Below are 1,153,433 nucleotides of genomic sequence, written 5' to 3' on the forward strand. Positions count from 1 at the left end.
GAACACAAGGTTGTGTGAAAGGTTTCTCAGACATATATTTTTAGGAAAGTCTACTCTTACCTGCCATTTTCTTTCATTCACAATGATAATATTATTTACTGAGTTCTTACTACATGCCAAGCACTCTTAGATCTTTATGTAGTCAACTCACTCATCCCCATATAGGCCCTATGACATAGGTGCCCTTTGTATCTTGACTTTCAGGTAACCAAGCAGGCAGAGGAAGGTGAAGTAACTTGGCCCAGGTCACCCAGCTCAGCAAAGCTCTGAGCCCAGACAATCTCTCTCTCTCTCTCTATTTTTTTTTTAATGTTTATTTGTTTACTTCTGAGAGAGAGAGAGTGGGGGAGTGGTTGAGAGAGAGGGAGGGAGACTCCCAAGCAGACTCTGCACTGTCAGCACAGACCCCAATGTGGGGCTTGAATCCACAAACCATGACCTGAGCCAAAGTCAGACGTTTAACCGACTGAGCCACCCAGGCACCTCTACTCTTTTTTTTTTTTTTTAATGTTTATTTATTTATTTTGAGAGAGAGAGAGAGAGCGAGAAGAGAGAGCGGGGCAGGGGCAAAGAGAGAGAATCCCAAGCAGGCTCTGTGCTGTCAGTGCAAAGCCTGAGGTGGGGCTCAAACTCATGAGCTGTGAGTTCATGACCTGAGCAGAAATCAAAAGTCAGAGGCTTAACTGACTGAGCCACTCAGGCGCCCCTGGATGGTCTGACTCTTAACCTCTATGTCTTATTGTACTCCAGTTCAGGCCTTCATCAGTTCCCTTAGATGCATTCCTGCTCACCTGAAATCTTCCAGAGCACAAGCATCTGTACCTGTAGAGTGCCCAGTACTGTGAATGCTCAGCCGAGTTCATTGTATGATTGATAGAATGAATGAAGGAAGGACAGATGAATGAAAGAATGAGTATAGAAATGTGTTCTGAGAGGTCAGAAAAAGAAGAGATTCTTTTAGAGTAGGTGGGGTAGGAAGAAAAGGTCACATCAAAGAGCCTTGAATAATGGTAGGATTTCAAAAGGCAGAGATAAAGAAAAGGGAATTTCAGGTGGAAAAATTATATAAAGCTGGAGACACTGGAAAGCCTGGAGATACAGTCAGAGAACAGCAAGTTGAACAAACTGGCAGTGGCTTATTCTTGGGCTACATGAATGAAGGTAATGCAGGGAGAGGTCTGATCAGGTTAACGTGAAGTTAGTTTGCTGAATGTTTTATTTTTTTTCATTTTAATAGTTTTTGTTTAAAGCTGTGTATAAGATTAGTTTATTCCTACATCTTCTCAATTGTTTCTTCCTTATATTTGCCCTTTTATTTTACTACTTGGTGAGATTTGGTTTTACGTTCAAGGATTTTTTTGTGGTCTTTGTCCACTTTTAGTCTAGTGATAACCACCTTGCTGGGGTGAATGCCCACATGGACAGTTGTGCCACTTGCCTTCTGTCGCTGTACCTATTCAGTGTAGATAGCATATTTTTTCCCATACACCTGGACTACTTTGCCAATTTGCTGACCTTTGTAGTGTCCTTGCACAAGCTGTACTTCATCATCCTTCCGGATGGCCACAGGTCAAATGTTGTACTTCTGTCTCAGCTTTTTGGAAAGAGAGGAAGATACAATCTCTCTGCAAATGTGGGAAAGGTGCATTGAAATGCCTTCTATGGTTCTTGCTCCGCTCAGAAGTCACAGAGAGATTGAACTTCATCTTGGCCACTGGCACTTCAGCGATGGCCGCAAAAAGAAAGAAGTACTGAATGTTTTATAGCAGGCTGAAGGAATCACTGCTTTGAAGAACTGGATGCCTCCGGAGGAGTATAAATGTAGATGTAAAGGATGACAATCTTGGGACTATGCTTTTGGGAAGCTGAATGGGCAGTAATGTGTCAGAAATTCAGGGCAGGGGTTGCTGACCTATAATGAATGAATACATGAATGAGTCTTAGGACGTCTGTGAATCCCTGAAAGGCACACAAAATTTTGTCTGTATTTGTTTACGTACATATTTCTACTGAGACTGTCTACAACCTCTCAATGATTCTCAAAAATTGTGACCACCCCCCTGCCCCAAACAGGACAGCCACAAGGCAAACATCCAAATAGATACCATAATTCCATATATCTAAAATATCTTAATATTATAAATGAAGTTAAGCTGTTGAATAAAATATGTTCTTCAACCTCACAATATGTAGTACAGTAATGATATTCAAATTTTACTTTGAATTTACTTTCATAAAAATGTAAATTAATGTAAATACTAAAACCTCAAAATATTAAACATGTTAAAAACTATATATAAAAACTATTAAAAACTAAAAAGCAATTAAAATAATGATGAGATACTACTACGTACCTATGCTAATAGGTATCCAAAACACCAACAACACCAAATGCTGGTGAGGATATGGAGAAACAGAAGATCTCATTCACTGACGGTGGGAATGCAAAATGATGCAGCCACTTTGGAAGACAGTTTGACAGTTTCTTACAAAACTAAACATGCTGTTATCATAGAGTCTGGCAATCCCACCCTTTGGTTGGTGAGTGGATAAACAAACTGAGCATAGCCAGACAACGGTATATTATTCAACAACAAAAAAGAAATGAGCTATAACCTACAAAAAGACACACTGGAAACTTGAATGCATATTACTTAGTGAAAGAAGCCATTCTAAAAAGGCTACATACTATACAATTCCAACTATATGACATTTTGGAAAAGGCAAGAGTGTGGAGACATAAAAAAAATCAGTGGTTTCCAGGAAGGAAGGGGGTGATGAATAAGTGGGCCACAGGAATTTTTTAAAGCAGTAAACTATTTAGTATGAGACATGTGGATATGTTTATTTAAATTCAATTCAAAAAAAAAATCACACACACATTCACATGCTCCCCCTACCCCCACACACACTCCAGAGCATGTACAACACACAGTGAATCCTAATATAAACTATAGACTTTAGTTAATAATGTATCAATAGTGGCTCATCAGTTGTAACAAATGTACCCACTAATGCCAGAGGAGGGCTGGGTGGGGGTTACTCTATACTTTCTGCTCAGTATTTCTTGTAAATATAAAACTGGCCCCCATAATAAAGTCTATTAATTTAAAACTTAAAAGGCAAAATGCAAATGATGATGAATATAAAAACTTAAAAATTATTTAAATAGAAAGGAATTTTATTAATTTATTAATTCATGCATTTGGAAGCTGATATTGATACATAAACTTAAGATTATTTCTTCTTGATTAATTGATCTCTTTATCATTAAGAAATCACTTTCTTTATCACTACTAATATTTCTGCTCTGAAATGTGTTTTGTCTAGCATTAATGGAAATACTCTTGGTTTCTTTTGATTTGTGTTAGCTATCTTTTTTCTATTCTTTTGTTTTCAATCTGTTTGAATCTTTATATTTAATAAGAGATTTTCTTGTAGGCAGCATATTGTTGTGCTTTGCTTTTTATCCAATCTGACCATCTCTGCCTTTTAATTAAGAATGATTAGACCATTTATATTTAATGTGATTATTTTGTGTTAGATTGACATCTAATCTTGCTGTTTGTTTTCTATTGGTTCCATCTCTGTTCTCTTTTCCCTCTTTTTTTGCTTTCTTTTGGATCAATTAAACATTTTAATGGTTCCATTTTTGTTCTCTTTTCCTGGCACGTTATTTTGTCATTTTAGTTGCTTTGGGGTTTATGGTATCCCTCATTCACTTATTACAGTTTACTTTCAAGGGATATTATATCATTTTACAAATAGTTTATCAGCCTATTTTAAGGTTCTATTATTGTCATACATTTTTCATTTGAATATTTTATAAATCCCACACTATATTTTTATTATTTTTGTTTGAATAGCTAATTATCTTTTAAAGACATTTAACAATAAGAAAAAAACCCTGCGTATTTATTTATGTAGTTACCATTTCTGGTATTCTTCCTTTTTTATTGGTAGATGTCCATATTTCCATCTAGCATCATTTTCCTTTTGCCTGAAGGGCTTCCTTTCACATATCTTACAGTGTGCTGGTAATAAATTTTATAGTCTGTTGGTAATAAATTCTTTAAGTTTTTTATGTCTGAGAAAATATTTATTTCACCTTCATTTGTAAAAGATACATTGTGTATAAAATGATAGACTGACAGTATTTTCCTTTAATATTTTTACCTTTTAGTCCTCCACCATTTCTCTGTTATATTATTACAGATGCGAAATTTGCTGTTCTCCTCATCTTTTTATCTTTTTTTCTTCTCTACATAATGTGTCTTTTTTCCTCTGGCTGCTTTTAAGATGTTCTCTTTATCATTGGTTTTGCATAATTTAGTTATGATATGCTTTGGTGTACTTCATGTACCTTGTGCTTGGGTTCACGGAGCTTCTTGGATCTATGGGTTTATAGGTTACAATAAATCTGGAAGAATTTTGGACATTATTTCTCCAAATACTTCTTCCATCTCTCTTTTCCTTTGGGGAATCCCAACTGTGTGTGTGATATGTGTGTATGTTGGGGGGGTGGGTGCTGAGATTTCCTACTCTTAAAGAGAACAAATAAATGGGGCGCCTGGGTGGCTCAGTCGGTTAAGCATCGACTTCGGCTCAGGTCATGATCTCATGGTCCGTGAGTTTGAGCCTCATGTCGGGCTCAGTGCTGACAGCTCAGAGCTGGAGCCTGCTTCAGATTCTGTGTCTCCCTCTCTCTCTGACCCTCCCCCATTCATGCCCTGTCTCTCTCTGTCTCAAAAATAAATAAACATTAAAAAAAATAAAAAAAAAAGAGAACAGATAAATTACTATGTCTGGTAATTTTTAATTAGATGCTGTAGATTATGCATTATACCTTGTTGGGTGCTAGGTATTTTTGAATTCCCATAAGTGTTCTTGAACTTCGCTATGTTAAATTACTTGGAGACAGTTTGATGCCACTGAGAGAAAAATTTTCTGATCACTCCTTCCAGTAAATTATGAGGTTTTCCAGTCTGGTTTGTGAGAACAGGCACCATTTCTGGCTGTGTGTAGACAGTAGTTACTGCTTCCTCCAATCCTTTTAGTTGGTTTTGCCCCCAACCCCAGGTAGTTTTCTGACATGCATTAACTGATAAATCCTCTGCTGAATACTCAGGGGGGATCTTGTGCAAATCTGCTCGCATCTCTCTCTAGTCATCTCTCTATCTCCAGTATTCTATCCTATGAACTTTAGTCACCTTCATTTCCCTGGATTCAGCTTCATCTCAACTCAGGGAATCTGCCTGGCTTCTTCTCCATGCCATGTGCTAGAAACTCTCCCAAAGCAGCAAGCTGGGACAAGTGGGGCTTACTTTCCATGTTTTCCATATCTTGGGGATCACAGTCCTTCATTATTTGATGTTTAATATCTTGAAAATTGGTGTGTATATATTTTGTCTTTGCTGTTGTTCTTCAGTTGGGAGGTTAAATCTGGTCCCTGTTACTCTATCATGTTTGGAAGCATAAGTCAATGTATAAGTATTAACCAAATAGTAGAGCAGTATCTAGACTCATTTTACTCAGCTTTGGCAGGAGTAGAAAAATGACTGTTAATAACCAAGACTTACAGTGGGGTTCCATGAATTTCTGGATTTACTATAAACTTGTAGAGTTAGAAAGGTACACAGAAATTATCTGTCCTAAAAGAATATGATGCCTGGGAATAGTCTAGGGTAGAAGGCATAAATATGAGGGAATATACTGACCATGAGTTAATAAATACTTTTGCTTAGGAATTAACTATTCTAAAGACTTTTGTATAGGCCCAACATTTGCCATAACAAAAAATTTTAAAAATTATGGATTCCAACTCTTTGGTTTTACAGAATAGGAAATCCTATAAAGAAAGGTATGCAGCTATGTTGGGGATAGTATGATGATGACGATAATGATAATGTTCATTATTTTATACTAAGCAAAGTACTTTCTCATTTCATCCTGCACAAACCACAGAAATAAAAGAAGAAATGAGTGCTTGGAGAAAGGTGAGTCTGTCTGATTTATCATGATGAAAATTTGTGGTTATTACAAATAAAGCTGGGAAGTGATGATGATGATGATGATAATTATAGTAGCTTACTACATTCAAGGCACAGTTCTAAGCGGTTTGCATGAGTTATCATTAATTTGTAATAACTTGCATATACAAAATAGTCTACAATTCACATTTTTTTCACATGTTGGCATTTCTGAAGTCAGGATGCATCTTTTGACTATTGGTATAGTTATAGTTACTGTCAATATGGAGAGTTTAGTATTTTCAGAGAGGGTGTGCCTTTGTTTTAGCTGGTCATCTAGTGGCATAATCAATCCATTCCCTATAAATGAATATCTGTTTGAGGCTCTTTGTCCCACACAGGTAATATGAATTCAGACTTCCGAACCATTTTACAAAGTTGGCATTGCCCTGATGCCAAATCCAACTTGATACATTTCTCAGGGGAGATTTTTTTTCCTCCCTACATCCAGTGTCAAATTAAGACACAAGTAAGACCTAGATTGAGATAAGATGGTGGGCCTGCAAGGAGGAGTTGTCAAAGGATGAAAATGGGGTGACAGAAGCAGAATTTAAAAGCAGTTTCTATCAACACATCTTTTTTTCACTCTACTTGATTAGTACCTTGATTCTCTATGGCAGTAGCAACAGTAAAATAGGCAATATTAAACACAACTATTTTGAAACATTTATTTCCAATTGAAATGGAACTTTATATTGTGTTTATTAATTTATGTATTTTTCTCTTCCAGGTGACTATAAATGAAAAGCAGAGCCTGTTTTGACACTTTCAACAATGGATAGATCATTCACACAGAAAATCAATAAGGAAACATTAGACTTACACTATGCACTGTAACAGATGGACTTAACAGACATTCGCAGAACATTCCACCCAACAGCAGAAGAATACACATTTTCTCAAGCGCACATGTAATGTTCTCCAGGATACATCATATGTTAGACCACAAAGCATCTCTTAATAAATTTAAAAAGATAGAAATCATATCAAGCAACTTTTCCGAACATAATGGTATAAAACTAGAAATCAGTTGCAAGAAGAAAACTGAAAAATTCACAAATACATGGTGAGTAAACAACATGCTACTGAAAAACCAATGTATTTAAAAAGAAATCAGGGGCATCTGGGTGGCTCAGTCGGTTAAGTGGCCGACTTCGGCTCAGGTCATTTTCTCACAGTTCGTGGGTTCGAGCCCCACATTGGGCTCTGTGCTGACAGCTCAGAGCCTGGAGCTTGCTTCAGATTCTGTGTCTTCCTCTCTCTCTGCCCCTCCCCACCTGTGCACTGTCTCTCTCTTTCTCTCTCTCTCAAAATAAATACACATTAAAAAATTTTAAAAAAAAAGAAGAAATCAAAAGAGAATTAAAAATTCATGAGACAAAAAAATATGGAAGCACTAGCTACCAAAACTAATGGAGGAAAAGCAGCTGTAAGAGGGAAGTCCATAGCAACAAATGCCTACATAATGAAAAAAAAAAAAACACTTAAATAAACAACTTTACACCTCAAGAAATAAGAAAAGAATAATAAACTAAACATAAAGTTAGCAGAAGGAGAGAAATAACAAAGATGAGAGTGGAAATAAAGGAAGTAGAGACTATAAAGACAATTAAAAAGATCAATGAAACTAAGGGGAGGGTTTTTTTGGAAAAAGCAAACAAAATTGATAAACCTTTATCTAGGATTACCAAGAAAAAAAGACAGAGAAGACTCAAAGTTCGAAATGAAAGAAACATTATAACTGATACCACAGAAATACAAAGGATCATGAGAAACTAAGATGAATAATTATATGCTAATAAATTGTCAACCTAGAAGAAAAAGAAATTTCCTAGAAACACACAACCTCCTAAGCCTAAGTTATGAAGAAATACAAAATCCGAATAGGCCCATTACAAATGAGGTGATTAAATCAGTAATAAAAGCCCTCCTAACAAACAAAAGTCTAGGACCAAGTGGCTTCACTGATGAATTCTACCAAATATTTTAAAACTGAGTATCAATCCTTTTCAAACTATTCCAAAAAAAAAAAAAAAAAAAAATAGAAGAGCACAGAACACTTCCAAACCATTTTACAAAGTTGGCATTACCCTGATACCAAATCCAATTAAGGACAACTACAAGAAAAAAAAATTACAGGCCATACTGATGAACGTAGATGAAAAATCCTCAACAAAATATTAGCAAACTGAATTCAACAATATATAAAAAAGATGGCATACCATGATCAAGTGGAATTTATTTCAGGGATGCAAGAATGATAAAACATCTCCAAATTAATCAACATGATACACCACATTAACAAAGTGAAGGATAAAAATCTTACAATCACCTCAATAGATGCAGAAAAAGCGTTTGACAAGGTTTAACATTGATTCATGATAAAATCTCATAACAACCTCAGTACAGAGTGAACATACCTTAACATAATAAAGGCTACATGTGACAAGCCCATAGTTGTCATCAGGCTCAATGGTGTAAAGCTGAAAGCTTTTCTTATAAGATCAGGAACAAGGTAAGGATGCCAACTCTTGTCACTTTTATTCAACATGTTACTAGAAGCTTTAGCCACAGCAATTAGGTGGGAAAAAGAAATAAAAGCCATCCAAACCGAAAGGTAGAAATAAAACTTTTTCTACTTGCAGATTACATATAATACATAGAAAATCCTAAAAACTCCACCAAAAATTGTTAGAGCTAATTAAAAAATTCAGTAAAGTTGAAGATTACAAAATCAATACACAAAAATCAGTTGCGTTCCTACACCTTGACAATGAACTGCCAGTAAGAGAAATTAAGTAAACAATCCACTTACAATTACATCAAAATGAGTGATTTTTGAGGAATAAACGTAATCAATGAGGAGAAAGATCTGTACACTGAGAACTACAAGACATTGATGAAAGAAATTGAAGAAGACAAAAATAAATGGAAAGATAATATGTGTTCATGGATTAGAAAAATTAATAGTGTTAAAATATCCATACTACCGGAAGCAGTTTGATAGGGATTCAATACAACCAAAATTCCAGTGGCATTTTTCACAGAAATAGTATGATATTAGCATAAATAGAGACACATAAATCAATGCAACGTAATAGAGAGCCCAGAAATAAACCCATGCATATGCGGTCAACTAATTTTCCATAAAAGAGCCAAGAATATACAATGGAAAAAGGCTAGTCTCTTCCAGACATGGTGTTGGAGAAACTGGACAACCAAATGTAAAAGAATGAAACTCTCCTCTATCTTACATCATACACAAAACCAAGTCAAAGTACTTGAATGAGAGACCTGAAACCATAAAACTCCTTAGAAGAAAACATAGGGGATAAGCTCCTTGACATCACTCTTGGCAATGATTTTTTTTTTTTTTTTTGGATTTGACACCAAAAGCAAACATAATAAAAGCAAAAATAAACAAGTGAAATGACATCAAATAAAAAGATTTTGCACAGGAAATTATCAACAAAATAAAAAGGCAACCTACCAAATGGGAGAACATATTTACAAATCATATATATTATAAGGGGTTAATATCCAAAACATATAAATGATTCATACAACTCAATATCAAAAACAAAACAAAACAAAACAAAATATTCTAAAAATGGGCAGAGGTACTGAACAGACATTTCTCCAAAGAAGATATACAAATGACCAACATATGAAAAGGTGTTCAACATCAGTAATTATCAGGGAAATACAAATCAAAAGTACGAGGTATCACCTTACACCTGTTAGAGTGGCTACCATCAAAAAGATAAGAGATAACAAGTTGAAAAAGATATGCAAAAAGGGGACCCCTTGTGCATTGTTGGTGGGAATGTAAGTTCGTGCACCTTCTATGGAAAATAGTATGAAAATTCTTCAAAAAATTGAAACTAGAACTACCATATGATCTAGCAATTCCACTTCTGGGTATAAATCCAAAAGAAATGAAAATGGAATAATGAAGAGATACCTGCACTCCCATGTTCCTTGCAGCATTATCCACAGTGGCCAAGCTATAGAAACAACTAAGGGACACCTATGTGGCTCAGTCGGTTAAGCATCCAACTTTGGCTCAGGTCATGATCTCACAGTTTGTAGGTTTGAGCCCTGTGTCCAGCTCTGTGCTGACAGCTCAGAGCCTGGAGTCTGCTTCGGATTCTGTGTCTCCTTCTCTCTCTGCCCCTCTCCCTCTCCCTTTCGCACTCTCTGTCTCAAAAATAAATAAATGTTAGAAACAACCAAAGTGCCTATCAACGGATGAATGGGGAAAGAAGATGTGTTATATAGATACAACGGGATATTATTGGGCCATGAGAAAGAAGGAAATGTTACCATTTGCGACAATGTGGATGGACCTTGTGAACATTATGCAAATTAAATAAGCCAGACAGAGAAAGGCAAATACTTCATGGTACCACTTATATATGGAAACTTAAAAAAAAAAAAAAAAAAAAAAGTCAAACTCATAGAAAGAGTAGAAAGAGAAAGTAGAATCGTGGTTGCCAAGGGCTGGGGGTTGAGAGAAATAGGGAGAGGTTGGTAAAAAAGCACAAGCTTTCAGCTATGAGATGCATAATGTTTGAAGATTTAATGTAAAACATTGTGACTATAATTGATAACAGTAAATTTATATAATTGAAATTTGTTAAGAGAATATAACTTTTTTGCTTCATCAAAACAACATAAATCAATGCTGCTTATTTTAATATTAAGTTTATACTTTTAATATGTAGATTTGTTCAAGTTTTTAAAGTTTTTAATTTGAATTCCAGTATAGTTAACATACAGTGTTCTATTAGTTTCAGGTGCACTATAGTATAGTGATTCAACAATGCTATATATTACTCAGGGCCCATCATGGTAAGTGTACTCTTAATCCCCTTCACCTATTTCAACTATCTTCCCCCCCACCCCCACCTCTGGTAACCATCAGTGTGTTCTCTATAGTTAAGAGTTTCTTTCTTGGTTTGTCTCTCTCTTTTTTGTCCTTTGTTCATTTGTTTCTTAAATTCTGCATATGATTTACTTAAATTTTACAGTTTCCTAATGAGGCTGTAACCATAAGGAATTTATACCATGTTTATGTAAGTTACATATACTTGAATATATGTCATATTCAGGTAATTTGTCAACACTGGGTATCATATATTCTTTTTCCTTGAAAAGGGGTCTACTCACTACTGAAGTTGGAGAGATGATGTCTTGGGGCCCTGAAAGAAATAGGGCATGAATAGATTATATGCAGCACTCACATTTGCATTGTAATCAGTTATGGATTCCTATTGGCATGAGGGCATTAAATGTTTTGTAAATGTTTCTTTGTGACTAGGGATGTAGAATTGTGGCAATTCTTCCTGTTTCATAATTCAACTTTGTCCATCACCAACTTGTAGAAAATAGGGTTTAAAGAAATCAGCTAGAGTGGCCTGCTTTCAACACTGAGAGTTAGTGATGCAAGGCCATGTCAGCTCCTACCAAAGATTCCTACTCACGCTCGGGGCACATAAGTAAGGTAAGGAACTGCGGACTGAGAGGAACATCTATCAGCTTCCCCAAGTTCTCGTCAACAAGATCACCATCCCAAGAGTAGATACCTGCAAGAAGTCTGTCCACTGAATCTGTGAATTTACACCTGAGACTTTGATCTGTTTCCACAGTGTCACTTTTGGTATGTTCATCTTTAAGACATCTTCATCATTTGAAACATGTTTGTTTTTTTGTGGTGCCAAGATTGTACTTTTAAATTTTCTTTAGGGTCACGGAAGGATGCTGGCTGTGGTCCGTGCACTCACAGAAACTATAAACCATCTTTGAGGAAGGACTCAGTCTACCTGAAGAGTGTGTTGAAGGGAAAAGTAAAACAAAGTCGCGGAGCTGCAAGAAGAGGATGAAATGGATGAAGAAAAAGAGAAGAAAACCATGTCTCAGCCCCAAAGTAAGGCTTTTTGGTGTAGACATACATAGTTTCCAAATGGATGGTACAAATTCATCAAGATGAACAAAATATGGATTATAAAAATGTTTAGTCTATTTGTGAGAATCATGCTTGTTGAGAACAAATTTAATTATTCAAATTCAAAAATCAATATTTAAAGGCTTACGACTAAACTATTACCTATAAAAGGCATGGCTCATTTGCTACATTCTGTTTATGCTTTTCTGTTTCACTTTTATCAGTTCCTCAGGACAGGAGGATGGTGTAAAAAGGGGTTTACCAGAAGTGAGTATTGAGTAACAGTCTCATCTTAAAATAGTTTTGTAACTTGTTATGCAAAATCACAGTTGAGAAAAAAACCATTTAGTGTCATTAAGCAGATCAATTATACTATCTCTGCACCTAGTATTTTTTAGTCCTTTCTCTTTCACAGAGAGTGTTCTATTTGTATGAATAAAGCAGCCAGTACATGCTCACCTTCAAGCCTCTTGCAAGTATAGCAATATATCAGAGGAAATTTTTCACATAATTGCAATTTGGGTTAAAATAAACAATACAACTATGTCATTTCACGAATTGTAGGCAGGAATAAGATTTAGCTAATACCAAAATAGTACAATTTCACCACTAATTTTCTACCCCTCCTATATACCATGCACAGAAAAATAAGCTTACTAGACAATAAGAAATTTACTTTTCTATGAGTTATCTGTTGCATTCTTTTATTTTTTTTTTTGTAAGTTTTCTAAGCTTATATAGATTTAGACATTGCTCTTTGAGGGTAGGTAACCGGATAAGAGAAATCCCTTGTTTTGGATAGTCCTTATTTTTCAGTTCTTCTGTGGTCTTTGATGTTGTTCTTGGATTCTCTATTGGTGGTTAAGAGCATGAACTTTTGTGTTGGACACCAGGATTTGAATCTAGGGTCCTTTGCTTGCTGGTGCTGTGGCAGTGGACAGGAGGCTTTAAGGCTCATTCTTCCCCTGTCAAATGGGGTTGGGTTGTACACACTTCATCAATTTGTGATGAAAATTAAACAAGATAATATATGAAAATGTTAGCATAGTGCTTGGCACACTGCAACTGATGAATAAGTATCAGTTAACTTTAATATAGGTATTAGCATTATGGGGTTTACATATTTTTAGATGAGCTGATGTCTGCTAGTAATTGTACAGTTAAACACTGAGCTTCAAAGGGTATCTTAGTCCATGTAGGCTTTACGCTATATAGGAAAAATACTCTAGACTTTATGGCTTATCAATAGCAGAAATTGATTTGTCACAGTTCTGGAGACTGGGAAGTCTAAGATCAAGGTGCCAACAGATTTGGTGTCTGGTGAGAGCCCGCTTCCTCGTTCATAGATGGCCGTCTACTTGTTGTGTTCTCGCATGACGGAAGGGGAAAGAGAGCTCCGTGGCACCACTTTTATAAGAACATGAATCTCATTCTTGAGGGCTCCATCCGCATGACCTAATCACCTCCCAAGGTCCTCCTTCCTAACACCATCACGTTGGGGATTGGATTACAACATGAATTTTTGGCAGGCACCATTATTCGGTGTAGAGGGAGGGGTTAGAAACTCCAGTAAGCTGTGTATATTGAGTAATGATGGCTGGTTTGTAGTACTGAGGTATAGATTTTCTCCCATATCAAGAAGTAATTTAAAGCTTATTAGATATTAAAATATTTAATATCTTAAAAATTAACTGAATTGTTTTATAGTCTTATTTATATGTATTTCCATAAATAATATTTTATGTAGAGAAGATAAATGCAAAAAGATTTGCCTATGAATCAGTATTTTTCTAATCTGAGTGTGCTGGAGAAAAATCTATATTATATGACATATGACATGGTTTCTTCATAAAGCTAACCAGTGCACTGATATAAGAAGATGCTAAAATTATCAGGGAATATTTTTCTAAGGACTGTAGGTATAAAATTTTCAGAGCAGGGATTTGGACACTGTGGTCTAGCTACTGATAAAGGATGCTGTATCAGGGTCCCATCAGGAAACAGATGGCACATTCAAGTTAGAATTATTCCGTGAAGGTTTATAAAGAAAGGTAATATTTAAAGGCATAGGCAGACTGGAAACTATATGTATTCTATATGTGATACCCCAGATCTGAGAATCACGAGTAGGGAGAGATATTCAGAACCAGGAAGGAGAGGGAATCATGTAGAACAGACCACTTTAGAAGAACAGTGACCTGTGGAGAACACAGAGAGCCCTTCTGTTTCAAATAAATTCCTGGACCCCATCCGGCTGCTTCTGCTCTCCTGCTAGATCCCCCTATTGGCCAAGCCCAAGAGAAGTTAAAGGGTAGAGGAAACTATTGCAATAGCCCATAGAGATCAACCACCCAGGGTAGAGCATAGGATGGTGAGAGGTAGAAAGTAGACGTGAAGGGGCAAACAGAAGATGCCTGCATACATGTTGACATTATAAAAATCTAGAATTTACTTTTTCTTGTTATTATATTTATTGGTGGTGAGTGCTTATAAAAGAGTTGAAGCTTTATAAACATGCGCTGCACAAGATCCTTACAGGAATTAAATTTTAAGCTACTTTTTGAACAATGGAAGAAAAAAACCGTAGCTTAAAATCCATGTTTTGTTAAAAACAAGTAAACAAACAAACAGTGCTAGATCTCCTAAATCTCATTATGCCTGGGTGCCATAGACCATTTAGATGACTCTAAAATGTCATCTCAGTGCCCTGAGCTCCAAAGTTCACAAGCTCACTTGTGTCATTCATTCACTCATCTTTCAACAAATATTTACTGACAGTCTCTAATTATTGTGTTAAGTTTTGGGTAAAAAGTAGTAAACTGGCAAAGTATTAAGTGGAGGCATAATCTCCATTCTGAATCTAAGAATATTTTATTAAACCAATGGTTTAGTAGAGAACAGTTTTGAATCACATAGAGAAAGATTTAAATAGTTTAGTAACTCTGTGTTCATAAAGATAATCAAGAGGGACAGAACCATGTGATCACTGAAAGTCCAAACATAATATTAAAACATAAAAATTTGAGACTTTGCACAGCAGCCATTTACGTAGTAAGGGGCCACAGACTTTTTAGGCAGCATAGTCCCTCCCTCCCAAAGACCTTTATCTTAAATTTTAAGGTGTCCAATTCTGGAAAAGCTGATCAAATATGAATTGTGAGACAAAGCACAGGGTGCTAACAGGATCTGGAAAGCACTGCTCAATATAGTAACCAAAGAACCATCTGCAATCATGCTAATTTCCTACTCTGCACAGTCCAATGCAGTGGGCACTAATAACCATTAGTTACGGTGGCTCTTATGCACTGAAAATGGCACTGAGACTAAGGAACTGAATTTGAAATTTTGCTTCATCTTAATTAATTTAAATTTAAATAGCTACATGTGGCTACAATAATGGACACTGAAGATCTAGAACAAGATGTGCAAGATGGGGCTTGCTGATTCATTTAACCTCATTTCCTTTTTTGACAGGGCTAACAACAGCTGTTCATTTACTCATACACCATCATGTGCCTAGCAGCATAGAGAGGAATTTCCATAGGGAGGAAATCAAAGATAGGTTTAAGAAGATAACAAGTGTTGGCAAGGAGATGGAGAAATCAGAACCCTTGTGCTTTATCTGGATTTACCCTAGAGTCCTCATCCATATTCATAGTTCAGACTGGAGGTGAGAGCCAACCTTTCCAGAAAAAAATGTATAAAACATAGGAGACCTACCTGGAAGCCTAGCAGGAGGTAGGCACATCAGCTGCAGAAAAGCCAGGTCAGTCTAGACTTTGTCATTACCAATATCTTCATCCCTTCATAATCTAAGTCTCAAAGATGCCACTCCCTCATAACCAACTTGCATTTTTCCAACTGAATCTTTCTAACCCCGTCACTGCACAACTTCTTGACACCCTGGAGCGTCCAATCCATTAACCTAACACCTTTCCACTTTGCCTCAACACCATCATTCATGTCCTCTCTTCTCTCCCTCCTTGGTTTAAATGCAACGGTCCTTCCTTATAATTATTCTCTTGCATAGATGCCCCATGCTCTTGTCCTCTCTCCTCCATCCTATTCAGCTGGCCAACACTAAACTCTGCTTGTATCTAGACCTCTGCCTAGCATTATTTGTACCCAAGTAGGCAAATGAGACTGGTCAGAACACGTAACTATTCTGACTGGTCTCCCTTTATATCCATGATCTGTGACTTCAAATGGACCCTATTGTTATCCAGCAATCTGACTATATTTTCAAAGTTCATTTACTCTCTCACAACCCCTGGATGATGTTTCAAGCTGACTACCCTCTTCTCAAACTTCCGTCTCTACTCCTCACTCTCCACCAATAACTTTGCCTCTTCACTGAGAAAACATATTCCTGCCTCCACATTCACCAGCATCTGTGCCCATATATTCTGCCTCTCCTCCTGCAATCAGAAAAAAATTCTATCTTCTCCAATTTAACCCCAACATTGCACGTGCATTGGATTCCATCGTTGCTCATCTGCTCAAGAACATTGCTTCAGTAATGATCTTTTCTCTCCCGCATCATCACTTGTTCCTTCTTTTTTTGGTTTATGTCCATGAGCATACAAACAGGTGTATCTTCTAATTAAAAATAAAAATCTCCCTCTTGACCTTATATTTCCTTCCAGCCTTTGCCTCGTTTTTCTGTCTCCATTTACTCTTTTTTTTATTCTCTCTGGGCCCAATCCAGACACCACCCAAATCTTTCTTATCAAGTGTGCATTGAGCTCCACATGGCCAAGCCCATCGCTCAGTTTTCAGTCCTAATTTTACCAACTTTAGCAGTGTTTGATAGAGTTTGCTCATTCTTGAAACATTGCTTTCTTTCACGTGGCTTCTGGAGCACCATTCTTTGTTAGTCTACCTCCTGTATCACTGATTATGCCTTTTCATTCTCCTTTTTTTGATTCTTCATCCTCCTTGATCCCTGACCTTTGGAGTGCCCCATGGCTCAGACTACAGACATCTAAATTCTACCTGCACACCACCGATACACTAAAGACTTCCCAATTGATATCATCATCCCAGACACATCTATCCAAATGCCTTCTTGACAACTCAAACTTAAAGTGTCCAAAATGTAACTCTTCGTTCCCAGCAATCTCCCCTCTCCTCCCCCCAGCCCACGACTTCCTGCTCAAGCAGTCTTCCTGGTTAGCGTAAGGAACCTCTTTTCTTCTAATTGCTCTGGGTAAAAACCTTAACTCACTTCTTTTACTCTCTCATGTCCTGCACCCAATTAATCAACCAGTCGTGTCAGCTTCTCTTTGGGAATATACCCAGAACCTGCCCACTTCTTACCAGCTCTACTGCTATGGTTTTCTATCAGTCAGGGTTGTCCAGTGAAACAGAACTGTATGCAAATATATATATGAAACATTACAGAGGCTGAGAACTTCCAAGATCTGCAGTAGGCAAGATGGGGACCCAGGAAAGTTGGTGGTATAATTCCAGTCTGAGTCCGAAGGCCTGAAAAGCAGGAAAGCAAATGGTATAACTTCCAGTTTGAGGCCAAGTCTGAAGGCAGGAAAAACTTGATATCCAAGCTCAAAGACAGGCCTAGACAGGATCAATTCTCCCTTACCCAGCCTGCTGTTCCATTCAGGCCTTCAACAGATTGGATGACACCCACCCATATTAGGGTGGGCAATCTGCTTTACTCATTCTATAGATTCAAATGTTAATCTCATCTAAAACACTCTTACAGACACATCCAGAATAATCTTTACCCAATACCTGGGCACCCCATTGCCTAGTGGAATTGACAGATAAAATTAACAAGCATGGTTTCCTAACTGGTCGGCCTTCTTCCATCCTCTCCCCCTAACTGGTCAACACAATAGCAAATTAAAAAAAAAAAAAAAAAAAAAAAAGCCGTATCAGGTCACTCCTCTACTACAAATTCTTCAATGTCTTCCTTTCTCAATCAGAGTAAACTTTTAAAGCTATCATGACCACCAAGGCCCTACGTGCTCCATTCTCCAACCCTAGCTCCATCACCCATCCATCCATTGTTCTCCCCCCACCCCCCATTCTGTTCTACCCAATTTGATACTAATCCAAGAAGCCAAAAATGCTCCGGCCTCAGGGCCTCTACACCTACAATCTCTCTGCCTGAAATGGTCATACCCAAATATCCACATTACTTCCTCTTTCAACTGTTTTTGTTTTGTTTTGTTTTTTTATCTTGGAAGCCTTTGAAATAAACTTTTTTTTTTTTTTTTAGTTTATTATAGCACCGTTCAATCTCTCTTAATTTGCTTTACTTTTATTTAAAATTTTTTTTAATGTTTATTTATTTTTGAGGGAGGGAGAGACAGAGCATGAGTAGGGAAGGGGCAGGGAGAGAGGGAGACACAGAATCTGAAGCAGGCTCCAGGCTCCGAGCTGTCAGCACAGACCCCGACGCAGGACTGTAACCCATGGACTGTGAGATCATGACCTGAGCCAAAGTCGGATGCTTAACCGCCCGAGCCACCCAGGTGCCTGTAGCTTTACTTTAAATAAACGTTATTTTTTAGAACAGTTTTAGATTTACAGAAAAATTGCAAGGACAGTATAGAGTGTTTTCATAAACCTCGTACCCATTATTACCTCTCCTATTATTACCATCTTCTAATTAATATGGCACACCATCACAACTAACGAACAAATCTTGATACTATATTGCTAATGAAAGTCCATCCTTTATTCACGTTTCCTTACTTTTTACCTCATGGCCCTTTTCTATTCCAGGATCCCATTCAGGATCTCATGTATATATTTAGGTGACATGTCTCCTTAGGCTCCTCTAGACTGTAGCAGTTTTTCAGACTTTCCTTGTTTCTGATGACATGGACAGCTCAGAGAAATATTGGCCATGTATTTTGGAGGATGTCCCTCTGTTGTCACATTTTTCTTATAAGAACTGGGGTCATGGGCTTGGGGGAGGAAAGCCACAGAGCTAAAGTGACATTTTCATCACATCATATCATGAGCACATACTATCAATATGATTTATGGCTGTGAATATGGACCTTGATCTTCTGGCTGAGGTGGTGTTTCCATTGTGAACTTATTCTTTATCTCCTTTCTACGCCTTGTATTTTGGGAGAAGTCACTATGGGCAGGCCATACTTAAGGAGTGGGAAGTTATGCTTGTCCTTAAGGGTCGAGTATCTACATAAACTTTCACGAATTCTTCTGCAGGGGAGATTGATCTCTTTAGCATTTATTTATTTATTCAACTACTTATACCATTAGGAACTCATGGATTTTCTTCTTACTTCGGATTGTGGTCTAATACTACTTTATTGTCTGTGTGTGTTTAACATTCCCTAACTTTTAAGTCTCAGTCTTATTTTCAAGGTACTTACCACCATTTAGCGTAATGTACACTTTACGTGTTTGTCTTTCCCCACTGGAATGCCAGGTCTTCGAAGTCACGGTCTTGGTATTTTTAACCACGGTAAGTATCCTCAGCCCTTGGGTGGACGCTCATTTGGTACTGAATGAATGAATGAATGAACGAAGCCGGCTGGGGTTCTAGCTGGGGTTCTGGCCCACTTGAGGCGGGTGAGTCCAAGAGGGATCTGACTTGGCGGTGCTCAGCCCCGTTTTATACGCTCAGGCTCGCGGCCCGCCGCCTCGCGGGTCGCCGCAGGTGCACGGCTGGGGGCCACACCCACACTCAGAACCAGTGCACGCGGCCGCGCCCCGCGGAACGCAGCGGCCGGCAGACGTCACCGGCGCGAGGGGGATTCCTGGGGAAAGTCCGGCGCCCCCGGGCCCCTCCCCGCAAGGAGGGTCGGGGAGCAGGTGAGGCGCCTCGGGCCGCCACGGAGACCGTCCGCGGGCGCACAGGCGAGGTGAGGCTGCAGGAGCGGCGCGGCCCCGGGCTGCCGGCCCCCCGGGCTCTCGCCCTCCGGGCGGGGCGGGGACGGGCGCGCGGGCGGCCGGCGCCGTCGTCCCGGGGCGGGGCCTGCTCCCCCAGCTGTGGGTGCTGCCGACGCTGCTGGGGGCTGGGTCGGCGGCGCCCTGATGCGGCGGCAGCGGCGCGGTGCTCGCGGGGCCGCGGAGGACCCCGGCCTGGGCCGCGGGAGGCGCCGGGATCCCCGCCGCCAGGAGTCGCGCGACAGGTTTCCTTCCTTCTCACGACGCCCAGCGTGGGACCGGCGCCCGCGCAGGACATAGCTTCTCGGTTCGCACGCTCGGTCCCGTACCTGGTTCGTTTTTTCCCCTTGTGCCTCTTTTTCTATCCCTAAGCGCCCCAGGAGGAGCGAGGACGCGCCCCGCTGAGTTGTGCGCCGAGAGCTGCGGGGGGGCGTCGGGGTGGCCTCGCTGGATGGGGCGTCGAGGGATGTCCCGGGGAGGGATTTCGGGTCTGGCCCCGGTGCTCACGCCGCCTTTTCGCGCCTCGAGAAACACGGCCTTGGGTTTCTTATGTACATCAGAGTGATTTTTTTTCTCCCAGTGGGCAAGGGACTGCGCATTTAGGGCTTCACAGAAATTCTTTCAGATACCTGTTGATAGGCTTGTGGCACAAAGTCTCTAAGTAAGACTACTTTTGTTTTAAGTCGAAAGGCTGAGGTTGTTTTGAATTACTGGGGACATTACTTCGGTGTGATCGTCTGTTCACTCCCTATTTTAGCTTGCGCTTTCTCAAAAACACCCGAATGGGTGCTTCTTGACTTGAACTTGACATAATGACTCAGGAGCCAGGAAATACGAAGAAATTGATATTGCCTTGAAATAGTTCCTTCCAAGCCCACATAAGACTTTTTTCTTTTAGAAGAATGAAGACAAGTAGTGGCAACGTGACTTCAAGAACCACACCGTCCCGGGAGGGAATTCTAGACTTCGCTGACACTAGCTGAGATCTGTTATTACTTCCTGTGGTTCTCATGCACTTGTTTAAGCCTTTCTCAGCAAAGGGAGGAGTTGTTATTTCCACCCGGGTATCCAAAGATGAGTCACAGGGCTGCTCTTTTAAGTTGAGTCTTTGTTAATGAACTTTTGAAAAGTGAGGTTTGCTCTAGGTGTGTGTAAAGGAAGATTCAGATGTGAAATGCATTCAGTGTTAAACTCGAGCTAGTGGTATCGGAAGTTAACAGTTCAAGTTTTCAGTTTCCTAAAGTGCCTGATGGTACAGCATACCAGCTAGGGTCACTAGGCTGATGTCAGATAACCATTGAAATCATGTGCTTTGCCACAGAGGCCCAAGAGAAAATGAAGTTCATTATTCAATAACTGTATGTTAATACTTTCAATGGTATGGTATGGTAGAAATATGCCATTATACAAAGTGATTGAATGTCACTCTCTGAATCCAAATAATTTGGACAGTTTGTCTTTAGTAAGTTAGTGCCACGTGAAAATTTTTGAAGACGGTGGATACCAGTTGGAGCTGAGAAATTAAAATATTTAAGCTGAGAGGTCCCATTGCTCTTGGGAAGGAACTGTACTGTCTCCAAGCTTAGTGGAGAAGAGGACAGCATCTCTGTTGGAGGCGAGTTGAGCTGAGGTCAGCGCAACAAACAGGTATCAGGCACCTTCTTTGTGCCACACTCTTCACAGAGCTCTGGTTATGTAATTGTGAATACGACAGGATGTTGCTGAAAAGGGCCATAAAGACTAGTGTGGAAGGTTGGAAGAGCCAACGAGGGAGATGGGAGCTATGACCAATCTATGCCCACAGTAGAGCTTCTGTCCCAATACGACTGGTGTTTGTGCAGATCTGAGATTTTGAATGAACAGATTTTGGATGTTTCCTCATTGCTGAAAGAATGAGTAAAGTTTTAAATTTAATCACCTCTTTTGTCGACAGCCTGTTGTGCTTATTCAGTAAGCATTTCATTCAGTGAATGATTTAAAAATGTATTAATTGGAAAGGCATGATTTTTAAAGTGTTTGATAACCATATTTCATATTATTTCGTGGGTAAAAAGAAACCCAGCCTGGTATTACCCCTAGACAATCACAGGTACTTATAATTTACTCACCTTTTAAAAATAAAGTAGTGGGGTGCCTAGGTGGCTGAGTTGGTTAAGCATCCAACTTTGGCTCAGGTCATGATCTCACAGTTTGTGGGTTTGAGCCCCATGTCAGCTCTGTGTGGACAGCTTAGAGGCCTGGAGCCTGCTTTGGATTCTGTGTCTCCCTCTCTCTCTGCCCCTCCCCTGCTCACGCTCTGTTTCTATATCTCAAAAATAAACGTTAAAAAAAATTTTTAAAGTAAAAACAGAGTAGCTAATTAATGGCTTATAATTTTATAACACCATATTGAAGCAACCTACTGATCATTGTTTTTTATAGTTCAAATCAATCTTTTCTAACACACTATTGCCGCACAAGTCAAAATGACTAAACCCACTGCGTCACAGTTTACTGTTGAGACTGAAATCTCCTGAGGTACTTTTGGACTTGATGCCAAAATCTGTTCAATTTCTACAATTCTGTAAGGTATGCAGCTAGTGAGGGAAACAATACTAAATTTGAGATAACTCTAATTTCCATATTTCTTTTCTCTCTTGAGGGCCTCAAAGTTACTTTATCTATGGGGAAGAAAGGGTTGAGTGTGTTCTTCATCGCTGTACTCCCTGGCCTTGGTACAGGCATTACTGGTGGCAGGTGTTAGGAAGTATTTATTAATTGAATAATGAGCCTTAATGTAAAAGGGGGAGTTTTCAGGCAGAGGGAGGGATAGTCAGCCCAGCAGAAGGATCAACATTGTGTTGTCAGGGAACACCAGCCTGGTCAGTGTGGCACGGGGTGAGAGCTGGGGAGACAGATTGGGCCGCATCACAAAGGCCCATGTGCCATGTTGGACCTGTGACTTTATCCTGTGGAAGACTTCAGCAGGTGAATGATATCGTCAGATATGTGTTTTGGAAAGACAATTTAGAATCAAGATGGAGAACAGATTGGATGAACACAACTCTAGCCTTAGGGGACACACAGGAGATTACTATAATATTTGAGAAGAGAAATTGGAGAAGGCTTGAGTCAGGCAGTGATGGTGAGGAGTGGAAAAGAGGGAAGGAGCTGATGTGTTTAATAGGCAGAACTTGGCTACATCTTTAGAGGTGGGCAGTGAGAGGAAGTTTAGGATGACTCCTACATTCCTAGTTAATGACTAAGAGTGGGATGTAAGTGAAAGAATAGGTGTGCTAAATGAGGGCCTCATTCAGCGCTTGGCACATAATCAGTGCTCATTAAGTTTTTGAATGAATGAATAATAACAACAACAACAACAATAGCTAAAATGTTTATCGGTGCCAGGCACAATTCTAGGCTCATTATATGAACTCGGTCTTTTCCTCCTCACTGAAATCCTGTGAGATGGGTGCTATAATTGACTGCTTTTGACAGGTGAATGAAGTGTAATGTTAGTAATTGATAGAGGTAGGAATTGATCCCAAGCGCTTAGCTCCAGAACTTACATTCTGAACCACACTGCTTTGCTATGGTATCTCCAAGAATGAATGAATGAATGAGTGAACGAATGAAGTCTCAGACACTGTGGCAAACTCAAACTGGAGTCACTGTCTTGACGCCAACAATTGTTCCTCATTCAGGGTTAGCCCGATATATAAAATGGGCCCTCAGAGGCTCTGTTGTGCTGCATGGCACCCCTCCCCCTTGGTTCACCCCAAGGAATATCTGGTTGATCTAGGAATAGACCTAGAATAATCAGAAAATTTCTCCTGGGAATTAAAACACTTTTATGAAGACTCACTCTCGCTGAAAGTTCCCAGAGCTTCCACAACTACGTCTTCCGAGCTGCCTTGGTTACTACTCTCCCTAGACACTGAATGTTCACTGCTTTGTGTTTCTTAGAGGCAGTCAATGATCTGTTGCTAAAATCTGTAGTATTCCTCTGGGGATACTAGAAAGGCTGAAATAGAAAGGGGAAATAGAAAGCCTGGCCCGGGGGTATTAATCTACAGAGCAGGGTCCAATGGTACAAGAATTACTAACAAAATTCAGGCAGGTGCATAACTCAAGTCTTACACTCCTGTTTTGTGGTCTGCCTTCTAGGGCCTGTTTTGTTCTGGTTTTACCCTGAAGCTTACCTGCCCCTCTTGTCTCTAACTTCCAGAACCTTATTAAGTGAAGCTGGCTGGCAGTGTCCCTGTCCTCTTGACTTTAACTGAGCAAAATGGCTCGTACTTCTAGGGATTAGGGCCTGTTTTCTTTCTTTTTATTTTTAATGTTTATTAATTTTTGAGAGAGAGAGAGAGAGCACAGGTAGGGGAGGGGCAGATAGAAGGAGACACAGAATCCAAAGCAGACTCCAGGCTTCTAGCTGCTAGCACAGAGCCCTACGTGGGGCCCGAACTTACAAACTGTGAGATCATGACCTGAGCCAAAGTTGGACACTTAACCGCCTGACCCACCAAGTGCCCCACAGGGCTTGTTTTCTGTTTTCAGCATTCAGGTAGATTCCTTTGGTCTTGATAAGGGTGTTTTTGATAAACAACCCTAACTCCCTCCTTCCCCTCAAAACCTGGCCTCAGCTCTTCACCATTCTCATTGTTTCACGAGTTGGATTAAGACTATGATTTTTGTTCAGGAATCAAGGTCTAATTATCTGTTCCTCACAAGCCTCACTTTGGACTATTTAAAGATTGTAAACACTGAATTATTATTCTACCTAAACAGAATCAGCAAACTCCTCTCTAAGTTTGAAGTTCTAAAATATTTTCTCCATGCATGAAGGAAATGTTTCATTCAGCATTTCTTCAGATTTAACAGGAAATCAAGGTATTTATAGCTTCTCAATATATGAGACTGACATGAAGCCTTCTGGATTGATCTAGCCCACATGTTTACCCCTTGGTCTGAATCCCTGTATACCTGTCTGTAATTCATTCAGTGCTCAAATAATAAGAAAGGGAAGAGTTTGGGTTAGTATTTTACGTGGGTCTGTCTTGCTTCTTCATTTTGATTGTGGTTTCTCTGTAAGCAGAGAATCACTGGGGCTGGGGGCTTTCATAGGTCTGTCAGCTTCCTTCCAGTTTTAACCATTCCGGGACTTTTGCTGATAATAAAACCATCTGTCAGATGAAGTCATTTGTTAACCACGCCGTCTACATCTGTAAATACTAGACGTTATTTGTATATCTCATGTAAGTTCTTGGTAACGTTCAATAATTTGGTAACTTCTAACATAAAGCATAGTTTTAGAATTGGTAATTTCTTGTTATCCTCCTTGAGCTAACTCAATGTTTTCAACTTGATTTGTGTACTGTTTTGTTTTGTTGTTTCTTTTCAGTGGCTACAGTATCCAGGTAATGCAGAAAATACTAAGTTGCCTGGAAAAGTATTCCTCCTTTTGTATACCCAGCTGTTTTACTTGTTTCTCTGCTCCAGGATGTAAAGTGATATTCCATTACTCATTGCATAACTTATTGGGCAAAAATGTGAATTCCGACTTTACAGAGTAGTGGAAATTGCTCTGTTGCTATCTTCATATGGAAACGGAGTAAACAAGTATTATTCTGTCTACTGTTTCAGTTTCAGGATTGCAGCAACGCATGTGTCACCTGGTTTTACTTCTAATTTTTTTTTATTACGTGCCCAGGTGTATTGATTAGTGACACAGATCTGTTGATTTGAGAAAGTAGGACACAGTGTGTAAGCTGAATCATATCATGTTGGTAAATCCCTCCTGCCTTCCCTGATTACTGCATGGTAAACCAGGGCCTAGCTGATAATACTATACAGCTCTTCATTAGTTACAAAATACTCTCATATATATTTCCTCTTTTCCTTCTCATAAAAGCCTGGCAAAAAGTATTATTGTTGTTATCTGTATTTGAGGTCTATACATGAGGAGGGACACTCTTGGAGAAATTAAGTGACCACCCGATTTCTCTAGAAGTAAGGTGCAGATGCCCACTCCTGTGCTGTCGCTACCTGACTGAAAAAGGCAACTTCACGCTCTTAGTTCAAGTTTCCTGAAAATAGACTGTGAGATTTGCGTACAGGGGGTTTATTGAGAGGTGCTGTGGGAACAGCGCTTGTCAGGGAGAGAGAGCAGCAGGATTATGCAGAGGGAGGAACTGAACCGCAGTGCAGGTACAGTGGTGGGCCCAGCCTTGGAGCTGGAATGGCCCTTCAGAATTGCTCTGCCAGCACACGAGCTGTTCATCTGCATGCCCTGCCTAAACAGGTCATTGGTTGCAGGCCACACCAGGCAGAAGGTGCCGTCTTGGAGCGAGCAGCTTTCCTTCAGTCAAGGGCAGTTCCTCGAGCTGTGAGCCTTCGGTAGTCAACATTTCTGGCAACTGGGAGAATGAGGGCCTTGGTCCTAAAGGGATCAGAGTCTCACATCATCCACAACTGTTGTACGGAAGGGAATGTTTTTCTCTGCAAGGGCCTTGCTCCTGTCTTTCTGGCCCAGATGGTTGCCCTGCTGAGTGGAGCCCAGAAAGTTGGCATTTTTTCCAAGGCCCTTAAAGATTTAGAATGGCTGACCGGGCAGCAGGAAGGTAAAGTAGCCTTACTCCCAGGAAGGTTAGGAGCCTGGTGAAGGAGGGCCAGGATGGGCGGAGTGGTGGTACCTGGTAGAGAAGTAACCTCTGACGCCACAGCTAACGGGAAGCCCTTATCTGTCTGGACCCAGAACAGAAGTGGAATGCATGCTAGTCTTTGCTGTAATTCAGGGCTGTAACATTGTTGAATGGATATTAAGCTACGTTTTCTCTCTTTTTTCTCCCTTCTTCCCTTTCTCATTTTTCTATGCCTTTGAAAAACCCCAGAACAGTCCAGTGACTCTCAACATGTAGCCTGTAGATTATAATCACCAGAATTACCTGAGATCTCTAAAAACAACCCCCATAGACCCAAACTCTTATGCGTTTGCTGGTGACCAAGAATATTGAGATTTTTCAAATTAGCAAGAAGTTAATGAAAACCAGGGGGCCGCCTGGCAGGCTTCATATAATGACACTCACCCCTAATCTTTCATAGCAAAATCCTGGTGTGGCCAAGAGAGCCTGCCCCAAATTCTTTGGCTGGCATCTGCCCCAGATTGCTGGAAAGAGAGTGATGATTCTGACTTGGCCTTTTAGTAGCTGGGTGAGAGATGCCAAATTCCTTGAATAGTCACAGGGGGGAAATCAGTGATTTTATAGGAATCAGAAAACTTTCTAGGAGAATAAGAAGGTTCCAAGAAGTTTTATGTCAGATAAAGCTTTGAGGTACTGTCTGCTAACTTTAAATGACCATACAGGGGCACCTGGGTGGCTCAGCCCATTGAGCATCTGACTGTTGATTTTGGCGCAGGTCATGATCCCAGGGTTGTGGAATCAAGCCCCACATTGGACTCTGTGCTGAGCATGGAGCCTGCCTAAGATTCTCTCTCTCTCTCTCTCTCTCTCTCTCTCTCTCTCTCTCTCTCTCTCGGTGCCTGGATGACTCAGTTGGTTAAGTGTCTGACTGGCTCAGGTTATGATTTCATGATTCATGGGCTCAAGCCCCCCATTGGGCTCTGTGCTGACAGCTCAGAGCCTGGAGCCTGCTTGGCATTCTGTGTCTCCCTCTCTTTCTGTCCCTCCCCTGCTCATGTTCTGTTTCTCTCTGTCTCTCAAAAATAAATAAACATTTATAAAATTAAAAGGAAAAAAGATTCTCTCTCTCTCAACCCCTCTGCTCCCTCTGCCCCTCTCCCACTCTTGCATGGGCATGCACACATGCTCTCTTAAAAAAAAAAATTTTTTTTTTTTTATTTTTTTATTTTTTTAATTTTTTTTTTCAACGTTTTTTATTTATTTTTGGGACAGAGAGAGACAGAGCATGAACGGGGGAGGGGCAGAGAGAGAGGGAGACACAGAATCGGAAACAGGCTCCAGGCTCTGAGCCATCAGCCCAGAGCCTGACGCGGGGCTCGAACTCACAGACCGCGAGATCGTGACCTGGCTGAAGTCGGACGCTTAACCGACTGCGCCACCCAGGCGCCCCCAAAAATTTTTTTTAATTAAATGACCATACAAAAGGATGAGAGAGAGAGAACTATGAACAGGAAAATACATTATCTTATTCATTGAAATTGGGAATAATTATTGTTCTTCAAAGGGAAAAGCACTTTTAAACCTACTGATTCTGAGTCCGGTCATTGCAGGAAGTATTAGTCGCCTAAAGAAGAGTCTGATAAATTCCTAGGACAATATGATGCTATATGCTGGGCGCTTCGGGGTACATGGCAAACACAGCAGGTATAGCCCCTGACCCCCTGGAACTTATGGGCGAGCAGACAGGATAGACAGTAAAACAATTAACAATAGAATACAATAAATATCAGGAAAGAGGAAGTGCCACAAAGTGTGAGATCATAGAATCAGTCCTCCAGCTTAGTCTAAGGTCAGAGAGTTTCCCATTCTTGTGAAACATACAGGAATAGGAGCTATGAGGCTGGCTTTGGTGATAAGACAAAGGACCTCTTTTTAACAAAGGAAAATCTTTCGGTCTAATTCAAAATTGGCCGATCCTTCACGTGTGTGTGTGTGTGTGTGTGTGCGCGCGCGCGTGTGTGTCTGTGTCTTTCTGCCTGTCCAGTGTGTAAGCACACGTGTTGACGAAGAGAGATCAAGAAAATCACTCCTTCATTTAATGACTAAAATAGATAGCAAAGAACAGAGAAGGAAGTCGGTTTGCATTTCATTCGATGTGCCATTGCCCAAAGTTAATTAATATTTTAATATGTAGTAAAAGAAGATAAATTCAGGGCTCTGAAAATCATGAGCTTTATATCACAACTTTTTAAAAGTTAATTTTAAGAATCTGAAGATTCTGGCCCAGGAGGGTGCTTGACAGATTTGCCTTGGGTTCTGTTACAGACCCAGTTTGAGGCACATTTGCTCAGTGGTCAGTGTCTGTTCTTCTCTTCTTCCTGCAGCAGTGGTTTTTGTAGTATGTGGCCTCTGCCTGGTGTGGCAGCTCCTACTGGGCTCTTCTGTCTTTTTCTGGCCCGTTCTTTCCCTTGTATTATTTCTGTACCTGCTTGTTTTTCCCCATAACTTACAGACTTAGTTGAGGGCAGGGATTGTGATTTCTGGATTTTTCAATCTTTGAATCTCCTGCAGCTATTCTTTATAATTTATTTACATTAATTACATTTAATAAACAACCTTGAATGTGGTATCTGAGTTAAGAGGGGATCCTTGGGTTGAGAAAGTAACCAGATTGGTTCTCTGTTGAGAACATATTTCTTGTTTAACCTGACATCGCAAAGCAAAGACACCAAGGGCTAACACGGGCATATTTATCTTGTGAATGTCTACTTTAAGTACTAAAAATGCCAGTCAGTTGACTGATGGCAGGGAGGGGAGGATTAAGTCATCATGAAGCAGCACTTACTAGATGTAGACAAAAGTGTAGAATGTTCTGCTGGGTCTCACCTAAGTCAACTTAAACACATGTCTACGCCATCCAACATTTTAGAATACCATTGATACTAAAAATCAGAATTAAAAATCATTGTGCAAGTGACAACATAATTCAGTCTCAAAATATGACTCTGACGGCATGTGATGTCCTGTGATGACCATTTACCGTGTTTTCTTACGTCTTTCTTCCCATGCCTTGGCATGTTCCTTGGTTTATTTCAAGTATGACTTAATTTATGTTCTAATTTTTTGTCTTGCTTTTACAGTGAATATTATATATAGGGAGTGTCTGAATGGTTGGAAATAATTCTTGACATTTGTTCTTTTGCTTCTATTTTGTATAGTTCAAACTTAGTTTATTGCTGAAGTATAGGTTATAAGTTAGGCCACTATGAATTTTGTGGAATACTTTGTTAACTGTAAATTCGTTCAACTTTGATATTTTCCTTAAGAATTGGAATTTTTAAATAAAAGGTTAGGGTGGTGAAATGAAATATTTTCTCCTTTAGAAAATGGAGAACTCTAGAAGATGAAACTCTTTACAACTTGTTCCCTAAAGAATCAAAATTATAATAGTGTCAACTCATCTGAAAAGAGGAACATTCCATCCTGTCGGTGTATATTTGTTGTTGTTTAGTTGGAAAATTTGTCAAGTTATTAATTGCCCTTTGCCGAAACTTAGAGTGCTACAGACATTTTCTCCTTTTTGTTGATATCTAGATACCTATACATACCACGGATAACAGCGTGAGCACAGCATAAGGGTTTTTAAATTTTTATTTTTAATTGAACCATAGTACATGAAATATCATATTCATTTCAGGTATGCAACATAGTGACTTGACATTTATATACATTACAATGCTCACCACAATAAGTGTAGTTACCGTCTGTCACTGTACAATGTTATTACAGTGTTATTGACTCCATCCTCTATGCTGTCCTTTACATTCCTGTGGCTTATTTATTTCATAACTAGAAGTTTGTAGATCTTAATCCCCTTCACCTACTTCTTCCATCCCAGCACCTCCCATGCTTCTGGCACCACCAGTTTGCTCTCTGTATTTATGAGTATGTTTCTGTTTTGTTTTTGTTTTCTCATCTGTTTGGTTTTCTAGATTCCACATGCAAGTGAAATCATGTGGTATTTGTCTGTCTGTGTTTGACTTATTTCGCTTAATATACTGCCTGCTAGGGCCATCCATGTACACAATATGTTTTTTCATTTGTATTCTTTCCATCTAGTCCTAGTAGCTAAAGCATAGATAAATCTTATATTCTGATTTTCCCACTCATTTCTGGCTAAATTTCAACGTTTTTTTTTTTTTTATTTTTTTATTTTTGGGACAGAGAGAGACAGAGCATGAACGGGGGAGGGGCAGAGAGAGAGGGAGACACAGAATCGGAAACAGATTTCTGGCTAAATTAATAAGTCTAATGTATTATTTTTAATTTGCATATATTTTCCAAATAGCAGATAATAAATATTTCATATTTTTATTGAGAATATTTTATCTCCTGTGAAATGTCTTTCTATATACTTTACTCGATAAATTATTGCCATGTTATTTTACCAGTTGGGGTGTCTCTGCATACAATACCGAGTACCTACACAATGTCTGTTATGTTTTGTGCAAATATTTTCTTCCAATCTCTTGCTTTAATCCTTAGTATTTGTTACTCCTTTTTGTTGCAGAGAGATTTCACATTTTATTTAGTCAAATTTGGTTATCTTTTTCTCTGAGATTTCTTCCATAGCCTCACATCTCATGGAAAGTTATCATTTTCAGGGCACCTGGGTGGCTCAGTCGGTTGAGCATCCGACTCTTGATTTGGGCTCAGGCCATGATCTCACAATTTGTGAGACTGAGCTTCGAGTCAGTCTCTGTGCTGACAGTGCAGAACCTGCTTGGGATTCTCTCTCTCTCTCTCTCTGTCTCTCTGTCTCTCTCTCTCTGCCTCTCCCTTGCATGTATGTTCTCTCTGCTCTCTCCCTCTCTCTCTCTCTCTCAAAATAAATAAATAAAATAAACTTAAAAAAGGAAATTAAAAAAAAAAGAAAATTATCATTTTCCCAGAGTACTGATATTCAACTTCACTTTCTGTTAGTGTTTCTGTTATTGATTTTGCATTTTTAATTCTTTAATGTCCCTAAGGTGTATCGTAGGGTCTCCAGTAAGTTTTAGAGAGGAATAAATTCTTTTTTTGTATGAATATAATTTATTGTCAAGTTGGCTTACATATAACACCCAGTGCTCATCCCAACAAGTGCTCTCCTCAATGACCATCACCCAATTAAGAGAGGAATCAATTCTTACTAGTCAATTATACCAGCCTAGTTGCTTATTTTTTTTTCTCCACTATTACTTCTTGATGGCTTCTTTCCATATACTAAGATTTTGTATAAAATTGGTCTATTTCTTAGTGTTGTATTCATGTCCATTAATCTAATTTTTATGTTTGCAAAATTATTATGCTTTTAACTATGGTCTTATGCAAGTGGTAATATCAGCAAGAGCTTTCCTCTTTTTACCAGTGCTATATTCTTTTCAATTTATAAAAATTTGAACTTTATTTGAACTTTATTTAAGGATCACTTTATTTTTTAGAATTTTTTTTAAACCTTGGTCAGAATTTTGGATTTAGTGCAATCAAAAAATTAACTTGGGGGGAATTCCAGATTCCACTAATACCTGTGTCTAAGTGCTCATTCTCAAGTGGAATCTGTAAAGAGGTGGTTATGTGAGAAAGACAGGGAGAAAGAAGTGCGCAGGCAGGATGGAGAGCTCCTGGTTACCTGCTGCCAGAATTCACAGCATTGCCCTGTAGGTGGTGTTTTGGATTTCCAGAAAGCCTATAGCGTTCTTTTTTCCCGCTTGCTTCTCTTCCTTTCTTCCTTCCTTCCTTCCTTCCTTCCTTCCTTTCTCTAGTTTTTAATTGTATCAAACATGCACACATAATTGAAGAGTAATGAAAAATGAAAGTCTGATAAAAAAAAAAGTCTGTCCCTTTCTATTTCATTTATTTCCCTCTCCCCAAAGGGAACCACTTTCAACTACGTTTACTTATTCTTTTGGTGTTTATATTTGTATCTCTAAATAATATGCTTCTATTACTATTTCTTGATTTTTCCATTTTGGGCATCATCTATTGATTTCCTTGTGCAGAAGGTGATGATTTAGCTCATTTTCAGCCCTTGCTGCCAGAGACAGGCACCACTCTTGTTCCTTCAAGAACTGTATTCATCCTCCCAGTACAGCTGAATCCTAATTTGAGTTACATCAATATGTAACGATTATATGCTTGTGGTTATGGACATACCAATTACAGCAGATCCATGTTTTATATCAGGATCACTCTCCTATAACTACATAATTGTTTGGGGTTGTTAGTTTAATTTATACTTACAACCTATTCAATCCCAAATTGTCTAAATCTCCTCCCAAGAAATTTGGACCCATCAGGAATTCTGAGTTTCATGTTTCTGAAGAAATCTCTCCTATAGCCTACTATACCTAGTCTAGACAGATGGCCTCCCAGTCCAGTGCACAGCTGTCATCACAGAATTTCCCTTTGCTGTTATCCGGGGGTGCTCTCTGCCTCCCTCCTCTGTTGAATTTCAGGTTAGGATTCTTTTTTTTTTTTTTTTTTTTTTTTTTTTTTTTAATTTTTTTTTTTTTCAACGTTTTTTATTTATTTTTGGGACAGAGAGAGACAGAGCATGAACGGGGGAGGGGCAGAGAGAGAGGGAGACACAGAATCGGAAACAGGCTCCAGGCTCCGAGCCATCAGCCCAGAGCCTGACGCGGGGCTCGAACTCACAGACCGCGAGATCGTGACCTGGCTGAAGTCGGACGCTTAACCGACTGCGCCACCCAGGCGCCCCTTAGGTTAGGATTCTAGAGTCTGTATCTTTTTCGCTTGACTTCCTTGTTTTGTTGTAAGGCATTTCCCTGTCTCTTTCTGAGAAAGATTATAGGAAATATTTTTTTAAGACTTTGTATATCCAAAAAAATGTCTTTATTCTACCTCATATTTGATTGATGATTTGGCTTGAGTATAGAATTCTGGGTTGAAAATGCATTTTCCCCAAAAGTTTAAAGGTACTGTTCCATTATTTTTTAGTTTCCAGCGTCGCTGTTTAGAAGTCCAAAGCTTTTTTGACCTTAGGTACTTTGTAGGTGATCTGTTTCTATTACCCCTGTCCCCAACCACCACAGTATGATGTCTTCTCTCTGAAATTTCTGTTATTCAGAATTTGAATTTAAAGTACTGGACTTCCAAATTCCTTTTTTAAATTGTTTTTCACCTCTTTCTTTCTTCTTTTTTAAAAAATGTTTGTTTATTTTTTCAGGCAGTGGGGAGAGGGGCAGAGACAGAGACAGAGACAGAGAGAAAGAGAGAGAGAGAGCCCCAAGGAGGTTCCACCCTCAGTGTGAAGCCCGACATAGGGCTTGAACTCATGACCGTGAGATCATGACCTGAGCCAAAATCAAGAGTCAGATGCTTAACTGACTGAGTCACCCAGGCGCCCCTGTTTCTTCTTTTGTACTTTATGGAAAAAGGTTTTTCATCCTCTTGCCTATGATATGGGTCCGTGTGCTGGACAGTAGGTGAAGAAAGAGGACTTGGAGGTCCACATTCCATATAAAAACATTAATCTCATCCTCCTCTTTACAGATAAAGTACCTCTCACCTGGTATAGAGTCAGAGTCTAGCCTGTCTAATGACCTGCTAAGGAAGGACAAAGGATGATAGGTCCTCTCCCTTCTTAAAAAGGCTTTAACCAAACTCTGTTTTTAGCCCCCACCATCACCTCCTTTTTCATAGGTACTCAGGCTTTAATTCTGATTCCTGGGTATTTATCAAATGGTGTAATTTAGGTTGTTTCTTGGCATTCTCTACTGTTAGCTTAAGATTCAATGTTTTAACTCCTTGCTAGGTTAGTAATCCCTTGTCCACTTGCTTTATAATTTCCAGAATTTTATTGTTGCTCTGTTCTCTCTGATCTTTTTCCTTGTCAGTGTATGCCTTTGTGTAAGTTCTTTGGGTAGGATTTTGGAAAGGAGCAGAAATAATGTTTACTTTGCCATTTTGTCCAGAATGTAGGGGTCATCTTTGAAAATAGAAATGTGTTTTCTGGAATAAATGGTAGATTAAGCTAAAAGCACTTAGCAGATATATTCATCAAAATAGCTACCTTTGCCTTAAAAAATAGAGACTGGAACATAAGACTGGGCTGTTTAAGTGGGCAAGTTTGGATTTGCCCACTTGGGATGGGGAGGGGCAAGGGTCATCTCTGATTGGAGAGCATGTTTAGAAGGAGGACAGGATAAAATGGCCATAGTGTAGTTTCTTTAGGCCGCAGTAAGTTAAAAGCAAACATCTCAGTTCTCATCTACAAATTTTACTATTGATGTTCACGGAAAGCATGTATGTTCCCCACCAGGAGTAAAAGCCTAAGCATTGCCTTGGTTGAGAATTCACTCACTGTGTGTCAGGCATCTTACAGAGTACTCCTTGAGATGGGTGGTGCTATTCCAATTTGCTTAGAGCTGGGAGTCCAGTGCAGGTCTATTTGACTTTGCAACCTCTTTTAAATACACAGCTATTATATCTCTGTGTCATAGTTGACACCCAGTATTGAAACTAAGAAAATTTTTGTCATTGCACAGAAAATTGAAGACGTGTCTCCCTTGTTATCTTCATAGTCCTGTCTTTAAATGTGTCAAAAATCAGGAAGTTGCCTAAGTCAGTTTTGGTTTCAGCTTTAAATATTTCAGGGGTCTATTTCACATGTCTGGATTTTCATGTCTTTCTTTAAAAGTGCTTTCTATAAGCTTTTTTTGTTGCCGTTGTTGCTTATCTTATAAAATACTTTTAAGGAACTGAGACCACATCTCTTTTGCTCATTGGGCTAACCTTGTCCTCTCATATTGCCTGGCACATAGTAGGTGCTCACTAAACACTTGTTGAAGAAACGTGTAAGTCTGTCACAGTAGCCCATGCAAACGCACGTGTCTTGATTGATGTGCACAAGAACAGCAATCATAGCCTATTTTATGAATGTTACTTAAAAGCTAGCTAACAGGATGCCCGACTTGTTTCACACAAATAAAATAAGCCTAACGTTAGTGCCATCATTTGTATGCTGACGTATGTATTTTAGCTAATAAGATTGAGATATTTTATTATAATGTTAAAATCGAATTATCATGAACACTCAACAGAAAGTTAGGATATTTAAAATTCTATGCATTTTATGGTTGTTGAAATTATTCTACGTGGGTATTGACAGTCTGTGCATAGGAGAATAGATCCGGTTATTCTTCAGGATAGAATTTTCTGCAGTTTTGGACAGGAAGGGTCTATCTCTTGATTCCAATTATGACTGTTACCAATATCACTGTAAAGATTCAACTTTCCTTTTATCCAAAATAGAAGCTCTGAAATAAGGGAAATTTTAAATTCTGTTAATATTAAAAGGTCAACACCTTTAGCTGTTGATTCTACATAGCAATAAGCAGCATGGCTTTTTTGTGGAAGAGTTTATATTGGGGTAAATGTGTAAGAAATTTGATCAGATCCTGCTTTTTATTTTGTTAGTTTTGTTTTACAAGGAGCCGCTGTTTGTCTTCTTTGATAGGCAAAATGTAAGATACTCATCATGAAATAAAAATTTTCATTGTAAATGAGTTTGTTTCCTTGGCCCTCCTTCATACAGTGAATGAAGAACATCTGGGGTGCCTGGGTGGCTCAGTTGGTTAAGCGTCTGACTTCGGCTCAGGTCATGATCTCTCAGTCTGTGAGTTCGAGCCCCAGGTCAGGCACTGTGCTGACAGCTCAGAGCCAGGAGCCTGCTTGGATCCCTTGCTCTCTCTGCCCCTCCCTTGCTTGTGCTCTGCCTCTCTCTCTCTCTCTCAAAAATAAATATTAAAAATAAAAAAGAAAAACATCTAATTCATTCTTTCTTGTGGTTCTGAGTAAAATTAGGCATTAATATTCTATCTCCTGAGTAATCAGAATAATACAGAAACTGGTGATAGAATAGTTGTGTGTGGTTTTATAGGATAGTTTTAGATCACATGATCTGTATATGTTTTCTAAGGAGTAGTACTTATAGTATTTTGAATACATAATCTGGTGAAATAAACTATGCATGGCAATGGTGCAAAATAATAATGTCTAATACCATGTTTGTAAAATAGTTTAAAATTTATAGAGTGATTTTGCATGTATTATTTACATCATTTAATGATCCCCTCCCCCCAGAAAGACCCTTATGAGGCAGGTAGTGTCATAACCATTTTATAGGTGAGGAACCTGACACTGGGAGTCATGAGATGTTTTGCTCAACTTTATACAGCTGGGGATGGAAGTTGGCATAAGTCCTCTGACAGTTGGCGGACTACCCTCTCTCCCACACCACATTTGCCGTCAGGACTCATATCAGTGAGCTGAGGAGCCAGACTTTTCCCTACATGTTCCTGTATCCAACTGAAAGGCAAAACGAAGCCCACCACTACTAAGAACAAAATTTTACTAGTGGGGTGGGGAATAGGGCTTACCTTTCTGAGACATACATGAGGCAGATGTTCGATGGATGTTTACTGAATTAAAATTGTTACTCTGGAACACCTGGGTGGCTCAGTCGGTTAAGCGTCCAACTTTGGCTCAACTCATCATCTCCCGATTCACGAGTTTGAGCCCCGTGTCAGGCTCTGTGTTGACAGCTCAGAGCCTGGAGCCTGCTTCGGATCTGTGTCTCCCGCTGTGATTCTGCCCCTCCCCTGGTCATGCTGTGTGCGTGTGTCTCTCTCTCAAAATAAATAAACAAATAAATACATGAAAAAAAATTTTTAATTGGTAATCTGCTCCCAAAAGAAAACCTGGTCACTGACTTTATAAACACTAAATCTTGAAGATGTCAGTCCTCAGACTGACTTAGTCACCTCTAGACTCTTTCACAATCTCTGGGGTATGTGACATTGGGGAAACCATTTTGAGACTCTTAAATGTGAAAGCAAAACAGGAGGATTCTTTCTTTTTAGAACTTCCTTCCCCTTTCCAAGTTGTCTTCATTGTTCCTGATTTCACCTGCACAGAAGTGGTGGTGGTACAGAGTACGGCAGGACCTGCCTGTGGGCCTGTATCCCTGAGGGAGGCCCCAGGTGGGAAGAAACCCCAGGTACTCCTATGGTTTAGCAAGAAGCCATTGCGTATGTCACAGGGTCAGGGTCAGTTCTGAAGCCTGCATCTTAAGTATTCACAACTCTATAAATAGAGAAGAGTCTGGAAGAAAATGTTTTAGACTTATCCCTGGTTATTTTATAGAGTTACATATAGTAGCATTAGAGGATATGAATTTTTAAATTTCCATTCTGTATCATTTGACTTCTCTTCCTCCTCCTTCTTTAAAATCTTTTTTTTTTTTTTTAACATTTATTTATTTTTGAGACAGAGAGAGACAGAGCATGAACGGGGTAGGGTCAGAGAGAGAGGGAGACACAGAATCTGAAACAGGCTCCAGGATCTGAACTGTCAGCACAGAGCCTGACGCGGGGCTCGAACTCACATACCACGAGATCGTGACCTGAGCCGAAGTCGGACGCTTAACCGCCTGAGCCACCCAGGTGCCCTCCTCCTCCTTCTTTAAAAGAGCATGTGTTGCTTTCATACTCAGAAAAAAGAGATTTTACAGTGAAAGAATTGGAACAAAAATTATTTAAAACCCCAAATAACACAGTAATGCACAGATATTAATGTTTACTTATGACTGTAGGCGAGATGGGTAATAAACTATTGATAGTGTATCAGTAAATGCACTGTTTATACTAATGGTTGCTGAACATCCTTTGGGTTTTTGAGTGAATTAAAAAATCACAGAAGAGACAATAGCAAGTAGCGTATGCAGAGAGCTTACTCAACCCGGCACTCTTTGAAGAGCTTTCTGTGGATTGTCTCCTTTAATTCTGTCCACCATCCCATGAAGAAGATATTTCTACCTGGGGAAGATAAGGTGGAGAGAAGAAATGTGACCTAAGCGGAGGTTTGAAAAGCACTCATCTATTAGGTGTTGCCCTCTCTCACTTCTGGGAATCCTGAAGGCAGTGAGGCAGTCCAGGCTAGACCCAGGGGCGGATTGCCAGTCTCCTACATTTCCCGGAGTGTCTGTGGAATTCGGAGCAGATTCTACAACTCTGAAAAGAAATAAACTGATTGCCTTTAACACGCTGAGAGATTAATAGGGTCGTCATCAGTTTCTGATGCTCCTTAGAAACCTCGATCACATCGCACTAATTTTTATTCTTTGTAGCATGATAGCCAGAAACGTCTCCGGTCCCAGATGACAAAGGAAGGTGTGGGAAATGGCAGTAAAGTCATGTTTGGAAGGCGCACTTTGTCTGCCCAGTGTTCTTTATTTTGGCAATCTGAATGGCAGACTTGTGATACACTTGAAACCATCTACCTCCATTTCAGAACTGGCTCTTCAAGTTCTCAGAATCTCTTATCAGACTGAAACTCAGCCAAGGTTAAAAGTGCCTGGTCTCTTTGCACTGTCCTACCCCCACTGTTCAAGAACTCCTACTTAGCACCCTTCATTACTAAACGGTTTCTGCAGGCCCTTTCTTGCAGAGGCTGCTTGTGTGTGAGATAACCTTTTTTTAGCATCTTTTTTTTTCTCTCTCTCTTTACTATGATTATGACCACAGTCTTCAAAAGGAAAGAAAGGCTGTCCTCAGACATGGTAAGAGACACATGCTCCTTTCTGGGTATGCTTTATATTAATGTCTGTGTACAATATGAACAGAATATTGTAAATGTGCACTGCATTAAAATCCAAGTAGGCAAGGGAGCCACGATCACCAAGTAGGGGACATACACCATCAGGACAGTCCGTTGGTCCATGTTACTTATGTTTGTGTTTTAAAACTCAGAGCAACAAACTTTCAATTTTTTATTTTATTTTATTTTATTTTATTTTATTTTATTTTATTTTATTTTTAAATTTTTGTTTAATGTTTATTTATTTTTGAGACAGAGAGAGACAGAGCATGAGCAGGGAAGGGGCAGAGAGAGAGGGAGACACAGAATCCAAAGCAGGCTCCAGGCTCCGAGCTGTCTGCACAGAGCCAGACGCGGGGCTCAAACTCACGAACTGTGAGATCATGACCTGAGCCGAAGTCGGACGCTTAACCAACTGAGCCACCCAGGCACCCCCAAACTTTCATTTTAATGCCTGAACATTTGCTTTTTAAAAATTATGATTTATCCAGGATTCATGTCATTCTCTTAGGTTCTCTTTAGAGGAGAGGTGGTTCGAGGTCCTCTTGTAGGTCATAAGCATGATGATTGGGTGCTCACGCTGTTTTGTGACATGCACCACCCTTAAACCTTGTTACGACGTCAGCACATTACCTGTCTGACGTGAAAAGAAAGAGATGGTTTGTCAGTATAACGAACCACCCCCCCCCCCCAAATCATACTGTGATTTCTTATAGTCATAGGATTAGATGAGATAATTCATATAAAGCTTCCACAGCACTGTGTGGCAGAGAGTAAGTACTGGGTGTTTCTCTCACTCGGGTCGCCTGAGCTCAGTCATATAGAGGCATTGGTGTGTGAGCTGGGGGCTGCCTCTCTCTCCGTGTGGTCCTCATCCTCCAGGAGGCTGGCCTGAGTCTCCACGTGGCAGCTTCCATGTTCCCCACAGCAAGAGAGAGCAAGCCCCAGTGTGCTATGCTCTTCAAGCCTCTGTTTGCATCATAATTTCTACTGTCCTACTGTCCTCTTTCTTTCTTTCTTTCTTTCTTTCTTTCTTTCTTTCTTTTTTTTCTTTTTTTCTTTTTCTTTTTATTATTTTTTTTATTTTTTTTCAATATATGAAATTTATTGTCAGATTGGTTTCCATACGACACCCAGTGCTCATCCCAAAAGGTGCCCTGCTCAATACCCATCACCCACCCTCCCCTCCCTCCCACCCCCCAAAAACCCTCCGTTTGTTCTCAGTTGTTTTTTTTTTAATTTTTTTTTTCAACGTTTTTTATTTATTTTTGGGACAGAGAGAGACAGAGCATGAACGGGGGAGGGGCAGAGAGAGAGGGAGACACAGAATCAGAAACAGGCTCCAGGCTCCGAGCCATCAGCCCAGAGCCTGACGCGGGGCTCGAACTCACGGACCGCGAGATCGTGACCTGGCTGAAGTCGGACGCTTAACCGACTGCGCCACCCAGGCGCCCCGTGTTCTCAGTTTTTAAGAGTCTCTTATGCTTTGGCTTTCTCCCACTCTAACCTCATTTTTTTTCCTTCCCCTCCCCCATGGTCTTCTGTTAAGTTTCTCAGGATGCACATTAAGAGTGAAAACATATGGTATCTGTCTTTCTCTGTATGGCTTATTTCACTTAGCATAACACTCTCCAGTTCCATCCACGTTGCTACAAAGGGCCATATTTCATTCTTTCTCTTTGCCACGTTCTACTGTCTTCTTGATCAGAGCAAGTCTCATGGCCAAGTCCACATTGGTAGTGGCCAAGTCTCATGGCCAAGTCCACAAAAGGTAGACAAATAGACACAACTTCTTGCTGAGAAGTACAGCTAAGAATTTGTGGCCCTTTTTGTACAATCATGTGTAGTCTGCCTCTGGCAAAGTTTGTTCACATTTCTCCTATGCTCCCCTTCACCCTGGGATTCCCAGAAGTCTCATATTATGGCATCAGCTTCTAAGTCGAGGCTTATCCATGATCTGCATTAATCTGGACACAGATGGGACCCCTGCAGGTACAGCTCTTTCAATGTTTCCCCTACACACCTAACCTATAATGATGAAATAGGGAAAGGACAACCAAAATACGTAATCCATTAAAACAAAACCAGAGGCACATTAACAGGATACACAACAATCGCAGTTCCACGGCAATTCTATCCGGGTCCATGTTACTAGGTCCCTCCATTCCTGGGCCAGGGGGTGGTTGATTAAGACCCAGTTCTGCTTCTCAGGACTAGTTCACTGATATCTATTTTCTCCCCTGCTCTTGGCTCCACCTTCTGAAACATTCCTCTTTTCCCATGAGAAATGGCTTATTTCTGCTTCTAAATAGATTCTTTAGCCTACTTTCTGCTCATAGAAAAGCAGGCACCCAGAGGCCTCTTTCCTCTGAATGATCTCTGTCTTGTTTCTGTATTTATCAGTAAAACTCTCTTTAAAAGCTGGGTTTCCCATGGGGTGCCTGGGTGGCTCAGTCGGTTAAGCGTCTGACTTTGGCTCAGGTCATGATCTCAGTCTGTGAGTTCGAGGCCCGCATCGGGCTCTGTGCTGACAGTGCAGAGCCTGGAGCCTGTTTTAGATTCTGTGTCTCCCTCTCTCTCTCTGACCCTCCCCCACTCATGCTCTGTCTCAAAAATAAATAAACGTTAAAAAAAAAAAAACAAAAACCAACCTGGATTTCCCAAGAATCCCATAGAGTCCATGCCCCTAAAACCACTTCCACATTTGTTTTCAAGACAGATCTCTGTTTACTTTGGGCTGAGTGTCAGGCTGCCATGAGGTAATAACACCTTTGGGAGTCTCAGAGCCCTTCTCTTGCCCAGCTGAGAAGGCCTTCTAGGCACCACATTAAATTTTACAAAGGTCTTTACTCTGAAGCCACTTCTTAGTATAAAAATCTTTTCTTCCAGAGACTAGAAGAGACTAGAGGTAAACGGTTTTATTTTCCAAACTCATGAATTCTGGCTCTTCTCTGTTTTCTCTACAAAATGCTTACTAATTAGATCACTCTGTTTTCTTGGTTTTTTGTTTTTTTAAGCTCATGTCTCCCTTGCAGAACCTTATATGCAGCTAGAAGCACTCAACGGACATTTTCAGCCTTCTGCCTGGAGAGCTTTGCAGCTGGATCCAACATTCACTGTGTGCATTTTCGATCTTTTGTGCTGCCACAGACGGTGGCTTTGCCCATTGTCTTGCTGCGACGTCGTAATGTGTGCTGTCTTTCCCCTGACTGCTGCAGTTTCCTCATCACCTTCCCCACCTCCACTAACATTTTGCATGCCATTTTCCCAGTTTTTGCTAAATGCTACCTCACTGCTTTTCACCCACTGTCTGGTCCCAAAGCCATTGCTGAATGTTTTAGGTTTTTGTTACTGCAGTGTGCTACTTCTAGGTACCAGTTTCTGTATCGGGTAGTTTTTGCTGTGTTGCACTGGGGCTCCCCATGGCAAAGCCCTTTTGCACAATGCTTTCCAAGATACTACTTACATCATCGTATTTGCTAATGTCCCAGTGGCCAAAGCAAGTCCCATAGCCACAAATTTGAGGAGTCGAGAAATAGTCTATACGTCTTGACTGGAAGAGCTGCACAGAATGTGCAGTGAATGTTTGTTTCAATCTTCCACAAAGAATATGTACAAATTTGGAGAAAGAGAATGGGGCACTTGGGAGGTCGGGTCAAGAAAATAGCATGTGAGCGGACGGTCATCACATCATGGAAATGATGACTATGTGGTATTAAATTAGTAAAATTAATAGCAATTATTTATCAAGTTTCCTTTATTGAGGTTCCAGTATATGCCAGGCTCATGAAAATGCTTTATATATGGTAGAATATTTTTGCTATCAATGGAAATGTCTATTCCATAAGAGTTCTCCCCCCTTGCTAACAGCCATCTCTTCACCATTATTTGTAGGTTACTTAAATACAATGAGCGTTTCTTTCCTTATCTTTAAAACTGAGGTATGGTGCAAGATAGTCACTAAAGTCTTTTTCTGCTTCTCTGATTTTATCTGACATAATTATGGGCTTGATTGAGGAGGAAACACAAATAACTTCCCTTTATCCATCTGATTTCCATACCAATGGAAATAGAAGGAAAAAGCACCCAGAGGCCAAAGTGTTACTTCTGTTATCAATAAATACCAGGTTGGAGGAAGTGGCTTCATTGGTGGGGAACTCTGCTGTATGTCCTTGAACCTAGAATTAGATGGACTTGCCCTCCGCAGCAGCTGACCTCTGCACTCCCACCCAGGAGCAGAGCAAAAGAGAACACCAGTTCTCGGTTCTCGGTGGTAAGCCGACTTTCAAAAGGAAGAAGGAAGAACAGCTTGGGCTACCATGGGCAGCTTCTCCTTCCAGATTCACCAACTGGATAAGCAACTCTGTGCCTCTTGGCTGGCGGAGGTGGAGACAGATGTCTACAGGGAGGGAAATGTCCAAGTGATGACAAATGTTTCTTCTTAACAACACTTATACCACATACCCTGCCTCAACCCCTTTTTATTTATTTATTTAAATTCAAGTTAGTTAACATACAGTGTAGTCTTGGCCTCAGGAGTAGAACCCAGTGATCCATCCCTTACGTATGATACCCAGCGCTCACCCTTAATGCCCATCACCCATTTAACCACCCCCCTCCGCCTTCAGGAACCCTCAGGTGGTTCTCTGTATTAAGAGTCTCTTATGGTTTGCCTCCCTCTCTGTTTTTATCTTATTTTTCCTTCCCTTCCTTTATTTTCACACAGCTTCAGCACAGGATTGAGTGGACAGAACATGAACATAGGATCTGGACAGATGTGGGCTTAAATCCCAGCCTTCTTAACTTACTGATGGGCTGAATTGGATAAGGAACCTAACTTTTCTGGGATCCAGTTCCTAGTCAACTGAAAATTTTGTTACCTTCCTCACAAAGTTATTGTGAAGATTGTTGATGGACTGCGTATCAGTTGTCTGGTACACAGACTGACTCATATTGGACACTCAGTTTGTCACTGACGTTAGTTTTTCCTTCCTTTCTTTACTTAGTAGGTTTGCTTCCAGAGGGCTGCTGACCCACGTGTAGCTTACCGTTGCTAAATGCTTGGCTTTTATCTAATTTCTTACCAAATTTCTGCTACAACCTGTAAAGGGAATGAGAGGAATATCAGTGGCAGTATATACATGGAAATATCTGAGGAAAGGTTTGACATTTTAACCCTGAGGCAAGAGAAACATTTGGAAACAAATGAAAGTGTATCACCACAGAGTTCAAAGATGTTAATAATGCCAATTGTATCCAGTATCCTCTCTTTAAGGAATGAAATACATCAATGCATTTTTTACAAATGTGTATTTATTTTTGAGAGAGTGCGCACACGTGAGCACGCACGCGAGCAAGTAGAGGAGGGGGAGAGAGAGAGGAGACACAGAATCCCAAACAGGCTCCAGGCTCTGAGACATCAGCAAAGAGCCAGACGCGGGGCTTGAACCCACAAACTGAGATCATGACCTCATGACCCAAGCCCAAGTCAGATGCTCAGTGGACTGAACCACCTAGACACCCCTATCAATGCATGTTAGAAGAGGATTTCCAACAAAAAAATGAGTGAGCACCTTTCACATTTGAAGGGAGAGTTTCAATTAAGTAAATGTCACTTACATGGAAAAACCTGCATTGATGATGTTGGATAACTGAGATTTTTCTGTGCGGGTGTAAAAACTGTCAACTAAAAATAACAATTTGTTTCCTTGAAGAATTGAAGAGGAGTAAACAGCCAACAGGATTAGAATCAGTGGCTCATAGGACTTTGTCTACGAGAAAGAGAATATGAAAAAAACATGTAAAAATTCTGTGAGATTGTCCTTTAACCGACATTGTGAGTTGGGAAAGAAAAGGTCATTAATGATTCTCAAAAACTCGATCGGTTTTCCTTTTTTAAAAAATACCCCATGGAATAGTTATAAAATATGAAAGTTTAATCAAAGATATATTGGACTCAACATTTATTCCCCTTGATGTTTTCTTTTGTCTTTCCTAGGCACAAGTTTGGTTCACATTCCAGGGCCAAAGCCAAATCAGTCATAGGATACAGCAGCTGTTTTTGTTTGTAAATGCTAATACAGATAAGACTGGAAAAACTTGTACGGATGATTTGAACCTTGATCCTGGAGTGCTCTTCTCTTCACTCCCTCCCTTACCAAACTCATTCGTTAGGTTTTCCTCTGTTATCACTTTCATGCTCCTGACTGTAAAACTCGTATTTCCAAGTATGAGTGCTTTGTAATTTCAAGCACTTATGTCAGTCCTAACTACAGTGAATCAGTTATAAGAGAATTATCTACGAGTGTTAATTCCGTGGACTTTTGGCAAGTTGTGATGAGTTACTCCTGCCTGATAGAGTAACAGAGGCTCTAATAGCCAAAACATTGCAGTGTTGTTGGGGAAACTCTTGATGTAAGGAAATTATTATGAGAAAGAAGGTGATGGTTCTAATGGTGAAAAGATTTTCATGTGTTCATTCAGATCTAGGTTATTAGATGCTGATAATTGTTGCAGCTACAAAACCTCAACTAGGGAAGGGGATACGGTCTGAATGCTCATGTCCTTCAAAATTCACATGTTGAAATCCTAATCCCCAGTGGGACTTTGGAAGGCAGTTAGGCCATGAGGATGAGGTCTGAATGAGTGGGATTAATGCCCTTATAAAATCAGCCCCAGAGAGTTTGCTTGGCCCTACTGTATTGTGAAGACTCAGTGAGAAGACAGCCATTTATGAACCGGGAAGCAGGCCACACCAGGAGCCTTGCTGGCCCCCTGATCTCAGACTTCCAGCCTCCAAAGCTGCGAGAAATAAATTTCTGTTGTTTATAAGCCACCCTGTTTGTGGTGTGTGATAGCAGTTCAAACGCACTAAGACAGGAAACAGTTCCCAGAAGATTAAAGATTTCAAAGCGTTCACTCTAAGTCTCTGGAAAAAGAAGCTAGTGTAGCTTTTGTGGTCACATTTTCTGGATTCAGGCCTCAGCTCCACATTTATGAAATTTGTGATTTTAAGCAAGTTGTTTAACTCATTAGGCCTCAAGTTTCCTCCTCACCTGTAAAAACAGGGATGACAATAGGGCCTCACAGGGATTGCACAGTGCTTCGTGCTGTGTTGGGCACTGTACAAATACCTGATAAATGTTAGCCATAGAGCAGAATGCAGATGCAGATTTGAATACAGGAGTGGCTGCTTTGATGTACAGTGTGTATGTGCAGAATGCATTCAAAAGCATATTGCTGGAAGTAAAATCCCCACTGGCTGTTTATTGGCCATGCATATCAGACTGCCCTCGCTTCAGACACTGGCCAAAAAGTATGATTGAGGGAACTGAAAAGCAAAGATTGCAGGGAGCATCAAATGAGTAGAGTGATTGAAAAGTGGAGACTATCTGCTCTTTTAGATTAGATTCTCCCAAAATGCTTTGGAAAAACTCTTGGCTGTGCTTTAGAGAGGAAACACGACATTTATTATTATTTCTTCTAGGCTCAGAGTTTTATAATTGTAATCCATCTTGACTCCCACTCCTCAGACTCTGAAATTGTGCTTTGAGTGAACCCCAAGAAATTAAACAATTGTGTTCTTGCCAATGCACTTTGGATCCAATGCAACTTTTTGTTTTAGAGCAGCAGCAAAAAGATAAGACCTTTTAGGAACTCTTTCTATTTTAGCCTATAATTTTCAGAAGTTCAAAGAATGATCTTTACCTCTTAGTTGTGCCATTTTTTTTTTTTTTTTAAATCAGGAAACAGAGCAGAATACCAGGTTTTACTCGTTTGAGTGAAATTATTTGTGGATCTGAATCCACCTGTTTGGGAAAGTATACTTGTTGCTGGTTAAGGGTTGTGTTCCTATGGTGTGTCTGGAAAGGTGACTGCTAACTTACTATGACATAGGACCTATGGGACTCCTGGCCCCACCAGATGTCTGTGGTGCCGCCTGGACAGGAGGGACTGGACAAGGTGGCCAAGAAAGGAGTGTTCAAAGCAACCATACAGGGCCGTGCAGACTGCGCCCCATACCCAGATGATTCGCCACAGAGAGAGACTAGAAATCCATCCCATGCCCAGTTTGCCAGATGCTGTGCCCTGGTGTAGGGCTGCATCACTCAGAGAAGGGGGCACTCTTCTAGCATTCACGAGGATGTCATATGGTCCCTGCGCAAAGGCTCATGAAGGTGCCGTATGGACCAGTGGTGGGCCTAGGCATAAAGACACATTCTGATTTGTAATCATCACTTTATGTTTACAAGACTTAAAAAATTGCTCTAAAACCAGGACTTAGGAACTATAGATTGTACAATCTGAAAATAAGACCATGGGCACTTCATTATTGCAGTAAGGAGTCATTACTCAAAAGTCCTCATTTGGAACATCTATCTTGGGGCAGGATCTTTTTAGTTTCATTAATAGCTATAACTGTATACAAAGCCTATGTGTGTGTATGTGTCTCTCTTTCTAAATGTGTTTTATTTAGTTCCTATTGAAACAAGAATCCTAAACTTTCTGAACTCAAGTAAAGAGAAATAAAGTCTCTAAAACATTTCTTTGTCATAACTACGGAAAGGACGGCTGTTCTGTGCTTTTGGGTTTGTTCCCCTCCTGAAATCTACAAGTTGAGTTTCATAATAAACCTCACATGGTTGGTACATTGCCCTGCGTGGAATTGTGTATTCCCATGTCTGAAGTTTCTCACTGCTTGCAAAGATACTTTAACATATTGCTGTGAAACAAAGAAAGGTTTTGTTTTCTGGTAATAGGCGAAATTTGCTTAATGTATATATTGCTTAATGTATAATGTATAGATTATATAAAGACCTTAAAAAAATTTTTTTAATGTTTATTTATTTTTGAGAGAGAGAGATAGAGCACAAGCAGGGGAAGGGCAAAGAGAGAGGGAGGCACAGAATCCAGAGCAGGTCCAGGCTCCGAGCTGTCAGCACAGAGCCCAATGTGGGGCTTGAACCTACAAACTGTGTATAGTCCTGAGATCAGGACTTGAGCCGAAGTCAGACACTTAACCGACTGAGCCACCCAGGCACCCCTATAGAGCCCTTTTAAATTGATTCCCTCTTTAAAGTTCTTATCTCCAAATACAATTGCATTCTGAGGTGCTGGGGTTAGGGCTTCAATATGTGAATTTGGGTGGGTTATACAATTTAGCTGTAACCATGTATGAACAGGTTTGTTCTTGTTCCCCTTAGAATAAGTAGGCGTAAAGTTTTTCTTTTATGATCAGAAATATAACCATGTTGTGTTTACAGAAATATGACCATGTGTTGTGTTTACAACGGTTCCCTTACAGGCAAGTAGGAACTTTCATAGTTGTTCTTTGTAGCATCGAGTATACAGACTATGTATGTATTATACCCCCCACTCATTGACCTTTGGAGGTATGCAGAGACCTACCTTCTGAATCTTTCATTTCCTGTCTTTCTGAACCTTTCCCTATTGAGTTTGTTCAAGATTGCCCCAACCTGCTATTATAAGTTGTCCAGAACTGCATTATATTCATGAATAAAAAACTGCCATGATAATTATCTATGGAATGGGTCACAAGTTTGGGTGTGGACTGGCATCACCTGGAGATCACCCTAAATGTACTGAGTCAGAAACTCCAGGGGACCAGGCATCTGTACTGTTTGCGGCTCTCCGGAAGAGTCTCTCGCTTCCTAAAGTGTGAGAACTACTGAGCTACCACCACTTCTCTGCTCCTATATATTTTTGTACATAAGTTATATCTAACTGCCCAATGAAAGAAGGCTTAGGAAACTTCCCCTTCCTTCCCTGTGGGATCTTGTTCTCCAGACAGATGATATGCATGCCTGAAAAAATTAGAAGACATAAGCAGATTTCTGGTAGTTGGTCATAAAATTTCTTTTGAATTCTTCATCTCTTTGTGAATCAAAGCACATTTTAGCATTATTTTAGCAACTTTATGAATACAGTTTACTAAAATTTGTTACATTATTCTTCATCACAGTGAGATAGGACAGTCAATAGAATTGTTTGATTTTCCCTTCTTGTTTTCCCTAGTTTCATTTTTAGGATCTCACAGTACAGAATCAAGCCACTGGATGTGTAGGTTAGTTTGAAGTTCTTTCTGTACCTGCTTCTATATTTTGGTGTGACTACAGCAAGGAATACATTTTAACCTTTTGGGGGACAGTCTTAGAAATAGCTTCTTGGTTGACATTTTTTTTCTATTTTTGTTTTTTCTAATTTTTTTTTTTTTTATTTATCAGTTTTGAGAGAGAGAGAGGAAGCATATGAGTGGCGAAGGGCAGAGAGAGGGGGACAGAGGGTCCGAAGCGGGTTCTGTGCTGACAGCAGAGAGCCCCCTGTGGGGCTCGAACTCACTAATCGTGAAATCATGGCCTGGGCCAGAGTCGGATGCTCAACTGACTGAGCCACCAAGGTGCCCCGTATTTTTGTGTTTTCTAAATTTCTTTTTTCTTTTTAATTTTTCCAAGTTTTTATTTAAATTCGAGTCAGTTAACATACTCTGTAATATTAGTTTCAGGTGTAGAATTTAGTGATTCATCACTTGTGTTTGCCACCCACTGCTCATCACAAGTGCCCTCCTTAATACCCATCACCTGTTTTACCCATCCCCCTGCCCACCTTCCCTCCAACCCTCTGTTGTCTATCGTTAAGAAGCTGTTTCCCGGTTTGCCTCTCTTTCCGCCCACCCCATGTTCATCTATTTTGTTTCTTAAATTTCACATATGAGGGAAATAACATGATATTTGCTTTTCTCTGACTTGTTTTGCTTAGCATAATACTCTCTAGCTCCATTCACGTTGTTGCAAAAGGCAAGATTTCATTCTTTTTGATGGCTGAGTGATACTCCACTGTGTACATAGGCCACATCTTTTTTATCCATTCACCAGTCGATGGATACGTGGGCTCTTTCCATAATTTGGCTATTGTTGATTGTGCTTCTATAAACATTGGGGTACATGTATGCCTTCAAATCAGCATTTTTGCATTCTTTGGGTAAATACCTAGTAGTGCGATTGCTGGATCATAGGGTAGTTCTATTTTTAACTTTTTTCGGGCACCTCCGTACTGTTTTCCAGAGCGACTACACCAGTTTGCATTCCCACCAACAGTGTAAAAGGGTTCCCCTTTCTCTGCATCCCCACCAATACCTGTTGTGTCCTGTGTTGTTGCTTTTAGCCATTCTGACTAGTGTGAAGTGATATCTCATTGTAGTTTTGATTTGTATTTCCCTAATGATGAGTGATTAGCATCTTTCTTTGTGTCTATTAACCATCTGTATGTCTTCTTTGGAAAGATGTCTATTCATATCTTCTTCCTATTTTAAACTGGGTTATTTGCTTTTTGGGTATTCAGTTTTATAAGTTCTTTGTATGCTTTGGATACTAACCCTTTACCGGATATGTCATTTCCAAATATCTTCTCTCCTTCCAGAGGTTGCCTTCTAGTTTTGTTGTTTCTTTCCTTTGCTGTGCAGAAGATTTTTATTTTTATGAAGTCCCAATAGGTTATTGTTGCTTTTGTTTCTCTGGCTCAGGAGTCATATCTAATAAGAAGTTGCTATGGCCAATGTCAAACAGGTTACTGCTTGTGTTCTCTGCTAGGATTTTGGTTGACTTCCTTGTAGTTTTCCTAATGCTTGCTCCCTGGCAGAAGACCTCTGGGTCAGTGGGAGTAACTCATCTGGGGTGGGTTGGGTCAGGCTAGGTGGGCAGGAAGGCAAGGTAAAGACCACCTTCTTGTCTACACCCCCATAGAGAATCTTTAATTCTCCACACTGTTTCTTTCTGTCTCCTTACCTGATTATGGACTTGAGCGTTCAAATGAACTTAGGCCTTCACTTGATTTAGAATCCATGCCTTTATGGTTTTGAGGTCTTGAGAAGGAATGACTAGCTCTAAACATCTTCCTCCAAGGCCATTTTCTGTGTGATCAAAGTGTGTTTTTCTCTTCATATTATGAATGAGATGATTCCCCCCCAGTAGCTTTTTATTGGCTTTAGGGTAGTAATACAGAGCATGGGACCTGTCTAGGACTAGTGGTAAACCAACAAACAGATTCCTGATGTTGTGGTGTGTGTTGCTTTACCTTAACCACCCAATTACCTTCTACAGTAGTGCCAACCAATTTTTGGCCAGAAAGCAAGGATGACACCTATTATTACCTTGGTCATCAAAATTCATCCATTCTCTGTACTGTCTACCTGTTGCATAGTAGACTGTATTAGATATTAACTTAAGCAGATAGATACATCTTAACTCCACACCTTCTAGCTGAAGCACTTTTCCCAGGTCACATCAGGTGTTAACTGATTGCAATGCATGTGTCTCAAAGAACGACCTTAAGGAATTAGTCCTTCAAGCAAATAATATTTATAGTCTTGTGGGATTTTATTTAATTATAAAATCTACACGGGCATCGTAAAAATTTTGGAAAACCCAGAAGAGCACAAGGGAGTAATTAAAATCTTTCATGATGCCACAATTCAAAGAAAACAACTATTAACATTTTGACATAGATTACTTAAGTCTTTGTTTCAGGATGTGTGTGTGGTTGTGCACAGGCTCTTCCCTTTACCTACCTTGTCTACCTGAGATGGTATTTACACTCCCATACTGTTAGACAGCCTCCTGAACTGCCATTGTTTATCAGCCAATAGCTCATTTTTACACATTTAAAATATTTCTGAATTTCTGTAAAAACTGCATGGTGAGGGACATACTTGCAGCAATGAGCTTCACACACTCTTGCATGTAGCCTTAGAATAAATATATATGTGACAAAACAAATACACATTTTAAAAGCTTTTGATACAATTGCTAACCTCCCGTCCAGAAAGATTCTATCAATTTTCTCTCCTACCAGCATTTTTTCGGAGTTCCCAGAATCCTCACCAATTTTTAAACATAATCATCATTATTTTTTTTTTTTAAAATCCTGCCAACTTGGTGGGGAAAAAAAAATCTCAGTGGTTTAATTTGCATTTCCTTGTTTAGTAGTAAAGTCCGTCCTGATTCACTTTTATATATTTCCTGAAGAAGTTTCATGTAGTGGTTAAGTGGGACTGCTCTGGGGCCCAGCTGTTCACTTCCTGGCACCCAAGGGTAGGTTCCTTAATCTCCCTGCGCTCACTCACCATCTCTGATAATGACAACACTTAGTTCATGGAGTCTGTATGAAGAGTGAAGAGAGTATCATGTGACAAGTGCCTAGAAAGCACTTGGCATTACAGTAAGCACCTGATACATATCAGCACCTCTTATGTTCTCGAGCATTTGTATTTCTTCGTGTAGGAGTTGCCTTTTCATTTTCTTTGTCTGGGCAAGTGGTTTGGTTTTGTTTGGTTATGGCAGAAGGTTTTAATGTATTAAGTAGGTTAACCCATTACCTGCCATATATTACAATTTCCCCCAATTTGTGGTTTGTTTTTAAATTTTGTTCAAAGTGAGGAAATATTTGGATATTAGGAAATTCAAACTATGGGATGGCATCGTTTTGGTTCAGCCTAGGTCTTTTTTCTGCCCCTCAGTCCTGCCTCTGGAAGAGTCACTCCCCTATCACTGGGGAGATCGGGTATTAACTTTTGTCACCAGATAGCAGAAATGGCATTTTAAGCAGGATAATTTGTTATATTAAAAATCACCATCTTAGGGGCGCCTGGGTGGCTCAGTCGGTTGAGCGTCCGACTTCTGCTCAACTCGCGGTCCGCGAGTTCGAGCCCCGCGTTGGGCACTGGGCTGATGGCTCGGAGCCTGGGGCCTGCTTCCGATTCTGTGCCTCCCTCTGTCTCTGCCCCTCCCCCGTTCATGCTCTGTCTCTCTCTGTCTCAAAAATAAATAAACGTTAAAAAAAAATTGAAAAAAAAATCACCATCTTGGAATAAAACTTCTGCTTAATTTGTATAAATAATGCTTATGGAAGATGAGAGGCTATGGTTAATATTTCACCCATTTCCCATTTATCACTAAATCTAACTTGTCAGCATTCCATGGTGAAATAAAATTAATTACTTCAATTTGGGAGAAGCTTTTAATTTGAGATCAAGATGCCTCAGAGATGGAGTATACATTACATGCTACTATGTTTTCCTTCTTTTCTGCAGATTATACAGCAGAAAGAATCTTTGTAGCCACAAAATCTTGTTCATGAGAGGAAAATGTTCATTATTTTGGCATATATACATGCAACTAAAAATTAAAATTTTTCACTTCCTGGAAAAAAATGTGGACATAGAGAACATTATTTTAACTTGCTAAGTAGAAAAATAATCAGAACCACCCTATGAAAACATGGAAATTCTGCTTGAGCTGCTGACTTGTTTCAAAAAGCCATTTAAAGTGGCAAATATTGCTACTGTGTGATCGTTAAATGGGAGTGTGTTACATTATTGCTACGAGGGTTATGTATGATTGAAACTTCCCATATAAAAAAATTTTAAGTAGTTGTGTTAATGACGCTTAACCACTAAGGACCTTGGGGAAAACTGAATGTCTTTCATTTCTGACTCTTCATCTGGTTACGCTATGTGATTGCTGTCTAGATGTGTGTCGTCTTTCTGCTCACCTCTCTACTTATTAAACTTACATTAAACACTTAACTGCTTCCTTATCTCTTCACTTTTAATATCTTCCATCAGAATATATTCTCAGATTTTTTCCTCCCAAACACTCAAACTGAAGTATGTATCAATGAACAGAGGAGCAAGGGAATTTCAACTCTCAAATTCTATACTGCCTTATTAGATTTTAGTCTTTATTTTGTTGTTTTACTCAAGTATGTTTTACTTTTATAACATTTTTAAGAGAAAAAAATTTAAGTCATGATTTATATGGTAACTTTTAAGAATCGTCAGGATGTATGGGATTGGGGATGCTTACTGGTGCTGAAAAAACCAACAAACATCAAACAAACAAAAAACCAGAGGGCACTTAGAGCTAGCCCCACAGCCTTGTAAGTAACCTTGATTGTCCTTATTTAAACATTTTTATCCTTCCAAATCTTTTCTTCTTATTTTTCCTTATTCTCTGTCTGTTTTGATTTGCAATTATTGGAAAACATAACGCAAGAAAAAGTGATTGGTTCTCAATGCAATCTAAAATTGTAAATTGCTGATTGAGTTCTGGGCACCTGTAATAATGAACTGCACATGCTTTATGGGCTATAAAGTATGGCTGTGTTCATGCCTCTCTGTCATATTAGTCCTTTACTTGTAAGCAACATGTCAGAGAATATTTAGCTCCTTTAGCGTGTTAGTTACCTACACCCAGCGATAAAGAATTGGAAGTGCTGTGCAGAACATTTCTTTATTTTAAGCTTCAGTTCTCTCGATGCAAATATTGGACTCCTCTGGAGGAATTTAACCCCAGTCTCTACTTGCAGGCAAAATGAAGGACCGGCTGGCCGAACTTCTGGAGGTAACCAAGAACTATGACCAGCAGTTCCCAGACGGGGACGACGAATTTGACCCGCTCCATGAGGACATGGTGTTCGAGACGGACCACATCCTGCAGTCCTTGTACCGAAACATCCAGGACCTTCAGGATGAAAACCAGCATCTGATGACCGACGTGAAGCGGCTGGGGAAGCAGAACGCCCGCTTCCTCACGTCCATGCGGCGCCTCAGCAGCATCAAGCGGGACACCAACACGATCGCCAAGGACATCAAGGCGCGGGGCGAGAACATCCACCGCAAGCTGTGCGCGATGAAGGCACTGAGCCAGGAGGCCGAGGCCCAGCACGGCGCGCACTCGGCGGTGGCGCGCATCGCGCGCGCGCAGTACAGCGCCCTCATGCGCACCTTCCAGCGCGCCATGGACGAGTACAACCAGGCCGAGATGAAGCAGCGCGACAACTGCAAGATCCGCATCCAGCGCCAGCTGGAGATCATGGGCAAGGACGTCTCCGGCGACCAGATCGAGGACATGTTCGAGCAGGGCAAGTGGGACGTGTTCTCCGAGAACTTGCTGGCCGACGTGAAGGGCGCGCGGGCGGCCCTCAACGAGATCGAGAGCCGCCACCGCGAGCTGTTGCGGCTGGAGAGCCGCATCCGCGACGTGCACGAGCTCTTCTTGCGGATGGCGGTGCTGGTGGAAGAGCAGGCCGACACGCTGAACGTCATCGAGCTCAACGTGCAGAAGACCGTCGACTACACCGGCCAGGCCAAGGTGCAGGTGCGCAAGGCCATGCAGCACGCGAAGAAAAAGCCCTGCCGGACCGTCTGCTGCTTCTGCTGCCCCTGCCTCAACTAGCAAGTTGGCCCCGGGCCACCACACCACACCGGCGACCGAAATGGCTGGGAAGCACACTGGGGGAGATTTGGGGGCCCTCTGCACTGGAGTGAGTTGCCCCAATCCTTCTGGACCTCTGTCCTCAGAGGAAGAAAAAATCTTGAGGTGCGAGAATTCCAGCCCAGCTTGTGTTTGGGAGGATGGCTGATGCCATCCAGTGTTTCTTCAGTAAAGCAGATCCCTACTGAAGTTGGGTGAGGTCATTATGTGGCACATGGCACGCTTTCCTCTTAATGGAAGCCAAATAAGGAACTGACGTTGCAGCTTACCGTGTAGGCTAAATGTCCAAGGCACCAACGCTTCCTAATGAAACTCTAGGAGGAAGTCGGTTCTGCATCGGCTGGTGATGCGGCTGATGATGGCATGAATTCATTATCGAAACTTAAAATTCATTTACCTTATCCTGAAAGTCCCTTGGTTCTGTCCAGTTTCACAGGACATCGATCTTGGGGAAAACCGTACATCTTTCATTTCTGATTCTTCGTCTGGTTTATCCTGTGTGGTTCCTGCCTAGATGTATATCTTCTTTCTGTCCACCTTCCCTACTTATTAAAATCATATTTAACACTCATTATTTCCTTATGTTTTTCACTTTTAATATCTCCTGTCAGGATATATTTTGGATATTTTTAAGCACTGAGTTTTGAACAAGCACTCAAATGGAAGTATGTATCACTCACATTTTATATATTTTTCATAAATAATTTAAAACATATCTTTTTACTTGATAATACAAATACACATAAATATATAAATGTAAAGGACTAATATTAATGCATGTACACAATGACCAATTAGTTTAACTTGACTTTTGTAAATATGGTCTATAAATATCCAGAGCAGCACTTTTACTGGTCGTTGGTATTGGTTTGCTTGCTTGAGTTTACCTGACTCCCATCTCTGTGATCTAGTTTGTGTCACAATTTTCTTTTGAACCCCTCTGCGTTGGTTATGGTGGTAGAGACAGGCATCAAAGGCTAAAATGCATACAGAACTACAGATAATAAAACAGCATTCTTGAAACGATTACTTTTGTTTTACTGTGGACCATTTCTTTTGTGTACTGAAATGGAGTAACTTAAAATAAAAATCTTTTTTTCAATTTAGTTTAATAAACATTACATTATAATAACCCCTTTGTGTGTTTGTACCTTGACTGTTTAAATCTTACTTTTTCAATTATTCTTCTTAAGAATTCTTCTACTGGCTGCATTAGGCTGCAACATCTGCCTGGAACTCTGATTCAAAGGGGACAAAATGAAAAAGAATTAGCTTGTGGGTGTCTAGCTTTCTGTCCTGAGTTACTTAAAATAGCTTAGCAAATCGTCATGTTTTAGAAATTTGGTTTTGTTGGCAAACTTTGTAATGCCCTTACCCACATTTGCCATATTTCCTGTTTCTCTTTGGAGTCAACTCTTAACTGTTTTTATGTCATTGTTTAATACAGGAGCAAGTTTACTCAGCAGCCAAAACTCTCAGGTCCTGCAGACAGTGAAATTTTTAAAGGAATAGAAGGAAGAGTGTGTGAACTCTTTGAAACTCGCTGACTAACCTGCAGATGCCCATGAAAATCTAGCCCTGCGCCTAATTTTAATTTCGTGGTTAAATACGAGAATTGTGGAAACCAAGTTCCGCTGGGTTCCTCTCGGATGCCTCCAACTTTCTTTCTCAGCTCACCCAGGGATATGTTTCACCTTTAACTGAATTTCCTTTCCCTAAGGGAAAAAAGTCTTCACACAGCTCCATTGCTCTGTCTTTCATTGTAGAGACGCGATATTATGAATACAAACCGCCAGCTAGTTTTCTCAAGACAGGATAGTTCATGAATGTGACTTGTTTAAGCTCATAAAGCATTTTCTTTGCCTAGAACTAGTCATAAAAGTAAACGAGTTTGCAGGCTGTGTGTCTTTTTTAATTCCCCAAATTTCACATTGGAAAATTAGGTAAAAAATACAGTTTCATATACTAAGAGATTAGTGAACTGTTGCTTATGACAAGGTAAGAATTTTTCTTCCTGCTTATTAGTAACTCTCTGAGTGTCACATAGTAGTTAAGAGCACTGATTCATGACCCCACTCGCTCAGTTTAAATCCTGACCCTGTCACACACTAGCTGTTAAGATTGGGGCACATTACTTAACCTCCTTGTGCTTCAGTTTCCTCATCTGTAAAATGGACATCATAGGAGCTACTTCATACAGTTGTTGTACAAAGTAAACGCTATTTATGTTAATTATTGTTATGATATAACTTTCTGGTAGACTAGTAGAGCTGATACTGACTTAGTAAATTAATAGTTTTTCACTTCTGAGGGGAAATAACTTTGTATTTTTCTGTTGATAGTCTTTAATAAAATGGAATAAAGAAACAAAGACCTATCTTTTTTGAATATTAGGGCTTTTTTTCCTACAACAAAACACCATTTTCACAATGCATTTATATTCCTTCTTATATCGAAACACTTTCTGAAAAAGTAGTAGATGTTCCGCTCGAAAACCAGTTAAGCAGGAAGCAGCTGCTCTGCTCAGTGTGGCAAGTGCTTTCCCCTGATCTTCCCAAGCTGTGAGTCAGAAAGCCCCAGAAAACGTTCGCTTGTGGAGGCCAGGTCACAACAGACTAAAGGGAAGGGATTTGTTGGCTTTCCCCACATCCTGTCCTGTTTTCCTGCAGCCCTTCGTGGCTCTGACTGCCATGCCCAACAGTGTATGCAATGCTGGCCTTTTCCCTTGGAAAGGGTGCTCCAGTGCCACCAACAGGTGCATAGAGTTCGCTTTACCCAATCCCATGATGCTCTCTTGGTGAACTCTGAATGCTGACCTTGGGCAAGAAGAAAACTTTGTGGCAAAGCTGCTAATTTTCATGCACTCACACCATTTAATGTATAAAATGAAAGAACCAATCATAAAGAGCAACAGATCCTCCAGCGGCTGAAGGTGGAAATCTTTTTCTATTTTAACATATGCGCTGACACCTCCTTACCAGCCAAATGACAAACCTTACAGTCATGGCCACAGATTATAGGTGGTGACAACTCCAGAAATGCCAGAAATAGGAGAGATGCTCACTAGGATGCGTTAGTATCCAGGGTAACATAAGTTTGAATTTTTTAAAAGCTGATCAATAACCCAAAAGCGTTTGCACCATGACATCATGGGAGGAAATTTATGGCCTTTCAAGGTAATGGCCTTGAAAGAAAACTCTGTTCTTGCACCAGTGCTTCATACTTATTGAAAAGCAGTCCCGGTGCTTTATAGTTGAACATCACATGCACATATGTTTCCAGCTTTACAATGTAAAGTTTCTATCTTGACAGGAAACTACTGAAGATTGTGTGTAGGTTAAAAATAATAAAAGAGGGGCAGCTGTAGTCTTGGATTTTATGTATAAATCCCACCACTCTATTTTCTACCATAACACATTTCTACACCTCTCTTTGAAATATGCAAGGTGCCTCTAAGTGCAGCATGCAGTTCACTCATTTGTAGTCAGGATGATGGTTTGAAACATCCAGTTGCCATCAAAGTAACAGTTAACTTGCTTTTGATAGCAAGAATTAAAGACCTTGCAATTAATACAAAGGGGCTATTAGAAATGGGAAATGAGTAGGATCTGGAATGCAACCTCACCATCATATGACTATTGAGCATCTTTATTACCAACATTTGTTATAAAGGATGGATATGACGTCCTTATATACACTAGAAGCTTTTGTTGTAAAGATTGCGTGTATACTGGTGAGAAACAGCATTCTGACCTGATGATCTGGGTGAGACTACATACGATGCTTTAAAACCAATGATATCTTGAAAAGTGAGGAGTAGGAAACAACTCCCCAACACCATCATTTTCTCGTTGGTATTTTGAAAGTATTTTTATATCCCATTTTAATTAAAAGCATCTTTAAGCCACTTCTTGGACCTTTTTCACTTTTCCGAATCTGTATCTATACATTTTCAAGGCCTTATAGCCAACTCTTTAGACATATCCTTTCTTCTGCATCCAGGCATCTCATAATATTCTATAGTGGATACAAATAACAGAGCATGAAAATTAGATATATCCTTATCTCTGTGTTTTCAGATGGGCCCAGTGCTTCACATGTGCTTAGTTTTGCTATCCCAAACGGGAGAGCGCTAAGAGCCATTTAACAGGAACAGACATGTAATGCATGTGTTTCTAAATTTCTATGTCAGGATCTTTACACTCCTCCATCAGTGTGGTCTCCAGTTATGTGCCCTCTTTTCCTGATATCTCCTACAGACCCTGTCACACTTGGGAATTTCTTCTAAGCCACTATAAATGTATTATGGAAGGAGGCAGGGAAAGAAGGAGTGAGTATCCACACCTACCACAAAGCTCACTGGCTGAGGCTGAGCAGTGCTTGTTTTCTAAGCGTTCTTGGGAGACAGATGGTGCCTCATATCTGTTCTACACTCAATCCCCCACTGTTTCCTTGTTTTGTCCACTGTGTGTGTGGGTTTTACACCTTGCCTAACTCTCCACTATTCATGCATTCCTATCTGATCGTCTAGTTTCTGTTCAGCGGCTTGCTCTGACTTTGCAACCTGACTGCTGTTCATATGCAAGCCTTCCTGGCTGACTTTTCCCCCCTGACCTTCAACTTATGTTCACTTCTGGCACTAGTCTGAATCCAACCACACTTTGCTCAAAAGTGGTACCATCCCACAACAGGTAGACATAATATCCATCAGTATAACACCTTTCAGTTTACTTTTTTTTTCATGATAATCTTGTGAAGTAGTATTACTAACACTTTATTTTTTCTAAGAGGTGGGAACTAAGAATTCAGTCCTCTAATATTTGACAAAGTTACGTATTTGCAAGGGTCTATTTCTTACTCTCATATTACTAAGCTTCTCTGTGCATGTTCATTTCGATGTCAGCCTAGAAGTACAAACTGCATGAAGAGAAGAATCATTTTCCTTGACTGATCTCCGTAACATTAGTAAAATAAGCTCTTTCTTGGCCTTCTGGCTCTGCACTTTTTCTTTTACCTTTGGCTCTCCCTTTTTAGTCTCCTTCACGGGTGTCTCTCCTTCTTCCCAGCTGTCATTGCTGAGTCTGCATCCAAGGCCAAATTCCCGGAGCTATTTCTTTCACTCTGAGGGTCTCAAATACCACCTTTCTAAGTGCTAGGGGTTTACGGATCTGGATCTCCAGCCCCGACTTTTCAGCTGAGGCTTGAGTCTGTACATCCAAGCACCTAGCAAACATCAGCAGTTAGATGTCCGACTGGAGCCTCTAATGCTACGGATCCTGCCATCTTCCCCGCTCCCTGACCCCACCTCTTCCTGTTCACCCTATCATGCAGGCAGCGGGTGGCATCATCGATCACTTTCTACCCACTGCCCAAGCCAGCACCCTTGCTGCAGCAGCCTGTCTCTCTCCCACTTTGGCTCTCTTGGAAGCCACACACTTCACTTATGCACACCACCACTTGCCCAGATCAGACAACTGTCCCCTCTTGCCTCAGTTACTTTAGCAGCTTCTAACTGGTCTCTAGCTTCCAGTCTTGCCTTCCTAATCCAGTCTGTACACTATAGCCATAGTGTTTTTTCTTTTTCTTTCTCTCTCTCTCTCTCTCTCTCTCTCTCTCTCTCTGTCATTACTATGTTGGTTTTTTTTTTTAATTGTGGCAAAATATCCCTAACCCAAAATTTACCACTTTCACCATTTTAAAGTATATAGTTTTAGCAGTGGGAAGTATATGTATGTTGTTGTGCATCTAATCTCCAGAACTCTTCTCATCTTGCAAAACTGAAACTCTGTACCCGTTAAACAACGTATCCCCATTCCCTTTCCCTCAACCCCTGGCAACCATGGTTCTCCTTTCTGTCTCTATGAGTTTGACCACTCAACATACCTCATTTGTCCTTTTGTGAATGGATAGTTTCTCCTAGCATAACATCCTCAAGGTTCCTCCACGTTGTGGCCTGTGCCAGAATTTCCTTCCTTTTCATGGCTGAATAATACTCCATTGTCTACGTAGACCACATTTTTGTTTATGCATTCATCCGTTCATGTCCTGAGTTGGCTTAAAACTCTCTGATGGTTGTGCTTTGCTGTTGGGATAAGCATTCAGGCCCCAGCTGCTTCTTTAGCCTCACCTTCTCACCCTTCATTATATCCACTCTCTTCTCCAGCTCTGACTGTTCCTGCGGGCTGTTTCTCTGCCTGGACCACTTCCCAGGACTTGCCCCCTGTGTAAGTGTGATGCTCTGAGAAACTGACTCCAGGGAGGGATTACACATGCGAAACTTTTATATGGGGAAATGTGTTAGAGAGGAACAGAGAAAATCACTCCTGTCTCGGCGTCCCTGCAGTACTTAGTCATGGAGCAGGCAGAGGGGCTCTGCAGAAATGGATGGTTTTCAGTGCCCATCCCTCATTATGCTGGTGTGCTCACAGAGGGGCATTCTTCTGGCCAATGTTCTCCCTCTCTTCACCAAGCAGCCTGTGCTTCCTCTGCTAGACTGCTTTTTGATTTTTTTTTAAGTTTATTTATATATTTTGAAGAAGAGAAAGAGAGTGAGCCAGAGAGGGGCAGAGAGAGAGAGGGAGAGAGAGAATTCCCAAGGAGGCTCCTCACTGTCAGCACAGAGCCCAATGTGGGACTGGATCTCATGAACCATGAGATCACTACCTGAGCTGAAACCAAGAGCTGGATGCTTAACCAACTGAGCCATCCAGGAGCCCCTGCTTTTTGATTTTTAAGAGCAGACCATGTCATCTTATTTGTGTTTTGATCTTAGTGTTTTGCATAGTATCTGGCTTCGTAGGTATTCAAATGCTTGTAGCTTGAATGCAGAAATAGAAATATTCAGAATTTGCTTTCTGTTACGAATGAATTTGTGTCTACTTTTAAAAACCGCATTTAGGGGCGCCTGGGTGGCTCAGTCGGTTAAGCGTCTGACTTTGGCTCAGGTCACGATCTCGCGGTCCGTGAGTTCGAGCCCTGCGTCAGGCTCTGGGCTGATGGCTCGGAGCCTGGAGCCTGCTTCCGATTCTGTGTCTCCCTCTCTCTCTGCCCCTCCCCCGTTCATGCTCTGTGTCTCTCTGTCCCAAAAATAAATAAACGTTAAAAAAAAAAACCTGCATTTATTTTATAGCATAAAGCCCAATATCTAGTCCCCCCTGCCCACAGTGCTGGGAGCAAGGTGCTGGGCCCACTGTGGGGGCACAGTGTCCTCGGAGTAAGGGTAGGACTTGGTGGGAAGGGGGAGGCAACGGGATTGGAAAAAAACTACATGGGAGGAAGCAGATCATCCAAGATAATGGTCAATCTGAAAGGGCTGCGCAGAGAGAGAATGAAGGTCTGAGTCACAGGGAGCGAAGGCAGCGGGATGGATGGCAAACTGTGCCCAGGATTGAATATTTTGAGGCAGAGCCTTATTCAAGGTACAGATTCTGGCTGGATGCAAAGAAGCTTGTAAAAGTAAGTTTTCTTTGGAAGGCATTATTTTCTTTTTATTCTTTCAGCCATAGAAAACAAACAGTATTTTTTAAATTTTGTGACAAAATGTATTGGCTCGAGTTTCACCCGTACACCTTCCTCTCCACTGTGGTTTCTAGTAGGGTAATTGAAACAAAATACCTAGTTCCTGATTCCTGGTCATTGAAGGCTGTTTCAGGGTGATGGCTTTGGTCATCAGCCCTGAACTGTCCTCAGCCACTGAATCTCTCTATATATGAGGATACCTTGAAATGGCTCAGTCCATTCTAAGTATTTTAGGAGACATACATACAGACTCCTTAGGGATCTATAATGCTTATCCAGTACAAAAAATGTTCAACTACGCGTACATTGTGAAAGAAATAACTGTGAGCCTCTCCTTTCCCTGCAGAGTTGAAGAGCGAGAAGAGACTGCAATGACCCTAAACTACCCTTCCTTTTATCCGCGAGCTCGGCCAGGCTGCAAGGCCCCCACTCTGCCCTTGCTGAAGCAGACCTCGCAGATCTAGGCCTGCGGTTGCGAGGCTGAGGTGCCTTCCAGCCGACAGCCGCTGGTGCTCGAGCTCTTTCCAAATACAGTTGGGGACCAATCAAGAAGAGAGCCTCCAGGGGTAGAGAGGATATACAAGGAATGCCACCCCTAGATAAAAGGAAATTATTTAACCACCATGTGACAAAGAGAGGAATTTCTCTTGCCGCTAGGAATGTTCAACTGGCTCATTCTTTGGCCCTGCCCTGCGGTTTACCCTGGTCTAACGCACCCTTAAAAGGGCAGCGATGAGGTAACAGCGTTTCTCTTGGTAATCTTCATCTCATTTTGTAATCCGGTTCATGGAAGAAACCTGTCAAACAAGAAGTGTGACTCAGGGGCAGATGTTAAAACATGCACTCCTCCAGGAGAGAGTAAAAACTGTCTGGGAAATGAAAGTGCCTGTTCTCTTAATGTTACAAACTCATCACGAGGGAAACTTCTTGTGTTTGACACCCTGCATTGGCCGTGATCAATATTGGACAGCGTGCTGCAAAGGGTTCTCTCATTTCCACAAAGCTTAATTAGCAAAAGTTGCCTCTCTTCACACCATGAAGAGTTTCAGTGCTGCACAAAAATGGACTGGCTGAACACACTGGACGTTGGGAATGTGGTGATGAGCAACCTTTTCCTCCTTGATAAGAAAACAAGAGGCTTACCGGACATATTTTTGGAAGGAATAATCTAGTAGTGTGAATGAGTTTTACATTTAAAATAAAAAGAAAGGGAGAAAGGATGACCTCTGTCTAGATGGAAGGTCGGTCAGAAAGCAAGTTAACCCTGGACATCCAGAAGGGCAGAATGGAATTAGCGGACATGTCAGAAGGGGACCAAAAGTTAGACGGGGGAGGCTGCAAATACTAAAAGTAGACTTTCCTGTGAACTAACCTAATTCACTTTCACCGATGTGCTAACAAAGAGAAATTCTGCATCAAGGACTTGCTTGGCTGGCAGTGGTTAAAACTGGAGGTTGGTAGGCTTTCCTTTTTTTCCTCTGTGTATGCCTGGTGAGTATATCATGGTAAAATTGTGTATTATGATACCCTCTAATATAATTTGTTTGGGCTTAACTTCAGTGTGATAAATGGGATGAAAATTTCAGAAATTTGTCTTAACACCTAAAAGTCTTTGCAGATTTCTGATAATTCAAAGCCTTTATATTCATTTGCATATTAATTTCTTTTCCTGTTCCTTTTTTCTTTTTTACAAAAAGCCCATTCTCAGGGCGCCTGGGCAGCTCAGTCGCTTAAGCGTCCGACTTCGGCTCAGGTCTTGCAGTCCGTGAGTTCGAGCCCCGCATCGGGCTCTGTGCTGACAGCTCAGAGCCTGGAGCCTGCTTCCAATTCTGTGTCTCCCTCTCTCTCTGCCCCCTGCCCTGCTCACACTCTGTCTCTGTCTCTCAAAAAGTGAATAAACGTTAACAAAAAATAAAAATAAAAAAATAAAATAAAATGAAAAGCCCATTCTCACAGTTTGATAGAATAAAAGTGCCAACCCTGTCTTCATCTTACTCTTGCATTATTCTTTAACAAAAAATAAAACAGAAGGATACTATTAAAGCCATTTAGCCTATTGTTTCTTCGTTTGGTCTACTATTTTACTCAGAAGAAACATTGAAACATATATTTCCATTTTCAAAACTTTTACAAAGTCTCTCTCTCTTTTTTTTTTTAAAGATTATGTCTTTTCTTTTAAGTTTTATTTATTTGTTTTGAGAGAGACAGAGTGAGCAGGGGGGGAGGGGGAGGGGAGGGGCAGTGAGGGAGGGAGACAGAGAATCCCAAGCACTGTCAGTGCAGACCCCGCTGTGGGGCTTGAACTCACCAAACATGAGATCGTTACCTGAGCCAAAAGCAAGAGTCAGACACTTAGCCGACCGAGCCACCCAGGCGCCCCCAAATTTTCACAAAGTCTTAAAGTCGATACTTGTGGTTTATGCCTCAGATGAAAACTCATGGAATTAAAGGTACATCACGTAGCAACTGAACAACTGAGTTACCTCTTTCAACTGTATTGCAGAAATGAAAGGGAAAATTCATGCATTTAGATTTATATTACCAACCCCTTTGATTTCTTTGACAAGAGAAAGAGGCAACAATTTGCCCAAGGCCACACACCCCATGTGGGCTGCTTGACGGTACTGGCCTTCTCCACCCCTGCACCTGCCCACCACACAGCTCTAATAAATCATCCCTGTAGTTAAGGCAACTGAGGAAAAGGGAGAGGGAAGTTATTGCTCCCCAGTGCCTGGTAGCACAAAAACACAGTTACCTCGTATGTCTCAGGATACTGGGTCAGCTGAGTTAGCCCACACGCTGACATGTGAAATGGCCAAGAATTCTGCCCTTGAGTCTGTCTTCTCTGTACATTCTTTGGGGGCTGTCTCATCCATCCCAAGGTTTTGCTATCTTATGGTAATAATTTCCAGACCTTCTGGAGAGAAGACTGACCACCGGTGGCTACAGCAGCTCCCTTTAATTTGTCTAACAAGGAGCAAGTGCACAGGTTCAGCCTGACCCAAGGGACCCCAGTGCTGTTGGCGTGAGTAGGCAACTCCTCCGCCCCCCGCACCACCCCCCCAGCAGCTGGCGCCCAAGCTAGACTCTTATTCTCTTGCTTGCCAGACCGCTCTCATTCTCACCTTTGAAAAGTATTGTGTGTGTGTGTGTGTGTGTGTGTGTGTGTGTGCAGTAGGGCTCGGCTCATACTGTATCCGATGCATCCTGCAGACTACACTATGGGGTGGTGCAAGAGGACAGGGGCATCTTCGTGGGGCCCTACCTTTGCCCGCAAGTCCATCCTGCACCACGTGACCCTGGGACATTTGCCAAAGCCATTCACTCAATAATCTGTACCGTTAGTCTAGACCTGTCACCTGAGCTCCAGATTTTAATATCTTATTGTCTACTTGCCCTCTCTTCGTGGATATCCCACGGGTTCCTCAGACTCTGCCTTCTGTTCTTCTTCCCGTGGGCCTTCTTCAGCTAATGGGATCGTTATCCTCCCAGATCCAGAGGCAAACATCAGAATCACCTTCACTGTTCACAACCCAGTGAAATGAAATTTAAATTGTTGCCAGTACTAAGAAGAGGAGAAAAGAGAGATTAGTATTTGTGGGCTATTTTGTGGTTAGTGTAATCCAAAATGTGCACCGGATACTTGAGGCATGGTGTTAAAGCTGCTACAATTTCCTGTCTGGACTTTCTTAATTGACCCAGCAAGAAAGTGTTTCGCATATCAGGAACTGTTTCTTTGATTTACATTTTTTTAAAGTTTATTTATTTAATTTTTGGAGAGAGAGAGCAAAAGAGGGGCAGAGAGAGTAGAGATTCCCAAGCAGGCTCGATGCCATCAGCACCGAGCCTGTCACAGGGTTCAGTCTCATGAACTCTAAGATCATGACCTAAGCCCAAATCAAGAGTTGAAAGCTTAACCGACTCATCCACCCAGACATCCCTAGATTTTTATTTACATTTAAACTGGTATAATTTCTCATATTAATGTGGTTGATCATTCAGTAAATATCTATCAGGTGCAGAGCTGATATTAATTATTTTGGTTTGAACTTTCACACATATTTCTTTAAATATGTCAGCTACTCAGGATAGCTTCTGCAGGCCTGGTGCCCCAGTATCATGTTTCTGTTTTTGTTTTTTTTTTTTAATAAGTTTATTTACTTAATTTTGAGAGAAAGAGTGCAGAAGAGGGGTAGAGGGGCAAGAGAAAGAGAATCCCAAGCAGTCTCCACACTGTCAGCACAGAGCCCAACGTAGGGCTCGAATTTATTAACCGTGAAATCATGCCTGGAGCTGAAATCAAGAGTGGGACACTTAACTGACTGAGCGACACAGCCCCCCTCCCCCCAGCACCATCTTTAATGGCTCCTTCTTTCATTTTCACAAGTGTCTGGGTTTGGATGATAAATTATATGGTCACCCAACACATATGTTATGTATACTTCGGATGTACCGTTGTTTAACATTTTCTAAGCTTGTTCTGCCCTGTAATATCTAACCAATCTAGTCTGAGCCCTCATCCTGAGCGGCTGCTGGAAGACCCTGCCTTTTGTAAGATTGTCCCTCTCCTTGATGTGAAGCCCATGGAGACTGAGGATGTGTCCTTTCTTTCTTCACTGCCTCTTCTTGAGGCCATATTTCTTACTAGCCAAAAACGCAAAGTAAAATAAATATTCCTAAGGACAGTAAAAAATTTGAAGTAAAATAACACAAGAAAGAGAGAAAAATAAATGAAAATGTCAAAATTAAAATATAAGGGTTAAAATACAAATGTAATTAAAACAATCTGTTAGAAGATCCAATGATCACATTTAATTACAAAACAAAAATGAGAAGCTACAATATGTAAAGTAAAATAAAAATATGAACACAGCTGTAAAAACAATTCTCAACTAAACTAGAAATAAGTATAAATTCTAAAGGACGTAAAAATAATAATATTTTTAAAAGGAAATATAAAATAAAGACACTGGAAGGCAAACAAGATAGAGGCTGAACACGTAAAGAATGAAGAACTAAACTAGGAATGGGGACATTAGATAAAATGAATTAAATGAGGTAACACATGTAAAGCGCTTCTCATAATGACATGAGGTTGAGACATCACTCCCTAAAACAAAATTTGTCTCTAATAATAAAGTTGGAAAACAAAAGATGAGGTGCAAAAGAGGAGAGGGAGTAAAGAGCCCCACTGAAAGCAAGATACGAGTCTTTGGCAAAATTCCCCCAGAGACTTCTCAGTAGTTGACTTCCGGTTCACTGGGAAATAGGAGGTACAGCCAACACAAGCTCCTTTCCCCCTGCTCCTTGTGCCATGTTCCCTGTCAACTCACATGTCTTTGTGGTAACTTTGACCCAGAGCTGTCCGAAAAGCCTCACCACAAACAATTTTGGGAGAGAGTCAATTTTGGGGTTGACTTCACACCTGCACAGCCAGTCTGTTCTTTGGAATCCAGAAGAATAGCAGGCTTAGGTATCTAAAACTGTTCAGAAAGTATTTGGTAATCCCCAATGTAAGCAAACAGATGGCTTTTCATTCTTACCTTTAGATGAGAAAAATATCCTAGTGCTGATGGTGTTTAGTGATAACATTTTATGATCACTAATTTAAATAATAATGAAAATCTCTATTTCTTAATAATCTTTTTTTTTAAATTTTTTTCAACGTTTTTTATTTATTTTTGAGACAGAGAGAGGCAGAGCATGAACGGGGGAGGGGCAGAGAGAGAGGGAGGCACAGAATCAGAAGCAGGCTCCAGGCTCTGAGCCATCAGCCCAGAGCCCGACGCGGGGCTCAAACTCACGGACCGCGAGATGGTGACCTGAGCGGAAGTCGGACACTCAACCGACTGAGCCACCCAGGCGCCCCTCTATTTCTTAATAATCTAATTGAGACAAAGAATGGGTTTAAAAGTAAACTGGATGTTGAAGCATCTAACTCAAATTAAAGGGTATTAGGACAATGGTATGTAATCAAAACGGTTTGGCACTGGCACAAAAACAGACACATAGATCAGTGGAACAGAATAAAAAGCCCAGAAATAAACCCATGAATATTTGGTCAATTAATCTATGACAAAGGAGGCAAGAGTAGGCAATGGGAAAAAGACAGTCTGTTCAACAAATAGTGCTGGTAAAGCTGGACAACTACATGCAAAAGACTAAAACTGAACCACTTTCTCACACCACACACAAAAAGTAAACTCAAAATGGATTAAAGGTCCAAATGTGAGACCTGAATTTATAAAACTCCTAGAAGAAAACATAGGCTATCATTTCTCTGACATTGGCCGTGGAGACACTTTTCTAGATGTCTTCTCGGGCAGGGAAACCAAAGCAAAATTCAACTATCGTGACTATACCAAAATTAAAAGCCTTTGCATAGTGAAGGAAACCACCAACAAAATGACAAGGCAATCTGCTGAATGGGAGAAGATATTTGCAAATGACATATTCAATAAGGGGTTAATATCCAAAATATATAAAGAACGTCTACAACTTAATGCCAAATAACTCAAATAATCTAATGAAGAATGAGCAGAAGAACTGAATAGACATTTTTCCAAAGAAAACATAAAAATGGTCAACAGATGCATGAAAAGTTGCTCAATATCACTAGTCATCAGAGAAATGCAAATCCAAATCACAATGACATATCCCTTCACACCTGTCAGAATGGCCAAAATCAAGAAGATAATAAATGAAGTGTCGGCAAGGATGTGAAGAAAAAGGAACTCTTGTGTGCTGTTGGTGGGAATGTAAACTGGTACAGCCACTGTGGAAAACAGTTTAGAGCTTCCTCAAAAAATTAAAAATAGAATTTCCATAGGCTCCAGTAATTCTACTACTGGGTATTTACCCAAAGAATATGAAAACACTAATTTGAAAAGATACATGCACCCCTATGTTTATTGCAGCATGATTTACAATAGCCAGGATATAGAAGCAACCCATAGATGAATGGATAAAGATGGAGTATACATACAATGCAATATTGCTCAGCCATAAAAGAGAATGAGATCTTGCCACAACAGCATGGATGGATCTAGAGGTATAATGCTAAAGGAAGGAAGTCAGAGAAAGATAAATACTGTATGATTTCACTTATATGTGGCATTTAAGAAACAAAACAAATGAACAAAGAAATTTAAAAAGAGACAAACAAAAAAGCAGATTCTTAAATACGGAGGACTAACTGGTAGCTGCCAGAGGGGTGGTGGATGGGGGAACAGGTGGAATAGATGAAAGAGATTAAGAGTACACCTATCATGATGAGCACTGAGTAACGTATAGAATTGTTGACTCATTATTCAGCTAATATCACTGCATGTTAATTATACTTCAATAAAACATGAAATAAGAGAAAAGAAAATAAAAGAAATAAAAGGAAAAAAAAAGAATGTGTTTAGAAGTAACCTGGAGGGGTGCCTGAGTGGCTCAGTCAGTTAAGCATTTGACTCGGTTTTGGCTCTGGTCATACCTCATGGTTCATGGGATCAAGCCCTATGTTGGGCTCTGTGCTGAGTGTGCAGCTTGGGATTCTCCCTCTCCCTCTCTCTGCCCCTCCCCCACACTGTCTTTCAAAATAAATTAATAAACTTGAAAAAAAGAAGAAGTAACCTGGACGTTGAAGCATTCAACTGATGTCGAAATAAAAGGGTGTTAGCATGATGCTAGGAAGTGAGAGATTTCTGGTAAAGTCAAAGTAAAGATTCTATTAAGGACGACACACCTTAGGAGAAGGCAGCTGTAGGTTCCCACACAATTAATTTATACACCTTTTTAAATACAGGAATACAGCAAGTACACCCTCAGGAGAACGACTTACTTAAGAGAAAGAGGTAGATGAAAAGAAATCAAGCCGATGGTGGGGAATCAATTGAGGAAGCGACTTCCAGGGAAAGTGGAGCCCTTCATCCATCCCACACATACTGTGTGAACCTTCAGGGATGCTTTGGCAGAAACCCTACTGTGATAAAGGAGACTCTAAAACCCTAGCCTGCCTCAGATTACACAATTCAGGTGTGCATTCAAGGAGAAGTTGGGGTGAGGCTCCAGAATTTGCATTTCCAACAAGTTCCCAGGTGGTTCTGACTCTCTGAGAACCACTGGCTTATATTTAAAGACATGTTAATTTTCTTGTATAAGAAGCGGATTTCTGGTTGGCTGTGGCTCATAAGGTCTTTAAGGGCAAGGTCGCTTTCTAATTTGTCCCTCTGACATCTTTGGGCATTAGCTGCTTATCCCTAGGCTTGTCTCCTCATGGTCACAGAGTGGCTACCACAGCCCCAATAATTTCACCTTCACACCATCTCATTGAAGGCACAGAGGCAAAGGGAAGAAATCGCACAAGTTTTCACTTCCCAACCTTCGTGTTTTTTTATCCAGAAAGAGCATCTTTTTCAGAACTCCCAAGCAACTTTTCTTATCTCTCATTGGCCAGAACTGGATCACTTACCCACTCTCCCCTCACCCTGTTCCAGATTCATTCTTGGTGTAATGGATGACAAATAATAATTTGACAAATAATAATTGACAAATAATAATTTGTCCCCTGGGATGGGGGCAATGTCTACTTTGCCTGAATTCAAAATGGTAATGGCTGTTCAAAAAGTAGCAAATATTGACTACCATACCACAGGAGCCTATCTCCGGCCAATCACACTGCTAGATATTTTGCATATATTAATTCACTGAATTCTCACATTTCTCTGAAGTAGACATTATTATTCTCATTTTACAGGTGAGGAAACTAAGACTTGATGAGGTTAAGTATTTTGCCTACATAGCTAAGAAAAAATTAGAATTTGAACTAGGTCTATTGATTCCACAGTCTAAACAGTACCTTTACGTTATGATGTCCTGCTAACTCTTGTTTTATCTAAGACTCAGATAAATTGTTGCTGTCATAATGACAACACTTGCTTATGGACAAAAAAAAAAGCTATTTTATATTCTGCTTACTATATAGAATATATGTGTAGTATATTTCATGAGATTTGAGGCAAAAATTTAAATGTATGAGTACTTAGAAAATCCTGGGGACGCCTGGGTGGCTCAGTTGGTTAAGCGTCTGACTTCAGCTCAGGTCATGGTCTCAGGGCTCCTGAGTTCAAGCCCTGCATCGGGCTCCTGTGCTGACACCTCAGAGCCTGGAACCTTCTTCAGATTCTGTATCTCCCTCTCTCTCTGCCCCTCCTCTGCTCCCACTCTGTCTCTCTCTCTCTCTCTCTCTCTCTCAAAAATAAATAAACATTAAAAAAAAAAAAAAACAGAAAATCTTGTCACCAAGAATAATCTATTCCTAAAAACATACCTTAGTTTTCATTATAATAAACAAGATCAGACAGGGTGAGAAGGATGCTTTTAAAGTCTAATTTGGAACTTCCCAAATTTTGTACACTCATGTTTGCAAGTAAGTCTAACTTATACTCACTCATTTCACTTTACAATTATATGTGCGGTGGGAAGGGAGGAGTTATGTGGAGCCATGGAGGAGAATAAGGCAGATAAAAGCAGCTTGGGAAAGGCAGGAGAGAGACAGAAAATGGCTTAGCATCGTCAAAGGACAAGGGGTCCCAACTTAGTATGACTGGGATTTCAAAGGTTGTGGAAAGGGGTTTTAACTTCAACTTTTACAATGTGAGTCTGTTTTGGGCATGATATCTTCATTCTGAAAAGAGAAATAGAAAGAGAGAAGTAAGAGTAGAAGCCACATGTCAGGACTCTGGGGAAAAGGGAAAGTAAATGGGTGCCCTTGGCAAGTACGGGTGATCCCATGCAAGAGGTTAAGAACAAATGGGAAAAGGAACTCCAACTGCAGTGTTTGCATAGGGGTCAGCAAGATTATTCTTTTACAATATCTATGTAAAAACAAAATATATGCTCATGAATACGTCATCAAAGCCAGAAAAACTAACTTTGGGTAGTCTATTAGACATCTATACCTGCATAAAAATAACATAAAACGTAGCTGCTGAAAGCAATAAATATTTATTATATTACATAGTTTCCAAGGGTCAGGAAATGAGGGCTTGGCTGGTGGTTCTGGTTCAGGGTCTCTCATAAAGTTGTAGTCAAGATGTTGGCAGGACTGCAGTTATCGAAAGGTTCGACTGGGTGGGGGGTATCCATTTCCAAGCTCACTCGTGTGGGACTTCAGTACCTTGCTGGCTGCTGCCTTTCAAAGGGCGGCTCATGACACGACAGCTGGTTTCCTCCAAAGGGACTGATCCAAGAGAAAGAAACCAAGACAACGGCAGCAGTGACTTTTGATGACCTAGTCTCTGAGGTTGCATATAAAACCTCTTCTGTTTTATTCTATTTGTTAGAAATGAGTCGGTAGATTCAGCCCACACTGAAAGGGAAGGGACTTAAGCTCCATCTCTTGAAGGGAGGAGTGTTGAAACATTTGTGAACGTTATTTTTGAACATCAAAAAACACGTAAAGAATATCATGGCATAAATAAACACATGCACAGTGAAACATTTGCCCATAAGAAGTATGTCAAATGCAATTTCCTGAACATGAAGCCACTTCAGTGTTGCAAAATTTGCCTTAATATTGTCACTTGCTCTCTAATATTCAGTTATTACAGACATCACTGCACAGTGCTTTTCACATTTTGTTCCAACGCTCAAGTGGGTATTTGTCATGCCTTGCAGATGCCAGCATCTTTTGAACACCCTTCTCATGTTTGGGGAATTTCCTCCATTTTAAGACTTGCTTCCTAAGGTAGAAGCTAGAACTTTCCTTCTTAACCTCCCTTGTGGCTAGGATTTGGGGACTGGAACTTGTCCTCTACCCAGAGAGCCCCATGTAGGATGTCAATTTGGCAAAGGGGCAGCACAGCCCAGAATCTAGTTTCCAGTAAGGGGGTAGGAAAGGACTTCAATGATGGACTCACACCTTGGGCTCCTCATCTCGGGATTCTGCTTTCTTGTGTTGGCTTTATTCCCAGACAGCCTATCTCTGTGTAGTGCTCCTAGTGCTTGATAACAGTATTCCAGTTTATTAGTCTCAGGCTTTTTATTAACTATTTATTAACTATTAACTATTTTTATTAACTATTAATTATTAACTATTAACTATTCATTAAAAGAAAAAAAACCCACACTTAAACAGTAACATTTTTATTCTGCCCATAGATTTTGTGAGTCAGAAATTGGGAAAGGATACAGTAGGGATAGCTTGTTCCTGCTCCACGATCTCAGTGCTTAGCTGGGAAGATTCAATGGCAAGGTCACTTGATGGTTAGGTGCTGGAATCAACTGAAGGCTCGCTCGCTTCTATTTGCAGCAATTAATATTGACCGTTGGTTGGGGCTGTTGGCTGGAAAAACTACATGTGGCTACTTGGGCTTTGTCACAGTATGGTGGCTGGGTTCCCAGAGCAAGCATCGTAAGAGAACAAGGTGAATGACCTCAGAAGTCACATAGCATCTGTCTGCCACAGACACAAGGCTTCCCTGATTTAGCGAGGAAGAACACAGACTCCGTGTATTGATGGTACGGGTGTCAAAATCACAGTGGAGGAAGATAAAATAACACGTGGGATGGGAGGTACTGTCGTGGTCCTCTTTGGAAAAATACCTACCGTGTGTCCCACCGCAGACTGAAATTTTCTCTTCTCCAATAGCTCTGAGTGATCTGTAACTCTGACTAGACTAACTTGTGTTCCAGGCCCATCCTTAAACAGTGGCCACAGAAATTTAATACAGTCTTGAGGCTGCAGAAGAGGCACTGCTGAGGGGTACCCTGTAATGAAAACAGTTCAGAATGGTTTTATACTAGAGGTCATTGGGAGGCTAAGTCTGGGGTTGAATGAAAACATCATTCAGATAGTATACTGCCATGTTCCAGAAGATCGTGGAGGATTTGATGGCTAGATTGGTGGTAAGAAAGCTCTGTAATGCCCTTGAGGTGCAGGCTGTAAGTCTAGGAGGCCTCTTCCATTGGAGTGAGTTTGTAACTGGGCCTCTCAACTTGAAAATGGTGATACAAACGCTTGCCATATAGAGTTGTTTTTGTTTTTTGTTTTAAATCAAACTAGATAATATATGTAAAGAGCTTAGAGCAATGCCAAGGGTTATGTGGCAAAGTGCGGAGGGGGCAGTTCCACCAGTCGTTACCCTCAGGGCCTCTCAGGGGCAGTCAGGGTTCTCGACTGGGACTCAGAGGCTGGGGGAGAGCCTCCCCAGGTCACGGCAATGTCCCCGGGGGGCTCACGGGAATTCCAGGAGGTAGCAGGACAATGCGTTTCTCACAATGTGACCTAGCCGGTGAAGAGCCAGTCGGTGAGGTCCCACACAGGTGAGTCTGCGCAGTCTCCAGGCTGATAGGAGTTCTCGGGCAAAGACAGCTGCCTGCACTGCAGGAGCAAGGGCGTGGCTGCCAGACGGTCCTCGGTTCCCAGGCTCCCGAGCCGTGGCTCTGTGGTAGTTTCGAGGTCCTGGGGTGGCTCGGGGAATGCAATGGCCGTCCTGGTAAAGGAAGTGAGAGGACAAGCCGAATCTCCTGTGCACAGAACGAAGGGAGAGCAGTGAACAGTGAAGAGAACGCAAACTTCCAAGCGCACGGGTGGGTCGTGGGAACAGAGGGAGGGCCCTCAGAGGCGCAGCGGCCGTGGTGCCGGCAGCCAGCGGGGAGGGCCGCTTGTGCCACACTCCCCGCCTGTGGTACAGACACAAATTTCTACAAAACTTCCTTCCTGTGTGACTTGTTAAGAAGAAACGCGGCCCACAAGCACAGGGGTCCGAGAACTCTGCTGCTGCCCGTGCAACTCATTCCTTGAAGTTTATTCACTTTGGAATAAAACGAACGAAACCCCACCCTGTGGGCTCCGTCCCTGCCCCGCCAGGCCCCCGCGCCTCCAAAATGTGCTCCTGGGAAACCAGAAGTTTACTAGTGTGTTTGTTTCCCGCGCCCGCGCACCTCGAAACCGAAAGCACCACTGGCTGGGCCCGAGTCCTGCTCGGAGCTACCAGCCGAGCGTCCCCGCCGCCAGCGCGCCGAACTCGGATGCAGTTGCCTTCCCTGCCGCGCCGGGCCGGGGGCAACAGTGAGCTGCGGCGGCGGGAAACCGAGGCCCTGGCGGGGAGGTCGCTCCAGCTCGGGGTGGGAAAACCGGGAAAACAGCGGCAAAGTCTCCTCAGAAACTCTTCCGGGAGGGTTCGAGGACGGTGGAATACGGCTTGTAGGAAGAGTGAAATGCAGACCGTTCGCCTGTACCAGGATGGCCGAGTGGTTAAGGCGTTGGACTTAAGATCCAATGGACAATGTCCGCGTGGGTTCGAACCCCACTCCTGGTAGATGTTTGCTTTTACGGTTTTTTTAACTTAAAAATTTTATTTCTGTTTAAAGTATACATTTCACTGAGCACACCACGCCTGGGGCCCAAGAATTCTGTCTTCTGGCTGGGAGAGACGCACCCTTCTCCCACCTCCCTCCGACTCGCATAACGCTCGGCGTCGCTTCCCGCGGGCGGAAGACGACTTCGCGCGCGGGGTGGGCGGGGGCTGGGCGGGAGCGCGGGCGGGGGCCGGAGGGCGTCTCCCCGGCCGGGGCTGCGCGGCGTCAGAGGCTCGCGGGGCCGAGGCGGGTTCGGGACTCGGCTGCGGAGCGGGCCCCGCTTCCCCGCTGCGGAGCCGGGGCCGGCCGGGCGGGGCCAGCGCCTCCGATGGGAGAGCACCGTTAGCCCCCTCCGCCGAAAAGTCAAGGCTAAACCACCTTTTTCCGTTTCGCCAAAATGAATTGTGTGCGCACAACTCTTCCATTAGCTCCTTGAAGGCGGAGACAGTGGGCACCCCAGCTCTAAAATGGACTCTAGCTTGCATCCGCCTTAGAATTTTAAAATACCAATGGCATGGTCTCGTTGTTTTCTTCCTTCCTTTTTTTTTTTTTTTCAAGACTTTTTAAAATAATCTCAAACCTAGATTTGAAGTAAATTAGATTAAAGTAATCTAAAACCTAGAGGAAAAAGTTGCAACTACAGTGCAAAGAACACTTAAAAAAAAAAAATCATTGGTTAGTAAGATACCGACTAGATGCTCCAATACAACCATTAAAATAAGGAAATTAATATTGATAATTTACTACATCTAGTCCCTGAACCTCTTTCAGTCAACAGTTGGCGTGTATAGTAAATTCTCCTGTTCAGAGTAATGTACTGAATTTACTTGTCACACCCCCTTAGGCTTCTTGAATCTGTAACAATTTCTCAGTGTCTCCCGACTGCCATGATCTTGACACTTGTGAAGATGACAGGCCAATCACTGTGGAGAATGTCCCTTTGTCAGCTTGGGTTTGTCGGATTAGATTCAGGTTGTGCTTCTGTAGCAAGAGTATGGCGGAAGTGATGCGGTGTTCACACTCCCATCAGGGGGGGAGTGATTTTGATGTGTCCTGTTAACTGAACTGAATTCACTTGATTAAGCCTCTCTGCCAACTTTCACCACTATAAATTCACTCTTTCCCCCTTTGTAATTAATATATATTTGGGGGAAATGTTTTGAAGCTATAAAAATATCCTCTTACTCATCAAACTTTCCATTTGATTCAGTTATTTCTGGAATCATAAGTAATGTAAGTATGCACTTATGGTGCATACTATTTTAATAAATGGTTGCAATCCATTCTATATTTGTTCAATGATCAGTGTCCCAGATTTGGCCAGTGGAAATCCATCGGAGCTGACCTTTAACATGTCTGCATCATTCTTTAGCACTTGCATCCTTCCTGGTCCAAGATATCCCATGCTTACCTTCTATTTTCTGTGACCCAGCCCCAGAGTCAGCCCTTTTCAAAAGATCCCTGATTCCCTTTTCCCAGGAGAAAAGTCATTAGAAACCAAGATCTTAGTGCTAGACAAGCTCATTGTTTTGATGTGTTACTGTTCCCAGGCCCTCTGAGTGGACAGAATTAGGAAGTATGTGTGTATACACATCTATATTTGTCTATTTACAGCCAGGAGTTTATACTAATACCTCCAATTCTGATGCAACATTACAGATTTTGTTTTAGTTTTTCTATCCATATTTGTAATTCCCTAAACTTGCCACCTGCCAAAGTAAAATTTACCTTGCTTGAGCCTATCAACAGCTTTAGATTGAATTGTTCAAGAAGGGAAGGAAAGAGGAAAAGAGTGTCTAAGTAGTTTAGAAATGAGCATCCTGCCAGCATCTGAGAACTGGCTATAAACCAGTCACTGTTAGACACCTGGGATGTGCAGATAAATAACTCAGCATCTGTCTCAAGGAGCTCAGTTAGTGAGAGAGATTTTAATGAATCATGCTTATAATGAGAAAACATGAATTATGTCCGAGATGCTAAAGGAGCAGTGTGGGAAGCCCTAACTCTTTACCAGAAGAGTCAGCTTTAGTTGGGAACTGAAGGAAGAGAAGTAGGGCTCTGGGAGGGGAAGGAGAGAGGTGCAGATGGGGTAAGCCATCTTGAAACCCTGCTAAGTATGGTCTCTGCAGTTCACTGAAGGATTCGAAACAAGAAGCAACCGATTAGTGTTGCCTTTGGAAGTATCTCTATCAACATGGAAACTCTTCGTCCATCTATATAGGTTTGGGAGAGGGGGGCATATTGAATTGGAAGGAAATATTTTTGGGTGAAAATTATTTAATTCAGGCAATAGCCAGGTCAGCTGAACTCAGTCTACCTCTTTCTTCCACCATAAAGGACAAGCAAGAGATAAACTGTATTGATTTGAAACTTTTCCAGCCTGAACATAAGGACCTGTGCTTATTTAAGTGCTTGTATTACGATGTTCAAGCACAGATATAGAACACTACTGGCAAGAATAGGCAAAAAGCAGTGTGGAGTTTACTTTGTTTCTTTAAAACTATATTGTAGATCAGGCTTCTAGTTTGTATTAACCAGTTACTGTGCATTAGCTGAGATGGTAGAAAACTCGTGAATATTCTTCTATGAGACTGCTGATATTCTGCCAGATTACTCTGAGATGCCACAAAGATGGATGAAAGGATGTTGAAAGACTGCTGGTCTAGAAACAAGAGAATCTATCAGATAGATCCTAGCGCACTGCACAAGTTTTCTACTGATGAGTTGTATGGCCTACTTAGCCATAATCTTCACATGCCAATTTAGATGGAATCTTTTGCTTTACTATTTTCTTCTCTACAAAATGTTTTATCACTGGTTTTCTCTGATTAGCAGGATTCTCTAACTGAATTTAAAGTTTTGTTTTAATGTTTATTTATTTATTTATTTTGAGGGGGTGGGGAGGAGCTGTGGGAAAGGGAGAAAGAGAATCCCAAGCAGGCTCCGCGCTGAGCACAGAGCCGGACTCGGGGCTCAATCTCATGAAACGTGAGATCATGGACTGAGCCGAAATCATCAGACACGTAACCACCTGAGCCACCCAGGCGCCCCACTAACTGAATTTTGATTTAATGCAGCAAACATTGAGAATGCGATCCGATTTATAAAAGTTCAAATCGTGTGGTGACTCAGTAGAAAGAATCGGGGCTTTGGGGTAAGACAGGTTTGCCAATTTTCTTAGGGTACTAGTCTCCCTTTTCTCATTCAAAATTGGGAAGATAATATTTACCCCCACTGGGTAGTTGTAAGGCTGAATTAACTATAATAATGGCTTATTAATTATAATAATCATAAGTATTATTAATAATATTACTAATGTTAGTTAATATTGTTCTCATAATATTGCCTTCTCACAAAAGTAGGTGTTTCACATCTCTCAGTTGTCTTCCCTTTTCTGAAGCCATCCACTGTGGGAGGTACAGAAGAACTACATTGTGCAAGTTGGAAGGAGTCTTACCTTGCATGGGAAGACCACTTTACAATTTTTCAAAAACACTTTTACATTCACAATCTCCTTTGACAGACAAGATCATACAAGACTCATTGTACCTAGGTGGTAGATACAATTATACACCAGCTTCTTCAACAGATGTAAAAAAGTAATGTTTTCTTTCACTCAAAATTACACATATAGAGCCAGAGAACATCAGTAGCTCTTAAAAATTGAAATCCTGTCTTACAATGTAGCAGAATCTTTACTTTCCTTTGAAACATAGCCTTGTTATATTAGACTCTTTTTTTTTAATTCTTAAAAGATTTTGAATTTAAATTTGAACAATTTGTAGGTTTACCACCACTAAGCCTAGACTGATTTTCCAATAATTATTTTAATAATAAGAAATTAAGTCATTACTTAATTTGGGTTATAAATTAAGGGTATGGATTTGTAAGCATTCTCTTTATTGGTTTGAACTAGTTGTAACTTATTCAAAACTGATTATTTCCTTTTGGGCTTAACACAGAACTCTGTGGAAGACTGTTGCCAATATATTTAAACAGTGACACCTACTGGTTAATTTGAGGCACATTTATGTGTTAAATTCTGTCTGCCTTATAGGGACTATAAAATCCTGATAAATTGTTGTTCATAGTCACTGTGTTTAGGAGCACATTAAGGCTATGTCTAATCCAGCCAGTATTCTGACTTTCTTTTTTCTCTTTCAATCATTGATAATAAATCTTCCACTGAAAAGATTCGCGAATCACTGACACAATTTGCATGAGCCATTCATTATTTTCATTGTGTGAATATGGCCTTTATCTCATCATATCCATCATATTTAGTTCAATATAATATTTATTTTCAAACTCAGAAACTATGAAGTTGAAGAGGAATAAAGATTTGGGTTGGCCACTAACTTTAAAACACAGAAGTCATGCCCAATTTGAGAAATCCTGAACAAGAAGCTTTCTTTGTCCTTAGTACCAAGTTGGAATTTGGAGATCTTGATTATTCCTTTTGTGTCACATTTTGCTTTTAGATACAATTGCAGCTAATTAATGAACAAGTTGAATGCACATTTGCTAATTGTTCGGATGAGATAACTGACAATGCCTTGAATTTTCATGAGCTTGTTCCGTTACAAAGATGCCATGTAAGAGTCAGAGAACATAATTCCAGGTTCTCTGTATCTTCGCTACTGCTGGATAGAAGGCCATTATGACCCACATGGTCCATTTGTGAACTACCTGGTTTCATTTTCATCTAAATAGATTTTGATGTCTCTGAACCACTTATCGGAATGCTGAGCAGAGAGGCAGTGATTGTACCGGATCCTTACTGAAGCACAAACTGTGCCTAACAGTGTAGTTCTAGCACGTTGGATGCACTATATAAATGCCCATGAAAGAAACAACCAACCTTGAAACCCACTGGAGTATATTTCACTGTTCATCTATTAATTGTACACATGTTAACTCTCAGGATATGTGTTTTATTTTTTTAAACTAATTAATTAATTAATTAATTTTTTAATTTGCATCCAAGTTAGTTAGCATACCATACAACAATGATTTCAGGAGTAGATTCCTTCATGCCCCTTACCCATTTAGCCCATCTTCCCTCCCACAACCCCCCCCCCCACCCAAGCAACCCTTTGTTTGTTCTCTGTATTTAAGAGTCTTTTATGTTTGTTCCCCTCCCTGTTTTTATATTATTTTTGCTTCCCTTCCCTTATGTTCATCTGTTTTGTATCTTAAATTCCTCATATGAGTGAAGTCATATATTTGTCTTTCTCTGACTAATTTCACTTAGCATAATACCCTCTAGTTCCATCCATGTAGTTGCAAATGGCAAGATTTCATTCTTTTGATGTGTATATATATATATATATATATATATATATATATATATACACACACATACATACATGACTGCATACACACACACACACACACACACACACACACATGACAGCTTCTTTATCCATTCATCAGTCAATGAACATTTGTGCTCTTTCCATACTTTAACTATTGTTGATAGTGCTGCTATAAACTTGGGGGTGCATGTGCCCCTTTGAAACAGCACACCTGTATAGGATATGTGTTTTAAAATGTACCCAGGATTTGTTTTAATCAAGTATGGTTAGACACACAGGAATGACTGACATAAAGGAATGACTGACATAAAGGAATAATTTTTGATACTCACAAATCCCTAGAAACAAGAGCCACGGCCTGCCATATAGGTAGGTCAAGAAGCAGAAGAAACAAGGGAAAGCATGGGCAAAAACCTTTATTGTGGTTTTCACAGGAAGGCATTCATGAGGCAGGGTAAGCAGGCTTAGGGTTGGCTAGTTTGAATAATTTGAGCAGGCTCTGAAGTTGTAGGAGCTATTCTGAGTTATATGAGGTCTCTAGGAATTAGCTAACCCTGGGAGAGGCAGTTCCTCCATGATCAGCAAGGTCCCAGATGCCACAATGTCAGAAATAACAGAAAATAGGACAATACAGTTAATTTAGTATGGGTTCGGGCATTCTCACATCTCCTTTCTTCTCGTTCTCCTTCTTTTGCAGCTGAGGTCAATCTTATCTGATTAGAAGAATCAGGATCCAGAAGCCCAAAGAGGCAAACATGTAAGTAGTTTTTGAGTCATTTCCATCTGAGTGTGGCTATACAACATACTTGTGCAAATCATATCTCAAATTTATCTTTGGGTTTATGTTGTCTTTTCAGCCATCTTATTCATGAGTAAGACTCAGTGTTACTGAAAAAGGTAGCTTTTTAAATTGCATTGAAAAGAGGAATCATTAAGTTGAATATCTGTCTCAGTTCTACAATCTACTTTGTACATACACCCAGAAGTATGTGTATTTGTGAAATACACAGCATAGGTCTAAGAGGCAACACAGAGGCAACTCAGAACTGTGAATAGAAGTCAGCCAGTCCAAATTTCAATCCCAGCTCCAACCCTGATTAGCAATGTGACTTTGGAGTGGTTATTTAGCTTCTCCAAGTCTTTTGTTTTCTCATCTATAAAATGGGGGTGATAATAGAAATACCTATCAAATGATGTCCTGCGAGAGTTATATGTACCGTTGACAAAGTGCTTAGAAATTGCCTGGCATTTGGATGATTGATAGATTAAACTATTGCTATGCTTTAGTGATTCTTGCAAAGTGTGCTTATGGATTGACTACAAGACCAGTTTTGCTACAACGGTAAAAGTTGTTCATGGAATTGATTCTGTTAGATACACATTGTATTTGCCATAGCAATTGTAGCCAAGGAAGATCATTAGCAAATGATACAATTTTTAAAAGACATGAAATTTGGGAGAGGGGCATAGAGGCATAGATTGCATTTTTCAGATTTGTTCATTAAACTTTTTTTCCTTTTAAAAGTCTTTAAATGCCTAGCTTTCCATCATCAGTAATCTTTTCTTAAACAAAACGAGTAGATCCTTGAATAATTTTTATGTTCAAAAAATAGCACTGAGTTCTAAACTCTAACTTTTCAAATTCACGATAAGTGAGCTTATTGTTTTCTCCTGGGTGTTACACCCACTGGGTTAGTCACAAACAGCTATATTAAGGATGTTGTTCACATTTTTTAAACGCTAGCCTTCTGGCCCACCCAGTCCTGCTTCAATTTTAAATGCAACCTGACTTAACTTTTTTTTTTTTTAATTTCACATAAAGAAAAAATAAAGACTCCTATTACTTGGAAGATGTTTAGAACAATACATAATGCCATACTTTTAAGTGTGGCAAAGTGCTTCATACCGTGTAGATGGGCCTTGGAGTCTGTGATTATGTAGAAGGGTCCTTTTACTATGACTCAGTGCAATGCCTAATTCTATTAGTGCACTACAAAGAACAACATGTAGAAAGATACATGGAACCAAAATGAAATTTTAAAGTGGCCTAATGAGTTGAAATGACCTCAGTTATATGCTAATTGAATCAATTAGTCAACTTCTTGAATGCTGATTTTATTCTCCTTTGAGGAATCCTCAGAACCAAAGTATGAAGGGGATGAACTTGGGTAATTCTAGATGGAAAACCTCCATGGATAGATCTGGAGTAAAGAGAATGTTTCCCACTGGGTTTTTCCTGTTCTGCTTCTACATCTCTGCATCATAAGCCAGTCTAATGCCTGCTTAGAGAACACGCAACCACTGCTGCCTTTTACCCATGTTTTCAAAGTGTCTAGGAAAGTCTCAGAGAGAAACACCAGCACTGAAACGTGGGCAATCTCTAGTTCCAACTGAACAATTCATTCATTCATTCATTCATTCATTCATCCATCTATTCATTCAGTATTTTTTAAGTGACTGAAATGAGCAATGCTATGCTGGTTGCTCAGATACAGCAACAAATAAGAAAAACAAACAACTAATCATAATGTTAATACTTTACAGTTGTAGTTCTCTTCTGGAAGTGTGGGGCATGGTTTGGAGCAGGGGAGAAGCAGAGGCCTTTCACAGAACAGATAGAATGTGAATGGACAGCGGCCATCTGCCCATCACCAGGGGAGAGACTGGACTCAGCACACAGAAAGAGAAAGGGAGAGAAAGAGGGAGAAACGGAGGGAAAGGAAGGGGAGGAGAAGAAGGAAGAAAGAAAGAGGAATAGAGAGAGAGAGAGAACTCAAGACCTCACCCAGATCCCGGGAGCCAGTTGTTCTGGAATCAGCTCCCCCCTTGTATTTCCAAGTTAAGACAGTAAATTCCTCTTTTGTGTGTGGCTTCTTATCTGAAGCTAAAGGAGTCCTGTCCTCAATAACATGGCCTTGGTTAGTATTGGTAGAAAGTTGAGTATCTTCTTGAATATCAAAGGAGTTAAAAAAAATTGTTATATTCCAGAAGGGGAACAAGTGATGGCTTCATGAGCTTTAATCATGGGCTTGTTGAATGTTAGAGTTGGAAGGGATTTACTTACACAAAGCTTCCAATAAAGCAGAAGTAACCCACTGACCACTCCTGGCAGAGGCGAACTTGTCTCTAAGCTAGTGGTCATTAATGGGGATAGCACTTCCCTTGGGAAGCACTCTGGAAGAATGTGGGGCACTTTGGGCTTGCCATAATAATTTGGAGGGTGGTTATTGCCATTAAAGAGGGGCCTGGGATGCTGGGCATGCTGCAGTGTATGGGAGTCCCACATAATAAAGAATTATCCTTCATCCTGCAAGAGTTTAGATTGTCCAGCAGGATATTCCCATAGGTTAAAAGCCTGTTTGTCTAAACCCACAGCCTAACTGCATTTTCTCGTGTTAAACACAAAATATTTTTGCAAGCTTTCAGTATGCAGTGAATTTTCCAAGTACACAATTCCCATGTAGATCAAGGAAAAATTGGACTTCATTTTATTCAGAATTTCATCAAGAGCTAGTTTCCATGTTAGAAAACTCACGTCACTCACAGCTGCAGCACTATTTGAGTATTTGGTATTTGACTCACTAGTTCAACACACCTGCATCAGCATACATTTGTTGCTGTGGTATTCCTGACGATTCGATGGGCTCCGTATTCTCTGGTCATGCTCTAGCACTTACATATTGAGCTATCCTGTAGAACCAGATGTCTTCAACCTTCTCACTCATCAAGCTGGGCCTTTCATCCAACTCTGGCTCATTTGTTCTTTTGCTGAGATAGGCACAGCCTGCCTGCTCGTGCCTCTTCTTGAAACATCTGCTTCCCACATTCTCCTGAGGCCAAGTGGGCAGGATTACATCACCCCCGCCTCCCTGCATCAGCTCACCCAGCCAGGGCTGGGTACCTGACTCAACAGGGCCAATTACGTTCTCTCCCAACAATTTGCAGGCCTACATAGGGCCATTTTCTGCTATGTCCACAGAGAAGCATGGCAATCCCATGTGCAGAGAGAGAAAAAGGATGAAGCAAATGCAGGGAAAAGCAGAGATGAGTGGCCATGTGGCCAGAGAGTGAAAAAGGCTCCAGTGAGCAGCTGCTTTGGCTCCCCCGGTGCATTTCCTAATGCAAGTTTGACTTCAGGAAGCCTGGCTGAGAGCTCTTCTGCTTGTTTTGTAATCGAATGATTCCTGACACAGAAGGCTGCCTTTCACCTGGCCCTATCGATGCACCAACAATTCAAGACCTAAGAGTCAAGTAGAGTGAGCCTTGAGCTACTCTAAGGTTTCAATTTCTCCTCTAACACTTTGCTAGTTCATATGTCTCATTTGAACTTATGTAATTGATTCTTTAAAACTTTTATTTGAAAGTATTTAAGGCACAATAGATTATATTACAAAAAATGAAATTATTTAAGGCTTTCTGAAAGCTGCAGAAACAGTGCCTCCTTCACTCAGATTCCCCCAAATCTTAACATTTTACCCCATTTGTTTCAGCTTTTTCCCATTCTCATTCTCTTTAATTCTCTGAATCATTTGAAAGTAAGTTGTAGATATGATGCCCATGACTCCTCCATGTTTCCCAAAATAAAAGGATCCTCTCCTATATTATTACAGTATAATTATCAAAATTAGGATGCTGATATTAATATAATATTACCACCCAATAAACACATCCCATTCAAATTTTGTTGATTTCTTCAATAGGATCCTTGATAGGATCCTTGATAGGATTTCTTCAATAGGATCCTTTCCTTTTTGCTTCGTGTCTCTGGTGGAGCCTCTTCAATCTAGATAATTCCTCAGTCTTTTTTTGACCTCTGTGACCTTGACTCTTTTGAAGGGACAGACCAGTTATTTTGTTAGGATTCTCCCCAACTTATATTTGTCTTCTATTTCCTCCTGATTAGATCCCAGTGGTTAACTTTTGACAGGAATGCCATGAACGTGATGCCATGTTTTTAGTACATTGTATCAGGACGCACATGATGTCAATTTGTCCTATTTCTGCTGATACTGACTTTCACAACTCAGATAAAATGATGTTGGACAGGTTTCCCCACTGTAAAGTTAATTACTAAGTGTTTTGTACTTCCACCCACTAGTATTAACCTCCCTTGATGATTTTGGTCTGAAACAATTATTACTATGATTTTTGCCAAATGGTGATTTTTTTCTATGTCCATCATTCTTTCCTCATTTCTTAGGTTAGCCATCTACTGTAAGGTAGACTTTTCTCTTCTTCCTCACATATTAATTCAATTGCTCAATATAAGCACACGGAGTCCTATTTTATTCAATTGGTTATAACCCATACAATCACTAAAATTTGGCTGTTCAAATTGTCCCACATTTGGCCAGTGGAACCCCTTTCAAGCCGGTCATTTCTTCTCTCGGACTCTCTCCGTGCGTACCAGCCAAGTGGGTCTTATCCACTTCCTCTGGTCATGCTGACCTGACACTATCCCCAGCTGTGTACCAATCCTCATATGCCAAGTAGCTATGAATCTAAATGCTGAACTTGACACAGCTATTAATGGCCTTTATTTCAGCTACTCTTTTAGGTTATTGAGACCGTTTTGGAATTTTGATTCTGTCACCCATGCATTCACTGTCCCTCCTACTTTTAAGCTACCCAAACTTTTAATGTTTTTATTCAAGGTGTTGATAAAATCTTGAATACAATAGGAACCAACACTTTCCTGCTATCAGAGATACATTTTTTCAGGTAGAATTGATACATTAATACATGCTTTTTGCATGTTGTTCAACCAGCTCCAAACTTATGTATAATGACTAGCCATTTTGCATTTATTCACTGTGACCACAAGCATATGTTGAGATTTTTTTTCTAATAGTGTACCAAAATGAAAATGCATTCTGTCTACACAAAGTGTAGTAACCTTATAAAAAATAAAATTATGTTCGTTTGACCTAAGATGTAATAAATGAACCCATGCTGGCTTCTACTGCTCATTGCCTTCTTATCAGAAGGGTTAAGTAACTTGCTCAAAGTATAGCTAAGTGAAGACCTGGAATTTGAACCCAGGCTGGGATATCTCTAAAGCTTTGCTTTTTTCACAATGCCTCCATCAGTTTACATGGGGATAGAGAAGGACTTCCTCTTTCTGTTTTGACATTTTATGTTACTTTAATGACTCTGACATTGTCAGAGTGCAAGTCTGAGCACTTAGATATGCTGAAAGGCAAGACAAAGGTTAACCTGGTAGGGCCCAGGAGTTACCACTACCTCAGTTGTCTTCATGGTTTCTTGAATCCCTTCCCCAGATGTCCTACTACACTGCCTACTTGATGTATAGATTGAAACCTAACTTAGAAAAGCAGGCGTGAATCTCTTTGATTAAGAGCGAAGCATTTCTAAAACACAATTATGAAATTCAATTATTTGTACACGTGAAACATTTACCCCACATAATTTTATCTCTCAGAACATCAGTATTTCAAATATCATGGGTTTAGGTGCAGCTTTTTAGTTCAGGGTAAGTTAAGAATTTTGCTGTTGTTTTCTTCTTTTTTTAGCCCCTTTAATCTAAGGCTCACTATAGCTTAAAAATGCCACAAAAGTGATGAAAAGCATACCCACGTACCCAGTGAAGGTGGCTTTGCTAGACAAAGAAAGAAGAGGAAACAAACAAAAATCTCCTTAAGCGCTAGGAATGGTCTACTGAGGCTATTTTGCTGGATTTGGTGGATGTTGTGTGCAAAGATCACATTCTTGCGGTTGTGGTCGTGTTGAAGGGATAAGAACCCAGGAAGAGAAAAGATTCTGAACAAAGGAAGATTTAAGTTCACTAGCAGGGAGAAAAATCCTCACGGAGGAGTCTGTAAATTCAAGAGAAGTGGTGGGAGTCCTCATTTCAATACTTAGAGATGGACTGCACAAAATAACAAAAGACACTTCTGTGGGGAACAATACCAAGCTGGCAGCCACTCAGACAAGTCCACCCACCAGGATTTGGCCACTTATGGCTCTACAGCTCTCTAAGTTTCTTAGATAAGGGCTCCCTGCCTACCATCCCTCAGGAAAATGGCCTGTGGGCCCTGAAGTCCTTGCGGTGATGAGATGCCCGTCCCCCCTGTGATGTGCCTGAAGCTGAGGCACGAGGACCCTTGAAAAGAACTCTGCACGCCCACTGATTTTCCATACAAATATCTTTTTTTCACTACAGAATCCTCCTGAAGGAGAACATTTCCATCACCTGTTGTCATCAAATAAATCTAGATATTTTCTCCTGGCTTTATTCATTGTTTGAACACAATATTGTTGAGACTTCTGGTTGCCGACCTCCCCCCATCTATTCTCCACTGCACCCATAGTAATTGAACACAATATTTGACAGGATGCAGAGCTACCTGGAATAAAGACCACATTGTACAGCTTTTCTGTTAGCTGCAAGCAGCAATGTAAGATTTGGCCAGTGACATAGGTAGAAGTGCTACTGGAAAACTTTGGGAAATATCCTTAAAGGACTGTGTGAGCATGCCCTTTGTCTGCTCCTGAGAATATGGATATGATGACTGGTCACATTAGAGCACAGAGAAGGAGGCCACAGCCTGGGATTGGAAGAAAAGAAAACTAAAAAGAGCTTTTTCCTGAGGTCTTAGTAAAGCAAAACTACCATCCCAACTCAGGACTACCAAACTTCAGACATCCATGAAGACTGAAATAAACTGTTACTTGGGGAGGGTTTCTTTTATCTTCAGCCACTAGTCCTACCTGATAATAGCACAAATTAGTATAAATATTAATATTAGTATAAGAAATGCAAGACAGAAGTCACTGACCATTGCTCTGTACTATACTCAACTTTTTTTCTTTTTAACACATGTCCTCTCAGTCTTGCCCTGAAATCCTGACATATAATTTAAGGGAATTGTCAAATTTCCAACCTGTCTACCCGGAATATCAACACAAGGGAAAAAAAAAAAGCTCACATGCTTATTTATTTATTTATTTCTATTCTAAGTGAAATTACGCCCAATTATACCAACATTCAGATTCAGATGCGAGGCAAAGTGGAGAGCATCCTCTACATACTTTCTTTCTTTCTTTCTTTTCTTTTCTTTTTTTTTTTTTTTTAAGTTTCTTTAGGACACTAAAGTATGAAAAGAGTTTCTTTTTTCTTTTTTTTTAGACAAAGGAGGGAGTGTGAGTGGGGGAGGGGGGCAGAGGGAGAGAGAATCTTTTTTTTTTTTATGTTTATTTATTTTGAGAGAGAGAGAGAGAGAGAGAGAATGTGAGTAGAGGAGGGGCAGAGAGAGGTAGAGACTCCCAAGCAGGCTCGATGCTCAGAGCACAGCCTGACTCAGGGCTCAATCCCATATCCCACAGCTGTGAGATCATGACCTGAGCCAAAATTAAGAGTCAGTCACTTAACCAACTGAGCCACCACGTGCTCTGAGAGAGAGAATCTTAAGCAGGTTCCATGCTCAGCATGGAGCCTGACATGGGGCTAGATCCCACAACCCTGGGATCATGACCTGATCTGAAGTCAAGAGTCAGATGCTCAATTGACTGAGCCATCCAGGCACCCCAGGAGGAAAAGAGTTTCTGAAACTGAAGGCTCTGGTCCCATTTATGTGTTCCCCCTTTTTGGATCCTTCCAATATCTGCCTCCCCAAGGACCCGCAGATATATAAGGTTAAAACTCAGGAGACAGACAAGCTAGAAATACAAGATGGGAGCCACCAACCTAAAGGTGACAAGGAAAGCAAAGGAATGAATAACATAACACAAGAAAAAGGAGATGAGTAAGAAGAGAATCCCTAATGGATTTTTGCAGAGAGTTCACATTTAAGTAGTGCATAGTGAAAGAGATCCTCCTCATGAAGACTGTGAAGGCGTGGTCAGAGATGCTGAAGAAAAACAAAACAAAACATTATTCAATGATTTCTATTGATCAACTTGTAAATAGCATCAACTTTCTCTGATCTGGAAAATAAAACTTGAATGGATAGACAGTCACTTGGATCTAGCAACTAGGAGGTCCTCAGTGTTGACCAACACATGAGCAGTTTCAGGTGGCAGGAATGGGGTCTGGGGAGAAGTTCAGGCAAGGGGGGGGGCGGGGCAGAGCAAGATTTTGTGCATAAACATCTCCAAGGCTATTTCCAGCACACAAACTATTGGGCTGCTTTTTGTTTGCATTCAGTGGCAAAGTCAGTTAAAAAGTCAGTTGTTTGATTGATTGGACCATTCAAGTCCTTTGAAGCAAATTAATATTTGCCTGCAAACTTAGCCTATGTTAAAAGAAAGGGAAAACTGGAAAGCGGCCTTTCTTGGAGGGTAAAATCTCCTTTATGGCACCACAGTCCTGCCACGCGGGCATCTGCCACACGGGCTTCCGCCCACTAATTGAATATTCACATTAGCCTTGAAAGGCATTAGAGATCTAAGCACTGCTCTACTGAATCCAGATTTAAGCACTTACCACATGGAGGGAGGCTGAAAAGTTGGAAAGAAGAAACCCAGGCAAAGAGCCTGAGAAACTGACCTGCCTTTGGGGGCTAGAACTAGGATGGAAAATTGGAACTTGGAAGACTTTCTGTTTTTTCCCCACTGTTTCTATTTTCTATAATTATTTCCTTTTTGCAAAAGCTTGGTATTTTGCAAAGTTCTCTAATCACGTAAAGACAGTTTCTTTTTTTTATCTCTGTTTCTCAGTGCTTTGTGTTATCGCATGCTAAATATATTTCACCATTTTATTTACTTCGGGCTGAAGCGCTGACACCATTATGTGACTTCTCCACATCCAGTTCCAAGCTGCACATTTCAAAGATAAATCACTGTAATTATTTATCCTCTTGAAAAGGAGCAGGAGGTGTGAGAGCCAAACTAATATGCACCTTTAGCCCATTTGAATGAGTCTTTGAAAACCAATTGTTCAGAACCCTTAACTTTGACTCTGTGTTTCCAGATCCTCTAATAGTAGGAGATAATTGAGGTTTGTGGATGAGTTGGGAAATTTTACTTATTTTTCAAAGACTACAAACCATAGCTACATATTTATTAGGATTCTTATTGAGTCCTACAGTGTCAGCCCTCAAGGTTGGTTAGCTCACCAACAACCTCAGAAAGAACCTGAAAAGTAGAAGTTTGGAATTCAGAGTGAAACTTTCAAAGCGAGGGCTAGCGATGTTTGTATCTGGTGGCTTCAGTTTAGTTTTAGAAGGCAATTTTTGTCTCCCTAGCACTTTCCTTAGGTAACTTAAAATGCAATCAGTATCACAAGTTCGAATCTCCGTCCCTTCATGATGGCAGAAAATGAAGTTTACTAAAAATTATTTTCTACTCCACTCTGAGGTAGAAAGAGGAGTTTTCTGAAAAATTCTTTCTTTGGGTGGATGGACAAAATATTGCCCACAGTGTAACTTGAACTGACTTGGTGAGGATAATATGCATAAAGGCAATCACTATTTTTATTTAGGAAATGTATTATCAGGGCCTTCATGTCAAATACAACCTCTTACCCCAACATAGTTGCCAAATTCTCTTAATTTTTTTTCCCCCCTGCTGGACAGAGTTCTTGGTTCATTGTTAGAGAGTTCTCCCAGGTTCCTGGGAAAAACCTGGGCTTTTCAGAAGTGGTTCATGGTTTCCTTCTCTGTATTCCTGCCTTTTTTATTTTAAACACTTTCAAAATGCAGTCTCTTAATCACATGCTATACAAGGAAATCTTGATGGAAAATACTAGGGTTTAAAATTTCTCACATAAGCAAATTTTTTTAGATGATGGAAGCTAATCATAAGCAGAAGCCAAGAATATAATTTGCAGAATTCCAATTCGTAGAAGGCCAGTTTTCCAAAAGCTGATTTATAGAATAATCTGATATATCACATTTATGTGAATTTTGTAAATTTTTAAAAATATTTAATTTCTCAAAATTTCAGCATTTTATTTGGGAATCCATCATACTCTTTTTTTTTTAATGTTTATTTATTTTTGAGAGAGAGCGAGAGAGAGACAGAGTGCAAGCGGGGGAGGGGCAGAAAGAGGGGAAAACACAGAATCCAAAGCAGGCTGCAGGCTCTGAGATGTCAGCACAGAGCTCGGCAAGGGGCTTGAACTCACAGACCATGAGATTGTGACCTGAGCCGAAGTCAGACGCCCAACCGGACTGAACCACCCAGGCGCCCCCATCACAGATGGTTTTAAATTTGAAATTAAAATTTGAAGCTGGTAGAGATGTGGAAATATTCCTGTTAAAGCTAAGTACGTCAGTAAAATCAATAGATAGGCTAAATTGTCATTTGGTAAATTTGCTTGATGCTAATTTAATGTGTGGTGACTATATTAAGACATGCATACCCTGTCTATATAGTGCAGCGTGTACATTGCATAGATCTGGGGCATTATTTACATAGACTCTGTTGTGAATGGGTTTACTCAGGGTTGTGCAGCACGGGGACCCTAGACCTACGCTAGATCGTAAGATGTCTGGCCCAGCCAAGTAGCATGTTGGGAGCTCCATTAACCAGACCAGCAATTCCAATCTAATTTGGAGGAACGTGCATATCCAAAGAAGTTCAAACTAAGAGGATAAAGCAAGGCCAGAAGCACAGTTTATAGGGTAAGTTAGGGTTATCTGGAGGAGATTTTAAAAATTCCCATATCCAGGTTGCACGCTGACCAATTAGTTCTTGGTGGGATCCAGCACGAACACTTTAAAAAGCTTCCTGGGTGATTGCAATATGCAAGTGTTATATAATAAATAATTCAACTGGCATTTGTCCCTGGTTCTTGGGGAGGAGGGAAACTCCAAATTCTTGGAATTCCCCCAGTGATAGGAGTGTCTTTGTTTTTCACAGGGGCCCTGGGACCACACCTGAATTTATGATAAGTAGATGACTGTGCTGGGGGTTGGTCAGGCCTAAAAGACCAACCATGTGATTAGAAAGCTGAGTTTTGAGCCATAGTGATATTAGCACAAACTTTCAACTTCCAGGGAGGGGAGAAAAGTTAGAGATTGAGTTCAATCAGATAGCCAATGATTCAATCAATTATGCCTACATAGTGAAACTTCAATAAAAACTCTGAGCACTGTGGCTTAGGGGAGCTTCCTGGGTGGTGAACACACAGATATGCTGGGAGGGTAATGTGTCCTGAGTCCATGAGGAGAAGGCATGGAAACTGTGTATGTGGGGCTTCCCAGACCTGACTCTATGTGACTCTTCATTTGGCTGGTCCTGATTTGTATCCTTTACAATACAAGTGACAATCATAGATGTAGAACTCTCCTGAGTTCTATAAGTCATTCTAGAGAAGTATCAAACCTGAGAGGGTAGTAGAACCCCCAAATTTGTGACTAGTTGATCAGAAGTGCAGGTGACCTGGGGACCGTGAATTGCAGCTGGTAGCTGAAACGAGGGCAGTCTTTTGGGGACTTCTCTTCAACCTGTGGAGTCTGATGGTAACTGTAGGTGGTTAACATCAGAATTGTAGTATTATAGCAACAAAGTTGAGAGCTACTATCCTAGGAAAAGATGCTTCGGAGCATTAAAAGAGTGCCAAAATCAAATTGTCCATCCAGGTCAAGGCAGGGACACTATTAGGGTCCAATAAACATGGGTTAGTGTGGAAAGGGTTTGAGGGCAGACAGGAAGGAGACGCAGGTGCTTGGCCTAAAAGTCCAATATGGGAATGAGAGTAGAAATTATGAACCAGGACATAAGATCAGTCATGAAAAGTACCTATGTGTTGTGGGACACTATAGCTCAGTGTTCAAACAAATAAGCTCCATTATTCCCAGAGGCAGGTACGTTTTCCCCAACGGTTTTGGCACAGAGCCACAGACTCTTGGTGCTGGAACATCACCACCAGCAAAAATCGTTGGAAGGAAGCTCTCTGTTTAACCAGGACTGGTTTTATGAGCAAGATGGAATTGAAGAGCTAGTGCTGGAATTATAGTTGCTGGGGCTGGATGGATCTGGAGTCCATAAGTACAAGATTTAAATAATTTAAATTCTTCCCACCAATGGCTTCTTAAAAAAATATGCTGAACATGCATTAATTTCAATATATCTTGTGTCTTGCGTTTCTTGTTATTGAAGGCTGAATGAGAAGCTCTTGTCAAGGTTGGGATGTCACTGAGAAAGGTCAGTGGACTGGCTGGCTTCCGAGAGGTGGCCTTTATCCTGAAGAATTTTCCCCAGTCCAGAGTCTGTCTCAGCTTCCCAGGTGCATAATTTTCATCTTGCCGCCACTCTAAAGTTGATTCTGCTTGGACAAGCTGACTCACACTGAAGTGAACCTCAGGAGTCGGAAGTATATAACCAAATGTGTGTTAATTCATAACATATCAGTATGAATGGGCTTTCTCTGCACACAAAATTACTTGCAGAAAATTTTGTAAAAATATTATGTGGTGAGCATGCAGCTGCAAGAAGACAAATCTGTGATACCACACTGAGAATGCCTAATGGTCTGAAGCTGTAGGAGATGTATGGCGCTCATCTCCCTCACGGGGTGGGCACACCCACTCCGTGACCAGCCTTCTATCTCCCTGCTTGGCATCGGTTAGGCCCTGCAATGCTTTCCTCTTCGACCGTCCCTTTTCTTTGCCTTCCTTCTTTATTGATCAGTGTTCTCTGCTGATGGATTCATCTTTCTTTAGATGTGTTATTAACCGTAATCAGGTTACTGCCAAATCTTGCAGGCCCGAGAGCCATTCTGTCTCTTTATGCAGGTGACTTTACGGAGCCCTCCTGTGGTCCATCGTGTAGTGATTTTGTGTTTGACGCTCAGAGAATGATTTTTCAAATTTTCTTCTGATTTGAGAACACACTTTTTTTTTTTTTTAATTTTTTTTTTTCAACGTTTTTTATTTATTTTTGGGACAGAGAGAGACAGAGCATGAACGGGGGAGGGGCAGAGAGAGAGGGAGACACAGAATCGGAAACAGGCTCCAGGCTCCGAGCCATCAGCCCAGAGCCTGACGCGGGGCTCGAACTCACGGACCGCGAGATCGTGACCTGGCTGAAGTCGGACGCTTACCGACTGCGCCACCCAGGCGCCCCGAGAACACACTTTTAACTAGGAAAATACGTAAAAGTATAAACATCATTCATAATCCCACCATTTAGCTGGAACATAATTATCTTCTTTTTACTTACAAAGTTTGTTTCTGGGTTGCTGTGAGTATTCTGTTTATTTATTTATCCTACTGAGAGATAATTTACATATAAAATTCACCCATTTTGAGCGTACAATTCAATGACCGTCAGTCAACATACAGAGTTGTATAGCTATCATCACAATCCAATTTTAGAACATTCCCATCAATTCAAATTGATCTCTTGTGCCCATTTGCGGACAGTTTCCATCCCTACCTCCAGTTCCAACAACCACTAATCTGCTTTCTGAATCTACAGATTTGCCTGTCTGGGCATTTCAGAGAAATGGCATCATATGATCTTTTGTTCCTGGCTTTTTTTTACTTAGCATAATGGTTTGGAAACTCATCCATGTTTTAGCATGTATTAGCAATTTGCTCCTTTTTAGTGCAGAATAGATTTCCATTGTGTGGGTATGCCACACTTTATTTATCCATTCACTGCTTGATGGAAGTTTAAATGGTTTCCATTTTTTGGTTATTATGGTTAATGATGCTATGAACATTTATGTGCAAGTCTTTGCATGGACATATGTTTTCATTTCTTTTGGGTAGATACCTAGAAGTGAAATTGCTGCACTATATGGTAGATTTATGTTTAACATTTCAAGAAACTGTCAAAAATGTTTCTAAAGTGACTGCACCATTTTGAATTCCCACCAGCAACGTATAAAGTTTCCAGTTTGTTCACATCATTGTCAACATTTGGTATTGTTTGACTTTTTGAAGATAGCCATTCTAAGTAGGTGTGAAACAGCATCTCACTGTGGTGTTAATTTGCTTTCGCCTAATAACTAATGATGTTAGATATCTTTTCATGTTCTTATTAATCACTTGTATATCTTTTTTGGTGAAATGTTCATCAAGCCTTTTGTCTCTTTTAAAAATCCAGTTGTTTGTTTTCATATTATTGATTTAAAAGAGTTCTTTATATATTCTAGATACTAGTCCTTTTTCAGATATATGATTTGTAAACATTCTCTTTCTATAACTTATGACTTTCATTTTTTCATGGTGTCTTTTGGAGTACAAAGGTTTTAATTTTAATGCAGTCTAATTTAACATCCTTTTACAACTTGTTCTATGATCTATTTTGAGTTATTTTTTTTGTCTATGATGTGGGGTAAGGATCTAAATTCATCTTTCTGCATGTGAATATTCAATTATTCAGCACCATTTTTTGAAAAGACAATTCACATTGAATTTTCTTGACCCTTTTCCAAAAACCAATTGACCATAAATATTTCTACTCTAAATTCTGTTGCATCAGTTTATATGTTTTTTATATCAATACCATACTGTCTTGATTACTGTAGTTATATACTGAGTTTTGAAATTGGGGCTTGGTTCTTCTTTTTTGGCAATTCTACTCTGCTTTTTATGTTATAGTCACCACTTGGTATGGTTTTTCTCTCACCTCTCTTGCTGTCAGTTCCCACACCTGGTTGCTATCAGGATATCCGATACTAGAACACTCTTTCCTTCTCCTCCTCTCCCCTTCCTCTTCCTCCCCCCTCACCGCCCCCTTCCTTCTTCTTCTCTGTCTCCTTTTTTTTTTTTTTTCTCATCAGCTCATCTTAATTATATGCTTTGGTCTGGAAACCAAAGAACACTATCTTATATTGATGTCACGCTTTCTATTTCTCCCACCATGCATGGGTCATTGACACAGAGAGGACTGACAAATAACAGCCCCTGGTATAGTTTCAGAATGCAGAACACTCTCTCACTCCCTCCTATATTGACATATGAAGTTCATAATAAAGGAGGCAATCATCCTACTGTATTCACTGCTTTTACTTTACCCAGGGAATTGAGTTTATATGTATACATCACAATATGAATTTTTCCAGTAAACACAGTTTGTTTCCTTCTGAGACATCAACTTTTTCCTCACCTAAGGCCATGCACTTCCAGTAAAGTTGTCTTTATTTCTTACTCCTGACTGATCAGCATATTATATTCCTTTGGTGACAGTGGTTGGCTCAGGAGAAAGCATAGGGCACATTCAGAGCTGCTAATAGACAATGAGACTTTTTCTGGACTTCTGAAAGGTTTCCACTCTGCCCTACTAGACTTGAGACTGCAAAAAGGTAAGGCTGTATTCTTTTATCATCTTGCTATGCTGAGGGAAAAGCCTCCCTGGATTTCTTAGAAAAATGGAGCCGTGAGATGAGACAGACAGTGAATCCTGATTCTGGGGGTCTTCTGTGAGCCCCTGTTTCAAACCATGCCTTTAATGAACTTATTCTGGAGTTTTCAATTATGTGAGCAAATAAAGTCTCCTTTTTGCCTAAGCTAATTGGGTTTTTCTGCTCCATGCAACCAAAATAGCTTTTACTGATTCTGTTTAAGAGAGACACTGATAATTTAGAATAAACCCAGAGAAGAGTTGCCAGGGAAGTGAGTGTGACCAGAATTGTATCAAAGGGGAAGAAATGGAAGAGTTTGACTTGAAAAAAGAAGGTGTGGTGTGTATGTGTTACAGGAGAAAAAAGAAGTTAAAAGAATGGAGGATGGAACTAAAGAAAGAGAAATATCTTCAAATATTTAATTAGAATTCATGATAGAAAGGTCCTGGGAAACATATTTTGACCCAAAGTGTTAAAATTTTAACAATTTAATGTGTCTGGAAATGGAATTAATTACATTGATGATATGTTTGCTATGTCCAGAAGTGTTTTAAATGATTTATCAGAGATACTATAGAGTGGATTCCAGAGACCCAATGGATGGTGTGGCGTGTTTTTTTTTTTTTTATTTAGTCATTTGAATATTATCTTCACAATTTTTGCCATATGGGAATGATCCAACTTGTACCATCTTTTGTTTAATATTTTCTTTGCATCAACTCTTTTGTCTTGTTTAAATGAGCTTGTTTTAGAATGAGACTTGAAATCACTACCAAAAATGAAGGAAAAAAAAAAAGAATCAGTGACCAAAAATAAATGTAATAAAACAAAATGATATTATTAAATTCTACCTAGAGTCTGCATGGCAAAAGTTCTGTGTCTGTGATCTGGGCTCTCTTTGTTAATAGGAAGATTAATAGTTGAAAATATGATAACACCAAACTGATCATTTGTCTTTCTCTAGTCAGAAGGATTAAACAAGAATTGAATAGTAAAATTTTTTCTCACTAAGCAATTCAGTGTTTTTCATGGCATGCCTGTGTGCCACTTAAAATCATCAATCTATTCACACATTTGGAAAGTCTATAGCATGGGTGTAATTCACACCAGTGCTTCCCAATCTTTTCACGGCTTGTCACACACAGAGAACAATATTCTGTGGCACAGTGGGGTAAACTAAGGCAGCTGCTCACCACCTGAGACATCTGGCCCAGACAGCTGACTCTTGCCCAGGCAGCAAGAGCCCCTTGCCACCCCTAACCTTGAGGTGGAGGAGATGAGTAAATTGACGTACAAGTAACTCTTGTAGTTAACATTCTATTAAGAGTTCTTTCTAGAAGTCTGTAATTCTATACTATTTACTTAAAGTTTCTGGAATCCAAATATTCGGCTTGAAGTACTTACTTTTTGTATGTAAGAGCTCATAGGCTGGGTAAAGACCATCTCTACACCTTCTGGAAAATTCTCTCGTGGGATATTTGGTATCTCCCTTCATGCATATGACAGGAGAGCAGCACTGAAATCAAGTTGCTATGTTACAATGGGAAAACAAATCCCCCTAGCCGCCTGACCACCAAATGAAACCACAGATTCTCTACTTGGATTTACACTACCCTTTTCTCCAACTGATACACTGGAAAATCTGACTCAGTAAAAATGCGGTGTGTGTGTGTGTGTGTGTGTGTGTGTGTGTGTTTAAAAGAATCTTCACAATCCTTCTAATCTTACACATATAAATGCACTTTAGTTCTGAAAACAGTCAGTTCATCTTAAACCAAACAGATAATCAGGTAAGAAGAAATTGTCTTTAAGAGCATAGCTTTTGGCTGAGGCTACCTTATTTGGAAGAATTTGAAATGTTGCTAGGACTCCCCATGGCTCTACGACTGGGGAACATCTGATACCAGTTTAAAGATTCCATGATTCATTAAAGGATTTTGGTCTGTTCCCTACTCTTTTAGTATTTCCTCACAAACAGACCTCAGGATTTTCCTAAATAGACAGATTATTTGTCTGAGTTTATTTCTGTGTGTTTTTTTTCCCCTGCATTGTCCTTTTTTTTTTTTTAATTCTAATTGGGGTGATTTACTATCACTGGTGTTTTCCTTTTTGAGTTCTTTGAGTCCGGGTGGGAGGTCATTTTTGGCCTCAGATTGGAATGTCCCAGAATAACTGCTATTTAACAGGCTACTTGGTATGTTGCAATTTTAAGGAACTCTCATGGTTGAGGCTGAGATCTATCTATAGGCACCAAATAGAGTGGGAATATTTATACTTCTGATTTCTGTTCTAAGGCTTCCATTACTTCCAAATACATTTAGCCCAATTCTCTCTCTACTCAGACGTGGAAGAAGCAAAGCTGTGAGTGGACATTGAAGGATGTTCTTTTTTTCTTTTTAATGTTTTATTTATTTTTGAGAGAGAGACAGAGCATGAGCTAGGAGGGGCAGAGAGAGAGAGAGGGAGACACAGAATCCAAAGCAGACTCCAGGATCTGAGCTGTCAGCGCAGAGATCCATACAGGGGCTTGAACTTGTAAAACACGAGATCATGATTTGAGCTGAAGTCGGAGGCTTAACTGACTGAGCCCCCCGGGCTCCCCGAAGGATGTTCTATAGACTGAATGTTTCTGTCCCCCCAAATTCATATATTGAAACTGGTTGTAAGTAGTTTTGCCATTAGCACCTTTGCTCTGCAAGCATTTTTGCAGCAAATGTTTTTGCTGCTTAACGAATTGGTTGTCAGGCCATTTTGCCATAAAAGACAAAAATCACAAAAAATAAAAGAGGGACATTCATTAAAAGGGATATAATGAAACAGAAAAAATGAATAACAAAATTTAAAAGACTGTATTGCAAAATGCAAAATACTGGAATATATCTGAAATGTATAGTGTAGGTTCATGGCAATAATGCCCAGATAACTGATTTTATTTTGTGAATTGTACCAAAGTACTTGTCTTCAGAATCTTTCATTCATTGCATTGTACATTTTTTTTTTTTTGCTTGTTGATTTATCTCCTTGTTCAGCATCGTACTTTTTCTTTTTTCACTAAAATTTCTTCCTTCATTAAGAGAGGTATCAGTTTTTAAATACTAGAATGCCTGTTTGAAGATTAGCTTTGTATTGCATTGTGAAAGCCTTCTATATTGTTGTTTGTTTTTGGCATGTTGTTACATGTTCATTCATAGATGTTCCAAAGTTTCATGGGAAATGTGGGCTTAAAACTCTGTGTCACAGTATAGACCAATATGAAGGCTAAGATTTATATAATATGTATACAATGGAACATAAAAATGTATCTCTGCATGAATGAAGAAATGAAACCAAACTATCAATGAGATTTTTTAAAATTTATAGCGAAATTGCCTTACAGCCAATTAGTTATGCATTGAAAGTGCTTGCAGCAAAAATGTGTACAGCAAAGACAATTACAACAAATATACGGACAAAGTGGAAACTCAGTCCCCAGAGTGATGGTATTTGGAAGTGAGGTTTCAAGGAGGTAAGTAGGTCATAAGGGTGGAGCCTCCACGAACGGGATTAATGTGTTTATAAAAAAAAAAAAAAGGCCCCAGAGAGCTCCCTTTCCCCTTCTGCCATGTGAAGACACAGTGAGAAGACAACTGTCTGTGAACCAGATACTGAATCTGCCAGCACCTTGATCTTGGCTTTTCCAGAATCCAAAACTGTAAGAAGTAAACGCATGTTGTTTACGCCACCCAGGCAATGGTATTTTTGTTATAGCAGCCCAAACAGATTAAAACTGATTATTATAGTATTTCTCAAATTTGCCTGATGGTAAGACTCACCAGAGGTGGCTGTTAAATAGACAGAATACCCAATCTTTCTCTTAAGAATACGGAATCAGAGGGGCGCCTGGGTGGCTCAGTCGGTTAAGTATCTGACTTTGGCTCTGGTCACGATCTCACGGTTCGTGGGTTCGAGCCCCGCGTCGGGCTCTGTGCTGACAGCTCAGAGCCTGGAGCCTGCTTCAGATTCTGTGTCTCCCTCTCTCTCTCTGCCCCTCCTCTGCTCATGCTCTGTCTCTCTCTGCCTCAAAAATAAATAAATAATTTAAAAATATTAAAAAAAGAAAAAGAATACTGAGTCAGTAGTCTGCTCTAGGGTCTTTAGCCACTCTTTCAAGAGCCCCTCCATGCTCGGGTTCCAAACTACCCCTTCACCTGCTCTACTTCCCTACTGTTCCATTCATTCATTTTCCTCCCACCCTTCTATCTGTCTCTTTCTCTCGCCTCCCTTCTTCCTTCCCACAAATATTTGTTGAGCATCTCCTTGGGATATAGATCTGAATAAGAGAGATAGTCTCTGCCTTTACAGACAATAGGTAAATAAATACCTATTACAGTTTGTGATACAGCTAAAAAGGAAATAAATGCAGTGATATGATGCAAAGGGTTAAAGCAGAGATGGAAAGCATGTAAGCCAAGGTTGTGAAGGGTGTTCTTTGAAAAAGCAAACAAACTTTTTAAACATTTTAATTTATTTTTGACAGACAGACAGAGGTAGAGTCTAAGTAACTTGCCCAAAGTCACACAACAAATGAGTGACAGAGCTAAGATTCAAATATGCCATCCCAGGTGATCTGTTTTATCTCCTGTAGTAAATCTTAAGCAACATGGGAGAAGTGACTGCTTTGTCTTTGCATCCTTAAATTAAATAAACAAAAAAAATCAAGCTGCAGAGGAGCTCTAACATTTGTGTAACACTAAGAGAAAAAAAAAAAAGAAAGAATGCCCCTCCCAAATTATATTAGTTTGCGAGGATGCTGTAACAAGTACCCCATGGCTTAAACAACAGAAATGTATTGTCTCACAGCTCTGGAGGCCAGAAGTCTGAGATCAAAGTATCAATAGGGAGGCGCCTGGGTGGCTCAGTCAGTTGAGCATCTGACTCTTGACTTCAGCTCAGGTCTTGATCTCAGGGTTGCGGGATGGATCAATGCGTTGGACTTCATGCTGGGCATGGAGCCTGCTTGAGATTCTCTCTCTCTCTCTCTCTCTCTCTCTCTCTCTCTCTCTCTCTCCCTCCCTCTACTGCTTGTGCTTACTCTCTCTCTAAAAAAAAAAAAAAAAAAAAAAAAAGGTGTCATTAGGACCATAGTCTCTCTGATGTTGTTGCCTGGGAAGTATTTGCTCTGGGTCTTTCTTCTAGCTTATGGTAGTTGCTTGGTTTATGGAAGCATAACTCCAACGAATCTGCATGTGGTGTTCTTGCCGTGTGTGAATCTCTGTGACCAAATTTCCCCCTTTTATAAGGACACCAGTCATATTGGATTAAGGGCCCATCCTACTGACCTTGATTTCACTTAACTGATTATGTGTGCAATAATCCCAGTTTCAAATAAGGTCACATTTTGAGGTAGTGGGGCTTAAGTTTTCACCATATGAACTTTGAGAAGGTACAATTCAACCCACAACACAATTCTACTACATAGCATCTATCACAAGGCTGACTGCTAAGCCAGAGGGCCTGATGTATTTGTTCTAGGTGCCCTCTCCTAAAACCAACATTACATAGAGTCAAATGATCAATTTAGACAAGTTTTATTGTGCTAACATGGAGCCTTCAATCTTTGAAAGATTCTGTCAGTCTGATATCAATGCTAGTTAGCTTTTCACATAAGCAAAAGGAGTCATCTACTTAGCACCAAAAACTTGGTCTACTTGAAGCTACTCTAACCTATGATTCCTTCTGCCTCTCATTAAAGGGGGAGTCAATTTCTGTGTATAACATTACAATACCTACAAGTTATCTTTGATGGTGCTTAAAATACGTAAATCTTATTTCGAAATGGGTGTAGCTTAGTAAGATTCACTAAGTTTCAGCATTAAAAGGAAATGAAATATTAATATCAAGAAATATTCCCATCAAGGAAGAAGTGGGGCTGGTAATTTAGGACTCCCTAAATGGGAAATGGCCTGAACACAGTATGTCATAATGCAAAATAGGTTAGAACGTTGGAAAGTCAAAAATTTAAATGTAAATTCCAGCCAACCACAGAGCACAGGGCATGTAAATGTTAAAAATATTCAACAGGCCGCGTATGGCCTACAGAATTCCTGAGAACGGGATTCTCTCATCTGACTCAGCTTTGCCTAGCCCAGGGCATCGCACAGAGCCACTTTAAATATATTACGTTGAATGAAGTTTTGTTTGTTTGTTTGTTTGTTTGTTTTAAAGTATCTTATCTTTCTTAATAGAGATAGGAAGCATTCACAGTTATATTTAAGAAGTTAACTAAAGATGGGCAGTGTTTTACTATATGCCAGCAACTGTTTTAGGTACAATCAGGGAATGAGGTAGACTCTGTTATCTCCATCTTAAAGATAAGGGAACAGAGAGATTAAATAGCTCACACAACTAGGAACTGGTAGCCATGGGAATTCACACGTAGGCTGTTTACATTTAAAGCCCACATTCTGAACCATTCTTCAATATGTCCGTTAACACCACTGGTGAGCAGCCAGAGAGAGCTTTTTTTTTTTTTTCTTAAAGACTTCTTCAACTGAGATGTTTACTATCAGCTAATCAGCGTGTTACTCCTGTTGAATTTAACAAATTCAGTGTAGTGACTACGCATTCCATTTCTGACAGTTCTCTAGACCTAAGTTCAAACCCTGGCTTTGGCAGATCTTGGCTGTGTAACTCTGTGTTACAAACTTTTCCAAGACTCTATTTCATCGTCTGTAAAATAAGGAGGATTATTCCTACCTCATAGAATTGTGATTATATATTTAAAGCATTAGACACAGTGCTTGATACACAGTAAAAACTCAGTACATGATATCTAAAAAGCATACCTATGTGTAAGTAGTATTTCATTGTGTGGATATACACAACTTGATTATTCACTGTTGATATTCACTGTTGATACATATTTGGATCGTTACTAGCTTTTAAATATTACAAAGAAAGGGGCGGCTGGGTGGCTCAGTCGGTTGAGCGTCCGACTTCAGCTCGGGTCATGGTCTCGCAGTTAGTGAGTTCGAGCCCCGCGTCAGCCTCTGTGCTAACAAAGAGCTCAGAGCCTGGAGCCTGCTTCAGATTCTGTCTCTCTCTCTCTCCCCTTCCCCTGCTCATGCTCTGCCTCTCTCTGTCTCTCAAAAATAAATAAATGTTGATAAATAAATAAGTAAATATTACAAAGAAAGCTACTACGAACATTCTTATATAAGTCTTTGTATAAACTTATGCTTTAATTTCCTTTGGGTAGATTCCTAGAGTGGAACAAGAGCATGTTTTAGTTTTTAAGCAATTGCCAAAGGTAGAGCGCCTGGGTGGCTCAGATGGTTGGACATCTGACTTCAGCTCAGGTCATGATCTCACTGCTCGTGGGTTCGAGCCCCGCATCTGGCTCTGTGGTGACAGCTCAGAGCCTGGAGCCTGCTTCAGATTCTGTGTCTCCCTCTCTCTCTGCTCCTCTCCTGCTCACGCTCTCTTTCTCTCAAAGATAAATAAACATTAAAAATTAAAAGAAAAAAGAAAAAAAGGAACTGTCAAAGGAGTTTAAGAAATTTTCCAAAGGCATTGTACCATTCGATATTCCCACTAGCCATGTATGAGAATTCCAGTCCCTCTATATTCTTCGCAGTGATGGGTACGGTCAGTTTTATTCATGTATTTATAGAATTTGTTTCATTGTGGTTAAAAAATAATAATAAAATTTACCATTTTAACTATTTTTAAGTGTAAAGTTCAGTAGTGTTAAGTATATTTGCATTGTTTTGAAATATTATACATAATATTGTTGTGAAACATCTTCAGAACCTTTTCATTTTGCAGTACTGAAACATTATGCCCATTAAACAGCTTCCCACAACCCCCCTCCCTTCAGCCCCTGCCAACCAGCATTCTACTTTCTGTCTCTATGGATCTGACTACTGTACATACCTCATAAGTGAAATAATACAGTATTTGTCCTTTTGTGACTGGATAATTTCACTTAGCATGATGTCTTCAAGATTCATCCATGTTGTAACATGTGACAAGATTTTCTTCCTTTTGAAGGTGGCATAGCATTCCACTGTATGTTTTGGCCCCATTTTGTTTATCCATTCATCTGTCAATGGACATTTGTGTTTCTTCCACCTTCTGGCTATTGTGAATAGTGCCGTTATGAACATGGATGTACAAACATCTCCGAGACCATGCTTTCATTTTCTTGAGATATATATCCAGAAGTGGGATTGCTAAATCATATGGTAGTTCTATTTAAATTAAAATAGTATGAGTAATTAAATTAGTAATTAATTTAAGGTAATTAATTAAATGAGTAATTAAAATAGTAATTCAAATGGTATGAAGAACCTCCATACTATTTTCCAAGATGGTTGTACCATTTAAAAATCCCAACAATGCACCGACTTTTTCACTTTCACGTCAACACTTGTTGCTTTTCTTTCTTTCCCTTTCTTTCTTTCTTTCTTTCTTTCCATCTTTCTTTCTTTCTTCCTTTCTTTCTTTCTCTTTCTTTCTTTCTTTCTCTTTCTTTCTTTCTTTCTTTCTTTCTTTCTTTCTTTCTTTCTTCCTCTTTCTCTTCTTTTGTAGCCATCATAATGAGTATATGGTGATATCTCATTGTAGTTTAGATTTGCATTTCTCTGATGATCAGTGATATTTAGCATTTTTTCATATGTTTGTTGGTCATATGTTGAACTATTCAAGAATAAATTCTACTTGGTCATGGTGTATAATCCTTTTAATGTGCTGTTGAATTCAGTTTGCTAGTATTTTGTTGAAGATTTTTGCATCAGTATTCATCAGGGATATTGATCTGGAGTTTTCTTGTAGTGTCTTTATCTGGCTTTGGTATCAGCATAATAATACTGGCCTCATAGAATGAATTTGGATGTATTCCCTCTTCAACGTTTTGCAAGAGTTTGAGGAAGATTGGAGTTAGTTCTTGTTTAATTTTTTTTTAACGTTTATTTATTTTTGAGAGACAGAGTGTGAGTGGGGGAGGAACAGATAGAGAGAGGGAGAAACAGAATCTGAAGCAGGCTCCAGGCTCTGAGCTGTCAGCACCAGAGCCCAAAACAGGGCTTGAACCCATGAACCATGAGAACATGACCCAAGCCAAAGTCAGTCGCCCAACCGGCTGAGCCACCCAGGCACCCTTACTTAATTCTTCTTTCTTTTTTATTATTATTATTTTTTAAAATATTTATTTATTTTTGAGAGAGAGAGAGAGAGAGAGAGAGAGAGAGAGACAATGCAAGGAGAGGAGACACAGAATCCAAAGCAGGCTCAAGGCTCTGAACAGTCAGCACAGAGCCTGACACGGGGCTCAAACTCGTGAACCACAAGATCATGACATGAGCCGAAGTCAGATGCTTAGCCAACTGAGCCACCCAGGCACCCCATTACTTAATTTTTCTTTAAATGCTTGGTAGAATTTTCCAGTGACACCATCTGGTCTTAAGCTGTTCTTTGTTAGGAGGTATATAGATTTTAATCCTTGTACTTAGAAACTGTAAAGAGTATACATGATTTGGAAATGAGACTCCAAACAATGACCAAAGAAAAATAATAAAGTCCATGCCTTCTCTTTTGTCTGGTCACCCAAAAATGTTACCTGCTATGATGATCATTGTCTGTCAGTTGCAATTATTTCTATCTGTGCATCACCTGAAACTACTTTCTCTTCCACATCAGTTCAAGACCCCTTTTCACCCACTGGTATGCCAGGTCTCTGCGGCCTGGCCATAACACCGATATTCTGTGCCATGTTGTCTTTTGACTGACATCGTCCACAACTGGTATACCTCACTTTCCCCTGGTCACCACATCTCATTTGCTACTAGAGAAAATACTGTTGCTGGATTTTTTTCCTTCCACCTGTCTCATGACAGAGTCCTGACCCACTTTTCCAAGTAACTGCATGCAATTTAGAGATCTTCTGAGAACCAAACTGCTAGCTAGCTATTTGAGACCTGTGTCTTACAAACTGATGAGCACCTATAATTCAGGTCTTTGAAACATGGCTTCTATATTTTCTTACAATCTAATCTTTAGTCTTTTCCTGATGCTCTAGTCCAGACACCTGTGAGCCAGACCAGTCTTTTGAGAGGTTTTTGTTTACTGATTCATTCTTCTTAGTAGTTATGCTCTGTTCAGACTTTATTTTTCTACATGATTCAGTCCCCGTGGGTTGTCTGCTTCTAGGAATTTTTCCATTTCTTCTACGTCTTCCAATTTTTTGGCATGTAATTGTTTCTAGTAGTCTCTTATAATCCTTTTAATTTCTGTAGCATTAGTTGAAATGCCCCCTGTTTCATTTCTGATTTTAGTTATTTGAGTTTTCTTAACTAAAGTTTTCTCAATTTTTTTGATCTTTTCAAAAAAGCAACTCCTAGCTTTGTTGATTTTTTCTATTCTCAATTTCATTAATCTCTGCTCAAATCTTTGTTATATCCTTAAGATGATAAATTTTATGTTATGTGTTTTATCACAATTAAATATTTTTAAATTAAAATAAAAAGAAAGAAAGGTGGGGTGCCTGGCTGGCTCACTCAGTAGAACATGCTGATCGAGAACTCTCGATCTCAGGGTTGTGAGTTCAAGCCCCACACAGAGCTTACTTAAAGAGAAAAGAAAAGAAAAGAAGAGAAAAGACAAGAAAAGAAAGCAGATCACTCTGGGGGAAGACACATGAGGGAGGGATTAGGAAAGGCCATGAGGAAACTTTTGAAGCTAATGGATTTATTTGATTGTGGTGATGGTTTCACAGATATAAATATATCCAATTCTGATCCTGATCTGCTATTACAGTTCTGAGTCCATTTCTCTCAGTTTTCTTCAGAACAGGCGGCACCTCCAAGGATTGAAGTTCAACAGAGATAAGCTCTCAGCCATTTCTCAATTAGACTTTCATGATGGAATCTTCAGATAGATATTCATTGCATCAAGGAGGTTGTATCAATGAGATATTATTGTTCTCTTCATTTTTTAAAGTGTATAGCATTTACAACATTACTGCAGACACTTCATATGTTTAACTTAGAAGATTTATTTTTCAAGAGCTTTATTTATCAACAACAAAACAATGATTGTACACTACCTCAAATGGCTTTATGATGCTAATTGTGTTATAGAATTTATACAGTTTAAACCACAGATGTGACTACCTTTACTCTATTGCCTTAAATAAAAATCTAAAACTCCTCTTTGTTAAAACAAGCTGACCCTAAATCACTAATATGTACTATATATAGACAAAATACGTTTTAAGATAGCCAGACCTAGGTGCAATTTGGCATTTTTTTCCTTTAATTCTTGGTGATTACCAATGTAACCACACCAGGTTCAGTGTAATCACAAGATTCGTCCTTGGGTTGGTTTTCAAAACTAGAAATTCACCCTTGTTCATCTAATTAATTCCGTTATATACTCCGCCACCTTGGATATACACAGCAACTTGAACTCCACATAGCGGCTTCATCTGCAATTTAAATCTTACTAGTTCCAATCACCCCTGTCGAAGGCTGTGGCTTCTATGTAATTTATTCAGCATTTTGTTCAAAAGATATTTATCGAACGTCAAACTATGTGCCAGGGCTGTGTACCAGGGACACACTAGCAAATAAGAAAAATGCAGTCACTCTCAGGGAATTTATAGTCTAATTGGAAGACAGATATTGAACAAGCAATTAAAGATTGATGAGTGTTACAATAAAGGAAGTACAGGATGTTTGCTATGAGAACACTTCTTTTTCCTCTGGGCTCCAGGAGGAAAACTACCAGGTTAAAAAATGATTGTTTTCCTTCCAACTCCCTGCTCCTGCCGTCTAAAGGAGAGATTCCATGTAGGGAATATCTGTATCAAGAACTACAAATACGTCCCCATAACGATTTTTTTTTCTTCCTTTTTAGGGAAGTAGAAGCATCCTTCTTAGCAATTGGCCTATTTCCAGCTTAGCTGCTGACTGGGTAGGACTAGGTATTTATAACACTTCTCTTGGTTTTCTCTTGGCGGCTATCGTTGTTCCCATTTTATAAGCTATCCCTGCCCGGGAGGTACTTAGAAACAACCCTGAAAAAGAGACGGCATTCCTATGTTTTTAAACAATGGATAAGGCAGTTGCTAGACGATATCTACAAACTGGTTTCATGAGAGCCTTGAAGAGATTTTTTTTTCCCTTTTGTCTTAGATTTCTTGAAATATCTGGGAGCTCTCAGAGAAAAGCCTCTGCTGACTTTAAGGCTATATTTACAAGTCAATAATGTTTTCACTATGAAAACCATTTGGTGGATCTACAAGTACAGTTAAGCTTTGTCGGAGAGTGAGTGAAGGAGAAGCTTGGGTTCTGAAGGATCAGTGGGTTCAGCCTCAACCCCAGTGTCAGTAGCGGCCAAAACAACAGAAAAAGAGGGTCACATCTGGGTAAGAATACAAAAGAGAGATAAGATGCTTTCAAAAGGCTAACCTAGGATTATTTTTCAAACCAGGGCTAAGCCAATGGAAGATAAACTTCATGTTTACATGCAGAATCCTGTAGTATTTAGGCTAGGCCGAGAACGTAAGCCCGTTGAAGGGAGCCACCTTTTCTAGCTCACAGAGGCCAGGGGAGTTCCGACACCTGCCACTCAACTCTTGCCCCCGCCCTCAGCTTTCTAACAGCCCTGGTGTGAGACTAGTTCAGCATTTCTGCTGAGTCTCTAATTCTCGTGGCTGGCGACGATGGCAGATCGTCCTGGTAACAGACCTGGAGTAACCAGGCCGCACGTCTGTGGGAATGGTGGCAGCACCTTGTAAGAGAAAGAGCCCTGAGCGTTGGGAAAAGCATGCACTCTCTCCGGGTCTTTTTTTTTTTTTCTCATTTTAAAATGGGCTCCGTTAGAAGGCTGCACGGCTGCGCATGTGGGATACTTGTTAAAAGTGGGCGTTTCCGGCCCACCTCTGCAGACTCTGATTAGGGGTCTGACTTGGAGGGAGGTGGGGAGGAGGGGTGCGGTGAGGGGTGGGAGTGTGGGTTGTGACCGGTTTTCTAAAAGCTCTGCTGGCGATTCTGAGGGTGACTAGTCCAGTTCTGCTCTAAAATTCTCAGGGACGATTTCCGGAAACCACGAAGTTAATATTCCACCAGTAACACACTAGCATTGTACCATATAAAGTCTCACAGTCTGCTGAAAAGGATAGTATTTGTTGTTCTTTCCTCTGGAGACTAATCTGCTTGATGCCAGGGTTATAAATAGTAATAATAAAAAATATATGTATAAAATTTACTACATGCCAGCCATTGTCCTAAACATTTCATATGTCTCCATAAAATTTTCTCAACAATGCTGTGAGGTAGACTATTACTATTACCCACATTTTACAGATGAAGAAACCAAGGCACAGAAAAGTCGAGTAACTCACGTGTGGCAACACAGATAGCAAAGTGTACTGACTGAATTTAGGCTGGCTCAGGGGAGCTTTCTGTGTGGAGAAACCTAAGTAGCGTCCGTCTTACATTGGGAGGCAGTGGGGTTCTGTGGAAAAAGCCCATCAAACACTTAGCCAAATTCTGGTATAGCTACTTACTAGCTGTGTGATCTTGAGTGACCTTATTTAGCCTTGCTAAGTGTCTCAGTTAGCTCAGACTGCTGTAACAAAATACCATACACTGGGTGGCTTCAACAACAAACATTTATTTTTCACAGATCTGGAGACTGGGAAATCCAAGATCAAGTTGCCAGCAAGTTCAGTTCCTGGTGAGGCTTCTTCCTTGTTTTCAGAAAGACATCATCTTGCTGTACCTTCAACAATGCAGACAGAGGGGGCGGGGCGCCAGTCTCCCTCTCTTCTTACAAAGGCCCTAATCCCATCATGGGGGCTTCATCCTCATGGCTTCTTCTAAATCTAATTAACATTCAGAGGTTCCACTTTCAAATACCATCACATAGGGAGTTAGGGCTTCAATGTGTGAAATTTGGGTAGGACATAAACATTCAGTCCATAGCACCAAGCTTCAATTTCTTTATCTGCAACATATATACCGCACCTATTTTTTAAAATTTTTATTTATTTATTTTGAGAGAGAGCATGTGAGCAGGGGAGGGTCAGAGAGAGAGAGAGAGAGAGAGACGGAGAGACAGAATCCAAAGCAGGCTCCACACGGTCAGCACACAGCCAGATGCAGGGCTTGGACTTATGAACCTGAGGCGAAACCAAGAGTCGGATGCTAAACTGATTGAGCCATCCAGGCGCCCCTGTATCACACCTATTTGTAAGGTTTAACAATGAAATGAGATTTTTATAAGGCCTTAGCTCAGTCTCATAATGAAAACAAAGTAAAATATTAAAAATTTACTCTGTGTTAGGTACTGTTGAAGAAAATCCAAAGAAGAATTACGATTTATGGCATATCATGCTTTCTGAACTATGCTAAATGCATTGATGCATTTTATTCACTGAATCCTTCATAATGCCCTAAGAGTATTATTATTAGGTATTACTATCACTATTTTATAAAGGGGGAAGCTGAGAGGTTAACTATTTTCCTAAAGTCACAACTGGTGACTAGCAGAACCAGGAATGAAAACACATCGTGTGCTCTGAGTGCTAGGATATATTGCCTCTTGTGTTTACACGGGAATCTATGAAACTCATTATTTAAAACTGTCATGAAATAAATATAAATGAATACTTTTACCTGAGAGTTCTGAGGTTACAGGAAATGTTTACTACGAGCCTCATAAAGAGAGAACTCAATTCTTTCATCTTAATGATAACTTTATTTGCTGCCTAAAAATTAGAATACACAGGGAGGGGGGAATTGGCAAGATATTAGTCAAAGGGCATGTAGTTTCAGTTACACAAGATGACTATATCCTAGAGATTCACTGCACAGCATAGCACATATAATTAACAATACTGTCTTGTATACTGAAAAATTGGTTAAGAGAGTAGATCTTATATTAAATTTTCTTTAAAAAAAAGAGGGAGGGAGGGAACTTTCAGAGGTGATGGTTGTAGCTTTGTATTGTTTATGGTGACAGTTTCATGGGTGTATACTTCAAACTCACCAAGATGTATACATTAAATATGTATAGCTTTTTTGGTATGTTAAGCACACCTCAAAAAAAAAAAAAAAATCAAGATACATGATCTTCTAATGGGACAAAATGGTCAAAACAGAACACAGTAGCCCTGGTATCTGTTTTACCCCTCTCCTCCCACCCTCCACTCTTGACATCTATTACCCAAGGCCAACTTCAAGGGGAGAAATATAGCTCTGAAATCATTTAGCCCAAGGGCAACGTTCTTTTCTAGCTCTAGAATTCTTTAGCGTGTGTGCTGTCACCCAGCCTCAAGTTTTCTGTTTCTGACTCATCGAAGGGGTGTAGAAACATTTATACTCTCTCCTTTGGAAGAATTCTTCTATGACCTTTTCCACCTCCAGCCCAGCCTGCAGGCTGAACATGTTGGTTAAAGACAGAAAAACTTAATTTTTATAGAAACCAATAAACAAAGTGGGATTGAGTTTCCTTTAAAAAGAAAAAATCAGGGGTGTGTGTATTGGTTGCTGTAATGCCTGGATGGCTCAGTTGGTTAAGTGGTTAAACATCCCAGCGTGGGTCATGATCTCACGGTCTAGTTAGTAGGTTCGAGACCCTCATCGGGCTCTGTGCTGACAGATCAGATCCTGGAGCCTGCTTCAGATTCTGTCTCCCTCTTTCTGTGCCCCCTCCCACTCGCACTCTGTCTCTCTCTATCTCTCAAAAATATATGTTAAAAAAAAAACTTTAAAAAATCAGTATTAGTTTTAATATTAAAAAATGTGTTGGTTATGAAATTCTTGGAAAAAATATATAGCAGTATTGAAATTTTTTGAGAAACTGCCGTGTAATCACAAAACCACACAACTGGTATTAGAAACAAAGGCCCTGACAGAAAAGCCTCTTTTCCAACATAACTGAAAAATGAATATAACCACTGAATCTCTGTTTGGCAGGATCCAAACACTTGGCTACTCAAGGTAACCACTGGAGAGGCTGGAGGTCAAGTCCAGGGAAATGCCAGAGTAACCACACTATTCATCCAGCCAACTTAAGACAGTTAATCAATCACAAAGACAGAAAAATTAACAATGAAATTTTTTCTAGAATTTAAAGAAGTTGATGCTAGGAATCTTGGCACTGTTGATGCAGTGACTCCTCGAGTTAATATGGAACAAACCATACCATTAGCTGAAGAAAGATAAGCAAAATATATAGGGTTCTGGCACAGCTGGATTGAGCCACTTTGGGGAATAGCTCTCAGAGAAGGTTCTAGTAGTAATGGCCTGGTAAAAAATAAAACACTTTGTGATAATTAAACAAGGATGATTATTCAGAAGAATTGTGGCACAACACCAAGCAAAGCCAAAATTTATTCATATGTTTTTGTGTTTTAATCTTGCTGACCTTATCTTTCCAACCTATAATTTTAATTTGGTCCAGTTTTCATCATCTGCTTAGTTTCAATTTTACTTAATTATTATATAAATAATCTTAAGTCCCATAGAGAAATTGGTAGGTCGCTAAATAATTAAATACGTATTAAGACAGTAACAGGAAGAAATTCTCTTTTTTCTCTCTGCTCTCTTTTTTTAAGCAAAGATCGGTTGAGAATCTGGTGATCTCAGGCCTAAAGTATTTGGCTTTCCCCTTTGTTCAGGACTCCTGGTGAGCAGGGGTGGCCTGGTGATCTATGATTAAGATGACAGTCCCTCCTCCCTCCTCCTTTGCCCCATGCTTTGCATATATAAATTGAGCCTTTGGGGTTTACAAGGTGCTAGCAGTCTTAAAGACTATTAATATTATTGCCTTTTTGGTTAACAGATTTGTAATTATTGTAACTAACCTGAGCCAAAAGATGAACTAGCAATTTTTGCAAATTCAAACAAAACCTACTAGTATTATTTTGAAAAACAAAAAACAAACAAATGAAATAACTCCACTTCCATGATTAATTTCAAAGGACAGCCATCAAAACAGTAGTCTTTCCCCAAAAGTGGGAAAATTTTAAAAATATGTATTTTAAAGGATTTTGCAGCTGTAAAACAGACACTTCAATTTTAAACTCCCCCCACTTAAAATTTGAAGTTAACAAACTGTTCAGAAAGTTTGCGAAGCTAATTAATTAATGAGACCTGTTTCCCCAAGCCATCCCTGACATGTTGTGGTTGAGGGAAGAAAAAGCTCCTTTTCCCACCCCTCCCCCACCCTGAAGAGCTAGAAACTGGAGGCTTGGTAAGGGGCCACCTAAGAGAGGGGCTTATCCTTTCCCTGAGAGCCTGGGTACAGTGAGTCCCACTAGGACAGGTTGAGTACAAGCCTGGCTGGAATTCTCAGAAAACAGGCAAGGCCAGGGTCGGGCAGAAGCACAGTCCTGCAAATCCACAGCTGCTATCAGTTTCCCAAACTGTTTTTAGAATCCTCAGGGGCTGGGAGTGGAATGGGTTATGCTCACTTAGGATGGTTTGGTTTGCAAATCTGGGAAGAGAGCCAGATAGACCGTTTTCTCCCATATTTCTGGAGATGATGTGTGCTCTTCAGAGAGATATAAAGTCACAGACTCATAGAACTGGACCTTTGGAGATCATCTAGTGAATCCGTCTACTAATGCTACACACCAGGCAGTGGAGACAGAAAAAGTTAATAACTTTCCCAAGCTCATTACATAGTTGGCCTCTGATAGAGCTAGCACTTGAACCCAGTGTTTTCTTCCAACTCATTCACATTTGATAAATTGAGTAGATAGTACATTACATTTTTCAGATATAATTTGAAGATATATAAAACACGAACTTTGGTGGGTATATATATATATATATATACTTTTAATTTTAGTAAAATACCATAACATGAAATTTACATCTTAACCATTTTTAAGTGTGCAGTTGAGTGGTATTAAGTACATTCACATTTTTAAAATATTTTTTAATGTTTTATTTTTAAGACAGAGCATGAGCGGGGTAGGGGCAGAGAGAGAGAGAGAGAGGGAGACACAGAATCTGACGCAGGCTCCAGGCTCTGAACTGTCAGCACAGAGCCTGACGCGGGGCTCAAACTCATGAACTGTGAGATCATGACCTGAGCCGAAGTCGGACACCGACTGAGCCACCCAGGCGCCCCAAGTACATTCACATTTTTACAATGCCCTGTATCAAAATGGAAATGGAAGAAGTCAGCCAAAAAAATTTTCCCTTTATCAATCAATTATTGAATGGACATATACTATGGCGACCAACACTATGTCAGGATCAGACAGACTCTGGATGCTCAAGGAGCTTTTAATTTGTTCAGGCAACAAGATACATAAATAAGAGGCTATAACTAACCATAAAAAAGCAGTATATGATATGTTTTAAATGACTGTACTGACAGCCAAATGTTTAGAATCCAAAGGACACAATGATTATGGGATGAGTGCCAAGGCAGATAGATCTTCCAAGAGAAGTCGGACTTGAGCCACATTAATAAAAAGGAAGAAGCCATGAGAGGACATTCCAGAAGAAAGAACAGAGTGACCAAAGGCATGGGAGTGCTCTGCAAAAGACTTCTTGACAAAAAGTGGCTAAAGAAGTCTGAGAATAAATAGTAAGACTAGTTTGCTGCTACATTCAAGAAGCCAATTTTATCCTGCAGGCTAACGTGAGCTGTTGAATACTCTTGGAATTGTCTGATTACCATGCTAATGAGTTGATGTGATGGAAAAGTGTAGGATGGATTGAAAGAAGAAGAGTTGGATGAGCGAGCCCAATTGGAAGGACGTGACAAAAGTTCAGGTACAGAGAAGGAGTGATCAGTTTGGGAATTGGTAACACAGCTTGTATGAAACAAGGAAGACTCAGTAGAATTTATTAATCCCTTAGATATTGAGAGTGGGAGGAGGGGCAAGAATACTAGGTTCAACAACAACAGCAAAAGAAAAAAAAAAAAGAAAAAGAAAAGAAAAAGAACACTAGGTTCAAGCTAGGATCAAGCTACAGTGACCAGAATTGTGCCAATTGAATGGACTGAGTAGAGAGGGAGAAAATACTGAAGGGATGTTCCAGTGTAGATATGCTGAAATGGAAATGATAGAAAGACATACAAGTAGAAAAGAGAAAATACTCAGAGAAATGTATAAAGCTGCACAACTGGGAGGTGATTATTGGAAAGATTTTTTAGGGGTGGCTGGGTGGTTCAGTCGGTTAAGTGTCCGTTGAGCGTCTAACTTTGGCTCAGGTCATGATCTGGTGGTTCACAAGTTCAAGGCTCGTGTTAGGCTCTGTGCTGACAGCTCAGAGCCTGGAGCCTGTTTCAGATTCTGTGTCTCCCTCTCTCTCTGCCCCTCCCCTGTTCACACTCTGTCTCTCTCTTTCTCAAAAATAAATAAAATTAAAAAAATTTTTAAGTAAAAATATAAAATTTAAAAAATTTTAAAAAAGAAAAGATTCTTTAAAGCAATTCTCTTAGTTCTCACTTGCATCTTTGGGAACAAAGTGCTATTATTTTGACCTAGAAAGTTTGATCACCTGCAAAGAGAGCTTTGCTACTTAATGTAAAGCAGTATTAAACCTGTTGGATACACTGGGAAATTAAATGACTTTATAAAAAATAAAACTTCATTTGCTCAGCTCCCAATACCTTTAATGCAAAAACATTTCACACAATGTTTTCTTTTGATTTTTCTCAACTATTTCATAGCAATAACATCATGTTGAAATGTTTCAACCCAGCAGCTTAATGTAAACCAGTATTAAAGTTTCTCTCATAATATATTCTGCATCCTGTTCTTAGATCTGAATCTCTGGTTCTAACCATAAACCACTGCTCTTTGTATGATTTTGAATGACCTTATGAATTCCGTGAGCTTGTTACTTTTATTAAGGTTAAATGGGCACAAAATTTAAAGAATTGGCTAGTTCTACAAAGTTTGCAAAGACAAATTGTTTCCGACCTTTTTTCTCCATATCCCCTTTCCAAGAAGCATCTACCTTGATCTTTTAAAGACACTTCTATTGGTGGACACTTAGGTCAATAGACGAATGGATAGGGAAAATGTGGTGTGTATATGCTGAGATATTACACTGTAACAAAAAAGAATGAGATCGTGCCATTTGAGACAACATGGATGGACCTAGAGGGTATTGTGCTAAGTGAAATAAGTCAGACTGAGAAAGACAAACACCATATGATTCCACTCCTAAGTGCAATCTAAAAAGAAAACACAGAAAACAAAAAAGAATAAACAAACACAAAACAGAGTCAGATTATACAGACAACAAACTGATGGTTGCCAGAGAAGGGAAGGGGGTGGAAGATGGGCAAAATGGGTGAAGGGGAGTGGGAGATCGAGGCTTCCAGTTATGGAATGTGTAAGTCACAGGAGTAAAAGGCACAGTATTGGTGAGGGGAAAAAGTACTACATACTTCTGTTAATACTTGCATATCTCTAAGAAACAAGCTTATGACATTACTTCTTGGTTTTTTTCAGGTTTAGATATTGTCTATTGACTTCCTATCATGAAGATGAGGATTTAGATATCTTGTCTCTTCCACTCTTACCAAACCCAGTCATAAACACTTCTCAGCTGTTCATCCTGCTGATTGAGATTTATTGTAATTTTGATTGACTCAATATTCAGGGTTACATTTTTATGACTCTGTAGGCTACTCAGTGTTGAGTCATATAGAAAACTGTGATTACTTCTATTACTGCTCAACTTGTAGTTTTCCCTCAGTTAAGAACTGTCTTGTTTTCTCATTTGCCTAGTTTTCTATGTACACCCTTATTTCTATGTACACATGTCTACCAGATGTTTAAATATCTTCTGGATGCATTTATGTGTGTTGGGTATTATATCAATTTTATCTTTTTAATCTCCTCTGAAGTATTTGGGCCCGTATGAGTCCAGCTGTGTTGCCCCCATGCTTGGTGCATCATCCTGGGTAAATATGAAGATTCCTTTGCATTTTTCCTGTGTTGGATCTCTTCTATCCTGTAAAGCATGGCTTCCTTTTTGTGATTCACCTCATGGTTTTGGTTGTACGTGTTTTTCAGAAACTGTCCTAAAAAAGGGGTGTGGTGTGTGTGAAGTGGAGGGAAAGCTTCAATGTTGTACCCTCACACTTAGTTGAAAAGTTAGATATTTAATATTCATTAGAAATAATTTCCCTTCAGAATTTTGAATGCATTGCTCCATTTTCTTCTAACTTCCTGTGTAGTTGTTGAGAAGTTCCAAGTTATTTAGATTTCTGTTACTTTGTATATGATATTTTCCCCTCCACCTTTCTGGAAACGTACAGAATCTTCTCATTGTCTTCTACATCCTAAAATATCTCTATGGGGCACCTCAGTGGCTCAATCAGTTAAGTATCTGACTCTTGATTTCGGCTCAGGTCATGATCTCACAGTTTGTGGGATCAAGCCCCATGCCCAGCTCTGCACTGACAGAGCAGAGCTTGCTTGGGATTCTCTCAGTCTCTCTCTTTCTCTCTCTCTCTCTCTCTCCCTCCTCCCCTCCCCTGCTCGTGTTCTCTCTCTCTCACTCAAAATAAATAAATAAACATTTAAAAAAATAATAAAATATCTCCATAATGTGTCTCAGTGTAGGTCTGTTTTCATTACTTGATACTTGGGAAGCCCTTTCACACTGGAAATATGTATCCTGCAATTTTCAGAAATCTTAAGCTATTTCATTGAGGAAATAATTGTTTTCCTTAGTCTGTTTTTGAGGGACTTCTCTTGTGCTGCTCTTTTAATTTGTTTATGCTTTCCCTCCTATTTTTCATGATTTTTTTTCTTTTTGTTTTCTCTCTGCAAGATTCATTTTACTTTGTCTTCTGATTCATCTACTGAACTTTCATTTCTACAACAATGCTTACATTTTTGGTTGTTTATTCTCTTTGTATTTTTGTTTTTTTGGAGCTTCCTATTCTTTTATTCACTGAAAACCTTCTATCATCTTCCATGGACACTAGTTAAAAAAGACTTTTCCCTGCCAGCCTAGTCATTGTTCCCTTCAAATTGCCATTTCTGTTTATGTATTTTATTCCAACATTTGTGCTAGGGCATATATCCTCAGATGTCTAATGATCCTTAATTGTGCATGCATAATTAAGGGTGTTTAAATAAAAAGCTGTGATGCAGGTGATGTGGGTCAACTGTTTGTCTTAGAACCTCTATTGTCTACCTTTAAATGTTTCTTCTTAGGCTGTTTAGATTCCCACAGAGTGTGCTCCCAGTCTCCTGTGTGGAGGATAAATGCTTAGCAGCCATTATTTTTATTTATTTATTTATTTGTTAAAAAAAATTTTTTTTTTTTTTTACATTTATTTATTTTTGAGAGACAGAGAGACAGAGCACAAGTGGGGAGGGGCAGAGAGAGAAGAAGACAGAATCCGAAGCAGGCTCCAGGCTCTGAGCTGTCAGCACAGAGCCTGATGCGGGGCTCAAACTCACAAAGCATGAGATCATGACCTGAGCTGAAGTTAGACTCTCAACCAACTGAGCCACCCAGGCGCCCCAGCCGCCATTATTGCCGTTATTCTGGGAAGTTATACTGGAGGGGAGGCCGGGGATGTCAGCTCTGAATATGCATATTCATTCCCTGTGGTTCTGGGGACAGTTTCCCTACCCTTGACTTGGTTTCCCCTTCCAGAGATTCCCTGATTTCTCTGATCCACAGAATACATTTCTGATGTTCTGCTGGGGAGGAGGAGAGGCAGTTGCCCAACTGGGTGAGGAAGGCCAGTGACTCGAGAGATCTAACTCTTCTTACAACCAATCCTTTTTATCATCTCCCCATCACCCTCCACTTCCAGGGTACCTGGTGCCTTCAGTTCCTGGGCCTCGGGCCAACAGTTCAGAGGAAATTAGATTTACTCTCAGCGGTCCCCATTGCTGACTTAGAGTTAAGCCTTTTCAGGACTGCAAGTCAATTTCCACTTGACTACGCACATCTTTCAAAAGTGTTGTTGCCACTGCCATTTTCAACTTGTGGTCTTATGTCTTAAAATATGTCTCTTCGGTTAATTTCAGTGGGGTTTGGAAGAAGCAAGATTAGATGATGTTTTCAATCTCCAGCTGTATCTGAAAGTTACTGCAATTGAGTTTTTGACTATATAGAATTTGAAGTATTTAGCTTTTATACAAACACAGTGACTTACGGTTTTGATGTTTCTAATAATATTTTATAAAAATCTATGATCATACTGATCAGTCTTTTAAAAAAAATTTTTTTTAATGTTTTTATTTATTTTTGAAGGAGAGAGAGAGACAGAGCATGAGTGGGGGAGGAACACAGAGAGAGGGAGACACAGAATCCGAATCCAGGCTCTGAGCTGTCAGCACATAGCCTGACGCGGGGTTCGAACCCACGAACGGTGAGATCATGACCTGAGCTGAAGTCGGACCCTTAACCGACTGAGCCACCCAGGTGCCCCCTGATCAGTCTTAACATGGCTAATGTTTTGCAAACTTTAGTAATGTTCCAACTCTATTCAAGGAAAAATAAAATCTATGGACTTCAGGCACTGACTTACATTAATTATAATATTACTTAAATGTGTACAAATGTAAGTATAGATTATTTATGCTTATAGCTCTTGTGGATTTATATAAGCAAAAGCAAAAAATGAACTTAATACAAGAAAATCACATGTTTAATTCAAATTAACAACATAAACTTAATGTGACAGATGTTGCTTTAATGCAACTAAACTGCTACTCTAAATTTAAATATGGCACTCATTGCTGTGTCATGGGTTCTTTTAAGTCCACTGTCCATGTGCTTCCATGTGTTGCATGAAAAACAAATTTACCCATCTCTCTGAGTTTGAAATAAGTACAGGGAAGCCTTGTTTTTAGATAGCAAGATTTGTTATCTTAAGACCATCATTTAGCAAGAATGTATCTTCAACCTATTAAGGTGAAGATACCTTAATGTGTTCTTCTCATATTACTGTAACAAATAAAATAACTCTTCGTGATGCCAAGATGATCACAAATGCAAACAAGAATTTGGCCCTTATTTTAATTTAGAAGTATCCTCTGAAGACTCTTAAGTATGGAGAACAAACAGAGGGTTCCTGGAGGGGGTTGTGGGAGGGGGATGGGCTAAATGGGTAAGGGGCATTAAGGAATCTACTGAAATCATTACATCAAGGATCTACATTAAGGATCTCCTGAAATCATTGTTGCACTATATGCTAACTAACTTGGATGTAAATTTAAAAAAATAAATTACATAAAAATAAATAAATACATAAAACCTGTGTTTCAAACCTCAAAAAACAAAACAAAACAAACATGAAAAAAGGGATCCTCTGAGGAAGGCTCTGGCTGCACACTTGAGTTGAGTGATGACCCCTTAGGTTCCTCAGATTTTCTGGGACACCTCCTGGATAGAGGTAACTGCTGTGCCAACGCAGGGGCACAGTGTGTACCTAAGTAGATTATAGAAATGAAACCTCCTTTTTTCTTTGCAAAGAGCAGATACATGATTGAAGATGCCTGTTGGAAGAAGGGTACACTTGACGTTGTGACATGATTTCTTTCCAGTGGCAGGCAGCCACTAGTTTGAGATCTGTGGTGATTGTAACTATGCCGAGAAGCAGTTTGCCCTAACTTTGTAAAACAAAATAGTTGCATTTATTAAAATAACTGGTACTTAAAATTTTCTGCATAATACCAATAAACTGCCCAAATATTTTTTTTAAGCTTATTTATTTATTTTGAGAGAGAGAGAGAGAGAGAGAGAGACCACAAGCAGGCAAGGGGCAGAGACAAGGAGAGACCATCCCAAGCAGGCTCCACATCATTAGCACGGAGCCTGACTGGGGGCTTGAACTCATGAACTGTGAGATCGTGCCCTGAGCCAAGATCAACGGTCTGTTGCTTAACTGACTGAGCCACCCGGGTGCCCCAAACTGCCCAATATTTTACCCTGTTACAGTGATTGGATCCTTGGGCTCTTCCTTAGGGTCACATGGCCAGAAATGCCTAATAATCACCAAGGAGACGCCCATCAGTGCATCTGCAGCCCCTGCTAGTTCTCTGGGGGAAGGAGGCCACTGCCCTCCAGGCACGCATAACATTGGATGGGGAAACTATGTGGCAATATGTCTTTTAAAAGCAGGGTAAGTACACAGAAGAGTTTGGCATCCACTTGAAAACAGTAGGGGTGTTTTTCTAGATGCAAAAAAAAAAATGGAGGGCCCATTGGTTAATATCATCACTTAGTTAGGCTCAGGTTAAAGTCATGCTGGCCATGTCTCCACAGTTCAGAGAGGCTGCTGCCCAGAGGGAGGAGTCTACGAAAGGAGGGGCTTTGGAGACAGTCTGGGTTGTAAAGTCACTCCCTTTCAAATCGGTCAGCTGGCCATGGAATGTTTGGCCTCCAGAGAGGTGTCAGGAACACTGACCTCACCTAATCAAGCCTTCCTGTCTGCAGAATTGTATTGGAGCAGGAGAAGCACAACCCAGACTGGATTCTCAATGCTACACGCTGTATCTATTAGTAGACCTAAGGGTGTATCCAGGAGCCTGAAGACTGGCCCTGGATAGAGAAGCAGTCATAGCTGGCTGAAGTTTAGGGCTATTACCAAATAGGTCATGAATTAGGACATGTTTCAATTCTACTATGGGTGGGGCATAATCTAGGTAGATGAAATACATAAAAATGGCCTAGAAATCTCTATGGTGATCCCTACCTTACCAGGCTAAGGCAGTGGATGAATTTGGGTTAGCATGTCTAGCATGGTCTCTAGGGAATTGGGGAGCTCAAGCAGGACTTCAACAAAAGGAAATGTTCCTCTTGCAACCTAGCACCACACACATAAACCCTATGCTCTTTCTTACCCTCAAGCTTTCACTTAGGCCTCCTCTTTTCCTGGTTAATTTTTACATTAGACTGGCTTGGGCAGTTGCAAGTCATAGAATTCCAACGCAAGCCAACATTCATAAAAAAGGGGATTGTGAAGAGGGCACTGCCTCTGTGCATGAAAACCAAGGACTCCCGTGTCCTCAAGATTTTCTCCATATTTTTCAGCTCCTTGTGTGATGGTTTCATTTTCTCCTTTTGTAGGTATAGAACTCAAGTAGAAGGGGGAGGAGAGGGGCATGGGGGGGGATTGTGGGGGTAGTCTCAGTTTTATGTCACTCCGGTTTATTAATTCCAAAGAGAAAAGAGAAGTTTCCTTTCCAGTGTTATTCTGGAAAATTCCTCTGAAAGGACATGTGTGGGTTTAGCCTAGATCTCCCTTTGTCCCTCTTGGATTAATCACTATGCCTGGGGTTGAGGCCTATGGTTGACTGTTCTGGAGTCATGAGCCTCCCCCAAGGCTAGGTGGAGATATGATTGGCAGCCCCACAAAATTTGATTGGAACAATTACCCAAAGGAAGGGGTAATGTTCCTTTAAAAAGAGGGGAAAGATGCTGGGCAGAGGCAAGACAACAGATGTCCTTTATGATTCCTATTCATCTGTTAAGACTTGACTCAGGTGTCACTTTTCGATACCCTCTATCCCTGTCCTCCTCCTATTGGGTTACATGTCCCTCTTCTGGGTCATGTTACATTTTGGCTGTACTGATGTACTCATAATAATTTATAATTGTCTATTATATGTTGGTCTCCTGCACTAGACAGTAGCTTTTTGAAGACAACCACTGTGGCTTATTGTCATTGGCACACCCAGCCCCTCAGCAGATAATGGGGGTTCCATCCAGAAAGTTTTCAATAAAATGATAAATGAAGATAATCACAAAATGGCAGCAAATCATCTTGAGTTAAGACAGAGGAAGGAACATAATAGTAAAAAACCTCAGATACTGTGATGAATGCTTCATATCAAGCATTGGATTCTCCCAACATTTGAGGGAGGCATTCTTTCTATTTCATAGACACAAAGCTAAAGATCAAGTAAGTTCCATAAGCTCATACAACTAATCACTGTCAATTTATTTATTTATTTATTTTTTAAAGTTTTTTAATGTTTATTTATTTTTTCAATATATGAAATTTATTGTCAAATTTGTTTCCATACAACACCCAATGCTCATCCCAAAAGGTGCCCTACTCAATACCCATCACCCACCCTCCCCTCCCTCCCACCCCCCATCAACCCTCAGTTTGTTCTCAGTTTTTAAGAGTCTCTTATGCTTTGGCTCTCTCCCTCTCTAACCTCTTTTTTTTTTTTTTCCTTCCCCTCCCCCATGGGTTTCTGTTAAGTTTCTCAGGATCCACATAAGAGTGAAAACATATAGTATCTGTCTTTCTCTGTATGGCTTATTTCACTTAGCATCACAGTCTCCAGTTCCATCCACGTTGCTACAAAGGGCCATATTTTGTTCTCATTGCCATGTAGTACTCCATTGTGTATATAAACCACAATTTCTTTATCCATTCATCAGTTGATGGACATTTAGGCTCTTTCCATAATTTGGCTATTGTTGAGAGTGCTGCTATAAACATTGGGGTACAAGTGCCCCTATGCATCAGTACTCCTGTATCCCTTGGGTAAATTCCTAGCAGTGCTACTGCTGGGTCATAGGGTAGGTCTATTTTTAATTTTCTGAGGAACCTCCACACTGTTTTCCAGAGTGGCTGCACCAATTTGCATTCCCACCAACAGTGCAAGAGGGTTCCCGTTTCTCCACATCCTCTCCAGCATCTATAGTCTCCTGATTTGTTCATTTTGGCCACTCTGACTGGCGTGAGGTGATATCTGAGTGTGGTTTGGATTTGTATTTCCCTGATGAGGGGTGACGTTGACCATCTTTTCATGTGCCTGTTGGCCATCCGGATGTCTTCTTTAGAGAAGTGTCTATTCATGTTTTCTGCCCATTTCTTCACTGGGTTATTTGTTTTTCGGGTGTGGAGTTTGGTGAGCTCTTTATAGATTTTGGATACTAGCCCTTTGTCCGATATGTCATTTGCAAATATCTTTTCCCATTCCGTTGGTTGCCTTTTAGTTTTGTTGGTTGTTTCCTTTGCTGTGCAGAATCTTTTTATCTTCATAAGGTCCCAGTAATTCATTTTTGCTTTTAATTCCCTTGCCTTGGGGATGTGTCGAGTAAGAGATTGCTACGGCTGAGGTCAGAGAGGTCTTTTCCTGCTTTCTCCTCTAGGGTTTTGATGGTTTCCTGTCTCACATTCAGGTCCTTTATCCATTTTGAGTTTATTTTTGTGAATGGTGTGAGAAAGTGGTCTAGTTTCAACCTTCTGCATGTTGCTGTCCACTTCTCCCAGCACCATTTGTTAAAGAGACTGTCTTTTTTCCATTGGATGTTCTTTCCTGCTTTGTCACAGATTAGTTGGCCATACGTTTGTGGGTCTAGTTATGGGGTTTCTATTCTATTCCATTGGTCTATGTGTCTGTTTTTGTGCCAAAATCACTGTCAATTTAATAGTTAGCACTCAGGCAACTTAAATCCAGCTTTGATTGCTTTCAACAACTCTGTCTTCTGTTCCTCCTGTTCCTTCGAATTTATATAACCTAGGGATGCTCTCTTTACTTCTTAGTAATTTGGACATTTCCCCCCAATAGATTTTTATGTTACCTAAATGCACTCCCTTAGCCTGTTTTACATCTTTGTCATTTGTTTCTGGAGCCACACGTGACTAAGAGGGTTGAAGGAGAAACTGTAAAATCCCTTCCAGTACCAACATCGCCAAATTATGCAATGCAAATGAAACCAAGTAAAAGTGACAAGTCTGATAACCCCAACATAGGACACTCCTTTAACTCAGAGAGCTGTCTGGTTCTCAGGGGCAGCACACTGTGAAGAGGTGGGTCTGGGTTTTATCCTCTACTCCCTCTTTGCCTCTTGCTTCTCTTTTGGGGCCTCCTTTATTCTCTCCTTTTGTTCCATCAATTAATTACTCTTTTCTCCTCAACCGCTTGGTCTTTTTATTTTGTCCTTAGCTTCTTTGGACCTGCATTTCAACTCCCCTACCTTCATCAGTCCTCTCCTCCCTCCCCTCCTGCCAGCAGACTTTTTCTGCAGAGCATTTGGTCAGGGTTTGCCAGGCTCTGTACCACAGGGCAGGCTGAATTTCCCAGAATGCTCCTGAGGTGTTAATGACCCTCGACAACCTCAAGGGTGATCCACAACTGAACAAAACACTTGAACTCACAGAGATAAAGCTAATTGTGGGCATTTTGAAATTATGATCGATCCAGTGGGCAATGTTTTTCTTATAGGGCAATTTCTAGACTCCTCCAGTCATCCAAAGTGGCCTATTTGAGGCCAGCTCCTTAGGGAACAGTGGCTCAAAGTAAGATTCCCCAACCATCCTGATCTACCTTCGTGGATTGTTTATTAAAATTGCAGCTTCCTGGGCCTCACCAGACCTAGCAAATCAGAATTTCTGGGAGTTAGTAGGCAATCTGAATTTAAAATATTCTCCCTCGTGATTCTTGAGCTCATGAAAGTGTGAGAAACTCTGCCTTCATTCTAATTTGTCTCTAAAAGTTTCATGCATTATTATTAGTTTCCTTAATTGTATCACAAATAATTTTATTTATATCTATTTTCAACTTGCTCAATAAATACTGGATATTTGACTGAAGAATACAGCAACAACATTCAGCAAGTATTCTGGTATCTAATATATATAAACCACTTTCTTGACCTGGAAAAGGTAAGAAAAGTTAAATTCCCTAACCTTTGTTCCTCTCTTAAATGCTTCCATGCAGGGCTTTATTTATAGTCAACACCAAGGATAAAGCTGAAGGAGTGCCCTGCTTTTTATATATTATGTGTTTCCCTATGTGTCTATAGTTTAAAGAGAAACCACATTTATATACTCTTGCTACATATACTATATTCATTGTATACAAAGTTTAGTAAGAAGATTTTCTTTTTGGCTCTTATATTAGGATGCAGTTCCCTACATATGAAGAGTATCTATGTAGAATCATCTCTCTTTATATTATATATATGTAAAGATGGATATATTTCTATATCTGAATCTATATATATACTACTCATATTTTCTCCTATGTCAAGGGCTTTGTCCCAGTGATATCAGTTCAGTTTTCTGGAATTTTCACTGTTCTGTGGTGACAATGGGGCAATTCAGAGTTCGAGTTAATGGTAGACTCTGGGCCACATTCCTATCACTTTCTTTGAATGCTCTCCATTGCTCTTTTGGGTGGGGAGACAAAACCCATTGAGTTCTGTCATCACAAGCCAATGCCCCCAGTGCATGGACCACAGCTGGAATGTTGGATGCAGGTGCATTAACTGCTACCCACCTCCTGGTAGTCTGTCTCCACTTTCCCCTACAACTTGATTCTCAGGCTGCAAAGGAAGATCATACTGTCTGCTGTATGGAAACGTGGCCTTCTGTGGTCAAAATCTTCCACTAAGAGTGGTTTCTCCACTTGCAAAGGAAACAGGGAACAGGACCAGCTTGGGACCTCTTGGTCATCCCAACAGCAGGAAGTTCTTTATTTTGTCTCTGTCCATGGCCTACAGAGAATATCAGTCTCTCCGTGAGGGGAGAAGGGCTACAAATACCACGCAGGTTCCAGGTAACCAGCCACTGAAGCTGGAGGTGTGGGTGGAGTCACTCCCGTACAGATGGTGACTGTACTCTTATGACTCTTTCCTTATGGCCTTTGGGGAAGCTTAGCCAGACATCCCCTCAGTGGTTAAGAAACTCAGAGGTTCTAGGTCCCCAAGCAAGTGTGTTTTTCAAAATTTTGAGTTAGATAAAGTAATATTTGTCCAGCATTTTGCAATTTACAAAGTGCTTTTCACTTTCAAGCAACGAATTCCTTCAATGCTTCAATGTAATTTTATTTTAAAGGAGGAATCTGAGTTTCCATCAACTCAACCAAGAGGATACAGTGCATGATGAACAGCTTTAAGAGTCTGTAGAATTATCAGTAAACCTCATTGTACTTTGATACAGACAGACCCAAGTAGCACTTGATCTGTCCTTTTCTTATGGCACTTATCATCGCTGATCTTGCATATCCTTATTTGTTTTCATGCCTTATCTCACTTGTTAGATTTGACATTCTTTAAGGCAAGATCTCTATCTGATTTTTCTTCTCATCATTCACAGGGCCTTGGAACTGGCAGGCCATAAATTGACATTTGTTAAATGAATGAACCAATAAAAGTGAATGAATAAATTATACCCACTTGAAGTTAATCACCTGGATGTGTTGTGGGATTATATGAAGAAAATTCCCCAAAGCAAGGAAGCTAAGGTAGAGACCTTATAAACAACACTATCTACCACTACCTCCTACCACTCCAACACCCTTTAGGAATGAGGGAACACTTTGTAGCTAATAAAAAACTAGGGAATTCTTTCTGGGGGAAAAAAAAAGCATTTAATAAATCCCCTAGTGATTTATCTTTACTAACTCGTAAATTAACTTTCAAATATTAAACCAGGAATAAGCCAGAGCTGCTCAGTTATCAATCATCCTTTCCTTTTTTTTGCAACTAGGAACTTAGGTTGCTGTCCTCCCCCCTCCCTCTCCCCCTCCCCCTCCCCCTCCCCAAGTACGATGACGATGTAAAAGAATCACAGGAACACATGAGGAGTGAAACATGTAACTAAGAGAAATGCACAGGAAATACACGGTGATTTTTCCCCAGATTTTCTTTACCAACGCCTCAACCTTGAGACAGGCTATTCGAGGTCTATCTTGGTGTGTGTGTATATTTGAAAATAAGAAAAATAAGGCCAGTATAGGCACTATTTGTAGGTATGAACGAATATAAAACGAAATTCAAGTTTCTCTTCACACTAAAAGCGACACTAAGAAAGCTAAAATAAACACACCCTTGGAAGTAGGATCTACAAATCAGCAACGTCAGCAAACGGAGGTGGGGTGAGTGGAGGGGGCAAATGGAGATTTACCTCTGGAAGAGAACAAGATCTCCACAACTACCCGGTTTGCCCGAGGTGGGGGCGTGACTCACACGTTCGGGTAATCTGAATAAAGGGGATGGTGCTGCGCCAGGCATCCATTCCTAGCTCCCGGCGCGCCGCACGCTCGGGGAGCCGCGCGGGGCGCGCAGCCCCAGGCCAGCCGAGCGCCGGGCCGGCCGCTGCGGGCGGGGAGGGAGCGCGGGGCGGGAGCTGATTGACGGGGCGCGCGGTCAGGTGACCCGGGGCGCCACGTTCCCGGAGCCCAGCCCGCGGTGGCCGCCTGAGCCGGGCCGGGGCCGAACCGGAGCCGAGAGGGGCGGCTCTCTCGGAACAAAGTTGCTGGGCCTGCGGCGGCAGGGGCCGGCGGCCGAGGGCCGAGGGCCGGGGGGGGGGGGCGGGAGCGCTCGGCCGCCTCCTCCCGGGGAGGGCCGGCCCCGGGGTGCCCGGCCGCGAGCCCGTTTCCCGGGGGGACGGCGGCGCGCCCCCTCCCTCTTCTGCCTCCTGCGCCGCTCTCCAACAAAGGGGCAGGCCGGCGGCGGCGGGGGAGGAGGCGGAGGAGGAGCCGCCGGAGCGAGCCGCTCGCGCACAAAGTTGTGGAGTCGCCTTTCCTCGGAGGAGGGGAGCGGGCAGCCGCAGCCGGCCGCGGGCTTTCTCCCGAAGCCGCTTGGAGCACCGCGGGGAGCGGTGCCTCCTTTCTCCCGGGTCGTTTCTGCAGACGGAAAACTCTCTAGTGTTTGGCCAACTTGGTGCCGGCGCGCCGGTTCCAGGTTTGCGCTTGGACTGTTTTGTTTTTGTTTTTGGCGGAACTACCGGGCAGGAAGATTGCACAAGTTGGGGGCGTTTTCAATCGGGTGTCAAAAAAAAAAATTTTTTTTTTTTTCCTTTCGGATTTGTCTGGTCCTTCACATTTCCTTTTTAAAGCACGTTGCTCCACGGAACTCACGCTCGCACACTCCCCCGCGATCATTGACGGCCCAAACACGCCCAGAGGAGCGCGGCCCGCTCGGGACGCGGCGGCGGCGGCGGCGGCGGCTGGCAGGCAGGCGGCGCGGGCCTGCGGGTCCTGGAGCAGGTAAGCCCGTGCAGTGTCGCAGCCCCGGGAAGTGGGGCGTGGGCTGCCGGGAGGATGGTCTTTCTGCGGCTTCCACCGTGCGTCGCGATCTCCTTCTCGGGGCCGAGTCTTGAGATGTCACCAACTTTCTCGTGCACTTTCCTCGGAACCCGAGTTCGGCTCCCCCCGGCGGCAGAGGGAGGGTGCCAGAAACGCGGAGAGAGCTCCCGCGGGGAGGTTCTCGCCATCCGTCTGGTGGGGAGTGACCCAGACTCCTCCGACGGGTGCGGCTCCCCCAGCCCTCCTCCCCCCGCCGGCTGGGAGGGTCGAGTACCCGTGCCTCGCGCTGTGACCTCCGAGAGGGGACGTGGCCTCCTAGGATGGCCAGTGACACACGCCCCGGCCCCGGGAAGGCGGGGCCCCGAGGTGTCCCCGAGGAGCGAGTGGTAAGTGGGTGGCGGTGTGGTGGGCGGGTAGGGGAGCGGCTCGCCGCCGGCCGCCTGGCAGGAAACGTGCTGGATCTCCTAGCCGTTGCTGCTCCCGAGGGTGGGGTTCCGGGGAGGGGACGGGGCGGGGGGACGTGCAGTTGGTGTGTGTCCCCGAGGTAGCCTCTTCTACCTTCCCTTACTCTTGGCATCACTTGCTGCCTCAGGTAAGGCAACTCGTGTCCCCTTTTGGCTCTGGGTCCGAGGCTCTGGTGGTCCAAGGCCACTTCTAAAGCCAACAAAGCACTAATTTTAGGCTGTGCGACTTTTAGAAGGCACGCGGTTACAAGAGAATTCTTTTGCCCCAAGCCCGGGATTACGAAAGGGACTGTTTCAAGGGAAGGAGAAAACGTGCCCGATCTCCTAGAGCCTGGGGACTCGCACTTTGTTTTACGTTGAACTGGGGAGCTCCAGGTCTAACTTGGGGCGATCAGCTCCGCTTTCTGGGCTGTCCCGGAGAGAGTCTCCTTTCCTAGCCTCCAGGTCACCTGGGTCACCAGGGCCGCAGGTCAGTTCCCCATGCCGCTCCCGGGAGGGTCAGGGCACCGCTTGCTGCGGCTGGAATGCGCCGAGTTGGGGGAGCCTCGATTCCCTGTGTCCGGGCAGGGGCCGGGGCTCGCGGGCTCCGGGACCCGCGGCAGTAGCCGCATCCACTCGCTTGTAACTTGCACGGGCCTCAGGAAGTGCGGTTGGCCCCTCCCGGCTGTTGCTGGTGGCCGTGGGGACCGCAGCCTGCGGGGAGCGCTGCGGGTCAGGGGAGAGCTGGAGGAATGCGAAACTCGTGGGTGCGTCGGCTACCACAGTACCCGGCGGCCAGGGCCAAGGTTTCCGCGGGGTCATTCTCCGCTCCCTCCATCCGAGTTTGTGGGACCAGTGAGACAGCTCTTTAACTTTCCTTTGGGTGTTTACCTCAAATTTATTGCCCCTGTAAACAGGATTAATCACCTTCCCTTGGAGCGTTTCCGAGAATGAATGGCAGTTTTTGGCACTGGGCGGTTTTTTGGTACTGTGTTTCAAGCAGAGCGGCAAATTCTTGGCCTCTTCGCTTCCCTTTCCACTATCTCTAGCGTTCCAGGGTTTGGGTTTCTGGTGTAAAAAAGCGTGGACGCTTTCTGCCCAAGGACCTATACCGCATTTCCGTCATAATTGCTAATTGTTGAATGTATTTTGTATTCTTACGTGGTCTAATTGCCAAATTGTTTTAAAATTAAAACATTAGCTTTATCTGCAAGGCCACCCCCACTCCCACGTTTATTGCCACACACTCAGGGCTTCTGTCCCCTATGACCAGCCAGACACGTTCTGAATAAAGAGTTGCGGAAGGTTGAGTTGAGTGCATTGGTTTCAGTGAGAAAGGTCCGACTAAACTTTGCAAAACATAATTAGGAGGCAACAGAGACCCAAAGCAGTGGTAACAGTAAATTACAATTGTATAGGGCTTACAGCTTCTGAGGCAGTATCCCATTAATTCATTCTCAGGGTCTCACCCAGCTTTGTGTGGAAGGTGGCATGGCCTCTCTTCCATCCTGTGCTGTGGAAGAGGACAGTGCACACTGAGGCACAGTGCTAGGGACCAGACTTGTACTCTGTCTCCTGACAACCACTTACAAGTTGCTGCAGCATTTGGTGATTTAGAAGGAGGTATCTTTTCGCGGGATAGTACTCAGCTCCGAGTCCCCTGCCCTTTCCTGCCAACAAGTGGCAGTCAGTGGCTCTCACTGTTCAAATGGCCTTCTGTGATTCTCTCTCCTTCCCATTCTTTCCTTGTCCTCTGATCCTCTTTGTGCTGTATCTTTGTAGCATATAAGGGATTTTGCTTATCAGGAAGAGAAGATTTGAGAAATGATCTTAGGGTGGCAAAATAAAAAATTAGGGTAAAGAGATATTGGGAGAGGTCTTTGGCAAGTGTGGAAGTGAAAACCATTGGCTAAGACCAGTTATGAAAGAGAACGTTAGAACAGTCTCTCAAAGCAATAGTTACTTGCTTTTCAGTAAAGAGAATTTTTGTTAGACAAACCTGATTTCCCATAATAAAATTTTATAAGCATTCTTCTAAACAAAGCTTCAAGTTCTTGAATATAATAAAATACACTTAAGAATTCAGCAAATCTTTTATAGGTATGTAACCCCCAAAACGAACTTAGTCATATAATAATCCCTAAAGTCTTAACAGTGGTAGACCAATATAAAAAAAAATTTTTTTTTAACTCAAAATTTGGCAGACTGATGGTCCAATCTACATGGTCCTCTCTATAGGAGAAAAAATTGTTCCTGAAGCTTTAGCAGTCCACCAGTTGTCTTCTGTCTCGAACTTTTAAACACTTAAAACATTTTTCTCTGGTAATTTTGACCTCTTTATTATTAGAACACATTCTTTTCCTGACTGGTTAGGAAAAATATACAGTAATTATTTTTTACATATATTTATGTTATAAGATAGTATGGTATTTCCTTGAATGTTACATATAATTAAACATTATAATATATAACATACTAGATATTACAGAAGTATGCAAAATAAAACATATTATAAAATAATAATACCATATGGTGTGTCCTTAACTTAAATGATTGGGTTGGCTAATCCTAGCTAGCAGTAAACTCTTGTTCTGATATCTGTTGTAATAAATGAATTAATGCCCATTATTTGCAGATTAATGTTTGGATGTGTTGACTGTTATATTCCCAGTTAAACAGTTAATTATTTAATTGGCATTTGGGATCCACTTAAGGGGCTGTTAGGATAGAGCCAAGTTGCTGAACTTAAAATTGAATTCTGATTCTGTCTGGATTGTAGGGACGTTGTGTTCCAGGAAGAATCAGGTCAACACAGAGCTCTAATTATTGACAGTCTTTTAAAAATTAATTAATTAATTAATTAATTTAGAGAAGGAGAGAGAGAGCAGGACTGGGGGAGAGAGAGAGAGATTGAGAGAGAGAGAGAGAGAGAATCTTAAGACACTGGGCTCAGTCCCACGACTCTGGGATCATGACCTGAGCCCAAATCAAGAGTCAGTCACTCAGCTGACCAAGCAGGCACCCCTCTAATTATTGACATTTAAAAAAAAATTATTTATTTTGAGAGAGATACAGAGAGAGACAGATAGTGCAGGAGGAGCAGAGAGAGAAGAGAGAGAGAATCTTGAGCAGGCTCTGCACTGTCAGGGCAGAGCCTGATGTGGGACTTGAACTCACGAACCTGTGAGATCATGACCTGAGCTGAAGTCAAGAGTCAGAAGCTTAATCGACTGAGCCACTCAGAGGCACCTAATTACTGACATTCTTAAAGAAAAGGTGGTGCTGCCAAGTAGAATCCTTAATTCTTTAAATTCTGAAGATGATTCTAATTAATTACTAAAGACTAAAATTATTTTACTGAGTGATAGCTATACTCAGCAGAATTCATATGACGTATCTTCTAGAACAAAATCTGTGTCAGTGGATCTGACGTATAACTATCCAGATTTATGTTGAATTCAGACCATTTTTGAGATCAGACCTATATGTCCAACTGCCTTTTTGCTATCTCCACTTATGTAACTTAGAGGGACCTCAAACTCAGCAAGTCCAAACCGCATTCATTATTTCTTCCGCCAGTGGCCTATCTGCTTCCCGGCTCCGCGAATGACTCACTCTCTGCTCAGTTGTCCAAACCAAAACTGGGCAGTCATTTTGCACCTTAGTATTCTGCACCTCTCGTATCCAGTCACTTCCCAAATGCTACTGATCTTCTGTATTTGATATCTAAATACCCCATATATCTACCTGTTTCTTTCCTGGTACTCTTGTTTGGACCAGTCATTTCCTGCCTGTAATATTATACTAGACGGAAGAGTAAACATCCATATGCTCTTTCTCTACAGTCCCCACTTACCATTTTCCTTTTTTTTTTTTTTTTTTTTTGAGAGAGAGAGTGAAGGGGGGCAGAGGGAGAGGGAGAAAGAGAGAGAATATCTTAAGTAGGCTCTACGCTCAGAACCCTGAGATCATGACCTGAGCCAAAATCGAGTCAATGCTTAACCAACTGAGTCATCTAGGCACCTCTCCACTTATCATTTTACAACATTTGCTTTCTCTCTCTCTCTTTCTCCCTCTCTCTCTGTATGTATGTGTATAGATAGATAACTGTACATGGATAGATAGACAGGTATATGCTGTCTTGTTTGAACTTAAGTTGAAGTTATCACATTTCATTGGTAAATGTTTCATCAGGTGTCTCCTATAATCAGAGATATTCACTTGCATAATGATAAAACCATTAACCAATATTAAAGAATTTTACTATTGATTCAATAATATTGTCTGATATATAGCCCCAGTTCATATTTCTCACATCATCCCAAAAATGTTTATTTTTTAAATTCTGAATCCAGTCAAGGACTACACTTGGTCGCCATGTTTCTTTGGTCTTCTTTAACCTGCACAGTTCTCCCTCCCTCAGGTGTTTTTATATTTCAAAACATTGGTAATTGTGAGCAGTCTAGATAATTTATTTTAAAAGTTTTTAAATGCTTATTTTTGAGAAAGAGAGAGAGAGAGGGAGAGGGAGAGGGAAGGTCAGAGGGAGAGGGAGATACAGAATGTGAAGCAGGCTCCAGGCTCTGAGCTGTCAGCACAGAGCCCAATGTGGGGCTTGAACTCATGAACCATGAGATCATGAAGTCGGGTGTTTAACTGACTGAGCCACCCAGGTGCCCCTAGATAATTTATATTAAAGACTATCCACAGTTTAGATTTGTCTCTTCATGATAAGTTTCATGTTAAACATTTTGGCAAGGATATTATATAGACGATGTGGTATATTTTCCATTGTATCACACGGTGCCCCATTATTGGTCATGTGAAGTTTGATGACTTGGTTGAAGTTAGGAATTTTTTTCCTCAAAATTCTATCATGGAAAAATTTCAGATATACAGACTAATTGAAAGAAATTTTCATTCAACACCTATGTGCCCATGTTCTAGGTTTTTTAATGTACAATTGCTGTATCCTGCTGTTGTCTTCATGGCTCCTCACCCATCATTCTGGTCCAGCTTGGAGGTCCAGCTACAAACCAAAATGATCTTTTCAGAAGGCAAATCTGATCATGTCACTTCCCAGCTTGAAGCCATCTGTTGGATCCCCCTTCCGGTCTAGAGAAAGATCAAAACCTTCACCTTGTCTCCAAGGCCCTGTCCCTGGTCCTGTCTCCCTACTTTACCTAGTTCACTAGATCTCTCTCCTCTTGGCTGTTTGCTTTCCAAAGACACTGGCTCGGCTTCTTGAATTCTCCATGATTCTTCCTACCACTTCACATGGAAGGCTCTTTTCTTTTCCTCTTCCCTCCTCTTTTTTTTTTTTTTTTTTTTTTTTTTTTTTTGCTAACGAAATTCTCCTCCTCCTTGAAGGCTTGGCTCAAATCTCACTTCAAGAAAACTTTCTCTAATTGCCCAGGGCAGGTCAGATTCCTCTGCTGTATGCTCATATTACTTTATAGTTCTCATCTGTACTTTTGCAACATGTCAGTATTAGAATGAAATAATTCATTATATAATTAACAGCTTAGTGTCCATAAACTTCAAAATGGCAGAGGCTGGGTCTCTTTTTTAGTCATATCCCCATTGCCCACATCAGTGCCTTGCACATAGAAGTTGCTGAATAAATATTAGCTGAATGAATGGTTAGTATATACAGTTGTATATGACTATGTATATAAAAAAATATATATGTATATATAAATGTATATATATACATTTTTTTCCCCAAGTCAGCACATTCCCTTTTCTCTTTAGGTATTGATGTCAAGCTGGACCATTATAGAAAGCTGGAAGTCTTAAAAAGAGGATTTAATACAGTCTTTGGATTAAATTGAAACTCTGCAAAGATGGCCAAGTATGGAGAACATGAGGCCAGGCCTGATGATGGGCAGAATGAATTCAGTGACATCATTAAGTCCAGATCTGGTAGGTAATGGAAGCTTAAGAAAATGATGGATTATTATGAATAAATTACTTTAGAAGACATGGGCTTTTTTTTGGCTTGTTTTTGCATTGTTCTTGTGAGACAAACTTCTTTTGAGCAACACAGTTCTGATAAGTGACTATTGTAAAAAGTAATGAATGGGTCTCTGAGTGTCCTGTCTTAATTGCCAACTCATTTTGGTCTTATTGTATGCTTATGGGCACTGTTTGGTGAAATGCCTTCTGCCTCCTGTAGTTGAATGCTTTTCCTTGATGAGACCACCACTTTCCACCCAGACACACAGCTGAGCAGTTTTTTCTTGTTGTTCGAAGTTTTATGAAGTTGAATGGATTACGTGCTTAAAGTACAAAGTAGCACAGTTTCTGGTAAGGTGGTTCTTCCTGAGTCTTGCTTCCATTACTGTATATCCTTACATCACCATGTCTTTTTGGTGGCCAGGGTCAGGCCAACAGATATCTACCTTTGCTTTCCTTTTTGAAACTTTTAATGAGTCTTCTGAAGGTACACTTTTCACATGGGTAACCTAAGTCAGATTGATGGTTTTCATGTGACATTTAGATTGGGGACTGAAGGGTACCACTCTCTTCCTCGTTTTTATATATATATAATTGAGTGATTTTTGACTCTGGCTGTACAAATGAACAACTGGGGAGGCTTTAAAAAATGCAGGTGCACTGGCTCCCCTCCAGACCTGTTGAATAAAAAATTTCTGCATTTTTAAAAATCTTCAAATATGATTCTGAGACGGGCTCTAAGGGGAGATATTTTTGAGTAGACAGGGACTTTCTGACTTTTGAAAATTACACAGAACTCCACCCTGGGTGTGAACACTATACTTAAGTAACTTTGAGAGTTACTTTGAGGTATAAAATTACTTCCAGTGTAACTTGAAAAACAAAAAAAGGAACCTAATCCCTGTTTTTGCTGTGTGAACCATCTTTATACTATGTTAGGATCCTGTTTCTTAATTATTTGAAATTGCAAAAATACGTACTGAAAATAATCTGTAAATTAATAGAGACACACATTTAAGATACATATTTCCCTCCATGATATTGGTGTCGGTTAATTGGTAAAGGTTGTGGTTGTTATAGTCTTGGCTCTAAATATGTAGCTACTGTTGTGTAACTTTAAGGATCTCTTGGAGGTACAGCTTAATATCCTGTGTTAAAGTACACTCTTAGGATGTTTTATTTCTCTAAATTTCTTTTTGTTTAAGTGTTTTCGTAGTGTGAAGTACTATGTAGATAAAAGAGATTATGAATATCTTCTTAAGAGCACAGAATGTAAATCCAGAAATATGTAAATGTAACAAAGGAAAAGAAAAGACACAACTTAACATATCCATGTTTGTCATGGTCTATAAGTTGCGAGGAGGCATATTCTTGGATAGTTTTCTGAGTCAATGTCCATTACAGTAAGACCTTTGATACTGATAACTAGCCATGTCCATAGAAAAGTAATTATATAAGTTTAAAAATATTGAGTATATCTGATGAATACACATAACTTCTAAACTCTTCTTTAAATTAAATATTATCATTTAAAAAGACTGCCAGTTTTCTTACATAATTGGGGGACAGTTGGGCAGAAATTCTCATGTTTTTACCATATACATACCATTGGCTCAGTAACTCTATTTTTAGAGTTTTTCCCGAGGGAATACACAGACATGTACAAGCAAGAATTTGATCATAGCATTTTTATAATAGAAAAACATTGGACACACCATAAAAACTCAGTACTGAGGATTGGTTAAGTCATAATTTCCCAAAGTATTTGTGAAGGAGTACGAGTTCTGATGTATACTTCAAAAACCAATGTCATGGGCCAATAACTTTAGGAAATAAGTGGTTAACCTGCTTTGTTCCTTTAGTGTAGGGCATCGGAACAGATCATGTAGAATCTCAGTGGAGCTAATTAAAATAGGGTATATACATAAAGTAGAACGTTGTACATTTACAAAAATGTTATGGATGTGTATAAAATACATTCATGGTATTGTTAAGTAAAAAGTGTAATATGAAGTCCTATATGTGGGAAATACTTATTTCAAGAAGATTTAGCAGAGCGTATGTTCATCTTGGTACTGTGGCATTATCATTTTTCTCTTTTTTGCTCATCTGTATTTTCTAAAGTTCTTTAATGAGTCTGTATTATGTAGTTCTTACATTTTTAAAGACTCTCAAATTGCTTAGAGTGTTTTAATGCCACAGCTATGACTGTTACTTTGGTGGCACCTACTTCACAACACATTGAAAAGTTAGCTGTTGCATAGCTGAGATATGAATCACATTCTTTTGGCTGGATTATGTTGCAAAAGTCCGTAGATAAATTTGGATTTGAATGGGCCTGTATTAGTCCCAATCTTGCTTTCTGGAAGGCACTTTTTTGATTCTTTTAAGGTAAATATTAGTATACGGTGGTCAGGTCTCATAGTACTCTAAAATTTATGTATTGAAAAGGGATTTTTAGTTCATTTTATGTCAAAGGAATCATCTACATATAATGCATATTTTTAAAGATCTTCCTTGGATGTGTTCTATCCTGAATTTTTGAACTTTTCAGTATTTTAAAGGAAAATGCAAAACTATGTACTGAAAATAATTTGTAAATTAACAGAGGTACACATTTAAGATACATATTTTTCTCCATGGGAATTTTATTTTTTTGGGAAATAAAATATAGTGAATTTTCTTACAGGAAAATTTTAATACTAATCTGTTCCTCTATATTTCTTCCTTTTGGGGGACTGGATTTGGGGGAGGGGTAGAGATTGGGTGGGGAAAAAATTGCTATTGAGAGTATATTGATCACTTAAATCTGGGTTTATGAAGATTCTTCTCTTTCTTCCCTGAATCCTTGGGTTTGGGCAGCGTGAAAGCCTGGCATAATAGAAATATTTGTGCATTTAAGTTACTAGAATTATTTCAGAAAAAATTTTTTTAATTTTAGAGAGAACAAGCAAGTGGGGAGCAAGGATAGGGGTAGAGGGAGAGAGAGAGAGGGAGAGAATATCTTAACCAGGTTCCACACTCAGCATGGAGCCCGACGTGGGGCTCAATCCCAGAACCCTGGGATCATGACTTGAGCCAAAATCAACAGTCGGACACTCAACCCACTGAGCCACCCAGGTGCCCCAGTCTCCTATATGTTCATATTGCTATTTGGCATTTTTCTTGTTTTGTGTGTTTGTTAATGTCCTCCCCACTAGAATTTAATTCTACAAGAGCAGGGACCAGTACATCCCTGGCATCAAGCCTAGGGCCCAGCTCTTAGTAGGTGAGCAATGAATGTTTATTCAATGAGAAAGGCTACAGAGCTGGAAAGTGCCAGAGCTGGGATTAGAATGCAGTTGCTCTGACTCCAGAAACTCTGCGTTTGACCTCTGCATATTGCCGAGTCTCCTAATTTACAAGGTAGTTTATTTCACTGCTGCTGGATGATTCTTCATTTGTCCCTGAACTTACTGCTTATTAATTTTGCACAGTATTAATTCGGTTTATACATCCCTCTGTCTCTTCCCTCCTATTCATAGACCCTGGGCTATGAGATAAGCTTCTCCAGGCTCTCTGGCACCATAGCCCTGCCAAGGGAGGGCCAGTTGTAGGAGATACAGCCTGCTGCTCCCAGACTTGTCCCGGTCTTTCTCGCTTCTAGTCTCTGTCATTTATTCTTAAGGGTTAGCAAAGGGGAAAATGCCAGAGGACAGGCAGTCCTTTGGGTAGAAGGCAGAGAAATTGATAATTTGTTTGTGACGTGAATTCCCTTTTCTTTTTTCCTTTGACTGTTGCTCAAGGCTTTTCACTGGCTGGTAAAAAAAAGGTAGTGGATTTCAGATGCACTGCGATTTGGCACAGTTTAAGTCCTGGTCTGATGCCCAGATGGATATCTCTAGGATTGAAAGAGTTGGTAGAGGTGGGGGAAGGGGAAGGGAAGAAAAGAGAGAGGCCAGTGAAATAAAAATAAAATGAATTATTTAATAAGGAATATTATACCTGGTTACATTTATAGCAAGCCTCCTAGAAATATGCTGTGTTTGCAATAAAGTAAACTTGCTTAACAAGATTCAGTTTTATGAAAATTATGAGGAAGATTACCTTATTTGTTTCTCTTTCAGTGGCCTTTCTTTAGGAAGGACACTGGTTATGTTGCATTTAGGGAGTCCTTGATCTCCTTTTCTCTTTCATTTAAAGAAATATCTGTGAGGGGATTTTTCTAAATAGCTTGAAGGACTATGAAAAATTATTCTTTTCCTCCCCCCCCCGAAGCTTTACTTGGCTGGAATACCTATGCTTTGGAGCGGGCTCTTTGAACAGGTTTGTTTTTTTCCATGAGCCCTGGGGATTTGTGGTGAGGGACAGTAACCCTGATGGAAATTCAACTCTGACTGAGGAGTGCAGCTATTCTTGTAATGCGTATAAAAATATTCTCCATGTTGTCGCCTCATTACGTTGAAGGAGTGCAGTTCTAGAAGAGCCTTCTGTATTAATGTGATTCTCATGATCTGTTACTGTGGTGGTGGAAGCTCTGTAGGTGACCCATTCCCAAATGGAAAACATGAATTGCTGAGAATGTTCTAAGCGATGGAGGTGCATTAATTATATGGACAGAATGGAAAACTCAATTTTATTGAACCTTACTTGAGGCCAGAAGTTTGAACCAGAGGCTGATAGGATGATTTTCTGGGAACAAGCGAACACGCAAGATTATTGCAGCAGTTGTAAATATTAGTTAAAATTTAATTGTGAAAGGATACTCAGGTGGTTTCAGATGTAGGGGCTAGACTGTTTTCCCTTAAGCTGTGTATGGAGGCAGAGGTAGTTACTATATTACTATTTTTATTTTTTTGTATGCCTTAACTGTTTAATAATAAATATACTCAATTCAGGATTTGAAATGTGAGTCATTGTGAGTTTTTAATATATATTTACTCTTGAAATGATGGCTCTTGGACTGAGAAAACTAAGCCAACTCTAGCCCTTTCACTTTTGCTTCCTCTGCCCTTGGATTTACACCTGTCAACTACAGGAGGCAGGTCTTTTTCAGCTTTCGCGTAGCCTTTGCACTGGGGCCTTTGAACAACCGCATACCTGAGGTTTACTTAAATACTGTGGGTCTTATCCAGGAGCTTGTACTCCTGGTCTGGTTAATAGGGGGAATTTTTTTGTGTGTGCTCATGTGGCAGCAATGATTAAGGTTTGGGGTGGTATAATCTCACATTGATTTTGAGAACTCAGTTTCTTTAAAAAAAAAAATCATTTCTATCATAGCCATTGAGCTCAAAGTGTAAAGCAGAAGACTAATATTTCATAGATGAATATTTTCAAATGAACTTTTCTTTTGATGGGGGGGTGGTGGCTGGGTAGTTATTATGATTTCTGTCCAGTTCAGTAATTTTAACATTTAATTATGTAACAAAAAACTTTTTCCAAAGAGCAGAGAAAGCACATAATAACATTTCTTATGTAGCAGAGAAGCTCATTTAAAAATTGACTTTGTGTCTCTAAAGTGGTACAGCTTTGAAATGAATGCTTCCACTGTAGTTTAAAAAGTATTATCTGTTTAGATATTTTTTTTTTAATTCCACAGTTTTAATATTTGAGAATATCTTCCATTCCACTTTCTAGTTAAGATTTTGGTGTGTGTGTGTGTGTGTATGTGTGTGTGTGTGTGTGTGTGTACACGTATATATATGTGTGTGTATATATATATGTATATATGTATATATGTACATATATATGTAGATACATATATGTATATATATATATACACATATATACATATATATATATAATGGGGGTGTGGATAGCGTTTTGAGGTTGATATTCACTGATTGGTTTTCACAGGCTATGTGTGAATCATGTTATTTAATGTTAATTCAGTAATTACATAGATGGATATGTATGCTTTTATTTTGAAAGTTGGGTTTTAGGCTCATCCTGTGTGGTATTCTTTTTTTAGAGGGAGAGAGAGAGAGCGAGCACAAGCAGGGGAGAGGGGCAGAGGGAGAGAAAGAGAAAGAGAAAGAGAGAGAGAGAGAGAGAGAGAGAGAGAGAGAAAGGATGAGAATCAGAACTTGATCTCATGACCCTGGGATCATGATCTGAGCCAAAACCAAGAGTTGCATGCTCAACCAACTGAGCCACCCGGGTGCCCCCATCCCACGTGGTATTCTTAACTCAGGCTGCACATCAGAACCACCTTCTAGATTCTGATTCAGTCCTGTGGGGTGGGGACTGGGCATCTGGAGTTTTAGCAAGCCCCTTTGATGAATGGAGAAGGAAGGCAGGTTGAAGACTTTTGGAACTAAAGTGAAAATGGTGTGTGCATTTCAGAGGAGTGAGGAGAACTGTAGTCAAATGTTGAAGATTCTTTCTCTACTTCCCTTTGAACATTTAAAAAAGGCAATGGATTCTTGTATTGGACATTTTTTTCTTTTGCTTTGTATTTTGAAGAGTTTGGGTTATATTGAGCAAAGGTAAAACCATGGAGAGTGGGGGAGGAGAGTGATGAAATTTGGTACATTTCTTCTCCTGGTCCATTAAACCAGAAGATCATACCAAAATATTCAGCAGCAAAATACTTCTTACTGAGTTCCTTGGTCTTCAGCTCATTGTACTTAACCTCTTCCTGCTGTAAGCCTATGCCATATCCTGAAGTCTTACATGGAGTCCTCTGATCAATTCACTGTAAAAACTTATTGTGTATATTTTCTAAGAAATTATTCCTAAGACAGGTATGTTTTTGACTCATGGTGGAGAAGAGATTCTCGTGTCTAATCCTGTATGCTGGTTTTCCTTTTTTTTTTCTTTTTAGTTAAGTTATAATTTATTCATACAGTGGAATAATTTGAAGTAAAAAATTCACCAGTTTTTTATTGATGTGGGGTGATTTCTAAAGATGTGATATAAAGTATAAAACATAAACGATATTTTGCTAGTTTACTTATATTCTTTAAGGTTGGAGACAATATTACACATGTATTTCCCTCCCTGTTTTTGTAATTTTATTTTTAAAATTTACTTATTTTTTTAAAGTTTATTTATTTTTGAGAGAGAGAGAGAGAGAGAGAGAGAGAGAGAGCATGAGCAAGGGAGGGGCAGAGAGGGGGAGAAAATCCCAAGCAGGCTCTGCACTATCATCGCAGAGCCTGACACAGGGCTTGAGCTAACGAGCCATGAGATCATGACTTGAGCCAAGATCAAGAGTTGAACACTTAACTGACTGAGCCACCCAGGCACCCCTGTTTTTGTAATTTTCAATAGGTGGCATCTAATACTTATATTTAATATAACTGGACTTCTTTTGATATAAAGTAATTTGCCTATCATTCTTTTAAAATGAGTGCATTTTAAAAAATGAATAATTGTTTTTATGTCAAAGATGAATTAACAGTGAAGTGACTTTTGGACCGATTAGGAGTTAAGTGACTTTTGGGCCACTCTAGCAAGTTCCTTTGAGGATCCGTAAATATACCCCAGAGGTCTTGACATGTCCTCGTATTCATTTAACTAAACCAAGCCAAACCCAACTCCCACTTTCTTATAGACCTTGAGTTATGTCTTTGAGCTCTAATCTTTAACCTCTTTGAAGATATAGGAAGAGATTTTAATTTCTTCATTGATTAAGCTTCAGGTGGTTCAAAATATGTAATTTCTGTTATATATGTCACTGTGTGGAATTTGACATCATGTGTCAGAATTTAAGGGGACCTGTTCCTGGGGACATTTTTAAGATTGAGGTTTAAAAAGGGAGCACCTGGTAGGGCATAAACAGGATGATGATTTCTATCTGAATAGAGACTTTTGTGTAGAGGTTGGCCATGTGGGAGGTATGGGGAAGTTTCAACGAACTACTTAGGAAGGAGGCTTCTCAGAGTTATTTGAAACAGACCACAAAATAAAACCAACAAAATCTACTCCCAAACAAATAGACTTAAAAACAAAATTTGGTTTTAAGTTGTAACTGATTCAGTTTTCAATTGTTATATTGCCAGTTTTAAGATATATTGTCTTTTTAAAATTGAGATATAATTGACATTATATTAGTTTCAAATGTAGTGTAATGATTTTTTTTGTATATATTTTGAAATGATCACCACAGTAAGTGTAGTTAACACTATTAGCATAGATAGTTACAAATTTTATTTCTTGAGATGAGAACTTTTAAGATTTACTCTCTTAGCAACTGTTGAATGTATAATACAGTATCATTTAACTGTAGTCACTGTGCTGTACATTACACCCCCATGACTTATTTATTTTATAATTGGAAATTTGTACCTTTTGACCACCTGCATCTATTTCACCCATCCCCCGTCCCCATCTCTAGCAACCAGCAATCAATTCCCTGTATCTTTGAGCTTCATGGTGGTGGTGGTGATGATGGTGTTTTAGATTCCACATACAACAGGGATCGTATGGTATTTGTCTTTCTCTGTCTGACTTATTTCACTTAGCATAATGCCCTTTGTGAAGGCCCATCCATGTTGTTGCAAATGGCAGGATTTCTTTCTTTTTTATGGTTGAATAATTATTGTATGTATACATCACATTTTTTTTTTTTTTTAATCCATTCATCCATTGAAGGACATTCAGGTTGTTCCCATGTCTTGGCTGTCGTAGATAATGCTGCAATGAACATAGGGCTGCGTATATCTTTTTAAGTTAGTGTTTTTGTTTTCTCTGGATAAATACAGAGAAGTGGAATTTCTAGATCTTATGGTAGTTCTATTTTTAGTTCTGTTTTTTGAGCAGCCTCCATATTTTCCATAGTGGCTGTACCAATTTCCATTCTTGCCAATAGTGCACCAAGATTTTGTTTTTTCTTCACTTTCTTGCCAACCTTTTTTTTTTTCTGGTCTTCTGTTTTTAAATGTTTATTTTGAGAGAGAGCATTGGTGGAGAGGCAGAGAGAGAGGGAGGGAGCAAATCCCAAGCAGGCTCTGTGCTGACAGTGGGGGAAGAGGGAGAGCCCAGTGCGGGCTCAAACCCATGAACCATGAGATCATGACCCAAGTCAAAATCAAGAATTGGGACACCCAACCAACCGAGCCACCAGGTGCCCCATTTTTCTTGTCTTTTTTTGGTAGTAACTATTCTAAGAGGTATTAAGTGATAACTCCTTGTGGGTTTGATTTACATTTCCTCAGTGATTAATTTGCACTTCCTCAGTGATTAATGATGTTAAGCACCTTTTTATCTACCTGTTGGCCATTTGTACGTCTTCTTTTGAAAAATATCTATTCAGATCCTCTGCCCGTTTTTAAATCAGATTTTTCTTTTTGCTATTGAATTGTATTAGTTCTTTATATATTTTGAATATTAACCTGTTGGAGGAAGGCATTGAGAGGATGTGACCACTAACTGACTTGCGAGCTGGACCTGGGCAATCAGAGGCTCCTCACCCCCTCCCATGTCCTTGGAATGTACGTTGTGCCCACTGTTCCTGCCCTAGGAACTACTTCTGCTGTTTCTTTGGACTCTCCTTGCCACCCAGGCACCCCTGCATGTATGTTTAAATGAAACATTTAGGGATGTCTGCCACCATCTTACATATTTAGCAGCCCCCCCCCCCCCCCCGCCAATAGGCTGTGAAGGAGGCGCATGGTTCCATGTGAGTACTGCCCACAGCCCTTTTCCTGACTTTGTGATGTAGCTTGCTTTGTTTTCTGTGCTTGGTTGTTTTACCCCTCCTAAGCTGCCAGTTTGGAGACCTCCATTCTTCAAACAGCATAAATGCCACAAGGCATTCTACTCTTCGATCACTGAACCAGAATCAATCTCTCCCTCTTGTTCAGTCTCTATTTCTATTTTTGGCTGTTCTTGCTTGTGTATGGTCCATGCTCCCCTAATCTGATTTTCTGATGCCAGCCTTCAGCTTAGTCTCCACATGCAGTAAGTGCACAATGAAGGCTTACTATATATGCTAATGGTTAAAAAAAAAAATCAGACTTGCTTATATACATACTTTATTCACTCAGCAAATGTCTCTTGTTCCGACATTAGTGCTAGGTGATGGGCTCAGAGGTGAGCAAGACACATGTCTGTTCTTAAGGTGCTCCCAGGCTAGTTGGGAGGAGAGAAATAAATAGAAATCCTGTACAAGAAACAGGGCAATGCACACAAGGCCACGGGAACATGGAAGGAGGAAGGAGAAACTCTTGTCTTGGTGAGAATGAGGGTAGGGTTGGTGGTAGCACCTTAACAGGGGGGAATTTGAAGCGTGCCTTGAAGGATGCTCAGGAGGTAGGCATGTGGACAGTGAGGGAAGGACATGGCAGGTTGATGGAAAAGAGCAATGCATTTTGAGTCTGTTGCTGGTAGATGAGTATGGCTGGGGCCTTGTGGATGGTGGGATAGGTTGGGGCCAGATTTTGAAAGCTTTTCTGAAGCAGGCTAAAGATTTCACTGCAGGGAGCCACCACAGGAGTTTTAGTGGGTTAATGATGGGCTTAGTACTATTTTTCAGAAAGATAACTTGGTTGGCAGTGTGAAAGGTAAATTTAGTAAGGGAGCAGAGTTGGGGGGAGGCAGGGAGTGGGGAAGGGTTATGAAAATAATTGAGGGTAGAGATTATGGGGGCCTGAACCAAAGCGGTACAAGTGGAGATGAGTAGGGAAAGGACTTGAAAGATGGTTAGCAGTTAGTAACAACATATATGAAGCTGCCATGTAAACCTCACTTTCACAGGATCGGTTTTATGTTTTTCAATTGGCTGCATAGGTTTTTTTCAAATCGTGTTTAATTCGGGTTCTCAGCACTTTTAATTATTAGCTCTTCCTCCATAATTAATTTTTTTAAGCTGATTTATTTTGCCTAAGGACATAGTTCTTTTTTTTTTTTTAATTTATTTATTTTGAGAGAGAGAGAGAGAGAGGGTGTGCTCATGCACGTGTGCAAGTGGGAGGGGCAGAAGGAGAGGGAGACAGAGAATCCCAAGCAGGCTTCTGTTGTCAGCAAGCAGCCTAACTCGGGGCTTGATCCCACTACCTGTGAGATCATGACCTGAGCCAAGATCAAGAGTCAGACGCTTAACTGACTGAGCCACCCAGGTGCCCCCAGAATTAATTTTCTTAACTTGCTTAATTTCTACGTTTTAAAGGTAGCTTTAATTACTCATCAATTACATTGACTACTGCTGTTTTTCTAAAGTGTTATCTCTTGGTCAGTTTGTTTCAGTAACGTTGAATTGAGTTATTTCAATAGCATTTGTACTTTTTCTTTTCTTTTTTTAATGTTTATTTATTTTGAGAGAGAAAGAGAGAGACTGAGGGTGAGTGGGGGAGGGGCAGAGAGATAGAGAGAGAGAGAGAGAGAGAGAGAGAGAGAGAGAGAGAAAGACACAGAATCTGAAGAGGCTCCAGGCTCGGAGCTGTCAGCACAGAGCCCGACATGGGGCTTGAACTCACAGACCGCGAGATCATGACCTGAGCTGAAGTCGGATGCTTAACTGACTGAGCCACCCAGGCACCCCTGTACTTTTTCCTTTAAGTATGTTTTGAAAGAAAAGTCTTGCTTCAGGAAAAAATTAGATTAATTAAAATGTGAAGAAAGAGAAAGTTTGTTCATGTTTATTTAGTATAATATAAAAGTTCTTTGAAATGGTAACAAAATAAAGGTAATATTAATCTCATCTTAAGTGCAGATAATAGTCCTGGACAGCTAAAAGAAAATCCGTATGTGAAAGGAGTCTGGAAAACTATTTCAGAGGAACTTTGATTGAAGAACAGAATGTTTCATGTGACTGTGTGAAGATAATGTCATACTATATTACTAATTTCAGCTCCAACAGATAGGCTAGAGTAAATGCAAATTAAAAATAAATTAAGAACAGATGTTGAGAAATACCTTTCATTTGGGGAATAATTAAACAGTGGAAAGGTCATTGGAGTTTAGTCAATAAAGCTGGGATGCTTAGAAATCATAATTACTCAAGTAACAGATGCTTTTCTTAATATGATGCTTTGCTGTGGAGGTTTGGGTAATAGGAGAAAGAAAAGGCTGTTATTGTATTGTTTTTCTTTTGAGTTCCATCTTGCAAATGCTTATATTCAGTAGGCTAACTTTAAATTCTGGTGTGTAACCTGTTATCTCAGAATGGTGGTTCCCTTGACCTTTAAGACAAAATAAAAGGTCTCATTTGAAAACTATGCATTGTTGGGTTGGGCATTGGTGGTGTCTAAGGTTTTGATTTGGCCAGTTTAATTGTCACTTTTGGTTGTGAATCTAGGCTTTCTTTAAGATTCAGTTCCATCTGGGGTGCCTGGCTGGCTCAGTCAGTTAAGCGGCTGACTTTGGCTCAGGTCATGATCTCACAGTCTGTGGGTTCAAGCCCCATGTTGGGCTCTGTGCTGACAGCTCAGAGCCTTGAGCCTGCTTTGGATTCTGTGTCTCCCTGTCTCTCTGCCCCTAACCCATTCGCATTCTGTCTCTGTCTCTCTCAAAAATAAATAATAAAAAACATTAAAAAATTAAAAAAAAAAAAAGATTCAGCTCTGTCTTATGTTGTGGAGATTGTTAGGGAAGAACTTATTTGAGTCTGTATCTACATTTATCTACTTTATCTAGTCTATCTATAAAAGACATTGTTTTTTTAAACTTACTTTTATTAATTTTGTATTTTAAAGATTTTACTTTTTTTAAAGTTTATTTATTTATTTATTTATTTAGAGAGAAAGAGAGTGTGCACACGAGAGGGGTAGGGGCAGAGAGAGAGGCGGGGTCTGGGCTGAGTGCACTGCCAGTCAGACTGATGAAGGGCTTGAACCCATGAACTGTGAGATCTTGACTTGAGCTGAAACCTAGAATCTAACACTTAACCCGACTGAGCCACCCAGGCACCCCAATTTCCTGAGATTTTTGACTGACCCTAGAATGAGCATCTGGAGAAAGAATTAAAACAAAAAAAATTTTTTTAATGTTTATTTATTTTTGAGAGAGAGAGAGAGAGAGAGAGAGAAAGAGAGAGGGAGAACCAGTGGGGGGAGGGGCAGAGAGAGAGGGAGACACAGAATCCAAATCAGGCTCCAGGCTCCAAGGTGTCAGCACAGAGCCTGATGCGAGGCTGGAACCCACAAACTTCGAGATCATGACCTGAGCTGAAGTCGGATGCCTAACCGACCGAACCACCCAGGTGCCCCTGGAGAAAGAATTTAAGAGATGGTAGATAAGGACAGTGGAAGATGAGGAGTTAAGAAGTAGTTTTTGATTTTTATTATTTTTAGCAGATACAGGTACTTGTATCAGCTGACCTGGTGGGCTTATGGAGGAAGTGGGAGGGGTTATCAAGAAATGCTTGTAATGGATGCAATTTTTTTTACAAATGTGCCTCTGCACATTTTCTGGGCAAAAGTGTCCACAGTTTTTATCACATTGTTAAAGGAGGCCTATGACCCACCAACAAGTTGAGTCTTGTTAGGGCTGTGTCTTGTAAGGGGTTTCTTTTTTTTTTTTTTTTTTTAATTTTATTTATTTTGAGAGAGAGCATGCATGAGTGAGCGGTGAGGGGGGGTGTGGAGAGAGAGAGAAAGAGAGAGAGAGAGAGGGAGAGAGAATCCCAAGCAGGCTTCATGCTGTCAGCACAGAGCCTGACGTGGGTCTCAATCCCACAGACTGTGAGATCATGACCTGAGCAGAGATCAGATGCTCAACCAACTGAGCCACGCAGGTGCCCCTCATTCTTTTTTTGCTGGAAATGAAATGGGCAGTTGATACTCTGGCATGAGATTAAGATCCACACTATTGATACAACTTAGATCCTGGACATTAGGTTATAGCTCCTGTTGTCTCAGAGCCATTTGAGGCAAAGGACCTCATTGCTAGAATTAGGATGAGTAGACACAAAGTTTGAAGGGCAAAATTTCCGATAATATTTGACCCAGTTTTGCATATAATGAATTTTTATTTGTTGATGAATCTTTCTCTTTTGTTGCTAAAAGTGGCAAATAATCAGACGTAAATTACTAATTAACAGTCTGGTTCAGATTTTTTTTTTTAATTAATGGAACTTATGCTTCATCAAGCTCAGGTGGAGTGGATATCACAATGCCTTGGTTTTTCTCACATCAAAGGTAATTTCTTTTTTCAAAACTGTTGTTATATTTGTCACCTGAAAACAGGCCAGTCTCTTTCATACTCATGGAGTAAAAGTAGTAGTAGTTCTCATTGGAGGACTCTGCTCCCTGATTGCTCCTCCTTTTACATCCGGATCAGACCCCCTGCCCCCACCTTAAACCTCATGTCATCAAATTGCATCACCAGCAAGACCTCATCGTTGAGATGCCACTCGGTTCCCCCATCGTAACCTCTTACTTCTGGGTGACTTCAGCTCCTGGGTCACTGTCTCTAAAAGTTACTCTTGTTTAGTGATTTCAGGATGATCCTTCCAACAGTTGTCTCTCGGTTTTGAACTTCTCTTTCTTGCGAGCCTGGCTTCTGCTGCGGCGGTAATATCTTGGCAAAACCATATCATCAGTTATGACTGCAGCCCCTCCACGATCTGCGTTTTAATTGTCACGCTTACTGCCCACCGCATCTTCTACTTCTGGCTCACTTCCTCTTGTATCACCGTTCCAGCCATCTCTGCTGCAGTGGGATCTCTAACCCACTGCTCCTGCCACCCTTACGCTGTTGCTCATCCCTTCGTGTCCCCTCTTTGCGCTCACTGAGATTCCGTGGTCAATCACAATCACTCCTTTGCTTTCATTGTCTTTCCTGTTTCATCACAGTTGTGTCAGACTCCACCCCTGGCTAAATCTGACTCTTCACCTACTCTGTACCAGCCCCTGCAGAGGAACAAGGCTGGAGGAAAACAACCCTAATGCTTGACTTCAGTGAAATTCATGTTCACCTGAGAGACCTTAAGGCTGCCTGACAATCGCCCTTCCGCTGTTCTACATTATTATTTCACACGTCTTCTCTTTCCGGAAACATTCACCCCTTCCTCCCCATCCTGATGCTTAGCTGATGACTTTGCCTATTCTTGTCCTAAGAAAATTGAAGTAAACTGAAGAGGAATCCCCAGGGTCCAACACCACATCTGCCTCCAGCTGGCACTTTCTCAAGGCCACCCCAACCATGCATCCTCTTGCTTGCTCAAGGACCTCTCCCTTCTCTCCTCTGCATCTGTACTATTCCCTCTCTAGTGGGTCCTTTCCAACAGCATAGAAAGTATTATTTTTCCTCTCCTAAAATAACTGTGCCCTTGATCCCACCTCTCTCTCCAGCTACCACCGTATTTTTCTGTTGCCCTTTTTGAAAGACTTCCTCAAGAGTTTTATATGCCCACGGTTGCAGTTCCTCTCCACTCATTCTCTCTTGAAGCCACTTTAAATAGGCATAAAACTATTCAACTAAAAGTGTCCTTAGAGTTGCTACAGAGTCCCCTATTGCTAAATGAAGGGGTCAGTTTCCAGTTTTTACTCTGTCAGTAGCATCAACACAAAGTTGATCATTCCACCCTCCATGAAACACTTTCTTCACTTGGCTTCGAGGATGCCCCACACTCTCCTGGTGTCCCTCTTGTTCTCCTTTGCTGATTCTTCTTCCTAACGTTGGAGGGCATAGTACTTGGACTTCCTCTTTGTCCCACTTGCTCCCTTTGTCATCTCCCATCTTTTGGTTTGAAACACCATCTGAATCCTGGACTCATATTGCTAGCTCTGACCCAGTGATCTCCTGCTGACTCCTGCTGAACTGCATACTTTCTTTCTTTTTTTTTTTTTTTAATGTTTATTTATTTCTTTTTGAGAGAGAGAGAGAGGGAGAGAGTTCAGGGGAGGGGCAAAGAAAGAGGGAGACAGAGAATCCCAAGCTGTGCTGACAGCACAGAGCCTGATGCAGAGCTCCGTCTCATGAAACATGAGATCATGACCTGAGCTGAAATCAAGAGCCAGATGCTTAACCAACTCAGCCCCCCAGGCGCCCCTGGACTGCATACCTCTGTTTCCTTTTGTACACTAGACATCTCCACATGCTTGTTCAAATCTGAACTCCTGATCTCCCTGTAAGGCAAACCTGATGCCACACTCCTGCCTCTCCTTCTTAAAGGCAATCTGATTCTTCCAGTTGTTCAGGTTGCACATTTTGGGGGCATCCTTGTAGTCTTTTCTTTTTCTTATAACCACATCCAATCTGTTTATCCAGAATCTAGTTGCATTGTATCATCTCCACGGTTATCGCTTTGTTGTAGGCCACCATTATTCTTACCTCAATTTCTGCAGTCCCCTCCTTACTGGTCTCCCTGCTTTCCCCTTTGTCCCACGAAGGCTGGTCTCAGCCAGCAGCAGAGTGAGCCTCTTGAAAACTGAAGTAGATCCGTATCACCCTGGGTTCACAATTCTGCAGTGACCTCCCATTTTACCTAACAATAAAAGCTAAAGAGGGGTGCCTGGGTGGCTCAGTCGGTTAAGCGTTGGACTTGGGCTCAGGTCATGATCTCACGGTTTGTGAGTTCGAGCTGCATGTCGGGTTCTGTGCCGACAGCTTGGAGCCTGGAGCCTGCTTCAGATTCTATGTCTCTCTCCCTCCTCTCTACCCCACTCATACTCTGTCTCTCTCTCAAGAATAAATAAACATTAAAATTTTTTTTTAAAGCCTAAAGACCTTACAGTGACCTCCAGGGTCCTGGGTGATCCTGCCCAACTTCGCCTCCCCTTACCCTTTTGCTCCTTGTTCACCAGGTGAAGGTCTCTCAGTTCAGGACCTTTGCCTTGGTGGCCCCTGCCTGGAGCACTCGTTCCTCAGGTGACCATATGGGGGACTCCCTCCTCTCCAGGACCTACCAGACCACCAGTGAAAACTGTAAAGCCTCCCTTCTTCGCTCTTTACTCTGCACCATTTTCCCCGGCTTTATTCTGTTCCATGGCACTTATCAGCCACCAGCATGCTTGACAGTTTACTGGTTGGCATGCTGATGTCTCTCAAACAGAATGTGAGCTCCAGAGGACATGGTTGTCTGGGTTGAATCACTAGTATCCAGAAAAGTACTTGGCACATAGCATATGCCCAATAAATAGATGTTGAGTGACTAAACAAATTGTGCTTTTTATTGCTTTCAACAAATGTGTAATCCCTGAGACACATATCATTTTGATCTTTATTGTACTGATTGATTAGCTAGCCTGTGACTGTTTCCCAAATGCTGATTGGCAGACCACTTGATGTTTTCAACAGTCGGGAAATGAGAAGACTAGGCCAATGTCATGGAGATGTGTGTCACTGCTGGGCCAGTCAGCTGCACTTTCTTTTCCAAGTTTGCTCTTTATTCTGAGAATATGTTAATTTTTTATTTGGCATGAAAATACCCATTTAATGAAATGATGGTGATAGTTTTTCTAGGAGATGAATTCTGGCAGTAGTAAGCTTTCTTTAGGTTAAGCATGCCGAAAGGGCCCCAGAATAGGGTTCTCGAAAGTAAGTGGGCTAATATTTTGCTTTGTTAACTGATTCGCATCCTCCCTTTCTTCTCCCTCCCCTCCCCCATCTCCTTCCCTCCCTCCCTCCTTTTCTTCCTTCCTCACTTTCCTTTTTTCCTTTCTTACTCTGTTTGGTCTCAGAAGTCCTTCTGGAAACAAGTCTTAGATGGAGGCTCATTTTAGGAATGTGACAATGCATTGCTATTCTCTTTAATCAGGGTGGACAGGCAGGGTGTAGCTTTCTATAAAGCAGGGTTTGGGGGATGGGACTGGCAGGTAGATCACCCCAGGCCCCTGAGGGTTCTTCATGGGTTTGGAACATAATTTAAAATTCCTGCTTTAGTTGATGGGCGCCTGACTGGCTCAGGCGGGGGAGCGTGCGACTCTGGATCTCGGGGTTGTAAGTTCGAGCCCCGCATTGGTTGTAGAGATTACTTAAAAATAAAATCTTAAAAAAAAAATAAATAAAATCACTGCTTTAGTTAATAAATTCTAGGGGACTTGCATGCCCTATTAATAAGAAAGGTCTTACCTTAGTCTCAGAGAGGAGTTAGGTTTTGTTTTGTTTCTGCAAATAACTAGCTTTATGACCTTGAATAAATCACTCAGTCTGTACAGTTAATTGATTTGTTTGTAAGGGTAGGAGTGTGCACTAGATGACCTCACACTGATCACTTTATAAGCTCCGGAGAACCACATTGTTAATGCTTCATTGTCAGAGCGATGCCAGCGAAGGGTCGCGTTCTGTTACCTTCTTTCTTGTAATTTCGGTTTTGTCTGAACTGATCTTGTGACCTTCCCGAATATTGTACACACTTGGATTCTTCCAAACAATATTGTTTTGGGGATTACAGAAGGGATTGTATGATAGCATTTGGGATAAACATGTTATCTCTAAATTGGGTTAAATGTCAAGTATAGCATGATGTTATTATTTTATACAAGATTTGAAAAGCAGAATAAGAAGACGCTACAGTATTTAAACATTTTATTAGCACTGCCTTGTATCTTGTATACAATAGCTCTTGTATATTGTATACAATAGCTCTGAATCACTATTCAGATGTGGTTTTGAATCTAAGCATGGCCACCTTTTGGCTCTGTGAACTTGGGCAAATTGCTTAGCTGCTTTGTGTCTCAGTTTCCTTATCAATAAATTGAGGGTAGTAATAGTACCTACTTCTTTGTGTTATAAAAATTAAAGATGTTAATATATGTAAATATTTCTTAAGTACATCCAGAATTTTTGCTTTTTATTATTGCTATTATTATTATTTTTTAAGTCAACTCTATGCCCAATATGGGGCTTGAAGTCATGACCCTGAGATGAAGAGTCGCAATGCTTTACCGAGTGAGCCAGCCATGTGCCCCCAAAATTTTGCTTTTTTTAAAAATTTAGATTATTTATTTATTAAAAATTATTTTTAATTTTTATTTATTTGGGGGGGAGAAAGAGAGACAGAGAGAGTGAACATGAGCAGGGGAGAGGGACAGAGGGAGAGAGAGAGAATACCAAGTGTGAATGCTTCATGCTGAGTGTGGAGCCTGACTCGGGGCTTAAGCCCATGACCCTGAGACCATGATCTGAGCTGAAATCAAGAGTCGGATGCTCAACCGACTGAGCCACACAGGTGCCCCTAAAATTTTTTTTTAATTTTATTTTTTGAGAGACAGCAAGAGAGAGAGCAAGTGTGCAAGTAGAGGAGGGGCTGTGAGGGAGAAAGAGAGAGAATCTGAAGCAGGCTCAGCGTGAAGCCCGACTCAGGGGCCCAATCTCACCACTTTGAGACCATAACCTAAGCCGAAAGCAAGAGTTTAACACTCAACCAACTGAGCCACTCAGGCATCCCCAGAATTTTGCTTTAAAGCTTTTTCTCTTTGTATTTACTGTGAAGACATTCTACGATAGAGCATTTTCAGGTCATTTTATACACTTTTAGGTGGCATGATTAATTTTCATATGGAACTCATTTATTTTTTTCTTGTGTGTTTGCCATATATTTGACACATTTTTCTGGTAGGATTTTTAAAAAAATAACTCTGCCTTCATATAAAATCCCTCCCCCTTTCCCCCATTTCTTTCTTTCTTTCTTTCTTTCTTTCTTTCTTTCTTTCTTTCTTTCTTTCTTTCTTTTTTTCCTTTTCAAAGGCTTGGTACTGTGGTCTTTTGTCTGGGACCCCTCTAGTTGACTCTTGGTATGGCTTAGCATACATACCTCCTCGAAATCTAATTTACAGCCAGTTTATTTAGGTCATTTGCAAATGTATTAGTGAGAGAGAGGCTGCACTCATGTACCAAAAGAAATGTCAAAATTCAGCGGCCCCAAAAAGATCAAGGTTTATTTCTCTCTCACCTTACAGTTCAGACTTGATGAGTGATATTGGTGGCTCTGCTCCATACGGCCTCTCAGGGATCCTGGTCCCTTCTTTCTTGTTATTTGGCATCCCACATTGTTGTCTCATCTTCTCGGTTGTGGCTGGCACCTCAATACTATGTCCAAGTTGTAGTCCAAAGGAAGGCGAAGAGAGGAAGGGAGAAAAAAAACAATTTCCTTTTTAAAGGATGTGACCTAGCAGTTGCATGCACAATTCGCTTGCCATCCCGCTGGTGGCAGCTAAGTTACATGGCCTCATTTGGCTGCAGCGGACCTTGAGAAATGTGTTTTGCCGTGAGGCAGCCCTGTGCTGAGCTAAAACTGACCGGGAGAGGGGAGAGGGCTGGATTTCTGACCAAAAAAAAAAAAAAAAAAAAAGGGAGAATGGATAATGCTAAATATACTTTTATTTATAACAACTTGGTGAGCCAGGTTTGAATTTAGAATTCTCCAACTCCTCGGAGTTCTGTGCCAGAGCATGGTGGGGGAGAGAGCTGGCTCGGACTTTCTCCTTTGTTTTGTCACGGGGGCTTCATTCTGTACTGACGAGGGCTTTGCACACACAAGTCGGTGGTCTCCCTGGCCAGACATCTGGGGTCTGTCTCCTGTCTCACTTGCAAACAGTGGTGTGAGAAGTGAGCTCCTTGGGAAGCGAGCTCAGGGCTCATTTGGGTGGGATTATAAGGAGCCTGGGTGCCTAGTGTATGTTTTGAAAGAGGTTGTATGGGCTCTCCATGTGTGCCCATGTCCATCCACTTGGCTCTGCGATGTCTCTGTCCCATAGGGAGGGGTGGGACTGGAAGGGGGCCAGAATAAGAGCCTTTGAAAAGGTGGTGTTTCAGGCAGGGCCTCTGTAGTATCGGTCTTTGAGTGGTCCTCTAAAGAGAAACAGTAATTTGATGTACTTCTTAGTTTTCCACTTTCCCCTTGTTGCAGTTTCATTAATACTCATATTTATCATTTATAGTGTACACATGATATATATAATCTACTAAGAGTGGCATATTTTTGGAATGAACGGAGTGTCATTTTAATGGATGGTGAGGATGTATAAGGGCACGGTGAGGGAGGCTGGAGAATATTCACTTATTTAGCTTAATGTTTTCAACAGCTTAAAAAAACAACCCTTTGAGTGGCCCTTGTGATTCAGTGGCAGTATGCCCAGACTCAAGGGAGCCAGTGTTGGGAATGAAAACTAGATTCACTTTGAAAATCTAGAAAAAAAAAAGTAACTAAACAAGTTCCACGAATGTGCCTGATGGCTTGGGTCCTCCCGAGAGCAAGCGGAGTACTTGTGCTGGGCCAGGTCTCCACATTCCCTTTCTGCACAGCCTTCGGCTCTTTCCTCCTCAGGCCCTGGGCCTGGCCAGCTGAGACCAGGATGCTGATTTCACCTGTCCCAGGGCGGAGCCCCTGCTGCTCTCAGAAATCCGGACCGCTTGCCCGTGGGAAATGTTGCAGTTTGGCGTCTAAGACCGCTGTTGGGTAGATTGAGCGAGCTGCCGCCTTCCTGGATTGACGGATGGGTTATGATACACTCTCAATCTCTCATCCCAGACCCTGGGAACCAGGTGTGTTTCAGGATTAATGTTTTTTTAAACTTTCAGACAGCTTAGGGTACATACATCACATATTATGCAGTGTCTTTGGGGGAGTTTGGAACAGCACCCTGTAATTAAGTATATTAATATTTCCGCAGCAAAGTGTATGAATATTCATACTACATGGGACACAAACAAGGTTATAAATAGCCTCAGGGGCAGTTCAGGTCTTGTTTTGCTGCCAAATGGGTTACGACAAAACCTTTGGTTTCCAGAACTTTTGGGATGCTGGCATCGTGAATTCCAGGGACTGTGCGTCTGCGATAGGGACTCTTTTCTCGGGGTTTGCTCTCTGCTGGATGCTTTCCTGTACTGCATTTTGCAGTGTTCACAACAGATGTGGGAGGAAGATATTTCATTATCCCTTCCCCTTTTTGTCTCCCTTCCTCCCTTCCTTGCTTCCTTTTCTTTCTTTCCTGGAAACTGAAGTTTAGTGAGGTCCGGTGACTTGCTTGAGGTCAAGAGGAGGAGGCTAGGACTGAAGGCCTGGGCACTTACCTGCTATAAAAAGTTTCTAATTTGCTTGTTTGAAACTTTGGAATACGGATTGGCTTGTGGAATCCTATTTCACATTTAATGGTAGCTGAAAGACAATACAGCACTAAAAGCGCCATTAGAAGTAATGACCCCTTACAACATTGTGTCTTGATAAAATGCCTTGTAAGTTCACCCGGCAGGGTCAGGAAGTGGGGTCTGGGGCTTGCCCTTATCTGTAGATGATCCCCCTTCCTGCGGCTTCCTGGGTCCTCCTCCAGGCCCGGCAGGGGCCATCGGTCAGGGCACTGTTCCAGGACTGAGGGGAATGTGGGCAGGACATGGGCACAGTGTGGGGTGGAGAGGGGAAGATTTGGGTTTTTGGTGTGATGGAAGAGGTCAGGGATGGGGAAACTGGCTGAGGTTCTGCCGCTACTTGGTTAGGGCTGCATTCCAGACTCGTGTTCCTGTTTTCGTAGCAGTCACCATAGATGCTCCAGAAGGAGGTATCAGAGAAGTGGTGAATTTAGGGGATCTGTTAGGTAGGGCTGCTGCTTGGTGATATTTTGTCTTTATGAATATTGGCCAAAGTGGCCCTTCTAGGTGGACAATCAGACAAAGGCATCTCTTCTGGAGAGACACATTGTGATGGACACAACCTACTTAGTGGGCTGTGCCTCTGTGCCAAGAAGAAGGTGTTCTTTTCCTCAGAGCCCCTGTGCTGGCTGGGTTTCAGTCCCCTATGCCACTCTGGCCTGGTGTCCTCATGCAGTGGGCAGGCTGCATACCCCAGTGTGGCAGTGTGGCCTTAGTAGGGATCTGCCACCTTAGGATCCTTGGAACTGCTTTGTGATGGTCCCGAGGAGTGGGTAGCTGCGATGACCATCGTGGGTGAGGACACTGTGACGTACTCACGTAAGTTGCGTAGGCTCATCTCAGCAGTCGGTGCCTCGTGGCTCCTTGTCATCCTGATCAGGACGGTTCCCTGTACGCTCCCTCCCTCCAAAATGGAAGAGACAGCTGAAGGATTTCAGGATCTGTCTCCCCCAAGCGCTTCATCCTTCACTGCTTCTCTTGTTTCGTTATTGTATTAAAAGGCACGCGGGCTGATATCGATTCTCATTTGGACGTAAGCGGTGGTGGTTGGCACTTACTGACCTCTTAGCTCTCATTCATGTAGGTTGTGTTTCAGCGGGCTCCTGGGTGCGCCATTTGAGTTGGGAAATGCGGTTTGGTTAAAAGAAAACATCGGAAATTAGCAGGTCTGGGAAATATATTAGTATCCCAGTCTCTTTGTTAGCAGTATCTTCATTGACATGACCCTCATTTAAAATTCAGCAGGATTTGTTAAACTTTTACTTCACCTAATATATAGGTCTGGGAGTCTTGGCCAGAGTCAGTGTTTTTTACGGGAAGTATCTGGATATACATTAACCTTTTAAAATTGTAACCAGTTAGTTACACCATAAAAATTAGCAATGTGTGAACGAATTGATTGCCTGCTAACTCAGAGCGCGTAAGGAAAATTAATTTTATATTGAGAAAGTATTTCCTAAAAGAGTGGAAGGAGACCAAGAGCTAATAAGCTTATGTGCTGAAACTTTTCAAATACATGATTTTATTTCCTCCCTACAGTGATTCTTTGGGGAAGATGGAAGTGTTTCTGTTTCATAAATGAGAACACGTTTAGTAGTCAAGTCTTACAAGTTTTTGGTTATACTTAAAAGATTACACTCCATCTTATTCCAGACTCCTACAGAAAGTCACATAAAGAGTAGAATTTGAAAAAAAAAAAAAAAAAAACTCAACAAAAATGCAGAGGGGGTAGAATGAGTTGATTAGTTAGATAAGGCCAAGAGGTGTTAGTTCATAGAAGTTCTGCTTGCTGTCCCACCGTTAAACTTTGTATGCAAATTTGTCTGAGTGTTGTATTAGGCAATGCAGAGAGGAGAATGGTTAGTAATAAGATTGACATTATCCATGAATGTTTATTTTTTTTTTTGAAATTAATTTGTTTTTTTAAAGTAGGTTCCATGCCCAATGTGGGGCTTGAACTCATAACCCTGAGATCAAGAGTTGTGTGCTCTACCGACTAAGCCAACCAGGCACCCATCCATAAATTTTTAAAAAGGTGTTTGCTAATGTGAAACACAGTATTTTTTTCTCCTGGCCCTGAGGCCCCAAAAGACCTTTTTTCTGGAACCTCATAATGGGATAGTGAATGATAGGGAGAAAGCTAAAACTATCTCTTCAGCTATATGTGATGTCTAGACTAACAGACTTTTGACGAGTTGCATCCTTTTCTTGTAAGTCACGTAACAAATTTATAAAATCATTTTTGAAAATAGAGATGGGAAAAAATTCTCTAGTGATCTTCCTTAAATCAGCAGCAAATTTAAAAGATCCTGGTATCTCAGTAAGTTATCAGACTGTTGTAATATGAGGATAATATCTACCCTTTTCTTTCTTTTCAATAATTAATTTAAAAAATGAGGTCTTCAGACTTTCCTGCTAAGAAACTCTTTGCTATATGATCATATCTCATGGTACTTTCCCATGGTTGTGTGTATGTATTTCTATTCTCACAGTATGGAATTCTTAATAGAAGCTTTCTTTCTGGGTTTTATTCTTTCCTTTCCTGAAAATAGCTTCCAGATGGGATTATTTTTTTTTGACAGACCTCAAGTCCTTATGTTTTACCATTGTCTGATCTGTTATCCCTTCTGAGTTTCATTTTTGGCTTAGGTACTCTGCGTTTAGTATTTTTTAATACTCTGTAATATATACTGAAAATATTTGGCAGCTGTTATGAAGCTGCACAGTAATCTGGTAATGATACAGTGCTCTGGGTTTCTCTGTCACTCCCAGTTTATTAAGGAAAAATCTTCCTTCATTGTATTCCTTCTTTCTTAACTCCTTTTGTGTTTGCTTAGAAGATGGGCATAAAGATAGCTTCATCTAATTCCTTTGCAATGTCTACTGAAAAAATAGAAAAACAAATTTGTTTAAAATTTGTTTGAATTAAAGTAAATGTTTATAATATTTAATTAGGCTTAAACATTTTTTTTAAATGTGTATTTATTTTTGAGGATCAGAGACAGGGCGTGAGTGGGGGAGAGGCAGAGATAGAGGGAGGAGACACAGAATCCGAAGTAGGCTCCGGGCTCCCAGCTGTCGGCACAGAGACCGACATGGGGCTCAAACCCACGGACTCTGAGATCATGACCTGAGCCGAAGTCGGACACTTAACCGACTGAGCCACCCAGGCGCCCCTTTAATTGTGCTTTTAAAAATTAATCTTTCATATTTTTCTGAATTCAGCCATATGCACTTCACTCCTTTAAATATCGTGATCTGGTGATCAGGCCTTTCCCTAGGCAGTGCTGTTTTGGGGTGTGTTTGAGTGCAGTGCCGTGTTTCTATCGTTGCATGTTTTCTTTTGCCAGAGATCTTGACACTTATGGATAGGTTGCTAAAATGCTTTAAATTATTTACTTTTGAGACATTTGCATGGATTAGGGATTTAGATTATTGTTCCCCAAGAGTAATTTAGTTTACTAATATCCCTGTGCTTTTGTCTTTGTCCTTTCTTCAATAAAGGAGTCTGGTAGGTTTGCCTATATTTTATTTACCATTTACCATAAGATTTTATATACCGTAAGATTTATTTGAGACATTGTATCTATTTTTCAGTTTTTGGACCCAAACTTTTAAAGTAAAGTTTTGAAAATGTAAACTCCGGTGCCTGGGCGGCTCAGTCAGTTGTGTCCAACTCTTGATTTTGGCTAGGACATGATGTCATGGTTCATGGGTCTGAGCCCTGTGTTGGGCTCTGTGTTAATCGCACGGAGCCTGCTTGGGATTCTCTCTTTCTCTCTCTGTCTGCCCACTCTCCATTTATGTGTGTGCATGTGCTCTCTCTCTCTCTCTGTCTCTCAAAATAAATTAATAAAATCTTAAAAAAAGTGAACTTTGGGGACTAAGAAGCAACTTGATGGCTCTGTGACATTTGAGTGGATCTGTAGAGTTGCTATGAAGATACAGTGAGTTAACAGTGTTTGGCTAGTACTGTTAGACGTTCTTTTGTCCTTGCCATTATTACTATTTCCCGCCTTCCTTCTTGTCCTCTGTTGCCTCTTGCATCATTTGCTCTTGACTTTCTGCAGACTGTTGAGGGAGATAACCACTACATCTCTTGGCCCAAGTTACTAGGTCTGTCTGAATGGATGTCGATCATGTTTCCAGTCTCTGAATTGGTTGGCACATGCCTGATTCTGGCTGGATTTCATCAGGTCAGGAGTCAGGGGGTTAGCAGGAGATTGAGGAAGCATAAGATTGAGACAGGCGTGGCATTCTGGAGCAAAAGACAGTTTCTCAAAGGGAGGCTTATAGAGGTGAAAACATTAATTAAAACAAATTAGCGTAGGGGTGCCTGGGTGGCTCAGTCGGTTAAACAGCTGGCTTTGGCTCAGGTCATGATCTCATGGCTACACTGGTGAGTTTGAGCCCCACGTTGGGCTCTGTGCTGACAGCTCAGAGCCTGGAGCCTGCTTCTAGTTCTGTGTCTCCCTCTCTCTCTGCCCCTCCCCTGCTCGTGTGCTGTCTCTCCCTCTCTCTCTCTCAAAAACTAAATAAATGTTAAAAAAATTAAAAAAAAACCAAATTAGTGTGAAAACAGCAATGAGATAATTTAGTGCCACTTACTCTCTTTTCCACCCCTTCCTTTCAGTCATGCAGTGAAGTATTAGAATTCAGGCTGATGATAGATTCACAGAAGCCTCATTTAATACTGGGAATATTCACCTGAGTCAGCTATGTACAAATCTGTTAAGTACCTTCCCAACTCAGAGATTCTCCTTGTGCTTTATGTACCAGGTTCTCTTATGGCCTCTTCCTGCCAGTGGGAGTGTGGTGGGGGAAGGTACTGGTTGAAATCACTCAATCACTCAGATAAGCTTATCGTTCATCAGTGGCCATATGGGCACAGATGTTTGGAATCAGCTGATAAGTTTAGGTATCTCTAACACATCATGTTAAACACATTTGCATGTTTAGTGTTTGCTTAACTCGAACCTGAAACACTACATGAAGTAATTTGGTGTGTAAGTAGTGTTGCAGGAATAAGAAGTATAGCTTAAATTGTTTTTGCATGCTTACTACGCGCATCTTTATTTAACTTTTAATATTATTTCTACACACACCACACACCTTCCCCCGACCCCGTGTATTCGTATGTGTTTGTATACACATATATGTGTATATACATAGAGATGTACACATATGAATTCATTTCATTCTCATGACAACCCTATGAATGTGGCATTTCTATCATTATCCCCATTTTACCAGGAAACCAAGGCACGGAGTGCCTACCTAACTTACCTGGCTCAGCGCAGGGAGTGAGCACCAGGGTTAGAAATTAAAAGTGGGTGCCACACTCTTCATCACCATCCTGTAGCGCTTCTCAGTGCTTAGTCTTTAACTCCAAGCAAATAATAATTATAGGCAATCTGTCCAAAGTTATTTTGTTACAAGAAAATGTAAAAAACTATACATTAAAAAAATGGAAACTGTTTTCTATTGCTTAGCATGTATGCGACTTTGTTTGGGATTTCGTTGTTTCTGTTCGTTCAGTAAAGACTTTAGTTGTCTGGGTATTTGTGTGGCAAATGGTCTTCGTGACTCTCTACGGTGTGTCCTATGTTAGTGAACGCCCATTGAGTGTGTCCATTGGATTTACCACCTCTTGTCTGGGCACCTTTATGAGCCGATGCCCAAAAGTTTGTGAGTGCCTTTTCACAGTGGCCCTGCAGGTGACTCTGTGGGCCTGGAATTTATTTCAGTCACCTAACTCACCATTGTGACTTGCCTCCTAGGGCCTCTGTCTGTTCTTATTAGGTATTGGAAATTAAAGAAACTGACTTAGAAATGTTTTCCCCCCAGGGGCCTGTTAAGTGAGACTGATATTTTGGTGGGCAGAGTGTTGAAGAAAAAGTAAAAAAGATTTTGTGGACCATTTCATGTCACTGCCATTGAACAATGTTCAACATGTAGGGACTGGGTACATGTATCAAAGATTAATGACTAGAACACTTTAGACTTAAGTCATAGGAAAATGTGCAGGGCAGATTTGATTTTGACGTTTTTAGAAGATACACTTCTGTTTAAATATAGAGACTGGCACTATTTTGGTCTGCCTGGGGGTTCAGGGTCTGATTCCCCCATTTAAGGAATAATGACATTTGTAGTTAGGGTGCTAGGGTGACTCAGTAAAGTGTCTGACTCTTGATTTTGGCTTAGGTCATGATCTTATGGTTCCTGGGTTCGAGCCCCACTTTGGACCCCCACACTGGCAGCGCTGAGCCTGCTTGGGGTTCTCTTTCTCTGTGCCTCTCTCTCTGCCCCTCCCCTGCTCATGTGCATATCTCTCTCTCTCTCTCTCTCTCTCTCCCTCCCTCCCTCCCTCCCTCCCTCTCCCTCCCCCCCCTTCTCCTCCTCTCTCAAAATAAATACACTTAAAAAAAAAGACATTTGTAGTTATGAAGGAAACTTGGTAATTCTTAAATTTGGTGATTGAATTGATTATACTTCCTTCCCTAGGCTATTAAATTGTCATGCCCACTAGGTAAATTGTGAATTAAATGCTATAAATATTGTTTGTAAATATTTTAACATCATTCATCTCTATTCCTCTTATCAAGACTAATTGATTATTATCATTGAAAGAATTATTACCATTTGAATAAGAGCAGAACAATCCTTTTGCTCAAATTAATGATCTGATGGAAAAGAGCAAGGCAATACATTTTTCAGATGCTCTGTTTTGAATGTTAGGGAATGTTGAATATTCCTAGATCAGAATCCATGGAGCACAACATTAATATTTACTTGGCTTTAAAGTCATTTAATAGTTCCTTTGATCTTTTTACTTCAACTATCTCAGAAACACAAAGATTTAAAAAAAATAAAGGAAAAAACACATTATTGCATTTCTTGCTTTCTTTCTATCACTTATCTTTTTGTGATACATGAAAGATATGTCAAAATGTGGATAAAATATTTTTAATGGGCTTTTGTGACTTGCAGTGACTTAATCGAACAGGCTATATGTAAGCTTCTAAACCAAGTAATTTGGGCAAAAGTTTGCAATTTTATGAATTTGCTGGCAAACCTTATGTTTCTTCACCTGAGATGTTTCCACCCTCCTTAGGTCCCCATAGTCAGTTTCACTGGATTTTGTGGGGAAATATTGGCATCCAATTTTGATTTTTTTTCTGGTTCAAAAGAAGGTCTTGATAAATTATTTCTGTATTTCATAATGTTACTATTAGAAACATGCCTGTTCCCTTTCAGCCCAGATGGGAAGAATTTCTGTGTTTTTAAAACTTACAGGTAGGCCTCTTAATTGCTCACAAGGTACTGAGCATTTGGGTTATAGGGCTGTCTGTACTGGGTATTTTGTCTTTATTATTATTATTTTTTATTTTTTAAAAATATTTATTTTTGAGAGAGAGAGACAGAGTGCGAGTGGGGGGAGGGGCAGAGAGAGGGAGACACAGAATCCGAAGCAGGCTCCAGGCTCTGAGCTGTCAGCACAGAGCCTGATGCGGGGCTCGAACCCACGAACTGTGAGATCATGACCTGAGCTGAAATCTGGCGCTTAACTGACTGAGCCACCCAGGTACCCCTTGTCTTTCATTATTAACATGCTTGATACGGTTGGGCTCCAGGCTAACTGTGGAGCCTGCTTAAGATTCTCTGTCCTCTGCCCCTCCCCCGAACGCACATGCCCACGAGCTCCACACTTAGCCTGTAGCCCAACAAGGGTCTTGATCTCATGACTCTGAGGTCATGATCTGAGTTGATATCAAGAATCAGATACTTAACCAACTAAGCCACCCAGGCGCCCCTATTTGAATTTGTAATAAAATTTTAATGCAATTTTTTATTTTCAGTCTGTGAAGTGAATTGCTGTCCCCAAATAGCAGCCGTAATTTGGCTGGATTGAATTACTGAATGTACAGTACAATTTCACATTTAAAAATAAAGGAAAGACATGTAATCTGATGCTATAACTATAAAAATTTGCTATGTATGAAATGACTGTGTATCATATTGTAAATATTAAATTCACATTCCAAATAAGACCTAATCATGAAAAGAATACTTAACTGACAGTTACATATTCGGCAAGATTGTCTTTTGGAATTCGGGACTGTGAGAAGCAAGGCTTGTCTGCACACTACCGCCATGTGAAGCCAGTGCCCTGCGTATGGTAATGAGGCCATTTTAGGACTCTTCCTAAGAATAAGTTGAAGACAGAACTTGTAGTTAAAAGTAGAAGAGTGGAGATACGTTTATCGCTGCTTGCAGCCATAACGACACTATAATTACAGCCAAAGAACAAAAGAAAGAAAGAAAAGTAATGTGGCCAAAAGGAGGTGGAGACGAAGTGGCTTTGGATGGGCCAGGCATCACGTGTTGGCAGATGATGGCAGAGTGGTAACTACTGAGGGGTCCAGGCCAGAGGGTGGTGGTGGGAGGCTTCTTACTGCACGCCCCAGACTTTGTAAGACCCCTGATGTCGAGTCACTACTACCGCCTGAGTTTGGGTCCGGGGAAAGTGGGAGATGTTTGGGGTTAAAATCCAGGAGTTTGGTTGAGGTATGTAAACCGTGTGCTCTGCTTCTCAGATCTCTCCTCTTCTTCCTTAACCCGCACAGCAGAATATGGATTTATATATTCTCTAGAGAAATTGAACTCTGCCTTGGGATCTGTCCCAGAGAAGAGAAGGGTGAGGTTCTGGGTTGACACCAAGAAGATGAAGGGACCTCAAGACTGGGAAACCCCAGAATTCCTGAAGCTATACCAGCCCCAGATCAGAGGATGCTTTTATTGGGAGGATAGCATAGTTACAGCCTGGAATTTGATGACCTCCCGTGAGTCTACCAGTCGGCAGGTCACATCCAAGCACATAGAGCTTGGGCATTTGACTGCCTCATTTTGAAATGTGAGGGGCTGCCAGGAGTCTGACGTTTGAGGGAAGCTTCCATTGCTAAAGCCAAATCCAACTCACAGGAAAAAGAAAGTTAGCGGAAAGGGAGAAAATGATATAATATCCTCAGAGAGATGGGAGAATCATTGCCTCTTCGCAATAAGAGCAGGATGGTATAAAAAAGGAATATAAGGAATGCTATAAGAAAGGAATCCTGGAAATTATGATATCAGAAATAAAAAAAAATGGATAGAGACTGGAAGAGTGGATATAACAGAGGTAAGGCTTTAATGGCTGTAGCAAAAATTTTGGAAATAATGTCTGACTTACACTCAGAAAATAGCAGTACAAGTGTACTATTTAGAAATGACTGAATGTCAGGACAAAGAGATGGCGGTAGCCCCTTCCTTGAAAGAAGGACTGAGGCAGGACTACTGCATTTTGTTATAGTCCTATTTGATTAAAAACAAACACACAAACAAACAAACACTGTGTATTTATTACTTTGATACAAATGGAGAAACATGTACTGAGATATTTACTTTGGAAATCATTTTGTTGAAAAATTTTATTGACAGTTAATCTGCACAAGATTACTCTTTTGGCAGTCACAGAAGCCTCCGTGAATAATATGGTCCCCTAAATTTTTTCAGTAGTTGTCTTGTCCCAGTGCCAGTTTCTTTAGAAATCACTTACTGTGCATGTGGATTGTAAGTGTCCTGATTATTTTGAGACAAGCTTTGACTCACTTTAGCCACACACTCTCTGTATTGCTAGTGTTATGGGAATGGTTTCTGTGAGACGTTTCACACATTGTGGTTGTAATGAAATACAAATGCAAGGAACTAAAATTTTTGAGTGAGCGCTAAGAGGAAGAAGACCTTCAAGCTGAAATGGACTCTTTCCAGCATTTCCTGACTCTGTGTGTGTGTGTGTGTGTGTGTGTGTGTGTGTGTGTGTGTGTGGCTCTTGTGGCAACATGGACCTTCACAGAACTTTTGAGCTGGAAGATGTCTTAAGGACCATCTCCTCCACTTCTATGGCCTGGTAATTGAGGAAACTCAGTCAGTCAGGGAGGGAGGAAATGACTTTCCCCAGATTAAACAGCCATCCCAAACTCGGTATTCCCCTGCTGCTCTGGGCTACCTTAAGGAAACTTCTCGTTCATTTTCCTTCAGACCTCGTTTGGTTGTTGATGGTTTTCTAGTGGATGTGTACCTGACAAGGAATGTGTTCACAGATTTCCAGGAAATGTCCTGGTGCGAATGGTGGGGTATGTGAACTTCTAGAAATTTTAGGTTTATATTTACTGTGTGAGGTTTAGGGGGTTTTGCTAATATTCTGAAAGAGACGTGACTCCTGCCTGTGGATTAAAGCAGGCAGAGCTTGGGCTTCAAGTCCTAAGTGTCAGTGTAAATAGGGAGAGGGTGAGGGAGAGGGGAAATGGGAGGAGGAAGAAGAGAGCAGGGGTGTGAGGACCATTTCTTTCCTGTTATTTTCCTTTTGGTGGGAGAGAGTGAGAAAGTTACTGAATGTAACTGGAGGTGCTGAACTGAACTGGCCAAAAACTGTGTGGATTGTGTGAAAGGCTATGGTATTTAGTCTTCCAGAGCAATTCTCATAACGCAGCTGGGTCCTGCTGGCTGCCACTGAGGTTCGCAAAAGTTGATATTTATACCTTCTCTGAACTTTTTCTGCTGACCCAGCCCCTGGATGTTGTTCACTGGCCTTTTAATTCCATCCAGGCTTGGCTTCTCCTTTCTCCCCAGAGCTACTTTTTAAAATTGGCTTTGTGGGTATTAATGGTTGGCTGATTAAAGCAACTCCCAGCAGGTGTGAACGGTTACTCTGTTACTCTTCCTGTGGGTGTGCTGTGTATTCACAGAGCTGTTGCAGAAGTAAAATGGGGCTAATTTCCAGCTGGTAGGTTGTAACTATGGTAGAAAGGAGTGGAATAGATTTTGTAACCCTGTCTGGCTCCTATCCTCATTTTGCAAATCCTAGGGGCTCATTGATTCAAAGATGTGTCTTTCTGGAAACAAGTTAGAGGAGTTTCATCATTATCAAGAATATCTCGGGCGCCTGGGTGGCTCAGTCAAGCATCCAACTTTGGCTCAGGGCATGATCTCGTGGTTTGTGGGTTTGAGCCCCACATCTTCAGGCTCTGTGCTGACAGCTCAGAGCCTGGAGCCTACTTTGGATTCTGTGTCTCCCCCTCTTTCTCTGCCTCACTCACACTCTGTCTCTCTCTCTCAAAAAATGAATAAAAACATAAACATAGAATATCCCAGAAAAGTGTTCAATATCATTAAAGACATGGGAACAATTTAAGTTTCCATCTACAGATGAATAAAGAGGATGTGATGTAAACACACACACACACACACACACACACACACACACAGGAATATTATTTAGCCACAAAAAAGAAGGAAATCCTGCAAAAACTTGCAACAGTGTATATGAACCTTGAGGGCATTATGTTAAGTGAAATGAGTCAAAGATACCAAAGATCAAATGCTGTGTGATCTCACTTATATGTGGAATTAAAACAAACCAACCAACCCAAACTCATAGATACAGAGAACAGTTTGGTGTTGCCAGAGGCAGGGGGTGGGGTGGGCAAAATGGGTGGAGGTGGTTAAAAGGTACAAGCTTTCAATTGTAAGATAAATAAAGCCTGAGCATTTAATATACAATATGGTGACTACAGTTAGCTATACTGTATTGCATATTTGAAAGTTACTAAGAAGTATTAATATACTAAGAGAATAGATCTTAAAAGTTCTAATGACAAAAAAAATAACTATATGTGGTGATGGATGTTAACTTATTGTGGTCATCATTTGCCATACACACATAGATCATTATGTAGTACATCTAAAACTAATAAAATGTTATATGTTAATTACATCTCAAAAAAAGAGAGTCTGTCAAGGATATCTACGAGTTGAACTATTAACTATTAAACTTGTAAATTTCCCTTCAGAATTTTTTTTTAAGTTTATTAATTTTTGAGAGAGCACGAGCATGAGCAGGGGAGGGTCAGAGAGAGGAGGAGAGAGAGAATCCCAAGCAGGCTTCGTGTTGTCAGTGCAGACCCTGATGTGGGGCTCAATCCCACGAGCCCATGACCTGAGCTGAAATCAGAATCAGATGCTCAACTGACTGAGCCACCCAGGTGCCCCAAGAATTTCTTTTTTTTTATAGTTTTGTACTGAAACTAATGAAATGAATATTTTTATTTATTATAAAAATGACTTCTTTAATAATTCTATTAATTTTGAATTGTCTTTCTTTCAGAAATGCTTTATTTTTTTCCCCCAGTGAGTAAAAATATGTTCAATCCATTGAAAACAGAGTAGAAGTATTTTTTGGTTCATCAGATACTTATGTCTCATGATAATGATGTAGACTAGGGTTTTTATTTTTTATTCTTATCACCTCCTGCTTTTTCTTTTGACCCATAGACCCCTTTGGCAGTGTGGTGAATCCAGACACATGTTAAAATTTTATTTTTTTTAATGTTTATTTACTTTTGAGAGAGAGGCAGACTGCAAGCTGTTGGTGGGGTGGTGGGGTGGTGGCGGGCAGGGCAGAGAGAGAGGGAGACATAGAATAGGAAGCAGGCTCCAGGCTTTGAGCTGTTAGCACAGAGCCCAACGCAGGGCTTGAACCCTCAAACCGTGAGATCATGACCTGAGCCGAAGTCAGTGGCTTAACCGACTGAGCTACCCAGGCGCCCCACAGATGCATGTTTTTAAATGCATAAAATAGAGTACATGTCATTAGAAGGGAAAACCAATTATATTGAAATTCAGTTACAAGAGACTAAAAAGCCTATGACAGAGTAATATTTGTTTTTTATGATTACATTCTATGTCATTATCCAGCATGTGGTCCAGTAACTTGCGAGGGGATGATGAGCCAAATGATTTTTCCGCTGTAATGTGATGTGAAAATGGCTGTGGTTTCTGTTGGTGCTGCAGCCAAAAGTACTACCAGTCGTGTGTTTTAGGATCTACCTTTGTAATAGAAGGGGATGCGAATTTTTGTTAGAGGTTCGAGAAAAAGCTCATTTTTCTCCTGTCCACGTTCATGGACCCCTTGCAATGAAATAACCCCTGATGGAGCTGATGGTGTAAGATGAACATTTATATCCTTCGAGCTTTGGCAGTGACAGCCAGTGCGCCATGATGGGTAGTTTTACAGATAACAACTGGAAATGGAAATAACTCTTGGTTGAGTATTCCATATGATGGATGCTGTGCTGGGTGTGGTCATCAAAACTGATGACCACAACAGTTCTGGTGTCCAGCTTCTGGAATGTGTAGACTCGTAGAAGAAACAGATATCAAACTATAGAATGGACAAATAGTTTATTTGCTAGGGGATAAATGTCTTGAAGTGCTGTGATAGGATATCAGGAGGGGCCTGAAACGGGTGCTAGTGATGATGGAAGCCATGCTTAAGTTGATGCTCTGGTGTTGGCTGAAGGCAGATCCTGTGTGTAGGCTCTAAGTAGGGCAGGGCTCGGCCCATAGAAAACCGGGACGGGGACAGACTGGGAATGAGGACAGTGACTGGGAATGAATGAACGAATGAGGCTGCACCTTGAGGTTGGCAAACTGCACTTTGTGTTTCGTTCAGTAGTATTTTTAATCCTGGTTGACGAGCATAGTTTTACCTTTGGGCTTCATGGCATCTATTATTTGGTTTATTATTAATGGTTAAATCTCTGAAAGCTTTCGAGATTAGTTGGGAATATATAGGTTGAAAAATTGTACAATTATGAGAAAAGCTCTCCTTTGAGAGCTAGGCACTTAACATTTTTTATTGCGTCATTCCTAAACATTTTCCCTCACCCAAATTTTTGTTTGGCACAAATTTAAGGAAAACCTACAGAGACTCGAGGAAGGGCTTAGCTCCTCTGCATTCTGAGCAATTTGAACAGTGGTGTTTGTGGAAATGCATACCTTACCTTGCTGTTCCTGGGCAGATAAGTGCTGTCTGTCACACCTGTGGATTTTAAGGCCACAGGCTCCGAGGCCTGGCGGAGGCCCAGACGGAGTAGACCAGGATTGGGCTGTGCACAGCGGCAGGAATGCAACCATTCTGGTCTGGGCAGTTGGGGAGGGACTCCTCTCCCCACAGTTCCCATACTGTTTGGCCCTGCTTTCCAATTTGACTCCATCAAAGCACACTCTCCAGTGACGGCAGGATTCATATATTTTTGTGACTTCAGAAAACGTGTATGGTCGGTTTATGAATCTTAACCACCTTTGAGGGACATGCTGAGCCAATGAGAAATGGAACTGACATCTGATTCTACACACGGAGACGACAAAGGGTCACAGGCAGGTAATGAAGGGCTTGCTTAGAATGTTACGGTTGCTTAAATTTTCGTCCACCGGTTGTGGATAGGAAACCCAGGCGTGACTCAGTGAGCCAAGAATTAGTGTGAAAATTCCTGAGCAACAGATTCTAAATTATTTTATCCTCTGGGTGGCCTTGGAATTAAAAAAGTTTTTTTTTCTCTTAATATTATGAAAGAAGTTAGTTATATGTAAAGAATCTTATTATGTCTGTCATTAACAGCATTTCGGAAATGGGATTTGCTCTGCTCACTGACGTTGTGGATCTTCATGGAGAGTGCCACTGCCAGCCTCACAGCCTCATGCGGGGCCTGGCACTTAAAGCATGCTTGTGCCAGTGTCTCATGATACTCCGTGCAGATTATTCCATTGCTTTCCTGTGATGCATGAAGGTTTGCCCGGAAGTGTTTGCTGTGTGACAGTCATGGGGGGATAGAAATCATCTTGCCCCACACACTATAAATGGGTTAGTGAACTGCATCCATGGTGCTCCTCCCAGCCTCCAGTATGGGTAACAAATTCGCGTCGGTGGCATTCCTGCATAAATTATGTCCATTCCTCTTTTGGTTTGGTCATTCACTCACTTAATTTTATATCTGCTGGTGCCAAGTTCCATATAGACCACTGGGAAACAAAGACAAATAAGGCAAGATCCCTGCTTACGGGTCCTTGAACACAGCGATTCAGCATGGTGTGGTAAGAGGTATAATAATGTCACATACTAGGTGCTGTGGGGCCACAGGTGAGGATGAATCAACTCCTGGAGTCTTTGCTCTCCCTTGGAGGGTCAGGGAATGTTTTCCAGAGGAGGAACTAGTGAGGTGGCAGAGGAGAGTGTGGAAGAGAAAGATTCCAGGCCAAGAGAAAGTATGTGTAATGGCAAAGGCATGTCGGGTGAATCATGGGGTGAGATGCCATTTCCATATTTATAATGCGCCTCCTCTCTCACTGCCCATGGCCCCGTCGCTGGCCAGCTTGCAGCTCTGGGTACAGCCTCTTTACAGGCTCCTTCCTCTGCCAGGAATACCTGCGCCCTGGCTCTTGGTTAGCTCCTTCTGCTCTTTCTGGGATTGGGCTTTGGATTGAATTGCATCTCTTCTAAGATGCCTGTCCTGACTACCCGTCTGAAGTAGATTTCATCCTGTTATCTCCTACCACCTGGTCCCAATGCCAATTGCTTTATTTACTTTGTTGTTGATAGGTCCCCTGGGCTGTGATCTCTGCAAAGGAGAGGACTACGATTTTCTTGTTCACCACTGTGTCTGTAATGCCTTGTATAGCGCCTGGCCTGTACAGATGCTAGATCCCTGCAAATGAATGAATGAATGAATGAATGAATGAATGAATGAATGAAAAGATGTCACTTAAAAAACAAAGCACTCTTAATATACTTGCTATTCCAGTTTATTCCTTGAATTTGAAGTAATTCTTAACGAGGCATTTAGGATCTTAGTTAAGAAGTTTATTCAAGGCCTTTAAAAGGTAAAAGAAAGTAGTTATTTTGGAGCTTGGAGGGGGACTTGAAAAATCTAAGCATTCTTTAAGTTGAATATTTAGGGATGAGAGGAATTCTACTCAGATTTCTTAAGTTATAAATAAAAGAGAAATTAAAGAAAATTGAATGAAGAGTACATTAAATGGACTCATTATGGTAATTTTATAAAATTATTTATTACACTCTATTTTTATTTGTACTTCTCAGTTCTCAGACATCTCATAATTTTGATGATTTATTCTTGTCTGTGCTCTGAGACTTTATTTTTGTAATTAATACCATTATTTAAGCCCTTTATCTCCTATAAATCAGTGATGTTTTCACACTGATAATGTTCTTTTTATTTAACACAGTATCCATGCAACAGATAATCTCCATCTATGGGCTCAATTTCATGCCGTTTTCCTCTACTCCTTTTATCATTTTTTATAATTCATAAAGTGGTTTCGTCTCTACTACATCATATCCACACTCCTAGTTTTCTTTTTCTTTAAAAAATTGTTTTAAATGTTTTATTTATTTTTGAGAGAGACAGTGTCTCTGAGTTGTCAGCACAGAACCTGAGCTGGGGCTTGAACTCATGAGCCACAAGATCATGACCTGAGCCGAAGTTCGACGCTTAACCGACTGAGCCACCCAGGCGCCTCCACACTCCTATTTTTCTTACACACATCCCATTTGGCACATTTTCCGAAACCTATTACCCGCGGATTATTTTTATCTTGTTGAAAAGATTACACAACAAAATTTATTTTGTGTATTTTATAGTAATAGCAAGTGGAAATGCTCTGTGAAATGGCATGTTGAAAGAGAGGAATATCTAAAGGCAGCATTGCTCTCCTCCCGATGAGAATCCCCCGTGTGTAGGTCTGTCAATGCGGGGGGGGGGTGGTGGCCGACAGGCCTTCTAAGGCTTCAGCGGGGAGATGGATGGTTGGCATCTCCTGACCTGTTCAGTAGTGATATCTCTTGCTTTGGGCTCCTGATTCCAACCTTTTGTTCTATTTTTGAGGAAATGGGAAAAACATACTTGTATGCTACTCTGAAGGTAAGATTTTGGTTATCGTGATTTATAAAAACGAGTTTTTGTATACCTGCTTGTTGGTTTCATTCCTTCGTTTGGTAAACATATATTGCCCACCTACTATGTATACCAGGTACTGTACTAGTCACTAGGCACGAAAAAACTGTTTTCGTGTGACCAGTGTTTAAATTAATTTGGAGTAAACTGGGGAGAGGACTATGTGAAAGAAGTTGTGTGTCAGCAGAGACATATTTTGTGGTCTATGTGGTAATTTTTTTTTTTTTACAAAATTGCTAGTGGTGAGAAAATGATGATGATTTTGCACTTGTGACATCATTGCTAATGTTGGGTTTCTGTGTTTGGGCTCTTTGTGCTGCAGAAGCAAATGGCATTTTGAGAGTCTTAATTTCACCGGAACGCTGCACCTGTTGCTGGCTATTCTTGCATATGAAATCCAGAACTTAGAGTCACTTGCTTTCATTTCCTTTTCCTCCCCCCTCTTTCCGGTGTGTGTGTGGGGGGGTCAGGTTAGTAGCTCATGTAAAGAGTCTCCAACCTTCTTCCTTCAGGGTGCGATTTTAATGCCCTTGAGAGCAGAAGTATTGGGTCCTTTTTTCCTTCTGTTGCTGGAAGACTCACATGTGAGCGGCTGCAAGATTCTGAGGCTAGTGTTTGTGCCAGAGTTTGGGACTAGGGTGGGGAAGCACAGGCTTTCGGCAGCTGCAGCTGCTACCTGATACTTGGAACCTGACTGCTGTTGAGGAACATCCATTTCCTCTTGGTTTCATATGATTTTTGGCTATGACTCTGAGGAAGAGAAGAGGTATTATATAGTGTCATTTACTTTCATAAAACTAACTTGGAAGTCTCAGGGCTCCACGTTGGTTCAGGCCCTGCCCTTGGATGTCAGCGAGCTGCTTTAGAAGGTTCGCGATTGATGGAAGGAAAAGGGTTGGGAGCTGGTTCAGAGACTAAGAAAGTTCAAAGCAGATTGGTGTTTCACTTGGTGTCCTGGAATTCAGTTACTTTATCTTTCAAAGGAGAGTTGAGATATTGATACAGCTGAACTTGTAGGAATTTTGCAGGCATTAATGAAAATAAATGTGAAGAAACTTTGAAGTTCAGAGGTCCCTAAAGCTGGTGAGTTTTATTGAGCAGGTTGTGTACCTGTGTACCAGTGGGGACATCGGGGCCTCCTGCACTCTACTGAATTGGTAACCTCCAGGAAGATATTTTAGTCCAACTTTTCCAATTTACTATATTAAATTTTTTTTAATGTTTATTCTTGAGAGAGAGAGAGAGAGAGAACACGGGTGGGGGAGAGAGAGCGGGAGACACAGAATCCGAAGCAGTCTCCAGGCTCGAGCTGTCAGCAGAACCTGATGCAGGGCTCGAACTCAGGGGCTGTGAGAACATGACGTGAGCTGAAGTTGGATGCTTAACTGACTGAGCTACCCAGGCACGCCTAACATATTTTTTTAAAGTTTATTTCTTTTGAGAGAGAGCTCGTGTGCATGCAGCTGAGAGGGGAGGGGCAGAGAGAGAGGGAGAGAGAGAATCCCAAGCAGGCTCCACACTGTCAGTACAGAGCCTGACGTGCGGCTTGATCCCACCAACCCTGAGATCATAACCTGAGCTGAGATCAAGAGTCAGAAGTTCAACCAACTGAGCCACCCAGGCAACCCGAACATTTCCAATTTAACACCAAGTTTGTTATATGTGCTTTATTTATACTTTTGTAGATAGACAGATGTACTCATGGACATTCCCCAAGAGGAATCATTTTTTGGAAAGTGGAGCTTTGTGTGGAATGGTACATAAATGATCCCAGCCTGCAAAGTTGGGCATGGCCTGTTCACCACCAGGGACTGCCCTGGAATAAGAGGGCCTGACTTTGTTTTTGCCTTATTTCTGAATCACTGTTTTCTCTTTTGTACCTTCTGGAATTGTTTCCAAGTTTCACCCTCCTATCTTCCTCCCTGTTCTTTGTGACTTCTTAGAGTACTTTAACAATAGGCTGCTTGTGCATTTCTTGCCCTCTGTAGCATTCACTCCCACCTTGTTTGCTCAGCCTCTGCCCTCTCCTTTCCCTTTTTACAGGCTCCAGCCTGTCTCGGCGCTTCAGCCCGATCCCCGCAGTGATAGCAGGTGCCACAGCACTCCCTTCCTTGGCACTTGGTGCTGCCTGGGAACTGGTTCTCAGGGCACTGCATGGAGCAGAGTAGGTGCTCAGTAAACCAGTCAGTTAGCTGACTGGCCTTGGGCCCTGGGACCTTGTTGTTCAGTCCCATGGCTCATACATTTTTGAGTGATAACCAGTACTTGCTTTTACTGTTCCTCATCTGGCTACCTCTTGGAAACTATAATCTCAGAAATCCTGGAGCTGATTGAAAATACTCTGGGTCAGTTCCTTGGCATTGGTTCTGCCTAGTTATTACCTAGACCCTTCCTTCACGTTCTCCCCACTCTTTGCCCTAAGTTGTCAGAAGTAGATGATTACGCCTCATCTACAAGTTGAGAGGTATGACCCATGGGAGTTTGGGTGGGTGTGCCCATAATTAGGCCTATCTTTGTGTGGCGTCAGCTGCAGGCAGAATATACAGATGACTCACACATGTTAATACCCATGTCTTCTGAGTGGCCAACATCCTCAGATTTGCATAAGAGCTCCAAACAGAAGACACTGGATTGAGATCATCACTGCAAGTGACCGAGGGGCAAAGTGTTACGAGCCGCACATCTGGATGCATAGGCTAGTGTGTGCTATGCATGTGACTCAGGCCACTTTTTCCACTAAATGTTTTTACCGCTAACAATAAAGAATACTCCCCATGCTTCTCTTCATCACACCTTCTCACGAAGCATGATGGTTCTAGAACCATCTAGACACTAGAGAGGTTTTCCTCCAAATGGCAGCAGGTGTACTTCAAGAAAAGTCACTTGCTGACCTTTGCTCCACAGCCCAGCATGTTGGCAGTTCTCTTGCCTCTACTTTATATTTCTGTCCTTCTCACCTGGCCACAACTCTCTAGTCCCCTGGGGAGTCCCCTTCTGCAGTTATGGGGTGTGTTCCAGAGCTGCAGTTTTTCATTTCACCCCTGTCCTGCCATAGACCTTGCCACCTCCTTTCTGCATCAGGTGGGCCTGCCACATGCACTGTGCTCTCTGATGTGAGAGCTGACCTGGGTTCCTCTCACTGTCCTGGTTCACTGTTAACTTTGTTCTTGTGTGTTTTTTTTTTTTTTTTTTTTTTGAGTTTTATTTATTTAAGTAATCTCTACACCCAACGTGGGGCTTGAACTCATGACCTCAAGCTCAAGAGTCGCATGCTCTTCTGGCTGAGCCAGCCAGGCGCCCTCACTGTTAACATCTGCCCTGATGTCTTCTACATCAGCTCGTCTCACTTCTTTCAGTAAATGTTCTTTTATTAAGTCCTTGCCACATGCCAGTCACTGTGCTATAGGGGATGGAAAAACAAAGCTAAATGAGAAATGGCAGCATTTCTTTTTCACCCGATGTATAAAAACAGGACATGCAAAAAATTCGGAAAAGTCACTTCCATTTTCTTCCTCCCCCCCCCCCCTTCTTCCTTTTTTAAATATTTTGAAGTTCCTCTTTCCTTTCAAAGCATTTGTGTTGTTTCCTTCTTCTTATTAAATAACTGTTCCTGGTCCCTGGAGAACCCTGGCAATGACCTTCCTTTCTTCTGCTAGAGTGGATTGTTTGCTGCTGGAGTCGCCATCCCAGCGATCCCTGCCTTAAGCAGCCAGTACTCCAGGGTTCCTTCCGCTGTCCTGGCAGCCTGGAGCCTGGCTTCTACGAAGCCTTGGCATCACTTGGCAGCCATGGAGTGTTGGCCTGTTCTAACACAGATTGCTGCCGGCTACTGGAGGCCTCACCTCAGTTGATTCCAGGCAGTCGCCATTTTGGTTGGAAGTAACACACCTGGTGAGAAACCTTGCTACACGTGTACACACACACACACACACACACACACACACACACACACACACACTATTGTGAGAGGGTGAGAGGAGTGCCATCCTGGAGGGAATCCCTCCTCTGTCTGGGTGTAGGGAGTGGATGTGTGCACCTACCCCCTGTCCCTACAACACTCATTTTAAGGGATTTGGTGGTACTTGTTCTTTACCTCTTAATCTCACTACTTCTATGCAGCATTCCTGAGATAATTGTAAGAAAGTTTGTCATTTAATTCTGAAATACAACTTCTAGGAATTTTTCTTTTAATTCATCATTCCAAGTAGGTATCTTTGACTGCACACTAGACAATGAAACTAATAATACTTAAAATAGGATTTCTTTCGTCCTTTCCTGGCATCATCTTAAAGTCTGCATCTGAGATCAGCCTCTGCGTGATTGGGGATAAATTCTAAAGTCTTTGATGGTGGGGATTTTGGTTTAACTCACTCTAATGTAATTTCGTTGATTATAATGTCATTCTATTCCATTAATATTCTAATATGGAAACAAAGGCATGATTTCAGATTTTATTTATATCTTTCTGCTTTGGAAAAACAATCTCATGAGAAATCAGCCCATTAAATACCATCCTTGATGTTACTTTTTTGGTTTTGCTTGTTTTTAGAAAAGTTTTTCTGGCTCTTTCTCTTTGTAATTGTTTTAACCATACCAACAGTAGTGTCGTATTTTTAGATGTATTATTTAAAATCATGTGAAAAATCCTTTTCATGTCAAGATGTGGGATTTTGTTAGTAATATTTAATGTGATCAAGAGCTAAGGTAGAATTTCCTAGCTAGAGAAAAAATGAGTTAAAATATCCAGATATGCTCTTTGATTATCGGAGACGTTGTATTCTAAACAATAATTACTCTGATGAAAATATGAAAGGGCTTGAGTGAGATTGTGAGAATCTTAAGGGACAGAGACTATACCTTTTTTGTAATGCTGTGTAGATGATCAGCACGGTTGGGAGTTGGCTCTGATGGTGGAGACCTTTGTTAACCTCATGAAGATGAGTAGACTTCAAACTCCCCGTTTTTGGCATGGGAAATCTTTAAGGATTATGAGGTTAGGGAGTTGTAGGTATTTGAGAAAGGTCACTGCGGGGAATTTGTGGGAATGTGAATTGGAGTGAAGAGAGCCTAGAGGCAGAGGTGACATAACAGGTGGCTCTACCAGGTGAGTGAAGGAGGATGTAGTTGAGGTGGGTGGGAGACGAATGAAGCCACTGGATTTCATAGGTAGTTCCACAGCCCCTCCTCTGCAGTTGTAGTAGTTCAAAAGAACTCTGAAAACTCAAAGGTACCTTCTTTGTAATTCATTTGACAGTAAATCTGAGCTTGACCTTGAACTCATTTGGTGGTGAAATCTGACTTGAACTGCTAATAAGATGCTTTTAAAAGCTTTACCTATCCCACCTACCATTCAAGATACACACACATTTGTTGCAGAACTATTAATGTGTTTGATTAAGGGGAAATTGCCCTGAATCTTGCTGGCTTTTTGTTTGTTTGTTTGTTTTTGTTGTTGTTTTATTTTGTTTTAATGTAATATATGTCCTATGTGCTCTATTAACTTTGCTCAAATGGGAAAAGTTCTGATTCGGCAAAACATCTGGTTCAAGGTTTTTGGACAAGGGATTGTGAAGGTCATTTTGACTTGTGTTTATACGGTAAGGTTGATAAGACTGACAGCTGAAATATGAGGAGAATTGTGGAGGAAAAAAACATTCCTAGCCTGGAAGACTCTGTGGTTAATGATGACACCTCCTCATTAGCATGAAAAGAAACAGAACTTTGGAGGGATCAGAAATGTTCGTTAGATAGTGCATGATTTATTGAAAAGGACACATCCTGGATTTTTGAAGTGTTGCTTGCGTGCAGGATCTTAGATTGAACCATGAATCAGAAAAAGAGGACAAGTGGGGACATTTGGATATGTTCTGTAGGGTAGTTATAAAGTGTAGTATTGCATCCATGCTAATTATCTGGTTTTGACAGTGATAGTCTGGTTATGTAATATGGTGACAACGTTTGGGGAAGCTAAGTGAGGGGAGTAAGAGAACTCTGTGTGACTCTTTTTATACCTTTTTTGGTAAATCTAAATTTATTTCAAATTTTAAAATATGAAAAAAAGTTACTTGTCATACCAGGAAATGGCACCATCCATGCTGCTGTTAAGTAGAAAATATCTATTAGCTAGAGTGTGGTTTTCTTGCAGATTTAAAGTCTAAGACAGCAAGTCCAGTAAAATTTCAAAGTCAGGTCTCTTCCCTCCCCAATTATTTTTAAAACTGACCTTGTTTTTAGCCTAAGAAGATTAACTTAGCATTAAAAAATGGTTATTTATTTATTTTGAGAGAGGGAGAGAGAGGGGGAGAGAGAGAGAGAGAGAGCCAACGCGCAGGGGAGGGGCAGAGAGAGAGAGGAGGAAGAGAATCCCAAGCAGGCTTTGCACCATTAGTGCAGAGACCGACGTGGGGCTCGAACCCACGAAACCATGAGATCTTGACCTGAGCCTAAACCAAGAGTCGGACACTTAACCGATTGAGACACCCAGGCAGCCTTAACCTAGCGTTTCTTTGATCTGAGAAAAATGTTTGATTCTGGCCTAAGTACATGTAGAAGAGTTACGAAATGAAGCCAGTAGTGTCTAGAGAGTTCCCCGGAAGTGCCGTAACTCCAGTGTTCCCTTGCATTTGGCCTTCCTGGTATTGGGTGGAGGGTGTGGTTTGTTTCTAGCTTTTGTCTGCAGCTCTGCAGGGTTAGATGTAGGTTCATTAGTTACCGAACCTATAATGGTTAGGACCGACCATTATAATGAGATGTTCAAAGCCAAGAGGGTTTGCAGATAACAGAAAGGGTGAAAAAAAAACGTGTGCCTTTGACAGCCAGGGTGGGCTCACCTGGGCCTGACTGTTTTGAAGCGGCTGGGTGAGTCTCCACTGCCTGTGCTTCACTCTCTGGCTTCGACACCAGCCCCCGTGGTTTCAGCTGATACGTTCTGTGTTTCTCTCTCCAGTCCAATCCTTTCTTTCCCTTTTGGTGAGAGTAGACCTAGGCTGGCAGCCAGTTGCTGCTGAGCTATAATAGACCTAGTGGTATGTACAAAATTTGATTACTGCTGTCAACACCAGATTGAATAAGAAAGTGCATACCCTAGACAGATACTTGCGGCATAAATGGTCTATTGATTTCACAAGAACTAGAAATGAGGTCACCGTGTAATCTAGCAGAAGGGGTCTGTGGATGGAGTGGGTTCTGACATTACAGAACAGTTTTAAAAAGTGCCCTCCCATTAGATCTTTTTAGAAGAACTTTCAGATAACTTTGATAAGCTGATTGCTGCTTCTGATTTTCCTCACCATCCAGTATTTACTGAAACTCTGATAAAGGCTTTTCACTTGTGTTTGATCAATGGTTTGCTTTTCCTTGCATAGAATATACTTTAGAAATTGTATTGGTTGATATACACCATATTTGCTCCTGAGCTTTGATGACATTTTCCACTTAGCTTAATATGAATGTTTTAGAAATTTCCCACAATGGAAAGTTCTATTTGACATAGGAAAGTTCAGAGGTCAGTTTCATAGTTAGCTGTATGCCAAGAAATAACTAAAACAATGGATTACATAGTGCAGCCTTGGGACATGGAAAATTTCTTGGAAGAGGGATGAATCATATTATTAATACATGTTGCCAGGCTTGAGGCCTTATATTGGAAAATAAAGAAAAAAGTTGTTATTTTTTAAAGCTTATGGCATTTTTGTATTTTCTTTGTCATGTTTTATGTAGGTTTTATTCTGTTTCTTTTTCTTTCTTTTAGGGATTAAGAAGATGAAAATCCTAAAATAGGATGTTTTAGTAAAGAGATAATTAACATCGTTGTAATATGAATTTGTTCAAATACCATAGTCTGAAGAAAACTATAATTTCTCTGAGTTAGATAGCATTAGATTAGATAATCCCTTTGAATTAGAATAATTACTGCCCTCCCCATATCACATTTCTTTTTTACTCGAAGTTTAGTTGACACACAGTGTTACATTAGTTTCAGGTGTACAACATAGTGATTCCACAATTGTGTACTTTGCACGGTACTCACTATGGTAAGTAGTTACCATCAGCAACCATACAAAGTTATTACACTATTACATATTCCCTGTGCTGCACTTTTCATTCCTGTGACTTGTTTATTTTATATAAACCAGAATTTGTACCTCTTAATCCCCTTCACCTATTTTGCCCATCACCCCACCCCCTACCATCTGGCAATCACAAGTTTGTTCTCTGTATTTATGAATCTGTTCCAGTTTGTTTTGTGTTTTAGACTCCACATATAAATGAAATCATATGGGATTTATCTTTCTCTGTCTGATTTATTTCACTTAGCATAATGCCCTCTAGGTACGTCTCTATTGTTGTGAATGGCAAGATTTCATTCTTTTTTATGACAAATATTTTACACACACACACACACACACACACACACACACACGTATATTACAACTTCTTTATCCCTTCATTTATCAAGAGCCCCTTAGATTGCATCCATATTTGGCTATTGTAAATAATGTGATAAACGTGGGGGCACACATATCTTTTCAGCCAATATCACATTTTTAGGAGGGGAGGGGGAAATATTGCTAGTGTCTATTTCTTGACTTCTCCCTCTTGGCTACCTTCAAAATTTGGGGCAGTCTCAATCTTAAATCACATCTGGTCTAAAATCTCTTCCTGTAAATAATTATGGCTATTCAAAAGGTTGCTTTAGTTGAACCTCTTTGTATTCAAGAAGAAGACACATACAGAAAGACAGAAGGAGAGAAATGATTTGTAAATGATGGAAATATCATATTTACATCGAGAATTTCATCTCCTTTTAAGTTTTCTTCTGCAGCCCTTTAGTAGAGAAAGAAGAGCCAACCACTTTCGTAGCCTCTAATTGGAGATCTAATTCGAAAGTAGTAGTTATTTAGCTGGCATGAACCTGTATAGCTCTACCAGTTAAATTTTTTTGGAATGTTTTCGTACCTTTTGGAAAATAGCCACTGTTCCAGCTAGACACCTTTAAGATCTTGTTTCATCTCTGTAGCCACTATCCATTTTGACTAAGTGGTCCCCATGCCTTACTGGTTGTTCTGTATTTTGAGTACTGAGCCCTGTCTACAAGAACGGAGACATTTTTGGGCTACTGATAAAGCTAGGCTTTGCTGACCACCTGGGAAATGCATATTAAATCACAGGGAGATATGTTCATATGCACTAGGACAGCTGTAATAAAAAGACAGATGATAATACATGTTGGTGGACATGTGGATAAATTGGAAACTTCATACCCTGGTAATGGGAACGTAAATGGTGCAGCCACTTTGGAAAACCGTCCGGCACTCTTTCAAAGGTTAGCCACAGAGTTACTATATAACCCAGCAGTCATATAGAGAGGTGAACACGTATGTCAGCGTGAAAACTTGTTCCTGAATCGTCATAGCAATATTGTTCATATCAGCCAAAGATTAAAATAACTCAGATGTCCATCAGCTGATGAGTGAATAAATAGATGTGGAGTATTTATGCAATGGAATATTATTCAGTCATTATTCAGAAGTGAAGTACTGAGTTTGAAAACATTATACGAAGTCAAAGAAGCTTGTCACAAAGGACCACATGTTCCAAGGTTTTCTTCATATGAAATGCCTGGGAAGGGCAAACCTGTAGAGACCTGAAAGTAGGTATTCATGGTTGCCTAGGGCTGGTGGGTAGGGCAGAAAACAGAGAGAGAGTGCTTTTTGGGGTGATGAGAGTGTCCTGAAATTGATTGTGGTTATGGATGCATAATTCTGTGAATATACTAATAATCCTTGAATTCTACACTTTAAATGGGTTCATTACATACTGTGTGAATTACATGTCAATAAACCTCTTACAGAAAAGAATTGGGCTTGACTGTGTGACATAATCTGTACCACTGTGCTTTTTGCTGTCTCCTCACAACAATTTGAGGAAATCGGTGGGGCCACTACTCCCATTTTACAGATTTGAAGATTGTGTTAGAGAGTATTTTGCCAGAGTCATGCCTGTAATCTAGGAAACACACAGAGATTGGGCAAGTCCTGCCAAGTTTCTCTTTATCATATTTCAGTCAGTAGCAGGAAAAGAGATGGCTTTTAATTTAAATCCGTGTGTATCCTGATAAGGGTACATATTCTATGAGATATGAAAATCTTGCTTTTAAGTATAAAGTTTCTGTTGCAAAGCAGGAGAGACAAAAAGAATAGGAAAAAAAACCAGAGTGAGGTACCATGGGTAATGCTTTTCCTTGCTTGTCGTATGTGTGTGGATAACATGTGCACGGCAAGAGAGCACATACACAAGATAGAATAGGCCGGAAAGTATGAGTCGAAAGTTTTACTTCTTATTTTATAATTCTGTGTGGGTAAGCTTCTTTTTTTTTTTTTTCTGTCATAGTAATGTGTAAGGAATTAAGAAGATATCCTTTTGAATTTCATTTCTCCAAGGTATATATGTCTATTAAAGTAAAATAACAAGTCCCATTTATTCTTTGAAGTATGGTTAATATGTAACCAAACTCTTCAGCCCAGTTGTACACCAGGGCAAATACCTCTATTTATATACATAGTGGGTAGGGAGGTGGGTGGAGATGTCCCTTACCAGCCAACACTGTCAAAACAGGAAGCAAAGTTATAATCTCTTTGTAGTACGTTAGAACCATCCAAAGACTCCAAGTTGTGACAATTAAAAAAACCCCAAAAAGCAAAACACAACAACAAAAACAATAAAAAACGACCTAAGGAGTTTTCACTTACTGCTAAATGTAACTTCCTGTCTGGTATTTAGAGGAGGCTGGGTTAGGTTTAGTCAGATCCTCTCATGGGAAAAATAAAAGCCACCCCAAAACAGGACATCCCAGTGTGCAGTTCGCAGGCTGCTTTTGTTGTCCACTTCCTCTGCATCTTTTTCCTCGTCATTTAAGCAACTGTAGGTGATGAGCGGCCCGGTGGCCACCACGTTTCGGTGGAAAAAGTGCAGACTTGACTTGCCAGAAGCTCGCCAGGCCTGCAAGCAGGTAGCAGGTAAGTCTTGCATGACTCCCAGCCTGTGAGGTTTTGAAAAGGGGACGGCAGTGAAGACAAGGGTCTCTTAGTCACTTGTTAGGTATCAGAGCTGCTGAAGACAGGGCCTGGCTGGTGATGGGAGCACCCTGGTTTGTGCTTCCTGATGCCACATCTGTCTAGATTCCAAATAGTGGAGACCAACCCTGTCTGCTTCATCCTTCTCTTCAGAATGTGACAATTTGCCATTTATTGGCCTCTTTGGAAAAAGCACTCAAGGGTATGGACCTTGAGTCCATACCCCAATGTGTTGTGGCAAATGTGCATCAGTTTGCCTCTTTGTGTTTTCAAAGTAGCTTATTATGTGTTGACTCTTTACTGTCATAGAAAGTTTCCTCTGTACTGTTGAATAGTGACAGAGCTCATCCCATGGTGTTTTGATTTACTGTACTGGGTAAAAAGATACTTTAGCTTTTTTTAAAGCTTATTTATTTTGAGAGAGAGAGAGAGGGCAAGCATGAGTGTGTGAATGGGGGAGAGGCAGAGAGAGAGAATCCCAAGTAGAGCCTGATGCGGGCCTTGAACCCATGAACTGTGGGATCGTGACCTGAGCTGAAATCAGGAGTCAGAGGCTTAACTGACTGAGCCACCCAGGTGTTCCAGTACTTTACTTTTTAAAACATATAGTTCAGAACTGATAAGGGCATGAATAGGACATGTGTACTTTGTGGGGACCGTAAATGAAGGGGTTTTCGTTTCAGTACAGTGTCACGAAGAAATGCAGATGTATAACTTCACTATGGATGTGATCATGCACGTTTCTCACTGGGGTTTACTTCCAGGGTGATCTAGTTCTTCTGATCAGGCCAGATGTTTGTGTCTTGTTCAATGTATGTATTTATGTGCTGGTCACGTGAGCTTTCTGAGTAAACAAAGACAACAACAACAAAAAAACACAACCCAAGGGACGGATGTCGTTTGACCTCATGTATCATGCTTGAGTGTTGTCGCTGTGGGAAAGAAAACTTTTAGGTTGGTTAGAATTTTTACTATATGTGTTTCTTTCCTTTGGAGTTACTCCTTACCTCTTTTTTTTTTTTTTTTTTTTTTTTTTTTTTTATCCTAACTCCATATGAATGAGGTGGTAAATGGTTGTAGGCATGTTCTCTGTGGAGCACATCTAAACTAAAATGATTGGTGCAGCCCATATTTTCTTTGTCAATTTGGTTTCTTGGCCAAGTGTAATAGGAGATCCGTGGGCTATAATTCATTTCTTTGGCTATTGCCTTTCTCTCTTATTTAAATAAACATATGCTCTCAACAGAAAATTAAAATACTGTTCAGGGACCAGAATTAAAATACCACGTATAGGAAAGCATTGCAGCATTGTGGTCTTTCAAAGATCTCTTTGGACTCTGATTTATTCCTCTTTCTCTGGCATTAATAGTCTCTATGGTCTGCTTGTGTGCATGTTACTGTCTTGCTACAAAGGGTCTCAAGTAAGTATGGTGGTGAAATCAAAAGACACAAGAGAGTGGGGTGCCTGGGTGGCTCCGTCGGTTGAGCGCCGACTTCGGCTCAGGTCACGATCTCGCGGTCCGTGAGTTCGAGCCCCGCATCGGGCTCCTGTGCTGACAGCTCAGAGCCCGGAGTCTGTTTCGGATTCTGTGTCTCCCTCTCTCTGACCCTCCCCCATTCATGCTCTGTCTCTCTCTGTCTCAAAAATAAATAAAAAAAACGTTAAAAAAAAAAAAAAGACACAAGAGAAATACAAACATGTCTTTAAATAGTAAGGACACTTTAAAATGAGTAGACTGCAACTTTAAATATGAATTCTGGCCCATTTACATAGCATTCTCCCCTGCCCTCTGACCAGTCCAAAGGCTTTAGGAAAATAGAAATCATTTAAAAAAATATTTCAGGGCATGTTCTTTTAATACAAATAGAAAACCAATGTACATATGATTTCGAATTCCACGAAGGCCTAGACTCTCTTCTCATTGGCTTTTGGTGAACTGAGTATTTCCTTACATCTGCTGGGTAGATCTCTAGTGATCTTGTTAGAAATAAAAAAATACATTTTTTAATGGATGTTATATTTCATTGCAACACATGGCCTTTTCTGGCTTTCAGAGCAGTCTCTATAATTAAACTTTGGGATGAATCTTTTGTTTATGGACCTTGAGTCAGGTGGAGTAAATGAAACCATAAGCGTTTTGCATTAAACTTTTGACAGTATGGAGTTGATATGCCAGTGACTGTTGCCGAATCTAAAGGGAATAATGGAAAACAAGGTATAAAATGGAGTGAATTTTAGATACATATTTGCTCAAAGTTAACCATTCAGTGTTAGTTTTGAAATTGCTGCCCTTTGCTCTGTGGAGAGCTTCAATGTATTTGCCTCCCTGCCACCACTGAGCTACAACAGGGAGAAACTGAGTAAGTTGAAATCTGAATCTGTATCATCTATCTATCTATCTATCTATCTATCTATCTATCTATCTATCTATCATCTATCTACTTATCTGTCATCTATCTTTCTTTGATGTAGAATCTTTTTATTTTAAAATATTAACCCTAGGGGGCGCCTGGGTGGCTCAGTTGGTTAAGCGTCAGGCTTCGGCTCAGGTCATGATCTCACGGTCCATGAGTTCGAGCCCCGCTTCGGGCTCTGTGCTGACAGCTCAGAGCCTGGAGCCTGCTTTGGATTCTGTGTCTCCCTCTCTCTCTGTCCCTCCCCTGCTCATGCTCTGCCTCTCTCTGTCTCAAAAATAAATAAAAACATTAAAAAAAATTTTTTTTAAAAACCATTAAAATATTAACCCTAGGAGTGTCTGGGTGGCTCAGTTGGTTGAGTGACCAACTCTTGGTTCCGGACCAGGTCATGATCTCATGGTTCGTGGGTTCAAACCCCACATCGGGCTAAGCACTGGCAGCACAGAGCCTGCTTGGGATTCTCTCTCTCTCCCTCTCTCTCTGCTCCCCCCCCCCCAATAAATAAACTTAAAAAAATATATTAACCCTATACTTTTGTGAAATAATTCCTTTTCTTAATCTTGATGCCTGTGTACAAATGATGACAAGTTAAGAATAACCTAATTGAGGGAGACCAAAGTTAAAAAAGTCTTGAAAATGGGGCAACTGGGTGGCTAAGTTGGTTAAGTGTCTGGCTTTTGATCTCAGCTCAGGTCGTGATCTCATGGTTGGGAGATTGAGCCCCGAGTCGGGCCAGCTCTGTGCTGAGTGTGAGCCTGCTTGGGATTTTCTCTCTCTCCTTCTCTGCCCCTCCCCCATTCATGCTCACTTGCTCTCTCTCTCTTTTTCTCTCCCCCCCCCCCCCAATAAATAAATAAACTTAAAAAAAGTCTTGAAAATGTGAAATAAATTTTGGTGCCATTCTAGGATTTGTAGGCATCCACTAATGCACAGATGATTTATGTCTAGAAATTGCCCTGCTCAGGAAGCCACTGCTGGGAGGCAGCTTTTCTGGCCATCCTTCCTGCTTGCTTGTTGGCTGACAGGACTCTATGTCAGCTGTTTCCTTTCTAGATGGGTTGGTGAAGATATCCTTAACCCTGGCTCCACGGTAGAGTCGTCAAAGTGTTGAAGCCCCACCACCAGAGATTCTGATTTAAGCAGACTGACGCCTTGACTTTGTAGCTTTTCAAAAAGTCTCTGAGTGATGCTGCTGTAGATTCAAGGTGGAGAGGCACAGGGGACTGTTACTTGTTCCCAGCTAGACCGAAAGCTCTGTGAAGAGGACGAGGACCTTGTCACCATTGTACCCAGCACCTAACTGTGTGCCTGGCGTTCAGGGAAGGCTCAATATCTGCTTGTGGAATGAATGAATCAATTCCTCTGAGCAACAGGAAGGCTGGAAGAGGGTTGGATCTCTTCGTTTCCGGTCAGTGCTGATGTAGGAGAGTATGTTATATTAGACTGTGGGTCCCCTGAATACCAGCTGTCATCTGGAAGAAGCTCCTGGAAGAGATCCTAGGGGAACAGACACATTGAGCAGCCCTCTCGGAAGAGACAAGCCTGCCAGTTGGCAGTGTCTTCATGAAGCAAGGCAGGTTGAGAACTTTGGAATAAGAATTTTATCAGGGGCTGGGGTGTAGGTGTATGTGAATGCGGAGGTGGGGCTGGTTGGGGACACTACCAGGAGGTTCTCTGAAAGGAACTGTGTGAGGGTTGGTTTGAAAGGAAGGAGTGTGTTTATCGTTGCCAGATATCATGGACTTCCTGACCTACCAGTTGACCGTATCAGAATAAAGGCACAGACTTCAGAGTCGCCAGAGTGCAGTGAGGTTTGTCTGGGAAGATTTCTCAGGGCTTGTGAATTTTTAGCTGATCTTAACATGTATAAAGAAAATTCACTGGTGGTTAGGAGGGCCAGGTGGAATATAATTTGCAGAGGTGAGTGAGAAAATTGTTAAATTTGGAGAAGAAGGGTAGACAGAACGACTTGTTTGAAACAAAAGAATTTGGGGAGAAAATGAGATGTGTGAGTTAACATGGTACTGAACAGCTGTTTGAGGGGTAGACTTGGCTATTACTTATGATTGACTGTAAAAGTCACTGAACTTCTGAGGTGGGTCTCCCAACCAGTGGGATTTCCCAGGGGCTGTTTCAAAGCACTTGTAAACTATGGTAACATTCAAGGTAAATAAAGAGTACGTTCTGTAAACCTTATAAAAATCTGATAACGGTAGCTTTGCCTGCTACCTAGAGTCTAGGAATAGGAAATCAAATGTTATGTTCATTATGGTACTTAAAATATATTTAAGGGGTGCCTGAGCGGCTTAGTCGGTTGAATGTCCGACTCTTGGTTTCTGCTCAGGTCATGATCTCATGGTTATGAGATTGGACCCTGCATCGAGCATGGAGTCTGTTTGGGATTCTCTCTTCCTCTCTCTCTGCCTCTCCCCCACTTGTGTGCATGCTCTCTCTCTCTCAAAAATATTAAAAAATTATATATATACTTACGTGTATATATATATTTAAGTTCAACCTGTACACTCTGTTATCCTTTTAGTTGTGTTTTCCCTTGGCATTACTTGAAAGGTATGCTCATGACATGGGTCCTGGATCCATTTCGTGTTACAGTTGGGTTCTTTGACCCTTCCTTAGAGGGCACCAGGTGCTTCCTCTTCTAACCATTTGCAAAGTCAGGATTTGATTGGAGGACCATTGAAAGGACTGCTGGGAGTGAGGAATGGTAGGAGCGTTCGGTAGGATCTGGGCACAGCGACTCGCTTGATCCTGCCCCAATATTTTGACCTTGATTTGAACAGTTCGGTGAGCAGGCAACTCAAGTAGTTTTTTTCCCACTGAACTAGAACTTTCATTGTTCTGCAGAGGAAGATGAGTCATAGCCTAGTTCTACCATTGTGTCAAAGTGAAATTTTATTCTAGGACTAAGGGAACACAGGTCAAACTTTCTGTCTAAACTAGAGAATTGAATCTTGGGTTGTGAACTGGGCAAAAATAAGTGTGGTTCCCTGTGAGGGTGGCTGGTAAGTTAGAGAGATATTTTCTTGTAAGAAATTTTTGATTCCATACCTCATTTTTAATAATATATTTAAGTATCTTTTAAAAAAATACCTTAAGTAATCAGCTTCCTTCTTAAAAAAATCCAGTGCTGAATAAACATTATACAGAGTAGAAAATTATTCCCTCTCCCCTCCGTTTATGTCTGTTAACCATTGTTAATAGTTTTGTTTGGCCATACCTTTTTCTGTGAATACACAAATGGGCAGCTTTGTATCCAGGTTTTCACAAGCATGACTTTTCTTTTTGAACCAAAGTCAGAACCATACTGTGATGGTAGTATCCCATTTAAAAAATTTATTGGAAATAATGACCTGTGTACATAGATCTTAGTTCATTTGTGTAATTGCTGGGGGGCAGGTAAGTGTTTTCTGTGAAGTTGCTATCCACGAAGTGTAGAGAAATAAAAAGTAGTGTATAAATGTTTGGACTTTTCTTTTCTTTTCTTTTCTTTTCTTTTCTTTTCTGAAATTGAACTTCTCTGCATATGTTTAATGGCCCTTTGGAAAAATTCTTCAATAAATTGCCTTTTCATACATTGGGCCCTCCCCCTTTTTCTGTTGTCTGGATCTCTGACTTCAAACTCTTCCTGATTCGGAGGGAAATTCCTACAAAATTGCAGATTTTAAGTGACTTATGTGAATTTCTTTTGCATTTAAAGACGGTTAACTTCCAACTTAAAAGACACAAGTGATTTCTGGATTTCTGGGATAGAGTTTCGAGTCTTTGGATTTGGATTCTGTATTTTCTCTTTATCTTTTGACTGGTGTGGCCGCTGTCATCATTCCGGACTCTGCTGAGGCTGGTGATTATTTAGGTGCCCTCACTATTTTATTACATTTTTCTATACCCATGAATTACTCTCATAGGGATGGTAGGGCCCAGAGGTATTCACAGAATGCCCTTTTTCCATGTAAGTTGTGGAGCATGATACACTTAATGGGGACACACTGTGTAGCTAGACTCACAGTTGAGTCCTAGTCACCCTGCATCGGATCTCAGTTTCCTTGCTTGCAAAATGGTAATAAAGGGACTGTTGTGAGTCTTTAAAGGTGTACACATGCAAACTCTCTTGCACATTCTTTGGCAAATTGCAGGAAGGATTATAGTAAATGGTGGCTGTATTTGTTAGTAGAGCCTTTCAAGTTAATCTGGGAAAAAATGAATACAGCTTAGATGTTAGATAAAGATAAGATATTAGTTTAAATTAGGCCCCATGTGCATCATCGTACTGAAAATTGACCAGTTCGTCCTCATCCTTCGATCTAGATCTGTTAGTAATTTTTCACGTCAAAGCATCAAGGCTGTAATTCTATGCTGGACTCTAACCGCAGACCCAGTACATGGCAAGAAAACAGAGCTGTACATGACGGCAAATGGCCTGCAGTTGCTTGGAGAATATCTTTGTGGCACGGTGCCCGAAATGTTTTGCTGGTTTCAAAGTTCACTTTCATTTATTCAGAAAGGTTTTTATTGTTTGCAAGCAAGCAAGACAAGCAAAGGAAAAGGGCACACAGGTTCCCATATGGTTCTGTGCTGTACGACCTATTTGCCTTTTGGTGCCTTATATAAAAAGCTTTATTTAGTCTGCAGAGAGGACTATTTCTCCAAATAGAGGAGAACCGTCATAATGGTCTGGAAACCTGATAGATTTCAGTTTAATGCCACTGATCCAGTTACTGCCAGAGGCTGGAATGCACAGAGGTTGTGAGATAGGCATCTCGCACAAATTCTTCCAGGTCACATGCGTATCATCAATGGAGATACCTTATCAAATAGCAATCCTCTTGGTCCTCTGAGATTCAGCTCCTCCTGTCACAGCAGCACTGACCCTTTTCTCCTGGCCCAGCCAGCCCCTAGCTAAAACCTGCCGCCAGAGCGAGTCTCCTGGCTTTGACCCGACCTGTTTTCTTGTTCTACTCTTGGATCCTGTGCCTTTAGCTTCTGATTTAGCCTACTCCTTTTCTGGTGTTAGTAGCTCCTGGATTGTGTTTGACAGAAGAAATTTATTTTCCCAACAGATTCACTTTCTCTTTAGATAACTCCAACCTACTCATGCAATCTGGTATCTGGCAATACTCTGAGAACTGTTAGTTGTTAATAAATATTTAATGGGTAACTCTGAATAACTAGTGTTACAGCAGGAAAAGGAAAAGCATAGTGTGTGTGCGTGCGTGTGCATGCGTGCGTGTGTGTGTGTGTGTGTGTGTGTGGCAGTTACTTATGGGACATTTGGAAATAGAAGAGAAAGACATCATGAAAAGAAAATACTTATTATATTTTATGTCTGCTGATACAAATTCTTTAAGACAATTATTCCATTCTGTCTTTGCTCATATGCAAAGTTGGGGTGACTGGGTGGCTCAGTCTGTTGGACTTCCGACTCTTGAATTTTCGGCTCAGGACATGATCTTGCGTTTTGTGGGTTCAAGCCCCACATTGGGTTCTGTGTTGACAGCATGGAGTCTGCTTGGGATTCTTTCTCCCTTTCTGTCTGCCCCTCCCCCGCTTGCTTGAGTGTGCATTCTCTGTCTCAAGATAAATAAATAAACATTTTAAAAAATCATGTTTGACTTCATAGTGATGGATTCTAGGCTGGGGGGTTATGGATATTTTGCAAGTAGGCTGAGAAAATAGTTCTCAAGCTCCATTGGATCCTTCTTACCTATCCACCTCCTTCCTACCTAATTTCTTCTGCGGTTACAAGGAGACTCTTATGTTTTATGATGAGAAGTTATTTTGTGGCTCAACAAACTGTACTATTACGAAACAAAAGTCTTTGAGATTGTATTCTGTGTATTCACTGAATTTGTTGCTGGACCTCATGCTGCAAAATTTCTCCGAGTAATAAAACCTAAATAAAAATAAATGGCGTTGAAGGCGTACCTACCTCTTGATACTGAAATAAAGAATTGGCATTTACGTCCCATAACTTGGAAGTCTCTAGCAAGTAATACGTGCCTGGAGTTTTATGATGAACAATTCTTATCCTACTGGGTTTGTATTAAGAAGAAAGTAAGCATCGATTTCTCTATAATTTTCTAAAATTTCTCATCTATTCACATTTCTTAAATCAAGTGGTACATAGTGCTTACTTTTCTGTTAACCTCAAGTAAGCCACACATCTAAGAATTAGAAGGGAGAAAAAAAGCAGCCCCCAAATAAAAGATTCAGAGAACATTTATTCAGATCTGCTGTTTTCTGGGTCCTGCTATAGGTCCTGTTGTTTTAAATCTGTTTTTAAGCTTAATGATTCTCCTCACTGGTAGGCCAGGACCTCTGCAGATACCATGCAGACTGTAGAGAGGTGACAGTGGCCATTTGTTCCTTGGAGTGTGCAGTCAGGGAGATCTGTGAAGCACATTAGGCCCTCTGTTAGTGACTGTTTTCTTAATTCACGTTTAGGTATTCAGTTTCTAGATACAAATCAGAAGGGTAGTGGGCTCGAGTGCTGCTAAATATTAACACGTTGGCAATAATGAGATGTGCTGATTATACATACAGGAGACAAAATAAAAGTACAGAGCAGTGCAAAGTAGCCTCAAAGCTTAACAACTTGGGTCAAAATGGTGCTAGATTTTGCAACCCCAAATGGTGAAAAACCATTAACACATGAGAAAGCTTTTCCCGTGAAATGGCTGCACACTGAGGGGAGGCAGTATATGGCTTTCTGGGCTAGAAACCCTGGGCTCTAGAATCCTGTTTGCATATTTTGTCAGACCCCAACGAGCACAAAGCCCCTTTCTCCAGCTCTGGAGTGGCCTGCTGGTTAGGCTCACGGGCACTGCTGGTTTGCAGCTGCTGGGGGTTGGTACTTTGTGGCCAGCGTTCAGTGACTTTCAGAAGCATTGTAAATGTTCTCGGTACTGTGTGGTAGGCAGGCTGCGTCCTCAAGACTTATTCTACTCTTAAATGATCAACAGTGCACTTCTTTTCCAGGAATTCCTTTCTGACCTTCACGTATGGGTTGGATGCCCCTCTCCTCTGCTCCTACACCTTCCCTCCTGGGCTCAAATTCAGTGATTCCTAGATGTGGTCCTCTGTCACAACATTTATGACAGATTTCATAGGTCAGTGTTTTTGAAAGTGTGGCCTGGCCTCTCTCTTACAGGGTGTGACCTTGAAACCTGTGTTTTAATAATCTCTCCAAGTGGTCACTGTGCATGCTTGAGAACCTCAGCTTTAGAGATGACCTTGAAGACGGACTCTCTGCTTCTTTGTGTTTGAATCCTCAGACCTAGCCTAGCTCCTGGCACATTTTTGTGGCTCAGATATTTTTTGTTATTGTTGTTGTTCAGTGAATGAGATAGAATTCCATTGAGAAATGTATGGAAAGCAGGTGCGCATGTGGAATCCAGCAGCACAGTCAAAGCCACGCCAGTGATTCTCAACCGTTTTTCTTGATCGTTTTGTAAATCCACAGAAACGTGAAACTGAAAATGTACTGTGGATGTACCAGAATTAGCTTTTCTTTTCTTGCCCAAGAAAATATCCTGTATGTGATTGTTTTATTTTTACCTTGTTTGAAATAAGCTTTTATTTCAGGCTGGTTTTACATTGATAGTAATGTGAATGCAAAGGTATGGGAAGTCCCTGTACATCCCTCACCCAGTTTCTTCTTTCCTCCCTGATTGACATCTTATGTTACTATGTTACATTCACTGTGTCACAATTAATGGACCAATATGGATCCATTATTATTAGTAGTAGTAATACCATTTTTTAAAGTAGGCTTCATGCCCAGCACACAGCCCACCATGGGCTTGAAGTCACAATCCTGAGATCAAGACCTGAGCTGAGATCAAGAATAGGATGCTTAGGGGCACCTGGGTGGCTCAGTCGGTTAAGCGTCCGACTTCAGCTCAGGTCACGATCTCGCGGTTCGTGGGTTTGAGTCCCACGTCAGGCTCTGTGCCGACAGCTCAGAGCCTGGAGCCTGCTTCAGATTCTGTGTCTCCCTCTCTCTCTGCCTCTCCCCTGCTCATGCTCTGTCAAAAATAAATAAACATTAAAAAAAATTAAAAAAAAAGAATAGAATGCTTACCTGAGTGAGACATCCAGACACCCCATAGTAATATCATTAATTAAAGGCCTCCATAAGAGTTATTATTAAAAGTTTGTAGATTAGGAGGTAAAATAATGTTTATTACACGTACCAAGTCTTTCTTGCTTGAGGTTCTGCATTTGAATTCTTACCTGCCGTCACAGTTGCAAGTATGTTCATAAAGCAAGAGGGGGCCGATTCCTGTGATAGATTCTGAAGCAGGTGTTTTCAGGTGTCGTTGGTCTTCCAGGATCTAGAAGAGGGGAAAGTTATTTTGAAAGGCTACATTTGGTTCATGTATCTGAAAGTACTCCATATTAATAAAAATATTTGTTGACACCTCAGGTTTTGTTAGATAGGATATTTGTTTTATCTATTTATAGTGTATTCAGACAGAGTTACTATTCAGAATATTTGATGAATGGTAGGATGGGCCCGAACCGATCAGATAGATGTCCAGATAATCAGAATGGTTGATGGCTGGTAAATAGGTCTCTCAGTCCTACTACTATCTAAAATGCCCTAAAAATGTCTCTTGTCATCGCCAAATGTCTCGCAAGATCACTCCGGGTCAGAAGCCCCTGATAGAAAGCATTTAGAGCAGCCTGTCCTGCTCCTGTAAGTGCTACAGAAATATGTGCTGTTATTATTATTGTTGGTGTCTTCCTTCATTTCACTTATTTACTTCTGATATATTTAAAAACATGCAGGTAAGAAAGACATCAGGATTTTCTTCTCTAGTGAAATCACCACTTGTCTTAAAAATAAGGCTGTATTTCGGGGCGCCTGGGTGGCTCAGTCGGTTGAGCGTCTGACTTCAGCTCAGGTCACGATCTCACGGTTCGTGAGTTCGAGCCCCGCGTCAGGCTCTGGGCTGATGGCTCGGAGCCTGGAGCCTGCTTCCAATTCTGTCTCCCTCTCTCTCTGCCCCTCCCCCACTCATGCTCTGTCTCTCTCTGTCTCAAAAATAAATAAACATTAAAAAAAATTAAAAAAAAAATAAAGCTGTATTTTTGATGATAAGATGTACTCACGGTTTGTCAGAGACACGTATGTATGGCAGGAGGAAATGCGGGTTCTTCCACAGAAGACGTCTTCGGCTTTCCTCACCTGCTGTCTTCCTTCCTGACGTCTCAGCACCCTGAAATGGGAGACTGGTAGGACAGTCCCCAGGTGTGGAATCGGAGACCAGCAGCACTCCTCTGAGTTTCCTCCCACCATCCTGCAGCCTACTTTGAGCTGTTAACAGTTCAGCCAGGAGAGGAGCCTTTTACTTTGGCTTATGCCAAATTCCCCTCATTTCCTCATGATGATATGTTATTAGTATCCTGATCCCTGTTATTTGTTAAGTTAATCTGCACTTCAGGGATCTCAGTAGATCACAGAGTTTCATTTTCAGTGACTTCATTTTGTAATGTATGCTCTGGGTAGGTGAGACTAGACTAGAGACATTGAAGCCCAACAATTTAATATCTACAAATAATATTTTATATTTAACCTTCCTATCCATTTCTCTTCAGCATTCTGGAAACAGATGCTTAAGTTGTTTAAACAGACAGTCCCCTGTGGCTTATCCAAGGTATCCGTTTTCCTATTGACAGGATATAGACTTATTTCTTTAATCCCCAAATCCATGAGAACTGAATATCCAGTGGGACATGAAGGTCAACGCAAATCCCCCCCCCCCCCCCCCCCACGTTAGAATCATGGATCGTGAGGCTTCCTGCGGAAACTCTTACAACCTTATTTTTTTCTGCTTTGAATCTGCTCAACAGTTCCGGCAAACATTTATTCATCAATATCCACTGATTATTATAAAAATAATTAAAAAAATATCTAACTATGAGATAAAAGATAATTGTAGTAATTAAAAATTCTTTAAGATATGACATCCTGTTGGCTAAATCATTGTTAGGTCTACTCAGACAATTACTTGTCTTCAGAGGGTAGGTTTCACTGTATCAGCTATAATCAGTCCATTGCTGTAGGAAGTGGAGAGAGGGTAGAGCCTGTCTTTCCTTCACTCCTCTCTTGTCCCCAAGCACAGTTGGGACTTTGGAGTCAGACTGCCTTGAGTGTCAGTCAGTTCAGGGACTTGCATTTACTAACTCTGTGAGTCCTCGACAGGTTGCTTGATTGTAAGTGTTTTGACCTCTGCTGAAAAATGGGGATCATAAAAGTATTTACCTCATATGGATCTTGTGGAATTAGATTACACAGTTATCCTATGTAGAAGGCATTTAATGCATGTTGTTAAAAATAGGAACAACAATAATGTTACTACTAACATTGCTACAATTGTTAACATATTAAAAATACTGGAAATTACCCTATGTGATAGAGCTGCCAAAATGAATCAGACTTAGCTGAATTAAAGTTTGATTCTTTTTGTGAGCTCTTTTTAGGTGATGGTAAGCCTAAAATAACTGAAAGATAGAGTGGTAGGTATAAAAATCTAGGTTATTCATTCTTACACTGAATAGTCGATTATAACTTCAGAATTTAAAGCACTAACTTTTGTTGCTGTTCCATGAAAATCCTCCTTGCTAATTTCTTGATAGTAACTGTTTTCTTAGCTTGGTAACTCTTGTGTTGTTAAAATAAGGTATTCCTGGGGCACCTGGCTGGTTCAGTCAGTAGAGCATGCAGCTCTTGATCTGAGGGTTATAGGTTCGATCCCCACATTGGGTGTAGGGATTTCTTAAAACTAAAATCTTAAACAAATAAAATAAGGTATTCCTTATTTCATAAAAAAATCATTCTTTATCTCTACTGTTGAGTGTTTTTTTTCTTTTAAAAATCAGAGTAATATCAAGTTAGGAAAAAGGAAAAAATTCATTCCTATTTCTACCATGTTAACACAGTAGTAACTTTAATATCTCATCTTCCCATTTAGTCTCCATATTTGTAATATATACCTTAAAACAATTGTAATTACGTAATACTCCTAATTTTTTATTCTGGTGTCTTAGTTTTATGTCATTTCATAGATATTTTTCATGCTTCTGTTAGATCTACTATAATTTATTTAGCTCTCTCCCTGTTTTTTGGTATTTAGTTTATTCCTAGTTTTTCAACATTATGGGTAATAGCACAGTGAAAATTATCTTTATGGATCTGTAAAATGGATGTAATGAAAATATCATAAGGTTGTCATGAGGATTATAAAAGTGAATAGGTACAGAACGGTTTCTTAGGCACGGAACTCTTACCGTTTGGGGCCAAATAAATCTTTGCTGTGGGAGCTGTCCTGTGCAGTGTCCATGTTTCACAGCATCCCTGGCCTCTATCCACCAGTTATGATAAACCAAAATGTCTCCCAGCAGTGTCACGTGTCTCCTAGGGCGCAAGATAATTCCCAGTTGAGACCTCCTGGTGTAAAGCCCTTAGAACGGCCTGGCATTGCCCTAGCGAGTGCTGCGCAAATATTTGCTGTTACTCTGATCGCTCTTGGTATCATTCTTTGTTTCAGTTACTTATTTCTGATAAGTTCCTAGACATAGAATTTCTGAGACAAGGGGTTTAATATTAGGGTTTCTGACATATATTACTAAATGCTTTCTAGAAGGACTGTATTAGTTTAATGCCATCAGTTGTATATAAATATGGCAGTCACTTTGGGATCCAGCCATTGATCACTTGTGAATCCCCATATTGTTTTATTTTCAGTTTCTGTAATTACTAGTCAACACGAGCATTTTCTATGTTTCTTTACTTGTATTGCCCCATCTGAAGGCTCTGGTAGTGGCTTTTGTTGATTTAGCCCTCCCCCCAGCCTCCCTTCCCCCAGCCTCCCTTCCCCCAGCCTCCCTCCCCCAAGTCTCCCTCCCCCAAGTCTCCCTTCCCCCCAATCTCCTTCCCTTCAGCCTCCCTCCCCCGAGTCTCCCTCCCCCCAGCCTCCCTCACCCTTTTTTGAGTTGCTTTACCATCCACCACTTGAGGTTGAAAAAGTCATACCCTCAATAACCAAGTCTGTATTATATTTCTTTGCTTGACCATCGATAGCATCCAAGTTGTACATTGTCAAGTTCCTTTCAGGTTATTGTGTTTTACCCCTACAGTCCTTTGTGATTTCAGATTAAGACATGATAATTGACAATGTCCCATAATGTTAGAACTTTCAGGATTTAAGTATTAGGTGACATCCTCTTTTTGGGAGGATCATTTTGTGGAGGATTGGCTTTGTATTCTGCGGTATGTGTCGCCCCACTAATGCGGTTGCCATAGGTGTACCCTTTTGGAACTCATCCCAGTCCTCGCTGTGCAGAGGCTGTCGCTGCCCCACCCACCTGGGGCCTGGGGCCTTCCACCTGCCGGCACTTGCATTCCTTTGCCTGAGGGCATTCTCTGGCTGGAAGAGCTCACACCCAGGGCTGGCAGGAAGTGCCAGCTGTCAGCAGCCAACAGCCAGTGAGTGCTCTGGTATAAATCCCTGTTTTGCATCTCAGGTGAGCTGCCTTTGAGACGAGCATTGTACCCTGAGGTTCTCAGATTTCCTACTTGGATTATGATTCAGTGGTAACTTGCTTAAAAATGACCCTTTTATTAGCTACTTTTCCTTCCCTGTCTCACTTCTTCATTCCCCACCCAGTGTATTTTGGGATCACCTCCAAAATAAACTACAGTTGACCTTGAATAGCACAGATTTGAACTGCGTGGGTTCACTTAATATGCAGATTATTTCCCGGTGAATACAGTACAGTATTCTAAATGTATTTTCTCTTCCTTATGATTTTCTAAACATTTTCTTTTCTTGAGCTTACTCTATTGTAAGAATACAGTATATAAGACTGTGTTGATTGTTGATGTTATTGGTGAGGCTTCCAGTCAACAGTTGGCTGTTAGTAGTTCAGTTTTTGGGGGAGTCAGAAGTTGCCTGTGGATTTTGGACTGTGCAGGGGGTTGGTATCCGGGTCGCTCATACCTACACGTGACGTTAACCAACTTTTCCCTTGATCTTGGCCCTTCTGTTTGACCTTGACGCAGCGATGCAAGAAGAAGAAAAGTCAGACCAGGAGAGCCGAAATCTTTTGAAGGCCTGTCTGTGTAGAAAGGAGATGAGTTTAGTTGCACTGCTTCAAGAGACAACTTGAACACGTCAATATTCTAGTGATGCTGCTGCCCAGGGAGTTTGGAGAAAGAGTCGCTGGACTGTGTGATGGGATTGAAGCCACAGCAGAAAGGCTTTCAGTGTCCCCACCTAATGTGACTTTCCGCCCACTTCCTCCACACCACGGACTGACTCGGGCTTGCTGAGTTTCAGAAAGCCTGGTTTTTCAGTCTGTGGCTTTCTCCACATGGAGACTGACTGACGTTAGGAAGCAAAAAGAATCCTCGCCTACTACTTTCCTAGTTTTGTCCTTGTTTTTGAGATACTGTTAATGCTTTGGGAAATTTTTTGGCTTGCAGTTCTGCTAGTTTGGCAGGCAGGGCATTATTAGTTTCAATTGCAGGCTTAGTCCAGGGGGCTGTTTGAGTGAAAAGCACTCAGGAGTTGAGGGAAGACGACCTTGATGGGTCTATTTCTAGATGCTGAAAGGGGCTTTGCAGGGCCACTGAGGGCAGTGCCTTTAATGTTAGAGGCGCAGGTTGGTTGATTCTAGGGATTTCTGTCCTGATGCTGCCACTTCCTTACTCAAAGGTAATAATAGAAACAAAGGCCAAGTTAATAATAGTAATAATAATAGGAAACCAAGAAAATGAGTAAAATAAATAGAGTTGTAAATATTTTCTTGGTTAATTAACAAAGATCAGCTCATTCAAGCTGATTTGTAAAACGTCAAATATGGCTAGAATATAAGAGCTAACTTTTATGTGGGTGGAGTCAGAATGCTGAGGTCCTATGTGGGCACCCTACACTAAGGTAGAAGTTTCTCTCTCAGGCCCTTCCTCAAAGAGCCCTCCCAGGGAGGGTAATTGATCGGCATACTGCATGGGCATCTGCCTCCCTGACCTGTCCCACACCCTGACACCTGCCCCATCATCCAGCTGCTTTCCTTTGGTGCCCTCTTTTCAGACAGCAGACTTCCAGGAGCACTTGTCTTAAAGTCACATAGCTGTTTTGTTTCCTTGCCAGCAAAATATCGAATGTAGTTTCTAAAAAGCCAAGGTCATTGTATGGTCTTTAATGACCTTAGCTGTATGTGAATGTAACCCAGAATGAGCCAAAGTGAATGTTGGCCAACAAAGGTTTCTCGTTTTCTGTGGAAAGTTCTTCCTTTGTTGTTTGTGATTAATAACTGAATAGGATATAAAGCCAAGTGATTTCATTGTTGAACACAGACTCGAAGGTCATGAGAACCTGCCCGTTCAAATTAAACTTTGCCAAGATATGGTCAAAAGGTCTGCATTAACACCTGGATAGTTTTTGAAACAAGGCAGAGAAAAACAAAGCGAGGAAACACTGTTCTTCACACGATGTGAAAATTGGTATCAAGTACATCAAGTGATGTGTCGGAATAGATGACCTGGGAGCCTGAGTTGCGCTGGGAAAAACGCTTTAGAATAAAGGTGTCCTGAGGACCTAGTGTGGACCAGGTTGTTCAGAATGAGTCTCTTGTGCCAAGAAATGTGGCAAAGAATTAGTTGTAGGCGCAACTACTTTGTTAATAGTTGATTTTTAAATTTTGTATCCTACTGGTCTGCTATTTGAAATGTGATTTTGAATCAAGTTTCTTAGTACTTAGCACTTTGAATTTTATTGTTTTCAAAAGCGTTTAAGAGTCACACATAACGACTGATGAAAATACAGTGGTACTTGCATTTGAAAATAGCGAGACGCCCCCAAATGACACAGTGTCTTATAGAACTGTACTTTGTGCATATTTTTTTTTCTATGTATTTTCTAGGGTTTTGAGTTAGAAGTGACAAAGACTTCTGTCATCTTTACTCTCCCTACTTGGAGGAGTTGCCCCCGGTTCTTAGTCATATCTTTGTAAACATACGTCCATTTGTATGATGAATTGTCACAAGACCTAGCGGCTGTAACTTTGATACCCTAAGGGTAGATTAATTTTGAAAGCGACACGCTGAGAGCCTGGTTTTTCCGGGACTGGCGTGGTGTAAGATGGTGGAGGGATGACTGGGCCTGGTTGGGTCCTGTTCTTTCCTCTGTTATTACTTGCTTGCTTTCCAGCTGGATCTTAAATCTCTTCTCCCAGGACAGCTTCTAGGCCCTAAGTCAACCGGTAGGAGTTTGTGTGGTAGGAATAATTGCAGATGGGTGGAGATACAGACTACTCACTTAGTTCCCATTAGAATTTTTCCCTGCTGAAAGCAAACAAACAAAATCGAAATTCTCTGGGGCCCCTGGGTGGCTCAGTCGGTTGAGCATCTGACTTAGGCTCAGGTCATGATCTCACAGTTCATGAGTTCGAGCCCCGCGTTGGGCTCTGTGCTGACAGCTTGGAGCTGGGAACCTGCTTCAGATTCTGTGTCTCCCTTTCTCTCTGGCTGTCCCCCGCTCTCTCTTGTGTGTGTGCGCGCATGTACTCTCTCTCTCTTTCTCTCTTTCTCCCTAAAAAATAAATAACCATTAAAGAAAAAATTAAAAAACAAACAAAATCCTCTAAACCATTATAATTTTATTGGAATTGAATTATCCCTGTTGAAGAAGTTTTCTTACATGGCTCTAACTTAACTTCTTCTGAATGATCAGGATTTTTCTCTTTTTCCTAAGGCTACATCAGGTTATTTCTTTGGTAATTCAGTGACTATTTATTGTATATTTATGGCATATAAAGAACTATGTGAGAGAGGCCAGGGAATAACACAGTTTCTTCCTTCTTGAAATTAAGAATCTCAGGGCGCGTGGGTGGCTCAGTCGGTTAAGCATCCGACTTCGGTTCAGGTCATGATCCCACGGTTCGTGGGTTCGAGTCCCGCATCGGGCTCTGTGCTGACAGCTCAGAGCCTGGAGCCTGCTTCAGATTCTGTGTCTCCTTCTCTCTCTGCCCCTCCCCTGCTCACCCTGTCTCTCTCTGTCAAAAATGAATAAATGTAAAAACAGTTTAAAAAAATTGAAAAAAAAATCTTAAAAAAAAAAAAAATCTCAGGGGACACCTGGGTGGCCCAGTTGGTTAAGCATCTGACTTGGCTCAGGTCATGATCTCACAGTTCATGAGTTCAAGCCCTGCATCGGGCTCTGTGCTGACAGCTCACAGCCTGGAGGCTGCTTCGGATTCTGTGTCTCCCTCTCTCTCTGCCCCTCCCCTGCTCTCTCTCTCTCTCTCTCTCTCTCTCTCAAAAATAAATAAACATTAAAACAAAAAAAGAAAGAAGAATCTCATGAGGTAGGGTGCCTGGCTGGCTCAGTCTGTAGAGCATGTGACTCTCAATCTCAGAGTCATGAGTTTAAGCTCCATGTTGGGCGGGGAGCCTACTTAAAAAAGAAAAAAAAAAAAGAATCTCATGGAGGGTGCAGATCAACATGGGTGCATATATATGTCTATAATATTATTAACTCCTCACCTTCCCAAATATTTTGTTTCAATTAAGGAACAAACTATCATGTGAATTCAGAAGATGGGGGGGGGGCGTATAGGGCTGGGGAGGAAACTCTGAAGCCGTTATGAAAGGGGATGCCATTTGGTATAACATATGCCATGGTAAGCAGGTTCCTTCATCCCGTAACATATAGAAGTGCCTCACTTTAAAGGCAGTGGATGACCTTTGGGAGGTTTTGTGGTGTGGCATTTCATGATCCCAAGAAGTTAATCTTTCAAAGGGGTTTATTTATTTTGAGAGAGAGGGAGAGAGAGAAAGAGAGTCAGAGAGAGGGAAGAAAAGAATCCCAAGCAGGCTCTTTGCTGACCTTGCAGAGCCTGATGCGGGGCTCCAATTCACAAATTGCGAGATCATGACCTGAGCCGAAGTCAAGTCAGATGCTCAACAGACGGAGCCACCCAGGTGCCCCTCAAAGGGGCTTAGGATGCAAATAGAAGGGAGGATAGTACGGGGGGTTGCTGTGATACACTGAGGGGAGGACACCAAGGAGGTGGACATTGGGGTTGATAGCTTGGGAATATCTTGGCTCTGTTGAAGAATTAGATGGAATTATGTCACAGCTCACTTCATGGTTTTAATATTTAAGATTCTGCTGCCAGAAGCTGAGCTCACTCTTCTTTTGGGTGTAACTGGGATCGAAAGAACTTGAGCGTGAAAGATTCTTTCCTTTCGTATTTACAGTATCAGTTTCTAGTTTAGGAGCTTAGCTGATACCTGCGGAAATTGCTTCTGATTGTGACCTGCTTCCCTCTGCTGTCTCTTTTGTGCTTTTCCTAGTTATTTTCCCTTCAAGATAAAAGGAGGTGTGTAGACCAGATTTCATTCTTTTGGGTCAGTTTGTGAGGGATGGCCCCCCTTTTAATTTGTGGATAGGTGCTGGTCTGTGTGTTTTGTGCAATTAGGGCTAGAGGCTTGGACAGTTACTGCCGTGCTCTCCCTGCTCTGTGTTTCTGCTTCTGATTTTTTATTTCAGTTTGTGATTCACAGGCAGAGATGAATGACTGAGAAATGTTGCAGCTGAGTGGGTGTGTTTGTTTCCTATCGCTGCTGTAGCAAAGTCACATGGATTTGATGGCTTCCAATAACATACATTTGTTATCGTACAGTTCTGAAGGTCAGAAGTCAGACACAGGTCTCACTGTACTAAAGTCAAGGCTTTTGACAGGGCTGCGTTCCTCCTGGAAACTCTAGGGGAGCTTCCTTGCCTTTCCCAGCTTGAAGAGGCTGCCCCCATTCCTTGGCTCGTGGCCCACCCCACCTTCAGAACCAGCCAATGGTGGGTCGAGTCCTACTTACACTGTGGTGGATAACTCTTAATTTCCATTTTTTTAAAAAATAGAACCTCTGCACAGAGAATTTTGCACAGTGTTTAATTCCCCAGTCATTCTTGCATGTTCAGAATAAATGTCATCACGTTTTTGGGGACAGCTGACTTATAATTAATTAAAAAATAGAAGCCTTTTTTTTTTCGTGTATATGTGTATACATATCATATTACGATGTATCTCATTGTCTGATGATGGGGAAGAGGGAAGGAGTGAGCCTGGTGCTTTCAACCACAGGGGCAGGTATTGGATTGAAACTCTGGAGTGGGTCATGAAGAGTAGAAGTAACTTCACCGTGACAAAAACATGTAAACCACTCATGATTCTCCACTTTTCACACTTTATTCTGAAGCCATATACTTCAATTAATGTGATTTGGTGGTTTTCTCTCAGTGTTATTTGGCAGGATGTTATTAAGAAGAGATACCCAACACAATGTTGAAGTGTATTTGGGAACGAAATGAGTAGCCAAACAAAAAATGAAATTTAAAAAGTCTTACTACTGTATGAAAATTGAAGAAGGTCAGAGGTTAGTTAAGAGAGTGTTGGCCTTTGGAATTTTATTTTAGGAAATCAAATATTATCGGGCCAGATTCTAGATTTAATGTTCATTGCATTCTACTGCTGATGTAAGAACCTGAATAGCATAATTGTCACATGAATATAAAAGTTGATGTATTATAATTGTACAATTCATGTTCAATTTACTTGGAACTATGGGAGTTCCATCTACCTATGGGAGATGTCACTTCCAAGAAATCTCTACCTATATTTTTAGGAAGGAGTTATATATGAGTCAAGGATTTATTAAGAAAAAACTTTTTAAAAATGTTTTTATTTATTTTGAGAGAGAGAGGGCACGAGAGAGAGGGAGAGAGCATGCACACATGTGAGTTGGGGAGGGGCAGAGAGAGAGAGAGAATCCCAAGCAGGCTCTGTGCTGTCAGTGCAGAGCCCGATGCGGGACTCGATTCCATGAACTGTGAGATCATGACCTGAGCCGAAATCAAGAGTCTGACACTTAACTGACTGAGCCACCCAAGTGCCCCGCTTGTTAATTTTATGGACGGGATTTCTTCTTACCTCCTCCCCACTCATTATTATATAGACAATGCAGTTGTCATTGAATCATATTTAGGAATTTTAGAATGATAATATTTAGAATAATTTTTAGAAAATATACATTTCTGAAATACTCAGATTGCCATTAGAATAAAAGTAGGGTTTTGTCATAGACGGATAAGATGTCAGTTTAATAAGCTATGAGCTTAGCCACTGCCTAAATCTTTCATTGTCTTCTGATAAATTTGACTGGCCTTTATTTTCAAGGAGAAACTTATCTTCATGGAAACAGTTAAGTTAGAAGAGGGCCAAGAGATAAAGTCTAGGAATCCTAAGCTCATATATAAGGGGAATTTTGCGTTTCTTTTATTACTGATAATCCTTACTGATCTGAGTACTGAGTCCTATAAGTTTGTGGCACCTCTTCCTTTTCATGTCCCCTAAAGAGCCATCATACAGGCAGTTGGGACATGCGCATTTAAGATGGCCTAATGCTGGACATTTATTCCTTCAGTTTCTTTATATGACAGCATATAGAAGAAAGAAGGAAAATCTTATGATACAACAAACAAGAATGACATTAGTTAAAAGAACGATGAATCTGGCATGTAGTAGGTGCTTAATAGACAAGTTTTAAAGGAATGAATCAAATAACTTGTTTGTATATGTGGCTAAAGTTTTTGTGGGGCAGATTTCCTCTTTTTCTTTCCTGCTTTAGGAAAGGTGTTTGTATTGTGTCTAAAAGAAAGAGAAACCTATCTTTAACATTTAGAACTATAAATCATAAGCTTAAAAATAAGACTAGCTCAGTGTTATCCTAAGAACTGCAGAGAGAGATCCTGTGCCTACTCTTCCAGGATTTAAAAGATGTCTCTTTACTGTGTTTGGCTTAAGGGTTTTTGTTTTGTTATTTGATCCTTTAATTTTTGTCTTGACCTTTTATATAATGAGACCATATAATATTCTTTAAAATAATGTTCTTAAAAAATTTTGGGGTCAGAGAGCAAAGTAAAAATTGATAGAGGGGCACCTGGATGGCTCATTTGGTTAAGAGGCCAACTTTGGCTCAGGTCATGATCTCACGGTTGGTGAGTTTGAGCCCTGCGTTGGGGTCTGTGCTGACAGCTCAGAGCCTGGAGCCTGCTTCTGATTCTGTGTCTCCTTCTCTCTCTGCCCCTCTCCTGCTCATTCTGTCTCTCCCTCCCTCTCTCTCTCAAAAATGAATAAACAGTAAAAAAATTAAAAAAGAAATTGATAGAAACTATGGAATTTCTGCCCCCACTCAAAATCACAAATGCAAGTACATAATTCTTCTCAGAACTTAAAGAAGTTTATAAAGTCACTAAAACTTTCCCAGATATGTAGCAAAATATAAACTTTTGTTCATTTATTCATTTTATTCATATTTGTCCATTTGTTTCCATGGCTTTTTAGGTTTATAGGATTATCTGAGAGAATGCTACCTTTGTTTTTTTGTTTTTTTGTTTTTTAATTTTTTTGGAGAGAGAGAGAGAGAGACAATGCATGTGTGCCTACCAGTGTGAGCAGGGGAGGGGCGGAGAGAGAGGCGGGAGAGAGAGAATCTTAAGCACGCTCCATACTCAGCTCAGAACCCACTCCAGGGCTGGATCTCATGACCCTGAAATCATGACCTAGACCCTGAGATCAAGACCTGAGCTGATATCCAAGAGTCAGATGCTTAACCAACACCCAGGCACTCCACCTTTGTTTGTTTTTAAACAAAATATTATGTACATATGTTTAAAAGTCAAACATTTCATTGCATAGAAATTATGTCCTGCTGCCAGGGGGGGGACATCCCCATCATTAGATGATTAAAAATTTTTTTTGTTTGTGTGCATATGGTAACGTGTATATATGTTCATATTGCCTATTTTTCATAAATACAAGATCATAATATTTATATTGTTTTATAGTCACCCTTCTGGGTATAGATATTCAGTCTTTTTCCATGCCAGTATTAATAGATCTAGCGTATTTTTTTAAACCACGATTTCACCTGTTATTTAGCATGGACATATTTCTATAGACATACTAACATTATTTGTAGATTGACTTTTATAGTTAACAAGGTTGGTGGCAGAAATAAGAGGAGGGTAAGGAGGACTGGTTGGAATGACATGTCAGTTGCTAGAACTCCCCTTTGTTCCTTTTTTCAGAGAGTAGTTGTGTACGGCTGGGGGAGGCATACATTTTCAACAGGGGGTTGTTGGCCAAGAAATAGGCCTCCACCCAACAGAACACCCACTGTGATGATTTACAATGTTTGAATCTCAGCAAAAATACCACTTGTATTCTGAATTCCTTTGTTTCAACTACATAACTCAATAGAAAGAAAGTTTCCTACAATTGAAAAGAATAGACAGTGTTTAGAGGCCAAGTTTTGCCTTTTAAGGCTGAATGTGCTTTATTTTAAGCTGTTCTTTCTTCTCAAGAAGCCTGATATAAACAAGAGAAGGGCTCTCTGGTATTTCTATGCAAAGCGTCAGTAATACTGTTTCTTCTTAAAGAAGATAGATAAATACTTCTGTTTATCTACTGAGTGCCCAGTGCTGTAGCACCTGAGGAGCTCTGTGTTTCTGACGGTGCATCCTGTTGGTGAGTGGATGTAGCTTGCCTGGGTTCGAATCTCTGCTTCGACTCTTACTGGCTATGAAACCTCAGACAAGTTTATTGACTCTGTCTCCTTGTTTGTCAAGTGGAGGACCCTCAGAGTACTAGCTCATGGCTGCAGGGAGGATAAGGCAAGTGAAAAAACAACCCAGAGAACGGGGGCAGATATTTGCAAGTCATATACAGTAGTCCCCCCACATCCATGGTTTTTCCTTGTGATGTTTTAATCACCTGTGGTCACCCGTGGTCTATAAACAAATGATCCTCCTTCCAGCTTATGCTGGGAGGCCGATAGTAGCCTAATCCTGTGTCCCAGTGCCTGTGGCATCCACCTCACTTCATGTCATCGTGTAGAGAGTTTATCATCTCACATCATCACAAGAAGGAGGGTGACTGCAGTATAAGAAGATACTTTGAGAGAGTGAGACCACATTCATATAACTTTTGTTATGCTATGTTGTCATAAATGTTCTAGTTTATTATTGCTTATTGTTAATCTCTTACTGTGCCTAATTTATAAATTAAAGTTTACCATGGGTATGTACCTATAGGGTAAAACAGAGTATATACAAGGTTCAGGCATCCATTAGGGATCTTGCAATGTATCCCTTACAGATAAAAGGAGACTCCTGTATTTGAGAAGGATCTAATGTCCAGAACACATAAAGAATTCTTACAGCTCAACAATAAAATGACAAATAGCCCAATTGAAGAATGGGCAAAGATTTGAATGGATGTTTCTCCAAAGATATACAAGGCCAACGGACCTGTAAAAAGGTGCTTGAGATCATTAGTCTTTAGGGAAAGGCCTCAAAATCACAGTGAGATGCTATTTCGCACTCATTAGGATGGATATACTAAAAACTATGGAAAAGAACAGTGTTGACAAGGATGTGGAGAAACTGGAACTGTCATACCTTACTGGGTAAATGTCAAATAGGGGCAGTGGTTTTGGAAAACAGTTTGTGCCGGAAAAAGTTAGGTGTTGGCTTATCATCTAACCCAGCAATTCCCTTCTAAGTTATATCCCCAAGAAAATTGAAAGCTATGTCCATACAAGAGCTTGTACATGGACGTTCATTAGCAGTGCTGTTCCTTTTTTTTGTTTAAAAAAATAAACATTTTTTTAATGTTTATTTTTGAGAGAGAGACAGAGACAGAGAGAGAGAGAGAGAGAGTGAGAGTGTGTGAGTGGAGAAGGGGCAGAAAGAGAGGGAGACACAGAATCTGAAGCAGGCTCCGGACTCACAGAGTCCAATGAGGGATTTGAACTCATGAACTGCAAAGTCATGAAGTTGGACGCTTAATCGAGGGAGTCACCAAGGCGCCCTGCAGCACTATTCCTTATAGGCAAGAAGTGGAAACAACTAAGATTCCCCTCAGCTGATGAATAGATTAAAAAATGTGGTCTCTCCATATAGTGGAACACTATTCAGCTGTAAATAAAATGCAGCATTGATACAAGTTACAACATGTGTGAACTTTGAAAACATAATGCTAAGTGAAAGAACCCTGGCTTTGGGGTGCCTGGATGGCTCAGTCGGATAAGCATGCGACTTCCGCTGGGGTCATGATCTCACCGCGTCTGGCTCTGTGCTGACAGCTCAGAACCTGGAGCCTGCTTCGGATTCTGTGTCTCCCTCTATCTCTGGCCTGCCCCCTCGCGCACTGTCTCTCTCTCTGAAAAAATGAATAAATGTTAAAAAAAAAAAAAAAAAGTAAAGCCTGGCTTGGAAGGCCAGACCCCATATGATGCTATTTATATGGCATGTCCAGAATAGGAAGATCCATAGAAGGTCGAATTGTGGATACCTAGGACTCAGGGGAGTGTCGGGATGGGGAATAACTGTTAACGGGTACAGGGTTTTGGGGGTAATGAAAATGTTCTGGAATTAGTGATGATCACTGTACAGCTTTCTGAATATACTAAAAACCGCTGCATTACAGCATGTGAATTATATCTCAATTGACAAAAAACAAGACAATGTGTAGGAAATGGTACCTTGCTTTCATGGTAGGAACTCTGCACACATTAGCTTCTTCTTTTCTTCAAATCACACAAATACTAGCAATTTAGTGCTTGTAAAATGTTTGTAAAGATCTGCGGTTGTGAACAGGTTTTTGTGATGGGAAGCCTTAGAATTACTGTGGGTATATGTGGTTTTCCCATTTGTTTATCTTCTTAGGGTAAAACACGGTACCTCTTGACAGGTCATATGGCATTTATAGATTTTGTTTTCGTTTTTACTCTCTTTCTTTTGATTTATCTGACTAGATGCACTCAGCTTCTGTGATGGAGAGAAAGCCAAGAAAGCAGGACTGGGACAATCTAGAGGAATCCCGCAGTATTGGTGAAATTTCCCTTTCAGTGTTTTCTCCTACAGTTAATTAAACAAGGGGCTTTTCTTCTGGCAAGAGCTACATAGCTCGAGACTCATGGTAGTGTAGTATGCTGGCATAATCGCACTTGGCCGATTTTTCAAAATATTTTATATAAAATACATGTAAAAATGGACTCTTCAGTCAGTTACCTGAAATAGCATTTGGACCGTGTTTGCTAAATATGTCGACCATATCCTAAACACTGTGATCCTTTAAGAACTGTTAATAGATGAGATTTGGGGGCATTTCATGGTTTTAAGGATTAAATGGTAGATACGCAAGTGTATAAACTTTAATAAATTATACTTTGTAGCAGTTAGAATATTTGATTATGGCTAAGGAAATGCACATTATCTGCCTATTACAGGATCTAAAATTGAGCTTTAACTTTCATTTCTGGCTTTACTCCTTCAATCTTAAAGGGTATTCTAATTTCATTGTTATCAGTACCAGGACAGGAAGATCATTTCAGTTTCATTGTAGCTGAGTATCATGCGGAGGCCCCCACCCCCACTCTTTGTATGGATGTTAGACTCTTTGTATGGATATTAGACTTGTCTTTGGTTATATCTCTGCCCCCTGTCTGCCTTTGTCTGGCTACCAGTTTGCAGCTTTGATCTTTGATAAAGCTCTTAGTTACACTGACACTTTCTTTCCTCATGGGGACTCACCTGCTTGTCCTGCCAATTGGATGTTTTGGTCTTGCTTGCTGGTTGGAGCATGTCCCTGGATGGCCTTAATGTATTTCGTAGCTCTTGTCAAGGGGCTGCCCAGGGTCACCCTTCTGTTCTAGTGCACAGGCTGGTTTCTGCATGGCAGGTTTTTTTTTTTTTTTTTTTTTTAAGTTTATTTATTTTGAGAGAGAGAGGGAGGGGCAGAGAGACAGGGAGAGTGAGAATCCCAAGCAGGACTCTGCACAGAGTCCGAGGCAGGGACTCTATCTCACGAACTTGAGATCATGATTTGAGCCAAAATCAGGAGTCTGACACTTAACCGAGTGAACCATGCAGGCACCCCTGCACGGCAGTTTTAGGGCATGCCCCCCTGCCCCAAAGAGTAGCAATGTTTTGATAAATTGTATGCCTAATATGAGTATTAATACTAAAATCTTATTTATATGTGAATGAATTATATATAGTTAGTGTTTGATACCCAGTGTCATTCCAATTTGGTTTTTTCTAGAATAATCTTTATATCCTAAACATTTATATCATTTATTTTCTTTGCTTCTTATTTTTTAAAATGCTTTTTTGTATATGAGAGAGAGAGAAAGAGAGAGAGAGGGCATGAGCTGGGGAGGGGCAGAGAGAGGGAGACCGAGGATTCCAAGCGGGCTCTGCTGAGAGCAGAGAGCTCTGTGTGGGGCTCGATCTTACAAACCGTGAGATCGTGACCTGAGGCGAAGTCGGACGCTTAACCGACTGAGCCACCCAGGCCCCCCTACTTCTTATTATTGAGAAGAAAATCGTTTAATCAGTCTCGTAATTTACACATTAAAGTATTAGGTACACAATTGACATAAGTGTCTGTGGTCAAATTCTCTTATTAAAATTTCATTTTTAGGAAATGAAAAATTTACCACAGTAAAGATGGTCTAGTTTAATTGCTTGATTTACAAAATGAATAAGCATAGCTAATATTAATGATACTGTACTCCGAGCTACAGAAAGAATGTGTGTCTCCTGTTTGTTACAATGAGTGGAATGGCCAAAGCTATAGTGTTTCAGATTCACTGACTATTACATCTTGTACTCCACCACCTAACATTTCTTTTTTTCTGGGCAAATAATTAATATACCTGTGCTTACATGTATAGTTGAATTTGTCATATTCTACCCCTATGCATTCATATGCATCTGTGAAGTTAAACGCTGTGCCGTGGCACAATTATGTGTTTATGCATAAGCCTGTATGATGTTGGACTTCAGTCTCGGTGTGTGTGAACGTGGGTGGGAAGACCGATACATATATTTCTTTCCTCCTTCAGTGCCATGCACAGTTTCTTTTTTGGTTAGTTGCTGCTAACACTGCTGTGGGGCTGCTCCCCGTGTGTGGCTTCGCCTCCTAACCCACACTGTCTGCTCCCAGACCCCCAGACTCCCAACAACCGTCTCAGGTTGCAAGTCAGTGTGGCGTCTACTGGAACCGTGGCGTCTACTGGAACTGTGGCTGGGCCTGGCTGCTTTACGTTGGCTTCCTCTCGCCCTTATTAGTGTTTCTTGATTCTCCCGTCAGTGGGTCTCTGATTTCTTCATCCACAAATAATCTTGTGCAGAGTCACGATCCCCTTGCCTTTACAAATCAACCACGCTCTGGAGAGGGAAGTGATTATTCATCAGAACTCTAAACACCAGGATAAAATGTTCCTATTTAGATGAATCAGGGGTCAATTTAGTTTTCTAATGAGCTTTAGAATTGCTCTGCCTTGAGGGACTATTTTTATAACAGCTTTTCTTCTTTTTAATGTTCCTAGAAGTCAAATTTTCATTCTTTGTCAATAATTAAAGGATCTTCAAATACATGAAAAAGAGGAAATGAGAAAGAAAATCTGTGAGTCATCTTGATGATCACGGTTTTAAAATTTTGCAGAAGGATGAAAAAGCCATAGATATAACAGAATCTTTTTTTTTTTTTTTTTTTTTTAATTGAAGTTGACAAGTTAGGGGTCTAGAATGAATTATGGTCAATGCATAGTTTGTGAAGGCCTAATGAACACATTAAATAAAATCATTCAAACATTTTTTTTTTTTAATTGACATCCCGTTTTGGGAGCTGCATATAGTATGTCAAACAAAGGAGACCTTTCTGCCCTCATGGACTTATACAAAGCGATATGTAATCAAATTGAGGTAAGTACTAGGGAGCAAAAGAAAACAGGATGCTTTGAGAGACTGAAAGTCTGGAAGTCTGTTCTGAAGAAAAGATGTTTAAGTTTTTTATTTTTATTACATTTATTTATTTTTTGAGAGATGTAGAGAGACAAGTTGGTGAGGGGCAGAGAGAGAAGGAGACACAGAATCTGAAGCAGGCTCCAGGCTCTGAGCTGTCACCACAGAGCCCGACATGGGGCTCGAACTCACAAACCATGAGATTACGACCTGAGCCGAAGTCAGACGCTTAACCGACTGTGCCACCCAGGCGCCCCCTGAAGAAAAGATGTTTAAATGAGACCTGAGATAGCTATAGGAATTAAGCAGGTTGAGAATGGGGTGAAGAGTACTGTAGGCAGGCATAACAGCATGAGCAAATATCCTGGGGCAGGAAGGGCTGGGTATTTCTGATAACACAAAGGCCAGTGTAGCTGGAGCTATTGAGAGGAAGGGAAGAGCGTTGCAAGATAGGACTTGGCTTAGGTAAGGAAGGGTCAGATGATTCTGAGCTTTGTAAACCATGTTTATTTAACTGTTCCAAAGTTCATTGTGAAGCTGGCTACCAATAAGGAAGTGCATTAGAAAGGAACGGGAGCAGAAGTGTTAGTTTTTTGGCTCACTGTTACTGGAGTCCAAGCAAAATGATAGTAGCTCAATTGGGGGGATGACTGGGAGATGAAGAGTTGCGGCTGGAGTCAAGGTACATGTTGGAATTTGAACCAGCAGAAGTTGGTGATAGATTGGTTTTAGAGTCCTGACATGAACAAGTGAGTAGATGAAAGTGTTGGGTACTGAATTAGGAAAGATTGGAGATCTTGAGAGATCTTGGTCCTCTTGAGAGAGGACCAGCAGTTCAGTTTTCGATGTGTTAAGTTTGAAATGAGTCTGTGAGCTATCTCAGTGGAGATGTCAGGTAGATGGTTGGACACATGCTATGTTTTAGTTTTTTTTTTTAATTTCTTGCTGCATGGCATATTACTCTGAAATGTAGCAGCAAATTTACATTAGTAATCTATTGCTGTATAACAAATTACACCAACCTTTAGCAGCTTAAAACAGTGAGTATTCATTATCTCATGCAATTTATTATCTCATGGAATTTGGGAGTGGCTTTACCAGGTGATTCTGGTCCAGGGTCTCTCATGAGGCTGTAATCAAGGTGTTGGCCAAGGCTAAACAGAAGGCTTGACTGAGGCTAGAAGATCTGGTTCCAAGATGGTTTATGAACATGGCTTTTGGCAGAAGGCCTCGGTTCCTTGCTGGTTGTTGGTGGGAGGCCATAGTGCCTCATCATTGGACCTCTCCATGGGGATGCTTGAGTGTCTTTATGACATGGCAGCTGGCTTCTTCTAGAGCAAGTGATATGAGAGAGTGCAAGGAGGAACCTGCAATGCCTTTTGTATAGTCTTAGAAACCCTACATTGTCACCTCTGCCATATTCTATTTGTAGAAAGTAAGTTACCAAATCTAGCTCCCATTAAAGGGGAGGGGAATTAAGCTCTACCTCTCGAATGGAAGACTAATAAGTAATTTATGAACGCATTTTGAAACCAGTACACATGGTTTTGTAATTTAGTAGAGAGGTTTGGGTTAGAGATACAATACGGGGGCTTTTGTACGTGGATGGCATTTGAAACTGTGAGAGTAGATTAGGAACTACTTGCCAAGAGTGATTAAATTGAGATGTGGCCCAGGACTGATCTCTTAGGAAATCTGGACCTGGTGTGGATGAGTATAGGAGAAGAAGGAAATTAAATCTGCAAAGACAAGGGAAGAGACTTTTGAGAGGCAGGGAGCGGTCTACTGGGTGGAACGCTACTGAGATGTCTACTTGACTTCGCTTTTTTTTTAAGTTTGTTTTTTTGTGTTAATTTTTTACATTTTATTTATTTTTGAGAGTGAGAATGTGTGCAGGAGCTGGGGAGCGACACCAAGAGAGAGGGGAACAGAAGAGCTGAAGTGGGCTCTGTGCTGATAGCAGCGAGCCCAATGTTGGGCTCAAACTCACAAACTGTGAGATCATGACCTGAGCTGATGTCAGATGCTCAACCAACTGAGCCACCCAGGTGCCCCTAAAGTTTATTTATTTTTGAGGGAGGGAGGGAGAGAGAGAGAGAGAGAGAGAGAGAGAGAAAGAGAGAGAGGGAGAAAACGAACATGAATGTGTATGAGTGTAGGGGAGGGAAAGAGAGAATCCCAAGCAGGCTCTGTGCTCTCAGTGTGGAGCCCAATGCTGGGCTCGAACTCACCAATGGTGAGATCATGACCTGAGCTGAATTCGAGTTGGATATTTTACCAACTGAGCCACCCAGACACCCCTATTTGACTTTACTTTTAAGAATTTGTTCTTTAAGTGAATGAATGGATGGGTGAGTAAATAAATGAGTCATGCATATGTACACAATTTTAACTCTATATATGTTTGTTACAGAAATATGTTTTACGTTTTATAAACTTAAAGGAAATGACATTAAGAATGTACAACAGGGTGATAGTGGGAAATATATTATTGAATGTCCAGTCAATAAAATACCTATGGAGTTTAAAAGTGACATTATAAAGGAGTATGTACTATAATGGAAACATGCTCATAATGTCTTTTAAGTAAAAGCAATAAAATACTGTTTTTTTTTATTCCATTTCATAAAAAATAAAACAGACACAAATGTCTATGAGGGTGGACACAAACATGTTAACAGTGATTGCCTCTGGGTGGAGGGAAATGGGTTTACATTTTCTTCCTTTTGCTTATCTAAATGTTCCTTAATAAATGTGGATTGCTTTTGTAGTAAAATGTTTTCAAATATCCTCCCAAGGCAAAGCAAACTAATTAAACTAGTCCTTATACTAACGATACTTAAAACTTGATTGAGGAAAGTTGTGGCACCCAACTCTGCTCTGAACTTGGAAGCCAAGGCAAGGTGATTGAGTGGATGAAATAGCTCCATTGTCTAGGACAGAAAGGACTCAATGCTCGGGACAGCCTGCCTCATTCCTGGTCTCCAGAGTGAGAGGATGTGATATACATTGTCCTTGAGAGAAATTTCACATAAACTACAGACGTGTTCTTAAATTTTAGTGAAAGCAGAGGGCATACTTTTAATGTAGGTTCTGTGAAGGCAGCTGTGCAGGCAGAGTGTGGATTTCTATATGTGGCTTAGGTATACAGGCTTTCTAGTGATTTGGTATAACAATGTGGTGAAGTTTGTAGTCTCTTGAAAATATGGTAGTTAACATTCCCTGTTAACTGGAAAGACCAGACTCCCCCCCCCCCCCCCCCCATCTCTGTGTGACTGAGCACCCCTTGGCTCAGTAAGCCTGGTTGGGGTCAAGGAATCTGTGTTCTGGTGAAATTTTCTAGGGGAGTCTGATGTTTAGCTACGTCTGAGAATGTCTGCAGTTTCTTCTTCTTCGTCTCCTCCTCCTCCTCCTCCTCCTCCTCCTCCTTCTTCTTCTTCTTCTTCTTCTTCTTCTTTGGATGAGGATGACAGTCACTTTTTACTGAGCATTGCTCTGAGCCCCTTGCTACATACTTTGATCATATTATCATTTATTCTTACCACAGTCCTTTGAGCGTTGCGTTTTTCTGCGCCTTTTACACAAGAGGAAAATCAGAGAGATTGAACGTGTTGTTTAAGGGATAAAGCTACCAAAAAGCAGTTCAGTCGAGTGGTTGGGAGTGCGAGCTCTACCTTGTAGAGTTGTTGGGATTTATATTGCACACCGGATATCTGGCCTGTGTCTGCCGTACAGCAAGCATTTAATAAATGCTTTATTATGAAAAGATATTATTTGTGGGGTAAGGCTCTGGCAGCATCCTCAGTATACTGTCTCCCTAGTCTAATCATCTGGCTTTTAGTGTTACCATGGACACGGGGCTGTTACATTGCAGTCTTGCCAATGACCCTTTTACAGAGGTAGAATATATAACTCCCATCTTCTACACTGGAAATATTCCTGAATTTCTTCCCTCAGACTTATCTCAGTGGTGCCGGATTGAGTTAGGATTGAGTAAAACTGCAAGGAAGAGAAAACCTACTATTCTTTGTTGTAAGAAATAATTCCTTTTTCTTCAGGAACCTTCGGTCTGTAGACAGGCAATGCAGGGCTGGTTACCTGTTCAGGGAAATTGGCTGCTCCAGCCTTCCTGGAGAGAGGTGGAAGCCAAGGGTAAAATGTTTATGCCAGCTGAATGTGTTAAGTTTTGTCAGGGGGTTCGTAGCTCACCTGGAATTTCTACCCAACACTCTTTGCTCACAATTGGCCCAAACTGGGCCATATGGTTATCATTAGTTGCAAGGGGAAGTGATTGTTATAATTGACCAGGTTGTTTCAAGGAAAAAAAAAATGAGATTAGATTTGTAAGCCAAGAGAGGAGAGGGGTGATTGAGTAGATAGCCAGCAGTATCTACCACAAGGAATTTGAGCAGGTGTTTCCCTCGTGACTAAGAGGTCTAGAGGCGTGGCCATTGTGAAAGCAGTTTTGATTCTCGAATTCAGAATATCTGCATTTATATCTTAAAGAAAGATATGTTGAAAATATAAGTCTTGAAAGATGAAATTAGAATCAGTTGAAATCCCTCCATTGTCTTCTTGGAGAATGTATGAGTTGAGGCATACTCAACATCTCTTCTTTGGAAAATCAAGTTGAAATGGGAATGAAAAATGTTTATTGCACAAGCTTTTTTATCCCCCAGGTTTTTTATTTTTTATTTTATTTTTGGTGGTGAAATATGCATAACATAAAATGTACAATTGTAACCATTTTTTTAAAGTTTTTTTTAACGTTTATTTATCTTTGAGACAGAGAGAGACAGAGCATGAATGGGGGAGGGTCAGAGAGAGAGGGAGACACAGAATCTGAAACAGGCTCCAGGCTCTGAGTGGTCAGCACAGAGCCCGACGCAGGGCTCGAACTCACAAACCGTGAGATCATGACCCAAGCCGAAGTCAGACACTCAACCGACCGAGCCACCCAGGCGCCCCGCATTGTAACCATTTTTAAGTGAACAGTTCAGTGATATTGAGTGTATTTACCACCATCTATATCCATAATTCTTTTCTTCTTGCAGAATGGAAACTCTGTACCGATTAAACAACTCCCAATTCCCCTCTCCAGAGGTGGTTAGCCTCTGGCAACCACCATTTTATTTTGTCTCTATAAATTTGGCTACTGTAGGTAAATGGAATCATAACAGTATTTCACTTTTTGTGACTGGCTTATTTCACTTGGCAAAATGTTCTTAAGTTGCATCTACTTTTTTTTTTCCTTTTTAAAGGCTGAATAATATTTCTGTGTGTGTGTGTGTGTGTGTGCACGCGCGCGTGTGTGTGCATGCACATGGGTGTACATCACATTTTGTTTATCCACTCATCCATCAGTGGACACTTGGGTTGCTTACAGTTTTTAGCTATTGTGAATAATGCTTCTATGAGTATGGGTGTGCAGATATTTCTTCAAGATCCTGCTTTCAATTCTTTTGAATATATTATTGCGTATGCTTTCAGTTATACTCAGTCAGGTTTGCTAGCTTGTGCTTATCTTGAGGGAAGTGCTTAAGCTTTGAAGAAAGATTATCCAAATCTTTTTGTTTGATTCATTCTCTTGCTAACTTCAAGAAAAATTTTTCACCATGAATTAGATTTTCTGTAGTTCTAGGATCATGGAAAGGAGGGAGTCATTGTAGTGTTCTCAGCAGACACTGGCCATTGGGTTGTTTTACTGTCATTAGGAAGGAAACATAGAAGAAGACAGAGAACATTATCCTTCCCTTGCAAAGCTGTGTTGACTTGCACATGCATTACTCTCTGAGATTCTGGTCTCCTAATTAAGAAATGATTTAACAGTGAGAGGAGTCCAGTGAAGGAAACTTAGAGTGAATGCATTTGGTGTTTTCATAAAACTGACTGAAATGATTAGGGCTCATGAGTCGAAAATGATGAAAATGGACAAGAGATAGAATTACTGGTTATAAAGCCATTTATTTCACTAGAAACATGAACTTGTTCTTCTAATCTTCAACTGAATTAATGACATTAATCTCCAACTAAATTAAATTAATCTAGACTTTTTGATGCTTAAGAGAGACACATTGTAGACAAAGAAAAGGAAGCACTGTTTTACACAGAAGGTGATCCCCAACTTTGCTATACTCAGAGCTGGTATAGTCTGAAATTACAGATTTCCAAAAAAAGGCAAGTAAACATTAGACCCACAGTAGAGTGTTAAATAAAGATAGTGCTGATTTGAGGCAGGATTTTAATTTTCAACAGCAATTTAGAGGATAAGTAATCATAAAGGATAACATTAGTATGTTGGGGAGGTGGCTTGAATATCAGGTTTCTTGCATTTTTTTGATTCATATTGTGGATTTTATCTCTCTTGTCCAACTCTACCTGAGTAAGCTTTTCAATAAAACAAGTATTAATGGTTCATGTGAATTTTTTACATAGTTATTAGTTATATAAATTGAAAATGAGAGAGTGTGCATTTTCCAATATGAGGCTAAGTCTTTAAATTATTTTACTCGTCAACTTTCAGTTTGTACGCTTTTAAGCAAAGGGTGCCATGCTTTATGGGTTGATTTCTTAACTGTGACGTCCGTGAGAAGAAATGATTTTGCCCCTGAGTTTTTAAGGGGAAACATAGTGTTCCTTTCTGGCATGTTCTTCCTGCTTATTATAAATATTTTTCTTGGATAAAGGATTGCATTTTAATGCACTTGCACTTTTGAAAATGTAATTACTAAAATGACTTTTCCTCTTTTTTGTGTATTATGTTACATTTGTTTTTAACTTCTCATGGCTCAATATTAAAGACTCCAAAATGGAGAAAAAGAATCAAAAAAGAATACCCTATTTTCTATTTTAAAAATTATATTCATAGTGGATTGTATTTCATTAAAGTCTATGAACAAAGGACAGTTAACTCTCCATTTTTTTTCTCCAGATATATATATATATATATGTGTGTGTGTGTGTGTGTGTGTGTGTGTATATACATGTTGTATATATACAATACACATATTGTATATATACGCGTATATATATGCGTATATATACACATATACGTGTGTATATATATATATATGTAAGGGTGTGTATGTATATATATATATACATATATATGTGTGTGTGTGTGTATATATATATATACATACATATATATATATATATATATATATATACACACATATATATACACATATACACACACACACCCTTGAGAAAGTCTAGGTGGCTTGGTGTGATCTGTCAGTGACATTTTGGTTTACATTAATCTTCTAGTTTTGTCTTCCCATCTTAATAACTGATCAGCACCCCGGTAATTTTACCTTGAAATACTTGGATTTATTGCAAAAGGTGTATTTTAAATGATGCAACTCCCTTTTCAACAGTGTTTCCAGACTGGATAGACTAGATGGGAAGAGGTGTAGTTCTATAGGCACAGTTCTTTTACATGTACTTAATCATCTCTTCAGACTGCAGTGGGAAACTCACTGGAAAGGCAAATGGAAAAGCAAATTGACCTGGGGAGTTTCATTTTTAGAAACGTGTGACCTTAATTGCACCTAGTGTAGGAGCTTGGGGTTTGGTCTCTAAGGGAGCTCTTCTTGTGTGTTGAGTGTTGGCACCTAAAATCTCTTTCCCCCCTCCCTGCCTCCCAGATCCTTCCTGTCTACATATAATTACAGATGGGTCATGTCTCCTTTTTCTCCCCACCCCCCTCCAAGGCAGGCAGACAGGCAGACAGACAGACAGACAGACCTTCTCTCAGCCCGGTTTATTTTTATAGTTGCCATGTTCTGTTCCCTTCCTACTTGTTTACATTAAAGTGGAGAACAGCACACCTTTGCAGAAGGCATGTTTTAAAGAAAAAAATGGCACAAAAGTATTATTTATTATAGAAATTTGAAAATATAGCTCATAAAAATAGCCTGTAAGAATCTCTCATTATCTTAGAAATAAATTGTGCAAATATTTTACCTCTTGTCTTTCTAGTCATGTATGCATACAATATATAAACTAAACACTTTATACTCTTTAATGATCTACTTTTTTATTCCTTAATATGTTGTGAAAATCCTTCCATGTCTTTACATCTCCTTTCTTAATATAATTTTTTAAGATTTTATTTTTAATCTCTACACCCAACATGGGGCTCAAATTCAGAGTCTCAAGATCAAGAGTCACATGCTCCACCAATTGAAGCCAGCCAGGGGCCCCCTTAATATCATTTCTAATGGTTGTATTTATACCTGAAAATGTACTTTTGAATAATCCCTATGGATGGATATTTAGATTGTTTAGAGGCTTTTTTTTTCAATTATGCCGAGTACTTTGAAGAACATCATTTTATTTTTATTTAAAAAAATTTATTTTAACGTTTATTTATTTTTGAGATAGAGAGACAGAGCGCGAGCAGAGGAGGGGCGGAGAGAGAGGGAGATGCAGAATCTGAAGCAGGCTCCAGGCTTCTTGCTGTCAGCACACAGCCCAACGTGGGGCTCCAACTCACGAACTGTGAAATCATGACCTGAGCTGAAGTCGGATGCTTAACCAACTGAGCCCCCCCAGTCTTCCCTCCTTTTATTAAAAAAAAATTTATTTCGGTAATCTCTACACCCGACATAGGCTCGAACTTAAGACCCCAAGATCAAGAGTCGCATGTTTCTCCGACTGAGCCAGCCAGAAGCCCCTGAAAAATACCCTTTTAAATATGTCTAAATGTGTGGGAGTCCTTAAGATAAATTTCCAGAGTTTGTGGGTCAACAGTCACATAATTTTAAAATATGTTGGTACAGGTGTTGCTTCAGGAAACTTGTAATAAGATACGTGTCTGCCAGCCCAAAGCCAGCTTCCCTGCTTCCTCACTATATTGGATGCCAGCTGGTTCCTGGTGGTCAAATTCACTATATTTCTTCAGGCATCCTTTCCCTAGCTCCTTTGGTGCTTTAGCACAGTTAAGTGTGCATTTTCTTCTGAAAACTGGAGCTCCTGGGATAGTCACCTACAGGGGACTTCTCCTCACTGCTCTGGTCTTGCATTGTCACAGGCTTGCTTAACGTCTTCACCTGAATATCCTGCTAACCCCTGATTCGTTAGGTGCAGAGAACGTCCTTTCTTCCCTAAGCAGTTTCTCTTCCTATGCTTCTATTTTTCTGTTTCTTCTTTTTTTAAATGGAGAGGCACTTCCATCCTTCATGTTGCCTCAAAGCTTGGGACTTATTTTGGCTTCTCTTCTCCTTCATTGCCCTTCCAGTAATTCAGTAGTCGGGTCATGGTAACCTTACCTGTATGATTCAAAACCTCTTTCATCCATCCCTTCCCTTCTAATTTCATCGCTGCTTTGCTGCTTCTGGCTTTCAGATGTCCAGCATGGGCGATTGTAGTAAGCCTCACTTTGGCTTCCTTTCTTCTAGCCTCCCTCGCTATGAATCCATTTTTCATATTAAACTCACTATAGCGCACTTCTGATCATGTTATTACTCTTTTGCTCAGAAAAAGTCAGTGGCCCACATTGTTTAAACTCTTAGCTTGGTATTAAAAATCCTCCACAATCTAGCTGCAGCCCATTTGAGAAATTCAATGAATGGCATTGCAGCTCTGATCAAACATTGGTCTGCCAGAGACGCTTCTCAGAGTTTTTTTGTGTGTATGTCCTGTTCTTTATGCCTTGAGGACTTTGTGTGTTCTCTATTTCACAGATGTCCCAACAGTGTTTACATGCTTCAAAGATATCCATTCAAATGCAGCTTATTCCTTGCACACTCACCCCCATCAAAAAGAAATATTTTTCCTCTGCATTTATGAATGTATCTGTCCCTAACGTATTAGTTATAACTGTTTACCTGTTAACTTATGTACTTGTCTTATCCTCTCCCCACCACCACCCTTCCACGATAGCTCCGTGAATGTACCCCTGAATCTCTTTGGGGACCGGCATAGTAGATGCTTCCTCAAATACTATCTGGTGGTTGTAAATGTCACTGTTTCTTTGTTTTCCACAAAATAGATGAATAACTAATTTTCATTAAAAGGAAAGGTAGTAGGAAGATTTTAAGTGATGACAAATCAGCAGCTTAAGCTAATTTGTGCACAGTTGGTAATCTTTGCTTTACTTTTGCTCAGTAGCGTTAACTCCCAGGACTTAAAAGTAGGTTATGAGGGATATCGATTGTCCTGCTGTGAGGGTTGTAATGAAGGCAAGCTTCTCAACCCTGCCATGCACATTGGCATTCATTAAACAATCATTATTAGCCAGCAGGCTCAAAAACAGTTCATACAGCCAGTGTCGTAAGCTTGGTAAACTCTAGTTCTCTGTCCTTTGGAAGGACGTGAAGGTTTTGGTTGAATTGAATGCAGCAGTATTCCAGGGCTGTGCCGTGCGGTGTGATGGCTGCTGTGCACTTGAACTGTGACCAGTCCGAGTGTAGATGTGCTATAAATGTAAAATACACACCAGATTTCACAAAATGTAGTAAGAAAAAGAGAGTGTAAAGTATCAGTAGTTTAAAAAATATTGAGTATAGGGGTGCCTGGGTGGCTTAGTCGGTTAAGCGACCAACTTTGGCTCAGGTCATGATCGCATGGTCCGTGAGTTCGAGCCCCGCGTCAGGCTCTGTGCTGACAGCTCAGAGCCTGGAGCCTGCTTCGGATTCTGTGTCTCCCTCTCTCTCTGACCCTCCCCCATTCATGCTCTGTCTCTCTCTGTCTCAAAAATAAATAAACATTTAAAAAAAATATTGAGTATATGTCAAAATGATAATATTTTGCTTGTATATAGGGTAAAGAACACATATTACTAAATTAATTTTCCCTCCTTTTTTTAAGGCTACTAGAAAATTAAAAATGAAAAATTTTTGTATTGTATAGCTTGCATTGGCCTTTAAAAAAATTTTTTTTTTTTTAGTCTTTATTTATTTTTGAGAGAGAGAGAGAGACAGACAGAATGCAAGTGGGGGAATAACAGGTACTGGAGACACAGAATCTGAAGCAGGCTCCAGGCTCCGAGCTGTCAGCACACACCCCGATGCGGTCAAACTCATGATCAGTGAATTCATGACCTGAGTTGAAGTCGGGTGCTCAACGGACTGAGCTACCCACCCCTATAGCTTGCATTGTTCTATAGAGCAGTGCTGATTTAGAGAGAGGATTTAGTTAGACTTACAGTCAGCATTAGGCAAGTAGGATCATCGCAGCCAATGACTGAACACAGGGCCCTGAGGGATTGAGCTTCTTAGACATACTAGATTTTTATTTATTTTTAAAAAGTTTTTATTTACTTTGAGACATGGAGGGGGAGAGGGAGAGGGAGAGGGAGAGAGAGAGAGAGAGAGAGAGAGAGAGAGTGTCTACATGAGTGGGGGAGGTGCAGAGAGAGACGAGGAGAGAGAGAGAGAATCCCAAGCAGGCTCTACACTGCCAGTGTGGAGCTGATGTGGGGCTCGAACCCACGAACTGGGAGATCATGACTTGAGCTGAAATCAAGAGTTGGACACTTAACTGACTGAGCCACCCAGGTGACCCCTACATTTTAATTTTTAATCAGTAGTGGGACAGGTCTGTAAAATATTTTGGCCAGTCCACATTTATTGAATAACACAAAACTCACCGGTTGGAGAGAGTGTTTCTAACCTACTAATTACACCAATTATCGAGCACAGTAAAAGCACATTTCTCACGTTCATTAAATTAATTAGCAAAGTCTCTGGTGTTAATGGTGATGAAGATAACATAGCTTTGTAGTGGCCACCTCCAGGGTTTAGCCTTTCTAATTAAATTACAGCTTACCTTGTCTGGAGTTGTTATCCTAGGCTGGGATAGCACGAAGCCCCCCAGAGGTTTATATGCTGGAATATGCATGCTCACCCGTGGCCAGCTTTTCCTGTGGTTAAGCCTCTCCTTTACCATCTTTCCTTTCTGGACTTCCCTCCTCAACTTTACAGAAGAAAGGCATACCACTCATCCTCCCCAAATCTTACTGGGCTTCATTACTGCGTTATTATGCCAAACGAGAGTACAGTATTAGAATGCAAAGTAAAGGGCACTCCTTTAAGAATTATTAAAATGGTCAGTGCCTTACTGCTTCCAGAAGCAAGGTTTTGTGCCTGCCTGCCACCTATCTATCCATCCATCCATCCATGCATCCATCATCCCAGAATGAGAATTTTGATGTGAGCTGTTGCCCGTTTGCCCTGGAGACACATGTGAACATGGTGTTTAAATAGAAAACTAAAGTCAAACTTCCTTTGTCAGAAAGTCAGTCTGATTAGTTTGACAATGAGGTCTAGTTTTACCAATTAGGTAGTAGAGACATTTTCTAATAATTGCACGAGCTAAATTTGTGGCTCCTTAACAATGTGCTGGATATTATATCTTTTTAACTATTTAGATTTACCGTACATATTAATTGTCAACCTAAAAAATGTACATGGGAATTCTTTTAGGGGTTCATGAATAAAAATGTTTGAACACTCTGACTTTAACACAGGCACAGGATCATACTTGCTATGTTGAAATCTTTTAAAGTATATTGTAGACATCACACAGGAAGTTTTAAGTAGAGAAAGAAAAGGTGCGGAAAGGCACGCCAGAAGAGAAGTGGTAAAAAGAGAGACTCAAATCATGTTGCGATTGCTTGAGGATGACCACACCCTTGCAACCAGGTGGGCTTTGTGGCTGAGAATTCCAAAATGGTGATCTCAACCAAGACAGGTCCAGGGAGGGGTGTTGGAAAAGAATATGCAGGGAGGCAAGAGGGAGGGAAGTTTGGATGTTTAAGAAAACAAGATGGGTGGAAGGAGGTGGTTAATGAAAATTAAGAGGAGAGGAAGAGGGGAAGAGTCTCAGCCCCCAGGATTCTCCAAATGAAGGACTCTAGTCAAGAAGGCTGGTAGTTCTGGGCATTTTGGGAATGTTCATTCTGGACTCTAAGGTTGTCTAGACTTCTGCAAGTCTAATCTTGATGAGCTGAAGAGAGTTTTTCTCTGGTTCTGGAATTCCTTGGGGTCACATTGCTTTTTGGGGGTACCTGGGGACTCTTCTGGCATGACCGAATTAAAAGGCAACTCTCAAGCTTCCATGAATTGTCGTCTGGTCTTCCCTGAAACACACAGAACTAAATGGAAGGAGTTCCAAAGAGGGAAGCCAGACAGTACTGCCACAGCTTTTAATTCATTGGGGTTGTTGGCTTCAGAATGCCTACAATGCTCATTCACTGATTATTTATTGCTCACTGCTTTTCAGTATATATTTTTGTCTGACTGTAATGACCCAAAGTTCTAATTATAGAAGACACATGGTCTCCAGTTAAAGTTTTTCTGCCTCAGTTCTATAGAAAATAATAGCATTCCTACAAAGGAGTGTGAGGTCATATTTGGGTGCTGCAAGCATTTTTTTCTTTTTCTTTCTTCCTTTTTTTTTTGGATTTTTCCCCACGATTTTTTGTTTGAGAAATACTATTTATTGGGTATTATTGTTTTATTATATGGATTTATTAGGAATCTAAAAATGAATCTACCAGACTCTCTTAGATTCCTCATACTGTGGGGAAAATGAGTAATTAAAGTCAGAAAATCACTATGTGAATATTTAGCAGTCTTGAAAGGACATGGTTTTGCTCCTATTTTAGAGAGTAGAACTTGTCATGACCAAGTTTGAAGTCAGATCACTGGAATGTTTTTTCCATTCAAGATTTTTTTCCCCCATTCTCATGAACACTCATTTGCATGGATTTTCCTATATCTTGAGATATATGTTTATGAAGATTTCTGTAGCCTGTAGAACATAATAGATCTTTAACTGGAATAAAGTGAGGGATTGAATTTCACAGATACTTTGTTTTTAAAAATCTAGCTTTTTAATCACTAAAATTACTAAAAGAATTAGTTTTCTATTGACTTTTCATGACAGTGACTCATCATCATTATGACTCACTCAGCTCTTCCTAAATAACCTCTCCTTGTACTATGACATTTCAAGTGATTTTAATAAAACTCCTTCACTGCTGGGATGAAAGTCCAAAGTGAAGTGTTTGTATTTGAACCTTACAATTTCTGCCCCCATAAATTGAGTGCTTATTTTGTTGCATTTGCAACACATATATCTAAGATGTGAAGAGTTTTGCCAAAAGGTATTTCCAGAGAGAGAGTTTCAAACCATTCTGGATGCCTGTAAATCTTACAGACAGTCTTTGGGTTGACTTTAGCAGCTCTAGAAAGTGAAAGTAGGAAGACATTTCCTCCTGTATTTAACAAACTTGAATTCATCACGTAGAAAGTAGGTAAGAGGTAAATAATCTAAAATTAGAAGATGCTCAGGAATTATTGGTTATATCTAATTTTGAAAATACAATCTTTGGAGAATAGATTAATCGTTTTGCAGTAGTTTGGGGATGAAATGCAAAAGTGCTATCTCTGTACTCCAGTGACTTTGGAGTAAGCATGCTGTTGAACTCGGGCTACTTCAGAAAGTCTTCAGGATATCTCCGAGTTTGTGGGTTTTTGCGTGGTAGTTTTTGCATTTTCAAAATGCAGTCTTCTGATCAGCCTCATTAGTCATTAGAGAAATGCAAACCAAACCATGACATACCACTTCACACCTACGAGGATGGCTCTAATTAAAAAAAAGGAAAATAAATGTTAGTGTGGATGTAGAGAAAATGAAATCTCTGTGCATTGCTGATCGGAGTGTAAAATGGTGCAGCTGCTATGGAAAACGGTTCCCTAGAAGACAGTGTCTCAAAAATCTAAACGTAGAGTCACCAAATAGAATCACCACATGACCCAGCAATTCCAATCCTAGGTATGGACCCAAGGGAACAGAAAGCAGGGACTTGGACAGATACTTGCACGCCACTTTTCATCGTGGCTTTACTCATGATAGCCAAAAGGTAGAAACAACCCAATTGTCTGTCAACAGATGAATGGATGTGGCATAGTATGGCATATGTGTGGCATATACATACAAGGGGATATTATTCAGCCATAAAAAGAGATGAGATTCTGACACATGCTACAACATGGATGATCCTTGAAAACATTATGCTATGTAAAATAAGCCAGACACAAAAGGACAGATACCGTATGATTGTGCTTATATGAAATATCTGCAAGAGGCAAATGCATTCAGAGAGAAAGAAGATTAGGGGTTACCAGGAAGGAGGGGGAATGGGAAGATTATTGAACTTTATTTATTTATTTATTAATAAATTGTATTGTATTGTATTTATTATAAAGTAGGCTCCACATGCAATGTGGGGCTTGAACCCATGACCCCAACATCAAGAGTCACATGTTCTACTAACTCAGCCGGCCAGGTGCCCCTGTGAATGGGAGAATTATTGCTTAATGGTTATAAAGTTTCTATTTGGGCAGATGAAAAAGTTTTGGACGTAGTGGTGATGGTCACACAACACTGTAAATGTAATTAATGTCACTGGATTGTATGCTTTAATATGGTTAAAATGGCAAACTTTATTTTGTATGTATCTCACCACAATTTAAAAAATTTACTAATGCAACACACCAAAAACCTTTGAATTATAGACTTTACATGGATGAATTGCACAGTATGTGAATTATATCTGAATAGAGATGTTAAAAAAGTTTTGCAAACAGGAGTGCAAGATAAAGGGGCATGAATTCTGAGTTGATCTCTGGTACCACCTAAGTGTGTGCTGACATGGCTAAGCTTCCAACATGTCTAGTTTCAGGATGGGGTTTGATCAGGTGCTCTTCTTATGTACTTTCCTGCTCTTAAATGCTCTGATTCTGTGATAGTAAGACAGGTAGTTTGGGTGGGTTAGGTTGGTTTCTCTGCTGAAACAAACACTTTCCTCCAATGCTAAAAATGACAGAAATCCTAAATACAGTGCGGGTGGGGCTGTGGACTTTCGGGAATCAAAGGCTTCCAGAATTGCCATGAATTTGGGAGCAGAGTGAATGGGTCATGCTAGCAGAGCATGTGTTTGCTTAAAGAGGTTGCTTTTCAAAGAATCTGTATTTCCTTTTTTTTCTTAAGTTTATTTATCTAGAGGGGAGGGGAGAGGGTCAGAGAGAAAGGAGAGAGAATCCCAAACAGGCTCTGTGCTGTCAGTGTGGAGCCCAAAGTGGGGCTTGATCTCATGAACCGTGAGATCATGACCTGAGCTGAAATCAAGAGTCAGATGCTTAACCAACTGAGCCAGTCAGGTGCCCCAAGAATCTATATTTTCTTAAAAAAACATTTTTGAGCATGTATTTCTAACTCTGTACTCATCTTTTTATGGGTATAAACAGTTTTCAGGACTGAAAACTTTCTAATGTTTGGATTATTTTAGAATTACTCCTTTAACGTTGTATGTGAAAACCCTCTGTGTTTTCTCATAGATATGCAATTATGTTTAATTAAATATGCTCTTTTTTGCTAGGTATTTAATCTGAGCCTTTTCTTATTCTGTCTAGAATGCCCTTCTTGTTGTTGTTGTTCTTCTTCTTGTTCTTCTTCTTCAATGTTTATTTACTTTTGAGAGAGAGGGAGAGACAGAGGCATGAGCAGAGTGGAGGAGGGGCAGAGAGAGGGAGACACAGAATCTGAAGCAGGCTCCAAGCTCTGAGCTGTCAGCACAGAGCACGACATGGGGCTTGAACTCACAGACTGCGAGATCACGACCTGAGCCAAAGTTGGACGCTCAACCAACTGAGCCACCCAGGTGCCCCAAGAATGCCCTTCATCTTTGCATGAACCAGACTTCATCAGTCCTCCAAGATATATTTTAAATGTCTTTTTTCCCCCCATGAAACTCTGACTTCTGCATACTTGAAGTTCATTGACTGAACACAGACTCAGGAGTTTGTGGGACCTGGTTCCATTTGTGACTGTCACTTACAAAGTGGGTGGTGCTGGGCAATTCATTGAACTTTTGTCCCTGGATCACAGGCTTCTTATGTGAAACGTGGGGTTGTTTTCCCGTTATTCTCACTTCACCCATCTCCACATCTCCTAAAGAGGCCATCGACTTATTTTTTGCTTTTTATAGAGTGAAGCGAAAGTCTGTTTCAAATGCAGTTTTTAAAAAGCTTTAATAACTTCAAAGTGTAAATGTGATAAATTTACAAAGATAACATGTGAAATGTTAATTATCTAAACTTCTCAATATACTTAGGTAATTCTGACAATTTTGAAAAGCACATGTTAAGGGTTTTTTTCAGGCCTTCTGAGGGCATCAGATTTTGAAACAAATTTGGAGTCGACACAGTCTGATTGAGAGCAGTCTGTCTCCTCTTGTCTCTGTGTGTTTACACAGTTGTAATCTTTGTCAGATTATTCATAATATTTACATATTTCCATGTGCCGTTGTCATGCATATTGTTTCAATAAGTGAATCGATCGTGTCCAGAGGCCGATAAAGTGGGTGTGAGACAACGACAGAGCTCGCTGAGCCTTGGTAGTGGGTTTCTTTGGGCTTGATTAAATAAATGCACTACCCAGAAAAAGTAGAAGTGGGAGTGTGGTCTGAAATGCTTTCATTGCTTTCGAAATAATCTCTTCTGCTAATGAGAAACTGGCTTTCTAGGGCGAGTTGCATTTCATGAGAGGCTTTAATAAAGCCAATCCAAGTTTTAAATCATCCAGGAAGACATTTCTCTTTTGGCTTAAAGTCTAGGGACTTCTTTTCTCAATAGCTGCATTTTATGGAACTCACGTTATTGCCAGCCAATTGGACACTCTTCAGTTGCTTTGAAAGATGTACCGGGGGATAATGCTTTCTCTCTAATAGTAGTCGAATTTTAATGGTGGTATACATGTTCCTAGGACTTGTGTGTTTCCATAAGGGAAACAAGTCCTAATTTTTCCGCCACCTTTCCAGTTTAGGATTTAAATTGAGATTTGTTCCTACGTTCTGCTGAAAGAAGTTTTGATACGCATTTGAGCTGGTGAAGTGAAAAAAATATTGCAAGCCAGTTTCCTGGAAGATTTATCAGGCAGTTTTGTTGATGTTTCTTGCTTCACTTCTCTTACCCATCACAGAAATAAAATTCCAGGCTAGGCAGCAGCAAAGGCCCTTGGATCTGTGTGAGCATGTCAAAAGCATTTTAAGAAGAGCAAAATATTTTAGAGGAAGAATTTGGAAAATCAGCCTTAAGGGATTTAACACATTTTTCTTCTCCTAATTCAGTCCCGTGTTTGTCCCTGTAAGGGAAGAAAGGTCATTAATGGATAAGATTTGCTAAGCTCCAAAAGACTTTCAGAAACTAAAGGTTTTCTTGAATACAAATCTAAAGAGAATGCTTGTTTGGAAACTGGAATGAATGTATTTAGAGTGTAAATTATACTAACTTATTTACATAAAATAATCCTGTTCTATGTAAGATTGTGTTGTCCATTTGCACGTTTTTATTTTGGAGAAATTTAATGACAGATTGGCTTGATAATGGACAGCTGAACAACTTCGAGACTTTGGAAGTTTTGTATACATTTCTAGGAGGGCCAAAATGATCGATCAGAAATGCATGGCTGAGATCTTCAGTTGTCTTGCTACCACTTTGCTAGCATATTTTCAACTCCCAGAGCAGGACCTGGGCTGGGATTGTCACCTTAATTGTTGTGGTGCAGAGGGCAGTTCTCTAGTAAGTGTTCCAAATTTGTTACATTTTAATCTCATAATTTAAAAGCTACAGGCTAATTCTAGTTCTTTTACTGAATTCCTCTCTAGTAGAAAATAAGGGTGTGTGTGTGTGTGTGTACGTGTGTGTGTGTGTGTGTGTGATTGAAAAAGGGGAAATGTGAACTAAAAGCCTTATTAATATATGAACTTTTTCCTTCCCTTTTTTAACTGTATCAGGAAAATGAATACAGATGAGTGTTTATATAAATTTGGGAGTATTTTTGAAATGTTTGGATGCTGGATAATTTTTCTTTACAACCTCATACTTTATTTCATATTGGTTACTTAGACTCATATTCAAACTTTGATTTGACCAAAAGATCAAATATATTATGGAAACATCAACTTATTTTTATAAACATCTCCATATGGCAGGAGTCTATTTTTAGAATTTGATTTCATTTTTTATGTGATAAAGTTGAAAAATCTTACTTATCATTTGGTAAGGTGTGGACACTCATTTCTTTGTCCAGTGTATATCTGTAGAGGAACCTACGAAGTATTAAATATTTTAATATGGTTTTGAAAATAAGAAGGTTAAGTGCTCAGGAAAGAGGATAAGGGAAAACGGTATTTATTAATATTAATCCCTTAGAATTTTCCCCATTTTTATGGCAAAAATATTTGAAGTTGTAAAATGTAATGAAATTAGGAGAATTTAATATTTGTGGCTTTTATATATATTTTTGTTAAGAGCCTGGTGGAATCATTGGTATGTTAAAATTTACAAAAATAAATCCAAAGGTTAATGGGATAAATAGTTAGATTTTCTCAGTGCTCTGAACACTGATACTTAACATTATATTCCTCTTGGCGGGGCTAGTCTAGTGCTCACTGCAGGTTGATGTATGTGGCTACCTTATATTCTGCGTATAAGCTCAGTTCTGTCCCTCTTGGGCGTGATTGCAAGGTGGGGGCATTCAGAGTGTGTAAGCAAGTCCTCTTGGTTAATAAATGGCTTATATGTGGCATTGATCGATGGTAGAAAGCCTGAAATCAGGTCTGATGCTGACTGCATTGTCCTTTCTGGAAGGAAGGCCACCTCGCAGTGCAATTAACATCAAGAAGGTTCTGAGACAACAGTTTTGTTTTTCATCCAGTTGCTCCCTTTGTGTCTCAGAGTCAGTCTCCAGTTACCTTTATGGATGTGTAAAAGTGCAGTCGTTCCTGGAGCTGCTGCTACGGTATTTATTTCAGGAATGACCTTTTAATTGCAAACTCTCCTTCCAGAAGAGGGTAAGGACCAGAGATATCACAGACTTGGTGAAGTAGTGGCTGAACTTCTAATGACGCTGTTAGGGATGAGTGGGGAGGTCTGTGTTGAAGGCAGCCCTTTGAAATTGATGGACAGAGGGCAGAGCATACTTGGGCCTCTGTGTTATTATTTTGCTGTTATGATCTGGGAGGCAGCCTGGCAGTATGGATGGAACCGGGACAGGCAGTGTATTTATACAGACAGGCAGAACCGCAGCTTTCTACGCTGTTCAGATACTCCTGAGGCAGCTTTCAGAACCAGTTAGAGATTGTTAATGTGCTGTGCTGTAGGCTTTAAGCCAACAGTGACTTGCTGGTTGTGATAGAGAACGGGGCGGGGGGGGGGGGGCGGTGGGCAATTGAAGAGTATATGATTAGGAGTAACCGAAAGGGTAAAATGGATATTTATCTGCCATATTTACATGTATTCTGTAGTAATAATTATAGCAATAACGATAACAAAGAGCTCAATGCCAGCTCTTTGCTAAATATTCTCCAGTCATATTCACCAATCTTTACAATGCCCTTGCAAGCTGGGTGGTATTTATTATCTCTATTTTACAAGTGAGAACTCTGAGGTGAGGAGGCATTGTAATGACTTACCCAAGGTCACACACAAAGTGGACTGGGATACGGAGGCCTATTGTGTTCTGTAGCCCATGTATCAAATGGTTTCCTTGTACTTGGTAAATCACGCTGCTTATCTTCAAGAAGTTCAAGATACTGTAGCTTTTAAGGTCAATTTTTATTTCTTCTGGCTTGGAAGATGAATTTGTAATCAAAACCAAAGCTGATCATTTTCTAAAACACGGCTCTGATTTCTCTACTTGTAAAACACGGAGGTTGTATTTATAGATCAAGATCATTAAAACCTTGTCATGTCAGTCTTACTACAGGAAAACAGCTTGTGGAATAAGTAACCTTATACTAGTTTTTGTTCTGGAGGGTGTAGGACCTTGTATGAAGAGGAAGAAGATCATGAGTGTCTTTGTTTTTAGTGGATAACTTCGATTTGTGTTTGGGACATGCTAATGTCTTTATCTTGCTGAAATTATACTTAGAGAAAATGCAACAGAAAGTCTTACGTATAACAGGGTGAAAGTGAAGTGCTGGTTCTGTCCCACACATGTGGATGTAATGGTTGGTGGTGATATCCCCAGGCTTAGGGATGGACGGGAGGGCCAGCTCCCTGGGGAAGGTGCCTGAACCTTCCTCTGCTGCAGGCATTAGCCAACTCCGTCAGCCATCATCTTTCTTAGCTGTGGATCCTTGTGCCTCATGAACTACTAATAGGACTGCTATTTTAAACTCTCCCTGATGGGGATGATTGTATTTGGTACTCTAAAGGTACAAACTTTCATTCTTTTCCCTTCTCTCCTTTTCCCTCCCACAGATGAACACAATGACGTGCAGAAGAAAACTTTCACCAAATGGATTAATGCTCGATTTTCAAAGGTAACAGAGACTTTCAAACACTTTATGGTGATTCAAATGCCTCTTTCTGATTGATGGAGTTTGGTTGGAAGTGCAGTGAATTTTGCCATGAAATGTGACCTAACTCTAGAAGTCTTCTGAGTATGCAGATACATTTATACTTTCTTTATTTATACTTTCTTTATTCTCTTCTCCAATATGTTTAAGATTTAATGGTGTAAACACCTTCATGGTAATAAACAGCTCTTTATTTTTACCTGGCACTCTCCAGATATATGCCAATAGTTTGCTGCTTTTGATACTGTGAATCCTGGGTACATTTAGGAAATGAATATATCATTGGGCAAATTTTGTGTTCATTTTGCTAGATAGAAGATGATTTCACTTTGCCTGGTAAAAATCAAATTATTATTCGGGCAGCTTTTCTACCCTGTGCAGAAATGCTTAGGGATTTTTAATACCTGTGGATGTGGCTAATAGTGTTTATCTGCATTGTGGTCCCCCCCGCCCCCGCTTTTTTTTTTTTTTTTTTTTTTTTTTTTTTTGGTGAACTTCTTCACTTCTTTCCCCAGGGATCCACTCTTTCTCAGCATTTCTAACCGCTTGGAACATAATCCGTGTTTTGAGCGATATTCCTTTTAGGGGCAAAGCAAACTGAAAGAGAAATTGGCAGTGCTGTTTTCAAACTTGTAATTATCCATTGGTTATTGCCATTGGAATTTGGTCCTCTAAGTTTGAAGTGGGAGGAAAATTTTCAGGACAGCATGATAGAAAGATGGGTAACAAAGGTTTCTTGGAGAAACGTAATCATGGTCTTTTAAATAGTCAGAAAACTACTTTATTATTATTATTTTTAAGAGGGAGGGAGAGAGAGAGAGAGAGAGAGGAGAGAGAGAATGCATACCTGTGGGGCAGGGGCAGAAGGAGAAAGACTCCCAAATAGGCTCCACGCTCATTGCAGAGCCCAGCTCGGGGCTCAATTCCACAATCCTGAGATCATGACCTGAGCTGAAATAAAGAGTCAGATGCTCAACCGACTGAGCCACCCAGGCACCCCAAAAGTTACTTTAATTAAGAGTTATTATTTTCTCTGTGTCTCCTTCTCTCTCTGCCCCTCCCCCGTTCATGCTCTGTCTCTCTCTGTCCCAAAAATAAATTAAAAAAAAAAAAAAAAAAAAAAGAGTTATTATTTTCAAACTTTTCTCTTTGAGAAGGTTGCGGAGGTCAGGACCATAAACATTGGTATTTCTTTGAGGCGAGGTGAGAATGTTTTAGATTACTTTCAGTAGCAGCAGGGTTTGAAAATTGTTCCACATCCCAATAATTACGGGTGATTATTTGATTGCAAGTGTTTTCTTTGGTTTTGCAAGTTTGTGTTGAGGGATGTTTTTATTTTGCCTCTGAGAACGTAAGGGCTGTGAAAACTGACTTTGACAGAAGGATCAAGAATATAGAAGTGCTTGCATAATTGGTGGTTTTATGTGTAGGATTATTCCAGAGCAGACACGGGTATTTGGGGGGAAATTTTAACTTGTTCTGTTTAGAGACATAGGTAAGTAAGTAACATCCTGGGTGCTTTGGATTTGGCATTATTCAAAACTTTTGAAGTCTCCATCTACATGTGACCATGTTCTGAGTAACATAGTTACAGCAACTGAGAGAGTCTGGATATGAGATACTTCATTCCACTGGTTTTATGAGTGGCCAGGTACGTAAGATCATCTACCCTGATTGTTATTGAGGATGATATGGTCATTTCTAGGTGGAGCAAGTTAAGCAGACCTACTTTTTAGCAGCTTAATGTAGTCATTGGGAAAGAATTACCGTAGAGCTGATTTTAAAGATCATTTGAAAGCATCGTAGTCTTGATAGACCTGTGTTTGGGGGACATTTGAAACGGGGCAAATTACTTTTGCCCCTAGTTACAAGAATGGAGAGAAACAGTGCAATAGGGCATGGAAAGGTGGAGGGTAGGAGAATAGAGGTGACAATTGAGAAAGAAGAATTGAACATGTTTAACTTGATGGGTATCGCCATGAATTTGGCTCAGGCAAGATAGCACCTCGGCAGTGTGGGACAGACTGTTGAATGGGAGCATCTCCCAGTAGATCTGCTTAATCTCCAGGCCCAGAGCCATCAGTGATGCAAGGCTGGCACCGAAGCTGTACCTCGTACCCCGTGTGGCCGAAGTACTCCTTCTCTAAACTTTAAAACTTTCCTCACTGCAGTTACTGTCCCTTGACTTTTTCTCCATTGGACAGTTCTCAGTGTCTTTTGAGCATTTGGCTCATGTGTCTGAATTTTCTCAAGAAATAGCTCAGTGTTTATCACTGGTCATTAACATCTTTAAAAAGACCTGAAATGACACAAAGTCGAGTACTACCAGAATTGTTTACTTAATGAACTTGATCTTTAAATTTGTACATTTATAATGTGTATATTGTTCTGTAATATTAAGTGAGGGTTTTAAGCCCCATGTAAATTATTTGCCCCAGGAAGGTTGTAATTATTGCCAGGATGGTGAAGAGACCAGGTAATTATTATCATTTTTAACATTTTTAACATTTCAACAGTTTCAGTTATGTAAACTGACAGAGAAGCTAAACACTTATTTTGTTTGGAGAAAAAGTATCAAAAGGAGAGCTGACCCTGGGAACATTTCCTTTCAGATTACTTCTAGTAAAAAATCAAAGTAGAAGGAAAATTTGATGGTTCTAGAACACACTTACCAAAGGAATGGTGAATATTTGGATATAAGAAGACAGAGGGTTCATGGCAGTGGCATTGAACTTCATCCACATTTTTTCTTTCCTCTGGCTGTCTTAAGTCCATAAATCAGATTGCTTCCACACTGGTGATCAGGAAAGGGAATAGCAAATTTCTAGGCTGGGAGATTTCCAAAGACTCCCCATACAGCTTAATTCCACTGTGCTGGGAGAAGGTGGTTATTTGGGCATTGTGTCACTAGGTAATCCAGAGGCTTGCATGAGGAAAAAAAAAAATCCTGTTGAAGAGAATGAATTTGATTTCATTTATTTCTTATCCATGTCCTTTGGTATATTGTGAAGTTTAAAATAGAATTATTGATTGAGTCTGCTGCTTCCCTGCAGCACGGGTCTCTTTCCAGAGCAGTAGAGCCCTTGTGTTGAAAAATGCAAACAGACACTTGACAGCATCATCTGCCGTTTAGGAATTTATTTTGAATTCTATCCCTGGATATTTCCCTCATGGTCCTCTCCCCAGCCCATCTCAATCAAACACCAACTCTTGTTGATTCCACTACCTACATATATTCAAAATGTCTATTTCCCTCCATCTTTTTTTTAAAAATTTTTTTAAACATTTATTTATTCTTGAGAGTGAGAGAGACAGAGCATGAGCAGGGGAGGGGCAGAGAGAGAGACAGAGAGAGACAGAGAGAGAGAGAGAGAGAGAGAGAATCCGAAGCAGGCTCCAGAATCTGAGCTGTCAGCACAGAGCCCGACGCGGGCCTCGAACCCACAAGCTGTGAGATCATGACCTGAGCCGAAGTCGGATGCTCAACTGACTGAGCCACCCAGGAGCCCCTCCCTCCATCTTTTTGACACCACTTTTTGCCAACTCACTATTATCTGAGTTAGGAAAAAACGTGAAAGACTTTAAGATGGGTTGAAAGATTAGTAGGAGTCCTGTCAGCTCAGACATCTGGCTCATTGCCTTCCCTTATCTTTGAGCTACTCTGCAACTCTGAGAGTTGTAGAAAACAGATAATAATACAAATGATTCTTATCCATAAAAATGCAAAGTAGGTGGAATGCAATTGATTACTGTCCCTTGAATAGACATGTTTTTGCATCTATTGCAAATTTATTTCCACTTTCCTTTATTGCATGTAAACAACATGCGGTCTTTTGAATTCTCCTTTGAACTGGTTATAGCACCATACTGGTTCTCTCGTTAATTAATGAGTTGAAGCCTTTGACACGTGTTGATATTACACGTGCATGAGAGTCATGATTTTACGGTTTTTTGAAAATTATCCCTGAACATGTTGTCATAATCTGCCAGCTGGTTCTACCTTGCCAGGCTTCGCCTTATCCATTCCCTTCCTTCTACTTTCTACAGAGTAGCAGGAGTGATCTTCAAGTGTAAGCCTGAATGCCCTTTTCTCTTCAACTAAATCTTTCAGTGGCTGTCCATTGTTCTTACTTGGCGTGTAAGACCCTAAATGATTGAGCCTTCCAATTTACTCCTGATTGCATTTCGCTTGACTCTGGCTTCCTCTTTATGCTCTGGCCATTGCGATGAGCCTTCTCATGGCCTCTACCCTGGCTCCTTCCTTCATTATTTCCTGGCCAACTCCTCTTATTTCTTGCCTGAGCTTAAATGTCATTTCCCAAGGGACACCTTTTCGGAGCTTCCAGACTAGGGTAGATATGCTCCGTACTCTTAAAGCATTATCCTTTGATGCGCTTATCATAATTGTATTTTAAATAGTTACATCTGAGAATATTTGCTTCTCCTCTCTGAGATAGTGGTTTGCTCTGTGGGTGCAGGGATTGCCTGTTTTGTTCACTGGCACCACTTCTGGCATTTAAAAAGCACCCAGTGAGCGTTTATAGACTTAATAGATTAGTGAATAACAATGGCAGAAACATACTAAAATGCCCAATGCTTTATATCCATAAACCAGTTGGAGGTGGTTATATTGGAAAGAAGTAGGAGTATAGAATTGAGTGCAAAATAGCATAAATTGTGTTATTTCATGGATATGAATACATTTTGCTGCATTTACTCACAAAAATAGACAAACAAACCTAGCTATGCAATTTCCTTATTTACCTGTTGTTTGGAGTTGTGCTGGAAAGATTGTTAAATCACCATTTGGATTTATACATATGATTCTCACATTTGCTGCATAGGATTCTTCAAATAGAATCCTCCTATTAAATTTGGTGATGAAAAATGAGATTTAAAACCTAAAATCAGCTCAATTCATTCCTTGATAAGGGATTTGGTAAAGAGCTTGAGAATATTGCGTAATATGGATCTAAAACCATCCTGTGATTTTTTTTCACTATATAAAGAAATATGATAGCTAAGACAGCATTCACTATAAATATATATTCTTTTTGCTGAAAATCCTTGTTAATATGTTACAGAGATCTGCTTTGGAGTTTGGGAATCCTGCGAAGTCACATAGCATAGAATAACTTATGGTTGTTGGATTTGAAAAAGTTATGAAGGGCTCACAAGAAAATGATTATCTAAAGGAGCTAAGAGTTAGGAAATTTAACACTTATTCCTGGATGTGCTGCTCATTTATTTATGACCTCAGGCAAATTATTAGCCAATTTTTCCAGGTCACTTGGTTTTTATTCCTTTAGCTATAAAACACACTTGATCATAATTACTTGCCTCATATTGCACAGAAATATTGAGGCATTATTGTGAAACATTATAGGAGAGTGCAGTTACTTAGGAATGCTAAATTAAGACCCTCTCAGGTAATCCTAACTTGTGGTACCCCTGGTCTGTGCTACACATATATTTTAGAACAGAAATGGAAAAAAAGCATTGGCTCATTAAACCCATTTTATTCCATTGTCTGGTGGGTAAAGCTTGAGTGTTTTGTTCCTTCTAATTTTAAAAGCCTCTGGTTTGTAAGGGGGCCCGGTCTCCCTGGGAAGGCAGCGATGGCCTCATTGCTTCACCGCTGGGAACTTTTTCCTGCCGCCCAGCCTGCATTTTCTTTGGCTGACTTTCAGAGCTGCTCATCTGGCAGAGCTGAGACGTACAAATTGCAGAAGCTCTTTTATCAGTTTGGTGAGGTGATTCTCAAACGTGGTTTAGCAAATAAAGGTTAGGCAGAGAATATGCAGGCTTAAAAATGCTGAACTTCAGTTTGGGCAGATTTCTGCCTTTCCCTTTTCGAAGACAAAGAGGTGCAAAGTTTTCATATACGTCACAAAATTCCAAACTTGAAATTTAAATTGATGGAGGATAAAGGAGGAAGTCTCTGAAGGGTTTTTTGGTTTTTTGTCGATTTCAACATGGAGAGCTATTCAAATGTGTTCCTTTTGGAGAAAGTTGGACTTTGCTTTTAGCGTCCCATTGCTTTCTACTGTTTTCATGTTGGAAGTTGACGGTCACAAAAATGAGAGTGGGAAAAGATGTGTAGGGAGCTTTGTAGAAGATGGGGCAATAAAAGCAGTCTGCAGAAGTTGGGTCCTCTTTTCAGTCTTGTGAGGGAGATAGTACAGGCTTCCTGTGTGCTGTATCGGTGCACCTACAGTAGAGATCTGAGCTTTGCAAGTTAGGCCCTGAGTTCACTGTTGATTTATTTTCCTGACCATGAGTATGGCAAGTCAACTAATTGTTTTAGGTGCCATAACCATTCAACTGTTCCTTAGGAAGTTTTGATTTGTATTTACTCACCAATACCTTTAAAAAGCAAACAATAAAACGCACTCTGTATTCCTAAACAGTCCCAAGCCATGTTTTGGCTACGTTACATAAGTTTGGTTTTGTTGTTGTTTGCTTTCATTCAATTTGATACCTTTTGTTTGTTTTGGTTCTAAACATTATACTTGCAACATGATTTTCACCTGGTTACTGTGGTTAAAGTAAAAGTTGTTTAGTAGGCTGTGTTTTATGTTTTGTACATATTGAGTACTTAATAAATGATTTGGACTGAGCCTATTAACGTTTGTAAGTGTTAAGCAAATTTGATAATATTTGCTGAGTCTGTAACTGATGCTCAGTTTTGAGATGGATTGGATCAGGAAAATTTCTTTTCACCCATTACCTGGAAAGGGGGGAGCAGAGCCACATACCTTGTGCTTTTCCACTCATCCTGTGTGACCCCACCATCCCCACCTTCAGAGATGGGCTCTGATTGGTGCAGGGGTGGTAGGCCTGGGCCAGTGTAGGCTGGAGAGCTCTCAGGAGAGGATTGTTGAAGAGATGGTGGTTTTTGGGGAAAGAAGCTCTTCCTGTTAAACAGCTAGGAGACACTGGACCTATTTTCAGCTGTCCCTAGCCTTAGGAAGCCTTTAGGTCCAATTGCTACACGTAGCCACCTGCCAACTATGAGTGGAGGCAGATTGGGTTGGGTGGGGGTAGTTGATGCTGTTAGTTTTGCTTTTACCATCTGTTGGGGAAATTAAAAAAAAAATCCTGCCAACAAAAAGACCTCTATTCGATATAGAATACAGAGCACACAGAATTTATTTTCGGGTATTTCTATCAGATTTGGTGAATGTAGGCAGTTGGTGAAAAATTGGAAGGTCTGGACAGAATTTCACACATTATGTAGTAAAGTTGAAGAAGGAATGATGAACACTTACCTCCTGGAGAGAAAAATGGATGCAACTTGTCTGGGCCTCTGTCTGCCTCCTAAGAGACTTGATTACTTTGAGGTCATTGTTATCTTGCATTGGAAAACTGGAGATGGGGGTTTATCTAATTCCTTACTAAAAAGTTGGTCCGGTTGTGTTTTTAGGGAGACACCCTAAGGGGATGGAAAGGGCAGGTCAGCTGCCTCTCCTTGATTACACAAAGGACATGTCATTTCATTTACCTTTATATTATCACTATCAATACCGTAACTAATGCCTTGCTCTCGTCCCATGGTACCCTGTCTTTTGAGGAACTGCATTCTGCAAACATTTCCCCTGCTTTGCCGGTTGTGCATATCTGGAATGAACTGTATTGTTACAGACCTTGCCTGGTATGCACGTGGAGTGGGTTTATTCAGCCCGCAGACCTCACCTGGTTGTTTGTCCATGGAGTATGCACTTGGCCCTGCACCTGGCTGCCAGCTGTGTGAGCCTCACGTGTGGTTCCCTATCATCCCGGTTTATCAGCTCCCTCAGTTTGCTTGCTTACCCAAGATCAAGGTAAAAATTCTGTTACATGCTGTGTGACTTCTGATTCTCTGAAAGATATTATGTGGGTTAGCTTGTGTTTTATAGTATTTTGTAGTTTTTAAGGCAAACACACATTTATTGCTTTGATTCCTATGTGAACACTACATAAAGCAATGCTCTGCAGTTAATTGTCTCTTGTGTGATTACCTGAGCCATGTTTCTCCAGTCCCTCACTCTTCTTCCTTTCTTCCCCTCCCTCCCTCCTTCCAAGCAAGCTTCTAAATGGAATCTTTTTCAGTTCTTAAGAACTTGTGCTGACCACCTTGAATTCTTCAAAAGAATGGCCAAGTGCCATGTGTTCACTGATTCTTTAAGTGACCATAGAATGTCTGGCTGGTTTTCTTTTGCAAGCTGTTTAAAGACCTCATTAGGCATTTCACTGCACTCATTTTGTTGTTACTCTTTTCAGTCCAAAGCAATCGTGCTTTCATTCTTTCCCTGTGGGGTGGAATCGAAAAGTTGATATTGACCATCATATGGTCTTCATTTCATTGGTGAAGCTATAACTTTAAAATTGCGATGAACCTATATTTATCATGTTGCTTAATCTTGCGTAGAGATCCCATTCTTTGTTTTGGTCTATTATTTAATTTATGCAGTAATAATAATACAATAATCATAATGGCACAAAAATTAGGTGATAGAAGAAATCCAAAGAAAATATTCTTCAACTCCTTTATTTCTTTTTAAAGTTTCATTTATTTTGAGAGAAAGAGAAAGTGCAAACGGGGGAAGGGCAGAGAGAGAGGTAGAGAGAGAGAATCCCAAGCAGGCTCTGCACTGCCAGAGTAGACTCCAACGCGGGCCCCCAACCCACGAACCATGAGATCACCACCTGAGCCGAAGTTTGTCACTCAACTGACTGAGCCACCCAGTGGTTCTATAACTGCTTTTAATTCCACTGCTTTTAATTTCCAAGAGAAAAACTATAATGTTTTTGTTATAAAATGCTTTAAAAAGTATATTTATATGTAAACATAATTAGCCAAAATGGCATTGCTCTTGGGGCTGCTCACTGATGTACTTACTGACTTTTAAGAAAATGAAGAATTATTGGGGGCACCTGGGTGGCTCAGTTGCTTGAGCGTCCTACTTTGGCTCAGGTCATGATCTTGCGGTTCGTGAGTTCAAGCCTCCACATCTGGCTCACTGCTGGCAGCATCAGTGCAAAACCTGCTTTAGATCCTCTGCCCCCCTCTCTGCCCCTCCACTGCTTGTGCTCTCTCCCAGAATAAATAAATAAATATTAAAAAAAAAGAAAATGAAGAATTACAAGAGCCAATAGGGTGCTATGTTTGTATCAGTGCTGAGATTTGCGATTCTTAAGTGAAAGAGTCTGGTTTTAAAAATATTAAAAGAGGGGCACCTGGGTGGCTCAGTCGGTTAGGCGTCTGACTTTGGCTCAGGACATGATCTCATGGTTCATGAGTTTGAGCCCCATGTCGGGCTCTGTGCTGACAGCTCAGAGCCCAGAGCCTGCTTTAGATTCTGTGTCTCCCTCTTGTTCTGCCCCTCCCTGGCTTGTGCGCTCATGCTCTCTCTCTCTCCTTCAAACATAAATGTAAAAAATTTAAAAAAATGTTAAAAGAAAAATTGCTTATTTCTTATTGAATTTTGAAAATAATCAACCCCTTGCCCCAAACAATCAAAAACCTAAAACAATAAAAAAAAAAATAAAAGAGAGAGATGCTAAAGCTTGCAGTATGTTATCAGAGGTTGGGGACATCAGATTCACCTGAGATTAATCAGAGAAGAATGCAAGGACATTGTGGTATATATGCTGTAGATGTGTATGTGTGTGTGTGTGTGTGTGCGTCCATGTGTATGGTGCACACGTGCATGCACACACATGCAGTACCCAGTGGAGATAGTAACTGAATTGCATAGGCTGCCTCAAATCCCGATTTGAAAATAGGGAGCATAAATAAATCAAAGAATAGGCAAACAGTGTCAAAGGGCTCAAATTTATTGTTTGTAAGATACCGTATCAGATATGTTAGTTGTGAAAGCATTTAAAAACTTATGTTTTCGCTCATCTCCTTATTATACTCAGTTGTAACTTGATTATTTATAATGAGATTAGGGCAGTCATAGGACAGGTTCTGTCTGTGTACTGTATCTGTTACTTGGTACAAATTTGGCAGCTCATGAGTTCCTGCTAATGTGCTCAGCATGCTGCGTTGGTCCTGGTTTTGTTAACATGTCGGTTCTGAAGGCCTTGAAGACAAGGCCTGCATTTGTCAGCCGTGGGTGTTTGGGTGGTCAGTGTCAGCCTGGCAACCCCAGGGAGGAGGCACTGATCAGCCTTCTAAATGGAAAATCCCAGTCCCAATTCTACCTCTGGTTGGTTTGCTATCGGTATAAAGAATTAGCACTTTGTTCTCCTAAGAACTCCAAACTACACTTTCTAAGGTTTACTTTCTTATTCAATATTTGGCAGATCTTTCTTCCCATTGCCACTCCTACTATTGGTGAAAAACTTGACCTTTATGATGGAAATAACTGTTTTGGGAGTACTGAAGAAGGGGGAGAGTAAGCCAGTGTCAGCTTAGAGAGAAGGTGGGGACCCAATCACAGAGGATCTTTTACTTGGAGTCTGGATTGTCTTTGCCTATAATGGAGCCCTTTGCCTGTAGTTAGAGTTATTTTGGCTCTAATGCAGAGGCAGAGGGATCAGTTAGCCTTGTCCTAGAGGCACGAACCAGAGTGGGAGCTGTGATGACAGGGAGAGGTGGTTTTAGAGCGTGTGTTTGGAAGTAGGTGAAGTGGGGAGTGAGTGGAAAAAGTAGAATCTGAAATTACTTCTTCGTGTTTTGGTTTGAGCCAGAATAATGTCTGCTGGTGTTTTGTATTCAGTCATGTTCCCTAGTCTTTGGATGGTGGTGTGTGTGTGTGTGTGTGTGTGTGTGTGTGTGTGTGTGTGTGAATTCGCATGTGGTTCCTTTCCACAGACTTGATCACTCCTTCAGAGGACTCACTGTTGACTAAACTTCTCACATGCACGCGGCTATCCCTATGCAGAGGTTGCTACTCAGTCGCCCTATGACTTGGTATGCCTGTGGACACAATTTGTTTATCTGCACCATGTTTTAGGAGACTAAAAATAGCAGGAGATTACACAGATAAACTCAGATTTCCAGTTTCTTTTGAAAAGCCCAAAGTCCTGCCAACAATGGGCTGGGATTCCTCCATGGCCACTGGTGGCTGGAAATGAGCTCTAGCTGTTGCCTTCAGCCTTTGGGCTGATTCTCTGGGTGTGAAGGAGCCCATCAGGTTTGCTTCATGCCGTTGTACCATCACAAGTGTCTGTCAGTATTCATAGCCACTGTTCTCCCACAGACCCGGGCTTGTCCTCATGCGTTGTGATGACAGTTTGCTTGTATCCTCTGACACTTTTAAATCCAGAAGGTCTGTGTCCCAACTGCTGATATTAATACTGGTCCCTCTTGTCACAATGGCAGGGTTAGAGCTGGCATCCGGAAAATGCACAGAAGTATAAGGCGAAAGGGTTGAAGGAGGGGCTGGCCAGAACTGGTCACCTATGACATCGTCACCCTCTGCACTCATGTTGCCTTTTCAGTATTTAAAACTAAATGTGACCCGTGGCTTATCTGCCCCCCAAGTTCAAGATTGTGCATTTGTACTGTTTTGTGTTTATTGGAAAACTATAAGAACCCTCTCTGGTGAATGGGGAGAGTGGCCTGAACTTGGCATTTCTGCAGGGCCAAGCACAAAGAACGTATTCACCAAATATTTGTCTGATTGAGTTATTAAGCTGTATTCTTTCTGTCAGGGAAGTCTCTGCAAATCTGTCTTTGCAAAGAATTAAAAATCTAAATAAGAGGTTGACTGTCAGGATGAATCAGTTTTTAATTTTATTCAATGATGACTTCTGACATTTCCAAACAGTTTCCCAGGGTGGACCCCATATTGAGAGCCTGTGATAGGAAGGCACAGATATGCTTTAAAGTTGTGTGCTTGGGAAAAAATCATCTTCATTTGGAGTTCATTTAAATATGGTATATATTTTGTTGCTCTCTTTGGGAAGTCATTAAATACAACTCCCGCTATTCTGCCCCCATCAATGAAATATTTCCTTCCATAAATGTCAAAGTCTGGTGCCCTCGTAATTTTGGTAGCAGTTTGGCAAAGACTTGTGGATTTGGAACCAGATTTTGTAGTATTAGATCCAGGTTCTGCCTCTCACCTGTCACGTCACCCCTGTTTCAGTTTTCCTGCTTTAAAATACTATTATCAGGAAATAACTAATACATGTAAATAACACATCTAAATCTCTATAAATCTCTTAGAATGTATCTAAGTGGTTGCTATAGCTATGTCTAAGAACATTTCATATTTCCAGTGTCTGTTTTTGTATGGCCCACAAGCTAAGAATGGTTTTTGCATTTTTTAGGTGGTAGCAAAACGTAAAGAATATTTCACAACACGTGGACATTATATGAGATTCAAATTTCAGAGTCTACAAATAACGTTTTATTGGGAGATACATTATGATTGGCTCATTTGTTTCTGTATTGTCTGGGATGCCTTCATATTACAACAGGATTGAGTAGTTTTGGTAGAGACCACCTGGCCAGCATTGCCTAAACTAGGTACTCTCTGGGCCTTTACAATAGAAATTTTCTGGCCCCTGCTCATAGGGCACAAAGTATTGAATCACATATGTATAGGGTGTAAGTGGAACTTGCTCTTTGGCATAGGCTTGTTCTTTCCATTGTTCCATTAGGAGTGTTATGAGACACTCCTAAGTTGTATTTGTCATGACTGTGTAGTATTTTGTGGTGACTGCCCATGTGTATGGTGAGTGTGGGTGTGTGCTTTCTGTGTAAGTTTTGAACCACAGTTTTGGATTTGTATGAGCCTAGGTACCTTTCTTTACTCTTTGTCCAATGAGGAGATTCATAGGCTGTATTTCCCCCTCTTTGGCCATCTTACAGGTGTAGTCCTTCTGAGGACACCCAATGGGTATATACACTGATAATGCCATTACTGGGCTGGGGTGGGAGAGTACTGGAGAAAGAGACACCGCAAAAACCGTATTTCTTCCCGATCGCCATCAATATTCATCTGAAATTGGGAAATAGAATGAAGAATTTGAGTTACTGTTCCTGTAGGGTTTTGTTTGTTTTTGTTCTTAAAGAAAGTGAAGGCATTGGTTCTACTGTATGAATGACTGACTTCCAGAAAGATAGGGCTGTGTCTCCGTCATGTGTGTTTCAAAACAATGCTCCACAGGGAGGTTTTCTCAAGGTTTGTTGCTCAGGAAATGAATGAACTAGACAAGTGAGAGAGGAAAGGAGTGTCTCATCTAGAAAAATTAATGCTACTTCTTAGGCTTTCTACTTTGCTATTGAGCAACAGTGGGGCTTAGGGAAGAATCTAGGGAGTTTTCTGGTGAATTATGGCTTGTCTCATGGTACATACCTACAGCACAGTGTGGCGTGCTCTTGTATATCTTGTTCATTATTTTGGAATGGGATGTAACCTTACAGGCCATCATACTAGAAGATCTTTATGAATTGATACTAATGTGTACTCAGGTTCAGAATCTGCTTTTACATTCCTGCCTGGAAATGAATTATTTGTTTTATTCATCCATTTAGATATTGTTGAAACTTTATGGCACTTTTATGACAGTAGAAACACTGAAGTGATGTTTCTAATATGAATGATAGTATCAACCATTTATTGAACATCTGTCATCTTAGTTTTTAACAGATGAGCAAATAGATGTGGAAAGGCTAAGTAAAAGGCTTTTTGTCAGTGAGGTCATCGATGGATGGACATTCATAATTATTTGTCATATATTTATATTTATATTATGCTGGTTTATGTTATTTTATTCATTTATTTGAAAATGGATAGTGGATTTGAGAAGACCTTACTTCACTGCACTTGTTATCAGTAAGTTTTAAAAAATACAATGTATTGTCAAGTTGGCTAACATACAGTGTATACAGATGCTCTTGGTTTTGGGGGTAGGTTCCTGTGATTCATCGCTTACATATAACACCCAGTGTTCATCCCAACAAGTGCTCTCCTCAATGCCCATCAGCAATTTTTCCCTCTCCCTCACCCCGCTCCCCATCAACCCTCAGTTTGTTCTCTGTATTTAAGAGTCTCTTATGGTTTGCCTCCCTCCCTCTCTGTTTGTAACTATTTTTTTCCCCTTCCCTTCCCCCATGGTCTTCTGTTAAGTTTCTCAAGTTCCACATATGAGTGAAAACATAAGTCTTTCTCTGACTGACCTATTTCACTTAGCATAATACCCTCCAGTTCCATCCACGTTGCTACAAATGGCAGGATTTCATTCTTTCTCATTGCCAAATAGTATTCCATTGTATGTATAAACCACATCTTCTGTATCCATTCATCAATTGATGGACATTTAGGCTCTTTCCATAATTTGGCTATTGTTGAAAGTGCTGCTATAAACATTGGGGTACAAGTGCCCCTATGCATCAGCACTCCTGTATCCTTTGGATAAATTCCTAGGCACTAATAATGAAACAACAGAAAGAGAAATCAAGAAATCAATTCCATTTACAAGAACCATATGGTTCTTGCATCAAGAACCATAAAATACCTAGGAATAAACCTGACCAAAGATGTAAAAGATCTGTGTGCTGAAAACTATCGGTAGTTTTTAAGATTTTTTTTTTATCCTAGATAATCCCTCTTTGTTACTCCCATGAGTTTCACCTATATTCCTGTGTCTTGCTGTAAGATCAGAGTTACGCATCTATCCCTGAAAGAGCATCTGTTTGTTTGGTGGCTAGTTCTCTGAAGTGTACTTTTGCTGGTTCAGAGAGGAGGAAGGTAAGAAAGAGGTAGCAGATGATGAGGGCCCCTTCTCCCTTTTGCTTTTACTGATAGCAGGTGGGAAGTCGAAATGTGCAAGGAGCTCTCCCTTGCTCTGCCTCCTGCAGTATCGCCTCTGGTCCCTTGGGCCATAACTCCCACATGGTGTATATCAGTTATTGTGACTGATGGAGATGATCAGCGGGTCCCTGACACTATCGCTCTCACCGGAAGGGCAGCTGGGACTAGAAAAGCAGCTTTGTTTCACACACAAATATGCCATAGTTTATTTTTTAACTGATTCTGTAGTGAAAACTTTACCATACTTCCCCTCATTTCGAGTATGGGACCTATTAGAAAAGCCAAGTTAGTCATCATTAGTTGACAATACTTTATACTTAATTAAAAATGTAAAAAATCAGGAGGGGAGGAAAAATGGAAAATCCTAAATTTTAGGAAACTTCGGAATGGCTCCCTCCCTCCCCTCCTCCATTTTAGGCTCAGAGTAAAATTGTGCTTCATATGACTTTATGTATATATTTTTAAGGGAAAAGTGAAGAAGATAAAATAGTTATTGGTTATACAATAGCTGTATTATTATTTAAAAAATTTTTTTAATGTTTATTTATTTTTGAGACAGAGAGAGACAGAGCATGAACAGGTGAGGGGTAGAGAGAGAGGGAGACACAGAATCTGAAACAGGCTCCAGGCTCTGAGAGGTCAGCACAGAGCCCGACGTGGGGCCTGAACCCACGAACCATGAGATCATGACTGAGCTGAAGTTGGACGCTTAACCAACTGAGCCACCCAGGCGCCCCAGTACAACATAACTTTGATTACATTGTGCTTTGTAGTTGTCTGGTCATTTTCACATAATAGTATTTATTTGATTTTTAGCCTGTGATTTAGAGGAAGGTTAAGAGTGGGCTTAGGTTCATCAGTTCGTTAACGGTCCAACTGGAATTAAAACCCAGGCTTCCTGATTTTCTGTGTAGGAATCCTCCTATTGTTTACAACCATCCTATCACACACACACACACACACACACACATACACACACACACAGGCAAGGATCTGCCTGTCAATGGTGGGATTTTCTGGCATCAGACACTAGGGTATGTTGGTCGGTGGAAGTTGATGCTATTCATCAATCAGTGTTGAGAGTTTGGGAATTCTATAAGCTTTGTTGTTCGAGATACTGGACTGGTACTGGACTTAGATACACAGCCCGAAATGTCTTAATTGTTCAGAAATTACAGCTAGAAGTATAGGTCTAGCACCGGAGAGCAAACATTGTTGACAAAATGACGTGCTTCTGTAGTGGAAATGCTGCAAGACAGCATCAAACCGTGAATGTAACGTGAGGTGATGGAACGGGAGAATCTGCACACTTTTTTGGCCTCTGCACACAGGTGCTGTATGCCCATTTATATTTTCAGTGATTCTCTGTAGCATTCCTTCTCGGGAACATATACCATAGACAAGGCATCTGGACTTTGGCCATAGCTTTATTTGCTCCCTTTGTAAGAAATAATGCAATTTATATTGTTCATCTTAAAGCATTTGTTATGGATTTCAGAGTTTTCTGTATTTGTATTTCTTTCTATACAAGGCAAAGCTGAAAAGTCTGCTGCCCATTCAGACTTTTAATTGGAAAAAATGAAACCATGCATTTATTTGCCACAGATGTATATGATTTCTGCTACTGAAGAAACTGATAATTTACTTTTTCTTTTACAGAGTGGAAAACCACCCATCAATGATATGTTCACAGACCTCAAAGATGGAAGGAAGCTCCTGGATCTTCTGGAAGGCCTCACAGGAACATCACTGGTAAGAGGGGTCATCTTTGAGAACCAGGCTAAGTGTCTCTCATCATTACTGATACTTGAAGACCCTTTATGGGTACTTACAGCGTAAAGGCCCAAAATAGGAACATTTTTAGAAATGTGTTTTAATGAATCTTTGATAGAGTAATATTTAGGCTTTATTGAGGGCTCTATTTTTATCAAAGATAAAATTATTTATTATATTTATTACTCTCAGCCCAGGACAGAATTACAAGGAGGGATGGCTATGTTAAGAGGGCATAATGTTTTGAATAGTAGAAAACACACTTAAATGTTATTTAATAAATATCTTAAAAAGCTAAGAGCTGGGGCACCTGGGTGACTCAGTCAGTTAAGCATTAGACTTGGGCTCAGGTCATGATCTCATGGTTCATGAGTTTGATCCCCACGTCTGGCTCGCTGCTGTCAGCGCAGAGCCTACTTCGGATCCTCTGTCCCTCTCTCTCTTTGCTCCTCCCCTGCTTGCACGTGTGCTCTCTGTCTCAAAAATAAGTAAACATTAAAAAAAAGTTGTTAAACGCTATGCATTTATTTTTATTCGGTTTTCCAGTATTATCGTCATTTCTTCATCAAACCCAACTCTATTATTTTACGTCGTAAGGTACTTTATACCCACACAGAAATAACAGTGCTAATGAAGAGTATGCATTTTATGGGTACAAACTTTAACACTAGAGGTAATAAAAGGTATAGAGAAATGCACTCCTGAAGATGAATTCCTTTCTTGCCAAAGTGTGGGGTGTTATATACTCTGCCTTTTGCCTTCCAGATGGTGGGTAAGGTACCTGTTGCAGAGGCTGATCCCTCTCTCAGATGAGATTCCCTGGCCAGTGAGGCAGAAAGTGCCTCCCAGATCACCTTTCTCCAGGTGGCAATTCCTGCCTTCCCAGGGGGGCCTTGTAATGCTACCTGGAACCTGGGATAGTGCCTCAGAATCCTCCCTGCTCTGTGCACACTGACTGGTGCACTATGAAGGTGACATGACTTCTCAGTCTTTCTGTGTCCAGCCCAGTTAAAAATTGTTTTTAATGTTTATTTATTTTTAAGAGAGACAGAGTGTGAGCAAGGGAGGGGCAGAGAAAGAGGGAGACACAGAATCCGAAGCAGGCTCCAGGCTCTGAGCTGTCAGCACAGAGCCTGATGCAGGGCTCGAACCCATGAACCTTGAGATCATGACCTGAGCCAAAGTCAGATGCTTAACTGATTGAGACACCCAGGCGCCCTGGGCCCAGTTTTGATAAAAGAAGGCTTTCTCCCTGGAGCATTGGTTCCCAAAGTGGTCTGCACATTAGAATCACTAGGGGAATGTTTTAGAAATTCTAAACCCATACTACATCCCAGATTCATTAAGTCATCATCTTTGGGGGTAGGGTCAGACATAAGTTTGGGAGTTTTTGAACGCCAGTGTTGAGGCAAGGGAGTGAACTACTATGTCAAGATGTAAGTGGGGTAACTTGCATTCTGTCACCACCAGCCTCCACGGTGGCCTGAGAAGCCAGGCGGAGCTCCTGGCACAGAGGGGCCCCGTGTTGAGCTGTTCTCTGTACGTCTCAATGTCCATGTTTGTTGGCAATGTTGAGGCTGACTTATTTGATCCCGTGTTTTGTTTTCTAGCCAAAGGAACGTGGCTCCACAAGGGTACATGCTTTAAATAATGTCAACAGAGTGCTGCAGGTTTTACATCAGAACAATGTAAGTGTGCAGCGCGACTTTTGGGGTTCTTTGGTGCTACTGGGGTTATTTATTGTCACGCTGGCCACGTGCTCTGTGCATTGTCATTGACTGATTTTTGGAAACATTTTTCTTACGACAAGTATTGAACCTTTTCTGCGAGCGAGGGGACAGTCACGCTTTTTTTGATTACTTGGTTGATCTATTGTATAAATAATACATTTTTGAGATTTAGGTTTACCTGATTCTCTAAAGTGAAATTTCTCTTATCATTCACTTATATTGCTGTCCAAAGGTGCTAAAACAAAAATCTTGGTTTCTGTGGCAGAATTGTCCTAAAAGTTATTAGTATTATTATTTTTTATTTTAATAGGTGGATTTAGTGAATATAGGAGGAACTGACATTGTGGATGGAAATCACAAACTGACTTTGGGGTTGCTTTGGAGCATCATTTTGCACTGGCAGGTGGGGCAATTTTCAATCACTTTTTAATAGAAATTGAAAATGTATCATTTGTGTGTGTTAGTTGCTTAAGGCCACCATCACAGAGCACCCCAAACTGTGTGGCCTCAACACCAGAAATTTATTTTCTCACAGTTCTGGAGGCTAGAAGTTTGAGATCAATGTGTTAGCGTGGTTGGTTTCTTTCGAGGCGTCCTTCTTTGGCTTGTGGATCACTGTACTCTTCCTGTGTATTCCCTCTTTGTGTGTGTCTTGTCCCGATCTCCTGTTCTTCCAGTTAGATTGGGTTACAGCCCACCCTTAAGATTCCATTTCACCTTAATCATCCCTTTAGAGACCCTATTTCCAAATATATTCTCATTACCAGGTAGTGGGGGTTAGGACTTCAAGAATTTGGGCAGTGGGGAGACACAATTCAACTCCTAGTAATTTGGAATGAAAGAGTCTGACAAGCAGCTCTATTTTCCTGGCATAGAAAAAAAAGTATCTTTCTTTAAATATTAAATTAAAAAAGTTGACGTAATTTCAGATTTATAAAAAGGTTGCAAAAGTAGCTTAAAGAATTCCTGGATACCTTTCATTCACGTCCCTCGAATGCTGACAGTTGTTCTCTCTCTCTCTCTTCCTCCTTGGCTAAAAACTTGTGTATTTGTAAAAACAAACCTTTTTCCTAAAAGTAAGGAATTCTCTTACATAACTAGAATATAATGTTAATATCATATTATAAAATGTGCTATATACAATATAATACTAGCATCGTTAAGCGTAATTACAATATATGCTAAAAATAATATGTAATTATTAAAATCAGGAAAATAATATCAAAACAATACAATTTTGTAATCTACACATCCTTTGGAGATTTTGTCAATTGCCCCAATAATATCCTTTATAAAAGATAAAAAACAAAACAAGATCATGCATTACATGTATTTCTCACATCTCCTTAGTCCTCTTTTATCTGGAGTAGTTTTTGAGTCTTTCTTTGTATTTCATGATATTGACCTTTCTGAAAAGTACCGGACGGTTATCTTGTAGAATATCCCTCCATGTGGGTTTGGCTGGTATTTTCTCATGAACAGATTCAGGTTACTCATTTTTTTGGTACAGAATGCCACAGAAGTGATGTTGAGTTCTTAGCATATCCTATCAGGAAACAAGTGCTTTCGATTAGTTTTTTTTTTCTGGCAGTGTGAACTTTCACTGTTTGGGTTAAGGTGTCTCCCCTGTAATGTGACTGTGCTTTATTATTAAAAAGTATTCTGTGGGGATATACTTTGAGGCTGTGTAAATATTCAGCTACTTACCAAACTTTTTTCCATGAGTTTCAAGATCCGTTCTTAGCTCTTACCTGATCAGTTATCATTGTGATGCTTGGCAAACAGTGATTTTCCAGTTTCACATGTTCAAGTGTTCTGAATTTTCAAGTTTATTTATTAGTTGTCTTTCTGCTTGTGTGGAAGAGCTTCCCCTTGCCACTTGTTTATGTATTTATTCATCCATCCATTCGTTTATAGACCAGTGTAGACTCATGAAGTTTTGCTTGATAGGTTACTAATCTTTCACTATCTTTATTTATTTTGCACGCCTCCTTTAGTTGGCTCTTGTGTCCTTTTCTTATGTCCACACCATTCCATAGCTCTTTCTTATAATATGTGTGTGATTTTAGAATAATCTAAAATATCAATTCTAGATTATAATGGTTTTTACCATCATCAAATGTACTTCATTCTTTGATTTCGTAGTTCATCAAAAGTTCTTCCTTTCTCATTTTTGTAGAAGATAAAATTGTTTTCTTCTTACTAAAAGGTGTTTGTTAAGTGTATAGTATGAAAAAATTACTTTGTGGCTATGAAAGTAATGTTCACTGTAACCAAACCTAATAGAAGTGTTGCTAAGATACAGAAAATACCATAGCGTATGATGGTGAGGGAAAAATCACCTCTAAATCCTTGTACCATAAAATAATTACTGTTAAAAACATATTTATCTTTTTAGCATTTAAAGGAAAATTTTGAGATAAAATGAGTATCAATTACCTGATCCATAATGATTAATTAATGTAATATTCCTTACTCAAGGACTTGATTCCAGCAACTATTTTAAGTTATAGGCAGGCATGGTTTTTTTTGTTTGTTTTGAACAGGTAAAAGATGTCATGAAAGATGTCATGTCAGACCTGCAGCAGACAAACAGTGAGAAGATCCTACTGAGCTGGGTGCGCCAGTCCACACGGCCATACAGCCAGGTCAACGTCCTCAATTTCACCACCAGCTGGACAGATGGCCTCGCCTTTAATGCCGTGCTCCACCGACATAAGTGAGATATGACCTGATAAGATGTGGGCCTTAACAAATTTGTATCTCCTCTCTGTCTCTCTCTTACTATTCCTCCCTAAAGCCCTTTGCCCACAATCACTGCTCTCCTCTCTTCACACGTTTAAACATGAAGAAAAGAAGCATTATGGAAGAAAATACCCATGGAGTCTTTATTTCCATAGGACTTAAATGCCACAGTGCAATGTCCGTGGTTTCTTCTACATATATACACGTTTAAAAAATGTAAAATAATTCACATAGTTCAGTCCCACTCAGCACTAACCAGTAATGTATATACTGAATTGTGTTATGTTTTCATTCTCATACCAAAAGGGAAACTCTATAAATCCAATGCAATTTCAATTAAATATAGACAACTGATTTTGTGTGTGTGTGTGTGTGTGTGTGTGTGTGTGTGTGTGTGTGTGAGAAACTTGTAATTATATAAAAGACCAAAGGGGCAAGAAGAGCCAGTATATTCCCGAAGAAGAACCAGGCCAAAGTACTTCCGAAACAGAAATAAAAGTAGTTATGAAGCTATATTTATTAAGACTATATATATAGTCTATAAATAAATACACGAATATAATAATAGGCTGAACCATGTGAAATTGCCAACATTTGACTGTTTTGACATATAAGAATGGCAGTTTCATATAGTTCAGCCTGACATGATAAAAAACTCAGAAATAGCTTCATCCTGCTATACACCTGAGCTAATGTTGCAGATTAATAGTATGGGATAACTGGTTACCCATATGGAAATAAGTGTATTGGATCTTTACCTCCCTATACCCAAAAGAAAATTCCAGATGCATCAAGGATTTAAATGTGAGAGGCAAAATTTATTATATGTTTTATTGCTATTGTAAATTATTTAATGTTTCATGTCCTGTTTCATGTAGGTTTTTTGCTGATATATAAAAAATGTAATTGACTTTTCTAAATCTTAGATCTGGAAACTTGTTAAACTTTTACAAATTTTACCAAAATGTTTACAAGTCTTACAAAAATGTTTCTTCAGTTTTTTAAAGTTTTTTTTAATGTTTAATCATTTTTTGAGAGACAGAGCATGAGTGGGGGAGAAGCAGAGAGAGAGGGAGATATACAATCTGAAGCAGGCTCCAGGCTCTGAGCTGTCAGCACAGAGCCCAATGTGGGGCTTGAACTCATAAACCTTGAGATCATGACCTGAGCCAAAGTCAGCCGCTTAACTGACTGAGCCACCCAGGTGCCCTGGTATATATATTTTTTTAGACTGTTCCTGAATCATAATAGTTTCTTCTCTTATTTTCTCTTACCTCCTCATTTGTGCCTTGTCCTTCAATACAATATTGATTTGAATTGGTGATAGAGAACAGAATGTTTTTTTCTACATAGTGAAGGGTGTGGTTTCAATGTTTTACCACAAGACTAATATTTACTGTAGCTTTTTTTAAAATATACTTTTTATCTAGTTAACAAACTCCTACACCCAAGTGTCTTCCACTTCTCCTTTATTAGTTTAAGAGGGTTGGACTCTGTTCCTAGTTGGTTTAGAAATGTTATCAAGTAACTAGAATTTTAGCCCAAACTTTTACCCAACTATTATTTAATTGATTCAGCAAGTATATATGGAGTGCCTTTTATGTGCTATGTACAGCATGTGTAGCAGAGAACAAGACAGGCAAAAATCTCAGTCCTCTTGGAATTTCTGTTCAAATAGAGGGGGGGAAGACAATTAAATGAAAATGTAAGTTGCATAGCATATAGAAATGGTTAATGCACTGAAGAAAAACATATTGGGCAAGAGGGGAAGAGGTACCTGGCATGCAGGAAGTCAGTGGGTGCAGGGGCATGAGTAGGAGGAGAAATAGGAGATGAAGTCAGAGAAGAAACTGGGTCTGAGAGTAGGGGAGGCAAGTCCCAGAAATTAAGTGGGTCTAAGATGTAAGAAAAGATAGAGTACAAAGAAAATGATTAAATTTTGGGTAAGACAGAGCAATAACAATGTCCAATTTGTGGGATTAAAAGAAAACCAAGATAGAAAGGAAATATTAGACAATGATAGTATGGAGGAAGATGGATGGTGAAAAGTTCTCTCAGGGCCTAGTTGTAGGAGTATCCTGTGAGCTGATCAGAGCTGGATTTCTATTCTGCTAATCTTGGTCTTTGAATTGGACAATTTAGTCCATTAACATTTATTGTAATAATTGATGTGTTTAGGTTCATTTTTACCTCTTGTTTTAAGCTTTTCATTTCTTTTACCTTTTTTGTATATTTTTTCTTTGCTGTCTTGTATTGATAAGTTACTCTTACCTTTTTTTCTTTTACTATTTGGGAAATATCATATACCATTTCTAATCTTTCAGTAGTTACTTCATAAGTTTTATTCAGCATATTTGACTGATACAAAAAATTTAGACTCTTTTACCTATTGTTTTGTATTATAAATTACTTTGAAAAGTAATATGACAAGTCTTTGAGATATAAAAGATAAATTTATTTTTATTTTAATGTTTATTTATTTTAAGAGAGAGAGAGAATGCACACACATGTGCAAGTGGGGGAGGGGCGAGAGGCAGAGAGAAAGAATCCCAAGCAGGCTCCACATTTACAGTGGGGATGTGGGGCTCAAACTCATGAACTGTGAGATCATGAACTGAGCTAAAGTCAGATGCTTAACCGACTGAGCCACCCAGATGCCCTAAAACATAAATTTCTTAATTTAAACTCACAGTGAAATAATCTAAAACTGAAGTGTATTAGATTATAACAATGACTATATATTAGGTTACAGCAATGTCCATATATTTCATCTTTACTCAGTTTTATTTGCATGGTAATTTCAGACCTGATCTCTTCAACTGGGATAGAGTTGTCAAAATGTCCCCAATTGAGAGACTTGAACATGCCTTCAGCAAGGCTCAAACTTATTTGGGAATTGAAAAGCTGTTAGATCCTGAAGGTATTGTTCACTGTTTAATTTCAACCTTGATTTTGCCTTTTTAAAATTTTTTTCTTTTTGGAAAGAATAATGAGAATTGTGGTGTATTTTTTCTTTTGAAGTAGGGTGCAAGCCATTTCACTGCAGACAAGTTATTAGTACTGTTATACTTAATTTGTAGGATGAGTTGGGAGGAAATGTAATTATATCATTGGAGATTAGTTACTTGATACTAGCAGCATAAGATTTAAAGATTTAGGAAAATATAATTATTAGAGAAACAATTCAGTATTTGACTTATTTAATGAATACATTTTTATATGATCTTCTTGCATATAATGTGAAAACTTTAGTTACAAATGTTGTAACGTTCTAGACTTATTTTCATATTATAAATAAAGTCCGTGTCATCTTTTTGTTTTTATTTATTTTTAAGAGTATTTTTATTTTTGAGAGAGAGAGCCAGATCATGCGCAGGAGAGGGACAGAGAGAGAGGGAGACACAGAATCCGAAGCAGGCTCCAGGCCCTGAGCTGTCAGCACAGAGCCCAACAGGGGCTTGAACTCACGAACTGTGAGATCATGACCTGAGCTGAAGTTGGTCACTTAACCAACTGAGCCACCTAGGCACCCCAATAAATTCTGTGTCATCTTAAATTGTAGTTTATCTTTGAACATTTTTGGGAAGCTTTTAGGGGAGACTTTTAAGAAGTGGGATATTGAGCAAAATAAATAATCGTCTTTGCCTTTGTCTTGTATATTATTATATGACATAGAAATTTACTGAGCTATGGTATTGCAAGCATTATGTACTAGTATTGTTTATGGGTACCAAGGGTGGTTATTTTATATCTAATATTGAGCGATTCACATATTTTGGACATCTAATTTAAGCTGGTTCTTATTTTCTTCCCCTTTTAGATGTTGCTGTTCAGCTTCCTGACAAGAAATCCATAATTATGTATTTAACATCTTTGTTTGAGGTGCTTCCTCAGCAAGTCACAATAGATGCCATCCGTGAAGTAGAGACACTCCCAAGGAAATATAAGAAAGAATGCGAAGAAGGAGAAATTAGTATACGGGTACAGGTCAATTTTTAATAAAAAGTTTGACTTGCCATATTTGTTTTCTCTTACATACTAGATAAAAATACTTTCAGGGGATTTTTTTTCTTGACGGAGAACATCTTGGCTTCTCAGCTTACATAGGCACAAGAAGTTCAGTTTTTCAATTAGCATGCTTTCATATGTCATATGTATGCAATGGAGAGCTGTAGCTCAACTGATTTTATTGAGAAGGAACACACATGATTTCACACAATAAGGCTGGAGTTCGAGTCTAGGGCTGGGAGCATGCAGCTGCATGATATGCTTAAGAACCTACATTTTCCCATCATGTATTCATTTTATCTTTGTTGTCATGGGCTGAAGTTGGCTTTTCTCCTATTAGCCTAGTTTTGTTCTAAGTACTAATTTTTTTTTTTTTTTTTTTTTTTTTTTTGGCCACTGAAGAAAATATTTTTATCATTATATTTTCACAAGGGCTATCAAAACATAAGCTTTAGTTCCTCTTTCATTTAGGAAGAGTAGTTGACAATAGGCTACTGGGTGAGTTTTTCATTGAAGGGCTTCAAATGGTTTTGTTCATCAGGGTATAGATGTGTTTTTGGGGAGAGATATAAAGTTATGAATTTTTCTTCCTGAATTATCCTGCCTTAAATCAATCTGTGTTTTCTTATTCTGCTTTAGTCTAACCAGTTCTTTTAACTCATAAAATGAGAATTTTAACAGTTGGATGAAACCTTAAAAAGTCATTTGGTCCAACATGTTAGCAGCCCAGAAACCAAGGGATACACGTGGATTTCAGAATGATAAGAAATACATTTTAGAGAGAAAGCATGGGATTTGAAGCTCAAAGTTCATCTCTGTTACTGTTTGTTTTGGGTTTCTTACTTACCTTTTCAACCACAGTTTTATCTGCAAAATCTGGATAAAACCACCCTACTTCATAAAGGTAATTCAGAGTGCCTACAGTGATATTAAGAGGCACTCAGTAAGCAGCACCTATCATCATTATAACTTATAAATTTGTTTTGGCATTGCCATTCACTCATTCAACAAGTTCCTTTTTTAAAAATGGGGCCACCTGGGTGGCTCAGTCGGTTGAGTGTCTGACTCTTGATTTTGGCTCAGGTCATGATACCAGGGTCGTGGGATCGAGCCCTGCATCCACACTGAGCCTGGAGCCTGCTTGGGATTCTCTCTCACTCTCTGTCCTTCTGCCCCTCTCCCACTCACTCCCTCTCTCTACCTGCCCCCGCCCCCCCCCCCAAAAGTTAGTTAATTCTCATATAATGACATTGGTCTTGCAATCAGCATAACACTTTTTTTTTTTTTTATTTTCTAAAGCTCGGAGAGCTTACTTATTATTTCAGATTTTCTTTGCGTAGTAGGTACCAATCCTTTTATTTTCTCCATTTTGGAATACATCATGATTTACAAAAAAAGAAAATAACTTATTGAGGGAAAGAGGGCAAGAGATGTGTCCAATTCTGAACCCAGGACTCTTTATTAGTTTTGAAAATCAAATGATATTGAGGAAAAGCCCTAATGTTTTATAATTGACTGAAAAAAATGCTGAGAAGCATTTGTCTCTAGTAGCATAGCTATTATCCTTCATTAATGATGCACCCTGCTGAGTGGCTCAGATAATCTTCTGAGGTCGCCTTTTGGTTTTAAAATCACTTCTTGATGGGATCGGAGTCCCTCTTGTTACAAAGATGGGATATTTTACTTTGCGTAGTTAAGACCATACTTTCTTAAAAAGCAAGAAAGTTTCATTTGCCTTTCATGATGTGTGGATAAAATAATCATTTCTCTTTAGTGCTCAGGATTACATGATAAGAATTGCAGAAGCCATTTGCTTTTTGATTAAGAGCCAGTGTATTAACACTAACTTCTTCATTTGCATGCTTTCATTAGTGCCTTAGAGGCTGAAATAAGTTAATTGAAGAAATAAAATGTGCTCAAGTTTTAATCATCTATCCTTTGACAGAGTTTGCCACCCACTACTTTCCAGTGAACACTGAGAGCCAGTCTTCCTTTCTGGCTCTTCCTACAAAACATATGCTGTAGAGCTATTAGGTGGTCAGCAAAAAATATCCGCATTTCTCTATAAATCAAACTTTCAGTTGAAAGTCTCCTCTCATGTTTCACTTGATACCTTGTGAACATTTGCAGTTAAATAATGCCTTCCACCTCACCCCTCATGAATACTAGTGCCTATCTAAGTGACTGTTGGCTGGTCACTAACTGTCCTTGTTCTCAGGTGTCCACATTGTAGTATGGAAGTTTGGTAGTCACTTGATCTCCAGGGTTATTTTGTCTCCACAGTTTCAGGATTTTAGGTCCAGAACTTACCTCATTTTCCCTTCTCTGTTGTTGGCACCATCTGTGTCTTAATTACCCAGTGTTTCATCTGTGTGCTCCCTGATTCATCTTTTTAACTCCTGCAAATGGTTTACGGGGTCCGTTTGATTCTTCCACCAAAATGTTTTTGGTGTGTGTTTTTTTTCCGTTCCAGCCTTCATGCTGATCAAAGGCCTCATCTTCTCTTATAGTTTACAAGACCCAGACTACCTCTGTAATTCATCTCAGGCCACCACCCTGTGGTCCTGGTGGACATTTCCCTTTCCTTCCCAAAGATCTTGTGCATGTGGGTTCCCGTCTATGAAATGCTCATCCATCTACCTACTATTTGCATGGCAAGCTCCCTGTCTTTTCTGTTTCGATGGGACTTTTTCAGGGAAGTCTTCCCTGATTAACCTATTGAAACCTATTGAAACCCTACACACACCCCCCCACACGCACCCCCCCCCCCCCACTGTTTCTTGCTGCCACAATATTTTTGTAAACTGTTAGGAATTTTATAATGTTTCGTAAGAGCATTGGGAAAGCTATGAAAGATTTTAAGCAGCGAAGTCTTATGATGTGATTATGTTTTCCAAAGATCGTCCTGCTGCTGTGTGAGAAGTGGATTGTAGAGGTGGGAGTGTGGGAGGCAGTGGTTAGCGGGCAGTTGTAGCTCTGAAGACTGACATCAGTTTTTGTGGAGATGGAAGGGTCTTGATGGATTTGGGATAGAGTTTGAAGGTAGGGATTGCTTACACATTAAATGTGGGAGGCAAAAGTCAGAGAGAAGCAAAGGTGGGCTCCCTAGATTTTTAGCTGGAGGAATTAAGTGCCATTCCAAAGGAAATGGATGAGACCACTGAGGCCAAGTAGACAGAAAAGAAAAAGGGGCCCAAGACTTAATTTTGAGGAGATTTGTTACTTAGAGGTTGACAAATATTATTTAACCAGGAAGAAAGCCAATGTGGTGTTACCGAAGCAGGGAGAGGAGAGTCTGAAAATAGTGGGGGGTGGTCAGCCATGTCAGATGTTACTGAGGGCTTAAGAAACTTTGGGTGACTAGATCTCTGGGTTTTCTTGGAATAGTTCTGGTTTATTTGTGTCATCCTACCATCATTATTATCAAAAGTGTTCTAGTTTGTTGGTTAATTACATGGTCAGTTTAAAGATGATGCTAGAAAAGTGGATTTGTCAATGGGAAGGTAATTGGTGACATTGACAAAAGGCTTTTCAGGTGAGTAGTGGGGACCAAAACCAAATTGGAGTGAACAGGATTGTTGACAAACTGTAGGTGCTAAATATGTGAGCATTTCATATATTGTTCTCTGTATATTTTTGTGTTTGAAACGTGTATAAATTGTGGGTGAGAGGTAATAAAGTGGAGGAAGGCTGTACACAAATTTTAATGAAGTTTTGCTCTGAACGGAACAATGAGTGAGATAGTTGATTTGGTTCTAAGATTCTAAAGTGTATGAGAAAATACTCCATTGCTTAGGAAGAACTTAAGATGAATTTATTCCACGGGTCCTTAAAAAAAGGCCAGCAAGTAAACTTGAGGGCAACTGCCTCAAAAAATACCATCGGTACAACAGCCTACATGTGTGGCTGTATTTCAGTGTCTAAAATGCAATGCTAAATGCAATTCAGTAAAACTGGGGGTCAAAGCAGAGTTCCAATTTCTATTTTTCTTTAAATTATATCCATCCTTGAAGGCCCCAAATGTTCCAAATTCTCTGTAAAATTTTCCTGTTTTAGCCCTTGTTGAACTCAAATAGCATCCCTTGTTGCATCCATGGAATTTATAACTCTGCTAATAGCCATTTTATTTTTGTTCAGAAGTGATTCATGTGGGTTATTTATCTCTCTCCAACTATATTTGAATCTCCGTGAATATAGATTCCATGAGTGTATTGCACTTTTGTACCCCTTGTCTTCCTAGCATGCTTAATAAATGCTTCCTGCCTGATTCATGGCATTGCTTGCCCAGCTCCTGAAAATTGGATGAATGCCTGAGTCATGGTGGCTCCTCCCTTAAGGTTCTCCATAACAGTGTGTCTTTGTTGAACACCTTCATGATGCTTGTGGGTATTTCTTGGGTTTGTTTTTCTAGAGCTCAGCGCCGGAGGACGAGCACGAGAGTCCCCGAGCTGAAACCCCCAGCACTGTCACTGAGGTGGATATGGGTCTGGACAGCTATCAGATAGCCCTGGAGGAAGTGCTGACCTGGTTGCTTTCTGCTGAGGATACTTTCCAGGAGCAGGATGATATTTCCGACGATGTGGAAGAAGTCAAACGCCAGTTTGCTACCCATGAAGTAAATAATCTGTAGCTGAGGAGCAGAATACATCCACCGTGGTGGTGCCTGTGCCTTACTCAGGGGCTCTACCCTGATGTTTGTTGCTTGCTGAATTCTCCACAGAATGGTCATGATATAGTTCAGCACTTGTGATAGTTAAATAAGGCTCTGTTATAAAATTGGCCTGGGTGATTACCTGTGCCTTGGAAGTAGATTTCAGATCGTACTCTTATCATGACTTGTGTGTTCTGTGGAGCCACCGACAACAGTTAGTGTGTAGGACTGCTTGTTTCTGAAGCTATAGTTCTATTGTAATAGTTAAAAGACAGCATATGGCTAATCAATACACCAGATCTTTAGGTTTTGAGTGTTCCCTAGAAAGTGATTATTTTTATTGATTGGATGATGAAGCAAATGTCATATCCATTCCTGTGTAATTTTCATATAATGAAAATTGCCTATTATTTTGAGGATATATGTTGTATTGTAGGGTAATGATTTGATTACATGGAGATTTCTTTTTGATTAAGTAGTTTTTTGGGTGGGTATATTAATTGGCAGGTTTTTAGTTGCTATTTTGATTTGACAATAATAGAAATGGTAATATTCCTTGAGCAGTTCCTCTTGGGTGAGCATTGTGTTTTATTTATTCTGTTTTCTCATAATTCCATGTTCACAATCAGTAGCATAATCAACAGTTATTTAAAAATAGCTGGTATTATCAGATGTAACATTGTCCTCTTTGATCTGTTCCCCTTTTTACTGAGGCCAGCTGCGTATTTTCCACCTTTAGAGCTTAAACAATCGGATCAAAGTCTACTTTATTTATACTCTACATGGAGGCTTCTTTTCCTGAAGCGTTAATATTAGGCATTAACAATGTATTAAGATTTTTTTTCTTCATTGAGCAGCTCACAAATCATAATGATGTACCTTTCTAGGATTTTATGATGGAGCTGACAGCACACCAGAGCAGTGTGGGGAATGTCCTGCAGGCAGGAAACCAGCTGATAACACAAGGAACTCTGTCAGATGAAGAGGAATATGAGATTCAGGAACAAATGGGCTTGCTGAATGCTAGATGGGAGGCACTTAGGGTGGATAGTATGGACAGACAGTCCCGGTGAGTGAAGCAAAGATATTAACACTCTATTCCATTGACTGCATTGCGTGGTTTAGCTTAGTAAAAGCCTGAGTGTCTGTGAAGAGAAGATAATTTCAGAACTTGTCTTGTAAAATTTGCACTTTTCTTTTTGTAATGTTGCTGGAATTGTGTGCGATCTTTGTTTCCTCTTTGATATGTTCACCAAATGAGAAGGCAGAAGTTGGAATTCAGAAATTAACAAAAAAGGAGAAGACATTTCGTGTGGATAGTTATCTCTTTGCAGTATTAAAATCGGCTAACTTTTAACTGGAGACGAAGACTGGACTATGTAGTATTTATCGACAATTCCATCTTGTAACAGTTTTTAAGGCAGTGTTTTTCCCATGGTTCATTTTATTTCATGTATTGTGTATTAGGGAGCAAGCGGCATTCCATTGCAATTTCCACCTATTTAATAAGCAGGAATTCCTGATTGAAGAAACAATGATTCTGATATGAATAGAGGGTGCTGTTATTTGCATTCTTTGACCATACTTAGGACTCCATTTAGGAAGAAAGTAAAAGTTTTTTTTTTTCTTGTTTCTATATTGAAAGACTAACTGCTCCTTTAAATGGTTAGACAAGACTGTATTCCCTTGCCCCATTTCTTTGGTGCCTGGAGCATGTGTTTGCCTTTGCAAAGGGAAAAAGGAGTGGGGATGACGTGTGTTTGTCCCCGGACAGGCTTCACGATGTGCTGATGGATTTGCAGAAGAAACAGCTGCAGGAGCTCTCCGCCTGGTTGACGCTCACGGAGGAACGCATTCAGAAGATGGAAACCTGCCCCCTGGATGATGATTTAAAATCCCTACAAAAGCTGCTAGAAGATCATAAAGTAAATCTGGCTCCTATTTCTTTTAGACCGTATCAAATATGAAAAGGCAGCACTTAGCATGCTAGGGGCTGATGGCTTTTATCATTAGTGCAGGGATGGGACGCTTCTTCAGTGTTCTCGATTATTCCGTATTGATAGGGTGGAGCTCGTGGGGGCTTTTCCAAGCGAGGGATGAAAGTGCAGGTACAATTTTATGGAAGGATGTATCGTTTCAGTATGAAAGTACTTAGTGATCTCACGGCTCTCAAGAATTTTTGTTTTGGATGTGTAAATGGTTAAAGACCCTAGTGTGTTGGCATTAATGCAGTGTGTGGGTAAAGAAGCAAACCCTCAGATTTATCTGTACCTGGTCCTTTAATGAAAGCTGTGTTTCTTCTATGGTATAGGAGAATATCAGGCACTAGATGAGGAATCATAATTTGGTGGTTAATTTAATTTGGTCACACAGTTAGAAGATAACTTTAGAAGCAAAATAGCTTCTCTGCAAATTGTTTGAAAACTTTTAGTTTTCAGTGGAATATCTAGACAACCGATAAATAAAACTTTAGGGATACATTAAACACAATTAAAGAGGCATTTGACAACACTATTGGTAGCGTTTAAATAAATTACCTATATACAAGCATCTTATGACCTCGCATACTCTTCCCATGGAAGAGGAGAATGGAAGGCGTCTGTATATCCTGAATTGCTTTCTTGGGTAGCTCATCTGAATAGCTTCTGACTGTCAAATAGCATCCTACTTATCTCTCAGCTTACATTATGTTGCACTAAAATGATCTCTGACTCTGTATATGTAAGGTTTGTTTTTTGTGGTTTTTTTTTTCGGTCTTACAAATTCTATGTTCTTAATTTCTAGTATATTCATTCAAGTCATCTATTCTACTTTTTTTTTTTTTTTTGCCAGAACATGGACTAAAAGTGATGATATCCCATTTGCAATCTGTTATGACACTGCATTTTCAACCTGCTTTGGTTCATAATGAAATGTGAAGATGTATAAGGGACTTGTTTCATTAGTAGAACACTTAGGGTAATGATTGAAAATTTAAACATGCTGTCTCATTAAGTGTCCTTAATTACTGTTGACAGCTGAGTGGATTTTAAATAGGTAAACGTGAAAAGAGTAGAAATGATGGTGTATCTTAATTCTTTTCTCTAGCGTTTGCAAAATGATCTTGAGGCTGAACAGGTGAAGGTAAATTCACTGACGCACATGGTCGTGATTGTTGATGAAAACAGTGGTGAGAGCGCTACGGCTGTTCTCGAAGATCAGTTACAGGTATGGACCCTGGAGACGGGATACTCATAAGGACCCTGTTGTCTGAAACCCTTATATGGCACCCCTGTTCTTCAGGTCCTGTATCACTGTTCATTTAGAAGAGTAGACTCACCTTTGGGGTGCCCGGGTGGCTCAGCTGGTTAAGCATCCAATTCTTGATACCAGTTCAGGTCATGATCTTGTGGCTCATGGGATCGAGCCCCGAGTGGGGCTCTATGCCGGTGGGGCAGAGCCTGCTTGGGATTCTCTCCCTCCCTCTCTCTCTGCCCTTTCCCTACTGTGCTCTCTCTCTCAAAATAAAAATAAACATTAAAGAGCTTCAAAAAAAGGGAGTAGACTAACTTTGAAGTTGTACTTCTGAGTTGGGGTCCTATAACTTGTGGGTTTACAAGAGTACTCAGTATCTTTCCTTCCCTTCAGCCCTTGGGGTAGATGGGCAGGGCTGCTTGTGGTCCCCAGCTTCTCCTGCAAAATGGAAACAAGCTTGGGAACCAATCTCAACAAGTGCTCTATAGATTTCTTGTTCAGAATTGCTTGAGGACTTTGTTGAAATGTAGTTTCCGGGTCTCCATGCAGACCTAAATCCCTGGGGGTGGGGCCTGTGGATCTGCACTTATGTGCATACTGAAATTTGAGAATTTCAGCCATGTAGAATTTAATATTCCTGCTTCTTTGGTACATCAGTGCATGAATTTCAACAAGAATTTTGGGAACCCCTAACAAAATTGTTGCTTTAGCGCAGAGGTTATAGTGTATCTTTACAAGTCTTTATTAAGAGGGTTATTGGTATTTTATTTGAACAATGTTTGGATTACCCAATATGATGTCGCCAAATGGTTTTCAGTCACTCTCAGACTATAATCTTATCATATGAAATTCTTTTTCTTTTATAACAGTTAAAGTTGGCCAGTGGTTCTGAGAACTGCTGGTGTAGTACTACTTAGTTACTGTAGTAACCTGAGAGATAGGCATTCATGTTTTGCCTGTTTCACAGTGAGGAAACTGAAATTCAGAAAGGTCATGTGATGCCATTGAGATTTAAGTAGGCATTGAATTTTCATGCCAAGATTGGAGACCTGTCTTTGGCTCTAACTTCTCTACCCTTTGCATTCTGCAAAGCTTCCTGTGGTATTAAATATTGAAATAGTATAATATGAATTAAATAATTCTTTGCATATGTAAGTAATGTAGAAATTAAATGTAACATTTGTCAATCATTATAAAATGGTAATAAAATAATTTGTTGGGAAAGTCCTCATGAATATTGATTTTTAAACAAATTTACTTATTTAGCACTATTAATACTCATATAAGATTATGTTCCTGATTTTTGTGTAATATAAACAGAACAAATCAATTAAGCATTTTTTTATTTTCTAGGAGCTCAAAACAGGTTTTATAAGGTTAAAATTTTTTTTTCATAATTTTGGCATTACATATGAAAAATTTCTTAGCACATAAAAGGTGGTTGATGCAATGAATTTTTTGAAAAGATAATTATAGCCTGAAAAATTTGAAGCACAAAAAGTAGATATGTATGCTCTACTTTGAAGATATGTGTAAAAATGTCAAATTCTTGTATAAAAACTGCAGCGATATGGAAAGAGCAGGATTTTGGAGTCAAAAGTTTAAAAGATAGGGGCACCTGGGTTGCTCAGTTGGTTAAGTGTCAGACTTTGGCTCAGGTCATGATCTCGCAGTTTGGGAGTTCGAGTCCTGCGTCGGGCTTTGTGCTGACAGCTCAGAGCCTGGAGCCTGCTTTGGATTCTGTGTCTCCCTCTCTCTGCTCCTTCCCCGCTCATGCTCTCTCTCTCTCTCTCTCTCTCTCAGAAATAAAGAAACTCAGAAAAAAAAACTAAAAAAAATAAGTTGAAAAGATAGAGTTCTAGGGGCACCTGGGTGGCTTAGTAGTCCAAGCGTCTGACTTCAGCTCAGGTCATGATCTCAGGGTTCCTGGGTTTGAGCCTGGTGTTGGACTCTGCACTGACAGCTCAGAACCTGGAGCCTGATTTGGATTCTCTGTCTCCCTCTCTCTCGCGTGCACGTGTGCACTGTCTCTCGAAAATAAATAAATAAATATATATTTTTTATTTTTCGTCTTTTAATAGTTTTTTCATGTTTATTTATTTTTGAGAGAGAGAGAGACAGAGCGTGAGCAGGGAAGGGGCAGAGAGAGAGGGAGACACAGAATCCGAAGCAGGCTCCAGGCTGTGAGCTGTCAGCACAGAGCCCGACTCAGGGCTCGAACTCACGGACCGTGAGATCATGACCTGGGCGGAAGTCGGACGCTTAACCGACTGAGCCACCCAGGTGCCCCAGTAAATAAACATTTAAAAGATAGAGTTCTAGTTGTACCACTTTCTAGCTATGTAAGGTGAAATTGTTAAACTCTATGGAAATTAGTTTTTCACCACTACAAACTTACAGGATTTGTCTGTATTATTTTAAAGCAACTTTTATAAAAATATTTTTCATAAATTGCTACCCAGTAGTAAAGAGCAATGGATGGCATGAATTTCTTTAAGGATCGTTATAACTGTCTTTTAAGATTCTGTTGACAAAGGATGGTTTCTTCCTTTACTAGAAACTTGGTGAACGCTGGACAGCAGTGTGCCGTTGGACTGAGGAACGTTGGAATAGGTTACAAGAAATCAATATATTATGGCAGGAATTATTGGAAGAACAGGTATGAAACTGTTATCCATAATGGGCAAGACAGATGGCGAAAAGTAACCTATCTTTAATTATGGCATTACAATAAACTTGTCTTGTTTACTTTACTTTGAAAGGCGAATACACAAATAATTTTTATTATTTTAAAAATCAGATTTCTATGTATTTTATAACTGATCATGTAGCTTATTCATAGAAATCTTATGACTTTATTGTAGTAACACTTAATTTGATGTGTTCATTATTTAGAATGTTAGTATTTAGACATTCTACGTTCACGATTATGATTTTTCTTTATATTTCTGTTGGGTATTGTGTTTGAACTTGTATCAACACAAGGCCTAGCATTTTTAGCTCAGTAAATAATGAATAAATGAATCCACTCACTGCTTTGTGAATTTTATTTTTTTAATTTTATTTTTTTTAATGTTTATTTATTTTTGAGACAGAGAGAGACAGAGCATGAACAGGGGAGGGGCAGAGAGAGAGAGGGAGACACAGGATCGGAAGCAGGCTCCAGGCTCTGAGCCATCAGCCCAGAGCCTGACGCGGGGCTCGAACTCACGGACCGCGAGATCGTGACCTGAGCTGAAGTCGGACGCTTAACCGACTGAGCCACCCAGGCGCCCCGCTTTGTGAATTTTAAATCACAACAATTTTTCTTGATTTCAACCAGAATAACTACTGAAATTAACAAGAAAAGATTATTTAGCGATACCATTAATTTAATACTGGGTTAATACTATTTTTTTTCCAATACGGATTGCAGCAGCCAATGAAATTTTGGCACAAAGCTGCCTCTTTAAGTTTTCAGTCAGAGTGGTGGCCCTTGGCCCACCTTCCATCCTTCCAGAAGAACAACAATCAAAACAGAATACAAATAAGCAAAACTTTTCTCCCAAAATGTCAAACATTTGTGGTTTTCGAAAATAAGCAGATACTTTATTCCCACATCTCAGTGTCCATTTAGATTCTTTTAAATGCATTTCATTTCCATCCACAAAAAGCAACTATATTCTTTTCAACGAATAAAAACAAGCGTGTGATGTTTTGTGGTTTACTAAATATGGTGACCGAGAGAACATCTTAAAAAGTAGGTTGCAAAATTTGTCCCCGTGTAAATTGTTAATCACTACCTCCTGCCCCCAATCTTTGGCCAGAATTTTCTTATTAAGAATTCTATGATGGATCTTATTCTGACTTCTGAAATATTTACATTTCACTTTATAAATATTTACATTTAGGGGCGCCTGGGTGGCGCAGTTGGTTAGGCGTCCGACTTCAGCTCAGGTCACAATCTTGCGGTCCGTGAGTTCGAGCCCCGCGTCAGGCTCTGGGCTGATGGCTCAGAGCCTGGAGCCTGCTTCCAATTCTATGTCTCCTTCTCTCTCTGCCCCTCCCCCCTTCATGCTCTGTCTCTCTCTGTCTCAAAAATAAATAAAAACGTTAAAAAAAAATTTTAATAAAAAAAAAATATTTACTTGGACCCCCGTATTCAGGAAAAGGAGTCACATAGAATAGTTATATTTTACTCCAGTAGTGACAGAAGACACTGATCATTAGAAGACCTTTGCGTTACTCTTCTACTGAGTAATTTAAAATTTGGAAGTAATTTAATTTGGCAATTAAAAATATTTTAAAAATAGAGAGTGACTAGTATTTTGGCCACTTGTATTAGTGTAGATTTAAAACTAACCTTTGAATGGCTTTCTGCTAGTGTTAGGGTTGGAGGAATCGTGTTAAGATGTAGAACTGGAGCCAACGATGGTGCTTAATATATCCATGATTTGCTTTTGCATGGAATGAGACCAAATAAACTTAATCTGAATTACAAAATCTTTCAAGGGACTATCATTCGCTTGGTTGCAGAGGCTTTAAGGTAGTTAGAAATGGGATCTGAGAATTCCAAACTTCTCCAGGATAGGCCAATTTCAAGTGTGGCATGTAGGATATTCTGTAAGGGGTTCCAACCTACCTTTCCAACTTTGATTTTCCCTCTGTCCTTCTGTGTACCGAGGTTCAGATGCTGAGTTCTCAGCTCATAGCCCATTCTTAGGATGTCAGTGCCACATGAGCAGTGCTGGTTCTTCTTCAGGGTTCTGTTCCCAATGCATTGCAGATTGTAGATTCCTCATAGTTTGTGTTGTTTTTTTTTTTCATGTTTTTGAAAGAGTGAGTGTATTTCATTTATTTTCTAGCCTGTCTTTTGTTGTTTAAGGTGTGGTATCTGCTGTGGAATGTCTTCTTACCAGTTGTTTCATTTTTGAAATGAAGTAATCTATTAACTCCCTCTCCTTCCCCCACTCTCCCCAACCTGGAACCCATCTCTTCTTCTTTGCAATTGCCATGACATTTTGTGTGTGTGTGTGTGTGTGTGTGTGTGTGTGTGTGTATTTAATTACCAAATTAAAATAGAGTGCAGACATGTTATATAACATTATATTTAATAATATAAATATTATACATATATTATATATATTTATATATTATAAATACAAAATAAGCTATCATTCATTTATATATACGTGTATATATATATATATACATATATACATACATATATATATGTATATATATGTATGTATATATGTATATATAATCTTTTGTGGTGTCCGCACTTTCTTTTGTCATAGTTTATGTGCATATTTTATCTTTTCTATATTGAAGACAGGATCTGTATTTGCCACTTAATTTCTTAATCTTTTTTTTTTTTTTTTTTTTTTTGGTGGAATATAGAGGCAAGGAATAGTTGTTACATAAACTGATAAATAAAGCAGTTAGAGAATGAATTGATCCCACTGCTGACACAGAACCAAGACTTTTCCCTCTCAACTATATAGAAAAGAGCTTCTGCAATAGATATTACACTTTGCGAAGAATTATCTCAATGCAACCATGTGGTTTTCCGCCCCTCTTTCAAGTTTATCTATGTATATTACTAAATATCTTCTGCATGTTGGCCAATGAGATTTAAATATCTGTATGTTGGCTTTGGACTATGGCTAGATTTTCTCTTTTAATCACCATTGCTGTTGAACCTGGAACATTAGTATGGTTTTCTTGAATGATGCTGTGGAAAAACCATTAGTGTTAGGGTGTGGGTCTTTGATTTGATTCCCTTGTTAACTAGCCAAGTGATCTTGGACACATAATGACTTATCTCTCTTTCCTTCCTAAAATGAAGGGCTGGGAAAGGACAATTCCAGGAGTCTTCCTGCTTCTGGAGAGTTATACTGTGATTCTCTTGGAGATTTGCATAGTTGGATTTAGCCTTTTAGTTCCACGTACGTCCCTGAGAATTAGTTTAATTACCCATGTGTGGGGCTAATGTCAGCTTGATCTGTTGCAAATCTGAGAAGGATAATATCTTAAAGAAAGATATTCGGCCATTCATACCTTGAGCTTGGGTGTTTGAAGTCCTTTCTACCCTAAGTAAGAGTGAAGCCCCTACCAGCATAAACGTTAGAGATTTGGGAACTTGATTGAATTGAATGACCAAATGATTCTCCAAATATATTTCTAACTTTTGTTATTACATGTAGTGCTTGTTGAAAGCTTGGCTAACTGAAAAAGAAGAGGCTTTAAATAAAGTCCAGACGAGCAACTTCAAAGACCAAAAGGAACTAAGTGTCAGCATTCGACGACTGGCTGTAAGTGGTGTCAATGTCAGCATCTGTCTTGTAAGCCTGTGATATTTTATTGTTTCTATCAATGGTTCATGCAATTTAGTGAATACAGATTATGAGTCATTAACCAACACTAGAATGCTGCCATATAATCATCTAGAACCAGGAATCTTATGTTTTAGCATTAGTGAACTGTGTAGCAAGTAAATTTTGCTATAAAATACATGTTTACATTTCCTGCTTGTGGAGCAGGACTATAGAGTCCTTTTAAGAGGGAGTCATCTAATAAAATATTTGAAATATTAGATTTTGAAAGAAGACATGGAAATGAAACGTCAGGCCTTGGATCAGCTGAGTGAGATTGGTCAGGATGTGAGTCAATTACTTGATAATCCCAAGGCATCTAAGAAGATCAACAGTGACTCAGAGGAACTAACTCAGAGATGGGATTCTTTGGTTCAGAGACTAGAAGATTCCTCCAACCAGGTACCTTTTGCTTTGGATTATATGTTGTACGATGAAATAGAAGTCAAATGTTCAGGTTAGTTTTAGTTTTTATGAAATAAAGTAATAATAGGTAAGCTGCAAACTAAAAGTAGGTTCCTTATACCTGGCTTACTGAAAAATTGAGAAATTGACATGTAAAAAATCTTTCCTTTTCTGAAGTCAATTTTAATAGATTGTTGAAAAACTTACTAATACCCAGTAATTTCTCTTAATAACTGATAACACTTAGACACGAATCCATTAAATCATCTTTAAATTTTAAATAATCTTATTAATTTAAAAAATATATTAGTGAATTGATTAAAAATGCAACTGTGGTTTGTACTTGGATGTTCATAGTGGTATTATTTATAACAGTGCAAAAAGTGAAACAGCCCAAATGTTCCATCAGTAGGTAGATGGATAAACAAATGTGGTCTGTCCATTACATGAAATACTGACAGTATGAATGAACCTTGAAAACATTGTGCTAAGTACGAGAAGCCAGTCACAAGATTAAATGCACTGTAATTCTATCTATATGAACTATCAAAAATAGGCAAATCCAGAGAGATAATAAGTAGATTAGTAGTCACTAGGGCCTCGGGGAGAGGAGGATGGGGAGTGATGGACTATTTATTAATAGGTACGGGGTTTCTTTTGGGGCCAATAAACCTCTTTTGCAAGTACAGAGTGGGGATGGCTGCATAACACTGAATGTACTGATAACCACTCAAACTGTGTATTTTCAAAGGAGAATGTTATGGCATGTGAATTATATCTCAATAAAGCTGTGACAAAACGTTAAAACATTTGGCTGATTTATACTTCAGGTGACTCAGGCTGTAGCAAAGCTGGGGATGTCCCAGATTCCTCAGAAGGATCTTTTGGAGACTGTTCGCGTAAGAGAACAAGTAACTACAAAAAGGTCTAAGCAAGAACTGCCTCCTCCTCCTCCCCCAAAGAAGAGACAGATTCCTGTGGATTTGGAAGCTAAGAAAAAGTGAGAACAGATAGAGACATTTTCTAAACACAGTACCGCACATAATGTATTTGTACTAATTACTAATCATATGCAAATTTAGATGTAATTATTGTGATGGAAATTCAACTGCTAAACCACTCACTGCCCCTCCAGCCTTCGAATGTTCTCCTTCCCACTGGCTAAGCGTCTAAATGGTCTCTGGTGATTTTATTTATCCTGTGTTCAGTCTGGAAAACCGTGTGACAGAACCCTTCCTTCTTCCTTTCCATCATCTACCTAGGGAGGATCTGACTGTCCATGATTCTTCATTTATTCTTTCTTTCACCACACTCTGAGAACTCTGGCAGGTTTGCTTTAGATAGATCTCCTTATTCTTTATGCCACTCCTTACTCTTCACATTCAGCAATACTTCATTCAGGGAAGTCATTCCTTTGTCATCCCCTTTTTCTTCCTTTCCCCCCTCACTCTTTTTTCACATTTTCTTTCTTTTTTTGTTAATTCCTTTGTCAGATTCATTAACAGATTCTTTATGTTTGCCTTAAGGATCCATCTTTGACATAATTTTTTTTGTTTGTCTTACTGATTCAAAGGAAACTCAGGAATTTTAGAAAAGGACTAATCGCAGCTAATATGTAGTGAGCATTTACTAATGTCAGATACTCTGTTAAGCTGAGCTGTGTGACAGCCGGGTAATGTACCTCAGATACCCTGTAGCAGCTGATCCTTAAATCAGCCCTTTTATTCTCTCCCTTTTATAGGAGGATCTGAGTGCTTGGGTAAATGGGCAATTATTTTGGGCCAGAATAAAAATGATATGGTTTCCCCAGTATAGCTTCTGCAGATGAAGTGGGATTCCAGTTTTACCAGATGATTTTCATCTTGGTAATAAGGCTGTGTTTCTCTGCCTCTTACCAGCATCTCCCTGTGGAGCCAGAGTACCTCCAAGGTGCAGGCAGCAGCTGTGAAACCTTTGCTTCTGGAGCCGAGGCAGCACAGGAGGAAGATGCTTCTGATGTTAATAGTGCCATAGATCTTTTGTTTCCTGCGTGTCTAGTTTCTGCCAGGTAGATCTGGCACTGTGCCTCTCCAGTGCTGGCTTTGTGCATTTGGAAGGAAGAAAGGTTATAAAAGACTAAGGGTGCATTACTATAAAATCTTAAACATGGTCGTGTTGTGCAGAGTGTATTCTGCTGCGGGAAACAGAATACTGTACCAAAAGTGACCCAAACAATGAGGTCATTGATTATCTCACAAGAAGTCCAGAAGCAGGACTTTCACCATCAGGCTTGTCCTCTCTGGTCCCAAGATCCTGCTGTAGCACTGGGCATAACATCCTTGTATAACCCGATTTATATGCGGGAAGGCCAGTTTTTCCTTATTTATCTTTTTTTCTTTTTTTTAAATCGGGGAGAAAGACCTTGCCTGGAAGACATCAGCTAACTTCCCCCGCACTTTGGAGATTTGCATAGTTGGAGTCTCAGTGGCCAGGATACAGTCACTTCCCTGCCATGGGTGCATGGGAGGTTGAGACCGTCTGGCCATTTTGGTCTCCTGTCATTGCATTCTGGGGGACTTGGACAGCAGAGAAAAGTGTGGGGAGGGGAATGTCTGTTAGTTGAGCAGCCAGCTGTGAGGACCATAGGCTTCCAGTCTGTGGTTTGATTGGTGCAGAAATCCCTTCAGTTAACTCCTGGACACAGAGAAGCTTGTGTACATCCGGTTCATTATGATAGGAGGCAGTGAGATCTCATTGTTAGAAAGGTTATTTTTATGCCCAGCTCAAGTCCGCCCCCTCCATGTCTCCCTGTATTTGCTAGTTCTGCTGCCTGGGGTGCCATAGAGTGGCACCAGCCTTCAGTATGGAACCTCCTTAGTATTGCAGGGAGTTTCATATTCTCATTTCTGCTGGCCTTCGGTGTAGAGGATCTTCAATCCATTCCTAGTGTGACAGGGTTTCCAGACCCTTTAATACCTTCAGTCTGCTGTAGAAACCACTGTTCGCTTGTCTTAAAATGGGCTCTCTGAGCAGATAGGAGCTTAGTATCGTTTATAATACATGCTTCAGAAATGGCAGTTTATTTCTTCTTCTTTTTTCTTGGTGCTGCTGGTGGCTGGCTGGTTTAGCCTGCTCAGGGTCTGGAGGGGTGATCATTTCCTATAATCTAGATCTCTGTTGACATGGCCTGAAACCATTGCTACCTTGTGGCGTTCACATCACCCTTGTTTATATTAAGGGCAGAAATGGTCTAAGTCCCCAAGGTCCTTTTATATGTGTGATTTGGGGATGGTGTTCCTCTTCTCCGAAAGATTAAATAGAAGCCTGCTGTTAAGATGACAGAATGAAAGTACCACTGTTTGAGGGACACCTCAACCATTGGGTATTTATCTACAGTGTCACAAAATCCCTTTACAAGTTACAGCGAAAATTGATCTTGATGAAAAACCAAATATTCACAACTCGCCAGAAACACTTTAAGCTGTTTCCCAAGAAGAAACAGACAACCCGTGCTTACCCTAAAGTACCTAAAAATACCCAGAAGTTCTTTTGAGAAGCTCTGTAGGTAGAGTGCTGGTGAGGAGGACAGACTATCTGGTTTGAACCAGAGCTCTACCGGCAGTAGCTTTGTGGCCCTGGGGCAGTTGTTTAAAACCTCCCGGGCTCAATTTCTTCATCATTAAAAGGGATAATAATAGTATAGGTGTCTCAGGGTTGTGGTGAGGATCACTTAATAAGACACACAGAACACTTTGAAAAGGGCCAGGTACATGGCTGACAGTCAGTGACTGTTTCTCCTCTCATTTTTCCTTGCTGTGGTTCCCACAGGCCTCTTCAGCTTTGTCCACTCTTTTTCTTTCCCACCATCACATCTCAGTTCTGGCTCAGGGTGCTACCTCGGCCTGTTTTTCTCTGGTCTTGCCACCCTTTATTCTTTCTCCTCAGTGGACACTAGAAGGTAAATCCAGTCATGTCAATCCTGTGCTTTCAACCCTTCACGGGCTCTCCCTTGCCCTTTGGTTGAGCCCAGACTCCTTAATCTACCCTGCAGGTGGGTGTGGTTGTCTGCCCTTGTCCTTCCCTGCCTAGTACTCACTTTTCCAGTCACGCCTAATCACTTGCTGTTTGCACAGTGTGGTCCTCCCTTTCTTTGTTCTCCCTTTGCAATGAAAACATTTACTAGGCGCAGTATTGCCGTTGTGCTCCAGGAAGGCATCCACCCCCTCCCCTGCCACCTCCCCCGCCCCACCCCGCCACCTCCCCTGACTAAATTAGGAGCCATAACTGTGAATTCCTGGAATCAGTGTCTGGCAAGTTCTCTGGTGATTGCCTGCTACTTTCCATTGCCTGTCCCAGACTGGAAGCTCTGTGAGGGCTGGGATTGCGTCTGATTTACCTTCATAGCAAGAGCCCAGTCCAGCACCTGGCATATACTGGGCTCAATAATTACGTTAAATGAAAGAAGGCATTAACTTTAAGAATATCTGTATCTTTTTTTTTTTCTTTCTGTTATTTTCTAATCAAATCTGTTTTTCATCATCTACAGGAGTTTGTAAAAATCTAAGTATTTTTTACAAAGCTTAAACATTAATTATTTAAAAATTATTTATTAACTTTACAATATTATTTCTCTTTTCAAACTTTTAATTATAAGTGTGTGGTTTTATTTTGTATGGTTACTAGGTGTCTGTGTTGCCTTTTTTTTTTTTTTTTGAGGAATATTTAAAACACATGCCCGAGGGTTCTTTTGATTGCTCTGTCTTGAGCCAAGTGAAACTACAGAAGGATAGGAATGACCAATAGTAACATCTGAATCTTAAATCAGGTTTGACGCTGTAAGTGCTGAGCTGTTGAGCTGCATTTTGAAATCAAAGACTGCCATTCAGGCCGCAGAGATAAAAGGGTATAAGAAGATGCAAGAGACTTCAGAAGTGAAAAAGAAGTTGAAGGTAAAACATTAAACAAAAACATCCTAGTGAATAAAATATTACATCAGGTTAGATTTGCTGTTGACATAAAAGTGTGATGGGATCCAGAGGCTTCCTGTAAAATAAATGTAGCCATAAGGTAGCTTTTAGGACATCGTAGTAAATTTTCAATCCATCAAGCTGGCTGGGATTCAGACCTCTGTGTGGAGGAGGAATTCTTTTGCCCCCTTTTTCTTAACCTCTGAGATGTGCAGGAAAAAACATTTTCTAAGGTGGTCTAGTTATTAGTATTATTTTTTACTTCGATTAGATCTACTTTAGTCCCTAATAATTTCTGACTTTGGGTATGCTGAAGATATTTTGCTCGCTGAATGCAACAGATGATTTCAAATCTCACAATTCCTTCTGATATAATTTCATTACAGAAGAGACACATTAAAAAGAAATAAATACCGTTAAAATGTATGGGATGTTAGCTCCGCTACTTTGTTCCTTCTGTGTGACTGTAAATTGTGCCAGGAGATTGTAGTGACTTATGTCTTTGGTGCTCATTAAGTGTGTGAAAGCCTTTCACGAAGGAGTTGGACACCTAGAGCAAGTCTGTAGTGCCGTCTACACTGGCAATGGAGTTTGTCTGTGAAGAGTTTGGAGAACATTTCCAAAACAAGACGTGTATAAATATCAGTGGTATAAGCTAGGAGGTGGTAGTACCATGGGAGTTGAGAGGAGGCCAGGATTGCATCTGTGTGTGTACTCGGGGAAGTCCAGGGGTGAGGTAGCACCACGCCAGAACCACAAGGAGCTTGCTTGGGGCTGGGTGTGAAGGGCACAGCAGGCAGGGGGCGCCCCTGAGCAGAGGTGGGGAGGTAGACAAGTTGTGTTGTGATAGTTTCTTTTTTGTTCTGTTTAGTGCTAGGTGTGTGTGTAAAAGTAGTTAGAGAGTTAAGGTTGGAGAGGTGGTTTGGAGTCAGACCCTGGTTGACATTTTGTGTTTGGATGAGAAGTTAAGACTGACTTCTGTCTTATCATTGCATTGTAACTGCTCTTATTTAGAGGTCACCATTGACTGTTGGTTTCTAAATCCAAAGGATGGATTTGTTTTCTCATCTCATCCGCTGCCTCTGTAGCGTTTGCTGCTATTTACCCTTCCTTCTTCTATTCTCACGGCCTTTGGCTTCTGTGACCAGTGATCATTCTAAAATAGACATCTGATCAGGCAGCTCCTATGCTTGCAATTAACTAATGGCTTCCCGTTGCAATGGGGACAAACTCTAAATCCTTAGCGCCCCAGCATGCAAGGGCCTTCCAGGTGGTGCTGTTTCCCCTATGAGTCCAGCCTCAGCTCCTACTAGTCTCCTACATACATCCTGAGCTTCCCCACTCCTGAATCCTGCTCTTTTCTCACTTCCCTGTCTTCACCACGTGCTGTTTTCCTTGTGCAGAATGGCCCTTATTCAGCCTTTATGCTGTGTGGCTGAAAAGCCCTCTACTCCAGTAAGCCTCCTTTAGCCTCATTAGGAAGAGTTAAGTGATTCATCTTTTGACTTCCATGTTGCTTTGACAGTGGAATGTGGAAGGTTGTTACCCTAGAAGCACCATTATCTGAGCCCTCTACACAGGGAGTTGGGAGGGCCAGAAAGGAGAGCTGTGTGCCATCATTTCATATGCTTCTTATAGTTCTGAAAGACCGGTAGATGATATTAAGGAGCATTGAACAACCCAATTCTCAAGGGCACTGAAATGGCAGAGAATTTGGAAGTGAGAGTGATCTTTATGAACCAAGTTCCAGAAAATATTAATAAGTTAACTTCCATTCTATGATCTAGAAACAATTTCACTTTTAGAAATTGTTACTATAGAAATTGTTTGTTACTATAAGGGATGATTGGCGGCTCCTATATTTTCTTTTAATAAGTTTATTTTTTTTGTTTTTTTAGACAAGTAGTTATAGATGCCAAAAGGGTTTTGAAAAATGTGAAATGAAGAAAACTTAACCATCACTTTTATCTCTAATTTTCCTTGCAAACTGGGGCAAGATCAGCTTAATTGTGTTAGAGTAAAGGAATACCTTGCTGCAACTGATGTATACCTGGGTGGAGAATCCCTAGTTCAATTTGTCATCACCATAGAAAGTAGCAAAAAATCAATCTGTATGGAACAGGTAGTAATTCTTCTCCAGTATGATGGTGAGTTTTTGCATTGATACTTCAATAAAAATAAGTGGTGTTTCTTTGAATCTCTTGTTATTTCTTTATCTTTGTAACATGGTTGTTTTACTTAGTCCCATTAAAGTTGTGCAGAGCAAAGTAGGATAGTTTATTTGACAGAGCCTCTATGTGTAGAAATTAGAAGTAGGACTCTTCTCTGGTTTGTCTGGTTGAAATAATATGGGTTGCCTAGAAGTTTTGATTGTGTTATTAGGGGCGCTATTTGAGTAGTTAATTTTCTCAGTTGCGAATTGAGGAGTGGGAGAAATTTCAAATACTGACTGTTTATCCATATACCTCTGTGTGTGTGTGTGTGTGTGTCTTCCTGATTTTGTTCAAACCTTTCTTACTAGTTTTAGAAAGATTTTGTCCTCCCTGTCTCTGACATATAGGGGCATTGAGAATATCAAACTATAGAGACATAAATATTAAAATTAAGAGCCATTCTTCAAACATGAGGAACAAAATGCTTCAGTTTGGGTTCCAAAGCATATTGTTTTAGTTTAAAATTTATGTATGAATTATGCTGTGGTTGAAATTTACGTTAAAGTCTAAACTTATTATAAGATCAGGCAATAGTGAGGCTCAAAATATTTCTGTTTTTCTTGTTGATTAATTTTTGTTCAGTGTCTCTGTCATAGAATATTCAGTTCATTTGACTCAGTTATTTTTATTGTGTGGCATAGACACTGAGGTTATATGTATGTGAATAGATATCCTGGATCTAAAACACTAATTTTAATTATTTTCTTTTGATAGGAACTCATAATTATAATGTGCAACTTTTTTCTTATAAAATCAACCAAAGGTTTATATTATTTGTTTGAATTTGCCTTTTGAAATTTAAATCAGCTTTGGAATTCTGTGTGGCAGCCTGGAATTACATAGTTTTGTCTTATAGTTTCTCCTACCTCAACTTTGACTATAACACTGAAAGAGAATGTGGGAGGGACACGAAACATGAAAGTTACAATAGCATGCACATTATATTGAGAAGAAAGTTTGCAGTATTCTTATATTGGAATTTTATTTCCAGGCATTAGAAAAAGAACAGACAGAAAGAAGCCCCAGACTGAATGAATTAAACCAAACTGGACAAATCCTTTTGGAGCAAATGGGAAAAGGTGAGACCCTTGATTTTTTAAAAATGTGTTTTAGGTGGTAGCACTGAATAATATTTACAGTTTGACAAATTATATATTTAACACTTTTTTTTTCTAGAAAAGTGGTTTTGAATTTTTTTTTTAAGCTTTAAGCAGCAAAATCTTTTTTCACATGAAGTCCTGTGCTGAAGCTGATGACAAAACAGAAAAGTGAAGTTGTTCTGCTTTTCTGTAGAGTCAGACAACCTAAAGCTCTGATATCTTAGCAGAATGGTTGAAATCCACTGATGTAGAAAAATTTAAAATCTCCTCCTTTGACATTATATATTGGGACCTTTTTTTGGAGAGGGGGTGGCAAAAGAAAATTTTATGTTGGAAATCTTTGGGAAATGAAGTTACAGTAAGGTCAGTTCATTAAGGTCATTTGGTTTTTGATCACGTTCAAATTAATCTTAATTTATTGCAGGTAACATTTTATAGTTAAATTTGAGAAGGAGTTGCTTGTCTTGGAAATTTTTACCTGTATTTAGAAACTTTTTATTTCCCTTGCCATTAGCCCTCAGTGACTCTGGGAAATGTAAAGATGAATAGTTTTGATATCCACTTTGCATATGATTCTTCCTTTGGTTTAGCTTTGAGAGACCTCTCCTGTAAATCCTATTCCTTATTCTAGTGATAGTAAATGCTTTGGAGGTCTGCTGCAGAGCTCTTTTTTTTTTTTTTTTTTTTTTTTTTAAATAATGACCAACATTCAGTGAATATTTATTATATCAGAGCTCTTTGACAAAAGCCACAGACGCCCAAGGCAGAATCAGGAATACTAGTTTGACCAGAATCTTCAGTGTAGTAGTTGTCAATCTTTTTAGTTTTTAACTTTTTATTCTGGAAAATGTAAATATATACAATGCAGAGTGATGAACCTCCTTATACTGATTACCTAGTTTCAGTAATTAATGATATTCTGCCATTCTTGAATTATCTATACCCCTACTCATTCCTTACTCCTTGTTATTATTGTTATTGTTTATAGTTTTTTTAAAGTAAAATTTAGTTACCTTGAAATACATGAAACTTCACTGGGCTGTTTTGAAAAGCCTATACCCATGAAACAATATATGGAAAATTTCCATCTCTCCAGAAAGTTCCCTCATGTTCCTTATGAATCAGTCAGCTTTCCATACCCCCTGAAAATCAGATTTTTTAAAACTTTAGATTATTTTTGTCTCTGCATTAAAAAAATGTCATTTAATGATATATATATATATATACACACACACACACACACCCACACCCACACACACACCCACACCCACACACACACACTGGGGACATGTAGACATACACACATTTATATACAAAACTATCCGTATGTCTAATATATGTCCATTTATTGGAAAATTCTGCAAATATAACACTGTCTATCCATAGGTATTAGTACAGCTTAATTTATTTTTTTCTTTAAATATAAATAAAGCAAAATTTATTCAAAAACGGTGTTTTCATTCAAAATCCACTTAGCTCAGTGTCTTAATTACCCTGGGTGAGAGGACCCCACATGGAGATTACTCTTTCAGATATTTACTTGAAGAAACCTACAGATACAGAGAGACCATAATTTCCCCTGAGGTGCTGATTGAATAATTATAATAAATTGTGTGTTGAATTTATGTCTGTTACAATTGTAGGTTCTTCACTTCTGCATTAATATTGTAGTTTGGGAACCAGACTTTGTCTGGTATGAGTGTGGGGTGCTTTCATGAGTCTGGGTACTGAATTTACCCTCATTTCTGCGTCAGCTTTTAGGCTCTATGTGAGGATTCGTAAGGCCGGTGGAGAAGACTGCCTAGGGGAGGAGTTGGTGAGAGGTGTTATGTTCCAGTGAGAATAACAGCAAATTGGGAAATAGGAGACCTCTGGGTCTCCTGCCCTCTCCTAGTTTTGTGTCCTTGGGTGACTCATGTAACCCTTTTATTTCTTTGCTTTCTTGCCCAGAATGTGAGGCACTCACTAGCAGAGTTCAGCTTCTGTCACGTACACTCTTACTGTGAATAGATATGTACTGAGATACATGTCAAAGTTCTACTTGCAAAGTATCAAGTGCAATATGGGGGCTATATCATCTGTGGCTTTGGAAAGGAATGAATTTTGTGACGTAATGTAGACTTGTTGAATTTCATGGGAAACCCTTTATATTTCACATGACCATTTTATTTTTGGAGCATTTAGTAGGACTGGAAATGCATTCATTACAGGATCCTAATTTTATTTATTTCAAAAGACATATTTAGGATGGGGTGGGAAGCTGGGCACTGGGGGTGTTGGTCTGAATAGGGCACTTATGTTCTGGGTTTACTTTCTTGCTTTTTGAGCAGTGTGTACATTGTGTTACTGAGATAAAAGTGATTTTTTCAAAATCTCCCCCACTATCTACCATTTTATCTGTTATTCTAATTTTATAGTATCGTATATTACTTCTCTCCATGTGGTTTTAGTGCTATTAATTCTACTGCTCTTATAAAGCAGAAATGTTGAGCAGAAATGAAAGCACAATTGGGTGCTTCTTGCTGTCCCTCCCTTTTCCCCAAGACATTTGAAATAAGTCCTAGAGTATGGATAATTAACACAGAGGAAATTTTTCACAGAGTGTAATTTGACTAGAGTCTGCCTATGTAAGCATGTAGATTAATGATTCAGCCCATTAGAAAACAAGTCTTTAGGGAAAAAAAAAAGAAAAAAAAAAAGAAAAAAGCCTTTGGTAAAACAGATGTTCTAATAATCATGTCATTGATTTCTTCAAAATAGTTCCATCGAAAGTCCCACCACAGTGAAGTTTGATGGGACTTACATGCCTTGTGCATTTGAATTATGTTTTGTGGTACCTTATATAGCATAAAAATGTTTTTAAAAAAGGAAATAATATATTTTATTTAACTTTCATAGCTATTATAATTGTTTTTCTTGATTCAGCTTATCTTTTTCCTAGAGATTGTCAACTAATAAAATAGAGTAGCTGGGCACTGGATGATATGGCTTTATGATGACGTATATTATGACTAGCCTGTGGAATTTGATGGTGGTCCTAGGTTTTGTAAAATTTCTCTTGATTCCAATACTGATAGATGGAAAGGTGTAAAGTCAAGTAAGAGTAAGTGCCATGGATATGTTATATTTTATTCCTTTTAGGTAACTAGTAAAATGATGGTCTGTTGATTTGGGCTTTTGAATAGTCATTTAAGAGTTGGATGTTCTATAGAAATAGAAAATGTATAAATCAGGATCTCTGGGAGCAAAACAGTTATTTTAAAAGACAATTATTTTAGAGGCACCTGGATGGCTCTACCGGTTAAGTATTCAACTCTTCATATTGGCTCAGGTCATGATCTCGCATGGAGCCTGCTTGGGATTCTCTCTGTTTCTCTCTCTGTGTCTCTGCCCCTCTCCTGCTCATGTGCACGCACACACAAGTGTGCTCTCTCTTAAAATAAACAAACAAACAAACATTTAAAAAAGACAATTATTGGGACACCAGATGGCTCAGTCGGTCACGTGTCTGACTCTTGGTTTCAGTTCAGGTCACGATCTCATGGCTCATGAGCTCAAGCCCTGCGTTGAGCCTGTCAGCTCAGAGCCTGCTTGGGATTCTCTCTCTCCTTCTCTCTCTGCTCCTCCTCCTCCTTCATGCGTGTGCTTTTCTCTTTCCCAAAATAAACTTAAAAGAATTCTTTTGAAAAGCAATGTGTAGTTTTCCTTACTTGATGTGCAAATTGTGCTTTAATTATTACCTGATATCTGTCCAACCTGCAATATCTCCAGCTTAGAGGAGAGGAGATTTAAATTTTGAGAAATGGTTTGAAGGGGCAAAATGGGTGAATTGTAATATATTGTCAGTGAATAATTACCTCCTACCTGTTTTCAGATGAGAAGGGATAATTTTCCATCTCAAAAATTTTACCAGCTTAATCTCCTTTCTCGTTTAGCATAAACTGCTCTGACATGAAAATGAAGTGGCTGATGTTATTACTTTGCCCCCCTAGAATAGAAATGACCTCATAGAAGCAGAGCCTGGCTCTCCATTGCTCAGAGAGTTTGTCAGGAAAATGGTGATTTGTTTTGTTTATAACCCTGTTAATAGAGACAAATGAACTTGGACTGTGGTGTGAATGATTTGCCAGGGTCTAATATTCTATTACCTGTGTGATCCTGGCCAGTGAACTTTAACAGCCGACATGGTTGATATATTCAAATTATGTCCCGTCATGTTTGCATTTCTGATTTTCTGTGGGTACAGCGTATTGTAGGATTTTTAAAATTGCATCCTCTGTAGCTCGTAAGTGACCTTTTGTTTTACATGCCATTTTATTCCTTAGGGCTCTCATTACCCTGGATTTTGATTGTGTATATTTACAAAGCACCATTGTTTTTTTTCCCCCTCCTACTCAAATAATAAAGATGTTAGTTAAGCCCATTCTTTCAACATGCATGCTCTCCTAAGGAGATGAAGACTCCTTTGCAGATTTCCCATCTTTTTTCCTAGTAATTTTCAATGATTTGATGCATTTTATGTTAAGGGAAGGGCCGTGATAAAACTTACTATTACATAGAACTATTATTTTTATGGACATTCTTTACCACTCAAAAATACGGGCTAAAATTATGTCAGTAATAAACATAATGGTGTTTTTCTGATGTGTTAAAGTAGATCATCGTACCACTGCTTTGATATTCTGATCTTTGCTGGTCTGTGTGGGGCATGCCCAGTAGGCCACTGAAGCCTCTCAGGCCTGGCTGCTGGCCCGATTTTCCTACACTCACCAGGTTGCTCCCTGCAGTAGGGCTTCTCACCATTCATTCTACGGTTCCTAGGACACTATGGTTTGGTCAAACCAGACTCTTGAGCTCCCTCCTCGATTATTCAGCCAGTTGTCTTTTTTGTGATGACAGAGGGTTTACCTTCTCATGTCAGAACTTGACCGGTCCACATAATTCATTGTATTTCCCTGGTTCACTGGAGAAGCTACTTTGTATAAAAGGCAGTGGCTAGAACTCCACTGATGTGCCTCTTGTGACAGCAATACCACTCCTGAACTGCTGTTTCAAGCTTCCTGTCTCCTGCTTTGGTCAGGGAGTGAAACAAAATTAAGTTTATTTATTTTGAGAGAGAGAGAGAGAGAGAATGAGAATGTAACCAGGAGGAGTCGGGGAGAGAGAATCTGAGCGCAGAGCCCGACACGGGGCTTGATCTCCCAAACCACGATATCATGACCTGAACTGAAATTAAGAGTTGGATGCTTAGCCAACTGAGCCACCCTGGCACCCCTGAAACATAGTTATTTCTAACGGTATCATTGTAATTTTGTTGTTATGTTAAAAGGGACTTAAAGGAATGATCATTATATGTGACATCGCCTCATTATTTTGAATAGGTCAGAATGTTTATAACAAATTGAAAACAATTTTTATACTAACATATGAAGTGTCTGCTTATTTTTTATGTCCGCGTAGAAGGTATTCCTAATGAAGAAATAAAAAACGTTCTGGAGAAGGTATTCTCAGAATGGAAGGATGTATCTCAGCATTTGGAAGATCTGGCAAGAAAGATTCAGCTACAGGAAGATATAAATGCTTACTTTAAGCAGCTTGATGATCTCGAAAAGACCGTAAAGACAAAAGAGGAGTGGGTAAAACACACTCCCTTTTCAGAATCTCCCCAGCAGTCCTTGCAGAGCTTGAAGGACTCCTGTCAGGTAAAGAGATAACCATCCAGAACATGAAAGAATCCTATGTCCAGTCCTGTATTTAAAAAAGATGCTGCTTGTATCATGAACATTAGGTTAATGCCGCTCTGATTCACTTTCTGTGAGGATGTTCATCTTCAGTGACTTCTGTGACCCTATTTTCTCTTCCGTAGCGGGAACTGACAGATCTCCTCAACCTCCACCCCAAAATTGAAAAGGCGCGTGCAGGTTGCTCAGCCCTGAAGTCTCAGCGCTCCACCCCGGATTTTGTCCAGCAGGGCTTTGATACCTTTCTCAGCCACTACCACGCTGTGCAACAGGAATTAGAGCATCGTCAGCAGCAGCTAGAGAACGGTAAACCCATTCTCTTGGTTTTCTTAGTAGATGTCTCCACTGTCTTCTCTCTCAGTTTGCCTTAATGTAAAAATTAGTCCCAGGTGCCTGGGTGATTCAGTTGGTTCAGTATCCGACTTTGGCTCAGATCATGAGCTCACAGTTTGGGGTTTGAGCCCCTCCTTGGGCATGATGCAGTCAGCCCAGAACCTGCTTCGGATCCTCTGTCCCTCTCTCTCTGCCCCTCCCCCACTCACGCTCTTGCTCTCTCTCTCTGTCTCTCTCAGAAATAAATAAAACATTAAAAAAATTACTCCCCATATTCACACAAAGAGCACACGTGTTTGTTTTACACTAGCCACCTTCTGTTTTCCTCTGTGCCTGCTACTGTTCTGGGTCTTAAAGTATATTCAGAGTATTTCCTGGATTCACACTTGTTTGTAAAAGTGCAAACAGCTTTCACTTGCTCTACATATAATGATTCTTCTTCTTTTTTTTTTTAATGTGTATCTTTATTTTTGGGACGGAGACAGAGCACGAGAGGGGGAGAGGCAGAGAGAGAGGGAGACCCAGAATCCAAAGCAGGCTCCAGGCTCTCGGCACAGAGCCTGACGCAGGGCTCGAACTCATCAACTGTGAGATCATGACCCGAGCCAAAATCGGATGCTCAACCGACTGAGCCACCCAGGTGCCCCTACATATAATGATTCTTAAAGAGTGTTTTGAAAGGTGCTCTTCCTTCCTTTTCTTGAAGGAGGCCAGCTAACATCATTACTAGTAGCGCTAAAAGGAACGATCCCTTACTTCTTTTTGCTCAAAGTGGTTCAGGTTTTAGCAATACCATCTCTTCTTTGAAAAGAAATCATGTTTCTTTTTCAAAGGCTGAAAATTATAAAGAGTTTTTACTTTTGGAATAAACCTGGTTTTGGCACGTTAACCGTTAAGTGTTTTGAGAGCTCATCATTCATATGTTCCGTTTTTTCTCCTTAGCTATTGTGTAAGTCAGGAATTGTGTTGTATTATGTAATGTTATGGGTAATGAATGTTAAAAAGCTGTATGTTGAACCATACCCTGCCTTGTGGCAAGTATATATTTTGCAGTGACTTGTAGGAATCTGTATGTGTGCATGGTAAGCAAATGTGTCATGCTGTCTTTCTTCTGGAAAGGCATTTGGACACCATGCTTTTTGTTCATTGAATTCAGTTAACCTACAGTGTAAAATAAATGTTTGAGAGTATTGCTTTTAAAATATCCTGTATAAAACATGCCTTCATATTGATCCTTGTCAAAAATAGAAGCATATTTTGTAACAGTAAATTGAGAAAGCAGTACATTAAAATATCTGTTTAACATTATGGAATACAACACAGTTCCTGACCTGAAACTGAAAAAAAATTCTAAATCTATTTTTTGTTTTTAATTGTGGTAAAATAGGCATAAAATACAACTTACCATGTTAACGCTTTTATTTATTTTATTTTATTTATTTTATGTTATGTTATGTTATGTTATGTTATGTTATGTTATGTTATGTTATTTTTCAAAGTTTTATTCATTTCAGTAATCTCTGCACCCAGTGTGGGACTTGAACTCATGACCTGGAGATCAAGAGTTGTGTGCTTCTCCAACTGAGGCAGCCAGGCACCCCTCCCCCCGCCCCCCCCCCCCCCCCCCCCGCCATTTTAACCATTGTAAAGTGTGGAGTTTGTAGTGTTAAATATATTCATGTTGTTTTGCAACCACTCCCCAGAACCTTTTCATCTTGTAAAACCGAAACTCGATACCCATCAAACAACAGTTCTTCATTTCCTCCTCCCTCCAGCCCTTGGCAACCACCTTCTACTTTCTGTTTCTATGAGTTTGACTATTCTAGACACCCCATATAAGTGGAATCCTATAGCATTTGTTTTTTGTACTTGGCTTATTTCACTTAGTATAATATCCTCGAAGTTCATCTATATGGGTAGCATGTGTCAGTTTCCTGCCTTTTTAAGACTGAGTAATATTCCATTATATGTATCATACCACATTTTTTTTCTCCATTCCTTTGTCAAGGGCATTTGGGTGCTTTCCACCCTTTGGCGGTTGTGACTAATGCTGCTGGTTTCTTAACTTTTGCTTCTAGTTGGTTTTGCTTCTTTGTACTTCAAATGAGCTTCCTTCCTTTCCACACAACTGTTGCTTGTCTGTGATTTTTACATCAGTGGCTGAGGTAGACATCATTCTGGCTGGCTTCTGCAGTCATTATTTCTCAGAGTACCTGCGGTAACCTGGCTGTCCTGTTCTGTGTAACTCCCACCACTCTGTAGGTGGCCATTTGTCTACACCCTTGAGTTCAGAGGAAGACTGGGTGAGGGGACCCTGGTTTTCTTTTATTCTTTGTGTAGCTACTGGGGAAAAGGACATTATATGAGACAAAAGAAACATTGTAGTACCATCTTTAGAGAGACATTTCATCATGATGAAATGAAGAAAAAATGATAGTGAGTTAGTTAATATTTCAAACATCAACATCCGCAAGAATGAAGTCACCATCTGACTTTCAGAAATGCCAGTGGAATGATTTAGCTTAGTAACTAGCGGAGACCCTTTTAAATTTTAATTACGGAGTTTAACTTACTAGCTATTAGGATTCACTTATGTAGAGAAGATTAATGGTATGTATAATAATAATAATAATAGGTTTCTAACACTATTTTCTAAAAGTAAGTATTTTTAAATAAACAGAACTGAAGAGCCAACCTGGACATGCATATTTGGAAACATTGAAAACACTGAAAGATATACTAAATGATTCAGAAAGGAAGGCCCAGACATCTTTGAATGTCTTGAATGATCTTACAAAGGTGGAGAAAACCCTGCAGGAGAAAAAGGTAATATATATTGTAGGTCTTAGAAGTCTGGAGTCCTTTTTAATACCACATACCACTTATTTTGAAGTATGTTTTCAGCTACCTAAAAAAATATTAGCTATTTGTGGTCAAAATTGATCAAAAACCCCTTATAATTTGAAGGTTAGTTACTATAATGTAGGACGTTAGTTGAAAGAAACTTATTAAATATGACTAATAAAATAAAAGCATATTTTGTCCTTCTATTACAATTAGTCTAGAATTCTCAACCTGTTCATAATCTGCTAAAATGTCTCGAATAAAATGAATATTACTTGAATTGATGTGTTCGTTCTTCTGTGTTGAATAAAAATGCTTCTCTGGTCATTCAGGATATGTGACTGTGCGTTATTTCATCAGATAAAACAGATCAGCCCTTGAGCGCTGCACACTGGATCCTCACTGAGTGTATCGTTATACTGGATTTTAGTGTGGAGAATATATTATTTCTGGCCCACGCACAACTCATGAAGGGAAAGCTTTAACGTTTTTTGGTTATGCTTCTTTTTCTTTCATGATTTTTACACAATTCTTTTTTAGTTGAATACCTCTTAAAAAGTGACCTTAGTCTGTGTTATAGCCCGTATTATTACATGTGTACAAATTATTGTGTGTATTTTTAATCTTCAAAAATTTTTTCCAGGCCCTTGATGAAATCCTTGAGAATCACAAACCTACGTTATATAAACTTGCAGAAGAAACAAAGGCTTTGGAGAAAAATGTTTCTCCAGATGTAAAAACAACGTATAAGCAAGAATTTGATGATGTTCAGGGAAAGTGGAACAAACTAAAGGTCAAGGTTTCCAAAGATCTTCATTTGCTTGAAGAAATTACTCCCAAACTTGGAGCTTTTGAGGTAAATCCAGCGGCCATTAGGACTTTATCAGAGAGTAAAATGGTAATTTATCATGTAAGACTCTAGTATGTATTATTTGGATATTTTGCATTTTTTTCTAGTCCTACATTTATTATGTATATAAGTTGGGATTTCTGACTTGCTCTTACTGCGCTGGAGAACACATTTGTTTTTGTTTTTTTTGTTTTTTGTTTTTTGTGTTTTTTTTTGCTTTGCAAGATTGCTTCTTGGTAGAGATGAACTGGATCTTAAAGAAAGAGAAAATTGCTTAAAACTGGTCAAAGTAATGTTTCAGGGATGAGGAGCTGGCATGATATTCAGACCAGTGATTAGGTTGCAGGGGAACTTGGTTAGAGTGGTAAAATTGCCCACCTCGTACCAGAGAGATGAGTGCTTGAAGCCGGTTTTTGAAGACTTCTTGAGACAAATCTGAGCTGGGCTGTCAATAAACGGTGTCGTATTGGGAAAGCAGGTCAATTGAGGGACATGAAAATTCAGGAGTAGAATCCTTTCCTACATCTGAAAATGTTGACAGATGAAGCAGCGATGAAGTTCCAGAGGAAGGGGCAAATGTTAGGGCCTAAGGAGAAAGTGGTAAAAGTCAATGTCAGGTAAGACAGGATTTTAACATTTCATCTGGGTGGAAGATGGAGAAGTGGTCTCCAGCAAATCACCTGGTTTTCTATTAGAAAAGGTCTGGATGAAGAATAAGTCCATCACACTCTGTTCTCCGTCCTCCTGAGATCTCCTTACTTTGATCTGTCGTGTTTTGTTTTGTTTTCCCACTGTTGTATCTCAAGATAGACTTATGGTATAGTGCCTGGCACAGAGGCACTCAGTAAGTATGTTTCAATGAATGAAATGAAATTAGTAATAGATTTAAATTTGGATATATATTAATATATAATATAATATATTGTATATATGTACATATATTTGGATTTAGTTTCCAAGAGAGTATATAATGAGATTATTTACATATATATAAAATATATATGTCATATGGATGTGAGACTTTGTGTGAAGCATGTGATAAAGTGACAAGATTGAAAATTAAGACAAAATGTATGAAAGTGATGTTTTAAAAATCAAAATCAGGGAATATGTGGTAGAAGAGAGGCTGGTAGACTCTACAGATCAGTGTGAAGGTGTCCAGAAAGATGAGACAAGAGTGGTGACCACTGAACTGCCCCAGTGGGCAGTTCCAATGAGTGACCAGGAGAATAAAGATAGTGAGGTTTCTTTCTCTCTCTCTCTCTCTCTCTCTCTCTGTGTGTGTGTGTGTGTGTGTGTGTGTGTGTTAGTAGTGGAAGGAGTTTTTTTTCTAAGTGTAAACTTCAGTTTTATACCAAGGCTGAGCTCTCCTTAGAATAAAGCATTAATTTTGGGGCGTGTGGGTGGCTCAGTCGGTTAAGTATCCAACTTCAGCTCAGGTCATGATCTCAAAGTGCGTGGGTGTGAGCCCCCCGTCAAGCTCTGTGCTGACAGTCCAGAGCCTGGAGCCTGCCTCAGATTCTGTTTGTCCTCTCTCTGCCCCTCCCCGACTTGCACTCTGTCTCACCCTGTCTCTCAAAAATAAATAAATGTAAAAATAAAATAAAATAAAAAAAGAATAAAGCATTAATTTTGAAGAGGAGTGTGTTATGTGTAGCTTAGTATTTTTGAATCATTTTACTTTGTGAGTGGATCCACTTCCCCTTATCTGCCTTCAGTTATAATTCTCACCAACTTTAAAAAAACAGAATTACCCTTACTCATGATTGTAAAATTTTGGTTATGGCTCAGGCATTGCATTATCAGTGGGACCCAACTGAAGTGATTTTGTACCCTGCTCCCCTCCCCCCAGGACATTTGTTAATGTTTGGAGATTTTTCTGGTTGTCACAACTTTAGGGGGAGAGGGTGTGCTCTTGGCTCCTAGCGTGCAGAGGCCAAGGTTACAGCTAACGCACAAGAATTCCCTCACAAAAAAAGAATTTTCTGGCCCTAAATGTCAATAGTGTGAAGGTTGAGCAATGCTGGATTAGAGATTTCTCATCTTTTCTAAAGAGCATTGCTTTGCTTTCAAGTTTAAATCTGAGATGCAGTTAGGGAAATTAACAGGTTAATTTTCTTTGGACTTGCAAAAGTGTATTTTTAGGGTTACCTAAATGTGTGCCAATATTTTAATACGGAGTTTAAAGAAAAGAAATTGTCTTCCAAAACGCAGAAGAGAGTCCTGTGGTTATAGTAATCCAGCTTTAGGCTTTCCTGCACTGTTGTTACTCATGTAGCCTGTCCAGGCACTGGCATTTGGAATGTGTGCCAAATTTACTTACATAACGAATACCCCAGATATTTAGACTTTTTAGTTGTTTTCACAGTAGCAGATTTGTAAAGTCCAGCTATTCTTTATTTTTTGTGTTTAACTACAAGATTGTTGACAGTGTTTGTATTCCCTAATTGTGCAACCTCTTTATTGAAATATATATATATGTGTGTGTGTGTGTGTGTGTGCGTGTGTGTGTATTTTAATTTTTTTTAATGTTTATTTTTGAGAGAGAGAGAGTGCGCGCGCACGCGGGGCAGAGAGAGAGAGAAGGACACAGAATCCGAAACAAGATCCAGGCTCTGAACTGTCAACACAGAGCCCGATGTGGGGCTCAAACTCACAAGCTGTGAGATCACAACCCATGGCCGAGTCGGCCGCCCAACCAACTGAGAGCCACCTAGGCACCTCATATTTTTTAATTCTAAAGAAAACTTTTACTCCTTTACTTGCTTTGTTTTGCAGGCATTGCTTTGTTACTTAATTACTTATGGTTCATTTAGGACAACTTAATTTTTCACCCAAAGCTAGTTACAATAAATACTCATTTGCAGGTTAGCATTTTTCCCCCCTTTTCAATTACCCGATGGACACTTTTTGGCCATTTAAATTCTATTTGTCTTTAAGGCATGAGGCACAGTAGGCTTTTGATTCATTGTTATTTTACGATGGTGTTTCTTAGGAAAAAAGTGGTTGGCTTGTTTATTTTTAAAATGGATTTTTAATTATATAAGTAATGCATAGAGACCGTTCATTGTGATGTAATTGGATAATAGAGAAGTATTTAGAGTGAACATTTAGAGTCTTTCCCCGCCCCCATACCATTTCCTTTCCTGAAGGCAGTTAATATTAACAACGGGTCCCACAGAAAGACATTACATGCTCATAGATTGGAAGAGCAAAGTTAAGATGTCTATACTAGCCAAAGCAGCCTACATATTTTGTGCAGTCCCTATCAAAATACTAACAGCAGTTTTCACAGAACTAGAACAAACAATTCTAAGATTTGTATGGAATCACAAAAGACCCTCAATAGCCAAAGCAATCTTAAAAAAGAAAAACAGGGGCGCCTGGGTGGCTCAGTCGGTTACGTGTCCGACTTTGGCTCAGGTCATGACCTCGCGGTCCGTGAGTTCGAGCCCCGCGTTGGGCTCTGTGCTGACAGCTCAGAGCCTGGAGCCTGTTTCGGATTCTGTGTCTCCCTCTCTCTCTGACCCTCCCCTGTTCGTGCTGTGTCTCTCTCTGTCTCAAAAATAAATAAACGTTAAAAAATTAAAAAAAAAAAGAAAAACAAAAAGAAAAACAAAGCTGGAGGCACCATAATTCTGGACTCCAAATTATATTACAAAACTGTAGTAATCAAAACAGTATGGTACTGGCACAAAAATAGACACAGATCCAGTGACACAGAATAGAAAACCCAGAAATAAACCCTCAGTTATATGGTCAATTCATCTTCGACAAAGCAGGAAAGAATATCCAATGGGAAAAGGACAGTGTCTGCAACAAATGGTGTTGGGAAAACTGGACCACCACATGCAAAAGAAAGAAACTGGACCATTTTCTTATACCTTACACAAAAATAAGTTCAAAATAGATTGAAGACCTAAATGTGAGACTTGAAACCATAAAAAAACCTAGAAGAGAACATAGGCAGTAGTAACCTCTTTGACATTGGCCATAGCAACTTCTTTCTAGATATATCTCCAGGGAAACAAAAGCAAAAATAAACTATTGGGGCTACATCAAAATAAAAAGCTTATGCATAGCAAAGGAGATAATCAACAAAGCTAAAAGGCAGCCTTCGGAATGGGCGAAGGTATTTGCAAATCACATATCAAATAAAGGGTTAGTATACAAAATACATAAAGAACTTATATAAAAACTCAACACTCCCCAAATCACTAATCCAATTAAGAATGGACAGAAGACATGAATAGACATTTCTCCAAAGAAGACATACAGATGGCCAAAAGACACATGAAAAGATGCTCAATATCACTTACCATCAAGGAAATACAAATCGAAACTACAATGAGATAATCACCTCACACCTGTCAGAATGGGTAAACTCAAGAACACAAGAAATAACAGGTGTTGGTGAGGATGTGGAGAAAAAGGAACTCTCATGCACTGTTGGTGGGAATGCAAACTGGTGTAGCCACTCTGGAAAACAGGATAGAGGTTCCTCAGAAAGTTAAAAGTAGAACTACTCTGTGATCCAGCAATGGCATTAATGGGTATTTACCCAAGGAATAAAAAAACACTAATTCAAAGGGATACATGTACTCTTATGTTTATAGGAGCATTATTTATAATAGCCAGGATATGGAAGCATTAACTGATGAATGGGTAAAGAAGCTAAGTACATACATACCGTGGAATATTACTCAGCCATAAAAAGAATGAAATCTTGCCATTTGCCATGACATGGATGGATCTAGAGAGTATAATGCTAAGCAAAATAAGACAGAGAAAGACAAACATGTTATTTCACTCACATGTGGAATTTAAGAAACAAAACAAACATGCAAAGGGAAAAAGATACAAACCAAGAAACAGATTCTTAATTATGGAGAACAAACTGATGGTTACCAGAGGGGAGGGGGCTGGGGGCTGGGTGAAATAGATGATGGGGATTAAGGAGGGCACTTATGATGAGCATGGGGTGATGTATGGAATTGTTGAATCACTGTTAAAAAAAAGGGTTCTTGCTAGAGGCTAACATATTCCAAGTAAAAAGGGAAAGCTTATGAATGTTATTAATTTTAATCATTTTTTTTCACCCTAATAGAAACAAATGATGTTGGAGCTCCATGAGGGACATTTAAGTAGTACACAGATGCATGAACTTGGAGTATGAATCCCCTACTGAAAATAATGATGATGCCTTTTATTGGCACAGCACATTTAAACTTTGAACCCGTTCTACAGTACTTGCAAAAGTGTCGTTATTTGTGTGCAAATTTTAGTTTTCTGTTACTTGTTGACAAATAGTGTCTTTTTTCATCTGCCTACGTTTCCTTTGTCTGCATGGCTGGTTTCTCTGTACAGGTAGAGGTTTGGCCTGCGTATTCTTATTCAGTGTCATGTTCATGTAAGTTCTTAAATCTTTTTTTTTTTTATCTATTCCATGCCAAAATAATGACCTCAGTTCCTGTACTTAAGAATTAAAATTAATTGGTGCTTTTAAAACCCACTTCTTCCAGGCAGCTAGACATTTAAAAATATATGAAAAAGTTTTTTCATTATTGATTTTACTTGATTTTCTTATGAGTTATGAGAATTAAATATAAAATCCTAAGAGGCTGTTTATGTATCTCTTATCACCAGTAATGATGTCTTTGGATTCAGGGGCTTCAGGTATTTTGTATTGTTTCTTTTTCCCTATTTAAATTCTTTTGTGGTGCGGTATCCCTGCAAAATCGTGCAACTGTCCCCAAGGCCCACACAAAACTCTGTCTTAGGTTTACCACTGCTCCTCCCTTTCAGACACTCCTGTAGCCTCTTCCTGCTTTGTGCAGACTCTCAGTCCCTTGCCCTGACAATCCCATTGCCCTTTACATCTGACTCCAGCTTCTAGTCGTGCCCCCTCAAATCCATCTTCTACAGTGGTGGCAGAGTTCCACTTCTGGAAAGTATGTGGTTGTCTTTGCCCTGGTAATAGAGAGTGCACTCATAAACATCCTAGCTTCTGCCCCTTCCTTGTTCTGAAGCCCCTCCTGCACTGTGCCCCCTGTCCCCACCCCCTCCTTCCAGAGCTGAGTGGGGTGAGGAGAAAAACAGTGTAGTGGATCACAAAGACCCCGCATTGGATAATTGCCTTTCTCCGGAAATGTCACTTGCTTGCTAGGAGTTCACATCCTCCTCTTCTGAGCTCATCCTTTAAGAATAAGCTTGTTCCACAAGCAGTCTTTCGTCTCGCTCACCACCATACCCCCCAGCTGATTATTCCCTCCTCTGTGATTCTACTATGCCTTGTTCATGCCTTCACAGTCCTCATTTCAGGCCAGTTTTTTTTATTAAGGCTTGACTGTGTGTCTGTCCTCCCCCCCCCGAGGACTGAGCTCTTTGACTACAGGAACCCTGTGTGGCAAGCAACAAGTAAGTGGGTGTGAATAATTGGTTTGTAGGTGCCTGCAGGCATCTTACCAGTCACATTTCTCTACGAAGTTGGGTCTCTAAGATCTAAATGCCCGCTTTTCATAAATGACGGGACCTTGTATAGTCACACCCCTTCCTTCAGTTGCTGAGCACTCAGAGGACACACTGGCCCGCTGTGCTCTGGCCCAGCCTGTGGAAGGGGATGCGCCGGAGCTCTGAGACATGCAGAACCAACCAGGCTTTGAAATTACTCTGGAAGGCACTTCAGAGTAAAAACGCAGTGGTAAATACCTTGTAAGAGTAACCTGCGACATGGCCGATCTCACTTTTTTCGGGTAACATATAACTGATACAGTGATTTCATAAGGTCTTTTCCCCCCTCACTTTGAATGCATTTTACTTTACTAAAGGGAACATTGGTGCATTCTAAACCTTACATTTAAGAACTCTTGTTAGTTTCAGATGATAAATGCTGTAGCAGTGTCATTGTTGGTCTTCCCTGCTAAACGAAAGAGCACTTTTTAACGAGTGTTTTTGAGGTTTATGAATATTATAAAACCAAACAAAACAGAAGCCTCATTACCTCAAGTTACTGTTTTAATTCTGGTTTCACACTTCTTCTCGCCTGTGTCTTGGGCTAGAAATTGCTTAAAAAGCTGTGGACATTCCAACAGATGGGGAAGGAGTGAAATAAAATGCCAAGAATGTAGCTGTCAACAAAATCCTGGGAGGTAGTTGTGTATTTTGGAGTCTTATTGTCTGAAATCCAGAGTTACCAAGCTTCAGATTTCCTCCGTCCCTAGCTCAGGGGCCAGGATGGGAGATGGGGTGCTTCGTTGGTTAAAGGAGTTGTTTTTATGACCTTGCACTCCTTTTCTGTGACCCACCGACAGGTGTTATCCATCTCAGATGCGTACAAATAATGCCTTTGAGCAGAGATGGTCAGTGTAGACATTTTGGCCCTTCCAAACTCGAATATTTGATCCTTTGGTTTTCAAAACTACCATATTATTCATTTTCTATTTGTTTCAGAATTTTGTGAGTGTAAATAAGGATGTAGTTTAGGACTTACAGTTTATTTTGTGTCTATGAAATAATGACAGTGAATTTAGAAGTTTACTAGTATTTTAAAATGTTTTCTATTGCTTCAAAAGAGCTGAGGTCACCCGAAGAAGTGAGGACATTAGAAATTACCCAATGTGAACACATATATAATATTCAGAATATATATCATATATAACATATATGTGTGTATTCTGTAAGTGAATGGAGATGGATAAAAAAATTAAATAGTCATTACTGTACATTAGAAACTCAGAAGTGCATAAGTTGAGTGATTTTTTTTAATGGGGAGAGAAATAATTTTCATGTAAGCTCTTGCACTTTCTTTGGAATTTTTCTTGTATGATTGAATTAAAGATGAGCAGACTCTGGGTGCCTTTTCAAAGCGCAGGAAACACCTGCCACAGGTAGACTGAGACAATAATTTCTTTCCGGGGGAAAGGGGAGGCATTGGAGGGCGGAGCAGAGCTCCCCATCTCCCACACCTACCTGCACGCAAGTCCTAGCTGGAGTTGCTCTTACTAACCCATTAATGCACCCACAGGGTGGGGGGTTCTGCGAGAGGCTGCTGCTGCCAGGCCTTTCTAAAGTTCGGGCCTTCCCTCATTTACTGGGTTTCCTTCTGCTGAGCTGAATTCAGGAGATCTAGTAGCTCTTTTAAGCAGTTACTTTTAAGTACAAGGATTAATGTTGGCATTAGTTAAAAATATTAAGCTGACTCATGCCAGCATGCACTCTCTCTGAACTTGGAAGTGGTAACTCTTCATGGCTTAATTTTGGTAATAAGGCACTTGGTTTTGTAGATCTTAGTAATAATAGCTAGGCTTTATTGCATGCCTGCTCTGTACCAGGCCCTGTCCAAACATTGTCTCTGTTTTTCTAGAGGCAAGGTAGTTGTTATTATTCATATTTTATAGATGAGCTGCTGAGGCTCAAAGAAAAGAAGTGAGTTTCTCAAGACCTTGTGGCTGGTAAGGGGCCGACCTTGGTATTTTCACTTTCATCTTCTTATCATGGGTCACACACTGCTTCTCTTAGAATTCGGTGTGGCCAGGATTATGTGAAGGGTTTTTAGTAGGGAAAACAGATTTTCAAATTCCTGTCTGTTCCTTTGTTACTGTTGGGATGATCAATTGGTGTTCATGGCTTGTCTGTTTCTGTTTCATTCCTCTTTTTTCTCATGTTAAAGTGTGTGAGAGAGAAGGAACAAGTGTGTGTGAATTGTGTGTCCTCCCCGTGGGTCTGTGTGTATCTGGGAGAGGGAGGAAGGAAGGGGGTTGATGCCACTTCTCACAAGCGCTGGACTGAGGCTGCTCGCTTCAGTCAAGGCTGGTTGTGATGAAAACCTCCATGGAGTGGAACGCTTCCACGTAAATTTCAAAAATCCTTGGCCCAGAAGACTATCAGTTTTTTATTTTTATTAATTTCTTAATGTTTATTTCTTTTTGAGAGAGAGCGAGTGGGGGAGGGGCAGAGACAGAGGGAGACACAGAATCCGAAGCAGGTTCCAGGCTCCCAGCTGTCAGCACAGGGACTGACGCGGGGCTCGAACCCATGAACCGCAAGATCATGACCTGAGCCAAAGTCAGACGCTCAATCGACTGAGCCATCCAGGCGCCCCTATCAGTTTTTTAAATTCAAAACTGGAGTTACTGAATTGCCCAGTTATACAGCAGTAATGCTGCTTTGAATTCTTAAGTTTAGAATGGAGAGTAATGCAAGAAGTGGCAACAAATTAAATGGACAGTTAAAAGAAAGTCTTTTATGAACTCTGTATATGTATTTGTAGCTTCTCTCTTTTTTCACTTTTATCTGTTTTAGATATTTGTAAAAAGTTTATTTTGAGAGAGAGAAAGAGAGCGCGAGTGGGGGTAGGGGCAGAGAAAGAGGAGAGAGAGAGAACCCCAAGCAGGCTCCGTGTGCTCAGCGCAGAGCCCAACGTGGGGCCCAAACCCACAAACTGTGAGATCGTGACCTGAACTGTAACCAAGAGTCAGGGGCTCAACTGATTGAGCCACCTAGGCGCCCCTGCACTTCAATCATTTTGCATCCTGCTTCCCCCTGCCCAGGGCATATCTTACCAAGTAGTCCTGTATGGTAAGATCTTAGGGCGTGGAGCAAATGCAGAAGAGAGAGGTAATTGATCAAAATAATATGGAAGAGCAAGAGTGCATGAGCCTGTGAGAACAGGCTAGTGACAGGCTAAAGAACAGAGGGAAAGCATGCTTGAGGAAGTGCACAGCATAACTGAAAGAGTTTACAAAGAAGCCGTACTTGGAAGCATGTGTGGGGTGCAGAGTGTCAGTAGAGGAGGAGGCTGAAAGGCCTAAACAACAAGTGCTTTCTGCTCCCTGTCTTCATCGGAGGAGGGCCCTGCAAATTGGAAAGGTGACCATTCTTGAGGGGGCATTAGTGCCTAGATCAGGAGTTAGATGGGAAAACTACCCAGATCCTTCAGACGCCTAAATCAACATCCCGAGTAATGTGGGGATTTTACTCATGGTCTCAAGGCCACATTGTGCATCTTGTGAGAAAGTACCAGAAGAATGGAGATGATGCATGTCTTACTTAAGGGGGAACATTATTTTCTAGAAGGCAAAGACCTGAAGTAAGCTTGGTGTCCGTTCCTGGCAGCGCTGTGGATAAACGGCAAACCAGAGATCTTCCACGTGCTTCGGAAGGAATGTGGTGGTCACCAGGAGTCATCATGGACACCACCGAGAACCCTTGCCCAGACTGATTTCCTTTAATTACTGCTTTCCTTTATTTATTTTTTGGAGGAGGGATGCTAGATTATCAGATATACAGATTCATAATCTTACATTTCATGTGCGCTCATTCGGTTCAAATAATGGCTCACAAACTCATTTTTGGCAAGTAGTGACTTCATCGCTAAAATACCTGAGAAATCTCTTCCGAACCTGTAAGGTTCGGAAACCTTGGCTTATTTTGAAAACTAAGCCAAAACCTTGTTGAATAATGAATGGCATGGGTCTTCGTGAGGAAATGCTCTGGTAGGCACTATCACTGGCCTTATTTTTCGCCAGAAAAAACCCCAAAACCCAACAACAAAAAATTCCCAAAGAAAAAGGACACGCCTACTGTCAGATTTGCTGACAAGAGACAGGGGGAATAGCTGACAGCAAAGTGGGGAGACTAAAACTTCAAATCATTTTGTTGGTTTTTTATGATTACATTGTTAGCTATAATTGTTAGCATACCTAGGCAAAATTTAATATTTGTAAATATCAGTCTTGAATTTATTACAGCAGTCATTTAAGCAATCGATATGAGATAGGGGAAATGTAATTTAGAGGTAGTTATGGGAATTTTGGAGTTTTAGCTAACCATAAATAATAATTGAGACTAATATATCTATAAACAAACAAATAAAAAAAAGAAAAAAAACCCCACAACCTATAATAAGAAAAGTAAAACTGAAACAACTTTAGCTGGCATTTTATGAGTGGAATAGCCATACGTGAAACAGCAGGTTCTATCTTGACCATTCTCCAGCATTATAAGGGGAAGGGTAGTTAGTTCTGTGTGGCATGTTGTAAGGACATTAAAAAATTGATTTAGTGTCCTGAGCATGTTGATGAGTGTGGTGAGTGCCATACCTGGATCTCATGTTCTAGAGACATCATTGAAGGAATTTGGAATGCTTAGCGCCAATAGGAGACTAAGGGAAGACACAGTGGCTGCCTTTAAATTGGAAGGTCATCTTTGAACAGGATTGTAAATGTATCTCCATCCTTAGGGCTGAACGAGAAGCAAAGAATTGACAGGACATAAGGGAACAAGTTCAGCTCCACATCAGGAAAGCTAACAAGTGAGCCTGGCCAGTGACAGAATGAGAGGCCATTGGAAGAAATGATCATAACTTTGCTCTCGTACTGGAGACCACACTGCACCTACTTGATTGCATTAATGGCCCAGTTCCAATGTTACCGCTTCTGTTTCTCCCTGCAGCACGTTCTCTTTCTCACTTGTTTCTGATCCACAGTACCATACACTGTAGGGATCTCAGTGGGTGCCTAGGAAATATTGGGTGAAAGCCATGCAGCTGACCTGTGGACTCCCCTGGGTTCCTAAGTCACACAGTGCCCAGCATAGAACTAGAGCCATTGATTGTGTTCCCTCCACCGTGCTATTGATTTCTTCCTGCTGTGAGTAGCTAGCTTTTAGAGAAAAGTTGTTCTAAATCATAGGAGAACAAAAGATTTTTTAGCTAATTACACCTAGAAAAGCATTTTTCCTGTATTTTGAATTTATAATCATTGATATTACTACTCATGTTTAAGCAAAGTAGCTTGGTTGACTAGAGAGTGTTTTGAAATCTTTAGAATGATCACCAAACTGTCATCGCTTGAGGATTCTAGTCAATCATGAAGATCATTATTTTCAAATTTGGAAGATGTAAAGAAAGAAATGCAATAAATGAAAATGATGCTATCAAAGTTTTGAAAAGTTGCCTTTCTTCCGGTAGCGATAGGTCTTGAGATGCAGCGGGTTGAATGTCACTGAGTAATATCCCCCTTTGTTATTGTGTTTCATTTAGGCTGATTTGAAAGTCATTGAGAAGTGGATGGATGGTGTGAAAGACTTCTTAATGAAAGAGCAGGCTGTCCAAGGAGATGCTGAAGGGCTACAGCGTGAGCTTGACCAGTGCTCTGTGAGTTTTGCTGATTTAGGGACTCTGCTGTAATAAATAACATTTTCTTCTTTGTTATTTGCTGTTATTAAAATTGCAAAAATATGACATGACAACAAACCTAGATAAAATATCTTTCATCATAGACCTTTTTTTAAACTTTACAGTTATTAAAAGAATGACTGGTTATTTATATGTCCATGTTTTGGCTAGGGTTATCGAATTCTGCATAGAGAGAATGAGAGCAATTTTAATTCATTAGGAGCTGCTATTTATGTTCTGATGACAATTTTAGTGTCATAATTACCAATTTTATATTGCTCTTGTTGTGCCACCTGGTGAGGCTTAAAGAAAAACATATTTAACATGTGAAATTTACCAGTAATACTGTATGCAGTTTGTATTTGGTGAAATCATTAGGCTTCTCTGAATTAATTGAGAGGACCATTCCCTGCCGAGAGTCAAATATTTCCAATCTAATTTGGCAGCTGGCTATATGAAGTGCACAGGTGAAATGAATTTCTCAAGGCGCAGTATTGCTTAAGTAGTTAAAAGTCCTGACTCTCAAGTAGTCTGTTTTTATAGTATTTTCAGCGATGCAAGCAGACAAGTTATAGTTATGGCATACACTTATATAGCAATGAACTCAACACTGGCTTGTTTTGTGTGTTCAGGCCTTTGTTAATGAAATAGAAACAATTGAATCATCTCTGAAAGACATGAAGGAAATAGAGGCCGACCTTCGAAGCTCTCCAGTTGCTGGAATCAAAACTTGGATACAGACAAAACTAGTTGACTATCAAACCCAAGTGGAGAAATTCAGCAAGGACGTAAGTTTTTCAACCTTGCTATCTGTGTTTAAGAGCCAGATAGCTTTTTTTCAGTGACTGAATTAATTTTATAGCCCATCCAGTTTGAGAAACAGTGGCCTAGAATAACTATAGCATGGTGGCAGGTTGTGGCAAAAAATGGATTTTTCTTTTCATTAGGGGAGTGTACTAATTTTCTAGTTTGGCTGCTTGGTGGGAATGAGCTTGGGTGTTCAACAAAGACCTAGAAAGGCAGAGTAGCTGGAACAGAATGAAGAGAGGAATTAGCGGGTGGGTAAGATTTGAGGTCAGAATGCAGGTGGTGTGAATAGTATATGGCCTTTGAAGCAAAATTTTAAACTTTTATTTCAGGTATGATTTCACACAGAAAGCAGAGGGTCTTAAGCAGGGAAGTGATATTACCATGTGGATAATTTACTCTGGGAAAGCAAGAGTGAAAACAGATATTGAAGAGGTTATTGTTGTCTTGGCCCCTCAGACTAGAGAGATTGTGGTGGATGTCATGAGGAATGTTAGGTTTGGACTGTATTTTGAAAACAGAGATAAGAGTCTAGTAATGGATTAGATGTGTGATCTCGAAAAGGGAGTAGTCAGGAACAGCCGAGGGTCTATGCAAAGCTTCCACTTTGTATGAATTGTGCTGCTATTGGCTGAAATGGTGGAGACTTGAGGAGAAGAAGCTTTTGTGAGGGCAGGTGAAACAATGATTTCCATTCTGGCAGGGTTAAGTTTGAGACTGAGACACGTAGATGGGGCTCTTCAGCTCTTTCTGCTGGAAAGAGGAAAGAGCATAGGCCAAGGGTGCCGAGAAGGAAGGGTCAGCCAGAGGAGAAATGCCAAGAGCCTGTGAGGTCCTGGGGCCAGGTGGAGAAAGCTTTCCGTGGTGCGCAGTACTGAGGATTTTTGAGCCCAAGGAGCACTGAAAGTCAGGCTTTTGATCTAACAAGATGCAGGCTTTAAATGACCTTGAGAAAAGTGGATCCAGTGGCATGGCAGGCAAGAAAGTCACATTGGGGGATGTTGAGCAGAGAATGGGAAGTGAGCGATTGGGTCAAGTAGTAGCAACTTGGAGGAATTTTGCTATTTTTCTATTCAAGGGAGCAGAGAAATGAGGTGGGAGAGGGGACCTGGGGATCCAAGGGGGTATTTTTGTAATTTTAATTTTTATTATTTATTTATTTAAAGTTTATTTATCAAGAGAGAGAAAGAGAGAGTGAGAGAGAGAGCAGGGGAGTGGCAGAGAGAGGGAGAGAGAGACCACCAGAAAGGTTCTGCACTGTCTGCGCAGGGCTTGATTCCATGAACCGTGAGATCATGACCTGAGCCAAAATCAAGAGTTGGATGCTTAACCGACTGAGCCATGCAGGTGCCCCTATAATTTCTAGAAATAAGGGATGTTATAGGATATTTGCATGCCCAAAAAGAAGGACCTTGCTTGGAGAAGATAATTTCTGGAGTGAAGTCTGTCATATGTGAGAAGGCCAAGAGCCCCTCTACCAGTGAAAGAATTGCTGTGGGATAGTTTCTCCATGGAAATGGAAGGAAGGCAACTCTGGGTACAGTAGGAGATCGATGTAGTTTTACGATTGCTTCTGCTTTGCTAGTGAGGTTACACAAAGCTGAAGTGGGTGCAGAACGGGGGAAGTGGGAGGAGAAGGTGTGAATGCAGAAATGTTCAGACAACCCTGTAGATGGTACCTATCTCTTCATGTGATATTTTTTGGTTAATGCTTATGTAGGAAAAACTTATATTTGCATCCTTGAATGTTTTGTTTTCATTGTTTTCCCCCAAATTCCTTACTCTGAATATGTCCAAACTTCAAGGAAGCCTTAGATAGTGGTAGAGGGAGCAGCTGTGGGCCCATTCCTTAATTTGCCGGTTGTTAACCTTCTCCCACATTTGCTTTCTCTCTCTCCTTCACTCTCCTCACACATAACACACAAACACAGGTGTTTTTTCCCCCTAAAAATGGACTTTTGACAGGAATTTGAAACTGTCATGACACTTCCTCCTTGAATACGTTAGCATGAATACTAAATACTAAATACTTCACTCGTGAATAAAGACAATCTTCTACAAAACCACAAAACCATTGCCACACTTAAGAAAGTAAATCCATACTGTCATCTCTTCTGGCCAGGTTCAAATTTCTCTAAGTGTGCTATAATCTGATGGTTTGTGCTTGCATTTATTGAGATTTGGGGGCAAGTAAATAAGGAAAATGGTTTGAGAGTGCCAGCAAGGAGGAAAGAAAGCAACAGCTAGATATGTACATACATACGTATAGACATAGATATTTAAACCTATGCATCTATCTACATACATACATATGTACATACAGATAGGACAACAAAGAAATAATTATGAATTACTGTTGATTCATTGTATGAGAGTAAACGTGTGGGGAATTTTTAAGTGTCCTTAGCACGGAGGCAACCATGTGTTGTGTGAGTAATTATCTAAAGCAGTTCCAGAGTATTGTGTTTCATTGAGTAGTATAAAGGTGTAGATGTTTGGGGCAAATATAATGTGGCCAAATTTTTATTTTGCTAAGAAAGGATGGACATATGAAATCAACCAACAAATAAAAACAGTCTGTCTCATCTGTTATGTCCATGATGCCATGAAACGAGGAACATTTTAATGCCAAAAGATAGTAAATAACCTCAGGATAATCAATTATAGTTTTGAGCTTTTTCTTTCTTTTTTTAAAGTTTATTCCAGTGTCTTTCTTTTTCTCATTTCTCTCTGGATCTGTGAGAACTATATAATTGTCCAGTGTCTGGAAACTACTAGTAAGGAGAATTTTCTGAAAGTGGAACCCAAGGAATCTGTATTTCTATGTATTTTTAAAAACAGCCGTCCCGTGTAAAGTGCTAATCACCAAGACTTAGGAACCAGGGCTGTGTGTATGGCTGGCAGCTCCTCAAGTGCCATGTGGGGCAATGAAATCAAAGCTCCTGTTTGGCCCCACTTATTTATTTAACAAATTCTTTTGAGTTTGTTTATTTTTGAGAGCATGAGAGAGTGTGAGCTGGGGAGGGGCAGAGAGAGAGAGAGACAGAGACAGAGACAGAGACAGAGACACAGAATCCGAAGCAGGCTCCAGGCTCCGAGCTGTCAGCACAGAGCCCAATGTGGGGCTTGAACCCCTGAACTGTGAGGTCATGACCTGAGCCAAAGTCAGATGCTTAACCGACTGAGACGCCCAGGCGCCCCTGTTTGGCCCCTTTCTATTTTTATGGCTCTGATCCTGCTTGGAGAGTGGGAACAGGAAAGCCTCTAAGGATTTTGCCTTTCTCTCATGAGAGCCATCCTGTTTCTACACTGGCTTTTGTTCACTATCAGCTTTGCAGCTGAGCAAGCCTGGCAAGGTGACTCTGACGTTTGATTTGAGTCAGAGGAATATCGAATAATGAAGTGAACGCTGGGTGATCTCTGTGGGATGGTACCTTCTCCCACTGTGGACGTCAGTTTGTGGTTGGAGGGAGGACCTCTCAACATATTTTTATATGAAATATTTGGTTATCTGAAATATATAAGTTATTGAATGAGATACATATCATACCTGTTTTTCTAATGTAACGTTTTCTGTGTCTTTGTGCAATATACAAGTATAGTAGATTATCAAAACCAAAATTTTGTACAGCAGTGTTTTATAGGAGAAAACCAATTCTTTGGTTGCTTCCAGGTTTTTTTTTTTCCATAATAAACAATGCTACAGTAAATTTCCTTAAAATATATGCTTTTATTGTTGCAGGTTAGATTCCTTCATTTGAGATTACTCTGTCAAAAGTTATACATTTTTAAAATTATAATAGATATTTCCAGGTTAGATTAATATCCAACATGTGGTGTAGAGTTATAATTATTATAATTATTATGATTATTGTTATAATTATTGTTTTCATTGTTGCTTATATTCTACAACATCAGCACAAAATGTATAAAGGATTTTATCTGAATGTGAAAACAAGGCTCTTTGTGGAAAGTTATCACTGTGTCCTTAGATATTGGAAACTAGAACTTGACATTTAATGTTTCAGCATTTGTTTATTTGGGTGAATGGCTTTTCCTTTCCAGATTGCTATTCAAAAAACTAGGTTGTCTGAAAGTCAGGAAAAAGCAGTGAACCTGAAGAAAGACTTGGCAGAGATGCAGGAATGGATGGCCCAGGCAGAAGAAGAATACCTGGAGAGGGATTTTGAGTACAAGTCACCAGAAGAGCTGGAGAGTGCAGTGGAAGAAATGAAGGTGAGTCTAGGCCGGTCAGTGCCCGTGTAAATAGGCTTCGTAGCTCCCCTTCTCCCTTACATACGAATGAATAAATGAATGAATGAATGAGTCTGTCTATCTATCTGTCTATCTATCTATCTATCTATCTATCTATCTACCTATCATCTGTAGAACATGATATGTACATATAATCTTTCATAGTTGGATTTCAATTTGAAAAAAAAAAAAAAAGAAGGATAGCTACTATGACTCTAGTAGGGAAAGGAAGGCCACACTCCACTTGTTCACTTTCGCCCATGGGTTGAGTCCACGAAGGCCCCTGAGACAGTCTCTTCCATTAGAACTTCAGGGAGCCACAGAGGATGACTCAAAAATTTAGTTTTATCAGCTATGTTCACAGTGTTGTGCAATATCAGTGCTAGCTCTTTCCAAAAGTTTTAAGGGGGAATCATTTTTTTTTGTTAGGAACAAGAGTGACTTCCCAAATTGGTTGTGATTTATCTTCATTTCATCAAATGTATTCTTTCGGTTAATACATGGGAAACACATGAATATCAAAATTTTGTTAGAGCAGGTAAGAGTAGCAGTAGGAGCATTGTTGAGGGATTTAATATCAGTTTGGTCCACAGGATATATTTCCTATAAACTTAGATTCCTGTGTCATTAGTCTTGAACACTTTCTTTCTTCTTCTTCTTTTTTTTGTATAGTGAAAGAACTGGGCATCATTCCCAAATTTCTAACATTGCTTCAAGTGTCCTTCAGTGATCATGCCAAAGGAGATAGAGTCTTCAAGGCTATTTTTAAAAAAAATAAGAGTAAGCCACACATTGACTGTTTTATGCCAAATTTAACTTGCCTAAAAGTATAACTAAAGCAAAAATCTCTGTGCAGATATTTTAAAAAAGGATTATATTTCATGAGTGCATTATTGAATATGAATCAAAGTAAATACAATAAGGGACTTTGACTGTTCTTGTATGTGGTTATTTTCACTGAAGCATCTTTTTTAGTGTACTTTTTTTGGAAAGCTTTTTAAATATTCAGTATATAAGATATTTTAAAGGTAGCCTACCAGGTTAAGAATGGTCTTATTTATTTTCTTTACATTATTGGCATTGCAGTTCTGTGGTATTTCAAAGTCACTAGGGATGAAAGCTTAGAGAAATAAGTTTTTAACCCTTGATTGGGCAACGTTCCATCTATTTTTATTCTAACGACTGTTAGAATTTTAAAACCACTACATGTAATTAATTACTTTCCTTGCAACTAAGGGAAATTTAAAACCATTTAGTAGTAAAGAAAGCTAAAAGGGAAAGTGAAAGGCATTTTAGGTTGATTTTCCTAAATGTGAGACTTCATCGCCAGCCTAGAGGGAGAGTCAGGAAAGAAGCTATTTCTAGATTAGATCCTCCTAGTATAACTTCTATCACTCTTGAAATGCTGTTAATTATCAGAAGCATAGATAAACCTCTGTTCCAGGAGAAAAGAAATATGTTTAAATTATTTTTAAATGATACCTCTACTATGGTGCACCTTAGTTTTTGTGAAAATTTATTTATCTCACTCAGTTTAGTATGCTCAGACTTCCAGTGTTAAAATGAACTCACTTAGATTCTTATCATGGGCCCAGACTTTGGAAATACCTCCTGTTGGCAAACATAATTGAGCGTGACTTAGGTGTGTTAACATTGCTTTTTATTTTTATTTTTATTTTTTATAAATCTTACAGTTAGCCTTCTTATTTCAAAAGCACTCTCTGGAATGATTACCTAAATAATGTTCCAATTAGGTCGTTAGAATCATGTCGGCATTTTAATTTTGGTTTAGTTGTCTTTGAAAAAGAAAAGAAATTGGTGACTGAGAAAGGGACACAGTTTCAAGTTCATCCTTTCTTGGAACAGAGGGCAAAAGAGGATGTGTTGCAGAAGGAGGTGAGAGTGAAGATCCTCAAGGACAATATCAAGTTACTAGCTGCAAAGGTGCCCTCTGGTGGCCAGGAACTGACATCTGAGCTTAAAGTTGTGCTGGAGAATTACCAACTTCTGTGTAACAGAATTCGAGGAAAGTGCCACACGCTAGAGGTATGTTAATCAGTGATGTTTTTGAGATCAAACTCTGTAATTTACTGACCATTTCCATATCTTGGAAAAAACTAAAAAGCTCTGTTTTTCTTTTCCAATACGGGATCATAAAGGAAAAGTCATTCCTGGATAACAGTTGATCAAAAGGAAACTGGGATTAAAAAAAAGAAATAGGAAACCACGATCTGCCTTCAGTTAGTAGAAGGTTCTTGGGAAAGTTATTTCATATATTTAGACTTTCCTTTTTTATATGTGAAATCAAGGTTTTCATATTTCAGATGATCTGTAGGGTCTGTTCCAATTTCTAACATTCTAGAACAATGTACTGTGAGCCTTTCTTTTGTTTTGTTTTGCCTGGTCAGTACACAGAGATGAATTGAGGGTTTGTTTTTTTTTTATTTCATTTCAACTGGGTGTCTGAAGTTAGAGAGTCACCTGACAGAAAGAAGAACTTGAATGTGCTGGTATTTTGCTGGACTATTTTACCCCTCTTGCCATTGGTTGAAGATGATTCTATTAATTTTTTTTTAAATAAAATTAAGGTTTTGCTTGCTTGTTTTTATATCAGTGTGACTTTTCTTGCATTTTACTGAAAAGATGTAAGCGTTTTGATTTATAAAAATTAAATTTAACTTAAGCCTAAAACAAATGATTGTATTGTAGTAAATCCTAAAATGGTAAACAATCACAGCTGTGATATTTAAACTAAATTCACTCACTTCTTGCTTTTTCTGAATCTGTTTTGTGCTAAGATAAATATGTATAATTCAGGATGGTTAATAAGAAAACTTCAAGTCAAATAAAACCTCACTCTGTAATATTAATACATGGTTGACCCTTAGAGAGTGTGGGGGTTAGGAGCACTGACCCCCCAACCTCACACAGTTGAATATCTATATATACTTTTGACTCCCCCAAAACTTAACTACTAATAGCCTGATGTTGACCAGAATTCTTACTGATAACATCAGTGATTAGCACATGTTTTGTATGTTATATATATCATATACTATATTCTTACAATAAAGTAAGCTAGAGAAGAGAAAATGTTATTAAGAAAATCATAAGAGAAAATAACATTTATAGTACTGTGCTGTAAGAAATCCATGTATAAATTGATTCATGCGGTTCAAACCTGTGTTGTTTAAAGGTCAACTGTATTATCTAACATAAAATACCTGAGGTCACTCAATTGAGAATTTAAAATTTAAAATTCTGTAAACATAATATGTAATGTTATGTATGCCCAATCTTGAGTCCTAGTGGATGATCTTGGACTTGAATTTTACCGTAGTTTTGTCCATGTTTTTGCTTTCCTGTTTATTTATAGGCAAAATAACAACTCATAATATATTTAAATAATGAGTGAAGTCCCCAAGTTATCCTAAGCTAACAAAAGACCACCAGGTATTCTGTGTCATTTCTTCACATTGTGTTTATGACCCAGAGGTGACAATTTGAGAATGAGGAATAAAATACGTATGTTGAGAATTTGGAATTGCTTTGAGAATTACTTTGGGATTAGTTTGAGAGAATTATTTTGAGAGAAGAGAAGGAAAAATGCCAGGAAAAATGATAAGAGAGAAAAGATGAGGCCTTGGTATCTTTAAAGGGGAAGATGAAAAGATGGAAATAAAGCTTAAAAATTGAAATGCTCTAAAAATGATGTCCGAGATGACTAAGGGGTCTGGGCAGAAATAGCCCAGAATCCGAAGTTTGGATAAGAATGCTTTTCTTTGGCAGAGTCCAGCATTATTACCTTGATTATTTTTAGATTCCTTAACATATTTTTTAAATCATGAGATATTTCAAACTTCTAGAAAAGTACAGGTAATACTGTTAATACCTATTTACATATCCTTCAGATATTAATGTTAACATTTTACCCTATCTTTCCAGATCTTGTTTTTAAAATAAAGCAAATTAGCATTCAGACTATATTTCCTTCTTTCTATCCCATCTCATGTCTCTCAATCCCTGTCTTTAAGTAATCATCATCCCGGAGTTAGTATATATTCTTCTCATCCATGTGTTTATATGTGTTTAATATATACACTTATGTTATCACTTGCTCTATAACACACCTCACTGATATATAGAGCTTTATAAAAACAACCATTTATTCAGAAAAAAAAATTTTTTTAATGTTTTTAATGTTTAATTCGTTTTGAGAGAGAGAGACAGAGTGAGGTGGGGGAAAGGGAGAGAGAGGGAGACACAGAATCCGAAGGAGGCTCCAGGCTCTAGGCTGTCAGCACAGAGCCCAACGCAGGGCTCGAACTCATGGGTCACGAGATCATGACCTGAGCCAAAGTCGGACACTTAACCAACTGAGCCACCCAGGCGCCCCCCAAAATAACCATTTATTATTTTATTATTGATGATGCTGTAGGCTGATTTGGCCCAACTGAATGGCCCTTCTGTTCCATGTGGTATAGGGAGAGCTCACTCGGATAGCTGTGTTCAACTGGGAGCTCTGCTGGGGCATTCACGATGGCCTCTCCTCCTGCAGGTCTTTCTCCACATGGCCTGTTTTATGGCTTCTGGGCACTGGGCAGCTGGTTTTTAAGAGGGAGAGAGCAGAAGCTGCTAGTCCCCTGAGAGGCTAGGTCTGCAGTTTGGTAGAGCATCACCTGTGGAACATTCTTTTGTTCTAAGCAGGTTGCAAGGCCAACCCACATCCTAGGGGAGGAGAAAACAATGTCACCACTTAATGGGAGTAGCAGCAAAAAATGTGTGGTTATCATTGGTCTGCCATGGTTATCATTAGTCTATCATTAGTCTCTGGCCATACATTAGTTTCATTCTTCGCTAATGCAAAATGCACTTAGACTCTCAGGGACTCCCAAAGTCTTATCCAGTGCAGCACAAGCTCAGAATGCACTGTCTTGTGATCCACATCAGGTCCACATGCAGATGTGGCTCCTTGGAGCCGTTCCTTCAGGTGCAGGTGTGTGGGAGCAGTGCCTCTGGATCTGGTGACCTAGGCACGAAAAAGACAAGTTACCTGCTTCCCATATACCCAGCATACAATGGCAAGGATGGGCTCAGAAAAATCTCAGTGGACACTTCCATTCAAAAAAGTTGGGGGAATAGGAGGTAAATAACTGTCACTGGTAATGGTGACTCAAAATTTAGTAACAGTGATTCTGGAATCCAGCCAGGCACATGTGTGTAGTCTGTGCCCCATTTCAGGGGCGGGAGCCGTTGCTTGAATAGGGCCCAGTGGCTTCTTGGGAATGCCTCTCTGGGAGCCATCTTTTTTTCCCCCATAAGAAATAGGGTTCTTTTTAAAAAAACTTTTTTTTTTTTTTAAATTTTTTTTTTCAACGTTTTTTATTTATTTTTGGGACAGAGAGAGACAGAGCATGAACGGGGGAAGGGGCAGAGAGAGAGGAAGACACAGAATCGGAAACAGGCTCCAGGCTCCGAGCCATCAGCCCAGAGCCTGACGCGGGGCTCGAACTCACGGACCGCGAGATCATGACCTGGCTGAAGTCGGACGCTTAACCGACTGCGCCACCCAGGCGCCCCTAAAAGAACTTTTTAAATGTTCATTTATTTGAGAGAGAGAGCAAGCAAGCAGGGGAGGGGCAGAGAGAGAGACACAGAATCCAAAGTAGGCTCCAGGCTCTGAGCTGTCAGCACAGAGCCCTATGCGGGGCTCGAACCCATGAACCGTGAGATCATGACTTGAGCCCAAGTCGGATGCTTAACTGACTGAGCCACCCAGAAATAGGTGCCCCAGAAATAGGTGCCCCAGAAATAGGGTTCTGCTGGCAGCGAAGTAGATCTCAGTCTGCTTTCTGTCTGTAAAAATTAGGGGACTAGACACCTCTTTTCCCTTTTATAGTCTTAGCCAGGGGTTGGTAAATTACAGCCTCGGGATTAAATCTGGTTTGTGGCCTTTTTCTGTATGGCTTGTGAACTAAAAATGGTTTATATATTTTTAAAAGGGTGGTTCAAAAACCAAAACAACACACATACAATAAACAAAAAAGAGTCTGTGACAGAGACCGAATGTGGCCTGTGAAACCTAAAATATTTACTGTCTGGCTTTTTATAGAAAAACTTGCTGTCCCCTGACTTGGTAAACACACCCCCTGGGGAGTACACGCTGGAATGTGCTTTCTCTTAGTGGGTCTGAAAGAGAATCAACTCAGGAGGCTCCCTGCGGAACTCTTTCTCCTAAATTTATCAATTACATAGGCTCTTCCTATAGATGAAGGGGCACTTCCTCTCATAATTTTGCTTCTAGAAAATGGAGTGTAAATTTATCCCCCTGCCCCCCAAATTCCCCATAGGAATGGGGAATAAATGATTGTAACTCAGATAGTGAGACAGTATAACTCCATTTGATTCAGATGTGACTCTCTTCATATATAGACACATACATATGAATTTAGGAGAAAATAGGGAAGAGTATACTGCAAATTGTTATATCAGTTAGCTCTGAGTTGGAATAGCATAGACCTCAGAGAGTTCTAATTTCCTCTATAATTATTAAAAAGTGTTGCAGTTATGAGTACTTCTTACCTTTCTATTAAAAAAAAACCCCAAACTAATAATGTTTCCCTCCTGGTTTCTCCTACTAATTATATAGTTTTATTTTTGGCATTTGAACAGATCCTTGGAATTTTTTTAGTGTACAGAGGGAGGCAACCCATTTCTCTTTGTCCCACGACCCCCCCTCCCCCCCACCAACTGGCCTAATACGATTTGTTGAAGAATCTTATTTCTTTTCACTATTAAAAAAAAAACCCAAACTAATAATGTTTCCCTCCTTGTTTCTTCTACTAATTATATAGTTTTATTTTTGGCATTTGAACAGATCCTTGGAATTTTTTTTAGTGTACAGAGGGAGGCAACCCATTTCTCTTTGTCCCACGACCCCCCCTCCCCCCCACCAACTGGCCTAATACGATTTGTTGAGGAGTCTTATTTCTTTTCACTTAGTTGAAATTCCATGTTCATCAGTTCCTAAAGACGTATCTAGAGATACATCGCATATTTAAATGACTTCTTACACAATTTAACTTTTTTCCTGCCCACTGCAGGAGGTATGGTCTTGCTGGATTGAACTGCTTCACTATTTGGATCTGGAGACCACTTGGCTGAGCACTTTGGAGGAGCGGATGAAGAGCACAGAGGCACTGCCCGAGAAGACAGATGCCGTCAATGAAGCACTGGAGGTGGGAACCCGTGTTATGGGTGCTGGTTCTCTTTGTTGCCATGAGGCCAGATGAGCATTCACATGAGGAACATGGCTCTTTCTGTGGACAAACACATCGGCTTTCTTGGTAGCGTTCAGTGTGACTTCCGTCGTCTGAAGTATTTATACAATCATGTATATTTAGATTATGGTGAGCCATGAACTCAGCCTCGTGGGGTGGTTAGCTGTTTGATAATTAGTACATTTAGACATTAGTACATTTAGTAAACACCCTAATGATTTTCCAGCTTGTTTTTGCCAGTCCCCGGATAAAACTCTGCCTCGTGTTATTAGGATAATTGTTCTCTTGTTTCTTCATGAAGTTATTTTTGCTCATTGGACAGTGGCAACCACGGTGTTTTCAATGGCTCTTGCTCTGTTCTCTTTAGACGTGAAAAGCTGGGGACAGGTTAGAGGGGTCAGTATGTGAGGCCTGGGATCCTGTCCTAGGAGGTTGTCCCCAGGCCTAGGCTTGAGCTCTGTGAGACCAAGAAATGTGCCTGCTTTTTCATTGTTCCCAAGTTACCAGCACAGTGTGTGACACACGATAACTTAATAACTATTTCTTCAATGGATTAAAATGTGAAGAGGGTAGCTTTGCCTAAAATAAAAGAAGAGGAAGAAGGTATTTTTCCTTTTAAAACTGAAGGGACACAGTGTGGTAATTGAGTGGGTGACTGGACTGAAGGTCAGAAACAAGTCAAATGTGGTACCTAAAGTCCAAGAGCCAGATGCTTGTTTGCTGGAGAAAAAAGATTGATTCTCAAATAAGATAGCAGAGTGAGAGATGGAGAGATGGAGAGAGTAAAAAAAAAAATATGGAAAGCGTACTTTAAAAACGATTTTCCTGGGGCACCTGAGTGGCTCAGTCAGTTAAGGGTCCGACTCTTGATTTCGGCTCAGGTCATGATCTCATGATTTTGTGAGTTCAAGCCCCGCATTAGGCTCTGGGTGGACAGTGCGGAGCCTGTTTGGGATTCTCTCTCTATCCCTCTGTCTGCCCCTGCCCCGCTGGCATGCACAGGCACGCACTCTCTCTCAAAGTAAGTAAACTTTAAAAGACATAACATATTTTCCTAACATGAGAATTAAAACACCTGCATTCTAGAAATAAAGAAAATGGAGAGATATGTAAAACAAGGTAGGCATTTTTAAACATTTTGGCATATTTCTTCCTAATTATTAGTTTTTGAAAATCCATCCACCCTGGAAGGCAGTACATTATAGTAATGGATAAAACCCTATAGCGTCATAACATTGGAACCTTAGGTCTTTTTACTGTGTGTTTTTGTACTTAACCTCTGTGAGCTTCAGTTTTCCCATTGTAATATGGGAATGATATTTAGCCCATATAACATTAGATTTATGTATATAAAGTGGGCACATAAAATAGCATCTAGCTTTCTGTGTATGTTGTAGAAAAATGAGTACCTGCTTTAGTAATATAATCAATAACAATTTGAGATAATTTTGCTTGTATGGTATTATCTTCTGCTTTTAAACTTTGCATCACACCATGAACTTTTACCCATGTAATTAATAATTACTGAAATTATTTTTATGCAATTATAGTAACATGGATCATCATTCATACTGAGTTTTCAACTTTACATATTTATTAATACCATGATGGATATTTATGTAATCATCTGCCTCATTTTTAATCTTGCTCCTTACATAGATTTCTAGAGAATGAAATTACTTGTTTAAAAAAGTAGACATTTTAAGATCCTTGGTATATTTTGCCTCAGTAAATGCGTGTATTTTTTCTTCTCCCGTCTAGTCTCTGGAATCTGTTTTGCGACATCCAGCAGATAATCGCACTCAGATTCGAGAACTTGGCCAGACTCTGATTGATGGAGGGATTCTTGATGATATAATCAGCGAGAAACTGGAGGCTTTTAATAGTCGATACGAAGAACTGAGTCACTTGGTAAGAATTGGGTGGGACACGCAGGGGTGTTGATTAGGTGTTACGATATAGAGCTCACCTCAAGAACTTATACCAAGAGGAAGAGTTGATAACCAACATTAATAGAAGTGTTTATGGCTTTGAAATACCAAGTGGCGAAGAGTAGACCTAATACTTGAAGGCAAGCAGAACTTGACGATTAAAAAATCTGTCTTTGAGATTGTTTCTACTTACGGACTATTTAATTTCCTTTAAGGATCATGTTATAGCTGTAAGTATTATAACTCATATTATACTAGTAAATATTAGGACCATCCATGTTTGACATAATTTGCTATTATAAAATGCCCTAATCCCTTAGACACCTATCCAGAATGTATCATAACATCCATGTTCATATCAGTAAGTAAAAAGATCGTTTCTTTATAGGAGGTTTGGATGGATATTACATGCTTTTGAACACATACTAAATAATAATGATTGATGCTTAGGTTATGAATAGCATCATGCTTACTCCAAAAGTGCAGTAGACAGTGGTTCAACATATATGTAAATCTGTAGAACTTGACACTTTGGACAAAAAGAGATTTATATATTCATTCTACTGATAGACATTCTTGCTCTATTTTATACTGTTATTGGTAGGCTTATTGAGGATTCCTAAAAATGCCCTAAATTTGTAATAAGTGACATTTTTGTTCTCTGTTTAATGTGTTATGTGGGATATCTTTACTTTCTTTCTTTTTTTATTGAGGTATAATTGAAATATAACATTATATTACTTTCTGGTGCACAACATAATGATTTGATATTTATGTACATTGTGACATAATCACCACAATAAGTTTAGCTAACATCCCTCATCTTACATAGTCCCAATTTTTTTTTTTGTGATGAGAACTTTTTATAAAGTTTTTTTTTTTTTTTTTTTAACGTTTATTTATTTTTGAGATAGAGAGAGACAGAGCATGAACAGGGGAGGGGCAGAGAGAGAGGGAGACACAGAATCTGAAACAGGCTCCAGGCTCTGAGCTGTCAGCACAGAGCCCGACGCGGGGCTCGAACTCACGGACCGCGAGATCGTGACCTGAGCCGAAGTCGGCCGCTTAACCGACTGAGCCACCCAGGCGCCCCGAGAACTTTTAAGATCTACGCTCTTAGCACTACCAATCTGTTCTCGTATCTACGCGCTGGTGTTTTGTTTGTTTTAGATTCCACATATAAGTGGGATCGCATGCTATTTGTTTTTCTCTGACTCACTTCACTTAGCCTAGTGCCCTCAAGAGCATTTTTATACTTTATTATTGTATATAGAAAGAAGTAAAAATTAATAATTCACTGTAAGATGGATCAGTTACTAGAAGAATCTTTTCACCGTTATCATTGCTAGTTATTATTTATTTAAAATGTAGGCCAGAGTTTTACACTAGGGCTTTCATAGCCTCTTTCTATTCTTGGTGGCCAGAACATAAGGGTTTCCTTATATTCAGCTCTTTATCTTTGTGCTGAGTGACTAATGATTCAATTTTCCCCCTATGTAGGCAGAGAGCAAGCAGATTTCCTTGGAAAAGCAACTCCAGGTCCTGCGGGAAACTGACCACATGCTTCAGGTCTTGCAAGAGAGCTTAGGGGAGCTGGACCAACAGCTCACAACGTACTTGACTGACAGGATAGATGCCTTCCAGGTTCCTCAGGAAGCTCAGGTACTGCTGTGGATTTGAGGGCTTTTGAGTCATAAAAAAGGCATGTGTAACTGTCTCCTCACCTGCGAGAGAACTGGCCCCCCTTGCCGTTCCAGACCGAGTCAGTGAGAGAGGCTGACCTTCCTCACGGAGCAGGATTGGGTTCTGGAGTTCTTTTGGTCTCTGTGTGAGACCCTGGCACACGATCATCATTGTAAAATTATAGTTATGAAGTTGGAAAATTCCTTCTTTATAAATAAGTGGTGAACACTAGAAGTGACAAATGCGAAGACCTTAGTGTGTCCCCCCCACGGTAGTCCTGCAATTCAGGGGGCCTGTGTTACTATTAAACTTACTAAAGCCTATATAGGGGTCAGCATATTCTTATGTACTGTGTGACTCTATGGGACTTTTAATAAAAAAAAAAGACATTCTCCCCTTTCTAATCTCTTTGTAGAAAATCCAAGCAGAGATCTCGGCCCATGAGTTAACTCTGGAGGAGTTGAGAAAAAATGCACGTTCCCAGCCTCCGACGTCCCCAGAAGGCAGGAACGCCAGGGGAGGAAGTCAGATGGATGTACTCCAGGTGAAGAGGGCAGGCAGCTTCCCTCCACTTTTTGATGTGTTGGGCATAAAGAAAAATTGGCAAGAGCTGATTACTTGGATGCCCTTGGTCTTCTTTGTTTATGACGTAAACAGTGGCATGGGAGTGACGTATTGGAGGTGCATTGTATCCCCGGAAGGGCAGCAGAAACAAAATATTGAATCTGATTTTATAGTTGAGTTGAGAAGAGAGAGCAAGCTAGATTTAGAAGTTACCTTTGTATAGATTTTTCCATGAACGCAAGCCTCTGTCGGTTCTGGTGTGGCTGGTGCACTGGGCTGGCTGAGAGCCCGCGATGGAGCACTGCTGAGAGTCCATTAGTGATGGAGGTGAGATTGACCTGGACTCTGAGCTTGTGGTCAAGGGCACTCTGAGTTTTAGGCTCCTGAACTACAGTTTTCAAACAGGTGAGAAAACTTGTGAAGCTTTCATTCCAGCGAGGCCAGCTTCGCCTTTTATTGTATCTTCAGCCTCTGCACTGTCAAGTAATTCGGGACAGTGGGCTGTGGAGTTCACTCAGGTGATTGGGAAGCCTCACTCAGTTCCTTTAAGGAATGTTTGTCTTGCTGCTTTTTCCTACAGCTTTTCAGCAGTATGTATTGTGCTAATACCGTCTGCTGAGACAGATTGCCGTTCTGTTGCGAATTGCTTATTATGTCCATTTATGCAAACAGAGGAAACTTCGAGAGGTGTCTACAAAGTTCCAGCTTTTCCAGAAGCCTGCTAACTTTGAACAGCGCATGCTTGATTGCAAGCGTATCCTGGATTGTGTGAAAGCAGAGCTTCATGTTCTGGATGTGAAGGATGTGGATCCTGATGTCATACAGAACCATCTGGACAAGTGTATGGTGAGGTCATCGGTGGATAATGTGTCCACTGGGTTTTCCAGCTGCTCTTATGGCTTCACCTAGTGCTTACATACATGGTTTATTAATAATTGCTAGTCTATATTGAGCTAAGAATACAGAGTGATAGTGAAAAACAGGTTAAAAATAAGAAGTGTGGTCCTGTCCTTCAAAGAAATTAAAAGAGATAAGACAGACAGGTAGGAGAAAGTAAAATCAATTATTACAATATAACAAGATAAGCTAGAATAGACATGCATATAACATGATTTAAAAAACAAGGGAAACACATCTTAATCAGAGTATGAAGTTAGGGAAGGTTTTGGCAGAATGTGACTAATAAGCTAAATTCTAAAGGATAAATTTGAGTCAGCTAGAAGAACCGTACTTAGAATAGATGTTAGGAATATTACAATGTAAAAGAAAATCATTTTTAAGGAAAGTCAAACTTTAAATTTTAACTTATAAAGTTTAAGCCTAAAATATGAAAGACAAAATTATACTGAGAATGGATGTCAGGAATATTATAACATAAAAAAACCATTCTCTAGGAAAGTAGAATTTTAAATTGACGTTTAAGCCTAAGATGTAAGACAAGAAATTATTTATAAGGCGTTATTACTATTTTAGTCTAGAACTTTATAACTCAGTTGAATAGAAATTTAAAAATAATGTGGCTAAGTGTATACAATCTTAGAATTAGTCTTCTCCTCAGGAGAGTCATGAGGAGGCTTAAGATGACCCCGGTTAAGACAAAAGTCTGGGGGAGTTTGTGCGTTTCAAAATTGCTTTCTCCATGTGTATTGCACACTGCAGGTTTGCATACTCGAAAACTGAAATGTGTGGAAGGATGAACAAATAGGATAAGTGTGTGTGTGTGTGTGTGTGTGTGTGTGTGTGTGTATATAAGTACAGGTGTGTGTCTGTTGTGAGTATACGTGTAAGCATTTATTTATTTAATGAGATACAGAGAGCAAAAGAGCAAGCCTTGCCCTTGACCTTATGTAACTCAGTCCACTGGTCTGTTACTATGTGACAATGCCATGTGAGATGTTTCAGGTCAAGATCATGAGTGACAAAAACAAGAGAACTTGCCCAGGTAAAAGTTTTTAGTTTCAAGTGACTAGGATGAGGAGGCCTCTGAATTTGACCTATATCACTCCAGTTTCTTAAAGTTACATACCTCTTGCTATATTGAATTTTTATACATCTTTTCATCCTATAAGTAATGCATGCTTATTGTGGTAGACTGGTACTTCAGAGAATTTTAAGAAAAAAAGTTAATGTTAATACTTCCAAATGTCAACAGCCAGAAATATGGCCAGTGTTAGCTTCATTCTAGTAAGAGCATTTATGATTTTTAAAAATGTAATTTAAGAAATGATAGACATTCATGTTTTAGTCTTAATGTTTTTCCATTTTATGCAGGAAAAATGTTTTTATTATTCAGTACTTTCATGAACCTAGAAAACACACGTTTGACGTTTTTTAAATAAGTATAATCTCTATTAGTTTATTTTCTTATCTGATTTTAAAAAGATAATACAACCTTGATTTCATTTCTCTCCTCCTTTGAACCAAATCTGAGGCAGATAAAGCCCTTTGATCTCCATAGTTACTTTGTAGCTGTCAATCTGTGGAAGCTGTGTTTTGAAATGTTTCCAATTAGCAACTTTTCACCACAGTGTGTAAAATGTGCCTTGCTCTCTTTTAAAGAAACTCTATAAAACTTTGAGTGAAGTCAAGCTTGAAGTGGAGACTGTAATCAAAACAGGAAGGCACATTGTCCAGAAGCAACAAACTGACAACCCCAAGGGGATGGATGAGCAGTTGACTTCGCTGAAGATTCTCTACAATGACCTGGGTGCCCAGGTAAGGACAGCTGCAGTGCTAGCCTGTTTCGCTCTCATTTATGTATTTTAAAATTTTACTCTTAGGGGAATGCATGTTTGAATTTTATAGCACTAATAATAGTGTTTTCTTTTTTTTTTTTTTTTTGATTTTTTAATGTTTATTAATTTTTGAGGGGGTGGGGGAAAGAGAGAGAGAGGCAGAGACGACAGAGAGAGGGAGACATAGAATCTGAAGCCATCAGCACAGAGCCTGACACGGGGCTTGAACTCACAGACTGTGAGATCATGACCTGAGCCCAAGTCAGATGCTTAACCAATTGAGCCACCCAGGCACCCCAATAACAGTGTTTTCAATTATTCCAGTATTTTTTATTATATTTCATTAAATCTGTATGTTAATAAACATTACAATGATGAATGATTGTATAGAAATTTGCTTTTAATATTTAATCCAGACTCATTTTTAGATTTTCTTTTTTTTGTTGTTTTGTTTTAAGATTATTTATTTATTTGTTTGTTTATTTTGAGAGAGAGAGCATGAGAAGGGGAGGGGCACAGAGGGAGAGAGAGAGGGGGAGAGAGAGAATACCAAGCAAGCTCCACACCATCAGTGCCGAGCCCAATGTGGGGCTCGAACTCATGAACCATGAGATCATAACCTGAACTGAAACCAAGAGTCAGATGCTTAACCGACTGAGCCACTCAGGCGCCCCTTTTATATTTTCAATGGTAGTCATGTTTCATAAGTTATTCTACAAGAACTCTACCAATAATAATAGCCCCTTTATAAACTGAAGTTACTGTTTGTTGGATTTCTGAATTGAATAGTCTACTGAGAAATATTAAAACATCAAGACTGTGATAAATAGTAAGTGACAGGAAATTCACATTAATCTAGCAGGATCTAAAATCCTTTCAAGAAACACCTATAATTTGGGCATCTTAGTGAATCTGTGGGGGAATTTTTGGTCATTTATTTTGAGTAACTATATTTAGCAGGTTTAATGTCTTCTCTTATTGAGAACTCTGCCCTGAAGTTAGGAAAACAAAACAAAACAGAACAAAACAAACAATGACCACCATGTTTAAGTGAAACTTTATTGGCAATGTTGGAAAGCTGGGCTAGATAATATTTGAGGTCCTTCTTGGATTATTAAATATTACCTAAGTCTCTACATCAGCCCTGAGAACACTAGCTTAAACTTTGTTATCATTTTCAGATCAGTAAGAATGAGCAGTGCATATATTTCCTGGACAACTTCGACTTCACTTCTGCAAGATAAAATTGCTGATGTGATATGTTTGTATCATTTTGACACACTGCACATCTGGAGCACATAGTGTAGAGCTTCTTTCTGTTATTAAACACCTGAAGTTTTTTTTTTTTTAATCAAATATTATTGTATTTATTCATCAACTAGGCATTTTATGGATGGCAGTGGTGGTGTTGCTGGTTTTAATATTAATTCTCTAGTTGTGACCATGGTTTTAGAGTTAAGTCATTTTCTCATTCAACACAGTTGAGACTTTACTGTGTGTCAGGTATCACAGAGGCAGTAGTGATACAGTGGTGAGCAAAAACATAAATTATCTTTGTCTGCTAGAACTTAGGGTAGTGAAGGAAGAAAACATTAAACAAGTAGTCATACAAAGTAATGCCACATTAGCAGTCTGAAGTGTTATGAAGGAATGTGTATGGTGCTTGAAGAGTACAGGTAATTAGCAATTTGGCCCCGTCTGGAGTTACGAAAGCTTCCTTGAAGAAGTGGTGCATAAGCCAAGATCTGAAGGATGAGTAGGAATAGCCTCCTGAAAGCAGCGGAGGAGTCTTCTAGGTTGATGGAATGGTATGTATAAAGGCCCTGTGGCAGGAGGCAGATGGTACCTTTGTGTGGCTAATGCAGAGACAGCAAGGATAGGGAACGTGGTGCTGGAGTGAGGGGCGAGACGAGCACACGAGTGACTTAGAGTTGTGATAAAGGTTTGAATCTCAAGAGCAAGCTCGTATATTTGCTTTTAAAAGGTCACCTACTGCGGTTTGGTGGATGAATTGGATAAAGGCAGGGATGGATGTGAAGAGAGCAGTTAGGAAGTCATTGTCGCGCTCTTACTGAGAAACGGTGGCGTGAACTAGGGTGGAGCAGTGGAGGTGGCAGGGGAGGATTGACTCAGACATATTTAAGAAGTGAAATGAGTAGGACCTGGTGATGGATTAGATGTGGGAGTACAGGGGAGAGGGAGATAAAGGATGACCCCTAGGTTTCTAGCTTGGTTACATGGGAGATCATGGTGCCATAATTGGGAGGAGGCTCTGGAAGGAAAGGCAGAAACATGGAAGAATTATAAGCATGTATTGGGCATGTTCACATTTTAAGTGCCTTTGTGAGAATGAATTAAATATATCAGACACTCACAAAGTTATTCAAGTCTGGGGAATATATCTGGGCTGACGCTAGGAATTTTATGAGTCATCTGCATAGAGATGGTAATTAAAGTTTTCAGTGATGAGATTGTCTAGGGACAGGATATAGTGTGAAAGAAAAGCCTATATGAGCCACAAAATAAAAAATAAATGAGTGGGATTACAGCACACTTGATCTTAGCCAAAAGGCCGAGAAGTGATTGAGTGGGACTACATTAAACCAAAGAGCTCCTGCAGAGCAAAAGAAACCATCAGTGAAATGAAAAGCCAGCCTACAGAATGGGAAAAAAAAAATGTTTGCAAGTCATACATATGATAATGGGTTAATATAAAAAAATATAAAGAATTCATACCGCTCAATAGCAAAAAAGCAAATAATCCAATGAAAAATGGGCAGAGGGCCTGAATAGGCATTGTTCCAAAGAAGACATAGAGTGGATCAAGAAGTACATGAAAAAGTGCTCAAACATGACTAATCATCAAGGAAATGCAAATCAAAGCCACAGTGAGATATGACCCTACACCTGTTAGATGAGTAGTGTCAAAAAGAGATAATTCCCAAGAGAATGTGGAGAAAAGAGAACCCTTGTGCACCACTGGTGGGAATGTAAATTGGTGCAACCACTGTGGAAGGCAGTATGCAGATTCCTCAAAAAATTAAAAATAGAACTACCCAATGATCTGGTAATTCCACTTCTAGGTGTATATCCGACAGAAACAAAAAGACTACATTGAAGAGATAATCTGTACCCTCATGTTGACAGTCACACTATTTAGAATTGCCAAGGCAACTGCAAAGGAAACAGTCAAAACTAAAAGGCAACCAATGGAATGGGAAAAGATATTTGCAAATGACATATCAGACAAAGGGCTAGTATCCAAAATCTATAAAGAACTCACCTAACTCCACACCTGAAAAACAAATAATCCAGTGAAGAAATGGCAGAAAACATGAATAGACACTTGTCTAAAGAAGACATCCAGATGGCCAATAGGCACATGAAAAGATGCTCAACGTCGCTCCTCGTCAGGGAAATACAAATCAAAACCACACTCAGATATCACCTCATGCCAGTCAGAGTGGCCAAAATGAACAAATCAGGGGACTATAGATGCTGGAGAGGATGTGGAGAAACGGGAACCCTCTTGCACTGTTGGTGGGAATGCAAACTGGTGCAGCTGCTCTGGAAAACATTGTGGAGGTTCCTCAAAAAATTAAAAATAGATCTACCCTAGCAGTAGCACTGCTAGGAATTTACCCTGGGATACAGGAGTGCTGATGCATAGGGGCACTTGTACCCCAATGTTTGTAGCAGCACTCTCAACAGTAGCCAAATTATGGAAAGAGCCTAAATGTCCATCAACTGATGAATGGATAAAGAAGTTGTGGTTTATATACACAATGGAATACTATGTGGCAATGAGAAAGAATGAAATATGGCCTTCTGTAGCCACGTGGATGGAACTGGAGAGTGTTATGTTAAGTGAAATAAGTCATACAGAGAAAGACAGATACCATATGTTTTCACTCTTATGTGGATCCTGAGAAACTTAACAGAAGACCATGGTGGGGGGGGGGGGGGGAAGAAAAAAAAAAGAGAGAGAGAGCCAAAGCATAAGAGACTCTTAAAAACTGAGAATAAACTGAGGGTTGATAGGGAGTGGGAGAGAGGGGAGGGTGGGTGATGGGGGTGCAGATACCTCTTCAAAATACTGATTTTTGTTTCCTGTGGATATATACACCAAAGTAGGATCACTGGATCATATGGTAGTTTTATTTTTAATGTTTTGAAGAACCACCATACTGTTTTCCATAATTGTATACTTGAAATCTGCTAAAAGAGTAGATGTTCCGTGTTTTCACTACAAAAAAAGGTAACTATTGGAGATGATGGATGCATTAATTAGCTTGATTATGGTAATCATTTCACTTAAGATGATCACATGGTACAAACGAGATATGCATCTATGAAACTACAGTCAGTAGCAAGAAGTGGTAACACCAGGAGAGTTCTGGGACAGGAAAGCCAGGGACAAAGGGTATTTTGAGAATGAGCGTAGGCACTGGTTTTGAATTCTTGAACATTAAATATGATGTCCATTTAAAAATGTCCATTTAGATCTGTTGCCCTTGGAGTCATTATTGAGCTTAGCAGAGGCCTTTTCTGTGAAGTGATAGGGATAGAAGCCAGAATGGGAGGAGGTAAGAAATGTGAGGGAGGTAAGAAAATGGTTTTGAGGACTGGTGAGGGAAAGATAGGAGAGAGGATGATCTTAGGGGAGTTGGAGCCAAGGAAGGGAGTTTTGCTTTTTTTTTTAAAAACCATGAGAGACTTGAGTATGTTTCATAGTTGATGGGAATAATCCTATTGAGAGGGAATGGTTGAATATCTAAGAGGGAGAAGGATAAATGCATAGGTAAAAGCTTTACAACTTGAAACTGCTTAATTCAGTATGCACTAGGTCTTAAAATGTATTGATTAGACTAGGAAGAGCAGATTGTTATAAATTGAACTGTAAATTATTTTCTTCTTGGAATATACAAATCTTTGGTAGCATTAAGTTTTATGATGATTGTATAGCTGCCTGGGCATGTCAAAGTCAGATAAGATCCTTTGAATACCTAATATCTTTTAATATAAATCATGTATTTGTCTCCTAAAGTCTGCATTGAGGGGCTATTAATTTAAAGTCATGAATTTTAATTAAACTCTGTAGGAAAAAATATTTCACTCTTAAGAAGGAATTTAATAATGATCAATCCTTGAGGTATGAAAGAGTAAAAATGAACCTAGGGGACCAGAAAAAAGAAATGTAATTCCGTGTTACTTATTAAGAAAATTCAGTCTTTATGTCATTCAAGAAAATTTCATCTCATACATGACTTATCTCTTTACTACTCTTGCAAATTGCATCTACCTATGTGCACATAAAAAGAACACATTTTTACTTATGTATTGTGTTGTGATGCCCTTAAAAATGTTATCTCAGCTTTAGATTATGAGTGATACTTTGAGAGTACCATCATGTAATGTAAGGGGTCAGACCAGGCTCAACCAATGGCCATGCCACCCTGATCATGGCCTTAGCATCCTTAAGCTTCACCTCCCTGATCTGCAAAGTAGAAGGGATAGGGCCTATCACAGAGGCTGTTGTGGGTTTTATTGTATAGCACGTATAAGATTCTCCAGTGTAACACGGGAGCTATGTTAAGAGCCTGGTAGGGGCGCCTGGGTTGGTTAAGTGACCGACTTGATTTTGGCTCAGGTCATGATCTCATGGTTCATAAGACTGAGCCCTGTGTTGGGCTCTGTGCTGACAAGGTGTAGGTGGCTTGGGATTCCCTCTCCTTTTTCTCTCTTGTCTCTCTCAAAATAAATAAACATTAAAAAAAGAGCCTGGTAAATGTTAGTTCAGTTGATTTTGCTTTCTGTCAACCACAAAAACAATTTAATAATAGAGGTTTATGTTGCATAGTTATTTATTATATTTTAAGTTAAATGGTTAATTACAAAACATAATTATGAAAATCATGCTATTCTCCCCTCAAATTTCTAGGCCAAAGTATGTGTGTGTGTGTGTGTGTGTGTGTGTGTGTGTGTGTGTTTTAAAGTTTATTTATTTTGAGAGAGAGAGAGAGAGAGAGAGATCATGAGTGTGTAAGAGGGGCAGAGAGAGAGGGAGAGAGAGAGAATCCCAAACAGGCTCTGCACTGTCAGCATAGAGCCGGATGCAGGGCTCAATCTCACAAACTGTAAGATATGACCTAAGCTGAAATCCAGAGTCAGATGCTTAACCAACTGAGCCACCTAAGAGTCCTGTGTGTGTTTTTAAACAGACTTCTTTGAGAGGACTGTAAGGCATCTTCTGTTTAAAATAATAAAAGATACATTTACTGATTCCTTAACTTTGTTACAAGGACTGGGCCAAGTCCTTTGTCATTTAATACTCTGTTGACAACTTTTGAGGGCTTTGCCTCTGCCAAGGTCACTTAGAAAGGAAGTGGGAAGAGCTAAGATGAAAGGCCAAGATTGCCTCACATTTAACTTCTATAGTATATTGTCCTCCTGTGGAGATGTAAGAATGGAGTGATTCTAGGTGCGAGAGAGATGGGTTATGTATGTCTTGGGGTTTAAGTATGAGTAGAGTTTGGATCTTTAGTTATTACTTGGATTCACTCCTATCATGTTTATTTCTCTCTCTCTCTCTCTCTCTCTCTCACTCTCGCTCTCTCTCTCAATCCCTCCCCTTTTCAGGTGACAGAGGGAAAACAGGAACTGGAAAGAGCATCACAGTTGGCCCGGAAAATGAAGAAAGAGGCTGCTTCTCTCTCTGAATGGCTCTCTGTCACTGAAGCTGAGTTGGTACAGAAATCCACTTCAGAAGGTTTGCTTGGCGACTTGGATATAGAAATCTCCTGGGCTAAAGTAAGTTGTAGTTCAGGTTACCTGCCAGTATTATGCCAGGGTCACCTGTAGCATTTTGTTCAGGATGTCATTTATCTCCATTTCATATTAAACATAGCCTTTTCTTGTTTTCCATTATTTTTCCACCTCTGTGTGTTAAGAAAGAAGAAAAGAACATTAAAAACAACAATTTTAAGAAGATATTCCTACTTTGATTCCAAAAGCATTAAACTCATGGCTCATCAGTAAGGCCTTTATAGTCATTGAGCTTATGTGGTACTTGAAAACAATCATTGCCTTCAAAATTGGTGACACTTTTTGAGTATTCATTTTTCACAAAGAATTGTGCTGAATTTATTTATTAATTCTCTATAGTAACTTTTGTGCCAGCAACAAATCTTCCTACTGCAAACTACCTGATATAAAGAGCATAGGAACAGAATTAAAAAAAAAGAAAACCAATAAAAGATCTAAGAGTTTTCTGTAGCTCTGTAGTAATTTTGAAACCACAGAGATTAGAGAGTAGATTTGCCAATTCTCCCTTTTGAGGTGGACAAAGAATTGAATAGAACACAAAGTAGTTTTATTTTTAACCAACGCATTCTCTTTTCCTAAATTTATTTCCCAAGAAGCATGTATACTAGAGATACATGCTGAGGATAAATGTTCGATATGGTGAAAGAAATTTATTTCAAGTCACAGGTATCAGTTTTGACATCTACAGGTGTTTGCTTGTGGGAAGTGATGAGAAGGTCCTGGGTGATACAGCCGCTTCTTAATTTGAATACTTCGTGGAGAGGACCCTTGAAAGCAAGTCCAGATACAAGGCAGTAGAATCGCTCAAGAAAAGTATAGTTCTGCGTGGGCTGTGTGAGGTGACAAGGGTGTGGAAGAGGGGATGTAGGAAGGAAAGGAAGAACGCTAGAATTCGTGGGTGTGCCGTGGATGATAATATGTATTAATATTGCAAAAGCAAAGGCACCCCCAATTTTTTTTTTTGTTAAATTTAAGTTTTTCTTTTTTTTTTAAATTTTTTTTAATGTTTATTTATTATTTTTGAGAGAGAGAGAGAGAGAAGGGGCGGGGCAGAGAGAGAGAGGAAGACACAGAATCCGAAGCAGCCTTCAGGCTCTGTACTGTCAGCACAGAACCCGATATGGGGCTTGAACTCAGAAACCATGAGATTGTGACCTGAGCGGAAGTCAGACGCTTAACTGACTGAGCCACCCAGGCGCCCCTGCTAAATTTAAGTTTTTCAAGGAAATATTATCTTCTTTGTACATTTTGAAAGCTGTTATTTTCCTATGTTTTTAAAAATTTATTTATTTGAGAGAGTGAGTGCACACGAGAGTGTGGGAAGGCCAGAGAAAGAAGGAGAGAGACAGAATCCTAAGCAGGCTTCTTAGGATTGTCAGTGTGGAGCCCAACGCGTGGGGCTCAAACCCATGAAACCTGAGATCATGACCTGGGACAAAATCAAGTCAGACACTCAACCAACTGAGCCACCCAGGCACCCTGCCATTACTTTCTTATTAATAACTGAAGTCCTATAGGCTAATTGAATGACACATGCATAGTGTAATTTAAAAAGATAGAAGCAGGGCTCCTGGGTGGCTCAGTCAGTTAAACGTCTTGACTCTTGATTTCGGCTCAGGTCATGATCTCACAGTCCTTGGGACAGAGCCCCCCAGTGGGGTTCTGCACTGACAGTGCAGAGCCGGCTTGAGATTCTCTCTCTGTCCCTCTCTCCCTGCCCCACCCCCACTCTCTCTCGCTCTATCACTCTCTCTCTCAAAATAAATAAATAAACTTTGAAATAAGAAGACAGAAGCAAAAATAATTTATAATCCAAGAATATACTGCTTTTATTTTAGTTTTTTATAGGCACATACATACAAACATGCATGGCCACAAACATTTACAAATAATTATATTGTGTCTAATGTTTTTTGACCTTGTTTCGAAAAACCTTTATCTTTAATATTCTACTTGCAAGTATTTTTGTATCACACATTGGACAGGCATGGTATTTTATTGCGTACTTTTTATTGTCCCATTCCCATTTATTTCCATAAATTAGTGCCAATTTTCACTATTGTAAAAAATGCTGTGAAGCTTAATCATAGCATACATTTATAATTATTTCTTGAGGAAAAATTCTTAGCCTTAAAAATATTGGCCAAGGGATATATCGATTTAAAATTCTAATACATACTATGAAATTGCCCTTCAGAAATGTACCCACCAGCTGTGAGTGAGAATTCCTACTTGCTTAACGGCAGGCAAATATCATGTTTTAGTTATTTACTACATTTTCCAAAGGTTAGAGGCCATTTATAGCTCTTTTTAAAAAATTGCCTTTTTGTAGTTTTGACCATTTTGGTCTTTTCATTTAGAGCTCTTGACCTATTGCAATTATAAATACTTAGTGTGTTGTATATTGTTCCACTTTTCTTAATCTTTTTTATTTTTCATTTATTATTATTATTATTTTTTTGCCATTGCGCTTTCCTTTCCGTTCTGTATCTTTTTTTTAAACCACTGTATTATGTATTTTTTAAGGAATAAATTCATATTTTTCTTCATTGTTTCTGCTTTTAGTGCTTATAAAAGCCAACACTATTCTCTACTCCAAGGTTGTATAACTATTCACTTATATTTTATTCTAGCTCTTTTATAGTTTCATCTTTTACCTTTAATGTTTTAATCCATTGGAATTTATTTTGGTATATATCATGAGGTAAGGTTCTAACCTTTTTTTCTGAAGAGTTAACCATGTATCTCAGCACTATTTATTAATTATCATTTCCCCACTGATTTGACATGCTAAATTCTTTTTTCTTTGCCTGTTGCTTTCCTTCACTGATCTGACCCTCTGAATTGTTCTTCAGCTGTTTAACTATATGGTTTCATGATATATTTCAACATGTAGCTAATGGATTCCCTGTCTTTATGCTTCTGTTTTTTTTATACACTTATATAAATTTTAGAATTATTAATCTGAAATTATTAAAAAATTCTGTTAGAGGGTGACTGGGTGGCTCAGTCGGTTAAGTGTCTGACTCTTGATTTCAGCTCAAGTCTCACAGTGGTGAGATCAAGCCCCACATTGGGCTCCACTGTAGGCTCTGTGCTGGGTTCCATGCTGGGCTGCAGCATACTTAAGATTCTCTCTCCCCCTTTCCCTCTGCTCTTCTCCTGTTGGAGCTTGCATATGCATGCTGTCTCTCTCTCAAACAATTCCGTTAGAAATTTTGGTTTGAACTGCCATAAATTTATAGACTTGTTTTCAGGGGAATTAATATCTCTGTTATAATAAGTCTTTTTAGTAACATGGTATGTTTCATTTTTTTCCCCCCAATGTTTTCACATTCTATATAATGCTTTGGTTTTTTCCTTCAAAAACATTACGTATGGGTGCAAAGATGTTTATTCCTACATATTTATTTGTTTTTGTAAGTGTATAAAAAGTATGCTTTTTCTTTACTACTAATTACTTATGGCTTGTACATAGGTGATACTGATTTTTGCAGATTTAATTTTTAATCGTTCATCTTTGTGTACTCAAATCAATTCAGTTAATTTTTTACTCATATCAATTCAGTTAGTTGATTCTCATAATTTTTTAAGGTAAAGACTTAAAATAATGGTATGTTTGTCTCTTCTGGAACTATTCAATTTTAAATTCCCATTTAATCTTATTTCAGGTTTGAAATAATGAAGATGGTAAATACAAGTCACAAATTCATAGCACATTTTTTTCACTCGAGTAAATCAAATGGAACATTAGTATGTAACATAATCACCCACTTTTTCAATATTGTTTTCAGATTTAAGAAACATTAATATTTCACAGCATTTTAATGTATTTACACTTAAAATTTATATAAAATTTTTTCAATGTAAAAATATAATATTTTCATTCCTGAACTTTAATACTATTTTTATTTGATAGCTTAAATATTATTATTTTCAGTGTAGTCATTTCCTTTACAGTAGTCTATTAGCACAGATAGTTGTATATACTGTTTACATTTAATTTCTTGTTAATTATTTTTATAGTTCTTAAAGACTGTTCTAGTCAATCAGTACATTGCCACTGAAGGTATATAGAAAGGCTTAACTGCAGAGAGAGTGGCTGTGGGTTTGTTTTTTTTTTTCTGCCTTCTGGAGAAGAATATTTAAGAGAAATATTTTAGTGTCTTTATAAGTATACCGGTATTTGATATAGCCAAGTGAATGTTTAAACCTTGACTGATTTGGGAATTTGCAATTTTTATGCCTTCCAAAATGAAATTTAGTGATGTGAGATTAAATACAAATGAGCTCCTTGAAATGATTTGTTTAAATGTTGGTTAAAAAAGGTATAATAGCAGTGGGATGGATATGCTTATGTTACCTTTTGATTGAAACAACTTTGTAGTTTTAATTTTGGGATCCAGCATTTTTGCTGTATTTCTCTAAGTATGTGTCCTTTTTTAAAAAGTATTTATTGATTTATTGATTTTGAGAGAGAGAAAAAAGTATTTATTTTGAAAGAGAGAGAGAGAGAGAGAGAGAGAGAGAGAGAGAATCCCATGCAGGCTCTGCACTGGTGGTATGGGGCTCAGACTCATGAGCTGTGAGATCATGACCTGAGCTAAAGTCAGTCGCTTAACCAACTGAGCCACCCAAATGGCCCTTGCTGAGTACACATCTTGCCTGGTCAAATTTATGAATGTGTGAATCAAGTTATCGTTATACCATCCAGAGTATTATTTTTGCCTATGACAATTGTTAACTACAGCTTAGATGTGCTGATTCTCTTATGATTTAGTTACGATGAAATATTTTTTGTAATTCTTATACAACAGATTATATATTAAGTCACCCAGTGCAGGGTGTTATCCTTGTAAATAAAGGTAGTATGCATCAGTAGTTTCCTGTAGTAGTCAAGGAGATAAATTCATTATGAAACTTTCAGACTTATGAGTTCTGGAATAGTTCAGCTTTGTCGTCTTATAGTGACTGAATATAAAATTGATTCTTTAGGTCTAAAGTTATGATGAAGACACTTGGTGTTTGTGTGTAATAAATGGAATTTGTACTTAAAATGAACAAAACTCAGCTTTTTTACAGCTGAGTTTGTTACTTTTTTGTATTTGCATAATTCGGTGTTTTAATTTTTGTTAGGAATTGAAGAACCCTGAACATTTAATAGGTTGTGGAACATTGGAAACCTTTCAGATATTGTAAATTTCTGGGGGACTCGTGGACTGCCATGCATATATGGAAGAAAAGTTCTTTAAAAATTAAAGTTGGATGAACATTTATAATGTTCTGAAACATCAAGTGGGTGTTGGTATTTTTATTTTCTAGAATATCCTGAAGGATCTGGAAAAGAGAAAAGCTGATTTAAATGCCATCACAGAGAGTAGTACTGCCCTCCAGAACTTGATCGAGGGCAGTGAGCCTGTTTTGGAAGAGAGGCTTTGTGTCCTTAGGGCTGGGTGGAGCCGCGTCCGTACCTGGACAGAGGACTGGTGCAGTACGCTGATGGTATGTTTCAGGATGAAATCTTGTCTCCTTTAGTTGCTGAAAAACCAATACAGCTTTGATTGGAAGTTTAAATCCTGTTTTCTGTGTGTCACAGTAATGTTTTGCTTCAAGAGAATTAATTTCATTAAAATACATTTTATTTTTTCATTTGAAAAGGTAGTACATTTCTAGGGTGAAAAATGTCTCTGTTAAGTAATACACCATTTGTGATAGAAATATGTACTTTAATATCTTAGTAAGTGTACCTCTCTTGTTATATTTTAAAGATTTGGTATTATATTTATTTTCATGCTTTCATAAACCATATATATATAATACTTATTATGTTCTAATAATGGCATACTAGTTAAGAGCACAGGTTTTAGCATCTCATGGCCTAAGTAAAAATTTTGACTAGTAGCTGGGTGACATTGGTCAAGTCACTTAAAGCTCTCTAAATCTCATTTTTCTCATATGTAAATGGGCATTATTATAATTTCAACCTCATACAGTTTTTGTGAGGATTATGTGACAAGAAACATGTATAAATAACTAGATAGCTATACTTAAAACAACCAATTTTTGATATTATAGTGTTGATTATGATAATTGTTAAATGTTTTATGTTGTTAGTCTCTAGTTATTCCACTGTTAATTATTACCTGGATAGAGTGACCTGTTAAATTTCACAGTGGTTTTCTGTCCCTCTTATACTAACAATGAATATGGCAGCCTCCCTCTCTCTTCCCTTAGAGGGAGTTTCATTTATAAATTATCATTTTGTTTTGACATATCTGGGATAGGACTTTTTTCAAATTCATAGAATTACTGGGTAATAAATAGAGATAGAAAAAAATAAATTATTGTGTGTTTGAGCATTTACTGGAATCAATCATAATGTGTAGGGCATTGAAGTTCATGGGATCATGTCTTGATTGGTGAGAACCGTACCCAGAATCGATTATTAAGAACAAAACTTGGGTAAATTACTTAAATCTTGCTACATTTTAATTCCTCTCTATATAAAATTGGAATAAGAGAACATACCTTACAGAGTTCTTAAATGTTAAATAACAAATGTAAAACTTTTGGCTCATAGAATATGTTCATGAAATATTTTATACATTCATTTTTATTGTAACCAACTTAAGTCCACATTCTCCCAGCCCTTACTCCTATATTCTTCAGTCTGTACTTTCCAAATTCTTCCTTCAAATAATGCCTTTATTTTCCTATTAGAACATTTAACATTAAATAAGTCTGGTGCTCATCAGTTCACTGTTCTTAGAATCCAGATCACTGCCAAAACATTTCTCATTGATTCTCATTTTCTTTTTTTAAACTATTCTTTCATATTAATGGATTTACAATTTGTTTTCTCGTCTTTGAAATACTTCTCAGTTTTTTTCTAGTTTCCTTTGTCCTATCAAATACAGTTCTTAGAAGTTGTTAATTTCATGTAAGGGCTGCCCCACTCTTTTTGATCAGGTTGTAAATTCTTGCTTTAGCCTCAGCTATTTTGCTTAGTTTTAATTAGTTTTACTGTTTTTTTCTTGTTTTCATGTTTATTCTCTCACTCACATTTTCTGTCCTGCTTCAGGAAATGTTAGTGAGGTCTGTGCCGGCTATAATATTAAATGCTGGTGGCACCAAGGTGACAAGCCACAGGCCTATCCTACAATCAGTTACAGTCCATTGAGCAGGCAGAATCTTATTCAGTGCATATTTTAATAATTCTTTTATGTTACTGCTTTTTGAAAGTTTTTTAAAATTTATTTATTTTGAGAGTGAGAATAAGAGAGAGAGAGAGAGAGAGAGAGAATGAGAATCTGAAACAGGCTGTGCACCACCAATGCAGAGCCCGATGGAGGGCTCAAACTCATGAACCGCAAGGTCATGACCTGAGCCAAAGTCAGATGCTTAACTGACTGAGCCCCTCAGGTGCCCTTATATTATTACTTTTTAAGTGAGTTTTTAAAAAAATAGGTCAAGGGGTGGCAGATGAGATTACTTAGAAGAATGAAGAATAAGGGATACAAACAAAATGAAATTGAAAAAGAAAGTTTCACCTTTTATCTTTCTTCAACCTTTAATAATATTGTATTGAAGTCTAAATCAAATAAATTTAAACACCATTTAACCATAGCTATGAAGTTTTAGGAATGAGACTTATTCACTGGGAAAGAGCTTTGCAGAAAGATGGAAACCTCTTTTGAAATTCAGCATACATTTAGCTTTTTGAAGGTCTTTTAAATGTCTTCTAAGATTATAAATGTCTGAAGTATTGCATGTGATTGTACCAGCGTTTCATTAATTTCTTTTCTAGAATCATCAGAACCAATTGGAAATATTTGATGGAAATGTTGCTCACATAAGTACCTGGCTTTATCAAGCTGAAGCTTTATTGGATGAGATTGAAAAAAAACCAGCAAGCAAACGGGAAGAAATTGTGAAGGTACCAAGCACAGAGGATCAGTACTTCTACTTCTGGGAATGGAAAATTTAGTTTGGTCTTTTCTCTCATGCTCAGAGTTACTTGTGCACTCATTCTTTCCATGCATTTGATTCATTCATTTTTATTTTGGTGGGAGAAACTAAGGTTTCGAATGAGTCATGTGAGCAGCTCTTCATTACATTGATTATCCTAAAATATTTTCTAGGGATCCAAGAAATTTATTTAAACTACCTCTAATTCTGAGTTAGCATCACAGTGATGTTTGGCTTTGATTTTTCCCATGTGCTAATTTTGTGTTTTCTTACAATCAGCGTTTAATATCTGAGCTGGATGATGCCAGCCTCCAAGTTGAAAATGTTCGTGACCAAGCTGTTGTTTTGATGAATACACGTGGAGGCGCAAGCAGGGAACTTGTAGAACCAAAATTAGCTGAACTGAATAGAAACTTTGAAAAGGTTTCTCAACATATCAAAAGTGCAAAAGTGAGTAATAATATTTTAATATAAAAGTATTTTTCCTGTGGTCATGTGTCTCAATGATAATGTGATTCTTGGGTATATACATCAAAAAATTTTATTATTTATTTACTTATTTATTTATTGAGAGAGAGGGAGAGCGGGGGTGAGGGGCAGAGGGAGTGAGAGAGAAAATCTTAAGCAAGCTCCACACTCAGCTCGGATCCTGACGTGGGGCTTAATCCCACAACCCTGGGATCATGACCTGAAACAATATCAGGAGTCAGAAGCTGAACTGACTGAACCACCCAGGCACCCCTACATCAAAAAATTTTAAATTAAAATGATTTTAATGACTTTTTCCTTGAATGGAGCATTGGTCCTTATTTATTTGTGATTTTGCATGTGAAGGAGAGAAAACAAGAAATTAATCTTGAAGAAAATAACCCATTTGAGAAAAGGTGTCAGAGTCTCATTCAGAAGTTAAAAGTGGCTATAAAATAATGAGACTGATTTCCAAGCTAGGGACGAATATTAAACCCATTACTGTATAGTCTACTTTATAAACTTGTGCACACTGCACGTGTGTGAAGTTATTTTTTGTGCTTTACATGTTATTGCATCAGAAAGTTACAAGTAATTTAACAATTTAGACCTAATGCAGAAAGCTATTATCTGCTGTTATAAATTTGAAAAGGGGCTTTATGAATTTAAATAAGAGGATGGAGCCCCTGGGTGGCTTGGTCGAGCATCCAACTCTTAATTTCTGCTCATGTTATGATCCCAGGGATGTGGGATCCGCACTGAGTATGGAACCTACCTGGGATTCTTTCTGTCTCTCGCTCCCTTTGCCCCTCTCCCCCACTCACGCTTTGTCTCTAAGATAAAATAAAAATAAAGTAAAATAAGAGGAGAAATAACAGATTTTCTTAAAAAGTTTTTATTGATTCTACCATATTATAATTTTTTCCCTCTGTGTGTGTCTTACAAATTCTCTTTCCTCTTTCCCTTGTCTAATGAGAGGAGGAAATGAAACATTTTACTGCAGTGTTCTCAAGGCCTGGGGTGTGGCAGGTGCTCAGTAAATGTTAACTTGAAAAGATGAAAGCCTTTTGATGGTTTGCTAGGGCAAAAACCAAAAGCCGCATAGCTCACTTCGGGGGTCATTCAAACCAGCTGTTAATCTTGACAGAGGATTATGAGTTTTTCAGGATCCCAGGTGGGCCCCTGGATTGGCATTTTTGAATATTTGGTTAATTCTACCTCTTGAGAGTTGTGTATGGAAATTATCTAGAGGAAGGACCCTGTTTTTTGCAAGAAGTAAATATTATCTAAGTTTGCTTTAATTTGAAATGTCTGACATAAAAGGCCAAACTATCTTTCATAGCTCATGAATATACTTAGATTATTCACATCTTAAGGAAAACAAATAACTTGCTTTAACTTTTGTCTTCCTTAGCTTTGACCTTAACTTCCCTACCTTCTGTCCTAAGCTCATTTGTTCCTTTCAATAGACATATGGGAGCATTTTCCTGCTATAAAAGAGTAAGGCATGAGACATAAGGATAGAGTGAGAGGAAGTACAAAGAAGCAAAATTATTATATCCCCATAAATAACTTCTGTCAACATTTTGGCATACATGTCTACTCTTACATGTATGTGATATTATCAATTGTTTATATTGTTTCATACGTTCTCCTTTGACATGGTTTTCAACAGCTGTGGTGTGTTCCATTGTATGATCTATTATACTTTTCTAAGTCAGTTTTCTGCTTTTAGTGTGCTTTTAGAAATATTGAATTGTCAAATCCTTTTACACATGTCTTTTTTAAATTTTTTTCTATTTTTTCATTGGAGCATTTTTATTTTATTTTATTTTTTAATATGAATTTTATTGTCAAATTGGTTTCCATACAACACCCAGTGCTCCTCCCAACAGGTGCCCTCCTCAATGCCCATCACCCACCTTCCCTTCACTCCCACTCCACATCGACCCTCAGTTTATTCTCAGTTTTTAAGTCTCTTATGGTTTGGCTCCCTCCCTCTCTAACTTTTTTTTTTCCCTACTATGCTCATGTGCGATCTCAGAATCCCCCACACTGCACTCCAGGCAGCCACAGTTATTTGCACACTAGTTCACATCTCTGACTGGAGTTTGGAGAAAATTGGTAACTCCAAGAAGCCCAAATAGATAAAGTCATTGCTATATGGATGAATGAAATTAAAGTCAATTCAAATAAGTGCTAGTTCCACTCTTGACACTCCATCCCTCTGATTAATGCCAGAATGTCTGGTGAAGAATGGATCTTGGGGCACCTCGATGGCTCAGTGGTTAAGCATCCAACTTTTGAGTTCGGCTCAGGTCATGATCTCATGGTTGTGAGATCAAGCCCCAAGTTGGGATCCATACTGGGCATGGAGACTGCTGAAGATTCTCTCTCTCTGTCTCTCACTCCTCCCTCACTCCCTCCCTCAGCTCGTCCCCCCCACTTGTGCTCACCCTTAAAAAAAGTATCTTTTCAAAGAACACTTTTTCTTGTGCAGTTGCTAATTGGCCAGGAACCATTATCATACCAGTGTCTGGTCACCACCGAAGCACATGAAACTGATGTACTTTTCGCTGACCTGGAAAAATTAGAAATTGACATAGAAAATATGTTAAAAGTTGTGGAAAAACACTTGGAATTCAGTGATGAAGATGAAAAGGTTGGTTCAAGGAGGTTTTCAAAACCATGGTGTTCTTATTGTTCTGTTCTGTGCATTATATTTTTACATTAGTGATGTTTAACCAAAGAATCTGCCAAATGATGCCAAAGGATAGACCCAAATGTGATTTTCTCCTGAGTGTTGTAAGATTTGCCAAGTGATTTATGTAGTGCTTAAGAAAATAGATACACTTTCTGACTAAAGGTAGTGTTATTTTAGACGTTCTCTAACTTCTGCTAAATTAACATTCTTTATGAGATAGTTAAAGTCAAATATGAAATGTTTTTTAAAAACATGAATTTTTGTTACTTATTCAGATGAACAGATCTTGACTGATCTGCTGCTTCATAGGTTAGTTCTCCTACTTGGGAACTGATTAGTAAGTGATGCTGTTACATATTTTTCTTTTGAGTAACTTTTTTTTTCCTATTAAACGTTCAGATGGATGAGGAGAGAGCCCAGGTTGAGGAAGTTCTACAAAGAGGAGAACAAATGTTACATGAACCTATGGAGGAGAATAAAAAGGAAAAGATCCGTTTGCAGTTACTACTTTTGCGTACAAAGTACAATAAAACTAAGGTATTGTCCTGGGAGAGTCTCTGTTCTACTTGAAGAACTTATTTAGCTCTTGCCATTCAGATATTTGATGTTGCGTTCAGGGATACCTTAAAAAATAGGTGGAATAGTATTTATTACTAAATATGTTTATATTTTTGGATGGGACAGGACTCAAAGAAAATAGAAACATAAAATCTTATTATTGGGATCTCTTTTGGACTTTTAATAATGTGTTAAATCTAAAAGGCATCTATCCTTTTTAGAAGTGACTTGTTTCAATTCTGTATTTTATATGTGGAGGTCTTGATCGCCTCAACAAAAATTTTAGTTTACAAATAACTAAATTTGTGAATTGATAAATGATGATTTGTAGTCTAGAAAAAGATTCACTACCAGCTCTCTTTTCAATGACCATCTCCCCAGCTGCATTGCATGTGTGTTGGTGTTCTCTAAAAGTCTGTTCTTAGGTAATCCTTCTAAGAACCATTTTTAGTTAGCAATGTTGAATATAGTAGAAGATTCTAGTCTCTCAGTTTGCTGCCTGTTGGATGTCTCAATCTGTTTGTACCACAAGCTTATAACATGTACCAAGCTAAATTTGTCCTCTCTCTTCCCTTCTAACCTGTGTTTCTTAAGTTATTCCTTATCTTAGTTTATTTCCTTAAACTCTCCATTCTAATTTAAGAATGGGTGGTTTTTCCTCACACTACATCGAGTAGGCATTAAAAACATCACTTCTGAATGAACTAAGATGCTGCAGAACCTGAAGTTAGGCACAGGGCTACCAATTACTTGCTTTATGACCCTGGGGAGATGACCGAATTTCTTAGCCCACTATTCTTTCCATAATTCAGACTTTTAGGATTTTATCCTGTTAGCTACTACAGTGTGTTTCAAGTGAGTCTGTTTTATGTCCAGTTTTTCTTAACTCTAGCCCATCCTCCATATTGTCCTCAGAATTACTTATCCCAAAGTTGTCGCTGGTCATGACATTCCTTTACCTAAGAAAGTGTTGAGGAAAACCTTACAAAATACAGAAAAAGCTTTAAGTGCAAGGTTCATTACTATCACGGTACACTGATGCTTCATCTGACCTCCAGCTACCTCTTCGATTCACTCGCAGTCACCAGGTAGCAGAGTTTGCTGTTTTTCTGTATATTTTCCCAAAGAAACCAGTGCCTTTCCATCTTTAGGGTCTTTTCTAATTTTATTATTATTCTCTGCTGTGGGTTTTATCTCCTTATTTTACCTGAAAAATGTATTATCTTTTAAGGCTTGGCTCCATTTTTATTCCTAACATTTTTCAGATGATATTGTAGTTCTTTGCTTCACTGTTACTTACAGGTATCTTACTTCCCTAGAACTTCATCTTCGGGTGCCAAATCATAAATCATTACTGGTCCAAAACAGAAATAACTTTTAGACTTTTAGCAAATGAATACATTTTTTAAGAGTACTAATATACACCACAAAAGGCTTATTTTATTTTGGGTTCACTAACATTAGTTACTGTAACTAAAATGTAAAATGTTTGGAATGCTTTTGTCCTTATTTTATTAGCCCATATACTTCTGCAAATCTGAAGTTTTTAAAACTTTCTTGTCTGTAAACATCAGAATCCCTTGGAGGAACTTGAAAAAAAATCAGACTCCCAAACCAGTTAAATCAAAATCTCTTAGGTTGGGCCTATGTGTGAACATTCTTAAAAAAAACAAAAAACCAAACAAACAATTTTCTAGGTAATTCTAATGTGCAGTCAGAATTTAGAGCCATCAGTGTATAGGTCTTATTTTCTTATTTGAAATGTGTGTTAAATGACCTTTTCCCATTTGTGTTGACTAGGGTATGTATTACTATTTTTAAAATATGTGTGAGCTCTTTATAAGATAAATATATTAATCTCGTCATATTTGCTATAAAAGTATTATTTTATTGATTTTTATCTTATAATTATTTTATTTCTAACATGCAACCATTTAAAATTTTTGTTTAGCCCTACATGACTGTGTTTTCCCTTTGTGTTTTCTTTTTTTTTTGCCAGCCTGTTTGGGATCTAGAAAGTCCTTATTTTGCAGAGATGATGACTATTCAGTTCTGTTTAGTCCTGGTTTTCCCCTATGGTTTGATAGAAACAAAACTTAGAAACTTTTAATAAAATTTTCATATAAAATAAACTTTTTCATCTATCTGTCTGAAATTTTGGTTGTGTATGACATGATCAACATCAAGTAACACTAAGATTTTAGCATTACTTTGCAGTAGATTTGTATTTTTATGTCTAGCAGAATAAAAATAAAAGTATCCAGAAGTAAAGTCTGGGTCAGATCTTGAGGACTGTTTTTTCTTTTTTTCTCCTCCTAGGGCATTTTGATTGATCACTCTCTTGGAATAAAATCTATTTTGGGAATCTAGAAAGCACATGTTTAAATTTTGAACTGCCTTGCTGCTTCTTCTGCAAGACTATGGAGGCTCAGAAAATCCTAGACTATCTTTACAGACTGAATAGAAAAAGGCAGTCTTTAATGAAAGTGATTTTATTTTTAATTTGGAGCTTTCTATTTACAATAACTTCTGACCCTCTTGTTCTTTGATATTTGCTTAAAAAATATAATTTGTCTTCTTGGACATATGGATAAATATCTGGAATGCTTTCAGACTAAAATTTGAATGCATGGCATTAGTATAACAAAACTAATATTAATTTCAAGTAGAAATAATCTTGTGGATAAAATCAGGACATCTATGTAGGCTTGCTTCTATCCTACTATCCGGGACTGTCCAGCAATAGGTGAAAGCAGTTTATCATGTTATAGGAGACAAGTGAATATAGACCTCTAGGTTCAATACCATGTTATTGACTCACTGGTTTTAGTCTTGAGTCTTGGTTTCATTTAGGAATGATAACTGTAAACGTTTTCAGGATCACTCAGTGAATATGTGTTTATGATCATTTCCTCTGCCATCTTTGAATTTGCAAAGGAATATCGTTTTTTAGAAGTTCAATATAGGAAGATAGTGAAAGCATCAGGAAAGCCACCTTAATTCATGAGCAGATGTACTTTGCCATTTGCAAGTAGTAGATGGGCGTTTAATAAATTGTAGCCATTTGGAGTAAAGGACTTGAACTCCTGAAAGACTGGTAGCCCATCCCAGAGAGCACTGTTTTTGTTGAGAAAGCTCTGATTAAAGGATGTATTAATAAGTGGTCCACCCAAATAAGTTCACCCAGCTTAGGATCGGTCTGAATTTGTGTTAGGACCTGTTGTCTTATCTAGGAGAGTTATGTTCTGTAGTATTGTTCTCAAAGGTTAAGATGTTACCCTGAGTTACCTGGGTTATTATTTTATCAAAACCACCACTGCATTTCTTACATTATGAACACATGTTAAACTTACTCATATTTTCAACGGTGAGGTCCAGAAGTGTTTAATCTGAGTTCAGGTGGCCCAAGTCTTAAAGAAAAACCTTTCAAGCTTTAACCTATTTATGCTGTTTAATAGCAGGTTTGGAAGAAAATCAGTATAGAGATTGCTAAGGGTTTCTACAGCAATACAGGGCAAAAATACAAAAAATTAAAACTCAAAATTTTTAATTTGGGTTCATGATATTGAATTGCTGCAGAAATTAGTCTTGTGGTTTTTTTTCTGTTTGCTGCTGTTTATTGTGGGTATATTTTAAGAGATGTGCCTTATTATTATTGTTTTTATAGGCAGTCCCTAATCAACAGAGGAAAACAGGTCAGCTTGCTCCTAGAATTCGATCGCCCCCTCCTCCCACAGATTATCTGGTTGAAATTAACAAAGTTTTACTTTCCATGGATGATACTGAATTATTACTTAATGCTCCGGAGCTAAACACTGTGGTCTATGAAGACTTCTCTTTTCAGGAAGACTCTTTGAAGGTAAAGCTCCAGGTACCTCATTTAGCCACAATGAACTTAGAAAGCAAGCAAGGAATCTGTCCTTGTGCCTTTGTAGATGGTCTACAATTTTTAAAATTTGTGCCAAGGAATTAATAATGTGTATGAATAATCAGTCTTTCCCATTTCACCAATGAAATATTATCAAAATTTTAATTTTTCAAAAGTATGTATGCATAGTTATTCTTTGCAACATCAGAAACATTTTTTTAAAGTTTTTATTTATTTATTTTGATAGAGAGAGAGAGAGCATGAGTGAGTGAGGGGCAGAGAGAGAGGCAGACAGAGAGAGTCCAAGCAGGCTCTGTGCCATCAGCACGGAGCCTGGTGTGGGCTCACAAACTGTGAGATCATGCTCCGAGCCGAAATCGAGTCGAATGCTTAACCGACTGAGTCACCCAGGCGCCCCAGAAACTTTTTTTTAATCAAACACATGCACAAATCATATTCTCTTTCTTATAAACTTGATTGTCAGTTGATGCAAAATATCAGCATTTATGTTGTCATCTATAACGATTTAAGATTGGCCAGTTGTTGGGGTGTGAGGTATGTTGATTATAAGTTAATTAGGGATCTGGAAGTTTTTAATTGTTCACAAGACTAGTAAATGCCACCAGGGCTTTTTCATATAATTTGACAGCACTTATGTATAATTTTGCAATAAAATTGCTATTAGATTTGATATGTTTGATAGCTCATTTTAGTCACTTAAAGATATTTAAAAATATAAATAATTCCAGCTTCAAAAACTTTGTTACCTTTATAGAATACCATTGAAGCTTTTTATTTGTCCTGTACAAATGCTGCTTTGAACAACTGTGAGGATTTCTTTTCTGCCATTAGGATATTATGTAGCATTTCTCACACTTTGTTCAATACAGGGTATTATTTTTTAAAAAGTTGTCAGCTTTGATGAGCAACAATTATCATGTCTCATCATACTTTAAATAAGTGTTACGCAAGATAAATTTTTGGTCTTTTGTGATTCTGTTCTTCTGTTTGCTGGATTTTATTAATGTGTGACAATGCATTTGTAGAATATCAAAGATCAACTGGACAAACTCGGAGAACAGATTGCCATCATTCATGAAAAACAACCAGATGTTATTCTTGAAGCCTCTGGACCTGAAGCCATTCAGATCCGGGATACACTTACTCAGTTGAATGCAAAATGGGACAGAATTAATAGAATGTACAATGATCGTAAAGGGTATGTATAAATTAAGTTGATACTTTCTATAAAATTTTTTTTTAATGTTTATTTATCTTAGAGAGAGACAGAGTGCAAGCAGGGGAGGGGCAGAGAGAGAGGGAGACAGAATCCAAAGCAGGCTCCAGGCTCTGAGCTGGCAGCACAGAGCCTGACGCGGGGCTCGAACCCACGAACCGTGAGATCATGACCTCAGCCAAAGTTGGCTGCTCAACTGACTGAGCCACCCAGCGCCCCTAAGTTGATACTTTTCTTAAAAAGACCTATAAGTTCATGGGCCGTGACAAAGGTCATATGTATACTAAGATTAATGAGAAGATGTTTCACATCCATGTCATAGGCCTTGTTTAGTAAATTGTGATGAGTGTGGTTCCTTAAAGAAAGAGGAATCAGATCACATGTAGATGATCATTTGCAATATAATATCTTAATAATTAAAGGAAGCACCTTTAATTTTTAGTATCGAAATAGCATTCATTTTCTTTAAAAAACATATATAATATAAATGAGCCTCCTTTTTTCTAGATTTTGACCAGAACTATTAATAAGTAGAAATAAAAACTGATGCTATTTTTAAAATATTTATTTATTTTTGAGAGAGAGAGAGACAAAGCATGAACGGGGCTGGGGGTGGGGGGAGGGGCAGAGAGAGAGAGAGAGAGGGAGACACAGAATCTGAAGCAGGCTCCAGGCTCTGAGCCATCAGCACAGAGCCTGATGCGGGGCTCGAACTCATAAGCTGTGAGATCATGACCTGAGGTGAAGTCAGACGCTTAACCGATTTAGCCACCCAGGTCTCTCTTTTTTTTTTTTTTAAGATTTTTTAAAGTTTATTTATTTACTTTTGAGAGACAGGGAAAGAACGAGAACAAATGGGGGAGGGACAAAGAGAGAGGGAGACACAGAATGCGAAGCAGGCTCCAGGCTCTGAGCTGTCGGCAGAGTCCAGTGCGGGGCTCGAACCCATGAACCGTGAGGTCGTGACCTGAACCAAAGCTAGACGCTCAACTGACTGAGCTACCTGGGTGTCCCAAAACTGACACCATTAGTAGCTGCATATGTGGTAGATAGGCAAATAAAGTGTGAAACAGAACAATGTAAAGTACTGCATAAGAAGAAAACCAGAAAAATGTACTGGAAAACTGAAAAGACATTCACACAAAAACTAAGCATTATGTTCTTCATCTTTGTTTTAGCTGGTGTATTTCAAGCAAATATACAGTCCCTGAAAAGATCACTTCTGACGGGCTTTGGGTATAGTCCTTTGTATGGATTTTTAAAATAATCTCTGTACATTTAGAGAATATTCTTTTACATGCATCTTTATGCATACTTCTACCTAATTCGACTTATTAGATGAAGATTAATTTGTTAAAACACAATAACTTTTTAAGGCTCCAGATCGCATCAGGAAATTGGTTGTCCCATGCCATATGCCTGTCAACAGTATGTGTAAAAGGGTTCTGACTGAACCTTGTCAATATTGACAGGCTGTCGTTTTTGTTTTTGTTTTTTAGACTTTTAAAGTTTTTTTTGAGAGAGAGAGAGAGCGAGAGAGCGAGAGAGAGAGCATGAGCATGAGCATGAGCATGAGTATGAGTATGTGTGGGGGGTGTAGAGGCAGAGAGAGAGAGAGGGAGACAGGAGACAGAGAATCCCAAGCAGGCTCCTTGCTGCTAATGTAGCCTGATGTGGGCACAAACTAACAAACTGAGATTATGACCTGAACTGAAATAAAAAATCGGACGCTTAACTGACTGAACCACCTTGTTCTTTAGACTTTTGATAATTGTGTAGTGATAGATTGCATCTTGATTTTATTTTCCTATCTTCATTTCTTTGGTTATCAATGAGATTTCAATATTCTTAGATATGTTTACTGGCCCCAGTATTATTTCTTCTGTCAATTGTTAGGTCATGTTCTTTGCTTGTTTTTCTATCATGATGTTACTGTTTACTTATTAACTTGCAAAAGCTTTTATCCACGTTAAGGATATTAATCATTGATATTTTTTCATTGCTTCACTATTCACAGCTTTACCTGGGCCCTTTAATTTTCTTAATGGTGTTTTTTGACACATGGAAATTCTAATTTTATATAATCATATCTTATAAGTCTTTTCCTTTGTGATTTCATTATATTTATATGCATATAAATTACCTTTGAATTGTAAGATTAGTTAAATATTAATGTATATTTTAAAAACAATTTTATTTGATAAAGTTTACATTGAATAACCCATCTGAATTTTATTATGGTATGTATTTTGGGTTAAGCCTCCAGATTCGTGGTTCTGTCCCCTGTCTCTTCAGTAGCAAGTGTAGAGCCCATGCATCTCTAGCTTTTAAACACTCCTCACCTTGTTTTTCTTGTGCAGTTTGGTTTAAAAAACACTAATCTACTTTATTTTGCTTTATTTTTTTAAACAAACTTTTTTTTCAACACTTTTTGTAGAATATTTTAGCTCTTCCTTATTATTGGTGGTACTTCCTTTATCATAAATTTTAAATGCATTCCCACAGCTCATTTTTGTTTAATTTTTCTTTTTATTAAAAGTTTATTTATTTATTTTTGAGAGAGAGAGAGAAGGAGAGTGAGAGAGCAGGGGAGGGACAGAGAGAGCAGGGGAGAGAGAGAATCCCAAGTAGACTCTGCTCTGCTGGGGTGGAGCTTGATGTGGTCCTCAAACCCACAAACAGTAAGATCATGACCTGAGTCATAATCAAGAGTTGGACGCCTAACTGACTGAGCCACCCAGATGCCCCTTATATAATTTTTCTAATTTTGCTTTGTTGCACTGTCAGTTTTTAGGCTGATACCATAATACTTTCATTTTTAAAGCATTATAGGGGCACCTGGGTGGCTCAGTCAGTTAAGCGTTCGATTTTGGCTCAGGTCATGATCTCATGGTTCGTGAGTTTGAGCCCTGCGTTGGGCTCTGTGCTGACAGTTCAGAGCCTGGAGCCTGCTTTGGATTCTGTGTCTCCCTCTCTCTTTGCCCCTCCCTGCCCCTCACTCTCTCTCTCTCTCTCTGTCAAAAATAAACAAACATTAAAAAAAAATTAAAAAATAAAGCATTATAAAATATTTTCATCTAGTACATCCAGAAAAATAATTTCCAGTATATCCAGAAAATTTTTTCATCCAGTATGTCCAGAAAATTTTTTTCATTGAGTATATCCAGAAAATGTATTTTCTCTAATTAAAAAAAAAAATTTTAATGTTTTTATTTATTTTTGACACAGAGAGAGACAGAGCATGAGCAGGGGAGGGGTAGAGAGAGGGGGAGACACAGAATCCGAAGCAGGCTCCAACCTCTGAGCTGTCAGCACAGAGCCTGACGCGGGGCTCGAACTCAGAGACTGTGAGATCATGACCTGAGCTGAAGTTGGACACTCAACCGACTGAACCACCCCAGCGCCCCATCTCTAATTTTTCTTAACTTTAAATTCATCTTTCTTTTTTCTGTATTTTTTGTCTGGTAAAATTTTAGTAATTTCAATCAATTTCTGAAAAAAAAAAAAGATCAATTTGAAATGTAGTTTTTTTCTCTCAGGATTTGGGCTCTTCTCTATCTCCTCAGTAAAGTTTTGAAGGTTTGTTGATACCTTTCCCCCCAGGACTATTATTAAGCAGTTTAGTGTTTTACTTTCTTTCTTGTTTTTCTTTTAATTATTGAAGTCTGGTTGACCTATAATAATGTATCAGTTTCAGGTGTATAACATAGTGATTTGACAATTCTGTACCTTATTTAATGCTCACCACAATAGGTATAGTCACCATCTGGCACCATGGAACATTGTTACAGTATTATTGACTATGTTCCCTATGCTGTACTTTTCATATCCATGGCTTACTTATTTTATAACTGGAAGTTTATTCTTTTTAATTCCCTTCACCTATTTTGCCCATCACTTCTCCTACCCTCTCCACTCCCCAATAACCACTAGTTTGTTCTCTGTATTTATGAATCTGTTTCTGTTGTTTTGTTTTTCAGATTCCACATATATGTCAAATCATGTGGTGTTTTCTTTCTCTGCCTGACCTGTTTCACTTAACATAATACCCTCTGGGTCCCTTTGTGTTGTTGCAGGTGGCAAGATCTCATTTTCTTTTTAAGGCTGAGCAATATTCTATTGTACACACACCACATCTTCTTTAGTCATCTCTTGATGGTCATCTATGTTGCTACCATATCTTGGCTATTATAAATCATGCTGCAACAAACATAGGCATGCATATGTCTTTTCAAATTAGTGTTTTCATTTCTTTCGGGTAAATATCCAGTAGTGGAATTCCTGGATCCTATAGTATTTATGTTTTTAAGTTTTGAGGAACCTCCATCCTCCATAGCTGCACCAATTTACATTCTCACCAATAGTGTATGAGGGTTTCCTCCTGTCCGCATTCTTTCCAACACTTGTTATATCTTGTCTTTTTGGTATTAGGCATTCTGACAGGTATGAGATGATATCTCATGTGGTTTTGATTTGCATTTTCCTGCTAGTGATTTAGAACAATATTTCATGTATCTGTTGGCCCTCTGTATGTCTTCTTTGGAACAATGTCTATGCATGTCCTCTCCATTTAAAAAAACGTTTTTTAAAATGTTTATTTATTTTTTGAGAGAGACAGACAGAGACAGAACGTGAGTGGGGGAAGGGCAGAGAGACAGATACAGAATCCAAAGCAGGCTCCAAACTCTGAGCTGTCAGCACAGAGCCCAATGTGGGGCTCGAACCCATGGACCGTGAGGATCATGACCTGAGCTGAAGTTGGACACTTAACTGACTCAGCCATCCAAGTACCCCAGGTCTTCTCCATTTTAATTGGATTATTTGTTGTTTTGGGTTGAGTTGTATAAGTTCTTTACATATTTTAGGTAATAACCCCTTATCGGATGTATCATTTACAAATATTTTTGCCCATTCACCGGGTTGTTTTTTTTGTTTTGTTGATGGTTTTCTTTGCTATGCAAAAACCTTTTATTTTGGTATAGTCCCAGTAGGATATTTTAGCTTTTTTATTTTTTGTCTTGCCTGAGGAGGCATATCAATAAATATGTTGCTAAGGCCAGTGTCTAGGAGGTTACTGCCTATGTTACTTCTGGGAGTTTTATGGATTCAGGTCTCACATTTAGGTCTTTACTATATGTTTGTTTGTACTAGTGACTTTTTTCCCCCCCATAATTTTCTTACTTTTCTGGTTGTGGCCATTTTTTTTCCAACTGGAGGATGATGAGGAACTCCTTTAACTTTGTTTGAGAAACTCTATCTGTCCTTCAATTCTGAATAATAACTGTGCTGGGTAGAGTATTCTTGATTGTAGATTTTCTCCCTTTAGCATTTAGAATATATCATGCCACTGGCTTCTGGCTAGCAAAGTTTCTGTGGAAAAATCAGTTGATAGCTATATGGTTTTCCCTTGTATGTAACTGTTTGCTTTTTCTTACAGCTTTTAAGAGTCTCTCTTTATCATTTGTTTTTGTGGGTATATCTTGTTTGGGACTCTCTGTGATTTCCTGGACCTGAATGTCTGTTTCCTTTCCATTGTTAGGGATGCTTTCAGCTATTATTTCTTCACATAATTTTCTGTACCCTTCTTGCTGTCTTCTAATTTTGGGATCCCATTCATCAAGTGAATGTATTATACTTGATGATATTTCAGAGTTCCCCTAAACTAGTTTCATTATTATTATTATTTTTATCACTTCTCAGCCTTTTGGCTAAGATCAAATGTATTATTATTATTTTTTTCTTTTTGCTGTTCAACTTGGTTGCTTCCCATTATCCAGGCTTATGCTTTTCTTGTTTGTTACTTTTGAATTTGTGTGCGGTAGCTTTCTTCTGCACTCTTTGTGCATATGTGTATGAGTATGAACTTGATCGTCTTGACCTTTGTAGTATATTGACACATCAATTGTATATAATGATCATTTTTTCTTCTTTTTTAAAAAAAAGTTTCCTGTTTGCATATATGCATTTGGCTAATATGGTAGAACTTCAAGCACATTGTTGATTAGTAATGCTGATGGCAGAAGTTCTGCCATTTTCTTGATTATAAAAATGTTACCTTTTAGAAAATAGTTTATTCATTGGGAAGTTTCAAAAGTTTAGGCACCAAACTATATTTTTTATTCTAGAAGAGTGTAATCTATCACAACTTTTATTATTTTGTTTTCTTTGTTAACTTGATTATATTTGCTAAAAGGTTACCTCTATTATTCATCCCAGCTTATTCTTAGTATTTTTAAATGTTTATTTAATTTTGAGGGAAAGAGTGTGTGTGCACACGGGGGAGTGGCAGAGAGAGGGGGTACATAAGATCTGAAGTGGGCTCTGTGTTGACAACAGCAAACCTGACGCAACGCTTGAACTCATGAACCGTGAGATCGTGACCTGAGCCACAGTCGGATGCTCAGCCGACTGAGCCACCCAGGTGCCCCTCTTATTCTTAATTTTTGTTTTTCTCTTTCAACTTTGGTCATCTATCCTAAATGTTTATTTTTCTCTATCCACATTTATCCACCTTTCACAAACACTAAGTGAGAATTTCTTTCTATTCTATATTTTTTGTAAACTATCAAGACAATGGCAAACATCCTGTACTTTCATGGTTTCAGTTATCAGTTATAATCACATGAGGGTGACCACCAAGTCCATTAATCTATACCAGCTCCCTGTGCCATTTGGTCTATAAAACTTTCAAACTTTTTCAGGAGTAGAATTGAGTGATTCATCACTTACATAAACAACTGGTGCTCATCACAACAAGTGCCCTCATCAATACCAATCACCTATTTAGCCCATCCCCCTGCCCAACTCCCCCCGAACCCCCCGCAACCCTCAGTAGTTTGTTCTCTGTAGTTATGAGTCTATTTTATGGTTTGCCTCTGTCTCTCTTTTTTTCTTTCCCCTATGTTTATCTGTTTTGTTTCTTTAATTCCATGTATGAGTGGAATCATATGTTATTTGTCTTTCTCTGATTTATTATACTATATGTTAACTAACTAAATTTAAATAGCTTAAACAAAAATAGAGAGAAAACTTATCTATGGGAAAAACTCCACAAACTTTTCAAATTTTGTTGGCCTATAGTAAAAGTGAGAGAAAAACCATGAAAATATATCATCTTGCTTTGAGAACTCCCTTATGCCTACTCTACACTGGTGCACGGTATTAGTTTCATATTTTTCCAAATAAGTAATTTTACAACCATCGTAGACAAATAATGGAGCTCCCTTTTCCTGGAAGAATTTCTTCCCTTTATGTCAACCAGTTATTTCTTCCTTCTCATCTTGGATCTTTGGGTCCTTAAGCTATCTTCTCTCTTAAGAATGTCTTCTCAGGTACTCATCCTCTGTATTTCCTTTGGTGGCTTTCACTGGTATAAGGACAAAGTTCAGACCTTTTGTCTTGAATTTAGAAGGTTTTTAACAGTGTTATCCAGATGGCCTAATTTTTTATACCCTATGTTGCTCAAAAAAGGTTCCTTCATTCATTTCACACAAACTAGATTAAAATTTACTTTGTTTTCTTTTCCTTCCTAGTTTCTAATTCTTACTCAGAATTCCATCTTCTACAAGGAACAGTTTTCCTTCTTAATTTTATCTTTCTTTTTCTATTGTGTAAAAAGTTTTTGAAATTCAATTTTATGACTTCACCCAACCACCAACCTCTATGTGCTTGTCTATCCATCTATCCATGCACCATCTGTTTGACCAATATTTATTGAGTGTTGACTAATTCAAGGCACATGCAGCTATGTGTAAGTAGTTATAAAAGATTATAAGGCAGATGTACTAAATATATATAGTCTCTTTCCTGGGGTCCAAATGTATATAGTAGAAAACTATAGACAAGCACTTGTTAAGTAGTGCATAGTGCTGTGATGGGGACAATACAAGAGGCCTTGCTAGGCACCCTGAAGGATCTGGGAAGTCTTCCTGGAGATTGTGAAGTTACCTAGGTGAAGGAATAGAGGGAACACAACATTGCAACTGTCATAGATAAAAAGAGAGAGTGCTGTGCTGTTAAGGATATGGAAATAGTCCAGCAGAGTTAGAACTCAGAGAGATGAAACCAAAAAGTCCAAAAGGGACTATATTAGAAGGACCTTGGGTATCATGTTAAGTACAGTTGACCCTTGAGCAATATGGAGGTAGGAGCACTGACCCCCCCCCCCCTTCATGTAGCTGAAAATCTGTATATAACTTTTGACTCCCCCAAAACTTAACTACTGATCCTCACTGTTGGGCAGAGCCTTAATGATAACATGCTTACTGTTGACGAAAGCCTTACTGATAACATGGTCTATTAGCATGTGTTTTGTATGTTTAATGTATTATATACTGTATTTGTATAATAAAGTAAGCTAGGAAAAAGAAAATGTTATTAAAATGATAGGGAAGAGAAAACACATTTCAGTATTTATAGGAAAAGTCCATGTGTATGTGGACCTGTGTTGTTCAGCCGTGTTGTTCAAGGGTCAGCTGTAGTTTGTATTTTACTGTGAGAACAATAGGGAGCCATTGCAGTATTTTAACAAGGGAATGACAGTTTGCTGATTGCAGAATGCATTGGTAGAGGACAAGACTGAGTGCTAGAAGACCTGTCTATGCTGGTCACAGGATGATAACTTGATTAGGATAGTAGCTATGGAAGTGGAAACTAAGGGAAAATTTGAGAATTAAATAGTTGAGTCAGTAAAATGTGGCGATCGGTGGGATGTTGGAGTAGGAGGAGGGAAGAGTAAAAAATGAGCCTCAAGTCTTTGGCTTGAGGACCTAAGGTAGGTGGTGGTACCATTAGCAGAGACAGGGTACATTGGTGGTGAGATGACTTTTGGGGGAAGTTGGCAAGGCCATTGAAATATTAGAGATTAGCAAACTCATATGTTTATAGTTCAGCTCTAAACCAAGCATGCAGTAAGGCTGGAACTTCGAGTCTGATTCTCTGGAAGTTCACAGCCTTTCACAATACTGTGCTGTCTTCCATCTGAGCTGGCTGGGTTAGAGCGAAGGTGATGGCTTTGCAAGACCTTCCCGAGCATGCATCTCCCTTTCTTTTGACTTTTTCTTATTTAATCCATAGCTATGTTGCTTAGATTTATTTTGAATTTATGTTCTTTTTGCAGTGATAATGATATTTACCAAATGTAATGTTTATATACTCCAGGTGTTCAGATCTTTGAGGAAGCCTTTTTAGCAATGTTTTCTGTTCGTTATTGCAGCATCTGAAAAGTTGGAATTCTATGTTGGTTATTTAGTTTTTGTATAGTTTTGTGAAAAGTAGCAAAGATCGTCTCTGTATCTTCTCACAGTGTTTGTTTGAAGTGTTCTTATTTTTGTAGTGCCTAATAGAATGTTCCTTCCCTGTGGGCACTCAACAGATATTAACTGAGTTTTCAAAATGATTTTCGTGGAAAAAGAAAATATAAACTTTATTTAGGAGTTAGTGATGCCAGGGACCATTTTATTATTTTTTGAAAATAATATTAGTTTTTTATTACACGGAGTAAAATTTTTATTAATATTGTTAAAATCTTAGGGATATCATCTAAATCTCTCCTAGCACTACTACTCTAAAAAAAAGGCACAAGGAAATTTAGGATCCTAATCCAACAAAGCTTTCCTTTTTGTACTTATTTTATGTGTTCCAAATATGACAAGCAGTGGAGTGTGACTTTATCTTGCTTTTAAAGCAGCTATTTGCTTATTTATTATTTTAGAGGGTGAGCAGAGGGGGAGAGGCCGGGGGGTGAGAAAGAAAGAGACAGAGACAGAGAGAGACAGAGAGAGACAGAGAGAGACAGAGAGAGAGAGAGAGAGAGAGAGAGAATCTCAAGCAGATTCCATGCTCAGTGCAGAGCCCAACTGGGGACTCGATCCTGAGATCGTGACCTAAGCCAAAATCAGGAGTTGGACACTCAACCAACTGAGCCACCCAGGTGCCCCAGAAGTTAGGTTTAAATAGGAATTTCGATAGCCCTGTGTCTCATTGACTAACCTGGACTTTGTAGACACTTCCATTCTGTTCAAATGAAGGGGACGCTCCAGAGTAGTCATTGCCCAGAGTGTATTAGTTGGCTAGGGCTGCCATCATAAGATACCACAGACGGGGTGCCTTAAACAACAAACACATTTCTCTCAGTTCTGGAGACAGAAAGTGTAAGGTCAAGGTGCCAGCAGGGTTAGCGTTTAATGAGGCCTCTCATCCTGGCTTGCGGATGGTCAGCTTCTCACTGTGTCCTTCCATGGCCTTTCCTTTGTGTTGTTGCAAAATGAGAGAGAGAAAGAGTGAGGGAGAGAGAGAAAGAGAGGAGAGAAAGATCAATCTCTGGTGCTTATTTCTGTTCCTATTAGGACACCAGTCTTAACGGGATTAGAGCTCTGCTCTTACGACCTCATTTAACCTTAATTACCTCCTTAAGGGCCCTCTTTCTCCAAATATAGTCACGTTGTGGAACTAGAACTTCAGCATATGAATTTGGGGGGACACAAGCAGTCTATAACACAGTGATAATGGAGTGCAAGGAAATTTTGAAGTGTTTTGGCCTTTTGGGTTTTGTTCTAGCTAGGAGCTGAGTGTTCTGGGAGTAAAACATCATATTTTTTCCTAAGAGAGTAGAGTGATTGGTCATATTTTACATTTCATGGTATTTAACATGTTAAGTGTTTAAAGTTGGGTAGGTTAGCATGGCTACAGCTAATCAACCTTGATTTTCCAAGCTGGAGCAGTCTGTCTTTTCAGTTGAAAAGCTGCCTAGTGTGTGTGCATGTGTGCATACATGTTAAGAGAGAGAGGGGCAGGATTGCCCTTGGTATGGTGCATGTTTCTCTAAGAGAAATCTTTAACTGTAGTCCTTTGTGAAAACTGATCTTATGGGAGCGGTGAGCTGTGAATTCACTTGTTGTGAGGCTTTCAATTTAAATGAGATTTCAATTGCCTCTTTAGAAAAATTATTTCTAGGGGCACCTGGGTGGCTCAGTCGGTTAAACAACCGACTTTGGCTCAGGTCATGATCTCATGGTTCATGGGTTCGAGTCCCGCATCGGGCTCTGCGCTGACAGCTCAGAGCCTGGAGCCTGCTTCTGATTCTGTGTCTCCCTCTCTCTCTGCCCCTCCCCCGCTCATGCTCTGTCTCTCTCTGTTGCAAAAATAAATAAAAACATTAAATAAAAAAAAATAAAAAAAAAAAAAAGAAAAATTATTTCTAGACAGTCCTGGAAAGTTTGAAAACCTATTTTGTTTCTTGTCCTCTAGTTATTTTGATAGAGCTATGGAAGAATGGCGACAGTTCCACTGTGACCTTAATGACCTCACACAGTGGCTAACAGAGGCTGAAGAGTTACTGGCTGAAACCTTTGCTCCCGATGGTGGCCTGGACTTGGAGAAAGCCAGGATGCACCAGCAGGTGAGTGCTTTCCATCCGAGGATACAGGTCTGCTCAGAAGGTGGCATATTTTTTTCAGTATGGGACACTTAAGACTGATTTGGAAAGTAAGGGCAAATCATGTTAACTTTTCAGGAGTACATAGTCAACCTGTAATTTTTGTCCCAGTTCTACTTTCCACTTTCAAAGGTCTAAGAAAAATTGGTATTTACAGTCTTTAATTAGGACTTTAAAAATTTAAATAAAAGATGCTCTTTAGTGGTTAATGTAAAACACAATTTTATTTTTAAAATTTTATATTCAAAACATTTGCTAATTTTGTATGTAAGGCTTTATCAAGGACAGAAAGATATCTGCATACCTCACCTCTGTTTTATGTGCTTAAACACTAGACATCTTGTTTTTCTTTGTATCATTGATAATTTTTGTACAAGTAAATTATTCTTGAGCTGTGTCAGGGCTGCTGCTCATATGAGTCGAATGCAGTCTTGGGAAATATAACGCAATAGTTAAATCAGTTCTGTTGATAACGGGTCTTTCAAAATAATAGTCAAAAGCAAGCAGAATTTCAGTTTACCATTGTTAAAATATATTCTTTTATTAAATCTTTAAAATATACTTTATGTAGAAGGCTCATGAGAAGTTAGAAAGTGCTTTTTCTTTCATAAACATGTTAATGCATTTTTCTTATTTTATGGGTTATAGATAAGTGCTCACATTTGACTTTAAAATATCCTTTTTTAATTGCTTAAAAATTTACCGACTCGTGAAGCAGTGTGTCAATGAAATACACATTGACATTTACTTACATATGGTAGGACATAAGGGTATGTGGAGGTATACACACACACACACACACACACACACACACACACACACACACATTGTATTTAGAAATGCTTTCAAGCACATATTTGAAGGAAGACAAACCATCTACTTTACTCAAACATAATTCATTATTGGTGTATAGAAATGCAACAGATTTCTGATGCTTGTGCTTTCAGTGTAAACAGCTGTTGCTTATTTTATGTTATTAGGCTATCCTCTTTCAGTGTATTTTGCTTGATGGCACTCATGAGAATGGGTTAGATTTCAAAATCGATTTCATTTCGCGTGTTCATTCAGATGTAAGTAAAGTGTTTTAAAATGCCTTTTTCATGAACATAAAATATTCTTCCAGGACTTTGTTTTTCTTAACACTTAAACTGATGCCATAGTACCTTTGTGGATTCACTGCATAGTTCAGTTGTGGAGTTAATCTTGAGTTATACTCTGTTACAGGAACTCGAAGAGGGAATCAGCAGCCACCAGCCCAGTTTTGCAGCCCTAAACAGAACTGGGGATGGGATTGTACAGAAACTCTCCCCCACAGATGGAAGCTTCTTGAAAGACAAGCTGGCAGGTTTAAACCAGCGCTGGAGTGTGATCTTTGCGGAAGTGAAGGACCGGCGGCCAAGGTGATGTAGCAGTGATAACTCAAGGGCACAGGGGTTAAGATATTTTTGCAGAGCCTTTTAAGATACAGTTAGATGAGTTCAAAATTCCTCTATTATCTGATATCACGATATGAGTTGTAGTGACATTTAAGACCTCTGCTGTGATGTTCTATATATATTTTTATTTAAGAGAGAGAGAGAGAGCATGAGTGACAGAGAGAGACAGGGGGAGAGAAAGAGAGAGAATCCTAAGCAGGCTCCATGCTCAGTGTTGAGGAACCCGATGTGGGTTTGATCCCACAATGCTGGGATTATGACCTGAGCCGAAATCAAGAGCCAGATGGTCAGCCAACTGAGCCACCCAGGCGCCCCAGTGATGTTCTATATTTTTAGAATGTTGTCTCTTACTGTATTTTTAGGCTACCTGTAAAGTCTCACATTTCTACTCAGATGTGATATGTATGAAAAATATCTTTATTCCTCTCATTTCTGACATTTTATTATGATATGGCAACTGTGTGGAAGGAACTTGAACTAGGTCAGGAATACCTTGGACTTGCAGACTGAAGATCTGGGTTCAGGGTCAGACATTTCACTCACTCACTTCCTGACGGGGCCTTGGGGTCTTCCTCTGAAATCCCTCTTACTTGGTTGTTCTTAATGTCTAAGGGTGTGTTACATCCACATATACTGGTGCTTTGTAAATAGTATAGTTCCTCATTTGCATAATATAATAAATACAATGAATTACTGTCTGATTTGTGTCAGATTATGTTACAATGTCCCAGATTTTATTAGTGTGTCTTCGGATTGCAAAAATGCTTGATTACCAGTGAATATAATACTCAACATTACAAATTATTTTATATATTGCTTTAAAATTATTTGAAGTTATTTTTGAGACGCTCAAGATTTAATGGATGATTTCTACTTTGCTTAATACATTTCACCCCATTGATGATCTTCTTTTTAGGTTGATGGTAGTTTTGAATTGAAAAGCCCCCAATTTTTTTTTTTTTCTAATTTTAATTTTGTAGGTGATATATTAGTGAGAAGCTATTGTTTTGTTATGGACCAATCTAATATTTTATCAAGTCCAGTTTTATAGTGTAAAATAGAACATAAAATATGGAGCTATGACTATTTGGCCCATGGCTGCTTTTTATAAAATAACATCATGTATTGTTTTGTGTGTTTCGGTCAGAGGCAAATAATGGTTTTTGCCTTTGGGTTGAGAGATTGCCATGTGGTAGAGACCACGTTTGGCACCTGGCATACATTGTTTCATTTTATCTTCTCAACTCTCTTCTGAGGGGACTCTTAGGCTCATTGTATAGCTTTTGAAATTGAGGCTGAGAGGGGAGAGGTTAAGTAATTTGTCTAGGTCTCACAGAAAGTTGGTGATAGCACGAACTTATGCTTTCACATACCGTGCGTGAACAAATCCCGGAAGACCACAGCTCTCTGGCCAAGTTTCCTCCTCTGTAAATAAGAGCTGTGATAACTTCTCAGAGGAGTGTTATGAGGATTAAATGAGACAGTGTTTGTGAAAACGATATGGCAAACTGTTCATAGTAAACACTCAAAATATCTAGTTTTTACAATAGTAAGTGAAATGAAAACTTATTCTCTAAGCATGTTATTGCTGAACTTTGGCAGTAATTGATTGATTGATTTGATCAATATCTTTTGAACCCCTAAGCAACTCAGAGATTAGGATGAAGAAAATATTCAAAAGGACAAATGATATGGTATGATTGAAAAGCATGTTGTTAAGGAGATACTGTGTTGTCACAGAGGCAGCAGTGATGGGGCATGGAATTATTTTTTTTTCATGTTTTTATTTAAATTATGGTCAGTTAATATACTGTGTAATATCAGTTTCAGGTGTAGAATCTATTGATTCATCACTTACATGCAACACCCAGTGCTCATCACAGCAAGTGCACTCCTTAATGTCCATCACTCACTTAGCCCCCCCAAACCCTTTCCACGACCCTCAGTTTGCTCCCTATAGTTAAGACTCTGTTTTTTAGGTTGTCTGTCTCTTTTTTCTTTTTTCCCCTATGTTCATCTGTTTTATTTCTTAAATACCACATATGAGTGAAATCATATGGTATTTGTCTTTCTCTGACTTATTCTGCTTAGCATAATACTCTCTAGCTCTATCCATGTCCTTGCCAATGGAAAGATTTCATTCTTTTTGATGGCTAAGTAATATTCCACTGTGTGTGTGTGTGTGTGTGTGTGTGTGTGTGTGTGTGTGTGTGTACATATATCTATATACCACATCTTCTTTACCCATTCATCAGTTGATGGACATCTGGGCTCTTTCCACAGCTTTGCTACTGTTGATAATGCAGCTATAAACACTGGGGTGCATTGTACCCCTTTGAATCTGTGTTTTTTGTATCCTTTTGGGTAAATAACTAATAGTGCAAATGCTGGATTGTAGCGTAGTTCTATTTTTAGTTTCTTGAGGAACCTCCATACTGTTCTCCAGAGTGGCTATACCAGTTTGCATTCCCACTAAGAGTGCAAGGGGGCTCCCTTCCCCGTGCCCCCCACCCCCAACTCCTTGCCAACACCTGTTGTTTATTGTGTTGTTAAGCCATTTTGATATCTCATCATGGTTTTATTTATATTTCCCTGATAATGAGTGATGTTGAGCATCTTTTCATGTGTCTATTAGCTATCTGGATGTCTTCTTTGGAAAAGTGTCTATTATATCTAATACCTGTTTCTTAACTGGGTTGTTTGTTTAGTTTGATAAATTTTCTATAGATTTTGAATACTAACCCTTTATCAGATATGTCATTAGCAAATATCTTCTCCCATTCTGTAGGCTGCCTTTTAGTTTTGTTGATTGTTTCCTTCACTGTGCAGAAGCTTTTTATCTTGATGAAGTCCCAATGTTCATTTTTGCTTTTGTTTCCCTCGCCTCAGGAGACGTGTCTAGTAAGATTTTTCTGACTGGGGTCCAAGAGGTTGCTTCCTGTATTCTCCTCTTGTATTTTGGTGGTTTCCTGTCTCACATTTAGATCTTTCATCCATTTGGAATTTACTTTTGTGTATTGTGTAAGAAAGTGGTCCAGTTTCATTCTTCTGCATCTTGGCCTCCAGTTTTCCCAACACCATTTGTTGAAGAGACTGTCTTTATTCCATTGGATATTCTTTTCTGCTTTGTCGAAGATTAGTTGACTGTGTTGTTGTGGGTCCATTTCTGGGTTTTCTGTTCTGTGCCACTGATCTACATGTCTGTTTTTGTGATGGTGCCATACTGTCTTAATGACTACAGCTTTGTGATGTAACTTGAAGTCTGAAATCGTGATGCCTCTAGCTTTTCTTTTCTTTTTCAGGATTGCTTTGGCTTTTCGGGGTCTTTTGTAGTTCCATACAAATTTTGGGATTGTTTTTTGTAGTTCTGCAGAAAATGCTGGTGGTATTTTGATAGGAATTGCATTAAATGTGTAGATTGCTTTGGGTGGTATAGATATTTTAACAATGTTTGCTCTTCTGATCCATGAGAATGGAATGTGTTTCCACTTCTTTGTGTCCTCTTCAGTTTCTTTCATAAGTGTTTTATAGTTTTCCAAGTACAGATCTTCTACCTCTTTGGTTAGGTTTACTCCTAGGTATCTTGTTTGTGGTGCAACCATAAACGGTGTTGAATCCTTGATTTCCCTTTCTGCTGCTTCACTATTGGTGTATAGGAATGCAACAGATTTCTGTATGTTGATTTTATATCCTGTGACTTTACTGAATTCGTGTGTCAGTTCTAGCAATTTTTTGGTGGAGTCTTTTGGGTTTTCTATATAGAGTATCGTATTGTCTGCAAATAGTGAAAGTTTGACTTCCCCCTTGCTGATTTGGATGCCTTGTATTTCCTTTTGTTGTATGATTGCGGAGGCTAAGATTTCCGGTACTATGTTAATAGTAATGGTGAGAGTGGACATCCTTGTCTTGTCCCTGAGGGTAGGGGAAAGGCTCTCAGTTTCTCCCCATTGAGGATGATATTAGCTGTGGGTTTTTTGTATCTGGCTTTATGATTTTGAGATATGTTTCCTTTATCCCTACCTTGTTGAGGCTTTTTATCAAGAATGGATGTTGTGCTTGGTCAAATGCTTTTTCTGTATCTATTGACAGGATCACATAGTTCTTAGAATCCTTTCTTTTATTAATGTGATGTATCATGTTGATTGATTTGTGAATATTGGAGCACCCTTGCAGCCCAGGAATAAATCCCACTTGATCATGGTGGGTGATTCTTTTAATGTACTGTTGGATTTGATTTGCTAGTATTTTGTTGAGAATTTTTGTGTCTAAGTTCATCAGTTCTCTTTTGGCCTGTAGTTCTCTTTTTCAGTGGGGTCTTTTTGGGACATGGAATTTAGGCATCAGAGGAGAAGTATCTTGAACTGAGGTTTGAAGCATTTGTAACAACTCCCCATAAATTTATCCGAGAGAGAGGCTTCTAGGGAAAAGAAGTTGAGCAGGCAAAGGGGGAACGGCATGAAATAGCATGACCAGGTGAGAGATTTGCAAAGTTACAGGACAAGGAGGATTCAGGGGACCGGGGGTGGGATTGGAAGCTGAGGTCCCATAGGGTTTTGTGTGCCGTGCTAATGAGTTTTCATGGAGAGTCCTTCTAGCTTGCAAATCATCTAGCTCCCAGGCCTTCTTAAGGCAAAAGATGTATTTGCTGGCATGGTATTAACAATGCTAGCAGAAATTCTGCTAAAGATTTTCAAATGGATCTCTGTGGAATGTGGTAATTATTCCTCCTGGAACTAACAAGGTGAAGCTAATACATATTTTACTCATTTTGGGGAAGAGATAAGAATAATGAATCTCTTCTGCAACATCTTATATTTTAACTAAAGCAATATTTATTTTCATAAATTCATGTTTGACTTCATTCCAGGTTGTAACTTATCTTAAATTGGGGCCACCTTGCAATTTTAGGAGCTTGTGTGTGTACTGGTATCAGAGTCATTGAGGAATAGCACACAGTTTAATTTGTTTTTGTATTGCGTGCTTGTAGTTACATATTTGTACAGTTTGTCAACTTATGCTGTTATTCCTTAATGAGCAATTGTTATCTGTTTAAACATAAATCTATAACTTGTTTTTACTCTTAGTGATAACATTTAAAGGGTAGATTATATTTAGCTAGTTTGAGGATGAAAATTTTGTGACTCAAATATGTTATTGAAATTGCTTGATGTTAGTTTCCTTCATAGAAACTATATCCTTCATAGATATATTTTCAAAATACTGAGTTAGTCATGATTATGAAACATTGGAAATATAAATTCCAACTCTCTCTCTCTCTCTCTCTTTTTTTTTTTAGGTTTAGCTAGCCAGCATATAGTGCAACATTGGTTTCAGGAGTAGAATTCGGTGATTCATCACTTATATACAACACCCAGTGCTCATCTTGACAAGTGCCGTCTTTAATCCTCATCACCCATCTAGACCATCTCCTACCCACCTCCCTCTGTTAACCCTCAGTTTGTTCTCCATTGTTAAGTCTCTTGCAGTTTGTTTTTTTTCTGCTCCTCTCCCCACCCCCCCCGATATTTTCATCTATCTTTTTTCTTAAATTCTATGAGTGAAATCATATTTGTCTTTTTCTAATTGACTTATTTTGCTTAGTGTAATACATTCTAGCTCCATCTGTGTTGTTGCAAATGGCAAGATTTCATTCTTTTTGATGGCTGAATAATATTTCAGTGTGTGTGTGTGTGTATGTATGTGTATGTATATACATGAATGTGTTTCCATGTACATGTACATCCATGTATACACACACACACACACACACACACACACACGACATCATCTTTATCCATTCATCAGTTGGTGGACATCTGGGCTCTTTCCACAGCTTTGCTATTGTTGATAATGCTGCTATAAACATCAGGGTGCATGTACCCTTTGAATTTGTATTTTTGTATCCTTTGGGTAAATACCTAATATGCAAATGCTGAATTGTATTGGTAGATCTGTTTTTAGTTTTTTGAGGAACCTCCATACTGTTCTTCAGAGTGCACCAGTTTGCATTTCCACCAACAGTGCAGGAGGACTCCCCTTTTTCCACATCTTTGCCAACACCTGTTTATTGTATTGTTAATTTTAGCCATTCTTCCAGGGGTGGTGTGGTATCTCATTGTGGTTTTGATTTGTATTTCCCTGATGATGAGTGATGTTGAGCATCTTTTTATGTGTCTGTTAGCCATCTGGATGTTTTCTTTGGAAAAGTGTCTATTCATGTCTTCTGCCCATTTCTTAACTGGATTATTTGCTTTTTGGGTGTTTAGTTTGATAAGTTTTTTGTAGATTTTTAATACTAACCCTTTATCAGATATGTTGTTAGCAAATATCTTCTCCCACTCTGTAGGCTGCCTTTTAATTTTGTTCATTGTTTCCTTCTCTGTGCAGAAGCTTTTTATCTTGATGAAGTCCCAATGTTCATTTTTGCTTTTGTTTCCCTTGCCTCTGGTGACATGTCTGATAAGAAGTTTCTCTGGCCGAGATCAAAGAGATTGCTGCCTATTTTCTCCTGTAGGATTTTTTAGTTTCCTATCTTACATTTAGACCTTTCATCCATTTTGAATTTATTTTTGCATATCATATAAGAAGGTGGTCCAGTTTCATTCTTCTGCATCTCGCCCTCCAGTTTTCCCAACACCATTTGTTGAAGAGACTGTCTTCATTCTTTTCTACTTTGTTGAAGATTAGCTGACCACATAGTTGTGGGTCCATTTCTGGGTTTTCTGTTCTGTGCCACTGATCTACATGTCTGTTTTTGTGCTGGTGCCATACTGTCTTGATGACTACAGCTTTGTGATGTAACTTGAAGTCTGGAATCGTGATGCCTGTAGTTTTGCTTTTCTTTTTCAGGATTGCTTTGGCTATTCAGGGTCTTTTGTGGTTCCGTACAAATTTTGGGATTGTTTGTTGTAGTTCTGCAGAAAATGCTGGTGGTATTTTGATAGGAATTGCATTAAATGTGTAGATTGCTTTGGGTGGTATAGACATTTTAGCACTGTTTTTTTCTTCCAATCCATGAGCATGGAATGTGTTTCCATTTCTTTGTGTCCTCTTTGGTTTCTTTTGTGTTTTATAGTTTCCAAATACAGATCTTCTACCTCTTTGGTTAGGTTTACTCCTAGATATCTTACTGTTTTTGGTGCAACTGTAAATGGAATCAATTCCTTGATTTCTTTTTCTGTTGCTTTGTTATTGGTGTATAGGGATGCAACAGATTTCTGCATGTTGATTTTATATCCTGTGACTTTGCTGAATACATCATGTATGAATTCTAGCAATTTTTTGATGGAGTCGTTTGGGCTTCCTATATAGAATATCATGTTGTCTGCAAATAGTGAAAGCTTGACTTCCCCCTTGCTGATTTGGATGCCGTGGTCTAATCGCTGAGGCTGAGACTTCCAGTACTATGTTAAATAGTAATGGTGAGAGAGGACATCCTTGTCTTGTCCCTGAGGGTAGGGGAAAGGCTCTCAGTTTTTCACCATTGAGGATGATATTAGCTATGGGTCTTTCAAATATGGCCTTTATGATATCGGGTGTGTTCCCTGTCTCTAGACTTTGTTGAGGCTTTCTATCAAGAATGGATGTTGTACTTTGTCAAATGCTTTTTCTGCATCTATTGACAGGATCTATGGTTCTTATCATTTCTTTTATTGTGATATATCATGTTTATTGATTGGGAATATTGGCCTACCCTTGCAGCCCAGGAATAAATCACACTTGATCCTGGTGAATAATAATCTTTTAATGTTGTTGAATTCGTTTTGCTAGTGTTTTGTTGAGAATTTTTCCATCCATCTTCATCAGGGGTATCGGCCTGTAATTCTCCTTATTAGTGGGGTCTTTGTCTGGTTTTGGAATCATGGTAAAGCTGGCTTCATAGAATGAGCTTGGAAGTTTTCCTTTCATTTTTTAATCTTTTGGAACAGTTTGGGAATAGGGTATTAACTCTTCTTTAAATGTCTGGCAGAATTTCTCTGGGAAGCCATCTGGCCCGGGACTCTTGTTTGTTGGGAGGTTTTTGATTACTGATTCAATTTCTTGCTGGCTGTGGGTCTGTTGAAATTTTTTATTTCTTCCTATTTCAGTGTTGGTTGTTTGTGGGTTTCTAGGAATCTGTCTTTTTCTTCCAGATTGCCCAGTTTGTTGGCATATAATCTTTCATAGTATTCTTTTATAATTGTTTGTATTTCCATGGTGTTGGTTGTGATCTTTCCTCTTTCATTTGTAATTTTATCTCTTTGGGTCCTTTCTCTTTTCTTTTTGAGAAGTCTGGCAAGGAGTTGATCAATTTTTGTTAATTCTTTCACAGAACCAGTTCTTAGTTTTGTTGATCTGTTCTCCTGTTTTGTTTTTGTTGTTGTTGTTTCTATATCATTTAGTTTTGCTCTAATCTTTATTATTTCTCTTCTTCTGCTGGCTTTAGGCTTTCTTTGCTGTTCCTTTTCTAGCTCCATTATGTGTAAGGTTAGGTCATGTATTTGCAACCTTTCTTGCTTCTTGAGATAGGCCTGAATTGCAATATATTTCCCTCTTAGGACTGCCTTTCCTGCATCCTAAAGGTTTTGGACTGTCATGTTTTCATTTTCATTTCTTCCATGTATTGTTTTATTCTTTAATATTCTGGTTAACCCATTCATTCTTTAGTGGGATGTTCTTTAACCTCCATGCCTTTGAGGACTTCCAAATTTTTCTTGTGGTTGAATTCAAGTTTCATAGCATTGTGATCTGAAAATATGCATGGTATGATCTCAGTCTTTTTGTACCTGTTGAGAGCTGATTTGTGACCCAGTATGTGATCTGTTCTGGAGAATGTTCCATGTGTACTCGAAAAGAATGTGTATTCTGCTGCTTTCTAAGTCTTTTCTTTTAATACAAGGTTTATAATAGTAGTTGAGTGTTTATAAAGCTGTTATTTAAGTTAATTACTCTTTGATAAAGAGGGTAAATTACCTGTCTTGGTATTGTCAGTCTTTAACAATTAATACTATTGTTTGATTTATTTATTTTAATTTCGAAGCAGTGTTCTTTCCTGATGGATGCTTAAAAATGAAAACTTGTGATTATGTAGTGATTATCATTAGATTTTAAACATTAAAAGACTCTTTCAAATATTACCGACTCTGTTAAATATGCAAGTACTTATTTAGCATTGGATTATATTTATATAGTGTATCATATGTTAGTTTTTTTGTGATTAAAAAGAAAAAGTCATAGCCATAAAAAAGTAAATTTTTATTAGGGATAACAAAATGCAATTCATTTAAAAAATTGCATTTAACTTTTAAACTGGCAGCTAATAGCCACAACTATAAAAATAATGATACCACCACCAAGCTGTAAATAGCTTCCAAACCCTCTCTGAAAAATACATAATCTTGTCATCATGAGTTCTAGTCATATTCTCATCTTCTGACAGATGGTTTATATACTTATAAATGTTATTCTTACAACATTTAAAAGATCTAATTAAGGCAGTTCCTTTTTTATATTCATATGACTATTTGTTTCCTTATATCCTTTAAAACTTTTGCTTTGTTTTTTCTAGCTCTCTTTTTATAACTTGGTGCTATATTCAAATATAATACTTATTTTAACAAACTAACCAAATTTCCATTTTTTCTTGTCTTTCCTAATACTTGTAAAAACTTTCCATTCTCAGTGTCTTGCCTTCTTATTCTTTCTTTCCTATGAATAGAGTAATAGTTGCCACCTAATGTGAATACTATGTCATATAATGATGACTTTCTATCTCCATGGACTACTCAAAGAGAATTATGTGTTTTTTCTTATTCTTTGAGGTAAAGACACTTTTCTTTCTTTTTTTAAACCTCCATTATGTTGTACAGTGGTCTCTAGCTTTAAAAAAATCTTTTGTATTAAATTTCTGTAGACTTTTTCATGATGAAAGAAGAAAATGTTTAGTTTCAATGTTTTTGAGTTTAATGAAGGAAAAATGTTTATTATCATACTGTCAAAGAATCTTTGGTATTGGACAATGTACATATCACTATTGACACTCATTTAAAAATATATATTAATTTTTAGGAACATTTTTGTGTGTGGTATATTTAGTCAGGATATCCAAAGCAAATATATACTGTTCTAATTGGATAATTTTTGTCAATGTTTTTCAATAATGTATTCTTTTAGGCTAAAAGGAGTGAGTAAGCAGGTGATGGAATATAGAAAAAGACTAGATGATATGATCTGTTGGTTATCAACGACTGAGAGTGCTGTGCAAAAGAGATCAACTACTGAGCTGGAAGAAAACCTGCAAGAATTAACAGTAAGTGGTTTGTCTCTATATTTGCCAATGCTTTTTGGTGCATGAACATTTATGCTAAAAATAAGAGGTTGCATGACTGAAGAAGAAAAGGGGAAGAAACTTTATTCTTTGTGGTAAATGTGGTGAACTTTAGAGGAATTTTTTTTAAGAGCAGCTATAATTTTGTTCTTGCAGAGGTAAGGTTTCACTCATAGAAAAGTGACAGATCATGTGGTCTCAGTATTAGACCAAAGATTTTTAGGGTATTTTAAACAGACTTCAACATTTTGGAATACAATAATACTGTAAAGTATGGTTCTTTGCTGTTAGATTTAGAAGATAGTTACTGATAACTATCTTTAAAACTGAGTTTTTTAAGAAAATTCTAAATGACTTAGGAGCAACTCATCACAGCTTACTATATAGGCTTCTCATCATGATTGTATTAATCAAATGTCCTTTGTTGATCCACAACTAACAAGAATTTTTTATAGTTATAGATGTATGCAACATGTAAAAATATGTAAAGATGAATATATATAAATGTATCCAAATATCCATACCTTTTTTATATCTATACATTTTATATATTTTGTATTAAGAATTAAAATACTGTTGCAGAGCAATAAGATTAATATGCTCATATTTTTATTAAAAAAAAAAAAGAAATTGTTAGGGGCGCCTGGGTGGCTCAGTCGGGTGAACGTCCGACTTCGGCTCAGGTCATGATCTCGTGGTTCATGAGTTCAAGCCCCGCGTCAGCTCTGTGCTGACAGCTTGGAGCCTGGAGCTGCTTCAGATTCTGTGTCTCCCTCTCTCTCAGCCCTTCTCCCGCTTGCCCTCTGTCTCTCTTAAAAATAAATAAACATTAAAAAGAAGATTTAAAAGAAATTGTGCATGTTGAAACACACATGTGCATGCATCTAAGTACGCCTAAAAGGATGCCCCCTAATTGGATGAAACATTTTGCTTAAGGAGGATGATTGAGGCATTTTGGGAAAGGAACTTTTAATATAATGAAAAATATGTGGCAAACAATTACTAAGTTTTCTTCTTGTTAGACAAATATCTAACAAAATTGTTCCCGTTTTACCTAAAAATTTCAATAGTTTTCTTGGAACATTTCACTTTGTAAACAATTTGGGGGCTGTCACAAAGAGTGCGATGGTATATTAGGTTAGGTAGAGATAAGGTACAGATGAATGCATAAGGTGTTCCTGTGGTTTCTTTCTTTCTTTCTTTCTTTCTTTCTTTCTTTCTGTCTTTCTTTCTTTCTTTCTTTCTTTCTTTCTTTCTTTCTTTCTTTCTTTTTCTTTCTTTCTTTTTGCCTTGGATTAGAAAAGACATTATCTTCATTATCTAAGAACAGAATGTGAAACTACCAATGTAAATATGATATAATATGACCCTGTTAAGAGGTGGGGGTAAAGAGGGCCAAAGCACAAGGGCATACAAATGCACCCTGAAAATGTGTGTTCATTCCCATATCAGTTACAGTCTGTTAATATAAGTTCAGGGGCTCCTGGTGGTTCAGTTGGTTAAGTGTCCAACTCTTAGTTTTGGCCCAGGTTGTGATCTCCCAGTTTGTGAGTTCAAGCCCTGTGTCAGACTCTGCGCTGACAGTGTGGAGCCTGCTTAGGATTCTCTGTCTCTCTCTCTCTCTCTCCTTCTCTCTGCTCCTCCCCCACCCTCTCAAAATAAACTTAAAAAACCAAACAGTTTGTTAATATAAGTTCAGGCTTTTATAAGTTTATTTTCTAAGAAAATAAAAGAAATTAGAAATCCACATTTCTTTTTTTTTTAATGTTTATTTATTTCTGAGACAGAGAGAGGCAGAGCATGAGCGGGGGAGGGGCAGAGAGAGAGGAGGACACAGAATCCGAAGCAGGCTCCAGGCTCTGAGCTGTCAGCACAGAGCCCGATGCGGGGCTCAAACTCACAGACCATGAGATCGTGACCTGAGCCGAAGCCGGGCGCTCAACTGACTGAGCCACCCAGGCGCCCCGAGAAATCCACATTTCTAAGAATATAACCGAAAGAGACTTCTGATACAGTAGTTGAACTTTCCTCGGTATGGCAACTTTCTTATGACAGCTCTCTTCTGACTCCTTTAGGACTTAACCCGGGAGATGGACGTCCAAGCTGAAAAACTCAAATGGCTGAATCGAACTGAGTTGGAAGTGCTTTCAGATAAAAGTCTGAGCTTACATGAAAGACAAAAAATTTCAGAAAGCTTAAGAACTGTAAATTCAACATGGAATAAGGTGTGCATTAAGAATTACTGTGATCCCTTTCTCATGTTTATTGATTTTGCTGTCAAGGAAGTGGGATTATATAACTGTTCTGCTTTTAAACAGCATACCCAAACATGGGCACGTTTTACTAATGCTTACCAATGTTTGTAATTACTGTTTTTTTCATCTGTCATGGACAGAAACATATATTCTCAGAGAATACTTTTTATTTTACATGGGATATTTTGGTCTAGGGATTTTGGGGTATATACTACATCAAATAATGAATGTTTATTAGAATTAGAAAATAAAATACCATATAAAGTTGTAAATTGTAGACCTTAAAATAACATCCTGATGTTGCACATGACTTCTCACCTATGTAGGTTTATTTTTAATGATTTTATTCAATCCATTAATTATTTTTAATGATTTATTCTTTTATTCATATATTTACTGGGCTCCAGGTGTAGTATGTGCTAGCTTAGTATATACTGGAAATGACTAAGCTAAGGTCTTTCCCCTCATGTCATTACTTTTTTTGCAGTTAAAACAATTAAAGGCAGATAAAGTCATAGATTCTATTTATTTTACCCTGGTACATACCATATCAGAGTGTGAGGTCTGTCTGAGACACTGAATGGATGTGTCTCTGCCCCTGGTTTGGATAGATCCCATATCAGTCAATTTTACCCTTCTGGATCCCCTTAAAATGATAGCCATCATTCTATATCTAATGATGCAGGTGCTTTATTGACCTAAATTCTCTAGTTGAGAATTATACCTTGATGGTCACTGTTACTGATAACTCACACATGTATATCTCTGGCCTTGACCTCTCTCTATGCTCTAGGCTTCCATGTACAATGACCTGTTCAGTATGTTCACTTGGCTCTCCAGTGGGTATCTCATACTAACATACAAAATTGAGCTCCTGATCTCCACCTCCTCCCTGTGCTTTACTGTACTTCTCCCACCTCATTTACTGGTAATTACTCATTATTGTTTGGTCAGGATCTTTGGAGTCAGTCTTATGAGTTACATCTTAATTTTAAAAACTCCAAAACTTGGAGTCACCATTATCAGCTTCTCCTTCAAAATACGTATCTGTTTGATAGATGGTTTCCTGGACGGCCAGATGGCTAGATACATGATAAAGCAAATGTAGCAAAATTATAACAATTGTAGGTGTTGGGTAGCATGCTGGGTATTCCCTGTATTTTTTTTTCAACTTGTTTTTTAGGTTTGAAGAACGTCATAAATTTGAATGCTTTTCCCTAACCCCATTGCTACTAACTAGTTCTAAGCCACCATCATCTCTTGTCTTGCTTACTACAACGGACTCCTCACTGGAGTCCCTGCTTCCTCCTCTGCCCTTTGCCAATCTCTTCTCAACAAAGCAGTGAAGTATTTGTTTAAACATAATTCTGATCAAGTAACTCCTCTGAGCAAAGCCCACTAATGGTTTTCCACCTCACTCGGAGTAAAGGCTGAAGTTCTTACTGTGACTTGTTAGGCCCCTCATGTTCTGGCTTCTTCTTTTCTCTCTGACTTCATCTTCCCGTCTCTCTCCCTTACACTACTCTCCAGACATGTTGGCCCCGTGTCAAACATGCCAGGCACAGCTTTTGCATATTCAATCAGAGCACACATATGTATTTAACACAAAGCATGTCAGTAGATATTGTGTGGAAGAGGACACAGTGGTTAATTTGGGAGCACTGTGTTAGACAAAGCCAAAAGTTCCTTTATCACTTCACGTTGGTTTTACTCTACTTAGGTGAATTATGAGTGTCCAAGGTCAGACAGTACTTACTGTGGAGAGAATTTCAATAAATGTACTTTGGGAAATACTAACCCGGGGCATTTCATTCATTCATGTATTTATTCACTCAGTAGTTTTGACTGGACTCTTGGTGTATGCCAGGCACCATTTTAAGAACTAGGAATACAGCAAAGAGTATGACACTGCTTCTAACCCAAAGAGTTTATTGTTGGTGAGGCAAGTAGTCAAAAACTTACAACATAGAGGTACCCATGGGGACATAAAGATAGTGCACCTACCTGGCTTTGGGAAGTAATCATGGAAGATTTGGTGGAGATCATATCCATGCTAATTTAGAAAGAATGAATAAGTATGGGTAGATGAAGAATGGGGGAAGGAGCATCACAGGGAGAAGAATCAAAAAAGTGGAAGGGTCTACAGGGGACAGGGAATGAGCACAGTGCATTTGGGTCTTGGAAGTAGCTCAGTGTGCAGCAGCAGAATAAGAGATGCTTGCAGACCCAGATCCTAGAGGCCTCATCATGCCTCAACAAGGAATTCGAGCTCCATCTTGAGAACACTTCATCGCCTTGAGAGCAGTGGATGGGTTTTAATCAGGAGAAAGTCACATCTTGAAAAATCACTGTAGCTTCACTTTAGAGATGGATGGCGTGATCCTAGCGATGGATGGCCTTAGGATAATATCAGGATATCAAGTAACTCCTCTGAGCAAAGACCAGTGTCCAGATCAGAATAACTGATCTGGAAAGATCAGTTAGAGTCATTAGATCACCTTGGGAAGGGGGTGGCAGGGAAATGGGTGATGAATTCAGATTTGGACATGTCTGAATATCCAATTGACAGAATGAGCTGGACTGAAGATACATTTTTCGGAGTTGTCAGCCTGTTAAAACTCCATATGATAAATGAAACCATTAGAAACCAGGACTCAGGGAGAGAAGCCAGGGTCAAGGGTAGGAAGACCAAAAAAACCTACCCTATAGAGTGTCAGTATTTGATGGATGGGCAGAGGAGAATGAGCTGGTGAAGGATGCTTAGAAGATCAATCAGAGAGGTAGGTGTAAAGTCAGGATTGCAGAATATTAACGGTATTCTGGGGAGGGGAGGGGACAACATTAAATGTTACAAAGGACTAGGACAGCTAAGGACTGGAGGGTACTCTTGACAGTAATGTCAGTAAAGTGGGGGCTTTGGCAAGACTGCAGTGGATGTGAGGGTGGAGACAGAAGCTCAGGCGTTGAGGGGGAAGAAAAGCAGCAGAACTATCACTTAGAATAACACTTCCTCTTTCAAAAATATAATCATCTTTATTTATATAGTATTCTTCTCTTTGTTTGGCCTGATGCTGTAGATATGCAGAGAAGTGCCTACCACACTGAAGGAACGCATCCAGGAACCCAGTTCTGTGTCTCAGACAAGAATGGCTGGTAAGATACAGTTTATTTCTTAACAAAAAAAATTTTTATAGGCATAACAAAATTTTATAATTTTAAGCATCCTATGGGAGTTAGAAAAACTTACTTAAAAACACAGTGCAGTTGTGACTTATTATTCTACTTTTCAGTTACTTGAAAAGAATGTCTTTTTTAAAACAAGATATATTTCACTGTCCAGCATGTGCAAGGCATTCCTTGCCATGGTAGCTAAGACTTATTTCCTGGGACTGGAGTGGGATCTGGGTCTCCACAGAGGCCGCTGAAGGCCAGGGGAGAACAAGGTGAGGAAATTGAGGAATAGTTTTCTGGAGACGTGCAGTCTTTTCAGGGCATCAGCCACAACCTGCTGTGTTAACATATTCTGGGGTCGTACAATTAGACACTGATCAGGACTGGAAACAGAAAGTTTGAATATTCTTGGAACCAGGTGGGAGATGGGGATTTAGAAGAGTTCTTCATCCCAGTGAAGATCTGCACTGACAAGTGCTGATCACTGAGATTTGGAGAAAGAAGAGTCTGGTCACTGGTTATTTCCTTCTCTCCTTGTCCAGAGTAGAGGGTGGGCTACTGCACAGAGGCCACCCCAGTCACTGCTCATCACTGCCTTGCAGGCTCATTGAAACCATCTCACCCTGCTCTGCCTCTGCCGAGTCACCAGGCAAACCCCCAAGTGTGATTAACCCTAACTTTCCACTTATTCTGTGCCAGCTGTGGTGGTGCTGCTGATTCTCCCCTTCCTCCTCTTCTTCCACTCCCCCCCACCGCTCCCCTCTCCTCTTCCTCCTCTCTCTCTTCCTGCCTTCTTCCCTTCCTTTGTATTCCTCCACCCTGCCTCACACATCCTCCTTCTCTTCCTCCCCCTCCTCCCCGCTCCCCTCCTGTCCTCTGCCCCCGGCCACCTTCTGTTTCTCCTTAGGATTCTGGAAAAGTATGAGTGGTGAGACTTTTAAGAAAACTTATTTGAAATCGCAGGCTTGTTGAGGGCCCAGTTTGTGTTGTGTTCTACTTGTATTTCCCAGTACCTTACACAAGAAATACCTGGGGCCTGGTCGGTCCATTGATTACATTCAAAATACTTGAATTAACATTTGAGTATTGCTGCCTTGCAAATACAAACTCAACCCCATAAGGACGGGAAACAGACTTGATGCATTTTAGGAAAGGGCAATAGGCTATCTTACCTTTTTAAATGTCCTTATGACAAAGGAACAGAGAAAGTTTTAATACACAACATTTTAATACACATTTAGTAGAAGAGCTAATAGCAGAAGTACACCTTCCAGTAAGTGGGCAGTTCATTTTTAATAAGACATTCGTCTCTGGAACAGGTATGAGACCTGAAATTTATTTCAGTGTGTCCCTCTCGTCCTACATGGTGTTTTTTTTTTTAACTCCATTTCTTCTTCTTTTTATTATATTCAAAAAATAAAATTAACCATTTCAATGTGAACAATCCAGTGACATTTGGATTGACATGTGAATGCATTCACAGTATTGTGCAACCACCACCTCTGTCTGGTTCCAAAATACTTCCATCATTCCAAAGTAAAATCTCTTACTCATTTAGCTGTTTCTCCCCATTCCATTCTACCCCCAGGCAGTGGCAACCACCAATCGCTGTGTCTCCATGGATCGTCTATTCTGGGTATTTCTCATAAACGGAATCAGACTGTGTTTCTTTCACTTGGCATGTTGTTTTCGTGGTTCATCCATGCCAGCTTCCCTTGCTGACCATGCTCGTGGGTACTCAGCACTCACAGACAATCCTACTGCACTTTCTTCTGAGCTCCCCTGGCTGCCCATCTCTCCACTCATGACCTCTTCTCATTTTTAAAAGACGAAATACGTTTTGCCCAACAAGATCTTCTTTTTCCCATCAGAGAGAATCCCTATACGTAGGTTTCTCTACATCTGTGCTCACAAACTGTGCGTGCTTCCCACTTCCCTGGAGGATTTATCTCTTTTCTTTCTGAGATCACGTCCTCCCCTTGTGCTTTGCATCACATCTTCTCTTGGCTTTTTACTTACCCTCTTTCTCTCTTCTTTACTGGAGCATTCTCGCTGGCATACGTTTTGATGCATACAGCTCTGGTCAGTGCCTTTTCGCCGACATGTAGTATTCCATGCCCAGATCCACTGCAGTCCTCAGAACCCTCTCCTTTAGTATGCTCACTGGTCCCATGGCTTTAGCCACTTTTTAACTTTGGATAGCCCGGCCAGTGCTTAGGCCAATACACTTGAAGTCACCCTTGACTTTTCTCTGGAGTTAAGATCTAATTATTCAGCAAATTGTCGGTCCCGTGTGTCATCCCCATGTCTCATCCCAACTACTTCCCTGGTCTTGAACACCCTTTCATCTGTTACAGGAATAATCTCCTAACTCACTGTCCTGATTCTCTTCTTGCCTTACTACTCTTCCATAATCTATTCTGCTAGCAGCTAAGTCATGCTTTACAAACATAGGTTTTATTGTGTCCCTCGTGGCTCATAATCTTGTTATATCTTTTGTCATCCATAAATGAGTGCTAAAGTCTTACCTGGTCCAGAAGACCGTGTGTGATCTGCCTGCTGCCCCCCTTTCTAATCGCATTTCTTACCACTTTTCCCTTTGTTTGTTCTATTTCAAACACATTGGTCTGCTTGCTATTGCTAACATGCTGAGAACATTTCCATTTATGGCTCCTGTGCTTGCTGCTTCTTCTTTCCTTCTTCTTCCAATGCCCTTCTTTCAGATATCTGCCTGATTCACACACTCCATTCAGTTCTTTCCTCAAATGCTACCTCAAGCCTTTCCTGACCCTGACCGCCATTTCTCAAATACATCCCATCGCTCTCCCATCTTCTTGCATTAGTGTTACTTCACAACATCTGTCTATTCCACTAGCGGGCAGGCCCCCTGAGGGCAGGACCTTTGTCTCACATATACTCCCATACTCGTAGCATCTAGAACAGTGCTTGCACGTAGTAGGTCCCTCTGAGGTACTTGGTGATTTGAAACGATGGATGAATATTGAGGTTGTTTCAGTGTTTTGAAAGCAACAGTGAGGATTGGGCAGAATGATACGTGAGGTATTCTCTAGGGTATGTCGTGGTAGAATTGCTGGGTCATAGAAGATGAACAACTTCTACTTCACTAGATGTTGTCTAGACAGCCTGTTCCGGTTCGCACTGCCGCCAGCCACGGGAGGGCTCTCATTGTTTTACATGTTACTGCCACTTCAGCATCATATTCTCGGGACTCCTTTACACTTTTAAAAATTATTGAAGACACTCAAAGTGTGAGTTATGTTTATAAATATTTACCTAATTAAAAAAACCCAGAAATTTGAAGCATTACTTATTAATTTGTCTAAAATAACAATAATGAATCTATTATGTTAGCAAAAACAGCATGTTTTTGTAAATATTAATATTATAAACTAATTTTTCCAAGACAAAAACAAATTGAACTAGAGAGTGACATTGCTTTACATTTTTGAAAATCCTTCGTTTCTGGCATCTGAGAGGACATCTGGATTCTCATTGCCACTTCTGCGATTAGTTTGTTGTGGAACCACACGTGATGCATGTAGTCTTGAGTGCAAAACCCCTCTACACTCAGGAAGGAATGAGTGTGAAAAGGCAAATCGCTTATGATAATCCTAATTTGGAAGGGTTTCTGGGCACCCAGAGCTCCCCAGACGTTACGTTGTGAACCTGTGACGGATAGAGATAGGGCATTTCATTTCACTTTGCATTTTTTTCAGTTGCCTGCATGATTGAGCCTTTTTTCATGTTTATTTCTTTCTTGCTTCCTCTTTTGTAGATTGTCTGATTGATACTTTTGGAGTTTAAAGAATTATTTTGGGCGTGCCTGGGTGGCTCAGTCGGTTAAGAGTCCCGACTCTTGATTTTTGGCTCGGGTCATGATCTCACAGTTGGTGCGATAGAGCCTTGTTTGGGGCTCTGCACTGCTTGGGATTCTCTCTCCTCTCTCTGCTTCTCCCCTGCTCCTATGGTGCATGCATGCGTATGCGTGCACTCTTTCTCAAAATAAACTATTTTGGTTACGAATTCCTTGTTTAGAGTGTACATTGCAAATATCCTGTCCCTTAGTCTGTGGCTTTTTTTTTAAATGTTTATTTATTTTTGAGAGACAGAGACACAGAGCATGAGTGGAGGAGGGACAGAGAGAGAGGGAGACACAGAATCCGAAGCAGGCTCCATGCTCTGAGCTGTAAGCATAGAGCCCAACGTGGGGCTCAAACCCACAAACTGTGAGATCATGACCTGAGCTGAAGTCGGATGCTAACTGACTGAGCCACCCAGGTGCCCCTATGGCTTCTAATATTTTTATTAGTGGTGCTATTTTCAGAATTCTTAAACATTAATGGTCTACCAATAGCTTCCCCTTTTTGTGTGTTTTTACAGCATTTTTAGTACTCTAAAATCGGAAAGCTTCTTTTTTTTATATTTTCAACTGACGGTTGTACAGTTTTGATTTTCATATTCAGGTTCTTAATCCACCAAGAACTAATTTCCCCAAGGTGCATGTGAGGTCAAATTCTGTCCCATCATCTCTTCGCTCCAGCCATGGGTGTCCACTCTTGCCAGCATAGCATCATTTATTGGCCGGTAAATTCCTCCTCACTGATCTTTAATGCAGTCTCTGTCAAGGTCAGGTTTCTCTGCCACCTATGCATGTGGCTCATCTCTTCCAGTGGTCTCTTTGGATGTCTGGGCCCATAAAATACTGAGTTAATCATTAATTATTAGCTAAGTGATACAACTAAATATCTGGTAGGGCATAACCCCCCACCTGTTTTGACTGTGGTCCTTTTCTTTTTTTATTTCTTTTCTTTTTTTTATTAAAAATTTTTTTAATGTTTATCTTTGAAGGAAAGAGAGACAGAGCGTGAGTGGGGGAGGGGCAGAGAGAGAGGGAGACACAGAATCTGAAACAGACTCCAGGCCCTGAGCTGTCAACACAGAGCCTGACAGGAGGCTCGAACCCACAAAGTGCGAGATCATGACCTGAGCTGAAGTTGGTCGCCCAACTGGCTGAGCCACCCAGGCACCCCAACTGTGGTCCTTTTCTATATTGATATGAAAATCAGATTGTGAATATATGATTTTGCCAAGTTAACACGTAGACTTGTTGGGATTTTTATGAGAATTGTGCTTAATGTATAGATTGACTATGTTTTTTTTAGAGAAAAAAATTTAAGCCTCATCTAATATACCGTATGCTAAAGTGGATTTCAGATGGAGCTAATAGTTAATTCTTTTATCAACACTAAAGAAAAGTAATAACCAACCTCTCTTTATTAAAACAAATCTCTCTTTATTAAAAACAAAGCAAGACGGGACGCCTGGGTGGCTCAGTCGGTTGAGCATCCGACTTCGGCTCAGGTCATGATCTCGCAGTTTGTGAGTTCGAACCCCTCATCGGGCTCTGTGCTGACAGCTTGGAGCCTGGAGCCTGCTTTGGATTCTGTGTCTCCCTCTGTCTGCCCCTTCCCCGCTCATGGTCTGACTGTCTCTGTCTCTCAAAAATGAATAAACATTAAAAAAAAAAATTAAAAACAAAGCAACACAAAAACAGAAAAGCAAACAAAAAATAGAGAAAATATTTATCAAATCTTTGGAAAAGACAAGAGTGTAACTGTAAACGTTCTGGGAAAACAATCCCCCAAGACAAATTTATGGACTTGATAAAAAAAAATTGAATCCTGAAGTAGAAACATTGCTTTCAGCGACATGGCAAATGTTCATCTTTCCTATAAAAAGAATTCATCTAAACTGATAAGGAAGCAGATAAAGAACACAGTTATAAATTATCCCATATTTTAGTAAACATAAAAAAATATTTGCATTCATTGACAGTCAAAGAAGCATTAAATGAAGACAATGGTGAAAGATGTATTTATCCATTGAAATAGGATATTATTGGTGTGGACGTAGGATTTTTGTCAGTTCCATACACTGCTGCTAGAAGTCTAAATTTCTAACCCTTTTTTTTTATGTTTATTCATTTTTGAGAGAGACAGAGTGCAAGCCGGGGAGGGACAGAGAGAGAGGGAGACACAGAATCCAAAGCAGGTTCCAGGCTCTGAGCTGTCAGCACAGAATATGATGTAGGGCTTGTACTCACGAATTGTGAGATCATGACTTGAGCTGAACTCGGACGCTTAACCAACTGAGCCACCCAGGTGCCCCTAAATTTCTAACTTTTAAGCAAAACAATTTGGCAATAAGTCTTAGATACATTAAACTTTTTCCTATTTTCTGATCCCGTAATTCTACTTTGGGAAATTTATACTAAGGTGGTAATCAAAAATGTGCAAAAATACATAAAAAGATAACCCTTGCAAGTTCTTTTTTAAAGTAAAATTTCAGGAGCAATTGAAGTATCCAGCTGCAGAAGGGTTAACTAAAAGTTAGTGAATATATTCTGTGTAGATAGTGAATATATATACTAAGTACATAGTGTTGTACTTAGTATATATATTTTCTCTTATATACATATATACATTCATAAGAATATATACTTATGTAGATCAGTACATGAGTAAGTAGTCATGATGAGTTTGTAGCTGGGGCCCAGAGGTGCTTGCACCTGGTTCTGGTGGTCCCAGACAGACCAGGTTTGGCCACTTGCAACTGACAGAATCCAAAGGCAGAGAGAGGAGTGGTGGAGAAAAAAGAAAGGAATTTCTTTCAGTAAGGCCAATACCGGGAAGACAGCGGACTAGTATCTCGAAGAGTTTCCAAAGTACTGAAAATACTTCTAGGTTTCTGTAAGGAAAAGGTGGGACAAGGGTCAGTGATTATGTGCAGGTGGGCGGTGAAGGTCAGGCCCATCATTGTCCTAGAGTCCATCACATGGGGTCTTGCTGGCTCAGGGCATTCCTTGTTGCTTGAGGGGTACTTTCGGTTCCCATCTTGGGATGCTTTGCCTGCAGGGTCTTTTGCCTGAGTTCAGAGATAAGCTGGAAAGAAGAACTTAATCAATTAGAAAGTTTGAAGTGAAAAGGGAAGTACTCAAAGACTTCTTTCAATTTTATTAAGAATGACTAATACTCATAAAGTTAATTGGAAAAGAATAGAAAATTAGAATAAATTGACTTTACAAATTAAGGCAAACATCTTGGCAAAATAAAGTAGCGGTCCTAATTTTCCTATAGTTGATTTACTTTTTATTTTATTTTCTCTTGGTGTCAGCGTGAGTTCCTTCTAACTTACTGCTGCTCTAGACTATTGTGGGACAGTTTAATTGGCTTTATGGCTACCACGGACATATGGATTCGACAGGAAATATCACTGTCATTTTTAGGATGAAAAAATAAAAACGTCTTACAATTTTTTTTTTACTTAAACTAAATTTTATGTAAACACACACACAAATCACCACTAGGCCACCACAGTCAGAATCTCCTGTTGATGTATTAATACTTTGCCACATTTTTAAATTTCAGCTCATCCTAATGTCCAAAAGGTGGTGCTAGAATCATCTGCGTCCGATATTCCTGTTCTGTCTCCTCGTACTTCGGAAATTTCAATTCCTGCTGATCTGGATAAAACCATAACAGAACTAGCTGACTGGCTGGTCCTGATCGACCAAATGTTGAAATCCAACATTGTCACTGTCGGGGATGTAGAAGAGATCAATAAGACAGTTTCCCGAATGAAAGTAAGTACATAATGTAAAGGCTTGTCATGGAAATACCACACACAGAAGCAGACAAGATCTGTTTGGAGCTCCTTTGTTTGTCCTAAACCCTGGGAGAAAGAGCTTTAAAAAACTCTCTATCTGTCAAACAGCCATGCTGTTTGGCTAGCTCCAAAGAGAAAATCGTTTCTTGCATTTTTAGTGTTTTTGTAAGATGAGGTTTACCAACTTGAAGTGTAGACTCAGTGTATTTTACTTGTATTTAAATTTTTTTTTTAGTATTTATTTTGAAAGGGAGAGACAGAGAGAGAGAGTGCACATGTACTCATGGAAGCATGTGGGGAAAGGGCAGAGAGAGAGAGAGAGAGAGGAAGAGAGAGAATTCCAAGCAGGTTCTGCACTGTCAGTCCAGAGCCCCATGTGGGGCTCAATCTCACAAACTGTGAGATCATAATCTGAGCCAAAATCAAGAGTTGGACGCTTAACTGACTGAGCCACCCAGCCACGCCTAGACTCAGTGTATTTTAAAACCTAAAACTGATACCTTAAAGGGAGACACATCAATACAAATGTAAACTAGTGTTAGATTTAATGCCTACTGTGATGTAGGATATTTTCCTAAAGCCCCTTTTTACTTTATATTTTGTAATGAGCTTCTGTGTTTAATTGCTGACTTCAGAAGTGAGAATCTCATGCCTAGAAATTTGTTACCATGCATACACCATCTAACATAAATTTTCAGTATTCATAGTGTGCTAGTTTCTGGGCTGTGTGTTATATAGGGATACTGAAAAGGACATACCAGGTAGAAATTGGCAATGTACCATAAAATAATAACAATAGCTATTGCTAACTTTTATTAGGTGCTTAAAATGTGCTGGGCAGTTTAGGAAGTATTTCACATGTATCGTCTCCTTCACTTTTTTAACAGTCTTTTGAGGTGGGTATTGATTTTATCCCCAGACTACAAATATGTCCAAAGTGAGGCGGAGGCACTGGGTACACGTAAGTAGAGACGTTGCTCCAGCAAGGCAGAATCTGATAGAAGCCATAGCATAGCTATAAGCCACCTGTTAGGGGAGCCAGGATGAGGAAGGAGATTACTTCACAATGGTGGAAAGCGTACTGTGTGGGATTTTGACATCTGGAGATAAAGTAAATGGCATTCCTGATACAGGGAACAGAGTGAATAAGGACATGAGGTAGGGGAGCGTGAGGGACATTGGGTCAACATTGGTGCAGGAAAGAAGTGTAGTGGGTGGTCAGATAGCAAAGGCAGGTTCAAGTTCACTTCCTAGACCGTGCAAAGCCCGTTGGGTTTTTAGTCTGTGAGCAGTTCTTTTTACCCCTTTTCTTTTTCTTTTTTAATTGTGGCTGAGGACTGATGATAATAGAGTGCTGCTTTGGTAAGAAGACTGGGATGCTTCTTAGTGCTTAGGATAAATTGGAGGCAAGAGATACTTAAAGCAAGCACAAGAGCCCTTTCCGAGTGGCTAAGATGATGCTATTGCAATTAACGGAAATAAGGAATAGAAGAAATGGAACGTGGATGAGGGTTTGATTGATTTAGTTTCAGATATGTTGTGTTGAGAGGTTCTTAGGCCAATTAGAAGGAAATAATCAGCATTCATTGAAATGTTTCTCTGGGATTCAGGATTAGAAGTTGTGAATAATCCATTTCAAGATAATATTTGACACTATCAGGCTAATTGAAATCTGACAAATTAGTGAATTTATAAAGAGGAAGAGCTGGGAGAGAATCTTTGCCACACTATTTGTACTTACTGGAAATTGTGTTTTCTAATCTTTATGGCTTTTTATTAGTTCTATGTTGGGAACACTATATTCCTCATATTTTAAACCTTTTGCCCCTATTTATCAGTACTGAGATAAATCCCCTGCAGCAGCATTTTTCACGTCTGCATGCATTTAATTCGCAGTTATCCCAATAGCCTTTTTTTACTGTCTCACCCCAGCCCTGCAGGTGACATTAGTTTATATTCATATCTGATGTAGGACAGATATACAGGGTATCATCAGCAGAAGTCCCTGCTAATGTTTTCAGACCATATTTTTTTCGTAGGGATTTTCTTCACTGAATCTGCTCAGACTTCGTATAGCTGAGCTGTACGATTTTTATTATTTCTTTTTGTGAAAACTACAACACAGACAGAGAGTTAAGTGCTTTGCCAAGCGACCTAGATGATAAGTGGCAGAGCTGAGATTTAAACCCAGGACCCTTGCCTTCTAGCCTCTCTTTCTCTGCTAGACTGCTGATGCCTCGCTGTAGGAGGAAAACGACAATTCTGATGTCAGCACGCTGGTTTTGCTTTGTTAGTAGTACTCTTATGGTACGGCTTATGACCTATCTTAATGATCATGTGTTCTTAACAGATCACGAAGGCTGACTTAGAGCAACGCCATCCTCAGCTTGATTGTGTTTTTACATTGGCACAGAATTTGAAAAATAAAGCTTCTAGTTCAGATGTGAGAACAGCAATCACAGAAAAATGTAAGTTTTTTTTTAAATGATATATTACCCACTTTCCCTGAAAATGGTAACACACACACATACACATTTTCATAGATTATTTACCCAGAAATTAATATTATTTGATATTTGATAGTATCTATTAATAATTATAGTTTTGCTTCCATTTTTATTTTTTGTGAACATTATTATGATTCCCTTATGAATTCCTTAAAATGTTAACCTCATTAATGTTCTAAAAATTTATTTCTTAATGTTTATTTATTTTGAGAGAGAGAGAGAGAGAGAGAGAGAGAGAGAGCAGAGGAGGGGCAGAGAGAGAGGGAGAGAGAGGATCGCAAGCGGGCTTTGTGCTGTCAGTGCAGAGCCCATGTGGGGCTCAAACTCATGAAGCGTGAGATCATGACCTGAGCCGAAATCAAGAGTCAGACACTTAACCGACCGAGCCGCCCAGGCACCCCTAACCTTATTACTTTTAATTACTGGCACATTGGATTTTGTTCCTTTTAAGTTAGGATTTCTTTTAAAGGAATCAAAAAAGAAAAGTTAGAGAAAACCATCAGAATGCAAAACCATGCTTTCATTATAATTTATTTAGTAAAACCAGATCTTGCTTTGTCTATTTAACTCCTGTTCTTCAAATTCATTCCAAAAAGAATTTATTGAGCAACTACCATGTACCTGTGGGCCGGATACTAATTTGGGAATAATTTAGTTAAAAGCAAAATAAAACAAAACAAAAAATAAACATACAAACACCACAGCAAAGATCCCTGTTTCATTTGCTTTCTGGCTTAAAATAAGCATCTGTGAAATCTGTAGACATATAAAACAGTCTAAATTCTCAAGAATGTCATGTAGGGATAGTCACTGTCTGCTTTCATCATCCCCTCTCCCATACCGCCTTCCACCCACTGTAACTATTCCATATTGTAGATATTCTTTAAAACATCCTGGAAGTTCCTAGTCTCCTTGCCTTTATTCACATTATTATTATTTTTTTTCCTCTCGGCCTTTTCTTCCCCAGTGAAATTCTATGCAGCAGCTAAAATGTCACCCCCTATGTGATGTCTTCCCTACCCTCTAGTAGTCCCTGGAGAACTGTATTTTCTATCTTTAGTTTCTGCTGTGGCCTTTTGCCTGATAATGTCCTTGTAGATCTCACAATTATTTTAATTCTCTCTCCTTTCCATAGACAGTAAATATTCATCTTTCTGGCCCTGGGCCTCCTACAGTGTTCAATACAAAGTAAGGACTTCATAAATATTTGGGGCAGAACATAAACTGAAAGTTACTTTATTACCTTGTCTAATATTTTCTGAGGCAAAGCAAGTCAACGCTTCCTCCCATGAAAAGTGTGTTTTGATTTCAAAATAAACGTGGCTGCAGCAACATTATTAGAACAGAGGAGTTAGCAGAGAACTTTGTCACAGTGTTGGTTTATTTTTACTGCATAAGCCATTTTCTTTCTTTCTCCATTTTTTTTTTTTTCCCAATTGATGGATTGCTCGGGTCTCTGTTGAAACTCTGGAGTGATCTCGTTTCCTATCACGTGGCAGGAGAGCTTCTCTGCCTCAGTGACCCCAAACTATTTACAAAGTCTTCTCCATTTTGCTTTATCCACATCTTATGTTTTCCCCACCCCCTCCTATTTGTCCACTGTTTCTTTTAAGGTTGTTTGACAAGACTTTTCTCTTTCTGAGTAGCTTCCCTTTCTAATTTAACTCCCTCTCTTTGTTTTTTTCTCCTTTTTTTTATTTGCATAGAGCCTACATGATCTTTGTCATTATTCATTCTATGGGGAAAAAAAAGCTCAGTAGGAGTGTACTGCCTATAATAACCTGCTTTTAACACTTATTCACAAAGAATAGAACAATTTGCTTAATGATAAACCTGTGATATTTGCTGTCACTTGATGTCTTTCATGTTATTTGTTCACTGTTAAAGGATTCTATTAGTAATAGAGTTGATCATAAGTACTTTATGTAACTTTTTAACTGACAAGTAGAACATTATGATGAATTTGTTCTCTCTTGAAGTAAAAAACTTAGGCAATTTATTTAAACTGTTACAGAAGACAGCTTAAAACAGATAATTTCATTGAACAATTTTTAGAAATTATTAAACGTAAGTATAATTTCCAGTTTTCTGAGCACTATTAAAAATGATAGCTCTTATGGCTTGCTGTAACCCTGTTATCCCAAGAAATTTTACCAGAAGGTCCCATTATGCCTTAACTGCAATATTATTTTGTGGTTAAGCTCTTGTAGGCCTGGTATTTAACCAGAGTGCTCTGCACTCTGTGTGACATCCAAAGCATCTTCTAGACATTTTTGATGTCCTACCTACTTACGATCAATGGGTTGTTGAAGTTATTCGAAGCTACTGTTTACTAGTGCCTCAGTTCAAGGTCATGAACTACCCATAAAGTAATTCATCAAAAGTTTGTTTCATTAGATCTCTCTTTCCTTAGTCCCTTGTTAAAAATGAGAAGAGGAGAGAGGGTAGGGGAGAAAAAGGGTGGAGAACAGACAGAGGAGAAAAAGAAATAGAAAGAGATATTAAAAAAGAAAGAGGACAAGATCTAGTGTCAATTTTTTTATGGTAAAGAGCTACTGGGGACATAGAACTTGAATCTAATTTGCTCTTGGTGTTTTTCTTGAACATATAAAAATACTTTCTTTCATGCTACAGTAAAACAAATATGAAAAGTATTCTTAAATAGATTATTTCCTTTCAAAATCCTGACAGCCTTAGAGCATCTCCTTTGAAGATGACAAGTGACTACATCTGTGTCTTACAGTTCTGTCATAGAGTATTGTTAAACTCTACCTTTATTAAACCAGATTCTGTGAATATAAATTAGATAGGAATTTACTTTCTTTATAATTTTTGGTTTATCCATTTAAAATAGTTGTTATTTTTATTGTGAGCTATTTCAGTGCATTAAAAATAGAATTTATTTATTTTATTTTTAAACAAAATTTTTTAATGTTTTTATTTATTCTTTTTTTATTTAAAAAAATTTTTTTTAATGTTTATTTATTTTTGAGACAGAAACAGAGCATGAATGGGGGGAGGGCCAGAGAGAGAGGGAGACACAGAATCAGAAGCAGGCTCCAGGTTCTGAGCTGTCAGCACAGAGCCCGATGCGGGGCTTGAACTCATGGACCGCAAGATCACGACCTGAGCCAAAGTCGGACGCTTAACCGACTGAGCCACCCAGGCACCTCTGTTTTTATTTATTCTTGAGAGAGAGAGAGAGAGAGAGAGAGAGAGAGAGACAGAGCGTGAGCAAGGAAGGGGCAGAGAGGTAGACACAGAATCCAAAGCAGGCTCCAGGCTCTGAGCTGTCAGCTCAGAGCCCAACGTGGGGCTCGAACTCACAAGCCATGAGATCATGACCTGAGCTGAAGTTGGACGTTCAACCAACTGAGCCACCCAGGCACCCCATTTAAAATAGAATTTAGAGGGGCACCTGGGTGTCTCAGTCGGTTAAGCATCCAACTCTTGATTTTGGCTCAGGTCATGATCTCACAGTTTGTGAGTTCGAGCCCTTCATCGGGCTCTGAGCTGACAGAGTGGAGCCTGCTTGGGATTCCCTCTGTCTGCCCCTCCCCAGCTGTCTTTCTCTCTCTCTCTCTCAAAATAAATTTAGAAAAAGATTTAAAAATAAATAAGTAAATAAATAAATAAAATAGAATTTAGGGGCACCTGGGTGCCTCAGTCGGTTAAGTGTCTGACTCTTGATATTGGTTCAGGTCATGATCTCATGGTTCATGGGATTGAGCCCTACATTGGGCTCTGTGCTGACAGTGTGGAGCCTGCTTGGGATTCTCTCTCTTTCTCTCTCTCTCTCTCTCTCTCTCTCTCTCTGCCCTTCCCTCACTCTCTCTGTCTCTCTCAAAAATAAATAAACTTAAAAAAATTCCCCTAAGATGTATGTACCAATTTGCCTTCTTTTTCTTTTCCATTTATAACCTTACTTATGATGGACTTGGTGTCAGGTATTTTTCCCCTTTACTGAAAGTTACTTTCTGGGATTATTTTTATAATGTCTCCTCCAGTGGAAAAGGTCAAGAACCAGTGGGATAGCACTCAGCATGGTGTCGAGTTAAGACAGCAGCAGCTGGAGGACATGATTATCGACAGTCTTCAGTGGGATGATCACAGGGAAGAAACCGAGGAGCTCATGAGAAAATATGAGGCTCGACTCTACATTCTCCAACAAGCTCGAAGGGATCCACTCATCAAGCAAATTTCTGATAATCAAGTAAGACTCATAGATTTTTTTTTTTTTGCATTATCAGTTTGTTGGATGTACTTTTTTGTTCCATCATGAACTGTAATTTTGGGGACCCTTGTCATGATGTTTTCACAAGTGCTTAGAATATACATCTAAATTTATATTAAAAAATTTGACCAGGAAGGTTTTTGAAAAAAATTGGAAGGCATAACAGATAGAAATGTACCTGTATGCCAGATTTATCCCTCACTGGTTCTTTGCAAATGGAACACAACCATGAACCAGCATCTAGAAAGATAGGAACCCTCCTCCTTTTACTCCCTTCCATGTCTACCCTGAAGGTTATTTTTATTTATGAAATTCTCTGAGATCTTCATTTGAGGCTACCATAGTGACCAAATCAGGTAACAAGTGTAGTTTCTTTTAGTACCTTTATAACCAACTGCTTTATCTGTATCATAAGAATAGGTGACTTTTTGTGATTGGTTTGAGTATAAAGTTGACAACATCGAACATTAATGGTATTTTTAAAGTGCTGTTTTGTATTCTGTCTATAGAAAATATTTGGGGCACCTTGGTAGCTCAGTGTGTTAAGTGTCTACCTCTTGGTTTTGGTTCAGGTCATGATTTCACTGTTTGTGAGGTCAAGCCCGGCATCAGACTCTGCACTGATAGCCTGGAACCTGCTTGGGATTCTCTCTCTCCCTCTCTCTGCCCCTCCCCCCACTCATGCCTACTCCCTCTCTCTCTCAAAAATAAGTAAATAAACATTTTTAAGAAAGAAAATATTCTTGGGTTGGGGGTTATAGGTGTTAGGTTATATTTTGGTATAACGTTTCTTTGCCCTTCAGGTAACTTAAGATGACAGTGTACATTTGTGAAGAATATAATAAAGATATAATAAAGAATATGTGGGAAAGAAAATATAAAACCTGAGAACATGTATTTATTCTTCACGCTTGTAGACTTTCCACAGTTACAATTTAGAAGTCAAGTGGCCGGGTGTCCTGATTTTGTGGATGGTTTTGTGTGTTTATGATATCTGCAGATTGTTTTAATTAAATGACTCAAGTATAATAGTCAGCAAAGCTGACTAAAATAAAATAAAAAGTGATACCAATGCTTCAATCAGCAGATATTAAAAATATTCCTTTCTAAACAATAGTGTGGCTCTTTCCTGCTTCAACTTTAGGGTGATTTTTTTTGCCAGTTGCTATAAAAAGCATTATAGGAACATTCCTCTGTCATTTAGATTTCATGGGGAGTATCTAGGTCTGGGGGTTCTGAGAGGTGGAAACCCAGTGCATGTGGACACACTCTGCATCCGTGTAGTTATTTAAGCAACTCTCAGTAAACCTCGCTTGATCCACCCAAGCAGTTAACTTTGTCAACACACAGAGTGATCCAGGGGCACAGAAGACTTCCATGTTGTTGGCCCTTTTCATTTCTGCCAGTATGTAGAAGAACTCTATAGTAAGTTTATTCCTGTATGATTCACGTTGCTATAAGGATCAGGTATATAGCAGAACAAATGGAAAAGATAAATGGTTTGAGGAAGTAAAATATCTCAGAGAAGAAAAAAAGAGAGTCTTGTAATATCATCTGCTATGTACTTGATCATTTCCTAGACACTTGCCTTTTCACTTCCAGAATTACTTTTAATTAAGCTTATGTTCAAGAGTTTGTCTCATAATTTGCTTTTTTCTTTTGGTATTTGTGTCTAAAACATGTCACAACCTCCGGGGAGGATGAGTGTTTAGGTAGTACTAGTTACCGAGTGACCAAGGCTAATCATTACCCCTACAATTACACCTTAGATATTGCTTCAAGAACTGGGTCCTGGCGATGGTATTGTAATGGCATTCGATAATGTCCTGCAGAAGCTGCTTGAGGAATATGGTAGTGATGACACCAGGAATGTGAAGGAAACCACCGAGTACTTAAAAACATCATGGATCAACCTCAAACAAAGGTAACACTAAGGGCCTGGCAGGTAAATGATTGTAGAGGTGAGAATTGAGTTGCTTTGGCTTTCTCATGGAAACATGCCAAATATGGGACTACTAGAAGTATATCTTATTACTTTAAAAAAATTTTTGTACTGTGCCGAGTTACTATTTTCACACTTAGTACAGAAGGTATATTTATACATTATCTACTTGAATTTCTGCAGTGGGGTTCTCCTTGAGTGAGGCTAAACCTTGCCATAGATCATTTTATGTGCTCTGATTTTCCTCGGCTTCCCAGCATTACCTGGAATACATCCTGTAGTACTCTGGTGGTAAGGACCAGTTCAGTATTTACAGATGCATTAGGGTAATATCACCCCTAATTGTAATTAAAATAGTGTACTCTTTGGCCAGGTCATCCTCAGTTGAGGCTGAGAACACACGGATCCAACACCAGGCTTCTGAAACATGCTATGTATATTTAGGGCTTCAGCTAATCTATTTTCATTCCATTACTCTGTCAAGCCAGTATATTTGGAAGAATCTAAAATAGCGTATGTGTTTATAAGAGAGATTTTCCTGTCAGTTGAACACCTAGGGTCTGAGGAACTGTAAGCAGTGGTTAGAGTCTCTTTAAGATAGCATACTTAACATTGATCATCAGGAAAAAGCGTTTACTTCCTGCATGGTACTGGGAATGCCTGTGTCTAATAAAATTATGCTCTCACACACATCTTTATATATTCAAATACAACCAACTGCCTGAAAGCTAATTTGTATCAAAACACATTTTATTTTGCAGTGAGTAAAATGGATGATATTAGAACACCTTATGATACAAGTTATTGGTAATAAAGTATGGCCAAGCGTTTAATAACAGTTTGACGTGGAGGTGTTTTATGCATTTTTACAATGTCATTTTTGGAGTCTTCAAAGTAGATTTTTAGGAAACTCAAAGTAAAGAATTAAAAGGCAGTATATGAGTGTGAATATATATGTTGCTACACATACTTAGGATTCTGGAGGAAATAAGACTAAGATAGCAGATACAAAACTTCAGAGTAGTTAAAGCCGAAGATAGCTATAATGCTGCCCTTTCTAGCATTTTAGTACATCTGTTGTCTTTTGTTGTAATTGGTTACTTGGATGTAGTAAGGATCCCAAAACTAGGGCAGGGAAGAGGGTGAATTAAAAACAGCTATAGGATAAATAAGTCCTGGGGACTGCATGGCATCCATAGTTAACCATACTGTATTGTATATTCAAATATTATTCGAATGTATATTCAAATGTTATGTATATTCGAATATTACCAAGTAGGTTTTAAGAGTTCTCAGCACAAGAACAAAAAAATGTGTAACCCTGTGTGGTGATAGACGTTAATTAAATTTACTGTGTTAATCATTTTGCAATATATACTTGCATCAAATTACTGTTTTATACCTTAGGGCGCTTTCCTAAAACTAACGCAATATGATATGTCAATTATATCTCAATTTAAAAACCCAGCTTTAACACTGAGATAGTCCTTAAGCATACTTTATCTGTGTGTCTCCAAAAATCCATATGTAAGAATTATGACTTTGTTTTTGTTGTAAACGATACCAAAAACACTGATCACTTAGGAATGTGAAGCCTGCTTTATTTAGCACCTCCAATTCTTTTTTTTTTTTTTTTTTTTGCTTTTACTTTGTAAATATTTTAAGACAGCCTACAGCAGTAGTTAGATTAGATGGAAGAGGCAATTAAAAATGAATTATATTCCAAGGTGATCTTTCATTTATCAGAGCTAAGACAAGCACAGTGTTCCAATTTTATGGTAGTTACAAGTCATTGTCCTTATTGTATTTTCTTACTGCATTTTGGAGGGAAATACATCAACATTAATATTTAGACACGATTTAGGTATATTACTATCTATAAAGCAGGGAAAATACAACAAAACTGTAGCTCACAGGATCCTTTCCTGAGTGACAGCTGGAGTTTCTCTGTATTTCTAGAATTTTCCCTTCTAAACAGTGATACTTACAATTTTTAACTGTTTTAATTGGAGACCTTTCTAGAATATACAAATCTTTCCTTGCCTTAAACAAAATATATAAACTTACAACAAACATTTAAAAAAAATCCTTGGCGTTCTTATTGTGATAGGTAGAATTAAAGAACTTTAAGGGCTATATACAATCTTACAGTTCATTTAAGCCAGTGTTTCTCAATGTTTTTATATTATCAACTCTCAGAGAGCCTCGTGAGATCCCCACTCCCATGAAATTTTAATACCATGGGTATACTGTATATCTCTTTCTGTACTTTACAGTTGTGCTTTATACATAAAAAGGGTACATTTTTCCACTCCCCTCCCTGACCCTGCCCCACCAAAGAACCACTTTTCACCTCCACTGAGAATGTGTGGTCCAGTGTAATGCTCTCAGGCTCTGAGAAGTTAAATGACATGTTCAAAGTCACATGGCAGAGCCAAGATGATAATTTTCTATACTAAGGTATGATAATGCTCTTCATGCTCTGAGTTCTGAAGAGTTGGTAGTAAATTTATTCAGGCTACTGTACTTTGTAAGATCTTCTGCTTTATTTTTAGTGTATACATTTTATTGGGTGTCTTCCCATTGTCAGGATCTATGCTAATCTGTTCACATGCATTATTTTATTTAATCTGCAAGCCATAGGAGACAGGCTGCGTTTTCATCAATGCCATGTCGTTGAATAGACTGAAGCAGAGGAAAGTTAAGGAACACCCGAGATCACACAGCTCTTAAAAGCAGAACTGAGACTGGTATCCAGACCTTTTTGACTGTGCAGTCAGTCTTACCTTCTTTAAGAATAATTTTGTTCTTCTTCCTTGTTATAGGAATGTCAGCTATTGCTGTGACTGCTCTGTGTACCTGCCTCTCGGATCTGTCTGTGATTCCACTTACTGTTTCTTATCTGTGTTGAGTTTAGAAACCAGATCTGATTAACGATACAGGGGCCTGTGCCGATGAATAATGTAACACTCTCCAGTATGTGGCCATTGTGCCCTCTGCAGTGGTCGCTGAGAGGGTTTATACAAGGGCTCTCCTCTTATCTCAAAGCCATACTCTGTATATGCGTCATTGTCAGCCAAATTCGGGGAGGGAGGTGAGGGGTTATTATACTTGCTCATGGAATACTGTCATTGTGGCATAATGTGTGAGGTTTAATATCAGCTTTCAAAGGAAATGTTTTGTATGAATTGCAATTGGCCTAAGTAATTTGGCCATTCACAGTTATAGGGCCTCAGTCCCTTATCTACGATGCCAAAATGCAATATGCTCTGATAACAGAAAGCTTTGAATTGACATGAGGCTGTTTATTATAGCCTTTATTTGTCCTGCTTAGTATAAATAGCCTTGTTCCTAGCTGCAGAAATATTAATGTGTTTGCTGCCTCAGACCCTACTTGGGGGTAATATGTCATACAGATACATTCATAATAATAATTTTTTATTGTACAGAAAGTTCTTAATTCTGAAACACAGCTAGCTCCCACTATGTTGGATTCTGCAAACAACAGGCCTGTTTCTAATGTCTTTAACTAACAGACATGGATTGATCACTGCTCTTTTCATCTGTGAAATTGTTTTCCTCTTACATCTCTTAATGGCAATTAACAATTTTTTTTTTAGTGTAAGTTGAGATTATAGTGTGAGTTGAAATGTGCTCATAGTAACTTTTGAACTGTGGATGTCTGATTTGGGTCTGAAATGGTGTTTAGCCCTAGAGTGCCTATGTATATGTATATGTGTATGTATCTATGTACGTATATGTGTATGTATATGTATACATATACTTGCCTACATGCATACCCATACACACACCTAGTGATCTACGTTGAAATATTGTAAAGGAAATGAGACAATATCCTTTTGTGCTATAAGGACCATCTTATACATCATTAATCACGATGTGCTGGGAAGATGGAAGATTCTGTGCAATGAGCCTACTCTCTTTGTGATCCATGAATATGCTATCAGTGAGGTTGGAGGTGGGACTGAGAGATTTGGAGAGGACCACACGTAATGTCAGCATCTGGGTTGGGTGGGGCAGAGAGCTTCCTGTGGGAACTTTAGTATTGCTGGGCAGAGATGACTGCCTCTTTGTGGTTGGTCGTAATAAACGTAAAGGGAAGATAGCCCTGTTATCGTGTTCTTTAGCACTGCTCATCTCCTCAGAGGCAAATAGAAGGAATGCAGATGGTACATGGGTTGCAGGGGAGAGGAAGGGGTTTGTGAGGTAGTGAGATGGAGATTGCTCTCAGTCCATAATCATGGGTAAGATGTCTCTTTCGCTGGGTGGTACAGCCCCCACTAGAGCCTGTGGCTCGGCAGGCAGATCGTAAATTGAATTTCAGACACTACTTACCTGTTGAGGTAGGGAGCAACCCTTTTAACCAGTATGCAGTGACCATGGGCCTGGAGGTCATTATATGAACATAATGGGTAAATGCCTTGTGCTTTGAAAGAGTAAGGTTTTGCCTGGAAGATGAGAGAAACAGTATTTTCCTGGAAGTGGCAATGGAAAGCAAGGAAGAGGACCCTTATTCCAATTACTCACCCTGGGGCATATAGGATCTGTGAGGAGAAAGAAAAAAACGCCATTAAAATTTTCCAGAGGAACTGATGTTCCTAAGGAAGCCAATTTCCCTTAAGATGAAGGGGTTGATCTGTGGTCTGCTGATCATAGAAGAGATTTCTGGACATAATAGAAGAAGGGTTTTGGGGGTGAGTTGGGGTTGACTGGGGAAGGTGCAGAGTAGTATTGGAGTTAAGTCTTATATTGGCTGGGTAATGAAGACTGGATATTTGGTAGTGATTTAGCTAAAAGGGAAACAGGATGTGGTGATATAAATTCTGTCACAGAAATAGTTCTGTGGTCTTAGCTATTTACTTGCTGGCTGCAGCAGCCCTAGGGAGAGCAACTCCTTTGGGTTGTACAAGGTCAATGGCAGGCATCGAGTGGGGGTGGGGCCAGTGGGGGCTCCTTTCTTGAGCTTCCCAATTGGTATGGCATTAGCAGTTTAGAATAGTCTCCTTAAATCCCATGGAGTGAATATTTCAATGCTTGATGATGACCCAATCTCTGTGTAACAAAGACTGGTCACCAAAAGACAATAGATTGTGGGGTATGTCTGTAGAGACTAATTCTTCATTAAATCAACTGCATTTCCCCAAAGTGTGCTTTAATACATTTTTTAGCGAAATGTTATTTTATTTACCAAAGAACAAAATTACCTTATGAAAGTATCCATTGAAAAGCTTAAAGAATTGTTTCATTGTAAGTTTTCTACATGCCACTCAAACTACGGATGCCACTATTTTCCTCTCAAAGGAGATAAATATATTTAAATCTCATGTAACTGTAAAGGTCACTTTTTAAGTATAGCAAAACTTAGCAACACATATCTGTGGGTTTCTTAAGGTATTCTTTTTCATTAAAGCAAAAAAAAAAAAGAGACATATTTAGTTGTATTCACTCTTTTGACCCAATTATAACCACATGCACACTTGATTAAATAATATGTCTTGTAGCTTAACTTATCAAAGTATTGTTTAACGTCTTTAAAGTAACATTTGAAAAGTCAGTTATATGGGTGGCCATGTTTTGTTAGGCTGCAAAATAACCATAGCTATTTTGTAGAATATAGCTGGTTTTATAGCAGAAATCTCTTCCAAAAGCTGAGTTTACCTTTTAAAAATCCCAGTTCCCTTAAATATAAACTATTATAAATCTGTTACCCATGGATTCCTCAAATCTTTTATGAGAAGCTATTTATATGTTCAGTCTGCACCATTACTTGTCCCAAAGAATTCTATATAGTCTGTTACTTCTGTTTGAAGTTAAAATTCTTGTTTCTGCTAAAGTTACCCTTCTAAACTTCAAATATTGTTATCTTTTAGGCTTTCAGGCTATCCTTTATTCTTTATAGGCTAAAAACTATTTTAAAAAAATTTAAAGATTTTAAAAAATTTTCTCTACCTTTGTCTAGTAGCCACAGTGTCCTAAACTTGAAATCCCCCGCCTTTTTTTTTCCTCCTATAATAGTGCTCCTGCCCCTATATTCTCTCATTACACTTCTCAGAACCTCTTCTGGCTCTTCTGATCTTTCTTAAGATGTAGCAAATCTGAACTGCCAGATATACACTCTTCACTGAGAATTGTAGACCGATGCCAGTTCAGTGCCGATGTGCTCTTAAGAACTTGCACGTGAGTTCTTTCCAACCTTTTTGCTGCCTACACAGCACTCATGTATCCTCGTCAGTTACATTTCATTTACATGCAGTGATTCGTGATGATGCTGGACTTGAAGCTAGGGATGGGGGCGAGAATGAAGAGTCTCTTCTATAATCTCTGTGGTGGATTATGTAGTTTTAAAAGGACCCCTGGTCGGGCACCTGGGTGACTCAGTCAGTTAAATGTCTAACTCTTTTTTTTTTTTAATTTTTTTTTTAACGTTTTATTTATTTTTGAGACAGGGAGAGACAGAGCATGAACAGGGGAGGGTCAGAGAGAGGGAGACACAGAATCTGAAACAGGCTCCAGGCTCTGAGCTGTCAGGCACAGAGCCCGATGTGGGGCTCGAACCCACGGACCGCGAGATCATGACCTGAGCCGAAGTCGGCCGCTTAACCGACTGAGCCACCTAGGCGCCCCAGATGTCTAACTCTTGATTTCAGCTCAGGTCACAATTTCAGGGTTATAGGAAGGAGCCCTGCATTGGGCTTTGTGCTGAGCATATAGCCTGCTTGGGATTCTTTCTCTCCCTCTCTCTGTTCCTCCCCCATGCATGTGCACATGTGCACTCTCTCTCCCTCTCTCTCAAAATAAATAAAAATTAAAAGGACCTCTGGAGACTCTGAAATGGGTCCTTTCCTCATCTATTTGAGGCAAATTATTTTAAAGGATAGAAAAAAAATTGGAGATATGAAGTGATTTATCCGAAGTCATATAGTTAGTGAATGTCAGAGGTGGTAGAATTAGTTGGTTTTCTGAGAGCAGTGAACAAATGGCATTAAAGGTAATTTATTAACTTGTGTGATGAAGTGTGCATACATATTCCTGAGACTTTCATTTGAGCAATTATTTTGGCCTTATGATAGTATGATAAATCATGTGTAATTCCTTAAAAATGGATAAAATTTCTTGTGGTGTCCAGTATGCCATACTTACCACTGGATCTCATTTTAAAAGAAGAACAAAATGGGTGATATGTTACCTTTGAGTTATATTCTATTTTAAATTGCATGTGAAATTATATTTAAAAATCAGACTATAAGTTAATGCACACTATGATTACAAGTTTTAAAATGTATATTTATTATAATAATATGAAGACAATTTGGACTGCTATAGAGTTTAGTTCCCAGTATGTTCATTATTTTAAATAATTGATTACATTCATGATAAAAAAAAAATCTGACACCCAGATATATGTGAGCTTGAAAAAATTCTCTGGGACATTTATTATTAAATTGCACATTTGCATGCTGTAAGCAAATTAATTTCCCAGTGTTTCACTAAATGCATATACAAGATTAGGGAAAATGTTATTTATTGAGTGTTTATTTTTATATTTCTTTTACTTTATTTTTTCTACTTTATTGATACATTTATGTATATATACCTCATTTTGTCCATGAATTATTACAGGATGGGAGACGTTATTTCTGTTTTTGTTAATGCATTCAGTGCATACTGGAATTGCTACTGTGTGTAGGCCTTGGGAGTACCAGGTGCGCTGATGATCCAGAAGCTTCTCACAGACAACAAAATAGTCACTTTTGGTCATGATTGGAGATGTGATAAGGTGGCAGAATGTCTTCCCAGGTAGGGAGATTATCTTGGATCATCTGAGTGGACCCCGTTCTATGACATGCGTCTTCATGAAAGTAAAGATGGAGGAAGGGGTCAGGAGCCAAGGAATATGGGTGATCTCCAGCCAGAAGCTGGAAATGACAAGGAAACAGGACTATCTCTAGGGCCTTCACCAAGGAATGTGGCCTTGCTGACAACTTGATTTAAGTCTGGGGAGCTCTAGTTCAGAAACTACCTGACAGAACTGTGAGGTAATAAACTCAGGTGGCTCGAAGCCGTTGAGTTTGTGGAGATCTGTCATAGCAGAAAGGGCACACTAACAGCCAGGGTAAAGGACATCATGTGATTGTGTGGGACAAAGTGCCTGCACTTCATTGCAGGTGTCTGCACCAAGTTCTGGGGGGAGGGGAAGGTGAGCAGGAATGGGGGTGGGGATGAAGGATATTTAAAGTAAAGAAAGTAAACACTAAAGCTCTGGACCGAGGATTAGTGATTGGTTCATTTTTAAAGGGAAATAAATAAACCCATTGGATTCTCAGACATTTGCATCCTTTTTTCTAGGCTGGGCATTCTTAAGGTTTAATAGAGCTAATCTATAATCTGTTTTTACATTAGCTGTTTGCCACATAACCTATTACGTACATGTGAGTATTCTTCAAAATAAATGATAATGATTCTGTAAAATTAAAACATTTGACTTCATCAAATTTTATAGTCATTAATTCTACGTGAGTGTTAAGAGGTGCCTACTCATGGTCAACTAATTGCGTGTGTGTACTCCTGTAATTTTTTGCTTTTTAGTACCATTTTGGTACTGCCTTTATTTGGTTATTCGTAATAGTTTTTCTGTTGATGTTTTATTTTTTTATTTTTTATTTTTTTAATTTTTTTTTTAACGTTTATTTACTTTTGAGACAGAGAGAGACAGAGCATGAATGGGGGAGGGTCAGAGAGAGAGGGGGAGACACAGAATCTGAAATAGGCTCCAGGCTCTGAGCCGTCAGCACAGAGCCCGACGCGGGGCTCGAACTCACGAGTTGTGAGATCATGACCTGAGCCGAAGTCGGATGCCCAACCCACTGAGCCACCCAGGCGCCCCTCTGTTGATGTTTTAAAAACTGGGTGGAAGATTAAACAACACCAGTACTGCCAACCACCCAAATTCTAGTGGGTAACTTCTAAAATTTAAAAAGTAACGAAATAGGGGCGCCTGGATGGCTCACTCGGTTGAGCGTCTGACTTTGGCTCGGGTCGTGATCTCACAGCTCGTGGGTTCAAGGCCCGCATCAGGCTCTGTGCTGACGGCTCAGAGCCTGGAGCCTGCTTCGGATTCTGTGTCTCCCTCTCTCTCTGCCCCTCCCCTGCTTACACTGTCTCTGTCTCTCAAAAATAAATGAACATTAAAAAAATTTTTTTTAAATAAAAAGTAAAGAAATATATACATATGTTTTAAAAAATTAGAAGTACTTAAAGGTGTATTACAAAATATAGTGGTTCTCTCACTGTTCACCATGGTTCCTCCCCCCCACCGGGAGCAACTACTTTATCTTCTTTTGGCTTCTCCTTATGTCATTTATACATTTGCATATTCTAAATAAAATGAGTATACCATTATCTTCCAATACATCAATATTAGATATTGTCTATTGATATCCTATTCTGGTAAATACATAGGGCATAGCTTTCTCATGCCACTGTTCTCTTCCCTTCCTCATCATTGAATTTTTTTTTCACTTTATTTTTATTGTGGTAAAATATGCATAACATAAAATTTACCATCTTAACTATTTTTAAGTCTATAGTTCAGTGGTATTAAATATTCATGCCATTGTGCAGCCATCACCACCGACCATGCCCATAACTCTTTTCATCTTGCAGAGTGAAAACTCTGTGTTCATTAAACGATAACTCCCCATTCTTTCTTTCTCCCATTCCTGGCAACCACCATTTTACCCTCTGTTTGGATTTGACTACTCTAAGTACCTCATGTAAGTGAAATTATACAGTATCTGTGTTTTTTTTTACTAACTTATTTCGCTTAGTATAATGTGCTGAAGGTTCATCCATGTTGTAGCATATGTCAGAATTTCTTTCCTTTTTAGGGCTTAATAATGTTTCCTTGTATGTATATATCACATTTTACTTATCCATACATCAGTTGATGGACACTTGGGTTGCTTCCACATTTTACTTATTGTGAATTATGCTGCTGTGAACATGGGGGGCAAATGTTTTCAAGATGCTGCTTTAAATTCTTTTGGGTGTATCCACAAAAGCAGAATTGATAGATCATATGTTAATTCTATTTTTAATTTGTTGAGGAATCACCATACTGTTTTCCACAGTGGCTATATCATCTCATTGCTGAATTTTTATTTTTATTCTTAATTTTTTTTAAATTTTTTAAATGTTTATTTATTTTAAGAGAGAGAAAGAGAAAGAGAAAGAGAGAACACCCAAGTGGGGAAGAGGCAGAGAGAGAGGGAGCGAGAATCCCAAGCAGGCCGTGCACTGTCAGTGCAGATCCCGATGCGGGACTTGAACCCATGAACTGTGAGATTGTGACCTGAGCCAAAACCAAGAGTCAGTTGCTTAACAGACTGAGCCACCCAAAGGCCCCTTAATGCTGAAGTTTTAGATAAACAGTTATTCTGTGTTGACACTGTTATGTGTGTCTAAACATCATCAACAGCCAAGCACTGAAGTTTATTATAATTTTGCTTCTTGTTTTTTTATCTGAAATTAATAATTGCCTTGCTTTTATGTACTTAGGTTCCTTTGTACCTATTACTAATTCTTCCCACATTTGTCAATGACCTGACAGTATAATTTCTCACAAAGTCGATCATAGTAAGCAATCTATTACTTCTAATATTTTTACTTAGAGACATTTCTTCTGTAGACATACTTTCTGGGCCATAATCCTGAGGATTTTATGTGCTTTTCTCCTAGTTTGGAATCCCTGTTTCATGGATCTAATGTGGGTTTGTCTTTTTTTGTGTGTGTGTGCATGTTTTTCTTTTCTCTTTTGGGTTATTTCCTTGTTTTGTCCGAATGTATCCTTTGTTAGCTTCATCTAGTTAAAACAAAAAAACATAGCCCTCATCTGACCCAATTCATTGGCTGTCTCTTTTGAGATCTCTTCTCACCATTAGCGTGAAGGCCTGTTTGCTTCTCCCTCTCTTGGCTCCCCTGTTTTTTGCTTCTTATATATATATTTTTTTTCCTGGTTTACAATCTTGATTGTCCTTTTCCTATAAATACTTATTATAATACTGTTACAAGGACTCTGAGAAATATGGAGATATACAAGAGTCCTTCTGCCCATAGTGAGTCTACAGAACAGGAGGAAAGAAAACAAATACATGTAATACAAAGTAAAATTTAAGTGTGTAACAAGATCACAATCCAAGGGCTTTTCCAGGATCCATGTTTTTTAAAGCTTTTTTTTTTTTTTCCGAGAGAGCTGCGTTAGCAGGGGAGAGGGGTGGGTGTGGGAGGGGGAGGGAAGAAAAAGAGAGAGAGAGAGAGAGAGAGAAAGAGGGAGAGAGAATGTCTTAAACAGGCTCCACACTCAGCACACAGTTCATGGAGCTCAGTCCCACAATCCTGGACAGACCTGAGTTGAAATCAAGAAGCTGACACTCAACCGACTGAGCTACCCAGGTGCCCCCATGTGATTACTTTCTGGATAAAGAGGAGCAGTGACCTTTTATGAACTTAAAGCAAGGAAATCTAATTGGGCTGGGATGTTCTGAAGAAGGTGGTCCTTACCCCTGAAAGAATTGGCAGGATTTTGATAAGTGGAGGTGGTTAGAAGGACATTTTTATGTGGATATGAAGTTTTTGGGTGGACACAGTATTAAGAATATCCTAGAACAATAGGAGCATACCATGTTGATCTGAAGAGAGTTTTGGAGAGATCTAGGGAATAAGTTAGAAAAGTGAATTCGTGACAGATTGTGGAGGACATTGAGTTTCAGGAAAAGCAATTTGGGTTTATTCTAGGCAACCAAACACTACTGGAGACTGTTTAGTAGGTAAATGCTCAGATGAGGTTGATGACTTTCTAGAATGGCTTATGAATGGGAACATAAAGCTTTCGTGCCTGGCTTTTTTGACTTAGCAAAATGCATTTGCGATTCCATCCATGTTGTTGCATCTGTCAGTTTATTGTTGAGTAGTATTCCATTGTATGCATACACCACAGTTTATCTATTTACCACCTGATGATATTTGGGTGATTACCTGTTCGGGGCCATTATGAATAAAGCTGCCTCAAAGATTTGGATGTGGATTTTGTGTGAATATATGTTTTCATTTCTTTTGAGTAAATACTTGGGCGTAGGATTGCTAGATTGTTCTTGAGTACATGGTTAACTTTATTAAAAGTTTTTCGATGGCGGTACCATTTTGCACTCCCATTTGCAATGTATGAGTGTGGCAGTTATTCTACATTTTCCCCAGTACTTGGTATAATAATTTTCTAAAGCCATTCTAATGTCTCATTGTGGCTTGAATTTACATTTCTCTGATGAGTACTGATGATGAGTATGTGCTTATTTACCATCCGTGTATCTTCTATGATGGCCTGTTTAAATCTTTTACCCATTCATTTAAGAATTTGTTTATTGATGTGTGAAGATTGATGTTCATTGTAAAATCCAAGACTACAGAAAAGTACAAACAGGAAAGTGAACCACCTTAAATCCCAGCACCTAGAAATAACTGTTTTAATATTAACATTACAGGCATTTATCCTTTTATCTAAATATACAGACAGTCCTGTGTATAAGACAGATGGATGGATGCATGATGTATGGATAAATGAGTGGATGGGGTAGAAAATATATATAAATATAAATGAGATTATATTACACATACTGATTTTTTTATTGTTATATAGTTCACATACCATGAAATTAACTCTTTTAAAGTGTACAACTCAGTGATTTTTAGCATATTCACCATGTTGTGCAACCACAACAATACTCTCAATTTCAGAACATTTTATCACCCCAAAGAGAAACACAATACCCATTAGCAGTCAATCCACATTGCCTTCTTCTCCAGTCCTAGGCAACAACTAATCTCTCTTCATTCTGTGTGGATTTACCTCTTTTGGAAATTTCATATAAACATGAATGGAATCACACAATATGTAGCCTCTTATGTCTGGCTTCTTCCACTTGCCATACTTTCAAGGTTGATACATGTTATAGCGTGTATCGGTATTTCACTCCTTTCTATGGCTGAGTATACTACATGTATACTACATTTTATCTATCCATTTCTCTATTGATAGACATTTGGGTTGATTCTACCATTTGGCTATCAGAAATAATGATGCTATATGAAAATTTGTGTGCAAGTGTAGATATATGTCTTCAGTTCCCTTGGGTTTAAACACTTAGGGTGTAATTGTTAGTATCCACTTTTAGCATTTTTTTTTTTTTTTTTTCCTCATTATGGAGCTTTGAGGCATAAAAAGTTTTAAAGGTTGAATATACAGGAATGTATATCTCTTAAATGTTTACATTTATTTATTTTGAAAGAGAGAGAGAGAATGCATGAGTGATCACAAGTGAGGGAGGGGCAGAGAGAAAGAGGGAGAAAGAGAGAATCCCAAGCAGGCTCCACGCTGTCAACACAGAGCCTGATGCAAGGCTAAGTCTCATGAACCGTGAGATCATGACCTGAGATGAAATCAAGAGTCGGATGCTTAACCAACTGAGCCACATAGTTGCCCAGGAATGTATCTGTCTTAAATCATGCAACTCCATGATAGTTCTATGTATTAGTTTTGACTTTGGTTTAATGAAGGGTTTATAGAAGCTTGATTTTCCAATGTTTCCCAAATGTAATATTATTAAATCAGTTTAAAGAACCAATTTGTATTGATTTGAGTTGTTTTAAAATATGTAAAGTAAGCCCTTAAAATTATTTTCATTTTGTCATATTTCTTCAGATTTTACTGCTTCCTAGAATTCATTTAGTCACTTGTTGCATGAATATTTATTGATACTTCCTTTGAGTGTTAGGCATTATGCTAAGGTATTGAAATAAAATATCAGGGAATAACTTAATATACAATTAGGAGTTGTAAAATGGAGTCATGATTATTTTATGATATGGGTGTTATTTTGTTCATATTTATATGTCTCTCTCCCTGTTCTCACTATTCACATCACTCCTCTCATTCAGAATTATTCAAGATACACAGGTCAATAAATGTCCCAGTTACATTAGGCACTTAAATAATAAAGGTTCCTCGGAGGCTGTTAATGTGTTTTTCGGGGTTGCACGGTCCGGACTGTCACACCGGAAGTCATGGAAACATGCGTGTCGTGTTGTTACTTGCAGCGTTGGCGACAGACAGAGCGCCTTGGAAGCTGAACTGAGGACAGTGCAGGCCTCTCGTAGGGATCTGGAGAACTTCCTGAAGTGGATACAAGAAGCAGAGACCACAGTGAACGTGCTTGCAGATGCCTCTCAGCGGGAGAATGCTCTTCAGGACAGCGGCTTGGCCAGGGAGCTCGCACAGCAGATGCAGGCAAGTGCACGGGACACTGTACCCAGTGTTTTTATTTTTACTGCGCTCTTTTGATGCAGCTGCATGCAAATTTATTACCATTAAAAGGTGAGGTTGTTACCTAATTCTGTTAGGAGACCCATGCTCCCCTGTGAATAATTGGTTTCTGGAAATAAGATCTATAACATACTTTTACTTAATAATAGAGGAAAACCCCGTTTTATGGAAGTAATAATTGTTTATTTACACTAACAGACTCAGAGCTGTTCTGTTTTTGTCATTTTAAGCCCTATTACACTTAGCCTTATTGAATCCTAAATTATAAGGGCACCTCCTTTTTTTTTTTTTTTTTTTTTAACATTTATTTATTTTTGAGACAGAGAGAGACAGAGCATGAACGGGGGAGGGTCAGAGAGAGAGGGAGACACAGAATCTGAAACTGGGTACCTCCTTTTAATATGAAGTTGTTTCTTTCTCCATTTATTATAAAGTACTTAATATAAAAGCTGCAAAGGCTCTGTGGCTTAATTTACAACTACGAACATTAGGCTTAAGAACATTATTACTTTTATGTCATTAGCTCGATACTATGATTGTATATGGAGTCTGAGGTTCAACTATCTCTCCTCTACGAAACATGCTAACACAAAATCTTTCCTTTACAAAAGTTTATGAGAAATGTCACGTAGCACATCTGTATCTTTTCTCTGCCCCCAAGTAGAACTGCTTCAGTGCCCTTGAATTTACCATCTTTGTATAGAATGACCTAATCCGGCCAATCACAGGCCTTCTCATTTAGGACTTGGTGTGAAAACCTATTTTAATGGAGAAGTCTGCTTGTCTACCAGTTTCACATCTGCATATTTCTTTGTGTCTTGTCAGTCTCACGTCATTCTCACAGTTATTATTTCTGACATGCTTGTGAACTCATGACTCGGTGCCATCTGAGGCATGTCTGTCCTGTCCCGGCTGATCACTTGGCTCCTCAAGGGCAGACATTATGTGACTCCATATTGTTGCCTACCTAGTGTCATACGTGTACATTCTAGGTAAATACTGACCACTTCCTGTGGACCCTAACTTCACCATTATGAAATTCAGTGTGATGATCTTTTTGAGTCTTTTCTTAGAATTCTTTTCCCTTGAAATATCAGAATGTTCACAAATATACGAATCTGGTTAACGGGTACAGTAGCTTTCTGGGAATTGTTCTTATTCTTTTTTTTTTTTTTTTTTTTAACATTTATTTATTTTTGAGACAGAGAGAGAGAGAAAGCATGAACAGGGGAGGGTCAGAGAAAGAGGGAGACACAGAATCTGAAACAGGCTCCAGGCTCTGAGCTGTCAGCACAGAGCCTGACGCGGGGCTCAAACCCACGGACCGCGAGATCATGACCTGAGCCGAAGTTGGACGCTTAACCGACTGAGCCACCCAGGCCCCCCATAATTGTTCTTATTCTTACAAATTTTCTCTACATTTGAAATTATTTTCACTAAAAACTTATAAATTATTTTTTTAAAAGGACCTTTCAGGAATAGACTTCTTTGTAACTTGTTCCCATGTGTAAAGACTATTAGGGTATTTTAATGGTGGAGTCCTCAAGATTAATTTAATGAAAATCCATGTTTAATTACATTACTTCTTACTTTTTATTCATTGCATAATACACTTGTGACTTGGTAATGAGGGTGACTGAGCAACTATCGAGGTTAAATATGTCCTTTTGTCTTCCCATCTAGAATCTGAGGAAAACACTTATACATGTTATTTGGTAAAATATTTAGCTATCATCTCTTTTTCAGGGGGTTAGAGAGAGCTCTAACTGTAGGCAGATGCTAGACTATATTATTTTTTATGATTTAAACAACTGGAAGCCAGACTTATAAATGCTCACGGATGCTTACTTTACGTAATGGTGTTAAATTCAAAAGACACCAGGCTGTGCATTTGAGGCTGCAACAGTGTATAGACAATGAGTGAAGGAGGCTTGACATGAACCTTGATGATGAAGATCAGCAAAACAGACGTATTTTAAAGGTTGATAATGTCTTCTGGCACATTTTATCTTGGGATATGTTTTTACCATAGCCAAAATTCTTCTCAATACTTAACGAATACTCAAAACTGAGGAAATAAATGTAAATGAAGATGCTTAAAATCTTTCCAAATAAAAATAACTAAGCCTAAGATTGCTTGTCTTCTGGCAACCAGCATCAAGAACGAAAGCTTGCTGACTGAAATTATGGCATGTATAGTAAATGTCTCTCGAAAATAATTTAATGTTGTTGAAATTTAATGTTGTGACTCCTAAGAAGTATTAAAGAGGGGCATTTATTAAGAGCCTGTTACAGTGTCTTTGTTTGTCTAGGGATAAACACATGTATTTGTTTTTGTTTAGGGTATTTCCCATGATAGTAATTTGCATGATTTTTCACTGCCTTGCTCCTTTTAAAAAGGAGCATTTTATTTTATTTTATTTTTTAAAAATATTGTCTTCTGTGTATTTATTTATTTTTGAGAGAGAGAGCAAGAGCACAAATAGAGGAGGGGCAGAGAGAGAGAGAGAGAGAGAGAGAGAGAGAGAGAGACAGAATCCGAAGCAGGCTCCAGGCTCTGAGCTATCAGCTTAGAGCCTGATGCAGGGCTCGAACTCACAAATCCTGAGATCATGACCTGAACTGAAGTCAGATGCTCAACCGACTGAGCCGCCCAGGTGCCCCAAAATGATCTTCATTTTAAAACATCCTCTCTATTTTATTAAAAAAATGCTATGGCTTTATTTTTGGCACCTTATAAGTAGATGCATGTAGAGACTTAGTACCTTTTGCTTAGTATTCCTGAGATGAGAGAACTTAAATTATCCTGTGACTTTTTGTGCTGGTGACTCGTCCTTTTGTGGGAGTGAATAGAGAATGAAAATGCAAACTTTTTTGGGAAGGAAAAGATGTTTGTTGAAGAAAATAAATGTACAAACAAAACTGCCTGAAATTATAAAATGCATTTTCTGGTGGCATGGTGGTGGTGGGGGTGGGTGGGTGGTTTAGGGGTGTGCTAAAAAAGGTGGAATTAGGGCCTTGGCGTATGTGTGTCCTGTGCACAAGGGGTGTATGTAGAACTGCTTACATGTCACACTCGCTGTTTGTACCTGCTCCATGTCTCATGACAGCTGGATACAGAGATATAGGAGTATTTCATGAAGATGAAGAAACTTATTCCGTATTCATCTTAAGGTAATTTTGGGTGAATTTTGATAAACGATAGTTTAGAAGCACAATGGAAGATGAAGATTCATTTCTGGGAGTATCCTATGATACATGCCATTTCTGTTAAGGATGGATGACCATTTGGATTTATGTATTTATGTTTCATTGCCTGACTGCAAGGCAGTAAGGCTTTACTCCTCAGCAGAGCTGGCAAGAGAAAACCCAGTCCTTTGGAGAGAGAAGCTCCGAGTTTCTGAGCGGTTCAGGTCACAGAGGGTCTTGTTCGACTTGCTGAGTTTTTTATATCGTAACCCAGTGGCAACAGGGAGAAGTCATTGAAGAGTGTTGTTGAGCAAGAGGGTGATGCAAGGGGATTTGTGTTTTATAGGACTCTAGCTGATGGCATTGCGAGGAATGGGTTTGAACTGGGCAAGATTAATAGCAGTGCATGAGGTCTGGTAAGATAGTCTTGCAGCCATCTGGTGAGAGGTGATTATGACCAGAAATGAGGCAATCACAGGGGGAATAGACCTAATGTCTTGATAGTATGGCAGAGAGGGAGAAGATTGCCAGGTGGGATTAGAGCCTGAGATGAGGAGTAGAAGGAAAGAACAAGTCAGGGCAAGGGTGCAAGTTGGTGTGGAGTGTGAAGGAATGATACGTTTCATTTGGACTATGTTGAAATAAGGTCTGTGAGTAACATCCAGGAGGAGATGCCCCAGTATGCAGCAGTCACTGTGTTTCTATATTTAGGTGAGGGAATTTGGCTAAAATGCAGAAACTCCCCCCCCCCCCCCACCCCCTTTGGAATGAAAGCCTACTATTGGCTTCCCTATCAGTTTATCTGTTCGTTCAAATGCATTTATTCTGAATTTTCCTGTCTACATTCTAGGATATTATTATCATTTTAATCATATTTCAAAATATAAGCTTTACATTTTGGCAGTAACCAATTAATAGAGCTAATCTGATTCTTTCCTGGAGAAAATCCTGCTGCCCTGCTGCCTTTCTGGGTTGTTCTTACAATAAGTAGGTAGCTGTTTTTGCTCTCGCACAAGATGTGTTTTTGGATTATTATATTTTCATCTCCTGTGTTCTCTTTCAGCCTAATTTTCATCCTCTCACTCCATAGGTGCAGACTTTGATGATTTAGATTGTTGCCGATCTTCCCTGGTACCCAGCTCCATAGCCAGGATTGTGTTTGGAGGGGTGGGGGTGGTATACTTCTGTTGTGCGAACTTTATCTGCTGGTTCAGGGACAGGAATTACAACTTCATATATTTTTTTGATAGCAGCTTTATGACTTATAATTCCACGTTTCACACAATCCATCCATTTAAAGTGTACAGGTCAGTTGTTTTTAAGTGCGAAAGGTATGTAACAATCACTACAATCAGACAGAACATTTTCCTCATCCCAAAAAGAAATCACATGCCTCTTAGCTATCAATCCCCCATTACCAACCCTCTAACCCCCTACCCCTAAATAATCACAAATCTACTTTCTGGTTCTGTATATTTGTATGATAACTTAATATTTTTAATTACATCATTAATTGACTGCCTCTTCCGATTTTGGCTTTGTAGAGATATTTTGATGTTGTTAGTCTATCCAGAGGGAGGCAGTAGAGGTTCTCAGTATAGACCTGCAGGGAAAAAAATACACAAGCAGAAGCAGAAAAATACACAAAAACACTGCTTGATAAACACAACAACTCTGTAAGACCCAATATAGGACTTTCAATCATGCTATAACATGAAGGGCTGAGAAAGCAGACAGAGTAAAAGAAGAGAAACAAATACTTTCAACACTGTATTTCTTTTAAAGAACCGTGACAACATTAGAGAAATAGCAGCCTTACCTGGGTTATTAGTTTGAGCAGGACACTGATAATGAGAAACGTCTGTCTTCTATTTCTGGCTGTGCCCCTTGACCCAGTCTTTTAATCATTCTGGGTGATTTTGCTCATTTCCTAAGGCTACTTTACCCCAATTGATATTTGTAATGGTATCCAAGCTGCAGTGGAAAACACATCTCCCATATACACATACATATAAAACCCCCCAATTCTGTCCTGCGTCTTTATATCATATAATCATGTTTTATATTTCTTACTCATAAAATTAAAACATCTTTATGGCAAATAAAATGAGATCACGAAGATGCTGTCTAAGGGGAAACGTGGTAATTTAGAATGTTAGCAGTCAGTTACAGACTTTTTAAAAATTTTATTAACTTTACTGTTTAATTAGAGAAGTCCTAACCTAACATTAGAAATTCAGTTTCTAGTGGCTTTTCTCCTAGGCAAGCATCAGAGAGCCCACGGACGACACTGCTTTTAGGGTGCTGTAGGTAAAGCCACATACCCCCCCTCCCCACAGGCATTTTTTGTTTCGTTTTGTTTTAGATGATCTTGTTCTGAGACCTGTCTGGAGGTGATTTATAGCACTTAATGTATGGGCTGCTATCATTAGAGTCAGGTACGTTTCTGCTCTTCTCAAGATTTATAACAATGTCTATTCAGTCATCCCACAGAGCACGGCCCGAGCTGCATTCAGTCGGGGAGTGAACGCATCTCTCAGAGTGAGTGAATGAATGCCACTCCATCTCTTAATATAAACTAGCTTCAAGGCATGCACCGTGGTGATGTGTTGAATCTCCGTTCCCAGGAGATGTCTGCTATGTATCTGCAGCTTTAATGTTTCACTTAATATCCTTTTTGGCTACACAGCCAGAGCGCACTCCTCTCCAGCAGCAGGCAGCGTTTGGCTCAACAACTTGCTCATTGTCTGGCCATGCCGAGCTGAGCAAGTACCGGCTGTGAGCATCTGCTGGGGGGCTTTCTTTGTGGCGTTTGTATGTGTTTTTTAAATTGAGAAGAAGTTGAAGGAATACCAGCCTCCTTTTGCCTAGCATCTAAACCCCTGTATCTTTCAAATGCATTCCTGGAAACGAGCATGCTCAGAGAACTGGCAAATCATTGTCCAGTGACCGGGAGGAAATGATCATTGCTCTTCATTTATAATGCAAATTCTGAGGTGTCTCCAGAAGTGTGGTAAACTTAAAATGATGGCTGTGGTGAGAACATCTCTGCAGAAAGTTGTGGTTTTGTTACATCGTTTACAAAGGATGGCAGTTTCTTCTCCTCGGTATCAGAAGCTCTGTAAGGTAACTGAGTGATTGAAAATGAGGATCTCGGGTGTCTGACAATTCTACTGTTTCTCAGGCTCTAAAAACTAACCTTTCAGCGTTCTTAGCAAGGAAAGATTCCTTTTCTTAGTGACGGATTGTAAGAGCTGTTAAAGTGAGTTGCTTCATTAAATTTTGTTTAGGAATCTAAAACAAGTATTGTTTCAGTGCATATTTTATTTTGCATTTGACGAAAACCTATCTTCTGAGAAGGGCTGATAAACTGTTTGGAGAAAATATGGCAAAACTACATTCATTAAGACCTGTTACCTCCATGATACTTTGTAGGGTCTTAATATTGCATGTTATATTAATTTTGTGTAAATTTTAGTAAATGTAAAAGAACAGTTTAAAATAATCTTTCAGTAGATTACTTAAAAACTATCTATCCCTTTAGAGCTAATTGTTTTTTTCAATTAAAAAAAAAAATAAAGCACATTTTAGAAACTCCTAGACTGAATCTCATCGTAAAATATCCCCTATACTCTTGAATCTTCATATGCTGTAGTTAAACTTGAAGAACTTAATTTTATCTGAACAGGTGGATTAAGTACACTTTCAGGAGGCAACTTGTTTGACAGTTGCAAATTTCAAATACTACGTCATCCTAATCATAAACCATTGAATGAGCTCCTGTATTAAAAAAAAAGTTAGCTCTTCTATTTTTCATCATCGTTTTGTTTGATTTATACCAGGTTCATAGTGCCTCATTACTTTTGTCAAAAACTCGCGCAGTTTGATCAAAAGGAAGGAATTCTACCAGGAATGTAAAGCAATTTATTATAGCACCGCAGCATCACATTCTTCCTTCACATCATGCTCTCAGTACCATTCTCAAGAATATCTTGTTGCCCTGTTAGCTGCCCAGACTCATTTGGAACTGGAACAACTGTCTCTAGGGCAATATTAATTTTCTGATGTTACAAAATAGGACATGTCCAGGCACCTAAACCGCATATTATGTAGTAGTGCATTGGGGGCAGGAGGAGTAGTATTGTATTAACTTTGTCATATATTTTTACCTTTTGCAGTTTGGTCAATTAAACGTATTTCTTTCCAGAAACTTTTTTTTTTTTAAGTTTTAGGGGACAGATGAGTAGTGTGGCATTCTTTACAGAAATACTTCCAAATGTGTTCATTTGCATTAAGTTAATTAAAATGTAATGTAACTTAATAATTAATTTAGTTACTAAACCCTTAAATTAATTATTTCAATGTGTTGTGTTTTGGTTGACTTTAGATAATAAGTTTATTCTGGTATAAACACGTTATGTATTTCAGGGACAGGCAGTTTTGATAACAATAAAAACTCATTCACTAATGCACGTTACTTTACCTCTTTAACTACAAGTGTGAATATATAAAGCATTCTTTTTGTATTAGCTAGGTTATTTTTCTGATCCATTTGTATGCACACTTTCACAAAATCAAATACTTTTCTCGAGTCATGTGATCCAAGTATTTAGTCTGAGGCAGGAAACAGTAGAAGTTCAGATACTAGAGAAAGTTACTTAGTTTCATAATTATACCCTAAATATGCACAAAGTCAACTACTGAAGTCATTGGGTAAGTTATTCCCATGAGAAGTATGCTTTGGATAGATTTCTTGAGACTCATAATTTCCTAAAGGAAACATTAAAATTTAAATGTTGAGAATGAATGCTACTTTTGCTTTTAGAAAATTAAAACTTGTGTTATTTGCAGTTGGAATGCTATCTTCCACATTTCTTTCCTCAGATGCAGAATTAACAACTGCCCAGATAATGAAATGAGAAATATGCAATTCCAGTAGTCTCCAGCAGGTGTCAATAGAAGGCAGTGATATATGAGATTTTGGCTAAGGAACTGAAGTCCAGAATAGGAAATGGCCAAATTGCTATGCAAAAACCAGATAGTAACAGATATTATTTATTTGCTTGGTTATGTTTTGAAAATTGATCTTAGTTACTGAGCTGTATTAACTTACATGGTATAAATAAAAGTCTTAGTTGCAGAACTAAATATTTAATAGTTGCTATCTCACATATTGACATAGGTAGGTATCTATTTATAGAAAATGAAAACACATAATTGTATTATAATTATCAGTAGTCTGTATTACTTCAGTGTTTAAACAAGTTTGGTATTTATTTGCTTTAAGACACTTTAAATTCTTTCCCCCTTAAATTGTCCGTGTTATAATGACTGTCTCTCCCTATACCTCCTACATTGTCTAAATTTAGTTTCTTAGAAAGGAAATGCTGTAAGTTTTCAATGTTTCTTCATAAAAATATAGAGGTCTCTTGTAAATACATTTACAGACCAAAGTGAATGAGAAAAAAAATGTTGCATAATGTAAAGGAGATGTGACTCTTTTAAATTCATATTGGCAGTTTGAAATCCAGTGTCTGTTAATATTCTTATCCTCTTTTTTAGTCATTTTTAGGATCTCTCTTTTTACATATTATTCTCTGTGATACCATGTCTTTGCTTATTTTCAAACTTCTTCTGAGTGTTAGAAAATAGTTCATGTGTTACACATTTGGAAATTTGTGTTGAATATTCTCATTTTATGTGTTTTCCTGTATGTTTTGAAGGGGGGGAAATCATAGAAGGAGGCACCTGGAATTCATGGCTGTTGGAGTTAAAATGTGCTTTTCCTCCTCTCCACCTATTTACACATTCACTTGTATTTTTGCCTTTGAAAATATTTCTTCCTTATGATACCTCCCATAAAATTTGGTCAGGAAACTGAAACAGAAGTGTTGTTTATTTGGAGATATAATTAGCAGCAATGAAATTGCCCTGATGACCTAAAATCACCTCATGTTGGATGCTAATTCTTCCAGATTTGGTTTTGATTGCTTAGTTCCTTTAAAATATTAATAGAGCACAGCAAAAATAGAACTGAATGCAGGTGATTAAAAAATAAAATCGACTTTAATTTGTTTTCCTTGTTATCTGATTATTTGAGGAAATTTTATTATTAAATCTTTGTATTAAAGCTGAATTTATGTTGAGTTGGAAAGGAATTTTGTAAGTCCTGTTTTCTTTCTTACTGCCAACTTTCGTAAAATATTTATTAATTGCAGGCATGGTGAAATCAGCTTTTTTTTTTTTTTTTTTTTGTAAAGCAGATTGAGATATGAACCATTATAGAAAAATGAGGGAAAAATTAGTGTTATAAACTGAATTCCTCATGACTTAAGCATTAAAAAATTTTTGATTTAAGTATTATAAGTTCTATTTGCCTGCATATGTATATAAATCAGTTTGGCTTATATGGCTTTAATCATCTGCAAACCTTTTTGATCATGTAGTCCTATCAGTAAAAACATTTTAAACATATATATACACACACACACACACACACACACACACACATAGATATATATTCATTTAAAAAGTTATACACATATGCCATGGGAAAATCACATATTAAATATTAGTAGAGCATAATTTTGTTCTTACTTTCCACTGTTCTCTTCTTGCACCCCAGTTGGTTGTCCTTTTCTCTCTCATACACACACCATTTTGGTGACTGTTGATTTTGTGAAACTGGCTATTCGTAGCCTTGCCTTTTGGGGCACTCAGGCTTTCATGATGGTGCTGATCTTCAAGTCCTCCCTAAGAAACCATGTCTTCTATGGTTTCAGAGCAGCTGTCGATGAGTACTCTGAAAACTAGAGTCCAGAAGATCTTGCCCAGCAAATCTAGATTGACCAGTGAGGTCTACAGAGGTTTGCTCTGTGTATGTGTGTTTGCATGTAGACAACATGAAACTATGTGGAGGGTTACACTGTCACCAGGCAAGGATGTATGACCACAAAGGCGCATAGTCTATGAACAGTTTCAGATTCACTGACCAAGTACATCTACATACCATTTTCATCTACATATGTGGCTTCCCTTTATTTAGAGATAGTTAAGATTGAGTATGTGTTTTTAAGAAGATGTGGAATGGAATGGTGTCTTTTCAAATCATTTGCACCCCACATAGTTAAATTTTATGTTTTTTTATTCCCAAACATTTCCCCACCTTTATTATTCTTTTTCCAGGTGGGAAACTACTATTCTTGAGCACTCAAATATTCATGTGTTTTAGGGTGATGGTGCTCTTAGTCTGTCCTGATCTGAATGTTGAGATGTAGGTATTGTAAGGTCAGCTTTCAGCCTCCATAATCAAATCATACACATGATCATTTGGATCATAGAAGAGGTCACAGTAATGGTTTCTAGCCTGAAGGTAAAACTCTAGTTGATCAGATGAGCATTGGCTCTTCTTGGTTTAATGAGAAATTCTCGGTTTGGTTACTTCAGAAAATTTATGAAGGCTGAAGCTTAGTGGGGGGAAATGCCATACATGGAAGGATTTGCCTACAGCTAACCTGTCACTGTTGATGCATTAGGCATGTTGCCTCATAGCTGTATGGACCCTGGGCAGATTACTTCCCTTACTCTCTGTGTATTTATGCACTCTTTCAGGAGGCTGAGATTATAGATGAAAGTGAGGTGGCTCTATGCAGACAATACTTACATCTCTGTGTGTCATCAGATATTTTCCTCTGGCTTCCAAAAGCAGCAGCATGATTTTTGGATGATTCTCTGATCTCTGTGTTGCCATAGCTCCCCAAGTCAAGGTGTATATCAAAATCATTTAAAAATACCATTATCTAACATTTTGTTAATCAGAAACTCATGTATAAATGAGTACTTTTAGGTAGGAATGGTATAATTAGGTATGACGTAATGCTTTGTCAATTAACTAAAATATAATTAGAACCACTCTATAAAATTGTATTTCAAATAGTTCCTTAATAACCAAGGTATCAAGGTATCATTATTTGTGTAAGCCTAGATCTGTGATCTATAAATCAAGGATAAAGTCATTCTGACAGAGTTGGACTAGCATTATGGATATGGACAAACTTCTCCTTTATTTTTAGAGTAGCATTTGATAATTGTGACTAAAATGTTGATGATGTACCTTTACCTAGGGGTAAAGTTTATTAAATTTCAAGGGGAAATTTCTAAGCTGAATGTACTGCTGGATTTTAAAGTTACAGACATTATCTACTCCCTCTTACTAGTGACTCTGATCACTGCCAGCTTCTCTTGGTATATTTGGTAGTTTATTTTTAGCTCTCTAAAATAAGCAATTAGTAGAACTCTTACCATAGAGATAGAAGAATATAGAAAATTTCATGCCATGGTAGCTTTCTCAGTTTCACTGAGTTTATTCATTCCTGGGAAAGGTAAATGAGTCCCAAATAATTGAAATTGGAAAGCATATGAAGTGCATCAGAGGGTTTCTTTTCATTTTTCTTCTTCTAGTTCAGTTCTATGGAATTGTAGAAGATTAATTTATAACAAAGCTCACTTATAAAAGCAGACAGAGCCTTTTAATGCTCAATAAATACTAGGCTGATATGAAAGTATGGCTTGATAAAGGTTAAGCAAGAATTTTGGAAAAGCATCACATGGAAGAAGGTGTTGTACTGTTTTCACAATAGACTATTGCTTTTGCTTTAAGAAAATTGAAAGGAAAATGGTCAAATAGAGCAATAAAATAACTGCCAGCTTTCATGACTGAAAAAAGTCTTGTTACTACTGATATAATTTCTTTTCATTTTTAAAGTGTTTGAGTTTACAGTGTGTTTTCTCCTATTTCTTCATTAATATGTATGGTATTAATCAATAATTATATTATTATTTATCCTTAAGAGATAGGTAGGAAGGAAATAATCATTTTTTTCACATTTAACTAATGGTGAAATGGGATTTGTAAATTGACAGGTCAAGGAACCTGTCAATAATTGCTCAGCTACTGTGTGGCACAACCTGAACTGAACGTAGGTTGTTTGAATCTAGTGTCTCTTTACGCTTAATTGCAGATAGTCTTAGGGATTATACTGGGCTAAAATGAGCAATGCACTATAGAAGGTATAGAAAGAGAAATCACATTAACGAAGTAGTAGATACTGTTTTATTTTACATTATCTTCCTATGCATTTCGTTTTCTAAAGAAATGTAGCTTACAGTATCCTTTAAGATGTGAAGAGATGTTGGAAACTGAGTCAACTATTTCATTCTACAGATGATGAGACAGATCACCTATAATGGATATTTTATTGCTGCTAGTCTTGCGAGGTGGAGATGTACTTGTTTTCTCCTAGAAGTTTAAACCTAATGAAATATGCTCTTTTCAAAACTACTTTGATACTTGAGTTCTGGCTATATAACTTTAAAAGAACAAAGATTTTGTTTTAGTTTAAACTTATACATTGGATAATACTCTTTTAATGTGCTTATTTTACAGTTTTATAAAAAAGATGGATTGGTTTATTTTAATGCAAATTAATAGTTGGTTCTGGTTTTTGATTCATAATTTAGTTTGGTATGAGTCTCAATACACAAGTATTGAATTATGTATTCGCTGAAACTAATTCTCTATACTCAAATGTAGTTTTTATCATTATATTTAAAAACACATAACGACTCCTTAAAAGAATAAATTGAATATAGTCAACTAATTTTCCAGACTGTGTCTTTTCTAATAAGAAATTTATGTTGTGTTTGTTTTTTTTTTTCAATTCAACTCAAAGATCAGTACTGGATGGCTGCCCTGTGCCAAGGTATATGTTAAGTATCATAAGCATAAAATGCAATATTACATTTTCCATGTAAAGTAAGGAAGTACAAGTAACTTGTTTAGAAGAATTTAAATGGTTAATAGTATTCATGCCAGTCTAGAGTTAGACTGTGTGTATTCGAATAATCCTGGCCTTACCACTTACCAGTGATGTGACCTTGGGCAAATCATTTAACATCTCTGTGTCTCAGCTTCCTTTCAGAAAATGGTGTTGGAATTTGTTTCTCTCACACTCTCAGCCTTTCTCCCCTCTCTGTCAAGGGGTTGTTGTGAGATTTGAAACAGTTAATATTTATAAAATGGTTAAACAGAGCCTGGCACATAATAAATGGCATATATGTTGGTTACTCTTGTTACAGAGTGGGTTATTATCACTGTTATCGTGAGTATGTTGTATGTTGATCAAAAGAGATGGCCCATGTGATGTGCCTACCATAGGGCCTTCAACCTAGAGATTCTCTAATGTCTCGTGGGTGTGGGGGTATTGCCATCATTCTTATTATTTTTATCCCTAAAGGAACCCTTAGATTTTAACAGGGGGTTCACATTGCAATGGCTCAGGGAAATTTTCCTAAAGATTCATGCCACTCTGGGTCTGAGATGCAACTTCCGCCATCCCTGCTTTTAACAATGGAGGAAGAAAAAAAAGTCTTTGAAGTTTTTTCATTTGCTATGTTCTCTGTTTGAGACTCAGCTTGAAGAAATGCAAGTAAAAGCTTCCCTTGACCACTGAGCTTATGACAGAAGCTCTTGTAGGATGAGTATTCCTCAGTCTAGGAGGGGAGGGGCTCCTCTAGATTGTTGATTAGGCTCCTGATAGCACTTAAGGATCTAGGTAAGCCACAGCACAACTGATGTAATCATCATTTATGTGAAACATCACATGTGGAGGAAGTTCTGTTCCATTACCAGAAACTGAACAGAGCAAAGGAGTTATCTTTACTATGACCGACACAGGAGGAAAAACCAACACATTTGCTTAGAAGAGAATGGAAAGAAACGGGGACCCTCTTCAATGTGTTCTCATCACTTTTAAGAATTATGGTTTATGGTGCCATCACATTTGAATCTACGTTCACCCTGGAAACATTTGAATTACTGTTCTTAGTATAGGCATACTATTAATTATAGCCTTTCATGGAAAGCTCTTAATATTTGGCTCAAAAATGATACAGAATGAGTTGTTTTACTTTTTCTCAGGGCACACTTTGCAAGAGTTTAAAAACATAAATGAAGAGAAAACTTTTTTTTTCTCGAAAACATTATCTGACACTATATGTTCTCCAGATTCAGAATTTTGAAAAGACCAAGGTCTGTGTGCACATACCGAGTAAGAGCTCCCACAGGATCGGCATCCCTCAGCCAGGATGGTTGTGATATGGACTCAACGGGAGTGTTGTTTCTGATTAGGGTTGTTTTTTTTAATAACCTTTCTTTTCAGCTATACGTATGATGAATGTTTTTCCATGTCATTAAACATTTTTTATATTGTGATTTTTTAATACTGTAAATTCTGTTGAATGGCTGCAGGATAATTTATTTAAGTGATCAACAATGATTAGATAAGTAGGTTATTACCAGTGTTCTCATGATAACTAATTCTGTGATGAACATCCTTACGTACCATTGAGTACATCCTGATTATTTCCAGGATGTACTTTTAGAATAGAATAACTGGACCAAATTAACATTTAATGACATTAGTTTATATTTTGCCAAATTTTTCTCTTTAGAGATATTACCTGTTTTCATATCCATTAGCAGCTTAACTGCCTAATTTCCTGTACCCTCTCAGAAAACAGGCGATATCGATTAAAAGAAATTGTTGGATGAAAAATGTAGCCATGTTGTATAATATAAACTAAAATCTAGTGAGGTTAACTGATTTATCTAAGTGTGGGACCAACTAGTCTATTCTAGAGGTGTCTGAATTCCAGATTCAGGGCTGTGAACCCAAACACTGTAATGTCTAAAACAGGATGTGACAAATACCATATTAATAAAGCTAACAGTTTTTTGAACACAGAAGGAAAAAAGTGAATTCTGATTTGAAAATGTCAGGGGAGTGTTTACAGAAAAGGTAGTCCTCATAAGGATCTTGAGGAGTAGATGGAATTGAACAGAGTAGAGCGTTCTGGGAGTAGACAAGTGGATGAGCAAAAACACAGGGCACAAAAGTGTGCTCACTGTAGTCAGAGAACATAGGGTACTTGTTTATCAGAAATGGCTATGAAATTCACCCACTGACATTTTCATCTCCATAAAAAATGATTCTTTTGGTTGCCAGCTACATATGCCAGATTGACTTTTGATTGTTTCCATAATTTAGTCCAGTGTGAAAGGAAAAATATTTGTGAATACCGGAGATATTCAGACACAGAGAGCATTTCCAAAGGGGAATTCTAAAATGAGAAAGTGCATAATATTCATGTCTTTGAAATAATGTAGTTCTTCTGAGTGCCTCATTTAAATGGAACAAGGCATTTTGATATGAGAGTGACAAAAACAGTTATACCTTTAATTGTAACTCGGTTGATGAGAGAATGACGCAATATTTCAAGCAAAAATAAAAAATAATTCACAGTGGAAATCAGTCTACCCACTATTAAATTACAGATTTGTAGAACTTGAGAGTTTATAAAAATTGGAACTATTTGACCAGTTTCCTCATCTTATGTATGAGGAAACAAAGCCTTAACATTTATGTGGTCTTCACTCTTAATACGCTTTGCTATATTACTTTATGCTGCCCAAGATCACACAGCCAAGTGATTCTTGGCTACATATTTAAGTTTCCAGGAGATTACTCTCATGTCCATTACATTTTATGTGTGCTTATTTTAATAGAATGTATATTTAACTTTGCCTAGTATTATAATTTTCTGTTTATTTCTGTTTCTCCTTCTGAATTGTCAGTTTCTTGAATTTGGGACCATATCTTATTTTAGAAGAGTTTTAGGAACACAGCACGTATTTTCAAATGATGAATAAATCACCCAAATCCTAATTTTTTCTTACATTTATATTGTTGTTGTAATATAGTAGACTCCATGTTTTTCTTTTTAAAGAGTTTCATTGAGATGAGATTCATATACAGTACAATAATTTTAAAGTGTACGCTTCACCATTTTTTACCACATTCACAAAATTGTGCAACCATTACCACAGTTAAATTTTAGAACGCACCCCCTCCACCAAAGAATCCATGAGCCGTCTCTCCTCATTTTTCTCCATTCCGCTCTCCCAGCCTTAAGCAACCACTGATCTATTTTGTTTTGTTTTGTTTTCCTTCTTTTTAACATGAGACTGGGAGTAGGTTTGAAACCTTAGGTGTTAGTTAAAAGGGTTGGAAAAATAATCCTAATTTACCATGATACATTTACTACTTTATCTTATGGAATTTGATAGTTTTTGAGTTTTAATTATTCATAATAATAGGATAGCTTTCGTTAAATGATTTGTAAACCTTATAGCACTATAAAATATGTTTTTTAGTTTTCATATTAATTATTTAGGGTACTGTAAAAATATATTGATATGGGAAAATGCTGAATTCAGAATCCCAAGACCTAGGTTTGATGACCTTGCTGTTTGATCTTTTGTAACGTTCAAGTGATATATAAGTCCTCAGTTTCTTCCTATAGACTGTGGAGATAATATGCATTCTGTTTAATTCAGAAAGGTTATAGGACTGGTAAGTTAATGTTCATGAATTTGCTATAAGGGCTAGAGTATTACTAAAGTTAAAATATTAAATTTTCTATGATTTCTTTTTCTACAAACCAGCCAACCAACAAAAACAATGACAGTATTTACCCACATGTACTTTTACCTTGGCTTACTGCTGGAATAATTTTTGAAATTTGTGAAAGAACATACTAACTTAAAGCTTCTATTTATCTCAACTCAGGCGGCAGAATGGTGAATACCAACCACCTCTTGTCTTTCTGCAGTGCAGGGTCATTTCATTTTTCTTCTTTCCTACGGCACCAAGCCAGCTTCCATATTAAGGTACATTCTCTGCCAGCAAAATCATACTATTTCCAAACAACTTAAATTCACACTGAGGCTACGTGAAGGGGACCATGTCTTCAGAAAAGGACTAATGGCCCCCAAGGCAAGCAGTACCTCGTCAAAAGAAATATTCTGAAATTTCTAGGCAATCCAAAATTAGGGCAGCCATAATTTTTTTTTTAAGCGTTTTTATTTATTTTTGAGACAGAGAGAGACAGAGCATGAACGGGGGAGGGTCACAGAGAGAGGGAGACACAGAATCTGAAACAGGCTCCAGGCTCTGAGCTGTCAGCACAGAGCCCGACGTGGGGCTCAAACTCACGGACTGTGAGATCATGACCTGAGCCGAAGTCGGACACTCAACCGACCAAGCCACCCAGGCGCCCCCATAATTTTTATAACCTATATATTATTTGTCTCAGATGCTGGTGGGTACGTATAAAACCTGGGAAGGCTTCAGGAAGATCTTTCTTGAATTTCAATGATAATTAAATATTCTGGTAATTCTCAGATGATTTTTGCATAATCTTTATTTTGAGAGTGAGGTTTTGATAGGTACTGAGTAACCTGAATTAATGACTGTAATGACTGAGCGCTGTTTTGCATTAATTCTTGAAGCAGATTCTAGGTTGCTTCATTACATAGTCTGTCATTATGGAAGATCCTTACATGGCGTGGTGGTAAAGAAAGGGAAACATTTGCTCTTTTTGAAGTAATTGCATCTAATGGAAGTCTAATGACCTATTATGCTTATTTCTAAAAGCTGAGCAGCAAAGCTTGCTAGGAAGCTACTAAAGGATTTGAGAAATTATAATGTAAACCAGAATCTCAGGAAGTCGCATGTGGTTGAGGATCAGTACTTTATGACAATTAAATAATTTAGTAATTATCTTGTGCCAAATGTCATCCTTACTTTAAAAGCTGTAGTGGTTTCTAGAAACGCATCCATACCACAGAGAGCTGAGGTAGAGGGCTGCCTCTGTCCAGGTGTCTTGCACCTTTTACGTGTCTTAAGGTTTCTCTGAATTTAATATGCAGATTAAACAAGGCAGTGAGTGTACCTTGTTCTTGTGGGTACTTAAATCCTAGAACTTAATAACCGATGATGACTTTGGGTATTTTCAAGTTTAATTTCCTTATTTTCTAAAGATGAGAAGACAGGCTTCCGGGGGGGGGGGGAGTGGTTAATTGATCTGTTTTAGGACATATTAATGGTTAGTGGCAATGATTGAACTGCTTTGACAAGGATATATTCCATTTTTAGATTTTATGGGACAATATGATATAAATGTATTTTACAGGTATCTGAGATGGACTGTTGACACCAAATGAATAAAATAGTTGGTGTAGATGATTTACTTGGAGATGGGTCCTAAAAATAAATGAATAAAACATAGCTGTTTAGATAAAACATGTATGGTAACATCTTACAGTTGCTAAATTTGGTTATCAGTGTAATGCTGATTATTTTACTGTCTTTCAACTAATCTGTAGCCTTGAATATTTCCATGATAAAGTGTTTCAAAAGTAGCACCAACTCTATGATAATAGTTTGGAGAGATTACTGGAAGCTCGGCAAACTTAACTGTTGAGAATTATGAAGGAAATTTCAGTTGCCCTCCTTTGTATATTGTTCACATTTTTAAAACTTAAGACTCTGGCAAGTGCAGAATAATTTAAAAGTGTCTTGACTTAGCTGATAATAAATATTTACTGAGTCGGTAACTTTTCATTCTTTTAGCTCATTTAAATTTGAACAAGTCATTTAAAAATTTTCGTTTCTCCTTTATAAAAGCTGCACATGCCTACCACAAGAGTGTGACTTCCCAAAGCATGAACTATGTAGTATTGACACCCTCATTTAGTATAGTTTACTCATTCTTGTAGAGATCAGAAATAAAACTGCCTTTGTGAAGGCACTCAGTCCTTCAAATTAATGTTAAATTTTTATATTGATAAGGAAGTTTGGTTTGTACCCCTACTGAACAAGATTTTCCAAGTCCTGCCTGGAGCTGACAGCTTTTGTCCATGCAGGCTTAGGGGTCCTTGACTATGATGTCTTTCCTTTGGGGTGTTGACGTAATGTCTTCATCTTTCACATTTGTCGAGGTTAGTAGAAATTTATCAAGACACAGTTCTTAAACTCCTTAAAGCCTGGGACTATCCTTGCCTCTAGGAAAGACAAAAAAACTTTGCCAAAGGAACAATCTACTCATAACAGGTTGTTACAAAAGCCACTATTACTGACATCTTTTTGTTTTGCTTTTCTCATTTCTTCTGAGTTGCAACATAAAGCTGCTGTTTTATTATTTGACTTAATCACATATGGTATATATGGTATGGTTGTTTCAGGACTCCTGCTGTTATTTTTAAGCTTTCTGTCTCTTACCTCTCTCTCTCTCTCTCTCTCTCTCTCTCTCTCTCTCTCTATATATATATATATATATATATATATATATATACACACACACATACATATATGGAGAGAGTTAGAGAGGGAGAGAGAGAGGGAGAGAGAGGTATAAGGTATATATACATATATACATACATACATACATACATACATACACACAAAACACTTTCACTTTGCCAAATGAACTAAAATTTCTCATCTGGTGAAAGAATGATGGAAACCATAATATCTGAAACCTGGAGTTTTCCTTATTTACTGAAAATTGTATGAAGCACATTTTATGCTGTTTTCCAAGAATGGATTGGAATGGCATATTTGGATTTAATTGGAATGAGACATAAGTAACTGAAAGAGTGTTTGAGAGATTTCAAAACGTATTTATTTGTTTATAATGCAGTTTGTGCTCCTGATTAATTGCTCTTGATTAACCTCCCTGCTATTTAAATTAAATCAAAATTAGCAAGTATTTATTGCAGTCTCCGAGAAACCTCATTCAAGGCTTAAAACACCATAGAGAGCAGTAGAATGTTTCCTTTCATAAAAGCCAGAATTTGAAGACTAGGGACCCACCTGCCCATTTCTGGATATTTACCAGTTTAGGACAGGTGCGTGTCAGAAAATGGGCTGGTTGGTTAGGCTGGAAGGAAGTGAGGAAAGGTACGTGTTTAAATATTTCTCCATGATACCATTTGCATTGAAAAAATCTTTTGGGAGGGTAAACAAAGAATTAAGGTACTTCTGAATCAGTGTGGGGCAGTGGAGGGGTGCCCTGCAGAGGAAGTGAGAGATTTGCTTTCTGGACATGCCTTTTACTGTACTGAGTGAAATGGGTAGCTCACTGATCTTTGCTGAGCTTTGGGGTTTCACCTTGAAATTGGTATGAAAAATTGTTTTTTAGAAAAATCTATGAATTAATACTGTCAAGGAAGTGCGATGACAGATAGCTCTTACAGGCATCTGTAGCAAATCACTTTTAATTTCGTTTGACAAATTAAAACAGATTTCATTGGTTTTACAAGTAGCACTTCACAGTTTTATTCCTGGATATATTAAAAAGGAAGTACTCCTTATAAAATACGGAAGAAAAGAAAGAAGAAAATAAAACTTAATCATTAATTTTGCTACTCAGAAGGGAATATTACTGTCTTTTCCTACTTTGTGTGTCTCTTCCGTTCTTTTTGAATATATATTTGTATGGCGCATAGTCATACAAATTTGGAATCATGTTTTGTAAGAGTACTTTTTGCCTTTAAAGATATTGCCGTTTTACTCCTCATTAAAAAAATCATGATATTTTGTGGCAGTGTTAGGTATTCCATTGTATTTTGTGAACTGGACAAATAATTTTTTTCTAATTTTGACCTTATGCTGCCACAGATTCTTTGTGTATACATCTTTGACTGTAATTAATTGTTAATTTTTGTTAGGATGAATTCGTGTAAGTGACTCTGCTGGATCAAAGGTTATAAGCTGCCAGGTGGCTTTCCAGAAGGCCTGTCCAAAGTGTACTTTAATAGTGTATGAGAATATTGGTCCTATCATACTCTTGTTAGTCTTGAATTTTATAAATTTAAAATGTTTGTCAATTTGATAGTTTTATACTGCGTCACTAATTACTTGTAAGAATTTTTTTCTGATATTTACTGGCCCTTTGTCTATGGCCAAATTTTAATTTCCTTTGAACTACTATACATCTGTTTGATGTTTGAACACCCGATCGAGATCTATTTGATGTTAGGGAATTCAAATTACTTGGGAAGCACTTCTGTCACTGAAGTCATGAAGTAAATAGTTCCCAAAGTATTTGAGAGCAAAATTGCAAGTCTGAGTCCCTACAGTAAAAAGTTTTTGACATATTATGGGAAAAATTCAGACATTACAATGATTTAAAAAAAAATGTCAATTCACAGATTCATTCGTTCCCAAAATGAAAACAGAAGCTACAAGGGTGGTCTCGGCATTATTTGAATAATTAATGTTTTCTGGAGAATTCATTTTTACATTTTCAATTTGTTCTGAAAAGGTCTAGTCCACTCGTGACATAGCAAGTAGTATCTCAGTATTCATATTCCCATAAGATTTAAATAAATAGGTTTTAATTAAATGATTTCCAGAATATGAATTGTCTACCTCTGCAAAAATAAAATCACTCGTCTGCAAGCATTTTATATGAGCCTAGCCTCTTACAAGGTTTATGGAAGGACTCGCTCCTTACAGTCTATCCTTGCCTCCCCTACACCTCTGTTTCTGTTGAGTAAAATTCTACCGCCATGAAAAAGTCTTTCCAAGTTCCCAGTGAACACAAGATTTCTCTTTGACACTGGCTTGACATTACCTTTTGGGTCTTTGACCTGACTGTGTTGCATTTATACCAACTCATAGGACTTACTCAGGTCCTCATTTGTTTCTGGCAGTTATATCAAATCAGCAAAATACAGCGTTTGTAACAAAAGTAGATTTTCCATGCTTCAAAATTCTGTAGCACATCTGTCAAAGGTTTGCTATACATGGAAAATCATAGGCTTGATATCCAACCTTGGCACATAATACATATTCACAAATATTTGATGAAATGAATTAGGATAGAATATTAGTTTGCTGGGCAAGGCGTTGATAATAGAACTTCCCTTGCAGTTTCATTGTTAAACTCTGATCTGTTCAGATCTGTTCCCACTCTTCCTTTATTACCACTGAATAACTTTTGCCTTGTCATCAGTTTGGCAAGAGATAACCTGTCAATTACTTGTAGAAAATTACTTTGAAATGAATCAATATGCTATTTATCGTGTCACCTCTACTTTAAAAGTCTACAGTCCAATGTGTCTTGCAGCTAATCCCCTAATTTTTTTTGGCTTCAGCATGGGCACTAGTGTTTCCCTTCCATCTTTTATGTCTAACTCTTGAACTTAATACTAAGTATGAAGTAAGAAATCTTCATTTTCAGATCTCACTAGCATAAATATAAGTTAAGATGCATTTCCTGATATCTAGGATATTTAGACATTCAGCAGAAGACATTTGAAGGTTTCAGATAGCTTTCTATTCTCATTTTGGATCTCCTTTTTTTTTCTTTGTAAATGTTTGCCTTTGTGAGTTGCTAAAAAGAATAATTTTCAAGTTGTATTCCTGTTTTAGTAGTATTTAAGTTCACACTGCAGTGATTCTTTCTTGGAAAGCTAACGTGGAATATATTTTGTGGGTTTTTTTTTTCATGTCTTAACATTTTAATTGAGGGTATTTGCTTGTTTGAACCTAATAGAAATAAATTCTGATTGTACCCTCTCAACCTGCAATGTGGTAATGATCAGAGACCATAGATGAACTTAGTTTCATTCAATATTATTTATAAAACGGTGTTTAACATTGGGAAGTAAAATAACTGATCTCTTTGCTATTTCAGTGTGATGACATCATCCTACAGAAAACACTTCAAATCATATGCCGTTTATACATGCACAGATGTAATTGCTAATACAAACCAAAAAAGATAAAGAGACAGAGCAAGAGAGAGCTAGATGGTGTCTAGGGCATATAATAATTAGCATTTTTAGTAACAACATCTGTTGCTGGCAATATTGCTGGCAGTATTGTAGGAGAAAGCAGTCATTAAAATTAGCTAATGCTCAGTTTAAGTGCCACACAATATACTGACATTTTCAATATTTTTACTAGTTTTGCATTTTCTCATTCCAATAAATTTGTGGTTTTGAGTTTGTTTGAATGCCTTGTGTTGTATTAAAAATGTTCTTCAGATCACACAAAATTGATCTGGGTCTAAAGCTTGTGTTTCCAATGGGTCAGAGTAGCATTGTTCCAAATTGTTACAGACATATATTATCCAACACCTTGGATTGGATCCCTGTGGCTTTGGTCCTACTTGATTTAGATCCTCTCTGAGTTAGAAATTCCCCCCAAACTGAAGCATACATTTTCCTCAAATCTTATTCTCTTACCATTCTTGGTGTTTCATTCTGGAATTCTTATTTGAGGCTTAAGTGTCAAAATCAATGTTAAAAATTTAGTGAAGCTTGTCAGTTGGATTAATTTGACAGGTTACCCCTTGACTCCCAACCTGTGATTCCTTACTTGTAGACGGGTGTGTTTCCCTCAAGCCTCAGATGAATCCCTCTAAGAAGAAGGAAAGAGAGGCTTCCACTCTACCATGTGGTATCCTTGAAATTTTCGTACAGCCTTTGTTGTAAACTTGTTTGCTCGTTTGGGAGTATGTCCACTTGAAAAAAGAAAATTAGTCTATTTTCTCTTTAAAGGGAAAACTAGTGAGTAAACATTTGAATCATATACTAAGATACAGAGCAAATTGGGACTCTGCATAATTGTTTATGAAAATAAACACAGTCAGAAATTATGTTTCTGGAAATATTTTGATGAGCTGAAATATTTCCCATTTATAATTTTGTACGTCCATATTGGCTATCTGTCAAACCCTGTTCTGGGAGATACTAAAATGTATACTGTGAAAGTATTTTTTGTGGTCCAATTAGTTTGGAAAATTCTGCAAATTATGTCCTCCTTTGGTGCCCTATGATGCACATTATAAATTCAAGGCTGTGAAAACTCCTTCAGTAAAGAAACAGACTGAACTTTGCTCATCTCAGTGTTTGCCAAACATTTTTTTCCCTGCGCCACTTTTTTATTATGCAAACCAGTTTAAGAAATCCTGATCCAGTCATCCCAAAATTTAACTGCTATTTATTTCTGTTGAAGGTTGAAGAAAGGGCCTCTAGCTAAAAGTTATTTGTGTGACTTGTAACAGGCTTTTTGGCTCTTTATGATTTCTGACAACGTTTTCATGGCAGGATTGACTCCTAGACTTCATTAGTACCCGTAGAGATGGACACAGATGATGTTAAAATTCACAAAAAACTGCTGTATAAACCATAATGAGTTTATTAATTTATACTGGAGGATGTCTTTCTGAAAGATTGTGATGCCCATGAATTTATATAAACATAACTTGGAAGGTCAGAGATAAATTGGGAGGATTATTGGCAAGATTTACACGGGACAAGGACTGATGACAAAGGTCACTGTCAGTTGACCTTGTTCAGTTTTACTTGGGACTTCCCTAGTTTTCACTCTGAAGTCCCCTCATCCTGAGATACCCTCATAGTTCCAGACCGACCAGGGTGGTTGGTGACTCCATTGCCCTGTAACTCATGGCACATCTTCGGTGACTTCTTGTGTTCCCCACATTTCATTTTTCTCTCCCCTCACAATTTGTGATGGTTAATGGTGTATGTCAATTTGGCCAGGCCGTAGTGACCAGATATTTGGTCAAACATTATTCTAGAAATTTCTCTGAAGGTACTTTTTTAGATGAGATGAACATTTAAGTCAGTAGACTTTTAGTAAAACAGATTACTTTCCATCATGTGGGTGGGCCTCATCCAGGAAGTTGAAGGCCTTAAGAGAGAAAGACTGACCTTCCTAGACAGAATTCTTTCAGCAGACTACTTTCAGACTTGAATTGCAACTCTTTCCTGGGCCTGTAGCCTGAACAGCCTACCCTGCAAATTTTGGACTTGCCAAGTCTCTGAACCATGTGAGCTAGTTACTTAAAATAAATCTCTTTTTCTTCCCCTTCCCCTTCCGCTTCCCCATCCCCTCACCTTCTCCCTGTCCCTCCATCTCTCTCTCTCTCTTTTTTACACACACACACACACACACACTTTGTTGGTTTTGTATTTCTGGGCAACCTGATTAATACCGATGTCAAGGATTGGTTACCACATTTTGTTCTGCTCTGTGTTTTTCTATGTTGGTCACCCATTTTTTTTCAGACCTTCGTTTTTCTAGACACATGGTAACCTTGATTAAACTATTCTCACTTCCACTAGACCCAAGGGACAGGAATCACTTCCTTCTTCTTAGGGTCAAATTTAATTAATTTTACTTTTGAGGGCAATATCCTGGGAGGTATTTCTTTTGTCACTACTGTGTACTAGTTGTATTTTTTTTTTTTTAATACTGAAAGCCCATAGCAGTGAAAGTAAGCAGATTTTGCCTACAGAGAAGGATTTGTGATATTTAATTGTTACCAGTTGTGACACCCAATAACATTATAGACTCTAGCTCTGGGAGACATCTCACAAGGTCATAGTCTTACAAAGCAAGAGGACAGTAAATATTAAAATTTTATTTTGCTTTCTTAAACAATGTTCAGGGAGAATGATTCTGCAGCTCTGTTTTGTAGCCTCTTCTGATGTTTAATCATTTTTATTCTCAAACATTTTTTTTGTCAGAATCTCAGTGATCTTGTAATTGAACTCATTATTTTTATTTTTTTTATTTAAAGATTTCTCTTTTTTTTGTAGGTAGTAAGCCCAAATATCCAAGATATTACGGTTCTGAAAGACATGCAGCTTAAAAGGGCAATTGCATTGCATGCCAAAGCCAACATTCAAGTTAGCACACTCTGCTAGGATTCTAAATCTTGCTCAATCCCAGTGAGATTGAATTGAGCAAAGATTTAAGTAAATTCCTGAACTCTTTTAAGAAAATGAAGTATGGAATTACAGGATAGAAGAAACTCATTGATTTTTTCTCATTTTCATTGAAGGGAGTCCACAGAACACAATGTAATAGAGAAGTTTTGAGAAAATACTTAACTTTTTCTGTTTTGGCCTTATTGAGGGAGCATGAAGCCACTGCTGCCTTTTCACTGGAGCCTCATCCTTTTTCTCTTCTCTCACCATTTCTAGGAGAGGAACATTATTATATTTTCATAGGTCAAAATTTGGTGTTCCTTCTCCTCCGGGGAAGAGAGACAGGAAGGCAGACAAACAGACAGGCAGACACACACATGCATGAATATTTTCAAGCGAGAGAGAAGAATTCAAGAATGCTTTCGCTACTAAGGCAGCCTTAGTCATGACTTTTGTGAAGGGCTTTGTGTTTTGTAACAACACAGTAGGACAGTTAGGCTGGACTATTTTTGCAAGGAAGGAGATAAACACAGTTTTGAAAAGTTAGTATTAATAAATAGCCCTAATCTGTTAAGGTGTCTCAGCATTGATCCACACCAGGGGGCAGATGCATCCTTTGCATTCATTTATTTATTGATCCGTGGCCAGATTCATCCACAAACATCAGTCGGAGTACCTGCTATGGGGCAGGCACTACTCGAGAGCTGAGGATTCAGCAATGGGCAAATTCATCCAAAAAGACCCTGCCTTCCTGGTGTTCACATTCAAGCTGGAGAGTTGGGGCAAGGGCTGTGATGGGGAGAGAACCCCATTCCTGAGTCCTGGGAGGACAGACTTTTCATACTTACAAGTTTGTGAGCAGTCAATTCTGGTTACCCTCAATTGTGTTTGGAAAAATAACAACAGCTGCTTTGGGAGATATCTTTACCCTGCGTATGAGCAAGAGCCACATCAGTTTCCCATGTATTGTGAATATTGATATTGGCCAGCTGTTTTATAGAGGAAGTAGGCTTGCACGGAATTTTCACCAAAGTATCCCTGGAACTTTACAAAAAAAAAAAAAACCAAAACTTTTGAGAGCTCATTTAAAGCTGTAAGTGCGGTCTTCAAATAATTGTCCAAAAATGGCATTTTCATTGTCCAAATAGTAGCAAGAGTGACTTCCATCTGTTTTATATACCATCCTTTTCCCTGGTGGACAATAAATGGATTGAAAGTTCTCTATGGAAAGCACTAAATTTACATAAAAAATATAACAGAGTAACTCTGTTAATGACATTTTTAAAAAGTTTAATGAGCAGATGAGGAAAACAACATGAATTTTCCACGGTTAAGTTCGTAAGCTGTTTTTTTTTCATCCAAATGTTGTAAATTCTTGATTTGATGGTGTCCTTGAGCTTGTGGATTACTTATGAACTTGGGGTCCTAGATGGAGTATAAGAGGCAAAACCTGAGAAAGAAACTTAGAAAAGTTGTGATAAGATTTAATCATATTTTGTCAAATAAAATATATACATACATACCATAAAAATATACATATAAATGTACATAAAATATTTTTAAACACTTTATTCTGACTGTTGCTACTGAAAGTACCTGTCAGATTGTCACTAATTTCTCCTTCTCTCCCCCAACCTGATTACTGTAGAAAGGAATGGATTCTCTTGTTATGAACCAGAGTCTTTTTCTATTTTTCTGAATTTTCAATAATGTCTTAGCACTAGAAGTACTCTCAGCAGTGTGCTTTGCTCATTAATTTTTAAGTGAAGTATTATCTATATGTTTTTAATATATAAAGTAATCCCCCTTACCTGTGGCTTTGCTTTCTGTGGGTTCAATCACCCACGGTCAAATGCGGTTCTGAAACAGATGATCCTCCTGACACAGCATCAGAAGGTCAGTAGTAGCCTAATACTACGTCACAAGGCCAGTACCACTCACCTCACATCATCTCATCCGCAGGCATTCTTTCATCTCTAATCATCACAAGAGGGGTGAGTGTAGTACAGTTAGGTAGAGAGAGAGAGAGAGATCACATTCACATAAGTTTGATTATGATATATTTTTATGATTGTTCTATTTTATTACTGGTTATTGCTATTAATTTCTTCCTGGGACTAACTTATAAATTAAATTTTATCATAAGTGTATATATATAGGAAAAATTATAGCGTATGTATAGGGTTCAGTATTATCCTTGATTTCAAGCATCTACTGGGGGTCTTGGAATGTATTCCCTATGGACAAGGGGGGACTACTATATTATATACTATGTAATATAGTAACCCCTATATAATACATAATGTAATTTTTTACTATATAATACTAGATGGTATATATTTTATATATTTATATACATTATATACTGTATTATATTATATAATGCTGGTATACAATGCTTTCTGCCTGCTTCCGTAACATGCTGTTTTCAAACGTGTTGAATTGAGATTTAAATGAGCATAAATTCAAATGTTATCTTAAAACAGAGTAGTAAAGCTTAGAAAAAAGTGTCCAGCAGTTTCTAGGAAAAGCAAGTGGAGGAAAAAAGTGAATGAAAATACACAAAAGTTTCTCAGGATGTTCCCCAAAGCATAGAATCCTCAGAGGGTTTCCAATGAGTTTTGAACCTTACCATTAAGTTAAATGTGTCATTTTAGTCTTAACTAGTCTTCCAAAATAAGTAGAAATTCTAAATAATATTTTTTTCACATATGTAATATGGATTCCATGCCAGTTGCATATTCCTCAAGCCAAATAAATGAAGGAATGAACAAAGGAATAATGATTAAAAGAAGGCTACTCATCAGCTGCCTTTGGTTTGTGGTGCTTGCGTCACCACCAGTAGATTAGTGGGGATGAATCCTACCAATTAACTTGAAATGAAATAGGTGAAAGTGCTTCTGTACAGCAGTGTGAAACATGAAAAAGCATACATTTCTTTCAGTACTTTGGGCTATATAGTCTGCATAAGGTTAGAAAGATAAACTTTTCCTAAGTTGTTCCCCTCCCAGGGAAGTTATTTCCATGATCATTACAGGAGCTTAGAAGCAATTCAGGTATTAAATATAACTTCTGGCTTTCAATATATGAATCTTAAGGAAATCTTGAACATTCTAAAGGCATTCTGGAATAGAGCACTCTATTTCCTTTTATCAAAGGCTTTACCGTGGGTAGTAAGAATAAGAGACCCCTCTTTCCTGGTGTTTATTTACAAGGGTGTAAAATACTTGATAGAGAAGTTAAGACACAGAAAACAATAATACTAAATGGTTATAAAATATTGTTATAAATCAACTGTAAGTGTTTTAGATTATGAAAACTTTGTAATTGCTAAGAAATAACTTGCTGAAGGACTGTCCCAAACTGGAAGATCTGTGGTTTCAGTGAGTCAGTATACACATTTTACAAAATCGCGTACTTGGTGGTGGTGCACTTTGCAGCAGTCATTTTCTTTACCATTTGGCCATAAAATATATTAATTCAGTTTCTGAAATACATGGAGCTAATCTTTTAATTCTGAGCCTTAATAAGTATTATTCCCTCCGACTAGGTAGAATGTTCTCATTAGGAGTCACATGTCTGATTCCTTTATATGCCAATTCAGATGCTACTTCTGGGTAGCTCATCCCAACTGCTTCCCCCATAGACACCTAGCTTTGGAGTCTCTTTACACTCACCCTGTATTCGTTCCCACCATGTCTTCTTCATCCTGGTTAGTTTCTTTGAATTTTGTCAGCTCAAACCAAAACCCTCCAAAGAATGCTTGATTGCTCATTTTTTTCCCACTATCTTATGCTCCATCCCTGTTTATATTATGTCAGCAGGTACTTTGGTCTCTGCCTGCAAAGTGTGTTCTCAATCAGACCATTTCTCTCGATCTTCATGGTTAATCAGTCAAAGCCATACCGTTTTAACTGGACAAATGTAGTGCCGATTGAGTGTTCTTTTGGCTTTGATAATTGTGCCCCTATAGTTACATCAGCAGCCCCAGTGATCTTTTAGAACATAAATCAAGTAGTGTCCATTCTCTGCTGAGAATACACTAAAGGCTTCCAATCATACTTAGGATTAAATTCAGACCCTTTAACTTGCCCTACCAGGCCCTGCATAATCAGGCTTCCATTTCTCTGTCCAACCTTACTATTTTTTTTTCAAAAATTATTCTTGTCCCCCCTGGCCGGCCACATTTCAGCCACACTGAGTCCTTTCCTCTTTCTCGTACTCCTCAAACTCATTCCTACCACAGAACCTTTGTACCACTGTCCCCTTATCCTGAAACAGTTTTCACTGCTCTCAATGTACTACCCCTTGTTAGTAGTAGCATGGGGCCCTAAGGCTATATACCATTTTATCCTGTGTTTAATTCAGTTTCTACTTATCTGAACTAGATAAGCAGAGGGCCATATGGCATATAATGGAGAAGTCTTGAACCAGTGAAGAAATTATGGACTCTGAACTACCACTTAAATAATTCTCACAGTTAACTATTATTAGCACTATTATTAGCCTTGTTGCTTAATAACTACTTAATAAAGCAGAGATTGGGGTAGAACTTGAAAACAATTTATTGGATAGCTTCAAGTAATAAGAGTGAGTCCCACAGAGGATAGAAATAACTACTAGCAACTTTTTTTGGGGGGGGTGGAATTAAGCCACAAGCCATAATAATTTGCAGCAGCAAGCATTGTAATACTAATCACAGTCATGAATCACTTATATTTGTTTCTTATTCAATCATGGCTCAGTGGTTGCTTTGGAAGTTTGCATTTTCTCTGACAGATTTTTCTTTGGTAGCCTTTTAATTTTAATTGAATTGAATTGGATTGAATTTTTTTTTAGATTTTACAAATTGAGGTGTTAAATTTCGATTCTCATCTACATCACTAAAGTTCCTTCATATTCTCTAAAAAGACCCAGAATGTCTCTGTCCAGTGTTTGAAAAGAATTCTTTCATCTCCCCAAATCATGTGCCCACTGGCTCATTGGACAGACAATCCGAAATCTATGCCAGGTCTGTTATAAATCGCAAGCCTGCATTTCTTGTGCCAGGTTCTACTCCAGGCGCAGGTGGGTTTCTGCACAGCCAACCCGCCATGGCACTCTACCACCTGGTGAAGAAATCTGTTAGGCATAGGAGAAGACTCTTTGTGGCTTTTATTGACTCTTCTTTTGCCTTTGAATCTGTGAACAGAAATCCACTATTGAGTAAAGCACCACGAATTCAATTCAGACCCTGCATTATTGATTTTCAAGCAGAACCAGGGCCATAGTACTGTTGCACTGTTGGTTACATTCAGGATCAATACGAATGTCTCTTGAGAAATCAGAGGGCAGTTTTCATTGGAATTAGACAGGAATGTGTTTTGTCTCCCATCTGTCCACAAGTTTTAAGTTCTTAATGATTTAATTCCATTTTTGGATGAATTAGATCCACTATATCCCTATTCTGGAGAATAGAAAGAAATGCATCCTCTAGTATGTAGATGATGTGTTTAGTAGTAGAAACTAAGGATATTTAAAATCATCCACTGACCCAGCTAATCAGTCCCTGTCATGAGTTAATTATTTTAAAACCATTATTGTGATTTTACTTGATACCCCTTGCATTTAAATTAGTATAATTGGAAGTTTGAAAAAGCAAGTTGCCTCAATTTGGTACACAGGTTTGCATTTGGCATCTAATTCCTCTTATAAGAATCAGGAAATTACATGTTTTTAAACTTTTTAAAAATGTTTATTTATTTATTTTGAGAGATAGAGAGAGAGAGAGAGAGAGCGTGCAAAGGGGAGGGGCAGAGAGAGAGGGAGAGGGAGAATTCCAAGGAGGCTTCATGCCCAGCACAGAGCCTGATGCAGGGCTGGATCTCACAGGCAATGAGATCATGACCTGAGCCAAAACCAAGAGTCGGATGCTTAACCGACTGAGCCACCCAGGCGCCCCAGTAAGGTACATTTCTTAAAGCTGGGCCTGCTGAGGGCCCAGCCTATGAGTGTTGGAGTATATTTGCTTTGAACATCTTCCAGTCCAAAATCGTTGCGGCCATGCTCTGTGGATGAACTGTAGGAATTTGATCACCCTTGGGTTTGTGTGAGAGTGAATTTGGCCTCCACACTTCTTCAGGTCATCTTAGGAGAGTTGAGTTGAACTTCTCTTTAGGATTGCATTCATTCTTTTTATTTAGCTCCTTGCACATGTCCGTCAGCCTTGCTCTGCACAGTCAGGTTTTTGAAGCATATAATCACCTTGCATTTAATAAGCTACATAGAGTTACTGTTCTACTGGGGAGTGTACTTGCAGGGACGCCTAATCTCAAATTTATTGCCACCCACTCAGTATCATTCAGAGCTTGCTTGAGAATTTAGGGAGAACTGTTTGAACAAAGCAGTCCAACCATTCTTCCAGATAACCAAAATCTATCTCCGGATTTAGTGGACCTTTGGGAAGTCCCTTTCTTTGACCGCAACGTGTTGGTTCTCTAAAAGCTTGCTTTGATTAAATTCCACCTTGGTGTTTTTAAAAAGAGAATTCACTTGAGTGTTAACATACTTGCATTGTAATTCAGGAGATGTATCTTTTTTTTGCAAACTAAATTAAAAGGTATAGCGACCATTCAGAGAAACCATCTGTCACTACTTGACTGTTATAATTAGGTTCATAATTTTTAATGACATTGTCATATGTTGGAAAAGAAAAGCTTTAGGACATCAGTTGGAGGTTCTGCCCCTTCTCTGTAAGGCTGTAGTAGTTCAATATTTGGAAACCTCTTTGAATATTTATCTTTCAATTTTTTAATTATATTTATTTTTTTTGTTGTTGACACTGCTGATGTGATGTCTTCTTGTATGTGATATTCCTTACTAAATATTTCTTCATTTATATAAATACTCTGCGACAGGCAGTCTTTAATTTGAAATGTGAATTTATACCTCTGTGTATTACTCAGGTAAGTACAAAACATAGGAAATTAGTAACTGTACTATAGTTGTACACTAAAAAAACTTTAGAATTGGTTTCCAAAATCCATTATGCTTCAAATAATTTTACTACTCCGTAATTAACCGTGAAATTAAAAAAAAAGAAACCCCATTTCAATTTTCTATGTCTATTCACTCCTTTGACAAATATTTATTTTTATGCCTGTTAGGTACCTGGCACCATGAAAACCTGTGCTCAGTTCTGTTCCTCTGTTATAATTATTTAATGTTTTGAAATTAAAATATTTTGTGTTTATATGTTCTGTTAGTTAGAGGTCATGTGATGCTGTGTCACCAAATACCGCAATAATAACAGCCCCAAAAGCCAGGATGCGCCAAATTATATTTGGTTTATACTTAAAGATTTAATTGTTTAGATGCATGTTTAGATGCATTTAATTGCATGTTTAGATGCAATATTTAATAAGTTTTGTGTTCCATCAAAATTTATATTCTTTCCAGAACAACTTTTGAGTTGAAAATTAAATCGACCATGTACAATTCTTGATAAAATTAAACTATTTTGTCTCTAACAATTGAGTCATATGATTTTGACACTTAGCAAATAGCCTGTTACAGTAGATAAAATTGCTTTGTGATCTTAGGAAGTTTGAAATCATAAGTGACTCTCTCAAGGTCTTAGTAGCATATTATAAATTTGCTATCTTGTGATTAGATAAGCCCAACAAATTCATACCAAATTAGTCAAGATACACATTTTACTTTGTGCCAATAGATTTGTCAGCTTTTAGGTTATTATTTTTTTAACCAATAAGTAGAAGTATAGCTCTGATTTGTTATTCATTAGCAAAGTACAACTGTTTTTTAAGCCATTCGGATTATTTGGCATTTAAGCAATGCTTTCTACTTTAAATGATGCCATTATCACTTGAGAACTCTGCCTATCACTTTGGTTAGTCTAGAAACGCAACTCGTTATAGGATGAAGTAGAATAACTACTTAATGAGGCAGAATACAACTTTACAACCAGAATATGGGAGAAGTCCAGTTTACCTTTAAAACTGTTTGGTGTCTGCATGGAAAAAAGTGTTAATGTGCCTCGTAAAATTTCTCAAGAAGTATGCAATGGTGAATACATTTCTTGTTCTACATGATTTCTTTCTGGAGAGTTCCTTTAATCTATGTAAAGTTGCCCACCTGATATTTGGTTGAGTTTGTTGAAATGTATCCAAAATGCAAAGTATCACACTTGAACTACTTGTTGCATATAATCTGGAGAAGACAAAGGTAGGATGACTTCACAGGGAAGAGAACGTAAATGATTTCTTGAGATCTCTCCCAATACTGAGAATGTGATTTTGTGAATTGATGTTTATATTACACTTGAGTTAGAAATAAGGAAGTATTTGAAAACCATGTGGCCGATTAAATACTGGACCACCCAGAAACGCCATTCAGTGTCCTAAAACAAAGGTCTTTAAACCTGGGGTAGCTCACCACATGTCTTGTATGAGAGTGGGCTTTCCTTGAGCAAGAGAGCTCTATGCCAGATATCCTTTGTGCCTATATAAATGCATCTCTCTGCCTTTCTTTCTTTCTTCCTTCCTTCCTTCCTTCCTTCCTTCCTTCCTTCCTTCCTTCCTTTCTCACTAGCTTGCTCACTCAAGAGAACTCTATGCCAGATATCCTTCGTGCCTATATAAATGCATCTTCCTTCCTTCCTTCCTTCCTTCCTTTCGCACTAGCTCGCTCACTCAAGAGAGCTCTATACCAGATATCCTTCGAGCCTATATAAATGCATCTCTCTGCCTTTCTTCCTTCCTTCCTTCCTTCCTTCCTTCCTTCCTTCCTTCTTCCTTCTTCCTTCTTCCTTCTTCCTTCCTCCTTCCTCCTTCCTCCTTCCTCACTAGCTTGCTCACCCACTCGCTTGCTAAGAATGCAGAAGGAGTGTAATATACTGAATTCCTCTTGTACCACTGATTTACTTTAGTCTCCTGCTTATATTGAGCCCTGGATTATTTTGGGTTAGCTTGTGAATTTAATGAGATCATAACACATTGTGATGGGTATGACTGCAGAATGGAAAATGTCACTACTACGTGCCAGTTCATTTAAATCATTTTTAAGTATCCACCTGTGCTCTGAACTCTCCATTCGAATTTTACTGGCTAATATGTTTTGCTCCAGTTTCGGTTCCTTTAACTCTTATACTTTGGTAAGTTAATCTGGGAGCATGTGCTCTCGCCCTTTCAGCTTCTGTTCTTGTTCTAATAAAGGCCCCTCTGCTTGATGGGTAGGCATAGAGGGCTTTCTTATTTTAAAAATCAATTTGAAAAAAGCATAGTTTGTAAAGGGCAAGAAGAACCGTTAAACTTTAGAACATATTATTTGGGAGATGTTCAATTTCTGCTGTTGATGTGCTGAAATGTAGTGAATGAGAAATTGCATCTAAAACAATGCTTTTTTTTTTTTTTAACTACTTTTTTTCCGTCTTCAGTGCCTGCCTGTTTCTGTGTTTTATGAAAGTCTGCCTTCTCTGGTAGGGGCTTGGTGATCTGGGGACAAGACAGCTCTGGGGATTAACCAGTCTGCCTCAGACTGACTCCCTTTTTCCTTTTAATCCTGCTGCCCTGTTAGTGACATTACCATGAGAAGGAGGAGGGAATAAAGGATTAGTGTAGAGAAGAATGGCAGTTTTGAGGGTCTGAAAGGGTAAAAAGAAAGAAGGAAAAGGAGAGTAGAAAAAAAATCTCACTGGAGGCAGGAGGTGAACTTGAGTTCTGGGATCCCCCTTCTTTTTGTCCAGAATATATTTAGGTTGGGTAGATGTGGGGAGACACTTGAATAGTAGGAGCAGCTGTGATGCTGTATAATTAGGGGTGAAGCTTCAGTACGTGGGGTAGAACATGGCTCTAAGGGCCTCCTGAAGTCCAACTGTGTAACCTTGGGCAAATTAGTTAGCCTCTTTGGGCCTTGGTTTCTTCATCCGTAAAGTGGGGAGACTGACAGTAGGGCTTCTTAAGAGTTGTCACGGGGATTAAATGAGCAACTATAGGAAAAGTGCTTAGGAAATGCTTATTTATTTGTAAGATTCATTTTTAATAATTATTAGGAGTGGGAATAGCAACGTGGATGATTTAAAAAACATGATTTGTGAGTCATCTTAGAGAGAAATAGCTCATTGCTAATGTAAACAGACCATACTGGATCTGCAAAGAAACCACTCACTTATCTGATTTTGTGCTTCTACTGTTGACACAATGTCTTTCTCCTAGAAACTTTTACAGATCCTTCAGGGCCCATCTCAAATGCCATCTTCTTAATGAGTTCCTGCTGATACCTCTGGGCAGAATTATTTGGCTCCCTCGGGGAGGGGGGGGTCCCATGACATTTAGTTAATATTGTTAATAGGACACTTATTTCGTTAAAAGTAGATCATCTTTTTAACATTTGTGTCTTCTCTCCTTGCTGACAAATGCAGATTCTGATAATTTTAATATTCAACATATGTAGTCTGTGTATACGAAACAGGTAGATGTTGTTGACAGTTGATTAGGAAAGATAGAGGATTCTTCTAGTGTTCACTGGTAGGATTCTCTTAATACCTGAACCACCGCCATGCCTTTTGCCCTGCATATGAGATCCCGTCTAGACAGTGTAATAAATACCTGCTTCACATCCTCGCAAGTGCTCAAAGGAGCTGGCAAGCTGATCTGGGTGGTTATGGAAGAGAAATGTTTTATTTTATTGTTCTTCCTCTGTCTCTTCCTCCTTCACTTCCTCCTCCTCCACTTCCTCCTCCTCCACTTCCTCCTCCTCGTGCTCTCCTTTCTCTTACCCCACCTCAGTTTTGGGGGTATAGTTAATTTATTTAAAGCTCCTGTTTAAGTTTGTTCATCCACTTAGAAATACAGTTAATCTTAGTATAAATAGACTTTCCATGAAGTATTGTATCACAGTGTCATGGCATTTTAATTAATAACCAGCCGAATATTTTCTGATTGTAGACTACTTATGTACACTTGCAGTAATTCCTTTCCAATCTGTTATTGTATCAGTGTTTTATCTTGCAGCAGATGGTATCCTATAATTAAGAAAAAAAGATAGTGTTATTATGACACTGAATTTAAGAATAATAGCCATATACAAATCTGTGGGCTAGGCTGATGAGAAATATATACTGGTTTATTATTCTTAAATGGCTTAATAATACATGTTTTGTTCTGATATCTTTACAGGCATATTAGAAATCATCTGTATTACAATGTTATGTCATCTAATCCAAAGGGAAATAGCGCATGGGCATGTATAGGCTTTTATTTATAAATGGGTCATTGAGATATGTTTCCTCTCCAAGAGGAAATTCAACCCTACAAAACAGGAAAGAATTGTAGAAACTCCCATGTGCTTTGGAAAGTGACTTTTGCTCTCATATCGGGCTAATGATTGCTGCAGATTATATCCATCTCACTCTGAGTCACCTCTATTTAAAAATTAGATAAAACTCATTAATATGAAAAGGAGAGTATTAGCAACGCCATAGATATTAGTGTGTTGCAATGGTGCTAGTAACCGGCCTTGGCTTGGAACCAGATCCGAGAGATTCTGTAAAGAAATGCCATGGTGGTGCTTCCAGTTAGCCAGGTTTCTTCCAGAAAATTATAAAGGAATCTTCCATATAAACTGATTGTCCTGCTGGTTGTATTTTATCACCCGAAGAGGTGGCTCTGTTGAACAGAGAAATGAATGCCCAGGTGTGGGTCTTGATTTTGCAACTTTCCTAGTTGTGTGAGTTGGGGCAAGTAATTTATGTTCTCTGAGCCTCAGTCTCTTCATATGTAAGATGGGAAATACTTAAGTAATTGGCACTAAATTTTATCAATATGAAAAATATCCATAGAAGCCTTCATGACATCAGTAAAGTTTGAGCCTATAAAGTCATTATTTCAGTGATTTAAGGAACTTAGACATACAATGCACCTTTGAAAATCTCTACAGTGTTATATTTGTAAATGACAGTGATGGTAAGGTTTAGTATGTAAGGCTATTTTGCAAATGGCATTAAATGATTCCAATTACTTATGACTCTATTTCATTCATAGATGGAGACAGAACCCCGTTAGGACTGGGGACAGTTTCTTTTAATTTCATTATGGCACACAATTTAGTGAAGAGGGATAGACCCCTTTGAGGTAGATTACTAAGTCAGCTGTTTGAAATTCTTTGTGTAAACCGTCCTAGGGCCCTTGCAGCTATAGAAATAGGAAATGTAATTGCCTTCAGTATTCCCAGCTCTTTGTTTTGTCAGTGTTTTACAGATTTCAAGGTGTTTTTGAAAAAATAAAATTTATTCCCTTACTCAACAACAGGTTAGATGGCACACATCTTGGGGAAATTATCCTGCATTGGTAGGGGAAAGAAAGATGTAAAGATGAAAGATATATGATGCCTTTAAAAAACTCTGGAATTTTTGGAGGGGAGATAAAACTATATCACTGAGGCAATAAAAGAAGACAAGTAGAATGAAGTTATTATCGAAAGAGAAGTACAGAGCCTTACAGTAATTCAGACCCGGGAGACATTACTTCTAGTTGTGAAAATCGGCAAACTGGTGAACGTTTCTCAGGATGAGGGTGGTGGAAAGGGAGAAAAGGGCATTGGGGGGTAGAGGGGGACAGTATGAGTAGTGGCTTAGGAATGGGATGAAGCCAGTGTTGAGTAGTACCTACCAAAAGGAGCATGGTGGGAAAATTAGATTAGAAAACAGCACAGTGGGAAAATAAGGAAAAAAGGTAGAAGTAAGTCAGATTACAAATTTCCTGGATACCTGGTCAAAGAACTTGACCTGGATTATTTTGACATTTGAGGAAGTTATTAAAGGTTTTTGAGCAAGGGAGTGCATCACTGTGCTTTGAAAGATGAATCTGGCTACAGTGTATAAAATAATCAGAAAGGTAATAGATGGAAGGAAGGGGGAGAACCAGTATGATGACATCATTCATACTTCAAACAAGAGTCCATAAACAACTAAAGAATGGAAATGTCAATGAAAATGAATACGCAGTAGTCGACTTGGGTGGTTAGAATGAGTAGGGAATAGTCATTGGTACCTGGTTACCAAGGCTGTATGAGAGAGGGAGACAGAAACCGTAGAGATGCCTCCAAGATTTAGCTCAGAAGAGGGGAAGGGACTGCGGGAGAGCAGCATTACCAAGAGGAGTGAAGCGAGGCTAAGTTTGATTGGGGGATGGGCAGAGGAGGTAGTGGGAAGGGATGAGGATTCATGTTCTGAATTCATCGAGGTTTTGACCTACACATCAGCTGTCCAGCTGGAGATGGCCAGCGGGTGACTGGCAATATAGAATAAGCTAGTAGAGGAAGTCAGACTGTTAGGACAACATTTGAATAAATAGCCCTGGGAACTTAGATTAAAAGTCAGTGCTTGATGAGGCAGTGAGTACAGATATGGTTTTGGCAGTGTAAGTAAACCAAATACCACGTGTAGGTTGAGGGATTTCTTTTTAGGAAAGTAAGATGGATAGCCGAACGTGTTCTCACCCTGAGGGAAAAGAGCCAGTACAGAGGACAAGATGAAAGATAGGAGAGAGGAAAGTAATGCTTCTGAAATTCCATTTCGGTTACCATGGCATTGGTTAAAATTGAAATTAAGACCCTCAAATGGCTACTAAACCTGAATTACTAAATTGGTAATAAAGGCCTAATGAAAGTACTAGGATTTGTACCATTAGACCATATACATGGAAGAATTGATAAGATCCTCCTGGGAAGAAACCAGTGGATATAACTGAGCCTGAGCAAATAAACAAACTGACTTTTAAATACAAAGCAGGCACAGTTAACTTCCATAATCCTGGGTTGACAATGAATTAATAAATACTGGGTAGATTTCTTACAAAAACTTCTCTTCCATGTTCATCAGATATTTCTGGTATCCATCTAGGATAGTTGGCATACGAGAAGCTATGTAATTATACAATTCTGAGTTATATTTTTGTGGTTTATACTTTCCATGGAGAAATATGATAGGATAATGTATTGGTGGGGTGTTTATTTGTATATTTCATTTTTTTTAGCCTACCTGTGATTTGCTTACTTTGTTAGTTTTCAGAATTAAAAGCTTGAACTTTGCTAAGAAAGCATTTTGTGTGTTTTTGGTTTGTAAATAACACCTAATGTAAAACCACTAGCATAAAATTCATTTGGACTTTTCAAGGAAGGTGGTTGCAAAGCTTGAGGATTCAGAGAAAGAAACTGGTATGCTTTGTTCAGTGAAAAGCTGCCAAATTTATGAGGAAGTGCAATCCTAAAATGTTGATAAATTGATTTCATCTAAATATGTTCCCTAGTGCCCTTTAGTCTTCTATAACTTGTTAGAATCAACCTTGTGCAGCATGAATAAAACCTAAATGCACAACCTAACTAAGGTTCTTTCTGCTTTCTCTGAATCACCTAAATATATTTCACCTTCATTCCATGCATACACATATGACAAAAATGACGGAGCAACATTTGAATGTTGTATCATGATTTTGAAACCATAAGCAAAATTGGAGGTTTTATAAAACCCTGTCCTAAAGCTGAAATGGAAAAAATAAATCCGTATCTGGCTGAAAATTTTTCTGTTGACACTGGGCCAAGTAAACAGTTTTCTTCTCAGACAGTATTTCTGTAGCTGCATCACACATATTATGGCCTAACCGTGGCCAGGAAATAGTTCGTTGTCATTGCCTCAAGCTTTAAAAAAAAAAACAAAAAAAACCAGAACCAGATATGAACTTGGCAAGTTGCTCTTTAAAATATATTTTAAGCATTGGGTATGTATTTAAAGAATTAATTTACATTTTTTTTTTTTTACTAATTTTACATTTTTACATTTTTAAACTGGTCTCCCTATTATCCCTCATTTTTTTCACTTTGTTCTCCATGGTACTGCAAGAATTATTGCACTAAATCTGAAACACCTTATTATTACAGCATCAGTAATAAATGCCCATTGTTCTTAGCATGGCTTTCTGAATCATCTATAGATTTTCTGTTCACATGTTACCTCTCCAACATCCTCTAAGTCTGGATCTCCCTCTCCATTAAGGACTAGGCTCTGTGAGTAGCCAGCTGGGTGGGCCCACCCCAAACATGTCATCTGCTCCCTTTCCCCACTTTTTGCATTTCTTCTTCCCCCTTGAGAACAAACTTAAGGATTGTATTTCACGAGAAGTTTCGTTTCTATTAGTTCAAAGTAATTTCTCTTGGAAAATTGGTAGTTTGGGTAACAACGGACTTATACATGAGAGCGGCTGCCTGGAAATGAGCAGATGTCCCCCTGTGCTGCTGCTCCCCAAGATCCTGACCAGTTTCGTGGTGCTCCCAACACTGAGCTTGTCTCTTATGTGCCATCAAGTTTTGTGCTGCTGTTTTTCTCTTACACATCACTTTGTGCATATGGTACCTGCATTTCAGTTTGCAGCCTCTGGTGTATATATAGCTTACGTCTGAGTAGATCATAATGCGATTTAATCTACACAGAGGAAACACTTTACCAGTTTCAGTGGCACAGTGGGAAGAATGGGGGTGGGTGGGATGGACCGAGGTGGGGTGCTGGTTTGTCACCAAGAGTAGGGCTGTTGGGTGCAGATGTGCTTGGCACAAGAGCATTACATCTGAGTGATGTCATTCTCACTGTAGAGACCAGAGATTTGTCCAGACTAATCGTTGGTACAATGATTTGTCAGTTTATACTCTGTTTCTTCAAATGATTTCCAAGAAAAGCCATATTTTGAATAATATTGTTAACCTTTATCTTTCTGTCTTTGAATTCACAGCTCTGTTTGGTCGTTTGACTATAAACGTGATCTTTTTTATCGTTGTAAAATATATATCAAGTGAAATGTATCATTTTAGCCATCTTTAAGTGCACAACTCAGTGGCATGAAGTACATTCACAGTGTTGTGCAACCATCACCACTATCCATTCCCAGAATCTTTATATCATCTCAAACTAAAACTGTTACCCATTAATCGATAATTCTTCGTTCCCACCGACCCCAGTCCCTGGTAACCACCATTCTACTTTGATCTCTGTGAGTTTGACTACTTCAGTCTCTTCAGGTACATGGAGTTATATGATGTTTGTCCTTTTGTATCTGGCTTATCTCATTTAGCATTTATATATACATTTATATATTGATATATATATAAATTTAAATTTATGTATAAAATTTATATGTATAATTTATAAAAGTATATACTTATATTTAGGTATGATATAAACTAATAGCTTTTGGTTCCATATTGGCCTTTTTTTTCTTTTAAAAATGTTTATTTATTTTTGAGAGAGAGAGAGAGTGAGCACACTGTTGGGAGAAGGGACAGAGAGAGATGGGGACAGAGGATCTGAGGTGGACTCCTTGCTGACAGCACAGAGCCTGATGAGGGGCTCAAACTCATGAACTGTGAGATCATGACCTGAGCCAAAATCTGGCACTTAACCAATTGAGCCACACACGTGCCCCTTTTTCTTTCTTTTTAAAAAATTGTGCATGGTATGCAGAACATAAAATCCACCACCTTAACCATTTAAAAACATTTTTTTAAACATTTACTTATTTTTTTGAGAAACAGAGAGACCGAGCACAAGCAGGGAAGGGGCAGAGAGAGGAGACAGAATCTGCAGCAGGCTCCAGGCTCTGAACTGTCAGCACAGAACCTGACGCAGGGCTCAAACCCATGAACTGTGAGATCATGACCTGAGCTAAAGTCAAATGCTTAACCCACTGAGCCACCCAGGCGCCCCTTAACCATTTTTAAATGTGTGCTTCAGTGATATTAAATACATTAATGCTGTTGTGCGAGCATCATCACCATCTGTTTCCACAATTCTTTTTGTCTTAAACAACTGAAACTCAGTGCCTATTACAAAGAAGCCCTTCATTCTCCCTTTCCCCCAGACCCTGGCAATCACCATTCTCTTCTCTGTCTCTATGATTTTGAATACTCTAGGTACCTCATATAAGTAGAATCGTGCAGTATTTGTATTTTTGTAACTGGCTTATGTTGCTTAGAGTGTCCTCAAGATTCATCCATGTTGTACCATGCATCAGAATTTCCTTCCATTTTAAGGGTAAATAATATTCCATTGTGTGTCTGTAACACCTTTTGCTTATTTGTTTATCTGTTGATGGACACTCGGCTTGTTTCTGCCTTTTGGCTATTGTGAATATTGCTACCATGAGCTTGGGTATACAGTAAGTATACAGTATCTAAGTCCCTGCTTTCAATTCTTTTGGATATATATAGAGAGAGATTACTCTTTTTTTCAGTTTATTTATTTATTTTGTGTGAGAGAGAGCACAAGCAAGGGAGGGGCAGAGAGAGAGGAAGACAGAGAATCCCAAGTAGGCTCCATGCTGTCAGTACAGAGCCCGAGGTGGGGCTTGTGAAATCATGACCTGACCGAAATCACAAGTTGGACACTCAACTGACTGAGCCACCCAGGTGCCCCTATATGACTTTTTAATCATATCTATTATTCATCTCCCAGAGCTCTTGTCCCAATGTGTATTTCTTGTGAAATCTGTATGCATATAGCATTCTTTTATTATTTGTGCTACTGGGAGGAGGTTGATATAGAACTCCAGTGCTAGAAACTTCCATCTGAAAACATTGGTTCCTATCCCACAAGAATTCCACAAAGCTTTCATCTTTAAAGCTCTGCTGGGCTGTTTAAATCATGTTTCTTTAGAACTTCCAACATTTTTAGCTTTTCCCTGAGTTTTTCTCTGGTAGACATGCTTTAGGTAAAGCTCCTTCATTTATCACTTGCTGTCTGAACTGGATTTTGTGACTCACTGACTTATGATCTACACTGAGCCATGTAAAGAGAGGACATGAAAATGTTCAGTTGATTTTATTTTGGTTGGTGTTGAGATGGGAGATTCTGACTCTGTAGTGATGTTTGAGTTCCCACTCTGAGTGCTCTGAGATATTATGGATCAGATAATTCACCACCTCCATCTCTTTGGGATACAAAGAGATGCCATCCTTGGAGAGGAGCACAACATGCCTTTGGAGATGGGAGGATCTGGGGGAAGGACTGGTTTAACCAATCAGGATGCTAACTTGGTTGGACATTCTACCTGTAATACATCGTGCATCTGTAGACTGCGTGAACAAGACTGAAGCTGTTAAATTTGACTGTCGTGCCTGTGGAGAACCGGTCATTCCATATGTAGCTCTCTTTCTGAAGTTTTCTTTTATGCTGAGCATGGGAACTAGTAGCACTTAGTCCGATTTTTGAAGATCCTTACTTTTAACTACAAGGTACAAATCTTCATTGCTTATCTTCAATTTCAATGTGATGTATGGGCAGAGTTTTTACAGATTTACTTATTTATTGCTATCATTTATTTTTCAAAAGGTATTACATATATTTACTTTAAAAAGGTGGAAAGGATGTGTAGTGAATGGAACATTTTCTCCCATGAGACAGCTGCTGCCGCTAGTTTCTTGTGTGTTCCAGAAATACTCGCTGTATTGCTTTTTTTTTTTTTGTCAGGTACAGCATACGTACAGAATGGTGGATAAAACATACGTGGAAGGTATAAAGAATCATAATAAAAACAAAGCAATCAGGAAAAAGTTATTGCTGGTCCTTCGAAGCTGCCTGTATGAGCCTCTCCTCTTAAGATGTAACCACAATTCTGAGTGCTGTGATAACCATACTCTGTATCCAGCAAGGATGCAGGGACACTGAATGATAACTGTTCTTGTTACATATGGCATCTAAATGTAGAGGCAAAGTCTTCCAAGCACTGATGTATTGCTCATTGTATTTTTTTTTTAAGTGTTTTATTTTTTTTTAACGTTTATTTTTGAGACAGAGAGAGACAGAGCATGAATGGGGGAGGGTCAGAGAGAGAGGGAGACACAGAATCCGAAACGGGCTCCAGGCTCTGAGCGGTCAGCGCAGAGCCCAACGCGGGGATCGAACTCATGGACTGCGAGATCATGACCTGAGCTGAAGTTGGACGCTTAACCGACTGAGCCACCCAGGTGCCCCGCTCATTGTATTTTTTAACCACACTGCAGATGCTTCCACATGATGACAGTGCTTCTCCTCATCTGAGCTGAGACTTTGCTCCTCCCTTAGCCATGACATGATTTAGATCTTTGAAAAGCTTTTCCACTTATAAGAGCACTTTAAAATGTAACACATTCATGTGATTTTAGACATGTTGCACACCTGCTAATGTAGAATGGTGATTCGGAAAATGGAAGACGATTATAAAATTTTAGAGCATTCAAAAATGGCATTCTGATTGGAAATAGCTGCATTTATATATAATATGAGAAGGATTAATATTCAAAAAAGAGAGCTCAGCCTTTTTAATTTTCATGATTTGCAGAGTGCTTGATACATAGCAGATTATTACTAAATGTTTATGGAATGGTACTGAATTGAACTCTGTCAAATGCATACTTAAGTCATTCTGTACACCTCTCATATCTTGTGCTCTGTTTGGTAGCTTGAAAATTTGCCTTGAGTTCGGTATTTATCAGCCTGACTATATGTCCTGTGCTACAGTTGTCATACTTCTTTGTCTCTTACTCCCAGTCAGTATCCTAAGAAGACTTTGGGCTTCTTTTGCTTTGTGTGAGGCAAGAAAGAAGAAAAGGGCGTCTGGGGCACCTCAGTGGCTCAATCGGTTAAGTGTCTGACTTTGGCTCAGGTCATGATCTCGTGGTTCCTGAGTTCAGGCCCCACGTCGGGCTCTGTGCTGACAGCTCAGAGCCTGGAGCCTGCTTCAGATTCTTTCTCCTTCTTTCTCTACTTCTCCCCTTCTTGCTCTCTCTCTCTCTCTTTCTCTCTCAAAATAAATAAAACATTAAAAAAAACAGAAAATAGAGTTTATTTATTATTATCATTTTATTATTGTTTTGTTTTGGTCCTTCTCTCTTCGTTTCGTCCATGTCAACGTATTGGCAGTGATGTTTCTTGACTGTGGTGGAAATGAAGGTGTGGCTGTTCAGCCAGCTGCAGTGGACACTCTTCTTGGTCCTTGTCTGTTGCTGAGGGTGGAGGACAAGTTTTTGGGATTGCTTTACTAGGAGTAAAAACAAGTTGTGTGTGTTTAGTGCGATTGTTTTATAAGATGTCATGGGACTTTTCCCGAGTAATGTCCCATTTGGAATTCCCTCGCTTCAGCTGGCAAACTCGAGCTCTGCCGGTCCTTGGATATCGTACCATAAACTCGTATGCCAAATGTTGGAGCAAAGAAAGGAAGCTTGTAAAGAAATTCCATTTTACAGAACTTGTAAAGTATTCACGGTTCGTCATTCTTTAAATTCCAGAAACGAGGGGGTAATTTGTGGGGACGAATAATTAAGGAAAGAAAAGATTTTGTGATGGAAAGGAGGAGCAGGCAGAACGGAGAGGTTGGCATGTGTATTGGAAAATTGTGGTAATTTAGCAGGTAATCAAAGACATTGAGAGCAGTGCATGTCATGATTTCAAAGGAGTGTAGACTGTTTTCTTTCATTTCCTCTCCTGTGGATCTGTTCTCTTCCAGTTTTCCCCCCCTCCCACTTCTTGTTTGTGAGGGCTTCGGGCTCTATCTTTTTTCCTTGTATCTAAAATCTTTTTGTTTTACTTTAAATGATATTTCAGTTGGCATTGGGAAGATAATAATGTCTTCTGTTTCACTGTAGCATACTAATGCTCTGAAAAGAAAGAAAGAAAAAAAGGAAACTAATTTAGAAGAAATAGAAGCTAAATGTTTCATGGTGAAGTAATCCTGAACTTTCCTGAGTAATCCTAGAGGATCGATGTTCAGATGTTAAGGAAAAAGTCAGACTCTTTGGCTTCTGAGGGACCTGAGGAGGCCCCAGGGTACATCAAAATGTTGCAAGATGTATTAGAACATGTATCTCCATAAGCTAAGTTCCCTGGAGATCATTCAGCCTTTAGAATATCTTGAGAGACAGTTGTAGTGAGAAAACTCTGTTTCCTCCTAACTCATCCCCTTTTGAAAACAACTTAAATCTTAGCTGCTCTAAAGGATATGAAAATGAACAAATTAGGTTTTCATTTGCTTTTTGTTTGTTTTTTGTTATTCACAGTCTGTATTCTATCCAACAGTTAAATCTTTTCTAAACCTTTTTTTCTGAAACTGAAAAAAGAAATCAAGAATTGAGAAATATTTGTGGCTGCAGTTAGATTCTCAGAAAGAGGGGGACGTCTCCCCCCAAATAAGTAGGAAGTAATAGAAACTTGCAGACAGATTGAATTTTTATCTTGACTGCCTTTTCCCTTGGAAATTCCAGAAATATGAAGAGTGAGGCAATAGCAAACATGGCTCCCATGTCCTTAGACCTTTAAGTGGTCTTTCTTAACAGCAAAGATAGGCAGTTTTATAAAACGCTGTTTTTAGTATTGAACCACAGAAATCCACTTCCCTTATGACTGCTAATATTTAGCCTTACACATTTATTTTCACTCTGTGATAACAGGCAACATACCAGTGATTAGTTTTCACAAGTGTTTGAGGTGTTCTGTAAGAATACACATCATTTTATGTTCTAAACATTCACCTTTTTAAGGTTTTTAAGCAATTAATAACATAGTATAATTTAGTACTTTGCGAATACTTCATTGCATCTATGTGGCGAGGCATTTAACAGAATCAATTGGAAGTGTATATTTGTAATTCTTTCGCCTTTTAGTCAGACAGTGTATTTCTTAAGGAGTAAAGAAACTTGAGATATAACCTGCTGCTTCTTCATTTTGGTCACAAAAATATTTTTTCCTCAGAAGTGTGGCATTGAATTATCTATTGTTTTATAATGAGAACATTAACTCAGAGAACACACAGTTTCTTTCAGACAGTCACCAGAATAATGATCAAAAGGCAAATCAGTACCATTTAATGTGCCATACTGTATGAATATTGTTTTGGGTTTTGTTTGAGGACTCGACTGGATATTTTCAGTGATCTGTTAGGATAGTTTCCTTTAGTTCTCTTCCCTCCAGTATGATACATTCTTTCAAAATGATTTTATTCAACGTCAGGAAATTGAGAGGACAACATCTTATTTTGCAGTTCCTTAGAAAAGATTTCATCAATACATGACTGTCTCAGAATCTCCAGGGTTGTCAGTAGTATAATGTATGTTAATAAGGTAGAAGGTTCTGGGGTTTGATGAGCTGTGATAGGCATTCTCTCTGCCCATTGGTGCCCAGCTGCACAGCTCGGCATAGATGCTCAATCTGGCAACTAGATCAGGTTGGCCCAGAGGATTCCCACTGTCCAGCCAGGCAAACTGTTGGATCTTGCTGTGGTAGCACAGTGCCCAAGCTGGTGGAGCACAAGGAAGACAGATACAGGCATGAGATTTGTTGGTGTAGTCTTTCCAGCGGTTGAGAACTCAGGAACCTACAGCCTATAAATAGGGTAAGTAGGCTGGAGAAGCAGGGTTTAGAAAAAAAAATCTGACAGGTAGGATACCAAGAAGTATCTTCCATTCTGGAATTTGGGCATAGAAGCTCTGTTATCAGTTGGGAGCGCTTCGGGTGCCTGTCACTTTGAAACTGTCTTTTGGGGGAGTGTGCTGGTCAACCATGTGGGTGACAGCAGGAAGACCTTAACACTAATTTCCCACAGGGGCACAGCTGGGACAGTTGAGATTCTTTCTGCATCTGGATGTGCTGGCTCAGATAGAGGGTTTGTGAAGTTGAGATCAACAAAGACAGTGAAGGAGAGTTTTGACTTATTAATATGTTACTTACTTATTTTTAGTTTTTAATTTTAAAATTACTTTTAAACATTCTTTATTGAGGCATGCTTGACATATTACATTCGTGTCAGGTGTACTCAATAAAATTAGATATTTGTATATATTGCAAAATGATTGCCACCCTAAATCTGGGTCACAACCATCACCATACACAGTCACAGATTTATTTTCTGCGATGAGAACTTTTAAGATTAACTCTCTTAGCACATTTCAAATATTCAAGTCAGTATTATGAACCCTAGTTGCCATGTTGTACTTCGCCATGACTTATTTTATAACTGGAAGTTTGTACCTTTTGATTCCCTTCACCTATTTTACCACCGCTAGCCTCCAGCCTCTGGCAACCACCCATCTGTTCTCTGTATCTATGAGCTTGGGTTTTATTTATTTATTTATTTATTTATTTATTTATTTATTTATTGGATTTTCAGGGGTTTTGTTTATTTTAGGTTCTACAAATAAATAAGATTATATGGTATTTGTCTTTCTCTGTCTGACTTATTTACCATAATACCCTCAAAGTCCATCCATGTTGTCACAAATGGCAAGATGTCATTCTTCCTTATGGTTGCATAATATTCCATTACATGTACATATAGATATAGATATAGATATAGATACAGATACAGATATAGATGATATACACACACACCATGTTTTTTTTTTATTCATTCATTTATCAGTGGCATTTAGGCTATTTCCATATTTTGCCTATTGTGGCTAATGCTATAATGAACATAGGGGTGCATATATCTTTTTGATTTAGTATTTTCATTTTCTTTGGATAAATAGCCAGGCATGGAGTTGTTGAATCACATGATATTTCTATGTTTACTGTTTTCCACAGTGGCTGTACCAATTTACATTCCCACTAACGGAACACAACAGTACATAAGGGTTGCCTTTTCTCCATACCCTCTTCAATACTTCTTGTCGTTTTGATAATAGCCATTCTAACAGGTGTGAATTGATAGTTCATTGTGGTTTTGATTTGCATTTTCCTGATGATTTGCAGTGTTGGTCAATCTGTATTGGATTGGTATTGGTCTTTGGAGAAATGTCTATTCAGATCCTCTGTCCCATTTTTAAAAAATGATTTGTTTATTTTTTTCTTGTTGACTTGTATGAGTTCTTTATATACTTTGGATATTAACCTTTTATTATATATATGATTTGCAAATATTTTCTCCTATTCAGTAGGTTGCATTTCATTTCTTTGATAGTATTCTATACAGGAGCTTTTTAGTTTGATGTATTTTCACTTGTTTATTTGTGTTTTTGTTGTCTTTGCTGATGCTGTCAGATCCAAAAAAATCATTGCCAAGATCAATGTCAAAGAGATTACTGCCTGTTTTCTCCTAGGAATTTTATTATTTCAGGTCTTACATTCAAGTCTGTAATCCTTTTTGAGTTAATTTTTGTGGATGGTGTAAGATAGTGTTCCTGTTTCATTCGTTTTCAACGTACCTGTCCAGTTTTCCCTGTACTGTTTATTGAAGAGACCACCCTTTTCCCATTGTATATTCTTGGCTTCTCTGTCACAAATTAATTCACCATATATGTATGATTTATTTCTGGACTCTCTATTCTACTCCATTGATCTATGTGCATTTTTTTATGCCAATACCATACTATTTTGATTACTTAGCTTTGCAATGTAGTTTGAAATGAGGGAACATGATGCCCTCAGCTTTGTTCTTCTTTCCCAAAAGTACTTTCACTGTTCGGGATCTTTTGTAATTCCATGCAAATTTCAGAATTGTTTGTTAAGGTTCTATGAAAAATCCCTTCAGAATTTTGATAGGGATTACATTGAATCTGTAGATTGCTTTGGGTAGTTTGGTCTTTTTAAATTTTTGAATAGCTTTCTTGAGATATAATTCACATACCATGTAATTTATCCCTCTAAATTGTACGACTCAGTGGCTTTAAGTATATTCATATAGTTGTATAACTATTACCCTATTTTTATTACCCCTAAAAGAAACCTCATATCCCTTTGGCAAGATATCCTCATCCCCACATTCTCCCAGACCCTGGCAACTTCACGTTTACTTTCTGTTTGTGTAGATTTGCCATTCTGAGTATTTCATATGAATTGGACTCATAAAATTTGCAATCGTTTACAAATGGCTTTTTTCACTTAGAATCATATTTTTAAGATTTATTCATGTTATATCTTGTATTAATATTTCTTTTATTTTTATTGCTGAATAATATTCCATCGTGTGGATATACCACATTTTATTTATCCATTCATCAGTTGATGGATATTTGGGTTATTTCCATTTAGGCTATTATGAATAGTGCTGCTATAAACATTTGTGCTCAAGTTTTTGTGTGGATGTGTTTTCATTTCTCTTGAATATTCTACCTAGGAGTAGAATGCCAGGCCTGTTAATATGTTTCAAATTTTTTGTATATATTTAGGAACCATGTAAAATGGTTTGTAAATACAATCAGTAGTAAAATCTATAGTTATTTGTGGTTTGCAATAAAAAGCTTCTTATGTATATTTTATGTAATATATTTATATATTTATAGATTTTGTATATGTTTATGTGTTATATATATATGTATATATATATACATATATATATATATATATAAAATAATGGTTTCTGAGTTGATAGACCTCTCACTGTTATTAGCTAGCCCTTCTTTTCTATCCACATTACTAAAATATTTAATCTTAGTTCTCAATTTTTGTGGCTGGTAACCTCTTATTCTGTTATTTTTTTTATAGGAATGGGATGACTTTTGACACCATATGCAGATGTTTGCTTATAATTTATATGTACTAATTTTCAGTACCTTAAAAATGATAGTATATGTATGATAGTATTTTTAAAAGTAGAAAATTCTAAGATACATTGTTAAATATTAAATAGTATTAATATTCATTAATGTGGTTATTAATAAACAATTGTCTTCCTTTGAAATGCAAACTCTTATTTTTTGATTTGTGAGTTTATTATGTTTATAATGAGATCAGTCATTTTTTTTAAATTTTTTTTTTTAACGTTTTATTTATTTTTGAGACAGGGAGAGACAGAGCATGAACAGGGGAGGGTCAGAGAGAGGGAGACACAGAATCTGAAATAGGCTCCAGGCTCTGTGCTGTCAGCACAGAGCCCGACGCGGGGCTCGAACCCACGGACTGCAAGATCATGACCTGAGCCGAAGTCGGCCGCTTAACCGACTGAGCCACCCAGGCGCCCCGAGATCAGTCATTTAAAAAAAATTTTTTTTTTTTAACGTTTGTTTATTTTTGAGACAGAGAGTGACAGAGCATGAACAGGGGAGGGGCAGAGAAAGAGGGAGACACAGAATCCAGGCTCTGAGCTGTCAGCACAGAGCCCGACGCGGGGCTTGAAGTCACGGACCGTGAGATCATGACCTGAGCCGAAGTTGGACGCTTAACCGACCGAGCCACCCAGGCGCCCCGAGATGAGTCATTTTTAACTGAATTCTCCAAGAACGTTTTCCTTTAAAGATGAAGATAATGAAGATAGGCTTCATCAGCAGAAATATTCATTGCTCCGTATTTCCAGACACATGGAAATGCCATAACTTGAGATTATAGTGTTTTGCGGCATGGAATTTTATATATTTGGATTTTTATTTGCTTCTGTGAGTCATTCTGCAAATAACTCTTCTTTGTTCCTTTTTCTTTATTCATTCTTTCTCTCACTCCCTTTTATTGTCTCTCACTGGTTTTGTGAAAGAACATAATTGAATTTCTACTTTGATCTATCTTTAAATTTAATTCCAGACTATAATAGACTAACACTGGGTTTTTGGATGATAACTGTTTTGTGTTGATATGGTTGAAATCATACTTCATTTTTTTTTTTTTTATCGTATTATCATGTTCAGAATCTAAAGCAGCTATTTGGTCCTTAGATTAGACTGCCATCCACCATTTTTGTTATTTAGCATTTATTTATATTAGATTTTTTAACTTATAAAATACTGCATGTTTCTTGTGAGAAAAGCATCCATATGTAGTAGTATATAAATATATAAAGTGAAATATTTCCCACACTGTGATTCTCTACCTCCCAAGTACCATAACTTGGAACAACCAGTTTCCTATATAGCTTTCCTGGAAATTTCCATATGTATGCAAGCACTTATATTCACATACATTTTTTTTTAAATTAATGGTGTTATTTTATATATTATATATGTTTCAACATCCTGCTTCCTCCCCACCCCCATCTGTAATTGACATTGGATAGCAGTGTAACTAATTTCTGCTTTTCTGTTTGCCCTGGCAGCCCCGGAGCTCTGAACTCATTTATAATTGCTAGGAGCTCTGTGCTCAAATACTTGCCTACTATAGCCCCAGTTTTCTGGTTTAATTTGTCTTCTCTCTTTAAAAAAAAAACTTCTTTCATTTTATTATGCCTTCTTTATGACAGCCATTTAAACAATTTTAGTGAATAGGAGAATTGAACAATTATGATTAATAGGAGAGAAATATTTGACCTTATGCACCAGATATTGTTACATGCTGCTCTGTATAATTTTAGTACTTTGGAAGCTCTAATTATCAAGGTGATATTTAAGAAATTGCTTTTTCAACATAATAGTTGGTAACTGAAGTACTCCAAAGGGTTAATATAGTTCACAAACTCAGGAAAGCTTTTTATCTTATGAGAAAACTATTTTAAAAAGAAAAAAAAACACTAGTCATTTTTCTAGTTGAACCATTTAAACATTTTTGAAGTAAAGAGTGTTTTTTTAAAGGCAGTGACCATTTCAGCCTTAAGATAAGCTCTTCTGCATCTGTCGTCATCTTTGTTGAAGTCACTACACTGTTTTTATTCTTTGGCACTGTATTTAAATAGAAAATATATTTCATGTGTGTTTTTTTTGTTGTTCTTTCAGGCTGCAGTGTTTTATTTTGAATGTGGTAAATATTGATTTTATTACCCTTGGGACTGCTTATCTCTAAACACTAGGTGCTTCTCTTAAACATGGATTCACAGATGGTAAATCACTAGGATTTTTGTTCAACAGTGAAAGAAGTCACTTAGCATAAGCCTATCCTTGTTTGCCATTGTTTATAGAATTTCTTACTGGTACAGTATCCATTTTCTTAGCAAGGAGATTAGGTCTAGAATGTATCTGTTTGGAAAATTAGATTAAAATGGATTTTCAGTTCAGAACTACTAATTAGTGTTCTTGATTATCAGTGGTATGTAAAAATTAATTTTGGAAGATGTGTGTGTGGTTGTTGTCACTTTTTGTATGATAGAATGCCCATGCATTAAATTATGGCTCTTGGCTGTGATCTTTTCAGAGGGCAATGAGGTGAACTGGTCAGCAGGTCATTATCAGCTAACTTTAGTTGTAGGATTCTAGGAATTCAACTAAAAGAGCTAGGACTAGAATTATTATTCTTACATGCTTGCAGTTGTTAGTGGTTATCTCAGCCAACTTTATTTTTAATGTCTTAGGGATGGGTCAGGATAAGCTTTCTGTAACATTCATTAAATCATTATTGCTTTCACAGTCAAACTTTTTGAAACAGTTTCTACTTACTTTGTTTTGACATCAGCCACTTCCTATTTATCCTCAATATAATGCAGTCTAGCTTTTGCTTCAGGTGCATGTTGCCATTACCAGGACCATCGATGACTTTACATCTTACCTCTTCCCTGGTCTCACCTGATTTTATCTTTCTGTACCACTTTTACAATGACAACACTCTCCTTCATGTGTTCTCATCTCTTGGCATATCACATACTCTTAATTTTATTGCTGCAGTTGGCTATTCCTTCCCTTTATTCTTTGTTGGCTTTCTTTCCTTTGTTTAGTACTTGAGTAGTTTTCCAGATTCCTGTCCTCAAACATCTTTCATTTTCACTTGATGCATTCTTTTCTGGCTTCTGTAACTTTTGTATTTGCTCATGACTCTTAAGTCAAGTTGGTGATTTCACAGACCCATTAAAATTCAAATCCCTTTCTCTTACTGTATTACTTTGTTTGGTTAATCTTGCCCAGTTACCCAAGCCAGAAATATAGTTACTATTCTGGAATACTTTCAATCACTCCCCATATCCGGTCACTCAGTAGGACAAGATACCAAGTCCTATTGATTCTTAATAGGTTTTTTTTTTCTTGTCTTATTGCTTTTACTGTCAGTGTTGCTTGAATCATGAAGCCATGTAAACAGACAAGGTGACAGGCATCGTATTAGGGTTGTTTGCAAGATGCTGCAATGGGAGTTTCTGTATGGAACAGATAGGGGAATAGTTATCAAGTTTTGAGATATCAAAGTAGAATTTCTAGAGGTGATCATCTGCAAAGAGTTCTAAAGAATATGTTGCCATTATCCTGCCAAAGAGGCGTGAAGCATTATCAGCAGGAGGAGAGAGGGGTCATTTCCAGGAAAGGATCTAGCATGTGTCAGGCAACATTAAGGTAAAACTATAAAGTCAAACACCAAAAAGGAACAGGGGGAAAATGGCGTCATGAAAGAAAGTAGTTTAGGGTAAAACAACAACAAACAACAACAACAACAACACAGAGAGAAAACTAAGGGAGTCATGATAATTACATTTAAATAGAGGAAGGATTATCTTCTGAAAATGTGAGGTTTTTTTTCTACGATATAAGCAGAGGGGAAAATAAGACATAGAGGAGCCTTTTTCTGATTTAATATAAAATGTGATTTTGGAACCTGATGCATTGAAAAGCAGTTCTCCGTTGTGTCAAATGTTCACATAGAATTTCGAAAATACTTATCGATTATACTATAGATGGAATTATATTGATTATCATAATATATCATAATAATGATATGAAGTCATTATATTAATTGAAATATTATACAAAAGTAAACTCTAGAGGACCTCTAAAGTCTACTACAAACATAATATGTTGACAGTATCTTTTAGTTATAATGTTAAAGAAATTCAAAAATTTTATGGTTTATTAACATAAAAATATTTGCAAGAATATACTACTGAATAGACAAAATTTAAACTCTTTTGTATCTATTTTCCTAACAAGTATTGTGAATAAAATTTATATTTTTTTTCTGTACTAAGATTATTAGCTTACAATTTCTTGAGAAATTGCCAGAAAAAAATGTCTCATCGAGTTTTTATATCCCTAAAGAGCATCTTGCAACATACAGATTTGAGTCAGGGAGATATATAATCAAGAGTACAGTTTATATTTATTTGTGTGAAGCTCTGGTCTCAGGAAAATTGCTATATAAATACTTAGTTTAACAACTGTTGTTATTAGGGGTTTGTATGAAAGTCTGCCAGCGTGGTCCCAATATTTACATCATAGATCAAAATGTTTTGAAAAGAGCTGCTTCTCAACTGTGATCTTTGTTGTTTTGAAATTCAAAATGTACTTGAGTTATTTTCATTTAATGCAGTTGAAATAGTTTCCATTGCCAGTTTTTTTTCCCTCTTTATTTAAAGACAAGAAGTTCTTGGACAAAGTATATCTATTCCAGACTAATAACTAAATAAGATGAAATAAGAGAACTTTTTTTTTTTCTGGGACTGAGGAAGAAATAAAAGCTTTGCACTTAAATGTTAGTATCTTAGTGATCCTAACTCATTCTCACCAATGGTAATAACCCATTATTGAAATTATTCCTTGGCCCTAAGATAATTATAGACTTTGGATACCATGCTTATATTAAGTGATATAACAAAATGCTAATTTTAGAGTGTGAGTTTGTCTGATGCTTTTAATCAACTCAGCTGAGCACAACTCAGTTATTAAAGAAAACATCCTGAAAATTTGAATACTATTTCCATGAATAAGGTAATTAATTTGTGATTGGTTGATTTTATGCTTTAGGTTCACCGAAATCTTTACTGCTCAGGAATCTTGACACAGGCAATGCAGGTGTTTACATGAATATAAAATTAGCAAGTATATTTAGCTATAATTAAAATCTAGTATGGTATGTAAAACCTGTTTGTCTTTGACTGGAACTTATTTCAAGTTAATGAGATCTCAAACAAGGCAGAGAGTGTAGGTCCCTTTTTGAAAAGATGATGTAATTTTCTTAATTACCATGTGTGCATTAGCCAATTTTTACTCTGTTACAAAGCTGCAAAAGCATGGTCTGAACTTTTTTTTTTAATTATTATGGCTAATTTTTTTTTTTAACTTATACTACTTGTACAAATATCCTATAGTATGAGCCAGGTAATTTTACAGGTGTGGATTTAATTTCTAGTATTATCCATAGAGGTTGCATACATTGTGTAAAAGCTGCAGTTTCTTTTTTTTTATTTGCCCTTGTCATATTTAGGTCTTCTTTCCAGTCATTTCTCTGTAACTACCTGCTAATCTGACATCCTTGACACTGTAATCAATTTCTTGTTTGGGGACAATCTTTTGTTGTTTTAACCCTAATCCCAAGAGACAAAATTGATGTACTTTGAGGGACTGGGGAGGGAAGTTCCTTAATTTCTGGGTTCTGTGTTTGCTTTCCTCCCTCTCAGATAAGCCACACTACTTACGGCTCAATTCCGAGCATTTTATGCACCAGTGACACAAGGTCGGTTTAGAGATAACATGTCACAAATCTACTTACCTCCTCCATCCTGTCAAGAGACCCTATAACTCCATATTTTCTTTTTAACTGGAAATGCGTTCTTTGTTTTGGAATTAAAAACAAAAAAAAGGCAACAACGGTGATACAATTTGCTCAGCCCAGGAACAAGATGTTTTTCCCACAGGCCAGTTGCTTCATTCTGAGTATTAGAATTAGGGGAATAAATATTGGCATGACTTTATTATATGGATTTCCCTGAGTAGATTACACTTATGTAGATTATGTGGAATGTATTATGGGATATGCTTCTTGAATAGATGTTACATAATCTGGAAAATTTTGACCCTGAACCTGATTTAATACTTTTATTGCTCCTTGGTTGATACAGACAAACTTTTATTTTTCTCATGGAGTCTATCAGAACCCACAGCACTCTGTTTCATGCCCCCTTTCATTCAACATCATCATATATAGTTTTAGGGAAAATAATAGTGGGTTGTCCTGAAAATTTATTGATGCTTGGGTTAGAAGTATGAAGCAAAGTTAAAGGTACTGTGTCATCAAGGGCTTTTGTCTCCATCAGAGATTGACGGGGTCTAGAACATAAAGTACATGAGTGATCACCAGTTTAGAGTTAGAGCAGATCTCAATGAAGAACAAGAGTTGAAGATTTAAAGGAAGTTTAAGGAGCACCTGGGTGGCTCAGTCAGTTGAATGTCTGACTTCAGCTCAGGTCACATCTCATGGTTCTGGAGTTCAAGCCCCACATCAGGCTCACTGCCTTTAATGCAGCCTGCTTCAGATCTTCTGTCCCCCTCTCTTTGCCCCTCCCTGGCTGTGCGCACACCCCCCTCCCCAAATAAATAAACATTAAAAAAAAGGTGGAAGTTTAAATTTTTGTTTTATCAGAGGGGACAAGAAAACAATGTATTTCAAGGGAACTACAAATACCCAAAGTCTAGGTTAAGCTTCAGAATATTGCATGTTCGTAAAATAGAAGGAAATGAGTTTAGCTTTGTCTAGTGAGGGAGTAGGTTGGATTGGATAGTTTTTATGTAAATATGCAAATTTTTGTTTATTTTGTAAATAATTGGGTTTTGTTAAAAATTTGTGTTAATATGGCTAAAGTGGTTCTGTGTTGTGGCTCAAAAATCCTATTGTATACTTCTATATACATGCACTCCACACTTTCTAAAATTATGTTTTACATGTGTGGTTGAGTCCATGGTATCTATGGCTTGCCATATTTATTGTTTAGTTAATTATTTTCATCATCTTCCTAAAAAGGGCAAGATCAGTGGGGAATTTTTCTTCATAATACCGTGTCACATATGTCTTTAATTTACTTTTACATTTGCAAAGGAGAGATATATATAAAAGCATGGTTGCACAGTTGCTCAAGCAAATTGACACATGGGTAGGAAAAGCAAAACCCTACAGAACTATGTGCAAAACTCCATGGTTATTAAGTAAGTTTTCCTAATCTTCATCCTTGTTAAATGACAAAAACTGAAACAATTTAGTAAAGAATTTGACGTCCTTTGTCCATGGACTGGGGCAATGCAGTGCCTCACAAACAGCGAGTGCACTGTTCTGGAGGGATTTAGGGAAAGAGTGGGTTTTCTGGAGCATTAGAAGAGGCAAGGTAGAAATAGGGTGATGGGCTGGGAGGTGGGGAGATTTCCTTATAAGGCTGGAAGGTCCTATTTTCTAGGGTAAGGCAAGCCAGCTGAAGCTGAGTTGGAGGATGGTGAAGGCTGTGCGCGCTCGGCGTCCTTGACAGTAGGGCGTTTCTCATAAGTGCAGGCTGACGTTGGCTTAGTTTTGTGACATGGGCTGGGCCACTGGGGTGGCCTCCATTTGGTGAGTCCCAATATACACAAATTACCTTTATCATCCTTTTATGCCATTTTAAATGAGCTCTAAAATTAGTTTTGAAAAACTTTGTCTGACTGGTTGAAATGGCTGGTATTTATAGGTCATTTTGGATCCAAAGATCCAAAATACAGAGTTTCATAGAGGTATAATCACGCTCTAAACTGAATTAGGCTTTAGGTATAAAATACCAGAGTATTCAAAATTAATGATCTCTCATCTCAGTGATTGAGAATTTAAGAAAATATTTTATAACATGGGATATTATTTAGTTTTACAAACTGTTAATATTCTAATAATAATCTGAGAGGCTTTAGAAATGAATAGAAAATTATGATAGCTAGGTATATGTTTAAGTATGTGTTTGGTTACACATTCGTCATACATTTATAATTTTAGAGGCCTAATTTATATTTTTTTCCCCAGCAGTTTTTTTAGTTTTATCTTTTCCATAGTGTCTTATTTAAAAAATAATTATAACTATCATTTCATAATTCTTAGTTTATCAGAGAAACTAACTTGATCTTTTTTTCAGTATATAGTGCTAATGAATTTGAATCTAGTTGGCATAGAATTCTCTAAAGGCCTGGAAATATGTCCGTGCCAGTTATTAAGTTGAATTCTTCTCATGTAATTTTTTTTCTTGAGAATACTATAGTTCAAAGAATTATTTTTGCCTATCCTAATTACTATGCATACTTTTGTATTTTTTAGTGTAATAGAATTGTAGTTTACCCTTTTAAAAATAGTCCTAGAACTTAGATACTGTTTAGTTATAAAGTATTTTGTTGTGAACATGTATTTAAGTTTAATGGCTCCAGAGACAACTTTTGTATTTGTCTTTGGGTGTTGCTGCTAGTTCAATTTGAAAAGAACAGAGAAAACCCAAGAATTTAGATAAATGATAGAAATCTGATCCCTGTAATAGAATGATGCTTTGCAATATGAACAAGGTAGTTTGGTTCAAGTCAACAAGTTAATATGGCCTTAGCTCTTTGATTTATAATGGGAGATAGAATGTTAAGGGTTAGAGGAAAGATAGAAGCATCTGGAAAAGATAAAATGATCCAGAGAAAGCAGCCTTAATGTTGGAGATCAAGAAATCTGTGCAGAACAGAGGGGTTGTGGCGGCTTAACAGTAGCAGGGGGGGAAAAAGAGGTTGAAAGCTGTGTTGGCCATGTGAGTGTTTAGAGGTACTCAGAGCATGGTTCTGACTGGCAGAAAGTGGGAGATAGCAGAGTAGCACTTACTGCTAGCGAGGGGTGCCGGGAGGAAGCACCTCTTTAAAAAAATTTATGTCAAAATGGTGTTCAGTGGCCCATCACATTGAATCAGCCACCTTTATTGAAAACTTATTATTTAGCACACACTGCGGGGCCACATTTCTCTTATTCTTTGAACTTGAAAACCTTTTCTTGTTGATCTCTGATATGGGTCACTGAACAGATTCTGTTTTACCTGATTAAGTAAATGGGAACAAGACTTAGGTTGACTTCTATTTTCCTGGACCTACTTGATAGTTCACTTTGTCAAACTTCCCCCCTTTCTACGAGATTAAGAAAATTAGTTGGTTACAATGTCATGTAATTCTATTCGGTTTGAAAAGTTATTGATGCATATATTTCCCTGCCTTTTTAACCTTTATTTACTTCTTAGAAGCATTATCCCTTAGGAATATGATGAATCACCATTTCCTTTGCTGAAAGTCCAGCCTTATAAACAATCAAAGCATTATTTAATTTAAAATGTTATAAATCATGTGCATGTTAATGTTCTTTCCTTAACATTTAATTGGAGATTTTCTCAATTAGCTCACCAAAATGTTACAAGGTTCCTCTGTGGCTGAATGCTATTTGAACAGAGACGCAACTAATTAGAATAATAGAACAGAATAATTGTCATTTCTTTATTTTTTATAGGCTGTTTTAAAAAGGGATTTTTTTAAGGAAGCTGTACCAAAAATGTATTATATTAGTAAATATTAGACCCATACTCTTCCTTAAGGCACTTTTTCACCTCATTATCCAGACACTCCTTTATTCTCTATCCTAATACCAATCAAGAAATGGAATGTTTTCCCAAGTTAAGAAAACCTCTCATGCATAAAAATTCAAACTGCTAACACAGATATACCAGGGGATGGCTTTTAATTTGACAAAAGATCTACATTACAAAAGAATTTCCTGAAGATTACTTTAAATATACAGCTCCCTTAGAGTGCTGACCATCAAATCAAAGAATGCTCTAAATTTTAAACGTGTTCTTTTATGGGCACACCTGTTCCTAATATTGCTATGTAAATGGTAACTATTTTCATGTGTGTCCCAATGTGGTGGGTAAATGAAAACTGGTTTGTGAGTTATTCATGTTTGCTAATGTTGGAGAAAGGGTCAAGATGGTTTAGTCTACTCTTACTATACCCTGTCCAGCTAAAGTCTTACAATCTTTCTATCCCAGGCCCAGAGGAGAGGATAGGAGAGGAAGCAAAATCTCATTCTAAGAAGCTCATTCTATAGAAAAAAGGAAACCCTATGGAATTGACAGCAATTTTTCTTTCTCCTCTTCTAGTTCTTGGTACTTTAGAATTGAGATGATCTATTATGTGTCATTCAAGTAAACTGACGTGTTTAACTGGATCCTTAAAGCCCATAGGTTTTAGAGCCATCATTTCTCTGAATTTGTGACCCTACTCATACTTGTTCTTCATGAAATTAGGGAATGGTTTTCCAGGTATTTCATGGATAGCTCAGAATGTGAGCTCCTTTGGAGTAATACTTTTATGTCTTTTTATGGCACCTAGTACTTGAGCCATATCATAACTGCCCCAATAAAAGATGGCATATATTGCAATTGTTAGACTCTCTGAGAGGCTTTATTGTTTAAATGCCTGTTATGAATGTAATTTTTTGGTAATATTATTACTGTTGGTTCAACAGTCTTTAATAAGCATTTATCATATGACAAGGACTATGCTATTTTACCTCTACTATTTCACTTAATCTCAACACAGATCTATACAGTTTGCGGTATTATTAAAATACTTCATATGTAAATAAGTAAATTGAAGACAGATTAAACTCTTGCCCAGGGTTAATGAGTTGACTCAGAACCTTCCATGTTGTCATTGACTCATCTTCTCTGTCACTGGCTCTCCCACTGCCCCCTCAGTAACACAATATTTACAAACTGCACTCTTTCATTCCTGTCACAGTGAAGGTATTCCAGTCATTCATTATTTTTTAGTTATAGTACACTTGTGAGCAGTTCAACCTGATGTTCCATCCCTCATTTGGGTGGAAAATTAACCAAGATGAGATGGGAGAGACCTCGGGAAATCGATACAACTTTGAGATACACTCTTTTGTTTCGATGTTAAAATTTAACCTTTAATACCTTTGCAAAATTTACTCAACTGTCCATGAAAAGATAAACCTTCTACCTCATTTCACAAGAGGGCAGCACTCTCTTTTAAAATTTAAAGTATGACTTTTAAAAAATACAGTCATATTAACTTTTTGTCAAGAAGTTAAGCTTGAGTGGTTTACAAAAGAAGGACTGAAACCTCTCTGTGGAGAAATTTATGAGTAGGAAAAGTGCAAAATCTTTAGAGTAACTTGGGATCCTTTCAGAAAATGGAAAGATTAAAATAATCCCTAGAATTTTTTACTTGAAGATTGAATTAGATTAACTACTTTGGTAACTTTGTAAATCTACGTGTCTGCCAAGATCATGGCTTTCTCTTCAATTGTAAAATCACAATAAGAATGTAAAAATTTAAATTCATTCTAATTGTTTTATTCCTGTTAATTACAAACTGTTGAACAATGATTGTATGTTTAGCATTCTATACGTTATTTGAGGGATAAATAAATTTAACTTGTTTTCTCTTTCTAGCAAAGAACTTATACCTTATTGGGGTTAGAGGGAAGATAAAACACATTGACAAAACAACCTGGAAGCAAAGCAAGGCAATATGTAAGAAAAGTACAGGGTAACAGTACAGCATGATAAAGATGGACAATATTGGATAGGAAATTGTTCAATTAAAGCTATGGTACAAGTCTTTGAGTAGAAGGTGGAAATTGAATTAGACCTCGATGGATGGATAAAATTTCAATGAGTAGAAAAAGGGAGGCTATTGTTTAAGAGAAGAGAATCCTTTTAGTGGAGAAAAAGTAGAGTGTATATTGGAGAAAGTTAGAAAAGCATATTCTTGAGAATATTGTGAAGAAACTGTGCGTGGATTGGATAGCAAGGCCACTAGCCATATGTGACTGTCTACATTTAAATGAAAATTAGTTAAAATGAAACAAAATCAAAATTTAGTTCCTCAGTCACATTAGCCACATTTCAAGTATTCAATAGCCATGCTACTTTATTGGGCATCAAGGATAGAGAACATTTCCCTCATCACAGAAAGTTCTGTTAGACAGCACTATATTACAGTTTAGATAGTTTTGGCTTGGGATGTGGGGAACATTAAAGAAAGGTGGTAGGGGGGCACCTGGGTGGCTCAGTCAGTTGGGCGTGTGACTTTGGCTCAGGTCATGATCTCACAGTTCGTGAGTTCAAGCCCCACATCGGGCCCTGTGCTGACAGCTCGGAGCCTGGAGCCTGCTTCAGATTCTGTGCCTACCTCTCTCTATGTCTCTCTGACCCTACCCCGCTTGCACTCTGTCTCTCCCTCTCTCTCTCTCAAAAATAAATGTTAAAAAAAAAAAGAAAAGAAAGGTAGTAGGCTGATATGGTAGTTATCAAGAACTTTGGGATTTTAAGGCTGTAAGCAGGGAATGAGCTTTTTATTTTATTATTATTGCATGCTTTCAGTGGACCAAACACAGTTTGACAGGTATTGTATAAATGTTCTAAAAAGTCATAGCTAATTTACATTTGAAATCAGCTGTTGTTGTACTAGTTTATAGCTGAAGCAGTGGAGAGTGAGACAAAATAAGTGACCTTGTGATTACAGTAGGTTTTGAAGAGAATTTAGTTTGGTTTGTCATGCTAATTGGAAACAGGAGAGAATTGAGGAGAGGGAGCATCAGGAGGGGTGGCTTGAATCACTTCTGTTGGGAGGTGAGAAAACTGTAGGAAGAGGGTATCAAACAATATTAAGACATTTTGATACTTAAACAGTTATCACTGAAGTGTATTGGTGATTCCATATTGTGTGAAGTTTCAACATTTTACGAGTTTATGTAGAGATCGTATGGTATTGATTCAGGAATCCAACAACTACTCTTTGATTGTCTACTATGTGTCGGGGACATAGGGCTACATCTGGGGATACGTCAGTGAGCAAAATGGAAGACGTATTGCTATTTCAGGAACCACTTCACTAATGTGATGGATATTTTATTACTTACTAGTGCTTTTTTAATAATTAGTGATCATTGTTGAACTATTTTATAATTTATATATATATATATATATATGTTTTTATGCTTTTGTTGCTAATAATAGCCAATGTTAACACTTAAGTTATGATTTTTTTTTTACTTTAGAGAGAGTGTGAGTGGGGGAGAGGGACAGAGGGTGAGAGAGAGAGAGAGAGAGAGAGAGGAGTAAGAGAGAGAATCCCAAGCAGACTCCACACTGAGCATGGATCCTGACATGGGGCTTGGTCCCACAACCCTGGGATCATGACCCAAGCCAAAATCAAGAGTCAGATGCTCAACTGACTGAACTACTCAGGTGCCCTAACACTTAAGTTATGAACATTTTGGTGACATATATACAGGAATACTAAGAGGGCATACATATGCTTCTCAAAATAATCCATTGTAATATATTTTTCAGAATTTTTATTAATTTGGGGGGATATATGAAAATATTCCTGGTAATGCATAGAATTATATTAGTCTCAATTGTGCTGTAATTAAAATGATCCAGCTATGAGTGAATTTTTGTTGAAACTAATGACCAGCCAACTGTATAGTACTCGTGAATATCTTTGTTGATAAGAGTATTTGAGTGTTTGCTGAGGTGTCAGAGGATCATTTTACAAAGAAAAATCTAAGTCCAGACAAGGGTTCAAATGTCTTTTTCTGGATCAAGCAGCTAGATAGTTACAGATCAAATTACAACCCGGGTGTCTTGACTCTAAGAGTGTTATTGCTTCTTATATATGCCATGAAAGATATAGTAGGGCTGGGATGTAATAATACAAATAAGTAATCTCGTTCATATGCAACATTATTACTTTCTCATATTATTAAAATGGTTCTATATTGCTTTTCGGACTATTATAATAATAGTATGATCTAATTAATAATTTCTAATGAGAAAATTATGTTCTAATGATATAAGTTCTTGTCATTTTAACCATAATCATTTCTGTAAGAGTATATAGTGTTGACTGAAAGGTAGTTAAGAGGCGTATAAAAAATATGCCACATCCAGGGCCACCTGGGTTGCTGAGTCCTTTGAGCATCTAACTCTTGATTTCGGCTCAGGTCATGATGCTGGGGGTCATGGGATTGAGCCCCACATCCTGCTGTGCACTGAACGTGGTGCCAGCTTGAGATTCTCTCCCTCTCTCTCTCTCTTTCAGTGTCCAGGGAGATGAAGTATGAATGTGTGTGCCTGAGGGCTGGAGACAAGAGAGAAGGTTGGAGGCTCAGGTCATTGCAAAGAGAAAGACCAAAAAGTGCAAATCTCCTTAGGCTATAATGTAGTTTCATATTATCATTCCCTCTCTCTCTCTCTCCCCCCCCCCCCCCCCCACTCATGCACTCTCTTTCTCTAAAATTAAAAAATTATGCCACAGCTAAAAAGGAGCAACCAATGTCTCTGGGAGTAGGCACAGAGAGGGGGTATGATGAGTCCAAGAGTATTGAAATTCCTAAAAATATCTTGTAGCAACAAGATATTTAACAGTGTTATGTCGTCTTCGTAACATCCTTAATAACATCATGTTTTGAATCTACTAATTGATGGTAGACTTGAAACTTGTGAATGTATACTTGGTTTTTGCACATTAGCAACAGTCTTTCTAGTGATCAGTAAGTCTGATGATCAAGATGGGTGTTATAAGTTTGGTAAAAGAAGTCTAATTGAAAAGTGATGTTGATTTTATTGTATGGATCTCATTAATTATAAAGGCGTATCTGAAGTAATATTTTAAAATATTTGCGCAATAGCAACATCACTTGGGTATTTGTTTAGCTTCCCAAGGTTACAATTTTGATGTCAGTACTCATCCTAAAAGCATAAATAGATTTTGTGTTGTGCTTTTAAAGGCTCTGTTACATTATAATCATCCTGTATTTTTAGTTTAAAGATAAAACACCAGCCAGCTCAAATTCTGTATTTAAATTGCTTTAAATTCCTTGGTTTGGCAAATTTAAAGTAGAGCTGGAGAATATACCCGCCCCCCCCCCCCCCCCCCGCGCCTTGATCTAGTCCTAAACAAGATTGTGCCAGACCTCAGTGTGTGATGGCCGACAGTGTCTTTCACCTGGAGTGGTACATTTCCTTCAGTATTTTGTCAGAGTAACCTTCAAAACACATCAAACATACCTTCTCCAGACATGAGAAGCCGGGCTGGGTTCATAGTATTTTCTCTCTAGCTACTGTCACTGAGCTCCATGAACAAAATTGCTAATTGTACTGCACCGTCTCCTTAGCCAGTGGTAAACCTGGCTCTCACTCCGCCAGTCCCCTCCGTTGGATTCAACTTGAAAGATGAAATGATGCTTCAGTTGCCTTGAACAAAACAGGCTAGATATTCTTTTGTGGGTACATATCAACTGACTTTATAAACATTCCAAAAAATTATATACCACAAAAGAGCAAGTATTAGATAATAGAGATAGATACTGGTTTCCTCGGAAAGAGAACCGTTTGAATTACATACCTCCTATTTAGAAACAGTTATTATTTAAGTGAGCTGGAGTTACAAGTTATTGAGTAACTTACGAGAACAAAAAGGCTTTGTCTCTCCTTTAGAAAAGTTTACCATTGACCAGCCCACTGCTGTTGAAGGCTTATTTCTATTGAGGGCTGATTTGCTAGAATGTCAGACCATCTGGTCCCTCAAAACTTCTGAAACTTTCAAAGGCAAAAATGATGGTCTGTGGTGGCATTTACCTTCAAATCTAATTATGCCACCATGAAAAATAATACATATCCACCCAGAAAGACAAATGTGTTTTAGTTGGGAATTTCCCATCTATTTATTGATTTAATCTTGGGTGGAAAAAGTATCATGTGCTTATGGTAAAATTTTCACACACTGTAAAAGACACTTAGATCTCCAGCCTCTCTCTCAGAGGTAACTGTCATTGGTATCTTAATATATGTCTGTCCAGAAATATCTGTATTTCATATATTGTACCTTTGCATAACTGTGTCAATCCCCCCCTTTTGGCATATACATACATAGCCTGTATACATACATATACAATAGAGATTATTTATTATCAGCACATAGAACCATCTCCCTCTTTTCCACTGTGGCACAGCATTACATTGTGAGAAATCTGCCAAAATTTATTTACACAGTTGTCTATTGATGGACATTTAGATTGTTTTCAGCTTTTTGCTATCTCAGGACTTACTGAGCATCCCTGTACATATGTCTGTATGCCTGTTTACAAATTAGATTCCTAAGGGCAGAATTTCTGATTCAGAAGTTATATACATTTTAATGTTTGGTGAATATTGCTAACTTATCCCCCACCCCCCACTTGGCAGATTTTTAAAAGTCACTTCTGCTGCTTCTAATAATCTCCAGGAAATGTAATGGCTTAAGCTTAATTCTATCAAACATAGGAATTCTTCATTCTGTGATCTGCCTATTGATTTCATTATGAGCTGCATAATACATTGTCTGGGCTCCCTGTCTCTGAGCTCGCCGTCTATACAGTGCTTTATTGAAAACTTGTGGGGGAATAAAAAAGACAGTGTAGAAACTCATTGTTCAGAGTAAACATATGAAGGAAGAGAAATAAAGTTATCAAAAGTAAATATAACTAAAGATATTCAGGACAACAAACAGAATGGTTGTCTTTGTCTTTTGGAAGAGCCATACTTGTAAGTATAGGAGTGGCTATTGACTGGTTATTGGTGAGACTACTGAATCTGAATCATGATGAGTGAGTCAAAGTTTGCAGTGTCATTTTGCAGAGAATTCCAAAATGGATGCTAAACAGGAAGATGGCAGGAGCATGGGCCAGACTTGAAGCAGAACTATGCTCTGAATGGACTGGCCTGCAGGCTTTTCTGATGCTTAGTGTTATACACAGAAGCACAGCTGGTCTCGCTAGGGCAGTTTGAACTTCCTCTGGGTTCCTTCAATACATATCCACATTATAGGAACAATGCCCTCCTGAGAAAAGTATCAGTTTTTTACTTGTGAGTACAAACAGTACCTACAGTTTTGATTTATCTTAACATGTTCATTGTTATTATTAAAATCTGTATTTTATTTTTGGCTTTAATTTTCTAAATCCGGATAGCTGAAGAAAATTAGAAAAGCCTTTAGAAAACCTATAAGAACTTTCTCCAAAGCCCTTTGTGATTTAGTTTCATGTCCCACAGGCGGTCAATAGACATCTGGAATTAGGAGGCGTGGTTGCCTGGGATGGTTTCACTCTTGTCTGATGCTGCGTGTATTTTAGGAAGGATATGGTTTTGAAACATTAACTTGTCTTGGCATTATTTTTAGTCACCTAATAAAGTGCTCTCTGAATCATTAAATATTTAGAAGGTTGCTACAGGCTGACCCCTGCACCTGGTTGGCTAATTCGGAAGCAGATCAGCTGCCATTTCTCTCCCTCAACCCCTATCCTACCCATCCACTCCTCTTAAACAGAAAAAGCTCTTTGTGCCTTTCAAAATGTCTTGTAGACTCTTCTGGCTGCAGGTTATGGGGGGAAAAGTACTGGATCTTTTTCTTATGAAGTATAATTTTTATTTCCCGACTGCCCCCTGTATAATTATCAGAATAGATGACATTACTGAAGAGATGAAGGTTAAAAACAATCTTTGTGTACAAAGCATATTGCCTGAACTTTCTGGGATAAAAGGAAAGTTCCGCCTTTCATCAGGGGGGCTCAGGCCTCCATTTTAGATTGAACCTTCTGCCCTTTGGGGCTGTATATTACTTTAAATGGCTCCCAGCTGACAGAGTTGGTTGTTGGCTGATGTTAACTAGAGAGCTGTAACGCATTGAGGACTCCTCTTAATAGAGCGACAGCAGCAGCAGACAATGAATGACTTGAAATCTCAGATCATGATTAGGGTCTTGAAGCTATCTTATTTTTGAATTTTAAGCCCTGAGTTAGAAGGGTTAGGAAAAGGAGAATTGTGTATATTCTTTTCAAAGGTGTTATAATCTGGATCTTTCTCCAAGTCCGAAGGGGCTTATAATAAGTACATTTTTTCTATCCATGCCCGAAGCTCTTCGTTTTGAATGAAGCCATGATGTACTGATTTATTTGTAATCACCTACTGACCTCCATATGCTTCACTTTGGAGGTTCCCAAGAAGCGTTTTTTTTTTTCTTTTCTTTCCTTTTCTTTTTCTTCTTTATATTGACCGATGTAAAAAGAAACATGTTAGGTTTTGCATAGAAAATATGCTTTATAAAAGTTTACAGTTTTTAAAAATCTGAACTCTGTGTTTAGCAGGAAGAGTACTTTAAGATCTACTATATGGGTAAGACAAGTTGCTTTTCAGCAAAGCATTTAGACTGCTTTTTTTGCTTATCTTTGACCGAAGCCTAAAGAATGTCTTATTGCCTTGATGAAATTACTAAATAAGTCAGTCATCTTTTAATAAATTAAATGAAATAGTTTCTAAACATAAAAAGTTTCTTAATTATCCTAGCCTTTGAACGTTTTGGCCAAAATCATATATACATGTAGCTCTTTTCACTTTGGCAATGGAATGTGGTTTTTATTAAGTAATTTAGATTTAGATTTTATTGATTCCATTATTGAGTTTTCCTGTGCTTCTCTCTGGTTCTGTAACCTTTGCTTCCTCGTGGAACTGCCTGTCCATGTTTGAGACGTGGCTTATTCAGTGGGAGAATCTTAGCATATTCAGTGTTGATTGTTACAGGCATTGGCAGTATTATGTTCCTCCTACCTCTTGAGGATTAGTGCACAATTTATTTGCACACTCGTTTAGACTGGCAAGATGTCGACTACTTCAAATTTCGTTATCCAATTTATTAAGTCTCTCTGGTGATGTACTGCTTTCATTGGAGGCCTCTGTTTTTTTGTTTTAATGATTGAAGGATTATAAGACACAATGTATCAAAGAGGTGCTTGGTAAAAATAGAAATGGCCAGTGGAGATGTAAGGTGTATTACCAAGATGATATTTTGTATACAGAGTTTAAACTGAGAAAGTATTTTTATTTATAGATATCAAACAAATACATAGTAAAGTGTGTTTACAGTTATAAAAGCAATTAACTTTTATATTTTACAAGTCTCACTTCTGATGTGTCACTCGGTTATCAAAGAGAATAGTACTTTTGAATAATATATTACATTTTAGCTATTTGAATTTTATAGAATATTTTTGGATTTTTACATAAATGATCAATTTGTCTTTAAAACTTTACATTTTTAATGTCAATTACATGGCAATAAAAATATTTTAGTTACCTTTCAGTGTTTACATGAGACTATAGTTACCCTATTATTAAAATTCGGTAAGAATTAACAATTTTTTCTTTTGAGTGGTTCCATATGAACCCACTGAGTATTTTTCCCCTTTTTCTCCTAAAGAGGGTGTTATCATAGCTAAGTTCATCAATATCTTAGTTTTTGAGATTTTATAATTATAATTTAGGAGCCTTATTTAAGTGAGCAGAGGATGTTAGTTCTGAGACTGGATGTCAGGCATTTGTATGGACCATCAGGGTAGCTAGTCTTTGGTACAGAGACTCTTGACTGATGGAAATTCCACCTTAGAATTCCAGGTGGGAACCTACTCCTCCCCTCTTTCTTTATCCTGGCTTCTTCTCTTCTAGCACATAGGTACCTATTATGCTTTGGGGAAAACTCCCTAATATGCAGGATGATGCTTCTTTTCCCTCATAAAGATTAGCCTTGTCTAAGGATAGAGGATATTTGGAGTTCTAATAATAACATATCATTCTTGCTCTGGTGTAAGAACCCATTAAATGTAAGACTCTACTTGAGAGAAAGACTATGGTATTTTCTGTTGTTCCGCAGAGTTTTTATTTAATTCATTCTTCTGATACGTGCATGGGGGTTTGCATGTTTGCACGTGTCTCTGATCACAAGCATCCAGCACCCTGGGTGGTAGTTGGAAGTTTGCCCAGCTGAGAAAGATTGTTCTTTTTCGCTCACTCCTTTATTTATTTATTTTTTGTGGTGGTGGTGGTGCTGGTGGTTCCTTTTGTCTTGTATTTATGTAAAAAGTTTATTTGTTGCTGCTGAAAGATCTCAGCATGTGGCCTCAGAGCCCTCACAGATCAGGGTCAGCCTGGTCAGTTTCTGTATAAGTTTTTCTGCTCCATTTTGATGATTAGTCTTCATGCTGATGCCAATGCTTTTCTTTTTTTGGATACAAACTGCACAGATTAATTTTACTTATAAACTTCTGAATAATCATTAGTTTGCCACACTTGTTTCTGAAATTAATAGTGTGTGTGTATAAATCTGAATTGGGCACCTTGAGGTGAAATGCATTCTGCTAGAAATCTCATAAAGCCATTTTTCCCCTGGAGACATGTTGGTTTTATGAATAAATGATGAAAATATTTTAAAAGCTTGTTAAATTTTGTATAGATCCGCATATGTAAAACATATGCTATTGAAATACTGATATGAAAATAAGCTGGGAACGAAATGGAAATAAAAGTGGTTTGCAAAAACAAAAAAGAATAACCATATTGTATATTGTTCCCTGATAGATGTTTTTTTCTGTTGTTAATGGAATCACTTTCTCCATATGATTGACTGCTAACAATTTTGATGTTTAAGTAACTCAAATAGGCTTTTAGGAGATAACATATTCCAATTTCAGGGTTTTTTTTTTTTCTTTGCTCTGTGCCCTGATGCAAAATGTAAACTTAGTTATATTAAGATTAACATCATTCCATGTGTGATTGTGTCATCTTTAAAAGCATTATATATTTATGATGAAATTCTGTGCATAGCCAGAGAAATATGCTTCATCTGGACATATCTGTCAGACTTTTATTGGTATACTACATAGGTATGTAATGCAAAAGCAAAACCACATTTTTGCCTTGGAATGATGTCCATAATATCTGTGCAGAGACTATATCATTTGGAACTTTTCCTTTAAAGCAATTACACTGAAAACTTTGCAGAAGTGTTTCTGTGAGTGCCACTAATAATTTAACCTCAAAATTCAACATTGAAAGTAACTGGTTATTTACTCCCATTTTGGGTAGTTTCACTTCAGTTTTATTTCAGACATAAGCCAATTCTCCACATGAAAAGAGCCTGAGTGACTTTTGGTAGTGTCAGTGAGATAAACGCTCCTCTGAAAGTATTTTCCCCATCACTTTATTGTTAAAACCTTTCTAGAAACAATACAACTGGTCACACGTATTTTGTTTGGTGGTTTGTGTCGGTTTCCTGCGCCCGCCCCCTTTTATTTTCATGGGTGGCTCCAAAGTGGAATATGGATCCCACGATCTATTCTGGACGGAGACAACTTGAGAGATACTGCACTGCAGTTTGGGGAAGGGAGGCCTCCAGGAAGTGGGAGTGAGCTTCTCTTCAAACTGTGTGAGGGGTGGTGGAAGGGAGGATGCTGATTAAAATAATAAACAACTGCTGGAAAGAGAAGTGGATTACCACACTGCTGTCAGATCGGTGAGGGGAGCGGGGAAGCCCACGGACGCTGCCCTCCCCTGCCGCAAAGTCTGCAGAAGGGGGCCTTTCCATCTGCTGCTGGAACTTTTCTCCGGACAGATAGAACAACTTTTCAAACAACTTGGTTCTGTTGCACTGACAGCATCCCTTAGGCATAGCCTGACCTAGGGAAATGGACTGAAACTAGCTTGGTGGTTGCCATAGCAACGCAGGCTGCGGTGTCTGGGAGAGTGCAAGCCGGTGGCCTCTTGTCCCCTCTTTGGGTGTTTCTTCAGACAAGAGTACACTCCTTGCTGTTTGAACTCTACATAAGTCATGCTCTTTGAAAACTGGCTCTTTACTCAGGACTTTTTTTTTTTCTTTTTCTTTCTGAAACCAGTCTGAATGGAGGAAGTTGGTAATACTTGGCTTTTTTTTTTTTTTTTTTTTTTTTTTTGCCTTCTCTCATGCAAGTTTCCAGGATATAGCTTCTTTTTGCTGTGTGTAATTGAGACCAAACTCTAAGCTTGGGGCCCAGGAGAGAACAGTTGTGGGCTGCAGGTCATTAGTGAGGTGAGCAGAAGGGAATCCTGGGCTTCCCAGAGAAAAAGGAGACCATGCCAGCCTCGTGGAACACAGCTACCAGAAATTATAGAGGCAGGTCTATTCCTTGCGAACTCCGAAGTCCATGAAAAGACGGACCCACGGTGGGGTGGCTAAAATGTCCCGGCACAGGCTGCTGCTGCTTATGGACCATAGCTCAAAGGCAAGGCTTGTAAAGGATTTTACAAAGGATTTTAAAGTATAGCCAGAAAAGATACGGATTTTAGAAGTTAAAAGCTGTTGTCTGAAGGAAGTTTGCCGGAAAGATGTAGGCTTCAAGGGCTACTGGACGATGATTGGTTTGAACTTCAGTTTACGGGAATTGCTGACAAAATTTGAAAAGGTATGCAGAAAGGGGACTTCATGAATGTGCTTTTTTTCTTCCTTGTCTGTTTTTTTTTCTTAAACTCTGCATTTAGATGACAGATATTCTGTTGACTCTTTGATTATTTAATGTAATTTCTAAGGCATATTTGATTTGACATATCCTCTTTTACACATTTTTCCAACTAAAGAGCAAATTAGCAATTCTTTCCTTTGGTCAGGAGAGCTTCTCACGATGCCTGTCAATTTTAGAATTCCACATCAGAAGAGGTCCTTTGTACTCAAGTCGACTGGTAATTTAATTGAAAGTTATTTTGGAAAGAAAAAAAGAAAACCAGCAACAACACTGGGTTTTCATGCCAAAGTCTGACTTCATCAGGCATGGGTTCTGTTTTCCATACCCCTCAGGTTTCTCTCCTTGCAGTTGGCTGAGCACTGCCTTTCCCAGCCTGCTTTCTGAAGATTCAGTTCTGAGAGTTGGGAGAAGATGCCTCCCAGTGACAAGGACCCATCCGATCTTAAACTTTTCCTTTTTTATTTCGAGTGTCTGTTTTATATGGGGAGCTCTTGCATGCACTGTGGGGCTTTCACGCTTGGATCATTAAATTTGTACTCAGTTCTTTTTTCCATAGGAAAGTTCTTGGCACACTCTAGGATTGAGCCCAGCCTGCCAAAGCTACCTTACATTTATAGTTAAACAAAACAGAGAACCTCAACGTGCTGCTCATGGGCTCCTGCCCTTCCTTAGCCTTTGGATGCCAAGCACTTATCTTCTTTCAACTTCCAGTCTTTAAAGAAAAAGAAAGAAGTGAAGTAATTTCACTATGTGCTTAAGTCAGTTATTTATCAGTTGTTAGAGATGTGCTCAGTGTCTTTCACCACGAATACCCTACGGTTCCTTACGAGTACAAATATAAGCAAGACTGTATCGAGTCATTAAAGGAATAATGGGCTTTTTCTTACAAAACTACAATTGCCAGAGGAAAATGGCATAAAACCACGTCATTTGAAAAATTTAGAAGCTTTTCCAGAACAATTGCAGTCATTGCTTCCCTCCTGGTGATAGAAACAGTGTGGTGGGAAGAGTGTGGAGAAAGAAGAATTTAGCTTCTTCTGGTTGGATGCTCCCCCTGCCCCCATGTCTCCTGCACCCCGACTGTAGCACTAAGGATTGTAACACAGGACGCACTTTGACCTCTTGCTTTAATATGTTGTTAAGCACCTAAATTCCTGAGAGTAAGGATGGTTCCCAGTCAACTTGCTCACCATTTAAAAGGGGCAGAGGAGGGAGGGAATATCTTTTTTATGGCAGCTGGTAACAGCAGGTGACAAACTTTATGACCATAAAGAGGTCTGTTAGCTTGGTTTGTATAGATTTCTCTGTTTCTTCCTAAAAAGGTATAGGGCATATGTTGCATGAATAATTCATTACTTAGACCCCCCTGTGAGGCAGTAATTGTGGGCAATGGCTGGACTTTTGTATTGTAATTGCTGCCATTAGTCTTAAAAAGCCTAGGTCAGATTCCAGAGGTTAGTAACCTGCCTTAGCCTTCTGGCCATTTTATTGGCAAGGTTACAAGTTCTGGTTATATTAGTAAATTTCCTCTTTTAACTCCCAAACCTTATTATCTGCCTAGTTCTTATTCTTATTTTAGTAGCTGAATTGACAGTAAAAGAAGTCTGCTGGCTTATTCCTATCAAAGCCTTGATTTGGAATTTTTTTTTTTTTTTTTTTTGAGACAAAGGCAAATTCAAAGAAACAATCCTGCCGCCATTCACAATCTGAAGTTCTCCGGATATGTTTATTTTTGGGTTAAACGCTTTTATGAAAACCAACGTGAGAGTTAATCTCTTTGCCATATTTCGTTTGTAGGAAGTTGCCATGCATGAGTATATTTTTCTCCAAGTCAAGTATTTAAAAAAATGCTTTGTGTATTTTCACAAAAGCTGTCTCATATATAGCCTGTGCTGTGTTGACTCGTTGCCAGGAAAACGGGTGTTTTGGAAAGGTACCACTACCTCACACCTCTCAAATACAACTACCTACCTTCCCCCAGCTCGGAGAGCAATGATGCCATTTTTAGGGAATGATCAGGGCCTACTGCTGTAATGCAAAAGCCACACGATACAAGAATAACAGTCTTTCTATAGTTCTTTTACTCTCCATTCCCCCAGTCCTGTCTTCTTCTCGGTTTTAGGGATCTGCTTCTTGAGAGGATATGTACCTCAGTGGTGATGTCACGCTTCTCATGTCCGTAGTTGAAATGCTTCAGTCTGCGGTTTAGGTTGTCATAGGAAAAAGGTAACTTTGCTATGCTCCTGAAGCCCTTTCAGGCTTTAAGAACCCTAGGGTCCAAAGATGCGATGTGGTGGGTCTTTCAATGATGGTTAATCCGAAAACTTGTAGACTGATCAGATAATTGAAATTTCCAAATGACTGCAGACCTTCCCTGTAACTTCAAGGCAGCAGTTTGTGAAATTGAAAGGGGGTATTCTGGTTGATGTTTTTGAATTTTAGAGAAATTCAGTGGTTTTTTGATTTATATTGTGTATCTGTTCATACACAAGTGTTTGGCACATGATTGAGTTCTGTAATATGGTTATCTAGTCCCAAAATGGGTGGTGCCAGGATTGATTTTCTAGCATAGGCAGGACAGGCAGATTACACTTGGTACTCATTCCTAATCTCTTAGAACCAGAAAAGGCAATGCGGAGCATCCCTGGGAATCCAGAAGGCAGGAGATATTCTCTATTGTTCCCTCCAGGTGACAGCTCACGAAGGATCGGGAGATCCCAGCTGATGGAAACCATGTGTACCCCATAGTGGTCCTTAAGAGGAGGTTGAGACTGGAACTTCTTTCCGAGGGAGGATGACCTTGTGGCAGGATATGCCTGCCAGAAAGCAGGACCTTGTCATCTAACCAAGTGATGAAGGAGGAGCCCCAAGCAGGCTCCAAGCTGTCAGCGCAGAGCCCAACACGAGGCTCGAACCCATGAACTCTGAGATCATGACCTGAGCTGCAGTCGGGCACTTACCGACTGTGCCACCCAGGCGCCACCACAATGTTTAGTTGTAAAACAAATGTGTTCTTGAAGACACAGCAAACTTCCACTTTCAAGGTCTATTCATGTGTTCAACAGTTAGTAAATAGTTATTAAGTGTGTGGTACGTACCAGGCACTGGGCTGAGTTCATGGATGGAGTGGAGAATAGGTTAGACATGCCCTCCTTGAGCTTATGGCTTAGTGGGAGGAAAATCAAACCTTAAACACGAAGTGTTCACTACAGTGTGTGATGCGGCAAATGGAGATAGCTATGAGAGTAACAGGTAGGCCTAGTCTACTCCAGGAGCAGATAAGTCTTTTCTGGAGAAATTATATTTAAACTGGGACTTAAAAGATGGGTTTGAAGTTAATGTAGGGAAATGTGTATTGGGGAAGAAATTGAGAGGTTTCTGGGCCATAGGACAGATCAGGAGGTGAGGACTTGGGTGCTCCAGGATTATAGTTTTAAACATTTAACATGCAATAATCTTTAGGTTTTCAAACCTGTTCAATTTTGATTATACCATCTGACTTGGGAAATTAAGGTGGGGCAGTAATTTGGCCACATGAAACATTTCACAACTGCTCCTAAGAACCTTATGTTCGTATTGTCAACCAAAACTGTGTACTCCAGGAGGAAGGCCACTGTATTTTAATTCACCAGGACTTTAATATGTTTCAGTAACAACCTGGTATAGATTCAAGGATTTGGAACACCTTTGGGTTATGAAAGGTATTTTGATTCATAGCAGTGTTTGCTCTGTTTGAATTTACAATGTAGATTGTTTATTGATTCTTTATCGTTGCAAGTGACTTGTTCAAATTCTCTTGGAAGGGCAGCTAATTGTGGGCTTGTTCCACTAAGTTATTCAGCTTTTCTCCTACTCCGTTCTAACATATTTATAATCATAGATAATGGGATAAGAACATTACTGGCATTGATTTCTTTATAAATGCTGCTATAGACCAGGCAATACTACTTTCTATTGTCTGTCAAATGTGATTCCATAATTATTAATAGAGTGATTAAAATCTATGAGATTTGTTGTTGAAAGCAAATGTAGTCTATAAATAATTCATTGAATAATTTAATGAAATTAATCATAATAATTAGTTGAATAATTAATTTCAATTACTATCCCAGAAGCTTCACAAAAGCCTCAAAGCATATTTACATATCATGTATGTAAATTTGATGATATTTTTTGGTTGTTATATTATTTCTTGGTGATATCTGACTTGTTAAAAAAAAAGTCATGATTCCTCATTTCAAATCCTAAAGCTGTGGCAACAACAATCCCACTGAGTTCCTGTTAATCAATCCTAAACTGTCTCTGAATTCCAGTCTTGTTTTTGAAAGGAACAGTGGATTTCTTTTCCCCTAATGCTTAACCTTGTTGATTTAGCCTGAGACTTGGGATATGGTAGGGAGATCGTTGCTGACCTCACTCCTTCACCTTCAGGAAAGGGGTCAGGACTCCTTCAGAGAAAACATTGCTGTGGCCATGTAGGGTTAGGTAAATATGCCATATGAAAATAAACCAAAATTATGTTAACAAGATCTGAAGAGGATGAATCTATTCTAACACCAGTTCAGTTGTTGAAGACTTTCTGGGGGCACTATATTCTTAATCTCTGTTTCCTATCAGAGGGTTCAAGCAGTTCTGTTTATTAAAATCTAAAGAAACTGTTTTGCTGACATGGTTATAGCCACTACTGGATTATAGAACATTATAAGGAAGTAAAATGTATGTGACATACAGTTGTAAGTGCTGGCATATAATATCTCTGTGGGTTAGATAATTAGAGAAATGTCCAGGTAAGGGCAAAATTGGTATGAAAATATCAGTTATCAAATAAGCAACTAAATAAATATTTTCCTTTACTTAGGAGGTTAATTTTGACCTGGGTAGTAGGTGTTGCGTACAAGAAACTAATTGGTGAATCTCTCTGAACTTTGTTGTCATCTTCTGGAAGGCTGTGCTGACAGTGTGTGTGTATCTTATGCTTTTGATGATGTTTTCCTGTGTTGTCATCTTAGTCTAACCCCTGGTTTCCTAACTTTGTACATTATGCTTACGTTGTTAGAGTATGTTTCGAGGGAATCCTTAAAGATCTGTCTGTTCTGTCACGTGAGTTCAGCTGCTTGAAAACTTTGCTTTTGGCCTCTCTGTGCACATGACCAGCTTATGTTAAATGCCTGGAAGAACATTGCTTTGTGCTTCTACATGGATTACCTTCCCATAACTAATTATCAATAACTATTTTGTGCTGCTTAATGTTCAGAATGGCTTGTAGGTGACAGAGGTACGCATTAGTAGGGCAAGTCCCCCAGCTGTGCAGTGAGAGTAAAACCTCCTTCATGGAATTTCAATTTATTTTAGCATTTGGTGCTACATTAGGGTCATGATCTAACAGCCTCCCGTGCTGGCATCTTGATTTTAAAGCCAGTGCATCATTGCACAATCATCTATGAAGGAACATGATGCATTAACTGCAGGTAATTCTAAATTTCCAGTGAAAGAATAGGCAGGGCTTTGCAGTACAAGCTTCTAAATAATTTTAGTTCCCATGTTAAATATTTTAAATGAAGAGATTAAACAAAATGATTACTGTACTCCCTTCCAACTGTTGATTATATGAGTTTCCTTGGTATTATAGTAGCTAATCTGCCAGTCAATTAAGGTGAACTTAATGCTTTCATTCATGCATTTATACATTTGTCTGTCTACCTAGCTGTGTCTATTTTAAGTTAGGCTAATGCTGTGTAACAGACTGCGAAGAATACAGAAGAAATAGTAAGGTGATTTTTATGATTTTAGGAGCTTTTAATATATTTGGCCAGATAAATATACCACCAAATGTCAGTAAAACAAAATAATGTGTGCTCATTTTCTTTGCTTTCTGGTTGTTGATTTTCTTCCTAACTTTTGTGGAGGCTCAGGTGTGGAAGGGTTTTTCACATACTGAAAGTTGCATTCCAACATGAATATATGATGACTGGTAGTGCTCTTAACCAGAACTTGATGAAAATACCTGCAGTCGTTGGCCAGTAAAGGAGTTCTGTTTTACTCCATTTGTTTTTGTGGCTGGGTTGGAAAAGGCATCACCTGGTTGGATACGAGGAGCCAAAGGTGCTTTGTGTTCTTGGTATGCAGATTTGCTGATTTTGTTGAATACTTTTGTGAAACTTAAAAAAAAAAAAACTTGGGGCGCATGGGTGGCTCAGTCGGTTGAGCGTCCTACTTTGGCTCACGGCATGGTCTTGCAGTTTGTAAGTTCGAGCCCCACGTCGAGCTCTGTGCTAACAAACAGCTCAGAGCCTGGAGCCTGCTTCAGCTTCTGTGTGTGTGTGTCTCTCTCTCCCACTCCCCTGCTCATGCTCTGCCTCTCTCTGTCTTTCAAAAATAAATAAATGTTAAAAAAATTTAAAGTTAAAAGAATTAATAAAACTGTATGTGGATCTTAATGCACTTCTGTCTTCCTACTTCTCTTGGCTATGAAAGGAAGCAAATATATCAGGCTACTTTAGGAAGTAGTGGTTTGAAGTCTCCTTGTGGTTTTCCTTGTGATTTGTGTGTAGGTCTAGTCCACTGACAGTAGTTTTTAGGAACTGATCCAGCAAATTTGAGTCCAGATTCACTTTGGCCATGGAGAGCAAAGAGATGCCTTGCTCACTGTGTCGTTTGGCTTCTTGAGAAAGATGGCTATCATGCATATATAGAGCATGATCTTTTAATATATCTCTTTCGATGTCTTGAAATGCATTTCAGGACACAAAAGTAAAACAGTTACATCCTAAAGGATAAGAACTAGGTTCAGAAGTTGACACCAAAGAACCAATAGAACTTGCCTTACCTTTTACTTTTTTCACTGAGAATTTCTCTTTGAAGCATTCCAAACTGAAATTATAATGAGATTGCCATTTTACGTGCATGATGTTGTCCAACCTGAGCACCTTGAATCTGTATCTGGCTCCATCCCCTGGTCCCCTGTTGGTGTCTGCTCTGCACTCTGTGGAATAGAGGTGCTAGTGAAATGCCCAGGAGCCAACAGTGTCAGAGTTTTTGTTTGGTAGTGAGCCCCAATTCTGGGCGTACCCAGATCACACTTTGCAGGTGAACCTGATTTGGCTTTGTCACTAGGGTAAGATAACCCCAGAGACCAACAGGCTTGCAAATTTGGACCATACGTTTTGCAGAAGCTGTCCATCAGACTCTGTGTTCATCTCTCCCCCTCCTCATATCTGACCCTATTAATGTCATGTTAGACACCACAAATCTCAGAAATTATAATACATCATTTCTGCCCTTCATGTAGAAATGATAACTTCCTACCATGCTTATTAGAGTACTGAGGTGCAAAAGGCCTTTCCACGTGTCCTTCTGGTTAGTCTAGATCTGTAGATGTTTAAAAAACAGTCTTTTAGATCCCGACCTCTAAGTGTTGGTTCTTGATGGATTGCTAATCAGGAGTGAGTTCTAAATTAATGAAAGCATTCTGAGTATTCAATGAATTTCTATTTAATTTTTCATCATATTCATTTGGAATTGGAAAACTTAAGAGTGAGGAGATGAGAAAGGTAATAAAACTATGGAATTTAAGAATTTATTCTCCTTTTACTAATTCAGATTCATGACCTGAAATAATTTTTTAATTTCTGTAGTAAGTTGCCTTAATAGTCATTACCAGCTAATGCCATGGAGACTCACTGCACACCTTCATGGCCCCCTCAGGTTCTTGTTTTTCTGTTTTTAAGTCCACACTCATTCGTTGGATGGGAGTGGCTGTCACACTAGAGTTAGGTACAACTAGCTTGCTTTCATTTTATTCAGGAAGAAAAGATGATTGCCAAATGAATACAGATAATTGTGTTGACAGCTTTATAGTGGAGAGTATTAAAAATTGATAAAGACCTGTGTATTTATTTTTTTAATGTTTATTTATTTTGAGAGAATGCATGCACGTGTGAGTGGGGGAGGGGCAGGGAGCGTGGGGAGAGAGAATCTCAAGCAGGTTCTGTGCTATCAGTACAGAGCCTGTTGTGGGGCTCGATCCCACAAACTGTGAGATCATGACCTGGGCTGAAATCAAGAGTTGGACGCTTAACTGACTGTACCACCCAGGTGATCTTACACTGTGTATTTCAAATTTTAAATTTATTATATTTATCTAATTACCAAAAGAAACCCTGTTTTTGTAAAAAAAAAAAAAAAAAAAAAAAAAAAAAAGGAAACTCAGAAGTGTAAAGAAAAAACCAAAATCACATTTAAGTTTCTTGTACAGAGATTATACTATTTTGATGTTTCTTACAGTTTTTTGATGTATGTGTGTACAATGATGTACAAAAACATATGCTAATTTAAACACCTACTTTTAAAATTAAATTAACATCATAATATATAGTTTTGTATCCTTTATTTTTAAACTTAATATTATATACCATTAATGTATTATGATAGCTTCCACTGTTTTACTTTAAAAATAATTAGCGTAGTAAATGTGTTTATACATAAATCTTCCTAGGATAGGTAATTTCAACAATTTTAAGGCTTTTTATACAGATTGTGAAAATGCTTTTTCAAAGTCTGAACCAGTTTTTATTACTAATTTATAATCATTCTTATTTACTTTATACTGAAACTTAGAAAAATAATTTTCTGTTTAACAGAAATATTATTTTGCCATTTTTATTTCTTAATGGGAATAAACGTTTTTATGAAAATATTCATTTAAAATTTTAGAAATAAACTATTAAGTTGGAAGGACAAACTATTAAGTTTGTCTAAATGAGAGAAGAATAGGTAAAATTATGTAATATCTGCGTAAAACATCATATTTTGAGGGCATTTTTGCCTGTGTATAAAGGGGAAAGAGAATCTGGGTATTAGATAGTGTTCAGTGATTTGGTGATAATAATTATATAAAATTTCAAAAATTTCTTATGAATCTGAAATACCAACATCTAACAAACTGGTACATGAAATTTAGACTATAATACATTGTGTTTTTAAGAACTGGGGAGATCAATATATTGAAGATTTAAAGGCTATTGTTTTCAGTGTAAGAATTGTGGAAACACTTGAATTTGTTATTATCATTTAAAGTGAATTTAACTTTTGCTTAAAAATAACTCATCTGTTGAATATAAAGAAATAAAGTTCTGTATAGCAACCCTAAGGGACTGTTGACGCTAATACCTAACATTTGCATTATCTCTTTGCTCTTTTCTCTTTAGGACATCCAGGCAGAAATTGATGCACATAATGACATATTTAAAAGCATTGATGGAAACAGGCAGAAGATGGTAAAAGCTTTGGGAAATTCTGAAGAGGCTACAATGCTTCAACATCGACTAGATGATATGAACCAAAGATGGAATGACTTGAAAGCAAAATCTGCCAGCATCAGGTCAGAATAGTCAATATCAAAATAAAAAATGATGGGGGAGGGAGATTTTTATGATTTTAGTCTATCAGAGAATGAACAGGAAGCCCTACCACCATGCTATTTTCTCAGAAGTAGTTTAAGATCTAAATGCAGGGGCACCTGGCTGGCTCAGTCGATAGAACACAAGACTCTTGATCTCGGGGTTGTAAGTTTGAGCCCCATTTTGGGTATAGAGATTACTTAAAAATAAAATCTTGGAAAAAAATAGGAAAAAAGATATATATGCAAAAAGTTTTTTTTTTTTTTTTTAAGTTACAGTTTTAGCTACATTTATATCCAGGGCCCTCTGCCAACTGTTCTTCACTATTCACAAATTTGCACATCATATTTTAAATTTAATTATACTAATAGGAATAATGTTACCAATACTTGCTTGTTGAGTGTTTACCTTGACCAAGTACTATGTTAACATCTTCATAAACATTGTTTAGTACTCAAAATATCCCAGTAGGTGAATAGTAAAATTCTTTCTTACATGAAGAAACAGAGGCTTAATGAATATATGGAACTCGAGAAGTTTTTGAGCTAACAAGTTCCAAGCCAGGATTTTTTTTTAACATGAAGTTTATTGTCAAATTGGTTTCCATACAGCACCCAGTGCTCATCCCAACAGGTGCCCTCCTCAATGCCCATTGCCAGCTTTCCCCTTCCTCCCACCCTCCATCAACCCTCAGTTTATTCTCAGTTTTTAAGAGTCTCTTACGGTTTGCCTCCCTCCCTCTCTAACTTTTTATTTTCCCCTTCCCCCCACCCATGGTCTTCTGTTAAGTTTCTCAGGATCCACATAAGAGTGAAAACATATGGTATCTGTCTTTCTCTGTATGACTTATTTCACTTAGCATAACACTCTCCAGTTCCATCCACGTTGCTACAAAAGGCCGTATTTCATTCTTTCTCATTGCCAAGTAGTATTCCATTGTATATATAAACCACAACTTCTTTATCCATTCATCAGTTGATCCAAGCTAGGATTTGAATCCAGATCTTTATGACTTTTGGCAGTGAATGTTTTGCTTCATTATGCTAGTTGTATGTCCAATTAGAAAATGTATTTATAGAAATTAAATATAGCTCATGGACACTGAAGTAGAAAACTGATGATTCGTGTCTGCCTTTGTAGAGAGTAAAATAAGGATGAATTTGAAGACTAGGATACCGACGAGGAAAGGACCCTGAGAAAATATGTAGTGTGGCAATTATTAATGCTGTTGGGAGTCTGGAATTACATTTAATGGATGGTGACCAGTACCCAACTGGATATGAGGTTAGAGGAAACTGACTGAGAACATGCTACTGAGCAAAGATCCAAAGAGGAATTTTGGTAGAAAGACCTAGATTTTGCATTTGGGTCAGTTTCTTTTAAGGTTCAGAAACTGTATGATGTTTTGAAAAATGTACATCCTTAAACAAAATGATCTTGGGGCGCCTGGGTGGCGCAGTCGGTTAAGCGTCCGACTTCAGCCAGGTCACGATCTCACGGTCCGTGAGTTCGAGCCCCGCGTCAGGCTCTGGGCTGATGGCTCGGAGCCTGGAGCCTATTTCAGATTCTCTGTCTCCCTCTCTCTCTGCCCCTCCCCCGTTCATGCTCTGTCTCTCTCTGTCCCAAAAATAAATAAAAAACGTTAAAAAACGTTGGAAAAAAAAAAAAAATTAAAAAAAAAAAACAAAATGATCTTAAGTTTGACTCTCTGATTTTGCAATTTACTTACTGATCTTAGACAAGTTGCTCCATTTCTCTGATCCTTAGTTTTCTCATTTACAAAATCAAAATATAAATATTTAATCCACATGATTGCTCTGAAGATTGAATGGGATATTCTGATAGTTCCTTAACCTAGGTAAAGCCCGTCTAATGTAGCATCTAGTTGATTTTTACTTATGTAAAGGGACTCAGTGGCTCTGCTTCATCTGGTTTCTGATTTCATAGAACAAGTTCACAGAGAGTAGAAATCTTTAGTGATGATTTGTTGTGAATAAGCTTGAAAAAAATTTTTTTTTCTAAAGAGGTATCCTGAAAGGTTGTTACTCTTCTGGGTCTCATAGAGGGAGATTCACACTTCTTTTTATTCTTACAGAAGGGGGTAGTTTAGCATGACCATGGCAGCCTGTGTGTAAAGGTCCTCTTGGAGATTATGTCAGCTTCTGCCAACTACTTTTTTTCAATAAGAGAGGAAAATTTGGGAATATTGTATAGTGACAGAATATACTTAAGTTTATTTAAGATTGAGTTTTCTACTGTCCAGATTCCATTGGGTTGCAACTTTATGTTCCCTGTAAATAAAAATTTTAAAAAAATGATTTAAAATGTTAACTCTCATGAAAAACATTCACTGAGGTTCTAGCAAAACCAACATCTAGTCTAACAAGTGAAAAGCCACAGGGCTGGTCCTGGTGAAGACTGTCCACGTGGTGCTGGAATTTTGAGAATTTGGAGGATGGGTTCCTTAGGAAGGAACATTTAAGGGACACCTGGGTGGTTCAGTTGGCTCAGCATCTGACTCTTGGTTTTGGCTTAGGTCATGATCTCATGGTCTGTGAGTTTAAACCCTGTGTTGGGCTGTGTGCAAACAGTACTGAGCCTACTTGGGATTCTCTCTCTCTTCCCCTTTCTGCCCCTCCTCCCTTCTAAATAAATAAATAAGTAAATAAATAACTTACTTACTTAAAAATTTAAAAAAAACACAGGAATTTAATGAAGGCCTACATCATAAACAGATCATTCCAAATGGAAAGCTACAGACAAAAAAATTCTTTGGCCTTTGATAGATGCTATTCCTATGAAATCACATTTTTTTCTAACTGGGAAAGAAAGAGCTCTTAAACTACTGTTGGAATATTAAATAAATCTAATAAATAATGTTATTTTTAGAAGATGGGAGAGTAAGCTTTTGCCAGTGGACTTCTGCATCAAGATAGATCATATATTCCAGTAAAGTGTGTTATTAATATAATAATGAATTAAAATAACTTTTAGCCACATTATCCACCTCTGGGGATTCAGGTCTTTTCTTTTCAAGTATTTAATAAGAATAAGCTTCTGTGTTTAAGGCACATCATGTGTTCTGTGTTGCAAATCACAAATAAGATATGAGTCCTAAGGGACTTCCAGGTCTGTCCAGGTTAAGGTGGGTTCAGTGAAGGGAATGGTTAACTTTTACTTCAGAGGCTTCATAAAAGAGGCAGTTATTAAACTGAGCCTTGAAAGGTGTATAGTTATTCCCTGGATGGAAGGAGTCAGTCCTGGAGAAGGACATGTCAGTGGGAGGCTTGACATAACACTGTTTTCATGGAGCAGTTAAGACGTTCAGTCTGGCTAAGACTAGAATTTGCTGTTGGTGTGGAGGGGAAAGACTGTGGCCAGAAGAAAACAGATGGAGAGAGAAGTGAGACACACGCGTGAAACAGCTGTTGTGCACTGTGCTCATTCCTCTGGTAGTGGAATTTGAAAACCTTTAGGTGACATGATTAGATGTGAGGTTTGGAAAGATCCCTCCCACATGTCTGTGGAGGATGTTTTATTAGATTAGTGTAGTTCTGAAGACAAGGAGAGCCGCTAACAGACCTGTTCAGTATCCAGGACAGGGAAGGGAGACTGAATAGGTACTCGGTTCATGTTGTTGAAGGACTAGTGAGACATCCAGAAACAAATCACCATTGGATGGCCATCTCTTCAAAAGAGAGCTATAAGCAAAATAAAGAAATGGTGAGATGGGGAGCATCCAGATAGAGGAGGCATATAAGCATTGTGAGCAGGCAAGAGGGTGAAAAGTTAGGAGACGGCACAGCAAAGAATCCCAGAAAACCATTAAATATAAGAGATAGGTGAAGGAAAGGAAAGCCAGCAAAGGATCCTGAGAAGTGGGTGGACTTGAGGAGAGGAGAATCAGGAGTGTTGTCACGAGCCAAGGGAGGAGGGGTTTTGAAGGGAAGGGCATGGTTAGTGGTGCTGACAGCTGAGGGAGTGGAGGGAGATCAGGGCTGCAGAGGCAGGTGGAATGAGAGGAGCTTTGGTGACTCTTTGCTGGGACAGAGTTTCCATTGAGGTGAAAGTCGATGTCAAGAGGACAAAAGGGTCAGGATGGGAAGTGGAGAAGTGGAAACAGAACTAGTCTGCACAGTCTCATTTTCTCAATCAGCTCTGCTGTGAAGGGAAGGGGGAGAGAGACCACACTGCTATAACTATGTTATTACATAACAGCTTTGTAAATATATAATAACTGAAGGACTATATCTACACCTATATTCGCTAGTCTGTGCTTTCATATGGACCAGATATGCTTCACTAAAGAAGTAAATGATACATTCTTCATTTTTAACTTTGAAAAATAGGCAAAAGAAATTATATTCACATTCATTATTACTTGGGTATTTACAAAAGGTGTATATTTCTTCATATAAGTATATATAAATCTGTAACTATATGTGGTGATGAATGGCAACTGGACATACTGTGGTAATCATTTGGCAATATGTACCTTTATTGAATCATTGTGTCGTGCACCTGAAAGGAATATAGTGTTATATGTTAATTATATCTTAATTAAAAGAAAGATAAAACAGTTTCTTAAAGAAGATAGAAGTTTATTATACTCAGTAGCAGACCTTCATACAGGAAGCACACGTTGGAGAGAAATGGCGCAGGATAGCGTTTAGTCATGTTAGACCATGGAGCTACCCTGTCTCGGTTAAGTCACTGGCTTTGCCACTTAGCAGCTGTGCCACTGTGGGCAGGTTACTTAGCCAATATGTGTTTCCTCATGTGTCAGATCGGGATAATAAGAGTACTTTCCTTATAGGCTCATCATGAATATATCATTTAATTAGCCTAAGTAAAGTGCCTAAAACAGCGGAACACTGTTTGTAATGGTTAACTATTATTATTATTTTTTTTATGGATTACCATTCTGTGTGGTACTAATTAGTTCAAAAAACATAGAAATTCTCCCTACTTAATTTTTGTCTCAGTCATTAATATTGGGAATTTCTGAGAAGGTCCCCCAACAAATGGTATACGTCTGTCCTGGCTGGATTCTGAACAAATAAGAAACAAAAATATGTCCAAGAGAGAACAACAGTGTTGTTAATTGCTGATACAGAGGCCAGGTTGGACGGGGTGGCCTTAGAGAGAGGGCTCAGTGGAGGTAGCCTGTTAGCTGAACCCCAGAATGAGACAGCGTTACCAGCGGTCACCAGACAAGGTGGCTGCCCAAGGGAGAAACCCTACGCAGAAGAGTGGGGAGGAGCTCAGTCTGCAGTCCTGTTCTCAAGAGGCAAGGGTGGGCAGAGCTCAGCATCCAGTTGTTCCCCAGATTGGTGAATCAGGTTCCTCACTGCACCTGTACAGGGACTGAGAGAGTCAAGAGTCAGAGAAGACGTCACGAGTGTGCTCAATGAGAAAGTGCCTTCCCGTGGGGCTGGGTGGGAAAGTGTTCTCCTTAACAAATATGGAGAGGGGACCTATATCCCAGCCACCTGCCTCTTTCAAGTCCTTATTGAAGGTGATACCTGTGGGTCACACTGTGAATTTCTGCTCCTTTATTCTTCCCTCCTGTTCCTTTCAATCACAGCCTACCCTTACACTGGCTTCTCTTGGGAACAAATTCTGTTGTATTTTTAATATTTCTATAAACTCTTCTACCACTTTTCCATATACTTGAAGGTTGGCTTTCCCCTCAATTGCCCACTTCACTTAAAACTCTCTTTGATAGAGGGTAATTTTCCCATTTTCCTCACCTGGCAGCTGGTGGGAATATTCTGAGTCTTTAATAACTGTTGGAGACACCAAACAACCAGAATGCCAGCCAGAAACTTCCAGTATGGCACGTGCAGACACACGGGCTGAACAGGAGCCCTGACACCCAGGGATAAGAAAGAAGTTGACACCTCCTTGTTATATTTTAGGCATTGCCACTCCATCTCAACAGCTTCTCCTCAGAAGTGAATACATCTATTATTCTACCCTCTACCATCTCATTCCTGCTTCCTCTGGAACTGTAAGACACTCCTCTACTTTCCTCATTGATTTGAGCATCTGACTTCCCTTTTATTCTTCATCTCTTTCTCAGCTATCATCCTGGGGGTCAGTACCCATATTGATGATATTTTTTCTATTTTGACTTCCAAGTTTCTTCTTACTTTGTCTATAAAAGCCTTTGTCCCTATTCCTAAGTCTCACAGACCTGGCCATACCTGGGACTCAGTTGATGTCCTGTGTTATCTTGGCATCCCCGAGATGATTGATCTGCAGGAGACCAAGGACAGACCATTCTCCAGAGCACACATCTTCTTTTACTATATTCCACCTGGCCATGTGCAACAGAATGCCACTGGTCTTGCCATGTTAATTAGAGAAGAGCCCTCTGTTGTATCAAATAGGAATCATTTGCAACATCATTGGTAAATCAGCTGTCCTTCAAATTAAAATTATGGCCCTAGTGAGGAGGGTATCTTTCATCAGCTTATTATATACCAGGACCATCTATAGATTTTTACCTAACTTTGTATTTTTATCTGGTTTATGTAATTCATCTACTGTATTCCAACTAGATTGGTTAAAAATGCATATCCTTTAATAATTTCCAGTTGTGAAACCCTTAGCTTTTTTCTGTGTTCTTTCAAAACTGCCTAAATTCCTGATCTTTAGTTGCTTAAACCCTTCTTCTTTTCAGACTCCATCAACCCCTTCTACTCCGCTTGGATTCCATCATAAGCCATTTCAATAATATCAGGTGTTTCTTCTTCCCCCTGAATTTCTTGTTTTCTCCTTTTAAATCTCTGGCACTCTGATGACCACACTCTCTCTATCCCCCGTTCTTGATCCTGGGTTTCCTAGTGTTGTACGAGAAAGTAAAAAATGACATTTCTTCTACTATAATTTGACTCTGTCTTCTTACAATTGGCATTGTGATTCTGAATGATTTTCTGTCATATTTACCACCATCCCTATTTTGTAAAGATTTTGGTTCATTGTTAGCTCCACAAACCTCTCCCTCTGCATGTGACCTTCTTTCATTCTTTTCTAAGAATGAGGCCATCTGATATATGTCCCTTCTGTGCATTCAGTATCTCAAATTGTGCCTTAATTGTGCTAAAGTTGATGTTGTCATGGCAGGGAACATTTACTCTAATTTGTCATCATTTTTAGAAAGAGAATGTCTGCCCAAGATTATAACAGCTAATATTTATTGAATATTCATGTGCTAGACCTATCCTAAGTGCTTTACAGGCATTACCTCCTTTGACTATGGTGTGGTCATCGGAACTATGTAATAATATGTGGCTCACTACCTTGGGTTAATACTATTTTGCAGTCTTTTTGATAACTTTGAGTAGACCTTTTTTTTGAGAGAGAGAGAGAGAGAGTGAGCACGGATGTGCGTGCGTGTTGGGGAGGGGCAGAGAGAGATGGAGAGAGAATCCTAAGCAGGCTGCACCCCCAGCGTGGAGCCTGAGGTAGGACTCAATCTCACGACCCTGAGATCATGATCTGAGCTGAAATCAAGGGTCGGATGCTTAACCAACTGAGCCACCCAGACACCTCTTGATTATACTTTTAAATACTGAAGTCCAGTGTACAAAATATTTTTTGCAATCTAAAAACAACACATACAAATATATATTTCACTTAGATTGATAGAAGAGACAATAGCTAATGATTTGAAACTTCAGCTAAAAGACTGTTAGGAAATTTGACAATATTTTTCACTCCCGGGGAAAATGTGAATTGGAAATAAATTCAGTAATATGAATGACATGGCTTAAATTTTTATGTTAAATTTATTTAATTTGGGATTATGTTAATTAAATATCCACTTATCAGCTTAATGATGTTAAATATAGATTCTTATTAACATATGGTTTCAAAGGCCAGTGAAATTGTCAAATCTAATGAAAACAGAGTTCAAAGATAAAGTTCTATCTTTCCTTTCTTTTATGAGCCTCTTAAAAATTCAGGGCACCCTTTTAAGAGCCCTTAGAGAAGATTAACCTTTAACATCATGATTACATCTAATGTTATCACATTTTACAATGTCACTGACACCACTTTTAGCCTTAGCCAATTGATTTTACTAACTATATTGTAAAACTACTAAAATTTCCTTTTCTTAAGTTGAATAGAGGAAGATTCTGTTCCTCTCTTCTTTCTTTTTTCCCCTCTGGTTCAACACTTTCTGATAGAACTTTCTGCGAAGGTAGAAATGTTCTGTATCTGTACTATTCAGTGTGGTAGCCACTAGCCACATGTGGGTGTATTGAGCGCTTGAATGTGGCTAGTGCAACAGATACTGTGAATTTCAAATTTTATTTATTTTAATTAACGTCAGTTTAAATGGACGTAGCTACATATTATTGGTATGTATTGGAAGCACAGCTTTGGTGTTCTTTTCAGCACAGACTGAATTCCTTTCTTTCCTAGTTGTCTTAACTCCCTTTCTGGGAACAAGAACACCTCCTTTTTAATGTAACTGGTTATTCTTGCACTAGTAAAGGTATTTTCATTCATTATAACTCGATTTATAATCTATGGGTTTCACTGTAGATGAAAAATAAATTTCATTTGTTGTAAACATGCCAAATTGAACATTTAATTCTGTGCATTCCTTGTACAATAGGAGACAGTATGGATTTGCTCATATTAATTTGGGGCATTGTGTTCTTTGGTGGACCTACTTTGCAAATGTATCTTCACTTGCCTATAAATACGTCCGAACAGTTTCTGCCCTCTTAAATGCTGCCCATGATGAAAGCAATGCAGTGGAAAGAGTTTAGATTTTAGTTTGGATCCCAAACTCTCTCCTTGGTTTTCCAAGCAAGTTTCTTCCCTGAGCTGTGGTTCCTTCAGAGAGCTGTTAGGTTTCTTGTATCAGAGTATATTTGGTTTACCTGCCTTCCTTCCAACTTGACCCCAGGACTTATTTCTGAAATAGGGCAGTGCCTGATTCCAGAGTGAGTGCTCCATGGATGTTTGTAGTGAATAAGTGGAAAGCTGTATTTTATTTTTATAAATGCCACTGCTTACTCACTCCCACTGTTTGCTCTCTTTTTTGTATCTCTACATTGGGAGAAGGAATAAAAACTTCTTTAAAGAAATATTGGAAAGTAAAGGCTTTTGTGATTTAAAATAGATATTAATTCACGTTTCTTCCATAATTCCTTTTCTACCATATTTGAATAATGAGGTACCATTTTAATGGCTCCTTACCTTCTAAGAAGTTTTTTGCATTATATATTTTTAAAAACAGCTGGTGACGTAAAAACATTGATAGAGTTGTAAAATAAATGATTCAATCTAAAAGGAGCTAACTTATGTAAAGCATGTTCTATATACAGGTTGCTAATCCATTCAATGAAAGTATATCTTGTTTTGATCATGTGAGGTACCCAAAGAATGAACTGAAGCAGGTGAAAATTAGGATAACAAGTCAGTTATCCAGAATGTGAGTACCCACAGATATGTGCTAGGTAAAGAAATGGTTTGGGGTGCCTGCATGGCTCAGTCAGTTAAGTGTCCAGCTCTTGATCTCAGCTCAGGTCTTGATCTCAGGGTCATGAGCTCAAGCCCTGCATTGGGCTCCATGCTGGGCATGGAGCCTACTTAGAAAAAGAAAAAGAAAAAGAAATGTTTTAAGGTTATGAATATATGATTGATGACTGGTCATCTATAGTTGTGGGGAAAGGGGAAGCTTTAAAATTTTTAGAGTTAAAATGAGAAAGGACAAGTATACCAAAAACAAATTTAAGGTTTCTACTTGCAAAACATTCAATCCAGTGCCCAAGAAAAGGCTTTCATCTTGAAAGATGAAAGAATTAAATTGGAACTAGAACACTGAAGGCTACTATGGAAGCATGCATTTATTTGGGCATATGGTAGTAATCCACTGAACACATAGTTATAATCTATTGGAGAATAACCAGAACAGATTTTCCAGGCAAGGTTTCTGCCAAATCAGCTTGCTTTTTATGATGGAAGAAGGAAGATGCAGAGAAATACCTACACCAATGTAATCTCATCTATTTCAAAGTCACTTCAGTATCTCTCTTTAAAAAACATTGCCTTCATCTTTATGAAGAGTCCTTCAGGTGCTAGATGCAATAGATTTCAATGATCAATTTCATTATTTTGTGTGGTCAGAAGAGTTAATTGCATTGGAAAAAAATCATTTGCATGCTCTTCAATACAATGCGTGTATGTAACTGGATTTCAAAGGAATGTAATGTCGATTTAGTTATTGATTAAAGAGTTAAACTACAGACATTGAAGAAGCAGGATCAAATTATCTAAAATAAGAGGTCAGGCTATGTGCTTAAGTGTTTTGCACACAGAGACACTGAAACACATCTTGATTGACTAAAGGCCTCTGATTTCTAGCTGTCATTTTTTTTTTTTTGCATTTAAAAATACTAGACAGAAATTGCAACACCTCAGTCAAATATATTTATGGCAAAATGATCCGTAAGTGGCAGAGTTTTCAGTTAATATGATTGAAGTTATTTAGTTCTGCTCTGTGACAAGTAAAATTACTGTTTATCAGGGATAGGTAATTACATATTTGGCCTAAAATTAATCAATATGAACACAGGAGAGCTGGCACTCAAGCAGAATCAGGATCTCATTAAAGCAAAATTTTTTAAAGTGAGGTCAATCATGCCACCTGTAGAATGAATAGAAGAGATTATAAATGCAAGAGAATAACATGAACCTTTTAATCATACAGTTCTCAAAGAATTATAAAATACCTCAAACTTCTTTCTGTCATTTACAAATCATTTTTTTATTATTTCATACCTAGCTCTTTTGAATAAGATATAGAATTTTAAGGTTTGAATAGTTTGCTTTATATTATTAGCTAGCTGACAATGGAACTATAAATAGATGGCAGGACAGTTGGCCTTTTGTATGTGACTGAATGTTGGTTCATGGTATTTTAGAGATCTATGGAACTCCATTTTTTTTTCTTTTAGCCAAGAATATTGGCAGATAGAGCATGGCCATTATTTTATGAACAAGAGATGAACTAGAGATCAGATAGTTGTTCTTCTGAAAACATTATGAACTTTTAAACAAAGACTTAGGATGTTGTTGAATATTCACCACTGGAGTACCACCTAATGTGACTAATGAGGAAATACTTGTTTAAATTAACTATAGAAGAGTTATCAGCTTTGGGACAGAAGCTCTAGTAAATCAGATGTCCAGAAAGGAAATTACTGCTAGAGCTGAGAGACAGTAGAGGCCATATTTGGTTGGTTGGTCTCATATCACTCAGGGAAGGAGCAGTTTTGTGGAAGTGGGGATCATAATGCTAATGTCAAGGTGACAGCTAAATGAGAGGATATGAAACCTGATCAGCAGAAGTTTCTTGCACCTGAAGTTGCCCCAAGTGGGTGACCTTTGTTGCATAACAAGGCTGAGGTCTATTTCCATCAGCCCTCACCTCTCAGTCTGAAAGGTCAAGGTAATTCCATTTCACGCAGTTGAACACTTACATCCACATTCACTATCCGCCCACTGGTGTGGTGCAGGGCTGAGTCCCTGGAGTCGTTTCTGACTGATCCCTCTTTTCAAGTCCAACGCATGAAGTGTAGGATAGAGGCTGAGTAAGTGGGCTTTCTTCAAGGCCCCAAATTTGTGCTTTTATTTGTATTTTTATTCTCAAGGGCTTTTACTTTTTTTTTTCATTTTGCATTCATTTTTATTTTTTTTTCAATATATGAAATTTATCGTCAAATTGGTTTCCATACAACACCCAGTGCTCATCCCAAAAGGTGCCCTCCTCAATACCCATCACCCACCTTCCCCTCCCTCCCACCCCCATCAACCCTCAGTTTGTTCTCAGTTTTTAAGAGTCTCTTATGCTTTGGCTGTCTGCCACTCTAACCTCTTTTTTTTTTTTCCTTCCCCTCCCCCATGGGTTTCTGTTAAGTTTCTCAGGATCCACATAAGAGTGAAAACATATGGTATCTGTCTTTCTCTGTATGGCTTATTTCACTTAGCATCACACTCTGCAGTTCCATCCACGTTGCTACAAAGGGCCATATTTCATTCTTTCTCATTGCCACGTAGTACTCCATTGTGTATATAAGCCACAATTTCTTTATCCATTCATCAGGTGATGGACATTTAGGCTCTTTCCACAATTTGGCTATTGTTGAGAGTGCTGCTATAAACATTGGGGTACAAGTGCCCCTATGCATCAGTACTCCTGTATCCCTTGGGTAAATTCCTAGCAGTGCTACTGCTGGGTCATAGGGTAGGTCTATTTTTAATTTTCTGAGGAACCTCCACACTGTTTTCCAGAGTGGCTGCACCAATTTGCATTCCCACCTCAAGGGCTTTTACTTTTATTGGAATCTGAATCACACAAAAACGTATCTCAGACACATGGTTTCCTGATTGGAAAGTTCATAATTTAAGAACCTGAAGGTCCTTTTCTGTCCTAAACCCCGAAATTGTTATTGAAACAAAGACCTTACCTTTAAACCAGGGGACACAGTACTGCAATCAACAATTTCTGCCCGATTGTTTTCTGTTCACAATAGACATTTGTCAATGGACACCAGTCAGCCTTGAGCCAAATAGTGTTCTATGCAAGCAATGACTGGTTGTTTTCCAGCTTTTGGAGGTAAATGCTGGTGATGTTCTACTTTCAGTAATTTATTTGATTTTAAGGAATGTTAAGGCTTTAGTAATTTCCTTTCCTAAAAAATTAATTAGCTCTTTTAGAAAGAAATAATATGGGCCTGTTGTACATACTCAGTTATAAAAATTACGTGTTTACTGTGTTCTCAGATGTAAGCTCATCTCGTATGTATCTTTCTAAACATTTTATATGCATATAGTTGCTCTCTTTTCCTCTCTATCACTTTCTTCACATAGATGGATGAAAGGAGAAGAAAATTGTAGTTCAGTGTGCATGTATACTATACATAAGCTACTGAAACTTGCTTTCATAATTTTATATCATGGAAATTCTTCTTGAAAACCTCATACTTATGCCTTTGTGGTATGTAGTTATCCATTTACAATTTTGATAGGTATTACCAACATATCTGCATATTCTAGCTTCTTCAAAATAACTTGTTTAGTGTTTTTTTTGTTGTTTTTTTACTAAGAGCCTTCTTATTGGACATGAACATTAGTTCATCATTCAAGATTATTAGTCTAAGGGAAGATGTATGTTTTTTAAATGCAATTCCACCTTCTAAATGTGGTCAGTACTGTCTCTCAACAGGGCCCACTTGGAGGCCAGTGCTGAGAAATGGAACAGGTTGCTGACGTCTTTAGAAGAATTGATCAAATGGCTGAATATTAAAGACGAAGAGCTTCAAAAGCAAATGCCGATTGGAGGGGATGTTCCAGCCTTACAGCTCCAGTATGATCACTGTAAAGTAAGTTGACCGTATATGGTGGGGACCTTTTTTGATACATTTTGATTTTGGCAAAGTAGACACTCAAAATTCTATATAAATATCTGAGTTGAAACAATTACCACTGAATTTCACTCCCACACCCCATTTCTAATTGTCAGTATTTAGGCATTTAATTTAAGTTGCATGCATCTTCTGAGAAGCAGATATGCTGAAGTGTTATCACCTGACACATTAATTCTTAGATCCTTGTATTATTTAAATTCTTTGCCTTATTAACTTTCCTTTTATTTATTTAATATTGCTTCATGCCCACTTTCTCATATATTACACATCAGCTTGCTTTGTTATATATACATATTTTTTTCTCCTTACATGCAATGCAAGTTCTCATTCTAAATCTGTACATTTTAATGTGGTGTTAGAATTCTGTTCCCATTGGAAAAATGACGACTAACACATGCATCTTCTAAAGGAAGAAAGGACGATGCCATCTATGTAGTAAGTTTGCTTCAAAATGATAAGACCTTGAAGTTTATTTTACTTTGAACCCTTGTGACTAGGTTATTCAAATTCCCATTTGGGTAAATTTTCTTTTTCTACTTGAAAAGAGACTATGATAGAGGAATAGTTCTAAGAAAAAAGAAGACGTTGTTGGAATATAACATGTAAAATAACAACAACAACCAATAATGATAGATTTTAAATCAGTGATTTAGGAAAATCCCATTCTCTTTTTTTCAGCTTTCCCTTCTATTACTTATTCATATACTTTTTTGTGGATTTAAGTGATGAATAAATAATACAAAGCTGTTCTAATGGAAGTGCTCTGTTAAGGAATAGAATCTGCGTGTGACCATGTTCTGCTAGTTTTGATTAAAACCTAATTCTTGAGGCATGAAATGATTTTCCTCTTCTGGCCTTAGCCAGTAAAGTGCACATCATTGTTTCCAGTAAATGCTGGCTATGTTCTTTCCAAACCCTTCTCCCAGCAGAGTCGCCCTGTTTTTTTTTTTTTCAACGTTTTTTTTTTTGTTTTTTTTTTTTTTTTTATTTATTTATTTTTGGGACAGAGAGAGACAGAGCATGAACAGGGGAGGGGCAGAGAGAGAGGGAGACACAGAATCGGAAACAGGCTCCAGGCTCCGAGCCATCAGCCCAGAGCCTGACGCGGGGCTCGAACTCACGGACCGCGAGATCGTGACCTGGCTGAAGTCGGACGCTTTCAGAGTCGCCCTGTTTTAGGTTGTGTTTCACCTAAGAGTCTTAGAGTAGAGTTGCTGTGCATGAACCCTTTAGGCCTGGGCATTTAGATAATAAAGATGATCCTGATAACTGATGCTGATGATAATACTGGTTCATTCATTTGGCAGGTATTTACTGAGTGCCTAATGTGCACCAGGCACTATTCTAGGCATTGGAGAGTCAAATGAACAAAGCAAAGTTCTTGCCTGATTCCATGTAGTAAGAGATAAACACTAGATACGCAATAAATACATAATATATCCCATAGTAATAAGTACCATGAAAAGAGTAAAGCAATGTCAAGGAGAGAAAGAAGGATGGGAGAGTATCGGCAGCAGAGATGCTGTTTTTGTGGAGATCAGGAACGTGGCATAAGTAAAGCGGTTTTTGAGAAAACAAATGACGTAAACATGAGGCAGTAAGTGATGCTACTCCGTGGGGGAAGAAATCATAGGCAAAAGGGGACAAAAAGACACTGGCCACAGAGGTTGCAGTTTCTGGCCATATTCGAGGAATAGCATGGATACCAGTGTTGTTAAAACAGTCAGCCAAATAGAAAAGAAGGAGATGAGGTTGGGGTAGGAGTGGGAAAAAGGGGGGGTTCAAATCACAGAGGACCTTGAAAGTCCTTTGTAAGGGCTTTAGCTTTTACTCCAAGTGAGGTGGAAGGTATGGAAGGTTTTGGTAATTATACTGCTGTGATCTGACTTACATTATATAATATTTACAGGTGAAATTAGGAAGAATAAAATATAGAGGAGTTAAAGAACATATTTCAGTAATCCAAGCAGGGGATCGTGATGACTTGGACAAAGGTATAAAGGTGGAGATAGTGAGAAGTAACTGGTTTCTGAATATATTTAGGAAGAACCAAAAGGATGTGCCAACGGAGTGCATATGTGGAATACAGGAGAAAGAGAAGGGTTTATAGTGGCAGGAATCAAAGGTTTTTGGACAAAGCAAATGGGACAGTAGCTGGAGGGGGGAATGTGGGGCCAGGTAATGGTTTTACACAGATGGGGACTAATTCAACATATTTCTATGCTGATGGGAATGATCTTGTAGAGTGGGAAAAGTCAATAATTCAGGAGAGAGATTACTGGGTAGGGGATGGAATGGGATCCAGTGTACAAGTGTTAACAGTTGGTCTTGGGTAGGAGGGCAAAGAATTCATCCATTGTAACAAGAAGGTAAGTTGGTAGATTTGCGTGTGGGGACATTTAGACGTCCTCTTTTGATTGCCTCTGTTTTCTCAACAAATAAGAAGCAAGGTGGTCAACTGAACATGAAAAGAAGGAAGACAATGTGGAGGTTTGGGGAAAGAGGAGGTAGAAAATGTAGTCTAGAAGTGGGTGAGTTAAACTAGGAATGTAAAACAAGACCACGAGCATTACGAAAGGCCTGCTTGAGGCCAATGCTCATGAATTTAAAGTGAGAACAGTCACTGTGAATGTTGTTCCTTACCCATGTGGAGTTGTCTCACCAAAGGCGAGGAGTCAGTTGGAGAGTTGAATTGACCCAAGCACATGTGATAGAGGAAGAGAGGGGCAAGGGGGGTTACAGAAATACAGGGGAGCTATAGTAATGATCGCATGTGGAAGTAAGACTGGGTAAAGGAAGATATGAGGATATTAGAGATGAGGAATAGTAAAGTGGTGTTAGAAGTCAATGAATTGGACATGGCAGAGGAGCTGAGGATTAATCCAAATGGGGGAACCGGGAAGGGGCACAAACTGTAAAGAAAACAGATTGTGATCAGAGAAAGGATGCTAGAAATCAAGTTTGTGGTGACGTGCATTTATTGTTAAATGACAATCTCCGGTGTCCTTTTGTGAGAGTGAGTTGCACAGGCAGGGTGGAGAACAAGGTCCTTGGGGAAAAGTGGATAAGAAGCTGAGAGGCTGGGGTAGCTGCAGGATCATCTACAGGCACAGTAAAATCATCATCACCAGGAGAAAGAGCCTGATTTGTTCAAAATGTTGATTATGAGAAGGAATAGTGATAGCAGTATGGTTAGGGATTAGTATAGGTTGGAAAAATGATGGCTTCACAGTCCTTTTATCTTTTGAGTCTTAAAACTGTGCAAAATACCTTTGGTTGGGGATGGGAAGAGGAATAGTTTAAGTTGGACATAGTTTAGCCTTGGTTTCTAAATTTCTTAGTGCCTGCTACCAGACTTTTCTCTGGTTACTATTATGTCTTTATCACAATTGCCATCACTTACATGTTGTGCATAATCCAGACTACTTTTGAGAGGCGTAGGTCTTATCAGTAAGTAGGTCTTATCAGGATTTTCCATTTAATAGTCTATACTTCTTTAACTTTGAGTTTTATAGTAGAAAGTTTATATGAATATGGTACTGATTGAATTTCTGAGTGTAGGGCTGGGTTGTTTCTCACCTCATTGTTTACCCTCACTGGAAATAATCCTTTGCGGAGTTTCATGTTGATTGTAGATTCTAGAATATGATACTTTATTGTGATCTGTCATTGTCTGCCTTCCAGTTTATCAATGATGGAAAACTACAGGCTTTCTTAATATCATGTATTAATAAATGTTTTGACACAAGCATCATGCATAACTCTGAGAACTAAGCAGGCTGTTATGCCAGAAATAAACTATAGAAGAGATTTCAGAGATTTGTGGAGGTGTGATTTAGTTTGCAAGGGCCACATAACAAAACACCATAGACTGAGTAACTTAAACGAGAAATTAATCTTCTCACAGTTCTGGGGGCTAGAAGTTTGAGGTCAAGGTGTGGGGTTGGCCTCTTCTGAGGCCTCTCTCCTTGGCTTGTGGATATCTCTTCCCTGTGTCTTCACCTGGCTTTCTCTTGGTGAGTATCTGTATCTTTTAAAACTGCTCAAAATACCTTCCTTTTATAAGGACACCAGTCATGTTGGGTCAGGGCCCACCCTAATGACCTCATTTTAACTTAACTATATCTTTTTTTTTTTTTTTTTTTAATTTAATTTTTTTTTTTTTTTTTTTTTTTGAGAGAGACAGAGCATGAACAGGGGAGAAGCAGATAGGGAGACACAAAATCAGAAGCAGGCTCCAGGCTCCGAGCTGTCAGCACAGAGCCCTATGCGGGGCTCAAACTCAGAAACCACGAGATCATGGCCCAAGCCAAAGTCGGACCCCCAACTGACTGAGCCACTCAGGTGCCCCTACTTAACTACATCTTTAAGGACCTTATTTCCAATCACAGTCACATTCTATCAAAAGTAACCTTCTTTCCCAGCTGTCAAGTATAATGTTTCTAATCACTATAAATTATTACAGTGAGGGCAAATCACTATGCATTAATACAATTAGGTCAATATTTAAAGACGTGACACCTACCTGTAATTATTTACCTTTCTTACTAAACTTTGCCAGCCATAATCATTGAATAGTCTAATTGTAGTTGAACCTCAACCTTGCCAATGTTCTAACTTAAATATAATTCTCTATCTGTGATCTTAAAATTAAAATCCCTTTGGTTGTACATATGGTTACTCTGTTTCAGGTCAGCTTTTACTTTCCTGTGTCCTTGGAGATGTCTTTGACCCCTGCCTTCGGGTTCTGTTTATCAGGAACAATCTTTATTTAGAATTAGAATGATCAATTATTAAAACTGTAAGAGGCCCAAGAAATAATTTAGTCTAGCCCCCTCACTGATAGTGGAAGAAAATGAGACCCATGGTGTGTTTTAATGAAATCTGACTTTTCACCCCTCCCTTCCTTTCTCACTCCCAACAAATACCTATCACTTACCCCCATGTCTGGCAATTTCTAGGGCACCAGAGAAACATGGATGCAGAAAACAGACACAGTCCCTGTCTGTGTGGAGCTTACAGTCAGGGGAGAGCCTATGCCTGCCCTGCTTAAGCTTACAGTCTCTGTTTCTTCCCTGTGTTATGAGAAATCATTTCCAACAAGGATTGTGATTGAGCTGTGGACTGTGCATTGCTGTCCCAAATCTCTGGTTGTCTGTCTAACTATCCATTTCTCTAACCCCCAGCTTTGGTCCCTGGCTGATAATTCAAGCATGTTATTAGTTCTTGTATACTCTTATTTCTGATCTTTTCTCTTTATAAGGGATTCTAGAACTCTTTTCAATTATAACATCATGATGTAGATTCAAACAGAACAAAATAATCTCTATACTATTTTTTTCACAGGTATGTTTAGCATTAAATTTAGATGCCTTTCCCTTTAGTTTTGTCTGTTATTATAAACTGTAGTTTTTTCTAATTTCTTGCTATTTTTTTGTTTTTAGTTGTCCTAATAAAGTTTAAAAACTCTTTTTAATTTTGAAGAACTCTTGCTTTATAGCTTAAAAATACATAGTTGGAATCAAACAAAATCAACCCTTAAATGGCTTGATACTAATAGTAGGCAAGTTATTTTGTTCCTTAAAATTTCCCCATAGAAAGAGGGGGACCTTGTATTTGATTTCTAACCTAACTCTTCCTTGCAGATAGCTAGCTGTCTAAATTACCTTATTTTGAACAACATAGTATTATGTCAAACTAATGTGACCTAATCTCTCAGTACTAAATTAGAATGTCTAGAGATTACCAGATGGAATTTTTTAAAGGGGGACAAAGAAATTTAACACTGATTTGTTTACTCTTCCAGGAAGTTATGACCTCATAAATGCAAGCCTTGAATTTCACTGTATACAAGTCTTTTAAAGATCAATTTTAAAAGTGATGCCATATATCTTTCTGTTGTGGATAAGACAAATACACTTTACAAGATGCATTAAAAACCACCTGTGCTGATATTACACAAATCAGCACTTAAGTATTACATTAAAATTTCCAGTGACATTATATACAAAGTAAAAAACAAAGCTATGTCTCAATGCCTTAGGTGGACGTGGGGTTACTGTATGTTAGAAAACCACTAAGTGACTTAAAAGCTGCTTCAAGGGATATCAAATGCTGATGTCAAAGAGTTATGTGAACAATTTGAATAAAATAATTCTAAGTAGACATCCGACTAATCTCTGTCCTCAGCACTTTGTATTCAAGTTCATTGAAAATATTCTTTCCTCTTCCTTTTTGGATAGTGGTGTATTACCCTCTCTTCTGAGGTACCTTATGTTGGGCCCTTCTTTTTTTTTTTTTTTAGTTTATTTATTTATTTTGTGAAAGACCAGGAGAGCATGAGTGGGGAAGGGGCAGGGAGAGGGGGAGAGAGAATCTCAAGCAGGCTGTATGCGGTCAGTGCTCAGAGACCTTATGGTTGGCCTTTCTATACAAAGTTAGTTAGTGAACTAGCACATGGGATTAGGTAGACATGGTTTCAATTCTCACCTCCTCCACTCACTAGCTCTGTGATCTAGGCTCTGGAGTCGATTGTCCAGCCTCCTCAGTCCTGTTTCTGACCATGAGTATATATAGGTCACTTAGCACAATACATTTAGTAAGTGCTCAATAAGCAATGGCTGTTTGAGTTCTTTAAACTAGGACTTATATTTTCTAGTGTGTTTCTTATTTTAGTTGTTCTGTGTCCACAATTTTTATTTTTCCTAAGATTCATGATGTTTGGGCAACTGTAAATTTTGATGTCATAACTATATTTTTTAGCCTATTGGTGGCTTCAGAGATAACTTAGACTACTGAGGGAATAGGATAAAGTCATTGAGACATTTGAGAATTACACAGGATATAAGTCTAGAGGCTAGAAGATGATTTATTTGTTCTTTTTAAATTTTTTTTTAAATCTTTATTTATTTTTGAGAGAGAGAGAGACACAGAGACAGAGTGTGGGCAGGGGAGGGGCAGAGAGAAAGGGAGACACAGAATCCGAAGCAGGCTCCAGGCTCTGAGCTGTCAGCACAGAGCCCAACGTGGGGCTCGAACCCATGGACTGTGAGATCATGACGTGAGCCAAAGTTGGACGTTCAACTGTCTGAGCCACCCAGGTGCCCCTTATTTTTTGTTCTTAATAAAAGAAAACAGCTTATCATGGAAAGGCCAAGCTCATAAGACACGTCTGTATGCACTGCTTTAGTTAACTTATCAAAGATTTATAGTCAAATGATAAATGTATAACCATGAATCTAATTACCTTTCAAAGCATTTTTTGAATGCTACCATAACTTATAAGTAAAGAAATAAAATCAATATACATTATCTTACATTTGCATTTGTATGACCTTATCCTGGATCCAGTCTGCTTTCACAGATAACCGTGGTTAGAGACTCTCAGATTTATGCATGCAATCACTTGGGTACTTAGAGGTTGGTTTATGGGAACTCACTCTCAAAGTCTTCTGGTTCCTACCTGTATTTCTATATTCTAGTCCTTTATATGTGCATCAGTGATTTAATGACACTTTTTCATAACCATTCTTTGATAACGGCATTGCTAATCACTTCATCTATCCACCCACCCACCCACACGATTCACTGACTGCTTTATGTGTTGAAAACAATGTTAAATGTACAAAGGGCAATAAGGCACAGCCTCTGCACTTCAGTGACACATTTTAATAATTTTCATTCTGAAAAGCTCCATGCTTGTGGCTGTATCCAGATGGAATATTATATATTTAAATGCTGAAGGGATGGCTCTGAGACTTTTAGTTAGAATAGTACTATAAGGTCATGCTTCAGATAACTTCATCTGCTTAAACACCTAGCAATTATAAATAAAATGTAAAAAAAAAAAAAAAGCAAGGAAAATCAAACATGCAAAGTTGGACTCCAGAATATGGCAGGCATTCCATAGATGAGAAACAAAGCAGAAAAGCAAAGTAGTCAGTAGGGTTGATGCTGCTGGGGAAAGGTACCAGTCCTGGATGTTGAGTGAGCAGAAAGCCCCGTAACAGTCTCTGCTTAAAATCTCTCTCTGACCTTGAAACGAATGACTCACGGATTGGCATGCTTTCTTCTGTCAAACAAATGTCCCAAGAACTGATATTATAAAACATCAGTGTATTTTGGACCCTTAATTAAATGCTTATACTTTCTTGGATGTTTCAACCAGTGACTCAGACAGAGCATTGATAGGTTTCAGCAACAATGATGATAAATAACTTCGTTCAGTGCTTTCACAATATATGCACAGAGGCAAACTCCTTAAGTAATAATAATAATAATAAAGAATATGTCAAGGGCTCTGAGGGTAAAGCATATGGTACAGGTACAGTCAGTAGTTGCTGATAGCTCTTCCCATAACTACTGGGAGCTTGTCTTGATAGCTTTGATCATTTTCCTCTTGTTTAAAACTGTCTGGAGTGTATGAGCTGTTTTAATTAAATAAAACTATACTGGGGCACCTGGGTGTCTTAAGCATCTGACTCTTGATTTCAGCTCAGATCATGTTCTCACAGTTTGGAAGACGGAGCCCTGCATCGGGCTCTACGTTGACAGCGTGGAGCCTGCTTGGGATTCTCTCTCTCTCAAACTCTCTCCCCCTCTCTCTGCCCTTCCTCTGCTTGCTTTCTATCTCAAAATAAAATAAATAAACATTAAAAAAACCCTATGATACCTGTTATTTACCATCTAATACTGCCCAGCAGAAATAGTCCCCCATTACTATCTAGGATTAACTTGTAAAATTAGAGTCACCTTCCAGTCTTTATAAGTATCAGCTGTAAACCCCACAGAGTCGTATTATTTTTTCTTATGTGGGTATATATTTAATATCCTCAAATATCAAAATAAATTACTACTTTAAAACAAAGTGTTTTTAATGACTTTTAGAATAAATGCATATAGTTGAATTTTCCCACCTAATGACCTAAGTTTTTCATATCATTTTTAAAGTTCTATAGAAATTGAGGTCGCTCACATGCAGCTTCATTTTCAAGAATGCGAGATTATCATTCAGTCAACAATTACTTAGAAAGCACCTTCAGTGCACATAGCATTCATTTGTAATGTTACAGGTTTATTTCAGTCACATACTTTAACATTGGATAAAATTGCCACTGCTGTTTTTGCTGTTCACTTTGCACTTCATCTTCTGAACAATGTAAATTCTAAGTTATGTAAAGGCTGTGGTCAGAGCCGTAACACCCTTTTTCTGATAGAATGCATGTTTGCTTTTATAAAAGGAAATCACTAAAAATAATTGAAAGTGTACGATTCCGATATAATTTTAGTGAGTTTGTTCCCTCGGGGCCCCTCTGTCCTTTACTTAACTCAATTTAAAATTCCTATATTCAATCCTTATTGTATAAGAGTCAGGACATTTGGGTCTTTTTTTAATGTTTGTTTATTTTTGAGAGACAGAGTGGGAGCAGGGGAGGGGCAGAGAGAGAGGGAGACACAGGATCTAACGCAGGCTCCAGGCTCTGAGCTGTCAGCACAGAGCCCAACGCAGGGGTTGAACTCATGAACCGTGAGATCATGATCTGAAGTCTGACGCTTCACTGAGCCACCCAGGTGCCCCTAGGATATTTGGGCCTTAAACTGACTTGTCAAAATACATTTGCAAACTTACATATTAAAGTAACAAATTCGAACAGTGTCTTTTTTTTTTTTTTAATTTTTTTTTTAATTTTAACGTTTATTTATTTTTGAGACAGAGAGAGACAGAGCATGAGCAGGGGAGGGGCAGAGAGAGAGGGAGATACAGAATCTGAAACAGGCTCCAGGCTCTGAGCTGTCAGCATAGAGCCCGACGCGGGGCTCGAACTCACGGACCGCGAGATCATGACCTGAGCTGGAGTCAGACGCTCAACCGACTGAGCCACCCAGGCGCCCCATGAACAGTGTCTTTCAATCAGCAACATGCCACCATTAAATTTAGGCTGTGTGTGTCTCTATATGGTAATCTGACACTCTAACTTCAAATCTGTAATTTCAAGGTCTTGCTGTGTGATGAAGTTACCTAATGTGGGAGATTGACCTTTTTCTAAAATTGATTAATTTCCAAGTTCCCCTCCAGCCATTGGCACCTATGTTGACTTCCTCCTTATTAAATGCATAGCCCACTAAGAACTGTTAGTAAAGCTATTACTTGTATTCATTCCTGGAAGCAGCCATTCTCAAAGTGAGGCTACACCTACCTGCCACACTCCATGTAGTTGTCTGCAGTTGATTTATGTCCTAAGCCTCATAGGTATCATTGGAACTTGACCCCAAAAGGCCATAGAATATCCAAGTTTAGAGGGAGAGGCAAGGCATCTTAATAGCCATCACTGGCGATGAAATTAAGAGTGGACAACAAATGGAGCAGGAAATAGAGGTATGTAAAACCAAGCAATTATATACAGTCCACCCCCTTAATAGAACAGCCCATTTCTAATGAACCACCTCTGGATATATTTACCCTGGTATCATTTATTTAATACTTTGTTAAACAAACTTCTGTGTTGCAGTTGATATATGCCATGTACTTTGCTAGGTACTGGGCATCTAACACTTCATAAGACTAATTTTGCCGTCACAGATCTCACCATCTACAAGCAGAGACTTGAAAACAAGTAACTATAATGGATAACAAAGGCATAGTAATGTGAGCATGAACACATGGCCAGGGAGGCACAGATGAATAATGATTGTCTGTACTTGGGAAGATTGGGTAAGGCTTCACAGAGCAAGTAGCTTTTGAGCTAAAAAGGGATCTTTGGAGTAAAAATTCACTGAAGACTGTTACCAAAACTCCTGGAGGGAAAATCCTCCAAATGAGTCATGGCATGACCTGGAATGTGCAATAAAGCAAGAGGTGTTGCTTACCGGCCTTTTCAGTTATACTTAGAATAAAGCTGAAAGAGAAAAATAGTACAAGTTTAGCACCTTATATGGTACCTGGTAAAGTAGATATTGCATATATTAGCCGAATAAAGGAATACATTTACATGTGCATGTATTTTGAAAAGTGTAGGAAGGAATACTCTTTTACTACTGTGAGAAAGTGAAGCATTCCTATCTTAGTTTTAGCATTTATACTTAGTATTCTGACTCAGGCATCATTTTTTATGTCAATGGGGTGGAACCAAAATGAATTTATATATTAAATGTTCATTTAGGGACGTTAACCAAAACTTTTAAAGCACTGTGAAGGAGATTTTTTTTTTATTTTGTCTGCATACTAATGAAAAGTAAGCCTGTTTTCTTTCCCTTTTCTCATGTAGTTTTATTAGTGCTATCAAATTTAATGACTCTTCTGCCCTTTTTTGCTGTCATACTATAATGACTTCAGATCCATATATGCTGATTTAGCTTTGAAAGCAAGTTGGGGGAAAAAAAAGTAAATTACATTCTAACAGATTCTCCTTATGTTTATATCATTTATTTTTTCTGCTTGTATTCTCCAATAAATGTTAAGTGTTTTGTTTTGTTTTTAAACAAGAAACTAAGGAAGCCTGCTGTACCAGCAGTACTTTTATTTGTTAAGTTGAGATGCCTTGCGTCTAGGGCCGGCTTTGTGGTTGTGTGTCCCATGCAATTACAGTCACATAAGCCTTCACTCCTAACAGGGCCCTGCACTTGGTTTAATGCTCTGGTGCTGCCATCTTGAAATTCTTAGTAACATTTGAACAAGGGGCTCTGTGAATTATATAGTCAGACCTGCTGGCATCAAAAAAAAACCATTAATGTTTATGTTTTGACACACATAAAACAACACTTTTACAGTAATGAAAGCCTCTGAAAACTTAATTCTCGCGTTCTTTTTCTCAAGTCAGTAAGCCATCCTGAGCTCCCACTCTCACTCACACACCCCTCATTGTAACTTACCCTGTCTCTGTGTGTTAGTGTCTGCTGCGATGTGACCAGAGGTCTATTTTCAGTCCTTCCTTTCCTGTCAACTCCCTAATGGTTCCTCTGTTCATTCTCTTTACTTGACTTCTAGAACACTACGCTGTGCAGATTCTCTTCTTACCTCACTGGCAGCTCCTTCTCAATCTCCTCTCCTGACCCGTTCTTCTTTTTCTCAGCTTCCTAAAAGTGGGATGCACCAGGAGCCAGGTCATGCCAACTCCTCTGTAGCCATTCCTTCCTGAACTCATCGGGTCTCCTGGTTCTATATGCCATCTGTATGTCAGTCACCACCAAATTCGTATCTATTTACATGTCATGTCTACTTGGGTATCTAATAGACATCTCAAACTTAGTACGTCCAAACTGAATTCCTGAACTTGCTGCTCAAAATCATTCTCCCTGATCTTCCCTCATTTCAATGGAAAGAACTCGATTCTGGTTGCTTACATAAAAAATAATAATCACCTTCAATCTTGTCTTTATTTCATATTCCATCTGTTGGAAAATCCTGTTGGTTCCATGTTCAAAATATAAAATAGGAATCTGATTACCTCTTACTGCTATTAGGAGCTACAATTATTAGTCTCTGTTTATTCTCAGTACAGTGCCCAGCGTGTTCCTATTCCAGTGAATCAAAACTCCACAGTGGCTTTCCATTTGATTCAGAATAAAAGTCACAGTCCTCAGAATGGTCTACAAGACCCTATGTGATGTGACCTGCCTCCTACTCACACCATGGTCACTTCATTCTTACTGTTTTCTCTCTTAAACACTGGTTTCAGCCATACCAGCCTCTAGCTGTGCCTTTAGTTGAAGCATCATGCTGTCTTCTTTTTTTTTTTTTAAGTTTATTTATTTATTTATTTATTTTGAGAGAGAGAGAGAGAGAGAGAGAGAGAGAGCGAGCGCAAGCTGGGGAGGGGCAGAGAAAGAGAGGGAGAGAGAGAATCCCAAGCAAGTTCTGTGCTGTCAGCATGGAGCCTGACACCCGACTCAAACTCACAAACCGTGAGGTCATGACCTGAGCCAAATTCAAGAGTCCTGGTTGCTTAACCAACTGAACCACCCAGGTGCTCTAATAATGCCATTCTTTAAGAGTAGTAATTTGTGCTTGCTTCGGCAGCACTTACACTAAAACTGGAATTATTGAAGATTGATGGGCATGGCCTCTGTGCAAGGATGATATGTAAATTCGTGAAACATTCCATATTTTTTCAAAAAATTAAAAATAGAACTACCATATGATCCAGCAATTCCACTTCTGGGCATTTATCTGAAGAAAACGAAGACATCAGTTTGAAGACATATATGCACCCGTGTGTTTATTTCCAATATCCAAGATGTGGAAGTAACTTAAGTGTCTGTCAATAGACGAACAGATGAAGAAGATGTGCTATATATAGATAATATCACTTACCCATTAAAAAAAGAATCAAATCTTGCTATTTGTGACAACATGGGTAGACCTGGAGGATATTACGCTAAGTGAAATAGGTCAGACAGAGAAAGACAAATACCATATGGTGTCACTTACATGTGGAGTCCTAAAAGCAAAACAAATGAATAAACGAAATGGAAACAGACTCGTAAATACAGTAAACAAACTGTTGGTTCCCAGGGTAGGGAGGGGCTGGTAGATGGGTGAAACAGGTGAATGGTGTTAAGAGATACGAACTTGGAGTTAAAAAAACTTAATGTCGTGAATATATAATATACAGCATAAGGAATACAGTCAATAATATCGTAATAGCTCTATATGATGACAAATGGTAACTAAACTTACCATGGGGATCATTTCGTAATGTATAAAAATATCGATTCACTACGATGGACACAGGATACCAATAGGATATTGTATGTCAATTATACTTCAGTAAAAAAAACAAAAATAAATAAAAGTAATAATTTGTTCAGTGATAAATGAACTAGATTCCATTTAGTATTCCTTTCTTAAATTTTAAGTTGTGAAAATATCATGACAGATTTTATGAAATAGAGAACAAAAAATTGACCTTAATTTTACTACTGTAATGCAACCGTCTTCATTTGGGTGACTATTTCCTATTTCTAATAGGGCATATCGTCTTAATCCTGACTTTTTTTGCTTAGGTATATATATCATGTCTATTTATTCATGTTGCTATGCCGTCATTATCACAGTAATTTTTCAAGGTTATGTAATGGTCCCTAGTGTAGCCATACCCTAGTGAGCCTAAATATTTTCCAGGTGTTAGACATTTAATTTGCTTTCAAATCTTTTTAATCATAAATAACTTTATAACGAAAACCTTTGTGTTTGTAGCTTTTTCTTGATCATTTTCCTAGGATATATTCTCAAAGGTGAAATTCTTGTTTCACACAATATGAACATAGTAATGATTCTTGATATATTGCCAACCTACTTTCCCGAGTGATTGAACCAATTTTCCGCCTCTAACAATGTATGAAAGTGAAGTTTCACTGCACCCTTGCCTGTGATTTCTCATTTTTCCCCCTCTTTGCTGTGGACCTTGTATTATTAGCATTAAAGTGCTGGTATTCCATGCCAGTATGGGAGTTTAGAAAGCAGTTTTAGGATGTCAGGTATCTGACTCCATTTCTCTCTCAAAGAGAAGAAAGAGAATTGGTTGGATGTGTTTGATTTAATTGTCCTTTGAAGGATTGGAAAAAAGATGTCCATTGTTAGACTAATCAGTTGGAGAAATTTCGTATTTATATTAAATTAGTGTATGTGTGGGTCGCCTGGGTGACTCAGTCGGTTAAGCGGCTGACTTCAGCTCAGGTCATGATCTCACAGTCTGTGAATTCGAACCCTGCATCAGGCTCTGTGCTGGTAGCTCAGAGCCTGGAACCTGCTTCTGATTCTGTGTCTCCCTCTCTCTCTCTGCCCCTCCCCTGCTTGCTCTCTGTCTCTGTCTCTCTCTCTCAAAAATAATAAACATTTAAAAAATTTAAATTAGCGTATGTGATATCATTTGGCTAACTATTTTTACCATCACAGAGCTTTAATTTGCTACTTTAGTCTGGAACAAATTGGTTCACAAAAAGTTATTACACTTCTAAAAATCTAAGGGGACATAAGAAGCTTGGAACCTAGTTTTATACTTTCCAGACATTTTTGCCTAATCTTGGAGGATCACATAATTCCATTTTTCTCAGAATGAAATAATTGTTCCCTTAAGAGAGTTAAATTCACTTGTTCCTGCTAATGGAAGGTTGGGCACCCATCTCCATCATCCAAAGCTGTAGATAAAATAGCTAGAACTTTCCTTCACAGATTGCAGTGAATTGAAGCTGAGGGAAGAATTCTGTCTTAGAGAAGAGCTGAGAATGTTGGTAAAACTTGAGGTTAGCATCATTTTAAAAGTTAACTACTCATTCTACAACACTGAACAATTTTGAGATATGTTCACATTCACTGTCTCACCTGTGAAGTTAGTAAAATGAGAGGTTTTGTTATTAACATGCAGAGAAGTTTCAAGACAAACCCAAGGGCTCATGGTAGGTAAGGGCGTGCCTACACGGCGTGCACTGGATTGTCACACAGGCTTTTGGCTACTAATCTCTGCTTTTACTATACCGCTGAATGGTTTTTTAAATATCTCCTTATTCTTTCATACATAAATTCATTGAGGTCCTGCTTTACCCTCTAGGGAATAGATGTGTGCCTTCATAGAGGGCTCAGTCCGGTGTAGGAGTCAGGTCCGCAAAGAAGTCAGGACAGGCACGTGTGCTGAATGCTCCAGCAAAGCAGATGCCTGGAGCTGGAGAGGCTCAGAAGAGAGAGGCCTGGCCCTGCTGGGGAACAGGTGTTGTTTATACTAATAGCGAGGACGGTTTTGGTGCTGTGACGCTAAAGGGTCGGGGAGGACAACCCTTGGGAATCTCTTTGACCAATGAGGGCCAGTGAGAGCGCCAAGAAAGCACACAGATAGTGTGTCGAGAAATAACTTTTTCTTTGACGGGCTAAAGGAGATGACTCCTTCCTTCCTCAGTTGCTCAGAGCCATTCCATGCTGCTTTCTTTGCAGACCAGCTTCCTATGAACTACTCCCATTTCCTGGGAGTTGCCTTCCTTGATTCTTTCTAGTCCACTTACTCCTTTTTTCATTCATTCATCCCACATATATACCAAGCACCGAGATCTAAACAAGGAGAAGGAGCTTTTGAAGATTTGAAGCAAAAACTTTCTGGATTGCAAAGGGCATGAGGAGGGAACACTTGGCATATTCTAGGAACAGAAATGAAGACTTTGAGACTAGAAATTAGGGTATTTTTAGTAGTTGAGATTGGAGAGCAGGGAGGGTCCAGATCTTGGTAGGAAGTTTAGAATTCATTTGAAGCCACTGGAGGGTTTTAAGCAGGAGAACCAAAAGATCTGCTTTATCTGTAATTTTAGTATTATGGTCTAGAAAATTTTAGGAAAAGTGCATCTCAGTGAACTTTGGCACTTTTTATAGAGACAGTTTGGATTATGGCTTTAGATTAAGGAAAGGAGAGGGGCGCCCGGGTAGCTCAGTTGTTTGGGCAGCTGACTCTTGATTTTGGCTCAAGTCACATGATCTCACGGTTTGCGAGTTTGAGCCCCACATCATGCATTGTGCTCACAGCGTGGAGCCTACTTAGGATTCTCTCTCAAAAATAAATAAACCAATTTGACAATAAATTATTTTTAATAAAAAAAATAAATTATTTAAAAAATAAAAAAGAAAGGAGAGGAGACAGTTGTTCCTTACAGAGGAAGGGGTGATACCAGGATTTAGTTCACACCCACATAGGTATGTCTCTTCTCCCCTTGTCTCAGTGCAGAGTAACGAGTTGCCAATTTAGGACAGAAGCGGATGTCAGGATTCCTCTGCTTCTTCCAGAGTTCCTCAGACCTTATTTTCATATCAAGTGACTTTTAAGATCCTGCCCATGTCGGTGCTGCCAGAAGTAACTGATGTTACTCAGCCACTCCAGTGAGCCGATGCCATGTTCATGACGAAAATGAACAGCAGCTGATTGACTTGAGAGACTTTCAGACTTAAGGCACCCCAGTCACTTGTTTATGCAGACGGTCCCTGACATCACGATGGTGGACTTACAGTTTTTCGACTTTGTGATGGTGCAAAAGCCATAGGAATTCAGGAGAAACTATATTTCGAATTTTGAATTTGGATCTTTTCCTGGGCTAGTGTTATGCAGGATGTCCCCTTCCATGATCCTTGGCAATCGTAGCCACAGCCCCCAGCCCACCATGCAGTCACAAAAGGGCCAAGGACGGATCCTGTTGACAACCATTCTGTTCCCATGAGACCATTCTGCTTTTCACTTTCAGTACAATGTTTAATAAATTACATGAGACTGCCAACTTCATTCTAAAATAGCCTTTGTATTAGATGATTTTGCCCAGTTGTAGGCTACTGTAGGTGTTCTGAGCACATTTAAGGTATGATGTTTGGTAGATTAGGTATATTCAATGCATTTTTTTAAATGTTTGTTTATTTTTGAGAGAGGGAGACACACAGAATCCAAAGTAGGCTCCAGGCCCCCGAGCTGTCAGCATAGAGCCAGACACAGGGCTCAAACTCATGAACCGTGAGATCATGACCTGAGCCGAAAATTGGATGCTTAACTGACTGAGCCCCCCGGGTGCCCCTCAGTGCATTTTTTGACTTATGATGTTTTGAACTTACAGTATCCAGACATAACCCCATCATAAGTGAAGGAAGGTCTGTTCCTTCTCATCTCTTAATTTCCTTTCCTTCCCAATTATAGCAAGTGGAGAGAAGTGTTCCTAGACATTACAGGAGGATCATTGAGAATCTCTCTCTAGCATTGAAAGTTGAATAAGGAGATATTTACCCTGTTGCCAGAAACGCCTAAGAATACCAGTAAGTGGCCAAACAGCATGCTGAGTTTGAAAGGGGCCCAGAAATGATAGGAAAGGTGGACTCTGCTAAACAGGATGTTGGGCTGGGAGAAATTCTGTTGAGAATGAAAACACTGTGGTTTTAGTAGTTAAAGTCTGATATTTGAATCAGGTCTTCATCAATCAGACATTCCAGGACTTCATTTAGCTTAAACGAGCATTCGGAAGCTGCTTCACAGGGAAAACCATGGGAGACTAGATTACTTCACCTGTTCATTCTGTTTCCTTGAATTGCTTTTCCCTTAATTACCTTGAATCTAATTCCGGTCTCTTTTTCAACACACAGTTCACATGTTTTTGGAAAGGTTGCTTGTGCCTCCTTTACCTCCCTCCACCTTCTGTCTCTTTCCTCAGTGCCCTGTTTGTACTTCTCTCAAAGATTTGTGGCACGTCACACATGGTGATCAGCATTCTCCTCTCTTCTGTCGACTGTAAGTTCCTGAAGGACTGGGATCATTGTGTATGAATTGCTGTCTACTCTTGTGTTTGGCATATTTCTTTCAGATTATCTGAATTTAATATCTTTTAAATTGTCTTTGTTGGTGGAAATCTTTGTTGGAAAACTCTGTCATATGCTCTTATGCCACCTTACGATGAGAGAGAAGTTGAACATTTTCTTATGGCCATGGGACATTGTGCTCTTCATTCATTACTTTTGACTTGGAGGTATTTGAGACCATATGTCCTCGTATTAAAAACTTCAGAGCATGTAACTTTTAAAATACAGTTTCAAGGGCACCTGGGTGGCTGAGTTGGTTGAGCATCCAGCTTCAGCTTAGGTCATGATCTTGTGGTCCGTGGGTTCGTGCCCTGCATCAGGCTGTGTGCTGACAGCTCAGAGCCTGGAGCCTGCTTCAGATTCTGTGTGTGTCTCTCTCTCTGCCCCTCCCCATCATGCTCTGTCTCTCTCTCTCTTCCCAAAAATAACTAAACATTAAAAAAAATAATGAATAAAAGACAATACAGTTTCAGTTTTAGTTTTTGAAATGATTTTGTATCTTCCTCCTTCTTACAGCTGATCTGGTCTAGTGCTTACAGGCCAGAGCTTGATTTCACATGCGCTTGCCCAGAGTAGGGATTGAGGTCTTTGGACTATTAGAATGGAAAACGCATAAGCTTTGTGGTAAGGCTGTCACAGAGAGCATTCTTAGGTTAATGGCCAGACCTTGAGTCAGCAAGGTAACTAGATGTCTGCGGTATAAGAAATATGTAGTTACTAGGTGCCTTTCCTGTCAACCACAAAGACTTACTTCCCTCTAACTTTCATGATAGGAAACATTTTTTCAGAAGCTATCACCCTCATCCTTTGTGTAGCCGGCTCTGACAGTGCCAGCCTGCTAAGCCGGGCAAGCACTTCCCTCAGGGCTTTTGTATTTGTAGTTCTCCCTGCCTCCTCTTTTGCCAGATAGTCTCATGGCTGGCTTCCTCACTTCCTTCAGCTCTTTCTTCAAATATCGCTGTCTTTGAGATGCCTTCCTACCCCAACCCTCCCTTTCCCCTTTATCCTGTGTGGTAGATTGTTACGACAGTGAATCATGATTCTGTATATCTTGGCCCCTCTGATGAGGATCATTGCTGTTCCCCTCACCAAGAAATGCATTGTATCTCCCCATTCTCTTGAGTCTATGCGGGTCCTCAAGACTTGCTTCCAGCAATAGAATGTGGCCGAAGTGCAAATTCTAGAACTGCATTGTCTTATGTGGTAACCCTTAGCTATATGTGACCATTTATATTTAAATTAAATCAATTATAACGAGATAAAATTTAGAATCCAGTTCTTCGATTATATTAGGCATATTTCAAGTACCACATGGTCGCGAGCAACCAGTGGTTACCATATTGGACAGCATGGTTTTGTAACATTGTTATCATTGCTGAAATGTTCTAGAGGGCAGAGCTGCTCTAGAGCCAATGTCTTAAGAGATCTTGCAGCTTTCACTCCGCTCTTTGGGAACACTAATTACCAGGCTTTGAAGGAGCCCTGTCCAACCTACTGTGCATTTAGAGGACCACACAGAGGGAAACTGAGGTATGCCAGCCAGTAGCTCACAATAATTTCCAGACATGTGAATGAGCTCGGCTTGGACTCACAACCCCAGTGAAACCACAGATGACTATAGCCACAGGAGTAATCTTTGGTGGCACCAGCAGAAGACCTGATCAAATTGCCAATCCAAAGAATCATGAAAAATAAGTTGTCATTGTTTTAAGCCAATGCGTTTCAGATGGATTTGATACACACTAGTAATAACAGACTCAACCTTCGATGTAATGACTGCAATAGTTTTGAAACTTTGTCCTATACAGTTAGTTACCTCATGGATCAGGTTGTGGACAAAAAAGGGAAGATGGAGTGAGCCCATACCACCCCTTTCAGTGAACTCTGTTACTTGTTTATCCAGGGAGAAAAGAAAATATTTGCTATTAATTAAACAATGATCAACAATAAAGTAAAATACTTAGTAGTTACTAGCTGATAATTAGATGATAGGAAGGGCTGGCTCAATCTGTGGAGCGTAAGACTCTTGATATCGAGGTTGTAATTTCAAGCCTCATGTTGGATGTAGATATTTACTTAATAAAATCTTTAAAAAAGTACTTCTGATAATTAGGCGATAGGCAAAAACTAACCTTGCCTCAGAAAATTATTTGGTCAAATCCAGAGCGAAATGGAATCCAGTAGTTATTCCAATTTAGAATAATCGCATGCGGGAGACTTCGTTATATTTTGCTCTTCTATGTTGTGGAATCCTACCAGGTATTTAATCTGAAAGCAGTTCTTCCTTTATTCCTTATTCCCTAAGCAGTTACTGAGTACTTCCTATATATGTCTAGGCAAGCACTGAAGAGAATTTCTAATGATTAAGATGTGAGCCTTACCCTAGAAGAACTGACAATGTAATGGAGGGGACAGATGCATGGTGACAAAATATCAGCATGAGCTGTGTTAGAGAAGTAGGAAGTGCTCCAGAAACTCTGAGAGTGGGAGCATACTGAACATACACAATGAGCTATTACTTTGCAGATGGGTGGGGAGAGAGGATAGAAATAAACACATGACCTAGGGAACTTTTGTGGGAGAAAGAACAGAATTACTATTTTAATAATAACTTTATTGAGATATTATTCATAGTATAAAATTCAAATGACCAGTTCAGTAGCTGTTAGTGTATTCACAGGATGGTATAACCATCATCACTGTCCAAATTTAGAACATTATCCCCCAAGAGACACCCCGTACCCATGACCAGTCACTCCCCCACTCTTCTCCCAACTGTCCAGCACTAAGCAACCACTGTTCTACTTTCTGTCTCTATACGCTTACCTATTTGGACATTTCATAGTAATGGGCTTCTGTGCCTTGCTTCTTTCACTTAGCATAACATTTTCAAAGTTCATCCATGTTGTAGCATGTGTCAGTATATCATTCATCTTTATTGCTGAAGAAGATTTTCATGTTTTGGATATACAGCATTGTGTTTATCTGGTCGCCAGTTGATGTTTGGGCTGTGTTGACAATTTTGGCTATTACGAATAATATTGCTGTGAATATCCATGTACAAATTTTTATGTAGACTTAAACTTTCAGTCCTCTTGGGTATATACTTAGAAGTGGACTTGCTGGGTCATATAGTAACCCTTTGTTAAACGTTTGAAGGAACCGCCAAATTGTTTTTCAAAGTGGCTGCACCATTTTATCATTCCACCAGCAGTATGTGAGGGTTCCAACCTCTTCACATCTTTGCCAATCCTTGTTATTGCCTGAGAACAGGATTGTTTTGAATGAAAATATAAAGTCATTAAGACAGAAAAATTCCTATCAGATTATGCTATACTCACTTAAGGCAGCCCACATAGAAGTTATGTGATATTAGAACCTACAGCTGAATGCCACTTTGTAGCTCTGTATACAAAACAACTCTGTTGGAGTCTAATTATCTTATCATTAATGTTCACCAGGTGGTTAGGAAATGCTGGTTTTCTTTTATGTCTAAGTGAGAGGTAAAAGGTGGTGAAATGATTATATGTACAATACTGTTCAAAGTTAAACCCATTTCTGACATGCAATTAAATATAATTGAAATAGGACAAATTGAATAGCAAAATTAAATTTGCAAAATATTGTGTGAACAGATATTATTAAATGTATGCTCTTTAGGGTCTTTGGTTGGTGACTTGGCATTAGGGCTTGAGCCCCACATTTTTCCTTACTTGGCATGATTCCCACCTGCCCGCACTTGCCTCTTCTACTCCCCTACCTTGGCATGTCAAAGGAGTTCACAAGACATTCCCCTGCCAACGCCCTATGCAGAGAGGGTGTTTCAAAAAGTGCTGAATTTTAATGTGGTTAGGAAGGAAAATAGATTCTCCACCTCTGGAGGGGGGTTTCTCAGACTCAGATTTGTTTTTCATGAATCTAGGAGACTTGACTATGATATCGTAAAAACCAGAAATGTAAATATGACGGTCATTACCCCACCACCACCACCACCACCACCACCTTGTCCAGCTCTTCACTGGCTTCCCAGTGCCCATTATTGGTTGTCTCCGATGCTTAGTGAGGACATCATACAGTGGTTTTTGTGACCTGATATCTGCTGGGCTCTTCAGCACTTAGTGTTTGTAGTTCCCTAAGTGCACACAGTGACATACTCCTTTATTCTTCTGCCAGCATTTAGTTTCCTCTTTTGAAAGTACTCTTGTCTCTCTTGTCTCTCTTTCCTCCACCAGGAAGCAATTCTAAGCCCCCTAGCTCTACTAGGTCCCAAAACACTGATGCGGGTGCTTTGTTTACCACAGTGAAAAACAAAAACCAACCAAACAAACAAAAACCCAGAAAATGTCCTTGGACTTGTGGAGCTTATACTGTCTCTGAGAGAAACAGACAATAGACAATAGTCATACAAACTAAACACCTACCTTGCATAGTAGAAGATGTTGGGAAATGTAGCAGATGGGAGAGTTAGAATTCTACATTAAATAGCATGGGTGGGTGGGCCTCACTGAGAAGGCCTCTTGGGATAAGGAATATGCTGTGTGGATTCCTGGAGAAAGAGCCTTCTGGGCAGAGTAAACAGCCAGCCAGTGAAATTGCCCGTCATGACGTTATCTGTGTTAGAGTGATAAAAGTCCAGCCATCAAGGAAGTTGACAGGCTAGTTTTCCCAAGTATCCTTCCTGTAGACAAACATATATTTCCATTCAGAGGTTTGAAAATCTAAAAATAGTTCTAACCCAGATTTCTCCTATGCCATTTCCCCTCTCCACACCCCTCAATGCACATTTTGTGGACTAATAATAATCCAGAACTCCCAGCTGGGCCCTGCTGCACACCTAAGTCATATGGATCATATTATATTCTTTTTCCACCATGAGATCAGGATTCACCCTCTGTGAAATATGTGCCCCTAATCATTTTATGTTTCCAGAGGACCAGGTCTGCTTCTGTCCTCCATTCTCTGAGTCACATTCCTTTACGTTCTGTCCTCTCTCAGGTTTTAATTCCCTTCCACATCATCACCCAGTTGGTGTTCCCTGGTTTCTCTTTAGTGCCACGTCTGTAAATACTGCCTGTGAATCCTCACCCTATTTGCTCAACCGGAAGGAGGAGATGTTCCAGCTCCTTCAGCTTCCCCGTTAGCAGCTTGCCCTAAATAGGGTCATGTCTGGGACTTCACTTCCCAAAAGAAGAAACCTAGCAGAGCCCTTGCACATTATTGTAAGAATCTTTACCTCTCCCAAATTTACTGGTTAGATTGGGGCTTGGGGAATAAATACTCTTGATCACTAAAATTTTTATAAGTCTGATACATTACCCACTGGTTTTCAGTGCTGTCTTTTCAGCAACATGTTCTTTCATACCATTATTTCATATTTTATATTTCCAGGTGCTTCAGGAAGTAAATACTAGGAGTACTTTCATTTATCTGGAGCTTCTTGCTATAACACAGTAATCTAAATTTAAAGAATAGCCTCAAAACCCGGAAATGTGTACAGATATTTCTGCATTAAAATGTGTTTTCCCCATTTCTCTTCTGTCTCTTTTATTTCCACGTATCAGAAACTTTAAATGTCAGAAGATTGTCTTGTTTGTCTTGAATGTCACATCTTGGGACTCCTTCACAAGCTGCATTTCTTAATAGAAACAGTGAAAGCTCTGTCACATAGTTATTTAATGCCCCTCGATGCTAGCGGATGTGGGGATTTATTGACCTGTGCTTGCTTCACAGTCTGTCTTTGGTTATATGGATGCTGTGTAAATGTATCTACGGGTTTTAGAGCAAGTTTTAATTCATCCTATATCCTGTGCGTTATTACTGTGTCTAAATTGCGGGTGGGTGCTCTTTTGTTGTTGTTCACTCTCTCCTTTTCATATAAATTTTTGGTCAAGATAATAATTGTAAATAGTTTAAAAGTCTAATAGCACTTACAGTGCTTATCACAAAATCCAACGTTCTGTCACTCATCTCCCCTCACCCTTGCCCACCAGTGATGTTCTCTTTCAAACTCATCACTGGTGTTTTTCTGGTGTTTAGCTCCGGTTTTTCACATCAGATGGTTATTCTGGGTTTCTAGATTTTTTTTTCTTTCATCTCTTGTGGACGATGAGGATTTAGCCTGCAAATACCCTGTCATCCCAACATATGTCAAATGCCATTTAAAAAAAGCAGTTGTGTTCAGAAGCCAAAATTTTATTGATTCTAAAATAGTAGTACAATGCAGTATTTTAGAAAATGAAAACAGAGTTTTAATAATGCATTGTCAGGGAACTGCACTAAAAGCAAAATATTATTAGAGCCACTAGGTGTTTCTGTGTATAATTTTAAGAGGATAACAATAATATTAGAAACAATTTTGATTTAGCTGTAGCATTCAGATAGTACGTGAGAAAATCTTCATTTCCTCTTACCTTGCAATAGTCAGTGAGTGAGCTTTGTTTTTAAACTCTAGTCAATTTGAGTCTTAATCACCAAACATTTTATGGGAGCAGAGGTGAAAGTTTAACCCTACTTAAAAGAACAAGAGTACTAAAGGCAGACTTCTGAGAATATAAATTTCCATGAAAAACTTCACAAGGGAAAAATCATAATTGCCTCAGCGTGAGAGATGGGACGTATTTGAAGATAATTGGAGACTGTCTTTTATGTGTTCTCTTTGGTTTAGTTTTGATTTCATGTACTTTAATTTGTTTCTATCTCTTAGTTTTTTTCTTTAATATATTCTGAAGAATGTAAAGCACTTCTGAGGATCTCATTACTACTTGTGAAATTGCCTTCTTCAGTACCATTGGATGTAATTTTTTTTGTCAGTCTTACAAGAAAAAGGTATCTTTGAACAGGCTGTTCTAGTTTAGCAATCTGACAGTAGTGATAACCCTAAAAGTGCATTTTGTGTAAGTTCAAATATACTGTAACAATTTCTCTTAGGTGAATATTGTAAAGATTCTTGTTTTGCATATTTAAGTCCTGTCATGTTTTTGCTTTTATATATATTTCATCATTGATGCGTGTAAAAATTGTATTTTCACTTCTAACTTTGCTTAAATGGTTATGAGTCATTCTGTCATTCCCTTGATAAGTATGATCAGAAGTAGTTTCATTGGAGATGTTCCATTACTTGGTGAACACAGTAGTTACAAATTCAACTTTTGCTTCTCTTTGCAAAGGCCCTGAAACGTGAGTTAAAGGAGAAAGAGTATTCTGTCCTGAATGCAATAGACCAAGCTCGAGTTTTCCTGGCTGATCAGCCAATTGAGGCCCCTGAAGAACCAAGAAGAAACCTACAATCAAAAACAGGTGAGATTGGTTTCTTTCATACATCATAAAACACGTGTGAGGAGAACAAAAACCTGAAATAAAGTAGGAGATTTTCTTACAGTATTTCAGCATCTAATAGTAAAATTTTACCTCTGAGTGTTGGTTTAATCAAATATGTCATTATTTAACAAATATCTAGATTTTTAAATTAAAAATGAAATGGCTGTATAATTCATATCCTTATTTTAAAAGGAAATTAACTGCAGAAGAATAGATTTAGGAAAAGGCATCCTGTAACTAACAATTTCTTGGAGAAAGAAAAATTTACATTTCTTATATTTAAGCAAATTGATAACTTTAAGCAAAGTGATAATTATAAGTGGAAGAGTGGTATTTAAAATACAATATATATAAGTATTGAAATACCCACAAAGATTTTTTTAAACTTCTAGTTTTCCAGATAACTTTTTAAAATAAGACACTAAAGCACCTTTCTTTTACAAGCAGACAATAGAGTTTATTTAAATTAAAATAAACCCATTTATGTACTATTTATGCACTTTGACTTAAAGTTGAAACAGTAACTAACTCATTAGCAAATAGCAGTCAATCACACAGTAAATTTAAGAGATGAATTTTGGGGCCAACATAGATCTTCATTATGATTTTTCACTGTTGTCAATAAAAGCATTCTGATGCATTTTTAAAACAAGCATACCATTCAGACTATTTAAAAAATTAAAAAAAAATTATTTTAGAGAGAGGGAGAGCACAAGTGAGGGAGAGGGATAGAGGGAGAGAGAGACTCTTAAGCAGGCTCCATGCTCAGCCTGGAGCCTGACATGGGGCTCGATCCCATGACCCTGGGATCATGACCTGAACTGAAATCAAGAGTTGAACGTTCAACCACCTGAGCCACCCAGGCACCCCTGAAAATATTTTTTCATCCCTCACTTTACATAGTGCAGGCAGATCTGAAAGACTTCTTCATGCTGTGTCCCACAGCATAATTCATGAGCATTTATTACTTGTAAGGAAAGTACAGGTGGAAAATGCTTTCTTTGACTGTAGCCAAACTGGATCAGATATTTGGACAAGTAGCCATTTTCCTCCTCACCCTTTCTCAGAGTAGGGTCTGAGAAATTTCAGTCTGAATAAATTTCCCATCAAGATCATGATGTTCCTTTCACTCATATGCAGAATTTGAGAAACTTAACAGATGACCGTAGGGGAAGGGAAGGAAAAATAAGATACAAACAAAGAGGGAGGCAAACCATAAAAGACAAATACAGAGAACAAACTGAGGGTTGATGAGGGTGGGGGGTTAGGAGGGTGGGGAAAATGGGTGATGGGCATTAAGGAGGGCACTTGTTGGGATGAGCACTGGCTGTTGTATGTAAGTGATGAATCATGGGAATCTCCTCCTGCAGCCAGACTATAGTATGTTAGCTAATTTGACAATTAAAAAAACATCATGATGTTCTTTGCCCTTTAAACCTAGTTTTATATGTAGGTCTGTGTACACACATACACACACACACACGCACACACACACACAGCATACCTATATTTTCTAGCATTCATTTTTAAAAGTTTTTAAAAAGTGTTTATTTTGAGAGAGAGAGAGAACACAAGCAGGGGAGGGGCAGAGAGAGAGGGAGAGGGAGAGAGGGAGAGGGAGAATCCCAAGCAGGCTCCACGCTGGCAGCACGGAGCCCCATACAGGGCTCGAACCCACAACTGTGAGATCATAACTAGAGCCAAAATCAAGAGTTGGACGTTCAACCGACAGCCACTCAGGCGCCCCTTCTAGCATTCATTTTTATTTTCTGCTGGTAGCATCATTGTCTTTCCAGTCAGCCTACTGGGGACTTAAGCCATTGTTGGGCCTCCACTTCCAACAAACCCCTCAGTGTGCAAATCCCTCGTAATTGTTACGTCTCACTTTGAAGAAGTATTCCTTCTGAGTACGCTGTTGTATATGTATCACACACACACACACAACATGCATACACACACATAGTAGGTGCTTACTGCACAGTTGCTGAATGAAAGCATGCATGCATGTGCTGAGCACCTGTGGGGATGCTTGGGCCTTGAGGAGGTTCAGGGAAGAGGGAGGACCACCTGGGGCAGGATCGTCACAATCAGCGTTCCCCAGTGAGGAACAGAGTGGCTTTGCCTGGGCAGCTGGTAGGAGTGGGGAGCTTGTCCGTGTTGTCTGGTGCAGATTACAGAGGACCTGGAAAGTCGGACAGAACATTTCAACTTAACACAACAAGAAAAAAGTCACCATTAACAATTGTTGTTAAGCTTGGAAGAAAAAATAAGTTCACTTGTCTCACCTTTTCCAATTTAAAGTCCGCCTTAAACCTGCTTTTCTCGTCCTTGCTTCCCTAGCACTTTCCAGAGAATAGAGGAAATGTTTTTGTAATAAACTGCTTCATAGCAATAAAAAAATGTTATCATATCACTAAAGCTTCACTTTACTATAAATTTTCCTTCTCAGTGGTTAGTTAGTCTAAAGGATAAGATCATATTGCTTTCTTGAGTTCTTATTTTGCTGATACATTTGGGATGTTGCCAAGCCCCATGTCCGATACTATACTGGGGGCAAGAGAAAGAGTCATCAGTGTAACTCTATGATTTTCTTGTGATTTGGTTTTTTATGATTAGCAACTTTTATACTTTCTTTCCCATTATTGTTTTCTGCAGTGCTAGCTGATGTTACCTGCTGGTAAAAGTAAATGAAAGAAAATTATCCAAAATAGCTTTTATACTTTTGTTGTTCACCATAAATTAGATAGAGCTGCTATCAGAAATAGCATTTGAACATTAGTTGTCTTGTGTGATGCTACCTGAAGTACTCCCTGTTGGAGGGGTAGAGCAGGGAAGATAGAAAGATTTTTTATTCTATTTAATATGCTGTGTGTACCGTGCCATTGGGACACTCCAAAATGGACCCATCTCTTTACTTTTCAGTAACTAGTTCAGAAAATACTTCTCTGCATGATTTTTCTTTTTTAAATGCCTTTTCTTCTTCCAGTTCTTTTTTTTTTTCTTTTTTTTTCTATTGTCAATTATCTTACAGTGGTGTGTGTGTGTGTGTGTGTGTGTGTGTGTGTGGTAACCCGTGGTGTTTTACTTGAGTGCTGTGTATCACAGGTATGAGTTGTTCTCAGGCTTCTGTCTTATTAATTGATAAATGCTATTAAAAAGAAGCAAAGTAATTATTTCAACTAAATGATAAGTTGCTGATAAAGAGTCTCATCGGGTATGCTCTGCTAGATATTTCCATTCTTTCCCCAGTTTTTTGGGGATATAAGTGACATATAACATTCTGTGAGTTTAAGGTGTACAACATAATGATTAGATGTATGTGTATATTGTGAAACAGTCACCACAATAAGTCTAGCTAATATCCATCACCACACACAGTTACAAATTGTATTCCCTTGTGATGAGAACTTTTAAGATCTACTCTCTCATCATCTTTCAAGGATGTATATTTAAAATATTTAAAGATCACTGTTAATGTTACTGCCTTACCTTAAGCCCTTGCCATTTTTTGTTAGTACTACTGTTACTTCTTTTTTGTTTTTAAACATTTATTTATTTTTTAGAGAGAGAGGGAAGAGACAGTGCTTGTTCATGTGGGGGAGGGGCAGAGAGACACAAGGACAGAGAGTCCCAACTGGGCTCTGCAGAGAGCCTGATGCGGGGTTTGAACTCACGAACTGTGAGATCATGACCTGAGCCAAAGTCATGTGCCCAACCGCCTGAGCCACCCAGGCGCCTCTCTTGTTAGTTCTTTCTTAATTGTTATCTCTGCATCAACATAGACACTACAGTGATATATCTGAAACTCCAAACTGGCATTTGTTCCCCTGGTTTAAAAACCACCAGTAGCGCCTGTGATAACATCTGAGCTCCTTCACTGGGCCCACAAGGCTGGACAGGGATTTGGCCTCAGTTTTCCCATGTGGCAGCGTCTTATCTCTCTCTCTGCCCCCAAACTGATGCCCATTTGCCACCAAACTACTAGTGATGTTCTGCAGGCAATGGTTTTCCTTGTCTTTATCCTGTGGCTTACTGTCCTGTTTTGTTTTTGTTTTGTGTGTGTGTGTGTATGTGTGTGTTTTCTGTGTGTGGGTCTGTCTTACCTGAATTCTGACTCCTTCCTTGTTTGCCCACTCAGCCCCTGCTCATCCTCTCCCAGCCAGTGAAGGCTCAGTGTCTTTCGGGGTCCTTTTCTCTCCCAGCTCTCTTCCATGCCTCCCTGGAGGGTCTCTCTGGGATCTCTCTGACTGTGTTACCGGTATCTGTGTCTGGAGCTCAGCCCTCCCCGTACTTAGAGACCTTTCTCACTTACTGAGAATCTGACTATGCAAAATTATCTGAGCAACCAAGATAGATATTATATAGCAAATGCAGTGAAGATCCGTAGTTTTACTCACAGAAAAGCTGCTCTCTCAGAGGTATTAGCTCTTACTTTAAACGCTGTTGTAACTAGTTTCACTTGTTTCCCAGTGAATCATGGGCATGTGGCAAATGGAAAGGACAGGACACGGAAAAGGGTGACCGTGAGCAATGATTGCCGGCAGTGACAGCAATGAGGAGAAAGAAATTATAAAAAGGATATATGACACTTCTAAACTAATGCAAAACAGAGTAGTCTTTGGGGCTTTTTACAATAAAAGAAAAACTGAAGCTATGAATTATGGTCTATTTATTTTTGAAGACAGAATGTAAATCAGTTAAGAGAAGGCATAGGAATTTATGCTCTGTTTTAGTTTATTTCCTTTTAAAATGGCAACCGTAAAAATACAGAGCTGAAGAGGTAAAGTGTAGCTGTCTGGAACACTGACTGCCCAGAATAACTCATTCCCCTTATACGTGGTTATTAGGTAAATATAATTTTAATTGAACTAGAATCATCTGAATAATTAAAGAAATTTTACAAAGTTCACAACTTTGTCAGTATCCCTTTGTCTGGTTTGAACAATATGGAGCTGTTTAATTTGATTTCATCTGTATTGTGTCAATACAGTAATTTTCCTTTTAACACAATCGAATTGTGTTTCATTTGATTTTAGTCACCTGGTTTATATCTGTTAAAAGGTAGAATAAGACAGTAAATGTCTTGTTGTCCTTTGTATTGTTTTTTGTACTTCTAAACCACTTTTGTATTCTCTTAACTATCCCAATAAGTCAGGCAGATAGAGCAGCACGCCTTTTCTTTCTTTCTTTTCTTTTTTCTTTCTTTCTTTCTTTCTTTCTTTCTTTCTTTCCTTCTTTCCTTCTTTCCTTTCTTTCTCTTTCTTCTTTCCTTCCTTCCTTCCTTCCTCCCTCCCTCCCTCCCTCCCTCTCCCTCCCTCCCTTTCTTTCTTTCTTTCTTTCTTTCTTTCTTTCTTTTCCTTCCTTCCTCTTTCTTCCTTCCTTCCTTCCTTTCTTTCTTTCTTTCTTTCTTTCTTTCTTTCTTTCTTTCTTTCTTTCTTTCTTTCTTTCTTTCTCAGTAAAAACACAAAGGCCAAGAAAATACTGTGATGCTGAACAAGGTCACCAGCTAATGTAGGGTAGATCAGGAACACAGCATGAGCTTCTATGTTGCGACCCTTCTTAACCTGCAGTGAGTGTTTTGGCTGGCTTTGACCACATCTCTTCATTTTTATCTCCTCTCTCTCTCTGCTCATTGGCCACAGACCTGGCTCCTTCTCCACTTTCAGTGTCTAGAGCTTCTTCACCCTGCACAGCTGTTTTTTGGCTTCTGCCTTATTCTCCCAGCCTCTCCTTACCCCTTGCTGTTCTCAGTTCCAGCTTTCAATTCCTTTGAAAACCGGACTCAGCCACAGTCAGCCTTAGCCCACGTCAGTCCCCAGACCTCTTGAGATAATCAGGGAATACACATGCCTTGTCACCTATTTGTCACCTATAGTTCAGGGTAAAGGTCACATTTGCACAGGGGAGTGAGAGCTTTCACATCAACGTCCCTCTCACCATGCTGCATAGAGATTTCAGTGCACATGCACACAAATGCATACATATTATATGATTTGAGGTTAGGTATCAATCGCTAAGTAAAACTTTTATAGGACAGTTCAGCTCTAAAAGTGTTTAGACAGTTGTGCCGTTTATTGTATGAGTGGGTATAGAAAAGCTCTTTTCCTCTTCTCAGCTTTTCATGTTGAAAAGAAAAAATATTGCATTATTTGTATTCATCAATTTCCCCATGAGTCTTCTTTAAAAATTATTCCAGTGAAGGCATTACTATTGCTACAACTATTATTTTCTTCCAGGCTGTCTGAACATTATTTCTTTTTCAGCGTGGTATACTTGATCAGTTGATTTTGTTTCATTTAAATGATAGTCCTAGGAAAAAGACAACTATTAGTTAATTGTACTATTTCTGTACTCTATATGTGTGTGTGTGTGTGTGTGCGTGCATGTGTGTGTACTTTATATAATTATGTATGCTTGTACTTGTTAATGGTGAATCATTTTTTTCAGATAAAAAAGTATGTATGGATTAATATTTTTTGTCTTTGGTCTTCAACAGCTGTTTAGATTTACTAGGAGTTAAGGTTTTAATTCTGGGCATACTGTTTTATTTTAATTACTAACTGTTTCATAATATTTTAGAAAGCCCATTATTAGAAATATTTTTCTCCTCTGTGAAATCTTACATATGATGTAACAAAGAAGCAATAAATGACATTTTCAGTCTACTATGTCAGTCCATTTTATGCCAATATTAGCAAACGTGCAAATAAAATTTCATGATTGTTAAATGAGTGAAAGTGAAATTATCGTATAGCTTAGTACAAGTTACTTTTACATGGATTCCTAGTATAACTTAAGTTTACATTAAAAAGATGGCAGTAATTATTTCCTTGCATCTCATAAAATGAGACCAAATTATACATTATAACCTAAGTAATTAGGCTAGTAAAACTAATGGGTGTTTTTTTCCCAGGGCATTTTTGTTTTCCTAATAACAGCTTTATTGATTAGAATCTTAGTTATTGTAAATGGCAAACACCCAACTTCCATAAGCGTAGGCACATGGGGGAATGTATTAGCCCCAGTAGCCCAGTATGGTAAGGGCAAGGTCACAGCTGGCATCAGGGACTGGAGTGCCACGCAGAAGCTTTTTCTCTATGCACCCTTTCTTTCTCTCTCCACCAGTTTTGATTTTCTTAGCTTTCCTATAACCATGTACCTCATGACCTGGCCCCAGGGAGGGGCAGGCCCTTCTTTAGATCCAGCGCATCACAGGAGAGGGTTCTGACGGACTCAGCTTGAGTTAGGTGGAGCTTTGGGTCTGCTGGGATTGGCACACCCCTGCTATAAATATAATGTTAGATGGAAGAACGACCAGTGCCCAAGAAGGGAGGGAGAGAAATGTTAGTAAACATAGATGTTCACAAGGCAACATTGATCACGCTGCCAAGCACCTCACATGTCTTGTTTCCTTTAATCCTCAAAACAACTCATTGAGGTGTGAGTACTGTCACCACCCATTTGACAGATGAGCAAATGGAGACTCGGAGAGTTTTGGAAGCACACTGTCACTCGTGACAGCATCGAAGTGCCATGTTGGGCTTGTCGCTAGGCTTGGTGCAATTAACCACCATAGTATACTCTCATTACCCTTGTAATCAGAGGTGCTTCCAGCACTTTAGTAGAAATAATTTTCTATATTCTACTTTAAAGCAATTTCATACAATTTCATACAATAGGAAATATGTCTGTAAGTCTTTACTTTTCCCTTTACTGTTGCTTTTTCTTTACTAAAATACCAGGCTGCTTAATAGAATGACATACCAGTTCACTGATTTCCTAGCATCAAGAGAGAATGTGGTTAAGCAATATTAGACTTTGTGTTTTTAATTTTCATATAAAAAATTGAAGGATAAATAATAGCTTTCAGGCTTATAGACCAAGACAATAATTTAATTAACTTCTCAAGTCCAAATTAGATTAGTAATGTAGTAATGCATGAAAAAACACAGAAAAATAGAATGTTCCTTTCTTTTCCAGTGTTCTTAACTACAGAGCAGCAATGTGATTCTTCCCAAATTAAAGTTCTATAATGTATGGATGGATGTAATCAATCTAGTCTTCAGCTTTCCTAAAATATATGAGTCGGCTGAATAAGCCTACTGATTGGGTAAAAATTTCAAAAACTTTTTTGCATGATAATGAATACCATAGTAATGAAATCCAATTTAAATAAACAAATCAACATTCTTGATGAAGAATTATATGGTAACAATGATAACAAAGGTTAGTTTGATGGGCACAACATTTTAAATTAATTGTTCACCATCTGTTAGGTTCTCTAATCGCTATCACAACCATCCGTAAATTACATTTGCCTCATAAAAAAGATGGCAGTATTTTACATGTATGTATTTTCTTATAATCAACATCTGGGATGTTATTCTCTTAAATATAAAGAATAGGAGGATACTAAACTCTTTTAATGGGGTAGTATACTTACTTTGCTATTTTTGTTGTTCCTCTCAAAAGCTGGAATCTTTAAAAGTGAATTAGAGGGTTTGCCATTTTTTTAAAGTTTATCTATATATTTTGAGAGAGAGAGAGAGTGTGTGTGTGCAGGTGGGTCAGAGAGAGAGAGATTGAGAATCCCAAGCAGACTCCTCAAGCGCAGAGCCCGATACAGGGCTCAATCCCATGAACTGTGAGATCATGACCCGAGCCAAAATCAGGAGTCAAAAGCTTAACCAACTGAGCCACCAGACGTGCCAAGGTTTGCATTTAAAAAAAAAAAAAGTTTAATGCTAGCAAAGACATAAAGTCTTCTCTTCATTTAAACTCCTCACTTACTATGGCAGTACATAAACATAAGACTTGCCTAACTTCTTTTGCAAGAATGACTAAGTATTTTAGATACTGAGGATACAACAGCGAAGAAAACCCCTCATGGAGTTTACATTCCCAGCTTCCCTTCTTCTCAGTTCCACCCCTTCCCCCCAGTGACCTGTCTGCTGCTGTTCAGCACACACAAATGACATGTATAAATTACAAAGCGGCCATCAGTGTGAGGAAATTCAGGGAATATTCAGTTACAGAAAATTGAAAGCTGAGTCTCAGGTTGCTTAGCCAGGTCTGTTCCAGGGTGTCTCTGATGTTCCTGCACTTTTCTTGGAGGTTATTTTTTTTTTTAATTTTTGAACGTTTATTTATTTTTGAGAGAGGGAGAGACAGAGCACAAGCCAGGGAGGGGCAGAGAGAGAGAGAGAGAGAGAGAGAGAGAGAGAGAGAGGGAGGGAGACACAGAATCCTAAGCAGGCTCCAGGCTCTGAGCTGTCACTACAGAGACTGACATGGGGCTTGAACTCAGGACCTGTGAGATCGTGACCTGAGTTGAAGTTGGTTGCTTAACTGACTGAGCCACCCAGGTGCCCCAAGGTTAATTTTCTTAATGATCTGTCCTTACTTCTTCCTCAGTTCAATGCTGGGTTTATTTACTTTGGCCCATTTTACAGGAAGAGTAAAACTTAAAAGTATCCAGACTCTGGTTCTACCTCCATTAACTTCTGATCAAAAGTACCATTTATCTCCCTCCACAGTATGCTGCATTTCTGATTTCCTCTCCATTTTCCTTCCCTCTCTTACTACCTTGCATATGGGTGTTTGTGAAAGATACTTCCCACAGCTCTTTACTTTGGAGATCTTGCTTTCTCTAAACATACTTGTTCAATGTCCTTTTTTTCCCCTTAAGGATTTGAGAAGTCCCTTGGCAGCATGGATGGGTACATATCATCTTTATCATGTTCTTACTGAAAGATTTAGGCTACACATGAACAGGTTAATCTAGTCTGGGTAACCTCTTATTATTGTCACTCTTATAATGTATTAAATGAACATAATTAGAAATATTACAGTAATCAGCTGATGACCCTTGATGAGGTACTTGTAATCTAGTTCATAATGATTGTTATCATCATACAAAATAGGAAAAGGGTGGAGTCCTCTTAAACACTGATCATCAGAGAGATTAAGTTAATCATGTAATCAGAAAATGTAGGAGAGAATATATTTCCCATTATTTTAATCAGAAACATCTTTTGATCATGAAGGGGAGAGAGAGAGAAATGGAGGGCAGGTAAAGAGAGAGTAAGAGCAAGTCGGGTCTCTAGAGATATGAGGATGCTTTGCTTTTTCCTGTGAATTTTTATTGGCTAATTCTTGGTTTGTTTATGTGAAAAATCCCTAGAGATGTCTACGTCTCCCAGACTTAGTAATAAAATCATAAAAGGAATCATAAAAGAAATTAGCCTTTGTTGAGGCCCTCCTGTGTGCCAGGCATGTGCCAGTAACTTTATAGTTATTAACTGAAGTTCAAAAAGATAAGGAATATATTTACGATTACATAACTTGTTAGCGTTGGAATTGGTATATGATCTCCTAATCTTTTCTTGCACTAGACTAGTCCAGAAGTAAAAATGCTACTCTGGAGGGTTTCTTTTCTATATTTGCTGGTCTTAATATTTTCATCACTTGGTGAAATACAACAAGATTGTAGATACATGCAAAAAAAAGCAAAATGTACAAGTAAGATATTTGGAATTACCATACTTGAAATAATTTTGTGAAGTTTATCCTTCTCTTTCACAGTAAAAACCTTTTTGTAAATGCTTTAGATGGGTGTGGGGAGGAGGAAAGAAAAATAAATAGAAAGATTTCCACTTGAAGTTATAAAGTTGAGTATGCTCAGTAAGGAGTAAAGCTAAAAGTTCCATTGAGCCCAACTCAGTTCACTAATTATATATTGAGGACTTACCGGTCTCTAGACTGGGTGCTGCTAAACCAAGATGGAAAGAAATAAAACATGCATGACATAAGGCTTTCGAACCTACAAATAAAAAGTCACAGTGCAGGGGCACCTTGGTGGCTCAGTCAGTTTAGCATCTGACTTCGGGTCTGGTCATGATCTCATGGTTCGTGGGTTCGAGCCCCGCTTTGGGCTCTGTGCTGACAGCTGAGAGCCTAGATCCTGCTTCAGATTCTGTGTCTCCTCTCTCTCTCTCTCTGCCCCTCCCCTCTCACATTCTGTTTCTCTCTCTCTCAAAACTAAACATAAAAAAAAAAATCCCAATGGACATTATAAATGTCAGTTTCGTATTGAGCAAGAAAATACCATAAATATGGAAAGTCTTTATTTAAAACAACTGGGCTGATTCTAATAGAGTTCTATACTATTTCATAGGAAAAACATATACTTTAATTTTTTTTAATGCAAAATGTTTTTGTACAAGCACGTATAAGGAGATTGTTTTCCCCTCTACTATTAAGATTTCTTTGAGATATAGTGGCTTTGGCTTTCTTACAGAATTGAATTTTAGACCTCTGAAAGCCCTTGGTATAAAATATTTTCCCAGCATGAGAAAACAGGGTTCCCACTCGATACAAGTGAGATGAGTAGGGTTACTTAGCTCTCCTAGGAGCAAAGGGCAAGATGGGGGGGGGGCAGAGCTGGTCCCAAATCCTAGTCTGTGCCCTTGGTCCAGCTTTGTTTTCCACCTGCATTGCAGGGTACCACGGGCAGTCTTTCTCTCCAAGCTATAGAAGTAGTGTGGTATAAATGCCACCAATTCATTTGCATAGTTGAGGAATAAAGATAATTGGACAAGAGAGAAAAATTGAAGATTGATCATTGCTTTCTCTTGTCTTTTCTTTTTCTTCTTTCTTCTTCCTAAAAAATAGTTATCAATTTTCCTAAAAGATCTGTTATGACATAATAATCACTCTTTTAAATTACATAAATTCTACATGAAATTAATATAATAATTATAATTATATTTATTAATATAAATTTACAATATTTATAATTTATATTTATAAATGATCTATTTATAATAGATATAATAACCTAGAACAGGTTAATAATCTATAATCTATATATATAATAGATAATAACCTATTATGTATTATGTATAAATATATAATATATAGGAAGTAAGTATAATTCCACTCTCAACATTTGGTCAGTTAGATGGGAAAGCCTGTCAAGGGAAGAGAATGGAGAAACAGTGCTGCCCCTCAAAGAAATCCACAGAGAAACACGTACATGCACACACACACACACACACACACACACACACTCTCTCTCTCTCTCTCTCTCTCTCTACAGGGAATAGGAAAGTGACAGAAAAAGAGCTTCTGGTCTGAAAATTGTCAGTAAATTTATTTGGTTTTATCCTGCTGTTTCCTCCGTCTCTCCGATTAGCCTCTATTACTGCCTTTTCAAATGCAAATTAGATTACCCTCTTATCTTTGAGCTTCATTTGCTCTCGGCCTTCAGTATTTAGTGGCCCTGCGCTGCATGGGAATATGACATACCAACTCACCGGAGTGGAAATACTCCAGCTTCAGCAGCAGGGACCAGAGAAATCAATTTGTGAGCCAAGAAGCTGGCGGTGCTTCGTCCTGGCAACACATTACAATCATCTGGGGAGCTTTTAAAATATATCCACACTGCCCTTCACCCTTGACCAACTAAATCTGAATCTTTTCATATTTTGGGGTAGGGCTCCTGGGGCTCAGTATTTAAACACAAACAGGCAAGCAAATAAACTCTCGGAGGGGGTTCTCATATGTCCCCTGAATTCTGAACCACTGGGTCCAGAAAATTCTCTACTCCTGCATGAGGGTCTTAAAATGTATGGCAAAAAAATCTCTTCAGAAATTTTGAAGGAAACGTCGTCCTTTGATTTTCAAATAACTAGAGGATGTTTAAAATGTAATTTTATCCCTTTATTATTTTCATCTTTTATGCCTCTTTTTTTGCTGTTTTAAATTGTTTTTCTATTCTCTTACCCCACATTGTCATAACTTAATATTTCAGATGTTGCTGCTTATTACCTGTTTCACAAAGGTTCTGGAAGGTTTTTGTTTGGTTTTGTACCTCCTCCCTCTGTTCTTTAAAGTAGGCATTCAAAGGAGATCAGTACTGTAATAGGAGGCACTTTTATTCTGACTCGTGATCAGTTAATATGTATCCTTTCTGGCAAACAGATGGGAAATTGAACATAGAGCTTTTCTTTTCTCCCGAGTAGCTGCTTGAGTAGGGATTATATAATAAATACCACAAAAGGACTGCTCAATCAAAAGATTTTACATTAAGTGAAGACAAAAATGTCCCAGCCATGTTGGGTGTTTTGTCACAGGACAAAGAAGCTGTGTGTCTCCCTACCAGGTTACTTGGTGACTGACTCAGAAACAGTTTTTACTTTATTCAGGGAAAAATCATCACAATTAAGTTGTCTGTTCTGAAATTAGTACTGTATCTTTTTCTTTTACAAAAGCCAGTAAAACACGAGTGCCTAAAATAGATCTTTGAAAAAGCCCAAGTGACAAACACAGGTGTTCCCATCATAAAAATTACCACTCCCTTTCTCATGGGGCTATTAAAATGATTTTTTTCCATCTCACGTAAGTAGCATTTATTTATTTTACATATTTTATATTATTTATATATAAGTATATAAAGTATAAACATAAAACATTTTACGTTTATATAAACAAAATAAATTACATATAAGTGTTATGTATTTCTCATTTTCTATTTAAGGACTTAAATAAGCTTTGTCTAATGGCGTCTCTTTCCTCCAGTATTGTTGGACTGGACTGTATCACAGCTCAAGCATTCCTAGAAGCTGGGTGTTTGATTCACTTGTTTTCCTTATTTATCACTTGATGGTGGGTTCAGTCTATCTGTCTATCATAACACAGAATCTCATTGTAATCAATTCAGTTGCAGAGGGATTATTCAGGACACTCTATAGCTTCTAGCATTTCAGCAATGCAACCCTGAGTTCTGTGGCTGCTGAACTCTTCGTGGTCTATTTGGTTCCCAGACGTTTATTACAGCTGCTTTTAAGTCTAAATATTGATGTCGAGAATTTTCTGGAAATTGAAATAGATAAAAATAGGTGTTCTATCCCCTTGCACTTGACTTTTAAATAATACTAAAGAAAGAGGGACAAATATATGTTGCATATGAAAGTTAGTGTTTGGGAGAGCTTGCTTTACTTCATCTCACCAGGAAGCTCCATGAACTTCCATTTATATTCACAAATAATTTGAAATATTTTGAAGTAAAGTTGCAAATGCAACTGATACCAAAAGATAAGATGTTATTGCAAAGAAGAATAAGCATTTCTATCTTAAAATTTGTCTACAGTTTCCTTGTATTGATTTCCTTGATTGTATGTTTCTGACTGACCTCTGTTTTTAGTAGACAAACAGGACAGTCCTCCAAGCAGAGAGGTAAAAAAGGGGCCACACCTGGAGGGAGCACCTGAGTGGCTCAGTCAGTTAAGCATCTGACTTTGGCTCAGGTCGTGATCTCACAGTACACGAGTTCAAGCCCTGCATCAGGCTCTGTGCTGACAGCTCAGAGCCTGGAGCTACTTCAGATTCAGTCTCCTCCCTCCCCCCCGCCCCCCCCCCCATCAAAAATAAATAAACATTAAAAATTTTTTCAAAAAGAAAAAGAAAAGAAAGGGGACACCCTTGAGTGATGAGAGAACTGAGGCCCAGGAGTGTTTAACTGGAGATCCATCTAACCTGATCTAAGGATGTCTGCTCTTGTCTTGTCAGCTTTCTCACCTCTGTGTTTCTGACAGTTGGCTTTGAACTTAACTTTCGTTTCTGTCTGTATCTTTTGCTTGTCTTCTAGACTCTTCCTCTTTCTTCCTGCCCCTGTCCTATGGCAGGGCCTTTCCTGTCTGAAGGTTTGACTTTATTTCAGACATTCTGGAAGCTTTCTTGCTGTATCTGAAATATTTGGGATGATCCTTGAAATTTTGCTGTCTTCCTGTTGACATGTTTGTGGACATGCTACATGTCTGGGCTACAGAAAGTGCCCTGTATTAAAGATGAACTGTCAAACAGATTCAGCGACGATGAAGTATCTAAGATACGTTATTTGTCTTCAGTTATTTTTTTTAAGGAACATGATAAATTAATCTTATTTTCTCAGAGTCTTTCTGCATAACTTAAAGCTATTTCTCTCCTAATTATACTTCCCATTTTTATTTAGGACAGTGAAATGAAATACTACCTTTGGATTTTATATAACTAGATATATGCTAAAGAAACATTGTTTTATTTTTTTTGAGTTATTGTGTTACATTTCAAGGTTTGTAAATATATTAACATTCAAAAGTCACCAAAACTACCAGACCACTCATTACTCTAACTTATTTCTTCCTTTGAGAAGTAATAGGGAATCAGTAGAAGACTATGGAGAAACTTCTTCTTCCCCTGGCTTGTGTAAACTGTGTCTCCATGCACCTATCAGCACCCCTTCAAAAGGTGGTGTTCACACTTGGCTATTGATCAAGCTTCCAAATATTCTTCTTCTTCTTTTTTTTTTTTTTCAATTACAGAATTGACTCCTGAGGAGAGGGCCCAAAAGATTGCCAAGGCCATGCGCAAACAGTCCTCTGAAGTCAAAGAGAAGTGGGAAAGTCTAAACGCTGTCACTAGCAATTGGCAAAAGCAAGTAGACAAGGCATTGGAGAAGCTCAGAGATCTGCAGGGCGCCATGGATGACCTAGACGTTGACATGAAGGAGGTGGAGGCCGTACGGAATGGCTGGAAGCCCGTGGGCGACTTACTCATCGACTCACTGCAGGATCACATTGAAAAAACCATGGTCAGCATCCCTGTCTCAGATAAAAGATTTGAAGGAATGTTTTATTGTTAAGTATAACACAAAGAGAGCCACATATAAAACCCGTTATAAGGGAGTTTATGAAATCAATCCCATTACAACTCCACCAAAATCAGGATATAGAGCTTTCCCAGTCACACAGCAGATGTTTTCCATATGCCCCTCACCATGGGAACCCCCTCCCCACCAAAATAATAATTAATGAGATTTTCACAATAATTTACCCTTATTCTTCTTTATACTTATTTTTTTAACCAACTCTGTGTCTCTAAACACCGATGTATTTTTTTTTTTTAAATATTGTGGAGTCCCTTTTAATCCCTAGATCTCCCCTCTATCCTTTTTTTGTTTCCTTTGCAATGTATTTGTTTAAGAAACTGAATTGTTTGTTTTATAGTATTTCTCGCAGCCTGGGTTTTGCAGCGTGGCATCCCCATGGTGACCCTGGGCAGGTTCCTCTCTACTCTGTAGTTCCTGTAAATTGGTAGCTGGATTTCGAGACTTAATCAAAAACATGCTGTTTTACTGAGGACTCGTATGTAAAAACTTTATCTCACTGTCTGAGTGTATTATGGAAGGATTAGTTTAGCTATAAATTTTGTTTGTGGTCAGGAATTGCCCAAAATTAAGGATGATAGATCTGTGGTCTAGAGCCCCTTTGGTCCCCATATTCTAGAACATATCCAGAAAAAAAGTTAATAGAATTTAAGCAATAAGAGACACAGTAGTAGGGTTTATGGTAGCCTATTAAACTGTATGGTAGGTAGTCATGAACCAAATCAGAGAATGCACCAATGAAACATCAGAAGCTGTTAGATGACAATATCAATATTGTGAATGTGATTTTTATTGCAAAAGATACATATCTTTTGTGCACAGACATTGGATAACACTTTCCCTTTGTTTTATGCGTGCGGCTAAATAGGAAAGTGAAGGGTCTAGGAAATGAACTGAGTATGCAGACTAATTATATAAGTAAATATATGTACATGTAGACATAGGATAATAATGACTAGCATTAATTGAGGCTTTCTGCGTGCCAGGAGCTGTTCTCAACCAGTGTACCTCAATACCTCTTTTAATCCACATACCAACCCCACGAGATAGGTGTTGTTAAGCCCATTTTATAAATGGCAGAAGTGTAGGGGCACCTGGGTGACTCAGTTAAGGGTCCGACTCTGATTTTGGCTCAGGTCATGATCTCACAGTTCGTGAGTTTGAGCCCCATATTGGGCTCTTCACTGACAGCTCAGAGCCTGCCTGGGATTCTTTCTCTCCCTCTCTCTCTGCCCCTCCCCTGCTCCTACTCGTTGTCTTTCTCACTCTCTCAAAATAAATAAATAAACTTCAAAAAATGACAGAACTACAGATATTGCCTAAGCCCACATGGCTAGTAAGTGGTAGAGTTTCCATGATTTCTTTCTTGCTCTTTCTTCTCTTTCACTGTAGAAACCTCACTCATATTAATGTAATTAAGCACAACTCTGATCAGCTCTTTGAATTCAGTGCTTTGAAAGTTACAGATTGAACTTGAAACTTAAAAAAATTTCACTACTAAAGAAGCATTGGTGTCTCCTGCCTTTCATTATAAATATGCATAAATGTGCAGAACTCTATGAGTTAAGTCAGCTTCCTCTGACAGCTCTGGTCTCCTGAAAGCCATTTCTGTGGATGAATCTGAGTTTAAAATAATGAACCGAAAATAAAGCCTTTCAGTATAGGTTCTTTGGAAGTGACACACTTGCTTGCCATGTAAACAATTTTTTTTTTAACGCTGGAAATCTTTAAGTCAGTAGTTTCTAAACAGCATATTTTTTTGGACTACAAACATGCCTCTTGGTTAGAACAAGAATTTACCCATTTGAGTTTGAAAGTATGAAGTTTTAATTCAGGATGACTAGTGTTGAAGGAAAAAATGAAAAGTTGTATCTGGCCTAAAAGTTGTTAAAGGCCTAAAAGTTTGGGAGTTGTTAATCCCATTTGATTAAAGAAATTACCCACTTCTGCACCTAGATTCTTTTGTTCAATTCACTGCTTAAGTGGAAAGCCAGGAGAAATACAGTTAATAGTTAAGAGAAAGGAATAAACTGTGGATTAAAATATTTTAACATCTTATTAGGAAAAAAAGAAAATAAAACCCACATCTCATTAAACCAAACAAAATGGATTCAAAATCTGGGATGTTTTACATGTACTCTAACGTATACGCCAAATCCCCCTGAAGCTGTTGGCAGGTGAAAATAAGTACTGATCATTGCTAAATATTATTAAATGTGTCAAAGCAACTGGAAAACAAAATCTTTGGGGGTAATCAAATAATCTTAATGCCCTAAAATTATCCTTAATCATTCTTATTTGCCAAATATACCCCTTACAACAGGAGAAGCCTTTTTTTTTTTCCCCACATCTGCCATCAGGCTGGCAGCACCTTTAATATGAGCAGATGTTTCTGTTTTGATAGCAAGGAAGACCACATAGACTTTTATTCTCCTACAGGAAAGTGCAGCAAACATGATACATTGGTTCTTAATACTAGAACACACAGCAGATCTGCAACCATTTTAAAACTTGCTTTACTTCAAGGCCCTTAATTTGAAAGCTCTTTAAAAAGCAAAAGGTAAACTTCCTTAGTAGAAAGGTTCCTTACTTCCACAAAACACTAAACCACAAAAACAAAACCCAATGACCATGGTGGTCAAAGGTCTTTTAATATTTTCACCTGTGACTTTTTAAGAGAAAAAACAGTATTGTTACAGAGGAAAAATTAAAATCCCTTGATGCGCTGTAAGATTTTTAAAATCTGTCTTGAAGTTACAATCTAATTTTGAAAAATTTTCCCATCTTTTGAACTAAAAGACTGTTCAAAAACATAAAAGCTGTTATTTTTATTATTTGAAGTTATAGAAACCTAAGGACACTTTCTAGCATTTCATTTTTTTAATTATGCTTTTCTTTTAAAAAAAAAATTAATGTTTATTTTTGAGAGACAGAGCGTGAACAGGGAAGGGGCAGAAAGAGAGGGAGACACAGAGTCAGAAGCAGGCTCCAGCCTCTGACCTGTCAGCACAGAGCCCAACACGGAACTCAAACCCATCAACTGTGAGATCATTATGACCTGAGCCAAAGTCAGATGCTCAACCGACTGAGCCACCCAGGCGCCCCCCTAGCATTTCATTTTTAATCTTTGATACCTACAAAATACAAAGACATTGATTTTAAAAGCTGATTAAAATTCTTGAGTCCTCCCAAGTAGTCTGGTAGAGAATATTAAGGTATAATGTTCAAAAACAACTGAAGAAACCTTGAAAGATTTGAGTTCTGTCATTATTCTTAAACTGAATCTGAAGGAACTCAGATCCCTTCCAAGTCCCAGCAGAAACCTTCTCTTTCCCCACCCTAGTCCCACTTGTGTCTGTTCTAAGCTTCCATGTTAGCGGCTCATTCTTTAGACCTAGAAGGCCTCTGTTATCATATTAACTGCTTTTCTCGTTGACCTGTATTTGTGAGTCTGTGTGCACATCTGTCATCCATAAAAGACCAATGCCTGCAGCCGTGGAGGAAACTGATCACAAGTCTAAAAGCCTCTTCCTTCCATTTTGCAGCAACTGAGATGCCTTTGTGAGCTTCCTTTCTTCTGCCTGATTTTGAAATGTTGATACTTTCTAGGGTTCTGGCAATATTTCTTACTTTACACACATTGACTTACATGTTCATTGTTTCAAATGTCTTCTACACACTGCTACCTCCTATGTGTGTACCTTTCATACTGACTGTGAGCTCTGGGTCTGTTCTGACTTTCCATCTTGAGTTTCTTCTTGTGGCTTTTGAGCATGTTTGAGATTTTTCAAACACTAAAAAATATTCTCTGATTTACCTAAAATGAATTTCCTTATTAAAGTTATATTCATAATACTATTTTGAGTTTTATCAATGGTAATGATTATTTTTAGCCTACACATGTTATGTAAGGGGGAATTATATAGGGTAACTAGTTTTGGAAGAGAGAAGGTTTTGAAGAGAGAAGGGAGAAAGGACATGGTTAAAGAGGCTTTCTTTTTATAAGCATAATGGGGAAATCAAATTAATACTTCAGTATTCCAATAAAAGTTCATGGTCTTCAGAACACTCTGATATATAATATTTCATTACCTAAACTTGGTATGGGGGAAACGGGAGAAGAAAGGAGACTTGTAGACATATGCTTATCTCTTAAGGGGTGGGATCATAGAAGTGATACAGCTTGAGGGCTGATACCAACTATGTGTTCAGGACACCTAATACATGTAAGTTCAACTTGGTACATAATTAACTCTGATTTTGTGACATACTAAAGAAATAACAATATACTGTTCTCTTTTGGTATCTCAGTTCTTTTCCCAACTGTATATTGGCTTAATCTTGCCGTGGATATCATTTTTGTGGGCCTTCATCAATAGAAATGAATTCTCCCCTCTTGTATTGCAAACTTTGCGCTGAATACTAGAGAGTGTCTATTCTCAAGAAGCTTCTATTCTTCTTGAGGGACGTCAAGTATATGGATGTACTAAGAGCTCTGATAAGGAATGATATATTTAAAATATGTAACAACTGGCTTGTATGACACCACACAATCAGAATGGCTCCCACTTATAAAACTGAGTCTGTGTGTTTGGATGTGTGCTGGTTTAAAGTCCTGACTGGGTTCAGGAAGGCAGCGAGAACCCCGCAGAACATGTAGAGGGGTCTCCAGCCAAGAATGCTGAGAAGAGCCTCAGGGAAATCTTCCCTGAATTAGGATGGATGGGTGGGGCACCTGAGTTGAGTCTTTTAAAACATCAATTGGATCTAAGCAAAGACTTTGTTGGAAAAAGGGAACATGAACATAGAGGCAGGCAGAATTATGTGGAGAATGGAGAAAACTGTGTTTTCATTATTCTGTTTGCTCTTATGAGACGAATTACTGTCACTGGCCCAAAATATCTTTTGTTTTTTTCTTTCTCTCTTCACATACATCCTCCACTCCCACCTATGGCATCTCTCTGTACTGTGCCAGAGGTAGCATTTGTCACTAAGCCTCATTTACCTCTTTTCTTATGTACCCTTCTCTTCCTGCCCTTCCTCTAACCACAGTGATCATCAATGATTTTGAAAGGATCAAAACTTACCTCTCGAGTATATAATAGTCGTAGGTTTTGTGGTTAGGAAAGTTGTTCTCACTGGCCAATATCTCACTTAATTTTAAATGGAAATGAAGATGGAAAACATGAAATTGAAAGAATCAAGACTAGAAATTAAGAAAGTGGATAATAATGGCAAACATTTTCCAGATGAAATTACATAAAATGGTAGATTTGCAGGAAACACATAATCCTTTCATTTTTTGTTTTTTTGCATTATACTTTGCATTATAGTTTTTCTCTTTGTGCACCTATTTAAATTCTCCAGGTTATAAAGGATGGCTCTGTGCCTGGTGGTCCCAATTGCTAAAGACCTGGACTGAGCTGTCAGCTGTTGCCAATGGGTTGCCATTGGCAGCTGATCTTGCCATTTTCTTTGAAGGAAAGTTCAAAATACTACCTTCTGTTATATTCTTTTCCAAGAACATCATTTTTGTTTTTATTCTTCCAGGCATTTAGAGAAGAAATTGCACCAATCAACTTAAAAGTTAAAACAGTGAATGATTTATCCAGTCAGCTGTCACCACTTGACCTACATCCATCTTTAAAGATGTCTCGCCAGCTAGATGACCTTAATATGCGATGGAAACTTTTGCAGGTATCAGTTTATCCCTGTTCATAATCCAGCTTTATACCCCAGTAGGTCCCCAAACCCTGTCTCATTATTCTACCGCACACTATCGTTTTCTCTGTCTTTGTTGGTTGTATTTGATAACGGATTTGTAGCATGTAATATAATCAGATATTTGTCTTTCCATATCTTGAACCCAGAGGCCTCATTTATTTATGAATATTGGTTTTAATGTAATTTTATGAGGTACTATTCGTGTGATATTTGTAGAAAACCGCAAAGGGTCAAATAAAGCAATTGAAACCTGTGATAGGTTACAGAAACATTTTCCATAATGGCTCATTTTTCTTACTTTAATTGTGTGTGTGTATGTTTTTTTCTTTTGAAAAGTTAAGAAATCTCTATCTTTCTTCCACTCTGTGCTATTTAGGCATCTTGTTCATCTTTTCCAGCTAGCACATTTGTACTAGTGTGGTGTTTACTTTGGGCTTTTAGGTCTTTGCTGCTCTGATGCAGTTATTTCAGTGACTCTGGATAGTACTTGCTCATCCCAGATTTAATAGAGCCACACCCAGAAGGACTCTGTCGTGTTAGTAGGTGTCAGCATTTGCAAGTCACTACACATGCTGGTCAGTCATTTTTTTTTTTTTTTTCTTCATGCAGCCTTTGCAGAACTCTGTCCTGTTCAAGGGCCAGGTCCTAGGAGTTATGATGATCACTTTATTCCCCCCCTGAAAACTAGCAGGATAATTTTAAGTGGAATATTGAAAAAAATAACTCTTATTTCTCTCTATCTTTTGGGTCTAAAATGCAATATTTAATGAGATAAATATGCAATTTGAGGTGGTACACAAAAACATTTTTATTTTAAAGATATACTATTTTACAGCATACTAGGTTTCCTGAATTAACCCAAATGTTGAAATACCCAGCGGTTTGTATGTCCTTCATGAAGTTGAAGACGAAAGAAAAGAGTGCATAGTATTAGTCTTTTCTGTGTTTGAAAAGAGTGTTAATAATCTGGGATTAGTAAGGCATGAGCTGTTAAACTCGTACCTGCTTTTCTAGTGAGTGGAACACAGAGGCGTTTGACTTTTACTCCTTTTATCTTCTGCTCCATTTCCCTAATTCATTACCTTCGTGCAGGTATTCCTGTGGTCCATCCTGATGGCCTTCTGCTTCTGTTATCACTATCTTCAATGATTAGAAGTCAAGGAGTACATTATGCTTGAAGGAGGATGTATATTCTCTTATCCTTATCTCTGAGTCTTGTAACTGCTAGAGTTCGGATGTTGCTGCTTGAATAAGGGGAACGAATCTATGCTGGCAGCAACGTCACTATATTTCAGGACTACCATCTTCTCTTCTCCTGAACATAGAGTGTGACGTTTGAATGCTTCTTGGCCTTAATGAACGAAGCACTCGCTAATGTAATTTAAATAGCTAACCAGGAGAAACGCGAGCTGCCCAGTGAGCCAGAGATATACACGTTTCATTTAAAGGCCGCCGAAAATAAGATTGACAATCTAAGCGGAACAGCTGACTAGCACTACATAGACCGGGACCAGGGAAAAGAAAATGCAAGTGTCACTAGGCTGTGTACAGTTGTTATTGATTTGCATTTAGTTTCTCGGTATACCAACTTTGCATTTTCATAACAGAGAGCTAACTGTGAGGACAAATCCAGAGAGTATGCTAATTGACTGGTATACACTTGAATACCCCCACATCGAGATGATTGGACACAAAGTTGGAGGCAAATAAGGCATTCCCTACTCATATATCCTTTCTCTCTCCATCTATCTCTACCTGTCTATGAATCTCTCATCTAAGTCTGTCTCTTTGTCTTTCTGTCTTTCTGTCTGTCTGTCATCATCTGTTTTTTCCCTTGGGGTATTTTATTTTATTATTATTATTTATTTATTTTTTACATTTATTTATTTTTGAGAGACAGAGACAGAGCGTGAGTAAGGGAGGGGCAGAGACAGAGAGAGACAGAATCCGAAGCAGGCTTCAGGCTCTGAGCTGTCAGCACAGAGCCTGATGCGGGGCTCAAACCCACGAACCGTGAGATCATGACCTGAGCCCAAGTCGGACGCTTAACCGACTGAGCCACCCAGGCGCCCCTTATTTTATTATTTTTAAAGTTTATTTACTTATTTTGAGAGAGAGAGAGAGTGCAAGCGGGGAAGGGGCAGAGAGAAGGAGAAACAGAATCCCAAGCAGGCTTCACACTCTTAGTGCTGAGCCTGATGCAGGGCTTGAACTCACAAACCATGAGATCATGACCTGAGCTGAGATCAAGAGTGAGACGCTTAACCAACTGAACCACCAAGGTGTCTCTCCCTTGGAGTATTTTAGCCTTCTTTTCCGTTTGTTCCCTGTGACACTTTTTACCACCTTCCTTACAAAAGAGAGATGAGTAGCCACTGGCCATGGCCACATCTTGACTTTAGATGCCTTAGTGCTTTACTGCTTTCAAGGCAATAGAGAGGAACAGGAAAGCAAGAGATCCTGGCACCAGATGAGCTGGCTGTGGATACCAGTGCTGTCAGGTGCTAACTTTATGTCCTTGGACAGCTCTTTGTGTCCCAGGTGTCTCATCTGTAAAGTGGTGATAATATTACGGCTATTGTGAAGGCTAAAAAAGTTAATTTGTATAAACTGCTTAGAAGAGTTCCTGGCACTATTTGCTGTCATTTGGTACCAGAAGTCTGTTTTAATCCCAGTACTTTGATTCCGGAGATAGAGGAGTCTATGCAAGCAATCATATCTTGGGCTGTAGCATCATTTAGGATAATACTTAAATTAAGTATGTTATTAAAGTCCTTGTGTTCAAATCACATTATTTCTTGCATGTGTATGTGCAGGTTTCTGTGGATGATCGCCTTAAACAGCTTCAGGAAGCCCATAGAGATTTTGGGCCATCATCTCAGCATTTTCTTTCTAGTAAGTACTAATAAACTTCACTGTTCTCATTAAGTGAATGAATGAGCATGTTCTTTCCTTTTCCCTCAACAAGCCATATTCTTTGCTACAAATATATTTGCTTGTGTAAGATAAATATATGAAAGGAAGTATTAAGATTAATTACAGTATTGGTTATTGGTTATTAAGGTAATAATCTGGTCACAATCGAAAAGTCTTTGAAGTGGAGCAAAACTGAACTCATTCTTAGCTATGGTTTTTCCCTGTACTATCTGCTATAATAACTAATGTATTATCTTACTATCATTGCTGTATCATAAGCCAAGGTCATGAACTTTGTCACATTAAAGAAATCTTTTTATATTTTAAGATTTCTAATTTTTCTTCTTAAAAAGCATTTATTAATTTAAAATGCACCTGTAGCTTTAGAAATAAATTTAAAAAAAAACTCCCCACAAATCTTTGAAATTTTTGTTTATTAGGTTCACTGTGATCATAGTTAGCTTTTCTCCTCATCAAGTATTGCCAATTTAGCCAAACCACATATGTAGATTTTTACATAATATTCTGCAACTGAAGTTTTTAGTTTTATGGATTGTTGATGAGATCTTATATAGGTAATTTGAGCTCCTACTTTATTTTTCACTCCCTACTTGGAAAACTAAAGAATGTAGGATTTAGAGTCACCGAAATTGAGATGACAATATTAATTCTGCATTTTATCAGACCTATAGGTTGCTGAAAATTCATTTCTTTGTCTTAAAATTACGATAATCATACGTATTTTTTCTGATCGCCTTGAAAATTAAGTGGGAAAGCATACTGAGTTTCACAGGCACCTTTCACAATTCTTGGCACCAATGCTTTCACTGACTTAATTTTTTTCCTTTTATTTTCTCTGGCAAACATGTCAGAAAAGTTTGTTCAACTTAGTTTAAGTGAAAGTTTAAAACTTAAGGCAAAGCTTATTTCCCGCTTATGATAACTTCTTTGTATCTTTATAATAGTAGAGAAAACTGAAGTAATACCAGGTCTTCCAACTAAATTGATTACATTTATATTTTCCCTTAATCTTTTGTCATGGTTGGTAATCTGCATTACCTCAGTTCAAGGTCAGGCTTTTCTCTTTTCACAGTTTCAAGAATCTGAATTAGTCATTTCCTGCCCTTTCTGTCCTATACCTCTCCAGGTCTCATGCACCCCCTTCCTGTCCCCCTTCCAGCCTCCACCCACCCACAAGTGTTTTCTGTTTCACACACCTGAGCCATTAGATAGCCTGTCTTCGAGTGATTGTGGTACTTATTGGAATATACTAGGTGCCAGGATGCATTTCTAAAGTTTGGATGCCATCAGTGTTGATAAAGTAAATGTTTGCAGTATCTTCATTAGGTATGAACTACATCGTATTTCCTAAACTTAATGTTATAGAGTGTAAAGCCCTGTGCTAAGACCAAACTAAAGAGGGATTTAACAAATAATTGTGATTCTCCTTTTAGTTCTAAGGTTGAGTTATCTCTTCGTATTGATGAAACCCTACACTTTCACCTAGCAACCAGCCTTCCATAATAAAAATCCAACTCATGTTCTTTAGGAAATGAAACGTGGTAAAATTCACATGCACTTTGTGAAACGTAAGCACATTGCCTTTTATTGTCTAGAACTGATAGTCCAAGGAGGTCAGAGTTATTCAAATCAAAACAATTACTAAAATGAATGGAGAAGTGTAAACAAAATCCCAATTAATAAATTGAGTAATTGTTATCTCTTGCTGCTTGGAATTGTTGCCTTTATTATATTCCTTGGACTTTAGCCATGGTTATAAAAGGAGTCTGTTTAGTTAGACACAAAATAAAAACTGACCTATTAGCCTGGTGCCAACACTGAAATGAGGTTGGCTCTAATGAGAGATTTAATATACTTAGTTCCACATGTTCATCAGCCTTTTAGATTTTCATGGACATAGTTGGAGAAGGGAGTGCTTACATGTTATAAAGAGAAGAATCATTGAATAGGAAAATGGCTGAACTAGTGGTCAGAAATCTTGAAATCATGCCTGAGCTCTGCCATTTATTTATGGGGCAAGTTATTTCATTTCTAAGTATTTATTTTTTATTTTGTTTTTTCTATATTTATCAAATGGAGCTCTAATATGTATTTGTTGGCCTTCTTATCAGTAGATAAATTTGAAAATGCTTTGCAGAGGTTAGAATGCTTTATTTTTGTAAGATATTAATATGACATGAAATTCAGAAAAAAATCATTGATGACAACTGGCTATATGAGAGTCTAGTGATAATTGCAAAGATTTGTTTCTTTGCAATGTGCTTGTGTATTAGTTCATTTAGCAAAATTCCTTAATAGCCCCAGCTTTACATGTATAACTCTTCTTAAGTAAGTCTTAAAATAATTGGCTTATGTAGGAATAATATGTTTTTCTAAGTAAGGAATAACAGGAATTATAAAAAGTAAGTACCTCAGTAAAACAAAACATAAAATCACAAGCATAGTGATGTCTAATGTAAAAGTAAGAAACTATATTTTGTGTGTATTTCAGATTAAGTAAGTATTTGGGATTCTTCTATCCAGATAATTACTTTGTTTTTTTTACAATCCTTTGCCTATGTTTATCTTAATCTTTCCTTTTTAAAATTCATCCAGATGAGTTTGTTTAAATGCCATCTGTCCTAGATAGTTACTCCTGTGAAACAAAGTAAAGCACGGTATTAATGATCTGGAAAATTCATTCTTGAGAAATCTAGTTTATAATCTGGATATACCAGGTAAAATTAATTTTGATTTTAGCTTAATCAAAAAATATGTACAGAGCACATTTTCCAGATAGCACTAAGTTTTAAATTGGGGTGGTTGTAAATAAAAAAAAAAAAAAACCTTGATTTTTAAAAGTATTTTTAGCAACAGGTTCAATTAGTTAGAGTTGGTCTTAGAAAATGAACCTATGTTGTTTCTTTCCTTGCTTCAAATGAATCTTTAAAAAGCCACTCTTTGTTTAGCCTAGCAGATTTCATAATTCTAGGAATCCAGCTCAAAAACCAGAGCAGTTCTCGGTGAATTTGCTGTAAAGTGTGTTCAGTTGTTTTGCATTATGGCATAAGGCTTTTTGGGTGAGCAGTGTTTCCAATAACCTCCCTTTGTTTCTTCAGCTTCAGTCCAGCTGCCGTGGCAAAGATCCATTTCACATAATAAAGTGCCCTATTACATCAAGTAAGTTGATTTTAATTCTCCTTTATGATACAAAAAGTAAAGTTATGTTGATAACTTAAGAGGCTTTCCTCTGTAACTTTTGAAAGTGGAATTCAATCCTACTATCTGAAGGAAACTATATATATTTAATATTTAAAAGAAGTTAGCTTAAAAATCAGAGTAATATTTGCAGTTTATAAGTTTACGAGGTTCGTTTAAAAATCAGAGTAATATTTGCAGTTTATAAGGTTAGGGCTGTTGGCATGTTTAGCATATATATTTTTTTAAAACAGATATTAAAATATTTGGGGAAAATAACAAAACTTCTAAACATGTTGGACTCTTGGGGCACCTGGCTGGCTCAGTCAGTAGAGCATGCAACTCTTGATCTTGGGGTTGTGAGCTCAAGCCCCACGTTGGGTATAGAGATTACTTAAAAATAAAATCTTTAAATAAATAAGTATGTCAAACTCTTGACACAATGATGTTTCTCAAACTGCGCTGATTGTAAAGAAAAGGAAGTCAGAGGCTGGGTAAATTGGCGTGTCTTTATTGAGAGAAGGTTTATTCGTCTGATCCAAATTTAAACCATTCGAAAAATTTTTACATTTCCATTACTATAAAAATAACAATAATAATAATAATAATAAATATATAGCAATAGTTACAGCATAGAGAATTTTAATTTGTGGGGTGAATATTGACTTGCACATTACAGGTTTAGGCATAAATCTGATGTACTGCAGTAGATAGAATCATGGCCCCACAAAGATGCCCACGCCCTGATCCCTGGATGTGAATATTAGGTTAACGTGAAGATGGACAAAGGGGCATGAGTCAGGGAATGATTGCAGCCTCTCAAAACTGAAAAAGGCAAGCAAACGGGATTCTTTTAGAACCTCCGGGGAGGAACACAGACCTGCAAACCTCAATTTTAGCTTAGAGACGCATTGATTTTGGAGTCCTTTGTTACAGGCAACAATAGAAAACGAATACATGTACTATACAAAATAGGGAAGTCAATGAAATTATTTGAAATTAAGTTATTTTACTCAGTTGACAAGGCATTTTTATTATATGAGTTTTTAAAAATGTTAATTGGATCCAACAAGGCAGATTTTTGTTTTTACTGGATAAAGAAAATATTCGTTCTCTTGCTTGATGGTGTTATATAAGTGGTTATCTGTTTGATTTGGCATTTTGAAAATCTATCTTTAATTTTAGCACTACTACTAAAGAGGAATTTCTGTAGGTAGGTTGGTTATATAGGACTAGAAAAGGCATTGTCTAAGTCAGAGTTTCACTGATTTGGTTTTTTTATAAACTTCAATATATATATGTGTGTATATATATGTATATATATGTGTGTATATATGTACATATGTGTATATATATGTATATATATGTGTGTATATATGTACATATGTATATATATGTGTATATGTGTGTGTGTGTGTGTGTGTGTGTGTGTGTGTGTATATTTAACGATGGCCAATATTTTTAATGTGACCTGTAGGATTGTAGCATCCCAAAATATCTTCAGCATCATTAATGAAAAATTGAATTTTCTTAAATATATATAGTTTTAGTGTTAACTGTCTTTTAGGACTTTGAAATATGTACTTAGAAATCTGCTCGGATATATAGGGTACATAGGATGAACTGTCTTATTTCTAGAAAACTTTTTAACCAGGTTCTTCCATTACCTGCTCTGTTGTGTAACTTAACAGTTTATTTCTTCATAAACAAGTACATCGATCTCTGGAGGTAGGGTTATATGAGCCAGTATTTCCACATGAATTATTATGAAAAAATTTTAATTCTCAAATAAATTAATAAGCAAGTAAATAATGAGTGAAACGCTTTTAATATACACTTCCGTTTGCATGACTGCACAACTAAGTAGAGGAAGAATGTTAAAAACAAATTTAGCATGATTGTCATGCAACTAGTTTCCTGGAGCATATTAGGATGTATTAATTTGGCCAAAAAGAAAGTAAGAATCAGGAAGAAATTTTGTTATATTCAATATGTGAGTATACAGTTTTGTATACTCTAATGCCAGAATATAGCAAGAAAGTTGAAAGGAGAATGGGAAGAGCACACTGTCTTTATTTCATGTTTTAATTTTACAGATTAGCTAAAACATACTTTGATGGCTTCCCAATGCATTTCTTTCTCTGTAGGTATTTATTTTGAGGTGTATCACAGTGGTTCTAGGACTCATTTGTTTCTATAAAAGGATAGAATATAGATCTCATCTATAAGAGTCTGGGTAGCATAAATCCCTCTATGTTAATATCTTAAGTTGAAACTCATATCTTTAAATTATATTTGCTGCTTCAAAGGTAGACCTTCCAAAGCTGATCTAGTTATTTTTTCTTTTCTAATATAATCCAATGACAGCTCATTGTTCTATCGGTTTAAGGAAACCTGAAATGACTCTTGTTGCCTGTATAATATACAAAAATCTACCCATAAAAGCCAGATTTCTTTCTGTCTGAATTATTAGTCCTGTGTTTGTGGGGCACCTGGGTGGCTCAGTCGGTTAAGCGTCTGACTTCGGCTCAGGTCATGATCTCATGGCTCTTGAGTCCAAGTCCCGCATCGGGCTCTGTGCTGACAGCTCAGAGCCTGGAGCCTGCTTCGGATTCTGTGTCTCCCTCTGTCTCTGCCCCTCCCCTGCTCATGCTCTGTCTCTCTCTGTCTCAAAAATAAATAAAAACATTAAAAAAAAAAAGTTTATATTTGATGCTTCAAAGGTAGGCCTTCCAAAGCTGATCTAGTTATTTTTCTTTTCTAATATAATCCAATGACAGCTCATTGTTCTAGCAGTTTAAGGAAACCTGAAATGGCTCTTGCTGCCTTCATAATATACAAAAATCTACCCATAAAAGCCAGATTTCTTTCTGTCTGAATTTTTAGTCATGTGTTTGTGGTTTGCACACGTTTTTCATTTCCTCAGCTAAAAGTTAATATCCAAGGAGTTTCAGGCATAAAGGGAAGAACAAGTAAAAGCTTTGGGTTGGGCACCTGGGAGGCTTAGTCAGTTAAGCATCTGACTCTTGATTTCGGCTCAGGTCATGATCTCATGGTCATGAGCTGGAGCCCCTCGTCAGAGTCAGGCTCATGCTGGGTGTGGAGCCTGCTTGAGATTCTCTCTCTCTCTCTCTCTCTCTCTCTCTCCCTCCCTCCATCTGCCCCTCCCGTATTCATGTGAGCACACTCTCTCTCTTTTAACAAAAAATAACAAAAGCTTTGGTTTGAACTTTCCTAATAAGTCACATTAATCATATAAAACTCATTGCTTCTCATTTTGATCCAGAAATAATAATGACAATTAGTCATAGTGGGTGATAACAGTTATCGAAATGAATTATATTTTTTTGGATTTTCATTTGCCAGCCACTGCACTAATCCTGTGCATGGATTCTCTCCACTGAAGCATAGGTACTGTCATTACCCCCATTTACAGGCAAGGCTTAGACAACAGGCACACGCAGAGCTTGCTTGAGTCACACAGTCAGTACATGGAGAAACTAGTGTTCAAACCCGGGGACTGACTCCAGCTCCTGCCCTCTTGACCACTGTGAACCACAGCATTGGTTGAGGTAGAGAACAGAAATTTTTAGTCACGTGGACAATTTGGGTAGATGAAGGCTTATATTTAGGAAGGAGTGGTCAGGTGGAGAAGATAGGAGCAAACCTCCTTTTTTTTCATACTGTGGACTGGTTGCTATTTATTATGCACCTACTATGTGCCAGGAATTGAATGCAGAGCTAATTTTCATAGGCTAATTTCTGTCAGGTAGTATATGCTTTATATGTTTCAGGAAATGTCACACCACGGTACGGTAATGGACAAAGGTGCTTTCCTATAGGTAGAAAAACGTAGTTCTCTACAGTCCTGCCAGTTGGATCTTGACAGGATTTCAGAGGTAGGGGAACAAGGTCTGTGGCCCCCCACTACCTTCCCTCATTTACATGGTCAGAGATTTCTGTCATTGGATAGATTTCCATCCATGAGCAGGATGCTCAACAAAGCTGGCTCATAAGTCCCGTAGGGCTTTTAGCTTAACTACAGAAATTAAAAAAAAAAAATTAATGTTTATTATTGAGAGAGAGAGACAGAGTGTGAGTGGGGGAGGGGGAGGGGGAGGGACAGAGAGAGGGAGACACAGAATCACAGGCAAGTCTCCAGGCTCTGAGCTGTCAGCACAGAGCCCAACGACGACGTGGGGCTGAAACTTACAGGCTGTGAGATCATGACCTGAGCTGAACTCCAGTGCTCAGGTGCTCAACCGACTGAGCCACCCAGGCACCCCAGGGCTTTTAGCATAGATGTCCATCCTGTTCATAAGTCATACTCTTTCATAGACTTTAGTAAGGTGAAGTTAGGAAGTATGGTTTTCCTTTCTCCCTCTACGATGTCATCTCTGAAGCCAGAGTGCATGACTTTTCAGTAAGCTTTAGCCTTGGTAGAAATGATTACACTGCTCTCGTGACAAGGCTTCACACTCACATCTTAACAGTCCTCTGGCTCTATTTTTCCCATGAGATTCTGAAGTGCAGACCTAAATTCTTTATAGGATTCTAGGTGTTCTCCTACACACAGCTTTAATATGAACATTTTAGTAATGGCTTCTTAATTCATAATATTTATTGCATTCTCTAAAACTGACATCCCTCAATATTATAGTGTATAGTTATCGGAATATATGATCTTTACATTCAAATACCACTACTATGCATACTCTAGCTTACTCTAACTCCCCTTGATGAACAGGTCTAAATCAGAATTTTCCTTAATTTATTGTATCTCCTTTATAGTTTCCTTTTCTATTCTTGTGTCCATTAAGGATAATTCCCCTTTCTTGCCTCCCAAGGGCATTCTCTGCTGCCCTAATCTGTCAATTTCTGGGGAAAATAACAGTTTATAGCTGTAAATGAAATCTTAGAGAGCGAGTAGCTGTTCTTTATAGCAGTCATGCAGTTTATTTGCATAAACTGTATATACTTGTCTCATTATATATGTACAGTCTAAAGGAGAGAATTCATGCTTCTATCTTTAGAGGCATCACGGACCCCGTTTAAATGATGTAGGTGAAATATTTCTTCCTTAAGAAAGAGCAGAGAGGAGTGGCAGCTATGGGATATCCAAATATTCAGCCTAACAAGAAAGTCAAAGCTAACAAAGGCGTAGTATAACAAGACAAAGAAGAAATTAACATAAAGCATTTTATCTTTGAAGGTTGCACAAAACTCCTCCCCAAACCAAATAAATCCATAACAAAGATGTAACTAACACTGAAAGATAAATACAGTTCTCTCCGAAAGGCCTCCTACAGCTGTCTTCATCTCTTTCTTCCACCTGAATCAAGATGAGAGATGGCATCCTTTCAGTGCCAGATTTTTTAAGTGGAGAAGTCTTGGGGCACACTTTGAGTCTCTTTCCAAAAGTAGAGCTTGCACTTTGGTTTTAATGATGAAGAAATTAATGAAATAGAGCCGGAGAGAATGTGCTGGAGAGTCGATTTTTCCAAGCAACAGTCTGGGACTTTATCTGTGTTGCAAATAAATATTTAAAACTCACTGGGCCAGCTCTGCTGGTGAGGAGGTAAGAAAGAAATTGCTTTATGAAAGAATGTAAGCACCTTGGGAATCCCTAAACCTCCTACACGTGGGGGCAGCTTCAGACAAGTGGGCACACCTTGGCTCATGAGAAAACTGACAGCGGACAGCCTGCCCTGCAGCAGCCTCATGTTGGCAAACTGTAACCAGACAACTTCTAGTGTATTTACCACTGCCCTGGGTTACTGAGATAATTCAGGTGGAGTTGACATTGTCTGAGAAAGACGTTGACTAGTTCAAGACTTAAAAAGGTATTATCTTTCCTGCCATTCATCTATACATTGCTGGGGCCAGAGTTACTCTTACCATGGAGTGGAATTTCGGCTTGGAATCTTATAGATTACTCAGCTCCATTGTATTATAGTAGCACCATCAGCCTTACTGTACAGTTCAACCTTTAGGGTCAGGGATACAATTAATAAAATTCTACCATACAGCACAGAGAGGTCACTGTAGGGCCATTAGGGAGGAAAAAGAAATATTTGTTCTTCCATCTGTAAAGATTAAATTTTTAAGATAGTCATGGAAACTAGCAAAAGTACGGAAGTAATGATCAAATAAATTGTGAAATAAATAGAATATCTTTTTCTGTATGGATTAAAAAGTAAAATGATACAGTAAGATTCAGTACAACCATATAGAAAAAAATCACAGTTAATTTCTCCTTTAAAAAATATATATGAAAAAAGAAAAAGTAGTAAATTTTTTTTCCAAAACCAAATAATATACATTCAGCTTAAAAAAAAAAAAAACTAGAAGGATACAATGATAAATTCAACTCTAGTGGGAGTTAAAATCATGGAGTTAAATCATGGAGTTAAAATCTCAGGCAGGAGTATACAGGACTTCCCAGGGCCAACTCAATAACAGATAACCCACAGGAATATTGATTAATGTTGATTAATGGTCTGATTCTCCCAGTTTGAGAGCTTAGAGGAATGTAGAATTTGGGTCAGAGGTGAGGCTCTGTCTGAGTTCTGGACCCAAGCAGAGATACTACTAAAATAAGGCTCCCCTGGGTTTGTTGAGTGTGTTGCATGCTCATTCTTCTGGAAAACCTTCCAGTGTCCTCAAAACAAGTATCATCTGAAGCTCCTCTCACACCCAGACACATCTGTTTTGGTCATGAATTCTACTTTACTTAAAATCAAATACGAGCAAACCTTGTCAAGTACGACGAATTTTTGTAACAAATTGTTCTATCAATCATGCCTGGAATATTGACATTTGTATTTTAGAGTGTGCTGCAGCCTTTGTTTCTGTATAGCCCTTTACACCCCTGTGTCTTTGAACCTACCTCTGAGTATGAAATTATTTTAAGTATGTTTTATAGTTGAAGCCAATAGATTTGAAGGTATCCATTGTTGATAGTTTAGTCTTCCTGCCTTGCGTCTTCATTATCATGACAAGCTAGTGGCATTTTCTAAGGAAGGAAGACTCTATGCTTTAACAATATCTATTATCAAGTAGAATTCTATATCTTCTTTTGAATCTAAACAGAAAGGTTTTTTTTCCTGGAAATGTTGACATTCAAACTTTAAGTTTTCCCTTAGATTTATTCTTATGTTTCAAAAAATATAACCTGGCTTTCCTGCCTTTAAAAGCCTGGAAGATGGCAGAAAGTATTTGAAAGGGTTTAAGACGCTCTGTATAAACCTGAGGAACACATAAGTTTCCTCCCCGTACAACTTCCTCACTTCCTGCCCAGTCCATCCCCCACTAGCCCCTCAATGCGGTCGTGCACACAAGCACACACACTCGGTGTAAGAATCTGCATACTGGCAGGACTACTCCATATTCTTCATATATTCTGGTCTCAAGTGAAACAAAGATTGGGGGAATTCAATTTACCAGAATGAGAATGTCACCTCTTAGATCTTTAAGAAGATAAATAACTCAGATAAATAACATTGCATCAGATTGCCGAAATTTGTTTTCACTTTGTATACTTGAATCATCTGAATGCAAATTGATTATTTGGGAGCCCCTGCTTGATTCCAGTATTCCTATATATTACTTCCATAAGCATATGTAAAAAAAGTATTAGCAGAGCCTGCAAAAGCCTGTGTCAACTTCATTCTGGAGCCTTTTTAACAGCAACTCTTAGCTTCTACTCCACTTTGTACTCATGGCATTGTTTTTCTCTTCCTGATTTCTCCCCACCCTGAGGACAGGTCTAGCGAGTTGAAGACAGAAAGGCAGCCACTCCATTGGACAACATGCAGTTCACTGGTAATTTTGATAGGGCTAGTTGGGTAGAGGAGTGAATTTGGAAACTGAGTGAAAGTGGGTTCAGTGGTGAGTGGGACACGAGGTTGTGCACTACTCATTGGAAAATTTTGTCAAGAAGAGAAAAAGGATGGTAGGTAGGAGCAAATGTCAATTCAAGGTAGGGATGAAAGAGTATATAAGGATAGCAGATCCTTCACCATTTGTATTCTGAGAATGGTCTTATTGAGTCAGGGGAGTGTTAAATGCAGCATAAGGGTTTTTAAAGAAATCTTTGGGAAGAATTTGCCTTTGGTAGGAGGGAGGAATTCCTTGGTAAGGAAGGGAGAAGAAGACAATCTGGCAGATGGAAGGACCTTTATTGATTTGGTGGTGGGAAGATGAAGGAATTCGAATCTGGTGGTTTCTAGTTTTTCAATGAAGTGTGAGATCGAGTTAAATGATATAAGGCAGGGAGGGAAACTTACTTAGGTTTGGGAGAAAGAAGGCAGTAGTAAATTGTCTTGGGGTCTGGGAAGCAAGTTTATTAGGGAATGTTGTGTGGTTGCCAGCAGTTGGACATTTGAGGTCTGAAGTTAAATATTTAAAGTAAAATTAGTCTGTCTGTTGAATGATTTTCTCCAGCTGTATTCATGCACAGCTGCTCAGGTCCAGAGAAGGCAAGTAATTGAGCTGATCTGTGCTTGGGTTTTGCCAGGAGTGAGAGGGAAGCAAGGCAGATGAGATTGTTTGTAATGATTATAATGATGGACCTTGGACTCAAATTTAGACAGATTCATCAGAAAGATTTTAAAATCTCAGTCATGCAAGTATACTTCCATATTAAGAACTCAGGCTTAAAATTCGACCATCTGGGTTCAAATTCCATTTCTACTACTTACCATGAGACCTTGAGCAAGTTCTCTAAATGCTCTCTGCCCTAGTTCCTTCATTTGTAAATGGAGATACTATTGGCACCTAACTCATAGAATTTTTATTGAGTTAACACAAAGAAAGAGTTCGGAAGAGCACCTGGAACAGGCTGGACACTCAAATAATAGGCTATTATTGTAATTAAGGTCATGCGTCCCGACCTAGTGTGTCATCTTTGACTATGCACAGCCAAGAAGAACTATTTCTCTTTCTGTGATTATCTGAACAATATGGGTTGTTCTTTTTCTTACATTTGTATTTTTAATTAACTGACTCACCTTTAATTTTTTTTCTCTTGTATGTCTTTAAAATTGCAATTGAAATGAAATGACACATGGCAAAACTCACAAAATCCAGTTTCAAGCATAAAATTGAATAGATAAGTAACACATAAAGGTGTTTGGCTAAGCGTCAGTTTTGGGGTAAACAGGATGCCTTCTCGTCATCTTGTAAGGTTTTATGGAAGAAATGAGGCCACTCTAATTAGGACAAATGGGTTTTAAAAAGTGTCTTCCCCAGATTAGTCTATTGCCCAGAAATCAGTATCTTATCAGTCTATCAAAATTACATGTGTTTTGCCGTTAGTTCATTGTCTCCTATATTGGACCATATCGTTTCACAGCATTTTTGTGTTCTTTTCATTGGTGTACAATCTCATTTGTGTTTTACTTTCTGTGGCTCATCAGAACACGTTATGAATAATAATGGGTATAAACATATATCACTTATTAACCTTGCTGGTTTACTGTCTCCTCAAAGTCCATAAAATACAGAGAGCACATGTTATCATAGCTGTGAGGGAAGGGGTACTCTGTTAAAAAGTCTACAGGATAGCAAGTACAAACTAGAACTGACCAGGGCATTAAAGGATGATTTTAAAAACCAGGTAACGGAGATCTAATACACAGCACAGTGATTACAGACAATATTATTGCTTTAATATTCAAGTTTTAAACTTCAAAGTTTCTAGGAAACTGGATTTTAAATATTGTCACCACACACAAAAAAATGATAATTATGGATAGAGGTGTTAGCTAACACAACTGTGGTAATCCTACTGCAGTGTATATGTGTATCAGACCAACATGTACACCTGAAACTTATACAGTGTTATATCACAGTTAAAAAAATAAAAACAACAATTTAAATAAATAAAAAATGGGTAAAATCTTGACTCTCATACAAATATGAAAAGAGCATGTGTCAAAGATTTCATTTATCTCACTAATAAGGGAATGGGGAGAAGTTATAACAGGTTCCAAGGGGAATACTAAGAACTGCATCCTTAGTCAAACAAGGGATGCTGAAACGAGTGTACCAAAAGGTGCAAAGCTGACAAACTGGTCAATATCCATAGGACAATAATCAGTTGCATCCCAGTGGACACAATTTGCATTTCTATGGACAAGAGCATTTGCACTGCTATCATTTTCTTCAGTTTGCAGAGTTTAAAATAGTTCAGGGACAATTTAAGCTTCATAGGACACCCACTGATTTTTTGGCCCCATCAGAGGCCTTCCCAGTTTTTCCCCACACAAGCAATCCTGGCATGGCTTGGCACCCAGGTGACATGTCACACGTTCTCTAGCACGTGCTTCATGTGATCTTGGACTTACCTGTTCATTGCTGCTTTGTTAGATTTGTTTACAGTTTATCAAGCTGTACGATGTTAGGTTCTACTCCTCTTTCAGATTTGAAGTTGGCCAGAATCGAAACTGTTGTTGTCTTGGAGGCAAAATATGCTACTTTCATTCTGTTTTGGTTGCCTACTCTGGGAGGACTTGGAAGCATTTGGGCTGGATAAGCTGAGCGATCTGCAGCTGTTCAAATACTTAGAGCCTTTGGGTTGATTGTGGATTTTGCTTTAAAACCCTCCCCCCACTGAAAAAAAAAAAAGAAAGAAAGAAAGAAAGAAAAAGAAAATCCAACAGCCAACTGCATCTACTACTTTTTTTTTAACTGTTGTTTGGTAAGCTGCAGTTATACTTTTGTAACCAGAGGCTGTGTTTATTTTCAGCGTTGGCAGTTCTGCCTAATGAATCAACTGGTACTGAATTCACAAAGGGAGATGCCGTTTCCCTCCCTCCATCTGTTTGCCAAATGTGTGTGTTCCCTCAGCTCCTAGTAGTGGTTTCACTAAGAAGAGCCATTAGCAAGCAAGTCTTCTCATTGAATTCTCAGCCGCTGCCACGCTGCCTGATGGTATTCTCCCTTCCTGGTTCCATAGGAGCTGTTTGCCAAAGCTCCACGTTTGTGATTCTAGAGAAAGAGTACTTACATTTGTTGTTTAAGTATGAAGTTTGGCTCTGCATTATTCAGAGCTTTAGTTTGGTTATTGAGCTTTGATTTGGTCCTTCACGATGAGATATCTGCCTCTGGAAGGTAGGGTTGCCATGGGGATTTCAATGACTCAGTAGAGACAGGGGTTATGGGAATACTGGTAGGCTGGCTAACCCTGGAAGCTCCTGATGAATTGTTTTTGAATTACACTCTATTTCCAGCAAATCCTTCTTTAGTTCTTGTTCATGGTAAGAAGGAAGTTATTCTATCAACAAAATTTGGAGGTAGAAGTGTCCTTATTTTTTGTTTTTTGTTTTTTTTACTTTTCTTCATGCATTAGAAGCTCTTTAGGTTACTTAGGTTAAGTTACTTCTTACACATGAATGTGCATATCAACTACATGAGGGATTTTGTTAGGATGAAAATTCTAGTTCAACAGAAGGAATGGGGGTCTGAGATTTTGATCAGGAAACTTTTTCTTTTTTTCTTTTTTTTTTCTTAATATATGGTCTGAGGTTTTGTATGGCTCTCAAGCTGTGGGCCACACTGTGAACAGTAAAATTTATAGGTCAGACAGCTTCGGTACTCTCTCCATGGTCTTTGGAGCAACTTAGAGAGTAAGATGGTAGAATGTTTTGCTTGGTGCTCAGTAGCAGGATACAAAGTAGAAACATCCCACCTCTGCTTTGGTATCAAGTACCAGGTAGGGGAACTAGCCAACTTCCCAGCTCTTGCTGAGATAGACCTTCACATTTTAGGTATTTTATTTTGTGTGAGCTTTTGGAATTCCCAGGACATTTTACATACCCAGTTCCATATCTACACTTTAAATGGTCTCAAAGCAAATTCTGAGTTCTCAGGGGTTCTGTTTATGCATGTGTAACAGTGATTATGTCCTTTTCCTAGTGACATATCCCGCTTTTTGATGTATTACATAGATTAAAAAAAGAATCTCTCTTCAGTTTCATTGTATGAATATTTTAATACCACTCTCTCTTGTGTACTGGGCCATTTCACTTAGCTTACTAAACAGTTTGGTAAGAACTGAGTGTTGTCTAAGAAGTCTTTGGAGTACTATTAAACGTTATTACTCTATTCTGACCTAGAAAAGGGACAGTAAACTATCTTTAAATATAAGGACACTGAAGTTAAGAGCTGTTCACCTCTCTCTCTGTCACACACACACATACACAAAGAAGGAACCTAATTATGTGGACCTAGTCTACCCTCATCTTATTCCCAGAAGACATCTAATCTGTGAATTAGTTTTGGAATTTACAGAAAGAAGAAAACTATAAAACTTGCTTCTAAAGTGAAGACGAAGCATCATGAGAAAAACTGTTCAATGCCTATAAGAAAAATACTGGCTAGCTGATGGAGGCTGATGGCCGAGAGAGGAGAAAGAAGTCACACTGGCAAGAGAGACTCACACATTAGGGGCGTAGAGAATCCAGATATACATGAAGAGGGTGCTGTTAGGTTTCCTTTCTTAGGTTTCCTTTCAGAGGGTCTGTGAATTACACTGACAAAAGACAGATTAGCAAGAGAAGAGCATTTGTTTATGCCTGCTGTGCATGTACAGTGATGTGTAACTCGAAAGGATGGTTGGAATTTGGGGCTTATATAGCCAACTTTAGCAGTGGAAGGAAATTGGGGAGAAAGGCTCCTTTGTGAGGAACCAATAGGTTTCTTTAGGAGAGATAAGTGGGCTTTTGTGGGGGGGGGGGACGTGTGATATGAAAGTTGGTGATGATGTTTGTTTATGCAGGTGCAGGTGGTTTTTCTGTCTTCTTCATAGCCGTGAAACTCCCCCAGAGAGAGGATTTATGGTAGCCCTCTTTCCCAGAAGTTGCTGCGATTAGTCCAATAAAGGAAGCTCCGAAAAGGTTCCTTTCTGCATCTGTTCAATCTCAGATGTCTTTAGCTTAAAATGATCTTTATGTCAACTCTAGGGTTCTGAGTGAATCCCCACAGGGGAAAAGGGCTAATTTACACCAAGGAAGGAGAGACTCAAGGTTAAAGAGTAGGGCGCCTCACTCGATTGTGAGGTGAACATGTTATTCAGAGTTAAACACTTCATTTCTCTGTTCTTTGGAAATTTGATTAGGACTTCTAAAGTTTAGCAACTCTTTACAGCACTTCTGCTCTCCGAGGATTTATTCTGAATGAGGATCTATATCTGCCTAACACAAGTAGAATTATTCTGGAAACTGCGTTGATCCAGCCGGCTACATCAAGCCTGCGGCCCCAGGATCACACACTTCATATCTAGATTTAATTTTTAGTTGTAATTCTTTTCAAAATAGATAAAACAAAATTCTTTACTCATATTTTTACAACGTCACTGCTCACATAAAAATATCTTATTGTTTCAAATGGTAAGTAATAATTGGACATTGGGTTTCAGAATGATCCATCATGGGGATAATTTTGCGTGATTTTGAAAACTTAGAATAAAAATTCTATTTGCATATGTTCTATGGGACATACATAATTTTTTTTATCCCCCAGCCATCAAACACAGACAACCTGTTGGGATCATCCTAAAATGACTGAACTCTTCCAGTCCCTTGGTGAGTGCCATTTTATTTAATTAGCCAAAACAACCGATAGTTGTGTATTCTTAAAAGGGAGGTAACCACCAGTTTTTCTTACACAGCATGGTTTGTTTAAAGGATTGTTTCACTGACACAGAAAAACAGTTGAATTTCTGAGGGCGATGCAGGAAACAGTTTTTTACCATTCTTGAGGGAACACGTGGTTTGAACTAGCATGAGGTTGATTTTAAAAGGAAGAACACAGCCTCCCTCCTATTGAGTTATCTTAAACTTCAGCTTTGTTTGAAAACAAAAACAATAACAGCACAGCCACCTTGAATCACCCTTTAAATTTCCTTTTAACTCACATTTAATGTAGTTGATCATACTAAATTAGCTTGCCTACTTGCATTTTGTCAAAGTAGTCATGAAAAGCTAAAATCATTTTAATATAAAAATGTAAGAAGGGGCGCCTGGGTGGCTCAGTCTGTTGAGCAGCCAACTACAGCTCAGGTCATGATCTCAAGGTTCGTGGGTTTAAGCCCTACATCGGACTCTGTGCTGACAGCTCAGAGCCTGGATCCTGCTTTGGATTCTGTGTCTCCTCCTCTCTCTGCCCCTCCCATGCTCATGCTCTGTCTCTCAATAATAAATAAAAACGTTAAAAAAAATTTTTTTAAATGTAAGAAGGGGTGCCTGGGTGGCTCAGTATGTTGAACATCCAACTTCAGCTCAGGTCATGATCTCAAAGTTTGTGGATTTGAGCACATGTCGGGCTCTATACTGACAGCTCAGAGCCTGGAGCCCGCTTCAGATTCTGTGTCTCCCTCTCTCTCTGTCCCTCCCCACCTCATGCTCTGTGTCTCTCTCTCTGAAAACTAAATAAAACATCAAAAAAGTAAATTAAAAAATGTAAGGAAACACATGAGATGAGAATCCTGGTCTTGTAGATTTCTAGTAGAATATGATGTTGAACTGATTCTCTAGCCTCCTTTCTTTGAAAGAGTTTTCTTTTTGGGTAGGTGATGCAGTGCTGGAGAGGGAAAACGAGGCCCTAAGGCTCTCACACCAACCCATTTCAACATGGAGGGAGCCCCCTTTTTGATTTCTTTAGTTTCATTTCTTTAGGTTTCTCTCATGAGCTTTCATTTGGATGAGTGAGAGCAGCTACAAAGGTTGAACAAAAGAGAGAAAAGCCATGGGTTTCTTTCCTTTGTAAAGTGAGGGTACAAACTTTGATGATTTCTGAGTTTTCTTCCAGTTCTGCTAGTTTCTAATACAGATACTGTGTCTTTAGAAGACAGAAAGAAATTACAATACCTTTTCTTTTTTAATTTTTTAAATCAATGTTTATTTTTGAGAGAGAGAGAGAGTGAGCATGAGCAGAGGAGGGACAGAGAGACAGAGGGAGACACAGAATCCAAAGCAGGCTCCAGACTCCGAGCTATCAGCACAGAGCCCAATGTGGGGCTTGAACTCAGGAACTGCAAGATCATGACCCGACCTGAAGTCAGACGTTGAGCCACCCATGCGCCCCTACAATATCTTTTTTTAGCTTGATACCAAATCTTTAAGTTTTTTTTTTAATTGAAATATAATTGACAAATAGCATGATATTAGTTACTGGTATACAATATATTGGTTCAATATTTGTATTATGAAACTGTTACTACAGTAAGTCTAATTAACATCCATCACCTCACATCATTACATTTTTTATTCTTGTGATAACCCTTAAGATCTCCTCTTTTAGAAACTTTCAAATATACAATACAGTATTATTAACTATAGTTAACCTCTTGTTTCGAAAGATTTGAATATGGACTATAGGATAATTTTAACCATATCTATAAAAGGGTAGAAGAAGCAGATAGATCCGGATGGAAGAAATAAGACTAGCTCTATGAGTAGTGAGAGGGACAGCCTTATTGACAGAAAACTGATTGTCCTTGAGGAAGGTGCCTCTGGAGGAGAATCCCTCCCAGCAGTAGAGAAGGAAGGGCCCTGAGCCTACGGTGTGATGGATTTAAGCCTTCAAAAGTTAACAGGCCATGTTTCGTTTTCCTCATTTCCCTCCTTTTGCTATTGGATAATGCTTTCTTGAAAGCCATGTAGCACTACTTTGGAATGTCTCTCACTATGGTGCTAATGAACATTTAATTATTCTCTTAAATAAATGCTGTGGATTTTGAGAGAAGAGTTTTTAATGAGAACAGACATAATACTTTTCCATCATCTGAAGTAAACAAATACATTCTTGCCATTCAATGTAAGTAAACTAATAAGCATGCTTTTGAATGTGTTCTCTTTCCCATTTCAGCTGACCTGAATAATGTACGTTTCTCTGCCTACCGTACAGCCATCAAAATCCGAAGACTACAAAAAGCTCTATGTTGTGAGTTATTCTACCAAAGTTAATTACTCGGAACTTTGGATTGCATTTGTTGTTTTTTGTGGGTTTTTTTTGTGGGGTTTTTTGTTTTTTGTTTTGAGACAGAGATAAATGAAGATGGGGATGTGTTTGGAGAGTAAATCTGATATTCAGTGTATCACACTCAAGGAATTGGCTCTGTTTCTGTAAATGCTCTACTCTTTGCCCCATCAGCATGCATGCACTAGTAAAACAAATGAACATATGCCATTCTCAGTTGGAGAACAAAATTAGCCAAAATACAGGAGTAACATAAAAAGCTTTTTCAAAAATTATGCTGCCACCCAATTTAAAAGGATTAAATCAACAAATCAAAGTAGTAGATCATTGCCTTCTTAGTACTTTGTATTCATTTGGAAGTATAGGATTCCAGGGGTGCCTGGGGGGCTTAGTTGGTTAAACATCCAACTCTTGATTTAGGCTAAGGTCATGACATCACTGTTTGCGAGTTCAAGCCCTGCATCAGGCTCTGCGCTGACAGTGCAAAGCCTGCTTGGGATTCTTTCTCTTTCCCTCTCTGCCCCTCCCCCACTCGTGCACGCATGCTTTCTCTCTCTCTCTCTCTCTCTCTCTCTCTCTCTTTCTGTGTCTCTCTCAAAAAGTAAACTAAAAAAAAAACAGTGTTTCTTCTGCAAGTATAAGATTTTAAACAGTTTGATTCAATGCAATCATGTAATATAGAAATACTAAAAAATAACATTCTTGATCCAAATTTGAACTGGCACCTAGAAAATTAGATAAAAGTCTCTATTTAAATATGTCTTGAGACCATTAGTATTAGCAACATGAACTTTTCCTGCAGGGAGTTTGTTCAGAGTAATATTCTGTGATAGCCATTTTACTAAAGGGTTATTCCTACCCCCAACACACATACCCAAACAACCTAAATTTAAATAGAAATATGAGTACTTGTAATAATAAAGTATAGATTTAATCTATCTAAATTCTCTTTGTGGTTGTAGTTTTGATGATTGAGTTTATTTAAAGAACACATAGGGGCGCCTGGGTGGCTCAGTTGGTTAAGGGTCCGACTTCGGCTCAGGTCATGATCTCGCAGTTTGTGAGTTCAAGCCCCACGTTGGGCTCTGTGCTGACAGCTCAGAGCCTGGAGCCTGCATTGGATTCTATGTCTCCCTCTTTCTCTGCCCCTCCCCCGCTCATGCTCTGTCTCTCTCTGTCTCAAAATAACAAAACATTAAAGAACGTGTAGACCTTGTCAGATAGTTAATATGAGAAGTGACCTTTGTCTATATTTTTAAGGCAGAGTAATTTGAATAGTTCCAAATATTCTTGTTTGCTACTTTTTGTTAATAATTGTTTTCTGTCTAGGCAGTTCAGTGAAGCTTTGAATATTACTCTTTGCAAAATGATATATGAAAGTTAAAAACTCTTTAAAAGTCAGTAGAAATTAGAATTACATTTTGAGCTGGTAACATGAGGAGAGGTGAGGAAAGAGAAGTATAGAATCATTCAGAAAAAAAGAACACAAAAAACCCCCCACAGCAATGCAAAGCTTTAAAGTAGGGAAAACTTGGGCACCTGGGTGCCTCAGTCAGTTAAGCATCTGACTTTCAATTTGGCTCAGGTCACGATCTCACGGTTTGCGAGATCAAGCCCTGAGTTGAGCGCCATGCTGACAACATGGAGCCTATTTAGGATTCTCTCTCTCTCTCTCTCTCTCTCTCTCTCTGCCCCTCCCTGTGCAAATTCTCTCTCTCAAAATAAATAAACTTTAAAAATTTAAATGAATAAAATAAGGAAAACTTAAGTGATGTGTGGAAGAGAAGTCTCAAGGGCTAAAAACACACCTCTAGATTCATGGATGAAAGAAAACCCGAGGTGATTTTGATGCCCATAATCCACAGAGCCCCAGATGACGGAAGCAAGTGGTGCAGAATCACCAGTACAAAAAAAGCCAAGCCAACACACCCTGGCCAGTGATCTGTATGTTGAGCCAGAGGGGAATAGGAAATGAATTAGGAACACACAGAAGGGACGTTCAGTGAGCTCAGTGAGTCCATGGTGACAGCAGTTTTGAAAGGGGACCAGCTGCATGCCCAGTATCCAGCTGACGGATCTGGAAGGTCTTCTCAGGCCTGATGAGCTATAAAATGAGGACAAATGACTCAGGGGCAAAATCTCCATTGACCAAAGACTGCTTTTTGTCATAATGAACGTGGTCCGAGTTTTCAGTAGTACTTCTGGCTGGATAAACGTACCAGCACATTTGGTGTTTTCCTCTGTTGGTTCTTTTGAATTCTCAGGAAAAAACTCCCTCCTACAGTTCATTCCTTCCAATCTGAGAAGAGCAGAAGAGGAATACCTCCTGCTTCTAAACTACATGACATTTAGAAATGTGCACTGAGAAAAGTGCCAGATTGCGTTGGATTATAAATATTCGAGCTGATGTGTTTGGAGCCACCTGGCCTCACTTTCCCCACTGCCTCTGCCCCCACTGCTCTCCAGCCCGGGGCCTTTACACCACTTGTCAGCTCACCTGTTTATGATTAATCTGTTCCTCCTTCTCCTGTCCTTTCTGTTCACTTGAAATGCCTTGACCCTTCCTCTGCAGTGGTCTGCAACCCTTTATTCCTCCAGACACTGTTAAAAATTTACTTCTTTTGGAAACGTTTACAAGCTAATCCCACCTGCCTCCAATTTCTCCAGAACTTTATGATTGCCTATAAGGACTGTTTCTCACCTAAGCACCATATGCTTGCCTTTGTGTAAGAGATAATGTTAAGAGGATTGTCCCGCCCCTGCCGTCTATGGCTTCAGGTCAGGGGTCCTCCCATTTTGTGTAAACCCCCACCCAGCGTAAGGACCTAATGTAGAGGGCGTGCTGTCACTGCTCGGTCACTGTTCATTCATTTGTTGGCCTCCACAATTGTGTAGAGACTTGGTAAAGAGACTTGGTTCCCACACTCGAGGAACCTACATTCAGAGATAGCATGTTACACATGGATACACGCTTTCAGCAGATTCTTGTTGCCCTCAGAATGGAATGGTCTTTACCTTGGCCTGTTATTCTGTCCCCTCCGTTCACTGTGCACCACAGAAGACTCCTGCCATCAGCTCTAGTGGTTGACTGGAATGGCCGGCCCTGTATTCTGTTCTTCCTGCCTGGAGACCCCTTGTCTTAGCTCTCAATGTTATTCTTGTCTCACGCCAGGTACCTTCTCTTCCTTTGGCTTCCAGCCTAACTATTGCCTATCTTTAATGGGGCTTTCCATGATTATTTCATTCTAAAGTAGGTCACTCCTGATATTCTGTTGCTTAGATTCAGTTCTTTCCTTGTGTGGCACTTGTCATAATTCTTGATATTCTATTTATTAACTTACTTACTGCCTGTCTCTCTAAATGAGCTAAGTTTTCATGTGAGGGATGAGTCTGTTTTCTTCTCTACCTGCAGCCTCATTCAACTTCTGGCACAGAGCAGTCTCCTAGGATATACAGAGGGAATGATTTGAGTATAGAAGTTACAGGAGTAAGGGTGCCTGGGTGGCCCAGTTGATTAGGCATCTGACTCTTGATTTGGGCTCAGGTCATGATCTCATGGTTCATGGGATTGAGCCCCAAGTCAGGCTCTGCGCTGACACCATGGAACCCACTTGGGGTTCTCTCTCTCTCTCCCTCTCTCTCTGCTCCTCCCCCACGCACGTGCTGTTTCTCTCTCTCAAATAAATAAACTTTTAAAAATAATAAAAATATAAGAGTTACAAGAGTATACCAGAAAGCTGGTGTAAGAGGATTTATGGCAGCACTTCTTACTGTTAAAATTTGTTTAATTTTGGCATATTCCTAAAGGTGATACGATATTGCAGCAAACATCAGCAATCTGATGACCCTCGGGACTGTAAAGTTGAATGAACAAAAACAAGTGGAGAAGAATATAGTACAGTTTGATTCTATTTATTTATAGTTCGAAATAATGAAAAAATAAATGCTGCATGATTTGGGGATACATATACTTTTGAAAACTGAAAGCAAAATGCAAAGATTAGCTGTTCTCCCTGTGATCACGAGGGGAGGCAATTAAGGACATTTCCCAAGGCATTTTCAAGATCCCAGTAACAGTCTCTTTCTTTAGCTGTGTAACGAATTAACGGGGATTGGTTCTACTATTCTTCTTTAGGCCAAACATGTGTATTATACATACTCTTTTGTATTCTTAGTTAATTTTTTTTTTGTAATAGGCAGTAACAGAGAAGCCAAAGGAAAGTGGTGTCAGAAGAGGGAGAGATACCCTTTGTCATGATGAACAAGGCAGGCTTCCTTGACTAGCAAGCATATAAGCCAGGCCTTAGAAGCCACACAGGATTTAGGCACGTGGCTATTTATTCAGGGGTAGGGAGGAAGGGACTTCTATGCATAAGCATCAAAGGTGTGGATGGAGTTTAGGGAACATAATGGAGTCTAAATGGAATAGGTTATGAGCTATCCATTCAGTATTTGGAAGTGTCCTTAAAGTCAGTTTGGGTCCACATGGAAGGTCACTTTTTTTCATGAAACCTTTTCTGATTCCTTTGGTTGTTTGTCCCTCGTGTTTTCAAAATGTTACATTTAATGTTTGTTTTTTATAGAGTAGGGTGCTGTCAGACCATTTTCTGTTTTGTGGGACCTAGGAGATAGGCCCAGTTTAGATAACATCTAAGGCAGAAGGAAGGATCCAGTGAACAGGGACAAGTACATAGTTCAGGCAAAAGATCATGGGAGCTGAACCAGCAGGTGGTGGTAGCTGAACTTGCAGGTGGAACCAGCAGGCAGCAGAGGGAGAAGAGGGATTTGTAAGGAGGAGGGAAAACTGATGACTGGGGGGATTTGCTAGTTGATAACTGGCAGAGGGTGAAAGGGAGAGAGTGTCAGGGCATTTCAGGGTTTGCAGAGTCATGGTCTATAGAAGGTACTGACACCATTACTGGATTTCAGTGTGACGGGAACTCAAGATCTTTATTTGCAACATACTGAGATGGAGGTCCCCGAAAGAGAATAGTATAGCTCTAATTGGGAGCAGAACAGCAGGCGTGTGGGTCAGGAGTTTAGGTAGGAGATCAGGATGGAAACCAGAGTGTGGAGCCATCCAGAGAGAAGGCAGTAACTGAAGTAATGAAAAGCAAGTGAGGGTATCAGGGTTACAGAGTGAAGCAGCTGATACAAGTCCTTGAGCGCCACCTGTCCTTCTGAGATATCTGAGGAAGAGAGGGTAGGAGAGGTGCTAAGAAGGAATGGTCAGGTGCCTGGGTGACTCCGACAGTTAAGCATCTGAGTCTTGATTTCAGCTCAGGTCATGATCTCATGTTAATGAGTTCAAACCGTGCATCAGGCTCTGCACTTGGGATTCTCTGTCTCTCGTGTTCTGTCTCTCTCTTTCTCTCTGTCCCTGCCCCTTCCCTGCTTGTGCTTGCTCTCTCTCTCAGAATAAATAAATAAACTTAAAAAGAAAGAAGGAATGGTCAAAGATTCCAAGAACACGGGAAGAGTTACGGAAGCCCAAGGTCAGGTGCTGAACTGTGTGTTTTTGCAGAACCGGAGAAGTATGATCCATTTCTATTCGATCCCCTGTGCCTCATATGGGGGATTAAAAAAAAAAAGTCCGAAAGTTGGTTAGAAAATGATTCTGCTGTTTGTTTTATTTGCCACATGACTGAGCTGTCATTTGTCTCCCTTGGAAAGGAGAAAATCATAATTTTGTGCGATTTAAATGTAGTCAGTTTTTTAAAGGAACCTAAGTGTGACACATTTCAGGAAGATGTATGGCCTGGCTTAGGCACTAAGGCAAAGTGTCAAAGTAAATCACTAAAAATTGAAGACATGATAGTCTGTGGGATGTGGCACATTACTGTCGCAGCTACAAAGTGTGTTACAAAGGAGGCTTTTCTAGAAGAAATGCAAAGGCAGCACGATCCAGGAAGTGGTCTTTTGGAATTTGGTCTAGTGTCACTTTATTGCCATGTGTGGATACAATAGCAGTGCTGTGTTGCTGGCATAATTAGTGTTGGAATTGAGAAAACTCAAAGCATTTTGGCAGTGTTTGAATATATTTATTTGTATCTGTGTGAAATTATAGTTCTGTAGCTGCCGTCATTCAGCACTTCTCTTTGTCAAATACTATGAAGAATGAATTTGAATTTTGCTCCTGCCCTCTGGAAGTTTATAATTGAAAATAGTGTATGCTGCCAAAAAGTGGGATGAAAATGACATTGAAGATTCTAGATGGTTCTTAGTCTTCTTTCTGATACCATCTCTCACTAACTCATGTAAAACTTACATAAGTTATTTTTATAATTAGTTGACATTTTACCAATAATATATTTGACATTGGAAACAAATGGATTGACCTACTATCCAGACTTGTGAGTTTTATATTTGTTCTTTCTATCTCTCTTTTTTTATAAAGTTTTCCCTGTTGAGTTGTTTTAGAAATCATTTTAATCTGTCTAGTTCTAAAGCAGTTCCTTTCCATTGTAGATAACCTGAAAAAAATAAATCATTCTATGTAGTGTTTAGGCAGCTAGAGTGGACACATTTCATGTCTTTAAAAACTCAAAATTAGTAGTTATCCAATGGTTAAAAATAGATAAATACGAAGGAAGCTATTCATTCATTTTATTTAACTGTCAAAATATGTCATTGTATTTTTTAAGGTAGTAGTTTTGTGTCAGGCAAAGAGGAAATAGATGGTTATGTTAAAATAAAAAGTTTCCCTAAGCTGATTTCTTTTACTATTAAAAAGTTCAATATGGAGATAGGGAAAACATTCTTTAAAGCCGGAATTTCAGTGAGCAGTCCTTAAATTCATGTGGATTCTGTAATTTTCCAAACCCATTTCTTCAGATCTAGAAGTCATTTCTGTACTCAATAAATGTACAGGTACATGGTAATTTGATAATCTCCTGTTTTCCTGTTCCCGGTTAGCTAATGGAATGACTAGAAGTTGATTAAAAAGAAAAATTAGATAAATTTTCTTCTTTTTGTCTAAAACTCTTCCTCCTGGCCTGTGAGCATCTCCCATAGGGCACATGTGCCAGCCCTTCAAGTGCCACGTATCTGCCACACCATAACCACGAGCCACCCACATGTAAGCCACTTACCATCCACACTGCTGTTGTCATTTTAGAGCCCCGCCCCCCCCCAGACTTCCTTGAATTCTTGTCTTTTCCCAAGACATTCTGTCTTCCTGGAATTCTTTCCTTGCTTTACATGGTCTCTTGCATCTTATCCTTTAAGGCCCATTTCAAATCCCCACCTCCCAGGGGAGCATTTTCCAGGCTCCTTCTACTCCCTTATGGTAGTAGCTCTCATAGAAATCTATGTATTCTTCGCCTATTGTATTTTCACTCCTTAGTAGTACGCTTACTCTCCTTCTCTGACTGGCCATCTTTGAGAGCAGGGTCTCCAGCTTGTTCTTCTGTGCCCTGCTCTAGCCTGCTCTACTCTGCTCTAGCACCGGCCAGTCCCACCATAGATGTTCTGCACATGAAATGTAGAAGTGGGAGCAAATACATGGAGACCCATGGATGTGGGCCTGTACTGTGGACCTCTTCAAATCTCATGTAGCTACAGTGGCCTATATGCCAAAGCATCAAAGGAAGCAAACCAGGTTAGGATCAGATTGGGAGGGCATCCTAGACCAGGTTTGATTCAGCAGGAAGTAGAGAACAACTTCTTTAACTGACCATTTTCAGTGAGTTTTGTATCTCATGATGTGCATGTTGAAAAACAGAATGATTAGTTTGGCAGTGATATAAACGATGACTGGGAGGGGGTGAGCAGGTTGGTCTCAGGAGTTAGAAGAGCAGTGTCATATTTTAGATGTTCTACTATTTGGACTAGATTTATTTATGCCTTCCTATATTTATTATTTTTTTTTATTTTTTTTAACGTTTATTTACTTTTGACAGAGAGAGAGAGAGAGAGAGAGAGAGAGAGAGCATGAGTGGGGGAGGGGCAGAGAGAGAGGGAGACACAGAATCTGAAGCAGGCTCCAGGCTCCGAGCTGTCAGCACAGAGCCCGACGCGGGGCTCGAACTCACAGCGTGTGAGATCGTGACCTGAGCCGAAGTTGGGCACTCAACCTACTGAGCCACCCAGACACCCCAGTGCCTTCCTATATTTAAAAGTAGAAAGAGCCTTAAGAGAAAAGAAAAGTCACAAAAGGAAAGTAGGAAGAATTGATATTCCAAAGAGCAAAAAAATGGGATCAGATTGAAAAGTAACAAAGTTTAGATACAAAAGCATGAAAATAAGAGATGCAGATAAAAGAAGAGTTTAGAAATATAAGAATATCAATGTTACTTATTTCTTTAAAAATTGAGATTAGCTTGAAAGAGTAGATTCTTAAACTGAAGAAGCTAAATACTTAAGATTAGAAATGTTTTTGTTCTAATGTTGTTAGGTTGTATAATGTAATGCCTGTGCGTATTCCTTTTTCTCATCTGATTAGTGGATCTCTTAGAGTTGAATACAACAAATGAAGTTTTCAAACAGCACAAACTGAACCAGAATGATCAGCTTCTTAGTGTTCCAGACGTCATCAACTGTCTGACAACAACTTATGATGGCCTTGAACAAATGCATAAGGATCTGGTCAATGTTCCTCTCTGTGTGGATATGTGTCTAAACTGGTTGCTCAACGTATATGACACGTAAGTTGGCCTTTTTTCTCTTTAAAATATAATCGTCAAATGAAATGTGTTGATAATGCAAAATGTGTAAATTTTGAAGTGACTTTTTTGAAAAGGTACTTCCAAAGTACTTCTCTTAGTGGAAATATACATGTTAATTGTTGTACAAGAATAACTTTCCAAAATTTGAGCTCTTAACCAACAGTATAATGAAAAAGAATGTCCACCCATTATTTCAAGATTTTGTTTCAGTTTGTAAATGGTGTCAACTTTGTCGTATCATATTTGCTAGGGGAAACCTAATATAAATAAGTCCTATTTTCTTCTTCCAGAATGTCTTTTGGTGTGTCTTTTTTTGAGAGATAAAAATTTATATTTGTTATGAGTTAAAATAATTGACTGGCTCATAAGAATCCACTCTGCAATTTTTGTATGACAACCTAAGAGCAATTTGAATGGCAATTAAAGGGATTTAATTTCTCTTTTGGTATTAGCTTTATTTATTGCAATAGGGGTGATGTGTTTGTATGGTATTTTAAGTAATTTATGCTATAGGACACTCTAATATCTGTAATTTAATTAGATACTCACTGTTACATAAAGAGCACTCTCAACTTCCAGCATAACTCATTCGCCATTAATTTGGCTTTTTTGAATGTGACAGTGCATTTGTGAAATAATCAATTCTAGAAAGACCTGCTGTGGGCTGACATTTCTGAAACATTAGGAATTATTCATTCTTCTGGTAGGGGGTAAAAGTATGCAAAGATGAAATAAGAAAATGAGAATTGTTGTTTTTCTCTCAGACCCTAAAAGTTATTTTCTATTAATTAGCTGCATAAAAATTTGTGTTTCTCATCCTCTTATTTGATTTAGAGAGGAAGAAGATAGATGATAGTTTATAAATCCACACGTTTAGCAGCTGATTGATTCTGTATAAGAAGTAAATGGTGACAACAATAGCTTTAGGGATGATTTGATTAAAATTTTGTTTATCTTTTTGTTTAGAAAACTTTTCCTCTCTCAATATTCATAAATATAACAACAAAGTTTTTTTTTTATAAAAAAATAAATAGCCTTTGTGTACTTTAAGACTCTTAAGAAACTCACTAAAGAACAGATAGATAGCATGAATCTCAGTTATAATAATGAACGTGGGATTTACTATCTCCCTGTCTGGTATCTTTTAATACATTTTGTGTTAATGTGATTTTTTTATACTTCTAGGGTAAAATATGATTCTTGGCATTAATTCACTATTTAGCTAATCTTCAATTTTTTAAACCCCCAAAAGAGATATTTTCTATATAGTAAATTCATCCAAAGAGCTGGTCAATGAAATGTTTTAACTACAAAGCCTGTAACTTAATTTGATGGCCTGGGAAGAATGCTAAATTCATACAGTACTTAATTAAGAAGTTCATTAAGTTCTATAGTGGCAAGGTAGAGGTGCATATTTTGAGTAATGATTTAAGGAAGAATTGGAGAAAATGTTCAATCACCCTCCTCCAGTTCTAACACACTGCATTAGTTTGCTACGTCTGCCATAACAAAGAACCACAAACTAGGTAGCTTAATAAAAGAAATGTATTTTCTCACAGTTTTGGAGACTAGAAGTCCAAGATCAAGGTGTCATCAGGGTTTCTTCTGAGGCCTCTCTCCTTGGCTTATAGATGGCTGCCTTCTCTCTGCGTCTTCACATGGTCTTTCTTCTTTCTGTGTGTGTTTGTGTTCTAATCTTATAAAAACATCAGTCATACTGGATTGAGGCCTACCCTATGACCTCATTTTAAGTTAACTACCTCTCTAAAGACTGTATCTCCCAAATATAGTCACATTCTGAGGTATTAGGTGGATAGAGCTTCACTACACGAATTTTAGGAGGATATAACTCATGACATATAACACATACATCTGCTGTTTTCACTGGACAGCCCGAAGGGAATAGTGCCACTTAGGTGAGAAGGTAGAATGTGAATGTGAAATGTTGTGATTCCTATTCTAGGGAATCAAATGTTGGCATATTTCCACTTTCCATCATCAAGTGTGGACACATGGAAAATGCTACACTAAAGTACTGTTTCTTATTTAGAAAGATGGTTTCTTGAAATTTTCCATTTTAAAGGAAAAAACGCTTTTAGGATTTATTTTCCTTCCATGCCAAAGAAATGTAGTGAAGATCGTGCTGGGTCCGAATGGTGTATGCATTCAGTCTGGTTTTCTATTTTGGAGAGAAATATCATGAATTAACCTAAGGGCGGGGGAAAACCCCACAAGCACAGTTAATTATATCATGGTAGTCTCAGATGGCCAGAGTTGATTGCCCAAATTTCTCTAACAACTGTGATTTATCAGTTTGTCTAAACAAGAGTTATTAACTCTTTTCAAGTCATTAGTTTTCTTTGAGAATCCAATGGAACTATGATCTACATTATCCAATGCACTAGGACATTTTGGACCCTAATAAGTCTCTGAACTTTGGAAATGGCACCACGATCTAACCTTTCCATTCATTCAGCTATTTTGATATTCACTCATTAACCATATATTTTTTAACTGCCTTACTTTGTGTAGTGTGATACAGCCAGAACTGATATTTTCAGCTCTTGAAGTATACTCAGGCGGCTCTTGAAATAATGAGTGATACACACCCAGGAGATCAGAGGATTCTGGAAGTAGAAGTACTTTGAGGATCTTCCATTCTGCCCTCTTCATTTTACTGATTAAGAAACTGAACCAGTGAGACAAGACAATTTGTCCATAACCACCAATGCAATATATTAATGGTAGATAGGGAACTAATACTCGGGGTTTTTGATAATAACTTGACTATTTCTGCCGTATCACCATATCGAAGAAAAATAGTATTTTATAAGTTATATTAAGTTTAATTTTTTTTTTAAGTTTTAACATGTGTCCAACTCCTAATATTATGATTTTTTTCAAAAAAAAATCTTTTCTTCCCTTGTGAATGATGAGAATCCAAATTTTTGGTTCTGGTTGCTTGGCAGCCAACCACTGCACTTTTGGCATCTCAATATCTCATCTGAAAAACTGAGATAAAAATATCTACTGTGCTTACCATACATAAGATATTTATGAAGGGCAAATGAACTACTATATGTAGAAAAGGCTTTCCAAACTATACAGATAAAATTTATTCCATTTATAAGTTCACAGCCTCACTCAGTCTTCATCTTCCCAGGTTAAAAAGCCTTCATTTTATAATCTTCCTTCTAAATTTAATAGAAATCAAAAATGTTTAAATCATGATTTAAAGCAACAGTCCGGAATGCTTGGTTTAAATATTTTTGTCCCACAGAAAATATTAACCTCATTTGCTACAGTGTTAACTCATTTTTCTACTATGCCAAGATGGATATAATTTTATAAGGTACATATCTTTCTAGTTAAACTAGTTTCAGAAGTTACTTATGAAGACTGTCAGGGAACCGAATACTTAAATATTGGGTCATATTACTCACTAATAAATTTCTTTGTGTCCCTCTTCTCCCTCAAATCCAGATATCTTATTTAACATCGAAGCCCTCTATCATCTGGTTCCATATAACCTGGACAACTTTATCAACCATTTAGCCTTGATGCAAGTCTTTGCTACCCCTGAACAAGTCTTGTCTCCGATGCTCACACCCCTGTCTCTGTCCCCTTGCCCAGGCTTTTCCTATGGTAATCAACCTTCTCCTAGGGACAGTCCAGCTATGTCATGTCTTCAGGGTCGGATTTGAGGCTTATCTTTTCTATCATATGTTGTAACTACTGAGACTAATAACTACTCAGACTAATCACTAGTCATTAATAACTAGTCAACCACAATGATCTTGTACTTGATTATTCCCACGCATAAAGCTTAGTCTCCTATTTTCTTGTGCTTTTCCTGTTGTTTTCATGTCTCCTCTCTAGCTAGTATGTGACCTTATCACAGGTGGGAATTTTATCTTGTACTTTTCTGTTGGTCCTCATGATACACAACAATGCCGGATCACAGTACACCTTCATAACTATTAATGGTGTGATGAATGGATGATTGACGTTTTCAGTAGTCATTTTCTTGTGTTATCGCCATAGACTGGAGGTCATCCTCTAATACGCATCAGTTGGATCTTTTTTCCCATAAGAGATTGCTTTTCCCTTAGCCACATCCATGTACCAGTCCATCCACACAGCCTTTTGTTATCTTCTGCACGTCTGTTGTCTGACTGTCCAGAGAATAAAATTTCCTGATTTTTGGAGGGAAGAAGCCAGACATAGTCTATTTTTCTGTGATAATTAGGAAACACCTAAAAATGTGAACTAGAAACACAATTTGTACCATGGTTCAGTTTAAGGTTAATTTGGAAGTATTTCTATAATGGTAAGAAACTGCAATGAGTATATTAACTTAGATTTCTCCTTATAATGCTATATTTATTTTCAGTTTAAGTGTTAGTTATCTCCTAAGTCACTTCAGAATGTTGTGCACATGCATATTAAGGGTTTGATAAGCTTGTTGGGTGTGATTTAATATAGATTATAAACTCTAGGTTATTGAGCGACTGTTTCGAAAATACATTTTACTGATCTCTCAGCATGTTTTCCTTTTTTATTTATTTTATACTTTATATGTTATGGTATATATATAGAAACTTACCTGAGTATTTATAATTTGAGAATAGAAGATATCAATTAGTATTCATAGGAGGAATATCAAGAAGAACAAGATTTAAACACAGTTTGATAATAAGAGCACCTAAAATTAAAATTACATGACACAAATATTTATCTGTTTTTGAGATAGGATGAATTACTAAATTTTATGTAATGATAAAGTTACATAGACATTTAGTCATAGGTTTTGGGTATACTGTACTTGTGTATTGGAAACATATCTTGAGAAAATTGATATTAAAAACCTAAACTAAAAACAGATCCTGAATATGGAACAATAAAGATAACAATAGAGGGTTGGTTTTTTTTTTTCTGGATTGTGTGTTATTCCATAGCAAGGATCATGTTACAAATTTTTGTAGTTTCTGCATTCGCCGTTCCCCATCCCCAGGCTGAAGTACACTGGGAGATTTGATAGACAACTCTGAAATTCTTTGATAAATGACAGAATGAAGACAACTCTGTGTTTTTAAAGATAAAATTTTTCTTCTAGTTAACTTATAGTCCCTCATCGGCATAGTACAAAGCTATTTCCTGGTGTTGAGTAATTAGTATATTTTGTATTTAATTATAATTTAATACTTCCTCAAACAGAGGTTTCACACCTGTCTAGGTAAGATCACCGACTATTAAGTTGCAATAGTAATTTGAAAAAACTGAGTTGGCAGAGATAAAAATCTATGAAGACAGTAAGTTTTTAAGTATTTAACCAGTTATCAGCTCTCAGTATAATATTCCAGTTTTCTTACATTTGATTTTAGATATATCATTATCCTTTTCTTGCCTTATTAAGCTACATGCATATTATATATAGCTTTAGCTATTTAATTTTTCTTTTTTATTTCTTTGAGAGAGAGAGAGAGAGAGAGAGCGAGAGCACAAGCGAACAGGGGAGGGGCACAGGGAGAGGGAGAGCAAGAATCTCAAGCAGGCTCCATGCCCAGCATAGACCTTAATACAGAACTGTATCTCATGACCATGAGATCATGAGCTGAGCTGAAATCAAGGGTCACTTAACTGACTGAGCCACCCAGGCTCCCCTTTAGCTATTTTAAATCTTGCATTTGTAATTATTAACAGATATTTTCTAATTCATAGTATTTCTGAAAATATTTTTTCAGCTTTATGATTATCATTTTCATTTTACCTTCGTTTTCCTTCCTAGTTCATGTGTTACATGTAAAGTAACTTCAGGCTACATATTCTTCCAGACTAGGTCAAACATCCTATTAAAATATGTCATGAAATTGTGGTATCGGCTTAAAATTGATTATTAAAAGTGAATAGAAAAATTGCATCTCTAATATGCAATTATTTTTTAATAGTTTACCCTCAAAAAATAGATATTCAGAAATAACTAGCCTACTGTTTATAGCTTTAAATGCATCTAACACATTGAGATTTTTACAATTACAGGGGTCGAACTGGAAAAATAAGAGTGCAGAGTCTGAAGATTGGATTGATGTCTCTCTCCAAAGGTCTCTTAGAAGAAAAATACAGATGTATGTAAGACCTTTCCTATACGATAGTGTTTTTGTAATAATAATGATAATAACAATCAATTGGCAGCTTACTTTATATGGTTTGCTTGTAATAAGAGTTTCCATTCTTTTTAACCCTTATGTACATGTACCAGGCTAGCTAAAGGGTGCCAGTTAAGAAGTGATGTGGAGTTGTGTGAAATGAGGTGAGGTGCCTTGATGGAGTGAGAACCAACTGTATATACATCTTATTCAATTCTATCACCTCAGAATGTAAGCACTGTGACTTCTGTTTTCCAGCTGAAAAAAATGACTACTGAGATGGGTTGAAAATCCAGTCAGTGGCTGAAGAGGCTGTTACGGGGCTAGAATTAGATTGTAGATTTTTCTGACTCCAAAGCCCAAGTTTTCTCTACTTGTCTATATTTCCAATGCTTGAAAAGAAATTAAGATGGACTAGAACCTTTATACTATATTTATAGGAGAACTTTGCGTACTTCTAATGTCAAAAAAAATCGAGATGGGCTAGAACTATTACAGACATTGACAAATAATTATATTTTATAGTGTGAGAAAATAAAAAGTGATAAAATATTTTTATTTTGTTCTGTTTTTTTTTTTTAATTCACCAAATAAATAAGTGGTATCCTTTTACCTGTCAGTTCATGAAGGGTGGGCATCTTGGCATTTTGAAAGGGATGGCCTGGGGAGCCAGGGACATCTGCCTTCAAATCTCAGCTTTGCCACTTAGTGGCTAAGTGACTTTGGGCCGGTTACGTGATCCCACTGAAGACCGCCAGCTAAGAGGCAATATTACTCCCATTTCACATTTCAAGAGGCTAAAATTTAATGGACTTCCTTCAACTGAAGGATGAAGCTAACATTTCTCACTTTGAAAGCAATTAGGGATAATATGTGAAAAGTACCTAGAAATCACAGTTGTAGCAATTGCTGCTGTGTCTCCACACTTTTACATTTTTCTGATTTAATTTTGTCCATAAAATGTGGGTGACTTGATCCTGCCATGCATGTCTTTAGATGTTTCTTCACAGAATATATCCGTACATTTTGGGGAGAAGGAATGTGGAGATGTTTGATCACAGGTCCTGTACATTTAATTGAGTTTTGCATCTTCTGTGAACATACATTTTTCAACAGTTTTATTTTCTGGAATGTCTGTGAGGTGATTTGGCTGTGAATTTCAGCTCTGGATCAAGATGGCTTGTTTTTCTTAAAACAGTTTGACAAGAATGTCATTGAAAAGAAATGTGGGATTTATAGGAAACAAAAGACTGATTGTAAGATCAGGAGGTGAGGTACCTAGATGGAGTCAGACCCTAGTAAACCATGCAGAAAAAAAAGCTTTGCAGAAGGTTTTTGTTCGGTGGCACCTTATGTATCCAGGATTTAAATTGTCTTCAGCATCATAATTGTCAAAAATAATCATTTTCAAAGCTAAAAAGGTTATTTCTACGAGTGGGAAAGGAAAATGTTAAGGAAAGCATCACTGTGCCAGTATGAGAAAAGTACTTTTCCTCTTCTGTAATTTGGGGTTTTCATGTGTTCCCGAAAGAATTTAGGGTTCCTTAAAAGTAACACTTACATCATGGTTCTCATCTCACTCTGAAACAGATACAAATTCAACCTCAAAGTTGATCACGAATCTTAAAATGTCAGCATGATCTGTTTTCCTAGATCAATGTTTCCCCTCCCTCTTTCCTTTTCAAGTTGATTATCAGAGACTAACCTCAGACCAAAAGAAAGAGTTACAACACAGTGACTATAGTTATAGAGCAAAAACCAAATTCTACACAATATAGGAAGGGTTTTTTTTTTATTTGTGCACCTACCTTCAAGCATATTTCTGAAATGTATAATCTTTCAGCCGAGGATGGTATTTCAGCATGTCTGTACTCAGACACTCATAACACAGTGGACACACTTCCGATAAATGTTGGCAAATGTGATACTCCGTATTATTCAACATTAAATTTTCAGATTATGGCAAGGGAAGTAGAAGCCCTGCAATGGCAATTTCTGATATTTATCTTAATCCATAAAGTATGCCATTTTAGGACTTTTTTAAATAAGACATCTCTTGGGTTGAAGTCCTTAAATCTTTCCTGTAAGTATTGAGACTTTGGAAACGTTCTGGGGTTTTGTTTTGTTTTTTAATTTGAAGTCCTTAGCAACTCTGATTCCAGTTTTGATTTCCCCAGTGACATCAGAACACTTCCTCATTATTATTTCCTTTGTTAGGTTAATATTGAAGACAATTTGCTCTCCAAACTCCATGGCAAAGGTGTTATTCTGAGTCAAGTGGTAGTCATCTGCACATTGATTTTGCAATGGCTAATGTCAGTGTCTTCACCCTGGTGACCCCTCCTTCTCTCTTCATGCCTTCTTGAGAATATCTCTTGATTAGGTTCTAGCAACTGCCTGACCTTGCTTATAGCTGAGTGGCTTTCTTGCTTTATCAAAACCACATTTACAAAGATCTCTTAGAATGACCTTTTGCGTCTCTTTTGTGATTTGTTGGAACTTGAGTTTTAGATTGTGACCTGTCCCCACATTCTGATACTCCTTTTTGTTTATGACTAGAATATCAAAATGTGAACTTATATCAGAATTCAGAAGTATGTCAAAATGAGAAGGAATCTTACGGTTTGTGTTTTGTGTGTAGTTTTACCTTCATGGTAGCATAGTAGTACAACCGTCTTCCTCAAAAGAAGAAAGTTAGGCGTGATTGATGTCACTGAAACGTGTACTTGTCTGTGTAGAACATTATTGCTTAGGATGTCTCTTCCTAGGAATGGGTTTCAAATGCAAATCATAAGAATCCTGCATAAATATTTTCTGGCTGTGACAGTCTTATTTTTTTTTTAACGTTTATTTATGTTTGAGGGAGAGACGGAGCATGAGCAGGGGAGGGGCAGAGAGAGGGAGACATAGAATGTGAAGCAGCCTCCAGGCTCTGAGCTGTCAGCACAGAGCCTGACGTGGGGCTCGAACTCACGAGCTGCAAGACCATGACCTGAGCTGAAGTCGGACGCTTAACCAACAGCCACCCAAGGGCGCCCCGATAGTCTTATTTTTAACAAAGTAAAGGTGGGTGGGGGCTTGGACAAAATGGGTGAAGGGGAGTGGGAGATACAGGCTTCTAGTTAGGGAATGAGTAAATGACAGGAGTAAAAGGTCCACCATAAGGAATATAGTCAATGGTGTTGTAACAGCATTGTATGGTGACAGATGGTAGCTACACTTGTGAGCATCGCGTATATAGAGATGTTGAATTGCTGTATTGCACACCTGCAACTAATGTAACGTTGTGTGTCAACTATACTCAAATTTTTTAAAAAGTTAGAATAAGAGAAAAATAAACAAGTAGAACTCTAACCAAATCTAACTAAACAAATGGTAATAGAAATTAAATTTATCTTACTTAGGTTTGCTTTCTCTGTGTATGTATGCTTATAATTAAGGTGACATTTCATTATAATCACTGTGTCAGTATTACTGAGCTTGGTTCAGTTGTCTGAAAATTCACTGTTAACAGTGTTAGATTTGGCATTATTTCCCGTAAAAAAAAACCCAAAAAACAAAAATGATACATTTTGGTCTGATATTCATTTGCCAGATATTGTTTGAAAATGGCTTTTAGGATCAAGTAAGTATTTACTCCCCTTCTTTCTGTTCTTGGAAAACTTCACATGGAAAGCATTTCAAATTTTTGCGATTTTTGAATTTTCAGAACTTGGAAATTCCTTTCCAAAAACAGTATTCATTTCTATGACAAAGTGGATCATTTTTACCTGAAATTTCTCCCTAGATAACTAACGTGATTCGTGTCCACTTGATTTTTTTTTAATCTACATCATTTAAATGACAGAACCAAAGACATTGTTTACATAGAACGGTATAAGCAGATGGAAGTTACCCTCTTGGCTCTCCTCCTCACAGATCTCTTTAAGGAAGTGGCGGGACCAACAGAAATGTGTGACCAGAGGCAGCTTGGCCTGTTACTTCATGATGCCATCCAGATCCCTCGTCAGCTGGGCGAAGTAGCAGCTTTTGGGGGCAGTAATATCGAACCCAGTGTTCGCAGCTGCTTCCAGCAGGTAAACACGAGGGATCCCTGGAACGTAGGATGTGCCAGGAATGGTACTGAGGATGTTCCGAGAACTGGCAGGGGAAACTTGGGCTGGACCCACATGGTAGAAGACGCTGGGTACCATCCCTTAAGCATGCGTTTTACTTCTTCAAGCACATGGTTCAAGGAACAGCAGCCTCCTCAAGGAGATTTACTGTTTGTCAATGGATAACACCCTCAATCTTTAAAATGTGCTATGAGAGTGCTATGATTTGGCCCTGACGTTGTCCCGGCCCTCACCTCTTACCACTCATCCTCTTGCTGTCTGCTTTCCACCCGCAGTTTTATTTACATCCTTCATTCCTGCCCTAGCATCTTTGGTCATGTGCCCTCTGTTTAGAATATTCTTCCTTACCCTTCACCTACAAACTTCATTCTCATTGCTAATCCTTATTCTTTTTTTGGATGTTTGCTTAAATCTCACATTCTCTGAAAATCCTTCTCTGAGCCCTTCTGGTGAGGTTGTGTGTCCTTACTATATTCACCTGAATCTCCTCTGATTTCTTACGATGCTCATGAAAGTATGATTACATACCGAGTTATAGAACTAATTGGTTAGTGTTTTTTTTCCATACGAATCTCAAAATTCTTTTTAATGCTTGCTGTATATAAAAGCATTCTAGAAATGTTGCTACTGATGTTATACGTATGTGTAAAGGAAAAGGCTACAGATATTTTGCCAAAGCATATCCAGTGATTTATTATTGCTGAGAAAAAAAAATGCTCACACCATCTCTTTAAGGAGTACTGATGTTATGGGTTATTACATTTTATAATGGCCCTTTTACTTGTTTTAGAGATATAAAAAATACCAAATGAAAATTCTAAATATGATTCTCCCATGTACTGGTTCATAAGATGACCTTCACAAAAGCAGGAGAGAGATTAAATGAATGAGTTTTATAGGATTAAAATGTTTATGTGAAGATAGTACTAGAATTGTGTGATTTGGTTTTTGTTTTTTTTTTAATCTGAGTCTCTTAATGTATTGAGTTTTTTTCTCCTTCCTGTATAATTTCTGCCTTTTCTTTTTTTTTTTATTTTTTTTAAATTTATTTTTGAGAGAGAGAGAGCACGACAGAGAGCATGCATGAGCAGGGGAGGGACAGAGAGAGAGGGAGACACAGAATCTGAAGCAGGCTCCAGGCTCTGAGCTGTCAGCACAGAGCCTGATACCGGGCTTAAACTCATGAACTGCGAGATCACGAGCTGAGCTGAAGTCGGCTGCTTAACCGACTGAGCCACCCAGGCGCCCCTAACCTCTGCTTTTTCTAATTTTAAATTCTAAGATTTTCTGTCCGATGAAGAACCTTTAACGTTTTGTAATTTAACTGGCCTGGAAACAGTTTTATAACTTTTCTTTCACTTCATGTAGATTCTCAGAAGATTATAATACAACACCAGCTGCAATTTAAATGAAGACATTTTCTTCACTTTCCATATATTTGTTTCTTTACCAGAATAACAACAAGCCAGAGATAAGTGTGAAAGAGTTTATAGATTGGATGCGTCTGGAGCCACAGTCCATGGTTTGGCTACCGGTTTTACATCGAGTGGCAGCAGCCGAAACCGCGAAACATCAGGCCAAATGCAACATCTGTAAAGAATGTCCAATTGTTGGGTTCAGGTGAGACGATCTGTCTCCAGTGGTAGCACAAGACTATTTTCTGTCGTTTTGTTGTGACTTCAGTGTATGTCCGTCATCCCTTCCCACTGATTCCCTCTGGGGATTTGTGTCCTCAATAAATGGGATGCTTAGCATATTCATTCCATCTATCTGAAAATGTCATTCCTTCTTATAGCCACTACATGAAACTTATCTTTTTATTATTATTATTGTTATACCACTTTGCCCCAGAAACAGAGATTTTTCTGAATCTCTATTCATATAGATCCCAGAAACGTTCATGCATGATAATTGTATGACTCATTATACGTACATGGCTCTGATAGGATTCGGTGATGTTGTAAGGCCTTTGGAATCAAACTTAGTAAGCAGAAAGCAACACTTTTTACAAATTTATTTTAGAGAAAAATTGGAGGGGAATGGGGGAGAGGTTGAGAGAGAGAGAGAATCTTAGAGCCCGACGTGGGGCTTGATCCCATGACCCTGGGATCATGACAGAAGCTGATATCAAGAGTCAGATGTTCAACCGACTGAGCCACCCAGGCACCCCCAGAAAGCATCATTTAAATAGTGAGAAATCATCTGATTACTTTGTTACTTCTGCCCAGTTCTAATGTGAAGTTGATGAACCCTACTGTTCACCTTCACAGGAGGAAGCTTTGTCAGGAAATTTTGAGATTCATTTCTTACTGATGCTATAAAAGTTGGATGTGTCAAGCTAATAAACATGATTCTAATTCTCTGCCATTTGCATTCCCATTCACACATTACAGAAAGTCTTCTGACGTGGGTATTTGTCTTCTCATCATGTTGAAACAGATGGAAACATGCTTTAGAGACTTGAATTCCAAATTTTGCTTTTTTTTTTTTTTTCCACTTGGGAGGTGGTTTTGTTAATTTCCCTTGTGAAATTCAAGATTCTCCTGGCCCTAATTTGGAGCTAAGGTACTAAGAAAAATTCCACATTTGTGGCCAGTCTGCCTTTTATTTCCATGGTGATTTGGATGAAAGTAATTCCTTACCACAAATAATTGATTTGGATTAAATAATAGACATACAAGCCAATGAACTTTCTTTTCTTCTCTCTAGGTATAGAAGCCTCAAGCATTTTAACTATGATGTCTGCCAGAGTTGCTTTTTTTCTGGTCGAACAGCAAAAGGTCACAAATTACATTACCCAATGGTGGAATATTGTATACCTGTGAGTACTGAGCCCCTTCCTATTGTTGTTTTTTTTTTTTTTTTTTTTTAGCAACATATTGCTTTTGAATTAACTAATGTCAAAATTATTCTGTTCATTTAGACTTAACTTCTTATGGAAAAAAATCACTTCCAAGGTTACTTAACTAATTTTTTTGTGTGGTTTTGTTTTCTTTTCAACAAATACATTTATGTTGAATTCATTAATACAAAATAATTACATTTTTTTCAGGAAAATTACTCTGTTACATTTTGTGTACATCTATGTTTTGATTTTTAAACTTAACTTTTTGCTAGGGACCTTTTTTCAAGAGCTCACACTGACCTACATTGAAAATGATACTATATGTTCAGAAACCATGTTTCTTTTAGACACATTTAAAATGTATTTTCAGGGGCATCTGGGTGGCTCAGTGGATTAAGTGTCAGACTCTTGTTTTCAGCTTAGGTCTTGATCTCAGGGTCTTGAGTTCAGGCCCTGTGCTGAGTTCTACACTGGGCATGAAGCCCACTTAAAATACATACATACATATACATATATATATATATATATATATATATATATATATATATTCGTAATTAAATGTATTTATATTAGCAAAAAAGTAGAAAATGTAAAAAAGTAAAAAAATTCATAAATCTAGCTCCTAAATCAAATCAAATCTCTGATTTTGTTCAGATTTATTTTTATATTTACGTTATTTTCATCTTTTTTTCACTGAACACGTTGTATGGTAGTGTTACCCCCTATTGTCACACAGTGTGATTTTTCCTAGTTACAGAATATTTGAGTGAATTACTAAAATTTAACCACTTTCTCAAACGTATTTGGACACTTTGTTTTCAACTATCTGATATTATAAACAACACTCAAGAATATCTTTGTGAAAATAGCTCTTTCTGTATATTGCATAAATTACATTTCCATAGAATAAAACACTGGAAGTAAATGATCTAGGTCAATGAAATGAGTATTTTTATGGCCAAAATTCCTCATGTCAACTTATTTCCAAAAGATGTTTATACTACTTTACATTATTATCACATTTTATTAATATTCCAGTTTTGCTAGCATTGGATACCAATTCTTGTTCCTTTGATTTAAAGCTATTTTTTTCTGAAGTATCTCCATTTTCTGTCAACAGCTATTTTTTAGCTTCCTTCCAAATAGTAAACCAAAATTTATTCATAGACTATACATTTTCTTTTGTTTAGGGAATTGAGTTACTTCTTTGGATTATAAATTGACAGAAAGGCAGCAATACTTACAAAATATACACATGTAAATCTCACAGTCTTAGGTATCTTATCTCAAATAATAGGTACCCCACATATGGAGAGGAAATCTCTAGAAAATGCTATGGAATTATAATAGATGAAATACCCATAGTGCATAATAACTTCAACTAGAAAAAAAAATCCCCCAAGAAAATTTATGAAGTACCATTTATTACTATGATTAACATATTTATTCAGTCAACAAATAAATATTGAGCACTTACCTTGTGTCAGACGCTGCTCTCAGCTCTAATTCATCAGTGTACTACCAAGATAAACAAGATTACAGTCTTTCCTGCTACTTTCCATTTAGGAGGAGGGGATGTGTGACAAGGAACAAAGAAACAAATAAATGAGATGATTACAGATTATAGTAAGCAGGCTTTAAAGAAATAACTGGATAATGAGACAGAAGATTAGAGGAGGCACTTTAGATAAAGAAATCAGGGAAGGTTGGCCTGAGAAATTATTTGAGTTGAGACTGAAGGATGAAAAAGAATCAGTTGCGTAAAGAACTAGTCGAAAGGTATTTCAGAGAAGAAACAGCAGACACCGAAGTCTGGAAATGGGCAAGAGTTTGGCATGATTGGAGCACAGAAGAAAGTGGAGTATATTCCACAAGAGGTCACACTAGCTATGTCATTCACACAGTGAAGATATGGAACCCCTTGTTCAAACTGTCTTACAACTTTCAGCATGGCAACAGCAGAGCACTAAGCCAAACTTAGGGAGCTTGTGAGTGTGGGACCCCTGCAACTGCACAAGTCACACATTCATGCAGATGGGAAAGAAAGAAGGGGGGAATGACACGGGAATAGAAAGGAACAAGTGTATCTGTCAGAGTGAATTTCTCCCTCCACAAAAGAGAGAGTGGTAGGAGTTGAGATTAAAGAAAAAGGGGGTTATCAGATTGTGCTGAACCCTGTTGGTCATTGTAAGACATTGGAGAGAAGTATAGTATTAATATTTGCTTGATTAGATAGGGTGCCTCGGTGGCTCAGTTGGTTAAGCATCCAAGTTTGGCTTAGATCATGGTCTTGCAGTTCATGAATTCAAATTCTGCATCTGGCTCTGTGCTGACAGTATGGAACCTGCTTGGGATTCATTCTCTCTCTCTCTCCTCTCTCTCTCTCTCTCTCTCTCTCTCTCTCTCTGCCCTTCCCCCAATCATGCTTTCTTTCTCTTTCAGAATAGATTAATAAACTTAAAATATATATAATTGCATGATTAGATCTAGGCATTTAGGAAACTGATTGTAAAAAGTTAATGTCAAAGTAGGAAATATCACAAAGTAAATATACGTTAAAAATGTATAAAAATGACTACATGTTTCAAGCTGTATAAAATAAGTAAAGATGTATATAAAATTACTACTTTTCATGGTCTTAAATACAACAATTCCTAATGATTTTGCAAAATACCCATACAATTTGAAATCTGCATCTCTTCAACAGCAGTCATTTGGCTTGAGAATCACGGATACACTGATGTATTTCACTCTCCAACTGTCATTTTTGAATGAATTCTGTATATTACCCAAAGCTTTTCTTGTTACTTGGATTTTACAAAGCCATTGTTGTCATGTCTAAGATCACAGCTTACCCTGCATTGTAAGGGGTGGCTTCCTTTTTGCCAATGTGCTTTGGGAGGTCCTTTGCCCCTTTTCTGGAGTTTGTGTAGTGATCTTAATAAACAACCTGCTCATAAATCATATCGTATGACAGGTTATTTTCTGTATTTGACCCCACAACCCTTGATAGAAAGACTAAAAATATATTTCAATTCAAATTCAAATTGAATTTTTGAACAGTATACTCTTGAATTAATAGTAATGAATGACTACGTGAACTCTTCTCCAAATTTTCTTTCTTTTCATCCACATTCTTTGGATTTTTGCTCTCCTCTTTTAAGTGAGCTTTTTTGTTGTTGTTTTTTTAATGTTTATTTTTGAGAGAGAGAAAGAAAGAAACAGAGCATGAGCAGGGGAGGGGCAGAGATAGAGAGGGAGACACAGAATCTGAAGCAGGCTTCAGGCTCCAAGCTGTCCGCCCAGAGCCCGATGTGGGGCTCAAAACCCATGAACCGCAAGATCATGACCTGAGCCAAAGTCGGATGCTTAACTGACTGAGCCACCCAGGCACCCCTTAAGTAAGCTTTTTTTATACTTCATCTGTCTTTTACCCAACATTCCCTAAACTCTTTTGCTGTCTGCCTTAGAAAATGAACTCAAGGGGCACCTGGGCGGCTCAGTTGGTTCAGCTTCTGACTCTTTTGGTTCAGGTTATGATCTCATGGTTCGACCCCAGCATAGGGCTCTGCACTGACAGCACAGAGCCTGTTTAGGATTCTGTCTGTCTCTCTCTTTCTCTCTCTCTCTGCCCCTCCTCTGCTCTCTCTTGCTCTCTCTCTCTCTCTCTGTCTCTCTCTCTCAAAATAAATAAAATTTAAAAAATAAGAAAATGAACTGAAACATGAATTTTTCTTTTTTTTTTAATGTTTATTTATTTATTTAGAGAACATGAGCAGGGGAGGGGCAGAGAGAGGGAGACAGAATCCCAAGCAGGCTCCGTGCTGTCAGCGCAGAGCCTGACACAGGGCTTGATCCCATGTACCATGAGATCATGACCCGAGCCAAAATAAGAGTCAGACACTTAACCGACTGAGCCACCCAGGCAGCCCTGAAATGTGAATTTTTCAATACAGTGATAACCACTGCTTGCGTGTAAATGGATCAGACCTTCTTGGCAGATCCTGGTGTTTGCATTTCTCATAGCGCATCTCCACTTGTGGTTGGGATGATGCTCCAGTCATATTACTGACTTCATTAGTCAGTAACAAGTGACTGTTGTTGAAAATTTTCTGAAGGCTTATTTTAAACCCTCAAAGCTCCAGAAATATTTCTTCAAACATATCAGCTTACTGTGACAATGTTTATCTTTGGATGTAAGCAGACGAATGGTGTGTGAATTCTCTATCATAATGTATGAAGGCATTTTTTGAAATTGTTAGTAAACCGTTTATAGACAGAAGTGGAGTTCTTCTTTCTCTAGCAGATGTCTTTTTTAAACTTGTCTTTCCCTCTACCACTGTATAACCCAACTTTGTCCATTTAAGAAGTTTGTGATTAGGCTCAGGTAGAATTCATCTAAAACAGCCAACATGACAAAAATTCTGTTTAATTCTTGTCTCTCCATCCCTCCAAATCCCACCCCTTCACAAAAACGTGTCAGTTTTTACATCGTGTGTAAAATCTTCCCTACCTTCTCTGGCTTCCCCTCAGGAAGACTCTGATAACATACTGGATTGTCTGTTATCTTGTATTATTTTCTGTGTGGTGTTTTGGCCCCCTCAACTCTCTTTTTAACTCCTTGAGGACAGAAATGAATCTTGCACTTTTCTTACTATGCTTAGTTAAATCTGGCTCATAAAGGCTAAATGAGCTTATATCTTATATTATAAACACTAATTACAGAATTTTAAAGCCGAAAAAGATCTAAGAGATCATCTAATTCATTCTCATTTTAAAGAGAAAACTAAGTCATAGAAAAGGTGGTGTGTTCAAAGTTGGTGGCCTGGATTTAGTGATTTTACTCCATTAGAGAAATATACATAATTAGGTGCATTAGCTAACTGGTTTCTGTATGCTTGCTGGAGTGTTTTATTTGTTGGGTGCTCTAGTATATAGGCATTTTGCTGTGGACTTGGAGATAGAGTGAAAATGTAATTAAGGAAAGAAAAGACCTCCATGTGGAGAAATTTAAGTTGATGTATTTTTTAAAAATGACTAAGTTTGTGGATTAAACAAAATTTTTTCTTGTTACCTGTGTACTACATGTTTGAATTCAGGGATTACTATTTACTTAAAAAATAGTGACATTTTCTATTAAAGATGTTTAGATTTTAAATTTCTTTTTTATTAGAATAACAGTTTGTAATCATTTAATTTCATAGTGAAAATTACCCTGATTGTGTCTTTTAAAAGAAGATTGTGTGCTCCTGTTGGAAATAACCAAAATTTAATTCAAATTATAAAGCATTTTGTATGTTAAGACATGTAAAAGATAGTCGTTTAAATTAGAGAGGATGGTGCATTTCACATATGATCTATAAGAGCTTATACAATTGCTGACAGTAAGAGAGAGCTGGATAGGGTTAAATATTAAGGAGAATGGAAAATGTTTGGAATTGCTGCTGGGGGCAGGCATGAGTCAACAAGGGATGAGCAAATTGATTGCTACGTTGCAACAGGAGTGTAGCTGAGACTAATTGGCAAGGATTTGCACTGATTCCATCATTGTTCAGTCGCTTTGGAATTAAAAACGATGGTAGGTGTAGTCAGAGGCCAAGGGAGTGAATGATTCAGAGGTCTTAATGATATTGGGATTGCTTTGAGCTGTCCCCATACTGAAGAACTCCCAAATGGGGTTGAAAGGCTCAAGATGAAGATCATGGGGGGAAAGAACAGGTTTATTCATATTGAAGAAGTAGGGGCAAGGGTCAGGGTGGTTATTTTTTCCAAGTTAGAGATTTAGGACTGAACAGTTTTGAGTCATGACAAGGTCTGAGGTGTGAACATACCCCAATATGTGGCTAATGTAGAACATAAAAGGTTTTGAGATCAGATGGCATTTAGAAGATCATCAGTATGTCTCTAGAAGTGACAGGCAGCTGTGCCTGGCCAAGTACAGTCAAAGGGGAGTGGATGGGGACATTGGTTTTAGTTGGTGAGAAGATTGAGTCTAAGGGCAAAATGCTGTAAACCTTTATTCTTGGCCTTTGTGGGGGAGAGGTGATACAGCCCGTCATGGAGAGAGGATGGTGGGGGAGACATTGTTATCACAGGAACATCAGGATTCACTGAAGAGATGGGTTGCAGTTCCTGTTAGGAATAAGATGTGGGGGAATGTGTTTATATGTCAAAGAATGCAGAGTCCATGATAACAGGGAAAGAAAGGTAACTAGGCAGAGGCTGTGAGCATCTGGTAAGGGACTGTGGTGCAGTCCACATAGAGAAAAGGAGAAATGGAGAAAGGCAATAATGAGGGTGCTTTTTCTTTGGCAAATACAGGTATTAGAACTGAAGCGTGAGTGGGGATAGGCAGATGGTTTGAGAGAACGTGTTAGCTTAGGGAGAAGAGATGGGATGTTTGCAAAATTTTATTGCTAGAAAAGTCAGCAACATCAGCTATTCCAGTATTCAAATTGATGGAGTAGAATCATTACAAAATTCTCTGCGTATGTGCAAGGTTTAGACAGGACTAGTTTGCACTGATGTTTCATTGAGATTTTGATAAGAAGAGGGGGAGGACAGGAAAAACATACTGCTATGGGAAACAGCTTATTACACTAAGGACACTTAAAGCACATTTGTATTGCATTTTTTAAGCAAATGCATGTTACTTTTAAAGCAATAGATTCAAGCATATTCTTGCCAACATTGTTTAATATATGGGGAAATACACCAAAGTTTCGTATTTCAGTGTTTCTAGAAACTGTAGAAGAACCCATTTTCTACTGAGAAAAAAAAAACAGAGAAGGTGTTCTTTTAAAGTTAAAAGTGAAAAAAAAAAGTTAAAAGTGAAATCGCATTTTTCCTTTACAAACCAACTATATGTTGTTAGCAAGAAGCAGACAAGAACAATGGGAAACACCAGAATTAGTTGTTCTGTCCACTCCCCTCCACCTACCTGCCAGCATCAGTGTATTTGTAAGACTATCAAAATCAAATACAAGAAAATGCTGGCTCATTCTTAGGAAAGCTGTGCATTGCTTTAGTGACGTTTGGTTTTGGCAGTGTTGTTTCTTCAGATGAGACGTGAGATGTTTGCCAGTTGGCTAAATGTGCAGGATCATTGCCACTTCTGTAACCTCGGCATCCTGATGTGGCTTCTCAGTTCTTGCTCCCCTTACCGTGTGCTCCCAGGAAGTTGAGTGCATTTAGAGTGTGTCATTAGCTCTTAAGTCGAAGTTTTGGACAACATCCTTTTTCCTTTGGGTGCCTTATTACCCTACTTATTCTTGACCCCATGGTGATTCTGTTAATGCTAATTTTTTAGTTTCATGTTTTTCCATTAGAACTTGAAAGGCTCCAAGCTTGTCTTACTAATTCCATCCTATTCGTGGAATTCAAGGTATCTGAATTTCAACTTGTTGAAATCAATGAAACTTAAATCGATGCCGAGAAGTTGTTTTTGCAATTGAAAAAAAAAACCCTATTGGAATGTCTTTAAGATAAGTCCTGTGATAATGAAATGTACTCCTTAGAAGTATGCATGTGGCATTTGGGATTATTGACTTCTATGTTTAAGAAGTAAATCTTGCTAACGATGGTGCTGTTCAACAGTGATTTTTACACTTGTGCACAATCCAAGCAATGATGTTTAATTATTCTACTCATGTGCCAAATGGCTGTGTTGTTTTCTTATAGAACCTTGGTTTTCCTCTTTGTACTTCCTTGTTTTACTTGGTCCAGAAGTTACTCACCTTTGTAGTGAACAGTTAAAGCTCTGATGTTCGGAGTATTTGTTCAAGAGTAGGTATTGCCATCCAAGTTATGAGCCAAAGACATTTGGGGGATATTTTAAATAAATATGGTTTTGCTTGTTTATTTGCAGTCATTTTTGATGTTTTGCTTAAATTGCCAAGTAATTATAAGTTGGATGTTTTGGCGGCCTCTAGCTGATTTGACATCATTGTTAATAGTCCTTTGTATTTTTTGCTTTGTGGATCCTTGGTGTTAATAGGAGGAGTTTTTTGAGCCGAAGTAGTAAAGCAATTTATTCGAGGATCTACTTGACTATGTTATGAGGGTTAACATTTCTAAATTCTAGATTCTTTTCTACCTCAGCCTTGTTGCTCCTTTTAATTCACATTAATGAGAAGGAAAAGACTCTCAGTCATATATCCATGTTTTTGAAGTTCAATAATACATAGGTATCAGCATTTATAATAAGAATATACAGTTTAAAATATGAACAGTGACATGTAGAATAATACACATGCCTTTATATATAGATACACAAACACAAGTAAAAGATTAGCTCTAAGTTTTGCTTTATATGATGTCTATATTTGTCCTCAGTCAAGGAATAAAATGAAGGAAAATTTAAAATACTCCCAACTTTGGTTGGCAAAATAGAACTCAAGAGTGAAAAATCATCTGATGCCAGCTTACACAGGAATTTTTAAGGTTTTGGTAGAGTCACATGGATAGACTTACCCCAGGGTAGCTTTTATAATTCAAGCAACGTGTTTTTGTATTTTATGCATTCATTTGTATTAGTTGGTGGGGTGCAAGTTGAGAACTAATTACTTCTTATTATCCAAATAAGTTTTCATCATTATCTCTGTGCTACTTAATAGCAGCACAGTGGAGGGGAGTATAATTTTGAGTATTCACGTGCCTACTTGTCTGTGTAAGTTTAGTTTTAAGATGTTTTTCCCAGTGACTCACCTTCATTAGCTTTCCAGAAATGACAGTTGGAAAGACAGTCCTCGTTTGGATATATAAGTTCTTCTGTGCTTGTTAAGAAGCAAGCCAGAAGGGGGGTGCCTGGCTGGCTCAGTCGGTTAAGCCTCCGACCTTGGCTCAGGTCATGATCTCGCAGTTCATGAGTATGAGCCCCACGTCGGGCTCTGTGCTGACAGTTCAGAGCCTGGAGCCTGCTTTGGATTCTGTGTGTCCCTCCCTCTACCCCTCTTGCCCTCACTCACTCTCTTTCTCAAAAATAAAATCAAAAAATTTTAAAAGTCAAGCCAGAAGATTTGGGGCAGATGGTGGTAGAAGTAGCTTTAGAGTTTTTCAGTATCTTTTGACTGTCATTTTCTTCCCATTTCTAAATTAGTTAAGTAAAAGGAGAGCAACTAGACAATAAAACTAACCCCCTGGACTGCATTTACACCAAAACTAGGTAGTAAGGTATCCCCCAAACAAGCCACCACCCAGCCACAAACCTGTAGAATATCATTATCTTTAAGAGGAAAAAAAGGAGGCAAGGTGCCTGAGAACAGGAGAACCACAAAATAGACAACAGGTCTTTAGTGGAAAGCTCAAAAGCCTGGTTTGGGAGAACTGTGAAACTGGGAGGAGCCCAGAGGGGAGGGTCTGAAGGCTCTGGGGTGGTGGGTTTCTGGAGTCCTCAGACCTGACCCACCAGGGCTTCCTTCCAGCAATAGCCTCACACTGGACACACTGCTAGGAATGAAACTGACACAGCAGGTCTGAGCAACAGAGACGAAAGAAAGAAAAATGGGTAATCTAAAGTAGGGCAAGGGAAGAGGACCCTGAAATCAAACTCAAGTACCCTATTTTTGAATACTCCACAAAAGCAAAAGAAGAGGGAGCTCTGTGAAGGTAGAGAAGCTTTCCAGAATTAGGAAAGTTAATTTCACAACAATGACAAAATTGAGCACTACAAAGTATCAAGTTTAAATCTCAGGGGTGCCTGGGTGGTTCAGTGGTTAAGTGTCTGACTCTCGATTTTGGCTCAAGTCATGATCTCACAGTTTGTGAGTTCGAGCCCCATGTTCAAGCTTAGGATTCTCTGTCTCCCTCTCTCTCTGCCCTTTCCCTGCTTGTGCTCTCTCTATCTCTCTCTCAAAAATGAATAAATAAACAAATGGACAAACATTAAAAAAATTTGACAATACATTATATTTAAAAAGATTAAATCTCATATGTTTTCACTCTTATGTGGATCCTGAGAAACTTAACAGAAACCCATGGAGGAGGGGAAGGAAAAAAAAAAAAAAAAGAGGTTAGAGTGGGAGAGAGCCAAAGCATAAGAGACTCTTAAAAACTGAGAACAAACTGAGGGTTGATGGGGGGGTGGGAGGGAGGGGAGGGTGGGTGATGGGTATTGAGGAGGGCACCTTTTGGGATGAGCACTGGGTGTTGTATGGAAACCAATTTGACAATAAATTTCATATATTGAAAAAAATTTTTAAAAAAAAGTTTAAATCTCATATAAAGTAAAAGAAAAAAAATCTTCCAGCCATTTAAACAAAAGGAACAATATGACTTAAAAAGGAAAGAAAATTAAATAATCAACAGCAAAGCTTCATACCAAAAGATAATGGAGGGACATATTTAAGAAACTCAGGGAAAAAAAGAATGTGAGTCAAGGATTTGATATTGAGAAAGCCAACCTTCTATTATCTAGTAAAGATACAGGAAAATTCTCACCAAAATATAGGAACTTGGGTAATATTGTACCTAAGAGCACTTCTTGAAGATTTATTAGAGACCAGTCTTCAGACAACCAAAATAATAGAGAAACAGCATCCTAAGAACTGGTAGAGACCATTAAATATATTGTTACCTGTAGAGCTTAAACTATGTGGGGCTAACTAGAACAGGTTCCTACTGGCCAAAGATAGGACAATTTGAGCTTCAATACTGATAATAATTACAATAAGCCAAATACACCAAATATGTTAAAAATCTATGAATTCATAATGATAAGTGAAAATAATTTTAAACAGTGGTCATCTTCAGAGGATGATAGGAAACCAGTGCATTACTGGGGAAATAGGTCAATGAAAGAGAAAAATCACACATGTAATCCTGCCTTTCCTGAATGAACTATATTACTGAGTGACCAGATAGTAGATGAAGGAACATGTTTTTATATAATGATTTAAACTAACAAATGAAAATGAATGATAGAATCAGATTATTACCATTTTTAAGTCCCCATCGGATGGATATAGATATTTCGCATGAAGGCTGCTAGGATCACTGAAGAGTGATAACCAGACCTCACGTGCCTGCCAAACACTAGTGGTAGATAGTCTTGCCAGATCACACTTGAGGCTGATGCCTCCTCTGGAGCCAGCCGCTAGTTTGCAGGATACCCAAAGGATTGAGGAACATGCTCAACTACTGCACCAAAAATACACAATCGGCAAAGTTGAGTGAGGTCAAATTGCCTGTGTTTTCTAACAGATAAATTGTAAGGAAATGTCAAGTATGGAGGAGAAGTCTGTACATTAAAAGTGACTTAAAATATATCAGATTTTTTTTTAAACTAGTGAGACTAAACTACAGTGTCTAGGGGTAGACACTGGGGTGAAAAAGTATTTTTTAAACACAAGGTAGTTATTGCTTATAAAAATGAGGGTAATGGTTATTATGGAGAGAAGGGAGGGCTATGACTGGGATGAGGAACATGGAAGGGGCTTCTGGAATGTCTGGAAAAGTTTAATTTCCTGACTAGATGATATTTGCCTTATAATAATTCACTAAGCCCATTTACATAGTCTCTTCAGCAAAAGGTGGTGGGGAAAACTGGACAGCGACATGCAGAAGAATGAACCTGGGCCACTTTCTTACACCATACACAAAAATAAACTCAAAATGGATGAAAGACCTACATGTAAGACAGGAAACCATCAAAACCCTACAGGAGAAAACAGGCAGCAACCTCTTTGACCATGGCCACAGCAACTTCTTAGTAGACGTGCATCCCTAGGCAAGGGAAACAAAAGCAAAAATGAACTATTGGGACCTCATCAAATAAAAAGCTTCTGCACAGCAAAGGAAATAGTCAACAAAACTAAAAGGCAACCAACAGAATGGGAGAAGATATTTGCAAATGACATATTGGGTAAAGGGTTAGTATCCAAAATCTATAAAGAACTTATCAAATTCAACACCTGAAAACATATAATCCAGTGAAGAAACGGGCAAAAGACATGAACAGACACTTTTCCAAAGAAGACATCCAGATGGCTAACAGACACATGAATGGATGCTCAAGGTCACTCGTCATCAGGAAAATACAAATCAAAGCCACAATAAAATACCACCTCACACCTGTCAGAATGGCTGACATTAACAACTCAGGCAACAACAGATGTTGGTGAGGATGTGAAGAAAGGGGAACCCTTTTACACTACTGGTGGGAATGCAAGCTGTTGCAACCACTCTAAAAAACAGTATGCAGGTTCCTCAAAAAATTAAAAATAGAGCTATCCTATGACCCAGCAACTGCAGTACTAGGTATTTATCCAGAGGATGCAAAAATGCTGATTCAAAGGGTCACATGCACCCCAATGTTTATAGCAGCACTATCAACAATAGCCAAATTATGGAAAGAGTCCAAATGTCCATTGACGAATGGATAAAGAAGATGTGTGTGTGTGTGTGTGTGTGTGTGTGTACACATATACATATATATACATATGTGTAGGTATATATATGTATATACATATATATATATATAATGGAATATTACTTGGCAATCAAAAAGAATGAAATCTTGCCATTTGCAACAACGTGGGTGGAACTAGAGCGTAATATACCAAAGGAAAGAAGTCAGAGAAAGACAAATAAATGATTTCACTCATGTGGAATTTGAGAAACACAACAGATGAACATAGGGGAAGGGAAGGAAAAATAAGATGAAAACAGGGAGGCAAACATAAGAGACTCTTAAATACAGAGAACAAACTGAGGGTTTCTGGAAGGGTGTTGAGTGGGGGGGGTATGGGCTAAATGGGTGATGGGCATTTAGAAGGGCGCTTGTTGGGATGAGCACTGGATGTTGTATGTAAGTGATGAATCACTCAATTCTACTCCTAAAGCCATTATTAATTACACTATATGTTAACTAACTTGGATTTAAATAAAATTTAAAATAATAATAATTCATTAAGCCATACATTTGTTGTAGATAGTTTTATAGATCTGTGTTTTATTTTTACAATAAATACAATAAAAAGAATTAAAACAAAATAAGTTGGTCCAGTCACAAACATTTTAAGCATGGTTATCCCTGGGTGGTCAAAGAGCAGACAGTTTTAAGGTTTTCCTTTTTTCTCTTTCATGTGCGTTTTTTCCCTAATTTATGTACACTCAGTGTGTCTCAGACATGCAATTTAAAGGTTATCAAATGACATTTCAATATGTTTTGTAAAAATCAACCTACAGGGTGTCTTAATGTAATAATAGGTATTTTAGTCAATGGCTATGGGTTCTCTCTCTTACAAAAGTTAGGATTGTTGCATTTTTCTAGGAGAAGTGACATAGTGCTGGTATGGTGAAAAGACCCAGGTTTGTGAGAGCAGCTTTCTCCTTACTGATTTCTAGGTCTGAATCCTGGAAAGCTTTAGTGTCTGTGTCTGAAGGGGTCAAAAAAGTGATGCTAATTTCACTGCCCTTGATAGGAAAATGAGACTGAAGGGAATCTATTTATAAGGGGCAGGATTCTATGCCAATTCTATGCCTTGTCTCATACAACGAGATCTACCAAATCTTTTGTTCTCCTTCTTTCTTTTCTTAACAGCAATAGATAAAAACCTAGTCTTTCAAGAAATGCATGGATAACTTTACCAATGTGGGACAATTTGTGTAATAATGAGTGACTTTCAAGTCCATCCTCAGATCATAGTATCAATAGTAATTTGCTTAAAAAAGAAAAAGCACAGGGGCGCCTGGGTGGCTCAGTCGGTTAAGGGGCCGACTTCGGCTCAGGCCATGATCTCACGGTCCGTGAGTTCGAGCCCTGCATCTGGCCCTGTGCTGACAGCTCAGAGCCTGGAGCTTGTTTCCGATTCTGTGTCTCCCTCTCTCTGACCCTCCCCCGTTCATGCTCTGTCTCTCTCTGTCTCAAAAATAAATAAACATTAAAAAAAATTTTTTTTAAATAAAAAAAAGAAAAAAAAAAAGAAAAAGCACAAACTATTATACCTAGCGTGAAGATAGAGTTGAGTTTGATGGTATTTATTATGCTAGGTGGGTGGTCCTCTTTTTTTTGCGTTTTACCAAACCATTGCTCTTGCACTTCGAAATAGAAGATATTAGGTACTGTCATTAGGTAGCAAATTAGACCAGATACGTAAAAATATCTCTTAACTTTTTTTGGTGAGAAAATAGGTACAATTCATTTTCTTGACTCTCTTTCAACTAAAGAAATGCATTCTGCTAACCTGAAAATAACACCTCATTCTTGTGGGATGAATTATCTTCCACTTTTTCTTTTAATATTACATAAAATTTATGGCATTAGTGAATTTAGTGCCTTTATAACTATTGGTAGAAGAAAAACTATTGGTTTTTTTCTTCAATATGAAAATCGATCAGGAAATAAAAGTGTGCTCTTTCTGTATGAGAATGCACTTGTTTTTATCAAATGTTAAATTTGAACATGATCAGAAACTCGAATTTAACGTCAGCCCCTGCTATACTTTCTGGGGAGGCAGGTAGTTGCTTTTTACTTGTTTTTCATTTCGTTTTGTTTTGTGGGAGATGGTTTTTGTTGGTGGTGGTTGGCCGGTTGGTTTTGCTTTGTTCTTCCGTGTTTTGAATGTATTTAGCTCAAGAATGTTTGATGTGGAGTCAGACTTGTACTTTTGAATGATGTGTCATTTTTTCCCCAAGCAAAAAGTTCATGGAAAAACCTAAATTTAGATAGTTAGAAGAACATTCTGCTAAGTGGAAGAAGCCAGTCACAAAAGACCACGTACCGTACAATTCCATTTATAAGAAGCATCCAGAATAGGCAAACCCATAGAAACAGAAGTGGATTAGTGCTTGCCAGGAGCTGAGGGGAGGGGAGGGGGCAAGAGTTGGGGGGGGGTAGTGATAGCGAATGGGTACAGAGTTTCTTTTTTGAGATGATGGTCACACAACCCTGTGAATATATAAAAAGCACTGTACTCTACACTGCCCAGTGGAGGCAGACGGGTAAGTGGCCCGGGGCCTGCCCACCTCTCCTTTTCTCCCACTCACCCCACTCAGGGCTGCCTGAATTAAAACCCGGGGTATGGCTTGAAAACCACTGGCTCTAGTGGTGAATCCTTTTTACTGCCAGATGAAGGTGGACCAAGTAAATAGCTGGAGGCCGGTATTTCCTTATATATTAACAATGTGTTAAGAGCAGACCTGGAAATAAATTGCATCATAAATGCTTATCCTTGCATAGGGGCCACCTTTTTGTTCTTCTGTCATAGAAAGCTTCTTCCCTTCTTCGCTTTACCAAAACATTCAGGGAAAATATCTACAAATACAATGATCTGCAGCTGTGATACCCATTGCTAGAGGTCCAAATGTCCTTTATAGCAGATGATATGTCCTTTTGGCTTTATTCTCAACCAGAGACATTCCGTCTCTAAAAATGCCCTTCTTTATTCCCAAATGTCTTTCTTATTTCTCCTGTTCTATCTGGTTAGATCTTAGTGCCCCAAACCATCATCTCTCTTAACAACATTTTGCCTTAGGTTCATTTTCATTAATAGCTTATTTTCTATACTTCTTTATATTTGGAAGGATCAGTACCTAAATAACTACAGATATTATATTATATGGTGTATTCTGTGTTATTCAGGAAAAGATTGAACATTGTGGGTCTGATGGCAAGGCCTTGGGACAATGTGGGTGGTCCTTGCTATACTTTTTTTTAATGAGATGAAAATTGATGAACTTTAATTATAAATAAGTTGCTTACTTGTTTCTTCTCTGCTCTGCAAGCCTAGAGAATCAAAAGTTCCCTTAACTGTGTACTAGAAACAGACACATTTAGGTAGAATAAGAGCAGATGGAAAGCCACAAACTACATAAGGGCTGACTCAGAATTTAGTTGTTTTAAAAAATAATTATATTTTTTTTAAGCTTCTGTTTGCAAAACAAGTTGGTATGAGTCCCAGGGATGCTTGCCATGAAGGAAAAGATGACGGACTGGGGAGGGTGCAAGGAGAGGGGGGCAGGCAATAAGTAAGCAGTGTATTTAGCATAGTATTAGAATAATAAACCATTATTCTAGAAAAGTCCTCTGGTTTTGTTTTGTGAAGTGATTGGAGTGAGGTCTATCCAGGTTTGGATTAAAAGCCAACTAGCAGGGGCGCCTGGGTGGCTCAGTCAGTTAAGCGCCCGACTTCAGCTCAGGTCATGATCTCACAGTTCGTGAGTTCGAGCCCCGCGTCGGGCTCTGTGCTGACAGCTCAGAGCCTGGAGCCTGCTTCACGTTCTGTGTCTCCCTCTCTCTCTGCCCCTTCCCTGCTCATGCTGTGTCTCTCTCTGTCTCAAAAATAAATAAACATTAAAAAAAATTAAAAAGCCAACTAGGAGTCCAACGACTAAGGTTTTAATTGAGTCCTCTGCAGGTAATGTAAATTTATTAAATACATCTTCAGAAGGACTAAAGTTGGCATCTGTATAACATATTGCAAATAAAAACTAGAATTGGTGATAACTGAGGCTTAGGGAACAGTTTATAAGATGGGAAGAGGGAATGGGGTTGGGATAGATTTCAGTCCATGTCACCCTAAGTGATTATTAACTAATCACCTTGACATGGCTAAGGAAACAGTAACATTTTATACTGCATTAAAAATTTAGTCCATGTTTGGGAACCTGGGTGGCTCAGCCAATTAAGCATCCAACTCTTGATCTCAGCTCAAGTCTTGATTGCAGGGTCGAAAGTTCAAGCCCCACATTGGCCTCCATACTCAGCAATACCCACCCCCCCCCCCAAATAAAATAAGAAAATAAATATATATTAAAAAATAAATATAAGAGTTTAGTCCATATCATTTTTGGGAATGACAGATGGGTAGTATTCCTTACAATATCGCGGCCTGCTCTTTCTCTCTTATGTTATTGCTTTCTCATGTTCCATACTTCACTATATGCTGGCTCATGTGAAGTCATTAGACTTGTTTATTCACCTTAGTGGAAACCATGTTACATCCAGAATGCTTCATCATCACTAAACATTTAATATCAAATTGCAACTCTTTCAGTAACAGGAATCAACCAATAACATTGCCAAAACTAATTTTACTTCATGGCCTAAGTTTTTAAATATTGGGGAAGTGAGCTAAGGATGGTTTATTTTCAACAGAAAATAAAAAATTATAAACTGATTGCTGGATGTGTTTAATGATGAGTCCTGATTGCCATGTTATTTCATGACATGACTTGTTATTCCAAAAATACATAAAGCCACTGAAACTGTTTGTTATTTCATTGCATGAATTTATATCTGCTCTAATTTTATTGGAGCTAGATATCTCCTTCCATTTTAATGAGAGAAGTATAATTTTTTCATCCTCCTAGACAACATCTGGGGAAGATGTACGAGACTTCACAAAGGTGCTGAAGAATAAGTTCAGATCAAAGAAATACTTTGCCAAACATCCTCGGCTTGGCTACCTGCCTGTCCAGACAGTGCTTGAGGGTGACAACTTAGAGACGTAAGTTCAACTTTAACATTAAAACTTCTATGTACTCTTTTATCTGATATTGTCTTTTATTATGTTAGTGACACCCAGAGAAATTATCTGATACCAGAAAGAATTTTTGTTTTGGTAAAGCGTTTCATTTTAAAAGAGGTAAAATTAAACTCAGAATCGGTCTTCACAACATGAATTTTTACTGTTGGCTTTTGATAATACCATGGCTAAAATTTTAGGTTTAATTTTGCATGTGTTCCTCCACTTTAAAAACACATATTACTGTGTGTTCAATCTATGCCTTGGTCATGTCTTTTCCTCTTAAAAATACTTAGAGCCGATTGTGGTATATGCTGTTTCATTACCTTACTCATTTCCCATTTTTCCTCCTTTGGGGATATTTTTGCTATTTTATGAAGTATGTGTTACACTTATTTTACATGTTAAAAATTTTTTTTAATGTTTTATTTTTGAGAGAGAGAGAAATGGAGTGTGAGCAGGGGAGGGGCAGAGAGAGAGGGCAACACAGAATCCAAAGCTGTTAGCACAGAGCCCAGCATGGGGCTCCAACTCATGAACCATGAGATCACAACCTGAGCCAAAGTTGGACGCTCAACCAACTGAGGCACCCAGGTGTCCCTGTTTTACATGTTTTTAATGTAAATATATTAATAATATTGAGTCTCTTGCTTTTGATATACCTGTGCTAAAATCACATCAAAATCTTACATTTCTAATTTATTTTCTCTTGAGCATGAAGACAGTAAAACAAGATAGCTGTATATGGTACATAGACAAAATTTCTTTGAAGTATGTAATTCAATTTTATAAGCATGAATGAAACAAAGTCTCAAGGTAGCAAAATTACTATGGCATTATAAGGAAGAGTAGCAATTTATAGCCTGAAATGAAAAGAAAAATAATTTTTAAAACAAGCCAGAAGAAATGCAAGAAGTAATTTTAAATTACTAAACAATTATATATCAAGATCAAAACAGGTCTGATTTTAAATTTTTGAATCGTATTTTATTTTGTTTTATTTTATTTTAAGAAAGAGAGCATGTGTGGAGGGGAGGGGCAGATCGGGGGGAGAGAGAGAGAGCAAGAAAGAGAGAGACAGAGAGAGAGACAGAGAGAGAGAGAGAGAGAAAATCCCAAGCAGGCTCCATGCCCAGTGCAGAGTCTGACCTGGGGCTCAATCTCACGACTGCGAGATCATGCCTGAACTGAAATCAAGGGTCTGACGTATAATTGATTGAGCCACCCAGGTGCCCCTGAATCACTTTTTAAAATATCAGCATAAACATGACTTCCGTGGCAATTTTCTTACACTCCAATCTTGGGAAAAATGAACTTTTATTGCTAGTCATTAGTAAAGTGCCTAGTCATAAAAATAGTGATGTTCTAGTTACAGAAAGACGCCCTCTCAAAATGCCTATAGAAAAGAAACTCAGAAGTGTGAAGTTTTCTACATTATACAGTAGAAAAAAATATATAATAAGAAGTATTAAAAAGTGTGTTGAGTGCAATTTTTGTGCAATCAGTCTTTCTTTCTTTAACCTTTAAAACCCACTGTTCATTTTATTGTGTATCTGAGAGATAAGCAGAGAGCAGTAATAGTCTAGTATTAGGACAATCCATGTCTCAAAGATTTCAAAGTAGAGGACAGGCTATTTGGCCTGGATTTTTTTCCGTATAAAGCTTTGTAGAACACTGGCTTTGCTGCATTTTTGTATAAATGTATGTTGTGGGTTTTTTTGTTGTTGTTGTTAATTGTGGAACTTCTAAGAAGCAAAAGAAAGACCACAGCCAAAGCACAGTAGGTATTTCATCGCTCCGTAGGTACTGTTATGAGCGCACAACTGTATATGTTGATAGGTCCAAAAATACCACATACGCATTTAAAGCATACAAGATATTTCAAATTTTTTGATAACTTTGATATCAAACTGTGTACAATTAAAATATTATGCCGCCCAGTTATTTTTTTCACAGTACATTTTAGAACAAATTTTGCTGAAGCAATCTCAGTTTAAAGAGAGCTATTCATCTGCTTAAAATCCATAAGGAGAAGTAGATTTTTGGTTCTCTCTTGTTTTGGGGGTACGTATTTGTCCTTTTCTTCGAAAGGTTTTATGTTATTACATTCTTATTTGTTTTACTATCTAATACACAGTTTAACTGTGCTGAACACCCCATGATAAAGGCACAATTTTACTTCCCTTGGTATCAGATCTAATTAACCTTTGCAGTAACTGCCTGAAGCATAGAATTATCACATAGCTTTTTTTTTTCTTTTTACAGGATAATTTGATAAGTTTGAACCAGTGATGTGCCTTTCGCTCTTATGATAAACCATTGGTATTTTGTGTCCCAATATCTACATCCTTCATATGAATCATGCAGGTCGATTCATCTTTTTTTTTAAATTCCTTTTAAGCATTTTTGATAACTTTTCTTTTAATGTCAAAATAATCATTGACAGCAATCATTCTATTCTGAGTGACTCAGTTAAAGTAAAAAAGAACAGAAAAACATGCCAAATAATTTTGTGCTGTGATTTTTGGCTGTAATTCTGAAAATGCTTCATTTCATCTATCATGAATTTACCAGCATTTTCAGAGAGAGGAAAACAAGAGAAAGAAAGGAAAGAGTATAAGATTAAATCAGATGTCACAAGATTCTTTTTGAAAAAGATTTATGAGATACTGGATAGAGTGGGCAGGTTTTCTTTTTTAAATCATAGAACGTGTTTTTGGAGTTGGTATAGTTCATTTTTCTGCTGAGCCCTTTCTAGTACAGGGCCACTTAATCTTCTGGTGTAACAATTTATGTGAGTGGGTAGTAAAGTTTGATTTCATTTATTCTCCTATTTGTGGGAGAACATTGGAGAAAAACCAGCCAAGTGGTAAATGTGTTAAAGTTATTTATGAAGCTGATTGGAATTTTCTCTTGCTTCTTTCTTTTTCATCCCTGCAAAATGTAGTGTCTTATCCCCTATCCAGTAATGAGATATGTGTGCATGGAGGGTATTTATGGGAAAAATGAGTTAATACTAAAAGGAGGTAAACAAACTCATGCTTAGGTTTATTCAGTTAATTTTGTAACTATGTGTGCAAGAATTTTCAAAAAATAAATCAACATAAATGAGTAAAACTTGATTAAAGAGTTACCATTGAGGGGCACTTAGTTGGCTCAGTTGGTTAAGTGTCCGACTCTCAATTTCGGCTCAGGTAATGATTTCATGGTTTCGTGAGTTCAAGCCCCACTTCGGGCTCTGTGCACTGACCCTAGGAGCCTGCTTGGGATTCTCTGTCTCCCTCTCTCTGTGCCCCTCCCTCACTTATGCTCTCTCTGTCTCTGTCAAAATATATAAACTTTAAAAAAAGGTTTAAAAAAAGGTAGAAAAATTTGCCATTGAACATAAACCTAAGAAACAAGCTAAAATAGTGACAAAAATAATTTGAGAATTTTGAGAGATTGTTTTTGGCTAAAAGGTAGGTTGGTTTCCTTAAAGATTAAAGAAGTAAAATAGACACTTCTGCCTGATGTTGGTTAAAGTGGAATAAATGAGTTTCGTGGTTCTTTTGAGTTCTTACTGTAGCAAGAACCAACTCATAGTCAGGTGTAACTATGGTTGTGGAGCACTGGATTGGAGGAGGTGACAGCTAACCTGAGACCTGGAAGATTAACAGAGCTAGACCTGCAGTGTTTGGTGTGGATGACGAAAGGGAGAGTTTCTAGGCAAGGGAAGTATCTTCAAAAGCCCAGAGACAAGATCATTCTGGAAAGTACGGTGGGAAGCTGGGAAGAGTAGCAAGAAATAAGAGAGGACAGAAAAGCAGGACCTACCTAATCAGGGGCCTTGTAAATCATGCCAAGGTATTTGGGTTTTATCGTGAAAGACATAGGGAGCCATTGAGGGTTTATATGTGAGAGCACACTGGGACCCCACTTACTCTGGAGCAAATGGATCAAAGAAGGCAAAAGACGGGAAGCCTAAGGCATTAAAAGAATCGTTAAGTTTTTCAAGGAAAGTCTGGATTGTATTTCATGTTATATTAAGTATATTTAGTAAAGAGTCTGATTCTTTGCATATTAGTGTGTGATTAACCAAAACACCCTATTCAGCCACCACTCTGGAAAGCAGGGATAGGCTACATTATTAACTGTGGACTAACACATAGATCGGTCTTATTTTGAACCCTCTTAAATTATAGACTCTATAACTATGCCTCAGTGAGGATATTGCCTTGTTTTTGTCTCCCAGAATTAAATGAGAAGATGTATCACTTAACCTTTTTTTCTCTACAAATCAAAATACTTTGAAGTCAATGAAGCCTTCAGTTTGACTTTGTTAATCTTTATTTCTTTTCTTAGAAATGTTCTCAATATATAAAAAACTTTCTTTTGAGAACTTCTTTGGTTCAGCCTTCTACCTCTGCCATTCTTATCTTAGTTCAATGAATCATTTTTGTGCTGACTGCATTAACTTCATAAGAACTAGTCATGTGGTTTCACAGAGCTTTTCCAGCTTCAATTAAGATCAGAACAACATATTTCTCTCGTGCTTAAAGTTCATTGCAAATGTTGTAGTACACTTGAGTTTTAGAAATGCTCTCTCGAGTAGTTATTATTTTTTGGAAAGTTTATAGTAAATCATTCACATAACACTTAACATCCGTATCTATTGAATAATACTTTGTTATTTCATTGTTGTTTTAACTATCTTACATGTGGATGATTAAGTCTATTTACAGATATTCTGACAGACACGGCCTGGATAAATGCCTGTTTTTGAAAGGAGGTCCAAATAGTCTTAGTTTTTCATCCCAGTAAGATGCCCTTCATCTCTTAGTCTTTGCTATTCAAACATCAACTTGAGCTTCCAGCAGGAGATAATGAGATCATTAACTTTTTCTTAAGTTTGTATGTATAATAGAAATAGAATCAAGTAGATCTAGAATGATTTAAACTTTCCTCCTTTGTTTCAATCAACATGAGCTCTTGCAGGAGACTTAATTAAATAGAGAACTCATTTCCTTTAGACTTTTAAAATTCCCATATTCATCAGTAGCTCCCCTAGGGTCCCCCAGGGTTAGGAGTGGTACTGAATGATCAAACTCCAGAGTCAGGCCTGACTCAAGCCGAACACATTTCCTGATATTATCAGTTTCAGAGATTCAACTTCGGAAAGAATTTTGTGTGAAGAAAGCGTATCACCATCCAGTTGCTTTCAGCCTTATTGATAATGTAAAAATTTGGAGCTGGGTATAGGGGAGAGGATCTAGGTAACATCTTCTTTCAGTGTCTCTGTGAGTTGTGATACTCTGTGTACACTTGGATTCGGATTTTTACATTTAAAACTGGACAGAGAATCAGAACAATCTCATTTTACTGCAACGCTGCCATCAGTGGATAATATAGTCTTTGGAATTTAACTTTATCTTTCTGACCAAGTTTCTTCTCCGGGAAGAACAAAAATCTGATTGCATCATCCCTTGGTATATTATGAAGCATTATGTTTAAACTTATTGCATGAGCATTTTTGTTTCTTTCTTTTTTTTCCAATAAGACCATTTCAAGATGTGTTTGCTGTCCTGTAACAAATATCCTGTAATATTTGTGAAAAGCTCCCGCAGGCACTTGAATACACAGCATCTTCTCCAGAACAAACAGGGACTTTGCGTTACTTTTGATTTCCCCCCCGGTGCACCTCGGGGCGACCAAACGTGAGAGTAGAAGGCAGTTGAGAATGCCTTCTCCCCCAGCCTCCCGCTGCTCTTGTCTGAAATCGCTGTCGAGTGCTAGTTCTGTGACTTCTGTTTCCCTCTCCCCCTCTGCAGTCCTGTGACACTCATCAGCATGTGGCCAGAGCACTATGAGTGAGTATTCACAGCTCCGTCTGCAGGAGCCGGCACTCTGATCGGTGTCATTAGCAGGGGGGTGATTATGAAACTCGTGAACTAAGAGAATAGTCTACCTCCTGGGTAACAATCCTCATGGTTTGTTTGCATGGCAAATTCAGTGTTTAACCAAGCTAACATTCCTAATAGCAACATCTGTCAATATTGGGACATAAAACTGTTTCTTTGCTTTTTCTTTTATAGCCCCTCACAGTCTCCTCAGCTGTTTCATGATGACACCCATTCCAGAATAGAACAGTATGCCACACGGTAAGAGACTTTGATGGGAGCCCTCTGCTGCGCTGCCGCCCAGAACGTATCTATTTCTGTATGAATCCTGTAGCATTAACATGCCTTGATTTAAGGGATGTTTTGCGAGAGTCGTGATTCCATTATATTTGGAATCTGGGCTCTCATCTTTCCATGTTGCAGTTTGCGCTTTACCAAATACCTGCTGTACATTCTGTGAAGAGTAAATCTCCATGGGATGTGATTATTGAGCTCATGAGAATCCAAACCCCATACAAAACAGGATTTAGATAGTGTAACCCAGTTTAATGAATGAGACTAGGAATTGAAAGTGTTCTCAGGAGATGGTGCACATGTGACTTACCATATGTAATTAAATTTATGCTAATGCTTTATTATAGAGGTTTATTTTAGAGTCCTTAAACAATATAAAGTATCGTCTGGTCTTGATGGCATGCATAAACTTTCATAAACGAAGGGTATAGTAACTATCTCTGGTGCTAGCAAGTAGCTAGGCCTAAAGAGGTTAGTTTAAGCATCATATAAATAGTAACATTCAAACTGGGTCTCAGCCAGACAGAATTTCTGGGAAAAGGCAGGCTTAGATTAATGGAAAAATGTACTCAAAAGCATTGAGCTGGGAAAGAACATGGCTTGTTTAAAGAACTGCAAATAAAGGAATGAGGAGTAAAGCAATAGAAGCTCAAGTCAGATAAAGAAGGCCCACTTGCTAAGGAGTGGGGCTATATCTTTAGTTAAAGGGGGGTCATGGAGAGTCTTTCGGCAGGAGAGGAACATAATCAGATTTCTGAGAATGAAGACCAAACTGGAGGGTCTGGGAAATCAGTTAGGAGCCTAGGTCCCTTAGGAGTCTATATAACATGGTGAAAGATGGAGGCCGACAAGTCTAAAGACAGTGGTGGTAGAAAGGTAGCTCAAGATGAGGTATTATTTTAAATTTCCAATCTTGTTACGAGATTTGGACCTTTTCCTATTTTGTCAGAATCATGACAGTTTGAGAAAAACAGAGAATGGACCTCCAACTGACCATGCCCCGTGTGGCCACACTGTCTAACCTCTTTCTTTTCATTCTTCAGCCTGGCCCAGATGGAAAGGACTAATGGGTCTTTCCTCACTGATAGCAGCTCTACCACAGGAAGTGTGTAAGTAAAACACGAAATTAGCACTGCCTGGGAAGGCTAGTTTCTGTGTCCTGGCTGTCGGAAGTAATCTTCACTGATTGTGGCTCTGAATTTTGATCCCAATCAAAATTGATAAGTGTGGTTACAAAAATGTCTACATAGATTTTATGCTCTCAAGCCGTGATAACATAAGTTGGATATGTTTATTTATTTAGTTTCATATAAGTTAATGAAAAAATCCTGTATTTATCAACTAATCTGCCTCAGGAAGATCGGATTGTTTTATGTATAAATACAGGTATAGATATTCATTCCATTTGTCAGATACTTCTTGTTGATAATTAACGGATGCATTTCCGTAGAATAATGCCCTTCTGTAAAATCCTCTTTTGCTGACTCGCATTTTCTCCATCATCTCTGCCATTTAACAACTATGCCCCACACAAGTTTGGACATATAGTCCCCACTCTTCATTGAAAAATATTGTTTCTCTTGCCAATATTTTATTATCTTAGCAAGCAGGAAAAGCCTCGTTGACTTTAGAAAAATACTTTCAGAAAAATTTTCTAGGCAAATATTTTATCTCTGATTATCCTATTATTGTGTGTAATATTGTTTAGGACCTTTCCCTTTTCTTCCCCCTCCTCGGAATTAACATTTTTTTTCATTTTGAATGATACCTAAAAGATTTCAATAGTGTCACATTTACTTGACTTAGGCAGGTTCATTGTTTGGATCTGGTGGGAAGCTGTAGGTAGCCAGGAAAGTTACAGAACATAACACTCAGATGTCTTATACTAAAAAAGGCCATGGAGAGAGCCAAATTGAAATACTTTAAGCACTCTAATACAGAATAGCTTCCTACCAATATTTTTAAAAGTATTTTACTATCATTAAGCTTATAAATAAAAATGTACGAGGTTTTTCCATTTTAAATTTCAAACATTAGCATGTTAATACTTTACAAGAAGACAGTTGTGATTTGTGCATTATTATTCATGTACTATGAATATGAAACAATTCCCAAACCAAGATAATAGCATATTTATAATGCTTGTTTCATATTTAACTACTAGTATGTATTTTATATAAAGCAGTTAGATATCTGGAGTATCCCCTAAATCAACATAATTTCTACAAGGTTCATAATAGCCAAAGAATTAGATGAAATAAAAAAAATAGTAATAAAGACCAAAATAGTTAAAACCAAATTTAAATTCTTTAAAATGTGTTTGTCATGCCCTCTGAACAGAGTAAAGGTAATGTTCAAATTTAGTACATCCTATCTTCAAATTAAAATAAACACTCTTTTTAAATTTATTACTGATGTCTGAGAAAAAGAAAACAATAATCAGATGACTACAAGCTGAATACATTTTAATATACCATCATTAGACATATTAACTCATCCATCTGTCCAACAAATGTTTCTTATATACCCACCATGAAGTTATGTGCTAGGGCCAGTTTTGAGATCTGATGGATACATTTTCAGGAAGTTTGTAGGCTGTTTGTTAAACAGAGCCATTATAGAAATTAATTTGTATACACTTACAATTAAATAAATTAGAGTCAAATAAAAATGAAGGTAATACTCAAAACTCATCATGCCTTAGTCTACCTCATTGTACTATTTCTGTGTTCTTGGGGTAATTAATTGTATTTGTCAGATGGTGTGCAACTGCGTGTCTTTTCCAGACTCTACATTCAGTAAAGTCATTAGTTTGAAATTGGCCTTGGTGAGAGTATTTAAACCGTAGAAATTGCAAAGGCTACAATTCAGTGCCTTTTTATTCATTAATTTTTTGGAAAGCTTGTTAAATGTTTATCAGCTTGCCACTGCCATATACCCAGTACTGTAAAAGTCTATAGATGTAAATACTATCTTCATGAGTCTTATGGGTTAGAGGAGAGATGATTAAGTGTTTCTACAGAGGAAGAGCATGGGAAGGGCATTTTTGGTAGAGAGAATAATGACCCTCAAAAGAAGTCTACATCCTAATCCCTGAAATTTAAGAAGGTGTCACTTTATATAGCAAGATGGAACTTGCACATGTGATTAAGTTAAGGATCTTGAGATGGGGAGATTATCCTAGATTTGGGTGGACCCCATATAATCCCATGAGTCCTTATAAGAAGTGGGGAGAGTCAGTTAGAGAATGATATCGCCATGAAAGAAAGAGGTCAGATACAGGGAGATTTCCAGATGCTACGCCACTGGCTTTAAAGGTAGAGGAATGGGGGCACCTGGGTGGCTCAGTCGGTTGAGCGTCTGACTTTGGCTCAGGTCGTGATCTCACTGTCCACGAGTTTGAGCCCCGCATCGGGCTCTGTGCTGACAGCTCAGAGCCTGGAGCCTGTTTTAGATTCTGTGTCTCCCTCTCTCTCTGCCCCTCCCCCACTCATGCTCTGTCTCTGTCTCTGTCTCTCTCTCTCTGCAAAAACAAAAATAAAACTTAAAAAAAGAAAAGAAAAAATTTAAAGGTAGAGGAATGCAGGTGGTCTCTAGTTACTGGAAAAGGCAAGGAAACAAACTCTTCCTTAAATGTAATATTCAGTTAACACTATAAGAACGTATCTATCAGCCACTAAAGTGAAATCTTTTTCCAGTTCCTGGTGCATTAGTATTTTCTTAGTGAATATGTTAGTAAATCTTATTTTGATCAGTCCGGGAAGCCCTTTGCCCTTTCACCATTTGAATTACTGAATATTCTGGGATTCTTTTCCTGCGACCATGGCAGTGACTCCTCCATTTGAGTAAGATTGCGAACAAGGACACCGAGTCATTGAAGTCCTGTGCTGGATCTGGAATCCAGTGGTGTGACTTGGGGTGGCCCACCATCCTCACTTAAATGTGTAATATTTACTTATTTAAACATTTCCATGTAACCAGTACTATCGACTTGACAAAGTAAGTATTACACATGCTACAATAAATACCTTTTCTCCCAGTGGATAGAGCTTTCCAATGAAGATGCCTACCTTCTTTGGGCTGAGAGCACTCCTCAGAATTTGTGACGGAAGGGTTAGGACCCAAGCCCCACTATTTGCTTCTCTGACTGTCCTTCTGTGTTTCCTATCTAATCATGTAGCATCTTGGATCACGGGATATTAGGAAGAAACGTTTGCTGCTCTCAACAGGATGCCGTCATGCTGTTCCTTCTTTGGTCCCAGTGTATTTGTTTCTTACGGGACCTTCCTGCAGTGGCAGGAAGTATGTAGCACACCGTAACCCTGGCCTTTCCCTGGGAAATTCCTAAAGTCCAGCATCGACAGGGTCATGAAACAATCCTGAGATGATAGATGACAGTTTTCTGCACCACCTAACAGTGTCGCCAGCTTCTAAATGAGGGTTCGGTGGCTCCTCAAGGCAGCTCTTCTGTTTCATTCTTAGGTCTGTCCTGAGGCAGCCAGCATCAGAATCTTAGCAATTTTCATCGTTGGGAAAAACTAAAAGCTAACTCAGAGTGCCTTAAGCAAAAAAAAAAAAAAAAAAAAAAAAAAAAAGATGGTATTAGTTAGCAAATTTCTACAATACGTTTTGGAATGTTTCTCATTCTTGAATTCTCTACCTTTCCTCCAGGCCCTTTTGAGGGGAGGTTTCTGTTATTCCAGTCTAGGTCATAAAAATATTACTAGGTTTCCTTTGAATAACAACAGTGATGATACAGAACAACCACCATCTCTCCCTTGAGCCAGACGCTGCACTAAGCACTTTGCCATCTTCACTTATTTAATCCTCACAGAACCTTTTGAGATGCTACTCGTGTTTCTGTGACCACCATTTTACGGCTGAATAAACTGAGGCCCTAAGAGTTTAAGGAGCTTGCCTAGGGTTTCATAGTCAGTAATGGAGCTCAGGTGCAGGCAGCCTGGCTCCCAGCACAGGCACTCCCGACCACCCCTGGCCAGCTCACTGTGCCGTGGGGGAGGGTTTCCCAGATGGGAGAACTGCGGTGGGGGGTGGGGGGCAGGTCAGGGCATCTTCATTCCCCCTGGGGGTCATCACATTCCTTGTCCTGCTCCTGCCCATTCTGCACGCACGCTTCTGCTTCACAGTCCAGACCTAACCAGGAGAGTTTGTAATTCAGCCCCTCCAAGACCCATCTCCTAAAGGTGCTTTGGGATGGTCTCAGCCATAGGTGATAAAAGAGATCCCTGTGCTTTGAGGTGTGCGTTTCGAGATTTGAACTTGGGATTGTAAGTTACCCAAGGTCCTTTTGTCATTTGTGTCTTGAAAAGCAGCCATCCTAACCTGTGGTTTGAGCCTTTTTCTGTCCCTCAAATTGGTCTGTGGAACCAATTCCCTGGCTCCCTACTGCGTTCATCTTCTGTGAAGCTGGTTAATGAGTTGTTGCACTCCCATGCATCTTGGACTTCTGCCTCCCCAGCCTACATGTTAATCAGTCTCCCAGCTCTTCCCCACATACACCCAATTCCCAGTGCTCCCTTTCCTCCTGAAAATCTGGCTCTGGATAATATAAAAGGACATTAATTTTGAGGACATTAATTTTTAGGAGGAGTTAAGCATCCATGAGTCAAACAGAAAACAGGACCTAAGATAGTCCTAGGGCATCTCAGTGGCAGGTACTGAAGGATAGATCCCAAGGCCATTGCCATCAGGGTGTGTCTCCCCCCATCTGCTGCCTGCCCTTGAGTGACACTGTTTTATGTGGAAAGATCTAACTTGGGAGGCTGGTGTGGTTCGCACTGGCATTGCTGTTTGCACCTCTGAAGCCTGGAATGGAATAACCCTTGAAAGGAGGGAAATTATTGTTATTTTTATTTATTTATGTCTTGCATTCTTTCAAAAGGTCATTGAATGAATCACACTTCTTTTGTCATCTGATATGTACTAATTTTGTAATCCAGATAGTATTTACTATGCACAACTTAAATATGGTATGAACAGAGTCCATTTGAGGGTATTTCAGTGGCGCAGATCTATATTTTTGCAACCTTTTCTATTTTAGCACTATTGACATTTAAAGGCCCTAATCTGGTACCTCACGTACTACCTGTACTTAAAGGGTATGCTCTTGGTTTTTACTATATATAATTAAGAGCTTGAATGTATTTATTTTTATATTTAACTTTTAGGCCTAATCATCTGTGAAAAACACTTAAGGCTAAAATTATGTGTTATATATAAATTATTTTTTTTAAAGAAATTGCCTTAAACCCTTTTCAGATACCTTAATAAAAGAATGTAAAGATAGTGGTGATGATGATAATTACAATAATATGTTAAACCCTATCAACTTCCCAGAAGAAATGAAGCTAGGCCAATGTTTACAACAAACTATATCTCAGATCTAATTGTGACTTGTTTGTGTGTATATTTGTTTCACTGTGGATAGTCCCCAAATCCTTAAAGCAAAAATTTAGTTTGTGTTAATATTAAGCACTAAATATAGTCCCTGAGTCTGACGCTTACTGGCATGAATGTTCTAAGGGCATATATGGTGTGATGGTATTTTCCGACAAGAGAGGACCTCCGTGCTAGGATTCAGTCATATCATAGGCCCACCAGGTAGCTTACGAGACCCAAGTTTTCCTTTAGCGCTTCTTGTTCGTATTGTATATGTTTTTAACTTTAGTTTTAGTCCTTCGTTTCCTTTTAGGTGCTTGTTCATAGGAATCATAAAATTGTTTTGGGGGGGGCAGCGGGGATGGGGGTGTGCGCGTCTGGGTGGCTCAGTCGGTTAAGCATCCTGCTTCGGCTCAAGGTCATGATCTCACAGTTCATGAGTTCAAGCTCGCATTGGACTCTGTGCTGACCACTCAGAGCCTGGAGCCTGTTTCAGATTCTGTGTCTCCCCCTCTCTCTGCCCCTCACCCGCTCATACTCTGTCTCTCTGTTTCTCTCTTAAAAAAAATTTTTTTTTTTAACCAACGTGAGATCGGTTTACCTGTCATTGCAGTCCCTGAGATTAAGATCTGCTTTTGTTCTCTCTATTTTGCATTTTCCTTACTTGTGCTTTCTTTCTTCTGTTCTATGGACAAAGTGCTTTGCTGCACATTTGTGCTATCTGGCTGGTCATATCAATGGCTGGGTCAGGACTCTAGATATAGTTCCATAGTCTTTCGACATGGAATATTACAGAGAGTAGGAGGCTAAACCTTTTGCTTTTGCTTGCAAGATCTACTATTTTGTTTTGATTTTTGGTTGATTGCTTGTGATGCTTTCTCTTTAATATAGAGAAATTTCATGTTTCTCTTTTGTTATTATTTTTGGGGGTACTCAGACTTTTTAGTTTTTTTGTTCTTTTTTTCTTTTTAGCCTGAGAAATATTTACAAAATGTTCAGTTACTCTCTTACTTTGCTATGACTTTATTTTATCTCCACTATGTCTTTATACTTTGTATTTTTCCTCTCTGTATATGCTCTCTCACTATGGATTCTCTCTCCTGAACCAGATAAGGTGCCTCCAAACACTGATGGTGATAAGGATCATTGTGTTTAAGTTTGCCATCCTTAGCTACTTGGTGTCACAGGGTGTTGATGCGTTAGCCTGATAATCAACTTCTGTCCCTTCTGCCCCTTCTGCCCCTTCATGATACAGTTAGGCTTAGAGCATTGGCCATATTATTTCCCATGAGGAAGACACCTGCCCCTCAGACACATCCTTGCCACATTTCTGTCTGATTTAGCTACTTGGGCAGCCCAGGAGCTTTTAAATGCTGCTGCCCTACAGTGGTCCCATACCTGTCCCTCCTCTTATCCTCATCCTTCTAAAGTTAAGAACAAGCATGAGATTCTTCTAGAGGCACCTTTAGTTTTCAGTGATACCACATTTTCTCAGGAAAGGTAATCAAAGGGTGATGTCATAGCTTCTTTCAGTCTTTATCCCATCCATGTGCCTTATTTCCAGTTTCTTCTCCATATATAAATTTAGAGGGAGGGAGGGGTTTACCAACCAAGGAAGCAAACGAAATCAATCAGTAGTTCATCTGAACCTTGGCTTTGGCTGTTCTGCAGGCCTAACACTCATTTTTCTTTCATTTGCTTCATCATATCACTCTGATCTCAGTGCTCAGGACACAGCTTTTCTATGAGTTCGCTAACTCTCAGATGCAATTTCAGGTCCCCTTTTTACCACAGTAAACTGTGGTCACACAGGGTTGGATTTTCAAATCAGACTCAGAGGAATCAGAGATCTTACCTAGCATCAAGTGCTGCTCGTCAGCTGCAGGGCACAAGAAAGAGGTCCCAGACTGCCACTGCTGCTCAGCAGACTCCTTCTGACTGCATTAGGGTGTGCTCTGACCCCAGTTCAACAGGTGAGGTCTCTAAGGGACATTTGCAGGCACGTCCCTTTGACAGGCACTGGTTCTGTCATGAGACAGCTCCATTTTATACTCTAAGAGCTACTTACATGCTTTTCTGAAGCCCTATCCTATAAATCCATAGCTTCCAGGATTTGTTTACCAACACCATCAAAACACACCGGGTACAATCTGCTAAAGTATTCATTCTGTAGCTGGACCCTCCAGCTAGCGTTAGCCGTGAGGTCTGTCATTTTCACGAGTACAGAGAGATCAGACTGGATCTCCCCATAAAGGAAAGGAAGACCTTTCAGGCATGATGCTGAGCATTTACTTCTCAAGAATGTATCAATTTTGTCTTTTTTTTATGCTTCCGTTTCTGCCAATCATTAGATTCGACCACATGATTGATATGTCTAATTCATTAGACCAGTAGTTAGAAAAGGAGAATGTAAATAACTGTATGTCCTGTTTTAATGCAAAATGATTGATGGTAATATCAAATAAAAATATGGCAGATATTTTATGAATATCTACCATGATCATTTTTGTTATGTTATTTAAATAAAAGAATATGAGGATTATATTTTTCCATTCTGTGGGTTACAAAGCATTACAAAATGACTTTCAACCAAATGCTAAAGACAGTGAAATCAACTCAGGCCTCAGTCCATTTGGGCTGCTGTAACAGTAATACAGGCTGGGCAGCTTATAAACAACATTTATTTATCACAGTTTTGGAGACTGGAAAGTTCAAGATCAAGGTACTAGCAGATTTGGGGTCTTGTTAGAGCCTTCTTCCTGGTTCATAGATGGTCCTCTTCCCACTGTATCCTCAAATGGCAGAAGGGACGGGAGCTCTCTGGAGGGTCTTTTTAAGGGTGCTAATCCCATTCATGAATTTCCACCCTCATGACCCAATTACCTCCCAAATGTCCCGCCTCCAAGTACCATCACACTGAGGCTTAAGTTTCCACATATGAATTTCGGGGATATACATTTAGTGTAGAGCAGTTTATTTTTGATTAAGTCTATTAATCTACTCTTTTGGCATTCGATTATCGATTTTGCCTAAAGTATCTCTTGTATTAACTAAGTAGTGTACCTTATTTGATACCTCTGCTGAGTAGACTATCTCTTCTGAGGTTTGTGATATGTACATGTTAGTCTAAGGCAAAGCATGAAATGTTGGTATGCGTAGTATACCTACCTTTTAGATAAATATCTTCCTAGAGTTTTTTTTAGTAATCTCCACACTCAACATGGGGCTTGAACTCACGACCCTGAGATCAAGAGTCACATGCTCCTCTGACTGAGCCAGCTAGGTGCCCCAAATATCTTCCTAGAGTTTCAAAGAGACATAGAGGAACATTGAGCTTTAGATCAAACTTGGCCTAGCAGCCATCCCGATCGTCATTGTTTCTACTTCACTTCCATCCAGACATGAGCCTTGGTGTGTGTGTGTGTGTGTGTGTGTGTGTGTGTGTGTGTGTGTGATTTGTCTCCCTAGGGAGGACGAGCATGCCCTCATCCAGCAGTACTGTCAGACGCTCGGAGGGGAGTCCCCGGTCAGCCAGCCCCAGAGCCCAGCTCAGATCCTGAAGTCGGTAGAAAGGGAAGAACGCGGAGAACTGGAGCGGATCATTGCCGACCTGGAGGAAGAACAGAGGTGTGTTCAACCTGGGAGAAGATTTGTTCCCCCTGGGAAAACTTCTAATGGGAGATTCCTTAATAATAACTTCAGTATGATCCCTACCCATTCTCTTTTCAGAAGTGGTTTCTAAGAAGCCAAGGTGGAGTCAAAATCTTATCAGGGATTAACAGACTGGGGCACTGGCTGCAGATTATGAACGTGAGGGTTCATGGAACACTTGCTTAAAGCTATAGCTTTGTCCTTGCTTACTCATCTCACTGTTTAATGTTTCTGCCTGAGAAGAAGTCTCCTGAGCTCAATCTGAAGCTCGAGGGCAGTTTCGGAGAGAAAACCGTGCCCACAGTAGTAATTCCAGTTGTTCCTTTTCTGCACTAGAAACCTGCAGGTGGAATATGAGCAGCTGAAGGAGCAGCACCTGAGAAGGGGTCTTCCTGTCGGGTCACCTCCAGACTCTGTCGTGTCTCCTCACCACACATCTGAGGACTCAGAACTTATAGCAGAAGCAAAACTCCTCAGGCAGCACAAAGGTCGTCTGGAGGCCAGGATGCAGATTTTAGAAGATCACAATAAGCAGCTGGAGTCTCAGCTCCACCGCCTTCGACAGCTGCTGGAGCAGGTAGAGTGTGTGCACCTCGGTGGGGCTCCCGCGCCCCCTCCCAGCCCGTCTCTGTCCCGGAGCATGGTCCCAGCATCAGCAGAGGGGCTCACTTGCAGACTGTCACCTCCACACCTGATTAAGACTGGCTTAGGAATCCCTCTTCAGATGGAAGTATCACACCCTCCAACCGCTCAAAAAGTGGAGTTTCCCATTCTTTGGTAACACTGAAATCTGTCTCAGCTCTGAGTACTTTAAAAGGAAAGAAAGACCCTGTAACATACATCTGCATACATTACATGTGGGAAACTCTGTAGAGGTTAAGGGGAAGGAAGTGATCTGAACTGTTCAAGCTAAAGCCTTTCTTCCAGTGAGCTCTTTTCAAGAAATTAAGTAACAGATGTTTATTAATGTGCAGCTATCATTTCCTAACACTGGGCCATGTTTTATGGCAATTTGTATACTTTCTTAACGATAAGAAATAGAATTTACATTACGATGAATGCACACCTGTATGGCAAATACAAAATAATTATTATAAAGAAAGGCTGTCTCTTATTTTCTACTTTTAAATTTCCTTCCTTTCTTCCTTACTCCCCGTGCCTGCCTGCCTTCTATCCTTCCTTCCTTCCTTCCTTCCTTCCTTCCTTCCTTCCTTCCTTCCTTCTTCCTCTCTTCTTTCCTGTGTTCTCTTTATCTCTACGTCCCTTCCATTTTTTTTCTCTCTCTCTTTCTTTGTGCTGGTCAGCACCTACCAAATCAATTTTATAGCTCATCAGTGGGTAATAGCCCACAATTTTGAAAAATACTGTCCTTTGAGATATAAAAGAGGCATCAGACGGAGTGTTTTGGTGCTTGCAGTCTTATTAGGGACCAAGACAAGATAGTACAAAATATAACAAGATAGTACTGCACATAGAGATACAATGCCATAGAGAATTAAGTACTTGATTACATCTAGCAGTTAAAGAATGGGAGTCATGCCACAGAACTAGCAATGAAGACGCCTTGGTAACAGGTGCATATTGGGTAGAATCCCCACAGATGAGGCTAGACTTTCTCTTTCTTGAAAAATCTATGACACCAACATTCATGTCATCTTTTGCCTTTTTCTCTGGACTGTAGAGTGTGGGGCCCCAGGCAGTGACTAGGCATGCCTTTCTGCAGAAGTGATTTATCCAAAGACAGAAACAACTTTTTCTCCAGTGATTTTCTCAAATTTCAGAAAACCACCTTGTCATAGTTGCTGTCAGTATCTTTTAACTTGTCAGAATCATTCAAAACAGTGTAATTTCTGCATTACCTACACAACAGGCCACAGATCACCCCTTTTGACCATATAGTTTTCTGTATGTCTGTCACTGTTTCGGAATTTATATTAGACTGTTTTGGGGAAGGCTTACTTTGGGCCTCCAAAGGGTGCCCCATTAGAAAACAGTAGTACCCCTAGAGTGCCCCAAAGCCTGGCTTTCTTTGAATCCTTTGGAATGTTTGAGTCCTCCTCCCTGCCAGTCACATACACTGGAAAAGCTACATATACTCTAGCAGTGTGAATTTGAAGTTTCCCCATGGTGGAAAGGATGAATTTTCTCTTGAAATCTCTGATTTAAAATATGAAGTATTATCATTAACCTAGTGCAGCGATGGAATCATTGCAGAAACGAAACAATCTTTATTTGCCAGAGCCTGTTGGAGAGCTAACGGCTCTTCTGCATACGCACACTCCGCACCCTCCCCCTGACTCTCACCACCCCATTAGACAGAGCTGCCTAATGGCTCATGTGCCTCCAGAATTGCACAGTAATGCTTTTAGAGATAGCTGATATCTAAATGGCTTTGTGTATCCCAGACTGTGGACCTCTTATCTCTTCTTAATGACTTAGCATGAATGCCAGAAGTAGATGGAAAATTTACCTGATAGTAAAAACTGGCAGAGCCTCCAGACTTCAACTAATATAAATCTAATGGAAAAGCCGCCATCAAGAATATTGTAATTTCTGCACTCCCTGGAAAATGAATCACGCTTTCTAATTTGACTATGTACTTGTCAATTTATCCATCACTATTTCAAAGCTTTGTGCAGAGTGCATTTACAAAGTGTTTTCTAGGTGTCAGATCCTGTTCTGATCTCAGAGGAAACACTAACTGAACACCCTCCTCACAAAATCCTTTAACACAAGCAATCATTTCACCGCCTGTCCCCAGTTTACAAATAAAGAATCCACGGCACAGGAGCGCCTGGGTGGCTCAGTCAGTTGAGCATCCAACTCTTGATTTCAGCTCAGGTCAAAATCCCAGGGTCGTGGGATCGAGCCCCACATCAGTCTCTGCACTGAGCACAGAGCCTGCTTGGGATTCTCTCTCTGCTCCTCTCTCCAACTTGCATGCTCGCTCACTCTCTCTCTCTCTCAAAAGAAAGAAAGAAAGAAAAGAAAGAAAGAAAGAAAGAAAGAAAGAAAGAAAGAAAGAAAGAAAGGAAAAGAAAAGAATCCAAGGCATAGAAGGTTATAAAATTTGCTCAGGCAGGTACTGAGTGGTGGAGTTTGAATTCAAGCATGTGAATCCAAAATTGTGTTCTTAAGTCTCTAATACCACATTTAAATATTGATTTAAATAAACAAATGAGCTGATTTTGAAATTGGATAAATTTACTGTATGAGAAGCAGTGCTCGTTTTTTTTTACAGATGAATGAAACCTGTTTCTAGATTCACTTGGTTGACATAAAAATAATAGCACAATTGAGGGATGAAACTGACACTGAAAAATAAATCTTGCATTATAACCAACTGAGCTGTTCAAGGAGCCCAAACTGAAGGGAGCAGACCACCCAGTATTCAGCTGAGATCGTAGTGAACCCACCAGACTGATGAAAACATGTGTTCTGAATGTCTGAGACCAAAGAACTCTACATGTCTCAGTTATCCATGGAAGTAAGAAACAGAAACATGTTATTTGAGTTCTTCCTCTGCCTTAACATCTGCATGTGATTGCAGCCGGAATCTGATTCCCGAATCAACGGTGTCTCCTCCTGGCCTTCACCTCAGCAGGCTGCACTGACCTACTCGCTGGATCCAGACCCTGGCCCACAGTTCCACCAAGCAGGTTGGTGTCCTTAAGACCCGGCCAACTCCCCCGCTCTGCTCTGCGCTTCGCCATTGGTTGGTTTTTCATTTTCAACTGTGTTCTTACTCCCCGGTACCTTAGAGCAGAAAGGAGTTTCATACTCTCTTCGTGCTCAGCTGCGTACAAAGACATTTTAACAAGACCAAAAAAGCAAACATTCCAGAATAAGAATCTATAATATATTTGCTTATATACTGTGTAGTAGTGGATTGAATTTTGGTGAAAGATGGAAAAAAGTACTCTTTTCATTTGGGGATGAGCAACAATTTAATTTTGGCTTTGCCTTCAGAGTGATTCTTTTTTTAAAGTAAATTTTCTGTCTTTAAAATTTATATTTATACGTATTCAGAAAATAATCCTAAAGTATATTATATACCAAGCGTGGTTTTCTCTGCCCAGGTCTGGGAATGAATATTCTGCTTTTTCCATCCTCATCCCTATAGACATTGCCACCCCTCCTGCCCCTGTCTGAGGCCAAGGTCTCACCTAGCCTATTATTGGTCACAAAGGGGACTTGTCACCTCTGCTAGGAAAGCCTCTGTCAACCAGTATTCAGGAATGGCATTTTGTTATTGATGAAATTTAAGTTCTGAAATTCTACTGAGGACCATATATTTTCACCAAATTAATTTGTTTCTAAGATATATTTTGCTGCATTAATCAGAAGGAAACCTAAGGTATTAATATTATCTGAATTGTTTTAAAGAAGTGAATTATTTTGCTCTTGGTTATAGAATAAAAATCAAGGTAAAAAGTATCTTCAAAACTACCTCTAGATTTGTAGCAGCATAAGCTAGCCCATGCCAAAGTCTCCAAGAAGAAAGAAGGAAGGAAAAAGAAACTGGTAGAATATTTTTTATATGAAAAAACACTTGGAATGCAAACTAATGGAATTTCATCTAACAAATTGAAATAATATGACCACATTAACTTATTTTTCACTCATAAGTTTTCCCTTGGCACATGGAATCTTCCTACAGAGACATCTAATGCATTTTATTTATATGAAATTATATTACCAACAAATTGATACAAAAATGGTTTTAATATTATTTCCCAAAATTGTCCTTTTCATAGAGTCTTATTTTCATGTTGATATTTAGAGGCCAGGATTAGGGTTTTTCTCCCAATGTTGGGTTTTGGTGGAAAGCTGGATGTTCATTTCGGAACGTCTATTGTTTTGTTTCTCTGCTGCCCCAGCGGCGGAGGACCTGCTGGCCCCCCCCCACGACACCAGCACGGACCTCACGGAGTTTATGGAGCAGATCAACAGTACATTTCCATCTTGCTGCCGTGAGTATGAAAGACCCCAGCACTACCACTCCACCTTCCCTTCCATTTCTTCTTTCCTGCTTGGCGCCCTTTGTCTTCTTTGGTAAGATAACAAAAGCCGCGATTAGAAACAGGATTGAATATGATTTGAAAATAAAGCAAACATTCCGTATGTCGACCAAGCAAATGAAGCTCAGCCTAGATACCATCGTGTCACTGGCTGTGGTGATGGTGCTGCTCTCTGAGAGGTTTCTGTTGTGCCTTCTGAAGGATAACATGAAGGCAAACCAAACAAGTTGCTTTGTAAGAAGAAGTTATCCTCTTCAGTGCAAACTGTAGTACGAAATGTGTTATTACTTCAAAAAAGAGCTTTTAGCACCCAACAAGGCATGAAAATGGTCCTTTCTGATGTAATTCGCTCTCTCTCTTTTTTTAAGATTTTATTTTTAAGTAATCCCTGCACCCAACATGGGGCCCAAACCTACAACCCCAAGATCAAGAGTCAAGCTCCACTGACTGAGCCAGTCAGGCACCCCCACTCTCTTTTCTTTGAGGTCATCAGATTCAGTTCTGGGAGGGGATTATTTTCAAATATTTTTTCTCTTTTGTTTTCTTTCTTCTGATTTCTCTTCTCATGGAATGAAACAGTCACTGCATAAAGGCCAAATAATTGAAGGCTTCACAGATTATGACCCTGTGACTTTTCCATATGAACAACCAAGAGCCAGAAAATAATCAAATGAAAGCAGTCCAACTCCCAGAGGAAATTACATAATGTTCTTATTTATTGATTTTTCCCCCCAAACTTTTTAAATTCATTCTCGTCATCTCAAGGTTTCTACTGAGCTCTCACTTGGGCGGTTTCAAAGGGAAGCTGTGCACTTGAATGCATGCTAACTACTTAATGCTGCAATTTATCTTAAATAATCTTTTAAAGAAACTTGAATATGTTATTTATAACTTTTAGGGTGATTTCCACTCAAGTTGATTTTTAAATCTAGGCAGCCATCGAAGTAAGATGTTAGTATGTATGTATACCACTGTAGATATTAGATATATGTTATATATGGTAGTACATATATAAAACTGCTTCTCATCTCTCCCCTTTTCATCCTGTCCTCAGCAAATACCATCCTAAATGATGAAAAAAGGCATCACCAGGAAGGTAGTTAAGTAAGATATACTGACTTCATTAAAAAATATGCTTCAACTTCTACAATTCTGCAGTTTATAAAAATGCCATCATTAGCAGGGAGTGGAAATAGCTCTTTGAAATACAGTCTTCCCTGAATTTTCAGAAGTATTTTCCTAAAGGACATAGTACAGAATTCTATAAGCACATAAATATATTTATATTTGGGAATGTGTCATTTTCCAGTTATTATCTGTGTTATAGTTCTCAATGTTTCTTGAATTGTATTTATTATAGGTCAGTCCCTACACTCCCCCAAAAACATGTGCCCATGTGTGCAAATGTGTATGTGCACATACACACACATACACGTGCACACATACTTTTTTGGCCTTCTGGAATCTCACAAAGGCTTCAGAGGGTCACTTGAAGCCCCTACACTATCAGATTGTTGCCTGTTTTCTAGGTGCTGTAACAGCCACAGTAGATGAGCAGATCAAATCTTTTATATTAAGGTTGAATTTTCTAGAGATTTTTATTCTGAGTTGTATGTTATTTAATGGCTAGATAAAACCTCATCTTAGTCACTATAAAAGACAGAATTTCAAGATTAAATTTCTAAATGAAATTACTTTTTAGTTCAGCTTAAATCCAAATACATTAATAATTAGTTAGGAACAAATTCTGCAAATCAAAGCCTATTTATAAGTTTGCATTTAAATGTCATGATGGACATGTTCAATTTAAAAGTCAGTTGGCGGGGCGCCTGGGTGGCGCAGTCGGTTAAGCGTCCGACTTCAGCCAGGTCACGATCTCGCGGTCTGTGAGTTCGAGCCCCGCGTCAGGCTCTGGGCTGATGGCTCGGAGCCTGGAGCCTGTTTCCGATTCTGTGTCTCCCTCTCTCTCTGCCCCTCCCCTGTTCATGCTCTGTCTCTCTCTGTCCCAAAAATAAATAAAAAACGTTGAAAAAAAAAAATTAAAAAAAAAATAAAAAAAAATAAAAAAAATAAAATAAAAGTCAGTTGGCAGTGAGTTAGGATGGGAAATATGTTTAATCAAATGCTTTACAGTGTCTATAGATGTATAATTTCCACATTAAACTTTTAAAATATTTATTTATTTTGAGAGAGAGAGACAGAGTGAATTGGGTAGGAGCAGAGAGAGAGAGGGAGAGAGAGAATCCCAAGCAGACTCCACATTGTCAGTGCTGAGCTGACATGGGGCTCAATTTCATGAACCATGAGATCTTGACGGGAACCAAAATCAAGGTCTGAAGCTTAACCGATTGAGCCACCCAGGTGCCCCTAAATTTTTTATATTAAAAATTCATGGTGTTTTTTTTTTTTTTAACAGTTTGTCACAAAACAATTACTCTTAAATATTTTTCATAGTATATTCTTATATGTAAATGTTATAAAAGTCTAATCTGGCATATTTTAGAAGAGAATATAATTAAATGTAAATAATCATAATTATAAGGCAAAATGAATAAAAAAAGAAATGAGTATGCTGCTTCGGAGTGTGTCTCCTTCTCTTTCTCTGTCCCTCCCCCCCTCACTCTCTGTCTCTGTCACTCGAAAGGGAATAAATGTTAAAAAAAATTTTTTTTTTTTTACTTTCCAAGATAGGGACAGCTTTCCCTTAAAAAAAAGGCTTATTTATTTATAAAATTGATACATAGTTTTAAAAATTGTGTCTAAAGTTATTAAACCTTTTAAAAATTGTTGCAGAAAAGATATAGTACCTGACTTAGACTTTGTGCCCAGTACATGTTTCTGAATTGAATGAATGCATGAATAAATACATTTTCTAACAGGAAGGTTTAGTTGGTAAAGTTTCCCAAGATAGTATACAGAAGGTTTGCAGGGTTCATTTGCTTTCTTGCCTCTTTTAAGTTGCTCAGCTAGCAATATTTTAATAAACTTTTGCATTCCCAAAGCTTCCTGACCACCCTTGGAGGATTTCTCTAAGCAAATCGGATTGGCACTCTCCCAATGCCAAACCAATCCCGTGAGCCCCTGTTACTAATGAGAGCTTTAAAACTGCTTGTCACCAGCATACAATGAATTGATCTGCATGTTAATCTTGACTTTTGATCCTTTGTGGATTAACAATTAGCATGGTCACAAGTGAATTTACACTCCGGGCAGTCCTGGAATTAAAATGAAACTATAATCATAAATCCTAATTGCATGAATTGCCTACTTAAACATGGCATTTTTGTGTGTGTACCTATACATTGTTGTGCATAACACTTTAGAATTTCTCTGTCTCAAATTAATATACCTGTTGTTCCTGATAGCATCCTTGAATTATGGCCTTTTAAAGTCTTTGTTTAATTATTTACATTAAGTTTCAGAGCAGAGAGGAAGGCATTTTCATCTTTTCCTGGCAAGGCATTAATGAAGGGAATTTGTGTTGTCTATTAACTAATGTACATATTAAAATTTTCACTAACTGCTATAAGTGGGTTTTTTTTTAATGTAAAATCCTCGCCGTGTTTTCATTTATGTCATCCATATATAGAGGATACTAGTCCTGAGGATTTGGGGCCGATAGACCAACAAATGCTTTTAAAATTATTTTTTATCTACAGGCATATTTTCACAGTGAATTGCCTGTGTTTATTAAACTTGAGTGGCATTCATCACAAACTCAAAACCTACTAAAATGCAAACATTTCCTGGTTTCTTTTAAAAATATACGGGCACAGTTTGTTCAGGGGAGTACCGTAGCCTTTTATTTGATAAGAATCTATAGGGCTCATGATGCTGATTTGGAGCAACGTGGCTTCAGTTTTGGTTTGGGTTTAGCTGTGCGTTACGAGTAAGAGAAGTATAGTAAGAGAAGCGTGTATAATAAGAGAAGTGTAAGTGTGTGTGGTGTCCTTGATATTTGTGCAACAGAGGGCTCCCTCAGCGTAGCTCAGTGGGAAGGATGCCCACTCATGTTTTCCTGCTATGACCTATGCATCTGGCAGGACTAGGCTGGCTGGATTTTAGCCTAATTTGTTCCCTCCAGGCATCATAAAGTTGCCCTTCTCGTTCACTCTGATTTTCTCACAAAGCCCCCACTATGTGGTCGTGGATGTCTTTTTTTTTCCCCTTCAGCACAAAAAGATAAGAGATGGAAGGAATGCAACATGCTAGATGATGAGGGACGGTTCTTATTTGACCAGATGTCCCCATCACCGGGGGTGCAGAATATCCTCTGACCCGCCTGCCCGTGTCCGCCCTCACAATGTCCCCTGGGGCATCCACACTTTTGTAACCAGGAAGGAATTCGAGCTGCTCAGCAGCAAGGGCGAATCAGACCCCATATAACGACTTATCCAGTGCTCTCAGCTGGGCCCCAACAAGGCACAGTGATTAGCCCAAGTATCTAAAGACTGTGGGAATTTGGCCAGCCCTTTGAGGCAAGCACATTGCCACCAGCTTCCTAGACCCCTGGGGCGAGCATGAGCCAAGGGGGGGCAGAAACTGAACACTCGTGCCCCTTCACTTCCCGAATCACCTGCTGGTCAGAATTTGTACTAGTTAGCAAAATATGCAAACTTGCTCTGTTCGGATACATAAATCAAATACATGGCATGATTTCAAGAGGAAATTTTGAATTTTTTTTCAAAACAAGTTATTTGCTGAATGCTTCGGTATGGACTTATCTGAGAGAGCCAGCATATGTTTTGCATATTTTGGTAGAATTTTTATATCTTATAGGACATAGGATATGAGAAACTAGGGAAAAGAAACTAGTCTTTGTTAAAGCATCTAGCCAGAAAGAAAGAGAGAGAGAGAGAGAGAGAGAGAGAGTGAGTGGAAGGGAAGAAGGAACCAAAACTTGTTTCTTATTTTCTTATTAGCACCCATTTAACAGCTGGGAGCCATACACTCCACACTTTTGCGTGCTGAGAGGGGGAACCAGCAAAGCAACCCTAGCGCCTTCAATTGATTTCTTTTGTTTTCTCTTTCAGCCAATCTCCCCAGCAAACCACAGGTAAGCGTTAATGGGTTGATTGGCTCAGGTGTTGTCGATTACAACCTGGAGTAAGCAGATTAGCTGCTTTTGATTTCAGTGCAGATTTTATTCCCCATGTAATTTAGTAAACTTGCTTGACGTTTAAATGTTACTTAATTCTGTACAACAGTTTGTCAGTCTGGGGAGAGGGAACCCTTCCCAAGCCAGTTCTTCCAGATGCCCAAAATACCAAGTGCCTGATCCTTTGTGTTCTAACAGCTTTTTAAGGGCCGCAAATACACTATGCAAAGTTACCCTGGGTCGATTTGGCTGACCACTGTTCTCCCGGATATGTACTTACGGTCGCTATCACAGAACATTAACTTAAAGCAGTGACTGCAACGGTACACAATGTGGTTTTGTTACTTTGAGAGGGAAAACATTTTGATTCTTCATTTAAAAATTTGCCGAGGTTGGGGAGGGGAAAATTTGCTGAGAAATGTTGGCAGCTTCGGCTTTATACCTTTCAGTGTTTTCCTTATCAGGTGCTTTTAGTACTAATGAGCCACAAGACCATAGTAAATCTTTGGAGAACATGTTCTTTCATGAACTTGTTTATTAATCTTTAATATTCTGACTGTGTTATTATCTTGATGGCAAGAGGGGCTGGGGTCTTAAGGAGAAGCACAGACGGTTGGTCTTTAGGACCTGGAGGGAAGAAAAGGAAATCTCAAGCCAATTAGCAGGTGTGATGTGAGAGGTCAGGAGATGGAAGGACTTCATCTCCATGAAGAATCATCTTCCGATTGCTTGTGTTGTCTTAGTGAATCAGAAGCCAGGGCTTCAGCAGAGAGTGAGGACAGGAGGAGGCGTCAGAGGTGTGAGGAGAGACTGGAGGATGTGCCATAGCTGCTTGGAGATCGGGAAATAACAGACAGGGAAATAGTGTGACTGCAAGGCAACATTGAACATGACTTACGGTGCCTCCTTGTGAACAGCCGGCCTGCAAAGGCTGTGTGTTGTCTCCTGGCCGCCACGTTCAGGTTCATAAGCACAGGCACCAGAGTCGGGCTGAGTGTTGCATTTAACCAGAGTTGAAGTTTTGGTTTGGCCAAGAGAGTGCAACAATTCAAGGGAAGAGGCAAAGGTATGATGATGATTGAACAAAGTATCCAAGCTTGTAGGGAAAGAAGTGATGATATGTTAGGTGCAGGAGACAGAAAAAAAAGGGGGGGGGGGAGCAATGGATTGTGGTAGCAAAGGGTGGATGGAGTTGGGGTCCTAATGGAAGTAAGTGGGAAAGTAAGGTGGTTGTCAGAGGCAGGATGATTGAGATTGGAAGTGTTGGAGGGGGTGAGGTATTGGTGATGGTCCATTTGGAACTTTGAGTGAGTGACAAGAGGGGAGGACACATTCTCTGGAGGAGAGGAGTTCAAGGAACCGAGAGGCCAGATTTTTGGCAGAATCATCTATGTGGGCAGTGAAATCACTAGGATTTAAACATAGTTTTAACACGATGACAGTGAGCCATTCTTCAAAAAGTAAGGGAACATGACCCAAGGGGTCAGAAGATGACTACAGAGTGTGTGGTATAGTCTAATGGCATGGGATTCAAAGTTGGGTGGAGAGAGCGAGAGAAAAGGGCCTGAAAAAACACAACGTGGACCTAGAAAGGACGTATCCAATACATGAAGAGTGTGGGAGATAGAAAACAGTCATATGTGAGACGGTTGTGGAGGAACCTGTGTCTTCGGGGGAGATCCAGATATTGATGTGTTCAGAGAAGAATTGACGGGCATGGGTTTTAATGATGATGGATCCAACCGTACGACCTTCCCTTCAAAACATTGATGCCAGTCCCTTGAGTGGGACCTGGATGTATATCCTCTCTTGCCTACGTGTACTGGCCCTGGTCCGTTAACTGGCACCACTGCACACCCTTCAACTGTGATTCGTGTCTTGCGTGCCCCTTGTCTGGCCCCCAGCTTGGGTCGGAGACCGGTTGGAATTGTCAAGGATACCCCCTCAGCCACAGACCTCCCACAGTCCCCCAGGGAAAGATGGAGTGCTTGCACCAGCTGAATTCACTCATCTTTGGTACCTCCAGCAAGAAGAAGCCGAGTGCTGTCTATTTTCACTTGGTTTCCAGCCTGGGCAAGAGAAAAGTCTTCCAAACTTCCTCTACACTGGCTGCAATGATAAAAAGCAGACTAGATGCCTTCGGGATGAAAGAGAAAGACCTCATCCCAGGGAGCAAAAGTCACATGGAAGTAAAGGGTCCCCTTTGAACACAGCCAAAGGGGCTGTGGATAGTTGTCAAAGAAGTACTTTTATTTCCAGAAGAGTTGACAGGTCTCTGCTACCTGCAATGTTCTGTGTAAATGTTGTTCTGACAGCACTGTTTCCCTTCCCACAGGCAATGTGAAGTATTCATCTAGCCAGTCAACATTTCCTGACTTAACAGTGTTGCCCTTTTCAGCAAATGCCAATTCCGAGTTCCATTTAATCAGAAGCTCCGTGGCTCCTTGAAACATGCTGTTGAGCGCTGACTGTGTGTTCTACTGAAGGAGTAAAACACTGACTATCCAAAGAGAAAGGATATTTTGTTTTTATAATAATCATATATTATTGGGGTTTTTTTTGTTCTTCCCTTTCTATGCAACTGTAAATTAATGAACAGAGTGGTATTTGGAAATGGTATTACATTTGTCACTGATTTGTATACTGTATACAGCATTGGGAAAGTGGGTGGGGGCTTTCTAAGATGATACCTTCTTGTTATTAACCATAACAAAAATTGCATAAGAATTAGAAAACAGTGTTACATTTTTACATTCCTTTATATTAACCTTGTACAATAACTTCGTTTATTTCTTCCGCTCTTTTACCATTATGTTTTGGTTATTTATAGTTCACCAGCCACATGACCACATAGATTTCCTGTATTCATTTCCATGATTTGGCCAAATTAATAAGTCATATATTTCAATTAAATATTTATGTATATGAATTAGGCTACATCTCTTACATACCACTTAACTTTATTTGACATCATACTTAGTGACCACTTGGATAACCACAGTAAAAGTCCTGTGGGCCTAACTGGCATTCCTACTGGGATTTGTTTCCAGCATTTTATTTCCCCGCTCCATGTAATAAGTAGATCTTGATTTCTTTATTTATTTCATGTCCCGGTATATATGATAGAGGAGACTTAGAACAGCATTATAATAATCTCAAAGATCATTTTTACCAAAGGTTGCCCATTGAAGTATATTCTCATTTGGACACAGAAAGAGAACATGGGATAACATTTCCTTAGTTGCTAAGTCTTGATTTTCATCATTAAATACACAACAGACCTTTACTTAATCGTGCTACCAGAACACATCTTTGTCTCGAATTCCCTTTGAAGAGAATTTTATTTTGTTTATGTATACTCAAGCCATTTGTAATTCTTGAAACTCCCAGTTCTTTTCTTCCTGACAGCAGACAAATTCAATGCCTGTTTCATTTTACCTTTTGGATGAATGATTACATCTTTTATTACTTTTCATTTGATCAGTATATTTGGAAAGGATGTTTATCAAAAGCCCGTGTCACTGCTTCCATAGAGGAATAAAATTATGCCTAGATGGTGGTACCCCTGCCTTTGAGTCAATGCTGTTAGGTATTTGGTTTGGCTTCTGATTTAACATTTAACTGATTCAGTTGAAACGTGTTATGTAATTACCAAATGTAGAGAAACCAAAAAAGAAAGAAAGAAAGAAAGAAAGAAAGAAAGAAAGAAAGAAAGAAAGAAAGAAAGAAAATCACGTGTTTTGATTCAAGCGTATGTGCATTTAAAACATCAGGACATTTTAACTTTGGGTTCTCTTGAACTGGGATTTGGCCAGAAGGAGGCTTAAAGTTAGAAATTGCTATTCTTTTAGAATAGGTTGGGTGGGTTGGGGGGCAAGGGTGTCTATTTGCAGCATAGATATTTTGAGAAGAAAATTGTTTTATATAAGAGGAAAGCCATGACCACCTTTCTACCTCAGATGCATCTTCATCCATTGTGTTGGAAATAGCTTTATGCCGCTGCAGTCTGCAAAATCTAGAGCTTTTATCAGGCCACATCAAACCCAAGAAAAGCACCTATTTAAAGAAAAAAACTTTCCCTGAACTCTGAACGACAAGTTGTAGATTTGGTGTCTTCCTTGTTCTTACTTTGAAAAGTTACATATTAATTTTTTTCTGCTTGTAATTGTGTGCAACATGTCTTCTATCTGCTATTAAGGAAAAGCTACATAAAACACTACATTGTAACCTTCTAAGTAATAATAAATAAAAACATATATATATATCACAGTAACAACAAGGGGAAATAAGTATGTAGTTCTTTTGAAATATGTGGTAAAGAACTAATCATAGACTATCATCTAATCTGGTTACATGTTGTATTTTTCATCCTGAATAAAAGTAATTTTAACACAAGATGACTTTGATATTCTTCAGCTGTGTTCATTGAGAGACTGAGCTTTGAGTGTACATTTATGAAAATAAAATACGAAAAGAGCTTGTATAATGATAAAGCTATTATTTTCTTCTATTTTCTCTCCTACACAACGAATGCATTCTTCCTCTTGTTCTACTGTCTTTCTGTGTGTCTCTCTCTTCTCTCTTATTTATATAATTCTCAGTTTCCTTTACAGATAGAAAGCTTATAGATAGGGAAAAATAATGTTGGGTGTTAAAAACATACACACAAAGCCTATCAGGCTTTTGTTTTAATAACTTGGATGCTATTGTATTTACTTGATTCCTCTTCCAAATCCACTTAGCCGCATGCCCTTAAATAATGTGCTTTTTATATATGCACTGGGTTTTAACCATTCTGGTAGTATGTTTAATCCATTCCTGAAGCCATCCTGTGGGAAATAGTGTTGAGAATTGTATTACTTGATTCTAAAAGTAAAAGCTACCTATGAAATAGAAAAATCCCCAAACATGTAATTTGTTAGAATAAAACAGATACATTCTAAGGAACATGCTTTGTAAGCATCCTGTTTACCCCAAAGTAATAGTCACATTAAGCATTCCTAAGGAAACAATTGTTAAGTTCTAGTAACCTGTTGTGTAGGTAATTGGAAAGGGAAGTGGGAACACAAAACAAAGTATTGTTTTTACACTAAGCCTTTAGCTTGTTATTTCTGTCTATCCTTGAGATTATATGTACATTTTTTTAAGCTTATTTATTTATTTTGAGAGGGAGGGAGGGAATCCCAAGCAGGCTTTGCACTGACAGCACAAAGCCTGATGTGAGGCTCAAACTCATGAACCATGAGATCATGACCTGAGCCAAAACCAAGAGTCAGACGCTTAACCGACTGAGCCACCCATGTGCCCGTGTACATTTTTAAAGAATGTAGTTTGCCCTTGGATTTCTCCCTGCCGCCCCCCATTCAACTGTTTCAGTCAACCAACTATTTCAGTGGCGTTTCTAAATTCATTAGTTGAAACTTTAATGCAAACACAGTAAAACACCACTAACACCACACTACCCAGCACTCTAAATAGGATCCAAATACTTCATTCCATGTGATATTAGCTAGTGTTTTTGTGAGGTTAATTAAGTGATAGGAGTGAGCTCTTGATGGAGGTCAAGAGCCAGTCTCACTTGTGCTATGTCCACTCCCTGGGGTATTAGTTATCTGTTGGCACGCTAATCGGTGCGGCAGCCATAAAATGTCAATAACAAGCATGGCTTTAGCCCTGGGATGTGAGATTCAGCTGATCGGGGAGGACTTCTCTTGCCCATATGTCTGGGGTTCACTGGTTGTTGAGTGGCATCGGGTGGCCAGTCTGGATTGTTACAGCAACCCAGCCGGCTTCTTTCACCCACTAGTGAGCTAACTGGGTATATTCTCATACACTGACCCAAGTATGGGTGTGCAAATGGAGGGCTTTGCTGAGAACTGGCACACCACCACTTGTACTAAATTCTGGTGGTGAAAGCAAATTGCAAGGCTAGGTATGGAGACTGGATCCCAGTTCTTTAATAAGAGCAATTGCAGAGTTATTGAGGGTGTGACTAGAGAGAGGGGCCATCAGATTTCACTGTATGAGCTTCGAGGCAGATAAAGCAGGGGACATAGGCCAAAATATTACAGTGTCCATTTCCTTGGGCATTATGTCCACTGTCTCAATGGAATGGGAAACGAGTGGACTCTATACAAGGCATTCTTTTTTTTATTATTATCTTCATTTTTGAGAGAAAGCATGTGTATGAACTGGGGAGAGGAAGAGAGAGAGGGAGGCACAGAATCCGAAGCAGGCTCCAGGCCCTGAGCTGTCAGCACAGAGCCCTATGTGGAGCTCAAACTCAAAGAGAGATCGTGACCTGAGCCGAAGTCGGAGGCGTAACCAATTGAGTCACCCAGGTGAATACAAGGCATTCTTATAAAACAAAGGTCAAGAAGATCATTCCCTCCTCCCCAGGCTACCAATTCAATTTCAGAAAGAAACACTTGTAAGAAAACTTAGCATATCTCTGCCCAACCTTCTATGGGAAGAGACCTCAGGACTGAAACTAAATTTAGGGGGAAAAAGAAAGAAAACCTAGACGAAAAATGGAATAAAAGGGATATTGTTTTAAACTGCTCAAAAGGTTTGTTCAAGCTGAACTGTTAATTTTTAGATGGAAGAACACACACACAACACATAGAAGGTTCTTCACTTTGTCCAAATGAGTAGGGCACATGCCCTATTGTGCCCCTGCCAAAGCATTTGTTTAGAAACATAGTTTATTTGCACTTTCTATAAACTTAACCGACCTGGCCCTAATGTCTAATTTTGAAGACATTCCAAGTGGTGACATAGTTTCATATTTTAGAATATTTGCAGTGTATGTTCGGCTTCAGATATTCTCTTACAGCTTATTTTTTGGGGACTTTTGAATTTTATATGTGGGTAATTAGGGAAAATTAATTGACAGTTTCCCTCAGCCTAGCTCCGTTCTCTTCCAGGGAGCACAAATGTTGAATTCGTAATTAAATGAGATGAGTTCCCAGCCTGCTATGGGATGTAATTACAATTAGTTCCTGATATTACTTTTTTTAGGCCACTTTTCAAAAATATTAGAATACCGATTTTTAAATTTTTACTTCAAACCAATTATTTTTTAAATTTACATAAAATAAAATGACATTATAAAACTTTTGGAAAGAATGGAGTCATTCTAGTGTAAATCTGACCCAAGTGAGCCTATCAAAATCTAGAACAGTCTGATTCATTCTACCCTGTGAATTTCACGAGCCATGTTGATTGCTTGGCAAACTGTGGGCAGCCACACATTCCAGTGGGGATGTCTATAGTTACACTTTCAAAAGCTCCCCGAAACCACCACCCCCACACCCCCAGGGGCGCCTGAGTGGCTCAGTTGGTTAAGCGTCCAACTTCGGCTCAGGTCATGATCTCACAGTTTGTGAGTTGGAGCCCCGCGTCGGGCTCTGTGCTGACAGCTCGGAGCCTGGAGCCTGCTTCGGATTCTGTGTCTCCCTCTCTCTCTGCCCCTCCCCCACTCATGCTCTGTCTCTCTCTGTCTCTCAAATGTAAATAAACGTTAAAAAAATTCAAAAATGTACCCTCATCCCACACGATCCTCCTGTACCCTGTTCTCCCCTTACTATCACTGTTCTTCCACCCCCACCAAGTAGGCTTATATTGTCAATGATGCTTAAAATAAGGCGCTGCTTAGTACCAAACAAAATGCATTCTGGATACTATCTCCCCAAAATGTCTATGATGAGTTAATAAAATGAAAAAGGTAAAGAGGAAAGTTAGAATTAACCGTGGATCAAAATTGTGCCTTGACTTGAAATTTAGTGGCTATAACTGCACTGAAAACAAAATATCCATATGCCTGAGATGTGTGAGGCACTGCTTAAGCTTCCAAAGACCGAATGAGAGAAAAAATTCCTGCCTTGGGGAGTTCCTAATCTGGTGGTAAGCCCCATCATAATCAAGTGGTTACAATAATAGTAACGGGACCTGGGAGGAGGATTAATAGGGCCCTATAAGAACACGTAGTGTAGTTTAGACCCCACAGGATGTGTATCCAGATACAGTTCAAGGAATAATGTGAAATTCACCTATAGAGAACCATATCCTAGTAACTTCACTGGGATGCTTCAATGTACTTATTAGTGATGTTAGAATCCGAAGAAGACATCACAATGATCACCGAAAATGCCCTGGATGTAGCAGCATTGCCCCCAAAAAAGATTCCCTAGTTAAATAATTTAGGAAACACGGCATGCTCTAATGCCCTGTAAAGATTCACAGTGCACATGAACATATTAAAAGCGTTTAGAAATCCCAAAGGAAAGAAACCTGCCTGTGTCACTCTGCATTTCTAAGCATTTAACAGCAGAACTTTTTGCTGCTTACCTATCAACATCCTGCAGTGTATGTTTTAGATGCTGAATTAATGTCATAAGTTTTAGTCTTGCAAGTACACATGGGTGGTGGTCCCATGCAATCTAGAAAAGTGATAAGTGAATAGTAGAACGATTAATATTAATTCAAGATTTTAAAACAGAAAGTAACCTTATATGACAATCAATATATTCCTGTCATTACAGGGATATGCTAAAGCATGGTTAAGAATCAAGACAGTTTGACCTCAGCATAGCTCTCTCCCGGGCTCAGAAAATATATTTCTAGAGGAAAAAGATTTCTGTTTCTAAAATCTGTGTCTTCCTAGATGAGCCATCCACATACCAAACCAGGCATGAAAACAACAGGATCTAGGAATGGCTGGGGTATCCAAATCCTGCTCCTGAGACCTCATTTTTTGTTTTTTTCTTTACCTAATTAGTAATGAAAATTTCTGGTTCTGCTAAAACTGACCAAAACATTATCCAATCACAATGTGGTTGTCGTATAATAAGCTGAGTTATAAATAACATTTATTTTCTCTCCTCTAATTGCCCCTTTCTTTTGAGGCCTGGATCTTTTGCATGCAGGTTAAAACACTCGTATCCTCACCTCCACCTCCCCGCCCCAGATCTATTCATAAGATTTTTTTAATATATAGCAGAACAATGCTCTGCATTATCACAACCTGTTTGAATTATCCTTTAAGTTTATTCATTTGTATATTTTAAGTAAACATGTACTGATTGTTAAATTCATTTTCCACGTTATTGATTTTAAGAAGAGAAGTCCCAAATGGTAGTTATTAGAAATGTGCCCTGTGAATCGGAACAGAATCCTTTGAGACTTAGGTAGTGAGCATCACTGCTCCTTGGTTTTATCTCCCACGGATAAATTGTCTAAGGGGAGTTCCTGAATCAAAACAGTTTAGGACCAAATCTATGAACAGAGGGACTAGAGTCTAGGCCACTGCAATTGGCCTCGCCTCAAAGACTAATTAACTCAATCTTAATGTTTTTGAGAGGATAAACACAGCCAGATGTTAGAGCATTAAATTGTGGTCCTTATATCACATTCCTCAGGGAATCAACTGGAGTCTGATCAGGCCCTTCCTGGGCCTACTGCATGAAGGCCACGCTCAGGAATCTGTTATATCCGCCTGCTGGCTCCCCAGATAACCTGTGGGTAAAACAAAGTGGAGAGTTTGTTTGTTTGTTTTGGTAAAAGTAATAGGGGAGAACACTACTTGACAGAATTTTTGTAGTGTCTCTGAGGGGAAAGAGCTCGGTTAGGATTGCAGAAGAGGGGTAACCTGATAGCTTAGGATTTGTAGGCATAGCAAAGCAAACGTTTTAAGGCAGAGGTTTTGAAGAATTTGGTAGAACACAGTTGTTTGATACTGTCTGCTGAAGAACTGAATAGTCTTTTTTTTTTAATGTTTATATGTATTTTGGGGAGAGAGCGCGCACATGCGTTTGTGGGGAAGGGGCAAAGAGAGGGGAGACACGGAATCCAAAGCAGACTCCAGGCTCTGAGCTGTCAGCACAGTGCCCAATGCAGGGCTTGAACTCACAAGCCGTGAGATCATGACCTGAGCCAAAGTCAGACGCTTAACCACCTAAGCCACCCAGGCGCCCCCAAAACTGAATAGTTTGATGTTCACATAACTGGGTTTTTCAGGAAGTTTCTTGAACAAGGAAGTTATAATAAAGTTATAATGATGACTTTAGTGTTCCTCTAAACTATGTTAGTGAACACTAAAAACTATGTTAGTGAAGACAATGGAATTCTAGACTCATGACATTGTAGACAAAGTTGAGTGCTCATGCTTCTCAGCTTCTTCAACCTGAGCTGAAGGATAGATCATTAATCTCTGGGAACATGATGAAGCCACGACTTCACCACAATTTATGGTGTCACAGTTGAGTGTCATGTTTCCAGGGTGGTTGTTTCGACTGCCACGGAGTGTCAGGTTTTCCTGTCCTTTTTGTCAAATGATCATTAATTGGATCACTAGATGGGACCGCAGCTACACACAGTATGCAAAATTCTGGAGATCACAGATCTGAACAGTGCGACCCAGACAAACAGCAAGAAAAGGTTTGTATTCCATTTATCAGCTGGGAACCATAAGTACCCAAACTAAACCCAGAGAGTAGACGCTATCATCCCTCTGAGGAGCCTACAGATATGGAGTTACTAGCAAAAATGTTTAAATTTATAATTTTTTTGTTTACATCCTGGGTTTTTTAAGGTAATATTTAAGATATCAAAAAGGTCTAGAGAGCTGTAATCATAACATTCTTTCTGTAAAATAACACCCATTCCCTTTAGAGGTCCATACTATACGGCAACTCTATTCTGAACCAACCACCTGTTATTTTCCTGTTTCAGTCTTAAGATATGTCCCATAAACAAACAAAACTAAGTTTTGATTTTCTAAAGTAGTTATTAGCGTATCTATCCAAGGGCTCACAGTTTGCAAACAGATGTTAGATAGTCATAAATGCCTCCTTTTTAAGACAGTGGAAAAGGAGTAGTAGGATTCAGAGCATTATAATGATGTATAAAAATATGTGAGGGAGGAAAGAATAGGATTTCAAAGAAAGTAAGCCTACTTGCAGAGAGGTGTTGCTTATTTTCAATGAGCAACAAAGAATTTGTCCCATTTAAACTCAACTTTAAAGGAGATGCTAAAAACAAGTGGACAGAGCCTGCACTTAGCTGTTTAGCTGTTGTGGCTGGTGCCCTTAGCAAGGTGAGTAGACTTTTGCCACCAGGTCAAGAGAGGAACTGTAGTACTCTATTGGTCTCTAATGATTCACAAAAAGTTGAGTCCGAACACCCAAGCCTTGTCCAAATCTCTCATATTATATATAATTAGACAACCTTGTGATGATTGGGTAGACCCAGAGTGGGAGGTTTTAGAAGAGTTCATTGTAACTCAAGAAAGAAGTGTTTGTACTTAGATTCCAGAAGCAGCTGAGTACCAAGGATTTGATTGAGTCATATAGTGATTTGGAAATTCAGAGCAGCCAGGAACTCCAGTAGCCAATGAAATCCTAGAATCTTCTTTATCATTTCTTAGTTCCTACCCTGGGAAAGTTTGGCAAGGCCTAGCCTGTTAAGAGAAAGGAATTTACCTCTTCAGGAGAAATCATGTTGTAGGTGATGAACTTTGACAAAATTATAACCTCCCTTTGGAAGTCTTATGTCACCTGTGAGCTAAATAAAGCAGTAAGCAGAGGGATAGAACCAATGTTAGAGCTCACCCCATCTCAAGAACACAAAAAATGGTCATCCACGTATTCGATAAGAATAGAATCATGAGGAAATTTAGGTCCTAGAGTTGGTGGTTGAAGACTTGTGAAAAGTATGAGGGAGTTTCCATAGTACTTTTGGCCATAGCAGTCAGGTATATTGTGGATTTTTCTAGAAGGCTAACAGTGATTGATTATTTTGACCTATAAAGACACCAGAGCAAGTAGAACACAAATGTAGTAGTGTACAATTGAAACCTCGGGAGTCACCTAAAAGAAAATAGTATTTGGGTTTGATACTACAGGGAAGCAGGGAATAACTATCCTCAGAGCCTGAACAAATATATATTCCATCCCCTGGGTTATTAACAGGGATGTCATGAGTGTTATAGGGAATGCTACAAGGTATTATGAGTCCTTAATTAGACTTCTGGCTATGGTTTGTAGTCCATCTTTAACTCTGGGTAAGAAGCTACCATGCAAGTTTGAGTTGACATTTAGACAGGGCACTCTTAACCCTGATGGGCCCAGCCCCTGTAATCGTAATAAGTACGATGTGAGTACAATAGTTTGCCCACAAAAAGTTTGGTGTCTCCTTGAGATCTGCAATGTGGACTTGATTTGGATATGCAGACATTGGTAAGTCACTGTCCAAATTAACTATGCCACGAGGATGAATAGGGATCCCTCAGGTGTCTCAAGAAAAGAACTATTAACATATTTAGTCTGGCAATTCAATTTGCACAGCAAACGGCTCTTTATGAAGTTAGCAGGTGTGCATGTTCATTAAGGAGGAAAACATGTTCCTTGGTTAGAGACCCCAGGGCGACAGTTATGGACTGGGACACAGGGAGTGTCTGAGGATTATTAGAGACACCTACCACCTGAGCATTCTAATTGCTCTGTGTTCTGTTTTAATATATTCTAATAGTTTGCTCCAAAGGCAAGGTTGTATAACTGGTAGAATTTCAGGTGGATATTGCAACACCTGTAGCAATAAAAAATTTGCAAGGCTTCCCTTTACTATTTAGAGACATTTTCCTTGTAAGTTTGAGGCTAACACAGTCCCCTCTCAGAGCACCTTTACTGATTATTCACTATACTTCGTTCCTATAGATTCTGGGCTAACACAAGATAATTCTTTCTCCAATGCATTTTTGTTTACAGTAATATTTTGTGTGTGGGTTATGTCTTCACAAAAGACAGCCTTTTTCTACATGGGATGACTGGGATGGGAATCATCTAGCTAATTTTTTTTGTTGTTGTTTTTCTTTTGTTTTCTGCAAAGTCACCTATTTGTACTGAGTCTTATTCTGGTGTTGTTCTAAGTGTTTTTCAAATTATTCAGCAACGTATCAGAGGTCTGGTAATGGGGCTATTAACCATTCTGATTTTTGCCTTCATATTAAATTCCCTCTTTCTAGCTTAAGACTATTAACAAAAAGTGAAAAGAAAAGTAGAGTCACATCTGCCTCAAAATCTACTTCTAAATTTTGCCAAAAAGTAGCAAAGAGCCTATTCTTGAAGTATCAGATGAGCTCCTCCTTGCTTTGCCTCCGAGACTATGCCATAGCCCAATCTATTCTCACTGGAAAGTCTTTGGGTAGAGCCTTCAGAAGACTGTGTGCAACACTTCTACCTTTTCCAACCCTCTCTACATCCCTATGTAAGTAGGATTCATTTCAGTTATCTTGAGATCTTCCCAAATCTGCCTTATTCTCCTAATTTCTTGCATCTGAGCTTCCACTAATGCATTAATTAATTGGTATAAATCTGGAAGCCCTAGATTATTGGTTCCTAAAGCTATCCTGCATTCCTTTGCAAATTTCCTTCTATCTTTTTTGGGTTTGGAAACTATTTGACAATGGCTCTCAGCCCAGAGCGAGACCTAGGCTTAAAACCAAGTGTAAGAGGTTTTTCTGTTCTAAGGGTGATTTAATTTTGAGTTAATTGAACTTTGGGGTTTTCAACCAACCAGGCAGGAAGGGGAGAGTGCCAGAGGGAGAGATCCAGTAGGGGAGAATGAAGGTGTGTAGTATAGTGGAAAAGGAATAAGAAGATAAAGGTGATTAAGTCCATCTTGTGATTTGAGGAAATCCAGAATGGAGATAACTTTACATTTTTCACATTTTATTTTGCTTTGCTTGAAAATTTTCTTAAGGAAAAAATTTTGGATCTGGATTTCTTTTAGATATGTCTTCATATAAATCAAAGTTTGCAGATGGTGGATGTTTGCAATATTGCTCCCTTTTTGGTTCTAATGTGCCTCTCAAATGAACAATTCTGATTATGCCAAAAGTTCCCCCAAAGTGACAACTGTAATTCTAAATTATCCTTGTTGAATTATGTCATTTAGAAAGTAAAGCTCATGATTTGGAGTGAGTTTAAAACTGTGAGGACAGGACACCCAGACAGAGGGGATACAGATGCATGTGTGGAGGGAGATAAACCCATGGGAGTCGGGGAATAGTCAAAGGGGTGTTTGTGCACCTCATGGCTCAAGCCCCCCAGCCTGATGACCAAGCTATCTTTCATTAATTACAGGAGACAGAAAAGCTTAGAGAGATCTTTCCCAGAACTGGACTTTTATGGACAAAGCAAATCAGGACTGAGTAAAGTTCTCCTAGGTTTGGGAAGTGACCAGGGCAGTTTGTTCAAAGGATAAGTTCCAGTAAGAAACCTTTCGAACTTCTCAGTTCCCAGGGCCAGTTTGATGAAGGGATATATTGGGACCTCTTTTCTATAAACTTTCTCTTATAAATGTGCAACCAAAGTGACAAAGACAGATAGAAACAAGGAGTTGGAGCAAAAATGAAAAATCTATTCTTTTTTCAAATCTAAGCAGATAATAAAGCATTCCTAAAATGAATTTCTTTTTTTCCTATAAGTTAAACGCAGTACTTTGGAAGCTCAGCACCAGAAGTTTTGATTGAGTAGGTTCAGGGGTGGGGGTGGGTGAGGTAGGATTCAGAATTTGTATTTCTTTTCTTTTCTTTTCTTTTCTTTTTTTTTTTTTTTTAGCATTTTTTAAATATGAAACTTATTGTCAAATTGGTTTCCATACAACACCCAGTGCTCATCCCAATAGGTGCCCTCCTCAATGCCTATCACCCACCTTCCCCTCCCTCCAACCCCCCATCAACCCTCAGTTTATTCTTAGTTTTTAAGAGTCTCTTATGGTTTGCCTCCTTCCCTCTCTGTAACTTTTTTCCCCCTTCCCCTCCCCCATGGTCTTCTGTTAAGTTTCTCAGGATCCACATAAAAGTGAAAACATATGGTATCTGTCTTTCTCTGTGTGACTTATTTCACTTAGCATCACACTCTCCAGTTCCATCCATGTCGCTACAAAAGGCCATATTTCATTCTTTCTCATTGCCAAGTAGTATACCATTGTATATATAAACCATAATGAATTTGTATTTCTAACAAGTTCGTCTAGCAGGAGGTCAAGGAGACTCAGAGTAGGAATGTCCTAGTCAAGAGCCTGGGACAGCTACAGTGAAGAAGTCTAGGTAGGATGTGGATAGGAAGTCCAAGATTCTCAAATTTTGGCTCCCTAAAACCACAAAACAAAGCAAAACAAAACAAAAACAAACAAACACTAAAATAACCTATTGATAATACAAAGCTGAATTTATTTTATTTATTTCAAGAGAGAACACCGCTTGATGAAGTCCCGGGTAGGAATGTATATGAGATTCTGGAGACTGGTTTATAGTAGATCTTTCAGTGCAGATGTTTGATTAGGATGGAATAAATATCATGATATAACAATTTGGGATTTGTGGATACAGCAAAGCAAAGATTTTAAGTCGAGGGCTTTAAAAAATTATAAGGAGTAGGGGCGCCTGAGTGGCTCAGTCAGTTGAGTATCTGATTTTGGCTCAGGTCATCATCTTGCGGTTTGTGAGTTCAAGCCGCACATCAGGCTCACTGCTGTCAGCTTCTCAGTGCAGAGCGCACTTGGGATCCTTTGTTGCCCTCCATCCACCCTTCCTCTGCTTGCTCTCTCCCAAAAATAAATAAATATTTTTTTTTTAAAAATTGTGAGGAGTCAACAGATGTTTGATGCTATCTGTTAAAGAGTTGAATGTGCTGATGTTCATTTAAATGACGTTTGGGGAAGCTCCTGGAGTAAAAAATGGGGTTATTTGCAACATGTATCTTCTGCAGCTAGAGATTCACGGAATAATAAAACCATGTTGACAAAGATAGGGGCACACTGAAGTTATGTTAGTGAGGACTCCTAATAGCAAAATTACATAAACATAAGCAGTAAGTTGTGCATGCACAGATTTTGGAGATATATTTTCACACTTCATTTAAGTTATACCCCAAGTTGAATGCATATGCAATTGCCATATTATTGATAAAAATAGACCACAAACTTAGCAATACTGACATTAAAATTAACCAATGAGCATGTAATTTACAGGGTTTAAATCACACATCTTCACTATACCTTCATCTTCTGCATCATACAAATATTTATTCAAAGTTACATTGTGATTTTTATGTCTTGAACCTAAGGAAGCCTCATGTTATGAGTTGGGAAACAGAAGAGGGAATTTATTTTGCCACGGGTGGGGGGATTGTCTTATTTTACCAACTCAAACTAAAAGCATAATGCATACATTTGTTTGACTTACTCTCGGATATAAAGAATTTGGGTGAAAGACGTGGGAGCGGTGGCCTAATATATTTAAGAGAAATCCCAGTAATCTTTAATCAAATGAGAAAATGGTTGTCACATTTATGAGAAAAAAAAGAGCTATTGTTGATAAAGTAGAATCTTTGGACCAATATCAGATTGATGGAGCATAAAGCAAGCTGAGGGCAAAATATAAGCTAGCACCACCACCCCAGGTGGAATATGTGTGATGTTGCTCGGACACTCCTGGCTACCCAAGAACAAAGGGAAGGGGTTTAAGTGCTTGCCATGGTGACGTGGGAAACGAAGGCAGGTGAAAAATTAAATTCCCTTACTGCCTACAGTCCATTGACAAGTCCTTGAAATAGGCAGAGTGAACTTCCTCTAGGAGCTCAGCTGCCTCGATGATGACACTTTGTTAGGGACAAAAGGAAATCTTGGCTTAACATCATCCTGACCCCCCCCAGGATCCCATAAATCTACTTTAACACATAAAAATTCCTTTGGAAACTTCCTTTATCTCAACTCCCCCAAGATATATGCTGGCAACCACACTCCAGGTTTATGGCCCCCTGATATACATCTGAAGGGTCTTATGACTGAGGCTTTACTAAATAGTAATAAGTGACATTTTCCTGATGACAGCTAGCCCCTCAAGGTCCTGGATATCTTGCTTCCAAAATTCCTTAGAGACTTACTCTATCCCTCTCACCCTCCCAACCTGAAGGTATATAATCAGTTACCTGTCACAACCCCAGTGCAGCTCTTTCTGCCCCTGGATGCTGTCCCATGCTTTAATAAAATCACCTTTTTTACACCAAAGATGGCTTCAAGAATTCTTTCTTAACCGTTGGTTCCAAACCCACACTGTCACCCCAAAACCCCATCAAAATGATCCTTCTAAGCAATATTGTCAGTACATTTGGGGTTATTTTCTTTCAGACAGTGCTTCTCAAAGTGTTGTCCCTGGACCATCAACGTCACCAGGGAACTTTTTAGAACTACAAATTCTTGGGCCCCACCTCAGACCTACTGACTCAAAACTCTCTGATTGGGTCCAGCAATCTTGCTGGTTCTGATACAGGTTCAAGTTTGAGAGACCCTTGTGTAGGGCAGAATCAAATTGCACTCAGACACAGATCCCTGTGTTTCTTCCAAATGTTTTGGGCCCCAGAGATTATAGGCACTGAATAAACCTATCAGAAAGCCAACGGAGGCTGAGAGAATTTCTGTTATAATAACAAATTGTAGTTTATAAATGTTTTTGGAGATCTCTGAGGGCCCATAGAGTTAGAAAACAATTGTTATAATGCTTTTTAAAAAGGTAAAATTATGTCTCTCATAACACGAAAAATATAAAGTGAACACAATTCAAAATTTTTATATAACTCATTAGATTGAAATAACTAGATGTTGAATCCATGCAATGGAATATTTGAGACCAAAGCAAAAACAACAAGGTAAAGACTAGGGATTTGCAATTGAGAAATATGTGAGTACACAAACTTTTTGAAAGAGGACGTGTAGATAGGAAAGAGTAGATATCCAAAGTATATAAGGAACTGATAGATCAAGAAAGACATGAAAACTGATTAGGAGATCATTAGAAACTGTAAGAGTACCTTTTTAGTAGAAGGTATATGCAGATTGTGAGGGACTAATTGAAGAAGGGGCTCATGGGAAATTATCTGTATTAACTCATTTAACTCATTTAAGAAATGTAACTTTAAAAGGCTAAACTCAGAGCAAGAGAGACTGCATCTGGAATCTTAATATTCTATTTCAATCAATCTCCATAATATCCATGAAGAGCCTGGAATTTCAGAAAGTTCTGTATCTACTTACTTTGCAGTTAACAAAGGGGTAAACATCTCTGAAACTTCACTTTGAGGACCCAGATCTTCTCTCTAATAGAGAGTTGACCTATATTCATTCTAGGAGCAAATGTCTGTCTAACTCTCTCTGTTTCTGTCTCTGTCTCTGTCTCTCTCTCTGTCTTTGTCTCTCTCTCTCTCTCTCTCTCACACACACACACACACACACACACACACATGCACACATACCTTAAAGGCAAAAGAGAGTTTAATACTTTCATTGGCCAAAAATTCCATGTAGAAGTTACAATGCTCATTTACTGTAATCATCCCAAGGTGGTCCCCATTTACCATTAAATTTTGAGGAAAACAGGAGGGAAAGATTTCTAATGCTGACAAAGTAATTTGTTGTAAAAATAGGAGTTTTCCTGTTGCCAACAGAGTACTCTGTGATCCTTTGAACGGGGGTCTTTCCTACTTAGCCACCTTTAAAAGTTAGTAAGTCCTCAGGGTTGTGAGTTTGAGCCCTGTGTTGGGTGCAGAGATTACTTAAAAATAAATAGTTTTTTTTAAAAAAAAAAAAAGTAAAAAAAAAAAAGTAAGTCTCTGAGCAATACAGAACTTCCATATTTGAACATTTCTTGGTCTGAGGTCACCATTTTTTTCTGTGATTAACAAGAACTAAGTGTTTTCTTCAGGGAATTATGGGATAATTCCTCTAACAATATAATTTCTGAAAAAGCTAGGAAAGAACATGTGCTGTTACTACTGAGCTCTTGCAAATACCTTTAATTATGGCAGATATTTAATAAGCACAGGGCTTCAAGGCTTCATGCTTTCATATGTAACTTCCCCAATGTAAAACTAGTCACTAAATCTGGTCACTTCTTAATTGTCTACAGGCCTTGGGAAGATACAATCACCTCTAAATTGCTCAATCCATTCTTCCCTGACACTTCACTAGAGATTAAAAGTACAAACCTCCCTCCCTTTATTGTTTATATTGTCAGACACTCATGCCAGACTGCTTATACACATTGCTCTGGTCCTCATAAAATCCTGAAGGGTGGGTAATTTGTTCCCATCTTACAGATGAGAGAACCTGTTCATCATGGCTGCTTCCTCAAGAGGACCTGGGCCTTGAGCCTAGACATGCCTCACTCCAACGTTGTGTTTTTACCTCAAAAATCAACCTCTCAAATGAGCAAGCCTGTCACAGTTAATTCAATATCAGGCTAAAACTTAAATAAAACATTACAAACAAACAAAAAAAAAAAAGGCGGGGGGTGCCTGGGTGGCTCAGTCGGTTGAGCGTCCGACTTCAGCTCAGGTCATTATCTCAAGGCTTGTGAGTTTGAGCCCCGCATCGGGCTCTGTGTGGATAGCTCAGAGCCTGGAGCCTGCTTCGGAGTCTGTGTTTCCCTCTCTCTCTGCCCCTCCCCTGCTCATGCTCTGTCTCTCTCTGTCTCAAAAATAAATAAAACATTACAAAAACAAAAATAGGCTAAAACTCCAAGGAGGCAAGGACATTATGAAGTAAGGTTTGGGATGACAACCACTTTTAGCAAAACTCCAGGTTTTTCTTTATGCTTATTACAAGACGATGGTTCGGATAAGGCAGGGTGAGTGTTTCCAGTGCTTTCCCCAACTCCCTCATATTGGAGACATTCTGGGCATGGAGCCCCTTTCCTTTGTTTCACAGGTGTGGAGGGCTGAGTTAGTCATAGCCTCAGGTTCATGTCATCCTATTGCTCAGCTTGGTGTCAGATTCCTCTCCTGTTTTTATCTGTCTGATATTTCCCTTTTATCACCATTATTCACTCCCCCTGTCCTCCCCCTGCCACCAAGGCAAACATTTTAATGTGTCTGATGTCTGATGAGATCTTATTTTCTATGTTCTTAAAAAAGCTTGTTGTGGTTTCTGTGCAAATGTGTGGATGTCGGGCCTCACTGTGAGACATAATCCTACCCTGGGGACACCCTAGAGCCAAGAATGGGGACTCCATCCCAGCTCCACCCCTCACCAGCCAAAGGCACTTCTAGGACCGGGTATCTTCCATGAGTTTTCCTCCATCTCGAAGTAAGGATGGGCTACCTGGCTTGCCTCTGTCTCATAGTTGCAAGAACCAAAGGAGCCAATGATTCTAAAGACATTTTTAAGCTATAAAACATGTTAAGCTCTTGAGTATTTAAAGCTGTAAAGCTCACATGTATGGTTTTATCTCAGAAATCATCTGTGTTATGAATAGTGGTAGGGCTGTTTTGACAAGGCCATATTTTGAAGTTGTCCCATATAGGAGACCTTTGAATCCAAGCTGTTATGACTGAAATGTGTTCCCCCAAAATCCATTATGTTGAAGACCTAACTATATTTGGACATAGGGCCTATAAAGAAGTGACTATATTTGGACATAGGGCCTATAAAGAAGTAATAAAGGTTAAACCAGGTCATAAGGATGAAGCCTTTATCTGAGAATACTGGTGCCCTTATAAGAAGGGGGGGCAACAGAGTGGGCAAGCAGCCATCTATAAGCCAGGAAGAGAAGTCTTACCAGAAACCAACCCTGGTGGCACTTTGATCTCAGACTTCTGACCTCCAGAGCTGTGGGAAAAGTAATTTCTGTGGTTTAAGTCACGCTCTCTGTGGTAGTTTGTTATGCCAGTCTGAGCAGACTAACACAGAGGATTCCTTAGCAATGTATGGTTTGGGTGCAAAGAGATCACCTTTAAACATATATTTCCTAACCTTTGGATGTGTCTCAGTCCCTGGAATATTCTCAATATGAAGTTAATTTGCATTTTACTTAATATGTGATAGATGGCACTTTGGAAAAGGAGTCACAAAATCGGCCAGCACTGCTTCAGGTGACAGCAGAGTGAGAAATAGCCACAAGGGAAGTTACCCTTAAGACCCAGTGACCTAACAGTAGTTCCCCCAAGGATGTGTCCCAATAGAATCACACAAAGTTCTAGAAAATCCATTTGTTGCTCTCTAACACCTAGAGCAGGAAAACATAAGATATGAGAAAAGTCTGGCTGGATAACAGACAATGAATTAGCTAACTTCTCTCCCAGCCTTTGATGCCTCATTTCTCAATCCCTTCTTTAGCATTACTAAACACAAATGTCATTTCTGGGATGGCCAATATAAAATGTAGCCAGTGTTATTATTAGATAAACATCTGATACCAGAATCTCCCTTTAGAAAAGAACTGTTTCTGTGTTTGGAAAAATACCCTGTCAGAGCTTGGGGATAGCTAGTGACATTTCATGGTCTACTGGAAGAAATACAAATGTTCTATATAAGGCAAAAGGAGAAATGTGTTTGTTATTCTGGAAAAGGGGTTGGGGGGGAGGGTGGAGACAGAAGAATGCCATTGTGGTCAAAGGGAGGGGGTTTGCTGAAGGCTGCCTGTCGTGTGATAGCACCCTTCCCTACGAGCCCCTGTATCTCCAGTAAAGTCAATATCCTCATGCATGGTGTGATGTGAATGCATGTGTTATGGACGCAGGTGGAAGGTGAGGTTTTTGCCTTGGCAGTGACAGGTAGCTCACTTGGATACATGGTGGATACAGAAGGCAGCCATCAAGAATCAGGAGAAATGGTGTGAGGGCCCGACATTCATACAGGTCTAAGTATTTGAGTATAAACTGGTGTTTATAACACCAGGGTGGACATTCAAACCACATGAATCGAAGGAGAGAGCCAAGTGGCCCTGAATTTCTTCAACCTCTGAGTGGAGTTTCGAGCAATGTGTGTTCCAAAATATCTTCACTGCAACCTAACACCCTTCTCTCATGCTCAGCCACCCTCTTGGCTGGCTTTCCTAGGAAGCTTGAGACCAGGAGAGGCCGAGCAAAGAAGAGCCACATAAGGTTGTAGGAGTGACCATCAGTTGGCTGGTCCACATACACTTTGGAAACTCTGACTGGCTCCTAAATGCTGAGCTAGTGAATCCCCCGTTCTGCCCCATGGCTATGGCCAGCACAGAACCATGCCACATTTTTGGACACATGGACCTGGCCGGCCATTGGTGTGATTTGGGGATAGCGCGTCATCTTCCTAGATATTTCTACCCTCTGGCATTTCTTTGCTGGCAGCAATTTCCTGAGGCTTGTGTTCAGCTTCTTCCTCTGTGTAGCATTTTAAATGGCTGTATCATTTTAAACTTTGGAGAAATAGAAATAGAAAGGCCTGAGAGGCTGTGGGCCTGGCAGTTTTGCACTGAGCTACCAGCCAGGATAGGATGCATCTCTCTGACTCCTGACAGGTAAGGAGCCAATTTCATTTTTTTGTGTCTTCTCTTGGTGGATGGTGCTAACCAGCTTTTAATCCCTAAACAGAGGAGACAGTGGAAAGCAGTGTCTCCATTCAGATGCCTCTCCTTGGCCTCTAAGGCCCTCTCTGTAAGCAAAAGAGCGGTTCTGACCTCTTTCTTTCTAACAGTAATTACAGCCCTTATTAATTTACTATAAAAAGATAGATGTAAAAAAAGGGGGGGGGGAACCTGATGAAGCAAGACATGAGGTTGAATAAGAATATCATTTCCCCTCCCCTGCTCCACATTTCTATTCACTATAATGAACATGTTCCCTTGGAGGCAGAAACCCAAGGCTCATTGTGACAGAAATGGATATGAAGCAATTCAGGTTCATTGCCATGGAAGTGTTATGATTCAGTTTCAGTAGACAAGAGGTACTCAGGGAGTCTTCTTGTCTCATACATTCTCATACATTCTCATCTCCACTCTTTACTAAATTTACTTAATTGGGAATTAGAATTTGCATTATGGGGATAAGGGTGTTCTTCCTCCCACTCTATGGCCATCACCTGGAACATCCTTATCACAGTGTCCACTCACAGAAAAACAGAGGGGTTGCAGAAGACAGAATGCTTCCCTGGAGGTCAACTGATGCATTCAGGCTTTATCTTTCCTGCTGGTATATGCACTGGGAATATGTGTTAGAAACTCCTGGAGACGTTAAGGTGGAGATCGCCAAAAAGAAACTTTCTAAACTGGCACCTTTCTTCTTTTTATATATATTAAATGTAATTTATTGTCAAATTGGTTTCCATACAACACCCAGTGCTCATCCCAACAGGTGCCCTCCTCAATGCCCATCACCCACTTTCCCCTCTTCCCCACCCCCCATCAGCCCTCAGCTTGTTCGCAGTATTTAAGAGTCTCTTATGGTTTGCTTTCTTCCCTCTCTGTAACTCCCCCCCACCTTCCCCTTCTCCATGGTCTTCTGTTAAGTTTCTCAGGATTAAACTGGCTCCTTTCTAATGAAGTTGTGGGTTATTTGGAAAGCCCAGGTTCATGGTAAATGTGTCACCAAGACTTCAAACATCTCATGAGGTCAGAAAAGATGGAGTGGGGATAAGACTGAAGGCTGTATGTGACTCCCAGTTTCAATATTCAGTGGGGGTAGGGGCACCAAAGCACTGGGTGAGGGAGACTTGGAGAAAGAGAAGAGAGGGTAGAGGAAGCCCTCCTGCCTGTCCTTGAGCCCTGCTCACCGCAGGTCTTGAATGTGTCTCCTCTTATCACATGAGATGTGTAGGACAAAGATTTTCTGGCTGTGTCAAAGCCCAATCATGTTGGGAAATAAATATTTTATTGGAAACACAAGAGGAAAAATACAGCATGGTGAATATAATATGGATGAAACAACATTAAGTGTTCAGAAATTAGAGAATGATTGGTAGAAACACAGATCTCTTCCTTCACTGTTTTCATATATGACTAATTCTAATTACCAGTTTTCCCGAATACAGATGCCATGAGACAGCACCAGGAGTCTCATTGTGTGATAGACAGGGACAGTTTTTGGAAATGTTTAGTTGGCCCAAAACAAATACCCGTTGCTTTCCTAAAACTCATGGAGTTCAAGGTCAGCCTGCTGTGCTCAGAGGACTCCTTGGTAGAAATCCCTGCTTGTTAGCTGACACAAAGACAGAGATTTTCAAATGAAGAGACATGTGGTTGAACGTGGCTCATCTGCTTTGATAAATATTCAAGGAAACAGCACTGCCCAGCGTGTGGAGATAATACCTGCTTGACTCTGACTGTGGGAGCCCTCAGTGTCAGACATTTTTAATGGAGTTCGGCATCCTGGCCAGTCAGAGAATGAGCCTGTGGCTTTTAAACAGCTATGGAAATCCAGCAAGCCTGTCAGTGTCTATTGTTAAAAATCATGAGTTTAAAATAACCCATGTGGTTCTCAGCCAAGGAGCCAACTCCACTTTGGAAGAATCAGGGAGGCAGAGCTCACAGGGAACCATAAGAGCTCACAGTGCAGACCATAAGAACAACAGAGCCCTTGGAGCTGAGCATGGGCTCTCACAGACCAAATGTGTATGAATTTCCTAAATATTGCAGGGAAAGATCCCAGGAAGAATTTTTTTTTCCAGTGGGGCAATAAATCCTTTCTTTCCTTGTTGTGGGTTGCATTGTGTCCCCCAAAATTCATATGTTGAAGCTTTAAGCCCCAGGACCTCAGAATATGACTGGATTTGGAGACTGGACCTTTAAAGAAGTGAGTAATGGGGTGTTCACACAGAGAAAAGACCATATGAGCACATAGGGAGAAGGCAGCCATCTGTAAGCCAAGGAGAGAAGCCTCAGAAGGAACCAAATCTGCAGACATCTTCGTCTTGGTCTCAAGAACTGGAAGAAAAGTAAATTCCTGATGTTTAAGCCACCCAGTGTGTGGTGTTTTCTTATGCTAGCCCTAGCAAACTAACACATTCTCTTTATCAGGACCTTTGTTTCTTTCTCCTTCTCCCTTCTGGTTTGGTCTCTTCCACATGAAAACTCAATTTAAAAAAGAATCTCAAAGTCATTTGCACAAAGAGGCCTGGAAGTGTTCTCTGCCTCTGGGCTGTCATATCACTTGGATTTACTATAATCTCTACCATGAGTCCCAGGACGGGAGATCTAAATGATGGCTAAGCACCAGGAGGGATATGGGTGGACAGTGGTCCTTTCTGAGAGGTCCCTGTACATCAACCCTCTGTCTCTGGAGCCTCAGGCCAGAGGTTAAGATATAAACCTGACTTTTATTTTTTCCTACAATGGGAACCAGGCCTGGGTACGAAATACCATGCTTAAAATCTTCCCCTATCATAGGAAAACTCCAGTGGCTCCCCAAATTTCTCCATCATCTTCACTGTAAGAAATCTTCAACTGAAGAGGCAGGGAACTGCCAAACTCCGACTACAGGTTCCACAACGCAATAGGAATTCAACTCAAACAAGTTTAAATGTAACAGAGTTCCTTATCTTGAATAATGGCAGGTCCAGGAGTAGAATTAGCTTCGTGTTTATTTAAAGGTTCAGATCTGTCACCAAGGGCCCCGTTTGTCTCCTCTCTCTCTCTCTGTTTTCCTCAGTGTTAACCTCCTTCTCAGACATGTTAGCAACCAGAAGCAATGGAGCTTTATCTTGTAGGCAAGAAAATTTGTCAAGAACCTCCTGGAGGATTTCTATCTCAGGTTTCTGCCAAGACAGAAGGCTGCAGGTGGGAAAAGATGCCTGGTAGAGACCTTGCATTGCAGTCTAAGTAATTATCAGACTTGAGAGGCAAGCACAACAATGAATGCATAGGGAAATGTGTATTGCTTTAGGCCATTTGAAGGTCTGGAGCTTACAGCCACTTCCAACAATGCAATGAGATCAATGATCCCTGGGCTAAGGGACACAGGACAGTTGTGCCTGAAGATTCCAGGCAGCTCCAGGTCAATATATCTTATTTCACCCTTGTGATTGTGCTAGTCTTTTGGTCTCTGCTCATCTTTGTATATTTTATTTTTATGTTTTTCACTGCCCACACATTGACTATTCTCTCTTATTGCCTTAACCAAATTCCATACAGAGACAGTCTGTGTGGTCTGCCTGGCACCACCTTTTGTTCTTGACACTGCACTGGACCTGCCTCACCTATGGCCAGGTTGCCCTCCAGCAGGGGTCTATTTCTGGTCCCATCAATGACTGCCTCTTCCCCTTCAGTGGGGTTCTGGGGGCAGAGCAGGGACATTGGCATAGTCAATGTGGTTATCAGCCTCTCTCTTACAGACTCCAAGAGTAAGTCTGTATTTAAACTTTCTTAAGTATGGTAACACCAAAAGAGAAAAGGATATTATGGTCCAAATCAAAATGAAATAAAAGCCTAATGTCATTCTCTTTCTAAGTGTATAAGAAGGGAAAAACAAAAAAGGTTAGGGACCATAATTATTTATGTTTGCATTTTACTTGTTAGACCTGAATTAGAGTTTTGGGTACTGCAGTATTAAACCATATTAGAGTATTTAAAGACATTAAACAAGCCTCTAAGTCCTTTATTTTCATTGTTATTTAAGCGCTGGTCTTTCAAATGCCACCATGGAGCATAGTAGAAGGGAATAGTGATGCAGGAATTTAAAAAGGCTGATATACATGCTGTTCCTGTAAAAGACTCAGCCACCACCCAGATGGGCTTACATTCTGTCCACAGCTAGGACAATGAGAGGCAGCTTCACTCTGTCTGTCTCTTTCTTTCTCTCAGTCTCTCTCTCTCTCCATCTCTGTCTCCCTCTCCTCCCTCCTTCCTAGAAACATCCAAAGAGAAAGGAGGAACTAAGGGCACAACTTCATTATTTCCACATCTGGTCAGTTCTAAGATATTTACTAAGGGTCTGTTACTGTGCTGGGCTAGATCTCACATTTCATGTAATTGGACACAATAAATGCAAGATGAAGGGAGTGTCTGCAGAGAAATCTGCATAGATGAAGATGGGACAAAAGGAGAAAGATAATCTGTGGGAACTCAGGAGCATGTGCGCAGGGAGGTGGCAGTGGGAAACTTTCAAAGGGGAAAATTATATTAAACTAGGCACATTTTATTGTTTTATGACTTTCTATGATTGCTTTATGTCTCTTCTCTCCTGGCTGCCTTATTAACAGAGACAGGGTTTACACATGAATACTGTGTAACAGTAATACTTTGGGCATATAGCAGGCAATCAAGGAATCCTTGTCAAGTTCACCGTCCAAGGAATGGCTGTGAACTGCCATAACCCAAATTATAAGGACGATTACTATAATAATCAGTTCAATCAGGATAATTGAAAGTGATTGTTGTGGAAAAAGCTAAGGCTTATTTTGATGTTAAGGGATCAGTCCAAAAAAGATTATAATGGAGGCTGGCTAGGACTAAAGCTGAGGGGGTAAAGGAGAGTTAAAGATGTGGGTCTGTGTGTGTGAACTCAGGTAGACAGAGTTAATAGATATTTAAGATAGAATGAAGCACAATGGGAAAATGACAGTCATATCATGATGTCTCTGGAGTTGAAGCAGAAATGAAACAGGGCCAACAAAATGGGACCTGGTATGGTCTGATAAGCATACTGTGTTGAGACCACTTATGCTATGGACAATCTAAAGAAATGAGATTAGAAATAAGAAGACACCATGATAACACATGAAAATCATTTAGAACTGTGCCTTCTATACAGGAAGAACTTCATAAATGTTAATATTATCAGTTTTTCACAAAATTGAATCTTGGTAATTGCTAAATTTTCAGACTTTAAATGTTTCCTGAATATACCCATTGCTGAGGTAGCTATTTCTTTTTCCTGTTGGCTACTGCAACTATCCATGTAATACTGGAATAGACAGATGTGTGACTTTCTTCTATGCCTGCAAACATGCCTGTCACAACATTTGTGGATGTCTGGGAAAATCTGGAGTAATAAAAGCCTTTTTTCCCCCCTGTGTTAATGCTATGAAAAGCTTATACATAGTAATTTCTATTTTTCAGCAGGTAGAGAAAAACCACACCTGACTGAAATACTGAAGTCATCTTGCCATTATTCAGTAATGTTCACTTTGCTACGTTGACCATCAAGTGTTTTCTTATCCTTGCTTGCTCACTAGCTGCAGTTGCTGGGCTAATTGCCTAGTCTTGTGGACACTTTGCTTTTTAACACTTTCTTTCTTTTTTTTTAATTTTATTTTTTATTTTTTAAAATTTACATCCAAATTAGTTAGCATATAGTGAAACAATGATTTCAGGAGTAGATTCCTTAATGCCCCTTACCCATTTAGCCTATACCCCCTCCCACAACCCCTCTAGTAACACTCAGTTTGTTCTCCATATTTATGAGTCTCTTCTGTTTTGTCCCCCTCCCTGTTTTTATATTATTTTTGTTTCCCTTCCCTTATGTTCATCTGTTTTGTCTCTTAAAGTCCTCATATGAGTGAAGTCATATGATTTTTGTCTTTCTCTGACTGAATAATTTCACTTAGCATAATACCCTCCAGTTCCATGCATGTAGTTGCAAATGGCAAGATTTCATTCTTTTTGATTGCCGAGTAATACTCCATTGTATGTATATATATATATATATGTATATATGTATATATGTATATGTGTATATATATGTATATATGTGTATATATACATATATATACACATATACATATATACATATATACATATATATATATATATATATACCACCTCTTTATCCATTCATCCATCGATGGACATTTGGGCTCTTTCCATACTTTGGCTATTGTTGATAGTGCTGCTATACACATGAGGGTGCATGTGTCCCTTCGAAACAGCACACCTGTATCCCATGGATAAATGCCTAGTAGTGCAATTGCTGGGTCGTAGGATAGTTCTATTTCCTCCATACTGGGTTGTAGGATAGTTCTATTTTTAGTTTTTTGAGGAACCTCCATACTGTTTTCCAGCATACTGGCTGCACCAGCTTGCATTGCCACCAACAATGCAAAAGAGATCCTCTCTCTCCGCATCCTCGCCGACATCTGTTTTTGCCTGAGTTGTTAAAGTTAGCCATTCTGACAGGTGTCAGGTGGTATCTCATTGTGGTTTTGATTTGTATTTGCCTGATGACGAGTGATGTGGAGCATTTTTTCATGTGTCAGTTGGCCATCTGGATGTCTTCCTTGGAGAAGTGTCTATTGATGTCTTTCACCCATTTCTTCACTAGATTATTTGTTTTTTGGGTGTTGAGTTTGATAAGTTCTTTATAGATTTTGGATACTAACCCTTTATCTGATATGTCGTTTGCAAATATCTTCTCCCATTCTGTGGGTTGCTTTTTAGTTTTGCTGATTGTTTCCTTCGCTGTGCAGAAGCTTTTTATTTTGATGAGGTCCCAGTAGTTCATTTTTGCTTTTGTTTCCCTTGTCTCTGGAGACGTGTTGAGTAAGAAGTTGCTGCAGGCAAGATCAAAGCGATTTTTGCCTGCTTTCTCCTCAAGGATTTTGATGGCTTCCTGTCTTACATTAAGGTCTTTCATCCATTTTGAGTTTATTTTTGTGCATGGTGTAAGAAAGTGGTCCAAGTTCATTCTTCTGCATGTCGCTGTCCAGTTTTCCCAGCACCACTTGCTGAAGAGTCTGTCTTTATTTCATTGGATATTCTTTCCTGCTTTGTCAAAGATTTGTTCCATTGATCTGAGTGTCTGTTCTTGTGCCAGTACCATACTGTCTTGATGATTACAGCTTTGTAGTATAGCTTGAAGTCTCGGATTGTGATGCCTCATGCTTTGGTTTTCTTTTTCAAGATTGCTTTGTCTATTCAGGGTCTTTTCTGGTTCCATACAAATTTTAGGATTATTTGTTCTAGCTCTGTGAAGAATGCTGGTGTTACTTTGATAGGGATTGCATTGAATATGTAGTTTTCTTAGGGTAGTATCGACATTTTAACGATATTTGTTCTTCCTATCCAGGAGCATGGAATCTTTTTTCATTTTTTGTGTCTTCTTCAATTTCTTTCATAAGCTTTCTATTATTTTCAGTGTATAGATTTTTCACCTCTTTGGTTAGATTTATTCCTAGGTATTTTATGGGTTTTGGTGCAACTATAAATGGGATCAATTCCTTGATTTCTCTTTCTGTCACTTCATTGTTGATGTATAGGAATGCAACCGATTTCTGTGTGTTGATTTTATATCCTACAACTTTGCTGAATTCATAAATCAGTTCTAGCAGTTTTTTGGTGGAATCTTTTGGGTTTTCCATACAGAGAGAGTATCATGTCATCTGCGAAGAGTGAAAGTTTGACCTCCTCCTGGCCGATTTGGATGCCTTTATTTCTTTGTGTTGTCTGATTGCAGAGGCTAAGACTTCCAATACATGTTGAATAACAGTGGCGAGAGTGGACATCCCTGACTTGTTCCTGACCTTAGGGGGAAAGCTCTCAGTTTTTCCCCATTGAGGATGATATTAGCGTTGGGTTGTTCATATATGGCTTTTATGATCTCGAGGTATGCTCCTTCTATGCCTACTTTCTTGAGGGTTTTTATCAAAAAAAGATGCTGTATTTTGTCAAATGCTTTCTCTGCATCTATTGAGAGGATTGTATGGTTCTTGCCCTTTCTTTTATTGATGTGATGAATCACGTTAATTGTTTTGCAGATATTGAACCAGCCCTGCATCCCAGGTATAAATCCCACTTGGTCATGGTGAATAATTTTTTTAATGTATTGTTGGATCTAGTTGGCTAATATCTTGCTGAGGATTTTTGCATCCATGTTCATCAGGGAAATTGGTCTATAGTTCTCCTTTTTCGTGGGGTCTCTGTCTGGTTTTGGAATCAAGGTAATGCTGGCTTCATAGAAAGATTTGGAATTTTTCCTTCCATTTCTATTTTTTGGAACAGTTTCAAGAGAATAGGTGTTAACTTTTCCTTAAATGTTTGGTAGAATTCCCCTGGAAAGCCATCTGGCCCTGGACTCCTGTTTTTTGGCAGATTTTTGATTACTAATTCGATTTCCTTCCTGGTTATGGGTCTGTTCAAATTTTCTGTATCTTTCTGTTTCAGTTTTGGTAGTGTATATGTTTCTAGGAATTTGTCCATTTCTTCCAGATTACCCATTTTATTGGCATATAATGGCTCTTAATATTCTCTTATTATTGTTTTTATTTCTGTTGTGTTGGTTGTGATCTCTCCTCTTTCATTCTTGATTTTATTTATTTGGGTCCTTTCCTTTTTCTTCTTGATCAAACTGGCTAGTGGTTTATCAATTTTGTTAGTTCTTTCAAAGAACCAGCTTCTAGTTTCATTGATCTGTTCTGCTTTTTTTGGTTTAGATAGCATTAATTTCTGCTCTAATCTTTATTATTTCCTGTCTTCTGCTGTTTTTGGGTTTTATTTGCTGTTCTTTTTCCAGCTCTTTAAGGCGTAAAGTTAGGTTGTGTATCTGAGATCTTTCTTCCTTCTTTAGGAAAGCCTGGATTGCTATATACTTTCCTCTTATGACCGCCTTTGCTGCGTCCCAGAGGTTTTGGGTTGTGGTGTTATCATTTTCATTGACTTCCATATACTTTTTGATTTCTTCTTTAACTGCTTGGTTAGCCCATTCATTCTTTAGTAGGATGTTCTTCAGTCTCCAAATATTTGTTACCTTTCCAAATTTTTTCTTGCGGTTGATTTCAAGTTTCATAGCATTGTGGTCTGAAAATATGCATGGTATGATCTTGATCTTTTTGTACTTACTTAGGGCTGATTTGTGTCCCAGTGTACGGTCTATTCTGGAGAACGTACCATGTGCACTGGAGAAGAATATATATTCTGCTGCTTTAGGATGAAATGTTCTGAATATATCTGTTAAGTCCATCTAGTCCAGTGTGTCATTCAAAGCCATTGTTTCCTTGTTGATTTTTTGATTAGATGATCTGTCCATTGCTGTGAGTGGGGTGTTGAAGTCTCCTACTATTTAAGGTATTACTATTGATGAGTTTATGTTTGTGATTAATTGATTTATATATTTGGATGCTTTCACATTTGGTGCATAAATGTTTAAAATTGTTAGATCTTCTTGGCCTATAGACCCCTTGGGTATGATATAATGCCCTTCTGCATCCCTTGATAGAGTCTTTATTTTAAAGTCTAGATTGTCTGATATATGTATGGCCACTCTGGCTTTCTTTTGTTGACCATTAGCATGATAGATGGTTCTCCATCCCCTTATTTTCAATCTGAATGTGTCTTTAGGTCTAAAGTGGGTCTGTTGTAAACAGCATATAGATGGATCTTGTTTTCTTATCCATTCTGTTACCCTATGTCTTTTGATTGGAGCATTGAATCCATGGACATTTAGAGTGAGTACTGAAAGATATGAATTTATTGCCATTATGATGCTTGTGAAGTTGGAGTTTCTGGTGATGTTCTCTGGTCCTTTCTAATCTTTTGTTGCTTTTGATATTTATTTATTTATTTATTTATTTATTTATTTATTTATTTATATTTTCATCTCTTCTCCCCTCAGAAGTCCCCCTTAAAATTTCTTGCAGGGCTGGTTTAGTGGTCACAAACTCCTTTAATTTTTGTTTGGGAAACTTTTTATCTCTCCTTCTATTTTGAATGACAACCTTGCTGGATAAAGAATTCTTAGCTGCATATCTTTCTGATTCAGCACACTGAAATTATCCCACCTCTTCCTTCTGGCCTGCCAAATTTCTGTGGATAGGTCTGCTGCAAACCTGATCTGGCTTCCCTTGTATGTTAGGGACTTTTTTTCCTTTGCTGCTTTCATGATTCTCTCCTTGCCTGAGTATTTTGTGAATTTGACTATGATATGCCTTGTTGATGGTCAGTTTTTGTCGAATCTAATGGGGGTCCTCTGTGCTTCCTAGCTTTTGATGTCTGTGTCTTTCCCCAGGTTAGGAAAGTTTTCTGCCATGATTTGCTCACATAACCCTTCTACCCCTATTTCTCTCTCTTCCTCTTCCAGGACCCCTAAGATTCTGATGTTCCTTTTTAATGAGTCACTGATTTCTCTAATTCTTAAATCGTGCTGTTTTGCCTTAATATCCCTCTTTTTTTTCTGCTTCATTATTCTCTGTAAATTTGTCCTCTGTATCATTGATTCTCTGTTCTGCCTTGTCCATTCTTGCCGCCACTGCATCCATCCATGATTGCAGCTCAGTTACGGCATTTTTAATTTCATTCTGGCTATTTTTTACTTCTTTTATCTCTGCAGAAAGGGATTCTAATCTATTTTCGACTCCAGCTAGTATTCTTATTATCGTGATTCTACATTCTGGTTCAGACATCTTGCTTGTATCTGTGTTGGTTAAATCCCTGGCTGTCATTTCTTCGTGCTCTTTCTTTTGGGGTGAATTCCTTCATTTTGTCATTTTGAGGGGAGAAAAGGAATTAATGAGGTAGGAAAATTGAAATAAAAAAATTAAGATAAAAAAATACTGAAATTAAAAATTAAACACACACACACACACAAATCGAATAGATGATGCTAGATCCTAGGTGTGTTTTGGTCAGGGTTTGAAAGTGGTTTGACAGATTAGAGAATAAAAAAAGGGGGGGGACAGAAAATCGTTTGAGAATTTGAAAAAATGAATACACTGAAGTAGATTAAAATGAGATGATGGGGGTAAAATATAATTTGAAAAAAATATACACAAAAGTAAAGAATGTAGTAGAAAAAAATTAATGAAAAAATAAAAATTAAAAATAAATATGAATTTTTTCATTTTCTGCATTTAAAAAAAGAAAAGAAATGAAAAAGAAAAATGATAAAAAAAGAAAAGAAAAAAATCGTTTGAAAATTTGAAAAAGTGAATACACTGTAGTAGTTGACTAAAATAAAATGATGGAAGTAAAATAGAATTTGAAAAAATTTACATAACAGCAAAAAATATAGTAATAAAAATATTTTTAATAGAAATTGGAAGTAAAAATGAAGTTTTTCCTTTTCTGCATTCAAGAAAAAGAAAAACAAAAAAGAGAAAAAAAGAAAAAGAAAGAAAAAAAGGAAATTGAGAATTTGAAAAGGTGAGTACACTGAAGTAAACTAAAATAAAATAATGGAAGTAAAGTAGAAATTCAAAGCATTTACACAAAAGTAAAAACTATATAATAAAAATTAAAGAAATATATTAAAAAAAATTTTTTTTCAACGTTTATTTATTTTTGGGACAGAGAGAGACAGAGCATGAACGGGGGAGGGGCAGTGAGAGAGGGAGACACAGAATCGGAAACAGGCTCCAGGCTCTGAGCCATCAGCCCAGAGCCTGACGCGGGGCTCGAACTCACGGACCGCGAGATCGTGACCTGGCTGAAGTCGGACGCCCAACCGACTGCGCCACCCAGGCGCCCCTAAAGAAATATATTTTTAATAAAAATTGAAAATAACTATGAATTTTTTCTCTTTCTGTAATCAAGAAAAACAGGAAAAGGGAAAAGAAAAAAAAAGAAAGAAAATTGAACAGATGAACCTGCTAACAGCTTGAAGTAGGATTAAAATTGCTTCATTTTCCCATAGAAGTCAGTCTATGTAGCTCTTTATAGTCCATAAATTAAGCCGGTGGTGAGACTTGTGTTCTTGAAGAGCGATGTTGGCCCAGCTGGGCGGGGCTCAGTGTAACAGCTCCCCTCTCCACTAGATGGCGCTGCTAGCCTACTGGGGTGGATTGTTGCGGGGCTCATAGGTGTTTATGCACATGCGCGGGAGCAGTAGCATGGTGCCACTCAGCTACCAACTCTGTTCTCCCCGATCAGCAATCGCGCACCCGTCCTCCGTCTTCAGCTCTCGTCCACTCCCCTCTTCTTCACTCTCCGTGACCAGACCCTAGGCAGCACCTCTCTCCCGCATCTTGTCTCAGATGCGGCCGTTTTCCCTGGCCCCCTACTTCCAAGGGACTGAGGCTTCGACCCGTTCCGCCCCTCTGCAGGAGGGTCTCACAGAGCAATGGCCGAATGAGCAATGGCTGAATATTGGCTGTACCCAAGTACACCCGCTGGACCCTGTTGTCGGTGACCTGAGACTGCGGCCAGGTGCCCGCCCATCCCAGAAAATGTTTGCGAGACGCTGTAGCAGCAGCATCTCAGGGATTATGGAAAATCACAACACACATCTGGCACCAGGCTTCACCCTTAACGACCTTGCCCCAGCACTAGCGAACGTGGCCACCTTCTGGGGTCTGCTGGGACCAGGTGGCTTCAACAGTCTCTACCGAATGTCCTTCCAGCAGTGGAGCCGCTTTTCCCCGTGTGGCCCTAGAACCTCCAGGACCCCACTCTGTTCCTGGGGATTCGCCCTTCCCACCAGAGCACCGCCAGGTATGAAGCTGCGGAGTTGCAGCCTTTGCGCTCCCCTTGTTACAGTCTTAATGGAATTTAAACCCTCTCCTTTCTCCTTTCTCCCTTTTTAGTTTAGTCCCTGTGGCTGTTTCCAATTTTCCACTTTCTCTCCAGCTGCTTTAGGGGAGGGGTGATTTTCCTATATTCTCCCCCTCTCCCCAGTCTCCGTCCTCTCTCTGCCCATAAAAGCAGTTCCCAACCTTTTGGGGCTTCTTGCTCCCCAAGTTCAGCTCTCCGTGCCGTGTACCTGTTGAATTCTGTGGTTCCGGTTGTGTGTGTTGGGTTAATCCTCCAATCAGTTTTCTAGGTGTGTAGGATGGTTCAGTGTTGGTCTGGCTGTATTTTATGGATGTGAGACACACAAAAAGCTTCCATGCTGTTCCACCATCTTTGTACTCCTCGCTTTTTAACACTTTCATGCTCACTTATAAGTATATTACATGTTTAGAAAAACTGGCATGCCCTTAGATTTGCATTAAAAAAAAACAGGAAAATTAAATTTCCTCAGGGCATCACATCAAAACAGAGTAAAGCAGCCATCTGCTTCTTCCTGATTAAGGCTGGCCATTCTGAATGAATTATGGTACCTATTAACTACCTGTGTTTCTTTCTTTCTTGTTTTTCCTATATAAAAATTAAAGACGTTTATTTGGAAATTAGAATGTCATATCTGTTCATAAATTTTTTCCTTTGCCTTTTCTTTCACATTTCCCACATAAATAGCATTATTTTAAGAAAATCCTAAAGAGACTATGAAATACTTTTTAGAAACTATGAGAGTAACACATGTGTAATTAGAAGTTCAAATCTTAGCTAAGCAAGTAATCTTTATTTTGACATCCACTTTAAGATTGAGCACAGAGTGGCATATAGTTTCCTTTGAAAGCCTCCACTGAAATACTAGTAAAGAGTTATAAACCCACAATAAGTAAAAAGAATGGAAAAGAAGCTAAGAGTAGGATGAAAATTTCAATAAATACATGATGTCTTAGTCACGGTTCTTCAGAGAAACAGAACCAATAGGATATATATGTACATATTAAAATATTTATTTTAAGGAATTGGCTCATGTGGGGTCTGGCAAGTTTGAAATCTGTAGGGAAAACCAGCAGGCTAGAAATTAGGCAGGAGTTGATGCTGTTGTTTTGAGGCAGAATTTCTTCTTTGGGAAACCTCAATTTTTGCTTTTAAGGCTCTCAGCTGGTTGGGTGAAGTCCACCCACATTACAGAGGGTAATCTCATTTACTTAAAGTCAACTGACTGTAGATGTTGACCATACCTACAAAATATCTTATGTCACTGAGATCAGTGTTTGATTAAATAACTGGGTGTGGTAGCCTAGTCAAGTTGACCCTGTAAAACTAACCATCACATATGGGAACTGATGAAACAGAAGAGAATGGTAAACAGAAATGACTGCAGCCCAGAGGAGCCAATCATTCTCCCTCTACTAAAGAAACGCACATACACACACACACCTGTTCTTATGCCTAAGCACAAAACACTTAGAAGTCAGGGTACTACTACTCCCTGCCAAGAACTGTGGTAGACAAATCCTAAGTGATCGCCAATGATTCCCACCTTCGAGCATTCATATCTTTGTATAATCCCTTCCCCCTGAGTGTGGCAGGTCCTATAACTGGTTTCTAACTACTCGACAATGACAAAGTTTGCAGGATGTCACTGCTATGGTTGTGTTATATCTTACAAGTTTCTGTTTTCCAAGACTCACTTGAGAGATTCTTGTGGGTTTGATAAAGTAAGCAACCATGTTGAGGAAGCCCATGTAGAAAGAAATCAATTAGAGGTGACCTCTTGCAGTTGAAGGTAACTTCTAAATGAATTCTTCCAACAACCTAAGGGTGCTAGGAAGAGAATTCTTCCCCAGCTAAGCCACTAGATGAGAATTGTCTTTATTCATAGATGGCATGATCTTTTATAAGGAAAATATGAAATCTACAAAAAAAGCTACTTGAAATAAAAAGTGAGTTTAGCAAAGTTGCGGGATACAAGATCAGTTTACAAAAATCAGCTGTTTCTCAACAAATAACAACAGTGGAAATTGAAAATTAAAAAAAACACGATTCAACATTGCATATCAAATATAAAATGCTTAGAGATCAAATTAACTGAGGTTGTGCAAGATCTGTGCATGGAAAACTCTAGAACATCACTGAGTGAAATTAAGGAAGCTCTAAACAGATGGAGAGATATATACCATGATCATGAAACAGAAGACATATTTTTTTTTCAGATGTCCATTCTCCTCAAGTTAATCTGTAGATTCAAAGCAACATTAATCAAGATCAACACAGTTTTTCTGTAGGCTTGATGAGCTAATTCTAAAATTAATGTGGAAACGCAATGCAAGATACCTAGAAAAGTCAAAGTCACTTTGAAAAGGAAAACAGAGGATTTATTTTTTACTCCAAATCTTATAATAAGTGTATAATAATCAAGACAGTGTGATATTGTATAATGATAGATCAATATATCAAGGGAACTGGATAGAATCCAGAAATAGATTCATACATATGTAGTCAATTGAAAATTCAATAGAGAAAATAAGGCTTTTCAACAATTGGTGCTGGGATAATTGGATATGCATAGTGAATAAAAAAATGAACCTAAAGTATATTAAAAAATGAGCACAGGGTGCCTGGGTGGCTTGGTCAGTTAAGTGTCTGACTCTTGATTTTGGCTCAGGTCATGATCTCATGGTTCATGAGTTTGAGACCTGCATCAAGCTCTGTGCTGACAGCATTGAGCTTGCTTGGGATTCTCTCTCTCTCTCTCTCTCTCTCTCTCTGCCCACTTCTCTTTCTCTCTCTGTCTCTCCAAATAAATAAATAAACTTAAGGAAATGAGCACATAATGAAATATAGCTGTGAATGTAAAGCCATAAACTAGAAAACCTCTAGAAGAAAGCATACAAGAAATATTTGTGACATTGAATTAGGCAGTGATTTCTCAGACATGACACCCATAACATAATCCATAAAAGAAAACATTGATGATTTAACCTTTATCAAAATCAGGACTTTCTGCTCTTATAAACTCACTGTTAAGAGGATAAAAAGACTAGCCACAGGATGGAACAAACTATTTGCAAAACACATATCTGATAAAGGACTTGTATATAGAATATATAAAGAACCTTAAGAACATAGTAATAAGAAAAAAACAATCCAAATAAAATCCAATAAAAGTGGGCAAAAGATTTGAAACAGCACTTCACCAAAAACAAACAAACAAAAAGAAATGGTACATGGATAGAGAGCAAGTCCATGAGAAGATGTTCAACATCATTAACAATTAGGACAATGCAAATTGAAACCACAATGAGATACTATTACAAAACTATTAAAACCTAATGAAAAAACGCTGACTATACCAACTGTCCCTATGGATATGGAGCAGCTGAAACTCTTATACACTATTTGGAATAAAAGCTTGGCAATTTTTTTAGCATATTAAACATACACTTATTAGGGCATCTGGGTGGCTCTGCAGTTAAGCATTCAACTCTTGGTTTTGGCTCAAGGCATGATCTCAGGTTTCATGAGTTCAAGACCTGTGTGGGGCTCTGGGCTGACAACACGGATCCTGCTTGGGTTTCTCGGTCTCTCTCTCTCTCTCTCTCTCTCTCTGCCCCTCCCCAGATAGCTCTCTATCTCTAAACAAACAAACATTAAAAAAAAATAAGTATACACTTACCATATCATCCAGCTATTTCAATCCTAGTATTTATCCAAGAGAATGAAAGCATATATAACCACATAAAAATTGTACAAGAGTTTTAGCAGCTTTATTTGTCGTATCCGCATATAAGTTTCCTAGGGCTGACACAACAAATTACAAACTTGGAGGTTTAAACAACAGAAGTACATTCTATCAGTTCTGGAGGCCAGTCGTCTGAAATCAAGGTGTCAATGGGACCATACTCCCTCTGTAAGCTCTAGGGGAGAAGCTTCTCTTGCCTCTTCCAAGTACTGGTGGCTCCCAGAATTCCTTGGCTTGTGGCTGCTTAACTTGGTTCTCTGCTTCTGTCTTCACATGGCTTTCCTCTTTTCTCTTTTCCTGTAAGGACACTAGTCATTGGATTTAGGAACCACTTTCCATCAAGAATTATATCCTCAAATCCTTAGCTAATTATATCTTCAAAGGCCTCTATTTTCAAATAAGGTCACATTGGCATGTACTGGGGGTGAGGACCTGGGCATATCTTTTGGGAGGCCATAATGTTCTCCACTACAGGCCTACACTGGAAAAAATCCAGATTTCCATCAATATGGGATAAACAAATTGCAGGACATTCTTACAATGGACTATCACTTCATAATAAAAAGAAATAGTAGGGGCGCCTGGGTGGCGTAGTCGGTTAAGCGTCCGACTTCAGCCAGGTCACGATCTCGCGGTCCGTGAGTTCGAGCCCCGCGTCAGGCTCTGGGCTGATGATGGCTCGGAGCCTGGAGCCTGTTTCCGATTCTGTGTCTCCCTCTCTCTCTCTGCCCCTCCCCCGTTCATGCTCTGTCTCTCTCTGTCCCAAAAATAAATAAAAAACGTTGAAAAAAAAATTAAAAAAAAAAAAAGAAATGGTATTGTTACATACCATAATATGGATGAATTTTAAAATAATTATGTGAGTGAAAAATGCCAGATAGAAGAGAAGGCATACTGTATGATTCAACTTTTTTAAAATTTAGAAATTGGAAACTAATTTATAGTTACAGGAAGCTGATTATGTGTTGTCCCTGGAGAGGGGCAGTGTGGAGGCAGGAGGTTACAAAGGGACATGAGGAAACCTTTTTGGAAGAAAAGGATACGTTCAATATCTTAATTGTAGTGATGGTTTCACAGCATATATTTGTGCCCAAACTTCTCACATTAGGTGGGTTGTTGTTAATATTTGCTCTGCCTCTGAATGCTTCCTTTGCTTAAGTTCCCCTTTCCCTGCTCCATGTGATTCTCATCAAACAAAGGAGAGCCCACCCCTTCTCCCAGGTAAGGCTACATAGAGACCTTGGCAGAGACTGATTTTGATGCTGGAACAAAGAGGCCCCAGGTATGGACCATGAGGGTCTGCAGCTCCTGAGGCTTGGAAAGTCACCCCTGCTGCATGGGGAGAGAGTCTTGGTTTAAGTAAGGTCTGCAGAAGAAAACAGAAAAAGGGAAAATAAACTCCGATGATATCGTTTGAATCCCTAGATTGAGCCATTCCTGAAGCCAGTTATAATCTTGGACTTCCCAAATAAATGAGCCAAGTGATTCCCTTTCAGGCTTAAGATAGTCTGAGTTTCTAGTACTACAACTGAAAAGAAGAATGACTCCCAAAATGCTAAATCCAAATTTGTGTCACTCCAGAGTCTAAGCTCAAAGCAACAGTGTGAGGGTCTTAGTGTGCAAGAATCAATCCAGTGGACATGTTGCCTTGGAAGGTAATAAACAATTAGATGAACTACAATCCAGATATACAAGGAATGACAGTAGGGTGTTCTTTAAAACATAGGAATATATAGACATCAAATCATTTACAAATAATTCAGAAACCTGCTGGAAGGGAATTGTATTGTCTTTTGAAGGCAACAGAGAAACATAGGGCAGAATTGTTCAGAGTGGGTCCTGTCAGGCTAAACTAATTTCTTTTTCAGAATAAAATGCCTGCCAGATAGATTAATGGCAAGTGTGGCTGTAACAGAACATTAGGCTCCAGACAGCACAGCCTCAGTGCTTGACCTTGGGAGAGCTGCATCTTCCCTTGGGCCCTCAATTTCCTCATCTGTAAAATGAGGTCATTTCAACATTTGCATTCTTCAGTTCCATAACTTCATTTTATTTTTTAAAAAGGGAGGAGGGAGGGGAGCCTGGGTGGTTCAGTGGGTTGAGTATCTGACTTCAGCTAAGGTCATGATTTCACGGTTTGTGAGTTCGAGCCCCACGCACTGACAATGCAGAGCCTGCTTGGGATTCTCTCTCTCCCTCTTTCTCTGCCCCTACCCTGTTTGTGCTCGTGCTCTCTCACACGCTCTCTCTCTCTCTCTCTCTCTCTCTCAAAATAAATAAATAATTTTTTTTAAAGGGAAGGGGATATCTGGCTGAGGGGTTCTAGAAAGCCTTCGTAGTAGGGATCTTGACAAGGCCCCTGAGGGCTGAATCTTCCCCTGGAGCAGGGTCCATCAGGCTCAGCACTACTGACATTCTGGTCTGGATAATTCTTTGTTGTGGGGCTGTCCTGAGCATTGTAGGATGTCCAGTAGCATCTCTGGTCTCTACCAAGTTGATGCTACTATCATTTGACTCCCCTGAGTTGTAACAACCAAAAATGTCTCCAGATATAGACCAATGGTGCCTGAGGAGCCAAGTTGCCCCCAATTACAAAACTTTTGAGGTTTTGCAATGGAGTGTATTGCTCAATTTGGGGATGCTTTCTGGAAGGTAATGAAGCAGGCGGTGCCAGCACCTTGGTAAACAGGATCTGAATGGATCTTGAAGACTTAGAGGGAGAGGACAGAGGCAAATAGGTTGGTACTCAGCCAAATCCAGTAGAAACAGGGAAACCAAAGTGCTTTCCTCTAGGCTGGGGAAACAGGCTGGGGGTGAGAGGACTGGTAAGACCATTTGGATCTCAGGGGAGAAAAGACGCAATAGCATAAAACCAATGGCAAAGGGGCCAGTTGTAACTGGGGGTGTAGAAGAAATAATTCTTAATGAAAGCCTGGAAGAAAGCATTCTCCTTTGATCCAAACTAGCTGAACGTGGTCATGAGACTTTGAGGCACAGGCCTCTGCCACCCCAGCCCCAGAGAACCGGGGGAGGTGATTAAAGAAGCATCACAGAGGATTGGTGAGGAAGGGCTCAGCCAGAAGGATGACTGCCATTGCCTGATATGGACAGACTGCAAAGTCCCGCCTGGAGGAGTCAGGGTCCACCTGCTGTGTGGGTTTCTGGTATCCCCCTCTCCCCACCCCTGCCCCCCCACTGCCCCAGGGGGAAAGTTATTCTTTTTTTCCCATTTCTTCTTCTTCTTATTTGTACTTTGAAAACTCACTTTGGTCTTCTAAAACTCTGTTCCTTTCCCCTGATCATTTTGCTCACCTACAAGGGCTGAGTTATTACTCTCATTGAGTCTATGTAGACCCTCTTTGTTTAATTTGCTCCACCTCTTTGTTTGGAGTCCTGCCGTTTGCTTGTTGAATGTTGTGGACAATTTAGTGAAAGGATACTAGGCATGTTGAATAGGAACTATATCTTTGAGTGAGTTGATGTGAAGGTTACAAAAGAAGCAAAAGAAACAGTTGCTGCACATACTCCCTCTTTTCCTCCTTCTCTCTCTCTCTCTCTCTCTGAAACACATTATGAATTATGAATCTTTATCTCAGCAAAGAGAATCTGTAAAGGGTGGGAAAGATAAATAAGGGCCAGATATAGAATGTGTCAGGATGTGGGAAACTAAGAAGCACAGGACAGTTTGTCTCAAAGGGACAAAGGCTGTGGAGAGTCAACGAAGTAACAGCTCAGGAATAGGAGCTCCTGTGGCTATTAGGGTTGGGATGCAGAAGGTGCCTATGAGTTTACTCACCCAAAATTGAGACTTCAGGGAAACTGTAACTCTTATTCTTCTTGTATTGCTGATCATTTTTAAAATAAAGTTTATTCATTTATTTTGAGAGAGACAGCATGAGTGGGAGAGGGGCAGAAAGAGGGAGAGAGAATCCCAAGCAGGTTCTGACTGTTAGTGCAGAGTCCTGTGTGGGGCTCAAACTCACAAACTGTGAGATCATGACCTGAGCTATAATCGAGTCTGGTGCCCAACTGACTGAGCCACCCAGGCACCCCTTATGGATAGTTTTTAGAGCCCATACACACTAACAGCAGGAGACACAAGATACACGTATGCATGAGGGGAGAGAATTGATTAGTCCACCCCAATAATCTTAGTATGATAAATATAGCATATTTTTCTGATTAGATAAATCATTGAAGCTCACTGTAAAAAATCCAAATAGTATGTAAAACTGAGAAGAAAGTAAAAATCACTTGAAATTTTGCCCTTCTGAACATGTTGATGACCATCCTTTCGCTGATTCAATAATTAAAGCAGTCCTTCTGGGTTGAATGCTTTGTCTTTCAGATCTCTTCCCCTCCCTTCTCTTTCCCAGGATGACATTGGGGTGTGTGAAGAGGCTTCCTGTGACTTCCTGCCAGTAGGGCAAAGTGGTTCTTATATTTAACTTCTCTGGTCTCTATAGCACTGTGTCTCTGCTGCCATTTGTGGTCTCAAGTTGGAAGATGCATGGTTGCATCTTCCTTGGCTTGGATGGGGCTCTTGGTTTATTTGGTCTCCCCTCAGCTCCTTCTGAGCCTATAGGCCTTCTGAGTCTCTGTTGTATCCTGTTTTGCTCCCGTGTTTTTACCAAGACAGGCCTATGGCTGGCCTATTCATGGCCAACTGAGCTGTTTTCCCAAACCATTGGAGGGCAGCAAGATGAGTAAGTTCTCGGGACTGAATACAGCATAGCGACCATAGTTAATAATACTGTATTATATACTTCAAATTTGCTGAGAGTAGATCTTAAGTGTTCTTACCCCTCCCAAAAGGTGACAGATGTGTTACCTTGATGTAGTAATCATTTCATAAAGGATATTCATATCAAATCATTACACGTAGTATACTTTAAATATATACAATTTCATATATAAAATAAAAGTGGGGGTGGGGAGGATTTCTGCTACCTGTCCATGAAGTGAAGGCAGCCTCCAGGCATCTGTCCAGAATCAGATGTGAACCGATACAAAATCCTGGGGGCCCACATAATTCCCCTCAGTTTAATCTGTACCACCTTCTGCTCTCTTGGCCAAAGCCTGGAGCAGGGCCATTGGCTCTGTTTCACCACTGTCCTTGTGCTGTCCTGCAGGGTGAGAAATGAGACTCTCTCCATATCAGCTCTAACACCCTCTGTAGGCTCCTCCTTGCCCAACAACTATGCTGGTGGGTGACACGAGAAGAAAGATGAGCTAACTTACCAACAAGGGGAATATAAAGCCTGTTGCAAGGTACAACCCAAGATAGGATGTTCTCTAATCTGAGGATTGGCCCACTGGAGACAGAATAAAAGGAAATGGATTATGCTTCTCAGATGATCTGGCTTTTGCAGCATTGTTGAAGATTGTGAGATTTCTCCCTTTCTGGAAGTTTTAAAATTGGATGTCTCAGGGGCACCTGCATGGCTCAGTCACTTAAGTGACCAACTCTTGGTTTCAGCTTGTTCATGATCTTGCAGTTTCGATGGTCTGTGCTGGCAATGCAGAGCCTGCTTGGGATTCTCTCTCTCCCTCTCTCTCTGCCCCTCCCCACTTGAACTATCTCTGTCTCTCTCAAGTATAAATAAATAAAGTTGGATGTCTCAGATCTATTAAACCTTCCCCCCTTCCTCCCAGACAAGGAAAGATGATCCTACTTTGTCTCGAAGTCCCTGTGTTAATGAGATACCCTGGCTGTTTCTTTGTCTTCCTGGGGGGAGTACCTGGAATTATACATGACTGAATACTTTGCACCTAACCCAGAGCTTGGCACATAGTTGGCTCTCTAAAAACATCTTTTGAAGGGAAGAATGAAAGAAGAAATGACACATAAATGCTATTCTATAGAGTTGGACTACAGTTTATTTTTGAAGACGAAGGAACGGAGACGATGCCCCTCCAAGGTCGTGGGCGAGTTTGTGAGTCTGTGTTCACATTCCCATGGCTAGACAGCAAGATATTAAAATCTGTCAACGTTTTCACGCTGTCCACCTAGCTGGCTGCTCTGCTCAACACTGACATCTGTAAACAGGTCATTTGTATTCTTGTGTCACCTGCATTCCTCTAAAGAAACATCCCTTAGGTTCACAGAAATTAGTTATCCCTCAGGCTGGACAGATGATGGATAGGTGGCTTTTTCACGAGCCGCACTCTGTTTGGAAAATGCCAGATGCCTTCAGTGTTCCGCCTAAGCTGGTGGTGCTCATGATTAGAGAGCCCAGGGCTCACTCAGAGCAGGAGCACCAGAAGCAGACGTTTCTCCCCTAAGGGAGCTGTCTCAAGCGACCCAGGACTCCCCTCACACTGGGACCATCTGTGACGTCCTTTCTACTCCCCACCCTCCTCTGAGAGAACCTTGACAGAGTTGCAACCTTGGAACAAGGAGGCTGCCAGCCTCTTCTCTCCACGGTTCTCAGCGGGATCTTTCTCAGTGTAATTGTTCCATTTACTCTTCCTGTCCTCTTTTAAAAGCCTGGCATTCAAAGCAGAAAGAATTCTGTTCTAGGATGTTGCAAGGGAGCAACAAGAAATGTACCCGCGTTTGAGTGCCAAAATCTACTGTATTCCTTTGTTTAAATAAAAGCTGGACATTTGTTGCTATGCATTCTTCTGATGCCTCCCTCTTTCTTCTTGATTTATCAGACAGAACTCTCTGTGTGTACACCGTTCCAACAGTTAAGATGGGGAGGATACTCACATTCCTAATGTCATCCAGCATCTGCCTTTGAACCACTGGACAAACTTGGATATAGCATCGGGGCACACTGGGACAGGAGAGATTGGCTCAGGGGACATGCTTACATCCCCACACCTCTGGAGTCCTAGGACATCATGAACATATCATGAAAAAAATATCTGGATTTCATTCTCCATTCTTATCATTTGTGCCTTAGACAATTCCCCAGAAGGCAAACTTCAGTTACTTTCAACACTCTAAAGAAAATGGTATTTTATGTGCTTGTAGTACATTATTGATAGAACATTAGCGAATGTTCTTTTTAATAATGTTTGTTATAATGCCAATGAGAAAGCCTCTTCTGGTGCCTTACATTTCTTACACATACATATTCTCCTTTGCTTAAACATGTAGCTTGTGCTTTTGAACATGAGCTTGAACACTATCAGCTTGCTAGGTCTCTCATAAGGAAATACCATGCCCTGGATGGCTTCAACAACAGAAGGGTATTTCTCACAGTCTGGAGGCTGGGATATCCAAGACAAGATGTCAGCAGGTTTGGTTCTTCTGAGGCCTTTCTGCTCGGCTTGCAGACAGCTGCCTTCTCCTGGTGATCTCGCATGGTCTCTCCTTCACCCTTGTGAATCCTAGCGTCTCTGTGTGCCCAAATTTCCTCTTATAACAACACCAGTCAGATTGGATAAGGACCCACCCTAATAGCCTCATTTTCATTTAATTACCTCTTTAAGGTCCTGATGTTCAAAAAACATTCATATTTTGAGGTACTAGTGGTTAGGTTATCAACATATGGGCTTGTGTTTGTGTGTCTGTGTGAGTCAAAATTCAGTCCTTAAAAATCACCTAAGGTTTTTTCCTGAATGTTCTTTGGTGACAGCCACTGAGATAGGCCCTTATACTTTTGTTTGAGCCTCACCATGATCCTGAGTGGTAGCATTAATCGTCTACCTGGTCAGATCCTGTAAGCCAGGCCAACCCACCAACAGATTACCCACAGGGCTGTCTATGGAAATTACCTGGCAATCAACCTCATTTGTGAGCCATACCTCGTACTTCATCCCTCTAGATCTGTAGCCCCATCTTTCACCCGCGATCTCAGGCTCCACAGACCCAACCCTCCTACGTACTATCTGGGGCTGCAGCTTCTGGTTCCCTCTCCACTGAGCCCACTCCAGTAAGTGTTGCTTTGCAGATGAGAAAATGAAACAAAGGAGATCCAGCAACTTCCCCCATGGTCCATCACATGACAGAGCCATGATTCTGACCTTTGGGTCAGGTCTAGCCCTGCCTTCTTTACCCATGTAGCTCTCAGTCAATGATGTGAATCAGTTGGAATCAATAACACGCTTAGAATCCTTGAGTCTCTCTTCATATCTTTAAAACACATATTCTAAATAAGTAACCCCATCAGCCCTAAATCTATTACATCAGCTAATTTCTCAGTTGGAAGTAGGATAATTGCTTCTTTTTCTGGTGACAAAAATCCCTCACCTCCTTTAAGAAGAAGGAGAGGAATCTATTTTCATCCTTATATAATTATAATTCTATTTCCCATTGGGGTGCTCTAAGCAGCTTGGGGCTTAGTCATTGAGGTTTCCCAGACTAGGTGAAGGTCAAAGCCCATTGTGGTCACTATCTCTTATTTCCACAGGTGACTCAGAGGTTTTTCTTCCTGAATTGCCACACTTTTTTATTAATGTTCAAGAAAGATACTCTGAGTATGTCTGAGTAAAAGCATGATTTAAGGCCCTATGCACTCTTGTTCACAGCCCAGACTGATTTTCTGAGGATTTTTTTCACGATGAATTAAAAACTTCTCTTGGATTTGACTTTGATCTCTGTTCTTGGGGATTTCTTGAAAGTTCCTCCTCACTGATGAGGTAGCTGGCAATCAGGTGACATAAGGCTTTATGACAAGGAAAGCCTCCTTCCCTCTTGCTCCTGTTTGTCTGCCAGGAAAAAAAAATGTGCTCTGGGTTCCCTGAAATGACAAGCACATCAAGGAAAAAATATTCTGCCCCTCCATTTTTATTAAATACTCATTCATTCTTGGGAGATTGCACATATTTCGTTAAATTTATCCCCAACTATTTCATGTTACTGATGCTTTTATGAAATGAACTTTGGTAGTTTTAAAAAATTTCATTTCCCACTTGTTTTTTGATAGTATTTAGAAATATAATTTTTATTCTGTATGCTAGGGCCTTTCCAAATTCACTTATTAATTCTTTGTACTTGTGGTTTCTTTAGGATTTTTTACTCACGTGATTATGTATCTGTAAAAAGAGATGTTTTATTTCTTGCTTTCCAATCTATGTTTTTATTTGTTTTTCTTACCTTATTGCACTGACTAGGCCCTTCAGAACTATGTTGAATTAGAAATCATGAAAGTAAAATCATTCTTGATTTGAGGTGAAAAGAGTTTAGGCTTTTTCTAGGTATAAAGCCAGCTGCAGGGTTTCATGCACACACACACGCACACACACATACACACACAACCAGGTGGAACAAGTTTACTAAGAGTTTTTGTAGTATGAATTATGTCAGGTTTTATTTGATAAAATTCTTTCTTCTCCCAATTGGGGAAAATTGCTTTGTCTGTTCTTATTGAGGTAAACTCATATAACATAAAATTAAGCATTTTAAACTGTATAATTCAGTAGCATTTAGTATATTCACAATATTATCCAACCATCACTTGTATTTAGTTTCAAAATATTTTCACCACCCCTAAAGGAGACCCTGTGCTCATTAAGCAGTATCTCCTCATTCCCTCCTGCCCCCAGCCTCTGGCAACACTAACAGTATGGACTTACTTGTTCTGGATATTTCATACAAATGGAATCACACAATGCATGACCTTTAAGGTTGCACTTCTCTCATTTTGTATAATGTTTTTTAAGCTGATCCATGTTGTGGCATATAACAGTACTATATTCTTTTTTTATAGTTGAACGATACTCCATTGTATGGACAACCTACAGTTTGTTTATTCATTCATCTATTGATGCACACTTGGGTTGTTTCTATCTTTTGGCTGTAATAAATAATCTATGTGTGTAATAAACATAAACATTCATGTACACTGGTTTGAGTCCCTGTTTTCAGTTCTTTAGAGTATATACCAAGGATTGAGTTATTGGGTCATACAACACTACTATGTTTGGCTTTTCGGTGAACCACCAAACTGTTTTCCACAGTGGCTGTGCCATTTTACATTTCCACTTGCTATATTACAAGGGTTCCACTTTTTCCATATCCTTGCCAATACTTGTTACTTTTCTTTTTAAAAAAATTATTATTACAACCATCCTAGTATATGTGAAGTGGTATCTTACTGTGTTTTTGATTTGCATTTTCCTAATGGCTAAAAAAAGGCCCTTGACATTTTGATAGGGATTACATAGAATATGTAGATCACTTTGGGGAGTATTGCCATCCTAATGTTTAAGTATTTCAATCCAGGCAGACAAGATGTCTTTCCATTTATATTTACATATTCCTTAATTTCTTTCAACAGTGTTGTATAGTTTTGTAGAATTTCTAGTACAATGTTGAAAAGAAGTGGTGAGAGGGAGTGTCTTTGTCTTATTTCTGATCTTAGGAGGCAAGCTTTCTGTCTTTTACCATTTAGTGTGATGTTAGCAATCAGTTTTCACAGGTGTTCTTTATAATTTGGGGAAATTCTCTTTTTTTAACTTTTTTTTTAAACGTTTATTCATTTTTGAGAGACAGAGAGAGACAGAGCGTGAGTGGGGGAGGGGAACGGAGAGAGGGAGACACAGAATCTGAAGCAGGTTCTAGGCTCTGAGCTGTGAGCTGTCAGCACAGAGCCTGATGAGGGGCTCAAACCCACGAACCATGAGATCATCACCTGAGCCAAAGCCAGAAGTTTAACCAACTGAGCCAGCCAGGCACCCTGAGGAAATTCTCTTCTATTCTCAGTTTGTTTAGTGTTTCAATCAAATACTTTTTGTCAAATGTTTTTGTGTATCAACTGAAGTATCCTGTGTTTTCCCCTTTATTCTGTGGGTTTGGTTTTTGACTTTGTCCAGCAAAGCCAAGGATTACTCAAGATTCCATGCAAGTCAAGAGACATGAGAGGAAAAATAAGGGAAGTCTCCCTGACCTGCTCTTAAGCTCCCATATTTATTTAGCATATATTTAGGGAAACATTGCACAATATGTCAGTGGGCTTCATGCCGGTAAGAACGTATAGAAAGTGTGCAGAGAAACAAGTTAAGACAGGATGAGATGTTCCATGTGATAACATGGTCTGAGGAATTTATGAGCATAGGCAGAAGCTAATCCCTAGATATACATTAACTAGATAAGCAAAGAAGCATGGCTGCTGCTTTCAGCAAGGCCAGAAAGCAGTTTTCTGTTATGCAATGCATTCCCTATAATCTCATAGCCCAGGACATAGCTATTTGATTTCCCACATCATTCTATTAATGTAGTGTATTAGATTGCTTGATGTTTGTATTTTGAGTTACTCTTGCGTTCCTGGGATAAATCACACATGATTTGCCTTCACTTTTGAAAGATATTTTTGCTGGATATAGAATTCTATATTGGCAGTATTTTCTTCCAGAAACACTGGTTTTCAGTGGTTTTATTATGATGTGCCTTGATATGGTTTGTCTTTGTCTCTTCTGCTTCTAGTTTGTTAATTTCCTTGGACTTGCATATTGATACTTTCTATTACATTTGGGAACTTTTTGTCTGTTATTCAATCAAATGTTTTTCTGTGCCTATTCCCTTCCTCTGGAACTTCAATTACAATCTATCAGACTAGAATATTGTCTCAGAGCTCACTAAAGAGGATTTCTTTTTCAGATATTTGTCTTTTTTTCTCTCTGTACTTCAGTTTGCATAGTATCTATTGCTGTTTTCAAGTCACTGAGATTTTTTTTTTCTAAAGCACTGATTCTTCTCAAAGCAGCAAGACAACCTTGTTTTCCCCTTTCTGAGCTTTAGTCAAGAAAGTGCTTCTAAGCAGAAATCCAGAGCAATTATAATGCTTATTGTGTTTGATTCCCTTTCTGAGGGATTACAGTCCTATGCTGCCTGTTGTCTAGTGCCTGAAGGTAATTATTTGATATACTTTATCCAGTTTTTAAGTTGTTGGGGGGAAGACTTTTGGGATTCATTTCTCCATTATGTCCACAGTCAGATTTCACCTGTTACTTTTCCTCATTTAGGGCCCAAATGATAGTTTGGCTTCACCTTTTTAACTGATTACCTTAATATACATGTCTCCAAATGGTAACTTGACTCTGAAATTGATTGATAAATCAAAAGATCTATCACCATGACACCAGAGATTTAAAGCAGGAAGTAGACATTGTTTAGACTAAACAATTTCATGGAACAAATCCAAAAATCCAATGACCTGTCTGAGGGTCTAAGTCTTGAAAATGTAGGATAGAATGAACATCTCTTACTCTTAATGTTTATTTATTTTTGAGAGAGAGAGAGAGAGAGAGAGAGATATCACAAGTGGGGAGGGGCAGAGAAAGAGGGAGACAGAATCCAAAGCAGGCTCCAGGCTCCGAGCTGTCAGCACAAGAGCCTGACTTGGGGATTGAACCCACAAACCATGGGATCATGACCTGAGCTGAAGTCAGAAGCTTAACTGACTGAGCCACCCAAGCACTCCAAATATCTCTTACTCTTACATTTGTTTTCTTGACAATATATTTGACTTCCATCCCACCTGTCTGCAAGGAGTAGGTGTTGGCTCCAAGTTTTCTAAGAAGTACCACCATCACCAACAGGAAACCATCAATGGCATCATCATATTTCTCCTACTAATAGTTTATGTATCTGTTTATGGAGCACCATATATAACCTGATTTAGCACATTAAGGTCAGAATAAAAGAAGAACTACAATTTCAGAGGGATTGGAAGGACATTTTCAACAAAGATTTATTATCACATCCACCATATATCATATGCTTTATATGTGCTAGTTACCTTATATGTAATACTGCTAGTCTTCATAATCATGCTAAAAGGAAGAGAGTCTAATTGCCATGTTACTGAGTCAGGAACTAATACACAGTGAGACAAAGTCCTTCTAAAGTCCCGTACTATGTGACAAATAGAACTAGAATTTAAATTTTTTTTTAACATTTATTTATTTTTGAGACAGAGACAGAGCATGAACGGGGGAGGGTCAGAGAGAGGGAGACACAGAATCTGAAACAGGCTCCAGGCTCTGAGCTGTCAGCACAGGGCCCGATGCGGGGCTCGAACTCACGGACCGCGAGATCATGACCTTAGCCAAAGTCGGCCGCTTAACCGACTGAGCCACCCAGGCGCCCCATAAACAGAACTAGAATTTAAATTCCTATCAGATGTACTCAGAAGTCTCGTTCTATCCACGACATCATATTAATACTAGCAAATTTTGGAAAAGCAGCAAAACCACAGACTCTTGTTTCTTTCCTATTTTGCATTCTGTGGAGAGATGTTCATCATGCTTCTCTCAGCAGAGGTTCCCCACTGGACAGATACCACTGCTTGCTTCCATGGCCGAAGCACTGTTGGGATCTTCACATAAAGGGATTCTCACACTTAGCACAGCTTCCTTTAAGCCTCCAGAGACTGCATCCTGTTGGATCCCAAACGCTCCTCTAAGGCTCCATTCCCTTTAGCAATGACAATATGACCTAGTAGAAAAACACAGAAATTCATTATAGTAAAACACAGATTTCAGCTTCAGCATGGATAGTCTATGTATTAGTCACATGGCTATATTCAAATTGTAAAATGCTGAGGTCAGTAATCACACTCACTAAAATTGTATTTAACATCCAAAATGTGCCTTTTGTTGATACAAAAGTTAGATAAACCTCTATATGAACCTACACTCATGTAGCTATTCTAAGGGCTAATAAGGTCTTGTTATTACCCTTTGCCTTTTTACTTGAAATATGATGTGGGAACAGTAAGGTATAGCTTGAAAATATTTTCAATAGTCTTGGATTGAAAGCAGGCATTCCAGGTACGGAAAACAAATTGTGTCCGTCTGAAAATCACTTGTAGTGTGAGATTTGGAGCCCCTATTAAAAAAAAATGCACTTTTCTTCCTATTTTTCCAATTGACAGTAATATTAGCTTCTGGCTTTTGTCAGTGGTTCATTTCCAGTTATCTTACAAGTATGCCTGAAAACAAAGAGATACTATTTTCCTTCCTAGAAAAAAAGGCACACTTATTTCTAGCAGCATCTGAATAACAAGGTTGCTTCACTTTCATAATTTACCAGTGATTTTCTGGGACTAACAAGTTGTATTTTGCCAGAAACAATGAAGTAAATTTGAAAATTTCAAACACTAATACTTATAACAATTTTAAAGCTGAACTAGGAACACACAAGTAATGTTTCCTTTGCAATTTCTTTTATAATTTCTTATATAATTTGGAATGTGTACTTAAGTAAATGAAAATTCAAACTATTTCACTTCCTAAAATTTTATGACACATTGTCAGCCCAACTGTAGGAGATTCTCATGAGAGTTTATTGAGGATTCTTCATTGCTGCTATATATATATATATATATGTGTGTGTGTGTGTGTATTTCAATATATATATACACACATGTGTATATATATATATATATATATATATATACAAATTTCTTAAATATATATATATTTAAGAAATTTAAGAAATTAAAAAATTAGAATGGTGAAAACAATATAAGAACCCATATTCCTGCTGTGTTGAATTAATAATGGTTAACATATGCTTATATTTCTTTCCTTAAAAAAAGACAAAACAGTAAAAGAGCATTGCAGATACAGTTAAGTCTTTTTAATGGCCCTTCTCCATTGTCATCCCTCCCCTTATATCCCACACAACCAACTGCTACTTTATATATTTCCAAATATAATATATATTTGTGCATACTTGTTTTAATTTGCGTAAGTGGCATAATCTGATATCTGTTGATCTTTATTCTGATTTTTTATGCAACATAGTGTTTCTGTTCGTGTTGATGTGTTATGTATCCATTTCATTCTGTTTTAATGTCTCTATAGCACTCCATTGTATAGAGTGCCATTTATCCATTTTTTTATTTATTTATCCATTCTCATGTTGGTGTTTATCATTACAAAAATGATTAATACTATTAGTTTATGTAGTTAATCCTTATGTAGATTTATCCACAGTTGTCTGAGATTTTGCTCATAATTTCTTTATTAGTATGTAATAAAATAGAAAATGAACACAATCCGTGACCAGCAATCCTACTTTTGGTATATAACCTGAACAAATTCTTACGAATGTTCACAAAGAGAGCTGCAAGGGTGGGTAGCTTAGAATAGGTTGTATTAGGTTTGTTCCTGGGTCCACTTTCTTTTTTTCCTGGAGTATCAAAGTAAATTCACTTAGAGCATCTGAATGGCTTTTTGCTCACCTTCTTTCTTTGTTGGTCTGTATACGATCTTGAACACACAGTTATTTTCTTTCAATGATCTGAAGATATTATTCAATTCTTTTCTTCTTTCAGTTACAGACATTGATATATCTATATTTAGTCTAATTCATTCTATGTTAACAAACAGTATTTTCTTTTTAAAAAAGGTTTTTGGTATTCTATATCCTCATTCTGCTAGTTGTGAATTTCTTTTTATTTATCTTGTCTTGGATCAACAAATCCAAAACTTCTTTATTCTGGTAATTCATATCTTTTATCAATTCTGGAAAATTCTCAGCTCTTCCCAATCTCCCCTTCTGAAACAATGTTTAAAATGAAGAGATGTATATTTATTTTCATTCTATCTTGTCTCTCTCACATTTTTTTCATATTTTTCATATTTCACTTCTTTTTCATATTTTCTAACTATTCAATTCTTTTGGTGAATTTGGGTTAATTTCTAGAGCTCATTTGTCCACCTTATTAATGATCTCTTTAGCAGTGCCTCATTTCTATTTAGCTTATCAACTGAGATTTTAAATTATGTCAATTTAAATTCCTCTATAAGTATTTAATCCTTTTAATTTTTAAAACTATGTTTGATAATTCTATTATCTCAAGTTTTTAGGGTATTAAGTTTCTTTTCGGGTGTGCCTTCTGTCCTCTGCTTGTGAAGAATTCCCTCCTTGTGTGTAAGCTCATGTTTGGTGGGGCACAATGTGTGGGACCCTGTGTGTCTTGAAGAAGGTAATTTTTTCCCACAGAATATGGACCTTTCCTTATGTAAGGACTATCACCATCTTGGGAAAATCCTTTTGTTGATTTCTCACTCAAGGGGTTCTTAGATAACGCAGATAATGTAAATTAAAATTTGAAATTTGTGTGAACAGAGGCCTGAGCCCTCTTTTTTCACCCAGATGCTAGCCAGGCAAATAAGAGATATTGTCATCAACCTGGGCCGATGGATGATGTATTTCTAATCCACCCTGTCTGAAGGGTATAACCCATTAAGACTTTTGGCTTCACAAGTAGGTCATTAGTTCTAACCCCTTGCCTCATATGAGCTCCAGGCCTCAAATCTTTTCCCTGCATGACTCTTAGAGCTCAAGTCCCTTGATAATTGGGAAAGGTACTTCCACTTTGTACAGCTACAACATTGGCTTCTGCTTGATGCTTGGTTATAAGTCTCCTCTCTGTTTTGGCCCTTGGTAATTTATGGTTTGAGAGATATTTGTTATATTTTCTAGAATTTCTAGTGTTTTTTTTAAAGAAGACAGTATTTCCAGTTACTGGTAGCACTCTGCATTGTCAGAAACTGATGAGTCTATTGGGTTTTCTATGTAGATAATCATATTTTCTGTATCAGATAGTGATTTTATTTTTTCCTTTCAAGAATATGTAATTTGTTTTTCTCATGGTTCAATGTTGCAAGACTTTATTTTGAGAAAGAGAGACAGAGAGAGAGAGAGAGAGAGAGAGCGAGAATCCCAATCAGGCTCCATGCCATCAGCGCAGAGCCTGACACGGGGCTCAAACTCATGAACTGTGAGATCATAGCCTCAGCCAAAATCAAGTCAGGCATTTAATTGACTGAGCCACCCAGGTTTCCCCCAGGACTTTCAGTCTTGAACTTAATGGTAATTTCACCATTCAGAATGATGAGGGCTATAGATTTTTGGTAGATTTATTTAATCATGTGAAGAAAATTTTAACCCCAATATCTTAAAAGTTTTTTTTTTAAATCATAAATGGGTATGTTAAATCATTATTTTTTCTCGGGAGTTGATTCATTTTCAGAAACATTAAATAGAAACTGTGCTGTCCAGTTAATAGTAGGTTTGCAACCTACTAGAAATATGTACAACCTCCCCTGCCCCCACAATGGAGTCCTAAACCTTTAGACACGTCACTTCCTGGTCTTCTTCTTCTTCCCCTCTCTGTTTTGCAGGCTTATTTTTGAGGGCTTATTTTCACAGGTTTATCTTCCTGGACTTAGTTTCATGAGCTTTGCAAAGAACATGTGCCACAGAATAAAGGGAGGGGGGCTGAAAGTCTCTGCGTCACTTCAAGAAATGTACGTTTGTTCCAATCAGACTACCTTTTGCCTTACATGGGCATAGGCAATGCTGGGAAAGGCTGTAACCTCTGTAGTACTCAGCCAGTGAGGAACCAGGGGAGGGACTTCACGCTAGGAGAGAAATTGTCTGCTCTAATTGCCCCAAGTATGCCAGTCCATCAGACACCTGCTCTTTCAAGAAGGTTGATTGAAGCCTCCTTTCACTGTGCTCTGGGTCTCCATGTCTCTCCTTTGATTTGCTGGGTGGGCTTGTTTCTCACAACATTGATAGTTTTATGAAGGTTGAACTACATTTATAGTTTTATGAAGGTTGAACTATATTTTTATTTTAATATTTTGTATTATATTTTTATATCATTTGATGAATCCAAATGATTATGACATGATTTCCCTCTTAACTTTTTATTTTGAAAACTTTTAAAAGACAGTTAAGTGAGCAACTATATATCTTTCATCCATATTTGTTAACTTTTTGCCATATTTGATATGTCTGTCTCTTCTTGCACGCACGTGCACGTGCACACACACACACACACACACACACGACAAGAAGCAAAACATGTCATCTCAAAATATGCTACTTTGGCATAAGGATTATTTTGAATTGAACTGAAGGTAATTGAGAAGAAGCAGACAGAAGAAAGGCTCTTTGCTCTCCCTCCTTTTGCCCAAAAGCGGGACATAAATTTTTAAAGGTGTCTCTTCTCCCCTGTCAGGAAGGCCAGAGGTTAATCACTGGAGACCACTCTAAACCCTTATCAGAGACAGCACCGGAGGAACCTACATAAACCTTGTTAAAACTACTGCTAGTTTTCCCATATTATTTGCCTTCCCACAGTCTGCTTTGCCAGAAGTTGAAAGTGCTTTCCCTTTGTCTTGCCACTTCTCTAAAAACTTATTATTCTTTTGTTAAGATACTATCTAAGCCCAAGTTTAAATCACACCCTTTTGAGTTTTTCATTGCTGAGTGCTCGCATACTACATACAGTGCACATGTTAATAAACTTCTATTTGCTTTTCTCTTGTTAATCTGTCTTTTGTTGGCCTAATTTACGGGGCCAGACAACCCTGTAGAGGGTAGATGGGTAGAGGAAGAAGATCTTTTTCTTCCGAAAAAACACATAGTGTATTTCAGTGAACTATTTTAAAGTAGTTTCTAAATACTTTTGCATGTATCTCCTAGGAAAAAGAACATTCTGTGACATAATACAAAATTATCATCATACTCAAGGAATATTGTGATACTCCATATGCCAGTGTTAATAAAGATACTCAAGGAATATTGTGTGATACTCAAGGAATATTGTGTGATACTCAAGGAATATTGTGATACTCCATATGCCAGTGTTAATAAAGAACATTAAAGGCATTCCCTATATAAATATGGAAATATGGACATATTTATATTTGAAATATAAATATAATATTTAAAATACATAAAAATAAATATAATAAATATAAAATAAATATAACTATTTCACATATAAATATATCAAATATAAATATGGATGAAGCAATGTTGCTATGGCAAGCCCACAACTGGCTACAGAACATAATCAACTGCAAAAAACAAAAAAAAATGTATGTGTTAATGGATTGACATGACACACCAGTGAGAGCAAAGTGCAGACATTGCCTTGGCTTTGGAAAGATGTAGGTCACTGCGGACTTTAAGAAGTGCTGCTCTAGGAGAGTGGCAAATATAAAAGCCTTTAATGGAGTGGATGGAAGACAGAAAAGGATGGGAGGAGTTGGAAACAGTGACGCCAGAAATCCTTGGGAGAAATTTTGCCATGAAGAGAAGCAGAGAGATAAATTGTGGCTGAAGGGGGACATGAGGCCATGGAGGATTTCTTTTTTTCATTAGGTGATGGTAACATGTGCTTTTATGTCTGTTGGAATAATCCATTAGAGAAGATGAACAGTAGAGGGAAAAGGCAGTTCATTGTACAAGTGACATCCTTGAGGAAGAGACTGTCGGCAGTAAGCAGAGGGGGAGTGTTAGCTGAAGGAGGGGTATTTCTCTCACTGTAATAGTAAAGCAATCAAATAATGAGTCCAGCACAGGGAGGTTTGGGAGGGAATGGATTTGTGCTAGGCTAAGAGTTGGCAAAGTTTCTCTGTAAGGGCAAGATGGTAAATACTGGAGACTTTCCCGGCCGCGCGGTCTCTGCTGCCGCTACTCAGCTCTGCCACCGCCTCAGGAAATCAATCACAGACACAACATAAGCAAATGAGTGGGATTGTGTTCCAAGAAAAGTACTTTTATGGACACTTAAAGTTGAATATTCATGTGTCATGAAATAATTTTTCTTTTTCTTTTTTCCCAGTCATTATAAAATGTGAAACACATTTTTCGCTCATAGGTTGTAGGGAAAGGAAGCTGGGGACCAGACTTGAGCTGTGGGCCATAATTTGCAGATGTCTGTTCTACACTGACTGCGACTATTTTTCTATTAGGCGTAAACCAGGGCCTCCATCATTTGAGAGCATGGAGAACGTGGGGCTGGGATGTTAATTTTTTTTTTTTTTTTTTTTTTTTTAATGTGAGACAGAGAGAGACAGAGCACAAGCAGGGAAGGAGCAGAGAGAGAGGGAGACACAGAATCCGAAGCAGGCTCCAGGCTCTGAGCTGTCAGCACAGAGCCTGATGTGGGGCTCAAACTCACAGACCGGCGAGATGACCTGAGCTGAAGTCGGATGCTTAACCGACTGAGCCACCCAGGCGCCCCTGGGGTGTTAAATTTTTTTTTTTTTTTTTTTTTTTTTTTTTTTTTATTTATTTTTGGGACAGAGAGAGACAGAGCATGAGCAGGGGAGGGGCAGAGAGAGAGGGAGACACAGAATCGGAAACAGGCTCCAGGCTCCGAGCCATCAGCCCAGAGCCTGACGCGGGGCTCGAACTCACGGACCGCGAGATCGTGACCTGGCTGAAGTCGGACGCTTAACCGACTGCGCCACCCAGGCGCCCCTGGGGTGTTAAATTTTGATAGGAATGAAATCCAGAGCCACACAGTGGTTAAAGTGGTAAAAACGGATTTTAATCAGGAAATATTGCAATAGGGGGAAAGAGATGTCTTTATAGAGCTGGACTCAATTTCAAACCGACAAGAATAAGTGAGATTTATAAGCCAAGAAGCAAGCTTGGGGGCGGTGGTGGAGGTCGGCGGATAGGAACTACCGAGGAGACATCAAGGGTGGGGAGAGTTCTCACTGATTTGGTCAAATAGGATTTCTGCTGAAGGCAGGTTAGTGTGATCGAAGATCACTGGGGTGGGGGCGGGGGGAAGTGATGGAGGATGAGGAATTTGATCAGATATTCAGGGAGATCTGACATCAAAGATGAGAAATTCTCACTACAGTGACTTAGCGGGGTGCTTGCTAACGCTGGGCCAAGCAGGACTTTTTGAGAAAAAGGTTTGGAAGAGCCTGACTAAAATTTGGTCAGAAGAGAGGCTTTGTTGGGGAGAAGGAGAGATGGAACGTAATCATTTTGCAGTGAGCGAGATAAACTTTATGATGGGTCTATAGTAGCACTATTTTGCCAAATTAATTGTCCGGTTGAGATTTGTAGTTAAAGAAAAAAAAAAAAAAAAAAAAAAAGAAAGAAAAGTGAGTTCATTGAAACCAGCTGTGTGAATTTCTCCAGGCTCATCCAGCTGACTGGTTGCAGGTGAGCAGTAAGCGGGCGTGCAGACGCCACGAGAACCGGTGTTGCTGGGGGAGTTCAGAGGGAGAGCGATGCAAAGACATTAGCAGGGTTTGCTCCACACTGAACACCAAAAAGCTGCAGGGAGAAGTGAGGACATGAGTGTCGTATAATTCAGTGAGAATGTGGCATTATTGGAGGTCAGCACATTACGGGAGTAGTTACCAGAGTACCCTGGAATAAGAAGTTGAGAGAAAGAGAGAAGTAAGGACCTGATACATTAGAAATGGTACAGTCTTTTGTTGATAAGCTGTGGTCATGGGTTGCATGGCTGAGGTGGGGTTGAGAGAAGAATTGGAGCTAACTACATCAAGAACCTAAGTGTCCACAGCGTTTGTTGAGATCACAAGCTAAGCCAGGAGGTGTGGTGGAGAACGAGGCCGCTACACGAGCCCCTGCAGTCACTGGTGAGTAAGGAGGAAAGATTAAGGGAGCACATTTGAAGCAAATAGCAGTGATCAGGGGGTTTGAAGTTGAGGAATAAGCAGTTCAAGACAGCAGGTGGCATATTTTGTTTTGTTTTCTTTGTTTCCCAGAAGAAGAAAGGAACTGTGGCCCGACAACATCAGGCATGTATTTATTGTTTGTTCTCGGTGAATGCTTCCATGGATTAAATATCCTAACTGAAATGCATCTCCCTGGGTCCCGTTTAGAACTTTCATACTGTCTTCTTGTTGATTACATTTCCTTTAGGGTCACTATTCTGTTTAACTGTGTCATACACAGGAGAGCCTTTTTCAGGCTCCCACATAGCTCCCCATCAGTACTGAGGAGCTCCCTGTTCTTTGTAATATTCAAACTAAAATTCAAAATGTAGCACATAAAGCATAGTTTAGCTGCATATCTGCATACTACTGGTAAAATGTGTGAATTTACTTTTGACCTGCCTCACAAGAATCAATAAGCCATTGCAAATGCAAAACTCACAGGTGGGAAGAAACAATTTTCTCTCTGGGCTGAGGCCACATTGCTTCTTCTTCTAGATGGAGACTAAAAATCTCCTTAAAGAAGCTCTGTATCTAACAGTCACAAATCACAGGAAAACAGTTGGGTTATACAACATTCACTGGTAGCTTTGGAAGGAGCCAGTGTTTGCTAGCACCTGTAGGGGGCACTAAACACAGGCTAGTTAATACTGGGCCTGTACAAGGGAGATAACTAAACTGGTCAGTTGCCAAGAGTTTATTATCTGATAAGAGCCTGAGAGCAAAACATTAGCACAAAGGTCATTTTTTTTTTTTTTATTGAGACTCTTAAATACTGAGAACTGAGGATTCATGGGGGGCTGGGGATAGGGGAAAGTGGGTGATGGGCATTGAGGAGGGCACCTGTTGGGATGAGCACTGGGTATTGTATGGAAACCAATTTGACAATAAATTGTATAAAAAATTTTTTTTAATGTTTATTTTTGAAAGACAGAGTGCGAGCGGGGGAGGGGGAGAGAGAGAGAGAGAGAGACACCCAGAATCCAAAACAGGCTCCAGGTTCTGAGCTGTCAGCACAGAGCCCAGTGCAGGCTGGAACTCAAGAGCCGTGAGATCATGACCTGAGCCGAAGTAGGACACCCAACTGACTGAGACACCCAAGGTGCCCCTTGGGTCATATTTATTCTGATCAAGAGAAAGAAGATTGTTTATGGAAAAAATGGAAAATGGATGAAATAAACATTTTTTAAAGAGTAAAAAATTAGCATAACTGACCTGAAAGAAAAACTACATAGATTAATTACCATTAGAGAAATCAAACTTTAATACAAATTATTCCCCTACCTACTCACCCACCCAAAAAAATATACCAAGCCAAGTTTATTGGCAAATTTTTGTAAATTTTCAATGAGTAGTTAAACCATATCTTATAAAAAATGTACCTAAAAATATAAAAAAAGCTAAAGCTATCTGACTCATTTTTATTACCTTGACATAAAAACTGGGGAAAAAACAGTATAAGAACATAAAATTGTAGGCCAGGAAATTGAATCTAACAGTGTATTACAAATAATCATCATAACCAAGTTGGTCTATTGCAGAATGAAATGGTAGTTCAACATTAGAATATCTGTCAATATAATGCTCCACATTACCTGGAGATTAATGAAGAACCATTTGCAGAAAATAAAGCATTTTATGAAATTCAGCATCAACTAATGATAAATCTGGTAGCAATAAAAAGCCTTAGCAAGCCAAGAGCAAGACGAAATTGTCTTAACCTGGTAAAGGATATAAAATATCAAAAGTAAACATGATGTTTAATGGTCAACTATTAGAATGTATTCCCATTAAATTCAGGAATAAGACACAATGCCTGCCATACCTACCCATGTTTACCCTGAGGGTGTAAGTCCTGGTCCTTTTAATAAGAAAAAGAAATAAGAGGAAAGGTATGATGATCAGAAAGCCAAAGGTAAAACTGAAGCTCATTGCTTGAAAATATTAGGATCTCTTAAGAAACAAATTAAGAGAATAAGTGGGCAAACTCTTTGGGCTAAAAAAGAGCTCGACAATACGAGATTCAGTAATGTTTCATGACACCATCCATAACAAATGAAAGAACACAGTAGGAAATATAACACCAGTTTTAAAACTATAAAAAATGTGGAAATCCTTTTCAAGAGCTGGTCAAAAGTATGGCTTGGCTAAAGGTTTAGAAAGATGAACTTCAGGAAAGCAGTGGAAACAGAAGAAAGCGGAGTCAAACACTGTACGTTTTCAATGACATGTTCTACTGTTAGTCTGGGCTCTAGGCTCCTGTTTTTTGTCCTGTTAATTCCAGTAATTCTCACCAATGGCTGGTTTCCCTTCTTAGGCATTTGCTTGTTACTGTGTCAAAGACTGAGCTCCTGGAAGGTCTGACTGTGTCTTAATTCACCTCTGTGTCTTTAGTGCCTGACAGTGTTTGGCACATAGGGGTGAGCACAGCATAGCTTTCTTTAATGGCTGGCACAAGATTTTTTTTTTATACATTTTTTTATGTGCTTGGTCACCTGATGCAATGGCTTAAATGTGTTTTGTGTCATGCTGCACACATGTAGAGGGCTGATATAACCTGCATATGGCATAGTGATGCCATACCTTAAAATATCTTATAGCACTTTGTCAAAAGAGACTGGTCTGCAGAAGCTTTAAGCCAAGGACACTGAGTTTGTGTCGTGATGAAATGTACTTTTCCAAGAAAAGGCTGAGTAGGGTGGTACTTCAAAATAAGGTCAAACCCATAGGCTGCTGAAAATACACCCTTTCAAGGATTCTGTGTAGGTTCTTAACACTTGATTGTGAATTGCATATTGGGTCATTCATTTGGAGACTTTACCTCTCAGGCTTTTGTTTTGAAGTAATCAAACCAGGATTGAGTTTTCTATTCCTGCTTTCTCCACTAAATGATCTCTTCTAGTGGTTTCTGATAGAAGATTGCCTTTTACAAACTGACTCAATCTCGGGGAGAGATACACAAGGGATGTAGTTTTGCTGTGCTACATGCTCTTTACCTCCAGCATCCGTGGTTTTGCTGGTATCCTAATTGCATTGCTTTTTTTCTTTATGGTTCCGTTTCTGTCCTAATAGAATAACAGCAATGCCTTATATTTTTGCGTTGTTTTGTAGTTTATAATGTTCCAGGTTTTTTTTCAAGTTGAAAAAATATTTTTTCCCTTCTGCCTTCAAATAAAATCTTCCTGAGAGGCTTAAAATAAATAAGCAGATTAAAGGGTTACATGCTCTGGCGAACATGTGTGTGTGGGAAGGTGGGAACAAAGGTATGTCTTAGAGTCCTAAGGTCCTAAGGGCTTGCCTCCTAGAGATCGGCGAATCCAACTTCAAAGTCACTGACATGTATTTTTACCTCAGTCCTTCAGACCAGGTTGGGCAGGTATTTTTCATTAAAATTTTCCAGCTAACTGAATTCACGCAACTCATGCAAAATCTTGCACCTAGTAAGTAACAGAGCCAAGATTAGGGCCAGTATCTTTTCAAAGGAGTCTGGTACTCTTTTCACAGACATGATGGGTATTTACAACCTGCGCAAAAATGAGTCTTACATGTGAAATGAGTAACCTTACATAGATCTTAGTTAAAGTTATCATACTCATAAATATCTTTCTTCATTTGAAAATTAATCCAACTGCTTAAATCAATTATGATACATCCTTTTCATGGACAGCTTTACAGTCTTAAAAAGAATAAGGCATTCTATATGTACTGACATAATTTCATTGTTAAATGGGAACAAGGCAGAACAGTGTTTTGCATATAGTTTTTAGTGTGCTATTTGTGTAAATTGTATACATGTATACTTGTATGCATATATGTATATGCATGTGTCCAGAGCATAACAAACCAGAAAGAATATACCAGAAATTGTTGACATTAGTCCTTCCAGGAGAGGGCCAGGGTGACTGGGGATTAGGAGTGGAAGGAAGAATGACTTTTGGTCTTACATCATGGTATATTTGGAATTTGTCTCATCTACATTTAATCACAATTAGAAAGTATTTTATGTGCGGTGCCTGGGTAGCTCAGTCAGTTGAGCATCAGACTTTTGATTTTAGCTCAGGTCATGATCCCAGGGTCATGGGATTGAGCCCTGCTTTGGTGTCTGTGCTGAGCATAGAGCCTGCTTAGGATTCTCTCTCCCCTTCTATCTCTGCCCCTCTCCCCTGCTTGCACGCTCACTCTCTCTTTAAAAAAACAAAATAAAACAAAACAATTTTTTATGTAAAAACTTGGTCTATGACAGTAAGTTTTTATTAAGGGCTATTTTCTGACTCTTAATTGTATCAGGCTTCGCATGATATGTTCTCATGTCACTCTGTACTGTATCTTTAAATTATTCATCAATCGGCCATTATTTAACTATTTTATGATTAATTGATGAATATCAATCTCTTTCACAAGACTGTTAGCTCCAGAAGGTCAGGACCCAATTTTTTCTCTTCTTGGAAAAAATTGTCTAAGACTTGAAAATGGGTAAAAGAGGTTACTGGATGTCCTTTCTTTTTCTAGTGGACTCTGCAAACATGATCTGACTCTTTAAATGTTTGCATCTTGATTATCTTTCTACCAAATAAGCCATTTTAGAGCTCTGTATGTATAGAAGTTACAGAAAACTGATAACTATGCAAATTATTCTTCTCCATAGGAATGCAAAAAATTTGTGGTAGCTTATGCCCTATTGAAAAGATAATACCCCAAATATTACATTTTATTGCCTTATAGGATATTGACTAGTTATGCATCTATTAGTCAATTACAGAATTCTCAATTTTATATATATATAAAACAATATTATATATATAACATTATATATATAACAATATATATAACAGAAAGCTAAAGCTATCTGACTCACACGTGTGTGTGTATATATATATACATATTCTTTGAAACCGTTTTTAACATTTTACCACTTCTTATTAAGTCAGAAAACTGTGAAGGATCTGAGATGTTCTCTTACTTGCAGAAACACCAGACTCTGAATAGGATGTCACGCCTTTGTTATTTATAGTAATGGCAGAGAGGTACTGGGGCCTCATGCTCAACACCTTGCTGGGTGATATGATGAGAGCCACTGAGTGCTCACTGGTACACACGGGAGGTTATACCACAGGACAGAAACTCCAAAATGATTATTATCAGAGCTTATATAGGACCTGGAACACCTACCTCTCTTCCTCCTAGAGTAAGAGAGAGATATTATTTTTTACTCAGAAGGTAAACATATCCTCTGGTGGAGGAAGGGAAGATCTCCACCCTGCAGAGTACATTTGGTGGTGGGAAAGATAAGAATGATTTTATTAATCTGAATGGGTGCAGATATCTCTACTGTAAAGGACATAAACAAATTCATGAGGAATATCCTTAAAACGTGAAAAGCAAATGCTGCTGGCAGAAAAAAGGAGATTTTCCTTATTATTGTAGCATAGCAATTTCAGTGCTCAGGAGGCCTGCACCATGTAGGAATATGGAGTAATATAAGACAGATTTCTTGTCAACAGTTCCCTCATTAAAAATTAAAAAAATCTTTGACATGTATTCACTTTGTACTTATATAAAAGTCAGAATTTTTGGTCTGGAAATTATTCTTGAGAAATCACAGTGTCTTCCTGGGACCCAAAACGTAAAAGGGGCTGAATAAGTAAATAATAAATAAATACAAATGTAAGAATTTAATTTGGTATATTTTCCAAAAGTGATCATAGCACTTTAATGATTTAAACAATATTATTGAAAATGTGTATCCTCCCTTCCCTTTTCCATCTTTTTACTGATAGGACTTGTGGAGTAAGCATTATTAATTGAGCTAACTTTATTCTCAAAACAAGTTAATCTCACTTTGTACATTATGTCTTGCATTTCTTCATTTCTTTTCAGGAGATTAGCCCTTAGTCATAACGTATCTTGTATCAGCTAGCAGTGAGAAGGGCTTGATGATCATGTGTGATGCTTGAGAAGGAGAAAGGGTCTAAATAGACAAGTTCCAAATTCCCTTGATTACAGTTTATATTGATTACGACTCTTTTGCTTGCAAATAACAGAAAATCAATTCAAACTACTCTAAGCAAAAAGGAAAATTTACTGGAGGGATAATGGACTATGTCATTGAATTTGAGGGCAATGAAGCAGCTGAATCTTAGGAATAAAACTAAAGATTGCAGTGCTGCAGGGAACCCCGAGAGCCCTTTTTCCATCTCTCATTTCTGTCTCTCTCTGGACATCTGTTTCATTACTGTCTTATACCACTTTCTTATTAGCTGCATGGCCTGGTAGAAAATGGCTGGTGCCTCCTTCTCCTAAGTAACAGTTACTTATTGCAGACGGGTGACCCACTAGGAGACAGATCTCTTGCTCGCTCAGGCTAAGGAATTGCTTTCCAATTCCCAGGGAAGAGGCTGATTGCTCAGCTGTGTCAGGTACCCAATCAATGAGACAACAGGGTGTGGGGATGGGGTGACACGTTGTACAAATGTGTTAGTGTCTGGGATGACCTTGTGGAGAGCAGGGAAGGAGGTAATTTCTAGAAAAGTCGAGTGAGTCAGATAACTCAGTAAGTGCTCACTAGAGTGACTTTTCAAAACAATTTGTGAAAAAGGAGAACATCAACCCAGCAAACTGGGAAAGCAGAAGAGAGGGCAAAGACACAGTCTAGTAATTAAGAAAAAGAACAGAGAATGTAAAGTCCTGGGAAAACAGAATAAATGAGACTCAGAGGGAGAATGGAGAAGGTGGAAATTTTCCAAGAAGGTGATAATGGTGCTTGCATTTTCTTAGAGGTGTTTGGAAGTCTAACGAACAAAATTGTGAAAGGGTTTGTCATCTCTCACATACTGTTCAATTGAATTTTCTGCAGGGATGGAAATGTTCTTTACCCCAGCTACCCAATTCAGCAGTCCGTTAATCATGTGTGGCTACTGAATGCCTGGAATGGAGCTAATGTGACTGAGTAGCTGAATTTTAAATTTTATTTAATTTTAATTAATTTAAACTTAAATAGCCATATGTGGCTACCATATTGGATAGTGCAGCCTCATACAGAGGAACTGAGTCTACAGATAATGATCTTACCACAAATAAAAGTAGAACCTTTACCCACAACCTGCAGCAAGCCACCAAGGAAACCAACCCCATTATCTATGATAATCAGCCCACAAGGCCAACCTGCTAGAAGTCAGACTCGGGGGAAGCCAGCCCACTGCGTGTAATAACAGCCAAGCAACCAATGAATCACCAGAATAGCATTCAGCCCCAAATGTTCAAGATTTGATTAATAACTGAAAGCTTCACTACTTTCTTCCCCTGTTTCCAACTTAGGACCGGCCAGAAAGAGACAAATATGTACCCCTAACCGATCACGTAGGATGCTTCACTTCTGGTTACCTACCTATGGCTTCCTCATGCTGACAGCCTCCAATCCAGGCACACCTGAAGCCGTCTCTTTCCTCCACTATAAAGCTTTCCCATTCTTCTGCCTGCCTTTGGGTTTCTGCCAAAATTCCAGTGATGGTGGTTGACTTCCTTGCTAAAGCAACTCTGAGTAAACAGCCTTTCCTTGTTCTCATCTGTGTGGTCTTTGTTTATTTTCACATAGCATTGATTTGATGTGTTTTCATTCATTATGTACCAAAGGAAATGTGGAGAGTTAGAGACGACCATGCCCTTAATTGGTTTGGCATGTAGCCCTTACTGCTGTACTTTCTTTTTTTTTTATTGTTATGAAGACAGTTTTTTTAATAATTTATTTTCATTTTTTAACTTGCATCCAAGTTAGTTAGCATAGAGTGCAATAATGATTTCAGGAGCAGGATCCAGTGATTCATCCCCTGCATATAACACCCGGTGCTCATCCCAACAAGTGTCTTTTTCAGTGCCCCTTGTCCATTTAGCCATCTCCCCACCCCAACCCCTCTAGCAAGTCTCAGTTTGTTCCCTATATTTAAGAGTCTCATGGTTTCTCCCCCTCCCTGTTTTATATTATTTTTGTTCCCCTTTCCCTCTGTTCATCTGTTTTGTATCTTAAATTCCACATATGAGTGAAGTAATATGATATTTGTCGTTCTCTGACTAATTTCACTTAGCATAATACCATGTAGTTCCATCCACATTTTTGCAAATGGCAAGACTCCATTCTTTTTGATTGCTAAGTAATATTCCATTGTATGTGTATACCACATCTTCTTTATCCATTCATCTGTAGATGGACATTTGGGCTCTTCCCATACTTTGGCTATTGTTGATAGTGGTGCTATAAACATTGAAGTGCATGTGTCCTTTCATCCCTTCAAAACAGCACACCTGTATCCTTTGGATAAATACCTAGTAGTGAAATTGCTGGGTCATAGGGTAGTTCTATTTTAAAAAAAATTTTTAGGAACCTCCATACTGTTTTCTGGAGTGGCTGTCCCAGTTTGCATTCATGCCAGCAGTGCAAAAGAGTTCCCCTTTCTCCGCATTACTCACCAACATCTGTTGTTGCCTGAGTTGTTAATTTTAGCCATTCTGGCTGGTGCGAGGTAATATCTCATTGTAGTTTTGATTTGTATTTCCCTGATGATGAGTGATGTTGAGCATTTTTTCATGTGTCTGTTAGCCATTTGGATGTCTTCTTTGGAAAAGTGTCTATTCATGTCTTTTGCCCATTTCTTCACTGAATTATTTGTTTTTCAGGTGTTGAGTTTGATAAGTTCCTTATAGATTTTGGATACTAACCCTTTATCTGATATGTCATTTGCAAATATCTTCTCCCATTCCATTAGTTGCCTTTTAGTTTTGCTGATTGTTTCCTTTGCTGTGAAGAAGCTTTTTATTTTGATGAGGTCCCAATAGTTTATTTTTGCTTTTGTTTCCCTTGCCTCTGAAGACATGTTAAGGAAGAAGTTGCTCCAGCGGAGGTCAAAGAGGTTTCTGCCTGCTTTCTCTTCTAGGATTTTGATGGCTTCCTGTCTTATGTTTAGCTCTTTTATTTATTTTGAGTTTATTTTTGTGTATGGTGTAAGAAAGTGGTCCAGGTTAATTCTTCTGCATGTCGCTGTCCAGTTTTCCCAGCACCACTTGCTGAAAAGACTGTCTTTTTTCCATTGGATATTCTTCCCTGCTTTGTCAAAGATTAGTTGGCCATACATTTGTGGGTCCATTTCTGGGTTCTCTATTCTGTTTCATTGATCTAAGTGTCTGATTTTGTGCAGTACCATACTGTCTTGATGATCACAGCTTTGAAATACATCTTGAAGTCTGGGATTGTGATGCTTACAACTTTGGTTTTCTTTGGGTTGCTTTGGCTAGTCAGGGTCTTTTCTGGTTCTGTAAAAATTTTAGGATTGTTTTTTCTAGCTTTGTGAAGATTGATGGTGTTATTTTGATAAGGATTTCATTAAGTATGTAGATTGCTTTGGGTAATATCAACATTTTATCAATATTTCTTCTTCCAACCCATGAGCATGGAATGTTTTTCCTTTTTTTTTTGGTGACTTCTTTGATTTCTTTCATAAGCTTTCTATAGTTTCCAGTGTGTAGATTTTTCACCTCCTTGGTTAGGAGTATTCCTAGGTATTTCATGGGGGTTGGTGCAGTTGTAAATGGGATTGATTCTTTGATTTCTCTTTCTGTTGCTTCATTATTGGTGTATAGAAATGCAACCGATTTCTGTGCATTGATTTTATATCCCTCGACTTTATTGAATTCCTGGATCAGGTCTAGCAGTTTTTTCATGGAATCTTTTTGGTTTTCCATATAGAATATCATGTCGTCTGCAAAGAGTGAAAGTTTGACTTTCTCCTGGCCAATTTGGATGCCTTTTAATCCTTTGTGTTGTCTGATTGCTGAGGCTAGGACTTCCAATACTATGTTGAATAACAGTGGTGAGGGTGGACATCCCTGTCATGTTCCTGACCTTAGGGGAAAAGCTCTCAGTTTTTCCCCATTGAGGATGATATTAGCGTTGGGTCATTCATATATGGCTTTTGTGATCTCGAGGTATGATCCTTCCATCCCTACTTTTTTGAGGGTTTTTATCAAGAAATATGCTCTATTTTGTCGAATGCTTTCTCTGCATCTATTGAGAGGATCATATGGTTCTTGTCCTTTCTTTTATTATTTTATATTTCTTTATTATTTCATATTGCATCCCAGGTATAAATCCCACTTAATAGTGGTGAATAATTCTTTTAATGTATTGTTGGATCTGGTTGGCTAGTATCTTGTTGAGAATTTTTGCATCCATGTTTATCAGGGAAATTGGTCTGTAGTTCTCCTTTTTAGTGGGGTCTTTGGTTTGGGAATCAGGGTAAATCTTCCTGGAATGAGTTTGGAAGTTTTCCTTCTATTTCTATTTTTTGGAACAGCTTCTAAAGAATAGGTGTTAACTCTTCTTTAAATGTTTGGTAGAATTCCCCTGGAAAGAGTCCAGCCCTGAACTCTTGTTTTGGGGGAGATTTTTTTATTACCGATTCAATTTCTTTACTTGTTCAAATGTTCTATTCCTTCCTGTTTGTTTCGGTAGTTTATATGTTTTTAAGAATTTTTCCATTTTTTCCATATTGCACAATTGATTGGCATATGGTTGCTCATAATATTTTCTTATTGTACATATTTCTGCAGTGTTGGTTGTGATCTCTCCTCATTTATTCTTGATTTATTTGGGTCCTTTCCTTTTTCTTTTCGGTCAAATTGGCTAGAGGTTGTCAATTTTGTTAATTCTTTCAAAGAACCATCTCCAGGTTTCATCTCCATTGATTCATTCTACTTGTTTTTTGTTTTGTTTTGTTTTCAATAGCATTGATTTCTGCTCTAATCTTTATTATTTCTCATCTTCTGGTTTGGGGTTTTATTTGCTGTTCTTTTTCCAGCTCTTTAAAGTGTAAGGTTAGGTTGTGTATTTCAGACCTTTCTTCCTTCTTTAGGAAGGCCTGGATTGCTATATACTTCCCTCTTATGACTGCCTTTGTTGCATCCCAGAGATTTGGGGCTGCGGTGTTTTCATTGGTTTCCATGTACTTTTTAATTCCCTCTTTAACTTCTTGGTTAACCCATTCATTCTTTAGTAGGATGTTCTTTAGTCTCCAAGTATTTGTTGTCTTTCCAAATTTTTTCTTGTGGTTGATTTCGAGTTTCATAACATTGTGGTCTGAAAATATACATGATATGATCTCGATTCTTTTTGTACTTGTTGAGGACTGATTTGTGTCCCAGTATGTGATCTATTCTGGAGAATGTTCCATGTGCACTCAAGAAGAATGTATATTCTGCTGCTTTAGGATGAAATTTTCTGAATATATCTGTTTAGTCCATCTGGTCCTGTGTGTCATTTAAAGCCATTGTTTCCTTGTTGCTTTTCTGCTTAGATGACCTGTCCATTGCTGTAAGTGAAGTGTTGAAGCCCCCTACTATTTTGGTATTAATGTCAATGAGTTTCTTTATGTTTGTGTTTAATCGATTTATATATTTGGGTTTCTTACACATTGGGGTATACATGTTTACAGTTGTTAGATTTTCTTGGTGGATATACCCCTTAATTATGATATAATGCCCTTCTGCATCTCTTGTTACAGTCTTTATTTAAAATTTAGATTGTCTGATAAAAGTATGGCTACTCAGGTTTTCTTTTGGCAACGATTAGCATACTAGATGGTTTTCCATCCCCTTACTTTCAATCTGAAGGTGCCGTTAGGTCTAAAATGGGTCTCTTGTAAACAGCATATAGATGGATCTTGTTTTCTCATCTATTCTGTTACTCCATGTCTTTGGGTTGGAGCATTTAGTTCACTGAGATTTAGAATGAGTACTAAAAGATATGAACTTATTGCTATTGTGTTGCTTATAGAGTTGGAGTTTCTGGTGGTGTCCTCTGGTTCTTTCTAGTCTTTGTTGCTTTTGGTCTTTCTCGTTTGTTTTGTCTTTTTTCCCCTCAGAGAATTCCTCTTAAAATTTCTTGCAGGGCTGGTACTTTCAGGTTATCCTAATGGGAAACCACTGTTTCATAGGTATATATATATTCTTAAAAACTGACAAGAGCCCCAATCATCCTTAATATATGGGGACATGCATTCAATTATCTGCATGTATTTTTATAGGTGCCTGTTCATACATGTATAGCTTAAGTTGACCAGAGTTAGCAAACAAAAATATAAGACTCCCAGTTAAATGTGAATTTCAGATAAACAACGAATTAACTTTTCATATACGTATGTTATATGCAGTATTTGTCCTATTATTCTAAAAAGAGATTGCGTAAAATAAAAAATTAAGCTGATATCCTATATTTTATCCCACAGATGTAGCATACATGCTCTTCTCTATGTGGGAGTGTCTCTTACACAGCCTCATGCTGGCCAGGTTTGATATAGGGCAGAAACTACAGGAAGAAGGGTTAGCAGAACCAGAAATGTTTCTAGATATCCTCTGTCATGTCCTTCTTTCCTTGGGTGGGAGGAATGAGTCACATGAAGGCAAGAGAGGCTTCCCTGTCTAAGCAGATGTCTGGGGAGGTTTGCATTTGTCCAGGTGGGGCAGGGATACCAGAGTGGAGGGAATCTCTGGGACAGCAGCCCTGTGGTACCCATGGCATCTGTGCTTAGTGGTTCAGTGTTGTACATGATTCCAAGGGAGATTTTATAGCCTCTGTAATCCTTCCAGGGACTCAGAAATACTGCTCATCTCACTGAATTTAGTTAGGATTCTGTACCTGCCTTGTTTCCTGATCCTGGCTTAATAAACCTACAAAGCTCACCCATTCTTAACAATTTTATTTTATTTTTTATTTTTAAATGTTTAGTTATTTTTGAGAGAGACAGGATGTGAGTGGGGGAAGAGGGAGAGGGAGACACAGAATCCAAAGCAGGCTCCAGGCTCTGAGCTGTCAGCACAGAGCCTGACACAGGGCTGGAACCCATGAACCATGAGATCACAACCTGAGCTAAAGTCGGATGCCCAACCAGCTGAGCCACCCAGGTGCCTCCATTATTAACAATTTTAATGAAAATTTACTGCGTGCCAGGCATTGTTGTAGTTGCTATGGATTTTGCTGAGAATAATACAGAAAAGATGCCTGCCAGTTTTGACTTTATATTCTACTCTGGGAGAAAGATAAATGAGCCACAAATAAATGACTATATATGTACTGTTGGTAATGAATTATGTGAATAAAAATTAAACGGTAGGTAGAAAGAAGGTGGGCAAGGTCCTGAGCCAATTTCTTCCCCCGTCATCAAAATAACCTGCTGATAAAGCAAAGCTGAGTAATTACCTCTGTGATTTCAGTGCTGAAAGGGAGAACACTACCTTGTAAATGTTAGAAGTGTCTACAATGTGCAGGGGAAAGGTGGGATATTGAGGGTGGGTTTTGGTAGTCTGGTTTAAGGCAGGTTTTTCACTGTCAGGGCTGATTGAAAATGGTAAACACAGAGAAGCTTGGGTTTGGAAGAGAGCTTTGAAAAGGGAACTGTGTTTGATGAGTTCAGCTGAGCAATCTATTTCCCTGAGAAGGAAGTTACTTGAATGAATTCTAGTATTGCTTGGATAAATGGATAATGGGAAGTTCTCAAAATAAGCAATAAAATTATCTACAAATTAATATTCTGGGCAAGAGTTTCCCAAGATGGTGAAGTCCCGTTCCTGAAAATAGTGAGCTGTGCGGTTGAGATCATTTGAGGGCTAGGAAGTATTTCAGTTTGGGTGGCCAGAGAAGGCCTCTCTAGTTGATGACATCTGAGTGGAGACTTGAATTATATGAAGAGTTAGCCATGGGAAGTTCTGGAAAAGAGCATTCCAGGCAAGAGGAAGAGAAAGGACCAATGGGGACGGGCCAATGGAATGGGGATGATTTTGAGTGTGCAGTGAGTGACCAGCAAGATAACCAGGATGGCTCAGGAGTCTAGTGAGTGAGGGAGAAATTGCTTTGGAGTTGTAGTCTAGATTCAGATTGTTCAGGACATTCTCAACTCCAGGAAGGGGTTTGTATTGAATTCTAAGTGATATGGAAAGCCATTAATGGTTTTCAAAAGAGGAGTGATCTGATTTACAAGTTTCAAGAACTCCTTGGGCAAGGAGACCAGTTTTGGCAGGGAGGCTATTATAGTGGTCCAGGAGGAAGATCGGTTTCCTTGGTATTTAGCCGGACCTCTGGAAGTGATGTAGAGATACGTTTTAAGGTATATGGGTTAGATGCATAATATGAAGGAAAAAGAAGAATCAAAGGTAACTACTAGTATTTTGGCCTGAACAGCTAGGTTAAAAGTTATGCTATGTGTTATAAACTGAATTGTGTTTCCCTAAAATTTGTATGTTTAACTACTAACTCCCAGTGTGACTGTATTTAGAGATAGTGCCTTTTTGGTGGTAATTGAGGTTAAAAGAGGTTGTAAGTGTAGGTCCCTAATCAAATAGGGCTGGTGTTCACTAGAGATCCCTTTCTCTGTGCCCACACAGAGGACAGGCCAGATAAGGACACAGAAAAGGTAGCCATCTGCAAGCCAAAAAGAGAGCTCTCACCAGAACCAACCCTGATGGCACCTTGTTCTTAACTTCTGGCCTCCAGAAGAACTGTGAGATTATAAATTTCTGTTGGCTAAACCACCCAATGTGATATTCTGTTATGGTAGCCCCAGTGGGCTGATAAACTACTATGGGAAGAATAGCTGGAAGAGTGGGCTGAAAAATCAAGTGTTTTCATGGAGATGTTGTTGATTATATGAGTCTTAAAATCAAGGTAAACAATGTTGAGATATTGTAATGGGAATCAGTTGTGTGACTCAAGCTTTGACTTTTCTTCCCTGGACACCTGACCATCACCACCAGCCTCTTGTCCTGCCGTGTCCAGTATTTAATGCTCTTATGTCATTTCTTATCTTCTTACTGAAAACTAATTTGTGAAAAGGATTAGCCGTGGTGGGGTGTAAAAATCTCTGGACTGGATGTTAAATATGCTGTGTTCAGGTGTTATCTTTAATCCTTACTATCTATAGCCAGGGAGCCTTGAGCAACCAATTCACTTACCTCACTAAGCATCAGACTCCTTCCCAGAATACGAATAAGGATATTTGCCTTACAGGGTTACTGTGAAATAACAAGACAGGAGAAAAATGAATGTGAAAGCATTTTATAAAGTGAAATTTCAATAAAAATGCATGGGTTCATTAATATTCAATTACATTTTGGTGTGGTGAGTTAGCTTCCTTGGGATGATTGCACATAAACCGGAGATTACAAATATTTGACCCATGAAAAATCTGTCTAGAATTAATGGTGCAAGAGAACTCTGTCCACTCTCCTTCACTAAATCTCTTCATATAAGTGAGTGACTGAGCTATTTACATCTGAAACCAGTTTCACCCTCAATTCTCTATGGAATGGATATATTTTTCGTTACATACTAGACTGCCCTGTTCTAGAAGATATAATACAGACTATAACATAGTTATAGAATCATAGAATATTAAAGTAAAATAATCCTTAGATATATGTCCAAGAATGGCAAAACTGCAACTTAAATCACTATGCCCTTACCCTTTGACCATGGAGAACATTGCTTATCTATTGGAGTACACTTTCCCACTAAGCCCTTGTATAGCTCGAAATCCTTTTCTTTGTGATACTAACATAGCCATTGCCATTCGGTTTTAGTGGGCAAACTTTACTTCCCATCTGTGATTTTAGTTATAGCTCCTCATTGTTCAGATGGAAAAACTGAGGCCCCCAAAATTAGTCTAATGGTGCTCAATGTTTTCAGTGGGTGCTGAAACTATCCTAGCGCATAGTTGATTCTAGTACTATTCCCATGTAAAATAAATGTGCTTGTTATGAATATGCATGTGGTCTCCCCCAGTATCTCCCCATAACCTACATACAGGTCATACAGATGATTGCTCACTTGAAGTATTTCTTTTTGATAGAAGATATCTCTAGAGAAGCTAGAGATGGCATTTGTTCAACAAATCTTTCTTGACCAACATTGGCAGTATTGAAACACTGCTTTCTAGAGATACGATTCTAGTCTTTTGCTTAATTAATTAATTAGTAAGCGAGTAAAATAAAAGTAAAGACAGGACTTGTTAGGTTCTCGTAATCTGTTGTTTAATTTACTGTATTACAACCAAGTTCTTCCTTATTAAATCTCTTTTAACTTCTGAAAAAGGGAGGCAGAGAGGTTTCTTCTTTGATCTTCTTAAGGATGGTGATACATTAATGGATGCTATCATTTCTCAGACTGCCAAAACAAGATACTAATAACACTGTGATCTCTTTAAACATAATATCCTTCCTACAGTATCTTCCCTTGACAAGCATAATTACTGGAGCATCCACAGGGGCCTCTTAATGAAACTTTCCATGTTTGTGGTCATTTTTTTTTCATTTAATTATCTGTCTACATGAGCAGCACATGAAAATAGTTGCCTCCTTCCACAAAGAAAGGAGAATGTCAATTCATTTCTAAGGACAGATGAAACTGGGCGTGCCTAAATTAGAAAAAGACTCGCTTTCCTTTTGGGCTAAGTAAGCCCCAAATATACCAGCCCCCATGTTATAGTATATTTTGCCACCTCACTATACCTATGAATTTGTAAACCTTTCATCAGACTCTCTTGCAACACGATGTCAAAAGGAGACTCTTCCTATCTCAGTGTCAAGTGAGGCCAAAGACAATATGTGCCTCCTTCAAACATGAATTGTAAGTCAAACCACCATGGTTGCATTCATTCTTAAGCCACACTGAAGTTCTAATAATTGTTCAGTTATTGAGTAAAAAGAGAATCAAAGAGGATTTCTTTGGTGGATTTCTCTAAAGAGAAGTCTCTTTGGAGATATTTTGGTCTGCCCTACCAAAAGAGGGAAATATGTGTGTATTGGAGGCAATGCTTCCAAATCCCAAGTCTAGTAAGAATAACTCCAATGAGAACACATTGACGGCTTGGTATGGCATCTCTGTAGGCATAAGACACACATACATGAGGCTTGATTCATGCTTGAGAAAGTTAACACAACTGGTGGCATGGGAGTGGGCTATGTCTGGAAAAGCACTGCCTGCCTTCCAACTGCAGATCAGAGGGTGTGAATCCTAGGGACCAAATGTGTGAATCACACAGGTGATGTCAGCTTGAGGTCATTTAAAAGGAGGCTTTAAAAAGACTTCCAATTATGGTAGTATGAAAAAGCTGGTGAATCCTCTCAGACAAGCTAGACAAAATTATAAAAAAAAATTTTTTTAGGGCTCTGGACCACAGGGCCCAAATTATGTAGACCACAATTTGCAAAGCATGTATTCTTAAAAAACTGGAGTGCTTTGGGTAAGAACAGAAGTCTATGGCATCGTTGCTTGGGTTACTTTCATTCTCTCTCTCCCACCTCATCACAGTTGGCAAGAAATGTTGTTTTACCAGCTAGGAGTTGGTCACAAAACCTAGCAGCTTTATTGTCAGAGAGAGCAGAATCAATTTGGGGAAGGTGGCAAAAATCAATAGCCATGTCAGATAAAAGTGAAAAATGTGGTAGAAAATAAATAGAGAAAACCTGTAGCTTTATTTGCCCAACTTTGTGGTCCTGGTTAGGGCGAGCAGTGGACCAGCTGAGGAAGTTCTGGAAAAGAGAGCTCTATTGAAGGAAGGAAATAAGCTCTCCATACATCCTTGGTTTACTAGAAAACTATTTTTCCCAGCTTTATTGCAGTAGAAAGTATAAATCAAGGGAGACCTTAGAACTTGCTGAAACTTGGAGTGTGCTTATCCGTCCATATGCAGATCAATAGGCAGAAGGCCCCAACCCAAACTACTGGACAACCCAAGCTATGCAGCCACAAGGATGACCCATAAGAATCCAGGCTAAACTATAACAATAAGAATGAGAAACTGAACAGAGTCATCAGTAGGTGCACATTATGGGGAGACAAGCATTGCAATTTATACCCAGGCAAATAAAAGCAACTCATGAATTATGAGACATGTAGAGAAACAGGAAAATGCTCAAGGGAAAAGCAATAGAAACTGACCCTTAGTAGGCATAGAAATGGGCTTTTGTAGACAAAGATTTCAAAGAAGCTGTTATAAATATTCTCAGAGAACTAGAGAAAAATACTATGACAATGACTCAGCAAACAGAAAACTTGAGAATAGAGACTCTGGGGAAAGAATCAAATAAAATTCTAGAATTAAAAATTCCAAAAACTGAAATGAGGAATTCACTAGAGGGATTTAAAAGCAGATTTAATATGGCAAAAGAAATTATTACTAAACTTGAGTTGGATAAATCTTAGGAATAGAAAAAATGATGAAAGAAAAATGAACGGATTCTCAGAGTTTGGTGGGATAATGTCAGTGTACCAATATACTTATGATGGGCCTCCCAGAAGGAAAGGAAAGAGAAAACAATATTTGAACAAATAATGGCTGAAAACGTCCCAAATTTGGTGAAAACAGTAATTTACACATCTAAGTTGCTTAACAGACATCAAGTAAGATAAACACAAAAGACCCACTTCTAGACTGTCATGGCGCAACTGATGGAAGCCAAAAATACTGAAAGCAGCAAGGAAAGCAGCAAGGAAAAAATGACTCATTGCATATAAGGGGATATCAAACAATGAATGGTTGACTTCTTATCCAAAACAATGGACTCCAGAAGGCAGGAAATGATATACTCAAAATGTTTAAAGAAAAAATGTGTCTATTAAGAAGTTTATATCAAATGAAACTTTCTTTCAAAAGTCAAAGAAAGCTACTCTCAGATAAAATCTGGGGAATTTGTTGTTGACAGACATGTTGTGCTAGAAATACTAAAGGAACTCCTTCAGCTGAAAGAAAATGACATCAGACAGTGACTCAAATTCACAAGAGGAAATGAAATGAATACATGAGTATATATAAGGCTGTGTGTTGGTGTATGTGTGTGTGTGTGTGTGTGTGTGTGTGTGTGTGTGTGTTCGTTCTGTGAAGATGTTGACCTGCCAGTTGAGGGGCCAAGTGGTGAAAAGCCAGGAAAGAAAATCAGGGGGGGGGGGGGTGTCAAGAGTAGTTAGAGCACAAGACTGGGTGCATGATGACAACTGCAGTCAGAGGGGTCCAGAAGGGGGATCTGTGAAGAAGGCACAAAAGATTCCTTCAGAAAAGAATAAACTTTAAATTACTTGCCAGATTCAGAGAGCATAAAGCCAACTTTAAACAGGAATAGTCAAATCAGAAATTTCCAATCCCCCTTAACTCCTCCTTCCACCTGTCTCTGCTTTCATTCTGGCAAGGGTTGCAAAAGCAGTTAGTCGGTGGGGAGAAAGAGAGAAGAAGCCAACCACAGCCCTTCCCAAGTGGTAGGCAGCCCACCTATAACTCTGACTCAAGATGAGGAGGGAGATAAGCCTCATCTTTTTTTTTAATGTTTATTTGTTTATTTTGAGATAGAGAGCATGAGTGGGGGAGGGACAGAGAGCAAGGGAGAGAGAGAATCCCAAGCAGCCTCTACACTCAGCGCAGAGCCCAATGGGGGGCTTGATCCCATGATGGTGAGATCATGACTGAGCTGAAATCAAGAGTCAGATGTTCAGCTGACTGAACCACCCAGCTGCTCCAAGCCTCATCTTTTATTTGGGATCAAATTGTGGATTGATATAGAACTGGACAGTTTTGATTACTGGCTTGTTTGTGATTTAAAGATCTATTCCCTACCTGAGAGGGGCTGGAAGAGTTGCGATCCTGCTTATCCAGGAGTAGAGGACATTCTACCCCTTGCTCTTACCCCACAGGTTTAAAGGGTAAATGGGAGCCAAAAGTAATGTTCCTTTTATAAATTCTTCGCGTCCTTCCTGTGTATTACATATATGGTACACTTGCTTGTTCTTTGCCATCATTGAGATTTATAGACCATCAATTCTTTCATTTTTTTCCTCCCTGTTCATTCTTCTTAAGATTTAACATTCTTATCTATTCAGGGAAGTCCTCAGAATTTGTTACTTCAACCAAACTCTTCCTATGTGTTTAATGATTACCTCTGTTTTTCCATACACAAATCTTGAATCACTCTAACCTTTAGAGAAAATCACACACTGGAGTTCTTGGTGCCAGGGTTATTTAGTGGTCTCCAGTCTCAGATGGGCCATTTACACTCCTCATCAAAACTTTGTCTACCTCTGGTCGGTTTCCTTTCCCATTTAGCCCATGATTATCACATATTTTAACCACACTGTTCAAGTTTCTTATTTTACACTGGCCTTTTCCTCTTTCAGCTAGTGAAGCTGCTATCTACCTTCCAAAGGTAATTGAAGTTGAAGTGGGATAAAAAGAGGAAAGACTTCATGCTCACTCACATCTTTGCTTCTTCACCTCTAGCCTTAATGATAGAAGCTTCTATTTACAGCTGTTCTTGAGCTCATTCGTCCTCTCCCATATCTTCTATATTTACCCCTATTCTGTATTTTTAAATTTATCCTCTTCACTGGCTTCTCAGCATCTTCTGAACATGCTAAAGGTGTTCTCACTTTGAAATTAATCCCTCTGTCAAACCCTTATATTCTTTCACATAAAGCCCTACATCAGGGTACCCTTTTACAACCAAGCATATTCAAAAGAGGTCTCTATTTTCTATCAGTACTTTTTCAAAGTCCTTAACTCTGCTCCTATAAATAGATGTTTACAGTTTGTATTTGACAAATAATATACATTTTTCTCATCAGCCCCGTGAAACTTGATACTGTTGATGATCCCCCTCCTATAGAGCCTCTTCTCCCTTGAGGATCTTATAGAACCCCACTCTCCCCTGGTTATCTTTCTTCCTCCCTGATGCCTCATTTCTTCTGTCCATCCCTTTATTTAAGAGTTCTGTCCCCAAAGTTTTACTCTTACTCTGTATTTTCTCTCCAAATGATGGCATCAGCATCTGATCTCAAAGTTTTAACTGGACTTATAACCTGGATCTCTGGACTGGATCTCTGTGTATTCAAGGGCTTGGACTTCTTTGCTTGGACTTCTTTGGCTTGGATACAGGCACTGCAGTGTATCTAACACTCATCTTATTGTCTCATCCTGGTGCATGTGCCTGGTCTGTATCCATGAATGGCTATCTATCATTTTACTATCCAAACCATTCACCTGAGATGAATTCTTAGCAATGTAATTTAATTCTTTTCTATCTACTCATATTCAATCAATTTTCAAATCATATAGATTTTTGTCACCTTGATATTTAGCCTATATTTCTTCATTTTAATGTTTATTTATTTTTGAGAGAGAGAAAGAGAGAGACAGAGTGTGAGTGGGGAAGGAGCAGAGAGAGGAGACATAGAATCCAAAGCAGGCTCTAGGGTCTGAGCTGTCAGCACAGAGCCCAATGTAGGGCTTGAACCCACAAACCACGAGCTCATGACTTGAGAGGAAGTTGGACTCCCAGCCGACTGAGCCACCCAGGTGTCCCTAGCCTATACTGCTTAACTTCTGTTAAAGTCTCAGTTTAGACCCTCAAAGCCTGAATGGGCAATTACTACACTCTGTTTCTACAACTCTGCCTGGCTAAATATTTGTAAAAGCACTGTCTTGCTTAAATGTCTTTAATCTTCACAGCTTTCAAGTTAAAGCCTAAATTTCTTATCAGGTTTATAAGGTCTTTCATGATATAGTCTCTGCCTCTCTCTTAGACACTATTCCCTACCTCCCTGGACATAATCCTTGCTCTTTACCTTCCCAATACAGCTGAACTCTTTTTATCTTCACTCAACTATTTGTTCTTATTTAAATCTACTTTGTGTTTCATGTTTCTATTTGTGCACACTATCCCCAGTGTTTCTATACCTTTCCCTACTTGCTTCTCATCCTTCAAGTCCCACAACTTTCTCTTCTTTAGTAGGACTGTTTCCTCCCTTACTTATACGTTCACTCGCTTCTATCAAGAAACTATTATGTCACCTGGGATTCAGTCGGGTTTTCTGTAAGGTTCTTAGGGGAAGAGCCTGGTCTTGTATGCATTGTATACACAACATAGAGCATAATGCCTGGCACATAATAGGAACTTATCAATATTTATTCTATATAACTGACTAATAGCAATAAATTGCTCTGTGTCTAGATAGCACACTTCTTCCTCTTATCAGTCACATTCTTCCAGGTTCTGTGTGGGGGTCACGACTGACAGCCCATACTTAAATAGGACCAATTTCATCACTTGCAGCCAGGTTGCAGATGGATTTCCAGATCTTTCTTTGGATCACTGTACCGAGGCCTTCAGTGACACTCAGTCAGTTCAAGTGGAAAAGGTCATACCCCATCATTGTTTCTCCTATTTATTTATTTTATTTTTTAAATGTTTATTCATTTTTGAGAGAGAGATAGATTGTGAGCAGGGGAGGGAGGGAGACACGGAATCTGAAGTAGACTCCAGACTCTGAGCTGTCAGCACAAACCCGACGTGGGGCTTGAGCCCACAAACTGTGAGATCATGACCTGAGCCGAAGTTGGATGCTTAACCCGACAGAGCCACCCAGATGCTCCTTATGTATCTATTTAAAAAATAAATAATCGAGAATTTTGGAATTTTGGAATGTTCTACAATCCCAGTCAACACTTTAAGGATTGGCACAGAGCAGGCCATCTAAGCTTCTTCTAACTGGAAAACACAACCTGGTGTTCAGTGTTGTATCTTCATTTTTTTTTTTTTTTTTTTTTTTTTTTTTTCAGAAAAACAAAGGCAAAGGCATGTGAGTTTCAATGACTTGCCAGAGGAGGTTTCTACATTTTAGGCGAATAAGAAAAAAAATGTTTGCTTCCCTTATATCCAGCCCTGGATCCCTTCCCATGTCTTTTTTAAGTAAACCAGAAAATGAAATTAAGGTGTTATAGAAATGTTCTTCTCAAATTGCTAGTGTTTTAGATGTAATTTTTTTTTACTTCATTCACTCTCTTATCACTCAATCTACCAAATGATATTGGCTGACCACCCTTTACATTAGACATGGTGCTACAGTTGACACTTGCCACCACCTAGAGCTGTTCTTAAATCTCACCCTGCCACCTAGAATCTGTGGGATCTTGAACCAATTGATAAATTCCTTTAAATACCCTTTAGGGTTTAGAGGAAGCATAATAAATATGATTGACTCTGACCCTAAAGATTTGTTTTTTAACTGGATGCATGGGCATAGTAATCCATAGAATAATAATGCCACAGCATAAAGAAATTGCTGCTGGGCTGCAGTTCCATGTGAAGTAGTTAGGGTGCAAGAGAAAGAAGCTGATCACAGTGGTGGGCAAGGCCTCATGGAAAGGTCAGCTGAAAACCAAAAGATGTGAAATTTGTGGATGGGAGCCATTGATTTCTTTTTATACACTTGAAGTGTCTTCTGGGTTAAGTGATGTAGAAGAAATCGTCCTCTTTAAATTTCTTACAATCCTCACTTGTTTTCCTCTATTTCTTCTCTCTGTGGTGGCTGTCCTCCTTTAACCCGGGTATTTTATATGGTGCTTATTTTTCACAAACCATTAGCCTGTCATGCAGGCTTATTTTCTACCTGCTCCTCCTTTAGAACTTGGAAAATTCATTTGGTCTGGTTGATAAAGTCATGGCCCAAAGTTCCAGAATTCTGGAGATCTAATTCTGGGACAGAAAAATCCATGGCCACTCAAGGAAAGAAGCCATTTTTTATCATTGTATTTTGTTTTACTGATGTTGTAGATTTGACATAACTATAATCTAATGAATGAATGTTGGCTACTTGGCTTATGTATTGATAATTCAAGATAGTTTATATATTGTACACATACTAATAAAATAACCTTTTGAAGGTAAAGTCCCTTCCATTGATTTATTCCTTTTGTGTTTGTCCCACCATACCTTTGAAAACTGTCAAGAGACATACCTTCTATAGCCATGACACAAATAATGTGGATGAAGAAAGGCTGCTTTGCAAAACATCTGAGTTTCCCTTGCATGCTTTCTTCTGTACGTGACCCTGCCATCTCCTGCACATATCAAGGGGCAAATAAAACTCCATTTGTGAAGCAAATGTTTCCCTTTATTTAAAGTACAGTCAGGATATACCAAAGTCCTGTGTCATTTCTTCCTAGTAGAAGGGAAAACCAGGCGAGTGGAAGGGGTGGCCCAAGCACTGATCTCATCTGTCCATCCAGGCAGAGATGAGTTAAGAAAAAATATCATAAAAAGAGTTGATGACACTCTTCCTTAGTTAGACTGTAAAGCTGCCTGTTGGGAGGCATGGATTTCTAAGTAAGCAAAGAAACATTCTTTTTAACTGCTACTAACTTCTAGCATTAGAAATAAACAGAATAAAATCTTGAGATAATCCTTGGGAAAAAGCAGAGTAATAAAACTGTCAGTCTTGGTGCCAAGAACAGTAATTGTTTTGCCTCCCGGATTTTGGCTATGAAAAATTTGTGAGACCCTAGTTGGTGATGATTTTGGGGAATGTCTCTTCAGTTGCCTAAAAACACCTCATGGGCTTGATTTGTTGACCTTAGAGTTGGATATGGGGGGTTTAAAGTATTTTTGGAGATTATTGCAAAAGGCTTTAGTGATGGTCAATTATGATATGGTAATCTTAGGTAAATGGTTTGGAATGATGTATCATAGAATCCAAGAATATAGAAGTAGGTAGAAATCATGAGATTTAGGGAAAAATGGTAAAAGGATGATTTAGTTGGAAGTAAATTAGTGTAAAATGGGACAAAAATCTTCCATAATTCAAGGATAAGGTGACCTAAGAGGGCCAAGGACAAACAAAAAGGAAAAAAAAAAAAGGAAATATTGATTGAAGTAGTTCCTGGTGAGCTTTGGGACATTCTTCAAGTACATTCAGTTGTGTGATACAATGCCATTGCAAATACAAAGGACACTGTGATATGTCTGTGAATCATTCATGAAGTGACATTAAAATGTTCTCTTTAATTAGTGATGACAACTGACTGGCCAGTTTAGGGGCCTCGGTGGACTGGACTAGATTAAATTCACCAGGGAGAGTGTTCTGTGACCCAGCACATGGGAGAAAGTCCTATCTTGTCAGAGCTTCACTGAGTATAAACTCTATGTCTCTATGTCTAGCTGGAAAAAAAAACCCCAGCCTTTTTACTTTTAGAAGAGACTTTTTTTAAAGTAGGCATGATTGGAGGGATGCATTTTCTAGGGGAATGAGACATAAAGGAAATTGCAGAGAGAGCAAAGGTCTTTGCATATTAAAAAGAAAGAAATGAAAAACAGTGTGCCTGACTTGCCTAGGGAGCCAGAGAATGCACTTTTCTAGGGAGTAGAATAAGGTACTGTGTTTTCCAAATACTGTATTTTTTCCCAGGTTGCCAGCCCCCACACAGAGGATCTCTAGGGTAAAATTGATGGTACCTGCATTGTGGCAGTTACAAATGGCACGGCCTCTTTGGAAGACAATTTGGCAGTTTTGTGCAAAGCTAAACATAGTCTTCCCATATGATCCAGTGTTTATGATCTTAAGTATCTACCCAAATGAGTTGAAATTTACATCCACACAAACCTGCACATGAATATTTATAGAGGATTTATTCATAATAGCCAAACTTGGAAGCAACTAAGATATTCTTCAATAGGTGAATGGATAAACGAATTTTGATACATCCACACAATGGGATATTATGCAGCAATAAAGTAGAGCTATCAGACCATGAAAAGACATGGAGGAAACATAGAGGCATATTGCTAAGTGAAAGAAGCCTATCCGAAGAAGCTACACACATAAGACTCCATCTATATGACATTCTGGAAAAGACAAAACTACAGAGACATTGAAAAAGATCAGTGGTTACCAGAATGAAGGTGGGGTGATGAATAAGTGGAGAACAAGGGATTTTCACAACAGTAAATCTATTCTATATGATACTGTAATGGTGTATACATGACATGCATTTGCCAAAACCCATAGAACCGTACAACACAGAGAGTGGATCTTGATATTATTGATGGACTTAATAGTAATATAGGAATTTGGTTCATCAACAGTAACTAATGCAAGATGTTAATAATAGGGGAAACTTGGGTGGGGGAACAGGGGACCTATGGGAACTCTGTATATTTTGCTCAGTTTTTCTGTAAACCTTTAATTACTCTAAAAAATAAAGTCTATTAAAAAAAACTTTTGTAACCTACTGGATTCAGAGGTAAGGATGAGAGAGGGCACTGGAGGTCAGTGAAAGGAAGAGAACATCACCTCCTTCCTGAAACAGTATATTAAAGAGCCCAGTCTGACCTTCTAAAGCATACATTCTAATGAATGCTAGAATCAAACACCAGCCTCTGAAGTTGGAAGAAATCAGCACTCCCAGATTGGGATATGAACCAAGGATCAGTGGCATTTCTTGGCCCAAATATTAAAGCGGAGGAATATGGTCTCTTTGATGATGTGTTAGTGCCTGATTTTTGACAGAAAGTTATTTGCAAGATGGGCTATGACCTGAGTTATAGAACAGACCATTAAAACTTACAAGGAGGATTTTATTATATCCACAATGCTGGTCAATGTCAGTGAAGGGCAAGTAAGATTTCTTTTCTTGTGAGAAACAGCTGTGCCAGGCTATGACTCTGTGTGGTATTAGGGCGTCATACGTTTAGAAGTTGTTTTCTTAAGAGTGAGGCTGGGTTGCCCTGTGATAAGAACCCATATTTGCCCAACCTATCCTTGCAGGCTGGCGTTTAGCCTGAATTTTATGCCCAGAGAGAAGACTTGTTTGTTCTTTCCAAGCATTGAGGACAAACTTCAGAGCACAGTACAGTCTTCTAAAATATTAAAATCTGGCCATTTAAGGCTCCTGCTTAAAACCTTCAAAGCTTCCCAGTGCTCTTAAAATAATGGTCAACATTTAAAAAAATTTTTTTTTTCAACGTTTTTTATTTATTTTTGGGACAGAGAGAGACAGAGCATGAACGGGGGAGGGGCAGAGAGAGAGGGAGACACAGAATCGGAAACAGGCTCCAGGCTCCGAGCCATCAGCCCAGAGCCCGATGCGGGGCTCGAACTCACGGACCGCGAGATCGTGACCTGGCTGAAGTCGGATGCTTAACCGACTGCGCCACCCAGGCGCCCCATTGGTCAACATTTTAAAAGAATCTCTAAGGTCATACAGAGTCTCACTTGTATCCACCAGCTTTGTTTTCTGCCACCACACTTTGCTCACAGTGCTCCAGGCACAGTGACCTTCTCAATGTTCCTTGAATTGCACAAGCTGCTCATCTTTCTTTCTGGAGATTCTTTCCCTGGCACACCCCTCCTCCTATACTTACATGAACAATTTCTTCTCTTTTTTTCAGGTCTCAGGTTAAACATCACTTTGAGAGGAAACTCCTTGCCTGACATCTCCAAAGGTAGGGTGCCTGCGATTTTATTATTGTAACTTGTACATTTTTATGAAATTATTCAGCTGTTTTCTTCCTTATTGGACTGCAGACTCTGTGAGGTTAGGAGTTGTCTCTCTCCCAGACACTGGTCTAACTGCAGTTCCTTGCTTAGGGTCTGGCACAAATGAGGTGGACAGGAAATAGTTTCTGATGACTGAATGATCTGTAACTGTGAGCTTAGCCATTTTAGTCTCATGCTGAGATTGTTGTATGATGAAACTGCATTGCTGGAAGATTCTTTTAAGGCAAATAGTAGCTTAACAAAGGGGATATGTTTTTAATGTAAAAAGGCAACAGCAGAATTCTAGCAAAAATAAAATTGCAAGAAAAATTCAGTCCTCATGCTTCAGAGAGTAAACCAATCACCATTTCAGGGTAAATTGAAAGATGTTTTCCTCTCGCCTCATCCATCGAAGTATTATAGTTGGCAGAGTTCTTTATGAATTCACTTTTCCTCCTCTGAATGATCTTGGATGTGGCCTGCTATGTTTCTCAGACAATACAAAGGCTGAACATCAGAATACTCCAAAAACAGAGTTGTTTGTGTCCACAACTTAGTGTGAAAGGTGAATGTCCAAAGGGTACCGCTTTCTCACAGTAGGTTTGGGCTACTCCTCCTGAAAGCTGAAGAACGCTTGTGGCAATGTTAATTTAGTGAGGCTCATTCCTAGTGCTATGGTTGCTAAGCCTTTTAGAGTTCTGAGGAGGAGAGCTTCTGTTCTTAAATTCAATAAAGGCAGTACTCTTCCAACACCTGAAGAAGATCTCAGAGATTCAAGACTCCTCTTTGTGAAGAGGGAGAGAACTTTCTTTTCATCTTAGAATTCAGGATCTTGACAATATTTGTGATGAGCTCTTCTAAGACTGGAGTGTGAATGAAGAGACATGATACAGATTATGGTATTATATGTACTTATAAATATATATTAGTGTTTATTAATGTATTAACACTAGGTAGAGATCTTTCTAATATGAACATGTGTGTTCTCCTTATGTAGTAAATTCTGTGCTATAAAAATGATCCACTTTTCCTTGAACATTGGGGTATTTCCCATGTGACTATGCTATGAATATTTTTTTCTAGAATTATGACTGCAAATATAAAAACTGTGAAAGACTGGGATACATGTTTATTGACCCAAACACATAATCTGAAATTTTTATTTCTATAAACTTAAGGACTAATATGAGTTTATTTTGTTTTAATTTGTTTCTTCCCTCTGAATTTAAATGCCAAGAAAATTCCAATGGAGTAAGTCATAGAATTTGAGGAAAATCATTTCATAAATTTAAGAGATGTAATAATTAATAGATCTTTAACTATGGCTCCTGTAGTATTACACAGAGATGAGATTTGTTTGGTCTAAACTTAGGGGAGAAAAACCCTCAAACCATATTAACCTAATTTTTTGATGTCTAGGAATTAAGAGTTTTTACAGAGTTTGGGAGACAAATTATAACTAGATTTGTGTGTGTCTCTGCATGTGTGATTCCTTCACCCAAACATCTCCCTACAGAGGAATAACTTTTATGTATTCATGCCTTACTTCAGTTGACTGTCTATGCCAGTGTACAAATTGTACTTCTAGAAAGATAGAACTGTCCTGTTGTAGCTGGTAACTAGGGCATTGCAAGCAGAAGGCAATTGCGTGAATAAAGATTGAAAAAGAGAAGGTAGGCCAAGATGGTTTTCCCTGTTTCCTAACTGGTGAAGGAAGATTTGTTTATAGGTGACATGTGCAGAAAGGGTAACCTGTGTAAAACATGAGCATTCCGTAAATAAGGAAACTAACACTGTGGGCCTACTATGTGCCTGATACTATATATACCTGTACTTCATTTAGCCTTTATGGTAGACTTGTGAAGTAAATGTTATTATCCACATTTCATAGAAGTTAAGGTTATTGCCATAGTTTAGGTGGTCAGTAGGGAACATGTCTCTTTGACTCCAAATTTTATACTCTTCCTATGACACTCTTCATATATCGCATAAAAATAATTAGATGTTTGATCACAGTCAGGAGTGAAGCAGCTAAGGAAAATGACTTAGCTTAGCTAAGGTTGTGGGTGAAGGAAACATATAAACCTCTCCTGAGAATTGATAATCACAAACCTGTCCACAGGTGGGTTTGAAAACCTCAAACTGAAAATTTTATTTAAAGCAGCCTCAGATTTGAATGGATAAAGAAATTGTGGTTTATATACACAATGGAGTACTACATGGCAATGAGAAAGAACGAAATATGGCCCTTTGTAGCAACATGGATGGAACTGGAGAGTGTGATGCTAAGTGAAATAAGCCATACAGAGAAAGACAGATACCATATGTTTTCACTCTTATGTGGATCCTGAGAAACTTAACAGAAACCCATGGAGGAGGGAAAGGAAAAAAAAAAAAGAGGTTAGAGTGGGAGAGAGCCAAAGCATAAGAGACTGTTAAAAACTGAGAACAAACTGAGGGTTGATGGGGGGTGGGAGGGAGTGGAGGGTGGGTGATGGGTATTGAGGAGGGCACTTTTAGGGATGAGCACTGGGTGTTGTATGGAAACCAATTTGACAATAAATTTCATATATTGAAGAAAAAATAAAAAAATAAAGTTAAATTAAAAAAAATAAAAATAAAGCAGTCTCAGATTTGACCCTCAGGCTAAATAAAAATCAATCAATCATCAATCAATCAATCACAAAATATACAAGGAAGTAAGGCACCATGAGTGAGAATAAGGACAACCAGAATCAGATCGGCAAAACTTCAGATATTGAAATTATCCGACTGAGAATATAAAATAACTGTATTTAGCATGATTTGCGATTCAAAAGATATTCATCCAAATATGTATAAAGATCAAGAGACCATGAAAATGGCACACACATTCTGTCAAAGAAACAATGGGAATTTCTAGGAGTAAAAAACATTATAATTAATATGAAAGAAGTGTTAGATCTAAGCAGAAGTGTAGGAACATCTGAAGAAAGAATCAAGAAAATTGAATATGGATTTGAAGAAATTTTCTGTAGTTCAATCCAGAAAGAAAAAGCAGTTAATCAGCTTGGAACATAGAGTGATAACTTCCCATATGTATCTCATCCCAGAAGGAGATAATATAGAAAGATGGGGGAAAAAGAAATATTTGGAGAGATGATAGCTGAGAATTTTAAAAATTGTTTAAAAACATCAAATCTCAAATTCGTATTTACCAGCAAGGCAAATAAACAGCCACGTGATAATGCAGAGTGTGGTGACAAAGATTAGATCTGAAATACATGTGGAGAGAAAAAGTTGGTCACCTTCATGGAAACGCAGTTGGACGGAGGGTTAACGGCTCAATGACAATAAAAAAGTGAAAAATTACTGGAATATTATCTTCAATATGCTGAGGGGGAAAAAAAACCCAAACCCTGAATTCAGAATTCTTAGAATTGGAACTCTACACTGGAAGAAAGTACTTTTCAATAACGAAAGCATGATACAGACATTTTCAGTCAAATTAAAAATTGAAAGCGTTTATCACACTAGACACTCACAAAGGGAAATTCTAAAGGATGTACTTTATGTAGAAAGAAAATAATCCCAGATTAAAGGCCTGAAATCCATACATGAATGGTAAGAGGAAAAACTGGTAAATGTGGGGTGAATCTAACACACTCTAACTTCATAAAATAATAATGACCTCTAATTTGTGGTGTTAAAAAACAAGATGAAAGTAAAATATTAGACAAAACTAAAATATAAATTAGAAGGGGATGACTAGAGTTACATTGTTAAAGAGCCTTGTATTCTTTAGGAAATGAGAAAAGCTTGACCTTAAATGCAGCAAGAATGCGTGTTACAATGCCTAGGATATGGAGTGTGTAATTTGCAAACTAATATAGAGGACAGAGGAGAGTGAGAAAATGAAAACAATAATTACTTTAAAAGTAATTTATAATTTTTATGAATTTATAAAGTATTATAAAGTAAATTTATAAAATAATTTATAGTTAATCCCTCAATTATAAGGCTAGAGCAATGGTTTTCAACGAGGGGTGATCTGGGCAACATCTGGAGATTATTTGAACGTCACATGTGGGGGAAGGGGGATGCTACTGGCATCTAGTGAGCAGAAGTCAGGATTGCTATAGGACAGACACTTATAACAAAGAATCATCCAGGCCAAAATATCAACAGTGCCAGGGTTTAGAAATTCTGAAATACAGAAAGATTAAAAGTAAAAGAATTGAAGATGTTCAGATAAATCAGTCATGATAGGTTTGTTGTGGCATCAAACCCCAGAATCCCAGTGGCTTAAAACAAAAACAGGTAGTTTTCACTCATGTCCATTGCCAGTTCACTTGGGGCTCTGCTCCATGTCTCCTCCCTTCAAAGGCCAGGATGACGAACAGCCATTCCCCTGAACTGGGGTAATCATAGTAGTAGCAGGAGGGTCTAGCACCATCAATTTTTGCTCCTTCTTGAAGGTAAGGTGTTTTGTTTCCATCTATAAATCATTTGTTAGAATTTGTCCCATAACCCAACCGCAAGGGGTCTAGAAAGTGCAGTCCTAATCTGTGCCCAAAAGGGAGGAGAACAGAAACATTTGGCAAACCAGGGAAACGACCACCACATCAGGCAAATATTACCCAAAGAAGGCTACTGTAGCCATATTGGCATCAAATAAAACAACGTTGAGGCCAAAGCATTACTAGAGATAAGGAATCCCTTCACAACGATAAAATAACTCAATTCACTCAAAGCCATAACAATTCTAAATTTGTATTCACCCACAACATAGCCTCAAAATAAATAAAGCAAAATTTGACAAAGCTAGAAGAAGAAGGAGAAGGAGAAAGAGGAGAAGAAAGAGGAGAAGGAGGGGAGGTAGAAGGAAGAGAAAAAGGAGGAGGAGGAGGAGGAGGAATCCATCAGCAGAGCTTCTGAGAAGGGGTTCACCTAGTGAAAACAAAATTTTCAGGTTCTGAAGCAAAAATAAATCAGGTACAAATCAACACAGGTTTTGCCCCGATCTCCTTAGGGACCACTAGGCATTCTAATTTGGATGAGCTTTCTACTTCTCTTAAGAGACATGCCCATTTCCTATAACTGAAAATTAAAATGTAAGATTATTTTACTCCTCTGCTCAAAACAGTCCAGTGACTTCCTATATCATTCAGAGTAAAAGGAAATATCTTTACATTGACCTTCAGGGCCTGCACAATCTGACTTTCCTCCCACTTATCTTTATGATCCACTCTAATACGCTGCTCCTAGCTAACATAACTCCAATCACACTGGCCTCTACTGTTCCTTGAAAACACCAGTTACACACTGTTATGGACCGAACCGTGTCTCCCCCCTTCTCCTAAATTATTGTGTGGAAGTCCTAACCTCCAGCACCCTAGAATGTGACTGTATTTGGAAACAGAACCTTTGAAGAGCTGACTGAGTTAAACTGAGGCCACTAGAATGAGTCCCAATCCAATTGGACTGTTGTCTTTATAGGAAGAGAATATTAAGATACAGAGGGACACCAGGGGCATGCATGCACCGAGGGACAGCCATGTGAAGAGGGAGTAGGAAGGTGACAATATACAAGCCAAGAAGGGTAGCCTCAGAAGAACCCTGTGGATACCTTGATCTCAGCCATCCAGGCTCCAGAACTGTGAGAACATTAGTTTCTGCTGTTTAACTACCCAGACTGTGGTATTTTGTTATGGCAGCCCTAGCAAATGAATACACAGTCACACCAGGGCATTTGAACTTGTTCTCTCTGCCCAGAACACTCTTTGAATAAGTACACACTGGTCTCATTTTCTTGCTAGCTTCAGGTACGCTTTTACACAAATACCTGCTCAGTGAGGCCTTTCTGGGCACCCTACACAGAAGTGAAACCTGCCTGTCCTGGTACTTCCTACACCTTTTCCCTGCTGTACTCTCTGCGTCCCATTTCTCCCTACCTACCACGTGTATGTCCTACCCATCCTGTGTCCTGTTTGTCCTATCCTGTCCCGTCCCATCTCTGTGTCCTGTCACTAGAATGGAAGCTCCATGGGGTAAGATCTTTGTCTATTTCATTGCCTCCTTTACTCTCAGAGCCAGAATAGTGCTTATCGCAAGGCAGGCATGCAATGAACATTGATCAAATACATTTTAACAAATTGCTCTCAGTAATCCAAATATTAAGGGTTTAAATGACTGGTTTTTAAAGGAGACGGCAGGCATTCCCTACAGAGGAAAGCAAGCTCACTGGCAAGGGGATCTAAGGCCTGCTGAGGCCGGTGAGCTCACTGCAGGGTGAGCACAGAGCTAATTGTAATTTAACCCAGAAAACAAAGCAAACGTGCCATTTGCAGAACTCTGGGATTTCAGCATTCAGGCAGTAATTCTGAAAGTTAGGGAAAAAAGAGTTTTCCTTTATCTAGGGTAGCATTTGTGGATATAAAATTTTTTCTTTTAAGGGTCAGTTTCTTGTACTCTCATTTTTTTTTAAGGAAGTAGAACTTCCATTATTTAGTTTGGAGAGTAGAAATTTAACAACAGCCTGTACTGTAAGAGAGCATAGTACTCTGTGTGTGTTATGAACAGTTGGGCTCACTCAAATTTTAAGGTACTGAAATGTTTTGGGGCACCTGTTTGGCTCAGTTGGTAGAGAGTGTGTCTCTTGATCTCAGGGGTGTGAGTTCAAGACCCACTTTGGGTGTAGAGATTATTTAAAAATAAAATCTTTAAGAAAGAAAGTTATAGTGAAATATTTTAACATGAATACAGCAGGCTTTATTTGTCCTCTTGGCTCTCTTAACTTTTATTGCGCTCTATAATGATAAATGGATTTTTCATTCTGCGGCAGTCTCCATCGATTTGATTGATTTACTCCATTGATTTACAGACACACTTCCTTTCACGTTGCATTCATGCACGACACAGGAATTCAGTTGTGTGTAAAACATGTTACTTTAAACATAAGCACAACCAAACTATGTTCAGATGGCTTGGCTTTTGGCAGTAAAGTGAAATGTGGCCAGGGATGGTTTGAATGTATTTCATCTCATAGGCATTGAGAGTAGTTACAGATCTTGACTTTGGACTTGCTCAGAGTTGGCTTGAATCCCGTGTGACCACTTCCAAATTACTGTGGTCAAACCATGTAACCTCTTTTCTGTATTTGTGGAATTCATAATTCAGAAATGTATAAATGAGGATCATAGCATTTACCTCATTTAATTCATATAAGGTTAGATGAGATAATGCACATAAAATATTTAGACACCTAGTAAATGTGTAATAAATGTTAGCTATAATTAATGTCATTATCTCATGCCTTGACTTTTATGCTTGCTTCTCAAAGTTTTCATACTGGCAGGAAGATTTCTTTAAAAATATAATAACACACAAACAATCCATAATCTTAAAATACACTGCCCTGTAGATGTTGTAAGGAAAAGTCAAATCTCATCAATTAAGCCATCTTTTCCCCCACCTCATGAGATCTCTATAGTCAGACTGTAGAGTCAGACTGTAGAATTGCATTGGGAACCTGAAGAATCCTTACCACCGTAGAGACAAAGCAAGTTTTTTGTTTTGTTTTGTTTTGTTTTTTTCTGGCAGCTTTGAACACAATAGAATGCAAACAAGGGTTTACCAAATAAACCTATTGTTTTCTAAATTTTTCTATTTGTTCTTTTATTAGGTTAGGCGTGCAGAATTTCAAGGCCAGCAAAATAAATTAGGGACAAAACATTTATTTGGTAACTTATTTGTCTTAATTTGATAGTTGTAGGCTCAGGAGTCATGGGCAGCAAGGTACCCCTCTTAGACATAGAAAAGAGGGGCCCCTGCTTGGGAAGCCATGTAGGACTTTAGAGGGTCCTGCTCCGGCCTTCGTTTGGCCAAGCTTCTTCCCATCAAATGAGGAGTTCGGGCAGCCAAGTGCCTGCCCCCTTTCTAGTCTACACAAGAAGTACCTAGGACCCCCAAATTCCCTGCTTAAACCCCTCAAAGTCTGTCTTTAAGCAGACCACTGACAGTGTGCATACTCCTGGGTCTCAGATATGGCCAAGGAACAATGGTTTGGGGAGTGGGGGCATGGGGTGGGGGGTATAAATGGAGCCACATGTGTGGATTAGGGTACCTACATGAGTGTGCATGAGGTCCCTCATCATGAAGGATAGAGCCTGGGATGAGAAGTGAAGAGGGAATAGGTTATAGGGTAAGGGGCCTGGGTACAGAGGGACTGTCATATTCTAGAACTCTAAGGAACCCAAGAATTCTAAATTTAAATCTAGTCTCCCACTTTGAAAAGTAGGTTATCAAGCATATTTCATTTAGCTATTTGTTTCCTTGGTTTGTATAACTTTTGTGCTGTGTTATTATGCTATGTTATAGAATTCCATTTGCACTCTTGTTCTGGATCCCACAAATGACAGATGTAGGCTGCAACACAGAACATGTTACAGACAGTCATAGATTATAGAATGTCAGAACTGGCAATCATCAAGATCAATATAGTGCAATCATTTCATTTTACTAGAAGCAAAATCAGATCAGGGATTGACAAAAATTTACAGCTTTATAGATTCTTTGAGGAAAGAAAACACAGATGCTGTGTTTTCAGATGTGATGGTTAAGATTCAGATTTGATGGTTAAGAATGGCTTCAACCATGTTAATTGCTGTGTTTGATATTTATCAGAAGATATTGATATATTATTGTGGGTTTTGTGCACTTAGAAAAATGTTTGGTTAACTTTTCCTGATGGGCGGTGGTTGGAGGTATATTGGTGAATAAGAGTTCAAACCTCATACTTCTTCAGGTAACCCCTGACCACTTCTAGAAGTTTCTGGTCTAAGCCCTTAAAAGAGAAGCAGACCCAGGTGGATCCTTGTATCTAGGTGGCCATACTCTGTTCCATCGGATACCCTCATCCTAGCCACTGCTGAATGCACCAGGAGCAAGTGCCCAACTCCAGGGAGCCCACTTGACTTGCCAAACACCTAGCAAATGACTGATAGGATTATTTTGTCTGACAAGGATATCAGTGACTAATCAGACTCTCGCTTAGTAAATGTGAATGCAAAATAGAGAGGAAACTGAGGGTAGGCATGGGGGCAGAAGTTAAGTGCCACACAGAGAAAAAGCAGCATGGGGACATCATGAGTAAGCAGAAGCTGGAAGACCAGAGCAATGAGCTCAAGGATAGAGTCCAAGAACAGAGAATCAAGGAGAAGAGCTGAGTCATATTAGTGGTGAAGGCTGGGTGAAGACAAACAGATTTGTAGCTGAGCTGGGGTTGGGTCAGGGGTAGAACCAAAACAACTTGGTCCTTCGCGCCACTCAGGTTCTCAGGGACTTGTCATTTAAGATATTCCAAACTTCATGAGGCCTGCCAGACTGAAATGGCATTTTTCCCCCAAGAAATCTTGCCATTTAGCTTTTCCGGGAGACTAGAAACATATCACTCCTCATGAATAACATCTACTGAGCCCTCACTTTTCGCCAGAACTGTTTTAAGAGTCTTTCAAGGATTTTCCCTTTAACTTCAGAACAACTATGTGAAGTAGGTACTTTCACTAATCCCACTTTAAAACACCAAGGCAAGAAAGGTTAAATCAGTTGCCCAAGGTCACGTAATGGTTAAATAGGCAAGAGAACTTGGAATTCAAATGTAGGTGGTATGATCTGGAGCCCATGCTCAAGCCAACCATACAATACCACCTCTGTATGTTTGAGATTTGTTTTCCTTCTTCCTGTGTTTATTATTATTTTACTGCTTACCTCCTGTGTGTCATATTCTCCAATGGGTTTATGTTCCTTGCAACCCAGAGTTCCTAAGTAATCCAATTCTTGGCAACAACAGACCTGCCATTTCAATCACTAAGCAATTAATTTTAGCTTTCTTTTCATGGACATATAGTCAGAAGTTTTTTCTTGATTCTGCTGTGCACACAGCAGGAAAACTCCTTGGAATATAATGCTTCACTCTGACCTGCTCCTAAGAAGAGTGATCCTCTAAAACAGCACATCCTGTCCTAGACTCAACTAAATTGTAGTCTGTCTCCTCCCCTAGACTGAGAACTCCTGACAGCACTAATTGTTCTATTTTATTTTATTTTATTTTATTTTATTTTATTTTATTTTATTTTATTTTATTTTTTTGTGTCTGGTAGGTCTGACAAGGTCTGGGACAAAGTAGGTGCTCCAAAACAGATCAGTAAATAAATGAACATACTGCTTTCTTTTTTATACTCTGGGCTTCAGCTGTCCATTCACACTCTGTTCTAGCCTTCCTTGGGAACAAGCCAATTGGGTCGATAGAAAATATATACCTAATCCAAGATGGCTTTCAACTCATTTAAGAAAACTACTTTGGTATTAGAGGTAGAAGGCGAGACCAATAATTTTGTATTAAGATATATGTAACTGAATTAATAGTACATCATTAAAAAATAAGATCTTATTTGTACAGCACTTTATAGAGTGAAAAGCATTTACATTTAAATGGTCTCACTTCGTACTCACAGTATACCTTTGAAGATTTATTATTTTGGTCTTGAAGTCTGCTCCTGTGTAAACCATGGCAAGCAGCCATGTGGGTAAGTGGGGTCTTCTGTGCTGCTGTAGTTCTGTGGGACTCTTCACTCTGTGGGTCAGGGATAATGCTGTCTAGAAAACCTGAAGAATGGGATGGGATGGGATGGGATGGGATGGGATGGGATGGGATGGGATGGGGATGGAGGTGTTCTTTCCCAGCTGCATTTTTGATAAAGGCTCTGAGAATGTGGGGGGCAGGTGATGGTTTGTCCCCTGGGTGTCACCCTACTTCTTGTCACCAATGTGCTTGTTTTCTCCAACCCATCACACACCTAACTGTGAATGGATGTTCAAGAAGCATTTTTCTAAAGGATCAGATTTCAAAGGAGACATCTCTCTCTCAGGACTCTCTAAGAAGAGTGAACCATGGAAAACTCTGTCTCCTGATCTTATTTATCTCTGTCCCTCTCCTTTCCATGCTGCCTTTCCCCTCAATGTATTTGTCTGGTCTTCCATAGCCTTCCTTGAGAATTTCCATCACTCTCCACATAGAGATGATCCCAACACCCTTTCTACCTTCCAAAACCTTAGCCCAATTATTAATTCAAGAAGCTCTTGTCTTTTCAGTTATTCATTATTCAGAGGGGAGACTATGGTTCATAGTCCTGCAAGTTATAATGGTCAGAGGATCTCCAAATCCACTGTAGTCTCCCCACCAGAAATAGCCAGGCAACTCTCCTCACAAGTTCACCTGGGATGCTGGCTCACAATGTCACAGCTAAAATTCCTTTCTCTGAGATAATATAGTCAAATATCATATGCAGGAAGAATAGTCATCTTACCCCTTGAGAACAATAAACTCTAGCATTATTGTAAAGGCCTTAGACTCTTTTCTGGACTTGGATCAAGTTACCAAAACCCCTACTAGGTACAGATCTGTTTATTTTTGCTATCGAAGAAAGATAAACCACTTCTGATTAATTTTAAAAATTTCAAACCCTTTCTTCCTCCACACCAAACCTAGTTCCTCTTTCCCAAGGGAGTGGGTTTAATTGATTCAGCCACAGTGCTAAGAAAATGGAACCTTAGAGAAATTAAGTGAATTACCAAGCAATGGCAGATGTATGCTCTACAATGTCTCATTCATAAATATTAATTGTATATTTTGCAAGAGATTTACTGGCAGCTCTGAGGAAACTTCTGATGGTAAATTATTGAATCTATTTGTTGGTCTCATTTTCTATATTTACTTCATTTCCTTTCCAGCTCCCTCTTTTTTTTAAAGTGTTAAATATATCCAAAAGCTCTTGATTTATAATGATCCAAGATGTAAAGTTTTGTCTCTTACACTGATAAAGTGGAAATTTCTGAAGACAATAAGAGAAAGGTTAAAATTCTTTGTGTCATAACTTCTTTACAGATCCCCCAGAGTTAATGTTTATAGCATTTATGTTCTACTTAATTATCCCCTTCACTGACCCTGTGCCTTACACATAGTAGGAACTCAAGGCAGTCTTTTAGAATTCCATGACTTTGAGAACGTTTAAGTAAAATCATCCCAGAAGTCTGAACTTTGCCAATAATACACATGCCAGATCAATTCCCCACCAGCCAATTCTGTTCTGTTGAGATTGTTTTTTTTTTTTTAAATAAAATTCTGTGAAAGTTAATGTGTCTGCCAAAATGAAGGGATCTGAAAAATATTTATTTATTTATTTATTTATTTATTTATTTATTTATTTATTTAGAGAGATAGGGTAGAGATGGGGTAGAGAGGGAAGGAGAGAGAGAGTACCAAGAAGGCTTCATGCTGTCAGCATAGAGCCCACTGTGGCGCTGGATCTCACAAATCGTGAGATCATGATCTGAGCCAAAATCCTGAGTTGGATGCCTAACTGGCTGAACCACCCAGGCACCCCTTCCTTTATTTTTGAGGAGTTCCATTTCTGGCAGAAAAAAAGTTCTGGCTCATTATTTTCTAAGCAGTGTCTTGCTTGGGGAGATGTTCACTTCCCCAACTTTCTCGCTCAGCTTTTCTGGTCCAGCCTAAAGACTGACGAGTTAAACAACAACACCAACAAAACACTTCTTCTTCACTTTGCCTCCCTCCAAAAATCTCATTTCACGTTTGTGCAGTGCCCCCCTCTCCACCATATTTTGTGTGCTCTCTCCCTCTCTTCTCTTTCTGTCTCTCCTATATTTAATACACACTTGCAGAAGGTGGAATTTCCCCTGGTAAATGCTTATTACATATGTTATAACAACCACTCTCTGTGCCAGAAATTGGTCTTTTCACTTCTGCCAACAGCCTAATCATCCCTGGGACATATTTCCAGATTTTCAAAGAAGCCCTGGTTTCAAGCTAAGAGTAATGAGCCCCTTGTTTCAGATTTGTGGGTGTGCCACAGGGCAGGTATGACTCATGATCTTTCCATTAGCCACAAAAGAGTGTGACTGGTAGTCAAAGGCATTATTTGCAAGCTCAGGGAATAGTGGATGAAGGTGCACCACGCAGCAAGAATACAGACGTCGAGTGAATGCCTGGAAGGGATAGACAATGGAAAGCAAATAGACCCACTAAGGCCATAGAGAATGAGGCCTGATTATTACTGTCATGGTCATGGGAGCCTTTTTACTCCTTATTCTTCTGCCCTTCTGCCACCGCTCCTCCCCCCGACAGACACAAGGACAGCACAGTGAATGGCGGGGGCAGTGAATGGGGAAGCCAAGGAAATGGGGACCAGGCAGAGCCTCTTCCTCACAGTCTGACTTTTTGAACCTGAGTTGTGCTCAGGTAAGAGAATCCAGAAAAAAACTTTGTATCACTTTAGAGACTGAAACTTGATATAAGATAGGACTAGCTTTTTAAAACATACCTAAAGATGATAACGTTTATTATTTCCCAATCACCAGAGATGCAATGAAATCTAAGAAATTGCCCAAAGAGAATGAAGAAAAGACAAATGTGAGAAAGAATAAAGATTTCCTTTTCTTCATACACAACTATGCCCAACTTTTTCAATAAATTAGTTACATGTTCTGTGAAGTTTTTGGCAAAAACTTTACATCAATTTATTTAATTCATTATTCATAACCTTACATAAACCTCATAATTCATTAACCTTACATAAACAAAAGAAATTCTGAATGACTTGGGTGAGAAGGAATTTTTGCTGATTTGAATAATGAAGATTTGAATAGCCTCTACAAAGCTTTTCTAGCACATGCTTAAGATGCTTATGAGCTCCTTTTGGTTAGACAGTACTTGTAGCAATTCAGATAATGGCTCATAGCCTTGGTCCTTGCTAAAATCTTACTTTATATAACACAACACATTGTTGGGTATTGTGAAGAAGTTCATTATCTTCCTTTGAATAGGAATACAGAAGAACTATTTATTTCAAGTATTATCTTAGATAATGTATAATGTTCTTAGTCTAGCTAACTTTGTCCTGGCCATGTGCCCGGGTATAGTTAATTCACATGGGCTTAGAGGATATTTCACTGTGGTGAGCTGAATAATTTCTTGGGGATAGATATCCCATTTCTTCTATTTATATAATAATTTTTATATTTACTCTTTGGGGGCTGTTCTGAGATGGTTTGAACTCTAACCTCTAGTTTGCCATAATGCATACTAGGCCCCTATGCAATAAATTAAACCCCCAAGCAGGGAAATCTTAGGGCTTCTGTGAAAGCAATGGAAATGTCATGAAACAGAGAATGTGCACACACTGAGAATGTTAGACCCACCCCATGTGATTGCCAAGGATTGGGTGCATTTTCTCTCCAGAAGAGATTAGATTAGTAATCTCCAAATACAGGAAGAAATGTGTATGGGAAGGGTAATTAGTTTCTTCATTCTTTTCATATCTCATACTGTTAAAGTATATCCAAAGAGCAAAGTATAAAATACAACATCTAAGATTTAGATTATACAGGATAAGAAAAAAATTAAATAAGGATTGCTAAGAGGGAGTGTGAACTCCCTTGGACCAATTATAAGCAAACGCAGTTCCCGGGTTTTGGATGTTGAGGTCTGTGCCACTGAGGGCAAGTGATTGAGCTCTAGAAGTTGCCATACCCTTAACTGCATTCCCCATGTTCCCATATTTCACAAACATTTCAGTTCGGGGTGTAGGGAGGTCTGTGAAAGCTGGCCTCCTTTTATGTTGCCTTCCAGAGCATCAAATATGGCACTTTAATTTAAACTAGAACCTAGCTTAAATGTTTTCAAACTGAACTGCTCTTCCTAAACAAAATTCATAACCTGGACATTCAAAATTAAGATCCAGAGTCTTGTTTATAACCAACTATTTTTTTTAAACTTTTTTTTTTAATGTTTATTTATTTTTTGACAGAGAGAGAGACAGAGCATGAGCAGGGGAGGGGCAGAGAGACAGGGAGACACAGAATCGGAAGCAGGCTCCAGGCTCTGAGCTGTCAGCACAGAGCCCGATGCGGGGCTTGAACTCACAAACCACGAGATCATGACCTGAGCCAAAGTCAGGCGCTCAACTGACTGAGCCACCCAGGCACCCCTATAACCAACTATTTAAAAGCTCATTAAATGTTTTACTCATGTCTATGTGGGAACAAGGTGCCTATTTGCAAAAAGTGTGGAAATAGGCATACCCTTTCAGAAATTCTCCTGGAACCCACCCCTTTTAGAAATTGCAAATGCCCATGTTATTAAATAGGGTATTCCTATTAAACTGTATGGTTGGTAGGTAAAAAATCCCATACCTTGTAACTCAAATAATCATAATGAAATCTAATCTGTGCGCCCAGTTGAGTGACTCAATGAAACCATACATGACAAGCTTATTATCTTGAGAAATACAAAGCAGAAAAATGCAACTTTCTATTATTGTTATGCAAACAAACTCCATAGGAAAAATGTGATGACAGATTCAATGAATGCAATGAATGTAACTATAAGAAAGTTATAGTTTCAATATTAGCCTACATATTTATATAATCTATTGGCATAAAATAATAATAAACATACTCATGTGAAAACATCATTTACCTTGAAATATTTTTATTATAATTTTCTTAGTGTTAATCATTTAATGCATTATTTAATACCTATTAAAAAGAAAAATCGTTCACTTTAGGAGACAAATTATAGAATTGCTTTTCTCCAAAATATTTTCTGTAATCAAAGGCAAAGACTTTCTTCCTTTGAACCATGCTGTCTTCATTTCTTCACACCAATTCATGCTACCAACAATTTTTGCCTTATATTTTTATTGTTACCTTGAAAGAATGTATAGGCTGTAACTATGTCCCTCTGAGTCTTCTCTTTTCAACTACGTAAATTTAGCTCTCCTAGGCCCTTCATATGTCATCTTGTCTGATGGCTGGGTCATTTTGGATTGTCCTCCCTTGCATCTCCACAGGGTTGTTACTCTATATGTTGGCCAAGTTGTTGGGAGCTGAGGTGCACATGAGGTCCTTTGTGCACAGTCCTAGCCTGTGTCTCTTCTTATGCCTAGGGCTTAAATCAGACACCATCTCAGATTAGATGGAATCTACTAGGTTCTGTGCTGTCCTCACAGTGGGACAAGGGTAGAAAGAGCCTCTTGTGTCACTGGGTTTGACTTAAGGAAGCAGTGGGAGATTGGGCCAGAGAGGAGAGCCAATGCTTTCTCTCCCATGGCATCCTGCAGGGACCCTTCTCCTACTGTGTCACCAATAACCAAGCAGAAAGCCAGGTGCTGAGGAGCTGGTTCTTCCCAGAGCTTTAGTTTTATCCTAACTGCAGGGCTTCTTTCTTAGGTAAGTCAAGGGCTCTGGTTTGTTTGTTATCACTTCAGCCTCATTATATCATAGTCATGCTGTGAATGAGGCAAAGATGCCATCACAAATATTTGAAAAAGTAAAGATGACTACCTTGGGAATTCTGGAATCCCTTACATATGGCATTTTAAAATAGATCCAGATTCTCTGAGCTCTGTCTGAGTCTTCTATAAGGAAGTAGTAGAAATAGTCACAGCAGCAGTGGTGTGTTAGTGTTCAGAAAAAATTTATGCACATATAAATGTACATAAGTATATTATAAAATTTACTGATATAAAGGATGTGTGGCACACAATCGACAAATAATAACATATATAATATTCTTTATTGTAAATTCCATATAGCCAATTGATTCTCACAGATCGATGTGGTTGGATTTTGCTCCTCTAGTTTATGTAGCCAACCCATGGTTGCAACTGATGAACGAGCGTAGTTCTGAAATGAATGTTGGTTAATATTTTTATTTCATTAGTGATTAAGATGAAAGAGACAGAGACAATGATTTATTCAAAACTTCATTAGTGTGTCAATGATGTCAGCAACTTTCTGCTTCACATCCTGGGAGAATAGTCAATTTTTTTGTGCTACTCACATTGTAAAGGCAACAGACATAAGTTTAATCTGCATTATCAACATTTTCTCCATTACCACTCACGACTAGACAATCAAAAAAGGAATAAATCAGGCTCTGATTGGTAGCCACCATGATCAATTTAAAGCTACTGACATATTACTGATTGCAGAACCGGGAAGAGATGCACAGTAGCACATCATCATAGATTCTTCCCATCATAAAAATAGAATACATGTAATGACCTCAAAGGCATAAATAATAGAAAAATGTAGCACAATAATCAGGATGTGATGAGTTTGGAGTATTTTTATGTTTATTTTTAATGTGATTTATTTAATATGTAAGCTTGCATAATGTAATTTTTAATAATGACTTTGTTTAACAACTGGCTCACAAGATTCCTGAAAAGTTATTAGTCAGCTCTTGCAAGTCAGCATAAGTGGGCTCCAGAACACCAGGACCACAGCTCAGAGGGATTAAAACATTACAATGATGGGAAATCAGAGCTGGAATGGATCTGATCCATTGTTCCTGGTAAGTGTGGACTCTGATGTGTCATGGTTTGTATAGGAGACTCTATCAGCCCATTAATTTCTGGGCTGGTCCCCAGATTCCTGGTGGTATGAATCACTGAGAAAGTGGAAAGTGTCTTTAGTACAAGTTTTCCTTTCCTTGGCAGGGGAGTGGCAGCTCTTGATGAAGGCCAGACCAACTTCTGTGTCTGTTTGCCACACTCCGTGTTTTGTACATGTGTGTGGGGGAAGATGCAGCAGAGAAAAAGGCACATGTTGGGAAGTTGTATCCTAACCACCCAGGACTCTAAACTCTAAGGCAATCTGGAGCTTTGGGAACGTCTGGGTTCTCTTAGGAGAAAAAAAGTTTTTCTCTGTATATTCAGAAGCAATCAGCTGAGAGTAAGCATGGAAATGTTAAAGATTTAGGAGAGAAATGAAGTTTCAATATTGTGATTATGCAGAAGGGGAGAGGGAAAAGTTAAAATCCTCAACTCCAGCTGGGACTAGAATCATAATAGCTCAGAACAGTTAACATTTACTGATTCACTGCATATTTATAATATGCTAAACATTTTACATGCATAATTTCACTTAAACTTCACCATGGCCGTATAAAACAGATATTATTTTTTCTTGCCATATTTCATATAGGGAAATTGGTCAATGTAGTTGCACAAAATAATACAGATAGATATGGGCAGAGCTGGAATTGATAGAAACCACAAACCTTTGAATCATGAATATATGCAGTTGTATGATTTTCTCCATCAGCTGCCCCTATATTGGGACCAAGAAGAATAGGGTTGGGTTTGACTGGTTAGATGGGATAGAAAAACAAGAGTGGTGTGGGGGGAGACTTGTTCTCAGTCCTCTGGAATTCTTATCTATGAGCAGGATGAAAAGGGGGATCAGCTCAACTATTTCTACCACCATTAAAACCCAAGGGTCAAATACCACCAAGAATGACAAAGTATTATGAATAACCAAAGATTGTCAAATTCTATATAATAATAGTATATATTCTATATAATAAATTCTATTTATTAGTATAAATTCTATATAATAATAGTTCCTTCACCTAAAGCTCCTGGAACCACTTGACTATTTGTCTTCCTAGAATGTTATCTTTACCCCAAAACTAGCCTGAGAGAAGCAGAGGCAAATGACTACTGGCTGTCAGACTAAAGATAGGGGTTAATTAAGAAGTGACAGTGGTTTCTGTCCCTGGGTGTGGAGTAATGTCTCAGCAGGCTGGTCTGCAACTGTCTGAAGCTCTGCTGGTGGTGGAAGTGGAAAGGAGAAAGTGGGAGAACAGTCTGTCAACAATGGCAGGTCCTGGGTGGGTCTGCTCCACTGCTGTGCTGAGTTGGTGATTTGGATTCAATATGGTTTGGACTCCTTGTTCTATCGGCCCCACTTACCACCTTCAAGGTGGCAAAACTACTGGCAACAATTTCCTTTCTGTTTCACAAGTCATCGCTCAGCTTGCTTTATGTTTAAAGAGAAAGCTTATTATAGCTGTTATTGTGGTGGTTTAATGGCTAGACCCAAATCCACGTCTGATGACAAGGATGAAGGAAAAGGGACATGCTTGCTAATATCTCCATGGCAGTTTTAAAACATGACCTCAAAATACAAAGGTGGGGGTTTATGTCTTTTCTATAAATACAGTTACAGGCTAGACGGTGATCTTTGAGTCCAGGTCAGAAAGGGCTGTGCAGCTCCTACCAGGTTGTCTTGGTACTCTCCAGGACACTCCCACCCGGAACCCGGTCTCCTTGCTGTGAGGTGCTCAAGCCTCATGGAGAACAACAGGTGGATGCTCTGTTAATGAGTGCTAGTTGAACCAAGGCATCTCAGCCCCACAGACAGATGAGTGAAGAAGCCATCTTATAAGAGGCTCCTCTCCTTCCAGATATGCCTTGTTCCAGCCACATAAATCTTTCCAGCTCAGTGCAGATATCCTGGGGTAGAGAAAAGCTCTCCCAACTGGGCTTTCATAATTCTTGACCTACAGAATCTTTGAGCATGGTAAAATGGCCACTGTGATATGTTACTAACTTAACAATGGTTTGTTTCACTACAAAGTTAACTAGAACACATACTAAAGAACTCTGCAAGCATAAACATTACAGCGCATCTGGCATGTGAAAGACCATGATCATATTGCTGTGTGCATTGAGAGGCAAGAGTTGCCTGGGTTCTTGGCTCTTGGAACAGGGGAGGTTCTGTGAGTGAGACCCCTTATCAACCTCCAAGTGGCCTAACATTTCAAGTTAAAGTTGATAGAAGAAGCACAACCAAGGAATAAGGACAGTTATTATAATCCCTATAATAATGATATTAGTCATCTATTTTCCCTGCAGTGTTGATTTGGGGCTATTTCCATATCTTCTTATTTAATTACATTTCAGTCTTTCAGTATTTTGGGTATGTAGTATATGGGGGCTATTTCTATATCTTCTTACTCTATTTACTTTTGAGTCTTTGCCTGTTTGGGATGCACAGTGACAGCAAGCATTCAGAGCAGTATTATATGCCCAATGGCAACATGAGGCACAGGCAATGATTATACCCTGGCCCAAATCAAATATAGAGTCAAATGGCTCACGTCTCTGGTTGCTCCCCAGAGGCCACCGGGAATGCAATTGGTGAGATGCTTGCTCCAGTTCCTGGGATGGTCAGACCCAGGTAAGCTGTGGTTGAAAATTGTTCTGGGGGCAGGGGATTTCTATTTCCATACTTCCAAGATGTTATAACCAAAGTGAGCTGCATATTGAAAAAAAAATGTGCAAAGGCTGCCCAGTTTCTACTATTGTATCAATATCAAAATTGTCTTTTTTTTCTATAGCTTCCTCTTGATATTTTACAGAATGGTTTCTTGGTTAAATTTCACTTTTATAAGACCCGAAAAACTGAGAAAATTTGTAGTGATTTGGGTACTGTTATATGCAAATTGTTTGAATTAATCTTTGGGTTAAATAGTCTGCTTGTTCAATGCAACAGTTGGTCATTTCCCTCGATATTTGGTAGCTTATTTCCTAAGAATCATTTAACAGTATATCGAATGAAATAGTAGTTGTTATGTAACATTGTTATGGTCTAGTGCAGATATATTATTAATAATATAAGTAAATAAATATTAAATAATGTATAAATTAAACATTTGTATTATCTGCAATCAAAAACATTTCCAGGAATTATAATTGCTTTACCATCCAGAGTTCTTCCTACAATTACAGAAATCAGATTTCTTGGCAATATATTAACTTATAAGGAAATATTGCATACTCTGGGAAAACCCTCATTAACTGTAACTTTCTTCTGAAAAGAAAGGTGGACTGGTGAAGTAGGCATGAACCTTGGTTTTCCTCCTCTTTAGAATCTTGGTTTTCCTCCTGTTTAGAGTCCTACAGGCTGGGTGTGGGAGAAAATGTTCCTCCTCCTCTTGTGAGGGGTGAGTATATATCCCAGTTTGCTCTAGAAATATTCCACCTTTATATCTGCTCTCCTGATATATTTATTATAGGAACCCCTTTTCACTCTCAGAAGTGTTACAGTTTGGATGATAAATTATATGATCACTCTACTCACAAGTCTCGGACACAAGTTCAAGTTCCCTACTTACACATATGCACTTAGTACAGATTCCCTTTATGCGCATGAATCTCTGGCCACCACACAGAATCCCATGTCCAATTTCTTCCATCATGTATAAAATGGAATCCATTAAATCTATATTCCCCTTGGTTTTTCACTATAAGACCAAATTACCTACAATCAAAGCTTAGTTTGTTTCATTTGTATGAATTAAACACCTGTGATTTTTGTGGAAAATCATTTGGGTTTGGTTTAAATTTTGCCAACATATCATTTGTAATTATTAAAGGCTTAATTTAAACACAGTTACTCTGCGGATGGACTAAGTACTGTTTTCCAAAGGAATTCCTTAATTTCAACTAGATTGAAAGGGCAGGTACAGTGTAGAGGGAGGAACTTGGGGTCTGGAGCTCTATGCTTAAGTCCTCTGTATGGAGAGGGACAGTACCTGACAGTTTTCCCAAGAGTGTTCTAATTTATACCTGCTTTTCAGCATAGCTATTAAGAGTACCCTTTTCTTTTCTTTTTTTTTTCCAACGTGATTTATTTTTTTTGTTATTTTATTTTATTTTAATTTTTTAAATTTAAATCCAAGTTAGTTAACATATACTGTAATAATGATTTCAGGAATAGAATTTAGTGATTCATTACTTACATATAACACCCAGTGCTCATCCCAACAAGTGTCCTACTTAATGCCCCTCACCCATTTAGCTCATATCTCCACCCAACAATTCACCAATAACCCTCAGTTTTTTCTCTGTACTTAAGAGTCTCTTATGGTTTGTCTTCCACTCTGTTTTTACATTACTTTTGCTTCCCTTTCCTTATGTTCATCTGTTTTGTATCTTAAATTCCACATGAGTGAAAGCATATGATATTTGTTTTTCTCTTATCTTGCTTAGCATAATACATTCTAGTTCCATCTATGTTGTTGCAAATGGCAAGATTTCATTCTTTTTGATCACCAAGTAATATTCCATTGTATATAAATACCACATTTGCTTTATTCATCAATCAGTGGACATTTGGGCTCTATCCCTACTTTGGCTACTGTTGATAGTGATGCCATCAACATTGGGATGCATTGGGAGGCATGTGCCCCTTCGAATCAGCACTCCTGTATCCCTTGGATAAATACCTAGCAGTGTAATTTCTGGGTCATAGGGTAGTTCTATTTTTATTTTTTTGAGGGACCTCCATACTGTAAGAGTACCCCTTTTCATTCTCAGAAGTGTCTTGGTTTAGAAAGTAAATGATATGGGGGCACCAGGGCTCAGTTGGTTGAATGTCCCACTTCAACTCAGGGCATGATCTCATGGTTAATGAGTTCAAGCCCCACAACGGGCTCGCTGCTGTCAGTGCAAAGCCTGCTTTGAATTCTCTGTCCCCTTTTCTCTGCCCCTCTCTGCTTTGTGCTCTCTCAAAAATAAATAAACATTAAAAAAAAGAAAGTAAATTATATTGTCACCCTATTTACAAGCCATGTAGAATCAAGCAAATAACTAATCCTGTAGTGTCTCCATTTCTTATTTGCCTAAAAATACCCATCTTAGAATGTTATTTTGAGGAGTAAACGAGAGTGCAAACATGAAAGAGCATTTAACAACCCAATAAACTAAGCAAGTGTAATGTATTAGATGAGCTTGCTTTTTTTTCATACTTCTGCGTGGGGTAAGCAAGATCAAGGATTTGTACACTTCCCATGGCTGAGCCTAATTCTTGATAACAGTGCAGTTGCTGCCTTTTCTCTCAGGGGTCCAGCTGGCCCAGTGGGACGGACAATGCACTTTTTGTTTCACCCTGTCAAAGCTCTCCACTACATCCTATGTACACCACACTCACTCCTGCTTCCTAACTTTCCACGCGTGCTACCCATTTTCCAGAATATCTTCTCTTTGCCACTCTCACTGTTCACATTCTTAGCTGAAGTCCAGCCTGAAATCACATCTTTTGAAAGAAAACTTCTATTAGCATGTTTAGGGGTTTGGGGGTGCTATCTAAGATTCTGACTACTTAAGTTTAGGTACAAAAACAATAAGTAGGAAATGAAGCATACTTTTATCAGTTTGGGAAACCAATGATGCTACAATGTGGAGCTCTGACCAATGGCTGGATTAGCTCTAGGCTGGAATTCTGTTTCCTTCTGCAGATCTAGATCTTGAAATTCACCTGCTTAGGTGTGCCAAGGTTGGGAGAGAGAGGAAAAGGGAAAGGAGAAAGGAGAGTGAAGGTTGTTTATAGAGCTGATTCTGAGCCCACTGATTAGATGACCTCAAGCATTCTCACACTTGAAATTATGAAAGGGTGACCAATTCTTTCATTCCAAACTAATTACACCCTTCTTTATTTTTTTTTTGCAACTTAATGATCTGATTTTTATTTAGATGCATCAAATTATGAAGAAATAGTCACAATCTGACATATCCATGAGAGTTCCACTTTTTTAAATATGAAATTTATTGTCAAATTGGTTTCCATACAACACCCGGTGCTCACCCCAACATGTGCTCTCCTCAACACCCATCACCCACTTTCCCCTCCCTCCCACCTCCCATCACCCCTCAGTTTATTCTCAGTTTTTAAGAGTCTCTTATGGTTTGGCTCCCTCCCTCTCTGTAACTTTTTTCCCCCTTCCCCTCCCCCATGGTCTTTTGTTTAGTTTCTCAGTATCCATATAAGAGTGAAAACATATGGTATCTGTCTTTCTCTGTATGACTTATTTTACTTAGCATAACACTCTCCATTTCCATCCACATTGCTACAAAAGGCCATATTTCATTCTTTCTCATTGCCAAGTGGTATCCCATTGTATATATAAACCACAACTTCTTTATCCATTTGTCAGTTGATGGACATTTAGGCTCTTTCCATAATTTGGTTATTGTTGAAAGTGCTGCTATAAACATTGGGGTACAAGTGCCCCTATGCATCAGCACTCCTGTATCCCTTGGGTAAATTCCTAGCAGTGCTACTGGTGGGTCATAGGGTAGATTTATTTTTAATTTTTTGAGGAATCTCCACACTGTTTTCCAGAGAGGCTGCAACCAGTTTGCATTCCCACCAATAGGGCAAGAGGGTTCCCATTTCTCCACATCCTCTCCGGCATCTATAGTCTCTTGATTTGTTCATTTTAGCCACTCTGAATGGCGTGAGGTGATATCTCAGTGTTACAGCCTTCTTTAAACGCCATTTTTACTTAGAGGCAACACTGCACAGTTTAATGAATTGTTCTCTGATTGTTTCATGAAGGTCAGTTTTTAAATTGTGATGATATTATCAGCTCCTCCATATCACTGGTTGATTCTTCACCTCTTCAGTATCTTTGAGAGAATCTAAGATAAATTGAACTCGTACTAGATAATTGTTATTAGTTGAATGATTGAGTTACAGACTTAAATAGGTAAAGTTTTGAGGAAAAAAAACTTGCATTTTTTAAATTTGTTAGATCACATGGTGGGACTGTCCCCTAATGCTGAAAAGATCCCTGCAACTATATTGCTATAAAGACCCCCCGCTCCTTATAAAGGGAACATATGAACAAACACTTCACCAACCCCTTCATGCTCCTGAAAACATCAGAACAGTGGAAGCATGGAGAATCATCCAGAAAGCCTGTGGAAGAGACCAGCTGCTGGTCGACAAACTCATCTCCTCTTCCTCCTGTACTTGCTGCTAAATTTTATTTTCCAACCTCTCTTGCAGGTAGGTGCATCTGTGTGACTGGGTGCTGGCCAGTGGAATTCTGGCAGATGTGATGTAGGTCACTGTCTTGCCCATACCGTCTCCCACCCTGATCTCCCATACTCTTGCCCTTCTGCCTGGCCAGAATGGAAAAGACCCACAGGGAAACACTGAGAGTCCTAGACTGGAGGGCTTTCATTGTAAGTCAGTCCCTAAATTAGAGCTTGTAGGAGAGCTACTCAAAATGGAACACTGGCGTTGGACTTAAAGAGGAACAAACTTGTATTATCTTGAGTTGCTGAAATTTGAGGCTTACCTGTGATTAGTTAGTGTTGGTGTGCTCGTGCCTTCTTAATCTTACCAGAATAATCAAGGGTTTCTTTCCCTCGCAAACTATGTCACTTAATGATAGTGACTGTAAGAATCTATTGACTAAAATATACCTTGATTTTAGAGAAGTTAAAAGGTGAAAAAATGTGTATCTTAGAATTGATGAAGTAGGATAATTCAATGTTCCTGTGTGGAATTTTTCATACCATGGTGTGATTCCCATAGCCAGTGCCTTGAAGAATGGACAAACTACTGTCTCTGATGATCAAAACATAAGCTCCTAGGGGACTTACAGCTAGCTTCTTTACTCTCTCTTTCATGTCCCCCACACTCAGAATATCCCCTGATACATTGTAGGAACTCAGCAAAATTTGCCAAATGAGGGACTCCTGTCCACATTTAAGGAACAAAATGGTAATTTATTAATTTGTGATAAGAAATCTGACTTGATCATGCCGGCTGTGGCATTCAGGTCTATGTGAGGAGGGGGTTTTCTACCTGCAGTTAAGCCTCATGGGAAAGTCAATGACAGCGAGGAACATGGATTCAAAATCCGGCGATATTTTGATGAATCGGGTGTTTAACGGCATCAAGGTGTGATGCATGTTAGCAGGGTTTCTGAAGCGCGCGGGAGGAGTGCCTGTGGAGGCAGAAACCTTCCCCTTTTCATGCGGACTCCTGAAGAGATGCCTCAAGACTGAAAAGCTGAATTTCTGTATTTATTTAAATTGTAGCCTTCAGTGTTAAAAAATCTAGAAAGCTGTTTGCTTTATTTTGTTCTAAATAATTTTAAGGGGATGCTTTGTTTCTGCTGACTGTGTCTAGCTCTCTGTGAGGATGTCTCTGTCACTGGAAGAGGAACACACACCATGTAAGAGCTTGTCCTCCTCGGACACGCCTTGAGTTGGCTCTTTATGGCAGGGCAGTAAGCAGGGACTGTGTCTTGCCCATTGCTGTATCCCCACTGCCCGGTATTGCACCTGGCACAGAGTTGGTGCACCATGAATATTTTATAAAAAGTTGTAGCCCTTATTTATAATGGCTGAAAGGATGACTCAAAGCTGAAACTCATATCTAACTCTTATCTGGAATTGGAAAATAATATTAGCCCCATTTTTGAGGTTTTTTTTTTTTTAATGAGCCAGACATTTTACATATATCATTCTGTCTAATATAAAAGGAAAGAACTAGGGCATCTGGATGGCTCAGTGGATTGAGGGTCTGACTTCAGTTCGGGTCATGGTCTCACGGTTTGTGGGTTTGGGTCCCGTGTGGGGCTCTGTGCTGACAGCTCAGAGCCTGGAGTCTGTTTCGGATTCTGTGTCTCCCTCTCTTTCTGTTCCTCCCCTGCTCATGCTTTCTCTCTCTCTCTCTCTCTCTCTCTCTCTCTCTCTCTCTCTCTCTCTTTCTCTCTCTCTCTCAGAAATAAATAAATAAATATTTTTTAAAAATAAAAATAAAATAAAAGGAAAGAACTAGCACTATTTCTATAAAACAAAGAATTTGAGACTCAGAAAGACAAGCCATTTGCACAAAGTCCCAAAGTAACAGAGCTCAGGTGTGAGCTCAGGTTGGATCTCCGATTAAGGCGTTCTTGCCTGCTCTGCCCCATGACAAACGGCGCGCTCTGAGCAATGGAATAGCATCGTTGCTCTGACATGACACAACTCCGGCTGCGCATGCTCCTACCTTCGTGGTGGAGGCGCCTGACCTCAGATCAGCAAGTGCACACAGAACTGAACAGTGCTACTTTTTTGAGAAAAACAGTTCTCAGTTGAGCCATACCCTTTTGGGTACCAGCCCGAGGCATCTGGGATGGCAGGTGAACAGGAGCGCGGAGTGAATGACCACACGCCATCCATTACTTCCGCTGCTCAGGATCTGCCATGAATCCTAGGTGCCAGTTTAGGCAGCATAATGTACTACACGCCGAGGGGCCAAAACATTTGCAAGGACATGGGCTTCTTAGAAAATGCTAAAGGTGGGTGTCCCTGGGAAATGAAAAGGTTACAATGTCATCATCTTTTAAGTTATCACACAACCCTCATAGTTTTCCTTTTCATCTGAATGAAAAATCAATACAGTTTTACCCTGTGGCAGAATGGAACTGAGACTTAGATTTCTAAGTAAACATCTCTGACATCCTGTTTTAGGCACAGTTTATTTTGATTCAGACAGTTACAATTTGTTTTTCCTCCGGGAAGTAAGGGTGGCAGTGCACGTTACCCCCTTTATTCCTTCCCCGAGTCCTCACCCGTCTTACACTTACTCATAGCATCATACTGGTCACAGATGGAGATGATTTCACATGTGCTGGAACAGTTCAACATTTTTCATGTTTCAGATTGGCCAGCCAACATATCACCCCTGTTTTATTCAGTGCTACAAACTCAACTCAGTGAGATCATTCTCAGGGAACTGATTGTTTACCAGGCATCAGTTTCTATGATAGTAGTTTATAGTGGTCTTTGCAGAAGTCTTGAATGCAATGCTCCCTGTTCTCTAAGTGCTGGTTGGAAACTGGGGAAATTTTGTAAACATGGTGATTCTATCTAGAAATTTCTGTGTAGGTACAAGACCAGGGTCTGATGACTGTGCAGCATGGGGCTCTGAAAAAAAAACAACAACAAAACAACAGAAGTGCAAGGCAGAATATTATTCTTTTTCAATGAGATGCTTCTACCTTCATTTTTGGTCTAAATAATGAAAAATATAAAATGGGATGACAGAATTGAAAGCCAGTCACTTTCTGCACTGTTTCTGAAAAGGAGAATGTGAATAAATATCATTAGGTGTCACAAACTGTCTTTGAAATTATTGTCAGTGAAAATAATGCCCTTAATATTTTCTTTAGCTAGAGTCGTACCTCTGTCTATAATGACATAGGTTTGTTATTAACCTCTCTGATTATTGGGGTGGCATTTAGAAATAATAAGTATCTCACATGGAATGTTGAGATAATCATGGGCGTGGATTTGCAACCACAGTCTCAACCTAAGCATGCAAGTTGTGTTATATTTCCTTATTGTAAAATAATGTCTATCTTGAGTCCCCATCTTATCAGATTGGTGAGAAGCTGGTCATTGTTGGTGACTAGGAACTTTCCAGTTTATGAGAAAACAACAATGGCAATCACAATGATAAGAATGATAACAACACCACCCCGTAACTTCAAGGTGGCCCCTCTAATTTGCTGTAAGAATGCAACACTCTCAGCTTTTGAGGTCCTTAAAAGTCAGTGTCTACGTGGCTTCCATGCCTCATTTTGGCAAGTGAAATTTTTTGATGCCAAGAATTCAGCTTCATCACACATACCTATTAGTCCTTCTCCTTGAAGTGCTCATTGGGAAAGGCATAGTTGTTTTGCTTTCTGACCTTGATGTTTTTATATTGACAGGTGGTGGGTTTACTATAAAGCTAATTAAAACTGGCTTCAAGTGGTCCTTTTAGGGTCATTCCAATGACCAAAGCCCTGACAATGTATTCACTTGATCATATATTTTGTAAAATTTTCAAATGTGAAATATTTTAACCAATATCAGTGAAGACCACTCTCTCCATTCGAATTTCTTCTCATATTAAATATCTTTGGTGTTTACTGGCATTTTGGAAGTCATATTACATGGAATTGAGGAAATGTTTAGTTTGTTTAGCTCATGTTCAATGCCTTATGTTTATGATTACGTTATTGATCGCTGTAGGTATAGCATAAGAATAGCTTCCAGGATTCCTTCTATATTGCAAAACAATGGTATGGGACCAGAGGTTGGTTGTGATCTATAAACATATTTTAAGGCACTGGAAATATTTTGGTACTGGAGGAAAAATAATATTTGAAAAGTTTGGAGCCAGAAGTTAATCTATGGGAAATTCTCCTAGTCATCAGATGTTTAATGTTGAAGCAATTCCTACTGATGCCTAGGGAAGGCATTCTCTAAAAGGAAAATACTCGTTGATGCATTATATAATTATAAAGGTAACATACATTTTTCTTTTTACAATGAAAATCATGAAAAGCATCAGAATTTTTGTATTTGTAAAGCATAAACTTATAGCAGTATTTTATTTTTTAAATATAATTTATTGTTAAGTTTACTAATGTACAGTGTATACAGTGTGCTCTTGGCCTCATGAGTAGATTCCCATGATCCATCACTTACATACAACGCCCAGTGCTCATCCCAGCAAGTGCCCCCTTAATGCCCATCACCCATTTTCCCCTCTCCCCCACCTCTCCCATCAACCCTTAGTTTGTTCTCTGTATTTAAGAGTCTCTTACGGTTTGCCTCCCTCTCTGTTTGAAACTACTTTTTTCCCCATCCCTTTCCCCATGGTCTTCTGTAAAGTTTCTCAAGTTTCACATATGAGTGAAAACATATGATCTGTATTTTTCTGACTGATTTATTTCACTTAGTGTAAAACCCTCCAGTTCCATCCACATTATTGTAAATGGCAAGATTTCATTCTTTTTCATTGCCAGGTAGTATTCCATTGTATATATAAACCACATCTGCTTTATCCATTCATCAGTTGATAGGCATTTGAGCTCTTTCCCTAATTTGACTATTGTCGATAGCACTGCCTATAGCAGTATTTTAAATACTAAGTATTTCTCTGTGTAAAATCATGTTTTATATATCCCAAAATATTAGCTCACATCTTAATGTATCTGAGGTATATTGTCCCGAAGTAACCGGGTTGTTTCAGAAGAATTGGCATGTAAAATCACCACCAACACAACAAGAATCCTGAAGAAGTGATCCAGTGGCAGAACTCCTACACGGATTCATTGATACATTACTAGTATTAATTATATATCACTATACTAATACTGTAATATTTAATGTTAGTATTATCAACATACTTAATATTTTCATCTATATAATTATAATTATATTATATATAATTATAATTATAATTATATAAATAAGAGAAATATTATATAACTATATAGCTTACTATAGCATGACTGGAAATAAATTTTTTATATGCCGTAGTTTCATATTAATTCATACATTGCTATCCAGAATTATTAATTATATATAAATTCAGATACCATGGGAAGAGAATATTCTAGTGGAAGCCAAAAATGTAAGAAACAATTCTAGCAAAAGACAATTTGATACAAAAAGACAAAGATTTGGCATATCAAAAGCCCTCTTATTGAAACCACAACTAAAGGTTTGTGTGGTCATCAAAGCCCCCAGGGATTTCAATAACAACTTTATGGGGAAATTTCACTGACTTTGGTAAGTACCAGGCTTGTTTGTGTAAATTTACTTGAGCACTGTTTAATGAAAAAGCAATTGTTTCTTCCCCAAAATCACAATGCTAGTTATATTTACAGGAAATTAAAGAGAATGTACAACAGACAGTAAAAATATTTTTCAAGTAGATATAAACAGCAACAGCAGCAAAAACAAAAAGAACAATGTTCAAACTGCTATAAGATCCCAGGTAGTAAGTCCAAGATACAACGTGTGTATTGTATAATTTATAAAGTATTTCAATAAGTCAGACATAACTTCCTGAAAGTCAGGAGGACTCTCCAGACAAGAAGGTACTTGAATGACACATCAATCAAATACAAATGCACCAGATGAACACCTTGAAGATCAGGGAAGAAAGAACACTCAGTTTTATTGATAATGTGTTGTATTATTTTTAAGCATTTGAAAGAATAGTTATGCCTGTTACATTTTTAAGTGAATAAGATTTGCCCTTCAGAGGGTAGAATGAAAAATGATGTTCCTTAAATAATGATAATTACTAAAATCATTAAAATTTTTGAATGAATCACCATATTTGATTCACTTTTGTAACGGGCACATTGAAAAATGTCAAAATGAAAAGTAAATGTGACTCAATTATCCTAGATCCTTTATCAGAAGGATGGGAAAATGTATAGAAATTAAATGTTAAATAGGTAAACAAGTTACCAAATATAACTACTTTATTGTTGAATCTACACCAAATGTGACTAGTTGACCCTGACTGTATGCTACTGTTCTCAGTGAAACATTATGAATAACTTTTAATTCTTTTGCCAGCCAAAAATTCTGTGTGAGAGGAAGTGATAAACAGAGGTAAGGAATATGACCTTGGATTGCTGGATAATCCAATTAGTGAAGAGGAGTGACTCATATGAACACATTGGAAAATGATTTAAATTTCTTGGTGTTTTGACATAAAATAGTGACTTCAATGACTATATTGTAAATGCATAATACAAGCCTGCAGTGAAGACATTGGTATGGCAAATGGGTCAGTGGGCATCACCATCGAAAGAGTATCTGAAATTGGTGACCACAAAGGGAAACTTGAAATGACCTGAAGTCTTCCAGCCCATATATAAACTATGGACTTGGTAGAGGTTCCCAAATTTGACAATTCAAACGATTTACATGACATTACCAAAAGGAGTTGTAAAGCTGAAAAAATTTTTACTAAACTTAAATAAAGATAATAATCATTGAAGAGTATGCAGCTGAAAAGGGTAAACAAAAGTAGCATCACATAGGTGTGCCAGACAATTCTTTTAAGAAAAGTAGTTTTACAAGTAAAACTACTGTATTTATGGATTTGTGATGTTTTCTGTTTTTATTTTTTATGTTTATCCACTTACTTTTTGAGAGAGAGAGAGAGAGATGCAGAGAGAGAGAGCGAGCACCTAAGCCAGGAAGGGACAGAGGGAGACGGAGAGAGAAATCCCAAGTAGCCTCCACACTGGCAGCTGTCAGTGCAGAGCCTGATGCAGGGCTCGAACTCATGAACCGCGAGATCATGACCTGGGCCGAAACCAAGAGTCACTTAATCGACTCATCCACTCAGGTGCCCCTGTTTTCTGTTTTTAAATGCCTTTAAAATCTGTAATCTGTTGTGATCTCTCCTCCTAAATTTATTTTTAAATCTTATTTTATATTCATAACTTTTTACCTTTAAAGACTTGTTAAATTGTGTACACTTCATACCCATGAAACCCTGGATCTGTCCCTCTCACTGTAGGCTTTATTCCAGTGTGAAGGTTTCTTCATTCTCCCTCTGTAGGCTCCTGTCCCTTCTTGAGTGGAACCAAGTTGTGGTTTACACTTTAGCTGGGAAGGTCAGAAGGTGACTTCTGCTTTGAGAGCAATTACCTATTTCTCCCCTGGAGTCCTGGAGCCCAATAGAGAGGGACAATGCCAGGGAGAGTGGGGGAAACTGAGACCAAAACAAAAATTCTACCTCCAGGTAGAGTTCTGTCATGCTCAGCTCAGATTGCTAAGCAGTTAGTGTGCCAGCCCCCATCTCCTGTTCATCCTCCGCTGCAAAAGCAAAAATGAAAGCAAAAAGTGAAGACCTCACTTGATCATGTGACTGTCACTGATTTATTCATTGGGCACCTGGTCTGCCCAAACAATTCTGTGCCATCCACTGGTGTTGTTTTCGAAGATCTTGGACTTTAAAGAAGGACCGGATGTGGAGGTTGGAGGTGAGGGGTCAGGTGGCCACTCAGCCTGGAGCAGCCATGTCATTTTCTACTTGATATGTTGAACTTTGGCCTAGGATTTTCTGAAAGAACGTGTCTGTGTTTCATATCATTAGTCTTTATGGAGTTTTAAATTCATGATTTGTAAGGTTCCTTTGTAAGATCCAGCCCAAGCTCGCTTATTGCTTGTCCAAGATATGCATCCTCTATTCCCACCACGGGGGCCCACTTCTCTTTTTCAAACATCCCACGTGCTCGCAGCTTCCACAACTCACACACACTTCTCTCCGGTATCCAGGAGTTCCGTCCTGCCCTGAGAGACAAACTCCTTTTTCTCCCATTTCCGGCTTAAAAGCGATGTCTACTCAATGGTGGCTCTCTTGACCCCGTTCACATTTTCTCTTGCCCTCTGGCAAGCCCAGGCAATGACTTATGTATTGATTCAGTTTCGACACAGGACTTTGACATTGTCTTGTAATTATTTGTCCTGTTTTCTCATTAGGAGTTTTCCCACAGTGCTTATCTTGTTAATCTTGTGTCTTGGAGACCTAGCTCAGGACCTGGTAACATGGCAGTTCATGGGCAAAAAAGTGAGTAAAGAAAAGATGTAAAAAATAAGATAAGCTAAACAGTATTTGTCAAGTGAAAGGAATACTTCCCTGAAAAACCATTTCTTGAGCTACAGACCTCTAATTTGTGTTTGTACTAAACAAACTAAATGGCAGATATGTTTTAGCTTCATTCTACCCTGTAATCCCTCTTCCCCTCCCAGGCTGACAGAGCCTTAGGCTCTCTGTTTCCTTCTGGTCAGTTCTAGGAATTGTGTTGTCAATGGTTTCTTCCCTACCAGTTGCTTCCTCCGTTTGAAATGAGAGTGCAGAGCATGTGTTCGCCCATTTCTTTTAACGGTGTTTTTCCAATGCTTATTCCACTGTGGAAAATCTAATGTTCCTTCTTTTCAGGCATGTAAGGAAGATCCTTTTCCTCCTCAAAAGTTGCATTTCTGAGGCAATATCCTCAAACTATGGCATGGTGTAGGAATCAAGTAAATGTTATATTTTTATCAAAAAAAGGGAAGGTTGCTTTAAAAATACATATTGAGCACAGGCTATGCTATGTAATGGGGTCACAGAGGTGACCAGGACAGACAGCGTCCCTGACATTATGGAGTTTGTTGTCTAGCTGGGGAGATAGGATTAAAGAAATACACCAAACAAATAACTATACCAAATACTAATAATTATGACTGAGATAAATGCATGAATACCCAGCCCAGGATGCAATGCTACATTAGAAGGGCCCAGTATCATGTGGATGGAACTCTAGTTTGAGATCTGAAGATGAGCAGCCATGTGATATGGGGAGGATGGGTGGAGGAGGGAAGCCTTAAGGACAGAAGCAGCAGCATGTCTGGAGATCCTGAGCTCAGAGGAGCCTGCAAAGATCGAGGAAGAGAGAAAGTCTGGAGACAGGAGCAGGGAGGGCTCGAGAGAGAGTGGCTGGAGGTGAAGTTCATTAACAGTAAAATAACAAAGCGGTGCGGTCAGCCTTGAAGCTCTGATGCCGTCCAGAGGTTCTTTTTCAGGCCGGCTTTCTTATTTCAGCTTTATTGCTTTTTCTGCTGTTTAGTTACAAATGAAACACAATATTTTCTCCCCTTTCCCTTTCAGATGTGGGGAATTTTAGCCCAATTATGGGTAATTTAGGCATCTGTCGACATACACAGAACTCCAACCATCTTTTGTGTGTTTGCCCTTAGGAAACAAAGCCTCCTGAAATTCAAACAGCCTACTTCCTGTGCTTTTCTGGAGCACCCCATTTCTAAGTTGGGGACTGGCTGCCTTGCTACACAGGTGTCTCATCTGTGATAACTGCTGAGGAATGGACGTCAAACTCATTCTGAACAGCAAATGATAAAGTTCTTCTATCTGCCAGGGAAACTGTGGTTTTCATAATTTTATTGCTGAAGAAATAGTTGTCATGGCAATAATTTACATAACTTTGAACAGCCATTGGTTAAGTACTGTTAATGGTGTGCTTTCAATGCACCAAGAAAGTACTGCATAATGAGGATTTTGCTCAATGCTTTGTCAGAACTGGTATATTTCCTTGGTTTTTCTGACATAATTGATCACATTTTCAGAGCCTCAGGTGATTTCTATACATGTTTATTTTAATCCCTCAAGAAGTTCCATTATGTCAGAAATTGTCCCCTTGCCTCTTTGTGCTTTAACCTCATGCTCAATTCACTCAGTTGTGTGGGTTTATAGAATGCATTTGTGAGATCTGAATCTTAGCAACTCTGAAATAATTTAATTGAATTTTTTTAAAATATATTTTTGAGTGCCTGCTGTGAACAGGGCATAATGCTACCTCTGCCGAGGATAGAATGGATTCTGAGGCATGTGCCTAAAAATGCAGAAGGAAATTTGGATATAAAATAAATGTGGCTCGATGTTATGATTAATAGCATAACATTATGAAGTAAATATAAATGTTATTTGGTTTTATGATTAATATAGAGCAGCACTGCTATGAGTTAGAAGTTGCAGCTCATGCCACATGAGACAGGTTGGTGTGAGAGCCCTGGAAGTCACAGCTGAATTTTCTATATTCTTCCTGGGGTATTTTCTTATAATTCTTATCAAAGGGAAGCAGCATGATGAAGTCATTAAGAATGGAATCTGGGACTCCTGCATTTAAGCATGTTTCTTCTCTTCTCTGTTGAGTCTATTTCCTCTTTGTAAAATAGGGTTATGAAGCTATTTTCTTTAGCGATTCATTTTGAGGAATAAATATGTTAGTATACATGAAGTAGGTAGAGCAGTGACAGCATATGCCATGCAATTAATCATGATGATAATGATGATGATGATGTTGATGATGTTGTGATCCATTTAGGTACATGTGGCACATCTTCGTTTCCTGATTTAGTCCAACTCCTGGTCTTTCTAATCAGTAAATTGTCTGGCTTAAAAAGATGGACACATCCATCCATCCAACCATCCATTCAGTAATCATTTATTCAATAAATATAAACTGGGAGTCACAGATTAGATACTGGAAATAGAGTGATGAATAGACATAGCTGGGGTAGGGGGGACGATCAGTGGCTGTCGCCATTTTGGATTTCATGGAGCAATAACATTGTAAATACAAATTTGGAGATTGGAGCTAGGTTGCCAACATTTTACTTTGCCGAGTCAAGATGTTTAAAAGAGGCAATTTCATTTGGCATCACCACATTTTAACTTCAAAGCAGTAGGAAGAACATAGTATCAGAATAGAGGAGTCTATAAAATTAAACAATTTAGTGTTGAGGAAAGAGAGCTGTTTACCTGGAACAAAGTAGGTGCTAGATTATTATTTGTTGAATGAACGTGCCATTTCCTTCTTTTCCTCAGACCTCTGCAGAGAATCTCCAGTGAATCTTTGTTTGCAGACCAGTATTTAGGAATACGGAGGAAAGTGGGCTTCTGTTTGTGCATTTAGATTAGAATCTGCAGACACCTTTTACTTCATACTTCTTCAAGGGGAAAACTAGAAGCAGAAGTGTAAGGTTATTTGTTTAACAGAGATAGTCAATGATGTTTAAATAAAAAGGTTCATCAAGGGTAAGGCTTAGAGTGTTCTTTGATAAAATGTGGGAATGAATTTTATTTCATAAATCAAAAATTTGTATGAGCTTTTTGTGAACTTTATATGCTTTGTGGTTGAAGGTTATATTCTCGAGAGTTTAAACAGAAACTTCATGGTTAACAGTTAAATATCTTAGGAAATGCACTGCTGGTTCTCAGAGGAGATAACGAGACAGGACCCTGTAGACGTATAACTTGAGAGACCTTTTATTCACTGGAATCGTCTTTTATCAGTGCCCTTTGTTCACTGTGATCCTGTTTTTGAGAAATGTTACCATTTTCTCACCTTCTATCCTTTATCTTTCCCGCACACAACTATAATAGATGTATGTCAGCAGGATGTTTCTTTCCAAGGCTTATCAGATACCACTGGGCACAACATTTTCTCTTAATTTTCACCAAGGTTGAACTTTTTTTTTCTTAATAGTTGTATTTGTGCAGGAACGACTGATAAAGGGGTAGCTATAATCCAACTGATTTCTTAACAGTGAAAGTAAAAGCATTTCTTTTCATGAAGATATAATACATTTATCTAAATGAAAGCTGATTTTGTGCTTTTGAAAGTGCCACAATTTGAAGAACAACAAATTAGTGTGGCACCAGCACATGTAAGGGTGTACTTCTCTGCCTTGTGATCATCCCTTGAAAACCTGGATTCTCTGGGGCTGCAAGAGGCTGACTGATGAGTGGGGTTTTTTCTAAAGATCTCAAGTTGCAGACTGCAGGAATAAAGCGTCACATGTCCTGAAAATCAGAGAGTCTTCTTAAGACATGTCTCAAGTGTCAGACAGACATAGGATGACGATACTGCCAGAAATCTACCTCAGCTTCTTTGGGACATAGAAATCAAATTATCTCCAGGAAATGGCGTTATGATCATTTAAATTTTCTTTTCGGATTTTTTCAACTTCCTGTAATGGAAATAAGTTATTTTTATAATCTCTGAAAAGGAGTGTTATGCTTTTTCAAATAAAAGGCCAAGTAATATACGTCAAAGACCTAAAGTTCTTAAAGAGTGATTCATATTTTTATTCAAAATCTATTTACTCTTATTCTAGACACAATTCTAATGTGTTTGGTTATTTGTGTTATTAGCTTTTATCAATGGAAAAGACATAAACAATAGTGGATAAACAACTTGCAGTTGAAAAAGCAAAGGCACCAATTATAATTTAAAAAAAAAAGTAGAGCCTGACAGGAAGAAAAGTGGCAAAATATTCTAAATCTAAACATAAAAGACATTTTTTTAAACGAAAACAATCCAACCCATTCCACTGAATATAGGGACATAAACTTTTTGTTCCTTGATTCTTCCCCCCAACAAAGGTAACATTATATTTTATACCTTTTAATTAAGAAGACAGAGATATATGTATTGTGCATTTTTTTTCTTTTAAACATGTCAAAAAAGAAATTTAAGGGGAAACTGTCATTCTATGGGTCTTACCTTATTTGAGCTTTAGTTTCTTCATCTCTAAAATAAAATGGGATATATTAGTCAGTGTTCTCCAGAGATATAGAACCAATAGGATAGACTTTTATATTATTTATTTTAAATTATTGATGATTTATTTATGATAAATAATGGTAAATGATGGCTTGTCTATATTATTATAATATGTGTAATGAGATTTATTATAAGGGATTGGCTTAACATGATTATGGAGCTATGATCAGTCATCTGCAAGCTAGAGTCCCAGGAAGCCAATGGTGTAGTTAGAAGGTCTGAGAGAAAGAGTCAATCGTATAGATTCCAGCCCAAATCTCAAGGTCTGAGAACCAGGAGCACCAAAAAGAAAAGAAGATTGATGTCCCAGTCCAAGTAGTCAGGTAGAGAGTGAATTCAACCTTCTTCTGCCTTTTTGTTCTATTCATGCTCTCAACAGATCGGATGATGCCCACTCCCACTGGGGATGATCATCTCATTTAAATGCAATCTATTCCAGAAATACCCTTATAGACATCCCACAAACAATGTTTAATCAGATATCAGAGCATCTCATGGCTCAATCATGTTGACATATAATATTAACCATCATATTGATATATGATACTAATTATATCTGTCAGTTGGGGTCCAACTAGAATACAGAAACTACATAGGAATTATTAAAGAAGTTTAGTATAAAAAACTGTAAACTATAATAGAGGATTACTATAATGAGGGATTGGCTAGTAAGAAGGAAGGAAGTCGTAAACAGTTTAAAAAGAGTGAAAGTAAGGAACTTATCCCTAGGGCTGAGATAGACCCCCCAGAGAACGGACCCTTCCAGACTGAGATCCAGACCTCATTGGAGAGAGCATGGCCTTGGCTCAGTGAATGGCACAGAAGTCACTGTGGTGCCATGCTTGTAGCTCTTGCTAAAACTTTACTGAAGTGCCAGTGGAATTTTTTGTGAAGCTGCCTTGAGCAGTGGGTGGGAAGGGATGTGTCAGAAGAAGTTTCTGGATAAGCATCCAGAATCCAGGAGTCTCTCCAACCTTGTTCTCTAGTTAGCATTCTAACTTCTGCTGGGTGTTCCCAACTCCAATGGCACTCTGGTATGAAACAGGTCAAGTTTCAGGGAAGATGTAATAAATTTCAAGTCCCTCGGCAGGGGAAGTTGTTTTTGAGTCAGAAGTGAGGAGAAATGAGGAAGGTAATATACATACACTGAAAATGCTAAGGCCCTTCTCCAGGAGGATTTAAGACTCGTTTTCAGAAATATGCTGAAAATATAATTAGCTTGGTGGTTTTTAAGCTACATCCCAAAGGAAATATTAATTTGATTTCTTTAGGTTGCAAGAAACAGAAAAAAAACATTTCTAGTTTAAAAAAAAAGGGCTTCACTGGAAAGATGTTAGGGAAGCTCACAAAATTAAAGGAAGGGTTGAACAGCTGAGAGTTTGAAAGGGAAGGTCCTAATATAGCACTGGGGTCTGAGAAGCAGAAATTAATGCCCTTTCTATCTTCTCCTGTTGCCATGACCTCAACACAGCTGCAGTGATTGTCAGTCCCTGGGTCTCACCATTAGGCATGGGAGATAGCCTCTGGCTGATCCAGCTGGGGCAAGATTGAGCCATTGCCTGAATCCTTCAGTGATGACCCAGGGCATGGGTCACAGGGTATGATCATGACCAACAGACATCTGAACTGAGTATCATGGTCAGAACTAGAAATACTGGCATCCTGTTGAGCTAGGCAGCCGATAGAAAGCTGCACAAAGGAGAAGTTTTCTTTGTAACCTGTTCTTGCTAATAAAAATGTGAGGCACTATCAGGGAGCAGCAGCCAGCCCTGTTCTCTCAATTGGTAGCTAGTCCTCATTTGGGAATCTTCAATTTGTGACTAGTAGGACTTCCATTTGCATCAGATAAAGCCTGACAATAATGAACATCTTCCTGATAACTCTTGTCACTCCTTTCCAAGGAGCTGAAAATAGTAATTAATGCAAAAGCTGTGTTTATTGGTTCGTGAAATTGAGTGTGTACAGTCCTTTGATACTGTGTCTTCTTGATAGTGAAAGTTTGGGAGGGGGCGGGAAACATACTGCACATTAAAGATTCAATTTATTTGACAAGATATTACAACAAAGGCAACTTCATGTATATGAAAATCTTGGGCTTTTGTTTGCTTTGCCAAAGTAGAGACAACAGAACAAGAAGCAGGTGTTCTTCCCATTCCCCCTCCTCCCAGAGTTTCAACCCACTCCTGTGCTTACACAGGGTTGGAATGACATTCTCTGTTTCACTCAAGGACACAGCTCAGAGTTCTGTCCCTAAACCACCTCTTACTTTTGAGTGGGAACCCAGGGAGAGCAATTTTATCTGACAAATTCCCAAAGCCTTCAAGGAGGCCTTGAAGCATGGAGGGGTAGAAAGACCCCTTCTGCAGCAGAAGAAAATAGGAAACTGTATTTAACTAATAAGGATTCTGGGACTGATAGCCTCATAGCTAGAAGCCCTGAGTATGCTCTGCATTTGGTTATTTCAAGTTGTGAGTTTCAGTTGTGGCCAAATCAAGATTGGGTGGGGTTTTGTGAACAAATATTAGCCATGATGGAACCAAAAGAAATATTGAAGGGAGTCTTGGAGGAATTTTACACACAGGCACACCCACACCCATGAGGAAGAGGCAGTGTGGCCACGGAAACAGGGATTGGAATGATACATCTGGCCACAAGCCAAGGAATGCCACAGGAGCTGGAAGACGAGTGTGGGCAAGAGTTGGAGACTTTGAACAGAAACAACAGGAAAGATGCTCAAAATGTGGGAACTTCCTGGATTGGAACATCTAGTGCTTTTGGACTCTAAACACTAATGATAAGAAAAAGAAGTTTGAATTAGGAATTTTTTTTTTTTTTTTTTTTTTTTTTTTTTTTTTTTTTTTTTTTTTTTTTTTTTTTTTGGTAAAGCAGAAACTTTACTCTTGCAACAAGAAACTTATTAAGGACATCTCCTTTTTTAGGTGACTTCAAAGAAACCGCCATCAAGCTGAAAGGGAGACATAGTGGCAAGAAAGCCAGGAAATTAAGCAGTATTGAATATATGTCGCAGGTTCTTGGCACATGGAGCTGAATAGAAACAAGTGGATCAGAAACCCAGTAAGTTTTTGATGGAATTGTACTGTCAAAGTCATCACAACCCTGGACCAAAAAAAAAAAAAAAAAAAAAGCTTGTGATTATAATTCAGCTTGAAGATGACCAAATTACACCAATAAGATATGGGCTACAGAAACTGTGTAGCTCCCAAAGAGGGAACACTTCCCAATGCCCAGTTTGGAGGTGACAGTGGAGTATAATATACCAAAAGAAACTTCCAGAAAACAGAACCAGGGGCTGTAGAGAGCTATGGACAAGAAAGTTCCTCAAAAAACAGAAGCAGATTCAAAGTGCAGAACTTCTTCCATGGCTAAGGCAGAGGATCTTTCTTATCTCTTCCTGGAAGAGTTTCTTTTTTGCTGTAGAGTCTCCCATTCTTCCCTTTAAACAAGGAAATTTTGATTGAACTATGGGTCACTGGACATGAGGGGGCACACCTGTCTCTGATGGTGAATGCCATATGCCACCAAGGGGAGCCTGGGCTTGGTCCAAGACACAGTGCCTGGATGGGACTTTGGGTTGACTAATTTGGGGAGGCAGTAAGTGTTTTTCATGTGTGGGGAGAGGGTGCACCAGAGGGTCAGGCTGTGCAGAGGTGGCTTACTGCCCATGAATATTTATGGTTCACCTTCTATCATGCTGCTGGGAAATGGTGTCCTGTCAAGGGTCATTGTTACCAACCTCACTTGCTTCATGGTGAGGTCATATGATGAGTACTCACCAAGAATATGTGAAAGGAAGTCTTGTGTATAATTTATGATTTAAGAATTTCTGCCTTCTCTACCTTCTCTTCCCCCTTCTGCTTGGATGTAGTGAACTCTGAGACCTCAAGGAATTGCAGGAGTGAGGGTCCATGAACACAAGGTGAAAGCATTCACTAACGAGGAACACCTGCATTGGGTTGTTACATGAGAGAGAGGAAACAACTTTTGTGTTAAGTTGTAGGATTTATTTATTGTAGTGTTTTGTTTCATATTAATGCACTCCTCATATATATGTACCACAAACACACACACACACACACACACACACACACACACACACACACACACACCACATACTACTCACAGGTACACACACACAAATAAATTATACACACTTTCTTATACTCCATTGGGATTCTGTCTGACTTCAATGCATGTATCTGCCAGCACATGTACCAGAAGGTCCCCAGATCCATGACCTCTGGGGACCACTGAGGGCATATTTACAGTTAAGAGACCGAGTTCTTGTTTGGCAAGGACTTATTTTGCAGTATGGAATGAACTCAAAATGCTTTGCTCTCTTGAGTATTATCTCTATTAAAAGGGCAGGAAGCCTTTTGCTATACATGGAGATAAGTAGGTGAGGTGGTGGGAAATAGAAGTAGTTAGAACTGGAATGGACTTACAGATAATTACATAGATGGAGAATTGAGGTGATTTTCAGGAGATGACAATGCTGGTGGTAGAACTAGGTTTACGGCCAACACCTGCTAATTCTCTCTTCAGTGGTCTTTCTACCTGACTGGTTTTCTTCCCAATTTCAGAAGCCATGTAAATCACACATCAGGGACTAATCAGCAGCTCTAAAAAAAGATTTATTCCTAGAGGAAATTAAAACTATTGACAACAATAAATTTCAAGATTACTTGTAAGCTCCAATCATCCCGCTCTGCCTAGCTTCATGAATGATTAAATAGAAGGTGGTTATGTCCAAGAATCAGCACTCTTCACTTATTATGGGATTTAATATTTTCTAAAACAGTATTTTCCAATTTGCATCCTTAATATTTTACTTTTTAACCTCATTTTTCTAAAGTTCAAGTAAGTATTTATTTGAAATATGGCAGATGGCCTTACCATGTTAACAAGGATTTGGGGACCATCAGCATGAGCTGTTTTAAATCCCAACTTCCTTCCAGATCTGCCTGTACTGCTGCCCTTTCTTATCTAACTTCGGAAGACTAGAACTTCTGCTTCCTGCCTAACATTGAACCTTTTCCCCAACTCCTGGTGCCATTTCTGTCTAGTGCTTCCTCAAGTTTGCACCACCAACTATTCTCTCATTCTCTCTCTCAAATGTTTAAAGTCTCATCTTAGCCTAGATACATGCTTATGTCTCTTTAAAAACAATTCTCAAATTAAATCGTTCGACCTTGAGCCCTCTTGCAGCTAATAATTTATCTCCTTCCTTCTCTTGTGGCTATCATCAAAGTTCTTGAGTTTTCCATATTCACTCTCTCCACCCCATGTGTCCTTTACTTCGTACCTCACTGCAGTATGGATGTTCCTCTAAAAGTCACCAGTAATTTCCTAATTGCAAAGCATTGGAATCATTTTATTTCTACCTCCTTTGACTTCTCTGTAGTATTCAATATTGCTTATCACTCCCCTTTTCCCTTCGGTTCTCCTTCTACCTCTCTAACTGCACCTTCTCCAACTCCTTTAACAAAAACGTCCTATTTGCCTTGGGAAATCACTGGTCTAAGCCAGTGATTCAAATAGTGTCTTGCTCTTGAGATTATTGTGTGAGTGAAGTGATATAATTTATATAAAAAGTATGGCAATCACTTGGAACAGAGCAAGTGCTTGGAAAAAATGCATTCATTATTAATGAGTTCAGTTTGCGATTTGTCAATTTGAAATGCTTGTGACAGCTAGAAATAGGCAGCTAGAAATAAGGATCTGGATTTCAGGAGTGAGAGCTGGGGTTGTGGATCTGGATTCCTTAGTGCATGCATGGCCGCTGAAGATATGGGAGTCCATGAAATGACCCAGGAAATGCATATCCTTCAGGATAGGCTGAGGTAGCATCCCAAAGACTTAGTGACTTTCAGCAACAAAATATTAGGTTTCCACTCATGTTGGTATTTATGGTGGGTCTGTAGAGGAGTTCTGCTCATTGCTATCATTCAAGAACTCAGGCTTCCTGAAGAATTGCCAACTCAAATGTAGACAAGAGGGAAAAGACCTCTAGAAAGTCTTACATAAGCAAGGAAGTGCTCTGGCCTGCAAGTGATCCAAATTTCTTTCTGCTTATACTTTATCGGGTAAAACTTGTCACGAGGTGCACTATCCATAAATATGGGCAAGAAGTGCAATTCTTCCAGAGACCAGGGAGGTGGAGAGCCAGAAATATTGGACAAGTAGCACCAATCACTACCAGAGTCTGCCTAGAGTGAAAAGAAGGGAGAATATTTAGGAGAATGTACTGTATTGCCTTTTATTACCTTCTACTTTTTCCTTCCCCACCCTAGTGCCTACGTTGTTTTTCAAATCTCACTTTTCCATATACTCAAATCTGATCCCTCTACATATCTGTGACCCTTTAATCTTGTTTGCCCTTTCCTTCTAATTTGAATATAAAATTCTATCAATTCAATTAGCAACATATTTGCTGAATCCATTCCCTCCTCTCTTTCAGCTCTGGGACTATTACTAGAGCCTCCAAACTGCTTTCAGTCAGAATGACCTTCTGAAATACAAATTTTGTCATCCCACATGGCTTTCAAAATAGATTTTTTCCAATAAAATAATTCTCAGGATAGGATAAAGATGGAATGATGGTGATTAAATACTAGAGTTTTTATTTATTAAAATACAAACTGGGAGTAGAAAAACTATAGAAAACAGACAAAGTATAAAGGAACAAATTTACATGTCTCCCTGTGGCATTTGATATGATCAACTATGCCTTTTTGAAACTACTCATGTGGATTTAGCACTCCTAGTTTTCCTCTCACTGCTTATCTGCCCTTCACCAGCTATATCCTCCTCTGCAGGAGGCTTAAATATTGCTAATCCTTGGGACTCTATTTTGGTTCAAGTCTCCTGTTCCCATAGTCTGTATCTTCTCTCTAGTGATCTCATCCAGATCTTACCATTGGTTCCCCCCGACACACCCAGCACCAAACTTTTTCTTAATGTTCTTTTAAAATGTAAAGCATAGTGTGTTCAAAATTTAACTAATTTCTTTCCCCCATAAGGATTCATCTGCCCAATTCTTTACAAGTTGCACAAGCCAGACATATGAGAACCATCCTAAGTTTCCTGTCTTCTCTCCTCTGTCTACACAATTAGAACAAACACTGTTGTTTCTAGGCTAACTGCCTGTAGCCTTCTTAGCTTCTTCTCCATTCCCATTGCCACTGTCTTGATTCAGGCACTCATCATTACTTCCCTGGGGAACTGCAACAAAGATTCTTCATGCATCTCCCTCTATCCCCTTACCTTTCCCCTAACCCTCAAACCACCTGTCTCTACTGCAGAAATACAATGATTCTTCTAAAACCCAAAACAGATCGTGATACTCCTCTTTTATTTCTTCAACACCTCTCTACCAACTTCAGGATAAAATCTGAGGCCCTCAGCATGGCACAGAAGGTTTCCATACCTGGTTCTTGCTTGCTTCTTAGTTTTGCTTGCAGTCTAACTCAGTGGCTTGAGTTAATCAAAGTACAAAGTTTATCCTTCAAATTCATCAGAAGCACCTTGATATTTAGAGATGTCCGTTTTTAGTCTTTTAAGACACCAACTGTTTACTTCCCTGTAAAGATCATGCATAGTCCCTTCTGCCTGCCATGCTCTTCTCTTACCTTTCCTCTCTCCACACACTCACCTGCCTCATGAGATCAAGTATATTCTACTCATCATTTAAGATGCCACTCTGGAGTGAATTATTTCTAAAAGTTTTCGTGCCACTTCTGAAACCTCCCTTTCTGTTCTAGGTCCATCCTCCATTTTCTATAACATCCTGCATTGACCTTTAACTTGACAATTGGTCATTAAACTGTAGGGGAATTTTGTATTAACCATGAGTTGCTTAAGGGAAAACACTTTATTTTTATCCCTAGCACCTAGAATAATACTTGGCACAAACATGGCATTCAGAAACACCTTTGAAATAAATGACCATGCTCAGTGCTCCTGTGGAACTTTGTATAAGAATTTTTTCACTGCCTTGTAATTATTTCATTTATATATCTTTCTCTACTAGATTATGAAATATCTCCAATATTTATGCAATTCTAGATACAAAGTAAGTACTATAGAAATTTTACCTGATGTTGTCTAGTTTGAACATTCTTTTATATTTCAAAATACTGTTCGATGTAAGGTTTTATTTCAGAATTTAATATAAAGCAGGGTATATTATCTGTTATTATTTTAATGGTGACTGTAAGATACAGAAATGGGGAAAACCTGATGTTAATTTCATATAGAATTTTTTCCACTTCTCTAGTTATTTTAATTCTCTTAGGTTTTCAAGATTATTTCCAACAAACATAAGACATTGTACCAGTGTCTTCCTAAGAGAACTGGAAGGAATAAGAGAAAAGTAAGAACAGAAGAAGGAAAAAAAAATGAGCAAAGAAGAAAGGAAGGGAAGGGTGGAGAAGGAAAAGACAGAGATAGGAAAGTTTACTTATCCACAGTTCTGATATTTATTTTAAAATAAGAAAAAAATTAAAAAGTATTAATGAGTCAAGTTCTATTTCATGAAACAGATTTAAATTATCTTTACATATATTTAAAACCACATTTAAATATTTCTACATTTTAAAAGAGTTCATTAACAGGTGCACTAGATATAATATCATGTTTAACTTGTGGATTTAACACTTATTGGAAGAAATGAATATGTTTGTTCTCTCTATTGCTTAATATCACCTTTTGTTATATACCACAGTGAAAAGACACTGTTGTAATGTTGGTGTGGAAGAAACATTAGCATTCCCAGCACATCTTAAATGCATATTGGCAATATTTGAGAAGAATAAATAAATTCTGATGTGTTTTTTCCTTATCTGTCCCATTTTTTGTATTTTAACAAACTCTTTAAATTTACTGGTTACATCTATCCCATCAGTTCTGAATTATTTTCTTGGGGTGAATGATTAAGGGGAAAAAAATCTCTGCTAGGGGAAAAGTTCCCAGTAACTTGAGTTAATCAAAGTACAAATAAAAGAGGATTAAATTCAATGAGGCAGCTACATTTCTAACTATGTTTTCCATCTCTTCAATCAAGACAAGGGGCTTGTTTTTAAGAGGCTTATAATCTAATTAGGGAGACAGAGCATATACATAAAAACATGAATAGCACTATGGGGAATCCAAATGAGTAGTCCAGACAGTAAATGTTTCCAATTTCAGAATCCAGAGGAGTGCCTGAAAGCTGGGGTAGTTGGACTTGAATTGATCTTCATAGAAATGAGGGGATCTTCAACAAGGGGTAGGAAGAAATGGGGAGTAACTGTTAATGCATACAGAGCTTATTTTGGGGGTAATGAAAATGTTCTAAAATTGTGCTGACAGATTCACATCCCTGTGAATATACAAAAAATCATTGAATTATATATTTCTAATGAGTGAATTGTATAATACTGAATTATATCTCAATAAAACTGCTATCTTAAAAAACATCAGCTATGGTCTTGGTACCAGTTACAGAAATGAGGACTTCAGTAGCTCTGGATATTCTATCACCCCCCACCCCATTTCCCTTTCTCTGCTTTTTTGTAAAGGGAGGCTAGGGTGATTAACTTCACAATTTAGTTTATAAGTCTCTAGACAGACAGTAAGAAGCCATATCAGAAATAGATGTGGATGACTGCATATCACCTGGAGTTCCTGAATTATTGACACAATATAATGACTGATGGACTTATGTCTCCTTTCTTTGAGAAGAGCATGAGAATGACTGTCTACCAAGAATAGTTGCAACACATTAGGTAGAAGCTTGATAGTACTATATGACATTAGAATATGATGGAAGTCAAGAATGGATGCTGAGTGGTCCATCTTTGGCCAAAGCTCTCAGATCCATTGTTCTCTCTCTTCTGACTCAGCTCTGTGTAATCCACCCTGTGGCTGTATTGGGAGGAGTGACTTCTGAGGACTGCATTTTCCAGGTTGTATATATAGCTACTGGCTTCTGGATTGGTTTGACCAGTAGGAGGCACTAGCAGGTTGAAGAGCAAGAAGAAATGAGAATCAAAGGTATTTCTTACTCTGTCTTCCTGCCTTGAACAGGATCTCTGGCAACAGCTCCATCTTCTCTGTTCCTGAAGCTTCTGCCTTGGCTGCAGCTTTCCTTCAGTGACCTTAAATTTGAGCTTTCTATCAAAACTTCCTCTCTTCATTCTTCTAGCTAAGGTTAGCTAGTGTTAATCTATGTGTTGCCTCACCATCTCTTGTTTGGCTTCTCAGACCTTCCATCACCTGCATAACCAATTTCCTGTCCTAAGTTCCCTCTGTTTAAAGCATTTTGAGTGCTTTCTGGTTTTCTGTTTGGAACCTGAAACTATGAACTTAATAAATGTTTGTTGAATGAAGACTCTTAATAAATGGGGAACTGGAAAATTCTGGGGCTGCTACAAAGAAAGGAATGCAAGAGGTGGAGACATTTGGGTGGAGATAATGAGTTTGATTTTAGACATTCAGAATTTAGGAAAATAAGATGGTAATGAATCATTTGGTCAAAGTAAGGAAGAGCATTGGAACTAGAAACAGAAAACTTGAGATCTGTATTCATAGAAATAAATCCCGAAGTAGAAGCAATAACAATAGAAAAAAATAAACATGTAGAAGCTGAAGACCAATAAAAGATCATGGAGGAAAACTTGAGGACCCACAGAGACAGACTAGAGAGAAAAAATAAAGGATTAGAAAGATTAGTCATAATGGTAGGGAAGAGATCTGCTTAGCATTGGGGGCAATATCATGAAAACCAGGTAAAATAGAGAAAAAAGGAAAAAATAGTTAAATGCTAAGTAATACATGTAGTCATGAAAAGAATGACTGAAAAAGATTACTGAATTTGGTGATTAGGAGGTTATTGATGATCTTGAAAGTGTGGCTTTATTAGTAGTATGATGGCTCATCACCCATTGCAAAATGGTTAAGTAGATGAAGAAAAATTGAAGTTAAAAGTATGCAGAGATAATGTGATTATAGAAATTCAGAAATGAAAGACAAACAGCTAGACAGGGTAAGATATGCAGCTTTTTGTTTTGTTTTGGGAAAAGTAAAATCTAAAAATATTTGTAGACAAAGGGAAAAATACCAATGGTTATTTCATGAATGAAAAAGAAACTACAGAGGATAAATGATGGAATAAAATGCTGGAGAAAAGAGAAGAGAGCAGAAAGTTGGTGCAGGACACAGGCAAATAAACACATTGGGGAAAATGTAAAATGCTTATTTGGAGATAGAAAGTCACAGCTACTTACAGATAGAGTGAAGCTATGGGAAGTTAAGGAGCTGTGGTAGATAGCTTGGTGAGTGTGAGGGGTCACAAAGAATGATGAGCTGTTTGGGGACAGTGTGTGAAGATAGAGAGCAGGAGATCATAAGGGATGTCAGCAGAGAAAGTAGTTGGTGGGTCAGGTTAAGGAAATGCTGGTGAATAAGGGTAGGTTTGAGGAGAAGTAGGGTGCATAGGAGAGTCAATAGTACTTGATTACCCAACGAATGAGGCTACCTAGAAAGGGCTCAGTGAAGGCTACAGTAAGTTTATTGCCACCGATAAAAAATGCTTCTGTGAGTGGAGGTGGGTAAAAGATAATGAGCTTGATGGATGGTGTCTTTAGTTTGAATTGAATAGTATGTAGTCAGAGATTTTGGACTCATTCTCAGAGAAGCAGATGCAAATTTGAAGTCAATAAGAAAGAGTTGATAGTGAAGCCAAAAAGTTAATAAGAGCTCTGAGGTACACAGTGTAGAACAAGAAAGTTAGACTGCCAAGGACTGAATGCATCACCACATCTGGGGATAAGAAAGGAAATGGAGCCAGAGAATATGCAGATATGAAAAATTAAGAATCTTTCTCAAGTGGAAAGCAGCAGTGCTTCTAAGTTAAATTCCCCTAACTCAAATGTTTCACAAGTAGAGCTACTGGTTCTGTCCATATCCTGCACATTTGCATCCCTAATAGACATCTTGCAGAGCATTTTGAATGGCCTTAATGTTTTTCCACATTTAAGAAGATGAGCCCATTCACAGAGAAGAACACTAAATGAAAGAGAAATTTCTGCAAATAGGCACATTCATGGGTTACAAAGCACACTGAAAATTCCTGGAGACGTATATGTAAAAGCTGAATCTATGTGTGTGGATGGTGGAGAGTGAGAACATGAACTTGTCAATCAAGCCATCGAATTCTTTCTTGAAAATTAGAAAGATGACTTTTCTGTTCTGAGTCCTTTGAAATAGATTCCTGCACTGCCATGTTCTCTCAGGAATTTATTGTGGCCAAAGACCACAATATGGTGATTTTGTCTTTTGCTAGACATTGGGCACATTTATGGGACACGATATTATTTTATTTATCTAGGGTGAGCTGCTTACAACATAAAAAGCTCTAAAAAGTTCCTCAGAGTTAACACAATTTTGAAGCTGTGGGTGGCATCCTGGTAATAGTCATCTCTCATCCCCAGTGGAGTCAAGCCAAATTGCTTAGATTGGGGACCAATAAGGCACGCAGAGGCAGAAGTAGGGGTTATATCAATACTTGGCAGAATACGGCCAACTTAAATTTACTTTGGGATACTTTTTTGTAGTTGTTAAAAGGAGCTTATACATTAAAAAGAAGTCAGACTTTCTGCTTTGAGGGAAAATTCCTGATCCAAAGGCCCGGAATCATCTAAATATTTCTGTGATGGCCATCTAGCAATTACTTTAAACTTATAAGTTATTTCTTGGTTTCAGAATGAAATCTTACCCCCATAAGATGATTCTAACTACTTGATAGGATTCAGATCTTCTCTCTCTTCTCCATTTCACTGCCATGTGCAGTTCAAACAGCTGTCATCTCTGGCCTGATTATGATACTTATTTCTTAACCCTCTCCTTACCTTTCATCTTGTTCATGCAAATTTGTTTTCTCATATTGCTACCAGCATAGACTTTTTAGAGCATAAATTGTTAATGTTATTCCTTCATTTATTCATGAACATTGATTGAACACCAACTATTTTTCAGACACTATATTTGATGCCCGAAAAAAAATAGTGATTAAAAGAGTCCAATGGGAAAGACATACAATTTAGTATTCACACTGAAAAAACATATGGATATGTAACAACAACAACAAAAACCTGACCTACACAGAGGTGTCAGGAAAGTGCAGACTGATAATGGAAGAGGGGTGAGAAGCAATGAGGGGGAAAGAGAGGTAAATCCAGACAGAGGGAACATCATGTACAAAAAGGAGTGGTGGGGTGGGGGGCATGATATGTTTGAATTGTTGAGAGAAGACCAGAGAGCAAGATGATAAGAGTTGGGACAGGTAGCAAAGGCCAAATATGCAGGTTCTTATGAGCCCTTTTAGGGTCTTTGGTTTTCACCACAAGAGCATTGCAAAGTAATAGCTTTTAAACATGGTCAAGATGGGATTAGATTTACATTTTAAACAGATCTGGCTTTGATGTGAGTATCAGATGGGAGGAGAATCAGGGTATTTGGGGAGTCTGGACAGTTCTTTACCACCATAGTCCAGATGAGAGATAATGGTAACTTGGACCAGTGAGAGAGGAGATAATTTATGGATTAGAGAGACATTTTAGTAGTGATCTGGGACAAGATGAATATGGGGATGAAGACAATTTAATATCAAGGATGCTGCTTATGTTTCTGGCTTATGAAATAGCAAAGATGATGGTGACATTCACTGGAAAAGGAACAGCAAATGAGAGCTAGTTTTGGAGGGCAACTAGATGTAATGAGTTTGGATACACTGAGTTTAAAGTGACTTTGAGATTTTAAAGTTTAAGTGTTTAATGGCTTCCCATTGTCCAAAGAGTTAAATTAAATCTCTTTAAAATGGATATATAAAATCTTTGTGACCTTATCCCAGGCTTATCTTCTCTCACACTCACATATGTTCCATATATCAACCATTGTGAATTAGTGGAAATTTCCTGAATGCCCCAAAGTATTTCACAGCTTGATAGCTTGGCAAATACTGTTATTTTTACTGGACATATCCTTTTTCTCTACTCCCTTCTAGAATGTCAAGTTAATACTCCCTCTTCAAGACTCAGCTTAAACATCATCTCTTCTGGAAAGAGTTTTGTTTTTTGTTTTAATTTGTTCCTAACCTTACATATGTGTGTGTATGTCTGTGTATATGTGTGTGTCTATATGTACACACGTATAGACAATGCATGTGTATAAATGTGTATTGTGCATGTATATAATTGTTCATGAGTATAAATTTATTAATGCTACTCACTAGATTGTGAACTCCTTGATGTCAGGAACTATAGTTTGCTCATTTTTATAGACACATTTCTGTGTAAACTACAGTAGTCAACAAATGAATTCAATGATGAAATAAATGAAAAAATAAATTTTGAATTATTTTCCTTCTTGCCAGGAAAATATATATATATTTTTAAGTAGACTATTTTTGGTTAATATAACCAGAAACTACTGACAAGACTGAAAAACCAGAACTCCTTTCTTCTTCCTTTCATTGAGCAATTACTTATTGAGTATCTACTTAGTAGCTCATCAGTAAAAAGACACATTGGAAACCAAAGTTAATACAAGATTTCAGTCATCAAATGCCTCTTTCATGAAGGACATAGTACAAGGGTGGGGATACAATGACAAATTGCCAGCCCTTGAGGATCCTGATCTGATAAAGGAGATTGGACAAAGAGTCTGACCTCGAGGTGGGCCTGGCTGTGATGGATGAGTAGTTCTATTCACATTTGGGCTACTCTGGAGTGGGTGAGGTGTGCACCAGGGATGGTAAAGAATGAGTCTGCAAAGCAAGAATTTCTGCTGAGACTTTGGAAGGTCTAAGTGACAAATTTAGTACAGCTGTACAAAACCTTAAACACCAGGGAAGAATCTGGATTGGAGCCGATAATGAAGACCTTTTACAGTTTTGAGCAGGAGACATATTGAGGACACCTATTTTGACCCCACATAATCACTAAGCAACTGATAATGCATTGTAATTATTACCATAATTTTGAGGGTAAAGAATCATTATCCCTGTTTTATAGACAAGATTAAGAAGCTTGCAGGCAATGCAACTATACAGTGACTAAGTCAGGATTTGAACTCCTAGAACTCCTTTCCTTATGAAAGATTTATATTAATAATATTAAACCAAAGAATACATCAATCTCCATTTCCTTGCCTGATAAAAAGTAAAACTAATTAAAAAGCCATAACGTCTTTCCTAAGATTCCTAGAATATCATTTTAACATGACCATAAGCTAAAAGTCAAAACCAATGTGAAAAAGCTGAAATTTTAAAATGTTTTTTTCCCTCTGATTATAAAAATTATATAGAACCACTAGGGAGAATATAGAAGAACACAAAAAATACCGAATGTAAATATGATCTCACCACCAAAAGAAAGCCACTTTTCTTATTTTATTTGTAAATCTTTCCTGTCCTTTTTATATGTAATCATCTACATTCTACCAGCTTTTCTAATGGAGAAAAGTGTTTAAATGTCCAGAAGGCCAGCTTTCCAAGCCATCTTCCAATGCGTGATCAGAGTGATTATGTGTTCAAAAATATATGAACGTTTTCTAGTTCTATCCAGGGCCTGCACCTCCTGCGTCCTCTCCTTAAAAGGTTAGAGGACTAGTCAGAGCCAGGTTCACCTTCTTTCTCTTTCTCCCTTTGTAGAAATAAATGAACTTGGCAGCTTTAAGAGTTAGGTTTGGGGGAGTTAGTAAAAGATCACATTTTATCCTCAAGGGCTGAGCTTTGTGCTCAACACGGTTTTTAAACAGGCAGCCTTGCCATGGGGGCTATTATTCAACTACTGGAAGTTATTATCTCAACTGCTAGAATGGATGAGTCATACTCTGAGTCACATTTAGTTTCTTGTAGACACCTCTCTAAAGAATTATGTGAGAAGGACAGATGATTATTAAGGAAGAACTCAGGCATTTCTAGCTTCCCAGGATGTGAGTGAATTTGCACCTCCATATCTGAGTTTTAACACCATGCATCTGATCACATTAAGGGGTAAAGTGATGGCAAAAGTGTAAACAGACCACAAGTTTGTCCAGCTAGGTGGAATACCACAATACAGTCTGACAGATTATAAAACACACACACCGCATATATAAATTATGCATAAATATGTACATACATGCAGGCACACACTTAGATCATCAAAAAAGTTCCAGATTGGGGCGCCCGGGTGGCTCAGTCGGTTAAGCGTCTGACTTCGGCTCAGGTCATGATCTCACGGTCCGTGAGTTCGAGCCCCGCGTCGGGCTCTGTGCTGACAGCTCAGAGCCTGGAGCCTGCTTCAGATTCTGTGTCTCCCTCTCTCTCTGACCCTCCCCCGTTCATGCTCTGTCTCTCTCTGTCTCAAAAATAAATAAACATTAAAAAAAAAAAGTTCCAGATCTAGGATATTTGTCAGAATTATTTCTGTTTATTTTATGGCAATTTTGAAAATGCCAAATACACTTGCTTTACTTTTGTTTGATTCTACAAAATGACAGCATTTTTAATCAGTTGGTATAGTTTACTTCTAATATGGCAGAGTGGCTTGTTAATTATTAGACATCTTTTCCCCTAAGTGTTCATTCATTCTCTTATTACTCACTTGGTTACTTGGCTGAGGAGAAATGTCACAATAATTGGCTGTGGATTTCTCAGCTTCATTTTTAAGGCAACATGAACACTGTCAATGTTTCCCTCGCCTTGTCTGTGTGTGTGTCTCATCCTGCCATCTGCTCATGCCTAGGTATAGTAGTTTGCATACACTTTATTCATGGCCCCAAATCCCTGTTTGCTCTCCTACCCTGTGAATTACAGTGAATTGTGTTGAAATCTAGAGAGAAGGCCACATGACAAAATGCCGAATGTATCAAGCCTCCTCAGCCTCTCCTCCTCACAGCCCAGTCGGGGCCATCTTTAAATACATTGCTTATTAAGAGACTCTTAAAAACTGAGAACAAACTGAGGGTTGATGGGGGGTGGGAGGGAGGGGAGGGTGGGTGATGGGTATTGAGGAGGGCACCTTTTGGGATGAGCACTGGGTGTTGTATGGAAACCAATTTGACAATAAACTTCATATATTGAAAAAAAATACCTTGCTTATTTGCCTCATTTTCCCAAAGCCCTCATTCAGAAGGCTGTTGAAGACTTTGAGGGGACAGCTGTATTACAAAATGCCATTCTAGAGGGATGTCAGTCTGTTCAAAGGAGTCAAAATACTTTTTCAGGTTTCTTTTATCTAGAGGATCTGAGAGGGCTACTCTCTATGAAGTGTGGGTCAAGCAAATGAGTCTTTAAAAAATGTCTTGTTGGAGAGTTGAGCAGCATAGTCTGACCATGGCTCAGAAGCATGCATTCTGACAGGGAGCCATTGTACAAAAAAGAGACTAGTGGTCCATTTGTAATTTTCTTAGGTTAAATTGTCTGCTATCATTATTACGTTTCCTCCTTTATTGTTCTTTGTCTTTGTCTTAATTCCCTCAAAATAGTAATTTAAAAATCAGCCAGAGTTACGTTATTTTTACAGTCATCCATCTTTTCACTCTGAAATATAGGTGACTTTTATCTTTGGTCCTTCTTTGAAAAATTGTATATTCTTATTTATAGAGGACCCAGCTCATAAATGTAACTATAATCCTACACTACACATTGTTGATGTACATTAATCACCTTAAATAGTTTTCTAATTAAAGAAAAGAATATACCCATAGGCTTTACCAACTCAGATTTTAAGAATATTGTTAGATATTGAATACTTTAATAATTATGTTTTATCTATTTTAACTATGTGTCCCACATCAATGACACATAAAAGTTTCATAGTTAAAAAATGAAGTAAAGCAAATATGCTGGATGCAAAGATTACATCAACCAAATGGAAGATATTTATAGTAGATGCTATAGTGTTTTTCCTAGATTTTCTCTTGAAGACCAAGACTTTTATTTGTAAAAATAAATTATTTTAATTATCTAACAAATGATGATTTTTAAACATCTATTATATAGTAGGGTAGTGGATAAGACAGATATGGATAAGACAGGGATATCTTTACACTCTTTTAACACAGATTCTATCAAGGTAGATGGATATGGGATGAGTAATACACTTGATGACTTATTTGACAAGAAGCACAAGATAATGTAGGAAACTTATATTAAAGGTAATAACCTACTTTTTACTTCCAAGATTGCAGTATAACAAGGTGACAATTTCTTGAATTTGGAAGTTTCTTTCATTGGTGAAAGTCCCTTGCAAAAGACAAAAATACAGTTTTGTGATTTCAGTGTAGAAAATAAAAATAGCACCCCACTCGGGCTCATCTGGCTTTAGTTGTTTTGCTCAAAGTCTTTGCTCCTAGCTTTCTGATGGTGGGCTCCATTGCATTCTTCAAGAATAGTCCACCTTTCTCTGACTATATGTTTTTTCTATATCCTGCTTATTTTCATCATAGCACTTGATAATATTAGTAACCATTTCATATTTTTTATTGCCTGTTTTTTATTCCCAAATGACAGGACCCATATATTCTTTATTTACCTATGTATTATCCAGCAACTATTATTATGTGGACATATACTTTGCTCTCAATAAAAATTTGACAAATGAGTGGGTATGCAAAACTCATAAGACAATAAGACAAAGTTGAGTTTCTAGTTGTTCTAGAGAATATAAATGATGTTCTTATCCACTTGACTATAGTTTATTAAATTATAAGCAATGAAGTTTCAAGATATTTTATTATTTGTGGTTTAAAAAGTTCCATTGCTGCATAAGTTTGGTAATCATTGACAAACTTACTCTGATTCCCTTACTGCTGGATTTCTCAGAACACATGTGTATTTAACATGTAATCTCTAGTAATGTATTACACACACACTCTCCAAGGGGTATAGTTAGGAAAATGTTTGCTTACTCTGTCAGCAGGTGGGACATATTAAGTGACAGATCACCAATTCTGCAGTCTTGTTCGGCAATTCGCAAGAGTTAGCTGAACCAGCTCTGAGTCTGACTCAAAAATGGCCTCAGGAAAGCACTGGGACATGAACTGATCAAATGGCTTGTGCTTCCAGCCTTTTGGACTTCAAAGACCTCTGCACCCTGTGAAGGAATTGAAAAATGATCAATCAACTTCCTGCCTCTTCTTGCTGAGCTGTTGCCTATGTTCTTCAAGGCTCATCCTGCTGAGACCTTCTCTCCTGAAAAATCCTTATACCACCCTTGCTACTTTTTTCTTGAAAGTAGTTTGCTGGTATTACCCCTGACACCCAGCAATCCTATATCAATACACTGCATAGCAAGAAACATTTTAAGATCAAGAGAAGCTATCATCTGGTCAATTCATGCTCAGAGCCCTTGTCCCTGTCCAGTTGGGTATTCTTACTTTCCAGGTCAAAATATGATATCTTCTAAAGTGACAGGGATACAGACCTGTGGTGAGGGTTCATCTAACCTTCCCCTTCTGCAGATGGTCCAATAGGCAACTCCTAAAGAAGAGGGAAGGGGGTTCCTTTGTACTTTTGCTCAATGTGGCCACCATCTGGTAATTCTCCTGGTGATACAAGTCTCCTGGGGTTACCTTGTAGGTCCTACATCTTCTCAGACCTCATTTGGAACAGGGGAGTTAGTGGCAGAGAGCCTTCCAGACACTAGCCACTTCCATTCAGCCTGTGCAATGCCATTCTCATCTGCCAAGACCTGAGGATGGTATCCTCACCCACCTTTTCAGAGTGACCTGGATTCTTGTATTACTTATAACTAAAATTCAATTTGACTGTAGCAGCATGCTTCAAAATCTCTATTTGCTCCTATCTTGAATCTAGCCTATCCAGTTGTATTCCAGCCCTACACTGTGGAAATGAATTTGCCAAGCATGACGGAGAAGTGTCACCTATCACAAGAGGGACGTTATGGGTCACTGCTTCCCCCTTTCTTGAAAGTGTCCCTTAGCTGCTAGGAATTGCTAGTGATGCAACCTACCTCGAAGACCGTTAACATTCTCTTGAGAGCAGCCATTTTTGTTTAGAGCGGGCAATATTTGAGCTGTAAAGCAGAGACCATTGCGTCATTCTGACTTGAAGTAAACTATTTCTCTATCTTTAAATTGAACACACAACTATTGGAGACATGAATAATAAAGTCTTCAAAGTGTTTTAGCACCATAAAGAGTTGGGATATTTTCTTCTTACAACAAAGTTTTTGTGCGAATGTAATAAAATATGTAATATGCCTTGCACATCGCGTGGCACATATTAGATAGTCACATTTAATTCTTTTTTTTCCTTCCATATATCTAATGTAAGGAAAAGGAAAATACATGTTTATGCTTGATTTCAGCATCCAATTTTTCTCTACCAGAACCCTAATGCTCCTGGGCCAGAATTCTGACCATTTCAAGGCATATAATGAATTCTTCTGCAGGTTATACTGATAATGGGGAGGAAGTTGGGGGTATCTCTTCTGAACCATATTTTTACATCAATGAACAAAACTGGAAGAGCCAACTGCACAGACTAAGTATTCATTTCTCTATATCACATTGACATGCAGCAGAGTTAATACCTTCAAGCATTCCCAGCCCTTCCATTTCGGTGGCCCATAATCTCTTCTTTCTGTGAGGCAGGCAAATAGTATTTTTGATCCTGATTACCTGGATTAATATTGAAAACATCTTCAGGTTGGTGTCCTAGAGAAATTGGAAAAGTTCCCTTTCTATTTGAAATGACTTAAACTGGGAGGCTGGAACAAAGGACTCATCTCTCCGATAATCATCTCACCTTCTTGTCACTCGGAGTCCAATTAAATAAACGACTCCCTGATCTTTTGTCAATTGTCAGCAGATCTGGCTTTCACTTTTAATCAGCCTGTGCATCATCGTGGACTTTCAATTCTCTTCTCACCCTTTCTTTTGTCCATAAATATGATGAGAGCAGGAATGGAAAAGAGTTAGGTTTAAGAATAAGATAAATATGCAGATTTCTCAAAACATTCTTCATATTCTTTCTAAGCCACCTTTTTCTCTTTCCTCTGCAAAAATAATTAGGCCACTGGTTTTCACTTGTCAGGATCACTGACTGATTTCTGAATGCTGCAACAGCCTTCCATTCAGAAAGATGTTTTTAGGGGTGCTTTTCCCCCCTAATTTTCATTGCTACTTCTATCTTTAAAGCACATAGCTTCCATTTAAACAACAAAAAACATGCTCTTTAACTGGAAATTGGCTAGGGGAAAAATAGGTGCTTAAAAACAAGAATGTATTGTCTCTCTTTGAAACACTTTGGAGTCTGTCCTCCTCCTCAGTGGCTATGGTCCTGTAGTGAGTGTGTTTCTGTTCTACCCAGAATGGATGGGATCTTGTGCAGAGACTTCAGTCATGCCCTACAATGCACTCAGCAGCTCCATTGTGGGGGGAGAATCCAGAAGTTGCAGTCTTTTCTGGCAGCAGTACAGATGACCTGCCCAGTGCCTGGGATAATTTGACCTATATCATCTTTTCTTTACCTTCAACTCAGATGCAGATGTAAGCTTTCAATTAATGTGAGTCAGGACCAAAAGCAAAATGGCAAAGGAGAGTTAAAAATAGCTTGCAAGTCTTTTATTTTTAGCCATATGACCCACCATTAGTATTCTATTACTTTCCCCTTCCCCCCAAAATTTTGCTAGGCAAAATTTAACCAGACACTTTGATCGCATGGCTGAGTTTAAAGATAGAGAAGGAAAATCCCTATAAGAGGAAGGTGAAAATCAAGGAACTGAGCTGTCTCAGGGTGCATCTGCTGGATGTAGTGACCAGATTTTAGTTGCCCTTTGGGGTGGGAGACCAAGATTTGCACTCCAAAAGATGGGGAATCAATGAACTTTCCACGTAAAGGCAGTATCCTCACACTTGGTGAAAGGATGAGCTAAGAAAAAAATATATATATACTTACCAGCAAAGATGGACTAAGAAAAACTACCTGTGTTGGCTTTGGTGATGGTGGAAGAAAAAAAAAGTCCTCTCTAAGAATTTGTAGCCCTGGGCCTGGCCTCATTTCATTCAGTGTTTGGAAAAGATAATGTTTACCTGTTGAGGACACTGGAGGTGACCATGCATAGTAGCATAGTCCCCAGGGAACATAGCTGAAGAAAATGCAAATCCTCTCAATAGGGCCATGCTCTCTACACAGGCCATGAGCAGGTGTCATTAGAAGTGACAAAAAGGAAATTTAGGTCTCCCAAGAACTTCAAATGGAAAACTAAGATTCATCTTACTTTCTTTAAAAGTGTAATACAAATAGTTCTAAAAAGGAAAGATGAAATAAATCTATGATCAATTAATAAGATATTAGAACAAAGCAGGAAGGTTTAGAAAAGAACTAAAATACAATTTCTGAAAATGAAAAAAAAATAATTGCAATGAATCATTTCATAGATAAGTTAATAGATTAGATAAAGAGAGAATTTATGAACTAAAAGTTAGGCATAATGACATTAATCAGAATACAGAAAAAGAGGTAAAAATATAAACCTGAAAGGGACATTAAAAGATGGAGAGCAGAATGAGAAGCTGCCACATACATTTAAGTAGAACCCAGAAAAACAAAATTAAAAAAATTAAGGCAACATTCAAAGAGGTAACGGATGAGAATTTTCCAGAATTGAAAAGACAGGTGAATCCACAAAATACAGTTGACCTTTGAACAGTGCTTGGGTTAGGGGCGCTGACACCCTGTATGGTCAAAAATCCACATATCAAGGCGCCTGGGTGGCTCAGTCGGTTAAGCATCCAACTTCGGCTCAGGTCATGATCTCATAGTTTGTGGGTTCTAGCCCCACGTCAGCTTCTGTGCTGACAGCTCAGAGCCTGGAGCCTGCTTCAGATTCTGGGTATCCCCCCCCTCTCTCTGCCCCTCCCCTGCTCATGTTCTGTCTCTATCAGAAATAAAACATTAAAAAAATTTTTTTTAAGAATCCACATATAACTCTTGACTCTACATCTTTACTGCATTAGCCTTGTTGACTGGAATCCTTACCAATAACATAGTCAATTAACACATATTTTGCATGTTAAATGTATTACACACTGTCTTCTTACAATAAAGTAAGGTAGAGAAAAGAAAATGTTGTTAAAACATCAAAGGGAAGAGAAAATACATTTTTAGTACTGTGCTGTACTGATAGAAAAGTCCACGTAAAAGTGGACCTGCCCAGATCAAATCCATTGTATTCAAGGGTCAACTGTAAAAATAGTCCTAAACAGGATACATTCCTTTTTAAGAAATCCCCACATAAACACATTGTAATGAAACTATACAACACCAAAGACCTTAAAAGCAGACAGAAAGAAAAGACAGATTACTTACAATGAAGCCTGTTTTTAACTGACAGCGGATTTCTCAACAGTAAGAGAAAAGAGGGGAAAATGCTTAGAACATAAAAACAGAATAGAGAGCTCAAATAAACTGACTGGGATAAATCTAAATAAGCCAGTATTTATAATAAAATTAGTAGACTAAAAATCTATCACAAGAATTTTCTTCACTGAGGAATTTTATGCAATTTTTTCCCCCAGTTAAACTGTAAGAGTTGGCCTTTTGCTATCAATAAGGTCATATTCATTAATTAAATATGAATAAATTCACTTCTCTATATCCAGCACATAGTAGGTGTCAAATGCCTACTATATTCCAGGCACTGTTTTATGTGCTGCAAATAGAGAAGTGAATGAACATGCCAAAATCTCTATTGTCATAGATCCTACATTCTTTCAAAAAGTCATTTACTAAGTGGCTATAATGTGCAAAGTATTTTCTTAAAAGACATCTGCATGTTAAAAAAGAAAAAAAGACAGAGGTTTTGAGCCAAGGATATTTTAATTTTCCTGTAAGAAAACAAAATTTAAAATTTGTTAAGTTCCCATAAAAAAAAAAAAAAACAACAAAACTCTCTAACCAATATATGCACTGTACTTTCACAAGAAGATCACAGTTCGTAGCATTTTTGCTTCTGAATTAGTGATATCTGAAAGTATTCTGCCAAAACATCCTGAGAGTTGAGGAAATATCAGATAATTAAAGTTAATTCAATAATTAAATCTATTAGGTAATCATATCTCACTGGATAAAAAAATGATCAGGAAATTAACAAACTGAACCTCTAGAGTTTATTTCCAGTTGACTACAAAAGCATCTGAAAGCCCCTCAGCTGTAGGAACAGTGTCTGCTTTGTTGAGTGTTCTATCCCCAGCACGTCACACAGTCCCTGGTATGAAATAAGTACTCAATACATGTTGACTGAATACTATATTGTGAATGAATGACCATAGCAGGTCAACTAAACTAAATTACACCATGCAAGGCCAGTCAGAAAAATGGAAATCAGAATTAATTGCATTTTCCTATCTACATTCTAGAGGATTGGAGAAAATAAATAAACTGGAATGTACAAAAATACTTATGACCCTTTAAATGAAACTCTATATGAATTGAACTGTGATGGTTATTAGAGTTTTAAATTTTATGATCTGCATTTGTTCCTCACCCAAACGTATTCAATAGCAGCATAAGCATAGAAAACGCAGTCTCACCATACTTGTCAGCTAGAATCACTCATTGGCAAATCTTCTGTGTGTCTGGGATTAAATGGATAATGCAGTGTGTATAACGTAAAAGAAAATTAAATACAATGGCTGTCTACCTCTGATAAAAAATATCCTTAACATTTGCTGATCTCTTCATTTTTTTGGTAAAAGGATGAGCTCTGGATTAGCATAAAACGAAGTTAAGTTGAAGATGAATTTGTGCCAGAAAATCCAGTCTGCATTTTTCAGCCAGGGATGAATGGATGAATATCGTAATCCTGCTTGAAATCTAATTAATCTCAAAAAGAAAGCCCTCAAGGGACCAAAGAGCACATCTTTTAACTTTTTATGCATGATACCTGGCATGGTGGGCACCATGTGTAGGTCTGGTCCATTCTCTGTGCTGCAGTGATGTGGTGTGTAAGCCCATTCAAAGATGTGAAGCAGTCACACCACAACATGGACTTTGAAGAGGCAAATATTGCTAGAGGGCAGGAATTCATCATTTCAAAATCTTCAGGTGAAGAACGTTCTCAATATGTACTAAGGATCATTAGCAATTGGCTTCAGCATAAAATCTATTGGAAACAGACATCTTCAGACCACAAACTGATTTGGGTTAAAAAAAAAAATGATGCTGGTGATCATTTGAATGCATGAAATCATTTGCACATGCCTAGACTGCAGGAAAAGAAGGAAGAAATGGATGGCAAAAGTAATCTCAACACAGGATGCCAAAGCAATTAGATAGCTCAAATCAAAACGAAGACTAAAAGCGGCCCTTTAGGCCAGTTACCTAGGATATAACAAGTAGGGTAAAGCATACATATACTATATAAGGAAGCTCTCAGTTACTAATTTTTTTTAAAGTGAGTTTATTATAAAGATTGTGGGGAGACAGGAAACTGGAAGAAGTGCTAGGGAGTTACTGGTTTGGGGAGGGGTATCTGAATTGGCCTGGGATCCTCTGGGGACCGTTTCTGTGTTGAGGTATCATCATTGGCAAACCCTGAGAAATCACATCTGAGCATTCCCAGAAGACCCAGAGTAATCATATGCACTGTTTTTAAATTCATCATTATGAAGATAGGGAATTTTCCTTTCCCCAAATAAATATAGCAAACAGAATCTACATACTTCTCACAACCTCTCATCACTGTCCTATTGTAATGACTGAAGACACATTAAGTTTTTAATTATTAGCAATCTGGCTAGCACTTCATAACAAAGTCTACTTGCTAATTGAGATGAAATGTGTTTTGTCATCAACAAATTGAAACAATATTGTCTCTGCATGCTGCAATATTTGTTTCTCTCTTTTCATAGCCTAATACGAAAATACCATTAGTTTAGCACCATTTGGTCATCAAACCCTCTCTGAGTTTCAGAGTAATTCCAAAGGAACCAGATATTCTGATACAATGCACTCAATATGTTGAGCTCCACTGATTAATTTTGGAAATTAAATGGTTATGCTTATTAATGTGACCTTTCACCACTCTCTAAGCTTTTAAAATGGAACTGAAAAAAAATGGCATTACATGAATCCACATTGGGAAAATGTGGATAATGCCAGTGTTCTTTTTTGGTGGGGGAGGGATTCTTCAAGGGCAAACCAAATTGGTTCTGTTCTATATGCATAGGTTGGGGAGAAGCAGCTTATCAAAAAGACAGGAAATAAAAGAGCAGGGTAACTATTATAGAACTTCAATTTAGAATTTTTGAATTCTTTGTGCTCAGCTTATTGCTCTTGATGGTGCATCTGAAAGGCACAAAAATCAATATGAGAGGGCTTTAAAAGACGCACAGCATGAAGGCCCAGTCTGCTGCTTTATAGCCCAACTCCTCAGGGCTGGGAAGGAGGTTTAGCAACATATATTTTTTGGATTTGCATGTATTTCAGGGTGGGGTACTTTCTTTAAAAAACAGGGACATGACTGGATAGTTGGCCTCAGTGTCACCTCTTGACCATAGTAAGTATTTTCTGTTTAAATCAATGAGTCTAGGGGGAAAAAAAACCCAGAAGAGGAATGTCCTAGGTTTTATCTTAGCCCTCACGTATGCTGACGCAGCATGAAAGAGGAATGTGCCAAGAAACATGAGAAAAAAGCCAGTGGTGAAGAAGTTTCGGATGAATTGTGAACTCTTTCTTACTCTTCTTACATAATCTTTTGTGGCAAAATCCATAGCATTGAAAATCAGGCATTTCAGTTTCTGGCACTTCCTGCAAAAAGAGTTCATTGGCCTTACCTGGGGAAAGAATTATGCCGACAGCAGTGACCTGAACAATTTCATCTTCCACGCTACCTGTCATCTTGAGTCCTAGCCATTTGTCTTAGAGTCATTGTGTCCCAAAGAAATGAGACTACCATCTTCTGGTGGCCTTCAGAGTAGTTAGGGGACTGTCCTTAATATTATCACTTTCATTGCTATACAGATTTCTCTATTAGTGTTTGGATCGTTAAAATTTGCCTGTCTTAGGTTTCAGAAATAAAAATTCAGGTTTGGTCAACAAAATGGAGAACTAGCTGTGGCAAAATAATGTTGCCATTTTTTTCTTTTACTGTTTCTAACAACCCATCTGTGTTGCAGGTATTGCAGTGAAATAAAAAAAATTGCTTGATGATTCATTTCTAGAATCAGCACATCAAGCGAATACTGTATGTAGTCACAACTATATGAGAAAAATTGTTTGAATTGCTCATAAAGTATAATAAACATGATTTTGTGTATACAATCATGCATGGTAATATGACTATCACCAGTACACAATGTATGAAGTATGATTATATATAATAAAGTGCACAGATATAAATTATAACTTTACGGTATTTTTAAATTATGCAAAAGAGAGCCATATGGTTGAATATCCAAAGTTAAGTGCAATATATCTTTACTTTACAAATGAGATAATTAAAACTCAGATAGTATATGCCCTGAGTCATGTATTATAAGAAGCAGAATTCAATTGTCCCCTAATATTTTCTGAATCCAGACCTGGTGCCAATTGCTGTCTAGTTATAAGACCTTAAGCCTTATAGAAATACCAAATGCACTGAAGGGCAATACTTTTCAATGAGATAAAATTTACCTGACTTCTGTTTTTCATTACGGATATTTATTGACTAGTTTAGTGATTTCAAAATACTTTTTCCTTGTATCTGCTCTCTCTCTTGACCTTGTCTGTTTGAACAGACATCATGTCTCAGCTCATTTCGTTTCTCTTTTGTTAGGGAAAACTTAAAGAACATATAACATAATTTATGTTAGGAAAAAAAACTATTCTAATTCTCATACTGATTACCCATATTTATATATTATCTTGTTCCAGAAAGGATTTGAGTTGTCTAATATACAACATGAAGACATGTCTACTACTCAAGAAAAATCTGTGAAAGCAGACATTAACAGTACACAATGACATTTACTGTAACATGATCTATTGCTACAGACCAAAGAACACTAGTAACACACCTGCATCAAACCAAGTTAAATTTTTTAGTGTTATTATTGATACATACCAAGATAGCTGTAGTGTTTCAAAAAAAAAAAAAAGTGAGTTAGGGAAAGCTACTTGCAGGCTGGAGTTGATCACAGGCTGGACTTCTCAAGAACAGGTTAGTATTTGTAAAGGGGCAAGTTTTCAAACAGTCAGAAGTCTTATGAATCCAGACAAAGTTAGATCAGTTTATCTGTGGCTTTATCTTGGAACATATGGGTCTGAATAAGGTGGGAAATTTGAGTTTAGAGAATTTGCTTACATGTCATGGCTTGGTATAGTTTAACCTGCTCCGTGAGTCAGAAGATAGGTCTGCAAGTTGCTTTTTTTTTCTGTTTCAGTTTTCAATATCAAAATAACTTTATTGTTGGTAGCCTTGATTCTGTAGAGATAAAATTTGTGATTCGTCTCACCTACCCTCTAACAACTGTCTTTTTTTCATTCATTCTTCAGATATTTATAAATAATCAGATATGTGGCAGGCACTGTGCTATTGTTGTATTATTGTCTTATTGGTGTATTATTATTACAGACCTTATAATCTAGCGAGACTGATTTAATTATATGATTAAAGAAACTTTAATTTGACTTTTCCGTCTGCATTTTTAGGAAAGATTCTAATTTTTAACAGAATTACTCTCTGCAATGGACTGAATGTTTGTGTCCCCTTCAAAATTCAGATGCAGAAAACTTCTTTTCTTTTTAATGTTTATCCATTTTGAGAGAGAGAGCATGCACATGTGTGAGAGCAGGAAAGGGGCAGAGAGAGAGAATCCCAGGCAGCTTCATGCTGTCAGTGCAGAGCCCAATGCAGGGCTTGATCTCAAAACCATGAGATCATGATCTGAGCCAAAATCAAGAAGCAGATGCTTAACTGACTGAGCCACCAATGTGCCCTCTCTCAGACGCAGAAATCTTAACCTTCAGTGTGATGCTGTTAGGAGGTGGGGCCTTTGAAAAGTCATTAGATCATGAGGGTGGAGCCCTCATTAATGGAATTAGTGCCTTTATAAAAGGGACCCCAGAGAACTTTTTCAATATCTTTCTACCGTGGGAGACTACAACAAGAAGAAGGCAATATGCAATCTAAAAGAAGACTCTTACCAGAACCTGGCCAGATGGCCAGGGACCTGGGACTTCCAGCTTCCAGAACTGTGAGGAATAAATTTCTGGTTTTCATATGCAACCCAGTCTATAGTACTTTGTTATAGCAGCCCAAACCAAGACTCCTTCTAATTCATGTGGGAAAATATTTATTTTTTACCTGCTGTGGCAGAGAATGTTGACTGCCCTAGCAATAGAGGTATTGTATGATAGATGAGCACGTGGCTATCTTAAATTACAACTTGATTTCACTAATTTTATAATTAGACGAAGCCACTTGATGAAGTTATGGCAACAGGGTGTAAGTGAGAATGATGTTTACATTCCAGGAAGCCTGTTCAACTCAAAGGAAAGGTTTATGCCCTCTGTAATGGCTGAAGTGATGTGGTGGCTGAAGGTTGACCAGCCATTTTGAGCAATGAGGTGGGATCTTTACAATGGTAATAACAGAGGACCAAAAAGAAGAAACCAGAGTCCCTAAGGACGATTGAATCCCATGGACCACTAACTTCATTTGCTTGAACAAGAAATAAATATTTATCTTCTTAAACCCATTTCTACTTGAAGGCTTCTGTCGTTATTGAAATCTACTTTGCTCAAAAGTAAAATAAGCAAGAATTGAAAATATTGCATGTGACAAGCCCCCAGAGATGGACAATGGTTATAATACTGAATATTTTAAACTTTAGAAATTTTCAACCATAAGACTGTGCAAAACTTCTTATGAAGCATTTCTTATATTTCAGAAAAATTTTCAGATGTGAGATTATTTGATGGCAAATTGGTACAGGAAACAGGAAATGTACTAATTACTTCAGTTTAGGGATAAGGGAACAGTGATTCAGAGGAATTATCACATGCATGCTTAAGTTTACCAAATAGAGTAGTGACACCTTGAGGGTTAGAATCCAGGCCATCCCTGGCCCAGAGATTTTTATACCACGGTTGTTGAGGGATAATTCATACTTTCTCTGGCACTCAAGATCATGAGAGGTTAATCAGAACTCCGTGTTTTTGTGGTAGCAACTTCAGTTTGAATCTAAATCACAGCTAAAATCTTTTTGGAGGCTTGTAACTGGAAAGGGTCATATCTGGGAGCCCTGGATCCTAACTCTGACTCTGTTCTAACTTGACTTTTTGTCTGTTAAATAAAAGAGGTTAAAAAAAAAAAATCTCTGAGGAATGCATTCTCTCTAGGGTTTCAACCAGCACTGATACCTTTTGATTGGTAACAAGAATCTAACTGACATACACCTGCCTGCTTCCTATAAAGGATCCAGAGGATGTTTATTGTTTTAAAAAAGAAAATGTTTTCATTAAGTATTTGGGGTCCCTCTGTTGTGGAAATCCTTACCTGAGAATAAATATCACCAAAGCTTTGTATGAATTGGGAATAACTTCAATTTCTATTGGTTTCCATGGCAGTAGAGTTGTCATATTTAGCAATTAAAAATATGGGATGCCCATTTATGTCTGAATTTTAGGTAAACAATGAAAAATAATTTTAGTATCAGTATGTACCTTATAATATTTGAGAAATACTTATATTAAGAATTATTTATTATTTATCTGAAATTCTAATTTAACTGTGTGTCTTATATTTTATCTGAGAATCCTATGTGGCAGATACTAGAAACTGGCTTATTCACTCTTCAGTTCAACCTTGTTCTAGTGTCTCACTATACCATGGAAGCTATAAAGCATTTTGCATATGATTCAGGTACTATCAATCAGATACACTTAACCAAGACTGAAATTCAGACCTGGCTTACACAGTGAGAGAAAAAGGCATGAAGCTCCATCTCACTGGGATAGATCATATAAAGGCAATGTTGTCCTGGAGCTAACAGATGTAAGCAGAGCTTTCCAGTTTTGCAAACTGCTTCCTGGTCGTGGCAGGAGAAGCAGCTCTTTGAGGACCCCAGTGCTATGGTATAGCCTTGAGAATTACCCCTGGAAACAGCCTAGTCTATTTCTTTAACCATGCCTTGATCCTGTAATAAATGCCATTCTGCTTAATTTGGTTGGAATGGTTTCTCTTCCTTGCAACTGGACCATGACTGATAAGTTCCTAAATTATTTAAAGTGGTAAAGGAAATGGGGGAAAATGAAATGTTCTCCATTTTTAAGCTTATAAACAACACAATAAAAATAAACATTTATTAAAGAAAAAAATACAATCTCCATCTCACCATCCTAAATAATCCTATATATCAATTCATAAAAAAAATCATTTTTGTGTTTCTAAAAATTCTAGATCATATGCAGACCTTGTTTTTCACATTGTAATGACAATGCAGATATAACTTCACCGCACTTTTCTGCCTTAACATTATGCCATAAATACTTTCTGTGTTGTTACATAGCTTGCATAATTATTTTAATGACTATATAATAGTTACTCTAGTTGATGTATCATAATTCATTTAGTTATTCTCTTATTTTGGATGTAAAGGGGTTTTTTGTCGTTATAAATAATTCTTTAGTTAATAAGAGGTTTTTTTTTCCTTCTTCTGAATTATTTCCTTAAGATATATTCCCAGCAGTGGAATAACTGGGTCAAAGGCTGTGAACATTCTGTGTCTCATAAAATGTTTGTCCAAATTGCTTTCCGCAAGGGATGTGACAATTTTAACTGGGTGGCAAATTTTATTGATGACTAAATTAAGGGAAGTCAGTGAAAGCTAAACATCATTTAGAACATATGTGGCCAGTCTATACACACCCACACACAGAAAGGGAAAATGCATGGAACTTGTGGCCAGAGGGTATGAAACCAGTAAAAAATATATAATAGAAATATATTTTTAATAAAACATGATTTCTTTAAAAAATTTTTTTACATTTATTTAGTTTTGATAGACACAGAGAGACAGAGCACAAGCGGGGGAGGGGCAAAGAGAGAGGGAGACACAGAATCCGAAACAGGCTCCAGGCTCAGAGCTGTCAGCACAGAGCCCAGCACAGGGTTCGAACTCACCAACCATGAGATCATGACCTGAGCCGAAGTCAGACGCATAACCAACTGAGCCACCCAGGTGCCCCTTAATAAAACATCATATTCTCTGATTCTTTAAATGAAGTATATCTTATTTACTTTAAAATTTTTAAAAAATGTGTTTGCATGAGAAGCCAGAAGTAGCTTCTCTGGCATTCTATCTTGTGTTCTCATTTTCCCAAACTTTGCCTCTTATTCAGCAAATGGAGCAAGTCATCAAGAATTTCTTTCTTTTATTACTGTAAATTAATACCAAGTCCCTATTATTTGGTTTCAGATTTGGCTTAGAAATATTGCTGTTGAGGGGTGCCTGGGTGGTTGAGTCAGTTAAGTGTCTGACTCTCAGTTTTGGCTTAGGTCACGATCTTGTGGTCATGCACTGAGAATGGAGCCTGCTTGGGAGTGTCTCTCTCTCTCTCTCTCTCTCTCTCTCTCTCTCTTCCCCTCCCTAGCTCATGTGCTCTCTCTCTCTCAAAATAAATAAATAAACATTAAAAAAAGAATTATTGCTGTTGAATCCACTTAACGTACAACTGACTAGTTGTGAGGAGAAAAGGGATAGGAGCCTTATTTACTTATTTTAAACTAGATTATTCTTTAAATTTTCTCCCAAAGATTTTCAAATTTGGAATTTCTTTATTCCAGGCACTAAATTTAATCTAGACTTATGAATGTCGTATCTTATTTTCCCACCAAAATTACCCCCAATATGGCTTTTCACGTGTTCAACTCTAATTAACTGGAGGTCGTTTCTTGGAGCAGATGCTTAATGTAGAAGATTTTGGGTGATTCCCATTGGAAGTTTTGGGTGATTCCCATTGGAAGATAGCAATTTTGGTCTCATTTTGAACCATTAAAATAGAAAATGTTTTCAAGTGTCAGATCCCCTTTAGACATGTTGTTATCTTGGTGGAAGATTTTTGACAAAACTGTTTAATTATCATGATGGTAGCCAAGTAACTTTTTTTTCAGAGATGACCAACTTTTCTCATAGTGGCCTGACTACAAAAGGTAGGGAAACAGCAAGTTTTTCTCTGAAAGGTCAAGTAGTAAATATTTAAACTTTGGAAGCAATGCATTCTCTATCCCAACTATTTAATTCTGCCCTTGTAGTGTGAATCCAGCTCCAGACAATATGTAAATGAACGGTGTGATTGTTCCAATAAATGTATATTTACAAAATCAGGCTGCAGGCCCATTTGGCCAGCTGGCCATACTTTGCTCACCTCTGACTTCAGGAATCTGGCTTTAGATGACCTCCAGTAGTAATCCAACTCTGTTTCAGAAAGCTCTTAACACAAATAGGATTATCAACTTTATAATGAAAGAATCAATTTAATAAGAAAACTTGGCTGAAAATAACTCAGATCATGTCTTAAAAAGAAATAAAGGTTATATATGAGATATTCCAGAAGCTATGAGAAAGGATAACTAGGCATAAACATGCAAGAGCTATCCACAATTTGGCAGGACTTTAGAAAATGGATCCCTCAAAAAAAATCCAGCTAAAACTTAGGACAAGAATTAAAGTAGCTGACCAGCCTCAGTAACAATACCTATGCCCCTGCCCTCATTGTGTTATAATATTCCCTCTCTCAGAGTCTGAACAAATCTAAACACAGGGTTACTGACCTTTGGACAGTGCTTTTCACTGCCTAGAGTTGACCAACATCTTTGGAGCTCATGAGGCAGACTGCCAACAGCATACACTGCCCCCTACTCTGATGTGGAAACCCTAGGGCCTGTGGTAGATGTTGAATCTCTGAAGCAAGGAGGAATGGGGGAGGTTGGGAGTCATTTCTAGTCCTATGTAGTTGCCAGTCACTGGGAGAGTCATAGCAACAGCTAGAAACAATACTTAGGCCCTTAATATGTTGCTGATATAAGTGAACACTAATTTTCTCACTTTTTACTTAAAGTTTAGTCAATAGGTTCTCTTTTTTTTTTTTTTTTTTTTTTTTAATTTTTTTTTAACGTTTATTTATTTTTGAGACAGAGAGAGACAGAGCATGAACGGGGGAGGAGCAGAGAGAGAGGGAGACACAGAATCAGAAGCAGGCTCCAGGCTCTGAGCCATCAGCCCAGAGCCCGACGCGGGGCTCGAACTCACGGACCGTGAGATCGTGACCTGAGCTGAAGTCGGACGCTTAACCGACTGAGCCACCCAGGCGCCCCAGTCAATAGGTTCTCTTTAGTGATATGTTCTTGTTATTAATTCTGAGTTGAGACATACTCAACTCTTTTGCAGTAAATATAATGCACACAATAATAGCTGATGTGTGTATGTGGAGGTCCACGTGGTACTGAACACAATCCACAGAGCAGCTCTTTTAAGTGGGGAGCATTACTACTCACATTTTGCGAGAGGAAACAGAGACGCCAAGGGTTTAGAGAGCTACCCTGAGCTACTCCTGAATGTGGGCCATTACACACCCGATTTTCTTGACTGTAATGCTCTTAAACATGACATCATACTGCCTCCTTTTGGTTATATAGGAAACAGGACCTTTTCACCAACTCCCCCCCCCCACCCTATTATTTCAGGTAAGCATGCGGGCAACAGTGAAAAACAGCACTTCCTGTTATGTCAGAGAGGTCTGGTACCCTTTAGAAACGGCCCATGAGAAACCTGAGAAGTAAGACCTTTCTACACATACAGAAATGCTAATCTGGCTGCATTTCTGCTGCCTGTTCACTAAAGAAGGTGCACCTTCACAGGTGAAAGCAGGCATCCATTCAATGGGGAAAATGCTGGAGGGTATAAAACAAGATGGACCCCACAGAGGACAAGGGTTCTCCTTGTCTTTTCTGAAGGAGCTGCAGTGTACAAAATTCTTCTCAGTCTGAACAAATTCCTGTGGCTTCTCTTCCTGCCATAGGACTTTCCAATAGTTGTTTTTCTTCTACTTCTTAATATTGATTCTTCACTCCCTTAAGACAGATTCTTTTGGTGTCTATCTTTGATTCCTTGATGGCATGGTCACAATTAGAGATGTTAACTTTTCTTTAAGTTGGAGTGACTTCTTTCCAAAATTTAGAGGTTGATGTGAATATGGAATTAGTTGGGGGTTAACTGAGTGAAGATGCAAAGCTGTCCTCTTCCTATACCCTCCATGGGAAATCACCCTTCCTGCTGTCCTGGTTCCCAGGCTCTGGAATTCCATAAGGGACCAAAATGTTGAAACATTCAGATACCAGTGCAGCCTGGCCAAGTATTTTAAATTTTATCCAGTAACGATACAAAGAAACCAAAAACAAATAATTACCCCTATAACCACTGTCATTTTGTAATAAAAGAACATTTTTAACAACAGAAGTGGGCCATAATCTGAGGGGAACATTGCTTTAAAGTGAATTCATTTTGTTTTATAAAAAATTCACTACGTTGTCCTTGTATTTTTTCACTTTGTCTCTGACAGCTTATAACTTAATTTTGAACTGGCCCACGTCCAAAGGCTGGTGTTTGGGAAGTGCTGGTGTAATGGAAAGAATCTTGTTTTGGAGTCAGACAGATCTGGCTTCAAATCCTGGCTTCTACACTTGACCTTGAGCAAGTCAAATGAGGAATCTGAGGCTTTCCTGATGAAGGGAGTTGGAAGGCCTCCAGGAGGCAGTGTTTACCAGGCACCAGGTGTATGCACTGGTTACAGCCTGTTCGTGATTCATGTCTGCTCTGTCTTCCTTTCCTCCTTTAGGTATCACAACCATTGAATAACAAGAAACAAAGCAACCTTACTATGAAGCTATTGTTAATGGTTTTGTTTTTATTGATATGAGCATATCAGTTATTTCAAGTGTAATCTTTCTAGAAACTCACAAATGCTAATTAATAAAAATAATTTGGATGATTCCTAAATGATGCCTTTTTGAACAGTGGGCAAATAAACCAAAAGTCAATAAAACAAATACAAACAAACATGGGAAAATCTGGTTCATTTATCAGACCTTGGGCTAACACACCTGTTAGTGTGAAGGCTCCCTGGGTGTATCATCTGACAAGGGCTCTCACTCCTTGATCAAACTTTAGTCAAGCTCCCATGAGCCCTCTTTTTGACTAGGCCCAGTTCAGGAAGAATCTTGCCAAGCCAGTTTAGCAGGACTCTCTCTACCCTTAAAACCAAACCAAATTCCTCTTAATCATTTTCTGCTCACTCCCTTACTCTGCCCCTTGGCTAGAACTCCCCATCTGCCCCTGGTTTTATTCAGGATTGCATTGAATCTCTCTCCCCTGTCTTGATCCCTGTTGTGGTAATCTTGAATAAAGCCTTCCTTCCCTATTTAACTCCATCTGGAGCAATTTTTCTTTAACATATCCCAAACCCACACCATGTTGGGAAGAGAGCTACACAGAAGGATGTGGAAGCTGCATGAGGAATTAACCTCAGGAACAGTCAGTTCCAGGCTTTATACATTTAAAGAATATATAAATTTCAGGGGTTAAAACCAGATGAAATTGTTCTCATTTGATTATTTTGAAGAAACTGGAAGTCAATTTCCATCCCCAGGGGATAAACTACTAATTTGGGAAGGTATTGGGCGAAAGAAGAGTCATTCCTTTTTCATTCACCGAAATGGTTATTAAATGCTTCCATTACCATAATTATTTTCCTAGTGTTTGCAAGACTAGCAAGAAAGGCTGTTGATGGTTTGTTACAGGTAAAAGTGCCAGAGGATTTTTTCCAGCAAGTGTCAGCACTGAAGATGCTGTTAGTCATTACCTCCCCACCAACCACTTTCCTTCCTGCTGCTTCACGTTGACTTCTTAATTACCAAAGAGAAAGGAATCCTGAGGGAAGGGGGAGAAAAAGTAGTTCAGAAATTTTACTTTTCTCTACAGAGCCACTCAAGAAACCAGCTGATTTACACTGTACTTTTTTGTCCCGAAGTCTTCTTTTTTTCCTGCAACGGTTTTATATGTTTAAAACAGCCCACTGCCCAGTGCCCACGTCTGTCCTCTAGTGTCATTCTGTGACCTATGCTGCTAACCTGACAGGGTTGTGTGGACATGAGAGCATTTGAGTCCATGGTAGTCAGCTCACTGAAGCGTGCTCATGGGAGCAAGGGTTTTTCTGCGTGTTCATTACACAGCTCACCGCCTTTGACTTTAGCCTCTCTGCCCTGCTTACAGTGCCAACTTGCTGGTGACAGTGGATAAGAAGGACCTGGAAGAAGTCTCCTCCTGACCCAAAACGCTCCCAATTTATAGGTAACACCAATGTCTGACCAGTGGCAAGTGGAGGTGAATCAGAGGCATGAGCCACAAAATATTTAAATGGCATTTCACAGACTTGTGGTGGACTCATTTCTGCAGTGGGCAGCACTGTGCCCACATTTGAGGAAACTGAACTCAAGTGAACAAGGGAGACTAGACTGCAGTTCTGAGGTCTGAACAATCAACTTCTTTCCTGGCCCCCATCACCCCTTCATGTCAAGGGCTGAATCTGTGTTTTTATCATAGAACAAAATCCAGTCAATTGTTTTCTATATAAATGCCTTGATATTTACCAAAACACATCATTCATGTTAATGGAAAGACTAATTCTTAATGCCAGTGGAGGCAGGAGAGATGGCTTAAGAATATAGTTTGAGTGGGATTCTAGTGTCGGTTCTGTTCCTATGTATGTACGAGGCTGGCCAGGTACTGAAGCAGTTTATTAGAGTGATAGTTTGCTAAGGCTGCTAAGAATGCAGTGAAGTGCATTCTTATTGTCTCTCACAGTTCTGGAGAGTACAAGTCCAAATTGGAGGTGTTGGCAGACCACGCTGTCTCCTGGCTTCTGGAGGCTGCCAGCCTTCCTTAGCCTTCCTTGGCTTATAGCTGTTTCACTTCCATATGTGCTTCCACCCTCACATGGCCACATAGTGGACTTGTGTGTGTGTGTGTGTGTGTGTCTTTCCAAAGTGCTCTCATCTCTGCATGTGTCTGCCTCTGAATCTCTTCTCCTCTACTTATAAGGACAATAGTCGTATTGGATTAAGGGCCCACCCTACTCCAATATGACCTTACCTTAACTCCTATCTTAATTACATCCTCAAAGATATTATTTCCAAATAAGTTCACATTCCCAAATACTAGGGGTTAGGACCTCAATAAATCCTTTTGGAGGATATAATTCAACCCACAACAGGAAGTGTACCTCATTCTTTTTTAGCACTATTTCGTATATGAATACACATAGTTTATACAATTATTCTTCTAAGACTGTTCATGTTGTCTCTAAATCTTCATGGGTACAAATAAAGCTTTGAATTTATCTTTTATCCCTTTGTTTAATATTTGTTCATTTGTTTTTTGTTCATCTTTCCTATTAGTGTATAAGTGCTGTGATGTTAGACAAATATTTATCTTTTTTAATTATTATTATCGTCATCCTAGTATGCCAAGCACAATGAGAACCACATGGCCAATGAATGAAAGTATCTTTGTCCACTCATATAAGTACTGTCAGTAGGAAAAAGTTCTGGAGGTAGATTAAAAATTTTAAAAGCTATTGCCAAGTTCTCAAAATCAGCTGTACCAATTTACATTCCTGCTGCTTTTACCCATTGCCACGGGTACTCATCCATACTGTATATTATCAGTAAAGTTTTCCCCAACCTGATGGGTGAAAAATGGCTATTCATTATCATAAAATGATTTTATTTTAAATCTATCTTATGAACCTACTCAATTCTAAGCTTCTGAAAACCAGGATCTGGTCATAAGTATCTTTGTATTTTCTGCAGCCCTAATTTAGGGCATAGTAAGTGAATAGCTATTGAATTGACTTGCTATCCATTTTTGAATTTTTATTTAATTTTCTTCTCAGGCCTGTATTAGTTTCCTAGAGCTGCTATAGTAAGTTACCACAAACTGGGTGGCTTAAAACAACAGGAAACAACAGAAATTTATATTCTCATAGCCCTTGAGACTAAATGTTTGAAATCAAGGTGTTGACAGAGCCATACTCTTTCAGAGGGCTCCAGAGGAGAGCCCCTCCTTTTATCTTCCTGGCTTCTGGTGCTTGCTGGCAATCCTTGATATTCCTTGGCTTACATCACTAAAATATCTGCCTCTGTCTTTATGTGGACTTCACCTCATGTGTCAAATTTCCTCTTCTTAAAGAATACCAATCATTGGATTAAGACCCACCCTTATCCAGTATGACCTCATCTTAACTTGATTATATCTTCAAAGAACCTATTTCTATATAAGGTCATATTCAAATGTCCTGGGTAGATATGAATTTGGGGGGTTACCATTTCACCCAGCATAAATAATCCTATACTGGGTGCCTGGGTGGCTCAGTCTGTTAAGCATCTAACTCTTGATTTCGGCTCAGATCATGATCTCACAAGTTCATGGAGCTCTGCATCAGGCTCCATGCTGACAGTATGGAGGCTGCTTGGGATTCTCTCTCTCCCTCTCTCTCTCTCTCTCTGACCTTACCCTGCTCATACATGCACATGGGTGCTCTCTTTCTCTCTCTCTCTCTCTCTCTCTCTCTCAAGATAAATAAACATTAAAAAAAAAAGAATAGTTTACTTAAGAAGGGTAGCAGAATATACCACCCCCAAATATACCACTTTTGGCATAAGAACTATTTTGAGCGAGTGCAATTGAAAAGAAGCAGATGTAAGGAAAGCTCCCTGTCCCCCAACATTCACCTGAATAAATTTTGCAGGCATTAGATGTATCTCTCTACTTCTCTGTACCAGGAAAGGCAAAAGTTAATTACTGGAAACAATTTTAAACCCTATCAAATTGGAAATAGGAGAAAACTCTATATAACAAACTTTACTAACTAGTCTTCATCTACCATTGGTTTCCTTTCATATATTTACTTTTCCATTCGAAGCCAAAAACTGCCTTCCTTTGTCGTGTCATTTCTCTACAAATTAATTATTCTTTGTTGAAGATGTTCTGTAAGCTGGAGTTTTGAGCCATTACTTTGAGTTACTCAGTTTTCCCTGGGTGTCTCCCACATGTACATGAGGTGTACATGTCAATAAACTTGTTTGCTTTTCTCTTGTTAATCTCTTTTTTTTTTTTATTTTTTATTTTATTTTTTTTTTTATTTATTTTTGGGACAGAGAGAGACAGAGCATGAACGGGGGAGGGGCAGAGAGAGAGGGAGACACAGAATCGGAAACAGGCTCCAGGCTCCGAGCCATCAGCCCAGAGCCGGACGCGGGGCTCGAACTCACGGACCGTGAGATCGTGACCTGGCTGAAGTCGGACGCTTAACCGACTGCGCCACCCAGGAGCCCCTTGTTAATCTCTTTTATTACAGTAGTCTCTCTCTTTTTTCCTCTCTTACTCCACATGTCTTTTAAGACTTTCATAGTTATCTTTATAGCTCCAATGCCTTGAGATAGCTCTTGGCTATGTAGGTATTAAAACTTCCTTGGTTTTCCTTTGGCTCTGAATGAAACCTAATATCTTTCAATGCCCTTGATCATCACTTGTTTTGAAGTGCCCCCCAGCTTCTCAGTTTTTGGCCCAGGAGAAATAAATGACTTTTTCCTCCACACAGCTCAGCTAAAAACAGGGGACAGATTATGACAATCCCAAGAATCTGCTGTGCTAGTGTGAATCCCTCAAGACTGTCCTTTTTCAATTAGTATGAATAATTTCCTCTTCTGACTACTTCCTTTTTCTCAGATCCTTGCCCTTTGAAGCCTGGAACTGGTGTAATGCTAATTTGAAATTAACATACAATTTATTTCTTTGCCAACCTGTCTTGGCTAACTTCCAACTTCTTAACTTGGCTTCTTACAAATACCTTAGGCATTGATTTAATTCCTTTTTAAAGAGTCCATTACTATTTTTCTTCAGGTAATGTTGAAACCTTTTAAAATTCTCTGTCTCTTGTATGTATGTGTGTTGGGGGTTGTATATGTATGCAGGTCTATGTGCAAGGCTCAAAAATTGGACTAATGCCTTGTAACACTGTGTCTACTTCTGGTACATACAAGAGCAATGTAAGGTTTCATCTGGAAGTAAACGGTCACTTTTCTCTATCACTAAATTTTACAAGTTTCTGACAGTGCTCACTCTTCAGGAGTAAGTGATTGAAAAGACACTATCACAGGTAGTCTCACAAGACACCACCTTCAAGACCACCCCTTTTGCCTTGGAGGGTAATATTTTTTTCCAGTGATTGTGATTCTTTTCATTTTTACATGGTGCCAGGTCTCTTTGCTATAAATAACATTTTTTGGACTGCTGTACACCATATTGATGTTTTCCTGCTGCTGTTTCCATGAGCCACAGCTGAGCGATGTCCCTGGAAGACATGATTCCTAAGATCTTGTAGAGAGACTTCATTGCATTTCTTCTTACATGGACACCTCTCTTAGCTAACCATACCTAGTCAGGGTTCACTGTTGTTTGGGCCTTTTATTCCCCCCACCCCCTTAGTCCCTTTCTTCTTAAGTATTTATTCAGCTCCTGGTTTCTTTGTTTTTTTTTTTTTTTTTTTTTTTTTTTTTTTACCAGGATTGGGGCTAGAACCCAGTGAGAAAAATTAAAACAAGACATAGGATTTTCCCTAAGAGACTGAATATGTAAACAGGCAATGGAAAGACCATATATGATAATAAGACTCTGACCTGCAAATCTCTACAGCAACTGGCCCAGAAAGTCAAACCACCACCTCTGCAACAATTAGAACCAAGAATGGTCAGGACTTGGTCAATGAATGACAGCTTCCCTATTTTTTGTCCTTACTTCTAACTCAGAACCAATAAGAGAAAGTCAACTATACTCCCCAAACGAATTGCATAAGACACCTTGCTTTTAGTTAGCCTACTCCTCCTTCCCTTATCAACAAACCTCCAATCAGAGTATACTTGAAGCCTTCCTTTTTTGCATTACAAAATTTTCCACTCCTTTCCTGCCTTTGAGTCTCTGCCAAGCACAAGTGATGGTGACTGACTACTTTGCTGTAGTAATCTTTGAATAAGCAGCCTGTTTGCTCTCATTTGGATGGTCTTTGTTTATATCCACAGCTTTCCTGAAAGTTCTACTGAAATCCACTTTGCACTGCCCATCAATTGTGGACCCAGACTTTGACCAGGTGTGATCTTATGGAGGTCCCTGTGCTATGCTGCTTGAGGCTTATTGAATCCATGCCACTGTGGTTAAGTCAGCCTAGGTGTGAACTGGAGTCTTTTTGCACTGAGTTACTTGGCTATTTATTCCCACTTTCGTTCCTGGATTTTGTTCTTGGTTCCCACTTTTTTTGGCATCCTTGGTGGAATTAGGCCATTAATTTTATCCCTTTTGTATTCTTTTGTGCTTCTATTTTGTGGTATGTGTCTACAAGTGTTGTCTGTAATCAGAATGAGAAACACTAAACATAGAAATAGACCCTGTAAGCCTATTGTTCCAAAGCTAGCTTCACTGATGGTGAGTATAGGTTTTCTCACCCTGCCAGCATTCATTTGGGAAAATATTTTTGTGTGTCAAATACAACCAGATAAGGTAATCCTTCGATCTTTGATTTTTGATATGAGTGCTTGACTTGAGAGTTTGAGAGTTTTCTGTCTGTTGAGGAGTGAAGACTGTTAGGTCTGTGTTTAGAGGCAGCCAAACATTAATTGGGGCTCAAGGCATGAGGTATACAATCATAGCTTTTGAGTGACCATTGCTAGCTCTCATGGGGTTGTCTAAGTCTAAATGATCTCTTTTTCTTGGAAAAATTCCTGCTTTTTATGTATGCTCTCTTACTTCTTGTTCCTCTCTCCCTAATGACATAACTTCACTGCGGATGATTTGGCTTTCAATAGCCACCTGGGGAACATTTGACTGGAACACAATTGTTCATTTGAGAGATGCCTTAGAAAGAAAGAGAGTAGTATTTCTCAGGCTCAGTGGGCAGCGGTGTTTGATTTGTGACAGAGGCCTCCAAATAAAATTCTCATCAAAACTTGCTTAATGAGAAGGTACTTTTGGCCAAAACTAATGAACAATTTGATAAAATTCATGCATTGAAAAATTAGACTCATTTCCCATGTAAATTCTCCCCATCTTTGTCCTCTAGTTGCCTCTCGATATCCAACTGTTCCTTTTCTCTTTTACCTTTCTGATCTCTCCTTCTGTACCTCTGTTGACTCTTCTCTTCTCTTCCTCTTGTCCAGCTCACCTACCTTCCCCCACTGATTCTCTTAAGTGTCCAAATGCCAGTTTCCTCTAAACATGCATCCCTCCCTGAGTCAAGTATGTAGGCCACTGTAGAATTTAAATCTTGGGACCAAACTAAGTCAAGAGCTATAACTGAGGATTTACCTAAACCCGGATAAGATCAGCAAAGATTCATAGAAGAATTGAAAATTATTTTGGGGCATAAGACCCAGGACTACATGATCTACATTAAATTGTACACATGTGGTTGGAAACTCAGATACTAAATTCCAGATGGCAAAAGGTGATTGGACTAACATAAAGGGAACAGGACCCTTCTTCTACAGTACATTTGAGAATAATCTCCCCCTGTCTCCATAGGGCAAAGTATTCTAAAATCCAGAATATTTCTAATAAGAATCAATTAAAGATATGTTGCACAACAATATGAATCAGTTAACACTGTTGAACTATACATTAAACAATGATTAAGATGGTTAAGTTTTATGTTGTGTATTTTTTACCACAATTAAAATGTTTTTTAATCTGAAAATTTGATTGAACTGTAATTTAATTATACAAACAGAAAAGAGATAAAACCATAGGAGATTTTTCAAAATATTAGAAAATATCTTCTAAAAATATTTTGGAATTTAAGAAGGGGGCAGTTCTTTCATCTCATTTTGACAACGGAGTTCAACAAGAAATTAGAGATCTAATTCAAAAACAGAAATTGGAATGGGAAGTAGTCCCTTTACCTGAATTATACTTGACAACACTTTCAAAGGGCTTTGGAACAAAAATGAGATGGAACCCAAATCTTAAGTTTTTACAGATCAAGTAGGTGGCCCACTTCCTCAGTAGCCACCTACTGACAAGGACACTTATAGATACATATAAACAAAAATGACACTGGAAAAGAAGGCAGTTCCATCTTACAAAACAGAAACAAAATAAAACAAGGTAATGAAAAATCCTTTAATTTAGACGATTGAAGGGTGGCTCATGAAGGAAAAAGAGCCCAATATCCTGCCTTACCTTTAAACACTCAAGGTGATCCAAATATAAATATACATGGCCAATGTCATCAACTACTGGTAGATAGTAGATATTACTCCTTCTACATTAAACTTTGCTGTGTTTGCTCAACCTCCCTCTGAGAGTAACCATACCACTCAGATGGTAGGTATTTCAAATAGCTACAGATGTTCCCTATTTCCCAGCCTTTAAATGTAACCCTTGGGCCCTTGATTGAAAAACATTCCTTCCTGTCCTGTGATAGCACCCCGGCAAACTTAATAGGGATGAGACTTACTTAGCAAATGAGATGGTAATATTAAATGCACACTAGAGGGGCTATTTCTTGAAGTTTTGGAGGATGCCTCTATTCATAATCAAGTCGTGTCTTTTCTGGATATTTTTTGCCTTCTCCATTATATTTGATACATAGCCCATAAAGATTTTCATATAATACCTGACTCTGTGAGCTAAAATTTCAGCTGACATATATAAAAAATAAAAGAAGAACCTACTAAATTCCCAGTAGATCTCAATTACCAAAAATTCCCCAATATGTCTTGAAGCCAAAAGCAAAGGAAGTAATCAAATTTGTAGATGAAAACCTTATACCTAAAGTTATTCTTATACTACATACTAGCCTGCATACATGCTGTATATTTCCTGTCCTGTCAATAAAAAAACAAACAAATAGATGAGGATATCAATTTCTTCAGACCTCAGGGCCATCAACAAAATTGTTTATCCTTTACTTCCTGGTCGTACCTAATGTGAATACCATCCTGTCATCAGTTCCACCTGAGGCCACTTGCTGTACTGTTTTGGAGCTTTACTAAACATTTTTCAGTGTGCCTTTACACTAGAATTGTCAGTACCTTTTTGCCTTTACCTAAGGAGGACAACAATATACCTGGGTAGTCATACCCCATGGTTTTTCCTCAAATCAACACTTAAGTTTCCCTTGTGATTCACTTCTGATAAAATATGTGGATGATCTCCTACTTAGTTCTCTGGAACAAGGAAGCCTGTAAAAAAGGATTCAGTTTACTTTTTCTCAGCCTTAGCAGAAAAAGGACATAAAATTTCAAAAGACAAATTACAATTTTTTCTAAAGTGCAGTTCATTATTTAAAGTATAATCTATATAATGAGAGAAAAAGCACTCTCTTTATAGACTAAAGACAACCTAATCTTATCCTAGATGCTTCAAAAAATAACGATGGAGAGAATTTCTACATTTGGCTGGATATTGTAGATAATGGGTGCTAAATTTCACTGAAATTTCACTGAAATTGCAACATCTCTTTAGCAATTGACTAAGTCTGCCTTAAGAGATTCTCTTCAGGGAGCTCAAACATTAATGGGCCTTCTGTAACCTGAAGAGGGCTCTTCAACAGTTGTACTTAGGCATCATTAACTACAAAAAGCCCTTTTGTCTATTTGTGCATGAGCAATCTTGACAAGCTTTTGGAGTTGTAACTCAACTTCATGGGAATCACCAAAATCCATTGCTTATCCTAACCTCACTCTTGACATGAGCTCTGCTGCCAATCTTGTCAGTGCCTCTGCCGGCTGGGCTCCCTGCTTGACCTCATGGTTCCTTGTACAGTACAGACACCAGTGCTGGCTGAGAACACACAACACTTTCCAGCCAGCCAACCTTTTGCTCTCTCCCTTTCACATTATTATTCTCCATTGTAACACCCTGAATCCTATCACTCTTTTACTCCTACCAGAAAAATCATGATTGTCTTACCTCCCTGTCCCCTGATAGATTTATGGAAACTCCCATTGAGAACTCTGACCTAATTACTGATAGGTCAAAATTGAAACTGAAAATTATCAAACAATACAGTTTGATACAGTTTTCCTACTCCTAAACTACTCTTCTACCATAGGTATATATAGTTCTCTACTATAGGTAAAATCAGCTGAAATGAAGAGCTTACACCACTTCCTAGATCTTGTCAACTAATGAAAGACCAGAGAGTAAACATATGTACCTATAGAAGATATGCTTTGAGAGTACTACGTGACTTTGGGATGCTTTGAAAACAAAAAGATGCTCTCACTTTGGCAAGAATCCCCATCAAAAAAAAAAAAAAAAAAAAAACAAGGTGAGGAAATTTTAGATGCATTCCTACTTCCTTGAGAGGTGGCCATTATAAGGGATGCAGCCTATGCAAAAAGACATAATGTGGAAGATAAAAGAAAATGCTCTAGCATATCATCGTGTCAAACAAGCAGCCATACCCAAGGTTATGGTCCTATCTAATCCCGGAAGAGATTAATCTATGGAGGAGTTCAAAGAGGCCATTATAAAAGACTAATATCTAACCCCTATTTTGTAAGGGAAAAATGAGAAAAATCTGGTTGCATTCTTCACTCAGATAATCTTTAGTGCTCCTAAAATTGCCTGACACCATTCATCATGGTACAAACTGGTTACTATCTAAATTAGCATTGGTAGGGAAATGTTTTAAAAAATTGCTGAGGTTATTTTTGGGTCCTGTACCAACTGTCAATAATATAATCCTGGAAATATTATCAAGGTAGGACATGGCCAGAAGCCTCAAGGGCCTTTGGAATACCCTCAAAAGCATTTTATCCAGTTTCTACCTCCGTGGGATTTGAATATGTTTTAGTTGCTGCATATCTATTTTCAGGTTGGGTTGAAGCATGTCCTTGCTGGAAAACTGCAGTAGTTGTTAAAAAGCTGCTTGATTTTTTTTTCAACCTGTTACATGTCAACTTTTATGTCAGTGACAGAGGAACACAATATATGGGAAACAAAATAAAAGAACTCTGTAAGATGTTACCCCTTTCTCAAAAGCTATACTGTCTTTATCACCTTCAATCTTCTGGAAGGATTGAAAATAACCAAAGGCTTCTTTAAATTAAAATTAGAAGAATCTTCAGAAACCTTTGAACACCCTTGGCTAAAGGTGTTCTCACTAGTTCTTCACATGATCCATTCCGTCAGGGACACATTGATAACTGTTAAGACTCATGCACTCAGTGATTTCATCTTCAATACTAAATTCCTCCTTGCTGCACGCTGATAAGACAAAGTATTGCAAGGAACTCATGTGCTATACATATTCTCTATTGCCAACAACATCTTCCTAGGTAGCCTCTTTATGGTATTCAACCGGGAAGTTTCATATATTGGAAGACACATCAAAGAAAAACTGCTTTTGAACCTTCTTGAAAGTAACTTTATCAGGAAGTGTTAACAGCAAATACAGCAGTGCAACTCCAGGGAGTCAATATTTGGGCTCACATTTTACAACTAAAGAGATGATTCAGAATTCCACACAATTGGAAACATTATAAGCATAGGACATGAATATGGGACCTTGACCTAAGAATTCTCAGAGATTCTCTACAACAGCCTATCTTCAGAAGACTCTAGCCCAACAAATTTGGAACAAGAAGATGACCTCAGATAGTGGACAGTTTCTGCCCAAGACATTGGACCAAAATTTCTGTCTATTTATTTCTTTGTTTTTGATGTGTTTGTATATATTCACTATTTCTCTCATTTTCTAAAGGTCACTGGTTTTTGATTACCTGTGGTCCTTTTCTTTATTCCTTACTAATGATAGTTGTTACAGCATATTCTAATGCCATTCTTAAATCATTCCAAATACTATCCACTCCCCTCAATCTTACTAACTGCTAGTTATGCCATCTATCACCAGAGTCCTATGATCAAAACCTCTGGGCAATTCTTGTCTCATCAAATAAGACCACGGGGAATTATAGCTGGCCACATTTTCACTTACACCTACATGAATGGATGACCTTAAGAAAAAAAATCAACCTATGACATTGCTAATGTCCTTCTCTTCCAGAAAAAGAACCAATTATTATAATCTCTTAATCAGATCCGAGGTAATTCTAACTTTTAATTCAGCAACATTTGAAGGGCAATGGGCCAAATACTTGTCATCTGAAAAAGACTAATAGAGATGCAAATATATAACCCAGCTGATGTAATGCTTTGGTTCCAACTTTGTGTCATAAATGACTTCTTTTTCCTTGGATCTCTACATGTCCCTACAGGATACTACTTTCTTTGTAGCCAAGACCCTAATCCTGTTTGTATCACACCAACACCTCATTTAGCTTAGGAATAGTAAGCTGAGAACTCTCTGTACACAGAGAACTTAATTATATAAGTCATTAAGGCTGAAGACAAGTCTTTTTGTAATAATTTTATAAAAATGAAATTTTATATCATTAATAATTTTATAAATCAGATGTGAGTTCCTAAATGAGGGCACCCATAATCAATCACTCTATCTGGAAGAATTACTATTTGCACAAACAGAGCAGTAATCACAGTGATGGAAATCAGACAAACAGAAAAGACCTTAAGAAACTTACTTTATCAGAAGTTATTAATGGGGGACCTGGGTGGCTCAGTCAGTTAAGCCACTGACTCTTGGTTTTGGCTCAGGTCATGATCTCACGGTTCGTGATTTTGACCCCCACATCGGGTTCTGCACTGACAGCATGGAGCCTGCTTGGGATTCTCTCTGTCTTCCTCCCTCTGCACCTCCCCTGCTTGCTTGTGCACTCTCTCTCTCTCAAAATAAATATATAACTATTTTTTAAAAATAAGTTATTAACAATACCATCTTAGATGGAAAACAGATCAGTTTCAAGTGTTTGGCTTGAGTAGTGATACACATTTGTATTTCTGTTTCTTGTTGGCTAGTTCTTGAGGCATCTGTGACATTGCTTATACTTCTTATTGTATTTGGATCAATGAAATGGATATAAGGAAGGTAGAACAAGATTAAGGAAAATTGTTACGGAAAAATCTACTTGACTCTCTAAGGCTGATCTTACTATAATATAGGATTTATTTGTTTGACCTTGCTTAGGCAAGTGGAGTTCCTGGTTCTGAATCATCTTTCAAGGACTATTTGTTATTCTTGTTTTTGTGATAGTTATTATGATACAGGTTTGTTGTATTTTATCTAGTCTTACATGTTTCTGCACGACCTACTCCAATGATTGTCATGATGATATAACAACAAAAGGTCAAGAAGATTTTGTGATACTATTGAGTATGGAGACAATGAAACAATCCCCTTCAGTGAAGATCTTGACATCTACCCTGTACTGAGCTGGCCAACTTTCTGCAAGAGAGATGATGATAAAACCAGGAGACTGAGAGGCTGGTGTAAAAATGACAATGATCTGTCCACATATGATAATAGAATTTTGACCTGCAATCTCTACAACAATTGGTATAGAATGGCCAAAACATGGTAAATGACTTCCCACTTTCCCTATTTTTTCCCCTCTGTTTCCAACTCAAGACCAAACAGAAAGCCAAATATGCTCCAGAAACCAATGACATAAGATGCACCACTTCTAGTTAGCTCACCTCCTGCTTCAACAACCTTTAATCAGAGATTTACATTTTTGGCATTATAAAGCTTTCCCACTTTCTTTGCCTGCATTTGAGTTTCTACAAAATATAAGTGATGGTTTCTGACTCCTTTGTTATAGGAAGCTCTGAATGAATAACCTTTGCTTATTTTCATTTGTTTGTCTTTATTTCCATAGCTCCTTGAGGAGCTCACGACCTAATGGGAAGAGACAATATTAAATGTACAATTTATAGGAACAAAACAATAGAATGATAAACTAAAAGGTGTAGAGGAGGCAGCAAAAGGAAAGTAATAAATATTTCCTTTTCTGATTGGTTTATTTTATTGTATCACTCTTTTTCACTTTTGGTGAAGAATGTTGGAGTAGCCTGAGGATTCTGGTGAATTCCTCAGGAGACTTATGTTAAGTCATAGCTGAGAAAGCCAAGAACTGTGTATGGCATCCAGTCATCATCCAATGGAGCTGCTGCCTCTGTCGCACAGCCACTGATACTGCTTAGCCTACAGCTACAAAGCAGTAAAATACACTCTAGCCACTAAGATGTCGATGGCAACATGATGCTGAAATAGCTTGTGTAGGGTACGCCTTACTGGGGCTTGGCTGATAAAAGAGCATTGTCTGTGACTGGAGCCTGAGCTGGATGAAGGGCTGTACAGTTAAGATATGGTAGTTATGATTCTAGTTAAGAGAATCATTGAGGGGGCTGCAATGAAAGGAGAACTTTTGGAGGGAGATTTTCTGCAGATTTTTCCTAGGTCTACTCCAGTGATGAACACATGATCTTCCTACCATAGAATTCTTGTGATGGTTGGATATTATGAAAAACAATTCTGGCTACCTCAAAAGAGAATGACAGATTTTGGCTTGCCATTCCTCCTGGAAATTGAAGCTTTCTGGAATAAGCCCATCCATCAGTCCATGCAAAGCAAATGGCTTTCTCTTGCCATATGGGTCTCATGATAGTTATTGCTCCTCCTCTCTAGGTGCCAAGAACAAACTGAGTGTAAAAACTGGGAGTCTTAAATTTTCAGTGGCTGGGGATTTTTACCAAATATTTTGGCTGCCAGGAAAAAAAGACATGTTGTCTTGATAATTTGGGGAAGAGAGTCAGGGGAAGCACAAATAGCTCAGTTAGTAGAATTTTACTGGTAGAATATTACTAGTAGTAGAATTTTAACCCATCATCACCAACATTAGCATAGGGTTTATTTTTGTAAAGATGTTTGATAATTTCAAGAGAAGATGGCCTAATGCATCTATCTTCATCTTTTGAGGATGCCTTCTGCTGGGCCTGGGCAGTCAGTTCTTGGGCTGGACACACTCTATTAGGGACAAAGTTGGCTTGATAATGCCATTGTTGCTACTGAAGCTGCTTGCTCTCTTCTTCCATGGTTAACTAAACTTCTTTAATATGGCATACTATTTTTCTTTAGATACAATTGTATTTTCAGTCTGATTTGTGGGCTTAAGTACAAGCCTTTCTTTAACAGATGAATTTGCTTAATTATTTTCTAATCCTTTAAGCATTGATTTTATTTTAACTCTCAGAGAAGATATTTTATTTCAGAGTTTGAAGAGATGCCTCCCTCCAACCCACAAGAACTGTCAAGAACTCTTAGTTTAAAAATAATCCCTTTTCTTATTCACTGATTGACCTGTTTCTTGAGTGTCAATTCTTATAATTATTCCTTGGTGTAAAAATCAGAGCTGTAACAAAAAGCTTAAAAAATTCACTCACATGTCATAGAGGGGAAATTTGATGTTATACTCTTATATTGAATCTGTTCTTATTTATCATATAAAACCCTCAGTGGGAGAGTGGAAATCACCCTTGACTTCAGATCATGTAATTTTTTTTATCATTTTATAATTATACTAATGTCAAATGTTTGATATTTGTGAAAACATCAAAATGAAGTAGGTAATAGTTTTGCTAATAAAGGAATTAGTTTAAATTCTCTGAGCCTCAGAATTTTTAAATCTATAAATTAAAGATAATAATCACCAACATGAAACCCCCAGAGATGTTGGGAGGAAAAATATAATTTTTCAAAATACTTCATGACTGAGTATCCCAAAGTCATATTATTTTATTAAAAAGAGTAATAATAATCATAACAACTCTTAGAATACTTAATTTGTGTGTAGTGCATATGTTTTATGGTTCTTCCCAGAATCCTTCCCCAGGCTATAGCAGTTATTTCTAGCTTCTGGAAGGGCTGAGAGAAGATGACCCTCAGTTGTCACACTTCCCTGGGAATTTTTTCAGTTGAGATCACATCTTACTTAATATCATACCTCTTTTCCAGGGACTGTTCATATCAAATGACTAATTAATACAGTGGTATAAAGAGTTGATCCTGTTGCCTCAACCTGGAACAACTCTAAAGGGCCATCCAAACTGTAGATCTCCCCTTGAGGTGAGCTAAATGCTTTCATTGGGAGTGCATCAGAGCTCAACCTCTCATTGGGTCAATCCTGTTTCCTTCTCTTCCCTTGCACAGATGTTGAAACCAACACCCTTCTGTCATAAACATCCTGCATTCTAATCTTCATGTCAAAATCTACTTTCCAGGGGTATCAAAGTGCAAATTTGGGTGCAAGATCAAAGATGGCAGATGCCAAGATGGAAGTTTGAAGCCAGATCACCTACCATCCAGTTGGAGTGTGGAACTGTTGGTATGTGGAATACAGATAGACCTTGGCACTAACAGTGCAATTATTTAAACATTCACTGGCAGTGAACTGGAATGATATACCTATGAAAGGGAATTGTACCATTAGTTGGTGCCATGTATCAGGCATTTGAGAAATAGTGACTGTAAGGACAGTACAATGGGGTAGGTACTGATAAGATTACACTCTGAAAAATGATAATGGAAATCTGAGAGTGATTAATTGGCAATAAAAGCCAAGTGTGACAGCCAGGGGACTCCTTGGTAGTGTGTAAAGAGGCTCTCATTTCCTTCAGTGGAAAGGCAGAGGAAGAAGGCTGATTCCAGGATTTAGTCAAAGAGGTACTGAGATTCAAAAAGGGTAAACTCCAAATGAAGGCTGGTCTGCCACACAAAGGTAAGAGCCCTGGATGGAAGAGAATGAGACTCAGAATATAGAGTGGAAACATCTGAGGTGAATGTAACTTCCAAACTGCATTTCCAGGTTTCTCTGAGCCTACAGAAGAGAGAAGGTAGCACTCCCCCTCTGTTTGAAGAGCATTCAGAGGCCTCTCTCTTGCCAGACAACATATGCCCCTCAGAATCTGCCCCTCTCAACCACTAAGCCAATAACTAAAGTCAAAGTTGGGAGCATACAAGACCTTCTGGGGGTGGAAAGGGACTACATCCCCTGAAGGAACTGTAGGATATGACAATATATACTAGCAGCAGCCGAAGGAGTACACGTGGGACTGTATAGTAAAGGTAATAGACCAAGAGGTGGCAGAACATAAATTTGGATTAGGAGAACTTATTAATGAGAATACTCTTCCAGTGTACATAATTTAGCACCCTGCAAGCACCATGGACATGCTATGAATATTCTGCCAAGATGGCTGCTAGAAACATGGAAAAAGCTACTAAATGAGGTAGAAATGCCAGAATTGTCTTGGCCAACAGTGAAAAATGGAATTAAAAGTTCACAAAAGTGGAGTTGTTAGGATATACAATGTAATCTGGAAATTCTACTAGATGACTATATTTCACGGGAGGACCTGAGTGATATGCCACTTGCCATAGCAATAAAGAATGCACTGATGAGAATTAGAGGCAGCATTACTGAGAAGGCCAAGGCTGACGGCAGGCAGATCTAGGCTCCATAATATCACTGGGAATCATAGAATCCTAAAAATAAATAAATAAATAAATAAATAAATAAATAAATAAATAAATAAATAAACAAATAAAATGAATTGAAGATAGATAGATAGATAGATAGATAAAATGAATTGAAGCCAGATAGCAACACTTAACCATCTTAAGTCAGGTGGACTCTGTTATCATAATTAGTAGTGAGGTTGATGACCAAGGGAGCCAAACTCGCAGAGAGTTATCAAGATAGTTTAGAGAAAATAGCATACCTAGGAGTAAAAATAGATGGGCAGTCAACAAGTGTTCTTTGCGATAGGTGCAAAGGAAATCAGGTTGGATGATCAGAAGACTGTCAGTAGCTAATTCAATCAAATGTCACAATTTCTTACCTGGTTTCTGGACTGGAGACAGTGTTTAGATCCAGAACTCATTGACTGAAAGAAAGGCTAGTTCTCTAGGACATGGTGTGCATTACTGGCCAAATGTACCTAGTAATAATTTTCCCAGGATGCTCCCAACGGCACGTAATGCCAATCTGTGAAGGAACTGTGTATGGAGGAAAGGGGGTGCCTAAAGACTTTGAGGCCTGCTGGACAAAGATCTGCATTGATTCCTGGACCCTAGAAGCATAATCACACCTCCTTCTCTGTTAGAGTGGGCACTTTATTGGGATCTGGTCTAGTTTAAACTGGTGGTTCCCATGGGTCCTTGAAACAACCTGTTGTTCATTTTCTTGGTGCCAAAATGTATAACTGGAATCGATACACTTGGTAATTGGCATGGCTCCCTACCATACCCAAGCCACTCCCTGCTCAAGGACCATTTTGGATTCTTGGCCTATGAGGTAAAAACTATTGTAGTAGCTAGCCATAGCCAAGTGAAAGCTCCTAAAACTTTCCCTGATCCTTCACATCTTATTATTAAAATAGTAAGTATGAACAAAAACCTTGTATCTTGAGGCATATGGCAGAAATTAGTGCCATTCTTAAAACCCTAAAGAATTGAGTTGTGTAAATCTCACAGTATTTCCATTTACTTTACCATTCTGGACCTTGCAAATACCAGATGAGTCCTACAGGATGGCAATGGATCACTGCAAACTCAACCAAGTAATAGATCAGTTGCTGCCACTGTGCTTGAAGTGGCATCTTTGCCAGAATGGATTAACCTCACTTCAAGTACATTGTATTTGGCCATTGATCAGACAGATGCATTATTTTTCATTTCTATCCAAAAAGAGGAACAGAAACAGTTTGTATTCATTTGGCTGGACAGTAGTATTTACCATTTTGTTCCACTGTTCTGTCGACTCTTCCTTCAGCTGTCATAATATAGACTAGATGAACATCTTATCATTATGCTGGCCCAAAGTATTTTTATATCATACTAAACAGAATAAATAGCAAGAAATGGCTAGCAGTTTGGAGAACTTGGTAAGGACTCATGTACTCTAGAGAACGGAGAATAAAACCAATAAACACTCAGGGACTCTTTGCATCCTACACATCATACACTTCCTCCAAAGTAAATAACAAATTATTTACTTTTGAATTTCTACCATAAAGAATAAAACCTTTGTAGATCTTTTCAAGTTGTAAATACAGCATTTTCCACATCTAAGAACACAGTTCTGACCTATATATGGGGTGACACAAAAGGCTGCCAACTTTGAGTTAGGCCCAGGGCAAGAAAGAGTCCTGCAACAGATTCAGGCTGAAGTGTGAGTGCTCTGCCACTTGAGCTATATGACCTGGCATGATCTGTGGTATTAGATATCAGTGGTAGAGAAATATACCATGTGGAGTTTATGCTAAGTCTCAAATGTCCACAGGATTTGGGGGCAAGAATCTGTCGTTCAAAGCAGAGAATTATACATCTTTTGAAAAACAGCTCCTTGTATATCACTAGGCCCTGGTAGAGACAGAATATCTTTCCATGGGGCACCAAATGTTCATTTGGACAGAACTGTCTGTTATAAGCTGAATTTCGTCAGACCCACTATATCATAAGGTAGAGCACATCTAACAACTAACCTAGATGATAGAGAATGGAAGATGTTCACCTGGATCAAACCTAACCAGGACCAAGGGCACAAGCAATATGGATGAACATGTAGGCCAGATACCCACTTTCTCTACCTATATTTACCCAGCAGCTCTCATTCAGTCTGCATCTGTGGCATCATCAGTCATCCTTTTTACCAGCTGACAGAGGAGGAAAAAGCCCTCTGTATAGTTTAAAGGAGATTCAGCTGAAAATAGACAGTGATTGTCTATAGTACCAAACAGTATAGAACATACTATTCAGACATGTTTTCGAAAGAGGGTGGTGATACTCTCAATGGGTAGAGTTTCAGGCAGTACATCTGGTCTCCTACTTTGTGGTTGGTCTCCTACTTTGTGGTTTAATGTATGAAACATATACAAACACATGAGCAGTTGTGAATGGCTTGGTTGTCTTGTCTGGGTTCTGGAAGGAGAAATATTAGAAGACTGGGAACAAGGAACTCTGGAGTGCAAGCACATGAATGAAGACATGGTGTGAACACAAAGTGTGAAGATCTTTGTATTGCATATTAGTCCCACCATGGAGTATCTACCATGGAAGAGGCACTGAACAACCAAACAATTGTTGAAATCAGCCAGCTTCTTGTTCATTCCAGTGCTACACATGGATGCATGAAATGAGTAGCACCGATTGCAGGGATGCAAGTTATACATGGGCCCAACAGCACTTAAGAAGTGACAACTGCAGGTAGCAGAGACCAAAGCTGAGCTACAAATACAGTACCATCCATTGGGAAAACAAATATCTACTTGGTGGCAATCTGACTACATTTGAGCCCTTCTATCATGGAAGAGCTGATTCATTTTTATAGGAATAGACACATATTCCAGATAGGAGTGTTTTTCCTGCAGGGTTTTGGCCAGCACAACTATTGGGAGCCTATAGAATGTCTGATTCCCAAGCAAGGATTGTTCTGTATCATACCAACAGACACACTTTATAGCAAAGGAGGGGGCCCATGAGCATAGAATTCGCTGCTTATAATGCATGCTATGTTACCCAGGAGTTGCCAGCCTGAGAGAATAGAGAGGCAGCCTGTTGAAGGCTCAGCTGAAGACATAGCTCAAAAATAATACTTTACCAGTAGGGGCTTCACCCTCTAGGACAACATACCTTGAACCAAAGATCTTTTAATGGTGTTATATCCCTACTGGCAAAATACATAGTTTAGGAACCAAGTGTGGAGGAAACAGGAATGACCCCATTAGCCATCACTCCCATTGATCCATTTGGGAAATGCGTCCTTCCTATCCTGCCCATTTAGAGATTCTTGTTCTCAAAAGGGAAGCATTTCAATCAAAGGACACAGCCAAAAGTCTCCTTGAAACATTAAGCTAAAGCTGTCATCTCAGCATTTGGCGCTCCTCATGTCAGAGAACGGCAGACAAAAAGATGGATTTCAATTTTGGTAGAAATAATGATGTTGATCAGGAGGAAGAAGTGGCACTGCTGTTACACATGGTAATATGAAGGAATACATCTTTGATCTGAATGATTCACTTGGGTACTTCTTGGTAATCCTTTGCCCTACATTGACTGTAGATAGAGAAGTGCAGTAATTACAATCAGAGAAGGGCATAGTGGTAAGATCTCAGGGATAAGGATCTAAGTGACATCACCATGAAAATTATGGCGACCAGACAGAGTGCTAGTTGAGGCTGAGAGGAATCTAGACTGGGTAGTAAAGGGAGACAAAGTGCATCTGTTGTGGCATTGAGACCAACTCTAGCAGAGGAGGCTCGGTTCTCCTCACTAGCCTTCCTCTTCCAAGCTCCTGGGAGAGAGCTCCAGGAAGAGAGCTTCCTGGGGGGAGAGAGGAAGCTCTGCAGGAATCCTGAAGGAGCTGTCCCCAGAACCTATAGGAAGAAATAAATTCAAATGGTGCCAAGAGCAGGCTTTGGTGGAGTGTGTGATGTGCTACCCCACCGCCTTCCAGGAATGAAGGAGTTAGCGTCCAGCTGCCGCGAAGGCTGCTCAGAGATGCCACCAGCTGTCAGCCCTGTTTGAGAGTTGTTGCAGCCAAAGGAAACTGACTTACCCAAGGTCACCCCTCTTTCTGGGTGCAGCCTGTATCCAGTGACTGTCAGTGTGGGGGCATATGGCCCTGGATCTTGCCCCAACTTGGATCAACTCTGGACTGACATGAGCTGACAGGCTGCTGGTAGCCTTGAATGAAGTTTGATTTCTCTCTCTGCACAATCAGCTTTCTGTCCTCCATTGGTGTTGCTCCCACTGTTTCTGTGCAAGACTGGCCTACCCTAACATTTTTGCTAGGAGTGGCAATCCACACAGCTGGGAAAGAAAATCTAGACTGGGGATGGAGGGCTGAAATTACTGGAGCCATATTTCTTTTCTCCTGTAAAGTTTGGATTTTGAAAAACTGGGACAATTAAGCTATGTGGAGCCAAGGGGGTAGGTTGTGTAGAGTGTGTGTTTGGTTGGAGTAGGGGGCAAGGTTAGAGGATAAATGGAGGGAGAAATGCATCATTTATGGAGACAGAGAGAGAGAGAAAGAGAGAATTGAAGAGAGTGTCCCTGACCTGCCTACTTTCTACTTCCCAGCTCTAGTTCATTAAAGCCCAATGTACCTTCCTGACATTCCTCTGAATCAGAGACCTACTTCTCCTGAATCTTCAGATATGTACAAACAAACAAACTGCTCTGAGTTACCTTGAGGCGGTTACTCTCTTTGCAACCAAGAATCTTCATAGAACAATTATATAGTACCTTAAGCTTTCCAAGCGGCTTTTATATATGTTTTTTGAATTAATATAAAGATTCAGAATCTGAGAAAATGTTTTAGGTGCACAGAATGGGAATGAATTGAAATTTGTCTTAGTGAGACAGCACCCTATTAAGAATACTCCAATTCCATATGAACTGTTGGCCTACAGGTGAAGTAGAGGTAGGACAGAATTACCACTCACTTTGTTTTTCTTTCATTCAGATGTCTTTGGATCAAGGAGAAGTTCATGAGAATGGAAAAGCTACTTCATTCTTCCCACTGAGACACTTTACAGAAAGGCAAGTTTGGGGGTGAGGGGCAGAGAGAACAAGAGTAAAATCATACTAGCATTATTTAGTAAGGATAAGTTTATAATTAGAATCTGATGAGTTTGCCACTTCTAATTTCAAAAATTAAGCATCATAGGGAAAAATATTAGTGATATTTGAAGAATAATATTGTACCATTATCAAAATAAATATGGGAAAATGTTTTAGACGTGCCACCGTGCAAAAGTATGTTCTTGTGGACAGGGTGCAGTAGTGTTGTGCTTGAATTCAGGATGCCTAGAAATGGCCAGGCAGGCAGCCATGACGGAAAGAAGGGCGTTTATTGACAGACCAGTGGTTTTCACAGTGAGGACTACCTCCACCAGTGATACCATCACCTGGGAACTTGTTGGAAGTTCCCACCACCCCACCCCTACCCTGGGAGTTGCCCTAAACCCTAACCGCCTGAAAATAGTATCCTGTGAACCCCATTGACATGGGATGTCAGCCACTGGGGTTATTTGGTTTTCTTTTCCCAGACTGATGTGGTTTGGAGAAAAGAACTACTTTGCCTCCGGTTTTAAGAATGGAGATTGTAGAGTTCAGTGCCTATGGATTCCAGGAAACTGGAAACTTGTTGCCTCAGCTGCAGGCAGTTTATAGTTTATAGGGTTAGCTGAGGTTGACACTGCTCAGATGATAGGACATGGGAAGCCAGGAAAGAAGTGGAGCAGGAAGCGCGAGTTAGAGTTTTACTCTGCACTCTTGCTTCTAGTTTATCCATGCATTCCTTTGAAACATGGCAGATTTTACTTGATGATGGGTAAAACACCTCTCTGGGCCAAACAGTTTAATTACATAGTCACATGGTCTTTTAACTAAGTTTGTTTTCTGAACACTTTCCTATTAGAAATTAACCAGAATATACAGCCAGTACATGGAAACTACATATATCTTTCTGACTTGCTGAGTCGCCTGAATCCATTTTCTCCAAATCAGTAGATTAGCTATTTTCAATCTGGGTCAAAACCAAAAATCACCAGACTGAAATTAAACTCTAAAAGGCAGCAGCAGAGCACAGAAAATGTGTATTTATTTCCCCATCTTCTTTAAGTCTTCATGGATATTGTTGGGTTTTCTGAAAACTCCTCTATCCAAAGCCATGTCTATTTATTTACTCCTTTATTAGATAGTCTACAGTTGTGTGAGAAAAACTGGCATTAAAACGCTAACATCATTATCATAAAGCAAGTGGTGAAACCATTATGTTTTCATTGAGTCTCAAAGTATTAGTACACTAGTAGTAAGAGAGCATGTTAATGAGTCACAAATTTATTGAACTTGTAAGCAAAAATCCTAAGTCACTACAATCTTGTATCACCAGAGTTAGTTAGCATCACCTGAGAAGGAGAACATGGTTAATGGATTACAATTAAATAAATATATACTTCACAAATTTTCCCACTGCCTTTTTATTTTTCCTCATATTATACTTATTATACCAAGTGAGTGAGGAAATGTAAGATTGCTTTTAATCTAAATTTTATTTCTCAATTCCCAAAATTTGATTAGAATTTGGGTCTCTAGGTGGATGCATAGAACTGCCACCAAGAGTATGAGTTGGTTTGGCTGGGGAGATGAGTAAGAAACAAGGTTGAAGGTCTCTATCATTATCATAACCAGTATATTCCATCTAGCTCCATCTTGTTCAGATATCCATGCATAAAGCAGCAAATTTCTACATGGTCCTTGAAACTTTTCATGAGCACTTAACTCTATGTGATCTCCTGCTTTCTCTGCACACTTATATGTACCACTTACTTGACAATGATCAGCTATTGCCCAAAATCTCATATGTTTTGTTCTGACAGCTGACTTGTAAGCTCCACAAGCCCAGATGTTAGAGCCATAGATGCTCATATAAAACATTAGGAAAAATCTAGACTGGCTTCCTACTCACTTGGCTCAATAAATATTTATTGTTTTTAATGTACTATGCTAATAGTTCTCCTCAAAGATCTTCTCCAAGCAAGAACAACAAAATGTTTCCCTGAGAATCTCAGAAGTCATGCAATTCAGCAGTATTCTAGAGAATGTTGTTCTCTAAGGCATTCTTGAAAAGAAAGCTGTAAAGGGAGAAAAGAATATTATAAAGTTAAGCAGAAGTAAATCGTGCCACATCAGAAAAGACTGCATACATAAGTAAAGAAAGCCAGATGGTTTTCTTCATTAGAGAGATATGGAATCTGATACCAACATGCAGAAACAATTTTGGTTGTCAGCTTTTCTTCAATTCTAAACTTCACCTTAAAGTACAAGTTAAATTGATTCTTCCAAAAAATTCTTCCAAGTGTTTTATAATGATTTTGAGTTTGTTTGGGGGATTTAGCTGGCTTTGGAATAAGTCCATGCTCTCTCTTTTTAGACAACGTTTCTTTTAGTTTATGTAAGTCTAGATATTAAATCTTGCTTCACGTCTTACTTTCTGTAGTTTTCTAGGGTCCAAAGGGCTAGAATTCCATGTTCTCTGTCTCTGATGTTTTTTTTCTGGTCTTAACTACCTATTCTTGCTTTTCCTATCGATGGTGTGTACACTCGCTCTTGGTGTCTTAGGGTATTATGTTATTGACTTCATTGCTTAGTGTCAATATAATACATAATCATAGTTAAAACCCTGTCATGGGGGCAGAGAAGCATGTTTTTACTATAAGATGAGATGTGGTGGTAAAGTAAAAAACTTTAAGACTTTATCTTGGCTATGTAATAACACAGATTTACAGTGTGTAAAATATGACAAATATTTGTAATTCTTGAGAATTCCAATGATGTCAAGTATTTGGAAACTCTCTGTCCATAATTTGGAAATAGACTTTATCGGAATATATTCTCTAGTATCTGTGACACGCATCCTTTTGCAGTTCTGTCACTCAATCTATTGTGATACTATATGTAATACTTAAAGTCTGGTTAGTGGCGTTAAGGGTGATTTCTCTCCATTCCCTAGGAGAATGTCATCTCCTCATCTCACAGACACACTTGTACCAAGGTAAGTGACTGAGGCTTTTTGAATGAGTCAGAGCTAATAATTATTCATGTCACCAGTTGCAGAAACCTTAAAGGTGTAAGCATCTCCAGAAGCAATATGGTTGCATAGGTGTTAGTAACTAAATGTCCATGAACCTTAGGGAATAAGTGTATAGGCTTCAGGGAGCCCAGAAACCCTCTGAAGTATTGGTTACTTGTGCATTTGTTCTTTTTTTTCTCTAGATAGGTTGAGGATTCTATCAAATTCTTAACCATGACACTAAAGGGAGGCAGCATAGGAAAATTGCATGGAGACTTCAGTGTAAAAACTTGTGTTTAATTCATTAATGCTAGACAATAGTGACCCCCAGGAAGCTGGGTGACAGTGCTATTTACCTTTTAGACAAATTCCATTCTTTATTGTTTTTCATTATTTTGAAACTTACCAGCACCCAGACGTGGCATTCTACACATTCATTCATTCATTCTATATGTAAAAGGCTATGATTTATTGAAAAGCATACTTTTTAAAAATGTTTATTTATTTATTTTGAGAGAGAAAGAAAGCGTGAGTGGGGAAGGCAGAGAGAGAGGGAGAGAGAATCCCAAGAAGACTCTGAGCTGTCAGTGCAGAGCCCAACATGGGGGCTCCATCTCACAACTGTGAAATCATGACCTAAGCTGAAACCAAGAGTCAGACACTTAACCCACTGAGCCACGAAGGTGCTCCGCAAAGCATAATTATATAGAAAATTGCAAGGAAAGTCAAATAATATTCAAAACCAAAATTTAAAATTTAATGGCTTAAGCCTAAGGTTCCGTTACTTTTTTAAGATCTCAGAAGTATTAGCAGTGGAAGAATGCTTTTCCTTTTTCTTTTCTTTTTTTCCTCTTTTTGTGATGTTCCCCCTTTTTGATTTATTCTTTTTTTTTTTCTTGTTTCTAGTCTTTCTTCTGATATTCTTGTTTCCTTTGTTTTGAAGTGTCCTCTTTTATGGAACTAGATGAATAAGACCTTTTCCTTTTTTTTTTTTTTTTTTTTTTTTTTTAACTGACTCATCAATGTCCAGGACCTTAGACAAGGGAGGCATGGGGGGAAGAAAAAACACATCACCACCCCCTCCAAGCCATGCAAGCCAGTTCGGAAAGGATGTGTTGGCCTTAGAAAATGTTTCTGGCAGTGTTACTATCCCTGGTGTCAAGAAGTTCAATGGAAAATTGCCTATATGGGTGGGCTCAAGATGGTTTGACAGTTAAAGAAACCAATCTTCAGGCAGAGGGAAGCAGTGGAAGTTAATTTTGGATATTAATTGGTCTTACATTTGATAGGAAATAAAGTCTCAGTGGAACTTTCCTGGCTGTCTTTTTATCCCTCTAGGTAAGAGTACCATCTTACCTAGAGAAGGGCAAAAGCTTATTTTTTTATAGACTTTGGAACATTGGGACTTTTTTGAGGGATTTTTAAAAAATAAATATGAACAAAAACATGAAAGCCTTCACGAATGTGTGTGTCATCCTTGTGCAGAGGCCATGCTAATCTTCCCTGTATCATTCCAATTTTAGTATATGTGCTGCCGAAGTAAGCACTGAACATTGGGATTTTTAAGGCTAAAGTACTCAGATGTGGTCTGTGCCCTCCTCCCTCGGCCCTATCCTCCCATCATTTCTCCTTCTTCATGCCTACACAAAATGAGAGAGCTCCTGAAAAGAACTCTGAATTTATCCAATAAAATTATAGGACAGTTATCCTATAATAACTGCTCAAACAAAGTAGTTATCTAGTTCAAACTTCTATCACATGTGAATTTATTCCAAAACATCTTAAGACATGATTGTTTTAAGATTTGCTTAAATACTCCCAAATAGACTGAAATTTGTGCTCTACATGAGGGCTCTTGAGCCTGATGGATGGTTCCTAGGGTTGAAGAGTCAAACAGAAACTCCTCTGGACTATGTAGATGAATATAGATTGTCACACTTCTTGGAGTTGGCCAATGTCCTCCAGATGTCGGTGAAGCAGAGAGCTACCTCCTTGCCCATTTTCCTCAACTGAATACACACTAGTCTTCAAAGGGACTTTTAACTGCTCTTTCACTCTTTCTTTCATAAGTGTCTAGAACCAGACCAGAGACTATGTGGAAGTAAGTTCTGGTATAACTAAGGGCTCCCTTGGTAAGTCTTCCTTCAGAAAGTGGCTCAGTTAAATGTTCCTTCCTTCCATAATGTGAGGTTCCTTGTTGACAATTCTTATTATGTTCTAACCCTCCCCATACAACTCTCTTTAACTGTCTGCTACTCAGTGTCTCCACATTCTCCCTCCGGACACACAGAACTGATCCAAGACCTTGCTCAGTCCTATGTGCCTTTTTAGTCCATTCCTGGGGTATCTTGGCTGGATGTCAGGAAGCTTCACCTGCTCTAACAAGTCCTATCTTATACCTGAAGGGAGTCTTCTTATATGAGGGAATACGGGGTTGAGGTGATGGAAGTTTCTTTAACTCTTGTTCTACCTCTGCCCAATAACAGATCTGTGGTCTCATTTGCTCCTGAAGTTTTTGACACAAACATTATGATGACCATGAGAATTATTTTTTTTCTTTCAATAGTCTACCAAGTCTAGTTTATGTAAGAAATGTGTATTCCTCCATTTAACACATGTTTGTCACACTTTTTATGAAATAAAAAACCGGGCCTTTTTAATGTATAAAAGTACATGATTCTCATTTTTTTTAGGCATCCCTCCACCTTACATCTCAGTAAAGCCATACATTAACTGACAATGCTTCTACAATTCAGATAAATGGCACCATGTTCCCAAATTTCTTTATAATCCTCAAGATTTTCCCTTTTATCGAGAGAAAGGGGTTTTGGTGCTTTCTATAAAATTGAAAATTATGAGACACAGATTCCTTAGATATGATTACCAAGGATTATGTTAAAGACTTGATGTATGGGGGGTTTTCAATATCTCTGCCTTTGAAATATTGGTCTTCAGTTTCCACTTAACTTTTCTAAGGTGGATTTGTGGTTCAGAAATTGAAAATTAGGATCGAGTCTTGAAATACATTTAGAGCTTGAACGGGCTCTGTCATAGTGTTTAGTGTGATCCAGCCACTAGCCAGACCTGTCCTCATGGTGATTTCCTCAGGGTGGAATTTGATCAGCTCCACTAGATCTACACAGTACCTAGTAGTATATTTATATGAACTAGTGAGTGCTCCCAAGCCCCTTTTCAATTGATAAAAAACCTACCTTATTTTACGATCTCCAGAGGTGTTTATAATGATGGCGATTTACAAAGTTAGAGGAAAAGACAGAACTGATAGGAAGTAATCAGTCAAAAGCGCACGGAACACATGGGGAGTGGGGACAAAGGGTCCGACCATGTAGGCAGTGAGTAAAAGAAATACAGCGTTGGGTATGTGTGTTAAAAAATAGATGATCTAGGTCACTGTAAATAAAGCCTACAGAACCTTTGCGTAATTTGGTTTCATTTTTGGTGAATGTTTTAAAATGCACATTTATAAAAAAATATTTTTTGTAGGTAATTATGTATTTTTCCCAGTTTTCTCAACTTACCATTTACAATGAACATGTATGATTATTGTTTATGAATGAGTCACTGTGCTGAACTAAAAACATTTCTGATATTAAAACTTCATTCTTGTTTCCTAAGAAATCTAATCAAAGTGATAGTAACATATTCTCACAAAGGATAGTCCATGAAATGGTGGAGTACATTATTCAGACACCACAATATAATAATCAGAAGACCATTACACTTCATAGAATACTATGCCCAGTGACAATGCCTGTGACAATGAGCTAATTGCAACCATGAGCACTGAGGGAGGAAGGTATATGAATCATTGGACAGACACTATTGTCATTAATAATAAGCACTGAGAATAAGGTATTAAGGTTTTTTATCATTACTGCTACTACTCTGACTGTAGATTTATTTTCAAATTTTGAATTGATGACCACATAAAACTAAGAACAACACCCACAGAAATAACAAAATGTGAGTTAATGTATTCCAGAAGCCAGTCCTTACTAACCTCTGTAACGCATAGATATTTACATTTAGTGGTGAACTGCTGAACTGATAGGGTAGTATTTTTCAAACAATGATCTGGAGCTGTAATGATTCCTGTACACTCCCTTTGGGGCTGCTTTGGGTCAGGAGTAGGAGGTGGATGGAGGGGTTGGGTGCCTTTTCCCTCTTATTTCCTACCTGAGCATCCTTTGAGGCATATTTTAAGAGTTTTGTTTCCAGGATATTTCTTTGGCTCCTGGACCCTCTGTTTTCTCAATTCCCAAATTACTTATTATTTGGACCCTGCCTTTTGGCACTTAGGCACATACAGCCTGACACTGATGGACTTCTCCATAAAGATTATAAGTTTATTGAGGTCAGAGGCTGTGCATTATGTTAGTTTTCATTTTCCAGGGCACATAGCATTGCATACGTGGCAGACGCTCAAAAAAAATTTGCTGAATTGTATGCAAATAATATTATCATAGCATTTTTGACCTTATGAGACATTGAGAAATCATTTAATTCAAGTCCCAGTTTGCAGATGAGGAAAATGAAGCCAACAGAAGTTAGGTTCTTGATCCAGATCATATGACTAATGTATAATTTAAAAATAATCCAAGCACTTTATTTGCTTAGGAAGTAGATGTCTCATTCATATTCTTACTCACCCTATTTGTTTTCCTAACAGGCTTTGCTTTTCACCAACAATGCAAAATTTCACCTCATCGTCACTACCACTGGGGTGAGAATTTGACATATTTGTAGTTCTCTTTAAAGCTCTGATTCTGTGATTAACACGCACAAACACATTTGCTAATGCTTGCAAACTTTCTTTTTTAACTTGGTAATTTTAGGCTTCATTGTCAAACCCCTATCTTCGGTTCCAAACAGAATTATTGCACACCTCTGGTCATAAAAATCTTTGTTTCTGCTCCAATTTTATCCCTTACCACCTGTGTTATTAGACCTGTATTGCGGTTTGCTGAATGAATGTTTATCTCCCCTACTATTCTGGGGTTGTTTGAGAGTGGGGGAACCACATAATAATCACCTGGACTTCTCCATATCGCTTAGCCCTGTCTTTGAGTGCAGTGAGAACTTCAAAAAGTCTTAAAAATGGTTTTGTCCCATCTAACATGATGAAATGATAATTACAAGAATTTATTCCTGAGAAATCAGACATTTTTGCATGCAAAAAACCAAATCCTATTGCTCATTATTTTAAAAGAATGATTATAATCTATTGCATGTCAACACAAACCAACCGACAAATTTCCTAAAATGTGGTTAAACCCCAGTAAAATATCTAGTTATAAGTAACTACTATGTTAAGAAGTTAAAAGTTTAACCATTTCATATTATAAAGTGATGTATAGGGACAGATGGTGGGTACACTTGTGCTGAACACAGACGTATTAAAGAAAAAATGTGGAAAAACGAACATTAAACATTTAACGAGGAATAAATGAAGCAAGGGTCATGAGGAAATGACACAATGAGGGAATGTGGAACACAAAAGGGCAATTTTAGGTAAATAGCAGACTCAGAGGAACTGATGAAGAGGCATCACATTTCTGAGGCTGCTCTAAAGGCTGAACAGGAGACTGTGATCAATCTTCAGGGAGTTGATGGAGGCTTTAGGATGCAAAAACACTTTAAAACAAGTAGACAGTTTTGCTTATTTAAAAAGAAGAAAAGGAGCACCTGGGTGGCTCAGTCAGTTCAGCATCTGACTCTTGATCTCAGCTCAGGTCTTGATCTCAGGGTTATGAGTGCAAGCTCTGCACTGGGCTCCACACTGGGTGTGAAGTCTACTTAAAAAAATAAAGAAAGAAAAGAAAAGAAAAAAAGTTTTTAACCAGGATTCTTTGTCATATCACTACTATATTCTAGCATGTTCATTATCTCATCTGCATGACTCCTTGTTCCATGGTCTTTTCTTAGGATCTACTCTTAGCAACATCATCACATAAATTCCATGTGGTACTGTGTTTTATTTTATTTTATTTTATTTTATTTTATTTTATTTTATTTTATATTGTATTAAGTTTATTTATTTATTTTGAGAGAGACAGAGACAGCATGAGTGGGGGAGTGGCAGAGAGAGAGGGAGAGGGAGAGAGAATTCCAAGCAGACTCCATGCTGCCAACACAGAGTCTGACATGGGGCTCAAACTCATGAACTGTGAGATCATGACCTGAGCAGAAACCAAGAGTCAGGCATTTAACTGACTGAGCCACCCAGGCGCTCCATGATGCTGTATTTTAAATGTAATTTAAGACTTTTATCTGCACCTCATGTTGTTAATAATGTTGCACTGAGTTTTAATGACATAAGTATAAATTTTTTTCTTTACAAGTAATGAACAGGAAAACATATTTAAAGATACATGTGTTTTTATGAAGTTGCATATTAAAAATCTAAGAAACGACTAATAGAGGGTATAGTCTGTGGAAATAACATATAAGGTCTCAGCTTGCTTTGCTCCTCTTCAAGGGGTATATCATTCTTCCAAGGGGATAAAATTCTCAAGTCATTAAAAATATTTACTGGGTACCTAGAATGTTTATGGCATTGTCAAAAGCATTGTGGAAGCTACATAGACAGATCAGATATGGATCCCGAGATAAGATCTGTTCAGAAGCAGCTGCACAACCTGGTGCGAAAGGATTATATCTAAATGCAAGATGCCAGAGTCCAGAAGAGTGGCATGCTGTGCAGTATCTGGGAATAGTAGTATCTGGAAAGAATTGGTGGCATCTTTCAGCGTAAAGATAGAAATTGAGTACGAGTATGAGCAAGCTGGCATTCTTATGTAAAAAGCAAATGTATTCTTTATAATGAGAGGCATTCCTATGGGAGTAGGGAGAGGGTGATTCTATTTGGGAGGTGGGTTTTCAGTAGTAGGAAATGGCTTTGCATTGTGGTGGTTCTTTGAGAACTATAGCATACTATGGATAGTACTTCAATCAAAGAATTCAATGTAGAGAAAATTCAAAGGCTTCATTGTTATGAAGCTTTCTGCCTTCAGTTCCTTGAAAGAGAGGAGACAGGAATTGGAGTAATAAACACATCATAATTAATACTGGTTGAGCAGTAATTTTGGGACTTAAATTCTTGCAAGAGACTCTGCCTTAAGGCAGCATGGACTGGGTAATTATCCGTTTTTAGGGGATAGGAACTAAGCAAAACTCTAGCTAGCACCTACTGTCTGAGGTGAAGATCTGTTGTTTGCTGTCTAGCATTCACTGCCCCCTCCTAAATTTCTTTTGGTCACCACCTCATTCTCAGCCATCAAGGGTGTGGTTTTGACCTCCCTGCCATCTCCAGCAATGGGTCTTGACTGTGTTGAATCTATCAATGTGGCTTTTTCCTTCAGTCAAGTGACTGGATCAAGGATAGTCATGTAATACCAGTGGACAGAACTCAATGTGAGACGTTTACTGGGGAAGCCACTAAGGAGAAATTTCTACAAGAAAGAAAGAAGCTTCTCTTTCTCTCTTCTTTAGACAGTGTAAAGAAGTAAGGTACAGAACTGACACTGCGACTTTTATTGTCGCTCGTTGTGTTTATTCTGATTTGCTTTGCTTTTGGCCTTGGCTTCCACAGGAAGAAAACTTGGAGCTCTTGGAGGATGGAGTGGATGTCTCAGGGTGGGTCATGGGTGGGCTGGGGTAAGACAGACAATGGCAGAGTACAGAGATGGAGACACTAGGCTCTTGTTGACAGTGTCAGGCTCCTGGATCACCACTGGCCACCCTAAAGCTGGCCCCTCTAGGGATGGAGAATATTCCTGACACTGCCATATGTTTGAATGATTTGGAATGTTTTGATTTGCAGGTGATTGAATGTGTAGGGAATGGGGTGCACAGCAAGGCCAACCAGCTTGAAATAAGACTGTTGTAAAAATGAGCGTTGAACGATTCGGAACACAGTGAGGTCAAGTCATATTACAGCAAGAAAATGACTCGCCTTCAGTGTCAATATACCTAAAATCATCTTAGAAAATCCAAGTGAAGCAACGAAAAGATCTTGAATTAATGACAGTTCAAAGCCACCTACATCAAGAGCAAGGTACAAAAATCAATACATCTCTATACCAGCAACAACTGGTAAGCAAATATAATGGAAAAAATAATCCCATTTACAAGAGCACCCCAAACCCATTAACTAATTATGAACCAATACAAAAAGAGATGTGTAAATCCTATATGAAGAAAATTACAAAAGCTTAAGAAAACTATAAAAGAACATTGGAGTACCTCTTAGCGAGATGGAGTCACTATTGTAAAGGTATAAATTCTTCTTAAATTAATATTATAACACTATTACAATTTAAATTTGAAGAGCTTTTTTATTTATTTTCATTTATTTTAGTATAATTTATTGTCAAATTGGCTTCCATACAACACCCACTGCTCATCTCAACAATTGCCCTCCTCAATGCCCATCACCTACTTTCCCCTCACCCCCACCCCCATCAACCCTCAGTTTGTTTTCAGTATCCAAGAGTCTCTTATGGTTTGCCTCCCTCCCTCTCTGTAACTTTGCTTTTTTAAACTTAGCAAATGATTCTAAAGTTTTCAGGAAGAATTTATCTGTAAGGATAGGTGTTTTAGGAATTGTTATTTTTGTCTTAAAAATAAGAAGAGGGTCTCTTCCTGACAGGCCCCACATTAATTGAATCTTTTTGTAGAGCAATAAGTGAAAGTGTCAGAACCTTGAGATAAATATCAGTTTGAAGCGTTTTTCAACAAAATTTTTTGATTTTCACCCCAATATAATCTTAAGTTAAAATAAAGCATCACCTGAATTGATTTCGCAGCCCTCTGTTGATGATAACCTTTTCTAAGAAACCTATTAAATGTTCTACAGGGATTCATTCCTCCATAATATGTGGGACCGTGCTCATAGCCTCCCCTCCGGAGGGGCCAGCCTCCCCCCCAACCTTTAAAGGTCAAAAATGCATTTTGGTCAATGGATATTTATGAAGATAGGATAGATGGTAATTCTTAAAGCTGATGATAGGTGATGAAAGAAACACAGCGATGTACTGGACGTGAGCATGCATACTGGTGCAAATGTTCTGGTGAGCAGAAAATATACTTTAAGCTAGTTAAAAATGTTCATCATATGTCACCCAGTAATTTCACTTCTAACAATGTTCCCCATGGAATAAGATAGACACCCAAAGATTCACAAGGGCTTATTTTCCTCATATTAAAGTAAAAAATGTGGAAAAACAAACATTAAACATTTAATGAGGAATAAATGAAGCAAGGTCATGAGGAAATGACATCCAGACCTTAAAAATTAAAACATACTTGAGGAGCCTGGGTGGCTTGTTGGTTGAGCATTAGACTTCTGCTCAGGTCATGATCTCAGGTTCATGAGTTCAAGCCCCATGTCAGGCTCTGCATTGACAGCTCAGAGTTTGGATCCTACTTTGGATTCTGTGTCTCCCTCTTTCTCTCTCTCTGCCCCTTCCCTGCTTGTACTCTCTCTCTCACTCTCAAAAGTAAGTAAATAAACTTAAAAAAATTTAAAGCATACTTTTCCTGCTCATCATTTATAATTTTTAAATTGAACTATAACATATAGGAGGTACACCAATCTTAAATCCAAAATTTAATACATTTCATATACATCTGTAACTACCATCCTGATTGAGAGTACATTTCTGGCACATCAGAGGTCTCCTCATATTACCTCCTATTCAATATCACTCCCCAATGGTAGCTGCCATTTTTATTTTTATCAACTTTGATTACAATTTGTCTGTTCTCTAACTTATGTAAAGGGAATTGCACATTACATAATCTTTTGTGCCTGCTCTTTATGATGCTGAATGTAATTATAGTTTATTCATTTTCATTGATGCATACTGTTTCATTTTATGAATATTTTAAAATTTGTTAATCCATCCTATTGAGGGATATTTGAGTTGTTTCCAGTGTGTAGTTATTGTGAATCGTTTTTTTCAAATCATATTTTTGAAGAGTAATGACATAAAAATGTTAAAGTGCTAATTTAAAAAACCTGGAGATACACATCTAATGAAATTTGGTATCAGTTTAAAAAATTCAGCTATACAGAGTAAGAGATTAGAAAGAAATACAGGAAATAATTGACTGTGGTTTATTCCAATGGTAGTACTATAGATAGGATTGTTCATGAAAATGACATTAAAATGAGATTCCATTTCAGTTTTAATAAAAGGACCCCAAAATGTAAGTACAGGTTGATTCAGGCTGTTGATAGCTTGCATTTTGGCTATTAAGATATTGAAGATGAAGTACCTTGGAATGTTGGAAATACACCAGAGAATTTGATGGGGGAGAGATAATCTCCACCTGCAGCAGAGGAGTGATTTTCTCCTAACTTCAGAATAGAAGATTAACAAAGGACACTTGAAAAGCTTCATGTGTGTCACAGTTGTCCAGTGTTGGACACAAGTTGAAGGAATCTAAAGATGAGAAGCTGTGGCCCAAGATGACAGAGTAGGGGTGGGATGGGGACAAAGTTGCACTGAGAATTGGGTTCATGAACACTAATGGTGGGGCAAGGATGCTTTGTGGGCTACCCTGGGGACATTGGTAGTGATTTATATCTTCTGCTAGAAGAGTGTCTAGAGAACCTAGCTGGAAGAGGAGATTGCTGGATTCTCAAGAGGTAGGAGAGGAAAGGTTAGTGGCCAGCTTAAGGAAAACATCATTACCTGTATTATAAAAAGCACAGTCTAATGATCCTAGTGAGGTCTCCAAAGAATCCATGAGAGTACCGCTGAAGAAAAAGGTCAGCTTTCCTCACCCACCAAACCTGGAAGAAACTATCACCAATTCCATTGGGATCACAGGGCAGCCTTTTCCAGACTCTTCTCTCACCTTTGCCTCTCTGATTTTAGAAGTGCCAGACTTCTTAGATAACCAATGGAGAGAGAGGATTTGAGGGCTGGAAGCAAAAGAGAGAAATCAACTGCCTTTTCCCATCACTACTGTAAGCAGAGGAGAGTAGCTCTATATATTTACAAAGCTTAAGATTTTGATTATATTCAGACGTACGTACTTAAATTACTGCAGTGAGGTGATTATTGTGACTCACCATGACAAGGGCCCAATTTTACTATTTAAGAATGATAATTGGGGCGCCTGGGTAGCTCCGTTGGTTAAGTGTCAGACAGTGGCTCAGGTCATGATCTCATGTTTCACAGGTTCGAGCCCTGTATCAGACTTTGTGCTGACAGCTCAGAGCCTGGAGCCTGCTTCAGATTGTGTGTCTCTCCCTCTCTCTGCCCGTCCCCCACTTGCATTCTGCCTCTCTATCTCTCAAAAATAAATAAACATTAAAAAAATTTTTAAAGAATGATAATAAATATCATAAAACCTTAAATTTCACCAGAGGAGTGAGGGGGAAGCAGCCCCAGAGATTAACCTAAATAGGCAGAAGGGAGAAGAATAAAGTTATATTCAGACAGCACTTTTTAGATTCTTATTGCCACTTATATGTGTTTTTCAAATTTTATGCAATAGCATTAGTTAATTTTTAAATAAAAATGAGTTAACAATAGTTCTTACCAGAAGAGAATGAAATACACAGTATGGATACATAGAAACAAAGAGTCAGAGGATTAACCAAACAGTGGCAATGTCTTCTCCAACAGCACTTGTCACTTACTGTGGCTACCTAACTTTCAATGTTTGAGAAACTTCTCATATTATGATTGCCATCTTCCCAAGGTATAAACAGAGAATTCACTTTCCCAGCTTTTCTTGTAGTTAAGGGACAGTCATGGGACCTCGGCTTCTGCATGAAACCTTGCATTAGAAAAATGTAACTTGAGGAAGCAAATGGCTGAGCAGATTCCAATTTTTCTGGCGTGAAAGGCAGTGGAGTTGTATTGTTTTCTCTGGAATCAGTGGCAGAGGTTCTTGTGCTCAGCATTAGCAATGTGGGCAGCAGTGTCTGTGCCCAGCAGGGGCAGAAGCAAGGATGTCATCCTTTCCCATGGTGTGATTGGTATTGCCCTTGGCTTGTAGTCCCTAAGCCTCTGGCCTTTTGAAGATTCAATAAACTAATTAATGCCCTTTAATAAATAGTTCTTCTGCTTACGCTAGCTAGAGTAGGCTCTTTTATTTTCAGCTAGAGAGGGGATGCCCTGGACAAAGTATCCTTCACTCTTCTCCCCATGGAGTGTATGCGTTGATGCCATTGAAACATTTAACTCACTCCCACTCATGAGACAGCTTCACGATTATCATTTGTATCTACTGGGGGAAAATGCACTGAAAATGCTGATGTGTTCCAGGCATTAAAACAGTTATGCTTCTCATTTTTAATTCACAAGTTATAATTCTGGTTTGTGCACAAGTCTTTTGTGAGCTTGCTTTATTATGAATTAGTCCTACGAGATGGATTTATTCTCTGTATGCTGACAAAATCAAATTGCTAAATTTAAAAGCTAGGATTACAGACTGGGTCCTGTTATATTTTTCTTTGAGTTAGTTGACCTCTTGTGAAGACACAACCAAGCCCATTTCTTGGTGACACTTTGATATTGCCATGAGATTTTCCTTTCAATATTTACCGTTATTCATACAAGTTCAAGAAGAATTAGTTGTGTGACCCTTTTTGGTCATGTTGAATATACCAATAAAATGTGCTTTTTAAAAAGATAGGGCAAGCAGTTCATCTTTAACAGTAGTTTTTTCTACATTATGCTTTGAAGTTTCAATTTGATCCGAGTAGCTGCTCCCTCTTCACGAGCCCATCCCACCTAAATTTAAAATGAAAGAATAAGACTCTTATTGGAGTTAAGTTCAGGTTTACAGCTTTACATGTAAAGTGGGGAAGAAGAGCAATGAAAATAAAGTCAATTTGGATATGGAATCAATAATCCCTCTCAGATAATAGGACAGATCTTCATTTTGCAGAATTCTTTTTATAGAAATGACTCCCCTTTAATATTTAAACAATCTTATCAAATGTTACAGGACTCTTTGTACCTGAGCTACAAACTCTCCTTTGGTCAATATATCACAATTTCTTCCATATTCTTTCAAGTAATTGAATCAACATGAAATATTGACTTGGTAACCAAGTAAATAAGGAGCTTGTTGGGAAACGGTGATTCAGATTTGATGATTGTGATTTAGTCTCAAAAAGTTCTTCTGTGAGAAGCATAAATTTAAAGTGTTCAAGGATACTTCAGGGAATTAACAGTAGACTTGAAAATGGTTTTAGAGGGAGGAGAAAATGTCTAACCCAGATAAAATACAAAAAGTCATGTAAGAAGCATTAAAAGTGACTTTAGCTATCAGAAAGTAGATGGTTCATTTATGTAAAGTTGTCCTATACAAATCATTCAAATTGGGACACTTCAGTCAACTGGTCTTAATTTAAATTTGATGGAACAAAATTAGTTGATGGAATAATTTTGGAACATATGAATAGATAGCTATTTTTTGAAGATATTGGAGAAGAAGTGGAGTAACTGAAACTCTCTTACATTGCTGGTGAGAGTGAAGAACCTGGCAAATACTTTTGGAAAATGACTTGGCAGCATTGACTTTAACTTAACATATGCCTAACCTCTGACCCAGCAATTCTACTCCTCGATATATATCCAAGAGAATGAATGCATGCACCCACAAAAATACATGTGCAGCAAGGTTCAGAGCAGTTTTATTAATAACAACCCAGCTGGAAATAATAACAAAAATATCTACCGATAAAAATGGGTAAATAATACATGGTGGAATATTCACATAATAGAATACTAAATAGAAGGAGAAAAAATCAAGAAGAAGAAACTTCAGATACACGTGATGGCATAGATTAATTTCATAAATATAATTAATATAAGAGTGAAAGAAGCCAGAAACAAAGGAGTATAAACTGTGTGATTATATTTTTATGAAGTTTAAGAACAAGCAAAACTTAGCTATAGATTTAGAAGTCAGAATAGTGACTACCTCTGAGTGAGGTATTGACTGGGAAGGGACACATGACAAAATCCGGTGTTCTGGGAATGTTCTCTAGCTTGGTGGTGATTGCATATATATATATACACACATATATACATATGTATACATATATATACATATGTATACATATATATGTGTATGTGTGTGTGTGTGTATATATATATATATATATATATATATATATATATATATATATGTATGAAAAGTTCATTGAGCTGTACACTTGCAATTAGTGGGCTTTATTGTATATTATACCTCAATAAAGCAATTTTTCAAAACATAATAAAGTCACTATTCAGAGGAGAAAACCATACTTGATTGAAACTTTCTTTTTTTCCTCACTTCTCAACTACTTTCAGCTTAGTGAACAAACAATTGTATTATCAGACATGATTAATTAGAGCCAAAGGTTAATTGGTTCTCTAACTATAGCTCTGCCACTGGATTGTTGCTAGTCTTGGTTGGGAAAATCTTTTGTAACCACAGTATTTTCCACCCCTTAAAACTAGTATAATCAAAAGCCTTTTATATTCTATCATCCACCTCCTCCTGAGTGGCATTTATCATAGTCAAAAGCAACAGTCACCCTTTTCCAAAAGAGACGTTTTTCTCATTAGTTTGACTACCTATCATCATGGCTTTATCAAAGCATCACTCAGGTGAAAATCAGTGACTTGTCCATTCAACCAACACAATACTGCTGTGCAGTGAACTGGCGTAACTTAAAACTTTTTCCAGTTGCAATAAAAAACAAGCTATGTATTTGATCTAAAAAAAATAAATCAAAATAAAAACCAAACAAATAAAAACAAAGGGGAAAAAGGATTCCAAACTAAACGAAACAGACAGTAGCATGTAGCACCTGGAAAACTAAAGGGCAAGAGTAAATGCTTAAAAAACTAGGAATGAAATAAAAGCCTGTAAAATAGGTGTTAATCTCTCTACCCCATCCTTTTTTCTCCACTTTGTTCCCAAAGTGCTGCCAACCAGGTTTATGACTTTCAGCTTTTCTTGATGATCCAAGGAGAAAAGACAAAAAGATGTCATTTGGGTAGACACCTCCCTGCCCAAATCCTGATTCCCTCACAATCATGAAGCAGAGAAGGAGTTATTAAGCTTGCAGTGCCCCACGCAAATATGAATGAACGACCAAGTGTACTGGAGATATCAGGAAAGCTTTCAACATGAAACTAAAGTGAAAAGAAAGAGAAAAAAAAAATAAGAAAAACACCAGGAAACTAATGCCACTTAAAAACATAAATGATGTTCTTCAGAGAAGATATGTTCATTAATTGGGAAGAGGACACTGTCAAAAAGTAATGGAAGGAAGAAAGGGCTCTTAGAAAAAAAAATACCATGATATAAACTTCAAATAGAATATAAATTTCCATAGAAGAATGAAATGCAAAAGTTGATCAAGTCTCCCAGAAAGTGGAGCTAAAATATGAAGAGATGGAAAGTAGGAGAAAGAACAAGTTAGAGGAGCATTCAAGAAGGCATAATATCTGATTAGTAGAAATTTTATTTTATTTATTTTTTGAATTTTTATTTATTTATTTTGAGAGAGAGAGCATGTGCAAGTGGGAGAGGGGCAGAGTGAGAGGGAGAGAGAGAATCCCAAGCAGGCACCATGCTCTCCATGCAGAGCCTGATGCAGGACTTGATCTCACAAACCATGAGATCACGACCTGAGCCGAAACCAAGAGTTGGACATTCAACTGACTGAACCACCCGGGAGCCCCTGATTAGTAGAAAATTTAAAAATAAATCATAAGTAAAATGGTGGTGTTGGTTGACAGTGGTTGTCAAAGAAGCAGTACAGAATATGATTTCACATTGCACGTCCAGCACAATGAGTAGGAAAAGTCTTCCACCACAAGCAACTTTTGAACACAGATGAGGAGAGAGGAGGAATGTAGGTTTCACACAAAGGATTATAAATCAGATTGACACTGAACTTTTCAATAATATATTGGAAGCTAGAAGATAATGGAACGATGACATTAAGAACACCAAGGGAAAATTCTTTCTGACTTGGAATTCTATATCCAGATAACCTCGTATAAATGTATAAAAAGCTCATTTTCATATAGGCAAGGTCTCAAAAACTTTTACCTCTCACAAAGTCTTTCTGGTCAAGCTAATGAAATACGTAATACATAAGTCAACAAAGAAGAAGACATATCATCCATAAAACAGAGGTTTCAACCAAGGAGACAGGACACAGGCTAATGATGAACAGAAGTCCCTGTGTAGACAACGGAACATGAGAGAGAGAGAGAAAGACCATGTTGGCACACATTGGATCAGAAGGACCAAAGCTTTAGGAGTAATCTCAAAAAGGGGAAAAAAATGGATCTGTTAAATTCCCTGATATGAATGACTACTGAATTGTGATTTTCCCAGTTCTGTTGAAAATTTGGGGAAAAAAATAGTGATAGGAAAGCAGAAATTAAGAGAAAAAAAGGGGGAAGAGGGGAGAGACAGAAGGTATGATCATTAGTTTAATTAACTTCTAGAAAAATAAAATTATGTAAAAGAAAAGTGACATAGTATACTGTGTGGTTCAACATGGAAAACACATGGTAATAATATGTAACAGTGTAAACACTGAATATTGAGAAGATAGAGAAGGGATGGGCAGATTGCAATGAGTGCTGTGGCAGATTTATTTTTCCAAGATGTCCCTATCAGTGCTTCCCATCCATATGCTCTGATCTTGCCAATCTCCTATCTAGAAATGGAGTCTAATTCCCCTCTGGCCTTATGACCTAGTTGTTGCCAACAGAATGCAGTCAAAGGGAAGGTAGGTGATGCCAGAAACCGGCTCAGGAAAGGTCATGTAACTTACATCTGGTTTTCTTGGAATTCCTGCCTTTAGAGCCTTTGTCTGCTGCGTAGGAAGTCTGCTTACTCTGAGACTGCAATGCTAGAGAGACCATGTAGAGATATAGAGACCACGTAGAGGCCCACAAGTCTTAGTAGGAGCAGCCTCCCGTCATCTAAGCCATTGCAGCAAAAATTAGATATGTAAATGTAGAAGATTATGTCTTCTACAAGTCATCTTCAAGATGACTCCAGCCTCAGCTGCCATCTGACTGCAGCCACATGAAGGATGATGAGAGAGTTGGATGAGCCCACCTGAGCCTAGCAGAATCAAAGAGCTGTGAGAAGTGATTATAACTGATAGTCGTTTTAAGCTTTTATGTTTTGGAGTAGATTTTTATAAAGAAATAGGTGAGCCAAACAAGTGCTAAATCCTTATTTTTCATAGTTGGAAGTCAAAGAACAGAATATAAAGTAAAGAAGCCAAGAAACAGAAGTATAAACATATAGTTTAGAAACGTGATGGTAAATATAAGAAGAAACAACCCAAAGAGACAAAACTAGTTGCTTCTAGAGAATAAAAAATAAAGGGTGGGAGCAGGGACTGGGAACCACTGTTCTTAGTTGTAAGCCTTATGGTATTTCACTCTAAAGCTAAATGCACATATTGATTTCACAAAAATAAAAATTAAATTAAAAACCAACAAGAAAAATGAGGATATCTGCTCTGCCCGGCAATCACACTGTGAGATTTGCTGGAGGACGTCAGCATGAAAGCACTTTGAAAACTCCTAACACTATTCATGCGCTTCATTTTACCCGGTATTCTTTTCTAATTTTCCATTCTGCCTTCCAGTTTATTATTCAACAAAAGTTTGAAAAGAAGGCAGTTTAATTTATGATGAAAATAGGAGTTTGCGAACCAGTTTTGTACTAAATGTACAAGCTCTTAATCAACTTAGGCCTTGGTTTCCTTACTTACTAATAGTAGGCATGGATATGACATTGAAGATGTCACTTCCAAAAATATTAGAAAACTTAGGCTCTCTTGAACTCTCTCCTAAAGCTCAGCATTACTAAGTTCTATGATGAGAGATTTTAAACAGTATAGGACAGGAGTTCTCACTTCTTGTTCTCAGGAGCCATTCAGAATTTTTACATCATTAAAGACCCCAAATAGCTTAGTTTGTGTGAGTGATGCCTTTTGATATGTATCTTATTAGAAATTAAAAACAAAAAAATTATAATAAATTTATTTGAAAATGGCAATAAACCTATTACATGTTAATGTAGTTTCTTATGAAAAAGCAGTTTCTCATATTTTCTCTTCTAAATAAAACAGAGAAGAGTGGCATTGGCTTACATGTTTGCAAATTACTTTAATGCCTAGCTTAATGGATGAGAGTTATATTATCGTATTTGCCTCTTCGTTCAGTCATTGCGGGATCGCTCATTAGGTAACCTCTGGAAAACTCCACTGTACCCTTGGCTACAGAATGGGAGTGAAAAGGGCAATTAATATTTTGAAATTATAAAAATGGTTTAACCTCACACATCCCATGGAAAGGCTTTGAGGACCTCTGGTGTAAGACGTTAAAAGGCACTGACTTTGAAGAACTTCAAAGATGTAACTGCTAAAAAGTCAATCAGTCTTTAGAAAGTACACGATAGATTAGATTTTTCTTGGTTTAAAAAACATGATTATGAACAGGGTGTATCGAGGGACTCAGAGAAGCGGCATAATGCAATGGTTAAAAGCGCTGCCTCTGGAATCAGACTGTGTGGGTTCAAATCCTAGCTCTGCTATTTGCTCAGCTGTGGCAACTTGGGGAAGTTACTGAGTCTCTTTGTGCCTCCAAAATTATTATCAGGGTTAAGTGAGTCAACATCTCTATACACTTAGAATATTGACAGAATCAGCACTAACATATGTTTGTGAAGTAATAGAAGCTCCTTCGAGGGGACGGGGGGAATGAAACTCAATTCATGTGAATGCTGATCATGAGGCAAAGGGTCTGTGTCTCTCCAGGCTTTAGCACTCATGAGTTACATGACTGGGCAACTATTCTACCACTTGAGCCCTGGCTTCTTTGAGCATGCTTCTCTGCAGGACTATTGTGAGCCTCAACTGAGAAGATATTTATGAAAATATTTGGAAAAAGTTCAATGTTGTGCTGCATTTGTAACGGGCTATTTGTATTCATATTCTCACCTGTGGGATGATCTGCCTTAAGTAACTATTATGATTTTTGATAACCTTAAGTACCTCTTGTCCTTCTGGATTTTGCCTTTGGGTATCAGTAACGCAACTACTGAAACGTTCCTTTCTCTGCCTCTTGGCATTTTGGTTTCTGTTTTCTGTAGTGTTCTTTTCCAAAGTAACCTCATTAGGCAGCTTTGGGATATACGATTTGGTTTTCACATCATGTAGCATTTGCTGAGTTTATCAATCCCCTGGGGCCTCCACAGGACAGTAGCGGGGAAAGAGACAAAAAGCTCTTAGAAATACCATTATTATTGTAATTATTCACTGTGGGCAGAGGTGGTTTTATTTTTGGTTCCAAGCATTGCTGAGAGGAGGGGAGAGGAAGGAGAGCCTAGCCAGTAAAGCTGTGTAGCGGAGGAGTACTTGGGCTCGGATATCAGGCAAATAGGAAGGATGAGAGGCCATGGAAAGTCTGGTCCCATTGCATGGAGCTTAGGTCTGCGGGAGATAAAGTAGGTCCAGCAACTCAATCTCCTAGAGCCAACATCAGGCTCTTAAGCAGAGCTAGTGATCCATCAGTCTACTAGAGCTGCAGCTAAGAGTTTGGATTCTTAGTTTCATTGACTGTGTGGTGAGGATGTGGAGAAAGGGGAACCCTTTTGCACTGTTGGTGGGAATGCAAGATGATGCAGCCACTCTGCAAAACAGTACATAAGTTCCTCAAAAAATTAAAAATGGAACTACCCTATGACCCAGAAATTGCACTACTAGGTATTTATCCAAAGGATACAAAAATGCTGATTTGAAGGGGCATATGCATCCCAATGTCTATATCAGCACTATCAACAACAGCCAAATTAGGAAAAAGCCCAAATGTCCATCAACTGATGAATGAGTAAAGAAGATGTACACACACACACACACACACACACACACACACACACACACTACTCAGTGATCAAAAAGAATGAAAAAACAATACGGTCAAAAAGGTCCTCACATTCTCCTTTTACCCTGCCCCTATCATGGAACTAGAGTAGTTTTCAGAATTTGTTACTCTTCTCTTTTGCTTCTTAGCTTTTGCACATGCTAGGGGGCCTATGCCTGATGAACCTGCTTTCAGGCCTGGTAAACTTCTATTTTTCCATCAAGATTCAGGTCGGTTGCTAACTCCTCTGGGACTCCACTAAGAAAGGTTAGGCAGTTCGTTTCAGTCTATTTCCATCTAGGTCTAACTTACAGCATCTAGACTTACTTAAAGCTCCTAGGACATTTACTCCCACATCTTTGCTTGACACGTCTATTTCTACACTGGACATTGAGTTTTTTGTAGGTAAGAAGTCTTACCACATTATTCACCTTTCTGTATTCTTAGGACCTTTCACAGTTTATACTGGAATAGCAATAAATGTCTGTGGAATGAATGCATGAAGAGTGTGAAGATTGCTATCCATCTGGAGTTCTACCAAAGGGCAAAAATGCTGACCACCTGTGGGAACTTTCCTTCCTTGGATCCTGGGCATTATGCTCTTGGAGCTGATAGTGAGAACACTGGCAATGAGGGAACTGTGTAGGTGAGGGAAAAATTCAACTTCTTGTAGGACTTGTTGTATGTGGGTGAGGGCAGGAGCCAGTGGGGTAGGAGCATGGCTAGCCAGAGAACACTGCAATTCAAGGCTTCATCCATCTAGAGCTGTTTAGATGACATAAACGTGTCAATTTCAGCCTGAATTCAAGAGGTGAAGTGGTGCAGCAGACAGAACTTGGGCTTTGGGCATCGTGCAGAACTGGGTTCACATCTTGTTCCCGCCACTAAATGGAAGCTTGATTTAGAATGAGTAGTGGAATATACATATATGAAACATCCAATCTCTATTTTGCTATTTAGTTCTGTTTTAAAAACAGAACTACATATTCTTATGACACTGAGTAGTTTTAAAAATTAAAGATGATTGATTTTGTAGTGCTGGGTATTCAAATTTCAGCTCAGGCCATTACTCAAGTTGTAGGGTAGCCTCAGTTTTTTTCTCTTAAAATGGGCATAAAAATAGTACCTGGAGTGTTGTAAGCATCAAATGAGAGAATGTATGCAAAATGCTTTCCATAATACCTGACATAATTGTTTAATAAATGTAAGTCAATATTTTTATTAGATAATATATGAAGCATTCAGCATATAACAAGACCTCCCCGCATGTTAGCCTCCTTCTCTTTCAAGAAGATGGAATAGGACAATCACATTGACTTGTCCCTATCCTAGTAGTCATTTATTTTTATAAAGGTCAGATGAAGACATTGTATCAAAATATGAGCTCCTTCATTCCCTCCTTCCACCCCCCAACACTTCTCCCTCCCTCCCTCCCTCCCTTCCTTCCTTCCTTCCTTCCTTCCTTCCTTCCTTCCCTCCCTCCCTCCCTCCTGATTAGAGCATTTGAAACTGCATAGCTGTGGTTCTTGTCTTCTTGCAACATGTGTTATGCTTCACACAATGTAGGTATCATGTTTCTATAGTGGTAAATTTCCTGTGCAGCCCGGGGATAAAGAAGCAAAGGGTAATGGATATTTCCTCTATATTAAGTGATGATGCATTTCTTCCCAGAAAACACATGAAAGCACTGTGCTTAAAAGGGTCAACTTCAGAAACTCTTGTTTCTGCTAACCTGATGATAAATCACAAACTCACCTCCACACTGGTGTCTGGGAGGAAACACACTGGAGCTTACAAAATACATTTTAACTGAAAATAGAATTATAAGTATTTAATGTACACTGAAGCAGTATGAGGCAGCAATGTCAGGGCCCTGGAGGAGAAAGGAAAGGAGAGGCACAAATATTACCAGCTTGGCTGGAGTTTCCACCCCATTTCCTAAGGGCACTGAAATGTAGGCTCCTCAGCCTTGACCGGGAGAGCCTCCTGTGGTGTTTGGGGCTCAGGTGGATTCTCAACCTTATCTAAATTTAAATGAACTCTTTTTCCCTCAAGCCTGTGGGAAGCCAGAAAAGACCTCTTCTTACAGTAAGAGAGGGTGGCCTGGTTCAGGGGATTAGCCAGCATAGCACAGCAGCTTTACCTTCAGTGGTTTTGATACAGGCAAGAGAGTTAGGAGTATTTCAGGATGTCTGTCAGCTGCTCAGTGGCTTATGAGAATTAAGTGTGGGTAGCACTGTGTTCTTCTGGACAAAAAATTTCATAGGCCTCCAGAAAAACCTACTTCAGTTCTTGACTATGCTAAAGTTTCATATGTGATTACTCCTAATTCCTGAAAACATGGACAAGGGAGATTTGCCCAAATGTAAACTATTATAGGTATAATGAGACCCATATTTAGAAACAATTTTTATTTTAGATAGGTATCCATTCAAACTGCTATATAGTAAAACTACCATAGCCTGGGTGGCTTAAATAACATTTATTTCTCACAGTTCTGGGGGGTGGGAAGTCCAAGATCAAGGCACTGGTAGATTTGAACTCTGCCCTCAAAGGAATTTCAGCCCATTAAAGGGCACTAATCCCATTCTTGAGACCTCCACCCTCAAGCCATAGTCTCCTCCCAAAGGCCCCAGTTCCTAATGCCATCATGTGGCAGGGAAGGTTGGGGGGGGGGGGGGCGGACATTAAGATTTCAACATATGAATCAGGGGTGGAGCACAAACATTCCTTTCATAATAGATAGGATTATCCAAATTATTGGAAACAGGGCATTATAAATGTTAGGTTAGCTTTTGATACTGATAAACAAGATTAATGGCACAGACCTTTACTCAGATGGAAATAGTTGTGTAGTTTTCTTGACTCATCAAGTCTGACTGCCACCCAAGGCAAGGATGTTGTTATCTGTTGATTGTACTTTTCACAGCAGGTACAGACCTCTGCATTTGGCCAGAGTCATGGGTCTTTGTGCAGATAAATACGAACTTCTGCTAAGAGGATGTGCTGCCGATACTTTGGGGATTAAATGCTTAATACCTAGAGAAAACAGAGTAACATACCATGTAGGCTCATCTAATGAGCAGGAGTTCTTCAGTGAGACTTTTCTCTGCAGAATGACTTTAAATAAGGCTTCAAGGGGCTTCTGGGTGGCTGAAGTCAGTTGAGCATCTAATTTCAGCTCAGGTCATGATTTCACAGTTTGTGAGTTTCAGCCCCGTATCGAGCTCTCTGCTGTCAGCACAGAGCCTGCTTTGGATCATCTGTCCCCCTTCTCTCTGCCCCTCCCCTGCTTGTTCTCTCTCTCTCTCTCTCTTTCAAAATAAGTAAATAAACTTAAAAAAAGAAGACTTCAGAATAAGTCTCCTTGCCTAAGATCTTTTGAAATCATGGATTTTAAGACAGAATTTATCTTAACTATTTTATGTTTAACCTGGGTTTTAGTTCTCGCATTGACTGTAATTTTGTACAGTTTTTCATCTCTCTACACTTAATTTTCTCAATGTGGCAATTGGGTGGAATAAGGATTATACTGGATAATTAGTCAATTTCCTTCCAGCTCTAAAACTTCTTGCGAAAAATTCTTTGGTTATAAATAGATTCACGCCAAAGAGAATTTATCCCTAAATTATTCATAGACACCAGTAAATAGTGATCCACTCGTTGGATCCCAGTATACTATATGTTCTAAAAACTATTTTTTATATAAGAGAAGAGAGAATGTTTTATTGAATATTTATGAATCAGAGTCATAGTCTCAGTAGAAAATAGCTGGTACACTCAAATTAACACATTTAAGAGAATTTAAGTGAAATAACTATTTATGTATATGAATGGGATTGAACTACCTAACAAGGTATAGTGAATACCTCAAATAAACAACAGTAGGAACTATCACTTCCCCTAGCCCTGAAGGGGTAAAAGAACACAATGGATACCAGGAGCCAGACAAAGACCTAGAACATTAAGATAGGAAAGGCCCATCAGACAGGAGCCACAACCTTAAGCAGGAAGGATATAGTTCTTGCCAATCGGTGGCCCCATAGGAAGGGAGTCAGGGAATGAACACCTCACTTTCCTTCTTCCCTCTGATCTCCTGTCTATGACTCTTATTGACCGAATCAAATCTGAAGCCTGAGAATAGGGAGCCCATTAATGTATTTGTTAGACTGTATATCTAGAGAGAGGGAGGTGGGGAGGGAAAGAAGGAGGGAAGAGGGGAAGAGAGAAGGAGGGGGAAGGGAGAGAGAAATGTATTTTAAAGAGTTGTTCACGAGGCTGCAAGTCCAAAATCTATAGAGCAGCCTGGCAGGCTGCAGACCAGGGAAGAGTTGGCACTGCAGTTTGGAGTCTGAAGGCAGTCTGAAGGTAGAATTTCTTCTTTCTCAGAAGACCTCAGTCTTTCCTCATAGGACTTCAACTGACTGCATGAGGCCCAGCAACATTACAGAGGGTAATCTCTTTTGCTCAAAGTCTACAAATCTAAATGTTAATCATCTCTAAAAAAAAAATCTCCACAGCAACATCTAGACATCTAGTATTTGAACAAACAATGGGTCAACTCAAGTGGATACATATAATCACCGTACCCATTTAGGTCAGCCTTTGGAACTACAGAAGATTGAGAAAGGTGGAGAGAGGATCTGAGTGTGGGAGTGGGGCACAAACAGTACAATATTTGGTAAGGCATGTGTAGGAATGCCATCAGACTTACCATTCTTTCCTGCCAGACTTCCTGAGAGTAGGAACTGGCAACATTTTGTACACTGCTGGGTTCCTATTGCCTAGCCCAATACCTCGCATATACTGCAGTAGATTCCCGAAGTGTGTTGGCTGAATTGACTTGAATGTTATAAAAGCAAGTTCAGAGAAACAAGTGTTTCCTGAGGTGGCCCTGGGGAGTAGCAATACCTCAAGAGCAATTTGCAAGAAAAAGGTAAATACCACCACAGTTTTCTATCTTTTGAGTATAGGACAAGGCACCACATCAAATCAATCAGATGTGATGATATCTTCTAAGGTTCAAGACCAGAAGACATTTCCAAGCTTCACTCTATGCCTTATTAATAGAATAAATTTAGTCATTGAACTGGATGATCACCTATGCTGGCAAAGACTTTAAATTGCTCCCTTTTTAACCATGCAATTATATAAAGGATTGGTTATATTGCTGGGCTATGATGGAAGTCATTTATCAGGTAAATAATCTCGAAAACAATCTAGCCTTAATGGTCCACACCTGCGAGGAATGTGACACCAGATTTACTCCCAACAAAGAAATGGGCTGGGAATCAGAATGCATCTAATGTGTCTCAGGGCAATGAAGATAGAATGCAAATGAATAAAGTCAGAAAGACCTATAAGTAAAGTGCACCCTGGCTTATAGGATACATTATTTTTGAAGTCACTGAAATGGTTGTTCAAAAGCTACTGAAATATTACCCTTTGAGAACTCAGTTTTTGGCCAGTTCATTTTCATCTTCTGAAAACCAGGAGCAGGGCAGCTATAAAGGGAGGAAGGAATGACGAAGGTCATCGAGATTCAGAATGGCACTTCCAAGGCCATTTTGTCACCAAGGAGTGCAGCTGCTATTGATCAAAATGCCAGTCTGACTTTGTGTTTCATTTGGTTCTGATAAGAATCTTTCTCTCATTTCTGTTGCTTTCCTGGGTTGCTGTCATAATAAGCAGATCTTTGAAATGGAAAATTAGTAAGTGAGCAGCAGAGAACAAAAGTCAAGGAAATATGTAAATATGTCATTCAGGCATGTGAGACACAGTGATACTGCTTCTTGTCACATGTTACAGGGACAGCTTGAGGCAAAAGTATGAAGTGGCAGAAAGTTGCCACTGGAACACATGCTTTCTGCACCTGTTTCTGCCCCTTGTCTAAAGTCCTTACCATCCCCCCCCACCCCCCGGGGCATGGGCAGGCAGATGTGTGGGCATGCTTGCGTATACACACACACACACACACACACACACACACACACACACACACACACACGTCTCTTGCAGCTATACTGGGTCTTATTCCTATAGAGGCTTATTTAGCTATTTCTCAACTAAGTTGGAGCCACTGGATTTAACTCTGTCCCCAGAGTTTAGCATGTCACCTGGAATAGTGAAGATGCCCAATAAATCTTTCATGAGTGAATGAAGCTTCAATAAGAATTAGATAAAAGTGGTTCAACCACTTCTGGGTTTGGGAGTGTTTACATTTTTTTTTTTAAGTTTATTTATTTATTTTGAGGGAGAGAGCAGGAGGAGGGGCCGAGAGAGGGGGAGAGAGAGAGAATTCCAAGCAGGCTCTGTGCTGTCAGTGCAGAACCCCATCCAGGGCTTGATCACACAAATCTGAGGTCATGGCCTGAGCCAAAATCAAGAGTCAGACGCTTAACCAACTGAGCCACCCAGGAGACCCAGGAGTGTTTACAATTAATAAATGATTCTTAAAGCTAAAATCTCTAATGATAGAATTTCTGGCAATGGTTAACCTTGCCTACTAGTGATGAAGTCATGCCCTTTTCTGATTGTGTGTAAGAAGAAGGCAACTCCTGGCATTTCTCAGAGTTCTGGGTTTTGTCTCCATCAGGAGCATCAAGTCACAGAAGGCTGCCAAAGCTGGAAGCTACCTCTTCTCGTCTCCCGTGTAAACAGGTTGCCTCTTTTTCCAGTTCTAGAAGGGAAGCACAGGCTAAGATGGCCCAGCCATAGTTTGTCCCTTTGCAGATATCACCCTGTGTGTCCAGTCGCCTCTCTTCTCCACCATAATCTGATCTACCAAGTTAACTCAAGTTCAGTGATGTCAGGCCTATGTCTTTGTTTTCCACTGGAGCCTGGTAAAATATCATGTAGATAAAAATTGTTAAATAAATACTTTTTTCACTTCATGGATTTCATCTTGCTGGTAAGAACCATAAACCCTTGAACCTCTGGTTTCCCTAAGGAAGTTACTTTTGAATTTTCCAATATCTTTTTTTTTCTGGTTTAATATTACATGTGTAAATTCTTGCTTAGAATATTCTCTAGCGACTCCTCCTTCCAAAGGTCAGTTTTTCCCAACCCATGGCTAAGAATAGGTGCCAGCATGCTGAAATACTGACCATCCCTCCAAAACAGTTCACAGAGGAATCTGAGTAGCTCAAGGCCCTGGACTGGTTGCCTCTGACTGGGGGCAGTATCTCTGTTTAATCTAACTTGCTATTCCAGCATTAGCGTGTTCCTTGTACACCATGATGTGGGGAGAAAGAGTTGAAAGCATTGTTCTATTGCAGAGGTCATCAAACTTTTTCTTTAAAAGGCTAGCTAGCTAATAATTAGGCTTTGGGGGACATATGGTCTCCGTCTCAACCAAACTTTGCAATGTAGCATGAGAGCAGTCACAGACAATACTGAACAAATGGGTATGGCTGGGTTCCAACCGAACTGTGTAAAAAATAGCTCGCAGGACGGTGATTTGGCTGGAGGGCCATGTTTGCCCACCTCCAGTGCATGGGATGAATGTCACTCTCTTTGCTACCGGTGATCTCCCATGGTCCTGCCCCTGTCAACCTTTTCAGCTCTACTTTTTACAGGCTCAAATGTCCCACACCCTGGGAAACAGTCCCCCTTGTCCCCAAGCAGAGCTATGGGCCTGTGTCTGCTCCCACAGCAATGTATTCACACATCTTCCCACTTTGATGTAATAATAGGTTGGAAGGTCAGTCTTCTCCCTCAGACTGTAAAAGCTTTTATGGTAGAGACTGGGTCACAGTTATATCTGTACTCATTAGATACAGCATAGTATCTGTCACAGGGTTTGTTTTCCATATTTATTGCATAAAGAAGGAAAGAAGAAAGGAAGGAAGGGGGAAGGAAAGAGTGAAGGAAGGAAGAAAGGATTCTCTCTCTGGCTGACTATTTTATATAAAGTTTCATTGTCTCCAAAGAGCATCAGGATGTGTTGTGACACAGAAGGATGAATGTGGAAGTGTTGGTGATACAGAAGGATGAGTGAGGGCAGTAAAAAGAAGGCAGAGATGGTAGATTTAGGGAGGAAGTGGGGCTAAAGGAGTACAGAGTTGTCTGAATTCTACGAAGGTCATTGGCTACCATTGAGCCTGCATTATGTCTGAATTACTTGGTGTTTTCCCCCAGATAAACCAGCATCATAAAAATATATGCCTTAAGCAGTGAGATAAAAGGTTACTGTGGCAAAAAGCAATTCAGCAATGCATTTGCAGTACCTCTGGGGCTCTAGAATTTATGACAAGCAAATGAACCAGAAGTAAATGAATCAGAAACCATAACAAGGAACAATGGAAAACTACAATTTAGTTTATAATATACCTCAATTATAAAGTACATCTAGAAACTTTATAAATTAATTTAATTTCTTTTTTCTCTTTCTCTCATATGAATTGTCTCCAGTTTCCCCTGTAGTATAAATAATCATATAACGGCATTTATAGTGTAATCTCATTTCATCCCAGCCAAGACCTGGAGTAGAAACTTACCTAGCCTAAAAAAAATAAAGTGCAAAGTTTCATGAACTAGTCTTAAGTGTATCTCTCTGAGTCATGTTTCTCTAACTGCTAGGGCTTAACCCCTAAATATTTTAATGATGGGTAATATATAGTGAAATATAAGAAATAAAATTCAAAAAATGCCACAAATTAAAATAATATACCATGCCATAATTTGTAAGTTATAAATAATTTACTTCTATATACATTATTTTAACTTGTCCTTAAGATCTGAATATTATAGGAACCTAGATTACAGATACTGAGGCTTTTAATATTTTAGTGCTTCAATATTGCATTATATGGTCTACTTATAAGCATTAAAGAAACAAGCAAAGTCAAAGTTTGGTATTTCCCACCCAGAACACCAGCCTTCTCCCAGAATGCAAAGCTGTCATGTGCTTGGCAAAAATAAGTTTATTTTTCTACTGATTTTTTTTAACTTACCCTAAATGTTCTACACACAATGCTGTGACTTAATAACAAACAAATTGTAACAGGCACAAAGTTTTACCTGATGGCAAGTTCCTTTTGAAATTCATTTCCCAGGCTAGTATCACTGAACTTTTTCGGTTCTTCCAAAGTGGTGAAGCCTTTACCATCTAGAAGGTAAAATCGAAGAGTTAGAAGAGGCCAGTTATTCAAATAAAGTGGGCAGCGTAAGGATGAAATAAAATAGGTGTGCTTGTTCTTGTGCAGGAGTTATGATGTATTGAGATATGGTTGTTCAGTTTAGGTTATAAGGATAAAGTTTATTCCCCTTTGTAGAGTGTTGTCTCTCTTAAGGGAATGGTCACTCCTGATGTCCATTATAAGGGCAGGAGGTAGTTCTCACATGAAAAAAAAAAGGAAGAAGAAGAAGAAGGCTCTGAAGGTTAAGTCTTAGGTAGAGGGGAGAGAACACTATCTTTGTCTTTCTGAGTCTTGTTCTCTTTGTTCTAAACAGAGAGTATAAATGTCTAGATCTATGTTCCTGGGAGATTTGGAGGGTGTGATGGTACCTACTATGTGAAGACCGACCCAGAAAGAGGATGAGTTAGTTACTGTGAGCCCCAGAGAGCAATTGGTATCTGTTAAGTAGAAGTATCTCCAATTATGTTTCTCTAGGAATGTTTTCTCTCTCTCTCTCTTTTTTTTATGACTGAAATAGGGAACGTCTTACCCAAATGTTTCAGCCTTGCATCGGCTATACCATTAGGTGTACAAGGTCTGGTCTAGAGCTTCTACTAGTTACTTGATGAAGTGGCAGGGTTCTCTGACAGCAGAGTAGAAACACCAGTAGGAAATAAGGAGAGGTTTCTAAGGATAAGTGGGGCTTAGGATACAGTTGGTACTCCATAGTTCAGTGGCCAACATCTATATAAAGATCTTTCTTTGTGTTCTAACCTTGGTACGTCGTAAAAGAGCCGTGGGTGCTGAAGCCAGATAGGGACCTAGCAGAATCATGCAATCCATTCCCCAGGCTCTAGATCGTATTAAACAAATGCAATGTCAAACCTACATAGCAGTGAAACAACTCATATTGGCTTATAACACTGCTTCTAATTATTTCAACTTATGGTAATAACGCTCTGATAACATTAAGCATGTAATTTGAAAACACATAAGATAATAGTTTAAATTATACTTTTAATGAGATTAGTTTCTCAGCTTTTAATGAGATTAGTTTTTCCTTCTTGGCTTGACTGGATTCTTCTATTTATTGCTCCTCAACAACATACCAGAGGACAATATATTGTGTTAGGTCCTAAATGTATACTACAGAGATGGAAGAAAGCTCAATTAGTACACAAACCCAGAAACTTTTCTTTGGTTGTCCTAAACCAGTTAACCTAGGACATTTCCATCATTGCCAAAAGGGGAAAATATTTTTGGCTTTCACTCATGCGTAACTACATCTTGTCATACCCACAAAGAAACTTTTCCTCTCGTGTTTCTCAAAAATTGGGAGACTAGTTAAATTATTCATCACCAGTAGAGCACATGTTAAGTTCAGCTTTTGCTAAAATGTTTTTTTTTTTTTTTTTTTTTTTCTGCTGTCACTTATGTCCCTAGGATACATTGGATTTATGCAGAGGCAACATTCAGGGGCATTTGGGTAATAAATCTTGCCTAAGTTCTCTGAGGAAGCATATTTCACCGGCCAAGGGAAACGCTCCTTTTATTTAACCAGCAACATAAAGGAAGCAAATGATTTTAGCATCAGCATTTCCCTCAGCCTAATATATATTTTAACATTCTATAAGCTTAAATGATTTTAATGTCCTTATATTCAGGAAACAAACACATAAACAAGATGCAGAGGAATTTTTCCTTCAGTGTTTTCCTTTTTAATGCCTATTTGGGGAGAAAAAAATATATAATTTCTATATTTTGAAATCCCGGAAGTTATCCCTGCAGCACATCAAGGGATATGTATTATTAATTATTAGGACCTAATAGCTAAAGAATTTATTTAATATTTACTACGTGACACATTTTGTTTTAAAAGTTTTGGATGTTTAAAAATGTTTTGAATCCTCCTAACAAAGACTCTGTGACATAGATATTTGTATTGTTTTAATCTTCATTTAACAGCTGAAGAAATGGAGGTTAAATAACTTAAGTCTCCACCACCACTGAGCAGTGGACAGAGTGTTCAACTTGGACTTGCTCCAGAACCTGTGCTCTTAGCCAGCAGGCTGTATTGCACCCTATCAGCTATTGTACTGCATGTGCCATGTCATGTGTCTGACACACGATATTACTAAAACCTGCCCCAGTAGTGAAGCAGGTATTTTTGCCTTCCATTTTCTAGAGGAGAAAGAACTTACCGTGGCTCACATGGCTCATAAGCAGCAGCTCTGGGATACGAACTTTGATCTTCTAATGTTACAAGCTATTTTCTAAGACCACACTTTTTTTTGCTCAATTGAGTGCAACCCAGATGTTTAAAGTTTTCCTGGTGCGCTCTAAGATCTATTTTGGAAGAGGAATAATCTAAGAGCCAATTCTAGGGCTTCCAGAGAAACTTTCCAAGGGACTCTACATATTCACAGAGGAAATTACATTAAATTAGGGACTAGATTCCCAAGGTGCTAATAACTGGGGCTTATAACTCCGAGGCAAGCTGTGAGTTGGGCATTGGGCTGGACTAGTTTTCTTCAGAAGTCCCCTGAGAATTTAAAAGTGGGTAGTGAAGTGTTAGGAAAAGAGAAAAAGATGAGACAATACAAAAGACACTTGTGTATAGTACCTAGAATCAGGATCTGGGGGTCTCTGGAAGCCCTATACCACTTTAATGCAATTAGCTAAAAATAGGTCAAAAGCCATAAATACAACCAGATAAAACTTTTCCAAGTAGATTCAGCCATATTTGATTTTGGGCATTAGGCTTTAAGATGGTGAGTTATAAAGCCTGCTAGTGTATCCCAATATTTTTATTTATAGCTGCCATTCAAATAAAGTGTAATTTCAAAATAAAGAAATACCCTAGAATAATCTTTTCTTTTCTGGAACACCCCAAAAGAACTTTTAAACTATGTTAGAGAACGCAATGATGGCACAAGTGAAAACCAAGGGTGGTTTTATAAAAAGTTACTCTCTTCAGGGTCCATCACTTGTTATTAGTTATCTTAAAGGTGTTCATCTATAAACTATTTTAAGGCACAAATATGAGAGATTAAAAAGACAATTAGTTAAGATATTTGAAAGATCTAGTAGTCATGCTAAGTAAGAACAGCAGGATAAAACCACAATTAGATAACTGACTTTAAAAATAATAGCTGAACTTCCTGTCCCAGAAGGATACCTGGGTTTGTACAGACATTGCCCTCTGAATGGCAGAAAGAGGAAGGGCTGAAATAGAGCCGGCGGGATGGTAATAAACCTTATTAGAAAAAATACAACAAAAATACAATAGAAGTAACCTTTCTTTTTTTTTTTTTTTTTTTTTTTTTTTTACCATTTATTCATTTTTGAAAGGCAGAGAGAGGGACAGAGTACGAATGGGAGAGGGGCAGAGAGATTGGGAGACATAGAAACAGAAGCAGGCTCCAGGCCCCAGGCTGTCAGCACAGAGCCCAACGCAGGGTTCAAACTCACGGACCGTGAGATCATGACCTGAGCCAGAGTCGGTGCTTCACAGACTGAGCCACCCAGGGGCCCCTAGAAATAACCTTTCTATTTACAACAGTGACTGACTTCTGGTTCTGCAGAGTGACAGAACCTCTCCAGCTGGCAGAGTGGGGCCGGCCTTAGGCAAATTGTGTAGGAGGTGAAGTTAATTTCTCTACCTTGTTTTTCTTTTTTTTTTTTTTTTCCATATTTCCTCCTCCTCTCTCTAGGCAGGTCCTCCCAGACTTGTCCTTTTCCTTACAGTCTGAGATGTCTAAATAGGCCCTTCTGTCTGAGCCCATAGGGGTTTAAGTATAATTCACCCCTGGGACTTGTTTGAATGCAGGATTAGAGGTGGATTAGAGGTGGAAGTAGTTGTAATGAGGAATGGAGAGGTCTTCAAACAGGGTCTGTTGCAGTATTTTTTTTTTTCAACTTTTTTTAAATTTATTTTTGGGACAGAGAGAGACAGAGCATGAACGGGGGAGGGGCAGAGAGAGAGGGAGACACAGAATCGGAAACAGGCTCCAGGCTCCGAGCCATCAGCCCAGAGCCTGACGTGGGGCTCGAACTCACGGACCGCGAGATCGTGACCTGGCTGAAGTCGGACACTTAACCGACTGCGCCACCCAGGCGCCCCAATGTTGCAGTATTTTTTGTGTTGCTGATCACAATCCATTAGAGCACATGTATTGTTTTGTGAAGATTTTGCTTTAATTATATACTCTGTGTGTGTGCGCGTGCGCGTGTGTGTGCGTGCATGTGTGTATGTGTGTGTGTGTACTAAGAGGCAATCAGAACTACGTTTCAAAGCATAAGTCATGATAAAGAACATTTGCACTCCAGTGGCAATGTGGTTAATAATCTAGATTTGTGAGCCAGCCTATAATAGTTCAAACCCCAGCTATGCAACTAAGTAGTTTTGTGACTTCAGGCAAGTTGCTTAGCCCACTTGTGACTTAATTTCCTAATCGTAAATAGGTAAAATGACAGGGCCTTTCTCACAGGGTTGTTGTGGCCATTAAAATAAGTTAACAAAAGCAAAGCACTTGAAAAGTGCCTGGCATAAAATGAGTGCTCAATCAGTGATATTGGTTATTGCGATTGTTGTTATTATAATTATTGCTGTCACTTGGGTAGGCTGGCAGACTTACCATTGGAGAGAGAGAGAGAGAGAGTGTCCTGAGACTAGTATCACACATGCTACCCACTCCAAGAGCTACCTCCCAAGGACGGATGTGTTACAACTGATGTGTTACCTTTAGTTTGACTTCCCTCTGAAGTGAGGACAGGGATTTTCTCATCCATGTGTATATATGCATGATGCAATACATTCACAGAGTTTTCCTAGGTGCCTGGAGCTGTTTTATGTGCTGACACAGCAGCGAGCAAAATGGCTGAGGTTCCTGCCCTCGCAGATTTTTCAGTGGAAGAAAGACAATAAACAAGTCCATGCTTCATGTGGTAGATGGAATAAAACAATGTAAGGAGCATAGACTTATAAAACAATGTAAGGAGGATAGAGGTTGAAATGGTGGCACAGGATATTGGAATTATGCTGTTTTCGTTGGGACGGGCAGTGAAGGACTCTCTGAGAAGCTGGCATTTGAGCAGAGACCTAAGTGAAAAGTGGGAGGAATGTATGCAGCTCTCTGGGAGAAGAGCCTACCTGGAGGAGCTCACTTAAGCCCTAACGTGGGAGGGGGCTTGGTGTGTTCTAGGAACATCAGAGAGGCTGATATGGATAAAGGGCAGTAGGTAAGGGACAACGTATTGGAGATGAGGTCAGAAGGATCAGAAGCTAAATCATGGAGAGCCTTAGAGGTCATGATAAGGACTTTGGATTTTATTCTGAGTGAGACGAAAAGTCACTGGTACATTTTGATTGGAGAAGTGACTATTTTAGAAAGATCACTCTAGGAGCACCTGGGTGGCTCAGTCAGGTAAGCATCTGACTCTTGATTTTTGGCTCAGGTTGTTACAGCAAATAGTCAGTACCCAGGAAGAGACAGGTGACATGCACTTAGGGAATCAGAAAAGACTGTTTATTTCTCACTGGTGCTGGCCCAAAGACTGAGCCCTGAGCCCTGAGCCCTGGTGCTGGCCTTCTTTTATACCTGGCTACTTCTGGGTACTTGGAAACATTCTATTGGCTGCACAGAGGTGGGGCACTATCAGTTGTGCTATGAGGGCAGTTGGCTGATGCAAGAAGCAAGCAAGATTACAGAAGCCAAAAGCATGCAAGGGCAGTACCTGGCCTTGGACATCTGGCTGGCCTCCTTTATCTGCTCTTGCTGGCTTCCCTTCTCGTTTCCCCCTCTTGATTCTCAAGCTACTGTAGCAGCCTTAGAGAAAATCAGTTTGTGGGGACTGGGGAACCCCTTGCTGTCACGGGAGGAGGAGCAAAGACCATTATGGCTTCTTCCTGCTTGACAGGGATGTCAAAGGGCGGGGTGTGACAGCTAGGGTTCTTCACCATCCAAACGAGAGTAGCAACAGCTAGAATGGTTCAACAGGAGCATCATCTGGAATTTTATAGCTTCTAGGTGAGAGGAAACAAACCTGGTTAGCATATTAATAATAGAAGGACCTAACAGGAGGGCTTTGAAAAGCATTAGGAGAGGACCAGCTGAAGGAGGAGCCAGGATGCCCAATTCCATATGTTGCTCCGAAAGTTCCGTGAGTCTGCTAATTCTTGCCTCCATTCAATGATCTGGTCCTTTAGTTGTTGGGCCATGTCTCTAACTATCCTTGATTGGTTAACATGGAAGCAGCATTCCTCATTTAGGAAGAGACACAGTCCTCCTCTTTCAGCAGTTAGCAGGTCTGGGCCTCTCCTGTTTTATAAGACTACAGCAACTAAGGAGTCTACTCGATCCTGTAAAACCACCAGAGATTTGGCAACTTGTTCTGGAACCTTCCTCCAAGAGGGGCGGTAGTAAGTGGAAAAAGTACACGGTTGGTAAGAGGAGAAGATCCCTTTTGAGCATGTTAGGAACAGGTATATTCACAACAGGGATAGGAGACAAAGCTGATTCAGCATCAGAGGGAATGATTCCATCCTGGGGTAGGAGAAGGTAGAGAACAAACATGCAGAGAAGGACGTCAATCACGACTCAGATCATATACATCCAAAGAGAATAATACATCCTGACACTAATAAGTAGAGAGAAGCTAACAAGAGTTTGTGACTAAGGCACCAATCTGAGGGAGTAACTTGGGTAAGCCTTACAGTAAAGAGTATAACAAGTATAGAAAGATAAATAGGTAGGAGATGACAATGAAATTTGAGAGAGAATGATTTGTTGTAGTTCATTTAAGTCACTTGGTTATTTCCTCAAGCTTCTGGTTACAGAGAGTTCTCAGGTGTTGGCTGCAGGCTGCTTATCATCCATTGTTTTCTTAAGGGTGATCTGTAGAGGATTATTCTGGTTAGCAGTTACTTTCCATTTCAAGTGGTTGTCAGATGACAGATGGGCTGCCTTTACTCAAGAATGGTGGATCCAGGCAGTTAATTCTGCAAACTTGAGGGCCGTGGGCATGGTCAGCACAACTAAATAGGATCTCTTCCAGGTAGGTTTCAGTGGTTCCTGTTTCCAATCTTTTATCCAAACCTGATCCCCATGTTTGTGAGGGTGTATAGTTATTCCTAGGGAAATCGGGTATCCTGTCTGTCACCCATCTGTGTATCTCAAATATAGTTCTCCCTAGCCCTTATAGTTGTTTTTGTATTTCTAAATTCCCTAGCTCTGTCAGGTACCCCTTGAATTTGACTAGTGTAAGGGACATTCCATATAAGATCTTGAATGGGGAGACTCCTGTTTTTGTCTGGGGTGTGCATCGTACTTGGAGAAGAGCTAGGGGTAGTATATCTTGTCAGCGCAAGTTAGTTTCCTGATACAGTTTTGCCATGGCTGATTTAAGGGTCCAGTCCACTTTCTCTGAACTTGGGCCAGTAGGCTGCGTGTAAGTTCCATTGAATACCTAGGGTTTTTATGGCTTCCAATCTTACTTGTGGGTTTTCACATAGTAGTCCCTGATATTGGGTCATCTGAACATGAGTTAACCAGTGTTGCCCTCTGGCATCCATCAGGGTAATAACTAAATGGGGAACCTTAACATTTAGATTTTTGCCCCAACATGAGTTTGTCTGCTTCCTTGATTAACAGTGTGGTGGTTGCCAGGGCCTTCAAACAGGGTGGCCATCCTGCTGTAACTGAGTCAATCTGTTGTTTTTTTTTTTTAAGAGTGAAACAACTGAAACAGCAGGGGTAATGCTGCTCTCAGGACACTCTTTCTCTCAGTCTGGCCCATTCACTCTCTCTGCAGTCAGCTCCTTTCTCTCAGAATGATATCTCCATGCAGTGGGGACATGGCTGTGGACATTTATGAGCATTTATGAGTACAAGTATAAGTACTTGTACTTAGACAGGAAATAAGTCACTTGGTCCTACCTAAGTCTAGAGCATCCTTGAAGGAAAGTCTTTCTGCTACCAAAAAAGTGTGACCTAAACATCCAGGTGAGTTTCTGCCCACCACCCTCAGTCAAGAGCTACCTAAAGTGCCCCAAGGTAAGTCACCTCCCCCCAGTCCCACTTCAGTCCCCCAAATAAGAACATAGACCAGCTCAGAAACTGCAGACCTTCTGCCTGACACTATGAATTTGGGAGGAATTTCAGCTATCTATATGACAGGCCAAGAATCAAAAGGAAGGGCAGGAGTAGGCACCAGCAGTGAGACTGGGGATCTTCCCTTGTTTTCAAAATCCGTTCACAGTTTCTTTGATTCCCGCAATAGTCCCTGAAAATGAGTAAGGCAGGAAACGAATTGCCACCTTCTCTTCACTTGCCATCTCTCTCCTCCTCTCCCCCAACCATTTACAACCATTTAGAGTGAAGGAGATTCAGAGTGTTAAGTCATCAGTCACAGCCAAAAGCTATTAGGTGGCAGCTTCAGGTATGGATTCCTCAATCTTCTCAGTGCTGCTCCCAACTGTATAGAAAACCATATTCGATCAATCACCTATATGTTCTCTAAAAGAAAATGATGATTCTGTGGCTTTTCTAAAGAGACTTACCATATTGTGCAGGGGCTGTTTGACAATAAAACAAAAGAAACCCAAAACACCAAGCAAAGAAAAGTAAATAAGACAACTCTCTGGCTTAAAAATGCAAATTGCTACACAGACGTATTATGGAAGACTATTATAAAATACTTTGGACGAAAATACCAGCACCATGTTTGATGAGAAAGCAGCCTACCCAAAGAGTAAAAAGCTCTGTAAAAGAGACAAACAACAAAGGAAATCACCCCAAAACACAGATGTGAATGGGAATGTAGGGGAGGGTGTTTGGTCATTCTCTGATTTTGGTAGCCTCCCTGATGTGGGAAACAAAGGCAGAAGGAAATTGCAGAGAGAATTGAATTTCCTTATATCCTGCAGCTCATTGACAAATACTTGAGGCTGGCAGAGTAAAAGGTTTCTCCAGGAACCCCCTACTGTCTTGAGGCTAATGCTATGCTAGAGGGAAAAACTACCTTAGCTTGACAATAGCTAGGCCTCTAGTATCCTGTGAGTCTTCTTTAGCATATGAAAATCTCTGTGGAAACTTCTCCTGGACTTTACCTCCCATAGTATATAACCAGTCTTCCCTCATGTTCCCGGGGGCAGCTCTTCCTGCCAATGGGTCCTGTCCCTGTGCTTTAATAAAATCACCTTTTTGTACCAAATAGGTCTTGAAGAATTCCTTCTAGGCCATCGGGCTCCAGACCCTGCAAACCCCACTATCACCCCAAAACCTCATCACTCCCTATCCCCCATTTGGAGCTTGGTGCATATGGCACCTCCTTCAGAAGTCAAATGTTATGCCCAGAATTCATGATCCCCAAAGACCGCCAGGGAGCTGAGTCTGATGTAAAAGCAAAAGAGCCTTTATTCGAGCTAGCTCGAGCTCAATCCCCTACCTGCACCGACACAGCAGTGAGATGCCAGGGAGAGAGAGCAAGTTTCAAAAGGACAAAGGTTTTATTGGGGCCTAGGGGCAGTTGGTGAAGTAATGGCTGTGGCCTCAGCCGACTGGCTAGGGAAGGGTGCGAGTCCCATTAGGCAGGTGAGCAGGAGGTTACTCAAGGGGAGGAGGCGTGGTCAAGGTGAAGGACACAGAACAAGATGGAGTCGGCCGGAGTAGGCCTGCCCTTTCAAAGAGCAGTGATCTGACCTAGTGAGACAAGTTAGTCATGCAAACCAAATTTTTCATGATGGGAGTTCATGAAAATTCTTATTCAGTTCTGCTCCAGGCATTCTCTGAGCTGACAGCAATGATAGACACAGCTTTCTAAGCTTGTTTTTTCTGAAGTCTAGGCACAATATATGTATTTTTTATATACCACATGCAATTGATCCCCCTTACAAATGTCTATACAGTCCACAGATTCTTATCATAAGTCATTGTATTACACATCAACTCAGCATTTATTTCCTTATGCAGTCACACATCCACTGCCTCCTTCTGATCTTCCATAATTTCCCTGAACATGCCACGGGTACAGTGCCTACTCTACAAGGCTCTGTAGAGGCTAGACTGGACAGGGTTCTGTGAATGGGGTGTGAACCTCGTGAATGAGGTGAATTTTGTGGTCAAGGCTATTGATGTGGTAAATCATCAAAATCAAGCCATTGCCTTGAGCTTGAATTTTAAACAAAATAGAGACTATTTTGTTAAGGAAGTCGGCCACTCAGCCCACCCCAGGAGTCTTGCTCTTTTTTTGTAGTTCTCATTTCCTCTCCAATTATGAGGACAATTAACTTGGGGTAGAGATTTATCCAGGGCAAACCATTCTAAATACACTTTGGTCTGTATATTCTTTCACTGGATACTGACAAAGTCTGCCATTCAGATATAGATGGATTCTAATGGAGGTTTTACAATTTCAAATTTATTTCTTTGAATGAGGTGATAATTGTTCTCAAGGATTCATTTTGGAAGAACAAACAATGACTTCACTTATATCTTACTTTTTGTGCTTTCCCAAGACTATCAGACTAATTTCCTAATCTCATTGCTTATCCTTATAAGTCAAAAACAGTATCTACAATTTGAAAGCTCTTTAAAAAAAGAAGGGGCATAGGGAGGTAAGGAGTGTTTGATCTTAGACATTATTACTGAAGAAGATGGGAAGAAAACTTAAATGATGATATTCTATGACTTTCTCGTAATTAGTGCCCACGACCTGACTTACTGAGTCTTCAACAAGAGTGGTATTCTGTTATTCTGACATCTATGCTGACTTTGAAGAAGCCACATAATTTTTTGGCTCATTTGAATTAGCTCTGAGTGCCCACCCTCCACCCCGCAAAATGTTATGCTTTATTCTTCCCACAGTGGAACTGGCAAGTGAGTAGGAGTTTAGATGACATCTTTTATTATTGTTCTATCTACAAGCATTTGGGATCTTAGATAATTTCAAGAGGTTTAAAACAAAGCCACAAACTTCATATTTAAAATAAAATATTATTTCCTTTCTCCTAAAAAGAAGTAAATTTTCTTGAAATGTTCTTACTATTTTAACTCAGAAAGGATACACATTGCTCACCCCTTCATCAAAATAATGTTTGTCATTAGGATTATTGCTCATTCACATTTAGAGCATGAACAGGAATTGCAAAGTAACACAACACCATTGATGTTTTTTTTATCATGGTGATAGTTTAATGTTATGACTCCATGGCTCCATTTGCCCATGCTGTGATCATACCACGGGACAGGGCAGAATTTGTCTTTCTGATATATTGCCTCCCTTGTTTAAGTAACCTATCAGTTGTAGCCTTATTAGGTATGCACAGAGCTTTTACTACACACTCAGTTCTGCTTAAAACTCCTCTGCCCTCAGTCCTCTTCCTCCAATAACAATTCATCTTGACTTCCTATATAAATGCTATTGGGTAGCCCTGCTCCAACCGTTAACTCTAAGGAAAAGTGGTGTCTTCTGAAAAGCCCTGAATTTGTTAAAAAGTGAAAGTTAGAACTCGAGTATAGGAAGATCCATTTTCCAAGTCAGTCAAGCCAACTGCCTTCTGCAAAGGAGAACCGAATTCAAATGCAGAACCTAGATGGAGCTGCCGAGCTTTTTAAATCAGGTGGAGGTTTGGCAACCGGAGACCAGCACTGTTTTATCTTTAACAACTTGGGTGAGGTCTGAGTTACCCGGGCAGTGGACTTCCTCTAACAGAATGATTGGCATCCAAGAGGCGGCTGAACACGTCTCTCTTCTACAGGTGGACACACCAACATGTACTGATTGCTTTGAAGGACAGTGGGAAAAGTCCTTTTTTTCCTCAGAGCTATAGGCTTTCAAATACGCTTTAAGATTCATGCCAAAGTCGCAGTATCTAAACCCCATGTGGAATATCTGTCAGCAGTTGGCAACGACATATATTATGATGCCAGACGTAGCTGTATTCCCCTTGGTAATTCTCTACTGTCATCTGTAAATGTGTCACTCTCCCAAGGTTACATGGCACTATATTTCTGAGAAGCAATGAGGGACATGTGTTGGAAGATTCCTTTGGACCTGGTGTGTATATCTTTTTTTGTGTGTCATATAATGTGACACATACCTTGAAAGATTTTAAAACAGGATTTTAACTAGAAGAAATGTTTATCTGAGGGATATGCTTATAATGTGTACTTTAGGTAGATTCATGTGCGACAAGTAGAATGTTTTCCTGGGAAAAATATTTAATGTAATTTTTTCTTGTGTTCAAGAAATCAAATGAAGCAATTGGAGATACACTGAGGCCTGAGATAAAACAGGGCAAAAAAAAAGAGAGAAAGATAAATATAATCACATGTGAGTACCTAAATAAATTCATTAGTGACAAATTTAGCTTCTCAGTAAAAAAAAATTAGGGTTTTTTTTTTTTGTATTCTCTCCTTCACTCTTTTCCCAAATATTGGCGTTATCTTTCAATATCTGTTTTTAGATTTTCCTCTGACAATCTATTTTGAAAAATGTCAAACCTACAGAAAATTTGCAAGAATAGTACAATCAACACCCATATGTCATTTACTTGGATTCACTAATTGTTAGCATTTTGTCACATTCATTTTCTCTCTCTCACTCTGATTATTTGATGATCCATTTTAATGTCAGCTGCAGATCATCATGAACCTTAAGTCCTCTATATTTCTTATTTTTTAATTTTTATTTATTTATTTTGAGAGAGAGAGGAGGGAGGGGCAAAGAGAGAGGGAGAGAGAGAATCCCAAGCCCTACTCGGGGCTCAGTCTCACGAACCATGAGATCATGACCTGAGCCGAAATTAAGAATCAGATGCTTAACCTACTGAACCACCCTGGTGCCCTCTATATGTCAACACATATCCTCTAAGAACAAGGTCTTTCTCCTATCAAACTGCAGAACAGTGATCAACTTGGTAAATTTAACATTGATTTCATATTATTATGTAGTTTATAGCCCGTATCAACATTTCCACATTAACCTCAATAACATTCTTTACCTTTTTTATTATTATTTTTTAAATCCAATATTCAGTTAAGGCTCATACATTGCATTTAGTTGTCATGTTCAATACAACATTTAGGGCAAGAAGAAACCCATACTCTATGAAACACTTCTTTCCAAGAGTACTTTTTTTTTTTTCCAATCTATGGAGGAACCACCATTCTTCCCAAATCAAGAATGGTTGCTTGATTTGCTTGCTCTGCACATGCACAGAGCCTGTTGCTGTGCTGTTTTCTTGGTCTAGACTTTTCTGATAGCTCTCCATCTCAACTTAATTGATGCTGGCATTAACAAAAACTTTATATTTTGAGTTTTATTCTCATGGGACTATTCTTTCTCCTGTGATAAAAAGCGAATCCATAAGTCTAAGTCAGTAAAAAAATCTGTTGGCAAATCTGTTCTGTAGAGGACCAGATAAATACAGTAACAATTTGGGGGGGGTCTGAGTTACCTGGGCAGTGGGACCTCCTCTAACAGAATGATTGGCATCCAAAAGGCGGGTGAACACGTTTCTTTTCTACAGGTGGACACACCAACATGTACAGATTGCTTTGAAGGACAGTGGGAAAAGTCCTTTTTTGGCATCCAAAATGGATGTGGCCTTAAAATGGTCTCTGTCTCAAATATTCAATTCTGCCACTGTACCTTAAAAGTACCGCAGATGACATGTAAACAAATAGGCATGGCTGTTGTTCAATAAAGCTTTATTTACAAAAACTGATGCTGGCCAGGATTTATTCCTGGAACAACATTTTGCTGACCCTTCACCTAGGCTAACATGATAATAGGAAGGAAGAGTTATAACAGTTAAGAGAATAGTATTTGGGTAGCTTACTTTTATGTTAGCTGTAGCCTTCTGGAGACAATCATTTCATAGGTGAAAATTTTCCTTCTGGGTCTTGGAGAATATGTAGCTGGATCTCAAGAGCCAAGAAACACTAGTTTAAGAAATTATTAAGTCTTACTCTCTGAAAAGTATTTTTTTTTACTTGTGGATTATCCTTGCAAAAGAGAAGCATAGTCTTTAGAATGGCAGAGCCTTCAAAGATATTCATGCAAATAAAAGAACAAACAAAATTAGAAAATTCTACTGGAAACCTTAGACCCACATTTTAAAAAACTTTTTACTTAAATTGCAGTTAGTTAAAATACAGTATAATATTAGTTTTTGGCTGTGCAATATAGTGATTCAATACTTTCATACATCACCCAGTGCTCATCGCTGCAAGTGCCCTCCTTAATCCCCATTGCCTACTTAACCCATTCCCCCACCTACCTGCTCCCCCCACCCCCCGCCAGTCTGGTAACCATTAGTTTGTTCTCTATAGTTGAATCCTCAGACCCCACATTTTATAACTGCTATCTTGACTTCTGGTATGAACTTTTAGGGATTGTAACTGGTTGTTAGGAAGTAAGATTTACTGGGGTGGAAGGGGTGAACTCTCATGACCTCAAAATATAGCCTTATACTCCCTCTATACTGGATACCCATCTGTGTGGCCTGCCTGACTGCTGTCTCTCCACTTGCTCAAATTCACGTTGGCATAAACCGTGCAAAGCCTGGACTTCCACTTGATCAGGCCTAGAGCCTTCTGCTGCTTTCAGAAGCTGAATACCAATTTGCTTCCCTCATCCTTCTGTTCTGAACTTCTTGAGTTTGATTGTGTATACTGCTAAATAGAAAAACAATATGAAATCATTCTTTAATATAATTTTTAAAAGTGAAATATAACATTTATATAGAAAAACATGCCCAATCATAAGCTTACTAAATCCGTGAATGAGTACAATAAATCAATAAATAAAGCATCACTGACAGCTTCCAGCCTCCAGCCTCCATCATCATCTGCCCCAGTAATCCCTTCCCCACCAAAGGAAACCATTACTGTTGACTTTTATTACGTGGATTAGTTTTGCCTGTTTTTGAATGTTATAATTGGAATTATATAGTGTCTTTTTGGTGTCTTCTTTTGCTTGATGTTATGTTAGGGAGACTTAAACGTTGCTTATACAGCAGTAATTTATTCATTATCATTGCTGTAGAATATTCCAGTATTTGAATATTTTACACTTTACTTCTTTTGCTTTTGATGGAAATGGAGTTGTTTCTAGATGTTGGCGAATACAACTAATGCAACTATGAGCCTGCTTGCTCATGTCTCTTTAGTTTTTTTGGAGCACATTGCACAAGGAGTGGAGTTGCAGAGTCATAGGTTATATCTATATCTATCTATCTATCTATCTATGTGTGTGTATATATATATATATATATATATATATATATATATATAATTTTATACATATATATTTATATTATATATGTAAATATGTATATATATTTAATAGATAGCAATAATTTCCCAAAGTAATTATGCCAATATTCACACCATCAGGTATGTGAGAAGTCTAAAATCTCTTTTGAAATTGTCTATTTTTTTCTTATTGATCTACAGGACTTCTTTTATTTTTCAGACACAGAGCTTTTTTAGGGTGTACCTATTACAAATACCTTCTCCCATTCTATAAGTTGCCATTTCATCCTCTTAATTATGTCTTTTGATGAACAGGTGAACTTGATTTTAATAACATTAAATTTATCAATCTTTTTCTTTAGACTTTGTGCTTACTGTGCTCTAAGAAAACTTTGCTTATCTCAAAATCAAGGTGTTCTTTTTTTCTTCTAGAAATTTTACTGCTTTACTGTTTACATTTTGCTCTTTAAGCCACTGGGAAATGATATTTTTGTGATATGAGGTAGAGATCAAGATTGTAATTTTACAATATGGATAGTCAGTTAACCCTGTACTATTTATTGAAAAGACCATTTTATCCCCATTGCACTTGACTGTCACTGTTGTCATAAGTTACCATATGTGGTTCTCTATTCTGGTAAATTCTGTTTATTTGTCTGTGTGATAAATAATTTGCTACAGATGCTATCTGGACCAGGAACTTTTTCTTGTTATTGGAAGGTTTTAGATTAGGGACTTCATGTGTATATGACATATATATACTGTATGCATATATATATATGTATATATTATATATATACATATATATATATACTGTATACTATTATATAATTTCTTGTGTCAGTTTTGATATTTATGTTTTTCAAGAAACTAAATTTCAAATCTATTGCCATATATTTATAGTATAATCTAATACTTTAGTGTACATAAGATTTATAATTATATGCTACTTTTATTACTGATATTTATAATTTGTTCCTACTCTTTCATTTTTTCTGAACCTGTTTTACTGGGGTTTACTCATTTTATTATTCTTTTCAAGGACCATCTCTGGGTTTGATCTTTTTTTCAGTTATATACTCGTTTCTATTTCAGTTAATTCTATTTTTATCTGTATCATTTTCTTTTACTTTCTTCACATTTAATTTGATATTCTTTTCCTAACTACTTGAGATTTTCTTTTACTTTCTTCACATTTAATTTGATATTCTTTTCCTAACTACTTGAGATTTTCTTTTACTTTCTTCACATTTAATTTGATATTCTTTTCCTAACTACTTGAGATGAACAGTTACATAATTTTCAGATATTTCTCTTTTCTAATATACACATTTAAGGACATAAATTTTCCTCGAAGTATAGCTTTAGCTGCATCATATAAATGATGATATGTCATATTTTTTACTATTATTCAGTTGTATTATCTAATTATCCACTCTTGTCCCTTGCAGCTCAAAATGAAGCAAATACCTTGAGGAAAAATGTACTGCAAAATGTCAAGTTCACTTCTTTGAGGTTGTCTTTTCTTGAGGACCTTCTCTCAAGTCCTGACTGCTTTCTTTAACCCCTGAACTTATGGCTGCCAAAAGCTTAATGCCCAAAATGACTGGTTTCTGCTCAGTCTGACTGTTGTACTGCTCATGAACCAGCAAACACCTAGGAAGGGAAAGTGGTGGAGGATATCAGGCAAATCAATGTGCCTTCCTTCTTTTCAGGATCTTATACCCTCACATCCTAACTGCCTTTGTTATTGTCCTTTTTTTTTTTTTTCAAACAGCTATTTTTTTTTAAGGCTTATTCAGTCTTCATAGATCTCCTCAGTGGGAAAGCTGGCCTGAATCACATATTCTGTCATAGCAGAAGCACAAATTGCCTCAGCAAATAACTTCGGAGCTGGGGAAAACCTTAGAGATTAAGGTTTCATGACCAATCAAATTTCATTACCTAGGTTTCATTACCTAGTGACAGAGCCAGCACTGTAATCTATAATTCTTGATTCCTTATAAAGTACAAAGAGCATGGGGATGTTGCTCTGGGGTCACAGATGTGCACACGTGGTAGCTGGGACTACTCATTCTTCTCCACAGCCTCAGATTTTGGAACAACCATTTTCTGAACCTGTAAGATCTCCTAAATGCCCCAACTGTGTGAATTATAATTTTGAATACAGGAAAAAAATAGACCCTTCAACTCTGCTCTGAAACTGTCAACCTCTGTTGACAGTTGATACTGTATGACATGTTGTTCCTGCATTTACCACATACTAGGAATTATGCTAAGACTGTGGATGCAGAGATGAAATGCACAAGTTTTTCCTCAAAAAAAAAAAAAAAAAAAAAACCCAACAAACAAACAAAACAAAACCTCACAGCGTAAGGGAGAGGCAAGAAAACAGTAAGAAAATGATTTTCATGTGGTTTAGGCAGAGCATAATGGGAGCACTGCTGACGAGCAAAGGATTGCCTGGGGAGTCAGGAAAGCCTTCACAAAGAAGGGTTGAAATAACTTTCGAGGCTCATGATGGAGCCACTCCTGCCGGAAGTGGCACAGCAGCAAACAGAAACTCAGGTAACTTTGGTGTCCCTGTAGACACCAAAAACATGGGACAGAAACATGGGACCAGAAACATGGGACAGCCAGCCAGTCAGCGAATCCCCAAATGCCAAGCCAACTCTAGCTTTTTACTCGCTTCTGTTCCTCATTTTCTATTTTTCTCTTCTGATCCTTATTCCTTATCCCATAAAAGCTTTTGGCCTCCCACCCCATTCTACAGTTACCTGAACCCTTGGGAATGGAGCCTGCCCACTTCCTGAAGAATTAAGTAAAAATTTCCTTTTTATTAAACTTAAAATTGTCTCTTTAATCATTTTTAACATGCCCTAACATATACACTCACATGTACATATATATACACATTAATCACATATATGTAAAGCCTGCCTCTCCCATGCATTTTTAATAAAGTATTCTTCCAACTTTATGCACTTTCAGGTTCCTTTGCTCCAAATTATTCTCTTCTTTGTAACTCAGGCTGGCAACCTGCTTTTAACCTCTTGGTTTGTCCCCTGCCTCAGCTCTGATTTCACCCCTCAGATCTGCTGCTAGATACTGACTACCTATTCCAGCTCACTCATCAGACATGAGTCACAATTTATCTCCACGTTAACAGCCCTCTCAACCCTGCAGAAGCACCAGGAACCAGCCAGGGGTGTCCATGTGGTCTGGATTTGCTCTGGAAATCTTGGAAGTGAGTTAAGCAAACGTTAACCCTACTGGTGAGTCTCAATCCTGAAATTTTAGTAACCATCTCTCAATGCATGGTTTAGTAACCATGTGAAGCCCTTTCCACTCCCTCCATTTCTTTTTTTTTTTTTTAAGTTTATTTATTTATTTTGAGAAAAAGAGAGAGTGGGGGAGCGGGGAGAGAGAGAGAGAGAGAGAGAGAGAGAAAGAGAGAGAAGGGCAGAGAGAGAAAATCCCAAGCAGGCTCTGCGCCATCAGTGCAGACCCCGATGTGGGGCTAGAACTCATAAACTGCGAGATTATGATCTGAGCCAAGGGCAGACGCTTAACTGACTGAGCCATCCAGGCGCCCTGGTCTCCCTCAATTTCATCTTTTCCTCTGAACCCTATAATACTTTTTGTATTCCCAGGAAAACAAACAATGAGGAGCAAATGAATAAAAGACTAATATTAAGAAATAATGAAAGCATAGAGGCTTCTCTCTCTATCCTTTTCCTCCTCCCCACCTCCTTGTACCCTACCACTGGAAGGGCCAAGGGATTTTCCTTCCCTGATATACAATTACAATAGCAAATGCCATACGAAGGGAATACTGGAAAAGTCCCCAGTGTGCTATTCTTTATGCACTGTATCACTGGGTTTCCATTTCTTTTGGCTACGATGCTTCTTGGAAATATAATAGAAGCTAGAATAAAAATATTCAAAGTTTATGTAAGCATTGTTTCTCTTAGCTTTTATTAAAGTCATACTAGGGGTGCCTGGGTGGCTCAGTTGGTTGAGCGTCTGACTTCGGCTCAGGTCATGATCTCGGGTCTGTGAGTTCCAGCCCCGCGTAGGGCTCTGTGCTGACAGCTCAGAGCCTGGAGCCTGCTTTGGATTCTGTGTCTCCCTCTCTCTCTGCCTCTCCCCCGCTCATGCTCACTCTCTCTCTCTCTCTCTGTCAAAAATAAATAAACATTAAAAAAAATTTAAAGTCATACTTACATCAAGAAACTACTAAGAACTAGGAATTTAAATATGAATAAGAAAAATTACCCACATTCAAAGAAACTTGATAAATACACAGATAATTAAAATAAAAATAAGAATTATGGGATTATGGAAGACAGAATAATTAATTTGGGTATTTTGAAGAAAAAGTAATGAGAATTGCTCAGTATTTGAAATGTGCCTTGGAAGTAAGATAGAAATTGCATAAAATTTTATACATGTCACTATTTGTAAAATGAAGTCTGCCTGTCTTTATTTCATTAAACTCCATACATTTATAGATACATATTTTTTAAATAACAAAAACCTTAAGACTGCAGTATTCCTGAGAATGGATTGACAAGGAGATTTTAAGGATGGGAGTAATTCAAGTAAACAATCAAGGCACCAGGACTCACATTTGTTACATTTAAGAGGTTTGTTTACTGCCCTTCGTGGCAAGATAAGAAATATTGACCAGATGGATGTATTATATAGGACTCTGGCCAGTGAGTTAGGTAGTATTCTATTCTCAGCTCTACAACAAATGTGCCTTCCTGACCTTAAGTAAATATCTCAGCTTCCTTTTGTTTTCAGAATCCTTTTATTCCATCGATAATTGGATTGACTCGATTGATTGATTCTTTATAGGTAGCCATTGCCATGGGCCTATTTCCAACATGCTCTCATTTCCCAATGAAAATGGAAAAATACACAAATGTTTTTCCTCAGATTTGCACACCAAGTTAAGAGGCTCCAAGTCTATTTAAAATGGAACTGGTTTCACTAATCAGGATAACTAGTGTAATCATAATCCATTCTTAAACTCCATGATGAAAGCTGTGGTAAGAGCCACAGCTTTGAGTGATGAGTGTGGATGTTTTGTGTTTTAAGAGATGTTTTCAAAGTGAACAAAATGTTAAAGTAAAGGGAAAAAAGATGGATACATATTGACTACAGCAACAAAGACAGGTATATATGAAAACCCAATGGGATATAGAGCGGGCAGCTCCTAGTTTACTCAAGAGCCAGATGAAGCAGAGGAAAATGTTGAGCTGTGATACCCACTGCACGAAGTGTCCTGGAGCTAAAATGGTCCATCAGAATTGTCCCATGCTGAGCCAACATGTCCTTGAGGTACAAATATCCTTAGAGCACAATGGTAAATTACAACAGGCTATATTGGCTCAATACAAACATTTTTGTGGCAAATATTTTAGAGATTTCCTCACCATGCAGCTTCATGTATCACTCATTTGCCCTCTACATGTGGCCAATCCATCTTATTTCCAAGGTTTATCTGGTTAGAGTAATAGGTCAACATTGCACACAGTAAACCCAGTTTATTGTCAGTCTAGAGAACTGTTTGGGCTACAAAAATTAACTTTCTGTGCTGACATTTAGAGAATGACGTCAGCACCATGTTGAGGAGGCCACTAAGGCCCTCACTTGATCTACACAGCAGCCTTCTTCACCCTGACCTAGCCTGTAACTGGCAAGACGGCAAACAATCTAAGCTCTTTCTTCAGCCATAACTGCAGTTAGAATCAACAGCCATAATCCACAACTGTACAGCTCTAGATCTAGGTCTATATTTATGCACTCTATTTGCCTTGCTATCTACCTGTCACCTTCCCTGAAACACTTGCATTAAAATTGAGGGAAAAGCTAGGTGCACATTCAAGACTGCAAGTTATCTTGGAGGATGCCTACTTTCTTTAGAAGAGGCCCAGAATCACTCAGAGTCATATGAGTATGGAGAGAATAGTCACTTAGCAGTGTTCGGGAAGCTGGGATATGAGTGAAGTAATCCAAACGCAATGCCTTCAAGTATCATTAAGTATTTCTTACCTCGTATGAAGTCCACAAAGGACGAAGTAGAGATTTGTCCCCACCGGAAGCCTTCTCCCTCTCCCACCGGAAGCCTTCTCCCTCTCCCACCGGAAGCCTTCTGCCTCTCCCACCGGAAGCCTTCAGGAGCGCGGCAGGGACCAAGAACATGCATCAGGGCTACCCTGAGAGTAACCATACTCGTGGGTGGTGTGTGGTTTATGAGTTGCAGTCGAGGTGTATGTGGCGGGAACACTGAGTGATGTCAGTAGGCTCAAGAGCCTGACCTGTCAGTCAGGTCAAGAGCCTGAGCGCTGAGGAACAGAAAAGACAGCTGGCAGAGGAACGCACAGCCACACGGACAGAATGAGGGAATTCCCAGAACACGGAGGATTTGCTGTCTTGTAGGTGGACACTTTCAAGGGACTAGACGTGTAGATTTGCTCCCTTCAAAACTCCTTATACTCTGCTGTGATTTGCTCTGACAGGTTGGAGATATGGGCTTTAAAGCAGAACAGGAATATTTTCCTTGAATATTTTATTTCCTTGAATATAAAATTGATCATCTACTGCTTGATTTGCTATATTTTAAGGCACAACAAATGCATTGAATAGAGTTATTGCCCCTAGTTTTGCAAACAATGTAATCGTTATTGTGTGGATAACAGGATCTCCTGTGCTGCCGAGGTGCTAAGGGCCTCGTAGAGCTGCACTTCACTACTGAAGAGTAGCATTCACAGCTGGAAGCACGAGCCCAGCACCCTGAGGAGAGTACACAGTAACACTGAGCCCCCACATTTTACAGCTGCAGAGGCAAGGCTTGTAGAGGTTAAGTAGCCTGTCCTAAGTCTCACTTTTGATGAGACACAAATTCCGTTCTGCTTGACTCCAAACCTCAGGCTTTGAACCCCTGTGCTCAAAAATTGTTCGATAAGCATAGCATAAAGGAAATGTGTTTCCAAAGTTGCCGTTATAGAAATTCAGGGGTCCTATAAGGCAGGAAGAGCCTCACAATCTTGCCTTCAGCTTTTTTCTTTGTTCTTGTTTTCATGGGGCCAGCTGGTAAGGGCCGAACAGAGGAATGGAATCTATTAGAAAGCTGCCAATAAAACTCTATCTTCTATTCCCGTTCATAGTTAATGCAAAGAGCATCGTTAATCTTTACCTATGTGGTTGTTCACAATTTACAAAATGTTTCACAGTGGCGCCTGGGTAGCCCAGTCAGTTGAGCGTCCACTTCAGCTCGAGTCATGATCTCACGGTTCGTGAGTTCGAGCTCCGCATGGGCTCACTGCTGCCAGCACAGAGCCTCTGTCTCCCTCTCTCTCTCTGCCCCTACACCCCCTTTCTCTCTCTTTCTCTTTCAAAAATAAATAATAAAACAAAACAAAACAAAAAAATGTTTTCGCAGACATTATCTCTTCTCTCTTGTGATTATGTTTCAGTCCTATGGAATTTATCACTCCAGCCCTATCTGCATGATTTCAGATATTGAGTAACATGTTTAGGGAGAGAGGAAATGTGGAAATTGGTCATTTAGCCATGACCAGATGCTTTGCATTCTGGAGACACAGCATCCGTATGATTGATTGATTTTTTTCTATTCTGTCGGGCTGTTTGGTTATAAGCCTTAAGCTAACCTTTAAAAAAAGGAAAAACTACTTGAAAATATATTCAATATTTTTCATCTGGCTCATTTCCCAGATATTTCAAATATATTTTATTTACTAGCATCAGAAGTTAAAGTAGGCCATTGTGCAGTGTTATTTCATTCAATCACTTCTTTTTTTCATCTGTTCCTATCTGCCTTTTGAAAACTTCATTTATCCATCTTTCAAGATTCATGCCAGTATAAACATATACACATACCAGCATCAAAATATATAAAATTAAGTTTGGGCTAGTGACATTCATATGATTTATTGAAAAATACTCATACAGGGGCGCCTGGATGGCTCAGTCGGTTGAGCGACCGACTTCGGCTCAGGTCATGATCTCACAGCTCATGAGTTCAAGCCCCACGTTGGGCTCTGTGCTGACAGCTCAGAGCCTGGAACCTGCTTCGGATTCTGTGTCTCCCTCTCTCTCTGCCCCTAACCCACTTGCATTCGATCTCTGTCTCTCGCAAAAATAAATAAACGTTAAAAAAAAGAAAAATACTCATACAGAAATCATGAACTCTGAATTATTAAAACTTAGACCTCTGATTGACATACTATTTGATTAATCAGAATAAAATAAATCTTATGATTATGCCGTAAAATATATACCGATTGTATTTTGTTATCAGAATTGCAAAGTTAACTAGCTGGAAATTAGATAAAGGGCATGTAGTCTGTCCTCCAATTTTCAACCAGATAACTCTTAATCCCTCTGTTCCCAGCAGATATAGCTTCTCAAAAATTAGTTGTTTCTCTCATATCTTAGAAAGCCATTTATGAAAGTCAAAGCTCCTTATTTGCCATGCATTAAAGTACACTTGGAATTGTTAGAGAAACATGCATGCTTACTAAACTGTTACACTTTCTTTGTTATCATCGTTACTTTGTGGTTAACATAAATCTTGTGACACCCTATATGTATCTTTTTTTTTTTCTTCTAACTCCCAGGAGAATTAGAGCTAAGTGTCACCTTTATTTCCAACAACTGCTATCCTTGATACTGACCTTGAATTAGGTTCTTTATCTTTTACTCTTCTTTGCTTAGTGCATAGTCTTTATGTTATAAAAGCATGTGGTTAGGAAATTTCTAAAAGACCCCAGTGTCTTATGAACAAATTCCTGGCTCAGTGAATTCCTGATACATGTAAAGGCCCTGAATTTTTATAGCAATTGCAAAGTCCTTGATGAATCATCTTTCCAATTTTGAATGGAAGATCTCTTCGTCCTGGGCATTGCCCTTACAGGTGTGGTCATGGCCACCATGACGGCCTCCAGCAGAGTCACTGGTAGTTGATCACACTGTGAACCCTTGGTAGTTGTCCTCACAGAGCTCTTAGAAACAAGGCATCTACCTCAACACAAGAGTAGCATCTGGTGCTCTCACAGTAAGATACTGATTTAAGAAACATTCACATTGGGGGTGCCTGGGTGGCTCAGTCGGTTAAGCGTCTGCCTTTGGCTCAGGTCATGATCCCACAGTTTGTGAGTTCAAGCCCTGCGTTGGGCTCTGTGCTAACAGCGCATAGCTTGGAGCCTCCTCTGCTTCTCTGTCTCCCTCTGCCTCTCTGCCCCTTCCCTGCTTGTTCTCTCTCTCTCTCTCTCTTTCAAAAATAAATAAATTAAAAAAAAAAAAAAAAAGAAACACTCACATCAGAAAGATGACCAAAATGTTCACTATTCAACAACCTCTATGTACCCTGAAGTTTAGTCCAGGGTGTGCCAACTCTTTGCCTACATCACATCCCCTTTGGAGCTGTATTGCTCTTCCGGCTTGTGGGTGAGTTCAGCCATTCTCTGTATCTGAACTGCAACCACAGAGTTAGTATATTTTCTTCCCGGGTGTGGTGATCCCCAAAGATCTCCACCCTCGTTGTTTGGAAGATGATGTGAGGTCTTGCTTGCCCCCAGCCCCACCCTGTCTCCACATATCCGGCACTAAGAGACCATTGCTTTTATTACCTAAGACTTTCAGAGAGCAGTAATGACACATAGTATATCTCAGTTTAAGCTGAGTTCTGAATACTCTCTGAAGGGCATATATCTAGCCAAGTCTGTAGTCAGTATTCCCAAGAACATTAGGGAGGAGAGACCTCTTAAATTCAATCCAGCCAAACGGGGATAGAGAGGTTTGATTTAGGCTGCAAGACCTTGTCCTAGAAGTCTTTTTGATAATTTATACTTTCCAAAGTGCTGGTCAGCTATTCTAGCAAATAAGTAAAAGGGTTTTCTTGAAGTATGGAAATCCCTGGTCTGGGAAATAGGAAGCCAAATTTCTATTTCTGGTTTTTTTCTCTTCAGATACTGTAAAAGCACAATCAGTCAAACTAGCTTCAAGTTCTTATAATGGTGAAGATCAAGATTTTTGCTTGGGAATTATATTTTGAATGGAAAAATGAGAAAATATACAATAGAAGGCAAATGTGGTATACCACACAGGGGTCTTGGAAATATCCCACAAGCAAATAATTGTTCTATGGAAATGCTTTGGAACATGTCAGAGATTTTTTTTTTTAATCGAAAGTTAAGAGCTCTGCTATTGACAAAGATTACAAAGCAAATACTTACTTGGCCAACAACTGAAAAATTCAGGAGTCTGAATTGACACAGTGTCATTGCCAAAGGAAGAGAGTTCTAATTTTAAAGAAATTCACTGCAAGCCCGAGTTGAACTAGTTTTTTCATTAGTCAATTAAAGAAAACCAGCAATTAGAAAGTGATCATAAAATCAATCTAAGAGATCATAAGATAGGGAGCAGAAGGAGAAAATGGGGAGAATTTTACATTTACATGATTGCTCATAAAGGATGAACTACAATCAGTAGAACATGAAATTAATTTTTTCTTTCACTTATTGTAGAAGCTCGGTCTTAAAAAACCTGCCACTTTGTTTTATCTTTTATAGATTTTTTCACATGCTAGTGTTAAAATGAAACCCATCCCTTTTTGTTTACATGCTTCATCATTTCAATCTCATTAATTCTATATTAGAGCACCAATGGTTTTTATAACACCAAATATACACCGAGAAATGAGCGCACAAAAGCAAGGCAGCCGAGATGGAACTATTTTGGGATTATTGTCCATCTCATCTCTGATGCAGGTGAATTTTTTCTTCTGATTTTTTTTCCAAGAGCATCCCTAATTGTTTTTTCCTATATCATCTTGGCTTTAGCAACTTGTTTTATACCCACTGTCTATTGCTAGATTAGGAGGGAAATTACAGGCAGTGGAGTCAGACAACCTGGGTTCATACTCCATCTCGGCCACAGAGTGTCAGTTTAGACAAATCCTATGGTGCTCAGAGTCACAACATCTTCCTCCGTAAGAGTGGTTAATAATGTGCGGTTGGTCCAAGTGTTGTGGAACTCAGTTGATGTTCCCAGTGCATCTAGCTTAGTGGCTCACACAGAGTTGGCATTCAATAAATAGTAGATTGTGCCAGACAAGTGGAAACGTGTTGTTTCCCCAGGCAAATTTACCTTGTTTTTTCTTTCTAACTAATCTCTTCTTGGCCTGGTATCTTTCTTTTTATTTATTTTTTTATTTTCTAAAAAAAAATTTTTTTAAGTTTATTTATTTTTGAGAGAGAGATAGAGAGAGGAAGCACACAAGTAGGGGTAGAGAGAAGGAGAGAGAATCCCTAGCAGGCTCTGCACTGTCAGCACAGAACTCAATGCAGGGCTTGAACCTATGAACTGTGAGATCATGACCTGAGTGGAAATCGAGAGTCAGACGCTTCACTGACTGAACCACACAGGCGTTTCCTGTTCTTTTTTTTTTTTTTTTAAATAAATGTTATTATTTGGGAGGGGGGCACACATACTCTTCACAGAACTGAGAATGCTCCAGCTTTTACATTACCCAGAGTTATCAGCAACTCTTTTCTCACATTCCTTGTCTCCAGCTCTCTCTCTCTCTCTCCCTCTACCCACCTTCATCATTTAGACAAAGATCACCCAACACTAAATTGCTTATGCATATTCCATATGAGTGCATGAAAATGTTTTTTTAATGCCTCAACGTTTAAAAATAGCTACTATTATCCTCAACAATTCTTTAATATATTACTTCACTCTTTAAAAGTGAGGTAATATATATAAAATATACAAGAGAAAGTGACACAATATAGAAACTCAGGTGAAATTGAATTAAGATCCCTTCTCAGTGTTCCCACTTTTCCCCTATTATAGTAGTTATTACTCTATAACACGTTTTTTTTTGTTTTTGTTTTTTGTTTTTTTTGGCTTATAACTGCTTCAATAAATGGTGACTTCTTCCAGGGCAAAGTCTTTGCATTTAAAGAACCCAACACACATGAAAGCCCTTCAGTACAAATTTGTTGAATGATTAGAATCGTTTGCCAATATTTTAATATTTCTTTACTAATTTTACTAATAAAAATGTTACAATAAATAGAACATAATTTTACAATAAACAAAATCATTTCTGCCTCTCATTAGAGTTTTAAAAATCTAAGATTTGGAACATTTGGCTGTTTATATTAAGCTGACCAATCCCACTCATATAAAAAGGTGAAATGAGACATTCATTCTAGGCCTAAAATGATTTACATAAATAAAATAGAGAGTTGGTCGTCTGGCAATGCCCAGTCTGAAAGACAGCTCATGTGTTGTTGTTTTAGTCAAGTTCAAAGCCCTAGGACCAAAGACTCCCTGCACTCCTTCTGCAGAGGTCACTGCTCATGGAAGAGAACTTGTCTATTGAGCTACTCTCTGTGATGCTAGGGAGTGAAGACAGAGGAGTCAGCAGTTTCCAATGGAACCAGTCAAGAGAACTCAGGTAGAGAATTAGGTCAGAGAATCCCTAGCGACCCAAAGTAGTCTAGACAGAGTTAGGAGACCTAACCCCTTGGCAAGGAAGCAGAGCCTTCACCTTCTCACCCAGGTCCATCTAGGAAAATTTTCCATCTAGGAAATCAAATTCTGATAATGTATCAAATTTTATAACTTTGAAGCCAATTTTTAGCTGCCAATAGTGTCCACTGCTAAATAAATCAACAAACAGGTTGATTTTGTGCTCTATTCCCTACTTATAATGCCATGTAACATATTAAAATGTATTTAAATAAAACTTATTTTCAATGAGTTTAAGTACTGGACAAGGAGGCTATTTCTGTAATAACTGGCAGATGGCCAATTGTAACAATGCTTTACAGATCTGTTCCCTCGCCTACAATTCATTTTGTTCCGCCACAATTCCTGATGAACTTGTTTGATAATTACTTCCTGGCTGTGGGGGAAATCATTCTCTGTAATGAAAACAACATCTTTCCTTCTTGTGATTTTATTTATTGCAAATACAGTATCGTCACAACAGAAAAGAAACGCTATCCAAGTTACCTTTGTGGTAAGTCTGAATTTGGGTTTTTAAAAGTCATGATGTGTGTTTTGTGGGTGACCAGAAGAACCAACTGTTGAGAGGTAGAGGGTAAGCAATTAGTCATTTCAATAAAAGAAGGAGTCAATTGAGAAATGTCTCGGAAGAGTGCCGTGAGGAAATACCTTCTTTTCCTCACCTTTTGAAAAAAGCTGCATTAAAATAGTTGGCAAGAGTTATCAAAGATAAAACTGAACTTTTCAATGTTCACAGAGGGAGGCAGTAACATGATATTTGTGAATGTTCGTGCCAAGAAGGACAGTGTATTCTACCAACAAACATTTATTAAACATCTGCTGTGTGCTAAGCATTTTAGTGCCTGTGAACAGATAACTTTGAAGGAAGCATGTACACAGATACTGATAATGAACTACAATAGTGGCCATGAAAGAGGCACATACAAGATGCGATACATTTACAGAGAAATTAACACTTAAGTCTGTCCAAAGTAATCAGAAAAGATGTCACTAGATTTTTTTGACTCGGTGCTTCTTTTTTTTTTTTTTTTTTAATTTTTCAAATGTTTATTTATTTTTGAAAGAGAGAGACACACAAAGTGCAAACAGGGGAGGGGCAGAGAAAGAGGGAGACACAGAATCCGAAGCAGGCTCCAGGCTCTGAGCCGTCAGCATAGAGCCCAATGCAGGGCTCAAACTCACAGACCACGAGATAATGACCTGAGCCGAAGTCGGACGCTTAACCAACTAAGCCACCCAGAAACCCCAGTGTTTCTTTTTTCCTTTGACGTCCTAACCAACAGACTGACCTGAACTCATATTTTTTTCTGTCACCACCAAAACCATCTTCCCACACCCACCCCACTCCACCCTCCATACACCAACATCTGGATCCAGTTCTGTGCAAGGCATTTGGGTAAATATCTCTGCATGTGTTTCCTTTCTCTTGGGCTCACCAATCCTTAACACTGGGGTGACAACATACCTAGCTCTTTGATTTGCTTTTGGGTCTGAAGGGAGGGGTCATGGAGGTCACTAAGCCTGCTTTTAGTGAAGGCCACAGGCCAGAGACAGTCAATAAATCTTTCCAGTTCATCTGTGGCCTAGCCCAGACCCTAGCCATTTGAAACCAAATCGTTTCATCCATTCATTCAAGAGATATTTATTGAGCTCTGCCAGTGCTAAGTTCTATTCTAGGAATTGAGGATAAAATGGTAAAGTAACAGAGAAAATTTCCACCTTCATAGGAAATTGAGGTGGGGAGAGGTGAATTTATGTGCTGCAGGTCAAATGGAAATTCACTGGTAGAATCAGGATTAGCCCCTCAGGTCCTAGAAATCATGGAGGTATTTTTCTACTGTTTTGCTACTTACATGTTGACCTAAATATCTGAGTGTGTGTGTGTGTGTGTGTGTGTGTGTGTGTGTGAGAGAGAGAGAGAGAGAGAGAGAGAGAGAGAGAGAGGGAGATTGAGAGAGAGAGAACACAAGCTTATGTGATATATGCTCAGTTTATTGGATCCTTCTGGTCTATTCATCACTTAGGACATTGCTTACTATGACCTTATATATGACATAATCCATGTTCTCAGTAATTCTATTCTCCATTTAGGTAAATTTTAGGTAGTGCCTTAAGCCTAGTATGTCCTCAGTAATATTTATAGAATGAACATATGATAAGTAAAATGCCTGGTAGACAATTTACTAGGACTATATTAATGATGCAGAAACATACAGTAAGGAGAGCTGGGGTGGCTCAGTTAGTTAAGCATCTGATTCTTGGTTTCAGCTCAGGTCATGATCTCTCGGTTTGTAGGTCCAAGCCCTGCTTTGGACTCCATGCTGGCAGTGTGGAGCCTGCTTGGGATTCTGTCTCTCCCTCTTTTACTCCCCGCCTTCTTTCTCAAAAATAAATGAACTTAAAAAAAGAAACATACAGTAAAATAAATGATTCACAAATGGAAAAGAACCCCAAATAAGTATGATATGAGAAAATCAACCCTCTAATTTGAAAATGTTCAATTTCCAAAATAAGCTCCCTTCTAATTTCTTCACCTAGGGTCACTTATTGAATTGGTTTGCCACACATGATATTGTTCCCATACCTATTTTCAAATTTAGCTAGGATTTCTGAAAGGCCTCCAATGGTCCTTACACAGAGCAAATGCACTCTCACCCCAACTGCCTGGACTGTTACACAGCAGGTGACACAATCACTTCCACTGTTTAACAATCAGTGTAAATTACTCTGCTGCTACTACTGATTCAGAAAGTGGCTAAAATGACTGGGACACACACATATGTTCAGCCCAAGTTTACATATATTTTCCCTCTCAACCTCACTCTCAAATTTTCTTTGTTATTAACAATTTTCCATAACTTGAGAGATTTCATGTGCATAAAAGATTTAATTCCCTTTGCTGAAGTGAGCACAATTTTTTGAATTTCTAATATACCCTTGATGGTATTTTTTGTCCTTTTGCCATGGTTTTGTGGCTAAATTATTTCTGTGGTTGTCTTTCATTTCTCTGGGGCCTGCTTTACTGGTAAGAAGGCAAGCTTTCACTCTGACATCCACAGAATATATGCAAGCCACAGTGAAAATTGTACCTAATTTATTCTCTGAAATGTGGAAGACAATACGGGGGAAGAAGCTAGAAATCAAACAGTAATAAAGTTTGAGGAACTATCCTGCCATGGCTGTCACAATGTTGATAAAAGATAGTCTCTCTCCATTTAATCAGCCATTTCAAAGTTGGGAGAAAGAGAAAGACAAGGGACTGGTACTTTGCTTCCCAGTGACTGAAAGGCAACTCCAAGAAAGAGACAGATTGAGGTTCTAGTACTGAGAGTGTAAGTACCTGTGTCATTTGTGATAAATCTCATGCTTGAGTCAGAAGGACTGGCACCCTCTCGAAGATATGAGCCTGGACCCCCCACCATCCTACACCTTCCCAGGGAGCACCACAGTGACCTAATACCCAATGGCCCCCCTGGAAGTAGAGGAAGGATGCTTTTGAAACCATCTCCTATGATGGACAGCATCTGGAGTAGGGTGTTATGCACATTGGTTCTTTTGGTAAAACATCTTTGCACTAAAGAATGTTTATGAATATGAAACGTATCTGTGCAGGAGTCAGTAGTAACTTAATGTTATATTATTTTATTTGATATGTTTTATTTTGCATATGCTTATTATATAGATTTTATTAAAGTTTATTTATCATTTTGAGAGAGAGAGAGAGACTGTGTGTGCAAGTGGGGGAGGAGCAGAGAGAGAGGGAGAGAGAGAGAATACTAAGCAAGCTCCACACTGCCAGGGGCTTAAACTCATGAACTGCAACATTGTGACCTGAGCCAAAGTCAGACACTTAACCGGCTGAGCCACCCAGGTGGCCCTATTTTGTATATTTTATATTTTACTTACAGTTATAATTCAATAAATATATATTTATTCATATATTTTATATTAAAATGTAAGAAGTACTTAGTGGAGGGTGGGTTATTTTACACTGGGGTTTCTGGGGGCAGAGCCAGAGACAAGGGTTTGGGTACAAATCATTTCTTTGCCATGGGATCCCAGGATCAGTGACAAAAGCATGGGGAGAGAAAACAGGGATGGGAAGGAAGCCAATAGGGATGTGTAATGAGCAGAGACCGCTCAGGGTATCTACAGCTCTTTCCCTCAGGAGGTTGCTAACCTACTTTGTAAAAATCATGGTACAGAGTTCTCCTTTCAAAGAGGTGAGGAAGCTGGGGTGTCCATCCACCAATATCTGCTCCATCATTGGTTGAGGGCTACTGCCAAGGGTATTCGCACCAGGGAAATTTGGGCCTGAGTTTCACCCAGGCTGAGCACACTCCTATAGCTAGACAAAATCCTTAAGAAGCTGTGAGTGTACTTGGGGGCAGTGAGTGTTGGGGAGGCAGGGGCAGAGCATCCACAACACCTGCCACAATGTGCTGGATCACCTCCTGTGTCAGCAGAATCATTTTCAGAAGGACACTAACTGTACAGCACAGGACATGAAGGATGAGAATTTGGTCAAAGGATTCTGGGGGCTAGGAAATTGCTCTCCCTCTTGTCCTCCATCTTGCCCAGGGATTTTTAAAACTGCTTTCCAAAAAAAGCAAGGAAAGCCTTTGAGAACTGAGTGTAAATAAGAGAAACACAAAATAATTCTCTTCATATTTTCTGGAAACAACCTCCAGTTCTATTGCTTTTTGCAACCAAAGAATTCTGACTCAGCTCATAAGAAGAAATACTGTTTGCTATCCTTTTAGTTTGTGAAGTGTTCTCTTATTAACTCCTTTGATGTTGAGGATGCAAACAGGCCATTCTCACCTACATTTTTCACAAGAAGAAGCTAAAAGTACACAGTAATTAAATGAATTGCTTAATAGAGCCAGGGATAGAACCCACGTCTCAATACATATTTATTGAGCATCTATATTCCAGAAACCATGTTCAGTTTTAGGGATATGGAGATTAATGAAACATGGCCCTCATCCTTGACAAAGTCAACCAAACTCACCCACTGCTGATTCTTTCAAGTCCATTATCTAATTCACCTCTTATTGTTTGACCCATTTTCTCATGACCTTGCTCCTCCTCTCGAGCTTCCAGCCTCTTTTCTGAGTCTTGCCTTTTAAGTTCAGCAAGGGGAAAAGGGGGAAAAAATGTATAAATATCCCCAAACAAATCACACCCAGGCATTTGTCCTTTGGACAGACATGCTGTTGCCTCTTCATGGACATCCCTTGTCCTGTTTGTCTACCTTGAAACCTCATTTCAATCTTCTTCTTATTGAAATATATTTCTAGACCCAAGATGGATCCACTCCTCTCCAGGTTCCCACATCAGCAAATTTAATGTCTTTGGTGTCCCTATAGCAGCTCCATTTGACTGTGTCCGGTTAGTCAACCCCCAAACACCACACTAACTCTTGGTTCTATACTTGCTTACTTGCTCCTTATTCATTTTCAGATTTTCTTTTCCTTGTTCCTTATTCTTGAACCTAAGAAAGCTTCCTGCCTCCTACCCCATTTTGTAGTCCTCTGGACCTTTGGAAATGGAGACTGCCTGCTTCATGAAGTGTTAATAAAGTTTGTTTGTATCACCTGAATTGTCTTTTTAAATCATTTTTAACAGACATTAACTACTGCAGGACTAAAAAATTGCACTCTGAAAAGCATGGTGTTTTATATTTTTTTTGGGGGGGCAGTTTGTACATTTAATTTATGTGTGGGTCCTTCCATTTTTATTTTTTATTCTTATTTTTTTAATTTTAATGTTTATTTATTTTTGAGAGAGAGAGAGACAAAGCATAACTGGGGGAGGGGCAGAGAGAGAGGGAGACACAGAATCTGAGACAGGCTCCAGGCTCTGAGCTGTCAGCACAGAGCCCAACGTGGGGCTCGAACTCAGCAACGGCGAGATCATGACGTAGGCTGATGTCAGACTCCTAACCGATTAAGCCACCCAGACACCCCATGTCCTTTCATTTTTAAATTAAAATTCCCATGGGAAGAATTTTTGTCTCAAGTGTGCTAAGAGAAATAAGAAAATAACATATTGATTTGTTGACTTGCAAACTATTTTATTGTTTGATTGACTGATCAGTTGATGTATTGCTGGGCTTCACAACTTTAAAAGGGACACAGAAAAGAGTGGTTGAAAATGAAAGTTGCTCACTCTTGAGGAACTGGGCTGTGGGATTGCAAAGGACCACATGTGTTCCCAGAGTGAGATTTCCTTCCAGGTTGGCAAGCTTTCGGCCCTCCTAACTTCCACTGAAAACACAGGACAGTGTCCTTTTAGGGATGATATATCAGCTTTCTCAGTCCACACCTGGTATGAATTCATAAAAGGTCTTTGACAATTTTCCAGGGCACAACTTTGGAGTACTTGAACCCATCAACCTACTCTTCTCTAGCCTATTTATCCCAACAGCAGACTGAATGAGTCCAGTTACTTTGTGTTGAGTCACTGGCATAGCACAGAGAGTCCACATTCTGTGGTCTCCTCTCCCCTCTTGTTCTCACTCACAGGACTCTTTCTAAGCATAGCCACCTCAGGTTTATTCTTCCATGGATATTAATCTTAGTCAATGACACACCCTTTCCTCCCCTGGGCTTCTTTTACACTTTAAAATTTTTTAGGTTGAAAAAAGAGAAGGAAAGTTAGAAGCAGAATTTTAAGGTGGGGGGAGGTGTGTGTGTGTGTGTGTGTGTGTGTGTGTGTGTGTATATGATATGCTCTCCTGAGGCCCGGTTTGATGTTGGAAGGGCAAATATAAGTGAGAGACCCCCTCCCCTTTGGTGGGACTTTGACTTTCATCCAGAAATTTATCACCTGCCCATTTTCTCTAAATTTAAAAGACTTTTTGTTTGCTTGAGTACTTTGAAACAGGATGCATTTCCTTCACAGAATTCCATTTTATTACAATCAAGAAGTATTTTAGATAAAAATAATTCCCTTGATCTTTATGCTATCATTAACATTCACCAAACTGTTGGCCATGACTTGTGTGTAAATGATTGAGAGTCATCATTTTTCCCCTTGTTTTTCTTGGAGCTCACATCAACATTACAAGGAGAACATAGAGGAGGAGGAATTAACATGGCAGAGCAGCATGGAGACCCTCAGCTTGTCTCCTCCCTGAACACAGCTAGATCAGCATGAAACCAATTTTCACACCTAGGAAATTGATCTGAGGATTAACACAGTATCTGCATAACTTGAGCCACAGAACTCGGCAGGTACATGGTGCAGAAAGGTGAAATGGGGGAGAGGAAAAGCTGCAGAGGGTAGGGAGCTATTTTTGTGGAGAAAAGACAGGGAAAGGAGGAGAGTGTGGGGCACCAGGAGAGTGCAGGAAAAAACACTCCCCTGAAAGTAGCTGGAGAGAAAGATAGAGAAAGAGTGAAAACACTTGCAGGGGACTGAACAAGAAATCTGTTCCCCAAAACCACTGGCAGGAAGAAAGGAGAGAGTTTCTATACCACCAGGATTCTATAAACGGTGGAGTGCAGAGTCTGAAGTTCCGACGCCCAGTGCCTGGTTGTGCTCTGGTAAGGAAGTAGGGTGAATCCCCAGGAATAGGGAGCAGGGTCTGAGGGGTGCGTGTACCACACAGGGAGAAGTGGCTCCCCTGCTATAGCATTTGGTAGAGGCCATATGGCCTCCCCAAAGGCAAAGGTCCCAGCTGACCCCAGAGAGCAACCACCTTTGCTGGTATTGGGACAAAGACACCAGAGTGTGGAGAAACCTAGAGCCGGCTGCGTGTTGTGATTTGCCATAATCTCTGAACCTCTGCCATGGCGTGATCACACGAATGTTTTCTGGGGCAAGACAGCACCTGGCCATTGCTGGGTGGGAGAGAGTTTGTGCAGGTCCAAGCCAAGCGGCCGGGGGCGGGGGGTGTCTCTAAAGTGTGGGGTTTTGAAACACAACCTCATCTGAGATAAAACTCTGGAAGGTGGTGCCACCTGGTAGGCAGATGACTTGGATACAGACAGGGTAGAGGTTAGGAGTGGACAGAGGCCTGAGATAAAGGAAGGGTGCTTGATCCTGGGTCGATGAGAGCATGAAGTTCCTGTGCCACAGACCAGGCAGCTGGGTGAAGCTGTTTCCATCTCTCCCATGCACAGGCATGCACACCACACTCATCCATCCCAGTAAGCTAAGCAGCACCACCTGGTGGAGAACAGAGCCATTACACCAAGCCCTGCCCAGCAGCATCCTCCAAGCACATCCCCTAGAAGACCAGCACATGTCCCTCCACTTGCTTAGTATATGGACTATAGAGTGCTTCATGGTTTCAGCTCTAGGGGAACTGAATGTAACTTCATTCTGGTTTCATTCTGTTTGCTGTATCATTCATTAGTTCGTTTTTTTGCTTCTGTTTTTGTTTAATTTTTTTTTTCTTTTTTTCCTTTCTTTTCTTTTTCTTGGATACAGAAAGAGAAAAATTTCTTTTTATTTTCTTTTTTAAATTAAAAAATTTTTGTTATTTAAAAAAATAAATTATGTTTTTATTTTTTAAGTTTTTTATCTATTTAATTTTCTTTATTTCATTTTATCCTATAATTTTTTTTAATTTTTAAATTTTTTCTTAACTTTTTTTCCTTTCATTTCTTTCCATTTTTTTCTCTATTTTATCAAGCTTCTTTCGACAAGCAGACCAAAACACGCCTAGGATCTAGCTTCCTTTATTTTATTTTTTGTTATTTTTACATTTTTTTATTTTAATTTTTTATTTTATTATTTTTTTTCTTCCTCCAAAATGACAAAATAAAGAAATTTTCACCCCAAAAGAAAGAACAGGGAGAAATGACAGGCAGGGACTTAATCAACAGAGATATAAGCAAAATGTCTGAACTAGAATTTAGAATCATGATAAAAAGAATACTAGCTGGGGTTGAAAAAACATAAAATCCCTTTCTCCTGAGATAAAAGAAGTAAATTCTAATCAGGACAACATTTAAAATGCTATAATGACATGCGATCTCAAATGGATGCCACAACTGCAAGGATGGACAAAGCAGAGCAGCAAATCAGTGATATAGAAGACAAACTCATGTAGAACAATGGGGCAGAAAAAAAGAGGGAGACTAAGGCAAAAGAGCATGATACAAGACTTAGAGAACTCAATGACTTATTTAAAAGGAAAAATATCCAAATCATAGGTGTCCCAGAAGATGAAGAGAGATAAAAGGGGACAGAAGGCTTATGTGAGCAAATTATATTGGAAAACTTTCTTCATCTGAGGAAGGACATAGACACTAAAATCCAAGAAGCACAGAGTATTCCCATTAGATTCAACAAAAACTAACCATCACCAAGGCATACCATAGTCAAATTCACAAAATACACAGACAAGGAAAGAATTATGAATGAAACAAGGAAAAAAAGTCCTTAACGTGTAAGGAAAGATGGATCAGGTTTGCAGCATACCTATCCACAGAAACTTGGCAAGTCATAAGTTAGTGGCAGGATATATTCAACGTGCTGAATTGGGAAAACATGCAGCCAAGAATTCTTAATCCAGCAAGGCTGTCATTCTAAATAGAAGGAGAGATAAAGAGTTTCCCAGACAAATGAAAACTAAAAGAGTTCATGACCACTACACCAGAAGGGAGACTCTTTAAGAGGAGAAAAGATAAAACAAAACAAAAAAGACCAAAAGCAATAAAGATGAGAAAGGACCAGAACAGGCAACACAATGGCACTAAATTCATATCTTTCAGTACTCACTCTAAATGTCAATGGACTAAACACTCCAATCAAAAGACATAGGCTATCAGAATGGTAAGAAAATAAGACCCATTTATATGCTGCTTACAAGAGATCCATTTTAGACCTAAAGACACCTGCAGACTGAAAGTAAGGGGATGGAGAACCATCTATCATGTTAATGGTCATCAAAAGAAAGCCTGGATAGCCATACTTATATCAGACAAACTAAATTTTAAAATAAAGACTGTAACAAGAGATGAAGAAGGGCAGTGTGCCATAATTAAGGAGTCTATCCACCTAACGATCTAACAATTATAAATATTTATGTCCCCAACATGCAAGAAACCAAATATATGAATCAATTAATCACAAACACAAAGAAACTCATTTAATAATACCAAAATAGTAGGGGACTTCAATACCCCCACTTACAACAATGGACAGATTGTATAAGCAGAAAATCAACAAGGAAACAATGGCTTTGAATGACATACTGGACGAGATGTACTTAACAGATATATCCAGAACATTTCATCCTGAGGAACAGAATGCATATTCTTCTCAAGTGCACATGGAATATTCTCCAGAATAGATCACATACTGGGAAATAAATCATCCCTCAACAAGTACAAAAAGATTGAGATCATACCTTACATATTTTCAGACTACAACTCTATGAAAATCAAAATCAATCACAAGAAAAAGTTTGGAAAGTCAATGAATACTTGGAGATTTAAGAACATCCTACTAAAGAATGAATGGGGTAACCAAGAAGTTAAAGAGGAAATTCAAAAGTACATACATGGAAGCCAATGAAAATGAAAACATGACAGATCAAAACCTCTGGGATGCAGCAAAGGTGGTCAGAAGATGGAAGTACACAGCAATCCAGGACTTCCCAAAGAAGGAAGAATGGTCTCATATACACAATCTAACCTTTCACCTAAAAGAGCTGGAAAAAGAACAGCAAATATAGACCCAAACCAGCAGAAGAAGGGATATAATAAAGATTAGAGCAGAAATCAATGATATCGGGAAAAACAAAACAAAGCAAAACAAAACAAAAACAAACAGTAAACAGATCAATGAAACCGGAAGATGGTTCTTTGAAACAATTAACAAAATTGATAAACCCCTAGCCAGACTGATCAAAATGAAAAAGGAAAGGACCCAAATAAATAAAACCATGAATGCAAGAGGAGAAATCACAACCAACACCACAGAAATACAAACAAAAAAAAAGAGAATATTATGAGCAATAATATGCCAACAAATTGGGTAATCTGGAAGAAATGGAAAAATTCCTAGAAATATATAAACTACTAAAACTGAAACAGGAAGAAAGAGAAAATTTGAACAGACCCATAACCATTAAAGAAATGGAAAGAGTTGTGAAAAATCTCCCAACAAACAAGAGTCCAGGGCCAGATGGCTTTCTAGGAGAATTCTACCAAACATTTAAAGAAGAATTAACACCTATTCTTTTGAAACTGTTCCAAAAAATAGAAATGGAAGGAGAACTTCTAAACTCATTCTACAAGGCCAGCATTATCTTGATTCCAAAATCAGACAAAGACTCCACTAAAAAGAACTACAGACCAATTTCCCTAATGAAAATGGATGCAAAAATTCTCAACAAGATACTAGCCAATTGGATCCAAGAATACATTAAAAGAATTACTCACTATGATCAAGTGGGATTTATACCTGGGATGCAGAGCTGGTTCAATATCCACAAATCAATCAATGTGATACATCACATCAATAAAAGAAAGAATAAGAACCACACCATACTCTCAATAGATGCAGGGAAAGCATTTGACAAAATACAGCATCCTTTCTTCATAAAACCCTCAAGAAAGAAGGGATAGAAGTATCAGACCTCAAGATCACAAGAGCCATATATAAAAGGCCCGTTGCTAATATCATCCTCAAAGAGGAAAAACTGAGAGCTTTCCCCCTACGGTCAAGAACGTGACAAGGATGTCCACTCTCACCACTGTTATTCCACATAGTGTTGGAAGTCCTACACTCAGCAATCAGACAACACAAAGAAATAAAAGGCATCGAAATCAGTGAGGAGGAAGTCACATTTTCACCCTTCATAGACGACATGATACTTTATGTGGAAAATGCAAAAGACCACCGAAAAACTGCTAGAACCAATCCATGAGTTCATCAAAGTTGCAGGATATAAAATCAATGCACATAAATCAGTTGCATTTCTATACACCAATAATGAAGCAGCAGAAAGAGAAATCAAGGAATCAATCCCATTAATAATTGCACCAAAACCATAAAATACCTAGGAATAAACCTAACCAAAGAGGTGAAAAATCTATACACTGAAAACTACAGAAAGTTTATGAAAGAAATTGAAGAAGATACAAAAAAAATGGAAAAACATTTCATGCTCATGGATTGGAAGAAAAAATATTATAAAAATGTTGATACTACCCAACGCAATCTACATATTCAATGTAATCCCTATCACGTTAAAACCAGCATTCTTCACAGAGCTAGAGCAAACAATCCTAAAATTAGTGTGGAACCAGAAAATACCACGAATAGCCAAAGCAATCCTGAAAAAGAAAACCAAAGCTGAAGGCATCACAATTCCAGACTTCAATCTGTATTACAAAGCTGCAATCATCAAGACAGTATGGTACTGGCACAAAAACAGACACGTAGATCAATGAAACAGAATAGAGAACCCAGAAATGGATCCACAAATATATAGCCAACTAATCTTTGACAAAGCAGGAAGGAATATCCAATGGAAAAAAGACAGTCCTTTCAGCAAATGACGTTGGAGAAACTGGATAGCAACACACAGAAGAATGAACCTGGACCTTTCTTACACCATACACAAACATAAACTCTAAATGGATGAAAGATCAAAACGTAATACAGGAAGACATCAAAATCCTAGAAGAGAAAACAGGCAACAACCTCTTTGACCTCAGCTGCAGTAACTTCTTACTTGACATGTCTCTGGAGGCAAAGGAAACAAAAGCAAAAATGAACTATTGGGACCTCATCAAGATAAAAAGCTTCTGTACAGCAAAGGAAACTATCAGCAAAATTAAGCGGCAACTGACAGAATGGGAGAAGTTATTTGCAAACGACATATCAGATAAAGAGTTAGTATCCAAAATCTATAAAGAACTTACCAAACTCAACACCCAAAAAACAATCCAGTGAAGAAATGGGCAAAAGACATGAATAGACACTTTTCCAAAGAAGACACCCTGATGACTGACTAACAGACACAGGAAAAAATACTTAGCATCCCTCATCATCAGGGAAATACAAATCAAAATCACAATGAGATATTACTTCACATCAGTCAGAATGGCTAAAATTAACAACTCAGTAACAACAGATGTTGGCAAGGATGAGGAAAAGATGAACATTTTGTACTGCTGGTGGGAATGCAAACTGGTGCAGCCACTCTGGAAAACAGTATGAAGATTCCCCCCAAAATTAAAACTAGAACTACCCTACGATCCAGCAATTGCACTACTAGGTATTTATCCAAAGGATACAGGAGTGCTGTTTTGAAGGGTCACAGGCACCACAATGTTTATAGCAGTACTATTGACAATAGTCAAACTATGGAAAGATCCCAACTGCCCATCAACAGATTAATGGATAAAGAAGATGTTATTTACTTGGCAATCAAAAAGAATGAAATCTTTCCATTTGCAACAAGGTAGATGAAACTAAAGTATATTATGCCAAGTGAAATTAGCCAGAGAAAGAAAATATCACATGATTTCACTGACATGTGGAATTTAAGATACAAAACAGAAGAATATAAGGGAAGGGAAGCAAAAATAATATAAAAACAGAGAGGGAGACAAAATATAAGAGACTGTTAGATATAGAGAACAAACTGAGTTGCTGGTGGGGTGTTAGGTGGGGGGATGGGCTAAATACACAATGGGCATTAAGGAGGGCACTTGTTGGGATGAATACTGGATGTTATATGTAAGTGATGAACTACTAAATTCTATACTTGAAATCATTATTACATCATATGTTAACTAACTTAGATTTAAATTAAAGAAAACAAATAAACAAACAAATAAGGAGACCATAGAACAGGAACACAAACTCAGATGAAACCCAGAACTACAAAATAAGTCAAGGGGTTGCCAAAACAAATGGGAATTGAACCGAGCATGTGCAGGGAAGGACACAGAAAGGACTCCAATCATGGGCACCACTGGCTCCTTACTCTTTTCTGAGGGGAAGAACATAGACCAAGCCCTGGGCCCTCGACAGTAGGAACAAGTAGGTGCCTGGATGTAGTGGGAGTTACCCTGCTGACAAAAGATATTTGTTAGAACCTGAAGCCCTGTTGCAGAGGGGAGGGGAAAGACTTTATATTAACAATCAAAGCTGACTTTGAACAGTGCTCCATCAAGGCTACCATTTGGTCTAGGACCCACTTCTAGGTAAATTTACTGGTGCTTGCAACCCTTCCCCCACCCCAATAAATCACACAGTTCCTTATTATTTCTTATTTCAGTCTTTCCCTGCAACCTCTCTGTTTCCAAAACATTTCATTTCCTTCCAGGAGGATGCCCATTGGTTTTGCTGTTACCTGTTGTGGCTTAGCTTAATCTAAGTTGACTTTTAATTTTTGCTTAACTATAGAAGTTTCTGACTTTGTTAAAAATGATTGAAGAAGACAATTTAGGTGACACGAACTTTATTTAACACTTCATGAAGCAGGCAGTCTCCATTCCCAAAGGCCCTAAGAACTGCTTTTTAGGATAAAGAACGAAGGACAAGGAAGAGAAAAATAGAAAATGAATGAAGAACAAAGAAGTAAGTGTAGAGCCCAGAGCTGCCGTGTCATTTGGGGATTGGCTGACTGGATATAGTGTGTTTCTGGTCAAGCAGAACAGCTACAGGGACACCAAAGTTACTTAAATTTTGATTTGCTGACATGGTACCAGGGCAGGAGTGACTCCATCTAGGGACTAGAAAGTAATTTCAACAGCTTTAAAAATCAGTCTTAAGTTTCAACCAAAAGCTGGCCAATATTTTAAGACAATTCACCAAAAGTCAATTTGCTGAAAGAGCAGTTTGTTCAATGACAATTCTTTGAATGGACAAAATATAAATAAACAGTTTATACAAAATCTTTGTATAGTAGTCTCTATACTCAACGTGGGCCTCGAACTCACAACCCTGAGATCAAGAGTTGCATGTGCCACCAACTGAGCCAGTCAGGCACCCCAAGGTTTATATAAAATCTTTTAAAAGAAAAAAAAAATTCTTGAATGTATATAATGATGAGAATATATTCTTCTTCTGAATAGGTTACTAACTGTATTCTTCTTGAATATAGTCAGTGAAAATATTACAAGAATGCATTCTATTTAGCTAAATTTTAAGGAATATAAATTTTAAGGAATGTTTAATTTGATAAAAGTAAGGATAATTTGGGGTGCCTGGGTGGCTCAGTCGGTTAAGCGTCCGACTTCAGCTCAGGTCATGATCTCATGGTCCATGAGTTCAAGCCCATGTCGGGCTCTGTGCTGACAGCTCAGAGCCTGGAACCTGCTTTTGATTCTGTGTCTCCCTCTCTCTGTGACCCTCCCCCATTCATGCTCTGCCTCTCTCTGTCTCAAAAAAATAAATAAACATTTTTAAAAAATTTTTTAAAAAGTAAGGATAATTTAACTTTCTTGTGGATATATATTTTTAAATATTTTTATATATATAATTTTTTAAGAATTTAATTCGGCTTTATTGAGATATACTTTACAAAAAATTGTAAGGTAAAGTGTACATTGTGGTGATTTGATATACATTGTGCATACATTGTGAAAGGGTTTCACCATCTATTAATTAACACATCCATCACCTCATGTATTTACCTTTTTTGGGGGAGGGTGAGATCATTTAAGTTCTACTCTGCTTCAATTATATAACACAGTGTTATCAACTATAGTCACCATGCTATACATTAGATCCTCAGGCCTTATTTATCTTATAGCTTAAAGTTTGTACTCTTTACCAACCTCTTCATACTTTCCCACCTCCAGCCCCAGCAACTAATTTTCTCCTGTTTCTATGAGTCTGACGTTTCCCCCTTGTTTTAGATTCCACATATAAGTGATACCATGCAGTATTTGCCTTTCTCTGTCTGTCTTATTTTACTAGGGTAATGCTCTCAAGATCCATTTATGTAATCACAAATGGCAAGATTTCTTTCTTTCTCATGGCTGAATGATTTTCCATTTTGTGATATTATATATTATATATGCATATATATATATATATATGCATACATGCACACACACACACACACACACACACACACATCTTCTTTGTCCATTCATCTGCAGATAGACACATAGGTTGTTCCCATATATTGGCTATTGTGGATAATGTTGCAATGTACATGGAAGTGCAGATATCTCTTCAATATCTGTTTTTCATTTCCTTTGGACATATACCCAGAAGTGGGATTGCTGGTTCATATGGTGGTTCTATTTTTAATTTTTTTGTGGAATCTCTAAACTGTTTTCCAATACATATTTGAATATATTAAATACATTATTCTTATGAATACTTCCTGAGTTTCAGCATTTCATTTTGAATTTGTAAATTTCAACCTATTCTTTTTTGCCAATCCTTTTAAAGTCACTTCCTGTCTTATAAACATTATGGCACTTTCAGAGTTTAGGCTTTGCTGTGTGAATAATGACTAAATTTACCAAATTAACAAAAGATAATTCTTTTAACTATGTAGAAAGTTTATAACAATTAGTGTGGCCTGGATTTTCATGGATTTTGGTGTTTTTACTCTGCATTGAGATATAACAAGGACATAGCAAAATGCATAAATGCTAAGGATATATAGCTTACTGAATTTTAATATATGCATATGGCTGTGTAACTGGGTCAAGACATAGAATATTTCCAGCATCCAGAAAGCCCTCTACCTGCACCCTCTCTCCAGTTCATGACCCTCCAGACCTCTGACCTCTATTATGACCTCTATCACCATAGATTACTTTTGTCTTTTCATATAGCTTTTTTAAAAATATGCAAAACAAAACAACACAAACCCAAACAAACAAACAAAGAATGTGTAATTTGCATCTGTTCCTAATCCCTACTGCCTTGGCTGCTGAAGGCTGGGCAACAAAAAGAACTTCCTGTTAGTGGAAGAAACATGGAGGCTGCCAGTCCCAGGAAAGGCAGAGACTGAGGGCAGAGGAAGACACCGAGGCAGAGAGAGCATGAAGGCTCCAGAACCCGGGAGCCTTGCTTCCCACAATCGCCATAGACCCTGCCAATCCAGCTGATATTAAGTCTTATAGGCATTATAAATGATTTTTAAAAATCTATTTTTGACCAATACATAAATGTGGAAAGTAAATCATTTGATAGATTGATCTTTCAGTGTGTTGTCTTTCAGTGAGTTATTCACTGGCTGCAGATTCTAAGGGAAGACAGTCTTTGGACAGGCCAGCTTTGGAACTGGAAGGAAGGAATGGGTGAAATGCACAGGCTTGGAGAGCTACATGTCAGCACCTCCTTAGCTGAGCTGCTTCATCCACCCAGAGACAATGTGGACAGAAGCAGACTCAGGGGCTCATGGAGAGAGAAAACTGTCTGGTCCTGACCCGTGAAGGAGTTGGCCTGACAGGCTGGTGTGAAATGCTGTCCCAACACAGTGAAGCGAGAGTGGCTTTGAGTAACTCCAGGTGAAAAATCGTAGTTTGACATCAGATCTCAGTTGCCACAATGATCCTGATTATGGTCTCAGACTGTAGAACTGACCAGACCTGATCAGAGATTTTGTTCTGTGTGTCAGTGGGCAGAATTAAAGAGAGAGGAAAACAAGGTCAACTCAGAGTTTTCAAGCTTGATCAACTGGGTTCAAAATAGTGTCATTTGCTAATTGGGAAAAGTAAAAATTTGTGAGAAAAGTAAAGGCCGCAGTTTTCATGAGGTTATGTTTGATTTTCTTACCAGATGGGCAAATGGATATGGCAGGTAGGCAGTTGGATTTACAAACCTGGAAGTGAGAGGAGAGAGATAAATTTAGGAATCTTTTGCATATAGATGGTTTTTAAAGTCATGGGGAAAGCAGTGTTTTTAGAACTGTGAGTCACAGTTCATTAGTGTATTACATCAGTTTAGTGTGTTAAGACCAACATTTTTTTTGCAAAATGAAATGAAATATAATAGGATGGTGGCTCAGTCGACTGGGCACCTGACTTTGGTTCAGGTCATGATCTCGCGGTTCCCAAGTTTGAGCCCCACATCGGGTTCTGTGCTGACAGCTCAGAGCCTGGAGCCTGCTTCAGATTCTGTGTCTCCCTGTCTCTCTGCCCCTCCCCCACTCATGCTCTGTCTCTGTCTCTCTCTCTCTATCTCAAAAGTAAATAAATACACTTAAAAGTTTTTAAAAAAGAAAATATCAGAAAGAATCATATAGGTTCCTAAACTATTGTTTTGTGAAACTGTTCATTTCAATATATGTTATCATAAAAACTATGTATATGTGTGTGTGTGTATATATATATATATATGTGTGTGTGTGTGTGTGTGTGTGTATACACACACACACACATACACATACATATACACATACACATACATATCTGTCATACATGTCATTAAAGAGAGAGTGAAGAGGACCCAGAAATAAGTCCCTAGTGACAATAGCAGTTAGAAGTCATGCAAATGAGAAACTGGGAAATAATACTGATGAAATAGCTGATATTGGTATAAGGAAAACTGGAAACAGAGGGATCATAGACTTCAAGAGACAAGTAATGCTGGGAGGTGAGAGAGATGAGGTTAGGACTCCATGTATAAGACTTGGTTTCCTGGAGAGTATTGGTGATCTTGGCAAAAGTCTTTTGAGTGGGTTGTGGGAAAGAGGCCAGATTGGTGTGGGTTGGTGAGAGAATGGGAGGTGAGAAAGTGTAGACAGCACATCTATGTAATTCTTTAGCAGGTTTGACTATGCAGGGGCTGAAACTGAAGGGAGCAAGATGCTGCAAGATGGTTTCATTTTAATTTAAATAATTTTTAGACACTAGAGAATGTAGAATATACTTGCATCTTTACCCCAGTAAGTCTAACTCTGTTGTTGGTTTCTTTGCTTAGACCAAACAGGGCATCATAGATGCCTGAAAGGCAGTGCTGAGGACTATGAGGCTGTTTAATGGCATATTGCTATCCTTGACTTACATGGAGATGTTGAAAGACGGGTTAGTGAAAAATGATTTTAAAGGAAGATGACAGTGTTTAGTGGTTAGATTTTTCTCAGTTGCTTTAAAAAAACCCAGAACAGTTTCATTCATTGAGCAAAAATATGTTAAATAACTATGAAACAAAACAGAAGATGGTATTATACTATAAAGGAACTTATAATAAAGATAAAGAAGTAAGATATACACACAAAACTAAATAGTAGTATATAATTGCATGCCTAAGTAGTAGAGAAAGGAAATGCTACAAAATGTGGTAATTAAAACGTGCTGCAGGAGTTGAGAAAAGGCTCATAGAGCAGTGTTTTTTGAACCATGAATCTCAACCCATTAAGGCATTGTATTCACTTGGTAGGCTGCCATAACAAAGAACAGCAGGTGGGTGCCTGAAACACCAGAATTTTATTTTCTCACAGTTCTGGAAGTTAAAGTCCAAGATCAAGGTGTTATCAGGTTGTGTTCTCATGAAGCCTCTCTCTTTGGCTTAAAGGCGGTCATCTTCCTTTGGTGTCATTACATGATCTTCACTCTATGTGTGGCTGTGTTCTAATTTCCTCTTCTTATGGGAACAGCAGTAATATTGGAATAGGGCCCACTGCAAGACCTCATTTAACCTTAATTACCTCATGAAAAACAGTCACATTTTGAGGTACTAAGGGTTAGGACTTCAACATACAAATTTTAGGTGTGCACAATTCATCCTATAAAAGGCATCATTATAAAATCAATTTAATGATTTAAGCCTGGAATTATAAAAGAAGTATAGAAAATATCCATGTGTATCTTTTAGAATCATGTTAAGTAATTTCTTTTTCTAGGTTATACTAAAAATGATAGTTTAAAAGCCACTATCAAAGAGGAAACTGGAATACAGTCATATGTGAAAAATGGAAGGACAGAGGGAAGATTATAGATGAACAGAATAAACAGGAGATAGAAGGATACCAAACATGACATTTTCTTGGGAGACTAATCAAGACTCATCTGCTTGGAAGTGAACTCTCAAGTGAAGATATAATTAGACTTTAAAGTTAGATTATTCCAAAGTCTTGATGGCCAGGCTAAGAACATGGATTTTCATCCTTTTGGCAAAAGAGGATTTTAAGAAATAGTGAATTTAACAATTTATAATGATACTTTGGCAGCTGAATTGAAAAGGGGGAAAGTTTAGAAGCAAAAGGATTGTTTGGAGGCAGTTGAGTTTCTCTGGCATAGACTGAAGAGGGTCTAGACAAGCTGGTGACAGTGGAAATAGAAAAAGAAAGATGTCTACCAGATATACATCAGAAAAAAAATCAGTAGGACTTGTTGACTGAATAAATGTAGGAGACAGAAGAAGACAACTTGTGAAGGTTGGAGGGGTTCCAATTTCTAAGAAGGAAATAGAACTGTGTTGTCCAATACAGTAGCCAGTAGCCACATGTAGATGTTTGAATTAAAATTAATTAAAGTTAAATTAAAAATTGGATTGTTCAGTAACACTAGGCACATTTCAGATGCTCCATAGTCATGATGCGGTTGATGATTATGGTATTAGATAGTGCAGATCTGAAACATCTATCATCCAGAAATTTCTATTGAACAGTGCTAAAGAATGCTTCCCTGTGGAGAACTTTCTTTTGAGATGCTAGCTAGGCATCCATGCCTTTCATACTCAGTGGCTTTTTCAGCTATAACTTTGATAAAATTATTTTGTGGTTGTTAGAAAGATCTGTCTGTCCTCATATCATTTACACATTGACCTATTATATTCCTACTGTTATTCCATTGTGTAGGCTTAAGCCCCACGCAGATCTAATTAAATCTCAAATACTCTAAAAGAGTCGTGAGTAAACCATCATAAAGGAACTATAAAAATTATTTTTTAGTGTGTAAAAAGTAAGGGAAGAATAAGGTCCTTTTTAGAGTTAGAACCAACTTTTTTTTTTTTTTTTTTTTTAATTTTTTTTTTTTTTAACGTTTTTTATTTATTTTTGAGACAGGGAGAGACAGAGCATGAACAGGGGAGGGTCAGAGAGAGGGAGACACAGAAACTGAAACAGGCTCCAGGCTCTGAGCTGTCAGCACAGAGCCCGACGCGGGGCTCGAACTCACGGACCGCGAGATCGTGACCTGAGCCGAAGTCGGCCGCTTAACCGACTGAGCCACCCAGGCGCCCCTAGAACCAACTTTTAAGCATCTGTCAGAAGTTGGATGAGTTAATAAAATATGAAATGTAGCTTAAAAATTATTTCCAAGTTAATTAGCTATTCCATGGAAAGAAAATAAAACCCAGAAAAGTCAACTTCTTGGTGGGAAAACAAGTATTTTCAAGCTTTATATTCTGGTCAAGAGCAGGTTTAGGATAGAGGAAAATGTTGCATATATTTACTAATTTCATCCTGTGAGATAGTTATTATTTTTCCTATTTTATAGCAGGAGGAAAAGGTGTCTGGAGAAGTTCACTGACTTGTTCAAGGTCATTTAGCTAGTAAGTGATAGGTCCAGGATGATTACTAAGGTATTTGGCCAATTTCAGTGTTCTCACATGATTTAGCCACATCTACATGGGAACACAAGCATCTCTGGTTGCTTGTTGATTGAGTGAGGGGCTAGACCAAGTAATTAACTTTTTATTGAGAAACTAGTATGGCCTAAGGATATCCCCTTTTTACCTGGCTTGAAGGTGTATGGTACCCCAAATTCTGGGATATGACCACCGCTTGGGAAAACTGGTAACATTCAAATATTTCACTCTATTGTACCAACTTAGTTCTGTCTAATATCTACCATAGAACAGCTATCTGACTGAGTTCACTATTATCACCAAAATATACTTTATCAGTAGGACTTTCTCCACCTTTACCAGCTGACCAAACACCTCAAACTTAATGCACTAAACAATGCAAAATATAGACAAATCACATCGTTGGGCACTCAGGCTCCTTTGTAGCATATGAAAATATTACCATACTGTATATTGTCACAGAGGATGTGAGTAAGGTGGGAACTAATGAAGCTGGTCTGTAAGCCAACTTTTTGGAATTTTTTTTCAGGTTTTCAGGCATCGTGATTTAGGATTCTTAATGAGTGAGACTGCTGCCAAGAAAATATTTGGTTTTATTTTATAGGGTATACACTTCAGCTCAGATGTAGATGATATCATCCCATATGAGATTTCTCTAATTATTAATACATATGTTCTCCGTACTTGCAGGCATTAATGGTGTGGTAGTAAAAATCCTGCCAAAATTTCGTTGAGGCCATGAGTAACTTGCTTTTCCAGATGTATTATATGTGACAAGATGTCGGGAATTAATTTTTCTCATAGGTTTCAGCAATAAGAAGCCTGGATTTTATTCTTGGGAGGATGGGTAAAAAACATTGTATAACTGGAATGTGTTGGGGGAAATGCAGCCTGCCTCTGAAAAAAACTAGATGAAGCAAAGAGGTGAAAAAAATTTTTAATTCTTTCCACAGTCCCTGCAAGTGCAGCGCAGCATTAAAAGCCTGCTAACTTTTGCATAACAAAGGGAAGACTATAAGTGTATATGCATAATTGCTTCATTTTAGACTATTATATTAATATTTTATCTTAAATTTGTGATTTTGTGTATAGCACGTCATATTAATATCATTATTAATATTTCATATTTGATGTAGGAAGTATTAGTATAAATATTTCCATATATTGTATATGCAGGATATATTCCTCGTATCATGTTTTCCCACTGTATCTTTGACATAGACACCTAGGAGTGGGATTGCTAGGTCAATGGAAAATTAATATGCATATAATTTGGGGATCTTTTGTCAAACTTTGCTCCATGTGGGTTATGTAATTTTGCAGTTCCACCGACAATACATTACAGTATTTGTTTCCCCACAGTTTTGTCAAAAGGGACTATGTATTTTGCCAGTGTCACAGGTGGAATGTGGTTTCTTAGTGAGTTAAATTTGGACCTGTCTCTCTTTCTTTTCTAAAGTTTATCTATTTTGAGAGAGAGAGAGAGAGAGAGAGAGCTGGGGAGGGGCAGAGAGAGAGAAGGAGAGACAGAATCCTAAGCAGGCTCCATGCTGTCACTGCAGAGCCTGACATGGGGCCTGATCCCACGAACTGTGAGATCATGACCTAAGCTGAAATCAAGAGTCCAATACTTAACTGACTGAGCCACTCAGGCACCCCAAATTTGTAATTCTTATTGTGAGTGAGGCTGATCATTGTTTTGTGTGTTTAAAGGCCAGTTGAATTAATTTTTCTGTGACCTACCGATTCATAATTTTTCTTATTTTCCTTGTGTTGCCGGTTTTTTTTTTTTTTGATTCTCAATTTTTAGGAATCCTTCATTTGTTAAGGATATTGACTCTTTACTATAAGTTGCCAAAAATACTATATCCAATGTGTCATTTGTCTTCAGATGTTGCTTATGGTGTTTCCTGTCATTCAAAAGTTTTCATGGTTATATTGTCAGATTTACTAATATTTTAAGTTGCTCCTGGATCTTGAATTACCTATGTCATTTACCAGTACTCATTTCATTTATAATTTTAGATCTCTGATTCCTTTCACTTTGGCATTTTGAATTCAAAATCAGTATGTCAAAAAAATAATTTCTCTTCTTCCCCTTCTCTCTAGGCTCACTTTCTTCTCTTGACTTCTTGATTTCTACTAATGGTTTCCCTTGGTCTCCTTATCATTTGACCCCCAAATCTCCAAGTTATTTTTGATTACTTGTCAAACCTTCTGAATAGATTTTTAAAAATTCTGTTAGTGATTTTCTTAATTAGTAGGAGAGAATTTTACAGAATAATGTTAAAATTATAGAAAAAAAATCATAAAATTTAGACCGATTTAAGTGTAAATGTTGAGTCTATCTTGGGTTAAAAGAATAATAAATCAAATATAATATTTGATTATATGATTATATTATATATTACTGGTCAGAATACTTAGCTGGAAGAATATATGTATTTTTATTAACTCTTGTTAAACAATTAAAACAATTAATAGACTCCAAATTCTCTGAACAGGTCTTAGAAAAATATAAATCAATGAGAAATAATTCCTTTTTTGACAGCTTAGGTAAGATGACCAGGCCTGCTTTGGATAAAGAGTTAACTCAAGGATGGCATATCTTGTTTGGTCTAAGACCAACCATTCTTGAGAAAAATTGTCCAACAGTCACCAAACCCTAGTTTAGTAGGAGTTGTCAGCATCAAATCTGTTGACGGTTACATCCAATTTGTAGAAGAATACCACAAGAGCAAAATGTCTTGGACCAAGAGTATGTGAATGAGGGCTTGGTGATTGTTGTCACTTCTGTGTTTTTCTTTTTTGCCTGTAACACCCAATAAATAGGCTTATTTTTGGAACTGTTTGATGTTTTAAGGTTCTGTGTGGGAAGTCTGTGGTCACTCACATAAGCTATTGATTAATTTCTAAAAGGAATCCAGATGTCCAATGTCATTTGGTAACTGATTTTTAAGGCAAAATAAAGCTTGTAGAGAGCAGATATTGGAATGTTGTTAGTGGTTTGTGTAGATGATAAAATTTGTGGTCAACAGACCAGAATTTTACGTTCATGACTTTTAACATAGCCCACACAGCTCTAGGGCTACTGATGCATCCAAAAGTTATGAGCAGATTTAAAAGTAGGCCATCAAGAGAGTGTTAATTTTTTCTGTGAGGTAAAAGAACAACAGCATTTTTTATTTTAGTTTACTGTCTTTACATTTGAAAGAAAGCTTTTAATAATTGTTAACAACTGATCAAAGTAAAGTTTGCATTAAACAATGAAAAAGGATAGTGTTAATAGAGCAGAGCCTGCTTGGGATTCTCTCTACCCCTCTCTGCCCCTCCCTGACTTGTGCTCATTCTCTCTCTCTCTCTCTCAACATAAATAAATAGCCTTTAAAAAATGAAAAAAGGATAGATCTGACAAGAAGCAGAATCTTCTTAACTCGTGATATTCAGAAATAGATTTAGAAAATTTTAGAGTTAGAGGCTCCTGGGTGGCTCAGCTGTTTAAGTGTTCAATTTTGGCTCAGGTCATGATCTCAGAGTTCGTGGGTTTAAGCCTGGCATTGGGCTCTGTGCTGAGAGCTCAGAGCCTGGAGCCTGCTTCAGATTCTGTGTGTTTTTCTCTCTCTGTCCCTCCCCTGCTCACACTCTGTCTGTCTCTCAAAAATAAATAAATTAAAAAAAAATTTTTTTAAATAAAATTTTAAGGTTAAATTTTTGTAGTTCAAACTGATTATTCAGAAAAAACTATGAAATTAAAAGAATTTATTTAGGTGATTTCACAAATAATAATAAAAATTAAATGTATTGGGTGCCTGGGTAGCTCAATCAGTTAGGCATCAGACCCATGATCTCTGCTCAGGTTTTGATCTCAGGGTCATGAGTTCAAGCCCCACATTGGGCTCTGTGCTGGGTGTGAAGGCTTCTTAAAAAAAAAAAAGTAAATGTCCAAAGGTATAAGGATAAAATATAAACCAAAGTAAATAAACACACTATTGATAGTTAGCTTTCTATTCAGCATTGCCTGACTTTCAGTTTCTGTCCCTTACTCTACACAGATCATTTTGTGCCAGTCAGTACTGTGGGACTTTGTACACGAATTTGTGACTGACAAAAACTGATGTGCATAGAATCAGTTTTGGCCCTGATCTTACACTATGATTGATGAATCAGTGACACAGTTTCCCCAATTGTCTAAACTAAATTCAGGGTTTCTAGAAAAGTTTTGGGTTGGCTATATTTCCCTTTGTGTGTTATTGTTTATCAAGCATCAATAATTAATATACATTATCTAATACAAATTAAACTGAGCAGGAACATTCATAAATTGTATTATTCCAAATTGCATAACAAAGCTTTTGGAACTTCCTTATGAGGTGAAAACACAATCTGAAAGTAAATCTAAAGCATTTTTTGTTCCCTAGGGATTTCTGTTTCTGTCAATATAGTAAACTAGATAACCTGAATAATTTTTATGACTAAAACCAAGTAAAATTCTGGATAAGATATATTTTGAAAATCTTTCTAAACATTGATAATAAGAAAAAAATATGCTGAGGCAAAACCAAAATTAGACAAGAATGCAGGAAGGCAAGCAAGTATTGATGTTAGCTTTCATTCTGAAATTATCTGCGTTGAGAATTTGAAGCTTTCCATTTGAAGTCCACAAGCAAAGAGGATGGATACAAGGTCTCAGAACTATGGCAGGTGGAGAATGTAACAAGATTTACTAATAAAATTACAACCCTACAGAATTACATTATTTATAATCTTAGCGTAAAAAAGAATGTTCAATGTGTGAAGAAGGTGAAGGAAAGAAAAGTTAATTATCTTTACCTTGATGTGAGCTAAAAGCAAAAATAATCTCATCTGTGAATTGTAACTGAATTTGGCTCTCATTAAGATGTGTCATTTTGGGAGCACCTGGGTGGCTCAATGCATTGAGCATAAGGCTCTTGATCTCGGCTCAGGTCACGATCTCATGGCTCATGAGATCGAGCCCCACATTAGGCTCAATACTGATAGCCTTGAGCCTGCTTGAGATTCTCTCTCACCCTCTCTCTCTGCCTCTCTCCTGTTAGCTGTCTCTCAAAATAAATAAATAAGATTTTTTAAAAAATGTGTGAGTTTGATTTATTCTATCTATATGATTGGACAAACCTCAAGCCACAGATTTAAAGTGGCCTATGTTTAGAAGTGACCCCAAGCTAGTAACACAAACAAATATAAATTACCTCTGAAAAAACTTAATACCCTGTCTTCAAAGTATTCTCACAGAAAGAATTCTGAGGAAAGTAGGAGCTCCCAGTCAAAAATTGTAAAAGACACAAGGTTCCATGAGAATTGATGAGACAAGAGACATTAGAAAAGAACCACAGGACTTCTGGTATTATCATAAATTAAATGTAAAATGAATATGGAATATATCTAAATAAATTGAAAATGAGCTTAACAATTGAAGCAGACAAGACTATGAAGACTATGAGCTTAACAAATTGGAAGAAGAATCAAATAAAACTTCTAGAAACTAAAAATATACAAAATAAATTTAAAATTATGTGGAGATTAAACACAATTAAATAATTAAATAATTAAATTAAATAAGTTTAATTAAATAATTAAAATTATGTGGAGATGAGACATAGGTGAAGATAAACTGAGTAAACTGGAAGATAGACCTGAATAATCCAAGATACAGATCTAAAAAGACAAGGTGAGGTAAATTATGAAAGGCAGATTAACTCCTATGCTTATGAAGGAAAGGACTGCTAAGATATATATATAATTAATATATGTAACATTACATATACTACATATATTACATATATATATATATGTATATGTTCACCTTTCAAAGAATAGTGAAAGGGAATTTATCAGAATTGTTGAAAGCCATAAATCCTCAGATATAGGAAACTCAATGAATTGCTAACAGAAAAAATCCCCACATAGACAAATTATCATAAAGTAGCTGAATATCAAAGAAAAACATATATTTAAAGAAGACAGAGAAAACAATAGACCACCTACAGAACAACAGAAATTGCACTAATTTCTAACTTCTCAAAATCATCAATGGATGCCAGAAGACAGCAGAATAATATCTTCAACATGTTAAGAAAAAAAAAAATCACTGCTGACTTAGTATTTATACCCAGGAAAACTATCTTTCATTAATGTGGATAAAATAAAGACATTGAGAGATAAACAAAGACTGATTAATTTGTCACCAAAAGTTCAGGAAATTCTAAAGGATACCTTCAAGAAGAGGGTAAAAGTATCCGGGTGGAGTGTTCACTATGAATGTATGAAAGGTGAATAAATATATTGGCGAATGTGTGGGTAAATGTAAACAAACATTAAATGTATATACTAGTTATGATAATAATGATTAATTTATAGGCATAATAAAGGCTAGAACTAAAATATGGGACTGTAATGACATTTAAGTGGAAATGAGAGTGATAGCAGTTAAAATAATCAAATTCATTTAGATAATTTGAGAGGTGAATTTGGATATTGATAAAATTTAAACCTTGCTAAGTATACATGTTAAAAATGCCAGGATCCAAATACAATGTGGAACCTTCATTGGATACTAGAACAATATAAAAAGGGTATTAGTAAAATCAAAATAAAATCTGGAGTTTATTTAACAGTAATATGCCAATGTTGATTTTTTAGTTTGATAAAAGTACTATGGTAATGTAAAGTGTTAACAATAGGAGAAATTGGGTGAGGAACTTTCTGTACTACCTCTGCAACTTCTTTGTAAATCTAAAATTATTCCAAAATTAAAACTTCATTTAAAAGAATATCTGGTGTAACTACAAAAAATAGCAAATAACACAGCACATCCAAATAAGTAGAGGGAAAAAATGGATTGAAAAATGGGAAAAAAACCTCAAATGATCCAGAAGAAATCATGAAAGGAACATAACACATGTATATATATATACACACACATATATGCATGCGTGCACTTACACACACACACACACACACACACACACACACACACACACAGAAAAGATAAAAACTAATCGGTACTGAAAGATTAAGTGATAGAAACAAAGCAAAACATATAGTAATCACAATAAATACAAATGGTCTAACCTTTCCAGTTACAATGATAATGTCAAGTAGCCATAAAAAAAACACCCAACAACATATATTTAAAATATATTCATCTAAAACACTAGAAACTAGGCAGTTTGGCAGTAAAACTTGGAAAAAGATATTAAGCAAATACTAACCATAGTAAGGTGGTAGAACTATATTAATATCAGACAAAATAGACTTCAAAGCAAATGTTCAGTACAGATAGTAATAAAAAGAGAGTCAGTATAGTACATAAAAATAAAATTGTTATGGAAAGATACAAGAATTCCATGTTTTATACATCTAATCTAAAAACTTCTTTTCAAGAGGCAAGAAAATAGATTCTCCCCTAGAGACTAGGGGAGAATAGAGATAGTAGAATCATGAAGAAGAATAATGAAATGATAAATAATATCTGGAATTGTGGTCACCTGAAAGGGACAGGCTAAAGTGAGGAGAGCCACACCACGGTTTCAAAGATATTGGCAATATTCTCTATGTATTAATCTCGCTGCTGAGTTCATTTGTATTCGTTTTATTATTTTTCTTTAAACTACACATTTTTAGACTTTTATTCATGTGATGTTTCATAATATAAAAATTTAAATAAACTATTTTATTTCAATAGAGAATTGTTTTTAGGCTAAAACAGTTTAAATATTCATATTTTAATAGGTTAGGTAAATATATTTAATGACTCTAAATTGACGATTTAGAAAAATACAAATCTTTACCAAAAAATTCATTTACTCATTCATTTGTTCATCCTTCCAATGTATATTTATTGATGCCTGTCTGTCAAGTGCAATAATTGTTTTATTTAGATTATTATTTGATCAAAACATGAATAACATTTGTTTTAGATAACCAAGATACAACAGTTTTTAAAAGATTGCATGAATATATTGGTATGTGTAAAGGAAGTGTAAAATAAAATGGATAGTCAGAGAATATATTGGAAAGAAATCAAATGACAAAAAAAGAAAATTATAGAAACAAATTATCTTACAATATGTAGTCCTCTGGGAAAGACGTTTGTGAAGAAATGGTAGCCCAAATTAGAAAACTAACTCCAGGCCAAACATCCCCATCTTCTTATAATATTTCATAATATTTCTCATAATCTAGTGTATTGGATGTTTATTTGGTAAAGGTGGTACTTTGCATCCTCAAGATCAGTGGTGTGTGTGTGTGTGTGTATGTGTGTGTGTGTCTAGGAAATTAACCTCAAGTCAGAATCAGCCCTTAGATACAGAGAAGTTTAAGGTTATGCATCTACACTTGTTTCCACACCACTCAGTTTTTCCTCCTGAGTTTGGGCCCTAAATGTCAATTTAATGCTTCTATCCTAAATTATAATTCCATTTATAACTCTTCAAAATCTAACAGGCATAAATAACTCCATACCTCACTGTAATGGGAAATCAAAAAAGATTACTTCTTTGGTCAATTTTGGAAGATGTAGCTAAAGATAAAATAAATAGCTGGAAGATAGTTCTTTGCTTTTTGTTTTGTGTGTGTGTGTGTGTGTGTGTGTGTGTGTGTGTGCATGTGTGTGTGTGTGTATGTGTGTATTTAATTTTAAACCTGCTTTATTTTTCCTCGGTATGATAATGGAGACATTTCTTATGTGTTAGTACTTTACCAGTTCTTGATGACACTGGGTTCAGTCGCATGCTTTCCTGAGTCGGGTAATTTCTAGTGAAATCCCAATTCTAATTCTGTGCTGTGTCAGGGACCCCTAAAAACGTGTTTAAATAGTTCCCCGTGGTTTAAAATCTCACCTTATGTTATTTTAAAACTTTCAAATTATGGCCACAAACTGCACAGATAACTATTTTTCAAAGCCATCAGGGAGTTTGGCTGTCAAAACTTTTAAAAATATTCTCTTCTCAACTCCACAAGATGATGGCCGTAAGGAGGCAGTATCCTTTATTTCTCTTCCCTTGAATCTCAGAGATGCGTAATTACAGTCCTGAGAAGCTGTACAGAAATCACACACCAGCCTTAATTGTACAAATACCAAATGCTGAGCCTACAGCTCTCCATAGGAATTTCTGTAAACAATTGAAAATGCTAGAACATTGAGGCCTGGAGCCCTGGAAACCACAAGTACATAATGGCTCCATTCAAAGGAATTGTCACTTCTCTCTTGTCCTTTTCATTAGTCACTGCTACTCTTCTGTTTTGCCTGTTTCATTTTTCCTCCAGGCAAATGTCCTGTAAGGCATAAGAAAAGAGGGTGGGAAACTAATTAGTGTGTCAAGAAGAACTAGAAGGTATGGTGAGAAATTCAGAATCTCATTTTCCTTTTCCCCCCTTAGAATTGATTTTGCTGTCACCATTTAAAAAATAACAAATGGATGTGCTTCTATTATATGATGGAGATAAAGTACTTTCTTCCTCTCTACACATAATTTGCTGCAAATTCTGTTAACCAAATATATATTTCAGAACCAAAATTATTAAAAATTCTGCATAGGTCTTAAATAGTTTAATTATTTATGGCTATGATATGGATTGATTTTTATTTGTTTGTGTATGTAATTGGGGTAAATCCAGATAGAAGTAAGGTAAAAGACATATAATCAGATTAGAATGCTTGCCAGAAATGTAATGATTTTTTAAAAGCTATGCATTAGGGGGGAAACTTTGCAATCTGCTATTAAAAGCATTCTATTTTTATCATTTATTTAGTTGCAGATTGAATCTGAGATAAGGCTTTATTGTTATTTGTTTTTAATCCACCTCTAAACTCCTGTCCTGGTGGAAAATCTTGTTTATAGTGTGATTTGTGATTGCTGACAGGAAGTTTTCACAGATGAACTCTTATTAATGCCTTTGTTTTTTTTTTTCTTACTGAGGAAAGGAGTGAGCAGCCAGCAGTGTTTTCTGTAAACTACTTTTATTTAATACTAAGAAGCAGATACAGTTTGATTCTTTTCTGTTATCTTTTTTTTGACTGATGCTCACATCCTTCCCAATTGGGTGTTTGTGATATGGAAAAGTTATTCTCTTTCCAGGTCCTCATTAATCTGAGGTGTTGGGTATTGATTAGGTAAATGTTAACCCTACACTTGAGTTTCATTACTTTGTAAGCTCTGTTGGTTTCTGTTCTTTTCCCTCATCCTGTTTCCCAAGTGATCAATTTCTGTAATAGGCCTGTTTGTTTCCAAAGGGATTGTTTTCCTATGCAGTTTGATTCAAAGAGATTGATTTATTTCCCCCCTCCTTCCTCTGGAATGATATTTTGATCTTATTTTACTTCTTTATTTATATCCATTTATTTGCTTCATTAACTTGCTCGCAAAGAAATCAGTCTTCCCTTTTCCCCTCTGCTTTCTTGTAGAAAGTTATTTTAATGGGCATACCCTGTGGTTGGTTAACACACTTGCATGACAGGTGAATGAAAGTGTTCTATTCTTTCTGTGGAGAACGTAGTCTAGCTTCCTTCTCTCCTTCCCTTTCTCTCTCTTTCTCTCTCCTTTTCTTTTCTGTTTTCTTTTTTTCCCCCTTTTTGTGGCCTATTATCTGCTTCAGGAAAACATATTTCAGATTTTAAAAATGGAGCCAAAGAAGGTACCAGAAGACATTGAATTAGGAATCAGGGTCCAATCCCCATACCCCTAAATGTTAAAAAGATCAAACAGGACAAAGGAAATTAGGCAGGCGTCTTTTACAAAATGGGCATAATTTTCTCTAAGTTCCTTTAAGATCTGATTGTTCATGACCATCAGTGGAAGGCTGGCCCAACACCAATTCTTGTTATTTTCATAGGGCTTTCAACAACTGGATTAAAAATTAATTGACTTTTATTAATTAAAAATAATTGTTTGACTTCTCCAAAGGGAAACGTGAAGGGAAATGCTTAGGAGGTAGAATGGTCTTTACGAACAACGGGGCAAGTAGTAAGTGAGGAATGAGGGCAGAGTGAGAAGGGGGATCCAGGAGGACGAGTCCTGGCGGAAAACTAAGGCCCTGTGCCTTGGTTCACTCTCCTCTGTGCCTCACCCTGGCTGTATTACTTTGGGCACAGTCCCTAACCTTTCTGACTTCAAATTTCTTCATTTGTAAATAGGAAGATAGTACGTACCATGCAGGGTTTTGTGAGAATTCAAGGGGGTAATGTTCACCCTGGACAGTGCCGCCCTGAGTGCAAGAAATTTGTCTTCTGTACCTTTCTATGCCCCGGCATCTAATATGGGGCTCACACAGAGTAGGTAGTTAGTAAACATCTAGTCAAAAGGGAGGAAGGGACAAAGAGCCTGCAAGAGCAGTATATTAAAAAAGTGGGTCAAGAAGATGAGCAGGAAAACAAAGGAGGAAAAGTGGAAAGAACAAAAAAGGTGGAGCATAGAGAGCTGGTCAGACCTTCAGGTTAAAACTGTGAAGTATCTGTGAGCCACCTGCCCCCCTACTTCTCATATCTCCTATAGAGGGGCTCTTCTGCTATTTATTTAAAAGTCCATCAAGATCTAAACTGCAAATAGAGGATAAAAGTATTCCATGTTAGTAAGTATGCTGGGGATGGTCTTTTCTTAAATGAGTTTGTAAACCAAACCCCTCTTCCCTTCCCTGTCAAACACTGATGGTAATTGGTTCAAATATTCCCATCTTAACCCACATGTGTATGAAAACTATAATTTCAGTGTCACTACTCACCCTGATTCACATGAAGTAACCACTAAAATTGTCCTCTGTGTCATTGTTTTATTTATTTGGGCTAGCAAGCACTTAGAAATGTTAGAGAGTTGTGTTTCTTGTTTTCTCGGTGATATTTATTAATCTGCATTTGACACCTTGAGAAACGTTCATGGGTTGTAGATGGTCAGTTCAGAAAGGTCATCTAATGTCAGCTCAGCCCATGGTGTATTGCAAATGAATCCTGACTGCAGCGCCCTGGCATTTTAGTGCCTTATTTATCATAAGTTTGGAATTGTTCTCTCATATTTCACCCTACACAATCCATCAAGACACGATGGATCTGGGGGGATCATTCTCCTCTGTTTACATCAAGATCAAGAACTTGAGGTTTTCATGGGATTTTTTAAATACAAATCTACTTTTGATGTTTATTTGTGTCTCAACACTCAAAATAATGAAATCCTTACATGCCAATAAAAAAGAAGGCACTGGTATAAACAGGGATGGACATTTAATAAATAATATCAGAGAAGTTGCCAAATTCAAATACAACTAAACAAAATAATGAAGCCTCAAAATATAATCACTCCACATTTAAAACTCTGATGTTTTAAACCAAATGGAAGACTTGAGCATCTGTTGGGAAGAAGATAGTTAAAGGAGAAATAGGACCTTTACCTCCAGCCCAGAGGCACCTGCCTCCTCCACTGTTGAGCTGTCATCTCAACAGGTCCTCAGTCATCACTGACCATTGGGTGGTCAGGGAGTGTGACCTCTGGGCTCTAAGAAGGGACAGCTGCTGTGCTGTTTCCTCACCATTCGTTTAGACAGACCCATGGGAGGAGTTCTTCCATGTGGGTTCTTCCATGTGAAGTTGAAACATAGGAGTGATTAAAGGCATCTACTTTGCAGCTCTCCTTCCCATAACACGGATTATGTCTCTGTTCAATCTATCAATGTCATGCCCTTTGTACATATTAAATCCTCAAAACATTTCCTGTGTATGAAAATTTCTTTGAATGAGCAATTAAATTTGATCTTTCAGAATGGACTTTCAACACAAGAAGAGTGTTAATGAGGAAGGGATAAGATAGTAGATTCAGTATCAATGAGTTTTAATTAAAAAACTATTATGTTCCAGCACTGTTCTGGGCATTTTCAGAGCAGGGAACATGGTAGCTACAGAAGGTTGACACATAGGTCTGTATCATGATTATTGTCAAGGTAATGGTGCAAGTGTAAGTCCTACAATAAATTATGTTGACATAGCATCTCAGATGGTAGGATCATTCTTACTTGTTTTACTATCTTGTGCATTTTGTAGCCTCCTGGAAATGTCAAAGTGAAGTTCCATTTTGGGGAATAATTCACTTACTCTATTAGAGTGATAAGTGGTAGCCCTTTGCTAAAGCAGAGAGAGCATAGAGAGCCAATGAAAATAAAATGTCCTTGGATTCTATCATTACTCACAAACTTGTGACACTGTGTTTCCTCTGTATTATAAAATGGCCGTTCCTCATGCTGTTATGAGGGCTGAAAGGTCATATAGCCTTTGGTTTATTATTCAGAGCTCTCAGAGAAGAGTTTAGTATTTTTTAACTGCATCACCCCACCCCCAAAATGACATTAGATGCGTGTCAGATTGGAAAAATCAGGCTAGGATGGGCTAAGGTGCCTCCTTTACCTGTGATAAGCAGCAAATATTTTCATTACTGAAATAATGAATAACTTATGAAAAACTTGGGATGAACATTTATTCTGAAGGACATTATGTTCTCAAATATTTCCCTATCTGTCTTCAAAACAGCCCTAAGAGGTAAAATGATGGAGCAAATATTTCTGACCCCTTTATACAGATGTGGCAACTGAGGCTCAGAAAGATTGTCTTGCTCAAAGTTATCTGTGGGTTTATTTGTTGGCTCAATAAATATTTGTTAGTCATAGAATCATTGACAGAGCTGAAAATACAATTTGATTTTCTAGCTTTATGGTTTCCCACTGAGTTAGGTTTCTACTACTTTATAAATGACCAGATTCAAAATCTTATTTTGTAAAGACATGATTATATAGGATCTAAAACACAAAAATATGTCTACAATGGAAGAAAATTGTCTTTGATTCAGAACCTATCTTCCCAGACATGGACAACCTAAGCCAAGTAGGAGATGGCTTCTTCCTTTGGAAAGCCATTGCAATAAATTTTTGAAATACCTATCATCAGTCACATGTAGAAATTGACAATGAAATGATAATATATAAATATTCCTTGTGTGTTTATCAACAACCTCAGAAAACATTTATTTTGTTCTTCCCATTACATGGGAAGGGGCCTTGATCTCATAAATCTTTGAGAGATTTTTTTCACCCTAGTTTTGAAGATGTCACCTCATTTCTTGTGACATTTAGATGGGCCAATCTCAACATTGGTTTAACAGCAAAGCAGAACATTTTCATGGAAGACTATCCTTGGAAGAAGGATCTGGGTCAGTGAGTGTAGGTAGGGTATACCATGTTGAATTACTGGATTGGCAGCATACCAAACTGAGATCCTTCTCTTTTCATCTCTGGTTCAAGCCACCTGCTCATTACATCTGCTCATTTCTCCATACTTTGGTGGTTCACACACAGGACCAGAAACAAAAGAACACCAGTATGTGTTTTTGAAGAATACTCCTGTTAGTGACAGCGTTTTAAAATGTTGTTGCCTTAAGATTTCTATCACTTAGCTTTAGAGTGAACATTATTTCAGTAACTACACTCTGCCAAGTACCTTGATAGATGCTTCTGCCCTGTGTGGCCTGAGGTCTTAAGAGCCAACAAAGGGAATTGGGGAAGAAGAAAGAGGTAAAAAGGAATTCAAACACAAGAGACTTAAGGCCCTCAGTAAACATTTGTCATCTTTTCAGGTAAGTGGAAACTAATATTTGTATTAAATATTGATTTTAAAATACATCTTAAATAGGATATTATTATTAAAAGTTCTCATCACAAGAAAAAAAATCGTAACTATGTCTGGTGTCGAATGTTAACTAGACTTATTGTGATGATCATTTTGCAACATACGCAAACATTGAATCATTATGTTGTACACCTGATACTAACATAATGTTATATGTCAATTATGTCTCCACAAAATTTTTAAAAAAGAATAATGATATTATTCTAATACTATTCTCTTTTTACTGATATTCTAATTCACCCAGCAATTAAATTGGAGTGGAGAGCCTCCTTTGCTCCAACTTCTTTGTCCCTTTAATTACCATGGGGGCTCCCTCAGGGCAAGGGCTGTGTCTTTAATAGTGTTACCTCCCTTCCCAGCCTATAGAGTCTGCACACAGTGGTAAGTCAGTAAGAGCCGTCATCTGTCTGATGGGTAATACAATTTTGTGCATTAGTGCAATGGTGATTTTCCTTCTCAGTGTAGTGTGGCTGAGCGACCCCATCTGCTATCTGCACTGCTTGCTATAATCATGGCAGTAGCCTGTGGCTAGAGGGCCAGTTTTTGATCAGAAAGTCATCTTTCGGTCTCTCAGATACATGTGGTTTTCAACAGAATGGCTGATTTTCAAGCAGTGTAGAGGAAGATGAAATTTCATATCCACGAAAACAAGACAGCAATTGCTCTGGTAAGCAGACATGGTAATCTAGCTAAGTTTGGTCTTTATGATGAATCATCTAGAGACTATTACTTGCTCTGGGTCATTAGCTATTTTATTTTTAGAAAATCTGAATTTCAGTTCAATCCTTTTGGTGGTACATAATCAGAGTGGACTTAGTCCAAACTAGGTAATTATAGGTCAGCTGGAGGTGATTATCTCCATCCACAAGCCTGCCTGGGGGTATGAGGCTCTATGTAAGGCTTTTAAAGCAACATTTTCTTCCTTAGGACCCATTTAGTATAAATGAGGCTCATTAAGGGCTTTTCTTGCATCATCTTAACTCGGCTTGTTGTCATTCTGCCTATTCTGGGGAGTGGGGGGGAATAAATCTTCTGGCCAAAATTCTATCTGAAACAGTGAGAAAAAAAAGAGTGTGGTTGTGCTGAGCTGATACCAATGGACATGTTTGCTGTTGTCAGGCCACCTTTATTTTGGGTGTCCTTTTTGAGGATTATTTTACCAGGCTTTCCAGGACAGCTTCAAACCATCCTATGATCAAAGAAGAGATTTCACAGGGATACTCTTTCTCTTTAAATTTTGTAGCCCTTAAAGAAAGCTCTAAAGAAAGATCGGCAATACACTTTTCTTTATAACCATTAACAGGAGAAAGCAAACACAACCGTAGTAAATGGTTTAAATTTGCTGGGCTGGTTTGTGTCTTTAATGGGAGAAAGAGTGCTTGGTGTGGCAATGAGAATTTTTCATCTCCCGGCAGGTGCTTTTTCCCTGGGCACCAGATGTTTTTCTATTGTCGAGCAGTCAGTATCTCTCTCATCTGGTTGACTCTTCATGGAGGCTCTGCTTCCTCTTCATGCCACCTCACTGACATGATGAAGTTCAAGAGGTTCTAATAAATGTGTCATTAACATTACAGGCTTTAGATCTTCTATTTGTCACTATCTGCTTAGGGATCTTAGCAGGGAAAAGAAGAAATGTCTATCACTTAGATCCTGCTGGAAATAAGCCTGAATTTCTCCGGTAGTGGTTGTATGTTATTTCAGAAGACGTTTTCTGGAAACCCCGTTGATGACCACGTAAGCCCATTGCCTTCCTTCACTGATCACTGGCTGCAGACAGCATTTCTGGCTTCATATAACCTGGAAATGTAACTTTCGTGACCCCTTCTTCTGTCTTTCACTCTTGAATCTAAATTGCAACAAGTGCTATATGTTTGTGCCACTGAAAACATGATATGGTGACAGGAAATTAATTTGTTAAGTTAGACAAATATGGGCCAACTAATAGAATAGTGATTCATTGACTGAGTAATCTTGGCATGCTTAATCTCCCTGTGTCTCATTTCTTCATTTAGGTAGTGGGATAATGTGTACCCTACAGGATTATAGAAATCATCAGATGTGGTTTATGAACCAACGAATATTCCAAAGTTAATAATTGTTAGCCTACTACCAATTTATGCATCCATATGGTCTGATTTTGCCACATTTATAGGTGGCAGAATTCAGTATTTTATATGAGTATGTGTTTAGGGTCTGTGAGTATTATATATATGATCATTTCTAAACTAGCAGCATGAGAGGTATGCATAGAAACATATGTCATATAAGCATGAAGAGGATGAACTAATAACAGAAAAACAAAGCTTAATTTAAAAAAAAAAACTCCCTTAGGGTGTCTGAGTGGCTCAGTCAGTTGAGTGTACGACTTCAGCTCAGGTCATGATCTCACAGTTCATGAGTTTGAGTCCCACGTCGGGCTCTGTGCTGACAGCTCAGAGCCTGGAACCTGCTTCAGATTCTGTGTTGCCTTCTCTCTCTGTCTTCTGGCTCTCTCTAGCTCACACTCTGTCTCTCTCTCTCTCAAAAATAAATCAACATTAAAAAAACTGAAAAAAAAAACCACTCGCAGAGTTCTAAAATCATAAAGCTGGAAAAGACTTTAAAGTTGATGTAATGCATTCTGATTTATGGAAAAGCAAGGTCCATAGATAGTATGGGACCTGCTCAAAATCTCCCCAGCTACTTGGTCACAGACCTGGCTTAGCCCCAAATTGGACCTGAACTGTCAGTCACCCCTTTGCTCATCCTGCATGGTCATTATAACACGGTCTTCTTAAACTCTACATGCAAGCACATTGGGTAAATATGAAATGTTTCCAATTATAAGAGAACAATAACCTAGAACCCATGGTATATTTCCACATGAAAAAAACATTACAATAGGATTGTACAGTGCTCATTATTTCCATTCTGTTTTTACCTCCACCCTAACTAAAGAGGTTGGTTTAGCTTATGTTGCTTCTCTGACATCTGCCTCCTTCTGTGATCATCTCAGATATGTTTGTGAGTCTTAAGATGGCAGGGAATACTGGAATCTCTCTCTTTTTTTAAGTTTATTTACTTATTTTGAGAGAGACAGAGAGAGCATGAGAAGGGGGAGCAGGGGAGGAGCAGAGAGAGGGAGAGAGATCCCAAGTGGGTTCTTCATTGACAGTTTGGGGCTCAAACTCACGAACCCCATGAAATTATGACCTGAGCCAAAATCAGGATGCTTAACCAACTGAGCCACCCAGGTGCCCTGGAATCTCTTTTTTGTTTTCATCCAGTAGGAAATATGCTGTGACATCCAGAATCAGACTTTTAATATTCTGTCTAAATATCTTAAATTCTGGTTGTTATAATACATTTAAGTTTGACTTGATGAACTAGGGTGGTCCAGCAAAGTGAGGACCAAACTTCTAGATTGAAGTCCAATAGTTGACATATATAGTGGTAAGAATGGAGATCCTGGGGGGTCTGGGTGGCTCAGTCAGTTAAGGGGCTGACTTTGGCTCAAGTCGTGATCTCACCGTTTGTGAGTTCGAGCTCCACATCGGGCTGTCTTCTGTCAGCATGGAGTCTGCTTTGGATCCTCTGCCCCCCTCTCTTGCCTCTCCCCCACTTGTGCTTTTTCTCGCTCTCCCAAAAAATAAATACTAAAAAAAAAAAAAAATGGAGATCCTGTTGTAACTATATCAATTCTCCTTTAAAGATACAGAACATTTCCCAAGATTCAAACCAATCCCAAAAACTTATTTTAGGGGTAAACAGCTGTTGGCCAATAACTTGACCAAATAACAATCTCATCAGGCCTCAATTTCCTCTGTACAACAGGGATAATAACTATTAGTAGTGCTAGAGGGAGGATTCAATGAGGTAATGAATTTAATGTATTTAGCACAGTGCCTGGCATAGAGTAAGTACTACCGATAAAGAAAAACTATTTTTTTCCCAAATCAAACAGAACTTGAAGAAACAGGAAAAAACCCTCATTTTGTAATAAAAATAAAGAAGGGTGATATTTGCAGGTTACACTGGATAGGATGTCGACGTGAGTTTGTGTGAACTACTTTGATCAGAGGACACAGAGAGTGAGTCAGCCTCCAGGTCAGCTCATTGGTCCATTTCTAACTTTGCAGGGTGTTAACTTTAGATACATGACCTATTCCAAATAGGAAGCATGCTGCCCATCTTAGATCAAGTTTTATAGGTGAATATTAAAAATATGTTTGGTTCATTAAACTTCCATTTAGATTAGCTTTAAGTACTTCCTAAACTGATGCTTAAATTTGGGTAACACTGCCTGATTCTAAACTCTCCTAACCCCAGTCCCTGGAGTAGTTACACTTCTCATTTCTGAATCATCACTAATTTCTGGAATGGTCTGGCACAGTGTAGCATTGGCATTAGATAATGGCACAAAGAAAAAGTATAGAAAATCTATAAAAGACTCCATTTTACTTACTGGCTGTATGGCTTGTAGATAAGATATAATACTATATTAAAAAACCCTAATGATTAGAATGGATATTTAAGAAAAAAAAACAAGCTAGAAGTGATGCAAACTTTTTATCATCTATCAAATTTTAGTAAACTTCTTTTTTGAATTTTATTCACATCTGTTTTATCTGACTCATTTTAAATTGGTAGACATCATTATTTTAAAACAAAACAAAATAACCACCAGACTTTTAATTAAAGAATCTGAATTCATAGTTTTCTGAAAATGATTTGAAAATGGAACTGTATTTTAATTGAGCAAACCTTAATGTAGTAAGATTTACAGACTTGAGGTACTTCAAAGATAATTGAATTCTTTTAAGAGTATTCTAATTTTAGTGGAAAGAAGAGTGATAACTTTGAACTAACATTTCAAATAGCCCCCCAAAATAAGGAAATTGATTTATTTTTTCCTCTCCTCCCATACCATGGATCCTCTTTCTCTCACAAGATCTCATGATGGTGAAAAATGCTCATTCAAGTTTTAAACTGTTTCCCTTCACTTTCTGCTCTATCTTTAATTATTCTGTTAGCTAAGCATATTGTCTGATATCTTATTTCTATATTTAAACTTAAAAATCTTTTTTAATGTTAATTTATTTTTGAGAGAGACAGAGCCTGAGCGGGGGAGGGACTGAGGGAGAGGGAGACAGAATCTGAAGCAGGCTCCAGGCTCTGAGCTGTCAGCACAGAGCCCAACTCGGGGCTCCAACTCATAGATTGCAAAACCATGACCTGAGCTGAAGTCGGCCGCTTAACCGACAGAGCCGCCCAGGAACCTCTCTATATTTAAACTTTATAGTGTAATAAATCATCCACCAATTAATTCAACAAGCATTTACCTAGTGCTTACCGGTTCCCTAGGTTAGGAAAATATGAACTTGCGTAAGACACACCCTTGTAATAAAGGAGCTCATTAACCTTTGTCAACTCTCCCTATCCAGGCCATTCCAGGGATAGTGACCCAGTACAGTGGTAGGATCCCAGTTAGCACAGACTCAAGCTGTTAATTTTCTTTTGTCTTCATCACAATGACTTATAACTCTTGCTTGTGACACTTTGTTGCCTTCTTTGTAATTTTTGGACTGGAAGTTAACTAGTGAATTAATCAGATTTCTTTCACAAAGGTGTAACATCACTTTTCAAGGATATGATAGACAGTTTTTCTCCAGAAATAAGGTTTAGAATCCTATTTTTTTTCCTTATTCTGATACTAATTCTTTGTATAATCTCACCAATGTTTTCTACTTCAAAATTCTATTAATAAGAGCTGTTTGAGGATTTGCCAAAATTAAAATCAGCCATAAAATTTTGAGCTTTTGAACAAAGTATCATAACTAAGTTTATCCCAGTAGGGTGCCTTTCATTTTCCCTCAAATTGCTTGATACAAAAAAATCCACTTTGCAAAAATCTAATCAATCACTAATTAGTAAATAGTGGGCAAAAATATGTCAACATCTGATCTCATTTTCATATTAGGGGATAGATCTGATTTTTATGTAATGCTTCCTATAGCAAATTACCTATTCCCATTGTCATATACAGGAATATGCTCCCAGAAAGAAAGACAAAGTTATGACAATCCCTTTCCCACCACAGCATATTTAATCTATTAACAAGCATTTTGTTTTATTTTATTTTATTTTTAAATAGACAATTTAAATAATTTACCTTTTTCTATGTACAAGCTTGTTCATGTATTTCTCCCATAATGCCTCTCAAATATATTAGTCAAATGGCTAAACTTTTGAAATTTGCAAACTCATTTTAGTATGGGCATATGTTTAAGTGGAGCACACAATTTCCCCATCCTCAGGGGTCCTCACTGAGTCTGGCTTTGAATATTTAAACAGTCATACTGCTTATGTCATTGCTTCAGTTATTTGCTAGGCCACACTAATTACCTAAAAGCCACTGGAGGCATGATTTAATCAGTTCACCCACAGCAAATGTTCTATAAAGAATGTAACAATTTCTTTAAAAAGACCAGACTTCTAGAATTAGATCGTCTAGCCCAACCTTCTTCAAGCATCCCTTTTAAGGTAACTTTAAAGGATGGTCATCCATCCACCACTTGATTATGTCAAGAATTGGGTGACTCACTACTAGTTTATGGGGCATTCCATTCTAATGGTGGTTAGTACAAAGTCCCCTCACAAATGTACTGGTTATGGCTTTTTCAAAAACAGAGGACAAATCTTCCTTTTTTCTCAGAACTGTTTCTTAAATATTTGAAGAGAGAACCATTTCGTAAATATTTGAAGACACTATAAGGTGGAATCAAGCTCCTGGCCTATTATTGTCTCCATTTAGATTTTTCCAATATTTGGACTAGCTATTCAGAAATGCTGGCTGAGAAGGTTTAAATACCTTAGAGGTTTCCAATCCAGTTTATAATAAGTTGAGACCAATGTGGAGGGCAAGAGTGTGGCAGACCTGAATCGTCATTGTGAAATCAGGTAGCTGGGCAAGGACAGAAAAGTATAAGCCTAGTAGAAGAGAAGGTCTAGGAAGCAAAGGATTTAAACAGTAGAAAGTCAGAATGCCCTGACAGTGGTTACTCCTATAGCTCCCTGAATGTATGTGCTTGAACCTTGGTAAGTGTTGTGAAATTAAGAGGTACTATAAGAGAGAAGTTAGTGGTAAACTGTCTAGGAGAAATCTTGGGTTGAATAAAATTAGACAGGTTTCTTTATCACAGGACCTGTCAGTCTTCAATATACTACAATAAATTGTCACTCCCCAGATGGGGTGTAAAATACAGTATTTTAAAGCATCTTTAAACCTGAAATCCTCTTTTGCACAAGCAGCTTGCGTCTATCAGCTCATCCTCAGTTTGGATGGCCAGCATCTCTGGGCTTTAAGAGTTCTTAATAATTTCTCAAGTAATTAAGATGATCTCAAGTTGAAAGGAGACAATAAATCTATGTCAGCTCATTATGGGAAATATGAAGTCATATTACCTTTAATAGATGTTATCAAAACTGGCCATATATCAGAATCACCAAGGGATATAGTCCATAAAATAAGATATTTGAGCCCCATCTCAGAGTCAGAATCTCTAGTATGGGGACCTGGGATCTGCATGTTTAACAAGTTTCTAGGTATCTTCTCTTCAGCCATTCTGTCACTGACATCAAGTCTGCAAGACCCTTCCCTCGTAGGTCATTTTACCTGTCTCTAAATATTGTGAGCAATGGAGAGAGTTAGGAACTGGGGCTTTGCAGCAGACCTAAGACCCATGTTGCCTGTTACCTGCTCTGTGGCCTTCGACAAACTTTTTAAACTTCCTAAACTTTGACTTCTTCATCTACTTAATAAAATCTTCCTCGTAGTGTTTTTCTGAGGATAATTTCTTAAAAGTAAAATACAGTATTTAAGAATCTGGATTGACGGGGGCTGGGGGAGAGGGGAAAGTGGGTGATGGGCATTGAGGAGGGCACCTGTTGGGATGAGCACTGGGTGTTGCATGGAAACCAATTTGACAATAAATTATACTTAACAATAAAAAAAAAAGAATTGCTAAAGAATGTATAACATAAAAAAATTAAATAAATAAGAAAAATAAAAAGAGAAAAAATAAAAAATAAAAGTAAAATACATAGTATGTCTCATGGCACATACTTAGTTCTTACACAATACCTGGGAGATATTATTATTTTCACAAGTTTGTTAAAATTAAATAAATATAGCTGAAGAGGATAATTTATTCAATATAACTTCAAAGAATTTTTTAGTTAAAAGCACATGGGCTTCCTAAAAGCCATTTTCCTTCACCCTCCTTTTACAAGGGGCAACACCTGCAGCTCAAAAGAGAAGGCAATCGAATGTTCCAGTTGACTTGAGGCTTTGTTTCCTTCTCTTTATTTTTTTTTAATTTTTTAAAATTTGTGTTTTTTTAATGTTTATTTATTTTTGAGAGAGAGAAAGTAAGAGTACAAGCAGGGGAGGGGCAGAGAGAGAGGGAGACACAGAATCTGAAACAGGCTCCAGGCTCTGAGCTGTCAGTACAGGGCCCAACACAAGGCTTGATCTCACAGATCATGAGATCATCACCTGAGCCAAAGCCGATGCTTAACCAACTGAGCCACCCAGGTGCCCCCGTTTCTTTCTCTTCAGAAGTGAGGCTTGACTCTGACAATGGCATAGGTTCAATGTAGTTTGAGAAACTTCTGTATATTATGGAATATGTCATTTAACAAAAGCTAAAATGTGTTATTTATGAATGTGTTTCAAGGATCCCACCTAAATAGCCTCTTTGCCAGATGCTGACTAGAGTTTTAGGATTCTGTCCAAGTCGGTGTTTTCTTGATCATTTCCATGACACAAATGGCTAGGATCTCACCAACTCCTGAGACAGTAAATCCCATTTCTGGGAAGCATCAGCTGGGAGAATATTCTCTCTTACAGTAGAAAGTCTCGTTAGCCTGAGCTCTGGAAGTTTCCTTCCACCAGTGCAGAGACAAACTTCTCTCTGAATTGGTAGGCAGTTTTCTCCAACCACCTTTTTATTAGGGCATATCCTTCCAAGTTTCTGCTTTCTGCATGGGTTTCTGTTCCAACTCTCCACTCCTCCCTGGACTCCAAAATCTTAAATTCCATCCTTCTGTCAGTGTTAAAGCCATTGATCATTAGGGACAATTTCTGGGTCTGATAAAGTCTTCTTCCTCCTACTATCTTAATCCCATCTGAGTTTGCATTCTTTTTCACTTATGTCCCATGGAGACTTTTCTTTCCACCTGTTGGTTTTTTTGCTATCTTCTGGTGTCACCCAATAGGTCTTAATCCTTTTCCAGACCATAGTCCTTCATATATTTGCAGATAGTTGTGTAACTCTACATCCTTTCCATGGATTTAACATTCACAATTACTCAGTATATACAGACAGTGGTCCGTGTTCTTTAAATGCTTTTTACTTTTTCAATTTACCGTAAACTTGCAGATCCAGAGTAACGCCTCAGGTGTGTTTCAACCAATGTAAGTAAATAGACTGCACTATCCCCTCTTTTGCTCTAAATGCTATTCTTCTGCTAATTAGCAATCTATGATTGTACTGGTCCACTTGGACAGTCTTGTTGACTCAGATTAAGATTGGTCAAAGAAAGCTCTTTTATGTCCTGCTGTAATGCTGGGTAGAATTGAAGTTTAATTCTGTTGACTGATTTTGGTCAATTAAAAGAGATTGAAAGTATATGTTAATTGCATTGGTTTTTGGAAGACTTGGTGATTTCTATTATCTATCTGAAGTATTTTGGTTGGGCTAAGGAGAAATGAAAATATTCACAAGTGAAATCTGTGAAATTAATTCAGACCCCATAATTTACCAAGTATAAAAAGGCAACACTTCACTAAAATGTATTCAACATGTGGCCGATTTGGCCTTTTCACTTTTACTGGCTCAATTTATAGATGTTTTTAATAAACATCAGTGTTTTATACTTTCTATTTTGATACTTTTTAATTTTTTTTTTTTTAATTTTTAACATTTATTTATTTTTGAGAAACAGCGACAGAGCATGAGCAGGGGAGGGGCAGAGAGAGAGAGGGAGACACAGAATTCGAAGCAGGCCCCAGGCTCCAAGCTGTCAGCACAGAGCCCAACGCCGGGCTCGAACCCACGAACTGTGAGATCATGACCTGAACCGAAGTCGGACGGTCAACTGACTGAGCCACCCAGGTGCCCCAATTTTTTCTTTGACATTGGCCTTGTGACTATATATTTCATTTAACATATAAAATATTCAATCTGTTTTTTTCCTGCCATCATACCCCCCCTCCCCAATGAATTTTTAACTCTACAAAACACTTGGAGATAAATTTGGTTTAATTCAGCATGTGGTTTCCATTTTTAAAAGAATAGGTGGTGCATTTACTGCCATCTGGTGGAACATTTTAGAGGAAAAGAAATAGCAACTAGAATAGTTAAAACATAAAAATATGTAACCAGGTAAAATTGCTCCATTGAAGCAGTATACTTGTTAACTGGAGCTATGTAAAATTAATTCAGACCCACATTAAACCTAAATTAATTGAAACCAAAGAAAGAGTGGTATTCAATTTTATCTCTTCTTCTGGTTGTTAATTTACTATCCCAACTGTGTGACAATACTTCTGATTGTAATTCCCAATTGGTTGCTTAAACATGGAGGTGAAAGTCAGAAAAAAGGAAACTAAATGATTTCTATCTTAAATGTTCTTAATTTTTGACTCTGTGTATCAATGTTTGATCTCCTTGGTATATTAGCTTCATTTGGGCTTTTTTTTCCCCCTTAAACTCTCATCTGGGTTTTGCAGGTTGTCTGTTTAACATCCTAACAAATCAAAATCAGGTAAATTTTATATTGGTGTTTCCTCACACTATTTTCCCTTTCTTCTCAAGGCTTCTTTATTATTCGTCTCCTTCGTTCATGAATAAATAGTGAAAGATCTAGTTCCATCTACTTGCTAAACATCTCAGGCAAGCAAATGTACTTTTCATTCTCAGATTACATGTCTGTATAATGACACAGATTGACCTGTTTATACTAAATGGTTGTTTATAATTCTGAGACTCTATGAAGTCATGAATGAATTATTTAAATTGGTTTGACCAGTTAAATCCAATAGAAGTGTTAGCATTTTACTCAGAGCACTAAAAGCTGGTAGAATTGCCCAGACTTCAACACCAACCTGAAAAAATAGCATTCCCTGAAATCATACCACATGGGCGGCTGCCTGGTTTATTATTTAAAATTTATATTACAAAAAAAAAAAAATAAAAAAAAAATAAAATTTATATTACATTTGTTGTTTCTTTTATTTATCAACATAATGACTCTGTTTTAGGTTTGGGGACATAGTTATAAACAAGCAAACATTAGGGGAAGATAGACAAACAACAAATGCTTATAATAAACCTCAGTGGTTCATCAACTTTAATATCCAGAAAATCAGCTTTCACATCAATTTGATGAAACTGAAGCTTCCTTACTCTCCAAGATTCTAGTTGAATAGGTTTGGGATAAAACCACAAACCTGTATAGTTCAAAAGCAGTTCAGGTGGTCCTGATACAAGTGATAGAACACAGCAGAAGAAAAGTTGATGTGAGGGATGGATATTATAGAAATGGTAAACACAAATGATAAGGGATGGAAGGGGTTTTTAACTTAGAAAGATTTAGGGAGGCTTTTTAGGAGTAAAGAAAGAAAAGACTGAATCCAGGAAGAGGTCTTAGATTCCAAGCAAAGGAATGAGAATTCCAGGTGGGAAAACTTGGCACTTTGAGGGCATAGCAAGTGGGTCAGTATTTCTGAAAAGTACAATTTGGGGATGGAATTGACCACCTATTCAGATATAAAGCAGGTGGCAGGAGTGCCTGGGTGGCTCAGTCGGTTAAACGTCTGACTTCGGCTCAGGTCATGATCTGGCGGTTCCTGAATTCGAGCCCTGTGTTGGGCTCTGTGCTGACAGCTTGGAGCCTGGAGCCTGCTTCGGATTCTGTGTCTCCCTCTCTCTCTGCCCCTCCCCGACTCACCCCTGTGTGTCTCTCTCTCAAAAAATAAATAAGTGTTAAAAACATTTTTAAAAAGCAGGTGGCAAATTTCAGAGAATTAGTCTAATTTGGACAATGCTTTCTGATCACAATGAGGGTCACTCATTAAATTTTTTTCTAATGTTTATTCATTTTAGAGGGGCAGAGAGACAGAACACAGGTGGGGGAGGGGCAGATAGAGTGGGAGGCACAGAATCAGAAGCTGTCAGCACAGAGCCTGATGCAGGGGCTCAAACCCACATACCCTGGGGTCATGACCTGGGTCGAAGTTAGACACTTAACTGACTGAACCACCCAGGTGACCCAGAGATTCACTTAGAAACCAGTAAGCTATTTTACAACTGCTTATGTCTGGAAATTTAAAACCCAGATGTTTATTTTATTTTTTAAAAATTTTTTAATATTTATTTTTGAGAGAGGTAGACAGACTGTGGGCAGGGGAGAGGCAGAGAGAGAGGGAGACACAGAATCTGAAGCAGGCTCCAGGCTCTGAGTTGTCAGCACAGAGCCCGATGTGGGGCTTGAACTCATGGACCATGAGATCATGACCTGAGCTGAAGTCAGACGCTTAACCAACTGAGCCACCTAGGCACCCCAAAAACCCAGATGTTTAAGTAGTTCATAGGTGAAAGAAGAAATCATAAGAAACATAAAAACTGACAAAACCAAACTTTCATGAAAATGCCACACATTGAAACTGGTGGGAAATAGTTAAAATCGCATTGAGAGGAAAATTTAGAGCCTTCAGATATGCATTAAAAAAGCAGCAAGCTTAAAAACTAAAGTGGAAGGAAGGAAATAATTGAAATATAGACTACTGAAAGTAGACTCCAAATGCAGCAGAATAAGAATACAATATCAATTAATAATGTTTTTAGCAATTAAAAAAAACTTGCATGTACATGTATGTATATTTTTGACTTATGAATTATTTAAACATGTGAATTATTGATTATTTGGCCTTTGAATTAAACCTATGAATTGTTCAAACATGTAGGTTTTAAACTTCCAGACATATGAAATTTAAAAATAAGGTTTGTAGTTGTTATGGATTTCTACATCCAGGCCAAAGTTGGTGCCCCATGGTAATCTATCATAATATGATTCCAGCTGTATTTAAGAATATATATATATATACATATATATATGTATGTATCAACATATATTAATATGTATGTATCACATGTTAATACACATATTATATACATGTTAATATATACACACACACACACACATAATTTTCATGGAATCAGTTACCAGACAAAAGAGCACATCATTAAGCCATAGATGTTCGTGTGATGCATGAAATGACTCCTTAGAGTGTTTTCACTTAGAGATCAGAAAAAGATGTATTGTTATCAGGGTTATTATGATGAAGATGCAATCCTATAGATATGTATCATGTAAATATCTGTCTTCTTTGTATGTCAATAGATAAAGAAAAAACTTATCTCCTAAGTAGTTGATATTCACAAATAAATGAATGAAAGTATTATTTTTTGCGTAAATATTCAACCTCAGTTGATCAGTACAATACCATTTTTTATTTCTTTTCAAAATAAATATTTTCAGTTTATTTATTTTGAGAGAGAGCAGCATGAGCAAGGAAGGGGCAAACAGAGAGGGAGAGAGAATCTCAAGCAGGCTCCTCACTGTCAGCACAGAGCCCGATGCAGGGCTCCATGTCATGAACCTTAAGATGATGACCTGGGTCGAAATCAAGAATCGGACCTCTCACTCTAAAAAATGGGGCCCTACCATTTTTTATTTCTAATAGCAATTATAAATTTTTTTTAAGGTCTATTCATTTCTCAGAGACAGAGACAGAGCGTGAGCAGAGAGAGGGAGATACAGAATCTGAAACAGGCTGCAGGCTCTGAACTGTCAGCACAGAGCCCAACGCGGGGCTTGAACTCATGGACCGCGAGATCATGACCTGAGCTGAAGTTGGACGCTCAACTGACTGAGCCACCCAGGTGCTAATAGCAATTATAAAAACAGACAAGTCCTGATAATATGATTGAGATAGGAAGAGGTTGCCCAACCAAAAGTATTTTTTGAATACCTAGTGTAATGCTATTGCAGTAGCCCTATCTTTCTTAAAAGTTTGCCTCTAACACAGTAACACATGAAGAAAAACATCTGCAGCAATTTAGGATTCATAAACATGTTGTACTAGGTTGGAATTATAATGAAAAAAATGTTGATAATCCTGGATACTTCATCTGGCCCTCCCTTTTGACTGCTTGCTTTAGGAAACTTGCTGGCACTGCAGGTGTTGGGAACTTTGGGAGATCTTTGGCAAGACAGGAAGCCTTAAAATGTTGGTTTATGAGCTTGGAGAAGGTGACAATGCAGAAAAGAATTAATATAGTAAGTCTGATATTGCTATTCTTAGAAAGGTCTGCTTGCAAGGTCGAACTTTGACTGGTATTTGGTAACTTGACTGGTAAATAGTTCTCTATACTGATATAAAATTTTCCCTACTGTGAAAACAGTGCCTCACTGAAACTATTTGTGCAAGCAATGATTTATGTTGAATGCCTACTTTCCTTCAGGAATTTGGAATTTTGGTACACGGTAGACAGAGAGTACCTATGTTACCAGACTCCAATGAAAACTTGGAGCACTGAGTCTCTTCTAACAAGCTTCCCTGGTAGACAACATGTTGTCAGTTTCAAAGAGGGGGTGGGGGGTGGGGAGGGGGTGACTAAGAGTATCGTGTGTGATTCCAGCGATGGAAGCTTACACCTTGTTTCATCTGGACTTTGCCTGTCTGTCTCTTCCCTGTGCTGATTTTTTAATGTATCCTTTGACTATAATAAGTGACAGCCGCAAGTAGGACTATTGGTCCTCCTAGCAAATCATCAAATCTGAGGGTGGTCTTGAAGACCCCCCCGCACAGTGGCACACAGGAATAAATGTTCCGGAATGATTGAACTGCCATGTAAGAGTCCCTATTCATGATGCTTGAAAGTGGAATAGTACAAAGGAAACAGAGGCATATAATAGACCAACCTGAGTTTTATCTGTATTAATAAACATCCTTTAAAAGTGTAAAAGTGTCTTCTAAAATTGCCAAGGGGTTCATCAGTTACATACCACATGAGCATTAATACTAACACTTAATACCATTGTAACACTTATACTAGGCATGTTCCTAAATTCTTTACATGGGTTATGTTATTCAATCCTAACATTGCCTTATAACAGTACCTATAATTATTTCTACTTTACAAATGGAGACTGAGGCTCAAAGTGATTAAGTAACTTGCCCTGGCCACACCTCTGTGAGGAGCAGTCAGGATTTGGACATAGGGAGTCTGACTCCAAAGCCCACCCTCTTCACCAACAATCTTTATTGCATCTTGAATTTGGACCAGATTTGTTTTTTTCCAATTACCACAGAAAGAAGGATAATCTTGATTGGAGAAAGGAGAGATGGGTAATTTTGGAATAAGGAACACTTGATTCCTGGCATGTCAAGGTTGTAACTCCACTATATTCCATCACACTGTATTGCCAGATATATGTATATTTTAAAAAATCGCACACAGCACTGAAGACATAAAGGAAGGGTATTGGAGCTCTGTTGGCCCAGAGGCCTCAAAGAAGGACTTGGAAATGTCAGAGAAATGGAAAAATAAATTAGGAAAGTGACAAAGGTAAACTTTAACCTATATTTTTAAAAATGTGCCTAGAACCCAGTGGTCTCACTGAAGAAAAAAAAAAAGCTGAGTCTGACAACCCAAGGAAGCCAGACTGGGAGGCAGGTCTGCAAAAGGGTCCTCTTTTTAGTAGAGGTTTGGTAGAATTCTGATCTTGGTTTGCATGTAAGAGACTACAGGAGTCAAGGGAGAAAAAAGTCATAGAAAAGAGCAGGCAGAACAATCCCTAGAGCTCACACAGGATGAGGGACAGATAGGGTGAGGGAGAGTTGCTGTTTCCAACAGCCAGAGTGGAAAAATGTCTTCATACACACAGCACTGAGTAGATCTCTTAAGGAGTTATTGTCTCATGGGCACCTGGGTGGCTCAGTCTGCTCAGCATCTGACATCAGCTCAGGTCATGATCTCACGGTTTGTGGGTTTGAGCCCCACATCGGGTTCTGTGCTGCCGGCTCAGAGCCTGAAGCCTGCTTCAGATTCTGTGTCTCCCTCTCTCTCTGTTCCTCCCCTGCTTGCAGTCTGTCTCTCTCAAAAATAAATAAAAAAATTTAAAAATTTTTAAAAAATAAAAAATTTGAAAATTTGAAAAAGGAGTTATTGTCCCAGTAGTGGTCCAGATTAGCCCCCAATTTACCCCAAGCAGAATAAAAATGAAGACAATGCCATAGGATACAGCATAACAAAATTGCTTAAGTCAGTGCTAAAGAGAAAATGTTAAAATAAGCCAGGCAAGAAAAAAACAAACAAACAAACAAACAAACAAGGAAACGATGTGAAGTACAGAGGAATGCCAGCAGACTTGTCATCAGAATCCACGCAAGCCAGAAGAAAATAATGCAACATCCTTAAAGTACTGAAAGGGAAAAGGAAATCAGTGTAGGATTTTATATCCAGCCAACATATATTTTTAAAATAAAATAAAATAAAAATAAAGACTTTTTCAGACATAAAAAGGCTAAGAGAATCTACTGCTACAGACCCTCACTGCAAAAAGTGTTAAAGTAAATCTTTCAGGAGGAAGGAAAATATTACCAGAAGTTCGATCTACACAAAGGAATGAAAAGCAGTTGAAGAAGTAAACATATATTTTGAAGAAATTTAAAAGATAATAGACTTTCAGAAACAAAAATAACTATATTTTGGAGTATACAACATATGTAAAAGTAAAGTCATGACAAAATAGCACAAAAGCCAGAAGCAGAAAAATGGAATTACACTGTTGTAAAGTTCTTATACTATATATGAACTTGTATAATATTATTGGAATGTAGATATTATAGAATTACCATAAAAAAGCAAAAAAGAGTTTTAGTTAATAAGCCAACAATGCAGATAGGCAAAAACACTCAATTAATATCAAAATGGCAGGAAAATAGGAAAAGAGAAACAAAGATTAGGAAGAATAAATAGAAAATAGCCAGAGGGTAATTTTAAGCTCTAGTCTATCAATTGCATTAAAAGTTAATGGTATAATTAAGAGGCAGAGATTGTCAAGTTGATACAAAAGCAAGACCCAATTATATGCTACCTAAAAAAGTCCAGTTTAACTAAATTGAAATAGGTAATTTAATGGTAAAAAGATGGAAAATTATATCCCATAAATTACTGATCAAAAGAAAGCTGGAGTGTTTATATTACTATCAAACAAAATAGACCTTGAAACAAGGAACATTGCCAGGGATAAAGAAGTTCATTTCATACTAATAAAGATATTAAGTTATCAAGACCTATCAATCTTAAATGTATATACACTTAGTAACAAGCTTCAAAGTGTAGGAAACAAAAATGGATAGAATAGACAATAAAGACAAATCCATGATTATATTTGGGTCTACTAACCCCTTACATTCAATAATTAATAGAAGTAAAAGAAAGAAAATCAGTAAGACTACACTAGTCCTGAATGACACTATCAACCTTTAACCAAATTGACATTTAGAGAATACTTCACCCAGAACAACAGAATGCACATTCTTTTCAAGTGCACATGAAACACTTTCCAAGTTAGACTATTTTCTAGAAACAAGTCCCAAGAAATTTAAAATATTTGGAACCTTAAAAAGTATGTTCTTTGACTACAATATAATTAAATTTAAAAAAATCAACCTCAGAAACACACCTGGAAACTCCCCAGATATTTGCAAATTAAAAATCACTTTCCTAAATAAAACATGGGTAAAAGAAAAAGTTTACATGGAAGAAATGGGAGATACTTTGAACTACATGAAAATTAAAATGCCACATAATGAAACTTATGAGATACAGTTAAAATAGTGGTTAAATGAAAATTCATAGCAATAAATGTTTATATTTGTAAGATTTCAAAATCATTGACATAAATTTATACCCTAAAAACCTATAAAAAAAGAGAAAATTAATTTCAAAGTAAACAAAAAGGAGGAAATAATAAATATGAGAAGTATTCAAAGAAAAAAAATATAAAAACAACATAGAATATCAGTGAATCAGGGGCGCCTGGGTGGCTCAGTCGGTTGAGGGTCCGACGGTGGCTCTGGTCATGATCTCAAGGTTCGTGAGTTCCCGTCCCACATCAGGCTCTGGGCTCTGTGCTGACTGCTCAGAGCCTGGAGCCTGCTTCAGATTCTGTCTCCCTCTCTGCCCCTCCCCCAATGGTGCTCTGTCTCTCTGTCTCTCTCAAAAATAAATATATATATTAAAAAAAAAAAGAATATTAGTGAATCAAAATTCTAGTTGTTTGAAAGATCAGTAAAATTGAAAACTCCACAGTTAGACTGTTGAGGTAAAAAGGGAAGATATAATTATTAATAACAGGACTCAGGCAAAAGATATCACTGCAGATGATGCAAACATTAAAAGGATAACAAAGGAATAAAATGAGCAAGTTTATGGCAATAAATTATCAACTTATTTGAAATAGACAAATTTCCTGTAAGGTACAAATCACAAAAGTTACTAGTGAATTTTAACAAACATATAAAGGAGAAATAATATCAATTCTATACTATATTATACCTATACTATACTACATGATACCATCTCTTCTTGAAAATGGAAGACTTTTCCCAAATCACTCTATGAAGCTAACATTACCCTACTACCAAAGCCAAAGATAACACAATGAAAAGGGAACTACTTATCATTATTTCTCATAAACATAGATGCAAAAAAATTCTTTACAAATGTTTAGCAAGCCAAATTCAGCAATATATGTATATGAAGAGGATTAATCACCACCAAATGGGATTTAGCCCAGTAATACAAGATTAGTTCAACATTTGAAAATCAATTGTTGTAATTCACCATGTTAATAGCTTAAAAAATGGAAACCATATGACTATCTCAATAGATGCAGAAAAATCATTTGACAAAATTCAACACCCATTCAGAGAAGTCTCTCAGCAAATTTAGGAAGAGAATGAGGCTTCTTCAACCTGACAAAAGACACCTAGCAAAAACCTAAAGATAACATCATACTTCATGGTGAAAATTTGAATGTTTCTCCCCATAAGTTAGGGAATGAGGTCAAAATGTCCACTCATAAAATTTCCATTCAACATTGTATTATATGTCCTAGCCAATGTGATTAAAGAAGCAAAGGAAAAACACATACAGACTCTAAAGAAAGAATTAATGTTTTTATTTATGAGCAACATGGCAAGCTATAAAGAAAATTTTATTTATTTATTTATTTATTTATTTTTTATTTATTTATTTTTTTACAAAGAAAGTTTTATATCTACAAAATATTAGAGAAAAAGAGAGCTACAGAAAAGAGAGCTAAGTGAGTTTAACCAATTTGCAGGATACACAATCAACATACTAGAATCAATGTATTTCTATTTCACACAAAAAAATGGACATTGATATTTTAAAACAATGACATATAGGAGTGCCTGGGTGGTTCAGTCAGTTGAGTGTCTGACTTGATTTCAGCTCAGGTCAGGATCCCAGGGTTGTGGTATTGAGCCTCACGTTGGTCTCCATGCTGAGTGTGGAGCCTGCTTGGGATTCTCTCTCTCTCTCTCTCTCTCTCTCTCTCTCTCTCATTGCCCTTCTCCCCCACTTGTTCTCCCTCTCTATAAAATAAAAAATAAATAAATAAAAATAAAATAAATAAAAAAATAAAAACAATGCCATATAAAATACTTAGGAATAAATTTGACAAAGTATGTAGGAGAATGCCCTGTATCCTAAAGCTACAAAATAGTTTTGAAAAAAATTAATGGAGTAAATGGAGGGTTATATTAGCTTCCCACATCAGAAGACTAAACTATACTAAGTTTTCAATTTCCCCACATTGATCTATATATATTCAGCACATCTCAATCAAAATCCCAACCGACTTTTTAGGTAAGAAATGACAAGCAATTTCTAAACTTTACATGGAAAAGCAAACGACAGTGAATAGCTAAAACAATCCAAAAAAAGAAACACAAAGTCAGAGGACTTATACTACCCGAATTCCAGATTTAATCCTAGAGCTTTAGTAATCTATACAGTATGGTGCTTGGATAAAAACAGACATATACATCAATGGAACAGAATGAGGAGTTTGTATAGATCTAATTGATTTCCAAAAAAAGTGCCAATTGATTTTCAACAAATTTGGCAAGGTAATTCAAAGGGGGAAAAGATCTTTACAATAAATGATGTGGAAACAACCCGAAAACTATGAATACACACACACACACACACACACTATATATATACACATACAGTATATATATACAGTATATATATATATATATATATATACACACAGTATATATATATATACAGTAAAACCTTGAATTGTGAGTAACTTGTTCTGTGAATGTTCTGCAAGATGAATAAACATTTCTAATAAATTTTAACTTGACAAATGAGTGAGGTCTTGCAATATGAATAGCGTGTGATGCTGAATGTCACATGATTACAACAGAGCCAATGGTTCTCTCTTCTCTCTCTCCCTCTCTCTGAGGGATTATGGGTGATTGTTTCCCATGCTTGGCTACTCAGTCTCAGACTGTGGTGTTTGGCAGAAATCAGTGATTTCTGAGAACATTGGAAGGTGCCCATAACTGGCACTAGTGTGTTTTTGTCACTGCAGAGTACCTATGGACAGTCCTTTGCTTCCCATTCAAGAGTAAGCTTAGGAATGCTTTGCTTCACTCTAGGTCAGGCTGCCTGCAGATATAGACCTTTTCTTCTGCTGCCTTATTGCCAGTTACATTAAATAGAATATATGACAAGAGTTTATTAATACTGTACTGTAGTCAACATTCGTGCAAGCATATACAATGGCCCATGCAGAAAAAGAGTCCATTGAGCCAATAGACAGCAGTGATTCTGTTAGTGAAAGTGAAAGTTGTCCTACACAATAACCCTGCTCTCTCTTGTCTCCTGCACACCAGTCACAAAGGTTTGCAAAGGCAAGTACAGGTGATTTGTTTATTTTTCTTTATATTTTTTATTTCCTTTATTATTTTGTATTATATTACAGTTTTGTAGTCATTTTTATATGAATATCTTTGGGTTGTGGAACGAAGCATCTGAGTTTCCATTATTTCTTATGGGGAAATTCACTTTGATATACAAGTGCTTTGGATTACAAACCTGTTTCCAGAACAAATTACGCTCACAAGACAAGGTTTTACTGTATGTGTATGTATATATATTATGTAATATATATAAGGAAAGTGAGAGAAAGAGAGATTAAGCCTTGGCTCTTGGTTCTTAACTCACACCATCTACAAAATTTAACACAAAATTGATCATAGACCTAAGTTAGAACTCAACCTACAATACATCTAGAAGAAAACATAGGGAAAAATGTTTTTCCCTTAGTGACCTTAGATTGGGCAAAGATTTTTTTTTTAATAGGACCTAAAACCAAAAAGTAAGAGTGAAAACTTAATAAATTGGATTTTACCAAATTTAAAAATTTGTCTCTTTGGGAAACTGTTACAATAATGGAAAGGAAAACCAGAGTCTGGGAGAAAATATGTACAAGACACACATTCCCTAAATTCCTTTCATTCAGAATATAGAAAGAATTCTCACTGCTCAGTAAGAAGACAAATAAAACAACTCTGTAAAAAAAAAAATAACAAAAGATTTGAAAAAAAATTCAAAACCAAAGATACATAAATGAAAAGATTTTCAACCTCATTATTAGGCAATTTTGAACTATAATAAGATAGCACTAGTATTGCTAAAATTAAGAATTGATAGTAAATGGGTGAATAAAACTGACAAAAGTCATCGAACTGAAAATTTGAGATTGATGCATTTGATCACACACATTATACATTTTTTTCAAAATATCTACTTTAAAAGGTTCCATGATTACTAAGATGTTAAGTTGGAAAAGCTGCTTGGGTCATTCATCTCTGAAGTGAGAACTTTCATGCTTACCATTTCAGTGTCTTCCAGTGTTTCTAAGCACTGTTAATATCATATTAATAATAATAGTGGAGTAGAAGTAGTGGTGGGCAAAATAGTGAAGAGAGAGTGCTTCCGGTACATGTAAAATATGTCCTCCCAGTTTCCTTGCTGATTTAATCTGTCTTGTTGCTGAATCTGATATGGGTTAAGCAGTTTTATAATAATTTGTGTTATTGACCCTTTCAAGATGAGAAGGATCAATGACAACGATCAAGAGACATCTTGAATGGTGAAGAATGATCAATCTTTATGCTGCTGATAAAATGTCTGTTCTATTACAAAATGACTCCACAAAGAAGAAACGATGTTAATTTTCAACCTTACTCGTCAAAGCACAAATAAGGTTACCACTCAGGAGAAAAAAAATTATTTCAATGCCTGTAACAAAAAGCTCAATTTATTGTGACTTATCCAATTAGAGCTCTTTAAATTGTTTTTTGTTTTTGTTTGTCTCCTAAAATAGGAAGCAATGAAATAGGAAGTCCAAGACTGGTAAATTAATTCCATGATGCCATTAGAGACCCTGGCTTTTTCTTTTTGCTCAGCCTGCAATTCGATTCTTCATGAATGTCTTCTTAGGGCAAAAAAAAAAAAAAAAAAAAAAAGTGGCTGCGACATCTCTTGTATCACATCAGCATCAGTGTTCCATGCAGGAAGAATGTTTTTTGTTTCTGCTTTTTTTTTTTTTTCACGCAGCAAGAATATTAAGAGCAAGGAGTCAGTGGCATTTGTTCATCTGCTTTTGTTTTATTTATTTATTTATTTATTTATTTGTCAATATATGAAATTTATTGTCAAATTAGTTTCCATACAACACCGAGTGCTCATCCCAAAAGATGCCCTCTTTAATGCCCATCACCTACCCACCCCTCCCTCCCACCCCCCATCAACCCTCAGTTCTCAGTTTTTACGAGTCTCTTATGCTTTGGCTCTCTCCCACTCTAACCTCTTTTTTTTCCCCTTCCCCTCCCCCATGGGTTTCTGTTCAGTTTCTCAGGATCCACATAAGAGTGAAACCATATGTTATCTGTTTTTCTCTGTAGGGCTTATTTCACTTAGCATCACACTCTCCAGTTCCATCCACGTTGCTACAAAGGGCCATATTTCATTCTTTCTCATTGCCCTGTAGTACTCCATTGTGTATATAAACCACAATTTCTTTATCCATTCATCAGTTGATGGACATTTGGGCTTTTTCCACAATTTAGCTATTGTTGAGAGTGCTGCTGTAAACATTGGGGTACGAGTGCCCCTATGCCCCAGTACTCCTGTATCCCTTGGGTAAATTCCTAGCAGTGCCATTGCCGGGTCATAGGGTATGTATATTTTTAATTTTTTGAGGAACCTCCACACTGTTTTCCAGAGTGGCTGCACCAGTTTGCATTCCTGCCAACAGTGCAAGAGGGTTCCCGTTTCTCCACATCCTCTCCAGCATTTATAGTCTCCTGATTTGTTCATTTTGGCCACTCTGACTGGCATGAGGTGATATTTGAGTGTGGTTTTGATTTGTATTTCCCTGACGAGGAGCGACGTTGAGCATCTTTTCATGTGCCTATTGCCCATCTGGATGTCTTCTTTCGAGAAGTGTCTATTCATGTTTTCTGCCCATTTCTTCACTGGATTATTTGTGTTCAACCTGCTTTTAAAGAGCTTTCTGAGAAGCCACACATAGTAACTTTGCTTACATTTCATAAGCTAGAAGAACGTCACTGGCCATGCCCGCCTGCAAGGAAGACTGGGAATTTCTTTCTTCTTTTCTTCCTTTCTTTCTTCCTTTCCTTTCCTCTCTTTTCCTCTCCTTTCCTCTCCTTTCCTCTCCTTTCCTCTCCTTTCCTCTCCTTTGCTCTCCTTTCCTTTCCTTTCCTTTCCTTTCCTTTCCTTTCCTTTCTTTTCCTTTCCTTTCCTCTTTCTTGATCAGGAGACAATATCACAGCAATAAATGGGCTCTGATGGTAAGAAGTAAAGGGAAATGGATATTTAATGATAACAAAGTATCAGCTACAGGCTCTCTTCCCTGCAATCAATGGAAGGCTTTCATTGACTGGCTGTCAACTATGAAGACATTGTATCTGTATACAAAACTTTAACCTAATTAGGTTTTGAATCTTTATAGACCTAGAGAATAATTCAACCATATCTACAGTAACTTCTGGTTTTCTTTGGTGTAAACTTTGAAGAAAAAGTGAAAGAATTGGTCTCCTGAGGTGTGGAATGGCTGAGGTCTCTCTCCATCAAAAATAAAGATTGTATTTCTTCAAGTTCTCCTAATCTTGACTTGTAAAACATTAAAGAAAAGGATTTCCTTTTTTCAAAGAAACACATGGGTTAGGTTACCCTACTTATGGCTTTTAAATATATGTCTGAATTGTGCCTACTCAAAATGCCAATTCATCAAAAAACTGCACATAACACCAATTATGCAATATTACTTTTTTTCGTAAACAAGTATATGGGTACTTGATAAATAGCATCCTGGGATGCTCATCAATGAGGAATTTTAATCTAACATGATTGCTTAGTTTGTCTCAAAAAAGAATTAATTTTTCAGTCAATGAATTGTGAAGTAATTCATTTACTTTAAAAAGAAGGAGAAACATTTTCAAAAGCAACTGTGATTTTTGAAAAAAAAAGCATAGATACATTTTAGAAACAATGAGGAGCACAGAAGCGTTGCTGCAAATGAATGAAGCATGATGAAAGGGGGACCTAGAAAATCTGGATTTCGTTCTTTATTCTTCTACTCTGATTTTCTAAGACTTGCAGAAATTTACTTTGACTCTACATAATGTCAAAAACATCCAGATGCGAAATGAAAAAGGTTTTGATATCTTTTAGACATAGCTTTCATCTATTTGCACTTCAATTTTCTTGACACTCAGAAAAGCAATGCCTGTTTCTTACCCACTGTGAAGAGATTTTCTTTTAAAGTTTGAATTCTTTAGCCAAATTGATTTCATTGCATGAACAATACACAATTTTTACCATGAGGAAAAGGATTTTATTGCCATCATTTTGGACCCCTTCTTCTTCTGTTCAAAATCAAAACAAGTTCCCAAATGAAATAAGCTTGGAGCTGTTGTAATTAATAGAAGTTTAGCTTGGAATAGGTGAAAAGAAAAGCAAAGGGAAATAAAATTAATACCTATTGAGTATGCTGGGAGTCAGACAACCTGACCTAGTTCAGTCATTAACTGGGTTTGAGGTGTTGGACAAACACACTTCCATGGATGGACCTCATGCTTCTGTTACAACATGGGGTTGTAATACAACTGATACCTAAATTTTAAAATGTAGGATCAGTTTGGGACACCTGGGTGGCTCAGTCAGTTGAGTGTCCAACCTTGGCTCAGCTCATGATCTCGAGGTCTGTGAGTTCAAGCCCCGCCTTAGACTCTGTGCTGACAGCTCAAAGCCTAGAGCCTGCTTTGGATTCTGTGTCTCCCCCTCTCTCTTTGTCCCTCCCACACTCACGCTCTGTCTCTCAAAAATGAATAAATGTTAAAAAAAATTTTTTTTAATGTAAGATTAGTTCATTTTCCAGTGGTACTGTTTTCTCAAAGAGAAATGTGGATATAATACTGAGCCAAAATAACTTCCTTTGTGGTTATATTTATAAAAATGATTCATATTCTTCAGGGAGAATTTGACTGGGTCTCTCAAAGCAAGGCATCACTTGGGTTTGCAGTCAGCCATAGCTGAACTGTTCAGCTTGAGCTGTTGAGCTGAGCCTTGACTGACACATCTCACCTAAGTCCTGGAAAAACTAAATGAATTTATGAAGCTTATGTATGGACCAGGCTTGAATAATTGACTCACTAGAGTCAAAGTTTTGCCAGTTAACTAAACAGTAATTATATTTGGCATTTTCTTAGCACATACTTTTTTTGGTAGGCACTGAGATTTGTATATATTATCTCAAATCTGCAGAACAAAAACTCAAAAGTGGTCATTAGCAGTCCTATTAGAGGAAACCAATTCTCATAGAGGTTAAGTAATTGCCCATGTCCAACTAATTGTTAAATCCCAGAGATGAGATTCAAACTCTGCTAGACTTCAAACCCCATGCTCTTTCTTTCACATACTTGAGCCTCAGTCAGGCCTCAGCTTGGAGGGGTATGAGGTTCCTTATAGGTCATTTCTCAGGTAACACTGCCTTTGGCAAAATTTAAAATCCTTGGTATTTCCAAGGTGATATGAAACTTGTCGAGTCCCTGGAAAGTGTAATAAAATACACAGGAGTAGAATGTTGTTTTAAAAAGCCACAGAGCTCCCTTAAATGAGAAGACTAGGCAAAGGATTACAGATGGGTTAACATTTGAGCTGGGCCTGTGAAGGAAAAGGAGGGTTGACAAATTGGGTAAGTAGAGGCAGAAGGGACATTGGAAATTTTGCAAGAGACACTGAGAGGTCCCTACCCACAGAAGCACGGAGGGAGTTGTAGTTAAGTTGGGCAATAATATTCAAGGAAAAGAAGGCAAAGCAAGACTTAATGTGTGCCAATTATACCCCAAGCCTTCTGACAGATTCTTCATAGTTAACATTTTGAGGCCCTTTCAGTAGGGAGGGAGGGTGTCAAGATAAAGAGTGTGTGTTTGAATTATTTGACAATGACAATCCATTGAAATCTTTTGAACAGAATGTAACCAGATTAGTGGCAGGTTTTAGAGAGATTACTCTGTCAGTCCTCTGCCAAATGCATTAATTATATAGGGGAAAAGTTGAAAGGAGAACTGTTAAACTGTAAGTAGAACGCTAATCCGTGGCCACAAATCCATTAGATATACAAATGCTTTCTTCAACTCCACCTCACAAGCAATGATTTGCATTTTTTTCTCATTTTTAGGGCTATTCATTACTTTTTAATTTAAGACAATTATTTTAATGAATAACAGCTCATATTTTCTAGGTACTTATTTATGACTATTCTAAGTGCCTTATATCCATTTTTTCAATGTATATGAAGGCAGATAGTTAGCCTTATTCGATAGAAATGGAAACTGAGATTTAGACAGATTAAGGCACATGCCCAAGACCACACAGCTGGTAAATTCTGGTGCTGGCATTTATACTTAGCTGTGAATCCAGAGATTTTGTTCTTAACCACTGTGCTACCAAAGAGCAGGCCAAGGAAAGAAATGTCTTGCCACTTTGAGAAAAACCTCATTTCCTTTTAGTGAAGTTGAAAAATTGACTTTTGAGGCCTAGATAGTGAGAGAGCTAACAGAATGTTAAGAGCACTCCTGATATTAGATTGCTAGAGATAACTCTTTGGGTAGAGAGCCAATAAAACAGGCCCACCAAGAAGGAAGAAATCTTCAAAGTTCTATTTAAAGGAGATCCAGTGAGAATCACTTTGAAAATAGGAAGTGGGACCAAATGATTCAGTGAAGCACATCAAATACCCATTGTGCTTCCAAAATCAAGATCCGGCTGAAAGAACTGAGGAGAATTATGGGGAAGTCTCTTTGTGAGCAGGTGGGTGGTGCCACAATGTGATAGGTTAAGGGGAGAATGTGTTAGAAGGACTGACTCATTCTACTCCCTGCTGCAGCTATTCTGAGTTTAAAGATAAGGTTTAAGCATTGAATTCAATTTGCTGTTAAGGTGACTTGTTGAGAGCTGGAGATAATCACAACTGGATCTCAAGTCTCCGCTAAATAGGCTCTTAAGTGACATTATCCACAGTGTTGTGGACACTCATGGAGACCAAAATGTTTCCATTGTAGTTCCAATACCTGCGAAAGATCGGGGGTTGTTTCAGGTGGCTTTATGGAGTGTCATTTTAGCAAATTCACCATTGGTCCAATTGCTGGATCTGTGGCACTGAAGGCTAGTTTATCATAAGGAGAAATTGCACTGGAATTTATTCATGCTATCCAATTGTACAGGGTGCTGATTTATAAACCAGAATTCAGTTATTAATTTTAAAACCTCAAATCCTTCATGGAATGATTCAAAATACAAATAATGGGAGGCTGGGTGAAAATATGGAGAGAACAGATGGTCTAGATTCAGAAACAGACAAAGCTGTTTCTGAGAACCCAGTTTAGCTAGATGACCTTGAGCACCATCTTAACAGCTCTGAGTCGCAGTTTCTTTTGGGAAATGGAGATGATGTTATGGAATAAGGCTAGTTTGACTCTAGAATACTCAGCTCAAAGGCAAGGGACATGGTGGGGAGAATCGCAGCCTGCTAAAGCTGGCCCCAGCAATTACAGATGTATGTTCCAATACTCAGGGTCCCAAGAGAAGCAGCTGTCAGGTATGAGTTAAGCTAGGTGTGTTATCAGGAGTCTTAATTTGGCGGTTGGACTGTAGCAGTATCAGTAGATCCTTTCCATTTTAGAAAACCCTGGACTGCAGTATTCTTCACCCCAAAGTACAGAATTGCCAAGACATTAAATCAGGTCTTTGATCACATGGCACTGATTTCAGTGTCTGGTCCAAGTGATAGAAGAAGAATGGCAAAATAAGGTGGGTAGCCAGGACAGTTCTAGATGGAATTCTGTGCAATGAACCATCTATCATCATCATCATCACCACCATCATCATCATTGGAGGAGAGTCCCTGGTGCATCCAATCTAAGCCCTAACATTTGATCCAATTCCTTCTGTGTGATGAAAGCAAGGTTGTTATCTTTCCCACCAACTGTACAGCTAACTTTGGTCAACTGTCAAAGATCAAATCAGGGAGGCAAGGCAGAGTTTCTTAGCATCAGCATAAAAGACATTGGATAGTAATGAGGCTCGAGGGGAGTTTTGGAAAGTGCCCCAACTTCATAAGGAGCATCTCTTCCTAGTGCCAGTAAGGTATCAGTTGGGACCACTTGTATGTTGGATCTAAATAGCATTGGTACTGCACCCTCTCCCAATTTCTCAACCTATAGAAGTCACACGCCAAGATTTCTCAGAATATTTTTGTATTTTCAAGGAGATATTTTTTTCTTTTTTCCTTCCATCCCTTTTCTTTCTTTCCTTCTTTTTCTTTTATTTTTCGATACCTCTGTTACATACCACAATGGCCAAGATATGAAATCCAGTCCATTCTTCAAGTTTAAAATACCCCTACCCGCCCCCCAACACACTCTCAATAAAGTGATCATGACCCTGGTAGACTTCACTAGTGATTTTTGGAAATGAGCAAGAGGATAGGTTCACATAATAGCATGAGAAAAAATAAGTATAATGGATAATTATCTCTTCTGGAGATTTCATTACTCTTCCTCCTCCTTTCTCATTCCTCTTTATTTATCTTTTCCATTTCCTTTTGGGTGCAAACTCCCAAAATTACTCTTTTCTCAAACAAAAGAGCTTTCTTCCTCATCAGTTACAACATCCTTTATTGATGTTTATCCCCTCTGCTAAGTTCTTGTCTTTCTAAAGGGAACATAAGGCAGCTTTTGAGGAGCATGATCTCACTACGAAAAGTTCTTACTTGACCAAGAAAGACAGTAAAATAAATTTGATCTTAAGTACTGGTGACCAGGATACTCTGTGCTCAAATGATTCAGAATTTTTCTTGAATGATGCCAAGAAACACTTCGCAGGTTTTTTAAAAAGCCATTTCCCTTCTTTTTAACATTTTAAGCAAATGGCTTTATGAGTCTAATGTTACCTAATGATAATAAAGTTTAAAATTGTCAACTTTTAAGCTGATCTTGTGTGGCTCAGCCAGTTGAGCCACTTGGTTTCAGCTCAGGTCATGATCTCATGGTTCATGAGTTCCAGCCCTGCATCAGGCTCTGTGCTGACAGTATGGAGCCTGCTTGGGATTCTCTCCCTCTCTTTCTGCCCCTCCCCTGCTCTCTCTCTCTCTCAAAATAAATAAATAAACTTTAAACATTTTTAAAAAAATAATCAAATCTAGCTTTCCTTGGGTTTATTGCATTTTCAATGGAGGTCGGAACATACAGCGTTTACAAAACACTGTGCTCTCATCAGCAATACTTTTTGATGAAATATCTATTAGAATATGATTTTTTCTGCAAAGAATTCCACAGGAGACCAGAATCTATTTTATTTTCTTTTTGTTAGGTTCAGTTTCTGAAAGATACTTTTTTTTTTATTATTTTTTTAACGTTTATTTATTTTTGAGACAGAGAGAGACAGAGCATGAACGGGGGAGGGTCAGAGAGAGAGGGAGACACAGAATCTGAAACAGGCTCCAGGCTCTGAGCTGTCAGCACAGAGCCCGACGCGGGGCTCGAACTCATGGACCGCGAGATCATGACCTGAGCCGAAGTCGGCCGCCCAACCAACTGAGCCACCCAGGCGCCCCATCTGAAAGATACTTTTTAACCCTCTCCCTTGATTCTGAGAGTGGCCCTTATATAAAATCAGTGATTTCCTGTACTCTGAGAAGTACTATGATGGCAAATTTGTCAATTGTTGCTGCCAGTATAAATGGAGGCACAATCGACAGGGATCCAAAAATATTGCTTCTGATTTTGTTGTGCAGAAAAATGTGATTAGTGTAACCAAAATTTTTGCTGATTCTGCCAAAAATAATCTGTCTCTGTGCAACAGGAAATTTCACTTTTTTAATGCAAGAAATTTATTTTAAAACATTTTTCATATCATTGGTATTTCTAAAGAAAGCAAAACAAGTCAACTTCATGAAGAAAGATGTAATTCTCAATTTTTAGGAGGATATTTTGAAGCATTGTAATTTTTTTATATTTCTCTTTATAGTTCCATCAATTTCTGACTTATTTATTTTTTTAATTTAAATTTTAGTTAGTTAACATGTAGTGCAATATTGGTTTCAGGAGTAGAATTCAGTGAGGAAAATTCACTTTTGGGATACTTCATCATGATGGTGGCCAGCAGTATATTTTAGAATAAAAGTTACCTTATACAACCACATTAACAGCAAAACATTCCAGGTATTGAAAACTAGGAGGGGAGGAGATGAAAAGATAAGGAATAAGTAAAATAGTAGGGTAAAATAAAAGAAAAGGATACGATATTGTACCTCAATGTTTAAGCATAAAACTGACTGACTTTTTATAGAAGTTTCCTCTAATACTTAGTTACAAATCTTTTTGGTGATTTAAAATACGGCACATCTTTGCACGTATCTTCCATTGGTATTGCCTGGAATTGGGGCACTTGGCTGGAGAAAGTTGATGCAACATCACAAAAGAAAAGATAATATAAAACTAAAAATTGCTCACGCATGTTCCAATAATTTCCTGTCAATGAACCAAGGCAAAAGCAAACCTTTCTTGGCATCACTGTAGTTTGAATGGCACATTCAGTCACTGGCCAAAAACTTTGTGTGTCTGTTTTCTTTTCCTAAGATTCCAGCATATTAACTAGAAGAAACAATGAACTGTTTGGTGGTCCATAATTCCATTGGTGGATTAACATGCTTAATCATGCATACTTTTTCCACTTCAATTCCGAAAACATTAAAGAAACATCAAGAGTAATAAAATAGCTTCAAAACACACAGCATAATTTAAACAATAATTTCCATATATAAAATAGATCCCTGCCATTTGTATCAGTGATGGGGCTGCAGCTGTGCTGCCTTATAAATCATCCTCCAAGACAGAAATGAACAAAGCAGGACCAGACCATGGACTGAGGTGAGATGGGGGAAGCCTAAGACAGTAAGGCTGCTTGCTTCTTTCTTTCCTCTTGGGAAGGGAACAGGAGACCAGATCAATGAGTATGTGACAACCTGGAAGCCCTGCTCAGGCATCACAGCTCTATGAAATAAGTGTTGTCCACAGCCCTTTGGGGGAAGAGGTCTTCTCGGGTCAAGTGGAGGTTGCCAAGTTCTTAGTTGGAAGGATGGTGCAAGCTGATACCAAGAACTGTGGAAATATATCTGGAAGAGATGGGGAGGAAGAAGAAAGACTGAAGGCCTCAGCTCCCCAAGCCAGCCAGCTGAACCCTCAGGGAGAGCCACTAACCCTGTAGAGAGCTAGAGAGCCACAGAAAATCAAGGGTCTTCTGCAGCCAATTAAGCTGACTGTAATCTTTCCCCATGGGAGCCTGGTGTGCAATGGCTGCAAACAATAGCCTCCTTGGTAGTGTATGCAGCCTGTTGAATGTATGGGTTGCCCTAAGGAACCTTGGAGATGGCCCTTTCCAATGGACATTGATGTTTGACCTCATGCTATCTCCAATCTAGGCTCCAGACAGGTATGCAGGGTGCCTTTGGAAAGCCATAAGGCACAGTGATCAGGGTCCACATTGGCCAAGCATCATGTCCATCTGTACCAACTTGCAGAACAAGGAGCATGTGACTCAGGCCCTACGTAGGGCCAGTTCCCTGGCTGTTAGAAGATCCATATTTCCAAGAAGTGGGGCTTTACTAAGTTTAATGTAGATGAATTTGAAGACATGGTGGCTGAAAAGTGGCTTATCCCAGATGGCTGTGGGATCAAATACATCCCTAATGATGGCCCCTTGGACAAATGACAGGTTCTGCACTCATGAAAACCTCGGCACTGCCCTTCCCTATTCATGCCCACCAATAAACCTTACTTCCTGTCTGAAAGAAAGAAAGAAAGAAAGAAAGAAAGAAAGAAGAAAAGCCAGGGTCTTAGTAGAAGGACATTGAGGCTCATTCTTATATGAAGTGGGTAGTTGGAGAGATCTAGCCTGATGCCCACAGAATAAACTTTCTTTCTGAATTTCCAAGAGTATTTCCAGAGACATGTTGCTCATTTAGAGGACCTCCTGATATACCAAAGGCCTGCATTCCAGTGGCCCAGAGACTGAGTGGCAGATATTATTAGTATAGGTATCTAGGTCCAGATTGTAGCTACCTGAGAACTACAGTTTTGATATGGCTTAGAGAATGATTTGAATATATTACAAATTAAGTTATATACCTTTCCATAAAAATTAAATGTTAAAAAAGTGAAATATTAAAATTAGCCTGTTACAATATTATGTTTATATGGGCTTTTTGTTCTTATTCCTTTTGATCCTAAAGAAGAGTAAACAATGTTTTCTTTCCCCAGTGTCCTGGGGTTGGATTTTTTTAATGTTTATGTATTTATTTTGAGAGAGAGAGAGAGAGAGATTGAGAATCCCAAGCAGGTTCCATGATGTCAGCATGGAGTCTGATGCGGGACTTGAACCCATGAACTCTGAGATCCTGACCTGAGCTGAGATTAAGAGTTGGATGCTTAGCCAGCTGAGCCACCCCAGTGCCCCCTTGGGTTTGATTCTTTAAGAACTGGGTGTATAGCTTGACAAGTAGGAAAGAATTATATCCTGATTTATTACCCTGGGTTACCAAAGAAGATCATATTTTTTTCATATTCAAACTAGATGATGCTGACCCCATACCCCACCTGTTACAAGAGTATCTCTTCTCTGTCTGGGATCTCTCTCTTGTAATAACTGCAACAACTTCAGGGATGCTTTGTAAGCCCAAGTTAGTCCAAAGAGTCAGACCTGGTTATTCTGTTTTTCACTCTATTGCTGCCATATCAGATCATGAAAGCTCAGTTGGTCTTGCCATTCTAATATCGACCTTGTCTGCTGAAGGGCAGTCTGCCTTGAATAGAGCAGGTGCCTCAACACTGGGCTGGTAACTCAGTAAAGTGGTGCAATCTTGGTCTCCCTTGAGGCACTTCCTACAGTAGGAATGAGGTATGACATATACTTGGTTATAACAAACAACCACAAACGAGGTAGGTTAAAGTAAAATGGATTTACCATCTCAGAGTTCTGGAGGCTAGAAATCCGAAATCAAGTTTTTGGCAGGGCTTGCTTTCTGAAACCTCTAGGGGAGGATCTTTCCTTAGATTCTTCTTAGCTTCTGGTATTGCTGACAATCATTGCTGTTCCTTGGGCTTGTAGCCACATCCGATCTCTGCCTCCATCATCACTTGGTAGTCTCCTCATGTGTGTCTGTGTTCACATTTGCCTTATCTTACAGGAACATTAGTCTTTGGATTAGGGTACATCCCAATGCAAAATGAATTCACCTTACCTTGATTATCAGCAACTTGAGTATTTAACCTTCCTCATGATCTGCATCTGGCTCTGTTGTTCTTCCCACTGACTTGCACCATGATTTCAGCTTCACAAAAAAAGAACTTCATTGACCTGATGTCCTTCATCTTCCAGACAGTCCAATTTTTTTTTGGCATGGCATCTTCTTTCTATGTCTGCTCATGCAGACCGATAGACTCTTCTATGGACACTGAATTCATCTCTTACGTTGGACACTAGCCTAGCTATATGCTTGTAAGAAGCGTGGCTATATTCTAAAAAAGTTGAGAAGTTTAAAAATATACTGAAAATATCTGATCCCAGTTGAATTGAAGAATTAATTAATTTCTTTAATCATTTAATCTAGTAATGTCTAATGTAATTTTCTGTGAAAATGGAAAAGTTTTATTTCTGCACTGGCCAATTCAATAGCCAGTACCCACATAGGATTATTGAGCACTTGAAATGCAGCTGATGTGGCGGAACAACTGAATTTCTAATTTTATTTAATTTTAATTAATTTTAATTTAAATTTAAATAGCGACATGCAATTAGTGGTTACTGGATTGGACAGCCCAGATCTATTCCAATCTGTTAACATAAAGGAGTATGTGATAGAACAACATTTAAAACCTCAGGAACAAATAATCAAATTGAATTCATTTGTTATGATAAGAACTTTTACACTCTTAAGGGTTAAAAAAAAGAAAAGGTGATGAAGCGGATATGGGAGCTTAACCAAATAATTCTAGGGCAAAATGAGTGAGGTCCATCATCATTTATGTGTTGTTGAAGACTGACATCTTCATTTTTCTAGCTTCAAGCATACTTCAAGTGCTATGGGAAACCTGACAAAGGTGAAAATGTTTAAAGTGTATTTAGCCATGTTTTCAGAAGCCAGATGAGATCCTGGAGAAGCCAAGAACCTAGCCTTTCCTGATGAGTAGCTCAGCCACTTGATAAAACTTCTTGGCTCTCATTTGAAGCTACTGCACCAGTAAAAGATAGATTAAGGTATTATCTTCCCATTTTCAAATTGTCTTAATTTCTCTGAGTCCAATTTACTGTTTTCTTTAGATAAATTGCTTCATTAGCATTCATGTGCAAAATGTTATCCAGACTTTAAAAATAGAAGATGTCAAAGTTGGTAATATGTCTGATTGGGAGATTATCTTGCTCCTGAACTGGAAATCCAAAGAAAACAAAGAAAGAGAGAGCAGTTAAGCAGAAACATGTTATTGACCCAGGGAGCATATCCATCATAAAGCCTGGAGGAAATATTTCCTTATGCCTCAAAAAAATGAGTTACTTTATGAAGAACTTCAATCAGTTTGATTCAACTTTAAGATGTTAGGGTTTCTGAGTTCCATATGTTTCTGTGGTTGTCAAGAAATCCTTGCAGAGAAAAGTTTTAATGAAAGGTAGCTGAATCTGGAATTAGTATAATGTACCTTCTGATCTCATGGGATAGCTCTAGAGAAGATGGAGGTGTACCGAGTAGACAGGGAAAAGGAAATGGACGAGTTGGAAATAATTTAATAACATAAAGACTGCTAATACCTAACTCATATAAACTTACATAGGCACAAATTCCTCAGTCTTTTTCTTTATGAATTCTATCCTAAAGACCAAATAATCTCCAGCTTATATGAATTTGAATGTCCACATATTTACATACTGGCTTTCCAGTTATTCCCCCAAATGATTTTTTTAGAATACACTTGTAAATAAAATCCTCACTTTCCTTAGATAGGAATCAGCTCCTCTGAAATGTAAACTTTGGGTAATTTGCTTTATTAAAATGAAATACTAAGTCTGAGTGTCTAGGTGGCTAAGGAGACAAGGCCCCTCTATCTCTCTCTCCCTTCCTCCCTCATTCCTTCCTTCTTTCATTCTTTCTTTTTTATCATATTGCTTTCTAGATGTTGGTAAAAATTATGAGAATTAACTGAGAAAATAAATCATTTTAATATTTTATCTTTCAAAACATTAGTGAAGCCTTCAGTGGTCAAGCCAATCTTGTTGCCTGATTTCTATGGTGAGGTGGGAATCAACTGATTATGAAACCCTCTGCCTCCTCTGCTACCCATCCCTCATATTCATCTAAGACAAGAATGCTTTTCTTTTCATTCTCAGGTTCTCCTTTTATTTATCTTATTAAGTCCTTTGTTTTGCATACAGATGAGGAGATGTTTTACTGTTCATATCACTGTCACTTGCCAGGAAACTGATTTATCATATGTGACACTAGAAAAAATAAAACACTAATTTATATTCATGAAGTCCTCATTTGTGCTTTCTAAACAGATATAATGCAATCTGTCTAACCTCCCCAGGATGTTCCAGAGCCCTGTCATTTTGTGACATTTTCTGTCCAGTATAAATAGGAGAAAAATAGTACATGAAAGGCAAAAATAGTAAAAATAAAACAGAATTGAATATCTAAAGGATATCTAAATGAAAATTAGAAGGAATTATTAAGTGATGTTTTAGTTCCTAAACTTAATTTTATAATATGTCAGAAGATGGAATAGAAAACTTGGACTTGAAATTTGAGGATTATCATGACATTTCTCTCATGTACAAAGGGATATCTAAATTGACAAACAAGCAAACAAAAACCAAAAAACACTCATCAGTAATAACTAGCACATTCAACCACAGAAACCTATATAAAAGAGCCTCACCTGAAAACTTACGATGTGTCAAATCTTTTCTTTTTTTTTTGATAGCCTGTAAAATTTTATCATAATGCATATCTAAACCAACCAACCAAAAATAAATAACATATATCATTTTTCAATTAATGCCATAACATTCAAGATTCCCAGTGAAGGCAGATAGGATCAAATAGTTTTTAAAGATCCCTTTCTGAGAACAAGTTTCCCCAAGTTGCCAGACTTAGCTAGGTCCCCCTCTATTACCTTTGCAGCCCTATTCCCCCCATAGAACTTTGTACAGTTGAAGTGTGGGCAGTACTTTTGCAAACATTTTTCTCATGGTTGTCATTATTAGACCAAACTCCACGATGGAGACACTACATTGATTCTGTTCCCTCGGCACACCCAAGACTGAACACAAGACCTCCCTGATATGTATACCATACTTGCTAAAACAAAAACAAAAACAAAACACCACATTGAATTAATGAGTTATGACTCTTACAATCACCTTTAAGGTATTTAAAGCATTTCACCTTTGCATATGGAGAGGGATCACTCCCTCTGAAGGGAATTGGCTTTTGGGGTAAACCTAGCAGTCTGGCCCAGCATATCACAACATTGGATTCTGTCAAGGGCCTAGGGGTGCATTCCTTTATATTTGCAATTATATCCTGAAAATAAAAACAGTGAGTAATGTGTGTCTAAAGTATGTATTTATGCAATAAGGTCACAATTAGGCTTACTCTGTGACTAACTAAGCTAATTCTTCTTCCATCAGAAGTTCAAAGCTAAGGAAAATGAAATGCTGTTGAGCAGGGAGGTGACAGCATCATTGACCAAGAGCTGAGCAGGCATAGGCAGCTTCAGAGTTGGAATCCAATGCTGAACAATTTCCTATCTCAGCAGGGCAAAACCAAGTAAATTGAAATAGGATAAGAAGCTTTTGTGAAGGGTGAGTTGGAATAAAGTTTGTCGGTAAACATACCAACCAAGAGGCTGGTTACGAGTCTGGTCTTCCGGAGTGTTGAATGCAAGCACTCTTGAAGTACCACTAAAAAGCTCTGATAATCAGGGAATTCTGAGCTTATTATTCACAAGGTCAAGGAGAAGGGAGGGCAGAGTTAGGATTTGGGGGGGGGGGCTTTATAGTCTGATTTAGGGTTAAGACTGGGTAAGAATCACGACATAATAACAAATAATGCTTTCTATGAACATAAGAACACAGATACCTAAGGTATGGAAACAGCTTAATTGTCTGTCATTAGATAAATGGATCAAGAAAATGTGGTATATTTGTAGAATGGAATATTATTTAGCCTTTAAAAAGTAGGAAATCCTGCTCTTTGTGACAACGTGGATGGACTTTGAGGGAATTATGTTAAGTGAAATAAGCCAGGCAGAGTCAGCTCATAGAGACACAGAGTAGAAAAGTAGTTGCTATGGATTGTGGAGGGTGAGGAGAGAAATAGGGAGAGGTTGGTAAAATGCTACAAACTTTCAGGGGCGCCTGGGTGGCTCAGTTGCTCAGGTCGTGATCTCATGGTTCATGAGTTTGAGCCCCGTGTCAGGCTCGTTGCTGACAACTCAGAACCTGGAGCCTGCTTCGGATCCTGTGTCTCCCTCCGTCTCTGCCCCTCCACTGCTCACACTCTATCTTTCAGCAATAAATTTTAAAATTTTTTCTAATTTTTTTAAAAAGCTACAAACTTTCAGTTCTAGGATGAATAAGGTCTGAGGACCTAATGTGTGACATAGTGACTGTGGTTGATAACACTGTATTGTATACTAAAATTTTTTAAGAGAGTAGAACCTGAATGTTCTCACCAAAGAAAAGAAAAAGGGTAAATATGTGAAGAGGTGGGTGGGTTAATTAACTAAATGATGGAAATCCTTCTACAATGTATATGTATATCAAATCATCACAGGTACACTTTAAATATCTGACCATTTAATTTGTCAACTATACATCAGTGAAACAGAAATAAAAAATAAAATTGACGGTATGGCACAAAAAGGGGTTTATGGTGAGGTTTCCAAGAATCTCAGAGAGTAAACTGTCATTTGATGCTATCTATTGAAAAGCTGGTCAGTCTGGTATTAGGTGAAATAAGATTTTGGAGAAATTTCCAAAATGAACAACGATGTTTTCTGCAACTTTTATCTTCATGGGCAAGAGTTTCCTGGAATAGAAAAATCCTGTTGATGAAGAGGGTCAAGTGGTTAGTCCTGCCAAAAGTGGACAGTGATCAGTATGTGTGTGGATAATTTCAGGTCTTTGTATTCTTGTTGCTCAATGACACCCTTCTGTTTCAGATAAAGGAGGCCCATTGGAGGAGGACTGTGAAAATAAAGGTTACCTTACTTCAGAACTGTAAAAGTCAGCAGTGGGAAAGTGCTATGTCTTTCAACCTACCTACTCTATCATGAGAAAGACTTATTACTTATCCTCCACTTCAGAGTGGCTATTAGGGCTCATGAATTTAAATCTCCTCACTCCCAGATTTCTAATGAAATAAATATAAAGCAATGAACAGGTACTAGAGCAGGAAAAGAAGGGTAATAGCAGATGCTACATTTACTTGTTTAATTCATATGCTTTATGCTTTGAGGCTTCCAGAAATATTTGGCGGGAGGAATTATTATATGGGAACAGATAACATAAATTTATAAGGTTAGTTATTAACACATATGCATAATATAATAATAGTATAAGCAGTATAATACTTCTGAAAGGTACGTGGGGGAAATGCTATTAAGTGGGCAGCTATAATTTGTTTTGTCTTATTACATACTTGGTTAAAAATGGCCATTCTCATAATCAAATAAATACTAGGTGAAGTGAATGCTGATTCAATTTTAAAACATGAAAAATATTTTTAATAAAATACTTATTTAATTTTGGGGGGGTGGATATTGCAACTTGATGAATGCATTAAAATGCTATGCAGAATTCTGAAAAGAAAGTCAGTATGTCAAGAACCCTCCATGGAATGGGAAGCTAGCAAATCCTCCTGACCTGAACTGAGGAGACAAGAGAAACCCATTAAAATTCTTACGGTTACAAAATTCTACATGGACACACACCTGACCAACAAGGGTCAGATGGTAGCAATAGCATCATCATTATTTTAAGTGATATAAAGGGAACTGGACTGGCTTAGGTATGCACGTTGTACCTCCCTTCTCTTGGACCTAACAGGACCCATCTTCTTCCCCAGATGCTTCCCTCTGAGGGGATGGTGGCAAGTCCACGTAATGGCAGAAGTCACAAACTCCAAAGTCCACAGAAAGCAGGAACTCAACATAAGACAGTGAAGTGGGCCACAGTAAGATTAAGGTGTGCACTTGGGAACGGTGGGGACTGGTAACTTAGAAGGAGCACAGCTACCCAGGTCTAGTTGATTGTTACCATGTAGGAGTCTATGCTCAGTGTGCCAAAGGTTTCAATGTTTCAAGAAATGCTAGCAATTCAGATTTTTATATACTAGCTTTCTATTTATAAAGCATATTTAATTGCCAAAAAAATCCCACACATCTGCAGGTTGAACTTTGTGGGCCTCATCTTATTTAAATAGCTGAATTCTAAAGACACAGTAGCCAAGATGGGATTGACTTTGCCCTTGCTCCTCTCTTGTGTCAGAAATCAGGCCATTCATCCTCTCCTGCCTAAGGCAGGATCTGAATTTCCCTTGTTGGTGACACATTATTCTTATAGGACAGGGGACCTTTAGTTCCCTGTTAAACATTAAAATATCTCTGGTTATTAACTTATTGAGGTAATAGAATAAATCTAATCTAGTAGTAGCTTCTGCAGAACCTGATGAGAAGAGAGCAAAGCTTTGGGGGAGTGGTTCTACTGTGTTAAAAAAAAAAAAATCACTTCTTCAAAATGCAGATGCCCCGGCTGCGGCCCTAGAGATTGGAATTGTTGAGATCTAGAGGAGCGACTGGAATGCCTGCTCGGCAAACACTCCTGGGTGATTCTCAAAAACAAAACCCAAGCAGCGGTTCTCAAACTTTAGTGAGTATCAAAGCCACCTGGAGAACTTGCCCTAGCAGACTGCTAGCCCCCATGCCCAGAGCTTCGGGTTCAGTAGGCCTGGGGTGGGGCCTGGAATTAGCATCTCTAGCACATGTCCAGGTGATACTGAGGCTCTTGGGCTGGGGACCACACTGCATGTAGACAGGTTGTCTGGGGTGAGCATGGTAAGAGCGCGCAAGGGCTGCAAGTGAGGACGCAAGAGGTGGGACAACTTCATCTGCTTCATGAAGTCACCTCGGGTCTGGTGCTGGAACTCGAACTGCATTGCAGACTTTGCAGTTGGTTCAACCACTCATCAAATATTTAGTGACACTTGCCATGTGCCAGATACTACGCTAGGCCTAGGTCTATAAATTAATAAGTCTATCTTGTTAAATCACGAATTAATAAATTCAACAAATATCTATTGAGCTTCCGCCATTACCCAGGCCGTGGGCTAGCTGTTGCTAAGAGTCAGGTCTCAGCTTTCAATGAATCAGGAGCCCAGAATCTCTTGGCTTCTCTGCTGTCATTCATATTCAGATGACAGCTTGAGGAAAATATTGGTTCTTTCTGCATAAACAAAACAGAGCACAGTAGAGCCAGTTTGTTGTGTTATCCTGTGGAAATCGTGTTCTGCACAGATCCCTGAAGCTCAGAGCGGAAGGCACTTCTGTCTGAGCCGAGCTGACAGCTGCAGTCCCGCAGGCCCAGTCGGGACAGTGGGCACTTTCTTGTTAGAAGCAACCAGGCTTCCCATAGTCACCCTGTGCTTGGAAGCAGGACCCCAGACACACTCCTTCTAGAAACGGTGCCTTGCCAGTGAAGACAAATGCATATGAGACAGGCTGTCAAAGCCTGCCCCAGAGCAGCCCTCCTGCATTGCTTTCTAGAAAACACATCCCATATACCCCACAGGAGGCCCACCCTTGCTCTGTCTGCAGCCCATGGATTATGGAGGGCTTGGTGGTCAGAAGCACATATATTTCTGACATTACAGAGGCTGCACCATAGTTTACCTGACGACAAATAATTTATTATTATTATTATTGTTATTATTATAAAAGTCAGGGCCAGAGGGAATCGGGACTCTTCTGGTAGCTCTGCATTGGATTCAGATCTCTTTTTACAAATATGTGGTACAATGACACCAAAGACAAAAAAGGGACTCTTGATTCCGTCTGATTGTTTTTTTCTTTCTTAGTTTCCTGAGTCTATCCATTTTCACAAAGTCTAAAAAGTGAGTTATTACTCAGGTAATGAATATTGAACATTTTACATATGTTTAAGTGGATTGGTTACTTTGTCTTCAAAACATAGATCATTTCTTTGAGATAGCATTGTGGTTTTTCAATATTGCGTTAATTAAAAAAATTTTTTTTAATGTTTTATGTATTCTTGAGAGAGAGACAGAGCATGAGCAGGGGAGGAGCAGAGAGAGAGAGGGACACAGAACCCTGAGCAGGCTCCAGGCTCTGAGCCGTCAGCACAGAGCCCGACGCGGGGCTCGAACTCATGAGCTGCGAGATCATGACCTGAGCCGAAATCGGTCGCTCAACCGACTGAGCCACCCGGGTGCCCCATTTTATTAATTTTTTAAAATCACAATTAATTGCAATAAAATTGCAATACTTGTGCTGAAAACTCTTTGAGGATGGGAACTGGCTAATTCTCTGTAAGAGAGATACAGACATGCTTATAGTGGACACTCAATGTATACTTGTTGAATATATGCATGATAGAGCAAAAAAAAAAAAAAAAAAAATGAACGGCCACCAGAGAATATTGAGGAAGCAGGCTCAGGGGAGTGTGGTGGTGTCTTCGAGATTTTCTTGCTACAGAAGTAAGTGAGAACATGTCTCCTGCCTTCCAGGGTGGGGTTCACCACACTACCTCTGTCAGAACCCTGCTGACTTTTATCGAGAAGGATGGATGCTTGTTCTCAGTTGCTGAATTTGAGCTTTGAAGACTCCAAGGAAAAGTGAGCCACAATCAGAATAGTATACATTTTATATAAGTTAAAATTAAAAATAATTTACCAGGAAGGTAGTTTCTTTTTTTTTTTCCTTCTAGGGGGCAAATGTAAGTGAAAAATTTAATTTATAATTCTAGACTCAGGATTCCCATAATACTCTAAATCCTGCGAAAGCAGTTGCAGGGAAACATAGGTACGCACTTTACTACAGATATTTTAATTGACTTGATAAATTGAGTTTACCAGGAGGTGGTAAAATCTCAGTTAGACCGGAAGGAGGAATATCTAATTTCCATATCTGCTCAGGAAACTATTTAAACAGAATACTCATCTTTATGGCTGGATAATAAGTATTATTTGACTATAGTGAATCTAAGACTTAGTGAATATAAAAACATAAGTAGCTCTAAGAATTCTTTGTGTTTATCTCCTCCGTGTTCTGTCTCAGTTAACAGACTGCTCAGGTCACAAGCTCCATGCCCTTGTCTAATTCTGCCAGTTATGCCTCTGAAATATATCCCAGACCTGTTTCTCTTTTCCATTTTCTTTGGCTAGCTTTACATGCCCATCACCTCCCTTCTCCTTCTTCTTCACAGTGTTATCAACGCTCATTTTGAAACACAAGATAGATTAGGTCATTTCCTAAAACCCCACAACAGCTGTCTGCTGCGCAGAGTGAAGTCCTAACCCTCCAGCAAAGGGTTCAAGGCCCCCTTCAACTTTGCTCCAGCTACTACTTCCAGACTTCTCTTCCACCACCTCCCTCCACACAAACTCTGCTCCAGCCACATTTAGCTACCATGGTCCCTCTTCAGAAGATAAACAAGAAAGACCACAGAGTGCAGGTGTTAAGAGTAGGAGCTCTGGAGGCACGCTGCCTGGGTTCAAGAGCCAGTTCTGCCCAGACTTGGTGACCTTGAGTGAGTTACACTGAGTCTTGATTTCCACCTCCGTGGAACAAGTAATGATGGAACCTCCCTTGCGGGGTTATCAAGTTCAACACCAGAGGACACGAGAGACGTGCCTAGCGCAGAGCACATCGTCATCATTGTCATCTTTCACAATGTTGCTCACGATCCCCTCCTCGTGCCATCAGGCTCGCACCCACCTGGCAGTGAGCACTTTCCATACCCTTTGGAAACCAACAAAGGGAATCGATTATTTTTCTGGATTCCTGCAGCACTTTGGTTGCCTTGAGTTGTAACGAGGAGTTTTGCTGTCTTCATATTCCCCTCCAGATGATGAAATCCTTGAGGGCAGGAGCATTGTGTGATCCTCTCTCCATCTGCTGTACCAGCACAGGGCTTAGCACCCGGATAATGAACATTTAACATTGGGTGATTATCTGAAAGACATTCAAAGCACTTATGTTTAAATACACACATCCAGGAAAATAATCCGATTTGAACCTTCTACTCATTTACCTGATGTAAAAGCTAATCTCACTCATTCAACAAATATTTATGGGGTATCTATTATTTCCAGTCATGATTCTAGGCACTGGGAATAAACAGTTAAAAAATAGGTAAATTTCCTGCCCTCAAGGAGTTTCTTAAAATAAAAGATGAATAGAAGTAGATGAAAACAGTTAATGAAAAAGATTCATGAAGGTGTTAAATGCTATGAGTAAAAGGAAAGCAGAGATGAAATATAGATGAAAGATTACTACTTTGTATACGGATGGTCCAGATGGGCCTCGATGAAGGGAGACATTTGAGCAAAGATCTGAGGGAAACTTGTAGCATGTGAGGGAAGCGCTTTCCAGGCGGAGGAATGGCCAGTGCCAAGACTGTGAGGTAAAGTTCTCTTGGAGATGTTCCAGACCTGTGTGGCTGGAAGAGTGTGATACCAGGAGGGAATGTAAGGGTGATGTCAGAAGTAAGTAAAGCTGGAACTTACAGTGGCTGTGGAGTTCATGCAGTTTGAGTGTATGACTCCCTATCCTCACCCTATCACAGGTTACCCTCACCATCAGTCTCCTCTTCTCCATCAAAGAACACTTTGGGGCCCAGTTCACTGTCTGCTTCTCTTTCCCACTTTTTGAACCTTAGTTCTAGATTTTTTCAACACCCATGTAGACAAGCATCCAATGATACAGCAGACAATTCCAGGTCCCCTGGCCTCAGGCGACCTTTACCTCTTCTCCAATCATCCACTGTCAACCTGGACCATTACATCACTTGGAAACTGCCCTATGAGACCTTTACTTACCACCTTTCCAGTCTCATCTTCACTAGAACTGTCTGTGGAAATTTCTAGACCTCCCGGCTGTTGATGCTGCCACCTCTCTTGTTCCACCTGTTCCTCTGGAGTGTCTTTCTGAAAGGTCTGTTTAGTCCAGATGCAAACTTAATCATCTGAGTTCTTTTTATACTTTCATTATCAATTTACTGACACTTAATCCTTCTGCTGATCTGTTCTTCAAAATTCCAGTCCTATGTTAAATGCTTAAAATCTACTCTCTTCAAAATTAATGGCAGGATTCCTCAGTGTTGCTGAAAAACAGAAATGCATAACTAAACATGCCTTGACTCCCTTCCAGATTTGTGGTCCCACAACTTAAGTGCACCATTAAACCTGCCCATTGATCTTTTATTTCTCCTTTTTTTCATTCTTGTTTTCCTTCCCTTCAACTGCCATTCTACGTGGCTGAGGATGGCCTTCAACCAAAACAGGGAGGCCACTCTGCTTTATGTAATTATTTCATTTTTTAGAAAGTTAACTTCTTTTCAAGTAGTCAATACATGCACAACATCAGAATTCAAAAGGTTAAGGGGATTTTGGGTGACTCAGTCAGTTGAGTATCAGACTCTTGGTTTCAGCTCAGGTCATGATCCCAGAGGCATGGGATGGAGCCCTGAGTCGGGTTCCACACTGACAGTATGGAGCCTGCTTGGGATTCTCTCTTTCCCTCTCTCTCTACCCCTCCCCCACTTGTTCTCTCTCTCTCTCTCTCTCTCTCTCTCAAAAAAGAAAAGAAGGTTAAAAAAGGTAAAAAGGAAATTTCCTATAAAAGTGTCCCATTAATACCCAGTTCGCCTTTCAGAAGACCATCATGTCTTGAATTTCTTATATATCTGTCTAGAGACATACTTTAAAATACAAGTAAAGGGGCGCCCAGGTGGCTCAGTCAGTTGAGCGTCTGACTTTAGCTCAGGTGATGATCTCACACTCCTTGGGTTCAAGCCCTGCGTCAGGCTCTGTGCTGACGGCTCGGAGCCTGGAGCCTGCTTCGGATTCTGTGTCTCCCCTTCTCTCTGCCCCTCCCCTGCTCATGCTCTGTCTCTCTCTGTCTCAAAAATGAATAAAAACATTTAAAAAATTGAAAAAATAAACTACAAGTAAAAACATTTGTATGTGTGCCTATACATTCAAGTCATAAGCATGTAAGTATGTGTATGTTTGTGTGTGTGTGTGCACGTGGTGGAACGTTATAGACACTACCTTGCATCTTTCCATTTCACACTATAATTTGGACATTCTTGCACATCAGTCGTGTGGATCTGCCTCCTTCCTGTAATGGCTGTATAACATTCCTTTGCTGCTCACACCCCCCTCTGTTTGGTCACTGTCAAACTGATGGACATTTAGGACGTTCTAGCATTTTGCTGTCATAGACAATTCTGCCATGAAAAACTTTCTATATGTGTCATTTCTCACAAGTACTAGTTATAATAATCCTAGAATGTTCCTGGAAGTGGAATTGCTGATTTAAAGTGCATGGAAATTTGAAATTTTGAAAAGCATCTTAAATGTAGATAAATAATACCCGAACACCATCCACAAAAGTTGGACCAATTTACACTTCTGCCAGCCATTACCTTTGAGGGGACCTGTTTCTCCACTAAGTGAAAATGGCATCTCACTGGAGTTTTAATTTACATTTCTCTGATTGTAAATGTTGACCATCTCTTCATATGTTTATGAGACATTTGTATTTCTTTTCTAGGAGCAATCTGTTCATATTGGAGTATATTTTGGACTCTGCTTAATTGTCATATGTTTGAAGCTAGATTGTTCTGGTTAATATTTCTTCCTATTGTATTCCCAGATTGAATAATGTTACAGTCTCTGTCATCCTGCTGCTTATCTGTCAAACAGCTCTCCCTGAGTATTTTCCCTAAACTTTTCCCTGGAGAAGATTTGTGTATTGCAGATGTAGCTTGGGGACTGGGGTGGGGAGCTAGTATTGTCCCAGGACAGTAGGGCAGACTTCATTGGATCCTCATTTCTACAGTCTGTGAAAAGTCCCAACCTCCCTTCCCTTGATTTTTCATGATATTCGGGAGAAGGGGGCACCCTTCATTCTCAGGGTCTCACTCTTCCTTCTGTATGTTTGTGTGATATTTTTGTTTCCACTCTTCACTTTATTCTCATTTTCTCAGTATAGGCAACAAACTCACTCACACCCTTTACTGTCTCTCTCAAGCAATGCCACAGCAGTATTTCTTGCATTTGGATGAGTTTATCAATGGTGCGGTAGCCTCGAGAAAGGTCACTGTTCCTTCCTCTTTATGTCTCCCTCTTCTGTTTCATCTCCTTTTCTTCACTGAACTCTTTCCCCATTTTCTTCCCAAGAATAAAATACATAATACGTTCCTCTCTTTTATAAGTACATGTATGTACCTGCAATCACTTTTTGGTGAACATTTTTGTGTATTCTGTGATATCACTCTCCATACACAATGGCACACTCAAGTATTTTTTTGAACAATGCAGTACTTCCACTAAGAGGAATTCTGGTGAGGAAAGTTTCTTCCATAAGTGTATATCTGCACATCTCTGTAATTTCACTGTGCATCTCACCTACAAATGCTGGGCATAAGAGATGGACGTAAGTGCTATGGTGTTGAGGTAAATGCCACCTGATGCTAAGACTTGATGAGACAGAATTTACAAGGCTCTTGCAATGGAATGTATTTTGAGGCAGGTGCAAAAGGCTCTGTGATAAGATAGAGGAAAGTGCCTGTCTCTTTCTTGTATGAATTTGTTCGGAATGGTCACTTAAGGGAATGCATGCCCAAGTTCTAATGGTGCTGCAGACTCATGGCATCAGTATAAAATTCTATATGGCAGATGAGCCCTCAGATTCTTTTTTTTAATGTTTATTTATTTTTGAGAGAGAGAGAGAGAGAAAGTGGAGGAGGGGCAGACAGACAGGGAGACACAGAATCTGAAACAGGCTCCAGACTCGGAGCTGTCAGCACAGAGCCCACTGTGGGGCTTGAACCATGAACTGTGAGATCATGACCTGAGCTGAAGTTGGACACTTAGCTGACTGAGCCACCCAGGTGCCCTGAGCCCTTAGATTCTATTAAATTTCTTGAAAGGCCCATGTGCTTTGGAAAAAGGGTGCTAGAACTAGCAAGTTTTTTTTTTTTCCACTTTAATCAAACTTTCCCACTGGACTGTTATTCCCTAATAGGTTTATGAGACCCTTATTAGATGACCTTTCTACCTTCTTGAGAAAATTGAAGTCATTGGACATAATGTTTTTCAGTCAACTACTGTTTCTGTTAACAAATTTATCTACAACCATTCATTCTTCCCATATTTCCAACAGTCTTAGTGGACTAGGGGCTCCACTTTCATCTCAATGTCAACCCATTTCTCTGTACCCTTAACTCCAACCACGGCAAACCCCTTTAGTTTGTAATTTTACTACTCCTGTTATTTCTCATTTCCTTTCAACTGGTTTCCACACATTAAACCATAAACCTGCTCAGATATAAGTAATCTCCTCCCTACCAAAAAGAAAAAACACAATCTCTTCCGAAACTTTTGACCCTGAATCATCTAGGAATTCACCAATCATTTTCCCCACCTCTTATCAAAACTTGAGAAAGTAACTCCATCTAATGTTCTGACTTCTTTCCCTCCTGTTCACTAAGCTAACAATTGTAGCTTGACTTCTGCCCCCACCAATTTACTAATTTCACCACGTCACCAATGATGACACAATTTCCAAACAAAATGGATTATTTTCCTGGATTTTATCTAATTGAACCACTCATCTGTCTCTGTTGTTGTTGACTCTTCCCTAATTCCTGAAAATACTCCTTCATCTTACCTTCCATAGAACCACTGGTTCTCTGTAAACTTCCAATATCAATCCTGACCAGTATGGGTTTAAAATGTCCCTGTCCCTCAGACTCTGTCACTGCCTCTGCCCGTGTAATCCTTCTGCTTCTTCTACCCTTCAAAATTTCAGTCCTGCATTTCGTGTGCAAACTTCTCTCTCTCCACCCACTCCCTGTGTGATATCTTGCCAAACTTCTTGGGTTCACCTACTGCTAATATGATAAAGACCCTCAAATCTCTGTCTTGCTCAAATCTCTCTACCAACTCCCAAATTTTACAGAGTTATTTTAACTTCTTGCTGTATCTCATCTTCATTGCAAATCCACCTTAATAGTTCACAAATCTTCCCTTTTCACTGCATCACTGCCACCACCTCCCCAGCTGGGACTTTCTCTCGCTTGCCTGTCATGTTTCAGCAGCCTCCTACAAGCCCTCCAGCCTCTCCAATCTTGGCTCTCTCTGTTGTTCAATGTATGCTAAGGTCGTGTTTCTGTAATGTAAGTGTGACACTGATCCAGCAGTGTGACTCCTGCTGCCTCTCTGTCTCATGTCTTACCCCTCCTTTCCTCACGACACTGTTCTTCTTTGACATCACGATGTTTCTTGTCCCAGGCCTTTGCTCAGACTCTCCTGTATCAAAGGCTTTCTCACTTATCATTTCCCAGTTACCAAACCACCAAGTAAATGTCAAGTGCTCCTTGTTTTTTTTTTAAGATTTAGATAAGATGTCACCACCTCCAAGACACTTTCTCAAATACATCTTTTTTTGCTCACGTCTAGTTTAGGGGATCCATTCCTGATCTCCCCTGGAACCCTGAACCTACCCCTTATTATCTTAACACATTTTATTAAGCATTGTCTGTTTACATAACTGTCTCTCCCCCTAGATTTAAGTAAAGTTTCTTTTACCTACTTATGTATATGTAATTACTAGGTCAGGGCTGGGCACATAGTTTATGCTTAATAGTGTTGCTGAATAAATGTATGAAAGAATAGTTTAGATTAAAACATGGAATGGATATCTCAAAGTCAAACTGAATACTGGGCCAGTATAATCTTTTCACGTCTTTTAGTTATTCTCATTGTAGAATGGGGATAATGATAGTAATCACCTTATATGATTTTTTTTGGTGAGGATTAAATGAGATAATATTATGTAAAGTACTTGATATAATGCCTGGCATAACAATTGCTTACTAAATATTACAGTGTAATATTGACAATCCCCTCTATCATTTCTAGTGATACTGTTGGTTAAGCATTATCAGGGGAACTATATGTGAAGTCTATTCTTTTCACTTACCACTATTATTAGTCTTCATAGTGAGGAAATTGGCCTTCAGGTGGCTCATTTTCTCAATAAGTGAGCTCAAGGATCATGCTGCTTTATTACTATTTTTTAATTACAAAGCCATTTTACTTTATTTTTCCAATTAAAAAACAGAGAATGGAAAGAACATATAAAAATTTCTTGTAACCCCACCCTCCAAATACAACCATTATTGATGTATATATTTTTCTCCTGAGAGCCCCTTTTTTAGGCATACACTGTTAGGAGTTGTTAGTGATGGTGGCGCCCCTGATGTTAAATCTGCTCCTTAATGCAAGGACAATAGTCACTGAGAAAGTGCAGATTAGAAGATCAGCAAGTTGGGGCACCTGGGTGGCTCAGTCGGTTGAGCATCCAACTTCGGCTCAGGTCATGATCTCGCGGTCTGTGAGTTCCAGCCCCGCGTTGGGCTCTGTACTGACAGCTCAGGGCCTGGAGCCTGCTTGGGATTCTGTGTCTCCCTCTGTCTCTGTCCCACCCCTGCTCATGCTCTGTCTCTCTCTCTCTGTCAAAAATAAACATTCAAAAAAATTAAAAAAAAAAAAGATCAGCATGGAAAGGAGACAGATTTAAGTTGGGTCCAGAGCTGAACATGAGCCCCAAACAACGACAAAAAGTGAGACCCTCTCTTGGTATCAGATCCTGCAGCAGACACAGAAATATACATTTTTCTTTATTTGTTTCAAAACTCCAAGACCTAAGGTTGGTGATATCCACAAATAACAATGGTAGCTCAACTAACTACTTGCTCAGCTAATAAGGATTTCAGCAACAACATCTAACTTCCAAAATACTTTGTTTCATTATACTGTGATTTCTCAGCATGTTACAGTTACTGTTTTATCAACAGCCATATGTTGTCACCCTCTGGGAGAGAACACCTGTCACTCTCAAATAGACTTGTCACAAATTCACCACTTGTTTAGCAACAAATATTAAGCAATAGCAGTGGACATTATTTCAGTTTGAGTCATGCTAAGACTAAAAGTGAAAAAAAAAAAAAGAGGGATTCATTCATTACTTCTTTAATTAATTCAATAGTTATCCATTCCCTGACTATTATATTCAGGCATAGTCCTTGGCTGAGGTGAAACTGTCATGAACAAAATTGGCATGGTTAATGTTTTCAAGGTACACCAGCATAGCCAGGAAACTGATAGCATACAAGGAAACAATCAAATAAATACAAAAATTAGGATTATGATAAGTGCAATGAAGAAAGAACATGCATCCCTGAAACATAATAATAAAGTTGGAGAGAATGCAGTGGGGAAAACCACCTTCTGGTGTTCAGGGAAGACCTCACTGAAGTGGCAATGTTTCAGCTGAGACTTAATGCAATATTAGGGCCAGCCAGGCAACAAGCTGGGGTAAGAGTCTTTTGGCCTGATGGCTAGAAACAACTTGCTTCCTGGGGCAACCAAAAGGAAGTCAGTGTGGCTGGAGTGTGGAGGTGAACAAAGGAGCAGATGAGGGTGGATGTACCAGATCTGACCACACAGGATCTTGTAGGCCAAGTTAAGGCATTTAAGTGTAACTAGAGCCTAACCTGCTGGGGTATAATGAGAGCCTAAGTCACCTGGGGAAGAGAAATCTCCAACTCCAGCCCGTACCAGCTATCTTGTCCCATCGATGGGGATAGAAAAAAACTGAGAAGCACTTATGAAGTTCATAGTCCAGAGGCGTGGGCTCACTAAAAGACCGAGATCTAATCACAGGACTGTAGAATGCTTCCTTTTCCTCCACTCATCATGACCACCTTACTAAAGACCTTTTACAGCAGTTCCTTTTACCCAGTATATCATGTCTGACTACCAAGGAAAAATTACAATGAATACCAAAAGGCAAAAACAAAAACAAAAACAAACAAACAAACAAACACCCAAAAGACAAAAACAAAAATTGAAGAAACAGAACAAGCATCAGAACTAGATGTGGCAGGGATATTGGATTATCAGACCAGGAATTTTAACTAACTATGGTTAAGATGCTACGGGCTGTCATGAATAAAGTAGACAGCATGCAAGAATAGATGGGCAATGTAAGAATTGAGAAAAAGAAGGGCATCCATTCACTAATTCTTCGATTATTTCAACAATTAACTATTAGAAATCCTAAGAAGCAACCAAAAAGAAATGCCAGAAATAGCTTGAGGGTCTTGAGACCTGTTATTTCCAAGCTAATGCGTTCCTCACTAGATGCTCTGCTCCAGAAGATTGTCACCATCAGTAGCTGTCCAACACACCTGTGCATAATGTTACCTTAGTGCCTTGGTGTTCCTCCTGCCTGGGATGGAAATAGTATCAACTTGAATTAGAATGTCTGCTCAGAGACCTAAAGCAATAGAATCCTGGGTAGGTATTGAAACCCTGCCCGGCCTCATATCTTGTAAAATTATGGAAAGGTGTATCTCAACATTTTGATGTAAGAAATAAATGAAAAACTGTATGTGAAATCCCCTTGCATGGGGCCTGATGAAAAACAGCTACTCAATAAATGTTAGTTTCCCTGTATCTCTCCCCCTATTGAATTTCTATCCATTCCATTCCATTGCCTTTTCATAGGATTTGGTTCTCACCACCGATTTTCTCTTATCCAATAATTCACTATGGATTCATTTTTATGTGTGTGTCTCTTCTCCCAAACCTCATAGTCATGAGTAGTATTGGACACAGAGGCGATGTCCAATAAGTCTGTTGGGTTTGTGTAATTATAAGCTAGTGAAGCAAAGGAAATCTTGACTGGCCAAGCCGCAGAGGTTTCGGGTAACAAAAAGGAAAAGGAAAATGGATTTCATGAGCAGGGAATTTAAGGAAACTTGCAGAGGGAACTTGGGTAAAGAGGAGAGAATGCTGTTAAAGTAGGGAGAAAAGATCCTTTATATAATGATGGATACTTTAGACGTACCCCTGGTTATGCCTATAATCCCAAACTATGTAGTGAATTCCCTGGTGAATTAAAACAAGCTGATTTTTTGGGCTCCCCATTAAGTAATTAATTCAACAAACATTTATTTAATATTAACTATTGACAATGTTATATCTTAGGCTAGATGTTGGTAAAATATCTGGAATAAGTACCTTAATCTTGCACAGACTGAATATTATATTGTTTGATCCAGGTGTAATTGTGAGTTGAAGCATAGATCTTACATTGTGTTTTCTACGTTAATGTTATAACATTTAAATTAACATAGGTTATCTAAATATATTATGATTTTTTGTGCTATACACTAAATTAGTCAATGAGATTTTCAATTGTTAGAGATGATAAGGTATATGCTTTTTTAGATAGAAGAGAAATAGTATTTTCAAATCTTTTTCTTTGAGAATTATTTTCATAGGTACTTTTGCTAAGAGTATTGAGGCATTTTGATAGGGCAATGCAAATATATAATCTATAAAATACAAATGATTTGTTCCAAGTCTCCATGTAGAAAAGAGATCAGCAGAGTTTATGGGCCATATTATAGTTGTTATTTCAAAATTCTATTTTTAAGGGCATGTCTGTTCTTTCACTTTCCAAATAGCATTTTTTTTTTATCTTTATGTTTAACTTTCCTTTAATTTTTTTAACGTAAGCACTTTAAAAGCAGAGGAATTTATAAAGTTGAATAATCCCTTGAATATTTTTATGTTCCACTTTTTGGTTACTTTATCCCCCAGTGTCCCAAAGTAATATTTCTTTTTTTTCCTTTCAATAAGCCAGTTTCTCAGATGTATAGTAATTTGATTTAGAGATGCTGCATTAATAAGTTTATTCCTCTAACTAGAAGAAAGACCTTTATTATATTAGTCAGGGTATTTCTCCAAGGTATTTAAATTTATCTTCAACCCCATGGTCCAGGTTCCAAGAGATGCCTGTAATTAGATGTAATTACATGTCATATGAATCAAATGGTGGCATATCAGGTTCCAATTCTGTTACTATCCACCTTGCACATTTCCCACGTTATCTCCCCACCTCCCTCTTTAGAGCCTCCCTTACGATCCCCACCAAGAAAATGTATCTAAATTACATCCTATTTCTAAAACTGTCTGGGAGCCGGCTCCCCCAAGAGCCTGAAATCAAACGTGATAACAGGGGCACAACATTGTTATAATGTCCATTTTCCCTGAGGAACATATCTTTAATTTCCAATTTTAAATCTCTGTTGAAATCCGTCTCAAAAAGGAAGCTACAATTGACCTGGAAGTCTTGCTCTGAAGGAGCTTCTTCTGCTTCTGTGTTTGCATTATTGTCTATGATACAATTTTTCTGCTTTATTTTTTCCTGCAGTTCCTTAGAGTGTAACAGCCAAATGATGGTATGGTTTCTCATGGATGTCAGAGGAGCAGTTCCTGGCCACCTTTTCCAGGATTTGCTTAAAAAGAAAAAGTTTAGACTATGGCTCAGGTAAACTCTGGGTGGAGTGTGAGGTCCAGGCAGATGTCAGGAGGTAAATGTCTATTGGAGATTTGTTTCCATTCTGCACTCAGGGGCCTTAGATTCTTCAGAGGCCTTCTCCTAAGGGATTGAGTGTGGGCAAGGATCTTAGAAAATCTGTCATTTTCTCCCTTCCTTCTGTCTTTTTTTTTTTTTTTAACAAATTTTGCTTTTCATGTTCCAACATGTAGTTTTCCCCTTACAGATTGTCTTAAGCTGCTTAAAAGAGCCACTTAAATAATATAAATAGCAGGTCGTTAACCTAGTTAGTATCAAACTTACAGTCCCCCTCTCCCTTAATTCACTAAGTTTTCCTGAGCTTTACTGAGCAGACCCAATTTGGTGGTTTCCTAGTATCACACTGAAGCATGGGCAGATATGCTGTTGCCATGGAAACAAGGTAATTGCTCAGAGGATTCATCCTGCATGGGTAATATTGAACTAACTGCTGTACAGTTCCTCATTTATTACAAAACATTTACAAGGAAAATGTGATGTGTTTCACAATGTTAAAGTGTTTGCCTTTTTTTTTCAAGAAGCTAGGTAAAAATTTCTTATTAGAATAAATGCTAAATGAGATGAAGACTCTTCAGTGAAAAGTGAGCTCAAAATATGCAGAGGTAAGTGATGACACAGAAAATCAGTTGGTGGCCTGAGTCACCTTTGGGTCTCAGGTCTCAGGACGTAAACCAGTCACTCCTTTGGGTCTCAGGTGGGTTTCTGCAGTGATTGTCACCAGGCCTGCCTTGCACAATCATACATGACTGGAGTATACATTCTCTTGTGCAACTGGGACACCATATCATATTACCTTTTCTTTGATTTTGCCCATAATGACCTGATCAACTTTTTCTGTCCTACCTTTCTTTCCCTTTCTCTAATTTTCCATATTCTCACCCATAGTAAATTCCTTTTAAAAGGAAAGCATTTTGGGGGTGCCTGGGTGGCTCAGTTGGGTAAGTGTCCAATTTTTTGTTTTGGCTCAGGTCATGATCTCACAGTTTTGTATTGGCAGCGTGGTGCCTGCTTGGGATTCTCCCTCTCTCTCTCTCACTCTCTCTCTCTCTGCCCCTCCCCCATTTGCACTGTCTCTGTCTCTCTCATAATAAATAAATAAACTTAAAATTTTTTATAAAGCATTTTTTTCCTCTCCTTGTCTTTGGACAGAATAGAATTTACCACATATTTTAATTCTATTCTTAAAACACCACCTTTCATGTAGCAGGATCTTGGCAAATTTCACTGAAAATGGCTTCAGACAGGGCATTCATTCTTCTTTGGCTCCAGTGCTATCCATAAAACCAACAGCCAGATCAGTGCTTTCCAGCTTCTGGTCCATAGCTCACAAGTGGCTTCATAGATAGCACACCTTCTGGTTAGGTTCTTTGCTTTGCTAGTTTGAGTGCAATCCCACTCCTGTTCTCTAGCTTAAGAAAGCCCATTATATACTTTCTCACAGTGCACACCTGCTCACACAGCTCCACCCACTCCTAGTTTGACCTTGACACTCATGGATTAGAGCCAGAAGACCTCCAAATTCACTTTCTGTTCTGTTGCTCCACAGGTCAGTGATACTGTTGTCCTGTCACCTCATTTAGGAAATCTGCCCTGAGAAGATTTGCTTAACTTATCTTTTATGGACTTCCAAATAGCCTATGCATACTTTTATTATCACCCTCACCATATTTCATTAATGTTATCTCTTTAGCTATCTTTCTCCAGTAGACTTGAACTACTTCAGGAGGATTTTGTTTCTTATTTAGAATTGTCCGCATGTGGCCTAGCAGAAGGGGTAACATGGATCTTCAATAAATACTTGGTGAACCCAACAACTGGTTGGTTATTTATGTTGACATACTTATATTGTCTAGATTACAGCTCTATCCATGCATTAAAACCAGATTCCAAGCAGGGAGCTTTTGTAAACCTTTGCTAATATGGCTGTAACATCTCCTAAAATATATTCAAGTTCAACTGGAACCATGAAGGGTTAAGAGACTGGTGAGGGTGGGATGGTTAAATTAATGTGACTAAGCTTGAAGAACACATCTGGGAATTTGTTTGTATTCTTGTTTGTATAACATCCTTCCCATGCCAAGTCTGATTGGTTTGCTTAAATGGTGTAGTATTAACATTCATGCTTTACAATGCTTGACCAATTATTTATTCATAGTATTGTTCGTTGGATGGCCACTTTGTTGCTTGCATTTAAAGGCCACAGGATGGAGCCAAGTGATGACACCTCCATTTCCTCCAGAAGAGTTACAGAATCGGATTTCAGTTTCACAAAAATAAATAAAAATAAAATATATGCCCTTATATAAAATGTCAACTAAAATTAATAGTAATCTATTCCCTTGGAGCATGAGCTGGACCCAAACAATCAATTAGCAGTAAGCTTGTCAAAATGTACAGGACACAGGCTGCTGGGTGCTTTATCATAATTTTATTTGGCCAAGGCATTTGAATAAATGAGGTGAAATGTTGCCTCAAGTCTCTGAATCTTTGATAGATAATTTCTGGACCTGTGCTAAAATACTGTTGGCTAATCTTCTGCAGTAAATTCTCTCAGTGATTGTCACAGCCTGTAGTAATAGACGACTTTTCCTCCCATACGTTACTATGCCCGAGTGCAAAGAGATGACACACAGGCTGTGTGTATGTCTGTGAAAATGCAGCTGTGTGTGCATTTTTTTTATGAAGAGAAATAGCTTTCTCCAGAGATTCTGCTGAAAATCCCATTCCTCCTCCCAAATAGCGGGCAGCCAATAAATATTCATTGGAGGCACACCGCATTTTGTGTTATGTATTGGTATTCCCCACATTTGCAGGATTGGACAGCAGAGTGGAAGGGTGATTAAGCTTGGAAGAAAAGTCTGGTGTGATATCGCACCAACACGGTCACAGATAGATGTCCAAATTGGCAATTAGATACACAAGGCACAAATAAACTTGAAGGCTACATTTCCTTAGCTTTATAGAAGGATACAGGCAAGTGCTTTAACAAGTACAGCATCATCTCACGGGGGCCCAGCAGCGACTCAAGTATACAGGTCCCTTTTCCTCCTCCCTCACTCGGGACATATGCAGCTGCTGCAGACAGGAGCCAAGTCCCCCGCATGTCTTTTATGCTCTTCTAGTCACATCGGTCCAAGTCCTGCCAACTTTCAGCTTCACAGCCCAAGTGTAGTTCTACAGATCAGGCGTGAATACAACAGAGCCAGTACAACATTCCATCTTTATCTTAACGCTGCAGTTTTCAAGGAAGCAGTGCAGTGGGAAGACACTCTGTCCTGCATCAGCCCAAGCCTGATGAAAACCCTTGACACAGGCCTTAATTTCCATATCACTTGAATTGCAAACTAGACACAAGAAATGATTTTTTAAAAAAGAGAATTCTATTTTCCACTGACTTTCATTGTCCAGTTGGAGAGGTGCCTATAGAGGAAAATCACTCTGTTAGAGTAAAATGAAAATTTCAACCATTAAGGGCTTAAGATGCTGATCAATCCCACACAGAAGAATAAATGTCTGTGCTCCTAACTGAACAGACAATTGGATGTTTGAATTAAAACCCATGGGGTTTCTTCTTTGCAGTCCTTTTCAACTCTTTCCTTGGTTCTGGACACCTTAATATTTCTCTCAGAGAAATCTTTCCTCTTCCCAGCAACCCACTTACTCTAAATTTCTGTCCTTCATAATTTTGCACTTATTCTCGCCTAAAAGGGAATCTAAAACACAGGCCCATAGGCACCAACTACAATTGGGTTAAAATCCCTTTAGCTGGCTTTATTCAAAAACTGTACTCTAATCTACTGATTACATGAATTCAAAATTCCCAGTTTAATTTTACCCAAGTTCAGCATAATTTGAAGTTTGTTATTTCTTTGAAAGGATGGATATCCTATGAATGAAATAACCATTAATTTAAGTCTTAATTTTTTTTTAAAAAAAGCATAATAATCCTGTTCATAATTTTCCAGAACTAAGAAGTCTCCTTATAATCAGAATGTTGATTCCAAAGGTAAATTTGAATCATGCTTTGCCTCCCCTCAAATGACTCCCCTCAAATTGTATCTTCATATGTAGACATCTCCAGTGGGAGTGAAACAGAAGTTCATTCCCACTTGACTTCCCATTTCCCTTGTTGTCTGTTACTCTAGTGGAGAATAATTTAAACGTCGCTTTTTATGAAAAAAAAAATCACTACTAGAAAATGTACACATCGAGCATAGCTCCTGAGAAATATGGAAACAAATGTAATTCCCATACATGTCAAGGTTTTAGGCATAAAGAAGAATAGATAAAAGATGATTGAAATTGTTTAAAAATCTATCCTTTCAGCATTATGGTTAAATTTATATTGTTCATATCTGAGAACTTCTGTCATTGGGATGATTACTTTTTAGTGGAAATCTTAATTTAGGTACATTACTGACATAGGTCAAATTACTTGAAATAAGGTACTTAAGGAAAAATCACTAAAATATTATGGATAGTGGAAACAAAAAATTATAAGGATTAATTTATGTGATGTTACTAAAAATTTTTATGGTGCAAAACTTAACATAATTTCCCTCACACTGTTGGCTAAAAATGCTGAGGAATCTGGATTATCATATTTCTTACATGTCCACTTTTGTTGTAGGTATACAAAGTGCCATTTGTGGCTTCTTTTCATCTAATCTTTAATTCCCCATAATTCCATTTTTTAAGGTTTAATGATAATACTCCTATCATTTCTTCAGTTTTCTCCATTAAGAAATTTTATGTAATTCACATAATTTGTATCAACACAGGTGTCCTGCATTCTCCATTTAAACAAAACTTTTCTTTCAATTAAATGACTCAGAAAATTAAGACTGACATCTTTTTTGCTTGTTTTTTAATGAATTGATTATTTCATTCGGCACATATAATGAAATTAAAAAGTCTTAAATTCACCAAACTTTCTGTGAGGAAGACAAGAACAGTGCATTTGAGGTCATAGGAGGATAAAGATTAGTAAGAGAATATTTTCAAACAGGACTATCTAGTCTAAATCTTGCTCACCCTTCCCTCCCCCTGCCCACTTCAGCGGTCTTTCCTTCTTTTGGAGAAAGATGACTTTTTCTTCCAGGCTGATCCCACCTGCTGTATTCCAAGATAATTCAGTAACACACATGATACCACAAGATACACTTTCTGCCTTGAAACCCTGTCCACACTATCAGAAAATCAATCAGAAAGTTCCCAATTAGTTCCTATTTTGCTTGATTTCTAAAAGAGGGACACATGCTTGTTACTATACCCCCATTTTTGATGGAGGAGATGGGTGGAAGTGAAAAATGTACATCTCAGAAGCTACTGACTTCAAGCATACATTGCAAATTCATAAATGTTTCTCCCTTAATCTGAAAAGTACAACTTAGTTCGTATCTCCTGATCTGAACTTTATCACTTGGTAGGCTCTGACTCAGCAAGCTCTGAAGAGGATAGATACAACTGGAAAGTGCCAAATTCGATTGCAGCTAATTTGTTAATACTTATGGCCTCAATCCACAAGATGAGTTATGTGAGCACACAGCAATTTCCAGTAGAGCATTCATGGGAAGGTGAGATTTGGAGTAGGAAATGATAGCTTTGAAAAAAAAAATCACAGATAAAATGTTAATAACTTTTAGTGACTCTAAAGCAATATTATGGGTATTTTGCATAATACATAAAATTTGGAAACACGCAAACACATCCATTTAACCCACACACTAATAAATATTTATCAACTTTCTAGATCACTTTACTATGACACACTAAGTTTCAAGACGGCAATAACCATTATCTGATACCACTTTTTAGATTAGAACAGTAAAAGAAAAAAATTTATTTGTTTCTATCCAATATTCTCTTTAATTTGGTTTGTACAGTATCTAGGAAAATGGCTGTTGTTATTGAATATGCCTGGAGTTTTACATCTCTAGCCATTTTAAAGTATTAAGAGCTGCACCTGAGAGGCTGAAATAATAATAGAATGTGATAATACATATATTGGATACAAAGTAGTGTTTATATATATATTTTTTTAATTAAAGCCATTGGAAATCCCCTTCTGGTAGCTCAGAATTTAGGATGCTAGGATCATGTTTCTCTAGTGATGAATAGTGCATTTTTCTAAAATACAACATGGAAAATGTAGAAAATGAGTGTAATCCTTGCTTCTGAGGCATTGTTTTATGATAATATTTACATGTCTATGGATAATTTGCTATGTGATTTCACATTTGATCAGATTCTAATGAAGGCACACTTATTGGTTTTGAAGTCATCATGTTCTTGGTGAAAATAGAAAACTGGAGATCTGTCATCGATTTCGTGTCTGAGTCAGTAGAGACTAAGACTTCCATCAAGATTATGACATTATCCACTATGAGGTGAGAAATAAGCCAAATGTCAGCTTCATGCTGTGCAGACATGGTACCAAAGAGCTTGTCTTAAAAATACATGTCTGACAAAAACCATAGCAGAAACAGAGAGGATTATTTAATGTTTTTAATGATTATGTAAAGGGTAAGAAAAACGACATGTTTTACTCAATACCAATATCTAAAATGTGTTTCAATGAATCATTAAGTGAGCCATGGATATTCATCCCCAAGACTATTTTTCATGAAGATAAATTTTATGCATACACAGTTTTTATTAAAGTCCACACATATTTTAAATTTATGAAGAAAATGTCTGCTGTTTTCCCTATTTTGTTGTCCTTGGGAGAGGCACCGTTGCAGTCATCAACATTGCAGTTGCTCTCCTGATTTTATAATCCATATTTTATTTTCTCATTCTCTGTAGATTACAGCTTTGGGAAAGGCAGATCCTACAGGATACAGGAAAGATCAATTTTCATCACATGTATAGAATTAGATGGGTGCCTCTTTGTCTCGATCTGACTACCAGACCTGATAGTCATGCATATCCATAGCAAATAGTGTTTTTTTAGTCTAATTTTGCTGAAACCTTTGGAAAGATCATCACCATGTACAGAAGAAAAGCCATAGCTGACTGATAATGTTTGCTGGCACTGAGCCTGACCTTGCTGAGAGAGGAGGTTGAGACATATAGCAGACGGAGACTGCGCATTCCCCACCCATGGGTAGACCTGGCCATCCTAAGCTATGCGTGGTGGGAACTTCCAGCCTCTCTATCCAGTATACTCTTCCGTCTGCTGGCTGAGGTTTTACATTTCACTGAATGCCCGTAAAAGTTGTGTTTACAATAGTATTTCATACCTGAAATACTTCCACATGTAGAATCTCTGAATTTTAGATCCGAAAGCTAAGAGAGCATTTACTCTCACCCATCACAGATGATGGCACTGAAATTCAAAAAGTTAAGTGGCTTTTCTGAAGCCTTGTAGCTTTTTTTGTGACAGTGTCCAGATATTCTCAATGATGCTTCAGAGCTCTTGCATTTCCACTTTAAGATAATTCTTTTGTAACTAGCTCATTGTGTGAAATCTATGTTAAAAGTCTATATCTTTCCATTTAGGCTTTTTTTTTTAAGTTCTAGCCATGTAGAGTTTTATATTTTACGTAAATTACCCAGTGAAAGGTGCAGTATAGAGTTGAGAAGAAATTAAAACAAATGAGTGCATTTGACATTTCAGAACTTGAGTATTAAGAATCGATTTTGAGCAGCAAAAGAAAACACCTGTTAATATTTCTGAGATGTTGTAAATTCAAAGAAAGCAGGAACCATGTCTAATAAACCCCCTGTTGCTGGTGCCTAGCAACTTATCTAGCGCATGGTAGATACTCAATGTAGTTTTTGAATGACTGAAGAAAACATTTTGGTGGTGGGCAGTCAGAAAGAACCAAAAGCTTGCTCTTAATGTGTGTTTAAAATAGTTCTGCTACACAAAATTGCAATGAGAGATCCCAAGAAGTTCACATACTTTAGAGATATGTCATTAAAGAGAAGCTCAGAAAGGTGACAAAGCTGGCAAATGGATCAAGGAAAGGTTTTATCGTTTAGGAAAATCAGGGGCCTTTATATGCACCTGCTCCACAAATGTGCTGAAAACAGAAATGAACCCCAAGGATTATGAAAAGAAGCAGAGATGCCAAAGTAGGAAGAGACAGGTTTAAAGCAAAGGATAGAAAGAACTGGAAACTTTCAAAGAGGAGCTATGATGCTGGTGACACTTGCCTAGATCTTAGTGAAGTCTGGAAATGACACTGTGGTTTTGTTTTGCTTCCAAAGCTGATAAGTATAAGGAACAAAAATAATGGACGCTTGGCAGAGAGTCAGGACCCGTAGGGGTAATAAACCCTTCTTCCCAAGGGACTTCATTGTGCTCAATTTTTATTTCAACTTCATTTCTTATTGAGCAAGTCAACAAAATAGTTCTTCTTTCAACCACTTTTATAGAAATATGTATTCTACTGGAAAATGGAACTACACCCAAAGTTACATAAAAAGTAAAGAAGGCAAAAGTGACAGAGAAATCTTTTTTGAAGAGATCTCAACATTAGGAAAGAGATTAAGTATTCATTTGAAATGGAGGCAAGGTAAAAAAATTAATTTAAAAATTAAAGTTACATTATTAAAGTAAGTTATTGGGGGGGGAGGGTGTACAAGGACAAATGTAAATAGGTTAGTGTTCCTAAAGCCTAAAGATTAAAATAAAAAGTGATAGGAGCTATCAGGCCCTCACTCTTGGGGATAAAGATTTCCCATCCCTTGACCTGCTGCTAGACTCAATGTTAATAGGGGAAAAATGAATAAAAGAAAGTGAAAGGACTTGTGTCAGAAACCCAAATGAGCATGACATAAGATTTTGGAGGTTTTGGGGGACTATGTCTTGGGAAGCTCTCCTCTGAGGCTCTGATCTCATGTAGACCCCTCCAATGAAGTCTCTTCTAAGCAGTCAAGGGACTAAGTGAGATTAAGGTTTTCTTAGTGCATACTGCTAAAATGGCTTCCAGGGATTAGATAAATCTTACATTTTGCCTCAATTTCCCTTATCCAGCTTGGTGCTGATATGCCAAATTTCCTGAAGAAACAAAGCCAGTGAAAAATATACTAAGACTCTCTGAGGCCTCTGAAACAAAAGCTTTCAATGTGTTTGGGTTCTGGGAAAAAATAAGCTAAGTGGTTGAGATCTTCATGAAATGTAACCTCAGAAAGCTTTGAAATGCTCCAGAAGTTTTTGAGACTGACCATGAGATAAAATGCTAAAAATACGTTGGGACTAAATTAAAAGGAAGGTCAGGACACAGCCATGTCTGAATGTGAGATATAAAGCACAGTGAACACAAATTGATAATGCTGAGGAGAGAGATCATTTATTGCTCTTCCATTTTTCTTTTAGGGAACAAGCAATAAAATTGAAACGAATGAGCCAATTTTCGAGCTAATTTTCATACAGTATCATTTCTCCTGAAGGTTCACCAAAGATAGAAATCAAAGAGAAAACCAACTTATTTTGTCTTCAACTCATCTCTTGGAAGAAAGACTTAATATTTTTGCCTGAGGGACACTTCTTAAAATACAAATTCTGAACTACAAATTTTGAAGTCCACTTTCTATTTTTATGTACATATGCTCTTAACGTGTATGTTAATGCAAAACTGAATAGCCATACTCACACATGAAAAACACACACACATACACACTCACACCCCCAAATATACACTCTATTCTTTCTGCCTCTCTGTGTCTCTGTCTTTGTTTTTCTCAGTCTATCCATGATCTATCTATCTCATCTATCTATCTATCTATCCACCCATCTATCTTTATTTACATGTCATTTAAAATATGGTTTGCTTCTGTGCGGGGTAGTTTTTATTCTCTTCCTGCTTGTACCTGTCTTTTTCTCATTGACATGTATGTCTGCTTTAATTTTTTTCCTAAAAAATAAAAAGTTGTTGTTTGATAGATTATTAAAAGATCCTATGTATCTTTCTTTGGAAGTTGAAAACTGTTCAGAACTGTGAAAGGCCTGAAATTTTACCCTGCTTGCAAACTAAAAAGGTTAGGCTGTCATAATCTTCTGGATTCTAGCAGAAGACATGAGACTCTTGTATCAAAGACAAGGGACTTTATTATTCATGGCACAACAGGCTTTACGGCTTCATGTTCACATCGATTTCCTTTGCCCCCCTAGTCCCAAGGCAGGCAATGCAGAACAGCCCAAGTGGATGCTACACACACAGTGGTTTTGTGTCCCAGGTGATGAACCTGAGTTGAGGAAACAGTCTTTTAAAGAAGCTGCCAACAAACAATGCTCAACCTTTGCCTCATCGAAGACATTATCCTTATTATCCTGGACAGCAAAAAAAAAAAAAAAAAAAAAAAATCTGCTATCTGCCTCAAAGGGAGACACTCTATTTCCAATGTTGTTTGCTTTACAAGCATCCTTGAAAAAATAGTCTAGAACAAAAGGCTGTCGGTTCCTTTCACTGAGAAACTCATTGAGAATTGTCTCCCAATACAGACTTGCTCCTGTAGTTCTCCACAAATATGCTCCAATTATTCATATTAATAGTCTAAGAGATAAATACTTATCAGTTTGCCTGTCAATTTCCACAGAGTTCTCTTATCACACAATAACTCTACTTTTCTTTCTTTTCCTTCTCCCTTTCCTTCTCCTCTTCCTCCCCCTCCCTCTCCTTCTTTTAAAAATCAGTCCTGGTACAGAGATATCAGTCTCTTGGTCCTGTGTTTTATCCTTAATACTCTGAACAGTTTTTCCAACAGGTGCCACGTTTATACAATCTAATTTTTCTTTATTTCTACCTTTCCTCTTTCTTAGTCCCACGCTACTTGGCTGAACATTCCAACTCCAGTTTTTATTTGTCGCCAATGCCTACTGCAACTGATGAGCCAAACTGTCTGTGCTTTTCAGGAGGTGGAGTTTCTAGCAACATCTGATTGCTTTATCCTTGGATTTTTTTTTACACATTATGCAGAGTTCTCCCCTATTCTATCAAGATTCCTGTGAGTATATATATTCATTTATCTTACATCAGTTTCACACTGACACAAGATCATACTCCTAATGCAGAAAAGTAATGTTTGCAAGTACCTCTGTGAATTACACAGGTTCATAAACAGTGCTATGCCTGGATTCCTAAATATAAGAAAGAAGAGGGTTTTAAAAACTTATTTAATTCTTATGCAACAGGAAGGAAATGCTACCCTGAATGTAATGAAAATGATAGCATATCCTAACCTTTGCCTTGAGAACAGTTTGAGCCCCTTCAGAAATGAACTCCTTGGAAGTCAGAGACTTACTTCAGTTTCTCTGCATTTGCTCAAAATATTTCTGGAATTGTCTTTAGGATCTGATATACATTTCTTAGACTATCTTCTGTAGTGATAAGCTAAAAGCTGTTAAGAGCCCAATAAAAAGTAAACAAATAAGTTGGGTTAAAAACTGTGAATATGTGCAAGGAAACATACCCTTATGTGGTCCATAAATTAGCCTTGAATACAATTCTAGCAGAAGAGTTCCAATTGTTCCAGGTTTCTGGTATTTTGGAAGAAATGAAAAGTAGCTCTTCTTTCCCAAAAGATTGAAATTTCCTTCATTAAAAGTATAAATGTTAAAGAAATGTTCAACTGCATTCTTTTCTTTTTGTATTATTTCTTTAATAGGAATCATTTTTAAGCTAAAGAGATTATATCAACGTGGAGGGATTTTGTCACCTGGGTATTGCCAGAGCCAATGAAATTAGTTGCAGAGTTGCCTCCATTACTGATAAAATGACTTAATTTCCCTGACTTTTATATATTTCCCATCTTTCTTTGCCTTGTTTTTGAAAGATAATGTGTTCAGTCTGAAATAATAAACATGTAGGAGTAAAACTTATTACTCACAAGACATTGAGTAAATTTAGGCAAGTTACTTAACCATTCAGCCTAAATTTACTCTAATACAAAAATGCAATAGTAATACTCAATTTACAGGACAGTTTGACAGTTTTAATGTTTATTTATTTATTTTGAGAGAGAGAGAGAGAGAGAGAGAGAGAGAAAGAATGCACATGGGTGCGTGCACGAGTCGGAGAGGGGCAGGAAGAGAAGGAGAGAGTCCCAAGCAGGCTCTGTGCAGTCATCGCAGGGCTTGATCCCACAAAATGTGAGATCATGACCTGAGCCGAAATCAAGAGTTGGACACTTCACCGACTGAGCCACCCAGGTGCCCCTACAGGACAGTTTTTAGGTTAACGAGACAACATATTTGAAGATGGATGGCAAAATTGGAAGGAAATTGCTCCTCAAGTCTCTTCCCACTCGCCCTGGTCACAATTGAACATTTTACATATCAATTGAATATTTCCTCTAGAATACAAAAATGGGTTGAAACCTTAAGTTCATGATGGCTGAGCTGCCAGCTTCAAATTTATTCTCAAAATGCATGCCTATCTTGGACAAAAAGACAACACAGAGAAAGGGTCTGTTCCTGTTGGCTCCTTCTCTGTGTAGAATATGGATGGGTGACTAACATGGTGGGAATATAAACTGAACTCCCCCCCCAAACTACTGGGGTGGGCTTCAATCCTATGATGTTAGGCACAAGAACTATTTAAAAAACATTTTCCCCAACATGTAACTCCCCCTCAGTGGAGGAATCATCAGGAAAAACTTAAGACCTTCCATGGGGTAATGGAAGGTAATGAGAGCAGTGGAGCAGAAGAATAAAGTTCTCTTTCCACATATGCACCATTTTGCTTTTCCACCAGGTGGCAGATGGGGATGCTGCACCTGAGAGAAGTAGGACTTCTTAGCTCAGTAAGTGTTGGAGGTCTGGTGGGTGTGCAATGGGAGACAGTGAATGAAGCACTGGGAAAAGAGGGTTTCAAAGTTTTGAAGATTCTACTTTTTTCAGGCTATTGACAATATTCAAAGATTTTGTGGGGCATGAACATCATTGCATAAATGTGACCCTCTGATTACTGTTTTGCCTGAGTCTGATCTTCCAGAACGTATGAGAGATCACTGGAAGGATCTGGGTCCAGCAGAGGTGAGGAAAGTGCCATCCTCAGCACCCATGGCATCCATCCCATGGACCTAGATATGGTCCTTCCTCAATGATTCCCAGCTTCTACTTTGGGACTGCTAGAGTTATTTAAGCTGTTAAGGTGGTAGTCAGGGGGTGCTTAACTGCTAGATTAAATATGTGTTCTCCATTGAATCTTAAAAGTGTGGGAAAGGAAAAAGATAAATCGGGTGCTCTTTTGGTTTGTCCTTGCCATCATCGTTCCATCCATGCCTCAGCATTCTGAGACTGTCCACAGCACAGCGCCAGTCCTGCTAGATGAGATCTGAAGCTCTCAGCAAGAGGGAAAAGGGAGACTACGAAATTGGAATGGGGAAAAAAGAATAGCTGGCACTCAAGAAAGGGCCATGGCAAAACCTGTATCTAATTCCCACTATGAAAAGTGTCTTTTTTTTCAATAAGCCTAGAATCCTTGGACATTCCTTTTTTTTTTTTTTTTTTTTAAAGTCAAGAATGAAATCTCTGCTCATTAAAATAATAAATAACTTTTTTCACCAGCAGAAGTGAGTACATGTCTGAGAAAAAAAAAAATTCTAATACTTTTCTACTGATAAGTTTCCTGGTAACTACTGAACAGTCAAAACAAGAACATATAACTGAAGCTCAGCCAAGAAAAAAAAAAAGGAAAGAAAGAAAGAGAGAAAAGATCAAGTGGATACAATAGGGAACTTGCCTTTTAAAATGATTTAAGGTAACAAACAAAAAGGAGAAATTAGCAGGAGACCCTGGAGTGAATTTGAAAAATTAGGCTCTAATTATCATTATCATATATATTTATAATTGTGAATATAAGAAGGCCTTTCAAGAAAAAAATATGTGTTGGTTCCTTTGCCCGTGATCACTGGACTGTAATGAGCTAACTACCCAACTTGATAGTACATGCGGACTTCTGTCTTCAGCGTAGCAGATATGTGATTCCTAGCTAAGATTGCAGGGGCGGAGATACCGTGTGAGCCCCATGATTCTCCATTACGACCTCCAGGTGCTCTCTTGGTCTGGCCTTGTGACCAGACCTGTATAATGCACACTCTAGTTGTGTGAGCACTGCTGTTTATCCCGTCTGTGTTTGTAATGAAGGATCACCCCAGTGGGAGAACTGTGAGGAATTAATATTTTATTCCTGTAGCCACCAAAGGTCCGTAAATCATATTTGCAGGTCCTGGCTTTCTCTGCCTGTGGCCCGGCTGGCTGATGGGGGCGGTGCATAGGAAGGCGGAAGTAACTGTTTTGCATTCAATTTCTGAAGCTCAGCACATCTTAGGAGCTTTCTTCCACCTTCACTATTTTCAGAGTTGCATTTTAAGGTGACTAGGATACGAGTGAATAGCTCTTGATGTGCATTACTAAACAATGTGGAAAATCAATATCCCGTTTCAGGGACTGTTTTATTTCATAGGACTTTCTTGACGGCTGCTCACAGTTCTGGTGCAGATTTTCTTTTTTTCCATAAAGCCCAGAAAAACCAATAATACTTTGGTGCCTTTTAAAATTTTTATCAATGAAATTCCAATGGCTTTCCAAGCTTTTCAGAAATGCTTGAGGTATTTTTTGAATTAGAGATTCAATTTTTCTACTACTGAATGTAACCATCATTCAGAGACATAGATCGTGTGTTATGCACCCATCCACCAAGGTGTACGGGCAAGGCCCTAAGAAACATAGCTCCACGTATCCAATCACAAGCAAGTCCTTTTACTCTGGATCTCTATTCGTCATTTATCTGCTATGGGTTCTCCATATATACACATAGAGACAGAGAGAGACAGAGAGAGGGTGAGAGGGGGAGAAGGAGAGGGAGAAAAGGACAGAAAGGGGAAGAGAAGGACAGAGAGAGGGAGACAGATCTATTTTAAGGAATTGGCTCACGTGATTGTGGAAGCTGGCAAGTCTGAAACCCACTGGGTAAATTAGCAGGCTGGAAAGTAAGGCAGAATTTTGGTTACAGCCTCATGGCAGAATTCCCTGAATTCTCTGAGACACCTCACATATTTGCTCTTAAGGCCTTCCGATGCATGAGGCCCACCCACATCTTGAAGGTTAATTGCTTTATTTAAAGTCAAGTGATTATAGATGTTAACCACATTCACAAATATCCTGGACCAAACAACCCGGTACTGTAGCCCAACCAACTTGACACATAGAATTAACCTTCACAATATGCAAACTATCTCAAGCCCCTCCACTCATCTTTACCTTTGTGGCTACTATTTTTATTTAAGCCCGCGGCTTCCCTCACCTGGACAAATGCAACAGCCTTCTAACTTCTCTCTATTGGGCATTTTACACCACTTTATGCTATAGTACCAGGCAACTCCCAATTTCAGTAGCTTACATTGGTAAGGGTTTGTTTCTGGCTCACATTACATGTTGGCTATGGCTCTGCTCCATGTGTCTTCTTTACTGGAGGTCTAGGCTGAAGAAGAAGCCCCTATTTGGGACATGCTGCTCTCGTGGCCAAGGGAAAAGAACAATGGCAAAACTGCATGTGGCTCTTAGAACTTATGCTATGATGTGTCATCAATTATTCTGCTCAGACTTTATTGGCCAAAGAAAGTAATAGGGTCAACACTGATTCCAAGGGGAAGGAGGTATATCTTTTTACAGGGAGAACCAAAGAACATTTAGAAACAAAAATGTATTTAACGCATCTCCCTTCAATCTACTCTCCACACTGCAGTCAGTGGAGTTAAAACCAGATTGGATTATATCAATCCCCTGCTTAAGAAAAATGTTCACTACTCTGTTGTCACAGTTCTTCAGAGAAATAGAATTAATAAGGGTGTGTGTGTGTGTGTGTGTGTGTGTGTGTAAAAGTGATTTATTATAAGGAACTGGCTGACATGATTATGGAGGCTGGCAAGTCCCAGAATCTGCAGGGTGAGTCAGCAAGTTGGAGACCCAAAAGAGTTGCAGGTATAGTTCCTCTCCAAATGGCAGTTGTCTCGAAACCCAGGAAGAGCCGAGCAGAGGTTTTAGTTCAAGCCTGAAGGCAGGAAAAAACCCAGTGTTCTAGTGTGAAGGCAGTCAAGCAGGAAGTCATCTCTGACTTTGGGGTCTATTCAGACCTTCGACTGATTGGATGAGTCCCACCCACATCAGGGAAGGCAATCTGCTTTGCTCACAGTACTTATTTAAATGTAAATCCCATCCAGGAAACCCTCCCTGAAATGCTCAAAATCATGTCTGACCAAATATCTGTCCCACTCAAGTTGACACCTAAAATTAGCCATCACAAATGCATTCCCGGATTCCCAGCACGTTTCAAATGAAATCCAGGCCCCTGGGTGACTCAGTTGGTTGAGTGTCTAACTTCAGCTCAGGTCGTGATCTCATGGTCCATGAGTTTGAGCCCCACACCAGTTTCTGGGCTGACAATTCAGAGACTGGAGCCTGGTTTGGATTCTGTGTCCCCGTCTCTCTGCCCCTCCCTTGCTTGTGCTTTCTCTCTCACACACACAAAAATAAATAAATAAAATTAAAAAAATAAAAACAAAATGAAATCCAAACTCCTTTCTGTGACCTTCAAGGTACCACATGACCTGGCCCTTTTCACTCTCCAGCCTCATCTCAGGACTAATTTCCACTTGTTCATTCTATTCTAATTACAGGGCCATCTGTCCCTGGCCAAAACATGTCAATCTCTTTGCTGCTGTATTATCTTTTTTTAAGAGGCTGATGGAATTTTCTTTTTTTTTTTTCAAGTTTATTTATTTATTTTGAGAGAGAGAGCACAATTGGGGAAGGGGCAGAAAAAGAAGGAGAGAAAAAATCTCAAGCAGGCTCGGTGCTGTCAGTGCAGAGTCCAATGAGGGGCTCAAACTCACGAATCATGAGATCATGACCTGAGCTGAAACCAAGAGTTGGATCCTTAACCAACTGAGCCACCCAGCACACTGCCACTGTATTATTTTTATGTTTGGTGATCTCTCACGCCAGGGTCACTCTTCTTCCAGCACCTACATATTTCTTATGGCTCAACTGGATATTTCCTGCTTTTCTGGTCTCAGTTTAAATGCCTCTGCTTTGGAGTTGCCTCCTTGGATAATTTATTTAAATTATTTAATTTAGGGGCGCCTGGGTGGCTCAGTCGGTTAAGCGGCCGACCTCGGCTCAGGTCATGATCTCACAGTTTGTGAGTTCGAGTCCCGCGTCGGGCTCTGTGCCCACAGCTCGGAGACTGGAACCTGTTTCAGAGTCCGTGTCTCCCTCTCTCTGACCCTCCCCTGTTCATGCTCTGTCTCTCCCTGTCTCAAAAATAAATAAAACGTTAAAAGAAATTTTTTTTAATAAAAAAAATAAATTACTTAATTTAATGTCCTATTTAAAGGACAACACTTCTAACCCAGTGTTTCTAATAAAGCACCTTGTTTATTTTATTTGTATTTTTTAAAAGTAGACTCCACGCTCAGTGTGGGGCTTGAACTCATGACCCTGAGATCAAGAGTCTCACACTCTACTGACTGAGCCAGCCAGGCACCCTGACACCTTGTTTATTTTTTAATAGGCATTTTTCCTTTATCCAAAATTATTTTATTTTTTGTATTTTTCCTTTACTAGATTTAAGAGCCATGAGGGTCATAATCATGTCTTTTTTCCTCATGATTGCCTACCCCCAACCACAATACAGTTCATGATGCATTGTAGGCACTCCATAAATACATACTAAATAAATGAATAATTGAATGGGCCATGGGAACATAGAAAGATTAAGGCTGATTCATTGGTCCTAGGTATGATTGTAACTCAGTCAAAATGGAAGGCCATTTTAAGAGAAAAAAATTAAATACCTTTAAAGTCATCCATAAAGATACTTTTTAAAATACTGAGTTAGTGCCAGGAGTTTTTAAGCTTTGTTTGATTATTTCTTCTTCAGAAATAATTTAGAGAGGTTGGATGACAATCCTGTGATAACCCCAAAATTTCTTTAATTCTGACTAATCATTTTATGTGACTAATAGAAAGACTGACTTCACTTTGACAGAGGGACTTACATTCTGGATTTCATATTTAATGATTTATTTTGTTGTACTGGGTTGGGTTACAAATATCACAAAACTCATGGACTCCTCTGAGTTACATTCATCCAATACACCATTGTCATATACAAATATTGGTTTCCAAGCCCCAGTTTTCTCAGATATAAAATAACAATGACAAGTAATATGTCTCTTCTGAAGTGCTTGGCAAAGATCTTGGCCCATAGAAAATCTCAATGATCTGTATGTGTTCTCAGTGTCCGTGAGGTAAGTTGGGAAGTCTTGGCAGGTTAGCCCAGAGTTAAGGAAGCCTTGCTTAGGAAACTGGGAGGCTCTAGGACAGACATAAATCAAGGATATTGGGTCACACAGTTTCAAGAGTAAGACTTTAGAAGCCAGGAGAATTGGCAAGAGAAAAATAATGTAGACATTTGAAAGGAATTAGTTCAGAGTTCAAGATATGAGAACAGGGGCTAAGGGATGGGGAGAGAAGGCCAGAGATTAGTTAGAGAGCTGAGGTTTAGGGCATAGCAGAATCTAAAAGTCTAGTTTTATAGTGAATCACTGGTCCAGGCTCCTTGTCTGATGTCTTGTCTGATTAGAACGAGCTGGTCCAAGCTAAGTAGCACCAGTGATGGGAATGGAACTTCTGGGCAAGGAGACAGGAAGTCCATACAGTTATGCATTAGACCCTAAACTTTATTATAATCTTTATGAATTAATATAGAGGTTATTATTTAGATGATAATGCCTTGACTTTACAGCACTGATATAATACCCTTTCATCCAAACAATACTTATCTAGGTAGGTTGTACTTACAGTCATTTAATAGATGTGAAAACTGAGAGTAAGGATGGTTTAATCATTGATTTCAGCCAGGAAGCTGGAGTAGGAGCATTACATAGGCCTTTTGATGTCCAGCCCAGAATGACACCATTTCTAGTAGAGACCTACAATCAGTAAATATTGAAAGTATAAAAAACATTCTCACCTGCTTCACTTCCCCAGAAAGATCTCCGTCTGTTTCAGTGGGGTACCTAGTGTACCCTCAGGGAGTTGGTCAGGGAAGTCCACACATGATTCCGGACTGGACACCACCAACAAAATCTATTTTCCTAAATAAAATGCAATCAGATATCCTTTCCCCTTATCTTGTGAATCTGAGCTGTCTTGACTGTTCACATTTCATTTTCATTCCCACCTGTGGCTTGATTCTCTTTTCTCTTTTATGAGAGATCTTGCGGTTGTAGTCACTTGGCATAATGTTACTCCTTATGCACCGATGGATTAGGTAGCTACTAACCAAGTACAATTTGAAGATCTAGATTATCTGATTCTTCTACACCTGTCATCTCTACTACCAGCCTGCCTGACAAGGTAAGGTACTGCTGAGACCTTTGTGCAGCCGCAAGTGTCACTTGGAAAGGAAATATAAGAAATACCATGAATCATCATTAGTCATGAACACACTCTCAAATCACTTCAGCAGTGTAAGGAAATCACTGTACAGGTGCACATATATGCTAAAAATAAACATTTCCTTCTTTAAGAATAGCTATGAAAGAAGTTTATATTGGGAAGAAAAGGTTATTCTAAACACTTTCTATTGTCTCAACTTTGATAATAATTAGACACATTAGAATAATTTGGGAAGATTCTGAAATCCTTGTCCCCAGTCTACACTCAAACCATATGTCTGAATCCCTGTAAGTTGAACTGCAGGTCCAGTAATTTTTATAAAGCTCCCAGAGTAATTCCATTGTACAGCCATGGTCAAAAACCACTGTTCTAGATGGTTTCCAGAATAAATAAATAAATAATGATCTTAAGCATTTCTTAAGAAAAAGTTGTTTTTCCTCAAATGAAATTTAAAGATAAAGTTAATTATTTAAAAAATAGAATTAAAACAAATTAAACATTGGTCCAAGATACATGGAGGCTGGGGAGAGAGAGAGAATGCCTTCATTTATATGTGGCCACAATGGTGTTCTTTACCGAACTTGCTAACAGTGAGAAGAGAAAGGAGACCTCAAGGAGAAGAACAATTAAGTTTAGTGGTGTTGATAAGAGGACGCTTTGAGCAATAAGATCTTGTATTGAATATTATTTTTCTCATATGACTAAAAAGCAAAACTGAGAAAGACATGTCAAGATTTATATTGTATTTCTTCTCCACCCACCCCCCTTTTTTTACTTAGGTACAATATACTTACTGGAAAATTTCTTTTTTTCTTTTTTAACTTTTTTAGTGTTTGTTTATTTTTGAGAGAGATAGAGAGAGACTGAGTGCAAGCGAGGGAGGGGCAGAGACAGAGGGAGACACAGAATCCAAAGCAGGCTTCAGGCTCTGAGCTGTTAGCACAGAGCCTGATGTGGGGCTCGAACTCATGACCTGACGCTCAACTGACTGAGCCACCTAGGCACCCCAAAAATTCCCTATTTTTAATGTTCGGTTCTGCAAGTTTTGACAAACATATACAGTGAGCAACTGTACCTTATAGAACAATATTACCCTTCAAATTACTCCTTGCTTATCTGTAGCCAACACCTCCCCACCCCCAGACCCTGGGGGTCTGATCTGTTTTCTATTCTCATTTTTCTTTTCCTGAATGTCATACAGTTGGAGTCTTGCAGTTTCATTGTATTCTTAATAGTAATATGCTGATAGAAAGTAATGAATGTGCGTATATTGTCCTAGAAGGTGTGACGTGATCAACTATCTTCTCTGAAAGAGAAACTGAGCTGTCCTCCCTACCTACCGTGGAGCGCTTGGGAGAGCCTTGGCCCTTGGTATACATGCGGACCAAGAGAAGCTGAACTGCTCGGGAGGGCAGAGTTTCCTGATTTAAATCAAATCTGGGGATAGGAATATTGAAATAAATTTAAGGAAACATCAGTCACATAATTAAACCCAAGAATATAAAATATAAGACACAGAAGGGCTATATAGTTTTAATTAATACAAAATAAAAGATTATTCAACCTTGTACAAAAGCAATAGTAGTAGAAAAATCAGAAACAAAGGTAAGCAAATAGAAGGAAAAAGCCACAGCCAGCTGAAGAAAAGGCATGGTCTTTATCTAGACTTTAAAAATATTTCACACATAATTATCACACACGTTCATATAAACACATATAGGAATATAGAGAGAAGTAAATATATATAGAAATATATATAGAAATATATATATTATATAGAAATATATATATTATATAGAAATATATATATATATATATATATATATGTATACTTACAAAACTGGAATGTCTTACATGCTGTTCCATGAAAGATCTTTCTCTCAAACCTTTTTACTGAATTATGACTAGTTCCTTTGTGCCAACAGTACATGTTAGGGGTTAAAAGCGTAGTCATTAGGAACATGGACTCATGAATCAGAGAGACCTAGCTATTATCTCAGTTCTTCCACTTAGTTCACATATGACCTTGGGCAAAATGCTGAACTCGTCCAAGCTCCTTTTTTCTCATTTTCAAAATAGAGACAATTATATCTAATCTGTGTATTTGATGTGAGAGTTAAAATGAGATAATGCACACAAAGCACTTAGTATAGTGTTTGGAAAATAATAATGGCTCAGTTATTCTACCAAGTTAATGAACAAGAAAAACTCAGGATGTAATTAAAATAAATGTTTTGGTTCTGTCTCCCATTGACCCTTCATCAAATGTATTCATCACCAGTCTTGAGCTGAAATTTCTCACAGTCCTTGTGGCTTTTCTGTTCACTTTTAGGTAACTGAGTCCTGGGTTACTTCAAAAAGCATTATATTCTCATTCGGAAATTAGGTTGCTACTTTCAGATCTTGACCACAATTCTTAACTTCAGGTTCTCCCCAGCCCTTGCTGCTGGAAGGAGGCAATGGAAGATGTCATTATGATTGTACATTTTCTTATTTTTCTGCATCGCTGTTGTCTTCCTTCCCCTGCCTGCCACCCACTTCCTGATACTTGGAGCAGTAAATATACAAGAAAAGTATTGCTTAAACTTGTTCCAGACAGACTTGGGCCCTTGGGACCAGCGGGCAGCTGATTCTCTTGGGGACATTTTTTAGGGCTTTTGGAACACCCCTGGACACTCTGTCCTGCAGGTCCTTGGACCATGGGAATACATCTGCATTCCAGCACATGTTCTTCAGCTCCAGTAATCTGGCTTTCGCTTCCAGGTTTTGGCTGCTCTTATTCCTCTGCCCCTTTTGTGGTCATTATAAATAGACCAGTAATGGCACTCCTCTGACATCTGAAAGTCTTTCTCTCCTTCTGATCCACAGCAACCCTTGAACATCCCTTGCACCGGCAGGCTGAACCTACAGGAACACCCTCTAACTCCATGACCAAAGGTGTTAGGGGTAGAGAAACAAGGGCAGTGTTAGAGTAGTGGTGAGAAAATAAATTTTAATTTGTTATCCTCATGGCCCACAATGGGACTGAGCTGTGATTTGTGACAAAGATCACTAATTCCAAAGATCTTTCCATCATACTTTTCCTGTAAATGCAAAGTCAGTGCTCAATAAGTATTTGTTGAATCTGCATCTACAGCCACTTACAGAAGTGACTATCAGGAGCCCTAAAAAAAAAAACAAGAAGGACCTATAAAATTCAGTAGCAAATGATTTTTCTCAAATATTTGAGAGAACCATTTACTGTTCAGTCAAACTATAACAGCAATGATCTCTTTTGAACATTAACTCAGATTACCTGTGATAATTTTTCCTATTCTTTTTTTTTTTTTTTCTCTCAAACACTGAGCACTCATTAGCTATTACAGGGTAAATACTCTCACTAAATGAAACATCAGTATTACATCCCAGCCACCTGACTCCTGATAATAAAGCACCACCTAACATGAGAACAGTCCAGTTAAATAAAATACAGACTGTACTAATGCCACAGCTTTGGCTCTGATTGAATTTTTTACTACCTAGTCAATGTACCATGTTAGCCACAGCTCATTTTGGTGATAGCATTTTAATTCTGTGCCTGTCCCGACTTCTCACTTGGCATTTGACTAAAATAGTTGGACAATGGTAGAATGATTTTAAGGTTTTGTTTCCCCTTTTCCTCACTAAAGCATTCTCACCGGGGCAGTGTCTGAGGGAAATTTTTAAAACCGGGTGGAGTCTTTCATTTGTCTTCAATGTATCATTATTCTGCCCACATGGAGCCTGGCTCACATCCAGTGTCCCAGAACCTTGGCTGCTAAAAGACCCACAACCCCGCTGGAAAGTTGCCCAAGACAGGTAACATTTTGACCCAGGAGCTGCAAATAGAGGTCAAAAGAAACACGGTGTCTTCAGCATTCTTTTGAAATGCTGGAAACTTTATTTCACGACCCTAGATGATAAACATAAAAAAACAAACAACAACAACAAAAAAAACAACTACGTGTCCTCAGGCAAGTAGAACTATAAATGACTAGTTTTGTTGATAAGCCCAGCCTAGTAAAACTCAAATTATTTTTTTTTCTCATCTACCCCTTCAAAGGGTGAAACTTCAGAGATTGGTGCAGCTGGTAAAAAATGTTTGAAAAATGTTTCAGCCAAAATGTTTAAAGTGCTTTCCTATTATAGATTTAATTAAAAATAATGAATATATATAACATACATACCTTTTCTAAATACAATGTTTTGTTTTGTTGAAACTCATTAGTATTCTTTTGGTTGCAAGTAATAGAAACACAACTAGAACCAGTTGAAGCAAAAGAGAAAGGGTATTAGAAAGATATCCCAAAGCCACTATGTATACCAAAATGTATTATGGAACCAGAACACGTGAAGTCCAGTGGGCTTCAGAAATGGCCACAAGACTGGAACTCTTATGGAGAACTTGGAACACTCCTTTGTCTTTTATCTGACTTTTTCCCATGAACGTGTATTTTTCTCTTCTTGTGCTGCCCCCAAGTCTACATAGTGGTGCAGCATAACTTTCAAAAAGTGTTCATATTTTATTTATTTATTTTTTTATCTTTACAACTGGAAAAATTATTTTTATTCATAATCAAAGCACAGTATTTATACTTTTTTCACAGAACTCAAAGTGAAATCCCTTCCCCAATTCAGTTTGAAGAACCATGCCCTGATAATTACTAATTACATTTCTTTTCTTTTCTTTTTTTTTTTTTTTTGTTTGGATGAACACTGGGTGTTGTATGGAGACCAATTTGACAATAAATTTCATATTTTATATATCATAACTGAGATATATGACAGGGAGAGTTTCTGTCCCCAAGTTCCCAAGGAAGGGATCATTTGATTCAGTCTAAGTCAAGTACCTATCCCAGGAATGAACTGTGGCTGGGGTCACTAGGTCATCCTGCAAAATTACTACTCTGGTTTCAGATCTATGGATTGGCATACATGGGTCAGGTTCCCCCGAATTTGAGGTATTTTCCTTGAAAAGTTTTGTGGGTTGGGGGAGTATTGGGAAAACCCAAGATGTTGGTATGTTGTACTTTCGACTTTTCACATAGTGAATGTTAAGTTGATGAAATTTTAGCCAGAATTATGAAAATAATTGAATGAATTAATCAAGAATTAAATACATATAGCATTACCACAAAGTTAAAATGCTACTCATATTTATTTGGGAAATAGTTAACATAACACAAAAGTTAAATATTGACTCTGGAGATTTTCCCCCTAAATTGAAATCTGACTCCATTATTAACCAGCAGTGGGACTGCTCTGGGTCCAAATTTCCTTATCTGTGTAATGGGTTAGCATTACCCATTTTGATGGGTTATCATGAGATTAAAATGAAAAGTGCTTTTAACAGTGCCTGGCCCATAGGAACACTCAAAAATGTTAATTGCTCTTGTTTTTTCCATTCAGATGTTCAACAAGAGAAATTAATTCCGCTTTTTTCTCACCTAACTAAATAACTGTGGAATAATACAAGTCTAAATTTTTGCTGCATAAACTTGGACTCGGCTCTTTATGTGGCTAATATAGGCTTCAGTTGCTTTTAGTGAGATCTTAGATCACTCAAAATCATTAAACTCTTTAATAAAGCAAACAGCAAAGACTTGGGCAATATCCAATAGTCAGACGAGATCTTGAATTCAATTTTAACTTTATGACTTTAAATCAATCTATATGACTGTGGGGATTTCTCTTTCACCCATCATGTAAAAAGACAGATGCAGGTAAAAACATTGCATCTCAAAATTAGTCATTTTATGCACACATAAAATGAAGAGGCCTGTAGTTTAGAAAATAATAATATGCCATTGTTTTCAGCTTCATAAATATGCATATCTGCACATAAGTCTTCAAGTTTTCATAGGCTCATGAATAAATCCTGGGACATGAATTTGGCACATATTTTTTATTTAGTGTTTATGTGTTTGTCCATCTGTTGTCTAATCATTGGATCACAGCAGAACATCCATGCAGCTTAAAGACCTATTTCTACTCCCCAAACTATTTTCACAAAACGATGGGTCCATTTTCAGATGCTGTATTTGATGATGGAAGGGCACTGTGAAGTAAGTTACATACAAAAAGCAAATTCCACCCTTTGTTCTTCTACCATTTTCTCTTACACACACACACACACACACACACACACACACAAGGCCCGTGCTGCTCTAGTTATTACTTGAAATTGAAGCCAGTAGCCACATAGCAGGTTGAAATGGTTATTAGGCTTAGCTGTGTCTACAAAACTTACAGAGTAATGCAGTAGTGCTGAACTCATTTTGTCAATTTCAGGAGTCATATTTTTAATTTTTTTTAACGTTTATTTTTTTGGGACAGAGAGAGACAGAGCATGAGCGGGGGAGGAGCAGAGAGAGAGGGAAACACAGAATCCGAAACAGGCTCCAGGCTCTGAGCTGTCAGCACAGAGCCGGATACGGCACTCGAACTCACAGACCGCAAGATCACGACCTGAGCCTGAGTCGGACGCTCAACCGACTGAGCCACCCAGGCGCCCCAGTCATATTTTTAAAAAGAATATTAACAAGACAGATCTTGACCAGAGAGGGACAAATGCGCTGTTAATGGGTCTGAAAATTGTATATTTGAGAAATAATGGAAAGAACCAGAAGTGCCTTAGGCTCTTGCCATTCAATGTAGCTCAGTGGTAAAACCTTCTCATGACTTTAAAAATTGGTCACAACTTTTATGCACAAATATGCTTTAAAACCTGGTTTTATTAAAATAGTATATAATTGCTTAATACAAAAATTAGACATTTGTTTTACAAGGTATTGTGCTAGGTACAGTGTGTTGTGGGTAAGCCTAGAGGCTTGACTTTGGACATGAAGCATTGGAAAGGTTGTCAGGATAGTCGTACAGAACAGGCAGGAAAATGGCTATTCTGGTCTGAATCTGGATAGAAAAATTGGGACTAGGGCCACCTGGGTTGTTCAGTCGGCTGAGTGCCTGACTTGATCTCAGCTCAGGTCTTGATTTCATGATCCTGGGTTCTGGCCACGCATTGGGGTCTGTGCTGGGCATAAAGCCTACTTAAAAAAAAAAATCAGGGGGGCGCCTGGGTGGCTCAGTCGGTTGGGCGTCCGACTTCGGCTCAGGTCACGATCTCGTGGTCCGTGAGTTCGAGCCCCGCGTCAGGCTCTGGGCTGATGGCTCAGAGCCTGGAGCCTGCTTCCGATTCTGTGTCTCCCTCTCTCTCTGCCCCTCCCCCATTCATGCTCTGTCTCTCTCTGTCTCAAAAATAAATAAATGTTAAAAAAAAATTAGAAAAAAAAATCAGGGCTAAATGTGAATAAATGTGGGTGTCATTTGGGTAGAAATGATTAATTTAATTGCCACAGTGAGATGATAAATGGCCTAGGAACGGAATTGGGGTATTGAAGTTGCCTATATTCTAAGAGAGTTAAATCTCCATCTCCCACTCACCCTGCCTTACTGCCCGAATTCAGCTGCCACTTGGCGACTAGTCATTTTCAGTGGAGAGTGAGAGTAGACATGGTATCATTCTTCCATGGAAAGCTTTTGTGTGCATGTGTGAATAAATGTGTCTACTTGTGTGTCTGTGTGTATAAGAAGGTGGGGGAAAAATAATTCGCTAAAGAAGTAGAAGTTACAATAGGGGCACCTGGGTGGCTCAGTAAGTTGAGCATCCAATTCCGGCTCGGGTCATGATCTCACAATTGGTGAGTTTGAGTCCCAGTAGGGTTTGCTGCCATCGGTATGAAGTCTGTTTGGATATCTTTGTCCCTCTCTCTCTGCCCCTCCCCCATTCACACTCTCTACCTCAAAAATAAATAAACATTTTAAAAATTAAAAAAAAATAAGTTTCAGGAAGAACCAGAAGAGTGTCGCCATTGACACCAAGGGTGAAGAAAATTTTGAAAGCAGAGTGATTAGCAATGTCAGGTGGTGAGGAAAACAAGATAAGAATGTAAAAAAGCAATAGACTTGGATAATTAATTTATTGAAGTTATTCTAAAAAGCAAGATATAGTGGAGTGTTAGACAATGATCTTATTTTTCAAAGCATTGGAAAGTAAACTGAAGCTGGGGGTGGGGGTGGTGTGCAGAGGATGTTCTAAGTGAAGTCTTTGAGCACAGTCTGCTATTTTTAGAAGTTCCCTATTAAAGAGAAGAGATCAGACAGTCGCTTATGCAAAGGGAGGACCAGGGGAGGGATTTGTTTCAGGATCGGGAATGTAGAGACATGTTTGTAATTGGAAGGGCAAAACTAGAGGAAACTGAAGAGTTAAAGATGAAGAGCAGGGATGATTGATGGGCTGAGAGAATAGAAGGACAAAAGGCATCAAGATAACAAGTGGAAGACATATTCTACAAAAAGGTAAAGTAATTCTCCCTCTGAGATGGGACTAAAGGAGGAAAGTATGGGTACTGATCCAGAGAAAAATCTGAGATGAAGAGGAAGATAACAAAAGAGGTTGTCCCCATGAATCTTATGGAAATGCATCCAGTATTTGGTCATCTCTAGCCTAGGAAGAAGGAGCTATTGGCTTGTAGAACCGTGTGTCTGCTATGGATTATAATTAATCCAAGTCAGCACAAAGCAGTAATTTCTATAATTATATAAGGCAATAATTCTGCTATTCAGTGAGACCTAATGACCAGGTCCAGATCTGTGGCTTGGAGGTATTGTAGGCCAGCACCAGAGCAACCTTCCCGTGCCTGCATGTGTATCAAAGGGCCCAATGTTTTTCCATTCCTGGCTGCTGTCACTTGATTTTTCATAAGCAGTCCTGACCATGGTTGCTCTTTTCAGTAATGTTTGAAATCCTTTTAGAAGCTGTTCGGATGGGTGAGGGTCCAGCCCAAGAAGACTCCTAGAGGTGAAAAACAAACCCAAAATACAACTGGACCAAGCAGAGTTTGAAATTTTGTTTATACTTCAATGATAAAGCTGAGGAAAATAGAGCTAGTACGGACTATTTGGTAAGTATTGGGTAATTATGAATAATTAAAAATTCATGTTTATATCTGAAGCCAGAAAAGATTGTCAAACCAAATTATGAGAAGCCCATGCTAATCAATCAATCAATCAATTCTTAGCTTTCCTTTATGATTTTTATCTTTTCATATTATGCAACAACTAGTCATCCAGATAGCTCAAATATCATTCCTGGATTGAGTCAGATTCTCTGCAATCACATCTTTTTTGTGAATTACCTTTACTGGACTATGCTTTGGTAGTTTGCATTGAGACAGTGTGGAGAGATTGTGTGAAATGTTCTTTTTATCTCCTGTAGGAATATTACTGAAAGTGTTACTCATCATGGCAGGCAGTGTCTCCTTTATGCGGACCTAGGGAAGAATTTTTCTTTGGCCTTAGGGCTTAAATTGACTTATTTCTGAGCAACTGGAACATTTTGATTTTATGGGCTTGGGGATATTATAATTGGTTGTGATTCTTTGCTTTTGCTTTGGCTGTGTATCAACTGAGAATGCTTTTAGCTACAATTACTTACAATAACTTAAGTAGGTTTTTTCCTTTCTTCTTACATAGCAAGAAGGCTGAAGATAAGTGTTGGGATTGGTTCAGCATCTCATCTGGGAACCCATCTCTTTGCATTTCCTATCAGACACAGGATAGTTGCTGAGGTTCTAGCGATAGTTCTCAAACTTTTGTGTGCATTGAAATCACATAGAGAGTGGATTAAGCAGAGGTACATGCTCCTTGAAGAATAGAGCCCAGGCCCATGGTCACCAAGTTCCTCAGGTGACTCTAATACAATCCAAAGCTTGAGAACTCTAGTGTCTGCCACTCCAGATGAGAAGGGAAAAATAGGGCAAAAGTCTTTCCTTTCATGAGGTTCTGTCTTCTTAGCTAAATAGAAAAAAAAATTTCTGAGTCAACCCAGCTGACTTCCTCTGACTCCTCCTGTATGGAAGCCTGGGGAGGAACAAACTTTCCAAAAATCAAAGACTTCTGTCTTTGTCCTGCCCCAAGCTTTGCTGATAAGGAGGAAGCATGTTGTTGGATAGGCAAAAGACAGTGGTTTAGGACCAAAATTGCCTTTGCTTATTACATATGAATTTATTTTGCATTTCTTTATGTGGTAACTTTATTCTGAATCAATTTCTATACTATTTTTATCTGATTTTCCACTAAAAATTAGCTGTCTTGTGTGAATTTATATAATCTACTTTCAATTATTTTTAAAATATGTGGATTTATGATGACTATGAATTTATAGGTGGTGAACTTCTGCTCTCTGAGCTGCCTTGAGGCCATAATGAGGAGAATGCTGGCATGATCTGTTTTCCACTTGTTCGTGCTCTGTGCTGTGAAGCAGGCTGTCTAGATGATTTTTCAGAGTCAAGGTAGACCTGAGACTCTAGCTTGATTGGGCACAACTTGGGAATGACCTTTCCTGGCAATTCTCTTTTAGCCTACGTATGAATCCTGGTGACTTCTTGACATTTTGTGTCTCCAGCTCAATAGAACATAACCGTCATAATGCCTGAGACTCACCTAAAAAACCAATGCCTTGTCCCATCCTGACTGGAGGTGAAGCCCAGGCATCCATGTTTTTCTCTGAAAGCTCCCTGGTGATTCTCATGTGTAGTCAGGGTTGCAGAACAGCTGGTCCAGCTGACTGACTCTTGTAACTCCATATTCTGTGCTCTGCCTTTGGTTTGGCTCATCTGATTCTATTCCTGATTTCAATTTCTGTTTGCAGGTTTCATTCCAAGAATCTCTGTCCTACTGTTTCTCTGTGGTAAACTGGCTTCGTTCGTGATTACTCTCCAAGTTCTGGATTGATTTCCTTGATCCTAGACTGTGGACTTTAACCATCCTGCTCTTGCATTTCAGTGGCAAGTGCTGAGTTCCTTTCTCCGATTCTTAGCAGAATGCCAGCTTATCCCGCTGATGGCCACAAAGTGTGGGGGAAATTCTGGAGCTTACAAAATTGACATAGGGAGGCAATGATTGACCCTGCACAACATGATTGCAGAATTCCATCTTCAGGAAGCTTTTTATTTTTTTTTAGTTCCAACCAATTTCACTTCCATATCCGCTAGAAACTCCTTTGGTCTCAAATAGTTTCGATTTCAACTCCTGTCTCAAGCAACTTCTTGAGACTCAGAGCTGGTGGTTTTATCCTTCTGTTTTCTCAACCCAGAAATCCCCACGACCCTGCTTTCCCCCCACAGGCCACCAGTAGATCATCTTCTTCATACCAGTCCTTTTGTGAATTTAACCTTTACACCGTCCCCCAGATTAATTTTTTCTTGAGTTTCAAACCTTTCTTTCTCATCAACTTTCTTCATATTCGCAGCCCTCTGACTATGCTCCGTATACCAAGTTACCTGAAAACACCAAACATGCCTCAAACATAAGTAATAAAGTGAGTGGCTAAATATCCAAGTTTTTAATTTAGGCAGCCTGAGCCCAGATCCCAAATCTATGACTTCAAGTTTGTTCCTTCACTTACGGAAGGAGTAATAACAGTACTTAATTTGTAAGATTGTTGATATGAGGAAATAAGATAATTCATATAAATCTTAGAGGGTTCCTTGCACGGGGTGAGTGCTCAAAAAATGTGAAGTGTTTGTCCAAGATGCTAAGATAGAATTTGGCTCAAATTTATTTATTGGAGATCAACACCTATGAGAGGAAGCAGGAGTCAGAGTTTGACAGAGGAAGAAGACCAACTTCTGGCAATGATGAGTTTTCAAGGGAATACTGCCTGACAGACTTTGTTTTATTGACCCCTGCCTGCCAATCACCAGATATAGGCTGCCTCAGGGAAGTTTATGGCCTTGTGTGAGGTAGCGCTCTACAGTTGGAAGAGACTATGAAGAAGCAGACACCTGGTGGCTGTTCACTGAACACACTCTGGGACTGTGAGGCAAGGGCTCTCGTGGAGGCATGTCTGGGCAGTGCCTCTCCATCCTGCTAGAGCTTTTCTATTACCTCTTTTACAGGTGAAGACACACAGACCTGACGCGGACCCAGCCAAGGTGACGCGGTTATTCCTCATATTGCCTATGCTTAGAAATAATGCTCTCTTCTAAGACTCCTTATCAACAAATCTGTGGACCAAGGGCATTTGGAAAGCCAGCAGACGTGATCATTTCTGGTTAATGGATTCCTGGAGTAAGGTCTAGGTTTTTATCAGCACAAATAAGAAGAGAGAAACAATGGAGATAAAAAGAGTGGTGAAAGGGTAACTCTAACAATGTATCAATCCTTTGAGGAAGTACCTGGAGATTCTGCTCACAGGTCTGTCAGCAAACAACAGACTCCGTGCACAGAACTCCCAGGAATCCACTTTCCAAAGTCATTCAGCCTACCACTTCATAATATGTAGAAGGACTAGTTTCAATAGCCCACAAAAAGTTTTAGAAGAGAAACCCAATTCTTGATTTGCTGCTTGTTTTCCAAAGGAACTGAAGTTCAAACTTGATTTATTTAAAATGGTTATTCCAGTTCTAATAAATGTTTCAGTTTCTCAGATGCTGTGGTATTTGTCTTTATTCTTTATTTTCAGCTCAGCAGGGACTGAATTAATTTTGGAAGAAAGACAAACTAAAAAGCATTTTCAGTAGCTTTGGGTAAAAGTTTCCTGAATCCCTTTGGCTTATGTGCTCATAAATACACAGCATAAGCAGACATCTATGGAACCTCACGGATAGGGACACAAGAGACCACTGGACTTTGGATGGTCTGCAGAAGGACATTGCCCCCATGGTTCTCCTCGATAGCTCGTTAGTGCATTCTTAAATCATTCTAGTCAAGTAGCAAAGGCAGCATTCTGGAGGCATTCTGTCTACAACAATCTGAAACATAAACTTGGATCCTTATCATCTGTGTAAAGGTAATATAGCTAAGCAGTGAAAAACACAGGTTTTGGAATGATAAAAAAAAATGGATTTGAATCTTGCCATGGGAAGAATGGCTGTGGGACTTCAGACAAAAATGCTTTGCTTATGTAAGCTTTGGTTTTCTTATCTAAAAAAAAATGAGGTGGTGGGTGCCTGGGTGGTTCAGTTGGTTAAGCATCTGACTTCAGCTCAGGTCATGATCTCACAGTTCATGAGTTCGGGCCCCACGTCGGGCACTGTGCTGAAAGCTCACAGCCTGGAGCCTGCTTCAGATTCTCTCTCCTGCTCTCTGCCCCTACCCCTCTTTCACTCTGTCTCTCTCAAAAATAAATAAAATTTTTTTTACTAAATAATTTTTTTTAAATGGGGAAAATAATCCTTAACTGTGTGGCATCAATGTCTATTGCAGTACTTAGCACTTTAAACATTCAACAAATGGTAAATGGCATCAATACCGTCCTCCTCCTCATCTCTCTTTTCTTTCATCCTGGCAATACTCAAGAGAAGAACCATCTTTCCTTAAATGCATTTCATGTTTTGACCCTTATTGCAGTTAGCTCTTTTTCTTTTCCATTTTTTCCTTTGCAAAGGTCACATGTGGATCATTCCTGGTATCATTTCTTGCCCTCCTATTTTTTGATTGATGGGGAGTTTTCTAAAGTAAGTAGCTCACAGGGTTGGGGCAAGGGTTTGGGTTGTACTCATTCTCAGTGACTTCCAAATGATGACATCACTGTCAAGGATTAACTCAGGGACTACTTTGGACCAAATTATGTTTCTTGGGAACATCTTTGGATTCTGCACAGTTAGCAAGGTATTCTTTAAGTTCCCAGTAGACATCGTGTAAGGCCCTCAAGATTAAAGAATGTCCATCTGCCATGGGAGATGTTAACTGCACCTTGGATGGACAAGAGCTTCTCTGTAGGCTTCATACTAAAGAAAATCTAAAATCTAAATTTTTCTTACACTGCAGGAGCATTTTCTAGCTTAAAGTTGAGTTGAAACCAACATTAATTCATTTTACCACCTATTCTAGCTTCTTATCTGTATTTTTACAATTCTTCAAATTCCCTATCCTTGGCAACCATTCTTGCTTTGTGTGCCTTTGGGTTAAAGAAAGAAACACATAATAATGACTGTGGGGTTCAGACTTGTGACACATGTGGTGGCTAGAAATGAGTCAAATGTATCAAGTATAGACATCAGCTTCAAAGACTATTCTGTGGTCCAAGAGGTTCAGCCATGATACTGCAAAACCCTCTGAGTAGCTAGTACCTTTGTTTTCACTGACCCTGTTCCTCTTTGCTTCTCTTTTAATCTTAACCCAGTTCAGAATAGCTTTAATATGACACATTTTAGAAGCAGACTTCCTGGGTGCAAATTCTGGTTTTGCTACTTACTAGATTTTATCCTCTTATGGTTCAGTTCACTCATCTCTAAAATAGGAGCAATTATAATACCACTCTCAGGGCATTCTTATAAGAATCAGGTGAAATAATACATGTAATATTCTTAGGATAGTACCTGTAACTATTAGGTTATTATTATTATTAGCAGCCAATAGTTATTGGCACTTAATAATAATAATAATAATATTCACATGCAACCCACTGAGCTCATGATAGGTATTCTAGCCAGGTTCCACTGGGATCTGCTTCTTTTTTTTTCTTTTTTCCTTTGGGGGAGTGGGTCACCATCGTATAGAGCAACCATCCTTTAGTTCAGGCAATGAAGAGCTTTAACCAAAAGAAAGATATGACGAATCTTAAAATCATCTACAAAGAATTATAAAGAATGTACAAATGAAATCTTTTCCATAAAGTTACAGAGGGTAGGTAAATATAAGCCTGGTTATAACGACCTGTCTTAACCTGATTTGCTACAACAAAATACCATAAACTAGGTGGCTAATAAGCAACAGAAATTTATTTCTCACAGTCTGAGATCAGATGCCAATATGGCCGGATTTTGGTAAAAACCTTCTTTCACATTGCAAAGGCCTGACTTAACATTACATCTTCATATGGCAGAGAACAGAGAGAGAGAAAGTAAGCTCTCTTGTGACTCTTAAAAGGGTACTAATCCCATTCACAAAGGCTCTACACTTACCACCTCATTAATCATAATTACTTTCAAAAGCATTACCCTCTCATACCACCACATGGGTGGGAGGTAGGGTTTCAACATATGAATGGGGAGGCACAAATATTCAGTCCATAGCACCACCTTACCAAGCCCCATGACTTTGTCACATTATGCAGACCTCGCACACTCCTTCCCTCATCCTCCCTATCATTCTCAATGCAATAATAGCTCTAGGGACCAAGCCCCCCAATAGAGGTCATAACAAAGTATTAGTTCAAAAGAAATAGTAAAATGTGCAAAAGTTTGCTTTTTAGTGGCTTCATTAGGAACAATTTCTGAGCATTGGCTTCTACACAAGCAAATGAACAATTCATGTGTTCTAGATGAACACTCCAAAGGTGGTCTTATTTGGCAAAAAGGTTTCTAAAAGTTAAAGAGACTTTGGGGAGAATAAAAACATGGTCACGAATCAATACGAATCTGTAATACTACAGATGCATACTCGACACTCTGACCAGTCAGCCAGTTGTCACACATTGGTCTATATTAAAACAAAAACATTGTGAAAGGAAATGAGTCAAAATGTCTATAAATGGAAAATGTACACTTTACCACAGTTGCCAAGATATTTAGGGTAAAGGAGCTGTAATATGGATTAAGTACAGTTGGTGACATTTGGTAGCGTTTTAAGATTGATGTCTTCTTACAATTTTAAGCATTCCATCCCAGTATAAGGTCAATACGGTCACCTTTACCTATCATGGTAATACCAGAAACCACATCCTTATCTCTGTTATTGATCAGATTCTCTTCAAACCTCCCTTTTCAAACCTAAAATGATTAAAATGTGCCCTCCCAATCCTTAATTCAAAACTCTTAATCTGTCCCTTGGCTGTCTGCACAGGAACACATGAAAATGCAAGACAAAATACTATCTCCTCAACACACAGAGCACAAAATGACCACTATCATTGGAGGCATGCATAATTTAAAGGTTAGGGAACAGTATGTGGTATACATTTGCATTAAGTAAACAAATCCTTTAGCAATGCAATGTAAGTCTTCTGGACAAAAGAAAGAGGATTCCATTTGAATTAGGTCTGGAAAGGGGTGCCTGGGTGGCTCAATGGTTAATGGGATGGACATTGGCTCAGGTCATGTTCTCACAGTTCGTGAATTCGAACACCGCCTAGGACTCTGCTGACAGCACAGAGCCTGGAGCCTGTTATGAGTTCTATATCTCCCTCTCTCTGCCCTTCCTCTGCTCACACTCTGTCTCTGTCTCTCTCTCTCCATCTCTCTCTCTCAAAAGTAAATAAACATTTTAAAAAATGTTATTAGGTTTGAAAACACTATGGAATAATAGTGATATGTACCATTCAGCTTATAGTAACTTATTTCTCCCAATAAATTATGATGAATTTACAATGATCTCATACACAGGTATTTTGATTCTAGCATTTGAGAAAGAGGGGCCTATATGTCACTATCCGTGAATAAACAAATGGTCTTGAAATGCATTCTTCCATCAATTATAGGAACAAAAACTTAAAGCATCTTTAGTGGAATAAGCTTGAACAATAAAATGTGAAATACTCTATAAACAGAAACGCAATGCCTGAAGGCATGAATATTTTCTCCCTCCTTTATTTTTGCTTTTCTAGATAACATTTCATCTCAGATTTTATATCACTCCGGCTAATAATTAACTTATTTCTGGGTAATGTAACCTGTGAAATGACAGCATAGAACTGCTAACACTACCTTAGGAAGACATGATAATGATTTCTCTCAGGTGTCTGAAGATAAAGCAAGAATATGGTAAAGAGGAAGTGGATCTCATAAGCATTAAAGATAATGGCAGTGTTACTTTAGGAAGAAAGAACATGAATAATTTATCAAAAACGTCAGTGAATATATCTAGCTATGTACCACGAAGGTGAACGCCTGGGCCACGTGTTTCTCTTGTATCACTTCAGCTCACAACAACATGTGTTGGGCCACTAACCTTTCCAAGAGTATTTTATTTATTTATTTATTTATTTTTATTTTTTAATATATGAAATTTACTGTCAAATTGGTTTCCATACAACACCCAGTGCTCATCCCAAAAGGTGCCCTCCTCAATACCCATCACCCACCCTGCCCTCCCTCCCACCCTGCCCTCCCTCCCACCCCCCATCAACCCTCAGTTTGTTCTCAGTTTTTAAGAGTCTCTTATGCTTTGGCTCTCTCCCACTCTAACCTCTTTTTTTTTTTTTTTTCCTTCCCCTCCCCCATGGGTTTCTGTTATGTTTCTCAGGATCCACATAAGAGTGAAACCATATGGTATCTGTCTTTCTCTGTATGGCTTATCTCACTTAGCATCACACTCTCCAGTTCCATCCATGTTGCTACAAAAGGCCATATTTCATTTTTTCTCATTGCCACGTAGTATTCCATTGTGTATATAAACCACAATTTCTTTATCCATTCATCAGTTGATGGACATTTAGGCTCTTTCCATAATTTGGCTATTGTTGAGAGTGCCGCTATAAACATTGGGGTACAGGTGCCCCTATGCATCAGTACTCCTGTATCCCTCCAAGAGTACTTTAAAACAGACATGCAATTTTTTTTTTCTAGCACAATAACCAAGAAATATTTAAAAGGTGTGTTGTCTGAATTAAGAGACTTGATCTAAGGGGGAAATCTCTTCAACAAAGGAGTATGTCATAAAGATGGCATATTGTATTTCTAAAGACTATCTGATCCATGATGGATTTGAACCTTGTTGTGAAATGACTTCTTCTGTGCTCTGCAATTCCCCTGTGTCCTCTTTAATAACCTGCTTCTGGCCTCTCTACAAGTTTATTTGTTCAAGAAACCACAAGACTAGTAGACTACAAAGCATACTCAAGAGACAGCTGGGCCATTGTTACTTTTTCATTTTAAATCTAAATATATGCTTTTTGATGCATCATGATCTGTTAAGGGTTAAGTTGTGTCCCGCAAAAAGATATGTTAAAGTCCTGAACCCAGGTACCTGTGAACATGACCTTATTTGAAAATAGTCTTAGGGGTGCTTGGGTGGCTCAGTTGGTTGAGCTTCTGACTTTGGCTCAGGTTATGATCTCACGGTCTGTGAGTTCAAGCCCCACGTCGGGCTCTGGGCTGGCAGCTCAGAGCCTGAAGCCTGCTTCAGATTCTGTGTCTCCCTCTCTCTCTGACCCTCCCCCGTTCATGCTCTGTCTTTCTCTGTCTCAAAAATAAATAAACATTAACATTATAAAAAAAAAAAGAGGACTCCCTCCCGGTGCCGCAGGGCCTCTCCCGAAGCGGATCTCCGAAGGAAAAGCGAGCTGAGCCTGCCCCTCCTGCCCCTGTGCACCTTGCCGATCCACCCCAGCTAATACGCCAGATCCCCAGCACCACAAGCCTGGCAGTGTGCAAATAGCCCAGACGGGCCACGCCACCCCACAGTGAATCCCGCCCCTAGGAGAGGGGAAGAGAAGGCACACACCAGTCTGACTGTGGCCCCAGCGGTGGGCTGAGGGCAGACATCAGGTCTGACTGCGGCCCCGCCCACCAACGCATCTTATTCAAGACAGCACAGGGGAAGTGCCCCGCAGTCCTGCACCATTCCAGGGACTATCCAAAATGACCAAATGGAAGAATTCCCCTCAGAAAAACGTCCAGGAAATAACAACAGCTAACGAACTGATCAAAAATGATTTAAACAATATAACAGAAAGTGAATTTAGAATAATAGTCATAAAATTAATCGCTGGGCTTGAAAACAGTATAAAGGACAGCAGAGAATCTATTGCTACAGAGATCAAGGGACTAAGGAACAGCCAGGAGGAGCTAAAAAAATGCTATTAATGATGTGCAAAATAAAATGGAGACAACCACGGCTCGGATTGAAGAGGCAGAGGAGAGAATAGGTGAACTAGAAGATAAAATTATGGAAAAAGAAGAAGCTGAGAAAAAGAAAAAACATCCAGGAGTATGAGGGGAAAATTAGAGAACGAAGTGATGCACTAAAGAGAAATAATCTACGCATAATTGGTATTCCAGAGGAGGAAGAGAGAGGGAAAGGTGCTGAAGGTGTACTTGAAGAAATAATAGCTGAGAACTTCCCTGAACTGGGGAAGGAAAAAGGCACTGAAATCCAAGAGGCACAGAGAACTCCCTTCAGACGTAACTTGAATCGATCTTCTGCATGACATATCATAGTGAAACTGGCAAAATACAAGGATAAAGAGAAAATTCTGAAAGCAGCTAAGGATAAGCGTGCTCTAACATATAAAGGGAGACCTATAAGACTTGTGACCGAGCTCTCTACCGAAACTTGGCAGGCCAGAGAGGAATGGCAGGAGATCTTCAATGTGATGAACAGAAAAAAATATGCAGCCGAGAATCCTTTATCCAGCAAGTCTGTCATTTAGAATAGAAGGAGAGATAAAGGTCTTCCCAAACAAACAAAAACTGAAGCAATTCGTCACCACTAAACCAGCCCTACAAGAGGTCCCAAGGGGGATCCTGTGACACAAAGTACCAGAGACATGCTACAAGCATGAAACCTATGGACATCACAATGACTCTAAACCCATATCTTTCTATAATAACCCTGAATGTAAATGGACTAAATGCGCCAACCAAAAGACATAGAGTATCAGAATGGATAAAAAAACAAGACCCATCTATTTGCTGTCTACAAGAGACTCATTTTAGACCTGAGGACACCTTCAGATTGAGAGTGAGGGGATGGAGAACTATTTATCATGCCACTGGAAGTCAAAAGAAAGCTGGAGTAGACATACTTATATCACACAAACTAGACTTTAAATTAAAGGCTGTAACAAGAGATGAAGAAGGGCATTATATAATAATCACAGGGTCTATTTATCAGGAAGAGGTAACAATTATAAACGTCTATGCGCCGAATACAGGAGTCCCCAAATATATAAAACAATTACTCACAAACATAAGCAACCTTATTGATAAGAATGTGGTAATTGCAGGGGACTTTAACACTCCACTTACATAAATGGATAGATCATCTAGACACACGGTCAATAAAGAAACAAGGGCCCTGAATGATACATTGGATCAGATGGACTTGACAGATATATTTAGAACTCTGCATCCCAAAGCAACAGAATATACTTTCTTCTCGAGTGCACATGGAACATTCTCCAAGATAGATCACATAGTGGGTCACAAAACAGCCCTTCATAAGTTTACAAGAATTGAAATCATACCATGCATACTTTCAGACCACAATGCTATGAAGCTTGAAATCAACCACAGGAAGACGTCTGGAAAACCTCCAAAAGCATGGAGGTTAAAGAACACCCTACTAAAGAATGAATGGGTCAACCAGGCAATTAGTGAAGAAATTAAAAAATATATGGAAACAAGTGAAAATGAAAATACAACAATCCAAACGCTTTGGGACGCAGCGAAGGCAGTCCTGAGAGGAAAATACATTGCAATCCAGGCCTATCTCAAGAAACAAGAAAAATCCCAAATACAAAATCTAACAGCACACCTAAAGGAAATAGAAGCAGAACAGCAAAGACAGCCTAAATCCAGCAGAAGAAGAGAAATCATAAAGATCAGAGCAGAAATAAACAATATAGAATCTAAAAAAACTGTAGAGCCAATCAACGAAACCAAGAGTCGGTTTTTTGAAAAAATAAACAAAATTGATAAACCTCTAGCCAGGCTTCTCAAAAAGAAAAGGGAGATGACCCAAATAGATAAAATCATGAATGAAAATGGAATGATTACAACCAATCCCTCAGAGATACAAACAATTATCAGGGAATACTATGAAAAATTATATGCCAACAAATTGGACAACCTGGAAGAAATGCACAAATTCCTAAACACCCACACGCTTCCAAAACTCAATCAAGAGGAAATAGAAAGCTTGAACAGACCCATAACCAGCGAAGAAATTGAATCGGTTATCAAAAATCTCCCAACAAATAAGAGTCCAGGACCAGATGGCTTCCCAGGGGAGTTCTACCAGACGTTTAAAGCAGAGATAATACCTATCCTTCTCAAGCTATTCCAAGAAAGAGAAAGGGAAGGAAAACTTCCAGACTCATTCTATGAAGCCAGTATTACTTTGATTCCTAAACCAGACAGAGACCCAGTAAAAAAAGAGAACTACAGGCCAATATCCCTGATGAATATGGATGCAAAAATTCTCAATAAGATACTAGCAAATCGAATTCAACAGCATATAAAAAGAATTATTCACCATGATCAAGTGGGATTCATTCCTGGGATGTAGGGCTGGTTCAACATTCGCAAATCAATCAATGTGATACATCACATTAATAAAAGAAAAGATAAGAACCATATGATCCTGTCAATCGATGCAGAAAAGGCCTTTGACGAAATTCAGCAAACTTTCTTAATAAAAACCCTCGAGAAAGTCGGGATATAAGGAACATACTTAAAGATCATAAAAGCCATTAGGAAAAGCCCACAGCTAACATCATCCTCAATGGGGAAAAACTGAGAGCTTTTTCCCTGAGATCAGGAACACGACAGGGATGTCCACTCTCACCGCTGTTGTTTAACATAGTGTTGGAAGTTCTAGCATCAGCAATCAGACAACAAAAGGAAATCAAAGGCATCAAAATTGGCAAAGATGAAGTCAAGCTTTCACTTTTTGCAGATGACATGATATTATACATGGAAAATCCGATAGACTCCACCAAAAGTCTGCTAGAACTGATACATGAATTTAGCAAAGTTGCAGAATACAAAATCAATGTACAGAAATCAGTTGCATTCTTATACACTAATAATGAAGCAACAGAAAGACAAATAAATGATCCCATTCACAATTGCACCAAGAAGCATAAAATACCTAGGAATAAATCTAACCAAAGATGTAAAAGATCTGTATGCTGAAAACTATAGAAAGCTTATGAAGGAAATTGAAGAAGATATAAAGAAATGGAAAAACATTCTGGGCTCATGGATTGGAAGAATAAATATTGTCAAAATGTCAATACTATCCAAAGCTATCTACACATTCAATGCAATCCCAATCAAAATTGCACCATCATTCTTCTCGAAACTAGAACAAGCAATCCTAAAATTCATATGGAACCACAAAAGGCCCCAAATAGCCAAAGTAATTTTGAAGAAGAAGACCAAAGCAGGAGGCATCACAATCCCAGACTTTAGCCTCTACCACAAAGCTATAATCATCAAGACAGCATGGTATTGGCACAAAAACAGACACATAGACCAATGGAATAGAATAGAAACCCCAGAACTAGACCCACAAACGTATGGCCAACTAATCTGTGACAAAGCAGGAAAGAACATCCAATGGGAAAAAGACAGTCTCTTTAACAAATGGTGCTGGGAGAACTGGACAGCAACATGCAGAAGGTTGAAACTAGACCACCTTCTCACACCATTCACAAAAATAAACTCAAAATGGATAAAGGACCTGAATGTGAGACAGGAAACCATCAAAACCCTAGAGGAGAAAGCAGGAAAAGACCTCTCTGACCTCAGCCGTAGCAATTTCTTACTTGACACATCCCCAAAGGCAAAGGAATTAAAAGCAAAGATGAACTACTGGGACCTTATGAAGATAAAAAGTGTCTGCACAGCAAAGGAAACAACCAACAAAACTAAAAGGCAACCAACGGAATGGGAAAAGATATTTGCAAATGACATATCGGACAAAGGGCTAGTATCCAAAATCTATAAAGAGCTCACCAAACTCCACACCCAAAAAACAATCCAGTGAAGAAATGGGCAGAAAACATGAATAGACACTTCTCTAAAGAAGACATCCGGATGGCCAACAGGCACATGAAAAGATCCTCAACATCGCTCCTCATCAGGGAAATACAAATCCAAACCACACTCAGATATCACCTCACGCCAGTCAGAGTGGCCGAAATGAACAAATCAGGAGACTATAGATGCTGGAGAGGATGTGGAGAAACGGGAACCCTCTTGTACTGTTGGTGGGAATGCAAATTGGTGCAGCTGCTCTGGAAAACAGTGTGGAGGTTCCTCAGAAAATTAAAAATAGATCTACCCTATGACCCAGCAATAGCACTGCTAGGAATTCACCCAAGGGATACAGGAGTACTGATGCATAGGTGCACTTGTACCCCAATGTTTATAGCAGCACTCTCAACAATAGCTAAATTGTGGAAAAAGCCTAAATGTCCATCAACTGATGAATAGATAAAGAAATTGTGGTTTATATACGCAGTGGAGTACTATGTGACAATGAGGAAGAATGAAATATGGCCCTTTGTAGCAACGTGGATGGAACTGGAGAGTGTTATGCTAAGTGAAATAAGCCCTACAGAGAAAGACAGATACCATATGGTTTCACTGTTATGTGGATCCTGAGAAACTTAACAGAAACCCATGGGGGAGGGAAAGAAAAAAAAAAGAGGTTAGAGTGGGAGAGAGCCAAAGCATAAGAGACTCTTAAAAACTGAAAACAAACTGAGGGTTTTTGGGGGGTGAGAGGGAGGGGAGGGTGGGTGATGGTTATTGAGGAGGGCATCTTTTGGGATGAGCACTGGGTGTTGTATGGAAACCAATTTGACAAAAAATTTCATATATTGAAAAAAATAAAAATTAAAATTAAAATTAAAAAAAAGAAAGAAAATAGTCCTAGCAGATGTAATCCAGTTAAAGTAAGGTCCCTGGAATGGGCCCTAATCCAGTATGACTGGTGTCTTTATAAGAAAAGGAAGACACAAAGACAGAACCAGGAGGTGGTGGCTGAAGAGATGGGAGTGATGTGCCACAAGCTAAGGAATGCCAAAAATTGCCAGCAACACCAGAAGCTAAGAGCAAAGCACTGCAAGATTCTCTCATAGGGTCTTCAGAGAGAGAATGCCCCTTATTTCAGACTTCTTGCCTCCAGAACTTGGAAGAATAAATGTCTATTGTTTAAAGCCACCCAGTTTGTTGTATTTTGTTAGAGCATCCCAGGAAACTAATGCATGATCTGAACTTAGATCTTCAGAGTGAAAGGCAGTGAGCTAGCGAGCATACACAGAAAACCAATAATGCATGCTATAGGCATTCACCAACGGTGAAGATTTCTATACATCCATTAACAAAAGACATACTACCATATAGGTTGGTCCAGTGAGTCTCAGTCTGTTCAAGCAGTTCTTGTTTCTGCTTACTTTCTGGATATAATAATAGGCCCCTTTCACTTTCACAATATCCCTGTTTGGATGTTATATTATGGTTACTCTACTTACTTGTACCCTATTAAGCACTTAGGAAAAAACAAATACAATTTCACCACTTGTGTTCAATATTTTTGATTAAAAAAATTGTTGCTAGTATCACGGTCAAAATCCCTACAACAATGCAGTAAATTGAAGGGTCAAGATTCCAGGAGTTTGGTTACTTTGGGTTTAATTTACTCTGGAACTCACAAATTTACACCTCTCTTTCCTGGTCACTCTCCTTAGAAAATAATGCTCTGGGGGCACCTGGGTGGCTCAGTCGTTTTCAACCAACTTCGGCTCAGGTCATGATTTCACAGTTTGAGTTCTGCTCTGGGCTCTGTGCTGACAGCTCAGAGCCTGGAGCCTGCTTCTGATTCTGTGTCTCCCTCTCTCTCTGCCCTTCCCCCACTCATGCTCTGTCTCTCTCTGTCTCAGAAATAAATAAACATTAAAAAAAAGAAAAAAAAAGAATGCTCTAGCTTTTTTAAACCAGTTAGACTAAACACCATCAGTCATACCTCTGGGATCAGGGAGCAAGGAGGAGAGGGAAGAAAATGGCAAGTTGGTTGAGAAGTGGCAGGAGGAATATTCTGAACCCTACAGTCCATTCCATTGCTGCCAGGGAACGGAGGCTATCAGCATGGATTCTGGAAGAGTTAGAGATTTGGCTTTTCTTTCTCACTTTGTCACAAATCCTTCCTGACCTTGAATAAATCTCTGTCCTCAGTTGTCCCATTTGGCAAGTGAAGACCATAATAATTAGATTTTAATTTTGTTGATGTTTGTTGGTTAATTAGGGAATGCCAGTGAAATGCCTTGAATAATTTGAGAACCATGTTGTATGGTCTGTGCCTTGATGATGGACCTATATAGAATATACTGTGCAGTGTTGGAATAAAAATCAATTCTTATTTCTTATCAGTTGTATGTTTGTTATATTACTAAATCATACTACTGGTTAAGTGATTAGTATATGAAAAATGACTTAACACATGTCTCCAAGTCTTTGTTCACTCTGTTAATTTCTCCTATCTACTGTGTTCAATTTATTTACTTATTTTTCTTTTCTTTTAAAGTTTATTTATTTATTTGGATACTGTGTTCAATTTAAAATAAAGCAGTTGACATCATTCGACTGGTGATTGCTTTTAGCCTCAACTCTGGCTTCTGAAGTTTATATGAGGTTCATTGTTCTTTCTATACTTGTGGTTATCAATCTAATGGCTTGGAAAGACAGTAGGGGATGTAGCTGATTACAAAAAGCAGATTGGAAGTTGCTAGTATTGGGACAGTGTGATGTTTCCCAAGATATTTGTAATTGTAGGTATGGGCAAGGTTGTCTAGTGTAATCAATATCCTACATTGCTTCTTCTCTGAGTTCGTACAATATCCTATGAATAATACCACGCAATGACAACATTATTATGATTTTGTATATAGCTTTGCTTCTTCGACTAGAAGTGATTTCTTAGAAGTTTGGAGTATATATTACTCATATTGTTATCTCCAGTATTTCCCAAATACTGGAAAATAGGTGGCCCTCAATGTACATTTGTTGAATAACAGAGCAGTAACTTTTTAAAGAACAAAAATTGGCTGGTAATTCCATCAGTGGACTGGCATTTGGGGCTTTGTAATGTGTTGACTTGGCTAGGGTGAAATGTTTACAAGATTTCTTTTTTCTGAAATTTTTCTTTTAAGATGATCCATGAGAGGCTTTTTGCATAAGATTTGGAAGGCGGAAGTGATGCAGCAACCATCTTATTTTTTAATGCTCAAAGGTTGAAGCAAGTTCATCAGATGTTTTGTAACTCACAAATGCTGTTGACTATTTGCTGATTCACCTCCTCAGCATGGGATAGCAGCAAGTCTGAACCTCCTTCACCTGCCCCCACATCCTCTTGGATTTTTTCCAACTTGTAGGTCACATATGTGGTCAGCACCATTATGAAGGGTGCCAGTGGGTCCTGTGGAACCCTTATATTTTCAAGATTGGAAGCATTGACAATTGAGAACTGGTTCCACTTGTCCTTGTGGGTTCCAGCTTGCTCCTGCTTTCCTCACTCCCCAGCCATTTTGCCTTTGGACAGCCTGCCCGTGGACTTGAAGCTACAATATCAGATTTGAGGACAATAGCCATACTGAGTCTGCTTAACTGTCACAACTTGTAAGATGAAATTTTTGTAGCAAATACAGTTACACACATGCACATATAAATGCACATCCCACGCCTATATAAATAGGTGTGTGTGTGTGTGTGTGTGTGTGTGTATAGTGGTGGCACTTCTATTGAACCTTGATTGATACAGCTAGTCTGTGAGACTTTAGCAGTAAATTGCCTAAGAGTGCTGATCTTTCTGTGCGTGTGTATATGTGTGTGGCATGTGTGAAGACACATGAATATGACTAACATAAGGGCACTGTGGGTTAGTATAATACCAGCTGTTGAAACCAAAAGATCTTCAAAATAAACTTAGCCATTTAGCACAATAGGTATTTTTCTTTGCTCTATAAAAGTCTAGTATTTGTATTCTTGCCTGATATGGAGAGAACACATTCTTTTTTTGCACCTGTTTAGAAACCCTCCCTGAGGAGATTAAAGAAGTGGCTTCTGAAGTTTCCCTGGGCAACAAAATTCAGGCAACATATGGGAGAACAGAGAGGCTAGAATATGTGTATGTACTTTATAGCCACCTCAGGTTAGAAGTGACACCATCCTGCTTATGTTCTGTTGGAGGGAACCAGTCCCATGGCACTACTTAGCAGCAAGTAGTGGTGCTGGCAAGAGAATCACGGATGGGGCGGCTCATTCCAAGCCACAACCGCTTTGTAGAAGGGGAGCACAAGTGTTTGGGGAACAGCTAACTATCACTGCCACACAGAATCGTATGTAAAAATGCTTGTTAAATCAGAAAAACTAACCATCTCTGTTTGACATTGAATTTCATCCTGGTTCCTTGCTTGGAAAAAAAGAAGGAAAATAAGTCTGTAGGGGCCTGGAGTGGAGGATCTGGCCAGCTTCAGGATGGCTTGTTCAATTGTATCCTGAGGCAAATGGAAGGTGCCACAGCTTGCAGCCACTTTAGAAGATCTGGCCCTTGGAGTTCAAGCTAAAACTGAAAGATCCATTTGAAAACTCTACACTAACTTCCAATTCCATTAATGTCTAAGTTCCATCTGAATGTGTCTTGAAGGTAGCTCACCAACTCCTGGATGCAACAGCTCCACCACAATTGTTCCTTTGTTTCTTGTTGTTGGCTAACTGCAGGTACAGGTACCACTGGCCTGGAGGAAGCACTTATATACCAGCATTTGGTACACCTTTTGGAAGAAGTTGGTTGGCTAAGCTTCCGGGCGTTTCTCCTTCTTTCCCTCCAGACTTGGCAGCCTTTGTGCTGAAGTCAAAGTCAACTTCTCTTTGAAGTCCAATTCTGTGTTCTTTAAATATGTTTTGTATTAAGTATTTTCAGGTTTCCATATAAATAAGAGATCATATATTTGCAATTTAGAAAGAAATCAACATCTAATTAGAACTTACATATGTTTATGTTTTTCCTCCATTTACTGATTTGTATGTAAAATTATTTTTCATTTCTTTTTTTTTCCTTTTCGGATTTTTCTTCTTTGGCATTTTCTCCTTATGTTTGTTTCATGGACTGAGACTTTGCGGTCTAATATAAATCACAAAACCATCAGAGAAGCAAGATTTAGTAAGGACTGTGTGTAATTCAACAAGCTGTACATCTGCTGAAATCTCTTTTTGCTAAAAGCAGCACATCTGATAAATTCTTGACTTACTTCTTTGACAGTTTTCTCTTAAGAAAGGGGAAACAACCAGAACTACTATTTTGTACTTAAATCTAATCAAGAAGTATGTCTTTTTTGGTGCTATCAAGGTAAGATAAGATGCAAAAGAAAGTATTCACCATCTTAACGTTTTTATATCCAAGGGAGGGAATGATGAGCCTAGGTAGACATATGAACTAAAGCATAGACAAGCAGGGGTTCCTGGGTGGCTCAGCTGGTCAAGCATCTGACTCTTGATTTCAGCTCAGGTCATGATCTCATGGTTCCTGAGATCAAATCCCAAGTCGAGCTACTAGTGTGCAGCTTGTTAGGGATTCTCTCTCTACCTCTCTCTCTGCCCATCCCCTGCTCTCTCTCTCTCTCTCTCTCAAAATAAATAAAAACAATTTTTTAAAAATCGCAGACAAGCAGATTTCTACAAGTTCAGGAAAAACCAACCCAGTAACCAAAATGGAAGGAGGAATTAGCTCAAGAATGATGAAAAGCTTTCAAAAAGAAAAGTTTGCAACCTAGGCACAAATAAGCCTAGTAAGAAGAAAAGAGACAACCATTTATAGTGGCTCTAAAAAATATTTGCACTTTTAAAGGACACTTACAATAATGGGGAAAAGTTATATAACCAGTAATTATTATAGAAGAGTGTCCTGGAGCTACACAAATGGCATTAGAAAAAGCTAAACACCCAGAATCAAAAGAGCTTTCCAAAAATACAGGAGATCTACTACATAAAGGGCATTTTCCTTACGTACAAAAGGATTTAAGACTGAGTCAGTCACGCTCTTAGCTCTCAATGAATTTTCAATCAGTTGCTAAGGGAATTACATGTAGTTTTAAACCTTTTTTAAAAGCAAACAACAACAACAAAAAAGGTAGAAGAGCTCATGGCTTGATCATGGTTTTATCAGTGATATAATGTAAATATAAACAGTGAGAAATGATAACTTTTCAATTCTTCCTTTTTTTTACCATAAAAAGAATGATTTAAATTAACAAGATACCATTTCAAAGTAAAACCTTGCATTTACGTTAAATAAATTATACTAGTAAAAGCACTGCTTAATAACTGCTCGTATGAAAAATATCTAGGAGTTTTATATGACTGTAAAGTCAATGTAAGAAGGCAGAGCAGCAAGGCTTTCAAAAGAATATAAATGTAGTCTTCACACAAAAAAGAATTCTAATCACTGGAAATGAGGTTCACATTGTAGCTTGAAGTGGTTGCATGTAGAATCTCAGATTTATAAAGAATATATTAAAGTTGCCTACTTTAGGTGGTGTATCTTCTTACAGACTAATCTTCTCAAAATAAAAAGAATTAACAAGAAGAATGCAGCATGTATGTGTGTGCAAGAACATACATGTTTGAAGGCATTAGAAGGCTCTTTAGGTAGTCATGATTTGAGGTACCAGAATCCCAGAAACGAGGAAAATGAATCAATATAGGTCTGGATTTCTATAGAAATTTTCCTCTTGTAATGTTTTAGCAAAAGTCCAAGAAGCTGAGAATCAGTGGAAGACAAGGGATTGGGGTCCTGGGTTGAGCTTTCAGTAGTCTCATCAAGACTCTAAAGCAGAGCTATTATAGCAGTCAAGACTTGAGAAATGAAGATCTTGGAAAAGGAAAAACACACTGCAGTGGTCCCAATAGTCTGCACTGCTTTTCGTCTTGAGGTATTTGCCAGTTCATGAACAGGGCAGAACTAAAGGGCTACAGAGCAGAGCAGAAAGATTTGACTAAGAGGTTGGGGAACTGAGCTGAGTTCTCAATAGTTTCACAAAGGTGAGAACACCACACTTGGAGTCAAAGCCTGTAAGCAGAAGGGGCATCTGGACTTCTAGTCAGAATCCTACAAGATCTGCGCACTCTAAGATTAAGATAAAAAAAGAAATTAATCAGGGGCGCCTGGGTGGCTCAGTCGGTTAAACACCCGACCTCAGCTCAGGTCATGATCTCACGGTCCATGGGTTCGAGCCCCGCGTGGGGCTCTGTGCTGATAGCTCAGAGACTGGAGTCTGCTTCCGATTCTTTGTCTCCCTCTCACTCTGCCCCTCCCCCACTCATGCTCTGTCTCTCTCTCTCTGTCAAAAATTAACAGACATTAAAAAAATTTTTTTAAAGAAAAAAAAGAAATTAATCAGAGTACAGAAAATATTGAAACTTATCTTCAAACTAGTTATGTCTCAGTTTGGCTTAAATGACATGTCCTAATCTGAATGTCTGCAACAAAACAAAAAAGTCAATTCTATCTGGAAAAAAGATAACATTAGCAAGAGCTTTAAATTCTTTCTATAACTGTTCACACGCAATCATTAGTCTATTAGGCAGGCTAAAAGATGGTAGCAAATGACTAAAAGCCAAAAAAAAAGATAATAAAAATAGAACCACAAGAATTTAGATATTGGTGTTAAGGGGCTTGGACTTTAACATACAAATGGCTAACAGACACATGAAAAAATGCTCACCGTCACTCATCATCAGGAAAATGCCAATCAAAATCACAATGAGATATCATCTCACACATGTCAGAATGGCTAACATTAACACCTTAGGAAATAACAGATCTTGGCAAGGATGCAAAGAAAGGGAAACCTCTTACATTATTGATGGGAATGCAAACTGGTACAGGCACTCTGGAAAATAGTGTAGAGCTTCCTCACAAAGTTAAAGCTACCCTATGACTCAGCAGTTACACTACCAGGTATTTATTCAAATGATACAAAAATGATGATTCAAAGGGGTACATGCACCCCAATGTTTATAACAGCACTATCAATAAGAACCAAATTTTGGAAAGAGCCCAAATGTCCATCGACTGATGAATGGATAAAGAAGATGTGGTATATACACAATGGAATATCAGTCAGCCATCAAAAAGAATGAAATTTTGCCACTTGCAATGACATGGATGGAACTAAGGTATATTATGCTAAGCAAAGTAAGTCAGTCAGGAAAGACAAATGCCATATGATTTCACTCATATGTGGAATTTAAGAAACAAAACAGATGAATATAGGAGAAGGGAAGGAAAAATAAGACAAGATAAAAGAGAGGGAGGCAAACCATAAGCGACTCTTAACTATAGAGAACAAACTGAGGGTTGCTGGAAGGGATGTGTAGCGAGGGCGGGGGATAAGGAATGAATGGATGATGGGCATTAAGGAGGACACTTGCTCTGATGAGCTCTGGGTGTTATATGTAAGTGATGAATCACTAAATTCTACTCCCAAAGCCAATACTACACTCTGTGTTAACTAACTTGAATTTAAATAAAATCTTGGAAGAAAAAAATGGACTTGGATTTTAATATAACTATGATTAATTTGTCAAAGGAAATAGATGAGAAGATGTATAACCTTACCAGAGAATGGGCATCTGTAAAAACATCACATGTAAAATGTATAAGCAAAATATAGAATAGTTGAAATTAAGAACACAATAGATGGCTTAATGATAGATGAGACACATAGAAGAGAAGATTAGTGAATTAGCAAGCAAATCAATAAAACATATTAAGACTGAAGACAAAGAGAACAAAAAGCAAAAATATGTAAAGGAATGTAAGAACCATATGGGATACCAATAAATATCCAAGTAATTGATTCTAGAACAAGAGTTGGCAAACTATAGGTTACAAGTTAGCTACCTGTTTTTGTATATACAGTTTATGGGAATATAGTCATCCCTGCTTATTTACATATTATTTATGACTGTTTGGAGGCCACTTTAGCAGAATTGACTACTGGCATCATATGAACTGCAGCCTAAAATGTTTACTATCTGGCTCTTTAAGAGAAAGTTTGCCACATCCTCCCTTGAGGACCCAACTAATCTCTTTTCTGACAGTGTGGTTTTGAATATCCATACTTTTGTACAATGGCATTATAGTTATTTCCCAGAAGAAGTGGGACAAGTGTAATCCAAAGAGCATGACAGTAGTTTACATTTTAAAATATTAGTATTTACAATGAATGTATTGTCAGAATGGATAAAAATAACAAAACTTCAGTATATATTGTTTATAAGAGACATACCTAAATAGAAAGACATAAAAAGATTAAAAGTCACAGAAAGCAAACTATATATACTGTGAAAAGAAAAACACTAAGCAAAACAGTAACACACACACACACACACACACACACACACACAAAAACAAGGTAATGTCTTGCTGTTACTTAGTAAAGTAGATTTTAAAGCAAGATATATTGTTAGTGATAAGAAGAGATATGCCATTATAAATAATAGTCAATCTACCAGGAAGATATATCAATTCTAAATTTGAGGGAAGTACTAACATAGCTTTAAAATATATGAAGCAAAAATAGATGCAACTAGCAAGAAAAATACACAAATTTACCACCATAGTATGTCTTTTTCATGCATTTCTTGCAGTAACTGATAGAACAAGCAAAGAAAACAAGTAAATATTTAAAATATTTGAAAAATGAAATAAATTAACTTGACCTAATGGACATATATAAATACTGCACACAGCAACTTCAAAATACATATTTTCTACAAGCACACGTGGAAAATTTACAGAGTTAACTTTTCATACAGCCAGTTTCCACAAATTTCCAAAAATTGAAATCATTCAACATATGTTTTCTGGTAACCGTGCAGTTACGCGAACCGAATGCACAAAAAGGAGAGAAATTCCCAAATGCTTGAACCCTTGCATATTAAAAATCGCTAGGTCCCTTCTCAGGGTCAATGATTCACTGTGAGTAGTCAGAGGAGTCAGCATATAGTCACCCTAACAGCTATGATGTATTACATGAAAGGATACAGAGCAGAATCGGCAAAGGGAAAGGGACGGGGGGATGGGGGGAAATCAGGTGGAAGTTTCCAGAATCTTTTCCCAGTGTAGTCACACAGGATGCCTTAATTTCCTCAACTGCAACTTGTGGCAACATGTGTGAACTGCTGCCAACCATGAATCATAGAGACTTTGTGACTAGAGTTTTTACTGGACACTGGTCAAGAAGGCAGCCTCTGCCTGGTGTGTACCAAAATCCCAGACTCCCAGGAGGAAAGCATAGACTATAGGTCAGCATAAACTATGTTGTTTGTGTAGTTTAGGCAGAGGGAACCACTCGTATCAGCTGGGGTGGGGAGATGATAAGAGCTTCCAAAATCCAAGTTTCCAGATGTCAGTCAACGGCCAACCTTGCAAGCAGTCCTTTCAATAGATAGCAGTTAGGTTTGGTGTGTTAACTCTTTTCTGCATGTTACAGATCAAGTAAGACTTTAAAATGGGAAATAGAACATATGTTTAATTAAATGATGCTGAAAATATGATATATCAGCATCCACAATGCCACTAAAGCCATGCTTAGAAATTTCTCTTTCTAAATGCATGTGTCGGGAAAAAAGAAAGAAAGAAGGGTTGAAAATCGATGCCCTAAGTATTCATGTAAATAAATCAGAAAAATAAAAAAACAAATTAAACTCGATAAAATAAAAAAACACAACCATGCAATAAAGAAAATCAGCATAGCCAAAAATTACTTCTTTGAAAAATGTAACAAAAATGAAACACTCTTGGGAAGACTAATCAAGAGAAAAGGAATGATGTGAATTGCATACACCAGAGATGAAAATGGAAACACTACAGATATTTTATCCATTAAAAGAATAATAAAAATATAACCAACTTATGCTAATCAATTTAAAAATTTAAATGAAATAAAAAGAAACTCCTTGAAAAAATATAGCTTATTACCACAGATTCAAAGAATATAAAATCTTGCTACTCAGATATATAATAAAAATAAATATGTAATTGAAAACCATGCTATAAATTAAAGTTCCAGGTTCAGCTGGCTTTAGCAATGAATTCTATAAACTTTTCATTAGGAAGTAACACTAAATATACATGAACTCTTCTAAAGGAGAGAAAAGGAAGAAATATTTCCCAATTTTATTTACGAGGACAGCATAACCTTGATACCAAAACCTACAAAGACCTTGTAAGAAAAAATTATAAATGCAAAAATCTTAATCTAAATATTAGCAAATCAAATTTAGGAATATGTAAAAACAGGAACATATAAAAAATTGGGTTTGTTCCCAGAATGCAAGTTTGGCTTAACTTTCAGAAATCAGTTGACATAATGCATCACAGTTATGAAATAAAGGAGGAAACCAGAAGATCAGCTCATTACACATGAAAAAGTAGTTGATAAAATTCAGTACCTTTTTATTACACACTGTTATATAACCAGTGTAATTTGAGGAGGGTTTTTAATTTGTCTAAATGGAGAGTTGCTATTTAAGAGGGGATATCATAGGAAGTATTCTCTTGTGAAATTATCAATAGCAAAATAGTTCAGAGACATGTCTTCCTTCCTTCCTTCCTTCCTTCCTTCCTTCCTTCCTTCTTTTCTTCCTTTCTTCCTTCCTCCCTTCCTTCCTCCCTTCTTCCCTTTCTCCTCCCCTCCTTCCCTACTTCCTTTCTTCTTCCTACCCTCCCTTCTTCCCTTTCCTCCCCCTCTCTCCTTCCTTCCTTCCCTCCTTCCTCTCTTCTCTCTCTCTTTCTTTCTTTCTTTCTTTCTCTCTTTCTTTCTTTCTTTCTTTCTTCCTTTTCTTTCTTTCTTTCTTTCTTTCTTTCTTTCTTTCTTTCTCTCATTGGTCATAGGCACAGACAATTGATTGGCCAAGAGATGCAAGGTTTTTCTTGTTATCCCACCAACCAAACAACCTCATAGTTACCCTCATAGCAGTTCTCTTTGTGGGAAGAAAGTTTCTCCACAAAACTACACTTGTCCAGCATTTCTGTTACTTGAGATTGGAATAAAGCAACAGCTTTATGAACACATTGATACTTGTTAGTTTAGGTGATTAGCTAAGTCCTTAGAACCAAAAATAGGGCCTAAGAGAATGGACCATAGGACAAGAGCATATTACAGTAGAGTCAGGAAGGTCCAGAGTGTAGAGACTGAGCCTCTTTGGGGGATGTCAAGCTCATCCGGGGCACCAGAATAGGGTGCTCAGGCACAAGTGGGGGAAGGCATTTGAGTAGGAAGAGAAGAGGAATGGGGGAAACAATGAAGTCAAACCTAAAAGGAAAAGCAAATTTGGAATCCATGCTAGGAAGAGACCTTAGAGAACATCTTTGAATGTAGGGAAACCAAAGGCCTTAGAGGTGACTAGCTTCCTGAAGGTCATAGGGCTAGTAAATGGCAGGAGGAAAATTGGAGCCCAGGTGACTGGAAGAATCTTTTCCCACCACGTGAAAACAAAGTTATTACAGCTATCTATATTCATGGTTTTTAATACTAATTTAACAGCTGACCATTAGCCTGCAGAAGCCGATAAGAATACAATTCCCACTTTAAAAAAAATGAAGCACTTGAAATAGTATTTAAGTGGGTTTTTAATTGAAATACATTTGACATATAACATTGTGTAAATTTAAGGTGCACAACCTGTTGATTTGATATATTTATATATTATAATTGTCATTGTAGGGATAATTAGCACCTATATCATACCACATAATTATCATTTCTTTTTAGGAGTTGGAATAATTAAGATCTAGTCTCTTAGCAAGTCTGATGATTCTAATCCAACATTGTTGTCTTTTTCACTCTACTGTACATTATATCTGCAGAACTTATTTACTACTTGTTGCAAATTTGCACCCTTCAACAACATCTGTCCTATCCCCCCTACTTCCCAGACCCTGTAACCACCATTTTGCTCTCTGTTTTTATGAGTTTGGCTTTTTTAGACTCCACGTATAAGTGAGATCATGCAGTATTTATCTTTTTCTGTCTGACTGATCTCATTTAGTATGTTCCTAAGATCCATTCATGATGTGGCAAATGACAGGATGTCCTTCTTTCTCATGGCTGAATAATACTCCATTGTGTATATGCATGACATCTTTATCCATTCATCCATCAATGGGCACTTATGTTGTTTCCATATCTTGACTGTTGAGAATAATGATGTAACAAATAAGGGAATGCAGATACCTTTTGGATATCCTGTTTCCATTTCTCTGAGGTATATAACCCGGAAGTGGAGTTGAGCTTCCTTTTGTTAACAAATGCAAAACACAGCAGTTTGTGAAGACAGACAAAAGAAATTACAATAGAGGGGTGCCTGGGTGGCTTGGTCGGTTAAGCGTTCGACTTCGGCTCAGGTCATGATCTCACTGTCCGTGAGTTCGAGCTCTGGGTTGGGCTCTGTGCTGACAGCTCAGAGCCTGGAGCCTGTTTCAGATTCTGTGTCTCCCTCTCTCTGACCCTCCACCATTCATGCTCTGTCTCTCTCTGTCTCAAAAATAAATAAACGTTTAAAAAAATGTATTAAAAAGAAAGAAATGACAATAGAGTACACATTCTCTGACTTGTCTTTATCTTCACTCTTAGACTCTATGTTCCTTGAGGAAAATGTTTTGACCAATTTATCTTCATTTCTACTTCATTGTGTCACACAGGGTTCTGTGCTTAGAGTCATCCAATAATAAATGCTTATTGAATGAATAAAGGGAAATGTCTGCTTTTAAAAACCCAGCAACCCCTGTTATTATCACAGTCAGATTTCTGTTTCTATACCCATATATACTATTTGAATAATAGAAGAGTTAAACATCCAGGCCAAACAATCAATTTGCCATTGTATTGATATTCTCTCCTATCTTTCCTGTGGAGGAGACTGTTAAGTCACCAAATACTCATTGTCCTTTACATTTCTTGGCCTCCTTTGTAGTTGCTTAGGTTTCATACCTGGGTTTGGGCCAATGGAAAATGTGTAAAGTAATTCCAATGCTTAAAGTTATTTCCCAGTTTCTCTATCCCTGTCTGCTGTGCCCTGGTAACCTTGAGGTCACATGTTCTAGGCGGCACAGCCTATGATGGAGTTAGCCACCAACTCTGCACTGGGTTTTGACTGACTGAGAACAAAATGTTTATTATACTAAAGCCTCTGCCATTTCAGCTTGCTTGTTACATCTGCTAGTTGCAATTACTTTGTACACACTCCTTCTCCTACCAGGTATTTACAATATAATGTGTTTTAAAAACTTAAACTCTTCTGTGCTGACTGTTCTTAAAACTATATTTAGTGAATGATTGGTCCAAACCACACTTTCTTGGCGTTTTCTTATAGAAGGGTACAAGGATAGGTGCTATATAGTAGGAGGCTGCTTAATTATTGTCAACAACTTTACCTGATGCCATTGGAAATGTTTCTCTCTAAAAGTACATGTGGTGTAATCTCATTCTTGAGATATTTTTACCAATTTAAATTCGTAGGTAATCAGAGTTACTTCTTGGTCTTAAATTCTGAAGTGGTGTAGAAATACCTTCTTCCTGTCACATCAAATTTTGAATAGCTACAACAGACATCTATTGAACTCCTCTCATATATACTAAGATCTATATTACGTAGTGTCAAAAGAGCTGAAGAGAATTTAGAGCCTTGACCTTGCTCTCAAGGAATCCTTCAGCTTGCCAGACCAGTGGGACATGCCCTTATGAAACATTTGATCTATAGCACTTGTTCACATTTGCCCAGAGAACACACCTTTCACAAAGTATCCAGCTGCCTTTGCTGAGTTTTGATTCAACCATAATATGTTTAACATTGTAGTTTGCCATCAAATTATAATCTCAGCAGCAGGCTAGGAAGATAAATCTGAAGTTAAAGACATCAGGAATAACGTTGTAAAGGGAACCGGGGAAGGTTATGTCTGTCACATACATATGATATTGAAGTAATATCATCAGTCTAAGCAATTAAGGGGATACTTTGGGTTTCCCTTCTGTGAAGAAACCTCCCCCCATCCAGATAAATCAAAACTTAAAGAATTTTTAGGAAACAAGAATCTTAAAACAGATTTGGAGTAAGTGAGAAAGAAGCCATGAGGAGCTTTACCTCCAGATTTCATAAAAGATTGCTAATTTTCTCCAAAACCGTGTACTTAAATATTTTAACCAGAGAACATTACAGCACATAAACTGCAAGTAATTTATTGGAAAAAAAAGATTGAAATTGGGAACAAAAGTTACTGAAGTTTGGAAATTTTCACCAGAGAGTTGACGTCTGTAAAAAATAATTAAAAATTATACAAATGAAAAACATAATAACTGATACAAATATTAAAAGCAACGAACAAAAGAGACACATTAAGTTCAAAGGATCAGTAATAAGTTTTATCTGAGTTTTGCACAGATATTATGGAAACAGGAGGCAATAGAATGACATCGTTAAAGGATGAAAGAAAAGCTTCCTACCTAGAATTCTATGACAAGTGAAAAAATTTGTTTATTTTTTTTATTTTTATTCATTTATTTTGAGATAGAGAGCACAAAAGTAGGGGATGGGCAGAGAGAGAGGGAGAGAGAGAATCCCAAGCAGGTTTCCTACTCAGGGAGGAGTGCAGTGCAGGGCTCGATCTTACAACTGAGAGATCATGCCCTGGGCCGATATCAAGAGTTGGAGGGTTAACCAATGGAGCCAGCCAGGTGCCCCTATTTATTTATTTTTAATTGAGTTATAGTTGACATATAACATTATATTTCAGGTGTAAAACATAGTGATTGGACAATTATATATATTACAAAATGCTCACCACCTTAAGTGTAGGTACCATCTGTCACCACAATTTATCAACAACTATGTAATGTTAATACAATATTATTGACTATATTCCCATGCTGTACTTTTCTTTTTTTTTTTTTAATTTTTTTTTAACGTTTTATTTATTTTTGAGACAGAGAGAGACAGAGCATGAACGGGGGAGGGGCAGAGAGAGAGGGAGACACAGAATCGGAAGCAGGCTCCAGGCTCTGAGCCATCAGCCCAGAGCCCGACGCGGGGCTCAAACTCACGGACCGCGAGATCGTGACCTGAGCTGAAGTCGGACGCTTAACCGACTGAGCCACCCAGGCGCCCCCCCATGCTGTACTTTTCATCTCCATGACTTATTTATTTTATAACTTGAAGTTTGGACCTGTTCATTCCCTATTTTGCCCATCTCCCCTCCTCCCCTCTAGCAACCACTAGTTTTTTTCTGTGTATGTATGAGTCTATTTCTCTTTGTTGTTTGTTTGTTTTGTTTTTTAGATTCTACATAAAATTAGAATAATATGGTGTTTGTCTTTGTTTGTCTAACTTATTCCACTTGGCATGCCATGTTGTTGCAAATGGCAAGATTTCTTTCTATTTCACAGCTAAGTAATGTATATAACATCTACTTTATACATTTATTTAGATTGATGGACATTTAGGTTGCTTTAATAATTTGTCTATTATAAATAATGCTGCAAAAAAAATAAGGGTGCATATGTCTTTTTGAATTATCCCAGCTAGATACTCAGAAGTGGAATTACTGGGTTACATGGTAGTTCTATTTTTAAGTTTTTGAAGGCTCTCTGTACTGTTTTCCTTAGGGGCTGCACCAGTTTGCCTTCCCACTAACATTGTATGAGGGTTCCCCTTTCTCCACGTCCTTGCCAACACTGGTTACTTCTTGCTTTTTTGATACTGGTCATTCTGATGGGTCTGAGGTGCTATCTCATTGTGGTTTTGACTCACATTTCCCTGATGATTAGTGATGTTGAGTATCTTTTTATGTGTCTGTTGGCCATTTGGATGTCTTATTTGGAAAAATGTCTGTTCAGGTCCTCTGCCCAGAAAATTTTCCTTTAAAAATTACCATAAAAAGAAATACTTTTCAGCAGACAAAAGCTGAGATAATTCATCAGAAGACCCGCACTACAAGAAGTACTGAATGACCTTTTCCACGCTGAGGGAAAAGGGATTCTGGACAGACACAAAAGACTACAGGAAGAATGAAGAGCATAAGAATGGATAAAAATTCAGGTAATTAAAAATGGTAACTTTAAAACAACAATGACAACAATGTCTTATGGACCTTACAATTTACGTAGAAGCAAAATGTGTAATAGCAATACAGTATAACGTTGAGAGTGTGGCAAAAGGAGTTAAACTGTTCTCGGCATCTCTGCAAGGGTGGTAAGGTATTAGTATGAGTTAGATTCTGATGAGTTAAGGATGCATGTTTTGATCTCTAGAATAGCCGCTAATGAAAATATACAAGAATGCCAACCTAAACGATAAAAGAAAATAGAAAATGGGATAATAATACAAACTACCAGAAGAAGGCAGAAAGAGAGGAACGAAGGAGCATAAAACAGGTGAGACAAAGAGAAAACAAATAGTAACATAGTCCGTCTAAACTCAAAATCTCAATAAATTGCATGCAAATGAATTAAGAGGGCAGAGCAATGCAAGTGCTTGGACGGGACACTCAGAGGTCTCCTTGAAGCAACTCTTTAGGACTAGTAAGGATGTGTTAGTCCAGCTCTACCAGTTTGTACCAGCTGCATATCAGCCCTGTCAGGGAACCCAGCATGCAGATGAAGAAGTAAAGTCCATTGTTGTTTCTGACCTTTCAGATTCTCCGTGTACCTTTCTTAACTCATCCCATTCTTTCCTCCTTAATCAGTGATAACTATCCTATTTTTTGTGTTTGCCATTTCCTTGCTTTACTTTATAAACCTGGGGCACCTGGGTGGCTCAGTAGGTTAAGCGTCTGACTCTTGGCTTCGGCTCAGGTCATGATCTCACAGTTCATGGGATCAAGCCCCGTGTTGGGCTCTGCACTGACAGCACAGACCCTGCTTGGGATTCTCTCTCTCCCTCTTTCTCTGTCCCTTTCCCGCTCACACTGTCTCTGTCTCTCTCAAAATAAATAAATAAACTTTAAAAAAATTTTACTTTATAAACTCACCAAATATGCACCAATGACTTCAGAACATACTGCTTAGTTGTTTCTGCTTTTAAACTTTATATAAATGGAATCATATGGTATATATTCATCTTCAACTTTGCTTTTTTGTTCAATATTATGTTCTTGATATTTATCTACATTTTTGCAGGCAGCTGAAATGTGTTTATTTCCCCTGATATATAGTAATCTCTCATATGATGATTCTAATTCTTTTTCCATTCTACTGTAGATAGACATTTATATACATCAAAGTTTTTCTCTAAGGTATGTATCCAGGAGTGGAATAGTTGAGCTACATTCACTGCACAAAATCACCTTTACTAGATAATGCTAAATTGTTTTCTGAAATGATATATATACTACCAGCAGTGCATAAGTTTACTAGTTGTTCCATATCCATGACAACACAATTTTTGCGAATGTGCCAGAAAAAGAATGGATTCTGGTGAATTTCTATGCGTTTCCTTGCTTACTCATGAGACTGAATATGTTTTCGTGTATTTCTATACTACAGAGAATTCCTCAATGAAATGCCTTCTCAAGGCTTTTGTCAATATTTTCATGCCATTTTCTTATTGATATGTAAGAGTTCTTTTCTTAAATTTACTTTTGTAAGAGTTCTTTTCTTAGATTTACTTTTAGATGATTTATTTTTAATGTTACTTAAATTCTATATTCTTAATAAAACTATATATTCTACCTGCTTTTGTTCATCTATTGAAATTCAATTTTTTAATCTATATTACAACCAGCAAACTTGCTAAATTCTTATTTATTTTTATTACTTATTTTATTTTTAAAATTTATATTCCATTTATTTAAACTAAAAAAAAAAGCCAACAACAGTTTACCCATTTCTTTCACCCCTATCCCTACCTCTGGCAACCACCAATCTGTTCTGTGTATTTGTGATTTTATGTTTGTTTGTTTGTTTGTTTGTTTAGACTCCACATTTCAGAAAGATACAATATTCTTTTTCTCTGTCTGACTTATTTCACTTGGCGTAATGCCCTCAAGGTCCATTCATGTTGTCACAATAGCAATATTTCACTCTTTTTTTACGGTTGAAAAATACTCCACTCCACAGTTTCTTTATTCATTCATCCACTGATGGAAATTTAGGTCATTTCTGTATCCTGGCTGTATCCTGTTATAAACAATGCTGCAATGAACATGAGGGTACATATTATCTTCTTGGGTTAGTGTTTATGTTTACTTCAGATAAATACCTAGAAATAGATATTCTAAACTATAGGATAGTTCTATTTTTCGTCTTTTGAGGAAACTCCATACTGTTTTCCACAGTGGTTGTACCAGTTTGCATTCCTACCAATAAATGTACAAGGGTCCCCTTTTCTCCACATCCATTATTTCTAATATTTTGTGTGTAGTTTTTTTATTTTTTTTTGTTATATCATCTATGAATAATAACACGTCCTTCATTAATCTGACAACTTCATTTTTCACATCTGATTGTGTTTACTAGTCCCTTCAGCATAATGAATAGTAGTGAGAAAAATCATATTTGTCTTTTTCCAGATCTTAAAGACAATGTTTTTTCCTACTTCAAACAAGTATGATGTTTGCTATAGGATTTTTCTAGCCCTTTAATGTGGTAAGAAAATTTCCCATTTTTCTTAGTTTACTAACAGTTTTTATTGAAAATCAATAGTGAATTTTAGGGCACCTGGGTGGCTCAGTCAGTTAAGCATCAGACTTCTGCTCAGGTCATGATCTTGTGATCCATGAGTTCAAGCCCTGCATCAAGCTCTGTGCTAAAAGCTCAGAGTCTGGAGCCTGTTTCAGATTCTGTGTCTCCCTCTCTCTCTGCTCTTCCCCCACTCACTTCTCTCTCTCTCTCTCTCTCAAAATAATAAATAAACATTAAAAATTTTTAAAAAAAGAAAATCAATAGTGAATTTTATTGAAAACAAGTTGTATCTCTTCAGAGAATCATACTCCTCTCTCATTTAAACTTTCAATGTTGCCAATTATATTCAACAATTTTTAATATTATGCCACCCTTGACACTCTAAGGTAAGACCAACATTTTAAAAATAACTGGCTTGATTCATTCTGGAATGAATTTGTGTTTCTGTCTCTAAAATTTGAGATATATGATCAGAATTTTAAGGGAAGGGAATACCCAACATCCCTATTCATACTAATTCCAAACTGACAACAATCCAAACACCCGTCAAGATCAAATGGATAAACAAATAGTGATCTTTTCATAAAATAGAATAATACCATATAGCCATGAAAATGAGTAACTACAACAATATGGGTAAATGTCATAAACATAATGTTAAGTAAAATAAGACAGATGCAAAAAGTATGCATACTATATAATCCCATTTATATAAAGCATAAAATTAGAGAAAACCAATCTATGCTCAGAACTGGAGGCAGTGGATGCCCCTCAAGTGGGGTGGTATAGTGACTACAAGAGAGAGTGAGTGCATTTTCAGGTTGTTGAGAATATGATGATGTTTGGTCTGATTGATGGTTATAGAGTTTTGTCCAATTTACAGAAATTCATTGAGGTGTACAGTTTTCTCATGTGCATTATGCCTCAACAAAATTATTTTTAAGTTTATTTATTTATTTTGAAAGACAGAGAGAGCACAAGCAGGGGAGGGGCAGAGAGAGAGAGAGAGAGAGAGAGAGAGAGAGAGAGAGAAAATTTCAGCCAGGCTCCACACTGTCAGCACAGAGCTTGACGTGGGGCTCTATACCATGAACCATGAGATCATGACCTGAGCTGAAACCAAGAGTCAGACGCTTAACTGACTGAGCCACCCAGGCACCCCTAACAAAATGTTTTTTAAAATGAAAGATGCAGTATGGACTAGGAAGCAAAAGACATCAATTTTAGTCCAAATCTTAACCCCTTCATGTAGTGGATCAGGAAGAAATATGCAAGGCCATCCTGAGGAACTAGAATGAGTCCCAGGCTGTTAAGAATCAATAGAAATTTGGCTGGAAGTATACATGTATCTAGAAACGAGTGCGCCCGGGAGAATAGAAGTCGGGTCAGCTATGAGAGCACAAACTAAAGAGTCACAGGACTAAAATGTGGTCCTGACAGACTCAGTCATCTTGGAAATGGGCAGATCAAATGCCACATACCTTGTGATCAAAGAAGTGAAGGTCGCCACACTTTAGTAGCTATATTTCTGAGAACTATTAAATCAACAATATAGTTTTAAACTTCAGAATCTTGTGACATTTGCTCAAAAGAGTAAGCATCTTCAAACTGAATACACACATTCATTCATTATTTATCAAACATGTATTGGCATCCTACTTACAGGGAGATATAGATAAGGAGACAGGACCAGTCCTGACTTCAAGAAATCGATAGTCTGATAAGGGAGACAGATATGGGTATTAACAATATAGAGAGTTAAGAGCTTGGACAGAGGTAAATGTGGAATCCTATGGGACTATTTAGAAAGAATGTCTAATCCGTGTTTTTGAATTCAGGGAAAGTTTCTTTGAGGGGGGATATTAAGATTCTGACAAAGCCTTTATAACCGAATTTCTGAACTGTCATGACTAAGGGCTAAGCCTTGGACCATGGGGGAATTTACTGTAGTAAAAGTCACTTTGTGAGATATCTTGGCTTCCAGCCATGTAACCTGTCTTGGTCGTGACACAATATTTGCCTGATGGCAGCACGGAAGGAGAGAGGTGAAGGATGACGCCAGACTCAGGGAGAGGGAGCTAGGCAAAAACTAATAGTCTCTTGTGTCCCTCTGATGGTAGCTTCAGTTATACCATGATTTGTGTTCTTGAAGTTTTTCATGAGGGTTAAATGAAGCATGTATCAAGTTCCTTGCGAATGTTAAAAACTGATTCACTTATTAATCACTATCATTTTCTCAGGAAAGTTAGTCTTTGTTCATTAAGAGTGAAATATTCATGCTTATTCTGATTAACTAAAATATCCAATTCAGCATTTCCTGAGTACTTCAGTAAATTTCCTGCCTGACACTATAGCCAGTGGGACACAGAAATGAGAAAGTTACTGCCCCGAAGAGGTTCAAATGCAAGCTTAAATAGAAGACGTATAAAAATGGGGTTCCTGGGTGGCTCAGCCAGGTTAGTGTCAGACTCTCAGTTTCGACAAAGGTCATGATCTCACGGTTTGTAAGTTCGAGCCTCACATTGGGCTCTATGCCGACAGAGTGGAGCCTGCTTGGAATTCTCTCTCTCTCTCTCTCTCTCTGTCCCTCCCCCATGCTCCCTCTCTCAAAATAAATAAATAAACTAAAGGAAAAAAATGTATACAAATGCTATGTAAGTTACTGCTGTCCAGATGGACCTAGAGGACTTCAGCGCCCTCTACCATAAAATTTCCATCAACATCCTTAAGTCACCCAAATGAGCATCCAACCCATAGAGTCAGTGTACTTGCTTCAGCAGCTACAACTTAAAGGCAATAACCCCAATCCCAAATGTCTACATCCAGCAGATACCTTCCCAAATGATCCCCCCCCCCACCATTACAAGATGATGCAACTATATGCTTGCAGGAGGAAAAGGAGCCTGAGGAGGAATCCCTGTAGAAATTATCTCTGAACTTGAATCTGACCAAGAAAGAAATGCAGACAAGGTAGTAAAGAACTTCAGCATAAAATTCAGAGATGGGGAGAGTACTTGCAGGGGTTGGGGGACCCATGGGGCTAGGGGTGGGCCATCACCTGGAGAGACAGAGAAATCAGAACTCAGAGGGCCCTGTTTACGGTGCCAACAAGCTTCGACTTCATCTGTAAATAGGAAGGGAACATCTAGGAGTTTTAACTGGCTAAAACCTAAGAAGAAACATTTCTATGGCCTCATGGAGATTGTACTGGAAGGGAGATAGTTGAGGAAGGGGGAATGGAACAAGGCAGTCGAGAGGAGATGTGCTCAATTTGCTCACATCATGTTCCTTAGTCCTCTGATTCATGCTCACCTTAAATGCTTCTAAGCATTTTTAGCATATGATGCAGACCATTCTGCCTTGCCAGATTCTTCTCCTCACACTGGTTATTTTAGTGCTGTTCTACCTTGCAATAATAGTTATTGGTGGGGTTTCATCTTAAAGCTATTTTGCAGAAATCTTAACAGTTTTCACAGTCATTGCCAATTTGGCAAAATCAAACTTTGAGGCCATTCTGCCGGATTTGTTTTTTAATCAGTGTGGTTTTTTCATGACAGGAAGTAGATCTTGTGCTTTTTTATAATGCATCTTAAAAATAACCGCTCATTTAATAAGATAATGCAACAAGAACCCTGGATGCTTCAATGGTTAATGAACGTGGCAGGATTCTTTCCAAAACAGCAGCTCTGAGCAGGAGACAAACATCAGTGTTTAAACAAAGAACTTTGAATAAGGAATTAATGGGGTGGAGAATTGCTACTTTTAAGCAGAAAAGATCTCTTAACCACCCCCACAATCAAACAATTTATATTCAAAATGATTTTTCTGATTGAAAGAAGTGAGACATTCTTGCATATAACTAGCCTCCCTCTCTCCCTCCTTCTCTCTCCCCATCCCCACCTTCTCTGTCTCCCTCTCTGACACACACACACACACACACACACACACACACTGGAAATTCACAGAAGCCAATTTCCAGAGAATGAAGATATATAGTGTGCTTTCTGGAATTACCGACCACAGGTAAACCCACCCTGAGTGAGTTCTTATATTTACCCTTCATCTCTCAAGACGGCCCCAGGCACAAAGCAATATTTCCTCCTTATGCAGTTTACTTCTTTCAGAACCTTAAAGAATGCTGTCAACAACTGTGGTTCTTTCTGAGCTTGAGCATTAAACATTTCATCACTGATTGCTTTTAGTAAATGTGTGCACGGTGGAGTCTTTTGTTCCCTAATTGTCTATAATTATAGTTCTTTTATGCTTTCTAAGAACTCAAAAGAAAAAGTGAAGAGACACTGGTACTTTAAAATGAGACCCTATATAAATCAAATAAAAAGAAAGTAAAATGGTAAAGCGTTTTATAAACAGGTATGTGATAGCTCTGGGTTACTTACAGAAGTTGGTAAAGAAAAACAAAGGAAATTTACAATTTCTAAATTACAGACTCAGTAATTTAGAAATTGCTAAAATACTTAAATAGTCAATTCCACCCAAGTCTGAATCCATCAATATTACCCCTTCTCACCCACTTGAAAGCAAAAATACATGCTATGAGGTTTATTGGAATAATATGAATACCCTCACATTCTTCCCCAGAATTGATCTTTTCCTTCTAAACAACTTAATGGTAAGGTTCTCAAAGCATAATTTTTTTTGTCGTCTGTCTTAATACTCAATTTACTCTATTCAGTAATGCTTACGTTATTCTTCACATGAAAGAGCCTTTGCCCAACAACATTTGGCAAGGGAATTTAAGATAATTATTCAATTATTTTAACAACTTAATTATCAGCTAGCTAACAATGGTCATATTTCAGAAGAGTATTTTTCTATATCAAAGGTAGCTACTGCCCCTCGAATTACCTCCATCATTTTCTTGTCTTTTGTTCTCCGCCCACTCTCACAAGTCTATTTAAGAGTTCACATTATCACCTGCAGATGTGGTACCAATGCATGAAGTCATGCAGGCTGTACACGGTGCAGTTCCAGACTGTGCTCACTTACACTACAAGGGACCAGTGGCCTTGACATCCTCAATGAGGTGTGAGAGGAGCGGTCCTCACCCACATGCCACCCTGGCGAAGTTCGGTGTGTGTGCGCGTGAGTTATCAGTGACGGAAGTGCGCTGTGCCTGTGAACAGGAGGCAGGAGTAGAGGTTGAAGACTGTGATGGTAACGGCCAAGTTTGAGCCCATAATCCTCAATAATAATATATTTATCTCAATTTCAGATTGTTCTTAAGGACATCTTTAAGCATTTTTTTTCTTCCACTCAATTACATTCTTCAACTCAGTTTGAAAACCTTACTTTGTGAACCCGGTAGTGTTAATAGCCAACAGTCTGCTTAAATCAAAATCATGCTTATTAATTATTGAATAGATACTAATGGGATTCTCTTGGGAAAGAAGTACTTTGTATTAAAGTTCCAAATAGCAAGTTTGTTGTTCGTGGTGGGGCAGAGGTATAGAGTATAAGGAAGGTTTATTGAATCTGAACTAGAGCCCCGGAAGATGAAATTCACCTTGGAGGCATTTATCATATTTCGTGGCTGGCCTTCAACTTTACAGGCCCAGAATCTTAATTTTGGTGAGTTTTCCTATCTCTTGGGGATACATTCACATCAGCAAATGTTATTTAAAAATATATGCATATAAATATATTTAAAAATATATGCATATATTTAAATATATATTTAAAAATATATGCTACCTTGGTAGCTCAGTTGGTTAGGTGTCTGACTCTTGATTTTGGCTCATGATTTCATGAGTTTGAGCCCCGCATAAGCTCTGCGCTGTCAGTGCAGAACCTGCTTGAGATTCTCCCTCTTTCTTTGCCCCTCCCTCACTCACTCTCTCTCTGTCTCTCTCAAAATAAAAAAAGAAACTTAAAAAAAAGATTTTTAAAGATAAGTATATATAAATAGAATGTATGTAATAGAATATATGATATATACTATAGAAACATATAATTATATAATTCTGTTTACATCTATCTATATATTTCTATCATATATATGTATTTCTATCATATATGAGAATATATTGATAGACTATATATTATATACAATATAAAATATATATAGTATATGTTGTATAAATCTGTCTATATTTTCTAGAAAGGCACATGTCATATAGAAATACACACACACACACACACACACGTCCATACGCACTCACACACAACCCCAGAACGCCTATTTATAATGAGAAATAAAACTGACGGTTAGATATACCAGCATACTCATGTTGGCAAAGCTGTTCACACTTGTCCTGCATGCAGACTGCATAAAGATGGCTTTATCTAAAGACTGCTTGGTATGTCTGGGCTCAGAACAAGGAAGGTTAATATATGGCTTCAAAGGAAACCGCGTTGTCTCTACTATAGATGGAGTTTTTGGGTGACCCCTGAGCTTGCCTGTCTGGGTATGCCCCCTGCTGGACAGGGATTAAACTACCACTGTGATCTGGAATTTTGCTTTTCATCCCCTGGAAATATGTCTATTCACACAGCACAATACAATTGGCCAGGCTTCCATTTCCTGAGTTATAGTCCTGCCCTGCTTTCCTGAGGTACCGGGTCAGCCATAGAAAGAGGTCTTCTAGTTGTCCTCAGAGTACCTGCTACACCTTTCTGAAATGTCCCCTACACATTGTGAGTCATCTTTATACCATATGTTCCTGCTCCCTTGGCTACAGCTGATGAGGACAAGGCTGAGTGACCCAAAGGCAGAGGCTTCCACATAGCTGGAGGCCTGCCAGGCAGCTTTATATGAGACTCCTGTCTGGCAAGATGCTGTGCACCAGTAATTTGGCCAATCTATTTAAATCCTCTCACTTGAGCAGTGGTGCACCCGAAGGACACCCACAGAGGACTCTGGCCACTGGGTCAGTGGAAGCAAAAGGTACTTTTCAAAAAGGCAGTGGAAGCAATGAAGAGGGGCAGCAAGCCACGAGGCAGTAAAGCCTCCACATAAGCAGAAACCACCGCATAAGAAGAGAACAGAATCAATTTAGAAGATGAAGCAGAAACATGGAATTGTAAACTCATTGCAAAGGCAAAGCGTGGAGAGGAGCAGTGACATCTGGTTCCGATAAGAGAGGTTATGTTGGCTCCTGTTGACTCCTGAGCAGACTTGCAGGGTCTACAATCTCTGTTTGTGAGGCTCTTGAGAAGGTCTCCGGTATCCTTCACTTCCCTGTGATTCTTTACAATAGTTGTCCCTTATTTGAGGCAACCCGAGTGGGTCTTTGCTTCTTGCCATCCTGAGATAGGCTGATTAATCATTCTGAAATTACTGCCTGATCACAACTTTTGAAGTTTTGCAGTCACCTATTGATAATCCCTTAGAATTTGCTCCCACAGGTAATCGATCCCATATGTGGATTTTCAAACTGTCAGAGGCAAATTTATTTCCAGACTCTCAAGGGATGCCTAAAAGCTGCCCTGGTGTCTTGACTTGTATAAAGGCAGATGAGCCAAGAGGCTGTGTGGATTCCCTTACAAACTCACTTGGCTTATAAGCTGAATTGCTAAATCACAGAGTATTTCTACCATCCCCTTAATTAGTAGGACTGCAGTCTTGTTCTTTAAAGTACAGTGGCAAGGCAGCTTTCTATTAATCAAGGCCATAACTTTAAGAAGTGACCTGCATTTGGAGTAATATAACCTTGCTCTAATCATTAGTCATTTGCAGCCAAATTGAGCAGAGACTGATTACAGCTGCTGTCTTCTAACCAAGATGTAGCATTTGCTCATCCTTCAAGACTTCATTGCTGGATCATTCATGCATGTGAGTTTATAGCAACAGAATAGCACTTAAGCATACTCAAACTCTTAACCATACCAGTGGCATAAGAAGGTGCCTGTAGCCTGTCCTTTCCCCACAATCTAATGCCCGAATCTCAAAGAGGGCAACAGAATGCATCACAGTGGGGAATGTGAAAGAACCATCAAACATTCTGTAATCAGATGGATAAATTGAGAAGATGAGTCACGATTTTAGTAGGTCTAATTTTTCATCACAACAGAAAATAGAACAAAGCATGATTATGACTGTCATCTCCTTATAATATTTACCGCTAGCACATATCCCCTTCCTTTGTCTGTGTCATACTTGCAATAAGACCACATGTTGCCTAGCCCTTTAAATGCCGAGCTTATCAGGGTTCCAAGTTGAAGTCACGATCTGAAATGTGAGGGCTGCAAAGAAACGGGAAACGCAGGGATTATCCCAAGGAAGAAAAACAAGAAGACATGGGAGGTTTTAGGTAGAATCTGGGCAAAAGAGTATTTGATGGCAATAGCTCAGACAGGCAGAATTCCTTGTCCCAAGTTGCCTTTCTGGCTACAAGTCTGGAATGTTACTGTTGTTCTAGGTTATCTGACCAATCCCTCCACTGGCAGGGACTCTGAGCTTTCCCAGCTGCAGGGCTCTCTCCGGGTGAAGGCTCCCTATCCTTCCTTGCATCAGAGGAGGGAGCACTGATATGCACTGCCTGGTGTGTGGCCTGGTGTCAGCAGCTTTCCTTGAACAGAAGGGAAGAAGTGTTCATTTGCCATCATTCACCCTAATTCACTGAAGTTTAGGGAAGACAGGATAGTTCACCTGTGACGTTTCATTAAGTGGAACACAGTTCTGTGTAGCAGATGAAGAGACTCAAATTCATTAATCCATAAGTGAGTCAATGGATTAGTGATTCCTTTGAGCAAGAAAGACTGTGGATTTAGAAATATAGGAAAACTGCAATAAGGTTTCAAAAGTACATGTATAATAGAAATTTGATGCTATCTTCCTGTTGTAAGTAGCACTTCCAAATGAAAACAGTGTCTAGCTAGGATGATTTGACTTCCATGAGTAGGGGAGATAGCCAAAAATAAAATCAGAGCTTTGAAAGACATCCAAAGCATATCATTTTTTAAGCTGTCTTTGTTCTTCCTGCTCTCCTAGATAATAATAAAAAGTCTAAGAAAAGATTCCTTATTGTTATATTTCAGAGCAGTCTCTATTCCGTAGGGAATTCTGTTTCTGCTTAGGTCTCTGAATGACAGTCAACATTTATTGTGGCAAAATTTTTTCCCTAGAGTTATAAATTAAATTTCTACGCCGCTCTGTCTTCATACCTCAAACCTCTCTGTCTAGAGGATAAGAGTCCTTGCTGGTGATTATTTCCCATCACCACCATCGTCATAAGAACAAATGATAATGCTGGAAACCCAAGGACTCTGACAAACTCCCTAACAGATCTTAGCAGTGAGGACCAGTGTTACTAAATCTCACTTAAGCCCAAGGTTCCCTGTGTGTGTGTATTTCCAAGTTATGAGCTATGTGAGCAACCAACTGTGAAAACTGAAAATAGGTGAACAGGATTTCATGTCTTTGTAACAAAGACAATGTAATGCTTCTTAATGATCTGCATAAGAATTGTGGAGTATTGTATTTTACATATAAATGGCAAGCCAGTCCCATCAATGAAAATGTAAGTCTTATATGAATAGCCAAATTGAGCATTTTGGAGATTAAACTGGGGGAGAGAAAAGTAGTCAGGGTAGGAAAGATGTGGACTGTAGGGTCAGCAGGTTTGGAAAAGGGTCTAAGGTGAGCTCTCCTCATTGTGGGAGGGGATCCTCCAACAGAGCTTTAGGGCATGGGGGTTTTGGTTAAACTAGCTGTGTCCAGAGTGGCTGCCCAAGATATCAAATAATATTTGATATTTGGTGGTGAACAAAACTGGTCATTGGGAACTACCAGTACCCTAAGGCTATTGGTACCCCTATTATATTCTTTAGGAAGAAAAGAAAATAGATATGTGGTTTGATGACTCATTAGTGGCTTAGGTAATAGGTTATGCCATTCTATAAATGAATTGGTAGAAGTCTATCTATGGGAGGGTTTTAATCCTCATAAGCTGATTTATATGTCTGCAGGATGGTGATATTGAGGCCATCCAAGGCAGCAAGACCATCATGACTGTTTTCAGCTCCAAGCCATAATATTTGTTAAGTCCATTGAAGCTGTGACCCACACGGTCCTGTTAGAACCCAAAAAGCATGGAATTGATACAGGTTCTCAGAGATACCTCCAGAAGTCCATACTTCTCTCCTACCTATTTTCCTCATACAACCCAGTTCATCTGTACCAATATCTTTCAAACAATGTCAGCTTCCCGCCAGCCTCCTTTCCAATTGAACTTGTTACCAGCCCCTCCCTGTCTCCTGATTCTTAATCGCCAAGTCCCAGTAACCTTGTGGAAAGAGTCTTTCTTGGAGAAAGAAGGTCAGGAAGAGGTCTTCTTAGTTTTCAGGGGAGAGGAAAGCACAAGAATAGTCATTATATTGTTTTATTAACGCCCGTACTCAAGAAATAGAATTTTGTAGGGGGAGCAAGAAAGAGCGGGGATGAGAAAGATAATTTTGAAAACATGTAGTGCAGAAGAAATGAGCTCATATGCTCATATACCCTCATGTATTCAAACTCCAAAAGGTACAGAAGTCAACACCACAGAAAATCTCCTCCCGTCTCTGTCCCCAGCCTCTCTCTCCCACTGTGTAGACACAGCCAATGCTATCAGTTTCCAGTGTACCATTTTGGAGGTATGTCATGTAGATGTGGATGTACATATATTCTCTCCTCCACTCTTTTTACCCAGATGATAACATTCTGCACATGGTGTTCTCCACCTTGCGTTTTCTCCCTCGATTTGACTTGGAGATGATTTCCTACCTTCAGCAGAAAAGATTTCTCACTTGGGTGAAAGGATGGGATTCAAAGGTATGCACTGTATAAGACAGACACAGTAAATGGCAGCTGTCCCTTTCCTACCCGAGTTTTGAGTTCACTGAGAAAATAAGACAAAGTTCAAAGAAGATGGACAGCAAAATATATGTATTACTGATAAACTGATACTAGAGAATGTAGCCCAGATGCGCAACAATTTCCTACTACTGAAACCCCAACTTAGACTTACCACCCAGTCATAAGCAGCTCAGAGAGCCTCAAGCCTCTCTACACAGTTCCCTCCCTGAAAGGCTCATGACCTGGTGAAGCAGCCACATCCTGAAAGGAAAGATGGATGGGCTCACTTACACTGGCCCAATTTCTCACTCAGACTCACTAATTAGGCAACTCACTTCGGCAAATAACGGAGCAAGAAATTAAGAATGTTTAGGAACAACTCCTTTTGATGAAAGTCAAAAAAGCATGGCAGTAACATCCCCCCACAAACCAAACATTAGGAATGAACAGTAATTAATTTAACTAGTCTCCTATTGACAGACACCAAAGATGCTTCCAAACCGTTCCTGTCACAAAATGTAATGAATATGAATCTTCAATCCTTTGCTGTTACACAAAAAGTAATGAATATGAATATTTGAAAATGAATAACACTGTACATATAAAATTTCACACATATGGGTTTATATCAGAATGATGAATTCCTGGAGAAAAGGAGTGTGTGCATTTAAAATTTTTGTGAGACATTATCAAGTTGCCCTATATGGACGGTATACCAATCCACTCAGAAACGTGTGAGGGATTGTTATAACACCCTTTTCTTCACATTTTTCAACATGATGTATGAATAAGACCTTTTAATGTTTGCCAACCTAATAAACAAAATGTGGTGCCTTTGTGGTGTTTTTTTCTCTCTTCTTATAAGTTAGAGTAAATATCTTTTCTTATATTCAAGAGGTATTTTAAATTTTTTCATGTCAGCTATCTTTTTATATCCTGTGTCCATTTTTCTACTGGATGGTTGTAGGCTTTGCTTTTTTTAAAGAGACTTTATTTTTTGCAGCAGTTTGGAGTTCAGAGCAAAATTGAGCAGAAAGAAAAACAATTAAGTGCAAGATACAGAGATTTCCATATGCCCTCTAGCCTAACCTCCCTAAACACAGCCTCCCCCATTATCAACATCCTGTCATGGCATGTTTTTCTATGTTAATTTGTAGACATTATTCATATTTTAGAAAATTTTGATTATGATACAAATTGCAATTTTTTCCAGGTGTTGGCATTCTTTTGATATTGCTTATCATGGTTTTGCCATGTTTAATTTATTTTTAGCAAAGTCTAATTTATCATACTTTTTTATTATTTCTTCTGAGTTTTGTATTATTCTTCGAAAGACCTTCCCTACTTTGAGATTATTAAATTTCCCCCTCCTGTTTCTTCAATTACTTTCATGGTTTCATTTCTTATATTAAAATCTTTGAACAATTTGAATGCAACAGGAAAGGATCCAACTTAGTTTTGTGTTTTCCTAGATGGCTATCCAATATCATTTTTTAATAATCCACTTTTTCTTCACCACTTTGAAATTCTAATAATTATTCATCTTCAATTAATAGGGTGAGATAAATGAATGCAGTTGAAATGTATACATAAAGACCCCAAACCAGAAATCATCTGTTTGAAAATGTTGCCCATGATTGTTCCTCTCTTTAAAACTTTTGAAATACAGACATTTATCTGGATTCAAGTCCTTACTCATCTATTTACTAGTTGTGCAATCCTAGGTGAGAACATTTCTGAGAGTATGGCTTTGGGTTTGTTGTGAGGACTATAGGAAAGAATACATAAATAACAATTATTAATATTAATTTATTGCTTAATTATTGCCAAGTCCTGTTTTAGCCCATCCTTCCATTCCCCCACTTGCAGAGAATCTGGCAATGGATAACAATCCTACCATTCCTCTTTTGCTTATGAAACCCCAAAGGAGTGCCAAAATGCTTCAGAAACCTTTTCCATGGAAATGCCAAAGCAAGATAGGTCTGTTCCAAATTTCCTTGGAAATGCTGAAGCAAGATAGTCTGTTCCAAATTTCCTTGGGGGTATACGTGGGTGTTTGATGTGGCTGAGCTTATATATAGTTTAATGGAAACTATGTTTAGCACTGTTATTTAGGATACAAATTCAGGAATAGAGTCAATATTTATAGAAGTAAATAGAAAGATGTTCTTGGTTGCCTATTGAAGATACCAAGATCTGGAATTAGGGAGAAGTGATCCTGGAAGACCTAAGGCAGAGCAGGTAGTGTTCTTCCTACCATTTCTCAAATAGGACTAGAAGAAAAGTTAATCTGTCTCATTTTCAAGTTCTTCAATTCAACTACCCAAAATAGATCTGCCATATTTTCAAATATATCCAGAACAATAAGTTTGCCAATTTTCTTGGTTTCAACCTCTACAAAATAACAATGATCAGAACGTCTTCTTTTACGATCACAAACTTTCTTGTTGCTGCTTTAGTCCTTCTTTGTTCTTTGTGGAAATGAAAAATAGCTGGTCATCATCTGTTGCTTCATATTCCAGAAAGTAATTAATAACTGTATCTCAGCCTCTACTTACATTATGAAAATACCAGTTCCTTTAACGTTCCCCCAAATGTTCATTGAATTATTCAGCTAGGGAAGAACAAGGGAATTACTACCAATTATGATGATAAGACGAGAGGTAAGTTAATCCCAGCAAAATAAGAATGAGTATTAGTGGTTGATGAGTGCACTTTGTAAAGATTTCAATGGTCAGAATTTTTAATTATTCTTGGAAACTGACTCTTGGCAAAAGATAGCACTTGTAGCTAATACCGGTAGATGCTGCGTGGTAATTATGTAATGCAGTTTGGCATACTGTGGATTTAAGTGTTCAGAGATGTATGTTAACGAGGAAAGACAAAATATGTGTTTTGCTGTTTTGATGCTTATTTGTTTTCTGTTAAAATAAATTAAGTGTTAATGGAAGAGTGTCTCGGGTAGAATCACAAAATCATAGATTTTCCTACTGCAATAGATGTAATGGGATCATTCAGCAGCCTGACTTTACAGACGAGGAAACCAAAACTCAGAGATGGAAGGGCATTCACCCAACTTGTTTGGTGTGTTGGTGGCCAAGTTGGGACTCTTAGTATGTATTGTATAGCATTTACTTTAAATTTTTTTTAAATGTTTATTTATTTTTGAGAGAGAGAGAGAGAGAGATAGAGTGTGAGCAGGGGAGGGGCAGAGAGAGAGGGAGACACAGAATCCAAAGCAGGTTCCAGGCTCCGACCTGTCAGTGCAGAGCCCGACGTGGGGCTTGAACTCACAAGTCATGAAATCATGACCTGAGGTGAAGTCCGACACTTAACCAATGAGCCACCCAGGCACCCTTATATTACTTTTTAAGGAAAACACTTATTTGATTGACAATGGTGTTGCAAACATTTTGCACCAATTTTTTTTTTTTCTTCATTCCTTTACTTGCTCAGAGTGGAGCCCAACACAGGGCTCAATCCCACAAGCCTGGGATCACAACTCCAGCAGAAACCAAGAGTTGGACACAACCGACTGAGCCACCCAGTTGCCCCAACAACAGGTTTTAATAACATTTCCTGACATGCAGTGTGGGCTTGCAAAGATCACAGAACCCAGATTTTTCTGGATAGTTCCATTTTCAAATTCTCTGTTTTACTCAGAATCTAAGTGAAGCTTGGAAACCCATGCAGACTTTCCACAGCCTTACTTATATTAGATAATCCATAAACATCTCTTGACAGACCTCACAGCATTGCTGATTTGGTCAAGCCACCAACTTTCCCCCATAATAAACCACAGCCGGAGAAATGAGTCAGGTACGTGTTCAGTTTGTCATTCCTACAAAAAACCTAGAAGCCCCCTTTGGGAAAACGTGCTGTGGAAATAACAAGCCTTGTTTTAAATGTGTACTTGCCATCTGGATTCTAGAATAAATCTTAAAAACAGCATCTCTCCTGTCAAGTGGGCATTGACCTTTGACAAGGAATCCAGGCTGTTGTTCCAGAAAGGAGCTGTGCCCAGAGGACTGGGTGGGAGACAATTCTGCACGGAAGTCACAGAGACTAACAGGGTGCGTCTCCCAATTTCAGCAGAACATCATTTATCTGCTTGTCTGAGTGCTTTCAGGCCTGATACATGAGCTGATGATATCAGAGAAAATAATATATACATTTTTGACAAATGGGGCAGGAATTACCTGGGAGGTTTGAGTGATGGGTATTGATACTGATTAACGACATGTTCACAGCAATCTCTTTGTTGGTACTCCTGCTTCTTCAGTGGCAGAGATAGAGACTTTCTTGAAAGCAATCACAGGGGTCTCACTCGAAGGAATGAACAGAGCAGGGTCATTATTGCTGTCTCACCATTACTGCCTCGCTAGTCTGTAAGAGACTACACCTGATTCCCAGTGACTGCAGGGATTTGGTTACAAATGGGTCTACTCTCTGTGGGGCTGCCCAGGGGAATGACTCATCAGGACAGTGTTCATCTCTGTCAGCTGCCTCAGACACAGGTTTGTGACAGAGGAATGCGAGAGCCAAGAACTGGGCTTGGGGGGCTTTCTCATTCCTTCTTTCCCTCATTCAAATGATATTTTGTTTGAGAAGTGTGCTTACTGTCCAGTCATTATAAGCCAAACGTATAACATAAGGCAAAGGTTGCTGTAATGTTGCAACGTAGAATAAAGAAAGGCCTAATTTATATTTCTTTACCTGGAGTTTGATACGAGTCCTTGGTTTTGAGGAGCCTGGCTCTAGGACAGGCCTGCCTTTGCCTTGTGGTCTCGCTGCTGGAGCAGGGACCTGGGGTGTCATGATTTTGCTTTCCACAGTCACACTGTAATTGCTAAAGACACAGAAAGTAAATTCTGTACAAAAAACTTAGCCCTTCACCCTTACACACATACACTCTCTCTTTCTCTCTCTCTCTCTCTCTCTCTCTCTCCTTCTCTCTCTCTCTCTCTCACACACACACACACACACACACACACACATACAGTGAAGAAGAGAGTGTAAAATTTTACTTTTTAGGCATAATATATAAAATAGCAGATAATTTGTATTACATTGTATACCTAACAATTCAAACCATGTTTTACCATTCTTGTGCAAACTTGTTTTCTGAAAAATTAGATCATATACAGGAAGGACGACTTATGAAGATGCATGGTCTGGTGTTTTTGAGACTTGCGAGGACAGCCTCTTCTGAGCAAAATGCAATCTCATTGACTTTTATGTCCTTCCTTTTACCCACATTAATGGGGAAAGACTTCAGTGTTCAGGTAAGTAATTTTTGTGGTTGAATCAGAAGGATTTTGAGTGATGTGTGAGAAAAAGCATTCCCACGTTTCTCCTCTCGTCCAATTAACTTCACCTAAGTGTTCTTGGAGGACTTGCTTCCAGAGAGGTCTATTTATGAAATTCAAGGATAAGGAGAAGATAAAAGATTTTCTTCTGACAAGAGGAAACGGACTCCAACTTTAGCTTTAAGAATTAATGTTATATTGGCTGTAATGGCTAGAGGAAATTCTCTGCATCAAGCCCCAGGAACATCCATCCACCTCCCACTAGCCTCGGTGGCTCAGGTGACTGATTAAAAGCCAGGGTCAGAAATTCCTCTAATGAGTTTTTCAGAAAGTGGGTAAAATGTATCCTTTTGGGTACAAGTATCTCTTACTACAGAAGAGCTCCAAACTGTGAAAAATACGCAAGCAACATTTTAGGCAAGATGTTGTGTGGTAAATGGAAAAGAGTTACCCGAGGTTTAGCAGAGTCGAGAACAGCTGAAAGCCCAGCTTCAGATAAGTCTGTCCGGCTTTGTAATGGGCTCTGAACAGTCCACTGGGCAGGATGACCTTCCTCTTTCTCATATTGTCACAGCTCCAGTGTTTAAAACTCAACGGTCTCTTGCAGGTGGACACTGCGGAAAGGGCAGCTGGTAAATGTTCTGTGTGCAACGTGCATACTCCAGCAAATGCTGTGTGATCAAACACAAACATACACCCTCCATGTGCTGTCTGTAGCATGAATATGTCAAGATGCATTACCCAAAGGCTGTGGGTTTGAGATTTTGAAATGAAATGGTTATACTTCTTCCTATGTCTCTTTTCTCAACAGAGTTGATGGAACACGAATTGAAGAGTTCTCTCATCCAAGGCAACTTTTCAAGCAAGGAGGCTAGACATGGGGACAGAAGCCAGGGAACCTTCCTTTCTCCCTGGGTGCTAATCTTCCTCCTCTCCTTGCCCACCTTCCATACTGACTCCTGGGATGCTGATTGATGCAGGTCACGTCCAGTTTTCAATTCTGTTTTCAATTTCAGTGACTTTACTGGCATGCTAAGGTATACAAGTATGACTCTGTCTTAGAAGGAGTCGTGTTTGGTATCTGTTTCCCATAACTTCTTATTTCTGTGACAGGGACAGTGCTGACTGCTTCTACATACTGCATTTTTTTAGAGGTACAGGTCTACACTTCTCACTTGCTAATCAAGGTCGACTTACTGGTTTTGCTAGTTGAGAGAAAATGTAATTTTTTTTTATTATGTGGAATTTATTGTCAAATTAGTTTCCATACAACACCCAGTGCTCATCCCAAAAGACGCTTTCTTCAATGCCCATCACCTACCCTCCCCTCCCTCCCACCCCCCATCAACCCTCAGTTTGTTCTCAGTTTTTAAGAGTCTCTTATGCTTTGGCTCTCTCTCCCACTCTAACCTCTTTTTTTTTCCTTTTTTTTCCTTCCCCTCCCCCATGGGTTTCTGTTAAGTTTCTCAGGATCCACATAAGAGTGAAACATATGGTATCTGTCTTTCTCTGTATGGCTTATTTCACTTAGCATCACACTCTCCAGTTCCATCCACGTTCCTACAAAGGGCCCTATTTCATTCTTTCTCATTGCCATGTAGTACTCCATTGTGTATATAAACCACAATTTCTTTATCCATTCATCAGTTGTAATTTCTTTTTAAAAATTTAATGTTTATTCACCTTTCGGAGAGAGAGACAGACAGACAGACAGAGCATAAGGCGGGGGTGGCGGAGGGGGAGAGAGAGTGAGACACAGAATCCGAAGCAGGCTCCACGCTCTGAGCTGTCAGCACAGAGCCCAATGTGGGGCTTGAACCCATGAACCCTGAAATCATGACCTGAGCCAAGGTCGAACACTTAACTGACTGAGCCACCCAGGTGCCCTGAGAAAATGTAATTTCTAACTTTTCTGTGGGCCGAGCAGATGAGGAGCCCTGACGCTAGAGGCCAACAGTGCCATGGTCAAGAGCATGGGCTTACAGTCAGCCTGTGTCAAGTCCAGGCTCTCCACTCATTACAAGACAAGTCGTCTAACTTCTCCAAGTTTCTGATTTCTCTCTGTGCAACTTTGGTAGTGTTTGAATTTTGTAACATGAGCATACTTTACTTATTCAGAAAGCAATAAAAATATATTAAAATAGCTAAGCCAAGGAGATGTGATGTACAGGATGTACCGGAAGAGGAAACCCTGGAGGAGTTGTTTGGAAAATATCGTAGTAATCTGATCTGAGATGAGGAGATCCTACACTTGGAATAAGACTGGAGGGGATGGATGGATTAGAAAACACAGCCTGGGATTTAAGCACTGAATGAGGGAGAGAGTTAGATTGGGCTGAGCTGTGGCAGCTAGTGGATGGCTCTCTCCAGAAGCAGTTCTTTGCATGGGGCTTCTCCTTATCAGACCCTCCCACCTCCACCATCCCCTCCTCCACTCTCTGTCCCCACCTTTCTCCCTTCTTTCTCCCTTTCCACTCTCATGATTGTCTGATGAATTCCAAACTAGAACTCCTCTCCAGCCCCCCTTATCTTTACATTTTCTATCTCACTAGAGACTTCTGATGTGTGTTACATGATTCTAACAAATTCCTGAGGTCTTTCTGCTATAATTCCTCCTTCTGTTATAATGTGGAAAGTGGTAGAGTATTTGCACAGAGGGTGGTAATAACTATTCTCACTCCTGAACACATACCCATGACTTCACAGCTCCTGCCATCAAGAGTTGAAGTCTACTTCTGCACCCTTTAAGTCTGGGTAGCCTTGTGACTTGGTTTGGCCAGTAGAATGTGGCAGAAGTGACATTTTGAGAATTCTGAAGCCTCTGTTCTCACCCTCCCGGAATGTCGCTCTGAGCTCACTAGGTCAAGAAGCCTGGCCCAGGCACGTGGAAGAGAAGCCAGTGCCCCCTCCCACATTCCCCAGCAATTTCCAAAGATGTGCAAGGGGCCATCTTAGACCATAGTTGAGCTGCTAGGTGACTGAGATGGCATGAATATTGGTCTTGGCCAGACCAGCCCAAGTTGCTGAACCACAGAAGCATGAGCAAATCAACAGCACTTACTTAAAGCATCTAAGTTTTAGATGGTATGTTATGCAGCAATAGAAAACTGAGGCAAGGATTCTGATTAAATGTGGTGTTAGGACATTCCCTCTTGTTTTTTATAGGTATATCTGTGAATTCACAAACTGGCAGGTAGTAGTCACAGGTAAGGGAGGAAATAGCAGGTGAGCAGATACGAACCTTGGGGCTGTCCCTGCTGGAGCACTTTCTTCCCAGAAATAGCAGCATAATTGCTAGCAGAAGTTTTCCTGTAGAAGATTTAATTTTTCACTTACCGAGCAAAGATACATGGCAGAGGTCTCAACATTTCGTTCCCATCTTTTCTTGTGGGTAAATACCAAGACTAAAGTCCATGATATTCCCCAAATCTAGATCTTTTTCTGTGAAAATTTAGGAATCTAGGCACCATAGACAAGGTTATCTTGTCTGCAAAGTTTGCATCACACCATCTTGAGTTAGAATTGAAGGGAGTTGAGTTCTAGAATATAACTGCAAGGAACAAAGGCCCATGGAAGAGATGGACACACTGAACTGAGCTGGTGTCGCATCAAATGACCCCCAAGTCGAGAACCAAACACAGTGTGACTTGGGGTTATTGCAGAACAGGGCATGGAACTGGTAACATAGAAAAGTACAGTCCAGGGGTGCCTGGGTGGCTCAGTCTACTAAGGACCTGACTCTTGATCTCAGCTCAGGTCTTCATCTCAGGGTTGTCAGTTCAGGCCCCGCGTTAGGCTCCACACTGGACATGAAGCCTACATTAAAAAAAAAAAAGGTGCTATCCACTGGGTCAACAGTGAGAGGTGGTGGAGCCCGAGGATCGAGAATGTATACAGTGTTTAAAGGGGACAATCACTGCTCTACTCTCCTGATGTTTTTGGAATGAAAGCCTGTCATCACTAGTACCTCCAATTTTTCAAGAGGAGCTAAAACTATGGGTTATTACATGAAACCACTCAAGTTTCAAAAAATTTTTTTTAGATTTATTTTTTTGATAGAGGCAGAGCACAAGTGGGGGAGGGGCAGAGAGAGAAGGAGACACAGAAGCCGAAGCAGGTTCCAGGCTCTGAGCTGTCAGCACAGAGCCTGATGCGGGGCTCGAACCCATGAACCGTGAGATCATGACCTGAGCCGAAGTTGGCCGCTTAACCGACTGAACTACCCAGGCGCCCCAAAACCACTGAAGTTTTAAAAGCCACTTAATAGTTTTAGAAGAATGTAAAACCCTGGGAGGGGCACACAAATCATGTCTGTAGGATACCAACTTATAACTGTGATAAAAAATGGCATTTACTATATCTGATAGCTGGTAGATTCACCATGTTTGACATCCAGTATTCCAGCGACAGCCGTAGTGCTGAGCTCCTGCTCTATTGTCAGGCTTTAGTTGCTGGGTCGTGAGGAGCTGCAGAGGACATTGGCACAGGGACAGGGTCCTGAGGCCATGTGGTAGCATTCAGTAGACTGCAAAGAGCAGTGGCTCTTTTCCAGCCAATGCGGGATTATGTCAACATCTGAACAGAGTGTAGTGTCTGTTGGTATCTACCGGATGATGATCAGCTTTGTAACAAGGAGAGCAAGTTCGCAGTGCTCCCTATTTTTTTTCAGTATTTTATTTTCTGTTTTACTATTGAAAGCAAAAGGATTAATGTAAAATCTTGCTGCTGAATATTGTAGCAGTTCTTGCTTTTATTCCCAAATGGCTCCTCCAGTGCCCAGCAATTGTCTCCACGGCAACTACTTATGTTTTTATAAATCTTAGATTGCAATGAGCTGGGGAGGAAACAAGGGTAATGGCAAAACCTTTACAAGCCACAATTTTCTTTCAAACATGAAAAAGTTTCTAATAAAAGCTCAGATCCTTTGCTTTCCAATTTATACCTATATCTCAAGTGTCTGAGTACTGGTTATAACCTAGACAAATAAAATTTATAGCTCAATCAATCAAATATTTATTGAATATCCACTGTTCATCCAGCACTTTGCTAGACGCCGTCAGGAATTCAAAAGAAAAACCAAGCTCTGAAAGACCGTCACAGTTACGTGGAGAAATAAAAGGGGTATCAGGGCAATAGTTGAAGCAGAGGGCACAAAGGAGAGGGATTGATCTGAGTGGAGCCTCATGTGGAGAAATGATGACAGGCAACCGACGAAGGGAGAGAAATTTGAATTCTGAGCTGTCAAAGTTTATCTTCTGCCTCTAAATACCCTGCTGTTTAACTTAAACCATCGCCTCCCTTTCTGTAAGACCTCCAGGGATATTCCCACCATGCCTCACAGTAACTGTTAGATGCTCAAGATTCCTAGATATCCCAGTATACACAACATTGAATATACTGCCTGCCCTGGTGATTTCCAGCCCACCTCACCTTCCTTCACCTTCCCACACACTTGGGTTGTGCCCTTGGTAGAACACAGTAACTCAACAGCATTTGCCTCTGGCAAGCCTCTGTCTCTTTTCTGGACACTGCTTCAGGATCAGCTCTAACTGAATTTAGCTGCGCCCTCCTCCCCGCCCCAGGGACACTGCCTCCCTTGAAGTACCATCAAGCAAAGGCTCCCAACCGCTCAACCCCGTGTGTTCCAGGGCCAGCAGGTACTTATGGTCTCTTTGCTTTTACTCTTCAAAATATTTTCTCTTCCTAGTTTATTAAAACAAAAGACGAAAAACAATTAAACGAAAAACACAGGTCATTTGAAAACGTGACTCTACCATATTGCCTGTCTTTGTCGTTGTCAGCAGGGACTTACAGACTTTACCCAGGAATACATTAAAACTGGACCCTCACCTTCTCCTCCTTGGTTGTGTTAATAATTCTGACCAATTTCAAGCTCAGAGCCTGGAGCCTGCTTCAGATTCTGTGTCTCCCTCTCTCTGCCCCTACCCCACTCATGCTCTGTCTCTCAAAAATAGATAAGCATTAAAAAAATAATTCTGACCAATTTCATATTCCAAAGGAGAGAGTTTATCTAACAGTGTTTTTGTAGTTTTGTGATTTCCTCAGCAGCAATGATCTTTTTCTCCATATCACAACCATCCGGTCCTAAGATGCATTACAGATTTTGTTATGACCCTAAATCGTTCATTTCTAAAACTTAGTTTCAAGCATCTGGCTTCTAACTTCCATCTCTTATCCTTCCAGATCCTTTTTTCCTAGTATTTCCATTCTGACAAGGTTTCAAATTTATTAGGGCATACAGTCCATTGACTATCAAATTTATTCTCCTTACTATTCCTTACCTTGCCTCGTTCATAAAAGAATTTGTACACTAATGCTAAAAGAAAATTCCGAGAGCTTTCCTTGATATAAATATTTTATTGAGTGAGAAATAAACTGTTCTCAAACATGGATACTTCAAACCTGAAGCTGGTATGAAGGTCACAGGTATGATGTTACAGGATGGCTTATAAAGTGTAAGTGAGGAAGACGCTCAACTTTCACAAAGATTGGTTATTACAATGGGAATTTCCAGACAGCAGGGATTGTTTAAAATGATTATCTTATGCCATTTTTTTGAGGAAGATGGCTTCAGTTTTGTTTATGAATATCAGAGGTATTTCCAAGAAATAACCTAAGTTTTGCTTACCTTCATGAAAGAAGCTAGACTAAGTTTTGCTTACGCGGCTTAACTGGTTTTGTCTGCTTGGAGGATCTTTAAACCTGGTCTCCATTTTATTTTATTTTAACACTAATAATATTTCAAACGTAAAAGATAACTAACGATTAATGTAATGAAAGTCCACTTATCGTCTCTCTTATTTTCATATTTTAAAATATGAAACTCCTTTTGATCATATTCCTACCTTCATGGCCTCTGAAGTAACCATAATACTGAGTATGTTTTTAGTATTTAAATTGTTTTTTGAAAATCATTTCCTACACATTATTTTCGCTTTTAATCATAGGTATGCATTGCTAAAGGAATATAGAATTGTTTTAGATTTTATAACAATTGTATTATACTTTATATATTTTATCAATTTCCCTTGTTACTCAAAATTATCTTTGTGAAATTCACTTGTATGGGTACATGGACCCCAATTCCACCATTTTCATTTGTGGCACATTATCCTATCAAATAAATATGTCACAATTTATTTATTCTTCTGATAATGGACATTATGTTGTCTGTTGTTATTATGAAGTGTGTTTTTTTCTACTACCAACTGCTGATTATATGGGTCCTTTATATTTTTTCACACTATTTACTCTTCTGTTTAACTATTGTAGAACTTCAGAATAACCCAGATTTTGCCATTGTCTTAATCTCTTCAGGCCATAGACTGGGTGGCTTATAAACAATGAATTTGTTTCTCATGGTTCTAGAGGCTGGACATCTAAGATCGAGGTGCCGGCAGATTTGGTGTTTGGAGAGAGTCGCTTCCTTGTTCATAGATAGCTGTCTTCTTATGGTGTTCTCACCTGTGGAAGGAGCAGAAAAGTTTTCCACAACCTCTTTCATAAGGACACTAGTTTTGTGTATGAGGGTTTGCCTTCATATACCACCCAAAGACCTGATCTCCAACCCCAGTCATACTGGGGTTTAAGTTTCAACAGATGAATTTGGGGGAGGACACAAACATTTGGTCTATAGCAGCTGTAACGGATTCTTTTTAAAATAAACATTGTATATTTTATTTGCTAAAATGTCTTTATCTATGATCATAAGTGAGATTGCCTGTGATTTTCCTTTCCTTCATGCATGCCTTTTTCTCATATTTGCATGAGAAAATTAGAATACACCATTCTCATAGAATGAGTTACAGAGTGTTCTGTCTTCTTCCATTCCCTGGCAGAGTTTGTACAGATTGGAAATAGCTATAAACTGAATGATTGCTAGGGATCATCAATAAAAGTCGTAGGGTGGTGTGATTTTATTGGCAGATTTAAAATTGTTTTTCAAAATCTTTAATGATTAGAATTCTTCTTAGATTTTCAGTTTAATTTGGAATTAGCTTTTACAAGTCATATTTTCCTATAAAATAATTTACTTCCTTTTAGTTTCCAAAATTATTGTCCTGAAGTTGTTTTAGCATTTTTTTATCTTTCTTTTCTTTTAGTTTATTTATTTATTTATTCAGAGAGAAAAAGAAGGTGATTGAGTGCAGGGGAGGGAGAGAGAGAGAGAGAGAGAGAGAGAGAGAGAATCCCAAGCAGTTTCCAAACTATCAGCATGGACCCTGACACAGGGCTCAAACCCATGAACTATGAGATCATGACCTGAGAGAAATCAAGAGTGGGATGCTTAACCGACTGAGCCACCTAGGCGCCCCCTTTTTTGTTTTTGTTTTGTTTTGTTTTGTTTTGTTTGATATTTCAAATGACTTTACTGAAGCTCTTTAATGTGGAAACTGACCGGGGCGCCTGGGTGGCTTGGTCGGTTGAGCATCCAACTTCGGCTCAGGTCACGATCTCACGGTCAGTGGGTTCCAGCCCCGCGTCGGGCTCTGTGCTGACAGCTCAGAGCCTGGAGCCTGTTTCAGATTCCGTGTCTCCCTCTCTCTGTGACCCTCCCGCATTCATGCTCTGTCTCTCTCTGTCTCAAAAATAAATAAACGTTAAAAAAAAAAATTTAATGTGGAAACTAACCATATTGTTTACTTTAGATAGACTCAACTCTGGACTTTGACGGGAGCTGTATAACGTAGTTGAAAGTCTTCCCTTTGCTCTTTCAATTTATTTGTTATAAAAGACAATTCATCTTAACTCTCTCAATGTCAGTCTTTCTTCCTCTTCAGTCCCTTCCTTCCTTCCTTCAACTAACTTTCATCCAATGAGGATGCCTCTTATTTATTTATTTATTTATTTATGTAGAGTATAATTGACATATAATATTATAGCAATTTATGATTCAATATTATGTATACATTGCAAAATGATCACCACAATAAGCCATATGGTAACATCCCTCACTATACATTATCACAGCACTTTTTTTTTTTTTGGTATGAGAACTTTTTAGGATGCCCTTGGCAACTTTCAAATATGTAAATGCAAAAAATTAGCATTCTTTATCATCTTTTTAATCTCTCCTCTGTTTGTGGTTATATACATCTTTTTGTTCCAAATATGCGCTTGTGGCTTCTCTGTTTTCTCTTCATTAGCCTTCTCAAAGGTTTAGTGCTTCTCCAACCTTTCCAAAGAACATGCATTTAATTTTGTGCATCTTCTCTGTGAATGTTGTTTTCAATTTCATTTATTTCCACTTATCTTTATTGCTTTATTCATTCTACTTTCCTCATGATTATTCTCATTTTCTTTTTTGTAATAGTGCATTAATTTTAAAACATTCTTATAATGACTACTAGGGCTGTTTTTCAAAAGGTTTGCTAGATTGTATTTTGTTATTGAAGTTCTCAGTGTTTTTCCATTTCTCTTACAATTTTTTTAACCCATGAATTATTCAGAAGTAAATTTTTAATTTTCAGATATATTTATTGTTTCAGTAATTTTGTAACAAATATATTTCTTAATTGTATTGTGATCAGAGTATTTGGATGTTATGATACTAATTCTATAAAATCTGTGGTCATCTTTTCCCTAAATGTTTCAAATGTGCTTGAAAAGAATGTGTAATCTCTAACCTGAGATCCTCTATATCCATAGGACAAGCTCATTAAATCTTATATACATTACCGACTTTTCTTCTGCTTTATCTGTTCATTACAGAGAATAGTATAAAAATTTCCAAAATTATAGTTTATTTGTTAATTTCTCCCTTTAGTTCTATGAATATATATTTGAAGTGATGTTAACTGCTGATTACACATTTTAAATTATTGTGGTTTGTCCAGCCTTTTTGCGATATTACTGACATATAACTTACAAAAATTTGAAGCGTACATGTGATGATTCTATACACATATATATTACAAAATGATTATTACAATAAGGTTATTAACATCACCATCCCCTCACAGAATTACCCTTTTTGTGTGTGTGGTGATAACATTTAAGATCTACTCCCTTACTCTTAAATATAGAGAAAAAACTGAGGGTTGATGGGAGTTGGGGGTTGGAGGTCAGGGAAAATGGGTGATGGGCATTGAGGAGGGCACTTGTTGGGATGAACACTGGGTGTGGTGTATGTAAGTGATGAATCACAGGAATCTACTCCTGAAGCCAAGACTACATTGTAAACACTGTATGTTAGCTAACTTGACAATAAATTATTAAAAGTAAATAAAATAAAAATCCACATAAAAAATAAATGCAAATTGTTTAAAAACGACCTACTCTCTTAGCAACTTTTATTTTATTTTTTTTGTCAGTGAATCAATTCTCAATATGTTTATTTATTTATTTATTTATTTATTCAATATATGAAGTTTATTGTCAAATTGGTTTCCATACAACACCCAGTGCTCATCCCAAAAGGTGCCCTCCTCAATACCCATCACCCACCCTCCCCTCCCTCCCACCCCCATCAACCCTCAGTTTGTTCTCAGTTTTTAAGAGTCTCTTATGCTTTTGCTCTCTCCCACTCTAACCTCCTTTTCTTTTTTCCTTCCCCTCCCCCATGGGTTTCTGTTAAGTTTCTCAGGATCCACATAAGAGTGAAAACATATGGTATCTGTCTTTCTCTGTATGGCTTATTTCACTTAGCATCACACTCTCCAGTTCCATCCACGTTGCTACAAAGGGCCATATTTCATTCTTTCTCATTGCCACATAGTATTCCACTGTGTATATAAACCACAATTTCTTTATCCATTCATCAGTTGATGGACATTTAGGCTCTTTCCATAATTTGGCTATTGTTGAGAGTCTCTTAGCAACTTTTAATTATGTAATGCATAATTGTTCATTTTAGCCACCATGATGTACATTATACCTCCAGAACTTATCCATCTTATAGCTGGAAGTTTGTACCAACATCTTAGACCATCAAGTTTGACCAATATCTCCCCATTGTCTATTTCCCCCAGCCCCTGATAAGTATCATTGTACTCTCTATTTCTTTAAGTTTGGCTCTTTTAGATTCTGTATATAGGTAAAAACATCTGGTATTTGTCTTTCTCTGTCTGACTTATTTCACTTAGTATAATGCCTTCACAGTCTATCCATATTGTGACAAATGGCAGGATTTCCTTCTTTTCTTATGACTGAACAATATTCCGTTGTACATACGATATATACATCACATCTTCTTTATCCAGTCATTTGTTGATGGACACTAAAATTGATCCCATGTCTTGGCAATTGTGAATAATGCTGTGATGACCATGGAAGTACAGATATCTCTTTGAGACAAGGACTTCATTCCCTATGAATATATGTGGAGGTGGGATTGCTGGATCATATGGTGGCTTTATTTTTAATTTTTGAGGAACCTTCATACCATTTCCCATAGTGGTTTACAGTCTAACCAACAGTGTACAAGGATTATCTTTTCTCCCTCTCCCCAACACTATCTCTTATCTATTTTGATGATGGCCATTCTAACCACTGTGAGGTAATATCTCTTTGTGGTTTTAATTTGCATTTCCCTGATGATTAGTGATGTTGAGCATCTTTTCATGTATCTGTTGGCAACTTGTACATCTTTGCAAAAATGTCTATTCAAGTCCTCTGCACCAGTCAGCCCGTTTGGAGATTCTGGGTGAACCATCTGATGGTTTATGCTACCAGGCTTGCTGCAGGAGTCCTACAACAGACTAGCCTGGTTCCTGGGTCAGCAAATGGGCAGACCTGGTGCTTGGGTACACAAGGATCAGCCTCAACCTTGGGTTTAATGGGGACAAACAGGTGCCAAGGACCACAAGGATGTGCCCAGCATCTGGATCCACAAAAGCCAGTCCAATACTGTGACTGGTTGGGAGGCTACTTTTGCAGGAGACAGCCTAGAGACTTGGGCCATGAAGGCCCACCTGGTACTAAGATTAGACTAGAGCCTGGGCTACAGGAGTTGGCCTCTAACTTGGGGCTTTGGAGGCCAACCTTGAAGTTAGGTCTGCAGGGGCTGATCTAACACTGGCACAGGTCAAGAGCCTGGATCCTTAAGAGCTGGTTTAGAGTCTTGGTCCATAGGTGCTGGCCTGACACTGAGGTGGGCTGGGAACCTGGGGCTGTAGGAGTCAGCCTGGTGCAAGAGGGGGTCAAAAGCCTGGGTCCATGGTAATCAGCCTGATGCTGGGGATGGCTGGGAGCCTGGGCTCTGGGGGCTCACCAGGAGGCTGAGTTCATGGGGGCTGATTGGGATCCTGGGGTCACAGGAACTACCCGGGGCCTCTGGAATCAGACAGCATTGGGATATGTCAAAAGCATGGGTTCATGGGAGCCAGTTAGGAGCTTGGGGCCACAGGAGGTTCCTGGTGTCCCAGAAGCCACCTGGGCCATGGAAGCCTTTCAGCACAAAGGTAGACCAGAGGCCTGGGTTCGTGGAAGCCCCTTGGGAGCCTGATGCTATGGAAGCCACCTGGGGCTGCAGGACATGGCCTAATACTGGGGTGGGCCAGCAAAGGGGCCTGTGGTGAAGTTGGGACCTCACATCACTCTTCTCCACAGGGAGGGAGTCTCTGTGCTGCACTGCCTTGGTTTGGGGGAACGGGGGAGGATATAGTATGAATCTTTCTTTTTTATGTTATCACTGCATCTTTTCTTCTATGCTTCACTCAGATTCTGTCATTCCTCATCAAGAATCTAGATCTTATGAAGTTATTTTTGTCCATGGATTGCTGTTCAAATTTACATTCCTGCTAGGAGATGGGTGCTAGAAATTCTCATACTGCCATTTTGCTGACGTCACTCCCTATATCTGCATTTTCATCTCTAGGTATACAATGTTCACTCTAAATAAAAAGCCGAAAGGCTGGAAGGTTTAAGAAGAGACTTCCTTGTATATGGTGCTACAGAGTTTCAAATCTTTTCTTCCTATGAGTGATGGCAAAGCTTATAGTGGAGCAGATGAACAACCAGATGAAGATACGCAGGGGGAGATTCGTGGGAAAGGGTGCGAGCCTTCTGGTCCACTCTGCAAGCCATTGCCCCAGCACCTCCACATGTCCCCAGACTGGAATTTTCTTTTGTTTTCTTTAGGAATTGTGTCACTTACTCTGAAATTTCCCTTTCTGTCCCTAAGGATAAAGACCTTTAAAAACAAGCTTATCAAAGCTGGTATTAAAACTGCTATGTTTGTTAATATTTTCTGGCTTATATCTTTCGTACCTTTATTTTTAATATTTCTGCATTCTTATATTTAGGAGTGTCTATGCTAAATAACATACAGGTAAAGCCTGCCTGCCTTCTTTCTTTTTGCCCCTCCTTTCCTCCCTCCCTTCCTTCTTTTCCCTTTATCACTGTATTGAATGAAACTTTATATATCTCTAAATTACTGATACACACACATTTTACCTTTTATATTTACCTTGCCTCTTCTGTGATTTTTTTTTCTTCTCCTGCCTCCTTTCAGCCTTTGCCTTTTTCATGTGAAATATTATAGACACTTGTTTAGTTTCTTTTTCTAGTTTACTAGTGGTTATTTCTAAATGGTAAATGCTTACACCTAACAAATCCTAAAACTATATCAGCATTTTTGTTCTTCTTCTGATAAACACAAGAACATCTGTATGCTTTAACGTCTCATGTCTCAACTTACCGTTATACTTGTATTTGTACCTTCCAGACTAGGCATCATTATTATTGTTTTCTATAGCCAATGTGAGTTTAAATGTGCCTGTGTTTCTCAATTTCTTCTCTTGTCATTGATTTCTGAATCTCAGATTTCTTTCTGGAGTCACTTCCTTTTTCCTGAAATATATTCTTCAAATCTTCCTTTATTGATAGTCACTTATGTGCAAACTCTGTCAGTTTTCAACTTTCTGAAAATCTCTATTTTAGTTTTATTCTGAAAGATGGTTTATTGGGTATATAGGTTTCTATGTTGACAGTTATTTTGGCTCAGCTTTTGAAAATACTATCTTACTTTCTGACATCATCATTAGAGTTGAGAAGTTAACTATTAATCCAATTGTTATTCCTTTGTGGATAATCTTCATTCTATAGCTGTTTTTGTTTGTTTGTTTATTTGTTTGTTTGTAGCTGCTTTCAAGATATTCACTTGGCTCTCTAACACCTTATATTGTGGGTTAAGATGGAGATTATTTTGGATTAGTTGAATATTCCAAGTCTGTATATATATATATATATATATATATATATATATATATATATTATAGTCCATTCTGGAAAAGTCTTAACCACTAACTCTTAGAATATTGCCCCTCTCCACTTCTCTTGTTAATCCTTTCCATTCTTTCTAGAACTCCATTGAGATGCATGTTAGGCTTTCTCATTTGAAATAAATGTTACTGCCATGATTCTCAATATTCCAAGATTATTCTCTTCCATATTGACTCTGGGTGTGTCCTCGTTACTTCCTTTGCCTAATGAGATATTATCAAATATGACATAAGAGGGCTTGATAATGCACTTGAGTATGACAGTTTGGTCCCTTGGAACACTCCACTACCATGTGAAGAAACTTATCTAGACATCTTGGGGATGACGATTTTATGAGGAGAGAGGTTCAGCTATCCCAATTTTCCAGGCTGAGCCTAATCAATACTTAAGATATTCCCGGGTAAGTGAGTATGAGTCCAGGCGGAACTAGCGACAGGACTGCCCATCCAACTCACAAAATGAGAAATAAGCTAGTGTTGTCATAAACTGCTATGTTTTCAGGTGGCTTGTTATGCAGCAGTAGATAACCGATACATCATTCACTCTTCTACATCTCCTAATCTCTCTTTCAGAGTTTTTGTCCTTTGTGTCTGTTTCCTTAGGGGTGACTTCTTTAGCTCTGTTTTCTAATTTAGTTATTTGTTCTTCTGCTAGGTTTAACATGTTCTTTAACTCATCCACAGAATTTCAAATTCCAATTATTATATATTTAGTTTCTAAATTTGTTTGGTGCTTTGTTCAAATCTGTCTACTTTTTGATTAGCATTGGGTTTCTCATGCATTTGACTCAGCATTTTATTTCTTTATGCTTTTTAGTACTATTTCTTTAAAGCTAAATAATCAAAGAAATAAAGTATGAAATGAGCTTTCATTATCTGAAAGTCTGAGGAGTCCAACTTTGTTCTTGATTTTCCCCCTGCAGTTCAGCCATGGTGGCTTGTTTTCTCTTGGGATTCTAATCTTGTATTTAGGATTAGAAATTCTATATTTTCTGGGTTGAGGGCATACCATTACTGTCCAGTTTCTTAGTCTTGTTCCACTAACCTGAGTTGTGCCAGGACCACTTTTATTAATTTCTTGGCTTGGCATGTATTGCCCTGGACAATATTATAAATTCAAAACCCAACACTTGTGAATAGGACTGTGGTTAAAATTGTCCAGGATATTTTTTTAAATCCAGATCCTAAATCAAGTTGGAAAATTTCTATGGTCATCTTTCTTTCTGGAAGGCAAGTATTGTCATAAATCACATTTCAAAGCAGGTTTAGGTATGTGTCTCAAATACCAAAACCCGGTGGCCATTAAAGACTGCATCTCAGATGGACAAATACTTCCAGACCAGCAGAACTTCTGTAATGGTTTCACCCTCTGTTTTCAGCTTCCTCTTTACTTTGGATCTATGAGGACTTCTATGATTTTTTTGTGAGTTCTGCCATATAGTTGAGAGGATGTTTGCTATATTTTATCAAACATTTCAAGTTCTTTTTTTAAACTGTGAGGTTGTCAGATTATTGAGAACACCATACTGCCAGAAATAGAACTCCCATTTCCTTTTCACCAATTTTACTTAGAATTTTATGTTCTCCACTCACTAACTACTCTTTACCAAAGGCAATGGCTGATTCTCCATCCCATCTTAATTGATCTCTTATTTGCATTTGATGCATTGGGTGACTTATCCCTTAAAATATTTTCCTACTTTGGATTCTGAGGCACCATGTCTTCCAGTTTCTTTCCCTATTCCTTTCTCTCTTTTTTTGAAGGAATCTCTTCTGTCAGACTGCAAGTTTGGGAATGTTCCAGGGGCCAGTGCTCAGGCCTCCTCTTCCGTCCTAAGTGATCATACCTGTCCCATGACATCACAAGCCATCCATGGACTGACAACTCTTCAATTCATCCATGCACTGATGACTCTTTACCTCCTAAAAACTTTTCCAGGTTTGGGTGCATGTATTCAGCTCAGTACTCCTCTCAGGTATTGTGGTAGGCTGAAAAATGCCCCCTTCCCCCAAAAGATGTCCACACCCTAATCCCCAGAACCTAAGAATATGACCTTATTTGGAGAAAGACAAGTCTTTGCTTATGTCACTAAGCTAAGGATCTTGAGATGAGAAAATTATCCTGAATTATCTGGGTGGAACTTAAATGCAATGTGTCCTTATAAGAAGAGACAGGAAAAAAATTACACATGGGAAGAACAGAAGACACGCAGTAGAGAAGAAGGCAATGTGACCATGGAGCCAAGTAATGCCAGAAGCCATTGAAAGCTAGAAGGTAGAAAATGGGATTGAGCCTCCAAAGGACATGTGAGCCTGCTGATACCTGGAATTCAGCCCATTGGAACTGAGTTTGGACTTCTGCCCTCCAGAACTGTGAGAGAATACATTTCTGTTGTTTTAAGTCACCACATTTGTGGTGCGTTGTCACAGCAGCCACAAGAAACTAACATATATGTCTATCAGGACTCTTGATTTTCTCCCCCAACTCTGCTCTAACTTCTATTCATAATTACCACTTCCGTTTTCAAAAAATCAACTATAATCCCTAATATTCTTTTTTCTCCCTCTAGTCATCCAATTCAACAGCATATCTAGTCAATATTACCTTCAAAATATAATCTAAATGTTTTCTTGTCTTTCCACCTCCATCCATAGACACCATTATCTCTTACCTACAATGGTCTCCTATAAGATCCCATACTTCTGTTGTGCCACCTAACAGTCCATTCTCCACATAGGTATCATATTTATCTCTAAATATGTAAATCAAATAAATATCTCCCTTACTTAACATATCTCCAGTGACTTCCTTTGCTGTTAGCTTAAACACCAAATCCTTTATAAGAACTTATATGACCTGCTCCCTATCTCCCCAGCCCTTCCCATCCCTCATTATGGCTGTCCCTCCAGCACATTAAGTCTGTTCCAGTCTCAGCCTTCATATTTATTCTTCCCTTCCCTGGAACACTCTGCCTTGAGATTTTCATGTTCGCATCTTTTCATTATTCCGATCAAAAATCACCTCCTCAGAGAGGCCATCACTATGTATATCTTTGTCTCTATCATTTCTATCTTTATGTGCCTGTTTTCTTTTTTCCTTCCTTTCTTTTTCTTCCTTCCTTCCTTCCTTCCTCTCTTTCTTTCTCTTTCTCTCTCTCTACCTGCCCAACCTCATTGCTATCTTTCTATTAGCCAATGGTTACCTTATTGGTCAGCACAAATCTAGAGTAAACCCCACTTCTACCTGTACCCCACCCAGTAGCTATAAATCTCATTGCACTGTTTCATTTTACTCAGAGAACTTTTTACTATCTGAAATTATCATATTTATTTATATGGTTATATTCTGTCTCCCTTCTACTTGCTATGAAGTCAGAGCAGTGAGAGCAGAGACCTCGTCTGCTTTGTTCACCACTTTTCCCAGTGCTGAATTTGGTAGTTATGGTTCAGTTAAAGCCAGGTCAAGAGGCTCCAGCAACACTGAAGTAACTGCTTGACTTTTCCACCAGTCAACATGTGACCACAGATATTAATACTAGGCAACATTTAATGAGTACATTTTATATGCCAGAATTTGAGCTAAGCTTTTAACTTAAATTGTTACTTAAGTGTTCTGTAACTCTATGAAGTGTTATTATTATCTCCAGTTTATGGATGAGGAAATTAAAGCTTAGAGAGGTTCAGTAATTTGGAACTCAAATCACAGTCTACTTAAAACTTAAGTTCTTATTTATCACCACTGTCCAATATTGCTTCTGTCTCTTCAGGAAACATCTACAAATTGAGAGAGTTTAGCTTAGATAATCATTTTCTTTCCCTTGGCTTTAATATTCTTTAACTCTATAACTTGGCACATAATATTTTTATACAGGGATCAACAAATTATGGTCTGCAGGCCAAATTTAGCCTACTAACTGTTTTGTAAATAAAGCTTTATGGGAATATAGCCAGGCTCATTTGCTTCCATTTTGTCTTTGCCCACTTATATGCTACATCGTCTGATTTGAGTGGCTGTGATGGAGATTTCTTGACCTGCAAAACCTAAGATATTTATTATGTGGCCCTTTGCAGAGAAAGTCTGCTGACCCCTGTTATCAAAGTTTATAACAGTCAATTCTCTACGTATGTCATCGATTAGTAATCAAACTCAAATCATAATATTGTAATTTATGTTTTCAAACTATCCACTTTGTGACAGGTTTCAGTATATTGATTAATTTATATTTGTTTATTTTTTCCAGTGTCACTGAAATATAATTGATACACACCATTGTGTAAGTTTAAAGTATACCATACATTGATTCGATATAATTATATATTGCAAAATGATTACCACCATGGAGTTAGCTAACACCAGCATCATGTCACATAATCACCACTTCTTTCCTTTTTTTTTAAATGTTCAATTATTAACTTTGTGAGAGAGAGAGTGCACACACGTGTGCATGCAAGCTGGGAAGGGACAGAGAGAGAGAAAGAGAGAGAGAGAATCTCAAGCAGGTGTTGCATTGTCAGCACAGAGCCCGACGCAGGGCTCAATCCCACAACTGTGAGATCAGGACCTAAGCCCAAATGAAGAGTCTGATGCTCAACTGACTGAGCCACCAAGGCACATCATCACTTCTTTTTTATAATAAGAACATTTATGAGCTACTTTCTTTGCAGTTATCTTAATAATTCATTTTCTTATGTATTTTCTATAATTTTAAAGCAATACATACCACTTTCCATATCATTTTTAAAGGCAACATACATTTATCCTAGAACATTTATGAACAACATAACTATTAAAAAATCCATAATGAGTCTGCTATGTAGAGGTAACTACTGTCTTCTGTTGGTATATTTCTTTTTAGAACTTTCATTTTTACAATTAGGATCATACTGCTTCTGTGTGTGTTTTCCCAAGGAACAGTTCTGAGGGATAGTCTTGGGTTGACAGTGGTGACTTTCTATGGAAGTAATTTAATTTCTATTTTCTTTTTTTACCTGAAATTTATTGTCAAAATTGTTTCCATCTAACACCCAGTGCTCATCCCAACAAGTGCCCTCCTCAATGCCCATCACCCACTTTCCCCTCCCTCCCACTCCCCATCAGCCCTCAGTTTGTTCTCAGTTTTTAAGAGTCTCTTATGGTTTGGCTGCCTCCCTCTCTAACTTTTTTTTTCTTCCCTTCTTGCACTGTTGGTGGGAATGCAAACTGGTGCAGCCACTCTGGAAAACAGTGTGGAGGTTCCTCAAAAAATTAAAAATAGATCTACCCTATGACCCAGCAATAGGAATTTACCCAAGGGATACAGCAGTGCTGATGCATAGGGGCACTTGTACCCCAATGTTTATAGCAGCACTTTCAACAAGAGCCAAATTATGGAAAGAGCCGAAATGTCCATCAACTGATGAATGGATAAAGAAGTTGTGGTTTATATACACAATGGAATACTAGTTGGCAATGAGAAAGAATGAAATATGGCCTTTTGTAGCAACGTAGATGGAACTGGGGAGTGTGATGCTAAGTGAAATGAGTCATACAGAGAAAGATACCATATGTTTTCACTCTTATGTGGATCCTGAGAAACTTAATTTCTATTTTCAAGGGATTTAACAAACCATGTCACACTACACCTGATCCACAGGTGGTCACTATGGTTTCATCATTGTATTGTCTCCTCCTAGAGATTTCTTTCAAAAACTATACGTGAGCACGATAAGCATTAGCATCTGGAGTGCCAAGAAGTTCAAATGAGAGAAGACCCTTTGGTGTTGCTCTATTTCATTTGATCCTGAAATCACAATGGCCACGGTATCACGTTTCTATTGTGGAGTCAGAAGCATGCAAAAAAAAAAAAAAAAAAAAAAAAAAAGTTGTATTTTATACTGAGCAGTAATTTTTGTGAGAGAAAGCTCTTCACTAAGAAATTTTATTGCTTAAGGGGTGCCTGGGTGGCTCAGTCGGTTGAGCATCCGACTTTGACTCAGGTCATGATCTCATAGCTCATGAGTTCAAGCCCCATGTCAGGCTCTGTGCTGAAGCTGGAGCCTGCTTCAGATTCTGTGTCTCCCTCTCTCTCTGCCCCTAATCCACTCGCATTCTGTCTCTGTCTCCCTCAAAAATAAAAAATAAATAAACATTTAAAAAGAAATTGTATTGCTTATGATGATCTACCGGAGAAACATAGGTTTGCTGTTCATTTGAGACACTAGAACCTAGTGTTAAAAGTAAAAGTTGTGATACAGATTCAAACTCTGCCTCCTCTGGTTTTAAGCTGTGTGACCTCAGGAAATTTATTAACCGATTTATGCCTCAATTTCTTCATCTGTAAAATGGGCGTAATTATTAGAATGAATTCCTAGGGTCTTTTATTCAATGAGTTAAAATATATAAAGTTACTTAGAAGACTACCTAACATGGAGTAAATATGCTTAGCTTAGCCATTTATTACTTAAATGAGAACATCACATTTTTGGAGGGAAAGAAATGATTAGTTTTACTTGTATTGAAATGGAGTCGCTTTTTGAAGATGAAAATACTCATTTAATCTATGGCAGTACTTGCTCAATATAGCACACGTATTGAATCCATTTTGAGGTAAGTTTTCAAATTTCAACACTGAGCGATTGAAGAAAGCCTTGGCTACTATTTAAACTATTTTCCTAGCAGTGTGGAGGTTCCTCAGAAAATTAAAAATAGACCTACCCTATGACCCAGCAATAGCACTGCTAGGAATTTATCCAAGGGATACAGGAGTACTGATGCATAGGGGCACCTGTACCCCAATGTTTATAGCGGCACTCTCAACAATAGCCAAATTATGGAAAGAGCCTAAATGTCCATCAACTGATGAATGGATAAAGAAATTGTGGTTTATATACACAATGGAATACTACGTGGCAATGAGAAAAAATGAAATATGGCCTTTTGTAGCAACATGGATGGAACTGGAGAGTGTGATGCTAAGTGAAATAAGCCATACAGAGAAAGACAGATACCATATGGTTTCACTCTTATGTGGATCCTGAGAAACATAACAGAAACCCATGGGGGAGGGGAAGGAAAAAAAAAAAAAAAAAAAGAGGTTAGAGTGGGAGAGAGCCAAAGCATTAGAGACTGTTAAAAACTGAGAACAAACTGAGGGTTGATGGGGGGTGGGAGGGAGGGCAGGGTGGGAGGGAGGGCAGGGTGGGTGATGGGTATTGAGGAGGGCACTTTTTGGGATGAGCACTGGGTGTTGTATGGAAACCAATTTGACAGTAAATTTCATATATTAAAAAATAAAAAAAATAAATAAATAAAAATAATAAAAAAAAAAAAAACTATTTTCCTAAGGACTTTACTTAAATTGGCTCTCCTTTTTCATTCTTTCAGAATCTAGAAGAAAACATCCCTTTTTAGCATACTAAGCCCTACTCTTCCTTTCCTCCCTGGTGGCTAATTTTTATTTCAATTTTGTCCTCTAGGATAGAACCAGAGAGCCAGCATGGCCTCAGCCACATTTCTGTCTTAGTGACAGTCTGAGCAACATGAGCTTGAACCAGCTCCTCAGTCTTTCTGAGCATCTGTTTTCTCAACTCTGGAATGAGTATACTAATAATAATCCTCTTTAACTCACAGAGAAATCATAAGAATCAAATCAGGTAATGTGAAAGCTATAAATACAGTATTATACATATATACAGTATCACACATATATATCATACATAAATACACATGTATAGCTATAAATACGGCATTTTATTTATGGATTGCTACAATTGCCATCATTCTTCTAGCCACATACATTCCTAAATCTGGAAGGATCATTGGTCCATTGTCAGAGTCTCATGGGGCCACAATGCCTAGTGGACAACATGTTGGTCTATTGTCCTTGTCGATCATGGTACAATTGCCCACAATCAACTCTTCCAACTCTACTGACGCCAAGCTCACATTCAGTGAGGTAGCCTCAACAGAGCAGCAAAAATGCAATTCCTCAGTGTGAACAACAGGCAAGCATGTATGGAGAAAATGGATGTTTTTCTAGGAATGGTAGGGAACAACATCTGGCAGATGGAGACAAATGTGCTTTTCCCACATAGCTTAAGTCTTCATTGCGATAAACCTAAGCTGAATTCGCTTACGTATCTAAATATGTCATTGGTGAAAGAGGGGTAGAGAAGGTATAGAACAAATTATTTTTAGAAGACGATCTCCTTACTGTGCTCCCCAGCACTTGTGCCCAGGCAACAGGCTCTGCCAGTAACTGGGTTGATTCATCAGTAATGCTATTAGATGGCATGAGGATAAGAGACTGAAATTTGGTTTCTCTTGCCCAGGATAAAATTTCTTCCTGAAAAATTATAGCTTCATGTGAATTTTGAAACCTGTTATTAGAATTTTGGATCTCTCTGAAATATTCAAAGGTTCTGCCTGCTCTCATTCATCTACTGGCTACATTCATATTATAAGTATACTGGATGCAGGCATTGAGACAGGTACTGAAAATGTACAACAAGCCTGATTTCTAAGAGTTTATACTATGGAGCATATAGCATTTATACCCAGCTTATTCCCAAAAGGATTTTGAGTAGTAGACACAATTGAAACTAAAGTAAAAAAAAAAAAAAAAAAAAAAAAAGTCGGGGGGGAGAAAGAATTAAAAATAAAAATGAAATAGAACCCATGTAACAAAAAAATATGGGGGTACCTATGTGGCTCAGTCGGTTAAGCATCTAACTTCAACTCAGGTCATGATCTCACCATTCCTGAGTTAGAGCCCCAGTTAGAGCTGTCTGTGCTGACAGCTCAGAGCCTGGAGCTTGTTTCAGATTCTGTGTCTCCTTTGCTCTCACTGCCCCTCTCCCACTCATGCTCTCTCACTCTCAAAAATAAATAAACATTAAAAAAATTTTTTAAAAGGAAGAAAAATTATGTAAGCAGGTTTTACTTGTCTCCTACAATGAGCTAATCACTCTTCTTTAGAACTGGATTGGATCGAATTTTGTCAGCTTCAAAAGAAAGAGACTGAGTTCATGTTACAGAGTCTAATACTCCAATAAACTACTCTCCCTCACCACTGCCATACATTTTTTTTCTAGAAATGCAAGGGTTTATCTGAAACTAAACTTAGAAGGGCCATGATAATCCTTGTTTTATTAGAGAAACACTGTTCAAATAGGCAAATGTGGTATTGAAGTTTTTAAAAGGTAAAATATATATGAATCTAACCCAGTCAAGGTATTTTTGTCTGTTTTTTTGTAGAAGGAGGCCTGAAATAATTATGGCTCAGCCACTTCTAGGGATGAACTAAGGCAAAAGTGGGCAAACTAATGGATAGATGCTGTATCCTTTGGACAGATTCTTTTAAAGAAATGAGATTAATTCCCTCAGTCATTTATCAAATATATACAGTATTTCCTCTTCTAACTTAAACCCTCTGCAGGCTCCAGCATGCACTATGCTCGAGAAAACTACAGGGGTGTTTTTGAAATTAAAGGCTGGGTATGGACCATGAATCCTGTGAAAAACATCAAATGTGAAATTTTCAAACTAACAGGCAGATTAGTGTTTGAGGGCAACACAATTCTCCTACTTAAAAGATAGCGTGAAATAAAATTTATATCTACTCTGAGGTTGTCATAGCTGTAGAGTTAATCAAGTAAATAGTTTGACAAGTGTTGGAACCTACCAATTAGGGTAGATGCTAAATTATTCACGTGGCAAGAAATCATTTCATGGAAACTTTGATGATGTGAAAAAATTGATCACACATTTTAAAGCGCCTACACAAACCACACTTCCTGAACCTCAACCGACAAAAATCTCTGGAATTCACAATTCATAGACTATATAATTAATAATGGTAGGTAACATTTACTGTGGACCTACAAAGTGACAGAAATATTGCCAGGTGATTTACACAAGTAAAATATTCTCTGTTGTAGAAAATATTGGCTCTTACCTCCCACGTTAGGAGCGTCTGCTGGAGAGATGTGAATTTTCATGACTCAGCTTCCAAGAGTAACTCAAATTTAGTTCTTTGTTCCACAACTATTTGAGTACTTACTATACATCAGGCATTGTGCTAGGTGCTAAGGATGAAAGAGTCTGTGTTCTTGGACAATGTGAACTTACACAGTTTTATCTAGAATATTCGGTATGCCCAACATCCACAGGGCCTTAACATCAGCAGGTCCTGCCTGGACCGGAAGGACAAATGGAAATCCACCTGCTGTTGTCTGAATGTTTAAATGTCATAAGTCAAGCTCACAGTCTTTTAATAAAATATGTTCCTGACAAATATACTTTCATAATGCTCTGGAAGGATAGGATCTTAATTAGAATTCTCGGGCTCCTTGAAATTCTGTGCTGGAACAAAAGGTGAGCAAAACATGCCCCAGCACTTAATCCCTAGCTGAGTCACATCTTTTGCCATCTTTGGCTTCATCCCACATCAGGATGTGCCCTGCATACATACATGTCCTACATGCCTGTCCATACATACATTCTGTCCTACATGCCTGAAAATAGCTTTCCTTTGACTATGTCTTAAGTATAAAAGTGATCACATGTGTGATGTGGCCCATTCTCAGAAGAATCAGATGCTGAAAGCATCTCATAGACCCCTGGATGCAGGCCCAAGGCCATTGGCCAGGGAATTCTGAGACCCCAGGTTAGAAGACCCACACATGGTTAGAAGGAGAGGGGCTTGGTGGCCTTTTTGCCTTAGTCCCAAGAACTCCAACTCCAGGGGTGAGGCACAGCCAGAAAAGGGTCAAGAGGGGCCCTTTAAATTGGGGGTAGGGGTGAAGGCGAGGGTGGGGGTCCTTGTTACCTAGGTCTAAGGGTAGGAACAGCTGCTATAAGTAGAGGCTATCCATCCCAATAACTCCCTTCACATACAATATAGGCCAGCTATCTGTAGCTCACTCCCTGGCTCCACCCATAATGACCCATATCTGGGAAGAATGCAGAAGAATAACTGGAACTCTGCAGAGTATGTCAAAGGACCCCATCCGACTCACACCCTTCAGTTAAGACCCTCTCTGACCTACTGTGTACATGCTAAGCTTCCACTCTACATAGCCCCATGCTAAGCCCCTAACAAGGAAAGGACTAACATGTAAAGGCCAAGAGAATTATGTCTTTCTTCCCTTCTAGCTAACCGTTCTTGTATACCTCAGTCTCCTCCTTTTATTTATAAATGCTCCCAGCCATTAAAGGATACATGCTTTTGTATTTTCCAAGATGGCTTCCTGATCTTCTAAAAGAGAATATCTTAGATATTGTTCAGTTCAGGAAACAATATGCTTAGGAGACTTTTTTCAATTGATTCTTAATACTTAAAATTTTTTGAGTAATAGAGTCTTCCAAATTCAACTGTGGCTATTTTCCCATTTTTCATACACTTTAATTTTCTTTTGACATCACAATAAGTTTTGTAAACTAAATTAGAATAACATTCCATGAGCATGTTATCTTAATGATAATCATTAAGAATAATTTTTACCTAGCAACTTCCTGTGAGAACAGAAATTGTATATATCAATCGAAACTAGCATATTATCTATTAAATAACCAGAACTATTAAAAGTTGTTGTTACTATCCCTCAATATTATTTTCATTCTTCAATAAGAAATAACAGGAAACTCTACTCACCTGAAAAAGAAAATCAGATCAATAAACTGCAGACTTTTCAGCTTAAGCAGTAAATAATCTTTTGAGCTCATTTTATTTTTTTAACTCATTTTATAATTGATGTTAATTCAAAAATAATTCTACTCTTACATTATACTTATGCTTCTTAATTCTATTCAGCATCTAGCTTTTGTCCTCGTAATGTTCCATAAATCAGTCCTTTTGGATCATGAATTAGCAAGCCTCCAAAATAAAGTGACAGGTTAATTAAATTATGCAAGGAAAATGGTTTTCAGTTCTATACCCCAACAGAGAGGAGAGGGACATGGAAAATTTATGATTACATCAAGTCTTCTCTGCATTTTCTATCATTGCCTAATAATAGCTCAAGACCCAATGACAGAGCAATCACTCTAAACTGTTAAGGATGTGAATATCATCAAATTCGACCTGGTTAAGTCACATAAGCAACATCAATGAAAGTGTTACTAGTAAAAACTTCCCAGTGAAAAGTCTAAGGTCAGGGAATATTTTCACAAGATCTTCTCTCATTAAAGATGTCATTTTCTTAATTTACCCTTCACAACACATCTTACAGATCAAACTTGCGTGGTGAGTAGCTATATATTCACACTCACTTGAGACACATTCTTTGGGAACAGCCAGTATTTGTAAATAGTGATTTTTTTTGTTACTTTCCTCTCCCATTATTTTGATTGTTAAGAATACTATGTTTTCTGTGAGAATAACTATGGTAATCAAATTATAGCAACAGATGTAATAATCATGTTAGCCCAGCATATTTCAGTATCCATTTCAAATTCCTGAGAACATTATCTGAAAACCAAGGCAAAATCCAGGGAAGAATAATGTAATTGTTGGCATATAGCACTCATGAAAATAACCACTAGCCCATGATCCCCAGGTCCTAAAGAAACTATTTAAAGCCTAATGAGAATCCATGTGCCTGGGGTAGATTTAATCACTGGGTTCTACTCCTGAAACCAATACTACACTATATGTTAACTAACTTGAATTTAAATAAATATTTTTTTTAGAAAAGGACATATTTCTCTTATTCCTCTTTGCCTTAAGCTCACATACAATTCCAGTCTCCTTTGTTATGGGATAAAGCAGTTAATCTTCCAGGAATATTTTCAGACTCTGGAAGGAGCATGGGCAAAAACGTTTTCCATAAAGGAGAACTTTAATAACGTGTAGTATTCTGGACTTTATGGTTTAGCAGTTAAGATAGCATTTCTGGGGAAATAATGGCTTTCCAGGAGTTGACTGGGCAAGTTGGGAGGGGGCAGTGGTCAGGGCCCAGTAATGACATATTAGGCATGTGGCCTGTGTCTGTCATCTCACCATGATGTAGCCATCAACTTTAGCAGCATGTGCACCCTCGTTCAAAGCTTGTTATACAAATGAACATAATGGACACGCTCAGCAATATGGGAAGTCTGTTTCTGAAGGATTCCACCTCTGCCTGTGCTCTCTTCAATCATGGATACAAAAGTGCCCCTAACTAGGTGCTGCGGAAGTTTACCACGGAGAAGCAGCATATGATCTGGGACACAAAAAAGATTGCTATCCCTCCCACTGACTTCTGAGCTGGGATTCCTGAGCCAGCGGAATTGGCTGGAGTCATTGCAATGATTCTTTGGTTACCTAAAACTTATCCTTGCTTTCTTTCTTTTCATCTTTCTTTGTCTTGCCCCCCAAAGGAGGCTAATTGGTGTTTCTGATGTCATATTTACTAAGTCATAAGAATGAAAACTACCTCAGGGGTGCCTGAGTGGCTCAGTTGATTAGGTGTCTGACTCTTGATTTCAGCTCAGGTCACCATCTCGTGGTTTGGGAGTTCGAGCCCCAGGTCAGGCTCTGTGCTGTCAGCACAGAATATGCTTGTGATTCTGTCTCCCTCTCTGTCTCTCTGCCCCTCCCTGTGCTCTCTCTCTCTCTTTCAAAAACAAACATTAAAGAAACAAAGAAAGAGAGAAAGGGGGAAAGAAAGAAAGAAAGACCTCATTCCTCAAGTTGGGTATAAAAGCTCTACTTTACAAAATATTGCTCACTTTTTCCCTTTCTTATTGAGTAAGTTATTCATTTTGACAAGTGACTTGAAATAATTAATTATTTAGACCTCTGTTTTATCTCTTAAAAGATATCCCATTATGATTACTTTATAATTGCCCTCCAATGTAACTTCCAACAGCACCCAACCTGAAGCGCTTACTCAAACAATAATCTTATGTTTGAAATTTTACTTCTACTCATGGTGAAATTCTTTACTAATTGCTATAGGTGAGAATGTGAACTGCCTCTAGGCTTTTCCTCAGAGTAATTAAGTTAATTACACAAAAATTTTGGAATAAATTTCTCACCTATTTATGGATCTAGTATTCCAAAGTAACTTTCTGGGATTCTTTTTTTTTTTTTTTTTTAATGTCTATTTATTTTTTGAAAGAGGGAGAGACAGCGTGCAAGTGGGGTAAGGGCAGAGAGAAAGGAGACACAGAATCCAAAGCAGGCTCCAGGTTCTGAGCTCTCAACACAGACCCCGATGTGGGGCCCAAACCCACAAACTGTGAGATCATGACCTGAACTGAAGTCAAATGCTTAACTGCATGAGCCACCCAGGGGCCCCATAACTTCCTGGGATTTTAAAGAGCCCTGGAATTATCTTTCTCAGATAACTGTTTGTATAAGTATAGTTGACTTGGAGGGAAAGGAATAATTAAGTTATGAAATTATTTCAAATGCATGTCAAGAAGGTCTTGGAGTATGATGAATCATGCCTAATTCATATTTGCATCTTAGGAAAGACTGGAAACTCCAGCACAAAGCAGATGCTTAATGTGGGACTGAACAGAACATTTAGTGAAATGGTTAAAATTTCAAAATTCTAATAATGTCAAGTGTTGGCAAGGATGTAGGGCAGCTAGAATTGACAAACACTGCTATAGAAATGTAAACTGCTATAAATCACTTTGGAAAACTGTTAGGCTGAAGTTTACAAAAGCTAAGCATACTTATACAATGAACTAGCAGTTTGACTCCTAGGTGTATATACAACAGACATGTGTATCTACACGCAACAAAAGTCGCAAAAGTGTGCAAAAATGCTAATAACAGCACTGGTCACCATCACTGTAAAATGGGAGTAATTCAGAAGTTTATCTACCGTAGAATGATTAATTATTGTAGAATAAATAAATTATTGTACCTATTAACAAAATTGATACTGTTCAGTAGTGAAAATAGACAAAATACTTCCATACACACAAGATTAATGAATCTTCTCTCCCTTTTCCCCCACCCCACTCCCACACGTTATTAGGGAAAAAAAATTAGACACAAAGAATACACATTGTATGACCCCATTTATATAAAGTTTAAAACAAGCAAATTTAGCCTATGCTGTTAGAAACCATTACCCTTGGGGGGGCATAAGGAAGACATCTAAGATGCTTTCAAGTTCTATTGTTCTATTTCTTTTTTTAAAGAAAAATGTTTATTCATTTTTGAGAGAGAGACAGACACAGCACGAGTTGAGGAGGGGCAGAGAAAGGGAAACTCAGAATCTGAAGCAGGCTCCAGGCTCCGAGATGTCAGCACAGAGTCCAACGTGGGGCTCGAACCCATGAACCGTGAGATCATGACCTGAGCCAAAGTCAGACACTTAGCTGACTGAGCCACCCAGGTACCCCATCTATTGTTCTATTTCTTGATCTCAGTAATAGTTACCTGGTATGTTCGGCCTGTGATGATTCATTAACCTGTCTAAAGGAAAGATGCACCGTGTTTTTCTTCACTCTTATACTACTCACAACATTTCCGACACCAGATGTTAGGTTTTCCACACCGAGAAATTCTAAGGCTGGGGCACCTGGGTGGCTCAGTCAGTTAAGCATCTGATTTCAGCTCAGGTCATGATCTCACAGTTCATGAGTTCGAGCCCTACATTGGGCTCTGTGCTGACAGCTCAGAGCCTAGAGCCTGCTTCAGATCCTGTGTCTCTCTTTCTTTCTGACCCTCTCCCACTCGCTCTGTCTCTCCCTCTCTCTCTCAAAAATAAACACTAAAAATTTTTAAAAAAATTCTAATGCTAACCGGCTGGAGTTAACAGCAGACCCCACAGGTTAAAGGCTCAGTCACACAAGACTCTGCTGCTTCAGACATCGTCCACAAGTGGTGTGCCCCCAGGTGACCTACAACTTCTGTCCAACTTGACTACAAATCAGAGATTCCCGTGACCTATTTAATCGAATCATTGGCTAGAACAGCTCACAGAATTAAGGAAATATGTTTACCTGTTATTATATAACAAAGGATACTGTAAAAAATACAAATGAACAGCCAAATAAACGACACATGGAGTGAGGTCTGGAAGTGTCCTGAATACAGGAACATCTATCCCTGTGGAGCTGGGGTACACTGCCCTCCTGGCATGTACATATGTTCGCCAACCAAAACAGCTCTCCAAGCTTCATATTTTGGGGATTCTTACGGAGGCTTCGTCACATAGGTATGTTTCAATTATGAACTCAATCTCCAGACCCTCTTCCCTTCCTGGAGAGTGTGGGTGAAGCCGAAAGTTCCAAGCTTCTAATCATGAGTTGGTCTCTCTGGAGGCCACCAGCAATTGCCTCATTGGAACAAAAGACATTCCTATCACTCAGGAAATTCCAAGGGATTCAGGAGTTCTCACGTCTGGAAACAGAATCAAAGACCAATTATTAAGACATAAGATATACCTATTGTTTTCCTAGTACTCTTATCACTTGGAAAATTACATGAGCTTTAAGAGTTCTGTACCAGGAACCAGAAGCAGAGACCGATGCATAGATTTTCCATCATTTCACAACCTGTGATGTGTATTTATTAGTTGTATACTTTACTATGTGAATAACTCAGTGCAAAATTAATTTTTTAATCTTTCTTCTTACGTACATCCTGTGAAGTGTCTAGTTATTTTAGCTAAATATAGGTATGAAAAGATTTTTGTCTTGTTCCCAGAAGCAGTTGGCCCTAGTAGAATGAGAGGAATAATGACTGGAGATGTAGTTTGGGAGGAACCTGGATGTAAGGTACGAGGTTGTGGTGCTGAAGTGCAGGATGCAACCTAAACGTGTTGGCAGGACATACAATGCCTCTTGTGACCTGATCCTTTTTCATTTTTAACCCTATTTCTGGACAGTCTACTATACACGCCATTTTCCAGCCACCCTAAATCTTATGGTGTCATGATACATGATGCTCTCTCTTACCTCCATAAACTGTAATTAATACCATGTTCTCCAGGTGAAGAAATCTCTTCATAATAAAGCTTAAGTATCATGTACTCTGGGAAGACTTCCTTGACCCTACTTTTACAATTGTATGTATGTTTATGCATGAGGATATGAAAGGCACACGTATGTAAGACAATTTTGAGGATATTTTTAGTTCATATCAAGTCAACAAGCAGAGCAAATTAAATTCTGTCTGGATGGGAGATTGGTTTATCCAACTGCTGCTAATTTTCAAAGTTTTCAAAATGAAGTTTTCAGCTGTTCAAATAGTTCAAATTATTCTAATAAGCTGCCAGACATAAGTTGACATTTGCATTCCAATGCACATTTTAAAAATTCAGTTGATGAAGTAATTTTGAATGACCCTGATCTTCCTACATTGGATAAGGTCCAGATGGCTACTCATATCTCATGGAACATAATATGTACAGAAAATTCACTTGTCAGACTAAATAGTGAAAAGATTCATCTCAATTATAAGTCAGACTTATCTAATATTTCAAATGAAATTATTTTTTTTTTACCTTGGGGCATGTAAATTAATTCTAATTATGCTCACTAGAGTTTTAATGTCCAAGACCCCATTTGAAAACATATGAGCATAATTAATTGGGGTATCAAATATTAATTTGTATTTAAATGGACACGTTTAATTATTGACAGTATTTATAATATTTATTTTTAAGTTTTGAAAAAAAATTTAATGTTTATTTATTTTGAAAAAGAGAGAGAGAAAGGGTGTGTGTGTGTGCGCACTAACGGGGGAGAGGCAGAAAGAGAAGGAGATAGAGAATCTGAAGCAGACTCCGCACTGTCAGCACAAAGCCCAATGTGGGGCTCAAACTCTCAAACCGTGAGAGATCATGACCTGAGCTGAAGTCAGACACTCAACAGGCTGAGCCACCCAGATGCCCTAACTTATTTTTAAGTTTGAATATTTGCCTTCAGTGTTGTGATAAACCAGACTACTTTCTAGTTCATGAACCTGTCTAGAGCTTACTCAGCTACATGCGTGTTTCTCTTGCTCTTCTCATTTAGAGTGTATTTACCCTATCCGACATAATTTCTTGCCCTCCAGGTTAAAGTCTCCATAGCAATATGTCAACATTTCAGTTGTGTGTATGCAAACCGCCTTCCTGTTTGAAGGGAATCTCTCTTGATATAAATTTGGTGGAAAGAAATGCCCTGCTTCCATCATGATCCCAAAGGGAGTCAATAGGTTGATCCTGTACCCAGAAGCAGCTGGCCTTAGAAAAATAAAAGAAAGGATGATTGGCAAGTTAGTTATGGTTCCTGCCAGCTTAGAGACAATGGCATGAGAGACTGTTATGCAGAACCGTTGGATGTAATAGATGCTCTGAGCCAGCAAACATTATATAGGGTAGCTACTTTCATGTCAGAATACATGCATTCAGGGAAAAAAAAGATCCACTCACAAAATTTGCTTTCCATTCCTGCAAGTCTGGATTTCTGGGCTGTCGAGGTTTTAACGCCCAAAGAAGAATTTGCTTCTCATAGTAGGAACAATCGTTCCTCAGAATTGAAATAAAACATTTTTTTCAGGTGGATTTGCTCAGGAATTAGACTCTGAGATGAAGAGTAGCATACAGTTTTTTCAGGGAGCTCTCTAGAGATGTACACCTGGAAGGGAAGAGATGTGGAAGAAGGACTAGATGAAGAGTGAAGTCAACTTGTGCTATGGTCTCAAAAAAATTCAGTGGACCTTATGGGTAGCTAAGATGTGTGATCTTTTAGAACCATCTTACGTTGGGTAAGAAGACCAGCTCTTCATACCCCTAAGTCTATCAGTCAATGGATATGAGTCACCACAAAGGATGGTGGACTTCAGTGAGATGGCTCTATCCAGCTGAGGCACTCCCCAAAAGGGGATGACAGTTGAGGGCTACCTTCCAGCAGCCCTCTTAGCAATTAGAGTATTAAGTCCTACATAACAGAAGAGAGGATGGGGAACAGGGTGGTGCATCAGAGTCCATCACAGACTGTCTGCTTCCCAATAGTTCATGCAATTGGTAAAACAGTGAAAGGTAAGTTATAATGTTCTATAGGATATGAATTAATATTCATATTAATACAGCCAAGTGTTGCTATTTCACCAAGAGGCAAGAAGGGGTGGGTTGATGGGACTGAGGAAGCCCCTGAGGTACTTTCTTCTACTACCCTGACTAGGGGTAAATGTTAATGGAGATGACCAGTTACACAAAAATGGCAGGACTAATAAGGATCAAGATCCTTCCAGAATAAACTTCAGGTCATCAAACCACCTAAAGAGCTTTGAGTAGTAGAGGTGCTGGCTGAAAACAAAGGCAGTATAAATTATGCGGGAGTTATAAATATAAGCTACACTCATAACTCCTTCTTGTAAGCAGACTACACAGGTTAGTTATAAGGCTAAAGCTCCCTTAAAACAGAACTAAAGCTCCCATCAATATTTTCTTCCTTGTCATGTCATGTATAATTTGTATATTTTAATACCTTGTATCTTTTCTCTCCTTTTTTCCTACTATTGTGTGTCAGCAGTGGTAACATTATAGCCTTACACTAATATGATAACCACTAGCTACATGTGGCTACTAAAATTAAAATTAAGTTAAATTAAAAATTGAACTTCTATACCATACTAGCATTTGCTCAATAGCCACATATTAACTAGTGACTACCATATTGAATGGTGCTGATATAGAATATTTCTATCATCACAGAAAGTTCTAGAAACCAGTGACTCTTACAATCAACTGAGGGTATTGCTGAGCACTGTGGCCAAAGGTACAAATTCAATAGATGTGAGTTGTGGCTCAAGAATTTGTATTTCTAACAAGTTCCTAGGAGATGATAATGCTGTTGGTCCATGGTGAACAGTGGTATAGATTCTTCATCGGACACGATTGAGGAGGGATTGTGACAAATCTGGAGACAGGAGAATTTAATTTATGTGGAAGACACAGGAGATATTCTGGTCTTGGGGCGGAGTAAGTACAATTTTTGACAATACAAAGATTATTGTATTATTCAAGAGCTTTTTATTTTGGAATAGTAGCATAAGTATAGAGGTGTAAATGGATAGTGGGCAGTCACAAATAGTGAAGTATATTGGATAATTGTCATTTTTCCTGTTCAAAACCCAATTCTCTTTCCTGTTTCAAGGGAATCCCTGTTGTGTGAGTTTTAGTAAAATGCAGAGCTTTATCTCTCATTACAGAAGCCAAACAGAACCCTGTCCCCTGAACCTAGAAAGGGAATGATAGGGGCGCCTGGGTGGCGCAGTCGGTTAAGCGTCCGACTTCAGCCAGGTCACGATCTCACGGTCCGTGAGTTCGAGCCCCGCGTCAGGCTCTGGGCTGATGGCTCAGAGCCTGGAGCCTGTTTCCGATTCTGTGTCTCCCTCTCTCTCTGTCCCTCCCCCGTTCATGCTCTGTCTCTCTCTGTCCCACAAATAAATAAAAAAACGTTGAAAAAAAAAAAAAGAAAGGGAATGATATATTGTTTCGGCAGATTGAATGTGCTTGCTTGAACCCTGTAGGACTGATTCAAGAGCATGAGACAGTCATGATTTCTTTGATGTGGCGCAGTTTATGAGTGTCTCTGCCAGGCCTGGGTTCTGTCACGGAGACAATGTCCACAGCAGCAACTGTGGCATAGAGAAATGATAACATGATGGCATGTTGACCAGATTTTTGCTACTGCGTAAAATTAGGCAGCATCTTATTTCCAACTTGTTTGCCAAAACAGGTCTTCCATTTTTCTACCACTCCTGAGATGCCCTCTATGCACACTCAATGCACAGTCATTCTTACTAAGCCTGAGTTAGATTCTGATGTTTGCAATGAAAAGACTTAACTGGTTTACTCTTCCTTGTCCAGGAATTTAATTTGTCCAGGAAGATTTCTTCAACATGGAGCTAGCTGGTCATTCTCTTGGTTCTCACAGAAATTAATTCCAGCGGGATGTATGTTAAAGAGTTATTTCTGAATGAGTGTACGGAACTTTATTAAATGCTTTTTACTTTTGTTGTATCCTATTCCTCCTCTTAGACCTTAAGTTCCTTGCAGATCAGAACTTTCATTTTCATTGTTGTATCCCCTACAATCAACTAGCAAAATATTTGAACATGAGTTATTTCTTGCCTTTACACTCAGTGAAAATGTCATCTCATTTATGAGCCCTTTCTTCATCCATCTGCAGCCATCCCAACCCTAGTCAAATGTTTTTTCAACACCCTGGCTTATTTTTCCTATAATACTTATCATTTTATTAAATTATATTGTTTGTATACTTGTACATTTGTCTCTATCCCCTCTTGATTATAAGGTCAATGAGAGCAGCAACCTTTATTATAAATCAGCCTGGGCCAAAAAAAAATTAAACATATCACTTTCAACAAAATTCAAGTAAATTAAAAAGTAATAATAAATAAACATAAAAAATTAAAAACAAAAAAAAATTCTGTCCACACAAACTAATTTGAGTTTGACTAAAATTACCAAACTGTGAGAGTCATAGGAAAGTTATCTTCCTTCAAACCACAGCCATCTACCATGTCACAGGTGGACATGTCCCTCTTTTTCCACCCTTTTCTCTCTCCCCCTTCTAAGAAGCATAACAAAGTTCCCTTGCTGTTTAATGCACACACTGAGAAAACATCATGTGAATGTTGAACAGACCTTAGAATCCAATTCTTTACTTCTATTTATCTATCAAAGTGTTTTCTCCAAAAACAGCTCTTTCTAGAAGGAATTGAATACAGTTTTCCCTGGCTTGTTACATTAATGACTAGAATCTTCTTCATTTAGATAGCTTCTGTTACAAATTCAAGATTAGTGGAGTCAGTGTGTGTGTGTGTGTGTGTGTGTGTGTGTGTAGACATGTGCCTGTGGGTGAACTCTGAGGAAAAGATATTTCCAACTGCTTAGCCTCTTTGCCTGTATGCATCACACTGAGCACTCGATTCCCATCCTGTCTGAAGCACCAACCAGTAAACAAACCAGCAGGACTCCTAGACTTGCATTCTTTTGCTTATGAAACTAATGAAGTATAGCAATCGCTCGTGCATATAAATTGGCAAATACAGAGATGGAAGGTGACAGATGGCTTTTGTCTTTATTTAATAAAAGGTGATTCACAGTTTAAAACTTTATTAGGTTTAGCCTTTGCAAACAAAAGCACTGAGGTGTAGACTTAGTCACTTGTCTTCACATATGACTTTGGGTGACAAACTGATTGTAGTCAACAAATCTGACAGAGACGATAACAGGAGGATTAGCACCGAGTTTGAGAGAAACAGCGCAAATCCTAAAAGACTGCATTTCAATGGGGCTGATAAACTGTCATCTTACAGAGGACTTCCTTTAGGCAAAGAGATTTTGAGCCCGTGAGCTTGGTGTTAATGCAGCAACCAGGGAAAGGGAAAAAGAAATAGAAAAGGATCTGTAGTCGAGTGGAGTTTTAAAGCCCTGCCAGAGTAGAAAAATACCCACTCCTGCAGAAACAGAGAGAAAAAGAGATTCAAAAGAGTGTCTCACAGAGGGCTGACATCTGACATCACCCTGCAGGGCTTGTCCTTCTAAGATCGGCATGGTGTCTGAGGCAGATATGGCCATTCTCTCTGTCACTGTTAGTAGCAGTTAAGCACAAACTCTTCAGATGGGACTTTGTTTGCTTTTGCCATTTTCAGTAAATTTCACCCACCTACCCCTCCAATCTCCTTTCCTGAATGAACATAGTCCCCCACCTCTACCAACACACCCACACAGACACCCAAAAACAGCACAAGCAAGACCAAATGAAGCCTGTTTTATGGACTGTTGACTGAACAATGCACACACATCTGAGCAGCGACAGGAAGGTTGAGAAAAATACACCCGGGTTTCACATCGTCATCTGTTACATGGTGCTTGTCCGTGCCAAGCCCCAGAATGAGATTCTTACATTCTCCCATGTTGTGCAGGGAGTGATCTTTTCCTAATTAACTTTATCACAACTTTCTCCTGGCTTATTTTAATTTGTTTATTTTAAAACATTTCTGTGAAGTGTATGGCTACCCTAACTATGCTAATATTCCAGTGGCTGGCGACTTACAGAAATGAAATGCCAGGGAGAGGAGGAAGCACAGACGTGTCTGACTGTGAATCCAGCATCACACCTCAGGGATGTTGATGTGCTTCTGTGCGACAGAGAGAACAAATGCAAATCCAATCAAAATAACTACATTTTTATCAACAGAAAAAGGTTGAGACAGAAATAGAGACATCTGAGGGCTTAGGGTTTTAAGGAAGAGAGAGCAGAGTGACATAAAACCTAAACCAGCTTTGGAGTACAACTTATCACGAAATGTGGCTATTTTTGGTTCTTTAACATTTTTCAGGATGCTAACATGTCCTGCCATAAAGAGGCTAACAGATTCAGAGGCCCCCGGACATGACCACATAATGTAGGAAAAGAGCTCTCCCAAGCCCAGAGGTAAGCATGGCGGATAGGCGACCTTGTATTTAGAGCGTACGACAGATGAGGAGCTGGGTTTCAATCTGGCTGGAAGACAGATTGTAGATGTGAAAGGATGAGAGAAGACTGTAGGAACCAGACAGCTAATATGCCTCCACTAACTGGCACACAAGATGGATGATGATAGATAGATAGATAGATAGATAGATAGAGATATAGATGATAGATGATAGATAGATGATAGATGATAGATATAGATGATAGATAAATGATAGATAGATAGATAGATAGATAGAGATATAGATGATAGATGATAGATGATAGATGATAGATATAGATGATAGATAAATGATAGATAGATAGATAGATATAGATTAGATATAGATATAGATGATATAGATATAGATATAGATATAGATATAGATATAGATATAGATATAGATGATGTAGATACAGGTAGATATAGATGATAGATAGATAGATAGATTAGATAGATAGGCAGGCAGACATACAGACAGAGGTTTGAAGTTTATATTTAACTTGATGGTCCTAGATGGTGAGAAGCAATCATAGTGTCTCCCATACTCCACAGCTGTCTTAGACCACATGCTACTGTTTTATGAAGCCCCCTCCCCTGATTTCTATTTCATTCAAGATTGTCCTTGGTGTCTACCTTTTCTGCATTGCACCTGCAAATGTGAGCTGTGATGAGAAGAATCTTTATTTTCTCAAGGCACTTTCCCCCCATTCTATTTTTTTACATCCTTCTTCCCACCTACATGCCACCAAAACATAAGCTTTTGGATGAACAGGGTAGAGGACAAAATTCTGCCAGCAGGCTACACTGAGAACTGTGAAGAGTCTGAAATTTTATTCTACTTACAAGCTTAACAGTTGGTTTGCTAGCTTCACAGATGCTGGCAGAAGCATGAGGTTCCTAGGTCAGAGACAAAAGACTGTATTGCTCAGGGCACAGCAAGCAGCAGGAGAACTGGCATATTTGTATCAGTTCTCTTTGTCCTCAAGTGCCAGGGGGGAAAATGGACGGGCCCAGGTGGCACCTGCATACTCAGTGAATTGCATTACAGAAGAGGAACCCTGAACTTAAGGAACACAAATCTTTTTTAATGAGAAGTCGGCAGAGGGAGACCTTGTCCTTATTATACTGGACAGTAAGCATGCCTACCCTTCCCTCTGGAGGGAGTATCTCTGTCTTCCAAACCTACTTGGTATACAGACACCCTTGAAAAGATAGTCTAGAGTAAAAATACTCAGTGGCTCTGTGTGCAAGAAACAGCTGAGACTCCATGGATAATCATCTCCCAGCAGATCATCTGGTTCTGTTTCTCACTACCTTCATCACGCCCCCACACCCAGCCCTTACCTGTCTGACACATTAGGCTCTCACTGCGCCCTGTGCCCACATTCTCCCCGCACTGATCACTCTGCACTGTACCTGCTTGCTTAGTTATGCGCCTCTTCAATTTGCCTATAAACTTCTCATGAGGGAACACTATTATTTTTTCTGGCATCACCAGTCCAGCACAGTGTTTGACCCCCAGAGAAGCCCAATAAATGTTAAAATAATGAGTAACGGGGCGCCTGCGTGGCTCAGTCGGTTGAGCGTCTGACTTCAGCTCAGGTCATGATCTCGGCGGTCCATGAGTTTGAGCCCCGCATCGGGCTCTGTGCTGACCGCTCACGGCCTGGAGCCTGTTCAGATTCTGTGTCTCCCTCTCTCTCTGCCCCTCCCCTGTTCATGCTCTGTCTCTCTCTGTCTCAAAAATAAATAAACGTTAAAAAAATAATTTAAAAAAATGAGTAACAACCTTTAGATAGTTCCTTGAGGGAAGGGGCTGTATCCTATACAACTTGGTATCAAGAACTGTAGCTCCTAAAAGAGTTTCTTTCCAACAACAGGCATTATTACTGTAATGAAATTTAGCAATTAGTGATTAAGTTCCCAAGCAGGCTCACAAAATCTCACATTCTAGACCGGGAGTCGCAAACTGAAAAGCAAACTGGACTGCTTAAATCATAGTTGCACTTTGCAGGAGCGGCACTTTGAAAAGCAAAATATGTTAGATATTGTTCTTTTTCTCATTTTTAAGTCAAGCATATTTCCCATATATTTTTATAGTTTTTAACGTATATTTTTCGTACTATCCCAGGTTCTTTTCTTTTATCACAAACATTCTTTATATAAAACACAGAGAAAAAAAAACAAAAAAAAAAACACAGAGAGAGTCTTCACTTTAACAAAAAAATATGTTCACATATGTTTCTTTTTCTTGAAGCACACACTTTTATTTTGCCCACTTTGGTTACAGAAATGACTGTTTGAATTGTTCTACCTGCCTGTTAGCTCTGCTGTAACAAAAACAGCAGTGTGGGGCCGAGGCAGGCAATGCTCCTTGGCCTCAGTGATTGGAATTTCACGGGGAGGGTTGGGAACACAGAAAACCCTTGCCCTCCAGCAGGGACAATGGCTTCTCACTCCAACCCCGTGCTGTTGGGCCCCCTGATATTGTAGGAAGTGTTTGAAAAATAGAGCCCCTAATTTCATTTGTTGACCATTTTTTCAAGGAAAAAAACAATGCAATGACTTCTCAGACCAGTCTTATTCCTGGGCCCTCAGCTGGCCTTCTCTGAAACTGCCTGGAAAGGAGAAGAGAAGGGGGAGGTGGGAGGGGCTAAAGGCCAAACTAGCAGCAGGGAAAAGATGGATGGCATATCTACATTGTGTACAGATTGCAGAGAAAAGCATCTTATGGCACATAAAATACATGAAGAATATTCAACAATTAGACCTAGATTCTTCCCTAAAGAAGTTTCTAGTCTATGGGTAACTTATCATGTGAAAGTGAGGGGCACTTTGGTGTTTTACTTACTGGGTACTATAAAGTCCTAGATAGAGTCTTGTACGTGCCTTTTGTGGACATAACTTCTGCATAAGGCTTTCTAAGTCTTTCAGAGAAAGCTTTATAGAAAGGACTTGGCCTAGTTTCATCCTGTTAAGAACAGGAAAAACAGCAGTCAGACAGGTACATACACAGCCACACCCCTCACACATGTGCATTCACTGGGTTCCAAACACCCCCGGGGGAAGAGAAAATAGCGGCACTCTGGAGGAAGACGCCCTGGAAGAACTAACAGTTCAAAGCCAAGGGTAAGACACCGTGTGATGCTTCTCAGAGTAGTGCACCAAGTTCAGGTGAAGAGCCTTCACATTTATGTGTGTGGCTAGTGGTAAAGAAAGGAGCCTGTGGAATCAAACTGGTCCAAATTCTGGTTCTCTTACTTACAGGCTGAGTGGTTTGGGCCCAGTGACTTCATCTCCCTAAGCTTCAGCTTCCTCATCTCTAAGATGGAAATAATAATAACAATAAGTCCTGCATGAAGTGTTGGATACAAGAAATCACGAAAACCACTAGAATAGAACCCCAGGCAGAGGAGAAATGGGGATGTGTGGACAGATTAAAGCAGACTGTAGTAAAGCAGTGGTCTGTAGTCTGAAGAAGCAGGGCAGAGGCAGCACCAAGGGGCAGCTGAAGCGAAGCCCAAGTGGAAGCAGGGTAGAGGGTGGAAATAAGAGTAAACAGAAAGGACTTGCTGGCATGACGGCTCCCTGCATGAGCTTGGCCATTCCCTCGACTCCAGTGGCAAAAACTAATAATAATAATAATAATAATAATAATTTTAATTGAATTGAATATATTTTTATTTTCACCAACCCATACCCTTGGTATGAAACTCGCTGAAATCCCCCCAAAAAGATATCGAAAAACTGCAGCCTGAAATTACCACAACAAGTTTCTAAAACATGAATTGTGATATGGATCCTTAATTTCTTAGAGGCAGGAAATAGAATATGGTCTTTAGACTACTTTTGCTTCTCAGATTTGATTTTATTTTAAGAGGTCTTAGAAAAGAAACTCTTGGGTAAAAATAAAGAGAGTCTTAGGTTCTCACTCTGGCTTTGCAATGAAATTCCTTTCATAGGACAATTGATCTGTGCTGAAAATGGAAATTCATAATAATGGTATCTGCTTTCTTCAGAATTATATGTAGGTAAAGGTGGTTCATGAAGCATTTAGCAACTGGAATAAAATGTATAGTAGGAATTTTAGGTTGCATCCTTTATTAATAATATATGATTGACTTTATAGAAGATGAGCCCCCCTACCCTTATTTTGAATACAAGGCAGATTATTCTGTCTATTGTTCCCAAAAAGAAAACCATAGTACATTAGCTTTTGGATAAAGTTTGAGAAAATTGGCAAAGAGACTAAAATTTTTACTACTGTGGATATTGGCCAGTCCAGAAATAAAAATCTCATTACATTAATGTTAATAGTGGGAAACGAACCATTTCACTTAATATTTTCAAAAGTTATTAATATACTGTTTTCTTAAGACTCAAAACCATGGTTCATTGCATACCTATGGGAACAGCAGCATCAAGGTTACCCGTGATTGATGCTAAATAATTCACTATGAATTTATATATTGCCTTCAGGAAAAGAGCATGAAATTTAGAATATATAAATATTAAACAAAAGTAAATCCTTCAGAACATTTCCATCATTGAGGACCAAAGCAGGAAGACTCAGAATCAACTCCAGGAGAGTAATTAAAGGAAGAAAATACTTTTAATATCTATAAACTCTGAATTTACTTTTAATGTACTTACAGAGTTTCTGTTTTTAAAATGCCAAGTGTTTTGATCACTTTAAAAATCATTTTACACCATCCCATTATTTCAACAAATGAAGTCTTTCAAACATGGAATTTATGGTGGATAATCTAGGCTGAATATTTTCTTTTATTTTTTCTTTTCTTTTCATTTTTCTTTTCTTTTTTTTTAAGATTTTAGCTTTAAGTAATCTCTATACCCAAGATGGGGCTTGAACTTACAACCCCAAGATCAAGAGTCACACGCTCCACTGACTGAGCCAGCCAGGTGCCCCTGAGCTGAATATTTTCATGGGAAGCATTCTGAAGTCCTCTCTCACTGAAATATAACTATGCACTAGATATAATAAACTTGTTGCTGAATTAGCAAGACTGAATTGTTATATGGGGCATCTGGGTGTCTCAGCCAGTTAAGTGTCTGACTTCGGCTAAGGTCATGATCTCACAGTTCATGGGTTCAAGCCCCATGTTGGGCTCTGTGCTGAGAGCTCAGAGCCTGGAACCTGCTTCAGATTCTGTGTCTCCCCCTCTCTCTGCCCCTCCCCTGCTCGTGCTCTCTCTTTCTCCCTCTGTCTCTCTCTGTGTCTCTCTGTGTCTCTCAGAAATGAATAAACATTAAAAATAAAAAGAAAGAAAGACTGAATTGTTCTGAGTCAAATGTTCATAGCATCACTGTGGTTCTGAAACCGCAATGTATCCTAAGCAGAATGAACCAAAAATAAATCTGTGCCAAGAAACATATTAAAACTGTAGAACGCTAAAGATTAAGAGAATTTAAAAGGCAAAGTGAAAACTGAAACACAAAGACTCCTGCAAAGGGTAGAGCAACCCATGGTGGATGGGAATACAGGGAGCTGAAAGGTCATGGAATCATATTTTAGTTTTCTCTGATCACCTTGCTATCCCACGATAGTTTGCAGCCCCAAATCATTGATGACATCATGCTACTGAACTTTACCAGATGCTGCAGGAAGCCATATGCAGCAGCTTTGGGCAGACAAACCGGATCATCAGGGGTACTTTTGGGGTCCTCTTGAAAAATATCCGCTGGGGGAGAGTCAGCTGAGATTACACTGTCTGTATGTGGGTAACTTAGAAAACTGGTGGTGAATTCTTTGGGGGTTACTCCTGAGAGCCACGCCCACTTTGGTGCTAGATGGCTGGAATTCTGATTGAGGCTCCCCTGTGATTCCCGCGCTTCCAGATTTCCTTAAAGTAGTCCCCTGAGATTTTCTTTCCCAGTGTTCACAATGGTTGTGTAAACCTCTAATGCTCTTTTTCTAAGCGACATGCTTAAAACAACGTGTTCCCCCCCCCCCCGAACAATGATTAAAACAATCACCTATTTTATTTTTTTTTTATTTACTTATTTTGAAGGGGAGAGAGAGAGAGAGAGAGAGTGTGTGTGTGTGTGTGTGTGTGTGTGCGCAAGCGGGGAAGGATCAGAGAGAGAGGTACAGAGAGGATCTCAAGTAAGCTCCTGGCTGTCCCGGAAGGGCCTGACATGGGTGGGGCTCCAACCCAGGAACCATGAAATCTTGACCTGAGCTGAAATCAAGAGCCAGAGGCTTAACCAACTGAACCACCAAGGAACCCCAAGAGTCACCTATTTTTTAAAAGCATTTTAAGATTATATCAAAAAGGAAATTCAACACTATGTTTATAAGAGATATATAAGATAAAGAGATTCAGCAGAATAGCAAATAAAAGTAAAAGGTTTAAGAAAAGATGAAATTTCAGCCAGAAAGTATTAAATTACACACAAAAAGGCAGATAATAATATTAACACTATAGTTCAAAATGAAGACCTAATACTTTTGCATATCTATGTGCCAAGTAACATAACAGAAAGATTCATGAATAAAAATATCAGGAGACATAAGGAAAAATTAGTAGGAACAGACTAATTGCAGAAAACTTATTTATTTCTCTTGGTCCATGATTAAGTAAGCGGAAAACTAATAAGCATAAAAGGTCCAGTGACATATTTAATAAGTCATGTCAGATTGATAATATGAATTCTAAAGTCATAAAATTAAGAAGATGTTCATTTTCTCTTAAGGGGACCATGGAACACTTAAAAAACAATCAACAGTGAATGTGGTAAAATAACTATTGCCAGAAAAAGAACCTAGTGCAAATAATTTTACAGAAGAATTTTTAAAAAATAGAGAGAGATGATATTTGCAATGCTTGCAATATTCTTTCTAAACATACACTCAAGGAGGAAAATTTCAAATGCTTTTGTTAAATGCGACTATAATATTGAATTCAAAGCCCAGAAAGTTTTCTAATAAAAAGAAAAGCTCATCAATATAAAATTTGTAAATAAAATATTGGCAAACATCTAGCAGAATGTTAAGAGAATATACATCTTGAGTTTATTTTAAGCAAGGATGGTTTAACATTAGTAAATCTATTAATATAAATTTACCATATTAATGGCTCTTAAAAAAACTCCTATGATTATTTTCACTGAAATGTTATTTGACAAGTGTCTTCAATTCTTTTTTTTTCTTCAATTTGTTATACAGATATTCAATTAAAGGAAAGTTGACCTTTTTTCTCCACATAAGAAAATATATTTACCTGGTATCCCAAACCATCATCATGCTTAATTCAAAATACAAGGCCCACTTAAGTCAGAAACAAAATAAGCCTGCCTACTTTTATTACTATCACTTGGCATTTTACAGGTAACACTAATCAATGCAATCAGACAGAAGAAATTGAATGTATAAAAACTGCAAAGGAGGAGGTAAAATTACTTTATCACATAGAGATGTTATTATCTTAACTAAAAACCTAAGAAAATCAATGAGAAAATTAGCAAATAATAATAAAATTCACTGAGAGCCTATGGCACAAAATAATGTATAAAAATTAATAGCTTTCGTATCCTGAACAATGCCAATTAAAAAAAAGGGGGGGGGGAATGTCCCCATTTATAATAGCAGTAAAAAAGATAAATTCCCAGGAATAAATTTTTCAAAAAGTGTGCAATTCTCATGAGAGTAAGATTCAGTCACATTCTTGAGAAAAACCAATGATGCCTTGAACAAAAGGAAACGGCCTGTCCTCAGCCAGTAAAACTCAGGATTATAAACGGTTAATTCTTCCCAGATTACGGAGGTTATAATCTCCCAATATAGAAACAAACGGTGGGTGATGAGCTTCAGGTATACATAAATTGACCCTACATTTACATGGGAAAAAATCCATATTCACATAGCCAGAAAAACTCGAAAATCATTGAAGGGAACAACTGGAACTGACGTGTACTAATACACATTATAATTGCCTCAGTAATTAACAATGTGGTCTTTCTGCATGAAACAGAAATAGAATCGTGGTATAGAAGAATCCCAAAACAGATCTAAACATATATGGGAATTTAGTATGTGATAAAGGTGGCATTTTCAAATTATGGACCAGCTAATAAGTGAATAAATGAAATAAATACATACGCTTCTAAAAGATAACATAATGCAGTTGGAACCACACCTCACACTACTCACTAGAAAAATTTCAACTAGATCAAAGATTTATATATAAAAAAAATTGAAATCATAACAGTACTAGAACAAGAGAGATTCCTTTCCAAAGGATGGGTTAGGATTCAAAAATCTATAAATTATAAAAAACACACACACACACACACACACACAAGCTTGACAAATTTAACCACATAAAATAAATAATTGTACATGGGGGAAAAAAAGGAAAGAGCATGAAAACAAAGTCAAAATAAATGACAAACTGGAAAACTGCAACTCATAACGAAGGACTAATCTAACACTTACAGTGTTTGTGATAGGTCAGAGAAAGACCAACGTTGCAACAGAAAAATAAGCAAAAGATATGAACGGGCAGTTTACAGATGCCCCTAAAAAGTCATGAAAATATTCTTAATGTTAATCATAAGAGAAATGTAATTTCAAACTCCATTTTCACCAAGCAGATCGATAGGTATCTGAAAGTATGATAATGTTCTTCCTTGGAGTCTATGAACCTTCTCGTATGTGGATCTTAGGAGTTCAAATTTGTCCAATCTCCTTCAGAGGCCAATTTGGCAACATGCTTCAAAATTACAAATACATAGAATAGACACTTTGAGTCGGGAATCGGCACTTCTGAAAATCTATCCTATAGATATATTTTCACATGTGACATGATACCCAAGGTTAGTACTTGTAAGAAAAATATTGGTAATAACCCAAATGTGTATCAACAGAACACTGGTTCAAAAGGAACATGACTCAGATAGTGAATAACAATAAGGAGGTTCTCTATGGGCCACTATAGAAAGCTCTCCACGATGTAGTGTTAAATGAAAAAAAAGCAAGACAAGAACTTTGTGTAAGGTTTGAAGGCTTTTGAGTAAAAAGATAGAAAAGTATTAAGAACTTATATTTAAAGTTCTACCTCAAACAGTTCTGGTAGGATATATAAAAAACAGTAAAAGTTGGTGGCACATGCCTTTCACAAGAAACATATCTAAGAATATAAGGAAACAAATATACTGATATATAGATATCAAGCAAATACTAACTAAAGAGAGCTTAAATTGCAGACAAATAGACTTTAAGACAGAAAAACATTATTAGGATGTCATAAGGGATGAAGAGAATCACTGCATAAAGAGAAAAGGCTCAACCGATCAGAATGTAAATGTCGTAAACTTATATACACCTGAATTATCCTCACGTTATAGAAAAAGAGGTTTGAAAAAATTTACCAACATAGTGGGAGATTTCAAAACAATCCTCTATTTTTAATAGGTTAAATTAGGAGCTCCTTGGTGGCTCAGTCAGTTAAGCTTCTGACTTCAGCTTAGGTCATGATCTCACGGTTGGTGGGTTTGAGCCCCGCATGGGGTCTGTGCTGACAGCTCAGAGCCTGGAGTCTGCTTTGGATTCTGTGTCTCCCTCTGTCTCTGCCCCTCCCGCATTCACACTCTGTCTCTCTCTCTCTCTCTCAAAAATAAGTAAAAAATTTAAAAAGTTAATAGGTAAAATTAGCAAAGATATAAGCAATTTGGACAGCCTGATTTAATGTAGCTATATAGGTTAGCATCCAATTGCTACCGTCTTTCTAAGCAAAAATGGAACAAATGAATGAAAGTTCTACTAATCCCACTAAACAGCGCTCAGTAATTTCAAAGGAATTTCTTATAAAGTATTCATTGTCTATAATGCAATTAAGCTAGAAGTCAAAGACAAAAAAATTAAAATCTCCATATATATGTAAATTTAAAACAATTCTAAGACAGAAAAGCTCAAAATGGGGGAAATACTTAGTATTGACTGGACTTGTCTATGGATTTTGAACGCAATGGCAAAATTATTTCAAGTAAATAAGAACATCAGAATTTCTACTTTGTACCATGAAAAATAGAAGTTGCAGTATGATCTTAAAAGTTATAACAGAAACTATTGAACAATGGCCCATGTAGCTTGGGAAATCTGGAGCATGTAAATAACTTGATTTTAGTTACACTTGTAGTTTATTTTAGAAAGTAGATAGTGAGAGTCAAGCTTATAGAATCTTAGTACTGCATGGGGATTTTAAAGAACACATCTAAGCCTGTATTACAGATAAGGAAAATTAAGGTTGAGAGAGGTATCGCTAGGATCCTAAACAAAGTGACATCAGAGCGTCATACATTCAAACAGACGTGGGTTCAGGTATTGACTCCACAACTTACCTCGGTAAACCTGTTTTCATATCGGAAAAAAAAGAAAGTTAATTGGTTAATTATACTTACCTCCAACTTTGTAGAATTTGTAAAAGTATATGAAGCTTATCACATGGGACTAAAAACTATTCATTGTTTATTACACAACAGTCTTTCTATTAAACAATTTAGGTCTGAGAAATTTGTTTTTATAATTTAAACACAACATGATACTGTGTTCATCTATTTCTTAAAGACATTCATGTGTAAGTTATATTTTTTTACATAACAGCCACTTTGCAGGTATGCTAGAAAGTTTATAATACCCATTTTTGAATGTGAATGGAACAATAACATATTCTAGGGCAATGACTTAAAGTTTTAGTCATAATTATCTCTGATTATCACCTGACAATAAACAATTTCCCTTTTTCTCTATTGTCTCCATTTCTAAAATGAGCATTATGATTAATCTGGCCCTTAATATTTCAATTGTGCTTAGATGCCTATGTCACTCGATTCAGCGCCTTTCTGTACGCAGTCACTCATGAGCATTTAAGCATACATGACATGACAGGTAGCGGTTTCAAGGGGGTTCAGCTATAACAGCAGCCTAGTTTCTCAGTTTTCCAGAACCCAAGGGATTTAATTCAGGGAGATCTCCCAGAGAAGACAGAACCCTATAAGTCTCTGAGGTGCTGAAGCTGAAAGATAATTTCTGTCTCATTCTGAGAAACAGAAACCACAAATCAGCAAGCAAGATCTCACAGCATTCTTAGATTAATCCCCATGAAGTCGTCTCTGCCATCAGCACAATGCCTCTGGACTCTCAGTCCGCACCCAGATCACCCATGGAACTTAAAATCCTGACTAACAGATTCCATATTCCAGATGGGAGCCCCCTGGCCCCTATATTTTAAAAGCTCAATTTAGATTCTGATAGGTACCAAAGATTAGGAACTAAGCCCTAAATTTCCTTCTTTCTAACTAACAGCTCTGATGATGCCATTCCTTTGCTCAAAAACCTGCAGTGGCTCCCTACTGCCCAGGAATAAAATATTAACTGCTCAGGGTGTCATTTGCCTTCCACTCTATCACCCAAAAATCTGTGTTCCCATGTTTCATATCACGTAGTCTGTGACATAAACCCAAGACTATAAAGTGAACATATTCTAATCTTTTCAAGTGCCTGTCTGTAAATCAGCGGCATGAGATTACCTCTAGAGCTTGTTAAAATGGCAGATTCCTGCTGTCTCTGCCTCCCTTCCTCGATTCAGTAGGTATAGGAATCTGCCATTTTAACAAGCAACTGAGGTGAGCCGGGGCAGACTTTATCCCTCCTCATGCTGATTTTGGAACTGCTGTTGCCTCTCCAGGTGTGCCCTGCCTTACCTGTCAGACTCTAGAGGCTCAGCTCAGATTCACCACTTTCCATCAGTTCTTGACTTCCCCTCCAAGTAAACTTCTTTTATGTCAGACCCCCATATTTAGCATCTTTTGTCTTTTATTTAGTGTCTTTTGTACTCTCCCAGCTAATAGATTCCTAAGGACAGAATCTGTGTCTTTCTCATTTTTATGTTCCCCACAATGTTTAACATAGTCACTGCTTTGAGTGGAGGAGTCAGTCAGTATCGTTGGGATTGAATTGAATACAAAAAAAAAAAAAAAAAAGGGAGAGATCCTGGGCTTGGTAGGGAGAGTGACGGGGCTACAATGAATGGTGGCGCAGGGGCACAAAGAGAGTCAGATTCTCAGAGAGTGGGGAGAGGAAGGGAATTTGGCAGGGTTAGGACTTCTTTCAAAACGAGATCTGTGCTCGAGGAAACCAGGAAACATACACATATATAAAAGAGAAAATACCTTCACTATGTATTTTCTGTGCATAAAAGGAGAGAAATATCCCAAACCTCAATAGTGGTTATCTCTAGGGCTGCCTGGGTGGCTCAGTCCGTTAAGCATCCGACTCTTGTTTTGGGCTCAAGTCATGATCTCAGGGTTCACGAGATCGAGCCCCGCACCAGACTCTGTGCTGATAGCACAGGGCCTGCTTGGGATTCTCTCTCTCTCTGTCTCTCTGCCCCTCCCTCCCCTTTCTCTCACTCTCAAAATAAATAAACATTTAAAAAAAGAAATTTTAGAAAAGGGGCTATCTCTAGAGTTATGGGGACTTTTCTTTTTCTAGCCATGATTTATTTGTAAGTTTTCTTCAATAGACATTTTATTTTTACAATTGTATAAGAACTGTTTTTAAAAATAATCATCTGATGTACTTCAATTTCTTTTCTTCCCAAAGTTACTCTTTTACTTGGCGAAGCATTACCTGCAACTACATCAGTTCATTTTAACATTCATTTGGCAAACATTTATGAAACAGTGTCAGTTGCCAGGAACTTTGCTAGAGCCTGGGAATACCGAGATGGGTGGCACACAGTCCCCATCCTCACGGAACTAACAAGCTGGTGGGGGAGCAGACACAGGGGCGGAGCAGTCCAATATAATGTGATAAACGCAATGACAGAAACACACAGGGTGCTGGGAATGACCTGGCTATGCCACTGAACCCCAACCCCACTGAAGGGAGGCTTACTTGAATGTGGAAAGACCTGAGTGGTTCCAAGGACAGAATTAGTCAGCCCTAGAAGTAAAATGTAGGAATTCTTGGTAAGGAAAAGAACGAAAGACATAAAGGCAGGTAACAGCATTCAGCTCCCGGAATGCTTCTGTTCAATGGGGTTTTAAGGAGGAAGTAGTAAGAGACACAGAGCTAGAAGGTGTCAGCCACGGACACCCTTGTCAGCCACATGAAGGAGCTTGAAAACAATTGTCTCTATTTTTGTTTCAAAATCTCGTTTGCTGTTTGTAGTGGTCTGGTAGTTAAAACCACACCGAATATTTACACCACAAAACTTCTGTGTGAAGTTTTGTTTATATGGCGGTTAACTGAGAGGGTAACTTGAAGTTGTTACTGAATCTGATTGATAATGAGAATCACCTGTGAGTTCTTGAAAAAAACACAGATTCCCTGCCCACCCCAGATAGGGTTTTAAGATTCTCAGGGTGCCTGGGTGGCTCTGTCGATTAAGTGTCCGACTTTGGCTCAGGTCATGATCTCGCAGTGTGTGAGTTCGAGCTCCGCGTCGGACTCTGTGCTGACAGCTTGGAGCCTGGAGCCTGTTTCAGATTCTGTGTGTCCCTCTCTCTCTGACCCTCCCCCATTCATGCTCTGTCTCTCTCTGTCTCAAAAATAAATAAACGTTAAAAAAATTTTTTTTAAATAAAAAAATAAAATTCTCAGTTAATTCTAATAACAAATCCTGTTTTGGAACTATTATTCTAGATTTTCCATTGTTCTCAACTCTTTCTGCCATTAGAGTCACCTGGAGAACTTCTTAACCTACAGGTATCCAGGCAGGCCCATCCCTAAGGGTTCTGGGTCACTGATCTGAGGCAAGGCCCAGGCATCTGCATCTAGCAGGTGACATTGGTCTGGGCTAAGGGACTACTGCTGAGTCTAAACTCTATCGTTGCACCAAATAAGATAAACTGGAAGAAGGGAAGGGAGGAGAGAAGAACATGTAAGAAGGTGGTGGACAGAACACCATACTGGTTAAGACCTCCAGCTTTGGAGTTGGGCATGCAAAGTTTGAATTCTACCAGTCACACAGATTTCATCTAGCTGCTTAAACTTCACAGTTTCCTCAACTGTAAATAAGGTTGATAATAGGGTTGGAAAGTTAAATGCAGCTAAAGTTCTTAGCATCGTGCATGTTAAATATTAATGGTTAGCATTCAGGAAGTATTTCACATAGGAAGACATATTAACTATTGCCAAAAGGCGAAATAAAGTTAGGCCTGGAGGTTTCCAAACAACTTTGCAACAGGATAGTCATGGTAATCTCAGTGAGAGCAGTTCAAGTAAGTGGTAGGGAGGAAATCCAGAATTTATCCCGAGCTCTATTTCTACATTCATTTATAGAATGAATCCCCAGAAAACTGCAAACTATGATGATATAACTTTACTGTCTGGTAGAAAGCCCTTCAGAGAACTTTAATAGTAGGTTCTCATTTTTATTAAGAACTAATAAATGAAATGCTTCTATGAGAACATTTAACACTGTGCCCTCCATTTTCAAAAAGAACCATTATTTTTAAATGGTTTCATGGGTAAGACCCATACATTTTGGGTAAAGCTGCTATCAACGGCATCATTCTTAAGCTGTATAATGACCCCTTAATTCTTTTTCTCCTTAGAGCTCAGAGCCAGGCCCCTTGCCCCTACAGAAGAGCATACTTAGCCCTGAGGCACTGTACAGGTCAATGCAGGCATTAGTGCTATATCTCAACTCTTGTTCCAGACCACCCAGCCTGCTTCTGGTCTTGTCTGTTCCCTGTAACAGATCCTTCACTTAGATTCCTCTCTGTTCTTTCTTCTAACTTGGCATTTGCATTTTCCTCTGGCTTCCAAGACCACAGATGAATGGACACAGGCTTCCATTTTCCTTTTCTCTCTGCCCCAGTGGGGGCCACTGAGATGCCCCACTCCCAGACTGCAGTAAGTGAGCAAACTGAGATGTGTGCCTAGAAGGTATCCTTTCCCAAGATGCGAAATTGAAAACAGCCCAGGTGACGAACAGGGAATAATTAAAAAACAAAGGAAAACAAAAACAAAGAGCAGAAACCCTAGTTTTGATATCCTAGAAAGACATTGAAAATGGCAAGTTTTTGATACCTACAAAATATGTGCCTGGGGCAGGATTACATGGAAAGGGTCTCAACTTTTAGGCATTGATCATTAATATGTAAAGGGGAGATTATATACACTGACAAAGCAGGAAGGTGATTTAGAAAGACATAAAAAGTTAGAGTTTGCTATTTGTCAGACCTCCTTACTCTGCAAAAATGGCTTATGTGAAAAGAAAGTCAGGCTGGAAACTGCTTGACCGGTTTATGTTAAATCAGCCTTCCTAAGACTATCTAACTAAGGAAAGCAATTTGTCCATCAACTCTTTCATGGAAAGATCAATTACTTGGGATATGCAATGAATAAGCATTGGTTTCATCTTTAAATCAGTTTCACACTTCTAAAGAGGTGGCATTTTTGACTTCTGCTATTTGTTAATCAGAGCCATAAAAATCCAACTCCAACAGGTCAAAAGTAAATTTGTATTTGGGAATTTAAAGAGAGGTACTCTATCTAATGAAACAGAGTTGGCTGTCTTATAAAATTAAAAGTTTGACTTGGAAAATGAATTTTAAAGGAATTATAAACTACTTTGCACTTGCTATATATTGTATGCTTGTATGAAATAAAAGGGCAAATAAATGGATGCTAGTGATCATTTTCCATTTAACTAAAAAAAAAAAAAAAAAAAAAAAGGACACATTGACTTGCCTTAAAAATTCAACCCCATGGTCAGTTGGGCACTCTCTTGAAGAAAACGGTATCTGCTATGTATTTGTATGTCTCCAAACCTTAAAGATCAACTTTAATACTTCCATCTCAGTTGGCACGACTGCCCCTGCCCTGTAGAAGGGGCTGGACCCTACATAGAAGCTCCTCACGGTTTCACCCCACGCTGGGTACCATATATCCATTCCAAATTGTATTCACTCTATTTTCTGAGCCCACAGCAGACCTTTACCCAGAGGCCTAGTTTTTGCCCTTGGCTGTACTCTTTGATTTAGAGGAGTCTTTTGGACGGCTTCCTTTGTTCCTTAGCCTTGCTCTGCCTCTAGATGGTGTGCTTAGTTTTCTCTTTGCTCTTTCCTGGCCATCAAAAGTTAGACCCACTACACTTCCTGCCTTCCTGTACTCCGAGCCTGCCATTAGCTCCTGGTGCCAGAATGTAAGGTCAACTTTCTCAATTCAATATATACCGAGTATATGTTAAACATCCGAATTGGGTGTGCAAAGAGATCTTACATTTTTAGATTTACAAACACACACACACACACACACACACACACACTCATACACACACAAGAAAGGGATCAGTAAAAATATCCTGGCATAACATCATAACATGTTCCTTGAAATCTAGCTTTCTTTCCAATACTTATATCCCCACCCTCCCTGCTTATACTTGATCTCTCCTTCTCTCCTCCTGTAGGATCTTACTATATCAATTAGCTGTTTTCTCTTTTCAATACTTTCTTCTTTACTGCCTCCTTATTTTCTTACCGCTGTTCTTGCTGTCACTAGTACCACTTTATGACCCAAACCTTAATGTCCTCTCTAATTTTTCCCTCTAAGGGCTTTTTATGTCCTCTTAATTGCCAGGACAATCTTGACTCTATAACTCTATGGAATGGAAACTATCTCTTTCCATCCACAGCCTGGAAATCCTCGAAGGGACCTGAAATTCAATTTTCTCCCAGTGAATTCATTTTCCCCTCAAATTAAAACTTCTTAGACTATTACTTCAGTTCATAGTTTCGTATTAATTACCTATACTAAAATAACTTAGGAATCTGATTTGACTTCTCCATTATTCTATTAGATAACAATCATCACAGAGGCTAAATCTAAAATACCACTCACGTTTTTGTTTTCTTTTCCATTCCCACGTAAATCTCGTCATTCCTTCTCTAGCACCACAACTGGTGATCCCGATTAACCTCTGGCTGTGTTGGCCATGGCTGGCCTTTGACGGCCACAGGGGCACAGACACAGCTCTCCATCTGCTTCACGTGTGCATGGAGGCCAGGCCCACAGGCACAATCAGATAAGGCAGTGACATTTAGTGAGACTTCACGAGAGGTCATGGTATTGGAAGCAGCATCTTGTCACCTAGAGGACACTATGCGAACAGCACCTATGGGCCACCAGACATGTTCTGAGATGTGCAAAAACACAGTTGTGTTCAGCTCTGTGGTTGCAACAAGACAACCTCAAGATATCTCTCAGAATATGGGTTATTAAATAAACAACAAAACAACTCTATTAACTAGGTGGGATCCTCCCCACCACTACATACACCCTCCAACAAACTTTGTTGAGTACTATGTAAAGCCATATAACTAACTCATTTACTTACAGAACTAGAGGCTCTGTCTGTGCTTTTATAGGCCAATATCCTAAAAGAGCGCTAGGTTGACCCTTTGAAAGTCGGGAACTGATTTATCTTTAAAGAGTTCTCAGATTTCGCCTTTTTGGCTCTGCTGGAAAGGTTTTGGACATTTGCAAAGGAGGAGAAAGCGCACTGACATCATTATCATATCAATTAAAAAACACACTATCAAAGGAAAGCCTTTAAGCCATTCTCCTTTGTGGATGCCCTTAACAGATTAAAAGGTTACGTTAAACTTTATAAAATATGTGCCCTTAGGCCTAAGGAAAAACAAAAAAACAAAAACAAAAACAAATTCTAGCCCTGTCAATAGTCCCACAGAGGTGTTTATGCCCAGTTTACAGAGGTATAAAATAAACTCAAAAGATCCTTAGCCCTGGAACAATTCAGGAAGTTGAACTGATCTCTCCCAGGGTTGCTAGAAGTTTCCAAACATTACTTAATGAAAGCTGTCTTAAAATGTGACCAACATGAACACCCCGAGGCGATTTTCTTTGACAAGTCCCAGAAACTCTTATCATAATGGAGACCGAGAGCAACACAGGAGGTCAGATGTCTGCTGTAAGGGTTCCTTAAAAGACCCATTCTGAGCCATTTCTAAAGAGAAAAATAAAATCAGGAAATGCCTAGGGGCAAATACTACTTGTCAAGTCTTATTGTCACCACAGGAAGGAGTCACATGTTCAGAATTTTCCTCTATAATTGAAACCTTTGTCTTTCAACTGAAGACAAGATATTTCAAGCTATGATGTTTATAACAGTCGGTGGAACAGCCTTTTTACCCTAGAGTAAGGCTCTTCAAATTTTTATGAAGTATGTCTATTACAGTTTTAGTTGGATCCTGGGCATCGGGAAAATTAGTCTTTTATTACAGTTATATAGAAAGTACTTGCCTCACTGCAGCCCACTCCCAACATTTTCCTTCTCTGATTAAAAACTTTCATTATTTCATTAATGTTTTATATATCAATTGTAGGAAACAATAGAGTATAGAAATACAAGAAAGAAAAGTAGCACCCATGGAAGCACTACTCTTTTATCCTGGCCAATAGTTTGGTGTATAATATTTTGTTATATATTAGTTTAAAACATTCTAATCCTTAGGGCACCTGGGTGGCTCAGTGGGTTAAATGTCTGGCTCTTGGTTTTGTTCCAGGTCATGATCTCATGGTTTCCTGAGTTTGAGGCCTGCATCAGGCTCTGTGCTGGCAGCATGGAGTCTGCTTAGGATTCCCGCTCTCCCTCTCTCTCTTCCCCTCCCTCACTCATGCTGTCTCGGTCTCTCTCAAAAATAAATAAACGTAAAAAAATTTAAAAATAAATAAATTAAATTAAACATTCTGATTCTTGTTTATACAAATGCATGCACGTAAATTTGCATTAAATATTTTTAAATAAAACCACACCATGTATATATATATATATATATATATATATATATATATGTATATATATCACATTTTTTCAATAAAATATTATAACCTAACCATCTCTTCAAAGCATAATCTGACATTAAAATTCTTTCTTTTTTAAAATGTCTATTTATTTATTTTGATAGAGAGAGAGAGCATGCACAGGAGTTGGTGGAGAGGACAGAGAGAGAGGAGAGAGAGAATTCCAAGCAGGTTCCACACTGTCAGCACAGAGCCCAGTGCAGGGCTTCAGCCACGAACCATGAGATCCTAATTTGAGCAGAAATGAAGAGTCAGATGCTCAGCCGATTAAGCCACCCAGGCGCCCCGGACATTAAAATTCTTAATGACTACACAGTGTTCTAAATTATGTTACATCATTAATCATTTAAACAATGTTCTAGTGTTTAATATTTTAGTTAGATTTCAGTTAAGATAGACTGGGTTTTTCCCTGGTAACAACTCCTGAATTGCAGCAGCTTTAAACAACAAAGTTGATTTATTTCTTGTCATGATATATGTCCATTGTAGGTTAGCCAGGGGCTCTGCTCCAGTCTGACTGCGTTTCAGGACCTAGGCTGATGCAACAGCTACCATGAGTTTGCTGTTTGCCATGAGAGAGGTAGAGAGAGCTCTGAGTTATGTTGCATGGGTAATGATGTTCTGCTTCTCACAAATGACTGGTCAAGACTTGTCATGTGGCCCCACCGGGATACAAGAAGGCAAGGAAATACAGTCCTACCACTTTTTCAAAATTGTCAAGATTGAATTGTATTACATTGTTGAAAAGTAGTTAAAAGTAAGGAACTAAAGAAAGAATGGCAATATTTATGACAGACTTATTTTAAAAGAAAACTCAAATTCAGAAATGCTTGGAACCTGGTCCAAGGAAATCAGCTACTGAGTGACTGAGTCAGGACTCACACAGTAATATGACTGGGCTCAGTCACAGTGCTGGTTGGGGAAGAAAAACTGATCATCACTATATTTCCCTTTAAATTTCTTTTTCCCATACACTTAAATTCTCTCACTGCTCTAGTTTTTTTTTTTTTTTTTTTTTTTTAAGAAACTATTATCAGGGCGCCTGGGTGGCTCAGTCGGTTAAGTGGCCAACTTCGGCTCAGGTCATGATCTCGCAGTCTGTGAGTTCGAGCCCCGCGTCGGGCTCTGTGCTGACAGCTCGGAGCCTGGAGCCTGTTTCAGATTCTGTGTCTCCCTCTCTCTGACCCTCCCCCGTTCATGCTCTCTCTCTGTCTCAAAAATAAACAAATGTTTAAAAAAAAATTTATATAAAAAAAAAGAAACTATTATCTCTAGACAAAATTACTTAATTCATAAATCACAGCCTGAGCTTTGTTTCATGAGTATTAAATCAGCCCTCAACCTCTGAGTGCATAATTTCCAACTTTTTGATTACATTTAATTACAGCAATAAAAATACTCTTCCTTTAGGGTTTTAAATTTAGCATATTTTGCTTCTTGAAAAATTCTATTTTCAGAGGAAAAATGATTTTAAAAATTAATATTATTTATGAAGAAACTTCATATTGAGCTGTATTCTGAGCATTCTAAGACAGCTTGCTTCTGTTTATTGAGTCTGTTAAGACTCAGTTCTTGGGGCACCTGGATGGCTCAGTTAGAGGAGCATGTGACCCTTGGTGTCAGGGCAGTGAGTTCAAGCCCACGTTGGGTTCTAAGAGATAAATAAATAAACTTAAAAAAATTTGTAAACACTTAGTTCTCTTCTGTTCTTGGTAAATTTACTGATTTTTTTTTTCTTATATGAAATGTTTTTACTTTGACATTTTAACTTTTTTATCTTCAAATGTTCTCAGGTGAAATTTTAGGCTTTTTGCTCATATCTAGTTTCACTGTCAACTTTCTAGCTCAGTACTGAATATTTTTACTAAAGGTAAATTAATATTCGAATTTGGGCTTTTCTTATCATTTAGATTTTTAAATATGTATGTATTATATACATAATTTCCTTTTTGTGATTATAAAAGACAATTTGGAAAGCCCAAAAAATATTTTAAAAGAACAAAAATATTATCTATGATGCTATTAACCAGAAAAAAAAAATGCAGTTAACATTTGGCATATATTTTCCAGTACTTAAAGAAACATTTAAGGGGCGCCTGGGTGGCTCAGTCGGTTGAGCGTCCGACTTCAGCTCAGGTCACTATCTCGCGATCTCGCGGTCCGTGAGTTCGAGCCCCGCGTTGGGCTCTGTGCTGATGCCTCAGAGCCTGGAGCCTGCTTCGGATTCTGTGTTTCCCTCTCTCTCTGCTCCTCCCCTGTTCATGCTCTGTCTCTCTCTCTGTCTCAAAAATAAATAAATAAACGTTAAAAAAAAAATTAAAAAAAAGAAACATTTAAATAATTGAGATCACATCATTGATCAAAATGTTATATCATTTCTTTTTTTACTTATAGACATTTTCCATTATATTTTTGTAAATATAATCTTAATGGTGGTGTTGAGGAGCAAGAATCCCTTTTCCCTCAATGGTCCTTCTAGTTGTACTAAGAATCAAAATGTGACAAATTAATAGGAGAAAATCAAACAGCAAATGATCAGGGAATCCACACAGACATGGAAATTCCAAGGATAGTCAGGCAAAAGGAGGTACTATTTGTCACTCTGAACTAAGGAGAAGAAGACAGGGATCTGGGACTCCAAAGGGAAGGAATGCAAGTCACAAGAAGATGAAAAGAGTATATGTTTGGTAAGGAGAGGTCTGTCCAGTGATATAGACTGGATACTCCAATTCCATTTATCTCTGATAATAATCTTTATTCTGGAAACACTCTCAAATTTCGATTCTTCTATGTAGTTAAGGGAGGGACAAATGTTTTCTCTTCAGCCCCTATGGTCTTGATTGCCTTCGGATCAAATTAATCTTTGTGCCAAAATGGCCCATTTTAGGGCACCTTGTCCATGGCCCCTACAGTGGTATAATGCTCCATGAAAGGACCATGCAAAATTAGTTTCCTGAATGTTGAATATTTGAGATATTTTTAGATATAAGTGGTAGAACAATTTTCTTAATGTTTATTTATTTGTTTTTGAGAGGGGGTGGGAAGAGGGTCAGAGAGAGGGAGAGAGAGAATCCCAAGAAGGCTCCATGCCGAGCATGGAGCCTGTCATGGTGCTTAATCCCACAACCATGAGATCATGACTCCAGCCAAAATCAAGAGTGGGACACCCAACCGACTAGGCCAGCGGGTACCGCAACAATTTTTTTTTTAATTAGTGTTTTATGCACACATTTTTGCATGTCTTTCTGATTATTCTGTATAAAAGTCCTAAATGTGTAAAACAGAGGCTATATATTCTTAAGTTGTCTGATGTTTATTTACAAATTGTTTTCTAAAAAGATTGTAATAGATGAGAGTGCCTATTTCATTCTACACAGACAACACTGAATAATTTTGAGATTATTTGAGATTCAATTATTTGAGATTCAATAATGAGATTAATGAATAAGGAAAAAAAATGGTTTTAATTTCCTATATTAGTCAATTGTCATGTGCCTTTAAGCAATTTGTGTCTTTTATGAATTATTGCTTATAATCTCTGCACATTAGCAATGGAACAATAAGATCTTAGTATTTTCCTTTTAGTATGGTGTGTTTCACATCTGAAAAATGCTAAGCAGGTCATAATGGTGGCAAACACTTCCCTAGATTGTTGATTGTTTTTTATTTTTTTTCATTTTGCCTTAAAAACCCACTCGGGTTACCGCTCCTAGCTAGAGGAACATGGTGGTGTTGCCCCTCCCCATCGGCAGTGAGGCAACAACCATAGGCCCTGGCCCTCAGCCACTCGCTGGCTTCTTCTGGGAAAAGGGATGGCAGGGTTTGAGCCAAGCCCCATTGGAGGCTTATGGGCCATCCTTACTCCCCCATGCCTACCGCCTAGGCAAGGACAGGAGGCTACCGGTGCCTTCAGCTTGCTTGTGGGTCTGCACTCTGGATCCAGGAGGCAATTCTACACAGGCTAGCTTCCCTCTGCTGCCTGGCTCTGTGCTGCCTCTGACTTTGGGGTGTCGTTGTCCTTCTGGTGGATGTGTCTGCTCAGGGGAGAGTGACCAACATGGCAGAGAACAAAATCCTGCCCCAGGACCATCTGAATGGGTGAAGCTGGAGGTAGACCTCATCACGAGGTCCTCCTGGGGAAGTACATGACAGACTGGACATGAACGTGGAGCCGTGGATGAGCAAAAAGGAAACTGATGGGCATCTTCTCCAAGGTGGGTCTGAATGCCGACCAGGGGATCACAGCCCGGCAGATGCAGTGTGAATGCTAGGGATTAAAACACTGCTAGGAGGCAGTCAAGCAGAACAGGATGCTTTTCTGTACCGTGAGCCCTGAAGACAGCAGCCATGTGTCATGGGATGAGTGGAAAGTGAAGTTAAAAAAAAAATGAGGAGTGCCTGGGTGGCTCAGTCTGTTAAGCATCAGACTTCAGGTCATGATCTCACCGTTAGTGAGCCCGAGCCCCACTTCGGGCTCTATGCTGTCAGGGCAGAGCCTGCTCTGGACCCTCCGTCTCCCTCTCTCTCTCTCTCTCTCTCTCTGCCCCTCCCCTGCTCACATTCCATCTCTCTCTTTCTCTCTCAACATAAATGAATAAACATTTTTTTAAATGATAAGGAAACACACAAGTCTTCAAGAACATCAGAGAGAACTAGTATCTGGCAAACACTTCCAATCCCCTCTGCAGGTGCAAACTTCTGCCCCAATTCCCGTGGCCTCTGTGGTAGACTGCAGCAGGCACCTTTACTAGAAAAGCCATGAAATATGCCAAAAAAATAATCCCTCGCAGGAACTAAAATAAAAAAGATTGACAATAAACAAATGTTAACTTAGACTCCTGCTCATTCTTGGTACTAAGATAAGGCGATTTATTTGGAGAATTGTGTGGCCCCTCTTAAAAATTTAAACACACATATACCCCATGACCCAACAATCCCACTTCTAAACGCTTACCCAAGAGAAACAAAAATATATGTCTACTAAAGACTTGTACATGAATGTTCACAGCAGCTTAATTCACAATAGCCAAAAACGGTCTAAATGTCCATCAAAAGAAGATGGGACAAGGACACTGTGATACATTCATTTAACACAGTGCTACAGAACAATGAAAAGGATTACTGATACAGCAGGAGGGACGGTTTTCAAAACTTTGATTTGAACAAAAGGGGTTGATACAAAAGATTACTTACTGGATGGTTCTTTTATAGAATGGCCAAGAAAAAGCAAAATTTATCTGTTGGAATGGAAGTCAGAAAATGGAGTTGTTGAGGTGAAATTGACTGAAAAATGGAATGAGGTGAATTCCTGGGGTGACTGCAATGTTCTACATTTTGCTTTGGTTTGCTAATTGCACAGGTTCGTGCAATTGCCAAAACTCATTGAACCGAACACCTAAGATTATGTGCATTTTACTGCATGTAAATTATCTCAATAAAATAAATTGAGATACTAAATCCCTTATTTAAAAAGAAATTATTTTCTAAACACTGAATCCATCTACAAACATCAACATTTATTAGATATTTCTCAATACTTTATGTTCCACTGACTCGTGCATTAAGACTCTGCCCGAATAAACAGCACTCATCAGTTCAAAAGTGAACATCATGACAGAGTACATGTATTTGGCTGCAAAAAATATTAAAGGACATTTTCCTTCATTTGCAAAATAGTCTATAAATGTGCTGGCAAGTTGCTCAATTTATTGGTTTTCATTTTCCCTGAAGGGGATTTGTAAACATACAGCATATCTGTTCAGTTTTTTCCCCCCTTTAAAATATTGTCTCCTATATAAGAATATTTTTATCAAGTCGGATGAAAATACCATGTAGATATTGTGTCAGAAAAAAAAAATTCTCTTTCCATCAAAAGAATCCAACAGAGTAGATTTTTTTCTTAAAGTTGTGTTATATAAAATATAGTGTGATGATATGGGATGTAATTAATTAGGAATTGTGCATTACAAAGGATAGTTAACAAAGTAAATCAATGATGTCTCTTGCTTTATCCCTGCCCCACTGGTACACAATTGGGATTAAGAAAACAGATGAACGTAAGGGAAGGGAAACAAAAATAATATAAAAACAGGGAGGGGGACAAAACAGAAGAGACTCATAAATATGGAGAACAAACTGAGGGTTACGGGAGGGGTTGTGGGAGGGAAGATGGGCTAAATGGGTAAGGGACACTAAGGAATCTACTCCTGGAATCATTGTTGCACTAGATGCTAACTAATTTGGATGTAAATTTTTAAAAATAAAAAATAAAACAAGATAAAAAAAGAAAAGAATTACTCATGTTTGAACCTAAGAGAGAATGGAAACACCAAGAGATACAATTTTCTGATTGGATTTTCTTCGATACAATCTAGGAGGTTACTTTTCTGAGACAGCAATGTACCTAAAAGGCTACCTCTTTTCCACATAAATATTTGAATAGAGTTTGAATTTTGATGCCATCTACTAAGAGGACTAGTTTTCTTTGGCAAGGAAGAGTATCTCTGAACTCCTTTTCAAAAGAAAAACATCAGGAAATAGATGTGCATGTGCATGTATAAGAGTTTTTACAATTTTTGTTAAAAACAACTATCTCTAGACATTCCCACTTAGAAGATATTGCTATAAGTCATTTGTTGATGATAATAGGGGGAAAATGGAATTGGACGTTGAAGAATGGGAAAAATGACAAAATACAAGTGGTTTTGAATTGCTGTCTTAAAAAGTGGTTAGGGAAGTTGAAGCAAACTGAACTTTATTCTGATTCTTCAATGTGGTTAAAAGCAGGAACAAATGAAGCCAGGTACGGAATGTCTTGCTTTATTCTGATGTATTCTGATGTAAAATCATAAGCAAAAGTACAGCAGTATAACATCAGGTGCTACTTGAGAAATAGGGTTGTATGTACATATTTACTTCTCTATGTGATGAATAAGAAGGCACAGCTAAGAATTCTCTCTTAACTATCCGAATAAAGCATATATAGTGATACCCAAAGGTATTTTATTTATTTATTTATTTATTTATTTATTTATTTACTTATTTATTTACTTATTTATTTTTAAGTACAATCTACACCCCCCCTCCCCCAACACAGGGCCCAAACTCACAAACTCAAGATCAAGAGTTGCATGCTCTACTGACTGAGCCAGCTAGGTGCCCTGTTTTACTGTTGTTTTAACTAAAGACTAAGGCATATTTATTGTTACTAGTGCAACAATGCATGCATGAATAATTGATACAATCCTTATCTTTCTGAAGTAACCCAATTTAGACTAGTGTCTTAAGGTCAAATTTTGCCAGAAGCAAATCCTGAGACAACTATTCGGGTGGAAGTGGTTTATTAAGGATTTACTCCCAAGAGGAACCATTAAGAAACAGGGATAATGGGCTAGAAACGGGGAAGAAGCCGGCCAAGAGTATAATTTCAGGGGAAGTCCCAAACTCCCTCTTTTCTCAGAAATCTTTGGAGTATAAATTATGCCTGGAAGCAAAGTCTTTATACTCAACCCAGGACAAAAGCCCATGGGGGACATATAACTCCCAAGTATCTCTAGTTCTCTTAAGAATGAGTTAGCTCCAGTCCCCAAAGCAGTTTTCTCAGTGTCACACATATAGAAAGAAGTCTTAGCAGCAAAGCCTCCCAAAGCTGGGATGGGTATAACAGAGCTGAGAGAAAAAGGTATCTAGGTGGAGAACAGACACTGCCTGCTTATACCTGGGATCTGTGCTTCCACACTTTTGTGTGCCCCACAATTATATTTTTAAATGTGCATAATTTCCTATATTCAAGCATTTATTTTTTTAACATGAAATTTAATTACTTAATACTAGCCCAAAAATTTCAATGTTGATTGAACGTTCGTTACATATATGCGTTAATTTGAAAGAATTCACATTTTTATGATATTAAGTTTTCTTAAATATTTTAGGGCACAACTCATTTATTCCAATAGAAGTTTACAGTTTTCTTCATAGAGATCTGACAGAATTCCTGTTAAATTTATTTTGAAATGTTTTACATCTTTGGCACAATTGTAACTGTGGGTTTTTTTCAATTTCCATTTATAACTGAATATTGACTAAATTATTGATTTTAGTAGTAGATGCTCTAGGTATAGAAGATTATCATTTTCAATTAAAAATAATATGACCTTTTCTTTCTAATTTTTGTATGGATTTTTAAAATTTTTCTTATTAATGAAAATCATTGTTAAAATAATGCTTTACAAGGGTATCCTTGTTTTGTTCCTGATTTTAATGTAGAAGCCTTCAGTGTTTTAGTTATTATTTTGATATCCATTATTACTTTTTGGTGGTCTTTATCATATTTAAATAGTTTATTTTTATCTTTAGAATTTCTTTTTTCTTTTTTTTTAATGTTTATTTATTTTTGAGAGAGAGAGTGCAAATGGGGAAAGGGCAGGAGGCCGGAGGGGGGTTGGGGATAGGGGATCTGAAGAGGGCTCCATGCTGACAGCAGTGAGCCCATGAGGGGTTTGAACTCACAAACTATGAGATCCTGACCTGAGCCGAAGTCAGACGCTCAACAAACTGAGCCACCCAGGCATCCCTATCCTTAGAATTTCTATTAGGAGTGCTGTATTTCTGTAAATGCCTTTCTGTTACTATTGATATGATCCAGATTTTTTTTTCTCCTTTAATGTATAGATGTAATAAATTATGTTGACAGATTCTTTTTTTTAATGTTTTTATTTATTTTTGAGAGAGAGAGCAAGAGAGAGCAGGGGAGGGGCAGAGAAAGAGGGAGACAGAATCCGAAGCAGGCTCCAGGCTCCGAGCTGTCAGCACAGAGCCCGATGCGGGGCTTGAACTCACGAACTGTGAGATCATGACCTAAGCCAAAGTCAGTTGCATAACCCACTGAACCACCTAGGTGCCCTTATGTTAACAGATTCTTAAAGTTGAGGCATCTTTTGTATACCTAGGAGAAATCCTATTAGGACTTGGTATAGTTTTCTTTTGGTATACTAGCTTTGGTTTGTTAATACTTTATTTATATTTGATAGAAATATATTTTTATAAGATATATTTATAACTAACAAAAATTTTCCACATTCTTCTATGTTCTACAATCATTTAAATAATTTTCTGTTTCAAGGACTTCTTTTTTTTTTAGGTTTTTTTTTTTAAGCTTATTTATTTTATTTTAAGAAAGAGAGACAGAGTACAAGCAGGAAAAGGAGAGAGAGAGGGAAAGAGAATCCCAAGCAGGCTCTGAGCCACCAGCCAGCACATGTCAAGAAAGAGATTACTCTTCTTTAGAAAAATCACTGTTGTTGACTGGATTCCTGGGAAAGCAGTCTCTGAGATGGAAGTTAAAACTAGCTTGAATCAGCGAATAATCTTGAACTCGACACCTGCTGGAGAATGGAAGGAAGCAGGATTGGGCAGAGGGAAAATTTCGTTTAGGATTCCATGTCAATAAAGGCATGAGCTGACTTCACAGGAAACTCTCTAAGGTGGCAGTCTGCTGGGTTGTCAGCTGGGGCAAAGAGACTGCTGTCTTCATACCCCCTCATTGACCTGGCATGGGCTGCAGGCTGCCTCAGAAAAACTGGGGGAAGTGTTTTCCAACAGAGAGCAATCCCTGGGGAATGTTGTCAGCTAACAGCACTCCCAGCTGCTGGGGAATGTCTTTTGGTCCTGAAGAGGGCTTTTCATAGGGCTTTATAGTACCCACCATAATTAATAGGCCAAAATGATAGCACTAGCTACCTCTTTTCTTCCCCCTTAATTTAGTAGAAGAAAGATTTTCACACTGAAAAGTCTCCTACTTTGGGCCGCAATAACAAAAAACCCACAAACCGGGTGATTCATAAACAACTGAAATGTATTTCTCACAGTTCTGGAGGCTGGAAGCTTGAGATCAAGGGATCAGTCAAGATCAGTCAAGTTCTGGTGAAGATTGTCTTCTGAGTTGTAGACTGTCAACTTCTCATTGTATCCTCCCCTGGTGGAAAGACGGCAAGAGAGCTCTCTGGAATCCCTTTAAAAAAGCACTAAACCCATTCGTGAGAGCTTCACCCCTATAACCTAATCATCTCCCAAAGACCCAACCTTCTAATATTATCATTTTGGGGGTTAGGATTTCAAGATATTAATTTTGGTGGAGGGGGGGGTCGGGAGTGGGAGTCACAAATATTCAGTTCAAACCATAAAGTTTACAGTAAACTGCTTAAAGAAAAGATGAAGAAAGAGATAAGGGAACAACTGGATCTCCATAGAAACATAAATCTTATCTGGAGGAATTAAGAATAAATAGACGGAAATACGGAACTACTATCAATAATCTTTTAAATACTGAGAGAAATAGAATTGCTATCTTATTAATAAATGGTTTCCAAACTTTTTAAGTGGAAGAAAAAAATTGATTTAGAATCCTAGGAAATGGTAAGAGCTTTTTGTTAAAGAATTTCAGAATGGATTTGAAAACCACTTAATCCCATTTGGAAAATAAGGTAGAAATCACTAGGAACTGGGTGTATGACTTCAAGAACAAATGATATCATGTGTTTTTAGGGAGATGCTAAGGACAGAGAGATCCTTGTCTTTAAATAACTTCCTGTCTAATAAGATGACGAGTTTTTTTGACTGAATAACTCAGACTGTATATTTGGTTTGGGATCTTATAATTTAGCTCTGCCTTAAAAAAAAATTCCTTTATAAATGAGAAAACCTTTAGAATACTCTGGTGATAATATTGTATTCAGGCTGTTTATTGAATTTTTGTTTTATTCAAACATTCAAACAAAGTTACCAACTGGGTGAGATTGATTTTGTTTTTATGTTACCTTGCAAGTATCACCAAACTCACACAGGTTGCACTTTGTTTACATGATATTGGCTGCAATATTTTCATATTTCAAAACTTTTTCAGGCAAGAATTGAGCATAATAAAAAATATTAAAATGATGGAGTTTCTATACCCAGCCTCCCTGATCTTATAAATCTTGATAATATTTAGAACAGTGCATAGTTTGAAGTTTCCCATTTTATTTGTATAATAATCCATTGCTTGCTATATGTGAATCTGGTTCCTTTTTTTTTTTTTTGACTTTTCATTATTCCATGTCATACACTCTTTCTTGCCCATTAATTTTTCTCATTCAAATTCTTCATATTATCCTCTCAGTCTCCTTTCAGCCTGAAATCAAGGATTTAAAATTTAGTGTAAAGTTCAGACTCTTGTAAACAGAACTGCACCCCAGGGAGACTTCATTTAGATCTCTAACGCTTTCCAATTTCTACTATTTTATTGGTTACTAAATTAATGAGCTGTATTAGTACTACATTCAATAGCAGATTCTTGAAAATTATAAACAAGATTTAAGGGAAAGGTATAATCTATAGCAAGCTATATTCAATTACTAAATAGCAGAAAATCTAAGGTAGTTATAATTAATGTAATCTTAGTTCTAGCTCAGCAGTTTGCACAGAGTGGTCACTGAAAAGCTATGTTGAACAAATAAATGAGTTCATTAAAGTAGTTCCAGCTACTACTTCTATTTATGAACACTATTGATTTTTAGTCTGTGCTATTTTGTAACAACACTGTATTTAAAACAAATAAAAAGCCTTTTGTATAACACAAAAGGATACTTTAAGTAATCTGAATTATTAAAGTTTTCCTATATTTAGGAAATGTAGCAATTATTTTAAATAGTTTAAAACCCTTGAAATTGAGTTTCAATCATGTAATAGAACTTTTGCCAGATACTGCATTGTGACTATGGCCTATTAAAATTGTATTGTTACAAGTAGAAAACAAATCCAAAGTGTTGGTGTTTTTTTAAAAGGTTCTCCACATTTAATAACCAAGTTTAGAACACTAAAGAAGCCTTAAAGGTAGCCATTTGAGCTAAATATGTGCCCTTGCAAAAGGAAATTAGAAGACGATATCCAGATATGTGATTTCTATTTCACATAGTGTGGTGTCACTTAAGTGGTGGATTTAGGGATAGTTCGAAAGATGAAGACTGGAATCTGGAAGTAGGAGCCAGGTATAGAGCAGACAGTCTTACAACAAATTTCATCATCTGTCATAATCAGAAACGTTTTTCCTTGTCTTAGTTAGGATCCTTTGAAGGCCAGCAACAGAACGCTAATTCAAGTAACCTAAGTTTTTTGTTTTGTTTTGTTTTGTTTTGTTTTTTTAAAGAGGCTTTCTTAGACTATTAAAATAGTTTAGGAACATCAACAGCAGGTGGTGTCCTTGGACCTCACAGAGGACTAGAAGCAGGAACAGAAAAGTCATCAGGTACCTACTGGAGTGAGGGGAATTCTTGGGCAAAATCCAGCAGAAATACTCCCTTTTTAAATAACCACAAATTAAGTAACTGTTTTCTTTTACAGGGAGTTAGGGTTTTAGAACTGTAAGAAATAAACCGTGTTCCAGAAGTTTGTCAACAGGAATTGCCTTATTATCTTCTCAGAATTATATTACACAGTAAGCAGTATTCTCAAGAGAACATCTACACACTGAGATAAAGGCCTTCCTTCCCCCAAACTTTCTACAGCCTGGTCTTTGGGGACAACAGAGTTCTGTGTAGGAGGAATACCATAGAACTTCCCCAGACTTTCTCAACAGGGATCAAGTTAGTGGCCCACACATGGGGACTAAAGCCACTTTTCTGCAGACTGCTTTGCCTCCACCAACAAAGATTAAGGGGAAGCTTCCTTCTTTCCTAATATTCACTGTCTGTCTTCTGGGACAATTTAATAAGCTCTTTATCCCGTTTTTGTCATGCACTAAAGGAGAGCACCACATGGCTTAGTGCTTGGTCCTCATTTCCTTTCTGTCTGAATGTCTCATCCAGTTGAGCAATTCCATATGTGGTAGAAGGATGTGTGTGGAGGGGAGATTTAAACTATATATATACACATATATATATATATATAATATATATGTGTATATATATATGTATATATGTGCACTCTTATAAAGATTTGGGGGAAAAAGGTGGATTCAAAAATTCCAGTGGTGGATAAAGTCATCGTACATGAGCTAAGGGTGACAATATTCAATATTTTCATTTCTGAAGACAGGTGCATAGTCTGGGAAAAGCAGACAGAGGATTAAGAGAGACTATCTAAAAGGAAACCAATGGGAAAAGATATTTGTAAATGACATATCGGACAAAGGGCTAGTATCCAAAGTCTATAAAGAGTTCACCAAACTCCACACCCGAAAAACAAATAATCTAGTGAAGAAATGGGCAGAAAACATGAATAGACACTTCTCTAAAGAAGACATCCAGATGGCCAACAGGCAAATGAAAAGATGCTCAACATCGCTCCTCATCAGGGAAATACAAACCAAAACCACACTCAGATATCACCTCACACCAGTCAGAGTGGCCAAAATGAACAAGTCAGGGGACTATAGATGCTAGAGAGGATGTGGAGAAACGGGAACCCTCTTGCACTGTTGGTGGGAATGCAAATTGGTGCAGCCACTCTGGAAAGCAGTGTGGAGGTTCCTCAAAAAATTAAAAATAGACCTACCCTATGACCCAGCAGCAGCACTGCTAGGAATTTACCCAAGGGATACAGGGGTACTGATGCATAGGGGCACTTGTACCCCAATGTTTATAGCAGCACTCTCAACAATAGCCAAATTATGGAAAGAGCCTAAATGTCCATCACCTGATGAATGGATAAAGAAATTGTGGTTTATATACACAATGGAATACTACGTGGCAATGAGAAAGAATGAAATATGGCCTTTTGTAGCAACGTGGATGGAACTGGAGAGTGTGATGCTAAGTGAAATAAGCCATACAGAGAAAGACAGATACCATATGTTTTCACTCTTATGTGGATCCTGAGAAACTTAACAGAAATCCATGGGGGAGGGGAAGAAAAAAAAAGAGGTTAGAGAGGGAGAGAGCCAAAGCATAAGAGACTCTTAAAAACTGAGAACAAACTGAGGGTTGATGGGGGGTGGGAGGGAGGGCAGGGTGGGTGATGGGTATTGAGGAGGGCACCTTTTGGGATGAGCACTGGGTGTTGTATGGAAACCAATTTGACAATAAACTTCATATATTGAAAAAAAAAACTAAGAACACACTGAGGGTTGATGGGGGGTGAGAGGGAGGGGAGGGTGGGTGACGGGTATTGAGGAGGGCACCTTTTGGGATGAGCACTGGGTGTTGTATGGAAACCAATTTGATAATAAATTTCATATTAAAAAAAAAGAGAAACTATCTATATGATAGACACTTGAATAGTGGTTTCCTTTCTGGCTGAATGGATTTGACTGGAAAAGAGCACAAAGGAACTTTCAAGGGTAATAGAAATGTTTTATATCTTTATCTGGGTGTTGGCTACACAGATGTATATATTTTTCCCACTGCATCAGACTTTGCTTTTGAGATTTGTGCGTTTCATGATTAAGTTAAAAATAATAAAGAAAGATAATTAAAACAAAGATGGCAGAATGTTAGTGGTTATTACAGCTTGGTGGTGAGTGCTCAGGGGTTTGATATGCTCCTCTCTTCCCTTGTGTCTTTAAAACTTTCCATAATAGGGGTGCCTGGGTGGCTCAGTTGGTTAAATGTCCAACTTTGGCCCAGGTCATGATCTCGCAGTTCATGATTTCAAGCCTCACATCAGGCTCTGTGCTAACAGCCTGGAGCCTGCTTTGGATTCTGTGTCTCCTTCTTTCTCTGCCCCTCCTCCACTCACACTGTTCTCTTTCTCAAAAAATAAACATTAAAAAATATTTTTAAAAACTTTTCATAACAAAAAGGCTTTTTAAAAATTATGTCACTTTCTTCAAAACCCTCCAAAGACTCCCCATCTCACGAAGAACAAAAGCCTAGTCCTTACAATAGCCTATAAAGCTCCAGAGAGTGCCATAAAAACTGGGCCCTGGCCCCCTTGTTATCCTTCTTGACCTCACCTCTGATTAATCTGTCCCTCCCTCACCCCACTGTAGCCACTAACAACAGCCATCCCGGTCTATTCTTTGAAGGTGTCAGGCATGTGCCTACAGTTCTATTTTTGCAGTAGCTGATCACCCTGCCTGTTGCTCTCTTTCCCACACACAACCCTGGCCAATGCCTTTAGCTCCTTTAATTCCTTACAAAAATATCATGTTCTCAAATAGACCTACCTTGATATTTATGTTTTAAAATGCACAACTAACCCTTCTCCACCTTTTGGCTTTTTTCCCAAAGTGTTTATCACTTTTTTTAACATACACATACTTTGCATATTTATTTTTTTATTCTTTCTCTGTCCCCTCTTGAATGTAAGCTCCATGGGGTGCCTAGAATAATACCTGACAGGTAATTGTTGTTCCATAATTATTGGTGAGTGAATGAATACATAATTTCTCAACCTTATTCTGTGAAGTTCCCTTCCTTGATAAGCAGTGGAGGTTCCTACCCTGCATTCTTCATAAGTATACAAAGATTCTTCTGTCCTTGAGATTTTTAGTCACAACCTGGTCCATCCTCGCTTGGGAGTCTATTACTAACATTACTGTCAGAGATGATATCCACTTAACTTTTCTTTGCCAATTGGACATTGAGAGGAGAACTTATAAAAAATATCAGAAAATATCAAACATGCAAATATTCTCTTGTCAGAACAAAAATTTAGGGGTGCCTGGGTGTCTCAGTTGGTTGAGCACCTGACTCTTGATTTTAGCTCAGGTCCTGAGATGGAGCCCTGAATCAGGCTCTGTGCTGAGCATGGAGGCTGCTTGGGATTCTCTCCCCCCACCCCCCACCCCGCTTCTCTCTCTCTTTCAAAAAAGAAAAAGAAAGAAGGAAGGAAGGAAGGAAGGAAGGAAGGAAGGAAGGAGAAAGGAAAGGAGAAAAAAGAAAAGAAGAGAAAAGGAGAAGAAAAGAAAAGAAAAGAAAAGAAAAGAAAAGAAAAGAAAAGAAAAGAAAAGAAATTGGCCTATGCAATGTGGAGGTTTGATAAGTCCAAAATACATAAATCCAGCAGTCTGAGGACTTAGGGGAAACTTGCAGTCTGAATCCAAAGGCAATTGACTGGTCAAATTCCTTCTTGCTCAGAGGAAATCAGTTTTGTGCAAGTAAGGACTTCAGCTGATTGAATGAAACCAACTCAAATAATGGAGGACAACCTGCTTCACTCAAAGTCCACCAGCTTAAATATCATTTCATCCAAAAACACCATGAGAGAAATACACAGAATAAGATTTAACCAAGTATTTGGGCACCATTGCCCAGTCAAGTTGACCCATAAAATTAACCTTCACACCTTGGTACAAATTGTAGAAGGTGTCCTTTGTGGCATAAACTTTCTAAACCATACGTTGTTGGTCTTACTGCAAATTCTCCCAGTGAATTTGCCAAGAATACCTTTTTCTCAGATACACAAAATGATTCATTTTCTTTCTATATTTATTAATCCCTATGTTGCTTTATTTTTCTTCTTTCTTTTGTATGGTCTTACTCTCCTCTTTGTTTTTGTTTTTGTGTGGGTTTTTTGTTTTTGTCTGTTTGTTTTTGCTCTCTTACTCTCTGGATTTTACTCTATTGCTGTCTTGGTTTTGCTTAAGTTTGCTACATTTGCACATCATCTTTTCTGCCCCATTGAGAGAAGATTTCTCTGCTTTCCCCTCAAGATACAAGGTGATTGGCCAGACTCAACTTTAAATGTCCTTACCCTCTAGCTAACTTTCTATATTATTGGTATCTCAATACACAATTCTTAGGAAGCAGTCTGATTACTTCAACTTGGTCAAGTTGCCCAATTGTACTTGATCAAAGTGTCTATTTGTCTCTGGCCAGAAGGATGGGTGATGTGTGGCTTGCTATCTGCTTATTTGGGCTTTGAAAGTAGTCCAAAGGGGGAAAATTCCCTAAGAAAGAGTGTTTCTGCAGAAAGAAACATTGTTAAACTAAGAGGTCTCTAATACAGTACTTTTCACTTGGCTAAAGGGCTTAATAATTTAATACAGCACTTAATATAGTACTTAATATAATATTTGTAATGATACCAGCAACTTAATGGAACAAAGATATTTCTATTGTTAGTTTCATTAGTATTTCTTGACAGCAGTCAAGTCTATGAAAATGGGTAGGAAAAAACACACATAAGGTCCAATATGACAAAAATAGTTAAGTGATAAACTAATGGGAAAATGAAAGTGTTTATCATTTATGGAGAATTTATGTGCCTACTTGTACCCAGTGTGTGTGTGTGTGTGTGTGTGTGTGTGTGTGTGTGTGCGCGCGCACACACGCATATAATACCTTGTTTTCCTGATCTTTTCAGTTGAACTTGCCCTAACTTTGTCAAAATCTGTGACCAGAATGGCAAAGAGCATGCCTTGCATATGAATATATCTTTTCAAGGAAAAATAAAAATTTTGTATGTCCCTCCAAATTGCTTCTTAATTACCAAGAGAAAGATGGTAACTTGTAAGTGGAGAAACCTGCCAAATGATTTTTATCCAAGTGATCAAAATAAATGACACCATAATGGAACAGATCAACATCATGTGTCTCCTGATAGACACACTGAGGACACAGCCTCACTTCTGTGTTATTCCTGCCAAAAACACATAAACTGAATGTAATCATAAGGAAACATTGCATAAATCCAGATTGGGGATTTTCAAAAATTAACTGGCTCATCATCCTTCAAATGTGTCAAATGTCACAAAAACAAACAAACAAACAAACAAACAAATTGAGGAAATCTTCCAGATTAAAGGAAACCAAAGACACAATATTAGAATGCAGTACATGATCTGGCATTTTCTTATATCATAAAGAGTAAGATTGGGACAATTAATGAAATTTGAATAGGTCTGTAGATTAGGTAATAATATGGAATCAATATTAATTTCCTGATTTTGATAATTATATTCTGGTTAAGTGAGAATGTGTTCTTATTTTTAGGAATCATATGTTGACATATCTAAAGAGTGATGGAACATTATGTTTGCAACTTTTTCTCAAATGGGTCAGATGAATAATTTACTACAGATGAAGAGGATGAGAGCATGAAAATGGGTTAACATTTGGAATATGTGGATGAATTATTTGTATTATTCTAGAAACTTCTCTGTAAGTTTGAACTTAAGTTAAAATATAAAATTAAAAGGAAAAAATATTTCATCATAGCATCTAATCTACCTTATACCCATATACATGCCTCAGTTATTTTGTATGTTATAAGTCTAGAATAGAGACTTCTATTCAAAGGATATATAGATGTTCTATTTTAATGTCAAATTACTCTCCAGTTATTTCATCAGTTTACATTCCACTGGTGTAGAGTCCCAAACTTCTATAACTTTCCTGAAACCTGACACTATTACACTAAAATGTTTGCCATTCTGATAATTATGAAATGGTATTTTGTTATTTGATTTGTACTTTTCTGATTACTCTTCTGTTTGAATATATTTTCATGTGTTTGTAGACCCTCTAGCTTTTTCCTCCATAGATTGTCTGTTCATATATTTTGCCCATTCTTAATGTTTTTAGTTTTGTCTTCTTATTATCGAGGTATATTTCTTTGTAGACTAATCTTTATGATATAAATCAGATGTTTCTAAAAAATATACACGTTTGTCAAAAAATTACATTTGAAGATCAGAATGAGGGTGTCTAGGCTGAACAAATCTATTAAAGCTCACCATTCGATCATGCACTGAGTTGACACTTGGGAGGAAGCCTGAAGTATCACCAAGGTCACATGGTGCCAGTGTGACTGTTATTGCACTCCTCAGATCTTCTTTTAATTATTAGAGCTTCCTATTTCCTGATTCTAAATTATGTGGTAAAATACGCTCGATAATATTGTGAATCCTGGAAATCCCAAGAGACTAATTCAGTTCGGATTCTGTCCTTTACCTTCTGGAAGATATGTTTACATAAGGCTCCTAGCAGTTTGTGATTTGCTTTAGGTTTGTTCTAAAGTACATGTCCCTCCTCCTTATACCTTCATGAAAGATTGCTACAGAAAACTGGTTTAAACCAGGCGACGGAGTGTTTCTGATTTAAAGGGACATAAGAAACCTGGCAGAGTTGTTTTGGAATACAAGCAAGTTGATCTTTATCTTTCCTAAAAGATGTAAATATAATTTAGAGAACTTGATGTCTACAAGCTGAATGAAGATTTGCAGAGGGTGGTAATGAGCACCCTCAACACTGTACTTCTAAATTAAATATGACATTAATGGGAACCATTTAATGCCGTTCAGCTCTGCTCTGATGGCCATTTTAATTGGATCGCTGCTGCTGTGAATAGAAAAGCTGCTGACAGCATTAGAAAAACTGGGCTTACACTAAAGCACCACCTAAGAAGACGGTGAATTTGAATTTTCATGTATAATCAGTCAAATTCACTCATCATAGCCCTCTTTCAGAAGTGCAATTTGATTCAGTGGTTGGACAAACAAACAGTGGCTCATTGTCAATTTGATAGCCTATGTTCTGAGGATAATAGTCTTTTTCCTGAACCAAATTCCGTATCTGTTTGCCCACTGGGGCTTGTGGTTACATCATAAAATTACCAGACAGCCCTTTCATCCTAAGGTGAGGTTTTCTATCAGTGGTCGTGAGTATTAAATGAGAATAAGTTAGACATAAAACTGAAAAAAGATGAAGTTCATTCCAGAAACAGAAATGACTACGATAAGGTTCCCTGATACAACAGTGTCCTATGCAGACATTCTTACTTTCTTTAAAAAAAAAAATATCTAAAATTTGTTTTCAGCTTTCTTGAGATATAACTGACATATAATGTTGATAGATTTGAGGTGTACATGATGATTTGATATACATATATATTATGAAATGGTTTACCACAATAAGGTTAGTTGACACATCCATTACCTCATATAATTACAGATTTTGTGTGTGTGGTGAGAACATTTATTCTATTCTCTTAGCAACTTTCAATATATACCATAGTATTCTTACTACAGTCACCAAACAGAATATTAGATCCCTAGAACTTACTCATAACTGTGAGTGTATACACTTTGACCAAGATCTCCCCAATTCCCCACCCTCCAGGTCCTAGCACCACCATTTGACTTTATTTCTATGAGTTTGTTTTTTTTTTAATTCCACATATAAGTGAGATCATACAATATTTAGTTTTCTCTGACTTAAGTCACTTAGCATAATGCCCTCAATTTCTTTTTTTTTTATGTTTATTTACTTTTGAGAAAGAGAGCATGAGTCGGGGAGGGGCAAAGAGAGAGGGAGACAGAGAATCCTAAGCAGGCTCCATGCTGTCAGCAGTCAGACCCAGGCGGGGCTTGAACCCATGAACCCTGAGATCAAGACCTGAGCCGAAGCTGGAAGCTCAACTGACTGAGCCACCCAGGTGCCCCTAATGCCAAGTCCTATCCATGTTGTCACAAATAGCAAGATTTTCTTCTTTTTTATGTCTGAATATACATGTCTGAATATATACCATCATATACACATAGCACATATCCTTTATCCATTCATCTTCCATAGGTTGTTTCTATGTCGAGGCATTTTGTGAATAATGCTGCAGTGACATGGGGGTGCATATATTTCTTTGAGATAATGATTTCATTTCCTCCAGATAAATACCCAATGATGGAACTCTGGTGTAGAGCTCTGTGGTAGCTCTGTTTTTAATTTTGAAGGCACCTCCATATTGTCTTCCTTAGTGGCTGGACCATTTTATATTACATATTATATTATATTTTGTATCATTTTATATCACCTACAGTGCACTAGGGCTCCCTTTTCTCCACATCCTCACTGACATTTACTATCTCTCATCCAATTTTGATAATAGTCATTCTAACAGTTATGAGATACTATTTTCTTATGATTTTGATTGGCATTTCCATAGCAATTAATGAGGTTGAGCATCCTTTCATGTACCCCTTGGCTTATGTATGTCTTCTCTAGAAGAATGTCTATACAAGTCCTCCACCCATTTTTTCCTTTTTTTTTTTTTTTTCTGGTATAATTGAGATGTAATTGACACCCATTTTTAAATCAGATTGTTTGCATTCTTGCTCTTACATGGTATGAATTCTTTATATATATTTTAACATTAACCCCTTATCAGATATATGGTTTGCAAATATTTTCTCCTATCCCATAGGCTGTCTTTCCATTCTGTTGATTGTTTCTTTTGCTGTGTAGAAGCTTTTTAGTTTGATGTAGTTCTATTTGTTTATTTTACCTTTGTTGTTTGTACTTTTGGTATCATATCCAAAAAAATCATTGTTAAGAGAAATGTCAAGGAGGTTTTTCTTGTTTTTTTTTCCCCTAGGATTTTTCTGGTTTCAAGTCTTACATGTAAGTCTCTATTCCATTTCAAGCTAATTTTTGTGAATGGTGTAAGATAGGAAGCCAATTTCATTTCCTTTGCATGTGAATATCCCATTTAACCAATGCCACTTATTGAAGACATTATTTTTATCCCCATTGAGTATTCTTGGCTCCCTTGTCAAATGTTAGTTGACCATATATGTGTGCTTTTATTTATAGGCCCTTGATTCTGTTTCATTGGTTTAGGTGTTTTATAGCAGTACAATATTGTTTTGATTACTACAACTTTGTAGCATAGCTTAAAATCAGGAAATGTGATGCCTCTACCTGGAGAGTGTCGCAGACTATGAGTCTGGAGTTTTGTTCAGCAAGAGAGCAGATGCAGAAATAAAAATGAGAAAGGCTAATGTCCAGGAGGAGACGAGAGCCCCAAACAGAGGTTTTGTCTCTGTGTTTATTGAGCTCTCAAGGTTTTACATATGTGGTGAACACACAGAAGAGAACAATAAGCTAGTGACCAATAATTTGTGTGGGTAAGAAGCAAAGGTTTGGGGGTGAGTGGCATTAGAAGTTGAGATTAAAGCACAATAATGTATTGGGGCCAGATGCCAGATGGACAGCGTTTCTCTGTTGGTGATACAGCTAAGTAGCTGTTATCTCCAAAGTTTAATAATATTGTTCGAGCATGCTGCCTCAAGACTAACAAGGCACCCTTTTCACTAGCTAACCTTGGGCGTCTTCACCCTATACTGGCTTTCACCTCTGTTCTCAGACGCCTTTCCGCCATAAGCCATGTTCACCCATTGGTGCAAGTACAGAATTGTTAAACTTATTTCCCACAAGAAAGAATGCATTTCTTTCTCAAGTTTGCTTTGGCTATTCAGGATTTTTTGTGGTTCCCTATGAGTTTTAGGATTGTTTTTCCTATTCCTGAAAAAAAAACCTGCGATTGCAATTTTGATAGGGATTGTATCAAATCTATAGATGGCTTTGGGTAGTATGAACATTTTAACAATATTAAGTTTTCCAACACATGAACATGGATATTTTTCCAAGTACTTGTGTTTCCCCCAATCTGTCATCAACGTCTTATAGATGGCAGTGTACAGATTTTCACCTCCCTGATTAAATTTATTCCTGAGAGTTTTATTGTTTTTGATGCTACTGTGAATGGATTGTTTTTATTGCTTTTTGAGATGTTTTGTTGTTAGTGTATAGAAATGCTACTGTTTTTTGTAGGTTGATTTTGTATCCTGAAACTTTACTGAATTCACTTATTAGTTCTGTTTTTTGGTGGCATCTTTAGGTTTTGCTACATGTAGGATCATGTTGTCTACAAACAGAGACAATTTTCTTTCTTCCTTTCCAATTTAGATTCTTTTTATTTCTTTGTGTTTCCTCAGTTAGATTTTCAGTACTATGATAAGTAGGAGTGGTGAGAGTGGTCATCCTTGTCTTACTCCTGATTATAAAAGAAAAACTTTCAATTTTTCAATGGTGAAAAACAACTGAGAATGATATTAGCTGTCAATTTTTCATATGTGGCTTTTATGATGTTGAATGATGTTCCTTCTATACCCAATTTGTTGAGAGATTTTATCATGAAAGGGGGTTGAATTTTGTTAAATGCTTTTTCTGTATCTATTGAGAGGATAATATGATTTTATTCTTCATTCTCTTAATGTGGTATACCACATTTATCAATTTACATACTATCCTTGCATCTCAGGGATATATCTCACTTGATTTTGGCGTATCCTTCTAATGTGCTATTGAATGTGGTTTGCTAGAGTTTCGTTGATAATTTTTCCATCTGTATTCATTGGGGATTTGGAAGCTACTTTCCTTTTTTCATTGAAATATAGCCCACACACAATGCTGTATTAGTTTCAGGGGTACAGCACAGTGATCTGAAACTCTATACATTATGCTCTGCTCACCACAAGTGTAGCTGCCATCTATCACCATACAACATTATTACAATATCAGTGATTATATTCTTTATGCTGTGTCCTTATCCCCATGGTATTCAGTACCTGGCGGCCTGTAGTTTTCTTGCAGTGTCCTTATCTGGCTTTGGTATCGGGGTAATGCTGGCCTCATAAAATGAGTTTGAGAGTACTCCTTCCTCTTCAGCATTTGGAAGACTTTGGGAGGGATTGATATTAGTTTTTCTTTAAATATTTCATAGAATAACTGGTAAAAGCATCTAGGACTGGGTTTTTCTTTGATTTGGGAGGTTTTTGATGACTGAATCAATTTCCTTAGTCATTTTCCATGTCTTTGTGATTCATGCTTCTAGGAATTTATCCATTTCTTCTAGGTTATCCAAGTTTGGGGCATATAATTGTTCACAATAGCCTGTTATGATCATTTATTACTGTGATGTCAGTTGTAATGTCTTCTCTTTCATTTATAATTTTATTTGAGTCCTTTCTTTTTTTTTTCCCTTTGGTAGTCTAGCAAGAGGTTTTAATATGTTGTGTTTTCATTTGCCTCAACGTACTTTCTGATTTTCCTTTTGATTTCTTCTTTGACCCATTGGTTGTTCATTATTTGTAAATTTTTCAGTCTTCCTTCTATTATTGGTTTCATATCATTGTGGTCAGAAAAGATACTAGATATTATTTCAATCTTCTTACATTTGTTAAGGCTCGCTTTGTGGCCCAACGTATGATCTATCCTTCAGAATGCACTGTTTACACTTGAGAAGAATATGTATTTTTATGCAGTTGGATGGAATGTTCTGCATATGCCTTAGGTTTATTTGGTCTGTAGGGTTATTCAGATCTGCTGTTGTCTTACTAATATTCTCTTTGGATGACCTATCCACTGTAAAAAGTGGAGTATTAAAAATCCTCTACTGTTACTGTATTGCTGTCTATTTCTCCCTTCAGTTCCATTAATGTGCTTTAAATATTTCTGTGCTCTGAGGCTGGGTGCTTATATATTTATAACTGTAATATCCTGTTGATGAATTTACACTTTTATCACTATATAAAGAATTTCATTGTCTCTTGTGACCACCTCTGACTGAAGGTCCATTTTATCTGATACAAAGATAATTACTCTTGCTTTCTTTTCATTACCATTTGCATTCTTTTTCCATCCCTTCACTTTCAACTATGTGTCCTTAAAGATAAAATGAGTCTCTTGTAGGTAGCATACGGGTGTAGCTTTATAAGTTTCCTTTGGTGGTGTCCCATTTGCCTGATTCTTTATGATTCACATAGCCTTACATTTGTGTCTGCATTAAAAGGAGTCATCTCCTCTTCCAGCCTTTACAGACTGGTTTCTGTAGGTAAAGACGTTCTCCTGTCTGATTCCTCAGCTGATATAGGATTACCTCTGGAATTTCAGTCATACTGGGTTAGTGCTGGTCATGAGGCTTTCACTGGGTCAGCAGTGGTATACATGATTGGTGAGGTTACTATTAGGGGTCTGGGCAGACTGGATCCTGTCAGGTCCCTGTGAGGACAGTATTGCATCTAGTACCTTGTTCAGTAGAGTGGCCCTGAAACATAGGTCCATTTCACGGTCCAACATTGGGTTCTCAGACAGCAGGCTGATTACCAGGTACATGGCACGTGTAGTTCCTGCCAGATTCCTGGGAGAACTGCTGTCTGGTCACTAGACTGGGTCCATGTGTGGGACCCAGTCACTAGACTACCCTGGACCATGCCTAACAGGGTCTGGAACCAAGCCCTAGAGCTGTTTCAGGTTCTATAACCCAGATTGAGTTCTGCAGACCTGGCTCTGGACACAAGGATCGGCTTGTCTCCTGCCAGGTCCCTGGGTCGGCTGGGCTGGTCCCTGACCATGGCTGGAGGGGCTGGAGCTGAATAGAAGACCCACTCAGGGTCTCCTGAGGTGCAGACATGAGTGCCTCCCACCTGCAGACCATTCTTTCAAAATAAGTTTTGAAATTTCCTTTCTAAATCTTAAAAAATAAAGTACCAGAAATTATTTAATACCAAAGAATAAGAATTGGGGTTATTATTTTATTTAGATTGCCTCTGAAAAGAAGTTGTTGAATTTAATATCAACTTACAAACTTGGGGCTATAACCAAGTGGGAGAACTAGATTAGAGTCTCTAGGGCAGAAATAGTCATTCTGGAAACTGTCAAAAAGCTGTTTTTAGTATACCACCTTTTTGTGTTAATTTTATTTTATTATGCAGTACTAGTGGTTATACACAATTTATAACTTCTGCTCAATCTAATTATTCCTTCAATATCATTTGGAATTGATTATTCATGAATATTAATTTCTTGTTAAGAACTTTTAAGGAAAATATTTAATAATGACAGTACCCCTACGCCCCCCCACACATACTCAGATCACTGTATATTATTTAAACTCTGTTTATATTGCTTTAATACCATGCAAATATGCAAATAATTTTCTTTCTTTAAGCTTCTTTACTGTTGAAATTACGTTCATAGCCAGAAGCCAAAGACTGTTGCTGCCAAAGGCTGTCACTTTTTACACAAAGGGTATTTTTTAATTTGATTAGTTTGAAAATGAAATACAGTTACTGCTTTTCATTTCTTCCACAGTAGGAAGATAGCCATAGCAAGGTGAATGTGTAAGTTTTTAAATGGTCTGGCATAATATTCCAGAATCTTGGGGGAAAAAAAAAAACAACTTTTTTTTTCTCATACACACATTTCATATGATGCTGATGGTGGTGCTTCAGGACAAGGCTGCTGCTACCAAAACTGCATAATCATTTAATTTCCACCTTAAGGAGGGAACTATTACATGTGAAAGTGGTAGTTAGAATGATATCTGATAAAATGCGCTATGAATACCTATCTGCACAAGCATAGGAATTGCTTCTTATCAAAACTGCAAATTCTTGGACCACATTCCAAACTTACAAAATCAGAAACCCTGGGGTGTAGATTTGTTGTTTGTTTGTTTGTTTGTTTGTTTTCTTCTTTTTTTGAGAGAGAGAGAGTTGGCAGGAGCAGGGGAGGGGCAGAGAGAGCAGGAAAGAGAGAATCCTGACAGCGCGGAGTCCAATGAGGAGAGAGAGAGAGGGGCTCAGACTCACAAACTGTGAGATCATGACCTCAGCTGAAATGAAGAGTCTGACGCTTAACCAGTGGAGCCACCCAGGCGCCCCAGTAGATTTGTTTTAACAAGCCCTTTGGGTGATTCTGCTGCAGGCTCAAGTTTGAAAACCACTGGTCTAGAAGATGCAATCATTTGCCAAAGGAAGGAAGGGAGACTTGTTTGGAAGCGTCATCTGGAAGGATCTGGGCAAGTGCCAGACAAAGTGGAATCAAGCCCAGAGGTGATGCAAAGGGTACAGATCCTGACAGTATGATCCGTGGCTGAAGCCAAGGCTAGGTTCCACTAGCCCTTGGCTTAAACTGTAAAGCTTCCCAAATCATCGGAGGGGGGTGGGAACTGCTGTGCAGATGATAAAGAACATTTGAGATTTGTTTCTGATGAAACTGTATTCATAAACTTGGCCATGTACATCAAGACAATTGACAAGCACTAAAATGACTCAAAAGGTTTGCTTTAATTTAGGCAATCTTAGGCATTTACAATAAATTGAGCAAAGTACCTGTCTTAGGTAAAATATGATCTCTGAGTGTGCAGCTAAGGGACTCCTGTCAGGGGCTATATAATCCTGAAAGAGTCTCTGAAATCGGTCACATAATTTAGGAATATTTTATAGGCTTATCATGTCACATTGACATAATGAGAGCAAATCCAAAGTGGCTACAGCATAAATGCATATACATTGAAAACTCTGCACACCTATGCAAAATATGATAAAATTACCAGCTTCTTATAATTGTGAGGGATTATTGAAGTTTAAAATTATAGAAGTACCATGTGAATTAAAATAAAATGCCATATAGCAGATTTTTTTCAAGTTATGAGTCTGTTTCCCTTTACTAGCATTAAATAACTTTTACAGTTCAAGTTGAAAGATGTTTTAGAGTTAAGTTGGTTTCTAACATATGAACCTTTACTCATATCAGACATGGATGAGCACTATTAAAATTATTTTTAAAAAATTGTCATTAGGTGAAGAAGTTATAAATGGATACAGAAAGAATGGTGTCAATCTGAGTGAAGCTTGATTCTAAGCCATTTTTCAGTATTTTCTAGGTAGGTCCCATGTTTATATAGCTAAATAGCTAGGAAATTATACATAATCAGCTTAAATGGCAATGCCATTAAGATAGTTACATATTCAATATTCCTTTTCGAACTTAAGGCGTTTTTTCATGATTAATGAAAACACCAACTTCCTCAGTCTCATGCTTCTTGAGGGCATAATCCCGTATGTCCCCTTTTACCTCGGATCTGAGACCCTGCCTGATATAAGGATTTGTGTCTAGGTGTCCCTTCGAATATATCTCTGGTTTCTGTGCCTACCATACACTATTGGGAACTGGGGTTATTTTGCCATTATATAAATAACGTCACACTTCGTGTTGGATATTTTCCACTGCACCTCAGTTAATTATCTACTTTTTCCATCACCTGTGCCCCAGGAAGCTGACCAGTATAAAAGTCATCACCCCTAGTTTCTTTCCTCCAGCTTTGTTTGCATTCAGCCAGTAGGAAGGCATGAACAGGAAAGCAAAATGTATAAGGAGGGTAAAGTCCAAGAATTTAATCCATCTGGTCCCTCCCTTCTAGGTTAAGTCCAGTTGGTTTCATCTACCAAAACCCAGAGTTGTTGGCTGGCCTTATCGTGAAGCTTCCTTACAGTCTCTAGGTACCATTAATTGTTGTCTCTCCTTCCCCCTCATTTCCCTTAACCTTGTTAAACTCACATCCATTACCCATTTCAGTGAGTCATCTCTTTTCCTTTAGAGACCTTGACTGATGCATTTTGACAGACATCTGCTGGGCACATAACAGCAAAAGATACAATGCAGTACCAAAGCACAAATTTTTTGTTTTTGCCATTTACCTGATTTTCAGAAAACCAGAGGTGTTTGTATCACAGTGACACAGGGTCTATTTCTAGTCTTTACAAAGCAAAATGAATACCAGAGTAGAAGTATTAAAGCATTCCTTTACAAAAATGAACTACTGGGACCTCATGAAGATAAAAAGCTTCTGCACAGCAAAGGAAACAACCAACAAAACTAAAAGGCACCCAACGGAATGGGAAAAGATATTTGCAAATGACATATCGGACAAAGGGCTAGTATCCAAAATTTATAAAGAACTCACCAAACTCCACACCCAAAAAACAAATAATCCAGTGAAGAAATGGGCAGAAAACATGAATAGACACTTCTCTAAAGAAGACATCCGGATGGCCAACAGGCACATGAAAAGATGCTCAACATCGCTCCTCATCAGGGAAATACAAATCAAAACCACACTCAGATATCACCTCACACCAGTCAGAGTGGCCAAAATGAACAAGTCAGGGGACTATAGATGCTAGAGAGGATGTGGAGAAACGGGAACCCTCTTGCACTGTTGGTGGGAATGCAAATTGGTGCAGCCACTCTGGAAAACAGTGTGGAGGTTCGTCAAAAAATTAAAAATAGACCTACCCTATGACTCAGCAGTAGCACTGCTAGGAATTTACCCAAGGGATACAGGAGTACTGATGCATAGAGGCACTTGTACCCCAATGTTTATAGCAGCACTCTCAACAATAGCCAAATTATGGAAAGAGCCTAAATGTCCATCACCTGATGAATGGATAAAGAAATTGTGGTTTATATACACAATGGAGTACTACGTGGCAATGAGAAGGAATGAAATATGGCCCTTTGTAGCAATGTGGATAGAACTGGAGAGTGTGATGCTAAGTGAAATAAGCCATACAGAGAAAGACAGATACCATATGGTTTCACTCTTATGTGGATCCTGAGAAACTTAACAGAAACCCATGGGGGAGGGGAAGGAAAAAAAATGAGGTTAGAGTGGGAGAAAGCCAAAGCATAAGAGACTCTTAAAAACTGAGAACAAACTGAGGGTTGATGGGGGATGGGAGGGAGGGGAGGGTGGGTGATAGGTATTGGGGAGGGCACCTTTTGGGATGAGCACTGGGTGTTGTATGGAAACCAATTTGACGATAAATTTCAAAAAAAATAATAAAAATAAAGCATTCCTTTAAAGTATTCAATAGAGAAAGAAATCGATGCAAGCCAGAATGCCTTATGTCTATAGAACACTTCATAGCTTATTAAGTGCTGTCGCAAATATCATGTCACCACCTTAAAAAAAATAAAGTCTGAGAAATGATGATAAAAGAAAGAGAAAAATTGACTTCATAACTTTGCAGCTTGGGTACAATGTTTTATATCTTTAGAGAACATCTTGTTCTATATCTATGTATGTAGCCATTTCCATGTATATAAAGCTCATGCATATGTAAATCCCCTCAGTAGACATTCAGTAAATGATGGCTCCCTTCTCTAATTCCAAATGCAATATCTAATTTTGCTATAGTGTTGAATGGTATCTAAATAATTGCCTGGATTTTAAAATTTCAAACAAATGTTCTATGCAGGGAGAGCTTGCAATGCAGTTGGGAGGTAAGTAATACACTATTATTTTTCCATTTGTTATTTAAAGCATCACCTCAAAACTTTGTGGCTTAAAAAATAATAACAATTTATAATCTGTGAGTCAGGAGTTTGGAAGTGGCTTAGCTGGACAGTTATGGCTCAGACCCCTCCTGGTTGTTCCTTATCTAAACTATGGCTAGAAAACCCATTTCTCAGGTGGTTCACTCACAGAGCTGGCAAGCTGATCCTAATAAATTGGTTTCTATACATGTGAGCCTCTCCATAGGTTGCTTGAGTATCTTTATGACATGTCTCCTGAGTAAGTGATTCAAGAGAGCATGCTTGGAGTTGCAATACCTTTTATGACCTAGTCACAAAATATCACTTCTGTCATACAGACCAGCTCTGATTCGATATGGAAGTTGAACACATAAGACTATAGATATTGGGAGTTATCTTGGATACTTGTCACCACATATATCTAGAAAATAAAACAGTAAGTAATGTGACTAGTTAACCAAATGGGGGTTATTGTGACACAGTGCTACAGAAGAGTCAAAAGAGGGAAGATCAATATGGTTTAGAATTGTAGAACAGGTCCAAAGGATAAAGTGCCACAGATTTGGAATGGCAAGATTTGTAAATGTGGAGAGAGAAGGAAACATAAACACGAGCTTTACTGGACAATGTAACAAACCAAGGATAACTGAGTATAATATGCCTGAGTATTCCTAAAGATGAATGGTGGGAAATTAGAGCAAAAATAGGGGCCAAATTAGGAACTGGGATTTAATCATTGCAGGCAATAGAAAAGCATGTAACTGACATAATGAAATTAACACTATAAAATTAAGCTGGTAGTAAAAAATGTATTAGAGTGAGGAAGCCATTGGAATTATTTACATTTGAAGGGATAAAAACCTAAAGTAAGTTATGCTGGCAGTTGGAAGTGACGGAGAGAAAGCTTTGGGTGTCAGGGACATTTTAGAAGGATGGACAAAGATTAGTGTTGATGCTTGAGGGGAACCAATGTTGAACCTATGTCTTCAAACTTGAATAATAGAGAGAATGAGGGTGCTAATGGTGAGAACCAGAGAAGCTAGTTTTGGGGGGCTTGGATCTATACTTAGAATGGGTCTGAGATGGGACACAAAGCAAATTAAAAAGGATATGTTACAACTGTGTTTCCATTTGCAGCATCTGCTATCATCTGTGACTCTCTCCAGCCACACTCCTAACTTTTTAGAAAGGAGTCAGTCCACAAAAAATAATTCTTGTTGTTAATAGCATATTTCACACAGCTGCTGACATTGACCAGTTCTCTCTAATAATCTCACGATTTAAACTCAATAGTCAGATAAAATGGTAGGCTAGCAAACAAGGGGGAGAAATGTGGAATTTGTAAACTATTTTATGGACTACTGAGGTTATGATAACTGTTTACATTTCCTCTGTGAAAACACGTGCTATAAACTCATCATACTAGTAATCACCAATTCTGAAACTGATGCCAAAAGGGCTACTGTAACTTGGCCAGTGTCACTTACTAGTTAGTGACCAGTACTCAGGTCTCATGAGTATAAAAGATCCTTGCTCTTTCTATGATGACAATATACATTTCTTAATAAGTTCAATTTTGAATTGATGTACAAAAAGCACAAACATAACAAGTTTTCCTTGGAACTGCTCCTGCTATAATGACTTGGTTGATTTAAAGATAAAAACAATCATTATCAAAACATATTTACTAAATATCGGCTTATACAAGGAGCTGAGTCATAAATACTCAAAACAGTTCAAATACCACTTGCAGGCAAAATATGATCAGTTTTATAATAGTGGTACAGGTGGTCAGTGTGGTAGAGATCATAAAAGGAAGCCAATTAACTTTGGAAGGGGAAAGAGATGGGATGTGAGAGTGTTCAAAACACATTAGAGCATATAACACTGCAGATGCCAGGCATTTTAAAACATTTCAAAATGAAAATTTCAGTCATAAACAATGGTATAATGAAATCCCCTGTACTGTCACCCAGCTACAAAAATCATGGACCTACAATGCCAAGCATTTTGTATGTTACTTTATATTAACTCAAAGAGGGTACAAACTTTGCTCAAGAATATACAATTCGCAGATAGTTAAGCCGGGGGTTGAATTCATGTCTGTAGGACTTAAACATCCTGGCCTGGCCTGAGACAGTAGAGGTAGAACGAGGAAAGGATACAACCTCCAAAAACACCTTCGCGGATATAGTGTTGGTCTAATAAAAAAATTTATCCTCACCTTGGCAATGCTGGCATACATATATTACTTAGATTATACATAGAACAAACATAATTTTGAATTAGTACATAGTTGCAAAACAAAGTACACATACTACACGCACTTTCCTGACAGGTATCCTTAATAGATAGATACGAAATGTCCTAGGCATCTTACAAAAGCTTGTTGAATCAAATGCAAGTATATCAATGAGGAAAAGAAGAAAAGAGTGGCCAAGTAGAATATGTGGCATGTCAGTTCTGTAGATTAAAACTCAAGTAATTGTTTCCTTTTACTGAATCCCAATAACACTTAGCATTGTTTTTGAACTCTATTTGAGTTTGAGCCCTTAATTACATCATAACCTTTTAAAGTATAGGGTATCATGGTCTGATTTCTATTGCGCCTCTCTCCTGGAGTCCAGAACTGTGCTCAAGACATAATGAAAACTCACAATATATTTGCCGAGGACTCCAACAAGTTGATTGAGGTTTCGATTCTTGTTCACTTCTCATCCACTCCATTGCCTGTGTCAGTAGGGAGAAACGTATAACTGCTGTCAGAATTGTCATGTTAAATAAATGAGCATCCTGTTGTACTTGTCATAGTTATAGGATGCAGGGAAATGTGTTTTCACAATAGGCCCTGAGATTTCCTTGTGACTGTTGCTAAGGCAACAGAAGGAAGGCAAGGCATCTGGGGTCCTCCGCCACCTGGCTCCCCTCGGGTGGATTTTTGAGTCCTGCTTTCACTCCACCAGTTGCTTCCCCCTTAGCAGACAGATAGGATTCTACAGTAATTCAAATATGCTGACAAATGCCAGGGTTTGCTTTTTACATCTTCTCATTTTTCCATTTTACTAAAGTTGGTGAAATCAACAGTGACTAAGAAGGAGGAATCACATAAGAACATCATCAGGGATGAACAATTCTCATTTTGAAGATCACTACACCGGAGGCGTTCAATGCCATGATGCTGTTGAAAACAGAAAGTCTGGAGAGAGAGACCTTGGGAGTCAAGGAGAAAATCTTGTGAAGACATAGCCGCCTGGCTGTATCTCAGAGGATGATTCCCAGCCGAGAGCAAAGTGCAAGCCAAAGTATTTTCAAAAGCATTCATGGGGACCATTAAAGGCTTATGACAACTTCATATAATGAGAACTTAAATTTTAGCTATGGAGTTTGAAATTACCGCCATTCTCTATACAGTTAAATCCAACACTTGAAGGCAGGAACAAAGTCTTAGGAGTTGTACTGATAGCAACTTAATAGTAAATAAATCAAAGAGGCCTCAAAGACATGGGGTCCAACATCTGCCCCATGCTAGAATTATCTCTTCAGTATCTCCGTCTCCACAGTATTAGCCCCTTTAAGCACTCTGTGATCCTGCAACCATTCTAGAAATATGTTCTTGACATGATGCTGAGGAGCTCCTCATGAAAAGATGTGGTATACACACACACACACACACACACACACACACACACACACACAAAATGATATTATTTAGCCATGAGAAAGGACAATATCCTGACATGTGACAACACAGATGGACCTTGAGCACATTATACTAAGTGAGATAAGTCAGACATAGAAAGACAAGCACTGTGTGATATCAATCACTTACACGTAGAATCTAAAAAAGTCAAACTTGTAAAAAGAGAATAAAAATAGTGTTTATCAAGGTATGGGGTGGAGAGGGAGAAGATTGATGATGTTTAAGGAAATAAAGTAGTAAATAAGCCATAGAGATCTAATGTGCAGTATAATGAATATAGACAACAATATTGAACTATAATCATCAAACTTGCTAAAGGACTAAAATATAAATATCCCATCCACTAAAAAGAAAGGATAATTATGTAACATGATAGAGGTGTTGAAATTTGCTACAGTGACAATCAAACTACAATATATAAATGTGTCAAATTAACACATTGTACACCTTAAATTTATATGTTATATGCCAAATATATTCCATTTTTAAAAATGGCCTTCCTTGTATGAAACAAAATGTTTGCCCCTGTAACTTCTATCTGTTGGCCATAGTTACAAGACCTTGGGGCCTATTTTCAGATGAAAAACTTCTCACTACTGGACCGACCCACTTATTTTCTTCTCTCGGGTCTATAGCAGGAAAAGCATGGGGTGATGGGTTGTTTAGGCAGCCCTCTATTTCCCTTTCTTGTTGTCCCCTCCTTCCCCACCCTTCTCTGGGTAGCCTTTCCCTTCTCCCTAGAAGTGGATTGAGAAGGAGGGAGGACTGTAAAAGCAGGAATGGTTTGCTTGATGGGTATTGTCATAATATGGCACTGGTGTTGTCTGGGTCCTAAGTCCCATCAGTCCTCCAGCTGAGTCTCTTGGGTCAAAATAACTCCAGGCCAACTCCCTCTACTGTTCAGCTCTGCTGTCCTGAGCAGCCAGCCAGCCAGCCACCATCTTGCCTTTTGCCTTTCAGGATGTAGGACTGGTACCAGTCTCTAGACCTCACAAACCATGGTAAGAATGGTGTGGCAAAGGATGTCAGCACTCAATCTGCTGCTTCTGAAGAAACTTCTCCAAAACCAGTCTGGCCGCTTTGTAATGTCAACCTCCCAAATGTCCCTAGATATTTTTTTCCTTGCCTTTCCCCCCCCTGTATAGTTCCTGCATAGAGGACCAACTATCATATACTCTGAAATACTAAAGGGATACTTAGCACCTCTGTTTTTCCCTCCTCCTACAGACTTTGACGACAACTGAAGCAGAGAAAGTCCTGCTTCAACATCCTAATACACGAATACCACCCTTCACTCTCCTGCTCTTCTCTATACTTTGCTCTGCAAGTTCAATTTGGATGTCAAGTTCCTCTGGACAACACTTTCCTCCCAACCCCTAGTCCATCCCATAATTGCTCCTTGTTGGATCTCCCACCTTTGCAAATACCCTGCCATTGTTCTCAGCCTGTTCTTTTTTCTTTAGTGCCTCATTTTAGAAAGTTCTATGGTGGCTTCCTACATTTCTTCACAATTACTTTTTAAACCATTTTCGAAGTCCTCATTTGGTTCATCTTTTCCCCCTGTGTCCTAGTTTGTCTTCTGTTTCCTATTCCCTCGGCCCACCCGCTCCACTTAGGCTCTCTCCTTTGTCAAAACTGGGACATGCTCTAACTACATTGTCACTTCAGCCATAATCACGCGCTCACTCAATCAAATACCTGCAGAGTATTTAGCAATTTTCCAGGCATGCAAGATCAGAAAAATTTAAGGTCTGCCTTCAAGGAGTTTCCTTTTTATTGGTCAGGACAGAACACATCAAAAGAAATAAAGAATATTCACCATGTTAAAATATGTGATCTCACAATGTACAGGTTTTCACTTAGACCCTAGAGTTGGCTTCTGTAAAGCTTAAAGAAATTCGGAAAACTCTCCTGATCTGTGAGGTCTTCCCACATTGTTCACAGAAGGACTGCTTGTTTCAGGGTGACAGTTGTTTATTTATTTTGAGAGAGAGAAAGAGAGCGAGAGAGTGCATGTATGTGAGCAGAGGAGGGGTAGAGAGAAAGAGAATCCCAATGCAGGGGCTCGATCCCAAGAACTGTGAGAGTGTGACCTGAGCCAAGACCAAGAGTCAGACGCTTAGCCGACTGAGCCACCCAGAACCCCCTCACTCTGACAATTTTTGACATGGCAGGTCCTGCCTAACATGCACCTGCCTTAGCCTTTCACCATGAATCCTCCCTAAACTTGTACATGAGATACATTTTCAATTTAGATTTTGCACACAGTAGTTAAATCATTTTTACTTCCAGTTCTATCTCTGCCTGATATTTAGCATCTAAATTGTTGGGTAAAGAATCAGATTCCTAGCATTTCTTTTCATTCTTTTCCAGCATACAGACTTATTAGGTATTCGGGGCTTTGTGATGATGATTATGATGTTAATGACAATAACGACACCTCCCATTTGTGTGGCACTTCACAAAATAGTCGTGTGTATTATCTTATTTGATTCTAAAAATGCACCCATGATGATTATGACTGTTCTGTTTATGACTGAACCTCTCGGGGCCCATAATCACTGCTCTCTCCCACAAGTTCTGTTCTCCATAGAAAGCTACATCCGCTTAGTTCCGTTGCTCAGGTAAATCTCCAGGTGATGCTTCTCTGACCCTAACTGTAAAGCTGTTGATTTGGTTTTGTTCTTGCTCTCCACCTTCTCCCTCAGACTTGACCGGGTCCTTCAGTTCTCAGGCCTGCCTTCCTCCAGAACACAGACTTTGGTTCCACTTTGCTCTGTGTCCTGTAGGCAAGTGCCATCACTATCCACTTCCAGCCGTAGATCTTAAAATCCCACTCTCCACCCTGGAGGGTGGCCATCAGTATAACTGCCAACAAAAGGAGTAATCTCATACCTACCGCTTAGAGACCTGAGTTGCTGTTTTCTTCCCACATGGAAACATGATCCTAGGACACAATACCCTCAGTGAAGTCCATCATTCTGAAGGTCTGTAGTTGTTGCCATTTTTAATGGAGATTTGATGTGAGCACAAAATTAAGGCAATTTTCCAACATTTGTGATAATATTCAAGTGTGACTATCAGGACTTTGCTAGACGATGCCCAATCCTCTAACTTGGAGTTGCCTCGCTGCTTTTTCTCTTGAAAACTTGACCACTACTATGCAGCTTTTGTTTTATAAAGGATTCAAAAACAGCTCCGATTTTCATGAATTCTTTCTATTACCCAGAAGTAGAACATATTGAGCAATAAGAGTGCCAATGACTTGCAGGAATTAAAAGCCCAGCAGATAAATACAGGGATGGCAGAGAGCCCGAAAGATGAGGATAATGTTGGGAGATCACAGACAGCTGAGTGTTGCCGTTACAGGAAGAGTTTGCACACGGCGTGTCTTTAGCTTAGACAAGGGTGTTTCTATTTTAGAGTAAGTTGTTGCATGTTTCCTGAGGGAAAACTGTTTTGAATGCTTTTACTTACAAGTTAGAGCATTACAGGATGTGCTTTTATTCTCGTGATTAAAATATAGGTGATTTGCTACAAAATAGGCACACCAATAACGGTATGAAGGTGACTTATGTTTAGGAGTTCTAGGAAGTATAAATTGATTTCTTCACTTTTTTAAAATTGTCACTCTATTCCCAGATATTGGAAAAGGTAATCAAGATGTCATGACCACCAGTTGACTTACGAGCTGGCTCCGGGCAATTGGAGGCTGCTCACCCCCTCCCCTGTCCTTGGAATGTACGCTCTGTCCTCTGTCCCCACAGCAGGAGCTGTCCAAGGACACAAACTTGAGAGTAAGGTGTTGTTAAGACCATCTGGACTGTGTATGTGACTGGACCCAGTTAAGGCCTCTTTATAAGCTTTTAAGATCCTGGTCGAGGAGTGTGGAGATCTACTCATCCTGGGGCTGCCAAAGACAAGCCTCATAAGAAAGTTCCCTTGCTTATTAAACCTGCCACCTACCAACTTGGAGTGGACTGCTTTTTTCTTAGGTCTCTCTCTGCCATCTTTGCACATGGCTAGTTTCAGACTATACCCAAGAAGCTCCTGAGGCTACAAACTAACAATTGGTGAGTCAGCCAGGATACCAAAGAAACGGGCCTTGGGAAAGAAGCATCTACCAAGGAAATCCTGAATTGACCATTGGCCTTTATGGGGAAAGGAGCGGTCCATATGTTGGCTGCTTGTGGAGCACTGCCGGAGTATGGGGATGGCTTGAAAACACCAGCCTACCTAAAGCGCTTTTTTGAGGAACTGTGCACAGCACACTGTTGTGGATGAGGGAAATGCATGGTTGCCGAGTGGCCTGGCTTCTAGGTGAGCAGTTCCACTGGACACTGCTGTCCAACCGGAGGCTAATGCTTGAGTCAGCAAGTTGGCAAAAGAGCTGAGGTTAGAGAAAGATGTGTGAGTGTCCACTATTCTGCTGGCTTCAGGCCGGCAGACAAGACGGGAGAGCAGGAGAATCAGTTGGAGACCTTCATGTACTGTTCTGCAAAGCTGGAGATTAAGTTCCAAGCGCTTGTGACTAAGCCTGATTGGGTTGCTAAAAGGTGGAATCTCCAGGAAAGTGAGGAGAGTGAAGAGGAGGATGTGGTGATTGACAGTGAAGCAGATGAAATGCCCCATGTCATCTGACACTTCCATGCAAAAGAAAGCAAAAGCACAGCAACAGCTGTATGGCAGCTCCAGATTCAGGGGACGCTCATGAAAAGAGAATATATTCCTGCTAAGCTTATCGACATGGCTGCCAAATTCCCAAAAGGCCAGAGAAAATATCAAGGAATGGTTACTGAGTCTATGGGGGAGGAGGGTGGCATTTTTCTGACCAGGCAGAAGGCAGGGAAAATGAGCAACATCACCAATACACTGCCCTCTGACAGTGCCTGAATGGTCCTCAGGTGGTTCAAGGTTCTCATCCCCTTATAGATTGGATTATTCTAGCCCATAAGGAGGTTAGGCACAATGAGGGGGACCTCCTTGGAACATGCGGGTCCCTGGAAATCTACCGAGGAGTAACAACAAATTTTCAGAGACTTGGGAATGAGACAGGCAATCTACACCCTTGACTTTGAAGGCCCTGATCTGACCACATTTACTGCAGGAATGAAAGCCAAGTTTCTTCATTCTACCCCAGCCAGCACCTGATATGAGATGCTGATATCCATGCTGAGCCCAGCCATGGGGCAGGGTATTTATTTTTTATTCTTATTTTTGAGACAGAGAAAGAGAGAGAGAGAGAGAGAGAGAGAGAGAGAGAGAGAGAACGTACAAGCAGGGGAGGGGCAGAAGAAGAGATAAAGAGAATATTAAGCAGGCTCTACACCCAGCACAGAGCATGATGCAGGGCTTGATCTCAGAACCGTGAGATCATGATCTGAGCTGAAATCAAGTGTCAGATGCTTGACTGACTGAGCCATCCAGGTTCCCCTGGGACAAGCTATTTATGATGTTGGGCAATCATTGCTGATCTGGAGGAAACTGATAAATCCCAAAAACAGGTATGGGCAATGGGAAAGACCCAAAACAAAGAGAGAACTCAAAAAGCCAAAATTACTATCCCAAGGCTGTAAAGTAAGCCAGTAAAGATAACCTGGAAACAAATGTGGTTTGACCTCATTGCTGTGAGGACCCCACTTGAACAGACAGATCAACAACCCAACACTGTGTTGGTTGGTCCATGGAAAGCCTTAAAAATCTGAACAACAGCTCAGACCTGCCCATCTGCTCCTACCATCCCTGATGCCCTGCTTGCTCCAGCAGAAACTTCAGTGACACAGTACTATTAAGAGTGGATGCTTCCCATACCCTTGTCCATTGTCCTTCACCTGGAAACAATCAGAGGTCTCATGTTGATCTCACTATTCACTGGCCCTCCAGATGAAGAAAACGTGACTGCTCTGGTAGATGCTCAAGCCAAATGTACTCTAATACATGGCAACCCTCAAAAGTTTCTTGGCGTCCTCAGCACCATCAATGGTTATGTAGGAAAAACAGTTATAGTCCCAGAGGGTCCTTTTGACACTGTAAATTGGGTGTTTTTCCCACCACTCACAATAACATGAGGATTTTCTCTCTCCAATACCAGAGAACATATTGGGCATTGATAGCCAACAAGTTCAAACTCTGCAGACCTCTGTTGGTGAATTCCATCTCCAGATTAGAAAAATCAAACTTGTGCTGAGGGGAAATGCCAGCTGGGAACCAATAAGCATACCACCCCTGCAAAGAACTGTCAAACAATAAAAATTATCTGAGGGTGTTTAAAGGGGGTAGGAGAAACTAACCAAGAACTACATCCAGTGGATATTATATGCTTTGCCCATAGTGTCTTCAATAAGCCATTATGGTCAGTAAAAAGCCAGATGGAAGATGAAGTGAACTACCAAGAATTAAACAAGGTAATGCACTATCCATAGGGCTGTGCCCAACACTGCCACCACCTTAGATACCTTGGCTATGGTCCTAAGAGTGCACCATGCTGTGCTGTACTTAGCAAATTCCTTTTTCAATATACTTCTGGCCACTAAGGCATAAGATCAGTCTGCCTTCATGTGGGAGAGGCAACAATGGACCTTTCAACAGGTCCCCAAGGTTACCGACACAGCCCCACCATATGTCACAAGATAGCAGCCGGAGACCTGTCCTGTATCCCCCCATGTCAGTAAAATGGGCCCATTACATTAATTTTAAAAATGTTAACACTTACCTCTGCTATAAGACACTGCAGACTTTGCTGGAACATCTGTGAGAGAATGAGACTGGACAGTGAACCCACACAACATTCAAGGGCCAGGCCTTGGGAGTTTTGAGAAGTTGTTTGGTCAGGCAAGATGTGCACTGTCCCAGAAGCTGTAATTGATAAGGTGTAAGCCTACCTGACCCCTAAAAACATGAAAGAGGTGCAAGCCTTTATATGGATTTGAGCGTTTGGAAGGCTTTTATTCCCTACCTGGCACAGTGCCTCCATATCTTATACTGTCTGGTAAAGAAAGGGCATGTGTGGGACTGGATATCACACCAGCAAGCCACCTCTGCAAAGGCAAAAATACTAGTGAAACAGACTAAAACTTTGGGCATGTCCCAAGCAGGGCTGCCGCGGGAGTTAGATGCATCTGTGACTCTGAAAGGTATAGGTTGGGGACTATGACAGAGACAACAGAAGGAGAGAATACCCCAAGAATTTTGGTCTCAGTTCTAGAAGGAAACAGAAACTCAACATACCCCCATAGAGCAACAGCTTCTAACAATGTACACAGTGCTTTTCCATGTATAGCCTCTTACAAAGGAACAGCATATCATGGTAAGAACTTCCCTTTCTACCAAAGGGTGGGTTGAAACTATGTTCTGCAGGGTGCCTGAGTGGCTCAGTTGGTTAAGCATCAGACTTTGGCTCAGGTCATGATCTCAGTGTTCACGGGTTCAAGCCCCACATCAGGTTTTGTGCTGACAGCTCAGAGTCTGGAGCCAGCTTCAGATTCTGTGTCTCCCTCTCTCTCTGCCTGTCCCCTGCTCGTGCTCTGTCTCTCTTTCTTTCCCAAAAAGTAAGTAAACATTTTTTAAAAATTAAAAACAACAACAACAACAACAAAAACCACAAAAACTACATTCCACAGATCAACCTCTGCCATGGCTCAAACCCCCACTCTAACTAAGTGGCATGCTATTTGCAGCAGAGGAGCACCCTGTCCACCACCCCACTGTCTCTAAAATTGTGAGTACAGCTAAGCCCTATAGAGTACGCAGATCTTCTAAATGCTCCTATTCCTGTGGTGGCCCCTGTGGCCTATAAAGAGGGAACACAGGAAATTCCCACTGATGCCTGGTCTACAGATTAGTCTATTTGAGGCGATCTCTCCACATGAACTACAGTTGTTATTCACCACCATCTGGATGGAAACAGGAAAAAACTCAAAGCAGCCAGTGGGCTGAACTCAGAGCAGTTAGGTTGGTGACATTCGTGAGCCCTGGCCATTAACCCTTTGCACTGACAGTTGAGTTGTGCTAAAGGCATTAGCCCTATAGCTCAGACAACGGGAAGCCAAAAGATGGATGGTCACATATAAGCCCTTGTCAGCTCAAAAGATATAAAAAGGCATTTGGGTTCATGTACAGGAGCCTGAGGCAGCCTCATTGTTTTCCATGTCCCAGCTCATAAGGCACCACCACTCCCTGGAAATCAGAAATCTGATGCCCTAACTGGGGTATAAGCCCTAGCAACTGACCCTTCATCAGATATAGCAGATTGGATTTATAGAAAGAGTGGCCACCACTCTTTCTGGATAAGACGGAATATTGTTAAAGGTGCCTGATTGCCCTCAAAATATAGTGACTTGGTTAAGGCAGTAATAGCATGCCCTCTGTGTTCCATACCATGCCCAAGGCAACTGCTGAAGGAGTCTGGAGCCATCCAGTGGAGTTGCCAACCAGAGTTACCAACCGGTAACTATATTGGCCCCCTCTCTGCAAAAGATTTCTAAATATGCCTTTACTTGTGTGGAGTCTGCATCTGGCCTAACTCAAGCTTTCCCCTGTTGCTGTGCAAGTCAGGCTGCCACTATTAGGACATTAAAGAATCTGAGCACCATCCATGGATACCTTCACAGAATAAACAGTGACGGGGTAACATTTCAAAGGTCAGGATGCGCAAGACTGAACAAAAGAACATGACATTGAATGGAGGTTCCATCTCCTCTATAACCTGCAAGCAGCAGGTTAATGGAAAATAAGAAAGAATATTAAAGCAACATATTTTTTAAAATAAAGCAATATAGGGGTGCCTGGGCGGCTCAGTCCGTTAAGTGTCCAACTCTTGGTTTGGGCTCAGGTCACAATCTCACAGTTTCATAAGTTTGAGTCCCACATCAGGCTCTCCGCTGGCAGCACATTTCATGGTAACAACCAAAATTGAAAGTAAAAATTAATACACAATAATAATAAATAAAACCTCAGCATAACACAGTGGCAAATGTGCTTCTGAGGGTTTAAAAATCTGCAGCATCTTAAAAAAATTTGCAGCATCTTGGGGCACCTGGGTAGCTCAGTTAAGCAGACAACTCGATTTCAGTTCAGGTCCTGATCTTACAGCTCTCAGGTTCAAGCCCTGTGTTGGGCTCTGAGCTGACAGCACAGAGCCTGCTTGGGACACTCTTTCTCTCTCTCTCTCCCTTTCTCTGTCCCTCCCCCACTCATTCTGTCTATCAAAATAAATAAGTAAACTTAAAATAAACAAACAAACAAACAAATAAATAAATAAAGCAATATATTAAATTACTAACAGGTAAAACCGCCTTGGCAGATGGACCAAAGTCCTAGGCTTTAATACATTTACATGATCACCTAGTAGGACCTATTGCCCCATATGCCAAACTGGAGACCCCTGCCAAGACACTCAGTGCTGGGAAGGCATGGAAGTTGTGGGAAATATCCATTG

The 1,153,433-nt window shown here is 38.7% G+C and overlaps 3 protein-coding genes, 2 long non-coding RNA genes, 4 other non-coding genes and 1 pseudogene across 23 annotated transcripts; 7 read left to right on the forward strand and 3 right to left on the reverse strand.

The window, feature by feature from the left end:
- Positions 1–1,230: 1,230 nt before the first annotated feature.
- LOC132666362 (large ribosomal subunit protein uL24 pseudogene) lies at positions 1,231–1,946 on the reverse strand (annotated as a pseudogene).
- Positions 1,947–11,438: 9,492 nt separating this feature from the next.
- On the forward strand, positions 11,439–61,041 carry STX11 (syntaxin 11). Of its 5 annotated transcripts, XM_060614462.3 has the most exons (4): positions 11,439–11,691; positions 11,778–11,958; positions 15,451–15,742; positions 54,531–61,041. In XM_060614462.3, the coding sequence occupies exon 4, from the start codon at positions 54,536–54,538 to the stop codon at positions 55,397–55,399; it is 864 nt and encodes a 287-aa protein (XP_060470445.1). In that variant the 5' UTR covers positions 11,439–11,691; positions 11,778–11,958; positions 15,451–15,742; positions 54,531–54,535; the 3' UTR covers positions 55,400–61,041. The 5 variants fall into 5 exon arrangements, with proteins under 5 accessions (XP_060470445.1, XP_060470441.1, XP_060470446.1 ...); XM_060614458.3 differs by lacking the exon at positions 15,451–15,742 and having other exon boundaries at positions 54,531–61,040; XM_060614463.3 differs by lacking the exons at positions 11,439–11,691; positions 11,778–11,958; positions 15,451–15,742 and adding an exon at positions 18,505–19,841.
- LOC144616429 (uncharacterized) lies at positions 30,782–35,677 on the forward strand. The gene is made up of 2 exons (XR_013555788.2): positions 30,782–32,986; positions 33,254–35,677. It is a non-coding gene; the product is annotated as an uncharacterized LOC144616429 (long non-coding RNA).
- Positions 39,689–39,792, forward strand: LOC144616470 (small nucleolar RNA U13). The gene has a single exon (XR_013555866.1). It is a non-coding gene; the product is annotated as a small nucleolar RNA U13 (small nucleolar RNA).
- A 13,032-nt stretch (positions 61,042–74,073) lies between the features above and the next one.
- Positions 74,074–76,791, reverse strand: LOC145715515 (uncharacterized). The gene is made up of 3 exons (XM_081795800.1): positions 76,398–76,791; positions 75,890–76,292; positions 74,074–75,472 (listed from the first exon to the last, which is right to left on the reverse strand). Exons 1-3 carry the CDS (start codon positions 76,789–76,791, stop codon positions 75,181–75,183), a joined length of 1,089 nt encoding a protein of 362 aa, XP_081651926.1. The 3' UTR covers positions 74,074–75,180.
- On the forward strand, positions 76,166–645,736 carry UTRN (utrophin). 11 transcript variants are annotated; one of them, XM_078447413.2, is made up of 76 exons: positions 76,166–76,263; positions 82,322–82,381; positions 137,072–137,242; positions 237,742–237,803; positions 254,255–254,347; positions 255,979–256,056; positions 256,409–256,501; positions 258,645–258,817; positions 261,648–261,763; positions 262,664–262,824; positions 267,263–267,466; positions 268,390–268,571; positions 269,277–269,427; positions 270,590–270,709; positions 273,294–273,395; positions 276,925–277,032; positions 277,315–277,494; positions 278,328–278,497; positions 282,302–282,425; positions 285,648–285,735; positions 291,217–291,458; positions 291,623–291,803; positions 294,511–294,656; positions 295,318–295,530; positions 307,565–307,678; positions 308,332–308,487; positions 312,572–312,742; positions 314,627–314,806; positions 319,864–319,998; positions 321,802–321,951; positions 323,472–323,633; positions 324,070–324,198; positions 324,891–325,064; positions 326,778–326,933; positions 333,593–333,763; positions 339,101–339,280; positions 341,586–341,714; positions 342,026–342,196; positions 344,715–344,876; positions 345,318–345,455; positions 349,144–349,335; positions 350,391–350,563; positions 361,829–361,979; positions 363,240–363,415; positions 373,604–373,739; positions 375,833–375,982; positions 379,090–379,165; positions 386,632–386,846; positions 389,220–389,337; positions 393,384–393,589; positions 395,380–395,534; positions 409,722–409,911; positions 492,974–493,146; positions 506,418–506,574; positions 532,090–532,219; positions 547,603–547,871; positions 553,497–553,643; positions 556,487–556,565; positions 559,706–559,766; positions 573,309–573,370; positions 575,655–575,729; positions 584,209–584,410; positions 590,471–590,556; positions 594,496–594,653; positions 596,146–596,312; positions 597,402–597,513; positions 614,848–614,984; positions 620,810–620,848; positions 621,074–621,139; positions 622,216–622,281; positions 631,040–631,198; positions 631,559–631,799; positions 634,773–634,881; positions 636,103–636,195; positions 641,277–641,299; positions 643,677–645,736. In XM_078447413.2, exons 3-76 carry the CDS (start codon positions 137,164–137,166, stop codon positions 643,683–643,685), a joined length of 10,302 nt encoding a protein of 3,433 aa, XP_078303539.1. In that variant the 5' UTR covers positions 76,166–76,263; positions 82,322–82,381; positions 137,072–137,163; the 3' UTR covers positions 643,686–645,736. The 11 variants fall into 11 exon arrangements, with proteins under 11 accessions (XP_078303539.1, XP_060470408.2, XP_078303540.1 ...); XM_060614425.3 differs by lacking the exons at positions 76,166–76,263; positions 82,322–82,381 and adding an exon at positions 130,720–130,835; XM_078447414.2 differs by lacking the exons at positions 76,166–76,263; positions 82,322–82,381 and adding an exon at positions 131,386–131,466.
- Positions 519,619–519,725, forward strand: LOC132668096 (U6 spliceosomal RNA). The gene has a single exon (XR_009605465.1). It is a non-coding gene; the product is annotated as a U6 spliceosomal RNA (small nuclear RNA).
- A 184,047-nt stretch (positions 645,737–829,783) lies between the features above and the next one.
- On the reverse strand, positions 829,784–829,890 carry LOC132668180 (U6 spliceosomal RNA). Its single transcript, XR_009605526.1, has one exon. It is a non-coding gene; the product is annotated as a U6 spliceosomal RNA (small nuclear RNA).
- Positions 829,891–953,473: 123,583 nt separating this feature from the next.
- LOC132668125 (small nucleolar RNA SNORA70) lies at positions 953,474–953,607 on the forward strand. Its single transcript, XR_009605484.1, has one exon. It is a non-coding gene; the product is annotated as a small nucleolar RNA SNORA70 (small nucleolar RNA).
- Positions 953,608–1,140,646: 187,039 nt separating this feature from the next.
- LOC144616277 (uncharacterized) lies at positions 1,140,647–1,143,666 on the forward strand. Its single transcript, XR_013555422.1, has 2 exons — positions 1,140,647–1,140,733; positions 1,143,366–1,143,666. It is a non-coding gene; the product is annotated as an uncharacterized LOC144616277 (long non-coding RNA).
- Positions 1,143,667–1,153,433: the final 9,767 nt, after the last annotated feature.

The sequence above is a fragment of the Panthera onca genome, chromosome B2 (genome assembly GCF_046562875.1).
Source record: "Panthera onca isolate mPanOnc1 chromosome B2, mPanOnc1 haplotype 2, whole genome shotgun sequence".
NCBI classification, from domain to species: Eukaryota; Metazoa; Chordata; class Mammalia; order Carnivora; family Felidae; genus Panthera; species Panthera onca.

Excerpts from the sequence above, each read along its gene's own strand:
- LOC145715515 (XM_081795800.1), bottom strand. The coding sequence starts at position 76,791 with ATGCAAGCTAGAGTCCATTTTAGAGCTGGGGTGCCCACTGTCTCCGCC. Across the intron at positions 76,293-76,397 it reads GTTATGCGAGTCGGAGGGAG|TTAAAAAAACCGTAAAAGCA; the intron begins GTGGGAGAAGGG and ends AAAATTTTTAAG. Across the intron at positions 75,473-75,889 it reads GTGGTGCTTTCGGTTTCGAG|GAGATTCGGCTTGTCCTCTC; the intron begins GTGCGCGGGCGC and ends TTCTGTGCACAG.
- UTRN (XM_060614424.3), top strand. The coding sequence starts at position 187,007 with ATGAGCGGCCCGGTGGCCACCACGTTTCGGTGGAAAAAGTGCAGACTT. Across the intron at positions 308,488-312,571 it reads TGGAGAAATTCAGCAAGGAC|ATTGCTATTCAAAAAACTAG; the intron begins GTAAGTTTTTCA and ends TTTCCTTTCCAG. Across the intron at positions 409,912-492,973 it reads AGCTCGCACAGCAGATGCAG|GACATCCAGGCAGAAATTGA; the intron begins GCAAGTGCACGG and ends TTTTCTCTTTAG.
- STX11 (XM_060614458.3), top strand. The coding sequence starts at position 11,916 with ATGGATGAAGAAAAAGAGAAGAAAACCATGTCTCAGCCCCAAA. Across the intron at positions 11,959-54,530 it reads AACCATGTCTCAGCCCCAAA|GCAAAATGAAGGACCGGCTG; the intron begins GTAAGGCTTTTT and ends CTCTACTTGCAG.